At 40.6% G+C, this 1097910-nt stretch overlaps 7 protein-coding genes and 5 long non-coding RNA genes across 62 annotated transcripts; 5 read left to right on the plus strand and 7 right to left on the minus strand.

The window, feature by feature from the left end:
* Nucleotides 1–108443: 108443 nt before the first annotated feature.
* On the minus strand, nucleotides 108444–238177 carry LOC138735591 (uncharacterized). Of its 6 annotated transcripts, none has more exons than XR_011339811.1 (5): nucleotides 237984–238177; nucleotides 205864–205947; nucleotides 200264–200398; nucleotides 177268–177328; nucleotides 108444–108700 (listed from the first exon to the last, which is right to left on the minus strand). It is a non-coding gene; the product is annotated as an uncharacterized lncRNA (long non-coding RNA). The 6 variants fall into 6 exon arrangements; XR_011339809.1 differs by lacking the exon at nucleotides 108444–108700 and adding an exon at nucleotides 168722–169305; XR_011339810.1 differs by lacking the exon at nucleotides 108444–108700 and adding an exon at nucleotides 168722–169305 and having other exon boundaries at nucleotides 177171–177328.
* Nucleotides 173943–195386, plus strand: kcng1 (potassium voltage-gated channel, subfamily G, member 1). Of its 3 annotated transcripts, XR_011339807.1 has the most exons (4): nucleotides 173943–174168; nucleotides 176983–177797; nucleotides 190102–195020; nucleotides 195102–195386. XR_011339807.1 is itself a non-coding variant. In XM_069883609.1 (3 exons), exons 2-3 carry the CDS (start codon nucleotides 177039–177041, stop codon nucleotides 190810–190812), a joined length of 1470 nt encoding a protein of 489 aa, XP_069739710.1. In that variant the 5' UTR covers nucleotides 173943–174168; nucleotides 176983–177038; the 3' UTR covers nucleotides 190813–195386. The 3 variants fall into 3 exon arrangements, 2 of the variants coding, with proteins under 2 accessions (XP_069739710.1, XP_069739711.1); XM_069883609.1 differs by having other exon boundaries at nucleotides 190102–195386; XM_069883610.1 differs by lacking the exon at nucleotides 173943–174168 and having other exon boundaries at nucleotides 176535–177797; nucleotides 190102–195386.
* Nucleotides 238178–247095: 8918 nt separating the features above from the next.
* dpm1 (dolichyl-phosphate mannosyltransferase subunit 1, catalytic) lies at nucleotides 247096–310103 on the plus strand. Its single transcript, XM_069883637.1, has 9 exons — nucleotides 247096–247385; nucleotides 285033–285132; nucleotides 292439–292472; nucleotides 296807–296883; nucleotides 297020–297045; nucleotides 298592–298687; nucleotides 306045–306113; nucleotides 307449–307563; nucleotides 309825–310103. Exons 1-9 carry the CDS (start codon nucleotides 247273–247275, stop codon nucleotides 309927–309929), a joined length of 735 nt encoding a protein of 244 aa, XP_069739738.1. The 5' UTR covers nucleotides 247096–247272; the 3' UTR covers nucleotides 309930–310103.
* Nucleotides 288774–315846, minus strand: LOC138735596 (uncharacterized). The gene is made up of 3 exons (XR_011339814.1): nucleotides 315647–315846; nucleotides 313754–313975; nucleotides 288774–289287 (listed from the first exon to the last, which is right to left on the minus strand). It is a non-coding gene; the product is annotated as an uncharacterized lncRNA (long non-coding RNA).
* On the plus strand, nucleotides 315642–368504 carry adnpb (activity-dependent neuroprotector homeobox b). 24 transcript variants are annotated; one of them, XM_069883617.1, is made up of 9 exons: nucleotides 315642–316103; nucleotides 337476–337524; nucleotides 338720–338886; nucleotides 345218–345264; nucleotides 347005–347216; nucleotides 349506–349666; nucleotides 350590–350702; nucleotides 362941–363033; nucleotides 363821–368504. In XM_069883617.1, exons 7-9 carry the CDS (start codon nucleotides 350595–350597, stop codon nucleotides 367511–367513), a joined length of 3894 nt encoding a protein of 1297 aa, XP_069739718.1. In that variant the 5' UTR covers nucleotides 315642–316103; nucleotides 337476–337524; nucleotides 338720–338886; nucleotides 345218–345264; nucleotides 347005–347216; nucleotides 349506–349666; nucleotides 350590–350594; the 3' UTR covers nucleotides 367514–368504. The 24 variants fall into 24 exon arrangements, with proteins under 24 accessions (XP_069739718.1, XP_069739713.1, XP_069739729.1 ...); XM_069883612.1 differs by lacking the exons at nucleotides 347005–347216; nucleotides 349506–349666 and adding an exon at nucleotides 332560–332637 and having other exon boundaries at nucleotides 338720–338890; XM_069883628.1 differs by lacking the exon at nucleotides 347005–347216.
* Nucleotides 368505–372323: 3819 nt separating this feature from the next.
* LOC138735595 (biogenesis of lysosome-related organelles complex 1 subunit 4-like) lies at nucleotides 372324–398086 on the minus strand. The gene is made up of 5 exons (XM_069883638.1): nucleotides 397844–398086; nucleotides 381062–381133; nucleotides 379495–379596; nucleotides 375155–375286; nucleotides 372324–374908 (listed from the first exon to the last, which is right to left on the minus strand). The coding sequence occupies exons 1-5, from the start codon at nucleotides 397952–397954 to the stop codon at nucleotides 374792–374794; spliced, it is 534 nt and encodes a 177-aa protein (XP_069739739.1). The 5' UTR covers nucleotides 397955–398086; the 3' UTR covers nucleotides 372324–374791.
* An 11447-nt stretch (nucleotides 398087–409533) lies between these two features.
* On the minus strand, nucleotides 409534–454834 carry LOC138735597 (partitioning defective 6 homolog beta-like). 3 transcript variants are annotated; one of them, XM_069883640.1, is made up of 3 exons: nucleotides 454547–454834; nucleotides 452786–453008; nucleotides 409534–416503 (listed from the first exon to the last, which is right to left on the minus strand). In XM_069883640.1, the coding sequence occupies exons 1-3, from the start codon at nucleotides 454607–454609 to the stop codon at nucleotides 415650–415652; spliced, it is 1140 nt and encodes a 379-aa protein (XP_069739741.1). In that variant the 5' UTR covers nucleotides 454610–454834; the 3' UTR covers nucleotides 409534–415649. The 3 variants fall into 3 exon arrangements, with proteins under 3 accessions (XP_069739741.1, XP_069739742.1, XP_069739743.1); XM_069883641.1 differs by lacking the exon at nucleotides 454547–454834 and adding an exon at nucleotides 454165–454223; XM_069883642.1 differs by lacking the exons at nucleotides 452786–453008; nucleotides 454547–454834 and adding an exon at nucleotides 444337–444517.
* A 94-nt stretch (nucleotides 454835–454928) lies between these two features.
* Nucleotides 454929–640930, plus strand: ripor3 (RIPOR family member 3). 16 transcript variants are annotated; one of them, XM_069883644.1, is made up of 28 exons: nucleotides 454933–455168; nucleotides 486091–486144; nucleotides 488732–488844; nucleotides 492377–492491; nucleotides 494039–494094; nucleotides 498030–498208; nucleotides 573000–573126; nucleotides 579820–579972; nucleotides 582755–582833; nucleotides 584402–584425; nucleotides 585344–585397; nucleotides 588146–588292; nucleotides 590723–590786; nucleotides 591857–591900; nucleotides 603712–603837; nucleotides 608122–608267; nucleotides 616374–616503; nucleotides 616771–617436; nucleotides 620011–620150; nucleotides 622593–622749; nucleotides 624431–624566; nucleotides 628617–628778; nucleotides 632060–632218; nucleotides 634366–634568; nucleotides 635637–635720; nucleotides 637644–637734; nucleotides 639039–639115; nucleotides 640620–640930. In XM_069883644.1, exons 7-28 carry the CDS (start codon nucleotides 573026–573028, stop codon nucleotides 640635–640637), a joined length of 2961 nt encoding a protein of 986 aa, XP_069739745.1. In that variant the 5' UTR covers nucleotides 454933–455168; nucleotides 486091–486144; nucleotides 488732–488844; nucleotides 492377–492491; nucleotides 494039–494094; nucleotides 498030–498208; nucleotides 573000–573025; the 3' UTR covers nucleotides 640638–640930. The 16 variants fall into 16 exon arrangements, with proteins under 16 accessions (XP_069739760.1, XP_069739745.1, XP_069739747.1 ...); XM_069883646.1 differs by lacking the exon at nucleotides 486091–486144 and adding an exon at nucleotides 532379–532548; XM_069883643.1 differs by lacking the exon at nucleotides 486091–486144.
* LOC138735602 (uncharacterized) lies at nucleotides 639347–646310 on the minus strand. The gene is made up of 3 exons (XR_011339815.1): nucleotides 645226–646310; nucleotides 644484–644618; nucleotides 639347–641941 (listed from the first exon to the last, which is right to left on the minus strand). It is a non-coding gene; the product is annotated as an uncharacterized lncRNA (long non-coding RNA).
* A 6552-nt stretch (nucleotides 646311–652862) lies between these two features.
* On the minus strand, nucleotides 652863–733542 carry LOC138735600 (tyrosine-protein phosphatase non-receptor type 1-like). Of its 4 annotated transcripts, none has more exons than XM_069883662.1 (10): nucleotides 732872–733542; nucleotides 668690–668780; nucleotides 667420–667520; nucleotides 664361–664459; nucleotides 661864–662001; nucleotides 658241–658450; nucleotides 657154–657315; nucleotides 655689–655906; nucleotides 654927–655071; nucleotides 652863–653355 (listed from the first exon to the last, which is right to left on the minus strand). In XM_069883662.1, the coding sequence occupies exons 1-10, from the start codon at nucleotides 732926–732928 to the stop codon at nucleotides 653302–653304; spliced, it is 1275 nt and encodes a 424-aa protein (XP_069739763.1). In that variant the 5' UTR covers nucleotides 732929–733542; the 3' UTR covers nucleotides 652863–653301. The 4 variants fall into 4 exon arrangements, with proteins under 4 accessions (XP_069739763.1, XP_069739765.1, XP_069739762.1 ...); XM_069883664.1 differs by adding an exon at nucleotides 684637–684671 and having other exon boundaries at nucleotides 652863–655071; nucleotides 732872–732986; XM_069883661.1 differs by having other exon boundaries at nucleotides 652863–655071; nucleotides 732872–733539.
* A 52314-nt stretch (nucleotides 733543–785856) lies between these two features.
* On the plus strand, nucleotides 785857–802547 carry LOC138737403 (uncharacterized). The gene is made up of 3 exons (XR_011340884.1): nucleotides 785857–786303; nucleotides 786775–786927; nucleotides 800865–802547. It is a non-coding gene; the product is annotated as an uncharacterized lncRNA (long non-coding RNA).
* A 97654-nt stretch (nucleotides 802548–900201) lies between these two features.
* On the minus strand, nucleotides 900202–926186 carry LOC138735603 (uncharacterized). The gene is made up of 3 exons (XR_011339816.1): nucleotides 925833–926186; nucleotides 915832–916297; nucleotides 900202–900465 (listed from the first exon to the last, which is right to left on the minus strand). It is a non-coding gene; the product is annotated as an uncharacterized lncRNA (long non-coding RNA).
* Nucleotides 926187–1097910: the final 171724 nt, after the last annotated feature.

Genomic DNA, 1097910 nt, shown 5'->3' on the forward strand with positions numbered 1-1097910 from the left:
AAGCTATTTTTGCAGACAACTGTATTGATTTACTATATTTAACCCACGGTTAGCTAGTTAACAGCAGATCCTGTGGAAAGCAATTGGCTCAGACGGATGTGCCCTAAGAGTGGACAGGCATCAAAGTCTACAGCTATTCACAATTTCCATAAGTGATGCAGAAGAGGGGGCCAAGAGAACAACTTTAAATTTATAAATAAAATCTCCAAGCTGAAATAAAAAAATTACTATGACCTTTACATCCTCTCATCTTTGTGATGGAGTTCACCAACTTCATTGAAATGGACAAGAATCAGAACCAGAATTTACTGTCATGAACTTGTCAAGGAATTTGTTGTTTTGCAGCAGGGCAAACATTCATATAAAACCACCTTACAAAATAAATAAAAATAGTGCAAGAAAAAATATCAAAGAAAGGCTGTGTCTGTGGTTCATTGATCATTCAGGAATCTGATGGTGGAGGGGAAGAAGCCGTCCTTGTGCTGCTGAGGGCTCAACTTCAGGCTCCTCTATTTTTTCTGCATAACCGTATGAAGGGGGCTGGCCCGGGAGATGCTTTCTTAAGACACGACCTTACATAGACGTGCTCAATGGAGTGAAGACTGGTGCTCATGATGTCGCAGGCCGAGTTGACAAACCCTCAAGTTTTTTTTCTTGGCCTGAGCTTTGGCACTCAAGACAGTAATGTAACCAGCTAGAATGCTCTCCATGGTACACCTGCAGAGGTTTCGAGATCCTTTGGTGACATACCAAATCGTATAGCCACTGCCGAGCTTTCTTCATGATTGCTGGACTGGAAGCTCTAGGATAGATCCTCAGAGATGTTGACACCCAGAAATTTGAAGTTCTCGACCATCTCCTCTATGGACCCCTCGATGAGCTCTGGTTCTCCTAATTTCTTCCTGAAGTCCGCGATCATCTCCTTGGTTGGAGTGCAAGGTTGTTGTTGTGGCATTACTCAACTAGCTGATGCTTGTTCATTAGTCACAGAATCTAACTGAATTTTCTGGTGAGAGGGTGGCCATGGTCATGGTTCTAATGCGTTTACATTCTTTAAAAAAAAAACATTATTTTATGATTCCACTGTCAACATCCTTGAAGACCTGTCCTGGGGGCCATCATGTTGATGCAATCACAAAGAAAATTTACCAATGGCTATATTTCATGAGGAGTTTGAAGAGATTTGGTCTGTCACCAAAGACTCTTGCAAATTTGTATAGGTGTACCATGGAGAGCATTATGGTTGGTTGCATCTCCAACTGGAGGTGCCAATGCACAGGACAGGAAAAGGCCAGAGAGGGTTGTAAACTCAGCCAGGGCCATCATGGGCATTAGTCTTCCTCCATTAATGACATCTTTAAGATGTGGCGTGTCAAGAAATCAACCCTTATCATCAAGGACCCTCACCATCCAGGCCGTGCCATCTTCACCTTGCTACCACCACTGCCCGCACGACATGAGCACATCACCTGCTTCTTAGTTGCTACAGATTTGACTTGTCATACAAAACAGATCATTAAAGATGATCAATGTCATACCACGTGCACTCGTCATGCAAGGAGCACATGGAGTATCAAGTAGTTAGGATCAGAAAACAGTCTGGAACAGAAGTGGCAAGGCCTTCAGTTAACTGGAGTGATAAATCAGTTATTTGAACATTTGTCAACAAGCTTGTTGCAGCAGAAGTCATTGGGCTCAGACACACTAAACTCTGCATGCCATTGCTCTGGACATAGAATGCACGTTACATTTGAAACCTTTCTATTGCTTACACAGGCCCATTAGAACCAAGCAGTCACTCCAGAATTACCAGGAGGAAAGAGGCCAAAAAATGGAGATTCCTTGTGGAAGAAACAAGAGAAGACTGCTCTCTTTTGTTAGCCAAATCCACAAACTTTCAAAAAAAAAATTGTGTTCTTAACCTGACCTTAATGTTGAGCCTGAAAAGTCTGAAACTTTCTATGTCACTCATGACAAAGTGCTGTTACCTTCCAGAACAGATGCTCAACCTCCTGTCAAAGCCATGACCACTATCACCCCAATTCCTGAACTTGCAGTTCAATCCATGCATTGACAGATATCTATCATGTCATCCAGCTTGCAACACATCACAGTATACAAGATACCATAAAAAGCTCTTTAGACAAAAAGAGTTCATCACAATCTTTAAATCGGAAGACACTGGGAAATGAAAGGAAGTCAGCTATGAAAAGGAGGATTAGAAACAACTGCACATTTGTCTTCAAGGCTCTCAAATCCTTTAAAACCCAGTAGCAGCCAAAACTTCCTCCCAACAACTCAGCCCACAGATAAACCAGGCTACCTCAGCACAAATCGACTTATATTTGTGTAACCTTCTCCTGCAATTGAGAAGGAAGAGTTCTAGTGAGCAGGTTACAGTGTGCAATGTGTCAGATGGGACAGGCCATGAAGGATGATGAGGACTAATGAACATAGAAACAGAGGATCTCATTTATGACCTTGATCAAGGTCTCTTGCAAATAAATCTTCTTGCAAGAGCCCTTAACACAAACATTTATATCCCTGTGATACAAATGTCATTGGCTTTCAACTTAATATGAGCAGATTTTGATTGCACATGTTAATTTCTGAGATCTACTGTATATGATTTTAACTTCCCAACCTTCTTATTTAATTTTAATCATTTCCCAACTAAACACTCTTAAAACTCTACTGCACAGAATTATGACATAATTCAAGTTATTAGAAGACCTTAAAGTATTTTGCAACCAATTATGTACTTTTGAAATGGTATCACTGTTGGTTTGTCGCTAAACGCAACAGTCAATCAATAATACTCTACAAAGTGGCATGAACTTATTTTGAAAGATCTATCTTCTGCACTTCTAAAAAAAAAGTGACATGCTCTTACATAGTAAGTGAGATGGATGATTCAGAGGAAGATCTAATGACTGTAATTCCATCTGTAAACCTTTTCTCTATTACTTTTATCCTTTAAAACACAAATTAAAACCTATAACTTCACTGAGATTTTGGTCTCTACTAAACATTTCCTTTCTTTCAGAGTTATCTTTTAATTGAGAATAAATCCTTGAAATACCTTTGCAAGGCTGAGCTGCCAAAGTACACCCGATTGACCTACAACCCCTGGTATATTTTGAACAGTGGGAGGTAATTGGAGGAAAGCCACTCAGCCACGGGGAGAATTTACAATCTCATTACAGACAGTGCTGGATTCAAACCCCAATTGCTGGCGCTGTAACAGCATTGTGCTAGCCGCATGGTAACCGTGCTCCCCCATACGCTAAGCATCTCATCCGCTCTGATAACCGTGTACTTAAACATTTCCAAAATTTATAATCCTTTTTTTTCCTTTGGCATCATCCACAAAAGATTCATTTTGATATTTTCTTCAATGTTCACCTCATCAATGAGATGAAACTTTGTATCACCAGAATAACATGCATTGAAGAGACTAATTAATCTATCAGTTCTCCTAATGGGAGTACAAGGGTTGGAGTAGAGTTGCTTCTGCAACAGGATATTGTGTGATGTAAAGGATCACAAGGTAGGGATAGTACTATTTCCACCCACAAAAGGATTTGAATGAACAATGTCTTCGGCAGAATCAGCTGTCAAAACCATTAAAAAGTTTTTAGATAATCAAAATGATCAGTTATAATTAAAAATCTGTTTAAGAATTATTTTTAAAAAGTTAAACAATTTTAAAAATATATTTTTTTAGAAACTCTAACTTAATGATTTTACAATTGTTCTCATCTGTCCATTTTGTTGAGTCCATGAGAATTCTAACGGAGAAAACAAAACAAATGAATTGAGAAAACAAATGAACTGTTGGCACCAATTTTGGGATTTTTGCATTCATGTAGAAATCCAAAAAATCCTGAGTTTGCAGAGAAATGTTGACAGTCATGTAGGCCAATGCTATCATTTTCATGTTGTCTTGGCTAATATAAAATACCCCTTCTTTGTTTTACATCTCCTGCCCAAATTTTAAAATAGCTGAAATCAAAATGGAGGATCATTCCTCAATTTTTCTCTGCCAGAAAAAAAATATTTTACATCTTTAAGTTTATTTCATTTTAAGCTCTTCAGGAGGAAGAAAATCAGTGCTGAAGGAAGAAATTCCCCTAGTCCATGGCAAGCATTTCTGACTCACATACAACAAAAGTAGACAAAGAATAAATCTTCTGTGGTTCAAGGAATAGCTCTAACCTGAACAAGTCTACATTTTTATTCCTTCCTGTGCAAGCTCCATCTTCCTCCTTGGGTGAGATCACTGATTAGTTCTGAAGGGAATAGATTTTCATACTAAATGGGAGAGATCTGACGATACTGGGATGAGAATGCCTTTATTGCTTTTGGCCAACTGCCTAACTTACAGAAGGCAGAGGAACATTTCATTCTGGCTGCCTGAATTGAATCCAAATGCAAAAGTAACCAATACTTTGTTCTTTTTAAAAGTTTGGAAGGAAAATAATTGTTTCCAGTTATGTTCATGATAATCTTCTTTGCATGCTCACCTCCTAACTTTCTTCTTTCATTAGGTCAGGATTATTAGTTAAATAAAGAAAGAGAGAGAGACAAGTAGCCCAAAAGAATCCTACAAGTGCTCCTGGTGTGATCCATGTTGAGAATTTAATCCAATCCAAGAATGATGTTGCACACAGCCTAAATTCTGCATCCATGGAATTATATTAATCCAGAAATCTGCCAAGTTTGTGACATTTGGAAAATTAATAGTCTCCTCAGTAATTATTTTGTAAATTATTTCCCATGATTTGAATACTTTTAAGAAATACTAATATTTCTTTAGTGACACCTTTATAGTTATACAAACATCTTTGTAGTTAAAGTCATTTGAATGCCGAGCAAAGGAGTCATGCAAATTATATTCAACGCGGTCACTCTCATTTCAGTACTGGAGTCTCAGAACACTTATTTGCTTCTGTACGGCCATTGAAAAATTTCCAAAGTAGCCTTTTTCACTTGTAGCTATATTTTATTGAAACTTTTTGACAACAAATTTATGTAATTTCTCCATCTACAAATTGTAAACAATGTCAACTTTAATGTATTCAGGTAAATTAAATGATAAAGATATTACTGTTTCCTTATGTTAAATTCCATAAACTCACCAATCCAAAAAAAGCCTGAAAATTAGATTTTGTAATAACTTTATGAATTAAATCCTAGTTATTTACGGATGGAGTCTGTGATATGGTGATTTTATTTTAATCTGAAATATGCAATTCAAAATAGACCTTTTTTACCCCCTGAATTAAACAATGTCAACAATAATTTCTGTGTGAAATTGCACCAACAGCAACATTGGGCTTCCAATCACAATCCACCTGAAAATGTCTGGTATTTTCTCATCAGGCATTCACCCAATTATGTTGTTCTGTAACAAACATCACAGCATATAATGAAATGAACTGGTACTCAAAGCTCCAAACAATGACCACTCTGATCACCCCCCTGGAACAGCAATCGTCACAGCATAGTATGCTGTGGTTTTATTCATGATATTAAAGGGAAAATTCGGATGATATCAGACAGTTAACAGAGCAACATTACAGCTGCATACCTATTATATTAACACCTTGTTAAGTCCACAACCTACACCAAATCTATAATCTGAACATTTTCAGCAGTATTTATCTGCCAAGTTACTTATTCAACTAGTGCCTCAATGTCTATTACAACCAACTCAGGACAATTCAAGGTCCACAAGCAGGAGTAAAGATATGTCAATCCTCAAAGAACTAAAAAGTACAACCTTTAGAGACAGGCTATTGTCTTGACAACTCTCTGGTGATCAATGTATTTCCAGGAACAGATCAACTAGAGCAGTAATAACAAAAGGTATGTGAGATTCTGCATGCCAACCCTCAGCCATGATCATACCATAGAACATTTTGAAATAGAAACATGCCCTTCAACCCATTTAGTCTGTGCCAAACTGTATATCTGCCTTAACCTATCATACCTGTGTCATCATTCTCTGCTGCTCAGAGCTCTGAACTCATGGAGGAATAAATTCATTTAATTTGGCTTAAGTGAGAAAATAAAACCTTGGGCACTGCAATTACCAGGAATGATGGCTTTTCATAAGCGCAAGTAGCTATCAACCGCAGAAGCATCATAGAATGCTACAGCATAGAAAACAGGCCATTCAGCTCTTCTAGACTGTGCCAACCACTATTCTGTTAGACCCATTGACCTGCTCCCACTCCATAACCCTCTAGAGGGTATGAATGTTTGGGTTGTGGAGGTGATTATCAAGGAATTAGGCTCACAGAGAATAGACCCAAATGCACAACTCAAAGTCAGTTCAGTTAGATGATTATCAGAAACTTTACCAGGAATTATAGTTTCTGTACCCAGGTGGTCAATCTGCAAAGGCAAACAAATAGGTAGGGGAAGGCAGATGCAGGTCAAAAAAACAATTCAAGAACCACTCACAAGTTGGCTAACATGAGGGACAAAGGCTGGAACACTCACAACAAAGGGCCAAGACCAACTGGCAAAGAGGGAAGAGAGCAGACAGCTTCTATACACAAGGGGGAGGGGAGGTTAACAAGACATAGATGGGTAATCAGACACAGGTGAAGCACATTAGGGCAGGGAAGATAATCACACAGGAGGGAAATTTGACAGGACGTAGGAAGCTGAAACAAGATGAGGATTGACAGCATAAAACAGGAATTGACGAACAAAAGGAGTTTTTAAACAACATAACTTGAACAGACAAGATATGCTAGTGATAGATATTTAGATACCAATGGAATCAAGGGATTTGGGTTAGTCCAAAAAAAGTGTTTCAGAGATAAAATATCAGTCATGAACCTATTGATGGTGGAGCAGATACAAGAGCCAAATTGTCTACTCCTTTCTCCTTATACTCTTCAAGCAGTGAATGATTATGAGTTTATATTCACTGCCTGCAGGAGGATGAAACAGAACCCATCAGTGTTCTCAAAAAGGATGGTATCGATTCTTAAAAAGGATTGGCACTGCCACAGGTGAAGAAGAGATGAATGGGGCTGGTGGCATTTCTAAACAGGAAGCTGACAAAGGTGCAATGGCCTCTTTCTGTACTGTGATCTTGATGCCACTGTGATTTTAATACCTTGCAAAGACAATCTCAAATCTTCTCATCTAAGGTTCTTCTGGCTTCTGCAATTCACTCCTCTCCTGGCTTGGCTCAGATTTAAATACTTTTGCTGCAATTAAGCCTCACAAGGACCACACCAGCTCCCAGTGCATTAAATGTAGCCAAAATCAATTGTATTGTTTGATGTGAATGGGGCACCAGATGGTTACTGAATAAGCAAATGCCACCCAACAATCGGCTAAATAAATATATTTGTCCAGCATTCTCTGGAGACTGTTGGCAGTTGGCTTTGTCAAATTCAGTTATATTTTTAATTTATTTGCACTGGTGATTCCTTTTCAGGGACTTTGTGTGTTAATTGTCTACCACCAAAGTCTGCTAATTAATTTGAACAAATCCCAATCCCTTGTCATAAATTTAACTTTATCGTCTAGAAATTGGATACATTAGCTATGCTTTTCATGCATACGTAACACAAAAGGCTGTTCAATGTATGAATTTGAAATGGTTACAAAAATGATCAGAATTAGTATCCATTGTAAATTTGAGTTGAAGATTATCATTTACTGTTCCCTGCTGCACAGAATTTCCAATTGTGCTTAACACAGCAACTTTTGTTGTGGCATCTGCCAGCAGTGGGTATGAGAACATCACCCTTGCATGCAAATGAAGGTGTTACCACTCAACTTGGATAAGTTCCTTCTCAGCTGTTCCACCACACAAAACAATCCCTGTCACCAATATACTATTCCATTGTACAACTACTACACCCGATCCCATGAGCGCTCACCTCTCACTTGCTCCTCAATGAAGAAGATCATTTTCCATGCATGGCAGTGGCTGGTTCCCTTCTGCAGTTCATGCTAGGTGAAGGGGTTGATTTGGAGTGGTCCTCATGACATTCCAGTTCTGCACAATCAGCTGCAAAAGTTTGGCGATGGACTCTTCTAGATGTAGTTTCAATTCCTGTATTCAGTCACTCAAGCCCTAACTGCATAATCAGCATTTCCACAAGCATTCTCAGGTGCTTTGTCAACCACATATATTTTAGATATCTAAGATCATAAAGGCCATGGGTAAAGTGAATGTTCACAGTTTTTTTCCAGGAACTAGAGGCCATAGATTTTGGACTTTTAAACTTTTTCCTTTCCACTCACTGAAGTCAGTGATTTTCAAACTGCCCTCCTAAACTCACATTCCTCCTTAAGCCACCCCATGCCATCAGTGCTCGATGATTAGTAAGGGATTGCTTAAGGTGGGATGTGTGGGAAGTGAAGGTTGAGAATCACTGCTTTAGACCCAATTGTTACTGAAATATCTTGTTTGAGAAAAATTGTCATTGGCCCATTTCCTTTGGAGTTATGAAACCGTGCACATGACGAGTCAATGAGGGATGATGAAAACTGTAGTTTCCAAACTTTTTCTTTCCACCCACATACCACCTTAAGTCATCCCTTACTAATTACAGAGCATCTATGACATAGGGATGACTTAAGATGGTAAGTGAGAGGAAGGAAAAAGGTTGAGAACCTCTGATTTAAGATGATAGTGGAGAGATTCAAGAGGGACCTGATGAGCAAAATTTTCACTTAAAGGATTTTCCATAACTGGACAAACTGCCAGAGAAAGCTATAGATGCATTTGGACAGATGCATAGATGGGAAGGGTTTAGAGAGATATCCAAATGCAGGCAAATGGGCCTTGCCCTGAGGGTCAATTTGGACAGCATTGACAATTTGAGCCAAAAGGCTCATTCACTGCTGTAGGATTATGGCTTCAATGATGTGGTTACTGCAGGGGCAGGTACAAATATCTGATCTCTCCCTCTCATAAGCCCCCACCAACTCCTCATGCCTCATGCAAGACTAGAGCTTTCTGGTGGCTTCTCAGTGGCTCATGTCCCCCTCAGCTAATATTTTAAATGTCTTGTGGTGCAGATCTCTGAATTTGGTGCTGTATAGTCACAGAGGGGGTGAAAGTAGCAAGTTTCTCACGGTAGAGTGATATTGCAAACAGTGTCAGTCCCTTTCTCACCAGTGCATGATACCAGCTCACTTCCCCTTCAGGATTTGTTGCACTATCGATTAACCACATTAGACTGAGAGATGTGATTAACAGGCTTTACTCACCATAAAACATCAGCACATCTCACATGCTGCTAGCCTGGATCCAAGGCAGGTCTTGAGGGAGGGGTGTGCATAACAGTCTTTAGGGGATACAGAGGAGAGGAGTCACAGGTAAAGGGGCAGACCAGACCATACAGTACATTCATATAGGCAGTGCTCATAGCTATACAGTGATTCCAGCACATTCACCCCTTCTTTTGAAACAGAGTCCGGCAGGGTGAAGTGAATCAATGCCCATTACAGGTTCAGCCTGTCCAGTGGTCTCATCTGTCATTGTGACCGAATCTGTGCCTACTGTTCCTCAGCTGTTGGCTCCTGGGCAGTGTTTTGTGCCACAGGCTGGGTCTCTGCTGGATGAGGGGGGTTAATAGGACTGTGGGGTTGCTCAGTCTGGGGTTGGGGTGGGACGCTGGGTGCAATCAGTGCGGCTGGGTGGCTGGTTACATCGTTAATGGTCGGAGGGGAAGGTCCCCGGCATGTACCTGGTCCTGGTGTCTTGTCACCCATTCTGGTAATCCATGTAAGCGTACAGGAGGTTCGTGTGGAAGAGGTGGACCTTCTCGACTAGAGGATCAGTCTTGTGGCTCCTGGTATGCCTTAGGAGGAGGAAAACCCCAGAGGTTATCAGCCAGGATCTGTGTGCTTCCCAATGTGGTGTTGAGTGGGAGGTTGTTGTTGTTGCATCATTCAGCCAAGTTTTCAATCTCCATCCTGTACACTGACTCATCCCCTTCCTTTATACAACCCTCTGCCGGGTATGGTCGGCGAATTTGTAGGTGGTGTTGATGTACTTAAGCAGGACAGTCATAGGTGTAGAGCAGGGGGCATAAAATGCAGCCATATGGTGCTCCTCGGCTGGTGGAGATTGTGGAGAAGATGTTCTTACCAATCCTCACTGATTAGGGTCTGAAAGTGAGGAAATCCAGGATCCAATGCACAGTGGTGTACTGAGGCCCAGGTCTTGGAGGTTGCTGATCAGTTTTGAGGGAATGATGGTGAACTGCAGTCAATAAAGAGCGTCTTGATTTTTATGTCTTTGCAGTGCAGGTGCTCCAGGGCTTTGTTTAGAGCCAGTGAGATGGCATCTGCTGTGGACCTGTTTCTGAGATAGGCAAATTGGATTGGATCCATGTCATCGCTTAGATAGGAGCTGATGTGATTCAGTCCTAGCCCCTCAAAACACTTCATCACTGTGGATGTGAGCCCCACTGGTCGGTAGTGTAAAGCGCGTCGAAAGAACCAAAGACTTGTTGATCCAAACCAAGGCTTTTATTAACTAAAAGATTGGAGCATATCACAAGTAGGTCGACCAGTCCAGAATGACCTGGTCTGCCTAGGAGCAAATCTTTAAGACCTGCCAGTAGATGGGGCTACACTCTCAGCCAATCACAGTCATCCTACATGACCATCTGTCCATAGACACATTGGTGATAGAGTCTGTTCTATCACAGGTAGTCATTTATGCAGGTTACCACACTCTTCTTGGGCGCCAGTAAGATTGAAGCCTGTTTGAAACAGGTGGGTATCATGCACTGTCAGAGTGTGTTCTTGATTATATTGGGATGTGGGAGTTAAACTGAGTACCAGGAGGAAACCCTCACAGTTGCTTTGAGAAAGTCCAATCATCACACGTAACCTCGGTTACTGCAGCTGTGCCATTGTGACCCACCCCACCTCTGAGTCCACATTGCATTTTTCTCTCTCCATGTGTGCTGCCCAATCTGCCGTGTATTTCCAGCCTTGTCATGATTTATTTTTGATTTTATGCTGATAATTTACAGGGAATGATCCTTCACTCTGCAATGACAACAGAAGTTGTTTTTGAAAAGCAGGTTAAATGAATGCCGGTCATATTAATTACAGACCATCTGTTGACAACGCGCTGTCAACTGATGAGATCGAGAAATGATGGGCAAGAGATATCTGGTGACACAGAAAATAGTCAATTGTACAGTGAGCAAAGTCAAGTTGCTTGAAAATACTCTATTTAAAGTGCAAAGGGAACTGAGCTTATGACGTAAACCAGTATTTTTATCCAGTAGAAGTGGGGTAATTTCACGAGAAAATTGTTGTAAGTGAAGGACAGTTGCACACAGATTATGTGCATAAAATCAAACTCAAGCCACTTATAGCAATGATTTTTCCAAGTCTGATTGACAACGGAATTGCCCAATCATCCACTATTAGTAAACCTCTCAAATCTATGTGTTGGGAGAGGAGAGCAATTGCTAGATGCTACACATTCTCAGGGCCATGTCATTGAACAGAATAATGCACTCATGCTTAACATAATTTCTGTACTCATGTTAGTAGAATGGATAGTTACCATAAACAAAAATTATAAATGAGTTAAGGCATATATTTTCCATATCTAAAAATGAAGATTAATTTTTTTTCCATAATATATTGAGTATCAAAACAACTTCATTCACATTACAGATGTACGTTGTCCCCTTTTTTTTAAAGAAAAACTCTCACACATATATAAATGTTTACATCCACCTTCAAATACACATCCAGGTCCCCCATTCCCTGACCACCTTGGTACCTTTGCTGGGCAGTATCGTCGGCACATTACCGATTGTACTCGTACAACCATCTCACAGTTAGGCATTTATTCCGTAAGCACTCATAATTCAGTGAGAATGCGCTTAAAAGGTTGTTTTCTCTGTTAAAAATTCCTTTCCAGAAACTAGAGAGTATTTGTTCATTTACGGTATAGGAAACAAATTTCACTTTTAGGGTTATGTATCGTGAGAAAACATTGCTTTCTTGCAGATACGAGTCCAGAACTTCTTTAGCTGGCAACAGTTAATGGATTCACAAAACACTGTAATGATATTTTAAACTCAATTACTGACCTTAAGGCCTGGATGCAACAAGTTCAAACATATGGAAAAAATTACTGCTGGGTGATAGTGTAAGACAATCAGGTAGTGACAGGAAGTGAATGGAGGATAACCATGTCTCTTTGAAGAGAAATGTCACTGAGCCAACTGTCTAATGGGGTTTTTTTTATCCTTTGGTACTTTGATAATTCACAATATCATTTTATGATTTTTTCAGCATTGTTCTGAATCAACAGCTTTGCCATATTAAACATGTACAGATGTAATGCTGGGGTGCCAAAGTTCTCATGATTTTATAAGATTTAAAAGACCGTGATAGCCAATATTCATTTATCTTTATATTTTTATTTAATTGAAGGGAGGAAACGCATGTTCAGAGCAAAGTAATAAACCATGCAATTCTCATTGTGATAGAGATCAAGGAAGGTTTTGCACTTAGCACATAAAAGAGAGTTTCATATTTGCACTGACTATCAATAATTGAGACATTTGTGCACTCAGAGTCAGTCTTCACAACACTAATTTTTGGTGTTTGGGTTCTCCATCCTCAGAAGCTTTTAGACTAGTGCTTATCAACCTTATTTTCCTACACACAAACCACAGAGCACCGATGGCATCTGAATCCATGTGAATTATTTTGTCCCAGTAAAGGTGTTTGAATATTCAGAGGTATCTTGTCAGTTTCAGTGTGCTCCCATTCAAAATATTTAATCCAACAGAACCATCTGTTGGAACCAAAATATTAAAGGAAGTTGTTTGTAGCCATTGAAAAATATGGAATCACCTGCTATTTGAGTATAAAGTACTCAGAGAGATTCTACTGAGATTTGTCTCTGAGAATTCTTGCTGATCTTGATGGCAAAAGACCTTTTATGTCTATCCGGTCTACCCTTCATTTGTTTAGTCACAGTCACAACAGAATCATTGTGTCCAAAACAGCGGTCTATAAGAACCACTCACTAATTCTATTCTCCGGTCCTTTCTCCATGGCCTTGCAAAGTCTTCTTCACAAAATATTTACATTGAAAGTCACAATGGAACGTCTCTCTACCACATCTGCAGGCTGTGCATTCCAGATTCCAACCACTGCATTAAAAATGTTATTCCTCGTGTCACTATTAATTCCCTTCCTTTGCATTTTATACTTGTCATCTCTAACCCTCAAGCTGCAATCCAAAGTGAACAGCATCTCACCATCCCCCATTAACAGTCTCTTTAATCCATCTTTGTTAATGTGGGCCCTCTTCCCAGGAACCATTCTCTTGTCCATCTTTCTCATATCCTTTCTAAAATGTAGCTACCAGTGTTGAACTCCAGTGCTTGGCATGACTTCTCTGCTTTTATTATTAACCTACCCTGCCATCTTCCACGACCTGTGCTCCTGCTCCCATCTTAGAACAGAATTCTTTATTATTTTATGTTATTGCCTCTCCTCATTATTCAGACCAAAATAGATTACCCCACATTTCTTCCTATGTAACTTCATATGCCCTATGTCTTTTCATTACTTCAGCCCCAGTCTACAAGTTGCTGTAATCTAACATTACCCTTCCTAAATTCACAACACTTCCAAGTTTTTGTGCCCCAAGGTCTAGATCAATAACGTAGATCAAAAGGTGAATAGCAGAGAAAAGCATCGTTCTCTGGGGACGCCACAATTCATTTTCTTCCAGCCCAAAGAGCAAACAAAAAGCCCTGGCCGCACAGCACACCTCACCTCGACCACATAACCCCCTCGCTGCCTGGACTGTGACCCTGGTACACAGCACACCTCACCTAGACCACATACCCCCCTCACTGCCTGGACGGTGACCCTGGTAAACAGCACACCTCACCTAGACCACATACCCCCTTCACTGCCTGGACTGTGACCCTGTTATACAGCACACCTCACCGAGACCACATAACCCCCTCACTGCCTGGACTGTTACCCTAGTAAACAGCACACCTCACCGAGACCACATACCCCCTTCACTGCCTGGACAGTGACCCTGGTAAACAGCACACCTCACCTAGACCACATACCTCCCTCACTGCCTGGGCTGTGAACCTGGCTACACTCCAGACCCTTGGCTACCTCAGTTCTGGCTACATTCCCCCGTTGCAATCTCAGACCTAGTTCACATTCCATTCGAATGAATGAGTCAGATTCTGTTCCATCAAGCTTCCAAACAATTAATTGTATGCCAGATTTTCTGAGATTTACCATCTAATGAATTTTCGAGTAAAATAACCTTTTTATTTTAATTAAAGAAATCCAGTAATTAAATGAAATTGCACATAACTGTGCTGAGTTCCAATAAGTATCCCTTATACAAGGTACATCATTCAAGCTTTAGTAGAATATTTTGTTTTTATCATAAAGATAACCTAAATTAAGGTAAAATATCAGTTACATTTCTTTATTTTTGGCAGTACAGCCCCTTTCCCCTGCAGTTTTGTTCCTTGCTCTTGTGAAGTGCCAATCCATTCTGGGACAAGGCTCCTAGGGTGCTAGTAACCATCTGGCACTGTTTTCTAAGAATACCTTCACTGAGAAATAAGTGAATACATTTGTACAAATAGTAATAGAACATGAGAGTTACTGACAAGAGACCATTTGTGTCAGGGGAAATCAGCCTTTGGAATTGGAATGTCAGTGTATGGTAGCCAGCAACAATCAGCTTCTAATGAGGGGGGGGATACAATGCATTCACTTTCTAAATTGGTTATCTGTCAATACACTAACAGTTCTCTTGTGCCATTGTTGAGACAGATGATATGTCAGATGATATGTATCGAATATCATCTAGGATTAAATAAAGAACTGTATTTTATTGCAAACTATTCTGGGAATGCATGCACTATTTTGGTGCAAATAAATACAGTAATGTTCTTGGAACCTATATCAGTGATCATTTATTGTACTGATCCAGGTGCTCAATATTCTTATTTCAAGGATAGAAGGTACATCAGGTAATGAGAAAAAGATTATATATTGTTAGAGGAATATCATTGAGCTATTATTTTCATGGGGAATGGTGTTGGATAGATGTGGGAAGTTGGGAAGGAATGGCTGGGATGTGAGAAGAAAAGAGAATCTCAGGGATTGGGAATTTTGGGAGAAATCCCTTAGCGCCAAATGATGACAGAAGTAGAAGGACACGTGGCCGCAGGAGACAGCTGCAGGAAGCTGCGGGAGCGTTGATTTGCTGAAAGTTCTTTCTCCCTCTGATACCTGCTGGATCCGCTGAGTTCTTCCAGCAGATCACTTTTTTTGGTTCTGATTCCAGCATCTGCTATCTCTCATGTTTCTTAATTGTGGAATTAATGGATAATGTTAGAACAGAAGGAGAATGTATAGAGTACACTCATACACAATGATTTCATCTTTTACTCAATTGGAAATCTATAACAATATGATTATTCCCCTCCCATGAAAATCTTATTAAAACACCGAGACATCAATATCAATGATTTGGATGATAATGTGATAAATTGAATCAGCAGATTTTGTTCATGACTATAAGATTGGGGATGTAGTGGACAGTGAGGAAGGCTTTCAAAGCTTGTAGTGAGATCTGAACCAGCTGGAAAATGGCAGGTGAAATTTAATGCAGACAAGTGTGAGATATTGTATTTTGGGAAGACGAACCAGGGTAAGACGTGCACAGTAAGTGGTAGGGAACTGTGGAGTGAGCTAGAACAGAGGGATCTGGGAATACAAATACATAATTTCTTGAAAGTGGCGTCACAGGTAGAGAGGGTATTAAGGAAAGATTTTGGCACATTAGGCTTCATAGATCAAATTGTTGAGAACAGAAGTTGGGAGTTTAGGTTGAAATTTTATAAGGTACTGGTGAGGCTAAATTTGGAGAATTGTGTGGCTTGGTCATGTACCCATAGGAAAGATATCAATAAGACTGAAAGGTCTTTACAAGAACATTACCAGATTTGAAGAGCTGAGCTATGGGGAAAGGTTGAATAAGTTAGGACTTTATTCCCTGGTTCATGAAAAATGAGAGGAGACTTGATAGAGATACATAAAATTATGTGGGGTATAGATAAGATAAATGCCAACAGGTTTATTTCACTGAGAATGAGTGATTGATTAAAGGTAAAAAGGTGAAGTATTCAAGGGGGACATTTTGGGGGCAACTTCTTCACTCAGAGGATGGAGAAAGTGTAGATCCAGCTGCCAGCACAGGTGATGGATGTGGAATGAATTACCTCAATTAAGGGAACATTGGATAGGCACATGAATTGAAGGCGTATGGACTGGATGGAGATCAACAGGACCAGCCAGAATAAATTATTCAGCTCAGACTAGAAGGGCTGAAGGGCCTACTATGGTGTTATAGTTCTATGCTTCTATGATTTTAAATACCTTTCAAAAATAACCAGCATTGAATGGATTAATGCAATTATCTGTTAAATTAGTTTTGAAAAATTATGTCAATCAAATGCATATTATTCAATCTAATTCCACAGTATGTTTGACTTTGATTTAATTGAGCTGTCTTTTGCCCTGAGCAGGCTTAAACGTTTAAAAATAAACTGGAGCAATGAAGGAAAAAAATACAAACTCATTAAAATCAGATCAGAAACAAAGGAGACCTCCTGGAGGGATCACAGTATTGAAACTAGTTCTGAAGAAGGATCATGAAACTTTAAATAAAACACTAAAGTGCACAGACACCGTGGTTGAAGTAAAAACACGGTGCTGGAAAAACTCAGCAGGTCAAACAGGGCCCTTTATACAGCAAAGATAAAGATTAAGAATGACGTTTCAGGCTTGAGCCCTTCATCAAGGTGAAAATTTGACTTGGTTTCTCTCTCCAAGGAGTTGCCTGACCTGCTGAGTGTTTCCTCCATATTCATTTTTATTTCAATCTTACAATTTATGCAGTAATTTGGTCCTGAATACTCAAAATAAGTTTACAATCATTGATCTGGGATTAGGGTCGATTTTCTGAGATTTGTAAACTGCGGTCAGATGTGGAAATCAAAAGCAAGCTATCTCCAGTCATGGGTCTGGGAGAGTTTTTGGTGGGCACTAAGTTGTCATGTGCAATTCATTGAGTTGATCTGGAGGTTGATAGCTTTTTCTAGGGATTGTGTGAAGGTTGCTAGATTGAGGGGATAGGCAAAAGTCACTGCCAACCAAATGAGTTTAGCCTTAACCAGGCTAAATAAATCTCCAGGAAAAGCGATGTGTAACTACTTAGTTTTTAACTTCACTCTTTTTGTGACTGCAGATACATAATGCATCTCAGGTGGGTGAAATCTGGGGAAGTCAGATCTCCATTTTTTTCTGAGCACTTTCAAGGTCAGGGGCCTGTGGGGAGAATTACCAGCATGTTCGAACATGCATGCCTGGCTGAGGAGCGATCAGTTCATTGAATTAGCAGATATTTATAACCTTGAGTGAACCAAACAGTCAAGTTTAAAAACAGAGACGTCGAGGAATTCCTTTCACCAGAGAGTGATGAACCTCTGGAATTTGCTGCCATGGGTGTCTGTAGAGGCCAGGTTGTTTGGTATATTTAAGGCAGAGATTACTAGGTATCTAAAATGTCAGGGTATCAAGGGTTACGGGGAGAAGACCAGGGATGGAGGCTGAGTGAGAGAATGGATCAGCTCGCAATGGAATGGCGAAAATTGACTCAATGTGCTGAATGGTCTACTTTTGCTGCTCTATCTTATGATCAAACAGAAATTGGATAAATAGCTAAGATAATGTAGACCCATTGAGGAATGGTCCTTTTAAGTTGCTTTGAAGCAGCCTTCACTATTTTATGTAAGTCATTCATGTTCAAAAAGAGTCATGTATATATGTCACAGTACCCAGGTTATTCATGTTCATTGAGTTACTTTCATGACGCCAAAATATTTCATATAACTAAGGGCTAAAGGTACAGTGTGATCAATCCTTGTGGCTACATTGCATAAGAATGATTGAATGAATAAATGGATTGCCTGGAAAATGATGTTGTAAAGCACATATCATGCATTTACTAAAAGCAAATTGTACTGACAATATCCACACCAGCAGTGCGAGTATAAGACCGCTTTAATAAACTAATATGTACACTAAGAGGTCTTGTCTCTGCAAGACAAACCTGGAAGGCTAGACTGTAGCTCTGGACTGCTTTATGGACAAGGTCACCGGGATGACCCCTGGTGACCTAGTGGTGTAATTACAAGAGGTCTTGTCTCTCTGCAAGACAAACCTGGAAGGCTAGACTGTAGCTCTGGACTGCTTTATAGACAAGGTCACCGGGATGACCCCTGGTGACCTAGTGGTGTAATTACAAGAGGTCTTGTCTCTCTGCAAGACAAACCTGGAAGGCTAGACTGTAGCTCTGGACTGCTTTATAGACAAGGTCACCGGGATGACCCCTGGTGACCTAGTGGTGTAATTAGAAATCACCACAAAAATAAGTTCAGGCCCAAAAGTAGTATCAAACAAAATTCTGAGAAATTATAGGCACCAACCCCCCCCCACCCTCAATTATATCTTAATACACTGTATCTTTACAAGAATTAGTGAATGACTTACTGAGTTCAGGGAAAATAATGTTACACATTGTGTTCCTATCGTAAATAATTCAAATGCAACCTCCTTTGAAGAAGACCGCAGAGCCCACCTCACTGACAAAAGGCAAAGGAGGAAAAACCCAACACCCAACCCCAACCAACCAATTTTCCCTTGCAACCGCTGCAATCGTGTCTGCCTGTCCCGCATCGGACTTGTCAGCCACAAACGAGCCTGCAGCTGACGTGGACTTTTTACCCCCTCCATAAATCTTCGTCCGCGAAGCCAAGCCAAAGAAAAGAAAGAAAAGAAAAGAAAAAATAAAAAAACAATATGTTTACCTGCAATTTGCTGGATTTCCTGTACTTTTTCCACCCACCAACTATTGGCTCATGAATTTTCTGCTAGGTTTTGACTTCCACTGCCTGTAGAGTTGTTTATTTTCTCTTAAGTTGTAGTGGTTTTCCAGCCAAGTATGCCTGTATTTGCAGTTAATCAGTTCCTCAATCTCTTGGTGTTTCATGGCAGAGAAATCAGGATTCTTTAGGTGCCAATTTCAGTGGGCTCAGGGCACAAAAGAAGTCCTGTGTACTCCTGCTGGTTGGAAATCGATAGGCTGGGTGTGAACTTCTATCTGAAGATGCTTTGTTTTTCTAGACTCCCTGAGATCATCAATAATTGATTTTCCTCAGCTGAGTGTCTGCTACATTCTTGTTTTTTAGACTGGCCCTGATAGAGCCTTGGCAGTGATGTGTCTTCCTGCTCTTGTTATGGGGAAAGTGATGTGAACATCTCTCAATCAAATGATGACACAGCCTGACAAGTGCCAAGCGAAGAGTAATGTACTTAAATCTCCAAACAAAAAGATGTCAACAAGATAGCGTTGCAGAAATTTTTTCAGGGAGAGTGATCCTTTGTAGTTAATTTTCCTGGTTCCATCCACTTTGATCTTGCACTTTTGAGTGTTTGAATTCTTTCCGACTCATGCATTAGAGAATCAGTATGTCTCCCTCTCGACATGGACCAGAATATTTTCAATTCGGAATGGAAGTCCTCCTTGGCTTCCAAAGTTAAAGCAAATGCTCTGATTATCGTAGCCTGCTGCTCCACATTAATATGAGCTGAGGATCATGTGACATTCGCTCTTTCCACATGGGGAGTAGCTGAAATGACAAATCAGTTCCTTCTCAAAGATAAAATTGATTAGCCCAAACACAATGTTGATACTTCCCAATCAAATTTCCAGAAATATATTTTCTTTCTCTTTTGCTAAATTAGTCACATTTATTATATCAGTATATATAGATTTCACCATTTATTTTAAGGAATTTATCAGAAATATCCAGCTACATTGGTGGGTTTTGAATTGTGTCACCATTTCTTTAGAGCTAGTGACTGGATTCCAAGTTCAGTAATTTAACTTTTGTTATCACTGCAACATGACTATTTTCTTCCAAATGAAGGGTGAGAGAAATAATTTCATGTATTGCAGGTTGACTTGATCAGTGTGACAAGGGACAGAGCAAAACTCTGCAACAAGTTACATACATTTGGATTAGAGAAATACGATTTTTAGCAGCCAACTGAAAACTAGCATTATTGGCATGGTCAATAGGAAAGTATCGCAGAAAGATTGTAATTTGTAGAATTACAATGGGTGAGCACATGTCATAGCTGTTTCCTAATGCTCTATGTGTGTCACGATGGAAGTAAACCTGTAACTCTTCAGACCTCGTCGAGAAGACTTGGTCGAATGAATAAATCCAACATTAGTGACAAAGGACACAAGCAGTGACTGTTTTCCTTCCCCGTGAAATAAAATGAAGCATCGTGATAAAGTAGACAAGCATCAGGGACTGTCTTTCTCCCATGGTACTATTCATATAGTTCCATTCACAAACTAAGCCTAAAAACCCTAATTAAGCAATTTTTATGTGCAGTTGTATGGATCTGTAACACAGTCTTGCACATAATGGCATTCCATTCTAGAAGCTAAAACATCCAAAGTGTTTAATCAGAGAAACATTAATCCAATTAAATCAGGAATGAGGACTTGCACCAATAAACATATATATTCGTTGACATTTCTGTGCTGCCCAGCACATTTTCTTTCCATGTTCAGTGAGTGTCTCTTCAACATTCATGCCAACCACAAAGGATTCTCATATCTGGAAAACCATTTGAACAATAGCCTACTGATTGGGAATTGCTTTGCTCTACCCAACATCTGCAGATATTTTCATGCAACGATCTTTTGAACTTTTGCTCAGTAGCAAAACCGTAATGCGAAAGGCTTCTGTGGAAACAAATGCATTAGAGAATCTTATCAATTCCACATTCATGGAAACTTTGAAAAGATAAAAATAGATTTGCCAATCAAGGAAGATTCTTACAATTGTTAATGTTGTAATCCAGGATGTCTCCTTCATGATTAATACACAAAAATGCTGCAGAAACTCAGCAGGCCTCACACCCACTATTGGAGGCAAAGATGCATAGACTGTCTAACCAACGTTTGAGGCCTGAGCCCTTTGTTAACGTATGTAAAAAGAAGGCAGGGGCTGAATTAAAAGGCAGGGGAGAAGGGAAGTGGGTGCAGGCCAAGAGCCAAGAAGCCATAGGTGAACATGGATACAAGGGCAGGAGAAGCTCAGATTTGATTGGGGAGGGGGTGGCTCAATGAACACAGAGCTGAGGAAAGGAGGCAAAGGGATAAAGAAAGATAGAGATGGGGCCTAGGCCTAATGGAAATGGGCAGAGTCAATGTTAATGCCATCTAGTTGGAGGGTGCCCAGACAGAATATGAGGGATTGGTCCTCCAATTTGCAGGTGGTCTCAGTTTGTCAGTGCATGAGACCATGGACAGACATCTGCAAATTGGTAGCTCAACACCTCATTTTCCATCTGATCACTCTCCAAGCAGATGGCAATAACATTGACTTTGCCCGTTTCCTTTAGGCATTCCTCCCCTCCCCCCCCCCCCCCACCAGCCCCTTCTCTCTTTCCCTCTCCCTCTATCTCCTCTCCTCCAGCTCTGCATTCATAGTGCTCCTCCCTCCCCTGATCTACTCTCGGCTTTTCTCCCTGCCCCTCAATCATGTCCAACTAGGGCCTCTTAGTTGCTCGCTTGTGCTCTTCCCCCACCCCTTCTTCCCTTCGCCACCCTGCCGTTTTATTCAAGCACCTGACTGACTTCTGCTCATACCTTGACCAAGGGCTTAGCCCCAAAACGTTGTGCAGTATACCTTTGCCCCCGATGGACACTGTGGGAACTGTTGAGTTTCTCCAGCACTTTTGTGTATTAACTACAATCACAGCATCTGTAGATTTTCTAGTTTCATTCCTTGTCCCATTGTGATTTTCCACCATTTCAACATATTATCTTTCCAAATGGTTTGATGCACAAGATAAACTGCTAAGTGTGTTCAACAACTCTGACCTTTTTTTCTGGATTAGTATGCAATGTCTGCTGTGGTTATGGTGAAGCTTGTCAATGTCTGAATAACAATAGATAAGAGTGAATTTACATTTATATAAGAATTATACAGATTCTTCGATTGTCCCAAAACATTTCACAGCTTTTGAAATATTATTATTGTTGTTTCTGTAGCAGCAGAATCCAATTTTACCAAAGCAACATTCCACAAAGAGACAATGAGATACATAACCACTTTAAAGCTTCTTCCAGTTATCTTCCATCCTGATTTCTCATATCAGACACTTATTCAGAAACTGGACTGACAACGTAAATAGATATTCCACATCTATCACTTTACACACTATTGGATTAACAGAGGGGAAGATCATTTCCCTCTGAATCAAGTCAAAGCTGATTCACCTTCCCTTCCTCTATCACCGTTAATATAAGCAAAGGAAATTACTGATGAACTGATATTTCTGTCCACTGTACCCAGTAAAACTCAAATTACTTTCAAAACTTGTTAAGTTTTTTGCTCAAATATTAAGATTTGGCGGGCAGCAACCTCCTTTGAAGAAGACCGCAGAGCCCACCTCACTGACAAAAGGCAAAGGAGGAAAAACCCAACACCCAACCCCAACCCACCAATTTTCCCCTGCAGCCGCTGCAACCGTGTCTGCCTGTCCCGCATCGGACTTGTCAGCCACAAACGAGCCTGCAGCAGACGTGGATTTTTACCCCCTCCATAAATCTTCGTCCGCGAAGCCAAGCCAAAGAAGATTTGGTCACCGTCGGAGTTAGTACTTAGGGAATTAATTGAACAGTACTTCAAACACTTTAATTATATTGTATTTTTTTCCATGACTAATTTCTCTTTCTCCCATTCCCCTTCAATAACTGAGAATTATTCATGATAACCAGTCAGTCTTCAATGCCTTGACCACATGCCCATTGTTTGTGCTTGAGCTTGAAGAGTTAGATTCTTGGAGCTGAATTTATCCTTTACACATCCATGTTTCTCAGAATTGTACTTGGAAGGAAACACTTGCATCAACTTTGTAGAATATCCCAATACCTTTCACAGGGCAGCTAATGCACTCATAAAGCGAAGTTTTTATGACTATGTAGGAAATGTTATGACGTATTTGTGTTCAGCAAGGTCATGCAACAACAATGATTGAATGATCAGATAGTATGTTTTATTAATGTTGGTAAATAAAGATTTTAGATATTCAGATTTCAGATTTATTGTCAGAGTACATAGATGAAGGGCGCACAAAATCAGGGAACCGGTGCGGACTCGAAAGGCCAACATGGCCTGTTTCCGCTCCGTAAATGGTTATATGGTTATATGACATCACATCCAACTCTGAGATTTCTTTTTCCTACAGGCAAAGTAGAATTACCACTTATTTGTAATGCAGAAAAAAACTACTCAACATATACGTGTAAACAAATAAAGAAATGTAGACAAACTAATTGTACAATACAGAGAGAAAAAATTCAATAAAGTGCAAAAGTAAGAATCCTTAAAGGAGTCCCTGATTGAGTTTGTCATTAGGGAGTCTGACGGTGGAGGGGTAGCAGCTGTTCCTAAACTTGGTGGTGTGAGTCTTATGGCATCTACACCTCTTTCCTGATAGTAGAAGAGAGAACAGTGTGTGTTCTTGGATCCTTGATAATTGCTGCTGTCTCCAACGGCAGCGTGTCCAGTAGAACCTTCTCGATGATGGGAGGGTTTTGCTTGTGATGTCCTGGGCTGTGTCCTCTACCATTTGCAGGGCTTTACACTCAGGGCTATTAGTGCCCCCATACCAGGCTGTGAAGCAGTTGGTCAGCACACTTTCCACCACACCTCTTTAAACCAAAACATTTTATGTACTCATAAATTGAAGTTATTGCTATGCAAGAAATATTATGACATATTTGTGTTCAGCAACAACAATGTGATTGACTGGTCAGGTACTATGTTTTATTAATGTTGGAAAATAAAGAGATAAATGTTGCACCCAACATCTGTGAAAATCTTCTTTTCATTGAACATTGAATCTAATTCCACGTGAGATGGCATGGAGTTTCTTTTTAACATTCAAAAGATAACACTTCCAACACCAGAAATCTCTTAGTACTGGACTGAAATGTCAGTTTAGCTGCTTGCTGAGATCTCCAGAAGATTATTCAAACAGCAACATTCCTTTACTCAAGAAAGAATGTTACCAGCTAAAGCTAGTGTCTGGTAGGATGAGTCAATAAATGGAAACCAGAAGTGGGGACATCAGACCCTTGTCATTTTGTCTTCCTAGATTTAAGAGTTTGAAACCACTTCTAAAGAATCCCAATCAACATGGATCAGAAAACTCAGAGCAGATTGGAATCTGAGGCTTACCTCTTCTTGTTCAACAGTTTACTGAATAAGTCATTTTTAATGGTTCTACTGGATTGCTAATGGGCACAGAAAGAGTTATGCAATCCATGACAGGAATGAAGGAGAGTACATTGTTTCTGAGATGGTCTAATTCCTTAATTGCTCATTCTAATCCCTTTTGCTCTTAAGATAGCTAAATAACTTGATTTCACCCTGACTGTTGTCCTTTTTGTCACCCCTTATGCAACAATGACATAGCAATACATTCAGGTCTAAACACAGTAAGTCATGAAAAAAGAATAACACCAGTGAATTAGAAAATGGGTTCTAACTACAATATTAACCTCTTAACTTAAAGGTCAAAGTTCTGACGTGTTACTTTTGAAGAAACTACAGGTTTTGCGATTTTCAAAGCAGACCAATAATTAACATGAGTAACACCAGGTATTTATTTCAGTGCTTGCCTCTGACTCTCTGGAACATTTAAATACAGTACATGGATTCCTCTATTTTTTTTTCCCTGATAGAATTAGGTGATGAAAGTGTGAGGTGATGCAGTTTGGAAGGACTAACCAGAAGGCTGAGTGTTGGGTTAATGGTCGGTTACTAAAGAGTGTGGATGAACAGAGGGTCCTTGGGGTGCAAATTCGTACACCTAGTTAAGAAGGCCCATGTGATGCTAGGATTCATTAGTGGGGGATTGAATTTAGGGGAGAGGTCATATTGCAACTCTACAAATCTCTGGTGGGACCACACTTAGAGAATTGTGTTCGGTTCTGGTCACCTCATTATAGGAAGGATGTGGAAGCTATGGAGAGGGTGCAGAAGAGATTTACCAGATGTTGCCTAGATTGGGAAACAAGTCTTACGAGGCAAGGTTAGCAGAGCTGGGACTTTTTTCTTTAGCGCATAGAAGGATGAGAGGAGACTTGATAGAGGTCTACAAGGTTATGAGAGGGTAGACAGCCAGCAACTGTTTCCCAGGGCAGGATCAGCAAACACCAGAGGATGTATGTATAAAGTTAAAGGATGGAAATTTAGGGAGACATCGGAGGTAGGCTTTTTTTACACAGAGAGTTGTGGGTGCCTGAAATGCCTTGCTAGGGACGGTGGTGGAGACTGAAACATTGGGGGAATTTAAGAGATTCTTAGACACACGGATGAAAGAAAAATAGAGAGTTATGGGGTAGGGAGGGTTAGTACTTTTTTAAGGAATATACAGGTCTGCACAATATTGAGGGCTGAATGGCCTGTATTGTGCTGTAGTGTTCTATGTTCATTAGCTGAATACAATTAAAGGCAGGAACCTGATTATGAAGCTGAGAGCTATTTCCAGTAATATGTATTTGTAAAAATTATGTTTAGTATATTTGCAATTTTTATAGACAAGCCACATACTTTGCTAGTGGATCTGGAGTTTTAATCTTGTGAAGACTTACGAAGATATTGACAAGAATCCTGTGCCTGAGCTATAGGGAGAGGTTGAGCAGGCTAGGACTTTATTCCTTGTGGTGCAGCAGTATGAGGGGTGATGTAAAATCATGAGGAATAGATCAGGTAAACACAGAGTCTTTTGCTTAGAACAGGGGTATCAGCAACCAGAGAACATAGGTTAAAGATAAGGTGGTAAAGGCTTATCAGGAACCTGAGGGGTAACTCTAGAACACAGAAGGTAGTTAGTGTATGGAATGGACTGTCAGAGGAGGTGGTTGAGGCCGGTACTGTTCCAACATTTCAAAAGAAATTGTATGGATACATGGATAGAATAAGCTCAGAGTGATATGAACCAAATGCAGGCAAGTGGGACGAGTGAGGTTGGGACATTGTGGTTAGCATGGGCAAGTTGAGATGAAGGGCCTGTTTCCATGCTCTATGGAAGTTTGGGTGCCATTACACAGAGTTTCTTGACACCAACAGTAAACTTGGATCTATATCTTCTATTTAAATTTAGAAAAAAATGAGATAGCGTATATTTGATTCATCGGTGAAATTTGAAGATACAGGATGACTTTTTATGTCTTATTTTCATTTGATATAAAGGTTTCCAATGTGATTAGATGTACTTATTCTTCCAGATGAGACAGTCTTACGTTTGTTTTTTTTTGATTCACAGTATAATTCGAAAGCTTGTAATCCTTTGTAATCCTCAAATGTTTTTTTTTATTAGAGTAGGTTAGGTGAGGTTTTTTATACAATATTTTTGATTTTTTTTTTCATTTTCACCCATTGCATTGGAGGGCGAATCAAGTTTATACTGTTTGAAGCTTTATATTTAATATGTATATACATATGTGATCTTGTATTTTCAGTTTCATTCCCTTTTCTTCATTGTACTGTAATTCCTATAAAAACCAATAAAAAATTGTAAAAGAAAAGATTGGATATAACATGAACAACAGAAGTCAGATATGGAAGAGAGAGGAATTCCTGATGGAAGCTAGATTTGAGATAGATGTTCCATAATCCCTCTTGATTGACAAAGACTTATCTGAGATAACATATGGCCATTTATATGGTTGATGCTGCTCTCTTCATTTCTCCTGGAATTGCCCAATCTGCTAAGAGATCAACTAAATACATATCACAATTTGTGGAGAATTCTTCAGGTACTGTGGCAATGACCAAAATTTATGTCCTTTCAGCACATATTGCAAATAGTTTTTGAAATTCAATTTAACAGAATAAAGATTTGATAAAATTGTATCTTCCAGGAACAAGCATATCAACTGTTTTTAATTTTCAAACTCTCACTTGAGAGTTAATAAACAAACCTGAAAACTACCAAATAATGATTGACTCAGATTCTCCATTTCTACAATGTGGCTGCTTGTATAAGGTAACCAAAAATAAACTTTATTCACAATAAATTATTTACAAAAGGAACCACAGTCTGGATTGATTACTGAGTGTTATCTAGTCAGAATAATGTGAACTATTTTGTAACCGCGTAAGAATACACCCTTCTCACTATAGTAACTGTACTGCACCACTGTGGGGCGTATGTATATGTATATGTGAGTGCGTGAACAGTTTCCTGAGATGGTGGAAGACATTAGTAAGTAAAGTCTCTAAGTTATTTAGGAAGCCTCCCAAGTTTCTTCCCACCCTCAGTTTTGTATCCAGATATCACCATTACCGCACATTGTTACATTCATTTTTATTTGCACCTGGTTAGATGGGTTTTTTTAATACACTATTTTTGATTTTTTTTCCATTTTTTTACCAGTGCAGTGGAGGGGGAATCGAGTTTATACTGTTTGAAGCTTTATATTAATATACATATATATATGATCTTGTATTTTCAGTATCATTCCCTTTTCTTCATTGTATTGTAATTCTGTTGCATCTTTGCTATGACTCCCCACCCTGTTGTTTCAGGGCTTCCCCTTGGACTCAGCTCCTGTCCTTGTTCTCTTATACCACTGCCACCATGTTATGTCTCTGTGTTACTTGGGAGGGTTCTTCAATAACTTAAAGATGCAAGATTCAAATAACAAAAGAGACTTCACAAAATAAATCAATTTATTTAAATAAATATATATATATCTATATATATTTCTCCCCTGTCCAGAGAAGTCTATAACTGACCTTCCCCTCTGCTGTTGCATTTTAAAAAGCTGTTGAATGCTAAATTGCACACCTGCTGAAACTTTTTAAACGATTCAACAATGTCTTCAGCCTCCCCGTCCATCATTGGGTGAACTGCTGTTGTTCCAGCCATTTTTTTTTCAGTAATGTTTTTTCTCTTCTTCCCCTTCATATTTCAGTGACTCACAATCAATCGTGTGGCTTTATTCCTGTTCTCTTATACCGCTGCCACCATGTTATGTCTCTGTGTTACTTGGGAGGCTTCCTAAATAACTTTACTTACTAATGTCTTCCACCATCTCAGGAAACTGTTCACGCACTCACATATACATATACACGCACCCCACAATGGTGCACTACAGTTACTATAGTGAGAAGGGTGTATTCTTACGCGGTTACAAAATAGTTCACATTATTCTGACTAGATATCACTCAGTAATCAATCTAGACTGTGGTTCTTCCCCTCAATGCCCTCTCGTTGCAACAAGCCTCAGTGGGTCCCTCTGAGCCTTGGACGGCTCAGATATTGCTCTCAAAAGCCACATTTTTCATGTTACATTGTTCCACTCTCCTGTTGATTAATCAACAAATAGTTTCTATGTTAAATTCTCAGCTTGTTACTTTAAAAAAGTTTGACTTTATCTCTTCTGCCTGTATATAATTAAAATAATTCATATCCCTGCTTAAAACATTTCCAGCACCTAGAATATATTTTTCTCTCAGTTGAATAATCAGGTTCGTTAACTAATAAGTTCAGTATATGATCTAATTAGCACAATACAATCAACAAATTTAATAGAATATAAAACGACTTGAAATTTATTTAGCACAGTAGACGCTCCTTATAAGCTAGGTATGTTACATAATTTGCATTAATTCAAATCAATTTCAGTATCCAATCAGTCGATACAAATTAATGAAGACATCAACAATGAATTTAGATAGATTTAATTAAAGAGGCATGGTGGCCTCACACTTCCTTAGTTTTACTCCAACAAAATCAGAATCCTTCTTCTGTTTTTGCACGATCTTTGGCAGCTTCTCAATGAATGGCATGAACTGATGCAAAGCTGCAGAGCAAGTGATGTGCCAATTGTAGAGCCCTGTTTTCCTTAACCAGAATATGATTCAGTCTGATCAACATTGCTAAAGCCTCACCACTTTAAGCAGATATTAGTCTCAGACCTGCTGCACTGCACGTCCGTGCCTTTACGCCACATCTTGGAATGCAGCATTTAATGTTCAACAAAGGCCAATGACCAAGGATGGTGTTTTTCTTTTTACCACATTCTAAAAATAGCATGTTTTAAAATTCATTATTCCAGATGGTGGGTGTACTGACTCAGGGTTTGAGTGGCTGTTGGTAATAGTTACATAAATTATTTTAGGGTTTTTATTAATTCCTCGTTACAGAGGAAGAAAAAGCATAAGGAACATTTAAAATGGTAGACTAACCATAATGTTCCAGCATCTGAAAGTCAAGAAACCAAAAAAACTTGCTAACTTTGAAAGTTCGACCATTGCATTACTTGTCTAATAATTACTTACTTGGTTTTCTGTGTCTTGAAGAGGCTATTTTACAGACTAGTTTTTCATCCTTTTTCTATGGCTCAAGTTTTTATTGGAATTCACTGAGTAATTAGGGGTTGTTCAGAAAGCTCTATTTTCTGAGGTTTAAACTTTTTTTTAATCACAGAAGTTTGCACAGCAACCAGTGTCTACTCAATAAGGATGTCATTAAGAAGCTACCTGAGAAGTATTTAAAGGTTAAAAGGGAACCTATGGAATTAATTTATCCAAAAGCATATATAAAATTATTTTCAGTGAATTACACCTTCAGAATTTTACGCATCCACAAAATTAGAAATAAGGAAAATATTATTTGTAAACATTAATTTATCGACTTTTTTGTAAAATCTCTATTGCTTGTTATTAATGGTGAGATACCACTCATATCAACATCAGGGAGGCATCAGAATTAATTTTGTGCGTTGACCAATGGAGTCTGAGTTAAGCTACAGTTTCACACATAAGCTTGTCAAACAAATTCAATGCAATGGACTTTCTTAGTGCATCCTGGGAATTATTTCGAAAATGAGGGGCAGAAAACACTGGTTTGCAGAGTAACATTGGAATATGTTGTGGGCACGGTGAGAACTTCTCTGTGCAACTTGGCTCCATGTTTAATTCCCTATCAGTAAAAGTTTACACAAAGAACCTCAAAATAGACGGACAACTCAAAATGCTTACATTCACTGATTGAGCAAAGTACCTTGATGAAGGGCTCAAGCCTGAAACATTTGTTCTGTATCTTTATCTTTGCTAAATAAAGGACACTCTTTGACCTGTTGAATTTCTCCAGCATTTTGTGTTTTTACTTCAGTTACAGGATGACTCCTATGTGCTTCCCTGAGAGAGACAACCTTTATAGAGTGTGGGTGCTTTAGCCTGTGCTGGTTGTATCCAATTTTGGGCACACTGAAGCATCCAAACAATAAATGGTGTGTTGAGCCCTGACTGCAAGACACATTTGGGGAAATCAACAGCCAGCAATCCTCCTAATAGATGCAGATAATCATGGTTCACTTGTTCTGTCCCTGTTTTTTTGGGGATCATCCAATTCATCTTTTGGAAATTGTATGGTTACAGTAGTTCAGAGATTAACAACGATATGAGGCATAATTTAATCTCAGAGAGCTCCTCCACCCTTACAAAGGACAGATGCCCGTCTCTTTATCAGTCCTTGATAATGCACAGCTTTGTCCTCCCATGGAGCTTAAGGCTGCCCGTGGGGATCCAATCCTTAAAGCCTAGCAATTAAGCAGCTGCAGAGAGCACACCAACATGCTTCACAGATTAGACACATTATAATAATATCTTTTTCTGCCTTCTGATGATCATTTGGTTTGAAATTGATTCCTGCAGTGCCATTTCCTAATCATAGTTGCTGAACATTAAGTGTTATAGGGGAGGACAAGAGCACACAAAATTTGCAAGATGATTACAAACAGGAAATTTGGAAGGAAACTAATGCTATCAACTTAATTTCCCTTTGCCAGCAGCCACTGCCAAATAAAATCCATGTGCGCTCTTAGTCAGAAACCTAATTATCAGAGGATGTAGCTGCAGGCAAACCTTTTACTTTATTTATGGTCAGGCAGTACAGAACAGCTCCTGAGTGGATAACATTAATTAAAACTCCTGCAAATTGAATTTATATTTCTATCACAAGAATGTGAAATCTTTAGATATTACGATGCAGACAAAATGCTCAAAAAAGGAAAAACATTCTTTAAAAAAAAGAGAGAGTCATAAAACTCAGTGGAGGGAAACTACATGTTCAGTTAATAATGCATGTAAATTGTTTCCTTTACAAAATTTCACACCAGAAGTACTTTTTTGAATATATATTCGGTAGATACACCCAGCATTTCTTTAATACTTTCATTGTAGTGAACAGGTGGCCAAGAACTTGGTCTGAACAGTAGATTTTAAGCAGCTAATCTTCAACAATATTTCCTGTAATTTGTAGAACTGCATCAGCGGTACATCAAGTTCACCAAACAGATAATGAAATGGTTGCTCTCAAGGAGTTTTTGATCCAATTAATAACACTTATTAGAAATACACATGTTCTTCAAGGATTTCTCTCACTCTGTTGGCCTAATGTGCACAAGAGGCCAGAGGTCACATGGCACTGCTCAGGTTCCTCTGTTCGAGGAGGTTACAGAGGTGAAGGGTTGAGGCCATGGGGGCATTTGATTGAGAGTTGGTAGAGAATACCAATATGTGTCTGAAACATTGGTTGATGGATGAATGGGCGGGGTGCAAGCTGGAAAAAGATGACAGGGTTGAATTTTATGAGAATGGGCAGGAGGGCCTTCTGTCTCTTGAATAACACCAAAGTTCATGATTTTTATTGTTTAATTATTACTCAAATAATCTTTTTACCTCCTTTGCAATAGATTAAAGTCCCGGTATCATTGGATGACCAGAGGTCAAAATGACCCATCTAATTTCAAAACTACTTGGAGATTATAGTACTCTCAAATCCTAAAGATCAGTGGGGATGGCAGCTGGGGCAGGGAGGCTAACATCATCCCTGATGAATTCATCTGTGAGAAGAACATCCAACTCTCACAGATGAAGAGCTCTTTACAAACTGTTAGGGAATTGGAGTTGGAACTGAATGAATTCTGGATCATTTAGGAGGCTGAAGGGCTGAGGGGCAAGAGTTACAGGGAAATGGTCAGGTACTGAGCAGTGCAGTAGAACAGGGATCTCGGAACACAGATACATAATTCCCTGAAAGTGGTGGCAAAATGGCCTTCATGAATCAAAATATTCCATATAGGAGTTGGGATGCTATGTGTTACAGAGTTCTATGTTGTGTATTGGCCTATGTATTGTGTGGTTTTATGTTTAAAAAATGACAGTTTGCCTTAGAGAGCCATGGTGAAGGTGGACTGCTGAGAGAGTGGGAGAACATTCCGAAGGCAGCCAGAAGGTTCTCTCTCTGCAAGCAACAAAGACAACTTCAAATTGTGTCCTCTCTCTCTCTCTCTCTCTCTCTCTCTCTCAAAGATCTTTTGGCTTCAGTTTACCAAACAAACTGAATTTTGTTTATGATCTTTGCTTCAGTTGAGATCGAAGTTTTGTGAGTCTTGTGTGTTTTGTGCCCAAGTTTTTCTGTGGGCTGGTTGGAAATGTAACTTAGACTTTAATTACATATGTTATATTTAAGCTGGGGAATTTATTAGTTTTACACTGTTATAGAAATTTGCTTAGTAACCAGTGGGCATTGTTATAAAAGGGGGGATTTTGAATTAAAGTTGAAGGTGAATTTTTTGTTAATAAAGTAATTGTACATCTTTACCCCTGTGTGATATGCCTTCTTGGTGGTTGCTGGTTTGATCTTGTAACATATGGGACAAGGCAGAATAGGCACAGACTAAAAGGGCTGAAGGGCCTGGTTTCTGTGCTGAAATATTCCATGATTCTAAATGTAATATCACTCCACCTCTTGGAAATGACTGACTCCAGTCTGCTCAGAGTGGAGAAGTAGCATTCAGGATGGTATTGAGACCATCAAGTCCATTCATGGGGAACACATGAAGTCCCACATGGATGCCCCCTGTGCTGTCCACCTGACATGAAGGTACTTCCAGCCCAACATGGAAGAGTTGCAGTTCCCATATTGACTTCATCAGCTACCTCAGAACCAACCACACTGATCACAAGGAAATGACAAAGAATTATGGGTGGTGAATTTTCCTGAGATAGTGAGGGAAAAAGGTTGTTTCCCTAAATAGATTGTATGTGTGCCATTAAAAGTCAAAACTAAACTTTCAGAACATGAGCCAAAAGTAGGACAGTTTAACTTGGAAGGTGGCTTGGCTTGGCTTCGCGGACGAAGATTTATGGAGGGGGTAAAAAAGTCAACGTCAGCTGCAGGCTCGTTTGTGGCTGACAAGTCCGATGCGGGACAGGCAGACACGATTGCAGCGGTTGCAGGGGAAAATTGGTGGGTTGGGGTTGGGTGTTGGGTTTTTCCTCCTTTGCCTTTTGTCAGTGAGGTAGGCTCTGCGGTCTTCTTCAAAGGAGGTTGCTGCCCGCCAAACTGTGAGGCGCCAAGATGCACGGTTTGAGGCGATATCAGCCCACTGGCGGTGGTCAATGTGGCAGGCACCAAGAGATTTCTTTAGGCAGTCCTTGTACCTTTTCTTTGGTGCACCTCTGTCACGGTGGCCAGTGGAGAGCTCGCCATATAACACGATCTTGGGAAGGCGATGGTCCTCCATTCTGGAGACGTGACCCATCCAGCGCAGCGGGATCTTCAGCAGCGTGGACTCGATGCTGTCGACCTCTGCCATCTCGAGTACTTCGACGTTAGGGATGTAAGCGCTCCAATGGATGTTGAGGATGGAGCGGAGACAACGCTGGTGGAAGCGTTCTAGGAGCCGTAGGTGGTGCCGGTAGAGGACCCATGATTCAGAGCCGAACAGGAGTGTGGGTATGACAACGGCTCTGTATACGCTTATCTTTGTGAGGTTTTTCAGTTGGTTGTTTTTCCAGACTCTTTTGTGTAGTCTTCCAAAGGCGCTATTTGCCTTGGCGAGTCTGTTGTCTATCTCATTGTCGATCCTTGCATCTGATGAAATGGTGCAGCCGAGATAGGTAAACTGGTTGACCGTTTTGAGTTTTGTGTGCCCGATGGAGATGTGGGGGGGCTGGTAATCATGGTGGGGAGCTGGCTGATGGAGGACCTCAGTTTTCTTCAGGCTGACTTCCAGGCCAAACATTTTGGCAGTTTCCGCAAAGCAGGACGTCAAGCGCTGAAGGTACGTTTCAATTATTGCATGAAAACCTCTCCTGTGTCATCCATGTGATTGATTGTCCTGGTGAGTTCAAGTTAACTCCATTGGGATTCTAACCACAATATGCAATATTACTGAAGACGAACAATTCAAAAGGAAATATTTGTAGTACATTTCACATTGCTTGGTTACATCTGGGTTTACATTCAATTTCATGATTGTTAGTAGCCCTTTATTAATTTCACCGGATAAATCTTGCTCTTTATGGTGAGGGTCTTGTAATCGACGATAGATAACAGATTTACCTGGGCTCTGGTGTTGAACTTAAATGGAATTACTGTCTCATTCACAGAGACTGGAACAATCCATTCCAATTTACCAGCAGCTGTCTGTAGTGAATTCACGAAGAATTCCTCCATTTCTTCATCCACTGTGTGCACCTTTCTCTTGGTATCCCCTGCTTTTCAGCATTTTGCAAAATGAATCTTCTTCCACATTTATAGCAGAACTTTCCATAGGCAGGACACATCTTTGGAATACGTCTACCTCTGCACCTGCTGCATTTGCTGTTTGATCCTACCACTTTGCTTTGCTGTAACTTTGGGAAACTCCTGGTGCTCTGCTTCTCTGTTTTCACTGTTGTGTCTATCCATGCAGCTCCTTTGCTTGTGTGATCTCTGCTGCCCTACACATATTCACAGCCTTTTCCAGTGTCAAATCTTTTTCACGCAGCAGTCTTTCTCTAAACCCATTATCTGGGATTCTGTAAACTATTCTATCTCTAACGAGAAAGTTTTTCAAATCTCCAAATTCACAGGACTTATTCAGTGTGTGAAGCTTGGCTAAATATTGGTCGAAGTTCATACCTTGTTTCTGGTCATTGGAGAAAAATATGAATTTCTCAAACACGACTTTTTTACTTGGAATAAAATACTCCTCAAATTTTGTCATCAGAGTGTTCAATGTGAAAGCTGTCTCATCAATTTGAAAACTGTTATAGATGTCCAAGGCATCTTCACCCATCACATGTAGAAATATTGACATTTTCCATTTTATATTGGTGTCTCCCGCTCCATCTCTCTCTAAATAACACTGAGTCACTATTTGAAGTGTTTTCAATTATCAGTTAGATTGTTGGTAAACTGCATCGGTGTAGGAGGACTTAACTTATCCATGACGGGAACTATCGTCTTTTCTTACTTACTCACACACTTAAATAACTTTATTTTTCAAGCTTCTTGAACCAACAATGTACTCAATTTCTGTCGTAGTTTACTTTTGTTCCTGCGTAATCCACGCGCATTTCTGACTGGTGTAAGGTAAAACATCATGAGATGGGAATGTGTAAGGAGTTACCCTGTGCAGGGCTGTAACAAGATGTGAATGCATCCTTGTACTTACAAGATAAGAGAGACATTGATGGATTGAGAGGCAGGAAGCTAGCAGGGAAAGGATAGCAACAGTTTTAGTCATTGGACAAGTAATGATATGATGATGTTCTAAGCACGTATCCAAGGGTATAAAAAAATCACCATTTTGCTGATAACGGCAGAATGCATTCTCCGACTAACATTGTTAGTTGCAAGTGTTACAATCCGGTAATAAAGAACAAAGAACCCTGATTTCGACTCAGTCTGGTGTTTGTCTCACTCATTCATGAACAAAGCAGACCTAACACTGGGAAATGTAGTTCTTTATTATATGCACATAATAACAATGAGAATATGGCAGGAGAATGGAATTGAAAGCAATAATGCAGCAACCATGATTTGAATGGCAGTGCGGATTTGATGGATTGACTGGCTAATTCAGCTTGTGGTCTTGTTGTTAAGCAGTTTCTATAGGCTGAAATATCAGCAAAGAGAGGTCATTGATTTAAGACCTTTGGATAAAAAGAGAGGATGGATGGAATGTTTTAATGCTGCAAGTTATTAGATATGGAATGTGTTTCCTCAGTCTGCTAGAAGCAGTTTCAACAATGGCCTTCAAAACCAAATTGGATAGTACTTGAAGGGGGAAAATTGCATGCCTCTTCAAACTATTGTGAAATGGAACCAATTAAATAGTTATTTGAAGAAAACAGCTACTTTTGTACAATTTTTTTTTGGTTAGAAATTGCATTGCAGTACAATTTTATTGGAAATTCATTTGCTAACATAAATGATGCACATTCTGCAAATTCTACAATATTTTTAACTGCCCTCAATAAGATATAATTTAAGAAATAACATCACAGTATTCGAACAAATTTGGGGACCGTACAAGGAACACAACAGAGAAGTCCTACCGCGGACCTCCACCCTCTAAAATGATAGGAGAAGAAGTCGAAATGAACTGACCCAGTGTGTAAAAGTAGATGACACAAATTTCTTGTTTATTTTCATTGTGTGACGACATTGTTTAATGGGTTTAATGTATCATATAGGTTGAATGTTGAGTGGGTGGGGGGGGGTGAAGGAGGGAGGGAAGGGAGGGGGAAAAAGGGGAGAAAATGACACTGTGTATGTTCAAGAGGGAAATGTTTGTGTGTATTTTTGTCAGTATAGTTCAGAGGGTGAAAAATAAAAAAGTTTAAAAAAAAGAAGGCGGCCAACATCGTGAAAGACTCCCATCACTCTGGTTATATTCTCCTTGCTGCTTCCTTCAGGAAGACAGTAAGAAGTCTGAGGTCTAGCACCTCCAAGTTCAATAACAGGTTTTATTCCAACATCTATGATCTTTTTATTTTCTTTTTGTGGAATCTTGTGTGCTAATTGTGTACCCGGGAATTGCAGCATTTGTATATTGTTTGTGTATATGACAAAAAACTCTCCATCCATCCCCATCCCCCAAGCAATCGTATATACCTTTACCATCCACATGATGCCCAGTTGTGTGCATTTAATTTCTGAACATCAAGTATATTATCTTCTTGTATGATGGCGGTGGGCTGTATGGACTACTCATGCAGATATAGATGTTGACAGCACAAGAAGCCAGCTAAACTGTAATTTTTATGAAATATGCCTGAGTAGGTCCAAGGTCATGGAGTTCAACTCTGTGGACTGACATTAGATGGATCCATTTTATTGAAAACATATCCTCTGCAACACCTTTCCTTGGTCTAACTAATCTCTCACCCTCCACTCACTGGTCATCATGACACAAGAATCCCAACTTGATCTGGAAAGCAACTGTAAAATTCTGTACCTATTTCTCTCTTAACAAACATTCACAATGCCATCAAAGTCCTAATCCCCAGGCCCACTTAATGTACCCTCCCAGCCCTGGTCCCCTCTCCTTCCTAATCCATGAACCAGCCCAGTAACGCTGGACACTGGGAGAAAAGGCCCTTAATCACATAAATGGTGTAGCAATGATTCAAAGGTGTCTGAGGTCATAAAGTGTTCCACAGTGTACAAGTTAACACACTTTTTCAGGAACCAAAGAAATTGCAACCACTAATTCAAGGGAATCATTGCCCAACAAAAGCTGAGTATAATCATGTAAATTTTTAGATTACTGGTATTATTGAATGTAAGGCTTTTACTTCTTGTCCCTGAAATTGCTCAATCGATTGAAAGGAATGAGGGAATAGATTAAAACTATCAGCAATACTTAAACTCATTAAATTTGTCCTCTTTCTGCATAGAAACAGAAGCTTTCAAGAGAAAAAGTACAGACTGATTTTATCTCAATCCTTTTTTTTTATCTGTCTTTCGCCATCTCAGGAGAAAAGCCAAATACTGACATTTGCAACATACTCACTGGCTCCTAATCTACCTCAACTGCACCTCCTCCACCCAATCTCCCTTAAAAATCCTATTCCTTTCTCCCAGTTTCACCGCTTTTACTGGATCTGCTCTCAAGATGAGACCATCCATTCTGAGTCATCTGAAATGTCCCCTTTTTTTCAAGCAATAAAGCTTCCCCTCCACTCGACATATCTACCCCTCCCCTTTCTGTTTTCTGTAAGAATCCTCTCTCCAGGATTTGCTTGTCCACTGAACCTGAGACTGTAGGTTTTTCATTTTTTAAATTTAAACTTAGACATACAGCACAGTAACAGGCCATTTCGGCCCACAAGCCCGTGCCACCCAATTACACCCAATTAACCCTCAACCCAATACATTTCGAACGGTGGGAGAAAACTGGAGTCCCTGGGGAAAAGCCACACAGACACGGGAAGAACGTAACAACTCCTTACAGACAGCGTGGGATTTGAACCCCAGTCCCGATCCCTGGTGCTGTAACAGCATGGTGCTAACCGCTCTGCCAACCAGGTCATCCAAAATGTTGACTGGAAGAGAGAAGCTGCCTGCATTCCATTCTTTCAATATCAGCTAGAGCTGATAACAACCTTCATATTTGGTAAGTCTATTAACCATTGGGTAAGGGGCACGGCACTGATTAACAAATCCCAAGAGAATTCTAAGAAATATATACTTGTGCAGAGCAGTCTGATCAAATGTTTCAGAAACATAAGGGTCGGAATGTATAAATATATAATTTGTAAGCCATGAGGTGAGACTAGATGCTCATGGCAGTGCTTCTTGCTGTAAAGGAGTTCCCATGCTTTGGTCCACTTTAACACTCCCTTCCCACCCACTTCTTCATGATCCATGGTACTTGCCCCTGCAACTGTAGGAACTGCAACACTTGCTCTTACACTGCTTACCTCACCACCACCCAGGGTACCAAGAAGCAGGGATTAATGTGCAGTTCCTCCAAACTCATGAACTGTATTCAGGGATCCACATGTAACCTCCTCTATACCAGTGAGACCAAATGCAGACGGTAGCTATTTTGCAGAGCATTTATCTGCAATGCCCACCTTGAGCTCTCAATTGCAGCCATCTCAACTGTGCTTCTAAATCTTTTATTAATTACCTTAAATCTTCATCCAGTGGTGGCTGATCTTTCTGCCAGTGGAATGTTTTTCCCTATTTAACCCACACAACGCCTTCATAACCTTGTACAGCTTTATAGTACACTCTCTTGATCTTAAATTCACTACAAAAAGCAAGCCCAACCTTCATGATCACATAACATAAACAAAGTCCTCTTATCCATGGAGATATCTTCTGCATCATCTCTGGTTCTTTGACATAATTTTAAAACATGTTCTTTCAATATTTTACGTACCTTTGAATGCTACAGCACAAAAAAAACAAGCCACTTGCCCCCTCCAGTCTGTGCTGACCATTGTTCAGCTTGTCCCAATAACCAGCTCCCATTCCATAACCCTCCAGACCTCTCCTATTCATCTAGCCAATTTATTCTTAAAACTCAATCTTGAGTCCTCACCCACCACATCAGTTGGCAGCTCATTCCATACTCCCACCACTCTCTGAGTGAAGAAATTTCTCCCTAATGTTCCCCCAAACCTTTCCCCTTTCACCCTAAACCCATGTCCTCTCATATTTATCTCTCCTAATCTCAGTGGAATGAGCCTATCACATATACTCTGTCTATACCCATCATAATTTTGTAAACCTGTGAAATCTCCCTTATTCTTCTTCGTTCCCAGGAATAAAGTCCTAACCTATTTAATTTTTCCCTGTAATTCAACCCCTGAACACCTGACAAGATCCTAGTAAATCTTCTCTGCACTTTTTCAATCTTATTGATATCCTTCCTGTTGTTAGGTAACCAGAACTGCACACAATATTCCAAATTTGGCCTCATTTCATTGTTTTTTTATTGAATACCTATTTTATTGATTCAATGGTCTTGTATACTTTTTTAACATTTTGTCTTGTGGTGTGAAATATTTCCATTTGTAAATTTTCCAGTCTCTCTTACAACCCTTTAAAATGTTCCCATTTAAGTGGCTTTCACTCATTCCTCTTCCAAAATGCATCTCTTAGATTAGATTAGACTTCTTCAGTTAGGAATCTTCCCATTTCCTCAATATGTCATCTTGCTCTGATTTCATTTTTTTTTGTTGCTATTCTCATTTTTACTTTTTTGTTTTTGCTCTGGATTCATCACCACCTTGCGTCATTTTGCTATTGACGAAGAATAAATTGTTAATATTGTCATATTCTGGATGGACTCGCACTCTTTATGAGCTTGACTAGATAGGGAACTACTGAATATCAAATAGATGAAAATGCCAGATGAAAATTCTTGGTGGGCGACTTGTGTTACATTGTGGAGTTGCGGTGATTTGTTCTATGATCAGTTATGTGTGACATTTGTACTGAGTTTGAAGACAAGTGCAAGGTCATTGATCTTCATGTGGAATTACCTGTAAAACAAAGTCATTGACCACCTTCTGCTTGTGCTTCCTTCGGTGTGTCTACTAAATCCACCTTCTAGCCAGGGCACTTACCCTCTTCTTCATTCCAAGGAACACAACTTGAAAGTAACATCAGAAAATAATGGCATTCACCAACTTCTCCTGAAGTTCATTCTTGAATTATTTCCCAAATCTGCTTCATTGGTAGGTCTCCTAACAGCACCCACTGCAGTATACAAGGCATCACCTCTTTAAAAGGCCAGTTATTCAAGCTAATTTTAACTATTGTTAACTGCCCACATTTTGGGCCCAGGGCTGAGATGTTCAGCCATTTAACCGCACAGTTAGTTCAGGCTGCAGTACAATGTGCAAGCAGCTTGAACTGGTGAACTAAATACTTAGATGCAAATTAATCCTGCAGCTCCATCCCTGATCAATCCATCATATTCACTTCTTTTTCTCAGTTTAAATCATTATAATTTTCAATAAAGTTAAAATAGTTAAAACAGCAAATGGATACAAACCCAATCACAGACTAAAGAATTTAGCATAGAGTACATAAAGCATGTCAACATAATTATACACCAAGCTTGGACAATTCTGAAACTTACTGTAGCTTACATTTCACAATAGTCAAATGGTCATTAATGTCTGTTTGCTCTGTTCAGTCTGATCCAAACCAGTGACTTCAAGTTGCAGCTTGAAGCTGTTCATTATTTCTCTTGGGCAATAGTCAAGCTGTTCAATTCATGATTGAAATTCTATGCAGTATCTTAACCCACTCAGAGGCTTAAATTAAACAGCTGATTTTTATGAGTCCGTTTTCAGCAAATTACATTTTGGTTGTTACATTTATTTGAATTATTTACAAGTACCACAAGAATCTTTTTCCTAAACAACAATTTATGCCAGTACAATGGGCTCAGGGCTATGGTGAGAGCTGCTGTCACAACAGAGGGAAGTTAATAACCTCAACATCATACAAGTGAAAATGTACAACTTGTAAATTTGTACACTTTGTTGAGGCTAATGTCTGGATGAAGATGGCATTTTCTTTACCAGTGTTCATCAAAAACTAGACCATCTTTGATATCATGAGAATTAATATCTTCAGTTTTAAAAAAAACATTTAGCAGTATTTAATTTATTTTACAGGATTAATTCAGAATTGTATTCCCCAACTCCATTTAAAAATAAATTAATTAAAAAAAAAAATCCTTTTTGATCCATTCTCTCAATTTCTGGAGATGCTCTGACACAACAGTTCCATTTAAAAGTGGAGTCTATAAGTGAACAGTTATTTATTCTTTCTTTCCCAGTGTTTATAATAGATATCTGCCTTTTCTGGGAAGTCTTTGTCTGTATTACTTCAGCTAGGCACAACATGGCAAACGGGGTGGAAGCATCTTTCCCTGTTATCACAGTCATGTGCCTCACTCAGCAACCAGATGCTCTTGTTCATGCACTCTTGCTCAGAACAGGGAAAGTGAAATGCTAGTAAAAGCAAATGCTGGAGAAACAGTGAACTTTATAGAGCAAATATAAAGATACAGAACCAATGTCATCGAGGTATGACAAAATACCAGAACAAAATGGTTGGGGGGAGGGGCAGTGGGAGGACCAGGGTGGATAATAGGTGGATAAGGGAGGAAGGGCCCAGCAGCAAGCAGGGGGAGGATGGATAGCTCTCTGAATGCAGAGGCAAATGGGTGGAGAGGTGGAGGAAAGAAGACAAAGGGAATGGGAAGGGAGGGAGAGCAGGAAACCATTGTTAATGCCGTCTGGTTGGACGGAAAGTTAAGTGATGCTCCTCCAATTTATGGGCAGATGTGAAACGCCATCTTCATGACCTTGACAAAGTATTAATTTGAAGAAATTTCATCAATAGAATGTTGCAATCCATGTGATGTTATATGTACCTTTAGTTCCTGGGTGAGTCCCATGTCAGATTGTGTCCAATTAGCTCATATGTGCACTGTATCTTGATTTTTCCCAAAGCAATCATTTTGGCTTTGGACAGGGTTAAGATTTAGGCTAAAGATATGTAACAGTTCCAATGGCAGACCAGAATACTAACAAATCTGTCTAATTTTGGTCAGGTAGAATGAGGAATAACTATTTGTCAAGACACCTGGGAAATTGTGATTGCTCTTTTCAATTAGACAGTGGATCTTTTACTTGAGGGAGCAGACCAGTCTTTGCATTAAACACTTCGGCACTCTCAGTATTAGAGTCTGCCTTGATTATTGGTGCCGAGGTGCTTATACAGAAAATATCTTAGCATCAAGAGCGCAACCAAAAGAGTTATGGCTGAACTCAGTTGCTAATCCATTGGATTGAGCATCTGAGAGCAACAAAAACACAATTTTGTGTTTCAACATAATATAGCACATAGATTAACCGTTCAGTCTCTGCTTACTTCAGGGTGATGCCATTGAAAGTGGACTCCTCTGTTTTGAACTGAAATATAGTAAGGTCGATTTCCAGATTGTTTCATATCAATTCAGAAATTCTCAGCACAAGGCACACCACTAAGTTTAATACAATTGCTACTCCAAATGACATTCTCTATCCAATATTCCTTCACAATGTTACTAGGGAAATTAGTTGACTCTGTGGAGAAAATCCCTGTCATTATGTTAAAATTTGCCTTTCAAAATGTTGTATAAAATATTCAAACTTAGGAATTACATTTTAGATTCATTCAATTCCAAGGGTTACATTTTAACAAAAGGGTTGAATGTGCAAAGGCAGAAAGACGGGGAAAAATACACAATTTAAGTGTATTTGCTTTAATGCTGCAGTAAAACAGATGCAGTCACATGAATAGGAACAAATCAGCATTAAAGTAGAACAGAATGAGAAGTAACATGGTCATTCGCCTTAAAAGCAGAGAAATATGAAACCCCCTTTCTCTACGCTATTAACGAGAAATTTAAATGGCTCTCTAGTGACAGGAAGGATGTTCTCTTTCAGATAAAAGATCCTGAAGGAGGGATCTTCTTCACCCCCATTAAAATAATTGTGCAGACCTACTGGAGGGTAAAAATTCCACCTGGAAGCAAAGGTGGGAGCATTGGTGTGAGCCAAACATAGAATCTATTTTCTGAACACTTAAGTTAAGGCATCATAACATTTGAGCTGTAAGAGAGATCTGAAGTGACTGATTAGGGCAGCCTCAAGAAATGTTGTTTACAAGAAAGTCTTTGACGAATTTTACATCAGCTGTTCATAAGCAGGTGCTAAATGCAAGTTGAGTTGATGACTTGTTGTCTAATCAAATGCAAAAGCAAAAATTTGGAGTCAAGTGATCTGTATTCTCATAATTAAAGAACAGGAAACAGACCATAAAAAAGCTTGTATTCTGTGGCACTGGACTTTTAAGGGGGATAAATACTTTATCTGAAGACATTGCATATGCTGAAGAATGAAGAACTTCATACTGAGTGCAGAGCTTGATAAAAGAATCATTTCATTAAGAGGAAAAGCCCACACAGATACAAAGCTGCCAGCCACTTGGTCTGATAGTTTAATTGGCATTTTGCATAATTGCCATGAAACTGAATAAGCAGGTTCCAATTTGATGAAGCACACCTCAGATTTTATTAACGCTATTCCAAGCTGGAACCATTTGTATAATGGTATTTGTATAAAGAATTACTTCCCTTTTATCCAATTCACCAATCCCACCCAATGATACCAGCCCACTTCCTCACTCACCCATGCTAACCCATTCCAGACCTCAACCTTTGACTCCAAGTCACTGCTGCTCCCTTCATCCACCCTAACACCAACCTCCTTAGCCCAGACACTCTTCTAGATCAAAGGCCAGTTCACCACCTCCTGGTACCTCAAAGGACATCAGTCCCTTGCCAATTAAACAACTGTCTGATCATATCCAAATGTTATACCACCTAACACATAAGAAACGGTCACTGCCGCAAAGAGTTTGTTGGCACACCTTGAAATGTCTGGCCTTTACCGCACTTGACATTTTTACGCCATTCTCTTCTGCTCTCAACACTTGATGGTGGTTCTAAGGTAATTAGTTAGAATCAGAAATGACTAAATGATTAACTAATGCTTTCTTATGAACAGTCATTGACCTGTGACCCCAATCTATAAACACTGGATGACCATTGAATATTTCCAGAAGTTTCTATTTTCATTTTGGTTTCCACACCAGTAGTTTGGATTAAAATTAATCACCACTGGGAACGTATTAATTCTGCTCCATTTCATGCCATCATGGAAGCTCCAAAATTTAAATGGGATATTTTAGATGAAGGATATACTGACAGATAATATTCTGAATGATTTGGGTGTTATTTTGATTCTTCTTCTTGGTAGTCCCTTTGGATTGCAGAGAGCATACACTCTTTTGAGGTTACTGATGAGGCCAATATGGGAGCTGTAGATGCTTCCAAAGATAGGGTAGGAGGTGACTAATGGGGTGAGTGGGTTGCCACTTTGAGAGACCATAAATTTCTATGCTGCTTCTACATGCTCCATTGCATGGACTTGGATCTAAGACCATCCAAAATACTCATTTGTCATGAAGGATCTGATCCACATTAGAGTCAGTTGGGAAGCTGCATTTTTTCAAGTAGACACTTTGAGAATTTCATTGCATCTTTCCTTCTGTCCATCTGATAATCTCTTCCTTCTACAGAGCTCAAAATAAATGCTGTTTCAGGACCTACTTATATCATACCGACAAACTGGCCTTGCCATGTCATTGACTGAATCTATTGAAGGCCTCGGTGATCAGTAAGTCTGCGGGAGGTCATTCAGAAGCATGTATGACTGCAAGGAGCACTGATGAATTTCATTATCAATGTCTTGCTGAGAGGCAGTTTTCAAGATGTAGGCAGTGGTCTATGGTTTCCAATGTTTCATGATGAACAGATCCTGTAGGGGACCTTTGTCTTGCAGATGTTGAATGTAAAGCCCATTCTTTCATATGCTTCAGTAAACAAGTCAATGATGGCTTGAAATGGAGCCTTCATATAAGCACAAATGCTAGCATCCTCTACATTCTGCAACCTGATGGATGATAGGGTGACTTTGGTTCTGGAGTGTAATCACCATTGGTTGAGTAGCTTTTCATTAGTTCTGTTGATTAGCTCCACATCCCTGAGAAGTTTGATGGCAGTGTCGGATCATCAAGTTTATAGCCATCTGATTGCACAAGTAGTGAGGTGTAATGTTACAGCAAGAAAGGTTGAGAAATGTGTTCAGGCAATGTCACAATCTTGTTTAACATTGGTCTGCTAAACTTCAGTCAACTAGGATTACAACTTGCAACCATTATAACGCACACACATGATGGTGATAAATTTCTGCAGGCAGTGAACGTGTGGATAGTATTCCACTGGCCCTCTCTATTGATGAAATCAAACGTTTGTTACCTGAATCACACAAAAAATCATTGTTAAGTATATTTTTAAAAATAATTTTCAATTATATAAAATCAGATAATTCATAAAGGCATCGAATCCACTTGAAGATCTACCAGGACCAATGCTTGAAGAGGGCGCACAAAATCAGTGAACCGGTGCAGACTCGAAAGGCCAACATGGCCTGTTTCCGCTCCGTAAATGGTTATATGGTTATAAGTGATTGATGCCATCATGGGAAATGCTTATTTTTTGTGATAAACCTATTTTCATCTCTATTTTTCAAATGCTACCAACAGATTGCAATTAGCACAGTAGTTACCGCAGCGACCCGGGTTTGAATCTGGCGCTGTCTGTAAGGAGTTTGTATGTTCTCCCTGGGTCTGCATGGATTTCCTCTGGGTGCTCCAATTTCCTCCCACCCTTCAAAATGTACCAGGTTTGTAGGTTAATTGGGATGTTTGGGCAGCTCAGGTTACTGTGCTGTATGACTACATTTAAAAAATAAATAAATTGAAGTATACCAAGTAATATGTTCTGAGGCTTTTTAGAAAGAATTAACTTTTAAAATGCTACCCAATTTATTACTGCTTTACAACAGATAGAGAGTTTGAGTGGAAACTCAAATAGTAGCACATCAGGTGAAGATTGGCTTCAATTTACCAATTACATCCAAAGTGAAAGTTTTACCCCAGTCACCAGTATAATAAATGAACGGTAACCTCTTCATTGGATTAAAAACATACATAAAAATTCAGTTCAGCAGCCAACTTCAACTTCCTGTGTTGCACCTTTAATCCCAAATACTGCAAGTTATTATGAAATGATGCACCTCAAATAACAGCTGCAATCAGCCTGATTCATATTGCAGACGGAGTATTTTTACTTATGATTAAATATATTCTCAATCTGTCGCCACTCTGAAGATCACTGCATTTAATTTACACTTCTCCTCACCTGGATATGAAGTGGAATTAGGAGATGAGCTCCGGGCTTTTAATTACTTGCTTTATTTTTCATATTTTATCTTTTCTTCTTCTTCTTCTTTGGTGCTTCTTTTGTAAAATGCCTAATAAGGGGAGAACTATTCACACTTGTATTTTAAGGATCTTCCTCATAAATATATGTCATTGAATTTGTGAGTCATTGCATGGAATGAGGAAAGGGTTTGCCAAAAATATCAAGTCATGTGGAAATCCACAATAAATTATCAAGGGTAAGATAACAAATTAGCTGCAATAAACCTGATGCAGCTACAAATAAATGGGCAGCATCCGAAAACTTTTGATCATTCTGCGTCACACTGCAACATGGAGAGACTTAAAACAGAGCACAAACTGACCTGCCTCCTTTAGGCCGTGTGTGTGGCACCGTCAATTGGATGAAATAATATCACCAAAAGCAAAGATAAAGTTTCCATTATTGCCACGTAATTACCACATTTGGAATGTAACATACATGAAATTCTTTAACTTTTGTCTACTGGAAGGCAGAGAGTCACAGAGCCCCTCACAGAAACCTACATCACCTGGTGTCCCAAGGAGCTCTCCCCTCCAAATACTGACCAGGCCTGAGCCTGCCTATCTTCTAATGCTCTTCTTTAAATTTAGTTAAAAGTAAAGGATCATATGGTACAATTCAAAGGAACTGTTTTTTATCTCTCAACATATTTAGCACTCAACCAGTACCACAAAAACAAATTATATTTTTGGCCTATTGCTGTTTATGGATCTTGCCGTGTTTAGGAACGGAGTGACATTAGGTTCAGAACCCACTCGTGGGAAGCTTATAAGTGCAGCTAACACTACTGTATTCATTCCACTTATTTGCTTCCAAAAGCAAGGCTGGACAGCAATAAGAAATGAGAACTAATGCTCACCCATTTACCTTCCGTTCCCACCTCCTCAGACTCTCACCCCTCAACCGCGTGGTGTGAGTAGTGCTATCAATCAACCACGTTAGACAGAGTGTTGTGATTAATAGGCTTTAATCACCTTAAGACATCAAACACATCTCACATGTTGCTGGCCCAGTTCCAAGACAGGTATTGAGGGAGGAGTTTGGGTGTAACAGCCTTTATAGGGATTTCTGAGAGGGAGAAGTCACAGGTTCAGAGGGCGGGACAGCTCATACAACACTTGATGATAAAGCCAGCACAAAATCATCCCATATAATCTAAACCAACTTTAATCCACTTGATCGGTCTCGATGAGGTCAACGTAACAAGTTTCAGTAAAAAGTTCAGCCCTAAAATGTTGACTGACAATTTCTACCCATGGATGATAACGATTATTTGGTCACAATTCCAGCATCTGCAGTTTTTGTCCTTTAACCCATTACCAACTTGCTTTTATCCAAAAAGCCATGAACATTTCAGTCTGTTACAGAGGAAGTACTGATCACCGATAGGGTAGGTTGATGGACAACAGGATGAAATGCATCTATAAATTTGTTGATGACACCACGGTCATCAGCAGAATCACAGATGGGAATGAGGACAATAAAGAGGGAGGTAGATCAGTTAGTTGAGTGGTATCACAGCAACCTTTCACTCAATGTCAGCAAAACCAAGGAGCTGATTGTGGACTTCAGGAAGGGGAAATCAAGAGATCATGAATCAGTCCTCATCAAGGGGTCAGTGGTGGAAAGGGTTGAAATCTCAAGTTCCAGTGGGTCAACATATCTGAGGATCTGTTCTGGGGCCTTCATGTCAATGCAATCATGAAGAAAGCTTGCAAGTGGCTAAACTTTGTGAGGAGTTTGAGGACATTTGGTCTGTCACCAAAGATTCTTGCAAATTTCTACAAGAGTACAGTGGAGAGCATTCTGACAGGTTGTATCACTATCTGGTATGGAGGTGGAAATGCCCAGGACAGGAAAAGATTACAGAGAGTTGGGAACTTAGCCAGTGCCATAATGGACATTGGTCCACTCCATTAAGGTCATCTACAAGAGACGGGGTCTTAAGAAAGCAGACTCTATCATCAAAGACCCTTACCACCCAGGCCATTCCCTCTTACTGATATCATCAGATAGGAGGTACAGGAGCATGAAGACGAACCCCCAATGGCACAAGGACAAATTCTTCCCCCGCCCTCAAATTTCTGAATGGACAATGAACCACAAATACTACCTCATTTTCTCTTATTTTTGCACTCATTTATTTATTTTTAAATGTAACTTTAAAGCAATATTTATAATGTGATGCTACCACAAAACAAATTTTGTGACATGTTCATGACAATAAATTCTGATTCTGAGTAAAGCTTTTGTATATTGTTTAATTAGGAAATGTGTTACTGAACTAAAAGGAGGATGACATTTAATTATAAGGTATCGGCACTAGGTTTACAATTGAGTTGACAAGTACACGTTGCTTCCTCATTTATATTTCAACCTTCCACTGGTTTGTCGGCTGTTCACTGTGCTTTGTCTTGCAGATTGTTTTGCTTGATAACTTCCCCAATTTTAATGTGATGAAAATGCAGTAACTGAAGAAAATTATTGTATACATTTATCACATTACTAAACAAAACATTTCAATCACTACAGGGTTGACTACTGACCAGTAGCACTCCCAGTGATGAAGTGTTTTGAGGAGCTGATATTGAAGCATATCAGCTCCTGTATGAGCAATGACATGGATCCTTTCCATTTTCCCTCCACAGCAATTGGTCAACAGCAAACACCATCTCACTGGCTCTGCACAAAACCCTGGACAGCAAAGATGCATACATCAGGATGCTCTTTATTGACTACAGTTCAGCATTTAACACCATCGTCCCCTCAACAAACTTCAAAGAGCTGGGTCTCAATACTCCACCGTGCAATTGGATCCTGGATTTCCTCACCTCCAGGCCCCAATCAGTGTGGATTGGCAAGAACATCTCCACCAGCTTGCTGATACAGTGGTGGTGAGTCAACATACAGGAGGGAGATTGAAAACTTGGCTGAATGGTGAACCTACAGCAAACTCTCGCTCAATGTCACCAAAACCAAGAAGCTGATTGTTGACTTTCGTAGATTTCCAACGGAGATGAGGAGGAACAGCTTTTCCCAGAGGATGGTGAATCTGTGGAATTTTCTGCCCATGGAAGCAGTGGAGGCGACCTCAGTAAACATATTTAAGACAAGTTTGGATAGACTTTTGCATAGTAGAAAAATCAAGGGATCTGGGGGAAAGGCAGATCAGCCGTGATCTTATTGAATGGTGGAGCAAGCTCAACAGGCCAAATGGCCTACTTCTGCTCCTATTTTGTATGTTCTTATGTTCTTAAAACCAGAGGTGTACGATCCAGTGATCATTGGGGGATCAGATGTGGAGAGGGTATACGACACTTCCAGTGAACTTACAGGTATGTGGTGGCAGAGAATTATTGGCTAAATATATCAATATGTGGTAAACTTTAAGAAGTTGGGCATGCTCATTAGTTGCAATCTTTTCCCTGATCTGAGCATGGAAATGGGTTGGGCAAGTTTATGGTTGTGATAAGAAATTTTGAATCATCAGGCTTTCTTCCACAGAGGTGGAATACCTTGAATGCTGAATATCCTTTGGAACTAGCATGCTATCCAGCTTCTAAAAGTGGTATTAAATAATTGACCATAACACACCATAAAACATAGACTTAAATCGATCATCTCTGAAGTCACCCAACCCAACATCAAGGCTCTCAAGTGAACAAAGGTCACTCACCCAATGTATAGCTGTATAATGGAAGCCAGAGAACTATTTCACCACAAGAATGGTGAATTTATGTACAAAAGGACAAAGATCAGTAATTCGGGACTGATGTTGATGGGTATCTCTTCATCATTCTCTTACTCTTTCTGTAATTTTTCTCTCTCCCTTCTTTGCTCCACTTTCCCTCTTCTCATTCCACCATTTTTTCCATTTTCTTTTCTGTCTCTCTATCTGTTAAAATTTCAAGAGTACTAATTTCTGACTATAATGTTCCTTTATTATACTGGACAACAATTTTTTTCGAAAGGTTTCCTTTCTGAAAAAACAATGGGCATTATGATAGACAATGTCAAGCTGAACACAGAAAATTTCAGATTTGCTGTATCATGTAGAAAGATTAAGAAACATTAAATTAACTTTTATTAAATTTAGCATGTTTAATCGCATAATGATGCTGACACGTTGCATTTATTCAACGGACCTAAAAAGGTTTTGCTGCTTTTTTTTTATTTGCACTCAACATCTGATGCTTCTCGTGTCAATGTCCAGCACTGATGGATTCCAGTTGCCCTGATGTGGCTTTTCCATTGTTGCAATGTCCTGGTGAAACCTTTCACCGTGTTCGTCACCAACTGCACCCCAGATCAGCAGGGAACAAGTCCAAGAGCGAATGCAGAAAATGAAGTTTCAATGACATGTTGCACTTCATAGTTTTGTATACTTGACATAGACTTAAAATATGATAAGAAATCACAAAAATAGGGTATTATATTATATGTTATAGTAAAAATGTTAAGGTGATTTTCATGATTAGCAGCCGAGCTCCAGAAAATGCAGCTAAAAATGTTCAGGAAGCAATACCTTTGTTGTCCAGTGTGTCATCAATGAAAATGTCAGGAAATAAAGAAAACAGGTGCCAGCTAAACGTGCAAGTATTGAAGCACAAACTTACAACTAATCCTCATCGATTAATGAAGAAATTTTGTAGCAATGCAAGAAAAGACTATTCAATGAGAGGCACTGACATGTATTTTCATATTGTGTATTTACTTCAGACTTGAGCATTACAGAGCCCAATTATAATGAACGAAAGGGCCTTTTCCTTGTTGCATACAAACTGAAATAATAAGCTTAATCATTTATTGCCAATGGAAAAAGACTGATGTGCTACAAACCAATCCATATTTGGTGAAAGGGTACACTGTTTCAGAACTTACACACGGGATACAGGGGAAATGTAATTGTGACAATGCTTTTAAACAGAACTTACGCTCAGAGTTTGGATTTCACCAGAATAACCAACAGTTTCTGACCTCACCAGAACTGAAAATGGTCCTAGTGGTTTCATTTGTTTCGCTGGAGATAATCATCGCCTAGCACTTTAATGGCACATGTTGCTTGTTATCTATTAGGCCAATGACTTGGGTCTTGATACATTCGAGTAAGGACTGCTTCATTTGTTGAGGAGTTACAGATGCATTTCGTTCAATCAACAGCAGTTATCCCAATTTCTGACAAGCTGAATTCCAGAGGTGAAGCGAGAGTATTTGTTCTTAACAGCAAGGCAGAGTTTGACCAAAAAGAGTAAAACTGAAGAAGATTAGCATGAAGGGGAAAGCATTGCTTAGGCTGGAGTCAAACATGTAGTTATTGGTGATGGATTAGTGCAGGAACTGCAAATTCCTCAGGTCTAAACGATGTTCGGCTGCTCTTTTAATGACTACTCATTAGTGCTAATGTCAGAAATGGTGCAGAATTATATGCAGTTCTGGTCATCACATAGCAGGAAAGATCTATGTAAAGAGGGTGGAAAAAGGATTTGCAAGGATGTTACCTAAATTGGAGGACTTGCATTCTCAGTGACTGGATAGACATGGTGTTTTTTCCTGGAGCAAAAGAGACTGAGAGGTAACATGAAAGAGGTATATTAAATGATGAGAGACATAAATAGCCAGTTTCCCATGTTAGGGGTGTCTAGAAAGAGTGAGCCTAGGGTTAAGGGGACAGAGAGGAGGATTAAAGTCAATCTGAGGGGTTAATTTTTCAAGCAAAGTGTAATTGATTATTGAATGGGTGGCCAGAGGAGACAGGGATGGTAACCACATGTAAGAGGCATCTTGTCGATTCTTCAGTGAGCAAGGAATATGAAATTGTTGCAGGGAAGTGGAATTAGTACATTAGGCATGATGGAAGCATTGCCTCATTGGGCCAAAGGGCCTTTATCTATGTTTACAATGTCATGACCCTCTGATTGCCTCATTTATTTCTGAATTGGAAAGAGAGAAAGACTCTTCTTAAGACAGAGTTTGTTGGCTGAGATGTTAGTGATAACATTAGGGAATCGACAACTCCCCATAATGAGGAAAATTTATCTTGTTGGAAAGATCCTGGGATGGATTTCCAAACATCTAATTGTTTGCAAAAGATCAATCACCCATTTCTGCAACCATTTGAGTTTCATTTTCTTTGAAGTAAGGCCTGAAACACTTTTTTTTTGCAGCTAATGCAATACACCAGTCTGCCAAATGTATTTAAAGACATTTTTCACATTAACCCCACCCTTGCAGCATTCTTAATATGACAGAAACATGGCTCAAGGGGTTACAGTGTACTCATAGCAAGCTGTTTAATTTGAAATACAATTGAATGATTTTAACATCTAGTCCATTGTCTCAGTCAATAAAACATGAAGGAAAGATGTTGATACAAAATGATCTCCAGGTATAAAGCTCTTGGGTTATGGAGACTTTTAAAATGAGGAATACCAGCCATCAATTGAAATAAGATCATACTTTTGCTTACACACTGCAATTCACTTAATCCCTTGCTTTATAGCTACCAATTATATTAGTTTGTTACTGGGCTTTTGAATCTAATGAAGTAGAGCCTGTCAATTATTTCTTTAATTTTTGACATAGCAAAAGCAATATTGAGGAACTGTATATTACAGAAGGACTCTTCACTTCTGGTTTGATATTACACCAGTTCATCCCATTTATTTTAAAAATCTAGATTCAAATGAGAAATTAAACTATGGTAACAAAGGAATTGTGGAATGAAAAAATAGCAGGCACTTTCATTGATAGAAAGCCTTTAACACAAAAAGATTATTTTCTAATCCTTATCATTAATGGGAGTAAAGAAATTAGAAGTTTATGATGGTGGCTTTCAGAGGAAGTTAAGGTTGGGGCAGATGAACAGTTCCCAAAACCCAGGTGGAAGAGAGGAATTTTTTGGAGGCTTCAGAAGGTGGAGAGATGAGTTGAATATAAAGGAGCACATGCTTGCAGATTCCCAGGGGACCTGTGTGGGCATCAGATTTATATCTGACCGAACTGCTGGTACCTCAGGATTGGTTGTAGACTTTCCTGTTTCTGGTGATTTATGAGGAACTTAATTCTGCCACAGCACACTAATTGACACAAAACTCTATTACCTCTGTGGCATTAAGCCAAAAAGCAGATCAATATCTGCTGAAGTGAAACACAAAAGTCTGCAGATACTGCGACTGTAGTAAAAACACCAAAGGAACCAGCAGGTCTCGCAGGGTCCAGGAGGTAAAGATATAGAACTATCACTTAAGGCCTGAGCCCTTCTTCAAGGTATAAATAAAAAGCAGGCCAGCACCTGAATTAAAAGGTTGGGGAGAGAGAAGAATGGGCAGGGAGAGGAGACAAAAGGTGTTAATTGGATACGGATGGGTCACAGGAGAGACGAAAGGTAATATTGGGGAGGGGTGATTATTTTTAGCTCTGTGGAAGCAGAGCTGGCGTAAAGGAGACGAAGGGAAAAGGAGGAACAGAGACAGAGCTAGAGGAAAGGCAACATCAAGAAATATGATGGGGGGGGGGGGAAACTAATGGAAACCAGAGCAGTCAATGTTAATGCCATTCAGTTGAAAGGCGCCCAGATGGAATATGAGGTGTTGTTCCTCCAATTTGCAGGTGGCAGTGCATGAGACCATGGACAGACATTGGCAAGTGAATGTGGCTTCCCCTCTACCACCATCAACTTGGCCCTCATCCACATATCTTCCATTACCTACACACCTGCCCTAATCCCTTCACACCCATGCACAACAAGGACATGATTCCCCTTTTACTCACCTTCCACCCCACCAATTATCTACTGCCATTTCTGCCACCTATTACATGATCCCACCACCAGCCTCATCTTTTCTTCTCCTCTCCTCTCCTATCCACCTTCTGTAGTGTCTGCTCTCTCTGTGACTCCCTTATCCACTCCTCTCTTCCCACCAACCACCCCCTTGTCATCTATTCTTGTGACCACAGGAGATACTCCACTTTCACCCATACCTCTTCCATCAACACCATTCAGTGCCCCAAATAGCCTTTCCAAGTGAAGCCACTCTTCACTTGCAGGGCTCATCAATTCTCCTGTAGTGATCTTGCAGACTAGGAGATCACTTCATTCAGCACTTCAGCTCTGTCCACCACAATAGCAGGTTATCCCAGCAGCCACTCATTTCAATTCCCCACCCCATTCCTTTGCTGACATGTCTGTTCATCGTCTCATGCGTTGCCAGTCTGAGACCACGTAAAAATTGGAGAAATAACACCTCACATCTTGTCTGGGCATCCTCCAATTGGATGGCATTAACATTGACTTGTCCAGTTTCAGTGAACCACCCCACCCCCACACCATCTTTCCAAATGTTTCTTTCCCTCTAGCTCTAACTCTTTCTCTCTTCTCTTTTTCCTCCATCTCCTTTCATCCAGCTCTGCTTCCACAGAGCTAAAAACACCTCCCTCCCCAGACAATTCCCACCTTTCCTCTCTCCTGTGTCCTGTCCATATCTAATTAACATCTTTTGTCTCTTAGTCTGTACACCTCTCCATGCCCTTTCTTCCATTTTCCCCAGCCTTTTAATTCAAGTGCATGCCTGCTTTTTATTCATAGCTTAAAGAGCGTTCTGGCCCAAAATGTTGATTATATATGTATGTTTACCTCCTACAGACACTGCAAGTCCTTCCTCCAGCATTTCTGTGTTTTTACAACATCTACTGAAATCCTCTCTACATTAGAAGTTTTGAATCCATTAGCTAAAAGGACAAACATTTATTAAAATGGATTATGGAGAATGTATAAAATATATTAACAGTGGCTCCATGTAAAAGAGCAATTAAATTCCACTGAAGTCAAATTAAGGTGGTATTTCAGCATTCCAGATAAAATATTTTGTTTCTCTGGAGTTTATTTGCTCCTCTCTGTATCCAAAGCACATTTTCTACTTTCTCCCCTTCCTCCTTGCTTTCATTGAACTCAATCTCATGTTCATCACTCCCTGCCTTCCTTTTTCCTTTATTTTTCTACATATTCAATTCTTCCCCTCCTTTTGGTCCTCCCCTATATACCTCTGATCATCCTACCTCTTCCCTCTCATTTAATTCCTTCAATTTACTTTCCACAATCCTCTACTTTCCATCCCCCTCTCCTTTTATATCTACATCATCTTTCTCCTTTTCCCCTCACATGCCCTCAGTCCCATTCTCTCCTCATCTCATCTTTATTTCATCTAATCTCAATTCATTTCTCATATCTGCTCTTCTCTTGCTTATTGTTCAACTCATACACCTTCATCTCCGTTTTCCCATTGTCTCCATTTATTTTTCCTTGTTGTCCATCCTGCCGATCTTTCAGTTATCTCCTTGCACCCTTCCCTTACCCCTTTTCACCTCTTTTCTTGTTTTCCCTTCCCCATTTTCCTCATCTTCTCATTTTACCCTGACATACATCATGATATCCCTTTCCTCTCTACATTTCCACATCTTTTCCTTGTTATTATTCAAACACCTTCCTCCCTTCTCTCCAATTCAATCCTCTCCTCTTCCTTTCACTAAGTTGTCACTTTTTATTTTACTTAATGAACCAGGTGAGATTAAGAGCTCATTTTCCGATTCACGATTCTATGTGCAGCATTTCAAAGTCAATCAAGCAGCAGCGTCTTCCCATTAACCCAATCCTTTATTGCAATAAATGAATGCAATCAGACTACTTACTTGAACCCTCAATGGTTCTGCACCATCAATGGTTTGTAATAATACTGAATGCTCCTAGTCTTTTACTAAACAATTTCTTCAATTCTATTTTGTTTTCTTCATACTCATTGAAAAATATTTTCAGTGTTATAACAAACCTTGAATATTTAATTCCTGAAAGGATAGTTTTTGAATTAAGTACTATAAATTTGCAGATCCCACTGATTTTCATTGAATGAATGCAGCAAGGGACTTGCTGTTTCATTGGGTTTCCTTTCATTAAAACTAAAGACATATAACACAGCAAAACATTCGGCGTTGAATAGGTTACATGGTCCCTGAAGGAGAAAATGTATTTTTATGCTCTGTTCTGCTTTTCAAAGACAAAGTTTAAACTAATAGTAGAATGTATTCATCCTCATAGTGCCATCATCTGAACCATGTTCTTTGATCTATGCGAAGGGCCTGAACAGAAAGCAAGAACTCTATTTTATTTTTATTCCATTTTAAACTCACTCATGTTTGAGATAAATATTCTGTCTCTGTGGAAAACTTGATAGACAGTTAATTTATTGCAAAATGATTTCCAGATAATTATTTCAGATTTTATCAAAAATAAGACTGTGGTCTTTGGTTTATTCACGCAATGTACAAGCTGGAAGGAAGAAGTACGGCATCAAGAGTGCAGCATTTTTTTCTGAATGGAGGTGATAACATTTTAATTATACATCTTCTGAATTTTTGGTGGAAAAGGCCAAGTGGATCTTCATTCTTGTATGGTTGTTACCTTTCCAGCTGTATCCAGTTTCCCATTCAACTAAAACTTGGAAAGCAGAGGTTTTGAAAAATGTTGTCTAAATTTGGACAAAACATTTGCATGGAGAATGTAGACCTACAGCATGGCAACAGACCATTTCGGCCCACAAGTCCATGCCACCCAATTTTAACCCTGGTATGTTTTAACTGGTGGGAAGAAACCAGAGCCCCCAGAGAAAACCCACGCAGACATGGGGAGAACATACAAACTCCTTACAGACAGCGTGGGATTCGAAACCATGATCCAGTCTCGATCACGAGCGCTGTAAAGATGTTGCACTAACCTTTATATGACTCTATGAATTTAATAGGATTCACAGCAAAAAATATTGGAATAGAAGCTGGTATATTGCCCATTAAGAAAGCATGTGGCATTTGAGTGAACTGTGAAACAGATGGGCAGTTAAAATAATATTAGTCCCAGAAAGACTGCAAATCCAAAACAGCACCAAAATTTACATTGGAAATGCACAGCAGTTTAGTCAGCCAACAAAGACAAAAGGTTATTCGTATTTCCCATCTCCAGAATTATAAACTAAAATCTAAACACACAATTTGTTAAGTTTTAAAGCAGGAAAAGAAAGGGAATCAAGAGATTCAAAAATAGAAAGATTCAAAAATAGGGCAAAGCAAGAAAATCACCAGGTATAAACATCATGGATCATTTATGCTATCAGTTCTTTAATCTTTTTATATTTCTCTGTTTCTTCACTTTCTGAGAATAATGATTTGTAAAACAGACGAAACCATGGCAACATTGAAGTCATAACAGCAAAAAGCTGGAAGGAATGCACAATAATGCAAAACAATGCAAAATTCACCCAGCACATTTACATCGTGCAACAGTTTATAAAGATTTCCAGGCTACGATCCCATTAACTTCTTCCATGTGATCATCATAATGGCTGGTTCGCTCCCTATGCCTAAATTTTATTTTATTTTTCACATTTTATTAAAATGCTTTTATGTTGTATCATCGGCCACACACCTAAGAACCTATCTGAGAGCTAAAGGTGCTGTAAATCTGAAATAGAAATAGAAAGTACTGGTAACACACTGCAGGTCACAGGAGAAACAGACTTAACATTTCAGTTCATGATCTTACATCAGAAATCAAGAATGAAACACGAGGCAGCTGAGCTTTCCTGAGCTTTCTTTCTAAATCTGCAATCTTCTGGGATTAATTCTTTTCAGATGAAAGGTCATCACATTAGCAAGTTAAGAGGCCAAAGGTTCTTCTCCTTTTAATATGGAATAAATCATCCTCTGGAGATTTTAGACTGGTGTCACTTATTTAGACAAAAATCAATAAAAACTATATCTGTTTTGAATATACTTCACATCTTAACTTGGAATATTCAATGACACTATTCTAACATTTTAGATTTTAGAAACTGAGAAACAAAGGTCAAATGATTTTGTATGTTGGACGTTGAGCACAAGTCCTAAGGTATAAAAGTTAAACTGTTCACAGTTTAACATTTTTCCTAATATCTAGACAAGCTTTACAATGCACCAAAGATCACATAAACAAATAATGCTTTCAATCTTGTGGCATCGCAGAACCTCCATGTTTTCAACTCGAGTCAGAAAATCATTTGATATGACATTTTAGTATTAAAGTGCCAAACAAAATTTTCAAATCTGTGAAACAAGAAATGAATAGTAGCAATAAGAAAACATCTGATTATAGTGAGTACGCTCTGCTGGTTCCAACGATAGTAGAAACGTATTTAATATTAAAATGCTGCAATTAGTCAATGCACAATGGTAATGATGACCTACGTAGATAGATGGTTTCACCAACAATCTTTGGAAGACTGGAGAAAATTACTAAATTGTAAGCTTTGGCTTAAAAGTGCTCAAAGGCACTTCCCATTAAATTCATTATGAAATAAATTCATTAACTTAAAATGAATCACATAGAATGACAAGAAATAGGAGAGGTGTAGGCCTTTAGGCCTCCTCTATCATTCATTAACTTCATGGTTATTTTCTCGCTCAACGTAATTTTCCTGCAATCTCACTGGATATTTTGATTCCATTTAATGTCCTGAAATCTACCAATTTGTGTTTTGAATGTACAGATTTAAATTTTCAGGCCCTCCAGGGTAGAAGATTCCAAAGATTATTCTCTACTATGAATTCTGAGCCCCTTTTTTATTGTTGCAATTTGCTTGTTCTATTACTGATTGTTAAAATGATCTGGTCAGTAATTGAAGGGAAACAAGAAAGCCACCAGATGCTGTGATTGTAGTTAATACACAAAAGTGCTAGAGAAATTAAGCAGATTCCACAGCGTCCATAGAAGGCAAAGATATATAACCAATGTTTCAGGCATGAGCCCTTCTCATGATTAAGATTGATGGCTGAGTGACTTAACCAAAACCTCATAATAATATTATTGCTACCAAGGTTTGGTGATTATTCAGCTCCAAGTGAGGGAACTGCAGCAGCTAATTACATCACAACCCAATCTGTAGTCATGCAGGAAGTAGAGGAGCTCACCATCAAGAGAGGAAATGTGCCAAATATTTCCATTTCATTATATTCTTCTGTTTCTTAGAAGAGAATGAAATAGTGGGAAAGTTCACAGACTCATTAACATTCTGATATATTTAATGATAAAAATATATTTATTATCTCTTTAATTTAATGTATAGTTTTGTAGTTATTTTTTTCTCTTTATGAAGTACCTGTCAGGATGCAGCATGTAAGAATTTTGGTGCATATGTACATTGTAAACGGTTAGCAACCAGGACTGTATGCACTAGAATTTAGAAGGATGAGAGGGGATCTGATTGAAACATATAAGATTATTCAGGGATTGGACACATTAGAGGCAGTGGGGGAGTCCAGAACCAGAGGCCACAGTTTAAGAATAAGGGGTAGGCCATTTAGAATGAACTTTTTCACAAAGAGAGTTGTGGATCTGTGGAATGCTCTGCCTCAGAAGGCAGTGGAGGCCAATTCTCTGGATGCTTTCAAGAAAGACTTAGATAGAGCTCTTAAAGATATTGGAGTCAAGGGATATGGGGATAAAGCAGGAACAGGGTACTGATTGTGAATGATCAGTTACGATCACAGTGAATGGTGGTGCTGGGTCAAAGGGCTGAATGGCCTACTCCTGTACCTATTGTCTATTGACTGGAGTTCGAATCCCGTGCTGTCTGTAAGGATTTTGTACATTCTCCCCATGTTTGCGTGGATTTCCTCCAGGTCCTCTAGTTTCGTTCCACCATTCAAAACATACTGGGGGTTATAGGTCAATTGGGTATTATTGGGCAACACAGGCTCATGAGCCAAAAGGCCTGTTACCGTGCTGTATGTCTAATTTTTTTTGAATTAAATTAAATCCATTATCATTGTCATTATAATAATCCCCCACTGTTCTACCAACCAACAGAATAACCAAATGATGGACTATATTTATTTTCTGATTATCCCTTACATGTACATTAATGGGTGCACCTGTACAATAATATACCTGTACAATAATATACCTGCACAGTAATATACTTGTACATTAATGGGTGCACCTGTACAATAATACACCTGTACAATAATATTCTTCTTCTTTGGCTTGGCTTCGCGGACGAAGATTTATGGAGGGGGTAAAAAGTCCACGTCAGCTGCAGGCTCGTTTGTGGCTGACCAGTCCGATGCGGGACAGGCAGACACGATTGCAGCGGTTGCAAGGGAAAATTGGTTGGTTGGGGTTGGGTGTTGGGTTTTTCCTCCTTTGCCTTTTGTCAGTGAGGTGGGCTCTGCGGTCTTCTTCAAAGGAGGCTGCTGCCCGCCAAACTGTGAGGCGCCAAGATGCACGGTTTGAGGCGTTATCAGCCCACTGGCGGTGGTCAATGTGGCAGGCACCAAGAGATTTCTTTAGGCAGTCCTTGTACCTTTTCTTTGGTGCACCTCTGTTACGGTGGCCAGTGGAGAGCTCGCCATATAATACGATCTTGGGAAGGCGATGGTCCTCCATTCTGGAGACGTGACCCATCCAGCGCAGCTGGATCTTCAGCAGCGTGGACTCGATGCTGTCGACCTCTGCCATCTCGAGTACCTCGACGTTAGGGGTGTGAGCGCTCCAATGGATGTTGAGGATGGAGCGGAGACAACGCTGGTGGAAGCGTTCTAGGAGCCGTAGGTGGTGCCGGTAGAGGACCCATGATTCGGAGCCGAACAGGAGTGTGGGTATGACAACGGCTCTGTATACGCTTATCTTTGTGAGGTTTTTCAGTTGGTTGTTTTTCCAGACTCTTTTGTGTAGTCTTCCAAAGGCGCTATTTGCCTTGGCAAGTCTGTTGTCTATCTCATTGTCGATCCTTGCATCTGATGAAATGGTGCAGCCGAGATAGGTAAACTGGTTGACCGTTTTGAGTTTTGTGTGCCCGATGGAGATGTGGGGGGGCTGGTAGTCATGGTGGGGAGCTGGCTGATGGAGGACCTCAGTTTTCTTCAGGCTGACTTCCAGGCCAAACATTTTGGCAGTTTCCGCAAAGCAGGACGTCAAGCGCTGAAGAGCTGGCTCTGAATGGGCAACTAAAGCGGCATCATCTGCAAAGAGTAGTTCACGGACAAGTTTCTCTTGTGTCTTGGTGTGAGCTTGCAGGCGCCTCAGATTGAAGAGACTGCCATCCGTGCGGTACCGGATGTAAACAGCGTCTTCATTGTTGGGGTCTTTCATGGCTTGGTTCAGCAATAATATACCTGCACAGTAATATACTTGTACATTAATGGGTGCACCTGTACAATAATATACCTGTACAATAATATACCTGCACAGTAATATACTTGTACATTAATGGGTGCACCTGTACAATAATATACCTGTACAATAATATACCTGCACAGTAATATACTTGTACATTAATGGGTGCACCTGTACAATAATACACTTGTACAATTATACACCTGTACAATAATATACTTGTACATTAATGGGTACACCTGTATAATAATACTTGTACAATAATGGGTGCATCTGTACAATAATACACCTGCCTCTGCATTTACAGTATTCTTTTTTTCAGTAGGTTAACTCATTTATCAGAATGGAACTCCAATCTCTGCTTATAGAAATAGGAAAATATCTGAACATTCCACTTTCAGATTGTAAAAACAGAATATTCCAATTGAGTCATGAAAGGAGAGCTGAATACCCTCATCAATGCCCTTTCAAAGATGTGCACCCCCTATACTGTTGAGTGAACAATACACAAAAACAAAAGCAAAGTACAGCAGGTCCTCACTTAACATTGTTGATACATTCTTGGAAAATGCTACTTTAAATAAAGCAACATTAAGCAAAACCAATTTTATCATAGACTTAATGATAAAAACAGGAGTTAAATTTACATCAAACTTCTAAATAATTAGCCAAAACACTTCTAACATTAAACATTGAAATAAATGTGCGCTATATAGACATTTAAGAAAGATTAATAAAAACAAATAAAAGTTATTTGATCAATTTTGGTGAATCAGTGAGTGACGGCAGTCGCAGAGGTGGTGGATAGAATTGGGAGGGATGCTACTGGGATCCCACAATGATCATCGTCACTGGAAGTCACAGAAGCAGCTTGGTCGATGTCATCACAGAAGATGAGAGTGGGAATGAGGTAAGAAATTCCTGAGGGACCTGTTGTTGCCAGTGTGTGGGAAAAAAGCACAGACACAACTGTGTTGGGAGAGCGAGCAGGTGTGGGAAGAACAGAAGCCAGCCTCATGGACTCGCAGAGGTCATGTTTTGGTGGTCTGCTGCATAGTGATTCAGGTCAAACCCAAACCATAACAAAGTGGGGAATTTTTTTTCCACATCAACATTATAACGAAATAGGGTGGCACGGTTGGTGTAGCGGCTAGCACAAGGCCTTTACAGTGCCAGCAATCGGGAGCGGGGTTCGAATCCAGTGCTGTCTGTAAGGAGTTTGTACGCTCTCCCCATGTCTGCAAGGTTTTTCCCTGGGGGTTCTGGTTTGCTCCAAATGTTCGATACATACCAGGAGTATAGGTTAATTGGGCGGCACGGACTCATGGGCCAAAATGCCCTGTTTCCGTGCAGTAAGTCAAAATTGTTTTAAATTAAATTTTAAATTTAAATTTTTTTTAAAAGAATCAACATTGAATTAAGGGACATTATTCAAGGACTTACTGTAAAGAGGATACACATTAATAGCACTCATCCCTTCTGTCTTGTATCAACCACTTGTCTTTGTCTTGACCATTGACACACAATGTCAAATGAAAAGACCTCTGGTTACTTTGTGTCACTCACACTGGGTTAATTGTTTAAAACCTTACACCCACATTTTTCCTGGGTGGCTTGATAGAATGGAATTTTTCGCTTCAACCTGACACTGTGACTAATGTGATTAAGTAGGAGAACTCCATCTGGTGACAGACTCTCCTGCCCCTTTGGGATGATGATAGCTTAAAACCTCTTCATACCAGGCTCTGCATGGTACATTTAACAGATGGCTTGGCATTAATGCAGAGGCTGCCAATGGAGGCAGTTCTCCACCAGACCCACATTTCATTAAGAAGCCTGGCTAGAATTAAAACATGCATCGCCATCCAACTTAGTTATTCTGCCATAGCCTGAGAGCTGGATCTCCTCAACTGTTATCCTTCCCTTTTTGTGGCATTCGATAAATACAGAAAATTAAGTATTGATTTACAAAGAACAAAAATATAGAGAAGAGCCCAGATTTTGCGGATATCAGTGTTCACAGCATGAAACTAACAGCGACTGTGGGGGTCTGAAATGCACTGTTAACTATGGGAATACAGAATTTGATTTGGTGATATCCTGGTCCTCCAAAAACTGCATTCCCAAAGTTGTCAGAGAAAGGTTCCACCCTGAATGATGCTCCCTCCCCCTGATGCTACTCAACCCCATCAAATTCCTCCAGTACATTTTTATTTGCTCCAGATTCCAGACTCTAATTCAATTCAAATTAATTGAATTTGTTTTGAGATCACTGAAATAATTGATGGTCTTCATCTTTTATGGAATCATATCGCATGGAAACAGGCTCTTTGGTCTAACTTGCCCACAGAATCCAAAATGTCCCATCCACATTAGTCCCACCTGCATGTGTTTGGCACATATCCCTTCTCCACCCTATGCTGGCCATGTATCTGTCCACATTTTTCCTTAAACAATGCAATAGTGCCTACCTCAGCCACCTTCTCTGGCAGCCTTTTCCATACACCCACCACCCTCTGTGTGAAGAAAAAGGTACCCCTCAGGTTCCTGTTAAATCTCTCCCCCTCACTTTAAACCTATATCCGCTTGTTACCAATTCTCCTACTCTGGGCAAAAGACTCTCTGTGTTCAGCTTGCTCATGAGACAACCACTCATCCTCTTGTGCCCCGAGGAATACAGCCTTAGTCTGCTCAACCTCTCACTAAAGCTCAGGCCTCAAGTCTTGGCAATATCCTCATAAATCTTCTCTGCACCCTCGTCAGCCTGACAACATCCTTCCTATGGCACAGTGAACAAAACTGAACACATTAGCCCAAATAGGGCCACACCAATTACTTATTCTACTGTAATATGACCTCCCAACTTCTATACATAAAACACTGACTGATGAAGGCCAATATCCTCACAAAAAATTGCCAAAGCCTTTTAGACCTTCCTATGCCACTTTCAAGGTACTATGTACCACAATGGTTCTCAACCTTTTTCTGTTCACTCACATACCACTTTAAGTATTCCCTATGCCATCGGTGCTCTGTGATTAGTAAAGCATTGCTTAAGGTGGGATGTGAGTGGAAAAAAAAGTTTGAAAACCACTGTTTAAATCATACCTAATGGACTCATTATGTGCACTGTTTCATAACTCCAAAGCAAATGGGCCAATGACAATTTTTCTCAAGCAAAATATTTCAGAAACAATTGGCTCTAGAGCAGTAGTTTTCAACCTTCCCTTCCCACTCACATATCTACTTAAGCAATGCCTTACCAATCACAGAGCACCGATGGCATAGGGATTACTTAAGTGGTATGTGAGTGGAAAGAAAAAGGCTGAGAACCACTGATGTACCTGTATTCTTCAATTCCTCTGATCTTTAACTTTCCCCAGATCCCAAATATTCACTGTCTAGTTCCTATCCTCATTAGATCTCCCAAAATGCAACACCTCACATTTCTCTGTATTTAATTCCATCAACCATTCCTCTGCCTATCTGCCCACCCAATCAAGATCCTGCTGCAATCTTTGGCAGCTGTCCATTTGATCATTCTTGTTTAAAATTCAAAGAACATTGAATGAACTGAGTTTTTAAACAGTAACTAGTCCATAATTATCTCATTTTGCTAACAACATAAGGAGACCATTTGACCCATTGAATTTATGCCAGGTCTCAGAGAAATCCTAGTTTGTAATCAGTTCTTTCTCACATGCTCATTAAATTTTCCCACCATCTCAATGGGTGACGATTGACAGTGGCTGATTAACCTACTGTGAACCAGCACTTCCTTGAGATGTGGAATCCAGAACATTGGGGAAACCATCACTGGCAAAATTCCACGTTTACACCACAAGAGTTCAGGAACGAATCTGGGCCATTGAAGTTGTGAGGCAGAAGCTCAACCTTAACATATTCTTGATCATGGAAAAATTGCCTTGGTTTCCCTCACACTAATTCTTTCAAATTCCTTCACAAGATATAGGAGCAGAAGGCCCATCAAGTTTCCTCCAAAATTCTACCATAAGCTGATCCATCCTCCCACTCAGCCCCACTCCCTGTCTTCTCCCCATAATCCTTGATACCCTGGCTAATCAAATACCTACAAATATCTGCTTTAAATACACCCAATGACCTCGCTTCCACAGCCCCCTGTGGCAAGAGGTTCCACAGAATTTTTTTTCTGCATCTCTGCTTTAAATTGACACCCTTTTATCCTAAAGTTGTGTCCTCTTGTCCTTGACTCCTCTAGTCACATCTACTCTGTCCAGGCATTCAAATTGCCTCTATGAGGTCCCCCTTTATCTTTGTGTACTTCAACAAGTACAGCTAAGGAAGCAACAAACATTCCTCATATACTAATATTTAATTTCCTGATATCATTCTAGTAAATCTTCTCTGAACCCTCTCCAACACCAAAATATCTTTTCTCAAATAAGACAGTCAAAATGATATTCCAAGTGAGGTCTCACCATGTCCTATAGAGTCTCAACATCACATCCCTGCTCTTAAATGCTGTCTCTACAAATGAATCCCAACATTGCAATGGTCTTCTTCACTGTCGAGTCAACCTGAAGATTAACCTTGAGGATATCCTGCACAAGGACTCCCAAGTCCCTTTGTATATCTGAACTTTGAATTTTTTCCCCTTCTAAATAACAGTCGGCTCATCTATTTCTTCTACCAAAGTGCACGACCGTACACGTTCCAACATTGTATTTCATCTGCCACTTTGCTGATTCTCTTAATGCATTGAACTCTCTCTGCAGCCTTTCTGTATCCACAGCATCAATCACCTATTTTGGATCATCTGCAAATTTAGCCAAAAAGCCATCTTTTCCATAATCCAAACCATTTATATACAACATGAAAAGGAGCGGACCTTACACCAACCCCTGCAGCGCATTACAGAATAGGATCCCTTTATTGATTCCTGCCGACCAGTCAATGCTCTACCCATGCTGGTAACCCTGTAGTCCCATGGGCTCACATATTGTATAGCAGCCTCATGTGTGGCACCTTGTCAAAGGCATTTTGAAAGTCTAAATACACAACATCCACTGCATCTCCCCCGTCTATCCAATTTGTAATCTCTTAAAAAAAATGCAATAGTTTCGACAGGCATGATTTTCATTTAAGGAAACCATACTGTCTTGGGCCCATCTTTTCACACACCTCTAGGTATTCTGTAACGTCATTCTTGACAATCGACTCCATCTGCTTCCCAACCACCAACGTCACACTAACAGATCTATAATTTCCCCTTTCATGCCTCCCTCCCTTTGCAAACAGCAGAGAGCCATTTGGGATCCTCCACTCCACCAGAACCATGGCAGAGTCCAATGAATTCTGGAAGATCATTACCAATGCCTCCACAATCTCTATAGCTACTTTCAAGTTCCTTTAAAATATGATTTGAAAAACTTCAGGGTTTAATATTTTTAAAGATTGTAATCATTCAAACTTACCAGTTTCTTCCAATCCTTAATTTATTCCCTCTAAGTGAAAATTGTGAGTTTCGCTTCCCGATTAGTATTTCTCAGGGAGATTGGTTACTTGACCTGCATGATGTCAACGTGACCCGAGCAAGCTAGAAATCCCAGGTTGCTGTCATTAGGAATTTGCATTGAGATAAGTGAAATCTATGGTAGAAATTATGCACATTCTCCAGGATCAGTGGTGAATGCTGTCACCTCAAAGTTCAGACCATGGGTGAAGAAGAAACCTCTTTTATGTTGGTAGATCAGATATAAATGCATATGGTTAAGCATTTTTTAATTGTCTTCAGGATGCTGACATCATTAAGGGATACATTTGCAGCATATTCTGAATAATAATTATAAATGCTTGATGTTGAATATATCTCAGATTTCAGATTTATTGTCAGAGTATGGATGGGATCATCAGGGGATGTTTGGGTACGGAGGGGTGGTTCTTCACTGATACAGTCATCAAATCGGGTGTAGAAGTTGTTGAGTTCCTTTAGGAGAGAATCTTTGCCATCTGATACTTCACTGGATTTGGTATTGCAACAGGTTATGTGGACAGATACATGGCCCTGCCTAGAAACACATCAAGAGATCCTGATCATCCTCTTTGCATCAGTACCACTGTGCAGAATGTTGGGAAAAGTTCAGAAATAGGAACCTTCAAACCAAGCTATGAACAGCCAACTCAACATCGAGCAAGATGAGAACATAATTTTTTTTATTGGTCTAAAAGAAACGATTGATTGCAAACCCTTGTGTCCAGTCTCATCTCTCTGTGAACCCACCGAACCTGATACTTTTCCTCGATACAATACATTATTTGTTTAAAAATACAAAAACATGGTCACCTATTTTTGTCAATACAGATTTTCTTAAATAACTAAAAGATTTGCCATTTAACTTTTCTCCGCAAACAGCCTTGGATTCACTAACTCAGTTAATGCGTAGAACAGAAGACTGGCCATTCACAGAACAAAAGAAAAAGATAATCCCCATGGAAGTTTATTTTTAATTGCAGCAGTGTTCAAAGTGTTATCAAGCTTCTTCCTGCTTCAGCATTCAAGAGGTTGCAAAAAATTAACCTTATTGACGTCATATCCCTCTCCAACTTAAATTCTTAGTCAATATGACGCTGCTATACTGAGTTGAATGTTTAGGGATTGGTGTCACTTGACATATGGATGCCATTTAATTCCTATTACATTGAATCAATTTGTAATCAAGCAAAGACTCCTCTGGTAAGTGCCAGTTCTCTTCCTCTTAATTGCAGTGTCCTTCTGAATACCTCAAACCACAGATTGATCTTGTTCCACTTTACTGCCTGAGCCAAATATAAACCAGATGCACTCATTTCTAAAGCAGAATTGAAACAAACTGCATCTTGTTCCAACATTAATCGTCTTTTGTATGGCATAGATGAAGCCAATTAGTTTCAGTTACACAAAAAAAAACAGATGAGTAAATATGATCTCAAAATACTCTTAATTTCTCAAAATACATCAGAATAAAAAGGGATTTAATATATGCAGATGCACTGGCCTTATTCAGAGGCCTTTTAATTCAGGGTGAGTTTACTGCCAAATGTTATTTGCTGAGTTGTCTGCTTTTCTGAGTTCTACGTGTTTCAAAATACAGTTATGTAGTTTTACAATATTTCTTTTCACTTGATAATAACTCCACTTTTATCTGATTATAGTTTGGTCAGTAAATATCCTAAAAATTTGGAAAGGAGGACTTCTAAGTATTGCCTTTCGATATTAAAACTGTTTTTAAAAATCAGTAGCTAGATTTAATGGACAATGGGCATTGTTGTTAATGAAGTGTAATAAGTGATTGTAATTGCAATATACTTTTTAGCCTATGTAGTCTTCATTGTGTAGTCACTATGTAGTCTATGTAGTCTTCATTGTGTAGTCACTATGTAGTCTATGTAGTCTTCATTGTGTAGTCACTATGTAGTCTATGTAGTCTTCATTGTGTAGTCACTATGTAGTCTATGTAGTTAATGTAGTCTTCATTGTTCAAGCAGTCTTTCTTCACAGAATCATCAATGATGCACTTTCCTTCTTGGATTTAATAACAACTTTTTGTTCATTGCAAAGCATCCAGTTTCCTCACCTTTTAAGCAAACTCTATTTAAACTGGCTTCATTTTTAATTCTACCATTTCTCTGTCTATTTGTTGACTTTTGAGCCAATAATTCTTCTTACCAAACATTTGAACCAAGTTCCTTTAAGCTTCAGAGGGAGTAATAACTTTGTTTCATAAGCCATAAGCAATTGGTGATAATAACATTTTCTTTGAAGGTATATTAGCTGTGGCCTTCTGATGAAGCATTCATGAGCATCAAAGTTCTTTTCACTGAGTGCTGAAATTATGTTAGATATTTTTACCCTAAATAAGGTGTATAAAATTGATATGCTGATTTTAACTCTTGCAAAGTGGGGCATTTAAAGACACATTGTTCATTTTCCTTTTCTGTCAAATTAGAAAGTGTCATACTTTTTTGTAATTGCATTCTGTTAATCCCACAGGTGTTTGGCATAAACATTTTGTAAGACTGCACTAAACAGTCACCTTTCTCAAGGTGAGAATGGTTTTGTCTGGCTGACATTAAAATTGCATCGGCCGAGGTAGGAATGCTTTAAATGTCCACTGTCTGACTATTGAAATACCCATGTACTAACAGCAAGTGCATTAGAATCAATTGTATTATCTCCCAATATTTTGAATAGTCAAGGAGTTCAGCATCTGATGTTCCCTGCATGGAGGACAGCTGCAATTAAATTAAGATTCATGAAATGAATTTTGACACTGTGTCAAGGTCAGGACTAGGAATTTCTAGGAAGAATTTGTCCTCACGCTTTTAAGGTTTATAGCACTACTTGTAATGCTGTTCCTATCTAATCTGGAATAGTTCTTTTTAATTAAATCAAACCAAGAATATTACACCATAGATTTGTCCAAATTGTGGTTGTTGGCAAAATATATTTGATTTATTTTGTGAACATAAAGGCCTCTTTTTTTCATGTCAGCCAAAGCAATAGTAGCTCTGATATCTTGTCAGCAGCAAGAAAAAGATACAAGAAAGTTTGTTAGGGAAATGTACAAAGAGCTTTCTAGCCAATTGGCAAGATAAAGTTGCTTCTCTGGGAGAGTTGTGATGGAAAGGAACATTATTAGGTGAAGAACAAGTTCGGTCAGTACAAATCCCATCATTACTGCATTATTTAGTGAGATGGTTTATCAATTTCATGTTTGTACAAAATAAAATGAAAATAGACATGTGGTGTATTCTATATATTATAAATGGATTTTACTTTTTGTCTGTGTGTAAGAGAGATTGGGAAGTAAGAGGTTTTTTTTGAAAACTTCAAGTGTAAATATTTCCCAATAACTCTGGTTTCATCACTGCCACCTTTGTCCATGAAGTCTAATCATGTTTAACTGAGATTTATGACACCTTTCTGATAATACAATATATAATTGTACAGGAGCTATACATGTGTGTGTGTGAGTGTGTGTGTGTGTGTGTGTGTGTGTGTGTGTGTGTGTGTGTGTGTGTGTGTGTGTGTGTGTGTAAGAGAAATTGAAAAGATTAAGGGATTAAGATTGATTGTTGGTCATCTTAGGCACAATAAATCAGAAATCTATAAATGAAAAAAAGACCAATTTTAAGTTCCATGCCCAATAATCGTAACGACAGATTGATGAATTAAATAATGATTGAATGTCATTCAAGTCGAATTGTACTAAAATGGATATACAATTAGGAAAGCAAACATTTTAATCACATTGCATTGTTTTTTTTAAAAACAGAAAAATTCTGTAAGCAATCATTTCTGTGTGAAATTGGATGAGGTGCTTCCGGGCATGATCTTCATGAGTACATCTGACCTCATCCTGATGTCAGACATGCATTCACGACTCACTGGAGCCAAAATACATACATCTCCCAGCACAGACACCTATTGACAGACAATGCTCCATGGAGTGTGATCAATAGTCTGCACTGTCCCTACTTCCTCACTGTTTAAAGGGCCAATCTGGTCATAACAGGAAACCAAACAGTGCAATCTCAGAACTCAATCAACTTCTAAAGTCCAAACATTTTTTTGTTTGTTTGTTTTCCTGTATTCAGTTACTGACCCAATCCTTCAATGCTATTTTAGTGGTGGCACTCCAGGCAGGCACTACAACTCAATGGGTTCAATGAACATTGAAGGTCAATTAATGACAGTCAGGGACTTTGGAGCAGGAAGCAAAATCATGCCTATCTGCCAAAAACTATTTCCATAAACCTTCAAAGACAGCATCTCTTACCTGATCCTGTCTAATATCCAATCTATTCATGGACTCAGGCTTTCTAATGCAGTCTTCACAAAGGTACATGACATCCTACAGAATAAATCTCTGCCACATTCTTGTACCTGGACCATAAACCTCAAGGACATTGAGACTCTTAACTTCTTGTCATTACAGACAGGAATAGTAGATCTGCACTTTTTCTCTCAATTTGTACCTGGCCATCCAATGGCTCCACATGTAATAGAATAAGTTCAGTTTTCCTGGAAGAAATGCTGCTATCTTGGGAACTGAGGTTTGCCAGAGGGGTTCTGGATTTCCACAGGTGCAGACAGCTATTGAACGTATTCATGTACCAACAAGGACTTCAGTTAACGACGAATATTTTCCTAAACAGAATAGTTTGCACACTCTAAAAGAACATCTAGTGGTTGATCATGGGGGAAAAAAACTTTCTTTGTATTAGAAGTATTTCCTGCCAACTCCCATGACTCCTTCAACCTGAGGGCATCTTCACCGCAGGTAATTTTAACAGGCAGAATTGTTCCAGTTAAATAAGTAAATCTGCAGACGCTGTGATTGTAGTTTACACAAAAATGCTGGAGAAACTGAGCAAGTCACACAGTGTTCTTCATGTAACAAAGATAAAGATACATTACCAAAGCTTCCGGCCTGAGCCCTTCATCAAGAATTATTCCAGTGTTTGAACCGCAGGGAGAAAGAGCCTTTACAGTACTTCTGTGGTTTTTCACATCAGTTCAGAGAACAACTGTAGGAGCTGAGCACTGACTTTAAGAGCCAGGCAAGAACCAGGATCGCACTGCAACACATCATGTTTTCTTAAAGATGAACACTAGGAGGCCAAGACTAAAGGCCTGCAGGAGCAGGGGTTGAGCAAGGCTACCAGGGATGTCTCAGCTAAGTTTGGCAGCTTCATCTCCTGGCTGAGTTAAAAATGGAGGATTTGCCCATGGAAGCTTTGAGGGAAATTCCTGATAGATGTCTGCTAAATCATAGTCCTCAATGCAAGTCTCCTCACATATGGGACATTAACACACACAAAGTACAACAAGAATCATCCAGAAGAACACAGATCCCTTCATGTCCTCATGAGCAGATTCAAATGCTCTGGTTGGAACATAATAAAGAATGAAATTTTGTAGATGGATTGCTAGAACATCTTTAAGTAGCACAGAACTAACATGTTGGCTCCACTCTGCAGGTGTAGGTGATCCCTTGGGTTGCTGTTCAACATCAATAACCAGATCAACAGGGAATATGCCTTTAAAAGCTGATGCCTTTCTCTGATTGCTGCACAGTGAAGTGTCAGCACTTGGGCTAAATTTACTGCCATTCCTTTGGGAATTTATGGATGTTATATTTCAAAGCCTTTTTCTCAGTGGAAAACTTATCACCAATTTCCTTTTTTAATGGCCTCAGCATTAGACATAACGATGTTTTAGCAAACAAAAATTAGGCGCAATCAGATTTCAAAGCCAAAGCTCCTTTAGCCTGTAGTTATTATTTTGCAAATACACTAAGGAATATCTCTGTGTATTTTTTGTTAAATTAAGTAGATCTCAACTAAGCTCAGCCTAAAGATATAATGTAATCTCTATACATTTTCATACTTCCAGCCAAGCATCAGCTCTTCTCGAAACTAGACATTTAGTGGCTGAAAGTTAAGAGTAATTGATGTAAAACCATTGCATGCATGATTTTACAACAGGTCAAATTATTCCCACACAGCCTGTGCTGAATAAGTAGCTTCTTGTTCATTAAAAAAGCATTCAATTTTGAGTGTTAATATTATAGGGAACAAGGGAAATAAAGGGAATTAATTTTCAGAGCTGAGGCAAGCTCTTGGTTGTTGTTCTTTCTCTCAACGTGTGTGTAATAGCTCAAAGGAACTACTTTGTCCAATATTTATTGAATCTTTGTAATTAATTGTACTGACAATAACCACACCAGCAGTGCGAGTATAAGACAGCTTTAATAAACTAATATGTACACTAAGAGGTCTTGTCTCTCTGCAAGACAAACCTGGAAGGCTAGACTGCAGCTCTGGACTGCTTTATAGACAAGGACACTGGGATGACCCCTGATGACCTAGTGGTGTAATTACATATCACCACATTCACCCCCCCTTAAAAAAATTGTTATCCCCCAAACCCCCGTCCTCCTTCCCTTGTTTGTAAGTTCATAAGTCCAAAATTTTTCGTGGCTTCCATTGCCTTCTGGACCTCCTCGGTAGTGGTATAGGGGTGGGGAGTGCGGTCTGCCTTTCAGCCTTTCTTGGTGGAGGTGTGGGAGTGTGAAGTACTAGATGGCCATGTGGCTCTGTGGGCTGGGGATCCTCTTGTATGGGATTAGGCCCTGCCATCAAGTCTAGGGTGGTGATATTTTGTGGGGCGGGCGTACCCAGGGTCCTGATTTCCGGGGTGGGTGGTTTAGTCCTCTGGGGTGACTCGATGGACGACTTGTTCTAGGGATTGCTGCTGCGTTCCTTGTTGATCCGTAGACATCTGTGTTTCCTCCGTGTTGTTCACACATCAGCCGGCGCGAGATCCCTGGTGGCCACCGAGACCTCTCTTCCATCTGGGAATGAGACGAAGGCATACTGAAGGTTCGCATGCCTCAACTCCACTTGATCCACTAGTGGGTCCACTTTGTGGGGTCTGCAGTGCTTCCGGAGGAGAACAGGTCCTGGTGTCATCATCCATTTGGGCAGCACTGTGCCTGACGTGGCTTTTCTTGTGAAAGAAAAGATGCGTTCATGTGGGGTCATGTTAGTGGCAGAACACAACAAAGAACGTATAGAGTGTAGGGCTTCTGGCAACACTTCTTGCCAACTAGTAACAGGCAGGTCTTTTGCTTTTAAAGTCAAGAGGACCGTTTTCCAGATAGTGGCATTTTCCCTTTCGACTTGTCCATTCCTCCTGGGATTGTAACTTGTAGTGCGGCTGGTAGCAATCCCTCTCTCGTGCAGGTACTGCTGTACTTTTGCGCTCATGAATGCAGCTCCCCTGTCTGTGTGTATGTAGTTCAGGTACCCAAATATGCTGAAGATGGGTTGGAGGCATTTTATAACAGTGGCTGCTGATCCATCAGGACACGGGATTGCGAAGGGGAAACGGGAATATTCCATCGATTACGTTTAGGAAATAGACATTTCTATTATTGGACAGGAGTGGGCCTTTAAAATCAAGACTGAGGCGCTCAAAAGGTTTGGTAGCTTTTATCAGGGTGGCTTTGTCTGGCTTGCATTCCGCACAGATGGGGCAGCTCTTGTTCACTGACCTCACTTCCTCGACCGAAAATGGGAGGTTTTGGGTTTTAATGAAGTGAAACAGTCTCGCGACCCCCAGGTGGCCGAACCCATTGTGAAAGTTCTGCAACTGGGATGTGTGGTAAAGGATAGCACAAGTGCTTCTGGACAGCGCGTCCGGGGGCTCGTTGAGTCTCCCGGGGCGATATATAATGTTGTAGTTAAATGCAGACAATTCTATCCGCCAGCGCAGGATTTTGTCATTCTTAATTCTCCACCTGTTCTGGTTATCGAACATAAAAGCCACAGACCATTGGTCCATGATGAGTGTGAAGTGTTTGCACGCCAGATAATGTCGCCAGTGCCTTACTGCTTCCACAATGGCTAGGGCCTCCTTCTCTACTGCTGAGTGTCTTACTTCTGACCCCTGTAGGGTTCATGAGAAAAAGGCCACCAGTTGTCCGTCTTGGTTTAGGGTGGCTGCCAGAGCCACATCAGATGCATCCGTTTCTACTTGAAATGGGATTGACTCATCTATGGACCGCATGGTAGTTTTAGCGATATGGTCCCTAATGTCCCTGAATGCTCTGGTGGCTGCTGGGGACAGTGGGAAAACTAAGGCTTTTATAAGTGGGCGGGCCCAGTCGGCGTAGTTGAGGACCCATTGGGCGTAGTAAGCAAACAGCCCCAAACACCTTTTTAGTACTTTCAGTGTGTGTGGCACTGGGAGGTCTAGGTGAGGGCGTATATGGGCTGGGTCTCGGCTGATTTCCCCATTCTGCACTATGTAGCCCAGGATTGGCAACTTCCTGGTACTAAAGACGCATTTGTCCCTCTTGTAGATTAGGTTCCTTTCCTCGGCTGCCTGGAAGAAACGATTTAAATTCGTGTCATGATCCTCCTGAGTGTGGCCACAGATTGTCACGTTGTCTAAGTAGGGGAACACCGCTTTCAGTTGGAACTCTTCTACTATTTGGTCCATTTCTCTCTGAAACAGGGACACTCCATTGGTGACACCGAAGGGAAGTCACAGAAATTGAAACAGCCTGCCGTCTGCCTCAAATGCCATGTAAATGCGATCACTGTGTCTAATGGGCAGTTGGTGGTATGCTGCCTTCAGGTCTATAGTGGAGAACACCTTATACTGCGCAATGTTGTTGACCATGTCTGCTATGCATGGCAGAGAGTAGGCATCTAGTTGTGTAAATTTGTTGATTGTCTGGCTGTAATCCACTACCATGTGCAGTTTTTCTCCTGACTTTACTATAACCACCTGGGCTCTCCAGGGGCTGGTGCTCTACTCCTCCTGTAGTAACCTCTGTCCTAATGAAGGTTCTATCCCTAGGGCTATACCTCCTGCTCTTTGTGTCTATTGGTGTGCATTCTGGGGTCGGGTGTGTGAACAGCAGAGGGGGTTCTATGTTCAGGACAGACAGGCTGCGGTGTTGTTTCTTCATAAGGTGTAGTGGGGGTGGGGGGGGTGGGGGGGTGAGGCCTGTTGTGCACTATTGGAATGCTTTCTAACTGGCACTGAAAATCTAACCCTTATAGTACCAGGGAACAATGGTGAGGGATTACTAGTAATTTGAACCCTTTGTAATTTGTGTCCTGGATTTATAGAGTAACCCTGCAAAACTGTTTTACCTTAGCCACAAGGCTGCTGGCTGCTAACAGGATCTGGTGCTCACTCGGGCATGTGGGGAGGGCAAGGCATTTGACTAACCCCTGATCAATAAAACTTTCAGTGCTTCCACTATCTATTAAGCAATTGACTCTCACATCATTAATTTTGATGCACACAGTGACATCAGATAAATTGTGTGGACTCGCCTGATTCATGCGTAGGGAAGGAAGTCTGGTGTGTCCTTCGATCCGATAGTACTCGGCATCATATTCATCTCCTGAAGACTGTGTCCTCTGCTTTGTATCATTTCTCCAAGATGGCCGGCTGCACATGGCATTCTTCTTCTTCTGTTTGTCTGTGGAGAAAGAAGAGCTTTCCCGCCTCTCATTAGCATGAGAATGGGCCTTGGCTGTGGCCTTGGGGGTTCTGCAGACTTTTGCATAATGCCCACGTTTTCCACAGTTGGAAAACAGCAGGTCAGAGGGCTCTGGGGAGCTTTCTTTGTCCACAGAAAAAGTATTTTGGACCCTCAAGTGCTGTTCCTGCTATGAATTCCTGTGAGGCAGCATACTTTTCTTTTCGTGGGACAAGAGTGTCCAGAAGTGTGACATTTGTCCAAGCCCCAAGGTCCTGTGAGAACTCCAATTCTTTCCTGGTGCTTTCTAAAGCTTCTGCAATAGTCTCTGCCTCATCTAGCCCCACAATTCCTTTCTCCAGCAATCGATGTCTCGTCTCAGTGGACCTTATGCCCGCAACAATTCTGTCCCTAATAAGGTGCTCTGCATAGTCCTGAGCTGATACTGCTTTAAAGTTGCAGTCTCTAGCCAGGTCTTTCAGAGAGAGTATAAAGTCTCTGGCAGACTCCCCTACTTGTGACCTGGTCATGAGTCTGTACCGTGAGTGGAGTTCACTATGCCCCTTACTGTAATGCTTCTGTAAAATGCTCATTGCCTCTTGATAGGACCTGGCATCCTGTATAAGGGAGTAAGGGTGGTCTCCCAGCTGGGCTAACAGCAGCATTAATAGCTCTTTATCTGTTGCCTCAGCACCCTCCACATAATTCAGAAAGCATCTCTGCCAGCGGCCGAAGTGTGTGCTGGCTCCGGGATTTCTGGGGTTAAGCTCTAGCCTGTCTGGTGCAGCAAACGGCTAAGCCACAATCTCTGGACCCTTAGGTGTAGCAATGGTGGACCCTGGGGTACTGGGAGCTGCTGGTAGAGCCTCTTTGGGACTTGTGTCTGCTGGAGGAGTAACCTGGGTGCTTGGGGCTGTTGGTTGAGTCTCTGGCTTTGGGACATTTGCAGTGGGCTTAAGGGGGATCCCAGCGGTAGTGTCAGGTCTCCGTGGTACTGGGGAAACTGCTGCTGGGGGAGTGATGGTAGCGGTGTCTGCTTTCCCTGGCTCTGGAGTGGTCAGGAATTCTGCACATACGTGGTGATCGGGATCACAACTTGTAGAGATCCTTCCACCCGCATTTGTAGTGGCCCTTTTCTGATCGGACCGGGGTTTGGTGTCGAGGGCACCTGTACCGGTGAACCCACGGACAGGCAGGGCTCTTGGCCGTTTCTTAGCTGCCCTATCGAACTTCTGTGATCTTCCCTGCATTCCACCACAATTCCAGTACAGCGGTTCCTCGCCGTCTCTGTCCTTGGAAGCACGTGTGTGCTAGTCATCCCTGGATTCCAATCCTCAGGAAGAGTCTCCAGGTGGTAGGGAATGCACGTTGGAGCAGAAGCAGCTTCCATCCTAGTAGCTATCATATTAGTTTATTAAATTTTACTGACATTAACCACACCAGCAGTGCGAGTGTAAGACAGCTATAATAAACTAATACGTACACTAAGACAGCATCGAATCCACACTGTTGAAGATCCAACTGCGCTGGGTAGATCACGTCTCCAGAATGGAGGACCATCGCCTCCCCAAGATCGTGTTATATGGTGAGCTCTCCACTGGCCATCATGTCAGAGGTGCACCAAAGAAGAGGTACAAGGACTGCCTAAAGAAATCTCTTGGTGCCTGCCACATTGACCACTGCCAGTGGGCTGATAACGCCTCAAACCGTGCATCTTGGCGCCTCACAGTTTGGCGGGCAGCAACCTCCTTTGAAGAAGACCGCAGAGCCCACCTCACTGACAAAAGACAAAGGAGGAAAAACCCAACACCCAACCCCAACCAACCAATTTTCCCCTGCAACCGCTGCAACCGTGTCTGCCTGTCCCGCATCGGACTTGTCAGCCACAAACGAACCTGCAGCTGACGTGGACATTTACCCCTTCGTAAATCTTCGTCCACGAAGCCAAGCCAAAGAAGAAACACTAAGACAAACCTGGAAGGCTAGACTGTAGCTCTGGACTGCTTTATATACATGGTCATTGGGATGACCCCTGGTGACCTAGTGGTGTAATTACATATCAACAGAATTAATGGAAGCTGAATTGCATGAAGGAAGTGGAATATAGGTGCTCCTCAACTTATGATAAGATCTTGTTCCTGCAAACCCATGGTAAGTCACTGAAATCATGATGAAAAAGAATACAGGTTGACCTTGTATAATTCCCCCAACACAGTCTCAGTCCCCACATTGATCCCATTGCCCCCCTCTCCCCCAGCACAGTCTCAGTCCCCACACTGATCCCACTGGCCCCCTCTCTCCCCCAGCACAGTATCGGTCCCCACACTGATCCCACTGCCCCCCTCTCTCCCCCAGCACAGTCTCAGTCCCCACACTGATCCCATTGCCCCCCCTCTCCCAACAGCACAGTAATGGTCCCCACACTGATCCCACTGCCCCCACTCTCTCCCAACAGCACAGTATCAGCCCCCACACTGATCCCACTGCCCCACTCACTCCCAACAGCACACTATCAGCCCCCACACTGATCCCATTGCCCCACTCACTCCCAACAGCACACTATCAGCCCCCACACTGATCCCACTGCCCCGCTCTCTCCCAACAGCACAGTATCAGCCCCCACACTGATCCCACTGCCCCACTCCCTCCCAACAGCACAGTATCAGCCCCCACACTGATCCCACTGCCCCACTCCCTCCCAACAGCAGGTTATCGATCCCCACACTGATCCCACTGCCCCACTCCCTCCCAACAGCAGGTTATCGATCCCCACACTGATCCCACTGCCCCACTCCCTCCCAACAGTATAGTAATGGACCCCACACTGATCCCACTGCCCCACTCCCTCTCAACAGTATAGTAATGGACCCCACACTGATCTGCCTGCCACACTCCCTCCCAACAGCACACTAACAGCCCCCACACTGATCCCACTGCCCTGCTCTCTCCCGACAGTGCAGTATCAGTCCTTGCAAGCTTTCCAATTGAACTAAAAGAAGTGACTGACCAATGAGCCTACAAAGAATTCATCTTAGGGGAATTATCAACGTTTATTGGAAAAATCATTGATGCTTGTGATAACCTTTCTTTAAAATATTACATGAAAGTAAAGAACAAGTCACACTATTGTATCAGCGTAACTTCAAAAAAATGTTAGTCAGACCATCGTAAGTAGAGGAGTTCCTGAAATTATTCCAATTCTATTTTTGTCAATATTCATTCCAATTTAATATCAATCTTTCCAGATCCATTAGTATCTGATATGTCTCTTCCCTGTTGTTTAAGACTATCTGTTGCCAAGACAACTTGATGTTTTGCACTGTTTCTTGTTTGCTGTTTAACATTAGATTCAAAAGCACTTAAAATTTACTCTTGTTCCTTCAAAATTTGCTCATTGATAATGAAATATTTGCCTGCAATGGCATTGTAGTACTGCCCTGATGAATATTCTGGCACCCAGTTACTGTAAATGCAGGAAGTCACTGTCAGTTGTCATCAGCTATGTCCAGTCCACATCGTTGCAAACTTCATAAAGTGTACTTAAACGATATATGTGTGTACTATTGCTGCAAACCTTTTTTTCCAAAAATATACTTTATTCACAATAAATTATTTACAATACAAGAAAACTGTTCAAGACTTTTTACATTTTTCGTGTCAATCATATCGACACAATCTCAACATTGTGCATTTTGCATTCTTCTCTCAATGCTCCATTGCCACCAATGTGGCACCTTGTTGTTTCTCCCCCCCATCAGTTGGTTGAGGGGCTTTCCCTTGGTCTCAGCTCCTCAGTACCCTGTAATGGGAGGACTCTAGACTGTGGTCCTTCCCACAGCACCCTCACATTGGCTGCACCAAGCCTCAGAGCATCCCTCAGCACATACTCCTACAGCCTGGAATGTACCAGTCGGCAGCATTCCTTCACCGACATCTCCATGTGCTGAAAGACCAACAGGTTTTGGGCAGACTAAAGAGCATCTTGCATTGAATTGGTCTTCCAGCAGTTCTGGATGACAGAGTGTGTCCCTGGGAACAGTCCATAGATGAGAGAGTCTGCCATTACGCTGCCGCTGAGGACGAACTGTAACAAAGGCCCCTGCATTCAGCAATGAGTTGGGCGACAGTCTCCACTCCACCGCAGCGGTCACAAGGACAATGTGCATGGAGGGTGATGTTCTGATTGTACAAGAAGGATCTCATGGGGAAGGCCCCTCTCACTGCCAGTCAGGCCAAGTCCTGGTGCTTGTATGTAAGCCCTGGTGATCACGCATTCTGCCAGATGACCTGGGCTATCTGCTCAGGGAACCATCCCATCAGATCCATCGATTCCCACTTAAGTCAAAGAATCTCAGGGCCTGAAATATTATCTCTTTCTCTTCTTGAAGATTCAATCTTACTTGCAGAGTATTTCAACTTTTTCTGGTTTTGGGTTACATTTCCAACATCAACATTTGTTTTTATTTTAGTGTGGTTTTGTTAATATTACATCAGGACCTCTCTGGCATAGAAAATATTAATTTTGTCTGTCAAGTCTCATCCTCATTTTAAAATTGTATATTTAAGCATATAAATTGAATATGGTGCATAAGTTTACCTTTAAGTCCTCAGTTCATTGTCTATCTTTATGTCACACATTGCATAATGACTCAGCTGTGCAGAGAAATATTAGTATGTCCTGCATAACTGTTTACATTACCCCACTTGGCTGACAACAACTTCAAGACTCCACAATGAATACTGACATCCTGAAGATGCAATCAGTTGTTTTCATTATTTCTGATAAACCTGGACTCCAAACCTGGACTCACAGGGACCACTGTGGATAATGAAGTTGTCAAGATTTCATCCCTTCTGCACAGAAAAATTTGCTCAAACATCCTGACTCAGAGATAGGTTCTTTGTTGATTTTAATGAAGAACAGCATGAGGGATTAAGGTAAGGATTAGTCGTTGCAGAAACATTTTAATTATTTGAGTTTATTAAATACTTTAATCATTTTAGACTTTTATTCTTTTTAAACCTTTTGATAAACTAATTTAAGTTTTAATGTAAATTAGCTTTATTTATGTGAGAATCATTCAATCAGGTTCACTGTCTGCCTTCCTGTTGTTGAATTCTAATGGATGCTTTATTAGCAGGAGTTAGAATTCTCTCAGTTCCATCAGTTGGTTGAATTTATCTTCCAAAGTAAACTAAATTTTTGAAGGTCATTTTCTTCAAGGTCCAGCAACCAACATTTCCTTGCCACTGAATGAAAAATCTGGTCAAATGTCTTGGGATTTTGCATTCAGTGTTGATACAATGTCAAGCTTCAGAGCAGAACTGCAAGCATAGCTCCACATAAGTGCAACCAAGTTTGGGATTCCCTGAACAGTGAAAGATCCATAATTGTTGCCTGCTCTCTGTCAGATAAACACCAGCTACACTTGATCACACAAACCATAATACCATATAACCATTTACAGAGCGTTGATGCTAGAATATCTGTCGACTGAAACAGAGCCAGGCAAAGCCCAAGATCATGGTTCTAGTTTGCTGAATGGATATAACCATATAACAATTGCAGTACAGAAACAGGTCATATCGGCCCTTCTAGTCTGCACTGATAGGAATGGCTGTGAAGTGCAAAAGTCTTGAATAGTTTATACTTTTAAAAAACTTAGAACTTTAGAATTTCCTTCAAAAATGTATTTTGTTTTCAATATTCTATCAAATTTTCAGATTTCACATTTACATACATGGTATCACCTCTCTCCCTGAGATTCTATTTTCCTGTGGATGAGGCAGAATTAACACCCATTGGGAGTGCAAAAAATCTGAACTCCACATACACATTTAAAGAAATGTAAACAAACAGACTGTGCAATACAAAGAACCCTAATGAAGTGCAAAAGAGTCCTTAGATGAGTCCCTGACTGAGTTTGTTGGTGAAGAGTCTGATGGTGGAGGGGCAGCAGCTGTTCCTGACCCTGGTGGTATGAGTCTTGTGGCACCCTCTTTCATTTTAATATTTTAGATGTTTTATTTTGAATAAAGAAATATAGTTGAATTTTTATGAATGTTCGAGACATAGCCTGTTCGTTTAGCTGTTTCATCACTAGATCTTGTTTTGGCATATACCCCCAACATGTGGTAACATTGAGACCTGCAAGGGTCCACAAATCCCCACAGTTTTGCCATCGAGAATTTGGCTGACTTAGGAACAGAAACAGTCAATTTAAATTTATGTATTATGACAGCAATTTCTGGCCCACCATGACTTTTCCATTAAACCTTTTGAATTTCCTCAATCATCTGTAAAATAGAAATTGCCACCAGCAATTATAAGAAGCACAGGTTGGTGGAAAATGCAGGAAAGGGCCTTTTGGTCCATGAGTCTGTGTCGAACATGATGCCAAAATAAACAGAATCTCTTCTCCTTGAACATCATTTATAAACCTCAATTTCCTGCATTTTTGTACAGTAAAACCCCAGCACCCATGGCGATTGGTAGTTCCCAGATAAGTGTATTTTCTGGTTGCTTGAGACAAGCTCTTACATTGCCTAATACACCTGCATTTAGAATAAATTTTTTAAATGACAAAAATACTACACTGTGCTCACACTGAACAAACTTTATTTGCATGAATATATAAACCTTAAAGCATTTTAGTTTATTTTCAATCATATTTAAAAAAAAACATTTAACTGTCACATCTGCAGTTTTCTCCCCTCCACGGAGCCACCCAAAAGACGAACAAGAACATTACAATTAACCCTCCCCTCTTCCAAGTTTACAGATAAAGCCTGACTCTTTAAGAGGAGACTCTTTAAGAGAATCACCCCAATGGCGAGCAGCATCAACCAGCTCCTCATCCTGACTGATGCCATTGGTGTTTCACTACAAGCAAAGCATGACCAAAGCTCTCCGTTGGCTGAATATTTGCTCCCATCTTCACCAAAGATGTATGTGTTACTTCAGAGAACATTTACTTTTACAATTTTAAACTTGCACATTTTTACCTATTATTTTATTCTTTTTTTCATTGGCTTGAATTCCAGATAGCAGGGGTTTTACTGTATGTTTATCTAAAAGCCAGTTACACGTTGTGATCAAATCTACTTCTACCCCTGACAATCCCATTCCAGGCACTTGCCACTGCAAGTAAAATAAAAACCTGCTTCATTCTTTTGTTTAAATTTTTCCCTCTTGCTTTAAATGCACATTTTCTAGTCCAGTACTTGAATTTTTAGCCTGAGAAAAAGATTCTAACTGTTTACCTTATTTATACTTCTCATCATGTTATAATTTAAAAACTTCTATCAGTTCACCCCTCTGCCTCCAAAGTTCCAAAAGAACAACCCAAATTTATCCAACCTCTCCCTAGAACACATACCATCAAATCCAGACAGCATCCTGGTAAATCTCTTCTGTAGCTTTTCCAAAGCCTTCCAATCTCAGAAGAATCAAAATTTATTGTCACGAACATGTGGTAAAATGAGTTGTTTAGCAGTAGTAGCACCACGGTGCAAACATTTATACAACTGCATTTCTAAATAAATGAAAGTAGTGCAAGATAAAGAAAAAGACAAAGTCAAATAGTGTGTGTGGTTCATTGATTATTCAGGGATCTGATGGCAATGGGGAAGAAGTTGTCCTTGTGCCGCTGAGTGCTCGTTTTCAGACCCCTGCACCTTTTCCCCGATGGTACCAGAGTGAAGAGGGCATAGCTTGGGTGGTGGGGGTCCTTGAGGATAGAGGCTGTTTTTTTAAGACACCATCTCTTGTAGATGTCCTCTATAGAGTGAAGTCTGGCGCTCACGATGTCGCAAGCCGAGTTAACAACCCTCTGGAGTTTTTTCCTGTCCTGAACATTGCCACCTCCATTTCAGACAGTGATTCAACCAGCCAGAATGCTGCCCAGATGACATTTTTGAGAGTCTTTGGTGGCATACTGAATCTCCTCAAACTCCTCACCAAGTATAGCCATTGGCAAGCCTTCTTAATGATGGCCATGACCAACCTTTCAATGGATTTCATCGCAGTAGGTGTGAGTGGTATTGGGCAAAAGACATTGAGGGAGCTCACTCTGCTCTTTTTGGGCACCGGAATGATTGATGCTCTTCTGAAGCAGGTGGGAACCTCCAACTACACCAGGGAGAAACTGAAAATGTCCATGAACACCCTGACTAGTTAGATGGCACAGATTTTCAGGACCCTGCCTTGTGAAGGTTCACTCTCTTGAATGATGTTCTGATGTTAGCCTCAGAGACAGATATTACATTGTCATGAGGCTTTGCAGGATTCTTGTAGGCACTGTTGGGTTCTCATCTCAAAGTGGCCATAGAAAGTGTTCAGTTCATCGGGTAGTGAAACATCACAGCCATTTATAGTGTTCGACCTCGCTTTGTAGGATTTAATGGTCTGCACTCTCTGCCATAGCTGGTGAGTATCCATCTGTCTCTGTCTCTAGCTTCCTCTGGAATTGTTTCTTTTTTTGTTGCTGAAATAGCCTTCCACAGGTCATTCCTAGACTTCTTGTAGAGATCTTGATCAGTGGCATTCCTTACTGTTATGAACCAACCAGAATTGCACTCAGTTTATGTTCAAAAGAGAGTTAGATAAGACTCTAGTGGGCAAAGGAGTTAAGGGTTATGGGGATAAGGCTGATGGTAGTGATCAGCCATGATCTGTAAAATGGCGGTGCTGGCTTGACGGGCCGAAGGGCCTACTCCAGCTCCTATTGTCTATTGTCTATTATCTATTGTAACCGTAATCTTGACCATATTACATAGTTACAAAATAGTTTATCTAGCTGCTTCATCTCATCCTCTGGTCCATTCAAGATATCTATAGTTTTCTAATCTGTTCATAAAGTAGACAAATCCAATACATTTTAATCAACTTCTCTTTCATACGCGTTCTTTCACTTTTCACAAAATAACTACATTTACCTAGTCCGTACTATTTTCAATCAAACCTCTGCTGCAATAAATGAAAGATTTTATTTATTGATACTCAAAGTATTCATGGATGAAAATTTGTGGTATTCATTTCTCCAGACTACAAAATTGAACTCTGGTTATTTCATCATGCTTTTTATCCTCTTCAATGGGTGCAAATAAACCATTTGTTTCCTAATTCTGAGATCAGTGTATTCAAAGTTATCAATTAAACGTACATTCAACAATCTTTGATATTATTCAGGATTCATGGTAGCAAACAAAGTATTCATCCTCAGGCTTATGTATTTTTAAAATTTCCAGTAGCTCTGTAACGATACAGAGAGACCAGGGAGGGGCAGTTTTGTAATCAGGACATCCATAAAAATGGCAGGACTCATGGGTAGATTTGTATATTTCCTAGCTGGATGGGGGTAAGTGCTTCAGTCTTAACTTCCCCCCAAATAACTGGTGGAAAAACACTTAAAAATTATATTTAATTATAAAATCATGATTACACAGAGAACAAAATTACAAAGATGAATGGGATGGTGAACACTTCCCTTGATGATGCAATGCACATTTGAACCAAAGAAACAAGGGTCACAATGAATAAAACCCACATCACTGTTACAGATCTCGCGTTCCTGATATTAGAAGAAAAATTATTGTATCCACTGGTTAAAAGCAGTACACTCCCATTTACAGCTACCTTTACTCAAACAAAAATGTATCAAAATACAAAAACTCAAGGGGAACATTATCTCCCACCCTGCTTGGCGTATCGATGACCTCATTTATCTTGGTGACAATCTTTAATGTGAGGTGAAGGCGGTAGAAAGATCAACAGAATGGTTTTGATTTAAAAAGATCTACTTTCTCGGAGGGGGAGAGCAAATGCTGTTTATTGGAAGTACTGTCATTTATCATCCATCAGAGATTGACAAAAAGGTTACATTATGCATGAAATGAGATTCTGATTATGGAAAAATATTGAAATCTTTCTTAAACTTTAATTCATCTTTTAAATATATAAGGTTACAGTGTAACTATTATTATCATGGAATGAAAAACTGTTCTAACAATGAGAAAGACACAAATTGGAAACCATAATGTAATCATTTTGTTACATCTAATTTCCATTTATGAGCTGTATCTATTACTGGAAGAGTTTAGGAGAGAAGATGGAGTGGATAGGGGACACATATTTGCAAAAGAACAATACTCCACTGAGTCGGAAGAATTGATTTAATGGAGGTTTAAAAATGTAGAACATTTGTAATACTAATAAAGCTCTATTCCACTGAAATTGATACTTGGTTTAATTTAAGATATTGTGAATGATTAAAGAAAAGGACTTTCTTCCTTTCAATCTGAGCTAATTTCATGCACCTGAGAAACAGTACTGTGGTACGTGACATCATCTTCAGGACATGTAAAAAGAGGTGAAAATAAGGAAAAGAATGAAGTAAAAAGTGACCAAGCAATAGAGTAAATTAACATTCTTCCCCATTGCTCAAAATTAGGCAATTATGGTCAGAGTCTCATAGAGCTTGTCCTTCATCTTTGAATCAATGTTTGGTGTGGTTTTGCAGGAAAATAATTACATTCTGTTATACAAGTTTAAGTGTGGCTTTACTGTATACTCCCCAAAGGTAAAGCAAAGACTTGGAATCAGCTTCCGTTCATTAAAATCAAACTTGGTTTTCAATTCATTTCAAAAGTAAACTGGGAAATTTCTTCATGGATGCCCTTCATATTTCTCTACTTTGATTGCCTCTTCTGACTCTCTTCATTTTCTTTCACCTACTTGATCCTTTTTTCTTATCAAAGGGATTGCCATATCTCTCTCAATTATGATCATTATTTAACATAAACTGTTAATGCAGAAGATCATGCATAATGCTTTCACTGCATTTCCAAGAAAAATATGAGTTACACATTTATAAAATGTCAATTGCCATCCCAATATTTGCTAATTGGAGAAATGAAAAGTCACCTTAAATTTACCTAAAATAGCAGTAGGTCTGAGGATTTGGATATTTTAAAACTTGGCAAAAAGAAAGGCAGATAAAGAAAGACAAGATAGAATACGAGACCAAACTGGCAAAAACAAAAAACAAACTGTAAAAACTTTTATGGGTATTTTAAAAGAGGAAACATAGCAAAGACAAATGTAGCTTCCTTACAGACAGATAGAGGAGAGTTTATAATGGAGAAAGGTTATGGAAATTGAACAATAGTCATTTTGCAACTTCATGGAAGAAGAAACAAAGAATTCTGCAGAGATTGCAGAGAACCAATGGCAAGAATGAAAAGGAAAGGAATATTTATTTTTAATTGCGAGAGAAGCTGGTGAGGCCAATATATTCCATGCACCTGATGATCGATTATTGCTGAGGTTTGAAAGAGCGGACTACTGAAATGAGTAAATGCTTAAATGATCCTCTTTCATTGATCTACAGAAGTCAACAGTGAAATCTCAGAACATATAGTAAAGTCTCTAATCTGGAATTCAAGCAACCATCCAAAAAAAAAAGAGGAAATTTAACATTGGCACTCCTCACAGTAAATTTACCAATCACACAACACACAATCTCAAGCAAACAGAAAATTCACTTATCTGGCATCTACCAATTCCATAGGTGCCAGATTCCAGGGGCTTTACTGTATTTAAGAAAGGAGGAACAGATAAAACTGTTCCTGACTGATCTGTTAGCCTAATGTTAGAAAAGGGATAATACTAGAATTTATCTTCTTTGGCTTGGCTTCGCGGACGAAGATTTATGGAGGGGGTGATTTATAATAAAGGTTATAATAACATATTATGTTCAAAAATAATGGGAACTAAGCAGAATCAGCATGGATTAATGATAAAATATTATATTTGACTAATCTGCTGTGATTCTTTGAGGATACACCTCACAGAAAAGATGGGGGAACTAATGGATTTGGATTTTCAGAGAGTTTTCAAAAAGCACCCAGACAGGTTAACACAGTACATGGAGTTGAGTGCAACATACATGGATTGAGGATTGATTATTAGATGGAAAGTAAAGTCCAAGAATATATAGATTTTTCTCAAATTGTCGGTCTGCAACGAGTGAAGTACTTCTGGGAGAAATGCTGGAGCTCGAATAATTCACAGTGTTTTTCAACAATTTTCATTTTTGATGGAGATCCAAAACTAGGCAGGATTGTGAGTAGGCAGGAGATTGTTAGGAAATTATAAGAACTTACAGACAAGAGGAGCGAGTAGGCAAGAAACAGCAGATAAAATGTTATGGAAAGCAATTCACTTTGGTGCACTGATTGGGGATGAGAAAATCCAGGATCCAATTACAAAGTGGGGTATTGAGGTTCAGGAATTTGGAGTTTGCTGGTCAGTTTCAAAAGATGATGGTGTTGAATACCAAACTGTAGCTGATAAAGAGCATCCTCATATATGTATCTTTGCTGTCCAGGTGTTTCAGAGTTTTGTGTAGAGCCAGTGAGATGGCGTCTGCTGTAGATCTATTGCAGCGTTAGGCAAATTGGAACATATCTATGTCATCACTCAGATATGCTTCAACACCAGCCTCTGAATAAACTTTGCCACCATGGACATGATCGCCGCTGGTCGGTAGTCATTTAGGCAGGTCACCACACTCTTCTTGGGCACCAGAACTATTAATGTCTGTTTGAAACAGGTGGGTACCATGTCTTGTCTGAGTGAGATGTTGAAGATATCTGTAAATACATTGGCCCATTGGTCAGCACAGGTTTTCATTGCTCAGCTGGGTTCTCCATCCAGACCAGAGGCTTTCCCTGGATTCACTCTCCTGAAGGCAGCCGGTATATCATCTTCGGATACTGACAGTAGAAGATCATCTGGGTCTGCAGTGGTTCTTCCTTGTAGAAGGCATTGAGTTCATCTGCGAGTGAAGCCTTGTCATGTTCTCCTGCACCGGATTAGGTTTTGTAGCAGGTTATGTCACTTCGGCCCCTGTCACAGCTGATAAGAATCCTTCGTTGTTTCCATTCTCACCCAGAATCTCCACTTCACCCGGGTGTTGGCTTTCAGTAGGTCGTCCCTTCTCCTTGTTTGGTGTTCTGGATCTTCAGACTCACATGTGATCTGGCTCTCAGCAGGGTCTGGATTTCATTGCTAATCCAGGGTTTCTGGTTGCGAAAAACGATTTTACGGGGACACACTCATAAAGTCTGTAATGGCTCTGGTGTAACTATTCAGATATTCAGCTGAGTTCTTAAACACTGCCCAATCCACTGACTGGAGGCAGCCCTGTAACTTAAGAGTTAAGATTAATTTCTTCAAAGAGGGTGGTACAGGTTTGAAATCCTCTACCCCAGAGTGGTGTCTCATTGAATTATTTTGGCATTGCTACAGCCTGCATGTTGCTTGAGATAAAAGACTCAATAGGCTGGGTTTATTCTTACTGCATTGTTGGAGGCTGAATGGTGTATAAAATTATGTGGCCCATAGAGATTTTCCAGAGCAGGGGAGTCCAGAGCACATTTAAGTGAGTTGGGAGAATTTAAAGGAGATCTGTAGGGTGTTTTATTTTCCAAAGGAAAAGGATGGAATGAGGTGCCAGAGGACGTTTCCTGGTGAAGGACTCAGGCCTGAACCATCGACTGCCTTTTACCTTCCATGGATGCTGCATGACCTGCTGAGTTTCTCCAGCATGTTTGTGCATTGAACTCAACCCCAGCCTCTGCAGAAAGGAGATGGTAAAGGTTTTTAATTCAGGAAAGGAATGGAGACCTAATGCACGATGTGGGGCCAGATCTGTGCTCTATGTGTTTGCAGTTCCATGGTTCTCAGCTGATTTTGAAATCTGCCAGTAAAATTAGCACAATCCTGGTGTCGGGACTGTGAAGCACAGGCTGCAATTTTTTTGTATAAATACTAATTAACTTTTGTGCTAACAAAATGGTTTCAACAATATCTTCTACAGAATATGGCCAGAATGGCTGTAAAAAGTAACACTGGATGAGGTAACGCAAGAACATTAAGGAATACAGGGTAAACCAATAGACCAAATTTATGGTTAAAAATTATGGGGAAAAAACAAGACTATGTTGTATTGTAATAACTTGTATTGAATAGCACAACAAGAGAACTGCTTCTAAAAAAATAAATGATTCACTCACTTCCCAAGATGTTCACTGACTGATTCATTAGATGCTAATCGGTAGAGTTGTCAACGAAAGCAAACATAGACATTATTTTGCCACAGAGTGGTACTTTTTATCCCTTCGCAAATCAAACACCATGTTATTTTCAAAGGCCATCGGGACAGCAAGACCTCTGTTAGCTATGCAAGGCACAATATCACATAAGACAATTAGCACTGGCAAAGAGAAACCAGTTTCAAGTAACCCTTTTCATAAAGATTTTGTATTTCTTTGGAAATGCTGAGTGTACAGCAAAACACAGTTGTAAGGGAGAAGGAGTAATTGAATTATGTGCATATGTCACTGTGGTGAAAACAACAAATGGGTCTTTGAACCATTATCGTGCAAACAGAAAACAAGGAGTAATTTACCTAACAATTTTCCAGGAACAGTCCTTTCAGTAACTTCAAGCCTACCTTTACATCATTCAGACAGATTCCCATGGCTACCCAAGATTCAGGGTCTGGAAATCAAGAGATACCAGTTTCGGGCCTGATAAGCAATAAGTTCTCTGCGAGCAAACATTTGTTCAATGGTTGGCTTGGCCATTAGGAGGTAGTGGAGTATGAAACCTTAGACATCCACTGCAGAAACAACCTCATGTGGGGGAGGGGTCCCAGGGGAGTGACTGGGGATACATAGGGAGATGTAGTGTAGATGTGGTGGTGGAGGGCAAAAATCAGAAGGATGATTTGAAAAGATAGGACAGGTGGATACAGTGGTCACGTGTGTAATAAATCTGGGGCGTCTAAGTAGTAGTTAGCCAGGTCTGTTATCAATGGGTAGACCCTGAAGTAAACTGCTGTATAAATATTTGGCTGTGTTAGGACACACCCCTTCTGACTCCTCCTTGAATAAAGGCGACTATACCACAGCTCCCTCTTCAGTCCAGGACAGTTGACCAGCATGGATGGGTCTCCAGTTTGTGGCTAATAAAAGTCCATCAGTTTCTCAATAACTTCTAGTCTTTGAAGTAATTGGTGGTGCATCAATTTTTTTGTCAAGAGGTTTTGATAATGGAGAACATTCAGAAGCCAGAAAAGCTGGGCCTCAACCCACAATCACCTGACACATCCAATAGCTTCGAACTCTGGCTGCATTGCTTCGAAGTGTTTCTGCAGGCCTCTTCTACTATTGTCCCATCAGGGGACGACAGGCTGCACGTACTGTATCCCGGGTCGGTCCCTGGTGTATTCAATGATCAGGGACATCCAGTCGCACCCAGAAGCAATGGAAGTACTGAAAAGCCAGTGCCTGAGGAAGATAAACGAGGTCTTCACTGGGCGCCTCCTGGCTACCCAAAAACAGTGACCTGGGGAAATCGAGCGCTGAGTATCTTTAGGCCTTGCAAGTTCTCGGCCCAGACTCTAGTTGCAAGGCTGTGACAGCTGCAGTGAACACAGAGGATTTAATCAGAGATGTTTATGTCACGGGCATAAGATCCATCTACATCCAGCAGAGACTGTTGGAGCCAGGTGAGCTCAAATTACAGAAGGCAGTCGAACTAGCTGGCATGCTAGAGGTGGCCCTCCAAAACATGGACGCCTACCCACCAAACAATGTAGCTGCCTCATGGTTACAGCGGGCACCACCTTCTTGAGATGTGGAAGGGTCACAAGCCTGCAAGCACCACCACTGCCACATCCCGCCAGTGACCTGACCACGGCCTCTGTACTCTTCGAGCACCCAAAGTGCTACCTCTTTGGCCTGCACGAACACCCTAGAAAACACTGCCTGGCGAAAGATGTGGGTTGCTCTAGCTCAGGAAAGAAGGGGCATTATGCAATGGTGTGCAACTCCGAGTTGCCCTCTAAACCCAGCAGTGCCACATGGAGGTCATGGGACATCGCCATCTTGGACATCGCCATCTTGGAATGGAATGCCTGAACACTCCACCGCATCTACGGAACCTGAGAGCCACTCAACATTGGCCTCCATCACACTAGATCAAGGTAGATCTCACCAACTCGCCAGATCGATGATGGACATCGAGGTAAATGGCCACGTGACAAGCTGCCTGTTCGACAGTGAGAACACGGAGAGCTTCATCCACCCCGACACAGCACAGCACTACTCCCTCATGGCAAGGCCAGAAAACCACAAAGACACACACACAGATCAGTTCTCCAGCGCTACAGTCAGCAGCAGCAGCTGGGACTGGAACAGGACAAGTTGGCAAGCTTGTGGAAAAACCCCATTTGGAAGACGGGTTGTGAGTTCTTATATCAGCCTGGTCAAAGCTCTCTTGGTTCATACAAGAGGAGAGGACTGGCTGTATAATGTTTTACTTGGAATAAGAGAAACAAGAAGGCACACTGTAGTGACCTGAAAGAAAGAGGTAATCATCTGGAGAACCCTGATGGGGAAAGTTTCTTCGCCAAGACACTGAAGTGGCTGATTTAAAATGAATCAGTAGTGGGTGTCTAGCGAACAACAAATCTCTCTCTCTCTAAACTGACAAGAACCTTCCTGAGCGGTAACCATTTACCTTTCAAGCACCAAAGCCTGGTGAACTTTATAAATGTTAAATTCTGTGCATAGTATAAGAATTGCCTGATACCAGTGAACTTGGAAGAATGAGAAGTGAGATTGGATTGTGAATCAAAGAACTTTTCTGAACTTACACACATATTACATACACGTGCACTTAGAATTAGAAGGGGGTTAAGTTGGGTTAGTTAAGTCAATAATGATAAGTTAAAGTGTGATTCTGTTTTCATGTTTAAAGATAATTTAAAGCAACTTTTTTTTAAGTAACCATTTTTCTTGGTGAATATCTATTGCTGCTGGGTTTATGGGTCCTCTGGGCTCGTAACAATACTCTCTATATATTTATAAGACATAAGAACAGAAATAGGCTATTCAGCCCATCGAGTCTGTCCCCATTCAATCATGAGCTGATCCAGTCTCCCTCTCACTCCCACTGCCCAGACTTCTCCCCATATCCTTTGATGCCCTGGCTAATCAAGAGCCTATCAATTTCTGTCTTAAATACACCCAATGACCTGACCTCCACAACCACCTGTGGCAACAAATTCCACAAATTTACCGACCCTCTGGCTAAAGAAATTCCTGTTCTAAGCGGATGTCCTTCAACGCTTCTCATATGATAACCCTTTCATTCCCAGAATCATCCTCATTACCCTCCTTTAAAACCTTTCCAACGTCAGCACACCTTTTCATAAATGAGGATCCCAAGAGTGGTCACAATGCTCCACGTGAGGTCTCACCAGTGCCTTATAAAACCTCAACATCACATCCCTGCTCTTGATTTCTATTCCTCCTGAAATAAATACTAGCAATGCATTTAACCCTATTGCTGCCTTCTATAAATTACCCAATGCTTTACCTAAACTAGTATGTTTACTGTTATATCATGAGTTCTTATCCTGTTAAATAACCTCACGCGCAGCATCTTGTCAAAGCCTTCTGAAAACCCTAATAGACAACATTCACTGCCTCTCCCTCATCCAGTCTGCTTTTTACTTCCTCAAACAATTCCAATAGGTTTGTCAAGCAAGATTTTCCCTTAAGGAAACCATGCCTATCCTGTCATGGGCCTCCATGTACTCTGTAACCTCCAATGCATTCACTTAAGTTTCGCTGACGTTACCTAGTGGTGGTCATGCTTCTACACAAATGACCCTAGCTCTGCTGAGGCCATGCATTCTGAGACATAAATCCCAGCTGCAAGATTCAGGCATGTTGTTTTATGTTTGCTCAGAACTTTGCATTTCATTATCTCTGGTCATAAATTATACAAGCAAAATATACATTGTTATTTGAAGGTATTTTTGAGTCTGAAAGGTAAACTCTGGTGAAGTATCATTCAAGTGTTTTCATTAAATGAATATAAAGCTGCTAAATGTAGATTTTATTTACAAGCACGTGTCACTGAAAGGTGCTTTCTCGACTTGCATGTTTATTGTGGTTCCATTTAAGCCACTCCCATCGCTGAATTTTAACATTGAACTGACTCATCTATCTGACAGAATTATGTTTTGCCATTTAAAAGTTGTGACAAGCAGTGCCAAACACCTCACAGAAGATCCAGCATCAAATTCTGACATAAAAAAATAGAAAAGATTTTTATAGCCAGTGTTAATACATCAGTGATCTTTCAAGCCTCTATATTTGCACAACTCAGTCCCCAGCTACATGAAGAATTATAATCAAGCTAAAATAGGGGAAAAGATACCTGAACACATATTATATAAATGGGACGAAAAATTGGTACAACATAGAACTTCTCCAGTATTACATCATCTCCTCAATATTTGGAAGAAGATTCATGTAGAAAGAAATAAAACAAATTATCAATTACCAAAACTAATATTGACGCAAAATAAGCTACTCCCTTTTACAATAGACAACCTTGCCTTTAGAAAATGGGAAAAAAATAGGATTAAAAGAATAGAAAATTATTTTTCAGGAAGTAGATTCTTATCCTTTGAACAAATGAGAGATAAGTACAATATAACTGGAGATACAGTGCTGGCATATTACCAACTGAGATCCTACTTGAAAGATAAATTAGGAAGCAATTTGAGTTTACCAGAGGGAAGTAACCTTGAATATGTGATTACAGATACAATGTTAATCAAAAGATTTATAACAAATATGTATATTAAACTACAAGAAAAGGAGAATGAGGAAACAAATGGTAAAGCTAAACAAAAATGGGAACAAGATTTAAATATAAAGATAAAAAAGGAAACATGGGAGAAATTATGTTCTGGAACGATGAGAAATACAATAAATACGAGGCTACGTATGATACAATATAATTGGTTACACAGACTATACATTACACCGCAAAAGTTAAATAAATGGGACCCAACAGTATCTGATAGATGTTTTCGATGTAAAAAAGAAAGGGGAACAACAATTCATGCAATCTGGACATGTGAGAGAGTAGAAAAATTTTGGGATGATCTCAATCAGATATTAAATAAAATAACAGAAAACAATATACCAAAGAATCCAGAGATCTTTCTCCTAAGTAACATAAAAAACAAAGAATTTGGAATTGATTTGGAGGATGCACAAAAAAGATTTGTTAAGATAGCCCTAGCCGTAGCAAAAAAATGTATTATGTCAACCTGGAAATTGGAAGATAATTTGAAAATACAACAATGATATATAGAAATGAATAAATGTATTCCATTAGAAAAAATAACATATAGTTTAAGAAATAATATTGAAATATTCGAACAAGTATGGGAGCCTTACATTAAATACAATAGCGAAAACCTACCGGGGACAAACATTACCTAAGTTGATGGAAGGAGAAGGAAAGAAAAGAATGGACTCAGTAGAATTTCTGGTGTATTTTTGTTGAATGACAACATTGTCTGACTGGCTTAATGCAACCTAGATTGTATACCTAAAATGGATGAGAGAGGGGTGGGGTGGGGGGGTGGCTTGGGAGGAGGGAGGGTGGGGGGGAGAAAAAGTCACTGTATATGTGTGCAAAAGAAAAAGCGTATATCATGGCTAATGTGATTTATGGTGTGAAAAATAAAAAAATTTAAAAAAAAAAGAATTATAATCAAGCTCGCTTTATCATTAATAAGGAAGAGAATATGGGCACATTCTCTACATTAATGTTGTGGCGAGAGCAACATCAGGGGGCATTTCAGGTAATCTGGCCTATTTTTTCAATTAAACTGGCCTGCTGCCATCTGACATCTCAAAGCACTTTTATAACTCCATGAGAATTTTAATCTTCACCATCAGACATCCAGCTGCTTCTCTCTCTGAGAGATTTTTATAATTTTGTAGCATCCACAACCTAGGAATTTTGATGCCTGCTGCTCTCTGAATTCTGATACAAGCAACAGCTTGAATTAGTGGTTCCAGTCTATGAAAGAGAGGATGAAAAAAAAAACAAAACCCAGAAGGAAAAGAAGGCTTTTCAAGTCAAGTTTATTGTTATCTGATTGCACAAGTACAACCCAACGAAACAGCATTCTCCGGTCTTCAGTACAAAACACACAGACCTACAGTGAAATATAACACACACGAAGACAACAAATAATATATATTGCATGCAAGACAATTATTCATATAGACAAATAAATGATAAATATTGTTTCAAAAATATGAGAGTCTCGGATGGTTAGAGTGAGTAGTTCCTTTGGTCATTCACCATTCTTACTGCCCATAGGAAGAAGCTGTTTCTCAGCCTGGTGGTGCAGGCTCTGATACTCCTGAAAGATGCTGTGTGCGGGGTGGAAGGGATCCTCAATGATTTTGTGCACCCTCTTCAGACAATGATCCCAGTAGATCATGTTGATGGGGGGAGGTGGGGAGGAATACTCCAGTGAGCCTCTCTGCCACTCATGGTCCTGTGGATTGACCTCCGATCCATTTCTCGGCAGCAACCGTACCGCACTGTGAGGCAGCCGGCCAGGATGCTCTCAACAGAAGGTTGACTCAATATTGGCTGGTAGCCTTGCCCGCTTCAGTTTTCTCAGGAAGTGCAGTCACTGTTGTACCTTGCTGACAAGTGAGGAGATATTGTGTATCCATGAAAGATCACTAGTTTAAGTGATCTCCAGGGAACTTGGTGCTCTCCACTCTCTCAACGTCTTCTCAAGAATATAAGTTATTAAATAAATAGTTTCAGCTTTTAGCCAAGTTGGATCAAGCACACGAGACAGTCAATATTTTCAAAGGAGCAAATATTCTTTAAAATCAAATTTTATAACAATAAGTTGCATAGGTCCATGAAATTATTGCTGTTCTTTCACAAGATGATTGACAATTACTTCTCCCTGAAATTTCTTTCCTCAGGAATATATCCAAACTGGAGGAGTCACGTGATGAAGTTGTGGCTGGTAGGAGAATACCAGCCCTCTCCAGAAAAGAAGAAATAAAGTGAAGAAAATACAAAGTTCAAGAAACACAAAACACAACAAATAAAAGACAAAGTTGTGGAGAAAAGAAAGAAAATGGCACCCAAGAAGGAAAAAGCAAAAACAACGGGCAAAAAAGAAGAAAAAATGCACGAAGAGAAAGGAGAAGGCCTTACCTCCACGAAGAATCAGTGAGCTGTCATGGAGAAGAGAGCCCGCTCCCCAAGGTTGGTGATGATTCCACAGAGTCACGACCTCCCGACCACCGGGACTGCAAAAATGGCTCTTTGAGCCAAACAGAAGTACGCAATGCGCACACTAAGGAAAAATAAAACACCAACCAGAGGGGACCCAGCTAAGGAGTGAACTACCACAGTGCGACCAGCTGAGGGATGCCCAACAGAAGGGCTCTCAGCTGGAAGAGAGGAAAGCGACAGGAAAGGGAGTGATAGGAAAGAAGAACAGCAACAGGAGGCCAAATAGATAACTAGCCCAGAAGAAGAGGACCAACAGCAAGAAGCCATGCAAAAAAACACCCAGCAAAATGAGGCAAGCAGCTCAGCAAGAAAGTTAGACGAGACACAGATACAAGGAAGAGAAGTAGAAGACACAAACACAGAACAGACACAGAAGAAGAGGAAGAAGAAGACCAAGCTTTGCACAGAGGAATAGAAGGTAAAATAGATGGACAGTATATAGATAAAAAAAATTTCAAGAACAAATTAGAGCATTAAAAGAATGGTTGACATGAGAATTTAGTGAAATGAAAAGTACAGAAGAAAAAGTGAGTAGAATAGAGCTGGTCATGAAAGAAATAGGGAAAAGATTAGAAAATGTGGAAGAACGAGAAATGGAAGTGAATGACTTCAGAAGAAAATTGGAAGAAAGTGACAAAAAAGTTAAAGAAACACAAGAGTTGTTAGCTCAGAAGATGGATATAATGGAAAACTATAGTAGGGGAAACAATATAAAGATAGTGGGCCAAAAGGAAGATGAAGGAGGCACAAATATGAAAGAATTTATAAAAGAATGGATCCCAAAGGTTCTGGGAATGCCAGAAATACAGGAAAGAATGGAAATAGAAAGGGCACACAGAACACTAGCCCCAAAACCACTGCCACAACAAAAACCAAGATCTGTTATAGTAAAATTTCTGAGATACACGACAAGAGAAAATATATTGGAGATGGCAAGGAATAAAATTAGAGAAGACAAAAAACCATTGGAATACAAGGGTCAAATAATATTTTTTCACCCAGACATAAGTCTTGAACACCTAAAGAAGAGGAAGGAGTTTAACACAGCAAAATCGATCCAATGGAAAAAAGGCTATAAATTTATGTTAAGATATCCAGCTGTGCTTAAAATATTTATCCCGGGGGAGCAAAACAGACTGTTCTCGGATCCAGAGAAAGCATGAGAATTCGCAGGATGCCTGTAGGACAGAAGTAGAGATGAAGAGATGAAACAAGAACAAAGAATGACGACAAACTACATATAAAGATGTAAAAATGTAAGTAAGAACTAAAGAAGGGAATGAAAAGGGAAGAAAGGAAATAAGGGGGGGAGAGGGTGAGCTTTGTTAAATGTGAAGATAAAAGTCTTTTCTGGAGGGGGTTGGGTGGGAGAGAATAACAGTCACTGCAAAATCAGTTGACGCTTGCAAGCAGGTTCGCAATCCAAATGGAGAGGGGAGTTGTTCCCCCCTCTCTGAGTTGCCCCTTGTCCCTTGCCGGGCAACTCAGAGAGGGGGGGGAACACTTTGGGTTAAGGGAATTTTAGATGTGGGAGTTGTTGAAGTATTTTATGTTTCAGAAGTGTTGTCATACATTGAGTTCAAAAAGGGAAAACTGAGAGATGAAAATGGGGAAAAGGGTGGTGGTGAGGAAGCGGAAATGAAGTGTAAACAGAATATGAGATGGCCATGTTGAACTATATAACTATAAATATTAATGGAATACATAACCAAATTAAACAAAAAAGACTATTAAATTTACTGAAAAAAGAAAAAATAGACATAGCATTTGTGCAGGAAACGCATCTAATTGAAGTGGAACACAAGACATTAAGGAGAGACTGGGTAGGACACGTAGCGGCAGCATCATATAATTCAAAAGCCAGAGGTGTAGCTATATTAATCAATAAAAATGTACCAATCAAAATAGAGGAGGAAATAATAGATCCAGCAGGGAGGTATGTAATGATAAAGTGTCAGATATATTCAGAATTCTGGAATTTGATCAATATATATGCACCTAATGAAGAGGATCAAAATTTTATGCAAGATATTTTTTTGAAGATTGTAGATACGCAGGGGAATATATTGATAGGAGGGGATTTTAACCTTAATTTGGATCCAAAGTTGGATAAAACGGGACAAAAGACGAGCAAAAAGAATAAAGTGGCCAAATTTATGGTTAAATCAATGCAGGAAATGAAACTTATGGATATATGGAGGAGACAGCACCCAAAGGGAGATATGTTTGGATTGATATGTTTTTTATGATTTTTTTAAGGATTGATATGTTTTTGTTGTCAGCCCATATTCAAGGGAGAGTTAGAAAAACTGAATATAAAGCTAGATTTCTATCTGATCACTCACCCCTGTTATTAGCAATAGAACTGGAGGACATCCCACCAAGAACATATAGATGGAGATTAAACTCCATGCTACTTAAAAGGCAGGAATTTAGAGAATTTATTGAACGCCAAATTAAAATTTACTTTGAAATAAATACGGAATCAGTGAAAGACAAATTTATATTATGGGATGCAATGAAAGCGTTCATTAGAGGGCAGATAATAAGGAATATATCCAAACTGTACAATAGGTGTCTTTTAATTATTAAATTATTTTGGAGTAGCCGTGATGAATCAATTGGTAAATTAATTTTCCTTTGAAAAGCTGGGCTTTGTAAATTGGGGTAAAGTCAGAAAATGCAAGAAACTTTCAACAGGTCAGCAAGTAGCTGGGAAAAGAAGAGGTAACATTTTAAGGTTAGTGGATCCTTCCTCAGAACTAACTTCAGGTCAGGAGATTAATTTCTCTGTAAAAACACAATGCTGGAGAAACTCAGAATTTATATTGATCTGTTCTTTTTTAACAGCTTTGACTTTCCCTTGTAAGTCTAAGTTTTATACTTAAGCAATAATAGTACATAAAATGTAACATTACATTTTACAGACAATATGGTGACATTCAGTGAAAGCCACCAGTGTCAAACATGTGCTTGGCCTTTGTTCTCACTTTTGTATGTTAATTTCCATTGTATTATAAGTATTCTTAATAAGACTAATGTTTTATATAGGCACAAGGCTTAATAACAATTATTTCTTAGAGAATGTAAACAATAGGAATTGAGTTGAGATGAGATGCAGTAAAGATGAGGTTATGTGGATGATGAAGATTTATTTTCATATCCAGAAGTACAATGTACAGATGCAATTAAATTAATTCTTGCTGGAGCCACACGGGTACATAAAACATGCAAACAAACAATGAATATAAATTAAATGAACACAATGCATCACAAGAGAAAAAAAAGACGATAAATGACAAAGACAGATCAAAATTCACAGTTGCAAAGGTGCAAAAGGAGGCCGTGTATGTAAATTTTCCAAATGTATTGCTCGGAAGGATAGGTTAGTGGTCTCCAGGGGATTTGAATTCCCACTTCTTGATAGGAGAACATCTGAGATGTCTAGAGCTTTTCCTGCAGGAGATATATTTAACTATTGCCTTCAAGGGTCATAGTCAATTGTTGCTTGGACATTGGAGTTGGGGATTATGCCTTCTCCCCACCTCCTTTCCGCTCCTCTCCAGCTTGTTGCTAGACCAATAATAAAGCAATTTGTTTTAGAGACAATAAAGTAGAAGACTTCACCTCAATTAAAAAAAGATGTAAAGTACAGCCCTGATGACTCCAGGGATCTCTCTTCTGTCCCACTTGTGCACAAACCCACATCAAATTTAACATTCTTTTGAATAGCTGAAGTATTCCAGCATCCCAAATCTTGGTTCCTAACTTAACCAGACTCGCATTATAGGTACAACTTAGTGATTAAATTGCAAAAAAGGAATTAGGTTTTGAATCAATTCTGAAGAAATTAAGGTTTGCTCTCTTCACTATGAGGGTTGGAACCAATAAAAGGTGATGACATCACATTCTCAAATATTACACATTTTTATGACAAAATTATCATATAATTAATTCTGAAAAAATGAACATTAACCCACAATTTACCTCTTAAAACCATTAGGAATTGTGTTTAAAATCAATATGATGATAATTCCAGCTTCTCTGGTAAAAATATATTCTCAAATAAGTGGCAATCTTCAAATTCCCATGATCTGATATCAAAGGAATGTCTGTTTAAGCCTCAGTTTCAAATTTAACCACCACACAAATGTTTCTCATCATTTTATAATTATAACAAAAAATACAAATTTGATTACAATCTCTGGTAGGCCAATGAGTGCTAATTAATCTTTTTGAAGTCTGATTAAAATAAATAAATAAAATGTAAAATAAATAATCAATAAAGCTTTAAATAAAAGTTCAAAATTGTAAAAGTAAATGTTCTCCAAACCAAACGTTCAACCAGCAGAGCGCCCTGGTCGTTTCCTGCCCACAGCAACTGTTTGAACAAAGTCGTGTTTGAATAAATGGCAGAACCAGGATGAAGAGCCGGCCAGTGCCTCTTGCCACTGGGGCAACTCTCTGAAGTGTGTCCCTATCCCTGCCTAGTAAGAATCTTTATCTTTGGCCTCCGTCGGTCATGGTCGACCATGGGTCGTGCACCTCTAGTAGTCACTGTGGAGTGACCTCTCCAGTGCACAAGCCAGGGCAGAGTTGATATGAAGATCCGTCGGTTGCCCATGCAGTGACACCTCCCCCCCCTCTCCATACTAATGGTGCCAGCCATCGCAGGAGTTGCCGAGCCGGTGCTGGAACTCTCAGATTTTACCTCAGTGATTACTCCCTGTCTTTCCTGTGAGTGGTTATAGCCACAGGGCTACACGAGTTACCATCCGTGATTAACGAGACCCATCTGCCCAGAGCAACTGATTTCAAGGTGCCAGTGGCCCACCTTTGCCCCTTCTCCTGTCAGTGAGAATAGCTCCACAAGGTACAAGAACTACACTGCAAGTGAAGGCCAGAAGTTGGACTTGGTTGTCAGAGGCTGTTTGAGTCGCACACCATGAAGAGCATTTGAGTAGCAGTAGGAGCTCGTCCCCACGACCACCCTTCACTGTGACAACCTTTGGAGCCCAATCTTTATCTAATTAGTAGGATGGTGGCTTGGTTAGAGTAGTTACAGTGCTCAAGAATGGGGTTCGAATTTAAAGGAAGGTGCATCGAGGGCCTGAGCTGGATACTGGAGTGGAGGCAAGTCAGGTTGGGCCAAGGGCCTGAGCTGGACACTGGAGTGGAGGCGAGTCAGGTTGGGCCAAGGGCCTGAGCTGGACACTGGAGTGGAGGTGAGTCAGGTTATGCCGAGGGTCTGAGCTGGACAGTGGAGTGGAGGTGAGTCGGGTTATGCTGAGGGCTTGAGCTGGACACTGGAGTGGAGGCGAGTCGGGTTGGGCAGAGGGCCTGAGCTGGACACTGGAGCGGAGGTGAGTTAGGTTGGGTTGAGGGCCGGAGCTGGACACTGGAGTGGAGGTGAGTTGGTTTGGGCCAAGGGCCTGAGCTGGACACTGGAGTGGAGGTGAGTTGGTTTGTGCTGAGGATCTGATAGGGATACCAGAATGGAGCCAGCCGATGCAGATCACCGCTGGGGGGGGACTCTCCTAGTATCTCCCTATCCCTACCTGTAGTGCGCATCAAAAGAACCAAAGAATTGTTGATCCAAACCAAGGCTTTTATTAACTAAAAGACTGGAGCATATCACAAGTAGGTCGACCAGTCCAGAATGACCTGGTCTGGCTAGGAGCAATCCTTTAAGACCTGCCAGTAGGTGTGGCTACGCTCTCAGCCAATCACAGTCATCCTACACGACCATCTGTACATATGTACATATACACATTGGTGATAGTAGGTAGTGTGATAGTACAGGTTCTAACAGTTTATATCTTTATAAATATTAGGTATATTAGTGAAGCTTTATCTGTAAACTTGAGGGAGGGAAGGTTAATTATGACGGTGGCACAGTTACTGTAGTGAACAGCACGACGCTGTTACAGCTCTAGCAACCTGCTTCAAATTTAAATTTAAATTTTGTAAATTATGGGAATTACTTCATTAAAGTGAACTTGGTGAAGATTTCAATATTCATTTTTTTTCAAATAACTTTTCACTTTGCCATGTCATTTGTCTTTTAAACGGTATTTTCTTAATCCAGGTGTAATAGTTAAGGCATTGGAAGAGCAATTCTCAGTCAACCGGAAAACTCGCATTTCTGGAATCCACAATCCCCGAAGGTGCCAGATTATGGGGATCTTACTGTATAATTTTTCACAAAGTCCTCTGCTTGTTTTTCTCAACTGTTGTCTCCTGAAGTTTATAATTTGCAAGACAGTTATGCACTTGGTTAGTGTAGATACAGTGCTTCAGATTGAGGAGGTTTGGATTTATACTGAAATGTGATGTGCAAAGTCATTTTAAGTAGTTCAGAGAAGAGACAGGCAAGAGCTCCAAGTTTGGGTGTTCTGGTTGAAGCCCACTGGGCCTCCAGCTGAACCAGGAGTGGGAGGTAAAGTCCCGAAGAAAGAACAGTTGTGACCATGGATGCTTCAATTTCATACTGAGCCATCTTTCAGCATTTAAGGCTAACTGGCTGACTGACAATGGACAGCGCACTGGTGGAAAGGCTGTGCCATCACCATGGGCTGACACCTGAGTAATCGGAGGATTTTCATGGAGTGTTATGGCAGAGCCACAATGACAGCAGTTGTGCTGAGTAGGAGGAGCTTCAGCTGCAACTCTCAGGTATTGGTGCCTTCTGCTCCAACGCCAATGGAAGGTGAAATCTCACTCATCCTGCTTCAGGATCGCCCAGTCCACAAAAGTGGAAACGGAACCGAGTTTTGTATTTCTAAATTGTTTCTTGATGCTGTTTTTCACGCAAACTTTTCCACAGGTCAGACAATGTCCTCAGCATCTGCTTTGTGTGTGTGTATTTCTTCGCTGGATAAGCAACTATTTGGTGACCTCGTGCAGCTGAGCTAACTTCAGAGAGGGGTCAGGAAAACTCACCCTCTGGGTCTGGGTCAGACATCAGACAGCAGATTTCTTTTCCCAGGGACAATCATAAAAAAAGTTGTTCTTTCACCAAGATTGATTCTCACTCTTTTTTTAATATTCTAGTGTTACATGTAATTATTTGAGTTTAAGTTCCCCATCTACTAGGGATGGATTGAAGATTGTGTCCAGGTCAATGTTTTCAGTCTCTAACTGATAGTGCAGGAACTTAAACTAGCTCTATTACCTTACCCATCAGCTTTTATTTAAAGGATGTTCCAACAAAATCTGCAACAGATCTCATCATATGATATCTCCCTACGGAGCATTGGCATCTTCCTGCCCGGGCAATGGATTACCATTGGCTCAAATGGAGCTGAGGCACAGAAAGAAAATATTTGCCCATTCATTCAGTCAACAAAATTCAAAGAGGCTGAAAGTTTGAAACGTAAATATTTTAGAAAATGTGGCCTCCTTGACTAATTCCTTGATTGGACATAATAGTTGTAAACCATAATTGTAAGCCTATAATGTAATGGTCAGCAAGCTTCATAATCCAGGCCTCTATCCCTCTCTGCAGCTGGACCCTTCAATTGCTCATCAGAAGACAACTGCCGGGTATCGAGATCCCAATGCACGGGACAGGAGCAGAGGGAAGTAACATCATCAATCATCATCATGGGGTTAGTCTTCACTCCATCAAAGACATTTTTAAGAGGCAAGACTTCAAGAAAGCAGCTTCTATCGTCAAAGACCCTCACCATCCAGACCATGTCCTTTTCCTCACTGCTCCCATCAGGAAGGAGGTGCAGGAGCCTGAAGACACACTATCAATGTTACAAAAACAGCTTCTAACACTCCACAATCAGATTTTCCAATGAACCTATGGACCCTAGCTCACATTTTCTCTTTTTTGCACTAATTATTATTTTAAAAAAATCTTATATTGTAATTTATAACAATTTTTGCACCTTGTTCTGCACAGTGTATTGCTGCCACAAAACAACAAATTGTGTGGCACGTTCATGACAATGAGTCTGACGACTTTGAATATAACCACAACCAAACAACTGGACGTGCTTGGAGACATACTGTATAATATCTCAAAGATTAAGTGCTTAGAATGGTTTTAAAAAGAAAATGTACTGAATTAATGTTAACAATTCTAAATACCTCCCCATATTTGTGGTATGCCAAGGTATGAGAAAATTTCAGAATAGTTCTGATAAAGGATGTTTGATCTGAAACTTTTTATTTCCTTCCACAAATGCTGCCAGACCTGCTGAGTATGCCGAACATTGTTTTGGGTTTGCATTGATAACTCTGTCACAGAAGTTAATCTAGCATTTTTACAACAGCAAATCTACAAGTGTTGTCATCACTCATGGACCAAATTACCATCAGAGCACAGATCAACAAAGTCAACACCAATATTAATTCATGAGACTTTCAGTGATTCAACATGTCATCTTAGATAAATATTTTAGACACAGGATATAGAACATTATAGCATAGTACAGGCCCTTTGGCCCATGATGTTGAGCCGACCTATATAAAACCTCTCATCCAACTAAACTTTCCCTACTACACACCCATAACCCTCCTTTTTTTTGCATCCATGTGCCTAAGAATTTTTTAAATGTCCTGATTGAACCACCACCACTGGCAATGCATTCCAGGAACTTTCTGTCCTCCATGTATTAAGCTTACCCCTAATGCCTCCCTTAAACTTCCCTCCTTTCACCTTGTTTGTTACTCTCACTCTGGGTATAAGGTGCAGGATGTCCACCCTCTCAGCAACTTGTAGATTTCTCTCATCCTTCTTCATAAGATGGATTCTCCAATCTAGGCAACATATTGGTAATTCTATACCCTCTCTAGAGCTTCCACATCCTTCCTGCAGGGAGGCGATCAGAACTGAACATGATATTCCAAGTGTGGTCTCACCAGAGTTTTAGTGAGCTGCAACATTACCTCACAACCCAGCATACCATAAGCCTTCTTCACTACCCTATCAACCTGCACGGCAACTTTGAGAGATCTATAGATTTGAATCCAAAGGTCCCTCTTTTGTTCCACACTGTTAAAAATCCTGCCATTAACAATTTACCTTTCCTTAAAGTTTGACCTTACAAAATGTATAATTTGTTGATTTTGTGCTCATCTTTATGAATATGATCATTCCTGGGAAATATACCATTCCCCTTAATAATCAATTAGTTTTCATGGTTTCTTGTTAGTCCAAGTATGCAAAATCTATAATATCTTCCATTGAACAATATCTTGGGTAAATGTAGTTTATCGACGATGCAAATCTTGCAGAGTGCATGTGACATACCGAGAGATTGCTTCTTCTAAGATCAAATGTTATTTTTTTGACTGATCTGCTTTTACGCACAGGAATTGAGCAACATCTAAGTGTGTGGTTATTTCTCTTTCACTTAGTGTGTAGGGGTTCAAATGTAGTTCATGCTCACGAACAGTCTGTTTGTGGTTTGGTGGTTTCGTTTAACATATTTTTATGCCGTCTCCGAGCAACACCTTTGAGCCAGGGTCATAGCTGGTTTCTCGGCTTGTTTGGGAGATAAGGGTTTTTAGTTTAGTCTCTTTTGTTCTGTGAAATGGAGGATACAGAGAATGGTCTGACATATTCTATTGACCATCTAACAACATTTTAACAGCTTGTAATAACATTTAACAATGTTTAATATTGTTTAATAAACTTTGTAAAACTCAGCTTTAGTGCAAATTTGTTTGAATGAATCATACACAATTTCAAGATTCTTTTATCCTCCAAGTGACTATAATGGAAAGTAGTCACTACACTTTGTTGTGATCCATCTGTTCATGGTCACACAATGGACATGATGTTTTTTAACCTTTCCTTCTGACTAGTGGGGTTGTTTGTCGATACTCCATGTGATTTATGGAATGTTAAAAGTTCAAATGTATTGTCAGAGGACATACATGACATATATACAACCCTGAGATTCTTTTTCCTGTGGGTCAGACTGAATTTCTACATATTGATATCTGTAAACTACTTGAGGCAGCAATAATTTACCCAGTTTAAACACAGTCAAAGAATACACTTACTCATTTCTTTCAGCACAAAATGGAGTTGACTCTCTTTATTCTCTCCAGACACAACACTGCTTATTTTTCATCTTCACAAACACCACTCCACCAAACCCCTCTGACCTTTTCATTGGCTCTCCGCCACACGGATAACCTTGATGCTCTTACTCTCCTCCTCGTGCGTCCGAGATCCAGCCACATAGCCAGGGTGCTTAACTAATCCATGCATGCACACTATTACTCCCACAAGTCACCTTGGATACATCATCACCACTCCCGACGCAGTTAAGTATGTGACCGTGACATCTCTAGAAAAAAAAAGATGAATATGAAATAGAGAAATTAAACAGAGAAAGAAATTTAAACAAAATGACTGTGCAAGTACATTTAAAAAATATTCATCATGTATAATGTGCAAAGTTAAAGTCTTTAAATGAATATCTGATCGAGTGTTGTTTTGGAGTCTGATAATGGAGCTGTAGCAACTATTTCTGAACCTGCTGATATGATTGTTGTGGCACCTACATCTCTTTCCTGATGGCAGCAGTGAAAACAAAGAATGTCCTGGGTGGTGTGGATCCTTCATGACAATATGAAGAACTGAGATTACATCATATTACATCAAGCTGATAGTTAGATTTTAATGACATTTTCAGAAGTTTCCAGAATTGTCAAAAATGTCGTACAATTTAAGGAAAAATTCTGACATTTCTTCATGGAGTTAAAGCAAAACAACTGCAAAAGTTTTTGAAGGTTTTGTTCACTCATCACATTAACAGATATCCCTGCATTTACTAGTAAATTGATTTGCAAGTCACAAATGTTTTATTAACTTCAATCCATGATTTATAATCACAGTGAATATCAAGCATGTTCTGTAAAGTCCTGGAACTCAAGACACTGGCAACCTCAAGTAACCAGCAAAAAAATAGAAAAATTATAATTTTTTAAAAATAAGATCTTAAAAATATAAATAAAAGATTAAAATTGTAAGAGTAAATGTTCTCTGAAGTAACACAAACTTTTGGTGAAGATATGAGCAAATATTTGGCCAGCGGAGAACCTTGGTCGTGCTTTGTTCATAGCAGCTGTTTAAATAAAGTTGTGTGAAACAGCAAATGTGTCACCCAGGATCAAGCCAATGGGGGTGACTCTCTTAAAGTGTCTCTTTATCCCTGCTTAGTTTGTGTCTTTATCCTTATTAGTATTTTACTAATTATATTAGTAAGGCTTTATCTGTAAACTTGAGGGAGGGGAGGTTAATTATCTATAATGTTTTTATTCATCTTACGGGCAGCTCTGTGGAGGGGGAGGAATCTGCAGATGCAGCGATGGTTAAATGTTTTCCAAGAATGTGACTGAAAATAAAATAAAATGCTTTAAGGTTTATACATTCATGTAAGTGAAATTTGTTCAGTGTAAGTAGAGTATCGTATTCTTGTCCTTTAAACTATTCATTTTTAATGCAGGTGCATTAGTTAGGCAATGTTCAAGTGAGTATCAAGCAACTAGAAAACTCAATTATTGGCATCTACCAATCCCCATAGGTGCCAGATATGAGGGGTTTTTACTGTATTAAGGGTCATCAAAATCATTGAGGACACGAAGAATTGCTGGAGGAATGTAGCGGATCAGACAACATCCAGGGGTAGAAATGATCAGTCAATATTTTGGGTCTGAACCTTTTATCAAGGCGGATTACCTTTTGAAATAGGTACTAAATCTTTAGAATTTATTCAATGTATGCAAATTATCATCCTTCATACTATTTCAAATGTGTTGGTCCCGTTAACTGTTTTGATTCTTCCCATTGTCCTGGGCACTGATGATTCACAAGCTTCTTCTGACAAACCTTGGAAAGTAACATATTATCTAAGCAGTTTACACAAAACTGCTGGAGAAACTCAACCGTCCACAAAGCGAATATAAAGAACACTTCTCCAACATTTTTGTGTAACTACAATTGCTTTCTTGTTTAACTGTTATCTAAGCAAGATATTTATTTTTCATTGTGTGAACTCAGACATTCCACTTTCTCCTACAAGTCCTGATCTGACCTTACTTTGCCTGGAAACTGTATGCGATGCTCCAAAAAGTTGCAAAGATGTTGTTTTGAGAAAGGAGGAAACACATAATTTGAATCCCATTTGCTGCATTTTGGCAAAGTACAGTTTGGAAGATGTGAACGTGCTGTACATTCAGAGAATTAAGATCGTTGTTGACATCATTCACACTTGCAAGTGCCTAACATTGGAAGGTTTCCGAAATTTGGCGAAATTGTTTCTTATAAAATAGGAAATGTTGGAGATACCCAAGTTCATAGACCTGAAACGTTAGCTTGAGTTCTCTCTCCACAGATTCGGCCTAACTTCTTGATTTTGGCAATATTTTCTGTTTTTATTTAGGTTTCCAATATCCACAGCTTTTTGCCTTATGGTGAATTGTTTGTACGTTGCTTGTCCCCATGTGGGAATTGAGCATATGGCTTTTAATCAAGAATCCAACATAAAAGGTTAGCAGTTTCTCAGCCCTCACACCAAGCAGAGAGCAGAAAGATGCTATAATGTATGAAAAACATTGTTCAAAATTGTGACTTCATAGCCCAAATCAGTTTGGTTTTGGAGATAATCAACTAAAAGCAAAGTGCATGAGATCTGGAGAAATATGATCTTAGTTGTAAAAATGAGTGTTGCTTTCCAATGCTACTTCTGTGGTGAATTGTTCTTTGCTTTGCACCGTTGTTTTGAGAAGCTTCCTGCCCTTCAGTTTGGATGAATCACTGGAATAAAAAAATCATGTTTACCGAGTCTTTGTAAGAACTAGTAAGCAAAATTTCACCACTAGAGTCAAACAGAGAGCCAAGATACTGCAGCGTTCTATAGCCAAACACCAAGCCTGTCTATTCAGCTTCGATAGATTCAGGTTTTTGATAAGTCAATATTTCATTTTTCCACGAGTTATCACATTTGGGAGAAGAGGAGACACATGAGTGGGTGGAAATAAAGTGCTTTCCTCTCAGGTAGTTTAGTATCTGGATATTCTGTGCTTTGGCTTGCGTGATCTTACATTAATAATAATTTGTATCTTATCTTACAGTGTGTAGCTTCGAGATACTTCAATAGGTTTTCTCACAATAAATAGAACAGCAAAACAGAATAAGCACAGTACCTTAGCAATCATTGCACATCTACTCATTGTGTCTCCAAAGGTCAGAAATCCATTACAGTGTAAAACTTGGCAACTTCAATCCATCACTAAGAATCTTACTTAAGTACCAATAACCGAACACTCATCTGAGCAACACAAAATCTCCTGGGCCATATTAGTGGTTACCTTATAAATAGAGCTACTTTCATTATTCTCTCTTACCCATTTTCCTTCTGGACTTGGTGTCTGTTTAATAGTTAAAATATGGATCATCATCAGCTGATATAAAATTGTTTTCCATTCTTTGATCAACTAACCTGTACTGTTTATCATGCTCCATTTCAAAAAGCCCCAGAGCAGGCTAAAAAATCACAACAAAATTACTAACATGATGTTGGAGGTCAGAATTATACCTTTATCTTTAATGCGGTAAATGTGAACTGAACATTAAGTTTATACTGGCTCAACTATAACAGTTGGTTCTTTTTCTGCATTTCCTTTTAAAGATACATACTTTCTGGAAAGCAGAAAACACAAAATGAATTTTAACAGGTGTTGTGAAATGACTAATAAAATAAAAATTGCCATAATCTTCAGTTTAGGTTCACATTTGTTCAATGAATTTAACAGCTCATAAGACAAAAATAATCCAAGTTAGCTAAACATCGCAGAACCCAAATGTTCATTAGGAAGAGCAAAAGAAACTGGCTCGGATACCACCTTCCAAAGACGTGACTGTCAAGTGTGAGGCCCAGATGTAAACTCTTGATATGATTGTCAAAGTGAAATCACACCTTCTTAATGTCATGGTCAGACAGAAAACAGATTAGATGTAAGTAAACAAGACACAGGAGTTAAAATTAAGCCGTGCTTTTGTTTTGAAAAACCAGTATGAATTTGATTCTCCCTCTACATTAACCACATTAAAATTATAACAGCAATATTGCAATCTAGAACATAGAAATAATACTGCGCTCTGGGATTGTACTAATGTACATGGTGGAGCAGCTTCTTTGAACTAGGAGTGGAAAATGACTTTTGCATCCCCAGAAAAATCAGAAATGATTCCTTTTGGGATTTCCTATTAATCCATCTGCTGTTCACATATGAGACAAGGATCTCAAATTAAAAATCAGTTTACAACTTTTACTTCCCAAAAACCAAGAAAGACTCAAACATTACTACTGAAGCAGATCCACATAAAACATACAAATGAAATTTTAATAATTGATAGCTGATGAGGATTGTGATACAAGACTCCATTCATTACTTATGTTGAGATAAACAAGAAAATCTGCAGATGCAGATGCGAGTGCAATATACAAATGTGCTTGGCAGGTTGGGCAGCATCAGTAGGAAGCAGAAACTCAGAACGTCGGTGTGATAGTACAGATCTATCACCAATGTATATCGTGTATAAAGTTACAGTATCTGGACTGTGCTTACAGCAATTGGCTGAGAGCTTAGCCACGCCTTCTGTCTGGGCCTTAAAGGGTGGTGTCCTCAGCCAGGTCGGATCATTCCGGACTGGTCGGCCACCTGTGAAGAGCTCCTGTCTTTTGCTAATAAAAGCCTTGGTTTGGATCAACAAGTCTTTGATTCTTTCGACGAGCTCTACAGTTGGGCAGCGTCGAAAGGAAGTAGAAACTCAGCAGGTCGGGCAGCATCGGTAGGAAGTAGAAACTCAGCAGGTCAGGCAGCATCGATAGGAAGTAGCCAACATATGGTGACGAAGGCCCCAGGCACTTTAATTCCTATGGGAGCTACATGGTCAGTACACTTGTGTATTAGTTACAGTCAATTGATTTGTTTATCTATTCCAAGATTCTGAGCAAAAAGTTCAATATCAATGAGGGAGTGGGCTTGTGCATCATCTTCCCATCAGAGAACTTTCCACTCTTTCCCACTTTGCTTGCCACTTCTTTTTAACTTGTGCCCTTTTACAATTTCATAGGTCTTAATAATTGAAGGTCTTTTCATAAAATTGTTGATGAGAAATCACTTTGTCCATTGTTCAAAGTGTTGTAGTTAATCCTTATGTTTGTAGACCATCACAGGTAAAGATGCATGTTGAGAGGTTTTGTTGAAACCAAACTTGGCATCCTCCTACGGAAGCTCCAATGTCATTTCCAGCCAGTCCACTATGTCCCTTGGTTTACATCTTTGGTTTTAAAATTTTGTTTTGCATTAATATTATTTGTTGGTGTTTACAATGTTACTGATCTAGATACGTGCTGCATGGCAGTTTTGTAATTTCCTGCTGTACTGGGGATATTTCTAAGGCAATATTGATTTCATTCAGCAAACCATAATGATTTTTGACACATCAAGTTGAATTATTTGACCCCAGACCCATATTAACTTGCTTTCAGTACAATATCCCTAATGCTGCCTCATACCACCCCCCACCCGCCAACAAAATATTTTACCTCATGCACTTTCTTCCATAACAAAATTGCTTTGAAATCCAGAAAATTTATCTATGCAACTATTTGTCCCTGAAAAATATAAGTCAATTACATTAGGAAATTCAAATGTCAGATTTAGTTATTTCATGAAACCTGCATAAAGGATTTTCAGCAAAGTTTGGTTCTAGTTTAATTTGATAATAATACAGACAAACTAGCTCCTCCAAATGGAGAACCAGACTCTTAAACATCTTGTTGAAAGAGAAAGACCATGGAAGTAATTCCAAGAAAAGTGAAGCCTTGAAGCAATAATTTGGATCTCATCTTTCTGTAGCGTGAAAACATTGGACATTTGCATTTTTAAATAAAGCCCCCCGCCAGTGTTAAGTCACAATTACATCCTATGCTCATTCAGTTATTTATTTCAGAAAGCGTACTTAATTCCTGCATTAGATGCAAATTAATCACAATGTATCTGCCTCTATCCTTCAGACTCCAGGGCCATCAATTTCACAAGTAAAACTTTGGCACAGCCATTATACTGTATTTCAAAATACAAATATATTTTTAATTCTATAAACTAAATAATTTTTTTTTAATTTCATTTTTTTCAGTTTTCCAAGACATAGCATCACATCTGAAAAAACAAACCTTTTTAGCGTATTTACACTTCCTTTTAGTATACTTCACTTCTCAGATACAACACCATCAGCTTACTTACAATTTCCTTCCCTCCTGCCAGTCTCTCTAATTGATTTCCACTCTTTGAGGTGCTTCACTGGTGTTGTCTTTATGTACTTTGTTAGATTTTTAAAACTGTGGGCCGTTGTTATCGCTGCACAACAAATGGCTCTGGAATAAGGTCGCCATATTTTGTATTGATTTCTTAAATTATGTTATTTTTCTCCATGGGCACACAGTCATGCATCTCTGTGGACCATCGAGTGATGGGCAGGGGGGAGTTGGACTTCCAGGGGATCACAATGCATTTTTTTGCTACTGACAGGGCAATATCTACAAATTTAATGTGGAATTTAGCTAATGTTCTGTCCACTTCCTATAAAGAATATTTGTGAGCGATTTTCATTAGCTTAACCGGGGACATCATTTCTCCAAAGTCCTCTTGAAGATCTGATGCTTACCAAGGTCACAACTGTCTTGCCAGAGGCTCTCAGGTAAGAGTAGTGTTGAATTTCTACATCTCCTGCTCATTTCTGGTAGGTGAAAGTGCTAGAGATAATGACACATTCTCCCAATTTCCAGAGCTCCATTGCACTTTCACCGAGAGTTCACCTTTTTTTTCCAATGTTACAGTATTTCTGAATTAACCTAGATGTGCCTTTAGGTCTTAATGCAGAGAGAATCTTCATTGTCCACATTCACCAAGACATTTAGAATTCTATGTGAAGAGCAGGGTGTTCAGCCAATAGCCTTCAAAAACCTGATAGGAAATCAGAGCTAGTTGAGTACAACTGAAATTATACCTTATGGTATACATTAAGGTGATCAATAAAGTGATTAGATTGGTTACTGGCTAGATGTGTCCTGCAATGAATTGAATGGGCATGGGCCAATCAAACAGGAAGATTTCAGAATATATTTTCCAGCACTTCCCAGATTCTTTGAAGATAATTTCTGTCAGATGGTTTCATTGAACAGTCACACTGCACAATAATAATATGGGCCCTGAATGTCCAGTTCATATGAAATGAATACGAGTTACTCTTGGTCAAATGGATGGGTTGGGGCATGGGAAGCGGTTTCACATTAAGATTTGTCAATAGATAATTTTTCTAAGGCCAGAGGCACATGTGGCCTTTGAAACTCAAACGTGTTCTTGCTAAGCAGTATTTAAAACTGTGAGAGCAATTCGCCAAAATCAAGCGAGAAGCAAACTCGCAACAAATGAAAACTGAACATCAGTATTTTCTCTGCAAGTAAAAAAAAATCCAGTTGGAAAATAGGATTGGAGATAGAACATATTAATTCATTATATGGCACAGCACATACAAAGTCTCCATTCAAGATCCCCCATAGTGCTACCCAATGAACATTTATGAAACGTTTCCTTTCACCTGGAGTCTGCTTACACTTGCTGATTAAGACGTTCCATATGGTTCCCAATGTCCCTGACTGTTTCAATGCCATATAAAAATGAATATCTCGTTACTCACGGCCTTCTTTCAGGAACAAGGCTAGTAATACAAGATCAAACCAGCAACCACCAAGAAGACAGATCACACAGGGGTAAAGATGAACAATTACCATTAACAAAAAATTCACCTTCAACTTGAATTCAAAATCCCCCCTTTTATAACAATGCCCACTGGTTGCTATGCAAATTTCTATAACAGCGTAAAACGAATAAATTCCCCAGCTTAAATATAACATATGTAATTAAAGTCGAAGTTATATTTCCAACCAGCCCACAGAAAAACTTAGACATAAAACAAACACAAAACACACAAGAGTCACAAAACTTCAATCTCAACTGAAGCAAAGATCATAAACAAAATTCAGTTTGTTTGGTAAACTGAAGCCAAAAGATCTTTGAGAGAGAGAGAGAGAGCACAAGATTCAAAGTTGTCTTCTTGTGTTGCTTGCAGAGAGAAGAAACACTGGCTTGGTCCAGATCCTTCTGGCTGCCTTCGGAATGTTCGTCCTTTTTGAAATCCCAACATTCTAAACTGTCTTCCAGACCATGATTCATGCTCTGGGCCTTCTTCCACTCCACAGCACCCCCAGTGGTGGTTTATCATCCAAGTCCAGATTTTTTTTTCATTTTCTGCACATGCTCAGTTCATCTCCCACTCTCTCAGCAGTCCACCTTCACCATGGCTCTCTAAGGCAAACTGTCACTTTTTAACATAAAACCACACAACACATCAGCCAATGCACAACACAGAACTCTGTAACACTAGGTTGGAAAAAAAATTATGAATAAAGCACTTTCCGAAACAACTGACCACCTGACTAGACAATCAATTGGAATGACAGCATTATTTATTTTCCTTTTAATTATTTTTAATCAGAGATTCCCTTTTGAAATCTAATATTTTGGTTTTTTTTCATTCAAACAATGAAAGGAATATTGTAGAAATTTTAGTAAAGATAAAGAGTTAAACTACAATTAAATTATATCAAAAAATGTCTCAATTGAAGCCAGTTGCACAGCTCACTCAAAAGTTCAGTGAATTCTGTGCCTCAATGATCAGGAAAGTCCTGGGGCTAATCTTTTGACTGTTGATTTTTTTGTCTGGGTCAACTGTGACATCAATGAGCAAATGACCTCCCTGTTGTGAGCAAAAGAAGAATTAGCCAGGGCTTTCAATCCATGATGCATGTGTACGTGATGGCTAAAATAGTTCAATAATTTGCCAGCATCTTGTTCAGTTGAAAAGGCAGCACAGCAAAGACCCATTGGATTGCTGGCATCATGGGTAAAGAAGACAATGAAGAAAAGTTAGAGAAAAGTACAATTTACTGTTACGAGCCCAGAGGACCCATAAACCCAGCAGCAAAAGATATTCAACAAGACAAATGGTTACTTAAACAAAAGTTGCTTTACCAGAATGTTACCTGGGTTTAAGCATCTAGAGTATAGGGAGAGATTGGACAGATTAGGTCTTTATTCTTTGGAGCGTAGAAGGTTTAGAGGGGATTTGATAGAAGTATTTAAGATTATGAAAGGGATAGACAGAGTGGATGTGGATAGACTATTTCCGTTAAGAGGAGAAAAGATTAAAACAAGAGGACATGAGTTAAGAATTAAGGGGCAGAGGTTTAGAGGTAACATGAGGGGGAACTTCTTTACTCAGAGAGTGGTAGCCGTGTGGAATGATCTTCCGGGAGAAATAGTGGCGGCGGAGTCAATTGTATTATTTAAGAAAAGGTTGGACAGGTATATGGATGAGAAGAAGATGGAGGGTTATGGGCATTGTGCAGGGAGGTGGGACTAGAAAGGGGTGTTTGGTTCGGTGCGGACTAGAAGGGCCTAATAGCCTGTTTCCATGCTGTAATTGTTATGTTATGTTATGTTAATTATCTGTAAACATGAAAACAGAATCGCACTTTAACTTATCACTATTGACTTAACTAACCTAACAACCCTTTTTTAATTTTAAACGCACATGTATGTAATGTGTATGTAAGTTCAGAAAAGTTATTTGGTTCACCGTCCAATTTCTCTTCTCATTCCTTTAAGTTCACTGGTATTAAGCAATTCTTATACTGTGCACAGAATTTAACATTTATAAAGTTCACGAGGCTTTGGTGCTTGAAAGGTAAATGGTTACCGCTCCGGAAGGTTTTTGTCAGTTTTCAGACAGAGATTTGTTATTCCAGGATATGCACAAATGATTCCTTTTTAATCAGTCATTCCAGTGTCATGCTGATGAAATTTGCCCCCCTTCAGGGTTCTCCAGTTGATAACCTCTTTCTTTCAGGTCACCACAGAGTTCCTTTTTGTTTTTCTTATTCTAAATGAAACATTAGACAGCTAATCCTCTCCTCTTGCATGACCAGGCTGAATTAAGAACTCACAACCCATCTTTCAAATGGTGTTTTCCACAAGGTTGCCAGCTTGTTCTTTTCCAGTCCCAGCTGCTTTTGCGGGTTATAACACTGTAGAACTGATCTGTGTGTGTCTCTCTCTCTCTGAGAGAAAGCCTGTTTGACTCTCTCTGCTTGCAAAAATCACATGACCCTCTTAGAACAGGCCCGGATAATCTGCAGCTCCAACAAGATCTTTCATATGTTGCCTTTTGTAAACAACAATCCATAAGTGAAGTCTCTTGGGTACTCTCCAAAGCTCTTGCAAAGGCTGTGGGATCGATATGTCTAGCATTAGCAGAGCTCCAGGATTTAAAATAAGATCTGTTTTAAAGTGTTTGAATGTGACCTATTCTAACAAACCTTTCCCAATTTATCTCCTAAAAACATATCTATATACTCTGTCACATTACCCATAGATTTATAAATTCATGTTGATTTCACAGATCAAGTCCCTCTCCTGAGACACAAATGACCAGAATTTGTAAAAATACACTCTGACCTGGGGTCTTTGCAAATTCTACAACCATAGGAAATACTAAATAAATGAATAAGGTTTGAACATTCTGGAAGAAATGCAATTGAAAGTTAGAACCCTGTCATTCACATTTTTCATCTTTGGTAGACGTGAGTAGGATGTTTCCACTTAGATTGGGGGAGATATATATGAGAGGTCATAGCCTTAAGTTGAAAGGGGAGAGGTATAAGGGGAACATTAGGGGAAAGTTTTTCACTCAAAGAGTGGTGGGAGCATGGAATTAGCTGCCATCTGATGTGGTGAATGCAGATTTGGACTTGAGTTTTAAAAATAAATTGAATAAATATATGGATAGGAGAGGTCTGGAGGGTTATGGAATGAGAATAGGTCAATGGGACTAGCTAGTTTTATTGGTCAGCTCAGATCAGAAGGATCGAATGGCCAGTTTTGCAGTGCTGTATCATTCTGTGGTTTTATGGTTGCATTGTGAAAAGAAGTGTTATTTTTTAGTGAATGAGATTGGACACACAAATATGGTGAGATAATTGTTGCATAGTCAATCCAATGTAACCCCAAGAGGAGAGTTTGAAGATAGCTAAAACAGCTTTTTTTGTGTGTGAAAAGCTATCTGTGATAATTGTGAAGATTATCTAAATAGAAAATCTTGTTAAAAAGTATGTTTCAAGCAGGAAATAAACTGTTTTGCTCATGAAGCCAGCCTCACTCTAATTCCATCTCTGTGGGTGGTACAGCTGGTAGATGATGCTTTCATACTTCAAATATAACATATTTTTTCTAGTTCTAGACTATCTTTCGGTTATTATAAAGCAGCAGGAGAGGGCGGCACGAGTCCAGCTGATGCATGATGGAAAATGTACATGTTTTTCCCTCTGGTATTGAGTTTACATGTATCATTTATCTTTGTCTGTTAATGATTACATGTATTGTTCCAGTCACTGAAATGGTCATTTTCAAGCGGCATTACTAAAATTTCATTTGGGAAAAATGGATTTTATTCTTGCACAAGTTTGTCTTCTCTTGCAAATCAAAGGTGAATGAACATCTAAATTAAGCTGTCAGAATATCTGATTTTAAAAAGTCAAGCAAAGTCAAAGAAATGCATGTTAAATGTCTTTTCTGATTCAGCCATTAGTACTATTTCATAAAGTAAAACAAATGGGCAAAATTGAACAGCATGTACTCTGTGGATTAATTCCAGCTCATTGACACCCTACAGCATAAAGATTACCCTGGTGACATTTTAGTATACCCTTTGTAAAGTCATCTGTCAATCCTATTCATGACTTTACTAAAAACAATTCAATGCAACACGACTGGATAATACATTGCACAAGAAATCATTTCTATGGCAACTTCATGGACTGTAAAGACCAATGATCACGGCTCTCTATATGAAATTAAAAAATCATCTTAAAGTGATATGATAAGCATCAGCACTGATCATTTCTAATTCCACAAATACTTTGTGCATATTTATTTTCAATAGTTGAATAATAAAAGTTGAAGGTGTCTTTATTTGAACAAACTCCAGAAAGAGATTTATGAAATCTAAGTTTAAGTTCCCAAAGGAAAGGTTACTAGATTAGGAAAAGTTTGAAATCCTTAAATTTAAGGTTCAGATTCTTCTTCTTTTCCCAAATGAAAGGATATTTGTGCATCTGTCATGAATTCCATCCCTTCCTATCTTGGGTGGGTGAGGGTCAGCAGAAGGTGGCGGCGTGAGAGCTGGTAGCATCACCTTTGCTCAATTGGTGGCATTCAAGCCTTTAATTTAGGAAATTGTTGGTAAAGTCCACCCCAGGTAACTTGAGCACATTCTTTTTAACCTGACATTGGCAGAATCATCTTTTGAGGCCTGAAGCTGTGGTTATTTTTCCTCCCTTTGGAGGATACAAATGGCACTATCTTGATATAATTGCAAATTTTATTCCTCAGCTAGACCATTAAAAACAGATTCTTTAGTCTTGACCACCTTGCTATTTGTGCAAACTTCCTCCATGCACATTGGCTGCCTTCTTGCCTCGATTAGAATAGATTTGAAAATACTTGGAAAGCTTGACGGAAACCTTTTAGTGGGATAATGAAAGGAGCCAAATAAATATGTCTTTTTTGTAAAGGTTTTTGGTGAATCAATTGATGGAATTATATGTGCTCACGCAAAGAATAATCATTCAGAGGTATGAATGAAAGGGCAATGGCTTTGGCTGCCAGGAGGAATTTTACATATATTTAATGGCCCTCACCCTCTGTTCTAAGTATGACATTTAATAGTAATTAAACCTTACAGAGAACTGTACATTTCCTACAGCATTCCATAAATAACATTCTTTATTTCTGTGGCTTGGTTGAGAAGTATTTAGTAGTATTCTGGGACATTATTGATTGAATTTTGACACATTTTAATTATCGATAAACAAATCTTAGATGAAAATAATCTATTTGAAATCTCAATCCTGATATTAAATTATAATTATAATTATATTCTGCATTATAACTTTCCATATTGAATAAATTATCCTCAAATGAAATCACATTTTATGTGTTTGGCCTTTTTTTCCCCAAATGAAATACAGCTTTTTGACACAATTCAAATTTTTACTTCACTGATAATAAAAACATGTAGTTTGCAATCGTGCCTTTGAAAATAAAACCTATTATCATTTGTTTATGATGCATCCGACTGGAGGTATTCTCACCCTACTTTTATTTCAACAGCATCATTCCGATTGACGTTTATATAGTACTGTAAAAGTTCCTGTAATATTACATGATTAAAGAAGAGGAAGTACTGGTGCTTTTAAGGAAAATAAAGGTGGAGAAGTCTCTAGGTCCTGACAAGATATTCCCTAGGATCTTGAGGGAGGTTAGTGTAGAAATAGTAGGGGCTTTGACAGAGATATTTAAAATGTCATATGATAATATATAAATATTTGGATAGACAGGGTTTGATTAGGAACAGTCAACATGGATTTGTGAGGGGAAGATCACATTTGACAAAACCTATTGAATTTTTTGAGGAGGTGACTAGAAAAATTGATGAGGGTAAGGCAGTGGGTGTTGTATATATGGAATTTAGTAAAGCCTTTGATAAGGTTCCTCAGGGAAGGTTAGTTAGGAAGGTTCAATCATTAGGTATCAACATTGAAGTAGTAAAATGGAGTCAACAATGGTTGAATGGGAGATGCCAGAGAGTAGTGATGGATAACTGTAAGATTGGAAGCCGGTGACTAGTGGTGTACCTCAGGGTTCAGTATTGGGTCTATTACTGTTTGTCATATACATTAATGATCTGGATGATGGGGTGGGAAATTGGATTAGTAAGTATGCAGATGATACTAAGATAGGCGGAGCTGTGGATGGTGAAGACGGGTTTCAAAGCTTGCAGAGGGATTTAAGCCAGTTAGAAGAGTGGGCTGTAAGATGGCAGATGGAGTTTAATGCAGATAAGTGTGACGTATTACATTTTGGAAGGAATAATCAATATAGGACATACGTGGTGAATGGTCAGGCATTAAAGAATGCAGTAGAACAGAGGGATCTAGGACATGGTTCCCTGAAGGTGAAGTCACATGTGGATAGGGTGGTGAAGAAAACTTATGGTATGTTGCCTTTATAAATCAGAGCATTGAGTCTAGGAGCTGGGATGTTATGTTAAAAGTGTACAGGGCATTGGTGAGGCCAAACTTGGAGTATTGTGTACAGTTTGGTCACCAAAGTATAGAAAAGATATCAACAAATTGGAGAGGGTACAGGGAAGATTTACTAGAATGTTGCTGGGGTTACAGGGTCAAGTTATAGGGGAAAGGTTAAATAAGTTAGGTCTTTATTCTCTGGAGTGTAGAAGGTTGAGAGGGGATTATTAGGGGTATAGAGTTGATGTGGAGAGGCTTTTTCCTTTACGGGGGAAATGCAAACGAGGACATGAGTTGAGAGTTCGGGGGCAAAAGTTTAGAGGAAACATGAAGGAGGAACTTCTTTACTCAGAGAGTGGTGGGTGTGTGGAACAAGCTTCCAAACTAAGTGGCGGAGGCAGACTCGACATTAGCATTTAAGGAGAAGTTGGATATGTAGATGGACGGGAAAGGAATGGAGGGTCACGGGTTAAGTGTAGGTCAGTGGGGTTTGGTGGGAGAAAGTGTTCGACAGGGACTTGAAGGGCCAAGTTGGCCTGTTTCTGTGCTGTAATTGTTATATTGAAATACTTGAAATTAAAGTTGGATCTAGTTTTCCAAAAATATCATGATAAGGGAGAGATAAAATTCATCCCCTTTTTTGTGTCTGACATAATAAAATGTTCATTCAGCTCTGCTTTTGACAGTTTGTTATCTCAAAAATAATCAATTTAATGGATCTGATTCCTTAAATGTCCTCTGAAATTGTTCAAAAGACCACCTTGTTTTAGGACAATTGGGGAATAGCAATAAATCTCAACCTATAGGAGAATAAAATAAAATATGATTCCTTCCATCTGGAGACTGATGCTGCCAAGTCTAAGGTACTATTGAGAACTGTCCAACTATTATGACCAACACACAAAGGTAATTCATTCCATCCTGTTATTACTTTTTAAATAAAGTTGCATTTAAAAATATAAAAAAGCTAACAAAATATTGAATACAGATAGTAAATGATGGGAAATCTCAGCAAGTCAGGTAGCATCTGTGGAAAGAGAAGCAGTCAACATTCAAGGTCTGTGATTTCTCTAACTCCATCGAAATCTTGCCAGACCCTGTCATTATTTTTTTTTTAACGTAGAAGTGGTATGGACCTACATAAAGGTAATTAGCATGTGTTCATACTATAATTGCAGTTTGTGTCCCTCTGATATTGAAACAAAGGAAGAGATAGTGAGAAAGGTGATCAAAGAGATAGACTTTGAAGGAGTTACGTGATGGAGTAGTGGCCGGTAGGAGAATACCAGCCCTTTCCAGAAAAGAAGAAAAAAAGTGAAGAAAAAGCAAAGCCCCAGATACACAAAATACAACAAATAAAGAATAAAGGTGTGGAGAAAATGGCACCCAAGAAAGAAAAACCAAAAACAAGAGGAAGAAAAGAAGAAGAAAAGACGCCGGAAGAGAAAGGTGAAGGCCTTACTTGCACGATAAAGCAGGGACCCGCCGTGGAAAGAGGAGCCCACGCCCCGAGGTTAGTGGAGACCCTGCAGGGTCACAACTCACCGACTGCGGGACTGCAAAAATGGCTCACTGAGCCAAACAGAGGTGCGCAACTGTGCATGACAAGGAGAACATCGACGGGAGTGGGGACTAGCTGTGGAGTGAAACTCCACAGCACGAACAGCTGAGAAATGCCCGACAGCAGGGCTCCTAGCTGGAAGATAAAGAAAACAACGGGAACAGGAGGGGTGAGAATGAAAAAAGGAAACTAGAGACACAAAAGATAATCAGCCCAGAAGAAAAGGACCAACATCAAGAAACCATGAAAAAAATACCCAACAAACTGAGACAAACAACTCAACAAGAAAGTCAGAAGAGACACAGATACAAGGAAGAGAAATAGAAGACACAAACCCGAGCAGACACTGAAGAAGAAGAACACCAAGCTCTGCATAGAGGAATAGGAGGTCAAATGAATGGACAGTACATAGATTTTTTAAAATTTCAAGAAGAAATGAAAGCATTAAAAGAATAGTTGACACTAGAATTTAGTGAAATGAAAAGAAAAATGAAAAGTACAGAAGAAAAAGTGAGTAGAATAGAGCTGGTCATAACAGATGTAGGGAAAGGATTAGAAAATGTGGAAGAACGTGTAATGGTGGTAGAAATGGAAGTGAATGACTTAAAAAGAAAATTGAAAGAAAGTGACAAAAAAGTTAAAGAAACACCGGAGTTGTTAGCTCAGAAGATGGATATAATGGAAAACTATAGTAGGCGAAAAAAAATAAAGTTAGTGGGCCTTAAGGAAGATGAAGAAGGCACAAATATGAAAGAATTTATAAAAGAATGGATCCCAAAAATCCTGGGAATGCCAGAAATGCAGGAAGGAATGGAAATAGAAAGGGCACACAGAACATTAGCCCCGAAACCACAGTCACAACAAAAACCAAGATCCATTTTAGTAGGGGTTAAAAAAAATAAAAAGAAAAAGAGAAGAAAAGAGGGCGAACTTTGTTGTAATGTGAAGATAAAAGTCTTTTCTGGAGGGGGTTGGGTGGGAGAGAATAACAGTCACTGCAAAATCATTTGACGCGAACGGGTTCGTAGTCCGAATGGAGAGGGGAGTTGTGGTTGCCTGGCAAGGGACAAGGGGCAACTTTTGAATATATGGAAGAGACAATACCCAGAGGAGAAGGAATATTCATATTATTCGAGTAGACATAAAACATACTCAAGGATTGACCTGTTCCTGTTGTCAGCCCATATCCAAGGGAGCATTAGGAAAACAGAATATAAAGCTAGATTGTTATCTGATCACTCACCCCTGTTATTAGCAATTGGACTGGAGGACATCCCACCAAGAATATATAGATGGAGATTAAACTCCATGCTACTTAAAAGACAGGATTTTAGAGAATTTATTGAGCGCCAAATTAAAATTTACTTTGAAATAAATATGGAATCGGTGAAAGACAAATTTATATTATGGGATGCAATGAAAGCCTTCATCAGAGGGCAGATAATAAATTATGTAACTAAGATGAAAAAGGACTACAATCGGGAAATAGAACAGCTGGAAACGGAAATAGTAAGTACAGAAAAAGAACTAGCAACAAGGGAAGATACAACAAAAAGAGAATTGGCGGACAAAAAAAATACGAAACACTACAAACGTATAAGGTGGAGAAGAACATAATGAAAATAAAGCAGAAGTATTATAAGCTAGAAGAAAAAATGCACAAAATACTACCTTGGCAGCTTAAAACAGAACAAGTTAAAAGAACGGTATTGGCATCAAGGAAAAAGGACAAACAAATTACATATAACCCAACAGAGATCCATGAAAACTTTAAGGAATTCTACAAGCAATTAAAGAGATAGACTTTAAGGTCTTAAGGATCAAGAGAGATGTGGCAAAATGTTTGGGGACTGAATTCAAGAGGTTAGGGTCATAATAACTGAAGGTGTATCATTATTGGAGGAGAAACTGAATGAATGGAAAAGCAGGCAATGAGAAGGTACAGTTATTGTAGCACAAAATTCTGGGGGACTGAGGAGTGGTTGTGGGATTGAAAGTGGTGGTGGAATTAGGAAAGATGAAACTATTACAAAACTTGCACATGAGGACAGAAGCTAACTTCCAGATATGAAATAACCCAACTTTTACATATGTCAAGTTGTGGGTGGGGATTTTCTGATAATAGGCTCAAAATATTTTCATGCAATATTTGTGTTTATGTGACTTTGAAATAGATACATTTAATTTTCCTTTATTGATACACGAATTAGTGTACAAACCAGTTTAGAATGCTCGGAAGAGCAAGTTAATAAAACAGAATGAATTCAGTGGATTAAATCTCAGGGCTTACTTGCCTGAACTCTGCCGAGTTGGAAGTTTTCAAAATTATCTCGATCTCTATATTACTGTGAAAAATACCCTGCTTTTGGATATTTTTCAGAACCTCGGCGCTATTCTGCAAACGTACATGGCAACAAATCAATAGAATCAATCTAAAATCACAAACTAAAGTGAAAGAAAACTTTCATTCATGCAGGTACTATGGAAACCACACATCACCATTTATATAATCATATCCATCCCGACCTTTCTATGTGCAGCCAGGTTTACTTTCAAAGATGAAAAGAAAAATGATCTATCAGGGATGGATAATTAAAATTATATGTGGTAAATCCTTTATTCCTTCAAAATGAATCAGGAGGTGTTCCTTTTCATAGTGACAGGAACATTGTACAAGAAGACATTCAAAAAATAGTGCTTCCAATTTGAATGCAATTGGCAGTTCAGGCACAAATTGCAATCTGATTTGATTAATATTGAAATTCCACTTTCTATTTTTAGTCTCACCTCTGGACCTTCTTCCACTTGAACAGGAGTCTTAGAAGGGTTTGCTCAATGGCATTTTTAACAGGGCTATGTTTTCTCACAACCATTGACATGCAGAGCTGGTCGGGATTGCATGTGACCCAAATTCTTCTACAATGGAATCTTGATGCAAGTTGAACTTGAAATTTCTTGCTTTTGAGGATATGTGGGGATATTAAGCTGCAAGAAGCCATTGGTAAACAAGAGAATCTTTAATTTATATAATTGTTTCATTCTGTCTCAGGACATCAAACAAATGTTGACAGAGCTTTGAAATGCACAATATTTGATTATTTGGGCATAGTTGTGAGGAAATTGAACAATTAATCTTAGAGTATACCAAGAGAAGGAGAATTTTTAACATGCAATTACTATCCTTGATTAATCTTTGCTATCTGACACTGATCTATGATCTCAGAACTGAAGCTGGCCTTGAGCTCCACAACCACTTGTTCCCATGAGGTTGTGACTGGTCCACCTTCTGAACCATCCATTTCACCCCACCCAGCCATGGGTACTCACTAAAATCTTCACCACTCTATCCAAATTGTATTCAAGGTTTTCTGGTCCAATTAAGTTGTAGGCCAACGATGAACCACTCTCCAACCACAAGGTCATTCACTCTCAGAGGTTTGACCAGCTTAAACCTTCCTCAATTAATGCCGACCATTATTGATCCCCTGCTGCTGAATCCATTCACTTGACAGCCAGGAAAAGATTTAAGTATCAAGAGCCACAAGCTTTTAAAAGATGGAATCTTGCCTGAAATCCAACCAATAAGTTGACACAAATGTGCATCTCAATCTCTATACTTGTATCAAACAGAAATAAAATATAAGCATTCTGCATCCTCATTCCTAAACAAAGATAGTATAATTGGAATTCATGCCTCGATTTTACAGTTGTAGTGAAATGACAATGGTCATTGTGAACAAATGCCAATGTGTCTTCAATGGCCAATGTCTATAAATAAATAGAAACCCATTTCCCCAGTGATACAGTCCCACTGCTGTCATTTGTCCATTAATGGTCATTTCAGGGGGCCCTTCCTCCATAATCTCTTTCCCTTCATTCCATTGCAGAAAGTTCAACAAGGTAATGAGTTGAGACCTGACCAAAAATAAATGGGGTTGGATGTGAGGAAATGAAAGATTTTTGTCAACAAGTTGGATGGGTAGGGAGAGTTTGAGGGGAATGTTCCAAGGGGGTTAAGGGAGAGATGTGAGAGGGTAAGGATTGCTCCATGAAAACACTGTGAAAGGGGAGGCTCAGCTTTGCAGTTGGTCAGAGAGGAGATAAGGGTGGAGACAGTTAGTGGAAGTAGAGAAATATGAAGGCAATCAGCTTGGAGGGCACAGGTACGGAGGTCGTCAAGAGTATTTTTCCGATGAGATGAGTGAACTTTACATCGGGGAGGAAAATGTGCAGTAATGTCAGAAGTGCTGTAATGGCAATGCTGCTGTTGTTGTAAAATGGAAGAGCAAGGAGTGGAAACACAGTGCTGCTCCACACGGTCCTACTACCCAGACCTAATGCCGATGCTTCTGTATGCTTTAAATGGCCAATAGTGTCTTTTTAAATCCTGCAACCATGGGGTCAGTGCGCAAGGTGTCAGTGTCTGTGCTGTATAGTATACCATGAGAGGTTGCAGCCTTTGGGGTAGCAGCAGATTGGTAGGGCACCAGAAACTGGAAGAACACCCCGATTGAGAAGGGATGCTTAGCAGATGACTCTACACTACAGTGACCATGTAGTGGATCAGTGAGGGCCTCAGCAGCTGAAAGGGCACACAAAGGCTATGGGCGTTGGCAACTTGCAGTTGAAGGACTCATAGAGGCTGCTGTGAGTCAGGTATCGGAGCAGCAATGGATACTTGAGGGAAAGAAGGTCACCCAAAGGGCCTCGGGTGCTGAAGTTTGACTGAACCCCAAGGCATTCTGTGCATATGTGAAGAACAGAAGGACGATGAGAATGAAGGTGGGGCCCCTAAAGGATAAGGGAGGCAGCATGTGCCTGGAGGTGGAGGAAGTCCTAAATGAATACTTTGCACCAGTATTCACAAGAGAAAAGGACTATCAGGTTGAAGTCGAAATTGAACAGGCCTGTGTGCTGAACAATGGAAGATCAAGGAAGCGGAAGTGTTGGATCATCTTAAAAACATCAAGGCTGATAAGTCCTTGGAGCCGATGTGATATACCGCAGGCTGCTGTGGGAAGTGAGAGTAGAGATAGCTGGGACAGAAACTATGATCTTTGAATCCTCTTTGGCTGCAGGGGAGGTGCCAGAGGATTGGAGAATGGCAAATGTAGTCCCCTTGTTTAAAAAAGGTAATCGGGAGAATCCTGGGAATTATAGACCGGTGAGTTTTACATCAGTGGGGATAAACTAATGGAGAGGATTCTTAAGGATGGGATCTATGAGCATTTGGAGAAGTCCACTCTACTCAAGGTTAGCCAGTCTGGCTTTGCGAAGGGAAGGTTGTGCCTCACATGTCTAATTGAGTTTTTTTGGGAGGTAACAAAATAAATTAAAGAGGGTAGGGCAGTAGATGTGGTCTACATGGATTTTAGTAAGGTATTTGACAAGGACCCCCAAGAGAGACATCCAGAAAGTCATGAGGCAAGGGATCAGAAGCACCTTGACTCTGTGGATAAAAAATTGGCTTGTAGGAAGAAAGCAGAGTAGTGGAAGGAAGGTATTCTGCCAGGTGGTCGATGACTAATGGAGTGCTGCAGGGATCTGTTCTGAGACCCCTGCTCTCTGTGATTTTTATAAATGTCCTGGATGAAGAGGTGGATGGATGGTTCAGTTAGTATGTGGATGGCGCGAAGGTTGGAGGAGTTGTGGATGGAGCTGAGGACTGTCAAATGTTACAAGAGGATATAAACAGGATGCAGAGTTGGGCAGAAAAGTAGCAGATAGAGTTAAATCTGGATAAGTATGAGGTGATGCAGTTTGGAAGGACAAACCAGAAGGCTGAGTACAGGGTTAATAGTTGGTTACTTAAGACTGTGGATGAACAGAGGGACCTTGGGGTGAAAATCCATACATCCCTCAAGGTCACCGCAAAGGTTAATAGGATAGTTAAGAAGACCTATAGGATGCTGGGATTCATTAATAGAGAGATTAAATCAGGAGTAGTGAGGTCATATTGCAACTCTACAAATCCCTGTGATTGTGTTCAGTTCTGATCACCTTATTGTAGAAAGAATGTGGAAGCTATGGAGAGGATGCAGAGGACATTTACCAGGATGTTGACTGGATTGGGAAACAAGTCTTTATGTGGCAAGGTTAGCAGATCTGGGACTTTTCTCTTTGGAGTGTAGAAGGATGAGAGGAGACTTGATAGAGGTCTACAAGATTATGAGAGGCATAGATAGGGTGGACAACCAGTGCCTGGTTCCCAGGGCAGGATCAGCAAACACCAGAGGACACATGTACAAAGTGAAGGGAGGTAAGTTTAGGTGAGACATCAGGGTTTTTAAGTTTTTATTAAAATAAACACAGGGAGTTGTGGGAGCCTGGAATGCCTTGCCAGGGTGGTGATGGAAGCTGAAACTTTTGGGGGATTTACAAGACTCTTAGACAGGCACATTGATGAAAGGAAAATAGGGGATTATGGGGTAGGGAGAGTTTAGTGTTTTTTGGTTTATCTTTTTAAGGTCAGCACAACATTGAGGGCTGGAAGGCCTGTACTGTGCTGTAGTGTTCTATGGAGGTTTAGAACTGGTACTCTGGTTGCCAATGGTTTGAACTTGAGGGTGTGCAGCTGCAGAGACTGTGGGAGCAGCTGAGGCAAATCCATGAACTCTCAATGCTGCTGAAGGGCCTCTCTTTTGCTTCCCTTTCACCTATTGTTGGGGACACCAGGAAATGCTCATGGCGACTCTTTGTTGCTTTACAGCTGACAAAAGTTGAAGTACATCACGTACATTACATTTTTAATATATTGTTATGTGACAAGGAACCTTTCAACCTCTGATTGGGGATGGTTTGAAGAGAATGGCTTGATTAGAGAGATTGATGAACGATGTCAGGTAGGGACAGGTGTGATCGTCCGTAGAAGGAAAATGATTGAAGAACCTAGCCAAAGGAAGATGGATACCTCATCCTCCCAGCACTGACCAAGTATTTCCCTTTAAATAATGACCTCCAATTATGATCTGTACTGTCAGGACTGGCTTATTTATGGGTTTCATGTGTAACTTCAGAATTTAATTTTATAATTGATTTCTTTTCATTTTGTTGTAAAGCCAACAAAAATGTTATGTGATAGTATTTCTTTTGTTTTTGAAAGTTTTATTTAAAAATTTTACAGAGCATCTGCATACCAAATATTCTAACACCAAAAAAAAACACCCTTACTACCCCCCTCCCTCCCCCCCACCCTAAATTATCCTATTCCACCCACCTCCCCTCAGAGCTAAAAATTATTAATTCTGGGTATTTAATGGTTACTGCTTGGTGTGCCAACCCTTTACACATCATTTATTTAATATCCAAACCCATACATTCCAAATATAAACTCCACATTTTAACAAGATAATTATTTTGTAAATTATGTTATCTTTTCCAGATACAAACACGATTGTAATTCATTTCGCCATCTTTGTATATTCAATTCCACATCATTCTTCCATGTAATAGCTATACATTTTCTTGCTACAGCCAACTCTAATCATATAAATCCAAGTTTAGGTTTATCCAACCGCAGTCCGGTTGTTAATATATTCACATAAAAACAATGTGATAGTATTTGTAACCCAATTAGCATTTTTTAATTTTTAGATTCCATGTTTATATAAATTTCAGCTTCTGCTTCATCTTAATTGTTTATTATGGTCTTTGCTCTGAATAAATTTACCTTTGCCTTCCTTTTGTTTTTAAAGTCTGTTGGAATTCTTCATCACGAGGATATCCCAAAATTGTGGGGGTCTCCTGTAAACTTTATAGTCAATGGCTGACAACAATCTTTAAGGGGAAAGTGGAATTTCACATAACTCTAGGTGCAATCATATTGACTATCCTAACATTGCATTAGCACTCCGGCAACCTGACCACATAACTTTTGTGAATACAGTAAAACTATTCACTTCCTGCTCCTGTTTTTATAAATAGTGTTTGAGTTTTCAATTGACTTTTTCTGAAAGTGAGCATGGAAAATCATTTTAGTTCTTTCGGTCAGATATAATATTCACTTACTCTACAGTAGAAATCCTAAAATCCAGACTGTCCGGGGATTGGGTCGGTCTGGATTTTCAGATTTTCCTGATTCTTGGGCAATACACTTAAAAATCAAATTTAAGGAAGCAAAGAAGAGATGAAGAGGTAACATTTTGATAGCAAATACAGCTTCAATTATCAAAAATCAACAGTTTTAAAGAAAAAAGTCAACACAAAAATGTACAAATACTTTCACTATTAAAAAATGTGTGTAATATTTGAAATTATGTTTAAAATGAACATTGTAAAATAAAAACACAGTATAGAAATAAATTTCTTTGTGGTAAAATTACCCATATTAAGCGTGGTCGCTTGTTTCCACTGTGCATCTGGGCACTTCTTTCTTCTTTCTTTCTTTTCTTTGGCTTGGCTTCGCGGACGAAGATTTATGGAGGGGGTAAAAAGTCCACGTCAGCTGCAGGCTCGTTTGTGGCTGACCAGTCCGATGCGGGACAGGCAGACACGATTGCAGCGGTTGCAAGGGAAAATTGGTTGGTTGGGGTTGGGTGTTGGGTTTTTCCTCCTTTGCCTTTTGTCAGTGAGGTGGGCTCTGCGGTCTTCTTCAAAGGAGGCTGCTGCCCGCCAAACTGTGAGGCGCCAAGATGCACGGTTTGAGGCGTTATCAGCCCACTGGCGGTGGTCAATGTGGCAGGCACCAAGAGATTTCTTTAGGCAGTCCTTGTACCTTTTCTTTGGTGCACCTCTGTCACGGTGGCCAGTGGAGAGCTCGCCATATAATACGATCTTGGGAAGGCGATGGTCCTCCATTCTGGAGACGTGACCCATCCAGCGCAGCTGGATCTTCAGCAGCGTGGACTCGATGCTGTCGACCTCTGGGCACTTACACACCATACAAAAGCTGCCACATTTAAAAAGTTTGAGAGATTTCAAAAACTCTGGTTTCACAGGTGTGCTGGAATCAGGATTTTTGGACTTCTACTGTAGTTGACAAAATGACAAAATAATAGTTCCCTATGTGCATATGGAATCTTTATATAGCAATTCTCTCTGCCTTAAGTTTGATGTTACTTCTCTCCAACTTGCTTAGAATAACAACAAGACAGCTGGTTCAGCATGCTGGTCTGGGCAGTCGTATTTATCCAATGAGCACCATCCCAATTATATCTCAGCTCATCATCCTGGGTTTTTTTACTCCCTTCCCATTCTTTTGCCTTTTAATTAAATCTATGTTGTTACATACTGTATTTGACACCATATAAGACTCATTTTTGTTTCCAAAAAATGGCTCAAAAATATCCCCTGGGTCTTGTATCAACTTCTACCAACTGAAGCTATGGCAGCTGGCCTTTCCGTGCTCTACAGAAAGCTGTTTCAATTACAATTACATGACTTCCTTTTCATGTCTCAGAAAATCTTGTGACTTTGCAACAGTGGATTGGCACCAGATCACTTGCACTCACAGGAGGGTCCCAATGCAATGAAATCATGATTTCAATGGGCATTCCTTCATTGTCCACAAAAGCCATGATTTTCTTGAGTTATATATTTTGCATCACTTGATAGCAACATTTGAACGCTTTTAAAACTGAGCAGGAAATGCTGACAAAATGGGTCTGCATTGACAAGAGGCTGTGATTTTTTTTATATATTAACAGCCACTGTTATTGAGGAAAAAAAAATCTGACGAACGTCATCAAGGTTAACTCGGTATTGGAAATGGCAGATGAACTCAGTGAGGCAAAATGGGATGGAAAGGTTGACATTTTTAGCCATTAATGAAAGATCTCACATGAATCAAATGGGTGGCACTGATAGCGTGGTGGGTAGCTCAACGCTGTTTGTCATTGTCGTGGCCATGCCTCGAGGTCAAGGATGATGGACTGCATTCTGTTGATCTATTTATGGGCTCTCATGTGGCTTATGAGTCCAATCTTGGCTTTGAAAGATCTTCCGTACATTCCAGATGTCAGATCGGGCTTTGGTTGTTGTTGCCTCTCTTCCCATTTACTTCTCTTTTCTTCTCATTCTGCACATCTGTTGCCTTCGAAAGTAGCTGTCCTTCTCGGATGATGGTTTGCCAGAGTTTCCTGCCCTTGCCATTGGTTTCCCAATTATTGATGTCGGTTACATTTCTTCATGTTGAATTTTAAGACGTCTGTGAATCTCTTCTGTTGTCCACCTCTTTTACATTTGCCTTCTTTAAGGTGAGAATAGAAGGTTTGTTTCGGCAGATGTTCGTCTTCCATCCGAACAACATGACCGCTCCAACTTAGTTGGTTCCTTCTGACATCAGCTTTAATGCTTGTTGTTTTTGCTTCATTGAGCATGCTGACGTTATTTCTATCTTCCCAGTTGATACTTAAGATGTTTCGAAGACAGTGTTGATGGAACTTTTCAAGCGAGCCTGGTCCAAATCTGGCGCTGTCTGTAAAGAGTTCTCCTCATGACTGCGTGGGTTTTCTCTAGGCACGTACAGGGGTTGTAGGTTCATTGGGGTATTTGGGCAGCACTGGCTCGTGGGCTAGAAGGACCTGTTACCGTGCTGCATGTCTAAATTTAAAATGACTAAAAGTCAGGAATAAACAATGGGAGCACATCTCTTATTTTGAATTAAAAGTTAAAGACCAACAGTTAAGAGGGAAATCAGAGGAAAAGATTCCAAAGGAAATGAAATCTGAAATCTGAGAGAGAGAGAGAGAGAGAGAGAGAGATATGAGCAAATAAATCCTTTTTTTTCCTCGTGCTTGCTTTTCTGTTTCTTTTTATTCCTCCGCCTGAAAAAATCGTTCGTGTCTTATTTAGCTCCATTCAAGTTTCCATTGTGGTATCTGATCTAGAAACAATTTTATAAATCTTAGCTCCACCTGTGGAATGTTGGGATTGTTCATGGCATCTGCAACCAGGATAAAGAATGTGAAAAATTCACCACTTTTCCTTTTCCCACATGATATGTAGAGACATTAGTTGAGGAAGTGCACACATATTGTCATTAAGCAAAGAGAGTTAAAATTACAAATTTAAAAAAGCCAAACGTCACTGCCTGACACCATCCATAAAGAATAGCCAGAGGGAATGCATATTGAAGGGGAAATGGTTCTTAAGGAAGTTCAGAAGGATATGGCTGCCTTTCACAGCAAGGGAAAAATATTGGACTGCAAAGAAAGTCACCCAGCCCCAAAAGTTTTAGTTCCCTGACACTGTGAAGTGCAGTGACACAGTTAATCCTGAAACAGTGTCTCAAGATAAATATGTGGCTCATTTTACAAGCTGAGAAAGAACAGGATTTGGGCACCACAAAGGAAGGAAGCCAAAAGATTCCTTCCCATCTGAGTTCAGCTGGGCTCATTTTCTTGATGTTACTTGAATGAACACGTATTTACCTGAAACAAAATAATGCTATCGTCTTTGTTGTTCCCAGTTCCTTTCACACCTCTGTAATCTTGGAATAACATTCTTTATAAATAATACATTTAAATATACACATTTAATCCAAGGCCCTTGGTTATTAAACCCTCTGCACAGGGGAATTGGTCCTTCCTGAAAACCCCATCAAGGCCCATTATTACTTTATTCACCAGTAAAATCCCCTTTCACTCTTGCCGATTCCTAATAGCCAAATAAACTCAGCATCTTGGTCTTACACCTTTCTATTAAGATTGGAATGTGTGATCAAAATTATATGCATGGCTCCAGCTATGGGCAAATTAGTATCTAACATAGCAACAGCCCCTACCTTCCCACAAGCCTGTGTCACCCAAATACTCCAATGGTACCTATAACACACATGTTTTCAAGGATGGGAAGAAACTGAAGCACCAGAGGAAACTTCTGCAACTCTGTACAGACAACACCAGATTCGAACCCAGGTCGCTTGCAATGTAATAGTGTCGCACCAACTGATACACTAACCGTGCTGCCCTCTTCGCAAACCATGCCACCTTTCTGCAACTATATCTTATAAACTCTTAAAAGAACGCTGTTTGGCCCATTGGGTTCATGCTAGCTCAAGTAGGAACAATCCCAACAGTCCCAATTGCAGGTAATAATTTATTTCATATTTCTTGTGACCTTCTGCACTCAATTCATTGACCGATTCCTCAATAAATTCTAAGATCTCAAAGACATTTATATATTTGCTTCCACAAATCTATGCCTAATATTTCACATGTTACAACAATATTTATTTCTAATGGTTCATCTGCACAAACAGAAATAACTGGAAGTGATTTTGACTGGTCTAGGAAGGTACGTGGCAAGTTCATTGAACAAAACCGAGAAACTCTGACTGCTCCTTTCATTTAAGTAGCAATGCACTAAAATGTTTCTGCCAGTACCCAATGAAATAACATTAAAACCCCTGGTATCCAATACCTATGGGAATTGGTAGATGCCGGATAAGTGTGTTTTCCGGTTGCTTGATACTTACTTTTCCAATGCCTAATCAATATACCTGCATTCATAATAAACAGTTTAAAAGACAAAAATACTATACAGTACTTAAACTGAACAAAGTTCACTTGCATGAATATATAAACCTTAAAGCATTTTACTTTATTAACAGTCACATTCTTTGAAAACATTTAACCGTCGCTGCCTCTGCAGGTTCCTCCCCATCCATGGAGCCACCCGAAAGATGAACAATAATATTATAGATGATAAACACCCTTATCCCCCATGTTTACAGATAAAGCCACTGACTGGGATGACTCTTACTAGGCAGGGATGAGGAGACACTTTAAGAGAGTCACCCCAACAGCAAACAGCATCGACCATTGCTGTTTCACACAACTTTATTCAAACAGCTGCTGCAAGCAAAGCCCGACCAAGGCCCTCCCTCTGCTGGCTGAATATTTACTCCCATCTTCCCAAAGATTTATGTGTTACTTCACAGAACATTTACTTTTTACAATTTTAAACGTATATATTTTTATCTATTATTTTAATTCTTTTTTTAAAATTTATTTTCCTCAAATTTATTTTGCTGGTTGCTTGAGGCTGCCTGTTACATGAAATCTGGATACCAGGGGTATCACTGTACTTGCATCACTCGCCCCTACAGTGTCTACATGGCAAAACCTTGATGAAGTAGATCATGCTCCCATTACCAGTTCCACAGGACTGTTCATTTCTTGCATCTCAGAATCATCTCCTAAGCGAAGCAGGTCACACCCCTCCCTCCTTCAGGCATCCTTGTATAATGCCTCATATTAACAATATTAACCTGCTTTTCTTGATTTGTCTCAACAATTTCCAACACCCTTCAAATGAAATGTCTGTTAAAGCCTGCACTATGTTATCCCAGTGGTAATTCCCAATAGACGCTAGCTTTGCATACGACCCCATCCTTCAGCCCAGGAGTAATATCATCTTTTATCCTCATCTTCTCATATATATGTGCTCATCCTCCCTTAAGCATTGCTGTACATCTACATTAAAGGTGAACCATGGCCCATTTGCAAGATGAATGGCTGATTCTCCTGCTACAACGTGTTTCCCAATACATTTTACATGATGATTTCCTTCCAACATCATCATAGCTGATCCAACTGAGAAAATCAAGTTCTCTGGTCTCACCACGTTGGATCTGTGACCAAGCACCAATAGGCTTTGGAGGTGGCACAGAGGAGGTTCACCAGGTTGATTCCAGGGAAGAGGGGGTTAGAGATTGCGTCGTCTGGGACTGAACCCTCTGGAATTTAGAAGAATGAGAGGGGATCTCAAAGAAATGTAAAATTGTGAAAGCCATCGATAAGATTGAGGAAGGTAAATTGAGACCAGAACTCAGGGACATAGCCTCAAGATTCAGGGTAGTAGATTTATGACAGAGATGAGGAGGAACAGCTTATCCCAGAGTGGGGGTGGGAGGGGTGAATCCGCCCATTGAAGAGTGGAGGCAACCTCAGTAAGTATATTTTAAAAAAAGTTTGGATAGATTTTTACATCGTAAGTGATATGGGGAAAAGGCAGGTCAGTGGAGAAGAATATCATCTGATCAACCATGATCTCATTGAAGGGGAAAGGTCGACGGGCCAAATGGCCAACTCCTGGTCCTATTTCTTATGTTCCTATCCCATCCTCATTATCAATGTAGTGTCTTTGCTGCAAAGATCATAACTCAGACCAAACATGAGTTAGAACAGATTCTCAGACTAAACATCAATTTCTGGCACAATAATCAATAATGTAAGTGTTGGTACAGTTAAACTTACATAGAGCACTGCACCTAAGCCATTCCTGAGGTGTCAGTCTATTTACATTTGTTTTCTTTACCAATTCTACTAAAGTAATTGCTGTCATTATCATGTAAACAAACTCGCACAACATGTGATCTATTGTAGACAACTGCTGACCACATGGACATTAAAGCAAAATGGATGTGCTTGTTAAGAATTATTTCTCTAAATCCCAGGATATTGCTTCAGGACTTCCCCAAATCATCTTCATCTGCTTAACACCTCACCATGCTGAGGTTAAAAGAGGAGATGATCACTCACGATTGCGCAATGATTCATTCAATTCATAATGCAAAAAGAAGTCACACTTGCCAGCAAGCAACATGACCTTAAAAGCCAACACAATATGGGTAATCTGCCACATGACATTTGTCACTCAAGTGCCAACCAATGCCCATTTCCAACTGGGGGAATCTAACAAACTATCCTTAACATTCAATAACACTGCTATTATCCCCCAATATCCACTTCCCAAGAGTTACACACTCACCAGTATTTTAACTGCATAGGTGTGGCGCTATCAATTAGAACCAACAGGCCAGAAGTTGAGATTAAAAGGCTTTAATCGCTATAAACTTACAGTCATATCTTATATGCTGTTGGCCCACTTCCAAGGCAGTACTGAGGGAGGGGATTGGGCAGTACTGCCTTTATTAGGGATCCTGGAGGAGGAGTTACAGGGGTGGGCCAACCAGTACAATGCCTGTAACACAGTGTTCCACCACAATAGGTCACACAAACAATGTACCTAAAGGAGCATGTCAGAAGCTGTAAATCACATCCTTACTCCCCAAATTATTCCACCATTTGTAAAGCTTAAGCCATGAATGGAGTGCATTTCCCGCTGCTAGCCTGGTCGGGTGTGCATCACGCCTACAAAGTAGTCGGCTTAACTAACATCCCATCCACACGCATAAACATCTACTTCCCCATCACATGGTGTATCATCTACAAAATGCACTGCAGTGAAAGCTTCTTTCACTGCACCCTTCAACTCAGAACTTGTGCCAGCTGGAAAGATAGGGCACAGGGACATAGCAATGACATAACAAGGAAGCTAGCCTCCAAGCTGCAGACTACCCTGACTTGGAACTGAATGCCTGTTTCTGCAGTGTAACTGGATCAAAATACAGCAATTCTTTTCCAACAGTGCCGTGGGAATTCTATTCTATATTGGACTCAAGTAGATTAAGAGAGTAAGTAACTGTGACCTCTTCAAGGGCTGACAGTGAAGAACAATAAATGCCAATCTTGCCAGTAATATCATCATCCCATAAATAAAGAAAAAAAATGATAGTAAAAACATATTGCTGCAGATACTTAGCTGGTCAAACAGTGTACTTTATCTAGCAGAGATAAAAGGACAGAAAAATTCTAGTTCTTTGAGGTGAAGATCTTTTCCTGACAGTAAACATAATAGCAAGGGGAGACATTTACTGATTTACACCTTGATTTAACACCTACAGTGCCACCCAGGGCACCATGTTTTCCAGTGGGGATGAAGTCAACCTATATACATCAGTGGTCACCACTCCACTGACCATCAGTAATCTGTTGAGTTTGAGTAATTTCTCTGCTGATGTCGCAAATTTTCCTTGATTCTCACAAAGAGGGGATTGAACCCAAGTTTCTGGAGCAGCACTAATTACCGTACCACCATGCTTGCTTTGTAAAACGATCACAAACAGTCCTGACAATGCAGTACAAAAGGAACATTCTCAGGGAAATAAGGTAGCGACTACAAAATGCAGCCTTGCCAACATTATATGTACTCACACTGTAAATTGTTTAAGAAACATTGTCAGGCAAACTTCAATATAATGTGTACACTTAATAATTGTTAAGAGTTTTTCCTGGCACTATGGTCACTTAACTGCTTTGTGTCAAATTGCTTACATTTCAATGGTTATGTCCCACACCACTGAAACCTCATTTTGTGCTTGTTAAATCATTATTAAATGAGATGTTCTCCAGTCACTGGAGAATAAAATTAATGTCCTGAGGGCAAGGCTGCTTTATCAGAGACAGGTAAGACAAATCTCAGCTGTTTTGCTGCACTGAGATCTGGCTAACAGAGAACACACTGGACACTCTTATCCAACCAGATGGTTTCACCATCCATAGCCTGGATTCTGGAAGAGGGAGGGAGTGGTGCGTGCTTCTTTCTGTTAAGACTGGCTGGTGCACAGACATTGAGGTAACATTGACTTCCTTAGAACAAATCTCAATTAAATGCAGACCCTTCTATCTACCCCGAGAGTTCTCATCAGTGTTTCTCACTGGAGTTTACATCCCTCCCGACGCCCATTACGAACAGGTACTTGCGGAGCTGCAAGATGTGGTCAGTAAACAAGAGACGGTCTAGCCTGATGCGCTACAAATCTTAGTCAATGACTTTAACCAGGCCGGTGTCAAGAAAACCCTGCTCAACTAACACCAGCTTGTAACCTGCTGTGCCAGATGTCCCAGCACACTCGATCACTGCTACACCAAGATAAGAAAGGCCGACCGTTCTTTCCCGAGACCGCATTTTGGTGTCAGATCACCTGGCTGTGGTCCTTCAGCCTTCTTACAGACAGAGCCTAAAAAGAGAGGCTCCGGAGGTCAGGACAGCGAGAAGGTGGTCGCAGAAGGCTGAAGATCAGTTACAGGACTTCCTCAATCAGTGGATAGTGCGGTGTTCAAGGACTCAGCGGAGAATCTGAACGATTACACCGAGGCTGTCAAAGCAGCTGTGGGTGAGGGTGTCCCCACCAAATCATTCAGGGTTTACCCCAACCAGAAGCCTTGGGTGATCAATTAAATCCCAGACATGCTGAGAGCCAGATCACAGGCAGTTAAGTCCAGAGATCCAGATTAGTACAGCAGGAGCAGGTATGACCTGTGGAAAGCTATCTCCCAAGTGGTGAGGATTCCAGATTTTTCTGCATGAGGAGAAGTTGTGGAGAGAGTACAGCAACTAGAGTGTAATATTATCAGGAGGAGGAACATGGTCTTTTCGTTAACCTTTTACGTGCTTTCTAAACCTCTGCTATTTTGATTTTTAAAGTGATTTTATGTTAGTGTTTGTTGTGATATTTTATATCATTTAATGATAATTCCAGCAATGCTTATTTGCTTGCTCATCTCTTTTCCATTAAATTGTATTGTTCCCTTCACAGATGTTGATCAACCAGCCCTCTCTTCTTTTTACAAATTCCAGTATTTGCTGGGATTTGCTCTTCATTCTCAATAACAAATTGAACAAAAGAGTGGATTCCTGTCCGAACAACAAGTTGGACAGTGGACAAGAGAGCCAAGATGATCCATTGAGAAGGGGAGAATGGATGCTTTGCTTTTTCTCTTCCCCATTTTATCCATCTCATCCACTCAGATTTAAATGAGAATATCTATGAGTAAGCCTATGTGGGAAATACAATCTAAAACCCTTTACGTAGATCCAGAGGAATTCATTGCTATGAGAAATGGTAGTTTGTGGTAACGTCCTTTCAACCAGCACCCCCCCCCCCCCCCCACTTTGCTTGAGGGATAGATGACATGTGCCAATGGGAATGGATTGCTTTTAGATGTCATTCCCAATGTGAATGGATTAATTTAGGACGTTAAGCCTCATCTCTTCTCAGGATATGAACAATAGGATAGAAAATACAACATTCAATTGCCTACCTCAGTAGGGCTTCTTACTTTCATACTAGAGAACAGTGCCACCGTACGCAGCCAGGATTGTTGCTGACTAAGCATGAGCAACCCAGGCTTCGTCCTGACCTCTGGTGCAGTTGTGTGGAATTTACATATTCTTTATGCCCCTGGGTTCTCCAGTTTCCTCTTGCATTCCAAAGACCTGCTACATTGTAAGTTACTTGGCTCTGGTAAATGGGCAAGAGCAGAATATGGGAGAACTTTTTGACATGTGAAAGTGTATAGGTGTGATAGTACAGATCTATCACCAATGTATATAGTGTATATAGTTACAGTATCTAGACTGTGTTTACAGCGATTGGCTGAGAGCTTAGCCACGCCTACTATCTGGGCCTTAAAGGGTTGTGTCCCTAGCCAGGTCGGATCATTCCGGACTGGTCGGCCACCTGTGAAGAGCTCCTGTCTTTTGCTAATAAAAGCCTTGGTTTGGATCAACACGTCTTTGATTCTTTCGACGAGCTCTACAATAGGTTACAGTGAAAGAGGCTATGAAAAGGATGGGATTGCTCAGACAGCTCTGTAAAGATTGACAGGCTGAATAACTTCCTTCCATGTCATTAAAAAAAAACATGAAGAAGATACAACTCCAGCCCTGAACTTCAATCAGCGAGAATATTGCTGATACAATTGACCAGAAACAGGTCACAAGACTTTAGTCAGGAATTGACCCAGTCCCTAGAATGGTGAACAATACCTGAAGTTTGCCATTACACACAAGGCCTAGTTCACACATATATAATATATATACATGTATCTGCTGAGAGTTGCCACCAGAAAATTTAAGATCCACCTCTTTCATGTTTTCTGTTTGAAGATGAACCATTTCTGCAGCCCTCCTAACGGACTTTAAACTGATCAACATTATAAATAAATTTATTTCCAAATGTTAAAAAGAACTGCACCTATAATATTCATCAAGCTGTCGTGCAATACAAAAGTCTGTAGATGCTGTGACTGTAATTGAAACAGAGACGCTGGAGGACCTCAGCGGTTCTTGCAGCGTTCATAGAAGGTAAATATATCACCGATGTTTCCAGCCTGAAGCCTTCCTCAAGGTACGGGTAAAAAAAGAGACAGGAGTCTATGTTAAAGGCTTGGGAAGAATTGGGGGGGGGGGGTGGAAGAGGAGCACAGACCAACAGTCAAAAGTGCTAATTGAATAAGATGAGGACAGGAGAGAGGAACATGAAGAATTTGGCTCTGTGAAAGGGGTCAGAGGCCAAATTCTCCATGTTCCTCTCTTATATATAAAGTATATCCCAAGCAATGGGTTGTTTTAATAACACCCCAGATGGGTAAATTATACACAGGTGTACTGGTTTTTAAAATCTGTAAATAACATTGGTTTCTGAAGGTGTTCAAGTTGTATGCATTGGCAAGAACAATATCCAATTGCAGTCCTTCACTGCTGGTCTCCCAAGTAATTTAGAAATCACAGCGACAAAGCAAATCAAGCTACAGATCCAGTTTCCAACTTCTACTTCAGGACAGCCCTGGTCTGATCATCGTACAAATGGTAGATGGTCCTCATAAGCAAATGGTTCAAAATCCAGGAGAAGCTGATATGAAGGACTATGGTGGATCTGAGCATCTTTTACATAAAGTATCTAGACCTCAGTGCCAAACGTGACCATGGAAACAGAGCAAACAGGAGCGATTTAAAGGGAAATGGGTAGCAGCTAAGGGAAAGTACCTTGTGCTGCTTTGAGGAATGAACAGGAGAGTGGGAAGGTGGCTTTTTGTAGAGAAATCCAGAGGGAACTATTCTCCTGTTGTGCTCATCTCCATAAAATTATGTCAATGAGGTTCATGGGCAGTAGAGGTTTTACACACAAATGGAATGTCATAATTCACAAAGTTCACACCTACTTCTGTGAATATCCTGGCACAGGAGTCATTGGAATCTGGAGGTTTGTCAGGCTGCTTCTATTAGTTCTTGTATTTTGATTCAGTTTTATGTAATCTAATTAATTCCTCTCCTTGTTTTATTTGTGGTTTTCTTCATATCTCTGGTACTTTGACTATATTGATGCCCATAATTGTTAGCCAATTTCTAAATGTCAACGTTGACTGATTTGGTCACACTGGTGCTTGCAATAGAAAGTTGAGGGTCAATTTGCAACAGTGAATCAAGCACAAAATTCCAATACTTCACTGTGATGCTAGATTTCAGATGGTATGCTAAAATCATCTCTCTTAAGGCAGTATGACGAGAAGGAGCAAGAGAGCTATCGCTTGTGTACAATCTCATAGCTAGCCTTCAATCGAGATCACTAAGCACTTCGTGATAACTTGCTGTGCGCAGATTGGCTGCCATTGTTCCTGCATTAAAATAGTCACACCACTCCAAAGCACTTGGCTAGAAATAGCTTTGAGACGTCGTGAGAAGGATGTGAATTATATTAGGTTTCCTTCCTTCTTTTGTGTTAACCTTGATATCACCCCTCATGGTTTCCCTCATTCACCTTTTTCAGGACCCTTCCAGCCATGTGTCCTCAACTATTCTTTGCCTTCAGAGAAGTCATTTAATTTTACACTATTTCACTTTCTTTGTTTAATTGTGCACTGCAGAATTGATAGTCTTTTAACAGAACACCAGATTCTCAGTGTGAGATCCTTTAACCAATTCTCACAGAGGACAAAATCTTCAAAATATGGAAGGAAACCAAACACATTCAAGGGGATGGGACTTAATCAATAACCAATTACAATGTTAATCAACTACTTGTAATGTTATTTCCTTGTTTTAGTAACCCATTGTCCTAGATTTTTAGATCTCTTCTACATGTAGACACAAATATTAGGGAGAGAGTTTGGCCATACAACTTAAAAAATGGGATACTGCACAGAACGTCAGGCAGCACAGACTGAAGTTGTAGATATATTAAATTAAAATCTGTGTGCTAAGTAAAATGATTCAAATGTTTATTCTTTCAATGTAATGACACAAAAGAAACAGATTGTATTGACAAACATAAGTGAAAGGAACAGTTATTGACTTTCTGTATGTTTTTAAACTTGCCACAAATTAAATAGGTTAATGATCAATGCCAAGCCCTGACTTACTTAGTATTATCCAGTCTTCCAGCAGTGGCATTGCTAATGTACATGTACAGAGACACAATTTTTGCAGCAGATAACAAAGAGATGCCATCAATTTCTTCATTTTCCACAGATAATGAAAAGCAAACTCTCTCTCACCCCCAGCATTCTTCAGGATGGAGCAAACAGGAATAAAGATAAGAAACATATAGTGAATATAAATTTGAAACACATGGTATTCACCTATTTCAGTATGGAGGCGCAAACTCTCAGGACAAGAAAAAACTCTAGGGTTGTTAACTCGGCCTGCAACATCACAGGCACCAAATTTCACTCCATCAAGGACATTTACATTTACATTACATCTTAAAAAAGCAGCCTCTATCCTCAAAGACCCCCACCACGCAGGCCATGCCCTCTTCACTCTGCTACCGTTGGGGGTGCGGGGGGGAAGAAGGTACAGGAGTCTAAAAACGAGCACTCAGCAGCACAAGGACAGCTTCTTCCCCGCTGGCATCAGATTCCGGAATAATCCATGAACCAAAGACACGGCTTTACTTTTCATGGTCTATTTTTTTTAAAATATAATTTATAGTAATGTTGTAAGATGGTTATAAAATGAATGTTTGCACGATGATGCTGTCACATGACATCGAATTTCTTGACTTGGTCATGACAATAAATTCAGATTCTGCTTCTGATTCTGACACCTCTGGTTTTAATTTTTCTTTTGGAAAATGTGCTGACAATTTAGTGGCTTCCTAGACAACACATTCTCAGAAATTTTCCTACTATGTCCTCAATATTCAAGGTTTGAAGCCCTTGAGATCCAAAGAATTAAAAGAAAATGTCATCACATCACATTGATTTCCAGAGACCTGCTCAGACTGATAGGTTGATGCAGCATGAAGGTTAGAATGTTAGTAATCCTCACATTCATAATTTGCAAGGTGGCAATTCTTCTTTAATCCTAAAGTGCAAAGGAAATAATAAATCTTTCTACTATTCCAATTATTTCCCACAGGCAAAATTAGAAGGGAAATTTCATGTGGACTGATAGATAAGGAGAACAGAAAGCAAAATTAACTAGTCAATACTCCAAGGATTCAATTTTCACTCAGTTGGATGTGGAGTTCTTTCATTGCTACCAGGATTCAATCCACTACATTTGAAAATAATAATTCATGCATATAATTATGGATTAAAATTGATCTTGAGAGCATTGCAGTTCTATTAATCAAATAGCCTGCAGTTTTTAAATATACCAGTCTTTTAAAAAAATCCAAAAGCATTCTAGATCGTGGCCAAGATTATGCATCTATTCTTTTACAATTCCTTAATATTTCCTCATGACTAAAAATAATAATTCAATAAACTATTAAATAGTGTTTTACTTTTAAGGGACCCCATAGTTTAAATAGAAAATACAATCATTTACAAAATTGTGCCTTTGATTTTACCAATAACTTAACTGCTCCATGGATTGCCCTGGGTGATGGAGCAGATGTAGACCAGGAAGATACTGGTTCCTTCCCCATCCTGAGCTGATCCTAGTGATTGAACTTTTATAATTACCAACAGGTCCACTGTACTGAGGAGAAGGAAAGCCTGCCTCTTAATGCTAGGACTCCATTGGAAAAGGATGCATGTGTGGAGATTGATGAGGACTATAGTGGAATTGTTAGTAATGTCCCTGTAATTAAATAGGCTACGGCAAGATGGAGCATAAAAACGTAAAACATAAAAGGATTAAATCTATGGATAATGAGAGATCCGATTTATCTGAAACAGAAAAAAAATCTAGAAAATTTCTCCAGGATGGTTAATTCATTCTTTTAATGAATTGGCCAAATGCTCTAAAGCACACATGTCAAACTCTGGCCCGTGAGCCAAATTATATTTGGCCCACAAGATCATTTCAAAAATGTATTAGAGGTGGCCCGCTGGCCGCCGCGCCAGTATAGCGCATGCACAGTAATACAACAAATCCCAGAATGCATTGGCGTCAGCCCGCTAATCGCCCCCACCTCCTCTGTTTACGTTGCAGGGTCTCACCGTGGACTCTGGTTTTGGGGCCTGGCCGGTGTCAGGGGAAGCCAAGGCCGCTTCCCAGCGCCCGGAACTGGAGGCCTCGGGCCTGACCTCGCCAGGACCGTAGCCCACTCCCCCTCCCTGCCGCAGGCCGATCCGCGACTCACGGTGACGGGGCCGCTGATCCGCCGAGATGCCGCCCTGCAGCGAGAGCCGATGCCCCCGCACTGTCGTTGTCCAACCCGATCGCCCGCAAACCCCGCCCTCCCGCACACAGGCCTGAGTAAGGATTATGAACTTTAATCTCAGGATTAAACGATCTTCCAATAGTTTCATGTCACAGTGATCAATATATTCCTGGTTAAAAATGGTCCTGCACCTGGATACGAGCTCATTAGGCATAAAACTTGAAAAGTGTGTAAATCAAAGGATATCTGTACCAATGGAAAAAGGGCATGGGAAATAACCCTGCTAGAGTTCATGCCCACAATCAGTCACCCATTGGATTGTTTCAGGAATCATGTTATTCTCCCACATTCTCAATAGCCCTCAGATTTTACTATTCGACAGCGCACTAGCAACATTTGACAAATCCTCTATAGAGAAATATTATTGATTGAATATTTTATTTCTCATTTGTTAATGCTTCTGGAAAGAGTTTATCCAAAACTATTATTAAACATTTATTTTAATAAGAAAAAGTTTAACATTACATATGTTGAAAGAAGAGAAAACATGCAGATGTTGTTGAAAACTTTCAATAAATATTTAGTTCGGCCCTCGACTTAGTCCAAGTTTTTAATTTTGGCCCTCCGTGAATTTGAGTTTGACACCCCTGCTCTAAAGGGATGGGATCTTTTCACAATCCTTAACCAATATCCTACTTTTCTTTACAGTGGTATACTGTTAAGAATACCCAACACTAAATTGCATTAGCATAGTTTCACAGATGTATTGATTCATGTGAAGTTAAAACAGTCATTTGGCACTACTTCCATGCAACAGTCTGAGAGCTTAAACACGAGTATCGATCAAAAATGTTTTACATTTCAGGCTCTTTTTCCCCGATGACGAAAAATCAAAGCTGCACTGTTGACATAAAATTGATGTTTCCAGTCAGTTGTTAGTGTTTGATGCTTGAAGCCTTTAACGAGAGCTTTAGGTGAAAGTACAGTGCAAGGATCACAAAGAGCGCAGCTCCTTTCACAGTGCACTTGTGGCCGATATATTAATGCCTGTTCCACTGAATTTGGTTCATTATTAATTAAAAAAAAATTTTCAATGACCACGACCCTCATACAGGATAAGATGGGCAATATTTTTCCTCTAGGCACCAAGACATGATACAAATTCTTAACCTTAGCTACGTAATGTCTTACATTCAGATCAGGTCTGATTTTTTTTTAATATACACAACCTATTCCCACATCTATAAAAATCAAAACTTTACCACTATTATTCAATATTTGGCTTGTGGCAGGATGATGCAAGGCTAGAACAATGAGTTCCTGTGTTTATATGATTATCTGTTATCACAGCCTCTTAGATGACTCCATGTATGCTATGCAAGCCCTTTTGAAAAGCCGAGGTAATGACGTGCAGTCAGGGGAAAAAAAAAATCATACTTTGCCCATCACAATGGGAATTATCACTGACCAGGAACCTGGTGGAACACATTGACTGCCCACTTGGGTCTCCTTGAGGTTATGGTAGCATAAAGGTTGAGCTACTAGAATAGTACCCAGAGGCATGTTTGAATCTCCAATGGCAAATATCAGTCGTGGTTAGTGCAATGCCTTTACAGTGCCAGCGATCAGGACTGGACTTTGGTTCGAATCCTTTGCTGTCTGAAAGGAGTTTGTACATTCTCCCAGTGTCTGCATGGGTTTTCTCTGGGGCCTGCAGTTTCCTCCCACTGTTCAAAATATACTGAGGGTGTATGATAATGGGGTGTAAATTGGGCAATACAGACTCATGGACCGAAATGGCCTGTTGCCATGATGCATGTGTAAATTTAAATCTAGAATAAAAAGAAACTTGCATCGGTAAAGCTGATCATGTGTCCACTGATCATGAAAAGCCTACAATCCTTATCCAGTTTGGCCTATATAACAGACCTTTTTAATTGCTGTTATGGAACAATTAGGAATGAGCAATAAATGCTGGTCTTGCTTGCCAGTGACATCCATGAATGAACAGAACAGATTTCCTGATTTGTGTGTGACCACCTGAATAATAAACCCTATTTCTAAAACCTAACTTGATTGTGAAACTTGCAAATTGAATAACATTTTATAACATTTCCAATTTAAAATTTTAACCAGAATATGGAAATGCATGCATTTCCTTAAATGTTCCACAACTGAAACATTGACATTTATTTTTTCGATCTGAATGACCTCCCTAAACAAATGGTTTGTAAATTTATTTCTACCTTCAGCCTTCTCTTGAGACTTGCATGCTGGCTCCCTCACCGATAACTCATCCCATTTGGACCAGCCAATATGAAGAAAACAGTCACATAATTTATCAAGGTTTTAAATTACATCTTCCTGCATTGCTGCTCAATGTGTTCCTGATTGTCAGAAAAATTAGCATCAGAATAAAAATTTAATATAATACTTTTAATTCCTTTCATGACAATATTTTAAGAAATCCTCAAATATGACAAACAAAAAATAAGACTTTGCACAATCCCAACCTTTCATTTTCTTCCAACGCAGTTAGATTTTGATTTCCTATCTATTCAAGGTATATATTTTTTCCAATTCATGGACTTCCAGCACACACTGGACAACTGAAGCACAAAGGCCTCATTACAAGGAATCAAGAATATACTGTTAAGGATTGTGCATATTTGTTCTCTTATTGACCATAATTTGCCTGGCTGGTTCCCGTACTATGGAATCCTGTCCATACACAGCTATGCCAGTCAACTGTGGAGACCTGTCACTTCAACCCATCTTTTGGACCATTTCATCCGTAGCTCAACATTCAAATGCACTGGAAGACATCTCCGCTCAGAGCTCCTCCTAGGTCTGTACCAGTGGCATTGCAGCCATTACATTGGCTGCAGCAGTGGTGCCATTTTCTATGGGTGCATATTGATTCCAGTAAAAATATAGGAATGCTGGAGGAACACAACAGGTCTCACAGCATCCATAGGAGGTAAAAATTTATAACTGATGTTTTGGCCCCGAGCTCTTCCTCAAGGTGCTAGAATAATATCGCTTCACCTCCTATGGATACTGCAAGACCTGCTGAGTTCCTCCAATGTTTCAGTTTTCACTGCAATCACAGCATCCGCAGACTTTCATGCTTCACTCCGAATACATTGTTAAGTTTGGTATATTAACAGGGAGGGAAATTCAGTGACTGTAATGCCATTTAATACCTTGATTTTCTCTTGTTGGATATTTTCATTGCCTGACAGTTGATTTGCACGCATGTCACTTGACATCTACCAGCCCAGACCTGGATATTGTCAGCATTGATTGAATTCAAAATTGAAAATGAGGAAATAGCCTCACACTCAGACCAAGAAAAAAATCCACAGGGTTATTAACTCAGGCTGCGGTATGACGGGCACCAGTCTTCACTCCAGAGAGGACATTTTTCTTAGGCAGTGTCTTTTTCAAACAAAAAGCAACCTCTAACCTCAAAGACCCCACCACCCAGGCAAAGCCCTCTTTACTCTGCTACCATTGGGAAAAAGGTACAACAGCACACAGACAGCATCTTCCCCGCTTCCATCAGATTCCTGAATAATCAATGAACCAGAAACACTGCCTCACTTTTTTTCTTTTTCTTGCACTGCTCTTATTTATTTTGTAAGGTGCTTTCTATAAATGTTTGTACTGTGACGCTGCCGCAAAGCAACACATTTTGTGCCATGTTCATGACAATAAATTCTGATTCTGATAGCCATTCTCTAGAAGTCCAACTAGGTCTGAAAAGCACTCCACTCTCTGGTTTATCTCATCTGCAAGCTCTCAATTGAGTGCAATGAAGATCCCAAAAGAAGCTTAATTCCATTGTGTTAGAGGATGTCAAATGTACATATTTCAATGTTATATTTTAATACAGTGGTTTTCAACCTTTTTCTCCACTCACAGACCATTTTGAGTATTCCCTATGCCATAGGGGCTGTGATTAGTAGGGGATTGCTCAAGATGGTCTGTGAGTGGAAAGAAAAAGGTTGAAAACCACTGTTTTAGTCATACCTAATTAACTCGTTATGTGCACGGTTTCAGAACTCCAAAGGAAATGGGCCAATGGCAATTTTTCTCAAGCAAAATATTTCAGTTACAACTGGGTCTAGAGCAATTTCTCAACTTTTTTCTCCAACAATACTCTCCCCTTCCTGGATCTCTCTGACTTCATCTTGGGAGACAAGCTTTCCATTGGCATATACTACAAACCCTTCAACTCCCACAATTACCTGGCGTACACCTCCTCACACCTTGTCCCCTGCAAGGATTCTATCCCCTTCTCTCCATCTCTGCCACATCTGTTCCCAAGATGAGGTCTTCCAGTCCAGAGCTTCTGAAATGTCTGCCTTCTTCCACAAACTCAGCCCTCACCCACATCTCCACTCATCTGTTCTGGCCCCCTCTTCCTCCCAGATGCAACAAACATAGAATCCCCCCTCATCCTCACCTACACTCCACCAGCCTCCACATCCAACACATTATCTGCCAGAATTTCTGGCACTTACTGCAGGATCCCCATACCAGACACAGTTTTCCTTCTTCCCCACCCTCACCCCCCCCCCCCCAATCACCCCATCTTTCCACAGGGACTGCTCTCTCTCCACAATTCTCTCATACACTCATCCGGTGCACCCTTTGTGGCCTTCTCTATCTCGGAAAGACCGGTCGCAGACTGGGAGATCACTTCGCTCAGCACCTCCTCTCCATCCACAACCACAATGACCTCCCATTGGCCAACCATTTCAATTCTGGGTTACACTCCTGTGCTCACAGGTCTGTCCATGGCCTTGTGTACTATCCCACCCTGACCACCGGCAAATTGGAGGAACACCACCTAATTTTCCATCTGGGCCCCCTCTAGCCAGATAGCATTAACATAGACTTTAATGCTTTGACCACATTGACCACCGCCAGTGGGCTGATCTCTCCTCCAACCGTGCATCTTGGCGCCTGACAGTTAGGCGGGCAGCAACCTCCTTTGAAGAAGACCGCAGAGCCCACCTCACTGACAAAAGACAAAGGAGGAAAAACCCAACACCCAACCCCAACCCACCAATTTTCCCTTGCAAGCGCTGCAACCGTGCCTGCCTGTCCCGCATCAGACTTGTCAGTCACCAATGAGCCTGCAGCAGACGTGGACATACCCCTCCATAAATCTTCGTCCGCGAAGCCAAGCCAAAGAGAGAAAGAGAGAATGCTTTCCACTAAATCTGCTCGTCTTTTTTTTTTCTTCCCCTTTCCAGTTCGTCCACCCACCCAGCCATCCCTCCCCCCCTTCCTCCACCTATCGTCTCCTGCCTTTGCCACCTGCCCCCTCACCTCTGTTCTTTTGTTCTGACGCTTATCAACATATTCTCATTCTTCAATGAAGGGCTCAAGCCCGAAACGTTGGTTCTGTATCTTTCCCTTTGCAACATAAAGGGCACTGTTTGACCCGCTAAGCTTCTCCAACCTTTTGTGTTTTTTACCCATGGCATAGGGATTACTTAAGGTGGTATGTGAGTAGAAATAAAAAGGTTGAAAACCACTTTTAACACAAGCAGTTTGCTGATTTGTTGAATTCACATACAGGCAAGATCAGCTCTCCTCGAGTCAAAGGGAATCTTGCTGTTACAGAACGTTATGGCCATTAGAATTGGGAATGTAATTATTGGTCTTTAACATCCAGAGTTAATTTTTTTATTCAATCCCTCCTCATCCATAACAGAAACACTAGCAGATAGCTGGCAACAGTGAATTTTCTGCCAAAAATAAATCGACTTGACGTTGTTACTGACCAACATAATTATTGTCATTTACCTCCCACTAACACTAGTTTTTGTCACATTTAGATCCACAAAACAGTGAAGTAAGCCTAATTTCCTAGCTCAGAAAAGATTGTTTACAGATCTTTTATTTAAGAAAGCATCTGTAACTGTACATTGATTAAAACACTTCGCGAAGCTCCATTTATATAGTTCATTTATACAGTTTTTTTCTTGTTTACCAAATCTTGCAAGTTGGTTTAATTTTTTTAAAAGTTGGAATCAAGCCATCTATGGAAGGGATTATGTCTACAAGTATTAGTATGGCTGAGAGAGAGACTAAAAACTGCCACTGGGCAATGCCCTTTAAAAACAGTGAGATGAGGCTTCTGTGCATAAAGAGCTGTTCAAATGTTCCAGTTAAACAAGTGGTCTGGAGACATACAGGAGACTGCAGCTAAACAATGTTTTTAAAATAGCCTGCTTATTTCTGCAAGGACTTGGAAAAGCTGCCAATCAAAGTCATTATCTGGAGTTGGACTTGGCCTTTGAATTGTTGATTGAATCCAACCCACTATTTATGGCCTGAAATGTATTTCAATGGTTATGATCATTCCAGCTGATTAATTTCATTTTCAGTACTCTAGAGTTGAACTTCTCTGATCTTCATTTCCCTCATTAGCTGGACTTCCAGCATGATTGATTCTCCCCACCTGTTAGCAGAGGTCAATAATGAATAGCAATTAGTGGTGAAAACTCTAACTGATTTCTTCATTCCAGTTAGATTCAAGGTTCCATATATTAAGTATATTTTTTTTTAAATCACACCGTCGGGATTCTGGACCTGACGGTTTGCCAGAAGAATGACGTGCAGCAGAATGATCATTGAAAAGCAAAAACTGACCTTGCAACTGGATAAAATTCTCCAGTGTTTTCACTTAGCGATATCAGAGTAAACCAGAATCATAATATAATTAAAGAGTTACTTTTATCAAAAAAGCAATAATCTTTTATTAAAAGAGGCCCAAGCTGCATGTTAGTATTTTTAATGATAGCACTATATTGAAACACAATAACCATGTCATGAGAGATGTAGAGTCATACGTCATCTCGTCTACTATAAAGGTGTAAAAAATGATTTGATTTGATTTTTGCAAGCAACAATTTGAAATAATTGAAGCTGAAAATTGTAGTTTGGGGGCATCATGGTGGAGGTGATAAATTTCCCAGTGTTGAGAAAGGACACAAAACAAATTCCAATGATTAATCTGTTTAAAGCCACAAAGTCTATGAATTTACTCAGTGTAAATATATTGATGTTCAAACACCTGACACATTTGAATTAAATTTCCCATTTTATTTCAACAGTCATCAAGCTATTTCAAGTGAAATGATTATGACCTCAATAAGTCAGTAGATAAATGAATTTCACATTATTGTTTTATGCATTCATATTCTAAAACATATAGTATAATTTCAAGGCCAATGCTTGGAAAATATGTTTGTATCATTTCAAATTGACAAAATATGACAAAAATATTCTTGGGAACTGTCAAGATGCAATATAATAAATATACATGGATAGTAAAGTATTTCTTCTGCCTGGCTGTTCATTTCATTAAGGTTTGATTTTGTTTTCCAGATTTAATAAAACCTCTACCAGAGATTTAGTTGGTAGAAATGTAGCATTTTACTTTGAGTAAGACTTCTTGTTTTCCCTAAAGAAACATTCAAGAGTAACTGGACTGTGCTAAAATTAAAGTGAAAAAGTCCTCGGTGCCGCTGACTGATTTCGTAATTTATGAAGAGATAGATTATATTTACCATTTAGATAAACCTGTGAGTACTTTGCATCTGACTGATTAACCTTCACCTGAGGAATGCAATTTTAGGATCTGAACTTTAAATGTTCATACATTCATCATTAATCACTCCTACATTGGAGTGCAGAAAAGTCAAAGCACCATGCTCCCCTTAGGTGTTCACAGATATTTTCAATCTCTCATTGCTGCAGTTGGAGATTCTCATCTGCTTCAAAAGGGCATCAATCATATCGGTGCCAAAGAAGAGCGGAATAAGTTGACTCAATAGCTATCGCTCAGTAGTCCTCACATCTACTGTGATGAAGGGTTTAAGAGGTTGTTCATGGCCAGAATTAGTAAAGAACTGGACCCACTGCAATTCACCTACTGCCACAATCACTAGAGCAGATGCAATTTCATTGGGCTCTCCAAACAGCCCTGGATCATCTAGACAATAGTAACAGATACATCAGGCTACAGCTCAGCTTTTGACACCATCAGACCCTCAGTACTGGTCAACAAGCTCCAAGACCTGGGCCTCTGCTCCTCCTCCTGCCACTGGATCTTTGACTTCTTCATCTGAAGACCACAGCCAGTACAAATCAGAAACATTTCTTCATCACTACAATCAACACAGGTGCGACTCAAGGATGCTTTTTCCACCAAGGGTAGGTGAGAGACAAACCAGAGGACATGGGTTAAGGGTGAAAAGGGGAAAGTTTCAGGGGAACATGAGGGGGAACTTCTTCACAGAGTAGTGAGAGTGTGGATCATGCTTCCAGCTGAAGTGGTAAATTAGGGTTCACTTTTAACATTTCAGAAGAATTTGGACAAGTGCATGGATGGAAGAAGTATTGAGGGCAATGGGCTGGGTGCACGTCAGTGGAATTAAGCAAATAAAAAAAACTGGATTGGCATAGACTAGAGGGGCCAAGGTTTCTGTGCTGTAATTGTTCTATGGTTCTATGTTTCTATGCATGTGCTTTACACTCTCTAAACTCATGATACTGTGGCTCAACACAATTCATATGCCATCTACAAATTTGCTGATGGCACCTCCATAGTTGGCAGAATTACAGATGGCAATGAGGAAGTGAACAGGAGTGAAATATGTCACTGGTTGAGTGGTATCACAACTACAACATTGTACTCAAGGTTAGCAAAACTAACGAACTGATTGTAGACTTCAGGAGGGGGAAGAAAAATCAAGAGAGCACAAACTAGTCCTCATTGAGGGGTCAGTAGTGGAAAGGGTCAAGAACTTTGAATTCCTTGGTGTCCACATCTCTGAACATCTATCCTGTGGCTTCCAAGTTGATATAATCATGAAGAAGGTTTACTAGTGGCTATATTTCATGAGGAGTTTGAGGAGATTTGGTATGTCACCAAAAATGCTGACAAATTATTACAATTGTACTGTGGAGACCATTACTGTCTGGTACAGAGGTACCAATGCACAGGACGGGAAAGAAGTACAAAGAGTTGTGAACTCGGCAGGCGCCATCATGCGCAGCAATCTTCACTTCATTAAGGACATCTACAAGAGGCAGTCTCTCAAGAAAGCAGTCTCTAATGTTACGAGTCCAGAGGACCTCAAAACCCAGCAGCAATAGATATGGACCACAACAAAGGGTTACTTAAACAAAGGTTGCTTTTAAATATCTTTGAACATGAAAATAGAATCAAACTTTAACATATCACTGTTGACTCACTTAACCCCCTTCTAATACTAAGCACACATGTGTATAATGTGTGTAAGTTCAGCAAAGTTCTGCTTCACAGTCCAATCTCATTAGTTGCAGGTAATTCTTGTACTGTGCTCAGAAGTTAACATTAATAAAGTTCATCAGGCTTTGGTGCTTAACAGGTAAATAGCTACCACTCGGAAGGGTTCTTGTTGGTTTTCAGAGAGAGTTTTTCTTGATCCAGGACATCCACAACTGATTCCTTTTTAAATCAGCTGCTCCAGTGTCTTGCTGACGAAACGTCCCCTTCAGGGTTCTCCAGATAACTTCCTTCTTTCAGGTCACCACAGAGTTCCTTTCTGTTTCACCTATTCCAAGGGAAACATCAGACAGCCAGTCCTCTTCTTTGACCAGTCCATCTTCCAAAGCTGACCAGCTTGTCCCTCTGGAACCAATGTCTGTCCCTCTCCCTCTGCCTCTTTTTTTCTGCTCTCTGCCTGTAAAGATCACATGACCCTTCCAGACAGTCAATTCTTTTTCCAGACAAAGCTGCTACTGCCTGTTGCCCTTTTGCAAACAGTCCATCATGAGTCTGAGCGTCTTGCAAAAGCTCCTGCACAAATTTTGTGTTTTAAAGTGTTTGTGTGTGACTTGCTCTAACAATCCTTTCCCAATTTATCTCCCAAACACCTCTATATGCTCTGTCACACTAACCTTAACAGTCCTCACCAGCTAGGCCATGCCCGCCTCACACTGATACCATCGAGGTACAGGAGCCTGAAGATGAACACCCAATATACAAAAATAGCTTCTTCCCCTCTGCCATCAGATTTCTGAATGGACAATGAACCGCAGACACAAGCTCACTCTCTTCTTTTGCACTGGTTTATTCATTTTTTAAAATGTTTTTGCAATTTTGTACTTGATAATGATCATGGTAATAAGTCTGTGACCATCGTCTGCTTTCAATGGTGACCTATTTCGGATTCTGATTCAAGATGCAGCTCCTTAATGGGAGCAGATTTAGATGATCAGATAAAAAAGCTAGTATTCAAACTTATTTCCTGCTGATTCCTTGATTCGGCAGAAACCCTGGTAAGGAATTTACTTCCTTTCAATGTAACTGATCCAGTGAGAAAGGTTCTTCTGCCACAGGTCAAGTCTAATATTGATGCAGCCGTACAAGGTCCAAAGGCAAGAGCAAAATCATAGAATATAGTTACAATTAAAAAGATTGAGTATAAAGCAAAGCAACATGAGATCACTGATGTGGAATTAATTCATTAGGTGGTATAAAGTAAATGCAGCAGGAGTCACTGTTGTGGGGTTCATCCATTGGTTAGTATGAAGAAAATGCAGCAAGAGAGCATTTCTGTGGGTTCATTCAAGACACAAGTGGCTACAAGGAAAATGTCATCAAGTTTGTGGGTGCACAATTTCTTCTTAGACCTTCTCCCTGATGGAAAAGGGAGAATACAGTGTTTCCAGGATGTGTTGGGTCCTTCAGTGAGTTGGCTCTCTTTCCTTGACAGTGCGAGATGTGGATGGGGTCCTTCTGCATCTTCTGATCTTGGGCCCAATTGCTTCTACACCATGCTCTGATGCGACCATCAAGTCTGCTTTCAATGGTGACCTATAGAAAGGGATATGTTGAACTTCCTTGACCTTCTGAGAAAGTATAGATGTAAGTCTCCTTTCTTGACTGTCACATCAACATGGTTGGTTCATGTCAACTCTTGGGAAATTTTTCTCCTAAGAACTTGAAGTTGTGTATTGTCTCCACTTCACCATCGTTGATGTGCACAGTTGCAAGGTCTCTTCCCCCAGTCCTACAGTCCATGATCACCTCCTTAATCTTATTGATGTTGAGAGAGAGAGAGAGAGAGAGAGACCAATATCTTCGTACCAAAAGACTTTCAATCACCTTTCTGTATTCCGACTTATTGGTATATGTACCTGGCCTACAACTGTGGAGTGTTACGAGCCCAGAGGACCCGAAAACCCAGCTACAACAGAAATTCACCAAGGTAAAAACAAGTTATTTTTAAATTATCTTTAAACATTAAAACAAGATCAAACACTAACTTATTGCTATTAACTTACTTAACCCCCTTCTAATTCTAAGCACACGTGTATGTAATGTATGCGCAAGTTTAGAAAAGTTCTTTAATTCACAGTCCAATCTCACTTCTCATTCCTACAAGTTTACTGGTTGCAGACAATTATACTGTGCACAGAATTTAACATTTATGGATTTCACCAGGCTTTGGTGCTTGAAAGGTAAATGGTTACTGCTTAAGAAGGTTCTTGTCGGTTTTCAGAAAGAGAGATTTGTTGTTCGCTGGACACAATCGGATTCCTTCTAATCAGTCACGTCAGTGTCTTGCCAAAGAATCTTGCCCCATCAGGGTTTTCCAGATGATAACCTCTTTCTTTCAGGTCCACCACAGAGTTCTTTTTTGTTTTCTTTATTTCAAGTGAATCATTAGGCAGCTAATCCTCTCCTCTTGTACGACTACAATAAGCAGCCACAACTAGTCTTCCAAATGGGGTTTTTCCACAAGCTTTTCAGGCTGAACTAAGCAGCCATAACCCATCTTCCAAATGGGGTTTTTCCTCAAGCTTTCCAGCCTGTCATGTTCCAATCCCAGCTGTTGCTCCTGCTAAACCCCAGCACAGTAGAACTGAATCTCTCTCACACACACACTGAGAAACAGGCTGGTTGACTCTCTCTCTGCTTGCAAAAACCACATGACCCTCTTAGAACAGCAAACTGCACTCAGACAGACTGTGATTCCAGACCTAATCCTCTGAGTTCTTTCAACTGTTGCTTTTCAAAATAACAATCCATTAATGAAGACCCTTGGGCACTCTTCAAAGTTTTTTGCAAAGGCATTCGGAGCCAGGCCTGTCTTTCTTGAGCAGAGCTCCAATATTTTAAATGAGATCTATTTCGAAGTGTTTGTATGTGACCTACACTAAAGTCAGCCTGAAGAAAACTGAGGTCCTCCATCAGCCAGCTCCCCACCATGATTACCAGCCCCCCCACATCTCCATCGGGCACACAAAACTCAAAACGGTCAACCAGTTTACCTATCTCGGCTGCACCATTTCATCAGATGCAAGGATTGACAATGAGATAGACAACAGACTCGCCAAGGCAAATAGCGCCTTTGGAAGACTACACAAAAGAGTCTGGAAAAACAACCAACTGAAAAACCTCACAAAGATAAGCGTATACAGAGCCGTTGTCATACCCACACTCCTGTTCGGCTCCGAATCATGGGTCCTCTACCGGCACCACCTACGGCTCCTAGAACGCTTCAACCAGCGTTGTCTCCGCTCCATCCTCAACATCCATTGGAGCGCTTACATCCCTAACGTCGAAGTACTCGAGATGGCAGAGGTTGACAGCATCGAGTCCACGCTGCTGAAGATCCAGCTGCGCTGGATGGGTCACGTCTCCAGAATGGAGGACCATCGCCTTCCCAAGATCGTGTTATATGGCGAGCTCTCCACTGGCCACCGTGACAGAGGTGCACCAAAGAAAAGGTACAAGGACTGCCTAAAGAAATCTCTTGGTGCCTGCCACATTGACCACCGCCAGTGGGCTGATAACGCCTCAAACCGTGCATCTTGGCGCCTCACAGTTTGGCGGGCAGCAACCTCCTTTGAAGAAGACCGCAGAGCCCACCTCACTGACAAAAGGCAAAGGAGGAAAAACCCAACACCCAACCCCAACCAACCAATTTTCCCCTGCAACCGCTGCAATCGTGTCTGCCTGTCCCGCATCGGACTTGTCAGCCACAAACGAGCCTGCAGCTGACGTGGACTTTTTACCCCCTCCATAAATCTTCGTCCGCGAAGCCAAGCCAAAGAGAAGAGACACTAAAGACCTGCCACAATTTATCTCCTTTAAAACACATCTATATACAATATAAAATACAACATAATCTGTTACATGTTCCCTCTACAAAGGGATTTTAACTCTTTAAAAATTCCATTATAACTAAGTTGACTTAAAAATCACTAAAGTGATAGCAATACACAATATATAACAGGTTATAATAAAGTAACCCAACATTGAGAGTATATTTCTATACATGATCTATTTTAATATCGTGACAAACAATCACATTATTTGTACCTCTGATATGATTAATTTGCTGATTATATTCTTGTAATATTAAACTGCAATTTAACAATCTTCTGTTTTTATTCTTCATTTAATTCAAAAACACTGAAGGATTGTGGTCAGTAAATATCACAATTGTTCATGAGAGGTACAGAGATGTACATCAAAATTCTCCAGAGCAAATATTATAGACAACAATTGCTTCTCAATAGTGGAATAATTCCTTTGAACATTGAATTTTTTTTTGAAAAATAGGCAACTGGATGGTCAAGTTCATTATATTTTTGCAATAAAACTGCATCTACTGCCCCCTCACTGGCATCTATTACTAAAGAAAATGGTCTGTCAAAATCAGATTTTAAAACAACGTAATGGCATAGCATCTCCTTTAAATATTCCAAAGCGATCTAACAAACTTCAGTCCACACAAATTTCTCCCCTTTCTCCAAAAGGTTGATTTAACATCAGCAAAATTTCCTATAATATCCTGCCATTCCTAAAAACCTTTTTGCTGCTTTCTTGCCATTGGGAATAAGAAACTCAAACGGCAATCACCTTAGCTTGAATAGGAGCAATTTTGTCATGACCAACTGCATGATCCAAGTATGTTACAGTAGCATTTGCAAATTAACTTTGCTAAATTAACAGTTAAATTTGCTTTGGATAATCTTGCAAACAATTTCTCCAATTCCTAGACATGTTCTTCCAATTTTGTCACCTTTTGTGACTAAGTCGTCAATATAAGCATCAGTATGTGTTAACCCTTGGATTACTGAATTAATCATCCTTTGGAATGTTGCAGGGGCATTTTTCATGCCATAAGGTATACTCATATAAACCGGATGGAGTTACAAAAGTGGAAATATTCTTTCCTCTCCCAGTAACCCTTTGTAAGAAATTTAGATTTCCAAATTTTATCAATACAGTCATCTATTCTTGGAATAGGATAAGCATTATTTTAGTTACTGAATTAACCTTCCTGTAATCTGTACAGAATCTAACAGTGCCATCTGGTTTAGAACTCCAGAAGAACTCCAATCTGAGTTTGAAGGTCTAATAATATTTTTCAACATATATTCCACCTCCTGATCCATGATTTTACTCTTCTGAATGTTTATTCTATATGGGTGTTGTTTTATGGGGCTTGTCTCTCCCACGTTCACATTATGATAAATCATGGATGTCCTTTTTGGCACATCAGGAAACAAATATTTATATTTCAAAATTAATTCTTTCAACTGCATCTGTTCTTATGACTTAAGATGGCCTAACTTTTCCTCCAAATTTTCCAAAATTGCTGAGTTAGACAGGCACACAGGAACCATGGTTTCTTTAAGGTTACCCTCACAAGATTCTGTTTCCATAATGTTATGATCCATAACTTCCTCAAGCCTGTCAACAACTTATACCTCTGATACAGACTGTTCTCCACTACCCTTATCCTCACAATAAGGTTTCACTAACAATTCACCCTTCAAGTCATATCCACAGGCCATTTCTCTAATCTCCTGTTCACTTACTGCTTTATTCAATAAGATCTGTATCTCTCCTCTTTTGCTGAATTAACTCTTTCCTTGACAAAGAGAAATCCTTACTCTCACAATTAACCTGCTCTTTCAAGACTACTTCAGAAGCACTGGGCAAGCCTCTATCAACTGGATCTTCTTCAGCTCTCATCGTTTTCTTAGACAAAGACCTTGTTACAGCACACACAGGATATATCTCACAATCCTCCTCCACATCATCCTCACTAGGCTGATTGGTTAATCTCAAAACTGACCCAACTTTACCTCTGCCAAATCATTCCCTAATAAAAACAAGACACCCTGCATGGGTAACATTGAAATTACTCCTACTACAACAGGTCCTTTAACTAATTCTGAATTCAGCACAATGTTGTGAAGAGATATCGACTACTTCACCTCCAACACCTTTAATCAAAGCCATCTCCCCTGAGTCAGTCTTTTGATCAAGAGTTAAAACATTTTCCAACAACAGTGACAGAGCAGCTCCAGTATCTCTAAAATTTTTAAACAAGAACCTGTAATTCTCCCTCCTTTTCTGAAACCAAGCCCTCTGACACAAAAGGTTTGAAAACATCCATAACACCCTTACTAGGTTTGGAACATCTGCTCTCCTTAAATTCAACTGTCTGAATATCTTCTTCTTTGGCTTGGCTTCGCGGACGAAGATTTATGGAGGGGGTAAAAAGTCCACGTCAGCTGCAGGCTCGTTTGTGGCTGACAAGTCCGATGCGGGACAGGCAGACACGATTGCAGCGGTTGCAAGGGAAAATTGGTTGGTTGGGGTTGGGTGTTGGGTTTTTCCTCCTTTGCCTTTTGTCAGTGAGGTGGGCTCTGCGGTCTTCTTCAAAGGAGGTTGCTGCCCGCCAAACTGTGAGGCGCCAAGATGCACGGTTTGAGGCGTTATCAGCCCACTGGCGGTGGTCAATGTGGCAGGCACCAAGAGATTTCTTTAGGCAGTCCTTATACCTTTTCTTTGGTGCACCTCTGTCACGGTGGCCAGTGGAGAGCTCGCCATATAACACGATCTTGGGAAGGCGATGGTCCTCCATTCTGGAGACGTGACCCATCCAGCGCAGCTGGATCTTCAGCAGCGTGGACTCGATGCTGTCGACCTCTGCCATCTCGAGTACTTCGACGTTAGGGGTGTAAGCGCTCCAATGGATGTGGAGGATGGAGCGGAGACAACGCTGGTGGAAGCGTTCTAGGAGCCGTAGGTGGTGCCGGTAGAGGACCCATGATTCGGAGCCGAACAGGCGTGTGGGTATGACAACGGCTCTGTATACGCTTATCTTTGTGAGGTTTTACAGTTGGTTGTTTTTCCAGACTCTTTTGTGTAGTCTTCCAAAGGCGCTATTTGCCTTGGCGAGTCTGTTGTCTATCTCATTGTCGATCCTTGCATCTGATGAAATGGTGCAGCCGAGATAGGTAAACTGGTTGACCGTTTTGAGTTTTGTGTGCCCGATGGAGATGTGGGGGGGCTGGTAGTCATGGTGGGGAGCTGGCTGAGCTGGCTGATGGAGGAATATAGGCTTCTGGTAAAACCTCCTTTTCTTGTTTCTTATTCAACACTAAACAAATTGCAATAACTTGACCAGATTTCTTACAAAACTGACATATAAATCCAGAAGTTCTGTCCTTTCCCACCTCACCTTCATCTTTTCTTTTAACATTCTCCCCAGACTTAACTTCAGCCTTACTAGACTGCTCCACATTAACTCTCTGAACAGGTTTAATAATCAGTTCCACATTAACCTTCTGAAAAGGCTCACTATTCTGAAATTTGTTTTTGTGAATCAGGGCAAATTCATCTGCTAACCTAGCCATTTGTTGCCATGTTCCCCAAATCTCTCTCATACAGGTATAATTTAATCTTATTTGGAACACACCTTTTAATTTCCTCAATATCAATTCTCTCAATCTGTCAAAATCATTTTTTTTTCAATCTTTTTATTATTATTATAATTTATAAACACATACAGTTCAAAGAGATATAAAAATACATAGTAAGTAATGAATTAATACAGAGATATTAAACAATAATATTACAGAATAAAAATATATCATAAAAAATTTTTTAGATCAGTTTAGGGTGTGAACTATCTCTAAAAAAAAAGATATAATTAATAACAATATATGAAAAAAGAGAAAAAAAAACCCAAAAAAGAAGAAAAAACAAATCTGAATTTAAAAAAACTTTTAAAAAAACTTAAAAAAAAAACCTACAGATATAGCTAAACCACGCCGATCACTCCGATCTCATCGTACAGCCCAATTATCATACATAATCATAGAAAGAAAACAGAGCCAGATCAACTCACCACAAATGAAAATACTGAATAAATGGTCGCCAGGTTAACTCAAACTTAGAAGGGGATTCATAGACAGAGTTTCTAATTTTCTCTAAATTTAAACATAGTATAGTTTGGGTAAACCATTGGAAAACAGTGGGAGGATTAACCTCTTTCCAATTCAATAGTATAGATCTTCTAGCCATTAGTGTAAGAAAAGCAATCATACGATCCGCAGGAAGAGATAAATAAGTCAAATCTATCATAGGTAATCCAAAAATTGCAGTAATGGGATGTGGTTGTAAATCAATATTCAAAACAGTAGATATAATGGAAAAAATTTCCTTCCAATAATTCTGTAAAGAGGGACAGGACCAAAACATATGTGTAAGGGAAGCTATTTCCAATTGACATTTATCACATATAGGATCGATATGAGAATAAAAGCGATGGAGTTTATCTTTAGACATATGAGCTCTATGAACAACTTTAAACTGTATTAGTAAATGTTTTGCACATAGAGAAGAAGAGTTTACCAGTCGCAGAATTTTATTCCAATTTTCATTAGAAATATGAAGGTTGAGTTCTCTTTCCCAATCATTTTTAAACTTTTCAAAAGTCCTAGAATTTATTTTTGTAATTATATTATATAATTTAGATATCACACCTTTTGGAGGGAATTTTGAATATAGTATATCCTCTAAAACAGTCGTAGTCTCCCGATTGGGAAAAGAGGGTAAAGTCGAAACTAAGAAACTCCTAATCTGCAAATATCGAAAGAAATGAGATCGAGGTAAATCATATTTCATGGATAATTGTTCAAATGACATGAAAGAGTTATCCAAGAATAAATCCGAAAAGCATGTTATACCTTTAACTTTCCAGAGTAAATAAGCTTGATCAATTAGAGAGGGATGAAAAAGGAAATTTAGTACAATAGGAGTTTCCAAGATAAAATGACTTAGGCCAAAAAATCTCCGGAATTGAAACCATATACGTAGTGTATGATTAGCCATTGGATTATCAATTTGTTTATATAATTTAGTAAGAGTAAAAGGGAGAGCAGCTCCCAAAATAGAGCTAATTGAAAAATTTTGTATCGGTTTAATTTCTAAATTTACCCAATGGGGATTTAGAGATAATTCTGAATAATTCAACCAATACCTTAAGTAACTAATATTAATTGCCCAGTAATAAATTCTAAAGTTGGGTAATGCCAACCCTCCCTCTAGTTTAGATTTCTGTAAATATTTTTTCCCCAATCTAGGATTCTTGTTTTGCCAGATATACGAGGACAATTTAGAATCGACCTTATCAAAAAAAGATTTAGGAACAAAAATAGGTATAGCTTGGAATATATATAAAAATTTAGGTAAGATCATCATCTTAATAGCATTAATTCGGCCTATCATGGATAGGGATAATGGTGACCAATTGGTAAGTAAACTGCCGATCAGGTCCAATAGAGGGAAAAAATTAGTCCTAAACAAATCTTTATGTTTTTTAGTAATCTTAATCCCTAAATATATAAAATGGTCTCTAGCTATTTTAAAAGGTAAACTATCATAAATAGGAACCCATCCATTAAAAGGGAATAATTCACTTTTATTTAAGTTCAGTTTATATCCCGAAAAATTACTAAATTGGGCTAATAAAGATAAAACTGCAGGAATAGAATTTTCAGGATTGGAAATATATAACAATAAATCATCTGCATACAGTGATACTTTATGAATATCCCTGCAACGAATAATACCAGTAATATTGGGTGCTTCTCTGATAGCAATTGCCAAAGGTTCTAAAGCTAAGTTAAATAATAAAGGGCTAAGGGTCAAAATCATTATTTATTCCTCTTGAGGCACACCAATGGTCAAAACATGGGCTTTGACCAGGCTGAACTAAGAACTCACTGCCAGTCTTCAAAATGAGGTTTTCCCCACAAGCTTGCCAGCTGCTGGACTGTAGAAATGTAGAACTGAATTTTCTCTCTCTCTCTCTCACACACACACACACACAGCCTGGTTGACTCTCTCTGCTTGCAAAACCTCATGTCCCTCTTAGAACCGAAAACTGAACTCAGGCGGCCTGCGGCTCCGGACCTAATCCTCCAAGTTCTTTCATCTGTTGCTTTTCAAAACAACAATCCATTGGTGAAGTCCCTTGGGCACTCTTCAAAGTTTTTGCAAAGGTATTCAGAGTTGGGTCTATCTGGCTTGAGCAGAGCTCCAGTATTTTAAATGAGATCTGTTTTGAAGTGTTTGCATGTGACCTACACTAAAAACCTGCCACAATTTATCTCCTTTAAAATACATCTATATACAATTTAAAAGACAACATAATCTGTCACAGGTGCCATCAGCAAATTTGAAGATTTGAAGAATAAGTCAATTTGTTTCAATCATTTTGGTTTAATCAATATGGAAATGATTTCTTACAGCTGATTACCATCAAGTATATATTTCAGCATCTTCCTTAGTAACCTGCTATCAATCGTGTCAATTACACAAAATGCCATAAGAATGAATATGAATCATACTTCAACTCGATAAGGAAAGGCATGGTGGCACAACATGAGAGAATGAGGAAGAAAAAGCAGACAAAACAAATATTAAATCAATAGTATTTAATGAATGCAAGATCATCCAAACCAATCAACTCCAAAACTTTCAAAAGAAGATGGAAAATTTACATTTTGTAAATCCATTGAAAAAGGAGAATAATTATGTAGAAATTTTTCAAGAGAGTAAAATATTCTCCTTGACTCTTGAAAATAAACAGAATATGTCCTGATATAATAATTTTGCATTATAACTGCCATCACTGTTGGCTATCGGTGAATAAAATGCCTTACTTCTTGTCCTCCTAACAAAATGTAGATTATATTGATTTCAGATTCAAATTTCAACTTTCAGATGTACTGTCACAGTACACACATACAACCCCGAGATTCTTTTCCTGCGGGGGAGGCAGAATTACCACTTAGAGGTGAAATAAAACTGTACTCAATGTACACATGTAAACAAATAAATAAATGTAAACAAACTGACTGCAATACAGAAAGAAAAAACCAATAAAGTTCAAAAATAATAGTCCTTAAATTAAGTTTATTGTCATCTGATTGTACAAGTACAACCCGACAAAATAGTGTTCTCCGGCCCTTGGTCCAAAACACGTAGACGCACAACCAGACATTAGTCACATCCATACAAATAGTACATATGCAGGACAAGTATTATATCTATAAAAATTAAAACTGAGTCCTTGATTGAGTTTGTTGTTGAGGAGTCTGACAGAGGAGGGGTAGCAGCTGTTCCTGAACGTGGTGGTGCGAGTCTTGTGGCACATACATCTTTTTCCTGATGGCAGCAGTGAGAACAGAGCATGTGCTGGGTGGTGTGGAGCCTTGATGATGGCTGCTGCTCTCCGATGGCAGCGTTCCCTGTAGATGTTCTCAATGGTGGGGAGGGTTTTACCTGTGATATATTGGGCTGTGTCCATTATCTTTTGCAAGGGATTTACACTCAAGGGTATTGTTGTCCCCATACCACACCATGATGCAGCCGGCCAGCACACTTTCCACCAGACATCTGTAGAAATTTGCCAGACTTTCTGATGTCATACCAAACCTCTGCAAACTCCTGAGGAAGTAGAGCCGCTGACATACTTCCTTCATGATGTCATTGGTGTGTTGGATCCAGGAAAGATTCTCTGAGATAGTGACTCCCATAAACTTCAATTTTCTCACCCTCTCTATCGCTGATCCCCCAATGATCACTGGATCGTACACGTCAGGTTTTCCCTTCCTAAAGTCAAGAATCAGCTGGTGACATTGAGTGTGAGGTTGTTGTTGCACCATTCAGCCAAGTTTTCAATCTCCATCCTGTAGACTGACTCATCCCCTTCCTTTATACAAACCCACTACCGTGGTATTATCAGCAAATTTGTAGATGGTGTTATTGTCCTACCGAGCCACACAGTTATAGGTGAATAGTGATTAGAGCAGTCTTATTTGTTAACTCTTATTAGCACTCAGGTACTTATACGGTTTACTTTTTAAAAGATATTCACAACATTGATTCTTTTAAATGAATGGGGAACCTCCTAAATAAAGTGCAAAAATGAAATAATTTCTAATTGTTTCATCAATTTATTTTATTCAAATCACATTATTCCCCCTTTTATAAATGAAATTCAACAAGCACCAATAAAACATTTGATTGTGAAAATCGACAAGAATCCCAAGTTGCTGCAGATACTGTGAGCAAGTAAAAGCTTGTGAAAGTAATTTATTTTCACCAAAATCATGTCACAGTGGTCTGTAAATTGTTGCAAGTAATTTTTCTGGCATCAGGTTAGGATTGTGGGTCATTTTAATGTTGTTTCTGCAAGTCATAAAAGCAAGAACCTCAATGGCGAGGTTCACAGAACAGTGTGGGCTGATTTCATAGTGTAATGTGGAACTGAAATTGACATTCTTGCTTGAAGTGCAGTGTTCCCTGGGGATGTGTCGCAAGTTTTCATTTCTCCGCATGTAGCCACAGCAGGTGTGATTTTTACTGGCAGGTTAAAGGGACATGCCACAAATACGAGCAACACCCTCTCTCAGCTCGACAATTCTTAGAGAGACAGACAAGTGGCAAAGTTCTCTTAGGGAATTCAAAAGGATCTGGAGCAGTTGGGAGAGACCAGTGACCACAGGAAAAATGTTCTTTTTGTAAGTGTGGTGGACCTGGGAAGGAACAGCAAGAAAGAATTTTGTTGCATTAGTATATTAAACTTGATCTATGGCAATAAACGATTCATTCATTTCAATCATATCTTCCGATCAAATTCTCCTGACAAGAGATTATCAGGGAGATGTCTGCAAGAACAAGCCCAGTGTTGTGTACATCCTCTGAAAGCAGACACTGCAGGCAAATATGAGCACTGCTCTTCCAGAGTATCTGGGGTAAAGGAAAAGTAAGTGTAGTCTTTTGTCCTTGGATCTGGAGACTAGATCACCAACCTCCTTATCCAGATTAGCAACAAACTATAAGAAGTGGCATAGGTTTGCGGCAGTTGTCCGGAATGATGACAAGGACAGACGAACTGTCAATTCTGACTTCTAAGGGGAAAGTGGTGAGAAGTCACTGGTCTCAGTGAGATCAAAAAATACAGTTTGGCTTTGGATCCTTTAAATAGCAGTTTCAGGGGAAATGGGGTTCTGAAGATGTAATCAGAGAACAAATTGCAGTCATTTTCATGCCAGTCAGGTTGAAAATCTCACAGCCATATGCTTGGAACCATCCCATTCCAAAATGGACAAGCCTTGTATTACATTTAAACTAACCATGAATCTCATATCGATTACAAGGTGCCTTTTTACCTCTGAAATCCCTCAACTCAATTCATAGCTCACTTCATCTACAACTAAATCACTGAAGAACATCTTTATTATCCCAAGTTTCAAAGAACTCCTGGCCGGTCTTTTATTTTTCATCATGCAGAAACTTCCCATCATTCCAAACACTGATATCAATGTTCACCTTTCCATTGAATCTGGCTCACCACAACACCAGGGTTCGCTGAACCAGCAACAACCTGATTTTGAAATTCTCATCCTCGATTTCAAATCCTCCTTAGAGCTAAACTCAGTGCTACAGCACTCACCAGGATCTGTGCACTCCTTGAATTCTGACTAGTTACACATTTCAGAATTTCAAAGCCCCACGATTGACAGTCTTCTCTTCAGATGACTGGACACTGTTTTGGAAATGCACCCCCCCCCCCCCCCCCATGCTTTCCATACACCTTACTCCATCTTTAAGTGTTGCATTATGCACTCAGAGTTCAGTGTCATGTACGAGTCTGTAATCTTACTTCTGAGGCAAATGTGCTCTAAATAGGGACTTCTAAGGGGAAAGTGTCCAAGGGTCATGTGTGAGAGATCACAAATCTGAGAGATCAAAGAATACAGTTTGAGTTTGGACCCTATAAATAGCTGTTTCAGGGGAAATGGGGTTACAGTTCCACAGAAATCTGTACAAAACCTACAAATGTTAGCATCTTAAAAAGTCAAGTTTATTGTCATCTGACTGCACAAGTACAACCTGATGAAACAACGTTTTCCGATCCTCAGTGGAAAACATGCAGAAACAACCAGGCATAACACATACAGATAAACAATACATACGCAGGACAAGTATTCCTATATACAAATAAATATATAAACAAACAGATTTTGTTTCAGAAATGAGAGTCTCATTTGAATAGTGAGCAGGTCCTTTAGTTGTTCAGCATTCTTGCTGCACCAGGAAGAAGCTGTTCCTCAGCCTTGTGATGCTGGCTTTGATGCTCCTGTATCTCTTTCCTGATGGGAACAGCTGAAAGATGCTGTGTGATGGGGTCCTCAATGATTTTGCCCGCCCACTTCAGTCAATGATCCCAACAGATCACGTCAATGGTGGGGGGTGGGGAAAAGGGAAACTCCTGCGATCTTCTCTGCCACTTTTACGGTCCCTATGGATTGACCTTCTATCCACGTCTCTGCAGAAACCATAATACACTGATGCAGCCAGCCAGGACTCTCTCGAAAGAACTTGTATAAAAGGTTGACATCATCGTGGCCTTGCACACTTCACTCTTCACAGGAAATGCAGAAAAAGTAAAAAAGGCTGGAACTGTATAACACAGTTTTCAGCTTTTTGGCTGAACTTTGGCAACTGGTATTTTGCCAGAACAGATTCTGTTACAAATTCTGATAAAATGTAGGTTTAAATTATTTATATTTATTGAAATTAATACATCTATATTTTAAACATTTTTGTCTCCATATCAGAATAATTGGATTAATGATATTATTTCATAAAGAGCTATGTATTCAAAGAGTGACCATTCCAAATCAGTTTGGTCATGATATGGGGGGGGGGGGGGGGGGAAAGCAAGGGACATTATAGAGTTAATTTTAAAAATCATCAGTATTTACTTACAATATTTGCTCAGAGATTGTTTGAATCTCCAGCATTTTCATCGACAGGTCACTAGAGTTTCCAGCTCCACTCCAGCTTGTTAGATCAAATCAACATATGCTTGGAACAAATACTGTAATAGCTTTCTGTCTAAAGCTACGTCCTCACTGATGGATATTTGCTTCTAGCTGACTGATGCAGAGTATAGAACTATATTCAAGTGTTGTCAAATTGCATGGAAAGGAAACAAATTACAGCAATTTGAAGGACATCATCTACAAGGGGCATTTAATGTATTTAGTGCATCTCTGTTGAAGCTGAATAATGTTAATGTTTTCTGGCAAAAAAATCTACTGCAAATATAATTCATCTTTAGATTTACAAAAGAAGTAAAATAAACAAATGTCAAAAGTTTGAAATAAAACCATTAAAATGAACAATTAAATACATGAAATAAATATTAAAAAACCAAGATCAGTTGTTCCAGTAGAACACGTGGTATCAAAGTACAGCCAGATTAAACATTAATTACAACCAATACTTGAAGCAACTTTGTTCTCCAATCATTATTAAATCATGAAAATCTGTAGACACCGTGTTTGAAGTAAAAACACAAAATGCTGGAGAAGCTCAGCAGGTAAAACAGGGCCTGTTATGTAGCAAAGGGAAAGCAAGTTTGAGCCCTTCATCAAGATATTAGAGAGCATCTGCAGGCATCTGAACAAAAGGATGGGGGGTGGGGGGGAAAGGCAGGAGATGATTGGTGGAGGAGGAGGGGGTCAGCAGATCAGGGGAGGAGGAGGAGGGGGGTCAGCAGATCAGGGGAGGAGTAGGAGGGGGTCAGCAGATCAGGGGAGGAGGAGGAGGGGGTCAGCAGATCAGGGGAGGAGGAGGAGGGGGTCTGCAGATCAGGGGAGGAGGAGGAGGGGGTCTGCAGATCAGGGGAGGAGGAGGAGGGGTCAGCAGATCAGGGGAGGAGGAGGAGGGGGTCAGCAGATCAGGGGAGGAGGAGGAGGGGGTCCGCAGATCAGGGGAGGAGGAGGAGGGGGTCAGTAGATCAGGGGAGGAGGAGGAGGGGGTCCGCAGATCAGGGGAGGAGGAGGAGGGGGTCAGCAGATCAGGGGAGGAGGAGGAGGAGGGGGTCAGCAGATCAGGGGAGGAGGAGGAGGGGGTCAGCAGATCAGGGGAGGAGGAGGAGGGGGTCTGCAGATCAGGGGAGGAGGAGGAGGGGGTCTGCAGATCAGGGGAGGAGGAGGAGGGGTCAGCAGATCAGGGGAGGAGGAGGAGGGGGTCAGCAGATCAGGGGAGGAGGAGGAGGGGGTCCGCAGATCAGGGGAGGAGGAGGAGGGGGTCAGTAGATCAGGGGAGGAGGAGGAGGGGGTCAGCAGATCAGGGGAGGAGGAGGAGGGGGTCAGCAGATCAGGGGAGGAGGAGGAGGAGGGGGTCAGCAGATCAGGGGAGGAGGAGGAGGGGGTCCGCAGATCAGGGGAGGAGGAGGAGGGGGGTCAGCAGATCAGGGGAGGAGGAGGAGGGGGTCAGCAGATCAGGGGAGGAGGAGGAGGGGGTCAGCAGATCAGGGGAGGAGGAGGAGGGGGTCAGCAGATCAGGGGAGGAGGAGGAGTGGGTCCGCAGATCAGGGGAGGAGGAGGAGGGGGTCCGCAGATCAGGGGAGGAGGAGGAGGGGTCAGCAGATCAGGGGAGGAGGAGGAGGGGGTCAGCAGATCAGGGGAGGAGGAGGAGGGGGTCCGCAGATCAGGGGAGGAGGAGGAGGGGGTCCGCAGATCAGGGGAGGAGGAGGAGGGGTCAGCAGATCAGGGGAGGAGGAGGAGGGGGTCAGCAGATCAGAGGAGGAGGAGGAGGGGATCAGCAGATCAGGGGAGGAGGAGGAGGAGGAGGGGGTCAGCAGATCAGGGGAGGAGGAGGAGGAGGGGGTCAGCAGATCAGGGGAGGAGGAGGAGGAGGGGGTCAGCAGATCAGAGGAGGAGGAGGGGAAGGGAGAAGTGGAAAAACTGATCACTATTATCCACCACACGCTTTAGAAAATCTTGGGTCTTGGTTTTTCATTTCAAATAAAACACAGGCTCTTTCCCGGAGAAAGTGCAATGCGATCTGGCAAAACACCTCGAGAACTTGTTTAAATTTCGACGTTCATCGCAGTGAGCGAGTGAAACCAAACTCTTCCAAGGACATGTTGCAATCTTCCTCAGTGTGGATCGCGCTCGGAGTGAACAGGGTTTAGTCCAAGAGAGGGTTTATTTGTCCATGGATCAATCGGAAGGGTCCTCACAGTTCGCGTTCACTTGGAGGTAAGTTTCCCCTCAGCTTGATCGTTTCCACTGGGGAGGGGAGATAGATTCTCCATTCTGAAAGCGCTGCCTGGTTGCCATGGATTTCACTCCAACCTTCTCAACACGTCCTCCGAGTGGCGTCAGAACAGCCTGTTGGAGACGAGGAGATTGCAGCCTTTGGGTCGGATGCTCTTCTACTTCACATTCCACTTGCACGCTTCATACTTTATAAGGCTCGGCGCTGGCGCAAGGTGTCGTTCCAGCGAGCTCTCGAGGACGGAGCCACCAGCTTCAAGCAACTTTAGCTCACCTGAAGATCGAAGAACTTTCTCCTTGTGGCTTTCCATTCGCACAAGTGTAAGTTTTCCTATATCAGTCTTCAGAGCAGAACGTTTTCTGTGATGTGGCTACAAATTGGCGCTCCAGCATGAACGGAGAGGTTGGCCCTGCATGGTGGGGCGTTATCTTGACAGCCAGGCTGGGAGAAATGCGAAGGGTTCACCCTTACTCGGATTAGAGGGCGACGCAAAGCGCTCTCCAAACTTTTAATCGTTTCCGACCCGAGAAGGTGACCTATCCGAAGGCGCTCCGTCTGTCCCGTCCGAAGGGGCGCTCCGTCTGTCCCGTCCGAAGGGGCGCTCCGTCTGTCCCGTCCGAAGGGGCGCTCCGTCTGTCCCGTCCGAAGGGGCGCTCCGTCTGTCCCGTCCGAAGGGGCGCTCCGTCTGTCCCGTCCGAAGGGGCGCTCCGTCTGTCCCGTCCGAAGGGGCGCTCCGTCTGTCCCGTCCGAAGGGGCGCTCCGTCTGTCCCGGCCGAAGGGGCGCTCCGTCTGTCCCGGCCGAAGGGGCGCTCCGTCTGTCCCGTCCGAAGGGGCGCTCCGTCTGTCCCGGCCGAAGGGGCGCTCCGTCTGTCCCGGCCGAAGGGGCGCTCCGTCTGTCCCGGCCGAAGGGGCGCTCCGTCTGTCCCGGCCGAAGGGGCGCTCCGTCTGTCCCGGCCGAAGGGGCGCTCCGTCTGTCCCGGCCGAAGGGGCGCTCCGTCTGTCCCGGCCGAAGGGGCGCTCCGTCTGTCCCGGCCGAAGGGGCGCTCCGTCTGTCCCGGCCGAAGGGGCGCTCCGTCTGTCCCGGCCGAAGGGGCGCTCCGTCTGTCCCGGCCGAAGGGGCGCTCCGTCTGTCCCGTCCGAAGGGGCGCTCCGTCTGTCCCGTCCGAAGGGTCGCTCCGTCTGTCCCGTCCGAAGGGGCGCTCCGTCTGTCCCGTCCGAAGGGGCGCTCCGTCTGTCCCGCCCGAAGGGGCGCTCCGTCTGTCCCGCCCGAAGGGGCGCTCCGTCTGTCCCGTCCGAAGGGGCGCTCCGTCTGTCCCGTCCGAAGGGGCGCTCCGTCTGTCCCGGCCGAAGGGGCGCTCCGTCTGTCCCGGCCGAAGGGGCGCTCCGTCTGTCCCGGCCGAAGGGGCGCTCCGTCTGTCCCGTCCGAAGGGGCGCTCCGTCTGTCCCGTCCGAAGGGTCGCTCCGTCTGTCCCGTCCGAAGGGGCGCTCCGTCTGTCCCGCCCGAAGGGGCGCTCCGTCTGTCCCGCCCGAAGGGGCGCTCCGTCTGTCCCGCCCGAAGGGGCGCTCCGTCTGTCCCGTCCGAAGGGGCGCTCCGTCTGTCCCGCCCGAAGGGGCGCTCCGTCTGTCCCGCCCGAAGGGGCGCTCCGTCTGTCCCGTCCGAAGGGGCGCTCCCTCTGTCCCGTCCGAAGGGGCGCTCCGTCTGTCCCAGCCGAAGGGGTGCTCCGTCTGTCCGCTTTTTTTTCCTTCCACTTGAATGCGCGTTGACGCTCCCGAGCGCTGGAGCCACTTCGTCCCGTTTCCAAAGCTCCACGCCGGGAAGTTGGAGGAACCACGGCCCGTTTGACTCCTTTTCTGGAAGATGTTACGCTGATCACAGAGCAGCCCGACCACGGCCGCGTGGACTGGGAGTGAATAGTCTCCTTGCTTTGTAAAAGCACCACCACTGGAGCAGCCTGCAACAGGTCTTCGATTGTCGGAGCGCCCTTGGAAAAGTCCCTTAAAATTACCGTAAGCCCGACACACAAAACCCCGTGTTCTCATGTTAATTTCGATGCACTAAAAGGCTTGTCCGGTTTCTATTTGCCACCGTAAAATCGCGTTGAGTTCAAAGCTCAAATGGACAAGCTGGTCTTATTTTGATCTGCCCTATACTCTGACCGAGGGGCGTGAGATTGAAACTGGCTTTCATTTCAAGCATTTGTAGTTGTTTCCACCTTTCCAAGCGGCTACATGTGCTTCCAGATGGATACTTTGCTGCACGATGACCTCCAGCGACAGAAGCGGGTCCCATTCGGAGTATGGGGTATTGGCAACAGAGGGGTCCGCAAGAGGCAGCTGTTTCCTCACCAGGAGCAGACTTCAGTCAAACCAATTCCGTGTGGAGGAAATCACCGCAGATCTAAACGAGGCGTGTGTGCTCCGAAATGACTTGAAACAACGAGGCATGAAATGGAAAAGAGAAACACCAAATATAAATCGCAGCTCTCATCCGCCATCCAATAATAGTGATGTCAAAGTCGTTTATGATAATCTAATTAGGGGAGATTAAAAAGCCTGAGAGCCAATGCAATAAAACGGTTCTTCAACCTACAGGTGCTACCTTCTTCCCGAAGGTAGCTGCAAGAAGAGGTGGTGACCAGGGTACACAACTCCTCTTCACCTGATTTCAAGCAGATTATTGGTTTTGTGAAAAGATAGTCGCTTCTGATGGAGTGCTGCCTCTCTCCATACTGCTAAGCCATTTATTCATATCCTGTTCACTGATAGACCTAATTATTGAGCCCATATTCATTAATTACTCCCAATAATAATGTTTATAAACGATAAATGAGTAGAAGTCATTCTGAAGGAGCCACAGGAATGGTGGACTGGATTAGTTGTCATGACCATTTATATTTTATTACCAATTAAAGTGATTCAAGTTCAAAGTGGGAACTAAACTGTGTAAGTTGACGAGTTATATGATAAGGACAAATGGAGTATAATTCATTTTCTCCACGAATGATCATTTTAATCAGGAGGCACAAATCATATTTAAGATTGAAGGACCACTTTTTGGTAACATTCCATACTTTATCATGTCCTCACATCGTTATTAATATTCATGACACTTGAATTCTTTGTCTTTCTTGTAGTTTGCCACACTTTCTAAATGCAGCTGGTTATAGTGATGTGAGGAGTATCATCCAGGATGACTTTGTTGGCTGGAGACAGTTCGGACTATGATTACAGCGCCCTCAGCTGTGGCTCTGACGCCTCTTTCAATCAAACAATCTATAATGAAACGCAAACTCTGAAAGGTGTGTTTTACAATCGAGCTCACCTCATTCCTCCGCAAGAAGAGTTGCTTGGCAGTGCCCTCCCAGGGGATCGCAAACACCATGTGGTCATAAATGTTGGGGGAATAAAATACTTCTTACCATGGACCACACTGGATGACTTTCCTTTAACACGCCTCGGTCAGCTTCGCTTTTGCAATACCTTTGATGAAATAATGAAAATTTGTGATGATTACGATGTGACATCCAATGAATATTTCTTTGATAGAAATCCAGGTGCCTTTAAAACAATCCTGACCTTCCTCAGGGCAGGCAAGTTGAGACTCTTGAGGGAAATGTGCGCCCTTTCTTTCCAAGATGAATTGTTATACTGGGGCATTGAAGACGACAACCTGGAGTGGTGCTGCCGTCGCCGATACCGGCAGAAGATTCAGGAGTTTGCAGAAATGAATGCTATGGAGGAAGATCTGGTGGAGGGAGAAAAGTTGGTTGATTTGGTTGAGTCTTCGAAATGGAATCAGTTCATGACAAAACTCAGGGATATGGTGGAAAACCCCCAGTCAGGACTTCCAGGAAAAATTTTTGCCTGTCTCTCTGTTATATTTGTGACAATCACTGTTGTTAATCTATCCATCAGTACGATGCCTGACCTAAGAGCAGAAGAGGATAAAGTAAGTTGTCCTTTTACACTTCAAAATGAGCTAAACTTTGTTGCAAGGTGTAATTAGGTTTTAATGTTCAATTGTATTATTTTATCCAATAATTTAGAAATACATGTATAGAACGTTACCTCAGCCAAATTTATGGCAATAGAATTATTGCATATATTGAAAATAGTTATGGCTTATTTTCATAAATGTAATAATATAAGAACAAATGTCAGAAAGTCATGGAATGAAACAGATTAAAAAAGATCATTTGGACCATTGTGCCCATGCCAATGAATTCAACTCCTCTACTTTGTTCTCTCTGGCCCTATAATATTTGCTCCAGGTATTATTCAATTTCCCTGGGTGTTATAACTGCCTCTGCTTCCATCATACTTCCAGCAGTGCTAATTGGGCGGCATAGACTTGTGAGCCGAAATGGCCTGTTACTATATGTCTAAATTTTTTTAAAATTTAAAAACAGAAGTAGGAGCAGAAGGAGGCCATCTAGCCCATCGAGCTTTTCTACCATTCAACAAGATCATGGCTGACCTGCCATGGACTCAGCTCCACTTACTTTTCCAACACAATTTCCAACACAAACCTTAATTCCCATACGATGCAAAACTCTGTTTATGTCTGAAGGGTAGTTAATGAGGCAGCCTCTCCTGCTTCCTTGGGTAGAGAATTCTACAGATTCACCTCTCTCTGCCAGAAGCAGTTTCTCTTTTCCTCTGTCTTAAATCCACTCCCCCAAATACTGAGTCTATGTCCCTTGATCTCGAGGCTACTTCTCCCCCAAGTCTTGATGTCTGCTGGTCTTCTCTAGCAATATTACAAGGAGGCAGACAGTCAACCCCACCCTGAGAGATTCTAGAATTAGCTGATTCTGGGAAATTGTATTTAAATGAAGCGACCTTTAAATGGGACCACAATAAGCCATTTCACCACCTGCCCCACACACAACGAAGTGGGTTTCTGCATTCCTTCGAGATCCTGGGTCACTGAAGTGAGCAACATTATTGCCCTCTCCAAATACCCTTGACAAGTGGTGGCAAGCCACTGCCTTGAACTGCTGCAGTCTTTCTGGTGAAGTTTCTCACACTGTACTGTTTTCTAGTAAGCTTCATAATGTACACCCAACAATAATAATAATAATATTGGACCAGTACAGCATCTTAAAATCAGAGAGATGTGCCTCTTGAAGGGGAGCCTGTAGATCAGTGGTTCTTTCCACTCACATACACTTTAAGTAATCCCTCGGCCATCACAGCTCTGTGATTAGTAAGGGATTGCTTAAGGTGGGATGTGAGTGAGAAGAGAAAGTTGAGAATCACTGCTCCAGACCCAATTGTTACTGAACTATTTTGCTTGAGAAAAATTGTCATTGGCCCATTTCCTTTGGAGTTCTGAAACCGTGCACATAACGAGTCAATGGGGTTCGATTAAAACAGTGGTTTCCAAACTTTTTCTTTCCACCCACATCCCACCTTAAGCAATCTCTTACTAATTACAGTGCACTGATGGCGTAGGGAATACTTAAAGTGGTATGTGAGTGGAAAGAAAAAGGTTGAGAACAACTGATGTAGATAGTGATATTGCAGGGCATCTGCTGCTCTTCCTTTTGGTTGACTACAGTGATAGAGGTAAAAACAAAAAAAATTCAGGAAGCACTCCACTCGGCTAGCATTTATGGAGAGAGGAACAGAGGCAACATTTCAAGAAGCTTATCCAATTAGACTAAATGTAACAATATGTGAGCTATTTCAGATTTTTTGTCAGTGGACTAACAAATCCCTTCATCACTAAAAAACTATTTCTGTGTATTTTATTGAATTAAAGTGGATGCATTCATAATTTCCCACAATGAGCTCTAATGCTGTAGTTATCTCCATTATTTAATATAATTATGCCACTTTGCAACTTCCACACCTAGTTACACAACTTGCTCAGTCACCTTATCGTGTCATCTGGGAATTTATGTATAGAATTTATTATTACTTCGTCCAGGACATCATCTATTCTTTAGAGTCAGACAGAGAAAGAGGGGGAGCTTTTTTTATGGGAGGTCTTTATGAATATAGAACATGGAATAATTTTATTTTTGCCCATTTCTTTTCCCAATCCATTACAAACCTCTGTCACAAAACACTTCTATTTCCATGCATTTTCATTTTTTTCTTTTGCAACAGACATTATCAAACATTTCCTGAAAGTCTATAAAATCAACATTCATGAAAAAATCACCTTGGCTCATCAGAGCTAATCATAATTACGGTAAATCTTTCATCCAAGTGTGGATAAAATCTGAATTGCATGCCAGGATGCAATTGGATTCTTCACAACTGATGAAAAACTGAAGGTCTGTAATTTCTCTTTCCCTTCTGAAATAATGGAATAATGTTTTTATACCAAATGTACATCTCTGAATCTAAAGGACTCTGACATACCAAGACTGATACAGCTGGAGTTTCCTCTTGTTGCATTTGAATACTTTGTCTATTAACCATCCATTTATCCATGTTCTTAAAATCCTTTATTTTATTGCATTACTTTTTTGGTTTGTTCAGTCTCTCTGTTTAGGAACAAGTAAGATGGTAGAAATGCAGAAATTTATCCTTTGCTGTATGCTGCATTTAGACAATGAATTTAAAGAAATTTCCTTGTCATCGGGGAAGTGCCGAGAATGGTTTTGATGGCTCCCCATCAGGTTACCGTGAGCCAATTTTGCTTTCATTCAACAATTTTCATGTTATGTCATCAGATGCAAACAGATCAGTGTTGGGATTTATACTTGGGAGAAAAATAATATTGGTATATACTGCAATTGAAAAGAAAATCTACCATTAAATCATGTCAGTTATGTATGTAAATAGCCTGTAGCTGAACATTCTCCAGGCCTCAGGGAGTACCTTTAAACCAATATTTACATTTTGTTGGTTACAGGTATTTATACATTCTTGCCAGCTACAAGGCTACTTCAGATACTTGGCTCCTTTCTAGTTTCTGTTTCTTTCCTGAAGATTGTAGCTTTACTTTAACCTCTTACATTTCTTTTCTATGATGTAAATTAGGCCAGTTATTCTTTTTGATCAGATAAGACAAAACATTATTGGTTGAGGCCCATCATCCAATCCGTTTAAACGTGAACTGAGTTCCCAATATTGAATTCATGCCTCCAGACTGAGTCTAAAGTACATAAATAAATAAATAACATCCCATTGATGAAACCATTGGTTTTAGTTAAAATGACAATGGAGGCTGGAGAAAGTTGTAAGGATGCATTGAATCCTGTTTATATTTCCTTAATTCATTCATGCACTCAATCCTTTGCCAGCCGTTTTGATAATTCATAGCAGGACAACTGCGCAAAATAAATCCATGAAAAAGATGGAAGCAGCTTTTATTCTCCATATGTCCTCGAGTCCCTGCAGCATTGACTGAAGATTCTTGTCTTGTTCTCTCTCTATGGCAGACCTCCAGATGAGAACGGAGGAATTGTTCATGAATTTAAAAAAACTTTAAACTGTACCTTCTTGTTGAACATTTTGACTGCCTGTTGGTAACTGTCAGCTTTTGGCCGAAGGCAAAAACAAAGAACAGCAGGAATCTGAATATGTATTGCCAAATTTCCTGGAAGGATTGTCATTTCTCATGATATAATTATCAACAAAATTCATGCATTCCTATTTCCTCCAGTTGGTGCTATATGAGTGCTTTGTTCATGAATGAGTGAGTCAAACACCAGACTGAGTCGAAATCAAGGTTCTTTGTTCTTTATTGCCGGATTGTAACACTTGCAACTAACAGTGTTAGTTGGAGAAGGCGCATTCTGCCGTTATCAGCAAGTGGTGTTTTTTTTATACCTCAGGATACGTACTTAGTAAATTATCATACCATTACATTGTCCAATGAATAAACTGTTGCTACCCTTCTCTGTTAGCCTGCTGCACATCATTCTTGTTAGTGCCAAGCTTATCTTGAGTGTACAAGGTCACATCTGCATTCTGTTACTCCTTAGTACTGGGTGACTCCTTCTCCGGTCCCATCTCATGATGTTTTTACCTTACACTAGTTGATAGCAGTTTTAAAGAGCCAAAACTGACAACTGCAATGAAAGTAATAAAAGGGGAGTAGCAAAAAGAACAAAATCTATAAGGTACAGCTTAATCTTCAACAGATTCGTAATCATTTATATTGTTCCATTGGTTATTTTATTTGCATTGCACACTTTGAGTTCAATCTGGTGAACATTATGCATTATCTTGATTTACTGGGAGCAACGCTGCCATCTTGTTAAGATTGCTCTTTGGCAGGTTGCAGACTTTCTGCAGATTTTTTGCTCGGTATAGACATCCTGTGTAGCTCCCACTCCCTACCCCAGATAGCTCATCATTTCAGGAATTGTGTGGTGAGAGTAATACTGGAAACAGGGCCCCTAACCCACCCAGTCTGTACTGACCATCAAGCACTCAGTTGCAGTATTCATACACTAATCCATTTTTTCCACTTTCTCTCGACTCCCTTCGGATTCTATCACTTACCTGCACACAAGGAGACTGGTGAGACCGCATGTGGAGTACTGCATGGAGTTTTGGTCTCCTTATATGGGAAGGATGGAAGTGGTTCAGAGGAGGTTCACCAGGTTGATTCCAGGGATGAATAGAGATTGGGTCATCTGAGGCTTCACTTAGTGGGACTTGGAAGAATAAGAGGGGAACTTATAGAAACATAAAATTATGAAAGGCATAGATATGATTGAGGTAGGTAAGTTGTTTCCATTGGTAGGGGAGACCAGAACTAGAGGACATAGCCTCAAGATTCAGGGTAGTAAATTTAGGATGGAGATGAGGAAGAACTGTTTTTCCCAGAGGGTGGGGAATCTGTGGAATTCACTGCCCACTGAAGCAGTGGAGGCGACCTCAGTAAATATATTTAAAACAAAGTTGGATAGATTTTTACACAGTAGGAGAATTCAAGGATATGGGGAAAAGGCAGGTAGGTGGAGTTGATCAGCCATGATCTCATTGAATGACATAGTAGGCTCAATTGGGTGGATAGCCAACTCCTACTCCTGCTTCTTATGTTCTTATGAAACCAGAGCACTTGGATAAACCCCAGGGAAACTGCGCAAACTCTTCACAAACAGCACCAACAGTTGGGGTTGAATCTGGGTCAGTGGAGCTACAAGGCAGCAGCTTTACTTGTGTCCCCGTGCTTCCTGATGAGGCCTGAAGCAGATTTTGTATTAGTCTGTTTAAGCAGTTTGTGTACATTAGGACATAATAGAGACCACTTTAGCTCCAAATTCCTTAATATGATAGGCTGCAAGTATCATTATATTATGCATTTGGAACCAAAGCAAATTGTGTCTAATATTTTACTTCTACCCTATTCATCATGAGCAAGAAATCTTTCAGTAATTCCCTGAAATGTGTGGTAACCAAGCAACCCACAATTTTAAGAAAAGTTGTATAATTTCAGACTTTGTTTTCTTTGGATAAATTTAAAATTAATGCATTTTAGTTAACCTCTGCCTTGGTGCATGACCTAAGGAAAGGCACATACTGAACCAAATGTGTAGGTATCATAGGAGGTGTCTAGAACTGAATCTAAAACAACCCGAGGTTCATTTCATATTCAAATAGGGAGCTTAAAGTCTTTTACAAAATATGACTAAGGCCGTTCATCACTTTTCCTCTTCTGATAGATGTGATAGGGATAATAGAGGCGGCAGGGTTAGGAGAGTGGTTAGTGCAATGCTGTCACAGTGCCAGGGATCCCGCGCTGTCTGTAAGGAGTTTGTATGTTCTCCTTGTGCCTATGTGAGTTTCTTCCGGGTGCTCTTGTTTCCTCCCACTATTCAAAAACGTACTGGGGGTTGGAGATCAATTGGGTGTATTTCGGGGGCACAGGTTGGTGGGCTGAGAGAGCCTGTTACTGTGCTGTATATCTAAATTTAAATTGAGGTGAGAAATCTGCTAGGTGTATAGGAAATTGGACGAACTGGAATTGGGCTGAACGTGGAAGAGGAGGCCGCAAGCTCAAAGGCTTTACAAAATTGTGTGGTCTTGCCAGACTTCTCTATTTGGGGAATGTATGATGATGTTCCGGTATCAAGAGGAGAAAATCGAGGAGTAGCAGTAATTAGGAGGAATAATTGGGAGGGCGGACCCTGTCGCGAGCAGAGATTGGCACTGTGTATAATGTAAACCCAGGAGGAATTTTTTGTGGTATTTTAACGTGAATGTTTTTGACGTTAGCCCTTGAGAGGCTCTTAGTTAGATTGGGATTCAGTTTACAGCCTGTCCCGTGTCTAATTCTGCGGTTATCAGAAGTATTTCAAACCCAAGAAAGCCCTCTCCAGTGTGCAGAGCTTACAATATCTATGCATAGAACTGGCGGAATTAATACTACCAATAAGGGAAGTCAGACCATCAAAATGAGAAACAAAGGGTCCCTTTTCGACGCGTCTGCCACAACTGAACTCCAATCGTTGTAATTGTACACTTTCACTATTATCAGAGAGGCTGGGACTTTTCCTAAAACATTTTTTGCATTCATTACCAAATTATATTTTAAGTTTGAATGGAAGGTCATCAACCTGAAATATTAATTTCCATTTTGTTACCTGACTTGCTGAGTATTACGAGCTATTTCTGTTTTGATGTTGTGTTTTATGATGTTAACAGATGCTTCAATAATTGTTTTAATAACCTTGTCTGTAACTGAGGTTAAACAGAACAGGCTAATGACAGTTGATTGTTAGCATGGACCGTAACCTTGTATTACAGAAAAGATTAATGAAAGGCTGAAACCTAGCATTATCAAACCACTTTATTGTTCCGAGGCAATGATCTATGGATAATAAGTTAATTTAGTGGTCTTTTAAATAGAGTTAGTTTACAGAAATAAGAACATGTTACCACTAAGCTATAATAAAATATATTTTATTTGAATTAAAATAGAATAATAATAGTATCTAATAATATCTGAAGTTTCTTTTCTCTTTGTTTCCTCAAGTTATGATTTGTACATTTCGCAAAAACACAAGGCTGAAGAAACCCAACAGGTCAAATAATGTCCTTTATGTAGCAAAGATAAAGACACAGAACCAACGTTTCAGGTTTGAGCCCTTCTTCAAGGTCTGTGCAAAATGTAGGCAGGCGCCCAAACAAAATGGTGGGGGAGGGGCACAAGCCCACAGGCAGGAGGTACAGATGGATAAGGGTGGAGAGCACAGCAGCAAACAGTGGGGGTGGGGGGGGGGGGGGGAAATGGCTTTGAGAATGGAGGGAGTGGAAAGCTGGAAGAAAGACAGAGGGATGAGGAAGAGAGAAAGAACGGGGAGTGGGCAAGCAGAAATTGGAGAAGTTGGTGTTAATGCCATCCGGTTGGAGAGGGCCCAGATGGAACATTAGGTATGGATCCTCCAGTTTACAGATGGCCTTAGTTTGACAGTACATGAGGCCTTGGACAGACACGTCAGTGTGGGAGTGGAGTACAGAATTAAAATGGCCACTGGGAGATCCCTGTCATTGATGTGGACAGAGAAATGGTGCTCAGCGAAGCGATCTCCTGGTTTGCGACCAGTCTCGCTGATATAGAGAAGGCCACAACAGGAGCACAGGATACAGTAGATGGCCCCTGAAGTTTCATTAGTGAAGTGTTGCTCACTTGGAAGGACTTTTTGGGGTGTGGCCACAAGTGTGGTACTTCCTGTGGCTACAGGGGAAGGTGCCAAGGGGGCGATTGGTGGGAAGGGATGTGGACGAGGGAGTCACAGAGGGAGAGGTCCCTATGGAAGGTGGAGAGGGGAAGATGTGTCTGGTGGTGGGATCATATTGTAAGTGACGAAAATTGCAGAGGATAAAGTGTTGGATGCAGAGGCTGGTATGATAGTAGGAAAGGAAAAGGGAAATTCTGTTTTTGATGCATCTGGGGGCAGAAGGCCCAGGTCAGATAAGTGGGAAATGGAAGAATGCAGGTAATTGTTGAGTTGAAATGGTAGCAGGGACCCCACATTTTTGGAAGAAGGAGGACATCTCAAATAATCTGGACTGGATGACCACAACTTGGGAGCATTTACGATGGAGAGGGAAGAATTGAGAGAAAGGGATGGAATCCTTATAGGCTGTGAAGAAGTGTAGTTGAGGTAGTTGTGGGAGTTGGTAGGTTTATAAAAAATGTCTGTAGATGGCTTGTCTCCTGAGATGAAGACAGAGTGATCAAGAAAGGGGAAAGTGGTCACTGGAAGTGGACCAAGTGAATTTGAGGCCAGGGTGAAAGTTGGCAGCAAAGAGAATAAAGTTGACAAGCTCGTCATGGCTACATGAGGCAGCACCGATGTAGTTGTCAATGTAGCAGAGGAAGAGTTGAGGAGCATTGCCTGTGTGGGCTTGCAGCGTGGATTGCTCCACAAAACCAACAAAAATTCAGGCACAGCTGGGACCTACAGGTCCAAGTTGTCCTTGCATGACCAGGCTCTAAATATTTGTCCTTGATTGGTAGTTTTAAATACCAGTGGTACCTACAGCTACACCTTTGATTTGGAGAAAGTGGGATGTCAAAAAAGAAGTTATCGAGGATAAGAACAAGTTCTGCCAAGTGAAGGAAGGTGGTGGTGGAGTGGGACTTGTTAGGTCTCTCGTCAAAAAAGAAATGAAGGGTGAAAGTGTGAAGATATTGGGTGTTCATAATGAAAATGTGGCAGTCAAGTTTAAGGAATTGGAAGTCAATGAAGAGATGGAGGGTTTGTGATGTATCACGGATGTACATCGGGAGAAATTGAACCAGGGGGAAAAAATGAGGTAAGATGATACCAGTTCAGTGGAGCAGGAGCATGTGGAAACAATGGGTCTATCTGGATAATTGGGTTTGTGCATCTTGGGTAGGAGGTTGAAACGGGCAGTGCAAGGATGGGAAACAATGAGGCTGGACGCTGTGGGATGGAGATGACCAGAGGTTAGAGTTTCTACTTGAGATGGTGGCTTGATGCTCTTTGGTGAGGTCCTGTTGAAGGATTAATTAAGAGGTGTGGTCTGAGAGCTGTCATTTGGCCTCATCAAGGTAGATGTCAGTGTGCCAGACCACAACAGCACTACCTTTATGGATTTGATAGTGAGATTGGGATTTGTGCGGAGATAGCGGAGGGCAGAGCGTTCAGAGGAGGTGAGACTGGAATCAAATAGAGGAGTGGACCAGTGCTCCCCCTCCTCCCCTATCATTTTGTTCAGACACCTGTCTACATTTTGCTCACACCTCGATGAAGGGCTGAAGCCCAAAATGTCAGTTTTGCTACATAAAGTCCACTATTTGGACCTGCTGAGTTTCTCCATCATTATGATTTGACTTCAATCACAGTGTCTGTAGACTTTAGTGTTGTACTTCTGTGCATTTCCTTCAGTGGTTAGACATGAATTTAAGGATTTCAATCTTGAAATGGAGACAATGGCATAACAATGAATATAGAAGTTTTTCCCCAGTATTTGGTGCGTATTTATGAGGTGCTTCAGATTAGCACAATTGAATATGCCTTCAAAATTTATTCCATTGGTTAATAGAATGCATTTTATAAAGACTAAATGTTCATGCTGGCATGAACATAATTTATTTAAAACTACCAATCAAGGACAAATATTTACGACCTGGTCATGCAAGGACAACTTGGAGAGTAATTTGTGATTCTAAACCACATGCCTATTTCATCTTAGTTATTATATATTCCTTATGGATTTGCTTGCCTTTCTCTCATGGTTTAAATTGAAATATGGAATTTCCTGTCTCAATGTTTCAAAATTTGTAATAGATAAATTTTCTGAAATGTCTTGTGTCAAATAGTTTAATAGTTGTATCTCCCTAGACAGTCAGGATCCAGAGAAGATGTTGAGTGAACTAATTATTTCATTTGTACAATTAATTCAAGAAGCCAAAGTCAAAATCTAACTTATTTTAAATAACAACCAAAATTAGCAATTCTTACAGTCTGAAACAATTAGCGAAAGGAATTTACTGATTAAATATGAGACTATAAACATATTGCAGATAAGTGATTGATATAAAATAGTAAGATTGAGATATTCTGCTGTGACTGGAGGGGCATGAATCAAACTGTTCTTGGCCAAGATGTAGACACCCTGAGGACCCATGTAAATTACACTCTGAGTTTCAGCAAAATAAATCCGCCAACCTGCAAGGCACTGGGGAGTTGTCCAGAAGCGAGAGAGATGATTGAGGAGGGGAGATCAGCCTGGAGCTATGGCCCAGCCCACAAATCCTGCCTGCCAAGGAAAGTGCCTTTCTTTTTTTTAGACATACAGCACGGAAACAGGCCATTCTGACCCACGAGCCCTTAGTTTGTATTTCCAAGTGTAACAGCATAAAGGATTGACTAGAATTTTTATTTGTCTGATGCATTTTTTCAGGTTTTTTTTGTTTGTTACTTCAATAGTCAGAGGTGAATCAGTTAGCAGTTTGTTATATTTTAAATTCCACCTGTCCCAAATCTTATGAGATAGTGAGACCACTTCATCACTGGAAACTGGTTTTGCTTTAAATTGTCCACTTGGTAGCTAAATGTGCAATTTGATTTTCACTTTGAAATTTAGTTTTGCTGAATTAATGGAGGCAAAATTGAGAAGGGTTGTGCAAAGGTCAAACATTACCATATCATACAGTTGAGATGTGAAATTTGTGATCAGCTTCTAGCTCCTAATGTCCAAGGTATTATCCAGCCTACAAATCCTGCCAGCCAAGGAAAGTACCCTCCATGAGAATTCCATTGCAACACATTTCCTGTTATGATAATATGGTCTTTCAGAATTTTCATAATTTCATTCCATTCCTTACCACATGGCATACTTGGGTATACAACTTGTTTGGCATAAGCAAATTGTGCTGAAGGGCCTCTTTTCATGCTGTGAAACATTGACTCTGGATCTGTCAATGTAACATATACACCAGTGGTTCTCAACCTTTCTCTTTCCACTCACATCCCATTTTAAGTATTCCCTATGCCAAAGGTGCTCTGTGATTAGTAAGGGATTACTTAAGGTGGGATGTGGGTGGAAAGAAAGAATTTGAACTCTGTTACTGTTGCATCACAGTTTGAAAACTGTTTTAATTGTACCTCATTGACTCGTTATGTGCACGGTTTCCTAACTCCAAAGGAAATGGGCCAATGACAATTTTTCTCAAGCAAAATATTTCAGTAACAATTGGGTCTAGAGCAGTGATTCTCAACCTTCCCTTCCGACTCACATCCCACCTTAAGCAATCCCTTACTCATCACAGAGCACTGATGGTGTAGGGATTACTTAAAATGGCATGTGAGTGGAAAGAAAAAGGATGAGAACCACTGATCTACATCCTGCGATTTATATGTTATTCATTGTTGGCACTAACACAATATTTTTGTTTTCACTGCCATGCCCAGTTATAAGGAGCATATTGCTATACTTAAGGGGAAAGAAATTTGAGGATGACATTTGTAGACTACAGTAAAACCCCTGGTATCTGGAATTCAGGTAACACACAGCTTTAAGCAACCAGCAAAAAAAAATTAAGGAAAATAAATAAAACATGAAAAAAATAAGGATACAATAATATGTAAAAAATGCACAAGTTTAAAATTGTAAAAAGTAAATGTTCTCTGAAGTAACACAGAAATCTTTGGTGAAGATGGGAGCACATATTCAGCCAGTGGAGAGACTTGGTCGTGCTTTGCTCGCAGCAACTGTTTGAATAAAGTTGTGCTTGAATAAAATGGTGTCGTCCAGGATTTAGAGCTGGTCAATGCCTCTTGCCTTTGGGGTGACTCTCTTAAAGTGTCTCCTTATCCCTGCTTAGTAAGAGTCACCTGCGGTCAGAGGCTTTATCTGTAAACTTGGGAGAGGGAGGTTAATTATCTATGTTATTGTTCATCTTTCGGTTGGCTCCATGGAGGGAGAGGAACATCAGATGCATCAAGGGTTAAATGTTTTCAAAGACTGAAAATAAAGTAAAATGCTTTAAGTTTTATATATTCATGTAAGTGAACTCTGTTCAGTGTAGGTACAGTAGAGATTTTTTTTGTCTTTTGTCTTTTAAACTGTTTATTTTTAGTGCAGGTGTATTAGTTTGGCAACGTAAGAGTGAGTCTCAAAGCAATCAGAAAATACACTTATTCAGCATCAACCAGTACCCATAGGTGACAGATACCAGGGGTTTTACTGTATTTAGAAAAGCATACATTAACTCAGACTGAATACACTGAAAGAGATTTTACTTATTGAAAAATAAAAATAGTGGGTATTTATTCACCGTTTTGTTTAATATTTTCTGTCTACAGGGTATATGCTCCCAGAAATGCTACAACATTTTCATCGTGGAAACTGTATGCGTAGGTTGGTTTTCTCTGGAGTTTGTGTTGCGTTTCATACAGGCCCGCAGCAAGTTTGTTTTCCTGAGGACCCCTCTGAATGTCATTGACATTGTAGCTATTTTACCTTATTACATTACCCTTCTGGTGGACACCACCTCAGTGGAGAATGGAAAACCTGGAGGAGGAAGCAGTTACCTTGACAAGGTGGGACTGGTTCTGCGAGTTCTCCGTGCCTTGAGAATTTTGTATGTTATGCGCCTTGCCAGGCACTCCTTGGGACTACAGACATTGGGACTAACAGCTCGCAGATGCACACGTGAATTTGGTCTTCTCCTTTTATTCTTGTGTGTGGCCATTGCACTCTTTGCTCCATTGCTATACCTTATTGAAAATGAAATGGCTAGTTCACATGAGTTCACAAGTATACCAGCATGTTACTGGTGGGCAGTTATTACTATGACAACTGTGGGGTATGGAGATATGGTGCCACGAAGTATCCCAGGTCAAGTGGTAGCTCTAAGCAGCATTTTAAGTGGCATTCTTCTCATGGCCTTTCCAGTAACTTCCATTTTTCACACTTTCTCCCGTTCATATGTGGAGTTAAAGCAAGAACAGCAAAGAGATCAGAGAAGATTACAGTTTATGGTTAAATCCAAATCACAGATGAATAGCATTTGATGTGGAAATGAAAATATATTTCCAGGTCACTCTTCAGAACTAAGATGAGTAAGCTGTGTCTTCTTGTTTAACTCTAATGAGATAAGTTGTGTTGTTTTCAGTTGAACAGCAGGTACTAGAGAACATTTTCATTTCAGAAAATATGGTGTAATTGTTTTTTTTTTCCCACAAGGCATTTAAATGGCAATTTGATAGAACTAGAGCTTTCAGGCTCTAGTTTACTTTATTGAAAATCTGGATTCTACAAATATTTAAGTGTATGTTATATGTTAATCTACCAAATAAAGGCTATTTGGAGTTATCAACAAATGTAGCATGTGGTTAACAGAAATTTTAGAAATTAGGCAAAATTTTGAATGAAATGATGAACTCATAATTTACAGCATTAGTTGTCACACTGATCATCACAAGAATTATTATAACCATATAACCACTTATAGCACAGAACAGGCCAGTTCGGCCCTACTAGTCCATGCCGTAACAAATCCCCACCCTCCTAGTCCCACTGACCAGCACCCGGTCCATACCCCTCCAGTCCTCTCCTATCCATGTAACTATCTAGTCTTTCCTTAAATGTAACCAATGATCCCGCCTCAACCACGTCTGTCGGAAGCTCATTCCACATCCCCACCACCCTTTGTGTAAAGAAATTTCCCCTCGTCTTCCCCTTATAATTTTCCCCCTTCAATCTTAAACCATGCCCTCTAGTTTGAATCTCCCCCACTCTTAATTGAAAAAGCCTATCCACGTTTACTCTGTCTGTCCCTTTTAAAATCTTAAACACCTCGATCAAGTCCCCTCTCAATCTTCTACGCTCCAGAGAAAAAAGCCCCAGTCTGCACAACCTTTCCCTGTAACTCAAACCTTGAAATCCTGTCAACATTCTCGTGAACCTTCTCTGCACTCTCTCTATTTTGTTTATATCTTTCCTATAATATGGTTAGCTCTTCAATGGACAATATAAACAAAATAGTGGGAACATTCAAGAGGTCAGGTAGGATCTATTGAAAGAGAAGCAGAATTAACTATTAAGCTCAAAGGCTCTTCATCAGAACCAGGAAAGAAAGAAAACAAGTTAGTTGTAAGGAGCAAAGAAGGTGGAGAAGAGATGGATAGAACAAAGGGAATACTATTGACAGGGTTAGGTCAAGGTTGTAGAAGTCAATGTGTTAATGAGAACAGTTGGAAGAATTAAAAAAAATGACTAGTAGAAAGTGAGAGTACAAACAAAGGATCTTTGGCCTGGACTGTTAACTCTGTACCATCTTGTATATGAATTTTAAATCCATTTAATCCAGTCGATTATCATCGACATGAAGGTTCCCAGAATGCACATTCAATCTGACCTGAAAACGGTGGGTGATGCAACATATACGGGAAACTGGAAACTAATGCTGTATGGTGCAACAATATAATCTGCTTTAATGCACCCTCATTGCTGAGGTATTCCCATAGGGACACATCAATAAAAGAAAACAAACATTGATTTTCATTTTATATCTTAGTGTGGAGAAGCAGAGATAAGTTAGACACAATGCAGAACAAAAACTCTTTATATTGTGACCAGAGGTACAGTGCCACATTGTGCAATAATAGAGCTGCCGTCAAATTAGAGACTACAAATTACTTAGAGCCATGGAATATTTAGCACAGGATGAAGATATTTGAATCTTTGCCATTACTTTGGTAGGACAATCCAAAACTAATTAACAGTCCTATTCTTTTAATATCAATGCTTCAAATATCTTTACTTCACATATTTATCGATATTTTCCATTAAATTAGGCTAGCTTCTGTGCTATCTTCTACAACAAAATATATAGGCTTTAAAAATCCTTTGTGCAAAGACATTCTTCCTCAACTTTCACTTGATTTTGTTTATGACAACATCTTTCCACGAACTCCTCAGAGTAAGTACCCATTCCCCTATTTGTACGGTTAATATCCTTATTAAATTTCATATGGCTTTCTCTGTACCACTGAAAATATTGTAGGTCCCTCAGAAGTTTCATTTTACTTCTAACTCCCTATGGGACTGAGTGGGAAAATGGATCAGCTCATAATTAAACGGTGGGGCAGACTCGATGGGCTGAATAGCCTATTTCTGCTCCTGCCTTTCAGTCTTTTGGACTACAATCACTCTGGCCTTTACACACTCAGTGAGCTAAATATCATTCCTGTAATGGATTTGGTCAGAATTTATTTACAGTAGTCAGAACATAATTTGCAGAGCTTTAACAATTTTTTGCTTTTATACTGTGTTCAGTTCAAGGGCATTTCTGTTTTTATTATTATTATCAGTGTTTGGCATAAATGAATATTTTTGATAATCAAATAGGCTCCCCCAAGAGAAGCTTCAATATTTTGTACCTGTGAGGTGCCACCAAATTCACATTTGTAATAACAATCAGTGTCGATGGCCAGAACCATCACTTTAATTATTTCTTCAAGATCTTTCTTTCATGAAATTGCAAACAGCAATTTTTTCCTTACCACTTATAATTTAATCTTCCAAGTTTCCAGTGCTCCCATAAACAGATGGGATTGTTCATTAACTGTAGGGGCATGTGGAAATCTATGTGAGGCATTTGTAAATCAAAGGGAACAAAATTATAAATTTTGCATGGTTATGAATTACTTGCATATGGTGTTATCAAAAGAATAAAAAAATAATTGATTTACAAGCCTTTGATGCTTTTGATTTTATTAATTAAAACTGAACAATTCAAGCTCTAGAACCATAGAATATTACAGCACAGAAAACAGGCTCTAAAATTCTATTTTAATTTAATTTAGACATACAGCATGGTGACAAACCATTTTAGCCCATGAGCCCATGCCGCCCAATTACCCCCAATTAACATAACCTAGGGTTCATTTCAAACGGTGGGAGGAATCCAGAGCCCCCAGGAAAACCCACGCAGAATGGGAAGAACATAGAGCACAGGATTCGAACCCTGGTCCTGATCATTAGTGCTGTAACAGCATTGTGCTAACCACTACATTAACCATGCCACCCAAATACAGCTAATACTCAGCCTTTTCTGAATTCTCTTTCCTTCCTGAAAACAGCACCACTAACCCTCTATCTCTCCACCCCTCCTCACCATTTGCCTTGTTAAACGTGGAATCTATCTCAACAAAATTACAAAATATTGGAAATCTAAACTTAATGTAGAGAATCCTGAAAATACTCACTAAGTCAGGCAGTATATGTGGAAAATGAAACAGAATTATCAAGTCAATGACTCTTCATAAAGTTCACTCTTTTCTCCAAAGTTCATATCACCTCATTATACCAGCACTGCATTTAAGCTTCTGAAATGTTTATCTGTATACCATTTGGTATGTCGATCATACAATGAGTAAGAAATAACAAATGCCAGGTTTTCCTTTTATTTTTTTGACTTCAGATCCAAAAGCTCTCTTAGCAACCTCATAACTGTAGTTGATTCCTATTGGATCACAACTGGATACATCCCTTTCTACACCATATTCACAAGGGGAAATCCTTTATTCTAGATCTGGACAGTGTTTATAATTCCTAGTTATCTACAAATGGTGGGAAATAATGAAGACATGAATCAATTAATTACGCATGATGCATCATATAATTTATTAGATTCATGTTGATTACCCTAGGAGGTTGGTGAAAAATGGCTCCAACGTTGAATCCTAATTGAGTAACATATGTATATTGATAAGCAGTACGTGAAGCAGTTTCCGTACATGTGACTCTCTACTTTCTAAACGTATAAAAAATTATTTTCCTTTATGAGTTTTCACAAAACAACACGATTAAGATTAAAATATTGTTCCAGATTTTGTCAACTTCCCATTTGGGAGGATTTAATTGAAATTAAATTATTCCTAATATTAACCCTGACTATCTGTAATGCTGTAAACAATATAACATTGATATACAGTCCTGCTGACCTTTTTTATGACAGACCAAACCTAAATCTCACAATATTGGTATTCTTTTAAATGTAAATGGTTCTCACATACAAGTGATACAAAATGATGATCAACTATTTTTTCTATTTGTCTGTAACATTCTTGGATCAAGCGTTACAAACTTTTTTATTAGGTCAGTAAAAAGAATATTTTCTCTCTAAGCAGCTATGATCGTGGTAGACTGACGGTTCTTGGACTGAATAGCATATCTGTGAACAACCATTGCATCTGCACATGGTGTATGCTTGAAGGTAAACATAATTTAAAACATACAAGCTTTAATTTTATCAGTTTAGATTTTCTGAACATTTATAGATCTCCATTACTTTTAGGTAGATACCAGCAAAATAATCTATTGCACAAATGCTAGATTTATTTTTATGTGAACAATGAATCAAGGAGAAAACATGAGAATTCAAGAATGATTGTGTGATGAACTAGAATATTAATATTCAAGAGTGAATTGTATCGGTTTGTACATTTTTATTGCAAATGGATAATTTGTTGCATTGCTGTAAATGATGCATGCAAATGAATCAGTAAATGATTTAGTGAGTATGAAATGAGATGTTCTTGTAATTGTGCCACTGAGCTTAAAATAAATCTAATAAAAATGAATAGCCTTTTAGAGTCATGCTCTGTCTATTTTCAAAGGAAGGTTGCACATGGCAAGATAAAAATTCTGGTAAGACAGGGCAAACTCTTGTAACATTTGCATTCAACAGGTTAAAAATTATTGAAAATTTTCAAAAATATTGCTTCAATAAAACTCATTGTTAAGGAGGAGAAGTCAAGAGAAGGGGGTCAGCGAGAAATAAAGAGAGTTAAAGAGAAATGCCCGACATAGAGAGAGTTATGGAGAAACACCAGCAAGTCCATATGCTGGAATCTTGAGCAAAAAGGAGAAGTTGGAGAGATTCAGCACAGCACACAAAATCCATGGAGAGTAATTGACAGTCAACAGGAGTATTGTGAGCGGCACGTTGAGCTAAGCCTCAGCTGCCACTACCTCTGCACCTCATTTGCTCGGGAGGGCCGTGCTTGTTGAAGAAAGGCTCAGTGTGGAGCCTCATCACTGAGGCCCAGTGCTCCTCTCAATGCATGTGATCAATCATCTGCTCCCATGTAGGTGGGCTCTGCCTGTTGCCTTGGTGACCAGCTTCTCTCCCTCCCACCCTTATGTGCCTGTGGGTCTTGGTGCGAGTGTCAATCAATTGGTGTTTGCACGGTGAGAGGAAGCAGTCTGAGCCTTGGTGTGTGGGAGGCAGAAGGTCGTGTTGTTGCTGTTGGTCATGTGTGAGTAGGCTTCAATGTTTTGGCCATGCAAAGCTGGAGGGTTTCCACTGAGGTGAGTGAAGGCGTGTGCGCACGCACACACACACACACACACACACACACACACACACACACACACACGTTAATCTATAAGGGGTCTTTCAGGAGGAACCCATGCGCCAACTTGCCCATAAATACATTAAAACAATTTTTTTCTAAAATCTCCCGCTAAAACGGGAAGGGTATCATATGCATGTGGGCCTTATATGCCATCAAATACGGTATTCACAGAACAGTTGTGCCAACCTCTATAAACATATTCCACCATCAATCTAACTCTTCCTGACCTCACAATCCATAAGCATCTATTTTTCTTCCCATGTTTGCCTACTTAAGTCTTTTAAATCGCCTTATTGTACCTCCACCTCCACCCCCAGTAATGCATTCCAGGCACTCACTACTCACTGTGTGTAAAAAAAACTTCCCACTGTTGTCTCCCCCAAACTTTGTCCTTCTCACCTTAAACAGATGTCCTCTCGTATTGGCCATTGCTGCCCTGGCTGTCATCAAAAAGTTTTCATCTTATAAATACCTTCAGGGCTGTGCAAAATTTATTCTCTTAAAGGGACAGTCCCACATAAATAAAAAAACTGAAAAATGGGAGCATGTAACATCATACTGATCTTCAGCACATTTGTAAGCGACTATCCAAAACTTGCTGGATTATTTTTGGAAAAATTGTCCTTTTTTGGGGGGGAGATGTTTGCTGTGTTTTTTTTCCCTCTGGTCAGTGTTTTCTGAGTTAACTAACCTTGTTTCTTGAAGAACATACTGTTTGCTCTGAATCCCCACTTCAAATTCATTGACTGATGCTTTCAATAAGGATTCTGAATTTTAATGTTGTTCTCTAAAGGAATTATTCAAGGGAGAGATGTAAACTTTAAAAAAAAAACGATATCTAGCACCAAAAGAAAATCCAAAACCTGATTTTTTTGAAATTTCCAGCAGTAATTAAAGATGGTAAGTATGCAATTCCATTCTTCCATTCCAAGATTGATTTTCCAGTTCAAACATTTAAAAACTGTCAGGTTATTCACATCTGCCAGTCAAATACTTCATACAGATCAAGGCATGTAATGAAAATGATGAGGCAGATAGATAACTGGCATTTTAATGGCTGAGTGACATAACTTCGGAGTATGATTTCATCATGTATCTGCTCCATGCCTGAACTCGCTGTATAATTTGCACATAAATTAAAGTAAATGCCATAGCATTCACTATTCTTGACAGTAAATGATGACTTCAATTTTTCCAAGTGGAGAAAACTTCAACTCATCCATGATTAGATTTTAGCCAATCAGCATGAAACACAGTGATGTAGCAGTGGGATGGAGGGAGATGAAAAGGGAGTTCCTTGTCTTTTCAGTATATACGGAAGCTGACCTCCAATTCAATGAATGATGTCATGAAAAGTAGGTGTAAAGAGAAGGAACAACTCACAACCACGGTTGCACCAACGGGCAGAGTTTGGGAGTGGGGCTGTTTGTCTTTGTGGACTTGAGCAAGTTGCTAATAGGATGATCTCAATCATAATGGTACTTGTTGGGAATGAAGGTGAAATGGATGAGGGATGAGGTTTATGTTGAAGGTTAATGGAAAAGGAAATATTTGGTCTCTAGAATGAGCTATTTTTGGAAGAGGAATGAGGCAAAATATTACTGAATGTGATTCAACGATGACGGAAATCTAAAACATCGATTCATAAATATGTTAAAGTTTGTGATCACTTCATGAAGCTCAAATAATATTCAATTTTGTTTTCCATGTAAAGCTCCTTATAAGGTAACATGAAACTTCATGTTCAATACTGTATACAGTATGGCAACCTGATTTGGTTGCAATAATGCCTTTATTTATTTATTTTATTTATTTTAAACTGTTCATTAAAATGCTTTCAAAGCAAGATGTACCTGAATCTGGCTGAGAAGGATCTATATTTTTCACTTTTCACAATGTGTTATCAACATACAAAACACTTAAGCATTATAACGTATTGATGTGTATGAGGCAGAGAGTTTGGAATTCAGATAGAAAGTTAGTTAGTGAAACATCTAAACAAAATTATTACAAATGTACACTGTAAATTGATAACCTATTAAATAAATAGATGAAGAAACTACCTTTGGTCAGAACGGGTCAAGCTAGTGGCAGATTTAAAAACAGTATAAAAACTGTGAATTTTTTTAACTCATTAACTTGTTGAATTTGTCAACTCGCCCCCTGCATCATATTTGACTCCATCAAACCCCAAGTATTCATGGGCAAAGCCAACAAATCTGGTTGGATGATGGCCACTTTTCCCTCTTTTCCAGGAAAATTTTGGCCGTTTTTCTTAAGGGAACATTGTAATGTAAATAATTTTCCTTTACATAATAATAGATTTGCTTTCAGTCTTTTAGACTTAGTATAAATAAATTACAGAACAGCTATAATAAAGAAATGAAAGAGAATCAAAGAAGTTAAATATTTTGGAATCCTTTAAATATAAATACTTTGTATTCTTAATGAGATCATAAATCGAAAAAGCACAATAATAGCTGTTTTATTGTTTGATGAAATATGGTTTAAGATATTACGATTCTTATAATAAATTGGCAAGACAATATAGAATAAAATGCTATTCATCTGTCACTTTTATTTCTCTTTGCTCAGACTTAAACGAGTTACTTCCTTGAAGTTTATTACTGATAGGAAATACAATCAGAGGGCAGTGAAGAAAGAGTTGTGGTAGAAGGAATAGATGAATCAGTCTTTCCTCACGGTGAATCCATGCATGAATGCACAATGCAATACCGGCTGCCTTCTCAGAGGATTGAGCCAAAGGTTTTGTTGCAGTCAGAGATCAATGGCATTTGCTGTTTATGTCCACATGCCGGAGCAATTTCAAGCAAGAGAAAATACATAATTAAAAGGGAAAATCCAAAAGTTGCTGTCAGAGGTGTATCATTTGATCACTCACTCTCATGAAAATGGCATTTTGCTGTTTGGCTGAGTTTAGAAATTCCTGAAATAGATTAAAGTAAATTCATCACCGAAGTCCAGTCCAGTCATGTGGACGACTGTCACAGCACCGACATGTCTTTTGTCAGAGCTGCAGGGCTATCTCCTTGACACTCTTCAGGCTGAGGCTATCACTTGTGAACAATAATTACTTACTTCCACTTCAGTTTTGTGGGTTCGGAGGTGACTAATGAGGCCAATGTGAGAAGCACAGACTATTCGACGGACGGGACAGGTGTCAGCCAATAGGGCAGCTGGATGGGTAGATTGTGTGGAGGTGCTTATATAAGGTCTCTTGGTTTCACCATCAGAGACTCCTTTCAGGACTCTTTGCATATTGTTTTTGAATATTTATTTTCTGTATTGCACGGTCAGTTTGGTTACATTTTCTTCTTTCTTTACTTTTCTCTCTGTGGAATACGTATCTTTTCTTCACTACAGTTTTTTTGCACCACTGATAAGTAGAAATTCTGCCTGGCCCGCAGGAAAAAGAATCTCAGGGATGCATGTACTCTGACAATAAATCTGAACTTTGACTTTGAACTTTGATTACTCTAAGATCTTTATACCGTTCCAAGTGCTCCTTCTCCACTCTGAGCAGTCATTGACCAGAGATTCCCAGGAATCAGTAGGGATGTTTAATCTCCTCAAGTAGGTACAGTAAAACTCCTGGTATCTGCCACGTATGGGGATTGGTAGATGCCTGATAAGTGAATTTTCTGGTTGCTTGAGGTTGGACGTTGCATGATGGGCAAACTAACAGCAAGGTGTGCCAATTTGAAACATTCATGTTTTTACCTATTTATTTTCTGCTTTTATTTTTTGCTGGTTGCTTGAATTCCAGAGAGCTGGACGTCCATAGATCCACATTGAAAAACGGCAATTTGGCCTCAGCTTATTCTCTCTACTTTGGAGCATTTAAAAGACATAGCATTATGTGCAATGATAAAAAGCATAGCATGTTAAATGTGTCACATGGTGGTTAGTAGCAACTAATTGAAGTAACAGCTGATCAACTTGAAACATTTCTTATTTATCATTAGTAATGCTGCTTGCATTAAAAGATGAGCCAAGATAAGAAAATAAACAGAGGACAGTGGGAAGTAACTTCAAACTGCAATTAAATCTCTATCTAGAAATTACTGAAAACAATTACCTATGAGTGCCTGCTGCCTCAATTATCCAAGGGGAACAGCTGCCTTCCTTCATTTCTTCCTGCTCCTCATCTTCATCCTCACTGTGGTTTAGTAAGTCATGAGGTCACCTACCTCCCTGTTGCTTGATGAGTATTCTACGAAAACACATCACGGAAGTGGTTATTTTAGGCCTTACAGTCATCGAGAACCCTAAGAGGCTGACAGAGTAGATTATGGCAGCTAATGATCAAATCTATCGTCAAGGTTCCACCTTGACAGGATACTTGTTTGCTGCTGTCAGTGAAGCATCTCACTTCTTTCCTTTTTTGATGCCACAAATGTTAAGACATGATGAACGGGTTGCACAAAAACACTCACGTTTAAAACCCAAGCTTGTTTAGTGAGACCTGAAAAGATGGTGGACCTTTGAAATGTTACAGATCACATCAAATACAGACGAAAATTGTTCCAGCAAGCTTTTGATATCTAGTTTTCATTTCAAGGTGGACAATTTTACAAACAGTGGCTGTACCTAGCAAATGACAGCTTCTAGGCAATTACATTTCAGAAGAAAAATGAACTACTGGATGAATACTTTTACCACACAAGTTATATCTTCATGAAAAGAAACTCAAGTCATTCAGTCAATAGGTTTATTCCTGCAATTCAGCAAAATGCTCTTTGGTTTTATTGGCTCTTGTTTTATTATATTGTTTAATGTACAGACGAGCAATTTTCTAGCAACTTAATCCTTCCTTCAATTTTTCAAATGGATATTGGACTCTCAGTTTCCACTCAAGTCGCCACGTGGCTTCATTCTTTGGAATGTTTTTTTTGTCCCACCTACCATCAAGAATTTAGCAAGAAGTGCAGAATGTATTCATCTAGCCTAATATGTTTCAATGGGTTCAGGGGCCAAAAATTACACTGAGACTAATGATTCCACCTGGTATCCTATGGGTAATCTACTTCACAAGAATCAGCTCGTCACTAATGCTGGAACTGTTGGGGCCATCAATTGGTGATTGTTCCTGGAATAAATTCATATGAACAAAAAATAAATCTTCACCATCTCACTTGTTTAATGTGAAATTTACTTTATATGTAATCCATAATAAAAATATTTTGTCTCCTTCTTCATTTACATCAAAGTCTCATGCTCTAATTTATTATTTAGTACTTTTAGTTTTATTTAATAATACCTGATTTATACATGCTGTTTATTCGTGGCACATTTATTTTAGATACAATTTCATTATGGATCAATATATTCTGTCATTATTATAAATCATCTGTAAATATCAGGTAAGATGGGAAATATATTCGAATGGGAATTCTAACTGCCTAAGTAGAAAGCAGCTCATGAGGTCTCCCATCTTTCTTTCTCTGAAACAACCAGCAAGAGCTTGAGCCCTCTCAATTTACCAAATTATGAAGGACACAACAGAGGGCCAACAAGAGTTGGCAACTTGGTGTGTATTCTGCAAGGTGCCCCCAGTTCCATACAAGTGAAACATTGCCAAAGCATGCTCACGCCTCGATGAAGGGATCTGGCCTGAAATATTAACCGTTCTTTTTCTGTCACTGATGTTGTTCAAACTGCTGAGTTCCTCCAGCAGATTGTTTGTTGCATCCGATTCTAATATCTGTGGTCTTCTGGGCATCTCCAGTATGCCAATCGTCTGTTCAGTGAGGTCCAGGTGGCAGCGTAGCTCTCCTTACGGACACTTTCTACTTTTGTGCTGATCTTATACCAGAGTCGCCCGTTCAGAGCCGGATCTCCAGCGCTTGACGTCCTGCCTTGCGGAAACTGCCAAAATGTTTGGCCTGGAAGTCAGCCTGAAGAAAACTGAGGTCCTCCATCAGCCAGCTCCCCACCATGACTACCAGCCCCCCCACATCTCCATCGGGCACACAAAACTCAAAACGGTCAACCAGTTTACCTATCTCGGCTGCACCATTTCATCAGATGCAAGGATCGACAATGAGATAGACAACAGACTCGCCAAGGCAAATAGCACCTTTGGAAGACTACACAAAAGAGTCTGGAAAAACAACCAACTGAAAAACCTCACAAAGATAAGCGTATACAGAGCCGTTGTCATACCCACACTCCTGTTCGGCTCCGAATCATGGGTCCTCTACCGGCACCACCTACGGCTCCTAGAACGCTTCCACCAGCGTTGTCTCCGCTCCATCCTCAACATCCATTGGAGCGCTTTCATCCCTAACGTCGAAGTACTCGAGATGGCAGAGGTCGACAGCATCGAGTCCACGCTGCTGAAGATCCAGCTGCGCTGGGGGGTCATGTCTTCAGAATGGAGGACCATCGCCTTCCCAGGATCGTGTTATATGGCGAGCTCTCCACTGGCCACCGTGACAGAGGTGCACCAAAGAAAAGGTACAAGGACTGCCTAAAGAAATCTCTTGGTGCCTGCCACATTGACCACCGCCAGTGGGCTGATCTCACCTCAAACCGTGCATCGTGGCGCCTCACAGTTCGGCGGGCAGCAACCTCCTTTGAAGAAGACCGCAGAGCCCACCTCACTGACAAAAGGCAAAGGAGGAAAAACCCAACACCCAACCCCAACCCACCAATTTTCCCCTGCAGCCGCTGCAACCGTGTCTGCCTGTCCCGCATCGGACTTGTCAGCCACAAACGAGCCTGCAGCTGACGTGGACTTTTACCTCCTCCATAAATCTTCGTCCGCGAAGCCAAGCCAAAGAAAAAGAAATACCAGAGTCAAAAGCTAAGTGTCAACAGGATTATCCATGTCTCCCAGTAGCTCCCTTTTAGTCTGGCATGATGGCTCAAAAGGCAGTTGTTATTCGGAATAGAAGCCTTGGCATTATCTGAATACATTGGAATTCAAGGCCAATTCAAGGTATGCACTAAATAGTGGCCAGAGCCTAACCTTGATTAGCAGGTGATATAATTAGTGGCTGGAGCCTAACCTTGGCGCCTCACAGTTCGGCGGGGAGCAACCTCCTTTGAAGAAGACCACAGAGCCCACCTCACTGACAAAAGACAAAGGAGGAAAAACCCAACGCCCAACCTCAACCCACCAATTTTCCCTTGCAACCGTGCCTGCCTGTCCCGCATCGGACTTGTCAGTCACCAACGAGCCTGCAGCAGACGTGGACAAACCCCTCCATAAATCTTCGTCCGCGAAGCCAAGCCACAGAAAAGGAGCCTAACCTTCATTGACAGGTGATGTGACTTCCAGATCCTTTCCAGACAGGGAGGGGACATGTGACCACCCGCAATACACATATTCCAGACACGGAGGGGGCCACATTTCCTCCAAACACAACAGAGGTTTTGGCACAGCTTCCTGTGACCAACACTCTATAAATCATTAGGAACAAGGCTACCAATCCGTAAAGATCCCTTTATCGAGCAGAGGCGACAAGAGACTTTGCTGCTCTGCTAAATCCTGTGCTTTAAGTGAAAGGGATTAGAAACTTCATTATTGTCTAACTTGCCAACAGTGGTATCAAATTAGTATTACAAACTGAAGCCACAATCTGCCTAATATATATATATTCTGGAATGCACAAACATTCCCCACACTAACGTACTCATAAGGGCAGACAGCTAACATTACAAATATTCACAGACACATTGTTCAGTAAATTGGAAATGAACCAGCACATATAACACCCAAACAACAGTTACTGCAGAGGAAAATTTCACACCCAGCATGTCAGAATGGAACAAGATGATGCTCATGCCAGAACTTAAAGCAAAATTTATTCATCCACAGTGATTTGTAAGTGGACCAACAGGCATAACAGTTGCATGCAGCTCTTTTTGAATGATGTCTTCTCATCCTGAGTTCGTTCATCCACTAAGTTCTTTCCTTTAATAGTCTTTTATTTTCACAGACTGGGAGTTATATCTAATTAAAATATTTAAGGGCAACAATCCCTTGGTCTTACAACCAAAGTTCAGATAATTGTCAAAATTCTACGTTCTATTGGTCTTTCTTTCTCACACACTATTGTTTGGGGATAATGTTCAACAGATTGACTTGTAATTAGAATCTGTAGCAAATACTTGAATATATGACTAAGACATTCTTATAATTGAAGGATGATGCGTGAAAAACAACAAAATATGGCTGTAATAATGGATTTTTTGCGCAAGAATGGATTCAATTAAAAAAACAAAATATTTAATGTGGAGTAAGTTGAGTAAAAGAATAAACCAATAGTATAGTTTATGGTGACAACGATTTGTACTGCATGAAAATCTTAATCCTTCTGAATAATTTTCATTCTTTACCAATTCTTTTTAAGTACATTTTGCAATGTAGAATTGGAAAGAGTGTGTAACAGTGAACAGACAAGGTGTCACAATATGCTATGCATGGATGACACTGACATAGTTCTTGATTCATGGAAGGTTATTTGGCAAATGTCAGGGAGATTATTCCTACTCAGCAAATCCTGCAGCACCTCCAGTCCTCTCCTGGCAAGAAACTTGTTCAGTTGATATGCTTTTCCGTGTAACTAGTAATTCAGTAGTATTTGTAATGCCAAGTTGTTTTGTTTTAATTCTCTTAAAAGCAGAACCGCTGTAAAATACACTCAGTGCTGTTACGGAACACAGCTTAATGAAAGCTGAATTTTAGGTTTGGTTGTGACATCTAATTGTAGATTCTTTGAAGTGATATGACCTGATATCTTTTAAAGGTAGAATAGATAACAAATGGAGGAAAGCAAAAAGTGTTATTTATAGAAATACCTAGAAGAAATCAACACTTTCCCTTGAAAAAAATTATTAAATTTATTCTGGTAGCAATTTCACACCTAACACTAGAGGAAACAAGAATCAATGTGTGATCTATAATATGCAATTTCGCATCCAATTTATTCAAGCAGAACAGATCGTTTTTCCAAATATGGCTCTTTCACATAATTGAAAGACCACACATGGGTTTGGATCTTGCCCAACGAATATTTTCTAAAGAAAGAATTCCGTATCATGCATGTGGTTTGACAGAATAGGGTAAGAGGCAAGAATATCACATATAATTCCACAAGCTATTTATGAGAGGTGTTAATTTACCATCAAATTGCAGTATTATTTCACTGAGTTTTTCCACAATAAAAAAGATAATGTGCGTGGAGAAAAATTGAGTTTCTTTCGAGAAAAGAGAGATCTTTTAAATCTGGTAATATATTGTATTAATATGATTCCTATGGAACCAATGTACTCTGAACAATTAGATGGACTGAGGGTTAATCAGCTAGGCGGTTTGGACTTCCTTCACATTTAGTTCAATAGAAACCCAGGACAGCAAAGATGACTTGAAGAAGAAAGGTCATTTGTTGGCCAGTTGTAAATCACCAATTTGACACCTTTCCATCAAGGTATTCATTTATATGCTCCACCCAGTTTCCTTACTTTGTAGCACAGCCCTCGCCAGAAAACTCTTGATAAACTCATTAACATAGGTGTTGCTGAGGTGCCATCAGTTATGTATTACTAAAGCATGCAAACAGCAGTCAAAAATATTATGAAAGGATGGGTAATTTTGACCATCTCCTTGATTCCTAATGATCACCTGAAACAGCTATTTGGCTATTTTTTAATGAAAATCAAAGTCCTCACCAATTTGTACCGCATTTGCAAACTCTGCCATCTGGATGTTTTGCAGCTGAATCAACAATCCATGAAAAAGACCACTGGAAGAATCTGTTAAAAAAATGAAATAATTAGGTTTCATTTTGCAATTTGAAAAAATGCAATCTGAAATAAAAATAGAAAATGATGAGCATATTCAGCAGGTCTGGCTATGGAGAATGAAACCGCCCAGGTCTAAAACGTTGGTTCACCTTTACATCCTACAGATACTTTGTGTCCTACTGAGTTTCTCCAGCACATCTCTACTTTGCATTTAGTCAATGATTCAGTTTGACGATTTCCCATAAGAACATCTTTGCAATTCTGAGGATAGAAGTGATTTTTTCTGATTTTAGGCTGGTACCGACCAATATCCAAACTGTGATCCCTATTAGGTTCTGTGCTGGGCTTATTTATGACAAAAAGCTTCCAGAATAGAGGAAGATTGCTCCCTTCACCACAACAAATAAGTTCTACCATTCAATGAGAATATATATCATCTGAACTGTAGATCAATTTATCTGTGGTGACTCCATATTCCTCTAGATCCTTGATATTTCGCTTGATCTGAGAGATAGAAAAGTTATTAATTGAATTAACATCCATTTTTTGTGTTAGAGAATATGATTGATTGGATAAAGTAATGTTTTGATAGCAAAAACAAGTATATTGTCATATACATTGCACAATGTACATATGCACTGAAATTCTGACTCGCTGCAGCTGAAGAGGTACTTCAGAAAACTAAGACTACAACAGTATACATAAAGGAGCTCAAGAAGGGCAATGTCTATCGCCCAGTAGAACTCACATCTACTGTGATGAAATGCTTTGAGAGGTTGGCCACAGTTAACCATATAAACATATAACAGTTTAGGGCAGGGGTGTCAAACTCAAATTCACGGAGGGCCAAAATTAAAAACTTGGACTAAGTCGAGGGCCGAACTAAATATTTATTGAAAATTTTCAACAACATCTGCATGTTTTCTCTTCTTTCAACATATGTAATGTTAAACTTTTTCTTATTAAAATAAATGTTTAATAATAGTTTTGGATAAACTCTTTCCAGAAGCATTAACAAATGAGAAATAAAATATTCAATCAATAATATTTCTCTATAGAGGATTTGTCAAATGTTGCTAGTGTGCTGTCGAATAGTAAAATCTGAGGGCTATTGAGATGTGGGAGAATAACATGATTCCTGAAACAATCCAATGGGTGACTGATTGTGGGCATGAACTCTAGCAGGGTTATTTGCCATGCCCTTTTTCCATTGGTACAGAAATCCTTTGATTTACACACTTTTCAAGTTTTATGCCTAATGAGCTTGTATCCAGGTGCAGGACCATTTTTAACCAGGAATATATTGATCACTGTGACATGAAACTATTGGAAGATCGATTTATCCTGAGATTAAAGTTCATAATCCTTACTCAGGCCTGTGTGCGGGAGGGCGGGGTTTGCGGGCGATCGGGTTGGACAACGACAGTGCGGGGGCATCGGCTCTCGCTGCAGGGCGGCATCTCGGCAAATCAGCGGCCCCGTCACCGTGAGTCGCGGGTCGGCCTGCGGCAGGGAGGGGGAGTGGGCCACGGTCCTGGCGAGGTCAGGCCCGAGGCCTCCGGTTCCTGGGCGCTGGGAAGCGGCCTTGGCTTCCCCTGACACCGGCCAGGCCCCAAAACCAGAGTCCACGGTGAGACCCTGCAACGTAAACAGAGGAGGTGGGGGCGATTAGCGGGCTGACGCCAATGCATTCTGGGATTTGTTGTATTACTGTGCATGCGCTATACTGGCGCGACGGCCAGCGGGCCACCTCTAATACATTTTTGAAATGATCTTGCGGGCCAAATATAATTATATCGCGGGCCAGAGTTTGACATGTGTGGTTTAGGGCATGGAAACAGGCCATCTCAGCCCTACAAGTCCTACAATTAACTCACAACTTAGTAAAGATTTGGATTGACTGCAATTCATCTGACACCACAATCACTCCATGTTTTCAACACCATCATACCCTCAATGCTGGTCACAAGCTCCAAAATCTGGACTTCTGTACCCCCCACCCCCAACTCCCCAGCCCGCTCTCCCCTCGCAAATAGATCCTTGATTTCCTCATTAGAAGACCATAGTCAGTACAAATTGGAAACATCATCATGTCCTCTTCAATGACGATCAGCAGAGGTGCTTTAGCCTCTGTTCTATCTGCTATACCCGTGTCTGTGTGGCTTAGGCACAATTCAATTCCTATTGTAAACTTACTGTTGATTCCAGTCGTCATCAGAATCACAGATCAATAAGGAATAGTATGAGAAGAAAATAAATCAGCTAGTAGAGTGGAGCCACAACAACAACATTGCACTCACATTAGCAAAACTAGGGAGCTGATTGTCGATTTCAGGAAGGGGAAATCAGGAGAACGTGAACCAGTCCTTATCAAGGGGTCAGCAGTGGAAAGCGTTAAGTACACTTCAAGTTCCTGGGTGTCAACATTTCTGAAGAACTGTTGTGGGACCTCCATGTTGATGCAATCATGAAGAAGGCTCGCCAGTGGCTATCCTTCATGAGGAGTTTGAGGAGATTTTTGCAAACTTCTACATGTGTACCATGGAAGGCATTTTTACTGGTCGCATCACTGTTTGGAATAGAGATGCCAATGCACAGGACAAGCAAAAACTACATAGAGTTGTGAACTCAGACAGTGTCATCACGGGCATCAGTCTCCATTCCATCAAGGACATCTACAAGAGGTGTCTTAAGAAAGCAGCCTCTATCTTCAAGAACCCTCACCACCCAGGCCATACCCTCTTTTACCATTGGGAAGGAGGTACAGCAGCCGAAAGACAAACAACCAGCGGCACAAGGGCATCTTCTTCCACTCCGCCATCTGATTTCTCAGTGGACAATGATCCACAGACGCTATCTCACTTTCTCTTATGTACTTAGTTATTTATTTTCAAATATAATTTTATAAAATATTTGAACTGTATTGCTACTTCAAAAAAATATAATTCCTGACGTGCTCGTGACAATAAATTCTGATTCTGATACATTGAATAATATACGTGAATTGAATTTCCAATGTTATCAAAATCATGTTACCCTTAGACCATCTATTTTACAAAGAATATAATTTTGATTTCTGTTAACTCTCATAATAGTATCCTTTATATCTGAAAGTAAGTTTTTTTTATTCAACTCCCTCCCGTGGTTGGGCAATGACAGAAAATAAAAAAGTTTCACACAAAAATGCAGAGAAACAAATGCTGAACGGTGTGTGTTTTTAAAAAAAATTCCACTTACTGAGAAGTGCCATTATGATAATTGGTTGTAGAGATGCAGTTAGATTGCTAATGTATACGCTGCTTGCTTGCCCTTTGAATGATTCTGAATTTTGTTATGGAGCAGCATTTCTGACTGAAACTGAGTTGGATCTCACTGGGTCAGTTTTTATTCACTTGAATCGATTCTGTTATGCTTTTATACCAGTCAAGATGAATAAAACTGCCTCTTTGGGTTCTTTAAATAGTTCAGTCAAATCAGGAATGGAACATGTGGAATAAAATAAGTTTATCCACTGATACCGCAGCAGTTTGTTCACTTCTGCAGTTGTTTGGTTAAACAAATTGATAGCAATTTTGTTGGCTCCAACCAAATCAAATATTCAAAGTTAGTTGAGCTCATTGAGAAACACCAATATCTCACATCCAGTTCTACATTTAATTGTATATGATTAACTGCCAGAAGTCACATCAAAATTGTTACAAACTCTGTGGCAGCTTTGAAAAGGATAGCTGAAGTAGTGGAAGGAGGGAATAACTTGGACTTCAAATTGCATTATGCACTTCTGTTAACTTTGTCAGAGGTGACTGAAGGAATGGCAGTGTCAATGGAGCACTGACGCTGTTTCAGTGATGTTTGACCAGGAAATTCTCCCAGATGGTACAGTGCACATGATGAAACAAGGGTGAATTCTTTTTTGCCCAATGTTGGCAGGCACTTAAGGGTGTTATCATAATAGCCTTCAAGATCCATGACTATCTGGTGAAATCTTTCTCCTACACTTTCCAAGATTATCATTATTTCCTTTGCTATATATGATTTTCTGAATTATTCTCGATTTTCCTCGTATGGTCCTGATATGGTCTAACTTGAACTTGGCAAAATGTTATTCTCTTTATATTCTAGCATCTCTCAAACCCCCATGGATCTCTGAAATCTCTTTGCTTCCCTGATTCTGGCCGCTTGTACAACCCTGATTTTAATATCTTTCTGATTGGCAGAATTCAATGGATTGGACCTTAAACTCTGGCATTTCAGAATCAGAATTTATTGTCATAAACAAGTCATGAAATTCAGTGTTTTGTGGCAGCGTCATAGAGAAAACATTCATATTAGAACCATCTTACAACATTTCTACAAAAAAATTAAAATCATGGTTCACAAAAGTCAGGCAGTGTCTTTGGTTTATTAATTATTCAGGAATCTGATGGCAGCAGGGAAGAAGCTGTCTTTCCCAATGGTAGCAGAGTGAAGAGGGCATGGCCTGGGTGGTGGGGGTCTTTGAGAAGAGAGGCTAATTTTTTAAGACCCTGACTCATGTTGATGTCCTCGATGGAGCCTGAGATGTCACAGGCCGAGTTAACCAACCTCTGGAGTTTATTCTGAGAGTTGGCATCTCCATAGCAGCCAGTGATACAGCCAGCCAGAATGCTCTCCACAGTACACCTGTAGAAGTTTACGAGAGTTCTTTGTGATCTCATCAATGTGGAGGCTCCAGGACAGATCCTTGGAGATGTTGACACCCAGGAATTTGAAGTTCTTGACCCTCTCCACTACTGAGCCTTCGATGAGGACTGGGTCGGGTTCCCCTGACTTCCTCCTGAAGTCCACAATCATCTCCTTGGTTTTGCTGACGTTGAACGCAAGGTTGTTGTCATTACACCATTCAATGAGCTGATCTGTCTCCCTCCTGTACGTTTCCTCATTGCCGTTTGTGATTCTGCCGACAACTGTGGTGTCATCTGCACACTTGAAGATGGCCTTGGAATTGTCACTGGCCACATGGGTGTATAATGAATAGAGCAGTGGATCCTTCGGGTGTTCCCTCTTTTGGCCATATGTGGATTGATACCAACATGTGTATTTATAACAATCCCATTGGGAATCTTGGCCCAATTTGTCATGTTAAAGGTTACATTTTTCTTGCTCATGTGCGCTGTAATCTCTGTTGTTGACTTGAATACCCATAGGCAATGGTTTAGATTTAAGAATTTACACTTGGGAAAATCTCCAAGGACCTTTTAAAAAAAACAGCCAAAGATGCTGAATGGAGGAAGCAGCATATTTCATGTAAGCGCTCATGTTAACATATCACAAACTAGAATGTGAAGGGTAATACTGGACTATAACCGAGACACACAGAGAACTTCATTATAAAAGTCCATTACTGTGGAGTAGAACCATAGAATGCTATAGCACAGAAAACAGGCCATTCAGCCTCTCTAGTCTGTGCCAACCATAATCTCCCTAGTACCAATGGCCTGCTCCCATACCATAACCCTCCAGTCCTTTTCCATCCATGCTCCTATCCAATTTACTCTTAAAACACACAATCGAGCCTATATTTACCCCATCAGATGTCACAAGATTCACAAGACAAAGGAACAGAAGCAAGCCACTAGGCCCATTGAGTCTGTTCTGTAAATCTACACTAAGCTACTCTACACTAGTTCCAATTTCTGGCCTTTTCCCCATATCCCTTGATGCCCTCATTAATGAGATACTTGTCTATTTCTCGTTTAAATACTCCCAGTGATCTGGCTTCCACTGCTGTATGTGGCAGTGAGTTCCACAGATTCACGACCCTCTGGCTAAAGAGGTTCTTCCTAATGGATAACCTATAATTTTCAGACTATGTCCCCTTGTCCTCACCCACCAAAGGAAACATCTTACCCACATCCACCCTATCTAAACCTTTCAAAATACAAAAAGCCTCTAATGAGATCTCCTCTCATTCTCCTACACTCCAATGAATACAACCCAGGAGCTGCCAAACACTCCTAATACGTTAGCCCTTACATTCCGGGAATCATCCTAGTAAATCTCCTCTGCACCCTCTCCAACAACATCACATCCTTTCTAAGATAAGAGGCCCAAAACTGCACACAGTACTCCAAATGAGGTCTTACCAGTGCCCCATAGAGCTCATCAACACCTCTTTACTCTTATACACTATTCCACCATCTGAGTGAAAAACATCCTCCGAATGTTCTCCCTAAACTTTTCCCTCTTCTGTTTAAAACTATGACCTGGTATTTATCTCCCCCAATCTAAGTCGAAAAAGCCTATTCACATCCACTCTGTCTATACTTTATAATCTTGTAAACCTTAATCAAGTTTCCCCACATTTTTCTTCGCTCCAAGGAATAAAGTCCTAGCTTGTTTAATCTTTCTCTGTAACTCAACCCCTGAAGACCCAGCAAAATTCTAGTAAATCTTCTCTGCACTCTTTAAATCTTATTGATATCTTTCCTGTAGTTAGGCACCCAGACCTGCCCACAATATTCCAAAATTGGCCTTACCAATGTCTTGAACTACTTCAACACAACATCCCAACTCCTATACTCAATACTTTGATTTATAAAAGTTAAGATAACAAAATTGGTGGGCCAACTTTGGAATATTGTGTGCAGTTCTGGTCTCCAACTTATAGGAAGGATATAAATAAGGTAGAGAGGGTGAAAAGGTTTACAAAAATGTTGCCTGCATTGCAGTATCTTGTATACGGAGAAAGATTGAATAGACTGGGACTTTATTCTTTGGAGCGTAGAAGGTTGAGAGGGGACTTGATAGAGCTATTTAAAATTATGAAGGGAATAGCTAAAGTAGATGTGAAGAGGCTCTTTCCCCTGAGGGTAGAGGAGTTTGGAGCAAGGGGTCATAAGTTAAGCGTTAGGGGACAAAACTTTAGGAGTAATATAGAGGATGCTTCTTCACTCCGTGAGTGGTGGCTGAGTGGAATGATCTTCAGGAAGAGGGTCAATTCTGTCATTTAAGAGGAGGTTAGATGAGTACATGGATGTGAGGGGGTTGGAGGGTTATGGGCAAGGGAGTGGGTAGGTAGAACTAGTGGAGTTTCAAGTAAATCAGTGCGGTCTAGAAGGGCCGATACGGTCTGTTTCCGTACTGTAAATTGTTATATGATTATATGAAAAGCTTTCTTTACAACCCTGTCCACAGGTGACGCCACCTTCAGGGAATAATTTATCTGCACTCCTAGATCCCTCTGATCCTCCGCACTCCTCATCATTTACTGTATATCTCCTACCTTAGTTTGCCCTGTGGAAGTGTATCACCTCACACTTGTCTATATTAAACTCCATCTGCCACTTTCTGGCCCATTCTCCGAGCTGGTCCAGATCCCTCTGTAAGAAGCTTTGATAACCCTCCTCACTGTCCACAACGCCTCCTATCTTGGTGTCATCAGCAAATTTGCTGATCCAATTCACCATGTTATCATCCAGATCATTGATGTAGACAACAAACAACTATGGTCCCAACACGGAGCCCTGAGGCACACCACTAGTTACAGGCCTCCAATTCAAAAAGGAACCGTCCACTACCACCTTCTGCCTTCTCCCATTCAGCCAATTTTGAATCCAGTTTACAACTTCTCCTTGGATACCTAGTGTCATAACCTTCTGAACTAACCTCCCATGTGGGACCTTGTCAAAAGGTTTACTAAAGTCCATGTTCACAACGTCTTTCCTTCATCCACCTTCTTGGAAACCTCCTCATAAAATTTCACAAGATTTGTTAAATACGAACTACCACACACAAAGCCATGTTGACTATACTTAATCCCTTGTTTCCTCACACCTTGATGAAGGGCTCAAGCCCAAAACATTGGTGATGTATCTTGACCTTTGCTACATAAAGACACTGTTTGACCTGCTGAGTTCCTCCAGCCTTTTTACACTTAACCACGGTGTCAATAGAATCCCGTGTTTTACCCCATCCTTAATCAGCCCATCACTGTCCAAATGCCTATATCCTGTCTCTCAGCAATTCTTTGTAATAATTTACCCACTACTGATGTCAGGCTCACTGGCCTATAGTTACCTGATTTATTTTTGGAGCCTTTTTTAAACAACGGGACAACACGAGCTACCCTCCAATACTCTGGCACTTCACCCGTGGCTAAGGAGATTTTGAATACATTAGCCAGGGCCCCTGACATTTCTACACCAGTCTCCCTCAAGGTTCAAGGGAATATCATATTCGGCCTGGGTGATTTATCTACCTTTATTTCCTGTAAAGCAGCAAACATCTCTTCCTCTTTAATCTCCATTTTCCCTGACTCTTCGGTTTGATTCCCTTTCTTCTTTACGCACTATGCCAGTTTCCTGAGTAAATACGGATGCAGAAAACTATTTAAGATCTCCCCCATTTATTGTGGCTCCACACATAATCGACCACTCTGATCCTCTAGGGGACCAATTTTGTCCCTTACTATCCTTTTACTCTTTACTTATAGAACTCCTTGGGTTTACTTTCACATTATCTGCCAGAGCAACCTCATGTCTTTTTTTACCGTCCTGTTTTCTTTCTTGAGTATTTTCTTGCTTTTTCTGTACTCTTCAAGAACCTCATAAGCTCCTTGTTGCCTAAACTTGCTCTACATCTCCCTCTTCTTCTTAACCAGATCGCCAACATCCCTTGAAAACCAGGGTTCCCTTTTCATTTTATCATAACAGGAACAATTTCACCCTTGAAGGCCATCTACTTTCCCAACATACCCTTGCCTTAAAACAACACATCCCAATCCACTCCTTCTAAATCCTTTCCCATTTCCACAAAATTTGCCTTCCTCCAATTTAAAATCTCAATATGAAGACCAGATTTATCTTTTTCCATAAATAACATTAAGCTAATGACATTATGGTCACTTGACCCAAAATGTTCACCTATAAATACACCTGTCACCTGACCTTCCTTGTTCCCTAATAGAAGATCAAGTACTGCATCCTCTCTTTGTGGTACCACTATGAATACTGCACATTTTTGACATGTACAAACAATATACCATATATACTCATGCAATATTTGTAGACCATTTTTTAATATTAAATTTATGGAGTCGACAATTACACGGATACTACATTTGACCGTGGTAAATATTTGCGTTATCAGAGATGTCAGGAGCTCTGATGGGTGGGTAGCCAGGAACATGTGCGAATTCAGCATTCGAGGAGTCATCATCGTTCATGGGAATGGGAGCATTAATGGGCGACCAACCAGGGTCGAGGCGTGAGTTCACGATCAAGGTGTTGGGAGCTCTAGCCTGTGAGCAGCTGAGGCTGAGAAGAGAGTCTAGGATTGACTTTTACAAGAGATATATGGAAGATTTAAGATTTTTTGGCCAAAAATAAGGACTTGACTTTTACATGCTATCGACTTTTACATGAGTAGATATGGTTCTGAACCTATGGCTTTTAAATAAACATCCCAATTTTTAGTTTTGAACCATCATCACTGACATTACAATTTTCTTTCTTCTGTATTTCAATATATTTTTTCATATGACAGTCTAAAGATAACAAACATAAGAATTGTTCAACAGCACTTGTACCGTACTTTAGTCAGATTACCATCTGACAGCTTCTTTCATCAGCGTCAATCCCTTGAGATTGCCATTCCAAACAGCAGAAAAAAATCAAGTTAAAATGAATTTTATTTTCTCATGAATATATAATGGAAAGCAGTAACAAGGAAAAGGTCAAAGGTAAAGTCACCACTGAGGATAGCGGAAGACTTGACTTGATGGAACATTCTCCCACAGAGCCATTATTTCTCAATTTAAGCAAAGCAGCGAGACCACATGGTAAATGATCAAGTATAATATCAGGAATGTGACGGAGGCCACAAGATCAGTAATTTAGTGACAGCTTAATTTGTTTCAAGTATTGTGATTGTTGGCTGCACTGAGAGTTAAATTAATGTTGCTCATTTTTATTGAGCTTCATTTTGGCCATTTCATTGTCCACGAATGTGACACAGGTGCCTAACCTTTAATCCGAAATTCCGAAAACTGGCAACCTCCAAAAATCAGTACTTTTTTCAGTGTATGACATCTGCTCATCAAAGATGGAGTTTGGTGCCAAACGTGACCTGATGTGACCCTCACTCAACTCCTGTGTATCCCATTGTGTCCTGCATCACTAACTAGTGGTATCATTGCTTTATAAGTACTCCACCTGTCCAGCATGACACTCGTTGGAATATATCGTGTTGTTCTGCTTCTTTGTAAGATGTATACTGATGCCCGTCCAGGATCGCGCCGCTTTCCGTCGGCCCATTGGCTCAATAGCCTTCATCGCTACCCATAATCCCCCACCCAGCTGAAACACCATTCCACTCGGTGCCATTCCACTGGCACTGGTACAGTGGGAGAAAGAGAGAGACACGGCAGTGCAACTCGGACGGGGGGGGGGGGTGACGGGAGCATGACTCGGGCAGGTGGGGTAGAGGGACCAAAATCAAAATGATTCCAAAATCTGGAAGATTCCAAACAACAGCAGGTGCCCAGTCCTGATAATCTGGGATAAAAGGTTAGACACCTGTATGTTAGTATATTCGATCAGTGGACAAAGAACATTGAGCATCGGCACAACAAATGAAGAATAAAATCAGCCCCATTATTTTCCTTTGTTTTTGTATTTATTTTATAACGTGAAGTTACAGTAGATATTACATATGCAGGAGATGTATGATGAATTTGATAATATGTTTGGTAAATGATAGGTAAGCTATGACAGTAGAACACGAGTTCATGTCGAAGATTCCACAGACGCCGGGGCCTTGATATTAAACCACTCGCGACAGGCAGAAGAAAGTCAGGTTCCTATATTAAGTCTGATACGGTGGTCTGCTAATTATTCTCTCTGGCTTTGAGGAAGAAATTTACAGAGCCTATACTGTTGAGCTTAGATCTCTTACCCTGGCACTTGCTGCCTGCCTTGGCCCCATTGTCTACTCTGATTTAGAATTGAGACTAGAGCATAGATCTTCCAATGAAAACTATTAACTCATGGATTCAGAGGTTTGCTCATAGGAGGGCTAGCAGCATCAATAACACATCCAATTATGATCTACACTGCATGGACAGATTTTGTGGTTTTTATAATGGGCATTCACAAATTGAAATAAACAGTAATGAGCATGGAGAGCAGAGGCTCGGCAATATAGTGCCTGAAGCAGACAAGCATATCAGTTACCCTTCTGCTTTTCCATTTGTAGACTCATTAGCTAGCAGACCCTTACGCTGTGTTCAAGAACAATCTGAACAGCATCCTTGGAGATTGGAAGTTGCACTCTGCAAAAGCTGTTTTTGGAAATGAAGAGCACATCCTGGTTATCATCTCTTTAACGTCATATGACTTCATAGCTTGGTACAACAACCACACCACCTACAAAATTACTGGGTTGTATAAAAAGGGGCAATAAGCCAGCATTCAGCAGGGAGATTGAAAACTTGGCTGAATGGTGCACCAACAACAACCTCACATTCAATATCACCAAAACCAAGGAGCTGATCGTTGACTTCAGGAAAGTCAGAGGTGTACATTCCGGTGATCATTGGGGGATCAAAGATGGAGAGGCTGAGCAAATTGAAGTTCTTGGCAGTCACTATTTTGGAGGACCTTTCTTTGACCCATCACATTAACAGTATCATGAAGAAAGTACAACATCTCTACTTCCTCAGGAGTTTGAGGAGGTTTGGCATGACATCAAAAACCTTGGAAAATTTCTACAGATGTGTGGTGGAAAGTGTGCTGATCGGCTGCATCACGGTCTGGTATGGGGACACCAATACCCCTGAGCGTAAAGCCCTTGCAAAAGGTCATGGACACAGCCCAGGACATCACAGGTAATACTCTCCCCAACAGCGAGAATATCTATAGGGGATGTTGCCGTTGGAGAGCAGCAGCAATCATCAAGGATCTACACCACCCAGCACAAGCTCTGTTCTCACTGCTGCCATCAGGAAAGAGGTGTAGGTGCCACAAGACTCACACCACCAGGTTCAGGAAAAGCTGCTCCCCTCCACTATCAAACTCCTCCATAATAAACTTAATCAGGGACTCATTTAAGGACTCCTACTTTTGCACTTCATTGATATTTTTTATCTGTATTTCACAGTCAGTTTGTTTACATTTTTCTATTTGTTTACATTTGTAAATTGTTTTCAGTTGTTTTGTACTACCAATAAGTGGTTATTCTGTCTCACTTGAAGGAAAAAGAACCTCAGGCTTGTATGTGATGTCATGTATGTTTTCTGACAATAAATCTAAAATGTAATTAATCAATGATTTATAAATTATGTGAACTTTATTTCTGCTGTTAAAATCATTTTAAAAATTATATATAATATAATATAATATATAATATATATAATTAAAACGGCTCCTAGAACGCTTCCACCAGCGTTGTCTCCACTCCATCCTCAACATTCATTGGAGCGACTTCATCTCCAACATCGAAGTACTCGAGATGGCAGAGGCCGACGCTGCTGAAGATCCAACTGTGCTGGGTAGGTCACGTCTCCAGAATGGAGGACCATCGCCTCCCCAAGATCGTGTTATATGGCGAGCTCTCCACTGACCACCATGACAGAGGTGCACCAAAGAAGAGGTACAAGGACTGCCTAAAGAAATCTCTTGGTGCCTGCCCCATTGACCACCGCCAGTGGGCTGATCTCGCCTCCAACCGCGCATCTTGGCGCCTCACAGTTCGGCGGGCAGCAACCTCCTTTGAAGAAGACCGCAGAGCCCACCTCACTGACAAAAGACAAAGGAGGAAAAACCCAACATCCAACCCCAACCCACCAATTTTCCCCTGCAACCACTGCAACCGTGTCTGCCTGTCCCGCATCGGACTTGTCAGCCACAAACGAGCCTGCAGCTGACGTGGACATTTACCCCTCGATAAATCTTCGTCTGCGAAGCCAAGCCAAAGAAGAAGATACCAAGATCAGACAAATTAAATTAAAAAATAACTGAAATATTCTTGATTAACTGATAGTTATATTAAGATGTGATCGTCGTTTAGGTTGCACTAACATTTGGATTGTAGCAATGGAATGTTTCCAATAAATATCCATTGAACTTTTCAAAGCAATTACTGGTGATGGAGATGTTTGTGGGCCTGAACAGTCGCAAAGAGCAATGGTCCTGATGGTGATGTGGATCTGACAGGAAGAAAACTGGCTCACTGTGCATACTCTCTCTTAATGTAACTGTAATGCTCTTGTCAGTGTTCCTGAAAGATCTAGGTTAAAAATAGCCTGGCAAATGATGATGTTTTCTGTCAAATATCTTTTATTTAGAGAATTGTAAGTATGTTAACATTGATATTGATATGTAGGTTTGAGTTCAGTAATATTTTTAAATCAATATGCCATAATATGGGTTTAAAAAAAACACTACCAGAAAATACCAGAATCTTTCATCCTTTCCTGTATTTGCAATTTATTTTCTTGGAATTATTATGGGCTTCCACCAAAGTTTTTCAAATAAGTTTACATTCAGATATTACACATCACTTAAATCTATTTTCTCATGCAGTCTGTAAACAAGCCAACTTAAATAAGCAAGTGAAATGACGGCGAGAATCAGTAACCCACGTTCATTGTGCTACGCATTGTTGTTGCTTCAGCACAGGAAAAGAATGTTGCATTTTATTGTTTGCATGAATTTTTTGACATCATGTTACCAAGAGTAATATACTGATTGAAATGGACAGCAGTGGGTTGATTTTTTTTTCTATTTAGAACATTAACTATAAAATCTGCAGATGCATATTTATGGAACTATTTTTAGTGCAGACCATATCATCCCATTTACATTATGTCACCATGCCATCAATTTTTCTTAAAATGCATTTCTTGAGTAAATATTCCATATGCTATTATGCATTTTCATCCTACAAGATGCATTGGCCTTTAAACATTATCTTTATGTCTCCATAGAGCCTTTTCAGAGGCTTGGACGAAGCTGCTTTTTTAAGACATCACCTCATGTTCATATCCTCCATGGAGTGAAGTCTGGTGCCTGTGATGTTGTTATTAGCAACACTCTGGAGTTTTTTCCTGAGCATTGGCACCTCCTAACCAGACAGTGATGCAACCAGCCAGATTGCGCTCCATGGTACCCCTGTGGAGGTTTTCGAGAGTCTTTGGTGACATACCGAATCTCCTCAAACTCCTCACAGGGTAGACCCTTTGGAGAGCTTTGTTCATGATTGCATCGACATGAAGCTACAGGACAGATCCTCAGAGATGTTCACACCCAGAAATTTGTCTGCTTCTGGCCCATATCCCTCTGTCTTTCCTATCCATGCATTTGTCTAAATGTAATTGTACCTGACTCTGTTACCTCCTTTGGCAGCTTGTTCAACATAGATATTCCCTTCTCTGTAAGAATGTTTCCCTTCAAGTCCCTTACCCTGGAAGAGCCAACCTTACCAAACTTAACTGTGACCATTCACCTTACCTATGCGTCTCATGATTTTATATACATCTATAATATAATCCCTCAAAACTCCTACATTCCAGAGAAAAAAGCCAGTCTCTCCTTACGTCTCAAGCCCTCCGCTCTCTCTCGTCATAATATGAACACGTTTTTGCCACCATGAGCTCTCCCAGCTGTTGAATTTGGTGGTGGTAAAACAGGCAGTATTGTTGTGGGGAAACTGCTTGGTTCTCTTTTGAGGTTACCTCTACATCTTTGTCTTTAACATTGCCACTCTTAGTTTCCTGGAGTTAGTGTACATGGGGGGCTGCACTGATTCTGGATCCCCAGGGTAGCTGAGTTTCATTTTTTGGTTCATAATGCCTAGTACCCCCAGAAATAGGGTGTATTAATCCTGTTTTGACCAACACATTGATTTCTGTTTTGATTCTTTTTTGATTGAGGTGCCTTGTCAACAATCACCATATTTTCATAGAACATTGAACACTACAACACAGTACATGACCTTCGGCCTTTGATGTTGTGCTAACCCATATATTCCAAAAAAGGTACTAAACCCTCCTTACCCCGTAACCCTCAACTTTTCTTCTATCCATGTGCCTGTCAAAGAGTCTCTTAAATGCCCCTAATGTTTCAGTGTCCACCACCATCTCCAGCAAGGCATTTCCTCCTTGATACTCAATTGTCCAAATGAAACTTCAGGCAGCACTAATGTTGGCCTGTTTACCAGCATTTCTCTTGTCTCTGGTAAATTTCCTTCCCCTCAGCTGCCTCCAAATTGGGTTAAGTGGTTATTTTCGGATGTTCGTACCATTTCTCCTCCTTACTATCTTGGTGTCTTATTACAGGAGAGGGTGAAGAAGTGATTTACCAGTATGTTGCCTGGATTGGAGAATGTGTCTTATGAGGCAAGGTTAACAGTGTTAGACCTTTTCTCTTTGGACCAAAGAAGAATGAGAGGTGCACAGGCATGGATAGGGTGAAGAACCAACACCTTAAATTGTAATAAATTCTCAATCACTTTTAATCCCAGTCATTGGGGCTGATCTTAATTCCAATAGGTCATTATAAATACATGATATTACTCCACTGTGAATGAACTGTAAGTTAAAGAATAAATGAAAAATATTTGAATTTGAGATTTGAGGAACATCAGAAAGTTTGGACTGACAAAATGCCTAACTTGTAAATATTTTTTAAAAAAACGTCTATTTGAAAGATTAAATTTCACTGTCAATTGCTCAAAAGAGGCAAAGTTATCATGAACAAAAAGATCTTTATAACTTTTGATACCTAATCTATACCATTCCTTAAAGCCTGCATTTAACACAGACGGCTGAAAAAGATGGTTATCTATAATGGGTCGAGCAAGAGAAAAACTGTTATAACCAAAAAAAATTTCTAAATTGAGCCCATATTCTCATTATTGGATTAGAACATAAGAACATAAGAAATAGGAGCAAGAGTCGGCCATCCAACCCGTCGAACCTGCTCCACCATTCAATAAGATCACGGCTGATCTGATCATGATTATGTGTCAATTTAGAAAATAAAAGGGGTAAAAAGTAACCTAAAATTGCCTAAATAGATGACTTTTTAGAAAAATTTAGTTCCATTTCTACCCAAGAAAGGCGATTCACTAATTTATCAAGATGTAATAATAAAAGTAGATTACGTATATTAATCACCCAATAATAAAATAGAAAATTTGGAAGTGATAACCCCCCCATTCCTTAAAGTCTTTTGCAGATTGGCTTCATTTATATGTGGTTGTTTTCCCTGCCATATGTATGAATTAATAACTAAGTCTAATGAGTTAAAGAAGTATTTAGGAATGAAAGTTGGTAAGACTTGAAAAAAGTACAGAAATTTAGGTAAAATGTTCATTGATACAACCAATCTTTGAAATAGATAATGGTGATCATCCAATAATAGTTCTTTAATCTGATTAAGTAATACCAAAATATTTTCTTTCAATCAATGTTTATAACTTTTCGTAATTCTAATTCCTAAATATTGGAATTGGTTTTTCATGGAAAATTAGGATACCTTAATAGTTCACTCTTGTGCAAATTTAATTTATAACCTGAAAAATTTGAATGCCTATAAAAAAAAGGATAGCAACCAGTTACAATTCTGGACACAGTGGTGAGATCACATGTGCTCAGACTAAAAGCTTCAGTGTGTTCCATACTTCTCAGACACAAATTGGGAAAAAAATAACAGTTCTGTATAGAAGTGCCAGCCAGCCATTGGGCTGATTCAACCCATTACTTAAAATTGTTGCTTCTTTAAGAGAGACAAATTTTTCTTTATTTACTGCTTATTTTTTTAACATTCCTTTTACATAACAGTGAACCAATGCTGCCCTCTACTGAATTTTGTTTGTCTGCCCTTCAAAGATAAAGTGTAATTCTAGTGCCCTCTACAGTATGATAATACCTTCTGGCATTTTTTGCAATTTCCTAATCTCATAGTGTTGAAAATACATTGAAATGTGAACAAAATTTGAATTTATCACCTAATCTAACTTTCAAAAATATTTGATCTGCCAAATGGACTTACTTCCCTTGGGAGGGTAAAAATTCATTTGTCCCTTTGAAGAGTAAGAACGAGCTAACTCACTTATTTAGCATTAAATATTTAGGATCACCTGTAAGGGAAGTTATAGATTTGATTCATCCACTTGTTCATATCATTAAATATCCAATGGCTAAAATAAATGGGCAACATCATACCAACTCCAACCTTGAAGTGCGCGTATGCACAATACCAACAGGAGTCACTAAAGCAGACCAAAACTCTTCCTGGAGCATGAAGGTCAACTAAAGGATTTCTATCCCTGTCCCATTGGGTCAGCTTTTTTGACTCAGGTCAGGGAACAGATTTCAGAGCATACAATTAAGTTAATTCTAGCTGAACTAGATGCTAAAGAGTCAATAAAATGTTACTTACTTTATTTTTAAAATAACTTGAATATAAAATGATCACCTAAAGCTCCTGACTAACAGAAATGGTTCCTGAAACATGTCTTCCACTCTGCAGATATTCAGTGGTCATAAATGACCTGAGATCTGAAAGTGAATTTTTATTCATCGAAAAATCCCCACTATATAAAAAAATCAAGGTAGTAGAACTAGAGAGAGGGAGTGGTTCAGATCTCCGCTTTGAAACTAAACTAGTTACAGTAGGAAGTAAAATCAACACGTTGGCTTCAAATCGAGGCTCATCCAAGACCAACTGCCATCACAACTGTCACATCACAAGCTGTGATGGAAAAGTGGGACTAGGTGGCACAAATTGGAAGCTGAATTCATGCAATTATTAGTTCACCATATCTTGATATAAATATTGAAAAAATGAGCTTATTCACACTACCTAACATCTCAGGGCTATGTGCTCAGCCCACTCCTGTTCACACTACTGACCCACGAATACATTGCCAGATCCAACTCCAATAATGTCAGCAAGTTTTCAGATGACACAACGGTAGTTGGCCTCATCAGCAATAATGATGAGTCATGAGTCATATGATACAGAAGGAGTGGACTATCTCATAATATGGGGTAAGAATGACAACCTGAGTCTTAATATGGACAAGACAAAAGAGATGATCATGGACTTCAGAAGGACCACTACACATCAGTAACTCTGTAGTGGAGAGCACCAAGTTATTTGGAGTCCATTTTACTAATGACCTATCATAACTTAGACACACAGCACAGTAACAGGCCATTTCAGCCCACATGTCCGTGTCGTCCAATTTACACCCAATTAACCTACACTTTCAGTACGTTTTGAACGGTAGGAGGAAACAGAAGCCCTTGGGAAAATCCCAAGGGGAGAAAGGACAAACTCCATATGGACAATGTGGAATTCAAACCCCGGTCTGGATCTGATCGCTGGCGCAGTAAAGGTGTTGCACTAACCACTATGCAAAATGTGCCACCCACGGACAAACAATATCCCCTCACTTGTCAGGAAGGGGCAACAGTAACTGCACTTCCTGAGAAGACTGAAGTGGGAAAGCCCACTATCATGTCAACTCTCTACTGGAGCTCTATCAAGCCGGGAGAACGCTAAACGAACAAAGGAACTGTTCACACTAACCATCCGAGACTCTCATATTTACAGAACTTTATTTATTTGTGTGTGTGTGTGTGTGTGTGTGTGTGTGTGTAATAATACTAGTGCTACATCTACATCATTTGTCTGTATGTGTGTTATGTCTGGTTATGTGTCTGTGTGTTTTCCACTGAGGACCGGAAAATGCTGTTTTGTCGGGTTCTACTTCTACAATCAGACTTGACATGACAATTCTATAAATAATCCCTGGCATTGCCAATTTAAACTGAAATAAATTCCATATTTATGCAGGAGTAAGACACAAATCTCTGCAGGCCCTGAGAATGAAGTAAAAATGTCATGCTGGCAAAACTCAGCAGATCAAACAGTGTACTTTATATAGCAAAGATACATAACCAATGTTTCAGGCTTGAGCCCTTCAAAAACGCAACAAAATGGTGGGTAGGGGAGGGGCAGGGGGAAGGAGCGCAGTCCCACAGGCAGGAGGTAATAGGTGGATAAGGGAGGGAGAGCACAGCCACAAACAGGGAGAGGGGCTGGCTCTGTGAATGAAGAGGGAAGGGGATGGAGAGCTGAAGGAAAGAAGACAAAGGGATGGGGAGAAATGTATAAATGGAAGCTTCAAGCATCTGATAGCCATTGGAAAGAAACAGTTTTGAATGTAAAAGTGCTGTTCTTCAGGCTTCTGTACCTTCCTCCTGAACGTAGCAGCAAGAAGAAGTTTTGATGATGGTCAGTGGGGTCTTGTCCAAGTCTTGTGCATGAAAGAGTAACAACAATTGATTGCTATTATCCAGACTAAGCAAATCTAATCTGTGCTGTCAGTAAAGTCTAACACTTTGGGAAGGAGTGGAGCCCTCACTATTTGAAAAATAAAGGCATCTTTTACTTCTTGTGGGATATTTGAGCACTGACAGCAAATTCAACTGGTTATACCCGTTTTACTGAAATTTGAACTATTTTCAGGCTACCACAGACAAAGTAGGCAAAAGCAATAACTTTTTAGAGGCCTTAAACTGCTGGCCAAAATTATTTTATTCTAAAATTGATCAGTTCCATTATCAACATATAAAACTATATTCAACACTTTTGTTAGATGTTAATTTTACTTACCAACCTCAAAAGCAAATAAACATTTTTTCATTATTCGTGCTATTTAACTGATTTTCACTCCTGACTATTTTAGATACTAGGTTTGAGTTTAAATCAGGGTTCTGAAAAGTAATCTAGTGTCAATGTAAGAGAAATAAATGGTATAAAGTTCCTTTTTCATAAGGTTCCTTTTATTGTCTCATAATAATACACAAAATGTAATATGCATGATATACTTTAACTTTTGTCTGCCGTAAGGCAAATAGTCACTACGAGCATTGCCCGGTGCCCCAACAATAAGAGAAAAAGAAGCGAGGGAAAGTCCCTGCTGAGACACCGAGTATCCATGGATTCACCTCCGATGATCCCGCAACCTCTGCAGCCGCACAGACTCGAGTACAAATTCATCATTAACGCAAGCAACAGATCTGAACCTCCGACCTGTCCAGGAAGCCTGAGGCCTGAGGCCCTGATGGTAGGACCTCATTATAGCGCTGGACTTGCTTGTATGGCGGATAATGGAAACTAGAAATATCATTTGTAAATAATTATTCAAATGCTTTCAAAACTTTTAATTGAAAAGGGCAGCTGGGTAGACCTCAATAGTGGTATGCAAAGATGACCCGCTGTGGGAAAAATAGTTTTATGTCACCATTTTCAAACTTCTTTATCAATTATTTTTCTAATAACATTGTCATATGGAGATATTTGCTGATTGAACAATGTTAAATTTCACTTGCAAGTGCTCAAACAATAGAATTCTGTATGTCTACATATGATCACACATATAACCTTCTCCCTCCACTCCGTCCTGGCCCACCTGGAGAATGATGCCTCATACACCAGGCTGCTGTTCATCGACTTCTGCTGGGCATTTAGTACAATCATTCCCCAGAGGCTGATGGAGAAGCTGACCTTGCTGGGACTCAACACCTCTCTCAGTAACTGGATTCTGGACTTCAGAATGGAATGATCACAGTTGAGCAGAACATCGAGTACTGGAGCGTCAGCATCAGGACGTCTAATAGGGGGGGCATGAGGATAACTTGGGGGGGGGGCATAATCTGACGTATGAAAACTCACTCACTGGGGGGGGGCAGTAGCACCTACCTGCCATAAACCTCTTTTGTGCACTGACGTCACACTCACCTCCCTCCAATGTAACAGACAAATGCTCTGTTTATATCGCATGGAGGCTAGTGAAGCTAGTGCTGTGGGTGGGGGTGCACAATAACTCATTTGGGGGACCAATGCCTGTGAAGGCCCCACCTTGGCACCGGCCGTGGAGCACTGTCACACTGAGGGCTAGCATACCTCAAGGCTAAGTGCTCAGCCTGCTCCTGTTCACATTACTGATCCATGACTGCAACACCAAATCCATCTCCAACAAAGCAGTCAAGTTTGCAGATGACAGAAGAGTCATGGGCCCTAATGGCAAAACAATGAGTCACACTCCAGAGAAGAGGTCGAAAATCTTGTGAAATGGTGCACAAGTAACAACCTGAGTCTCAATGTGGAAAAGACAAAGATGATTGTGACCTTCAGGCGGACCGGGGACAACCACCCTCCACTACACATTCATAGCTCAGTAGTGGTGAGAACAGAAAGTGTCAAGGTTCTTAAGACCTATCCTGGACACACAGCATCTCCTCGATTGTCAGGAAGCCACAACAGTGACTGAAATTCCTGAGAAGACAGTGACTGAACTTCCTGAGAAGACTGAGTCGGGCAAGGATGCCACCATCCTGTCAACTTACAACAGGAGCTCTACTGAGAGCGTCTGGCCGGCTGCATCACAGTGTGGTTCGGTTGCTGTAAAGCATTGGATCAGAGGTCAATCCACAGGACCATTAGAGCAGCAGAGAGAATCACTGGGGACTCCCTCCCCTCCATCTATGTGATTGAGCAGGATCATTGACTGATGAGGGCTCAAAGAAAATCACTGAGGACCCCTTTCACACTGCACGGAGCACCTTTCAACAACTCCTATCAGGAAAGAGATGGAGTATCAGAGCTGTATGTTTGTATGTTTTGACTTTTCTTTTCTTTGGCTTGGCTTCGCGGACGAAGATTTATGGAGGGGTATGTCCACGTCTGCTGCAGGCTCGTTGGTGACTGACAAGTCCGATGCGGGACAGGCAGGCACAGTTGCAGCGGTTGCAAGGGAAAATTGGTGGGTTGGGGTTGGGTGTTGGGTTTTTCCTCCTTTGTCTTTTCTCAGTGAGGTGGGCTCTGCGGTCTTCTTCAAAGGAGGTTGCTGCCCGCCGAACTGTGAGGCGCCAAGATGCACGGTTGGAGGATATATCAGCCCACTGGCGGTGGTCAATGGGGCAGGCACCAAGAGGTTTCTTTAAGCAGTCCTTGTACCTCTTCTTTGGTGCGCCTCTGTCTCGGTGGCCTGTGGAGAGCTCACCATATAACACGATCTTGAGAAAGCGATGGTCCTCCATTCTGGAGACGTGACCCACCCAGCGCAGTTGGGTCTTCAGCAGCATGGATTCGATGCTTGCGGACTCTGCCAGCTTGAGTACTTCGATGTTGGTGATGAAGTCATTCCAATGAATGTTGAGGATGGAGCGGAGACAGCGCTGATGGAAGCGTTCTAGGAGCCGTAGGTGATGCCGGTAGAGGACCCATGATTCGGAGCCGAACAGGAGCATGGGTATGACAACGGCTCTGTACACGCTGATCTTTGTGTGTTTCTTCAGGTGGTTGTTTTTCCAGACTCTTTTGTGTAGTCTTCCAAAGGTGCTATTTGCCTTGGTGAGTCTGTTGTCTATCTCTTTGTCGATCCTTGCATCAGATGAAATGGTGCAGCCCAGGTAGGTAAACTGGTTGACCGTTTTGACTTCTGTGTGCCCAATGGAGATGTGGGGGGGCTGGTAGTCATGGTGGGGAGCTGGCTGATGGAGGACCTCAGTTTTCTTCAGGCTGACTTCCAGGCCAAACATTTTGACATTTTGGCAGAAACTGCCAAAAAAAAATGTTTTGACTAAGGACTAGAGAATACTGTTTTCTCACATTGTACTTTTACAATCGGATAATAATAAACTTGAACGTGAATATGCAACAAGACCTAGACACCATCCAATGCATGGCTGATAAGTGACAAGAAATATTTGTGCCACACAAGTATCACGAAACAGTATCTTCAACAGTATTCTGCTAGTAATAACACCTGAGGGAACTTCACTACCACTTAACTGGACCAGTCACATAGTTACTGTGGCTACAAAGTGACATCAGGACACAAGCATGCTGCAGTGATAGCCTTATTTTCTGATCCCCAAAGCCAATTTCCCATGTAGCAGTCAGGTATGAGATATTGTACTGGATGAATGCAGGCCAAAACAGCCTATTTGAATGCCGCCCCATAAATTACACTGAGCATTCACTTCTTTTATCTAATCATTATGGCTGCAGTATATACCATTTTAAAAATCCATTGCAGTTACTAACATGGGCTATTCCAACAGCACATCTCACACTCAAGACCTCTAATATAAACAATGAATAGGTGATTCATAAGCATAGAAACACCTTCATGTACAGAATGTCCTCCAAATCACTTGCAATATATCATCAATCTTTCATTGTTTGAGGGTCTAGGTCTCAGAACTCTATCCAGACCATCCAGTAGGTCAAGTAGGCAGCAAATGTTTGACTTGTCAACAACACTTTTTTAAAAAAGTAACCAATAAATTTAAGAGAAACTTCCATGACTAGGCTGGCTGGAATGTGAACTTATTGCCCTATGGGATAGTAACAAATGAGGTGGGTGTATTCAGGGGAACTTGTAAATTAAGTAGAAAAGTTAAGAGAAGCCTTTGAGGTTGATGACAAGCATAGGCTGGTTTGGCAGAATAGCTTTCTGTGCTTAAATTTCATGCTTGTTCATTATTTCCTCATTCTCCTCTCAACATTCGGAGCTATTATTGGCATATACCAGGAATGGCTAAACTATGACCCCTGGGCCAACTACAGCCCATTGGCAATTTTTTAAGTGGCTGTTGGAACATGTTATCTAACAATAAATTGTTCTGTATGTACATTATATATCTTTGTTTCAACACTAGATGTTGCTGCCATTTTGAACAACTACTAGACTAACCGTTGCAATGTTACTCATCGAAGAAAACATTTACCTCAGTTAAAAAATTTTTACCTGTTTAAAAAAACATTTACCTCAGTTAAAAATGGTTTACCTCATTTGATTAAACATGGCAGAACTGAAAAGATATAAAATAGCAACGGAGTGCTGAAAGATTCAGACAATTTCAGATCCATACTTTTGCACAGAAGTCAAGGAGAAGTGTGTTTGTTGATTTGCAAGTAATCTGTATCTTTAATAGTGTAAAGAATTAAGGGAAGGGAGGTTTCTGCTGTGGTATGTAGCCCAACAAAGAGTTAATAGTTTTGTAGATTAGGCAGTCCACAGCTGCAAAGCAGAGTATGACTGGAATGGGATGGGAGTATTAATTGAGAAATATGGCATATGAAAAAGCTGCTGGGAAAGTTGATGGATTGTAAATCCAGAAACTTCAAAGGATAGAAGAAGCAAAAACATTAGCGAGCAATAGTTAAAAACATGTAAAACTGCACGTAGCTTCTGTCTAAAGATTTAAATAAATTGTAGAAGGACAGCATCGAATCCACGCTGCTGAAGATCCAACTGCGCTGGGTTGGTCACGTCTCCAGAATGGAGGACCATCGCCTTCCCAAGATCGTGTTATATGGCGAGCTCTCCACTGGCCACCGAGACAGAGGTGCACCAAAGAAGAGATACAAGGACTGCCTAAAGAAATCTCTTGGTGCCTGCCACATTGACCATCGCCAGTGGGCTGATCTCGCCTCCAACTGTGCATCTTGGCGTCTCACAGTTCGGCGGGCAGCAACCTCCTTTGAAGAAGACCGCAGAGCCCACCTCACAGTCAAAAGACAAAAGAGGAAAAACCCAACACCCAACCCCAACCCACCAATTTTCCCTTGCAACCGCTGCAACCGTGTCTGCCTGTCCCTCATTGGACTTGTCAGTCACCAACGAGCCTGCAGCTGACGTGGACATACCCCTCCATAAATCTTCGTCCACGAAGCCAAGCCAAAGAAAGAAGAGAAGAAGGCAAGGATGCTGTGTACTCTGAATGAGGCTCTGTGCAGGAAAGGAGTGACACTGTCTATTCATTCTTTGTAACCCCTCACTCCCACTAGCGTAAAACAATAAAGTGATTGTATGCTTTTTGGTACTGCTGTTGTTTGTTTTATTACAGCTCAGGTCGACTTAAACATTGATGTAGTCATCAAGATCTTGCTGGGACACCTGGGTACCTCTGGACAGAGTAAGCTCCAAACAACGTTCGGGAGGCCAAAAGAGAAATAAAGGTGCCTTTAGATCCCTTGTGTCTGACTACTACATCAGTCTTCAGGAACAGCACCAATTGCTCAATAAAATGGCCAAACGTAATAAGGACGATAATGACCCCTGTTACAAGCCCAGAGGACTCCAAAATCCAGCAGCAATAGATATTCACCAAGACAAATTGTTACTTAAACAAAAGTTTCTTTTATCTTTAAACATGAAAACAGAATCAAACTTTAAATTATCACTATCGACTTACTTAACCCAACTTAACCCTCCTTCTAATTCTAAGTGCACATATATGTAATGTGTGTGCAAGTTCAGAAAAGTTCTTTGGTTTTCATAGTCCAATCTCACTTGTTATTCCTCTAAGTTGACTAGTTGCAAGCAATTTTTTATACTGTGCACAGAATTTAACATTTATAAAATTCACCTGGCTTTCGTGCTTGAAAGATAAATGGTTACCGCTCAGAAAGGTTCATGTTGGTTTTCAGAGAGAGAGATTTGTTGTTCCAGGACATCCACAACTGATTTACTTCCATCAACCACTTCAGTGTCTTGCTGATTAAACTTGCCCCTTCAGGGTTCTCCAGATGATAACCTCTTTCTTTCAGGTCACCACAGAGTTCCTATTTGTTTCTCTTATTCCAAGTGAAACATTAGACAGCCAGTCCTCTCCTCTTGCATGAACCACAAAGGCTTTGACCAGGCCATCTTCCAAATGGTGCTTTCCATAATCTTGCCAGCTTGTCCTGTTCCAGTCCCAGTTGCTTCTGCTGGCTGTAACTCTGTAGAAGTGATCTGTGTGTGTGTGTCTCTCTCTCTCTTTCTCTCTCTCTCTGTCTCTATCTTTCTCTGAGAGAAAGCCTGTTTGACTCTCTCTGCTTACCAAACCACATGACCCTCTTAGAACAACATATTCTCTTCCAGACAATCTGTGGCTCCAACAAGATCTTTCATCTGTTGCCTTTTGTTAACAACAATCCATTAGTGAAGTCTCTTGAGCAATCCCCAATGCTCTTGCAAAAGCTGTGGAGCCGATATGTCTAGCATTAGCAGAGCTCCAGAATTTCAAATAAGATGTGTTTTAAAGTGTATGTAACCTACTCTAACAAACCTTTCCCAATTTATCTCCCAAAACCTATCTATATACTCTGTCACAACCTGGTGACTTATTGTCAGGTGACCCTATTCTTGCAGAATGATGAGGATAAGGAATCAGAAGATTCCTGGTGGACAAGCTACCACCATATGTACCCCAGCCTCACGTGTAAAAATGAAGCCCAGATTTAGTAGAAGGCTGTAATGTGTCCGAAACAAAGTCTAACCTGCTGGTTTCTCTGTCCCAACCTTCCCACCTGGCAATAATTAAGTGTGATGTGCACACTAATGCCCAGTACCCCATTTCCCTGGAGAATGCCCATGGGGATGTAAGTGCAAAGGCTGCTGCTATCCATGGACCCCTTACTGTCTTTTCAGACAGAGTCAAACAACTGTTGAATAGACCGGCCCTGCCTTACATGGGGAGTGTATTAAAATTTCAGGGGGACGCCCCTGCTAATCAAATTGAACTATGGAAACAGCAGGGGTGCACCAGAAATCCCGAGACTCGGTTATGGACTACCCCTACTGTTTGTGGATCTGCGTAGGTAAGAAGGGAATGATAAGAGTGGCACTACAAACAGGGTGGCCCTCTAATTTGAGAAAAGAGGCACAAAGAAAGGCACAGGAATGATTTATCTGTCAGAAAAATAACCCTGGTAAAGCAATTAAGTCCCCTCCGGGTAGGACACAAATGCCTATGGGACCGTTTGAGTGCATACAGATTGATTTGACAGAATTGCCTGGAGTACACAGCTGGAAGTACTGTCTTCTTATTATTGATCTTCCTTAGTAGATGGATAGAGGCAATACCAACAACAAATGCCACAGCAGAAGCAACGGTAGGGGTTATGTTACAGGAAATAATACCCTGATTTGGACTCTGGTCTATTATTAGCTCAGACAATGGGCCACATTTGACTGTTAAAGTAAATGAAGAACTATACCAGCATCTCAGAATAAAACAACAATTTCACTGTGCCCATCACACACAGGCAGCTGGAATTGTGGAAAGAGCAAATGGAACATTGAGAAATAAGTTGGCCAAACTAACTGAAGAATCAGCATGAGAGCACTCCCTCTGGCCCTTTTTGAAATGAGAATTACTGCACACATTAACACAGGACTAACCCCGGTGGAAATATTGTTTGGAAAACCACTGCCTACACCTTGGGCAGCAGATAAAAGCATAAATGTCTTGACCTACATGCCCTGAGTGAAAGAATGATTAATTATGTACAAGAACGAACTGAAATTCTTGAGACTTTGCATTCGCAGGTACGTAACACTCAGAGTAAAAAAGGACAACAAAAAAGGATCCTTACTGAAAATCCACCCCAGAGATTACATTCAGATAAGGAATTGGGAACAGAAAATGTTGGCAGCAAGGTGGAAGGGCCCCTTCCAAGTATTACTCACCACTGGAGTAGCAGCCATACAAAACCAATTAGCTTTTGAGAAAGATGTGCAGCAGTGGGACAGGAATGTTGTACTTATATCCCTGACGCTTCAGAAAATATTACCCATTTAGCAAAGTACATCAAAGAATGAATACATGAAATGCAGAAAATAGGAAAACAATTCCATAATTACAACCAACCCCTCTCTCCCCACCCCCACCCCGAGACCATCTTTGTGGTCTTTTAAGGGATGGTGAACAACATTTATCCAGGGCTTGTGTGTCCTGGCCATCATTCTATTGGTTGTCTTGCTTTTGCAATTCTTTTGTATGATCCGTTCATGCCTTAAAACTAACTTGTTATAAGTGGTTTATCATGAAATGATCAATTATAGCATAGATTGTATATATTTTCTTCATTTGCTTCTTTTCTTTCTATAAATTTCAGCAGGTTTAAAAAGAATATTTTCTTTGTGGAAAATACTATAGTCTGTTAAAGAATTTGTTTTATTTTGGTAGCACAGCTGCAAGATGTGAGAACCAAGCCCATACTATGCCTGAAACTCAAGCTAGATGTTTCGCTGAAGTCTGCAGATTTGAGGTCAAGTGAATAGTTGTGAACAGGGTGTAGACTGGGAGGTAAACCATATTCTAATGACCAAATAAGTTATCATGGAATAATAGAAGGAGAGAAAGTAAAGAATTATGGGAAGGGGCCTTCTGCTGTGGTAAGTAGGCCAACAAAGAGTTAATGGTTTTGTATATTAGTCAGTCCACACTGCAAATCATAGTATGACTGGAATGGGATTGGAGTATTAAGTAAGAGATAAGGTGTATCAAAAAGTTGCTGGGAAAGTTTCTGGATTCTGAGTGAGGTTCAGTGCAGGGAACAAGTGACATTGTCTAGTGATTCTTTGCACCCCTTACTCCCGCTAGTGTAATACAATAAAGAAGTGATTGTATGCTCGTTGGTTCTGTTGTTGTTGTTTGTTTTATTACAGCAGGGGGTCGACTTCAACATTGGTCTATCTGCAGATTTAGACTTTGAATCATAATCATTCAGGTGGATACTTGAGCCATGAACTGTATTCATTGAAAGTTGTAGAGGAATGTTGGAGGCTGTCTTGTCCCTTCCTAGATCTTTTCTCCTGTTCTTATTTTTCACTGGTTTTTGAATGTTTTAAAGAGTTCTATTGTTTTCATTTAAATTAAAGAGCAATAAATGCAGAAATCCCTACTGTAATGTGAGGACATCAATAAATGACTCTAATTAGGGTAGAAGGACAAAAGCATGATGCTATGTGCTCTGAGTTGGTGAGGAAGGACAGGCAGGGTACAAAACATAAATGTAACCAGTGAGAGTGGTTGAAATGTGTCCATTTCAACCCTAGGAGTATTAGGAATAAAGGGGATGAACTACAATGTTCTGGCCGTTACTGAAACTTGGCTGGAGAAAGGGCAAGATTGGATGATGCAGGTACCTGGGTTTATGTGTTTTAAAAAGAATAGATGAGAGGTAGCATTACTGGTCAGGGATAATATCACAACTATTGAAAGGGAGGACAAGGCAGAGGGAGTGTCCATTCAGTCGGTGTGGGTTGAAATCAGAAATAGGAAGGGAGCTATCTCTTTCTTTTTTAATCTTTTTATTCATTTTCCACAAAAAAAATAAAGAATAATATACAGAAAATATGAAAAAAGTAATTTACATATTCCTTGAATATAAAAATCAAGTACTTTCAAATTAATTCAACATTTCCATATATTGACAATTACATTAAGTAAGGAAATAAAAAGTTAATGCATAAAACAAAGAAGGCATCTAAGTCTAATGAAAAAAAACCCCAAAAACAAAAACAACTGGTCAATCCACTATGGGAGTAATTTCAAAAGAAGTAGAAAAGCGATTCTTCCTGATTAAACACAACACACTTGGAGAAAACCAAACTGGAAGTGGTTCAATTTTGTTTATTAGTTTGTGTCATATGAAAATATTGAATAAATAGTTGCCAGGTTTTTTTCCAATTTAAAAGTAGTATCAAATGTCCGACTTTTAATTTTTTTCTAAATCTAAGCTAAAGACACAATGGAGGAAAGCCACTGAAGTAAAGTAGGCAGATTGGAATCTTTCTATTTGAGTAATCGAGCTCTCCTTGCTGTCAACATTGAAAAGGTTACTATCCTTTGGGCTGGAGCATGTGGAAAGCCTGATCCCAATACTGTAATCCCAAAAATAGCTGAGTAAGTTTCGCTGTAAATCTAGGTCCAACACTTTAGCTAAAGTTTCAAAAACACCTTGCCAAAAATTATCTAACTTTGTACAGGAACAAAATATCTGAGTCAAAATGCCCTCTTTGGATTTATACAGGAAAGGAGCTATCACTGTGCTGGGCCCCCAAATAGCCCTCAGGACACCTAGGGGCAGATAAGCAGGCAGATTTTGGAATGGTGTGGAAATATAGGTTTGTAGTTATGGGTGATTTCAATTTCCCTAATATGGACAGGCACCTACTGACTGTAAGAGGGAATAGATGGGGCTGAATTTGTCATGAGTGTCCAAGAAGGATTCCTGACACAGTCTGTGAACCGGCCGATGAGAGGAGAGGCCATACTGGATCTGGTTCTGGGGAATGAACCTGGTTGGGTGGCGGATCTCATGGTGGGGGAGCATTTTGGTGAAAGTGACCACAACTCCCTTAGATTCAATATAGCGATGGGAAAGGATATAAATGGTCAAACTGGGAAAGTGTTTAACTGGAGAAGGGCTAATTATGAAGGGATGAGTCAGGAACTAGTGAGAATAAATTAGAAACAGATGCTTAAGGGTGAAAGCACAGAAGTATTGTCAGTGGTGTGTAAACTAATGGAGAGGATTCTTAAGGATAGGAGCTATGAGCATTTGGAGAAGGTAAGCCAGCATGGCTTTGTGAAGGGAAGGTTGTGCCTCACAAGTCTAATTGAGTTTTTTGAGGAGGTAACAAAAAAAAATTGATGAGGGCTGTAGATGTGGTCTATATGGATTTTAGCAAAGCATTTGACAAGGTCCCCCATGAAAGATTCATCCAGAAACTCATGAGTCACAAGATTAGTGGAAACTTGGCTGTGTGTGTGGATCAAAAATTGGATTTAAGGAAGAAAGTAGAGAGTAGTAGTGGAAGGAAAGTATTCTGCCTGGAAGTCAGTGACTAGTGGAGTGCTGCAGGGATCTGTTCTGGGACTCTTGCTCTTTGTGATTTTTATAAATGACCTGGATGAAGATGCGGATGGATGGGTTAATAAGTTTGCAGTTGACACAAAGGTTGGAGGAGTTCTAGATGGAGTTGAGGGTTGTCAAAGGCTACAAGAAGATGTCGACAGGATAAAAAGTTGGGCAGAAAAGTGGCAGATGGATTTCAATTCAGATAAGTGTAAGATGATGCAGTTTGGAACGATAAACCAGAAGGCTAAGTACAGCATTAATAGTCGGTTACTTAACAATGTGGATGAACAGAGGGACCTTGGGGTGCAAATCCATATACCCCTCAAGGTTGATGCACCGGTTGATAGGATAATTAAGAGGGCTATGGGATACTGGGATTCAGTAATGGGGGATTGAATTCAGGAGTTGAGAGGTCATGTTATAAATCTACAAATCTCTGGGTGAGACCACACTTAGAGTATTTTGTTCAGTTCTGGTCTCCTCATTATAGGAAGGATGAGGAGGCTCTGGAGTGAGTGCAGAGGAGATTTACCAGAATGCTGTCTTGGATTGGAAAACGTCTTTTGAGGCCAGATTAGCAGATCTGGGACTTTTCTCTTATGAACGTAGAAGGATGAGAGGAAACTTCATAGAGGTCTATAAGATTATGAAAGACATAGATAGGGTGGACAGACTGCACCTGATTCCCAGGGCAGGATCAGAAAATACCAGAGGACATGAGTACTAAGTGAAGGGAAGGAAGTTAGAGGAGATATCAGGGGTAGGTGTTTTTTTTTTACATAGAGAGTTGTGGGGGCCTTGCCAGGGATGGTGGTGGAAGCTGAAACATTGGGCATTTATGACTCTTCGAAACATGGATGAAAGGAAAATAGAGGGTTATGCTTTTTATTTGGATGGAATATATAGGTCAGCAAAAATGCAAGGGCTGAAAACCCTAACCCCAAATTACAGTATTGTTGCATGCCCTATGTCAACAGTTATACTGTTCTGTAGTGACATATAGTTATTTTGATAGAAAATGAATCTTTGATGGCACAGGGTTTTTCTGGTCCAAAACACTGTTTTTCTTGCAGTGTAACTGGTTGAAAACTGCTGGGCTTAATATTGTTTTGACCATGACTCCTTATATTTTTCAGTTTGTGGCCCACAACCAGAGAAGTTTGGCCACCCCCTATCATCTACTGGTCCAGCCCTGAACAAGGCTGCCTTTGGTCCCTGAAGGACTTCTGTGGGATTTTCTCTCACTGCTCCCCCCACCCCCCAACCCCCGCCCACCCCCCCCACCCCCGCCCACCCCCAACCCTCCAACCTTGCTGCTCTCAAGTTCTCCAACCATGTACTCACCCAGACTGGGGACACTGAGCTTCTCCGGAATTGTGTGTGTGTGAGTTGACTGTGGACATAAAGTGGTTTAGGCTGGGACTTGCGAGATGGACAAGGTTGGGGGTTCGGCCCCCGGGGGCACCGTTTAATCGGCGCCCGCGGGGATCATTTAATCAGCCCCCGTGGGAACCTTTTAATCGGACCGGGGGGATCATTTAATCAGCCCCCGTGGGAACCTTTTAATCGGCACCGGGGGGACCATTTAATCGGCGCCCGGGGGAACTATTTAATCGGCACCCGGGGGGGTCATTTAATCGGCACCCGGGGGAACCATTTAATCAGCACCCGGGGGGGTCATTTAATCGGCACCCGGGGGGGTCATTTAATCGGCGCCCGGGGGGACCATTTAATCGGCCCCCGGAGGCACCGTTTAATCGGCGCCCGCGGGGATCATTTAATCAGCCCCCGGGGAGGGTCCAATTAATGAGCACCCGGGGGAACCATTTAATCAGCACCCGGGGGGGCCATTTAATCGGCTCCCGGGGGGGACCATTTAATCGTCACACCGGTGGGGGCATTTAATCGGCCCCCGGGGAGGGACCATTTAATCGGCCCCCGGAGGCACCGTTTAATCGGCGCCCGCGGGGATCATTTAATCAGCACCCGGGGGGGGGGACCATTTAATCGGCACCGGGGGAACCTTTTAATCAGTACCCGGAGGGCCATTTAATCAGCCGCGGGGGTACCATTTTATCAGCACCCGGGGGGACATTTAATCAGCCCCCGGGGGAACAATTTAATCGTCACCCGCGGGGACCATTTAATCGGCACCTGGGGGGTAATTTAATCGGCGCCTGCGGGGACCATTTAATCGGCTCCCGGGGGGGGGGACCATTTAATCGGCCCCCGGGGGCACCGTTTAATCGGCGCCCGCGGGGATCATTTAATCAGCCCCCGTGGGAACCTTTTAATCGGCACCGGGGGGACCATTTAATCGGCCCCCGGGGAGGGTCCATTTAATGAGCACCCGGGGGAACCATTTAAACAGCACCCGGGGGGGTCATTTAATCGGTACCCGGGGGAACCATTTAATCGGCACCCGGGGGGACCTTTTAATCGGCATCCGAGGGGACCATTTAATCAGCACCCGGGGGAACCATTTAATCAGCACCCGGGGGGACCATTTAATCGGCTCCCGGGGGGGACCATTTAATCGTCGCACCGGGGGGGGGACATTTAATCGGCCCCCGGGGAGGGACCATTTAATGAGCACACGGGGGAACCATTTAATCAGCACCCGGGGGGGCCATTTAATCAGCACCGGTGGGGGACCATTTAATCGGCACCGGGGGAACCTTTTAATCAGTACCCGGAGGGCCATTTAATCAGCCGCGGGGGGAACCTTTTAATCAGCACCCGGGGGGGGCATTTAATGAGCATCCGGGGGAACCATTTAATCGGCCCCCGGGGGCACCGTTTAATCGGCGCCCGCGGGGATCATTTAATCAGCCCCCGTGGGAACCTTTTAATCGGCACCGGGGGGACCATTTAATCGGCCCCCGGGGAGGGTCCATTTAATGAGCACCCGGGGGAACCATTTAAACAGCACCCGGGGGGGTCATTTAATCGGTACCCGGGGGAACCATTTAATCAGCACCCGGGGGAACCATTTAATCAGCACCCGGGGGGGGATCATTTAATCGGCACCCGTGGGGACCATTTAATCAGCACCCGGGGGGGCCATTTAATCAGCACCCGGGGGGGGACCATTTAACCAGCACCCGGGGGAACCATTTAATCAGCACCCGGGGGGGCCATTTAATCAGCACCCGGGGGGGACCATTTAATCAGCCCCGGGGGGAACATTTTAATCAGCACCCGGGGAGGGACCATTTAATCGGCCCCCGGGGGCACCGTTTAATCGGCGCCTGCGGGGACCATTTAATCGGCACCCGGGAGGACTATTTAATCGGCATCCGGGGGACCATTTAATCAGCCCCCGGGGGAACCATTTATTTGGCGTCCGCGGAGACCATTTAATCGGTACCGGGGAGGCCATTTAATGAGCACCCGGGGGGACCTTTTAATCGGCACCCGGGGGGGACCATTTAATCGTCGCACCGAGGGGGCATTTAATCGGCCCCCGGGGAGGGACCATTTAATCGGCCCCCGGGGGGGACCATTTAATCGTCGCACCGGGGGGGCATTTAATCGGCCCCCGGGGAGGGACCATTTAATCGTCGCACCGGGGGGGCATTTAATCGGCCACCGGGGAGGGACCATTTAATCGGCCCCGGGGGACCATTTAATCAGCAACTGGGGGAACCATTTAATCAGCACCCGGGGGGTCATTTAATCGGCACCCGGGGGAACCATTTAATCAGCACCCGGGGGGGCCATTTAATCAGCACCCGGGTGGGACCATTTAATCGGCACCGGGGGAACCTATTAATCAGCACCCGGGGGGGGGCATTTAATGAGCACCCGGGGGAACCATTTAATCGGCACCCGGGGGGACCTTTTAATCGGCATCCAAGGTGACCATTTAATCAGCACCCGGGGGGGACCATTTAATCGGCCCCCGGGGGAACCATTTAATCAGCCCCGGGGGACCATTTAATCGGCGCCCGGGGAACCATTTAATCAGCACCCGGAGGGTCCATTTAATCCGCTCCCGTGGGGGACCATTTAATCGTCGCACCGGGGGGGGACCATTTAATCGGCTTCCGGGGAGGGACCATTTAATGAGCACCCGGGGGAACCATTTAATCAGCACCCGGGGGGGCCATTTAATCGGCTCCCGGGGGGGACCATTAAATCGTCACACCGGTGGGGGCATTTAATCGGCCCCCGGGGAGGGACCATTTAATCGGCCCCCGAAGGCACCGTTTAATCGGCGCCCGCGGGGATCATTTAATCAGCCCCCGGGGAGGGACCATTTAATCGGCCCCCGAAGGCACCGTTTAATCGGCGCCCGCGGGGATCATTTAATCAGCCCCCGGGGAGGGTCCATTTAATGAGCACCCGGGGGAACCTTTTAATCAGTACCCGGAGGGCCATTTAATCAGCCGCGGGGGGAACCTTTTAATCAGCACCCGGGGGGGGGGCATTTAATGAGCATCCGGGGGAACCATTTAATCGGCACCCCGGGGGTACCATTTTATCAGCACCCGGGGGGACATTTAATCAGCCCCCGGGGGAACAATTTAATCGTCACCCGCGGGGACCATTTAATCGGCTCCGGGGGGGACCATTTAATCGGCATCCGAGGGGACCATTTAATCAGCACCCGGGGGGGCCATTTAATCAGCACCCGGGGGGACATTTAATCAGCCCCCGGGGGAACAATTTAATCGTCACCCGCGGGGACCATTTAATCGGCTCCGGGGGGGACCATTTAATCGGCATCCGAGGGGACCATTTAATCAGCACCCGGGGGGGCCATTTAATCAGCACCCGGGGGGGACCATTTAATCGGCACCGGGGGTACCATTTAATCGGCCCCCGGGGGAACCATTTAATCGGCGCCCGGGGAACCATTTAATCAGCACCCGGGGGGACCATTTAATCGGCCCCCGGAGGCACCGTTTAATCGGCGCCCGCGGGGATCATTTAATCAGCCCCCGGGGAGGGTCCAATTAATGAGCACCCGGGGGAACCATTTAATCAGCACCCGGGGGGGCCATTTAATCGGCTCCCGGGGGGGACCATTTAATCGTCACACCGGTGGGGACATTTAATCGGCCCCCGGGGAGGGACCATTTAATCGGCCCCCGGTGGCACCGTTTAATCGGCGCCCGCGGGGATCATTTCATCAGCCCCCGGGGAGGGTCAATTAATGAGCACCCGGGGGAACCATTTAATCAGCACCCGGGGGGGCCATTTAATCGGCTCCCGGGGGGGACCATTTAATCGTCACACCGGTGGGGGCATTTAATCGGCCCCCGGGGAGGGACCATTTAATCGGCCCCCGGAGGCACCGTTTAATCGGCGCCCGCGGGGATCATTTAATCAGCCCCCGGGGAGGGTCCATTTAATGAGCACCCGGGGGAACCATTTAATCAGCACCCGGGGGGGCCATTTAATCAGCACCGGGGGGGGACCATTTAATCGGCACCGGGGGAACCTTTTAATCAGTACCCGGAGGGCCATTTAATCAGCCGCGGGGGGAACCTTTTAATCAGCACCCGGGGGGGGCATTTAATGAGCATCCGGGGGAACCATTTAATCGGCACCCCGGGGGTACCATTTTATCAGCACCCGGGGGGACATTTAATCAGCCCCCGGGGGAACAATTTAATCGTCACCCGCGGGGACCATTTAATCGTCGCACCGGGGGGGGCATTTAATCGGACCCCGGGGAGGGACCATTTAATGAGCACCCGGGGGGGCCATTTAATCAGCACCCGGGGGGGGACCATTTAATCGGCACCGGGGGTACCATTTAATCGGCCCCCGGGGGAACCATTTAATCAGCCCCGGGGGACCATTTAATCGGCGCCCGGGGAACCATTTAATCAGCACCCGGGGGACCATTTAATCGTCGCACCGGGGAGGGCATTTAATCGGACCCCGGGGAGGGACCACTTAATCGGCCCCCGGGGGCACCGTTTAATCGTCGCCCGCGGGGATCATTTAATCAGCTCCCGGGGAGGGTCCATTTAATGAGCACCCGGGGGAACCTTTTAATCAGTACCCGGGGGGGCCATTTAATCAGCACCCGGGGGGATCATTTAATCGGCACCCGGGGGGGACCATTTAATCAGCACCCGGGGGGACCATTTAATCGGCTCCCGGGGGGGACCATTTAATCGGCATCCGAGGGGACCATTTAATCAGCACCCGTGGGGGACCATTTAATCGGCACCGGGGGTACCATTTAATCGGCGCCCGGGGAACCATTTAATCAGCACCCGGGGGACCATTTAATCGTCGCACCGGGGAGGGCATTTAATCGGACCCCGGGAAGGGACCATTTAATCGGCCCCCGGGGGCACCGTTTAATCGGCGCCCGCGGGGATCATTTAATCAGCTCCCGGGGAGGGTCCATTTAATGAGCACCCGGGGGAACCTTTTAATCAGTACCCGGGGGACCATTTAATCAGCACCCGGGGGGGTCATTTAATCGGCACCCGGGGGGGACCATTTAATCAGCACCCGGGGGGACCATTTAATCGGCTCCGGGGGGGACCATTTAATCGTCGCACCGGGGGGGGCATTTAATCGGACCCCGGGGAGGGACCATTTAATGAGCACCCGGGGGAACCATTTAATCGGCACCCCGGGGGTACCATTTAATCGGCACCCGGGGGGACCTTTTAATCGGCACCGGGGGTACCATTTAATCGGCCCCCGGGGGAACCATTTAATCAGCCCCGGGGGACCATTTAATCGGCGCCCGGGGAACCATTTAATCAGCACCCGGGGGGACCATTTAATCGTCGCACCGGGGGGGGCATTTAATCGGACCCCGGGGAGGGACCATTTAATCGGCCCCCGGGGGCACCGTTTAATCGGCGCCCGCGGGGATCATTTAATCAGCTCCCGGGGAGGGTCCATTTAATGAGCACCCGGGGGAACCTTTTAATCAGTACCCGGGGGGGCCATTTAATCAGCACCCGGGGGGGTCATTTAATCGGCACCCGGGGGAACCATTTAATCAGCACCCGGGGGGCCATTTAATCAGCACCCGGGGGGACCATTTAATCGGCACCGGCGGAACCTTTTAATCAGTACCCGGAGGGGCATTTAATGAGCACCCGGGGGAACCATTTAATCGGCACCCCGGGGGGACATTTTAATCGGCATCCGAGGAGACCATTTAATCAGCACCCGGGGGGTCATTTAATCGGCGCCCGGAGGGGGCGCATTTAATCGGCACCGGGGGTACCATTTAATCGGCCCCCGGGGGAACCATTTAATCGGCCCCCGGGGGAACCATTTAATCGGCCCCCGGGGGGACCATCTAATCGGCGCCGGGTGGGACCATTTAATCGGCGCCCGGGGGGGACCATTTAATCGGCGCACCGGGGGCGACCATTTAATCGGCCCCCGGGGGAACCATTTAATCGGCCCCCGGGGGAACCATTTAATCGGCGCCCGGGGGGACCATCTAATCGGCGCCGGGTGGGACCATTTAATCGGCGCACCGGGGGTGACCATTTAAGCGGCCCCCGGGGGTACCATTTAATCGGCACCGGGGGTACCATTTAATCGGCCCCCGGGGGAACCATTTAATCGGCCCCCGGGGGAACCATTTAATCGGCGCCCGGGGGGACCATCTAATCGGCGCCCGGGGGGACCATCTAATCGGCGCCGGGTGGGACCATTTAATCGGCGCCCGGGAGGGACCATTTAATCAGCACCCGGGGGAACCTTTTAATCAGTACCCGGGGGGGCCATTTAATCAGCACCCGGGGGGATCATTTAATCGGCACCCGGGGGGGACCATTTAATCAGCACCCGGGGGGACCATTTAATCGGCTCCCGGGGGGGACCATTTAATCAGCACCCGGGGGGACCATTTAATCGGCTCCCGGGGGGGACCATTTAATCGGCATCCGAGGGGACCATTTAATCAGCACCCGTGGGGGACCATTTAATCGGCACCGGGGGTACCATTTAATCGGCGCCCGGGGAACCATTTAATCAGCACCCGGGGGACCATTTAATCGTCGCACCGGGGAGGGCATTTAATCGGACCCCGGGGAGGGACCATTTAATCGGCCCCCGGGGGCACCGTTTAATCGGCGCCCGCGGGGATCATTTAATCAGCTCCCGGGGAGGGTCCATTTAATGAGCACCCGGGGGAACCTTTTAATCAGTACCCGGGGGACCATTTAATCAGCACCCGGGGGGGTCATTTAATCGGCACCCGGGGGGGACCATTTAATCAGCACCCGGGGGGACCATTTAATCGGCTCCGGGGGGGACCATTTAATCGTCGCACCGGGGGGGGCATTTAATCGGACCCCGGGGAGGGACCATTTAATGAGCACCCGGGGGAACCATTTAATCGGCACCCCGGGGGTACCATTTAATCGGCACCCGGGGGGACCTTTTAATCGGCATCCGAGGGGACCATTTAATCAGCACCCGGGGGGGCCATTTAATCAGCACCCGGGGGGGACCATTTAATCGGCACCGGGGGTACCATTTAATCGGCCCCCGGGGGAACCATTTAATCAGCCCCGGGGGACCATTTAATCGGCGCCCGGGGAACCATTTAATCAGCACCCGGGGGGACCATTTAATCGTCGCACCGGGGGGGGCATTTAATCGGACCCCGGGGAGGGACCATTTAATCGGCCCCCGGGGGCACCGTTTAATCGGCGCCCGTGGGGATCATTTAATCAGCTCCCGGGGAGGGTCCATTTAATGAGCACCCGGGGGAACCTTTTAATCAGTACCCGGGGGGGCCATTTAATCAGCACCCGGGGGGGTCATTTAATCGGCACCCGGGGGAACCATTTAATCAGCACCCGGGGGGCCATTTAATCAGCACCCGGGGGGACCATTTAATCGGCACCGGCGGAACCTTTTAATCAGTACCCGGAGGGCCATTTAATCAGCCCCGGGGGGAACCTTTTAATCAGCACCCGGGGGGGCATTTAATGAGTACCCGGGGGAACCATTTAATCGGCACCCCGGGGGGACATTTTAATCGGCATCCGAGGAGACCATTTAATCAGCACCCGGGGGGTCATTTAATCGGCGCCCGGAGGGGGCGCATTTAATCGGCACCGGGGGTACCATTTAATCAGCCCCGGGGGACCATTTAATCGGCGCCCGGGGGGACCATCTAATCGGCGCCGGGTGGGACCATTTAATCGGCGCCCGGGGGAACCATTTAATCGGCCCCCGGGGGAACCATTTAATCGGCCCCCGGGGGAACCATTTAATCGGCTCCCGGGGGGACCATCTAATCGGCGCCGGGTGGGACCATTTAATCGGCGCCCGGGGGAACCATTTAATCGGCGCCCGGGGGGACCATCTAATCGGCGCCGGGTGGGACCATTTAATCGGCGCCCGGGGGGGACCATTTAATCGGCGCACCGGGGGCGACCATTTAATCGGCCCCCGGGGGAACCATTTAATCGGCCCCCGGGGGAACCATTTAATCGGCCCCCGGGGGAACCATTTAATCGGCGCCCGGGGGGACCATCTAATCGGCGCCCGGGGGGACCATCTAATCGGCGCCGGGTGGGACCATTTAATCGGCGCCCGGGAGGGACCATTTAATCAGCACCCGGGGGAACCATTTAATCGGCATCCGAGGAGACCATTTAATCAGCACCCGGGGGGGCATTTAATCGGCACCGGGGGGACCATCTAATCGGCGCCGGGAGGGACCATTTAATCGGCGCCCGGGAGGGACCATTTTAATCGGCATCCGAGGAGACCATTTAATCAGCACCCGGGGGGTCATTTAATCAGCCCCCGGGGGAACCATTTAATCGGCGCCCGGGGGGACCATCTAATCGGCGCCGGGTGGGACCATTTAATCGGCGCCCGGGGGGGACCATTTAATCGGCGCACCGGGGGGGACCATTTAATCGGCGCACCGGGGGCGACCATTTAATCGGCGCACCGGGGGCGACCATTTAAGCGGCCCCCGGGGGGACCATTTAATCGGTCCCCGGGGGAATCATTTAATCGGCCCCCGGGGGGACCATCTAATCGGCGCCGGGTGGGACCATTTAATCGGCGCCCGGGGGGGACCATTTAATCGGCCCCCGGGGGAATCATTTAATCGGCCCCCGGGGGGACCATTTAATCGGCCCCCGGGGGAATCATTTAATCGGCCCCCGGGGGGGACCATCTAATCGGCGCCGGGTGGGACCATTTAATCGGCGCCCGGGGGGGACCATTTAATCGGCCCCCGGGGGAATCATTTAATCGGCCCCCGGGGGGGACCATCTAATCGGCGCCGGGTGGGACCATTTAATCGGCGCCCGGGGGGGACCATTTAATCGGCGCCCGGGGGGGACCATTTTAATCGGCATCCGAGGAGACCATTTAATCAGCACCCGGGGGGTCATTTAATCAGCCCCCGGGGGAACCATTTAATCGGCGCCCGGGGGGACCATCTAATCGGCGCCGGGTGGGACCATTTAATCGGCGCCCGGGGGGGACCATTTAATCGGCGCACCGGGGGGGACCATTTAATCGGCGCACCGGGGGCGACCATTTAATCGGCGCACCGGGGGCGACCATTTAAGCGGCCCCCGGGGGGACCATTTAACCGCCGTTGCAGTAGCGGGAGGGGCTGTTTTGGGTGAAGCACCCGTTTCCGGTGTCAGCCTCCGCCATGGAGAGCGGGAAGCGACGGGGCGACAAGTACTCGGTGCTGCTGCCCACCTACAACGAGAGGGACAACCTGCCGCTCATCGTCTGGCTGCTGGTCCGATCCTTCGATCAAAGGTACCGGTTGGGCCGCCCGTGAGCGTCGGCCGGGTTGGGGGGTCCGGGGGGTCTGGCCCGGTGCGCGGCTCCGGGAGGAGGAGGCTGGCAGCGGGAGGTGGACCGACCCTGCGGCGAGGCGAGGCCTGAACTGCTGGCCGCCCTCCTCCCGTCGAAGACGGGCACCGTGTTGCCCAGAGAGGCGACAGGTCGGCTGAGAGGCGGGATCCTTCCAGCCTCCTTTCTGAGCCTGCTCCGTCCAAAGCCAGTCCCTTTCGGATGTTGCTGAAGATCACTGCGTGTCTTGCTGGGTCTTGGAATTGTCAAGTCGGGGAAGGGAATAGTCGTGGGTACAAGGGTGGCCAAGTCTTGGGCGATGATTCAGGAGCCTGATTGGCAGGACAAGTCTCTACTCTAGAAACAATGAGCGCTTATTATATTGTTTCGATCATACTGAGCGGTCTAAAGTTGCATATTGATCTGGTAAGAATTAAATCACAAAATTCTGTGCACACTGTGGTGGAAGTAAAAACACAAAATGCTGGAGAAACTCAGCGGGTTAGAAGGATGATATTCTTTCTCTGAAGGACTTTGGAGAAGCAACTTTGGCTCTCTCTAAATTCTTCATCTTGTAAGTCAATTTGTTTACAATAATCGACAATTTAGCAAGCAAATTCAGCTCTTGCAAATGTACACTACTTACCATTGCATTATTACATCCTCTCAGAAAGAGTGCATCTGCTTGTAAAGCCTTTGAGTCTTCTGATTTTATCGCTGACCAAGAAAGAATCTTGTCTATGTTGTCCCTTGCAATTTTGTGTTCTTTGCCATAACGATGTTGCTGTAACGACGGCTACTCTGCTTACTGAATAACTCCACAACCAAACGGGTTGAGTTCAGTAAGCAAAACTGGTTTATTGAGGTCTGCTTGGCTGTTCTTGTTCTCAACCTGGTTGAGAACTGCGCCATGGGCCCGGATGCCGTCAGGGCGACACATGGGCTGTAGATCACGGGCTTCTAAGCCTGGTGCCAAGGTCAGAAAGAAACCCCCGACGGCGCCAATTTGGCTGGCTGCCTCGCCGAGTGCGTGACGAGTGGGGCCGGTTCGCCTGCCTAATGGTGTGCCTCCACACAGCTCCCCCCCCCACCCAGAACCGGCACCAATGTTCTTCTTTGCCAGGCGGCCTCGCTTCTTGGGCTGGGCTGCAACCACTGGCTCGTTCGGGTCGAGGTGTGCTTGCTTTAATCTGTCCACAGTAAACAGTTCCCTCTTACCACTGATATCCAGTGTGAAGATGGATCCTGAATGCTGGATGACACTGTACAGCCCTTCGTACAGTTTTTGAAGGGGTGCTGTGGATGTGCCTCGCCTGATTTTAAAACATATTCTGTGGAATACAGCTCGCTGGGGACGCAAGAGGCCCGTGTGCCGAGTTTGGGCAGTGGTGGGGTGTGAAGGAGTCCAACTGGGCGGTGACTGTTAAGGGCTGTGAGGTGCATTAATAAACAGGCAGGGCTAGCGGTGCACTGTAGCCCAGCTCGGCCAATGACGCCTGCAGGTCTTCTTTGGGTGTTGAGCGGATGCCCAGGAGTACGCAAGGCAGCTCATCCACCTCCCGCAGATGCAAGAACTCCTTGCTTTCTGGAGCTTATCCGGCGGGAGCCGGCGTTCATTGGCATGAACAGGCGGGCCTTGGGTGGGAATATGATGCAACACCTCTTGGCATGGTGAGGCAGTGGAGAACTGCGGCTTGAGCAAGGACGGGAACGTCCAGGATGCGTTGGGACTCGCTCTTGGGTGCGTTGACTGTGGCCATCTGCAGATGCTCTTTGCGGGAGGCGTTGAGACGAACTGATTGGAAGGTACAGGCATTGACAAGTCGCCTACCTCGGGGGTCGACCAGGAGCTTGTGGGTGAGGAGGAAGTTGACATCAAGGATGGAGGTTCGGAGGGACGAAACTGTGAACCTCCACAAGAACTTCCGCTTGTCGAGCTGGAAGTGGACAGTCTTGTTACTATACGTTCGGATCTCCATCAAGTTGGCTGCACGGAGTGGAGGTCCTCGAGGCCGGATCCAGGAATCGATGGCTGTGTCCGGGATGATGCTGATCTAGGCCCCGATGTCAACAAGGAAGCGTCGGCCACTGATTGCATCTCGCAGGTAGAGAAGGCTGTGTTCTTGGCCAGCCGCCACAGCCATTAACAGTGGCCGGCGTGCTCGTTTCCTGGAACGAGCAGGGCTGATAACACTTCCGAGCCTTGGCTCCCCAGCGCTGGTGGAAGAAGCAGAGGCCTGAAGTGGATGGCTTGCTTCTGGCTATGCTTTTTGAGGCCCCTGCAGGGGCTGAGTGTTCCTCCGCAATGCTAGAGGAAGGCTTGGCATGGTCATGCCCGGGGCTCGTAACCAGTTGGACTGCTGAGCCCTCCGGGAATCGTTCAAGCAATAGCTTCTGAGCTTTTTGAGCGATCTTCCTGGGATCGTCAAAGCTCTTCTGGGACAGTAATGGCCGGATCTCTTTGGGCATATGGTTGAGGAAGATGCACTTCAAGAGTGAGCAGGCGGTGTGATCGCCCATGAGCGCGAGCATCTCATCCATCAGCGCAATTAGAGTTCTGTCCCCAAAGGGGTCAAGGCGTCAAGGTGAAGCATCCGAGCGGCATGCTGGCGCCTGGAGAGGCCGAGGGAGCTGGTGAGGACCTGCTTGATGTTCAGCACCCTCCCGCGGAGGGACCAAGGTGCAGCACTCATTTGGCAGTGGCCTTGTCTAAGGTGGTGACCACATGATAAAACTTGGTTGTACCTGATTAAATCTGGCAGAGGTGAACCTGAGCCTCTGCATGGTTGAACCAGGTCTCAGGGTCCTGAACCCAGAAGTCAGGAAGCTTGATGGCTATAACGTTGATCGAAGAGTTGTTCATATCTGGTTCAAAGACGTTTGAACCTGTCAGGGTCACCAATATAGCAACGGCTACTCTCCTTCTGAATAACTCTACACAAATGGGTTGAGTTCAGTGAGTAAAACTGATTCATTGGGGTCTGCCTGGCTGTTCTTATACTCCCAGCCCGAACCTGGGTGAGAACCGCGCCATGGGCCCTGATGTTGTCAGAGCGTCACGTGGGCTGCAGAACATGGGATTCTAAGCCGGTGCCGAGGTCGGGAAGAAACCCCCGATGGCACCATTTTGGCTGGTTCCCTCTTGCATGAACCACAAGGGCTTTAACCAGGCTGAACTAAGCACTCACAACCTGTCTTCCAAAATGGGGTTTTCCACAATCTTGCCAGCTTGTCCTGTTCCAGTTCCAGGTGCTGTCTGTAGCATTGAGGAACTGAATTCATTCTCTCACTCTTCCCTCCCCTTCCCCTTCACCCCCCCCCCCCCCTCACCACACCTCTCCCCCTCGCTCTTGCACACAGAAAAAGCCTTTCTGACTCTCTCTGTTTGAAAAACCACATGACCCCTGTTAGGTCTGCTTTGTTCATGAATGAGTGAGACAAACACCAGACTGAGTCGAAATCAGGGTTCTTTGTTCTTTATTACCGGATTGTAACACTTGCAACTAACCATGTTAGTCGGAGAATGCATTCTGCCGTTATCAGCAAAATGGTGATTTTTTTATACCCTTGGATACGTGCTTAGAACATCATCATATCATTACTTGTCCAATGACTAAAACTGTGCTATCCTTTCCCTGCTAGCTTCCTGCCTCTCAATCCATCAATGTCTCTCTTATCTTGTAAGTACAAGGATGCATTCACATCTTGTTACAGCCCTGTACAGGGTAACTCCTTACACATTCCCATCTCATGATGTTTTACCTTACACCCCTTATATGACAGCAAGTTCCACTCCAGACAATCTGCAGATCCGACAAGTTCTTTCATCTGTTGCCTTTTTGTAAACAACAATCCATTAATGATGTCTCTTGGGCACTCGCCAAAGCTTTTGGAAAGGCTCTTGCCACTGGCCTGACGAGCATGAGCAGAGCTCCAGCATTTTAAATAAAATCTGTTCTAAAGTGTTTGTATGTGACCTATACCTCCATAAATCTTCGTCCGCGAAGCCAAGCCAAAGAAAGAAAACACTAAACAAAACCTGCCCCCATTTATCTTCCAAATGCATATCTATATACAATACAAACACAACATAATCTGTCACAACTGATCCAGGTAATACAGACGATGTTTAGTGTTTTTAGTATTACTTAAAGGAATTTATGAATGTCAGATATTGCAATGGACCTCCATTTAAAAACTGGAATTTCCTTCTTGGGTAAACCGTATGTACCTTATTGCTGCGCTAACATAGCAGAAATTTCAAGTTTTTTTTGGTATGAGTGGTATATTGTCTTGTCCACCATGGCTTGTGACTGGCTGTATTATCGCGAATGGAGAAAATAGATCATGAACTGGTGCCATAGGTATAGGACCTTGAGTTGCATTATGGAGATCTTTGGTATGTAAGCGCTGGTTCTTCAGTAAAACTAAGAGATATCAATCCACAGAGTATGATCAACTCGTGTGGTTGAACCTTTTTGTAATACTCTCCTTTTGGGAAGATTCTCTGAAGAGATGGAATGTCACTAGCTCTTTTGGTAGAATTGGTCATTGTCATTTGTGCACTAGTAGTGACACCAGTGGCTTCTTGCTCACGTATACTCATTTCCTGTGGCTGTGGTACCCATTGTTCTGCTGGAATGTTAAGTGCTAGCCCTTTGGGTATTTCACTTTGAGTGATAAATCTTGCAGAAGCCTGAGGTAATGCTTTGACTTTGGCCATGCTCATAGCATGTTGTTCCTCAAGCTCTAATTTTTTCTTATCTCTAATCAATAATTGATTTTGTTCTTCACTAGCCATTTGTACACCTTTTAATTTGCTGCTCTTGCTCCAATTGTTGTTTCTTGATTTCCGCTTCTATATCCTCTAAAGCATATCTTTTCTTCGACCATTGTTGTTGTGCACAGACTGTAGCCAAGTCTGCTTGCGCCTTAGCATGATATGCTAGATGCCTTTGAAGACTTTGAAGATCTTCCTGTGCTCATAAATACTTTAATCAGGATTCCTATCTGAATGTGCAGATACCGATGATTTAGTTTCTATCTTCTGCATTTTGCTTGGTACAGCACCAGCGGGACTTTGAAACATGCATTCATCTGGTCCAGTTCCACTAACCTTTAAGCCAGCTAATGAGGTCTGCAGTGCCTTGACATAGTCCTCTTCTTGCTTGGTAGTTTAATCCACTTCTCCTTTGTGGCTGGCTCCAACCTCCTGGCTCAATTCACAACCAAACAGTTCTTTGAGAGGAGCTGTTTGCTCAAGGTCTTTAACCCAGTGACACTTCTTATCCATCTTGGGTTCTTCACACTGCAACCTGGCTTCTCCTGGTTCTTGGGAACTGTAAACATTTGTATTTTGTGTGGTCCCTTTAAGAGAATTTCTCTGAATTGTCTTGAATCTGTGAATATGCACACAAGTTTTCCTCATTAGTTGTTTATAACTTTTAAGAACACATTCTTCTGGACTTCCTGCCACACTCTGCAAACCAGAGCTGTATCTTGTCTTTCCAAGGTCACAGGTGTCTTCCAAGACATTAGCTCAATTTTAAACTCTGCAATTCAAAGAATTTTTCATAGAGGCTTCTAAAATATTCTATTGTTACAGTGAAAATGTATCTTTGCTTTTAACAAGTTGAGTTCTTTCAGACAAATTTTATGAGCCTTCCAAACAAAGTTCTCAATTATAATTTTCTTTTGAATCAAAATACAGACGACACTTTCCAGGTTCTAGTATTTCCTAATTTCAAAACGTGTCATCTTCAAGGAAACATGATATTCCGAATTTCTATCTTATTTAGCCATAAACCAAACTTTGTAGATGCAGATTTATGTAGCTTTAATTCATACATAAAACAGATAAACATTTTGTATAACTTTGCATTAAGATTTTCATAATGATGAATAAACAAAGCATATACTGTATTTAAAGATGTAACAACATTATAAGATGAAATACTGCCAAACAAATACATCTACATTAACAATAAGTAGTTTAAAAGACAAAAGATGCAGTACTAATTTTTTAGGTGCTGGAGCTCACCAAAAACAGCGACAAGGAGGTGCCTGCAGCGGTGCTCTGGTGAGCTCCAGCAGAACTGCATCCCTGCTGTGGTCTTTAGTTATGTAAAGATAACTTTAATCAGGTAATTCCTGTAACTTACAAAATTTAAATTTAACTTGAACCCCAGTCGCTGGTGCTGTAACAACTTTACGCTAATCGCTACATTAACCATGCTGATGTCATTATTAACCCCCTTCCCCCAAATTTACAGATGAACCCTTACTAATGTACTTAATAATATACTAATAAAGATGAGGACTTTTAGGATAGGGAGACACTTTGGGATAGTCAGCCCAGCGGGAATGGCATCGACTGGCTCTTTGACCTGGGTGGCGTCACTTTATTCAAACATAACTTTATTCAAACAACTGCAGGCAAGCACAACTGGGGCCCCCTGCTGGCTGAATGTTCACCAAGGGTTTGTGTATGGCTTCAGAGAGCATTTAATTTTGCAATTTTAAATTTTTTATTTAAATTTTAACTCATTATAAAATGTATTTATTTCCTAAATATTTTTTGTGCTAGTTGCTTGAATTCTAGATCCTGGGGATTTTACTATTACCTATAATTCAATAATATGGGGTGAATTTAAACCTGTGCACAAACATTGTAAAAAAACAGTGACTCGTGCTCACATTAACCATCTGAGACTCTCATAATTACAAAACAATATTTATTGGTCTACATGAGTACTGTCCCTGCATGAGTATTGTTTGTAGGATTGATTGTGTGTCTGTGCGTGTTTTGCACTGAGGACCAGAGAACGCTGTTTCATTGGATTGTTGGAATGTTTTTAATTAAAAAATAAAATAAAACTGCTTCTGAAAATTAACCTTTGTGGCGGCACACCATTTGTCAGGCGAACTGACCCTGCTTGTATTCCACGTGGCGGGGCAGCCGGCCAAAATGGTGCCGTCGAGGGGGGGTTTCCACTTCTCAGCACAGAGCTCAAAAGCCCACGCTGGGGGACCACGTGATGCCCGGGTGACGTCAGTGGCCCCCAGCGCAGTTCTCAGCCGGGTCCGGACTGGGAGTACAAGTCTAGCCCAGCAGCCTGCAATGAATGAGTTCTGCTCACTGAACTCAACCCGTCTGGTTGTGTGTTCTTTCAGTAGCAGTTTAGCTGCCGCTACACCTTTTTAAAATAGCTCCTCTTCATTTGTACTTGTAAAAACAGCTGATGGTTATAAAACATTCTTCATTTCCCATAATTACTGTATGTAGTAACAGCCCATAGTAAAATGAAACCATTTTACAGTATTATAAATATTTGTAAGATTCATTATTAATTGGTATATCCCAATCGATAATGTAGTCAGTGTGATGAGAAAGATATGCATCGTTTATAAGAGATCAATTTTAGATAAAATATTTAAACATGGGCTCCGTTTACTACTTCTATTGGTTCCTAATGAAAAAGATCTGTGATGCCATTTCAAGAATACCAAGGAATTTGACCATTGCCCTAAGCATCCTTATCTCTGAATGAATATAACTTGGGTCTGATTAACTGATTCATTTTCTTATTTATGAGAATTTGCTATAAAATCAGAATTTAATGTGTCCTTTTGATATTGACGGCACATTTTAAGGCATCTTTGCTCTAACCTGGTATAGATGTAAACAAGGAAGACAAATATAATTATTTCAAAAAATACAACACCAAATGGTGAATACAGGAAAAATTAGACATTTCACTTTATTAAGTATGAGCTGTGACCAATTCAAGAGCTTCTTAATTCTTTGGGGAGAGGAATTGGATAAGTTTGGTCATTCCTTAATTCCAGTTTGAAAATTTGTATTTGCCTACTCTAATAAACATTGTTCACCAAGGAATTCATTACTTTGTGTCTTTTATACTCTGAAAGACATTAAGGAAAATATACAAAATTATTTTTAAGGATTAGTTTAAAAAATTCAGTGGATTCTGTATTGAAACTATAAATTTATGCTCTTGTGTAAAGCTACTTGACTGGCACCAGTTGTGTACTTTTTAATGAGGTACAAATGATTATTCCAAGTGTCGTTGTTTACATTTTAAATTTTTTTCTGTCTCCCCATTTCAAAACATTTCTAAACTATTGATTGTCAAAAAAACATTGAGAACATATAAATCCCATTTTGGAGAGGAGCTAGGTTTGTTTTTATTTTTCTGAATTCCTACGTCTTCCAGAAGGTAGCAAATTTAGCCACGTCCATCGTAGGCTCAGACCTTCGATCCATCAAGGACATCACGAGCACTGCTTCAAGAAGGCAGTCAACATCACCCAGGTTACAATCTCTTCTCACTGCTATCTACAGGCAAAAGGGACAGAGCTCTGAAGACCAGCACCTCTAGGTTCAAGAACAGTTTCTTTCTCATAGCTACTGGCTTTTGAACCTCCCCTTGTTACACTAATCATGGACTGCTCTAACTTCACAAAATGACTGTCTGCATTATTGCAAAGCCACTTTTTCTTTTTGCACAATAATAACTGAATATTTATTATCTAGTATTTATTATCTATCTATCGTATTATCTCTTTGATTCAATTAAGTACATGATTGTAGTTTTGTTTACAAAGTAAACTTGGCTACAGCAAGGAAGCATTTTGGTACAAATGTACATTGTGTAATAAAACAATAAAATTATTATCATCAATAATCATATGCTGCATTAGGTTCATGGAATTAACAGTAAGTTGTAAAATCAGTCAGAGTTGACAACATGAAGGAAGCAGGCCCTTTGGCCCACCACATTATGCTGTCTTGATGTCACTCTCACTAATCCCCTCCACCCTGTTGAATAACCATCTTTTAATAAAAACACCATCAAAACCAATTCAGCAGGGATAGAGCAAACCTGGTTTGGTTTTAGTGAACTAAATGGAGCAGTTAAGCATCTTTTCAGTGAATCCTAACTATTGTGGATACTTTTGATAAAGCTCTTAGGCTGGGTTTATGGCTATTACTTGAGCATTGTATCCGATTTAAGAAATGTGACATAGCAAAATGCCTGGTATCCAGAATTCAAGCAACTGGCATAAAAAGAGGAAAATAAATAGAGTTAAAGTGATTAAGAATGAAATAATAATTTTAAAAGTTTAAAATTGTAAATGTTCTCTAAAGTAACAAATAAACCTTTGGTGAAGGTGGTGGACAAATATTCAACCAGCAGAGTGCCTTAGTTCTACCTTGCTCAGAGAAGCTATGTGAATAAAGTTGTGTTGGAATAAAATGGCATTGCTGAGGATGGAGCTGGTTGATGCCGCTCGCCGTTGAGGTGACTCTCTTAAAGTATCTCCTTATCCCTGCTTAGTAAGAGTTGCCACAGTCAGGCATTATTTGTAAACTTGGTGGTGGTGGGGGGAGGATTAATTATCTATGATGTTACTGTTCGTCTTTGGGCAGCTCAGTGGAGGGGGAGGAATCTTCAAATGCAGTGGCTGTTAAATGTTTTCAAGAATGTGACTGAAAATAAAATTCTTTAAAGTTTCTATATTCATGCATGTGAAGTTTGTTCAGTGTAAGTACAGTCTAGTATTTTTGTCTTTTGAACGGTTCTTAGAGCGGGTGTATGAGGCATTGTAAATCTCAAGCCATCGGAAAGTACACTTATAACCATGTACGGAGCGAAAACAGGCCACGTTGGCCTTTCGAATCCACACCGGTTCCCTGATTTTGTGCGCCCTCTTCAGGCACTGGTCCCGGTAGATCTTCATTCAATAACGATGGGCGAATTCAATGCAGGTGGAATCTTATTGAAATTGAAAACAAGATCCATCAAGCTCTTGAACCTCCTCTTCCTCTTCTGTTCAGGAACTCTGGAAGGTAGAGGCCAAATCCCTCATAGAACAGAGAACCACAGCACAGAAGCAGGCCCTTTGAACCACCATTGTTACATCGCAGACCAGCAACTATAGAAATTCACCAAAAGACTTAGTTTTTCTTTTAAAACAATATTTATTAACAACTACCAATAATATAACAACTTAGCTAAACTTTCTGTGTGTGTGAAACAAAATGTTTCACTTGCACAAGTCTTCCAAAACCCAAGCATGGGTCAGACGAAATGACCATTACAATGGTCATGGTGGTTGAACAATTCCTCTGACAAGGAGAATCAGTAGAATTGTTCATTTCACACAGTCACTTCTCATCTGTCTTCAGCTGATGCTGGCTGATCAAACTGAATCATGTGTCTTTAAGTGTCCCAATCACAACTTATAATCACGACTATCTTTCACCATCAGTTTTTCCTGAAATAAACAACCATTGTTCTTGGTTTTTCTTCCAGATCACCACTTTATTTATAATCAATACTTAACAGTAGCACTCGGACTCACCACAAGCTTGCACTAATCCTTAAAATGACAGTCACTAAATGAAATGTGAGCTTGTAATACTACAAATCCCAATAAGTCAGGATACAGCATTTTACTGTCTATTGAAGGCCTAATTGTGCCATATTTATTGTCCACCATCTGAATCAATTGCTATATTCTAGTGTTGGACAGTTTTACATGATCTTTGGGCCAAACATCAATGCAATAAAATTGGGTTTCATTTCACTTTTGAACTGCAGCAACAAAGACCAAAAATATTGCTGTTTGTAATTTGGCATCCAACTCCTTCGTCACAAATGAAACAACAATTGATTCCCGTATTAAAACTATGAATTAATTTCAGTGAAAAATTAGGAAGCCAAAATTTGGGCTTCCTTTTATTTTCAGATTTATTGTCAGTGCGTACATGACGTCGCATACAACCCTGAGGTTATTTTTCCTGTGGGCCAGGCAAAATTATTACTTTTTGCAGTGCAAAAAAAATGGACTCCACTTACACGTGTAAACAAAAATAAATTTTTAAAAATTGTGAAATACAGGGATAGAAATAAATATCAATTAAAATGCTAAAGTATGAGTCCTTAAATAGGTTCCTGATTAAGTTTGTTGTTGGGTCTGATGGTGGAGGGGTAGCATCTGTTCCTGACCTGGTGGTGTGTCTTGTGGTACCTACAGCTACACCTTTCCTGATGGTAGTAGCGAGAGCAGAGCATGTGCTGGGCGGTGTGGATCCTTGATGATGCTGCTCTCTGACGTCAGTGTTCCCTGTGTATGTTCTTGATGGTGGGGAGAGTTTTACCTCTTTACCTGTGATGTCCTGGGCTGTGTCCACTACCATTTGCACTGCTGGTATTTCTAAATAAATGAGTACTGAATGATGAATACATTTTAAATTAAATAGTATCCAGACACTGGATGTTTAAAATTTACTTTTATTTTTCTCATTCGATTGTTCATACATGGAAGTGGAATGAAACTTACATGGCAGCCTGCGCTTCTGAAATGTACAGCTGAAGTACAAATAATATTCCAATTGTACGTACATAAAAAGAATGAACTTCTTAAATAAAGAATCAAAGGGGGTAGAAATAAACCATTAATATGCTGAGGGATTGAATTTTGCCTTTTGATTCCATTCAAGTTTCTTTTGTTGTTTGATGGTGTGTTGCAAAATTATTGGTTGTTTTTTTTTTAAAAAAACACACTTCAGTCGTCCTGCATAAAAGGTTGGCTTCCAAAGTGCAATTAAACCAAATCTGATATGATCAACCACCAACTAATTCAGGTTTCACTTAATTTTTAATTTTGAATTATGAACTCCATATATTTTTTGCTCATTTCTGCCTAGCTTGTACTCTACTTGTCTTTTCATCTGCCATTCCATGTGACAAATGCACCCAAGAAATAAAGAAATAACATTATTAATTTAGAAATTAGTGTCCCTATCCTTAAAGTAAAATGAATTAAAATGTATATTATACATTTTATTGCTGGCATGGAGTTTTCAGTGAGAGGAAATAAATGATCTTACAAGTAGGTATTTGTAAATACAGTTTCCATTTTTATTGATGTTAAGTTCTTGTGCTGGATATGAAACTCTCCATTTCCAGACAATGGAAGATTTTTCCATAGATACAAATTGGCTTTGTTTTAGTGGCAAATTCCTAGCAATTAAGTTGATTAATGCCTTGAACCAATGCAGCTAATGGAGCATTTTAGACACCATTTTGTTTTTGAGAACACTATTGTAGATTGATATGGTGTTGTCAGAAAGTCTTTGATTTACCACACTGTTATCTTGGCGGACGGGGTTGGGAAATGTAAAATAGTGCTTTAACAATTACTTCGAAATTTTTTTACTCCCACATCATTTCACGATCTTGAACTAAAGCTTGTCATTTCCTGTGATGGTGGACAAAAGCCAACAATAGATTGTGGAGTAATATAAGTGCCTGGCATTGGTTGTTATGTTGCTATGGCCCACAACCTAGCAACCAGCTACAGTATGCATATCTCCAGATGTGGTAAAATTGAATAATAGCAAGCACTAAATCTGTATAAACAAAAAAATGATTTAAATGGGTGCACTCACAGGGTAAAACCATGAATCATTTTCTTCAGACGTAAATTTCAGTTTTCTGGTTTTTATTACAATCATTTAAATATTCCCCTTTTACCTTGTGAACTGTACTCCACTATGGATAAAATTTATTTCAGCTTTATCAAATAGCTCTTTGAAGTTGTGCTTTTTAAAACTTTACTGCTTCTAAAATTGAATTATTTTTGAGGCCTACAAATTGAAATTAACTAAAGTTCCACAAAATAAAATGACCTTCATTCTTGGTCACTATTGTATTCAATACTACTTCCTTTGATAGAGCAGAACTTGTATAGAGACCAAAACACCCACAATGTCAGAAGACCGCTCAAACTTTCTTGTATGTATTCAAGGACGTGAACATTGCTTGCAGGGTGTTTATTGCCTTACCTTGTAATGTATGTGAACTTCGTCAGAGCATTCCAAGAAATTCTTTGCAGAATATACAGATCGTCAACTGTTGAAACACAATGACACACACCAAAGTGCCTCATTAATTTAAAGGTTCTGTTCATACTGCCCCTTGACATGTTGCCATGCCATGATTTAGTCATAAATTCTGATGTATATACTTTTCATCATTTTGGAACACATTTATAAATGTAACCTTTTTTACTTTTCTATCATCTTAGCAGCAGTATTAATGCTATTGATTTTGAATTTACACATTCAACAACTATATCTCCAGATTTAATAATGTATTATCAGGGCCCTCATTCGAAATATTATTGAACCATGTTGGGGTATCTGTGAGGAAAATAGTAGCAGAAATAGGCCATTCAGCCCATTGAGACTGCCCCACCATTTAACCTGAGCTGATCCATTTTCTTATTCTGGCCTTCTCTACATAACCTTTGCTGCCCTGGCTGATCAAGAACCTATCAATCTCTGCCTTAAACCCGATAATGGCCTCCACAAATGCCTGTGGCAACACATTCCACAGATTTACCACCCTCTGGCTAAAGAAATTACTCTGCATTTCTGCTCTAAGCAGATGTCCTTCAATTCTACCCTCTTGTCCTAGACTCTCCCACCATAAGAAACAATCTTTCTATGTCTACCCTGTCCAGGTGTTTCAACATTCAAAAATGCTTCCAAGAGTTCCCCCCACATTCTTCTGAACTTCAAGAAGTACAGGCCAAGAGCCATCAAATGCCCCTCATGATAACCCTGTCATTCCTGGAATTATCCTTGTGAATGCTCTCCAAAGTCAGCACAGCCTTTATTAAATGAGAAGTCCAAAACTGCTCACAATACTCCAAATGAGGTCTCACCAGTGCCTTAGAAAGCCTCAAAATCACATCCCTGCTTTTATATTCCTTTTTAAGTGAATGCCGACATTGCATTTGCCTTCTTCACGACCAACTCAACCTACAAATTTACCTTCAGGCTGTCCGACATGCAGACTCCCAGATCCTTGAATCTGGGTATTTTTAATTTACTCTCCATTTAGAAAATCTGCTGGTTTATTGTTTTATATACCAAGGTGCATGACCATACACTTTCCAACATTATATTTCATTTGCCACTTCTCTGCCCATTCTCCTAATCTGTCTAAGTCCGTCTGCAGCCTCTGCATTTTTTCGACACTATCTGCTCTTCCATTTTTCTTCGTATCATATGCAAACTTGGCCACAAAGCCATTCATTCCATAATCTAAATCATTAATATAGAACATAAAAATGACCAGTCCCAATGCTGACCCCTGTGAAACACCACTCACAAGCTGGCAGCCAACCAGAATGTGATTCCTGAATTCTCATTCTGCTTCCTGCCAATCCACAAATGATTTCTCCATGCTAGAATGTTTCCTGTTTATATAATGAGCTCTTATCTTGTTAAATAGCCTCATGTGTGCCACCTTATCAAAGGTCTCCGAAAAATCCAAATGGACGACATCCACTGCATCTCCTTTATCTAGCCTGCTTGTCACTTCATCAAAGAATTCCAGTAGGTTTGTTAAGCAAGATTTTCCCTGAAGGAAACAATACTGGCTTTGATCTATCCTGTCATGTGCCTCCAGGTACTTCATAGCCTCATCTTGACATCGACTTATCATCTTACCAATCACTGACATCAGACTAACCAGTCTGTAATTTGCTTTCCGCTGCCTCCTTTCCTTGAATAGTGAGGTGACATTTGTGATTTATAAAAAAAAAAAAAAATTTAATACAATCCTTTGGGACCACATTGATTCCTGAACTTTCAGAACCCAAGGGTGCAATCCATCTGGTCTGGAAGACTTGTCTACCCTTAGACTATTCTCACACTCACTTCCCTTCCCTGATACCCTTGGATGTCCAGCACACTGCTTATGTCTTTCACAGTGAAGACTGATACAAAATACTTATTTAGCTCCTCTGCCATCTCCTTGTCTCTTATTTGGTTTTTTTTTTCCAGCATCATTTTTTAATGGTCCTATATCTACTCTCACCCTTTTTTACTCTTTGTATACTTGAAGAAGCTTTGTGTATCCTCTGATATTATTTGCTAGCATACTTTCCTGCTTCATCTTTTCCCTCCTTATGAGTTCTTTAGTTACCTTCTGCAAGTTTTTAAAACCTTTCCAATCTATCTTCCCACAAATTCTTGCTTTCTTGTATGTCCTCTCATTTGCTTTTAAATTGTTTTGACTTCCCTTGTCAATCACAGATGTGACAATTTTCCATTCAAATATTTCCTTTGTTTTGGTGTGCATTTATCCTGGACCTTCCTCATATTTAAAAACTCCATCCATTGCTGCTCTGCCATCGTCTTCTATTGCCCCCTTTTAATCTACTTTGCCCAGTTCCTCTCTCATGCCACTGTAATTCCCTTGTGGATTCATGAACAAGCTGTTTGAAAGATCTTTGAAGTTGTGCATAGTTATGTATTAGTTTCACTGTTCTCCTGGACGACATGTTCCAAATTCATACAATCTCTGTGAACTTCTCTGAATCTTGGAGCTCATTAGAATCTTTAAGCTCATTTTTAGAACCATTTACCCATACGAGATCCCCAATATTTCATCATCTCATCTCTAACCCACAGGGAAGTATTGGCACAAGAAGCCTCTTCTGCATTCTGAACTGCAGTTCTACACTCTGCTGACATTCTTTCCTCCACCGTCTCAGAAACAGAATTTATTCAAAAAAATAATTTATTTGTTTTGAGGCAACATAACAGGTGGAAAAAATGATCAATTGCAAAAGAAGAGAAAGAGTGAGGTAGTGTTTGTGGTTCATTGGGCGTTCAGAAATCTGATCACAGAGGGGAAGATCCTGTCTTTGAACCATTGGCCATTCAGAAATCTGATCACAGAGGGGAAGAAGCTGTCTTTGAACCACTGGACATTCAGAAATCTGATTACAGAGGGGAAGATGCTGTCTTTGAACCATTGGCTATTCAGAAATCTGATCACAGAGGGGAAGAAGCTGTCCTTGAACCATTGGGCATTCAGTTTTATGCTCCTGTACCCCCTTCTTGATGGTGGCAGTGAGAAGAGGGCAAGGCCTGGGTGTGAGGGACCTTAATGGTGTGAAGATTAATGCCCATGATGGCATGGCTGAGTTGACAGCTCGCTTTTCCTGTCCTGTGCATTGGCACCTCTATTCAGACAGTGATGCAACTAGTCAGAATGCTCTCCACGGTACACCTATAGAAATTTGCTAGTGTCTTTGGTGACAGACCAAATATCAAACTCCTAACGAAGTATAACCACTGGTGAATGTTCTTTTTTTTTAAATTTTTTATTTTTCACACCATAAATCACATTAGCCATGATATACACTTTTTCTTTTTCACACATATACAGTGACTTTTTCTCCCCCCACCCTCCCTCCTCCCAAGCCACCCCCCCACCCCCCCCCCCCTCATCCATTTTAGGTATACAATCTAGGTTGCATTAAGCCAGTCAGACAATGTTGTCATTCAACAAAAATACACCAGAAATTCTACTGAGTCCATTCTTTTCTTTCCTTCTCCTTCCATCAACTTAGGTAATGTTTGTCCCCGGTAGGTTTTCGCTATTGTATTTAATGTAAGGCTCCCATACTTGTTCGAATATTTCAATATTATTTCTTAAACTATATGTTATTTTTTCTAATGGAATACGTTTATTCATTTCTATATACCATAGTTGTATTTTCAAATTATCTTCCAATTTCCAGGTTGACATAATACATTTTTTTGCTACGGCTAGGGCTATCTTAACAAATCTTTTTTGTGCATCCTCCAAATCAATTCCAAATTCTTTGTTTGTTATGTTACTTAGGAGAAAGATCTCTGGATTCTTTGGTATATTGTTTTCTGTTATTTTATTTAATATCTGACTGAGATCATCCCAAAATTTTTCTACTCTCTCACATGTCCAGATTGCATGAATTGTTGTTCCCATTTCTTTTTTACATCGAAAACATTTATCAGATACTGTTGGGTCCCATTTATTTAACTTTTGCGGTGTAATGTATAGTCTGTGTAACCAATTATATTGTATCATACGTAGCCTCGTATTTATTGTATTTCTCATCGTTCCAGAACATAATTTCTCCCATGTTTCCTTTTTTATCTTTATATTTAAATCTTGTTCCCATTTTTGTTTAGTTTTACCATTTGTTTCCTCATTCTCCTTTTCTTGCAGTTTAATATACATATTTGTTATAAATCTTTTGATTAACATTGTATCTGTAATCACATATTCAAGGTTACTTCCCTCTGGTAAACTCAAATTGCTTCCTAATTTATCTTTCAAGTAGGATCTCAGTTGGTAATATGCCAGCGCTGTATCTCCAGTTATATTGTACTTATCTCTCATTTGTTCAAAGGATAAGAATCTACTTCCTGAAAAACAATTTTCTATTCTTTTAATCCCTTTTTTTTTCCCATTTTCTAAAGGAAAGGTTGTCTATTGTAAAAGGGAGTAGCTTATTTTGCGTCAATATTAGTTTTGGTAATTGATAATTTATTTTATTTCTTTCTACATGAATCTTCTTCCAAATATTGAGGAGATGATGTAATACTGGAGAAGTTCTATGTTGTACCAATTTTTCGTCCCATTTATATAATATGTGTTCAGGTATCTTTTCCCCTATTTTATCTAATTCTAATCTCGTCCAGTCTGGTTTTTCCCTTGTTTGATAAAAATCTGATAGGTATCTTAATTGTGCGGCTCTATAATAATTTTTGAAGTTTGGCAATTGTAAGCCTCCTTGTTTATACCATTCTGTTAATTTATCTAGTGCTATCCTCGGTTTCCCCCCTCTCCATAAAAATTTCCTTATTATTTTCTTTAACTCTTTGAAGAATTTTTCTGTCAGTTGTATTGGCAATGCCTGAAATAAGTATAGTATCCTTGGAAAAATGTTCATTTTAATACAGTTTATCCTTCCTATCAGTGTTAGTGGTAGATCTTTCCAATGCTCTAAATCGTCCTGTAATTTTTTCATTAGTGGATTGTAATTGAGTTTATATAATTGGCCTAGATTTTTGTTTATTTGTACACCTAGGTATCTTATTGCCTGCATTTGCCATCTGAATGGAGATTCCTTCTTAAATTTTGAGAAATCCGCATTATTCATAGGCATTGCTTCACTTTTATTTACGTTTATCTTGTAACCCGACACTTCTCCATATTCCTTCAATTTCTTATATAATTCTTTTATTGATAGTTCTGGTTCTGTTAAGTACACTATAACATCATCCGCAAATAGACTGATTTTATATTCCCTGTCTTTTATTTTTATTCCTTTTATATTATTATCTATTCTTATCAATTCTGCTAGTGGTTCTATAGCTAGCGCAAACAATAAAGGTGATAGTGGGCATCCCTGCCGCGTTGACCTGCTTAAGTTAAATTGCTTTGATACATGTCCATTTACTGTCACTTTCGCTAACTGTCCCTTATATAATGCTTTAATCCAATTAATATACTTCTCCGGTAAACTGAATTTTTGCAATACTTTGAACAAATAATTCCATTCTACTCTGTTGAAGGCCTTCTCTGCGTCTAAAGCAACTGCTACTGTAGGTGCTTTATTCCCTTCTACTGCATGAATTAAGTTAATAAATTTACAAATATTGTCTGTTGTGCGTCTTTTTTTGATAAATCCAGTTTGGTCTAAATTTACCATTTTCGGTACCTGTTCTGCTAATCTGTTTGCTAATAGTTTAGCTATTATCTTATAATCTGTGTTTAGCAAAGATATTGGTCTATATGACGCTGGTGAGAGTGGATCTTTCCCTTGTTTTAGTATTACTGTAATTATTGCTGTTTTACATGAATCTGGTAAGTTTTGTGTCTCATCAATCTGGTTGATTACATCCAGGAGGGGCGGTATTAATAAGTCTTTAAATGTTTTGTAGAATTCTATTGGAAATCCATCCTCTCCTGGTGTCTTATTATTTGGTCATTTTTTAATTATCTCTTGTATTTCTACTGTTCCAAATGGTTCTGTTAATTTATTTTGTTCCTCTATTTGTAGTTTTGGTAGTTCAATTTTAGTCAAAAATTCATCTATTTTCCCTTCTTTCCCTTCATTTTCAGTTCGGTATAATTGTTCATAGAATTCTCTAAAGTTTTCCTTAATTTCTTTTGGATTATATGTAATTTGTTTGTCTTTTTTCCTTGATGCCAATACCATTTTCTTAGCTTGTTCTGTTTTAAGCTGCCATGCTAGGATTTTGTGCATTTTTTCACCTAGTTCATAATATTTCTGTTTTGTCTTCATTATATTCTTCTCCACCTTATATGTTTGTAATGTTTCATATTTTATTTTTTTATCCGCCAATTCTCTTCTTTTAGTTGTATCTTCCTTCATTGCTAATTTTTTTTCTATGTTTACTATTTCCCTTTCCAACTGCTCTGTTTCCTGATTATAGTCCTTCTTCATCTTGGTTACATAACTTATTATTTGCCCTCTAATGAATGCTTTCATTGCGTCCCATAGTATAAACTTAACTTCCACTGATTCCGTATTTACTTCAAAATACATTTTTAATTGTTTTTCAATAAATTCTCTAAAATCCTGTCTTTTAAGTAGCATGGGGTTTAATCTCCATCTATACATTCTTGGAGGGATGTCCTCTAGCTTTACTGTCAATATTAAGGGTGAATGGTCCGATAGTATTCTAGCTTTATATTCTGTTTTTCTTACTCTATCCTGCATACTAGCTGATAACAAAAATAGGTCTATTCTTGAGTTTTATGTCTAGCTGAGTAGTATGAGTATTCCTTTTCTTTTGGGTTTTGTTTCCTCCATATATCCAAAAGTTTCATTTCTTGCATTGATTTAATTATAAATTTGGTTACTTTGTTCTTCCTGTTAATTTTTTTCCCCGTTTGATCCATATTTGGATCCAAATTCAGGTTGAAATCCCCTCCTATTAGTATGTTCCCTTGCGTATTAGCTGCCTTCAAAAAGATATCTTGCATAAACTTTTGATCTTCTTCGTTAGGTGAATATATATTAAGTAGATTCCAAAACTCCGAATATATCTGACATTTTATCATAACATATCTCCCTGCTGGATCTATTATTTCCTCTTCTATTTTAAATGGCACCTTTTTACTAATTAATATAGCCACTCCTCTTGCTTTTGAATTATACGATGCTGCTGTTACATGTCCTACCCAATCTCTCTTTAATTTCTTGTGCTCCAATTCAGTTAAGTGTGTTTCTTGGACAAATGCTATATCAATTTTTTCCTTTTTCAGTAAATTTAGTAGTTTCTTCCTTTTAATTTGGTTATGTATTCCATTAATATTTAAATTCATATAGTTCAGCGTAGCCATTTTATATTTTGTTTATCTTCTCTTTCTGTTTTTCCATCATTACCTTTCCTCCTTTTCCATTTCTGTTTTCTTATTTTCAACTCTTTATAAGACAACATTCCTACAACATCCAACATTTTCCTTATTCTCCTATTTCTATCTTCTTTATCCCCAATCTCCCCTTCCCCTCCTGAGTTGTCCTTTATCCCTTGTCGGACAACCACATCTCCCCTCTCCATTTGGATTTGCGAATCCACTCGCAAGCGTCAACTGATTTTGCAGTGACCGCTATTTCCCCCCACCCAGCCCCCCCCAGAAAAGATTTCACTTTTCATATGTCACAAAGGTCACTCTTTTAATTCCCTCCTTATTCTCTCTATTCCATTACCTTCCCTTATTAATTCTTGTCTATACTATCTATATTTTCCTCTAAGTACAGATACATTCACGTATGCACATTGTCTCTATTCACTCTTATACCTCTTTACCCGCATACATATCAATCGTGATCATTTTTACTCTCATTACCCGTCTTCATCCCTCAGTCTATTTTTGTAATTGTTCTGCAAATTTTCGTGCTTCTTCTGGATCAGAGAATAGTCTGTTTTGTTGTCCTGGAATAAATATTTTCAATACCGCTGGATGCTTTAGTATAAATTTATACCCTTTCTTCCATAAAATCGCCTTTGCTGTATTGAACTCTTTTCTCTTCTTTAGGAGTTCAAAACTTATATCTGGATAAATGAAGATTTTTTGCCCTTTATACTCCAGTGGTTTGTTGCCCTCTCTTACTTTTTCCATTGTCTTCTCCAGTACCTTTTCTCTTGTAGTATATCTTAGGAATTTTACTAAAATAGATCTTGGTTTTTGTTGTGGTTGTGGTTTAGAGGCCAATGCTCTATGTGCCCTTTCTATTTCCATTTCTTGCTGTAGTTCTGGACATCCTAGGGTCTTAGGGATCCACTCTTTTATAAAGTCCCTCATATTCTTGCCTTCTTCATCTTCCTTAAGGCCCACTATCTTTATGTTATTTCTTCTGTTATAATTTTCCATTGTATCTATTTTTTGAGCTAGTAGTTCTTGTGTCTCTTTAGTTTTTTTATTAGACTTCTCCAATTTCTTTTTTAAGTCTTCTACCTCCATTTCTGCTGCTACTGCCCGCTCTTCCATCTTGTCCATTTTCTTTCCCATTTCTGTTAAGGTCATATCTATTTTATTCACTTTCTCTTCTGTGTTGTTTATTCTTCTTCTTAAATCATTAAATTCCTGTGTTTGCCATTCTTTAAATGACTCCATGTATCCTCTAACAAGAGAAAGTATATCCTTTACCTTGCCTTTCCCTTCTTCTTCTAATTCACTGTACTCTTCCTCTTCTTCTTCTTCCTCTGGGTTGGCCATCTGTTGTTTCTTTGTTGCCCTTTTCTTCTCTTCTTTCTTGTTTCCATTGTCTTCTGTGGTCTCTTCTTGATGCAGGTGTTCTGCAGCTGTCGTTGCCGGCTGTGGCGATCGACTCCCCAGCTGGTCCCCCCTCCCGTCGGTGTGTTTTTTTTCATGCGCGGTTGCGCACTTTTACTCGGCTCTGCGAGCCATTTTTGTAGTCCACTATCTACCGACCTGAGGGAGCGGGTTTCTCTCTCCACATCGGGCCTCTTCGGACAGGTAAGGCCTTCTCTTTCTTCCTCCGTTGTCTTCTCTTCCTCTCTTCTTACCGTTGATTTTTCTTTTTTGTCGCCATCTTCTTTCCACCTTTATACTCACTTTTCTTTAACTTTTATTTCTGTACCTTTGTATTTTCTCTTGTTTTTCCCGACTTTTCTGGAGAGGGCTGGAGTTCACCGTCCGGCCACTACTCCATCACGTGACTCCTCCTCACTGGTGAATGTTCTTCATGATTACATAGACATGAAGGTTCCAGGATAGATCTTCAGGGATGTTCACACCCAGGAATTTTAAGTTCTTTACCCTTTCCACTGTTAAACCCTCAACGAGGACTGGTTTGTGTACTCCTCATTTCTCCTTCCTGAAGTCTAGAATCAGTTCCTTAGTTTTGGTAACATTGAATGCAAGGGTGTGGTTGTGATACCACTCCACCAGCTGATCTATCTCACTTCCTCATTGTCATCTGTAATGCTGTTGATAACCGTGGTGTTATGGAATTTGTACATGGAATTTGAATTGTGCCAAGCCACACAATCATGGATGCACGAGAGTCGAGCAGGGGGCTAAGCACATAAGCTTGAGGTGTGGCTGTGTTGATTGTCAGTGAGAAAGAGATGTTAACCTCCTTTGCACTTGCATCCCACTAATTTGATCATTCATTGTCCCAGGATAGGAATGGGGGTTTGGCTTTTCATATTTGACCACTCCTAACTGGGACACTGAATGCTTTCACAATTGCAAGGACCCAACCCTGGGGTTAGGCCTGTTCTACCTTCTACTGGTGCAATTACCCGTTTCACACTTGCCTGATTGCAACTCCGGCATCTGTAGACATCGGGGATTGGTCTAGGGGTAGAGACAGTCAATCCCCGGCATGAGATGACATCATCTGATGCCGGCATTGATCTGATTTTGCTTTCACACTTGGCACTTTAAAGGCTGATTGGCTTTTGATTCCTGGGGTCACTTGCAAGTGTGAAAGGTGCTACAGTTACCAATTTGCACTGACTGGTCTTCCAATGAGGAAGTCAAGGATCCAGTAGCAGAGGTCAAATTGGGCCAGCATGACTTGACCAGGAACTGTCCATGCATTATTATTTGCACTCCAATGTATTGTGTGGTGGATTATTTAGTTGATCTGTAGCTTCAATAAAAAGCTAGTAATCAGTATTTTAACATTCAAATGAACTTCCTTGATCTGTTTACGCACTGTATCCTTTCAATTTGTGAACTGGCCATTTTGCTTTCTTGTTCTTGCTGGCTGGTAAGAAAAATCGAAGCAATGCTATTCCATTGTTATTTATACAATACAACCTCTGGAAAAATTAGTTTAGACTTTATCATGCATCATGTGATGAGGCCTGACTTCATAATGTTTATTTCTAACCATGTGGAATAGCTATTGATTTAATATAAAGAGTTTTTCACCCTTGTTCACAATAATTTATTTGTATTATTTAAATTTCTAAAATTAAAAAATTTATAAATTTAGACATCATGGTAACAGGCCCTTTCGGCTCATGAGCCTGTGCCACTCCATTGACTTACAACCCCTGCTATGTTTTGAGTGGTGGGAGGAAACTAGAGCACCAGGTGGAAACTCGTGCAGACATGGACAAAGTCCTTACAGACAGTGTGGGATTTGAACCCCAGTCCCAGTTACTGACACTGTAACAGCATTGCACTAACTGCTACACTAACTGTGCCACCCTTTAGACATTTTAGAATGGTCTTTTCACCCATTTATATAGCTGGAAAGGTACCTCAGGAGATTGTTTTGCATTAGCATACTGACAAGGTCCAAAGACTTTAAATTTAGACATACAATACAGAACAGGCCTTTCTGCCCAATTGACCAACATTTCCTGTACTTGTTGAAGTGTTGGAGGAATCGGGAAGATCCATGGAAAACCTAAACAGACACTGGGAAAATGTACAAACTCCTTATAGACAGTGTTGGATTTGAGTCCAGGTCACTTGTGCTGTAATATAACAATACCATTTTGTATTTAATATGCCATGACCCTTCCTCGAGTTCTTCCATAGCTTTGATTTTTTTTCATTTCCTTTGTATTCATTTTGTATTCCTTTGTATTCAATTCATTTTGTATATGTGGTAGGTAGATAGTTCAGAGCCTTCATCTTCATTCAGAAATATTATAGAATCATATAGCATTGGAACAAGACATCAGGCCCACTGACTATCAAACACCCAAAATTAAATTTAAAAACACCAATGCGAGAGAAACTCGGCAAGTCAAACAGTAAAGATACATATCCAATATTTCAGGCTTGAACCCTTCATGGTCCTTCATACCTTGATGAAGGCCTCAAATCCAAAACATTGGTTATGTCTCATTACCTTTGCTATATAGAGGACACTGTTTGACCTGCTGAGTTTCTCCAGCATTGTGTTTTTACTTCCACTATGGTGTCTGCAGACTTCAGTGTTTTACCCAAAGTTAAATGCTCTCCTTGTCATTACCCATTGTGGTTTCGTCTGACACAAGATGGAGACGATTTTGCAAATTAAGATTTTTCCTGTATCTCATTGTGCGACAACATACCCGTAGTCATGATGTTCAAAGTGGGAATAGCAGGCTTCAGTCTCAGAATGGTCAATAAAGATTTTCCATAGATTGGCTTTGTGGTTAGTGACTAGTGTGAATGTCTATCCAGTAAAAAATGGTGCAGTCTTATAACTCAAAATATAATCAGCATCTTTGTAGTTTTTTCCCCAATTTTTGGCCAGCATTATAATATTTAAAAAATAAATCTTTGCTGAAGCTTTTCTTCCTGAGCTCGAAGTTATAAGGTTCTTGTCAGAATTTGCAAATTCAATTGGTGTGACATTTGGCCTGACGTACCTGGAGCACAGTGATCTATAATGTCTGCGTATGGATCATTAAACAGATCTTTGCATTTCCTAAAAACTTCTTTAAACACGGCTGTGATGTATTCATGTTCAATACTTTTCTCTAATTCATCCGCAGCTCTCTCAACCAAACTTTCAATCTTTTCCTTGCGGAACTGGTCTGTTCACACGATCAATCTCTAGCATTAGGTTGCAGGCTCTTGAATTTCATTGCATCTCTGATCCTTTTTTTCCTTCACTTTCCTCTGATCCCATTTCTTTGGCCAGTTCCTTCCATCCTGAGTGATTGCCCCTCTCCATACTCTCACCTGTGAATTCAGAGTCTGATGAAACATTTTCCTCCACTGCCTCCCTCTCTGTGCCCATTCCTTTGGCCAGGAGTCTTCACTCTAGATTGATAATCCTTCCATCTCTAGTTCTGATCACTCTGGCTCTTCTCCAGATCAATTCATTGCAAACTGCTGATGCAATGGTGATCATTTTGCCTCCCAATTAGTGGCCTTATAATCTCTAATCACTAGGTTCTTGGGAATAGGATCCGTAACATACTATTTAGTTGAGGTTCCAAAGATCCTATTGATTTTACGAGAGATTAAACGGCTGCCAATTAGGAGGTAAAAGATAGGATTTCAGTTAAAAAATTAACAATTTATTTTAAATGTTTTACTTATGTGTAATGTTTTTAGTTTTATTTTTATGTAATTTTAATGGTTAAATGTCTTTAAATGTAAGAAACAGAAACTGTAAAATGGTAGCAGGAATTGATTGTTCAGCCCTTTGATACTCTTCTGCCATGTAAGGCAAGCATAGTTGATATATTCTCATTCTCTCTCCTATCTTTTGATGTCTCTTTGTCTAGAAATCTGTCTCTCTGTTTCTTAAATATATTCTACTGCTTGGCTTCAATTCGGTGTGAGAGAATTTCACCAATTCACCACCCTACAAGATGAGATTTCTTCATTCATCACAGTATGAAATGTCTTTCTGTGTATCCGAAGACCAACCCCAGGTTCTACTTCTGATAACTGACCTAAACTCTCCTTGTCAGACAATCCTTCTGTCCCAGAAATCAGTTTGGTAAACCTTTGTTTCATTTTTAAGGCGCTACAGGAAAACCTCTGGTATCCAGCAACCACGGAGATTGCTAACTGTAATTTCTGGTTGCTTGAAACTTGCTCTTACAATCCCTAACTACGTAATACACTTGAATTAAGAATTTAAAAGATAAAAATATTGTACTTGCACCAAACAAACTTCACTTGATTATATAAACTGTAAAGCATTTTACTTTATTTTCAGGACATTCCTTAAAAATGTTTACTTGTCACTGCATCTACAGGTTCCTTTCCCTCCATGGAGCTGCCTGAAAGATGAACAATAAGATTATAGATAATTAGCCTTCCCCCACCCCAAATTTTGTATGGCAGCCTGCCTAGATTTTACTCCTAACTTGATGAAGAGCCCAAGCCCAAAACATCGGTTCTGCATCTTTATCTTTGCTACGTAAAGGACACTGTTTAACCTGCTGAGTTTCTCCAGCATTGTGTTTTTACTTCAATCAGTGTCTGCAGACTTTAGTGTTTTACTCCTGTTGGTATTCTGTCATTAATTGAAACTTTTTGTTTTGGTGAAAGATTATTTTCCTTTATCTTGTTCAATAGTCGATCTTCCTTTCAGCTGTAAAAGTATCTGATGTAGCTTCAGGAAGTTGGTGATGAAGTGAGTGCTTGTCGTTGCCTTTGTGTGAGATCTTCAGCTGTTGCATGCAGCTGGCTCGACTGCTGCGGGAATAAATTTGCAGCTCTAAATACAGTTTACAGTGATTCTGCTTTCCGTTCCCCCAGCAAATGGTTCCAACGTGGCTGCAAAAGATTCAATTAAATCTGCAAATCAGCATATTGCATTAAAAAATAATTTGTAACCAAATACCACATGTAGTTCTGATTCATACAATGGTTCTTGCAGACTGGGAGATTGCTTCATTGAACACCTCTGTTCTGACCGCTGTAATTGCATGGATGTCCCAGTGGCTACCCATTTCAATTCCCCGTCCCATTCCATTGCTGACATGTCTGTCCATGGTCTCATGCACTGCCAGACTGAGACCACCTGCAAATTCGATGCATCTTCCATCTGGGCACTCTTCAACTGGATTACATTAACATTGACTTCTCTTTTCTTTCCTCTGTCATCTTTCCCCATCTCTCTCTCTCTCACTCGCTCTCTTCCCTTTTCCCTCTGTCTCCTCTCACAGAGCCAAACTCAATTCTCACCTTTTGTTGGTCTGAACTCCTACTCTGGCCATTCTTCAGCCTTTATTATTGCGCCTTCCTGTTCTCTGCCTATTCTTTGAGGAAGACCACAGGCCTGAAATGTCAGTAATGGATGCTGCAAATCCGGCTAATTCTTCCAGCATTTCAGTATGTTTTTACGGACCATGAATCCCAACAATTTCCTTTGGATGTGGATATCATGTTAGCATGGAAAGAATGAGTTCTGGCATATTTGCACACAATTCCCAAGCTTTCTAGTTGCTAAAACATTTATTTTTATTGCCTTTGTTTTGCACAAGTCGTCTTAGCATTTTTATTGTGGGAAGAAAATGAGTTGAACTCCTAATCGAAGGCTAATTTATTTATTCATCATTTACTTCTACTCTCATTTCCCTCTCTTAAAGTTTTTGTAAATGAAACTTGTCAAAGAGTATGGTTCATCAGCTATAAATATCTTCAATGCAATAAAGAAATAGTCTCAGGAATTTTATTATGCATTCAGCTGTTGATTTTTTTTGAGAATAGCTGATCGCAAATATGAAGTTGATTGCACAACAATTTCTGAAGCATTCGATCCACACAAGAATAGGATCACTTCTAAATTCTTTATGAATTGATTTGTTTTTGAATTAAGAATAAATTTGCATTTTCCTGTTTGAAATATGCTGATAGAACTTCACAGCAGTTCACATTTTACTTTCCAAGTATACAGGGGGTAGGAAGTTAATTTTTCATTTATCCAAATTGCTCCTCACTGTTATATGACTATATTTCCTCAGCAGTTATGGGAGATCTACTTTAGGCCATATTTTCTACATTGTCTTCAGGTGGGGATCTGGCTATTTTTGGGGACCAAACATTATTCATAGAGTTATATTCATTTTTGAAGTGAGTTTTTGAATTGGGTTGCATTTTAAGTAACAATAATTTAATTGGCACTGTGGCTAAAGCAAAGGAAGATCAGATGTTAATTAAGGTGATAGCAGTTTGAATTCTAATCCTAGTTTGTCTACCTAATTCATTGAATGTTATTAACTCTTTTAAAAAGTAGTACTGGATCAAACAAATCTTCCGATTCAGTTGGCCATTTGCTATCCTAACTGGCCTTATTGAAGGTTAACATACTTGACATGCAGTGTTGAATTTAAACACTTTTTGACATTTATTCCACTGGATTGATGATATTTTGCAGAAAAAAGTTGCATCTCAAGATTTTCTTGGGTTAGGTACTGATGGATGGTAAGAATGTTTTCTACGTTTTCCATGTTTGTCAGAAAGTTTATAAGAGTCTTCTTAAAGGAAGTAAAATGCATATTTAGTTGTGAAATTCTGAGTTTTGATGTGGGTACAGAAGATTAACCAAGAAGAAAATAAAGGGGTTTAGGAGAGACTGGTGAAGCTGAAATTGGATGGACCAGCAACGTTGATGGGACAGTTGAACAAATATGTTTAAATTATTGAGGTCTGTAGTGGAATTGCTGAGGAGAACCTTCCCATTGTGGAGGGGATAATAACCAGAGAGAGCAAATCTAAATATTGGCAAAAGTATCTTGTGCAATATAATGAAGTTCAACTCTGAAAAACACTGCTTGAAAGGATCTTGGGGAAAAAAACTCAACAGCTTTTCAAAGGAAAATGGGTGTACACTTTAAGTGAAATAATCATTAGGACCGGTCAATAAACATTGGTTAAATTTTTCAAATTGGCAATATGAGCACAATGGATTTCCTGGGCTCTGTAAGTGTATGATTCTATAATGCTTGTGGAGAGAGGCAATGTTGTTGTAGAATTTTAATTCGAATATCTTCCAACAGTAAGTACTTGCTGGAGGTTTACAGCTGCTTTTAACCTACAATACTGGTTCAAAATGGGTAAAGATACTGGTGAATTTGTACTGTTCATTTCTGTTCCCTGATCTACTTTTTTTAAAATTGAAACTTCCACCAGTCTTTCACCCAAATTTTATCTGGTGTTTTCCTCACTGCCCCCACTCAGATTTCCTGCTTAAATGTAGAGTTGAAGTGCAAGAAATACATGAGGTATGAGATTAAAAGGTAGAATCTTGGTACATATTCATTGGCAGAGACAAAAGAGAAATTGTTAATGGTTTGTAAACAACACTAGTGCGCGGCAAGTACTGGTAGCGTGGCATTCACCAGAAGATCCACCTAGCAGTTCAAGAAATGTAGCCTGTTGGTAATTTGTTTTTTTTCCTTTCTACGTGAATCTTCTTCCAAATGTTGAGCAGATGGTGCAGTACTGGTGAACTTCTATGTTGCACCAGCTTTTCATCCCACTTATAAAGTATATGTCCTGGTACCTTCTCCCCTATTTTATCGAGCTCTAACCTGGTCCAATCTGGTTTTTCCCTTGTTTGATAAAAATCTGATAGGTATCTTAATTGTGCTGCTCTATAATAATTCTTAAAGTTTGGTAGCTGTAAGCCCCCTTGGTTGTACCATTCTGTTAATTTATCTAGTGCTATCCTCGGTTTCCCCCCCTTTCCATAAGAATTTCATTATTATTTAGCTCATTGAAGAATTTCTCTGTTAAGGGAATTGGTAATGATTGAAATAGGTATTGTATCCTTGGGAAGATGTTCCTTTTAATGCAATTTACCCTTCCTATCAGTGTTAGTGGTAAATCTTTCCAATCTTCTGAGTCATCTTGTAATTTCTTCATTAATGGCTGATAATTTGTATAGATGGCCTAGATTATTATCTAGTCGAATACCTAGGTATCGGATTGCTTGTGTCTGCCATTTAAATGGTGATTCTTTCTTAAACTTTATGAAATCCGCATTATTCATTGGCATTGTTTCACTTTTAATTGCGTTGATCTTGTACCCTGATATTTCTCCATATTCCTTCAATTTCTTATTTAATTCTTTTATTGATAATTCTGGTTCTGTTAAGTATACTATGATGTCATCTGCAAATAGACTGATTTTAAAATCCTCTTTTATTTTTATCCTTTTTATTTTATTTTCTGTTCTTATCAGTTCTGCCAAGGGTTCTATAGCTAACGCGAATAGTGAGGAAGATAGTGGACATCCCTGCCTAGTTGACCTGCTTAATTTAAATTAATACCAAAATTATTATTGACGCAAAATCATCTAATCCCTTTCACAATAGATAACCTTTCCTTTAGAGAATGGGAGAGAAAAGAGTAGAAAATGGTTTTTTGGAAAAAAATTTATTATCTTTTGAACAAATGAAGTACAAATATGGTATAACTCACAGTACAATGTTTGCATACCACCAACTGAAAACCTACTTAAAGGACAAGAGAAAGAGAACGATGAAATAAGCTGTAAATCCAAACAAAAGTGGGAACAAGATCTAAACATAAAGATAAAAAATGAAAAATGGGAAAAGCTATGCTCCGGAACTATAAACACGAGGTTACGCATGATACAATATAATTGGTTACACAGGCTATACACCATGCCCCAAAAGTTAAATAAATGGGACCCAACAGTATCGGATAGATGTAAGAAGGAAGCGGGAACAACAATACATGCAATTTGGGCATGTGAGAAAGTGGAAAAGTTTTGGGAAGATCTAAACCAGGTATTAAATAAAATCACAAAAAGCAACATACCAAAAAATCCAGAGATCTTTCTTCTAAATAATATGAGAAGTAAAGAATTAAGCCTCAAATTGGATGAGGCACAAAAAAGATTTATTATGATAGCTTTAGCTGTAGCAAAAAAATGTATACTGTTAACCTGGAAATCAGAAGAGAGCCTGAGAATACAGCAATGGTACATGGAAATGAATAAATGTATTCCATTGGAAAAAATAACATACACTATGATTTTATTTTTTAAATTATTCGAACAAATTTGGAAACTGTACATGGAACACCGCGGACCTCCACCCCCTAAAATGATAGAATGAGAAGAAGACAAAATGAACTGACCCAGTGTGTAAAAGTAGAAGACACAATTTTCTTGTTTATTTTCATTGTGATGATACTGTTTAATGTATATGTTGAACTTTTAGTGGGTAGGGAGGGGGGTGGGAAGAAGGGAGGGGGGAAAAGGGGAGAAAATGACACTCTGTATATTCAAGAGGGAAATGTTTGTGTGTATTTTGGTCAGTATGGTTCATAGTGTGAAAAATAAAAAAAATTCAAAAAAAAAGAAATGTAGCCTGCAGGCAAAGTAAATTGGCAATATCTTAAAGTTCTGTTTGCCTTTGCAACTTAGGGCAGTGATTTAAATTTAGAAAGTGCACTTCATATTCTTTATGGAATTTGCACAGTGTACTTTCCTTCTGAATCCATTCTGTGTGAATTTATATTATTACCAAAACTATATTCCTATTCTAAAAACACAGTGACAGATTCAATTTTAACACAATTGAAGAGCTGGTTCTTTTTCATTGATGTACAAACTCAAATATCTGAAAAAGCATGTAATATCAAAATTAAAACATAGTAATTTAATCAGCAATATTCAAAATTTGATCTTAATTCATAAGATGAGCCTAATTTTATTGTGTGTGATGTGTCAGCGATACTGTTTAATGGAATGTGATGTTGTCTTAGCATTGAGGCCATTGCCAAATTTTCAGTTGTAATTTTGATTTTAAAATTAATTGGCTCAGAATTTTTAATTGTTGAGTTTCTGACTTTAAAATCTCACTTGGAAATCCATAAAATTTATAAAACCTCCTTTGGAGAATGTCAGCAAATCCATTAAACATATTTTCCAACTTAAATTTTACCAACAGATTTTAACGTAAAATATATATGTGAATCAAAGTAAATTTCTATGGGCCTCTACATTTGCGCTGCAATGTAGGGTACTATTCTACTGAACTAACTTTTCACTAGTTTTCACCAAAGGTCAACATTTATGAATTTATTTAATATCCACTTTATTAAAAAAGGAAAATGAACGAATGAAAATTAGAAAAAAAAACAGAAAAATGTTGGAAGTTCTCAGTAGGTTAGGCTGCATCTGAGAAGAGAAACACAGACCTTTCAGATTTGAGCCCCTTTGTCATAATGTATTCAAGTTCTCAGAAACTAGGTTTTTCCGTGTATCTCGTTACGTGACAAACAATTCAACTCTTCATTTTCTGAAAAGAAACTTGATTCCTTGGCATTTCTGGCAACAGACTTAATATTTTAATTTACTGAATAAATATTTAATTTTACATTTTAAATATTACAAAGAATTCACTGAATTCGTCTTTGGTAAATTATGGTTTCTTTCCAACTACCCTTTCTGCATAATGTACTTGTTTGACAAAAGACAAAGGAAGAAAAACCCAACACCCAACCCCAACCCACCAATTTTCCCCTGCAACCGCTGCAACCGTGTCTGCCTGTCCCGCATCGGACTTGTCAGCCACAATCGAGCCTGCAGCTGTCGTGGACTTTTACCCCCTCCATAAATCTTCGTCCGCGAAGCCAAGCCAAAGAAGAATATAGGCAAGTTGCTTTTTAAATTCTTCAGGTAGTCTGTTTCTTTATTCGGGGGCATACCATCTTTAATGTAGGTATATCAGCATGAACACAAAACATTATAACCTGAGAGAATCTACAAACTGCACTTTTGCTAGCTATATTTACTGAAAGTTGAAGTATGGCTTAAAACAATATTCTTTTACCTCCTGAAAATTGACTTTTCTTTTATTGACTACAATTCTTCTGCCAAACTCAATTCTCTTTGCATTAAATTGATTTGATCAGATAAAAAGGTGGGCCTGTAAACTGTACAGGAAAAAGGTAATAGAGTCACGTAGAGACTCAAACTATCATTTGTATTTAATCTTGTTTGGCAGGAATACTTCAGTACAGAGTACAGTTCTACTTTTTCATTAATAAAATGCAATGTTTTGGTTTTATGACTTGAAATTGCGGATAGCTGTAAAGCTTTAGCATGTTAATAAAAGACAAATATAAATTACAATTTATTTATTTTTAAAAAATTAAATTTAAATAGCACAGTAACAGGCCCTTCCGGCCCACGAGCCCGTACTGCCCAAATACTCCAATTAACCTACAACCCCTGAATGTTTTGAATGGTGGGAGGAAACCAGAGCACCTGGAGGATACCCATGGGGAAAACGTACAAACTCCTGGCAGACAGCACCGGTTTTGAACAGAGTTGCTGGCACTGTAATACCATTGTGCTAACCACTGCACTAACAGTGCCACCCCTGCATTATATGTACATTTAATATTTGCAATTCTCCTGGTTTTAAAAAAATTGGTTAGAATGTTGGGGTTTTGCTAAGAAAAAAAATCCATGAGCAGGATCTGCAGAAAACTTGCATTTCCTCATACACACCAATTGCCACGGACGGGGGTAAGATGAGTCCGAAGCTAGTTAATCTCACAGTGAGAATGCAGCAAATCAAAATTAACTGCTTTTGTTTTGACAAGCTAAAACTTGCAAGTTGTTCATTCAATAGTTATTGCTGGACAGTTGAGCAAAGTTGCACAGGAATAATTTTCCCCAATTTAATTATCTTGTTTATTACTGCTTCTTGGTTTTAAAAAAAATCTCTTAAATTTTACTGGCTTTCATGGAAAGACCTTCACTGCATTGAACTAAATCTTTAAGTAGATCATCAAAAGATTTTCCTCATGTGGATGCTGCCACTGTCGGAGAGAGCAAGTTGGGTTAGGGTTTTGGAGATGGAACTTGGAAGATGAAGTTTACTATTGACTTCTATTTCTTCTACCATTTTGCACTGCAACTGCAGCTGCAGAGTGCTGCCTCCATGCCAGCCACGCCAGTATTAGAATTGATGCAGAAAGTGCCATGGGTTTCATAAGTAAAGTTATAGTATCAGGAGATGTCCTGCAGTGTCGGCCAACCAGCTGTTCTGAGTTCATCATTGTGTGATATGCACATATGGAGACAATAAATGGTTTTCAAAGAAGGTGGTCAAACGGCCTTCAGCTTGAAGGTTTTTATTTGAATGTGACTGCTGGTCATTCCTGCTGAACACTAACGCATCTTCCAGCTGAGGGGAGGGGGGGAAGCAAGGACCACAAGACCAGTAGTATCTAAACAAAATTCTACTTTCTGTAAAACATTTGCTTGGGCAGAATTGTTCACTGTATCTTGTCTGAAAGTGTCCAGATGAACCTTTTTAAATCCATGTTTCCTGATGAACGGAACCACTCCATAAATCTGAACTTACTTCAAAGCAGCACTTTGTTCCAAATCCTGAACTCTTTGGATTAATGCCGGTGGTATTAAATCAGCATTTAGCCACTGCACTTTGGAGTAATGCACATAACAACAAATTGACAATTGATATTTAATGATAAGGGAGATCCTTGGTTAAGAAGTTCAGAACCAGTAAGTCCATAAATCTCAAAAGAAAGGATGGGTCATTTAAAATTTAGTGATGAGACATTTCTTCATGGCAGAGGGTATTGAATTTTTTGTAAGTATCTTTATTCTGAATAACCGTAGAAGTTTGGTCATTTCAAAATAGAAAGTGATAACATTCTGTACAATGAGCGAATTTGGGAATAGTTCAAGAAAATGATGATGCAATCAAAAATCAGCCATGATCTTAAAGGATGGTGGAGCAAGTTAGAAGGGTGAAATGTTCATGCAGGTGTTTACCCTGAAGGAGCAGTATTTAAATGGTTGTAGAACTAGCTTCACTTGTATTGTCAGATCATGAACTTTCTTTCTAATTGCTCCAGGTTTTGGGATTTTTCACAATTAGAGTTCTTGAAAAGTCCCCAGCCGCTCCCACTTCCCCTTTGCACAGAGGGCCTTCTTCTCAGCCTTTGTTTTAGACCTCACTTGAGTATACCTCTGGGTGAAGCAGTAAACACTGTCCTTCTTCAGAACTTTGTCAACTCCATCACTGCCATCATTGTGTATTTGTACAGTGTGGTTTTGCTGGGGAGTATGTCTTCAGGGCAAGTGATCTTCAGGCATCGAAATTTCTACAGGCGTTACGTGGAGAGTATTCCGGTTGCATCTCTGGAATGGAGGTGCCAATGCACAGGACAGGAAAAATCTCCGGAGAGTTGCTAAGTCAGCCAGCGGCATCATGGGCAACAGTCTTCACTCCTTCGAGGACATCTACAAAAGGCAGCGTCATAAGAAAGTAGCCTCTAACCTCATGGATCCCCACAACTCAGGCTATGTCCTCTTCATACTGCTGCCATTAGGAAAAGGTTGCAGGAGCACAAGGTCAGCTTCTTCTCCTCTGCCATTAGATTTCAGAATGGACAATGAACCACAGACACTAGCTCACTCGCTCTATTTATTTATTTTTGATGTGATTTATTGCAATATTTGCACATAACAATAAATTCTGATTCTGAACTTGTACTGCTATCCAGGATAAAATATCTGCAAAACTGGTTAGGTTTAAGAAAGTGCCTGGGTCCCATTTCAGTGCATAATTCTGGATGCTTTTATTGGGCTAATTTTACAATATTTTGTAAAGGGGGGAGGGCGGGGAGCAAGTGCATTTTGACAGTAAAGGCAGCACCTAGTTAATGCGAAAAACAAAAGTGTAATTATGAGACCACTTTGTCCAAGTAGAAGTTGGGGGAAAAAGTGAAGCCCAATAACCTAGAAGCTCTGCTTTGGTTACAAAGTAAGATTGGCCACGTCTTAGCAAGATGACAGCATGCAATCTGAGCCCGAAAATGTAGAACCTAAAAATGGATGAAGAAATAACACAACAGAAAAGTTTATTTTTAAATTGAATAATTGTTGAAACTCAGTTGCAATCTTATTTATTACTTTCCTCTAGACCAGTTCTGTGACTGAATATAATGTGGCAGACTAATACAATCTGAATTGAAAATAAAATTCTAAAGTGTTGTATTTAGATGTGATTCTTTCATATTTCATATTCCAATGTCGATCTGAGTTTATTGTCATATACACAAGTACAATGTGTAGATGCACCAAAATTATTACTGTTGTAGCCAAATAGGTAGGTGATGTACCAACTGTCAAGGTAGAAAAAGAGATAACATACCAAATGATAAATACAATTTTGCATTTAAAATTTTGCAGCTGTAATAACCATCTTATGAAATAAATTGAATATGATCATTTAGTACATATTTCCAGTTAGCAAAAACTTTCCACTCACTAATTATCTATTTTTTGGTCTGTTTGGTCATCAGGAGACATCATTATAATGTCTGGACATATTTTCCTCTAGGAAAATAATGGAAAGTAATTCAGAGTAGCAGCTATATTTTATTTCTACTTCTCTCCTTTCCCTAAAGATATTGTAACCTTGAAGTGGTATTACATTGTGGTAGAGCTCACCTTTACACTTATTGTCAGATCAGGATCCTGAATGAGCAGACTGGACGATAAAGAATAACAGTGGCATGATAATTTTTGACAAGAACTAAGCAAAAATATTCTGCCAAATTTTAGTTATTTGTGTTATGAAATTAGAATACCCTGAAAGTAATTGACATGACCAGCATAATTTGTGGTAAGAGAAATAAAGTTAACTTTCATCAAAATTAGGAAAATGAAAGAATTATTGCATTGAGTTGCATTGATAGTGGGGAAGGGTGGATGTAATAAAGGGAGTATCTCTGAAAGAATGGAAGCAGATGTTCCTCACATGTCTCCAGGGAAGTTAGAGAGAAAGAAAACAAAGTGATTAAAAACCATTCTGGAGTGTTCAGAGATATTGAGGGTGTTTGCAGCAAGGTGGTGCAGCCTGCAATGGAGAATGCAGGATGTCAAAAGTGATGGGAGTTGACAATCTGTGTGAATTGGTCTGACGAAGGTCTGGGTTTGTCAATTAGATGTGCATTTGAAGGGCAGACTTTTGTTTGGACATATTGGATACCCTAAGGATGTAGTTGGCAAGGGAGCCAGGAGAATGGGAGCAAACACTTAAGAAAGCCTAGGAGAAATTCAGTGCTTCATATGCCCCTGCCATAGGCAGGGTCATGCCCTATCTTTCCTGATAAGGCATGGTTAAATTAAATGGTCTGCATAGTATGCAGATGATATCAAAATACAAATATTTTTGACAAATAATAGTTTGTTGCATGGCAAGATCAATTGCCATCCAATCTACATGGTTAGACACATGAAGAACTTGAAACAATTTTCTGGAATTACCCTACTGGTAGTGTGCACTGGAAATAATGAATTGTGTATGTTATTTTCAGCTGCTATAATTCAGTGTTCTGACTAAAACTTTTATTTTAAAGAGTGTTTGTTTTAACATATGGAACAAAGTAATTTATATTCTCAGAATCCAAGATGATTTCTAACGCATCTGAGTAAATGGTGAAATATTAACAACAAATACATCAATGAGGGAATTGGATTTAAATATTACTGAGTAGTGTCTGCATTATAAATACGGCTTTAGGATTAAGATATTTATCAGGATTTCAAAGTAAAGGTGTTTTTTTTTAAAAAAAAAAGTGAAATCATAAGTTTAAAAGTTGATAAAGATGATGGGCAATACCACCAGATTTTCACTGATTGAAAATATTTTCTTTCTGGCTGAATGGTAGAAGTTGAATTCCTTTTCCATGAAATTTATTGTACACAACAATTATATTTTATTCTTCTTTGTAGTGGATTTGCCTATGAAATTATAGTAATTGATGATGGAAGTCCAGATGGAACACTTGAGGTTGCCAAACAGTTGGAACAGATTTACGGATCTGATAAAATTGTGAGTATTTGGACAGGAATGCCAATGAATAATTCTTTAATTTCTTGGACTTTTTGAAATTAATGCAAATTTGAACATTTTATAAAGTTTTTTTCCTGATAACTGCTAAAGGTTGAAAGGAACTGAGATTGTGGTCAAAGTTACAGGAATAGGACACCCCATAATTTGGCATTGACAGGTGGATTCACAGAGATGGATGATAAGGATATTTTTTTCAGAAATAGAATTGTTCTATTGTGGAAACAATGACATGAGAATAAGGCCACTCAGCCATTCAAGGGCATCCACCACTGCAGTTCCTTCTGGTGTTGTGATGGTGCAGTAGTTGGTCTCTCTCAGATGAAGAGCCCAGGCCCAAAAAGTTGGTTGTACTTACTATGGATACTGCATGACATGCTGAGTTTCTCCAGCACGTTTATACAAGGGCATAACATTTTTTGACAAGAATATTATGCCAAAACTGTACTAAACCCCAGCATCTGCAAATGATCTTGTTTAAGTCCATCTCTGTCGTTGCCCTCTGACTTTTGCAACCCCAAACAACAGTTCTTTTCATAAGTCCTGCTGGGGCAGACTGAGGCAATGATGTAACAACCAAATCATGTCAAATGCTCTTTTAAAAGCATATGCTGTTTCATTATTCACTGGGACCAAATCATAGCCTCTTCATTATGTTAATTCAACTAGATTAATAATTTATTTATTGTATTCTCATAGATGATATGGAATTACTGTAAATAAGTTATCTTTTCCTATGTTGTGACACGTGTCAAAAGCAGACTACTAGTGAAAGAACTATTGCTAATTTTATTCAAATTCTTAGCTGCAATGACAATGTACAATAATTCACACTTTGCACTGCACCATCATCAAGACACAAGGCAATTAGTCTCAGCAAACTTATGGCTTCCATTTGCACAATGAATCCTATATTTGGTTTCTGTTGTTGCGCAAGTTGGTCCAAAAATCTCTCTGATCTAGGTTCTCATCCTGTTGCAAGGTTTGATACAGGGTGAAATCCTATTTCCAAGACAGGTTGCCCTACTAAATCTTTTTATTCTCCAGTGAAAAAGTTTTGGGTCTATAGTCAAGTTCAAGACTGTCTAATTTCCCCCATTTTTATCCTGTTGCAGTGGGACTATTGCCTACCACCGTATAGCCTTCCATTTCAAATTTAATCAATTGCATAACATCTTAGTTATTAGTATTAAGCTAATGAGATACAAAGGAATGTAGGGTTGATTTCTCTTGTCAGGACACGCAAGGAACCTGTTTTCTACATGCATTTAATGACCTTGCATCAGCACCTAACTTATGCCTCTAGTTTTCTCTTATTGGCAATAGTAATACACAGTCCCTTCTTGTTAATGAGCCTCGAGCTACTATTGCTGATGTTTTGAAGCTGATGCATTTTTAATGATAACCAGGTAGCCACTGGCTTATTGGTTCCATTTTATATATTTTGCTTTATATCAGTAGATGCTTCACTGATTTTTTTTTTCCCTTTTGGAAATATTCCATTTGTACCTTAATTGCCTTTTTCCATTGCAGTTTAATCATTCCTGATTTATCACTTTGCACACAAAAATTTCAACTCGTCATTAGTTTGTCAAATGCCTTTATGATTGGACATGAATATTTCTCTGCTCTGGGGTTATTAATTACCCCATTTATCGTTATATCTATTGTATTTGTCCTGGTTTAGTGATTGAAAATGTTGGCAACAGGTATCTTGAGCAGCCTGATTTACTAACTTCTATTTACTGTCCAGGCAATTGAAATTAACTAATTTCTGTCACTTCTCTATCAGTGAGTGTTAGGTGTCCAAATTAGTCAATGTCATCTTGTTCACTATAGGCTTTTAGTGTAAAGTTAACATGATAAGTTTTCACTCTAAAAACCAAGGCTTTGATTTGACCACAGGATTTTGGCAGCTTCAATACATTTAAAAAAAACCTTTTCATTATTACATTTATTAGAGTTGTACATCCGTTTTTTTTTTAAAGAAAGGCGGTGGTGCCGGAGTTGCTGGTGCAGACCCAGGGAAAGGAGGGAGTGGAGACGTGGCACTCCCCTGTGGGGTCCTACTACAGAGTCCATTACTCTGTACAGGCTTTAAACGGCCTATTAAAGGAGCCTCGACTGCCCGGTCTGGACCTAACATTGGTGGCACTGGTCTTTGGCAACGGTCACAAGGGGTTGCAGAGGACCAGCACTGGGCATCAGTAATGAGGAGAACAGCTCCCCCCTGCCCCCACCCTCTGAGAAGGAGAAGCAGAAGAGACAGCCCTATGACGGTGACCATGATGGCAGACCAGCAATGGGCTCTGTGGACACGCTGGTGGTGAGCTTTTGGTGACTTGTAGGCGTGGAACCCACATCAGCTGCGGGCTGCTGGAGGCTGGCTCATGGAAACCAGGTTTGAATTGAGCTGGATGCTCATGGCAGCCACAGATGTTATGGGAGTGCTGGAGGAGAATCCATAGACACGAGGTGACTATGGGGGACTCTTTTGCTTTTTTTTCTGACTGTAAGGGGCATCAGGCAATGCTAATAGCAATTTTTTGTCTGCTTTATGGAAAACTAAAGGCAGTCTCATGTAATATTACATTTATGTTATTACATGACAATAAATAGCATCTGTATCATTAATGGTCTTCTGTTTCAATTAACCTAATGTGGATGTTCACAGGGAGACCCTGTTTCTTTCATACGTCATCCCAATTGAATAGAAGAATATTTTCTGCCACTATATTAATCTTAGCATTTAAAACATGTGACATGATCCATATTAATGGTGACATTTGATTTTGTGTCGAATGTTCTCTGAATAATATCTACTGAAGCAATTTCCAATTTAGAAGGACTTAATTTTGACACTAATTTCAGTGAGAGAAGAAATATTGCCTTTCTTATTACTTTGTCCTTTTGAAATTGGTGGATTTGGAAATTGGAATAGAATGCCAAAAATTCCTGTTTTAAATGAAGTTATTTGAATTTTCATGATTTTTTAAAAAATCTTCATTTTCCCCCAAAAAGTAAAACAATGTTTAATTGTATATATAAACTCTTCATAACTGGTATTAATGATAGTTTACTTATTTCATAAAACATAACAAGAATTTTTTTGCCATCAAAAATGAGTCAAAGAATGTATACATGGTATGATTATGGCGATTAGGTATGATTTGTGTGATCTATGCTGCTTCCAATTTTAGTTCCCTTTGCAATATTCAGATTTAAAAGAAAAAAGCTCCAGTGCTTTTTAGAATGAATCCTGCAATATCCAAAAATTAAATAAATCTTCTCTTTAGAAAATTGGTTATCCAATTGTACTCAAGCAGACACCGCTAATTAAGAGTTGCACATGAAATCTATCTTCTGCAATTTCATGCTCTTCAAATTAATATTTTTGATTATATTGACTCTCTTGTGACATGTATTCATTAAATTGGCTTTTCTGAAATGAATCCTCTTACTTTTCCCACAATAGAAGGGGCATATTTAGAAAGAGAAAGAAGGAATTTCAATCTATAGTTGTACTAGCAAAATAAAACAATATTCCAACTGTAGCGGCTACTACGGTAGAGCTCCTAAAGAAATACAAACACATGCCAGACTAGTCAGCTCAAGACAGGTTTATTGAAGCTTTACAAGCAGCTTTTATTCCCTGCCTGTCCCGGGCTCCACAGGACAAGGTGGGACCTTGTTAAGGGATAGCTGCTTGTCCACGGGACCAGCAGGTTTTAAATTGAGACTTGTTAACATCCCGTGCCTTTCAGCAGGGGACCCAGCTGATCAACGTGCCATCCCTTGGCACCCAGTACCGCTAGCATAGCAGCCCTTAGGCAAGTCTGTGCACTGCAGTTCGCATTACCGCACAGAGTTCCCGCTCAGCCTACTACATAACCACAATTATTAGTGTTTTCTGTCCTTTGCCTTCTTCCCAAATGATTTCAGCCTGTCTGAATTCACATTTGTCTGGATTCCAAGTTTATTGCCCATCTTAAACTCTCCTTGGGTGGGATGGGTGGCACACCTTTACAATGCCAGCAATAGAGTCCAGACCTGGGTTTGAATCCCGCGCTGTAAGGAGTTTGTACGTCCTTCCTGTGTCAGCGTGTGTTTTCTCCAGGGCTCTGGTTTCCTCCCACCCTTGAAAAAAAACAAACCACGGTGTAGGTTAATGGGGTGTAAATTGAGCGGCACAGACTTGTGGGCTGAATTGGCCGGTTACCGTGCTGTATGTCTAAATTTAAATTTTAAAAAAATTCCATGCAAACACCCTAAACTATACCTGCTATCGCCATTTCCCAATAGCTTGGATGCTCCAATCATCTAGCTCACGAATCTCTGACAATTTTGAAATGTCACTCTGGCCCTCAACCAATCACATGTTTTGATATTCTGGATCTCATTAAAACCTTTACACACATTTTCCAAATGCAAGCTGATTAAAAATCCAGATTACGTTGTCACTATCTCTTGACCTATTTACGGTTTTCATAGATGTGGTTTGTCTGATTTCAGCATTGAATGTGCAAATGTTTTCTCAAAGTAAACATGAAAATCAAAGACACTGTCATGGAATCATACAAAAGCAAACCCTTTACCTTACCGTGCCCACAAAATTTGGAACCTTACCGTGCCCACAAAATTTGGAACCTTACCGTGCCCACATAATTTGGAACCTTACCGTGCCCACATAATTTGGAACCTTACCGTGCCCACATAATTTGGAACCTTACCGTGCCCACATAATTTGGAACCTTACCGTGCCCACATAATTTGGAACCTTACCGTGCCCACATAATTTAGAACCTCAACTTGAGGACCAGACCTATCCTTATCCATAAGTAACTTGAAACTAATGACATTATGGTCACTGAATCCAAAATGCTCACCTACAGACTTTTACCACCTGACCTGTCTGGTTCCCTAATAGATCATCAAGTATTGCATCCTCTCTCATTAATACCTCTGCAATTGATTTAGAAAATTTTTCTGTACACATATGACAAATTCCAAGCCATCCAGTCCTTTTACAGTATGGGAGTCCCATTCAATATGCAGAAAGTTAAAATCTCCTACTACCTCAACTTCATTTCTTACAATGGTCTGCTCTCTCCAACCAGATTTGCACCTCCAATTCTCTCAAACTATTGGGCAGTCTATAATACAAGCCTTTTAGTGTCCTCACACCTTTCCCATTCCTTAGCTCCACCCATATGGTATTTTCCAAGACTAGCAATGCCTTTCCTCCCCCTTTCATCCCTCACCCTCTATCACATCTGGAAACATCAGAACCCCAGAATATTGAGCTGCCAGTCCTTCCCCTCCAGCAACCAAGTCAAACCAATTGCGATAATGTCATAATCCCACATGCAAATCCGTGCCCCAAACTCATCTGCCTCAACGACAATACTCCTCGCATGGAAATATACATCAGAGGTTATTTCTATCATGTACAAACCTCTGCCTTCTGTCTTTACGTGCAGTGGTCACATGACCTTGACCATCCTCCACCTCATTATCTGCTCTTATCACTCTGGTTCCTCTCCCCCTGCAAATCTAGTTTAAACCCCCTGGAGCAGCACTAGCAAACCTACCCTCAAGGATGCTAGACCTCCTCCAGTTCAGGTCCAAACCATCCTGTCAGAACAGCTCCCACCTTCCCTGGAACAAAGCTCAATTCTCCAGAAACATGAAGCCCTCCCTCCTGCACCATCTCTTTAGCCATATGTTTAAGTGCATTATCTTCCCATTTCTAGCCCCACCAGTATGTGGCACAGGTAGTAATCTGGAGATCACCACCCTGGAGGTCCTGTGCTTCAACTTTGCACCTAACTCCCTAAACTCTCCTCACGGAGCTCCTCACCCTTCCTACCCACATCATTGGTTCCTACATGGTCCACGACATCTGGCTGCTCACCCTCCCTCCTAAGAATCGGGAGAACTCTATCAGAGATATCTCTCCCACAGAACCCTCTATCTGTCCCCCTATCAAATCCCCTATCAATACTGCCCTCCTTGATGTGACCACCACAGCTTATCCCTGGTAGGTCATTCCCACCAACAGTATCCAAAACTGTTTACCCATTATTGATAGGAATGGTCACAGGGGTTCTCTGCTCTTTATGCCTCTTCCCTATGCCTCCCCTGGGAGTCACCCATCTGCCTGCCTCCTGACTCTTGGGGGCAACTGTCTCCTTAAAACTCCACTCTATCACTACCTCTCGAATGATCTGGTTCATCCAGCTGCAGCTCCAGTTCCCTAACTGTTTATCAGGAGCTGCAGCTGAGTGCTCCTTTTGCATGTTTCGTAACCAGCACAAATATCTTCCCACATCCTGCAGTCGGAACACTGGACTGCCTCCATTATCCAATTCCTCAATTAACTAGCTTAATTAAAGAAACCTATTATAGAGAGCAAACTCCTCATCAGCCACTATTCAACAAAGCCACAATGTTCCCTCTTTGAGCCACCCTGTCACTGGCCCCTTTAACAGCTGTTCCTCTTTTTATACATCCTTATCTATTATCTCAATTGCTCCCTGGCCCTAATCAATTAACTCAACTGCAGCCTCCTGACTCCAACTCAAAAAGAAGCAATTCTGAACGATTTGGGAAAAAAAGTGTGGCTGATTTTTCATCATCTAAATTCATTAAAAGTAAATTGAACTAGTAAATAGTTTTATTGCAGGACTTGATATTTGTAAAGCAGCTGTAATTTTGGTTCAAAATAATAATTACAATTTGTATGCTGTTAGGTAAATATTCATTTTCTTTTGTTAGAAAACCTCAGAACTTGAATTTCTTTTAAGAGGAACCTTGTAATACTGAATCTAGATATTTAATAAGAGGAAAGATGCATTTTTTTTTTTTGCAGAGATTTGTTTGAGGTCACTGATAACCAGAGAATAAAAAGGCAAACATATAGAGAGTTATTTCATAAAATATTGATGCAAAATGTGAAAATATTTATCTGCATGATGGGTGAGGATAGCATTTTATCTTTCTAGCAACAAACCAAAAAAGAATGAGAACTGTTCTTGTGTTAACTCCTAACTTTATTTTAAAATCTTTTCAGTGAATGTCATTGCACAACTGACACATTTAGATCAATCCTACAAAGATCTGCCAGCAAAGATAATGAATACGTTTTGAGTAATGCACAAAGTTGACCACAACATTCCAGTTTATATACACAATGACCTCTTGAGAAACTATTTCTCACTATAATATGTTACTCAATTAAGAGTTCTTAATGATGTTGCTACAAAATTATTGGTTCATGTTTTCACAGTTACTCAGACCTAGAGCAAAGAAGCTGGGATTAGGTAAGAACAATGAAGAGATACAAACTATTTTAATCAGCAATATGTGGTTTATTTTTTGTAAATTATGTGTTCAAAAGATTTATTGAAATTCTCTGCAGGCATAAGGCTCCTTAATGAACCTCATAATATTGATTTCATGCTGTGCACTCTTTTTACTGTAATTGTCCTCTTGCTCTTCTATTTTGTTCGGTTGTATCCATATAGAGTTAACTTGCTAGACTGCTCGTGGAAAACTCCTTGCTGTACCAGGTCTTTGGCTTGGCTTCGCGGACGAAGATTTATGGAGGGGGTAAAAAAAAGTCCACGTCAGCTGCAGGCTCGTTTGTGGCTGACCAGTCCGATGCGGGACAGGCAGACACGGTTGCAGCGGCTGCAGGGGAAAATTGGTTGGTTGGGGTTGGGTGTTGGGTTTTTCCTCCTTTGCCTTTTGTCAGTGAGGTGGGCTCTGCGGTCTTCTTCAAAGGAGGCTGCTGCCCGCCAAACTGTGAGGCGCCAAGATGCACGGTTTGAGGCGTTATCAGCCCACTGGCGGTGGTCAATGTGGCAGGCACCAAGAGATTTCTTTAGGCAGTCCTTGTACCTTTTCTTTGGTGCACCTCTGTCACGGTGGCCAGTGGAGAGCTCGCCATATAATACGATCTTGGGAAGGCGATGGTCCTCCATTCTGGAGACGTGACCCATCCAGCGCAGCTGGATCTTCAGCAGCGTGGACTCGATGCTGTCGACCTCTGCCATCTCGAGTACCTCGACGTTAGGGGTGTGAGCGCTCCAATGGATGTTGAGGATGGAGCGGAGACAACGCTGGTGGAAGCGTTCTAGGAGCCGTAGGTGGTGCCGGTAGAGGACCCATGATTCGGAGCCGAACAGGAGTGTGGGTATGACAACGGCTCTGTATACGCTTATCTTTGTGAGGTTTTTCAGTTGGTTGTTTTTCCAGACTCTTTTGTGTAGTCTTCCAAAGGCGCTATTTGCCTTGGCGAGTCTGTTGTCTACCTCATTGTCGATCCTTGCATCTGATGAAATGGTGCAGCCGAGATAGGTAAACTGGTTGACCGTTTTGAGTTTTGTGTGCCCGATGGAGATGTGGGGGGGCTGGTAGTCATGGTGGGGAGCTGGCTGATGGAGGACCTCAGTTTTCTTCAGGCTGACTTCCAGGCCAAACATTTTGGCAGTTTCCGCAAAGCAGGACGTCAAGCGCTGAAGAGCTGGCTCTGAATGGGCAACTAAAGCGGCATCATCTGCAAAGAGTAGTTCACGGACAAGTTTCTCTTGTGTCTTGGTGTGAGCTCACCTTACAAAGCCGTCCTGTCCAGAGAAGAAACAAGCCTTCCGTCGCGCATGCAGCCATCTTCAGCGCAAACTCCGGGAGATCCAAAATGAGTGGTGGACTAGCCTCGCCAAACGAACACAGCTCAGCGCGGACATTGGCGACTTCAGGGGTTTCTACGAGGCTCTAAAGGCTGTGTACGGCCCCTCACCCCAAGTCCAAAGCCCGCTGCGCAGCTCAGACGGCAAAGTCCTCCTCAGCGACAAGATCTCCATCCTCAACCGATGGTCAGAACACTTCCAATCTCTTTTCAGTACCAACCGCTCAGTCCAAGATTCCGCCCTGCTCGAGCTCCCTCAACAGCCCCTAAGGCTAGAGCTGGATGAGGTTCCCACCCTGGATGAGACATATAAGGCAATCGAACAACTGAAAAGTGGCAAAGCAGCAGGTATGGATGGAATCCCCCCAGAAGTCTGGAAGGCTGGCGGCAAAACTCTGCATGCCAAACTGCATGAGTTTTTCAAGCTTTGTTGGGACCAAGGTAAACTGCCTCAGGATCTTCGTGATGCCACCATCATCACCCTGTACAAAAACAAAGGCGAGAAATCAGACTGCTCAAACTACAGGGGAATCACGTTGCTCTCCATTGCAGGCAAAATCTTCGCTAGGATTCTACTAAATAGAATAATACCTAGTGTCGCTGAGAATATTCTCCCAGAATCACAGTGCGGCTTTCGCGCAAACAGAGGAACCACTGACATGGTCTTTGCCCTCAGACAGCTCCAAGAAAAGTGCAGAGAACAAAACAAAGGACTCTACATCACCTCTGTTGACCTCACCAAAGCCTTCGACACCGTGAGCAGGAAAGGGCTTTGGCAAATACTAGAGCGCATCGGATGTCCCCCAAAGTTCCTCAACATGATTATCCAACTGCACGAAAACCAACAAGGTCGGGTCAGATACAGCAATGAGCTCTCTGAACCCTTCTCCATTAACAATGGCGTGAAGCAAGGCTGTGTTCTCGCACCAACCCTCTTTTCAATCTTCTTCAGCATGATGCTGAACCAAGCCATGAAAGACCCCAACAATGAAGACGCTGTTTACATCCGGTACCGCACGGATGGCAGTCTCTTCAATCTGAGGCGCCTGCAAGCTGTACCAGGTATAACGGCAATAAATGGTGATGAGAATGCATAGATTGTATGGCTTCATCAATAGGTGTCAAAAAAAACCACTGAAGAGTCCCTTTGTTGGAAAAAATATATTTGCTCAGAACTCGCAATATTGCTTATTTTAGCACTGAAAATGTGTTGACAGATGCTTCTTAGGCTGTAAACTAGGGGATGGGCAATCGCAAGCACCGTTGTGCTTTGTCAGAGGAGGGGGGATGACATTGGAATTGGCCATGTGGTTGGCAGGAGGAAAGGACTGACCATGTGTTTAGTGGGTGATATGGGAGTGAGACTGGTACATCATTTTGTAAAGAATGGGGATGGTAAATGGTTAAAGACTGGGATATGAGAAGTAGATGTGGGTGGTAAAAGTAGGAATCAGGATTAGTACCAGGCATAACCAAAAGGAGTGGGCCATCAAGAGCTCTGCCAATAGTAGAATCATGGTGACAGCAATTTGAACATGCATAGAAGACAGAAATCAGAACTTCCACTATCGAGCTCGGGATGCCTTTATGGAAACCATCATCCATTGTATCATTGATGGTGAAGTCAAAATGCTAATAAGAATAGGTTTTAAACTTTGAGCAAGGCTAGTTTGACACTTCACTCCACATTGCTACTGGACATCTCCCTTTGTGTTTCAGGAGTCCAGACAATGCTTTAGGCATCTCTAAGTGTATGCACAGGAGCTTTTGTTTGAAGTCTGCTCCATCTTGCGCATTATCTGTGTCTTGGTTTTAGATTTATTTATGAATGAATATTTCCCTTAAAACTAGTTTAAAATAGTTTTTCAGTTACTTGTCATGTACAGTCCATAGCATTGCAATTCCTATTGCAGAACTCTAATATGATGTAACATTGGCAATTTTGTACTGCTGAACTAGTGGCTAACATACAACATGGTTGTAATAGCTCATCAGTGTCTTAGAGCTGTAAGTGCAAAACAACCATAAAGCTAAAATTAATTGGCAAGAAATTCTCGTGTACCCCGATGTGGTTTTTTTTGTATGCTTGCTCTGAATTTTATTTGAAATCTAATTATACACACACACAGATCACCTAATTGTATTTAGTAATGTACTGTACAAATCCATTCCAGATCGCTTTTATCTGTGATTTCATGGAGACGAGGGCGTACACACATGTCTAACATGTGCAAAATTCCTAGGAGCAAACAAAGGGTGTGCACTCAAATTTTTCTGAACTGGAGTGCTACACTGGCCCTGATTTCTTGTCTGACTATCCCTCATCTCCCCCACTCTTTCCACTAATTTCATCTTTCGAGATGATTATCTGGATGTCCAATTCTCATTACAATACTGATGTCGTCAACTCCCAATACATCCTAACCACGTGCTCTCTGATTCTCTCTCAATTCATTGTAGTCAACATCTTGTCCTACATTCTCTGTTGTGTCTGCTATCTCACGTAAGCCTCGTGTGTGAAATGGAATTTCAATATTGAGGTCACACTATGTAAAATGAAGTTGGGTTCCTGAGCAACATCAGTTGAAAAGAGTTTTTTCTATTATTCTCCAACTGCAGAGCAAGTATATTGGAGGAATGAGTAATAAAATAGGACAAAGTACAACAACCCATATTCATCTTCAAGTCGTGATTTATCATTGTTTAATGTTTTCAGTCTTTGCAAGATCAGTTTTTAGTGACTTCATAAATTATAGTTTTTAAGATAAACTACACGTTACTGGGGTTCTACACTGTTCAATGGGAAACAAGGTATTTGGAGAGTTGACATCAAAATGGTGATCATGGGAATGTAGGCTAAATATTAGTTTGATGCCTTCCAAACAATATACTTAAACTGTGGGGAAAAAAAGTCAATAAATGAACTTTTTTCAGTACACTTATCCAGAGTGGTTGCTTTTACCTTAGGAACAGCATATATTCATGGAATGCAACATGCCACTGGTAACTTTATCTTTATCATGGATGCAGATCTTTCACATCATGTAAGTTTTTTTTTCATTTTATTTAAAAAAAAATAAATGTAGTAACTGCTGCCCACATATACCAATTAACCTACAAACCCTGTACATTATTGAATTAATGTACTAATGTAACCAATCTTTTTGTCTTTCATTTCAGCCAAAATTTATCCCTGATTTCATAAAGTAAGTCTATTCCTTGTGTTTCCATCTGCATATTATTTAACCTCATTGTATGTTGCATGACTGAGATTTTCTCAAATGTTTGATAATCCATTGGTCATCATTTATTTCCTATTATCCATGTTTTCCCTGTTCAGTTATGCTGGAATATTTTCACAGGGTAAATAGCATTATAATTTTAGGATTATGAGTCTACTCTTGTTTATATGAACTGTAAAATAAAGTTAGGATCACCTGATCTCTAAATCTGTTCAAATGATCAAAGTGTGAATGACCGTTGTTTAAATTTTTCTTGGTAAATTGTTCGTATTAAATAAAATACCAAACAATCCTGAGGATTTTTTCTTTAATTATAAAGTGACTTTTCAGAGCATTTGTCCAGGAAATACTAGTATCTGTACTAACAGTTACCTTTGCTTCTCCACAATTTTTTTTCAGAATTGGGAATGGTGCTCCAGATAGTTGTATATGCCTTTTTTAATGAACATCATGGTGAAGCTTCCTATCCTTGTAAATATAATTGGGAACCTGATTTGCATTTTGCAGTTACCATATGAATTTACCAGGGTAGGGAAATCTGCCAGTATGAGGCAGTCAGACTTAAATGGCTCAAGAAAGCAAATGTTGATTGCAGCTCTCCTGATGGGCCAATGCATCAAACCTTCAGTCTATCCATGGCCGATTTTAGCCACAATTAGAAATTTTTCTGTTACAGAGAAACTGCAAATCTAAACATGATCAAAAAACATTTCAGATTAAATGCTAAAGTAGATGAAATCTTCAAATACATAGAGAACACTAGAGGTCAGCATTGAACCAAGGTTGCTAGTATTGTGAGTTGGAGTTAAAATTTTGGAGAAAAATTCAAATTTCATCGGATTGGGATTTATTTCCTTGCACATTTTGTTTGGATGTTATCAGAATTGAATTTTCTTGATCATCAAACAATCTTTGTTTTGCATGGAGAAATGAGACGGATGGCTCAGTATGTGCTTTTACTTTTTATCCTGTTATAACTTGACCATCTAGAAGCAATTTAGTCCAATACAGCATGGTAACAGGCCCTTCCAGCCCACGAGCCTAATCCATCCAAATACCAATTGAGCTATAGCCCCTTGTTAGTTTAATGGGTTGACGAAACTGGAGCACCCGGAGGAAACCCATGCAGACACGGGAAGAATGTAGAACCTTCTTACGCTCAGCGCCAGAGTTGGACCCGGTGGCTGGTGCTGCCACTTTGCTCCACCAACTATACCCTCTTTATGGTTGATGTTCTTCTACTCAAAGTGGAAAATCCACTTTAAATTAAATTCTTCATTTTCAATTTCATGATTAAAAAGCATTAAGCATGCATTTTAAATTAATCTTGTGTAATGCAAAATAAATATTTACTTTCATTGTTTTAGTGTAATTTGAAAAAGTAATTTTTTTGGTGAAATTGTAGGCTATGGCATAAAAGCTATTGAAGTAAAATGCAATTTTATAGAATGATATTGTAAGCAGTTTTCGTTTAGATTTAATCGTGGTTTTATATGCATAAATGTTACAGAAAACAGAAGGAAGGAAATTATGATGTTGTGTCTGGCACACGCTACAGAGGGAATGGAGGTGTCTATGGCTGGGATTTGAGAAGAAAACTTATCAGGTAAGCAGCAAAGCATCATAAATACTTTGGACTCCAACCAAAATAATTAATTGCAACAGCAATAAAATAGCATTGCAACTTAGAAGTTCATTCTCCTAATTGGGTTTTAATTGTTTTATTTCAATTTCAACAATTTCACCAAACAGAATTTAGTTTTGGTTCTGTTTTTGATCAACCTCAATCACTCCAAACTGGAAGTGATACAGTCAATGGAGAATTCCTAGCTGAATTCTATAGTATACTTGTCCAAACACTGCAATTCTAAATTGGTGTGAAAGTATAATGTTGTCCATTCTTCTGAGCAGTTACAAGTATTTCTTTTCCATACGGCTTACTATGGCTATTGGATACTGGATGATTATCCTTTTATTGTATTCATGATCAAGAATACCAAAATGCTAGATATCTTGGATGGTTTTCACAGCACCAAAGCGGGTTGCTTAATGCCACAGGTACTTCCTCCACATGAACTTCCTACTTCCTGAATTCATGTGCCTCTAGCAAAAAATTGTTATTTTCTCTCAACTATCATTCACTTCACTGACTCAGGGGACAAGTTTGGCATTTTATCCAATGTTCGGTTCAAAAGGTTTATCCTAATATTTTCCTTTCAAATTATTAATGGCTGTCTTGTATTACTGGGAACAACTTCAAGTCCTTTTGTAACTCTTCCAACAAAGTGAAAAGATCCCCACACTGTTCCATCTTTCTTGTTAGTTATGATCTCTCAGTTCTGAAAGGATCCTTGCAGATTTGTTTTGGCAACCTTTTCTGCATTTCCATGTACTTATCACACCATGAGGACCAGAAATGTTTGTGGATGATCATTATGAAGAATAAACCAATGTCTTTTGATTTTTGCAGTCTTTCATACTGCTATTTTGACATCGTTTTAATCTGAACCAGACTGCTCCCAGTATTTCATTTAACTGTAGCTGAGTTTCTAATTCTGCATTCAATCTGTCTCAAAAGCATCTGCTGTTCTCTCTGCAATAGTAAATGTGTCATTTGCTGCTTCAACCAACCTACTTTCAAAACAAACAGCCATGCATGTTGAACTATTGAAATGTTCTTCAGGACAGCCCCTTACTTACAGGTCTTTGTGAACTTGTGCCTGTATCCAGTTCTTGTCATCTTGCACTTCTGTACTTTGTAATGTTCATTGTCTCCTGGTCTACATATAATTGTGCTTTGAAAAATTTTTATTGTAACCCTCCTATGGCTTCTCCTTTTTACTCTGTGGAGTTGCTCTACTGTATTGTCTAGCAAATAAAACCTTTTCTGTCATTCCAGTTGGCCCAAAAGATCGTTAATTGGAATGTATTCAAGAGAAAGTACAATGTCTAACCAAAAAAGTGAGTTGATAATATTGTTAAGGGTATAAGAATGACAGATATACAACCAAGAGTAGGCCAAATAGCCAGTTGAGCCCATTCATTGAGATCATAGCTAATCTGATCGTGATCTGAGCTGCTTTTTTCCTCTATTCCAAATAATCTTTGACTTGCCTGTAGAACAAAATTTATCTTGGTTTTTGAATACATTTGAAGTTTCATCCTCCACACCTCTGAGTGACAATCTTTGGGGAACCAATCTATCCTCTTCTCTACTTGAATGAGCCATCCTTTATTTTGAAACTGCCTTCCTAATTATGGCTACCCCAGAGAGGCATCCAGTCAACATTTAGCCTGTTGATATATGCTAAATGTTCAGAAAGTTGTATGTTTCAACTGGTTACTTCTCATTCTTTAAATTCCAGAGGATATAGCCTCAACCATTCCTTCAAAAATCATTTACTTTTACAATTTTAAACTTACATATTTTGCCTGTTATTTGATTCTTATTATTTTAATTTTATTTTTTATCTATTTTCCTTGATTTTTTTTGATGGTTGCTTGATTTTTCCTCAAAGTCAGCCCTTCATCCCAGGAATCAACTCTGAGGCTTCCTTGAATTCCTTTTAATGCTACATCCAAAATTGTATGAATAAATCCAGCTGTGGCCTTACCAATTCAGTGTGCAGTTGCAACAAGACTGCCTGCTTTCTTTGTTTTGTGTATGAGGACCACTGTCTTTCTATACTGCGACAGATTATAGATATGTTTTTGGGAGATAAATTGGGGAAGGTTATTTAGTGTAGGTCAAATACAAACACTTTAAAACAGATCTTATTTAAAATACTGGAGCTCTGCTCATGCTAGACATTCCGGTGCCAAGAGCCTTTGCAAAAGCTTTGGATGGTGTCCAAGAGACTTCACTAATGGAGTGTTGTTTACAAAAAGGCAACAGATGAAAGAACTCATCAGAGCCGCAGGCTGTCTGGAATGGAACTTGCTGTTCTAAGAGGGTCATGTGGTTTTGCAAGCAGAGAGAGTAAAACAGGCTTTTCTGTGAGAGAGACACACATACAGAAATCAGTTCTACAGTATTACAGTCAGCAACTGGGACTGGAACAGGACAAACTGGTAAGCTTGTGGGGGAAAAAAAACATTTGGAAGATGGGTTGTGAGTGCTTAGTTCAGCTTGGTCAAAGCCCTTGTGGTTCATGCAAGAGGAAAGGACTGGCTGCCTAATGTTTTCACTTGAAATAAGAGAAACAAAAAGGAACTCTGTGGTGACCTGAAAGAAAGAGGTTATCATTTGGAAAACCTTGATGGGTAAGTTTCTTCGGCAAGACACTGACGTGGTTGATTTTTAAAAAAGGTGTCCAGCGAACAACCAATCTCTCCCTGAAAACTGACAAGAACCTTCCTGAGCAGTAACTATTTACCTTTCAAGCACCAAAGCCTGGTGAACTTCATAAATGTTAAATTCTGTGCACAGTATAAGAATGGCCTGCAACCAGTAAACTTGAATGAGTTTGAGTAAATGAGAAGTGAGATTGGACTGTGAATCCAAGAACTTTTCTAAACTTACACACACATTACATACATGTGCGCTTAGAATTAGAAGGGGGTTAAGTTAGGCTAGTTAAGTTGATAGTAATAAGTTAAAGTTCGATGCTGTTTTCATGTTTAAAGATACTTAAAAGCAACTTTTGTTTAAGTAGCCATTTGTCTTGGTGAATATCTATTGCTGCTGGGTTTTGGGCTCTGGGCTCGTAACAATACTGTAATATTCTGCAGTCTTTCTCCATGTAAACAATATTCTACTTTTGCCCCTACAAAACTGGATAATCTCCCATTTCCTCACCTTGTACTCTATCCTATTTTATTTTTGCTAACTTACTTAACTTGCCTTTGATCACTTTGGAAATGTTGTCCTTCACATAATTTGCTTTACTATTTATAGTATCTGAAAATCAAGCAACCATCAAAAAAATCAAGGAAAATAGATAAAAAATAAAATTAAAATAATAAGAATCAAATAATAGGCAAAATATGTAAGTTTAAAATTGTAAAAGTAAATGATTTTTGAAGGAACTCGTAAACCTTTGGTGAAGATATTTAGCCAGTGGAGGGCCTTGGTTGGGCTTTTTGCTTTTTGCAGCTGTTTTAATAAAGTTGTGTAAAATGGCAATGGTGTCACCTCGGATGAAGAGCTGATTGATGCAGCTCACTGTTGGGGTGACTCTCTGTGTCTCCTTATTGACCTGGTCAGAACCTTTATCTGTAAACTTGGCGAAGCTGGGGGGCTCCGTTGTTGGTGGGGTGGGGGGGGGGGGAAGGAACTGCAGATGCAGCAACGGTTAAATGTTTTCAAAGAATGTGACTTAAAATAAAATGCTTTGTTTATATATTCATGCAAATGAAATTTGTTCAGTGTAAGTACAGTATAGTATTTTCCTCTTTTAAACCTCACAACTGGAAAATAAACTTGTCTGGCATCTGCCCCTCCCAATAGGTGCCAGATATCAGGGGTTTTACTGTATCTTTGCATCTAAAGCAAATGTGACTATAATGCACTCATTCATTTTATCTAAGCCACTACTGTACTATAGATTGATAATAGTAGATGCCCCAATATTAACCCCATTGCACCTTACTGGTCAAAATGTCAATCCAGAAATATCCCTTTTATTGTAACTTTCTGTCTTCTATTCATTTGCTGGTCCTCCATCTCCGCTAATGTATTAACATCAAGTTTTGACCAAGACTGATGAGGTTTGGAATAGAATTGTTTAAGCAGATCCTTAGTTTACATTGTTTATCATGTATGTGTTCCTGTTTACCAGGTTGGAATTTCATTTGTACAAATACTGTAATGGACATTCCTGGCAGAGGGAATGTGAAACCAGTTGCTTGATGAGGTCAAGCAGGCATATTCTCTCTTGATTTTTCTCTTCACCTGGTCACCTGTCTTCACAGATGATCATGGAGAAATCTGACTGTTTTATTTGAGGGACAGCTATTTCAATTATGACATCCCAGATATGGAATACTTTGTAGGATCGACTAAAAGGGATCTACTTTTGAAGTTAAACGATTTTACTTTTGTTACTCTTTTATGCAACTACTTGACTCAACTGAGGGACTTTATCAATCCAAGTCTTCACCTTTATTTATCGTTCATACCATGTACACATAGTAAAGACGAGAAAGCATTTTTTCAGGACCATGGAGCATATTTACATGTCAGTATTCAAGTTAAACACATTGAAATATTAAAAATATTAAGATCTTTACAGTAAAAGTCCACGATACCCTATCCACATATGTTCTGGGAATTCAGGAGCCTGATGGCTTGAGGGGAAAAGTAAAACGCCCAATCTGGACATAATGACCTGAGGCTACGGTACCTCCTACCAGATGGTAGAAGGGAGAACAGTTTATGTGATGGGGGTGTGGAGTCCTTCACAATGTTTATTGCCTTTCACCTGTATTGAGTGTTTAGATGTCCATCATGATAGGAAGAGATCCCCCAATGATCTTTTCCATTGACTTCACTATCCTCTACAGGGTCTTGCAGTCTGAGGTGGTACAGCTTCTAAACCAGGCGGTGATGCAGTTGCACCGGATGCTCTCGATACATCCTCTGTAAAATGTAGTGGGGATGGAGGGAGGGAAATGCACTTTCCTCAGCCTTCACAGGAAGTAGAGGCACTGTTGGGCTTTCTTGGCTCTGGAGATGAAGTTAAGTGATCAGGTGAGGTTCTCCGCCAAGGAACTTGATATGCTTGACAAATTCTATGGTGGACCCGTCAATGGTCAGCGGAGCATGGTCCTCCTAGACACTCCTGAAGTCAAAGTTTTATTAGTGTTCAAAAACAGGTTGTTGGCTCTGCACCTGCCTGTTAGTGACTGCACCTCCTCTCTCTCTGTACGCTGACCTGTCATTCTAACTGATCCGACCCACCACGGTTGTGTCATCAGCGAACTTGATGATGTGGTTTGAGCTGTGTTTAGCTGCACGCTCGTGGGTCAGCAGATTGATTGGCAGTGGACTCAGCACACCGCCCTGGGGGGAGGGGCTGTGCTCAGTGTGATGGTCTTGAAAATCCTGTTACTGATCCAAACTATCTGAGCTCTCCCTGACAGGAAGTCAAGAATCCAATTGCATAGGAGGTATTTTGACCCAGCAGGGGTCAACTTCCTTATCAGGTACTGAGGTTTGATTGTGTTGAATGCTGAACTGAAATCAATAAACAACATTCGAACATACGAGTCCTTATTTTCCAGGTGGGTGGGGGCGAGATGGAGGGTGATGGCATCATCTGTAGAGCAGTTAAATCAATATGTAAATTACAGGAGGTAAAGTGATGGGGGCAGCAGGAGCTTGATGTGCTCCATGAATTGCCTCTCGAAGTACTTCATTGAGGCAGGACACAGATGACTTCTTTGGCATGGGAACAAAGGTGGCAGCTTTGAAGCATGTAAGGGCCATGATGCTTCTCAGGGAGATGTTAAAGATGTCAGTGAGAACATCTGCCAGCTGAGCCGCACATGCGTTGAGCCCTCTGCCGGGAGTGTTAACCAGTCCAGCAGCTTTCCGCGGGTTGACCTTGCTTGGGTCTCTTCACATCGGCCATTCCAAGACGCAGCACCTGGTCATTTGGAGGAGTGGGGTCTTCTTTGCTGCAATGTCGTTTTTTTGCCTCAAAATGCACGTAGAAGTTGTTCAGTGCGTCTGAGAGGGAGACATCACCAGCACAGGCAGATGGTGTAGCCTTGTGATTGGTGATGTCATGGATCCCCTTCCACATGTGTCACGTATTCTTGCTGTCTAGGAAGTGACTATGAATGTGTGGGGCATGTGCACGCTTTGCTTCCCTGATGGCCTTAGGTAGCTTGGCTCTTGCAATAGCTAGGGCTACCTTGTCGTCTGCTCTGAAGGCTGTATCTTGGTTCCTGAGCAGCACACACACCTTTACTGTCATCCATGGCTTCTGATTGGAGTGAGTTATGATGGGCAAAGTGATGTCATCCGAACCCTTACTGATGTAGCTGGTTGCTGAGGCCGTATACTCCTCCAGATTGACGCAGCCGCCACTGGTTGCTGCTTCTTTGAACATGTTGCAGTCAGTGCTCTCAAATGCAGTTTTGAAGTGCATGAATGGCCCCCACTGGCCAGGTTTTAACCTGCTTCTGAACTGGTTTGGAGCATCTGACGAGCAGTATGTATGCTGGGATCAGCATTACAGAGATGTGGTCTGAGTGTCCAAGGTGGGGGCGGGACTCCGCCTAAAAACGTTTTAGAAATGATCTTCTGCACAAGGTCCAATGTGTTTGCCCCTCTCGTAGCATAGTCCACAGGCTGATGGAATTTGGGTATCCCTGACGAGGTTCACTGGTTGAAACCCCAGCGATAATAATTAGTCAGGATAATTTAAGAATCAACGTTTCCTGTGGGAATAGGCTTATGTACAGGTCACACCTGGGTTGAAAGATGCTTTACATTTCCAGATTGGGTAAAAATGGTACATGTTCTTAGCTAAGTGACATTGGTGTATTAGTTGAGTTTATAAAATGATTATGGGAAAGGTAAATCTCAAGTAATTATGGAAAGAGCATAATAATTGTGAGACCTGTACATTAATTTTGAAAATACAAACTATATTGAAGGTGGATTTTTGGGAGGCATTGCATCTTCTTTTGCATGGATGAACTAAGATGTGGTATTTCGTTACCTCTAATTCCTGAAGTTAATGGACTGAAATGCTAATAGTGAAATAATTGGAATTTGCAGGTTCATTTGGGAGAAATTATTGAACAAAAACTCAAAAATAAACAGGTTATCACAACTTTTCCTCCGTTTCGCCATCATTCAAGAAAATGTTGCGGTTGATGTTTGCAAGCTTATATCTAAATTGAATGAATTTATCCAGCAAACAAGTGGTATTTTTAAAATATATTCATTCTAAAAGTGAATGAAAGATTTAAAATTTTTAAAATTTACATTCAATTACTTTTTTTTGTAGCCGTGGAGCAAATTTTGTCACTCAGGTATTACTGAGACCAGGTGCTTCAGATTTGACTGGTAGCTTCAGGTAAGAATGCAGTTTTGTATCTTCTGCTCTGCTATATTTGTGTGGATGTAATTATTTAACTTCAGGACATGTTGAAGATCATGTATAACTACCAAACCACAGGCTCAAATGCAGATTTTTTTTTTTGCTAAGTTAGGTTGTTGCCCTTCTGCATAGTGAAAGTGAAGCAGGAAACATAATAAAAGTATAGGGAAATTTAGTCACACAGTTTGCTTTGTATCTCTGATTTTGACAAATGGTTTGTTGATATAATACTGATTTGTGCATGACCATGGGCTCCTAATATGGGTGGAGTGGCTTGGCAGAAGATCGGCATAATACACAAAGTATTGGAGAAAGTCAGCAAGTCACGCGGCATGTATAGGAAGCAAAGGGTAACTAACGTTTTGGGTTTTATCCCTTTGTCAAGGTATGAGCAAAAAGCAGGCAGGCATCTGTATATAAAGGTGGGGGAGGAGCACAGGCCAACAGGCAAGAGGTCAAGTGAGGATATGAGTGGGAGGGCAGATGAAAAAAAAAGCTGAGTTGTTAAGGGGAGGGGGATAGGAAAAGAGAGACGGGAAGGGGCCTAATGGAAACTGGAGAACTCCATATAAATACCATCTGGTTGGACACTGCCCAGATGGAATATTAGGTGGTGTTCCTATGATTTGTGGGTAGCCTCAGTTTGGTAATGCATGAGGGCATGGACAGACATGTCAGTGTGGGAATGGGGTATGGTATAAATATGGTTGGCCACTGGGCGGAGGGGGGGGGGGGGGGGAATCCCATTATTGCAGTGGTTATCAGCATGTTTTACTGTGCTGCCAATTCATGAACCTCTGGTCATTGATATTTTACAGTTTATAAGGGGCAGCAATCGATTTGACATTGTTTTCTCTCCTTCTGAAACTTTCTGTGCTATAGTTGGTTTATTTGAAAACACTGAAGCATATGGCTGATCCTAATCCTCTTCCATAATCATATGATACCTCAGTATTTTATTTTGGAAACAGGCCAATGGAAAGGAATCTGAGAAATGAAAACTGCCTAATTTTCCCCTTGCTTTTTCTTGCACTCTCCTGCCATCTCTCAGTGAGGTACAGATGAAAATATTGACCTTTCTGTGCCACTTGGCTCAGTGCAATATCAGTAATTTGTGAATCCATCATTTCTGCAATACATTTATTTCCAGAGATGAAAGATTTACACACTACAGAATAGCTCTTTTATGGTTGCTGAGAAGATGCTTCTTGTTTTGAGTTGGAAACTAGAGGAAACATGAATTATTTTGTTTCCAGCTTCTGTTTAGAGTAGTACATTTTTATTTATTCTAAAAGCATTCTCTTTCCACAGACTATACAGGAAGGAAGTACTGCAGAAACTGGTTGAAAAGTGTGTATCCAAAGGCTATGTCTTTCAAATGGAGATGATCATTAGGGCTCGACAGTTGAATTACAGTATTGGAGAGGTATGAAAGGAACACTTTAAAGTCATTATAGAAGTTCATTGAAAATCAACTGTTGAACATTACAAAATATAATGCATAAAAGAATTGCAGACAATTCCTGAGGACTTTCCATAAGCTAATTTTTCCATGAGTCAGGACTGTTTTTCTATAGTAATCCTTGTTGTATCACAATACGTATATTTGCTATAATTTTTCTTGTCATTTCAGTAATTACTCTAACACTACCCATAATTAAACGAATAGAATATATACTGCATCCGGTCATTAATTTTATAATCATTTATTTTTAGTATTACCTGCATAAAATCCTTTAAAAATGTATGGGATCATTTGTTTTCCCCAGGTTTGGTCATTTGTAATCGCGTAGCCCCTGAACAGAATTTGTTCTTGGATAAGAGTTTTTAAAAAAAAAAAAGGACAGTCAATAGAAACACTTTTTCTTTTGTACATGAATCCCTTTTCTTTGCTACATACTGTATATCAAAGGATATAGAACATGGTTGAATAAATGGACATGGTAGAAATCAGCCATAAACTAACTTTGTGGTGGAAGTGGCTCAGGAGCTGAATTTATTATTGATTTTTGGACCATGAATCTTTACTCTAATAATTGCGCTTCATGTTAAGATTGCAATAATATGTTGGAGCCCTTACTCAAAAATTATTTTCAAGTACTATGGGAAAAATTGGCAACACAGTACAGATGTATACAAAATGGATGTGGTTCATATGACATCAGCTGCAGAATTGGAGGTGATTTTATTAGCATGATTAAGGATAGGTTTAATGAATAGAAAAAAAAGCAGGTAAATTTTGGAATGGCAGCCCCTCATTAATGTCATGCAGGAAGAATGGTGCCTTGACTTTGACTATTTCAAGCTACATCTTTGTCTCTGAGCATAATGAATGGAAGCTTGATGACAATACAAAGCTAGGTGGAAGGTCAGCTATGAGGAGAATGAACAAATGCCAAAAAAACAATGAAGGCAGCTTAAGCAGATGGATAAGAATGTGTTGAATGAAATACAGTGTGAAGAAATATGAAATTATGTTGTTGAGGAATGGTAGACAAGTGTATACTTTTAAAAGGTAAGCACTCTCAAATGTTTGTATTATATTGACCTGGTAGCCCTGTACATAAAGCACATGATTAAAGATGTACTTAGTAAGAAGATGATAAATTATCTGCTACCTTTTATTCTAAAAGAATTGGAGTATCTATGTAAGGAAATCTTACTGTGATTAAATCGTGTCACATGATACCACAGTTGGCTTACTGCGCACTTTGAATTCCTTGCACAAGAACACTCATCTGTTGGATGAGGTATAACATTTATTCACACAACTGATTTTCTGGATTCAGCAGATCAACAAAGAGGAGTGATTCAGTAGATGAGGCAATGTCTTCAAGCTTAGAAGAATGAGAGGTGATCTCTATGAAATAAGATTCTTTACAGGGAGTGTATTTTTCGATGTTGGAGCCAAAAATGTTGCTATTTTAAGAATCATTTGATAAAGTTAAAAATAAGTTTGCCTAAATGTCTGTCTATCAAGACCAAATCTAAGTTCTACTCTTCTTGTATAAGCAGATATTTGAGCCCAAGACTTTTCTGAACTCTGGGGCCCATTTCTTTATTTTCTTATCCTACTGAGGTATGAAGAAGATATTTTCTTTTTCTTTGCCCTCTACTTCCCTTGGTTCCTCAATAAGTTGCATTTATTCAGATATTTTGGGAGTTCTACAATAGAGTTTGGTTTTAATAAAACTATAAATTTGGCTTTGGTAATTTTGAATCATAAAATTGGCTTGGAAAGAACAAGTTAGAAAAATGCAGCGTGGAGCATATTCAGATTGTTTTTGGCATCATTTCTGTTCTATGCTCCAAATATTCATCTACATTCAACAACATGAAGGGTAGAAGACAGATATATGTTGAAATTAATAGTCTGCAATCATCATAGTAGATTCACAATGATTCTTGCTTGAATAAGAATTAGTTTTATTAAAACGTAGTGAAACGAAAAAACCTCATTTCTCCATTCCTCGCAGATGATGAATTGCTGTTCTACAACCAATGTTGCAGATGCATTAAAAACACAATGTTATCAATAACATTGAGTTGTGTTGAAAGGCTCGATGACATCATGATGATCCAGTTCTTATTATTGGGGCCATTATTAGTTAATTTTTGATTGTTCCCTTTATTCATCTGCATATTTACATGAAATTAATGTTTTTCTCCCCCTCCCGATTGTTGCAGGTTCCTATAACATTTGTGGACCGTGTGTATGGTGAATCAAAACTAGGAGGAAATGAAATTGTTTCATTTTTGAAAGGACTGCTACATCTTTTTGCCACTACATGATCAAAGCTAATAATTGGCACTGAAATTTTATCCATCCAGAATTTCTTAAGATTTGTGTATTGTTTCCCTACTTCACAATCTCATTGTGAATTCCAATCTGTGTATAAATCTGTAGACTTCTCAGTGAGTGAACAATTGTATAATATGAAATAAATAATTTCATTCTTTGAATAAGACTTGTTAAATATTAACTTGTTTGACTCATTTTAATGCTCATATCTTTTCTACCATATTGTTCAAATATGTTGTAACTAATTAAGAATACAGGCATTGTCTTATATTGATGTATCAGTAATACTGCTTGTTGTCACCAATAGTTATCTTTTAATCCTCAATGAAGTCCAAATTTAGGCCATAGTAACACCTGGTAAACACACACTACACATCCATGGGGTGGCACAATTGCCATAGAATTTAGCACAATGCCTTTATAGCACCAGTGATCAGGACTGTGGTTTAAATCTCGTGCTGTCTGTAAGGAGTTTTTCTGCTCTCCCCGTATCTGCATGGGTTTTCCCCAGAGATCCAGTTTCCTCCCACCATTCGAAACATTCTGGAGGTGTAGGTTAATTGGGTGAAAATTAGGTGGCACTGACTTGTGGGCTGAAATGGCCTGTTACTGTGCTATATATCTAAATTTTAAAAAATTAAAAATCAGATATGATTTGTTCTGATAGCCTTTTTAACAAATACTGGTCATATAATTTTGTTTTGTTCTGAATATAAGGAGACCAAAATTGTACACAACACTCCAGGTGTGGTCTCACCAAGGCCCTGTACAGCTGCAGTAGAACCTCTCTACTGCTGTACTCGAGTCCTCTTGCTATGAATGCCAACATAATATTTGCTTTTCTCACTGCCTGCTGTACCTGAATGCCCACTTTCAATGACTGGTTCACAGCGACCCCCAGATCTCATTGGATCTCTCCTTTTCCTAATCAGACACCATTTAGATAATAATCCTCTCCTGATCTTGCCTTCAAAGTGGATAAGCTCACATTTATCCACATTGTATTGCATCTGCCATGCCTTGGCCCACTCACCTAACTTGTCCAAGTCACCCTGCATCCTCTTAGCATCCTCTACACAGCTAACCCTGCCACCCAGTTTTGTGTCGTCTGCAAACTTGGAGGTACTGTTTTCTATTCCCTCACCTAAGTTTCAACTCTTGAGAGTTCAACAAGTTTCCATCTAAATTTTTTTAAACTTCTGGTCAGAAATAACAATTTTGATGGTTTCAGACCTTTTCACTTTTTTCCATTAACCATTTGCCAATAAATTTTCCCTTTAATTATGTACTTTATCTTTCCTAGAATAATTATCGTTCAATTTTTGTAAAGAGAAATTAAAATCTATTTGTATCCATATAAACATTCATTCAAATTTAGTTGTTTCACTTTCGTATCTGTTACTTCAGTAATTATATCTGCGAGAATTCTGTAACCCTCTAGCTCCTTTAGGATCATTCAGGGAACTGGCTCACAAGGCTATTTCAATGCCACAATAAAGTAGGCAGAAGAAAGTACAATGTGCATCTTACTTCATCCTGCAGTTGATGAAGCTCCTAGACCTAACTTAGTGCCTTCACTAACCAAGCTCTTGCCGTGACGGGAATCTACACTAGCATTTTCACCATGTATAAAATGTATAAATTTGTTATGAATTTTACTTTCAGTGGGATTTGCACTTCCTTCATTTTGTGCATGCATTCAGTTATAATTTCATTTTTTTTTAGTTAATAGGATTCCTGTTCATCTTTCAACTTTGTATCATTTCAGTTTTCAGTGAAAATTGCACAGGTATGTTTATTGCATTCTCATTGAAAAATGACATTGCATATTCACTTAATTGAACTGTGCTGTGGTTTAGAGTGCAGTTAGTGTGTACTGTAACATAAAGCCTCAATTTGATCAACTTCAGTTATGATATAAAACTTTATTTATATATCATGTTCTGTGCTCTTTTCAGTTCTGGCTAAATAAAATTATTTTCTTCAATTAGATTCTTACATATTTGACCAGATACTGATTAACTGTTGAAAATAACAATTCTGGGCATTGTGGTGAGTAAACAAATGATCAGTTCACAAATACAAAACTCTTGAGTTTTTATGAAACAAATTCCTGATAATTATGATTTTGTATGTGCTTATTCTTGTCCTGTCTGCACTAATTTTCTGAAATGGGAGACTCTATTTTTGTTCCAATTTCGTATATAAATAAATATTTAAAAACCTCCACTGTTAGCCACAATGCATGTCATATAACATGCTGATTAAAATCTTTCTGGAAACCTCATTTTTGAAGACAATATTTAAAAACCAACAATTTTTTAGTATTTCTGTGAAGATTTCAAGAAACAGTTCTGTATTATTATTACATCCTAAGAAATGTTGATGAAAGGGATGTGATTTGGAATTAGTGTATATTACTAAATTTCTGAATCTAAATGCACATTACAAATAAAATCTTTAGAAAGCAGGAACTTGCATTAATTCATCAGCTTTCACATCTTCTCAACTCCCTAAACCAGCTTTACAAACAATGGACTATATTTGAAGTGTCATTATTACTGTGTCAGACAAAGTGGTGGAAAATGTATATACAATGGAAGAATATCTTAGGACAAAAAGCATACTGCTCCTTTAGGTCCTTAGTTTAAGATTCAACTGAATGGAAGCACCTCTTAAAGCATCCATGTGGATCTGGTGTTTGATTTGAGAGAGACATGCTAAATTTGGGTTGGAATGTCCTTTTGATCTGTTCACAATGGTTTGTGACTGTTGCGCTTAAAGAGAGAAGCACAACGCAAGACCAGTGACACTAACAAAAGGAACAAAGCGTGAAACAATTCATTTAATTTGGGTTTTATTATAATGTTGACATTTCTTCCAAAAGTTACTGTATTCAGGAATGTCTTCAAAATTGTCTTGATTATATACTCAAAATATTATAGATTGTACCAGGCATGATCTCTTTTATTTGGACCACCAAGTAAATGTAAGGCACTATATGAAAGAGATGCTGGAGGGTCTCAGCAGATCAGGCAACATCATTTGGAGATATAATCAATGTTTGGGGCTAGGATCCTATATCTTGCCAATCTACCTGCCAATAAAATTGTGTTGAAAATGACTTCAAATGAGATCAGAGATACTTACCCAACTCATCTTTACATTTAGTTAAGGGTTCTGTATTCTTCAAACAAAAATTCAAGACATGTATCCAAATATCCAATTCATTTAAAATGGAATTTCAAATTCTATTCTAATCCAACCACAGCTACAGAGACTTCAAAATCAGAACTGGACTAGATGGGTTGTAGCCTAGAATAGTCTGAATGCAATGACTATGATTAATGGGCTGTGAATATGCAATCTTCTACCCTGGTTATTAGGGGGTGGGGGGGAGCCTGGATTCTTAAAGTAAGTTCAAAAATTTCCCAACAATAATACAAAGGAAAAGTCATCTAATCTTATACCAAATTAATTAAATCATTGTGCTTTCTATTCCAAATATAATATGTCATCTGATAGATTTAAGTTTTGTCTTGAGGCTTTTCTGTGCTTCCTATTCTAATTTCCATTGTATTTATGTTTAAAGCTAGCTCTGTTAAATAAAACCAGTTCCTTCTGGATGTTAATTCAATTCAGCCATTTTCAAGGGGGGGGCCCTTCAGCACATTTAATAAAAGCCTTGTTTTCACCTCGTATAACATGTTTGTTTTAATGTCAGTACGTAAGAAACCAAAACGTGACTGCTTCACAGGGAAGGGAGCCCATAAACAGAGCATATATGGGGGGGTGGGGGGTGGGTTACACATACCTGTCATTTATTTTCGTATCAGCTTGTGGATCTTACTTGGAAATGACTGCACAACGTGGTTGTACTTCCAGTTGAAATAAACAGAAATTTTCCATCTTTCAACAGGTGGTGGGTTCAATGTTTTATCGTAGGAGAGAGTTCCTCTAAATTATAGCAGGAGCAGTATTTGTCTCTGAACTTTTGAAGAAGGGGACAGGTGGTTGTCATGTGTACTCTTCTGTACTAGAAATGAGTTAAGAAGATAAGAAAATCAGGGCAGATGACATAAGGGAACAAAAATTCTTTGAGGAAGCGATTCTCTCTTTGAGTTGTTACTTTTACCCTATTATTGGCAGAAGATTATTTAAATTTGACCAGCAATCAGCTTTTGTTCTCAAAATATAAAGACTGCTAGAGCAGAACTTGGTGGAGGGGGATACTATTTGTAAGAATTGTGAACAATTCTACTTTTAGGCAATTTTGTTCCTGATCTTGGAGGAAAAAAATTGGAATACTCTGAAATTATCAACAATAATTTCAGATTTCTTCACAAAGCCCATAATAGAATTTTGACACTGATGTTACTTTTGGTCAGATGAAGGATCTTTGTTAATGTAAGTTATTTTTTCAGGATCATTCATTAGGGACAAATGATCTTCAATTGAGAGATCAATTTTGGTATGAAATTTATTATTTTAAAATTCCTTTACATTCTAAAACGATTTGTTAACAACTCATTGATGCATCTTCTTTGGCTTGGCTTCGCGGACGAAGATTTATTGATGCAAACTATTGCTGCAAAGGTTTCTCACATAAAATTTTAAGTGGATACAAAATAATTTCAAGCTGTGTTTCGAAAACATGGTTCTCACTGGATTCATTAATAATCTACAATCCATTTATTTTCCAGTGAGGTACCATTCTGAGCTAAGATGGAAAACGCTGGCTATGGGTAACCACTATGGCGAGAAAGCAGATTTGACTCTTAAAGCCCCTGTCTAGTCATGTGATGTACTTTTTTGTTGAAGTTGGGTTATGTTGAAATTCCAACCCTATGAGTATTTGATTGTTGGAAAGTTGTTAAATAACATCTCTCTCATTGAAATTTCTCTTAGGGTTAATGAAACTTGCTCAGCTTGTCTCGAACTGGAGAGGTTAACCACTGTTAAATTGCATTAGAGAGTTCAATAGGATGTCAATAGTATGATTTATAACCATTTGAGTGTCAACCTGCACAAATGTTGGATTCTGCCATTGAATGGCTCAGTGCTGAATTTCAAGCCTCACCTGTCTATCTGATCTGGAGAAGATGCACAACTCTTCTACCACCCCCCCCCCCAAGACAGTTATTCACCAGGATAGTGCATGTCACGTGGGTGGAGCATCTGGATCTGAACAGTGTGGACATTCACATCATTTCTCTTGTTTGTCAACTGCAACCTTACAAAATGGATGACTCCCCACCCCCCTGTCGGAAAGTAGTGCTGGACCAGGCGGGAGGCGGAGTGATCACCCAACTGCTGAATCAGGTGCTGTGCACATATGTGTGCTGAGGTTTGTGACCGCACGCTGAGCAGATGGAGGCGCCAAATGCCCTAGTTCGCACCTGCGCAGTCGCGTGCCCCGCCAGCCCCGAAAAGGCGGGCGAAACGTGGCGCCCCCTACTGGATGACCAAAGAGCCTCGTTTTCACAAGCCTGGACCACCCTTCTCGCGAGAATGGAGCAAGAGTGGCTTATGCAACCTGAACTATTCCTATTGTTCCCCCAGTGCCAGCTTGATTTGACCACCTGGGCCAGGAATGGGACGGATAACTGTGGGCAATCACCTCGAAGTTTGGAGCAATGGCCCTGAAAGTAGTGCTCAACTCTGCTCTCTATTGGACAATAGTCCCCTATGCAAATAAAGCACCTACGTCACTTCCGTTCTTTCTCGGTCGCCATTTTGGCCAGGGAAAGGCTCAGTGAATTATTGTCCGAGAGAGGCTGTATTTTCGCCCCTTCCCCTCGCCATTTGCGCGCCAGAAAGTTGTCGGTCGGGGGAGGAAAGTTGGCTCGGGCGGTTACCGGGGCTGCAGCAGCCGCTGGTCTGGTGGCGTTCAGTTCTCTGTCTGTGGTTCCCCCCCCCCCCCCCGGGTCCTCGTCTCCCCCCCACCCCCCCCCCCCCCCCCCGGGTCCCCGTCTCGGCCTCGACCAACAGCTCCCTCTTCCAGTGGGCGCTGGAAGCTCGGCCGCTCGCTCGGGCTTCATGTGACGAGATCGGAGCGGCAGCGGGACCAGGAGGCCCTTTGTCTGCGGCTCGCCGCTCTTCTCGCTGCTGCCGGCTCCTTCCACCCAACCTCCAGCGCCACATCCGAGCCCAAACAACAAAAGGTGAGCGCGTTTCTCTTTCTTCTACCGGCGGGTAACGGAGAGCGGGTGAACCCCCCCCTCCCATTAAAACGGTCTGACCCGGGGGGGGGGGGAGGGGAAGGAAGGGCCGGGCAGCCAGATGCATGCGAGCCCTTCTCCTTTATCTTTGTCCGGTGCAGCCGTGCCTCGCTCGGGTTCGGCCTCATTGGCTCGCCCACGTTCCTGGGGTGAGGAGCCTTCCTGCTGGCAGGAGACTGTACCTGGCGGCGAGGCGGGGACGGGGAGCTCGCTCTCATTTGCTCGGTATTGATTGGATGTGGGTCGCGCTCCCTCTCCCCTCTCCTCTCCGGCGGGCCCCTGCGCTTCGCCCTCGTTCAGTTTGTGGGCACACGGGCGGGTTCCCGGCCGTGGATCGGACCGAACATTTGTTTACACGTTCGCCCAATGCCTTTTCTAGTGGTCTGTGGGCTTGAGACAGCGGCTTCAGCCAATCCAGACAGCCAGGAACGCCCTAGACAGAGGACGGGCTGGATGGAAACCGTGATTTAATCCATTTCTTAATTTACATACTAGTGTCCACGTGAGTTCAGTCGGCCGCACTCTCACGCCCTGCTGCTAATGCCGGGGAGGGATGGGCAGGCGACCATGGTCTGGAAGGTGCCCCCGCGGACCGGCTGCCGGCTCTGACGTTGCTGCAAAATGGCGCGAGGCGAGGACCCTGTTCTCCGCAGACACGGCCAGAGGTCGGGATCCCCCGCCCCACCCCGGCTCCACAGGGAGCCCAGAGCCACGAGCAGCCCACCGTGGGGATCCACTTAGGGGCTCGCCCTCCGTGCAGTTGACTGGAACCTGAAGGTGGAATGAGCCCGGCTGCCCCCGCCCAGACTGATGCAGCCATGTCGAAAATAAAAAGCAGTCCTCGGGGCAGCAGGAGGCGCTCTTCAGGGGCTGGCTCTGTGGCTCCAGCACCAGCAGGAGGCGCTCTTCAGGGGCTGGCTCTGAGGCTCCAGCACCAGCAGGAGGCGCTCTTCGGGGGCTGGCTCTGAGGCTCCAGCACCAGCAGGAGGCGCTCTTCGGGGGCTGGCTCTGAGGCTCCAGCACCAGCAGGAGGCGCTCTTCAGGGGCTGGCTCTGAGGCTCCAGCACCAGCAGGAGGCGCTCTTCAGGGGCTGGCTCTGAGGCTCCAGAACCAGCAACAGGAGGAGGTAATAGTGAAAGAAGCACTGGGGTTTAAAGGGTGGGCACTCCTCGTACAGTGCCACCTGTAGCTTGAATGCTGAAAATGGTGACAACACTTGGGTTACCTCGAAAACCCATTGTGACCTGTGGATTGCAAATATGCACTTGATTTAATGAAACTTCACAGATCAGTTTGAGGAACGTTGATGGCATGGTGATTTACTTTCAGCCAAGCTCCCTATTTCAATTTATTGGCGCTCCCTAGTTTGATGACATGATGTGCAATAGTGAAAAATGATAAAGATGAAATTGAATTTTTGATGATGAGTCGAGGAATTGGTTCTTGCTGGTTACTCCAGTTCAATTAATGATCATTTGGATGCTTCAGAAGATGTTTTGCACTTCAACGGTTTTGATAAGATTGTTTAAAAAGATTGAGATGTATCTTAATTATTAAGGAAACTGGTGTTCTAAATTTAGAACATTTTTACTTGGGTGAGAGAGTCGAACACTGGAGGAAAGAGGTTTATGGTGAGGAAAAGATTTTAACAGGAACTGGGGAGTACAATTTTCCACAGGGGGTGATGAATATATGGAACAAGCTGTCGGGACAGGATTGAGGCGGGCACAAATACAACATTTGTAAGATATTTGCAAAGGTGAATGGATAAAATCAGTTTAGTTGGCGACAAAAGGCAATTTGGTCAGCATGAATGAGTTGGGCTGAAGGACTTGTTTTCATGCTGTATGAAAAATGTAAAAACATAGTATTGCTGGAGGAATTGAGCAGGTCTCTCAGCATCCCTCGAGGTACCTTGAGGAAGGCTCGAAAAGTCAGTAATGTATCTTTACCTCTTATGGATGCTGCAAAACCTGCTGGTTCCTCCAGCACTTCTGTTTTTACTACAATCACAGCATCTGCAGACTTTTGTGTTTCACCATTCGCTATGATTCTCTCATCAAAAGATGTATTGATCAGATTTTTTGTCATTGACTAATTTTGGTTGCCAATTGTTCAAAAAGGTGCCTTTGTTTAATAGGATGTAGCAATAAATGTAATTTATTTTAGTGGTTTGTAGGTTAATTGATATTTTTGGGTGGCATTTGGTTATGGGCCAGAAGGGCCTGTTAAGTTACCATGCTGCATCTAAATTTAAAAATGTGTTATTTTTTTAATACTTCACATTGCTGTGGCTGGAGGTACTCAAATGGGGATAGTGTTTCAAAAATTGGTGGGGGGGGGGCAATCTAATTATTTTTATAGTTTGTCATTTGATCCTTTTTAGGTAGTAAATGTTTCTTTGGAAATAAGGATTTGAATTGTAATATATGCTAAGGTGTAGCTGACACCATTTTCCTTCGTCCCAATTCTGTCTTCAGTGGCAATGTACACATGATTTTTAAATTTCCCCATCCATTTTTTTTGATTTATTAGAAAACAGTAATAACCATATTTACATAATTGAAATGTTACAAATTATCAAAATCATTTGTGGTTACAAAGATATAACCTAAAAAGAACTACAGAACACCCCTAACCTCCCCCAAACATTACCCCTCCCACTATCCTATCTCTAACCCACCTACCCCTCCCCCAAGAAAAAAACTAAAGAAATAGATAAGGAGAAAATCTTACATCATTTGTTTACTATATGATAAGGAGATCCCCATCCATTGTTCACTGTTTTCAGAATAGTGTTTCTCGATGAAGATATTATTTGTTGTTTGTTTTTAAAGTTAATATACATTTCTTTTAATTTTTTTACAAGTTTTTGATTTTGTGGTTTGGGCTCGGCTTTACAGGATTGATTGGATTTTAGTATCGTGGCTTCATGATGAATTTCCCAATCCAGTCACTTGCAAAGTTTCATTTTGTTGGCATCTGATGTTTCATGTATTTTCCAATGGGAATTATTGAGAAGTGATTAAGAGCAGGAAATCTCCCCTTCCCCCTACAACCATCAGAGCAAAATAAAGGAAAAAGCTACATTAATATCTGGCAAAGAATATCTGAATCTCAGATCAAACCTGAGATTCATACCTCAATCATGCCTGCTGTTCCAACTGAACCATTGTGTGGGCTCATTTTTAAATTCCTTGTATGTATAATTTTTTAACTATTGGACTACTAGCAGCTCCAGGGAATTGCAGGGATCCTGGTTACTTTGTTTTAAAGTTGCACTTGGTGATGACAGAACAAATCTTAAATAAGCAATAAATAATCTGTTGTCTTGTGTAAATATTAATCCTAAATTGCTTTTCTTCCAATCTAATTTTATTAAAAAACTTTTTATTTTAACTCAATTTAAAGCAGTGCAGTAGTTTTGAAAGGTGCTTATGTTGTACTAAATTTGGTGACTGATTGAAGTGATATTGGGGGGGAAAATTAGTCTAATTTACTATTAATTGGTTGCAGCCATATACATAATATGATTGACTATTGAGATTTTTAACCCTAGGATATGGATATGTATGTCCTCTAGTGAAATTTCATTCGACAAAAGAGATTGCGCAGATGATTTTAATAGAAACATTTTTTAAATGACGAAATTAAGCTAATTTATCGTGTGACTAAATTTCTGCTTAAATTATTTCCAACTTTATTTTGGGCTCCACAGAGTTGGGTTTGGTTCCACCATTGTGCTCTGCCTCCAATATTCTGAAGCATTGTGTCTTAAAATGAGACTTTGCCTTGGTTCTTTTGTGATGACAGGTCAGGATTACTGTATCATTGTTCAGAGATTTGGATAATTTTATTCTGTTGACTTGTGAAGATGCATCTCTATGAGTCTACACAGATCTATGAAAAGTTAATGTTGATATAATTATTAAACTTTTCAAATATCCATCTTAAAAAAAATTAGATTATCCCTTGTGGAATAATTATTCCAGGGGAGCTAGTCCTTACTTTGTAATCATTTGCATGATATCGCTATGAACTAAAAACCAAGAATATAAGTGGAATGTAATAATCTGAGCCTGCCAATCTGATGTTTTCAATCACCTAATAACCTACTTTGATCAATCACCTGATAACCTACTTTGATCGATGCTTTACACTAGATGAGGCACTTGAAAGCTGTCCTTACTGAGTTGGCTCGAGGTGGAAAATGTTTTGATCAAATTCCCGATTCAATGCATATATCTGCTTTACATGTCCATGTATAGCAAAAATAAGATTGTGTTTAGCTCCAATTTCTGCTCTTCATCCATTAGGAAAATGGCTGAATGTGGATCTTGGTGAGGTTAAAATGAACCATTGCTCTAATAATCCTGTAGTTTATTTTAGGACAGGTTGATCATCTTGTCATTGTGCCAAAGGATAATTTTGAAGGATTTGTCAGAAATTACAGCAGATGCTTTTGTGGTCATTTATCAATTCTTCTGGACAAGTTTCAGCAGATTGGAAGACTAGCAAATGCAATGTCACTATTTTAAAAGAAGAGTTAGGCAAAAAAAAGCAAGTAATTGTAGACTAGTTAGTTTAAAGTCAGTAGGTGGGAAAATGCTTTTAGCTATTGTTAAAGGAAGAAATAGCAAGATACCTAGATATTGTTCCATCAGGCAATTGCATAATGAATTCAGGAAGGGCAGGTCATGGTTAACTAATTTATTGGAGTTATTTGTGGATCTAGCAAATACAGTGGATAAAATGGAACAATGAGTGTGATGCACTTAAAATTTATAGAAAAGCCACACAAATGACTTCTGCATAAGGTAAGGATGTATAAAGTTGGAGTGATATATTAACATAGAGCATTGCTAAACCAATAGAAGGAAAGGGGTTGAATTAAATTGGTATTTCTCTGGTTGGCAATTCATGATGTAATGCAGAGATTGGTGCTGTGCTCTCAACTTTTCACGTTGTACATAAATGATTTAAAGGGTTAGGGTTAATGTTTATCTAAGTTAGAATTTAGTAGAAAAACTGTAGAGGGAACAGTCTGGAGAGATATAGAAAGGTTGTGAGAGGACAAGGGTTTGACTGATGGAGAACACATGGTAATGTGAATCCTACTTTGAAGGATAAATAGACTAATATTAAACATTGCAGTATGTTGTGCACAGAGGCTTGTGAGGATTTGTATATGAATTACAAAAGTTTGCAGATGAAGTAGGTAATCAAGAAGGCAAATAGAATGTTCTTCATTGCTAGAGGAATGTAATTTAAGAGCAGGGAGGTTCTGCTGGAACTGGACAGGGTACGTACGGGTAAGGCAGTGCATTTTTGGTTTTGAAAGGATATGCAGGCTTTGTATTGGTGCTGAATGGCTTCACCAGATTCCATACATGGCGGTGGGGGGGGGGGACAAATAAGGAGAGTTTGAATGACGTTTAGAGGGGTGGGGGGGGGGAGAATCTTACTGAGATGTATAAAATTATCAAAGGAATAAATAGATAGAACTAGGGAAGATATCTCCATTGGCAGTTGATCCTAGAGCTAGGGGATATAGTCTCTACTTTGGAGAGTAGATTCAAGACCGATGAGGAGGAACTGCTTCTCCCTGCAGTAGTGTGAATCTGGAATTCTATGTCCAATAAAACAGTGGGGGCTAACTCATTAAATTAGATTTTTTTAAGAAAAGGGGAATTAAGGATTATAGGTGAGTAAATAGAGTTGAACCCATGACCAGATGAGCTCTGATCTTACTGAATGGTGGACCAGGCTCAAGTGACCAGATGGCCTACTCTACTATTTCTTGCGTTCTTATGGCTCCCTTTTTCACATTCTTGCTTTTGAGGTGGTGCTTCATCTATTGGAAGAGTCTGTATCTAATCTGTAACATCTAATGAGAAAATATGTCAACAAAAATGTGCTGGAAGGGAGAAGCAGCAACAGCGATTCCAGAATTGAATACAGTACAACTCCAATTATCTGAAATGGTTGGGACCTCATCTATTTCAGAGAATTGGTCTTTTTAAAGCACCCCAGTAGCAAGAGCAAGTCACTTGTAGCAGTGTTTAAACAACATCAAACCACAAGGGAAGGCTTTTTTAAGCATTAAAGTAATGTTTAATTATCACCAAAATAATTGCCTGAGAGCCCGAGGTCTGCAGTGTCACTTGCAGCCTGAGGTCCCCGGTCAGTTTGGCTCCGAAAAATATTTGGATCAATGAGGATTTCTGATTTGGTTTGGATATCCTCGTTTATCAAAAAAAAATTTAAAATTTGGACAATTAAGGACTTCAGAGAATCAGAGTTGTGCTGCAATACAAAAAAAAGGTGTGGGGTTGGATGTGATTTATATATTCCAAAATGGTCCAGCATTTCAAAACTTTGGCCATGTCACCCTTCATTACTTTAAATAATTTGTGTTAAAATACATTGCTATTGAGGCATAGATGTTTTCCAAAACATCAGTGCACCTATTGGTTCGTTTCAGATACTTTGTTCTGTGGAGTCGGAATTCAAACAAAGCATTGATTCCTTTTGTCGTAAAACACAGGTGCTGGATGAACCCAGCAGGCCTTGCAACATACATAGGAAGTAAAAAATATACAGGCCTCTGCACAGGGAGTTGCCTGAATTAAAAGGATGGGAAGAAGGGCAATGGACGTATACAGACTAAAGGTGTTCATTGGATTATGGGTAGGACAGGAGAGAGGAAAGGTGAGAATTTACTTGGGGGTGTGTGGTTTGGCTCTGTGAAAGCAGGCTAGGGAAAAGGAGTAAAACTGCAATGCTGGAGAAACTTAGCAGGTCAAACTGTACTTTATGAAGCAAAGATAAAGATACATTACCAACGTTTAAGGCTTAAGCCCTTCATCGAGGTATGACAAATGCCAGCAGGCACCCAAACAAAATGGTTAGGGAAATGTGTGGTCTCAAAAGCAGGAGGTAATAGGTGGATAAGGGTGGGAGGGCACGCCAGCAAGCAGGGTGAAGAGGGATTGCTCTGTGAATGTTGAATGAAGAGGGTAGAAAGCTGGAGGAAAGAAGACAAAGGGAAGGGAGGGAGAACAGTGTGCCAGCAGAAACTAGAGCAATTGATCTTAATGCTATCTAGTTGGAGAGTGCCCAGAAAATCACGTGCTGTTCCTCCAATTTATGGGTGGTCTTGGTGGGATAGTACATGAAACGAAGGACAGGCATGAGGATGAGAGTGGGTTGTGGGATTGAAGTGGTTGGGGGCTGGGAGATCGCTATCGCTGATGCAGACAGAGCTAAGGTGCTCAGTGAAGTCATCTGGTCTGCACCCATTCTCAGATTATAGAAAAGGTCACAAAGGGAGCACCAGATACAGTAAATAAGTCATGCAAATACCCAAGTAAAGTGTTGCTTCGCTTGAAAGAACTTGGGCACTGAATGATTGTGAGGAAGGAGGTGTGGGTCATGTTTAGCTCTTTCTGTAGCCACAGGGGAAGGTGCGATTGGTGGGTGGAATGAATGGACAATGGAGTCACGGAGGGAGTGGTACCTACAGAAGGTACAGTGGAGAAGGTGTGTCTAGTGTTGGGGTCTTGTAGGTGGTGGAAGGAAAGTGTTGGATGCGGAGGCTAGTGGGATGGTAGGTAAGAACAGGGGGAATCCTGGTTTTGTTATGTCGGGGGGGGGGGCGTTTATCTGGGCAGATGAGCAGGAAATGGAGATGCAGGTAAGTGCTGATTTTCCGAACTGGAAGAACTCGTCTTGGGAGCAGATGCAGTGGAGACAGAGAAATTGTGAGAAGGGAATTCCTTCCAGGGGGATGAGTACGAATAAATGTAATCAAAGTAGTCGTGGGAGATGATGGGTTTGTAAAATGTGTCAGTAGAAAGCTTGTTTCCTGGGTTGGAGACAGATAGATAAAAATAGGGGAGAATGTCGCCGGAGATGGACCAGGTGAATTTGAGATCAGGGTGGAATTTGGCAACAAAGTGAATGAAGCTGGGATGGCAACTCCTTTGATTTGAGGAGTGTGGGATGAGTCAAAGAATGTTATTAGAGTGTGAACAAGTTCTGCCATTTTTGGAACCGTGCTCCTCACCCTGTCCCTCCTACCATTTAGTTTGGGTGCCTGCCAACATTTTATCAATGAAGGGCTCAAGCCTGAAATGTTAGCTATGCATATGTATCTTTGCTAGATAAAGTACACTGACCTGCTGAGTTTCTTCTGCATTGTATTTTTACTTCAATCACAGTGTCTACAGACTTACTGTCGGGGTGGGGGAGGGGCAACAGACACCTGAGGTTTATGTTAATGTCACCCGTTTGGAGGATGCAGAGATGGAATATGAGGCGTTCCAATTTGTGAGTGATCTCAGTCTGGCAGCACATGAGAAGGTGAAATGGGGTGGGGAATTGAAATAGGTTGTCACTGGGAAATCCCTGCTATTGTGGCAGACATGGCTGAAGTGCTTCATTGATTCCTTTTGAATTATGATTAGAATTCATTGAATAAATTCAGAAAACTATTTGGCTCATTATCGCTGCCTAATTCCACCTTCAGCTCTAACTAGGTAATTTGCCTGATAGGTTTCGGTTCTTCAGGTCCACTGATTATGATGGTCTTTCTATCCTTCATCCTTGCAGGGAATGAGTTCCAGAGTCCAAACATGAATAATCCCCCCCACCCAATGATTTAATTATTTAAATCTATGCTCTGGATTTTGACCACTCAGCTAAGGTAAATGGATCTTTTTCTATGTGTCCGATCTCTATCCTTCATAATTGTGTGCATCTCGATCAGATTTCCCATAGCCACTTTTTTTCCATAGAAAAACAAACCAAGTCATGTCACCTTTCCTCAGATAAAATGTTCATGTCCTGAACACACATTTGTGAGGTTCTTTTTCACCCTCTCAATTATAAATGTCTTTCCTGTAATGGTTTTTCCTGTCTGTTCTCCATCTGCCAGCACTGGATGTGAACCCAGGTCGCTGGCGCTGTAATAGCACTGCACTAAGCGCTATGCTAACAAAATTTAAATATGTAAGATACAGATTTAATTATAAGTCGTCGTATCTTTGAAATTTCATTTTAACTAAACAATGATGCTTCTAAATTACAAAATATCGTTATTAAGAATTAAACACCAAATGTCTGCATTGTACTTTTATTTCCTCCTGTGGCAAAATAACTTTTATTCTCTGGATCATGTGCACATTCTGCATGGATAGGAGAGGGATTGAAAAGACCGGTGACTTTATGATGAAAATATATGTTTGATTTATTGGTTGGCTTTTGCAAGTTAACATGTCATTAATCTAATCACTTTGCAAAGTTTAATGAAAATTTGCTTTGGAAATTGCTTTGCTTTGATTTATTTTGAATGGCTGTTTGACTGAAATGAGAAGTCGAATGGAACAAAGAATAACTTCAAATTTACTGGGGTAGCATAAAAACATGAAATTGTATTAGAATATTGTTTTGGAATTGAAGCTGCTCATATTTTTAAAAGCCTTTCAGTGTATTAAAGACAAAAAATGATCTGGGTTCATTTCTATCCACATTTCAGTGATAACTTTTAAAATTGCCTTTTTTCACCTAGTAATGTACTTTTTTGTAGACATGAGTTTAACTATAGTCTGTTCCCTAATTAAAATTAAATTACACTAAATATTGAAAAGTTCTTCATTTGATGCACTGTGTATATTTCTTCCCCATCGTAACCTGCACATCCTTGTTAATTATTAAGATTGCAGCTACTTTAAAAATGGGTGGACAGGGTTAGTGGATTTTAAATAGTACAGGGTGCCAGTGAAGTTTATAAAATCATAGGTGACTGACCATTTAACCCAACCTAGTTGGGCAATATAAATGGCCCGATTCATCTACTCTTTTGGAATGTTTACTGTGCAACATTTTCTCTTCAATGCCCATCCAATTCTCTTGAAAGCCTTTAATTTGTGGATCATAACTACTGTTAAAAGGTCTTTGCATGCCTCATTTTGCTGAAAACGATAATTCTTTGCCTTCTTGTTCTTGAAATAATCGTGAAAAGTGGCAGCATTCTTCTATTGTTACCTTTCAATTTCCCTTACCTTTGTACTCTTCCAGTGCCAGTACTGTACAATTCCATAAATACGAAATCGGCTTCCATACCTGATGAGAATCAACTTCTGACAAGAGTGCATCCTGATTCTTCACCAGGGCAACACAATGTCTTTGAAAGGAAATGTAGTTCATCACAATTATTGATAGTTTTGAGTAATTATTTGGAGTTAGGAAGCAAGCTATGGTATAAATGTTATTTAGTCACGTGGACAACCAAAGGATGCAGAGCTCAGTGTCCTAGGGTGGTCTTGGTGTTTCAAGGTAGTGTTTGGAATGGAAACAGCCCAACTTGCCCATGCTGACTGACCCAAATATCCCACTAGTCCCTCCTGTCTGCATTAGGCCATATCCCTCTAAATCTTTCATATCCATGTACCCGTCCCTTTTCTCTTGAATATTACAGTAGGATCGGCCTCAACCACCACCTCCAGTGGCCAGTTCCATACACTCAGCGCCCTTTTAAAAAAAAAAGGTTTAAACCCTCAGGTTTAAATCTCTCCCCCTCCCTCCACTCATCTTAAACCTATGACCTCTGGTAATCAATCCCATACTCTGGTTGGAGGACTCTGCATTTACCTGATCTCTACCTTCTTATGATTTGGAAATTCCTCTCTGACATCACCCTTCATCCTTCTGTTCCAAGCAATAAACTCCTAGCCCTGCTCAACTTCTCCCTGTAGTTCTGCATCCTGAGTCCTGGCAACATCATTGCAAATCTTTTCTGCACCCTCTTCAGCTTGACAGCACTTTTCCTGCTGCAAGGTGATCAAAGATGAACACAACACTCCAAATGTAAGTACACTGACAATAAATAAATAGCAAATGTGAAATGGTGCCTCGCTGACGTCTTGTACAACTTCAACATGACCTAGTAAGTTCTATATTCAATGCTCTGAGTACAGCCAATGTGCCAAAAACAGTTTTTGACTCCCCTGTCCTTCTGCTTTACAACACTCCCTGATCCTCACGATTTGTTCTGTAGGTCCTACCCATCTTAGGCCTCCAAAAATGCAACAACTTGCATATCTTTGTATTAAATTTTAACAACCATTCCTCTGCCCAATTGCCCAACAGATCAAGATCCTGCTGCAATCTTTTGGATCATACCATGTATGTTTTCATCTAAATTATTGATATAAATGGCAAACAGCACTGACCCCAGCACCAAACCCTGTGGAACACCTCTAGTCACAGGCCTCCAGCTTGAAAAACAACCTCCCACCATCATTCTCTGCTTTCTTCCATGAAGCCAATTTTCTATCCTATCTTGGATCCTGTTCAACCTAATCAACCAGAGTACCCTACTTTGAGGAACCTATGCTCTGCTCCAACCTTCTTGGTCACATCTTCAAAAAACCAATCCTATTGTGAGACATGACTTCCACCGTTAGAGCAGTGATTAGCATAATGCTATTTAAAAGCACCAGTGGCCCGCGTTCAAATCCACTGCTGTTTGAAAGGAGTTTTTACATTCAACCATGATTGCGAGAGTTTCCTGTGGATGTTCCAGTTTCATTCTATATTCCAAAGACGTACTGGGCTATTCGGTAAAATAAGTAGGCTTCAGTAGGCCAATCTAATTGGAAGGAGAGTGAGTTACACACAAAACAGGGAGAGAGTTTAAAAAGGAGCATTCGTGGGGCTTGGCGCTTTAGTAGACATCGTGATTCATTAGCAGGAACAAATTAGATTAAAGCAGGTGCACGTGGAGCAGCCGTTATTGGAGTGGCCATTGTAGGAGTAGTGAGTTGGAGTCTTTGGCTCGAGCGGTTTCCGGTAAGATCATTTTGTAATAACCCAGAGTAGGGTGGAAGTCACAGTAGGACCGTAGCGTGCTCCAATTGAAGAATGCGGGGAAGTCAGGGAGAGCAAAGTGTCTCTGATGTCTGCACTTGCGAGAAGTGCATCCAACTGCAGCTCCTTATAGACTGTGGAATGTAGATGGATGAACTCTGGATCATTTGGGAGACAGAGGGGGTGATAGCAGTTGTAAGGAGACAGTCATACCTAAGAGACAGTTAACTGGGTGTCTATTAGGGGAGTGAAGGGGAATAGGCAGTCAACACAGAACACCTCTGTGGCTGATCCCCCTCAACAATAAATACAGGTATGCGCTGCTTAATAGCCACGATAAATTCTGTGAAATTGGGTGTTATGCGAACACCATATTATATACAAAGCTATATGAAATACTGTAGTGTACCTGTAAACTTTTTATTTGTAAGTAGGGATCCGTGTGGGGACCGACACAGTGCTGTGAGAAGAGAGCGGGGCAGTGGGATCAGTGTGGGAACCGACATGGCGCTGTGGGGAGAGAGCGGGGGAGTGGAATCAGTGTGGGGATTGATACACAGGCCTGTGGGGAGAGTGGAGCAGTCGGATCAGTTTGGGTATACATTATACAATTTCCTATAGCTAGCAATTGCTTTTTTTAAATTGCTGTGGACTTGCTCACGGTAACTGAATAATATGGGACCACAGATGTATATGCATCGGATATTGCAGTGCATACCTGTACAAGTACCAGAAGTAATCAGGCCTCTGGCACAGAGCTCAGAAGGGAAAGGGAGAGGGGTGTTGAAGAGGATTGGGGATTCGATAGTTAGGGAAACATGCAAGAAGTTTTATGAACAAAATCGAGATTCCTGGAAGGTATGTTGCCTCCCTGGTGTCAGGGTCAGGAATGTCTCCGATGAGTCCACAGTGTTCGCAAGCGGGAGGGTGAACAGCCAGTAATCATGATATATATTGGTACCAGTGCCATAGATAGGAAAAGGGATGAGGTCTGAAGAGGGGAATTTAGGGAGTTAGGAAGGAAACTAAAAAGCAGGACCTCAAGGCTGGTAATGTCTTGATTGTAATGGGATGTTATGGTGGATGAATGCATGGCAGAAGAGTTGGTGCTGGGGGCAGAGATTGAGATTAATGGATCATTGGGATCTCTTCTGGGGGAGATATGACCTGTACAAAAAGGAGGGGTTGCACTTGAATAGTGGCGGGGGGTTTCTAGAGTTGTTGGGACGGCTTTAAACTAGCTTGGCACTTAAACTAGCTTGGCACGAGAGTACAACCAGAATAAGAGGGCAGTGAATAGGGTAGAAGATACACAAATAGATACTGTGTAGCAAGATAGTGAGGAAGGCTAGACAGTTTGCAACCATTAGACAAAGGATTTAACTCGGTGTACTTTGGAATCAACATTGAAAAGGGTGATGAATACAGCACTGAAGTTCTTGTGTTTAAATGCCAGCAGTATAAGAATAAGGTTGATATCGTAGTGTAACTGGAAGTTGGCAGGTATGACATTATGGCCCTCAGAGTCAGAAAAGGATACCTGTGGGTAGAATTAAGAAACTAATGTTAAAAAGACCCTGATGGGAGTTGTATTCTACTGCAAACTACTGAGGGAGAGAGAAAGCATTCAAAAAGTGCAATAGTCATAAGGGATTTCAGTATGCGGGTTGATTGGGAAATTCAGATTGGTGCTGGAATAAATTTAGTGGATGGTTATGGCTGAACCGACCAGGGAAACAACAATTCTGGATTGGCCATTGTGTCGTGAACCAGAGTTGATAAGAGAGTTGAAGGTAATGGCATCCTTTGGAGGCAGTGATCGTAATATGAGGGAATTTGCCCTGCAATCTGAGACAGGAGAAACTAAAATCAGATGTGTCAGTAGATAGGAAAAGGGATGAGGTCTGAAGAGGGGAATTTAGGGAGTTAGGAAGGGACTACAGAAGTGTGAGAGAGGAACTGGCCAAAGTTGATTGGCAAGGTGCACTATTTGGGTGTACAGCAAAGCAACAAAGGCTGGACTTTCTGTGAGAAATAAGGAAGGTGCAGGACAGGTATATTCCCAAAAAAATAAATATTTGGATGGAAAAATTACATACCTGGCTGATGAGAAGTCAAAGCCAAAATAAAAGCAACAGAGCAGCATACAAGGAAACAAAAATAAATGGGAAGAGATAGGACTGGGAAGCTTTTACAAGGATACAGAAGGCAACTAAGAAGTTTATTAGGAAGGATGCCAAAAGCTTTTTTTTAAAGTATATTAAGAGTGTTTAAAAAAAAAGTGAGAAGAGATATAGGAGATAGAAAATTACACTGGAGAAATTGTAATAGGAGACAAGGAGATGGTGGAGGAACTGATTGAGTATTTGGATCAGTTTTCACTGTGGAAGACGTGAGCATTATATTGAAGGGCATCAAGGAAGACCAGTGAGTGGCATCATGACAACCAGAGAGAAGATGCTTGGGAAGCTAAATGATCTAAAGGTAGACATGTCTCCCAGACCAGATGGAATGCACCCTCGGGTTCTGGAAGAAATAGCTATAGAGATTGTGGAGACATTAGTAATGATCCGCCAAGAACTAATACACTCTGGCATGGTTTCAGAAGACTGGAAAATTGTAAATGTCACTCTGCTACTTAAAAAGGGAGGGAGGCAACAGAAAGGAAATTATAGTCCTGTGGTTGGGAAGTTGTTGGAGTTGATTGCCAAAGATGAGGTTATTGAGTACTTGGAGGTCCATGACAAGATAGGCCAAAGCAGCATGGTTTCCTTAAGGGACCATGCCTGACAAATCTTTTTTTTTGAAGAAGCCACACACAGGCTGAGCCAAAAGAGAAGCAGTGTGACTGTTGTACATTTGGATTTTCCAAAGACTTTTGACAAAATGCCACACATGAGGCTGCTTAACAGGATCAGAGCCCATGGAATTAAAGAAAAGATATTAACATGGGTAGAGCTTTGGCTGATCTGCAGGAAACATTAGGGATAAAGGGATCCTACTCGGGATGACTGTTGGTTACCACTAGTGTTTTGCATGGTTCAGTATTGGGGCCACTTCTTTTTGTGTTGTATGTTAGTGATTTGGATTGTGGGATAAATGGCTTGTGGCTAACTTTGCAGATGGTACTATGTTAGGGGGAGGAGCAGGATGTGAGGAGGAAGTGGAGAGGCTCCAGAGAGACGGATAGATTAGGAGAATGGGCAAAGAAGTGGCAAATGAAATACAATGTTGGAAAGAATAAAAGGACAGACTATTATTTAGATGGGGAGAAAATTCAAACTTCAGTGGTTCAAATGGACTCTGGAGTCCTTGTACAGGTTGAATCGGTGGTGAGGAAGGCATATGGAGTGTTGGTATTCGTATCTAGAGGAATAGGATACAAGACCAGGGATGAGAATTGAGGCTTTATAAGACACTGTTGAGGCCTCACTTTGAGTACGGCCTTCTTTTTTAAGAACATTTCCTGGAATGGAGATACAGAACAACTCTGATTATCCAAAATTAGATTCTCCGAAATCCTTATTAATCCAAAATTTTTCCAGAACCAAACTAACCTCACAGGTTGAAAAACAAATTCACTTGATATGAAATTAGAATGACGATTGTCCTCGTTTCAGGTAACTCCCTCCCCCCTTTCCATTTCTTCTTTACCCTCCCCGTTGCATCTGGGCTGTTTTTTTAAAAATGACCAGTTCTCCGAAAAAAAAGTTTATCCGACATAGGCCTAGTCCCAACCATTTTGGATAGTCGGAGTTGTACTGTATTAGCATATGAGAACATTTGACAGCTCTTGGAATCTACTCCTTGGAGTTGAGAGGAATGAGGAGGGACTTCATAGAAACATTTCGAATGATGAAAGGCCTGGATAGAGTGGATGTTGCAAAGTTGTTTTCCATGGTAGGAGAGTTTAGTACAAGAAGGCATCACTTTAGGAGTGAAGGGCACCCATTTAAAACAAATGAGGAATTTCTTTAGTTTGAGAGTGGTGCACTTCTGTAATTTGCTATCATGGGTAGCTGTGGCGGCCAAATTAGTTGGGTATATTTAAGGCAGAGGTTGATGGGTGTTGAAGGTTATTGGAAGGCGGCAAGGGAGTGGGTTATGGCTAATTGGTCACATGGGTATATTCGGTCAGTACAAGCTGTGGGTTGGAAGGGCTGGTTACCATGCTATATATCTAAATTTAAAACTTCTGACTTTCCATAATCAGCCTTTGTCTGCTTGAGTGCATGTATGCAGGCACACCCTGTATAACATGGATTTGAAAATCGTGGGTTTTGATAGAAATGGTTTGAAATTTCTGACCTGCAGTTTTAAAGTTTTATTGTTATTTCTATTTAAACCGCCTCATAATACTTTACAAGACACTAAAATATTTGAAATATAGATGCTGAGCTGTGAAATAGACTTAAGTGGCTGTGTTGAAAGTTATTGCTGTCCCTGCTGTGATCAAATTCCCTGAAGTATCCTGAGCATGCTATCTTACACTGATGAGAATCTATTCTTTTTGTCTCTGCTGTGATAGACCAATGAGTTTCCAACCACTGAACTACACCAGTTTGTATGGAGGGGAACCCCTGGAATTTTCTGTGGAATAGAGAGAGTTAAGTGGTTGTTTAAAAGTTTTTGCTGTCCCTGCTGTGATCGGGCTCCCTGCACTGTCCTGCGGAGGCACTGATCTAACTTTGCCGAAAGTTCGTGAGTGATTTGACACAAATCTACATTAGACAAATATTTTCTTAATGTATGGTACTCACTTATTGCCAATAAAGATCCATTTTGTATCTCCCTCTTATAGAATTTTAATTATTACATTAAAGTGGATTGTAATAATGCTTTGAACAATGCAGTTTTCCATAGCACTGAAATTGCATGGAACATATTAACCATGTTATTACAGGTATGGTATACCTGTATCATCTTTCACAGGATATTCTCTAGTAATTTAGCAACCACAGATGTTAGGCTCACTGTCCTGTAGTTAATTCCCAGCCCTTCATGAATAGAGATACAACCTTTGCCACCCTCTAGTTTTGAAACTTCATCTGCACTTAATGATTACTCCCGAGATCTCAGCCGGGTACCTGCAATTTCCTCTAGCTTCCCAATGTCCTTGGATATATCTGATCAGACCCAAGAGATTTGTCAGCCTTCATATGCATCAGGACCTTCAGCATCTCAGTTCTAATATGGATTGTTCACAAGACTGCTGAAGTGGCCCGCTGTTGTCAGGATGTATGAATCTTATCATTTTATTTGCCTAAATGATGCAGCACGCAAGCACTGACATCACAAGGCTTCCCCTGCTTGGCTACTTGCCTATTCACATTGCAGGGTGGTCCAGGGCCACAGCCCTACTTTGGACCTGTCTAAAATTTTCACAATTCCGGTTCATGGGAGGATTCCTTGGAAAATTTTACACTGCAGTTTGAAAAGGCTCAGAGAGACTTAGTTGCAGGAGGGGCAGGACCAGCAGCTCAATGTTTCGAGAAGACATGAAAGGGGGAGGGGGTGTCATTGCTAGTCAGGGAAAATATTACAGCTGTGCTTAGGCTGGACAGCCCAGAGGGCTTGTCTACAGAGGCCATATGGGTGGAGCTGAGGAACGAAAAAGGTGTGACCATACTGATAGGGTTGTATTATAGACCACCCAATAGAGGGAATTGGAGGAGCAAATCTGTAGAGAGATATCGGACCCATGTAAGAATCAGAAAGTTGAGATAGTAGGAAATTTTGACTTTTCACATTGACTGGGACTCCCATACTGTAAAAGGGCTGGATGCTTGGAGTTGGTCACATGTGTTCAGGAAAGTTTTCTAAATCTTCAGAAATGTTTTCTTTAAAAAAAAATTATCTAAAGAAAGTTTTCTAAATCTCAATACATAGGTACCAATGAGAGAGGATGCAATACTTGATCTCCCACTAGGGAATCAGACATGTCAGATGACAGAAGTATACATAGGCAAACATTTTGGGTCCAGTGATCATAATGTCATTAGCTTCAAGTTAATTATGGACAAGGATAGGTCTAGTCCTCAATTTGAGATTCTAAATTGGAGAAAGGACAATTTTGTGGAAATGAGAAAGGATCTAGGAAGAGTGGATTGGGATAAATTGTTTTCTGGCAAGGATGCGTTCAGTCCACCTTCGAAGGCGAAATGGTGAGAGGGCAGAGTTTGCATATTCCTGTCAGGATTAAAGGCCAAGTTAACAGGCAGAGGGAACCTTGGTTTTCAAGGGATATTAGCAATCTGGTTAAAAGGAAGAGAGAGGTGTATAGCAAGCACAGGCAACAATGAGCAAATGAGGTACTAGAAGAGTATAGAAAATGTAAGAAAATACTTAAGGAAATCAGGAAGGCAAAAAGAAGGCATGAAGTTGCTTTGGCAGATGATGTGTAAGTAAACCCAATGGTTCTACAAATATGTTAAAAGTAAATGGTTAGTAAGGGACAAAATTAGTCCCCTAGAAGATCAGAATGGTCATCTATATGTGGAGCTTAGCGAGATGGGGGAGATCTTAAACAGCTTTTTTTGCATCAGAATTTATTCAGGAAACTGGCATAAGGAGGGAAGGGAATGACATGGAACTCATAGAGATTAAAGAGGAGAAGGTTATTGCTGCCTTACAGTGAATAAAGGTGGATAACAAGTGTAGAAATTGCAGGGGGCCTGGCAGAAATATTTAAAATGTCCTGAGCCATGGCTGAGGTGCCAGAGGATTGGAGGGTAGCTTGTGTTGTTCCATTGATTTTAAAAAGGCTCCAAAAGTAAACCAGGAAATTACAGGCCAGTGGGCCAGTCATCAGTAGTAGTTAAATTATTGGAGGGTGTTCTGAGAGATCAGATATACAAGTATTTGGATAGCCAAGGGCTCATTAAAGGTAGTTACCATGGTTTTGTGTGTGGTAGGTCATGTTCAACAAATCTTAGTTTTTCGAGGAGCTTACCAAGAAAGAAGATAAAGAAAAGGCTGTGGATGTTGTCTACATAAACTTTAGTAAAACCTTGACAAGGTCCCACATGGGAAGTTAGTTCAGAAGGTTCAGGTGCTAGGTTTCCATGAGAAGTAGATGATTGCTTCTCAGACTAGAGGCCTATGGTTAGTGGTGTGGCTCAGGAATCAGTGCTGGGGCCATTGTAGTTTGTGTCAATATCAGTGATCTGGATGATGAAGTGGGAAATTGGATCAGCAAGTTTGTTGATGACACAAAGATTAGAAGCATGTGGACAGTGAGGAAGATTTTCAAAGCTTGCAGAGGGTCTGGACCAACTAGAAAAATGGGCCAGAGAATCGCAGATGGAATTTAATGCAGTCAAATGTGAGGTGTTGCATTTTGGAAGGACAAACCAAGGTAGCTAACTAAATGGTACTGAGGCGTGTGGAGGAACAAAGGGATCTGGGAATACAGATACATAATTCCCTGAAAGTGGTGTCACAGGTAGGCATGGTTGTAATTTCGGCATCTTGGTCTTAATAAATCAAAGTTTTGAGAACTGGAGTTGGGATGTTATGGTGAGGTTGTATAAGATGTTGTGGAGGCCAAATATGGTGTATTGTGTGCAATTCTGGTTGCCAGATTACAGGAAAGATATCAGTAAGATTGAAAGAGTGCAGAGAAGATTGACTAGAGTGGTGCTGTCTTCAGGAGTTGAGTTACAAGGGAAAGATTAAACAGACTAGGACTTTATTTCTTGGAGTGTAGAAGAATGAGGGGAGGTTTGATAGAGGGTGACAAAATTATGAGGGGTATAAACTGAGTAAATGCGAGTAAGCTCTTACCACTTAGATTAGGAGAGATAAATACAAGAGGACGTGGCTTTAAGGTGAAAGAAATGTTTAGGGGGAACATTAGAGAGAACTTCTTCTCTCAGAGAGGTGGAAGTGTGGATGTGGTAAATGCAGACTCACTTAAATTTTAAGAATAAATTAGATAGATACATGGATGGGGAGGTCTGGAGAGGTCTAGAGGATTGTGGAATGGGTGTTGGTCAGTGGGACTAGTGGAATGATGTTTCGGCACAGCTGAGAAGGACCAAATGGTCTGTTTGTGCCATCATGTTCTATGGGTCTAAACAATCATATTGAGCTTGATTACAAAACGAAGTTTCTCGCAGGCCATTCCACTGTTTTTCTCTGCATTTTGTTAGTCAAATATCGTAAAATGCAGAATGGAGTGATGAAAGAATGTGATTTTAAGTGTTGATTGCTTCAAGGACTAATTTTTGCAAGGTCCTTCACAACTACACAATATTAAATTTGCCAATTTTTTGTGGATAACAAGTGTGAGATTTTCTCTATTTGGAACACTTCTTCACATTGAATTCAAGTGTAAACAATGCCCAAAAGCATGATTTGGGTTACTTGGGGAAGAAATGACATTTTAAATACTTCTGCAATTAATTTGAGCAGATATTAAATTTGTTTTAATACATTTGTTTGATGGGAAGAACAGAATCAAGGCGTACAAATGTCATGTGGAAAAGGTCTAGAGGTACTTCAGTAAAGATTTATTAACATTGAGCTTTAAGAAAAAGATCTTGGGATTAAGACTAGATAAGAAAAAGCTTTTGGGAATAGAGAGGAAGATGTAGGAAAGGAAAGTTTTATTAACATTAGGAAAAAATATGAGGGAATTGTGTGTTCTTGGTATGTTGATACATGATAGATACTGAGAAACAGAGTCATTTGAATATGATTTAATATGAGAAGGAATGGATAATGAACTATAATATATTAAAGTTTACAGAGCTTGTGGCTGATATTTACTTGTAATTTGAGGCAAAAATGTGGTTTAAGGTGTTACACTTACCAAGGTTGAAATAAACAAGTTATAATAGATTGCAACGATGGTTCAAGGTTGGGAGCCGATCTGGTTAATATCAAGCTAATGAATAGGATAAGGTGGAGTCAGTAATGGGGATAAAAAAATTTGTAGCAATAGCCGAAGCTTTTTTCTTTGATCCTTTCTCATCAGGCTGAATACTGGCATGAGAGAATTAGAAGATTGTTTATAGGTTAGGTTAATACCAGTAGAGCTGAAATAAAAGCAAAAAATGCAATAACATTTTGGAAAGATCAGCAGAATTGATGATCAGAATTCCAAAATTTGCAAGAAACAGTCTAGAGCCCAATAGAGTAGAACCATGATGTAATGAAAACTAAAATGGTGGAAATATGATTTTTCATTGATGAAATGGCTGATTATTTGAAGTTGTTGAAATCACACATTTAGAAGGCAGTGACCTGCCTCGTTAGAAGAATACTTGTACCATTAGCTCACATTGGGTGTTGTTGAAATGAGGACTCATAATTGGTAGGTCTTTGTGGGAGTAGGATGGAGAATTGGTCAGGCAGTTGGAAACATGGGATCACCATTGCTGACTTGAATGGAAGTCTTCTGCAAATCAGTCACTCAATCTTCTTTTGGTTTTTTGACAGAAAGGATGATGAGCGTTGAAAGGAGTATACTAAACTGGCAGTAGTGCAAGTAAGTTGTGGCTCCACCTGGAAACTGGTTGGGTCGATGCTAAGTGGAAATAGTGAAGACAAAAACAGTTTTACATTTTCCCAAGCAACTGAGGGAGATGCTACGTGTTGATAGCTGTGTAGCCATTGGTGTTACAGAAGAAAGGCGTGTGAATGAAGAAATGAAGAGTGGGTGAGGCGAGTGTCAAGATTTGGACCCTTGAGGAAATCTGATTGAAGATAATCTTTACAATTTCAAAAAAATTGTTTGGACAATATTGATCTGTATATTTTTTTTAAAAATGGCCAAAGCAAATTGAATGCATATCTCCTGAAGCAACAGTGTGATGAGAAAATGAGCTACAAGTAACACTGGAGATCTGTTTGAACATGGAAAACTTATTACTACTTTAATCTCCAGTTATAGACATTTCGGAACGAAATGTTACTGTATTGAAATGTGCTCATTGTCCCAACAACTGGAATTTTTCCTTAAAATCCACCATGGTGTAATTTCACTCTTCTGTTTTGAATTGGAACCTCGGTCGTTTTTCCATTAATTGCCAGTTCTATTTCCAAATGTGCTGCCATGTGACTCCTAGTATTTGAATGAAAGAAGGTAGTAATTTTAGAACTCAAAGTCCAAAAAAGGAAGTGGTTATACAGATAGCACCAAACAATGGAGGGTCAAGGGACCTCAGCGGGTCAGGCAGCGCGTCCATGAGCAGAAATGGACAGTCAACGATTCAGCACCGGGCCCTTTCTTGGGTCTGGAGTTTATCGAGCATCGATACAGGGCCCCGACCTGAAATGTTGATACACTCTTTCTGTCCATGAATACTGCCTGATCCTCTAGCAGCAAACTTCCTCAAGATTTCAGCATACCTGCAGTTTTTGTGGTTTTTTACATATAACAGCATTTGGCAGATTTACTTTTTTATTAGGATTGGACAATGAGTTGGGAATCTGAGGTCTGTGCTTTAGTGTAGTCTGGTAAATTTGCTCTCAATTTTTAGAAAATATTGATAAGAAAGTTGCATTTGGTTATTAGTAAATGATTTTTTTTTTTGGTTTTTGACAGTTCATTCAACATATTGAGCTTATGCAAGCTGTAAGAACATTCTCACAAGTTTCATTATCCCACGTATTTGCCTATAGTTTATTCTCTTTTGCAGCCCATCAACAAATATCTTTGTCCTTCCACTCACATACATTAGGGGCAATCTACAGTAATCACTGCGCGCCGGCTTACCTTTGGGATATGGGAAGAAATGCATTCAGCAGAAACTCAGGATCGTGGGAAAGTGTGTAGGCAGCATGAACCTGCATCCCTGGAGATCTGAGGCAGCACTGTTCCTTACTGTGTCACAATTTCCCCATGCTGGTGGGTAAGCAAGAGATCTGCAAGCAATATTAGCCTCTTTGAACTCGAGTGTAATTTTGTTTTCTCCTGCGCCAAATTCACAAATTGACTGCTTTGGGGCATTAGCTCACTTTGGGAATCTTTTTCTGGATTATTTAATTGGGTGCTATGTATACAATACAACTCTGATTCTCCAAAATCAGAAATCTTCATTTATCCAAAATTTTTTCGGAGCTTAATTGACCTCAGCTTGAAAAATAATTCACCTGATGTGAAATTAGAACAATGGTTTTGCTCGTTTCAGGTAACTCCCTCCCCATTTCTTCTTTACTTTCCCCTATTGACTTTTTTCTCCAACTCTCCCTCTCAAACTGCGTGCTGCTGTCTCCCAGCCGTAAGTGCCCGGAAGAATCCCTTGACCTGGCATCATCAAGGAGAATGGCCTCCTGGGCGGGAGCAGGATCTCAGGCTCAGTGGCATTCCTTCCTCTCCCCTTCCCTTTTTGGCACAATGGAGGTCCCCGACACTGACTCTGAACCCTCCCTCTGCTTACTTCCACACATGCACACCAGACTCCCTAGTGCATGTACGGTAGGCTTAGCAGGGTTGGATTCAGAATTGGGCGTCAGGGTTGGGAGTTGCCACGACCAGGGAGACAAGTGTCCACCAACTCACCAGTGAGTGTTCCAGCAGCTTTGGAAGCCTCCCCAGGGATCAGTGACAGCAGTACTTAGGTGTCAGGGATCGGCTGCTGTGGGAGGTGTTGGTGATCAGCGGCCAGCATTTTTTTTTTTAAAAAGAATTAAACCTTATTTTAATGCTTAAACTTGTTGTTTAAACAAGTGATTGGCTGTTGCTACTGGGCTGTTTTTTTTTGAATGACCAGTTTTCTGGAAAAAAAACATATCCAATATAGTCCCAGTCCTAATCCTTTTGGATAATCGGAATTGTTCTGTATGTATGTTTATATATTTTGTAAATGTATGTATCAAGCCATACGTTCTGTGAAATAGGACATTATGCAATGTGGGTGTTATCTGTGCGGGATGTTATAGTGTACCTGTATTGACTAAATAGCCATGATACTATGCACATATTTTACTGTATTTCAGATAATGCATCTGGCAAGGGAATATTTGGGTTAATTAGGTTAATACTGTAGGACTGTATACATAAAATGCATTGTAAATAATAGGCTAATATGTAATCTGTACTTGCCACAATTGGAGTTTGCAGGGGTGCCATTATACCCTTTGCAGCACAATCCCTTGATGTAAAAGAGACATGAGATATACATGCTGCATGTGGGAAGCTGTTGCAATCACTATACGGTTACATCCGCTACGTCCCATTCTCCGATCGGGATTTCGGAACTCTATTATAACTTTATGGGATCACAGATGTTATATGGCACATGACTGTGTGTAGATGAATACATAAACATACATAGTGTTGTGTGTATATCTATATACACATCCAGTATATGCATACACACACCACTGTGAGAGGTGGAATACTGCTGTTATGTTTCAACTTGTATTAGCTTTAGCTATTAGCTTCCATATTCCATCCATATTTCTTACAACTTTACTGTAAATTAGTGAATTTTTTTCCTGCCAAAATTGAAATAATGAAGTAATTTTGACTTGGTAGTGCCATGGGTGAGCTGTTATAAATATTTAGCAAGTTGTAAAACGAATCATTTTCTCACTCATTAATGATATAGGTGTGCTTGTAATGAAACTTCTGGTACTTCGCTCAAAAAACTGCTTGCTCCCTATGAATCCGTTAGATGTTGAGTTATATTTCAATAGTGATGTAAATCAAAATAAAATACACAAAAGAAAAGGAAATAATAAGAATATGTTTACCCAAAAACAATGTGTCATATTGGCAAACTATAGTGTGTAATCTCAACGTGGCCTGCTATTCTTCATTTGTATTTGTAGTGTTCAATATTTTTGTACAACATAAGATATCACACAATGATCTGTAATTTTTGACTGGAATAATATTCAGGTGATACTAAAAATGTCCTTTAAATTGCTGCTTGATCTACTAGTTGAGTTTACAGAAATTTTTAAGAAAAAGTGAAATGCCTTGTATTGTTGACAAATTGATGCATAGATTATTCAATGTATATTAATGCATTTTAAAGGCTTATATTTAGCTTCCTAGTGATGAAAATCATTGCAGATAATTAATGGATGCTTACTGAGATTCAGACATATCGATTTTTAAATTAATTTCAGCCATTTGTAAAGTTGTGCATGGATGTTTTTAATTTGCCATACTCTGAAATTACTTGGCCTCACTTTGCGTAGCGGTCGCCACAATGCAAGTTATGGTGCCAGTGATCCCGTGCTGTCTGTGATTGTATGTTCTCCCTGTGTCTGCATGGATTTTCTCTGGAGGCTCCAGTTTCTCCCCACCGTTCAAAAACGGACTGAAAGTGTAGGTTGATGGGGTCTAAATTGGGCAGCACTTTGCTCGTCGGCTGAAATGGCCATGATGTATGTCTAAATGTTTTTTTTAAGTTATATTTAAAATTTGTTTCATTATGTGTGGCTTCTGGGCATTGTATATCTTATAGACATTTACGTGTATATAACGTATTAATTGCAACCAAATGCAGTATTTTAAAGAGATGCTAGAAAAGGATGATAGTGGGTTTTAAAATATCGAGTAAAAACACAGAAATGCTGGAGGATTTGGCAGATTTCGCAGTATCGGTAGAAGGCAAAGTTGTATAATCAATGTTTCGGGCCTGAGACTTCAAGATATGAGTTAAAAGCAGGCAGGTGCCTGAATTAAAAGAGAAGGGAAGAATTGGCAGGGGAAGGAGTACAGACCAACAGACAAAAGGTGTTGATTGGATGTGGATCAAGTCAAGTCATCTTTATTTATCATTTGTACCATGCTCGCACAGTAAAGATGAGATGGCGTTTATCCAGGACCACGGAGTTAAGAAAAGAAGTTAAACACATTGAAGTCTTAAAATATTAAGATGTTTACAGTACAAGTTCACGGTGCATTATCCACATTATGTTCTGGGATTTCAGGAGTCTGATGGTTTGCGGGGGGGGGGGGGGGGGGCTGCTGTTGCCAAATCTAAACACAAGGGCTGAGTGCTACGGTAACTCCTACCAGATGGCAGAAGGGAGAACAGTTTATTGCCTTTTGTCTGCATCGAGTGTTGTAGGTGTCCTTCATGTTAGGAAGAGAGCCCCAATGGTCTTTTCTGATGACTTCACTCTCCTCTCCAGGGTCTTGCTGTCCAAGGTGGTACAGTTTCCAAACCAGGCGGTGAAGCAGTGGTACAGGATGCTGTCATTCCATCTTCTGTAGAATGTAGTGAGGATGGAGGGTAGGAGATGGTCTTTCCTCGTCTTCACAGGAAGTAGAGGCACTGTGGGGCTTTCTTGGATTATGGAGCTGGTGTTACGGGGCCAGGTGAGATTCTCCGCCGTGCACTCCAAGGAATTTGACACTTTTAATAACTTGAGCGGTTGAGCCGTCAATGGTCAGCGGAGTGAGGTCCCCCTGGGCCCTCCTGAAGTCGACAGCCATCTCTTTTGTTTTATTTGTGTTCAGGTATAGGTTGTTGGCTCTGCACTAGTCCGTTAACGATTGCACCTCATCTCTGTATGCTGATTCATCATTCTTACTAATAAGGCCACCACGGTTGTGTAGTCAGTGAACTTGACGCTGTGGTTTGAGCTGTGTTTAAGTGAACAGCGGTGGACTAAGCCCTGGGGGACCCCCGTGCTCAGTGTGAAGTGCTGTTACCGATCTGGACTGCTTGAGTTTCCCCAACAAAAAGTCAAGAATCCAATTGCAGAGGAAGATATTTAGACCCAGCAGACTCATCTACCTTTTCAGGTACTGAGGTACACAGTATCTGATAAGGAACACAGGAGAGAGGAAAGATGAGAATTTATTGGGGAGGGGGTTTGTTTTTTGGCTCTTTGGGAACAGAACTGGGGGATGGGAGACATGAAAGAGACAGAGCTAGAGGAAAGGCAATATGGGGAAAGGTGGGAAAACTGGAGAAGTCCATGTTAATGGCATCCGTTAGTAACACTGCTCCCATCTTTCATTCCAGATGGTCAGAGATGAGAGTCTTTTTTCAAAATATGAAATTCCTTTCAATTTGAATCTAGATACAGGTAGCGTTTTAGAATTGTGAAGGTTTTGTGAACCATTAGAAAAAGTTTGCTCATAAATAGATTTTTCTGGTAACTTGGGGTACGGACAGTTTTAAATGACTGAAGCATTTAAAATGTATGACCAAATCCCCATTTACCTAGACTGACTGATACAGTTGAGGGCGAAGGAAAATATTAATTATGCACTTAACTAAAATCTTTTGAAGATGTACTTTCCTTTTAGTGATCTCCAGTATCGAATTATCAAATTTATTTGAACCTAATTGGGTAAATGTTTTTTTCACCTAATCTTCATCTAACTTTTCAAATGTAAATGTGTAAAATAGAATCTTTGTGTACTGAATAAGTGGAGAAGAATGCTTTCCTCATGGTTTTGTGAAAGGGTATTGTGATCATTAGGTTCTGAGTTGCAAACAAGTTTTTTGTTGATGCTTTCTTTTTAAAAATATTTTTATTTAACATATACACCAACATACAAAGTCATATATGCATATCACAAATTAAATATAAATTGAAAACCTATCCATATTTATTTAAAACATCAAATACTATCAATGTGATAATTAACTATTTACCTCTTTATTATAATATCCAAAAAAGTACTGGATAGAAAATAATTAAGATTAAACAATCCGTTTATCTAAACAAAAAGATACATTCTGTTTTAATTAATGATATAATCAAAGACCACCATAATTAAACTCTCATTTAACCTTAAAAAAAACCCCAAAAAGCTATAAAAAAACAACTATTCTAACCCCTCCCTTTAATCGAGATTAATTTGACAGAATATCTGGAGCATCCAAATTTAAATTTTCCAATTACGATAATAATCTATGAATGGGCCAGTTTCAAGATGCTAATGTGATCGTTGTTGGGTGCTTGGCTCAGTTAACTTTTTTTCAGTGAAGTCATTATGTAAGTTACAAAATCCAGAGCTCTCTGGAATCAACATAAGTAAAACCTTCATATTCAATCACGATTTGTAGAATTTGTAGCAGCAAGTGTTCAGGGGCAACAAATACTGATAAGCTGGTGCTTCTGATTTAAGATCCTGAATCTTAAAGTTGTGGACATGTAGGTTTGTTGGCATTTTAGGCATGTTCACTGTACACAGAGTTCCCAGTATTCCCTTGAGCTGGTTGGACAAAATTCCACTTCCCAGTCTGAACTTTACTGCATCCACAACCGTGCTGATCAATCATAATCGGTACCCAGAGTGAGTAAAGTATCAAAAAAAACCCTTGCCTTGTGACCACATTTTTTAGGTTTGTCAGTTTTTAATCCTTGCACAGTTTTAGTGCCAGCAACCTGGGTTCGAATCTGACACTGCCTAAGGAGTTTGTATGTTCTCCCTGTGTGTACGTGGGTTGTAGGTTAATTGGGTGTAATTGGTCAGCATGTGCTGCACGTCTAAATTTAAAATGCTTCCTAGTTGGATACCAGCTATTTGTAATGCAGCCATCATGTCATTAACATGTGTGTTGATTCATCCAGATAGATGGAGTATTTCTCCATTCCTATTAAGTTGGATGCTGAATATGAATATATATTTCCAAGCCCAACCTCAGTATCAAAATATGTTGTTGTAACCTTCATATTCACACCAGTTTGTCAATAAATATTTTCAAATTTGCTCAATATAGATTATTTATCACTTTCCACGTTTGATGTACAAGTTGCCTCAGGTGAAATCATGAAATAAGGAATATAGTTAAAAAGAAGAGGGCAGGGCAAGTAGATTAGATCACTCGCTCTCGCTCTCTCTCTCTCTCTATCTCACTCTGCCTGCATTCATGAAGACTGGTTTTTCCAAAGCTTTATCTGTCGTTTGGTTCTAGATCTTGCTCTAGGATTAAATAAAACACTTTCATAAGGATAAAACAGTTAAATCTCTGAAGCACATTCCCAAAGAGCAATGTTAAGTATAATTAACATACACCAAAACATTCACCTGTTGTCATTTTTATGTAATTTAAAACATCAAATGTAGTTTCTTGAATGCAAGGTAAGATACATTGCATAAACCATCTCTTGTAACTGCCAAACTTGGGCAGTAAATAGGTAGCCTCAGATTAGTTGTCTGCACCTATATTTGAATGGTTTGCTGTACTTTCAGATTAATTTTTGTATAATGTCTCACTTTTAATATCAGTCAAAAGTTGTACTTCTATTTCCTACAGAGAACCCCTTCATCAACAAACTATTAAATCTGGGGACAAAAGTTCAGGTGAGATGCTTTATTTAATCTATTGAAATCTTCATATTGTATTTAATGAAATATCCTCAATTTGAAACATTCATGTGGTGTTTTCTATCCACCAATGCTGTCCAATTGGAGTATTAGAGTAAAATCCCTGTTTTCTGGAATTCAAGCAACCTCCCTTCCCACCCCCCAAAAAAAATCATGGAAAATAAATAGATTAAAAAATAAGGACATTTAAAATTGGTGCTCCTCACCGTTAGCCAAACACACAGCACGTGATCTCAAGCAACCTGAAAATGGACTTATTCAGTTTCTGACAATCCCTATAGGTGCCGGATACCAAGGGTTTTAAAGAATTTCCATTATCTTGTGATTTTATTTTAATGTGTTGGTATGTGTGACTTCCAGGGAGTGCAAACTATTTTCAAATTCTGATTTGTGTAACATCCTAGCAGGCAAATCTCTGCTAGTCACAGTTTGGAACATATTAGTAATTTTCCATTAATCAGTAATCATGGGTAGTTAAAAAGATAGAGTAGATGTATGCCTCCAGGCTGCTCAAGCCTGCTCCACCATTCAGTAGGATTATGGCTGATTTTTTTTTTTGAAAAGGTTTTGTCAGCCCTCAATTCCTTGATCTTTCAAATATTTGGCCACCTCCATCTAAAATACCTGATGATGACATTTCTATGCACTTAGTTTTTAAACTGGCTGGCCTCTTATTCCACTTGTGACTTTCCTACCATTTCAACCATATGTGCTCTAAAGGTCTTTTTTTTTTAAATAAAGTCACCCCTCGTTATTTTAAATTTAGACATACGACAGCAACAGGCCCTTCCATCCCTGAGCTGCACCACCCAAATCTCACGGATTGTGTCTTGTCTCTTGGTAGGACCATTCTCCCAGTAAAGCTGGTTAGCCTCCTTTGGTCCGCCTCCAATAATTCCAATATTTTTTTTTCGGTCAGGGTAGGAAAATTGCATAATATTCTGGGTGTGGGAACACCGATACCTTTGCAATAAAAGCCCAAATACCTTTGTCATCTAACTACTTATTGGTCCTGCCTGCTAATATTTTGTGATTCCTGGACTAGAATGCCCAGGTCCTTCTGAACTAGACTTTTTTTTTTGCAGTCTTTCACAATGTAAAGGTTCCATTATTGTCACATAATATATTTAGAATGTAACAGACATGAAATTCTATATCTTTTTGTCTACCATAAGGCAGAAAGAGAGTCGACACTTTGACCAGCACCCCTCACAGAAACCTACAGCACCAGGTGTTCATAGGCAGTCTCCCCTCCCAAGTACTGACCAGTCTAGAGCCTGCTTAGCTTCCGAGATCTGTCAATCTCAGGCGATTAGGTGCTGTAGATATTCTACTTGTTGATTACTGAAGTGTACAAAAATTACTTTAAGTTACAATTGAATTCAGGCCTTGTAAATTTCAGGGACTATGTAAAAGAACTGCCGTTGAATAAGACTTTATATATAACGGGTTGCTTTAAAAAAAAGGGAATAATTTCAGCTTTTTTTTTAGTTTCTCTCCAATATAATCTTTGATCAAAACCTGTGTCTATTGTGGTCACTGTCAGCAAGAATTATAACTGGAATATGTCTCAGATGGTCCCCAGAAAGCTGCTTTGTACACCAGTGTTTGATCTAGAGTTTATTGTTAAATCTAGAGTTTATTGTTCTATGATATTTCTTTAGGTGAATGCAAGTGTTCTGTTGTTTTACCCACTTACTCTTTTTTTGCATTTAGCTTTAAAATTATTGGCAAGTGCTGTTTCATGTCAAGATCGATGCTTCATGCATGAATTTGGAGATTGAATTCTACCAGGCATTTGGAAGTCACTGTACACTCACAAATCCCAGAGAGGGATTCTTGAGAGATCGCAAAAGCTCATTTGTGTCTTAGTTAAATGACCACAAACTAGAAGAGTCTTCTTGAGTTTATTACAACTTACACAAGAGGTTTTGTTAAAATAAATTTCACCATAAATATTAATATAAATTGTAAATTGCTTAAATTATAAACACTGTTTGCAGTATCTTGTATAAAATTATGTGCTTTGTTTTTATAAAAAAAAACTTGAACTTTGTTTTCCTTTCCAATAAACTGTTCTATTAGTATTGTTTGTAGAGATTCTTTCTCCCTAATACATTTGTTTAAGATGTTCTGTGTTAGTATAAACCTATTTTGTAGGCTTCATATGAATGTCTTTTAACCAGAGGAATGAGATGGCGGTATAGTTAGCAAAGCGGTTAGCGCAACGCTATAACAAAGCCAACGACCTGGGTTTGAATCCATCACTGTCTCTATATTCTCACTATGACTGCATGGATTTCTTCTTGGTGCTCCGGTATCCTCCCAGCAAAGATGTATGGAGTTAATTGGTCACATGGGTGTATTTGGGTGGTGTGGGCTCAAGGGACAGAAGGGTCTGTTTCCGTGCTATATCTGGGGTAAAAAAGGCATTTAACATTTGTAGATGTTCCATTGTCCTAATTATTCTTAAAAAGATATTTCCAGCCAAGGATTGGAGAAGTACAGTCTACTCAAGGATAGCCAGCAGGGCTTTGTGAAGGGAAGATCATGGTTCATGAGTCTAATTGAGTTTTTTGAGGAGGTAACAAAAGAAATTGATGAGGATAGGGCAGTAGATATGGTCTGCATTGATATTAGCAAGGCATTTGATCAGGTTCCCCCATGAGAGACATCCAGAAAGTCATGAGGCTCAGGATCAGTGGAACCTTGGCTGTGTGGATAAAAAATTGACTTGTAGGAAGAAAGCAGAGTAGTGGAAAGAAAATATTTTGCCTGGAGGTCGGTGACTACTGGAGTGCTGTAGAGATCTGTTTTGGGACCCTTGCAGTTTGTGATTTTTATAAATAACCTGGATGAAGAGGTGGATGGATGGGTCAGTAAGTTTACAGATGACATGAAGATTGAAGGAGTTGTGGATGAAGTTTGTTGAAGGTTACAAGAGGATATAGACAGGATGCAGAATTGGGCAAAAATGTGGGAGATGGATTTCAATCTGGATAAGTGTGAGGTGATACATTTTGGAAGGACAAACCAGATGGCTGAGTATAGGGTTAATGGTTAGTTACTTAAGAGTTTGGATGAACAGAGAGGCCTTGGGTTTCAAATCCATATATCCCTCAAGGTTGCTGCACAGGTTAATAAGATAGTTAAGAAGGCCTATGGGGTGTTGGGCTTCATTAATAAAGAAATTGAATCAGTAGATGCAACTCTACAAATCTATGTGATTGGGTTCAGTTCTGGTCATCTCATTGTAGAAAGAATCTGGAAGCTATGGAGAGGATTCAGAGGAGATTTACCAGGATGTTTCCTGGATTGGAAAACGTGTCCTATGAGGCAAGGTTAGCAGAGCTGGGACTTTTCTCTTTGGAGCGCAGAACGATGAGAGGGGACTTGATAGAGGTCTACAAGATTATATGGGGCATAGATAAGGTGGACTGCCAGCACCTGTTTCTCGGGGCAGGATCAGCAAACCCCCAAGAACATAAATACAAAGTTAAGGGAGGGAAGTTTAGAGGAGACATCAGAGGTAAGTTTTTTTTTTTTGCAGGGTGCCTGGAATGCCTTGCTGGAGATTGTGGAGGAAGGTGGAACCTTGGGGGCATTTAAGAGACTCTTATACACACGGATGAAATAAAAATAGAGGATTACAGGGTGAGGAGGGTTTGCTTTTTTTAAGGTAGGATTATATAGATCGGCACAATATCGAGGGCCGAAGGGGCTGTACTAAGCTGTATTCTGTCTATCAGGCAACAGCATGCCTTCAGTTTTAAGCCATTGGAGAAGTTAAATGGGATAGATTTGCAAATAATAGTTTAAGCACAAATTGCACGGAGTTTTGTCTTTTGATAGTTGAATGACCCCACGGTTACAAAGTTGTAGAGGTTTGTTGAGAGAAATCTTAAATTACATGCTCTAAGGGGGGGAAGAAAATCAAAATTAGAGGGGTGGATAGCTTTGTAATGTGCAAATTTTGCTGTTTTATTTGCTATCATGTTTTGTGACTTACCAATTTATTCTTGGTTCTCTTTAAAAATGGTTGCCTGACTAGAAATCAGTTTTAAAGTTCAAGATGATTATGTCTAGTCTTCATATTTTATGATGTTTTACTATATTTACTCTGCCTTTAATTATAGCTGAACCTTAAAAAAGTAAATGCTACATTGTGGTTCTATTTGGTCATGTATGAAGTGTGTTCTTTCTTTTATTAAAAATAGCATTTTTGATGAAAGGGCACATGAGAAGCATGAAGCAAGAAAAGGCTATTTGGTCCATGAAACTCGCTTCTTCCACAGACAGTGGACAATCTACCCTAATTTGTACCTCATCCTTTTAATCTGAGGGAAAGTTCTCTTTAAATATTTCTTCATTCAAAAAGGTAATCAGACAAAACTACAGACTATTCCTCCATCTCGTTTTCTGCCACTAAAATCGTAAGCAGGTGAGCCACAGCAGCATTGTTTACTTCTAAGTTGCTAGAGATTTCATTTTGTCCTTTGGATTCCAACCTCAATGATTTTGTTAGAACAAACTATTTTTTTTGATTACTGAGAACTTTTTTTGATGCATTCAATGCTCTGTGCACCACAGGACAATTGTGTAGGATCATATTCTCAATCCTGTGCGCAGCTACTGTGAGCCACCTGCTTAAGGTTAGGAAAGCAGAGAAAAGTTGAGAAATTTCCTGTCTTTTCTTGAGGAAAAGCTCCAGCCTTTGCTTGGTGCTCCAGCCAGAAGTGTAGTTGAAGTCGAGAAATAGTCATTGCAGGCATGATATTTGTTCCTCTCTGTATATATAATTTATATATATATATTATATATATATATATTGTATATATAATTTATATATATATATATATATATATATTGTATATATAATTTATATATATATATATGTGTGTGTGTGTGTGTAAAAAAAACTTTTCGGGTCGTTACTATCCATCAGATGGACCTAAAATTAAAATTGTATTTGCACCACAGTGGTCTTGGAGCTTGCTCCATCCCCATTCAATTCCACGCTGCCAGAATCCATCAGTATTGTCCAACTTTTTCCTAGCCTGCCCATTTTCAACTCTTATTTGATCTGTTTGCAAATGGGCTGTACTGACATTGGTACGAAATTCAGTCTTGTACGAGAAACAATGTGATGTTACAATTTTGAAGAAATTCGTGCACAATGAAAAACTGCAAATGAGGATTACCTTAAAAAAAAATGATGTTCTGGGTAGGTCACATCACGCTCAACCAAACCTGAAATAATTCTATTGGGGCTGATCTGTGTTCTTTTTTTGGTTTGAACAGAAACTATGTACCAGCTTCCTGTTAACAACCTTGCAAATCTAAGAAAAGCTCGTAAAACAGTGAAAAAGATCCTCACTGATATTGGATTGGATTATTGTAAAGATCATATAGAGGTAAGTAGAAATATATTTTTTGCAAGGGATGGAGCTGAAGTGAAATCTCATCACACTCTGTTATTTCAAAATGTAAAGTAGTAAGTGAAGGCAATGATTTGAAGTTCATTAGGACCATCGTCAATATATGACTGGCTCTTCCCACATTTATGAAAGAAGCAGATCTGAGAGAGGGTTTACTCTGATGTAAGGATGTTCTTTTGGCTGAAATGTGACAGCTTACACTAGAGCTTTACTGTGTGATTATGCTTGATATATGCAGCCTAATGGAAGAAATTGTCTTAAAATTCTATTCTGAACTTGGAGGTGTCTGCATCCTTTTAGGTAGAATAGGGCTCTTGTTGCCTTTTGAGCAAACTATATTTCCACTTATAAAGTAAACCAGTGTACCTACCTCGGCTGCACCATTTCATCTGATGCAAAGATCGACAAAGAGAGACAACAGACTCACCAAGGCAAATAGCACCTTTGGAAGACTACACAAAAGAGTGGAAAAACAACCACCTGAAGAGAAACACAAAGATCAGGGTGTACAGAGTCATTGTCATACCCACGCTCCTGTTCGGCTCCGAATCATGGGTCCTCTAACAGCATCACCTACGGCTCCTAGAACGCTTCCATCAGCGCTGTCTCCGCTCCATCCTCACATTCATTGGAATGACTTCATCACCAACATCGAAGTACTCGAGCTGGCAGAGTCCGCAAGCATCGAATCCATGCTGCTGAAGACCCAATTGCGCCGGGTGGGTCCAGAATGGAGGACCCTCGCCTTCCCAAGATCGTGTTCTATGGCGAGCTCTCCACTGGCCACCGAGACAGAGCTGCACCAAAGAAGAGGTACAAGGACTGCTTAAAGAAATCTCTTGGTGCCTGCCCCATTGACCACCGCCAGTGGGCTGGTCTCGCCTCCAACCGTGCATCTTGGCGCCTCACAGTTTGGCGGGCAGCAACCTCCTTGGAAGAAGACCGCAGAGCCCACCTCACTGACAAAAGACAAAGGAGGAAACACCCAACCCCAACCCACCAATTTTCCCTTGCAACCGCTGCAACCGTGCCTGCCTGTCCCGCCTCGGACTTGCCAGTCACCAACGAGCCTGCAGCAGACATGGACGTACCCCTCCATAAATCTTCATCCGCGAAGCCAAGCCAAAGAAACCCATCAGAGTATGCAAAAACTTGCTTTTGTATTTATTAGTTCAGGTGCACATTCAGTTGGATTTGTAAAACTACATTCTTAAACCACATTCTGTGTTATTGAAATATATTTTCAAATACTAAAAATCAAAACAATTCTGTAGTTTTCAAATTAGGAGTTGGTAAATTTCAATAAGTTCAGATTGACCTGAAATGCCAATGGCTTCTTTCTCAAATGCGTTATGGCATGCTGATTATTTCCAACATTTTCTTTTTCCTTTTTTAGAATATCATTGTCTAGTATATTAGAACCATATAATACGACAGCACAGAAAACAGTCCCTTCTAGTCTGTGCCAACCATCTTGCTAGCTCCATTAACCTCCCATTCCATAAACCGCCAGACCTCACCCATCCATGTATCTATCCAATTTATTCTTAAAACTTAAGATTGAGCCTGCATTCACCACATCAGGTGGCATCTCATACCACACTCCCACCACTCTCTGAATGAAGAACTTCCCCTAATGTTTCCCATAAATCTTTTTTTTTCTTCACTTTAAAACTGTATTTATCTCTCCAATCTAAGTATAAAAAAAACTCTAATCCACTCTTGTCTATGCCTCTATCATATCTCCCCTCAAGGAATAAAGTCCTAACCTGCTTAATCTTTCCTTATAATTCAACTCCTGAAGATCTGGCAACCTCCTAGTAAATCTTCTCTGCACTCTTTCAATCTTATTGATATCCTTCCTGTTGTTGGGCGACCAGAACTGCACACAATATTCCAAATTTGGCCTCGCTATGTCTTAAACAACTTCAGCATAACATCCCAATTCCTATACTCAATACTTGGATTTATAAAGTCCAAGATGCCAAAAGCTTTATTTACAATTCTGTCTACATGCGACGCCACCTTCAGGGAACAATGCATCCCAGATCTCTCTCCTCCACACTCTTCAGTGCCCTATTATTTATTGTGCATGTTCTACCTTGGTTTGCCCTTCCAAAATGCATCACCTCGTACTTGTCTATATTCAACTCCATCTGCCACTTTCTTTTGGCTCATTCTCCCAATTGGTCCAGATCCCTCTGCAAGCTTTGAAAAATCTTCCTCACTGTCCACAACTCCGCCTATCTTTGTATCAACAGCAAACTTGCTGGTCCAATTTACCACATTATCATCCAAATCATTGATAATATACAACAAACAATAATGGTTCCAACACCGATCCCTGAGGCACACCACTCGTCATAGACCTTCAGTGTGAGAAGCAACCATCCACTACCATTCTCTGTTTTCTCCCACACAGGCAATTACGAATCCAGATTACAACTTCTCCATGGATACCTAGTGTCATAACCTTCTGAACTAACCTCCCATGTGAGACATTGTCAAAGGTTTTAAGTCCATGTAGACAGCATACACAGCTTTTCCTTCACCTACCTACCTTCACCTACCTTGAAAAAATTATAGGATTCATTAAATAAGACCTACCATGCAAAAAGCCATGCTGACCATCCTTATCAACCTATCACTGTCCAAATACCTATATATCATGTCTCTCAGAACTCCTAATAATTTACCCACTACTGATGTGAGGCTCACTGACCTTTAATTACCTGGTTTATTTTTGAAACCTTTTTTAATACAACAGGACAACATGAGCTACCTTCCAATTCTCTGACACCACCCCTGTGGCTAAGGACATTTTGAATACCTCAGCCAGGGCTCCTGATATTTTTACACTCGTCTCCCTCAAGGTCTGAGAGAATATCATATCCAGCCCAGGTGATTTTTCTGCTTTTATTCATTATAAAGCAGCAAGAACCTCTTCCTCTTTAATCTCCATCTGTTCCCTGCCCCTTCTGTTTGTTTCCCTTCCTTCTTTATGCTCTATGCCAATTTCCTGGGTAAATACGGATGCAGTATTTACTGCATCAGAGCAGTCAGAGTTGACCGACCACTCTGATCAATTTTGTCCCTTACTATCCTTTTAATATACTTGTAGAAACCCTTCATGTTACCTGCTAGAGAAACCTCGTGTGTTTCTGTCTTCCTGAGTATTTTTGGTTTTTCTATACTCTTCAAGTACCTCATTAGCTCTTTGTTGCCTATACCTACTGTACATCTTCCTCTTTTTCTTAAAGATCGCCAATATCCATTGAAAACTAGGGCTCCCTATGATTGTTAACTTTGCCTTTAATCCTAACCGGAACATGGAAACTGCTCTCTCAAGATTTTGCCCTTGAAGGCCTTTCCCTTACTTAACACACCGTTGCCAGTAAACAACATATCCCAATCCACTCTTACTGGAACCTTTCTCATTTTCACAAAATTTGCCTTCCTCCAATTTAGAATCCCAACATGAGGACCAGACTTCAGCCTTTTTCCCATATCCCTTGATACCCTGACTAATTAGATACCTATCAATCTCCTTCTCAAACTCCCCCAACAATCTGGCCTCCACAGCTGGATGTGGTAATGAATTCCACAAATTCATGACCCTCTGGCTAAAGAAGTTTCTCCTCCTCTCTATTTTAAATGTGTCCCTCTTTTTCAATTTTTATTGGTACAATGAAGAAAAGAGAAGAAAAGATACAAGCCTGCTTATCTTTAGACATGTGAACACAATGCACCACTTCAAATTGGATTAATGAATGTCAGGCAAGGATACCTTCTAATTCTGGGCCCTCTTGTCCTGGATTCACCGACCAAAGGAAACATCTTATTTACATCTACTCTGCCCAATCTTTTCACCATTCAAAATATTTCTGAGATCCCCTCTCATTCTTCTATATTCCAATGAATATAGTCCAAGAGCCACTAAACATTCCTCATATGTTAGCCCTTGCGTTCCAGGAATCATCTTGGTATATTGTCTCTGTACTTTTTCCAACATCATTGCATCCCTTCTAAGATAAGAGGTCCAAAGCTGCACACAATTCTCCAAATGAGGTCTCATCAGTGCCCCATAGAGCCTCATCCACACTTCTTTACTCTTGTACAGGTACACAATCCTTTATCCGGAACCCTTGGGGAACAGTGTTCCGAATTCTGGGTTTTTCCAGATTTCGGAAATGTATAGGCCCATCCGAATTGTGCTGCCGTATCCACCTCCACCCCCTTTCACTCTCTCCCACCCACCCCTCACCCGCCCAACTCGCGGCTGCCGGTCTCTCTCCCCCTCGCCCGACCAACTCGTACCGCCCTCTCCCCCTCGCCCGACCGACTCGTGCTGCTGTCTCACTCCCCCTCGCCCGACCGACTCGGGCTGCTGTCTCTCCCTACTTGCTGGATTTTGGAGCTTTCTGGATTTTAGATGTCCCGATAAAGGATTGTGTACCTGTACACCATTCCTCTTGAAATGCGTCCAACATAGCATTCGCTTCCTTTACTGCTGATCCAACCTGGTGGTTAACCTTTAGGTTATCCTGCACAAGGACCTTCCCTCACCCCCCAAATCCCTTTGATCTTCCGAATTCTGGATTTTCTCCCCATCCAAATAATAATCTGCATGTTTATTTCCTCTTCCAAAATGAACAACCGTACGTTTCTGAACATTGTATCTCACCTGCTATTTCTTTCCCCACCCTCCTAAGCTGTCCAAGTCTCTCTGCAACTTTTCGGTTTCTTCAACACTTCCTACTCTATCACCTGTCTTGTCATCTGCAAACTTCACCACAAAACCATTCAATCCATAATATAAATCATCAGTGTACATTGTAAAAAGAAATAGCCCCAACATCGATCCCTGTGAAACACCACTAGTCACCGGTAACCAACTAGAATAGGATCCCTTTGTTCCCACATTTTGCTTCCTGCCTATCAGCCAATGCTCCACGCAATCTGATATATTTCCTGTAATTTCATGGACTCTCATCTTATTATGCAGTCTCTTATGTGGCACCTTATCAAAGGCCTTTTGAAAATCCAAATACACAACATCCACAGCTTCTCCCTTGTCCATCCTACTGGAGATTACCTCAAAAAATTCCAATAGGTTTGGTCAGGCAGGATCTTCCCTTCATGAAATCAATTAAGTTTTAGCACTCCCCCATGCGACCCATCTGCTCAGTGTTATTCTTCAAGTTTATTTATTTCCTCTGGGCTTTTTTTTTGCCAGTTGATGGATTTTCAGGTTGATTGAATTCCAGATAACGGGGATTCTACTTTTATTGTGTTTAACTAACCTGATAACACCCAGAAAAAAGCTGATAGCAAAATCAATGTTGTGGAGCAGCCTTGTTTGGAAATTGGGTTGAAGGCAGAATACAGGTGAGTGGTTGTTTTTAGAATGGAGCATGTTGGACATTGTTACTTGACCTGCTAGAGTTACCTTTTGGACATAAATTGGATATGGATGTATAGGATAAAATTTCAAATATTTACTGATACTGCAGAACATTGAATTATGCTAAATAGTCAGGAGGAAAGTAACAGGTAGGCTGGCATAATAAACAAGTGGTGCTTGAAATTTAATACAACAAAGTCCTGCAATTTGGATAGAACATTACAGGCCAGTATAGATCATTCGGCCCACAATGTTGTGCTGACCAACTTATCAGAAAGAATGAAATAATCTGATAGTGAGACAAATATCCGTGTTCTTGAAGGATGCAGGAGCATGGGTCTCTGTGCACTGTTATAAATAGCAAGGCATATTGAGGGAGTGGTTAGTAAGGTTTAAGGCAAAAAAAAACCAAAACAGAGAAATTGTATGTGATTTCTATAAATTGTATGTTGACTGTACAAGATATTTGGCCAGAACTAAAGGATAGGATTCAATCCTGGATTCATTTAGGAAGGCTGTAAAGGTCCCAGATTATGTATTTGTATTTTTTTAACGGATCCTAGGTATGAGGTATCGAAGCTGAGGTAAGCATGGAGAAGTTTAGAGTAAGAAAAGTTGAGAAGAATTTTGAAGATGTGCAGCCTACGAACATGAAATGGGTGGGGCATTGAATATAAAAGTAACAAAATTGTTGCAGCTATACAAAACAGGTTCGGCCACACTTGAGTATTGGAGGTATTTCTAATCACCCCATTAAAGGAACAATGTGGAGGCTTTGGAGAGGGTTCAGAAGAAATTTAGAACATAGTGCATAGAATACTACTGCACAGAACAAGCCCTTTAGCCCTCAATGTTGTGCTAACCCATTTATTCCTTAAAGAAAAAAAATATGAAACTCTCCCAACCCCATAATCCTCTTATTTTTCTTCCATCTCTTAAATGCCCCTAATATTTCCGCTTCTACCACCATCCCTGGCAAGGTATTCCAGACACCTACACCTTTTTTTTTTAAATACCTGATGTCTCCCCTAAACTTCCCTCCCTTCACTTTGTACACATGTCCTCTGGTGTTTGCTATTCCTGCCCTGGGAAATATGTGCTGGCTGTCCACCCTATCTATGCTTCTTAATCTGGTAGATCTCTATTAAGTCTCCTCTCATCCTCCTTTGCTCCAAAGAGAACAGTCCTAGATCTACTAACCTTACCTCATGTCTTATTTTCCAATCCAGGTAACATCCTGGTAAATCTCCTCTGCAATCCTCTCCATAGCTTCCACGTCCTTCCTATAATGAGGTGACCAGAACTGTTGCAACGTGGCCTATATACTCTTGCATTTAATTCCCTTATTAATGAAGCCCAGCACCCTATCCTTCCTATCAACCTGTGTGGCGACTGAGCGATGTATGGATTTGGACCCCCCAAGGTCCCTCTGTTCATCCACACTCTTTAAGTAACCGTCCATTAACCTTGTACTCAGCCTTTTGGTTTGGCCTTCCAAAATGCATCACCTCACACCTAGCCAGATTGAAATCTGTCTGCCACTTTTACACCCAACTCTGTATCCTGTTTATATATCCTTTTGTAACTTTCGACAACCTCAACTCCATCCACAATTCCTCCAACCTTTGTATCATCCATCTGACCCATCCATCCTTCTGCCTCTTCATCCAAGTCATTTATAAAAATCACTAAGAGCAGAAGTCCCAGAATAGATCCTTGCAGAATTCCACTAGTCACTGACCTCTAGGAAGAGCACTTTACTTCCACTACTATTCTCTGCTTTCTACATACTAGCTAATTTTTTATCCACTCAGCCAAGTTTTCATGGATTCCAAGCCTCATGACTTTCTGAACAAGTCTCTTATGGGGGACCTTGTCAAATGCCTTACTAAAATCCATATAGACCACATCTACTGCCCTACCCTTTTCAGTTTCTTAACTTCCTCAAAAAAACTCAACAAGGCTCATTTGACTAGCTCCCCCCTTCAAAATATGGGCACTATAAAAATCTGTCCCAGCAGGGAAATTAGTGGAATTAAGGAAGTAGGACAAGGTGCAGGCAACTTGCTTTTTTTAATTTTCTTTTTAGTTTTTTTTTCCAAATTCCTTACCTTTGTTATTTAGTCAACCTAGTGGTTTTACCTAGGAATGTAGGTTTTATCCTAGGTGTCTGTACGGGTCGTGGATCCCATTAGTATTTGTATCTATAATTTATATAACTACATGTGTTGGGATTGGGGGGGGGGGGGGGGAGGAGATAAATATAGACTATGATATGAGTTTTGAAAGGGATTGTGTTGTTTAAATTTTTTGAATCTATGAAATTCAAAAATAAAATATTCAAAAAAAGATTCATGAGGCACGACCTTCCCTGCACAAAGCCATACTGACTATCCTTGAGTTGACAGGACTTCTCCAAATGCTCATAGATTCTATCCTCAAGAATCTTCTCCACTAGTTTACACATCACTGACGTAAGACTCACCGGTCTATAATTCCCAGGATTCTCCCTATTACCTTTTTTAAAACAAGGGGACAACAATTCTCCAATCCTCCTGCAGCCAAAGAAGCAAAGCATTCATTTAGGACTTCCCCAACCTTCTCTGCCTCCAGGCACATGTTGCCTCCCTTATCCTTTAGCGACCCTACCTTCATTCTTATCATCCTCCTGTTCACATGTGCACAGAATGCCTTGAGGGTGCTCCTTATCCTACATGCCAAGGCCTTCTCATTGGCCCCTTTGAGCTCCCCTAAACCCAAGTTATTTCATAAGCTGCTTCCAGGTTACCATATATTTCTCACGAGCCCTTCCTGCTTCTTATATCTAATGTATGTTTCCTTTCTCTTGATTAGCTGCCTAACCTGCTTTGTCATCACTATTCCCTTTTCCTTGTCCCAGTGGGACAAATCTATCTTGAACCCAGCACAAATGGTCCCTAAAGTTCCTCCACATTAGTTCTGTGCTTTCACCCTTGAACATCTGTTTCCAATTTACTCTCACTAGTTCCGGTCTCATCCCTTCATAATTAGCTCTTCCCTATTTAAACACTTTCCCATTTTGTCTGCTTTTATCCTTATCCATAGCTATGCTAAAGCTCAGGGAGTTGTGGTCATTCATATCAAAATGCTGCCCCCACCAAGAGGACCGCAACCTGACCAGGTTTATTCCCCGAACCAGATCCACTATGGCCTCTCCTCTAGTCGGCCAGTCCACATACTGTGTCAGGAACCCTTGAACACTCCTGACAAATTCAGCCCCATCTATTCCCCTTGCAGTCAGTAGGTGTCAGTCAATATTAGGAAGTTGAAATCACCTATGACTACAACCCAGTATTTCCTGCACCGTTCCAAAATCTGCCTGAATATCTGCTCCTTGGTGTCCCGAGGGCTATTTGAGAGCCTATAGATACTCCCATCTCATTGATTGCTCCCTTCCTGTTTTTGATTTCCATCCACACTGTCTCAGTCAACACTTCCTCTACAGCATCTTCCCTTTCTATAGCTGTGATACTATCCCTGACCAGCAATGCTATACTTCCCACCCCCCAAACCTTCTCTTTTGCCTTCCATCCTATTCTTTTTAAAATACATAAACCCAGGTACCTGCATCAGCCAATCCTGCCCTTCCTCCAGCCAAGTTTCAGTAATGGGCAATCGTAGTTACACATACTGATCCAACCCCTTTATTCCGAATACTCTTAGCATTGAAATAGACATATTTCAACCCCTCTAACTGGCTCCCTTTATGTTTTGTCCCCTGCCTGTACTTCCTCACAAATTCAGAACACATAGCATCATGCTTTTGACCTTCTGCCCTATTTTCTGCTCTCACATTCTGATTCCCATCCCCTTGCCAAACTAGTTTAAACCCTCCCCAACAACTCTAGCAAACCTGCCCAGATATTGGACCCCCTCCAATTCAGGTGCAGCCTATCCTTTTTACACAAGTTAGACCTTCCCCAGAAGAGATCCCAATGATCCAGAAATCTGAATCCTGCACCAACTCTTCAGCCACTCATTTATCTACCATAACTTTCTATTCCTATCCTCTCTAGTGTGTGGCACAGGCATCAATTCTGAGATTACCATCCTTGAGGTCCTGCTTTTTGATTTCTTTCCTAACTCCCTGTATTCCCTCTTCAGGGCTTTGTCACTACTTCTATTTATGTCATTGGTCCCCACATGAACCATGACATCTGACCTGCTCACTTTCCCCCTCCAGAATGCTGTGAACTCGATCATAGACATCCTTGACCCTGGCACCTGGGAGGCAACATATACCATCCAGGAGCCTCAATCTTGTTCACACAACCTTCTATCTGCTCGCCTAACCAACATGTCCCCAATCACCATACCTCTCTTCTCTCTTCCCCCCACACCCCACCCTGGAGCCAAGCGGCCAGCCTCTGCACCAGAGATGTAAGCATCATGACTTGTCCCTGGTAGATTCCCCCCCCCCCCCCCATATTCCAAAGCAATATACTTATTGTTGAGGGAAACAGCAACAATGGTGTTCTGCACTGTCTGCCTATTCCCCTTCCCTCTCCTGACAGTCACCCAACTACCTACCTCCTGATTTTTGGAGGTGACTGTTTCCCTGCAGCTCCTCTCTGTCACTACCTCTGCCTCCCAAATGATCCAGAGTTCATCCATCTGCAGCTGAATGCACCTCTTGCAGGTGTAGTCATCAGGGATAATTGTGCTGTCCTAGATTTCCCAGCTGCTGTCTTCATTAACTCTTCCTCGTTTAAATACAAAGACCTTACCTTACTGGAAACGGTCTCTTCTTGCTTCTAAGTCCCACTCCTAACCTGAGCTGCTCACATATTGGCTGCTCCACTTGAGCCACTCCCCCTTATCTTTATTACTCCTCCCACCAATAACTTCTGTTTAACCCTTAACTTGCCCCCTGCTTCCTTTTAAAATGCACTCACCTCAAACTGGTTCCTGACACTCACGGCTCTCCTGAATCCCTCACTCTTCTTCCAGAGACTGTCCCAAGATGTCTCTGACCGGAGTCCCTGCTCCGCTCCATTTTTAAATACACTCACCTCACCAGGATGTTGAATTAGAGGGTGTGAGCTGTTAATGAGAGGTGGACAAACTTTGGTTGTTTTCTCTGGGGTATTGGGGGCTGAGGCTGATGGGGGGGAAGGGGGTGGAGTGCTGAGAAAAGTTGTAAAATTATGAGAGACAATGATAGGGTGCAACCTTTCCCAAGTTAAAATGTCACATACATGCATTTAAAGTGGGGTGAGTGGGTGGTTAAAGGAGATGTGCAGGGCAAGTTTTTTTTAAACACACAATGGTAGGTGCCAGTTAACCAGGAGTAATGAGGGAAACAGATACAGTAGTATTTAAAAGGGTTCTAGATAAATGCAGAGAATAGAGGTCTATGGATCATGTGCAAGTAACAGGCTTTGAGTTTAACTTGGGCATCAATGCTGATCTACGGCTATTAATAGGATAAGTCGGGGCAACTGTGCTCACCGGCAGATGCTGAAAAGGCAAGATGGTACCGATTCCATGTTTTGACAAAAGACATAGGGGACAATAATGACCCTCTGTAAAATATTGGCCAGGCTGCAGCTACAGGATTATTAATTTGTAGAAATATAATCTCTGTAGTGGCTACATAGTTGAATGGTTAGTGAAATAAAACATTTGACTGAAATGTCTTTATGAAAAATGAAAAAATAAAGATTAATGAACTAGGAGATGCAGTTTCTTTTTGCTAAAAGACCACTTCTGTTGCCACAGCAATTAATGATTCTGCTTTGGTTGTGTTACCTTTGAAGAGATCAGTACTGAAGTAATGCTTCAAACACAGTAAAATCCCCATTTTCCAGCCCTATGGGGATCGCAGATGCCGGAAATGTGAATTTTCTATTGAGATTCACTCTTCCAATCCCTAACTAATGCACCTGGATTAAGTATACACCAGTTAAAAGGCAAAGGACAATGCGAAATTTAAAGTAATTTGGAAATAAAAGTATTGTAGTCTTTAATTATGTAAAGTTCACTTTAATCAAGTAATTCCCATAACTTATAAAATTTAAATTCTAACCCCAGTCACTGGTGCTGTGTTGCACCAGCCGCTAGACTAACCATCATAATAACCTACATAGCCCCACCCCCCCCCCCCCCCCCAAAGTTTACAGATAAAGCCTTACTAATATACCCAATACTAATAAAGATGTTATCTTACTAGGCAGGGATAAAGAGCAGTGTCCCGGTCAGGCCCTTGGCACACCTTCCTTTAAATTCAAGCCTATTCACAACCTCAGTAACAGCTAGCCACTACACTAACCTTGCCCCTCCCCTTTTCCATGTTTACAGATAAAGCCTCAATAATGTACTTAATGATATACAAATAAATATAGAACCCTACCATGTAGGGATAGGGAGACACTTTGGGAGAGTTGCTCCAACAGCATCAGCCGGCTCTTCATTGTGGGCAAAACCATTTTATTCAAGCACAGTTTGATGCGGAATGCTGTGGGCTGGGCGCCACAGAGCGCTCCACGGGATGATTGTTTGCTGATGAAGAATTGTGTCTTGCTTCGGAGAACATTTATTTTTACAATTTTAAACTTTTATTAAAACGTTCTTATTCATTCATTCATTTTATTTATTTATTTGCCGGTTGTTTGGGTTTTCAGTTGATTGCCAGATAATTGAGATTTTACTGTATATGTGTAGAAAAGGGAAGAAAATAAGTGTTTCAATAGAAAGTTTCAGGAAAAGTTTAATGAATTCAATAGCAGTCTTACTCACATGTTTCTTATGTAACTAAAAATGTTCTTCCAGGATTTCAAACAGTTTGAACCAAATGACTTCTACCTAAAAAACACTACGTGGGATGATGTCTCACTTTGGGACCCTTCTTCTACAAAGCTACAGGTTGGTTTCAACTCTTAAATCAATACAATTCTAAGACCAAGAACTTATCAGAAGGAGCTTGCTTGCAGTTGTAATATAATGAACTCATTCTCTTGGTTCTAAATATTTTGACTAATGATCTGATAATGAGTAATTTGTAGTTTGGCATATCCACTGTGGTGGCAGATCAAACCTGTGCTGGTTTGTGCATTCTACATAATTTTAAAAAAAAATCAATGGAAGTATGTAGATTTGTATCATGGGGAATCAAAGAGTAGATTAAAAGATGGAATGAAAATGCTATTCCCCCCCCCCCCCCCAAACAATTCAATTTATAAAATGTGCAATACACTACCAAGTGAGTTTTGCCCTTAGTTTATCTAGAGATATGGTGTCAGTTTTCATGCAATGAATTACCATAGCCATTTAGATCATTACAAAACGTTAGTTGACCAAAAAGTAAATATTTTGTATTGAAAATCACTAGGTTGGTGCAGACAATAGTTGAAACTCTAATTGCAGAATGTAACATTTATAAAGGAATATTGTTCTCTCGTGTACGACTTGTAGTTAAATGCAGTTGAGAACATTTGTCCCACTGGAGAATTGTTGCAACTTGTAACTATGAAAGTAGAATTTTAGTGGGTGCTGTGTTCCTCATTTAGAGCAGTCTTAAAATAGAAAATTATTTTAAATAAATGATTGTCCGGTATTCTACAGATTCCTCTGTCGAATTATAATTGAAGTAAAATGAGTTTGTTTTACGTTGCAATGTCAATTGAACAATCGCTCTGTGTTACATTTTCAGGATTATCGTACAAAACCATTTTGCTGCAGCGCTTGTCCTTTTGCATCCAAATTTTTTTCTGCCTACAAAAGCCACTTCAGAAATGTTCATAGTGAAGATTTTGAAAACAAAATCCTGATTAATTGCCCTTATTGCCCATACAATGCTGACAGAAAGACCCTGGAGACACATATCAAGATCTTTCATGTTCCTCTCTGGAAAGTACCGAGTGGTGGCAAAAATGCACACCATGAAAAGTCAAAGCAGGATGGCAAACTGAAACATGCTGATAGTGTGGAACAAGCAGTCTATTATTGCAAGAAGTGTACTTACCGAGATCCACTTTATGATGTTGTCAGGAAGCATATTTACAGGGAACATTTTCAGCATGTGGCAGCCCCTTATGTGGCAAGAACAGGAGACAAATCAGTAAACGGAACATTTTCTGCTACTAATGGAAGAGAGGATGGGACTGTACATTGTAAACGTTGTCTCTTTATACCTAAAACTTATGAAGCCTTGGTACAGCATGTTATTGAAGATCACGAACGTATAGGATACCAAGTAACAGCAATGATAGGGCATACTAATGTGGTTGTTCCAAGATCAAAACCCTTGATGTTGATAGCACCAAAGCCACATGACAAGTCTTTAGCTGCTGGAAATTATCAGAGTGTGAAAGCTTCAATGCAGCAGAATATGAATCGTATATCCATGTCCAAAAACACCCAGAATTCTGCAGTCAATCTTATGTCAAGTAGTGGCCGCCTGCCACCAAAATATGCTGTTTCATCAATGGCGCATAACTATTCTCTGAGTCAACAAATGAGGCTTCCGTTGCCAGGTGGGTTACCAGTTTCTCTTCAGCGATCACAAACTGTAAAGCAATTAATCTCTGGTGGTAATGGAAGGCAGTATGGAGTTGGTGCTGGTGAACAGAGGCGACCATCTCAGATGCAATATAATGTTCAATCAGGAAGCTTGACCGGTAACAGTGGATCCAGTCAATTATCAATGAAACAGTCGCAGTACAGTATTTCTCAAGCACAAAGGATGCAAGGCTTGTCTAGTTCAGCGGTAAAGTCGTTAGGTTCCTCAACAGGCCTTGCTAATTCTACCCCCCAGAGCCCTGCATTGGTTGGGTCTGCTGCTCAGAAGTGGAAGATTTGTACAATGTGTAATGAGCTTTTCCCAGAAAGTGTGTACAGCATACACTTTGAAAAAGAGCATAAAGCTGAAAAGATCCAGGCTGTAGCTAATTACATCCAGAAGATCAACAGTTTCACAAGCAAATGTCTCTATTGTAACCGTTACTTACCCAGTGAAACGCTGCTTAACCACATGCTCATACATGGATTCTCATGTCCATACTGCCGTTCCACTTTCAGTGATGTTGAAAAGATGGCTGAACATGCAAGAATCCTTCATATTGATGAAGAAGTGGGACCCAAGACTGAATCAACATTGACTTTTGATTTGTCGACACAGAAAGGTAGAAGCAGTAATATACAACTCCATGTTACGACTTACAGCACCTCTGAGGGTGCCTCAGTTGAGAATACAAATTACCGTCCCCAGAATCAGAACATGGCATTTCGCAAGCCCGAAGGGCAGATGCAGCAACCAAAACCACAGGTCAAATCTAAAATAAAGCCAGATTTGAACTCTATACCTCAAACCCAAATACCCTATAAAAATGACGTTGGCAAAACCCTTTGCCCATTGTGCTTCTCTATTTTGAAGGGCCCAATATCTGATGCTCTGGCACACCATTTGAGAGAACGGCATCAGGTGATACAAACAATTCATCCAGTGGAAAAAAAGCTTACCTATAAATGCATTCACTGTTTGGGGGTCTACACGAGTAATATGACGGCCTCTACCATCACATTGCATCTGGTGCACTGTAGAGGTGTTGGAAAAACACAGAATGGTCAGGATCGAAGCCTTGCTCATACCAAGGTAGCTCATTCACCAAGTGTGATACCTATGAAACGAGAATATGAGTGTGATTATGGGGACTTCGCTTTAATGAAAAAAAGAAAATTGGATGGTGAGGAAGCGGTTCAGAGCTTTACTATGGGAGAGGATAAACCTGATGAGCCTGTAGTATTAGCTATTGATCCCAAAGGGTATGAGGATGAGTCTTATGAGGCCAGAAAAATGTTCCTTACAAACTATTTTAACAAGCAACCTTACCCAAGCAGAAGGGAAATCGAAAAATTGGCAGCTGGTTTATGGTTATGGAAGTCTGATATTGCCTCTCACTTTAGCAATAAGAGGAAGAAGTGTGTTCGAGACTGTGAGAGGTACAGGCCTAAGGTATTGCTTGGATTTAACATGATGGAAATGCGAAAAGTAAAGCACAATATGGACTTTGGGCCTACATGGAATATGCTAAATAACAAAGAAATGGATGGCAAAGAACCTGTTACTTTAAAACCAAACCTGGAAAAGGTAAATCAGAAACATGAGAAAGAGAGAAGAGATTTAAGTATGGGATCAGAAAAATTGGAGGGAACTGTTTTGGACTTGAGCTCTCAAATGGAGGAAAATTCAAATCCAAACTTGGGAAAGGGGAAAGAGCAAGCTGCGAGCCAGTGTTCAGAAAGTACGGAGGGAAGTGCTTTAGACTTGAGCACTCAGATGGAAGAAAGGCCTTCAAATGCCAGCTCTGCAACGGTGGAAGGCATGCCACTAGATTTGAGTGCTCAGATGGTAGAGGAAAGTCCTTCAGTCAAGAGCACTGAGATGGTAGAAGAAAGTCCTTCAAATGTGAGCTCTGAGATGGTGACAGAAAGTCCTTCAAATGTAAGTTCTGATATGGTGGAGGGAAATGCTTTAGATTTGAGTTCCCAGATGCCGGAGAAAAGCCCTTCCAGCATGAGCGCTGAGATGGTAGAGGAAAGCCCATCTAATATGAGCGCTGAGATGGTGGAAGCAAGTCCTTCAAATACAAGTCCTGATAATATGGAAGAAAATGCTACAAATACTTGTGCTGGTGAAGATTTGTCATCAAGTGAAATGAGTGGTTTGCAGAGTAGGGAAGAAACTTCTGAAATGGTTCCTGAAGAGTTAAATAATGAATTGCAAAAGCCTGCATGTGCAGAAACCGTGTCATTAAAGGATGATGTTTCAAATATGGATGAAGAGCAGTATCCGGAGCCCTCTTCAGAATCAAAAGATAAAGAATCAGAAAGTGAAGATTCAGAAGAACTTTCTGAATGCAAAGATGCTGGCTCTCCAGCTGAGGATGGATTGGTATCTCCACAAGCATCTGACCAGGAAGATGTTTCATCTGAGCTGAAGCAAGAGTTTTGGATCAAACGACCATGGACAGATGATGTATCTCAAAGTGAAGAGGAGGAGGAGGAGGAGGAGGAGGAGGAACCTGCTCGGACCTCTGAAACAAAAGCTGCTTTGGAAAATGATGAGCAAAATTGGGGAGAGGGGCCAGGTGAATGGAGTGGAGCACCTTTCCAAAATGAAGGAGAAAAGTGGGCTAAAGAAAGGCCTGAATGGAAGAATGTTTCGCCAGAAAATGAGGAAAGTTTGTCGAATCCATTGCTAGAATGGCAAGGTAACACGGCAGACAGTGAAGGTGAGGAGCTTGATCAGCTCCTCGATCAGTCAAATGATGGTCTCTCTGATAATGTGGCAGAATCTGTTTGTGGCTCTTCATCAGGCGTTGGACTAAGTAGTCAACCAGCATAAAGGCTGACTTGCTTTGGAGTCTCTTGCTGTGAAATGTGTGCGGTATCCTAAAATGAAAGCCAGTGTATAAAATTTGAAGGACTATTCAAAGGTACAGAATTACAGATGGAGGTTGGGAGGGGCAGTAAAATGCAACCAGTTTTGTTGCATTTTACCCTCTGGTTGCTTTACAGTTGTACAAAAGTGGCATTGTAATTTACTTTCTAAATGTTTTCTCATTTACCTATGGTAGTGAAAGGCCAACATGTACTTACTGGTTAACAGTGTACTGTACTATAGATTTCAATAAGACCTTTAAGTTTGTTATATTCATTTACTCAGTCTGCGTAGCTGGAATGTATATTTCTACAGTTTTAGGGCCATTCTAAGTGAAGCTTATCGTATAGGTCTTGTGTACTTGTTCTAGATTTACTGTATGATTCACCTTTTTTTAGTGACGCCCCCTGCTGTTAAATAAATGCAGCATTTAGTTCACTTGGTAACTGCTTGAAGGAGGTGGTGCTGTAGTGTCTGTCAACATTATTAGGAAACTAGTTTTTATTGCACATATCCTTATACAACTTTGGTAGCATTTGGCCAGTAGCTTACTGAACATAATAACTGGCCTTACTGTAATATGGCAAATTGCTGTTTAATGTATCCTTTGCTCCAATATTGATGGTTACTGGCATTTCAAATGTTAATGCATTTTTAAACTCTCCCTTCAACCCAAATTCCTTACAGAACTAGGATTGAAATTGATTATGCTGATTTCACTCATTTGTGTTTTGGATCAGCGCACATGGTGAAGTGGGTAAAACACGGCACGTATTTAGTAATGCCTAGTTTTGCCTATTTCAAGGTTATATGTTAGGGATAAACGCCATTATGGTGTTTGTATACATTGTATCATCTATGTAATAGTGTCTGTGTAGTAAATTTCATTTTTGTGATCTTTATTTTCCTTTGTACTTTTCATTTACACTTCTGGAAAATAAAATGCTTTATTGTACTTTATTGTGTATGATATTTACATGCATTTACATGTACTTGAAAGAGTGGACAGTTCAATAAAATACAGTCCCCTATATTGGTTTCATAAAGATCCATTTAATTGAAATTTTTTTAGCTGTAATCCTTAAATACGGGCTGTTTTCATAAGTTTTCTAGATTAATATATTGGATATATTTTGTAACATTTCGTCCATTTTAAAACAAGCTATTAGCCAGAAATGGCTGGTTACATTTGATTTTGGTTGGGCCAAAACTTGAAGAACTGCTGCATTCCTATTTATGTTTTATGAATTCAATGTATACATTTGGTGTACTTGCTGTGAGAGCTTTAATTGGTTATAATGTTTCTTCATGACTAATTAGATATTAATTCAGTGGCTGCATATTCTGTAAAATTGAATACCATGCAGCCTAGCATGGATAAATCTTGAAGATAGACTTTGATTCATCTGATTGAGTCTTGCACTTTTTTCAAGTCTACCAAGATATTGACTGGCATATTTGTTCATTTATTGAGATTATAAAAACAATTTACATTCAAATAACTCTTTAGATTTAGCAGATACCTAGTTCTGTACATAAACAAACATGCTTGTTTATGAACTTGCTGGGGAAACATTTGATTGATAATATTGAAACCATTCAGTTTTTAAATGTACAATGGTGTATTTCAATTGACGGGGGAATAAATAACCTTTTTGGGGAAAATATTCCTGATAAAGATGTAAGTTGCTGGCAGATTAGCCATTTATTGCTCATACCTAAGTGCCCTTGAACTGAATGGCTTGCTGGGCCAATGGCATAACTATTGGTCTGGCTTTCAACTTTGGCCAAACTGGCAAGGACAGCGGATTTTGTTTACCTAAAAAGGTTTAATTTCAATCTTGTCAGAAGTAATTTTTTAAAAAAGATTCATATAATTAGTGCATTTTAAATTGCCAGATCATTAGTGAAGGCTTGAGAATTAAATTTTTGCAAAAGAAATGTAATGTTGCACCTCGTGTATATGTTGGCTGTAGGGAACAACTTTACAAAATTGATTCTAACAGTAACTACTAATACAGGAATTGCTCTGTTTAACATTTTGATTAAGAAACTTTGATAAAGAACGGGTAATGTCTAGTGATTTTAATACATTAATGGAATAGAAGTTGCTTTATTTTGCGTGCATTTTAAATTCAAAATGTGGCTACGGTTCCAGGCTTAACTGGTTAAATGTTACACATAAATTGGTCTAATTCTCTCACTTGATGACATGAATTTCAAGTGTTTTATCAATTGAGGCATAATATGTGTGATGTACAGTATCTAATTTGAAAATACTTAATGGTGTTTTTTTGCATGTTTTATCCAATACATCTGTAAACTGTCTCATCCTGAGCAAATGCAACTTGGACACTTTTGGGGAATAGTTTGTGTGAAACCTAAATAATAACATTTCAACTACAATTTGCTAATCCTTTGTCCACTGACTCAAAGTTCTACATGTAGCATGGTTCCTGTTCCACAGACCTGAGGAGATGAATGACGTTAGAAGCTAAGCAGTGTGCAGCATGCCCTTGCATCTTGGAAGGGAGTTTGGAGATTATTCTAGAAGTCCACTGTAGAACTAGCTGCAGTATGAATCAAAGAAAATCAGGAGCTATACCTCGGCTTTGGTTTTAATTCCAACACGTTTTGAAATACAAAGAATATATTTGTTGCTATACATTCAAAGTTTTTGATAGAGGAAGATATACTAGAATTAAATATAAAATATAACCATTTTAGGAGCTGCCTTGAAGGATTGCAAATAGTTGCACTCAGCACAATCAATTTATCTAGAGCCATATCTTGTTTTTGTGCTTGATTCTTGCACTTCCTCAAAACTACCAAAAATAAAAAAGGAATCTATCTTTGGTATAATTGATAATTAAAGTCCCTCAGTCCTTTGTGCTGGTTTTGTCAATTGTAGACAAATTGTACTGAGTCCCATCAAGTTATCTTCCATATTCTTTAACCCCAAAAATGCCTCCCTTAATCAACACAGCCCAAGCAGTTAACTGGTCATTCTCCTATTGTGTATAATTACTTTGAGGAGTAGGTGTGTTTGGATCCCACCCTTGACTCCATTTCCTCATTCTTCATCTGATGAGCCTCCACACCTCTGAGGAGATGAATTCCAAAGATTCACCAAGCTTTGAGTGAATTTTTATTCCACTCTCACTCATGCTGAGATTTGGTACTGATTTCTAAAAACTGGAAAACATTCCAGAACATCAGCCCCAATTTCTTTAACACTTAATTATAAGGATTGTTCCTTCACAACTAGGATTTGGGTACTCCATTTGTTCAGACAAAATATTAACTTAATTGCAAAATTATCTGCTATTGCTAGAATGGGGAGTTTTCCCCACTTTGAAAAATAAAGACATGACACTGTATTCATTTGGTTGTCCTTTGCATCTTTAACTGCTAGATATTGAGTACAAGTGCTTCCATAATATTTTATGTATCTGATCGAGCTTCACTTGAAGAACTCCTTGGAAGCAATAGGAGTCTGATAAATTTGTAAGTATCAGCTCCAGATTTCAAAGTTCCATGGTGTGCTTGTGTGGGCAGCAGAATGGTCTCTGCATTTTGAAGATAAATCCATTGCATATCCAAAATTTGCAAAGTGGAAGGTATTTACCTTGGAAACCTCTATGATTCTGTTGTCTCAAACTTTCAGCAAAAGAATGAATAATGTAGTACACCTTTAGCCTTTGACGTTGTGCCGACCCATATATTCCTAACTTTAAAAGTACTAAAACACCCTCCCCCAATAGCCCACTATTTTTCTTTCATCCATGTGTCTTAAGAATCCCTTAAATGGCTCCACCACCATCCCGATGTCTTACCCTAAACCTCCCTCAACTTTGTACATTTCCTCTGGTGTTTGCTGATTCTGCCCTAGGAAACAGGTGCTGGCTGTCCACCCTATCTGTGCCTCTCATAATCTATCAGCCTCATAAGACTAATCCAGGCAACATCCTGGTAAATCTTCCATAGAAATTATCAGAACTAGCCCTTGTGTGTGCTGCAGTCAAAATCCTATTGCATTAATTAAGCCTGGTACTTGTCTGTCATTTGATTTCAATGGCTGTGGTTCAAGAAGAATGCTAAAAAAATTTGGGGGTCTTGTGATTCAATACCATAGCAATGATGTGGAATAAAGTTCAGTATGAACTTGATATCCTCTTCCATTCTGGTGATTACCATTCCCTGAACCTTTATTGCTAATCCAGTTTGTGGGTGACCCCTCTCAAACTACTTCTGAATTGTCAAGGAAGTAGAGATCACTTTTTCTCCATTAAACAGTGCTACATCCCTTCATCAAGAAAATTATGATCCTGATTTTAAATGGCTTGGATGTCTTTACTACCTGAATATATCCTAATATTTTAGTGGAGAAAACTTGGGACCAGCATAGTCTCAATTATTATATTCTCCCTTTTGTAGTCTGTCCAAGATGGCTTTGTTAACACTAACCTGATTTCATTTTACAAAAACATTACTCTCTTGCGCAGCCCCTGATACTGTACCTCCATTGAGACCAAGCCTCAACTGACCCATTTCCTCTCCCCTCTAATTTATGAAAGAAGCCCTAGTACTAATTCTCAAATAATTTGACACCATAGATTTCACATTTTGACTTCAAAGAGAAGTTGCATAAATTGATTACCGGAAATTATTAAACTGCATAAAATCCAGCAAATTTCCCTTAATTATCTTACAATTAAATAACATAGTTAAAATGATAGTGGGCGCATGTGTATATATCGCTTACACATAGAAATTTTAGTGCATCTTTAAAACCAATTTTATTACCAACCAAACTGACAGCTAATCATAAAATAATTCTCCATTAGAGTTTAAATGCAGTAAGTATAGTCACAAACTTGTGAATAGTATTAGTTATGCTGGACAACAATTCTTTTCAAAAGGTTGGCTTCCTGAAAATCAATTGGGGATTATGATAGACAACTTCATGCGAACAGATAATTTCAGATTTGCTGTATCACATAGGAAGTTGGATAAATTTCAACCTTTATTGAATTTAACATGTTTAATATAATGATGCTGATGCATTGAATTAATTCAACTGACCAAAAAATGTTTTGCCGCTGATTTTCATTTGTACTCAGCATCTGATGCCTTCCAGTTGATCTGATTAAACCTTTCATATTTGTCACTGAACAACAGTGAAAAAGTCCCAAGTGTGAATGAAGAAAATTAATTTTCAATGACTTAGATTGAATGCATATTTCAAGCATGCAACCTACCAATGTAATGAACAGCATCTATATAAAATGTTTTAAAAATTCATTCTATGTAAATGTTTAACTGAAATTTATCTAAGATTACAATATCTCAAAAGAACTAGGAAACTGCCAAGGAACAGCAGATGAAATTTAACCTGTCCAGGTGTGAGATGTTGCAATTTTGACCTGTTAAAATGCAACACCTCATACCTGGTGAGTGCTGTACACCAGACTACGTAGAGTTCCGTGATTAAAAATGTGGGGCTGGTAGGTTAATTGGTCACATGGATGTATTAGGGCCTATGGGTTTGATACTATGTTGCAACTCTCTTTTAAAGTGACAACACAGGTAGACGATGTTAAAGGCATTTGGCATGCTTGCCTTCGTTATTTGCTGAGTAAAGGAGCGGGACTGATTTTACAACAGACAATTTGGTGTGTTATTCACTGGTAATCCAGGAAAGGTGTTAATCTGGAAAGTGCACTAAAGGTTCATGAGATGTTACTGGGATTGGTAGGATTAAATTGAAGAAGGATATGGCCAAGATGGGGCCTTTCTGGATTTAAAGAGGCTAAAGTGGGAAACTTAAAATAAATATTTTTCCCCAGGTAGAGGAACCTTATCTAGAGGGCATTGATTTAAAAGGTGTATGTGGGGAGCTGAGTGTATGGAATGAGCTACTGGAGGAAGAGGCAGAGATTGTGACATTTAGACAAGAACATAGATTGGCAAGGGTCAGTGTGATACGGACTGAATTCAGACAAATGGGACCTGCTTGATCAGTGTGGACAGGTTGCACTGTAGGATGTGAGTTTGTTGTAGTACTGACACTACGACTCATCTGCAGTCAGTTTACAAAGTAACATTTCACCCAAAATTCAAAAGAGTCTTTGCAAAAGAGTATTTAGAAAACAAATGACTGTTAACTAAATTGCACATACCACGAGCAGGATGAAGTTTGTATAAGGAATAATTGTTCACAATGCTACACATTAGTGACCATTGTAATGTGACAAAAACAATCAAAATTTAGAATTCATATTCCATCAAAACTGAGGCTCAGTTTATGTAAACACTGTTCATTTCTTTCTTTCATAAGTACTTACCCTTTCAAAGTTTTTCCTCTAGCTTGGCTTGATTGTATCCATCAATAGAAATACACTCCTGCCAAAAGTTGGCATCACATAACAGGAAGAAATGCTTTCTGTACCAAGAATTATGTTCAGTTGAGAGGAAGTGTGTTTTAACAGATAATTATGTAGTGTTTTCATGATGTAAAACTTCCTATTTAATTCACAAAACCTCCATGAGGTTTCGGGAGTATATTAGAAATGTATGCTGCTACTGGTTTTGGTATGAAAGTTATACAAAATATTGGGGTCAACTCCATGAGTCACTATCATTAACCCACTAAGGTATCTATTTTTAGGTTTATTCTTCCACTATCTTCTGATTTGGATTTTAAAACTCAGCTTTACATCCAATCATGCTTCCTGTTACAGGAAATGAGAACTGGCAGTTGACACTTTTTTTCAACAATAACATTTCTCATGGCTGGAAAAGTGAGCATGAAATGATCAAGACAGATCAATTATCAGTCAAGATAATAATTGACAACTTGTATTCATGGTTAGTACTTAAGCAAACATGCAAAAACTACATGGTTGTAAGATCTTTACCATGCAAGTGAACTTTAATGTTCATGGTTAGATGCATTGCTTGCATTATATGCAGGAAAAGCAGCCCAAAAAATACGAGTAGACGTGGAATATTTAATATGCCCCCTTCACAGGTTGGAACTACAACTCTTAAGCATTTTATGATTTTATTGCTAACTTTGTATTAATCCTAGTTTGTGTTATATTTGTACTTCTGAGTTATTTCAATGGATGACTTTCCAACTTTCATCCAATCAGAACCAGGTGACCAAAAAATGTTCAAGACTTGTGATGATGTCATGTTCTTTGGTGAATGACGACCTCTTAGACAACAACATTGGAATCAGTTGTTTGAAGTGAAGAATGGCCTGTTGTGATTTGCAGGAAAGTAAGCTTCAGTCCGGTATAGGTTGGGTAGCTCGTATGTTAAATTCTGTTGGCCTAAATAGTTACGTTTCTTCTGCAAGAGAAAAATAATGAAGTTCAGAAAACTTAACTGAAATGCAACAGCTGGAATATTGTTGCCTTTATACAATTTTACATTTCCATTGTATTTATCACAACTATTTCATGAACAGTTAGCTACCATCAGTCCAAATGAACCAAAGACTTTTCCCTAATGTAAATAATGAATATTTGATTAAGCAATTGCATTGTTAAAAATTATAAATAAAACATTAATGTATGGTTTTATGCTTTCACTTACATTCAAAAAAGGTGCATTGATGGAATGCAGAAATTTGCAAACACCATGAGACAAGTTGCCATAGTCCTTCTCTGCCTGAACCACTTGTTCCTCCAGTGTTGCTGCACTCTGTTTGACCATCTTCACAAAAATCTGACAAAGAGCAAAAACTTGGGCACTAATACAATTATGGCAGGTAATTCGTATTTTAGATCTGGCCTTCATGTTGCAGGAAAGATTTTGAAAAATATGAAGGGAGTAAAAGCCAATCCTATCAAAGCAACAAAACAAGATTAAGCCAAGAATTTGAAGCCAATCATTCTGAAGCTCGCATTTTGTCCAATTTGCAATTATAATTAGGTGATCAGCTCTTATTCCAATTTTTTTTTAATGCAAACAAGCACCCAGAGATATGCAGGTGAAACTGACACTTTTCTAAATGTCCACTCGGCCCCTATCTTTCTGTTCTGAATTGTGCAATTAAGTTGCTGTGTATTAACCTGAAACGGTAGAGGGACAAAATGATTTGTCATGCTCTGGAAACAAAATAAAAATCAAAGTGTGTAATTCTTTGAGTTTAATATAGCAACGCTTCAATTATGTCTCTTTCCATTAACCCTGTCAAGACACCCCATGAAGTAACAGGTTTGCTAGATACTTTAAATAGTTGTTACCTTGAGGAAAGGTTGAACAGGCTACGATTTTTTCACCAGGGGCCAGTAGAGTGAGATTAAATGGAAAATATGCTTCCTTTTGAAATGAAAAGTTTTCTGAGGTTTGCTCATCTTTGGAATTCATTCAGAAGTGAGTGGATGCAGACAATATCTTCAAGGCAAGATGAATCTTGATGCTGGGTGAATAACCTCTATTGAACAGCAGGAGTGAAATGTGCCCTATTCCTAATTTGTACTGTATCACAAGCAGGTTGTTTCAGACTGTATCATAATTGCATAATAAATTGATGTCACTAAAAAAAAACACCAGTATTGGATTATAAATAAAACCACACAAGATCTTGGCTGCAATTGCCAATAAGTATCCACGCTGGAGAGGAATCATGATTCCTCTCATGATTCTAATCATGAGGTTCTGCAACAATGAGAACCTGAAGGTAAATCCAGTGGTTCTCAACCTTTTCCACTTAAGTAATTCCTCACTAACCAAACAGCACCTATGATTATTTAATCATGAGTCCGTTTAAACTATTTCCTATTTAAATAGGCCATTTCTCCCATTAGTTTTCGAGAAGCATATTTTGATAAAGCATCAAAGAATATAAAATGCACCTTAAGAATGAAGGATTTATTTATTTACCAAAAGGGAGTTCCTGTAAACAGTTAACAGACAATTGGAGGAAATTACTACAGGCCTTTAATTAAAATTTACTTTTGGTCTTGCATTGTAAGGCAAGGAGGGCATAGGAGAAATTTAAAGTATGCAGTTTAAGTGTGTGAGGTTGAGAGATGAAATTCTGTCAATAAGCAAAGCATTTTCATTCTAAAGTGGATCTTCCTTTGCCCCAACTGTGCCAGGATCTGCAGTTCCAGCATTTGTCTCCGTCACTTCAGAACCCGCAAAACAAAGTCCTCAAACTAGAAGGATTGCCTTTCCTTTCATCAAATGAGGAAGATAAGATTTATATCTGAATAGGGCAATGCTGTCGTTCCAAATATTTCTTTTAAAAAAGCTCAACAGCCCCATCAAAATTAGTTATTTGACCCCCATTTCATTACTCCTTCAAGATGTGCATTTTATTAGTGTACAGTATTTAAATTATGGAAGCTCAGTTTTTTTTTCCAAAATCTTACTGTGCACAAACAAAAAGTTGCATGGAGCTGTTACTGAATTCTAAGTTGATGATTCAGGATTTCCTTTGAAATTAGATTTACAGGAACTGGAAAGGGGCTACGGACATCCTGAAACTTGAACTTATGGAGGACGTCAGGCTAGGTATTAAATATTTTCCAAGTGGGCCTCCTTGTAAATAAATCAGCTCTAACAATCAAATCTAAGGTAGCAAATAGCTCCATTACCAGAGCAAAAGTGAAAATAACTGATGTCCTGCAGCTTCATGCTGCCTACCCTTTGCAGCAGAATTTTTTCATGAGATGCAAAATGAACAGTCAATTCAAATTAATGCTTATTTGGGATCAATTTTATTTCACAGAACAATTTCAATATGCGAGTTGCCCAAGCACCTCAGCTGCATTCACCCAACTACTATAATAATTCAAACATTTGAAACTGCTGCAAAACGAAATGGCTCATTTTTATAAACTTTTTTTGGTAATGCAAGCAGAATCAATTATGGAAAGGATGGTGTCATCCAGTCATATGCAATATTGTTGATCGTAATATCTCACACTGGGGTTACAAAGACTTTTTTAAAAGGAAGGTAACCTTGTATTGAGTGAAAGATCTGATTAATAGATTACCGATAATTGTGGTTGGAATCCCAAGTCTTGATGGGAAACCTGGGTTCCCTTGCCGTGGAGGTTAATTTTATAATTTGTCGAATTGACATGCTTGGATTTCATTTGTACAGAGATGTCTGGATTAGGTTGGTTAAATCCCAGATACTGTACAAGATTTTAGGAGTGGTGGTTGCAGGTGGAAAAAATGGAAAATATAGAGAAATGTAGAATGGGTGAGAGTATTGGTCAAATTCAGATTCCCATCACATTTTAAAGGTTTGAGATAAGGGAATGGTGGGAAACTGCAAAAGAGTGACGAAGCATTTCTAACCACTGTCAGCATTGACTTGCTCTTGATACCTCCCATCCGTAGCTCCGTAATATAGATTCATACTGGTGCATATTTCTACAGTCCTAACAATTGATCAGGTATAACCCACTAATTTCTGTGGAAAGGTTCAGCTCAAGATCTCTTAAAACATCCACATAGTAAGGGGAGAGATTGGAATGACACCCATTGTCAATAAATTGGCTTCAAGATTGTCTTAGCCAAAAACATGGAATAAAGCAAAATATGATCATATCAAACATGATGATAGTTCACTGAAATTTTGAAGCCAAAACTGGTAATATCAACACTGCATACATTCAAAGGAAGATTCACAAGATATAATTATTAGCTTCGGGTCAAGAAAATACATGCATGTTTGAAGCCAAAAATAACTTGTCAGGAAAGCCAATTGGATAACATTTTCAAACTGCACCTGTAAATTTTAAGCCATTCTCCAGAGAAAATAATGATGACAGCTTGGCCTCAGATTAGTGCAGAGAAATTGGAGTCATTTCAAAACCTAATTGATCTCACTGTATAGCAGAATCAATCTTTTCTAAAGACCAGTAAACAAATTTCCTCCAATGTTTCATCAAAGAAAGGCACATTCTTCTGGGGAAATAAAACACTGATCCTAGTAATTTAAATTAAAAACTTTAAAATTATTGTCACAGGGTTAAATAGGAATATATTAATAATTTACTTTTGAATTGACTCATTAATGTTTTTAAAAGTACTTTTATTAATTTTAAAATGTTTCAGTTAATGATTGCAAGCCATTCACAATTTTGCTTTTCACCGCCAGGGAAAATTGTACATGATCAATTTTCCTGTTTCATTCCTTGATGCCCACAAATCTATCAACAGCAATCCTGAATAGACTAAGCAACTGAACATCCTTGACTATTCTCAGAGATAGCATTGTCTAAAAATACTTAAATAATATGGATTATATAATTGAAACAAAAGAGGAACTGATGGAATGGAAACTGAAAGCTCATTTTCTCGAGCTGGTGTACATTCTGTATACCAGGGAGTATGGTTCAAGAATAAAGGGTGAGCTATTTGGGACAAACATGTTCTTTTCCATTTGAATTTTTGTTTTGCAACTGGTGAATAGTCAAGGATGTTCAGTTGCTTAGTCTATTCAGGATTGATATTGATAGATTTGTGGACATCAAGGGATGAAACAGGAAAATTGAGCAGTAATGCCTGCTCCAATTCCTACAGGTTTTAATCTCTTTTGTGCAGAAAGGACTTGGAGTAGAACTATTTTTAGAAAATGCAGGCCATTGATACAATCCTGAAGTGTCTTTTATAAACATTTTTATTTTTCAACCTATCTTTAACATTTTACATCAAATCAACCATCAGGGTGTTCTTTAACGATATTATTTTCCAACTGAGTCACATTACAATCCAAACACTAATCGACATCTCAAAGTGTAATACTCCCAACAAAAACTTGGTGTTCAAGGATCACATTAACCTATTCGTGGAGGATTCACACGACATATCTCCTATGACACAGCACCACTATCTGAAGTCCATATACATGAGATTCAGAATTGTAATTTCATTTGGTGACGCAAATGCATCTAAAAATCATCACTAACCTCCATTTTATCGATCTTTGCAAACACCTCCTTCATTTCTTGTACCTTCCCCTTTACTTTTGGTATATTTCCATCCAGAATTTGAGAGGAGTCGTTTCGAATCTAAAATAAATAGAGCATTTACATTGAGTTTGTACAAAACTATGTCAATGTATTCTTTTGAAGTTTCAGCTACCCCACGACTAATTTCTTAATTCAAATTAATGGCCAAAGGCCTATCGGTACTGAGAACCCACGAGAATGTGGATTTACAATGACATATTCACACAAGAGATTTCCAATTGACTTAATGGTAAGCAGTTTGACTAATTTTCAATTGTCTTGTGTTTCTCAAGAGAATAAAATTACATTTCTAATTTTCAAGTTTAGTCTACAACATTTTTTAATCCAACTGTTTAAAGCTGTTTCTTGTACTATGTATATGACAATACACTCACATCCTGCAGAATTTATCACCAAAAACCAATGTGAAGGTATGAATATATCTTTTCCCAGATGAGAACAAATAAATTTTTGCTGTACATCTGACAATATTCCTTAAACTAGATACGTGTCTTTAATGTTATTCTTTGCAAAGCACATACAGCAGTAAAATTAAAGAAAATGGTTACCTTTAAGTACTTTGTATTAGTGTATGGAATAAAAATCACAGGATTTTGACAAAAATTATGCAAAACAAGGTAAACTGCAGCCTGACAGATCTATGGAAATTACTGTACAAGTTGTCCTGCTCTTCCACAAGATCCATTTCACCAATCTCTGATGCAATATTTGCAATAATAAGAGGTTGTGTATTTAGCAACTAAACCTTTTGTTGGGTTTGTACTTGATAATTTTTTTATATTTCAGTCTTACTGCCAAGAAAATTGAATAACATTTTCACATCACTGGAGTCTATTCCTTCAAATTTTGTTGATGATTTTTAAAACCTATTTTTCATCTTCCACTTTTTTTTGCATTTCTTGTTACTTATATTATTGGAACCTGCTTTCACAATGAACTAAATATACCAAGTTAAGCTTCCTAATTTAAATGGTCTCTCACCAAAGATTCTTCAATTAGATTGGTTAAAATGGGAATAAAGTTGCTTTTTCTGGCTCCAGATATCTAGATTCCCAGTGACTGGTTTGCCCCTGTTTAGTAATCACACTGCAGTGAAAGCAAAATCCAGGCCAACATATGCAATTCAATCACTTGTTTTATGCCAGTTTTTTTTTAATATTGTGAAGTTATTCAGGTAATTTACGCAGTCTAGGTAATAGAGCTGCTGAATTCTTCCAGCAGTTTATATTTTGTTTCTCAGTCAATTGTACATTTTGTACCGCACATTCCTATGAGAATAGGAGTATATATTCATTCAACATCAGTGATTGAAGTGTGTATATCATCAATCTTGTCCACTTTGAATACTAGCAAGTTTCTTGAACTTTCAATACGATGCTCAGAGTTCCAAAGAACAACATCCTCTGCACTGAATAATTTTATCTTAAAATTATGATGAATAAATTGGCTACATATTACATTTCTACTACATTTGGTAGAAAAACTGAAATGCACCAAAACGTACCATGTCAAGCATTCCACAAAATTCATCCAATCGGATTAACATTTCTTCAATACTCTCATCAAGTTCCTTGGCCTACAAGGGAAAAAAAATCAAACTGGTCAAATCAATAGTGATTCTAAAAAAGACATTTGATATACAAATTTCCTCCCATTCATGAATACGATTATAATTTCTCAGTATTATGTGACATTCGAGTTATTTAATGGGATGGTTGGGTCGTCATTGTGTAACAATAGTGACTTTAGATATTTATTGTTCATTACTCAAATCAGTGGAATTCATTCAGTTAAGGTTAAAACAAAATGCCAAGAGCCCAATGAAAATGAGAAGTCTTTGTAAATTGAACTCTCAATGTAATATGCTGAACACATAATCTTGGCTGGCACTCTACTATCTCCAAAGTGAGATAAACATTGAAGTCTGGTCTGTTTATCTGGACACATGTAAAAGATCAAATGGCTTAATTCAAAGTGATTTCTGTGTTTGAACCAACAATCTTTAACCAATATTATCAACCTATGCAAAAGCATTGCTCTGTTCATAAGATGTAAGATGGTGACTGTGGCTGAAATGACCAGGGTATTTTAAAAAATCTCATTTGATGTGCCATACAAGGCAACTGACCAACTGCCAGGAAGTGCGATCAAATTAGTTTTCTCAGATAGGAGAAATAAGGGCACAATAATCAATTCTGCCACAGGGGTTTAATGATATATTTAAATTTAGACATTCAGTATGTAACAGGCCATTTCAGCATGAGTACATGCCACCCAATTAACCTGCAATTTTTGGTGTGTTTCAAACAGTGGGAGGAAACCAGAGCCCCCACAGGAAACCCACACAGACACAGAGAGAATGTACAAACTTCTCAGATAGCGTGGTCCCAATTGCTGGTGCTTTAATGATGTCACGCTAACTGCTATGCCAATTGTATAGACTCAAAATAAAATTTTAAAATGCATAGATCTTTGTAAAAAGTAAGAAAATGAAACAGCACTAAACACATATTTGCAATTCACACATATCAAATTGAACTTAAATTTTGATAATTTTAACCATATGCAAATTGACATTTGCAACATGCACTATAGGAATATAATCCCTATTAATAATTAACAACAGCCACATAATCCCACAACTGCAGCTAAACACAGCTTTAACCACATCATCAAATTTTCTGATGACACGACCGTGGTGGGCCTGATCAGTAAGAATGAGAAGTCAGCGTATAGAGATGAGTGCAGTCACTAACAGACTGGTTGCAGAGCCAACAACCTGTAGCTGAATATTAAAAGAACAAAAGAAATGGTTGTCGACTTCAAGGGCCTGGGGGACCACGCTCGGCTGACCATTGACAGTTCCACCATTGAGGTCATCAAGAGTATCAAGTATCTTGCAGTGCACTTGACGCAGAACCTCACATGGTCCCTTAACAAGCTCCATACCATCCATCCTCACTACATTCTACAGAGGATGTATTGAGAGCATCCTGTGCAACTGCATCACCATCTGGTTTGGAAGCTGTTCCTCCTTGGACAGCAAGACCCTGCAGAAGATAGAGAAGTCAGCGAAAAGATCATTGGGGCTCTCTGCCTACCATGAAGGACGTCTACAACACTCAATGAAGACGAAAGGCAATACACCCCTCATGTAAACTTTACTCCCTTCTGCTATCTGGTAGGAGATACCATAGAACTCTGGTCTTTATGTCCAGATTGGTTTTTACTCCCCCCCCCCCCCCCACCCCCACCCAAGCCATCAGACACCTGAACTTCCAGAACATTTGGGGATAGGGTACTGATGACTTACTGTATAACTATTAATATTTTAATGTATTTAACTTCTATTCTATTCTAACATATTTATATAAATATGCTCCATGGACCTGGAGAAACACTATCCCTTAAATATTTTATTTAGATCAACACATGTATAATTATAACAGTTAGTATCAAATCACAATGTTAGTGTTTACAAATATATGTTGACTGATATAAAGAAAATAAAAATCTATTAAAATTACTAAAAACTACAAAAACTAAAAAAGAACCTTAAAACCAACTAGACCTCCCCCCACCCTTGCTAACCCCAATAACTAAAATCAAAATCTAAAATACATAATAACGTAACTATATAATAATTTGGATGCTTCAGATGATGCTTAAGGATCCTAAAAAAAACTTTTTCCAAAGGCTATTTCGGGAAAACTTCACTGGTTTGGAGAATTCAAAACAAAATGATTATAATTTTGATCTCATTATTCTAGTGCACGGGCTCCAAACTTGTAAACGTACAGAATATTTACCCCTTAAATTATAAGTAATTTTTTTCCAAAGGAATACAACTTGAATCTTCTAATGTTAACGAAACATCTGATTTCCAAGTAACAGCAATACATTTCCTTGCTAATACGAAAATGAACTTAACAAATTTCAAATGAAAATCTGATAAAGATAATTGAGATATATTCTCAAAATTTCCCAATGATAATAATTATGGATTTAACAGAAAAACCACATGGTAACTTGTTGTAAAAATTTACTAATAGAAATCCAAAAGGGTTTAACCTTTGAAGAAGACCATGTAGAATGAACAAAGGTTCCAATTTCTTTTCCACATCTAAAACATTGGTCTGATATATTTGATCTCCATCTATTCAAATTCTGAGGTGTAATATACAATTGATGTAAAACATCATAATGTTGTAATCTATACCTTACATTAATAGTATTAGACAACTTCTTTATGATATATTGAAATGAATTTTAGTCATTTCATCAACAATAATCTTCTAAATCTGTAAGATTTTAAAAAATCATCAGATCCTAATTTGTCTCTGAATTAGGCTCTTAATTGAAAATAACAAAATAGCATGTTACGAGGAATATAATTTTTAGTTGATCAAATGACATCGATCGATCATTATCATAACAAACTCCCAATTTAGAAATTCCTTTATTATGCCAAATATTCAAAAAAAGGTCATCTTTTGAAAAAACTGTGAGGTTTAATTAATGTCATTTTTAGGAATAAAAGATTTCCATCAATTTCTAATTTAACTTTATTCCAAATATTAAGTAAATGCTTCAATGTTGGAGCACCTCTATCCATTTTTATTAATTTTGGTTTCCATTTATAAATGAACTCTTCAGATATAGTTTCTCCAATTTTATTTAATTCAATTGCCACCCAAGATGGTTTAGTTTTCGCAAAGAAACAAGAAATCTTAGTTGTGTTGCCTTGTAATAATTCTTAAAATTAGTAAGTTTTAATCCTAGTTCATATTTCCATGTTAATTTTTCTAATGATTTTCTTGCCATTTTTCCTTTCCAAAGAAATTCCCTAACTTGTTTATATAAATCCTGAAAAAATTTTGAGGTATAGAGATAGGTAAAATCTGAAATAAATATTGAATTTTTGGAAAAATATTCATTTTAATACAATTAACCTCTAATTAAGTACTTTTAAAAATGTTCATCTATCTTCTTAAATAATGGAATATTATTTAATTTATAAAAAAAATTTCAAATTATTTTCAATACGTATACCTAAAATAAACTTTGTTTCAACATTGTGAATAATTTCCTTGTACCAATTCTATTGGTTCACCTTTATCCAGTTTTGTAATTTCTTATTAGTGAAATTTCTATATTTATTCTCTGAAGATGATTTTTGGATTTCTTTTTCCAATTTTTTTTTCTATTTTATCTATATCTTAATATATTCCTTTTTAATTTTTGAAGTATAATATAATTTGTCTTTGGAAATAAGTTTTTAATGCATCTCAAATAATAAACTTATCTTCTGTTGAATGAAAATTTGTATCACAAAACAATTCTATATGCTATCTTATAAAAAAGAAAAATTTTCCCTTTTCAATAATAAAGAATTTAATCTCCATCTATAGACTGAGTGTTGCTTTTCATCAAATTCCAATTCAATCAACAATGATCAGATGAAAATGATCAGATAATATTCTTGTTTGATAATCTATATTCAAAACTCTTGATTAATTGTGAGCCAAAAGCAAACAAAAAAGCAATTCTAGAATATGTATTAAATCTATTAGAATAAAAGGAATCGTCCCTGTCTTTAGGATGTATCGTTCTCCATATATAAATTAAATTTAAATCTTTCAATAAAACTAATGTTTTAGCCACTTTTAATTTAACTATTGTTCTTGATGATTTACCCAGCAAAGGATCCAAACAAAAATTAAAATCTCTTCCTACTAAAATATTTTCATGGACATCTGCTAAATTCAAAAAAGTTCTTGTATAAATTTCTGATCATCTGTATTTGGTGCATATGTATTTAACGAAGTTCATTGCTCAGAAAATATTTGACAATTTACCTTTACCTATTTACCTGCCAGATCTGTAATTACATTTTGAATTTTAACTTGTAATTTTTTCTTAAATAAAATTACCACTCCTATAGCTTTAGAATTAAATAAAGAAAGAAAAACTACCTGACCTATCCAATCTCTTTTTAATTTCAAATGTTATTTTTCAATTAAACTAGTCTCTTGTAAAAAAAGTGATATCTACTCCCAATTTCTTAATAAGACAAAATTTTCTTTTTTATTGTTCCGTTAATCCCATTAATATTAAAACTCATAACCTTAACTGTTTTATTCATTTTTAATATATGTAAATTTTAGAAAGTTCCTTTCCATCCTCCTATCCAGGAAGAATTCCCATTGAAGAATGCAGAAGAACAGAAAGATCTGGGAATAATGGTTCACCGTTCTTTGAAGGTGGAATCTCAGAGTGATGAAGAAAGGTTTTGGAAAGGTTATAAGGGCTGGCCTTTATAAATCAAAGCATAGCATATACAAGTTGGGAAATGACATTCAAGGCTTTGGTGAGGCCAAATTTAGAATATTGTGTACAGTTCTGGTCACCAAATTACAGGAAGGACATCAAAAAGGTAGAAAGGGTGCCAAGAAGATTTACTAAAATATTGCCTGGATTTCAGAATCTAGATTATAAAGAAAGATTGAGTAGATTAGGTTTTTATTCATTGGACCGTAAAGGTTGAGGGAGGATTTGATAGATGTATTTAAAATTACGAGAGGGATAGATAATAGATGTGAATAGGATCTTTCCCTTGAGGGTAGGTGAGATTCAAACAAGAGGTCATGAGTTGAGAGTTAGGGGGCAAAAGTTTACAAGTAGCATGAGGGGGAACTTCTTCACTCAGTGTGGTGGCTGAGTGACCTTCCAGAAGAGGTGGTTGCAGTGAAGTCAATCTTGTTCTTTATGGAAAAATTGTATAGGCATATGGATGAGATGGGATTGGAGGTTTATGGGCAAAGTGCAGGTAGGCGGGACTAGAGGAGAGCAGTTAGATCGGTACGGACTAAAGGGGCCAAGATGGCCTGTTTCCGTACTGAAATTGCTATATGGTTAAATTAATTTGGTCCTGAACATCAACATCTGCAATCCAAAAATTTCAGAATTATTCAATGTAAGCACATCATGAATAATTATTATTAAAAAAAGAGAAAAAGAAAGATAAAACAAAAATTGCCTCAAAATGCTAAAGATACTAGCATTACCACCCTCCATTTCACGGGTCGTGGTCAAACCATGAAAACATGTGGCCGCCAGAAATCAATGAACACATTCCCCGACCCCTGGAAGAAAAAAATACTTTTCTATTCAACCAACAACTCTTCCCAATATGAAATGTCTTCATCCATCATGGAGAAAAAAAAAAGAAAAAGGGGGAAATAACACTCCCTCTCTTATTCATCAGATTCATTACAAATAATCAGCATCTTTTATTACCTGAATTTTAGACAAACTCTCCGCATTCTCTTCAGCCAACACATGACTTGTTAAAAAACATATTCTGCTGATCTGGTATAAATACTTTCAGAGTAGCTGGACAACAGAGAACAAATCTATAACCTTTATCATATAGAACCTTCTTGACCAGATTAAAATCTCTTCTTTTCTTTAGTAGAGTTTGACTCAGATCTGGATTTTAAAAAATCTCATTCCCTTCATAATTCAAAGGTCCATGCTCGCTAGCTCTTCTCATCACTAAACCAAGAATCCCCTCTATCCTGGTAGTTTAAAAATCTAATCAGGAATAATCGAGATCTCTGGTTAAGACCCAGCTTTGATCTTAAGACTCTATGAGCTCTCTCAATTACTATCTTCTTCTCCAAATATTCTCAGTATCCATTCTTGAAAAAAAAAAAATCGGATCACATCTTGACCTTCTTTGCCTTTGGACATCCCCACAATTTTAAGATTGTTTCTTCTACTGTAATTTTCCAAAATGTCAATTTTCTCAAGCAATTTTTCATTCAGAAAGATCAAACTAGTCATTGTATCTTCATTTATATTTTGATGTTTCTTCAATACATTGTACACCTTCAAGTACATCTTGGATGTTCTCTTCCACTTAATCACTCTTTGTGAAATATTATTTATCAATTTTGTCATATCTGTCCTGACGCCTCAGTTCTGTTAAAAGTTTAAAATGACTCTCCAATGCATCAGAAAATCTATTTTAGCTTCAATTTTATTCTTTTCTTTAAAAAAGTAATTTTCTTGCCTCTGAATCTTTCTTCCTCTGATCTTTACATTTCTTCTTCACTTCCTTGCTCTTCTAAGTCCTCTTACACTGGAGAAGTGTCATCTTTTTGAAGTGGCCCTTTAAGAGAATTTTTTCCCTCTGCAACGCACATGCCTGACTTCTCGCGCACGCCCAATGTTTTACTTTTCTCCAGCACCATCCTTATTGGGTGTCGCAAAGAGAGCTCCGGAGGAAGAACCCTCTATTGGGTCTTCACCAGCAGATCCAGAACCAACTTCAGTGGTCTGCTTCATCGACAAGGTAGGCCCGAAATCTCTTTTTTTCTTCTCTTCCGATTTTTTCATTGGTGTTACCTTTATAGCTTTTACTTTTTATAGTGACATTTTTTTTCTTCTGTTAATAACTTTAAAATAGTTTTTATAAAATTAACTTTTTTCAATATGTACTTTTTTCAGTTAATCCAACGGGAGTTTGTAGGTTACGTGGTGCTCCTCATAGCATCACATGATATCCCCGAGAAACGCTATCTCATCTTTACTGTGCGAGAATTATATGAATGATAAATAAAAGTGACTTGATAATCCATTACAGATTTTATGCCTTCATAAACTAAAACATGGACTTTCACTTGTCACATAAAGTTTACATTATGCAATTTTTATTCAGTTTGCAAACTGATAAATGCCAATGCTGTTTTTGTTCATCTCCTATTGATGCAAGAACACCAAGAACAGCCCCAAGCCAAACATTTAGACTCATAATGCAGACATAAATAATCAGATCACACAGATGACTTCCTGGAAATCAAGAATTCATGAACAAAGAGACAAGAACATAAGGAATAGGAGCAGAAATAGGCCATTTGGCCCTTTGAACATCTCCCACCATTTAATAAGATCATGGCTGACTGGCTGTGGACCCAACAATACCTAACAGCCTTTTCCCCATAGTCACAAACTCCCCTGCTATGTAAAATTCTTTCTAGGCTATTTAATGAGTCAGCTTCTACTGTTTCCTTGGGCTAAGAATTCCCCAGATTCACTACTCTCAGGGAAAAGCAGTTATTTCACATTTCTGTCAAAAATCTCCCCAAATTTTGTTACCTACCTTTTGCCCAATTTTTTTAACTCATGTGACAATTGCTGACTTCTAATGCAATGGGACCTGCCAGAGTCCAGAGAATTTTGTTAAATTACCATAAAAGCATCTTCTCTCAGTTTCACTAACAGCACTCAAGAATCGATAATCTTACGGTAAAAAGTCTTCTGGGGGAATAATTCCAAACAATTACAAAGAAACACTTTGCATCCAATGCTCTAGATTGCAAATAGAACCTGGATATGCTATGTTGTTATTTCATATCATAACAAAACATTAATAAAGATCAAGTTAAAATTCAACTGAAAAAAATTATTTCAAGGGTACAGGAGGCAGGAAAATGGGACTGGGATTTGTATGGACCCAGAGGGCTGTATCACCACCTCCTGTGCTGTAGTTAACAAATTGTCCAAACAACCATCTATATACAAATTTTTAAAAAATTAAAAGTAAACAAGTTTTTTTTTAGATAATTGCTTTTCCAGGGTTTTCTTCCAGTGATCTAAAATTGTGCCCTATTCACACCCAAGGAACCCATTATAAACTATCATGTCCATGGTGGTAAACCCCATAATGAGAGCCTTATTTTCCCTTTTCCCAGTTTTTTTGTTTCTTCTGCTTTCCACATCCTATGCATCTGCCACAGTTATTACACCCCTACTTCCCTTATCTTTTTTTAAACACCTCAAATCCACTTCTTCTCACCCTATCCCCTGTCACTCAATTCCTCCACCTGTCATATCTGCTCCCAGAGAAAGTGTTTAATTCCTGAACATCTGAGAAGTCCCTCAAAAACATGGCTTCCCCTGAACTGCCATCATTTCAATCCTCAACCACATATCTATTTCCCATATGTGTTCTGGGCCCCTCCAAGCTAATGCAAAGATTCCCTTTGCCCTCACCTACCATCCCACTAGCTTCCACATCTATAGTGGAGTATCTATGGAAAATAGCGCCTATGGCAAGCAATGAAATTGAGCCCCCCTCAAATTAAAACTAACTTACTTCAACCCTTCATCCCACAACCAGCCCCTGCCACCATGATGCCACCTACTTCACCTTCCCTATCTGCCATCACCACCTCCTCTCTTCACGTCCTCACAGAGGGAGGGAGGGACACACTACATGCCGCATGTGTGAATTTTGGCCAGCGGTCACCGATCCTCCCTTTCCCCTCCCAGAGTCGCATCACAGAAAAGAGCAAAATCAAAAATAGCGCTGAGCAGTTAGAAAGGTTCAGTTGAAGACTAGGATTCTAGATCACTGAGCCAAATTCTCCTACCCTCAGGATCTTTTATGTTTTAATTAGGCAGGACTATTTCTGCTCTGTTTTATTCAAGAGGAATACCACAAAGAACACAGGGCTTCACTGGGATGGATATCAGCAGGAATATTATTTGAGAACAATATTCTCAAATCCTGTGCCTTGGAATAACCATTTTAAAATGTTCACTCTCACTAAACTCAGATGAGAAAATACAATAAACCAGCATCTGTCAACGGTTGCTCTGCGTACCACCTGATGCTCCATGGATCTGTTATAGGTGGTTCTTGGTGAAGCAGCAAAAATAAAATTGCTCTCATATAATGCATAAAGCAAGTGTATACAATTTACAACAAAATCGGCAAAAAAATTGTAACAAAAAAAATTCCAACCAAAACAAAATTTTCGATAAAGGGTGCCGACCCAAAATGCTGACAGATCACCGGTCTCGATAAGATTCGCTGCATCCTACCCCCTCCTTTTTATTCACAAAACAAAATTCCTGTTGGTAGTCTTGGAAGGAGCTCGAGCTCAGCCCCCTCCTCCTTCGGGTTTGTTACAGGTGGCCTAACACGTGGGCGAAAAAGAGATTGAGAAACTCTGCTATAAGCTTAGCTTACCAACAGATTGTTCCAAGGGATGCCAAACTTTGAGCAGGTAGACTTTGGGGAAGGTAGATGCTGTACATCCACTCAGACCCCTAATGGATAGGTTTCACACTCTATTTACACACATACACCTAGTAAAACATCTGAGCTGAGAGGATTCAATAACCCACCACCTGCTCAGCAAAGAGTGTGGTCAGTCTTGCTGGTCATGTATGAACTTGGTTCCAAAAAAACAGCTGCAACTATGACCCAGATGCAGAGCTGGCACTGAAATAGCAACAAAGACCACTATCATCTCTCAGTTCCAGCCCAATCAGTGGCTGACAGTACACATGCATTACAAATAGCCAGATGAAAAGCATGAATCTATGCAAATTCAAAAGGCACCGACCTCCCAAAGATTCTCCACCCCCCCCCCCCCCCCCAATACATAGAGGTCATTCCCATGACAAATGCTCTCCCACCCACCTGCCATCCACCCGCCACCCAGTCTCAGGAAAACATTCTGTTTTGGAATTGTTGTCCTTGCTCTAGTTCTCCACAGAGTAGTGATCTGGAGGAAATCGTGGCACAGGATAAACACCTGGCTTCCAATAGCGAAGCCCACATCCCAATAAGTGGAACTCTGCCCATTCCTTAAAAAAAACCTCACCACTGACTCAGATATCCTGTAGATGGGACAGAGAATACCTGGGGACGGGTCCCGGAGTGCCAGCAGGACATGACTTAACCATTCTGCCTTGGCAGTAACGTTGCTGGAACAATCCTCAGACCCATTATAGAACCTCCCTCTGAACTTGAATGGTCATCCCAAGCACCGTCCAGCCAGGGGCAGCAGCATAGGCAGGGTTCCAGAACTACCAATCCCCTCCTCCCTGACTGCCATACCCTAGATATGCCTATGCGCATCTAACATTATCCTCCAGAATTTCCGTCACCTACAACATGATCTTTCCCACCAGAAATGCCTTTCCCTCTCTTCCACTTTCTACAGTGATGTTCCCTCCGCTACTACCTTGTCAACTTAGCCATCCACGAGCAGGGAATCTAAGTGGTCATTCATTTTAATTCCACACACCATCCCCATGCCAACATGTCTATCCATAGCCAAACCAAGGCTCCTCACAAATTGGAGGAACACCCAATATTCTGTCTGGGCCCTCTCCAAACTCCTCCCGCGAAACTCTCCCTTTCCCTAACCCAATCTCTTTTCCTCAGCTCCCTGTCCAATTTCTTTCCCTCAGCTTTTTGCTCCTCTATCCTCCCTCCTATATCTACCTAAGACCTCGAACCTGTTCGCCTGTATTCCTCCCACCTTTTTATTCAGACACCCACTGATATTTTTGGTCACGCCTTAAAGAGCTCAGGCCCAAAATGTAGCTTAACCTTTACCACCTACAAATGCTGCGAGACCTAAGAGTTTCTCCAGCGCTTTTGTGCATTGCACTACAATCACAGCGTTTGAAGATTTCCTTTTACATTTTAATTTTAACTTTCCCCACCAGCAAATTTCCTTGCTGCAGCAAAGTGCCATGCTCCCTCTCATAAAGTAGATCAATAATGAATGATTGAAATTATCTTTCTGGTGTGGAAATGAGAGATGAACGAGTTCCTATTTGTATCACCAATTTAATCTACTCCCGTGAGAATCCTGTTCTTGGCCCAACTAGTAAAGCTACTGCTGCACGGCTCTGTCATCTCCAGATCAATTCTGACCCCAGGGTGCCATTTTGTGGTATTTGCATGTTCTTGCTGCAATTGCAAGTGTTTTCTCCAGATGCCCCGGTTTTCTCCCATATCCCAAAAATGGGCATCTTGTTAGGTTAATTAGCCACTGCAAATTGCTCCTGGTGTGTATGGAGAATGGGAGTGGAGTGAGAATAAACACTAGGATTAATACAGGATTATCATAAATAGGTGGTTGATAGTTGGCATGGACAGTGGGTCAAAGGATTTGTTTCCACGCTTTCCTCTCCATGATCGAGGTAAATATTGCAGCATGGTAGATAATACAACACCCTAGTTGAAAACTCTGTGGCACCTGGTGTTCCTAGACTGTCTGATCTCAGAAGCTAAGCAGGCTCAGGATGGGACAGTACTTGGAGGGGAGACCTCCTTGGAACACCAGGTACTGTGGGTTTTTGTGAGGGGAGATGGACAAAATGGTGACTCTGTCTGCCTTATGGTAGACAAAAGTTAAAGAATTTCATGTATGTTGCATTCTAAATGGAGTATTTTTCTTTGGCTTGGCTTCGCGGACGAAGATTTATGGAGGGGGTAAAAAAGTCCACGTCAGCTGCAGGCTCGTTTGTGGCTGACAAGTCCGATGCGGGACAGGCAGACACGGTTGCAGGGGAAAATTGGTTGGTTGGGGTTGGGTGTTGGGTTTTTCCTCCTTTGCCTTTTGTCAGTGAGGAGTATTATATATATACAAGGACTGCCTAAAGAAATCTCTTGGTGCCTGCCACATTGACCACCGCCAGTGGGCTGATATCGCCTCAAACCGTGCATCTTGGCGCCTCACAGTTCGTCGGGCAGCAACCTCCTTTGAAGAAGACCGCAGAGCCCACCTCACTAACAAAAGACAAAGGAGGAAAAACCCAACACCCAACCCCAACGCACCAATTTTCCCCTGCAACCGCTGCAACCGTGTCTGCCTGTCCCGCATCGGACTTGTCAGCCACAAACGAACCTGCAGCTGACGTGGACTTTTACCCCCTCCATAAATCTTCGTCCGCGAAGCCAAGCCAAAGAAGAAAAGATATGACAATAATGAATTAACCTTTAGTGTGACTGTTATGAACCTGAAGGTTTAGAAATTATATAGATCATCACATTAACCATTTGACTTCAACCTTCCAATCTCCAGACCAGAGCTAAACTCCTTCTTCCAGTATGTTCCAAAGGTATGGATAATCTACAATGGTTCCCTTAGGTATGAATTAGGGGCACAACTACAGATCACAAACAGTTTATCCAGAAAAAGCATTTAGCTGATTTAGTTTTTGTTTTAATTCCAGGATTTATTTCCCCTGGAGGCCTGAATACTGTCAATTCAGTTTTCTAAATCTTAAAAAAAATTAAACACATCACTAACAAGTCAAAATCTTTGATTGAAGACCTCTCAAAGTCGTGGCAATGTGAGATTGCAAAGGCCATGTACTAATGGTGAACGTAGAACACAATATCCCAAATTATTAACCAAACCAAGCCCTGCCTGCCTACCGGTGGCAGAATCTTCAGCATCCTAAAACCCACAGAAGTAGAGGGGTTAATCCTGACTGCCTGTGGAGATTTATACTTGAAATTTTAAATATTTCTAAAAGCCACCCAAGCATTGTTAAGACCAGTGCCACGACAGTCAGGAAGGCAAGGTAATATCAAAGGCCTCAGGAAGATGAACAAGGAATGCCTCCATACCAGAAGCTGCTCCTTCAGAATCTGTGCCCCACAGGATTTTATTATAAGTAGAAAAAACAAAGGGCAAGATTTAAATATACCACCAGCTGTACTCAACGTAGATACTCATTGGATCTCAATAAATTTACTCTGCAAGAATTCCTTAGTACGGCAGAGAAGCATCATTCAGGGGGGTACTTTTTGACCCTGTTAAATATCAAATGTTTCAGCATTGTGACTGATGTAATAGAATTGTATCCTTTATTTTATAGATTTTTAAAAAGTTATAAAATAAATGGTTCACATAGCATAGCCGTTAGTACAATGTTGTTACAGCGCTGATGTTCAGGACTGGGGTTTGAATACTGTGCTGTCTGTAAGGAGTTTGTACATTCTCCCCGTGTCTGAATGGGGTTTCCAGTTTTCTCCCACCATTTAAAATCATACCAGGGTACAGGTCAATTGGGTGGCATGGACTCGTGGGCTGAAAGGACCTGTTAAGTGCTGTATGTCTAAATTTAAATATAATAGATGGGCAATGCTCTGATGTTATTTGATTGTTTTCTCCTCCAAGGGTTGTGTTGCATTATGGACAGAATTTAACAACAACGTTGAATGGAAAGATTCTCACAAAAGTCAAACAACAATCTTGCTAACCATAAATAAACAAAAACAGAAATATGCTGGAAATGCTCAAGTCAAAGGCCTCTCTCAGAACATTAAATCAATTTCTCTTTGTAGATGCTGTCATAGAAGTATATTCAGCATTTTCTGTTTCAAGCACCTGCAATTTTTAAAGCTTTTATCAGGATTTCTAAATTGACTCAGTTGTATTATTCAATCATCAGTCCAATATTGTGAGGAGAAAAAAATCTGCAACAATCTTAGAATTAAAGGAACATGGCACAGGAGCCCATTCAGTGTCCTTGGCAGAAACAATATAAAAAAAGATTTGAGTCCCTGACCTTCCTCAGAGATAGTCAGGGAACCCTGTTAAGCTTAACTAGGTCACGTTCACTGGTGACTTGAACAGGAAAATGGCCGACCTAGTTACTCCTGTAATGTCAGCACGCAAGCGTCACAGGGAAACCCCTGGCTGAAGTGCCTGTTGTGATCGAAGGGAGAGAGGGGTTGCTGTTGCGGGGCCTGGGATGGGAGGGGGTGGGGAGAGAGGTCATTGCCGTGGGGGGAGGGAAGAGAGGTCGCCGAGTGGAAGCCGCAAACTGCCACTGCTGAGAATGCCGCTCCAGTTCGTAGTGATGGCTCAACGTTTACTTAAGCGGGACGTTGCTAGGAGAGGGAGGGGGGTGGCGACTGATGGCCGGTTGTGGAGGGGGAGACTTATTAACGGTTCCCATGAGTGCGTGACGCATCACTTACCGTGTCATTGTAGTGGCAGGATCTCCCTTAAATCGCCAGGTTGGTGATTTAATGGGTTGATACCCCCCCACCCCCCCGGCAGTTTAAAAGGTGTTTCCAACATCTTTGCCCCAGTGATCACACCCAGGTCCCAGGATGGCGTCCCAGGGGATGCCGAAACATGTTAACTGTACCCAGCTCCTTCAATCCAGTCACCTCAACAAAACCAACAGATCATCTTCAGGTCCATGGTTCAAGGCCTGGGCCCGGACACGGGGTGGGGGGGTGGGCGGCTGGAGCGGCCCAGACCCAGAACGGGTGGGGGGTGGGCGACTGTCGAGGCCCAGACCCGGAGTGGGTGGGGGGGGGGGCGGCTGGCGAGGCCCAGACCCGGGGTGTGGGGGGGGGGGGGCGGCTGGCGAGGCCCAGACCCGGGGTGGGTGGGGAGGGGGGGGGGAGACGGCTGGCGCGGCTCAGACATGGAGTGGGTGGGGTGGGGGCAGCTGGCGAGGTCCAGACCGGGAGTGGGGGGGGCAGTTGGCGGGTCCCGGACCAGGGGTGGGTGGGGGGGGGGGCAGCTGGTGAGGGCTGGGCCTGGGGTTGGGGATGGGGTGGCTGGCGGGTCCCGTTCCGGGGTGGGGGGGGGAGAGGGGCGGGGGGGAGGGGGGGCCCGTTCCCGGGGGGCGGGGAGGGGGGGCCCGTTCCCGGGGGGCGGGGAGGGGGGGCCCGTTCCCGGGGGGGCAGGGAGGGGGGGGCCCGTTCCCGGGGGGCGGGGAGGGGGGGCCCGTTCCCGGGGGGCGGGGAGGGGGGGGCCCGTTCCCGGGGGGCGGGGGGGGGAGGGCCCGTTCCCGGGGGGCGGGGGGGGAGGGCCCGTTCCCGGGGTGGGGGGGGGAGGGCCCGTTCCCGGGGTGGGGGGGGGAGGGCCCGTTCCCGGGGGGCGGGGAGGGGGGGCCCGTTCCCGGGGTGGGGGAGGGGGGGCCTGTTCCCGGGGGGCGGGGGAGGGGGGGGCCCGTTCCCGGGGGGCGGGGAGGGGGGGCCCGTTCCCGGGGGGCGGGGAGGGGGGGCCCGTTCCCGGGGGGCGGGGAGGGGGGGCCCGTTCCCGGGGGGCGGGGAGGGGGGGCCCGTTCCCGGGGGGCGGGGAGGGGGGGCCCGTTCCCGGGGGGCGGGGAGGGGGGGCCCGTTCCCGGGGGGCGGGGAGGGGGGGGCCCGTTCCCGGGGGGCGGGGAGGGGGGCGGGGAGGGGGGCGGGGAGGGGGGGCCCGTTCCCGGGGGGCGGGGAGGGGGGCGGGGAGGGGGGGCCCGTTCCCGGGGGGCGGGGAGGGGGGCGGGGAGGGGGGGCCCGTTCCCGGGGGGCGGGGAGGGGGGCGGGGAGGGGGGGCCCGTTCCCGGGGGGGCGGGGAGGGGGGCGGGGAGGGGGGCGGGGAGGGGGGAGGGGGGCGGGGAGGGGGGCGGGGAGGGGGGCGGGGAGGGGGGCGGGGAGGGGGGCGGGGAGGGGGGAGGGGGGGGGAGGGGGGCGGGGAGGGGGGGCCCGTTTCCGGGGGGGCGGGGAGGGGGGCGGGGAGGGGGGCGGGGAGGGGGGGCCCCGTTCCCGGGGGGCGGGGAGGGGGGGCCCGTTCCCGGGGGGCGGGGAGGGGGGGGCCCGTTCCCGGGTTGGGGGGGGGAGGGCCCGTTCCCGGGGGTGGGGGGGGGAGGGCCCGTTCCCGGGGGTGGGGGGGGGGAGGGCCCGTTCCCGGGGTGGGGGGGGGAGGGCCCGTTCCCGGGGTGGGGGGGGGGAGGGCCCGTTCCCGGGGTGGGGGGGGGGAGGGCCCGTTCCCGGGGTGGGGGGGGGAGGGCCCGTTCCCGGGGTGGGGGGGGGAGGGCCCGTTCCCGGGGTGGGGGGGGGGGAGGGCCCGTTCCCGGGGTGGGGGGAGGGGGGGCCCGTTCCCGGGGGGCGGGGAGGGGGGCGGGGAGGGGGGCGGGGAGGGGGGCGGGGAGGGGGGCAGGGGGAGGGGGGCGGGGAGGGGGCGGGGAGGGGGGCGGGGAGGGGGGCGGGGAGGGGGGCGGGGAGGGGGGCGGGGAGGGGGGCGGGGAGGGGGGGCGGGGAGGGGGGCGGGGAGGGGGGCGGGGAGTGGGGGCCCGTTCCCGGGGGGCGGGGAGGGGGGCGGGGAGGGGGGGGCCCGTTCCCGGGGGGCGGGGAGGGGGGGCGGGGAGGGGGGGCCCGTTCCCGGGGTGGGGGGGGGGAGGGCCCGTTCCCGGGGTGGGGGGGGGGAGGGCCCGTTCCCGGGGTGGGGGGGGGAGGGCCCGTTCCCGGGGTGGGGGGGGGAGGGCCCGTTCCCGGGGTGGGGGGGGGAGGGCCCGTTCCCGGGGTGGGGGGGGGAGGGCCCGTTCCCGGGGTGGGGGGGGAGGGCCCGTTCCCGGGGTGGGGGGGGGAGGGCCCGTTCCCGGGGTGGGGGGGGAGGGCCCGTTCCCGGGGTGGGGGGGGGGGGGGGCGGTACCTGCAACGGGCCCGGCTCGGCATTACCTCTCGGCAGGGATCCCCGGCCAGGCTCGCCGCCAGCTCCTCCACCACCCAGCTCTGCCTGTCTCCGGCCGGCGCGCCCGTCCCCGGGCTCCCGCTCTCTCCAGCCTCCATCTGCCTTCTCGACTTCCTCGGGACCGCAAGGCGTTTCTGCACCGTCTCCCCGCTCCGCTGCCCGTTACCTCGGCGACAGCGCGACCATGTCCACCGCGCATGTCTCTGCTACCACCTCCTGGGCTGCAGGCGGCGCTCCCACTCTGGCTCTTGGGCGACATCTGGTGGCAGGAACGTGACTCCTCATTGGTGGAAGGGCCTCCCTGTGGAAGGGGCTGCAATTCCGAGTTTCACCAAACCACGGAACATTTCAAAGATCATTTCAGATTTGCTCTATCATGTGGGAAGTTGGAGAAAAATTAAATGAACTTTTATTGAATTTAGCAATTTAATCACATCCTGACGCTGACACTTAACTGACCTAAAAATGTTTTGCCGCTGATTTTCATTTGTACTCAACATCTGATGCCCATCATGTCAGTGTCCAACAATGGTCGGCCGGCATTGATGGATTCCAGTTGCCCTGATTCTACTTTTCCACAATGGTAATGTCCTGGAGAAACCTTTCATCGTGTTCTTCACTGACGGCACCAAGATCAGCGGTGAAAAAGTCCAAGTGTGAATGCGGAAATTGAATTTTCAATGACATGCTGCACTTCATGGTTTTGGATGCTTGAAGGAGACTTAAAAGGTGACATAAAAATCACAAAAATAGGTCATAGCTTAAAAAAAGGTATGTGATAGGAAATTTTTAAGGTAATTATTGTGATCAGCAACCCAAAATCCATAAATACATCCAAAAATATTCAGTAAACAAACTCTTAGTTGCCCAGTGTCATCAAATGACTAACACAGGAAAATAGAAAGAGATTATTAAAAAGAATATTTAAATCTTACAGTAACAAGCTAAAGAAACAAAATTTCACCCAGATGAGACAATTTTCAGTCCAAGATTGACAGTTAATATCATTTGCCAAATTATTAACAGTACACAGAAATAAACAACATACAAAATTTAAACAATTGTTTAAAAATACAGTTGTTAAATATCAAACAAAATCAGAACACTTTCCACTTTCTTCAGGTGAGAGGGATAGCTATGGGAACCTACGTGGGTTCCAGCTGTGTCTGCCTTTTTGTTTGCAATGTGGAGTGTTTCATTTTACAAGTGTATAAACACAAGTCTCTTCAACTCTTCCTCATTACATCGATGACTACATTGGTGCTGCCTCCTACACCCATGAGGAATTAAAACAGACATGCTGAAGAACATCCATAAGAGGTAAAGATATATAGCCGGCGTTTCGGACAAGAGCCCTTCAAGAAAGCTCAGGCCCGAAACATTGGTTTTTCATCTTTACCTGCTATGGACACTGAGATCTACCGAGTTCCCCCAGCATTTGTTTTTTTTTTAAATTATGGCACCTGTTGACTTTCATGTTTCACTGCACCCGTGATGAGCTCATCAACTTTCACCCTGACCACAAATTCATTTGGTCCATATCTGGCAACAATCTCCCCATTCTCAATCTCGCTGCCTCCCTCTTGGGAGACAAACTCTCTACGAATATTTTCAATAAACCCACTAATTCCCACAGTTACCATTAATACACCTCTTCATATCATCCCCTTGAAAAATTCTATTCCTTTCAATTCTTCCATTTCCATTGCATCTTGCTCCCAGGAGGCCTTCCATTCCAGAACATCTCAGATATCTTCCTTCAAAAACAAACTTTGCTTCCCCTCAACTGCCATCAAGTCAGCCCCTACCACATCACCTCCATTACTTGCACATCTGTTCTGGCCCCCTCCTCCCAAGATGCAATGAGTACAGGATACTCCTTGTCTCACTTACTACCCCAGCAGTCTCCTCATCCAATATATTAACCTCTGCAATTCTGCCACCTACATCATGATCCCACCCCCAGATACATCTTCCCCTCCCTGCTGTGTAGGGTACTTCCTCGTCCACTCATCCCTTCCCACCACTCATCCCCTCGGTACCTTCCCCAGTGACTGCAAGAAATGCACTACCTCATCCCTTAGCACCACAAGCTGTATCCAAGAGAGGCAACACTTCACTTGTGAATCTACAGGGGTCATCTACTACATCCGCTGCTCCCATTGTGGCCTCCTCTACATCAGAGAAAAAGGACACAGACTGGGAAATAGCAAATGTGCTCAATGAAACTCTGTCCGCTGCAATAAAATGACTTCAATGGCCAACCATTTTAATTCCACACACCATTCCCACACTGACATATCTATCCATAATCTCATGCACTGCCAAACCGAGACTACTGTACTGGATTATAAATATTTGGGATTTTGGTAAGATTAGTGGGTTACATACAAACACATTTTACAACAGATCTTATTTGAAAGACTGAAGAATTCATATTTAGTAACATTGGAGGATATCTGGAGAATGTGATGAACATTTCACAAGGAGGTGCTAATTAAACTGACATCATAAAATGAAAGGCCATTGTTTTGGAGGAGACAAACTGGCACACAAAAAGGTCACTCCTGGGTTTTGTTTATCTTAGACAACATCTTGACCAAGGAGAAGAACTCGTGTTGTTTGCTGAAGAAGGTGGGGGTTTTTGCAAGTGAGAGAGTCACATGGGCTTCCTGGCAGTCTCAGTTGGAGAGGGAGAAAGAGAAGGAGAGAAGACGAGCCCTCTCAGAGAGTGTGGGTGACACTGAAAAGAGACTAAACAGTCATGGCTTAAACAAGCCAGGAATAGCTGGTTGGAAACAGAATGTTCCAGAGCAGTGGATGGCTGAAAGTGCTATCTGTCTGATGTTTCTCTTGGAATAAGAGGAATAGAAAGGAACTCTGTGGTAGCCTGAAGAAAGAGGTTATCATCTGGAAAACCCTGATGGGGAAAGTCTCATCAGTGAGACATTGAGGTGACTAATGGTGGTACCTCAGTTGTGGAAATCCTGGAACAACAAATCTCTCTCTGCAAACCCTACAAGGATCTCCCTGAGTGGTAAACATTTACCTTTCAAGCACCAAAGCCTGGTGAACCTTATACATGTTAAATTCTGTGCACAGTATAAGAATTGCCTGCATCCAGAGAACTTGGAAGGAGAAGTGAGATTGAACTGTGAACCAAAAAACTTTTCTTAAATTTATACACACATTACATACACGTGCGTTTAGAATTAGAAGGGGGTTAATTTGGGTTAGTTAAATATAGAGATAAGTTAAAGTTTGATTCTGTTTTCATGTTTAAAGTTGATTAAAAATAACTTTTGTTTTAAAAACCACTTGTCTTGGTGAATGTCTATTGCTGCTGGGTTTTGAGGTCCTTTGGGCTTGTAATGCTACCCACAAAATGGAGGAACAACAGCTAATATTCTGTCTGGACATTCTCCAACCAGACAGCATCAACTTCTCCAGTTTCTGTTTAAAGCACCCCTGGCCCCAGTCTCTCTTTCTCTATCTCATTTCCTCCAACTCCCCACCATTCCTTTCCCTCTCCATTCAGAGAGCTACCCCCTCCCCATCACCTCAGCTTTTTCTTTCTTTTCTATCTCCCCACCCATGACCTGTTCACCTGTGCTCCTCCCCATAGCCCTTCCTCCCACCACCATTTTAATCAGCCACCTGTCTGCTTCTCGCTCATACATTGAAGGACTAAGGCCCAAAATGTTGATCACCCACTACTTCTTATGACCCGCTTGGTTTCTCTCACACTTTTGTGCACTGTACATTTAAAACAAATCAGCTTGTGCAACAGCCTCAAAGAAAAATTTAGTCCACACAGCAAGCATGTGGACCTTTGTCACAACTACTGAGGGTAAGTACTTGCCTCAGAATAATCAGATACCATCTAGGAAAGTGAACCCCCAGCTGACTGGCACCCAACACCCTCCACTAAACTGATAAAATTACTTGGCTTTGAACATCACTGACTGAGGATTATGTGGGCATGGAATATTTACAATATATTCTAGAATACAACGTCAATTACTCAGTGACTCAGAGTAGACCAAAGTGACAAAGAAATAGGGCCAAAGAAGTTGGTCATTAGTAAAATCTTATAAATCCTAAGGATCCACTGATCTCCATCTGCCATTTGAAAGGCATGGCTCTCAAGATGGTAAATCATCATTTGGGTCATCATCTTCAAATTTTTATAGATTCTGAGGAGAGATTCAATCGTCTGGAATTAGACTCACTCAAATTCAGAAGAATGAGAGGAGATCTTATAGAAACATATAAAATTATGAAAGGGATAGATAAGATAAAGGCAGGAAAATTGTTTTTTGTTTAACTGGTGGGTGAGACCAGAACTAGGGAACACAGCCTCAAGATTCAGGGGAGTGGATTTCTTCTTCTTTGGCTTGGCTTCGCGGACGAAGATTTATGGAGGGGGTAAAAAAGTCCACGTCAGCTGCAGGCTCGTTTGTGGCTGACCAGTCCGATGCGGGACAGGCAGACACGATTGCAGCGGTTGCAAGGGAAAATTGGTTGGTTGGGGTTGGGTGTTGGGTTTTTCCTCCTTTGCCTTTTGTCAGTGAGGTGGGCTCTGCGGTCTTCTTCAAAGGAGGCTGCTGCCCGCCAAACTGTGAGGCGCCAAGATGCACGGTTTGAGGCGTTATCAGCCCACTGGCGGTGGTCAATGTGGCAGGCACCAAGAGATTTCTTTAGGCAGTCCTTGTACCTTTTCTTTGGTGCACCTCTGTCACGGTGGCCAGTGGAGAGCTCGCCATATAATACGATCTTGGGAAGGCGATGGTCCTCCATTCTGGAGACGTGACCCATCCAGCGCAGCTGGATCTTCAGCAGCGTGGACTCGATGCTGTCGACCTCTGCCATCTCGAGTACCGAGATAATTTCCCAGAGGTTGGTTAACAATCTTCTCCTGTTCATTTGTGACTTATTTAGATAAAGTGTTGCTGAATCCCAAGAAAAGACTACATTCCTCAGCAGAGGAAGTGCTGCTAAACTTCAAGATCCAGATTATTGTGTAGCTTCGGGAACAGCTCACATTGGTCAGGCAATGAAAGGTATTTTTCCACATTGGCTTTTGTCAGTATACCATCCATTTATGGTCACACTGACAAAATAAATGACTGTTAATCTAAAACTAATCTCAAGGTACAATGAGAGTAGGTTGCATTGGAAAATAAATCTGATTCTAACATTAATTATTTCATAATACCTGTACTCTATGATGAGTGGGAAGAAACTCTGTGCTTTTCCCACACTGGTCAAATCCCAAGTGAGATTTTCAAGCACTTGGATCCACAAATGGTACAGAAAGAAATTTAGCTGACAGATCAGCGATTCTGACTGTCTTGTTCTTTCTTCCAGCTCCCTACATGTATTGTTATTTCTTCACTGACCCCATCTCAGAACAATCACTCAATATAGCTCAACACAAAATTAACTTTTTCAAAATGGATGTCACAAAATCCACTACAAATATGGTCATAATGCATTTATTAATATATAACAAGCGTCCTTCTGACCTTGACCTACTTTGTTTCAACTAAGCTCAATACAAAACCTGAGCACCTCATTATCCAACATTCCTTTTGAGCTTCAGAGGACATTTAATTTCAGTTTCCATTTTGTTTAGCAATTTTTAAAATCAAATTTACTTGTATTTACATTGTTGCCAATTTTTCTTGCAATTATGCCTTGTTATTTCATCCCTCTTGCCTGCCAATTTATCACAGAATCTCCCATCTCTCCTCTCATTCCCCTCCACCAACTTCTCTCCATCTTAAAAACTGTTCTCTTCTGACAACAGCCAGAAATGTTAACCATTTGTCGTCACAGACACTTTTCAACTTGATGAACATTTGACATTCTGATTTTTAAACTTTCAGAGCGTATTGTGTTTTAAGTTTCATGAAAATTAGCAATGAACTTCCAATTTTAAGTTAAAAAAAATACAAATGATTCCTTAATGGAAATCATTTGTTATACATGAGGCACACAAAAACAAAACATCAATCGTCACCAATAGTCATTACCACAGTCCAATCTCAGAACAGACCTATTTAATGGTTACTTTGGAAACAATAAAAATTGCAGTTGGCTGCCTAAAAAGATTCCAGGGAATAATCCAATTATAACTTTTTGCTTCCAAGGGAATTCAATTTATGAAACATTTTTCCTTGCTGTAATAACCCCTGGCAGTATTTAATTACTTTTTTGAATCAAGCATTTGAGTTGCATAATAATGACATGTACCATAGAAGTGTGTTAACAGGCATCCATTCATGCTAAAGATCTCATTTAATTCAGAAGTTATTTTTCAATGAATGATAAATTTGCTTCTTTGAACTCAATTTCACTGAACCTAATTTCAAGTTCACTGAAATAGCAAAGGTTTGCCTGCGTGACAGGGAGCCAGAGATTGTAAGGGATCCCAGAAACAAATGAAAATAAATAGTGTTACAGCTGATAATTGTTTTTAAAGGTTTTGCAATTCAAATCTTGGGGGGGGGGGGGGGGGGTGGGGTTAGTATTTACTCTATGGCAGTTGTGAAATGAGTATACTGTAATTCTGCTGACACAGCGTAGAGATAATTGTCACCAATAATGCCCATCTTCATTAGTATTCCTTTAATCTAAAACACAGCTGTGTGACCACTTGCAACTAAGTTTCTAAATTTACAATTCTCCACAAAAAGTCTCATGCCTATTATCCATCGGAAAGAAAGTCATATTTTATACTAGAATTAAGGCATTTGTATTCAAATGTTGCAGTCTGGTTGAACAATGAGTATTATACAATTTCTTTTGGAGTATGGCAGATTTCAAAAGCTGCTTTTAGGTGCAACGGGGGGTTCTCAGAGCAGGATATTATACCTGCAAGAGAAGGGTTAGGTAGGTAAACCTCCTGGCCAAGTTCTCCACTTTCAGGTGGCCAGCCGACTGCCGCATAGGAGTACAATAGGGCTGCTTTACAGTCGGGTATTGTGGCCACCTGAAAGTGGCTAAAGAGAAAAGACCAGCAATTTGATTAGTCAAAAATTGCATTAAGAATGTCTGGCAGGTTGGTCACAAGTTTTAGACATCAGAAACAAAGTGCACGTTGTTATCTGCAGGCCAAAGTTTTATCATGATCTGCACAAAAATTTAGAGTTATGATTTAAATAAATATCACAAGAATGAGTTTGTTCTGGAACAAGATGAAAATTGGAGCATCATTGGTTAAGCAATAAAACTGAACTCTTTAGACATTAACATCAAACTTGGTTCTCACATTTTCCATACTGCAAAGCATTTTATTACAAGCTCCCACTTCACGTAGTGTGAGCATCACTTCAGCAGCAAGTCCAAGCTGCAACCATTCACAGCTGTGGAGAGACTGAGAGGCAACAGCTAGTACAGGCTGTTCCCAAATTCAGTACTTTGGGAGGAGAAAGTACATTCGTTACAGGTGGAGAGAGAGTCATGAAAACTAATTAAAAGGCTTGTGGATGCGTGGGAAAACAGCAGCAATGAATTTTGATGAGTTTTTGAAATCTCCATCCTCTTGGGTTTCCAGACGGCATAAAAGGACGAGTTGGTGGTTATTGTTCAAGAGTTAGGCCTTATTGCAATAAAATATTTATGAAAAAAGCAGAGATCCAGAGAATTATGGTAGTAGGGAAGTTTGAGGAGGAGTTAAAACAATTTCCCAAGAGCAAATCCCTTCAGTAGAGGTAACTGTTGGAACAGATAGAGTTGATTTGAGGCAAAGGTAGTTTGAGAGGGCGATGAGGAAGAGTTCCACTTTCTGGACCTAGTGAGAGGTTTGTGACCATTAGGGAGGGTAGGTTAGTTCCTCCATTTGATGAGGCTGAGATTGTCAAATACCTCCAGTATTTCGAGAAAGTTGCCGAGAATTTAAGGTCCCTCATGTTACAAAGTGTGATTAAAGTGAAAGCCCAATAGGCTTACTGCCCTTACAACAGAACAAGCTGTTGATTATGAGATTGTAAAGAAAGCCGTGCTTAAAGCTTATGAATTGGTTCCAGAAGCTTATAGGCAAAAATTCAGGAATTTGACAAAAAATGATGAGCGAGTCTTGTATGGATTTTACATTTGACAAAACTGTGTGATTTAACTGATAGTGCACAGTTAAAAAAAATGATTACAACCAACAAAGAACTAGTGTTGAGGAAATTAAAAGATGCATTACTAATGGCATAAAAGTACATTTAGGCAAAAAGGGCGTGGAAACTTGGCAGGGATCTGCTAAATTAGCAGATGAATATGCTTTAACCCACAAGGTTAAGTTCAAGTAGAACCTTTCAAAGGGTAATATGGACTATCCAAGTTAGAAATACATCAGCAAGTAGTGCTAGGAAGCAAGTAAAGGAAAAATTCCTTCTGGTCCCCTTTGCCCCTATTGGAAGAAACCTGGTCACATGATAGCAAATTGTTCTATGCTGAGAAAAAAAGGAAGCAGTGCTAGAGACCTGTATTCAAATATTTTGTGTCACAGGATTTGGTTTCAGTAAAGGGTCATCACAAATGCCAGTGAAAATCCTTCATGATACTGGGGCTGCCCAGTCACTCATATTGAATAGAGTTTTGGAGTTTGGCGATGAGACTGCCTTGGGTGAAATAAATTTGATTTGAGGTCTGAGGGTTGATCCAAAGTCAATACCTCTGCACAGGATAATTTTGAAATCAGAATTAGTTGATGGACCTGTTAGGATAGAGATCCAATCAAGTTTACTAGTGGAGGGAGTTTCATTGTTATAAGGAAATTACCTTGCTGAGGGTAAAGTTGTCCCTGTGGTGCAGTTGACAGCTAAGCCCATCATTGATGAAACAAAGATAGATTCTGATACGTGTCCAGTCTGTGCAGTAACTCTGGGTATGGTTAAAAACCTTTCCAGTGCAGACTGATTTCACAGGGACTCTATAGCAGGTCAGAACAGAGATCCCAATCATACTGAAGTAGAGACAAGGCTTTCTCTAATAATGAAATTAAGAAAGTGCCAGTTGGATATTATTTCAAGGATGGCACATTGATGAGGAAGGAAGTGGAGACCACCTGATATCCTTGCCAGTGAAGAATGGGCAGCTATTTACCATGCTGTAATTCCTAAAGCATTAAGGATGAAATTTTAACCTTGGCCCATAGTACACCCTTGGGTGGTCATCTTGGTGTATGGACGACTCTGTACAAGATTATGAAACAATCCTATGAGCCAATTTTTTTTTTTAATATAAAATGTGACATTTTGCCAGACATCTCATATTTCTCAGATTGAGTAAACCTAATCAGGGTCCCCCAGTGGCTCCATTAGAACCCATTCCTGCTTTTGACAAACCCTTTGCTATTGCCCAAGACAAAAGCTGGAAAATATCCTTTGTAAACTATCATGTGTACAGCCTCCAGGTTTCCAGAAGCAGTACCACTTGGAAACATTAAAGTTAAAACTGTGTCAAAAGCTCTCAAAATTGTTCACTTTAATAGGTTTGCCAGATCAAATCAGATCATTTAGCATTGGCTGTAGTATGTAAATGTGTTGTGATTTCATGGAAAATCGAATTCGAGATAAATGTAAATCACTGGCATAATGAATTGAGGTCCTGTATTAATATGGAGAACATACAACTTGCATGATAATTATGACTTTTTCGTTAAGACGTGGTTGCCTTATTTGAAATGTAGGAATTTAGTAATATCTTAAATTGTTGTATGTGTTTCTTTTATTTTCTTAATGATTCCCTTGTGGAGTTTGCTGAGGGTGGGTGGAAGGGGGTGGGTTAGTTGTAGTTTTTATATTACAAACTTAGTAAAAGTTTCTGTTTTGAAACAGTGTGGGGACTGGGAGAGGAGCTGTCAGGCACTAGCCAGCTGACTGTCATCTGAATGCACCCACTTTTAGGCGAATGCATTCAGATTTCTGAGGAGGCCACTATGCTGTGGGGATTATCCCTCTCGGAGGAGGGTTACCAAACTCTCCTTGCAGGTGCCTCCTGCACATTCACGTGGCCTTCCCACAGCCTCATTTTTCCAAAATGTGTGGCTTTACAATTGGCTATTGAAGAAACAATGAGTTAATGAGGATGTGAAGTTAGATTAGGTTTCAAAGTTTAAAGATCATTTGCAGAAACTCTGTTAATCAGCTCAAGAGAATTTGAAAATGGCTCGTCAAAATGAGGGTCTGGTATGATAAAAAGGCTAGGGTGAAACTTTTAAAACGGGGATAAAGTGTTAATTCTGTTCCCAACAAATTCCAATCCTTTTTGAGCTAAATTTTCAGGCCTGAATTCGCTGCTGAAAAATGTTATATTTGTCTATTATCATGTAACAACACTGAATGCATTATTTCAAACATTGTAGGTTGGAGCTAAAATTCTGCTTACAGATCAAAATTTTCTGTTGGGGGAGGTATTACAAGATCCTGTTTCATGTAGTGTGAATATCACTAAGTGCTAGTCCAAGCTGCAACCATTCACAGCTTTGGAGACACTGAGTGGCAACAGCTAGTACAGGCTGCACCAAATCTGCTACTTTGGAGAGGAGAAAGGACATTTGTTGCTTTTTCCAAGGACACAAGTGATGAGTCATCTGTGTGGAACACTGAAGGAACAGCACTTATTGACCAGCAGTCATCTCATCAAACATGGAGAAGGAATGACTCTGTGGACAATTTGGCTGATTCTCCATCAGTGGAATTATTGAACCCCAAAGATCACTTTGATTGACCCTTACCTGGATTTTGGAAGCATCGTGGAAGTCACTAGTTTCCCCCTACACGAGGAAAAGGGGGATTGTGACAACTGTTCATACAAAAGATCATTTCTCTGGAAGAAACTCAACAAGGATTCATAAGTTTTCAGCAGTCTGGTCACCTAATCTCTCCCATCTCCTTTGCATCAGTTTAAATGTTTGCCACCCACATACATACAATTTGATAAATGTGTTATATTTTTTCTTTTAAAACCATTGATAACTAATAATATAACTGCCTTGCTGAATTTCCATGGCTGCTGGTCTGCAATGTCGCAATTTTTATAAACATGAAAAATAGTGAAAGTATATTTGAAGTGTATAAGCAAACAATTTATTTTACCCAATTTTAACTATGGTCAATTTCTCAATGAAAAAGTTAAATGCCTTTTATATTCTACACTAATAATTTATGCAAATAGCTCTGAGAAACACCCATACAACATATAACCATATAACAGTTTACGGCACGGAAACAGGCCACGTCGGCCCTTCGAGTCCGCACCGGTTCATTTGAACCCAAGCAAATCTTTACCATCTCTGTTGAATCAACACCATTTGTAACTTTCAATCTCTTTGCCTTCAACCCCTCAGAGATGTAATCTTTTTTTCTCCCCACCTTTCAATAACTTTAAACATGTTGATACCCCATTTTGGTAAATTACTTCTGTCAGTATTAATCAGAACAAAATCAGAATTCAGCTCATTTTCCATTCAAGTTACCTTCCACGTAACCAGCTTTGAATTTCATTCCTGTAATTTGTGAAACATTGTTGTTGTAGAACTTGGTGTATATAATGTGCCAGCATCTGACATGGAACATCCACAAACACATTATATCTTGCCAGATGATCATCTGGTCATTACCAGATGATAAAAGTGTAACTAGTTTTAGATTTCAAATGGTAAACTAATTTACAAGACAAATTTGTTTATTCATCAGTTTTTATTGTTATATTCAACAATATGCATGCTCAATTTTCTGTTCCCATTTCCACAGAATGCATTTGGAATTGTGTAAAAAAAACATAAGGGAATTAAAGTGCAATGTATCATTTATTTTCGTTTGGATTAAGGAATAGTTTGTTGGAATAATTTAAGTAATTTCTAAATTTAAAAATCTGATTACAAAGTGTTGTTTAAAATTGTCCATCTCTACTAATCCAAGTTTGGATAATCACAAGTAATTTGTTTTTATCTTGCAATGCTTTAATTTTCAAATCACTCAATAAACATGTTGCTTGATTCCAACAATTCAATGTACGAAACTCATGATTTGCATGAAGCACACATCTATGGTCTTTATTCCAAAGATAATCAATTTTTAAAAAAGTACAATACTTTCTGTAGAACAGGGAAGCCAGACCTCACAATGACTATAACATTGAAGCCTCTACTATATCTCCAGTCCATTCAAAATATATTATGCACAAGGCTACAATCTGATTCTAAATCGTAAAGTTTCTGTAGTGTGATCATATAAATGTATATTATATAGTGGTAAGAAAATACTGATATTTGTGTCTATTCTTTACAAAAATTTCCATAAAAAATGTGGTAAAAAAAATCAAGCCATAGCACATTATTCACAAATAGTTAATCTCAGCATAGGAATTTTTAACTACAGTTCCTTAAAGAGAAGCAATTTGTGACTGCATATTCACTATGAAATAAACTATTTGGAATGATAAGAATGGTTCAAGATCAAGTTAGTGCAGTTTTAAAAAAGTTAGTTAAAAATGAAACAGTAAAGACTAAAACTAAAGAGTTGAACATTTGCAATTTGTTTTCCATTTGAATAATTACAAATACATCTTTACAATAAAAGTAACAATTTTGGAATGCATTTCAATTACACATTTCTATCCAGTGAGTAGAGATGCAAGATCCAACAAGGGCCACAAGTTAAATGCGCTTCACAGTCACAAGGCATGTAGTAGTACTAGCAGCCAGCAGAGGGTACATGCACAACAGATACCTTCTGAGGTCTGGTATTCAACTATTTGATCCACTACCCTATCCTTTAATACAATTGTGAGCAGAATTCTAGACAATACAACTTGAGTGAATTTATAAAAAAAAAGATGCAATTGATATGTAAATACCAGTGTGCTTCATTTATTACAGCAAACGGTTAACATTCAGGTTCAGAAAAAAAAACTTGTCCAGTGCCAATCCAAATCAGGGCAAGTGCATTTTGTCCAGTTTCATTTAATAATGTTAGTTTAAAATCACATTCACTGTTTGGATGCAAAAGCCATTTCAACACATTCAAAAGCACAGGATCACCCATTTGCAAACTATAAATTGGGAAGGGAGTACTTAAATTAGATACATTATATTCATAGCTATATAATTCATTTGTTGAAAAATTAAATTTGTGTATCTTAGATAGTGGCAAATATTAATGATCACTAATTATTTCTGCACCAGCAATTAAACCTACAATTAATACTGTAATTATATAGCATCATTAGTTTTCCATTGAGTAACTTGGAATTTGTATTAAATGAGGACACAAATGAGAGTCTGAAAAATCTTGAAAAATTGCTCATTTAAATCCATCACCGAACTTGCCTGGTTATGGTATAAATTTCAACTAGCAAAAAATTTCCATTTCTTCCCCTTCACAAGTTGCTGAATTAAAGGAAATCTATACTACAGTAATTCCGAAAGTGAAATCACCGTTGGTTCAATCTCCAAATTCTTAGTTACATGCTGTATTTGTACATCTGCTATGTAATTAAGATTTCATTTAAAACATCCTAAAGATTCTATTAATGTAAAAAATTATTATGGTGGATGAAAAGCAGTAAGCATTGCATCATGAAAGCCACCTGTCTGAATCACCCCATTAATTTATGGCAATATGCATCTTTAAAAATAACCTTTATCCTTTTTAAGCCATTTAAATTCAAATCACAAGTATTTCAATATAAATGAGTTTTCAGCTAATTCTTTTTACAAAATAAAATTCTGCAAAAAAATTACATCAAACAGCAACTGTTGTAAGAGAAAAATAGTACTGATGTCTGTAGCTTTTACATAACAAACAAGGAAGAAAATCCACTGAAAGGTCATTGATCCATCACTAAAGCCCCTTTCATACTTGAAAGGGGACCCAAGAATTAACAACCAATGAGCCCAAAAGGTTTTGGTGTGGAATAAAAATAGTCTCAACACTGGCACGAAATTACATCATTTCATGCCAGGGATACACTGCTTTGACCCAAGCATCTGCAGATGCTGGTGTTACAATCAGACAAGTGTAGAACAGGCAATTGCATTCTCGGACAGAAATGACCCAAGTTTTTGAGGGAGTGCAGGAATGTGAAGGAAGAAAAGATTAAATGAAGGTACACACTTTCCTGAGGGAAAGTCGCAGCGGGAGAGAAAGAGGAAATAAATAGCAACAGCGGACAATTTTTAAACAGCGTGGGAAAATTGGGAGCACTATTGTGCACAATTTATAAAGATCATGGAAAAAGTGTTGGCAAACCCGACTTCCCAGAATGCTATGTGGCAAAGAAACCCCTCCACGAGTTCTCCATGCATGCAGCCCTTACTCTGCTGCACGGCATTCAGGGAGGGCAGATCTACTATTCTCCCCCCCCCCCCACGGTATTTATGAACTGTGCGCAATAGCGCTACCAACTTTCCCATGCTGTTTAAAAACTAGCACTTTCCCTCCGTGCCTTAAGGTTTATATAAATCGGCACAACAAAAACAGGGGGTGAAAGGCTCATTCTGTGCTTGTACATAAAGCTCAATTATGTTATAATTAGGCATGAATAATTTTGTTCAAATACAAGATCATAATACATTGATCAGGATTTAGGGCAGGTCCACCATCACTTGATGGGTCATGATGTCACCAGAAGGTAGAACAGTCCTAACCTCAGCAATGGCTCCTTGCAAGTTTGAACACATGCAGTGTCCCAGTTAAGAGTGGTCAAATGTGAACAGCAAAAACACCATTCCTATCCCGGGATTTAGTGGGACGCAAGTGTGAAAAGGGCTCAACTTTCTCACCCTATTGACTTGAGACAAGTATTTCTAGAATTTTTTTTGTATTTCTTTGAAATATACAGCATCTATAGCAGTTTGTTTTTCAGCCGTATACTTGTTAGCCAATTACAAAATCTATGCAGGGATTAGAATTCCAAGCAGATAATTTTTAGTTGGACATTTCACCCAAGATGAGGATTTGACAAATTCTTTGCACCAGGAAAATCAAGGTATTTCATCCATTTAACATGATTAAAATTCTGAATTTAAGTTACATGAAATGTCTATTTTAAAAAAAATTGTAATCAAATGAAACAGAAAAAATGCTGATTAGAACAAGACTTGAAATATGTTAACGTGTCTCCAATTTCACAAATCCTATTGAATAGATAGCCAAGCAAAAATACTACTACAAATTACAATTCTGTTTAGATTTAATTTGGGTTAATAAATCAAAATAAAACCTTTATTCTTATCACTACAATTTGTCAAATGATCAATTATTTTTAATCACCAGTTTTACACAAGTGCATGAATCATCTTGCAACTTGCCAGCAGAAATCTGTTTCATCAATAATCAACAACTGAAATTCACTGAATTCCTGGCAAAACAGTAGAAATTATTTTGAGGTGGTGCAAATTCAGGATTGCACAACCCACACTTGCATTGCAAACTTATTCTAACGACAGATAGTGGTTTTAAGATGTGTATAAACATTAAATGCCTAAATTGTTCCAAGTCAGAAAGATGCAGCAGATTGTTTAATATAAACTGAGAACTGCTGCCTTTGTTTCTTCTAAGTAGCAATGTTGAACCAGACTTGGAATGAAAAACAGGGATGATCAGACATTAAATCTGATGAAAGGCCAAGCATTCTCTACCCAAGGCACCTGACATTAGCATCCATGATGTTACTATTCTGTAGGATCAAAATGTTAATGATTTTAAAAATAAATAGTGGAAGGGTCTGTGCAAGGATTCCAAATGAGATGAGCTCCTACAAGATGGACTTCTAGATTTATTTCCAAATTCTAGAATTTAGAGCAAGATCTGGTCACAATTCTGTTCTATTTGCTCTCATCCTGACTCCAATGTGGTGAGCAAGGGTAGATCACAAAATACAAGGGCAAACTTTTTAAACAGTTAAACAAAAAATAAACAAATATTCAACTAAAAAATAAGCAACTATGTAAAAGTTTGTATTTAAAAATGTTACCTAAAATATATAGATAACTTTTAATTTAATGTGTTGAATCTAACAAGAGGTCAGGTGAAATAATTGGGATTTGTGCCTGGTAAGGGTATATTGTAACAGATTTCTACAGAAAGCATGTTTATGCAGACTCCTCTACAAACCAGCAAGTTAAAACCAATATATCTACGTTCCAACCAATGTTGGCAATCAACCTTCCAGTAAACATCCAATGCCATTCCCAGCTTTCTTTTGGAAGCAACACCTTGGTGCTTATTTTTCCCCAGTGTGAACTACCCTGCATTGGAAATTTTGGCCTCCCACGTTTGCATTTACAGTATGTCACTATGGTACAATGCCAATTTATTTGGAAATAGTCAGGAAGGTGAAAGCATACCTGAATAACTCTGAACCCATCTTAATTGTACACCTAAAAATGGCTCAAAATACAGTAAACTGTACTCATTTCGTTTCATATGTAGGAATTAATTAACAAGTAGATTCAAAACCAAAATCCTTACAAGTACATTAGTGAAGGTCTTCAGTGAAAAGGAGTTAAATCATTCATTAGATTTTCATCTGTTGAGGCCCTTGTCATCCAAAGGAAAAACTGGCAACTTCACTGTGTCGGACCCAATACATTTGTTCAGTATAAAGGTCCCCATGTCTTTGCCCAAATTTCAACCACCCAAACAGGTTTTCAGGAACAAACATTTTGCCTCGTATATACGCACTTGTTTTCTTTTGGACATAATCAGACAATCAATTTCCAGATTTATAAACATTAGCTCAGCACACTTTTTTTGTTAAAGAATAACATTAGGTTAATACAAAAATTCCAATATAAGTTTTAACAAGTTAGTCCATATTGTTATTACTTTTGTCTTTTTGAGCTTTGATTATTTAATGTTGCTTATTTTAAATCCAGACAGGATTTTTATAAAGCCCGTTAAAACTGATTTTTGCACTGTTGTCTCTGCAGTATGGATTTCATAAAGGAATAAAATTGCAACTTAGTTATAAGAATAGTGCTAAATTTTAATGACACTTGCATCTTCTGTGCAACTTTGTTAAATGTGCTAGTTATAAAAAGTACCTAATGAAATCATACCAATGACATTATCTTCTAAAAAGAACAATAAAACAAACTCGTGAGAGGAATTGAGTGTGGAAAGTTAAAAATCTAAAGAAAATTAAGTAGACCACCACTTCCAATAACTGGTTCTATGAAGAGACTTCTTAATCTATTTCAAGAATCCAAAAATTATTGTCTTTAGGCAAGAATAATGCCAGGTCATTCTTTTTTTTTGGCCCTTTTACACTGCCCTTAAAAACTGGATTGAACCTTTTTACTGCTTCACTTAGCTGTATGAATGCAACAAACATGGGATGGGGATCATTTTCATCCCGGTAACTTCTCAATAATATCAGAGTCGATGCGATTCACATTGGGTCCTGCACCAGGATTCTGGGTCCCTATGTAAAAGGTCATACTGACCAAGCATTTCTTGGTTCAGTGGGAATGACCGACCTGGCTTCAAACACTGGTCCTTCACACACCAATTAAATGAGATTGCTGTGTAAAAGGGGTATTTGGGAGGGAGGGTTTTGTTTCTCCTTTCTAAAAGTGGTGGTTGTTTGAAAAATTCACTATATCGTGTGTGTATGGAACAGGCCCAGCCAGTGAAAATCTTACTATACTGTACTTTTGGAGATATAAACAAGATAGATTATGATGCCCATTTCACAAAAATGAGCAATTTGCAATTATGATAAAGCTACTGTACAACAGGCAAACCTTGCAAAGAAAATACAGGCACCTCCAAGTGCAGATCAAGAAGCCTAGAGTGTAATAACAGTGCCATCCTCCTCAATGGTTTGCCCATTCACATTTTCTTTTTCGACTAAATCTGCTTTCATGGGAGCGGATTGTATATGCACATTTCCTTCGATTCCAGCCATGGAACCATTTGAAGTTGAGGCATGATTATGGTCAGTTTTTGTTAAAGATGCCAAGCTGGCACTGGTAGAAGTTGCAGTTGCCATTGGAATATGCTGTGGCTCACCACTGCCCTCGATGACCAGGTCTGTTTCTTCATCACTGTCTAACTCTTCAGAATGGAAATTTTGCATAACATGTGGAGATGCTATGTAAGCAAGATGGCTAGTTCCACTGTCAGTGGACTGACCTGAACTACCAGAAGTCCGACTGATTCTCACAATGTTATTTCTTTGATTTGCCGGCTTCACAGTAATAATGAGATTATGGCTATTTGCTATCATCATATCAGTCACCTGATCAAGACTTTTCCCCGACACCTCAATCCCATTCACCTCAAGAACTTCATCATTTACAGCTAACAGACCAGTGCTTTCTGCCAACCCCCCTTGCACCAATCTAGAAATGAAAATGCCAGGTACTTTTTCAAGACCGTGAGGTGTTACGCGAACGCTTGAGCCATCACGGATATAGAAACCAAGCGGTTTATCAGACCCATGCTTATACAGCCGCACTCTTCGATGGGTTTCTGGAAGAATGTCCACATCAATGATTGAAGACACTGGGCGGAAATCCCGTGGTAAGCTGATTGCAATTGAAGGTTTCTTGCGATTAACATCAGGACGTAGTACGTTTGACAAGACGTTCTTTTTCCGTGTTATGGTATCTGTACCAAAAGCACTGTATTCTGCATCCTCTGCAAAATAAGAGATTTCTTGTTATACATACAACATTAAATAGATAACTTACAAGTTTATAAACCTTTAATTTCAAACAAGATTATGGAAACATTTAATACTGAGCACTACTAATTGTGATTTTCCTCCCTCTGTGGAACTGTTTTTGATTAGTGACTAATTTGAAATGCAGGTAATGCAACCCCACCACCTTCCCCCTCCCCTCTCTGCTTTCCTGATGGATCACTCTCTCTGCCACTCCCTCATCCACAACCCTTCCGACCAATCACTCCCTTAGAACCTACCTCTGACCACAAGAAATGCTATGCTTGAATCTCCTCCCTCACTACTATTCCGGACCTCAAACAGACCTTCCAAGTGAAACAACACTTCACTTATGGATCTGTTGGGGTCTTACTAGACCCAGTGCTCCCAAAAGGGGAACTACAGTGGAGAGTCTGGATGCAGACTGGGAGATTGTTTTATTGAGCATCTTCACTTTATCCATTACAACAGCAAGGAGCCCCCAGAAGCCAACCATTTTAATTCTACTCACACTGTGACAGTGACATGTCTGTCCATGGCCTCATGTACTACCAAATCAAGAGGAAGATATTCCTTCTCAGCAGTTAACAACCAGACATCAATATCAATTTCTCTCATCTTCCCCTCTCACTCCCCTGTCCTTTAGCTCCCCATTCCTTTCCCTTCCTTCCATCAGAGAGCTACCCTTCTTTGCCCTCTTTCCCCATCACTTCTCAGCTTCTTTCTCTTCTACCTTCCTACCTGTATCCATCTGTCATCTCTTGCCTGTGCTCCTCCCTTTTCCCTTCCTCACTTTTCTCCTTCTCCTCCCACCTTTTAATTCAGGCATCCACCCATTTCCAGATTCCCAAAGGGCTCCAGTCCAAAATGTTGATTGGCTTTTACTTTGTCTGGATGCTGCGAAACCTGCTGGGTTTTTCCAGTACAGTATTTGTTTATTGCACTAGTTCAAGTTAATTTAAATCTGACTGCACAAGTACAACCCGACAAATCGGAGTTTATTTTTTTTTAAATTTAAATTTCTCCAGCTTGGTTTTTACTATCTTACCCTTTCCTCTTCTTTTGCACTAATTTATTAAATAATGTTTTCACAGAACTGTAATTTACAGCATTTTTGCACATGTAATGCCCAATAATGCTGCTGTAAAACAGCAAATTTTGTGACAATTAAACCAGATTCTGATGCTCTTGGTCACTTCTTCAAAAACACTCAGATTTGTGAGCCACAATTTCCAAAATGCTAGTTGATTCTTGTCCTTCAGAATTCCCTCCTGTAACTTTCCTACCAGTGATGTCAGGATCACTAGGCTGTAGCACCCTGGCTTTTCTTGCTGCTCTTCTGAAATAACACATTAGTCACCCTCTGGACTCTGGAACTTCACCCATGGCCTAAAGTGCATCCATCTCATCAAGGCCCTCTTGAGAAGAGCATAAGCAGAGGTTTCAAGTCAGGAGGAAGTAGCTACAAGAACCACAATAGTGCATTTGCAAAATTTAGCTGATTCCAAATTTAAAAGAGTTCAAATACCATGATGGCAGCCTGCAAACTTCAAGTTAGTTAATAATTCAGAATTTGGAGACAACAACATCCTAGTAATACTACCCCAAGAACCACTGCATCATCTTCAAAACCCATCTGGTTCATTCATGTTCTTCAAGGAAGGAAATCTACCATCCTGAACCTACATACCAGGTCTGAGCTACTGATACACCCAATGATTTTTTTTTTCTCTTAAATATTCTCAGAAATGGCCAAGCTACTTCACAGATAAGACACAAATGTAGTGATTCAGAGATAGTAAAACAGGATGAAACAGCAAGAATTAAACTCTGCACTTAATGTAAACAGCAGCTACTCCTATCCCAGGATCCCTTTCAAAGGCCCCCTCAAATATCTGGAGACAGATGTATAAAACAGAAGAGCTGTCCCACAGACTAAAGCAGCAAAAGTCTAACATCATGGTGGCTTTCGAATAAGCCTTATAAATTGTTCCATTTTGCTAAATTCTATCCCACCAAGACAGATGTCAGCACAAGAGCTACAAGTAGGAAGGAGCAGTCTTCAATATCAACTCCAGACACTGCCTTGTGGTATCAGGCCTGTTCTCCTCCAGTTAATGAATTCTCATTCCATATTTGAACTGTTGGATGCAGAAGTGAAAGGAACAAGAGTTCATTGTGTCTTCAAGGAGATGGTTTCAATCAATAATTGATCAATCCTTCTCTATATGGAAAATCAAAGGTATTATTTCTTTTGCAAATTTATTTAAGGAAGGTTGTTTAATGTCTTTTAAATAGCTGGCAAGTAAATATGATCCAAGATATTTACACATTAGAAATTTTTAAAATACCATATTAGCAGACTTTTCATTTCTATATCCACTAGATCTAGTTTTTTTTCACAACTTTATTTATTCGTTCAACAAGGTTATTACATACAGTAGAAAAAGTAAATATTGTGAACAATACATTTTAAAAAAAATAATATAGAAACAAAGTGAAGAAAAAAAACTCCTCCTCTCTCTCCCCCCCCCCCCCCCCCCGCCAGCTCTCTTTAGGAGAGCCAGAAAAAAAAAGAAAATATAAACTAAAAAAAATTTACTAAAATCTAATCAAATTTAAATGTAAATATTCTGAATATAAAGCCCACTTATTAAGAAAAAAAATCATGTAAAACTTACGTGATTTTTTTCCATTACCAAACAAGTTTTCATCTCATTATGCCATCTATTAATACCAATCACATTAGCATTTTTCCATGTACTTGCTATATATTTTTTTGCTACCGATAAAGCTAAATATACAAAAACAATCTGAAATTTATCTAATCGCAAATCTTTCAAAGGCTTCAACTTACCCAACAAAAAATATTGTCAGGTCTAAAAGTATTTTAATCTTATACAAATGTTCCAAAAACAATTGAATTGCTTTCCAAAAAGATTGTATATGTACACATAACCAAACAGCATGAAAAAAAGTTCCAACCGAATTACCACGTCTAAAACTAGAGTCTGATTCACTAAAACCATTTTTAAAAAAACTTTTTAGGTGTTAAATACAATTGATGTAAAAAATTGTAATTAACTATTGCATAACAAACATTTATCAATCTAGTAACACGATCATGACAGATATCTAACCAGTCATCCTCAGAAAAAGTAAGGTTAATATCCTTTTCCCATTTAATCTTAGATCTATCCCATCCCTTTTTTTCCGTACTCTCCTGTAGTATTTGGTACATCAATGAAATATATCCCTTCTTTGGTGCAATCACAAGATTCAAATTTAGTCAATTTAGGTAAAATCATATCTCTACCAAATATTTGTTTGACTAGGGATCAAAGTTGATAATAAACGAATAAAGAATTCTCATTAATACCAAAATCTTCCCTCATTTGATTAAAGGATGAAAATTTACCTTCTTTAAAAGAATCCCCCAGATTTTTTATACCTTTAGATTTCCAAGGTTATAAACATTGATTATGCATTGAAAAAGGAATAAGTTGATTATTATACAACAGTGTTAAAGTCAATAATTTACCCTTAGAACCTATCATTCCATTTTTTCTCATCCATAACTTCATTAAATACTTTAGTATAGGTACATTATATTGTTGTAATAAATTTAAATTCCACCGAAACAAAAATTGATGCATTTCAAATTCAAAAATATTCGTCATCTCAATTTTAGCCAAACTGGGGGGAGGTTCCAAATCCATTAAAGAACTAATTTAAATTGAGCTGCCTCATAATAATTTTGAAAATATGGTAAACGTAATCCTCCTAATGCATATTTCCAAGTTAACTTATTCAAAGCTACTCTCGGAAATTTACCGTTCCATAAAAATTCCCTAACCATTTTATTTAAATCTCAAAATAAACTCTTATTAACTAAACACGGAATTGACAAACAAATATTGTATACATGGAAAGATATTCATTTTAATTGTATTTATTCTTCCAATTAAATTTATAGGCAGATCCTTCCACTTAATCAAATCAGCGTTGATCTTTTTCATTAACGGTACATAATTTAATTTATATAAAGATTGATAATCATCATCCACATTTATACCCAAATATTTAATTCGATCAGTCCACTTCAAATTGATAATATTCTCATAAACTGAATAATCTCCTTCAAAAATCAAGGCTCATGGGATTGGGGGCAAAGTATTGATGTGGATTGAGAACTGGCTGGCAGGTAGAAGACAGAGTTGGGCTAAATGGCTTGTTTTCTGAGTGGCAGGCGGTGACCAGTGGGGTGCCACAGGGATCTGTACTGGGACCCCAGCTGTTCACAATTTACATTAATGATCTGGATGAGGGGATTGGATGTAATATCTCCAAATTTGCAGATGACACTAAGCTAGGAGAGGTTGTGTGCACGGAAGAGGGGGTCAGGAAGCTCCAGTGTGATTTGGATAAATTGAGGGACTGGGCAGATACATGGCAAATGCACTACAATATGGATAAATGTGAGGTTCTCCACTTTGGTAATACAAACCGGAGGGCAGATTACTATTTGAATGGCAATAGATTGGGAGATGGGGAAGTGCAGAGAGACCGAGGGGTTCTTGTGCACCAGTCACTGAAGGCGAGCATGCAGGTACAGCAGGCGGTTAAAAAGGCAAATGGTATGTTGGCCTTCATATCAAGAGGGTTTGAGTATAGGAACAAGGATACCTTACTGCAGCTGTACAGGGCCTTGGTGAGACCACACCTGGAGTATTGTGTGCAGTTTTGGTCACCTTATCTAAGGAAGGATGTTCTTGCAATGGAGGGAGTGCAGAGGCGATTCACCAGGCTGATACCTGGAATGGCAGGAATGACTTATGAGGAAAGATTGCGCAAATTGGGATTGTATTCACTGGAATTTAGAAGATTGAGAGGGGATCTCATAGAGACATATAAAATTCTGGCAGGACTGGACAGAGTGGATGCAGATGGGATGTTTCCAATGATGGGAAAATCCAGAACCCGGGGCCATGGTTTGAGGATAATAGGCAAACCATTTAGGACCGAGATGAGGAGGAATTTCTTGACCCAGAGGGTGGTGAATCTGTGGAATTCACTGCCACAGAGGGCAGTAGAGGCAGGTTCATTAAATCTATTTAAGAGGGAATTAGATCTATTTCTTCAGTATAAGGGTATTAAAGGTTACGGAGAGAAGGCGGGGACAGGGTACTGAACTTTAAGATCAGCCATGATCTCGTTGAATGGCGGAGCAGGCTCGAAGGGTCGAATGACCTACTCCTGCTCCTATCTTCTATGTTTCTATGTTTCACCTATCGGTAAAATTTCACTATTTTCCCCAATTAACTTTATATCCAAACAAAGATCCATATTGTGTCAAACACTCCTTCAAGTGTAAAAGTGTCTGAGCTGGATTTGTTAAATACACCAGTACATAGTCAGCAAATAAATTAATTTTATACTCCTCATCTAAAACTCACATACCTTGTATCTGTGTATTTTGTCGTATCAGCTGTGCTAAAGGTTCAATTACTAATGCAAACAAAGCTGGAGACAAAGGACAACCTTGTCGAGTTGAACGAGTTAATTTAAAAGGTTCCGAGATCTGACCATTTGTCAATACCCTGGCTATTAGTTTATTGTATAAAGCTTTAATCTAACCAATAAAAGAAGGACCAAACTTAAATTTCTCTAAAACTTTAAATAAAAAGTTCCACTCAACTCTATCAAAAGCCTTTTCTGCATCGAGAGATATCACCATCGGATGGTCAGGGCATTGTCGATATTTATTAATCAAACTAATCACTCTAAGAATATTATCTGAAGCATATCTATTCTTTATAAAACCTGTTTGATCAACGTGTATCAACTTAGGTAAAAATTTAGCCATCAATTCGCAATACTTTAGCTATTATTTTATAGTCTACATTTAACAAAGAAATTGGTCTATATGAAGACACCTTCAATGGATCTCTACCCTTCTTAGGAATTACAGTAATTAAGGCACTAGAGCATGATTCAGGTAAATCATAATGTTCATTAATCTGTCGTACCACATCTCCAAACACTAGATAAATCATCATAAAATACCTTATAAAATTCAACTGAAAACCCGTCATCACCAGGTGATTTTCCATTCAGCATTTCCAACATAGCCAATTTAATTTCTAAATCAGTAAAAGGAGCCTCCTGCTCCAATATATCTTCTTCTAATAATGGTAATGTCAACATCGATAAAAAGGAGTCAATCGATCCGCTCTCCTGTTTTTCCTCGCAAGTATATAATTTCTTATAAAATGAATAGAACTCATCGTTAATCTCACGAGGTTTGTAAGTAACAGTCGAATTTCGTCTGACTGCATTTATAACCCTTGATACCTGTTCTTTCTTTAACTGCCATGCAAGTATCTTATGTGCTTTCTCACCCCATTCCATAATACTATTGTTTAGATGTATTAATCAAGCATTCAAATTGATAAGATTTCAACGTATTGTATTTCAATTTCAATCTAGACAATTCTATTTTTTGATTTTCTGTCACATCTCTCTGAAATTCCTTTTCTAATTCATCAATCTGTTTCTCTAATTCAAGACTCTCGTTCGAATAATTCTTTTTAACCTTAGAGGTATAACTAATTATTTGACCTCTCAAGTAAGCTTTCATAGCATCCCACAACATAAATTTACTCTGAATGGAATTAACATTTTTGTCCCCAAGAAGATTGATCTGTTTTTTTTTTAATTCAATAAATTCTGCTTTCTTTAATAACATCGCATTCAATCTCCAACGAGAAGCTGCACAAATTTTTTCTGAACTCTCATAAGTAAAATACAATAAAGAATGATCTGAAATTACCCGACTTTTATATTCTGCTTGCAATATTTTGTGTGCCGATACTAAAAAAAAATCAATTCTAGAAAATGATTCATGTCTAAATGAATAAAAAGAGAAATCCTTCTCTGTTGGGTTGAGACGTCATCAAATATCCACTAAATTAAAATCTTTCATCAAAGCTCGAATTTGAATTGCCACTTTAGATTTTTTAACATTTTTTTGGAAATGTATCTAATAAAGGTTCCAGAACACAGTTAAAATCTCCTCCAACCAGAACATTTTCATTGGCTTGTCCCAGAAGCAAAAATGCATCCAAAATAAATGCTTCATCATCCACATTCGGTGCATAAATGTTGAGTAAAGTCCAAAATTCATTAAAAATCTTACAATTCAATTTAAGAATACGTCCTGCATTCATTTCCATTGATTGTCATTCAAAAGGTAAATTTTTATGTATCAAAATTGCTACTCCCTTAGCTTTAGAGTTAAATGAAGAAAAAAAATCCAACCATACCAAAAATAATCACAAAATTAATAACAACATTTTTGTTATATATAGGAGCCCAAAATTAAAATATATAGGCCCTCCAAATAAAAGTAATATTCGTTAATTAAAAAACACAAACCCCCCCCCAAAAAAAAACTACCAAAAGGTAGTAACTCCCTAAAAAAAAGCTGGGTATGGATTACCTACTAGTGACTGATGACTAACAAAGAAATTAGTGCAATCCCCTCCTCCCCAGCCAGCCAATCAAAAATATTAACATAACTACAAAAAAAAAAATCAGCCTTGAGATTCCAGTCCAGATGGTGAACTCATTTCAAGAGTAGGTGAATTCTTTCCAATCCCGTTCTTTCCACTTCTGCCATTTTTCCCATTTCCAAGATGGTCAGATTTTCTTTTAGGAGATGATGGTGAACTACTTCTTTGTCCTCTGACATCTGGTAGTGAATTAGCAAAAACCATGGCTTCATGCTCACTCTCAAAGAATTGAGACTGATAGTTTCCATAAAACACTTTCAACACAGCAGGGTAACGAAAAGCAAATTTGCAAACTTTTACGTCATAAAACATATTTAACTGGATTAAATTCGCATCGGCGTCTAATGACATCTTGACTCAAATCAGGGTAGAAGAAAACTACTATTCTGAACCATCATTGGAGCTTATCTTTGTTTTGCATTTTGAACTGCAAGTCGAAGAATTTTCTCTTTATCCAAACAGTTCAAACAACGAACTATCACAGCTCTTGGGGGTTGACCAGGTAGGGGTGTTCTTCTTAAAGCTCTATGTGCTCTTTCTAATACCAATCCATCAGGAAAAGACTCTTCCCCAAACATCTGAGGAATCCAATTTTTAAAAAATTTGACATGATCTTGACCTTCTATACCTTCTGGCAAACCCACAATTTTCACATTATTTCTTATGCTTTGATTTTCCAAATAGTCTTTTTTTGTTAATTCTCTTTCCCGGGTTCCAAAATCTTCAACTGATATTGTTTCTGTATTGGATTGTACTTATTGTTTACATTCAGAAAAGGAAGCTTCAAATTTTTTAAAGTTTTCCCAATTTTCTTTAGTTTCTGCCTGAACCACAGTTAAGTCTGAGCTCATATCAGTATTCATTTGAACCAGCTGGTTCAATTGACCAGTAATGATTTCCAAATAAGAAGCAATACCTTCAAACATCGTATAAACAGGTTGAGATGCAATTTGGAATGCAGAACCCGGTTCCGTAATTTGTAACTTACTTTCTTCCAGCTCTTCTTTCATTTCCTGTGCAGTGGCCGAGTAAGGCAAGTCCTCTTCTGGTTGTACATCAAAAGGCAGCATTCCAATAGTCTTGCTGCAGGTTTGGACACCCAATGACTATCCCCCGACTTCCTCAGGGGGTCGTCGCTGTCCTCCTCCTGCAGACCATTTTTAAATAAAATTACGGAATCCTCCGTAATTAGCAGTGCTACTCACGATAAGGGTCTACAGTCTACAGTCGCAGTTCAGCATGATGCTGAACCAAGCCATGAAAGACCCCAACAATGAAGACGCTGTTTACATCCGGTACCGCACGGATGGCAGTCTCTTCAATCTGAGGCGCCTGCAAGCTCACACCAAGACACAAGAGAAACTTGTCCGTGAACTACTCTTTGCAGATGATGCCGCTTTAGTTGCCCATTCAGAGCCAGCTCTTCAGCGCTTGACGTCCTGCTTTGCGGAAACTGCCAAAATGTTTGGCCTGGAAGTCAGCCTGAAGAAAACTGAGGTCCTCCATCAGCCAGCTCCCCACCATGACTACCAGCCCCCTCTGACAAAAGGCAAAGGAGGAAAAACCCAACACCCAACCCCAACCAACCAATTTTCCCCTGCAGCCACTGCAACCGTGTCTGCCTGTCCCTCATCGGACTTGTCAGCCACAAACGAGCCTGCAGCTGACGTGGACTTTTACCCCCTCCATAAATCTTCATCCGCGAAGCCAAGTCAAAAAGACAGTCGCTATAGACTGCGTATCTAGTGTCACAGTCCTCTTCGTGCTCCCATCTCTTCCAACGGGGTTGTTCTTTGCAACAAGCCTCCAGGCTCGTCCTCAACTTCTCAGGAGCACACTTCCTCCACAAAACGAGTCGAACCAGCACCATCTTGAGACTGGTAAGTGGCTGTTACTTTAACTTTTGTCCCCACCGGTGATCGTTGAGGCTTGGAGATAGCTGAAATAGAGTCCGAGGCTGTTCCAGGTCATTTAGGCCCCAATTCTTCTGCACTTCGAAACTGTATTTTCTTTTGTAACTGAGACTTAGCTTTTTTTTTTAAACATTAGCAGCCATAATGGCTCACCAAAATATCAAACTAAAAATTAAAATTTTAAAATTGAAAATAAAGGGTTAAAAAACAGGTACTTAAAAGTCTGACCAGGGAGGACAGGGATTACACGTCTAGTCTCTACGCCATCTCGCCACGCCACCTCATCCACTAGATCTAGTTGATAATATTTTTCAATTGAATTCTTCTCAGGAAGGATTACTGGTAATTGGAATTATAGATGATGGATTATTGAAATTAAATCCAGTACTTCACAATACGATTAAAAAGGCTTGGGAATTGGAACTTGCAAGACCCTTATTGGAGGATCTATGGGACAAGATTCTTAAACCTGTGAATACAGTACATATTCAATATGTGCCCGACATTCATTAATCCAATTCAAAGGGTGCATCATGTTCACTTGTCCAAAGTGAAAGCTGGCTTGTATCTATTCTAATATGAACCCTACTTGTGAGATGCAAATCTGATATTGCTACATGTTTGGACTAGTCCATCCTTAGGAATCTATTAGAAAGAAAATTTTAATATCTTTTCAACTGTATTTCAGGTGGAGCTACAACCCAATCCTATAACTGCTCTTTTTGGGGTTCTTGAACCAGACTTTTTCTGTACCTGCACAACAGATAGTGGCCTTTTCTACATTGGCTAGAAGTACCATCTTATTCAAATGGAAAGACTCTAGACCTCTAGTGTTTCAATGGTTTTCTCATATTATGTCCTGTTTAAGTTTAGAAAAAAATTAGATTCATCTATTTGATTCATCAGTGAAATTTGAAGATAGATGGTCATCTTTTATGTCTTAATTTCATTTGATGTAAATGTTTTTAATGTGACTAAATGTACTCATTCTTCTAGACCACACATGTCAAACTCTGGCCCGCGATATAATTATATTTGGCCCGCAAGATCATATTAAATATATTAGAGTTGGCCCGCTGGCCGCCACGCCAGTATAGCGCATGCACACTGAAGGTGAAAATGAAGACGCCAGAGGTGTGGAGGGATCCCCGAATCCCGGGGATCGGAGCGCCGCACTCAGCCCGCCCGGCTCCCGGACACAGACGTGGCTGGAGTTGGGGACCATCCTCGCTGAGTCTGCGCTTCAGCGGCGACGCCGGACCGAACGTCTCGATGGCGATGCCTTCCCCCTCGCTCCGTGCGCGGCGGACCCTGCCTCCCGCTCCTTTTGTTGGAGACTAGCCCGGCGCCGTGAGATCGCAGTTTAATCCCTCTCTAACCACGGGAGGGGGGTGGGAGCAACGCGCTCTTCTCAGCCAATTCCTCCACCGCCCCGGACGCCGGCGTTTCAACGGGGGGTTCAGGTGCCTTCGTCAGGCGACCGACCTGTTGGTCCAAGACAAGGGGAGAGCGTACAAACTCCACACAGACAGCACCTGAACTCGGGTGAACGTGGAGCTGCGACCCCACATTCCACATCAGGACTGTGTGCAAGATTGGGAGCAGTGAGACGGAAGCTTATTTTGTTCCTGTGATTTAAGCCTTTCTTGGAGGGGGGGGGTCCTTCTCTGACCACTTGCCTAACAATTAACCTAATCAGATGTGGAGTTACCACAATACAACAGTTCTCAACCTTTTTCTTTCCACTCACGTCCCTGTGCCATTGGTGCTCTGTGATTAGTAAGGGATTGCTTAAGGTGGTCTGTGGGTGGAAAGAAAAAGTTTGAAGACCACTGCTTTAATCACCCCTCATTGACTCGTCATGTGTACGGTTTCAGATCTCCAAAGGAAATGGGCCAATGACAATGAAAGAGTTTATCCAAAACTATTATGAAACATTTATTTTTAGAAGAAAAAGTTTAACATTACATATGTTGAAAGAAGAGAAAACATGCAGATGTTGTTGAAAATTTTCAATAAATATTTAGTTCGGCCCTCGACTTAGTCCAAGTTTTTAATTTTGGCCCTCCGTGAATTTGAGTTTGACACCCCTGTTCTAGATGAAATATAGTCTTACCTTTGTTTTCTGATTCATGGTACGAATCCACTGCTAATGCTAACTGTATAGTGAACCTGCACAGGACGAGAAGCTTTTCAACAACAAAAATATTTGTGTTTGAGAAGAACAATCTCAAAAACAGGCCAAAATTCTGCAGTCCTATTATATTATGAACAGTGGTGCACAATTAAACACCTAATGGAAAGAGGGAACTCTGAACAGACCATTCTCAAAAATGTAAGGGCCCTATACTTCGGCACCAAAGACTAGACTGATCCATCTGGCCTTCCTCCCAAGAACCCCAACATCATAAAGCCAGCATTCAACCATTTTGGTTCACTAAATGAATTAAGAAATGGCGAAGTAATGAATATAACAAAATCAACACAACCAAATAACATCTGCACTTAAGAATTAGCTGATGGAAAAATAAAAAATTTTAAAAAAAAATTAGCTGATGGGACCAGCAACCAGCAAAATTATCTGATAAGCCATTGCCCCTCTGGAATGCAAGAATATCTGGAATGGGGAGCACCTGCCCAGGGCTATCTACACGTTTGCTGTATGGAAACAAAACAGTGATGGCAAGAATGGTGAGCATGCATTCCCCTTGTCCCACAGGGACATGTACATGTCAGCATAGACCAAGCCAGCATACCTAGAATTTCTTTCTCTGCCATGTTCACAATGTGGCAGGAGTACTGCAGGAAAAAACCCACAAAAATCCACCCCACCCACACTATGCAGCATTTTGCCAACAAGAACACACAATCACACCAGATACCACCCGATGTGTGGAACAATTCTGTTCCTGCCCCATAGAATGGAGCCCATGGACCACAGTGGATCCATTCAGTGGTCCTTACCATCCAGTTGACCTGAGCCCATTTATCCTATTGGCCATCCACTGGGAAAAGGGATGGCACTGTCACCACCAGGACAGAACACAATTATACCTGGGAAACCTGAGGGGTGGAGAGGGACCATAATTAATATAGATGGACTAAGGGACTCCATCCTCTCCAGAAAAACAGGGTGCTCCCACAAGAAACAGATACACCCTGGATGCACACCTGCCAGCCTGTCCTCTGCCTCTCCATGGGATAGCATGGCGACAGGCATCAGGGCTGCACCCAAATGTGAAGCAAGGCACGAGATGTGGTGACCAAGAGGATTTCAGTACCTTATGGATGACCTTGCACTGCCTGCTTGCAGACGATGGCAGGAAAGGTGCATACATACGCCAGCTAAGCTGGAGAACTAGGTATGCGAGTTAGTGAACAATTTCTCTTCCCTCCCCTCTCACATGGGAAGCAATTCCCACAGCACCCTGCTCCATTGGGAACACAACAGCCCTGTTTGGTTGGAGCGGTGGGGGGAGGAGAAGCTAGTATATAAATCGATCCTCTTGATTTGTGTCATTTTAGACATTTTTATGGTTATAACATTTTATTTAGATTTTGCAGTTTAGAAAAATCCTTTATTCACTGTCTTTGCAGTGACAGGTGAATGAGGTCACAGTATTGTGGATTGCAGAATATCACCCCCCCCCCCCTCCCTATTAGAACACACCTCACTGTTGGCTCATTTAAATGATTCAATGATATCATTGGCCAGATATTCAATGCGTACCACATTCTTTCTGGATCTTGCTCCAAGTGCCGGACATCACTCCGCGCCAGGTCACTACTGTGGACATCGCTGGAGGAGTCACGGGCCATGGTACTGTAATAGATCAGTGCTTGCAGAGAGCCACACCCATGTTGGTACAGGGAATCAGGAATGTGTTTAATGCCCCACCTGTGAGTGTGTACAAATGCAGGAGAGTGTGATAGGTTAAGCAGCCCCTGGTATTGCCTGTTTACTGTTAATAGATTTTGTCTCATACTGTGTAGAAGATAGGCTGCCACTGGTATTGGAGTCCAACCTGGGTCTGATGTAAATGTCTATAGCTATTAACTAGTAGAATAATTAAATATCGTTTGACATTTTCCTGTTTGCTTCCCATGTTCGAAAAATTTACCTTTGATCATGACTCATCTCTCTATGAACCCACCAAACCTGATACTTTCCAAACACAACTGTAACATTCACATCAGGTACTGAGCACATACCCCTGACATTCAATGGCTTAAAAGCATTCCAAGTAGCTCATCATAAAATATCCTGAAGGGGAAAGGAGCAAGATGGATCAAAAACTCAACCAGACCACCACTATGGCTACAGGAACTGGTCAAAGTCTGAGCATCAAATGATTCAGCTCATTACACCTAAAGGTCTTTTCATTATTTACAAAGGACCAAGATAGGAAAGTGACTCAATATTCTCCGCTTCTCTGGTGACAACAATAGTAACTCTAAAGCGGTTAATGCAGTGGCTGCTTTGTTCTATCGACTACAAATATTCATTCTCTCAGCACACGGTATTTGCAGTAAACCATTTAGAAAGTATAACTTAATTACTATTCCAGGCACTTTCAATCACGTCTCCTAAACCCACAACATTTACCATCAAAAAAAGCAAGGGTTGTCAGCCAAAAGGTCTGGAGAATTCCATCCACACAACACTGACAACTTAGAAATTTATCACATGCATACCAACATCTCCGGATCCAAATCCAGGAATTTTCCCAACCGCTCTGTTCAGCATCTTAAGGACAAGAGCTGCAAGGCTTCAAGAAAATGAAACTGCTCACAACTTCAAGGACAGTTAGGATTTTTTTTTTTATAAATGGCCTCACCAGTAACATCTAACACCCCCCCCCCCCAAAAAATCCAAAAGAGCCCTATGGGAATAGTATTGAAAGTTAATTTTCCTGCAGAAAATGTCTTTCCAATCCACCAAGCACAAATCTCAGAGTACAAAGTAGATTAATTATTCTACATACATCAGAGTAGATAAATTCCTTTCACTAATCCATTTGAAAAAATGCTCAAAGTTAAAAACCAGAAGAAAAACTAGACCCCGAATTAAAAATAAGGAAGAGATTGAAATGGCAATAAACTGAGTTTTGCAAGATCAGTGGCAGGATCATATTAAAACTTTTTGCTTGACTTTTCTCATTGGAAATTGAGTAACTCAGACACTCAGGATTTCCAGAAGTTAGAAAAAAAAGTGGAGAATGTTTTTTTGAAGAGCGAGTTGGAAGAGGATAGTTAGAAAGAGGGCAGAAATTTATCCTTAATGCAAAAAATTGGGAAGGCTGAAGTGGGGTGCAAGAGCAAGAACAGGAGCTCAAAAAATTCACTTGGATCCAAATTTGCAAAACAAAAAGGAATCCACAGCTTCTGAAATTCAGCAACTCCAACTGAAGGAAATGGGCAAAAAATTGTTTTCAAAAAGGCACTTGTGACTAAAGTCGATAAGCTTAATGTTAATTCTAATGGGCAAGTGAAAGCTCAGCCAAAAATAGGCATGGCTTATTATCATATTCTGTTTTTCCCCAACTGGCATGGATGTGTCAACAGAAGTTGGAAAAGTCTTCATTAGATCAGCTAATTCAATACAGGCCAGGGTAAATGAAAGCTACAAATGGACATCAAAGTTGAGAAAATGAGATGGACGACTACAGGATGTGCACATATGCTAAGGCTCACACTGGAGGTTACAAAAATAGGAAAGCAAAGGAAACATGAAACTCATTTTGTAGGATTCATTCAAGGGGCAAAATGGGCATAAATTGTTCAAGTGAGAGAATCAATTCCACCCACCCCCCCAACAGTATAATCCAATGCTTCAACCATTACCTTCAATGGCTGGAAATTGTCTCAGAAAAATCTGTCAGAGCTTAATAGAAATTGTTACTTCCTCCTTTCTAAACTTTTTCATGAAATAAACCTGACATTTACAAAACTCATTATTACTTAACAATTCCCTGAACCAGGATGGAAGATGTCACATTAATAGCATTTATACTATAGTATCATGTAGGAAACTGCAGAACTGACTACATTACGGATAAATAGCAATAAATTCCCAACTCAATGCTTCCAATTGGGAATAATCATGTTTATGATTTAGCTCCTTGTCTTGCTTGGTCATAAACAAAAAAGTGAGAGCTGCTGAGGTAAGGTAGCCGAGCTGCTGCAATCCATTCTTTGATTTCACATTATGAAGCTAAAATTAAATGCTAGATTTAAATAGTCTAATTACATTAACACTAGCAATAAGAAATAAATAACAGCCACAAAGTGACAATTTCAAAATCAATGGGAATGCAACAGTCAACCTATTGTCACGGAGTATGATGGTGTATATAGATTGTCAAAAAAGCCCCAAATGCTGAACATGATTCAAAGAAGTTAAGCCGTGTGTGTGTGTGTGTGTGTGTGTGTAAATAAAGATAGATATATATATGTGTATGTATATATATATATATATATATATATATATATAAATAAATGGATAGAGATAGATAGATAGATAGATATTAAAAAGTTAACCAATTTCAGTTAAGCATTTTATGTAGCAGTTGCATTAGATGCAGACAAAGTATTTGATAGACTGGAGTGGGATTTTTTGCTTAATGTACTTAATGTATTTGAGATTCCAAATATTTTTGTAAATTGGATAAAAGTGTTATATGATCAGCCAAAAGCAAAAGTGGTTACGAATAGACAAATATCAAGACCTTTTTTGTTAAATAGGTCATCTAGAAATGGTTGTCCATTGTCACCTTTATTTATTTGCATCAGCAATAGAGCCATTGACAGAAATAATTAAAAATGATAAAGAAATTAAAGGATTTGAGATAGGTAATAAAGAGCATTACATTAGTTTGTTTGCATATGATGTTATAGTATATTTAACAAGACCAGAAATATCATTGAATAAGTTGAATATGAGATTAATAGAATATGGATTAGAATCGCGTTTATAAAGTTAATGTGAGGTGATGCTTATGGTTGATAAGGATTATTCACAATGTAAGAGACTGACAAAATTCAAGTGGCAAAAAGAAGCAATTAAATATTTAGGAATAAAAATGGACAAATATAAATTATTTATCAAGTTAAATTACTCACCACTATTAAAAGATAGATCTGAGAAGATGGAAACATTTGCCAATAACGTTAATAGGACAGGTGAATTGTATTAAGATGAATATTTTTCTAATACAATTTATTTCAATTATTACCCATTCATGTGCAAGAAACATTCATTCAGAGTTAGTATAAAATTATACAAGAATTTATTTGTAAAGGTAAAATGTCAAGAATTGGTCTTGAAAAATTAACATGGAAATTTGATCAGGGAGCACCAAGATTACTGAATTTTAATTATCAAATAGGTGAGAAAATAGCTTGGATTCAGATTGAAATGAATAAAATTCAACTATCCCAGAACAAATTTTGTATAAATGGAATAGTGAATTGTTTAAAAGAAAAATGAAGTACCAATTTTTAAAACATATGAAAAATATAGAATGGATTCATATGGAGAGGGGGGTTAAAAATCATCAATTACCTTAAATGTTGTTAAAACAAAATCAACTTATTCCTTTCACTTTGAATAATTCTTTATTTGATCATTGGTATAGTGGAAGTATACAGAGGATAAAAGATAGTTTTTTGTGGTCGTTCTTTAACTTTTGAGCAATTAAAATAAATACAAAATAATACAATCTTTGCAATATTATCAACTAAAAACCTATTTAAAAAAAAATTAAGAACAGATTTGAGACTCCCAGAAGTCCATTTGAAAGTATAAGATACATTTATTATCAAGAAATTTATTACTAATATGTATATAAAATTACAAGAAACTAAAAGAAAAAAGATTTATACAAATTAAAATTGCGATGGGAGAAAGATTTAAATATATAAATTCAAGAGGAAATAAGGTTAAAATTGTGTCAAAAATGTTACAAATACAGTTAATGCTGGATATCAAATGGTTCAATATAATTTTCTTCATCAATTATACTCCACATAAATTGAATGGACATTTTTAATTATCTGAATAAATGTTTTCGATGTAACAAGGAAATTGGGACCTTTTTACATTCGGTATGGTCCTGTGAGAAAATGGAACAATTTTGGAAAGATTTCAGTGTATTGTTAGGACAAATTAAGATAAAGATACAAAAAGATCCAAGAATATTTTTACTTGGGAATATATAATGAGAAAGATACAAAACTGAAATTGGACAAATATCAAGAAAAATGTTTTAAGTAATAGTGACAGCAGAGATGTTTAGCAGTAACGTGGAAAACTGAGAATTTGGTTAAAAAATAGACAGATGGCTTATTGAAATGCAAAATTGTACACCCTTAGGAAAAATTTACTTATCGTCGAATTGTAAACTCTTATAAAATTTTGGAACAATGTATAGATTTTATGAATAAAGGTCCATTCACATCCTCCACTTTGCCCACTCCTCTCAGTTTCCAATCATAAAAAAGTCAATAAATATTATGTTAATAATATTATATATGTAGAAGTAGGTGTTTTTTTTATTTATTGGGGGAAGGGGTTTGGGGAGGAAATTAAAAATTTATTGTATAATTTTGTATGGTTTATTAAGTTACAATATTATTGAATTTATACTTTGTATTGATAAAAATTATAAATAATTTTTTTTTAATTTATGCACAGAAGTATTTTGGTATGCTGAGTTTACAACATTGAAAACTCCTCTGCCTCTGTGGTCGAATGGCAGCGTGACTGAAGCTGCTGCAATAGTAGAGGTGTTGCAGGGGCAGAACTGGGGAGAGCAGGGAGCAGAGACAGAATTCCCCCACAGGGTCCTACTACCCAGTCCTACTGCTGACATCTCAATCAGGCTTTAAACAGCCTGATAAAGGTATCTTATTTAAAATCCTATGGCCTCAGGATCTGGGCTCAAATTGGAGACACCTGTGTTCAGCAGCAGCCATAAGGGGTTTCAGACTCCAGGGAGCAGGAGACAGGTGCAAAGCCCCACTGTCAGGGAGAACCACCCTTATTGAGAAAGACAGTAACAGACCAGCTCGTGGCTCTGCAACTTAATGATGCATATATTAAGCTGTTGGTGACTTGTGGGTGAGGAACCTACGCAGACTGTGGGCTACTGGTGACGAGGTTAAAGGACTCACACCTGGCTGTGGGCTGTTGGAGACTGGTTCATGACAACCAGATATCAGCACTGGGATTTGAGAGAGTGCTGGGGCCAAGAAGGGCTCCTGAAGGGCCCCAAGTGCTGAAGGCTTCCTCATCTGTCCGAGGTTTGAATCTGGGCTTTGGTGCTGATGCTTTGAACTGAACTGGAGTCTTGTGCAGCTGCAGAGGCTGCAGGAGTGCTAGAGGTGAATTCCTAGACACTCAGTCTCTTTTGCTTCTCATTCTCTGACGAAGGGGTGCCAGGCAATGCTAAGGGCAAATCTTGGTCTGCCTATGGTAGCCTCAAGGCAATTTTGTGCAATTTTTTTTTAATTACTTGGCAATAAATAGTATTTGATCTGAAATCTTGCACATGAAGGAGGATCATTTGGATAAGAGTACAAGATGTATTTAATCAGGCATGAGTAAAAGTGAAGTTAGATGATTGATTATTTGGTCAATTAACCATCCTACAATTGTTAATTAAAACCATCTTGAAAAGCATCAAGTATGCTTGATTACACAACCACCAAATTGAGGTCATAAGATGCAATATTTAACAAATAATAGTGACTTCAAGTTTTGGCATGACGAGGTTAAACATCACAAGGTTCATTGTATCATACTCCCTCTGGGATACCCAGTGGCAAGAATATTGAATTTTCTAATTGTAAGTAACTATCTGGTTGCACTGTTTTCATCTCTCCTTTACCTTCTTCCTTCTCACTTTTCTATCCTTGCCAGTGGTCTCTCTCCTTTCCTCTCCAACTCTCCCATCTTCTCTCAGCATCCTCAGACCATCCTTTTTTATTCCCTTTAAAGGCTTGATACCTCCCCTTCCTACTTTAATCTCAATAAAGGGTCCTGATCCAATACATTGACTGACAATTTCTTGTACCTAAATGCTGTCTCACCTGTTCAGTCCCTCCAGCTTTTTTGTTCACAAGATTTCAGCCTTTGCAGTTTTTGTGCTTCTAAAGTAATTTCCAAGCTGAGTTACAATTTCTCCATTTTAACTGTAGAAACTGGTAGGGTTGTTATCACCTGGCAAAGGTAGGAAAAGGGGTCACAATGGTTCAATATTTTGATCAGGTACATGCTTATCCAGATTCCATTCCATTGTCTGGAATGCTGATAAAGGTTGAATTCATTATCCAAAGAAATGGACTTTGGAATATTTCAATAACATCACACAGAGTTCTTTCACATTTGTAGATAAATATTGGGGTGGAAACATCAATTTTATCACATTAGTCAATCAAGCTCTGTACATGAAGGATAAACATTTAATTTTTGTCTCCTTAAGCTGTTGTGTAGTGATGTTCAAATGGATTTGATTTGCTCAGACTGAGAAATAATAGCAATTATCAAAACTTTCACCCCGATTTAAAGTCACTGATGCACAATGTGTTTAGTTAAATGAATAGCAGCGGATGGGAATGCTCATTTAACAATTCAATCACGTATGAATCAAATTAGCATGAAAAGTAATACGAGACATTAATAATTAGGACGCAGGAGAGAAAAAGTAAAAATAAATGTTCATTTGAACTGAAGTGGCATGCCAAGAATGTTAAATTGTTTAACAGTGCATGGAAAGAGAGAATGATAGTGTCACTTTGAATTGGGCTTTAAATAGAGTCTCAATAATGGAACTACAATTTGAACTATGAAAGGGGAAAGCAAATGAGAGAGGGGCAATCATATCTTTGCAATACCATCCTTGTTAATGTACTTCTCTATTCACATCTTGCTCCATTCAACTATTTCCTGTTGAGAATATTTACTCCATCAAGAAATACTAATTTCTTGCTAAATGTTACACAAAGAATATTTTATAGTTATCAAGACATCATCTCTAACTTTGTGTGTACAGGTATTGAAAACAAATTATTTAAGAAAAAAATACCCTTGATAATCCAAACAAATCTTCCTTGAAAGTGTCTAAAGATCCTAGAACACTTGCCAAAATCCTACAACTGTACACGAGTGAGAAAGAAATGTGTTTGTCAATGGACTCCATCCGATATGTAGGAAGAATAAAGTAGCCAGTTTTGAAAGAGATGATGAAATATTGCTAAGGTTGTTACACAGGTTAGGGCTGTATTGAAAAAGCAGCCATCAATTTATTACGAGGCCAAGACAGGCTGATGTTATGTCAGAGATAAAAGTGCAATTTATGTCCAAGAGCTTGAAGAATAAGAATTCTATTTATCAAAATAACAATAATCTGCTGGTGGAACTCAACAGGTTGAGCAGCTGTAGAAGAAATAGAATGGTTAATATTTCAGGCTGGAATATCAAACATTTTTTGTTCTCCCAATGACTCATTGAGCTCCAAGCAGACTGGTTATTACTCCAGATTCTAGCATCTGCTGTCTCCTATGTGTCTATTTATGGGAGATTTTCAACAGAATGAGCTATAAACTTCACAGTGGCATTATCTCTGTCAGTATTAAAATAAAAAGGTCTCAGACACTAACAAAGTTTACCAAGTTCTTAGTTGGATAAAAGTGATAAAGTAATTTTGGCATTTTAAAAATGTTACTTTTTTTCTTCAACCTCTCAAAGAAAAACCTTCATTGGTGCCAAGATACTCCTTCCAGAGTATCGGTAATGGGCACCTCCTTAACTACATGGTTTAGGAGTTGGCAAACTAGCAGGGCTTGGTTTAATTGGAAGAAACCAGTTCCATCTTTGCACCTTAATGAATCCTTCGTCAGCTTCTAAACATCTGCTTATTGCCAACCTGAAGCAGCCAGAAGATGGGCACCATCCCAAAGATTTGGTGGTACAGCTGGCAAAGGTCGAGAGGCAGCAATGAGAGCAGTACAAATCCCACAACAGCTCCTCTGGCATTCTCCTGGGACTGTCAAGCCCCAGGAGAATGCCAGGGGCAGAGTGGAGAAGGATATTCTCCGATCTCAGGATGAGAGCAGTGATCACTCCAGGACCAGCCTCTATAAGGCTCCTGACAATCCTTTGGCTCAGATTGTAAAAATGCTATTCTATGCCTAGAATTGGAAGTAAGAGGAAACAGTCATTCTAACTTTTTGAATTCTTACTAAAATTTAAAACAATATTGATTAAACAAAATTAGACTAACTGGAAAAAAAATGCAGTAAATTTCCAAATTATACCAAATGGAGATATGGTATGTGGAACTAGTGGTCAGTCCAAAAAGGGTCGACTATTCAAGACCAAAACAAGACCCAGAAGATAGGGAATGTTTGAAATTCCATGTTCAAGAGAGCCGTGGAATATCAAGTCATCATGTACATTCAAAATAGATTGGTATGAAGCAAATTATTCAAGAATTCTGCTGTCGGCACTGATCTCCATATAACAAGATATAGAGGCAATAGAAAGTTCCAATAATGTTACTGGTTGACAACAAGTTTCTGTTTTTCCAGAAACAAGTCAACTAGTGAGCACACAAGCTGGAGGAACTTAGGTCAGGTAGCATCCATTGAGAGAACTGATCAAAGTTTCAGGTTGGGATTAGTGGTATGGGGAGATAGCAGGCCTATAGACGGGAGGAGCAAAGAGATTTTAGGATTCTGGACAAGAGAAGGTGGGAGAAGTAGTGAGGCAGAAATGTGAGGGGGAAGGTTTGATGGAAAAGTAAAAATGTGAGCAGGTAAAAAAAGAGGGGGAACCATGGAACCAAATCAAGGGGTGGGGAGAAGGAAGAAGAAACAAAATTGGAAAGCTGGTGTTCATGCCATGAGGATTAAGACTCCAGGAAGAATGTGATCTGTTGTTCAAGTATACATTCAGCCTCGCCTTGGTCACTAATAGGACAGGACAGACATTAATTGCCAAAAATATTATGCAACAATATTCTACTTGGCTATTAGCTAAAATAATGAAACGTGGCATCCCTTTTAACTATTTTAAATAGTTATTTAACCTACCACCCACTGATAATCAAGTTCCACAAACCTTTCATATCTGATACATTGATTTGTAGGATTGTGCAATTTAAAATTTGCTCAAAGTTTTTAAAAAAATCACTACTTATTTTACAGACAAGCAAAGTTAGAAAATTTTGAAAGTTGATTAATTAAAATATATTTTTGTTCATTTAATCAAACTATTTTCTTTGGACTATATTCCAAGTACCTGTAGTTTATGTATAATTTTATTAAAAACAAACAATAGTTGACAAAAAAAAAATCAACCTTGGTTTGAAACTCAAAAGTTAAGCAACGACCTTGGATGAACATTGAAGCATTTTAGTTGAATCCAAATACAAATTTCCTTCAAATTAGATATAGATTTCTATAAAAATATTTTTCACATCATCCATATAGACTAACTGTAGCTCATTCTTTATCCTATTAGCAACAGTTATTTAAACATTACCAATAGGAATCCCAAGAACCTATTCTGGTTTGAAATGATTTCATGACAAATCAATCTCAATACAACTCATAATTCTTACAAAGTTCTTGTGCCATCCCTAGCTTTGCAAAGGATACACCTTCCAAGTCAACAAGACAAAATTCTCAACTAAACGTCAATTTCACAATTAAGACCAAAACTGAAATTTTATGACATCATAAATCATTTGAGAGAAACTAATCAAAATTCTATATAAACACCTAGATCCTCCCCTTGGTTCCTCACTGATTATCAACTGAAGGCGCACCCCAAGGACATATGCTTAGCCCACTGCTCTACTCATTATACACCCATAAACTGTGTGGCCAGGCACGATTCCAAGGCCATCTACAAGTTGCCCATGACACCACAGTTGTCGGCAGAATCACAAACAGCAATGAGGAAGTGTACAGGAGGAAGATAAACCAGCTCACTGAATGGTGTAACAACCACCACCTTGCTCTCAATGTCAGGAAAATCATGGAGAGGATTTTGGACTTCAGGAAGAAATCAGGGGAACATGACCCAGTCCTCATGAGGGCTCAGTAGTGGAGAGGGTCCACTTCAAATTCCTGGGTGTCAACATCTCCAAGGATCTGTTCTGGAGCCTCCACATTGATGCAATCACAAAGCAGGTTCACCAGTGGCTATACTTTGAGGTGCCTGAGGCAGTTCGGTATGTCACCAAAACTCCTACAGGTATACCATGGAGAGCATTCTGGCTAGCTGAAGGCACCAACTCTCAGGACAATAATAAACTCCAGAGGGTTGTTAACTCAGCCTGTGACATCATAGGCACCAGACTTCACTCTATTGAGAACACCTACATGAGGCAGTGTCTTTTAAAATAAAAGCAGCCTATATCCACAAAGGCCCCCACCACCCAGGCCATGCCCTCTTCATTCTGCTACCATCAGGAAAAGAGGGAAAAAGAGCCTAAAGACGAGCATCCAGCGACACAAGGACAGCTTCTTCCCCAGTGCCATCAGATTCCTCAATAATCAATGAACCAAAGACACTGCCTTACTTTTAGAGTACTTTTTACTTAGAATTACATTGAAAGAGGTTTATAATATGAATGTTTGCACAGACGCTGCCGCAAAACACTGAATTTCATGAGTTGCTCATGACAATAAATTTTGATTCTAGATAATAAACAGTAACACCCCGTAATCCAGAATTCAAGCAACTGGCAAAAAAAAAGGAAAATAAATTAATAATGAGAATGAGCAAGAATACATAAAAATGCAAATAAAGGTTTAAAATTGTAAAAAGTAAAGGTTTTCTGATGTAACACAAAAACCTTTGGTGAAGCTGGGACCAAATATTCAGTCAGCAGAGAGGGCCTTGGTTATGCTTTGCTTGTAGCAGCTGTTTGAACAAATTGTGTTTGAAGGAAATGGCGTCACCCAGGATGAATTGCTGGTTGATGCCACTCACCGTTGGGGCAACTCTCAAAGAGTCTCCTTATCCATGCTTAATAAGAGTCCATCCTTAGTATATTAAGTACAGTAAAAGTCCTAAAATCTAGACTGCTCAGGGATTGGGTCAGTCTGGATTTTCTGGGTTCTCGGGCAGTACTTTTAAAATTCAAATTTTGAATAGTTTATTATGAAAATTTTTTTTCATACTAAATACAAACTATAAAATACAAATATTTATTCTTTCATTTCTGACTTCTGTGCATCTGTGGCACTTATGCATGCACACAAAAGCCTGCTAAATTTTGAGAAGTCCGGATTTTCAGGTGGTCCAGATTTCTGGACATTAGTAAGGCTTTATCTGCAAACTTGGGGGATGGGCTAATTATCTGTAATGATATTGTTGGTCTTTTGGCCAACTCCAAGAGGTGGAGGAACCTCAGATGCAGTGATGGTTAAATATCTTCAAAGAATCTGAAAAATTAAGTAAAAATGCTTTGCTTATATATTCATGCAAGTGAATATATAGCACTGTATAGCATTTTTGTCTTTTAAAAGATTATTAATGTAGGTGTAATAGTTAGGCATTATAGGAGGGAGTCTCGAGCAACTGGAAAACTTGATCTAGGTGCCGAATACCAGGGGTTTTACTGTACATTCAACACTTCGTAAATGGCAATAAAAAGAAATGCTAAGAAAAATGCTTGCTGAAAAATTGAAGATATTGCCACTGAAAAAACTCCTTTTCCAGTTTATTCTGATTAAGAGTCCGCCCTAACGAACATCAAATTTTATAATTTAGTGATATTTTAACAAATAAAATGCATATTTAGACAAAAACGATTGCTATTAAATACTTTGACAAAACCTTATAAACCTACATCATAAGCTGGACAATTGGACGCCTCCAGCGACCCAAATACAGCTATAATTTCTGCTGTAGACTAACTGCATCAATTCTCCCCAGTGTACTAGTTTCCTCCCAGTTTGGTGGGTAGGTGAATTTGCAACTGTAAATTATTCCAAGAGAATGGGGAAATGGGCATGCAAAAGAGTGGACTGATGGGATTGTGCCAAAAACTGGCACAGCCTGAATGGCCTCCTTATAAAAAGAGAAAAAAATGAAAACAATTGAATGTACCACATTACTGCAGAGTAACTCATTCAGCCCATAATGATGGGCTGACCAATATAAACCTACTCAATAATCTATACCTTCCATACCTCACAACCATAACCCATTTCTTACATCTATGTGCCTGTCAAAAAGTCTCTTGAATGTCCCCATTGATCCACTCTCCGTCATGTCCCTGGCAAAGCATTCCAGGCACCCACAACTGTGTGGAAAAACTTACCCTTGACATCTCCATAAACTTTCCTCCCCTCACCTTATGCAGATGTCCAGTGGAATTTGCTACTGTTGTCCCAGGAAAAAGACGCTGGCTGTCCACCCAATCTATGCCTCTCACAGTCTTGTTGACCTCAAGTCACCTCTCCTCCTTCTTTGCTCTATTAACTTTGCCTCATAAGACATGTTCCCCAATCCAGGCAGTATTCTGGTAAATCTCCTCTACACCCTCTCCAAAGTGTCCACATCAATTCTGTAATGAGGCAACAAGAATTGAACACAAAATTCCAAGAGTGGCGGTTTTATAGAGCTGCAACATTACTTTACAGTTCTTAAATTCAATCTGACTAATGAAGGGCAGCAGACAGCCATCCTAACTACCATATCAACCTGTGCAGCAATTTTAAGAAATCTAGAATTTTGACCCCAAGGTCCCCCTGTTGTTCTACATGCACAAGAATCCTGCTATTAACCATGTAGCCCATCTTCAAGTTAGACCTCCCACAATGCATCACTTTGCACTTATCAGATTGAACTCCATCTGCCACTTCTCTGCCCAACTCTTTATCCGGTTTATATCCTGTGGTAACCAATGACATCTTTCTACACTATCCAAAACACCTCCACCTTTGAGTCATCTGCAAACTTACTGACCTATCCTCCCACCTATTTATCCAGTGCACCCTGTGGAACTCCACTAGTCATTGATCTCCAGGCAGAATAAGTTTCATTTACCTCTACCTTTTTATGCAGGGAAGCTAATTCTGAAAGTACACTTCCATGGATCCAATGCCCCATGACATTCTGAATGAATGAAACATTTTACCAAATAGAGTAGGATTTTAAATAAATAGTAAGATGTGCGAAGGTGGATGAGAACTGGTTTAAATTACAAGATTTAAAAAAAAATAATTAGTAACCCAAACCATCCAAAGACAAAATGTCTTGCAATTCCAAGATTGCAGTGTAGCCATACTTGAGAAAATAACACATCCCCAGAGTTAGAGATAAGAATTCCTTCATAAAGCTCCAATCAGGCTTTAAATTTTCTAAGGAATCACTGATACAATTTTAGAAATGGTAACTGTACCACACTGCAGCATGCAAGTGTTTTTCTAAAGCAAGAACTGAATGGGATCATTTATTTACAATTCAAAAGAAAAGATGTCCACAAATACCTTGTGCTAAAGTGTAGGAATGACATATTCCAAGCAGTTTTAATGCAATATTCCATCTGACATTTAACAATTCACTCAATTTCTAGAGATGGAAATGTACTCGTTACATTATCAATTAATGATGTGCATACAAGTATTGGTAGATTTTATACATTCCCAGCGGCATCTTTCAACATGCAAAGATGTATAATTTGAAACATTTATCACTCCCCCACCCAAGTTGGTTTCAGGAGTATTAACTATTTAAATGCCAAATGCTGCATATTCAAGTTCAAATTTACAAAACCAAAGATTAACATTATAAATAGTCAGTTACCACACAAATCCAAACCAGATACAAAAATTTGTGCCGAATAGAAATTATTTCAATTGACTTCCATGAATACCTTTGTCTGATCACTTAAACCAAAACATGACAAAGTAAACCATTTCTTTCTTTTCCATAACTATTAAATGGCTCAACTGAGCAAAATCATAAAAGAAAAAAAGTTTCAACCATAATCCATACTCAGGATTTTTTTCATTTATACTTAGTTACATACAGTATATTACATCCAATTTACTCTGCTCTTCTGAGGGAACCATTTTTCCTACAAGAGGTTTGAAAGTCAGTCTCCATGTCCAAAAAAACTAAAGCTAATCACTCCATCCCTCTCACATTAGCAATGGGCAATCTCAGATCTAGTTCCATTTTGTATCACTAATTATCCATAATATAGGATCAATTAATTACTGTAACCTTAGATCAGTAATTACTGCAGTGAATATTTATAATTGAGAACGTCTCTCCAATGTTTCATTGTTCAGTACCTGTATAGAAGCATTTGTTGTTGAAATCTGAATAAATGAATCTGCATGGGTTTTCTTCAAGCATCTTCCAACACTTAGATTCCATGATTTTTGTTTCCTTCTGAAATCAGCATTTTATATCAGTGTAGCTAGCTGGTTTGCTGAGCAATACAGTATTGCTAAAAGTTAAACATGTCCCATGCATGCTGACTCATTTCTACAGGTACCAGTGAATCTGTGACACATCCTTTTCCCTAACCTCCAGAATGGCTCAGCATTTTTTGTTCCTTCCAGGCCTACAAAGTTGGAAAATGAGAAATGTAATCAGCCGATTCCAAATGAAAGTCAGGTTTTAAAAAGACAGATCAGAATTTGTCACCAATCTATCTAACCACTCCATTCCAAAATACTGAAATTAAGATGATCAGTTGGTCTAATGCAAAAAGGAATGTTAACAATTGAGAAATTGGATTTCAACTATACACAAGAATAGGATTAGATAAATTGGCATGGATAAGTTAGGATATTGGATGTGTTCTTAAGCTATGAAACTGATGAAAATTCATTGGAAAATGTTATGCCAATAATGGAAATCTGAAACCTCAAAACAAAAATGATGGAAGTATTCATCAGTAATATCAAATAGACACAACCTGAATATCTGGATGTTGCAATCAATACCAAAACAATAAAAATCACAACTGACCAAAGGATGTAGAAGAATGGAGTGATGAAAAAAGATTACAGAAGAATAAACCATTATTTTTAAAAACAGTATACAGACAAGGATAAATATGCATATGACATACATACTTTGCTCATGAATGAAAGTTTTTTTTAAAAACACTCAGGATGCAGGCGAGTTGAGCTTTACAATGACTCTATTGGTTTTAAATGATTTGACACATTGACAATTTGTGCTCTTCCATTTAATTTCAAGTTTTTAATCCACAAATCTAACAGTTAACAATATGGTCAGGACCTCGATGATTCCAATCGATGTTTCCAGCCAGAGCCTGACAAAAACAATTGAGAAATATATTGTACAGCTAAAAAGAATGCTAATATAGAGCAAGGCAGATTAAATACATGTGATTTCTTCCAGTAGAAGCTGGAGACTTTCAGAAATAAGTATTAAGAATAGTTTATATACAAATTACTGTCATAAAAAAAATCTCAATAGATTAACAAATAATGAGATTTTTCCAAGTGACTAGCTAAAATGCAGTTACTAAATGTTGGAAAATATATACTACAGGTATATAATCGTTGCAGCCAAATTCAAATTGCATTTCAGGAATTTAGACATGATAGGATCCTTTAGAAGACAAACTATTTTTTGATCTACAAAATTCCATTTTACCCTCGGGGCAATGAAAATCAAGTTATGAACATTTAAAATGTCAACCTACAATTGAAATAATTAAATTTCAGTCAAAATTAAGCCCTACAGAAAAAAAATAAAAATTTTACTCAATAAGAATGCCTTTAGTATTTATGGAAATGAGAATGGAGTTTAAAGCAGACTTTAAATTTTGACCTTGCAATACAAGGTGATACATTTATTAAAAGGTAGCAAGCATGTCTTCTAAGAGTATACATTAAGAAATTGAAGAGGCCAATGCTTCACCTACATGATAAGCCAACTTCAAATTAGAAAGTCATTTAATTTTCTGTTTACTATTTCAGGAAATGCAATGCAGACAAAAAGAAACTGCTTTGTACGATTTAAACTATATATTCATCAAATTTAAGGCATTCAAAAGAAAACTGCAGAATTAGTGTCTTAGAACATGCCTCCAATTCACAAACTTCCAAAATACTCGATTCAACCATATTTTATGAAGTTACCTAGTTTACAGATGTCAGAAACAGGAAGCTTCTGTGCCCAGAGTCTAGTGCAGAAACTTCTTGTTAAATAATCATCTTTGGATAAGATAATGCAAAAGAGGTTTCTCTCCAAGATGGAAGCCTCTGGTATTAGTGACCTCCTTCCATGTTGAAATAGAACTGATTGGAAGTTGAAAAGTCGTCGTTAACTGGTTGTGAAAAATAATACTGAATAAAAGTTAATTTTTCAGATCGATAACTTATTGCAGAACTGGCCAGAAGCATATGTAAAGTGACAGCACAAAATATAAAGATTTTTTTCAAAATAAACATTTTAAAGAAATAATAAATTAAAGAAAAAAATACCATTCCATACAACCCAATACAAGTTTTTTCATGCGAACCCGAGAATAAACTTGATCCAATTATAAGCTACCTGTCACGAGTCAACCTTCAAATAATCCTCAGGCTGCACGAGGAAATGAATTAGGTTAGTGCTTGCTAAATTTTGTACATTTTTCCATTCATGCAATAAAGAAATTACATTTTTAAAGTTGAAATTACAATTTGGAAATAGATATGCTAGCTCCACAGTTCTTGTTGAAAAAGAAATCAGTATCACCACCAGAAAGTCTTTCTTGGTTAAATTCCTGGTCCATGGTTATTAGCTGACCTCAGGACCAGCACAGATACCACTACTGCTGAGATTAATGAAGGTGAATCGAGGTTGTAAAATAAAGCTGGTTATTTTTGATCCAGTCGCCAAATTTTAAAGAAAGGTGGACAGTCAATGACTCACCAAGAACCTCACTGCTGATGCTCAGTTTGGCTTTCATCAGGATCACTCAACGAAGTTCAGCGTAACTTGGGTCTTAACACAAATCACGAGATAAATTTCAAAATGTCGGGCAAATGTAACCCATCCATTCAACATTTGACATTGCATCAGTGGAAGGAAAATGGCTCTATTCAAGTTGTAATGCAACTTGCACAAGATTATGGTTATTGCAGGTCACTCCCAATTCCTGGACATAATTGCCTACTGTAGATTTCAGCATACATCGAATTGTGAAACCAAAAATATCTCTCAAAAAGATGGAGTCAAATTATATACTGGATATACTTCTGAGACCTCAAATTCAGCTTAAAATCCAATCCGCAATGATCTGACTTTATTAGACCCTTGGGAAAAAAAACAATTCAGCAACAAACTGGCCCCTTGAGAAACCAAAACCTGACCAACAGATTTTCATAATGAAAACAACAATTAGCACCCTTCAAAATCACTCTCACCATCATCTAAAGCAAAGAAGGCAGCAAGCACATCCATATTCTTACTGTTTCAACAGTTATTATATGGGTCCTTGTCGGTAGCTGACGAGTTGGTTTCAGCTTTGTCGTCATTGCCCCACGATAAATCATCTTCCATGCCATCAATTCCACAAGAGATACTGCACTTTTTTAAAAAAAAATTAGTCTCCACTTTCACTTTGTCCCATGCCTTGACCACAAAGTTATACAACACAGCAAGCAATGCAGCAAGCACTGCCCTGACCTTTCCAAACAACTTTTCTGAACTCATCATCCACGTACTCCATTTCTTGTGCACATGGTCTTTGAATAGTTTGTTCAAACAGATATCGAGAGGTTGCATTAGAGACATCAAACCACCCGGGATAACCGTCTTGCAAATATTATGTAGTGCTAATCTACTTTTAGACTTCAGTTAAATGGCTACGAAACATATTCTAGATCAGCAAACACCATTCTTGGCATAAACCACCACACATTGTCTTTCCATAGTTTTACATCATCTATCCATCTTATTTCATGAAAATGTACAAAAATACCTGCAGGGAATTTCATTTTCGGTTTAATTTTGTGTTTCACAATTACCATGGGTCTTAACTTCATCCAGTCGGCCACACACGATAACACCACGGTAAATCTGGTCCTTTCGTGGCCTGCACAATTTTAAACACCTTTCCTTCCATTCCACTGTTCTATTGCCCATCGTGTCAAAATACATAGGGGCTTCATCCATGTTACCCATATTTGCCAAAGCAATTTTCTCTTGGTTATGTATAATAACTGGAGAAAACTTACAACTTTATGATCAAGATCTTTTGGTAGTTTCTGTGCAATTTTTGTTTTTGGCATAATACCAGATTTTTACTGTTCATGAAACAGTTACACCAGCCGACTGTAGCCTCAAAATCATTACTGAGGTCTGGGTGCGACTTGGCCCACCAATGTTCTTATTTTATTTTGTGTCACGATGTAGCAGTCTTGCCTCTGTTCACGTACCCATTCTGCCAACAAGTGATTCCTTTTCTCAAAGAACATTGCCTTTTTGGTATTTTTCTTAAAAGGTTCTTCTTTCTTCCCCCAATCCCTAACCAACTTCTCATGCACATCAAATTATCTTGCAGCAGAGCAGAGGATGGTTTTCTTTGGTATTTCTGTCACTTTCAACTTAAAACTCACTTCACATTTTCGTCGCCATGTTGCATTGTGTCAATGGACCCTCCATGATAGCAACCACCTCCAACCAACGCCCAGCAGATCAATCTGCACAATCAATGAGGGGTCAACAAATATGCCAGTCAACATCCCATCTCCAGTTTTTTTTTGGGGGGGTCAACTTGGATGCTGGTCAATGGGGCACCTCAGGCAGCCAGAAAATGGGAGTCAACATATGCCAGATATACCATAAAACCCCCAAAGTGAGGCTGATGGGGAGGGGGTTGGACTTGTCCACCAAAATACATAGTTCCTTATCACTACCTTATTCTACTTACTTCAGTTACTTTATTAATCAAAATTCTGGTTGGGTAGCATCACAACAATCTTCCTCTTAACATATTGTTGAGATCAGGAACAAAAAGCTGAGAGACCTCACAACTAATGGAGGTGATGAGGGTTAGTACCTTCCAGGTTCTAGGATTCCAAACTGTAGATCTTTCCTGGAGCCAGCACAGAGGAGGGACAACCACATCTATACTTACTAAGGTGTCTGAAGCGATTGGGCATGTCATTGAATACACCCAATTCTACAGGAGCACTATGTAGCTACACTGACTGATTGCATCATATACTGGTTGGGGAATTCAAATGCCCAGAAAACTTAGTTGGGTCCAACACAAACTCTGATTTCCCATACAATATCTCTATGAGGCACTGTTGCATCAAGTTTGGAATGATAGAAATAGGGAAATGTGTTCCCCTCCAGAAAATTATATACAGTTTGAGGAAAAAAAAAACACTACATTTTTACAAATTTGGTGCCCGTATCTACAAAAAAAATTAATTTTTTAAATTTTTTCCATTTCTAAATGTTCTTCAGCCTCCAAGACCTGCGTGGAATCCCATTAACGATGAAATAGATATGAATTTTAGATTAAATGGATTTTCATACTTTCAGCAGTCCATTCTCAATCTTACTTTTTCCCCCCCTTTTCTTCATTTTATCTTGGGATTGTGGGGGTTGGGGTATTATCATCATGTATTTGATTCTCAATGGGCAAGAATTAAATATTATTTTAATGCTTAAAAAGCCTTCCCTTGTTGTTTAAATATTGATACAAGTGATTTTCTGTTACTGGACATTTTTTTTAAACAAATGACCAGTTATCTGAAAAATTCAGTCATCCAAAATAGGTCTCAACCATTTTGGATTATCAGAGTTGTACGGTTCTACAAGATGCTGGCAGACCTGCAGATACAACCTACCAATTTATTAAACTAATTCAGAGCTAGCCACCTGCACACCCTGCTAGAATTCTGTGGAGCCATTTCCTTTTCTCCGCAATGAATGGCAGGGATCAAGAGTGACCAAGGTGAATAATCTGCAATGATATGATGTCGATGATTACCTCATTTCAAGAGGTGCATGATTGCAAAATACTATGAACTCCATGTACATTAACAAAATTGATTTTTTGTTTTAGTGCAATTTTTGTTCAAACTGAAATAAAACAAAATCTGCCTTTCAGTTAACAAGACCTTCAACAAACCTGTTACACCCACAAAGGTGAAACTAAAATCCACAAATGCAATGTAACATGATTAGAAATGAGACAGTAGATTGTGTCAAACCACAAATCACCCAATGACAGAAGCTGCCAAACAAGCTTGGTACTAAATGTCAAGTTCTTCCATGTAACAGCATACAAACTTTCAGAAATATTGATTACAACATCCTGGAAAATATCCAGGGATAGTCTAAAATGCTTACTAACCATAACATGGTTTATAACAATGTCTTTCTCTTTTGACCAAAATACAAAAAGTGTTTCAGATTTCGAGTGTTATTTTAAAGAAAATGCTGATAAAAATAAGTGCTGCAAGTTCTCAGTAAGGAGAAAAAAAGAACAACGCAGGTTGACACCAAAACCAAAGTCCATTCTGTGCTACTAATGGGCTTTCACAGTTGATACCAAAAGATACAGCCAATTCCCTTTGTTTAGCCCAAGGTCTGTAACATGATAGTTAGTAGCCACGATTTTAAATCGACATGCTTAACAACTGAGCCCATGTCTGAAAATTGAAAAAAAAGATGAGCCAGTTCTTACTACATCTGAGTCACGGATGTGCTCCAACCTTTCACACTCACTTGCACCATATGCAGAGGGCCAATTTTGCTGATCAACTTTCAGGTGTAGGTCAATGTCCAAACAAAGAGTGGGCATAATTCTGGATAATCTCAGTGAACCTAAACTGTTGCTGGCCTTCATGTGTGCCTCACAGCAAGAGTGCATTGACAGATAACAGCAAGTTCCGAATTTATCCCTTTAGCAAAGGCCAAATACCAACAAATCCCTTCAGAACTCGAAGTTACAGTCAGAGAAGTTCAGTTCCATGTGTTCTTTTTGAAGTGATGAAAGGAAGAAATCCAAGAACACAAATATTTAACCATCTACACACAATGGGCAAAATACATACTGGCATTATAGCTATACAGAAGCCACAATTTTTCCTTACTGAATAGTATTAAATCAGGACCTTGCATTTAATCTCTAAACTGTTCAGTCAACAGTTCAGAAGGTGCAATGTTTACATATTATCTCCATTTATCACTTCTCACCTTCATCACTCCACCTATCCATTAATCAGATTCAACAAACTCAATCAGGGACTGACTTAAGGACTCTTAGGTGTTTTTAATGGAGCAATAAGGCTGGTTCCATTGGGGGGGGGGGGAGGCAGATTTACCTTTTTATGGAGTGTGGCATCGGGAGCCATCCTCCAGAGCTGAGGGAGGCGGGCGAGTGGTGCAGTAGCGCCACTAATCGCTGTGAGGTCAAACATGCATGCCAAGCAATGGCCGCCTTCACTATCCATAATCCCCCATGCAGCTGGAACAGCTCTGGGAAACGCAGAGGGGTTCCAGCAGCGTGGGGTATTATAAGTAATGAAGACAGCCATTGATCCCACTTTAAAAAATGGATTCTTGTTATAAAACCTGAGGTGGCTCCTTCCAGCTCTTCTGCTCAGCTCTGCTCCTCTGGCACACTGAGACCAGCTCTTTGCTTCCCTCTTTCATCCATTTGACTCTCCAGCTCTGCTTCCCCATGTCCATTCTTCAGCATCTCTCCTCCTTTCTCTCAGGCTGTGGAACTCAGCACCTGGGTCCTTTCACCCTCTGCCCCGGTGGCACGGCAGACTCAAACTCTCCTTGCCCTCGCAGATTGCTTCCACTCCCCATCACCTTTCATGTCCATTTCCACTCTCTCCTGCTCCTCAGACTCGGCAGCCTTGGTAAAGAAGTGAGGGGCAGAGGGGGAAAACGGGAAGAGGACATTGCCGGGTGGCAGGAAGGAGCCCTAACCCCAGCACCAATCACCATAGGAGCCCTGGTGGTGGCTCCTGGGTCGCGGGTGGATGGCGCCATTGCGATATCATCAGCTCGCCTCCAAGCAGTCACATTGTCTTGATGGAGCAAGGTGGAGCAGGTCCCTCCACCTCTGGAACTTACCTCCTTGTACAAATCTGAACCCACATCCTGATCCTGCCATCGGCAAATTTATAAAGGCAGTTGAATTCATGTAAAGGCAAAGAATATCTGCCTTTACATTTGCTCCCCCCCCCCATATTAAAAAGGCCTTTACTTTTGCACATTTTTTCCTCTGTATTGCAGTTTGCTTACATTTCTTTATTTGTTTACATGTATACATGGAGTAGTTTTATTTTGCACTCCCAATAAGTGGTAATTCAGCCTCTCCCGCAGGAAAAGAATCTCAGGGTTATGTGATGTCATGCATGTACTCAGACAATAAATCTGAATCCCTCCTTAGTGGAAACCTCCTACTCATGGCTCCATCTATCTATTAACCCGTCCTCATGCAAATCCGCCCATCACTTGCTAGCCCCTAACACCCTCTTTACACTGGCTATCTCCCTTTTATGCTCTCAATACTGGTATCTCAACTAAAACAACTTTCATTCCCTTCATAAATGCTTCTGATCTGCCAGGTTCCTCCAGCAATTTGTTTTTGCTCCAGATTCCAGGATCTGTAAAAGCCTCATGTCTTCAGCCTTTCGATCTGTATTTTGATCCCACTGATATACAATACTTCTCCAAAAGGGATTACTTTAAAAAAAATTTTTTTTTTTTTTTTTTTTTTAAAAACTTTCTTACCTTTTCTTTGTAGAAATACTCTGAGCAGAGGGTTTGCTGTCTTGATCGCCTTCAAATAGTTATCATCATTGTTTATTGGTAACAAGTCTCCATGAATGTCAGCATATCCAACTAAAACATCCACATTTGGGATTCTGTGAACATGCTGCAATAATCCATAAAACTCTTCAAACTTTCCAGGTTTCGATCGATCCAGAGAAAATCGTCGAAATTCAGCCCCAAACTAAATTGGTAAAGGGAGGAAGAGGATAAAAGATTTCAGCTATATAATTTTGGATAATTTTCAGAGGTCAACTGAATTCAAATGGAAGAATTCTAAAAATAATACTGGTATGAATTGCTTAAAATCACAGTTGATACTAACCAAAAAATAAAATCTCCACAGGGATTCCTTAATCTCCCATTACTCATTGAAAGAGTGCAAAGGAAGAAAAGTACCAAGGGACTGAACAGAACACATTTAATTGAAAACCTGTATATCTAAAACTTGCTTGTTTTGCCAGCCCACACCATTTTACTTTGCAATTGTAATGGACACCGATGATAAAATTTAGGCCCAGGAACTTTTGTTCAGTTTAGATAAAAGATTTTATCAAGTGATTCGGAAGATTTTTTTTAAAGAAATGCCTCGATCCAAATTCATAACTCTGGCACACAGCATGATTCAAGATTTCTTTAAAGAACCATAATTCAACAAGGTCAAATAGACCAAAATATGTTTATGCTCTTGCAATTCTCCCCAAAAGGGAAGAGTTCTAATTAAGAACATGAAAGTTTAAAAAAAAAGCAGAAGACCCACGATTTATTTTAAAAGCAGAAAAATGTTCATCAATTCCTAAATAGTTATAATGGCTGATCAATTAATAAGGAACAATCTTTGACATCGGGAGGGTGATAAAAGAGTTTTTTTGGTGTTCTGCATGCACAGTCCAATTGTCATCATACATTATCACCATTCAGAATTTTATTTTCTATCACAAATTAACAATTTTGTCTGCCTGGCCTCTCTGAAGAAACGGTTTTAATTCAAGAAGTATAAATATCCTAGTTTATGGAAGATGAAACAAATTCCAAGATACTTGTAGTTCATATACAACACTTCACCCATTTAAAAATGAGATTCAACGGAGCCAGAGTGAGCTCAATTGATTCATTTCAAATCATATCACTGTAGTTTGACGTTCCGTAGACAATAACGAATGTTGCATGTTGATGCTGCCAAATTATTCCACCCAAATTGCTGTCTTTGACCACAACCTCCCATTGAGAACTTGCAATGGGAAACAATAAAAAGCTTGCATGGATCCACTGGTGAAATTCTACAAGACAATTGTATAATTTTAGATAAAGATGCAATCGTAAATTCATAAAGTCTGTACCCAGATGATTGGAATTCTCCTTGCCATTTCAAATGAGCTTGCAACACACTGAGGAGGTGGTGGGGGGGGGGGCACTGGGGAACACACCGAGTTTCGTGCATCCGAAATTGCTTCAGATTTGCATTTATAAATCTGATCACTGGTCAAGTTTGGCAAAAACCCCCCACAAGTTAATGTCAGTCCCAGGAAAGGGTTTGATTGATGTCCTTGGGATTGTTTTAAAATCCAGCAAAACCTGAATGGTGAAACAAGTGGAATTATAAAAATTCCCCCCCAAATCCCAGAACAGGCCTGTGTCCCCCACCCCCACCGGCCGCCACACGGACATGAGACCTCACTCGAGCGTCGAGCCGCTTCCCCCCGTGACCGGTCAATCACGCACCTTGCTCTTCACCTCGATGGTCTCCACACATTTGGAGGACGTGCGGTGGTGAGTCTTCATCATTTTCGCAACGTTTCCCGGCCGCTCCGGCCACTTGCTCCCTTGCGAAGGGCAGCGGCTCAGCCAGAGTGAGGGGGTGGGCACTGGGTGGGCGAGATGAACCCTGGAGCCGCGCCAAATCCCTCCGCGCCTCGCACGACGACTGCAGCCGCCGCGGCTAATGGCAGCCCCACGCACCGAGCGCCGTCTCCCTCCGCCACCTCCTCACGACCTGCCCCAAACTCCGGACTTTGTGACCACATGACGTCAGCCGCCCCGGAAACCCAGCCTCGGTTTCACCTGTGCTCGCGCGCCCCCGCCGAGGAGCTCGCGGGAGCGCGCCCGCTGACGGTTGTGGGGCCGACCGAGGTCGCGGGAGGGCGTTGCCAAGGAAGGGGTGTGGTGGTTGGGATGGTCCCACCTGCAGCAGGTAATGGGCTAGTAGAGCCCACCCTCAAAGGGAGCCCATTGAACCAGTCTTTCGCCGCCGGGCCCGAATGATAAGCATCACCAAAATTAGAAGCAAACATCGACCGAGCTTGTGAGAAAGAAGTCAAATCTTCATCATGGTGTCATTTTGCAGGTGCCAACTCATTGAACTTCTTACATTTTCCCTAAATTAGTCCACATGTTGTCTTGTTACGCGAATAGTTTATTTTAGGGGGATATATCCAACATTTGTAGCCAGATAAAAATGAAAGTGGTGCATACTTGGATTTTTTTAAACCCCCCCCTTTAATATAGTCAGTATGCAAAAATAAAACTCGTGGTGAAAGAGGTCCTCCACTAGCATGTCAAAGTGGTGCATGCTTTGATTTTTTTTTAAACCCCCCCCCTCCCTTTAATATAGTCAGTATCCAAAAATAAAACTGGTGGTGTAAGAGGTCCTCTACTAGCATGTCAAAGTGGTGCATGCTTTGATTTTTTTTTAAACCGCCCCCCTCCCTTTAATATAGTCAGTATCCAAAAATAAAACTTGTGGTGTAAGAGGTCCTCTACTAGCATGTCAAAGTGGTGCATGCTTTGATTTTTTTAAACCCCCCCCCTGCTAGTAGTAGGTCCTCTACTAGCATGGACCAAAAATTAGATCGCAGATAGGAAAGAGTTGGGATAAATTAGTTGTTTCAATGAGGCACTTGGTAACTGGTGGGTACTGAAGGGAGTCTAATTATTTATGAATTTGTTAATAGCATGTCACTGAATGGGATTATTGCAAGGAGAATGCAAAGATGTTTTTAAGGTGGGCAAATATATTGCATTTGCTCTATGATTATGGATAAATGTGAAGTTGAGGTGCAAACAAATTCTAGATACTGGAAGTCTTGTGCACATGGCTAGCCGTTTCAGTGAGCTTGTATATTTTGGAACAAGAGGCTTACCATACGTGCACAGTCCCCAAAAGCATCAAATTTAATTTGGACCACTCTGACCATCAACCTATTTGCAAATCAAGGTTTTCCAATGCTGTCATTACTGATATGTTATTTTCTGCAGTGAACCTTAGATATTACTCTAATGGCTAAACTGCTCATACTTTGGAGATGAAGATTATTTTCACTTAAGTTGCTCAACGATGGAGGAGTCACGTGATGGAGTAGTGGCCGGACGGTGAACTCCAGCCCTCTCCAGAAAAGTCGGGAAAAACAAAGGAAAACACAAAGGCACAGAAATAAAAGTTAAAGAAAAGTGTGTATAAAGGTGGAAAGAAGATGGCGACAAAAAAAGAAAAATCGAAAGCAACGGTAAGAAGAGAGGAAGAGAAGACAACGGAGGAAGAAGGTGAAGGCCTTACCTGTCCAAAGAGGCCCGCGGTGGAGAGAGAAACCCGCTCCCTCAGGTCGGTAGATAGTGGACTACAAAAATGGCTCGCTGAGCCGAGTAAAAGTGCGCAACCGCGCATGAAAAAAAACACACCGACGGGAGGGGGGACCAGCTGGGGAGTCGATCTCCACAGCCGGCAACGACAGCTGCAGAACACCTGCAGCAAGAAGAGAACACAGAAACAATGGAAACAAGAAAGAAGAGAAGAAAAGGGCAACAAAGAAACAACAGATGGCCAACCCAGAGGAAGAAGAAGAGGAAGAGTACAGTGAAATAGAAGAAGAAAAGAAAGGCAAGATAAAGGTTGTACTTTCTCTTATTAAAGGATACATGGAGTCATTTAAAGAATGGCAAACACAGGAATTTAATGATTTAAGAAAAAGAATAAACAACACAGAAGAGAAAATGAATAAAATAGATATGACCTTAACAGAAATGGGAAAGAAAATGGAAAAGATGGAAGAGCGGGCAGTAGCAGCAGAAATGGAGGTAGAAGACTTAAAAAAGAAATTGGAGGAATCTAATAAAAAAGCGATAGAGACACAAGAACTGTTAGCTCAAAAAATAGATATAATAGAAAATTATAACAGAAGAAATAACATAAAGATAGTGGGCCTTAAGGAAGATGAAGAAGGCAAGAATATGAGGGAGTTTATAAAAGATTGGATCCCTAAGACCCTAGGATGTCCAGAACTACAGCAAGAAATGGAAATAGAAAGGGCACATAGAGCATTGGCCTCTAAACCACAACCACAACAAAAACCAAGATCTATTGTAGTAAAATTCCTAAGATATACTACAAGAGAAAAGGTACTGGAGAAGACAATGGAAAAAGTAAGAGAGGGCAACAAACCACTGGAGTATAAAGGGCAAAAAATCTTCATTTATCCAGATATAAGTTTTGAACTCCTAAAGAAGAGAAAGGAGTTCAATACAGTTGCTCAACGATCTTTCCCAACTTGGTCTTCACTGCTGTATCAGAGAAGGCAATTAAATGTTGTATTCACAAAGAAATCATTTCATTGAGGAACAGGTGGCATTTTGGGAACTTGGGTTTCTTGTATTGCTAGCTTTTTGCAAGTGATGGAAGCCATTAACTGTACTCTTCTTGGGAGGAGTCACGCGATGGAGTAGTGGCCGGACGGTGAACTCCAGCCCTCTCCAGAAAAGTCGGGAAAAACAAAGGAAAACACAAAGGCACAGAAATAAAAGTTAAAGAAAAGTGTGTATAAAGGTGGAAAGAAGATGGCGACAAAAAAAGAAAAATCGAAAGCAACGGTAAGAAGAGAGGAAGAGAAGACAACGGAGGAAGAAGGTGAAGGCCTTACCTGTCCAAAGAGGCCCGCGGTGGAGAGAGAAACCCGCTCCCTCAGGTCGGTAGATAGTGGACTACAAAAATGGCTCGCTGAGCCGAGTAAAAGTGCGCAACCGCGCATGAAAAAAAACACACCGACGGGAGGGGGGACCAGCTGGGGAGTCGATCTCCACAGCCGGCAACGACAGCTGCAGAACACCTGCAGCAAGAAGAGAACACAGAAACAATGGAAACAAGAAAGAAGAGAAGAAAAGGGCAACAAAGAAACAACAGATGGCCAACCCAGAGGAAGAAGAAGAGGAAGAGTACAGTGAAATAGAAGAAGAAAAGAAAGGCAAGATAAAGGTTGTACTTTCTCTTATTAAAGGATACATGGAGTCATTTAAAGAATGGCAAACACAGGAATTTAATGATTTAAGAAAAAGAATAAACAACACAGAAGAGAAAATGAATAAAATAGATATGACCTTAACAGAAATGGGAAAGAAAATGGAAAAGATGGAAGAGCGGGCAGTAGCAGCAGAAATGGAGGTAGAAGACTTAAAAAAGAAATTGGAGGAATCTAATAAAAAAGCGATAGAGACACAAGAACTGTTAGCTCAAAAAATAGATATAATAGAAAATTATAACAGAAGAAATAACATAAAGATAGTGGGCCTTAAGGAAGATGAAGAAGGCAAGAATATGAGGGAGTTTATAAAAGATTGGATCCCTAAGACCCTAGGATGTCCAGAACTACAGCAAGAAATGGAAATAGAAAGGGCACATAGAGCATTGGCCTCTAAACCACAACCACAACAAAAACCAAGATCTATTGTAGTAAAATTCCTAAGATATACTACAAGAGAAAAGGTACTGGAGAAGACAATGGAAAAAGTAAGAGAGGGCAACAAACCACTGGAGTATAAAGGGCAAAAAATCTTCATTTATCCAGATATAAGTTTTGAACTCCTAAAGAAGAGAAAGGAGTTCAATACAGTTGCTCAACGATCTTTCCCAACTTGGTCTTCACTGCTGTATCAGAGAAGGCAATTAAATGTTGTATTCACAAAGAAATCATTTCCTTGAGGAACAGGTGGCATTTTGGGAACTTGGGTTTCTTGTATTGCTAGCTTTTTGCAAGTGATGGAAGCCATTAACTGTACTCTTCTTGGGAGGAGTCACGCGATGGAGTAGTGGCCGGACGGTGAACTCCAGCCCTCTCCAGAAAAGTCGGGAAAAACAAGAGAAAACACAAAGGCACAGAAATAAAAGTTACAGAAAAGTGAGTATAAAGGTGGAAAGAAGATGGCGACAAAAAAAGAAAAGTCGAAAGCAACGGTAAGAAGAGAGGAAGAGAAGACAAAGGAGGAAAAAGGTGAAGGCCTTACCTGTCCGAAGAGGCCCGCTGCGGAGAGAGAAACCCGCTCCCTCAGGTCGGTAAATAATGGACTACAAAAATGGCTCGCAGAGCCGAGCAAAAGTGCGCAACCGCGCATGCGCGAAGTTTCGCGCATGCGCGATGCGAATGAAAAAAAACACACCGACGGGAGGGGGGACCAGCTGGGGAGTCGATCTCCACAGCCGGCAACGACAGCTGCAGAACACCTGCAGCAAGAAGAGACCACAGAAGACAATGGAAACAAGAAAGAAGAGGAGGAAAGGGCAGCAAAGAAACAACAGATGGTCAACCCAGAGGAAGAAGAAGAGGAAGAGTATGGTGAAATAGAAGAAGAAAAGAAAGGCAAGGTAAAGGATATACTTGCTCTTATTAAAGGATACATGGAGTCATTTAAAGAATGGAAAACACAGGAATTTAAGGATTTAAGAAAAAGAATAAACAACACAGAGGAGAAAATAATTAAAATGGAGATGACCTTAACAGAAATGGGAAAAAAAATGGACAAGATGGAAGAGCGGGCAGTAGCAGCAGAAATGGAGGTAGAAGACTTAAAAAAGAAATTGGAGAAATCTAATAAAAAAACTAAAGAGACACAAGAACTACTAGCTCAAAAAATAGATACAATGGAAAACCATAACAGAAGAAATAACATAAAGATAGTGGGCCTTAAGGAAGATGAAGAAGGCAAGAATATGAGGGAGTTTATAAAAGAGTGGATCCCTAAGACCCTAGGATGTCCAGAACTACAGCATGAAATGGAAATAGAAAGGGCACATAGAGTATTGGCCTCTAAACCACAACCACAACAAAAACCAAGATCTATTGTAGTAAAATTCCTAAGATATACTACAAGAGAAAAGGTACTGGAGAAGACAATGGAAAAAGTAAGAGAGGGCAACAAACCACTGGAGTATAAAGGGCAAAAAATCTTCATTTATCCAGATATAAGTTTTGAACTCCTAAAGAAGAGAAAAGAGTTCAATACAGCAAAGGCGATTTTATGGAAGAAAGGGTATAAATTTATACTAAAGCATCCAGCGGTATTGAAAATATTTATTCCAGGACAACAAAACAGACTATTCTCGGATCCAGAAGAAGCACGAAAATTTGCAGAACAATTACAAAAATAGACTGAGGGAGGAAGACGGGTAATGAGAGTTAAAATGATCACGACTGATATGTATGTGGGTAAAGACAAAAATAGACTGAGGGATGAAGACGGGTAATGAGAGTAAAAATGATCACGATTGATATGTATGCAGGTAAAGAGGTATAAGAGTGAATAGAGACAATGAGCATACATGAATGTATCTGTACTTAGAGGAAAATATAGATAGTATAGACAAGAATTAATAAGGGAAGGTAATGGAATAGAGAGAATAAGGAGGGAATTAAAAGAGGGACCTTTGTGACATATGAAAAGTGAAATCTTTTCTGGGGGAGGCGGGGTGGGGGGAAATAGCGGTCACTGCAAAATCAGTTGACGCTTGCGAGTGGATTCGCAAATCCAAATGGAGAGGGGAGATGTGGTTGTCCGACAAGGGATAAAGGACAACTCAGGAGGTGAAGGGGAGATTGGGGATAAATAAGATAGAAATAGGAGAATAAGGAAAATGTTAGATGTTGTAGGAATGTTGTCTTATAAAGAGTTGAAAATAAGAAAACAGAAATGGAAAAGGAGGAAAGGTAATGATGGAAAAACGGAAAGAGAAGATAAACAAAATATAAAAGGGCTACGCTGAACTATATGTCTTTAAATATTAATGGAATACATAACCAAATTAAAAGGAAGAAACTACCAAATTTAAATGAATAAATGTATTCCATTAGAAAAAATAACATATTGGTTAAGAAATAATATTGAAATATTCGAACAAGTATAGGAGCCTTACATTAAATACAATAGCGAAAACCTACCGGGGACAAACATTACCTAAGTTGATGGAAGGAGAAGGAAAGAAAAGAATGGACTCAGTAGAATTTCTGGTGTAATTTTGTTGAATGACAACATTGTCTGACTGGCTTAATGCAACCTAGATTGTATACCTAAAATGGATGAGAGGGGGGGGTGGGGGGGTGGTTTGGGAGGAAAGGGGGGGGGGGAGAAAAAGTCACTGTATATGTGTGAAAAGAAATAGTGTATATCATGGCTAATGTGATTTATGGTGTGAAAAATAAAAAAATTTAAAAAAAAAACTGTACTCTTCTTAATAACCCAGATCATTTTACAAAATTTCCGTTCCTTCAATTTTCATGCTATGGATAAAAAGAATGTCCTGATAATGATTGCACATTTCTGGGATGTACAGATGAGTTAATTTTGAGGGTGTCTGTACAGCTGGACATTTTGAGAAATTGGTACTGGCTGGAAGAATAGATTCTTGAAGAGAGTTTAGGGCTACCTCCTATTTTCCAGGTTAGTCACATTATCCTTCTACATAATTTGGGACAGATGCAACATGAGTCAAACAAGTACAAGAATAGAAGGGGGAAACATTACAGGTTTCCTGAAAATGCTCATGTTAGTTTAAAGGTGCCTAACAGTCTGATGCCAGAGGAAGAAGAGAAAGAACAATTGGAACCTTAGAGGTTGAGCTCAGAAATCAGCAGGAAAAATACCAATGATTTCATTTTAAGCCATTCCAAGGTGAATAATGGGGCATACTTGACAGTAGCATAGCATTTACTTCTGTAAATAGCATTTACTAATGCAGTCCCTGCATTAGTGGAATCATGGAGAAAGAACAACATGAAGATCTCTCTGTCAGCTCCCTCATATTTTTCCCTTTTGTAGGAGTCTAACCTCTAGTAATGCCTATGATTTGTACTATAAGAGCAAGTAGGGAATAGAACTGCAAAATAGTGATCAACTTTGCATTTGAGGGACTTTTGCAATCATTGCAGTAAAATAAGACGCTATAGCCATGTCCCACCACTTCATCCTAACCCACCTGGTGAATGACGCACATCTAGCTGCTTTTCATTGACTTCAGCTCTGCAATTAATACAATCATACCCCACAGACTGGTGGAGAAGCTGTCCTCACTGGGACTCAACACCTCTCTCTGTAACTAGATTCTGGACTGTAGAAAGATCACTGTCTATATTGATTGGCAGCTGAACACTGGCACATCTCAGGGCTGTGTGCTCAGTCTGTTCCTGTTCACACTGATGACCTATGACTGCAATGCTAGATCAAGCTCCAACAGATGATGAATCACATCCAGATAAAAGGTGGAAAATCTTGTGAAATGGTGCAAGAATAACAACCTGAGTCTCAACATGGACAAGACAACATGTACTTCAAGAGAACATGGGATGACCACCCTCCACTACACATTCATAGCTTGGTAGTAGAAAGCACCAATTTACTCAGAGTCAATTTAAGAAGTGACCGATCTGGACACATACCATCTCCTCATTTGTCAGGAAGTTGTAACGGCAGCTGCACTTCCTGAAAAGACAGAGGCTGGCAAGGCCACCGACCACTGTTATCAACTTTTTACGAGCTCTATCAAGAGCATCCTGGCTAGCTGCATCACAGTGTGGTACGCTTGCTGTAAAGCATTGGATCAGAGATCAATCCACAATATTATAAAACTGGCAGGGAGAATCACTGAGGTCTCCCACCACACCCCAGCCCCAGCAGCCGGGTGTTGGTGATACAATGTGATTTACCAAGATCGTTGTCTGAAGAGGGCTCGCAAAATCGGTGAGGACCCCACCACACTACTCCCATCAGGAAAGCGATACAGCAGTATTCATGCCAAATACTCCAGGCTAAGCAACAGTTTCTTCCCATGAAGAGTGAGACTGATGAATGACTGCTGAACTGCTAAAGCAACTCACTGTGATTCTATATATTATTACTAATATTTATTTTTATATATATGTCAAAGACATATATTAGATTCTATGCATATGTATAGTTTGTCTGTATGTATGTTATGTCTGTATGGGTGTTTGCACTTTTATTGCACCATGGACCAGAGAATGCTGTTTCATCAGAATCCACTTTTACAATTGGATGATAAATAAACATGAACTTGAAAAACAGCCCATCAAGCCTGCTCCACCATTTCAATCATGGTTAATCTTTTTTTCCTTTCAGCCCCAGTCTCCTGCTATGGTCATGTACTTTGGTAGATGGCAATGAAAGGCAGACTATTAATTGGAGGGGGAGAAATTTCTAAATTAGGAGGTTTAAAGGGACTTGGGAGTCCTTGTGCAGAAACCTCCAGGTTGAGTCTGTGGTGAAGACAAATTCAATGATGGCATACATTTCTAAAGGAATAGAATATTAGAGCAGGGATGTGATGTTGACACTTTATAAAGTACTGCTGAGGCCTCACTTGGAGGGTACAGTTTTGGGCTCCTTATTTAAGGAAGGATGTGCTAGCATTGGAGAGGGTTCAGAAAAGATTTATAAAATTGGAATGATTTTGTTTGACGGCTCTTGGAGTTCAGAAGAAGAGGGGGGGACCTCAGAAGCATTTTGCATCTTGAAAGGCCTGGATAGAGTAGATGTAGTAAAGTTATTTCCCATGGTGAGGTCAAAGACAAGAGGAACAAACCTCAGGATTCAAGGGTCCCCATTTAAAACAGAGATGTGGAGGAATTTCTTTACCCAGAGAGTGGTGAACCTCTGGAATTTGCTGCCAGGGATGTCTGTGGAGGCTAGATTGTTAAAAGTATTTCAGGCAGAGATTGATAGGTAGGGTATCACAGGTTATGGGGAGAAGGGAGGGGAGTAGGGCTGAGTGGAAGAATGGATCAGCTCATCATGGAATGGTAAAGCAGACTCGACGGGCCAAACAATCTGCTTCTTCTCCAATACCTTATGGTCTTACATCCTTGCTCTTGTATTGTAATTCTCTCAAAATTATCATTCTCCCTCCTCTTTGGTTCTATCCCTCTTCACCCATATCTTCCTACTGATTCTTCTGCTCTTCTCCCACCCCCTATTCCATCTAGTCTCCCTTTATCCCACCATTGTTATCATCTTTTGGTAACCCCTGCCTTCTAATCACCCATTTCACTGTTTGACTCACCACTTGACCCATTTATTTTTCTTGCCTCCCTCTTTGTTGCATGGCATCTGCCAATCTACTGCCTTTGTCTCTCATGTTTCAACTCGACCTGGTTCAACAATCTCACCTCAGTCTCATTCCTCCCAACCTGCTCTCTTTACACTGCCTTCTAGAGCATAGAACCATAAATTTATAAACTCTGTTCTACATTTCCCCGGTTGCGATAAAATGCTCCATTCCTTTTCTCCCACTGATGCTGCTTGATCTCCTGAGTTCCTTCAATAGCTTGTGTTTGACACTATTGTTACATCTATTTTCTCTGCAGTTAACTGTTAATTGCCTAAATGAAAATACAGTTCCACAGTGTGGATGCCTTAAGAAAACTTCATAATGTTATCTGAATAGAAAATCATAGAAGTTTTCAGTAGAATTACATAACTTGTGTCTTTTCCATTTTTCAACCTTGCAAGTAGGTTTCAATGTCTTAACAACAGGTTACATTGTTTAAACTTTTGAACCCAAAGCCGACCCAGCTGGCAGATCTTGAATTTCAGTCAACACTGTGCAATCTTAGCAGATTTTTCTCATAACGATGAGGTATGTGAATAGAGGGAGTATGTTTTCCTGCTTCTGCAAACGAGAAACAAGTTCTCGTATGCTATTACAGTTTTTTTTGGGAGGTATCTGCTTCTATGTGCTCTCTCCCTGGTTAGTAGGGGAGCAACCTGATATGCTTCAATGCATCAGGTTGCTCTGTTCATGAAAAACAGCTCGATTATTATTTGTGCAACTCTTTACTCCTATAAAACTGTGGACTGCTCATAGTTAATAGACATGAGTCCGTGGAGAGCAGTGATCTGCTTTTGACTGGCATCTTGCTGTTCTATCCTGACTCAAGCTGTGTCCTGTTGATACATTGCTAGTTTTTTTGAGCTTCAAGCTGCTCCAGTGTGTTTTGTTCCTATATGACAGGATTGTTGCTGAGCCCTGTAAAGAAGTATACCTTCAACTTGCCTAGGTGATCACAGTGTTCTGTCTTAACATATATATATGGGGTTAAAAATGGAGTGCTCTGTCTTTCTAGAAATATTCTGGATTTGACCATACATCTGCATCAGACTTGTTATTGGATATATTCATTTCCTGACACTCATCTGAGGTGTGAAACTTGATGCCTGTCTCTGAGGTGGTGTAATGGGAGTGTCAGGCATATTGATGCACTGTACCCAAGTTCATTGTTTTATCCCTCTCCTCCTCATCAACTATACTTCTACTAATTTTACTCTTCGAGCTCCTGTTCCTTTAGCCCTTTTCACACTGGCACTTGAAAGTGGGAATTAACTGGCATTTCACCAGGTCACCTTCCAGTGTGAACTCCCCAACCTGGTAAGGGGGGAGCTCCGAATTGACCTGGGAATTAACCACCTTGGGAGATAGTATCAAAGCCAATCTGTTTCAAATCAGCATACTGGGTCTCCCAATGTGAATGGTGATGCACTGATGATGTTCTTGTGTGCGTGAGAGGCTCTTAAAGAGGCAGGGAATGGAAAGAGCAAAAAATATGTTTTTTACACAGCATTCGCATGATTTTTCCATTATGAAGAGCCTCTGGTATGCTGACATTGGTCATTTGCGCTGAAACAAACAAAGCCAGCTTTTTTCCAGGTCAGTGTGTCTTTTTACTCAGCAAGCTGTATGTGACAGCATGTTAGACCCACTTATTATTCCAAAAAAATGGCTTAAAAATATTCTCCCGGACTTGTACGCCAGGTTGAAATCAGGATGATAATGGTAACACTGACAGTAACGATGTGGTCCCCGCACTGGTCATTGAGAGATGAGTCTAGACACAAGGTTTTGTTATCAAATGTTACTTTTATTAACACACAATTAATGTAAGAGTGTGGGAAAATCATAGCGGGAATAATACTCATGTGCACAATGTATAAAAGAGTGTGAAAAAACACGCACAATTTAATAAGACAAGCACACAATGTATAAATGAGCATGGGAAAATACATGCCTAATTTAATAAAACATATGTGTGCAATGTATAAAGGAGTGTGTGAAAATGCACGCACAATTTAAATAAAACAAACACGTACAATGTATAAAAGAGCATGGGAAAATCTACTGCGTATAACAGTGGTTTTCAAAATTTTTCTTTCCGCTCACATACCACCTTAAGTAATTTTTTACTAATCTGCTCCCTATCGTTGGGGGCTGGTGGCAGGCTGTCAGTGGGGGAGCAGGTGGTGGGCTTCAGACTGTTCAGAATGAGGACAAACCCACAGACCAGCTTGCTCACAATCTGGTAGACTTGGTGTCAAATTTTGTGCTTTCTGAATGTTCTCAATTTGGCAGATCTAGGGTTAGCATCAAACCTAGGGTTAGGGTCATGGTTAGTGTTAAGGTTAGATTTTTCCCTGCTCATATGTGTTTTATTCCCACTACCACTTTCCCGTGCTTGCTAAAAACAGTGTTCGTGTGTTATCCCCATTACCATTTTCTCATGCCTGTATTCTGTAAATAAAATAATTTACTACAAAACTGTGTTCACCTGTTTTCACACTCATAACACTCCCCCACACTTTCTTCCCCTCTCCACCTGGAAAGGGCTGGGCTGGAGTGAGGTGTGGGTAATCTTCTTATAGAACGAAGCATTCACCGCCTGCGAGAGTGTAATACATCACTCAGGATGTCGCTGCAGGAGGTTGGGCTTGCCTTAGCTCTGCGATACCAAGTTGGTAATGTGAAAGGGTGCTCGAAACTGTTTGTTTGGACCAGAGTGAATGGCCCTTTTGATTCTAACTGTTCTTCATGATCTAAATCATGGTGTTCTGGAGATTGTTCCTGATACCTCCAAAAAGGAAGAAAAAGATAATTGGTCTAATAGATTTCTTATGCTCTCTTGCAGTGGTTGAGGTCTCACTGCTGTAGAATGGTCTCCTTCTGACTAATGGAATGTTGAGCTTGCATATATCTTCCTCCCTTGCAGATGGCCTGTTCCTCAATGTCAAAATTGAAGAGAGAGTAGGCTTTTCATTATATTTCATATGAAAGCTTGAACTTTGTGGGAGAGGAGAGGTATAATATCAAGGGTGAGATGAAGATAGGGCTTTGTTTGTGCATATTTCCAAAGGATAAAATAGTTTTAGTTATTTTAACCCAGATCAACCGATTGTGACTATAGAACTATGGGTCATTGTTTAAAAACATCGGTTGTCTATTTGAAAAGGGAATAAGGTAAAATTATTTCCATCGGGCTTCGGAACCTTCTTCTCCAAAGGATGGTGAAAATAGAGTCTTTGTATATTTTTAAAAGCAGAGGTAGATTGGTGTCTAATAAGCAAGGATATGAAAAGTTATAGCAGGCAAATAAAAATGCAGAGTTGAGGTACAATTAGTAAATGGCAGGGAAGGCTTGAGGGGCTAGGTTTTTATCACTTATGCTCTCATCCCCAAGGATATATATACATTGTATTGGATCCCTGAGCATCATTGTATTTGGAGGCTAATAGTTTCAAAATCACTGTGCAATATCTCCAATAGCACTGGGGAAACAAACTCGCACCTTCAAACATAAAGAAACAGACTACCTGAAATATTTATTCTCTTCAGCATTGGTAAACATTGGCTGCAGGATGTACCAGCAATAAATGTTGTGGATCTCCTTCCCATGGCTATACGGGTGGTACTTCCCTAACATGTGACCTCTACTACAAAGAATAACAAAGGCAATATTTAGAAATGTCCTGCTTTGCGGAAACTGCCAAAATGTTTGGCCTGGAAGTCAGCCTGAAGAAAACTGAGGTCCTCCATCAGCCAGCTCCCCACCATGACTACCAGCCCCCCCACATCTCCATCGGGCACACAAAACTCAAAACGGTCAACCAGTTTACCTATCTCGGCTGCACCATTTCATCAGATGCAAGGATCGACAATGAGATAGACAACAGACTCGCCAAGGCAAATAGCGCCTTTGGAAGACTACACAAAAGAGTCTGGAAAAACAACCAACTGAAAAACCTCACAAAGATAAGCGTATACAGAGCCGTTGTCATACCCACACTCCTGTTCGGCTCCGAATCATGGGTCCTCTACCGGCACCACCTACGGCTCCTAGAACGCTTCCACCAGCGTTGTCTCCGCTCCATCCTCAACATCCATTGGAGCGCTCACACCCCTAACGTCGAGGTACTCGAGATGGCAGAGGTCGACAGCATCGAGTCCACGCTGCTGAAGATCCAGCTGCGCTGGATGGGTCACGTCTCCAGAATGGAGGACCATCGCCTTCCCAAGATCGTATTATATGGCGAGCTCTCCACTGGCCACCGTGACAGAGGTGCACCAAAGAAAAGGTACAAGGACTGCCTAAAGAAATCTCTTGGTGCCTGCCCCATTGACCACCGCCAGTGGGCTGATAACGCCTCAAACCGTGCATCTTGGCGCCTCACAGTTTGGCGGGCAGCAGCCTCCTTTGAAGAAGACCGCAGAGCCCACCTCACTGACAAAAGGCAAAGGAGGAAAAACCCAACACCCAACCCCAACCAACCAATTTTCCCTTGCAACCGCTGCAATCGTGTCTGCCTGTCCCGCATCGGACTGGTCAGCCACAAACGAGCCTGCAGCTGACGTGGACTTTTTACCCCCTCCATAAATCTTCGTCCACGAAGCCAAGCCAAAGAAAAGATTACTATTCCTATATTTATATTCTGGTTCAACTTTCAAAAATACATTCTTGGACTATCTTGGAGGTTTCAAATATTTAGGGCCTAAAATAAAACATCAAGAGTATGGAATCCAAAGTTTAGATCATTGTGAAGATGAATCAGGACTCTTGAACACCAGGGTTTTAGAGCATAGGGTTTGGAGTATTACCATGTAGATATCACAATTGGGAGTTTGTTTGTAGATTTGTAGCATTTTGAATCAGGAGAAAGGAAATCTTAAAGTTAAGAGAGCATCAGACATTGCGACCATTGAGAAATCAGGAGGATTGAACTTGTGAATTGGTATTGATGGTGAGGGAGTTAGCTAGATGGGCAGATTCAAGGAAATGGCGGGTAGCCAGCTGTATGTTTGTTGTGAGGAACAAACGTAACAAAATAAGAAAGGGGGCCTACTTGCAGAGCTAAATGCTTTGGACTTCATAAATGCATTCTGTTAAGGGTTTACTGAAGTAAGTGTCAGGACAGATCTCATTAATTCAGACCTTCATTGCAGCTGGGGTGAGAATAATGTCAGAGAAGGGGGCAAGATCTGTGGAGTAGCTCCCCTGAGCACATTCTTCAAAAGTGGCACTATTCTGCAACGGATCAACTCCTCAGTTCCCTCCTGCTTAAGAATGGAAAGGGTGGTGCTGTTTGTACCTACCTGGAAGGTCCCAAAGAATATATGTTAAGTATTGGAAGTTACTTGAATGGTATTCCTAGCCTGAGGCTGGGATCTGATCAGGAAATAGCACTGATGCTAATGAGACCAGACAATGCTCAGTGCATGTCAGAATAGTGTGGCCTAATTTCCCAGATAGTACTCTTAAAATGTATTGTGTGGAAAATTCTGTAATTTAGTGCATATCTGGTGCAGAAATTGCATTAATGGCAGGTGTAATTCAGTTAAGGATGACATTGAATGAGCAAGAACATGTATATGGCATAGATGTTTATACTAACTCCTTGAAGATAAAAAGTATAACTCCAGAGAGGGTACTGTTACAAGCCCAGAGGACCCCAAAACCCAGCAGCAATAGATATTCACCAAGACAAATGGTTACTTAAACAAAAGTTGCTTTTAGTTATCTTTAGACATGAAAACAGGATCAAACTTAACTAAGCACCTGTGTATGTAATTTGTGTTAACGTGTAGAAAAGTTCTTTAATTCACAGTCTAATCTCACTTCTCATTCCTCCAAGTTCACTGGTTGCAGGCAATTCTTATACTGTGCACAGAATTTAACATTAATGAAGTTCACCAGGCTTTGGTACTTGAAAGGTAAATGGTTACCGCTCAGGAAGGTTCTTGTCGGTTTTCAGAGAGATATTTGTTGTTCATTGGACACAAACTGATCCCTTCTAATCAGCCACATCAGTGTCTTGCCAAAGAAACTTGCCCCTTCAGGGTTTTCCAGATGATAACCTCTTTCTTTCAGGTCACCACAGAGTTCCTTTTTGTTTCTCTTATTTCAAATTAAACATTAGGCAGCCAGTCCTTTCCTCTTGTATGGACCACAAGGCCTTAGACCACGCTGAACTAAGCACTCATAACCGGTCTTCAAAATAGGGTTTTTCCACAAGCTTGCCAGCTTGTCCTGTTCCAGTCCCAGCTGCTGCTGCTGAACTGAATTCTCTCTCTCTCTCTCTCTCTCTCTCTCTCCCAGAGAAAAGCCCGTTTTACTCTCCCTGCTTGCAAAACCACATGGCCCTCTTAGAACAGCAACCTTCACTCTGACAGACTGCGGCTCTGAACCTAATTCTCCGAGTTATTTCATATGTTGTTTTTCAAAACAACAATCCATTTGTGAAGTCCCTTGGGCACTCCCCAAAGCTTTTGCAAAGGCATTCTGACTGGCCTGACTAGCTTGAGCAGAGCTCCAGTATTTTAAATGAGATCTCCCATACTTTATCTCCCAAAATCATATCTCTATACAATATAAAGCACAATATATTCTGTCACAGGATGGATGGGTCACGTCTCCAGAATGGAGGACCATCGCCTTCCCAAGATCGTGTTATATGGCGAGCTCTCCACTGGCCACCGTGACAGAGGTGCACCAAAGAAAAGGTACAAGGACTGCCTAAAGAAATCTCTTGGTGCCTGCCACATTGACCACCGCCAGTGGGCTGATAACGCCTCAAACCGTGCATCTTGGCGCCTCACAGTTTGGCGGGCAGCAACCTCCTTTGAAGAAGACCGCAGAGCCCACCTCACTGACAAAAGGCAAAGGAGGAAAAACCCAACACCCAACCCCAACCCACCAATTTTCCCTTGCAACCGCTGCAGTCGTGTCTGCCTGTCCCGCATCGGACTTGTCAGCCACAAACGAGCCTGCAGCTGACGTGGACTTTTTACCCCCTCCATAAATCTTCGTCCGCGAAGTCAAGCCAAAGAAAGATATTCTGTCACAGTACTTCTCACTGAAACCTTTTTTAACTTAACTCTCAATCATATTAAATTTTGATTTGTATGTATTGTGAGCAGTTTTGGGCTCCTCATTTAAGAAAGGATGTGCTGACATTGGAGAGGGTTCAGAGGAGCAATGTAACTATGATTCCAGGAATGTAAGTGTTATCATATGAGAAGTGTTTGACAGCTCTTGGCCTGAGCTCATTGCAATTTAGGAGAATGAGGGAGGGATCTCATTAAAACATTTTGAATGTTGAAAGGCATGGTCATAGTAGATGTAGAAATGTCGTTTCCCATGGTGGGAGAGTCAAGGACATAGGGGGACAACTTCAGGCTTGAAGGATGTCCACTTAGAACAGAGATGCAGAAGAATTCCTTTAGCTGGAGGTGAACCTCTAGAATTTGTTACTACAGGCAGTCGTGGAGGCCAAGTCATTGGGAATATGTAAGGAAGAAATTGATTGGTTCTTGATTAGCCAGGGCATCAAAGGTTATGGGGAGAAAGCTGGGCAGAGGGCTGAGTGGGGAAAATGGATTAGCTGATGATTGAATAGCAGGGCAGACTCGATGGCCTATTTCTCCTCCTATGTCATTGTCTTATGAATAAATCGTATTAAGTGAGGTAACAACCTACTAAGCTCAAAAGCAGCTTTTGAAGAACCTGGCCAATGTTCCCCACCAACTTCAACCTACAGTAAAACCCCTAGTATCTGGAATACAAGGCACCGGCAGCCTCAAGCAACTGGCCAAAAAAAATGAAGAAAATAAATCAATCACTTGGAACAAAACCGTAAAGAGCAACAAATTGTATTGCTCCATTGATAGCACCTGGCTGTCATAAGGTATTCAATCAACATTCATTGAGCTTGTTTTTAGACCAGGAAAATCATTGTCATGTGGTTCATAACTCAATTATGAATGAACTAAAAGAACCGTGCATAAAACACACAGAATTTAACTAAATGCAGTTTCAGATGGTCAAGCAGAATTCTTCAGAGAAGCTGGTAAGGATCACAGAATACCTGCATGTATCAGAATACTTATTTCACTTGTTGCTATTATAGCAATTTTCATTTCTTGTTTGCGATGTGTATAGTTAGTAGATTGCATGAAATTTGTTTATGTCATGATACTTGTGCTTGGGGTTTACTTACAAGAAAACAACAGAAATCAAAAATTTTGTTAATTGAGGACATTTTAATTTGGTATGGTAGCCAACACCTAAAAACATTAATTAGACTAGTGTAGCTATATCAAAGGACAAAAGCAAAATAGGAAGGATCAAATTGGAGGACTGTAAAAATAAAATTCCTGATATCAGTTCCACTTAAAATACTGAAAAAATATCTGGTAGTTACTGAAAGCAATCCAATCTACATCATTTTCAAATGAATTCAGGCTCCAGATCATGAAAATTTTGCCATATCAATCTTTTGGTATGACCACAAACAATATTGAGAAATTACTTTTCACTGAAGAATCCAAAGTATCTCAAGGAAGAATTCCCCCAAAGTATTTTGAAATAACATGGCAGATGTGGAAAATTGTGAAATCATCTACTTAGGTGACTGTAACAGAAAAGCAGTGTGTTTGTTAAATGGAGAAAGATTGAGTAATGTTGATATGCAAGCAGACTTCTTTGAGCTTGTAACCAAATAACTTGTCAATATGCAGGTACATTAGATGATTATAGATTTCATAATGAGAGGGTTTGAAAATGAGTTAGGAAAATTGTGACTTATTGCAATTATTAAAACCCTCCCAAAAAAAAATACTATCATGTACAGTTTAGTCTCATTACCAGAAAAAGGATGTACTTTCCAACGAGGATGTAAAGCAAAGATTCATTAGCTGGAATACACAAAAATACTGGAGAAACTCAGGAGGTCACACAGCATCTATAGGAAGTAAAGGGTAAACAATGTTTTGGGCCTGAGCCCTTCATCAAGGCATGAGCAAAATGCAGGCAGGTATCTGAATAAAAGATGGAGGGAGGAAGGGACAAGAGGAGGAGCACAGGCTAACAGGTAACAGATCATAGGTGGATATAGGTGAGGGTAGAAGAAGAAGAAGAAAAAGGTGGAAGTGATGGGAGGGAGTAGCTCTCTGAATGGAAAGGGAAGGGGGTGGGTAGCTGGAAGAAGGGAGATGGAAGGATATGGAAAGAGGGAGACTTGGGGAAAGGTATGGGTTTAATGGAAGTTCTGATTGGACAGTGCCCATGCAGAATATTAGGTGATTTTTTTAATTTAAAAAAATACAGCATGGTAACAGGCCCTTCTAGCAAATGCACCCATGCTGTCCAAATACACCTTGTGACCAATTAATCTACTAACCTAGTGTTGTCCCTCCGATTTGTGGTTAGCCTAGGCTTGGCAGTGTATGAGACATGGATAGACATGTTGGTGTGTGGAATTAAAATGGTTGTCCACTGGGATGTCCCTGTTATTGCAGCAAACAGAGTGAAGGTGCTCAATTAAACGGTCTCCCAGGCTACATAGAGGAGTCCAAAACAGGACCACCGGATGTAGTAGATGACCCCTGCAGATTCATGTGAAGTGTTTGCTTCACTTGGAAGGACTGTTGGTGATGGAGGAGATGTGGGCACAAGTATAGCATTTCTTGAGGTCATAAGGGAGTGATTGGTGGAAAGCGATGAGTGAACAAGGGAGTCCCAGATGGAATGGTACCAGTGAAAAGCAGAAAGGGAAGGATAGGGGAAGATGTGTCTGGCGGTGGGATCATAGTGTAGGTGGCAGAAATTATGAAGGATAATATGTTGGATGCAGAGGCTGGTTGGTTGGTAGGTGAGGATAAGTCCTTATTGCATCTCAGGGCAGATGTGTGGGACATAGAGGAGATGTAAGTAAGGGCTGAGTTAATGACAGTCAAGAGGAAATCCACATTTTGTGAAGAAGGAGGACATCTCAGATGTTCTGAAATTGAAGTCCTCATCCCGGGAGCAGATGCAACAGAGATGAGGCATGCTCATGACAATAAATTCTGATCCTGGAATTGAAAGAAAAGAATGGGATCCTTACATTGGAAAGGGTCTGTAGTTGAGGTAGCTGTGGGAGTTGAAGTTTGTTGAAAATATCTTGAGAATTTGTCTCCCAGGATAGAGACAAAAGGGGAGGGTGTTGCCAGAGTTGAATCAAGTGAATTTGAGGTTGGGGTGAAAGTTAGCAGCAAAGTTGATGAACTCACTTTGGGTACAGGAGGCAGCACCAATATTGTCATTGATATAGCAGAGGAAGAGTTGTGGAGCCTTGCATGTGCAGGCTTGTAGCATGGATTGCTTCACATAGCCAACAAAAAAGCAGGCAAACCTGGGTCCCAAGTGGGTACCGATGGCTATCCCTATGACTTGGATAGAACGGGATGAGTCAAAGGAAAGCAAGTTCTGGCAGGTGGTGGAGGAAGGGGACTGGTTGGGTCTATTTTTGGTAAAACAATGAAGGACTTTGAAACCTTCAATATGGGTAATGGAGGGGTATAGAGATTGGACGTCCATGGTGAAAATGTGGAGGTCGAGTCAGAAAACTAAGTTATTGAAGGGATGGAGGGCATGTGAGGTATTGCCAATGTTGGTAGGAAGGGATTGGCCAGGGGAGATGAAATGAAGTCAAGGAAAGATGATACCAGTTCACTGGAGCAGGAGCTTGAGGAAACAATGGGTCCATCGAAACAATTGGTAAGAGATGGAGCTGGGCAGTATGGGGCTGGGAAACGAGAGGTGAGAAGCAGTGGTGGTGGGGAGGGGGCAGGTTGGAGTGATGGTGCAGGAGACGGTGGCTTGATGTTTCTTGATGGGACCCTATTCAAGGGGTAAGTAAGAGGAGAACTGTTGCCGGGCCTCGGCAAGGTAGAGGTAATTGTAGCAGTCCACAACAGCACCACCCTTGTCTATCAATTTGATATTCATTAGCTTGTATCCATCCATGACAGATTCACAATATAATGACAGCTTGGGTAGATTCAGACTGTACTCTGAGACTTGTAAGAGAAAGATCTCATTTAAATTTACAAAATTGAAGTGCTTGAAAGGAAAAATGCAGGGATGATGTTACCTGGGGTGGGCTGGGGTGTCAAGAACCATAGGCTACAGTTTTGAAAATGAGGGGTAAGCCATTTACGATTGAGATGAGGAAGCATTTTCTTCTTCAGATGATATCAAGCTTGAAATTCTCTACCCTGCATTGTTCTGAAGGCTTATTTGTTGAATTAATTCAAATCGGATACCAATAGATTTCTGGATGTAATGGAAATGAAGAGATGCAGTTTTCTTTTTAAAATGGTGCCGAGTTTGAAGGTCAGCATTGACCTAAATAAAGAAGTCCTGAAGAGTCTGACTGTTTACCATTTTTTTTTAAAGTTCTTGGTGCTTCCAGCTTCCTTCTTTTGACGCAAAATTCTTTAGAAGGTTTCCAGTATAAACGCTGTTTCATTTTTATTGGTCATGTCTTTCCAGTGGAGAGAGTGCAGAGAAGGTTTACCAGAATGTTACCTGGGTTTAAGCATCTAGAGTATAGGGAGAGATTGGACAGATTAGGTCTTTATTCTTTGGAGCGTAGAAGGTTGAGAGGGGATTTGATAGAAGTATTTAAGATTATGAAAGGGATAGACAGAGTGGATCTGGATAGACTATTTCCGTTAAGAGGAGGAAAGATTAAAACAAGAGGACATGAGTTAAGAATTAAGGGGCAGAGGTTTAGAGGTAACATGAGGGGGAACTTCTTTACTCAGAGAGTGGTAGCCGTGTGGAATGAGCTTCCGGGAGAAATAGTGGCGGCGGAGTCAATTGTATTATTTAAGAAAAGGTTGGACAGGTATATGGATGAGAAGAAGATGGAGGGTTATGGGCATTGTGCAGGGAGGTGGGACTAGAAAGGGGTGTTTGGTTCGGTGCGGACTAGAAGGGCCTAATGGCCTGTTTCCGTGCTGTAATTGTTATGTTATGTTATATGTTCACGCAACAGACTATAAATCTTTGGAATGGAATCATTTTGAATTATTTAAAGCTGTATGGTTATAAAGTTGTGTCGTTTTATAAACCTCACCAAATATTAATCTTGTAATACTACTTTCTGTTTTGAAGGCACAGTAAATTTGCATGTACTATAATTATCGTTAATGTTTTCAGATCAACTTCAGGTGAGTTAAATGCAATGCAGAGAGGACACTAGATTGCTAATGGTGGAGAAAATTATTGTTTAGAGAGTGGATAAATAATCCATTGCTCCCTCCCTGACTTCCTCATCCACTCCTCCCTTCTCTCCAATCGCCCCCTTCGGCACCCTCCTCTGTGACCATAGGAGATGCTGCACTTGCACCCACAGCTCCTCCCTCACCACCATTCAGGGCCTCAAATAGTCCTTCCAAGTGAATATTTCACATGAATCTGCAGTGGTCCCATTGTGCTCTCCTCTACATCGGAGAAACTTTACAGACTGGGAGATTACTTTGTTGAGCATCTCAGCTCTGTCTGCGCAATAGCGTGGATCTCCCAGTGGCCACCCATTTCAATTTCCTCACTCCATTCCCTTGCTGACATGCCTGTCCATGGTCTCGTGTACTGCCAGTCTGAGACCATACACAAATTGGAGGAACAACACCTCATATTCAGTCAGAGCATCCTATAACCAGATGGCATTAACATGAATGTCTCCTCTTTCTGTTACCATCCCTCCACCCCATATGCATCTATTTCAATGTTTCTTTTCCTCTCTCTCTCCCTCTCTTTTTCCTTTTCCCTCTGCCTCCTTTGCCCTTGCTCAGCATTCTGTGTTCTTCCCCTTGGCCTTTCTTCCCAGCCTTTTAATTCAGGCACCAGCCTGCTTTTTACTCAACCCTTGAAGAAGGCCTTGGGCCCAAAACCTCAGTTATGCAGTATATCTTTACTTCTAATGAATGCTGTGAGACCTGCTGAGTTCCTCCAGCATTTCTATGATTTTACTACAATCACACCATCTGCATACTTAGATGAATAATAATCAAGCAGGCTGCTTTGTCCTGGCTAGTATCAAGCTTCTTCATTGATGTTGGAGCTGTATTCCTTCAGCCAAATGCACCATTTGGATATGCCTCACGGTAAAAAGCCCTTTTGGCCCACAAGCCCGTACCACCCAAATATTCTAATTCACCCTCAACCCTGGTGCGTTTGGAAGGGTGGGAGGAAACTGAAGCACCTGGAGGAAACTCAAGTAGTAATCTCATTATAGACATCGCCGGACTCAAGCCTGGGTCACCTGGTGCTGTATCAGCATTGTTCTAACCACTGTGCTGTGATGCCCATATACTGTATATTGACTCACTTGAATTCATCTATTTAGATTAACTGATTATGTCCAGGATTGTCACTAACTTTCTAATGCTTGTTAATGCATAGATGGTGGGAAAAAAAGTAACATGTATCCTTTTTAACTTTCATTATGCATGTTGTTTCGGCTTGCTGGTCAGTCACTACCCCACTGTGCTTTGTTTAGTTTATTAGTCTTACTCTGGACTGCCTCTAGGTGCTTATGGAGGATTTTTTCCCTTGAGGAAAAGTGGAGCTTCTCGTTCAGGAATACCTGACATTTTTGGCTTGTCCGTTTATTGAATTCCTGCCCATTCTCATCTAAGCAGCCCTGTCTTTTCTTGGCAGAGCAGACAAGATGAAAGTCTTTTTATGACCAAAATAGAGGGCAGCTAACCTTCAGAATGACTGGCAAACTGCTCAACCTCTATGAAACTCCAGTAATAAGGTACCACACATCTCAGTGGGTAAGCTGCAAGACATTGGACACACTTGTGTTTCGGCATGCTCTAAGGTGGAGCTCCAAGCCCTTATTAATTCAGTCACTGAAGCACAAAAAGGCATCACATTCAAAATCCACATGTCAAAGGACCTCTCCCAACATGCCCTTGCCATATCACAGTACTCTCTGTTTATAATAATGAAACAGTGGCAAAAAAAAGAACCACTTCTCTGATCTTGGGATCCAACTCTTAGGAACGGAAGGCATTGATGACAAAATTCATCACCAATTCCAATGCACCACCACAGATTTTCGAGAAAGGGATGTTCAAATATCACAAGTTCAGACACAGCACAAAATTCATGTTGTGTCATGCAATCACTTCCCTCCTATCAGTTCTGAGAGGAGGACTACTACAACAAACCCCTTCGGGCACTGGAAAGACATCACCATTGCTGTCTCCAGAACCTCCTCCAAAATTTACAGGAAGGGCATGCAAATCAGTGTCCGCATCCTCTCCTACCTTAACATCCTCAGGATTGAGGCTTCAGTTACTCCATGCCAGCAACGTTAAGAGGGCTCCATTCAACACAACCTAATGTCAGACTCCAAAATCCAGCATCCGATTCAGAACTGTAATATGGAAGCTTATCAGATGGACAAAGGAAGGATTCAAGGATTTGATTAAAATCTAACATCCCTACTATCTCTGATGAATCTCTGACCCACTATAACTCAAAATGGAAAAGAAACATTTGGTTGGTATTGAGAACCAACTGGTACAGTTGCTGTAGAGCATTGGATTGAAGGTCAATTGAAGGACCATAAAAGTGGCAAGGAAGATCACTGGGGTCTTCATGTCCTCCTCCCCAGCCAACTATCAATATGATTGACTGGTATCATTGTTTAAAGATGGCTTGCAAATTCCATGAGGGCCTCCACCACCCCATATACAGCATCTTTCAGCAACTCCCATCAGGGAAGAGATACAGAACTATTGAAGCCAGAATCACCAGGCCAAGGAACAGTTACTTCCCATGAGCAGTGAGACTGCTGAACAAATGCTGAACTGTTAAAATAACTCTGTGACTCTACTATCGATTTATTCATAATTTTTATTTTTAGTTTGGTGTGGTGTATTTCTTTATACATATCGTGTTTGGTTTGTTTTTGCACTGAAGACTGGAGAACGTTGTTTCATTAGGTTGAACTGTTACAATAGGATGATAAATTTCTCTAAGTCACTGTTGAATGAAACACTTTCCATAGGCTACTAAAATGGTCTTCACTCATCGCTTCATAAATTAGTAAGTTTGATTCATATTCTGGAATAAGCCAATTTCAACACATCAGCACACTACATCCTTTTTGGAGTTGCCATGTTTTAAGAAACTCTCAGAACAATTGAACAGCTTACCATATTTTTTTGTCTAATTTACATGGTCATTCAGAGAAGATTCAACCGCTTGCTGAGATGCTTCAAAGAACACAGTGGATATATCTTAGTGTTAATTTTAATTGTTAGTGAGGCTGTAAGAGCTCAAATTCAGTATTGTGACAGATTATGTTGTGTTTGTTTTGTAAATAGATATGTTTTTGGGAGATAAATTGGGACAGGTTTTTTTTAGTGTAGGTCACATACAAACACTTTAAAACAGATTTTATTTAAAATGCTGGAGCTCTGCTCATGCTAGACAAGTCGGCCCCAGAGTCTTTGCTAAAGCTTTGGAGAGTGCCCAAGAGACTTCATTAATGGATTATTGTTTACAAAAAGGCAACAGATGAAAGAGCTTGTTGGAGCTGCAGACTGTCTGTAGTGGAACTTGCTGTTCTTAGAGGGTCATGTGGTTTTGCAAGCAGAGAGAGTCAAACAGCTTTTCTCTCAGAGAGAGAAAGAGACAGATCAGTTCTGCAGTTTTACAGTCAGCAGCAGCAGCTGGGACTGGAATAGGACAAGCTGGCAAGCTTGTGGAAAACCCCATTTGGAAGATGGGTTGTGAGTGCTTAATCCAGCCTGGTCAAAGCCCTTGTGGTTATACAAGAGGAGAGGACTGACTGTCTAATGTTTCACTTGAAATAAGAGAAACAAAAAGGAACTCTGTGGGGACATGAAAGAGGTTATCATCTGGAGAACCCTGAGGGGACAAGTTTCTTTGGCAAGACACTGAAGTGGCTGATTAAAAATGAATCAGCTGTGGGTGTCCAGCGAACAACAAATCTCTCTGAAAACTGACAAGAACCTTCCTGAGCTATAACCGTTTACCTTTCAAGCACCAAAGCCTGATGAACTTTATAAATATTAAATTCTATGCACAATATAAGAATTGCCCAGCCTACTGCATGGGGCAACCTCTGTACCTGCAGGAAGGTAAGGGGACAAGACAACACCTGGCCGGTCTGTCAATCAGTTGGCATGAAGGGATCAAGCTCCACCCGGATGGGTGTCAATCACCCTCCGGGATATTACCCTGCGCCGGCCTCCCGAATCTCACTCAGAGTTACTGCAGCTACAGCCAGCCTGGCTCTGTGGAAGTCTTTGTGAATTAAGGCCTGTTGTATAGTCTTTGCCTTGTGTGTGTCTGATTCTGTCTAACAAAGCTTCACAATTTAATCCACAAAATTTTACCACGGCTGCCATGGAAAAACTCCTGTGCGTAGGAAACCTCGAAGTCGACCCACGTCACCTGGAAGCCCAGACACACTGGCAGCACGTGGTCATCAAGGCACACAAAGGCGGCATCCTGGACTTGGATTGGAAGAGGTTGATCCTACTCAGGTCAAAGCTGGGTTCCCATGCCTTCCAAGCAACCAAATGCTGCTCCATGTACAAGAGCGCAATGGACACTCTCGAGAACTTGTACAAGCCCCACATGAATGCAGTCTGTGCAAGGTACATCCTCAACACCTGAGCCCAGCAACCCGGGGAGACGGCTGTGTCTGACCTGGGACACTTGCGAGAGTTTTCCCGACCGTGTCTGGCTGAACCCAGGGTAGGTGTAGAGGATGTCAAGAGGCTGATTTGGGACGCCTTCGTCTGAGGGCTAAGCTCGAGGGCCATACGGCAGAAGCTGCTGGAGGACGACATCTATGCCCTAACCAGGACTGTGGAAGTGGTCCAAACCCAGGAAGCAGCAGCCCTGCATGTCGAAGCCTTCGATTACAGGTTCCCCCAGGCTCCCTCATGGCCCTCTCACACTGCAGCTGCAGCCCCAGACCGAGCTGGGGAGGAGAACGTCACTGCAGCAGGTTCTTGACGCCCCTGTAAGTACTGTGGGTCCTGATGAGGGTCCGATCGACGATCGCGCCAAAACTGCCCAGCTGTTAGCCAGTATTGTACCCAATGTGGCAAGAGAGGCCACTTTGCAAAAGTGTGCCTCTAAAACGTGCTGACAGCTCAGCGACCCTCTATGACCACCCCACCTCCCCCACGGAACCCCCCACGTGCGCGTGCCAGGTCACGCCATTGTCTCCGTGATGACTTCTGCCTTCCCCGACTTTGACGGTGCAACATTTGGCCCCACCAGCGACTGTTGCAGCGTGTGCCCTGAGCACCTACACCAGCCCCCGCCCTTGCCAGCGCCACATGGCGAGAACTACAGCGATGTAATTTCCGGTGTGTGACATCACTTCCGATTGACGGAATGACATCACTGCTGCCGGCCGTGATGAGGTCACTTCCCCTGGCACAACAGACATGACTGGGGAAGGAGGCCAGCCACACAGAGGGCCCCCGCATGCCGCTGCCATCTTGGGCCAGGCAGCGGCCAACATAGAGGGCCCCTAATGACATTGAGATCGACGTGGTCAACATGGACGATGACCAGGCCGCCCTACTGATGCTCCCCATGCCTCCGGGTGCCATCGGCTGCCGCAAGATGTTGACGAGGTCAGCATGGGCGAGAACTAGGCCGCCCTCCTGACGCTCCGGAAGCCAGAAATAGCTGCACACAGCTGGAGAACAGTGACTCCGACTCCGAGACAGTCCTGGCCGCCACCATGCTGACCAGGGATGTCCCTCACAACCTTGGGCACTCGATGATGGATGTGCAAGTCAAAGGACAGGTAAAAAAGTGCCTGTTCGACAGTGGCAGCACTGAGAGCTTCATTCACCCGAGCTTGGCCCACTCCCTGAGATTAAAATTCCAACCCACCACCTGCTAGATTGCCCTCGCCGCCAAGGATAAGACTGTTGATACCCTCGGGCATGGCCGATATAACTGTGGGAGAGGAAACTTACACAAGGTTTAGGCTTCTGGTTATGCCCAAACTCTGCGCCCCACTCCTCCTGGGTCTAGATTTCCAGTGCCACCTGCAGAGTGTCACCCTTGCCTTCGGGGTGCCCCAACTTCCACTCACATTACGCAGCACGCCAACCTACCAGCCCCGACCAACCTGCGGCCTCTCCACACTGTGCATCACCCCACTGGCACTCTTTCTACATCTTGCACTAAGCTGCAAACCGATCGCCGCCGGAAGTAGGTGCTATTGCGCCGCAGACAGAGACTTCATCAAGGCAGAGGTGCGGCAACTCCTGGCGGAAGGCGTCATGGAGCCCAGTAACAGCCCTTTGAGAGCCCATCCCGGTTGTCAAAGGGGAAAGTAAGCTGAGGATGGTCGTGGATTACAGCCAGACCATTAATCGTTACACCCAGCGAGATGCCTAACCCCTGCCGAGGATCGCCGACGTGGTGAACGAGATAGGCCACTACTGAGTTTTCTCCACGATTGATCTGAAGTTGGCATATCACCAAATCCCCATCCACCCGAAGGTCAAGGCCTACACCACATTTGAGGCGGATGGGTGCCTGTACTAGTTCCGCCGAGTTCCCTTTTGGGTCACGAACGGGGTCTCCATTTTCCTGCGGGAAATGGATCGCATGGTAGACCGGCACAAGCTGAAGGTGACGTTCCCATTCCTGGATAACGTCACTCTCTGCAGCTGTGACCAGCAGGACCATGATGCTAACCTGGAGAAATTCCTCCAGACGGCCGGGGAGCTGAACCTCACTTACAACAAGGAGCACCACCCACCTCGCCATCCTGGGGTACATCGTGGCCCACGGAGTCGTCGGCCCAGATCCAGAAATGATGCACCCATTAATGGAATTACCCCTCTCCCCCACGCTAAAGGGCCCCCACAGGTTCCTGGGTCTGTTCTCTTATGACTCGCAGTGGGTCCCTCGCTTCTCGGACAAGGTCCGCCCTCTGACCGAAGCCACAACTTTTCCCCTCCCACCCGAGGCACAAGCAACCTTCACCTGCATCTGGCAAGATATCGCGGACGCCACGATGCAGGCTGTGGATGAGGACTACCCCTTCCAGGAGGAGAGCGATGCCTCTGAGGTGGCCCTCGCTGCTACCCTCAACCAAGGGGGGGTGCCCCGTCGCTTTCTTCTCCAGGAGCCTCCTCGGTTTCGAGCTAGGGCACTCCCCCATTGAAAAGGTGACCCAGGCGATTGTGGAAGGAAAATCATCCTCCTCACAGACCAGCGGGCCGTGGCATTCACTTTTAACACTACCCACAAGAGCAAGATCAAGAACGACAAGATCCTGCGCTGGAGAGTCGAGCGGGCAACCTACAGTTACGACATCCTGTACCGCACTGGGAAGTTTAGCGACTCCCCCGATGCCCTCTCCTGCACCTGCACATCTATGCACAATGACAGGCTGCAGGCATTGCATGAGTCCCTCTGCCATCCGGGTGTCACCAGGTTGTACCATTTTATTAAGTCCTGAAACCTACCGTACACCGTCAGGGACATGACCGAGGCCTGTTGGGTCTGCGCGGAGTGTAAACACCGCTTCTTCTGCCTGCTCCAGTTGTAAAGGCTACCCAGCCTTTTAAGCGTCTCGGCATGGATTTCATAGGGCCCCTGCCTTCCACGAACCGAAACCTCTACTTCCTCACAGTAGTGGACGAGAACTCACCCTTCCCTTTTGCTATCCCTTGCCCGGACATCACCATGCCCACCGTCATCAGGGCCCTGGGGCAGATTTTCACCATGTTTGGCTACCCCGCCTTCATCCACAGCAACTGGTGGTCTAGTTTCATGAGTGACGAGCTGCACCAGTACCTGACAGCAAGGGGCATCGCGACCAGTCACACAACTAGCTATATCCCGAGAGGAAATGGGCAAGTGGAACGCAAGAATGGGGTTGTCTGGAAGGCAGTCCTCCTGGCTCTCAGGGCAGCTGAGTACTGGCAGTATGCCCTGCCGGAGGTGCTCCACGCCATTCGGTCACTGCTGTGCACAGCTACCAACGAGACCCTACACGGACATCTGTTCTCATTCCCCAGGAGGTCGGCGACTGGAATGTCACTCCCAGTATGGCTCATGTCCTTGGGACTGGTGCTCCTGCATAAGCAAGGCCGAAGACCTGGTCGAGCAGGTCTTCCTCCTACATGCAAACCATTACTACGCTTATGTTAGGTTCGGCAGTGTCTCAACCAGGGATCTGGCACCAGTAGGAGCACCCACCACACCACGCCACCCTCCAGCCCAGGATGACGCTGACTGGGCATACATCCCCATCCCCAGGCAGCTATGGGACGCGCAGGACCCCGACCTCCAGTGGCCCGCTTCAGCCTTGGGGGATGAACCCGCAACCCCCACCCACCCAATGCGACCCTCACACATTGACCCCGGCCACCCCTCCGTGCGGCACCACACCAGCCATACAGACCCTTGCCACCAGCCCCCCCATTTCCCCTCCAACCAGTGACCATGAGCCTGTCCTAAGATGGTCACAGAGACCCTGGTGGCCTCCAGATCGTCTCAACCTGTAAATATTATATGTATATAGTGTGTATGATTCCTTATTACTGTCCCCACTCCGGGACAATTTTAAAGAAGGGGGTGAATGTGGTGGTACACCACCAGCTTACTGCAGGGGGAACCTCTGTTCTTGAAGGAAGGGGACAGGACAACACTTGGCTGGGCTGTCAATCAGTCGGCCTGAAGGGATCAAGCCCCACCCGGTCGGTTGTCAATCATCCTCCGGGTGTATAAGCCTGTGCCGGCCTCCTGAAGCTCACTCAGAGTTACTGCAGCTACAGCCAGCCTGGCTCAATGGAAGTCTTTGTGGATTAAAGCCTGTTGTATAGTCTTTACCTTGTGTGTGTCTGAATCTGTCTAACAGCACACCATGCCTGCAACCAGTGAATTTGGTGGAATGAGGTGAGATTGGACTGTGAATCAAAGAACTTTTCTGAACGTACACACACATACACGCGTGCTTAGAATTAGAAGGGGGTTAAGTTCGGTTAGTTAAGTCAATAGTGATAAGTTAAAGTTTGATCCTGTTTTCATGATAATTAAAAGCAACTTTTGTTTAAGTAACCATTTGTCTTGGTGAATATCTATTGCTGCTGGGTTTTGGGGTCCTCTGGGCTTGTAACAGTATCAATAAACTTACTGGTCAGCTAATACTGATGGGGTATAGGTTAATGGGGTCTAAATTGGGCGGTATGGACTCCTCGGGCCAATTTGCCTGTTTCAGTGCTGTATGTCAAAAATGAACATTTAAACTGCTCTCACTATGGCCTAGCTCCAATTAAAAGAAGAACTGATTTACTTTGTTGGACCATTTATAGTAAAATTTGATGATATGCACAAACTGTTTCAAATTCAACAAAAGGCTAAGAATTAAATGGTGCAAAAGGTAGATTACTGAAGGAATATCAAGCAAAAGATTTCTAGAGACAGAGACCTGTATTCAGAACACTGCCCAATAAAGACCTAATAAAATTATGCACAAGGCTTTATTTTGAACGGGGGTGGGTCAGATTGATAATATAAATAACTTCAGCTCTACATGACCAGTATGCTATATTTCACTTGCATATACACGTGTATGAGAACACAAATGTTAGAATTTACTAACATCCTTGTTTTTCATGTTATTAAACAATGGTCTCACTTAAAATACAGGTGGTTTTACTTTTTGACAGCATAAGTTGTTTGCATTTATTTTTAGCCTTTATCTGCTCGAGATACTTAAGTCCATGCTGAGCCAGTGTCTTAAAAGGACGTGTCCAAAATTTTACAATTTTAAGCTCAAAAATGTTAAAACAATGTAGCTTTCCCTTTCAGGTTTTTTGCTGGAGTACATGTATGACATCACATACAACTCAGATTTTTCTGCAGGTGAGACAGAATTACCACTCATTGTTAGTGTAAAATAGCCTGTACACAGTGTATGCATGTAAATAAATAAAGAACTATTAACAGATAATAAATGTAAACAGACTGACTATGCTATACAGAGCATAAAAATATCAATAGAGTACACGGGTAAGAGTCCTTAAATGAGTCCCTGATTGAGATTGTTAGGACACCTATACTTCTTTGCTGATGGCAACAGCCAGAACACAGTGTGTGCTGGGTGGTGTGGATGCTTGATGAATGCTGCTGCTCTCCAATGGCAGCATTCCCTGTAGAAGGTCTTGATAGTGGGGAGGGGTTTTCCTGTGATGTCCGCCACTATTTGGAGGGGTATTGCTCTCCTCATACTGGAACGTGATGCAACCAGTCAGCACACTTTCCACCACATATCTGTAAACCTCTGCAAACTGATGAGGTAGTAGAGATGCTGACATGCTTTCTTCATGATGCCATTCGTGTGTTGGGTCCAGGAAAGATCCTCTGAGATAGTGACTCCTAAGAACTTAAATTTCATCACATTGATTTAAGGATTATGTTTCCTGAATTTAATCCTGTAGTCAACAGTTAAAAGAAGAGTTAATGAACACTGAACTATTAACAAAATTCGTACATCTCACCATGAAAGACTACTAATACATTTACAGATCAAATGGGCACATTAGGGCATTTACTTTGAAACTTATGGAGCTCCTTTTAATAATATCAGTCCAAAAATTTTGCTTGGCCTCCCCCATTAATTCACAATGTAAGTGCTACTTCTGAAGATAAATTTCTTCAGACGTGTGGTGGAAAGTGTATTGACTGGCTGCATCATGGTCTGGTATGGAGACACCAAGACTCTGATTAGAAAGCCTGCAAAAGGTAGTGGACAAAACCCAGAACATCACAGGCAAAACCATCCCCACCATCGACATCATCGACAGGGAATGCTGCAGTCAGAATAGTTTGTTAATCTTAATTACTAATTCTTTGATATCTCTCCTATGTAAATTTTCAAAACCATATTGTCTGCTGAAGCTGTTGCTAATGTTCCATAAACAATGAATGGACTAGAAATATTTTCCCAATTTCTACCTGTGTAGCTCAAGGAACAGCTCAGATAATGTGTGTGATGATTATTCCTGCAACAATCATTTGGTCGGGGACATACTGGAAGACAGCATTGGAGAAGATGGAATTTATCATGTTGATATTTCTTGCTGATTTATAGATGAGAAACAGCCACAAGCATCACTTAATTACTCGACCATTGAATGAAGCAGAGTACTTCCAACCTGTACTGACAATGTGGTGGATGCAAGCTGGTTGTCGCCAAGTTTAGTTGTTAAAATGTGCTGTCTTTTTGCATTATACACAGTAACGTCACTAGGGTTGGTGTCACCCAGTACGGTAACTCACTGTGTCACCCCTCCCCCATATATAGTTGTAAAAATATAGAATAATGTGTGATAAATATAGTTGTAAATTGCTTTAATGTAATATTTCATAGATTATATGAATTCTAATGACAAAATTGTTTGTAAAACTTTCTACATTGAATTACAACATCATTAGTTATCACATTATTAGTAATTGAGCAGAAGCCCTTTTTTGATTTTTCTCCTTCTTTTGAATTATTATTTCATTCTCAAAAAAGTTATTGATGTAGGTTCACAAATACTAATTAGCATAATATTTTAGCTAAAGTACCAGAAAATCTGACAAAAGCAGCGTCTATAAAAAGACCAGCAGCAATGAAAACAACAGTATGTGATTGTAGTGCATGCAGATGAAAGAAACCACGTGATTCGAACTCTCATTGTAATTGGGTAATAATGGCTGAAGAATGGTTACAGGACTTCCTCGATTAAGCAGATTGAGAGGTGTTCAAGGACTCTGCTGTGAATCTGAACAAGTACACCAAGGCTGTGGTGGTCCCCACCAAATTATTCAGGGCTTTCCCCAACCTGAAGCCCACTGGCTCTACACAAAGTCCAGAAACACCTGGACAGTAAAGGTGTATTCATCAGGATGCTCTTTATCAACTACAGTTCAGCATTTAACACCATCATCTCCTCAAAACCGATCAGCAAACTCCAAGACCTGGGAGTTAACATCCCACTGTGTAATTGGATCATAGATTTCCTCACCATGGTGGAACCACTGTAAAGCTATTAGCACTGTCTGTATCAATGTACTGTATGGGCTGGCCCGCCCACACCTGAGACTTCATCCCACTGAATCTCCATCAAGGATGTTATGCTCAAACCCTCCCTCAGTACTTGCCTGGAACCCTGCCAGCAGTATGTGTCATGTGCTGATGTTTTATGGTGATTAAAGTCAATTAATCACACTCTCATTCTAATGTGGTTAATTGATAGCACAACAATTTAATCACCATAATTTTTGTGCCATGGACAAGGCAATATGGGCTGATAAACTGGACACCAACCCTAATTATGCAGAGGTCTCCATGAAATTCAATCACTGGCTGCACTGCCTCAACGTCTTTATGAGATTAAACAATGTGCAGAGTGAGGAAGATAAACGGGTTCTACTCTTTGCTCAGGTCGGCCACTGTGTTTTTCAGATGATCAAGGACTGCAATACTTAGCTACAATGGAGCTCCGCAGAGACCGTATCGGACCCCAGGGAATGTCATCTTTGCCAGGTACCTTCTGGACAGCCTTAGACAAGTGCTTGGTGAGTCAGTGGATGAATACATGTGGGTTCTGTGGGAGCTAGGTTGAGCCTGCGATTACAAAGATGTCTCTGCTCTTGTCCACTTAGAATAACTGATATGTGATACAAGTGTGTCTGAATTCAAGTTTGATCACATCAGACAGAGACTCCTAGAAAAGGGGAATCGAAGCTTCCAGGGTCATTGACCTGGCGAGAGTATCGAGACAGAACAGCTGAATGTGGAGGTCTTCTCCTCTGGAAATATGGCCGCCCCATGGGGAGCATGGATGCTGCCATCTTGGGCTGCGGAGTTCCAGATCACCGTGCTGCCATCGAGCACCTGAAGTGGTACTTGTGCAGCCACACTAAATATCCCCGTAAGAGCTGCCCAGCCCGAAACGCGACATGTTCCGCCTGCGGGAAGAAGTATACTATGAGAATGTATGTAGGTCCCAACCTTCCTCCAGTAGTGCAGCAGCCACCGCCATCTTGAACCTTGTTATTTCTGGCCCTACTTCCAGTCATGGGAAATGGCTCAGTGGGACCATGGGGATAGCAAACCGGGATGGCACCATTTCTGTCATCACTTCCGGTGGTGAGGAACAGCACTGTGTGTGCGGCATGGGGTCAGCTATCTTGGGGGGCGTCCACAAACCAGTACTACAGCTGTGAATCAGACAGTAACTAGATGTTGGCCTCAATTACCCTGGACCAGGACAGTTTACATCAGCAAGCCAGGGCCATGATGGACATTGAGGTAAACAGTCACGTCACGAACTGCTTATTTGATACCGGGAGCACGGAGAACTTCATCCACCCAGGCACAGGACAGCACTACTCCCTCACAGTAACTCTGGCAAAGTATAAAGTCACCCTGGCCTCCAAATCCCACTTGGCTGAGATCCACGGCAGCTGCACTGTGACATTGACTATGTGGGGCACTGATTACAAGAATTTTAAGCTCCTTATCGTGCCGCAGCTCTATGTGCCAGTCATTCTGGGACTGGAGTTCCAGTTCCAGCTCGAGAGTGTCCAAATGGAGTTTGACAGGCCCAGACCCCCCCCCCCCCCACCTTTTCATGGTCTGCAACTCTTAATTTTTAAACCACCTGCCCTCCCCTCTGAACACAACCTGCGGCCTGTCCACCCTCCAGGCCCCACCACTGCCTCTGTTCGAGAACCTCGCCCACTACTGCAAGCCTATCATCACCAAGAGCAGACGATATAGCCCCAGGGACAGAGCCTTTGTCAAAGTAGAATTTAAATGACTTCTGGCTGAAGGGTTCATAGAACCCAGCACCAGTCCCTGGAGGGCACAGGTGGTAGTAGTTAGGAGCAGAGAGAAACACTGCATGGTCATAGACTATATTTGGGCCATAAACCGATTTACCCAGCTGGATGCCTATCCACTCCCCCGCACGAAAGACTCTTTCCCTTCCCCAGGAAGTTGGCATCAGGAACCACACTACCATCCTGGATGATGACCTCTGGGCTTGTCCTCCTCCTGAGGCATACCAGGAGCCACAAGACTGATCCCCTGGTCGAGAAAGTCCACCTCTTCCATGCCAGCCTCCTGTGCACTTACATGGATTACCAGGATGGGCAGAAGACACTTTCTGTCCAGAACCTGGCACATGCTGGGACCACCCCCCCCATCCCCCCTACTAGCCAATCAGTATTCCTTCCCCTTATGATCCCAGGCAGCGTAACAGGCTTGATCACACCCAGGGAGCCCTGCCCCAACCCCAGACTGAGCAACCCCATGGTCCTATGAACCCCCCCTCAGCCACCGGAGACCCAGTGTGTGGCTATGCACAGTTTGTTTTTTGCGCTACCCATGAGTGGTAATTCTGCCATGCCCACAGGAAAAAGGAATCTCAGGGTTATTTGTAATGTCGTGTAAGTACTCTGACAATAAATCTGAAATCTGAGCACATTAGAAGGTTCAAAAAGTAAATGAGCATAGTTTTAGCCTTGAGGGTATATTGATGCATGTAAGCTGGGCTCATGAAAAATGGTTTTGCTGTTATAACTAACTACAGGGATATTATTATAAGAAATAATAAATTTCTGGAAACACTGCACAAAAATTTTATAGAGAGTCATTTTGGTGTTGCCCCCTCTGATGGTGTCACCCAGTGCAGTCTGCACCCCCATCGTGAGTGATGCTCTAGTGGTTGTACAAACTGGTTTGAGTTTTTAAAATTGCATTTCAGCTTTTTACCTTTAAGTTTGATATCTACGATGAAAGAAGCCAAGCTGACAAACAGAAAATCCTTTGTACCTGGGGCTTACTGTCATGTTTGATTCTGTGAAGTAAGCCTGAAAGAAAAATCTTGCAGTAAAGTACCCTTTATCTGAAATCCTCCAAACTCTGAAACTTTTTTTGTCTATGATCCCATAAGGTAATAAGTAATAGAGTTCAGAAATGCCAGTCGGAGAACGCAATATAGTGAATGAGTGTAGATTTTTTAATAAAATGTTTACTTCAATTAATTTATGCATATGTAAATATTTGTGTTGTGAATGCATGTATCTTTAAGTCTGAGTGAATGAGTGCATTTTTAAAATGGTGGTCCAAAATCTGAAAAACACTTCTGGTCCCATGCATTTCGGTTAAGGGGTACTTCATCTATATTTAAATGATCTCAGAATAGCTTATGTTAATTGTCTGTAACGTAAGAGAAATTGAATGCTTAAATGCTAATCATTTAAGTAAAAACAATAATTAGTAAATGTACATCGAATTTTTTGGTACTTTGTTTCGTAGAGGGAATATTCAGCACTCATTACGTGATCACCCTCCTGGTCTAGATAATTTGTTTTTCAGTGAACTTGAGGTTGGTTATAATACTTTCTTATAGTAACACTTTTATTGGGAAATTAATGTACACAGATATGCCATAATTGTTTTTGTGATGGGAGGATAAAGTACTTTATTGATTCAGAACTTCAGCTACAGTAGGGGGGACCTGAAGCAGTGTAATATATGCTAAAACTATAGACACAAAAAAAACCCCAAAATACTTATACTTTTCATTCAGCACACAGAAGCAGGTAGAGCAGGAATTGGGATTTGTATTCTTTGAAAATTCCCTTCAGTGGACATTTTCTTTTCTGTATTCATACATTCTTCCTCCTCTCAGAGACTTTGCTGGTAAACCCCTATCAGGATTACCTAGTTGTAGCTCTCTCTTCAGGATCTTTTGGGTCTCTGAAAAAGTGACTCGTGAGATCATCTTCTTCATCAGCTTATGCAGGTGCTCATGGGCCTGTGGGAGCTCTCTCTCACTAGGGTGAAAATTGATAGAGGCAATAATAGAAAGGCTTGTTATGCTATGAGATAATTTCTCGGGATCTAGATAGAATGCATTCTAATTGCTGAGGGTTGAGGGCATGGAGGTAGCAGAAAAAGCCAATTCTTCCATGTAATTATTTAAAGAAACAACTGATTTAATTTGCAATTCTGCTTTCTACTCGTGGATCCACCATCTTTGCAGTGTTGCCTTGCAATTAATATAATTTCCTCATTGTATCCCTCTATTGCACTTAGTTTCCCTCTGAGAGTGTTCCTGCATTGGTTTAGAAGATAAAGAGGAGATGGAAATTTGAGAGATGTTACAGAAACAAGGCTGCATTGCGAGGAGAGCCTCTACCACCCTCTACTGGTAACATTGCAAATATTTGAACACGTAACCAACAAAACATTCCCATCTATTCAGATTCAGCAGACAAGATATTTATGTCACATTTTTCATGGAGAATCTCATGGCAAGGCAAATATAATTTTGCTACTAGCTTTAAATGTCATTACAGATTTGACTCTTTTTACCTTCCAATATATTTTGTGCTGGGGTGAACATTTCTACAACATCCGTTGTATTCTACAGACACATTAATCAGATGAGGTGCAATGTTTGTATTTGTTTCTTAATGGAAAGGAGGAATAATAAGATAGCATTAGGATTTCAATATTAATGGTGCATTTGATTACATCTATAGAGCATACAATCGTAATAGCAAGGAATGTACTGAGCAGGACAATCAATATGCTTGAATTTGACTACCTGCACTGGTAATACTGGTAAATAGTTCTGGCAGCAGATATGCCTGCATATACAAGAAATCAACTGTCACCATTTTTTTTATTTGCTAACACTGTCATTATGCATTCCAGTCTGAAAGTATGCATTCTTATTTTTAATGTTGCCATGTGATTTGACATTAAAGTGGCAGATAGTTATGTTTATATAAAGTCCATTAGGTGATTATGCATGTTCATCCACTTCAGTGCTGCAGCATTCCATTTTGGGAGATAATGGAATATCTGTACATTGTAAAATTGGGCAAAGTAGGAAAGTTATTCATTGGCAATTCATGTATCCCTTGGTTCTTGGGCTATGTATTATTGTTCATTTGCCTGCTTCAATTAATCTCCTGAGCAACAACATTTTTGATACCACTCGACTTGGCTCCATTCATGTGACATCAAACCCATCAAATAAAAGTGATACTGGTAACATTGTAACTATTTGAACACATAACCAACAATACATATATAAGGATTAAAATGACTTGTATTAGGACCTTTTCTATATGTTGTACTGATTCTGTTTCCTGTGCATTTTTCTACAATACTCATTTTTTGGAACAATTCTATTGTTGATCATGTGTTTTTTGTTAAGATTATATTTGTTTTGCTACCACTATTTCACTTGACATTTCAAAGGCGATTTAGCATTTTCGTAAAAAGATATTTGATCTACAAGTTCAGAAATGACCATTTTAATTCAGGCATTCGTTTAAATGTACAAAAAATTTCCAGGGTGGTTTCATGTTAACCAAATATTGAGATTGAGTTGACAAAGATGGAGGGAGTATATGGAACTAAAAACTTGGCCAAAGAGGTGTGTTTGAAAGAGGTTCCTAGATGAGGAGTGAGGGAAGAACATCTGGGGTGCTCAGATTCTGGAACCAAGGCTGAGAAAAAATGGAAAGACATTTGGAAAATGAAGCTAAAGAATTTAATATCGATGTGAAGAAGCAGTAGGGACTTGAAATGGATTAGAATTTTACATTTCAAGCATTAAAGCAGTTCACAGATTGAAAATTAATGAATGTGTGAATAATCCCAAAATATTTTTCTATATTTATTTTAAGTTATTACATATCTTTGTATATATGTGATTATTACATTTCAAGAATCCCATTGCAGGATAACATGTAAATGGGAAAGTGGAAATGACTCAAGATTGAACCTAGGAGGACTCCGTAAGTAGAATTCAAGTAGTCTGCCGTCTACTGAGCACCAGATACTGCTGCTGCCACCCCTCCCAGCTCCAGCAACCTGGGTTCAATCCTGACCTCTGATGTCTGTGTGAAGTTTTTTAAAATTTAAATTAATTTAAATAAATAAATAAATGTAGACATTCAGCACAGTAACTGGCCCTTTTGGCCTATGAGCCCTTGCTGCCCAATTATACCCAATTGACCTAGAACCCCTGACACATTTTGAAAGGTGGGAGGAAACCAGAGCACCCAGAGGAAACCCATGCAGACAATGGGAGAATGTTCAAACTCCTCACAGACAGCGTGGGATTTGAACCACACATTAGGCCTGATAGCTAGCACTGTAACAGCGTTGCACTAACTTCTACGCTAACTATTTAAAAGTTCTTCCTGTTTCCTTGTGGGCATTATGGTTTCCTTCCTCACCACATAGAGATGTTGCTTGTAACTTATCTCCATTGTTGATGGGTGATAAGAGAATCAGTATGGTATTAATGGCATGTGAGATAAAATAGGTTACAGGGAAAAAGTGGCTGAATGTAATTGTTAGATTTGCTCTGAATGTCAGGCCAAATGTTGTAAGGAAACATGTGGCTATCAGGAGAACATGACCTAGCTCTAACGGATAAAATGAACTCAGATCATAACAGAAAGTAACAATTTTTATCCAATGGCTATCAGGCACTTGAATCTCCACTTAATACCTGAACCATAAGCGATGAAGGGATCATCAAACTACCTGCCTGCACTATTGAAATACCACTTTTGTTCTGATATGAACAGAAACTATGAATATTTATTTTTCTATTTATTCTGTCTTTCAACACTGGGGTGATTTACCATATTTTCATGCATATAACACACACAAAATCATAAATTGTGTGTAAAATAAATAAATAAATAGTTTTTTTAATAATCCACACACACATATAATGTGAGGGTGGAGTATTCTAAATTCCGACAGGCAAAAGCAATTTGCATTTAAATGGGACATGAGATAAAACCGTATCTGCCACAGTTAATCTTCCACAATTAACACCCAGCCAACTCCCCCCACCCCCCCTCCCCACAGTGGTGTTGATTGCTCATTATATAGATGATATCCTGCTGCAACACATTAACAAACTTTTGCAGAGGAATCAATTAAATAGATCGAAGACCATCTTCAGGGTTGAGCAGGATTTTAATTCTAATGTTGTCTCAAATCAGAGGCACTTGATATGTTAATCTCCTCCCTCAAGGTCGAGACTGGCCAAATAACATTGATAAGGTGCAATGCCCTAGCTAGAATGTCCTGGTTGTAGGAATGCCATGGCATTCATTACAAATTTCCCACACCCTCTATATTATTGTGCATGCTCTTTCATACTATTACATTCTCATGCACACTATAATGTTTCCCTCCTCCTTTGGTTTGGCTTCACGGACGAAGATTTATGGAGGGGTAAATGTCCACGTCAGCTACAGGCTCGTTTGTGGCAGACAAGTCCGACGCGGGACAGGCAGGCACGGTTGCAGCGGTTGCAAGGGAAAATTGGTGGGTTGGGATTGGGTGTTGGGTTTTTCCTCCTTTGTCTTTTGTCAGTGAGGTGGGCTCTGCGGTCTTCTTCAAAGGAGGTTGCTGCCCGCCGAACTGTGAGGTGCCAAGATGCACGGTTGGAGGCAATATCAGCCCACTGGCGGGGGTCAATGTGGCAGGCACCAAGAGATTTCTTTAGGCAGTCCTTGTACCTCTTCTTTGGTGCACCTCTGTCATGGTGGCCAGTGGAGAGCTCGCCATAGAACACGATCTTGGGGAGGCGATGGTCCTCCATTCTTGAGACGTGACCCACCCAGCGCAGTTGGATTTTCAGCAGCGTGGATTCGATGCTGTCGGCCTCCACACTCCCTATAAATTGCCAGTGCATCTTTCTCACAGCTGCTATTAATTGTGTGCGTTCTTCAATACCGCTATTATATTCCCATGTTCACTAATATTCACACACTCACTATAGATTGCCAGTTCAACTTCCCATGCTTACTACTAATCGTGTGCACTCTTTCAACATGTAAAAATATTCTTGTATAACGCACACATGCATATAATGCACCGGGGTGGGGGGTGGGGGGTACCCAGTTAGTAAAAATAAAAATACAATAATTTATTTTATTGTAGTTGATCTATCTTATGCACCAGTCTCATCAAGTGACCTTCAATGTTAGTCATAATCAAAATTTACCACTTTGTTTCCCAAAAGACCTTCCTGACACAGGTCAATCCACCAAAAAGGCCCGGTCATTCACAGGGCATGCTTTGCTCTGAATTCCACAAAATGGCTGGCCACGAGCTACTTCAAAAAGCTACTCTCTCTTTAGCCATCAGAATGGTTCTCCCCAGAAAAATCACAATATCTTTGCAAATGTATTGAATCTGGAACTGACTATGGCAAACTTTCCCTCAGTTCTTGCAATGTATTGAATTGTCACTGGGCTGTGGCTCGTGTGAAATGTTAACTGTGGCTATTCTATTCCTCCTGTCTATACTATCCCTTACAGTGATGACCCTATTTTACTAAAATGGGAGCTTGTAATAGATGAGAAAGTTTTATCATCTGGGAATGAATAGCTTGATTATTAAGTATGAGGCTGTAATGGGGGTCTTATAAGAGTGGAGCAAAGGTATCAAAGGCAGGGCTAAGAGACTGATTGAAACAAATCAAGTTATAATAAACAATTCAACTGCTTCCATTAGTTGAATTGTAATAATTGACATTCTTTTTTGTCATTTATGTTTGGACTAGAAAATAATTCCACTATTTTTTCATTTAAAAAATAGAGCAAAAAATATAGCAGAATATAGCTACATGAACATTTCAAACAAATTGTTTTTTTAAATATTTCTAAAACTCTAGACTAGACTTGTCTAACTCTGGACAGTTAAATTTTAACTTGGAGGCTATGTTTGGATGTACAATTCGCCAAGAAACATATCAGTTACGTAGTAATAAAGAATACTAGAGCAGGCCTTTTGCATGTTTAAATGCAAAGAAAACAATGCTCATATTCAGAGTAAAACTTAGTTTTAAATCTCCATTGGTTATGACAACAGTATCTTTCTTTCTACAGTCTCCAGCCCTTCTCTGCTAAGCATGTGACAAACATTTGGTACAATTTGCAAAGAAAGCTGTAATTGTTTTGTTAGTCTCTGCAAGCCAGCAAAGGACAGGGGTTTCACAAAATTACCATGTTCTACACCATAGAATGTTTAAGACAATTTGCTGAAAATGGTGATCAAGTGGAAAAAAATCCTTTGCCTATATAATAAAACGTCATAGGTATGTAAATACACTTCTACTATTTTAATGCTGAACAATCACACCAAGTCATCTTCAAGCTTGCTTTAAGTTAGATCTCAAGGAAAGCTTAGAAAGAGCTGTTTGTGAGTGCCTGGGAGTTGATCTAACTTGATAATTGTTCCACATTTTCATTTGCTTACCATAATTTATGTAGGAAGAATTGCAAGGTAAAGTTATTTATTTTTTATATCAATATATTTTAATAAGTACTTATCATGTGTGAGTGCTTTTTGAGGCCTGCAGAAAAATATTTTGTATTAAGCTAAAGAAAGTAGAAAGACGATTGAAAAATCTTTCTATTATATCCTGTAGCTTTTGCTGTTTATACACATTAACACTCAACATTGCAAATCAGTAGAATATTGAAGATTTAATGTGAAAGTTAAAATATGGAAAGGCTCAATGGTTATTTTGTTTATTCATTAAACATGATGAAAGACATGTGAATTTACTTATCATATTAATAAATACAAAACAGATAACTGTAAATGAAAAATATGGATTATACTACCATGGGCTATTTTTCTATTCACATTTTATTCTAGCATTATCCTATTGACCACACAATTTTTTTATTTTCAGGTATCAGCATCAGGTTTCATTTTTACTGGATGGTAATCTGCCTTGAATCTGCACAATTAGAGGGGGCTGAAGAGAAACTGTCTCCAATGGTAAAAGAGTAGGTAATCAGAGGATATTCAACAGTAGCATTCAGTTTAATGCTTGAAGAGAAGGACTTGCAGGACAATGAGGAAGAGCAGGTAACTTGATCAGCGCACTGACCCAGATACTAACTCTACTGTGTACCATAAAGAGAAACATAAAGGTCATACCTAATGCATCAACTTTCTCAAGATGTCTGTTCAATAACACTGGAAACAAATGGTTTCAAAAGGTTTGCTTCCTGAAATAGAATAAGGATTATGATAGACAACTTCAAGCTGGACACGAAGATAATTTCAGATTTGTATTACGTTCAACCTACTGAGTTCCTTCAGAGTCCATCAGATCGTTTTCTTCTCCAAATTGATGCTAGCGGATACTTGTGTAAATCAATTTGTGATTGCTGTGTAACTCCAGATTCCGCATCTGCAGTATCTTTTGTCTCTGTCTTCTGTTCATAGAGTGTCGATTCTTTCTGTAATTGGGTTTCCAGGCTTTCCGTCAGGGCTACCTGTAGCTTCTTTCATCACACTCAGAAATTCCACTGATAATGCTGCACTTACTGGAGGGGCACTGTATATTTAGTGGATAGGAAAAGGCATAGAAGATAGGCAACAATACTTTATGCAAGAGCGATGAGTCTTCTTATGTTTTTGGATTGATTCAATGGAGAAGTGTAGTTTGGAACATTGTTCTTGTGTACAGTAAAACCCCTGTTATCCAGAATTCAAGCAACTAGCAAAAAATGTAAAAAAATACAGAAGTTTAAAATTGGAGAACCTTGCCGTTAATTCTTCAGTCATGCCACATACAATCTCAACCAAATGGAAAATTTACTTATCTGTCATCTACCAATCCCCATAGGTGCCAATGGTCAGGTAGCTGCTGAGTTGATCAGGAACAGGAAAGGTAAGATGGAACTGTGGTGGTACAAGGAATTACTGTCTTTATATACACATGAGATGACAGAGCTGGTGACAAACAAGCATCTAATAGTCATATATACAGAACTTAAGGATGTGGGTAGCCATTGCCCTAAATTTGTTCAAAAACCATGCAGATTTACAACTCTATTTGAGAGAGGAAGTTGCATGTGGGTATGGTGTATGCAGACATTCAGAAGGCTTTTGAAAACCCTACACAGGAGGCTGGTCCACAAATTTAGAGAATGAAGACTGGGAGTTACATGGATTGAGATTTAGTTATTGGACAAAATCAAAGAACAATTACAGAATTCACTTCAGGAATAGATTTGATCTTGTAGTTAAGTGCTATTTTTCCTGGCATCATGTCACCTATATTCAAGTAGGCATTAAAAAAAAATCTAATTCCCTAATGTACCGAGAAATCTCAATACCCAAACTCTATCATTCTAATTGAACTCGTTTTCCTTGTTTTTCGCATCTTGACGCTTGCCCTGCCCAAACTCCCTTTCCTCTCCTTTTGCTTCCAAATTGGGCTGAACACAATTTAACCACATCCTGAGACTCCCACACATTACCATTTCCATTGCTGTGTGTCGAGGTGAGGATCATGTTGTTTTACAGCCTGTTTCATAATTTATATTTAATTGAACCCCTATGACCTGTTTCTGCAGTGCATCCTCCCCTGCAGGAATTAACCGTTCCATTTCCGGAAGCATTGAGCTAGTCAGGCGGTATCTGTGGAAAATACCTTTCACCAAATTCCTTGCCATTCTTTCCTTATCACCTCTAGTCTATTGAGTTGAATAATTTGTTGCATCTTGAATTGTCCACAGTAGAGACAGGAAGTGAAAAATAAAAGATGGTTGCATACAGATAAACAGCATATCCATCCTCTATTATATTCTCATAAAGGTTATTTCCACACCTACAGGATAAAATTGACGCAACAGATACTCCAAATGATCTGTACATTGCTTTGGAGGGCTTAATTATCTTGCAATATTCTTGTTTCAATTAAGCCTCCACAGTTGAAAAAAGTACCAGAGCAGTAAAAGGGCAACTGTTGGGCATTGTAACGTAGATAAAAGCTCACACTCGACTGGAGGGAGAACTAACACTTTTATTAGCTTATAATACAGGTAGGGTTCATGAACAGACTTCAGAGGGGTTCTGGGTTTAGGTGGGAAATCTGGGTTATATACGGGCCCTCGTGGGAGGAGCCGGGAGGCGGAACCAGACTTCTAGTGAATCCCAGTTCACTACAGGCATGTAGCACAATTTGTGATCTAAATAAGACTTCCATTCCTATTTGGAACATTTTGATTGGTGATTAGTTGCAGATATGAAAAAAGCAGATATGTTTCTCATGATGTATGACTTTTTAACTTGGATGAACTTGACTTGGGCAGAACTCACGTAAAACTTCCTGGAGCATTAGCTTGGGCTTGAAGTGCTTTGACAATTCTCATTGGTGAACATTTCACATTTCATCAAGAGGAAGTAGAAGGTCTTACCGATAACGACAACAAGCTATCAAGTATTGAACCCACCTGCATTGAATTCGTCCATCGTTATTTAATGAAGATCTACCGGGACCAGTGCCTGAAGAGGGCGCACAAAATCAGGGAACCGGTGCGGACTTGAAAGGCCAACATGGCCTGTTTCCACTCCGTAAATGGTTATATGGTTATAACATTATTGTATTGAAGTGGCTGGCAAGTTTCTGTGCTTTTGCTGATTCCCTTGATGATGATCCCCAGCATCTGTTTCTCTGTTATCTCCATGGAGAAACTGATCACAGTTGCTCTCACATGACTTTTATTTTAGTCTGTGCTATTGCAAGATTGCAGATAAGTTGATGTGGCATTATAATCCAACAAGAAGTGCTGCACCAGGAGTTCACGCAGCACTTTGAGCCCCGTAGTGGGCCTCCTCCAATTTCTTAGGAAACACAGGTGCTCAGAAGCACAGTTTTCAATCAATCGTCACTCAAAACATGTATATTTCCCTTATAGTGGAAACTACCAATAAGTTTCCTGCAGGAAATCTGCCAGAATTGTGGTAAAATAGGTCACTTCTGAGAGTATGTCAAAGTGCACAGATTATGATTGACACGAAATGGGCACTGAACAAGAGAGAGCAATTTGTCATGTTAATTCACCACACAATTTAAGGGAATAGAGATAGAATTTACCTATAACCATATAACCACTTACAGCACAGAATAGGCCAGTTCGGCCCTACTAGTCCATGCCGTAACAAATCCCCATCCTCCTAGTCCCACTGACCAGCACCCGGTCCATACCCCTCCAGTCCTCTCCTCTCCATGTAACTATCCAGTCTTTCCTTAAATGTAACCAATGATCCCGCCTCAACCACATCTGTTGGAAGCTCATTCCACATCCCTACCACCCTTTGCGTAAAGAAATTTCCCCTCATGTTCCCCTTATAATTTTCCCCCTTCAATCTTAAACCATGCCCTCTAGTTTGAATCTTCCCCACTCTTAATTGAAAAAGCCTATCCACGTTTACTCTGTCTGTCCCTTTTAAAATCTTAAACACCTCTATCAAGTCCCCTCTCAATCTTCAACGCTCCAGAGAAAAAAGCCCCAGTCTGCACAGCCTTTCCCTGTAACTCAAACCTTGAAATCCTGTCAACATTCTCGTGAACCTTCTCTGCACTCTCTCTATTTTGTTTATATCTTTCCTATAATTTGGTGACCAAAACTGTACACAGAACTCCAAATTTGGCCTCACCAATGCCTTGTACAATTTCATCATAACCTCCCTACTCTTGAATTCAATTTATGAAGGCCAACATTCCAAATGCCTTCTTCACCACACCATCTACCTGAATATCAGCCTTGAGGGTACTATTTACCACAACTCCTAAATCCCTTTGTTGCTCTGCACATCTCAATAGCCTACCATTTAATGCATATGACCTATTTAGATTTGCCTTTCCAAAATGGAACACCTCACACTTATCTGTATTAAATTCCATCAGCCATTTCTCAGCCCACACCTCCAGCCTTCCTAAATCACCTTTTAATCTACAGTAATCTTCCTCACTGTCCACACCATCAATCTTTGTATCATCCGCAAACTTGCTTATCCAATTCTCCACCCCTACTTCCAGATTGTTAATATATATAACAAACAATAGTGGACCCAGGACCGATCCCTGAGGAACTCCACTAGTCACCGGCCTCCAATTGGACAAACAATTTTCTACCACTACTCTCTGACACCTCCCATCCAACCATTGCTGAATCCATTTCACTACCTCCTCATTTATACCTAATGCCTCCACCTTTTTTCCTAACCTCCTGTGGGGAACTTTGTCAAAAGCTTTACTAAAGTCTAAATAGACAACATCCACAGCTTTCCCTTCATCAACCTTTTTTGTAATCCCCTCGAAGAACTCAATCAGGTTTGTCAAGCATGATCCACCCCTGACAAAACCATGCTGATTACACCCTGGCAATCCCTGTATCTCCAAATATTTGTAAATACCATCCCTCAGAACACTTTCCATCAACTTGCCCACCACAGATGTCAGACTCACGGGCCTATAATTCCAGGTTTACATTTAGACCCTTTCTTAAACAGCGGAACCACATGCGCCACCCTCCAATCCTATGGCACTACCCCCGTGGCCAGTGACATCCTAAATATCTCTGTTAATGGCCCCACTATCTGTCCACTAGCCTCCCTGAGTGTCCTTGGGAATATTTTGTCCAGTCCCAGAGATTTATCCACCTTTATCTTTTTCAACACAGCCATCACTGCCTCCTCAGTTATCCTTATATGCTTCATGACCTCCCCACTATTTTTCTTTACTTCAACTGGTTCAACATTTTTTTCCCTAGTGAATACCGAGGCAAAGAAATCATTCAAAATTTCCCCCATTTCCTCTGACCTCATTATCTACAAGGGGTCCAATTTTATCCCTCACTAATCTTTTACTTTTTATGTACTTATAGAAACCCTTTGGATTTATTTTTACTCTGTCTGCCAAAGCCTCTTCGTGCCTTTTTTTGGCCTTTCTAATTTCTTTCTTAAGATTCCTTCTACACTCCTTGTCGTCCTTCAAATTGTCAGCTCCCTGTTCTTTATACCTCTTGCACACCTCCCTTTTTCTCCTAACCAAATTTCCAATATTCCTCGAAAACCAAGCCTCCCTATGACTTCCAGCCTTTCCTTTGATCCTCACTGGGACATAACTACTCTGTACCCTCAATAAGTCTGAGACTTTTTAATGATTCATCTCCATATGTAGTTAGTATGGTTATCTGTCTTCCTTTCAGATGTAAAACTCTTGATCGCTTTCACTTCCAAATTCGTGACATCATGTGGGAGAAATTATGTTCAAGAAGCACTGAATAGAATAAGCAAATGAGGTACTTGCAGAGCATAGAAACTGTAAGAGAATACTAAAGAAGGAAATCAGGTCAGCAAAACGAAGGCATGAGGGGGCTTTGGCAGATAATGTAAAGGTAAATGTGAAGGGGTTCTACAAGTGTGTTAAGAGTAAGAGGATAACAAGGGACAAAATTGGTCCCCTAGAGGAGCAGTGTGTTCAACTGTGTGTGGAGCCTCATGAAATGGGGAAGTACTTAAACTGTTTTTTGCATCAGTATTTACTCAGGAAACTGGCAAAGTGCATTCAGATGGAAGGGAAACAAATAGAAGTGTTATGAAACTTGGAGATTAAGGAGGAGGAGGAGGTGATTGCTGCCTTACAGCGAATAAAGGTAGACAAATTCCCTGGGCTGGATATGATATTCCCTCAGACCTTGAGAGAGATGAGCATTGAAATTGCAGGGGCCCTGACAGATATATTCAAAATGTCCTTAGCCACAGGAGAGGTGCCAGAGGATTGAAGAGTAGTTCAAGTTGTCCCACTGTTTAAGGACGGCGTCAAGAGTAAACAGGTTACAGCCTGACGTCAGTAGTAGGTAAATTATTGGAAGGAATTCTGAGAGATGGGATGTATAGGAATTTGGACAACCATAGGCAGATTAAGCATAGCTTTGTGCATGGTAGGTCATGTTTAATAAATCTTGTAGAGTATTTTGAGGAAGTTACTGATGTGCCAGATAATGAAGAGATCAAATGCAATGTAGTTAAACACGTATCATGGCTTTTATTAGTAGAAACTCAGTAGTACAATAATGAACGATAATGGGTGCGTACAGTTAAGGGGAATGCCCTTTGTGGTAGAGATAATACACGTCCAATGTTAGTAGTGCAGACTAAGCATAGTGAGAGATTGACAGCATGACACAGGTTTACCACAGTTACCAAGTAGATGAAGGAAAGGCTGTAAATATTGACTATATGGCCTTCGACAAGGTCCCACATGGGACATTCGTTCAGAAGGTTGAGATACTAGATAAAGATAGAGGGGTTGTAAACTGGATTTGCAATTGGCTGTGTGGGAGAAAACAGAGAGTGATAATGGTTGGTTGTTTCTTAGACTGGAGGCCTGTGACAAGTGGTGTGCCTGAGGGATCTATGTTGGAACCATTATTGTTGTCTATATCAATGTTCTGGTTGATAATATGGTAAATTGGATCAGCAAATTTACTGATGACACAAAGTTAGGAAGTGTAGAGGATAGTGAGGAAGATTTTCAAAGCTTGCAGAGGGATCTGGATCAACTGGGAGAATGGGATAGTAAATGGATGATGGAGTTTAATGCAGACAAGTGTGAGGTTTTGCATTTTGGAAGAGCAAATCTAGGAAGGATGCACACTAAATGGAAGCTAACTGAGGAGGGCAGAGGAGCAGAGAGACCTGATATACAGGTACATTGTTCCCTAAAGGTGGTGCCGCATATGGACAGGATTGTAAATAAAGCTTTTGGCATCTTGGCCTTTATAAATCAAAGTATTGAATATAGGAGTTGGGAAGTTATGTTGAAGTTTACAAGACATTGGTGAGGCCAAATTTGGAATATTGTGCAGTTCTGTTCACCTAACTACAGGAAGAATATCAATAAGATTGAAAGAATGCAGAGAAGATTTACTAGGATGTTGCCGCTCTTCCGGAGTTGAGTTACAGGGAAAGATTAAACAGATTAGGACTTTATTCCTTGGAGCCCAAGAAGAATAAGGGGAGATTTGATAGAGGTTTACAAAATTATGAAGGGTATAGACTGTGTAAATGTGAGTAGGCTCGTTCCACTGAGATTAGGAGAGATAAATACGAGAGGACATGGGTTTAGGGTGAAAGGGGAAAGGTTTTGGGGAACATTAGGGGGAATTCCTTCACCCAGAGAGTGGTGGGAGTATGGAATGAGCTGCCAACTGATGTGGTGGGTGAGGACTCAATCTTGAGTTTTAAGAATAAATTGGATAGATACATGGATGATAGAGGACTGGAGGGTTATAGAATGGGAGCAGGTTATTGGTTCTAGCTGAACAATGTTCGGTACAGACTAGAAGGGCTGAATGACCTGTTTTCTGTAGTGTTTTATGGTTCTAAAAATGTTTTTGCAAATATTCGTAAAGACAAAGATTTAACTCACTGGTCAATATCAAGCCTATCTTGACCATATTTGGTCCAAAATCAGCTATACCAACCCTTGCAGCCAAAAGAGTGCAGTGCTGGATTTGACCTTGTTGCCTGTGACAACAAAATTAAGTGCAGATGTTTGCAGCTCTAAACAGGCCATTTGGCCATCAATTCTGCGCAGGCCATCAACCACCCATTTAGGCTAATCTATTCATCATGCCACTTTTTCTCCACTCATCTATGGATTAAGGGCAATTTTTTATGGGAAATTAACTGACTAATCAGCATGTCTTTGGGATGTGGGCAAAAACCAGAACACCCAAAGAAAGCCCATGAGGTCAGAGGGATAATGTTCAACTCATTTGGCAGAGCAGTTAGCCCAATGCATTTACAGTGCCAGCGATCGGGACCAGGGTTCAAATCCCACTCTGTCTGTAAGGAGTTGCTATGTTCACCCTGTGTCTGTGTGGATTTTCCCCAGGGACTCTAGTTTCCTCCCATCATTTGAAACGTACCAGTGGCGTAGGTTAATTGGGTATAAATTGGGCAGCATGGGTTCGTGGGCTGAAATGATCTGTACTGTGCTGTATATCTTAAATTTAAAAATAAATTCAAATAGCCAGAACCTGAATGAAGATTGAACACAGGTTTCTGACTCAATGTGGCAACAGCTCTAATACCTGTGCTCTGCTATTCAGAACCCTCATGAGGGTTTGGACAAAATCGGATTCTTGGTCCATTCCTTCCTCCTAATGTTGACTTAAATCTGCGTTGCATCCTGGAAAACACTTCATCTGGTGATTAAATGAACGCATGCAGAGTTTCTTTTTAAAAGCCATCTTTTTACAGTAAAAACTCTGGTACCCGGCACTTATAGGGATTGGAATAGGCCAGATAAATGTATTTTATGGCTAACTAATACACTTGGAAAAGTGCAGAGAACAAAACAAAGGACTCTACATCACCTTTGTTGACCTCACCAAAGCCTTAGACACCGTGAGTAGGAAAGGGCTTTGGCAAATACTAGAGCGCCTCGGATGCCCCCCAAAGTTCCTCAACCTGGTTATCCAACTGCACAAAAACCAACAAGGTCGGGTCAGATACAGCAACGAGCTCTCTGAACCCTTCTCCATTAACAGTGGCATGAAGCAAGGCTGTGTTCTCGCACCAACCCTCTTTTCAATCTTCTTCAGCATGATGCTGAAACAAGCCATGAAAGACCTCAAAAATGAAGACGCTGTTTACATCCGGTACCGCACGGATGGTAGTCTCTTCAATCTGAGGCGCCTGTAAGCTCACACCAAGACACAAAAGCAACTTGTCCATGAACTACTCTTTGCAGATGATGCCGCTTTAGTTGCCCATTCAGAGCCAGCTCTTCAGCGCTTGACGTCCTGTTTTGCGAAAACTGCCAAAATGTTTGGCCTGGAAGTCAGCCTGAAGAAAACCGAGGTCCTCCATCAGCCAGCTCCCCACCATGACTACCAGCCTCCCCCACATCTCCATTGGGCACACAAAACTCAAAACGGTCAACCAGTTTACCTATCTCGGCTGCACCATTTCATTGGATGCAAGGATCGACAACGAGATAGACAACAGACTCGCCAAGGCAAATAGTGCCTTTGGAAGACTACACAAAAGAGTCTGGAAAAACAACCAACTGAAAAACCTCACAAAGATTAGCGTATACAGAGCCGTTGTCATACCTACACTCCTGTTCGGCTCTGAATCATGGGTCCTCTACCGGCATCACCTACGGCTCCTAGAATGCTTCCACCAGCGTTGTCTCCGCTCCATCCTCAACATTCATTGGAGTGACTTCATCACCAACATCGAAATACTCGAGATAGCAGAGGCCGACAGCATTGAATCCACGCTGCTGAAGATCCAACTGCGCTGGGTGGGTCACGTCTCCAGAATGGAGGACCATTACCTTCCCAAGATAGTGTTATATGGTGAGCTCTCAACTGGCCACCGAGACAGAGCTGCACCAAAGAAGAGGTACAAGGACTGCCTAAAGAAATCTCTTGGTGCCTGCCACATTGACCACCGCCAGTGGGTTGATATCGCCTCAAACCGTGCATCTTGGCGCCTCACAGTTTGGCAGGCAGCATCCTCCTTTGAAGAAGACCGCAGAGCCCACTTCACTGACAAGAGACAAAGGAGGAAAAATTCAACACCCAACCCCAACCCACCAATTTTCCCTTGCAACCGCTGCAATCGTGTCTGCCTGTCCCGCATCGGACTTGTCAGCCACAAACGAGCCTGCAGCTGACGTGGACAGTACCCCTCCATTAATCTTCGTCCTCGAAGCCAAGCCAAAGAAGAATACACTTGGATGATAAACAGTTTAAAAGACAGATAATATACTGTACTTGCACTGAAAAAACTTAACTTGCATGAATATATAAACCTTAAAGCATTTTACTTTATTTACATTCAAATTCTTTAAAAATATTTAACTGTCACTACATCTGCAGGTCCATCCCACCCCCTCTCCCCCCAAGTTCACAGATAAAGCCTCTAAGGAGAAGGAGACATTTTAAAAGAGTCATCGGACAGCAAGCAGCATCAGTCAGCTTTTCATTCTGGGCAACGCCATTGCTGTTTCACACAACTTTATTTAAACAGCTTCTACAAGCAAAGGCCGACCAAGGCCCTCCGCTGGCTGAATATTTGCTCCCATCTTCACCAAAGGTTTATGTGTTACTCCAGAGAACATTTCCTTTTACAATCTTAAACTTACATATTTTTTCCTACTATTTTATTCTTATTTAGTTTATATTTTAAATTTATTTTTCTAGATTATTTTTGTTGGTTGCTTGAGGCTACAGTTGCTTGAATTCTGGATAGCAGGGGTTTTACTGTGCTTGGATGACCTTGCTCAAGCCCAATTTGTCCTCTGCTGTTTCCAAACTTCAATTGTTGCAATTGGGAGTTCAAGATGAGTTGACTAGACCTGTCCAGCATTTCCTACTTCTGAACAAAATCCACTTGAGAGACCGAATCTTTGACAATCTGATCATGTTTTTTTTTAAATTGTATAGCAAGTTCTGGAGATCAGTTTAATCCCCTGAATCTATTCTAGCATTGTACAGTCTACTTTAGCCAAAGATGTATAACATTTATATGCTGTATTAATTAGTAGTTTTTACCTGTGGACCTTTGTTAAAGAAGGTGTGTAGTATATTGAAATAAAGCATGAAAATCTGCCGACACCGTGGTTGAAGTAAAAGCACAATGCTGGACAAACTCAGCAGGCCAAACAGTGTACTTTATATAAAAAAGATTAAGATATACAACGGTTCAAGCTTGAGCCCTTCTTCAAGGTATGGACAAAATGTGGGCAGGCGCCTGAATAAAATGATAGGGGGGAGGAGCACAGACCCTCAGGCTAGGTGGAGAAGGGAGAGAGGACACACCAGCAAACAAGGGGATAGCTCTAAGAATGGAGAGGGAAGGGGCTGGAAAGCTAGAGGAAAGAAGACAGAGGAATGGAGAAGAGAGAGGAAGAACAGGGAGTAGGCTAGCAGAAATTGAGGTCAATGCCTGGAGAGTGCTGAAACAAAACATTAGGTGTATCTCCCTCAATTTTTGAGTGGTCTTGGTTTGGCAGTACATGAAGCCATGGACAGACATGTCAGCGGAGGAGTGGGGCACAGAATTGAAATAGTTGGCCACTGAGAGATCTCTGTCACTGATGCAGACAGAGCAAAGATGCTCAGTGAAGCGATCTCCTAGTCTGCATCCAGTCTTTCCGATGAGAAGAAAGCCACAACAGGAGCATCAGATCCATTAGATGAATCCAGCAGATACACAAGTGAAGTGTTGCTTCACTTGGAAGGACTGTTTATGGCCCTGAATGGTGGTGAAGGAGGAGCTAAGGGTGCAAACATTGCACTTCCTGTTTCTTTAGGGGAAGGTGTCAAGGAGGCATTTAATAGGAAGAGATGAATAGATGAGGGAGTCATGGAGGGAGCGGTAACTATGGAAGGTGGAGAGGGAAGATGTGTCTGATAATTGGATCATGTTTTAAATGGCAGAAATCACAGAGGATAATGTGTTGGATGTGGAGGCTGGTGGGGTGATAGGTGAAGATGAGGGGAATCCAGTTTTTGCCTGGGGAAGAGGGGGCCATGGTAGAGGGGGCCAGGGCAGATGAGCGGGAAATGGAGGAGATGTGGATGAGTTAAGGTGGTGGAGGGGAAGCCACATTTTAGGAAGAAGGAAGAAATTTCAGATGATCTGGACTGGAGAAGGGAGAGAGGACACACCAGCAAACAAGAATGTAAGAGGAATCTTAAGAGAGGAATTAGGAAAGCTAAAAGAAGGTACGAGAAAACTATGGCAAGCAGGGTGAAAACTAATCCAAAAGAGTTCTACAAATATGTTAATGGTAAGAGGAAAGCTAGAGACAAAATTGGTCCCTTAGAAAATCAGAGTGGAAAACTGTGTGTGGAACCTAGAGAAATGGGGGAGATATTGAACAGTTTCTTTTCTTTGGTATTCACTAAGGAGAAGGATATTGGGAGATGTGGGATAAAAAAAGCAAATTGGGTAAATATGGGGAATATAGAGATTACAAAAGGTGTAGTTTTAAGGCTTTTGAAGAATATAAAGGTGGATAAGTCTCTGGGACCAGACGGGATCTTCCCCAGGACATTGAGAGAAGTGAAGGAGGAAATAGCAGAGGCTCTGGCGGTAATTTTTCAAATGTCATTAGATATGGGGATAGTGCCGGAGGATTGGCGCATTGCGCATGTGGTTCCGTTATTTAAAAAGGGTTCAAGGAGGAAGCCTGGCAACTATCGGCCTGTAAGTTTGACGTCTGTGGTAGGTAAATTAATGGAGAAAATTCTTAGAGATAGTACTTATAAACATCTGGATAGACAGGGTCTGATCAGGAGCACTCAACATGGATTTGTGGGAGGAAGGTCATGTTTGACCAATCTGATTGAATTTTTTGAAGAGGTGACTAGGAATGTGGATGAGGGTAGCGCAGTGGATGTTGTCTATATGGACTTCAGTAAGGCCTTCGATAAGGTACCACATGGAAGGTTAGTTAGGAAGGTGCAGTCTTTAGGTATAAATTTTGAGATAGTCAAATGGATTGAACATTGGCTGAAAGGGAGAGGCCAGAGAGTGGTAGTGGATAATTGTCTGTCAGGTTGGAGGCTGGTGACCAGTGGTGTGCCTCAAGGATCTGTATTGGGCCCATTGTTGTTCGTTATATACATTAATGATCTAGATGATGGGGTGGTGAATTGGATTAGTAAATATGCAGACGATACTAAGATAGGTGGAATAGTGGATAATGAAGAAGGTTTTCAAGGATTGCAGAGGGATTTGGGCTGCTTAGAAAAGTGGGCTGAAAAATGGCAGATGGAATTTAATGCTGATAAGTGTGAGGTGCTTCATTTTGGTAAGAAGAATCAGAATAGGACATATGTGGTAAATGGGAGAGCATTGAGGAATACAGAAGAGCAGAAAGATTTAGGAGTGACGGTACATCGTTCCCTGAAGGTAGAAACTCACGTGAATAGGGTGGTGAAGAAGGCTTTTAGTATGCTGGCCTTTATCAATCATTGCATGGAATATAGGAGTTGGGAGGTGATGTTGAGATTGTATAAGACGTTGGTGCGGCCTAATTTGGAGTTCTGTGTGCAGTTCTGGTCGCCTAATTATAGGAAGGATATAAACAGAGTGGAGAGAGTGCAGAGAAGGTTTACCAGAATGTTGCCTGGGTTTAAGCATCTGGAGTATGGGGAGAGATTGGACAGATTGGGTCTTTATTCTTTGGAGCGTAGAAGGTTGAGAGGGGATTTGATAGAAGTATTTAAGATTATGAAAGGGATAGACAGAATGGATGTGGATAGTCTATTTCCGTTAAGAGGAGGAAAGTTTAAAACAAGAGGACATGAGTTAAGAATTAAGGGGAAGAGGTTTAGAGGTAACATGAGGGGGAACTTCTTTACTCAGAGAGTGGTAGCTGTGTGGAATGAACTTCCGGGAGAAATAGTGGCGGCGGAGTCAATTGTATTATTTAAGAAAAGGTTGGACAGGTATATGGATGAGAGGAAGATGGAGGGTTATGGGCATTGTGCAGGGAGGTGGGATTAGAAAGGGGTGTTTGGTTCGGTGTGGACTAGAAGGGCCTAATGGCCTGTTTCCGTGCTGTAATTGTTATGTTATGTTATGATGTCCTCATCTTGGGAACAGATATGAAGGAAGTGGAGAAATTGAGAGAAAGGAATAGAATCCTTGCAGGGGACTGTGTGTGAAGAAGCGTGGTTGAAGTCATTGTGGGAATTAGTGGGTTTGTAAAAAAAAAAAAAAAAAAAAAAATTCCTTAGAAAGCTGGTCTCCCGAGATGGAGACAGAGAGATCAAGAAAGGGTGTGTCTCCGGAGATGGACTAAGTAAATTTGAGGACAGGGTGAAGCCTGTCCTCACTTGAGCAAAGTGAATGAATTGCCAAGCTCATTACTGGTGCATGAGGCAAAACCGATAGAGGAAGAAGAGTTGAGAGGCCTTTATAGTCAGATTTTAATCTTGCAGCAAGCAGACTGCTACTGAATAAACATAGTGTATAAAAAGTTAGCAATAAATGTGTCTGCCTTGGTTTACTATCAGTGAATATCCTGTAGAGGGAGTTGAGAGCAGAGAAATAAAAAGGCTGTGCACTGATTAACGGCACATTTTCCTCTATATTGTAATTTGAAAGGTTATTGATGTCACTTTTTATATACTGTGTTTATTCAGTAGAAATCTGCTTGCTGCAAGATTAAAATCTGATCTGAAATTGACCCCACCTCAGCCTGTCAAGTACAGTCTGAGCCAAAGACATGAGATTTTTTTGATGCCATGAATCCTGTCCTGGTACAACCCATAGCCTGCAGACACTCAACCCACCACTACAGAGATGCCATATGTTTCCATCCTTTAAACATGGTCCCCTGAAAAACCCTCTCCTTTTCATTTTACAACCAAACTCCTCAATTCTCTGATCCGGAATCCTCTTGTGTATGAACGGAACCTTTTGCAAATTTAGCCAACACCTGTTTAGATGTATGCAATCCTTTAATCACAGTACATGCATGGTGACCATACCAGCAGTGCTAAACATTCCTCTCCATACTGACTTGGGCAGTGTACAACTGCATAAATAAATGATATTATTTTATTTAATGTAAAAAGCATTAGAAGACTTCTGTAGAGTATCCATTTATAAAAAAATTACCTGATTTAACCTGAGGGCAAAGACCATTTGTCAAAGTCCACACTAATGAGCCAACACACTGGCCTTGAGTCAAGGAGTCAGGCTGCAGTGTTCATTGTGTTCTTGACCTTTGATGAAGTCCATTGCAGACTCTGACCTGACACACAAGGAGGTTAAACTAAGTGTGCATAGTTTATCTCAGGGCTTTCCATAGATTGCCTTTTGAATAAACAGGGCAGATCATCTGACCTAATGCCAACACTAACAATGGGACCTCCCTGTAAAATTTCTGGTTTTACAGCATTGATTTTAACCAAAGATGCACCTTTTACCCAGTATAGGATTCCTCATGAAATCCAATGTGGCACTGCAACCTTCTGCTGACCTTCCAGCTCTCATTTTGGGAAATCTGACTGATGAATCTATGCCAAGTTTACCTGGTAAATAGAAGACATAAGATTCTGGATAAATAACACTGGACAATGAAGATTTTTCTTCCTGAACACTTTTGGGTATACTTTATGGATTTTGGGCTGTTGATCACCAAAAGCACCTTAGCATTTTCCTTTGAGATAACCTATTTTTGTGATTTCCTGTCATATTTTAATTTACTTCAAGCATGCAAAACATTGAAGTGTAGCATGTCATTGAACATTCAATTTCTGGATTTTCACTTGGACTACTTACCTGGTGATCTTGGTGCAGTCTGTATCAGACCAACCGAAATCCATCCATGTTGGCTGACTATTGTTGGACACTGACATGAGAGGCATCAGATGCTGAGTACAAATGAAAATCAGCAGCGAAACATTTTTAAGTCAGTTGAACTAACGCAACGTGTCAGCGTCAATATGCAATTCAACATATGCTAAAATCCAATAAAAGTTAATTTATTGTTTCTCCAACTTCATGTGTGATGCAGCAAATCTGAAATTATCTTAGTGATCAACTTGAAGTTGTCTATCATAATCCACAATTTTTTTTCAGGAAGCAAACCTTTTGAAAGCATTTGATGTCCAGTGTAATGACATTTTTACTTACTGTATATTTTGGTATACAAGTTGAGTCGTGAAACCCTAAAAAGTATTTCTTAAAAAGGAGAGGTCGTCTTGTATGCTGAATGTACTTTTGAGAACTTAAATTTACCGCAAAAAGCAGATAGACATTAATTTGGCATATAAGTTGACGCTGGAAGCAAGTTCCCTCCACTGGCATATTCATGACCATTAAAGAGGTCCTAGTCATACTAACTGTCTTGACATCTGTTTAGTTTCACTGGCTTCCATTAAAAACTGTACTGGGAACTCAAATTGAACAAACAAAGGTAGATGGATAGCTATTTTGGAATAACTGAGGATTTGAAGCTCAGGGATCAGTTTATCAAATTGGCAAACTACCTCTAAAGGGTGCCAATATTAAAGTAACTGTTATGTTCACAGCCAATATATTAACTGCACCTACCATTTTTATATTTTAAAATCCATTAATTTTTTTTGCTTGAAAAGTACTTGTACTTCTTAGAATAAATACAATTACAAAGTTCAAAAGGCATTTGGACACATATATGAACTGAAGAAAGCAGGCAAATGGGATGAACTCAGAAGGACAGCTTGGTTGGAATGAAGGGCCTGCTCCATGCTTCATGACTCTGATTCAGTGCAAATAAAAATCCAGATGTTAAAAAAATAGTCTTTCAGTGTGAGAGAGATTGCATTGTTTATAGCTTCATATGCCACTTAAAGCTCAGGATCAAATGGTATTGACTCAGGCTAATTGCCTGTAGGAATTAATGCTTGTAGTCCCCTGTTGCTTGGACTAACCTGGCCCAGATGCATGGGACCTATTTTGCTAATTCAAAGATATTGCCTCCAGTGGGGTGCTGATGGAGCCTCTACCCCTTTTAATGCTTTTCTTTATTGCCAATGTATGAAGGTTTTCTTTATGAACAACATTGAATATTTTTTCCTTATGTACTTGATGGAAATGAACATCAATGGATGAAACAGTTGTACACGAGAGTGCTGTAAGTAACTTGCTGTTTGGTCTGGGTTCCCTCAATATTTCCATATATGGGTGGATCCACATCCCTAAGTAGCCTTCAAGAAACTTTGCCAGTATTGCATGATCTATTTGCTGGGATTGATCAGGAAAACCAAGGTCTCCTTCTCCAGTTCCTAAAAACCAGTTTTGATTCATGTCATTATTTTTATCAGAAGTTTGCACTTTTGTCTGTTATGACAGAAATCTAATAATCATTATTGCAGATTATGTCAAACTTTAAGGACCTGGTGCTACTGTAACTTTTGTTTTAAATTTTTTATTTTTCACACTATAAACCATACTGACCAAAATACACACAAACATTTCCCTCTTGAAGTGTCATTTTCTCCCCTTTCCCCCCCTCCCTTCACCCCCCCTCCCCACCCACTCAACGTTCAACCTATATGATACATTAAACCCATTAAACAATGTCATCACACAATGAAAATAAACAAGAAATTTGTGTCATCTACTTTTACATACTGGGTCAGTTCATTTCGTCTTCTTCTCCTTCTGTCATTTTAGGGGATGGAGGTCCGCAGTAGGACTTCTCTGTTGTGTTCCATGTACGGTTCCCAAATCTGTTCGAATACTGTAATGTTATTTCTTAAATTATATGTTATTTTTTCCAATGGAATACATTTATTCATTTCTATGTACCATTGCTGTATTCTCAGGCTATCTTCTAATACATTTTTTTTTGCTACAGCTAAGACTATCATAATAAATCTTTTAAGTAAGACACCATGCACAAATTTAATTGGACAAAATGGATGGTAGAGCATCGTGAGACATTTTTGCATTATGGAAATTGCCAAGCAATAACAAACCTTCAGGAAGGAGCTACAAAGCTACACAGCCTTGACTGCTGTAGGGATTGAGTCTCTGCTGTGGGGATGAGGCCTCCATTCATCAGCGTCATTTACTGCTGGTGGCTGGCTGAGGTGGGGACAGTGTGGTGTGTTTTGTGCAAGGTATGTTGTAGTGTATCATGTGTCTGGGTTTGGGGGTATTGGAGGGTGCGCTGTCTTAGATTACAGGGCCCTGTGGCAGAGAGTGAGGTCGGTTGAGGACCTTGATGGCAGGGTGCAGTGCTGCTGGAGCTCACTGGAGCGCCGCTCTAGGCACCCTCTGGTGCAGCTCCCCCACCTTCTTGTCATTTTTAGTGAGCTCCAGCACCTAAAAATTAAGTACTGCACCCCTGGTTGTCGGGTCTCCCTTCCACCATTATGGGCATTTTTTTTCGTCGTGCACTGTACCCGTGAAGGCTGGCAGCATTGTAGGGATCTACGCACATCCTCATGTGAAATCTTTTCCTCCTTCTTCTTCCTATTGCCATTAGCTTAGGTGTTGAAGCTTTCAGGCTCCTATGGATTGTGAACTATATGGCAGTTTCTTCACTCAAGCTACCAGACTTTTAACACCCAGAGTCTATTGTAACTTGTCTCTACTGTGCCTATTGTCTAGTTTTTATTAATTACTGTATTGTTTTCACTGTTTTATTCATTTTATGTAGCTTCATGTAGGGTGTAGTCTAGTATCGTCTAGTGTAGTTTTTGTTTTGTCTTGCATAATAATAGTGTAGTCTTGTGTTGTCTTACGCTGTTTTACGTAGTCTCGTGTCGTTTTATGTAGTTTCATGGTTTGGATGGACACTGTCTCATTTTTTTTACTGTGCACTGCATTTTCAGTTTGGTTTTTATAATGACAAATAAAGGCTACTTGAACATGGCTGAAGTGTTACAAGGTAAAGATTTTAGGAGTGAAGTTAGTGGTCAAGGAGTTAAGAGTAAAGGCAAGTTTGATACAATTTTAACTTTCTAAACTAAACTGGTAAACCCTCTTTGAATACAAGGTCACTGACAATTCAGCAGAAAAACAGAATGATCGATGACTTGTTTAGAATCATTAAACCTTTCCCTCAGTCAGTCAGATTTTAATGCATCTTTTATCAAATTGAAATGATAATATGGGATATGTGAAAAAAATGAGAAGTAGGCAAGAAAATCTTTAATCAGGAGGAAATATTTGCCAAGAGTGTTCAGGGACCAATTGGCTTCCTTGAACCTTTTAAAAAAAAAAGTGCAATCAGTGGTGAGTCTACGTTTCAAGGAATAAATAATGTATGTTATAAATCAATTGATTATCCATTAGAACAGCATCCATCCCCCTAAAATCTGTACTTTGGAATGAGTATTGTTAGATACCTGTAAGCATTTATAGTTTCTAATGCTTTGATATGACAGCTGAGCATAATATGGCAATTTTAATTTGATCTGTGTGGTGGTACACTACCGGCCTACTGCAGGGGGCAACCTCTGTACCTGCAGAAGTGTAAGGACACAGGACAACACCAAGCTGACTGTCAATCAGTCAGCCTGAAGGGATCAAGCCCTACCTGGTTGGGTGTCATTCACCCTCCAGGATATAAGTCTGTGCTGGCCTCCCGAGGCCTCACTCAGAGTTGCTGCAACCACAGCCAGCCTAGCTCTGTGGAAGTCTTTGTGGATTAAAGCCTGTTGTACAGTCTATATCTTTGCGTGTATCTGATTCTGGCTAACAGTGCACCAGAATTTAATCCACAAAATTTTTCCACGGCGACTATAGAAAAACTCCTGTGCACACGGAGCCTCGAGGTTGACCCACGCCACCCAGAAGCCCAGACACGCTTCGAGATCTGGCAGCATGCAGTCAAGCAATCATTGAGGCACATGAGGGCGACATCCTGGACTCCGATCGGAAGAGGTTGGTCCTGGCGCCTTCCAGGCAATCAAAGGCTGCTCCATGTACAAGAGCGCAATTGGCGCTCTCTAGAACTTGTACAAGCCCCCCATGATTGTGGTCTGTGCAAGGTGGTACCTCAACACCCGAGCCCAGCAACCTGGGGAGACGGCTGAGTTTTACCTGGGACACTTGCGAGAGTTGGCCCGACCATGTTTGGCTGAACCTGGGGTAGGCGTAGAGGAGGTCGAGAGGCTGATCCGGGATGCCTTCGTCCGAGGGCTAAGCTCGAGGGCCACCTGGCAGAAGCTGCTGGAGACAACATCTATGCCCTAACCAGGACTGTGGAAATGGTCCAAACCCTGGAAGCAGCAGCCCTGCATGTTGAAGCCTTCGATTCCAGGTTCCCCCAGGCTCCCTCATGGCCCTCTCACACTGCAGCTGCAGCCCTAGGCCGAGCTGGGGAGGAGAACGTCGCTGCTGCAGGTGCCTGGTGCCCCTGTAAGTACTGTGGGTCCTGGTGTGGGTCAGATCGACGATTGTACCAAAACTGCCCAGCTAGGAACCAGTATTGTCCTGATGCGGAAAGAAAGGCCACTTTGCAAAAGTGTGCCTCTCTAAACCTGCCAGCAGCTCAGCGGCCCACTATGACCTCCCCGCCGACACTCCACATGCACGTGCTGGGCGGCGCCATTGACCACGCATGACTTCCCCCTTCCTCGATTTCAACCGCGATACATCCGGCCCTGCCAGCGACTGTCATAGCATGTGCCCTGAGCTTCTGCACTAGCCCTCACCCTCACCAGCACCGCACACTGAGAACTACAGTGACGTCACTTCCGGCTCACTGAGTGACATCACTTCTGGTTGACGTAACAACGTCATGGCCGCCGGCCGTGATAATGTCACTTCCCCCAGTGCAGTGGACATGGCTGGGGAAGGAGGCCAGCCATGCAGCAGCCCCCCCATGTGCTGCCGCCATCCTGGGCCAGGCAGTGCCTGACACGGAGGGCCCCCGACAACGTTGAGAATGACATGGTCAACATGGGTGATGACCAGGCCACCCTACCGACGCTCTCCATCCCTCCGGATAGCGACGACTCCAACTCTGAGACGGTCCTGGCCGCTACCATGCTTGGTGGTCGAAGGGGAAAGAAAGCCAAGGATGGTCGTGGATTACAGCCAGACCATTAATCGGTACACCCACCTAGATGCCTACCCCCTGCCGAGTATTACCAACATGGTCAATGAGATAGCCCGCTACTGGGTTTTTTCCATGATTGACCTGAAGTTGGCGTATCACCAAATCCCTATCCATCCGAAGGAGAAGCCCTACACAACCTTTGAGGCGGACGGGCGCCTGTACCAGTTCTGCTGGGTTCCTTTTGGGGGTCACGAACGGGGTCTCCGTTTTCCAGTGGGAGATGGATGGCATGGTAGACCGGCACAAGCTGAAGGTGACGTTCCCATACCTGAAGAACGTCACTATCTGCGGCCATGACCAGCAAGACCACGATGCTAACCTGGAAAAATTCCTCCAGACAGCCGCGGAGCTGAACCTCACTTACAACAAGGAGAAGTGTGTGTTCAGCACCACCCGCCTCGCCATCCTGAGGTACATCGTGGCCCATGGAGTCGTCGGCCCAGATCCGGAAAGGATGCACCCATTAATGGAATTATCCCTGGCCCCCACGCTAAAGGCCCTCTGCAGGTGCCTGGGCCTGTTCTCTTATTACTTGCAGTGGGTCCCTCGTTTCTCGGACAAGGTCTGCCCACTGGCCCAAGCCGCAACTTTTCCCCTCCCACCTGAGGCGCAGGCAGCCTTCACCTGCATCAGGCAAGACATCGCGGACGCCATGATGCAGGCTGTGGATGAAAACTCCCCATTCTAGGTGGAGAGCGATGCCTCTGAGGTGGCCCTCACTGTGACCCTCAACCAAGGGGGGACACCCCATTGCCTTCTTCTCCAGGACCCTCCACGGTTCTGTGCTAGGGTACTCCACCATTGAAAAGGAGGCCCAGGCGATTGTGGAAGTGGTCCGTCACTGTGCCACTACCTGGCTGGCAGGAGATTTACGCTCTTCACAGACCAGCGGGCCATGGAGTTCATTTTTAACACTACCCACAAGAGCAAGATCAAGACCAACAAGATCCTGTGCTGGAGAGTCGAGCTATGACATCTAGTACCGCCCCGGGAAGTTTAACAACTCCCTTGATGTCCTCTCTTGCACCTGCGCATCTATGCATGACGACAGGTTGCAGGCATTGCATGAGTCCCTCTGCCATGAAGGCATCACTCGGTTGTACCATTTCGTTAATTCCCAAAATCTGCCGTACACCATCAGGCACGTCAGGGACATAACCGAGGACTGTCGGGTCTGTGCAGAGTGTAAACCCCGCTTCTTCCGCCCCCCCCCCAGCCCCATGTTGTAAAGGCTACTCGGCCTTTCGAGCGTCTCGGCATGGACTTCAAAGGGCCCCTGCCTTCCATGAACCGAAATATCTACTTCCTCACAGTAGTGGACGAATAATCACGCTTCCCTTTCATCATCCCTTGTCCGGACACCTCCAAGGCCACCATCATCAGAGCCTTGGGGCACATTTTCACCATATTTGGCTACCCTGCCTTCATCCACAGCGACTGGGGGTCTAGTTTCTTGAGCGACAAGCTGCGCCAGTACCTGACAGCGAGGGGCATCGCCACCAGTCGCATGACAAGCTATAACCCGAGAGGCAACAGGCAAGTGGAACACAAGACTGGGGTGGTCTGGAAGGCAGTCCTCCTGGCTCACAGGTCAAAAGGGTGGGCCGTTGAGTACTAGCAGTATGAGGTGCTCCATGCCATTCGGTCACTGGTGTGCACGGCTACCAATGAGACTCCTCACGAACGTCTGTTCTCATTCCCCAGGAGGTTGGCGACTGGAATGTCACTTCTGCGTAAGCATGTACGGACACACTAGGCCGAAGCACTGGTGGAGCAGGTTTTCCTCCTTCATGCAAACCATAACTACGCTTACGTTAGGTTCGGCCCTGGCAGGGAGGACACCATCTCAACCAGGGACCTGGCACCAGCAGGAGCACCCACCACACCACCCTCCAACCCAGGATGACGATGACCGGGCATACATCCCCGTCCACAGGCAGCAGGGCCTCCTTGACCACCAGGGGCCCGCTTCAGCCTTAGGAGACAAACCCTCCCCCCCCCCAACCCATCCAATGAGCCATATACGTCGACCTTGGCCACGCGCGGCACCACACCGTCCACACAGACCCCTGCCGCCAGCCCCCCACTTCCCTTCTGACCAGTGACCAGGAGCTAGTCCTATGACGGTCACAGAGAGCCCGGCAGCTGCCGAATCATCTCAACCTGTAAATATTGTATGTACATAGTGGGTGCGATTCCTTGTTACTGCCCCCCCCATCCCCCGGGACAATTTTAAAGAAGGGGGTGAATGTGGTGGTACACCACCGGCCTACTGCAGGGGGTAACCTCTGTACCTGCAGGAGTGTAAGAGGACAGGACAACACCCGGCTGGCTGTCAATCACCCTCCGGGTGATTGCCTGTGCCAGGTTCTCGAGTCCTCTTTGTGTGTGTGTGATTCTGGTTAACAGTGCACCGCAATCTGAAGACTGTATGAAACCAGCTATTACCCAATACACCATTAGGGGAGCTAGATAGGCATTTTAAATAGCAAACCTTAACTCTGATGAGAATTTCTTGGGAAATAAAAGGTACAATGCTATAGCAAAGACATTCCATTAAGTATGTTCACTAGCAAGATTGCACTGGAAGAGCAGCTTCATACAGTTGTCCTCAACTTTCCTATTGCAGATTATGTGTACAATAATCAATTGTGTCTTTAAACAGATATTTCCAGATAGTAGATACTAGTTTTCTTTTGCAAATCAGTGTTTTCTTGTGAAGTCAATTCAATAAAGCATAATGTTTGCAGTGATTATTATGAGTCTCCTGAGCATCCAAAGTAAAAGAGAAAACCATAAGATCCAGTTTAAAAAATGAAAACAGATGTTTGATTTATGGCATGCAGCTGATGGCATACTGGAAACACTATACAGACTCAGCATAATGTTAATTTAAGATCTACTTTAACAGTTCCAGAGTTGGCTAGACTGCACCATAGAAAATAAATGGAAATATGGACTTTAAAGTTCGTCCTGTTAAGTGAAAGTATGTTAAAGCAATGCAAAACAGAAAGTTCTTTATTGGTTCTTGGAATTTCTTCTTTGATAACGTTTCGAAGTGGCACTTCTAAGATACATTGTTATCAGTAACATGCATATGGTGCCTATGTAATTCTTGTAAACACTGGATCAGTGCAAAAAATTCTTCCATGCATTGAGTGACCGCTGAAGGAATAAAGACATCAGGACATTACACAAAGGTAAGTCAATAAAACTTTTAATAAAAATACCAAGGAAATAATTAACTGTGGATGACAAGTATTTTTTCTGGAATGGTTATTACTTCTGTCTCTGGAATTGTTACTACATACTTGTTCTACATAATACCGAAAGTTGTTATTAAAAGTAACCAGTCTGAAACATTTTAAAACAATTCTAAGCTGACATTGTGTCAAATTCTTCTATGACAGAAGAAGCTTCGCCACAGCAAATGACGGATTCACAAATTCTGAATCAATCTTGTATTCTAAATGTCATTAAGTCTTAGATGCCAGTATCTTATTATCCAAACTGCTTCCTGAAACATTTAAATGATTTTGTTTTAAATAATGTTTTATGTTAAGAGTATTAAAATAAACTGGAAAGCACTTCTTGAAAGATGATGGAAGTAGATTCAATGGTAACTTTCAAGTGGGAATTGAATATATAACTAATAAGAAAGAACCTGAAGTATAAGGGCTACAGGAATAGAGCATAGGCATTGGACTATTAACTCTTGCAATGTTCAACCTTTGGTATGTAGGATAGATTTGCTTCTTTCTACACTAAAGGGTTCTGTAATTTCAGGATTCTTTTCATTTGTTACTGCAAAATGTTTGTGATATTTTCAAGGGAGATCTGTTTTCATTCTGCTGCTAACTTATGTTCATTCATTTGCAATGTGCATGTCAAAAATAAATTACTTGTAATAGATGTAACTGTAAGATACATCTAACCATTCACAGCACAGAATTAGGCCAGTTTGGCCCTACTAGTCCTTGCCGAACATCTTCTCCCACCTAGTCCCACTGACCTGCATTTGGCCCATAACCCTCCACACCTCTCCCGCTCATATACCTATCCAACCTTTCCTTGAATATTAACATCACTCTTGCTTCTACCACCATTGCCAGAAGTTCATTCCATACCCCCACCACCCATAGGTTATGTTGTAGTTTACCAGTAAAGGAAGTGTATGCCAATCATATTAAAGCTGTACAGAATCCTTCTGAGATAACAGAAGTTTAAAACCGGCACTTGGATCATCATTTATCTTGCTCCCAACTATGCAAAATGTCACTTGAGGTTATAGTCCATAGTGGTTTGTTTTATTATCAGATTTAAATAAATTTGTAATTTTTACAGATTGTAAATTGTAGATGATTAAAAGAAACCTATGATAAAACAAAATGAACATTTTTTAAATCATAGAATTCATTTGCCTCAATTACAACATCATCTCACTGATGCTATGTGCTAAGGTAAAATTATTCTTATCAGAGTTTGAATTAATCAGAAGTTTTTTTGTCAATATCAAACTTGAATTGGCAGCATATTTTTGGACTCCAGTGAATTCTTGCAGTATTTGCATATTCTGCCAAAGGCTATTTGTATGTCACAAACAAAGCAGGAAATATGCAGAGGAGGCTCACCATGTCAATCACCAGGCAAACTTCATTTAGAATGGTTATACTCAATTTAGCAAAACTACACCAAGATAATCTTGTGTTTGAAACAAATTAATATAATTAGTCAAAAAACCTTCCAAATTCAAAGGGAGAAATTGAAATCTAATTCGATAGTTCACTATTTTGCCTGATGTGAAATTTTACCCACCATAGCAGAGTGTTGGTAAACTATGTTGGAATTTGACAGCTAATGCTTCTCCAAACCCACAGCCAGCCAGCTGAAGAACAGAAAGTGATCACTAAGTTTTTAATGATATGTTACCAGTTGATTTTCTCTGGCTGTTATTATTCTACAGGCATGTAGTTACATCTTTGATCATTTCAATTTCTGAAGACTAGATAGGCTAATGTCCACCTTTGACTGACTTATGGGTTCTTTACAATCATTTTCTTTGCCTTGTGAGTGAAATTGTAGCTAATTAGTAGCATATTAGTAGTTAATCTGCTCATTCCCTTAATCAAACAATTAGGGGAATAAACAGAGGGCATACAAGTCAAGGCAAGTGTGGATGGGAATTTGTTACGGCATGGACTAGTAGGGCCGAACTGGCCTGTTCTGTGCTGTAAGTGGTTATATGACTTGAGTTATTCAAAGTGAATTGGTGTAATTTGAAATGAACTCTCCTTGATTTAGCACCATTATTGCATGATTTTTATGGACTAATGACCATGCATCTGTGCCACTGACTCGTGTACAAGGTTTTATCTTGCCTATGCAGTCACTATGACTCACTTCTTGTGACTACAAGATATAACAATATGAGCAGAGAAGGAAATTGTTACATTCCCTGAATTCGAAGCTCTGCATTGGGTCAAAAATATTCTGCCCCTTCTTGACATAAAATAACTTCTGAAAGCAGGACTTATGGATATTCCTTTCTGTGCCAAATATTTCTGTTATGAGCACTTCTGCAAAAGTACTGAAAAATATGCATGAAGGAATTTTACCATTTGTCAAAATCTTATGAAATACTTCACAGTGTTTATTGTGAGTTACTAATGATGTTATTGGGGACCTAGGACAACATTAAATAAAGACATCATTAAATTATTCCAATTATTTCCATTATCTGGCTGATAACCTTGGAAAATCCATTACTCTGTAGATCCTGTCAATTTTTATCACTTTGAAACAGTATATAAATATGTAAGGTATGGGTGGCAATCCAGCACTGTCTGTAAGGAGTTTGTATGATCTCCTTGTGTCCTCAGAGTGGGTTTCCTTAGAGTGCTCTGGTTTCCTTCCATATTGCAAAGATGTATGGGGCTACTAAGTTAATTGGTCACATGAGTGTATTTAGGTGGCAAGGCCTTATGGGCTGGAAGGGTCTGCTGATACCATGTTATGTCTTTAAATATAAAAAATTAAAATTAAATATCTGGTAGATAATTTATCCCTAGATTATCATGAACCAATCCCAGTATTGTTCTTTTATTTAAATGTCATCCAATTGTTATCAAATTAAAATTTGATTAGTAAAGCAAATTAAAAGTAATATCTTTCATAAGAAAATTCCAAAGCATTGCCTCAAGTTTTAACTTATTCTTCATGTTAGATAGGATCTTAATTACTGTCAATCAAATACCATGATAATACGCTACTAGCTGAAATTGGTGTATTTGAATAATGAGTAGCTTTCAGACTGAAGTCAATGCTGGTTCAAAAGGGTGATTAAATTGGTTAGTCCCTCTGTTAACCCCCATAGAAATTGTGATACTCAATAAACCAGCAGTTATTGGACAAAATTTAAGCAAAAGTGAGCACAGAAAAGTTATGAGGTAAAGTTGGAATTGGTTTCCCTAAAGTGAAGGAAGCTGAGAGAAGGGGGGCATGGCATAATGGTGTGAGCGAGGAATGTGGGAAAGCACCTCTCTTGGGAGAATTAATTAATAACTGAACAAAAAAAGGATTCTATAAAATTTTCGTTCATTAAAAGTGGTTGTGAATCTTGCCTGCACAGTTTTAACTGGCTGTGAGAAAGGGAAAGCCTCCAACAAGTAGAAAAATGATTCTAAAAGAAGCCAGAAGATCTGAAAAAAATTGGGCCTACTTGAAAGTCGGAGCGTCGGGCTGGATTTTCTTCTCCACAGGTGACTAGAGTGATGGCAGCAAGAGTTCAGGTGACTCTGGCATCATCTCTCTGGAGATCTGAAGAAGATGGCACTGGCATCCTGAAGAAGACGGTGGCATTACAAGTTTACAAGAACGAGAGTGCATGCATGGACTTTCACGCATGCACAGAACAGATCGATTGAAATTACAGTGGGAGGCTGAGCAGGAAATGCTTTTTTCATCTTCCAGTGAATTAGAGCAGGAGGAGGAAGATCAAAGGAGATTGGAGGAAGAGACAGGCTCAATTTCAAGAAGAGGCTGTGCAGGTAAAGTTACCTGAAATTAAAGGGCAAGGTATGGGCAGGGAACTGATGAATTAGCAGCAAGCAATGAGTCAGAAAATAGATTTACAGAATGGGTCTATTAAATGGGATGTGAATACTCAATTTGAATTTGTTAAAGGAGAAATGAAGATAATTAAGGAAGAGATGAAGAGATATGTTAAAGTGGTTGATAAAGTTAAAATGCAAGTTCAAAAGTTGAAGAAAATTTACATGAATATCATGATGAAGTGGCTCAACGTGGTTAATAAGTTGGAAGATTCATTTATGGCTAGGAGTATTGATAAAAAAGAACTTTTACAAAAAATTTGACATTTTTAGAGAATTATAGTCAACGAAATAATGTGAAGATTGTTGGATTGCCAGAAGCTTTTGAAGTTAAAAGTAATGCAGTGCAGGTTTTTTCAAAAATGGATTTCAGAGACCTTGGGACCTTAAAATTTTCCAAATGGTCTTGAATTGGATAGAGCTCATAGAGTACTGAGATAGAAACTGATGTGGGGTCAATTGCCATGCTCAGCTTTGATCAGATGTCTTTGTTATCAAGAAAATGAGACTATTTTGAGAGTAGTGGTCCAGAAAGCTTGTCAATTTCAGGGCTCTTTGGTTGAGGCTGACAAAAAAAGTATTTTGCTATGTTGATCTTGGTGTGAAAGTGGTGAAAAGAAGAAAGGAATTTAATTCTGCAGAGTCTATTCTTTTCACCGTCCTGCAATACTTAAAAGTTTTTCTGGGCAATAATCAGGCAAAATTCCTTGACAATGAGATGAAAGATTTAGAATTTGGTAATTCTCTTCCAAACAATAAAATTAATCAACAGGTCGATTTATTAACAGTGGACATATGACAGCCTTGACGATGACAATCAAGTTAACAAAGATCTTGAAGCTGCCGCCCTTACCTGATGATGAAGACCATCTGAAAATTGGTTTTTTTCTCCTTTGGGGAGATGGGTTTTTTTTCCTCCTCCTTCCCTAACTTTGAGCCACATAGCAACAAGAGTTGCATCCTGCATAATTGAGGATGGTTGACTGGCTTTTTTGGACAGTTTTTTGGGAGATTTTTTTGTATTAATATTTCTTTTTTCTATATTTCTTTTCTTTTTCTTGATGGAGATGCCAGGGTACTTAAGAATGTGGGAGGTCCAAGAGGAGAGGCAGAGGGGAGTTATAAATTGTTTTGAATTTAATATAATGGCAAATAGTAAAACTTTGAATGTTTAAATTATAATAATGGGCTTAATAATCGATAAAAAGGAAGAGTGTAGGCTTATTTGAAGAAAATAAGTTGAAATTGCTGTTTTTTAACAGGAAACTCAAAGAACATAAAAAAATTCAAAAGAGATTGGGTTGGGCATGTGGTAGCTTCTACTTTTAACTCAAAAGTGAGGAATTTTATTAAAAAAATTATGCCTATTAAAATTCATAACGTGATTAGTGGGAAGAATTGTATTAGTAAATTGTCAAATTTATTCTGAAGATTGGACTTTGATGAATAATTATGCACCAAATTTAGATGATGAAGGGTTTATTAGAGATACATTTATGCATTTAGCTGAGACTCATCGAAAATATTGGTAGGAGGGGATTTTAATTGTTGTTTGGATCTAGTTTTGGATAAAACAACCAAATTAATTATTTGAACTAAAGCAGCAAAGGCAATTTTGAATGTTACAAAAGATTTGAATTTAATAGATATTTGGAGGAGATTAAACCCTAAGGAAAGGGATTATTTTTTTTATTCATGTATATTTGATTTTTATTCTTGGATATTTTCATTTATAATTTCTGCACAATTCCAAGGAAATGTTATGATTCTAGGCTGTAAGGCCAGAATTTTTTCTGATCATTTTCCACTCTTAATGTCATATTTATTTTTGGAAAAGAAACAAATGGTTTATAGATGGCGATTAAATTCAACATTGTTATAAAGGACAGATTTTTGTGATTTTTTTTTAAAGAAAGCATATTCAAGAATTTTTAGAATTCAAATTCTGTTTCTAATAAACTTGTTGTTTGGGATGCATTTAAGAGGACAAATAGAAAAATTTACAGTAAAAATTAAGAAAGATTATACCAAAAAATTAGAAAGGGAAATACAGATTTGGAAAAAGTATTACAAAAAATCCTTCAGATGAAAAAAGAAAGCAATTAATGAAGAAAAAGTTTCATTTAATGCAATTCAGATGTAGGACTGAAAAATTGAATGATGGAACTAAGCAAAGATATTATGAATTAAGAGAAAGAGCTCATAAAGCTTTAGCTTGGCAGTTAAAAACTGAACAATCTTCTCAAATAATTAATGCTGTAAGTAAAAGATCAAAGGTGATTACTTATAATCCTAAAGAAATTAATGATGTTTTTAAAGTTTTTTATTCTGATTTGTATAAATCAGAATTTATTGGAGATGACGATAAGATTGATAAATCTTTATCTCAGATAAATTAATCTAGTTTGACTTATCAAGATCAGAAAAAAAATTGTATTCTCCTTTTACAATAAGAGAAATTAATGAAGTTCATTACAGAATGAAAAATCTCTTAGAGAATATGGTTTTCCATCTGAATTTTATGAGAAGAATAAGAACCTTTTAAAAACTCCATTTATGGAGGTGCTAAAGCAGGGGATGGAAGCCCATTCTTTACCAGATTCTTTCTCAACAGTGATAATTGCAATTATGCCAAAGAAAGATAAAGACTTGTTAAATCCTGCATCTTATCATCCAATATTTTTATTGAATGTAGATTATAAAATTATTATAAACTTGTTAGCAAATATATTATCTAAATATCTACCTGATCTAATTCATATGGATCAAGCAGGTTTTATTAAACAAATGGTATTCTGCAGACAATATTGCAAGATTAATTTGCTTAATTCAGAAAAGAAGAGACCGTAGTATTGCTGCAACTTTGGATGCGGAAAAGGCTTTTGATAGATTGGAATGGATTTTTATTTATTTAAAGTACTGGAGAAGTACTTAATTAATATTGAATACTGGTTCTACGTATATAAATTGGGTTAAATCCTTTGATAAAAGTTATTGCTAATGGACAAATTTCTGCTTCTTTTCCATTGACTAGGTCAAATTGATAAGGTTGTCTTTTGTCCCTGGCTTTATTTTAGCAATTGAACCTTTAGCTGAACTTATTAGACAGGATTCTAAGGTCAAGGGAATTAAAGTGAATCAAGAAGAATATAAAAATAATTTATTTGCTGATAATGTTTTGGTTTATTTAAATGATCCTAAAAAAATCTTTATTACAATTACAGACTAGATTGAAAGAATATGGGGAAGTCTCTGGTTATAAAGTTAATTGGGATAAAAGTGAGATTGTGCCCTTAGCTGTGGATGATTATACAGATTGTAAAATAGGCACAAAATTTAGGTGGCCAGATATAGGTTTCAAATATTTAGGTATTAAAATTGATAATGATTTTAAAAAATTATATAAATTGAATTATTTACTCTTGCTTAATAGAAGTTTTGCTGATTTAAAAAAAAATTGAATAATTTACCTATTACTTTAATTGGTAAAGTAAATTATGTTAAAAATGAATGTGTTTCCTACAGTTCAATATCTTTTTCAATCTATTTCCATTCCAATTCTTTCAAATTTTTTAAAGGATTTAAATATGACAGTTAGGAAATTTTTATGGAAAGATAAAGTGCCAAGGGTTTCTTTGGGAAAAATTGACTTGAAAATATGAGTTTGGGGACGTGTTTTCCTCACTTTAAAAATTATTATAAACCAGCTCAATTGAGATTTATAAATGTATTGTTTAGATAGTATTTCAGCTTGGGCCTCTGTTGAATTCAATGCAATAGGGGATACGGATCCCCAAGATTTTATTTGTAAATGGAATTCTAAGCTGTTATTTGGAAGTAGGGAATCATCTATTTTGAAACATTTGATTGAGTTGTTGAATAATATTGATATTGAAATTGGTACGAAAGGTTTAATGTCTAGAAAAAAAAAACCTCTATGTCAAAATAGGCTTATTCCTTTTTCAATGGATAACCAATTCTTGAGGATTTGGAGACGGGAGTTTTTAAGAGGATTGAAGATTGTTTTGAGGATGGGAGATTTATAACATTTAAACAAATTATGGAAAAATTTAATGAACCTAGCAGTACTTTATTTTGTTATTACCAAGTTAAAAACTCTTAATCCTGCAAAATAGGTCCTACTTTGATGCTATCTAATCAAAGTAAATTAAAATTACTGATTTGTAATACTACTGTAAATAAACTTATTTCAGTAAAGCATAACTTTCTTCAAACAAAGGTTCCCAAAATTATGGAGCATAATTCAAAATTAAGATGGGAATTAGATTTAAATACTGAAATAAGTGAAAAGAATTGGATGGAGTTGTATAAGAATAATACGACTAAACTAATAAACGTAAGATATAGGTTGGTTCACATAAGTTATATTTGACTCCACAAAAATTAAATGGATTAAATCCTGTTGCATCAGATTTATGTTTTAGATATAGATCTGAAGTCAGAACTTTTTTTCATTCAATTTGGCAATGTCCTAAAATTAGACAATATTGGTTAGAGGTAGGTAATTTTTTGGGATAGATTATTGGGCCCAAATTCCCACAGTACCCAATGCTATTTTTATTAAGTAATATTAAGGATATAAGGCCAAAATTAAATTTAAATATTTATCAAATGAATTTGTGTTAATTACTTTGGCAGTTTCTATGAAATGTATAGCAATAACATGGAAGTCAGAAATAGATTTAGGCATGGAAAGGTGGCATGCAGAACTTTGTAGTTGTATATAATTAGAGAAAATTACTTATAATCTGTCAGATAAATAGCATATTTTTGGAAAATATGGAGCCCATATTTGTGAAATTTTGGTTTGCATATATAATTGACTCTCTGAAGGCCTCACTTCTTGGTAACCTCCAATAGAATTTTCTTTAGAAATATTTTATTTTCTTGGCATTCTTAAGTTTTTTCTTTCTTTTTTTTTTAGGAATGGTGGGTTGGGAGGATGGGTTGAAGAGTGTATATTTTTTTAAAAATAATTTACAATTGAATGTAATATATTGTGGTTAAAAATTTATTAAGTTTTTTTTTAAAAAGCTGAGAGATGACCTGATAGAGGCATAAATAGGTTAAATATAACAGTCCTTTTACCAGGGTAAGAGTGTCTAAAACTAAAGAGCATAGGCTTAAGGTGAGAGGAGAGAGATTGAAAGATGATCTGACTGGCAAGTTTTCATGCAGAGAGTGGTGGGAATATGGAATACACTGCTAGAAAAGGTGGTAAAGGCATGTACACTAACAATGTTTAAAAAAAAAATTGGACAACTACAGGAGTGGACAATATTTAGATGGGCTACCGGGACCAATGCCTGAAGAGGGCGCACAAAATCAGTGAACCAGTGCGAACTCGAAAGGCCAACATGGCCCGTTTCGGCTCTGTAAATGGTTATATGGTTATGGATGTAGGCCAAACTCAGGAAACTGGGTTCAGCTTGTATAGGTATCTTTGCTGCCACTAAACACCAAATTTCATGACTTGTTCATGACAATAAATTCTGATTCTGATTGGTTGACAAGGGTGAGTTGAGAGAAAGGACCTGTGCTGTCTAGTTCTATGAATTAATTCATATATTATCATTACTGTTCCTGATATAATCCAATGTGCTAAATAGATTTACTGTTCAGTGAGGATTTCTGGATTTCTTGAATCTGCACATTATCTTATTTGTGTAGTTTTTATTAGGAATGAGAACAACATAATTCTTTTTATGCTTGTAAAATCTAACTAATTATCCATCATGCAACCCAACCATTAAATACAACATTTTTTCCAATAAATGTAACTTCTTTATTTGGAATGTCTTTGACATACTTTGCATTCTGTAATACAATTTGAGAAATTTCATTAAAAGAAGAAAAAGTTGTGTTTTTCCTCCGAGACTACATTTAAAATCTAATACTTAGAAAAATGGGATGATTGTGAGATAAGGGAGGAAGGGTAAGGTTACAAAGCAGGAAATCTGACTGCGTGTGAGGTCAGTTTCTCAGTGAATTCTTTCTTCATATGAAGAGCCAGCTAATGACCCATGGATATCCCAACTTCTCCACAACTGGCTTGAATCTCATAGCTAATGATAACATAACATCAATTACAGAATAATGTGAGTAAATATAATAACATAATTGTTGTTTCTGACTTAAACTGCTTTTTGCATGAATTTCTTTTGGCTTTCTTCATTAATCAGATCTGGAGAAATATTCTGGGAAAAGAATAATCAACTTTTTTTTCAATGACAAATATCTCTAGTTACATACTTTTGATGGTTTTTAACTACCATCCATATAGGACATAAGAAGGGTTAAATTTTCAGACTTCCAAAACATATGGTGATTCAATTTCATTGCAATTTGCTCTCAAATACAAACAGAGCATTCTCTTGTACTGTTCTCCCCTTGCATTGCATTAACTTTGAATGTCAGAAGTGTGAGGTTAGGAAGCATGGGCTTGAATCTTGTGCTAACCAGACAACAGCCTTATTCTAGGTAAAAGTCTGCTTTTAATTGAACTAGGACTGCAGATGCAAGCTTCAGCTGATTGGCAAGGTAGAACAACATGAAGGAGATTTCCAAGTGAAAGGAATGAAAAATGATAAATCTCAGAAGGAAGAAATACTTGCTTCTAATATCAAAACAAGCATACGAGTTTCTATGGATATTTAAATCGGAAGAAGACCGCTAAGGTAGGTGAGGGACCATTAGAGGACAATGCTAGTGAATTAATAACAGGAAACAAAGCAACGTAAAATAGGTTCATCAGATTTTTATGTTGGTCTTCCCTGTGCAGGACACTACCTCTAAAATAACAGAATGGGTTAGCAAATTACAGAGAGGAACTAATAAGTATTTTATTCAAAAGGTATAATATATTAGGGGAACCCAAAGACAGACAAATTGTTGCTAGCCAATGGCCTGCACCCAAGACTATTAATCACCCATGCAAGGTGACCTTTCTATCTGGAGTGTACTTTTAACTGCCATTGTTTGGTCAATTGATACTGCAGCCTGAATGTAATGGATGTTGTAGAATATTTTGTTGAATATCAGCCCATTCCTCTCAAATGCTTCAATGGATTTGTTGATAATGTTTCGGAGCTCATATTGTGAGTGAACACAAGTACTAGCATGGCCTGCGTTCTACTGTTTGACTATTGAGCTTTGGTTAACTTGGGTTCTGGAGTGTATTTGCTGAGGGTTCAACAGTTTTCCATTAGTTCTGTTGAATGTGAAATGCTACATTGTGGCAAGTAAGCTTTGGGGCAATCATGCCTCTCTCTTTGACATTATTGTTCCGTTCTGATGCTTTGTCTCTTGGCTTCTATTCCATAGTGAGATGGGAATGCATTTCTGTTGGAAGTCAAATTTGAGGAGGGCATTTCACAGTTTCTCCTTATTGATGAAGTCCAAGGCTTTGGAGAGGTTATAAATGCAGTGCATAGTGGCTGGTGCTGCTCCTTTTGTTTTTCCCAGTATTGAGGCCCAGTTATATCTAGAAGAACACGAGGTAATAAAAAGTAATATTCAGAGAACTACGGAGGGAGCTGTTGAATCATAAGAGAAGCAAGACTGTGAGTTGCCAGGATTGCTGCAGCTGTGGGGAAGTAGTGCTGCCATTAATGCAGACCCAGTAGGAGTCAAGACTTGTCTTCCAGCACTCCTCTGTGAGGTCCCACTGATCTGTTCTTACACCAATAGTCCTGTATGGGTTTAAATGGCCTGTAAAATGGTGCAAGTAGTGTGGGTTTTTTTACATCAGTGAACCCCTGCAGGTCTATGTCCAAGATGGCAGTGCACATGCTTGTTGCTCAGATCATGAGGGTTGCAGGATCTGGGGGACAGCAGACTGGTGCAGGGTTCCAGAACAGGACAGCCCTGCCCAGAAAGGAGAAGCCTGGGAGAAGATAATAAAGTATAGAAGCCATCAGCAGTGGATCAGCAAGTGGGTCCCATGGCTGTAAAATTCTGGAGACTGGCTCATGGGATCCAGGTATTGGGACTGGGATTCACGAGGGTGCTAATAGTGAGCAGAGCTCCTGAAGGGCCTAAGACATTAACAGCTTTGGATTGGGACCAGGTGCTGAGGAGGGTGACCTAGATGCCGGAGCTCGGGTTCACCACTGGAACTTAGAGGGACCGTGTGGATTCGAAGGTAACTGGCATTGGAGGAGGTTATGGGATCTATGAACCCTCAATATTGGTGATGGGACTCTCTAATTCTCTTTCTCTTCTCAGTTGGAGTGCTGGACCTGCGGTATCTCTGACTGCTTTTATGGTTAAACAAAAGTAAACAAATTTTCTGTATTTATTTACTTGACAATAAAAGAATATTGAATCATATATTGAACCAACATCTTGATACCTTGTTCAGTTCAGCATACAAGATCCTGTGACATTACATGAAGACTAGGAGAGTTTTTGCTGTGACCCTGTCAATATTTGCTTTCCCCCCCCACCACTAACACCACTGGGCTGAGCTTAGTGGTGCATCTGTTTGGCCTGCTGAGTTTGATGTATAGCTATTATATACTTCTGGTCATCCAAATGAATAAGTAGTATTGCACCAAATTAGTTCAATTTCTTTATTCAATTCCAAGAAAATTTGTATAATTTTCAGTTCCTTTTGGATGGAAAATTTTAAACCCTGTGAATCTTTGTTACACAAAATGCTGTTGTGGTATTTTGAATATAAAGTTGATGACTTGTGATTAAAGTAAAAACACAGAAATGCTGGAGAAACCCAGACATGTCAACATGGGAATATGGCGGGGAAATGAAATGGGTGGCCACTGGGAGATCTCTGCTATTGCCACGGACAGAACTGAGGTGCTGAACCATGTCGATATGTCTGTTCATGGTCTTGTGCACTGCCAGACTGAGACCACCTGCCAATTGGAGGAACACACCTCATATTCTGTCTTGGTCCCTTCAAATGGATGGTATTAACATTGACTTTTCTGGTTTCTGTTACTCTCCCCCCTCCCCCATTTAACCCTATTTTTCCTTTCCTCTAGCTTGATCTCTCTCTCTCTCTTTCCCTGTCTCTTCCCTTCCGCCTTCACAGAGCCGCCCCAATCAATTCTCACTTTTCCCCTCCTGTCCTGTCCTCCTGCCCTTTCTTCCCTCCTCCCCAGTCTTCTAATTCAGGCACCTGTTAGCCTGAAGAAGGTCTAAACCAGAAACATAGGTGAAATGACTTTGTCTCCCTTGGACTCTGCGAGACCTGAATTCCTTCACCATTACTGTGTTTTTCCTACAATCACAGCGCCTGCTTTTGTGTTCACTGGTGATTAAAGGGTTATTTATTACCTTATCTCAAATCTTGGTTGTGGAGTCAATGTCCAATCAGTCTCTAAAGGTTAAACTTCACATTCGAAGCATAACCATAACATCTATTAATTTAGAGTTATTGACCCTTCAACTATTAAACTGTAATATTTACAGTATGTGATGCATCAAATTGAGGAATGCTGCATGTTTATCATGGTAATTAATTCTACAAAGTGAAAATAATATTTATTACATTTAACATATTTGTTGGACATTCTGATAAATAATTAGTGGTAACTCATTTAAATGAAATTACCTACTCTCACATTAAAATAGCATATACATGTATTTAATGTAGGTGTTCTAATGTTGGAAGAAATATTTTTATGTCTTGTATTTTGACCACAAAAATCCACCATGCAGGCCTGTGAACGTACTCAGTGAATCGACATTAGAAACTGAAAACCATGCTGATTGTGTGCAAGGTCCTTTCTAAGGAATGGCACTGGAGGTTGTTCTAACGTTCTTTTTCAATCTTTTGCCTGCTCCAGTACCACAGTATGCAAAGTAAAAACTCTTTCCATCTGATTGCACTCAGCACAGTGAGAATGGTTTTGAAGACAGTTCAGTTAAAGACACTGCCATGAAGAAGTTCTACAATAATGCCTGTAATTAGATGATTGATGATTTGAGAAAAGATGTTTTGGTGTTGGAGAGGGTTTAGGGAAAATATTTGAGAATAAATCAAGTAATGAAAGGGTTAGCATATAAGAAACATTTATCGGCTCTTGGACTGTGCTTGTTGGAGTGCAGAAAGTTGAGGGGGGACCTCATAGAGGCATTTTGAATGCTGAAAGGCCTAGACAGAATAAATGTGGAAAGGATATTTCCTATGGTAGGGGGAGTCCCTCGACAAGAGGGCACAACTTCAGGACAAAAGTGTGTCAATTTAAAACAGAGATGCGGAGACATTTCTTTAGTTAGAGGGTTGTGAGTCTGTGGAACTTGCTGCCATGGACGGCTGTGTAAGCGAGGTCAATGGGTGTATTTAAGGCAGAGATTGATATGTATTTGATTAATCAGGGGATTAAGGGTTTCAAGGAGAAAGCCTGGGAAATAGGGCTGAGTGGGAGTCTTAGAATGGTGGAGCAAACTTCGATGGGCAAATGGGCCTACTTCTGCTCCTGTATCTTGTGATCAACAAGAATAACTCTTAAACCTTTGTATAAAATATTTGGTCTGTTATAAGAATGAAAGCCAAGTAATTCTCAATAAGCCTGAACTGAAGATTGATGAATAAAATGACTTGGAAATTTTCCGCACTGTTGGGTAGATGCCAGTGCTGTGGCATCTTTGGCAAGTGTCTCACTTAGTTTTAAAATGAACTGCAGCTGGAATGTTGTCTGATTCCACTGCCTTTGCTGCATCCAATGTTGCCAGATGGTTTCATTTTCATGTGGAGTGAATCAAATTGACTGAGAACTATCTTGCACACTGGTAGTGATCTTGTCATGTGGCAGAAGATACATCTGAACACAAGGTTAAAGACTGTGATGGAAAACAATTTTGCTGCTCCAGTGGTCTCCAATTCCTTCAGGAAGCCAAGTTTTGAACAGTCACGTATGTTCTATCTCATTGAGCACATTGGTAAAGACAAACATGCAACACAATGGAGGAGTCCTCAGTGTCATTTTGGAGCTTTGTTCCATAAAGACTTGCAGCAAGTACGCCAATAGATGTTGCCATGGACAGAAGATTGGTGAGGGTGAAGTCAAGAAAGTATATCTGTCACCATCTGCAGGTGCAGACTTAGTCTGCCAGTTATGTCTTTTGAGGTTAAGCTTGCTAAATCACTTGATGATAGAAGTTAAAATCCCTCACTCTCGAATATGTTCGTTTAAAGTGGAGTACTGATTCATCAGCTGAGAGAGGACAACTGTTGTCAACTGTCAGGTTTCCTTGCCTATGTGAGACTTGACGGATCATGGAGTCAATATGGAGTCTCCCAACCCTACTACTATGTTTATTGACATGTTCCTGAGATGCTATTATTAGTGGGCTTTGTGGTGATATGTAATTACACCACTAGATCACCAGGGGTCATACCGGTGACCTTGTATATTAAGCAGTCCAGAGCTACAGTCTAGCCTTCCAGGTTCATCTTGCAGGGAGGCAAGATCTCTTAGTGTACATATTAGTTTATTAAAGCTGTCTTATACTTGCACTGCTGGTGTGGTTATTGACAATACAATTTAATAAACTAATATCATAGCTACTAGGATGGAAGCTGCTTCTGCTCCAAGGCGCATTCCTGACCACCTGAAGACTCTTCCTGAGGAATGGATTCTGGGGACAACCAGCACGCACGTGCATCCGAAGACAGAGACGGCGAGGGGCCGCTGTACTAGAATTGTGGTGGAATGTGGGGAAGACCACAGAAATACGATAGGGCAGGTAAGAAATGGCAAAGAGCCCTGCCTGCCCATGGGTTCACCAGTGCAGGCGCCGCCGACCCTAAACCCCGGTCCGATCAGAAAGGGGCCACTACAAGCGTGGGTGGAAGGATCTCCACAAGTCGTGCTCCTGATGTGCAGAATTCCTGACCACTCCAGAGACAGGGAAAGCAGACACCGCTACCGCCACTCCCACAGCAGCAATTTCCCGAGTACCACGGAGACCTGACGCTACCACTGGGAGCCCCCCTAAGCCCATTGCAAACGTCCCAAAGTCAGAGACTCAGCCCCAAGCACCCAGGTTACTCCTCCAGCAGACACAAGCCCCACAGAGGCTCTACCAGCATCTCCCAGTACCCAAGAGTCCGCCCTTGCTCCATCTAGACCCAGAGACCACGTGGAGACCGGGAACAAGTGCCGGGGTGCTCCCACATTACCTAAGGGACCAGAGACTGCGGCTTAGCCATGTGCTGCGACCAGACAGGTTGGAGCTCGACCCCAGAAATCCCGGAGCCGGCACACACTTCGACCGCTGGCAGAGATGCTTTCTGAATTACGTGGAGGATGCTGAGGCATCGGATCAATAAGGAGTGCAGCAGCAATCACTAGAACAGTCGTCCATCGAGTCACCCCAGAGGACTATACCATCCACCCCAGAAATCAGGACCCTGGGTACGCCCGCCCCACAAAATATCACCACCCTAGACTTGATCACAGGACCTTATCCCATACAAGAGGATCCCCAGCTTACACAGCCACGTGGTCATCTAGTACTTCACACTCCCACACCTCCACCAAGAAAGGCCAAAAGGCAGACTGCACTACTGAGGAGGTCCAGAAGGCAACGGAAGCCACGAAAAATTTTGGACTTAAGAACTTACAAACAAGGGAAGTAGGATGGGGGCGTTGGGGGGAAATAACAATTTTTTAAGGGGGGGGTGAATGTGGTGATATGTAATTACACCACTAGGTCACCAGGGGTCATCTCGATGACCTTGTATATAAAGCAGTCCAGAGCTACAGTCTAGCCTTCCAGGTTTGTCTTGCAGAGAGACAAGACCTCTTAGTGTACAGATTAGTTTATTAAAGCTGCCTTATACTCACACTGGTGTTGTGGTTATTGTCAGTACAGGTTTATTCTGCTGTAGATAGGATGTCGTTTCGTTGGCCACAAGCTATACTTCTGTGAATGTGAACACAGTAAAATTAAAAACACATCATTGCAGGATATCTAAAATAAAAACAGGAAATATTGTAAATACTCAGCAGATTAAGAACAAAGAAGAATCACCACAGTGCAGTCTCATGTCCCCTGATTATCCTCTCCTCTCCGGAACCCAGGATGATGTGGATACAGCCTTCAGGAGCGTGAATCCGAGGAAAGCACCTGGCCCGGATGGAGTACCTGGCCGAGTATTAAAAATCTGTGCTGACCAACTTGCTAATGTATTTACAGATATCTTCAAAATCTCACTCCAGCAGGGTATGGCACCCACCTGTTTCAAACTGGTGTCCATTGTACCAGTGCCCAAGAAGAGTGTGGTAACCTTCCTAAATGACTATTGGCCAATGGTACTCACATCAACATTGATGAAGTGTTTTGAAAGGCTGATGTTGAAGCATACCAGTTCCTGTCTGAGTTGTAACATGGATCCATTCAAATTCGCTTAACAGAGCAACAGGGACAAAGGTGGATGCCACTCATTGACGATGCACAAAGCTCTGAAACACCTAGACAGCAAGATGCATGCATCAGGATGCTCTTTATCGACTATAGTGCAGCATTTAACATTATCATCTCATTAAAATTGATCAGCAAACTCCAAGACCTGGGATTCAACACCCCACTGTGTAATTGGATCTTGGATTCTCTCATCTCCAGTGAGGATCGGTAAGAACATCTCCTGCACAATCTCCATCAGTACGGAGCAGCACAAGGATGTGTTCTTAGCCCCCTGCTCTACTCAATTTATGCATACAGCTGTGTGGCTCGGTTCGACAGCAACACCATCTACAAGTTTGGTGATGATGCCATGGTCGTGGGTTGTATAAAAAGGGACGTTGAGTCAGCATTCAAGAAGGAGATTGAAAATTTGGCTGAGTGGTGCACCAACAACAACATTGCCCTCAGTGTCACCAAAACCAAGGAGCTGATTGGTAACTTCATGAAAGGAAAATCAGAGGTGTACGTGATCCATGAACATTTGGAGATAGAGGTGGAGAGGGTGAGCAAATTTTAAGTTCTTGGAAGTCACTATCTCTGATGATCTTTTCTAGATCCAACACACCAATGGCATCATGAAGGAAGCACATCAGAGCCTCAACTTCCTCAGGGGTTTGTGGAGGTTTGACATGACAACGGAAACTCTGGTTAATTTCTACAGATGTGTGGTGGAAAGTGTGCCGACCAGCTTCATCATAGTCTGGAATTAGCACAACAAAGCCCTGCAAAAGGTAGTGGATGCAGCCCAGGATATCAAGGGTAAAACCCTCCCACCATCGAGAACATCTATAGGGAACGCTGCCTGTGGTGCACTGTTAGCCAGAATCAGACACACACAAGGTAAAAACTGTACAACAGGCTTTAATCCACAAAGACTTCCACAGAGCCAGGCTGGCTGTAGCTGCAGTAACTCATCCCAGAGGATGATTGACACCAGACTGGGTGGGGCTTGATCCATTCAGGCCGACTGATTGACAGCCGGCCAGGTGTTGTCCTGTCCCCTTACCCTCCTGCAGGTACAGATGTTGCCCCCTGCAGTAGGCCAGCAGTACACTCCTGCAGGGACAGATGTTGCCCCCTGCAGTAGGCCAGCAGTACACTCCTGCAGGTACAGATGTTGCCCCCTGCAGTAGGCCAGCAGTACATTCCTGCAGGTACAGATGTTGCCCCCTGCAGTAAGCCAATGGTGGTCCACCACACTGCCGTTGGAAAGCAATAGCAATCATCAAGGATCCACACCACCAATCATATGCTCTGTTCTCGCTGCTGCCTTCAGGAAAGAGGTATCAAGACTCACACTGCCATGTTCAGGAACAGTTGCTACCCCCCCACCATCAGACTCCTCAACAAAAAACTCAATCAGGGGCTCATTTAAGGACTCATTTTGCACTTTATTGATTTGTTTCTTTGTATAGCAGTCATTTTGGTTACATCTCTTGTTTACAAGTATACGTTGAGTCAGTTTCTTCACACTGCCAAAAAATGATAATGCTGTCTTGTCCACAGGAAAAAGAATCTCAGGGTTATATGTGATGTCATGTATGTACTCTGGCAATAAATCTGAATGTGAAGTTGCAAAATACAGTGCAGGAAGACATACCTGATTTCTTCCTACATTCTTAATCTCTAACTACTCTCATTCATTCATTGATTGACTAAGTAACATTGTTTACAGCTCTTACGCCAGAGCCAACCAGGTTTTATCCTATCAGAGATATTACCCTCGCCAACTCCCTACAGTGTAATGAACTTCTTTTCTTCTTCCTAATATCACTACACGAGACTGTTGTGTCTACTCTTCTGGCTCTCCATCCCATAGGATGATGATGGTTCCTTTCATTCAGTTTGTGGGTTTTGATATGAGGATACCCCACTCCTCAGAAAGGAACAGTGGGTGTGTGTAGAGCTCGTCGAAAGAACCAAAGACTTATTTATTAGCAAAAGACAGGAGCTCTTCACAGGTGGCCGACCAGTACGGAATGATCCGACCTGGCTAGGGACACAACCCTTTAAGGCCCAGACAGTAGGCGTGGCTTAGCTCTCAGCCAATCGCTGTAAGCACAGTCTAGATACTGTAACTATATACACTATATACATTGGTGATAGATCTGTACTATCACAATGTGCAAATGGATTTTGGTGAGTAGGGGTTGCACAGGTCCAGACCCAACCTCTCGACATCCCCTCCCAGATCCAGAGATGAGGTCCAAGTCAGCTAGGGGAAGTTCTGTTGCAATGAACGGCCAGACCAAGCTTTGATGCAGGGGATGCCCGTTCCACACTTCACAGCACATGTTTGCGAGATGTCCATTGACCCTGCAAGAGGGTTCATCCACCCTTTGACAGGTCTTGCTTTTCATCCTGCAGGATGTCTAGCCACTCTCCACACCAGGAAAGCCTCATGGGGAAGCCGGTTTAGTCGCCATCCACCTGACCATGCGACAGATAGTACTGGATTACATGGTACCAGTAGCCCTCAGGCAAGTGACCTGTAATGAGTGAATGAGTGTAACTCGTCTCTGGATTAATTTTCCAATTTAGGCAATATTCTTAGCTGTTCATGTGGAGGATCCTGAAAAAATGACTGAATTGGAAGCTACTTTGCTGTGCCTAAATTTGGCCTTGATTGATATTGGTAGCCGAATGTTTCATTCTTTTGTGTCTTAATGTAGAAGGGCTTGTCACACCATTTGAGTAAGTTGCAAATAGATCAGACCAGGGAAGGCTGATGTTTTCTTTCACCTAAGGTTATTGACCGAAGTTTTGTGATTAAGTTTCACACCTAAAACATCAATAAAATATATGATCAGACAAGATTAATCACAAAATAAATGACTTGAAAATTATCACAAATGTACATTTGTACCTTGGGCACTTTTAAATGTATTATAAGTCTTTCATTTTACTGAAGCCTCCTCAAAGTAAACTAGCGGTGATGTTGACTCTATGGAGGCCTTCGCTTCAGGTGCCTAGATTACTGCTAGTATCAGGTGGAAGATGTAAACTGGGATTATAACTCATGGTGGGAAGTCCAAAGAAATTCCATCTTAAAAGTTCTATTTTTTTTTACTTACAAATCATAAAGGATGAAAAGTATTGGGGCAGAACTTATTGAAAAGTTGTGACATTGTCATAGAAAGGTAAAAAAAAAAAATGGCAGGTGGACTTGAATCTCTGTGTGAGCTGTTGCACTTCTGGAGGTCAAATATAAAACAAAAATGGCAGGTACCATTTGGGGCAGTGAAGCCCAGAAGAATCTTGGGGTGCACATTCAGAAAAGCCTGTGAGTGGGTATTGATTTTTCTAAAAATCAGAAAAACATAAGTTAGTTCAGCTTCTCATGGTCCAAATGAATATAAACAGTGCATTAGATTTGCACCAGTGCATTTGGTGATTATAAACATCTGATCAAACTTTGCAAACTAACTGATTCAGTGTTTTTTGTGGTTTACGTACAAAAAAAGCTTTGAAACATACTCAACTAGCATTTAAAAACACAGCATATGGTTTCTCGGCAAAAAAAATTAGAAAAATGGAAATCTATATTTAAAGCCAAATGTAGATTATACTTCCTGAAACATTGACATTTATTCTGGAGCTGGCACTTAAGCAAAGATCAAGAACATCTGGAACCAACATCCCAGCACCAAACATTAACACAATATAAAATAAACTTGTCTCAGTTTTCACATTATAAATCCAAAGAAAATAACTATATGTTTTAAGTCTTATTTAAGAGCTGGCATGAGATTCCTGATCTCCAATGCTGTGTTGTGACATGATATTTGTTAAAAAATATTTATTTACAACATTGTGGAAGATGATTCCAGCCATTCAAACCTGAGCTGTCCAAATACCCGTATGTTTTTGGAGGGTGGGAAGAATCTGGAGCACCCGGGGAAGACGCATGCAGACACAGGAAGAACGTACAAACTCCTTACAGACAGTGCCATATTTGAACCTCGATCATTAGCGCTGTAATAGCATTGCATTAACTTCTACACAAACTGTGCCACCCTGATGCTGTGAAATGTTTAGTCCAGGAAAGAAATAACAAGGCTAATTAGTATAGACGGTTTCTAGTATCTAGGCCAAGGTCATATCAGTGGTGGAGGTAAAAGTTGCTTAACTCAGCAAAAGACTTTGTATTCTCCTTCCCATCATTCTAAAGGTAACAGGAGTCCTGGGAGAAAATAAAGGAATTTATTATTCTGTTTTTTTTTTAAAAAAGGGGCATGGTTAGTTAAAATAGTGGCACTTTTCAATTAAAACCTACTTTGCCATTGTTTCCCCACGAAGTATATAGTTTTATCACTCGCTGCCATATAGCCACTAAATCTGGAGTTTCCAATTAGACATTTTAAAAATGGCAAGATGACACTAATAACATACTGGCATGTTTTATTGAGTTTAAATTCTTATAATATAAGAACAATATAACTACACACAATTATTACTTGCCAATGAAGATTTTGCTTCTTGAACACTTTTGGGTATATTTTATGGATTTGGGCTGCTGATCACGAAAATCAACTTGAAATTTTCCCTTCATCATATCTTGACAAAGTGCTCAGGCTCAAAACATTGGTTATATCTTTTCCTCCTATGAACACTGTGGGATCTGCTGAGTGACTCCAGTACTTTTGTGTATCAGTTACAATTGTAGTGCCAGCAGACTTTCTTGTTTCAATCCATACAAGATCTTATAATACAGTTCAGAGTGTGTGGAATTGGTGGAGTTAGTGTTAATAATCTAGCATGGATTGAGGATTGATCAACTTCAAAAACTCGAGATCAGGGACTACTGGGTCATTTGCAGAATGGAACTGAGTAACTACAGAAAGGAATATCTTGATAAGATGCAATTTGTATCAGTGATTTTTTTGGCCTAATATTTTGGGTCAAATTTGGGGGTGGAGGGGTGGGGGGGTTAGACTTTTATACAGGTCAAACTTTTGACAGGGTAAGTACCTACATAGTTCAAGGCATTGGGAGCTTGGATGTCTGGGGCTGGGTTTGGGGTGTTGGGAGCTCAGATGGACAGGTAGTTGGGGTGATGGTCTGTGGTCAGGGCATTAGGAGCACCGATGGTCAGGTAGCTGAGGCATGATTCAGCATTCAAGGCCTCAGGAGCTCCAGTAGGCAAGCAGCCGAGGTGAGGATCTGTGGTCAGATTGTTGGTTGCTCAAATATGTGAGCAGACGGGAGCTTGGAAAGGTGGGGGGTCGGGGTCTTGGCTTCTCCAGGGGCAAGAGGCCAAGATGTTTGGAGCTCCAGCAGGTGGATGGCCAAGGTGAGGATCTGTGATTGGGGCATTGGGAGCTCCAGCAGCTGGGTAGCCAAGGAGTGGTTTCGTGGTCTGGTCATCAGGAGATCTGATGGGTGGGTGGTCAAGGCATCAGAATTTCAGATTGTGGGCAGTTGGAGCCAAAAAAAAAAGGGTGGTTGACTTTTACATAGTATCAACGATTACGTGAGTATATACAGATGTGTGACTTGTCTAAGATTGCTGATACTGAGTTCAGTGTTCAGGTAAGGACAAAAATGGAAGGTTAAGACAAATTAATGTGTGGCTGAGGGGCTGGTGTAAAAGACAGGGTTTTGGCTTCTTGGACTATTGGGATCTCTTTTGGGGAAGGCATGACCTTTATAAGAAGGATGGGTTACACCTAAAACCAAAAGGGGTCAATATATTGGCAGCTAGGTTTGGTGCAGCCCTCGGATGCGGTTTAAACTAATTTGGCAGGGGAATGGGAACCTGTATGATAGGGCAAAGGACAAGAAAGATAAAATAGGAAAAGTTAGGTTAGGCAGCAAAAGTAAAAAATCAGAAAGAGCAAGGAGGGTGAAAAAAGCAAATCTGAAGGCTTTATATCTTAATGCAAGAAGCATTTGGAACAAGGTAGATGAATTGGCTGTGGAAATTGAGACAAACAAATACGATTTGATTGGGATTACAGAAACGGCTGCAAGGTGGGCAAGCTGGGAACTTAACATCCCGGGGTATACAATATTTAGGAGGGATCGGCAAGAAAGAAAAAGGGGTGGGGTAGCATTGATGGTGAGAGAAGGGACCAACACCATTGACAGGAAGGATATTAACTCGGAAGATATGAAATCTATATGGGTAGGACTGAGGAATAGCAAGGGGCGGAAAACGTTAGTGGGGGTGGTATATGGGCCTCCAAATAGTAATGTAGAGGTGAGGGAATGTATAAAAAGAGAAATTAGAGAAGCATGCAGTAAGGGAACAACTGTCATCATGGGAGACTTTAATTTACATATAGATTGGACTAGCCAAATTAGTAGAAATACTGAGGAGGAGGAATTCCTTGAATATTTACGGGACGGTTATCTAGACCAATATGTCGAGGAACCAACTCGGGAGCAGGCCATTTTAGACTGGGTATTATGCAATGAAAAGGGGCAAATCAGCAATCTTGTTCTACGAGGCCCTTTGGGTCGGAGCGATCACAATATGATTGAATTCTCACTCGACATGGAGAGTGAAGAAGTTAAAACCGAGACTAAGGTCCTGAATTTAAATAAAGGGAATTATGGTGGTATGAGATGGGAGTTGAGTAAGATTGATTGGGAGGTGTTTATGGGGGGGGTTGACGGTGGATAGAAATTGTTTATACCGATTTGGCATAAAAATACTCGAGATGGCAGAGGTCGACAGCATCGAGTCCACGCTGCTGAAGATCCAGCTGCGCTGGATGGGTCACGTCTCCAGAATGGAGGACCATCGCCTTCCCAAGATCGTATTATATGGCGAGCTCTCCACTGGCCACCGTGACAGAGGTGCACCAAAGAAAAGGTACAAGGACTGCCTAAAGAAATCTCTTGGTGCCTGCCACATTGACCACCGCCAGTGGGCTGATAACGCCTCAAACCGTGCATCTTGGCGCCTCACAGTTTGGCGGGCAGCAGCCTCCTTTGAAGAAGACCGCAGAGCCCACCTCACTGACAAAAGGCAAAGGAGGAAAAACCCAACACCCAACCCCAACCAACCAATTTTCCCTTGCAACCGCTGCAATCGTGTCTGCCTGTCCCGCATCGGACTGGTCAGCCACAAACGAGCCTGCAGCTGACGTGGACTTTTTTACCCCCTCCATAAATCTTCGTCCGCGAAGCCAAGCCAAAGAAAAAGAAAAGAAAGAAAGAAAGAAAAAGACCAAAAAAGGTGACTCAACCATGGATAACAAGGGAAATTAGAGACAGCATTAGGTCCAAAGAGAGAGCATATCAATTGGCCAAAAAACGTACCAAATCCGAAGACTTGGAACAGTTCAAGATACAGCAAAGGAGGACAAAGGGATTAATCAAGAGGGCAAAAATAAATTATGAAAATAAGCTTGCGGCAAACATAAAAAACCAACTGCAAAATCTTTTATAGATATGTCAAGAGGAAAAGATTGGTGAAATCCAGAGTAGGTCCCTTGCAGTCAGAATCAGGGGAATATAATGGCGAATAAGGAAATGGCAGACCAATTAAATTCTTACTTTAGTTCTGTTTTCACAAGAGAGGATACAAATAACCTCCCAAGGATGTTGGGAAACATAGAGACGAATGCAAGGGAGGAGCTGAAAGAAATCAGTATCTCTAAGGTCATGGTCTTGGGGAAATTGAAGGGATTGAAGGCCGATAAATCCCAAGAGCCTGATAATCTACATCCTAGGGTACTTAAAGAAGTGGACATTCAGATAGCAGATGCTTTAAGAATTATTTTCCAGAACTCGATAGACTCAGGATCAGTACCCATGGATTGTAGGGTAGCTAATGTTACCCCACTATTTAAAAAGGGGGGTAGAGAAAAAGCAGGGAATTATAGGCCAGTGAGCCTTGCATCAGTAGTGGACAAAATGATGGAATCCATTATTAAGGATGTAATAGCAGAACATATGACTAGCAGAGAAGGAATCGGACAGAGTCAACATGGATTTACAAAAGGTAAATCGTGCTTGACAAATCTATTGGAATTCTTTGAGATGGTGACAGGTAAAATAGATGGGGGAGAGCCAGTGGATGTGGTGTACCTGGATTTCCAAAAGGCCTTCGATAAGGTCCCACATAAATGACTGGCATGCAAAATCAAGGCTCATGGAATTGGGGGCAAGGTATTGATATGGATTGAGAACTGGCTAGCAGATAGAAGACAGAGAGTTGGGATAAATGGCTCATTTTCTGAGTGGCAGGTGGTGACCAGTGGGGTGCCACAGGGATCTGTATTGGGGCCCCAGCTGTTCACAATTTACATTAATGATCTTAATGAGGGGATTGGATGTTTTTCTTTGGCTTGGCTTCGCGGACGAAGATTTATGGAGGGGGTAAAAAGTCCACGTCAGCTGCAGGCTCGTTTGTGGCTGACAAGTCCGATGCGGGACAGGCAGACACGGTTGCAGCGGTTGCAGGGGAAAATTGGTTGGTTGGGGTTGGGTGTTGGGTTTTTCCTCCTTTGCCTTTTGTCAGTGAGGTGGGCTCTGCGGTCTTCTTCAAAGGAGGTTGCTGCCCGCCAAACTGTGAGGCGCCAAGATGCACGGTTTGAGGCGTTATCAGCCCACTGGCGGTGGTCAATGCGGCAGGCACCAAGAGATTTCTTTAGGCAGTCCTATATCTCCAAATTTGCAGACAACACTAAGCTAGGAGGGGTTGTGTGCACTGAAGAGGGGGTCAGGAAGCTCCAGTGTGATTTGGATACATTGGGGGACTGGGCAGATACATGGCAAATGCACTACAATATGGATAAATGTGAGGTTCTCCACTTTGGTAATACAAACCGGAGGGCAGTTTACTATTTGAATGGCAATAGATTGGGAGATGGGGAAGTGCAGAGAGACCGAGGGGTTCTTGTGCACCAGTCACTGAAGGCGAGCATGCAGGTACAGCAGGCGGTTAAAAAGGCAAATGGTATGTTGGGCTTCATATCAAGAGGGTTTGAGTATAGGAATAAGGATACCTTACTGCAGCTGTACAGAGCCTTGGTGAAACCACACCTGGAGTATTGTGTGCAGTTTTGGTCACCTTATCTAAGGAAGGATGTTCTTGCGATGGAGGGAGTGCAGAGGCGATTCACCAGGCTGATACCTGGAATGGCAGGAATGACTTATGAGGAAAGATTGCGCAAATTGGGATTGTATTCACTGGAATTTAGAAGATTGAGAGGGGATCTCATGGAGACCTATAAAATTCTGACAGGACTGGACAGAATGGATGCAGATGGGATGTTTACAAGGATGGGAAAATTCAGAACCCAGGGCCAAGGTTTGAGGATAATAGGCAAACCATTTAGGACCGAGATGAGGAGGAACTTCTTGACCCAGAGGGTGGTGAATCTGTGGAATTCATTGCCACAGAGAGCAGTAGAGGCAGGTTCATTGAATATATTTAAGAGGGAATTAGATCTATTTCTTCAGTATAAGGGAATTAGGGGTTACAGAGAGAAGGTGGGGACGGGGTACTGAAATTTAGGATCAGCCATTGAATGGCAGAGCAGGCTCGAAGGGCTGAATGACCTACTCCTGCTCCTATCTTCTATGTTCCAATGTTTCTATTCATGAAGATTTAAAATTGTTTATTTTATTTGGAAGAATATATAGACATAATATTTCATTTAAAAATGATGAAAATTATTAAATACTATAATTAAAAAGATTTTGAAGAATTTTCAAATATGAATGAGGTTAAATTAACATCTGGTTCAGCAAACAATTAGAAAGGCTAATACTATGTTTGGGGGTGGGGTTTAATGGGTATGAGTTGGTGTGCATGGCAGAAATTCTTTGTGCAGTTCTACATTTTTATGTGCCATTCAAAGGAATTTGATCAAAAACCTGTTAGCTCCATTAGATCCATGCTACATTCTTATGAACATTTATTCCACAGCTTCTTTGCACTTGACAAACGTGTAAATAGATGTAACAGTGGTGTTAAATGCCATGCAACAAATAAGGCAAAATGAATATGTGTAATATAAAGCTACCCACTTTGAGCTGGTCTGAAATAGAAGTTTGAGATCTTAATTGGGGCATTTTTAAAAATGGACGTTTATCTGGTTAACTTTATCTTTTAAGTTTGGTGTTCACTCTCACCCGAACGTTGTGGCGGTATTGTGTACATCTTTAGTCTTATTCAAGAAGAATGGACTACTCTTACTGACATTTAGAAGAATGAGAAATGATCTCAAATAAGATGAGTGAATTTTATGGCAGGGGAAATATGGATGTTAAGAATCTGTTGTCTTTTTGTGAAAAGGTTGCCTGCAATATCTGAAAAAGAAGAAAAAACATGCCTTCATTAAGAGAGTACTAAAACTTGGGAATTTTCTGACCTAGAGAACTATGTTAATGGATGAATATGTGTAAGATTGGAATTAATGGATTTTTATGCTAAGGGTATGAAAGGATGTGGGAAATGGGTAAAATTGTTTCATGATCTTATTGAATAACATTGAAAAGAGAGGAAACAAGACTTGCTCATTTTTTGTACACAGAAAAAAAAACAACTGCTTACCTATTGTAGCTGCATACTAGAATATAACCAATACAATATATTAGATGTTCAATCAAAGCTTTGGATTGACTAACAATAGTTAACTCAAAAGTGAAAAGCGTAGCTAATTTTCAGGAACTGTGTCCCATTGCATTTTTGTTAGGATTTTGTATTTATGAAACAGTTTCTACAAGCTATCTTATACAGGAATGCAATGTTCTTTGCAAACATCATGAGTGGCATTTTGCCAGTTGGATTAATTTGCCATGGGGAATTGAAAAGTTAACAGTTTGTGTTAAATTTCTTCATAAGTAACTCTCTCAGGGGATCTAAGGGTTCATAGGCAAAGAGTTTACAACAGACCAGGATAAAAGACGACAGAGACTAGTCAAGTCAGGAAATGCTGAAGTAATTAAATCAATGTGATAAACTGGATCAAAACAATGGGCGATTTAAAAGTTCTAAAGAGATAACTAAATCTTCGGACATCAACTTCTTGAGATTTTGTATTTCTTTTGGTAAGATGGAATAATTTCTATTTACTTGTATATACAAAATCATAATCTGAATGAATAAGTTTCAAAACTTAGAATGTTTGAAGAATTCTTGCAATGTATAACAATGTAACTCTAATTGACAAAACCGATGTTCCATTGTAGTCTATCAGCTAAGAGACCGAATGGTTAAGTTTTTTAATCAAAACCAGTGGCATTATTTTGTCCTACTGCTATGTTAAAGTATTTAGAAAAGCTCTCTATTTAAATGAATAGCAAGCAATGAGTAATTGCAGTTTTCTGCAGTAAGCAAAAACCCCATTTCCAGAAAAAAACATGTGATTTGTATCTGTGCAAATCTTCAATCTGAACCACATTATGTGAATGTATAAACAATCTGTCTTTGCTTATTCTGGTTGATGTAAGAGCACAGAATTTTTTGAACCTCATATTAGTTGATTTTACAGCAGATTAATATCAAAATGGTACAAAAGAAGTAAAAGGAGTTTCCTCCCACATGGGTGACTAAAATAAATTTGCCTTATATACCAAACTGGCAGTATAAGAAGAAACTATATGGGAAGCCATTAAACTGAAATGGCTGTATTCTGTTGAAAACATAGTTTGTAGTATTTTCTTGCCCCCTGAATAGTAACTCCAGCCATAGCTTGTTGCTTGGAAACAAAAAGCCATTTCTGAAGGTGGACTGTAATCATTTGACATCAGGTTAACATCAGAAAGAGGTCGCATGGCGCAGATTATGTTTGGAATTTTGCACCGAAGGAATGATTGAAACATAGTTATTTGTGATTAGGGTTCTGATTAATAAAGATTAATTTGATTAAACAATGCATTTTGGCAGCACGGTTAGTGTAGTGGTTAGCGCAATGCTGTTACAGCACCAGTGTTAGGAGTTGATACATTCTCCCCGTTTCTGTATGAGTTTCCTCCAGGTTCTCCGGTTTCCTCTCACCCTTCTTAACGGACAGGGTTGCGGGCCAATGGGGCTTGTTACCGTTTCTGTGTCTAAATTTAACATTGGAAATTTTTAAAAAATTAAATACATTTTGAATATTGAGTGACAGCAGGAAGGGGAAGGTAGAAAAAGTTAAATAAAACAAAAAACTTTCAGCAAATGGATTAAAGTGCTGCAAGTTGTTGAAATGGCAAAAGTAAAGGCTTGTATCAGAATAGAACATAGAACAGTATGGCACAGGCCCTTCAGACCTCAATGTTGCACTGACCCATGTATTCCTTCCTAAAAAAAAGTACTAAACCCTCCCTATCCTGTAACCTTCTACTTTTCTTTTATCCATGTGCCTGTTTAAGAGTCTCTTAAATGCCCCTAATGTTTCACTCTCCACCACCATCCCTGGCAAGGATCCCATGACTCTCTGTGGTGGGCGGGGGAACCTACCCCTGATGTCTCCCCTAAACTTCCCTCCCTAAACTTTGTACATGCGTCCTCTGGTGTTTGCTGATCCTGCCCTGGGAAACAGATGCTGGTTGTCCACCCTATATCTATGCTTCTCATAATCTTGTAGACCTCTATCAAGTCTCCTCTCATCCTTCTACACTGCAAAGAGAAAAGTCCCAGCTCTGCTAACCTTGCCTCATAAGACTTGTTTCCCAATCCAGGCAACATCCTGGTAAATCTCCTCTGCATCCTCTCCATAGTTTCCACATTCTTTCTACAATGAGGTGACCAGAACTGAACACAATACTCTAAGTGTAGTCTTACCAGAAATTTGTAGATTTGCAACATGACCTCTCTACTCATGAAATCAATCCCCCTATTAATGAAGCCCAGCATCCCAGTGGCCTTATTAACTATTCTATCAACCTGTGCAGTGTCCTTGAGGGATGTATGGATTTGCACCCCAAGGTCCCTCTGTTCATCCACGCTCTTAAGTAACTGACCATTAACCCTGTATTCAGCCTTCTGGTTTGTCCTTCCAAAATGTATCACCTCACACTTATCTGGATTGAACTCCATCTGCCACTTTTCTGCCCAACTCTGCATCCTGTCTATATCCTCTTGTAACCTTTGACAACCTTCAGCTCCATCCACAATTCCTCCAACCTTTGTGTTATCTGCAAACTTACTGACACATCCTTCCACCTCTTCATCCCAGTCATTTATAAAAATTACAATGAGCAGGGGTCCCAAAACAGATCCCTGCAGCCCCTCCACTAGTCACCGACCTCCAGACAGAATACTTTCCTTCCACTATTACCCTCTGCTTTCTTCCTTCAAACCAATTTTTTATCCACACACAGCCACACACTGATCCCGTGCCTCATGACATTCTGTATGTCTCTCGTGAGGGACCTTGTCAAATGCCTTGCTAATATCCATGTAGACCACATATACCGCCTTGAGTGATGCACTTGTAATAGAGGAAATGTAGCAATAAAGTTTTACAACACATTGTGATTCTGTTTCCAAAGCAGGTCTATAGCAGTTAAGCATTCTCAGGCATTCTTAAAGGAACATAAAAGGGAATGAATACATATAAATATGTTCTTCTTTCTTGCTTTTAGTTTTTTGTGACACTTTTAGCATGAGCTACTTCTTTTGGGCTCTATTCAAACTTAATATGTAATTCAACAGTCTAATCAATTTATAGTTTGCAGATATGTGGTAGAATGTGGGGTTGATGATATGAACATGGAGAAAATGATGTGAATGAATGTATATTGACAATTGAAAGTCAGCATGAACTCTGGCTGCAAAACCTGTTCCTGAGCTGAATAGCTCAATGAATCCATGACTGTAACTCTGGTGCAGTGGGCATAGGTAGTTGGAGGTGAGACCTTTTTTTTTGCTGCATGTCTTCAGGATTTGATGCTTGGTATTGATGGACACAACTCTCCTTCCATTGTGTTCATAATAGTTTTCTGGAATACAGATGTATTCAATATAGATAATACGCAACTTTAAACGTTGCACTTTCTTAAGTGAAGTCTCCATGTAGTGCCAGTAACTTTCTATTTCTCAAATTATGTTATTCTTGTGTTTTTCATTCAAAGTATTTTCTATAATGTTGTTCAGCTACCCTTTAAGGTTAGGTCGCTGGCTTTAAGTAACACATACTAGTCTTAAGAGAGCTTGCTATGTGATATTCAGTAGTATGTCAAGACATGAAGCTAATGAAGTCAGCATGAGTGCTAACCCCAGTGGCTCCAGAAGCCTGAGGCAGGTGGTCCAGATCTCAAAGCTTATAGTAAGACAAGGAGCCTGGTTGCCTAGTAGACCATGTGTTTTATGTCAGGTCAGGTCTTGATTATCTAACACACTTTTCTTCCTTGACCAAAGGTTGTCCTAATGCATTGAAGGCAGTAGTGAATTTAATAAATGATGTCTACTTTCACTGAAAGATGGCTCCTGAGACATGGGAGGTAGTCCAGACTTTCCAGAGTTTTACTGCGAATCTTTTGTCAGAGGGCAGTGTGATGCAGCATGGGCAGATTTGATGACTTGCAGATGTTGAGTATAACACCTGTTCCCTCATAGGCTTCAATGAACAAGTAGACAATTACTTTGGGCTCAGCCTTTGGTGTGTGTACAAATGTAAATGTCATCTGCACATTTCAGTTCAGTCGCTAAGGTATGGTTAATCTTGATTCTTTAGTGTGGTCTCTGTGGGTTGAAGACTTTCTATTAGGTCTGAAGTTAGCTCCATTCCCATGGGAAATTGTGAGACTCATGTGGAACAAAGAACATTACAGCACACTACAGGCTCTTCAGCCCATGATGTTGTGCTGACCTCTATCAACCTATTCAACAATCTGAACCATCCTCTTTTTCCTGCATCCATGTGCCCGACTAAATGCCCCTATTGTACCAGCCACAAGACTTGAAGATAAGCGAGGTATGATCAATCTCAATGAACTGCCTAAGTAGCACTAACTACACATGCCAATCATGTAAATGACCATCTGAATCAAAATGTCTGTGGTGAATGTGCACAACGTTTGCCCAGTTTCCAGGGACTATCAATTTTAACATCAACACAATTCAGAAAAGAGGAAATTGAAGGGAAAAAACAAAACTAATTGATATTGATAAATGCAGCTAATGAATGGTATTTGCTTTTAAAACTCTTGAGTGAAGGAATTAAAGATCATTGAGCTTGAAGTTCCCCCCCAAAATCTCTCTTTCTAAATTGAACAGAGCACCATATCTTCATAAATTTCAACAGATGAGAACAAAATGACCGAGGTTCAAGATCTCACACAGTAAATCCAAAGCCAGATTCAAAAGGGGAAATTTTGTGTGGAAGATCAGCCACAGTCTTTTACTCAGTATTTATTGAAGTTACCTCTTGAATAAGCCACTGATCAGAGGGAGAAATGCAAGTATGATTTTCCTATAAATTCTATGTTAAGCATGTCGCTCCCCAAAAATCAGATATTTCGTCATTTAAGAGGTCTGAGTCTTTGTGGATCAAAAGTGCAGAGGCTGCCTGAGGCTATTTGCATTAGAAAGGATGTATTGTTGGAGGTTCTAGGATGTTTTAGAAGAATCCTTGAGTGTTGGCCAGATCAGGGTTTATCAAAGGTCCCGCACACATGGTATCATAATAGGGCTTTGCCATAAAAGGAATTTTATAGGATGTGCTATAAAAGGACGCATGTATTAAGTAATGTAACCATAGCATTACTGTGATGTCCCTGGGCTCTTATACTGCTGAGGCCATCATAACTTCCAGTTTAATCTAAGTTTTAGCAATTAAATTGAATGGCTTGAATGAGTTCTGATTATGTAATTTTCATTTGCTCAGTCATAAAGAATTATTGACCATCACCTCTTAAGTGGCATGAGACACAAACAAAATGTGGTTCCAATACAAAACTTGCTTGGGAAAAAACTGGGCCTAATCAATGTTTTGAAACACAGAAGGAGAAAGAAATCATTTTGAAACACAATAGAGTTCCTGACAACACTGGAGCTAATCATTTATGTTAAAAACTCACAATTTTGAGAGAAGAGTTTTAAGAACTTGTGGGGTGTGAGATTAAATTTACTCCATATGGCAAAAACACTGACCTGCCAAGTAAAAGAAGCAGATCTCCGAAAATTTAGTGTTCAGTTTGTTTTACTCATAGCTCAAGAAGGGTCATGCAGACTTCAGCAGGTATGTACAGTCAAATAAAAATCTGTTGTGTCCACTATGGTAGAGTGAATTATCGGGTTAGTTCTGATTTGTTATGTTTGTAAAACTTTCATCCAAAGGTCAGATAATAAAGAGCTGTGCTGTGGGATGACTTGCAAGATTGGTGTACCTGTACTACAGCAGATGCTTTGCAGGACAGTGTATTTCAGTTGTAGCTTGTCCCGCACAACTCCTATCACACTCCCACACTGCCTTTATTCTTCTGTGATCAATGTATCAGGAAGAAAGGATCCATTTTCATGGGGTCCACCTGAAGGCTAATATTTGACATTGCCCAGTTGTGTCACATCCTTAAAAGCGTACAAGTTGAGATGGAAAGACATCAAACATCTGCTTGTATATCTCTGGGTAGCATTTTTTTTTTGAGCAGCCAATCTTCACAGGGGCTACAGCACGTTTAAGTAAAAGCTTTGTTTTTTTTTCACAGCACATTACATACATATTTTCAAATATTTTTATGTAGTTGGAAGGAAAGAAGTATGGAAGAAACCAAAACTTTGACTGCTTCACAGGGAATGGAGCCCATAAACTTTGAGCAGAGTCCTAAGGGGGGCACAGTCAATAAAGGTTGAGAATATTTTACAGGTTCCCATGAAAATGATGGTATCGATCGGTATGAAAGTAGAAATTTCACAATTAATGAGCATCATTCCGAGAGTTCTTGCTGAAGCCTGAGATAATGGTAAATGTGAATCAACTCTAATTAGGATTACAGTATCTAACACTGCTAAGATCATTGTAGATATTTTTCCATTCATGTTAAGAAGGTGCTGTCTATCTTTCTCGAGCTTCTATGACAAATTCTATAAATGTAAGGTATAGATTAGTTCAATGTAACTATCTGCATCAATTATATTTAACACCTCAAAAAATGAATAAAATTAAATTGGATTTATCAGATAAATGTTTTAGATGTGGTTTAGAGATGTTTTAGAGACAGGAACCTTTTTACACTCTACTTGGTCATCTTCTAAAATAAGGTATATTTGGATGGACTTAGGACATTTTTTAGAACAATTACTAGATCTGTATTTCCACAAAATTCAGACCTACTTTTATTAGGAAATATAGAAAGAACAAGACCCAAGTTAAAATGATCATTTTATCAAGTGAAATTTATTAAAATAGCATTAGTGGTGGCAAGGAAGTGCATTGCAGTGACTTGGAAATCAGATATATATTTAGGTATGGAGAGATGGAATGCAGAAATTCAAAGTTGTATTTCTTTGGAGAAAATTACATATAATTTGAGAAATAAAAATTCCTGCCTTTTTACAAGTTTGGAACCCGTGTCTGAAAAGTATAGGGGTAAATATGTAAAATTTATGTCTGCATGTTAACACCTGTGATCATCTTCTTCCCCATAATGGTTGCACAAATACAGTAGGATCCCAGTGTGTGAACCGACCCTTCGTGCAATCCAGGAAATTATTTTTCTCTCTTTCCTATATTTTATATATCTATTTTTCTTTTTGTAATATTTCTGAGTGGGAGGGGTATAAGGAGGGAGGGAGGGGAGGGTAAGGATAGGGTAAAACCAGCATGTAATATGAGCTGTGCTTTGGAGTCAGAGCAGGGTCTGATGTCACTGTTGTGCATCCTTGAGGGAGAGAACTTCATGGATAGAATGTGGTCACACTGCAGCTTAATTCCCTGTGGGGAGAGAGGATATTGTCAGACAGACTGGAGGAACAGGCAGATAGTGCTGGAGTCCTCTGAGTTGATCACTCACAGATTTTCCCTTTTGGATACTATTGTAGGTGATGGCTCTTCAGTGAAATGTAGTCAAAGTTTGGAACATGACAACATGAGGGGCTCAACTGAAAGGAGAGGAATAAAATTGAAAGATCTGTAGTGAGAAGAACTTCATTAGTCAGGATAGATATGTGTTTCTATGGCTGTAAATGTGACTGTTATTTTTTTACTGCTAAGGACAAAAGAGAAGCTAATTAACCAGAGGTTGTTCAGACTAACAGTCGTGTTCCATATTGTTAGGAATGGCATAGATAAAAGAGGATGAGATCCTTCAGACTTACTTCAGTAAGCTCAGAAAGTGGTTAGAAAATGGGACCTCTAAAGTTGCAATCTCAGTTACTCCTTATAGATAGAAAAAAAAGAGGATAGAATAGGTGAATGGCTGGTTGGAAAGATGATATACGATGGAACCGACAGATGGGACAAATTGGACAGTTGTACCTCAGCAGAGTTGGAACCAATGGGAATTAGAGCTAATGCAGAGGATTTTAATGAGCTTGGCAAAAGGATAGGAACTTGAAAGGAAATCAGGAAGAATTTGGGGAAAGTCCAATTAGAAAGTGATAAGCAAGTTTATTAAGGCCATAAACAAAGTGAAGCAGAAAATGGGCCAAAGTAGAGAAAAACATGTTAAAATTATGAAATTAAAGGTACTGATTGTACACAACATTCACAACAAAGTAGATGAATTAATATGAAATAGAAGTAAGCACCTGGAATTGTTCTGTAAATTATAAATTTAGAGATACAGCACAGTAACAGGTCATTCTGGCCCATGAGCCTGTGCTGCCCAATTAACCTACACCCCTGGTACGTTCGAATGGTAGGAGGAAGCTGGAGGACCCGGGGAAAACCCACGCAGTCATGGGGAGAATGTATAAAGTCCTTTCAGACCATGTGGGATTCGAACCCTAGTCCTGATCGCTGGTGCTGTAAAGGCGTAGGAAGGGTAGGAAATATCTATTTATGAAAAGAAAGGAAGAGATAATAGGAAGCTTCCAACCTATTAGCTTATTAGAGTTGGCATTACTAATGAAAGTAAAATAATGTTTGACAGATCTGTTGGAATTCTTTGAGAAAGTAATTAGCAGTACAGGTAAAGAGGAACCAGACTATGTGATGACTTTCGATTTTATTTGAAGGGATTCATTAAGGTCCTATGCAGATGACTGGTTGAGAAATAGAGGATTTGAGATAATATAGTGACAGGGATTGAGATTTGGTTATTGGACAGAATATGTACACCAGTCCTCCTCAGATTGTCAGGCTGTGTCAAGTTGGGTACTTCAGGGATTGGTGCTGACACCCCAGCTATTCATGGTCTATATCAATGATTTAATTGAGGAATCCAAATGTCACGTTTCCAAGTTTACTCATGATAATAAGATAGGTAGGATTGTGATTATGAAGGAGGATGTGCAAAGATTTTGGTGGGATATGGATAAGCTGAGTGGGTGAAAATGTGCAAATGGAAAATTACTGTATATGATAAAAGTGAAGCCATTCATGTTGGTGATCATAAAACAGAAAAGTGATTTTTAAAAAATTGGTGGGAGATTGAGTGGTGTTGATATTCAAATGACCAAGATAATTTTGTATAAAAGATACTGTATTTTTTCCCCAAATATGAGAGAATTTGAATGAAGAAGTAATGAAGTCTCCCTGAAACTAGAGTAGCTCTGGAGAGAACATTGAGTGCAGTTTTGGTCTCCTTCCCTCAAAAAAGAGGGAGTACAGTGAAGATTTAGTAGATTGGTTCAAAGTTATTTTTGACATATGAGATTGGAATTGTATTCTTTAGAGTGTAGAAGAATGAGTGATTTCATCAAAACATACAACATTCTTAAAGGCTTTGAAGTGGAAATGGAGGGATTTCCCTTGGTTGAGAAAGCTGGGAGCAGCAATTTGGGACTAAGAGGAGGAGGTGACGCAGGTTTGGGGTTTTCTATATTGTGGGCTGCAAAAACATACATTTTCTACATTTAGGATAGAAATCAATAGATTTCTGGACATTGGGGTAATCAATATAGGGATAATGAGAGAAAATGGACTGAAATAAAATGTTAGCCATAATATTAATGAAGAGTGGAACAGACTCAAAGAGTCAGATGGTCCGCTCATATTCTTATTGTTTATCTTTTTAATATAATTTGTACAATGTCCAGGTGTACTGTGTATTTCACATCCAGGTCAGGTCTTCACAATATTTTTACTTCAAGTGGACTTAGCTGAACATATCCCAGCCTAGAGTGTGTTGAATCCACCTCAACTAAGTTCCCTTTGAGTAATGTTCCCTTTAAGCCATTGCTGAGCCTGTGATCTACGCTCAACCTTTGCACAGAACAGCAATCTTTCAGTCAATTGACAACCCTCTACCACACTTCAAAATATCCATCTACTGTTCAATTCCCACACCACAACCACTATCAAACTGCTTCTAAAACTGTTTCATAATGATCCCTGTCAGGCTTCCCTAGGATTGATAATCCTGCCACTCAACCACACCCCTACCCCCAAATCCTGTCAACATTTTGGTTTTTGCAGTGTTCAGTGGAGCAGTTCCTGTTCCATGCAGTGATCTTGACTGGATATTTTTTGGTGGTCAGTATGTGGAAGTTGGTGAGGGATGTTGCTGACATACTGACGTTCCTCAGGCTTCTGAAGAAGTAGAGACACTAATCCACCTTCTTGGCCATCACATCTTTGTGAGGGCAGGTGAACTCAACCCCTATTCCGGAAGGTTATGACCACCTCTTTAACATTTCTGATCTTGAGAGAGAGAGAGAGAGAGAGAGAGAGAGAGAGATTGTCTTACAGATAGTTCTCTATCTCCCTTCTATATTCTGACTTTATTGTTTCAGATCCAGCCTTTGATGGTGGTGCCATCTGCAAAGAAAGATAGAGTTCGGAAGAGGTTTAGTCAATCAATCATGGATATGAAGGGGGTATAGTTGGGGGATAAATAAGCAGCTTTGCAGGGAACTAGTGTTAAAAGTGCTTGTTCAGAAAATATTCTCACCAATCCTCATTGATTGAGGTCTACAGGACAGGAAGTTCTGGATCCAGTTGCAGAGGCTTTCCTGAGGTCAAGGTCTCAGAGTTTGGGTCTGAGTTTATTTGGGACTATGGTGTTGAAAGCAGAGTTGTAGTCAATCTCTAGAGTGGTCTAATTTTGGTGTGTTTGTTACCCAGATATCAAGGGGGGGGGGGGTGGGGGGGGGGGTAAGTGGATGGCCAGGGAAATGTTGCCTGCTGTGGACTTGTGGAGTTAATATGAGACATGATTGGCTTCTCAAAGCATTTCATAATGGTGGATGTCAGAGCTACTGGGTGATGGTTATTTAAGCCTGTTTTATCTGTTTCTTCTATATGTTCTAAACAGTTCTAAAACTAAATACTGGCCATTAAAATTTATAGCTAATTAGTGTCACGTTCACTAGTTTAATAACAGTGCCTCATTGCTCTGGTTCGCAGCTGAATGTGGCTTAATTAAAGCAAAATTAACCAAACCTTCCAAGTTCTGTCTGAACTCAATGTGAATGAAATTTGAATGGCTTCTCCAATGGATGTGTAATCCATAAATTAGTTTTATAACAGACAATTTTGGAACCTAACCCATTGTATTTTCATGGCCTTTCATGGCCTTTCATGAAAGACCCCAACAATGAAGACGCTGTTTACATCCGGTACCGCACGGATGGCAGTCTCTTCAATCTGAGGCGCCTGCAAGCTCACACCAAGACACAAGAGAAACTTGTCCGTGAACTACTCTTTGCAGATGATGCCGCTTTAGTTGCCCATTCAGAGCCAGCTCTTCAGCGCTTGACGTCCTGCTTTGCGGAAACTGCCAAAATGTTTGGCCTGGAAGTCAGCCTGAAGAAAACTGAGGTCCTCCATCAGCCAGCTCCCCACCATGACTACCAGCCCCCCCACATCTCCATCGGGCACACAAAACTCAAAACGGTCAACCAGTTTACCTATCTCGGCTGCACCATTTCATCAGATGCAAGGATCGACAATGAGATAGACAACAGACTCGCCAAGGCAAATAGCGCCTTTGGAAGACTACACAAAAGAGTCTGGAAAAACAACCAACTGAAAAACCTCACAAAGATAAGCGTATACAGAGCCGTTGTCATACCCACACTCCTGTTCGGCTCCGAATCATGGGTCCTCTACCGGCACCACCTACGGCTCCTAGAACGCTTCCACCAGCGTTGTCTCCGCTCCATCCTCAACATCCATTGGAGCGCTCACACCCCTAACGTTGAGGTACTCGAGATGGCAGAGGTCGACAGCATCGAGTCCACGCTGCTGAAGATCCAGCTGCGCTGGATGGGTCACGTCTCCAGAATGGAGGACCATCGCCTTCCCAAGATCGTATTATATGGCGAGCTCTCCACTGGCCACCGTGACAGAGGTGCACCAAAGAAAAGGTACAAGGACTGCCTAAAGAAATCTCTTGGTGCCTGCCACATTGACCACCGCCAGTGGGCTGATAACGCCTCAAACCGTGCATCTTGGCGCCTCACAGTTTGGCGGGCAGCAGCCTCCTTTGAAGAAGACCGCAGAGCCCACCTCACTGACAAAAGGCAAAGGAGGAAAAACCCAACACCCAACCCCAACCAACCAATTTTCCCTTGCAACCGCTGCAATCGTGTCTGCCTGTCCCGCATCGGACTGGTCAGCCACAAACGAGCCTGCAGCTGACGTGGACTTTTTACCCCCTCCATAAATCTTCGTCCGCGAAGCCAAGCCAAAGATACATTGTATTTTAAAACCAAGCAAAATAAAGACTCTTTTGGCCACTGGCTTTGAGGTATCTCCTGCATAAAATGAACATCTGTTTAAGGTTGTCTGTTTCCTATTATATTGGGATTATTGATATGGTTATAATTAGTTCAACCACAAATAGTTTTGAAGTCATATGCCATTAATTTATTATCCACAATTCCAAAGTTCCATCTCACATAAGGTTGCAGCTGATCATGTTGCCACTAAAATGCAGCCAACGATGCTTCCAATTTCTGAAAAACTTTGAGTGTTGTGAGAACTGACATCATCAAGCTGAACAATGACTGGCAGAATATGAAAATAAACAAAGCTATTTGATAGAAAAATTAATACTTGAAAAACTATTCTGTTTCGCATTGATTGATCAAGCTTTGAGTGACCTACTCTGATTAAATGACTAGTTGGAGTAAAGTTTCAACTCAATTGTCACAGTCAAAAGCTGTAAAAACACACAGAAATGCTGGAGGGATTCAGCCAGACTGGCAGAAGATAAAGATAGATTACCGATGTTTCGTGTCTGAGGCCTTCTTCAAGGAATAAGCAAAGAATAGGAAAGGGTAGGAATAAAGACTGAAGACTGGCCAGGAGAGGTGTCCAGACCAACATAATGTGTTAATTGGATATGGTAAGAGGAGAAATGAGAATTTATTTTAGCTTTGAAAGGAGACAGAGGAAAAAGGGAAGAGAGAGTGAGAGAGACAGCTGAGAGAAAGGCAATAGGGGGAAGAAGGAGGGGGATGATGTTTATGCCATCTGGTTGGAGGGGCCCAGATGGAAGATGAGTTTGTTGTTCCTCCAATTTGCCGCTTTGTATGTGAGAAGACATCCCACTGTTATCACAAAGAATATTATTTACATTTCAAAATTAGGTTAATTTCTGCAAATTTGTTTAATTAACGAGTTACAAACTTGTTAAAAATGAGCTAGCATTGACCTAGCACTGGGATTAATGCTTTGTAAGGTCATTCCTTGTCCAACCAACCTTGCAAAATTTGATGAATAAATTGAAAGAGATGTCCTGCGAACTAGTCGAACAGTGAATGGCATGATATTGTTGTTGCCACAGAATCATTCCTTTCACCCAAAGTCCCAGATTCCCTCTTCTTTCTTCTTTCTTTGGTTTGGCTTCGCAGACGAAGATTTATGGCGGGGTATGTCCACGTCTGCTGTAGGCTCATTGGTGACTGACAAGTCCGATGCGGGACAGGCAGGCACGGTTGCAGCGATTGCAACGGAAAATTGGTGGGTTGGGTTTGGGTGTTGGGTTTTTCCTCCTTTGTCTTTGTCAGTGAGGTGGGCTCTGCGGTCTTCTTCAGAGGAGGTTGCTGCCCGCCGAACTGTGAGGCGCCAAGATGCACGGTTGGAGGCGAGATCAGCCCACTGGCGGTGGTCAATGGGGCAGGCACCAAGAGATTTCTTTAAGCAGTCCTTGTACCTCTTCTTTGGTGCACCTCTGTCTCGGTGGCCAGTGGAGAGCTCGCCATATAACATGATCTTGGGAAGGCAAAGGTTCTCCATTCTGGAGACGTGACCCACCCAGCACAGTTGGGTCTTCAGCAGCGTGGATTCGATGCTTGCGGACTCTGCCAGCTCGAGTACTTCGATGTTGGTGATGAAGTCACTCCAATGAATGTTGAGGATGGAGCGGAGACAGCGCTGATGGAAGCATTCTAGGAGCCGTAGGTGATGCCAGTAGAGGACCCATGATTCAGAGCCGAACAGGAGCGTGGGTATGACAACGGCTCTGTACACGCTGATCTTTGTGTGTTTCTTCAGGTGGTTGTTTTTCCAGATTCTTTTGTGTAGTCTTCCAAAGGCGCTATTTTCCTTGGCGAGTCTGTCGTCTATCTCTTTGTCGATCCTTGCATCAGATGAAATGGTGCAGCCGAGGTAGGTAAACTGGTTGACCGTTTTGAGTTCTGTGCGCCCGATGGAGATATGGGGGGGGCTGGTGGTCATGGTGGGGAGCTGGCTGATGGAGGACCTCAGTTTTCTTCAGGCTGACTTCCAGGCCAAACATTTTGGCAGTTTCCGCAAAACAGGACGACATGCGCTGGAGAGCTGGCTCTGAATGGGCAACTAAAGCGGCATCATCTGCAAAGAGTAGTTCACGGACAAGTTGATCTTGTGTCTTGGTGTGAGCTTGCAGGCCCCTCAAATTGAAGAGACTGCCATCCGTGCGGTACCGGATATAAACAGCGTCTTCATTATTGAGGTCTTTCATGGCTTGTTTCAGCATCATGCTGAAGAAGATAGTAAAGAGGGTTGGTGCGAGGCCGCAGCCTTGCTTCACGCCGTTGTCAATGGAGAAGGGTTCGGAGAGTTCATTGCTGTATCTGACCCGACCTTCTTGGTTTTCGTGCAGTTGGATAACCATGTTGAGATTCATCATTACTGAATATGTCCTGTCCCAGATGTGCTGACAACCAATGATATTTTGGGAAGGATTTCCTTGGAATCCTAGATTGAACGTTATTAAGTCTAATGACATGAGTCAAACATAGGCAAGGAAGCCATTTCTGATTTTCTCCATTCTGTGCAATAGTTGAAAGGAGGACTGAGATTATTAAGGACATGTAATGCTCGGCATCTCAGAGATTTTACATGGAGTGAGTAAAATTTGCCAAACCATGGTTTCTGTGCAAGTGGTTCCTCTAGGCTGGCCATTCTATTTTAACATAATCACTGGTATTTTAAGGAAGGGATCTACCGATTATTGAGAATGAAAATGTTGTTGGAAGCTCCTCTTTTGACACGCTTTTTAATCATTGACCTCTTCACAGCTGGTCAGCAGAGTTTTGGTCTGACTTGCCAGTTATAGGATCCATTACCTCTCTGGTTATTGTACCTGCTTTTTTGCTGTTAAGCACATATCTCGTTGTTGAAGCTTCTTCAGGTTAGTACTTCTCCTAGTTTCACTGGTTCAAATTAAGGCACACTCTTCTGTGCTCCTGTTTGGAGTGCTTCCCCATGCTTGAATGCAATGTAAGTTACTGACCAGGAGAAAAAAAGTCCCACAAGGGCTTTAGAATTTTACTTAAATAGCTTATTATAAAATTTATAATATTATTTTTAAAAAGCAGTCTAAACAAAAAAATCTACCTGGTTTATTAATGATGATCAGAGGAGGAAATGCACTTTCCTTACCCAATCTGGGTTATTCCATTCAGACCCCACAGAAATGGTTCTTAATGACCCTCTAAAGTGGAACACGGTGAGCCACTGTAACTCAGCTGCATCATAAGAATAAAAATGAACTTCTGCACTGAATTCAGGCATGCTAAGATTATTTCTGGTCTTGTTGACTTTGTAAGATCCTTCACGTGCATCTGGGAATGTGTCTAAATTAGGAGAGCAGATGTACAGTCTATTTAATAAACTGCCTGCCGTGTTTATATTCAGAGAATCGTAGCTTCCAGGCATTGTGTCAGATTTTTCCATGATGTCCTGCTGCACTGCACACAAAGTTGGGGGTTCAGTGGTACACAGGGAATGGGGTTTAGCCCTGACTAAACTCAACATTGAATTCAGACCCCATGACATTCCCATAGTATTAAGACAAGCGTGAACAAGTATAATTGTTCCCTCAGCTGCTGAATCGATACTCTTCCATGTTAAAAAATACATGAAGACAAACAGTGGCATGAACTTTGCAGCAATGGGTGTCTTTAGATGTCCAGCGACATTAGTGAGTTGGTAGCATGAGGAGCTGTCTGATTCCTGAAGGAGAATGCTGGTGGCTTGGTTCTGCACCAGGTAGCAAGCAAACCAACATCCATGAAAAACCTCCTTGACCTCATCCTCACCTTATCAGTGGTTGCAGGTATATTTGTTCATGACATCATCGATAAGAGGGATACTGCACAGTCCTTGGGGCAACAAATATTTTCCTTTTATCATTTTGTGATTACAATGCAAACATGCTCAGTGGAATAACTTGCATCACAAAACAAACTGGTGGAGGAACTCTGTGGGCCATGAAACATCTGTGGAGGAAAAGAGTTCTGACGGTGTGAATGGGGGGGATGAGGCGGGAGCTGGCAAGGAATGGGTGGTTCCAGGTGAGGAGTAATTGATGGAGGCAGGTGGAAGAGGGAGGGCTGCTGATTGCGTCAGACGCTGGGAGATAAGTACAGGCAATAAAGAACTGCAGATTGTGCAATTTGTTAAGACAGGAAGGTGATAAGAGGAACCAGATGAGCAAAGGATGGTGGGTAGATGGGGACAATAAGGGGAGGGAATAAGGGAACTATTGGGAGAAGTACTGATAGATATGGGCAGTGAAAGAAACTGAATGATAGAGCTTTTGGTGGTGGAACACAGCCACATCTTACCCTTCCCACCCAATTCTACTTTATACAGTTTACAGCTCTCTGTAATTCATTGTTTTGCTCATCTCTCCCTGTCCCCAGGCACAATCACAGGAGGAGCAACACTTGTCCTGATTTTCCTCCTTCATCTCCATCAAGGAACCTAAGCAGTCCTCCAGGCAGAATTTCACATCCATTCTCTCCAACCTTGTCTATTTGGCGCTCTCAATGTGGCCTCCCTAATTTCTCAAGACCAAGTGCACATTAGATGACCGCTTTGGCAAACACTTATGCTCTATCCACAATAGCTATCTCGTGCTTTTGATTGCAAGCCATTTCAACTCCCTCCCTATTTTCTAAATAACCTAGCCCTCCTCCACTACTTGGGTGAGGTCAAATGCAAACAAGAGGAACTGTACCTCATATTTTGCCTGGGTAGTCTATTACCCAACACCATGAGCATTGAATTCTCCAATCTCTGTAAATCACTCCCCCTCCATTCCTTGTCTCCCCTTCTCCAGGTCTCTCTCACACATCTTTCTTTCCAAACTATCTTCTGACCCTTCCTAGTTTCTTTTCGCTCCTCCATCTGCCCATCATTCACAAACCTCTCCCACTAGTTCCCACATCTCCTCCCTCCATTTAACCATGCCTCTGTTGCTACCTGCACCCTTCGCATTCCCCATCTAGCTCCATATGCCAACAAACTTTTCCTCACCTGGATCTGTCTATCGCTGACTTACTTCTACCTCACCCTTTTTTCTTTGCCTTTAAATCTTTGTCTTGATTCAGGGTCTCACCCAAAAACATTTTTAAAAGACCTGAGTTGTGTGTGTGGGGAAAAAAATATATATTATTTAATCTCCTGAAACTTTAGATCAGTCCAGAATTTGAAGATTTGTACCTTCTTGAGAGTGGTACCATTCCTTCAAATACAGCTTCATGAGATGAGTTGGCTGAGATCAAGAAGTCATATCATGGGGTTTTGGAGGGGAACCTGCATTCCACCACTCCAGGAGAATGAATTTCTCATTCAAAAAAGTGTGGAATCTTCAATGCCATGAGCAATCTGGCACTCTAACAACTATTTTGTATTTCTATAATTTCTTTCATTGAATATTTATGTATGTCCTGCTTTCGATCTCTTATTCATTCTGAACAATCTTATTGCTCATGACATTATTTTGATTCATTCGTCTAGTCATATAGCACATTGGTGGTACATGATTTTGTGACTTACTTGAGTTGTATCAAAAACTGTAAGGAATGAATGATCTTGCTTCATTAATTCCAGTCCCAAACCATTATTTATTTATTATTTATTTACTTAAATTCCTTGAGTTAGAAATTTCTCAGTGTATAATGTGTGGTTCGTGAGAATCAGAATTTTATTATCATGAAATGTGACAAAATTTGCTCTTTGACAGCAGTATAACAGTGCAAATATTGCTACAAAAATTACATTTAAAAAATAAATAAATTCATGCAAAAACAAGAGAAAGCGAGGTCAGAAATCTGATGGCAGAAGGGAAGAAGCTGTTCATCTTCAGGCTCCTGTATCTTTTCCCTGATGATAGCATTGTGAAGAGGCCTGGGTAGTGAGGATGCTTGAGATTGAGGCAGCTTTCTTAAGACACTGCCTCTTCTAGCTGATCATTTATGATGTGGTTAGCACAACATGATTACAGCACCAGCCACCTGGGATCAAATTAGGTGCTGTCTGTAAAGAGTTTCTTTGTTATTGCTGTGACTTGCATGGGTTTCCTCCCACATTCCAAAGTCATATGGGGTTAGTAGGTTGATAGGTTGCATGGGTGTATTTTGGTGATGCAGACTCATGGGCCGAAAGAGGCCTGTTACTGTGCTGGACCTCTAAGTTAAAAAATAGAACAAAATCTTTGATGCTGAATGTTTTGGGTGCCAAATTTTCTTATTGCCATAATGGATCAATTTATTAACACACACAGGATGCAATGCAACCTACGTTTAGCATAACAAATTCTGACCCTTTTGCATATTGACAACAGGATTCTTTCTTTCAAAGTGTGGAGTCACATTTGTAGCTAATTTACTCTTGACAGTTGTTAGAATATTGTGCTGTTGGAGGTGGGGATGCAGGCTAGGATCATGAGAGTGAAACCCTTCATGGTTGAAAAATAGGGTTAGCTTCAAAGAATGAAGCTGCATCTTCACTGGCAATCTCCCTAGACACAGCATGTAGCAGTATCAGGTCTTCTAGCATGTTTTTGAAGCTATGATCAACGTCATCTGTAAATTATGGCAGAAAAAATTGGAAAAGTGATATCTATTAGATAAAGATCACTGATCATACTCAGCAAATTCCATATATATATGTATCAGACAAAAAAGGTATCATTAACACAGGACAGAGAACATAGAACAGAACAGAACAGCACATGAACAGGCCTTTAGGCCCATGTCTGTATTGAACACAAATCAAACAAAAAATACTGATGGCACTTGATACCTATCTCGCTATCTCATGCGTATTCAAGTGCCCAATTATTGCTTTTGTAGACAGGGCAAAACTGCAATTTCCCACATTGGTGGGTAGATGTCATAATGTGTGGCTACCTCTGGAGTGCAAATGATCATGTAGTATAGCAAGGGCGCTTTCTGATCTTATAACTTTTGCTGTATTTAATACATGCTCTCAGGCCTTCCTTGATAACATATGGAGTGAATCAAATTGCTAAAATCTGAGATCTTTGGAAGGAGCCAGAATGGTTTCTTTTTTCACTCTGCACTTCCAGATAAATATAATGATAAATGAGTCTGCCTTGTCTTTGGCACTAAATGTTGGATCCTGCCATTGTTATGGATGAAGATGTTCTTGAAACTTCCTCCTTCCATTAACTGTTTAATAGTATGTTTTCTTTCGCCACTTGAGGTGACAGTTCAGCAGAGATTTGATCTCACTTATTGGTTATGGAATAATATATCACTGCCAACTGAATTTGTTGTTCAACACATAGGTTGCAGCTTCAGTAGGTTGATGCCTGACGTGGCCGCTACACTCCTCATTGACCCAGAGATGATTGTAGGCTTTATGAAAAATTAGGGATATTCCAAGTGGTTACACATTGTAGTGGGATATAATTTCTGCTGATACTAAAGACCCACTGTCTTAAAGAAGATCTATTTTGAACTGACAGGTTTGTAACAAGTGTAGGAGACATGGAGATGCTGGAATCTGAGCAAAAAAAAACCAAATTGCTGGAAGAATTCAGTTGGTTTGTTTTATTGTAAGTAAAAGGACTACCTGAAGAATCATTGGGCCCAGTTTTTTAAATATAAATAATTATTAATCATCTTGTATGAAACCAAATGCTTCCTGACCTGCTGAATATTTCTAGCATTTTCTGTCCTTACATCAGACTTTGAACATTGCAATTATTTTGATTTTCACTGTTTGTGTTTGTTGGCCTATATTTTGTGATGTAGTACTGAGCTGCATCTGTCACGTCTATTTAGAAAACTAATATCAGGTAATTACACTTTACCACTTAGGAAAGAGTGTGGCCATATGTTGGGTTCTTGTTTTGCTAGTGGAAATTATGCTCCTTATCCTGCTCCAGTCTTTCTATTCCTTTCACTTCTGTTGACTCTGAAGTTTGTGTTGGCTTTAGTGTTTGTTATGCCTTTAAGCATGTGGCTAGGACTGACAAGAAAGAACAATAGATCTCTTATGGATCCTTAAAGCAGCAGTAGAAAGGAGATTTGCTGAACTTCAAGGAATGGAATAATAGGTAGATGGAAAATATTCTAATACAGTAAAACCCCTATTACCCAGAATTCAACCCACTGGCACCCTCAAGCAACCAGCAAAAAAATTGTGGAAAGTAAATGTTTAAAATTGGCATGCCTTTCCATTAGTTCACAACTATGCAACACAATCTCAAACACTTATTCACTTATCCAGCATCTACCAATCCCCATAGGTGCCGGATACCCGGGTTTACTGTATTTTTTTTCATGATTATCAGAATTAATTTTCATGAACAAGTAACAAAATTTATTGTTTTGTGGCAGCATCACAGTGTGTCAACATTCACATAAACCACCTTACAGCAATAAATAAAAATAGTGCATGAAAAGGCAAAGTCAGGAATCTGACGGCAGCAGGGAAGAAGCTGTCCTTGTGCCGCTGGGTGCTCGTCATTAGGCTCCTGCCCTTTCTCCTGATGGTAGCAAAGTGAAGAGGGCATAACCTGGGTTGTGGGGATCCTTGAGGATAGAGGCTGCTTTTTAAGACACTGCCTCATGTACATGTCCTCAATGGAGTGAAGTCTGGAGCCCATGAGTTAACAACCCTCTAGAGTTTATTCTTGTCCTGAGTGTTGGCACCTCAGTATCAGACAGTGATGCGACCAGCCAGGACGCTCTCCACAGTACACCTGTCTTCAGTGAAATACTGAATCTCCTCAGGCACCTCACAAAGTATAGCTGCTGGCGAGCTTTCTTTGTGATTGCATTGATATGGAGGCTTCAGGACAGATCCTTGGTGATGTTGATATCCAGGAATTTGAAGTTCTTAATCCTCTCCACTACTGAGCCATCATTGAGGACTGGGTCATGTTCTCCTGACTTACTCCTGAATTCCACAATAATCTCCTTGGTTTTGCTAACGTTGAGTTCAAGGTTGTTGGCGTTATTTGCAAGATGTGATTTCTTCCCTTTTGTAAATTTTTATTTTCATTAGTGAAGTGTGGCATTTATGTTTTTGATATTTATACATACTTTGCCCATGAACGCAGCCATTAAAGGGAAAACAACCAATTCAGCATACATTAAACAGCACTGACATATTGAACTTGTGCCAGGTAACATCTGTCAGTTGTAAAGATGGATGCCATCTTTTTTTTTCCTGGTTGTGGTTGTTTGCAATTATTTTTGATCAAGTCTATCAAGTGACGATATATTAAAGATGAATATAGGTCTACAACTGGAATGAAGACATAATGGAGTATCTTAAGGAGATGAATGCCAAGCAATTCATCTGTGCTTTTGTTGCCACTTTTACTTAGTAGCTGTAGGCTCAATTAATTACTATTTTGTATGTATGCTAGACGATTGAAATTTAGACGTTTTCAAGCCAAAGTATTGGCTTGATTGAAACATCATCCAATCTAATAACCACCCAATCAGACTTTACTTTAACACTGGCAAAGTGATAGGATCTTTCATCAACAATGCGCATGAATGGCACTTACTCACTCATTACTTGTTACTGAGGTACAGGTCAGGTTTCACCAGGACCCCTCTGCTTCAGATCTCTTCATAGTCATGGCTGAAACCTGGATAAAAGACCTACATTCCAGAGATGGAGTGAGTGTGACTGCACTTGGCATTTGATCATGTGGCAACAAGGAGCCTTCGTAAAACTAAAGTCAACAGGCATCAAAAAACAAGCATTGCAGTATTTGGTGCTCTATTTGCACAAAGGAAGACATTTGTAGTTGTTGGAAGTCAATCATCACAGCCCTAGCACTTCACTGAAGGAATTCCATGGCTGTGACCTTATCCCAACCATCTTCATCTATTTCATCAATGACCTTCCTTCAGCCATAATGTCAGAAATTGGGGACATTTACTGATAGCAATACAATGGTTTATTCTATTTGCAACTCTTCAGCAAGTGAAGCAGCCCATATCTGCTTGCAGCAAGACCCAGATAACATTCCATTATGGGCAAGTGTATAGCAAATAACATGCATGTCACAAAAATACAAGGGATTGACCATCTCCAAAAAGAGAATTTCTAACCATAAATTGAAAGACATTCAATGGCATTACCTTGCCAAGATCCCACCATCAACATCGAAGAGACTTACCATTGATTATAAACTTAGTTGGACCATGGCTGCAAGAGCAGGTCAGAGGCAAAGTATTCTGCTATCAACATCCCAAGCCTTTTCCATCATCTAGAAGGCCCATGTCACGATTAGAGTGGAAAGCTCTTAAGGAACATCACTAAAATGGCCCAGTTGATTGGCACTTCACCCAAGCACTCATTCCTTCTGACACAAGCACCTTGTGTCTGCAGTATTATCATCCACAAAATGCACTGAAATTATTTGCCTAGGGTATCCTGATCACACCTTTCAAACTCAAAACCTCTACCATCAAGAAAGATGAGCAACAGGTGCTTGAGAACGCAGCCATCTGCAGGGTTTCCTGTAGGTGCACATCTTCCTAACTTTTGTTGTTTCCCCAAAGGAAAAAAATATTTTTTGGAAATAACAATTTCCTGTTCAGATATTGCAGTTTATTGGCGCATACTTAATATATGGAATTTTTCAATATTTCTTCATTCAGACTCCCCGTAGAATGGAAATCAATGATGGTTCAATAGTGATATTGCACGTATCATTTCAGTGTTAGGTTCATCATATGTTTGAATCTTTACAAGTTTCTACATTCAGTGATTTTTTTTTTTAGTTGTCAATTAAAATATTTTTATGAATGCTAAGATTCACTTATCTAATTTTGGAAGAAGCAGAAATATCTTAAAATATATATTTTTTTACTGAACTTCCTTTAAATCGCTATTTCAAAGATTTCTTCCCTTGGTCTATAGGCCAGGGAATAGATTTGGTTTTTGTGATGTCTCGTATTTGATACATTTTCCTTGCTTTTCAACAGGAATTACACTGAAGTTACCAGGGACAATGTCTGTGAAACTGCACTTTTCCTCTCCTGCCGATTCTAGTGGGCTTAATCGCAGTCGATCGTTTACTGGCTTGGGTTCAATGTCAGGCAGAAGATCCCAGTAAGTATGAGTGAGATAGCACAGTTAATAAGCATATTGAGCTTGAAAATATATTACATTAAGTGGCACTACAGAATTATACCAAAATGGTACAAACCAAGTTTGTATTTAATTATGTATTGCTGCCTGTACTGAGACAGAGAAGAACTTTGTTTTGAGTGCTATTCAGTCAAGTCCACCTGTCTTTCAATACAAAAGATAGTACAATTTAAAAAAAACAAAAGTGTAGAATGTAGAGCTACAGGGAATAAGTCCGACTAAAACCAGGGAAAGTGTAACATCATAAGAGGTCCATAAATACTCTGGTAACAACAGGGAAGAAACTGTCCTTGAATCTGTGGATCCTATTTTCAGACTTGTTTATCTTGCGCTTGACGAAGGGAAGGGGGTGGAGATATCAGATTAGACATGAGATTTATGGGGTACAAAGCCCAAGATGTTATGCATTTGAACTGGCCTTGCAGTATTAAGCATAATTAGAGCTCCTTTGTCCATTATTTCCCTCAATTCCAGAGAGTGTAGCCTGTGATGGGAGTTGGTTGGACGAGGAGAGTTGCTGAACAGATGACTGCATATGAGCTTCCAGTTAAATGAGAAAGAAGATCAGAGAATCAATCAGGTTAGGGTGATTGGGGGCCAAGGTAAATTAAAGTGGGCTAACAGCAAGATTGTAAAGCTTAACAGCTTGGTTCAGTTGGGGAAATGACTGGCAGGAAGTGAGGGCATCAGTATGAAAGGGCAAGCTGTTGGGGTGCAGAAGAGTGCTTATTGACAATGAGACCAATGAAGAATATACCTGATAGAAGATAAATAAATCAATTCCCCACGTAATCAAGTAAGGTTGGCTTCTTCTAAGTAAGACCACGGGATGTGGGCTATTCTCAGGCCTTATGCATGTGGAAGATTTTTGTGTGTGTCATCTTTAAATGGGCTTATGTACTATTTAATTAGACTGCACATGCCTGGTGAACTCCGTGCATGATGGATGATGAAGTAAAATCCAGAAGTGCATCACCATTTGGGTTTGGCATGACTTTGGCTTGGCTTCGCGGATGAAGATTTATGGAGGGGTAATGTCTACGTCAGCTGCAGGCTCGTTTGTGGCTGACAAGTCCGATGCGGGACAGGCAGGCACGGTTGCAGCAGTTGCAAGGGAAAATTGGTGGGTTGGGGTTAGATGTTGGGTTTTTCCTCCTTTATCTTTTGTCAGTAAAGTTTGGCATAAAGTTTTAATAAAGGTGCAATAAACTTTGCAGCCGTAGAGAAGCCAAATACTGCAGATGCTGGAAATCTGGAATAAAAACAGAAAATAACACGATGCATTGAATGCTGTTCGGTGTATGGAATTCAGTGCAAAGGTTTAGGCTGTTTTTTATGGAGAGGACTTTGGAGCTAGTCTGTCAGAATATCACAATAAATCTACATTGGCCAGCACACTTTTGCAACTTTAAGAGAGATTTTTCAAGACAATGTTGTATTCCTGGATTATGGGAGATTAAGGGATGATTTAAGTATTTGCAAGTGATTTTTTAAAATATAATTATTTGGTTAATTTTTTAATCATTTTTGAATGCTTCTAAATGCCAAGGATGTTCCCATACATTCAAAACTTCTTGAAGATTTTGACAGTCATCAAAATCTGAGGCATGGCTGTGAGAAATTCTTTTCTCTGTGTATGGGCTTGTTTTGTACTTGCCACATGAAGAGATGTATGTGCTTTGCTTTGCCAATGAAGATCAGATGCTTTCTGACAAGATGCTTTTAATGGGGATCGGAATAAAATAAGAGCAGGCTTAGCAAACAGAGGCAAGCATGAGGGGCTTGTCAGTGCCAAGAAATTCTAGCCTGACATTCTTGTTTAAAACAGTGAAGATTGTTATCAAAATAAAACTTTTTAAAATTGTTCTTATACTATAAAATGTAATCCAAACTAATGGAACACATTGATCACAGAACAATAAATGTAATGGGTCTCTGTTAGATGTAGCACTGACTAGTCACAAAATCCAGTCTATGTTTAAAATTTGACTATTTAATTGCTGAGGACGTACAATTCCCACTTCAGTGTCTGCTTATGGTGATGCCAACTCCTGAAGAAACAACAGAAAGGAATAAACTGATTTTAATTTTCTATACCCATTAACTTGAATTCTCTGATTAAAAAAATGTGCTTTCTCATAGATTTAAAAAAAAACTAAATCTTACCTTCCACAGCTTTGGATTTTCCACTGAATATGATGGAAATTTCACTGCATACTATTTCAGAAACACGCAATACATTCATGGGATTATAGACACACCAAGCCATGCCCTTTGTATCAATTCGTCAGTTCCCAGTATGCCTGCTGTAAATCACATCACAGACAAGATTTCAAATACACATCATTTAGATTCCTTGGGGACTTGATCTGATATTAAACTAAATCTAAGCTAGTGTCACAATTAAAGGAAATAACACCTAAGTTTAACCTTGGACAATTCAGAGCAACTGAATGGAATGGCTGACAAAGAAGTCATTAAAGTTTACTTTGCTACTCTTACAGATTTCAGCTGGTGAGGAATTTGTTCTCTGGCATCAAAATAATTAACAATAGTAATGTTTCAATCAAGTCGATATTTTATGAATTGTATAGATTTCATTATAATCTCAATATCAAAATACCTGCAGGTTACATGGAAGATAGACCAGTAGAGACAGAACAGACCCTTCGGCCCATCGTGACTGAGCTGAACACATTGCCAAATTAAATTGTGTCGGCACAGTTAACGTAACGGTTAGCACAACACTGTTACATCGCCAGTGACCCAGCCTGGGTTTTGAATGCAGCACTGTCTGTAAGGAGTGTTGGTGTATTTGTGCAACACAGGCCTCATGAACTGAAAGGGGCTGTTTCTGTGCTGTCTGCCCAAATTAAAAATTTAAATTAAGACTCTTCTTCCTGTACATTATTAATACTCCTCCATTTTTTGCATTTTCATGTGTCCATCTCAAAGCCTCTTAAACACTACTATATTTGCTCTGTGACATGACAAAATATTTGTGTGATGAATATTTAATTGATTATTTCATTTCACATGAAATATACATCTGTATTATAAAAGGCCATCATCTAGAACAAAAAGGATAAGATTACACTCATTTTATTGTTTCATCTTATTTTGAATTGTAACTTTTATAATGTTGGAGCTATGGCATATTCACGTCACCTTTACGGGTTGATATTAACTCCCAATCTAGCGATACTTCAAATTCAATATTCTCAACAGCAAATATATGGTATTACCACTCCTTATTGCCAAGAAAATATTGTTCCTTTTGCAGATTAATTAGGAATGGCGAAGTGTAACTGAAAGTGGTTTATCTAAATGAAAAATATATAGACCATGCATCATAAAACCCTTTATAAATAAACACATTTTCTATGGCAAGTATAATATTTCATATTTATATGACACAGCCCAACAGTGCAATCCCATGAATGCCATTTCCTCACTTATTTCACTGTAAGCTCTTCTCTCGCATTTGCCTATTAACCCATCAGCCATCTACACTAAGATTAATTTACTGTTGCCATTTAACTAACAACCAAGCATGCCTTTGAATGGGAGTAGAAATTAAAGCATTCAAGGGAAACTCACCCAATCACTGAGAGAGCATGCAAGCTCCACACAGATAATCCTGGAGATTGGAATCAAATCCAAATCACTTGAGGTGTGAGACCCTACACTATTTGCAGTGTCACTAACTCTCCTATGCATCATGAGCCTAGAAATTGAAGAATAGGATGCTTGAATTTTATGAGCTATGGAATTAATTTGAACATAAAATCATCTGTAAATAAAAAAAGAAAACACTCCTGTGCTCCTCTGATTCAGAATTGGACATTGATTGTGGTTATTTGTGCCCTGACAAATCTCCACAAAAGTCATGCTAATGCCATGCCCTACATATTTGGTTTGGCTTCTGAGAATAAGTACGTATTGAAGATTATAATGGAAGGACAGATCTTGACGTGATGATGAAGGGTCATCTAAATAAAAAGGCTCATCTCATCTGAAACATCACCAGGAAATGAACACAAAAAGTCAATTGATGAATTTAAAGTGACATGTTCAAAGTAAGGCCATCCTCTTTGTTTGGACGTGCTTAGCTACATCTGTTGCCACAATTCCTAATCTATTGTCTGAAATCAGGATGCATCTGCTCCATCTCCCATCTGCTACTTCTGATTCAGGCAAGCCATTTGAACCACACCACTTGAGATTTCATTTGCAATTGAGAACTGGCACTTTCAATTCTCCAGTCAGAAAACTTCACACTTCTCAACCAATTCTTCAAGCATAACCCTACTGAAAGATGGAGAATTGTGCCACTGGTGGACAAGTCCTTGCACATTCTACTGTTAAGAAACTAATTCCTCATGGCCCTGTTACCAAAAATAGCCAAGGTCTACTCCACAGTGCCTTGTTACCATATATAACAACATATATTTCAGTTTCTGGACTCTGGTTTTTATATTCAGCAAGTGGAGAGATGCAGCTCTGTGAGCCGTTAACATGGTTTTTATTACGTTTTTCAGCTCCCTCTTCCATAATGCAATGTAATCAACGTATCTCGTATAAATTTAAATGGATGTTGGCAAGCGATTGAAACATTCATGTGGGAGAATGCTAGAAAAAAAATGTTGGAACACTGGAGTGGAGTGTAAGAGCCAAATGACATTCAGTTTATAAAACGGTTTGGATTTTGTAAAAAAAAAGTTTGTTTACTTTTACTTGGTTTTTAAAAAAAATTCCTGAATTCTTCCAGTTTATTATTATATATGATATTCTCTACAGATCCACAGATTTTAATTTTAAACAGAAATATAGCAGCAGAACATGAGATTTATGAGGCATTTTTGACAATTTTAAAAGAAATCATAAAATCGTTGGGAATTTTTGGATCTGGTGCTGTCTTTAAAGAAATGAATCATGAGTTTGAAATGTAACCATTTGGGTTCTACGTTTCCTTCACTGTGTTCAAAGTATGCATATGGTTCCAATCGGATATCAAGTTTGCAGAGTAGATTCTGTGAAATGTCATCTGTGAAAAATGATAAACATGAGAGGAATTCAGGGCATCAAAAACATACTTGCATAACATTCAATTCTAATATTTATATATTTAAAAAAACTTGGTTCATTATGTTGTGGATTCAATCTGAGTTTCCCACGCCAGAATAAGATGAAGACAGCCAGGAAAGAAAAGGGAAATTGCAAAACAGAAACAAAAACAATGATTAACAATATGCAACATAATGATTTAAATTTGATTAACGGGGCTAGATGCCATCATCTAAAGCAATATTAAAGAGAGATTAGTTTAATGGTTATTAGATTACTGCTTAGATAAATAAACAATCAAGATCACTTTGGAGTATTTAAAGAAAGTGTATGTGGTCAGTAAATTCTATGAGGTGAATGTAATAAGTTTGAAGCTTCTTTTGAGCTATTCGGCAGATACAATAATTAGTGCCTGTCGAAATGGCATTAAAATTTGTTCTAAACTTGCGATTCATTGTTGAAAAAGTCAATGCTGGTGCTTCATCTAAAACCTAAATAGTACGAGTCAAATAAATTTCAAAGATGGGATTTATTTTGTAAATCAGCAGTAAAATTATGCCATTTTCCCTGATAAAGAAATCAACCATGCTTGGCTTATCCAATTTAGGATAAACAATGAGATCATGATTATTTCCCACTTTTTGAAACATTCACATTTAAAGTAGATTGTCAAGACTCTTCACACTTTAAATCCTGTATTTGATGGATGTAGTTAGGACGTCACCAAGTCTCTTTCACTGTGAAAATAGTGCTGTCTCATAGAAAAAAAAGTTCAGAAAGAGAAAACAAAATGCTATCTGTGTTTCATTCAAATGTTTTCCCAATAGATTTGGCTGCAGATTCAAAAACTGGCACTGTATTCATTTCAATTAATTGAAAAATATTACAAGTAAATATTGTTTTCTATCCAATTAATAAACAAATGCCATATATTTTTGGAGTTCATACAATTTGTAATTTCATGACTAAGTGGAAGTAGATATTGATAGCATTCAGCTATGGGTACATATGGATGGCAAGTGACATTTAAACTACTCTTGTGCCAAAACCAGCAAAAGAATCTTGTCGACTATCTAGATAACATCACCATCACCAAATCCCCAGGAGTCAACAGACTGGACGACTTAATTGATCAGTCACTTAGCTACTTGCCACACTGATACTGAAGATATAAATGCCATTTTAAAAACGGTGTTCAGCTATGAGGGACTCTTCCTGATTCCTTAAGTCTGTTCCTTCACCATCAGACCACGTGTCAGGAGGATGATGGAACTAGCCCCTTCTCTGGGTGAGTTCATTTGGCATATCTTGGCCAATTAGGGATGCACAATGCATCTTTTTTTCCCCAATTAATGTCCACACAAAGTACATTAACATTGAGTCCTGTATTATTTCACTTAACGAGACCTAGGATCATCCTCCCAAGGTATTCCATGGATTGAGGATAATTCTGTCCATCATACAGTATCCTTCCTTGTCAATGTTCCATTATGGTTATGTGAGATTGTTATGGCTTAAAAACTACTGGTATTCAAAGGTACTTTGTTAATTTACAATGAATGACTAATGCTATATTTTCTTTTGCAGAGGTACTTTTGTCAATAGAATTTCTCCAATGTCAAGAACTTCCTCAGTAAATTCAACAAAGAGGCTTGTAACCACACAAAAATCCTCTAATAGTTTGGAGCCGCAGCCAATCCGCGTGGAGAAAATATGCAAGTCATTACGGAAAGGCTTGAAGTGAGAATATTTATTAAATATAAATATTCATTATACATTGTAAAGTGCAGTTCACTCAATTCAGCTAAACAATTCACACGATAGTGTAATTTAGTCAAATTATCCCAAGTACCAACTTTTCACATTAACTATCACCATGCCAATTATTGGTGTATAGTAACAATTTTTGTGTATCGTCAGCATAGACTGAGCTCCTCTCACTCAAGTTCTCTTCTTGGACCATACACTTCACTGTGCTCACCAAACACAAGTGGCATCGCTGTAGCCCCTGCATAATATATATGGCAAATATGAATTCTGCCCTGCATTGGATGATGAATGCGCCATGACTCCAATCCCTGCCAATAGGTCAGTGAGGCATGAAGAAGACAATGAGACCTGCCTTTACTCTTAGCACCAGGAATGAATCGAAGTGAAACATGCAAGCAGAACGTAAGAGTCGATGGTACTTGGAGCTGGTAACAATATTTTGGGGTGGGGATGAATCAAAGACATTGAGAAAAATAATGCTGCCTTGAACCAGTATTAACTGAATGAAACCATGTGATAGGATGGGAAAGGCCACAGGAAAAAGAATTCAGGGTTGTATGTGATGTCATGTATGTACTCTGACAATAAATCTGAAAGGAATGGAGATAGGTTGACGTAGTGGCAGCATGGTTACATAGCTGGAGCACAGTTAGCGTAGTGATGGCACGGTTGGCCTAGCTGTTAGTGCAACATCTTTACACCGTCAGTAATTAGGTCTGGGGTTCAAATCCCGCGCAGTTTGTATGTACCTTCTCCCATGTCTGTGTGGGTTTTCTCTAGGGGTTCTGGTTTTCTTCCACCATTCAAAAGACATATTGGGGGTGTAGGTTAATTGGGGGAAAAAATTGGGTGACACGAACCTGCAGGTTGAAATGGCCCATTACTGTGCTGTATGTCTAAATAAAAAATAAAAGAAATACCTTGCAAAATGAGAAAATGCTGGGCATTGATTGCAAGCAAGTGACAGTTAAGTACTCACTGGGTGAATAATAATCAAATTAACATTAAATGGGTAAATAGCAACAAAAATATCAATTGAGAAGTATAAAATGGCTTAAAATATATAATTTGATGAAGTTGCCACTGTTGTGATGCAGGAAATGTGGCTCTTGCTTTACACATTGTAAGCTCCAAAAGAGTAATGATGGTCAGCTAAATTGTGTTAATGATATTAGTCTAAAAACAGAAATGATAATGAGACTGCTTTTCCTCAGAATTCTTACAGTGGATATTTTACATCTACTGTGAGGACAGACAAGGCCCTGAGTTTAATATGTCACTCATAGGGCAACATCTCTGATAGTATAGCACTTGATCTTGGCCATATAGATTTTACTTGGAGGGTAACCTGACCATACTGTTCTGACACAGCTAACTGTACAATCACATGTGACTGCATACTTTACCACAAAATCAGGCAAATGTAACAGCGACTGTTGAACCTTAACTGATCTGCGACTCAGCAATTGTGACAGTCATAAAAATCTCATCTGCTCCAGTGCAAACTTGGCTATTTGCATACAGTTTGGTGTTTGTCCTCTTGTAGGAACCAAATTTTTCCAGAAGCCACCCATGCAGTGCTAACTTTCTGTAAATGCAGAGATCAGGGTCAAGTTCAAAAAGTTTGTTTATTTATCATTCAATTGTACAACTACAACTCGAGGAAACAGTGTTTTCTGGTCCTTGGTGGAACACACATTCAGACATAACACACATACAGGCAAATATTACATATGCAAAGTATGTATATACAAATATAACAATAAATAAATATTATTTGTTAAATAAATAGTAGAGTCGTGTAGGATTTCCTTGAAGTTCATCAGGCATTCAGCAGTCTTACTGCCCATGGGAAGAAGCTGTTTCTCAGCCTAGTGGTTCTGGCTCTGATCCTCCTGGATCTCTTTCCCAATGGGAGTAGCTGGAAGATGCTATATGCAGGGTGGTAGGGGTCCTCACTGATTTTGTGAGCCCTCTTTAGACAATGATCCTGGAAAATCATGTCAATTTGTGAAGGGGGGGGGGGAAGGGAGACCCCAGTGATCCTCTCTTATGGTCCTGATCTGATGCTCTACACCAATCGTATCACACTGTGTTGAAGCCTCTCTTGATGGGGCTCCTGTACAAAGTTGAGAGGATGGTGGCCGGTCGCCTTTCCCTTCTTAGTCTTCTCAGGAAGTGCAGTCGCTGTTGCATCTTCCTGACAAGTGAGGAGATATTGTGTGTCCAGGATAGGTCACTTCTTAAGTGGACTCTGAGGAACTTGATGCACTCTACTCTCTCCACTACTGAGCTATTAATGTGTAGTGGAGAGTGGGTCATTCCTAGCCCTCCTGAAGTCCACAATCATCTCTTAGTCTTATCCACGATGATTCAACAAATTTGTTGCAAGAAATAATTTTATTCTTGCACCATTTCATAAGAATTTCCACCTCTGAGGCCAACGATTGTCATGTCAACTGCAAACTTGACGGCTCTGTTGGAACATTGCAGTCATGGATCAGTAGTGTGAACAAGAGCAGGCTGAGCATACAGCACTAAGGTGCACCACTGCTTAGCATAATGGTGCTCTACGTTCTCTTGCCAACCCGGACAGACTGTGGTCTTTCCATTAGGAAATTTCAGAATCCAATACTTACAGAGAAGGATGTTGAGTGCCAGCGAAGATAGCTTCTTGGTGAACCTTAATGGGGCAGAAGCTCTGAGAAAATGTTAATTTTAGCAGATTAATTATTACATTATTTTATTGCAGCCACCATCTAGAATCGCACCAAAATGAGTTGGATTTACTGACCATGCAACAGAAAGACATGAAAAGAAATTCCAGATTGGTATGCAAAAACAAAGATTATTATTTATTGAACATAGTTTTTCCAGCAAGCATGTGTTGCACTTTCCTTCATTTTAGTAATCTGATTTTTGAATGTATAGTATAGTTTCTGAAAATGAACACTACTAAAGCAGTATAAAGTTTGCATCACATTATTTCATGGCCAGCATTTGCAGAAGGAAGTTGGGTCCTGAATGGTAGAGTGGTGTTTATTCACACGACTCATGTTCAAAAGGGGTGAAGCAGTCACAATCTCTGTAAAGGTTAAAACCTTGTGTTTTCTAATTCTTAGTTAATTTTGTGCCTGTCTCTTTGAGAGAGTTGTTGTTTGTAGTGTTACCATAGTGACTATGATGGGTGGCTACTGGAAGATCCACACTATTGCGACGGTCAGAGTTGAGACTATCAACTTGCTCATTATTCTTCAGAATGTAGAGAAGGCGTGAGCACGAGAAATTTTTCTTTGAATTGTGTTTCTCTAAATACTTTTGTTATGTATCTCTTTAAAGTTTGAGCTCTTTATATGTTTTATATCTCTATCATTATACAGTAAATACTTTGTTATTCATCATTATGAAAGTCTTGATGCAAAGTTATGCAAAATGTTTATCCATTTTATCAGCGAATTAAAACTGCATAAAACAGCAGCCAGAGAGTTGGATTTATTGGATTAAAGAGATCAAAATTTGGAATATCGTAGCTCGTGCTTTTGGAAGATGATACTTTGAAATTAGGATATATTAGAATGAGGAAAGTGTTATCTATAATCCCTACAACAAAGTTGAAAGGCTAGCTACAAAATTAAAAGGGTTGTCTAAATATTCCCCTCCAGAAAGCAGAATATGAAACCCAAACACTATTATACAAGAGATATCAGAGAGGATTAAATGATTAATAGACTATCATAAAGTTTCTTCAAATAATAAGAGTTAAAATATAGGCCAAAGTATATCTCAAAATGGCATGATATAATTTTACACTCTGTATTTACCACTGCACTTCTGAAGAATTATTATTTTTTATAAAATTATTTCTTGCATCATAAAGGGAGAAAACGCACATTATTTTGCAAAACTAGTTCTAGTCCATAGATCAAAATTATGTCCTCAATCCCATTGCAATGTACTCACTCTCATGACTGGGGGCATGTGTGAGGTAAAGAGTTAAGTGTGTTGAAGGCCACTTGGTACTTGCTTGATCTCAATGAGGATGCAAATGCCTGATAATAATATGTATGTGTTCAGTGTCCCCTAAATTTAAAACACTGAACCTGTCTCTTTTTGTGCCTGACTTTATCCTTCTCATTAACTCCTGCCTTGTGCTGAATTAGGCAGACCTTGGAATACAGCTCTTGAACATAAAACTTGCATACTGCAACACCTACAATACAATATAGTGGAGGCTGTGGTTAATGATTCCACTTCAGTGAGCTTTGGGTTATGGGGTCTACAAAATGTCAAAAGAAAATCTAATAATGTATGTTCATAAGTGTTTTTGAAAGGAATTATAATACATTTCTTTAAATTTAAGAAAATAGAACATTGATGCATTTTCTTGTGCTTATTTCAGGCTTTTTTATATGATCTAGATAAGGTAAGCCTATTTTCACTACATGCAAGGAGAGATTTTTGAGTGGCTTACAATAGAGCTGCTCAGTTTGTCTGAGGCATATAATATTCTGTGATTAAAGTAGAGCTGTAACACGTAGCTCCGGCCAAGGATGGTGAATGCAGAATCCACTCCCAGAGAAGATTAAACATTGTTTATTCATGTTGCAGTATGTGGAGTCAGGAGAAGCATTTCAACAGCTCCCACCCCACACAAGTCGAAGGACAAATATGACACTTTTGTAAAGTTCTGGCAGTCAAACCTGGATCACATTGGGGCCCAGATACTTTTATACCCTTTTTTGTTCCTTTTTATTACTGTAACAATTATATATACGGAAATGTAGTTTCCCCAACTGGACTCTATATACTTCAAATATATGTTTAAGCTTTGATGGTGAACGAATCTGAGTGCATGTAAATGAGGGAGGGACTGTTTTTGTTTTGTTGAGTTTGTGAGAAAAAGTTTAATATCTTGTATTTTTTTAAATGTTACTATGTTTAATTTTTGGAAAAAAAAGCCAAAAATAAAATATTCTAAAAAAGTTAGCATCTTTTTGTGCTTCAGCTGCCATTTCTCATATTGCAAAGATGATTAATAAGATCACTTTGTGTGTGAAAACTGCAGTCACTATAATTTGGCTAAGACTCAGATTTGTTTATTTGGCATTTACCTGCTGTAAAATTGTGGATGCTGCTTGTCATTTTACCTGAACATTAAATCAGGGAATCTGCATCAGTGGGTCCATCCCCGCCAGTGATTTTCAACTGCTTGCATTTAAATTTCTGAACACACTGATTGGCATTGAAAGGAATTTTTTTGTAACATCGAAATTGTATTATTTCCGCAGATATTAATATTAATTACTTGTTTTGATTACTAATGAAAAAAATCATATTTCAGCAAATTAAAACTACAGAGAGATCCATCAGGAAACTGGAATTTCACATTAGCAGGGTAAGATTTTGCAGATTACAATAATGGAATATTTCTTACTTTCTAATTAAAATTAAGTAATTTAAATAACTTCACATGGATAACAAAAACAGCTGTTCTGAATAACCTATTCAGGGTCTCCTAAATGTAAATGCTGTTTTACGTGGGAGTTTTGGCAAAAAAAAGTGAATTGAAGACAGTAGGTTCAACTTGTTAAATTAAAGTCATTTGAGTTCATTAAATTTGATGCAGTTACAAAATATGAAAGAAAACTAAAGTCTTTGTTGTGCAATCACTTGAATTAACAACATTATTAATTATAATATCTAGTCATTTTTAAACATAAAACCTTGAAAAAATTATTGTATTGAATATTCAGTATATGTAAAATGTATGTGTTTGTTAACTTGTTTTAAAATACCGGAAGAAACACAAAAGTCTCCAGTTGCTGCGATTTTATTAAACACACTGAAATGCTGGAGGAACTCAGCTGGTCTTTTCAGCAATGAAAGGAGACAAAGATATATTGCCGATGTTGCAGGCGTGACCTCTTCTTCAAGGAATAAGTAGAATAAGACAGAAGCATGGTCTCAGAAAGCAAACAACGGGGGAGGAATCCAGACCAACAAAATGTGTTAATTGGATATGATAAGGGGATAGGTGAGAATTTATCAAGTTTATGCAAAAGGAGACAAATGGAGAGACAGAGATAGGGAAAGGCGATGGGGGAAGGTGGGGGTGGGGGGTGGGGGTTAAAGAAAGCCAGAGAAGTCAATATTAATAGCATCCAGTTGGAGGGTGCCCAGTCAGAAGATGAGGTGTTGTTTCTCCAATTTGTGGGTGCTCTCAGTCTGGCAGTACGAGTCCATGGACAAACATGAGGGCAAGGGAATAGGGTGGAGAATTGAAATGGGTGGCCATTGGAAGATCCACACTATTGCAGCAGTCAGAGCTGAGATGCTCAACAAAGCTATCTCCCAGTCTGCGTCCAGTCTCTCTGATGTAGATGAGATCATACAGGAGCACCATATGCAGTAGATGACCCCTGCAGATTCACAAGTGAAACGTTGCTTCACTTGGAAGGACTGTTTGGGCTCCCAAATGGTGGTGAGAGAAGAGGTGTGAGCACAAGTGAAGCGGTCCCTGCGGAAGGCAGAGGAGAGGAGAAGGGAATATGTGTCTAGTGGTTGGATCACGTAGTAGGTGGCGGAAATGGTGGAGGAGGATGTGTCAGATGTGGAGGCTAGTGGGGTGGTAGGTGAGGACAAGAGGAATCCCTTCCTTGTTGTGCGTGGAGGCAGAGGAGCCCAGGGCCGATTTGCGGGTAATGGAGTATACGTGAGTAAGCACTGAGTTCATGTGGTAGAGGGAAAGCCATGTTGTTTGATTAAAGAGGATATCCCTGATGATCTGGTGTGGATGTCCTCATCCTAGGAGCAAATGTGACAGAGGAGTTGAGAGAATGGAATAGAATCCTTATAGTGGACAGGGTGGGAAGAAGTGTAGTCGAGGTAGCTGTGACATCTTCCAACTGCATAGCATTAATATAGACTTCTCTGGCTTTCATTAACTACCCCCCCCCCCTTTCCCTGTCACCTTTCTCTATCTCTGTCTAACTATTTGTCTCCTTTTGCACAAACATGATAAATTCTTACCTTGTCCCTTATCTTATCCAATTAACATCTTTTTGTTGGTCTGGATTCCTCCCCCATTGTTTAAATTCTGAGACTTTCTGAAATTTCTGGCTTATTCCTTGAAGAAGGTCTCCAGCCTGAAATGTCAGCAATATATCTTTGTCTCCTCTAGGCGCTGAAAAGACTGGCTGCGTTCCTCTAGCATTTTGGTGTGTTTTTATTAAAATACCGGAGCGTAACATTTTGAAATATTTGGGTGGATTGACTTTCTGTCATGGTTATACTGTCACATTGTTAATAGGGAAACCTCAGCAGCAAATATCCACACATCCGTGGCACTTTACAATGGAGATTTCATTATCATGAAACAGTTTAGAGACTGTGTTAAAATATTAACTTTATTGCTTTCGTCCCAAGTTTTCATGGTGATAAATATGACTGGTCCAGAATCGATCTTATTGACTTGGTTATTCATAATATTAATAATTAATATTAATAACACATAACTATCATGTGAAGTCAGAGTGCCAGCTCTCATTTGCTTTTAACTCTGTCTTCTATAACCTTGACAAAGATTGGACAGGCAATAGTTAATCACAAATCACAAACTGCTGGTGGTTCTCTATATGTATTCATTTTGATCCTCAGCTTCTTTTTATTTAATTTAGCAAATGCCTGAATAATTTTGAATTCATTCAACAACTCTCCTTTTATCTTATTTGCAAAAGCAACTCCACCTTTAATCTCTCTGAAACTGCAGGCATGAAAATTGCTTTACTCAGTGAGATATTGCAATCTGGAATATACTGTATGAAAGGGCGATGAAAGTAGATTCAATCGTAATTTTCAAATAAGTTTTAGATTTACTGTATATTTGAAAGTAAATACAGGACAAGGGCTAAAGTAAAAATAAAATTGCAATGAATTGATCAATTATTTCAAAAAATACTTTTCCTGTGATCAACTGAAAGGTCTGAATTTGTGGTGTACAATTCTACACATTTTGTATTCTGGGGAAATAATCTAAGGTATTTAGAAGTGTTCAATGTTTTGAAGAGAGTTTTCTAAGAATTTTGTATATGGAAGCCATTATATGACTTCTTCAATCTTACTGTTGGGGTCAACTATCATCCAGGTAGAAGAACTATATGAGTCCTACTTCATCCAATGGCGCCTACGTAATGGGGCAAACAATATGAGAAGAGCTTACATGGTGTCTCCTACCAAAGGATCACGGGAAACTTTGCTGGAGATTAATAGAAACTACAGGTTATGTACAGAGGTATTCCATCTGTAAACTTCTTCTTTTTATTTGGTAGATCTGATCCTGGTTTTAAAAATAGGTTCTGATTTACCTGTCCATTTAGTAGTCCGTAAAGTCTTTAGTCTGGATTAGTAATTCATCTGTTGGTTTATTTTATTTTGAATTTTTTCCACCCAATTATGCTTATTTAAAAAAAAACTTTTAAGAAAAATAGAGACTGCTAACAGTTTAAAGCAGGATTTTGGTACAATCCTATGGTTGCTGCACTTTCAGACTGTGCCACTTTCATCAAGTACCCATTATGGATAAGTAAAGATGGAGCAGGTCATAAATGGAGTCCCAGATGACCAACTGCATAGAAACCCAGATGCAAGCTTGATGTGTCTCTCTTTCAATTAGCCCTAGTGCCCAATTTTAATATCACTGCAGTATTCCAATTCCAAAAGCTTGATGTGTCTCTCTTTCAATTAGCCCTAGTGCCCAATTTTAATATCACTGCAGTATTCCAATTCAAAATCGGTCACAATCTTATAGATTGGCAGAGCATAATTTTTATGCTTTTATGTATTAATCTTAAAATAATTGATATTGTTCATAACCAATATAATGTATACAACATTCATTCTATACACAACCACAAATTATATTTTAATTTGTATGATAATAACCTTCCCGACTTAACTAGGGCAACTATAAAGTATTTCACCTGACTAAGAGTGTTTTTACTTTAAAACAAACAAGATAACACACCAGAGACTATTCTTTTATGCTGTTCCTGTTTGGGCCCCTGGATAAAATATACATTTCTGCAAAACCAACAGTAATTGTTCTGCCTAAATGATTTTAACATCTGGCCGGCTGAGGCCTGTTAAAATTTACTGAGCAAAATTCTACTTACTCCGAAAAATTAAAAAAAAACATCAATGAATGATTTCTTATTGAAGAGAACAATGCATTTCAAAAACAACATAATGATTTTTTCGTCTATCAGAGTGTGTTAAAATTATTGGCTAATCAGGATACACAGTGGTGCAGCAATTAATGCTCACAGCTGCAGTGACCTGGGTTCAAACCCGATCTCTGGTGCAGTTTGTGCAGATTTACACATTCTCCCTTTTCTCCAGGTGCTCCCTTTTCCTCCCACGTTTGCAAGTTATTGTTGGTGGGTTAATTGGCAACTATAAATCATCCCTATTGTATGCAAGTGGCAAAAAATTCAAAGGGGAGAGAGAATAAATTGTAGGAAAATAGAGGGAGGAAGGGGAATTGTTTATGGCATAGAGTGAATGGTTTCCTTCTATGTCACAATAAATTTATTGATAAAATACTTTGTTACAAAATAGAAGAATAACAAAAATTCCAAAATGAAATAAAGTTTAATATTAATATAACTATTGGCTGGTCCTCAGTAATATACTCCTGGCTAATATACCCCTGGCTAATATACCCCTGGCTAATATACCCCTGGCTAATACACCCCTGGCTAATACACCCCTGGCTAATACACCCCTGGCTAATACACCCCTGGCTAATATACCCCTGGCTAATATACCACTGGATGGCCCTCAGTAATATACTCCTGGCTAATATACTCCTGGCTAATATACACCTGGCTAATATACTCCTGGCTAATATACCACTGGATGGCCCTCAGTAATATACCCCTGGCTAATATACCACTGGCTAATATACCACTGGATGGCCCTCAGTAATATACCCCTGGCTAATATACCCCTGGCTAATATACCCCTGGCTAATATACCCCTGGCTAATATACCCCTGGCTAATATACCCCTGGCTAATATACCCCTGGCTAATATACCACTGGATGGCCCTCAGTAATATACCCCTGGCTAATATACCACTGGCTATTATACCACTGGATGGCCCTCAGTAATATACCCCTGGCTAATATACCACTGGCTAATGTACCACTGGATGGCCCTCAGTAATATACTCCTGGCTAATATACCACTGGCTAATATACCACTGGCTAATATACTCCTGGTTAATATACCCCTGGCTAATATACCCCTGGCTAATATACCCCTGGCTAATATACCCCTGGCTAATATACCCCTGGCTAATATACCCCTGGCTAATATACCCCTGGCTAATATACCCCTGGCTAATATACCCCTGGATGGCCATGGGCAGACATGTCAGCAACCAAACCATTTTTTTTCCATCTCTTCCCCCCTCTCTTTCTCTCTCTCCTTCCCCACCTCCCCCCCCCCCCACCTCCCCCCCCCCACCTCCCCCCCCCCCCCACCCTCTCCTTCTTAAAAAATTTTCTTGATTATTAGCCCAGATTTGCTCAGTTTTACATTTTGTTTGATAATCTTTGTGAATGCTATTTTTGGAGGTAACTTGCAATACAAGTTTTTTATTGTAATATAGCCATTCTATTACCAATAAATTGGAATCCTGTCATTTTCTTTCCTGCAGGATATGTGTGTGATGGAGAGAACATTGGAAATTTTCCTTGGGGAATTTCACATCAGAATGAAAGGTAGGTTTAATCAAACAAGATTTAAATTGAATGATCTGGGTCTTGCATCACTTCAAACTGGTGAAAGGAATATACTTAATTGAATTTTTGTGCCTCATGAGTGATTTTTGTTTGTTGTGGCCATTTTTTTTCCCTTTTACCAAGAGAATACATTTGATAATTATCCTCTCTTTTGTTGATTTTTTTCCCCATAGTACTTCATCAATTGAAAAGTTCTACAATTTTTTTTGTTATTAACTTACTGCAACCATTTCCTTCAAGATATTATTCTTGCATTTGAGTAATTTGGTTCTTTGAGGTTAAAGAGGTTGCGCTTGACCTTTCATAGATATAAAAGGTCCCATTTAAAGACATTTAGGGTATCCTTTGGGTGTCCTGACAAATAATTATTTCTCAGCCAACATTACCAAAACAAATTTCCTGGTCATTTGTTATTCTGCTGTTTAAGATGCTTTGTCATGCAGCATTCAGAAGATGAAATATTCTTGCTTTTGGAGGGATATGCTGAATGTTATGAATAGCAGTGCAGACATTTCTCCTGCCTCAACACCAGCAACCCTTGTTCAATCCTAACATCTGGTATTGCTATGTGGCATGTACATATTCTCCCTGAGACTGAGAGTTTCTTGCCGGTGCTGTGGTTTCTTCCCACATTCCTAAGCAAATGTCGATTGATAGGTTAATTCCCGAGTAAATAAACTTTCCTGTAGGTGGGTGGATAGAATATTAGAGTGAAAATGATAGGTTCGAGGGAATAAATCGGAGAATTGGATTGCTCTGTGTACTGGCATGATGCTTTACATCATATGATCCCCTTTTATATTGAAAGAAAAATGTGATGGGTTAAAGATGACTCCACACCCCTGTCATTGTTTATAAATTGACTGTCATATTTCTATGCATTGTAACAGCATTTCCTTGGCTGTGACACATTTTTAAATGTCCTGAGGTCAAGAATATTGCTTTCAAAATTTAAGTATCTTTTTTTGTTTTGTGCACATGATAGCCACTATCCAGCATGTGTGCAGTTAGAACTGTCATTTAATTATCTCTTCTCTGTGAATTTCTAGGTTTGATTGGTTTTGCTCGTTTATGTCCTGGAGATCATTATGAGGTAAGTTTTGTTATCAAATTTCTATGACATTACTCAAGTAGCTTGTTCTATAAAAATAGCAGTAGTTGAAAGTATAATATTTCAATAGAAATTAGCCTTCTATGTCAGAATCCCATGGTATATTAGATGCTCATCTCAATACTTAGTGAGTATCTGGTTCCTTTACCCCACAGGGAGTTGATCCTTTTGTCAACAAACCTCTGAGAGATTTATTTTGCTTAAATCCCTTCTAAAACTCCAGTCAATGAGCTGAGCAATGCCTTTGTGATTTGTACTTTTATTTTTAATTGGCCACCTTGAATGTATTCCATCTGCACAATGTCGTTTACCACCATTCAATATATATTTAGTTTGTCTACCCTACATATTACCATCCAGTCCAAACCTCTTGGTCCCATTTTAGCCTTTCATACCATCAGTTTGATTTGTGAAAACAGATGCAAATCATGATCAGTTGATGCTTTAGACATGACCTTTGGATTTTATGAAGGTTCATCATTAGGTCCTCAATCATTATCTTCGAAAAAGTGTTTAGTTTTGGGTATTTTGTACAATAAAGAGTCAATGTTACAAAATGAACCAGTGAGAGAAATAAAACAGGCTATTTATTATTCAAATTCCTGGAATGAATTAAAAATTACAAGTAGATGTATGTTTACATTTTGTGGAAAAATACACAAGGGTAGTTCTGAAATGTTCTAGAGACTGAATTCTCTGAACTCTGCTTGTACAGTTCACTCGAATGGTGACTATTCCTTTGTGCCTTCTCTGACATTGTTCCAAGAAAATAACGTTGCTAGTCTACTATTCAGGCCAACTGGTTTTCAATCGCACCATTATTTACAGAGAATTATTGGGAGAATGGCTTCATTTATCTTCACCGTAAGTGGTATTTCTGATGCATCTGTCCTTTGAAATTATTCAGAGCAAGAGTATATCAACACCAGTTCCTGAATGTATTAGTATCCAAATGAGTGAATTTAAATTGAGGCAGGTGGCCACATTTTTAATTTAGACATACAGGCATTTCGGCCCAGAGTCGGTGCCATCCAATTAACCTACACCCCCAGTACATACTTGTGGGCTTAAATGGCCTGTTACCATGTTATGTGTCTAAATTAAAAATTAAAAGTTTAGCCACCCCTGAATTAAAGGAACACTGGCAATATTAATTGTATATGTAAAGCTTCTTCGCTATATAACATTTCATTAAGTCAAAATTAAACATGGTTACTGCAGGTAAATGTCAACAGCTAAATGTTTGTTCATGTGGGGGTACCAGATAGTCATAGGGCTGGAAACAACCCCAACTTGCCCACACATACCAATATGTCCCTCCCACACTCGTACCACCTCCCTGCACACTCACATACCACCTTAAGTGATCCCTATGTCATAGGTCCTCTGTAATTAATAAGGTGGTATGTGAGTGGGAAACAAAAAGGTTGAGAACTGCTGCTCTAGACCCAATTGTTACTGAAATATTTTGCTTGAGAAAAATTGTCATTGTCCCATTTCCTTTGGAGTTAGGAAACTATGCACATAATGAGTCAATGAGGTACAATTAAAACAGTGGTTTCCAAACTTTCTTTCTACTCTCATCCCGCTTTAAGCAATCCCTACTAATCACAGAGCACCGGTGGCATAGGGGTTACTTAAAGTGGTATGTGAGTGGAAAGAACAAGTTTGAAAACCACTGCTCTAACCCCTTCCTATCCATGTATATGTATTTCTTTCTTAAACATTGGAATCATACCTCCCTCAACCACCTCTTCTGACAGCCCATTCCATTCATCTACCATCCTCTATGTAAAAGAAGGTTACCCCTTTGTTCCTGTTAAATTTCTCCCTCCACACCTTAAGTCTATATCATCTGGTTATTGATTTCCCCCGATTAAAACACAAGATACTACTTACTCTTGAAGCTCACACAATTGAATGATATCCTCATTTAGTGCAATTCTGAAGGGAATGATTTGAACTGACATCATTGTGCAACATGTTTTCATTTTAGTAATTTGTTCATTGTGGCAGTGTAATAATTCCAATGCAGCAAATTTAGTCCATGAGAATATAATTGTTCAAATACAATTAAACCAATCACTTGACTAGATTTAGAATGCTGTCCATCCATTCCTCATAGCAACCTCATTAGTTGATGGCATTTTCTGGTAGAAAGGTCCTCCCCTTAAAGCTTTAAGATGCAACCAAGTGCACTAAAATGTTACAAATCCGTCTCATCAATCTTAGAATACATCTTGCAGATTCATTTCTTGTTATAAAATGTACTCTTAGATCAATGAGAGAAGAAATGAGGACAAAAGCAGAGAAAGCCACCTTGGTATTTATGAGAGAGCTAAATTTAGTGGATGCCTGGAGAATAATTCATCCAAGAGAAATAGATTATTCTTTTTATTCAAATAGACATGATTCCTATTTCTAGGATAGATTTCTTTTAAAAATCAGCTCAATTACAAGGTAGGATTATAGAAGCTGAATATAAAACAAGAATTTTATCAGATCACTCACCTTTGATACTGACGTTTATGATGCCAGATAAAGAAAAATCAGTCTTTAGATGGAGGTTTAACTCGTCATTGTTGAGAAGGCCAAATTTTTCTGATTTTTTGAGACCAACTGCAATTCAACTGCTGATAAATTTATTATATGGGATCCTTTGAAAGCATATTTAAGAGGACAAATTATAAGTTATAGTTCTAAGATTAAAAAGGAATATACAAAAGAGGTGGAAAAATTGGAGAAATAAATAACTAACTTAGTAAAAGACCAAATGAGGTGGGTCTGAAGAAAAGCATAGACAACTTGTTAATAAAAAAAAACTTGAATATAATACATTACAAACATATAGAATGGAAAAGGTGATAATAAGAACTAAACAGAAGTATTATGAATTGGGTGAAAGAGTCCATAAAGTCCTTTCCTGGCAGTTGAAAGCAGAACAGGTCTCAAGAATGATCAATGAAATAAAAACAGATATGAATATGACTAGTTATAAACCTCAAGAAAATAATGAGGCTTTTAGACAATTTTACATTAAATTATATCAATCAGAATCTCAAAGAGATGTTAATAAAATAGAAAAATTCTTATCACAAATAAGAATTCCAGGTTAAGATTTGGAAGAACAGGTAGAACTAAATGCTCCCTTTACTCAGGAAGAGGTTAGGGAAGCATTGAGTTGATCGCAAAGTAACAAATCTTCGGGAGAAGATGGTTTATCTACTGAATATTATATAAAGAATTTATAGAGTTGTTGATTCCTCTTTTTATGGAAGTCTTAGATCAGGCATCTGAAATACATATTCTTCTGGAAACCTTTTAAATGGCAATTATTTCTGTGATACCAAAATGATAGGGACTTGTTGAAACTGTTAATCTTATAGACCTATTTCATTATTAAATTCAGATTATAAGATCATTGCTAAAGCCTTGGAAAATAGATTGGAAAAATTCTTGCCAAAATAGATAAATATGGACCAACCAGGCCTTGGGAAAAAGAGACAATCTGCTGATAATGTAAGCAGGCTGATTATCCATATAACATTTACAGTACGTAAACAGGCCATCTCGGCCCCTCTAGTCCACACTGATTTAAGTGATCTCCTCTAGTCCCACCTACCTGTTCCTTGACCATAACCCTCCAATCGCCTCACCTCCATGCATTTATCCAACCTTCTCTTAAATGACAAAATTGACCCTGCTGCAACCACCTCTTCCGGAAGGTCATTCTACTCAGCCACCACTCTGAGTGAAGAAGCTCCCTCTCATGTTATTTTTGCCCCCTTAACCCCCTGTTCCAATCTCACTTTATCTCAAGGGGAAAATCCTATTTACATCTACTCTATCTATCTCCTTCATAATTTTAAATACCTCTATCAAATCCCCCCTCGACCTTCTACACTCCACTGAATAAAGACCCAATTTACTCAGTCTTTCTTTGTATTCTAGATTCTGCAATCCAGGCAACATTTTAGTAAATCTTCTCTGAACCCTCTCTACCTTATTGATATCCTTCCTATAATTTGGGGACCAGAAATGCACACAGTATTCCAAATTTGGCCTCACCAATGCCTTGAAGAATGTCAACATCACATCCAAGCTTCTATATTCTATGCTTTGTTTTATAAAGGCCAGCATACAAAAATCCTTCTTTACCACTCTATCCACATGCGAATCTACTTTCAAAGAATGATGAACCATTATTCCAAGATCTCTCTGTCCCTCTGCTTTTCTCAATGCACTCCCCTTCACTACATATGTCCTGTTTTGATTATTCTTCCCAAAATGAAACACTTCACACTTATCGGTATTAAACTCCATCTGCCATCTTTCAGCCCACTCTTGTAAGCAGTCCAAATCCTTCTGCAGTCCCTGAAAACCACCTTCACAATCCACAACTTCCCCTATTTTTATATTGTCCACATATTTACTAACCCAATTTACCACTCCATCATCCAAATCATTAATGTAAATGACAAACAACAAGGCACAAAAGAGGGGTGATCTGAGTGTCGTTGTGTCATTAGATGCAGAAACAGTATTTGATAGACTGGAGTGGTATTTCTTATTTAAAGTGGTGGAAAAATTTGGACTAGGTCAAATTTTTGCCTATTGGTCAAGGTATTATACAATGAACCGAAAGCTTAAGTGGTAACTAATGGACAAATTTTTACATCTTTTCACTTGTCAAACTTTTACATAAATTATAGTCAAAACTGGAAGATTATGGGAGCGTTTCAGGTTATAAAATAAATTGGGATGAATGAAATTATGACTCTTACAGGAGGAGACTATATTCAATGTCAAAGTGGGGGGTGGGGGGGGGTGACGACTATCTCCCAAAACTCCTCTGATTCAAAATAGGCTTATACCCAATACAATGTGAAGTTTCGTCTTGTAAAGGAATCAGATATATTGAAGATTGTTATGAGTGGGGACAATTTATGTCATTTGAATAATTACAAAGTAAGTATGAAATTCTTAACAACACAATCTTCTGCTATTTTCAAATAAGAGCGTATCTGAGAGATAAATTAGGCCTAACAATGTTTTTAATCAAACTGTAGTGATGTGGAGGCAGATTCGAAAGGGAAATACAAAGAAATTTGCTTCAATAATATCTCTTACTTAAAATGGAAACACCCAAACAGGGGTTCATAAGTCCAAGCAGAGATGGAAATCAGACTTAAATGTAAGAATAGATGAGGAAACCTGGTGTGAACTATAGTATGACTAATACAATCAATGTAAGATATAATTTTTTGCATCAATTATATCTCTCACCACAGAAAATAAATAAATGAAATTCAGACTTACCAGACTGATGTTTTATATGTGGTGAAGAGGTAGAAACTTTCTTTTTACATTGGTTATGTTCTAAATTGAGTCCTTTTTGGGTTGACCTAGGAAATTTCTTAGAACAGATTACAGGAATTAAATTTCCACAAAACCCAGAATTATTATTACTGGGAAATATAACAGGGATAAGACCTAAACTGAAATTATCTAAATATCAAATAGAATTTATTAAAATTGCATTGGCAGTGTCTAGAGAATGTATAGCAGTTGCGTGGAAGTCTGATTCACTTCTGAAGCTGTGACACTTGGAATGCAGAGATGGATTCAAGATGCCCCTCGAGATAATTACCTATAACTTAAGAAATAAGCACAACATTTTTACAAGTTTGGTGTCCATATTTACAATTTTCAGATGTTAACTTTTAATTGTGTTCTGCCTAATCCCCAAGACCTGCGTTGATCATCTCCAAAGAAAATTAAATAGAACATCAATTTATGATCCATGGAGCGTGTGGCACTTTTCAGCGAACCATTCTGCTTTCCTTTACTCCCTTTCTTTTTTCTCCTTTTTTTGCTTTTTATTATATCTACTCTTTCCTTTGGGATTTTTTTTCCAAAGGATTGGGGAGGTTTTGGCATAACCATCATGGAGTAAATACTGGATTTGCATTGGTACTTCCAATTTTTAATTTTATAATTGATGGCATGTATGTTTAAAAATTTTAAATAAGCTATTAAAAAATAAATTTAAAAAATGTACTCCCCAAGCTGTAAGTTTGACCCTACATTCATTAATCTATTGTGGATTTGCCTTCAACCCCTGCCAGATGGTTTTTGTAAATCATCTGCTTTGGTCTCATAATCTTTCACATTACAAGATTATGCTGATAGAATTGAGTCCTGACATTGAGAACTGATGCACTTTGGGAAGATAAAGAAGAGTAGGACATAGACAATGAATGTCAGGCCACTGAAGGGATAAAGGGACCTTGAAACAGTTCCAAGGAATCCTGAATGTGGCAGCACAAGTAGATAAGGTAGTGAAGAAGGTATTTGGAATACTTATCTACATTACCAGAGCATAGAATACAAGAAGATGGAGGTTATGGTTCAACTTTAGAAAATGTTGGTTTGGCCATTGCTGGAGTTCTATATGCAGTACATGTTGGCTTATATTCTTGCACTAGAGAGGGGGCAGAGCAAATTCACCAGGATGTTTATGAGATGAAGGTTTGCATATATTTTAATGCTAGGAGCATTGTAAGGAAGGTGGATGAGCTGAAGGTATGGATTGACACTTGGAAGTATGACGTGGTAGTGATTAGTGAAACATGGTTACAGGAGGGATGTGACTGGCAGCTAAATATTCCTGGGATTTAGTTGCTTTAGGTGTAATAGAACCGGGGCGGGGGGGGGGGGGGCAAGAGGGTGGGGGGTTGCACTACTTGTTAGAGAAAATATTATAGTGGTGCTTAGGTGCGATAGAATAGAAAGCTCGTCCAGGGAAGCTATTTGGGTGGAAATGAGGAATGGGAAAGGGGAAGTTACAATTATGGGGGTGTATTATATGGGGAATGCGAATTAGAGGAACAAATTAGTAGGGAGATAGCAGATATTTGTAATAAGCACAAATGACTAGATTTAGAATGCTGTCCATCCATTCCTCATAGCAACCTCATTAGTTGATGGCATTGTCTGGTAGAAAGGTCCTCCCCTTAAAGCTTTAAGATGCAACCAAGTGCACTAAAATGTTACAAATCCGTCTCATCAATCTTAGAATACATCTTGCAGATTCATTTCTTGTTATAAAATGTACTCTTAGATCAATGAGAGAAGAAATGAGGACAAAAGCAGAGAAAGCCACCTTGGTATTTATGAGAGAGCTAAATTTAGTGGATGCCTGGAGAATATTGTGGGGGATTTTAATTTTCCGAATATTGATTGGGAAACCCATTCCGTGAAAGAGCTGGATGGGTTGGAGTTTGCAAAATGTGTGCAGGATAGCTTTTTACATCAATATGTGGAGGTACTAACTAGAGAGGGAGCTGTGTTGGATTTATTGTTGGGGAATGAGATGGGTGAGGCCAAATTTAGAGTACTGTGTGCAGTTCTGGTCACCGATTTATAGGAAAGATTTTAACAAGATAGAGAGAGTGCAGAGAAGATTTACAAAAATGTTGCCTGGGTTTCAGCAGCTGGAATACAAGGAAAGATTGAGCAAAGTAGGTCTTTATTCCTTGGAACGTAGAAGGCTGAGAGGGGATTTGATAGAGGTGTTTAAGATAATGAGAGGGATAGAGTTGATGTGGAAAGGCTTTTCCCATTGAGAGTAGGAGAGATGGATACAAGAGGTCATGGGTTGAGAGTTGACGGGTAAAGTTTTAGGAGTAACATGAGGGGGAAATTCTTTACTCAGAAAGTGGTCACTGTGTGGAATGGGCTTCTGGGAAAGGTGGTGGAGGCAGGGTCAATGTTGTCATTTAATAAAGAGTTGGATAAGTCTATGGATGGGAGGGGGATGGAGGGATATGGGCAGAGTGCTGGTAAGTGGGATTAGAGGAGGGTACTTGGATCAGTGCAGACTTGAAGGGCCAAATTGGCCTGTTTCCGTGCTGTAATTGTTATCTGGTTATATCTGGTTATATTTATGAGGAGCAGCAATTAATAAGGTGGTTTTATTTTCTTTGGAGCAGTGGAGGCTGTGTGGGAACCCGACAAAATATGAAGGGTGGTGAGCAAAAATATTTAAAACTAGAGGACTGGTTTGAGCTAGTGGAATTGTTCTATTGAACCGGTGCGGACTCGAAAGGCCGACATGGCCTGTTTCCGCTCCGTGAATAGTTATATGATTATATGTGTTTAGAAGGATCGGAGGATTTTTTTTCACCCAGTGGATGATTGTGGCTCTGAGAGTTTACAAAGTACTGGGAAGTGAATTGACCATGTATGAGTACAAGATGGTTGCATGGACATGCTGGCTGAAAGGCCTGTTTTACTGCTGTAGGACTCTGTGATTCTGAGTCATTTAGGCCTGGAATCAAAATCATATTCCAACAAGAGTTGTCACCATGTGATTCTGAGTCATTTAGGCCTGGAATCAAAATCATATTCCAACAAGAGTTGTCACCATCTTTTCTCTTTAGCAATATATAACTAGCAATAAAGATGTAAATCACAAGCATTAATATAACTTCCTGCTGTGATCAGTTCTGAGCCAGCTGCTTGTATAGATAAGGGTGTGGTTGACACGCAGCTAAATTCTCTATTGCCGATAATCTCTGATGCATGTTTGGAAAAAAAACCATTTATCCACTGGGTCCTCGTGCTTACATATCTCACTCCGTCATCCATTTATCTACCGGGTCCTCATGCTTACATATCTCACTCCATCATCCATTTATCCACTGGGTCCTCATGCTTACATATCTCACTCCATCATCCATTTATCCACTGGGTCCTCGTGCTTACATATCTCACTCCGTCATCCATTTATCCACTGGGTCCTCATGCTTACATATCTCACTCCATCATCCATTTATCCACTTGGTCCTCGTGCTTACATATCTCACTCCATCATCCATTTATCCACTTGGTCCTCGTGCTTACATATCTCACTCCATCATCCATTTATCCACTGGGTCCTCGTGCTTACATATCTCACTCCATCATCCATTTATCCACTGGGTCCTCATGCTTACATATCTCACTCCGTCATCCATTTATCCACTGGGTCCTCGTGCTTACATATCTCACTCCGTCATCCATTTATCCACTGGGTCCTCATGCTTACATATCTTACTCCATCATCCATTTATCCACTGGGTCCTCGTGCTTACATATCTCACTCCATCATCCATTTATCCACTGGGTCCTCGTGCTTACATATCTCACTCCATCATCCATTTATCCACTGGGTCTTCGTGCTTACATATCTCACTCCGTCATCCGTATGCTGCAAAGTGCAATTACTAAAAATGTTGCAATATTAAGCCTGCTAACTGCTAGTTTCAAGTTTCCTGGTCAAACTAGTAAATTATCCCTAACTGGCATCATAACCATAGAGAGAAAAATGGAGGAGGCATGTCCTCAACAAAAAAAATGATCACAGATCTCAACGAGATAGCTCTTAACAAAAGAGTTTGAAATATCATTAGAATTACAATGGACTGAGTTACTTTATGCACAAAATGTAACAACAAAGCACAACTCTTGTAAATACTCAGAATGTAAACAAAGGTTCTGATAATCAGGGCCAGGAATCAAGTATCAAGTATCTTGATGCAGACCTGTGTACATTCAGTGACCTCACACACCTGGTCATGGTGAATAGGCATCTTGGCGCCTCACAGTTTGGCGGGCAGCAACCTCCTTTGAAGAAGACCGCAGAGCCCACCTCACTGACAAAAGGCAAAGGAGGAAACACCCAACCCCAACCCACCAATTTTCCCCTGCAACCGCTGCAACCGTGCCTGCCTGTCCCGCATCGGACTTGTCAGCCACAAACGAGCCTGCAGCTGACGTGGACGTTACCCCTCCATAAATCTTCATCCGCGAAGCCAAGCCAAAGAAGATTCCCCCACCAGCTTTAGCACCAATCTCAGGCAAAGCTCAATTCACCACACCTCCATCAACTGTTTCTCATACCTGACATTCACAGGCTCCACTGAGCGATCACAAACTTGGACAGCTGCAAACCTTACACCACACTATTACAGCTGACAAATGCTGCTGTTATTCAACTGCAACTAGCCCATCACTAATGCTAGATTGTAATTAACATATTCCTTTCCCCCTTCCTCCTACCCCTTGGAAAATAAAATGGGATTGAATCACAGTTAAAGCAGCCAACCAGCAGGTGAAAGGCTGGCATTACTGTATCTTTGGCCTAGGATGGGACTGAAAGGGAAGATATTTTCATACCTACTCATCACCATTATCCCACCTCCTTTCATCCGACAAATTCTTCCGATTGATGGAAGCTTGCACCTAATTCCCCCTTTCTATCTCCCATTACCCACCCCCAACCCACACTCTCACTTACCACAACTCTTTGGTCTTTCTGAAATTAAGCAAAAATGATTGAGATATGAAGGATTTACTAGTTTGCCTGATGGATAACAATTTGCCATTTATGAATGTGAGAACATTGATTTTTTTTCAACTGGAGTTGCTAAGCAACCTCAATCTTATCTATTTTGGATTTATTGACAGCATGTGGTGTTTTAAGTGATTTAAAGCAGCTATTCTCAATGGGGGCCATAGAGCTCCCCTGGGGGCCACAGCACATTTAAGGGGGATTGAAATCATAAAATATATTTTTTGTTTTTTATGTAGTCAGTGGGAGAGAAGTACAGAAAAAAAACACAACTAAGCTTGACTGCTTCACAGGGAAGGGGGCCCATAGCCAAAAAAGGTTGAGAATGGCTTCTTTAAAGAATAGTCGGCTGATCATCGCTCATTGTGGTGCTCAGTACAAATGGTTGCCTGTCATATTGCGCTAGTTGCTTGCTTATGTGGCTATCATATTTCTCAATAAATTTATTCCCCAGGCTATTCTAGTGTCAATTTGAATTTCATATGTTGCACTGCATTGTGGTTTCATGTGCTTTTCATGTTTTTGTCAAAATTGCATGGATGTTGATCATTGAGCATATGACGCATTGCTGAAGGATTTATGCACAAATATTCCGCAAAAATGGAGCCTAACTGGGGGCATTCCCATCTTGCTTCAGCGTGGAAGTATGAATAAATACCTTTAATATTTTTATAAATGATCTCACTTTAACAATGAGGCACAGCAAGGTGTGATTTTTGTGGTGAAACCTAAATAGGTTGCAAACTTCCTGAAGTCATTATTATTTTCAAATGAAGGTGTGATCAAGCATTGGAATAATTACTTTCTGGAATATGGAAATGATCATTTCTGCAATTGTGAATCTATTTGAAAAGAAAAAGAATATTTTTTCTATGCAATTTGTAGGCCAATTCTTACTTAAGATAAAGTGAGAATTTGTCTTTCATTGTTTCTGCGGATATGCTGCTTGTTGGGTTACAAAACCAGAGATGTGAAGCAAACTCCAACACCTCACTGACAGGCAGTTTTTGAAGCATGCCATCAAATTAACAACAATGTCATTAAATGGGACTGCTTCATTTTCTTCTAGCTGCCCAAAATTCACCAAAGCTTATTGTAAAACAGCTGGCAGTTTGCTCACTGACATTAGTTGATTTACTGATTTGTTTAATCTGAGCTGCTGAGCCAAATGCAGGATGACTTTCATAAGCTATTGTGCAGATCCTTAGAGAATTTCTGTGTAAAATTCTGTTATTCTATTGGTCTGATTTAAAGCTTCATACAACAAGCTAAACAAATCCATTATTATACAGTTTGTGACTATAACCATATCTTTTCTAGGGTCTTGAAGGGTAAATACTGTGCCACCTTGTAAGTCCAATTTCTAAAAACAGAATCGCCTCTTAATTTGTACATAGGTACTGATTAAATATGGTCGACAGAGATGGAAGTTGAAAGGAAAGATTGATGCCAATGATAGACAAACATGGGATGAAGAAGAGATGGTTTTCCTTCCTCATATTAATGAAGATATTGAAATAAAGGTACATTTTGCAAATTTGCAGAAAAATGTTTAAATTTTTAAAAATTAAAGTGTGTTAGCATTGCTTACTCTTACCTTCAATAGAGCACAGTCCATCTGGTGATAAAGTTCTCTCTTTATCTGCAAAAGTGCCTTAACCTTTTTCAGATGAGTTCTCCCCATTATGCTATCAGGAGTTTTAATTTCCTCTCACCATGGGTCTGTAATATCTTGCAGGCCAACTTTCATCATGCTGAGAGAATGATTACATGCGATCTCCAGGAGCAATCCTCAGAGCACCCAAAGGTTTCTGTAGGGAAGGAAATGTACCTGGAAGGGCATTTACTAGGAACTGGCACAACATCCCATTCATCTACCGTTTTAATCAAATGTATAAAATAGTGCAGATTAACTTTATTTAATTGATTCTTTTTAGAATCTTTTCTTAAAACATAATCATTTTCTCTCAATCGTTTGGCAACCAACAAGTGCATGGTTTCCAAGAATTCCACTTAAGTGTCAATAAGATACAAAAACTTGACCCAATTATTTCCCAAGTATTGAACAGTTCTCTATAATTTTGGGATGTGCAGTTCAGTAGGTTCCAGCAACCTGATTAAAAACAACGGGTTGCATGTACGATCAGTGCTAACTTCCTATATGGGTACCTCCTGGTGTAAGTGTGCAAAGGGGAGCTGGTCAGGTCCTTTAGAACAAGACCCTTCACTTAATGGTATATAAAAGAAACTGCAAAGAAATGTCAGAAACATCCAGAACAATCAAATTTGTCAAGAATAACTGAAAGTATTAAAAACAACAAAAAGAGAAGAGTAGAAATCAGAAACACTTTTTTTTTAAAAAGTCTGAATTCCATTTAGAATTGGGGTGTCCTTCCTGCTAACTCCATCTCTGGAACGTACAGGTGGAAAACTACTGACAGCTGTTTTGGGATTTCTGTGCATGTGTGGAAATTGTGAAGTTACTGCGATAATGTTGGTGGATTCTTGACAAATGAATGCGGATAAAAAAGTAATTAATAGAGTATTGTAATCCACAACCATATTTTTAGTGGCTGTTATTGGTAGTATTTTTATAATCATCATCTACAAGTATATTTAGATAATTTGACATCTCTAATAAGTATGGTTTGATGGAGGTGTGACATTTTGATAAACGTGTCTGCTCCCAGATGTTCCATGCTGTGGCTAAAAAAAACTAAGCACCCAATTAGTACTGTATATGGCTCTTTATGTAACCTTGGTTAGATAATAATTGGTGGCTCCACATGTATGATGCCTTCCTTGTTTTCTCAGGGTTATTTTTAGAGTTGCTGACATAACCATTTTAAACCTGACATGAGGTTACACAATTTGGTATCTCAACTGGCAGAGTGGATACCGCATATTGTCATGGAAAATAGGAATAAGGTGTAAAGAGGAGTGGGAACAGTGCAACATGGAGAGGACTAGGTGAAATCAAGAAGAATAAAAAGAACAGTCACTGAAGCAATATTAAGGGCAAATACAAAAAGGCATTTGGAAAAGTTGGAGTTGATAAATAAGACCAAGCATAGCTTTGTTAAAGAGAAATCGTGTTTGATTGGCCAGATGTTATAAAGAGGGACTGGATAGGCCAAGACCTTCCTCCCTGCATTGTTGGAGGCTGAAGGGTAACTTATAGAAGTTTTTTTAAAGCTATAAATAAGCTAAATTAACTTTTTGCTGGTGTAGACAAATCGACGACTTGACATTGGTTTAAGTTGAGAGGGGCTGTGTGCTCAGCCCATTCTTGATCACTCACAAATGCAATAGAAGATTCAGCTCCTACCTCTTTGGCAGGTAACATAACAATCATCGGCCTCATCGGCAGCAACGATGAGTCGCACTACAGAGAAAAGATGGAAAATCTTATGAAATGGTGCGAGAATAACAACCTGAGTCTTAGTGTGGACAAGGTGAAGGAGATGATTGTGGGCTTCAGGGGGACCAGGGATGACTGCCCTCTGCTGCACAGTCATAGCTTGGTAGTGGAGAGAATAGAGAGCAGCAAATTCCTCAGAGTTCACTTAAGAAGTGACCTATCCTGGTCACAAAACATCTCACTAATCAGGAAGGTGCAACAGCATCTACACTTCCCGAGAAGATGGAGGCAGGCAAGGCATCCTGTCAACTTTTTACAAGAGCTCTATCAAGAGTAAGAGTGTTCTAGTCGACTACATCACAGTGTGGTATGGTTGCTGTAGAGCATCAGATTGGAGGTAAATCCACAGGATTATAAGGGTACCAGAGAAGTGAAGTCACATGTGGATAGGGTGGTGAAGAAAGCTTATGGTATGTTGGACTTTATAAATCAGAGCATTGAGTCTAGGAGCTGGGATGTTATGTTAAATTGTACAAGCCAGGTGAAGCCAAACTTCAAGTTTCATGTACAGTTTTGGTCACCAAAGTATAGGAAAGATATCAACAAATTGGAAAGAGCGCAGAGAAGATTTACTAGAATGTTGCTGGGGTTACAGGGTCTAAGGTGTAGGGAAAGGTTAAATAAGTTAGGTCTTTATTCTTTGAGTCTAGAAGGTTGAGAGGGGATTTGATTGAGATATTTAAAATTATTAGGGGTATAGATAGAGTTGACGCAGAGAGGCTTTTTCCTTTAAGGGGGAGATACAAACAAGAGGACATGAGTTGAGAGTTAGGGGGCAAAAGTTTAGAGGAACTTCTTTACATAAAGAAGTGGTGGGTGTGTGGAACAAGTTTCCAGACTAAGTGGTGGAAGCAAACTCAATATTAGCATTTAAGGAGAAGTTGGATATGTAGATGGACGGGAAAGGAATGGAGGGTCACGGGTTAAGTGTAGGTCAGTGGGGTTAGGTGGGAGAAAGTGTTCGGTGTGGACTAGAAGGATCTGTTTCTATGCTGTAATTGTTATATGGTTCTATGGATCACTGGGGTCTCCCTCTCCCACCCCTCCTCCCTCCAATCAATGTGATTTGCTGGATCGTTTTCTGAAGAGGGTGCACAAAATTAGTGAGGATCTCTACCACCTGTAGGCAGCATCTTCTAGCTACTCCTGTCAGGGACGAGATAAAAGAGTATCAGAGCCAGAACCACCAGGCTGAGAACCAGCTTCTTCCCATGGGCAGTGAGACTGCTGAACGCCTGATGAACTACTCAGGCAAACCCTACGTAACTCTACTATTTATTTAACAAATAATATTTATTTATAGTAATATTTGTATTTACATACGGTGCATATGTACTATTTGTCTGTATGTGCATGTCTGTACATGTGTTTGCAACGAGAACACTGTTTTGTCAGTTTGTACTTGGATGATAAATAAACTTGAACTCTTTAGCAGAGTCTTCTGAAGAGTCTCTTTAGGAGAATAGTTATAGGGATGAAGGATTTCACATTCCTGATTAGATTGGAAAAGCTAGATTTGTTCTCCTCAGAGAACAAGGTTGAGACATAATTTGATGGAGGTGCTCAAGATTATGACTGAATTAGACTGGGTAAATATTTCTGTTCGAGATGTTCATAGCAGAGATTTAAAATCTTGGGCAAAAGATGCAAGGGGTATGTGACCAGTTATAATCTGAAACATTCCTCTATAAGGATGATAGAAACAGAATCAGTTTGTAAGGAAATTAGATGTGAACCTAACAGAAAATTGAAGAGAATGGGTCTGAGCAACTAGAAATCCAGGGAGCAATTGTCTCCTGCCAAGCTGTAAAAAAAAAAATCAATTTTATGGTTTATCAAAATATTTTGGAATTGGGAATTCCATAGATTAGTTTTTGTTTATTTGATTCAAAATTCCTTTATTTTCATGTAATAAAACAGTGTAATATTACATGAAATTGCCCTTATGGCAATAAGGCAGTCAAATTTGCCATCAGCAGAAATTGCTGGGTGCCTTTTACATTCAGAGAAAGAGAAGCATATATCAATTAATTAATTCTGTTTGAAAGTTGAAATACCATAGTATTTACCCAAGAACATGGTTCTTTTAAATTATATGATCATCTGTGGTGCTCTCTGAATACCCAATCAATTGCTTCTTCTCACTTTTATTCCTTCTGACAATCACTCATGATATTTGGCTTTCAGTGGCATGTCCATTTAATGTTGGAAATTGTAAATGAGTTGTTCTCTGAGACAGAATGTATTCCTTGCTGAAGATTGGCTTAGATAGGTATATTGAAATGTTAACAATTTTTGCTGTTCCTAACATGCAGAAGAAAATCCTTTGCTCTGATTCCTATAAATAAAGCCATGAATATTTGGAAAAAGTATTTTTTCTGTGTAGGTGGCTGAAATGAAGGGGCTGATGACTGTTTTGGTTGGAACAGTGTCTTGTGAAAGTGCAAATTTCTTCACGGCAAAGCCTCAGATAATGATCGTGGATATTACTGATCTCGGCACTATTAAGCTTCAGCTGGAAGTCATGTGGGAGTAAGTATTGATTTAATATTCTAAAATTGAATGCATTTCTTCAGCAAACTAGGTTATTCTTTAGATGCAGATGTAAATTTGATCAATGAAGTTTAATTTGTTCTCTCATGGGGTTCCAATCTATGGATTTACGGTATATTTAAAGACATTATTGAACCAAAGTTCCTTTGGTAAATGACTTACTGAAGATGAGATGAATGGTTCAATGGAATATCCTGACAAGGAACTGGAAGTAAACCCTGATGGAAATGCAGCACATCATGTCAATATTTATCAAACCATTTTGAGTCTTGACCAGGACATGAAGAAGTTATTCTGTTATCTTGAATGTATTCACAGTCCATTGTTAATCACATTTACTCATTATCCACACCTGAAAATCCTATTTGCAAATAGTTTGTTTCACCAAATGCTGAGTTAAACATACTTGCAAATTCATTTCCAGCTATGATTTGAAATAAATATTTGACTATATTGAAAGTTGTATCTGAAATCTTTCACATAGCATCTTATAGATGCTGTGGGGAAAATCAACTGACTGAACTAATATATAAATATTTTGTGCATATGCGTGAGACACCCACAAATGCTGTGGTTTTTATATGTTCTGCCCTTCACACATCTTTAGTTTTAAAAAAATTATACAGTGGATTACGCGTTTTTCGTGCAGTAAAATAAATATATATAAACAAATTAGGAAAAAAAGCAAGTGATTTATCATTTTATCCATTAGTGATCCATAAACAAGTAATCTAATGTATAAATTAATCCAGTACATACACAATGTGAAAGGACATGGGGCCTGCAGTTAATGATCACCAAGTGCAGTTAATAGATCATCAAAATCTACGGCACAGTACAGGCTCTTCGGCCCAGTGTTGTGGCCACCTACCTAATAACCTGTTCTAACTAAGTCATGGAATATTCTACATTGATTAAGATTGTATCCCCAGGTTTCAGCCTCGTCACAGGAATTAAACCCCGCAATAGGTTTCTGATGTTGGAACGCTAAGAAAAGTAAATCTATGGATTTGTGAATTTCTATCAACCCATAAATCATAATTACCTAGAAATTTGTTCTCATGGCTCTGAAAAATTTCCGTGGTACGCTCTTGGAAATTAGTTTATCCTAGTGCAATTACAAGTACAACCATTTACTATCTTCCTAGGAATCTGCCCATTCTACTGTTGAGATGCTTACTATTGATCTAAATGCATCTGCAGTGTGAAATTCTTACTTGTACTTGTTATGTGTCCAAAGGACTCTAAAACCAACAGCAATAGAAATTCATCAAGACAATGGCTGCTTAAACAAAACTGGTTTCATTTTCTTAATACAGAATAATAAGATCAATACTTAACTTGTTACTATGAACTTAACCCCCTTTCTAATTCTAAGTGCACATGTATACAATGTTTGTGTGTTCAGGAAAGTTCTTTTTCACTGCCCAATCATTCACTTCTCCAAATTCACTGGTACCAGGTAATCTTCCAGACTGTGCACAGAATTGAACATTTATTATCTTCACCAGGTCTTTTTTGGTTTCAGAGAGATATTTGTTGTTCGTTGAACACACACAAACTGATCTTCTCCAATCAGCAACTGAAGTGTTTTGCCAAAGAAACTTGCCCCCTCTTGGGGTTTTCCAAAAGATAACCTCTTCTTCCAGGTGACTACAAGGAGGTTTTCTTTGTCCCCTATCCCAGGAGAAACACAATAACAGCCACAGCCCCTGCAATGGATGACAGAGATTTAGAATAGGCAGAACTTGGAATAGGGTCTTGCAGCAGGTCTGTAAACTTGCAGTCTTCCACACCAACTGCTACTGAATCTCTCATTCTCTCTTCCCCCAAATAATGAATGTTTTCTCTCTGTTTGCAAAACCACATGACCCCTCTTGGAACAGCAACCTTCAACCAGTAATTTAAACTTCTGGCACTAGTCTTAATAGCAAAAAGATTTTAGTTCTTGAGCCTGGCACTGAACAAACGTGCTGATCCATTAACACCTACTTGTAAAACTCTCGCAAGTTCTGTCCCATCGTCTCAGCAAAGCCAATTGGAGACATGAAGTCTATCCTTACTTGGCACTTGTGATGTTGGTGAAATGTGACCTAACAACTAAACCTCACAATCTTTCCCCTTTTAAGATCTATTTTATCATAATTTTATTAACCCATATTATTAACAAATATCAATAATATGAAAGTTTTGTTTTGAGTCTTCCACTTTGTATTTCAACCACATTCTCCTGTAAAGTAATAGTCATAGATAACATTTTAGGTCCACACACACAACCTGTCTAACCTCATCATGGTTGGCTTTCTATCTTCATTCCATTTTTCCTCTTCATTTTCCCCAGAATAAAATAGATTCAGTGAGTAAATTGGCCTCCTGAGTCTTCTTCTATAGTGGAGAATTCCTTCAGTTCATTTACTCTCAAATGTTATCCTGAAAACTTGAGTAAGTTTATCAAATAAAATTTCTCTTTCATTTACCTGGGTGCCACAGTTGGCGTAGTCATTAGCGCAACGCCATTACAGCCCCAGCGATTGGGTCTTGACAGGGGTACGAATCCTGTGCTGTCTGCAAGGAGTTTGTATGTTCTCCCTGTGTCTGCATGGGTTTTCCCCAGGGGCTCTGGTTTCCTCCCACCCTTCAAAATGTACTGGTGGTGTATGTTAATTGGGAGTAAATTGGGCGGCACAGTCTCGTGGGCCGAAATGACCTGTTACCATGCTGCATGTCTACATTAAAATTTAAACTGTCTAATCTTGCTGATATTTTCAAAATTCTTGAAAATCAGCATTGGGGTTTTTAATTACTAATCAGATTGATTATGTGGGGCTAAAGTTTACTTACTATCAGGCCGATAGTTAAAGTTATCAAAATGATATGTTGACTCTGTTCCTCATTCCATAGATGCTGCCTGAGTATTTCCAACATTTATGGTATTTTGCTTTGGAATCTGTCAGCCTCGACAGGTTGTGTCAGATTAGTGTGTTTGACCATGACTCTAAATATATTGCTGATGAGAATTAATTGAAATAATATCAAGACTCGTGGAAGCAAATTTGGCAAATTGCCCATGTCCCGAATCAAATTCCCCCACACACTAGCCCCACCTGCCTGTATTTGTCCCTCTGAACTTAATCTTACCAAGTATCATTCCAAATTTTTTCTTAAACATTGTAATAATATCCACCTCAACCACCTCTTGCAACCAATTCCTTTCACTCACCACCCTCCCTCATATAAAAAAAAATTGCCCACAGGCTCCTTAAAATATCTCCCTCCTCACCTTAAATCTATGTCCTCAGGTTACTGATTTCCCTTACTCTGGGCAAAAGACTGGCATCTCTATTAGATCACCCCTCATCCTCCTTCAGTGCAAGTAGAGCCCTAGCCTTTCCTTATAGCTCAGGCCTCTGAGTCCTGGAAACATCTTTGTAAATCTGCAAAATAACCTCATAACTTCTATATACATACTAACAAAGTCCAAAGTGCCAAAAGCCTTTTTGACTACCCTATCAACCTACTTGCAAGGTTCTGTGTACCTGTACTCCTGGATCCCTCTGCTCTACAACACTGCCCAGATCCCTACCATTCACTGTGTAGATTCTATTCATGTCAGACCTCTCAAAATGCAACACTCACTCATAGTTCTCTGCATCAAATTCCATCAACTATTTCTTTGCTCACCTGCCCAATTGATCAAGATCCTGCTGCAATTTGTGATACATGACCTTCCACTTAAAATACAGAGTAATTTAGAAAATTGACATTTTGAATATTGGTTTTTTAATTTTGCTTCTTTGTGCAATTTGTTTAAGCAAGATGATCTCTAACCTTATAAATTCAAATACCTCAGAGTGTGCCTAGACCACAGTGTGCTTTTTAAATGTTCTGTGAAGTTGATGAAAAATTGCTTCTGCAATGCACACAGGCTATTGGCAAAATGTTTAGTGAGGTAAAATTGGCTCTCGGGGGAGAAAAGAAAATTTGGGTGGAAAGGAAAATCCTCACAGCTTTTATAAATCCCTTTATGACTGGCTCTAGAGTACATTTGGCAGAGGCCTGATGGTTGTCCAACCTCTCAGCCAGGGAGTATGATTAGGAGAAGAGAAAGGAACCTTAATAAATACACTTTAAAAATTGATACAAAATCCTTCAACTCCATGAAGAACTTGCAGTGGAATTTGTGATACATATGGCTGGCAGATGTAACCATTTCACTCTTCTGAGAGTGAAACCTTGGTGACCTGTATGAAATGAATATTTTGGTGCTTTGAGTCCATGTCATCTTGTGCATGTTTATTTAGGCATCCCCTAAAACTGAATAATTCCAGTGGGAGCTGCGTCTTACTTTATAGCCAGAGCCAACTAATTTGGAGCAGAACTGTGACTCTGGAAGCAGTATCCTTTTATGTTCGCTGTCTCAAATGCACCTAAAAAATTTCAAAGAATGTTATATGAGGTAAAGATTGTTTACTTGTTTGATCAATTCTTTTATAGGCCTTTTGCATTTTGGTTTCCCTGTCTGAATATTTTCAGGTTGCAAAATTTATGACTTAATTAATTCAGAAAACAGACAATAACTTTCTCTCAGACCTCTGCAGTGTTATGATAGACAAATGTGCTAGAGAAACTCAACAGGTCACGTAGGAACCATAGGAAGTAAAGTATCAATATTTCTGGCCTGGGCCCTTCATCAGGAATAAGATTTGTCTCATTCCTGTTGAAGAGCTTAGCTTTAAAAAGCTCCTTACCCGTTACTTCCTATAGATGTTATGTGACCTGTTGATTTTCTCCAGCACAATTGTGTATTTCACTTGACCCCAGATTCTGCAGATTTTCTTGTTTAACTGGCTATATTGCAAAGTGATTTATTTTCAAATTCCGTACTGCATACCTTCCTTTCAATTGCACATTTGAAGTCTGTAAGTTACAAAATTCTTTTTATTGTAATAGACCAGTATTGACTGCAAGTCTATTAAAATGTTGTTCTCAACTGGGTTTCAATGCCATTTGTCTTCTGAAATTGAATGAATTCTGATAGGTTACATTTCATTTGTTTCCCTCTTATCCTCCAGTATTTTGGCTTTACTGTTCAATTTCTGTGTTCCTTATTCTCTCTTTTACAAACCAAAATTCCCCATGTTTGTAATTGTTTTCTAGTATATATCTTCTTGCTTTCAAGAGTTCTTATCTTCTTTCCTACAGTCTCCCCTGACCATTTATAATGTTAACTGGGTTGTAAATGTAAATTACTGCTATAATTGGCATTCTCTGAATATTAATACATTCCAGCTTTTCCACAAAAGTCATAGCTAGGAAATAATATTTGGGCACTATTTATAAGCATTCCACACAAATCTGTTTAAACTGAGTCGGATGTTTGTAATAAGGTAATGTGAGAGAAAATAAAGTGATAGTTTACAGTGTTTCTGCATTCTAAAACAAAGTGTATTATTGATGCTAAATTCTTAGACTTTATGTTCTGATCCATCTTTCAAATTTCATTTAATTATACCTGAATGAATCCAGAAAAATAAAGACCCTAGACAAGAATGTGCACATAAAATGGCAACACACATGGAGCCAGAACTTAAATATTGGAGGAAAGTGTGGACAGTGTTCTTACACCAGCTGATTTTTGCTGATTAACTGAATCTATAGTTTCGATCAAATGAAATCCTTTTCCTATTTGAATTTTTTTTTAAATAAGTCCATCTTACTGCCTTAGAGGTTCGTCTGAGATACAGTACACAAAAGTACTGGAGAAACTCAACAGATTGTGCAGCATCCACAGAAGGAAATAGGCAGTTCATGGCTCGGGCCTGATATATCCAAAATCTACCTGATTTTCTGCATTTCTGAAAAGAGATCAGGCTGACTGCTATTTCTTGCCATGGATGCTGCGTGACCTGCTAAGTTTCTCCAGCACTTTTATGTACTACACTGCACTAGTCACCAGCATCTGCAGACTTCTTGTTTATGTCCATTTGGTCTGAGGTATTATTGTTTCTGACTTGCTACATGGTACACACAGATTGTAAGTGCGAAGAAAACTGTGGTTAGCAATAGCTTAGTACCAGAAAGTTATTTTTTCCCCTTTCCACTGTAAAGTATCCCGTTTCCTCAATTGGACATCGTTGCCCAGAGGAGTTTCAAATCAATATTGCCACCTTAAGGTAACATTCTGGAACAACACTACTTCATGCACAAATTTGTTCAGTGTTAGATTCTAAGCAGCATGTCGTACAATTCTGTCATTAGGCATTAAATAAAGAAAATGAATGTTACCTCATTCTCAAAGAAAGTTTTCTTTGAAATTGTCTTCACTAAAGTCACTGCTGGACACTGAAGTCTGCTGCATCTATTTCAGTCAATTAGTGTGGAACTGTTTCTGAATTAATAATGCTTGAATTTTGGTGATATGTAATGGTGGATATTTGGAATCCTTTGGTTTGGCTTCTGATATGGAAGATTGAAACATATATCCAATCAAAAAATTAGAATCTACTACTAAAGTGCAAATAAATTTTAGGATTGTTCACAAAACAGCTATTTACTGAGTTCCAGTTTGAGGGTGGGGTTTTTTTCTGTATCCAGTTTTGGAAAAGGAAAAGTCACGGTCATTTAAAGTTGCATTCCAGGATAAAAATGTAATATCACAGACAGAAATTGAAATATGCCTCTAATTTTTATAAGCTAGTTTTTATTTAGTGCATCTCAAATGTAGACCTTCTGTTGGTGAATGTGAGGACATTTCAGAGGGGAAAGGGCTGTTGTCAACAATTGTCATGGTAAATGAATGTCTAATTTTGACACTCACAGGAAGTACTTTATTTTAGTTCTTCCTTCGAAGTTTAGTCACAAGGAAGCCTATTAGAAATGATGCATGCTTTTGGGCTCTAGTTTATGTTCTTCATTCAGCAGGTATGAAATGTGTCAGAAAGGACCAATCTCACATGAATTTCAACATTTATTTCTTTGCAATGCTTCCAATAAGCAGGGTTTAATTGGAAACTCTGCTGGAGCCATGTTATATGCAGATAGGACTTAAATTTGGAGCAGATTTTTGATTCATTCGATGCATGATTCATTGGGCTCAGAAAATAATTCTTTTATGAATTCCATACAGTTACTTCTTTATAGATGAACTTGGAGTTCCGAGTAATTGTATATCTTTTGCCTTGTTGTTTCATGATCAAATTAAAGTTTTTGAGAGAATCAACTAAGTTTTCAGATGATGTAATGTAGATAATACACACAAGTGCTCGAAAAACTCAGCAGGTCCCTCACCATCCTCAGGAGGCAAAGATCTATAACTGATGTTTCATGGCTGAGCCCTTCATCAAGATATGAGCAAAATGTCAAAATAAAAAGGTGGGGAAGGGGGCAGGAGGAGAAGCAAAGCCCAACAGCTGAGAGGCCATAGCATAGGCAGGCTGGAGAGAAAAGCTGAGAATTGATCAGGGGAGTGGTTAGCTCTGTGAATACAGAGCTGGAGGAAAGGAGGGAGACATAGGGAAAAAGAGAGAAAAGTGGTGGGTGCAGGAGAGAGAGATTTTTAAAAACTCAGAAGTCAATGTTAATGCCATCTGGTTGGAGTATGAACGTTGTTCCTCCAATTTACTGGTCTCAGTTTGGGAGTGCACGAGACCATGGACAGAATGGGAATGGGGCAGGGAATTAAAACGGGTTGTCACTGGGAGATCCCCACTATTGCAAAATCTGAGTCAAATGAAAAACAAAAATCTAATTTGATGGTGTCACCTGTTCTATTTTTATGCCATACGCAATTGGAAGTACATTTAAGTCTTGTATTGTTTTCAATATGAAACATCCCTTAATGAATAATAAAATCTAACATTTGACATTTATATTTGTGAATTTAATGTTATATCAGAAAACTGAAAATTTTCAGTGAAACTCCACTATATTTTATAGATTAACCATGGGCAAACACAGAAAAAAATATAAACTGACAAATGTAATATTTTGTTTCCAAAGATAATGAGTAACAAAATGGAAGTTTGCTTTTTTTAATTCCCTGTTTTTAATTTAACTCCCCCCCCCCCCCCCTTTACTTTGCCACAGTCCATTTGATGCAGAAGGAATATCAGTAACCTCTGGCTCAGTTTCAAAATTTTCTTGGCCAAGTAGAAGAGGTTCTGTGTATAACTGGACACCTCCCAGCACCCCCAGCTTCAGAGACAAGTACTTTTCTGTAAGTATCACTACGAGGATGTTTCATATTGCAGTCCACTTTTATAATCTTTGGCAGTCAAGATGATAAATTAAAATTAATCCAAAAAGGAAATGGCTGCCAGGTGTTGACTTCTAAATGTGTACAGCACTCTAACATAATATCATAGACTTGTATCAAATAACACAAACTGCAAAAGAGTTATTATAAACATTTCAATAACTTAATTTTCTTATATCCTGATAATTTTAGGATGTATTAATCTTCTGTTTTTAATTCTGTTACAAGAAGCACATTGGACAAGAGGACAAACTGCCCACATTATGTCAGGAAACAAGAGGAACTTTCATCTTTAATAACTCAGAAAACTGTTTCCACAATACCTTTTTGTCATCTGTGCCTGAAAATGAGAAATGTTATAATAATGCAAATATAGATAAACAAAGAGGCAGTGACACTAAATATGGCACATTAGAATTTGAAAAAACTCACAGGGTATTATCCCAAAGTTTTCAGGGTGGTCTTTCTACAAAATGTACTGTGCAACCTCCAGATGGAGAAACAAAAATTCCCGAGAAAAGTGAAGTTCAGAAGTTTTCTCAACAATCCAGACAATTTAAAAGTAGTTCATCACTGGCAGAACCCATCTTGCACCTGGGACCACAGCTGAGGCTTCAGCGGATGATTAGAAAATCTTCTGGACAGGAATCAACTGGCCAAGTCTGGAGTACAGATCTTACAGATCCATTAAATCCACAGAGATCTTCGACAATATCCTGTACACACAAAAAAAGCACTCCAGTCTGCTATGAAAATCTCCAGACAGATTTCATTTCGGTAGATATAGGAAATGTCCTTCAAGAAATATTGATTATTCTGAAGACAGATCAAAGAAACTATGAAGAATTACAAAATCTAGAGAGGCAGGTTCTGCACTTGGGAGATATTCTCAAGGTATGGTATGAGCAATTTTTCAAACAAGTATATTAATAAATATTGGAGACAGAGTTTAATTTATTTTAGGAAAAGATGTGTTAGAAAAGCTAATATTTAAAGGAATGGAAATTGGTGTTTCTTTTATATGCAAAACATTAAATAGCTATTAGTGTGTCATTGCTCATTTATTTTGGAGTTGGGAATCAGTGTTAAATATTTTAGAAAGTACTATTTTGCAACGATGTCTTGAAATTGGGATGAGAATTGAATGAGATTTCAAAACAAAAATCACTCAAATTACTTCAATCTGAAAGTATCTAATTGTGAGGAAGTGGAAATTATCCCAGGGTGGAACATGCAATATTTATAAATGATTAAAGAGGGAGGTTTCCTGCATTCCTTAGTAATTTGATGAAGTGATCACTCCCCAATTTAATATTATCTTAGAGATTTCTGTCAATAAGTTAATTGATATTTCTTGATAGCTAATGTCCTTTGGTTAGTGCATCTGGGTTCATTTCAACTCTGTGAATGACATGTTATACAGGCTAAGGTTGAAACCAAAGTGAACTGATTCTGAAATATTTTAGTGAGTATGGCAATTTTCTCTCCAGTATTCTTTCATCAGTTGTAGAGAAAAGTAATTGCTCTATTGAATCATGCAAGTGATGGGGTACAAAATACTAAATAGAAACTATGTAAGTTATGTTTTTCTTTTGCTTTCATTCGAAATGGTCCCTCTCTTGGTCCTTTGTAATGATCAAAATTTTGAGAGTAAATGATGGTATGTATGTTTATGAGTTGCCTGTCTGTTCTGGCATTTCACAGTTCTCTAATCAGTGGTGGCAGCTTGCAAAGTTAAATCTGTTAAGTGATGCTTTATCTTTGACCGCAGGAGGTTGGAGTTTTAATTTTTTAATTATTTTACTTTTTTTACATGAAGAAAAATAAATCATCTTAAGGTTATTTTGTAGTCAAATCTTTGTCTGGCTTGATGAAGAATAGTAAAGCTGACAAGACTTCAGGTGTATCAGCATCCAGAAAAAAGCTAAGTTAACATTTTAATTTTGAAACATACCTGTCCCCAGGTAGGCTTCAAATCCACTGTTTAGCTGTCCTGGGCATATGGGCACACTCAATGGACCAGATTTTGAATGCACTGTCAGGTTATAAATGAAGTAATTCCCAGATTATGTCTCCTCAACTCTGATCATGTTAACTACCTTCTTCTCCAATGACTTTATTGCATTTGCAAAGTCCCACACAAACAAAATCAGCTGTCTAAGTGCCTTCCTAATTCAAGCACTTAGAATATTTGGAGTATTGGTGATGTGATAGCATCATGCGTAGTATTTGAGGTGCCTAATTTCCACAGCAACTATAATCATTGACCTAATATAAAAACATCAATAGCAAATTTTATTGCCAAATGAGCCAAGAGATTAATGTTTCCAAAAGACCAGATTTTTGTATTTGCAGCACACTAGCTTATACAGGTATACCCCGCTTTACGAAAGAAGAGCATTCCTGAGAAACTATTTGTAAACTGAAAACTTGTAAAGCGAAGACCCAATGACTACAATTGGAGGCAATTTTTGTAAAAGCGTAAACCCATTATAATTGCTTCGTACAAGTGAATTTTCATACTTTTGAGTATTTGTAAAGCAGGGTTTACCTGTATTTAGGAAACTGTTCCATATTAAATCAGCACAATGTTGCATTATCCTTATTCCCAAAGATGAAGACCGTAAAAATTTTTAATTTAGACATACAGCAGGATTTCAGACCCTTTTGGCCCATGAGTCTGTGCCGCCCAATTGACCTACTACCTCTGGTATGTTTTGAATGGTGGAAGGAAGCCAGAGTCCACTGGAGAAAACCCATGCAGACACGGGAAGAAAGTACATACTCCTTACAGATAGTGTGCGATTCGAATGGGCTCCTGATCACTGGCGTTGGTAACAGCGTTGGACTAACAGCTACATTAAACCTTGCTACCCTTAGATCAGCAGAGATATTCCCAGAAATCTGAGAAAATACAAAACGGATTATTGAATACTTTCTAGTCATTGTGACAAGTTAAATTCCGAACATTTTGCCAAATTCTTCCTCAAAAATCCATCCTATTTATTACAAACATATTTTTCTTAGCCCCCCTCTTAATTCTTGCTATAATTTGAATATTTCAGGCTCTTAACTTGTAATCACAAGATTCTCCAGTGATTGTGACAAAATTTGTATCACAGAAGTATGTTTTCACTGAGAAATTCACAAATATCCTTTTAATTCGAAATATATTTGGATAAGACCCCAAAGTAAATTGATAACATTCCACTGTGTTGTGTCTTCAAAGCTTTAGAATAAGCTTGCTAAATTAATCAAATGAGTAAAAAAATGATGAATATACGAACAAAAGAATAAAATACACATTAAACCTCTAAAAAGAACTTGCACATGTGTAGAATTTATGGTTTTTACTGTATAATGATGGAGCATTTTACAAATCAGTGACAGTTATAATTTGCAGTAATTATGGAAGATTGAATTGAATTAGAATACTTTTTTAAAAGATGCATTCTTTGTTATAAACAGAAAGAAGTTACAGAGAGCGCAAGTGCATCTACTGTTAGTCTAACTGTTGAAACAGCCCTAGAAAGCTTTAATTTCCTGAATGCTGACTCATTTGAAGATAATCTTTCATGCTCTGGGAGCTTTAGGATCAAGCACGAAAAGTAGGTAACTGAAAATATAATAATAACGTTTACTATTGTGCTTTATGGCTGAGAAAGTCAGTCATCTGGTGCTATTTATTTCACATCATGTTTGAAACTTGTACATTTCCAAAGCAGATTGTAATTAGATCCATTTCCATGTGAAATTCTGCCAGTTTGGGACAGTATGTGATAATGAACATCTCAACAATCAACATTGTATTAATGATTCAATTTCTGGATAATCACACATTTCCTGGAAATTGTATCACATTGTTCTAAGGAGAAATTGAAGTTGATCATTGTTACTATATCAAACAACACACAGCTTTGTGTTGAATCCCAGCCCATTTACTGTTTTGTTAAACTTGCGTACTCCCTTTGGAAATGTCAGTTACCCCATCACTTTGCTGACCAGTAATCTCCCTAATGGCCTCACAATGTTATCCATCCATCCTTTTACTCCATTCTCCAGAACCAGGCTTCTATTTCTGGATGATGGATCCCAATCTCCCATTAGCTTTGTCCTCCCACCACCCCTCAATCTTTGGTTACCACCACAAGACCTTTTCATTGCCTGACTAGGCCCCAAATGTCTTCCTTGCCTTCCTCCATCACCACAAGAAACTACATCTCCTGTCAAAAGCCCATCTCCTCCAGGATCCAAATCTCTGGCAACATACCAGCCCTCCACCTTACCAGACCCTGATCTCATCTTCCCCTTCATCTTCCAGGCTTTAATCAGGCCTAAGACTGCTGACCCTTTCTACTTCTTCCCAGGTCAGGGCCTGAGCATGCATCTCGTGATGTGAAAGGAAATGTGCAATGGACTGTCAGCATTTAAATTTTTTAGTGAGACTCGTGTCTGACACAATTGTGGATGTTGTGTCTTTAAGTGGGACTAAATTAATTCTTGTCTTGTGTGTTTTAGACAAGACAAAGTGAACTTGCAAGATTATTTTACTTTTTAAAATCTTTACAGGTGTAGTTTTTTTAAACAAAAATTCTTGAAACAAATCCTGGTTATATAAGTTGTATGGGTAAAGATTTTATTTTCTCAATTTTTTCACAAAAATACACAAAGCAATATTGTTTAGGAAGCCATTGGTTTTTACAAATGAAGTTAGGAGGTAGAATAAATTATGTAAAAGGATATAGCAGCTTTCAAAGAAAGATAGTAAATTAAGAATGTGAGCAAAATTATGCCAGGTAGGGAATATTATGAAGGTTTGTTTCAGTCATTCCTTTTAGATCCCAGAAGTGCAGAGAAGAATATCATTATGGTGAGATGCAGATACAAAATAATGTTGGTGTATGTGAGTGGTTCTCAACCTTTTCCTTCTCACTCACATCCCACTTTAAGTATTCCCTCGGCCATTGGTGCTCTGTGATTAGTAAGGGATTGCTTAAGGTGGGATGTGAGAAGGTTGAGAATCACTGCTCTAGACCTAAGTGTTACTGAACTATTTTGCTTGAGAAAAATTGTCATTGCCCCATTTCATTTGGAGTTCTGAAACTGCAAGAAATGAGTCCATTAGGTACGATTAAAACAATGGTTTTCAAACTTTTTCTTTCCACTCACATACCACCTTAAGTAATCCCTTACTCATCACAGAGCACCTATAACACAGGGAATACTTAGTGGTATGTAAGTGGAAAGATATAGTTTGAAAACCACTGATGTATGGAAATTATCATCCAAAAAGGGTAATGGAATATTGGTTTTCTCCTTGAGGAGGATCATTACAAATTGAGGAAGTAATGCTTCTGTGTTGTTCCTGGTCATCCAGAGGTGCTAAACATCAGATAAAATGATTGGGTTTGAAATGGGTAGAGTGCTGTTTCATCAGGATGGAACCAGAGTTCAAGTGGTCAAATTATAAAGAGAGGCTGCAGTTATGATACTGGAAAATAAATTAAGGAATGTAACAGAAAATATTTAATATTATGAAATAGATAGAGTGGGCAAGTATGAAAAAAAAATTCTACCAGTAGCAAGAAAGCTAAATTTAGGATCATAATCCAAGAACAATGGTAAGAGTTGAGAGTTGGCTTGTATTTACCATAGCAGCATACATTAATTGAGGCCTCCCTCTGTAATGTTCAGAATCAGATCAAAAAGATTGAAAACATCACCTCTTGACAATAGCACATTGAGAGAAACAGTGCATCTGTCATCAGAATGAAAAGAGCAAGTCACAGGGTACCACCTGAACAATGATATAACCATCAAGGAAATCTTCCAAAATTCAGATGCTCTTCATTGAATCCAACACCTAAATTAGGCAACAGTATGTTTTTCTGGACTGATTTGCACAAATTGAACATATTCTGCTCAGCCTACTTTTGTTTAACATTGGGGCACACCTCACATTTACTTGCATTCTAAAATATCTTTAGTGCTATTATCTGTGAGATGTGCTGGTTACATTTATCTTTCTTTTGTACTCTTCTGTTTTACAGGAATGGTACTTGCAATCAAGGTAACATTTGTCTGCTTAACGGGAGTGGAGATTTGGGAATTAAAGCAGCAGGTACCTTTGTTGCCTTGACAACAAAGAAGCAGTGTCTTGATAAAATCCTATTAACACACCTGCAGGTGTGCAAAAGACTTCTACAGGTAGGGAAAACAAATGGGACAGATGACCCCTGCATTATAGCAATTAGGATTACAGAAATTTCCCCCTTATGGAATTCACAAATCATGACCTAAAAAATGAGATAATGGAATAAAATTCCCTCTTGTGGAATTTGCATGTTTTAAAAAAAAATCAGTAAATAAATCACACAATATTTTTGCTCTTCTGGTTTCTTGACATGAGCAGATAATGTGGCCTCATTTCACCAAAACTTGCAATACAGATCATTTTTAGATGCAGAATCCACCCTTGTTTTGCAGGGGATGCCTTCAGTTATTTATATACTGTAAATTTTTGTCACGTAATCCAAGACAGCACAACTCAAGTTAATCAGATTCTTCAGCAAATTGACTTTTCGCCTACCCTTAAATTTATCATCATTATTTTTTAATGTTCAGTCAGCTTTTCTAAGTATCTTTCAAATCTAAAATTTGAACGCTTTTATGAATATCTAATTTACAATTTGAAAACTACTTTTCTTGGGCTGATTCAACTGTTTTTATTTCTTTTCAAAACCCACTCATTTTTAAAATTGTTTTCTTTCTTTCGTAATTAAAAATAGAGAAATTGAAATGGAGACACCAGTTCATACAGTGTCAGCTTTCTTTCCAGATGTTGTAATGCAATTTGTCGAGGAAGCCCACTTTGGATTATTTGCATTTATTACTGGTTCCAATGTTTGTCCAAAACATCAGTGGGTGTTAGAGACGGGGACCACATGGACCCATCTGCCTGTCTTCTCGGCAACTGATTATGACAATTCTCTTAGTGTCCAAATGGCTCGAAATTGAACTATTTTCTTTTGCCTTTTGTTCAATAATTTATTTATATTGAAAAAAACCATGTAATCCAAGAAGGATGCTTTAACATCATGGGAGAATTATTTTTCTATAGTTGCTTAGTTTGATATCTAATGTGTTATTCTAAATGCAAATAACTCAACCTGTGTAAGTTAATCAGAATGTTAAAATAGAGAAGTAACTTTAAGGTTGAATTTTCTGCTATAAGACTCAAGATGGGTAAAAGAATGGATGGGGTTTGGCATGATGACAAAAGCGAATGCAGTGTAGAAGTCTGGCCATTTTATGAAACAGCAGGCCAGATGGTGGTATGGTTTACTTGTAGCGGCTGCCACTGCTGGAGAGGCTACGCTTGAAGAAGAGACCGACACTACAGGAATGAATTCAACACTGGCAGCTCTGCTTCTAAAGGGCTCAGATGTCATGATGCCACCCAACAGGTGGCATTACAACCCACTTTCTGGAATTAATTGGTTGTTTAGTGCTACCTGGGGAGTGGCAAATCACTGAGATCCTCTCTGGGTGTGGCTGCTTCCCTAGCACCACCCGATTGGCTGCGCTGGCCAGCCCATCGGAGAGTGGGATGCTGCTGAGTCAGGCACTGACTTCGAAGGCCGCGGGATCCTGGTGTTGAGTTGTCGCTTTGGACGTGGTACGTTCGGCAGCTCGCTATATATTCTTGACCCTGTTATGAATCCTGTTAATTACAATGGTAGGCTTGTATCCATTTTTGACAAGTTTGAGCTGGATAATATTGTCTGTTTACACTTTGTCTATCATAACATGAGTAGATCTTGCTTTTTTTGCTTTAATTGTGACCTTCTGGATAGCTTAGTTCTTGAACCATTAATTTCTTTTCCAGAGATTTTCATCACTTGATTCTGTATCGGTACTGCGGAACTGTATCTTGGAAGAGCTCTCTCAGCAGATCCTGGTGTTGAAAACTCTGGCACCTTTCTGTCATGAGAAGTCAGAAAACATTAAATCAATAGAAGAAGGTTTGTTGAAAACAACCATGATTACGCAGAGAAACTATTCTCTACCTTTTTTTGGCTCTGGCCCCTTCCCTACAAAGCGGTCAAGTTTTGGTTTCATCTGTACTTCTCTCCTACTGGTTACCTAAAAAAAATTTTAGGTTATGCAAGGTGGAAAAAAAACGAGGCTTTTACTTCAATGTGCTGTGGCCCCACCCCCAGCTTTGAGAATGGCTGGTGTCGAGTGCACCAAGTTACGGAGAGAGGGAAAGACTGATGAAGCTTGGTACAATAGTTTAGATTACATTGTGTGCAATGATGTTTACAATGTATTGACAAGTAGAAAATATCAACACATGAAAGTTTCATCAGAATTGCATTATTTTGGATTAATTTCCTTCAGTTATTTTAAAATCTCAAAACTCATTCCCCAAATTATTTTTCATTTAATGACTGGTAGTGGCCGCCTTTAAATTGGTTGAAATATCACAGTGCAAGCGCTTGTTTTATTAAAGCATCTCATTTTAACTTTCCTTAATGTTGAAAATTACAGCTAAATGGCATATCCCTCAATCCTCATTGAAACATCAGAATGAATCAATAAAAAATAGATTGCATCAGTTTTTAAACTATTACATTATAGCACAACTCATTATTATATAACATAACATTTACAGCACGGAAACAGGCCATTAGGCCCTTCTAGTCCGCACCGAACCAAACACCCCTCTCTAGTCCCACCTCCCTGGACAATGCCCATAACCCTCCATCTTCTTCTCATCCATATACCTGTCCAACCTTTTCTTAAATAATACAATTGACTCCGCCGCCACTATTTCTCCCGGAAGATCATTCCACACGGCTACCACTCTCTGAGTAAAGAAGTTCCCCCTCATGTTACCTCTAAACCTCTGCCCTTAATTCTTAACTCATGTCCTCTTGTTTTAATCTTTCCTCCTCTTAACGGAAATAGTCTATCCACATCCACTCTGTCTATCCCTTTCATAATCTTAAATACTTCTATCAAATCCCCTCTCAACCTTCTACGCTCCAAAGAATAAAGACCTAATCTGTCCAATCTCTCCCTATACTCTAGATGCTTAAACCCAGGTAACATTCTGGTAAACCTTCTCTGCACTCTCTCCACTCTGTTTATATCCTTCCTATAATTAGGCGACCAGAACTGCACACAGAATTCCAAATGAGGCCGCACCAACGTCTTATACAATCTCAACATCACCTCCCAACTCCTATATTCCATGCAATGATTGATAAAGGCCAGCATACTAAAAGCCTTCTTCACCACCCTATTCACGTGAGTTTCTACCTTCAGGGAACGATGTACCGTTACTCCTAAATCTTTCTGCTCTTCTGTATTCATCAATGCTCTCCCATTTACCACGTATGTCCTGTTCTGATTCTTCTTACCAAAATGAAGCACCTCACACTTATCAGCATTAAATTCCATCTGCCATTTTTCAGCCCACTTTTCTAAGCAGCCCAAATCCCTCTGCAATCCTTGAAAACCTTCTTCATTATCCACTATTCCACCTATCTTAGTATCGTCTGTATATTTACTAATCCAATTCACCACCCCATCATCTAGATCATTAATGTATATAACGAACAACAATGGGCCCAATACAGATCCTTGAGGCACACCACTGGTCACTGGCCTCCAACCTGACAGACAATTATCCACTACCACTCTCTGGCCTCTCCCTTTCAGCCAATGTTCAATCCATTTGACTATCTTAAAATTTATACCTAAAGACTGCACCTTCCTAACTAACCTTCCATGTGGTACCTTATCGAAGGCCTTACTGAAGTCCATATAGACAACATCCACTGCGCTACCCTCATCCACATTCCTAGTCACCTCTTCAAAAAATTCAATCAGATTGGTCAAACATGACCTTCCTCCCACAAATCCATGTTGCCAGAAATAAAATAATCTGAGTACTTATCTCTATTAAATGTATTTACTGCATATATCTAGGAACATGTATGTTGAATCTGATAATCCATTCACTTGCAATAGTGAAGGGTAAGCAGTAGTAAGTTAAATTTGAGTTGAGAATAGAGAGCAGGGAGACAGTACTCCTCCAAGGGGTTCAACTGTCCTGTCCTATTGCTCCATAAAGGCTTTAGACAGCCTGTTAAAGGAGTTAACAGTTTTTATTTTAAAATCCTGCAGCAACAGGGTCTGGTTCCCAGATGACAACGTCTATGCTTGGCAGCGGCCACAAGGATTTGCAGACTCTGGGGAACTTTGGCCCAGCACAAGGCACCAAAAATGGGGTGTAAACCCTCTTTCTCTCTCCCCCCCCAGTTGAGGAGAAGCAAAGGAGACAACCCTATCAGACACTGACAATGGCAGAGGACCAGCAAAGGGTTCAGCAGCTGAGGACAGGCTGCGGGCGACTTGTGGATGGGGGATCTGCACAGGCTATGGGTGGCTGGATCTTACTGACAAACTTCAAAATGAACTGCTTAGCTTCTGAAACTCTTATGGAAGGACCTTGCATGTTTTTTACTGGTTGCAATATGTATCACAACATTTGGCTCTTTGCTTTGCCTTAAATAATGCTTTACACTCTTCTATCTGTTCTTTACCACCAGGAAGCTCCCTGTAGGGCTGCCTTGCTTATCCCTCAGACTGTTGAAATCCCCTCTAATCACTTCAATTGTACCCTTACAGTGACCCACTCACAGTTTCATGGTGTATCCTCTGGGCTCTAGGCCTTCAAAATGTTGTCAGCGAGATGTAGCCAAGATGCTACTGGTTTGAAGATCAATGCACTTCTCTCTTTCTCCTCTTTGGGTGGCTGCTTCCCCGCTGTTGGTCATTTCTGTGGCTGTGATCACCACTGAATAGCATGATCCAGGATAACCTCAGCATTTGTGAAAACTTCTGCTTAGATCACATGGGTCTTGAATGTCAGGAGCTACAGTTGGTACCTACTTTGTGGTCTCACAGGAAAATAAAACCTTTTAAAGTTCTCAATGATGTAGGAATGTATCATACAACAGATGCATTTAAGCTTTTTTAGAAACCTCTTATTTCTCTTCCATTTAGAAACAGTATTAGTTATCCAAATTAAACACACATTGTCTTTTACTCGTTCACTTTAAACTGTTAACTTTTGCTGCTTCAAGTTTCAGTGCATTTTCTCCCTTCCCTTGATATTTTACTAATCTCTGTGTAGGATTATCCTTTCTTTCTCTTTAACTTACTTCAGATCCACAACCTTCCATTGTATGTACCAGTTCTAGCATTTTCATTGCCCCTGAACTTGATTAGACCACCTTTGTTGACAGTGCGTTCTGCTCCAAGGCCCTGAGCACTAGAATTCCATCTCCAAATATCTTATTTTCTCTATTTTTTCCTTTAATAGTCTAAAATCTGCACCTTAGACCAGTGGTTTTCAAACTTTTTCTTTCCACCTTAAATAACCCCTTACTAATCACAACAATTATGGTTTAGGGATTGCTAAAGGTGGTGAGTGCCTTAGACCAACCATCTTCCCTAATATGCTGACACAGCAGGATCAATTTTTATTTAACATTCCTGTGAAGTACTTTTGTGGCTCCAAATACATCATGTTGGAGGTGTCACTGTTGAGTGGCCCTTTTGTTATTGAAATAGTGTTGAAGCTCTGAAGAAATAATTGAGCCAGAATTGCAATACAAGAAAGTTTTATTTTACAAAAAATAGGGGATAAGCTCAACCCCATTTGTTACTTGGTAGAACATGTTCAAGAAATTCAAATGAGCCTCTTGTTCAATTCTTCCCTCATTAGCACAATTTATTAATTCAAACAACTAGCAACAGAAATAATAAATAATATGATCGTTCAAATCTGCAGACATTTTAGAATGCACAAAACCATTTGTCCCTTAGCTCCATTAAGTTTATTAGCAAGTAGAAATTAGGATGAGAGGAATGAATTATCCATATGAACAAATGTCAATACTGGAATTACTGAAGCATAAAATTTAGCAAAAGGAAATGCTTTTAATTCTCATCAGAATTACTTAATGCTAATTGCATTCTCACTTTTATTGTTTCAGTTCTCCCAAAATCAAAGAGGAATCAATCGGTCCTCTCATTTTGGGGTAAATGCACAGAAAGCCGATGTATTTTATATTTATCAACTGAGCATTTCCTCACACAGCTCAGAAACTGTTACACACAGAAAGTGGCTGCAAAATACCCAGGACAGACAGAGAGAGGTAAGTTCCAAATAACATTTCTGGCTGGTTATCTGTACTGTGGTCTGTGTATTTTGTAATTTTAATGAACACGGTGAATTGCACAAGAAACCAAAGAAAGGAGGAGGCCATTTAGCCCTGAAAACTCATTCAAGAGAATATAACTGATTTTCAACCAACACTATTTTACTATTCCCTCAACAACAAGTTGTTTTAGGCACCTTTTTCAGTGGAAAAAATAGAAAAAGATTGATCTTAGAAATTAATGCCATTATTTATTGATATGAAATAAGTAAGCTTTATGTTAAAATATGACATTCAGGTATCCTGTCAGGCCAAAAAAATTCTGAAATATAAAAAAAAAGTGAAAAACAATAAAGTTTATCATAGTTCTTTATACCCACCTTAGCAAAATAATAACAGAAGATGTGTACATATTTCAGGAGGAAGTACAACAAATAGGATCTAACCATTTTTGTTCAATTTCCTACTTAGAAATCCTGCTAAAATATTCCCTAATATAATTTTGTCTCTTTTTTAATATCCCCATTCAAACTTCTATTTGTCAATAACCTACTACCTTTGATAAGCCTTCCCTGTACAGAAAACATAAGCCAATGGAATGTAGGTCAGGTTAAAATCACCTTGTACAGGTACACGATCCTTTATCCGGACAGCTCCAAAATGCGGCAAGTGGAGACCGGCAGTCGAGGGACCGAGGGTAAGGGTGGACATGGGAGCACAATTCGGGTGGGCTTTCCAAAATCTGGAACACGCTGTCCCCCAAGGGTTCCATAAAAAGGATCATGTACCTGTAGTATTCACCGAGCCAGCAAATCAGGGTGACGAAAGCAAGAAAAAAAACTAATCCTTTGAACATTTTACAGACTGAATAAAGACTGAAACAAGAGTAGATCAGTTGAAACCCTTCATCCTGTGTCAACCATTTATTAAATGAGTCTTCAGCTGTAAATTTAAAGAGAAATTCTACATCGATTGGAAGTCTGAAACTACATATACACAGCTTATACCCCTGCCAAAATTAAACAGCATTCTTGCTCAATAATGGCTAACTTACGATGGTTTTGGTGAATCCATTCTCTTCAGGACGATGAAAAAGTACAGGGTACAGGGATTGCAAATGTTGGGTGTTTTCTCCTGCAATTCTTTTGACTTAACCAACTGTGCAGAAATATAGTCATTGCTGGATCCTTCTGATGGTTAGGGGGGCAAAATGCAAAAACCACCCCTGACAGAATTGTTTATTTGGTGAGACTGAGCAGGAGTTACCATTGATTATGTTGTTTAACCTGCACCTAAATATGTTATTAATCTTAAAGGATAATTAAAGAGGCTTAGCAATGAATTAGCAAGGAAATAAAGGACTGAGTCAGTCATTTGACTCTCTGCACCTTTATCTATTGTTTATGATTGTTTTATTTTTCTTGCTCAATTCCATCTACCCTCTACACTGCCATTTTTAGGAGCTTGAGTCATTGATATACAGGGCCCTCCATAATGTTTGAGACAAATACACTTTATCCCCCTTTATTTGCACAGTTTTAAATTTGTAATCAAACAATTCACACGTGATTAAAGTGCACATTCCAGATTTTATTCATTAGTTGTATACATTTTGTTTTTATACATAGTTTTCCCCCCCCCCCCACCTTTTCAGGGCACCACAATGTTTAGGACATTTGGCTTCACAGGTGTTTGTGAGTACTCAGGTATGTTTTATTGCTTCTAATCTTTTGATCACTTTTGGAGTCTGTAGTTGCCATTTTTCAACACGAGGACCAGAGTTGTGCCAAAGAAACCATGAGGCGTTTGGAACATCATTAAGAAGAAAGAGGGTACTGGTGAGGTCAGTAATTGCAAAGGCCAAGGAAGATCTCCACTGCTGATGACAGAAAAGTTCTCTTTATAATGATGAAAAATCCCCAAATGTATATTCGCTAGATCAGAGACAGTCTTCAGGAAGTAAGTGTGGAGATGTCAATGACGACTGTCCACAGAAGACTTCATGAACAGAAATACAAAGGTTACACTGAAAGATGCAAAATACTAGTTGGCCATATAAAAGGACAGCCAGATTATAGTTTGCCAAGAAGTATTTAAAAGAGCCAGCAGAATTCTGGAAAAAAAGTCTTGTGGACAGATGAGACCAAGATTAACCTGTATTAGAGGGCAAAGTGTGGAGATATGAAGGAACTGTCCAAATTCCAAAGCATATCACCTCATCTGTGAAACTTGGTGGTGAGGGTGTTATGGCCTGCCACAGGTATTGGTGCACTTATCTTCATTGAGGATATATCTGCTGATGGCAGCAAAATTAATTCAGAGGTGACAAACATCTTAACTGCTCAAGTTTGAGAAAGTGCCTCCAAACTTCATCCTACAGCAAGACAGTGATCCCAAACGTACTGCTAAAGCAACAAAGGAGTTAAAAACTGTAAGATTCATGAATGGCCAAGCCAGTCACCCGATCGAAATCTCATTGAGCACGCCTTGCATATGCTGAAGGGGTCAAGCCCCCGAAATAAGGAGGAGCTGAAGGTAGCTGCAGTATAGGCCTGGCAGAACATCACCAGAGAAGATGCTCAGCATCTGGTGATGTCGATGAATCAGACTTCAATCAGTCTTTGCATGCAAGGGATATGCAAAAAAGTGCTCAACATGACTAATATGCCCACCATTGCTATGTCCCAAATATGATGGTGCCTTGAAAAAGTGCTGTAATTTTCCCATGGCCAAACCAAAATGTACTATATATAAAAACCTTGAATAAAATCTGGAATGTCCACTTTAATCACATGTGAATTGTTTGATTACAAATTTAAAACTATGGAGCACAGGGGCAAATAATGGACAAAAAGTCTTTGTCCCAAACATTATGGAGTGCATTGTATTCAACTGACACTGCATGAGTCATTTTGACAGTTATCTGAAATTTATTTTTACTCCAGAAACTGAGAGAACCAAGTCAAGAAAGATAACATTCAAGGCCAGTATGAATTTGGATGATAAGATAATAATTCTTTTTTGAAGTGAATAACTCAAGCCTTCAACCATTAAACAAATGCAAACTCTTCCACCAATCAGAAACCCTACTCACTCTGTCCAGGGTCACTATTTTTCTTTCTTTGCAATCAGATACATTGATCGGTTATTATTAATATTGTACTTCAAGTTTCTTTACTCATTAACTGCTTCATGAAGGCAGTCTTGTGTGAGTAAAACTAATATTTTATTAAATGTTTTAAGATATTTAATTTTAATTATTATCATGTTTTTACAAGTATTCAGAACACTTCTGCACCAGATTGTCAGCTGTTGTGAATTGCTGCCTTGTCCTAATGTCTCTGAGGAATTGGTGACTGTCTTCCAGTTTTTCAACTATGTTAGAAAATATAATATTACTCAGCTTGGAACACATTTGACCAGTCTCGGAAAGGAAGGTAAGAAGAAATGCTGATTCCCTGGACTTGAATTGGAGTGTGTGATTTTTCCAGTAGCAGAAAATTTTTGTCTAAAATGACCATAACCCCTTCTGCCACAGTACGACAGCAGGCTAGTGGAACTTGGAGTGTACAAGCACAGTTTGTGTTTTTGACACAACATATTTTGTAGTACTTGGGCCAAGTTGTAAATTCTATGAATTTTGGCAGACTGAGTCAAAAGTGTAAATGTGCAGCAACATTAAATATCATATCACTCTGGATCTGAAGTTAACCAATGTTATCGAGTGTTTAATATTTTAACAACCCATGACTCTTGCATACTCATTTATTAGTCTCCTAATAATACTAGCAATTTCAACCCAAATTATAGTTTCTCAGTTAAAACCAACCACCATCTATGGCTATAACAGAACTTGATCTACATGTGGCATAATTGAAAAAAAAATTACAAGTTATTTGCAGCATGATGTGTACATAGGTGGAAAGACCACAAACAATGTTTATTAATGAGAAACTTAAAATTGTTATAATTCTTGGAATCCATAGAACTGTCCTAGCATTAGACATGTGCAGTAAATGTATCAAGTAAGCCCTGAAATGAGCTGATAGGATACATATGGTTGGAAAAGTGCAATCTCTTGGATCATCATTTTGAGATTTGATCATTATCTACCAAATCTTCACCTCTAAGAGTAATATGAGACAATATATAGACTGTTACAATACAGTGGGAAATTTTCCACATCTGTACAAGAGGAAATAGCTTGAAAAAGATTAGGGAGATAAAAAAAAAACACTGTTGGAAGTAGAAATGATTCTTCTTTGCTACTTATTTGAAATGGAAGTCACTAATGTATGTAGATTAGAATGGAGTACATTTTCGGTTTTCGCTGTGAGGTGCAATTTCTCAATTTCTTGTTCATAGTTATTGTATATTGTCAAATAGTAATCTGCCAAGCAACTGCATAATCAGGCATTATCTTAGAATCAGGAATTAATTTTAAGTCTGTTCCTTGCTACATTTATGAGTGTAAGCTGCTAAAAATATATATTTTTTATAAAATTTCTGATTTTAAGTAACTGAAAATTACTTAAAAAATAAATAGTATTCTCTTCTAGTATTTCTAAAGTATTAAAAATCTTACTGGTTTTCATCACCCTCCACAATGCATTAATTTGACAGGATTTCAAGGTTTGAGTTACAGGGAAAGGTGGTGCAGATTGGGGCTTTTTTCTCTGGAGCGTAGAAGATTGAGAGGGGACTTGATAGAGGTGTTTAAGATTTTAAAAGGGACAGACAGAGTAAATGTGGATAGGCTTTTTCAATTAAGAGTGGGGGAGATTCAAACTAGAGGGCATGGTTTAAGATTGAAGGGGGAAAATTATAAGGGGAACATGAGGGGAAATTTCTTTACGCAAAGGGTGGTAGGGATGTGGAATGAGCTTCCGACAGACGTGGTCGAGGCGGGATCATTGGTTACATTTAAGGAAAGACTGGATAGTTACATGGAGAGGAGAGGACTGGAGGGGTATGGACCGGGTGCTGGTCAGTGGGACTAGGAGGGTGGGGATTTGTTACAGCATGGACTAGTAGGGCCGAACTGGCCTGTTCTGTGCTGTAAGTTGTATGGTTAATTTGGAATAAAAATAGCTCAATTTGTCTTCAAACTCTCACAAATATCTGTCATGAATGAAACTCTCCAGAACAAATGTATTTTAAATTAGTGGTAGACTTTAAAACTCAAATTGCTTCAAAATAAAATTTGGACTTGCAATTCCATGATTTTTGTCCCGACTTAGTTCATTTCAGGCAAAGTGCATCAAACAAGAACACAATTTAGCAGAAGATCCTGCCCAATTTATTTCATAACAGCAGCTTTTGTAGTTCCTTTTGGGTGTTTGTCTATTTCTACACTGTGTAGCTACTTAAAGATTTTTAATTCAAAGGCAAAGAATTGATAGAAGTGACTTTTGAAATGGCCAATTAATTGGTCACTAGTGAAATTATATTTTGTGATTAAAATGAAAATAAACAAGTCAAAAAATAACTGGTGGAAAATAGCATACAGGAATAATTATAATACTATACTTAAAAGCTTTATACAAAACTATTTCCATGTAACTTTGATTCTTTATACTTTTAGTATTTCTACCTGAAGCACTGCATTCTACATACAAGGTTAAAGCACTAAAGAAGTTAAAAGAAAAGCTGGTCTCGGAGCTGCAACCTCTGCATCAGACATTACAGTCCATCAGTATTCTTCAGTTGGATGAGAACCCCAAAGTTGCTCAAGCTGCAACTTCCTTTCTTCGTAGCGCTTTAACAAACAACCTATTTAGAACAAAGGTAGGCGTCATCATGCCATGAATAAAGTTTTTAAAAAAGTTACGTAAAATAGTAAATCATTTGGTTAGCTGCCTGTTTATACTTAGAGTTGTACTTCCACATGAAATAGAAGTGTCTCCCTGAAAGTTGAAAGAAAGGAAGCAACAAAATAAATAGCCAATAAGAAAATACCTTCAATAAGGGTTTGGGCCCAAAATGTTGATCATATATTTTTACCTCCCATGGACACTGAGACCTGCCAAATTCCTTCAGCATTCCTCCTTCCTCACTTTCCATGGACTGCCGTGCTTCACAAGAACATAACTTTGCACACATGATTGTTAAAGAAGCCAAATGCTTGAATGTGATGTAAAAAGTGAGAAACAGGATAAAAGAGAAGTTAAGACAAAAATAGTATTAAGTCATAATATAGGAGTGTCTAACAATGAATTTAAAAGGAATAGAAGCTTTTAATGTCCTTAGAAGTTACTGTCAAGTCACCACTGAAATGAGGAAAACAATTAAAACAAGGCCCTTGTTAATCATAGAGAAATGAGAAAGTAGGTAGTATTGCTGGTCATTTATTTGCCAGTCTTTTCATAGTTTGCCAATTTTTTTCACATTTGTGCTTTACCAACAACATTCACCAAAGAAAATGGTCACTTGTGATGATAAACAACAGCCCAACGTTTGTGTAGCACCGTTGCCACTTGTTTTGAAATATTTTGTCTCTGTAGTTTCCTACATCAATATAATCTCAGTAGCTCCAAATTCACAGTGACTGCTCTGTGGTTCACCAATATCCCAGGGTGTGTACACAGGAGTCCTGCCCAATAATCGTCTGATGAATGTGAGGTTGTGGATGAGTGTGCGCACAGACTCACATCTTCACCCCATGAAATGGGGTCCAATTCATTCCTTCCCTGCCTCCAACTAAAAATGAACCCGTTTTCTCTCTCAGTTCTGATGGAGGGTCTTGTACCTGATATAGGTTCCCGTATAATAATGTCAGTTTAGTACATTTAGGTTGCGTTATAGTCAATATGTTTGCAATAATGATTCCTCATTAACTAGTTGTTCACTTCTCAGGCTTTGGCCTACTATACAGAGAGCTTGCAAGGAAAAGATGCACAACACAAAAGGGCAGCCTGCATGGCACTTAAGCAGCTGAAGGTAAGTTTGGAATTTCTGAATGAATTTCATCCTCCTATTAAAAGCACTCAAATCTCTGCCAGTCATAAAATTAGGTGGGTTTGCAAGTTATGAGGAGGGAGGGCACAGAGCCTGGAAATGGATACAAATAGACAAATAGTCTAATGGGAAAAAAATGTGAAGATTGAAATATCAAATTATTTAAAGAATAAGACTATGCAGGGATTCGGATGTCTGTCTTGCATGAAATACAAATGCAAATAATATCTAGTCTGTCATAAACATAAGAACAATGTACATATGCAAATGAATTCCTATTTGCTGCAACCAAATACCATATTTGAAGCCATATGGGACCTACTAGCATATAGGATCCTCCCTCCCCCCATTTTTAGTGTGAGATTTCAGGAAAAAATTGTTTTAGTTTGTTTACCTCATTTATTTTGCTCAGGGGTCCCAACATTCCATCCATCCTGTTGCTTGCTATCTCCCACAGTGCTTTGAGGGAAGTGCTGGGCTTCGATGATCAGGCCTTGTTCGACGAGCTTGATCATTGAGGCCTTGCACTCCCCTCGGAGCACTGTGGGAGAGAACGAGTGACAGGAGGGAGCAACAGGACCCAGAGCAAATTGAATGGGGTGGGGGCTGAGCCATCCTCCTCTGCATCTCATTCAATCTGTTTGGGGAACTGTGCTCCCCTCAAAGGGAGGGAGAGAATGGGCGGGTGGGCAAGAGGGAGAGCGAGCCTTCTTACCAGGGAAGTGAGCAATGGTGACTCCAGAAAGCACCGATGAGTGGTTTGCATGCTTTCCTCCTGTCACCATCTTGCAAAATGGTGGCACCAAAATGTTACCTTCACATATAGGTCCCGGGTTGGTTTTTGAGGCAATTTTTGGGGGGAAAAAAAGGAAGGGGGGGGTCCTATATACTGTCAAATACGGTAGGTACTTGGTTAAAAAAAAACCAAAAGTATATATTAAAATTACCATATGGAAAGAGAATATGGGAAAGCTTGTTTCAATAGTGAACACCAGTCTTTCTGTCGGAAACGTTATGATTATGGTGGAAAGGGGGAGCTTCAATCGCCTGATAGCTATCAAAAAGAAAAGGTACTGGACTCTAGGCTTCTACCCAAAGGAAGCAGCAGGAAGAGATTGGATTAAAGTGACAGGGTCTTTAATTGAAACAAAGACTTCAATTCACAAGAGATCAGAGCTATTGACGGACTTGTCTACATTAATGACAAAAAGTTCAGTCCAGCAAGTAATCAGCAAAGCTAATGGAATGTTGGCCTTTCTTACAAAGGATATGGAGTATAAAAGTAGGAAAGTTTACATGTGAAGTCATAGTGTACTGCTGAATGACCCCAAGCCAGTGTGGACAATTGTGGTCTCCATAATTAAGGATGGTTTGCTTGTATTAGAAGCAGCACAAAGCAGGTTGGATGAAACAAATCGGAATGTAGAACAAAGGTAATCATAAGTTATGAGGATCTGCGGCTGATGCTGAGGGGATGTTTTGCCTCATGAAAGTACTGAGAACCAAGGGCATGGTTGCAGAATATGGGTTGTCCATTTAAGACAGAGATGACTAGTTTTCCTCTCAGGGTCACGAATCTTCGAAATTCTACCTTCAAGCTGTGGGGACAGAGTCATTGAAAATATTCAAGGGCACACTGACATACATTTAAACTGCAAGAGAATTGTGCAATATTGGGAAAGATGAGAAAAATAGTATGAAGGCCAATACTGGAGGAAGAATGATCATATTGAATTGTCGGACAGATGCAAAGGGGAAGGCTAACTCTGTTTTTTGCTTCAGTCAGTTTTAATCCACAAAATATTATTTTCAAAGTTTTATGAAGTTCAAGGAGTTGAATAAAAAAAATCCATTACAAAAGGATTAATAGATTAAATAAAATTTTGTTTTCACCTTCCATTTGAGGCTGTGGAAAGCATTGAACAGATCGCCAGCTTATGTTACTCTCAAGCAGCACACGTGCACAACGCAGCAAGAGAAGCCCTCCTCTCATTTGGTAATGGTATTTTCCTGAATTGTTTTTCTTCTTCTCACCTGTTTGACTGTGCCTTGTGCACCTAATTCAGAATGTAATAGCTATTAATAGAATACCTTTTTACACAGCTTTAATGCAAGTATACCACTGGAAGGACAAATTCAATGAGCAGGTTCCAATCATTGACGTCCACATTGGTTCACTCTCACTCAACAAAGCTGGATGATGATATAGGGCCATTTTTCATGTGGTTAATCCAGGGTCTCTGATTCAGGTTGTGTAAACTGGCCTTGGTTGTGATTGAACTCCGTTCTTTCAGATTAAATTATTTCTTTTCTACTTTCCTTTCTGCAGAGACAACTTTTGAAATGAGCCATTAGTCATATTATATTCCAAATGCTTCTGAATAATCCCAACCAAGAGTGCAAAGTGTTTTTTTTTTTGCACATTTCCTGGAAATTTTTCTGCATTTTTCTATTCCCATCGTCCTTAAACCATAGTCAGGCTGACATCCCTTCTCTTTACCTTCTCACCCTCTTCCATTTTACAATTTATTCAAATTCCCCTTTCCTTGCTGCTCACTCAATTTCATAATTATGTTGACGAGATCTTCAGTCCCCTCCTCAATCCCTGAAGCAGATGACATTCAACCTCCAATTTAACATATGCTCTTTCCTGTTTTCAGTGGCACCTGAGACTATAAATGTTCTTCCCATAAATGGTGCAAGCAAATATCAAGACTTCAAAAGCTAATAAATTAGGGGGGAAACTAGCATAAAGCCCTCCAAAAGGTCCAAGCCACTGAGCACAAAGCCCGGGATGTCACAGGCAAAACTCTCCTTCTCACTATCCCCACTATAGAGAACATCTACAGGGAACGCTGCCGTCAGAGAGCAGCAGCAATCATTAATGATCCTCCCCACCCAGCACATGCTCTGTTCTTGCTGCTGCCATCAGGAAAGAGGTCTAGGTACAAGACTCGCACCACCAGGTTCAGGAACAGCTGCTTCCACTCCATCATCAGACTCCTCTACAACAAACTCAATCAGGGACTCATTTAAGGACTCTGTGCACTTCATTGTTTTTGTATTCTCTCTGTATTACAATTAATTTACATATCTATGTGCAGTGCTTTAATTGTTTACACTGTATACAGGTTTTTTTAAAAAACTACAAATAAGTGGTAATTCTGCCGTGCCCGCAGGAAAAAGAATCTCATGGTTATATGATGTCATGTATGTACTCTAACAATAAATCTGAAATTGCCTGACAAAAAAAGAGAGGAAAGGCAAAACCTAAGCTCATTTTTCAATCCCTTGATGCAGGAATTGTACCAGAGGATGAGAGAACTGTGAACAAACATTGCACCAATGTTTTAAAAAGGAGAATGGAATTAAACGAGGCAGGTTAACTTTACTTGGTGGAGGGGAAATTATTGGAATCCAATTTAAGAAGCCATTTGGCCAGAGATTAATCAAGAATTGTTGCTGAAAGATTTTGTCTCATTGTTTTTATTTTGAGGTAGCAACAAAGATCAATGACGGCAGTACATGTAAGTCATTGTAAAAAGCTGTATTAAAATGTACTTTACATACATTTTAATACAGCTTTTTACAATGACTTACATGGGAGTGTAGGAAGCAAAGGTGATTGAAGGTTGTTAGTAATGGGAAACAGGAAAGCACAACTCTTGATGAATTTCACTATTCTCCCATTGCTTTCAGGTTCATAACTATTTGAATTTAATTTTTTTCTTACCTCCTTTCCTCCATCCCTTTACCCCCTCTTCTCTGAACTCGAGATATCTGCTTTAGCAATTCTTGCCTCGTGTCTATTTTTAATGTCTCCCTTGTCATTGGTTTATGCTCTCTGGTGTCCCTGTACAAAGTTCAGAAATTATCTGCTTAATTCCACCACCACATTACTTTCTTTCAAAAGCCATTAAAATTCCCCTCTGATGTGGGTTTCGCTTAAATGGCCTAATACCCATGCAATTTTTGCCCTTAACCTATGTCATCTGGTTTGTATCTCACCCAACCAGAGTGGAAAAAACCTACTTGCATTTACTCTGTCTATTCCCATCATAATTTTAAATACCTCTCTCAAATGTCCCCTCATTCTTCTGTGCTCCAGGGAATAAAGTCCTACCTAACCTGTTTAACTTTTCCTTGTAACTCAGTTCAAGTCTCGGCTGCATTCTTTCTATTTATGGATATCTTTCCTGTAAATAGGTGGTCAAAATGGCACACAAATTTGGCCTAATACTATAAAACTTTATCATAACATTTCAACTCCTGTTCTCGATACTTTGATTTATGAAGGCCAAATGTGCTAAAAGCTCTTTACAACCCTATCTACCTATGAAGCCACTTTCAGGGAATTATGTATCTGTATTCCCTGATCACACCATTCTACCACACTCCTCAGTGCCCTACCATTTACTATGCATGTCCTAGCTTGGTTTGGCCCTTCCAAAATGTAACACCTCACACTTGTCTGCATTGAATTCCATCTGCCCATTTTCCCAGCTGGTGCAGATCCCTCTGTAAGCTTTGAATGCCTTCCTCACTGTCCACAACACCTCCAATCTTTGTGTTATCTGCAAACTTGCAGATCAAATTTATCACCTCATCTAGATCATTGATATAGAATGTGCAAGTTGGAGGACAAATTAGCTGCTGTAAATTTTCTCTCGAAAAAGCAAATGATAGAATCTGGGGATAATCAATGCAAGGAAAATAATTTAAAAATTTTTTTACAAAGGATCATGGTGTGGGGGAAGGCTGATGCCACAAATGTATGAAATTGCATTTAGAAAGTACTGGAATGAAAAAAAATCTGAAATTACAGGTATTTATATTAAGACAATTGGTAATAAGATACATTAACTTTTTCTTATTGTGCAGGTGAAAAAGGCCGTTTAGCCTATGAGAAGGTTGACAGACTTTGGTACGAAGGCATGAAGCAAAATTCAACCACTCAAATTACTATCCTCTGAATATTGAACTTTCAAAGCTTGTTCAGTAAACTTGCTTACATGGTGATAATGCATGAAGATTTTATCATGTAATGATTCACAAAGGTCCAGGATAATGATGTGCAAGGAAATGGTGACATTTCAATCAAATGAAAAAGCTGGACTTCCTTTTCATTGATCAAACTTACAAATATCCTGTAGAGTACACATGTAATTATTTGTAATAAACATTAAATTTGAGACACAGTTGCATGAAGTAAATTCTAAAGCCAGATTAAGCTACAAATCAATTTACTCAGTGAAAAGTTTTAATGGAATTCAGTGACCAAACAGTCTTCGACCCATCAATGTGTCAGTGCAATGTTTGACTTGGAGGATGTTTAGAGTAGCATGGTTACCTCAATGCTATTAGTGCCAGTGGTCCAGGTTTGAATCCACTTTTGTCTGTAAGGTATTTGCAAGTTCTTTCCCACTCCCATTCCAAAGCTGTTTTGGCACAAAAAAGTTAATTGGTCACATCGGTGTTTTTTGCACGGCAAGGACTGGAAGGACCTGTTGCTGCACTGCATGGCTGAAATCAATGTTTCACATTGCCAGTAATCAGAGAAAGGGTAGAGAAAGGATACTACATTGAACGCAGGCTCACTTTGTGCAAGAGTAGTCAATGGACTGGATGGCTTCATTCAGTATGAAAATCTCGAGATTATTTTTCTAATTTGCAGAAATGCTTACTAGTCTGGAGTGCAGATATCCAGACATCAAATTCAAATAGTTACTCTCCATCCCTTTTGGAGGTGCAAGAATGGAGAAAATGAGGTACTTTTGAGGAAAATGCACCAAGATCATGTTTGGCACTAAAATAGTGGAAAGTAGTCAGTCCTCTTGAAGGCTTGAGTCAGATGGGAATCATCACTTGGAATTTTCTCCAGTCAGAAGGTCATTTGAGAACAGGCCACACAATATCAAGTTAAAGCACACTCTAAATGTGTCCATTTGAATGGATTCAACATTTTCAGACAACATATGGCAATTGATTTCTTCAGATGCATACACCTGGATTTGATATGAGTATTCATTTGGGATTAAAGACAAACTGAAGTGGGTATTTCTCCTCAATAAATAGTAAACAGGATTAATTACCAGTTTGTTGATCAGTCATTCACACTGCATACAAAGCAGGATAGGAAGTTCAGATTTGTACCATCCATTTCCATTCCCAGGCAGCTCAAGACAGTTTTCTCCTCTTCATTTCTATTAGTAATATCAAAGTTTAAAAGGAAAATTAATTCCCTTTTTAAAAAAAGACATTGCAATCTGGTTACTCGTGAAAATGAAAGAATATTGTTTGGGGGATTCATTTCAATAAATGAAATGGGACATTGGACAACATAGCATTTTTCCTTTTTTTCTCTAGTAGAAAAGCCAAATTGGAATGATAGATGGCATAAATAAAACCAGCTACAACATCCACACAGATGGACTATGATTGCCTACTATGGTTTTCACCATTGAGATTAAACAATGCCCTGGGCATTCCTTCCATTTCTATTATTACTATAAAAAAAATGGATATCTGCAATCACACATCTCTATATGGCACTACATTGGCAATTTCCTCCAAATATCTCGTGAACCTTGGATCCATTTCTCAAACAGCCACATACCTACCTGATGTGAAGATCAAAACTGGCCAGTATTCCAAGTGAAGCCTGACTATGCATCTGGAGAAGGCCAAAGCATCAAAGCCAATTGTCCTACAAATGCATTTAAACCTTCACCCCAGCTATCATTCAACAGCATTACCCATACACCTAATCTCAAGAGTGCCCCAGATCTCTCTTCATTTTTCCCATTATGGTTGTAAAAATGTTAAGCATTCACCCTTGTCCACATGCATTACAGTATTTAGACAAATTAAACAATGTATCAACTTTTCAAGACATTAAAGATACAACAACATTTAACTATAATGTTCAGTCACAACACGTGGGGCATTTACATTTGCAATTAGAAAAGTGAAAAATTGAAAAGTAAAATGACAAACTCCTACAAGGGTTTAGATTTATCTATAAATATTTCCACTTCTCAAACCAGCTCAATACAGATAGATAACAGAGGCCGAGATGTGACTTGGTCTAATGGTTAATGATGCCACAGCATCTTCTGCAGAAGGTCTGTCAACTTTCTTGCCCAGATCAACATATTTTGACGTGGATCAAGGTCTATGCCAAAATTTCATATTCTTCTATGCAGAATTTGACATTAATTATCCTCCACAGATAAGCAATACTCAATCTTCAAAAGGACAGGCAAAATCTGAAATCCAAGTGACATGAACTAACAACCCTCTCAATTTTGTTAGGGACTAAAGAGACATTGTTAGCACTAACAAAGGAACAGTAATAGCAAAAATTCAACAGTCAATGGAAAATTCAAAATAATAGTTTTTATGAAACTATAACAACATGACATATCTTACTAATCTCCAACTTAAACTCTAAATTTAAACCCCCACTCTGTGTGCGCACGTGTGTTAATGTCCCAAACTCTGAAAAGTCCATTTAAAAACTTAATCATCATTTTGGTTTTGCTTGAAGGTCTTCAATTTTCAGTTCAGAAATAATTACAAAGCCCTTTTAAACATCAGATTACTTTCAACTCACAATTCTCTTGATGAACTGTCTTTCAGAGATATTCTTCAAACAGGAGTGACATTTTCTGGGCATAAAGGATAAGTGGTCTCTTATTTAAAAGCCACTTATGTTGTATCTCCTGTGACTAGGATAATACAAGCAGTTGTAAAATGGGTTCCCTTTTGAAATCCACTTATTTTCAGTATTCCCCTTTTATTAGGAGTAACACAAAACACCTACTCTGGTTCTTGTAATTTAACCCTGTCTTTCACAAGGTTCCAACTCCTGTGTGTGTCACACATGGTCTTGACTTCTGAAACTAATTCAAAATATCTGAATTTGATAATACATTTCTCTAACTCTCACATGGTATGTTACATCATTTCTGTCTTTGAAGTTTCTCAACACTTACGTGCTAAAACATTTCTGTCCACTTACTCACAGAATCAAATCAATCAACTTTGTTTGATGGTCCTCTCCTGGTTCCAGTCTGTCTGGAATTTACTAACAAAATGGCTTCTTGTAGACTCAAGCCAATATTACCATTATCCCACTTATCTCAAGAACCTTTGTAAAAATCTTTCATCTCTTCAACTGCAATCAGCAGCCATTCCATCTTTCAAACGTCTTTCTGTGGTCAATGGTGTTTAAAATGCAAATACATTTGATGATATGCTGAAGCCAACGACCGGCTGCAAAAAACATGTGTTTAAAATGCTAATATGTTGTCTTTGTTTCCCTGACCATCCAAAACTAACTTATTAAACCGTATTTAGATAAAATGTAGTTTTAACATTAAACTAAGGATTAATACATGACACAAGTCACATTCTCAGCAATACAATTCCTTGTTACAAATTTTGGACAAAAATTATATTTAGGACTGAAATATCAAAGTTTCAAATTTTACAGGAATCTTATTACTTTTCTTTTTAGTAGTGGCAAGGATTATGAAATTATTCATTAATTTAGTAATTAAATTATTTTTCCTTTATAGAGTTTCTTCCATCACTTAAAAAGTAAACCTGCTCCCCAAACAATCATCAAAGTTCACATTTTCCCAACCAAAAAATAAAACTAATCTTGGGCTGATGACCCAGCAATTTGTTGATCACCATTTACAGAATAATGAAATGAAGACCATTTGGCTTCAAACTCACTATTTCCCTCTGGACTCATCATGCTGGAAAACCAATGTTCGGAACCAAGCTCTGAGCAGAAGAAAACGTCTACATGAATTTTCAAGTTTCAGTTTTATACTCCAGCTCATTTCTTACAAATAGTGAATGCACTTGCTGGAAAAGAAAGAGGTTAAATTTTGACCATAATGTACACAAACTATCTCACATAATATTGTGTCAGTACACCTTTTAGTTATAAAACTAACACACAAATCAGTTAATTTCCTTTGAAAAGAAGCAGTTTTTTCGTGCAATAGTGACAGTCTAAAGGGACAGCCTGAAGACTACCTGGATGCATCCCCGATCCAAACACTGGCACCTCCTGGACTACGTCCTGGTGCGAGATGTGCTCCACACCAGGGTCATGCCCAGTGCGGAATGCCACACTGACCACCGGCTTGTTCGCTGCAAGCTCAACCTTCACTTCAAGCCAAAGTCCAGGAACAGTAAAGCCCCCAGAATGAGGTTCAATGTTGGAAACTTGCAGTCAGAAGAAGTGAGAGGAAACTTCCAGGCAAACCTCAAAGCAAAGCTCGAGGATGCAATCCGCCGCATGGACTCGTCCCCTGAAACCCTCTGGGATCAGCTGAAGACTGCCATACTGCAATCCTCTGGAAAGGTACTGGGCTTCTCCTCCAGGAAAAACAAGGACTGGTTCGACAAAAACAACCAGGAAATCCAGGAGCTGCTAGCAAAGAAGCGAGCTGCCCACCAGGCTCACCTTGCAAAGCCGTCCTGGCCAGAGAAGAAACGAGCCTTCCGTCGCGCATGCAGCCATCTTCAGCGCAAACTCCGAGAGATCCAAAATGAGTGGTGGACTAGCCTTGTCAAACGAACCCAGCTTAGCGTGGACATTGGCGACTTCAGGGGTTTTTACGAGGCTCTAAAGGCTGTGTACGGCCCCACACCCCAAGTCCAAAGCCCGCTGCGCAGCTCAGACGGCAAAGTCCTCCTCAGCAACAAGATCTCCATCCTCAACCAATGGTCAGAACACTTCCAATCTCTTTTCAGTGCCAACTGCTCAGTCCAAGAATCTGCCCTGCTCCAGCTTCCTCAACAGCCCTTAAGGCTAGAGCTGGATGAGGTCCTCACCCGGGAAGAGACATATAAGGCAATTGAACTGAAAAGTGGCAAAGCAGCAGGTATGGATGGAATCTCCCCCAAAGGTCTGGAAGGCTGGCGGCAAAACTCTGCATGCCAAACTGCATGAGTTTTTCAAGCTCTGCTGGGACCAAGGAAAGCTGCCTCAGGACCTTCGTGATGCCATCATCATCACCCTGTACAAAAACAAAGGGGAGAAATCAGACTGCTCAAACTACAAGGGAATCACACTGCTCTCCATTGCAGGCAAAATCTTCACTAGGATTCTCCTAAATAGAATAATACCTAATGTCGCCGAAAATGTTCTCCCAGAATCACAGTACGGCTTTCACGCAAACAGGGGAACTACTGGCATGGTCTTTGCCCTCAAACAGCTCCAAGAAAAGTGCAGGGAACAAAACAAAGGACTCTACATCACCTTTGTTGACCTCACCATGAGTAGGAAAGGGCTTTGGCAAATACTAGAGCGCCTCGGATGCCCCCCAAAGTTCCTCAACACGGTTATCCAACTGCACGAAAACCAACAAGGTCAGGTCAGATACAGCAATGAGCTCTCTGAACCCTTCTCCATTAACAATGGCGTGAAGCAAGGCTGCGTTCTCGCACCAACCCTCTTTTCAATCTTCTTCAGCATGATGCTGAAACAAGCCATGAAAGACCTCAACAATGAAGACGCTGTTTACATCCAGTACCGCACGGATGGCAGTCTCTTCAATCTGAGGCGCCTGCAAGCTCACACCAAGATACAAGAGCAACTTGTCCGTGAACTACTCTTTGCAGACGATGCCGCTTTAGTTGCCCATTCAGAGCCAGCTCTTCAGCGCTTGACGTCCTGCTTTGCGGAAACTGCCAAAATGTTTGTCCTGGAAGTCAGCCTGAAGAAAACTGAGGTCCTCCATCAGCCAGCTCCCCACCATGACTACCAGCCCCCCCACGTCTCCATCGGGCACACAAAACTCAAAACGGTCAACCAGTTTACCTATCTCGGCTGCACCATTTCATCGGATGCAAGGATCGACAAAGAGATAGACAACAGACTCGCCAAGGCAAATAGCGTCTTTGGAAGACTACACAAAAGAGTCTGGAAAAACAACCAACTGAAAAACCTCACAAAGATTAGCGTATACAGAGCCGTTGTCATACCCACACTCCTGTTCGGCTCCGAATCATGGGTCCTCTACTGGCATTAAATACGGCTCCTAGAACGCTTCCACCAGCGTTGTCTCCGCTCCATCCTCAACATTCATTGGAGCGACTTCATCACCAACATCGAAGTACTCGAGATGGCAGAGGCCGACAGCATCGAATCCACGCTGCTGAAGATCCAACTGCGCTGGGAAGGTCACGTCTCCAGAATGGAGGACCAATGCCTTCCCAAGATCGTGTTATATGGCGAGCTCTCCACTGGCCACCGAGACAGAGGTGCACCAAAGAGGTATAAGGACTGCCTAAAGAAATCTCTTGGTGCCTGCCACATTGACCACCGCCAGTGGGCTGATATCGCCTCAAACAGTGCATTTTGGCGCCTCACAGTTCGGCGGGCAGCAACATCCTTTGAAGAAGACCGCAGAGCCCACCTCACTGACAAAAGACAAAGGAGGAAAAACCCAACACCCAACCCCAACCAACCAATTTTCCCTTGCAACCGCTGCAACCGCGTCTGCCTGTCCCGCATCGGACTTGTGAGCCACAAACGAGCCTGCAGCTGACGTGGACATTACCCCTCTATTAATCTTCATCCACGAAGCCAAGCCAAAGAAAGAAGAAAAGACTAAATTACAACAAAGAATTGAAAAGTTATCCCCTCTTGTACAAATCGAACAAAACTTTTTGCATGTTAGCTGAAGTCAGTAGCATCCACCTACTTAAACACAGACAAGGCATTGACTTCATACGAGTTAACTGCACCTTAGCTTAACTGCACTGTCCACAAATGTCAAATGCATTTCAGCACATCTCTAGACCAACATAACCCTTATTCCATTGAGGCGGTAATACATTAAGCTAAATTTTTAGCTGACGAGGAAACACGAGGGACCAGTGTTGATGTGTGGGCCCACATGCAAATACTGGGTGTTACCCAACCAGAAGCCCTGGATGAATAAGAGAATTCACAACCTGTTGAGGGCGAGAATAAGGGTGTTTAAGGCCAGGGATCAGGATCTTTACAAGAAGTCCAGGTATGACCTGGGGAAGGCATCTCCGAAGCAAAGTGGCAATTCCAGAGGAAGCCAGAGACAGTTACACGCCTGCTATAGTAGAAAGTGCACGCCATTACAACCTACAAAACGAAGGCAAACACTATAGATGGCTGCGATGTTTCACTACCCAATGAGCTGAACACCCCTATGCCTGCTTTGAGAAGAACCAAAGAGTGCCTACTAGAATCCATGAAAAAGCTGAGGATTCTGTGATATCCGTCTCTGAGGGAGACATCAGAACATCATTCAAGAGGGTGAACCTTCATAAGGCATCAGGCTCTGATGACATACCTGGCAGGGAATTGAAAATATGCACCAACACTCTCACTGGAGTGTTCACAGACATTTTCAACCTCTCATTGTGGCAGTCAGAGGTTCCCACCTGCTTAAAAATGGCATCAACTAAACTAGCGCCGAAGAAGAGTAGTGTGAGCTGCCTCAACAATTATGCCCAGTAGCACCAACTTCTACTGTGATGAAATACTTTGAGAGACTGCTCATGGCCAGAATTAACATGTACAAAGCAAAGATCTGGATTCACTGCAATTCGCCTCTCATCACAATCACTCCACAACAGATGCAATATCGCTGGTTCTCCATTCAGCTCTGGATCACCTCAAAAACAGCAATTCGTACATATGGCTGCTCTTCATCGACTACAGTTCAGCTTTCAATACCATTTTTCCCCCAGTGCTGGTCAAGAAGCTACAAACACTGGTCTTTTGTACCCCACTCTGCAACGAAATCCTTTTCTTTCTCATTGGAAGATGAGTCAGAATTGGAAACAACATATTTTTTTCCACTGATTATCAACAGACGCACACCCCAAGGATGCAAGCTTAGCCCACTGCTCTACTCATTATACACACGACTGGCCGGGCACAATTCCAATGTTATCTACAAGTTTGTCGGCAGAATCACAAACGGCAATGAGGAAGTGTACAGGAGGAAGACAGATCAGCTCCTTGTATGGTGTAATGACAACAACCTTGTGCTCAATGATAGCAAAACCAAGGAAATGATTGTGGACTTCAGGAGGAAGTCAGGGGAACCTGACCCAGTCCCATTGAGGGCTCAGTAGTGGAGAAGGCAAAGAAATTCCTGGGTGTCAACACCTCCGAGGATCTATCCTGGAGCCTCCACATTCATGCAATCACAAAGAAGGCTCACCAGTGGCTAGACTTTGTGAGGTGTCTGAGATTTGGTAATGCCACCGAAAGCTCTCGAAAACTTCTACAGGTGTACCATGGAGAGCATTCTGGCCGGTTGCATCACTGTCTGGTATGGAGGTGCCAACTCTCAAGGCAAGAACATGGCCTACGACATCATAGGCACCAGACCACTCCAACGTGGACATCTACATGAGGCATTGTCTTAAAAAAGCAGCCTCTATCCTCAAAGACCCCCACCACCCAGGGCATGCCCTCTTCACTCTGCTACCATCAGGCAAAAGGGAGAGGAGCCTAAAGACGAGCCCTCAGCAGCACAAGGACAGCTTCCTCCTCTCTGCCATCAGATTCCTGAATAATCAATGAACCAAAGACACGGCCTTTTCGTACACTATTATTTAAATTTTTTGTTTATAGTAATGTTGTAAGATGGTTATAATATGAACGTTTCCACTCGGAGGTTGCTGCAATTATCGAATTTCATGACCTGTTCATGACAATAAATTCTGATTCTGAAATTGCATTAAACTCGACAGACCACAACATTTTGAGATTAGTAACCAAATATATCACACAACAGGAGAAAACAAGCAACTTAGTTTCAAATCAGGTTTATTTTGAAACGATGATTTGAGGTGCACTTGAAAGCCAGCATGTAAAATTGAAAATCATTCTGCAAAGTCTCTAAATGCTTGAAAAGCCCCAGACCCCGCACCTTAGATAATAGGTTTAACAATATAAAACCATAGAAAATCATAATACATGCAGGAACAACTAATGCTGCCTAGAAAATAGCAACAATACAGTTATTCTTGGTCGACAAGATTTTATACAAGTAAAATACAGAAAGCGGTTTACTACTTGTGACAAAAAGCTTAAAAAAATGTGAAACAGTCAAGAAGGAAGGAACATGTTAAAAGATCACACCAGCTCAAGTAAAAAAAAATCTCTCATTTAAAAAAAATTTTAGGTACAGAAAAGTGCAATATTTTGCTCCCCGGTGCATTTACCTGCAATTTAAATAATAAAATGACTAGAAAATGGTGCACCGTTTTCATGTCATAATCCTTGAAGTTGTTTAGGATTGTATGTAGTTTGTCTGAGCACTTCGGAGGAAACATTCAATGATCAAACCTTTGTTCTACTGAATTGTTTGAAGTCAAACTGTTGATGAACACTTAGTGCAAGCAATTAATTTGCAATTTTAAATTAAACCTAAAATTCCATGGAAATTTTAAAAAAACAAATGGTGTACTCAAGATCACACACATCTACAACAAGTTGCCATTTCTAAAAAAAATGTCTATATTTGGTCCAAAGTATTCAATAAAAACAAAAATAATTCCAGTCAAGTCAGACGTATCCCTGAAATTTATGAAAACTAGCGTGATTTTATAGAATTTGTTGTTAACCATTTAAATCACATTTCTGGGAAGACGACAGAATAAAGCAATTGCATTCATCTGCTTCTATCAAAAGGGTTCTTAACAATTGTCATAAGAACCTTTTTAAAGCCATACAAATAAAAACACTGAACAGATTTCCTTCCCATGGCCACTTAAAAATAGAAAGTAAAAATCCATTTAATTACATGTTGAAAAAAATACCCTTGCATCATTAAGACCATAAAATGTACCCAATATTGTTGTTACTGCCAACTTTAAATGATGCTGGCCATAATACTGACCAATCAGACCCTATCAGAAAGGTGTAGCTACATTTGCTTTCCAAGTCTTAATACAAGTAACCTGTAGTTTGAAGAGTGCATACATCTCCACTCTAAGCTGTGAGTATATGGAGTGAGCAACTGGATATTATGTTTAAAACAAAAATATTTACAAAAAAAATCATTTTATTAGATGATTAATCTGAAAGCAAAACTTTGGAGCTACAAGTCAATCACAAAAATCTCTAGACACGGTGGTTGAAGTAAAAACACAAAATGCTGGAGAAACTCAGCTGGTCAAACAGGGCCTTTATGTAGCAAAGGTAAAGATACAGAACTGACGTTTCAGGCTTGAGCCCTTCATCAAAGTATGAGAAAATGCCGACAAGTGTCCAAACAAGAGTAGGAGGGGGGAGGTGGCAGGGCAGATGACCCTCCAACTCCCACAACTACCTGGACTACACTTCTTCACACCCTGTTCCCTGCAAGGACTCCATCCCCTTCATTCACTTTCTCTTTCTCCGTTGCATCTGTTCCCAAGATGAAGTCTTCCAGTCCGGATCTTCCGAAATGGCTGCCTTCTTCCACAACCATAGCTTCCCCTCCACCACCATCAACTCAGCCCTTACCCACATCTCCTCCATTTCCTGCTCATCTGTCCTGGCCCCCTCTGCCCCCCAGATGCAACAAACAGAATCCCCCTCGTCCTCACCTACCACCCCACCAGCCTCCACATCGAACACATTATCCGTCGGAATTTCCTGTACTTACTACAGAATCCCACCACCAGACACATGTTTCCCTCTCAGCCTTCCGCAGGGACCGTTCCCTCCCCACCCATCGCACCCCTGGCACCTTCCCCTGTGCCTGCAGGAAGTGCAACACTTGCACCCACACTTCCTCCCTCACCCCAGTTCAGGGCCTCAAACAGGCCTTTCACGTGAAGCAACTCATTTACTGCATCCAGTGCACCCTTTGTGGCCTTGGTCACAGACTGGGAGATCACTTTGCCAGCACTTCCACTCCATTTGCAACCAGTGACCAACCATTTCAATTCTGGGTCACACTCCTGCATTCACATGTCTGTCCATGGACTTATGTACTATCCCACCCTGACAGATTGGAGGAACAACACCTTAGTTTCCAGCCATATGGCACGAACATTGACTTCACTGCTTTACACTAAACCTGCTTGCTTTTTCCCCCTCCCCCTTTCCTGTCTTTCCAATTCTTCCCCCCTCCCAGCCATCCTTCCTCCCCCATGGCTGCTGTCCCCTCCCTCCTTTCTCCACCTATCATCTCCTGCCTTTGCCACTGCCCCCCCCCCCCCCCCCACCACCTCTACTCTTTTGTTCAGACCCCTCCTGGCATTTTCTCATACTTTGATGCAGGGCTCAAGCCCGAAACACCAGTTCTGTCTCTCTGTTTTGCTACATAAAGGACATGGTTTGACCTGCTGAGCGTCTCCAGCACCGTGTGTTTTTACTCTAGAGTTACAAGTCATTCTGTTGTTATTGACCAGAAGCTTAGTTCGGCAATTAAAAATAAGAGTTTAAATTTCAATTTTAATGGAAAACTCAATTTGAAATTCATGTACTGATAATGGAAACAACAGACGACTTCATAAATGATTGGCAAGCTAAACTGAAATCAACCTAAAGATTAATTGTACCCCTGTACAATTAAAAAAATATTGTGCTGAAGTCAATATAGACAATTATACTTGGACAAGATATTTGCATTAAACTGAAAGTCTCGTGAAATGAATTGGCCAGAGTTCATATTCAATATACAGTACTGAGGTACCCATCACCCTTCTATTACTAATGCACAAGCTTCTAGCATAACTTCCACAAATATTTATCTTACTGAAGTGGTGGCAATGGTAAAGTTTGGGTAAAAAGGATACTGATCACCAAACTAAAGCCAAAATACAGTTTTACATTTTAAAGAAAATCAGCTCCCATTGTGTCAAATTTTAATATCAACAGAAAAATGGCTATGAACTATTCAAGACTACAATTTATATTATTAAACAGTTCTATCCTGTTTTCTCTTGTGTACTTGGATCTAATTAGAAACACAGCAGTTTGAGTGGCAATGAATTTGGGAATTTGTACAGTCACTGAATAGCATTAAATATATTTTGCACCAGTATTCCTCTTTAATTGTAAAGAAAACATACAATTAATACTTCTGAACAGTTGATGCTCACCAGAAATGTAGAAAACTTGCACTTTATTAATGGTCCACAATTTGTTCACAATACCAAAATGTGCAAAATATTTAATACCACAATCTAAATGCTTATCTATTCAATTATCTTATTGGTATGACCATCTGTAAAGAGCAAGAGCCAAGGAGAAGTTTCATTAAGGCATGTAGCAAAGCAGCTCAATTGTTTGCTTGCATTAAAACAGATATTTAACAGTGTGTCACTTAAGAGGTTTACCAACTTGCTTGTTTATGAATGTTACCGTGCACAAAACATTCTGCACGTCTTCAAAATTCTGTAGTACAGAATTTATTCACTACTCACTTCTCACACATCGAGCTGGAGAGATCACATTTCATCATTGAGATTGAATTTGATTGAAAAGTTACCATAATGTCTCAACCAAACTTTGGTAACATGTACAATAGAAGGAGAAATTTGCAGGTCATATTTCAGAGATCATTCCATGACAAAATGCCAATGCTTGTAGAAATATGGTCTGCAAAAGACAACAAAAAGTGAGATGTGAACAAGCCTAGTGGACAATTTTGGAATGCCTGATCTACACATGATATACTTGAAATGCAACAAACATCTCAATTACACTAATAAGCACATGCCATGATAGATTCAAATACAAATACTCGAGCATTTAAACAAACATCCACCATGGGTGTCAATCACAAATTGTAACTTTTCAGTGTCTGTCTCAAATCCACTGGCATAACCATGCAAATAATTTTCAACATATGATACTCCTTTTCACAGTAGTAATTAAGATCCACATCTTTTTATATCCAAGCAATTTCATATTTAATGATGGTACTGGAATCTACATGCATTCAACCACATTGGTGTTTCATGTCCAACTGCCAGGAGTCTGTGGACATTCAAACCATTGACAGTCATTCAAGAAAGTTCTATAGCTTACACACACTTCTATTATATACTCTTAGTTTCCCATTGATATACATGATTCAAAAATTGCTAAATTTTCATATTTTCTCAAGACAACAGAATTATATAACCTGTACTGACTACTTACATTTCCCTCATTAAGTACCGGCACCCCTATATTTTACAGGACAGGTGCCACAGCTTCCAGTACTGGTAGGAGGTACATTATTTTACTTTTCTCTGAGCCCTTGAGACGAAGCTCCAATTAAAAATGTTATAGTTTCAATATATTGGTTTAAAAAGTCAAATGCAGTTATACCTGTTACAAATAAATATGGAGTGAAAAAGGCTTGGTTGCAAACATGGTGGTCCAAGTTTTCTGTGATACAGCTGTACAAAATGCTGGTGGAAATGTTTTGCAAATTGCCGTATTACACCTCCTTATTTTATGGTAGCGGAATAATACTAAAGCCATTTAATTTGCTTTGAGCAAGCAATATTGCATGTGCAATAGAAAATGGTTAACAGACACAGTTGATGAGGACCATTCTGTAAGAGTACCCTGAGCAGTGGTGGAAGCCTTTTGGCAGAATAATTTGTACAAAAGCAACAACGTAATGTCACAACTTTGCTGAGAATAATGCAATTTCACAGCAGACAAAGCCCAAACATCATATATAAAAAAGATATTTGTGACTATTGAAAACAAAATTTGAATGTGAATGCTACATTTTCCAGAATATTGGACTTTTTTTGCAATTGAATCAATGACAATATTAACGTTGCATTTATGAAATAAGTCGGACTGAAGGATATGTATTTTTCTTGAAAATTCTAAAGTGAACATTAAGAGAAATCAAAGTAGACCACCACCACCCCGACTGGCCCTGCACACGCACAAACCCCTGACCCACCCTTATTTGGCATTTCTACTGCTTTCTCCTGAATATTCAAGGCCCTGAGATTTGAATGTTATACTCCTGGGACCAAGGGATTATAACAAACCCTAGTGCATCTTCTTATCCCTAAGAGCTCCAGTCTTATCAATTGCTTGCTTCTTAAGACATGGATCCTCTGGCTTTTTGAAATACGCTTTCCTTAGAGTAGTTGTCAATGGAAGAATACCCTATAGCAGAAGTAAGCCCCTGCTGTAAGAGCAGTGAATACACATACATTAACCATACAAGGTTTCCAATGTAACCATGAATTTTCCTCCACCACCTCTTCATTCTTTTCACTTCTTCCTTGAAGATCCTGTTCATTTGTTTGTATGGGGACATTGTCCCCAATGTGCCTTTTTCGAAGTCTTGGTTCTGAACTGAAAAAAGAAAGACAATAATTAATGACAGCTACACAGCATTTTTTTCCTGTAGCAGCCCCTTGTGATCAGCGATGACTTGCTTTTTAAGTTTTAAGGTGGGCAATGAGGGTAGATGAGGCAGGAGGAGGCTGGTAGAGCAGTTGGGGAGTTTAAGGTAATTTTGTATTAATGCAAAGTCTTGAAGGCTGCATCATGTTAATAAAAATTATATTGCATTTTTGGCTGTACACTCATTGCAATAAGCTCATCACTCAGTGCATATAATGATCCAGTTTTATTTGCTTTTCTGTTTTGACCAAAACCAAAATATTCCAGTGGAATGGCTTCTTCAAAAAGCTGCTGGGGTTGATGGATAATCTGCAACTGGACGTTCACACAGCATTGCATTAGGATTGATTTTGCAAGTAGGTTTGGTTCCCAACCTGAACATCTTATTAAAAGTAAAAGCAGCGATCTTTTACCAGAAGCAAGACATTGAATACTCAAGCTTGGAGCCAATTTTATTGAATGTGGAGGTATATACAATATGATTCATGGACGGAAGAAAAGTTTTAGCCATTAGAACAATTTTCACCTGCTTTTGCATAACTGACGAATCGTCTATATATAAATACCTTTCTGCTTGTGACTTGGTCAGTTGGCTCATTCTGCCATCGGGGATATCTTCTGTTTTCTGTTCACATGTTCTCTCATCTGGGTTTATAAAACATACCCTCTGATCTGGTGTTTTTCCATTGGGCGTTTCGGCTGCACGTTTAGGAGGTCTTGGAGGTGGAGGACTATGCTCTGGTGGCGGCGCAAGGTCTTCATTAGAAAGCTCTTTCCATTGTTCCTTAATTATTAAGTTTCACAGGGTTACCGTCATTTCTCCAATTTTCTCATTGTTCCAAAAGTTAGCTATCTAATTTTATACAAATTTCCATTAACCCAGGTTAATTATGCTAGAATGTAGACAGTGAGTAATGACAGCAAAACACAATGATCTGAATATCCAAATTTAATACATTTTTAAGCAGAATAAAATTCCTTTACAACTTCATTTTGAAATCCAGTTCAGGCAACCACACATTTTCCAGTATTTGTTTTCTTTCATCTGCAGTTTTATTTTTTAAACTTTTCTCTATTTTACTTTGCCAACACCAAACTAATTTTACTGGCTCCCCTATTACTTCAACTGAGACCATGTAAACAAAGTGCCTTCACTTCCTGGTATGCAGCATTCATTAGAGCTGCAGTCAAATATCTCACCCACCTGGATGGTGAGCATTTTTTGTTCTCACAGCTAATAAATACATTTGTAAGACCGCTATTTATTCAGGCATCTATAAGCACAAGCCTGAAATGTTGGTTATTGTTGACTTCTTACAGATGGTCCATGACCTGGGGGTTTCTCCAGCTCGTTTGTATCTTGCACACGACCCCAGCATCTGCAGATTTTCTTGTTTTTAACTTTTTAAGTCAGGTGTGCCATATGGACTATAGTTCAAATGAATAAAGATGAAGCATCAGTTTGAACCAAAATCACCCTTCTCCAAAGTTTACAAGCTGGTAACCCTTACAAACTCCAATTAGAAACCAACAATGCAGGCAAAATCAGAATAACTTTTCTATTCATCACGCCAATCACTCTTGCCTCAAGCAAGACTTGTATTAATGCCTTTTCATGTGAAATCATGGTGGTCTGGATCCAAATATTTCAAAAGAGTTGTAGAGACAGTTCAAGCCTATTTTAAAATCATTACGATGGCAAGAAAAAAAAGACAATATAAATGTATACAATCATTCCGTCTACTTTTTGGTTAAATTTGAAGTCAAGTGAATCAAAAGCCAGGGACGTTGACTTTCAGATATTTTATTAACATGAAGTTTTCATCTGTCTGCTATTCTACATTCAAAAGATTTTACAGCAGTATTCAAAGAGAACCAAAGTTATCAGTCATATAATAAAAATGTAAACTATTTGTGGGACCTTTCTGTGCATTAACTCATTTGTAATTGCTGAAGTAATACTTAAAATGGTTGAGGATATGCAAGGTCTTTGGTTAAACTCCAATCAATAAACAAAACTGGAATGCTCACTTGTACAGAGGGGTCTCCCATGATGAATTTTGCTCCTTCAATAATAGCCATGTAGGAGAAACGCATTTGATCAGCAGTTTGAATAAGACCCATCCGATATTTTCTCATCTCTAATAAAACTTGCTTAACATCCACAGACAAAGGTTCTTTCCGTTTATCCATCTGTCAAATAAAGTCAATAATATTGAAGAAAATAAGAGTGGAGCCCAGTTTCAATTTTCTTAACATTCTAGTTTGGTGGGAGATGGGAAACAGAAGGAGTGGTAGTGATTGAGAAACAGAGGATAAAAATACAAGGGAGAGTGAGAGTACGGGAGAACGGCTAAATGGAAAACTACTAATTTGCATAATTGTTAATTTTAAAACTAGACACACACACTCAAAGTAGCCCTCCAGGTAGAAAATGTAATGAAGACAATAATCCAGTCATCTGAGGACTGGAACGTGCTCATGATACAAGCTGCTCATGGTCCTAATGCATGAGGAATTTGCTAATTTGTCCCCAAGACTATGTGTAAATTGCCAATGCAATTGTACTAAAATGTTCGTAACACTAAACGTTTGCGCACTTAAGACTTAAAAAACTTTCTGCAGTTACAAAATGATAAATTGAAAACTTTTTCAAAATATTCACCAGCTGAAATCAGTGGTATTTTATCACTACCTTGTGGTGCCAGCTGTGGACAAGTCCAAGCAACCATAAAACCTTCTCTATGGACAATAGATGAATTAGCTTTAGTGGAGAGATATTCTAACAAGACAATTGTTTTAACCATGTCTCATTGTTTCTTGAATTTTCATAAAATTTTGGAGCTCTAATTGATATTACACAATTTTTCTGAGAACTGTATATAATGTGCTGCTAGGAAATTAGCTGGTTTTGTTCATATCACTGTTTGTCCAAGTAAGGGTTCTTCGTTTGATGAGTAAACCTCCATGTGTACAAAAACATACCAGAGATATTCAGACACTAATAATAATGCTGAACTTATTCACAGCTTCAACCATTTACAACACTGTTGTATTTTTAAGTCTGTTTTCAAAGAACTCTGCAAGAAAAGCAATGTAACGTGATAATATTACATACCAGCAGAAGGCATGTATCAACCAATGAGAAAGTGCCAGATCTCCCTATCCCAGCACTGCAATGGACCATAATTGGCCCATGCTCAGGATTCAGTGATCCAGATTCCCTCACTTTGAAAAGAAAGTTAAGGAATGAAGCAGGAGATTCTGGGACTCCAAAATCAGGCCAGGTGGTATAATGAAAGTGTAAAATTTCCCTGGTTTCTTTGGTCTAAATTGGAAAAGAGATAAATGCAAAAATAAATATAACAATGCATAGAAATAATTCAGAGAGAACTTTACATTTCAAGTATATGCACATATCCAATGTATTTTCAAAAATACACAAAATAATAAAATTACTAGACATAATTTGGTGCATCTAGTGAAAACTGATGTTCTTTAATTTTTAGAAAATATGTATTACCTACAAGAGATTCTTTTTTCCAACTCACATTGACAAGAGCAGCTTTGAAAATCAAAACCCCAGTGAACATGAAAGTCCTGCAGCTAGTGATCGTAGTAAAACCACTTACCAAAATGCTGGAGGAACTCAGCCGGTCTTGCAGCATCCATAGGAGATAAAAGATATATTGTCTATGTTTTGGGATCAGCCTTTCTTCGACAAATAAGCAAAGAACAGGAAATCTCAGAACAGAGACCGTACCAGCTGGAGGAGGAGTCCGTACCAACAAAAGGCATTAATTTGATTTAAGGGGAAGTGCAAATTGATTTTGTCTGTGTGAAAGGAGATGAAGGGAAATAAGAGAGAGAGAGAGAGAGAGAGAGAGAGCGCGCGCGCTGGAGGAAGGTGATGGGGAGGGGCTGGGGGAGTTTAACGAAAGCAAGAGAAGTTGATGTTAAAGCCATCCGGATAAAAGCCAGAGATGTCCATGGTCTTGTGCACTGCCAGACTGAGACCACCCACAAATTGGAGAAACAATACTTCATCTTCCATTTGGGCTCCCTCCAACCAGATGGCATTAACATTGACTTCTCTGGCTTTTGTCAACTCCCCCTGTTGCCTTCCTCCAGCTCTGTCTCTCTCCCTTTTTCCCTTTAATTCCTTTCACACAAACAAAATTAATTCTTACCTCTCCCCTTATAACACCTTTTGATGGTCTGGACTCCTCCCCCAGCCAGCACTGTCTATGTTCTGAGATTTTTCTGTTTTTCGCTAAAACCTGAAATTTCAGGCCTGAAATGTCAGTAAATATCTTTATCTCCTATGGACACTGCAAGACCGGCTGAGTTCCTCCAGCATTTTGGTGTGCTTTCAAACAAAAACCCTCGCATACAATCATTGTGTATTCTGTACATCTACATCTCAAATCACTTTTGTTTATTAACAATAACCACACACATTCTGATAGTTGGAATAATATTGCATAAACTTAAATTCAATCTTTAGCATTACAGAACAAATTATAATTAACATCTTGTATATGTCTTGCACTGCATACATATAACTTTATAGATGAACAAACTCCACACAACTGAGTATGCAAAGTATAGACCACCGTAGCAAGAAGTATCAAATTCGACACTTCAACATGAATTCCAAAAGGTTTCCCAACTATAGAAAATGATTTTATGCCAGCCATATAATGTTACAAAGATTACATCTGAAAGCGAGAGAGGACTGAAACAAAAGGAAGGGAGCAGAAGGAAAGATTTCATGATTATTTTCATTAAATAAAAATATCACAACCATCTTAAAGCAACTCTTAAAATCAACATTATTTAAATTGTTGTGAATGAACGAATTTTGCATCACGTACACAAGTACAACATACACAAATACAATCAAAGGCTTAAAACAGTGGCTTAAAACAATAATGCAAGTATAATCAAGACGCCACAAAGATAATAACTATAAGGGCTAGTGGAAAATAAATAAGCGGTAATGTGGCAGTTCATTTTGCTGCATCAAATGGGGCACTTTCATTAAAAAACAAAACATTCTGAAATGTACTCAAGATTTCAATTCTTACATTTATTCATTCACAACATGATTAGCTTATGACTTGGGGAGCGCAGAGGGTACAAGCTATGAATAACGGACAAAATGACTATAGAGCAGAAAATGGATGGAAGTACCTGTACAATAAACTAAAATTTGTTGGAGAATCAGCCTGGACTAATGTGACTTTTAAAGAAAAACACTCAGTATTCTCACCTTAACTTATGCCATTTCACTGGGTTAGTTAAATTTTAATATACTTTGGAGTCTATTATTCAACATAATTATTTATTCCTAATTTATATCATGCAACTTGTATTTTGGATGAATGATTGGAACAAAAATAAATAAAAGCTGTAAAGTTTCAATACAAATATGTCACCCGTGTACCAAAGCAGACATCTACAGCTGATTCTTAAAAACAAGAGTAGAGGAGGCATGAGTCATAACCCATGTGCCCCATCATGGAGTTGAAATGGAGAATTATACTTCTTTTCTTTTTTCTTTTCTTTCTTTGGCTTGGCTTCGCGGACGAAGATTTATGGAGGGGTAATGTCCACGTCAGCTGCAGGCTCGTTTGTGGCTGACAAGTCCGATGCGGGACAGGTAGACACGGTTGCAGGGGAAAATTGGTGGGTTGGGGTTGGCTGTTGGGATTTTCCTCCTTTGTCTTTTGTCAGTGAGGTGGGCTCTGCGGTCTTCTTCAAAGGAGGTTGCTGCCCGCCGAACTGTGAGGTGCCAAGAAGCACAGTTGGAGGCGAGATCAGCCCACTGGCGGTGGTCAATGGGGCAGGCACCAAGAGATTTCTTTAGGCAGTCCTTGTACCTCTTCTTTGGTGCACCTCTGTCTTGGTGGCCAGTGGAGAGCTCGCCATAGAACACGATCTTGGGAAGGCGAGGGTCCTCCATTCTGGAGACGTGACCCACCCAGCGCAGTTGGATCTTCAGCAGCGTGGACTCGATACTATAGTTACATTAACTGTGCACCTTGTCAACTCAACATTGTACAACACTATTTTTTCATGACAAGTTATAGAAAAAGTTTTGTTTTAAAGCTACACTCAGACTGTAATTACAGTACTTTAGGAAAGGCTATTTTTTCATTCTTTATTTTAAAAAAGAGCCACAAAGGTTTCTGCAAGATTCTAATTTTGAGGTTCAATCTTTGAGATGCAAGTATTTCAGTAGTTTAATCAGTCAAAACGTTCTCTCAGCACAATTCCACAACCAGACATGTTCCTTTATCAAATATTGGTTCCTTTATGCCCAACAAAATGAATTGGATGCCTGATTAATATCATAACATAAATTAATGAGTGAATTTGATTTATTTGTTGATTAGTTTCAGTGTACAGAAAATATTTCAATTACATACTTAATTTCATTTAAATAAACTTTACCATTTTTCTGTTTTACTTCTGCATGTGCTCAGATATCAGTAAACACAAGAAACCCTTTACATTGGTTTGGCACGAGATAGCAAAATGTTACTTAATGGAGAACCGGACATCAGCAAACAGCATCTTTATGATGCCCCCGATTATAAACATTTCATCTAACTTTTGTCACATTTCGCCCTGTTGAAATTCTGCCAGAAAATTAAGCCCAAATGCTATTTAATGCAAAGAAATCCAAATTAAATAGTTACAAAACCAAGATTCAAATTTTGCTGATGAACTTACTGCAAGGTTTTCAACCTCCAACTGTCGTACTGTGTAATATGATTTTACATCTTCAGAAATCAACGTTAACTTGAAATGTGTGTCTGGAAATATCATGTCCACTTCTTCCTGACTTGGCCAATATTGTGCACATTTTATCTAGAATTTAAAAATGATTGGATGAATTGACATTCAAACGTTCTTCTCTTCTAAGTAACACTTTATATTCTGTTTCAATAAAGCAGTCCAACTTCGAAACCAGCTCTCACTCTCAATATTGTTATTTCTAGCTGGAAAATACACATTTCAGCAATGGAAATAAAACACGAATGTTTATAGTTTTTTAAAAACTCCAAATCACTTATAAAGCTTGTTACTTTCTCAAGTAATAGAGGTTACACTGATTATATATGAAAGATTTTCAAAGTATAAAAAATAGCAGAAACAAAAGGCTTACTTTTTACAAAAGAATCTAGCACTAGAAATCGATTGTCCAAGAACAGGGAAATGGATGAATGATAATGGAAAACAATTAGAAGTAATAAGCTTATCATGACCATTCACTCTCAAGTGAAGAGACTCTGGAGCTTGATGCCATATCTCTGACTTTGTGAAATCAGAACAAATTTGCAACCAAAGATTGGCTAGGTTTCTTTAATAATTAACTACCATCAAGCTAGGACACTAATCTGAAAAAGGGAGCAAAAGACAAAAAAGTAAGCCGCTTTTTTTTTTGCTGTAGCTTCTACTACCAAAAGGCACAAGGGTGATATTCATTGATGAAATAAAATTAAAGATAGTGAGCTTGAACATGAAGTAGGCAAGCAATGAAAATGAAATATTCTTCAAGGAAAAATAAACTATGATAAAGAAATTCAGTTTTGAGTTAAAATGCTTTGTGACAATATTTTGACAGACTAATAAATTTACATCGCATTAATCAGAAATATTTCAACTGAAAAAAACTGTAAATAATTGTTGTCAAGAGCATTTTCCACTAAAGATTCTATGACAAAATTGTTATATAGTTATAACAGATCACCCAACATCTGTAAAAGACCTAATAGTAACATCAAGTATTCATTCAAACGAACCTACTTTTCCAGCACTCAGTCTGTCTAGCGCTAGCTTCTGACCAAGCATTTTTGACCTGAATGTTAGCTCTACTTCTCTTCCAAGATACTATTCGACTGTTGACAACATTTTGTTTTGCAACTTTTCTGAAGTTCTTTATTTTCATTAAATAATAGATATAGTTTTTAATTCAAAATCATATCTCTTGATCAACTGTATTACTTTCTGGCAAAGAGGAGCAGGATTTAGACCAGATTCATGAGGAAGGCTAACAATATCCTTCCACATGGACCTGGAAATCTTAGAAATGGAAATTTAACAAAGTATTTCTGCCATATTCTTTATCTTTAATTTTTACTAATCTAGGACAGAAAAAAATATACATTTGTGAGATTCACCACCATCAAAATAAGATATTGTAATATATTAATTTTTTGGTTGGCAAATTAAACAACCTTAAATGTACTTAAAAATGCTGTACTAAAACAAAATCAAAAGGTTGAAGAAAACCGAGTAAATTTTAAAAATACAGATTTTCATTAGAAAGCTCATTTCTGAAGGAAGCAAACAGCACCAAATATTTTTATTCCAGGAAATGATCAAATTAAAAATGGAAAAGCAGTCGTTTTAACTTCCAGTGTCATGGTCTAAAGAAAGGAATCAAGATACCATTGAGTAATTACAATCAATTGATTACATTTCAATGACACTGGGCATTGAAGGTTTTGTGTCCTGAACACCTGGGTGTATTTTAAGAACTTTGAGCTGTTGATCATGAAAATCACCATAAAATTTTCCGATCACGTACTTATTTTCTAGTTATAACCTATTTTTGTGATTTCCTGTCCAAGCAGACAAAACCATGAAATGCACCATCTCATTGAAAATTCATTTTCTGCATTCACAATTGGACTTCTTTCCTGCGGATCTTGGTGGAGTCAGTGACTAAAAAGGTGAAGGTTTCACCAGGACCTTGGAAAAGCGGTATCAGGGCAACTGGAATCCTTCATTGGTGCTGACCATTGTTGGACACTGACACAAGAGGCATCAAAAGCTCAGCTCAAACAAAAATGAGCAGCAAATCATTTTCAGGCCAGTTGAACTAATGCAATGTGCCAGCACCATGATGCCATTAAACATGCTCAATTAAATTAAAGTTAATGTTTCTCCAATTTCCGACATGATACAGTAAATCTAAAATTATCTTTGTATTCAGCTTGAAGTTGTCCCCAATTCTTTTTTCCAGGAAGCAAGCCTTTTTAAAGAATTTGTTGTGTCACTTTTCAATTCATGTTTAAATTAACACGGAACATTGTTTTGCAGCATAACAGCTTCTTCTCCCACAGAAAGCAAGAACTCCATAGCTTACTTGATTAAAGATTCACATTTAAAAAAAAACACACATTGCTTTGTAAACTAAATGCAGAAAAGTTCAATGACTTACTGATCCCTTTTCAATTAACCTGTTGAGCATGACCACTCCTCTGGACTTTTGCTCCCAAACCATTTCCCAGAAATGACCACATGTATTTGGAAGAGGTCCCTGTAAAAACAACAATTTTTTTTGCATACTGCAGGCAATCACTGCCAATGCAAGATTTAAAATATTCAAATTCCTAACGCTCTTAACTCTGCACACAACATGTAAGCTTATAGGAAATGGGGGTGGAACAGGAAAAGGACAGGCATATGGAAAGAAAGCAAAGAGGGAAATAAATTTAAATCAGTGGATCTTTGTTACAATAGGGGAGAAAACCCCCTCAAGGATCAATAAATACTGAATGACAATCTCAGTTCATTGTTGACCTTTAGCTTCAGAAATTTATGGCTCAAATAGTTCATGAAAATTCAATAGCCTCCTTGCTGTTGGGGGAAAAAAAGTTCTTGAACCTAGAGGTGCAGGACTTCATGCTTCTGTACCTTCTGCTTGAAGATAGAAGCAAGAAAAGATCATGTTCAGGGTGATGGGATCGTTGATGTTGGCTGCCTGCTTGAGCCAACACCTTACACAGACGTTTTCAATGACTTGGACTTCAGAGCTGCACTGTTGAAGGTGTTCATTTATGGGAAATTTTTTAAAATGTTCATTTGTCTAGACATTTTCAGAAGGACACAATAAAGCTCAAGTTACAAGAACTCAGTTCAGTGCCTGTGCCAATATTTAGACATCATGGTAATTAATTATCAGGTCATTTATATCTTTACAGAAGCAGCGTGCAGATTTATTACATTTCTTTGTAATACATTACAGTACAATTCCAATGATCCAAAATCGTCAGGACTGGACCTATTTCAGATGACTGAATTTTTCAGGCTTTTTAAGCATTAAAATAATGTTTAATTCTCATCAAAAATGCTGGCCCCGGCTGATCCCCAACATGCCCCAATGTCGCCGTCAATCACCGAGACCTCCCAAACACAGCCGCCGATTCCTGACACGTCCCCACCGCTGCCACAGATTCCCAGGGAGACTTCCTGGGCCAGAAGAACACTCACTAGTGAGTCAGCGGACTCCTGTCTTCCCATGGGCTCGTTCCGGCAGGGGCTGTTCAAGTTTCGCATCTTGGTTCTCAGTGTTGGAGCCTGACACAGATCCAGTCTTCACCTGCACAACTCCCCCTGCCAATCGCCGTCGCATATCATCGACACCTCCCCACCGAGGTCCTGCTCCTGACTGGGTGCCCGAACAGGGTGTAGCTTTGTTGGGGGGGTGGGGGGGTGGGAGAAGAGGAGAACAAACCTCATCACCCACCCCCGGCATTTGCAGTCCAGCAGTGACCCCGACCCCACGGCCTTCCCAGACTGCTATATTTTTAAACTGTGAGGCCACGGCATCTGCGGCAAATAAATGAGGATTTCTGATTGTTCCTAATATCCTCATTTATCCAAACTTTTTCAGAGGCAAACAGATGTCACTTCCTGGTCCAAAAAATTTTCAGATAAATGAGGATTTTGGATAATCGGTGATGTACTCTATACACCTACATTTACCAAAATATACTTCATTGACAACAAAATGCTTTGGGATATTGAAAAAGTTGATAGCTATACTTTTATAAACCAAAATGAATTCATGCCCATTTGAAATAATGTAGTTAAACAGTGATGAACATGATTGCAAATTGAGATTCAGCATCCATCTCCAGGCCCAAAGTGAGAAATTGTTAATAGAATGGACTACAAAAATACATTTGACGCAACTTGCAATAACAATACAATGTTTAACTCGACCATTAAAACCATAAAAGCAAGCTTTAAACTTCAGCCAAAGAAGTCCAATTTGCTAGCAGACTGATGGGGAGAGGTTTGGATACAGAATTTGTTAGTTTGATCCTTCAATTGACTCTACACAAAGTGAATTATCACAGCAAGTCCTCTTGACATCATAAGAAATTATATTGGATCATGGATTCCTCTGATTTCAATGGGGATCAAAGGGGTTCAGGTCAGCAGGAAAAGGAGCAGGTTACTTTTATTCTTTTAAATGAAAAGTACTGCATGTTAGTTAACTACATCAACATTTAATAAACATTTTAATTCTTTTTTTAATTTTTTGAATTATAAAGTCTGCCATTAAAAATTATTTAATAATCTGCAAAGCCAGTTGTGCAGTCTTGCTATGCAAATGCATTTTTAGAGACAACGTTCAGGGCAGGATCTCTACTTCAGATAATCATGTAGCTGGAATTCAAGATACTTACTGTATATGCCAGTGTAAGAGTTGAGTTATTTGGACCAATTTTTCAGGTCAAAAAATTTGGGGGGGTGGGGGTAGGGGGTGGGGGGAATGACTTTTTATATAGCTACTACTTTTGATCACAGTTAAATACCTGCGCTGTTCAAGGCTTCAGGAGCTTGGATGTCTGGGACCAAGTGCTTAAGTCCATGTTCAGGGAGCTGTGAGCTTGGATAAGCAGGTGGCCAGGGTCTGGGAGGACGTCTGAGGGAAGGGTGGCGGGAGTTCCAGTGGGCAGGAGGCCAGGACGAGAATCCAGAGTTGGGATGTCCATAGCTCCGCTGGGCAGGTGACCAGGGCCTCAGAACCTTGGATGAATGGGCAGCTGAGGTAAGGGTTTGCGGCCGAGACATCGGGACCTCTGGTGGGCGGGTGGGACGAGGATTTGGGATTGGGAGCTTGAATGTGTGGGTGGCCAAGGTGAGGGTTCACGGTCGAGATGTCGGGAGCTCGGCAGACAATCAGGGCCAAAAATAAGGGGGGGGGGGGGAGTGGGTCAACTTTTACAGAGAATTGACTATTACACAAGTATATATGGCAAACAAAATGGTCTATCCATAAATGGACCAGGGAATCACCAAATGTTAACCCATCAAAAAGAAGAGAGAAAAGGACACAAAGTGTTACCCCATTAACAACCATTTTATTTTGTTCTGTTATGAAAAATACCCCAATGATGTTTTGGGAACTGAAAACTTGTGCCAATCCATTAATCTTAAAACAAAATAACAGATGGTTTCATGATGTTGACACTTCAAAATGCTCACCTGAGTCAGAATGTAACTTCTTTGAGCTTCTTCCATTTTAATCAAGCTTGCATTGACATAGTCATTGTCCCCCTGCTGCAGTTTAATTCGACTGTGATCAACTTTCAAAAAAGAGAACATTTTAAAAAATAAGAACATTACACATTTACAATACTTTTGGCAACAGAAGGACACAGGAAGTACCAATCAAGCTACTTTTAACACACAAAGGGCATCACTCTGAAACAATCTGATATAAAATATTGTTTCTAAAGTATATGGTTTTATGCTGAACAAGTGGAAGGAACTCTTTTTAACTAGTTTAGACAAATTTTGTAGTGGTCGCAAGATTCAAAATGAATGAAAAGGCAGTTTTCACATGAAGTAGACAAATCTTTTGGCCATTTATAGATTCAAGTTTCAGTACAGTGAGAGGAGCAACAATGATTTTGCAACAGGTCAAGAAACACTTCTGTCCAGTTAACTGAACACGCATATTAAATAACTCAGCACACATGTGATGAAACAGACACTTCTCTTTTTGACCAGTGGGTGTGGTTTTGTGAAAAGAGAAGTGTAATAAGATAATGGCATAAATTTGAGAACTGAATCTGAATTTATTTCATCCAGTTTGTAATCCAATTCAGAATATGAGCCTACAGATTGAGGACCCTATCTTCACGTCAAAATTCCAAACAAATTCAGTAACAAAGTGAAAATCTAGAGCCTATTAATATTGTTGTAGTTTAGGTGAAAAAGAATCTAATTTTTCTTCCTTGGGTTGCAATGAGATTCAATCATTTCGTCTTGTTAAAAATAACAAAGTAATAGTCCAAATTAATGAGAAGCATTTACATTCACTGGCTTGAGAAATTCAAATAAAAATATCGAACAAGCCTAGTAAAAACTTGTTTGCAGTAAGCCTGTAAGAAAGGCAGATCCCATATTAGATCTTGTCCTAAAATATTTTATAAATTAAAATATAAAAATGAGTGAAGATCAAAATAGCACAAAACCTGGACTTTCAGCTAATCATTTTCTCAACCTCATTGAAAAGTGAGGAGTTTTAAACTTTGACTAAAAGTACAGACAAAAATGAGTTTAAAAAACATAGGTTTTAAGCTAATAATCAACCATAAAACTCTTTAGTTTGTGTCCATAAACTCATCACTGATTTATCAATTCACATTTAACTTTATGGATTGGTAGCATATTGTGCAAACACCACTCAGACAGAAATTAATATGTATTAAATATACATTTTACTCTAAGCAAGATTCCCTTTACTTACATGGACTGACATCTCTATATCTGTTTCGATTTCTATTTTCTGGAAGCTTGGCTACTTTACAAGGGAAGTCACTGGCTTGATGTCGGATATCCTGGAATTACAGAATGGGAAATAATGTTAAATGAAGTATGAACATTCCAGCATTATTTTGTTTTGTCAGTGGAAGCAGTTCAGATGAAGTGCTATAACCTGACAAGTTTATTCCCACCCTCTCCACAAATGCTACTGAACAGAGTGTTATCATGAGGTTCTAGTTTTTAAATGCCAGCTGTTTGCTGTATTAACAGTCAAAGCTGGCAAAGCATTGTCAAAGAAAATTATTTGGAAGAATATTGCTAATCTTCTTGTTTTCATTATGAATCATAATGAATCTTTCCCCAATCAAGTCTGTATAAGCGTAGTTCATTAAACAGATTACAGTAGGCTGTAGAAAGTCCACTGCCCAAAACAATGGCATCTCAGGATGCAAAGTTACCCCTGGTACATTTCAAACAGTGGGAGGAAACCCAAAGCCCTCAGAGAAAACACATACAGACACGGGGAGAACATACAAACTCCTTACAGACAGTGCGGGATTCGAACCCCAGTCCCAATTGCTGGCGCTATAAAGGCATTGCGCTTACCACTACACCAACCGTGTCACCCCAAACAGCAGTCATGTCATAAAGTGGATTGGACAGGGATGGAACTGTATTACTGCAAGTCAGGAATGTTTTGGAAACACTGATAGGCAAGAACCTCAGGCAATTACCTTATTCAATTGCCAGTGGTGTTAAGACTTTGGATGTGTCAAAACTTGTGAAGCACATCCAGGAGTTTTCTCAACAATATATAGATGACCTTTGCTAGAGAAGGATAAACACTGCACGTGGTCTTGGGAAATGAGGCAGAGCAAGTGTGGGAGCACTTTGGGACCTGTGAACAATTTTATTTGTTTTAAAATGGTCATGGTCCATACATTAGTCCTAAATGTGGGCAAGACAATTTTGAAGGCATTAGACAGAAACTTGCAAAAGAGGCTGTTTGCAGATAAAGAAAGTCTGATAAGTGGGAAGCTTTTAAAAGTGAGATTGGGAGAGTTCAGAGCCAGCATCTTCTCATTAGAGTGAAGGGAGAAAAAAAACTGCAAAGAGTAGGGAAGCTTAGATAAGAGACATTGAAGTACCAGTCACGAGAAAGGCTCATGTAAAGTAAAGGCAGCTGGGAATCAGTGAATCGAAGGATGTTGGAGTAAATTTGAGTACCTCAAGGGGGCAAAAGATGGACACGAGACATCTTTGACAGATAAGCCAAGAAGGAATAATAAAATATTCAATCAGTATACAAACAGCAAAAGAGAGTGTGTCAATGTGGTTGTCTGCATGGAGATGCAGGATAATGAAGCTAGGAAATTCAGGAAAGAGGATATGATGGGTCGTAGCATTTTCTCATTCAAAGGGGAAGGTGCTAGGAGTTTTAGAGCATGTGCACAAAAATGTACAAATCATTAGGGCTTGAATGAGAATGTCCTAGAATATTTTAGGAATTTAGGAAGAGATTGCTGGTCAATATTTGCGTCATCAGTAGTATGGGTAACGTGGAGAAGATTAGAAAGGGGTGGAAGAAGAAGGCAAGTTTCTGGGGGATATTCTGGGAGACAGATTTACATGAAAGGCAAGGACTAATTAGGAACAACCAGCATGACTTTATGTGGTAAATCATGTCCCACAAAATGGAGTTCTTTTGTAGAGGTAACCAAGAGGATTGAAGAGGTCAGGGTTGAAGAATTATTCCACGTGGACTGTAGTGTGGCCTCTTACAAGGTCCCACATGGTAGGCTAGTCTGGAAGGTAAAATCACATTAGATCCAGCGTGAGCTGGCATACTGGATACAAAATTGACTCAGTGGTAAGAATCAGAGGGGAAGTGGAAGGTTGTTTATTTAACAGTGAAAGACTGGGACCAATGCTGTATTACAGGAATCAGTGCTGGGTCCATTGTTCTTTGTCATCCACGTTAACAATTTGGAGAATGCAGTTGGCATGATTAGTAAGTTTTCAGATGACACCAATATTGACGGTAGACAGTAGTTTTCTAAGATTACAATGGGATTTGGATCAACTGGGAAAGTGGGCCAAGAAATGACAGATGGAATTTAACTTAAAAGTGTCAATGTGGATTTTGGCAAGTTAAACCAGGGAAGGACTTGTTTTGTATAAAGCAGGACCCTGGATTGCTGTACAACAGAGAGATTTTAGGTTCAAAGTACACATTTGCTTGACCATGGCAACAAACATCGGGTGGTGAAGGCAGCATTTGGCACATTTCCTTATGGTCTCATCATTGAATACAAGAGCAAGGATGTCATGTTACAATTGTACAGGATGCTGGAAAAACTGCATTTGGAGTGGTCATCTTGCCTCAGGAAGGAAGTCATTATGTTGGAAAGGGTACAAGAAATATTTACAAGGATGTTGTCAGTACAGAAAGGGTTGAGTTACAAAGAGAGACTTGGCAGAGTGGGGCTTTTTTCTCTGGAACTTAAGAAGCAGGGGCATATAAAATCTTGAAGGGCTCAGAAAAGATAAATAGTTGATTTTTATCCCAGGGCAGAGTTATGGTTTAGTGTTAGAAAGCATGAGTAAAGGTGAGAGAAAAGATTTAAAAATGGAACTAAGGGCATCTTTCGGAGATGGTGATAGTGGAACGAGCTGCCAGAGGAAGAGATAATGCAAACAATTGCAATGTTAAAGGACATTTAGACAGGTATATGAAGGGTTTAGAGGGATTTGGCCAAATGCAAGAAAATGGGAATAGCTCAAGTACACCACTGGCAAAGGAGCTGATTCCATGCTGTACAATTCCATGGCTAAGAATTATTTGTTGACTATTTGAATAGAGATACATGATGAGAAATTATCTTGGCACAAGACAACAGGAAGTACACTAGTATGGGTGGAGATATGAGAATTAGAGACTAAAATAATATTTGAACCACGTTACAAAGTCCTTTAACAAGAGCAACAATACTGGAGAGAAAGTTCAGACAACTGGAGCAAAGGTAACATATTTATCATGGAGAAATTTAGTCTTCATTGACAATGCATATAAAATTTCATGAAATAGTTCAGATGACAGGTTATCTGGAATATTGTATCATGAGGCCAATTGGCAAATATTTGACGTCATCTGCTGAACTGAGATGAGGTTCATGAGTAATTCGATTGCCATTCAAGACAAAGTTACAACGTAAAGACTTGACCACAAATAAGGTTGGGGTGCATTGGAAATTAGGAAAAGTTTTTACCATGCATAAACAAAGACAATAATTTACTGAATTATTTCAGCATTTCTAATAAGTAAACATTCCACAAAAAAAATAAAGTCCACAAGTAGTGATTCAACCTAGGAAGACAAAGGTGGTTTGGAAAGTATAACACTAAGAGAGGAGACCCAAAAAAATGGTCAGCAAGCTAGAGGATGAGATTGAAGGAAAAAAATTGGTGAAGGAAACAGGTTATTATAAATTGGCAAGACATAAAAAAACTGCAAGAGCTTCTATACTCATGGAAAAAAAAAATAAATGCAATAACCATTTAAGATTAAATGGAAAAATTACAAGGGGGTGGAGTGGGGGGGGGGTGGTGGAGGAATATCCAAGGTATTAAATAATTATTCATTGCAAAATATAATAAATGAAATAGAAAGTGAAGAACCAAAAAGTCTATAAAGAATAACTTAAAAGTAATCATTGATGAAAAGTATACAAACCAAGATAAATTCAAAGATTTAGTAAGTGCAAATAGTGCAACATGATTAAGCTCAAACATGGCACCTATATCATGGGCAAAACCAGCATGCACTGTGCTCATGATGGTGGTAATGGGTTGTTGCCTTGAACCACGTCAAATGAAATGATTCATTTTCCTATAACACTGATGGATGGTGTGTTCTAGGATGCTCACCGAGGGATAATGAAGGAATGGCATATCAAATTTCCTTCCAATTATAAACATTCTAACAGATCCACATGCAATTCACACATCTATGCATGGAAATGAATGCTTTCAAAAAATCATTCTGCTCAAAGACAACATTTGTTTTACTCAAATTTCTACAATACCCTGGATGTACTATAAGAATTACAGGTCTTGTTTTATAATAATCAATAACAGATGTCCTATATTGGGAAAGACTAACATGTCCTCTGCAGAGAGTAGAGCAACTGAGTAAAGGTGACATTGCCAGGATCACAAATTCCCTTAGAAAAGTGGAGCTGAATTGAAAAAAAGCTTTCTTCTTAATCCCGATGAAGAGGCCTGAGAGATGAAAGAGAAATAGCATCTTTATGCCTACAATTCATTTTTAAATATAAAAGTATAGGTTATTTTATTGTCACAACACCTGGTGTTCCTAGGTGGTCTCCCTTCCAAGTTCTGACCAGTCCTGAGCCCGTTTAGCTTCTGAGATCAGACCGCCTCGGATCAGGTGTCACAGAGCCTAGGCACCTTACAATGTTATTATTCATCTTTTGATTGAGAGTAGCCTTCCTTATATAATTCATGAACTTTACTTGACAATGCTAACAAAGGATTTAACAAATCTGTTCACAGATGTTAATTAAACTTGCTACAGTGGACGGAAGTTTGCATTAGTATTAGCTTGCAGAACAAAAATAAAATGAGCTTCAAGGCACTTCCATGGAACATCCTGTAGATTGCTGCCAGGGCATTTGGCAAAGGAGGAAAAACCTAAAACCCAACCCCAACCAACCAATTTTCCCCTGCAACCGCTGCAACCGTGTCTGTCTGTCCCGCATCGGACTTGTCAGCCACCAACGAGCCTGCAGCTGACGTGGACATTTTACCCCCTCCATAAATCTTCGTCCGCGAAGCCAAGCCAAAGAAGAATTTAGTCCTTTATACAGTCCTTTCTAAGAAAACACAACTCTTGCCAAAAATGTGGTTAACAAAAGTGTCCTAAAATCATTGCTTAGTTAAAAGATCAAGTTATATACAAAGCTAATGAAGTTTTGGATCTTTTGGATTACAGTAGAAAGTTAAAAACACCTATCATCTGATAGGTATTGTATTCTAATGGATATTTGAAATTATTTCTTTGCAATCTGTAATACAAGTGGTCAATTCCTTGCATTTTAGCATCAGGCACCTGCATTATTCTCAATGTAAATATTATAACTTTCATACCACAAACTTAACTTGGCAGTATTTTGCTAGGTTCATGTTAGAAGTCCTTAACAATGTATAAAGGCTAATTTACAATATTTTATTTTTTTGATGTGAAGGACCATATAGAGTAAAACCCCATGGTAGATGGCACCTATGGAGATTGCTAGTTGCCGGATCAGTGTATTTTCCGGTTGCTTGAGATTTGCTCTTAGAATGCCTAACTAAGACAACTCCATTAAGAATAAATAATTTAAAAGACAAAAGAAAAATACTGTATTGAACTTACACTGAACAAACTTCATGAACAAACATGAATATATAAACCTTAAAGCATTTTATATTATTTTCAGTCACGTTCTTGGAAAACATTTTATATTATTTTCAGTCACGTTCTTGGAAAACATTTTACCATTGCTGCATCTGCAGATTCCTCCCCTTCCACAGAGCTGCCTAAAAGACTAACATTAACATTATGGATAATTAACTGGCCTCCCCCCCCACCAAGTTTACAGATAAACCATCTGATTGAGCAACTCTTACTAAGCAAGGATAAGGAGATACTTGAAGAGAGTCAACCCAATGGCGAACGGTATCAACCAGCTCTTCATGCTGGGCAAAGCCATTTTATTCAAAAACAATTTTATTCAAACAGCTGCTACGAGCAAAGCGTGACCAAGGTGCACTGCTGGCTGAATATTTGCTCCCATCCTCACCAAAAGTGTGTTTCTTCAGAGAAATGTACTTTTACCATTTTAAACTTGCTTATTTTTGTTACTATTATTTTATTCTTATTTATTTAAAATTTTAAAACATTTATTTTCTTCAATTCTTTTGCCAATTGCTTCAATTCAAGATACCAAGGGTTTTACTGCAGTTCTTAAAAGTAAAATGAGTGTCAGTATTCAGTGCCAAAATTCCTGAACACTCCCAGATGTGTCTTAGTGTCTTGTGCTGTGAGCAAGCTGGTCTGTGGATTTGTCCTCACTTTGAACAGTTTGGAGCCCACTGCCCTGCTTCTCCCATCAACAGCACACGACCAGGTCCCAATGATAGATAGTGGTGATTAGTAAGAGATTACTTAAGGTGGGATGTGAGTGGAAAGAAAAGCTTGAAAACCACTGTTTCAATCGTACCTCATTGACTCGTTATGTGCACGTTTTCAGAACTCCAAAGGAAAGGGGACAATGACAATTTTCTGAAGCAAAATATTTCAATAACAATTGGGTCTCACCTTAAGTAATCCCTTACTAATCATAGATTATTATAAAACAAGTCCTGTAATTCTTATAGGACATCAGACCTCCAGCATGTTGTTATGTGAGTGGAAAGAAAAAGGTTGAAATCCACTGCTGTAGATCAATATTTTCAGTAGATTTTCCCCACTCACTTTTATAAATTGTGCGCGCATGTGTGATGAAATCATGTAATTCCCCACGTTGTTTTATAAATCGTGCGCGCATGTGTGATGAAATCATGTATTTCCCCACGCTGTTTTATAAATCGTGCGCGCATGTGTGATGAAATCATGTATTTCCCCACGCTGTTTTATAAATCGTGCGCGCATGTGATGAAATCATGTATTTCCCCACGCTGTTTTATAAATCGTGCGCGCATGTGTGATGAAATCATGTATTTCCCCACGCTGTTTTATAAATCGTGCGCGCATGTGTGATGAAATCATGTATTTCCCCACGCTCTTTTATAAATCGTGCGCGCATGTGTGATGAAATCATGTATTTCCCCACGCTGTTTTATAAATCGTGCGCGCATGTGTGATGAAATCATGTATTTCCCCACGCTGTTTTATAAATCGTGCGCGCATGTGTGATGAAATCATGTATTTCCCCACGCTGTTTTATAAATCGTGCGCGCATGTGTGATGAAATCATGTATTTCCCCACGCTGTTTTATAAATCGTGCGCGCATGTGTGATGAAATCATGTATTTCCCCACGCTGTTTTATAAATCGTGCGCGCATGTGTGATGAAATCATGTATTTCCCCACGCTGTTTTATAAATCGTGCGCGCATGTGTGATGAAATCATGTATTTCCCCACGCTGTTTTATAAATCGTGCGCGCATGTGTGATGAAATCATGTATTTCCCCACGCTGTTTTATAAATCGTGCGCGCATGTGTGATGAAATCATGTATTTCCCCACGCTGTTTTATAAATCGTGCGCGCATGTGTGATGAAATCATGTATTTCCCCACGCTGTTTTATAAATCGTGCGCGCATGTGTGATGAAGTCATGTATTTCCCCACGCTGTTTTATAAATCGTGCGCGCATGTGTGATGAAATCATGTATTTCCCCACGCTGTTTTATAAATCGTGCGCGCATGTGTGATGAAATCATGTATTTCCCCACGCTGTTTTATAAATCGTGCGCGCATGTGTGATGAAATCATGTATTTCCCCACGCTGTTTTATAAATCGTGCGCGCATGTTTGATGAAATCATGTATTTCCCCACGCTGTTATATAAATCGTGCGCGCATGTTTGATGAAATCATGTATTTCCCCACGCTGTTTTATAAATCGTGCGCGCATGTTTGATGAAGTCATGTATTTCCCCACGCTGTTTTATAAATCGTGCGCGCATGTTTGATGAAATCATGTATTTCCCCACGCTGTTTTATAAATCGTGCGCGCATGTTTGATGAAGTCATGTATTTCCCCACGCTGTTTTATAAATCGTGCGCGCATGTTTGATGAAATCATGTATTTCCCCACGCTGTTTTATAAATCGTGCGCGCATGTTTGATGAAGTCATGTATTTCCCCACGCTGTTTTATAAATCGTGCGCGCATGTTTGATGAAATCATGTATTTCCCCACGCTGTTTTATAAATCGTGCGCGCATGTTTGATGAAATCATGTATTTCCCCACGCTGTTTTATAAATCGTGCGCTCATGTTTGATGAAATCATGTATTTCCCCACGCTGTTTTATAAATCGTGCGCGCATGTTTGATGAAATCATGTATTTTCCCCACGCTGTTTTATAAATCGTGCGCGCATGTTTGATGAAATCATGTATTTCCCCACGCTGTTTTATAAATCGTGCGCGCATGTTTGATGAAATCATGTATTTCCCCACGCTGTTTTATAAATCGTGCGCGCATGTTTGATGAAATCATGTATTTCCCCACGCTGTTTTATAAATCGTGCGCGCATGTTTGATGAAATCATGTATTTCCCCACGCTGTTTTATAAATCGTGCGCGCATGTTTGATGAAACCATGTATTTTCCCCACGCTGTTTTATAAATCGTGCGCGCATGTTTGATGAAATTATGTATTTTCCCCACGCTGTTTTATAAATCGTGCGCGCATGTTTGATGAAATCATGTATTTCCCCACGCTGTTTTATAAATCGTGCGCGCATGTTTGATGAAATCATGTATTTCCCCACGCTGTTTTATAAATCGTGCGCGCATGTTTGATGAAATCATGTATTTCCCCACGCTGTTTTATAAATCGTGCGCGCATGTTTGATGAAATCATGTATTTCCCCACGCTGTTTTATAAATCGTGCGCGTATTTGATTCCCGCTATGATTTTCCCACGTTTTTCTATTAATTGCTGTGTTCATAAAAGTAACGTTAGATTGCAAATCCCTTGTGTCCAAACTCATCTCTCTTCAACCTGACTCTTTCTCAGCACAACAATGACCAGCGCAGGGACCAACAGTGGGCTGAAGGGAGAGTCTCCTGACAGCCTACCACAAGCTCCCAATGATAGATGGTGGTGGCGTTAGTGTGCCATACAGCAACAATGATCACTGTCGGGGTTACTCACCATGATCACCCTCATTTCAACTTCACATGCAAGATTGGGGGAATATTTTTGAGCCTTTTTTGTGGAAAAAAAAAGTGGGTCTAACATGCCATCAAATGCAGTACATTAGACATGACTCTAGATGCCAACATGTTATATGTACGGCCTCTTTTACTCCTGGAATGCTGGCTTGCTGTGTAAAAAGACACACCGATGTGGCATTATGCCGGCTTTGTTCGGGTCAGTGTAAACGACCAAAGTCGGCTTAATGCTGGGTCTTCATTACAGCAATATCAAGGGAATTCTGTGTAAAAAAACATAAAGAACTACAATAGCTGCCAAATGGTTAAATTGTTGATGCCTAAAATAAACCAGTCTAAAATAAACCAGAGAAGATTCCATGCTGCAACAATATAACATAAATTGACACTAAACTCAGTACCTAATCAGGCATATTTTAGAATAAATGCTGGCCTCTCATTAATCATCCCTAATAGAGGAAACAAGATTTCTCAATTTACCTCAAGAAAACCTTTATTATTCTTCATGCTTTTTTTAAACCTAGTTTTTCCAGTCTCTGAAGGCTAGTGCATTGGTCAGACTAACATTCTTGAAACAAATTCAAATGCTGCTGTACCAAAAATTAAAAAAACAGACTGCCTACAAAAATCCATCAAAAGACTTTTATGAAAGGGAACTGTCCATTATGATCTGGCATTGTCTAAAAAGGATTCCCGACCCATGCTGATATTATAAAAATAATCTATTTAGGTTTAAGGCGCATCTCTATGAAATTTGTAGATTTTTTCCTATTCCTATTCAGGTTCCCTACCTCCAATATACTGATTAATGCATTAGTGCTATTTCTCCTTTTGCCCAGATCTGTAAAATGTCATCTCCTTTGATCATTTCTACCCTCCCTTCATGTTATGCTCCACCTCAGACACATCTCCACCTTTGCAAACTTCTTTATCTCAAATGCAGGTTATGCTCAATACTAAAAAAGAATCAAGGTTCCCATGGTGGCACAATTCCTCCCATACCACTTTTGTAAGGATTCTATTTTAGTCATCCCTCAGTATTCCTGGCAAATCTTCTTTTCTTCCCTCCACATTCCACTTCAAAGTCAACTGAATTGACCATTGCCATTTTGTCCACTTCTGCTGTCACCACCTCTCTTCTATGCAGAACCAGGATAGGGCATCCAGACATCATCCCTTGTCATTGGATCATAGTCTAATTTCCAATGAATCCCTCAAAAACTCTGGATCACACTTTCATCTCTACCAATACAAACTCTGCATCCAAGTGGAGTTGTAATTCTTGGCCTTTTACTTCCTCCCTTCTCACCATCTCGCACAAAGAAAGTCTCAGCTGAAGCAGTAATTAACTTGCACTTCTTTATTAATATCCTGCACTAACAGCTCACGACCTCGAAAGCTATGCAGATCAAGTGTCCATTTTCTGGAACACCTTCATTCAACCCACAAACATGACTTAACCTAACAATCACTTGTCACTTGACTTCTCTGCCCTACTTCCACTCTGCCAATGAAGTTCAAATGAGCTCAAGAGAAAAACATCTTCCAAAAATCTCCTTCTGAACAGCAAGCTCTATTTCCTAGTATTCAGTTTTCTCATGGAATTCCAAATATCTTGCTTTCTTTCCTTAAACCTCCATCAAAATAGTTTTTTCTTTGTCTCATCAGCATCATCTTTCACCCTTCACTCTTCCTGTCTTGTTTAATGCCGCCTTCCTTCCAATCAATAGCAGGCCTCTTCTCACGTCTCTCTTTCCATCATTAGTTTTCTTAGTCAGACAAACAATTGTTGATCCCAAATGTTAATTCACTCACTTTAACTCCATAGAGGCTGCCCTTCCACATGTTTATCCTAATACTAGCTCCATCCCTTATTTATCAGATGAATCATTTATTCCCATTCACTTCATAAGTTCCTAGATTCCCCTCATATGCATCCAAACCACTTCCTTGAACTATTACTGAGTTCAAAAGGTTTTGAATTTTAGACAAGGGATCTCCTATCATTTCACTTCGATTCCCATTAAATATAGTTAAACAAGAAAATCTGTTGATAGTGGGCTCATGTGCACACACCAATGTGCTGGAGAAACTCAGCAGGCCATGCAGCACAAATTACATTGGATACTTGCCAAATTGGTGCATAGCAGCAAAAATAAATTTGAGTTTTTGCAACAAAAAAATGTTCTCTTAAAATATACAATTGTGATGAACCCCACTGTATGCACAAGCTGTATATCTTTCAAAATATTCAATATATTTGTAGAATATGAATCAATAGTAAATCAATAGTAAATCCTTGTTTTTGGCAATGAAGTGCCTCATTTTGCTTTTCGAAATACTGATGTAATGGCTACCAGTACAGTATTTAAAAATATTTACTACAAAACAGTAAACATAGGAATCTGGGTCCAAACAAGTTTCAGGCAGAGGAAACAAATGCTACATTTTATGGTTCAAAAATATTTTGTTGCATGAATTACTTATTAAAAGTCCTGCATGTTACAGCTGTATAGTACAGTATGCTTCCAATTATCCAAAATGCTTGGGACTGGTCCTATCTCGGTTCAGTGGATTTTTCAGATATTCAGGAATTTTCTCTGGGCAGAGCAGTAGTATAAGGAGAATACTTGTATCAGCTGTCACTGACCCCTGACACCCCCCCACCGCCATTGCCAATCCTGCCCAGAAGTCTGAGGTATCACCTCAGCTGTAAGGTCCCTCCCCACTGGCATTGTCCCCGAAGGACAATGCAGAATTTCAGTGACCCCTGCTGAAAGGGTATTTGACAGAGGATATGGGCTTGGGCAGGCCCCAGTTCTGATACCCCTTCAGCCAGTCCTGAGCCAGCCTCCTGCAGCCTGGTGTGAGTCCTTTGATCGTGCTGCCAGCAGCCCACAGCCTTCATTGGGGAGGGGGGGGTGCTGTTGGGGGAGAAGAGGAGGGTGACCTTGCCTCAATGAACCAGCAGCCCATTTTCCATTGCCCTTCACCAGTCCTCTGCTTCCCTGGATTCTGCAATCCATCTTGGCCTCTGCCATCTAAGATACAGACCTTGGGGTTGTGGATTTCAAAACAAAACACCATTGACTCCTTTCATAGGCTACTTAAGGCATTTATGGAGCCATCAGTAGTAGGATTGGGCGGCAGAACCCTGCAGAGGAACGCTGTGACTCGACTCCCTGCTCTCCCCGGGCCCGCACTAGTGGCAGCGCTGCCATGGTACTTGCCTCTTAATCCGTGGATTTGTCTAAAGTAGTGACGCTTGAGGATATCTACGATAGTGATGTCTGACTTCAGCCTAAACTGATTGGATAATATCCTCCACTAGGAAGTCAATGGTATTAAGAGTTCCAAGTCTGGATTAAAATATTTTGCTATCCCAAATTCAGCACAAACTGGCAAAATTACAGCTAAAATTCAGTTTGATGCTGAAAAAGTGGAACAGTGAAAGAAATTTTGGTTGAACATGAACATTGATCAGATAGTATGAACAGTGTTCAAGATTTCTGTCAGACCGACGTTGGCAAGAGATCTGAATAGTGGACAGGCAAACTTAACCACAAAATTCAACTGGCAACTGACATATTTTGGGAATAAAGAACTAAAATCCCTTCAATTTATAGTATGTCTGCCCCTCTTAAATAGGGAAGTGAACTTAAAAAGACCTCAAAGGAATAATTTTACTCTCAACAACAGTAGGCATGGGATGAACTTACTGGTTCAAGCATGTTGGGATGAGAAGAAAATATCCCAGGGTCCAAGCACATCCATAAATACAAGGAGGCCACACAATGAACAGCCCCATTCCAAGCTTGGTGCGGGGGTGGTGGGGGCAGCTAGGTTCTAGACCACAACATAGAAATATGGTACCAATAGGAGGGTGATGAAAGTGCACTCTGCAACCAAGAACCAGAATCTCAAAGGCATGGACTTTCCGAGCCAAGGTAAGGGATCTCATGTCATCTGTAAAGACTATGTAAATTTGAAACTAGATATCCTAATATAGGCATACTCTGTATAAGACAGTTAATATGTTCCATGCAGTTTCAGTGCTATGGAAAACTGCTCTGTTCAAAGCATTATTACAATGCACTTTAATGTAATACATTTAATCCTATAAAAGGGATATACAAAATGGATCTTTATTAGCAATAAGTGAATGTCATTTATTTAAGAAAATATTTATCTAATGTAGATTAGTGTCAAATTACTCACAAGAGACTTTCACCAAAGTTAGATTGGTGCCACCACGGGATAGTGCAGGGAGCCCGATCACAGTGGGGACAGCAAAAACTTTCAACACAGCCACTTAACTCTCTCTATTTCACAGCAAATTCCAGGGGTCCCCCTCCATACAAACTGGTGGTGTTCAGTGGTTTGGAAACTCTCTGGTCTGCCACTGTTTTATACAGGGTGTGCCTGTATCCAGTACATCAATCCATTGTTACATATTAATACATTAAGAAATGGTATAAAACCAGAGGACTTGAAGATAGCAAGCATAATGCCTATATGGAGAAACAAGACAATAACATAGTACTTACAATTTATCTAGATTTTGTTACCTCGCAATAGATAATTAATTACAGCAGAGAATGTCATGGAACAAATATCAAAGTGGATTTCTAACTGGCCTTGAAATGGAATGAGTGAGACAGAGGGTAGCTCTTTCATGAAAGGTGATGGCAGTAGTGTTCCACAAGGATCAGTGAGAGCATTACTGTTCACATTTAACATTAATAATAGATTTGGACATCAGTAAATGATACAAAATGTCCAGAAAATATGGTGGAGGAACACAAGGGGATAGGATGACTGCAAAAAAAATTTACAAAGGACCATTAATATACTTGAAAAATTGGCTGATAAGGTTCAATATTGCATAAAAATAACACATTTAAAGAAGGAAACTTGATTCTTTCAAACATACAAATTAGGACCAGGAATTGCCCACTTAGCCAATTATATAATTTAATGATATTTTGACAAACCTAACAGTAATATCAACATTGCATTTCTATCAAACCACTCCCTTGATCCCAATCTTTTAAAAAGTGCTCAAAGGCACCCTTTGCATCATTTTCACAAAAGGACAGTTGAAGCAGAATTCCAAAGACTTACAATCCTCATGGAAAAAAATAATCATAAATAGGCAATCCTTTTCTCCATTCTCCCAAGATTAAACAGCTTTTCCACATCCACCAGCTCAAGAACCTGCAGAATCTAATAGGAATTAGACCAAATTTAAACAAATATTGTGGTGGGGGTGCGGCAACTATGGTGGGCAAAAAGGGGGCAGCCTTTCACTCTTTTGAATTCAACTGAAACAATCCCAATCAGTCCAAATTTTCCTCAAAGATAATCCATTTTCCAAGCATTCTACACATTTAACAACTCTCTTGAAAGCCAAGCATCCAGGTGGAGCAAAAAAAACCCCTCCATCTTATCCACAGTTGATTCTACAACCTTGACCCTCCACTCTGTCCTCACTCACCTTGAAAACTATGCCTCATACGTCAGGTTGCTGTTCATTGACTTTAGCTCTTCATTCACCACGAACTTATCTCAGGGGCTGGTGGATAAACAGTCCACACTGGACAAATACCCCTCACTGCAACTCAATTCTGGATGGAAAGACAAGTCTGCCCAGGTTGGCAACAAACTTCAAGCCTCTTCATGCTAAGCCATGGTATACCCCAGGGCTGTGTGCTGACCCTACTAATGACTCAAAACTGCACTGCCAGATTCAGTTCAAACAGAATCAGGTTTGGAGATGATACAACAGAAACCAACCTCATCAGTAACTTGAGTCAATGGATTACAGAGAAGAACTTGCCAGGCTCATAAAATGAAGCAAGAACAACAATCTGAGTCTCAACATAGACAAAAGACTTCAGGAGATGATGGTCGACCATTCTCCATTGCACATCAACAGTTTTGTTGTGTAGAGTGTGGGGAGTACAAAGTTCCTTGGCATGCATACAAAGGACAATTTATCCTGGAGTGCCAACACTTCCTTTGAAGGCAACTGGTCCCCATCTTGACAACATTTTAGAGGAGCACAGTTGAGAGTGTCTTGTCTGGCTGAATCATGTGCAAAGCATTGGACAGGAAATCAATACTGAGGACCATCAAAATGGCCAAGGTCACTTTGGCCTCCCCTTCCTTTATTGATGTCATTTACTGGGAGGTCAAGTGGGCAATTATTGAGGACCTTTACCATCCAGCCCAGAATAGTCTTGACCCAAAACAGCAAGGAAGAGGTACATTAAACTCCTGATTCCCTGCATTAAATTTCCTGAATAGTATAATGGTACTTGCATCCAAGGAAAAAGTTTCAAAATTTATACAAAATAGAATACATTTGAAATATATTCTATTTCAAATGGAGCATTTCCAATGCCATCACACATTTCCTTTGAACACACTGGGAGTGAATCCATTTAGTTTTGGGAATCTATCACTCCTTGGTGCCATTGTTTACTTCATTTTTATTTTGCCTCTATCAATGTTATCAAGTGTCATCCCAATTCCAATGAAGTTTTAATCAGGGTGGTTCAATTTCTCTGTTAGTCTTAAATAAAAGATCTTTGAGTGACAGATCAGCTCTCCAGATTCTATCCAACCTTCTGAATATTTCCACCACTTTTTCCATCATTTCAGAAATAGTTAGATTTCTCACAATTCAATATTTCCATGGAATACAGTATGCCATTCTACTGCGAATAATGTGAAGTTTAACGTAGGAATTTTCTTATTTCCATTTACAACATGAGCATAATTTTTTTTTAAAGAGTCTATCTTTAAATCAAATACCCCACCCTTCCCCATGCAATTTACTCCATTTACATCTTTAAATCAACCACCCCACTTGCCTCATCCAATTTTCTCTATTTGACTGCAATATATTTAAAGATGAGACCAACTCAGAATTTTTGCAGTCTGCAGTTGTCCATACCCTTTCAAAATCTTGAAAATTTCTATCTTCAATACCTGAAATAAACACATAGTCTGTCATTTAAAAATATTATAAATAGAGATAAAACCAAAAGCATACAAAGCACGTTCAGATTTATTGTCCTGAGTGACATACATACAACCCTGAGATCCTTTTTGCTGTAGAAGAGGCAGAATTATCACCTATTGTTAGAGCAAAAAAAACTCCTCAATGTACACACGAAAACAAACTGGCTGTACAGTGCAGAGAGAGAGAGAAAAAACAATAAGGGCAAAAGAGTCCTTAAATAGGTCTCTGATTGAGTTTGTTGTTGAGGAGTCTGATGGTGGAGGGGCAGCAGCTGTTCCTGAACCTGGTGGTGTGAGCCTTGTACCACCTGAACCTCTTGACAATACCATGTGGGTATTTAATTGCTGGTGCTCCATTTTTGTTTCTTGAAAGACCCGATACTACCCCAGATGTGAGAGTAGCTATCTAAATTATAAATAAGAACAATTCTATAAACCTCTGTCCATTTGTATGGAAACCCTGATAGTACTGCATCTGTCTCTCTCATGCTCTTTTGAAACTAACTATTCAGTTCCCTTTACTCTCTTGAAACTTACTGAGAATTGCATTATACTACTGTTCGATAATGGAGAATAAGAGTTATATAACATTAATTAGAATAACATCCAATAATCTGAAAAACCTGCCAGTCTGGCTCCAAAGTCCTCAACATGCTGGATTAATAATGCTTCATCCTGACCCATGGACAATCAATATAAATAACTCTTATATGAATGGCAGTGGTCACTTGATCAGTCAAAAATTATGGTAACATTTGAGTTGGATTCAGAGAACTCCACTACAATTTTTAAATTATCCACCAAATCCACAGAAGACAAATAACGCCAAACAATTTTTAATATCAAACAGCAGCTGTTGGTTAGCCTTCCCCACCCTTGTGTTAAAGTAAATTAAGAATCTGTACATTAACAGAGGACATGAATGAACAGATAATATGTCAGATTTCACTGGCAAAAGCAAAATAAATCCAACCACACCCTTTTAATCAAAGCACTGGGGACTTTCTAGTACCTCGTATTTAAACATTGATAAACTGAAGGTCCAAACAAACATTATTAAATATTATTAAGCATTCCCATTATTCCACAATTTGATAGCTTTCTTTAAAGAATCTTGAAAAACCATCTGACAACCAACTTCAAGAACATTTTGTCAGTCCAAAATGGCCTTTACATGCATTTTTATTGAAAGAGTATAAAATAATCCACTGAAATTTATGCATTCAGCACTGCATGAAAGAAAATGTAGGAATAAGAGCCATTTGTTCTTTTGTGTTGTAACATCTACAGATAAGGAACATGGGCATTCATTTGTAATATAAACTAAAGGTGTTGCCTTATTAAAAAAATATTTTGTCGTGCTCTCAATTTCTAAGAATTTATACCCACGGTAATAGTGAGATGCAGGTTTGCTTTTTGAGAATAAAAGTGTTGAAATATTATGCAATCAGCATTTTTCTGCAATTGATTAGTTTTTCCAAAAGGTTTAAAGATAAAATCCAAAGTTGGTGACAATAGCAAGTGGCAATCAGAGTACTGTACCAGAAACAGGATATTCATCAAGATTATAAAGTGGATTGATTTATTGTCACAAACAGGTCGTGAAATTCGTTGTTTTGCAGCAGCATCAGGAGTGAAAACGTTCATATTATAAACCCTCTTACAACATTACTAAAAATAAAAATAATAAATAAGGCGCCGTGTCTTTGGTTCATTGATAATTCCGGAATCTGATGGAAGTGGAGGACAAGCTGAGTGCTTGTCTTTAGGCTTCTGTACCTTTTTCCCCCCAACGGTAGCAGAGTGAAGAGGGCATGGCCTGGGTGGTGGGGGACTTTGAGGATCGAGGCTGCTTTTTTAAGACACCTCCTCATGTCGATGTCCTCGATGGAGTGAAGTCTGGTGCCTGTGATGTCGCCAGCCGAGTTACCAACCCACTGGAGTTTTTTCTCTCCTTTTGCTCTTCTTTAATAAATTGTTCCCAGAGAGAACTAGTAAACAGCATCACAAGGATCATTGCATTCCTCACTTCTGCATCATGGAGTAAATTTCCTGCTTAGTTTCACTTTACATCTGGCCATGACTGGCATATATGGCCCATTACTATACAACTGAATGGAGTTGCAAATTTGAATGGAAAATTAATTTGAAGGTACAAAGCTTGGTTTCTCTTTTTCAATTATTCTGTTAAATATCTTCCCAATTATAATTTTCAAAATTCAAAATATAAATTTCAACTGCTTTCAAATAGACTTTTATGGCAAGAACATGCCCAATGTAAACATTACATGAAAATGCTCAAGGTAAGCTGAAACACTCACAAACATGTTCAGTCTGAAATGCTGGGTGGATGATTCATCTCAGATTCCACCCAAAATTGTCACCAGATTTCAGCTAATATAATTCATTCCAGATGATTATTCTCCTGTATGGTCAATAATCCCAGAAATCCACCGATCAACACTATTGATGGGCAATCTTGATCTCCAATTCAGTGCTTGTTGATCATAAAAAAAAACGTGCCTGCACATCTGACCATCAATTTAGATATACTGAAGTAAAGAACCAGTTGCATTCTACATCGAGGACCTCAGCAATGGCTTGTTTATGCTTCAGAGTCCAATTCACTTGAATGCGGTAGCCCAAATTAATGGAAAAGTTGAGCAGAATTAGATGGAACTGCATCCACACTGACCCTTTCATTACAAAGCTGGTATCTAGCCAGTGATGTTGTAAATTGCTATCAGGTGAATTGGTATAGCTAGTGTAGAGGTTAGTGCAATGCTGTTACAGTGCCAGTGTTATGTGTGGATTATGCAACATGTGGTCTCCCTGTCTGGAGCATTATGGGTAGTCACATGACCTTCCTGTCTGAAACTTATTCGCAAGTCACATCACCTGCCAGTCAAGGCTGGATTCCAGCCATACACGAGTGCACACCTTACCAATGGTTCATTTAAATGATTCAATGTCTTCGTTTGCCAGACACCCAGCGCAGAAGTTTTTTTTTCACCCTGCCTCATGGTCCAGATCCTGGACAGCACTTCACACCAGATCGCTACAGTGGACATCACTGGAGGAGTGCATTACACTTATGTTGATCTGTAGCACTGCAGTAGATCAGTGCTTGCAGAGAGTTGCTCCACCATTGGTGCAAGTAATCAGGAGAATGTTTGAAATTCCCTGTCTGTGAAGTGTGTACACGTGGAGGAGAATGTAGAAGATAGATGGCCATTGGAGTCCAACCTGGGTCCGACGTGATTGTCTATATAGTTTGTCAATATGTGGGCAGCAGGATTACGATCCCTCTTGTGTTCACTGGTTTCCCCTCTTGGGGGTTCTGTGTCACTATAAACTGCCACTCTTGGTTGGTCTATGCTCTCATTATACTGTGTCTATTTCTAGCTTCTGGTGGGATCAGTGCCTTGTTTCTTCTCCTCCTCTGGTGAGTTTCCTCGCTGCCTAGTAGGGGAGTCTCTATTCAGTTCTGAATCTATTGTGAGGCTTGAGGATGGGGAGGGGGTTAGGGTAAGGTTGGGGTTAGGATTAGGGTGTCAATATGCAGGCAATAAAACAATAATCCCTCTTGTGTTCACTGGTTTCCCCACTTGGAGGTTCTGTGTCACTATAAACTGCAACTTTTGGTTGGCCCATGTTTCTGGATCTATTGTGAGGTTTTAGGGGGTAGGGTTGGGTGTGGGGTTCCAGTTAGGGTTCGGGTTATTGTTAGTTAGGGAATTCAGGTTTGGGTTAGTTGGGCGGTTAGGGCAAGGTTGAGGTTGGGGTTGGTTTTGTGGTGGGTGTTTGAGGTGAGGTGGGGGTTAGTTGGGAAGTTGGATGTGGTTAGGGTTAGTTAGGGAGTTTAGACGGGATAATTGAGGGGTTAGGTTGGGTGGGTGTCAAAATTAGGCTTAGTTGGGGGATTCAGGTTGAGTTATTCGAGGGTTGCAGTTTGGGGTTGGATTTGGGCCACCGAATGTTGTTTAGTAGTAGAATAATTAAGTATCGTGTCTGTTGTCTATCTCATTGTCGATCCTTGCATCTGATGAAATGGTGCAGCCGAGATAGGTAAACTGGTTGACCGTTTTGAGTTTTGTGTGCCCGATGGAGATGTGGGGGGGCTGGTAATCATGGTGGGGAGCTGGCTGATGGATAGACAACAGACTCGCCAAGGCAAATAGCGCCTTTGGAAGACTACACAAAAGAGTCTGGAAAAACAACCAACTGAAAAACCTCACAAAGATAAGCGTATACAGAGCCGTTGTCATACCCACACTCCTGTTCGGCTCCGAATCATGGGTCCTCTACCGGCACCACCTACGGCTCCTAGAACGCTTCCACCAGCGTTGTCTCCGCTCCATCCTCAACATCCATTGGAGCGCTTACATCCCTAACGTCGAAGTACTCGAGATGGCAGAGGTCGACAGCATCGAGTCCACGCTGCTGAAGATCCAGCTGCGCTGGATGGGTCAGGTCTCCAGAATGGAGGACCATCGCCTTCCCAAGATCGTGTTATATGGCGAGCTCTCCACTGGCCACCGTGACAGAGGTGCACCAAAGAAAAGGTACAAGGACTGCCTAAAGAAATCTCTTGGTGCCTGCCACATTGACCACCGCCAGTGGGCTGATAACGCCTCAACCGTGCATCTTGGCGCCTCACAGTTTGGCGGGCAGCAACCTCCTTTGAAGAAGACTGCAGAGCCTACCTCACTGACAAAAGGCAAAGGAGGAAAAACCCAACACCCAACCCCAACCAACCAATATTCCCCTGCAACCGCTGCAATCGTGTCTGCCTGTCCAGCATCGGACTTGTCAGCCACAAACGAGCCTGCAGCTGACATGGACTTTTTACCCCCTCCATAAATCATCGTCCGCGAAGCCAAGCCAAAGAAGAAGAAGAAGAATTAAGTATCGTTTAAGTATCTTCACCTGTTTGTCTCCTGTGTGTTTAATAAAGTTACCTTTGATTGTTACACTTGCATTCAGACTCGCCTCCCTGTAAACCACCAAACCTGATACTTCCCAAACACAATTGGCGTTGTGGGCAATGTTCAAAGACTTTCGGTTGGATACACATGGAGTACTAACCATGTGGAAGATGGTGCTAATGAATGTGTGAAAGCATCCAGTTGGGTTAATGTATTATTGTGTACTTGCTCACCAACAGGGGCAGCAAGAGGCAACCCATAGCTAGTAAATTAACACAGGGGTAAGTTGGGCTCACAACCACCAGGGGTTTAGCCAGTTGACTGATTCCCTGGGAGTGGGCACTGATTGTTGGTATCTCCAGGGGTGCCCGCAAGCACAGCTTCCCAGGGAGCACAAAGGTGACCAGTGCCTTGGCGGGCTTTTTAGTCACCACCACACACCCTGACTTTGGAGGGGTGGTCTTTCTCCTCATGAGACTGGCAACTGGGAAAACCATCCGGGAAGCCATTACCTCCCTGGAGGGAATGGAGTACATGGAGTGGGGAGCACTCAAGTTTTCAGGCCTGCTGGCGACTCACAGAGACTTGTATGCTCTCTGAAGAGAGCATTGCGGGGAGATGACCCATGGGGGTGGAGTTTCCTGTGCACCACCCACTCCATCTTGAACTAGCCTCCTCTCTGTTCTTCCCCCCACCAGAGGTGGACCCAGACTATCTTTTGAGCTCTCCCAACCCCTCCCCCCCAAAACAGTGGAAAATACAACCTTTCAAGGTGTTACTTTTCTTGATGTGAAGGTCTATGAAACACTCATTAAAACCGACTGCTGTGATTCCCCTCACTGATTGTCAGTGTTCAAGCCATGAGCATCAGTTCATGGTAAATACTGTGCTATTTACTCTTCACTGATGTCTCTCAGCACTCTCAGGAAATTGTAGTTACAGTCTTTAATTACAACGTTGCAGGTCACCCACTAGCAGGAAATATTGTACAGTACAACTCAGATGATTTAAAATCGGATTCTCCAAAATCCTCAATTATCCAAATTTTAAAAAATTCAGATAAATGAGGATATCCCAAACAAATCTGAAATCCTCATTTATCTGAAATTTCTTCAGAGCTGAACCGACCGGGAGACCTCAGTGGGGAGGAGTCGGTGATTAGCAGAGGCATTTTTTTTTTCGGTGAGAATTAAACATTATTTTAATGCTTTGAAAAGTCTTCCCTTGTTGTTTGTTATTGTATAAACACCGTAACAAGTGATTTGCTGATGCTCCTGGGCTGTTTTTCTAAAAATGACCAGTTCTCTAAAAAACCGTTTATCCGACATAGGCGCGGTCCCAACCATTTCTGATAATCAGAGTGTTTATATCTTGCAACCACTCAGTAATGACAGCATCCCTCCAGTCCTCCCAAAAATAGAAACCAATTCCTTCTGGGTTGGGTGCTTCAGGAGGTTTAATTTAAAAGCTATTAATTTGGTCAACTTTCAGTCCTGACTCCTCCTGGCTATCATTACAGTGAATCCATTCAGACATTTGTGGCACCTGTTTAAAGGGAACACGACCAGGAATGGCACCCTGGTGTCAGACAACAGCCCAGAAAAACAGGGTGCTCCCACAGGGTGTCCCCTGCCTCACCACGGAAGAGCATAGCAACTGGCATCTGGGCTCTGTGCCAAGGGTGCACCTAAATGTGAAGCACGAGCCAAGAGGGGGCTTTGGCACCTTTTTCTTTTGAATATTTTATTTGTTCTAAGAAAATACAGAATATTGGACTCAATTAATAACATAATACATTGAATACAAAATCATAGAAAAACAATCATAAGGTCCGAAAAAAAATAAAAAGAGTCCCTCTTCGCCCAACACCCCCTCCTAAGCTTCAAAAGAAAAGGAGACAAACAGCAGGGAATCGAGGGAGATAAAAAGAAAGAAAATAGAAAAGAAAAAGCAACAGGAGCAAGGTTCAACATCTCAGCTTCACATCATTTTAAAAGTATTACATTTCGAATAAGGGGTATACTAATTGACAAATACAAAATAAATTATACAATCTGGGTATTTAAGTTATCTAAATAAAGTTACCAAATTATGACAAACATTCTATATCTGTTCCTAAGACTAAGTAATTTTCTAAAGGGGAATACAACTTCCATGTTCCAACAATCAATGTGAAGTCGGAAATTGGATTTCAACATTACTGCGAAACATTGACAACGTAATTGTAATAAATTTTGATTTACTTCTGGAGAAGTTAATTTTTATAACTGCTAAATTCCCAAGAAGAAATAATTCCAGGTCTAGAGAGAAGTTCACCCCCACAATTGTTGTCAATACTTTCCCCAATTCTATCCAAAAGGGTCTTCATTTTGTGCATAACCAGGTGGAATGTAAAAAAGGTGCCAATGGAGTGGCCCACGAACTGAGTCACGACCCGGCTCACAAAATGGCTGACGAATGTGGCGATCACGAGTGCCTCACATGGACCAACAGTCGTCATCCCTCATGACCTCCTGCATGGCGGGAAACAGCGGGCAACAGTGGGAACGCCAACCAGTCATAGGCTAGCACTGTGATGACATCACTCCTGTCATCAGAAGCAGGGAGTGAATATAAACAGAGTTGGCAGTGCAATAAATTAGTCTTCGACCTCGACTCGACTGTGTGTGTCATTCTTACTCCTCACTTTACATCCATTTATAACCACACCTAAAACACCTATCAGAAAATTCTGGTTTATTTTGGGGAGTGAGATATAATTGGTGAAGAAATTTATAATGAGTTAGTCTAGATCTAGAATTAATTAAGCTAGTCATACTACCTACACATAGATCTGATCAGCATTGTGGATCGATCACCATGCCAAAATCCATTTCCCATCTCTTCCATGATCTATGTAGTCCAGATTTTAGGACTTAACCTTGAATCAGAGCATATATTAGAGACAAGTTTGGTTGCATTGCCCTTTTGAATTAGAATTTCCACGTCTGTGAACATTAGTAGGACTATTAATGGTTCCCATTTCTCCCCCAAAAAATCATAATTGAAGACAGCAGAAGAATGTGTTGTTATGTGGCGGACACCACTAGGCAGGTGGACTGACCCCGCTTGTAATCCACGTGGCAGGGCAGCCGGCCAAAATGGCGCCGTCAGGAGTTTCCCCTTCTTCTCAGCACAGAGCTCAGAAGCCAGCGCTGGGGGACCACGTGACGCCTGGGTGATGTCAGCGCCACCCCCCCCCCCCCCCCCACAGCGCGGTTCTCAGCCAGGTCCGAGCTGGGAGTACAAGACCAGCTCAGCAGCCTCCAATAAATCAGTTCTGCTCACTTAGCTCAACCCATCTGGTTGTGTGTTCTTTTAGTAGCAGTGTAGCTGCCACTACAATTGATGACCCCGACTGGTTCAAACGTCTTTGAACCCATCATGAGTGAACCTGGGATCAGTGCTAGAGCCGTCAAGCTGCCTGAATTCTGGATTCAGGAGCCGGGGACCTGGTTCGGCCACACGGAGGCTCAGTTTCAACTCCGCCAGATTTCATCTGACATGACCAAATTCTACCATGTGGTCACCGCCCTGGACCAGGCCACCGCCAAACGCTTGCTGAACCTTGTTCAGCACCCACCTGCCGAAGACAAATACGAAACCATCAAGTGAGTGCTCACCAGATCCCTCGGACTATCCAGGCACCAGCGTGCACTCGGATGCTGTACCTCGGCGCCCTGGGGGAAAGGTCCCTGATGGAACTGATGAATGAGATGCTCATGGGTGATAACACCAACTGCCCAGTCTTCGAGCGCATTTTCCTCGACCATCTGCCCGAGGACATCCGGCCCAAGAGAGCTTTACCGACCCGAAGGTCGCTCAGAAGGCCCAAGGGCTATGGCTCAAGTGATTCTCGGAGGGCTCAACGGTCCAGCATGTCACGAGGCACGGGCATGACCATGCCAAGCCCGCCCCTGGCACTGCGGTAGAGTATCCGGCCCCCGCAGGGGCCACCAAGCGCAAAACCTGGGGCACGGCATCTGCTCCAGGCCTCTGCTTCTACCACCAGCACTGGGGAGGGCAAGGCTCGGAAGCGTTGTCAGCCCTGCTTGTTCCAGGGAAACGAGCAGGCTGGCCACTGTTAATGGCTGCGGTGGCTGGCCAAGGACACAGCCTCCTCTACCTGCGGGACTCAGTCAGCGGTTGGTGGTTCCTCGTCGACATTGGGGCCCAGATCAGCGTCATCCCTGCCTCGGCCATAGAGTCCAGGAACCGACCTCGAGGACCTGCCCTCCGTGCGGCCAATGCAACAGAGATTCGGACGTATGGAGACAAGACAGTACACTTCCAGATCGACCGACGAAAGTTCTCTTGGAGGTTCATTGTCTCATCCCTTCTGACCACCATCCTAGGTGCCGACTTCCTCCTCACCCACTGGCTTCTGGTGGATATTGGTGGACGCCCGTACTTTCCAGGCCACTCACCTCGATACTTCCTGCACAGAGCAGCCACAGATGGCCACAATCAGCATGCCCAAAGACAAGTTCCAGTGAATCCTGGATGAGTTTCTGGCCCTCCTCTAGCCACAGTTCTCCGCTGCCTCGCTACACCACGGGGTGTTCCACCACGTCCCCACCCAGGGTCCAGCAGTTCATGCCAAGGCACGCTGGCTCCCGCCTGACAAGCCCCAGGTGGCGAAGGAGGAGTTTTCGCATCTGTTGGAGCTGGAGATCATTCGGCGGTCCAACAGCCAGTGGGCCTCGCCGCACCACCTGGTCCCGAAAGCCTCCGGTGGCTGGCGCCCCTGCGGAGATTATCGACGGCTCAACGAGGCGACAGTTCCTGACCGTTAACCCATCCAGGACTTTACGGCCAACCTTCGTGGTGTGAGGGTTTTCTCCAAGGTTGACCTGGTGCGCGGGTATCACCAAATCCCGTTGCACCCTGAGGACATACCCAAGACGGCCATCATCACCCACTTCAGCTTGTTCGAATTCTTTCGCATGCCGTTTGGGCTCAAGAACGCTGCTCAGACTTTCCAGTGCCTCGTGGACTCAGTGGGCAGGGACCCGAATTTCGTCTTCATTTACTTAGACGGCATCCTCGTTGCCAGCAGGGATCGGGCGCAACACAAGACCCACCTGCGCACCCTCTTCCCGCGGCTGGTCAACTTTGGCCTCACTATCAACCCAGCCAAGTGCCAGTTTGGGAAAGAGTCTATGCAGTTCCTGGGCCATACCATCACGGCCGAGAGAGCCACGACCACCGCTACGAAGGTTGCTGCTATCAAGGAGTTCCCACGTACAGACGATCTCAAAGGGCTGCAGGAGATCGCAGGTATGGTCAACTTCTACAACCGATTCATCCCAGGGGCTGCGTGCATCATGCAGCTGCTATTCACCCTCTTCGCAGCCAAGAACAAAATGCTCACCTGGACCCCAGAGGCCTGCAATGCATTTGAAGCCACCAAGGACGCCCTCGCGAAGGCTACCATGCTCACCCACCTGCACACCAACCTGCATATGGCGCTCTCCGTCATTACCTCTGCCACAGCCGTTGGTGCCATCCTGGAGCAGCAGGTGAACGGACAATGGAAGTCACTGACATTCTTCAACTGGCTTCTCCGCCCACCAGAGCGCAAGTATAGCGCTTTTGTCCGTGAGTTACTGGGCATGTACCTGGTGGTGCTGCATTTCCGCTATTTCTTGGAGGGAAGGACTTTTACCACAAACCCCTCACCCAGGCACTCGCGATGGCGAAGGACCCATGGTCGGCCCGCCAGCAGCGTCACCTCTCCTTTGTGTCGGAGTTTACCACCGACATTCGGCACAAGGTGGGGAAGGAAAACGTTGTCGCCCATGCACTCTTGTGACAGACCATCTGCACGCTGACGCTCGGCCTCGACTTCGACCAGCTCGTTCGGGACCAGAAGTCTGATGAGGAGATGCGAGCCTTCAGGACTGCCATCACAGGCCTGCGGTTCCGAAACCTCCTGACTCCAAGCGGCAGAAGCACCATCCTGTGCGATGTCTCCATGGGCACCCACGGTCAGTGGTTCCCCAGCAGTGGCGCAGGCAAGTCTTCCATCACATCCACGATCTTTCGCACCCGTCCATCAGGTCCACGGGTCTGGATGGTGGCAGAGCGGATCATCTGGCATGGGCTGAGGAAGCAGATTGCGGTCTGGGCCAGAACATGCAGCCATTGCCAAATGTCCAAGGTACACAGGCACACCAGGGCACCCGTGCGAGAGTTTAATCACGTCCGCGAATGGTTCAGCCACATTCAAGTGGACATAGTCGGGCCCTTACCCGTTTCCCGGGGCAACTGTTACCTGTTCACAGTGGTGGACTACACCACTCATTGGCCCGAGACGATCCTGATACCAGACGCCTCCACGGACTCCTGCTCCCAAGTGCTGTTGCACGGTTGGATTGCCCAGTTCACCTCTGCGCTCAGCTCGCCAACAGGTTGGGGATCGAGCTACACCACACCATGGCCTATCACCCGCAGGCCAATGGGCTGGTCGAGCGTCTGCACCGCCACCTTAAGTCGGCACTTATTGGATGCTCCTGGGCATCCGCTCCACGCCCAAGGAGGATTTGCAGGTGTCATCAGCTGAGCTGATCTACAGCGCACCGCTGGCACTTCCTGGTGAGACCATCAACGCACCTCACAACCCCCAGCAGTCTCCACACGAGCTGCTTCCCCACCTCCGGGCCCACTTGAACTCCTTCACATTCCCACTGCCACCCAGACATGGCACATGGCTATCTCACATTCGCAGTGAGCTGCTTTCCGCAGAGTGCGTTTTTATTCGGCAGGGCCCGCCCACAGCACCTCTGCAGAGATATTTCGAGGGGCCGTTACAAGGTTGTCCAGCATTCAGGGTCTACGTTCACACTGGACATCGGCAGCAGGTGGGAACTGTTTACTGTTGTCAGGCTGAAGCCAGCGCACCTCGTACGCACCGAACCAGTGATCATGGCCCAGCTCAAGAAGCGAGGCTGCCCAGATAAATTCTAATTCAAAAGGGGAATGCAACCATTTGGAAAAGATGATTATTATCAAAGAATAGATTACAGTCCAACTTTACCTCAGATTCGGTTAATGTTCTTTATTTAACCCCTCAATCATTCCATAAACAGCATTTTAAAAAGTTTGCAAATTATTCATGGCTTCTATATTTCAAAAGTACATTCACACTAATAAGATATCCTTTATAGCACATTTTATAGCATGGACATTGTCATGATAATGAATATGTATGAGATGTACCAGAAGTCACGTGGTATGAGAGAGAGATAAGAACACAAGCAGGAGAACAAAGGAAACGGGAAAATAAAGCCACTGAGAAGTTTACCTGATAAAACTTGTGTTTAATGTTTTATTAACTTCACATTTTGGGCCACAAATGTGACATTGGCGACGAGGATGAAAGAAGCTTGAAGAAAATTAAAGACTAAACAAGATTACAGAGGATTACAGACAACTTCAAGGTAATAAGAATTTTCTCTTTGACTTAGTACTTTTGGGGCTGGAATATTTCCTCATGGCTGGTGCAAACGGTGACTTTCTAACACATAGTGGAATTGCTCATTTTGACCCGACTGGTGATGTAAGCACTGTAAGTGTGAAGTGGAAGGCATGGCTGGAAGAATTTGAATCCTACGCTGACAGTCGTGGCCTATTTCTAGATACCGGTACAGTTGAACAAAAAGCGCAGAGGAGGGCGTTACTTCTTTTCACTGCTGGACCCTCAGTTCGGGAAACATTTAAAACACTTTTGAATACTGGAAGAAAGGATGAATACCGGAAAGCGGTAGATGCATTAAATGCACGCTATGTAGTGACACCGAAAGCTACATTTCAACGCCATTTGTTTCGGAGAACGAGACAAGAAGATGGCCAGACAATTGCTCAGTACGTGACGAGACTACGCCAGCTAGCTGTTGGATGCAATAACATGCCAGCTGATTTGGACAACCAATTATTGGATCAAGTCGTACAGCACTGTAGATCAGATAAACTCAGAAGACGTCTACTGGAAAGAGGGAGTGAGTTGGAACTCACCGATGCTTTAGCTATTGCTGCTGCATTAGAGGCTGTTGAAGGGCAATTTCATACCATGACCCTGAAAGACAACTCAAGCCAGCAAATTAAGAGGCTCTCACATCGCCATAACCAGCCAAGATATACGCCGACACATGACGTGGAGTGTTATCGATGTGGAAACCGAGGTCACTTTGGAAAAGACCCATATTGCCCGGCCAAAGGCAAAGTTTGCAGAAAGTGTGGAGGTAAGGACCACTTTGCAAAGAAGTGCAAAAGCAAATCCAATGCAGACCAGAAGAGGAAGAGTACAACTTCCAAAGGCAAAGTCTGGGGGAAAGGAAAGCATCCTGGAAAGAAAGATACCATTCGCCAGATTGACGGTGACGATGATGATACCCAGGAGGAACAGAGTTGTTACCAATTTACGTTGAATGAAGTACGTCATGAGAAGGTCCCAGTGATCGTTGGTGGAGTGACAGTTCAGGTCATTGTAGACTCAGGCAGTGACAGTAATGTGATTGATCGACATTTATGGGAGAAGTTGAAAAGGAAAAAGATCATCTGTACCTCAAAGAAGTGTTCCAAGAAACTGTATCCATACACAGCAACCAAGCCATTGCAGACCATTGGATGTTTTACTGCAACTGTTGAAGCTGGAGATAAGTACACTGAAGCAGAGTTTATGGTCATAGAAGAGAAGGGAGAACCATTGCTGAGTAGAAGCACAGCACAAGACCTGGCAATACTTCATATTGGAGCTTGTGTCAATTCAATTCAGTCATACGAGGATATGAAGCAAGAATTCCCCGCAGTCTTCCAAGAAGTAGGAAAGCTGAAAGGTCGACAATTGAAGCTAGCGGTAGATGAAACGGTCAAACTCAAGGCACAACCAATGCGCCGAACTCCGTTTGGACTTCGTGGGAAAGTCGAAGCCAAAATTAAAGAATTGATCGAACAAGACATTCTTGAACCGGTGGAACATTCGACACAATGGGTCAGTCCCGTATTGATTGTGCCCAAACCAAAGGGTGACATAAGACTATGTGTTGACATGAGAATGGCCAATGAAGCAATAATTAGAGAACGACACCCTATACCAATAGTGGAGGAAATACTTCAAGAACTAACTACCAGTAAGATATTCTCAAAAATTGATTTGAAATGGGGCTATCATCAATTAGAGCTGGATCCAGGTTCCCGAGATGTAACAACATTTGTGACTCACTGTGGATTGTATCATTACAAGAGACTATCATTTGGAATTAATGCAGCTTCGGAGATCTACCAGTATGAAATCCATCAAGTGATTCAAGGCATTCCTGGAGTTGCCAACATTTCTGACGATATCATAGTCCATGCACCAACGAAGGAAGAGCATGACAAACGGTTGAGGCGTGTACTATCTAGACTACAGGAGGCAGGCCTTACCGTGAATGGAAACAAGTGCCAGTTCGGTGTGTCAGAAATGGACTTCATGGGACACAGACTTACACGGGAAGGACTAAACCCTGCAGAGGCCAAGGTGAAAGCTATTGCAGAGGCACGTGCACCTCAGAACGCAACAGAGGTGAGGAGTTTCCTGGGATTGGTCAATTTTTGTGCAAAGTTCATTCCTAATTTCGCTACAGTGGCAGAACCACTAAGGAAACTAACCAGGAAAGGTATACCTTTTCATTTTGGATTTGAGCAGAAGAAAGCGTTCACAGCGCTGAAGCAAAGCCTGACAGATGCAAAAACTCTTGGATATTACGATCAGGCGGCATCAACCAAAGTCATAGCGGATGCCAGCCCAGTTGGTTTAGGAGCTGTGTTGGTCCAGATGCATGATGGAGGACCAAGAATCATTGCCTATGCCAGCAGATCGTTATCAGATGTGGAAAGAAGATACTCTCAGACAGAGAAAGAAGCACTCGGACTTGTATGGGCCAGTGAGTGGTTCCATGCATATTTATACGGCATTGAATTTGAACTCATCACAGATCATAAGCCATTAGAGGTGATCTATGCACCTAGATCCAAACCATGTGCCAGAATAGAAAGATGGGTACTCAGACTACAACCCTACAAATATAAAGTAATCCACATTGCAGGGAAAACAAACATTGCTGATCCGCTGTCCAGATTGGTGAAGGATGGTGGTCCACAATCCAAGTCAGAATTGGGAACAGAAACAGAGAGCTTTGTACGTTTCGTAGCTATTCAGTCAACACCGAAAGCTGTGACTACGAAGGAAATCGAGAGAGAATCCGAACGTGATCCAGAATTCAGGGAAGTAAGAGAATGTATACAGAGTGGACAATGGGACAAGTGTACTCACAAGGCTTACATTCCCATCAGAGACGAACTTTGTTGCATCGGACAGTGTGTATTGAGAGGTTGCAGATTGGTGATACCGCAAAGATTGAGACCGAAGATCGTATCCTTAGCGCATGAAGGACACCTAGGCATTGTTGGTACCAAGCAAAACCTCAGGACCAAGGTATGGTGGCCAGGTTGTGATAAAGACGCAGAGAAATTTGTTAAAACTTGTCACGGATGTCAAATCACAAGTAGGAGTAATCCGCCAGAACCGATCTGGAGTACGCAACTCCCGACTGGACCATGGATCGACGTAGCTGTTGATTTTCTTGGACCTTTACCGACGGGTGAATCAACTATGGTAGTGATAGATTACTACAGCAGATACTATGAGTACGTGGTGTTGAAGTCCACAACCACTGAAAAAACAATACAAGCGTTAGCAGAGATATTCGCAAGATATGGATTACCTGTTACATTATACTCTGACAATGGTCCACAATTCATTTCAGAGACATTTGCGGAATACATGAGGACCACAGGTATCCACCATCATAAAGTAACTCCGAAATGGCCGCAAGCCAACGGAGAAGTAGAGAGACAAAATCAATCCATTGAAAAACGATTGAGGATTGCACACGCTGAAGGACAAAATTGGCGAGAAGCATTGCTATCTTATGTGGCTGTCTATCGAGCAACGACTCATGCAACCACTGGAAAAAGTCCTGCAGAAGCATTTTTTGGGAGAAAAATCCGCACAAAAATGCCAGAAATAAAGGAAATCCGAGACAACCAGGAGATGAGGGATCACGATGCTGAAAAGAAAGATGCAGCAAAGCTGTACACAGATTCGAAACGTGGAGCCAAGTACTCAGACATCGTGCCAGGAGATAATGTTCTAGTGAGGCATGAAACTAGTGGTAAGCTAGACACACCTTATTACCATCAACCCTATACTGTCGTATCCAGAAGTGGCAGTATGGTGACAGTCAAGTCTCCGACTGGAGTCCTGTATAAGAGAAATGTATCAGGTGTAAAAAGGTACCAGTCCAGAGATACATCGAGCGAAGAGGTTGAAAGGCCAATACGAGATGCTGAAACTGAGAGACCTGATGATTTTCCAGAGGCAGTTACCAGCACTCCTGATGAAGTGACTAGAGCGCCAGAAACACCCGAAGCCGTGGCGAGCAGTATTTCCGACACTGAGAGTGAACAACCGAGAAGCGACAACAATATCGCAGGCAGGCCAAAACGAAACCGGAAAGCGCCCAAACGATACGAAGACTTTGTGCCATAGTTTTAATAAAAACTTTGGGACAGTGTTTAATCTTATATCATAAAGTGCTGTAGGAAGTAAATTTTATGTAGTTGAGTTATAGTATTACCATTAGTTACGATGTTTGTATGTTTCCGAGGGATATTGGTAAGTGAAGGTAAAGTTTATTTCTGATTAAAGGAGGGATGTCATGATAATGAATATGTATGAGATGTACCGGAAGTCACGTGGTATGAGAGAGAGATAAGAACACAAGCAGGAGAACAAAGGAAACGGGAAAATAAAGCCACTGAGAAGTTTACCTGATAAAACTTGTGTTTAATGTTTTATTAACTTCACATTTTGGGCCACAAATGTGACAGACATCACTTTAGGTGAACAACTTTGCATTCTTCCAAAGATAATTAACCCCAAAGATCCAAAATTAACATTGACATAATGTTACATGCCTATTTCTATAAATATTGTTATGCAAGTTTATAGTTACACAATTTTTACTTGAGATTAGTTAAAATAATTTGAAAAGATGCACAGTCTCAGCAAATAAACATGCCAAGTACAATGCAATTTTATGCAATATACCATTTATTGTTCACTTCAAGATCCAAATGTCTCTCAAAACTTAAGAACAGAATGGATAATTTTCCTTTTCAGCGGCTATAATTCTTGGATCACGGTTTTGGAATTTAGCCCATTGAGTTTTTGCTTTCTGAATATGAATTATAGTTTTGCAGCTTGCATACTATGAAGAGTTTGAAGCAGGGAAACAAGTGTCCTTTCACCCTACAAAAATACAATAGTTTGTTCATTACTTTAATAGGAAACCCAGTCATTTCTGTGTTTATAAAATTATAAACTACAAATCACTCAGAAGATTGAAAGGCTTTGTGGAAAATTTACAAGAGACTGAAAAATCAGAAAGCTTAAAGTGCACAAAATATTCCACTTCTTAGTTAATAGCAAACTTGTGCTGCATCCTTAACCTACATTTCCTATTAATACTTATCAACAGAGAACACAGCTTTGGAATTATGAATAAAAATCAAAAATGGTGCAAACACTCAAGTCAGGCAGCATTTCTGGATAAAGAGTTAGCTTCATGTCAAAGACCCTTAATCAGAACTGTGCAAATAGACTTTTAAAAGTCCTTTGACAAGATGTTCCATAATGAATAAGCTCAGTGAATACAAAGTCAGTTATGTGAGAGATGAGTAAAACTAATATGAAAATGTGTGTAATGAATAAAGCCAGTATGAATAGGATAAGGGTAGATAATAGAATGTAGGAAGTAAAGTTAGTCTGAATAAGATAAGGGACTTCTAGCCTTAGAGAGAGTCAGCAAGTTCATCCAAAATGAGTGGTGGACTAGCCTCGCCAAGCGAACCCAGCTCAGCGCGGACATTGGCGACTTCAGGGGTTTCTACGAGGCTCTAAAGGCTGTGTACGGCCCCTCACCCCAAGTCCAAAGCCCGCTGCGCAGCTCAGACGGCAAAGTCCTCCTCAGTGACAAGATCTCCATCCTCAACCGATGGTCAGAACACTTCCAATCTCTTTTCAGTGCCAACCGCTCAGTCCAAGATTCCGCCCTGCTCCAGCTCCTTCAACAGCCCCTAAGGCTAGAGCTGGATGAGGTCCTCACCCAGGATGAGACATATAAGGCAATCGAACAACTGAAAAGTGGCAAAGCAGCAGGTATAGATGGAATCCCCCCCAGAGGTCTGGAAGGCTGGCGGCAAAACTCTGCATGTCAAACTGCATGAGTTTTTCAAGCTTTGTTGGGACCAAGGAAAACTGCCTCAGGACCTTCGTGATGCCACCATCATCACCCTGTACAAAATCAAAGGTGAGAAAGCAGACTGCTCAAACTACAGGGGAATCACGCTGCTCTCCATTGCAGGCAAAATCTTCGCTAGGATTCTCCTAAATAGAATAATACCTAGTGTCGCCGAGAATATTCTCCCAGAATCACAGTGCGGCTTTCGCGCAAACAGAGGACCTACTGACATGGTCTTTGCCCTCAGACAGCTCCAAGAAAAGTGCAGAGAACAAAACAAAGGACTCTACATCACCTTTGTTGACCTCACCAAAGCCTTCGACACCGTGAGCAGGAAAGGGCTTTGGCAAATACTAGAGCGCATCGGATGCCCCCCAAAGTTCCTCAACATGATTATCCAACTGCACGAAAACCAACAAGGTCGGGTCAGATACAGCAATGAGCTCTCTGAACCCTTCTCCATTAACAATGGTGTGAAGCAAGGCTGTGTCTCGCACCAACCCTCTTTTCAATCTTCTTCAGCATGATCCTGAACCAAGCCATGAAAGACCTCAACAATGAAGACGCTGTTTACATCCGGTACCGCACGGATGGCAGTCTCTTCAATCTGAGGCGCCTGCAAGCTCACACCAAGACACAAGAGAAACTTGTCCGTGAACTACTCTTTGCAGACGATGCCGCTTTAGTTGCCCATTCAGAGCCAGCTCTTCAGCGCTTGAGTCCTGTTTTGCGGAAACTGCCAAAATGTTTGGCCTGGAAGTCAGCCTGAAGAAAACTGAGGTCCTCCATCAGCCAGCTCCCCACCATGACTAGCAGCCCCCCCACATCTCCATCGGGCACACAAAACTCAAAACGGTCAACCAGTTTACCAATCTCGGCTGCACCATTTCATCAGATGCAAGGATCGACAATGAGATAGACAACAGACTCGCCAAGGCAAATAGCGCCTTTGGAAGACTACACAAAAGAGTCTGGAAAAACAACCAACTGAAAAACCTCACAAAGATAAGCGTATACAGAGCCGTTGTCATACCCACACTCCTGTTCGGCTCCGAATTATGGGTCCTCTACCGGCATCACCTACGGCTCCTAGAACGCTTCCACCAGCGTTGTCTCCGCTCCATCCTCAACATTCATTGGAGCGCTTTCATCCCTAACGTCGAAGTACTCGAGATGGCAGAGGTCGACAGCATCGAGTCCACGCTGCTGAAGATCCAGCTGCGCTGGGTGGGTCACGTCTCCAGAATGGAGGACCATCGCCTTCCCAAGATCGTGTTATATGGTGAGCTCTCCACTGGCCACCGTGACAGAGGTGCACCAAAGAAAAGGTACAAGGACTGCCTAAAGAAATCTCTTGGTGCCTGCCACATTGACCACCGCCAGTGGGCTGATATCGCCTCAAACCATGCATCTTGGCGCCTCACAGTTCGGCGGGCAGCAACCTCCTTTGAAGAAGACCGCAGAGCCCACCCCACTGACAAAAGGCAAAGGAGGAAAATCCCAACACCCAACCCCAACCAACCAATTTTCCCCTGCAACCGCTGCAACCGTGTCTGCCTGTCCCGCATCAGACTTGTCAGCCACAAACTAGCCTGCAGCTGACGTGGACATTTACCCCCTCCATAAATCTTCGTCCGCGAAGCCAAGCCAAAGAAGAAGACAGAATTAGCAAGTTCTGCATAGTTAGTAAGCCCTGAGGGTTGGGAAGGTGTGAATAAGGACAAAGGCAGATGAATAAGGACAATGACGTGATGGGGACACAGACAGGATACCCCCTGGCCCTCCAAGTTCACAGAAACAGCACGTAGGCAGACAGGATCGCCTAATGCCAAACTTATCCAGGAGGCAGAAGAATGTTGGGGGGGGTGGGGGGGGGGGGGGGGAGGGTACCTCTACACTGAAATGAACTGTATAAAAGTTGGGTGAGCCCCAGTATGTGTGTGTATTCCTAGGGTAAGGGGAAGCACCCAACTTTGCATTGTTGTATAATAAATGTTCTTTGTTCTCAATTTTTGTCTCGAGCAAATTCTGTGAAGATACTGCTGTTTCTCACAAATGGGGGCTCGTCCGGGATCCCACTCCCTCCACTGACAGAGTGCCCGACGACGAGGGTAGGTGCAGCCCGGCTGATTCAGCTGGACTCACGGACGACGGGTTACTGGTCAGTGGATGAAGCGAGTGATATCCGAGAAGAGGCATAGAGAACAAACGACGGGAGGACGTTAAGGATGCGCGCTAGGAATAGCTACTGGATCCCAGTAAGAGGAATTTTACTTACCTGTTAGTATGGGAGGTGTGAGTAGCAAGGGAAATAGTCCAAAGGAAGGACGGGACGATCAGATAACTAAGCAAAGTCCGTTAGGATTAATGCTATCTGATTGGGGTGCGTGGAAAACCCGCGGGAAAGACAAACAGACCATGGTCAGGTATTGTTGTCTGGAATGGGTTAAAAACCTGATAAAAGGGAATTTGGTATATTGCCCAAAGTTCGGATCCGATGAGGACTGGATGTGTCAGGCATTGAACATCTGGCTCTATCAAAATCAAAGAGATAATATTGAGAGCAGAGAATTTGCAACCTGCTGGCTCAGGGGATCGGTTGATCAACTGGTTTTGAATGAAAAGGAATGCAAGGACAAGAAGGATGAGGAACCTTTTGTCCCTGAAACACAAGGTTGGGATGTGTTACATTCCCTTCCTCAACCTTATGCTCCTCCTATGCCGGCTCCTATCTTTCCCCTCTCTCCTATGCTCTACCCTTCTTCACCTTCCCCATCTCCCCCACAGCTAAAGAAAGGAGAAGAAAGTAGGGGTGGTATGATGACCCGTTCTCAAAGTACCAGATTACCACCTCTATTGACAAGAGAGGGAGGAGACTTGATTCAGAACAGTGTGAGATCCTCCGGGAGGGAAGGGCAGAACCCTTTGATTCATTTCCCGGACAGCAGCAACCTAGACATTATAAAGGAGAGGATTAGCCAGAAATTAACTGGATGAAACCTTTTCGGGAAGTTCCCGTGGGAGGGGGTCTTGGTTTCGTAAGTGTGCCCCTGACTAGTATGGTGCGTAACTTTAAGAGAGAAATGGCCTCCCTGATAGAGGATCCTCTGGGATGTGCCGAACAATTAGATCAATTTTTGGGACCAAATATATATACATGGGATGAGTTAACATCGATCTTTAGGGCTCTGTTCATTTTGGATGAACGTGGAATGATTCGCCAGGCAGGGATTAGAGTCTGGGATAGGGAACACCAAGGGGGACCAGAGGCGATACCTGGGGAACTTAAATTCCCCCTGGCAAAACCAAATTGGGATAAGAATACTAATGATGGTCGCACGTTAATGGAGGAATATAGGGTTAACCTGATAAAAGGAATCAAGGTATCTGTTCCAAAGGGACAGAATTTTAAGAAAGCATTTAAGGTTCCCCAAGGTCCCGAGGAGACCTCCCCTGCATTTCTGAATAGATTGCGTACGGCCATACAGCAATATGGGGGTCTGGATATAGAATCCCCAACGGGTGAACAATTAGTATTAATGGGCTTCGTTACAAATTCAGCCCCAGACATTAGAAGGAAATTGCAGAAGACTGAGAATTGGCATGAACAGGGAATAACACAGCTTTTACAGATCGCACAAAGGGCATACGTCCAGAGGTCTGAGGATAAACAGAAAGGAAAGGCTAAGATTTTGATGCAGGCTGTCAAGGAAGTCGTGGAGGGACAGCAAGGAAAGGGTAGGGGCTGTGTGCCAGTTCCTGGACATTGGGAGGAGCTCCAGGAGTGGGAGAGTAGAGACCAGAGCAGGGGCAAGGGTAGAGGGGAATTCCGGGGACGACGACCGTTCCCGGGACCTCGTGGTAATCCCGGTAGGAATTGGGAAACAGGAGCATTAGTTTGCTACCATTGTAAAAAGGAGGGACATTTTAAGAGAGAATACCCAATGCGAGCCAGGGAGACGCGATCTTACGCACTGATGGAAGCAGATTAAGAATAGGGGGGGGGGGGGGGTCACGGTTCTCAGTCAATACACACCGTGGGGCTGCACAGAGAACCATTGGTAAATTTAAGCATAGAACCCCACAGTGACAAGATGACCTTTTTAGTAGATTCTGGGGCAGCCCGGTCTAGTATTTTACAACCACCCGAGGGTGTTAAGATAGACGGGACAGTGATAATTTCAGGAGTAGGAGGAAGAGATGTTACGGTCCCTGTATTAAGGAATGTAAGAATATAAATGGGAGAGAAGATAGTAACGGAGGACATTCTACTAGTTCCCCAAGCTGGAGTTTGTTTGTTAGGACAAGATTTACAGGACCAATCAGCTATTGGCACCAGACCACAGGAATCAGGTATCGGGGTTCAATTGTATGTATTAACCGAGGAGGATCGGGAACTAATAAATCCTGGAGTATGGCCAAAAAGAAGCAATAGAGGAGTCTTAGATATTCCTCCCCTGCAAGTTACTTTAAAAGATCCTGAGCAAGTAATTAGACGAAAGCAGTATCCAATTCCGATGGCCGGCCGAAAGAGGCTGCAGCCAGTAATTGACCAGTTGGTGATGTCACCTTTTAATACCCCTACCCCTGAGGCTAACGACCAGTACATATCCAAATATTTAAAGGGACTTTCTGCCTCTCTGTACGAATTAAAACGGAAGGGTTTATTAGCTCAAAACCCACCCTTGGAGCATCTTATTCATTTTATTAAATCTGGTGATTGGGTATATGTAAAAGCATGGCAAAATCACCAACTAAAACCTGTCTGGGACGGCCCCTATTGAGTATTTTTGATTACAGACACTGCAGTGCGAACGAAAGAAAAGGGGTGGACTTACATAGAATGAATTAAACAAGCTGCTGATCCATGGACTAAAGACATTGATAATCTACCCTCTACCTGGCGTGCTGTCCTTCATCCTTCTGATCTGAAAGTTACACTACGCCGGGAAAAAGTGCTGTAATGTTGTTTTTACCATTTGCTGTTTTGTTTACTTGTTGGTTCCCAATTTTTGGGCAATCACCAAATTGCTCACAATGTATTAAGCCCTCCTGGAATAGGGGCAGCAGAGGTGACAATTATTTACCTTCAGAATGCAGACAGGGCACAGGTATAGAGTATTGTCATAGTGGGGTACCTTATTTAGTATGGGTTAATATAGGATCCCAACATGGACCAGGGGAACAGAACGGCCCTAGGGGAGTAGACTTGGTTTGTATTCCGGCCTCTACAGATATTAAAAAGAGGAGTTTTAAAGAGATAGCACAAAGAAGATGGTGGGGCAATGACAGACAGAATGTTAGACAGGATTGTACATGTAGCAGAGATAGAGTGAATACATATGCTAATGTACACAGGCTGCAACTCACAGGTTCAGTGATACTTATGCTAATGTTTGCAGACAATCTTTGGCTTGGCTTCGCGGACGAAGATTTATGGAGGGGGTAAAAAGTCCACGTCAGCTGCAGGCTCGTTTGTGGCTGACAAGTCCGATGCGGGACAGGCAGACACGATTGCAGCGGTTGCAGGGGAAAATTGGTTGGTTGGGGTTGGGTGTTGGGTTTTTCCTCCTTTGCCTTTTGTCAGTGAGGTAGGCTCTGCGGTCTTCTTCAAAGGAGGTTGCTGCCCGCCAAACTGTGAGGCGCCAAGATGCACGGTTTGAGGCGTTATCAGCCCACTGGCGGTGGTCAATGTGGCAGGCACCAAGAGATTTCTTTAGGCAGTCCTTGTACCTTTTCTTTGGTGCACCTCTGTCACGGTGGCCAGTGGAGAGCTCGCCATATAACACGATCTTGGGAAGGCGATGGTCCTCCATTCTGGAGACGTGACCCATCCAGCGCAGCTGGATCTTCAGCAGCGTGGACTCGATGCTGTCGACCTCTGCCATCTCGAGTACTTCGACGTTAGGGATGTAAGCGCTCCAATGGATGTTGAGGATGGAGCGGAGACAACGCTGGTGGAAGCGTTCTAGGAGCCGTAGGTGGTGCCGGTAGAGCAGACAATAACTCACAGGTTAAGTGACAAGAAACACCCCTCCTCAACCTGGTCTCCTGTAAATCATCCTTTGGGTCACACAGACATTCGAAATGTTAAGAACCACCACTGTAAGGGGAGTTCCAGTTGTAAACGACGTAAGCTGCTCCAGAACACCACAGCTGCTTGGCATTTAAATCGTTTAATCAGACTCCAGCCTTGGAGATCATCACCGAACAGACAGCAATGGCCCTGAATTTATGGGCTGAAGAAAGACGACAGATACGAGCCACAGTTCAACAAAACCGCCTGGCTCTCGATTACTCGTTGGCTGCTGAAGGCAGCGTTTGTGAAAGACTGGTTAATGACAATGCTCACAATGGTCAGGCGGTTAAAGACACTTCTTCAGGAGTTCGAAAATCTTCCCATGCCCAGGTTCAGACTTGGCAACCTTGGTCCAGTGTGGGATGGACTAGACTTTTTATTGGTAACCCACAGCCCTTATAGCAGCTGGACTCGCTATTCTGGCCATTATGGTGACAAAGGCAGGTGAATAAGGACAATGACATGATGGGACAGAGACAGGATACCCCCTGGTCCTCCAAGTTTACAGAAACAGGGCGCAGGCAGACAGGATTGCCTAATGCCAAACTCATCCAGGAGGCAGAAGAATGTAAGGGGGGGGGGAGGGTACCTCTACAATGAAATGAACTGTATAAAAGTTGGGTGAGCCCCAGTGTGTGTGTGTATTCCCAGGGTAAGGGGAAGCACCCAACTTTGCATTGTTGTATAATAAATGTTCTTTGTTCTCAATTTTTGTCTCGAGCAAATTCTGTGAAGGTACTTCTGTTTCTCACAGTTACAAGTAGCAAAATGGCCAATTTCCAGAAAGAAAGCAGAAAGTAAGGGGTAGCTATTTAGAGTAAAGGTAATACTGGTGCTCCACAAGAACTGGGACCAAGGTGGATCACAAATTAAATTAACAATTCAGAGTTTGTAATCAAAGATCATTTCAAAATTTTAGGGGGAAAGAGAGAATCCAATACCAATGAGGACTACAGCAAATTACAGTAAGCTTAATTCAGACTAGCAAACTGGGCAAATAATTGCAAAGAAAATTGAACACAAAAATGAGGTAGAATATTTTTATACAAAGAGCAGGAATGTCTCATTACTTGGACATAGGTATTCAAACTGGAGAAAAGGAACAAAGGATCTCAGACAATGGACACTTCAATCACCAAGAACCAAGCGAAATTTTACAAAACTACCAAAAGTGTATTAAACTGGTCCGTCTCAGTATCTGTGGCCTTTACCTTGGTTCCTCCTAAAGTATGCCATTAGCCCAACCAATTCCAGTCCCATTTCTGCATTAACAAACAGTGAACCAAACCAATCACACCCCCTGATTTGCAGGAAAAGGTGATCTGTATAAACTAAAATAAACGTGATACTAAGTTTTCTCAAGGTAAAAAGCACTTTAAAAAGTGTTCATTTTTAATGCACTTTAAAGTATTTTCCTCTAGAAATGAATATGCCTGACTTCTACAAAAGACCCAATTAATTAAAATAGCTTTTGGTGATTTTTTTTTGGTGTTTTTACAGCTCAGCTACATTTTAAAATAAAATTTTATCCCACAATTTATGTATTACTAATAACTTCTAGTAGTCACAGGCTGGGAACATTATTTCAACAACAGTAAGACCAACAGTCAGGTTTATTTTGAGAACAGTTGAAATACACCTAGTACAACACACAGTTCTGGTCACCATTGCATGAAGAGTGCAGAGATTATGATCAGGTAATCAGAAATGTGAGACTATAAATATGAGGACCTATGAAAAGATTTAAATCAAAATTTGATGGAAAGATAATGTTACGATTTTACAAGGAAGAATATAACTAAAGGCCATCAATACAAGAGGGTCTCAAAGAAATGCAAAGTAACTTCAGGAGATACTTCTTTACACAGAAAGTGACAAGAAAATACACTTACTACCATGGGATTGGTTGAAAGACCATGCACGCAAAAAAGGAGAAGGGAAGAAGGTTAAACTGATATGACCCTTTTACACAGATCTCACTAAATCGGTGTATCAATGACCCATGTTTAAAGCCAGAATGGGTCAGGTTGTTACGAGTCCAGAGGACCCCAAAACCCAGCAGCAATGGATTTGCACCACGACAAAGGGTTACTTAAACAAAAGTTGCTTTTAATTATCTTTGAACATGAAAATAGAATCAAACTTTATCTCTATTGACTCACTTAACCCCCTTCTAATGCTAAGCTCACATGTGTGTAAGTTCAGCAAAGTTCTTTGGTTCACAATCCAATCTCACTGGCTGTAGGCAATGCTTATACACTGTACTGTGCATAGAAGTTAACATTAATAAAGTTCACCAGGCTTTAGTGCTTAACAGGTAAATGGTTACCACTCGGAAGGGTTCTTGTTGGTTTCCAGAGAGAGACTTTTTCTTGTTTCAAGACATCCACAACTGATTCCTTTTTAATCAGCCACTCCAGTGCCTTGCTGATTAAACTTGCCCCCTTCAGGGTTCTCCAGATGATAACCTCTTTCTTTCAGGTCACCACGGAGTTCCTTTCTGTCCTATTCCAAGAGAAACACCGGACAGTCAGTCCTCTCCTTTTCCCAGGCCATCTTCCAAAGCTTGTCAGCTTCTCCCACTGGAACCGATGTCTGTGTCTCTCCTCTCTCACTCCCTCCAACTCTGAGAGCAAAGCCTGTTTTTTTTCTCCTCTCTGCCTGCAAAGATCACATGACCTTCTCTTTTTTCCCCAAAGTTGCCACTGCATGTTGTTACATTTGTTGCCTTTTGCAAATAACAGTCTCTGAGCACTCTTGCAAAAATTGTGTTTAAAAGTGTTTGTGTGTGACCTGCTCTAACAAATCATTCCCAATTCATCTCCCAAAACAAAGGGTCAGCCAAAGCCAGTTCAGTGAGACCTTTTCCATAGGGATCTGATACCCCAGTGTAAAAAGGAGGTGGCACCTGCAGTATTACAGTGTTGGCGTCACGGGAAGGCAAGTAAGCCTTTTACACAGGAGCCTATGCGAATCGCATCAGCTCTGATACTACCCATCTTGCCAGGCAATTACCGTGATGAAAATGACCCTCCCCATCCCACGTTCACACAGGTAAGTGAAACAGTAAAAAGGCAGTTAATTACTGTCTTTCAATGGCAGTATAAAATGGCCTATACATAGGAGGTTGGAAGACATCTTGAGTGGAACAGAAACTCCTACTGCATTCCAACTTTAACTGCATGCCGCAGGATTAAGTTTTTCCTCCATAATCGAACTGAGGTTCTTTTATCAATTATTTTCATTATGTGTACTTTGAGTTCCAACTTTTCCACCAATTTCTCTCAACTTACTGGGATTAGATCTTTTCATGATTTTTAAGCATCTCAGATCCCCTCTCAATCTGGGTCACGGATATTGTGTTTTTCTCCATCACACCTCTTCAACCCTGGTCCAAATTCCTGGAAGCTATTAATCTTCTACAACACCTCTTCTGACTATCCATCCCATAAGATGATGATGGTTCCTTTCAGTTAGTTTGTGGGGTTTGATAAGAGGATACCCCACTCTTCAGAAAGGAACAGCGGGTGCATAAATGGATTGAGGCGAATTGGGGTTGCACAGGCCCAGATACACCCTCTCGACAGCCCCTCCCAGATCCAGCAGCATGTTGAGGTCCAAGATGGCGGAGGGAAGTTCTGTTGCAATGAATGGCCAGACCAAGCTTCAATGCAAGGGATGCCCTCACCGTACTTCACGCCACGTGTTTACTAGAAGGACACCGACCATACAAGGTTTTGTTTTCATCTGGCAGGGTGTCATGTTACCCTCCACACCAGGCAAGTATGGTGGGGGAACCAGTTTAGTCACCAACCACATGACAAGTAGTACTGGGTTACATGGTATAAGTAGCACTCAGATGAGTGACCTGACCATCATCCATAACACCACAAGTAACATGGTTTATGTTTATAACATTAACTGGATTGTATCATATACATATTGGATTCAAAGAGTGTAGTCATAGTTCTGGAAAAGTGCACTGTAATTTCATCATGTCACACAATTCTACTTCAGCATCAGTATACTTAGATTTCAATAGCAGAAGTGAGAGATCAGTGAAAATAAGACCATAAGACTATAGAAAAGGAACAGAATATACCATTCAATCTCTTAATCCAATTCCACCATTAATAAGATTGTGGCTTATCCAGTCTTCTTTGTTCTTTCTAGCCCCAAGACCATAAATCTCAATTTTCCTACCAATTATAAAAATTGTATCAGTTTTGAATATATTCATGAATTCATCCTCCATAGCTCTCTGGAGCAAGGAATTCCAAAAACACAACCTTTGAGAAAGGAAATTCTTATATCTTTTTGGAAATGATGCCCACTGATGCTGCATGAGTAACATCTTCCCACTATCTTACTTTGTAAAAGTTCCCAAGAATCTTTTGTTGCAATAAGAGAACCCCTTTTATTCTTCAAAACTCCAGTGAATTAGACCAAATTGAAACCAAGTCACTCTGCAGATTCACACAGGCAAGGATATCCAAATATTGAAAGACTGGTTACTTCTATTTTGTGCATTACATTAAAAAAATACAATTACCTGGAAAATCAAATTCTACAGGCACAACTGAGCAAATTGGGCAGAATGAGAGTATGACGCTAAAGGCACATCAATTTTAGATATTCTCCAATAAGATTGGCTAGGTTAAAAATACAAATTCACAGTTTAAATTAGCATGTAACATTTGACTACGACTGTTATATAAACTTACTTTCAATATAAAGAGATCGTGGTAATAGGTAAAATCATTGCAACTAAAAAGCATTGGACAGTTGCACAAAACTAAAAACAAGAAACATTCTGAAAATTCCATACCTGAACCTGTACTAAATATTGTGAGGGAAGGAAAAAAGTTTACAATTTCTATTTCTTATTCCAAACATCCTTTTGAGTCACTGCAATAAAAACATCTCAATTTTACAAACTGACTGATGCATAGGCATTCCCTGTCTAGGGAGTTTGCTCACACCTGTCCAAAAGGGCTTTACCTCATGTAGCAACTAGTCCTTGATCATTCCTGAACAAGTATTAAAGCATTTAATTTTCCATAGAAATGTAACTTCAAGTTTTTAAATATACAAATATCACTAACAATCTGCCCTGGCACAACCATGTTGATGCTATAGACACAAAATTAACCAAAACCTCTTCTTCCTCAGAAGCCTTGGGAAATTCAGCATGACCTCAATGTCTCTTACTAATTTTTAAAGATGTACCATAGAAAGAATGTTGACCAAATGAACCACAGCTTAGCATAGGAATTACTCAATGCAAAAATTGCAAAGAGCTGTGAATGCAGCTCAGTCCATTTTGTAATCCAACCACCAATCCAATAACTCCATATACACTTTCAGCTGCCTCAGGAAAAAAGCCAACAAATTAAAAGCCCATCCTATCCTAGTTGCACACTCTTCAGTTTAAAAACACCACCAGATTCAAGATTGGTTTCTTTCTTGCTGTTATCAGACTGTTGAATGAACCACTTATTAGAAAATTAATGATGTCCTTGCAACATTTTAACTGAACTTTTTTGCTGCAACTCCTTTACTCTATACCACACATGTCAAACTCAGGCCCGCGGGCCAAATTTGGCCCGTGATATAATTATATTTGGCCTGCAAGATCATATCAAAAATGTATTAGAGCTGGCCCGCTGGCCGCCGCACCAGTATAACTCTTGCACAGCTAATATTACAAATCCCAGAATGCTTTGCAAATGCATTGGCGCCGGCCCGTCAGCCCGCTAATCGCCCCACCTCCTCTCTTTACTTTCATTACCATCTGCAACCTGTCGCCCAACTCACATGTAATAAACCCCTTACGAAAAATGGCCAAACGAAAGACAGAAAACAGGACCTTTCAAGACAGGTGGGAGGCAAACTCTGACCCCAGAGTTTGATGAACTTGCATCTAAGAAGAGATGCCAAGTATCTGATTTAGACCCAGGTGCATCAGAGTAAATCACAGTGTAGCAAGCTAAGCTTGGATTCATATTTTCTTTGGTTAACTTTGGACTGTTCATAGTTGAAAGATTGGATTTTCATTGAAGCAAGTTGTTATTTTTTTGACTTGTTGGCTTGTGAAAAAAAATACATTATTTCTCATTTGTTAATGCTTCTTCTGGAAAGAGTTTAACCAAAACTACTATTAACCATTTATTTTAATAAGAAAAAGTCTAACATTACATATGTTGAAAGAAGAGAAAACATGCAGATGTTGTTGAAAATTTTCAATAAATATTTAGTTTGGCCCACGACTTAGTCCAAGTTTTTAATTTTGGCCCTCTGTGAATTTGAGTTGGACACCCCTGCTCTATACTATCTAAAGTATAGGTGAACTTGCCTGGATAGCACACTAAACTTTTTATGAAGGTATCTCAATACACATGATAATAAATTGACATGAGTTGCCACCATCAGAATCTCCATTAATCAAAATGTATTGCACTCAATGATTGAATTCCTCTCACAGAGGTTTACTATCCAGAGCTGCAAATGAACCAGACATAAAAATACAAGGTAAGAAGATGTGCATTGTCAAGTGTCTGGCCTTTTAATTTCCCAAAGACATTTGAATTATGAAATACAGACATGAGTATGATGGAATGCCCACTGAGTGCTGCTCCAAAAACACTAAAGTTTGATATAATCAAGGACAAAGGAGCCCACTTGACCAGCAATGATTGTCTAATCTCGGAAGCTAAGCAGGCTCAGGCCAGTCAGTACTTGGAGGGGAGTCTGCCTCGGAACATCAGGTGCTGTAAGTTTCTGTGAGGGGTGCTGGACAAAGTAGTGACTCTCTGTCTGCCTTTCAGTAGACTGAAGTCAAAGAATTTCATGCATGTTACATTCACATGGCTTCTTCAACATGCTATTTCTACCAGCTACAAACACCTGGACAACACCTACACTCCATTGTTTAACACTCATAACATAACATAACAATTACAGCACGGAAACAGGCCATTAGGCCCTTCTAGTCTGCACCGAACCAAACACCCCTTTCTAGTCCCACCTCCCTGCACATGGTCAAATTCTTGACTGAACTTCAATGCAGTTTTGTGAAAGCTAACTATTATCTTTCCAACAGCTTTTGAGGGGCGGTAAATGAATGGTGGACTTTTTTTTGCAATGTCCACATCTACAAAAAGGTTGACACTGGGAGAAGAAACATTGTGAAACATAGGAATCAAAATGAGATTAAGAACAATAGCTGGGGAAAAAAATTAACAATTTTACAAATACTGATTGCATCATACTGTTACAAACCCAGAGGACCCATAAATCCAGCAGCAACAAATATTCACCAAGACAAATGGTAACTTAAACAAAAGTTGCTTTAAATCATCTTTAAACATGAAAACAGGATCCATTAACTTAATCTCCTTCTAATTCTTAAGCGCACGTGTATGTAATGTGTATCCAAGTTCAGAAAAGTTCTTTCATTCACAGTCCAATCTCACCTCATTCCTCCAAATTTACTGGTTGCAAGCAATTCTTATACATTTATGAAGTGAAGTTCACCAGGCTTTGGTGCTTGAAAGGTAAATAGATACCGATCAGGAAGGTTCTTGTCTGTTTTCAGAGAAAGATTTGCTGTTCACTGGACACCTACAACTGATTTCTTGTAACCAGCCACTTCAGTGTCTTGCCGAAGAAACTTTCCCCACCAGGGTTTTCCCAGATAATAACATCTTTCTTTCAGGTCACCACAGAGTTCCTTTATGAACCTCAAGGGCTTTCACCAGGCTGAACTAAGCACTTACAACCCATCTTCCAAATGGGGTTTTTCCACAAGCTTTCCAGCTTATCCTGTTCCAGTCCCAGCTACTGCTGCTAACTGTAGCGCTGGAGAACTAAATTCTTTCTCTCTCTCTCTCTGAGAAAAAGCCCGTTTTACTCTCTCTACTTGTAAAACTTCATGACCCTCTTAGAACAGCAAGTTCCACTCCAGACATGTTCTTTCATCTGTTGCCTTTTTGTAAACAACAATCTATTAGTGAAGTCTCTTGGGCACTCTCCAAAGCTTTTGCAAAGGCTCTTGGAGCCAGACTGTCTAGCATAAGCAGAGCACCAGTATTTTAAATAGGATCTGTTTTAGCGTTCGTATGTGACTGACACTAAAAAACCTGCCCCAATTTATCTCCCAAAAACATATCTATAATCTGTCACAACACCATGTAGTGAGTGCATTTACCAAAAGGTTATCAATATACATTAAAAAATGGGATTTCCAGTATAGTACAACTGCTATGCAAGGAGAGTGGCACATACAATTTGTTATATTGAAAAATAGCTTTGCAAGTGTAAAATACATGCCCCAAACAGACCATGCTGGCATAGCAAAAATATCAAAAACAAACACTTAAATGTTGAGAAATTTATGTGCTGCCAAGATTGAGGTAGGGTGGGGCACATTTTTCCTCCCCAAAAGTAGTGTCAAGGAGTCATTTATCTACCCAAGGTAGAAGAAGAAGACTGGAATAGAAGATTTTATTACACAGCATTTACCTGCAAAGAGATGGACACTCAAGAACAACCAAAGCCTTAGACACAGCAACCTTTCAACAATTACAAAAAATATACTTCATAATTTATGCTTGAATTGCTGTTTTCCCGAAAGTAGTGGTATTTTGCATCATGATCAGGATGTCAACATAAGATATTACAACAAAATAATTCAAAAATAACGAAAGATCAGAAATACAATAAAATCCCCAAGGATTGCAGATGGGAGATGCCTTTTTCAATGCCTAACTGATACACCTGCATTCTTTCTTTGGCTTGGCTTCGCGGACGAAGATTTATGGAGGGGGTAAAAAGTCCACGTCAGCTGCAGGCTCGTTTGTGGCTGACCAGTCCGATGCGGGACAGGCAGACACGATTGCAGCGGTTGCAAGGGAAAATTGGTTGGTTGGGGTTGGGTGTTGGGTTTTTCCTCCTTTGCCTTTTGTCAGTGAGGTGGGCTCTGCGGTCTTCTTCAAAGGAGGCTGCTGCCCGCCAAACTGTGAGGCGCCAAGATGCACGGTTTGAGGCGTTATCAGCCCACTGGCGGTGGTCAATGTGGCAGGCACCAAGAGATTTCTTTAGGCAGTCCTTGTACCTTTTCTTTGGTGCACCTCTGTCACGGTGGCCAGTGGAGAGCTCGCCATATAATACGATCTTGGGAAGGCGATGGTCCTCCATTCTGGAGACGTGACCCATCCAGCGCAGCTGGATCTTCAGCAGCGTGGACTCGATGCTGTCGACCTCTGCCATCTCGAGTACCTCGACGTTAGGGGTGTGAGCGCTCCAATGGATGTTGAGGATGGAGCGGACAGTTTAAAAATCAAAAGACAGTGCAAAATGTAAACCACTACACTAACTGTGCCGCCATCATAATTAAACTCCCTCCCCCAAGTTTACAGATAAATCATCCTGGGCGACACCATTTTATTGAAACACTTTATTGAAACAGCTGTTGCAGGCAGGGCACAACCCACAGGCAGTGAGAATGTTGAACAACCAAAGGAATTACTCACACTGACTATCCGAGACTCTCATATGCACAAAACAATATTTATTTGTATACTTGTCCTGCATATGTATGGGTTGTCTGTATGTCCTTTATGTGTGGTTGTGTCTGCATGTTTTGCACCGAAGACCAGTGAATGCTGTTTCATCAGGTTGTACTTGTGCAATCAGATGACAATAAACTTGACTTAAAGCCTTATGAATTTACTTAATAATATACTAATAAAGATAAAGACTCTTTCTAGGCAAGGATAGGGAGTGAGCAGCATTGGCTCTTCACCCTGGGTGACACAATTTTATTCAAACACAACTTTATTCAAGCAGCTGCTGTGGACAGGGCATGACTGGGGTACTCCGCTGGCTGAATGTGTGTTCCCATCTTCACGAAGGGATTGTGTGCTGCTTCAGAGAACATTTTACAAATTTCAACTTAAAAAAAATTAAGCTTATTTATTTTAACTCTGTTTATTTACTCTACTTGTTTTGCCACTTTCTGTACTCAGGTCAGGCAGAAGAAAAAAATGTACAAGTTGATAATTTACTGGAACAGCTTTGTAACAGTCTGGACCATGTCCCATGAAGTTCCTTGCATGCAATGATTTACCAGTCAAGGAGCAGCTACTGACTGACCTATCCTCTTCACACTCCTTGGCTGCTAGATTTGGAATGTTATTTGTGGTGTTAAACTACCAAATCTAAGAATAGTGCCCAACAAAACTCATAGCTGAAAGGTACGAGTCAACAACTGAGCAAATTTTTAATCTCACAAGTATCTGTGCACAGTACAAACCACAAAATAATTGAAGGCTTCATCCCAATTTTTCAGAATACAGTGAGTTTAAATGACATAAAAATAAGCATATATTTTTGAGGTTCTCAAATTGGTCAACCATCACTTTGCCTTTTAAAATCAACTTCTATATGACAGGACCTGAAATTAATTTCCACGTGCAAAATTTCATTCCACTTTACCATTCCAAGTGCTGGCTCACTTTAAGACTATAACCAAAACATTTCCCACCCTAAATTCCGACTTCATGGTTTAGCTTTCCAGAAACATTTATGTACCCAAAAATCACATTGGAATGCTCTCTCCATTGGTCATGACAAGCAAAGCTCAGTATCCAGCATCCTGAATAACCCAGAATTGATTTTTCTTCCTCAATTTTGTGCCATTACACTTTTACTTGGTTGAGGGGGGGGGGGGGTGTAAGTATCCTAGTTTAACATTACTTGAATGGTTTGCAGAGCCCAGTACAATAGGGTGCATCTAAAATAAACTTCCAGCAGCAGTGGATGTAGTCAGTGTCTAACAACTCAATCTATTACTCCAACATATGTGAAAACAACAACTAATGATATAACTTTGAGGGGGGGGGGACCCTGTGACAAATAAAGTTTCACTTTCTGGACAAGTCTTGAAAGCATGAATACTAATACTCTTGAAAAGTTTCCACATTTCAGAAATTTGACTTTAAGATCTTTGATTTTTTTTAAACATTTTACATCTTACATAAATAATCTAACTACCAATATTCTCCTTTATGAGAAAGTTTTGGGACTACCGAAATTACTTTTCATTCTCCCTCCAAAATGTACCTTATGACACAAACTTCTCAGATACAAAACAGAAATATCAATTGCATTGAGTCTCACCAGAAAAAAAATGCATGATCGTCAATGAAATTGCGTAGAACACTGATCTACAAATTAAATAATTCCAAAGGGTTTCCATAGGTACATTAAAAGTAAAAGAATAGTGAGGGATAAAATTGGACCCATTGAAGATCAGGGGGGTAGGCTCTGTAAGAAGTCAGAGGAGATGGTAAAAAATTTTTTAAACAATTTTTTTTCTTCAGTATTCTTTAAGTAATAGATTATTGAGTCAGATGAAGTGAAGAAATATGGTAGGGAGGTCATGGATAATATAAGGATTAATGAGGAGGTAGTGTTGGCTATATTAAAAAAGATCAAGGTGGATGAATCTCCAGGTTCTGACAAAATATTCACTAGGATCCTGAGGAAGTTAATGAACAAATAGTGGGGGTGTTGACAGAAATATTTAAAATGTCACTGACCATGCAGAAGATGCTGGAGGGCGGCTCATGTTGTTCCGGTGTTCAAAAAATAATCAAAAAGTAAACCGGGTAATTAAAGGCCTGCAAGTCTGACATTCATGCTGGGTAAATTAATGGAAAGTGTTCTTAGAAGTGGTATACACAACTATTTGGAAAGACAAGGATTGATTCAAAGTAGATTACATTTCACTACTTCATTATTAATACCTAATGCTTCCATCTTCTTGACTAACCTCAGGGGATCCTTGTCAAAAGCCTTAGTAAAGTCCAAATAGACAACTTCCACTGCCTTCCCCCTCATCAACCTTTTTAGTAACCTCAAACTCTATAAGATGTGTTAGACATGATCTACCATGTACAAAACCATGCTATTTGGACTTTACTAAGGCTTTTAACAAGGATCCCCTTAAGAGGTTAGTCAAGAAGATGGAAGCATTAGGTATTAATAATGAAGTAGTGAAATGTATTCAGCAGTGGTTGGATGGGAGATGCCAGAGAATAGTGGTGGAAAATTGATTGTTGAATTGGAGGGTGGTGACAAGTGGAGTGCCTCAGGGATCAGTACTGGGTCCACAGCTGTTTGACATATATATTAATGATCTAGATGATGGGGTGGCAAATTGGATTAGTAAATTTGCAAATGATACAAAGGTTGGTGGTGTTGTGGACAGTGAGGAAGATTATCAAAGCTTTCAGGGTGATATAGGACAGTTAGAAGAGTGGGATGAAAGATGGCAGATGGAGTTTAATACTGATAAATGTGAGGTGCTACATTTTGGTAGAACTAATCAAAATAGGACATACATGTTAAATGGTAGACAATTGAGGAGTGCAGAGGCACAAAGGGATTTAGGAGTTATGGTGCATAATTCCCTGAAAGTTGAATCATGTGGATAGGGTGGTGAAGAAGGCATTTAGTATGTGGGCTTTCTTAAATCAGAGTACAGTATTGAATACAGGAGTTGGGATATTATGTTTAAATTGTATAAGGCATTGGTGAGGCAGTTTTGGTCGCCAAATTACCACTTATTGGTAGTGCAAAAAAAAACTAGACTCAATGTACACATGGAAACAAATAAAGAGATGTAAACTGCCTGTGCAATACAGAGTGAAAAAAAATTAATGGTGCAAAAGTAAAAGTGATTAAATGTGTCCCTCATTGAGTTATTGAGGGGTAGCGAGTCTTGTGGCATCTAGACCTCTTTCCTGATGGCAGTAGTGAGAACAGGGTGGTGGGTGATGTGGATCTTGCTCTCCGACGGTGCACCCTCCTCCACGTTCCCTCCTCGATGTTCTCGATGGTGGGGAAGATTTTGCCTGTGATGTCCTGCACTGTTAAAACTATGGTTCTAGCAACACAAGGCTGAACAAAATTAGGGATGGGCTATATATTTCGATGGTACTTAGCAATCTAATTATTAATTTCATTCCTCACTGGTACACTATATCTATGAATGATATGCTCTACAGAATATACAACAGCCTGTAATTTAAAAAGGCAGTCAGCATTCAAATGCTGCTGAGATTCAGTCTCAACGAAATTCATTTGTGAGGAACTACTATCTGCCTTGATAAAGTTCTACATGAAATGTTAAATGAACAAATCTTAGGAAATGCCAAGTTGTACAATCATTTTGTTGGTGCTCCAATGAATGAGTATTGCATATAAACAAGACGCCACCACATTCAACTTACAAAAAAAAATCACCAAGACTTATTTTCAATACAAGGTCAAATTGGCAGATAACAGATTGGGTCAGTTCAGAAATCACATTTGTGAATCAATGTTTGAAGAGGTTTAACTCCAAATCCTCCTACACAAGGTTGTACCTTTTAACTCTGCATGATCAGTCTCCCTTGGTTTAATCACCAAACTGGATGTCATGTCAAAACTCTGCTGTGTGTGCTCCAATATTCACAAAACATCAAGTGTCATCCCCCTTAGAGTGACCTCTGGGATCATAGTAGCAATGTCCATGGCATGGTTTTGGAAGTCTTTCTAATCGGTAATCTTGTAATTTACTGAATTAATCAATGTTAGACCCTCCAATGGAGGGGCTCACAATTAAATGATACCTCAATTTTGAAACTCACTCATTGCCAAATTCTTTAGTCAGGGATACACAAGATGAAAACAGCCCATTCAAAAAAAAAGCTTCACATTTACAAGAATTGCATTTTTAACAATTATTCTCCCCAAATTTTCATCATATTAGAGGAGCAATTTACATTGGTCAATTAAACCAGCAATCTGGATTTTTGAAATAAGGGAGGAAACCAGAGTACTGGGGAAAGCTCACTCAGTCATAGGTAGAATGTGCAAACTCCTTCAAGTCTGCGCCCAAGGTCAGTTTTTTGGAACAGTAAGGCAACACTCCAGTACCTGCGTTACTGTTAGTGCTTTGCTTTTCTTTATTTATAATCTGCTGCAGACATGAGCCTCATATCTGCATCCTCTATGCGAATCCTTTTTACCATCTCCAAACTTAAATCCCTTCTCCACTAATGGCTGCTAAGACCACAGGTTCCTGAAACACTATAACCCCTTTCCTTTCAGGCACTCCATAAAACAGTTTCTTGCCTTGCATCTTGTGTAGTTTTACTGCTTCTGTTGTGCATTTGGAGGTTTGTTATATTAAAAGACACAAGAATGCCCAATTTATTTTGCAAAATAGATTCGCATTAGGAATGCAAATCAATGACGAGACTATTTATAACCTTGGCATCTTTTTTATATCCAAGATCTCCATATCTTTCCATTGCATTGCAGCTATGATATTGTCTATCCATGCAAAACCCTGGTTTATTCACTAAAAGTTAATTGCAGGCATAATCACCATGTATTCATACAAATCAAGTCATGAAACCCTAAAATATTTCTCAATTGTGGTGGTGGGGGGTGGGGGGTCAACTGATACGCCGGATATACTTTAGAGACCTTAAATTCACCAAAAAAAAATTGACATCAAGTTGATGCTGGAAGCACCTCCCCACCGCCAGCGCCGCTCCCTCCCTGCCACCCCACCATTGGGCACGCCATAACCGCTCCTACTTAGGACCCTGAGATCACTGTCGCCACTCTTGCCTGGTAGGCCGAGGTTCCTGCTCTCGCCTGGAGCATGATGTTGCCACTCCAGCCCAGTGGGGCTGTGACAACTGCTGTCGTGTAGACTGATGCTTTTTTTTTACTTACTTAATTTACAGCTTTTTTTTTAACTTGCAAATGGGGTGTTTTAAGAATTTTTGGGTTGTTCCTGGGAGGCCTGGACAGCCCAAAAAAATTGGGGGTCAACTTGTGCGGCAGATATAACATAAAACCATTAAAATGAGGCTAAAAAAAAGGCTGAGGGGGGAGGTTCAACCTATCTGCTGGTCTACTTGTATGAAATACAAGTAATAAAATACTGAAATATACGGCATCTTCAAAAGGGACCATTATCTAAAAATTTTGAGCTCACCTCAAAGTTCATCAGTTTTGCTTCTACAGATATTTTTTTGGCATTGTTCGCTCACTATGACCACCTCCAACTTCAATATCCCCCAGGAGAGCTTCCATTACCCGATTTCTACATCCATATCCTTGACATTTCTCACCAATTTTTTAAAATATTGTGAGAATTTACATCTGGGTGCAGGAGACAATTGATGAATGAGGAAAGGAAGCCTGCAATTTCTCAATCTTTTCAATCTATTATTGATGTAGGGGGAAGTTCCCACCTGCTTCAAAAGGTCAACAATCAATCTGGTGCCCAAGAGCAGGGTAGGCTGCCTTAATAACTATCACCCAGTAACATTCACATCTACTGTGATGAAATGCTTTGAGAGATTGGTCATGGCCAGAACTCAAGTAGAGCTGGATCCACTGCAATTTGCCTGCCATCAAAATCACTCCACCGCAGATGCAACAACAATGGCTCTCCAGTCAGCCCTGGATCACCTAGACTACAACAACATACATCAGGCTACATTTCATCGACTACTGTTCAGTTTTCAACACCATTTTACCCTCAGTACTAGCCAACATGACTCAAAATACTGGGCTTCTGTACATCCCTCTGCAACTGGATCCCTGACTTTGTCTTCGGAAGACCAGTTAGTACGAATCAGAAAAAAATGTCTCTTTCTCACTGATGGATCAACATAGGTGCACCTCAAAGATACGGTCTATAAATAAGTCAATGATACCATGGTCATCAGCAGAATCAAATGGCAATAAGGAAGCATACAAGAGGGAGATCAACTAAGTGTTACCACAACAACCACCTTGCACTCAACCTTAGCAAAACTATGGAGATGATTGTGGACGACAGGAAGGGGGGAAAAAACAGGAGAACATGAATTAGTCCCCATCGAAGAGGGGCCAGCAATAGAAAAGGTTAAGAACTTCAAGTTCCTGACTGGTGCTGCTCAACCTGCTGAGTTCCTTCAGCAAATGGTTTTTTGCTCATGCAATTTGAAGAATAATTTTTGGCCACCCTTTTGACTAGGACCAGTTATAGACACAATGGGGATAGCAGAAGCAATTAAAACCAAATTTGTTAGCATTTTTATTACAAAAATATTTAATGCAGTACAGGTGAACTTCACATTTTAATTTGCCTGCAGCTAGTAAAACAAGACATTCATAGGCTTCAATAATCTGCCTTAATTGAAAATCTTACACAAACAAGTTACCTTGATGAGAAAGAACTTGACTTGAGTCAATGCAGCTCTGAACAAGTTTATATTGAACATTGTTCAGGCAAGTTCCTGGCACAAACAAATTAGCTAAGCATTTTTATCATCTACATTAACTGGTGTAGGAGTTCTGAAAAATTTGATAGCTCATGTTGTAATTCAAAAATGGTACCATTTTTAGCAATGAAAGAAATGCTATTTCTTATACTGTGCAACAACAAATACTGCTCACACATCCCTGGATAGTATTAGGATCAAAGAAAAATTATGGAAATACTTAGGGGTGGAAAGAGAAACAGAATTGATACTCCAGGTCAATGAGCTTTCATCAGATAATTCTATTTTCACAACTTAACGCTGTTCTCCAATTCTCATTAACCACCTTCCCCTAGTCTCTCTCATTCTCTGTCTCCATTCCTTCAGTTCCCCACCTCTTTCCCTTCTCACAGAACTCGGCCCATTCCCCTTCACTCCTCAGCTTCTTTCCTTCTACCTTCCCACCTATTACCTTTTAGTTAGCCTGTGTTCAAATCCCCTTCCTTCTGATGTCTGCCTGTTTTTGACACTCCTGATGAAGGGATCACATTGGAAACATTGAGTGCCTTTTACTTTCTATGGATGCTGCATGACTTTGAGTTTCTCCAACACTTTTGTGTATGGCATCTGCAGATTTTCTTGTTTACCTCAACTTAAGACCTATTTGACCTCAGATTTTCAGCTTCTGAATGGTTTTTATTTTTAGAATTAGTGCTTTTCAATAAAATGGCTTCCAAATGTACACATGTAAATTGACACCTTAGTTCCCTATGACTTTTCTCTTTGTAGGTTGTGATTTTTTTTAAAGTCAGCCTAAAACCAGTTTTATCTCTTTCAAAGGCTGTTGTTAAAATGAAACCTATTGGCACAAAAATAATGTGCAACATTGCTGACTTGTAGTTGGTCAAGGAGATTGTGTGAATAGATGCAAAGCTGGTCTATTGCTCCACTGTTTAAGTTAAATGGTTATCGGGTGTTAAAGGAAGAATACATACCTAGCTACATGTATAAATAGTTTGAAAATTTGATTGAAAATGTTAAAACATCTTCAGAATGTAGAAATTCAAGAATGAATTTAAAAGCATCAAATTTACATTTAAAGCCCATCAAATATACATTTTGAACTCTGTTGTCTTCTTAAATACTAAAATTTAAAGTATAAATTATCTATTTCACAATTTCTGATTCTGAACCAACCCAAGCTGAAAATATTTTGCTGTCTTAAACATTTCTTGATCTATGGGAAATCTTGCTATTAACTTAAGGTCATTAAGCCAGAAGGTGAATCAAAGCATTTCTCAATGATTCCTACAACAATCCTAAATAATTACCATTCCTCTTGAAGCACAGGTTGGGAAGGGAGCTCAAAAATAGAACAATCGTACAACTATAGTTAACTTACACATAGTCCAATTTTGTGAGGCTTTACCAAATCCAAAAGTTAATACAGTGACCAAGATCAATCATAACATTCAATATCTTCTCAGCTTTTAGGGCTAAACTTGCACATTTTAAGTTTCCTAATTTTTGAAATAAATATTGATTTGCTGGTCGTGCAAATTAATGGAAGACTATAGGATCACGTCTCCAGAATGGAGGACCATCGCCTTCCCAAGATCCTGTTATATGGCGAGCTCTCCACTGGCCACCGTGACAGAGGTGCACCAAAGAAAAGGTACAAGGACTGCCTAAAGAAATCTCTTGGTGCCTGCCACATTGACCACCGCCAGTGGGCTGATAACGCCTCAAACCGTGCATCTTGGCACCTCACAGTTTGGCGGGCAGCAACCTCCTTTGAAGAAGATCGCAGAGCCCACCTCACGAACAAAAGGCAAAGGAGGAAAAACCCAACACCCAACCCCAACCAACCAATTTTCCCTTGCAACCGCTGCAATCGTGTCTGCCTGTCCCGCATCGGACTGGTCAGCCACAAACGAGCCTGCAGCTGACGTGGACTTTTTACCCCCTCCATAAATCTTCGTCCGCGAAGCCAAGCCAAAGAGAAGAGATAGGATTCAAACAGTTAAGATGGTGAAATAACTTCAGAAGTACTAAGTAGTTTGGAAAGAAGGATGAGAAATTGAAAGAATGGGACAATCAGAGTGGAGTCACAATAACAATTATTGAGAGAGGACAGACATTTCAACAGATAATAGGCAGGAAAACATTACACGAGCAGATTACACAGCACCTGCTTTAATACTTTAACTGGTACATGGGTTGGGATATCGGAGCCAAAACAGAAATATGACAGAGGACATGACTGATAACTCAATGTTCCAGAGTTCAAATGCTATGTTAAATGGAGGAGAAAGTGAAAAGAGATGGGTTGTCGTATTTTTGAAGTAGAGAGGCTATTTGGGGATTGGATAGGGGGGTAAATAATCCAATTAAACTTCATCCAATTAAAAAACAAGGGATGATCATTTTGATGGGGTTGTATTATAGCCCACCCCCAAAAGTTAGCAAGAATTATATATGCAACAACGCAAGGAGATCAGAAATAACTGTCAGAATAAGATGGTTATAATAGGTGATTTCAACTTCCCTCATGTTGACTGCAAGTCTCACAATCCAAAGGGATTGGATATGGCAGAATTTATTGTATGCTTTCTTAAACAATGTGAAGATGGTGTTGTGAGAAAGAGCATAACATTGGTCCTCCTCTTGGAAAGCAAAACAGGGCAAGTCACTGAGGTGTCAGCAGGGGAGCACTTCGGGATCAGTAACCACAATTCCATTAGCTGTAAAATATGATAGGACTTGTCTAAAATTTAGGGAAAGGCCTAAACTGAGGAAATCTGTAAGTGAGAAATTAACCAAGGTTGATTGGGAAGGTTATTTGCAGGTAAAGGGACATCTGGCAAGAGATCAGGAGAATTCAGTGACAGATGTTCCCACTAAGAGTGAAGAATTAAACTTGCAAGATAAACCAATGCTGAGTGATCAGAGTTATTGAGGATTTGGTCAGTTATATAGGGTTTTTACACAGCCACTTCGCTCTGGGATATTTGCAGGTTTTTTACACTACACCTGCTGTGTAATAGGGGGTCATTCCAGTCTCGGCTTTTTTCCAGCAGCAGAGGTAGTAACAGCTCCGCAAAGCAGTCTATGTGAAAGGGCAATTTGGCATTCTGGGACCAACTCAGGTAAGAATGTGTAAGGGTACTGTATTTTTTTTTTAGTGTAATTTATGGACAAAACATGCAAATAGGATAACAGAAAAATCTTTTTAATAATAATACCACTGATCTACTCTCTTCTGACTGCCTGCAATTATACAGAGAAGGTAAAAGGCAGAGTTGATCTGGCGAATAGGAATAGTTTACTCGAGAATATCTGACCAGCAGGCACATGGGGTTCAGCCCATCTCGGATGTCTGCATGCTCCCATAAATGCAGAAGTCTGAAATGAGCAGTAGATGAAATGGTTGGATCTGGAGATGAAACGAACTGGTGGTGAAACAGTAATGCATCCTCTACCAGACTCACTGTTTCGTTTGGTGGGTGGAGTACTGATGTGTTACTGGGAGGAGAATGAGAGATGCTTTAATTCATAAACACATAATTCAAGGTTTTGACAGGACAGATGTGGGGTGGCTGTTGGTCTTTCAAAATAGGGCTTGATCATTCATGAAGATACAAAAAGTATGTATCAAAGGGCACTGAATCTGTAACTCTACAGAAGGAGGGTGTGAATGCTCAGTTACTGAATCATTCAAGACATTCACTACTGATAGACCTTCAGATATTAAAGGAGAAGAGATTAGTGTGAGAGAGTGGTCTTGTGATAAAAGTCCACAATGATCCCTCCACCCTGGTCTCAGCTGTCCCCAGTTGTCTCTAGTTACCTTCTGCTGTGAGCAAGCTGGCCTGTGGGTTTGTCCTATGCTTGAGTAGTCTGAAGCCCACCGCCCTTCTCCCCCACCCGCAACAGCCCGCCATCAGCCCCCAGTGAAAGGGATTACTTAAAGAGGTATGCGAGTGGGAAAAGTTTGAAATCCATTGGAATAGATCAATACGCAGTAGATTTTCCCATGCTCTTTTATACGTTGTGCACGTGTTTTATTCCCTCTCTTCTATTAATTGTTGTATGTTAATAAATGTAATATTTGATTGCAAAACCTTGTGACCAGACTTGTCTCTCTCGAATCTGACACTTTTTACAGCACAATGACCAACAGCGGGCCGCCAGAAGGGTCTCCTGACATCCTGTCATCAGGCCCCCATGATAGATGGTGGGGATACTAGTGAACCATGTAACGACCATGATCACTGCCAGTGCTACTCACATTATCACCCTAATTTCAACTTCACATACAAGACCGGGGGGATTTTTTTTAAAAGCTTTTTTGGGGGAAAAAAAATGGGTCTATCCTGCTGTCAAATGCGGTATACTATAAGTTACACTGGACGTCCCACCTCTTTTGCTCCCAGAACATCAGCTTACTGTGTAAAAAAGACACACTGACCCAGCATTATGCTAGGTTTGTTCGGTTCAGTATAAATGACCAAAGCCGGCTTGACACCAGGTCTTCCTTATGGCAATATCATGGGATTTTTGTGTGAAAAAACATAATAGATAGGTAGAATTAAGTGAATCTCTTACCAGTATAGGGTATATAGGGGTTCATTTGAGGGAAATCAGGAAGGCAAAGAGAGACAGGAAATGGCTCAGACAAGTAATATACAAAGATCAAAGAAGTCATCTCTGCGTGGAACCACAGGAAATAAGTGAGATCTTATATTTTATTATATTATTATTTATTTTATTATGTCCTATATTTTTATACTGTATTTCTCATCTGTATTTTCTATGGATGCTAAGGAACCTGGGGAAAGTTAAGAGTGATATCTTGAAGAGGGGCCATATTAGTACATTAGTGGATTTAAGCAGCTTCAGGCTAAAAGAAGAACAAAGATGATAGCTATCAGGATGTAATACTCCAAATCGAAATTTAAAAATTGAGTTTCTCTACATAGTGACACAAATGGCTTCAAAGGAATATATGTGCCACTACATTGACAATACATTGTGAAACTGGATGTTATGCGATGTGGACATTACCCGATGTGGATGTTGTGCAAACATCTTATTATCAACTTAGCAAACCTACATGGGACACTGTAGAGTACCTGTAAACATTTTATTTTAAGTAGGGATCACATGGGTGTGGGGAGAGCACGGGGCAGTGGGATCCATGTGGGGACCAACATAGGCTGTTGGGAGAGAGTGGGACATTGGGATCAGTGTGGGGACTGACAAGGCCGTGGACAGAGAGTGGGACAGTGGGATTAGTTGGAATTGACACAGAGCTGTGGGATCAATTTGGGTATACAGTATACAATTTCCTATAGCTTGCAATCGCTTTTTATAAATTGCTGTGGACTTGCTCATGGTAACTGAATAATTATGGGACCACAGACGTTGGCTGAACGGACATTAAGCATTGCATACCTGTGCCTATACATATTGTATAGGCATAGGCACATACACACCGCACACACAGAATGGTAGGTGCCTCAAAAAACACTGTCAAGGATCGTAATGGGTGGAGGTAGATACATTAGCGATGTTTAAGAGACATTGAGACAAGCAGTGAATGGAGGGATGTGGATCACCTGCAGGTTAAGCATCATGGTCAGTACATACACATGGACTGAAGGGTTTTGATTATGAAAATAATGTCACTAATTGCCACAATGGATCCAAACAAATTATCTACTAAAGGAAAAGCTTCAAGTATTAAATAACAGGATGACAGCAAGTGGTGCTGCAAACTAACAGCTGCACAGAAATCCTCTCACATGAAGTGAAGTTTTCATATTCTCCAAATGAACCTTTGATTTCCCTTTAATTTTTTCTCCAACAAGCCATCGACATGCAAGTTGACAAGACTGGTTACTGTAAATTACACATGTACATGAAATAAGTGGTAGGTTGGGATTGTCGGGAATGCATCTAGATAGGCCCAGGCCCAATGGATATCTTTGGAACTATACATTCACATCTTAAGACGATATATTAAAGCTCTTTCCACAACATATTTACAGTGTTCTTAATACCGCTTCTATAAATATATTGACTGCTAGATGTATGGTTTCACATGCTGCGGGGCGCATATGGTCAAGTCAAGATAGAGGCAAAAGAGAATTCTGGGGCCTTGCATATTTTAACCAGTACCAATCGTTTGACATTCTTATTCTTCAACCTCAATTTCATTGAAACACAAAATCACTCCCGTACTGAATATCTGCACGAAAATAAAACTTGAATCATTAAACATGTGTTGGTCATCATCGGTCTGCTCTGGGTAAAAGGTGGGGTCGGCATCGCTAGGAAAGTTTTCATGTGAGTGTGGTGGAGACAGACTGTTGATGTTGTTGAGCGAAAATTGATCTATGCAACACTAAACACTTAAATATCCACGGTTTAAAAATGTTTTGGAACAATAAAGCTTGCTGAACCCAGAGAACTTTTACTGAGCATTTAAAAGAACCAACCAGGCTGGAAATTGGGCAAACGAGAACTCCATCCAAGCCCGTTTGACAGTGGTACAACACTTGTAGTCTGCTGGAGGTGCTAGTGACAGCACCGATTAATGGGACAAACACGCCACAATCTGCAAGCATCTTACTCTTGCACATGCACTCCGACAAAGTGGGGTTGATGTTGCTAGCATCTGCCGACAGTCACAGCGGGGCTCTCTCACCTGCGGGGCTACCCCGACCCAACCCAACCCAACCCCCCCCGGGGCTCCCCCGACCCAACCCAACCCCCCCCCCCCGGGGCTCCCCCGACCCAACCCAACCCCCCCCCCCGGGGCTCCCCCGACCCAACCCAACCCCCCCCCCCGGGGCTCCCCCGACCCAACCCAACCCCCCCGGGGCTCCCCCGACCCAACCCAACCCCCCCCCGGGGCTCCCCCGACCCAACCCAACCCAACCCCCCCGGGGCTCCCCCGACCCAACCCAACCCAACCCCCCCGGGGCTCCCCCGACCCAACCCAACCCAACCCCCCCGGGGCTCCCCCGACCCAACCCAACCCCCCCGGGGCTCCCCCGACCCAACCCAACCCCCCCCGGGGCTCCCCCGACCCAACCCAACCCCCCCGACCCAACCCAACCCCCCCCGGGGCTCCCCCGACCCAACCCAACCCAACCCCCCCGGGGCTCCCCCGACCCAACCCAACCCAACCCCCCCGGGGCTCCCCCGACCCAACCCAACCCCCCCGGGGCTCCCCCGACCCATCCCAGCACCCCCGGGGCTCCCCCGACCCCCTCCCCCCGGGGCTCCCCCGACCCCCTCCCCCCGGGGCTCCCCCGACCCCCTCCCCCCGGGGCTCCCCCGACCCCCTCCCCCCGGGGCTCCCCCGACCCCACCCCCCGGGACTCCCCCAAGGCCTAGATGCCACCGTCGAACCGAGGATCCAAGGGACCCGACCCGTGATCGCACTCACCTGATAAAGCGTCGACCAGCTGCCGCTTCTGTCGACCTCCGCGAACTCCTGCTCCATGGCTGGTGGAGTTGACGCCGGACCTTCCCCCGCGGGCCTCACTGACGCTGGAAATTCCACCCTACCTCCTCATCTCAACGCTGACAACACCGACCGACCCACGGACCGGAAGGAATCCGCCCTCCACGAGCCTGACTGACGTCGCTTCCCACCAATCAGAAGGCCAGGTGAAAAACAACTCATCCGCCTGCGTGTGCATTGCCTCCTGGGAATTGTAGTTCATCGCGAGAAGTCGCGTTGTTTCTCCCAGTCGCATAATATCTGGGAAGCGACCGTAAACCTAATTTAAAACGTGGAGCGAAGCAATGAAGGTGGGCCCTTTCGAGTCGCCGGGCCCGATTTGGCAGGGCCTGCCGGGAGATGGAGTTCGTGCTTTCATCGGGTCCGCGGCTGCGCAGTGGGTCGGGGTGTGCGGCCTTTCCCTGTCGTCCACGGTAAGTTTCCAGTCGGGATCCAGGCGATTTGGTAGCGAAATAACGGTCTCAGCGCTCACACACAGACAAAGGTTATGGTCATAAGGTGAGGAGAAAGCTGGTCCGAATCGAGGTGACTGGGGGTGGGCCGATCCAAGCCACCAGAAAGGCTTTTTCAGGCCCAGTCTCCGCGAAGAAGCAGAAGCGGCCCTTTAATTTGCCGTTCAGGTGGTGGCGTTGGAAGCGCGGCTCCCGGCCCGCCCCGGCCCCCGGCCCGCCCCGGCCCCCGGCCCGCCCCGGCCCCCGGCCCGCCCCGGCCCGCCCCGGCCCGCCCCGGCCCGCCCCGGCCCGCCCCGGCCCGCCCCGGCCCGCCCCGGCCCGCCCCGGCCCGCCCCGGCCCGCCCCGGCCCGCCCCGGCCCGCCCCGGCCCGCCCCGGCCCGCCCCGGCCCGCCCCGGCCCGCCCCGGCCCGCCCCGGCCCGCCCCGGCCCGCCCCGGCCCGCCCCGGCCCGCCCCGGCCCGCCCCGGCCCGCCCCGGCCCGCCCCGGCCCGCCCCGGCCCGCCCCGGCCCGCCCCGGCCCGCCCCGGCCCGCCCCGGCCCGCCCCGGCCCGCCCCGGCCCGCCCCGGCCCGCCCCGGCCCGCCCCGGCCCGCCCCGGCCCGCCCCGGCCCGCCCCGGCCCGCCCCGGCCCGCCCCGGCCCGCCCCGGCCCGCCCCGGCCCGCCCCGGCCCGCCCCGGCCCGCCCCGGCCCGCCCCGGCCCGCCCCGGCCCGCCCCGGCCCGCCCCGGCCCGCCCCGGCCCGCCCCGGCCCGCCCCGGCCCGCCCCGGCCCGCCCCGGCCCGCCCCGGCCCGCCCCGGCCCGCCCCGGCCCGCCCCGGCCCGCCCCGGCCCGCCCCGGCCCGCCCCGGCCCGCCCCGGCCCGCCCCGGCCCGCCCCGGCCCGCCCCGGCCCGCCCCGGCCCGCCCCGGCCCGCCCCGGCCCGCCCCGGCCCGCCCCGGCCCGCCCCGGCCCGCCCCGGCCCGCCCCGGCCCGCCCCGGCCCGCCCCGGCCCGCCCCGGCCCGCCCCGGCCCGCCCCGGCCCGCCCCGGCCCGCCCCGGCCCGCCCCGGCCCGCCCCGGCCCGCCCCGGCCCGCCCCGGCCCGCCCCGGCCCGCCCCGGCCCGCCCCGGCCCGCCCCGGCCCGCCCCGGCCCGCCCCGGCCCGCCCCGGCCCGCCCCGGCCCGCCCCGGCCCGCCCCGGCCCGCCCCGGCCCGCCCCGGCCCGCCCCGGCCCGCCCCGGCCCGCCCCGGCCCGCCCCGGCCCGCCCCGGCCCGCCCCGGCCCGCCCCGGCCCGCCCCGGCCCGCCCCGGCCCGCCCCGGCCCGCCCCGGCCCGCCCCGGCCCGCCCCGGCTCCCGTCCCCCGGCTCCCCGGCCCGCCCCCCCGGCCCCCGGCCCCCGGTCCCGCTGTCATCCCACCCACTCACATCATGTCATTTTGAGCGCGACGAGAAGGAACACGGGTCAATGGCCGACCCTGTGCAGGAAGGGGACATTTCAGCGTGGTGGAGTGTTCAGAATGAGATTCGCCAGATCCTTGGTAAGGCTATTTGTGCTATTGAAGCTCTTCAATCGTCCTTGAGATCTGAAAATCGCATGGGTGCAATCAGGAGAAGGATCCTGCATAGGTTGAGGGCAAGAAGACGGCAGTTAGCGGTCGAAAGGCACGTGGAGCGTAAGCACCTCAGACGAAGGCGAATGCTGCTGGTCAGTCAATTAGCTATGGTGAGACATCGGTCTCTCTGGAGGTTGAACCGACCCCAAGGTGCTGAGTTCTGGAGTAACGTCCTCACCAAATTGGATGACGCTGAGTGGCGTGTGTCACGTGGCACCTTTCACTTCGTTCTGGAACTCATAGAACCTCACCTGAAGGCACATAGACCGGACTTGCAGTGACCATTGGAGCCCAGACTTCGATTAGCTGTGTCCTTGTGATGGTATGCCACCCCTTGTGAGTATCAATCCATCAGTACCATCTTTGGAACAGGCGTCAGCACCATGTGCATGGTGGTGCAGGAGGTGATTACCGCCTTGAGGAAGTTCCTCAGTAAACGTTTCATCTCCTCTGCCAAGTGGAACACGTCTCCAGGAGACCATTGATGGCTTCACCCAAAGGGGATACCCAATATGTGTTGGTGCCATTGATGGGTCACCCATTCCCATTATCACACCCAGTGTAGATGCTGCAGCCTACTACAATCGCAAATGTGGCATTCGGTGGTTCTGCAAGCGGTGGTTGACCACAGATTCTGGTGAGTATTGATGTAGATCACATCACAGTTCCATTGACTATAACTTCACTTTGTGATTTCAACTGTGATTTCCATTCATGTTACAGCTTCTCAGATGTGTTTGTGGGGTGGCCGGGCCGCACGCATGATGCCCGAGTGCTTGCCTACTCTCCTCTATAGAAAAGCAGAGGACCAGGGCGGAGACCTCTTCCCACGTGACGTGAGTGTTCACCCTTCAAAGCTCCGTGTTTCAAATGTAATGCATTCTTGCTGTGTCAATGTTCAGGTGCATGAATTAACTACATTTCCACATTGTTGTGCCTGCAGGTGTTGAGGGAGTGGAGGTTCCAGTGCATCTTGTGGGTGATGTGGCATACCCCCTATGAAGCTGGCTGATGAAGGGGTCACACAACACCGAGTACTGGATCAGGATCAGCGAAGATTTAACAAGGTCCCTAATTCAGCAAGGATAGTGGTGGAACATGCATTTGGCCATCTAAAAGGCAGCTGACGGTGCCTGTCCAAGCATTTAGATATCTCTACCGCCTTAGTCCCAGATGTTGTGTTTGCCTGCTGAGTACTGCAAAATATATGTGAGATTAACAAGGAAGACTTCCCTTCAGGCTGGACATTGGTTGAAGCAAATGGTCCTGCACCCAATAGCACAGATTGTGCTGATCAGCAGGGCCATGGGCACCGGGCCATCTGTTCTGCCACCATGTCCATCCTATAAGGGTATGTCCCTGCTACCCAGCTCTCCATTTTCCACAACTTGTACCACCCTCCCCACCCAATATGGTGACATGAGTCTGCTGCCTGGCATGTTATGTGCTCTCATGAATGAACGGTTGCATGTAAATGAAACTTGTGACTTGTGTGCTTGTCTTAAATTTTATAAAAGACGATCTTTGAGAAATCACACTGCTTTATAAATATCTGAGGTAGATATTGCAAAGTTAACATTTCACATCCTTCTTAAACTTGAAGGAAAGCATGGAATAGACAAATAACAGTGCAAATCCATTCCATACTTGAACACAGCAGATCAAACACTGAAACAGCAAACACAACCGCCCGGCACCATAACATCTCACTGCTGAATGTTTCCATCCTTAAAGTGTCACACATAACATTGCACTTATGAGGGGCTTCATGAACAACAAAAGTGAACAGTGATTTAGCATTAAGGATGTTTAGTCCGACACAAACCTCATTCCAGCATTGAGAGGAACGAGTTGGGGGGGGAGGGGTAAATGAGGAACTGGTCACGGACCCCAGCATCTCAGTCATGCCAAAGCATCCACTACTGTGATGCACTGGTGTGGAATGAAATGGCATGCTGGATGGAGGGGCCAGGTACATGGGATGAGGCTGACCATATGACTGTGGGGATGGGGAGGCCTCCGATCACGTGACCAATCTGTTGAAGAAGACTGACTGCCTGTCCATTGCGTCACTCAGTCCCTGCAGGGAAGCTGCAAACTCGGTCATTGACTGGGCAAGCTTCTCCACTTTGGAGCGGCACGTTGCTTCCTCGTCCTCCCCCTGATCGGCAAGCCTGACTCTCGTGATCCAGCGCCTCCTCCGCATGCTGGCGGTCTCTCTCACTGTCCTCCCTGTCAAGTGCCAACATCATCTCCTGCAGTTCCTTTGCGAGAACCTGCCCTTTCGTCAGTTGCTGGCGCTTGCGTCTGGAACCAGAGGCTATGCGTGGAAACAGGAAAAGTGCATCAGCATTGGACTTAAATGCTTCTCCATAAACACAACCTCAATGCTACTGTCCCTGTGTTCTCTGTTGAGAGTGCTGCCTCGCCCCTTCCAGGGACAGTGACCTCTGCGCTTCCTCTCTTGGAGGCATCCAAATCTGTGACTGCCGGGTCCTCGGCGGTAGCCTCCTCCTCCTGGACCGGCATGTCTCCTCCATTGCCGCTGGTTGATCCCTGAGATCCCTCAGGGATGAGCTCTGGGGAATCAGGGGTCTCCAGAGCGCTGGCTACATTCAAGGGAGAAGCTGAGCAGCCAGCCCACCCCCCCCCCCACCCCCCACAAAGAGTGTGGCACTGGTCGAAGTACTGTCACTCCTTGTGCCCATTGCCACTCCTCCTGTTGTGGTCCAGGACTGTGTAGAATTTCTTCCTCTTGCTCTTCAGCTTCGTGACCACCTGAATTTTACTGCGCTGGTGCACTCCGGACAGCTGCTCAAAAGTGGAACCATCCCAGTGAGCTCCTTTTCCTGAGATTCCTGAGTCAGATGGTCTAGAAGCAGTCTTACCTCTTCTTCAGACCAGTTACAAGCCTTTCTTGGAGCCATTGTTCAAATCCCCTGTTTCCCTTCACTGCTAAACAAAACGATTGAATCTGCACTAGCCTGCCTGCACAATGTGCTTCAAGATTCGCGCCAGGCGTCTCAGGCTGACAACGTCACTGCCACGGAGCTCGCCTCAAGAGCGCCTCCTGCACATTCAGGTGTATATTGCCTAAACATGCGGCTTTATGTACGGGGCAATTGGCCACCTGAAAGTGCCTAATGAGAGAGCAAGACATACACTCTTCATATGATAAACCTTTAATTCCTGGAATTGTCTTTGTGAACCCTTTTCAACTTCAGCACATCCTTCCTTAAATGAGGAGCCCAAAGCTGCTCACAATACTCCATGTGAGGTCTCACCAGTGCCTTAAAGCCTCTACATCACATTTCTGCTCTTAAATTCTATTCCTCTTGAAATGAATGCCAGCATTGCATTTGCCTTCTTTACCAATGACTCAACCTGCAAGTTTACCTTCAGACGATCCTGCACGAGGACTCCCAGGTCCCTTTGCATCTGGAGATTTTTAATTTTATCCCTGTCTGCCCATTTATTTTTCCTACCAAAGGTCATTTTCCAACATTGTAATTCATTTGCCACTTCTCTGCCCATCCTGTTCATCTGTTGAGCATCCTGCTCATCTGCTCTCTTAAGTCCTCTGCAGCCTCTGTTTCCTCAAATTGCCTGTTTGTACAACTTAGAGAAATTACTATAATAACTGGGATGTCCTTTAACATTCAAATATTTTGGGATATAATTCAGTTTGATGCCTTCACTTCTGTTAAATTTAGATTTTAATGTTCAAATAGTGTTCAAGTCAAGTTTATTATTTGATTGTACAAGTCCAACCTGGTGAGACAGCATTCTCTGGTCACTGGTGCAAAACATGTAGATATACAGACATAACACACATTCAGGCAAACTACCTATGCAGGACAGGTTTTCATCTATACAAATAAATATTGTTTCATGAATATGAGAGTCTGAGATGGTTAGTGTGAGAAGTTCCTTTGGTCGTTCAACATTCTCACTGCCCGTGGGAAGAAGCTGTTCCTCAGCCTGGTGGTGCTGGCTCTGATCCTCCTGTATCTTTTCCTCGATGGGAGCAACTGAAAAGTGCTGTGTGTGGGGTGGAAGGGGTCCTTAATGATTTTTCATGGCCTCTTTTTGGTAGATCACAATGATGGGTGGAGGTGGGATGAGACTCCATTTATCTCTGCCATTCTTATGGTCCTTTGATCCATTTCTCTGCAGCAACCATACCACACTGTGATGCAGCCGGCCAGGATGCTCTCAATAGAAGGTCAACATAAGGTCAGCAGCCTTGCCCACTTCAATATTTTCAGGAAGTACAGTTGCTGTTGTGCCTTAATAACAAGTGAGGAGATGTTGAGTGCCCATGATAGGTCACTAGTTAAATTAACTCCAAGGAAGCTGCTCTCCACGCTCTCAACTGCAGAGTTGATGATGTGTAGTGGAGGGCAGTCTCATAGTTGACTTTATTCTTATTAATTAAATAGCATAATTAACAAAAGGAAGAATATGTTCCTCAGCCCATTATGCCACTTTGCCATTCAAGAATTATGGTATACCTTGTACTTTGGTCCCAATATTTGTGCATCCCATATTTCATGTTTCTTTTAAAATCCATGGCCATCCTTAATAGTGAATTTCTTGTTTTTGATTTGTTTGGTGTTTTTGGCAAAGTCAAACTTATTGCCAAACCTTAATTGCCCTTGAATTACCATCCTGAAAGACCATAGTCTTTCTGATGATGGTACTCCCACTGTGTGTGGTGCCTGCCACATTGACCACCGCCAGTGGGCTGATAACACCTCAAACCGTGCATCTTGGCGCCTCACAGTTTGGCAGGCAGCAACCTCCTTTGAAGAAGACCGCAGAGCCCACCTCACTGACAAAAGGCAAAGGAGGAAAAACCCAACACCCAACCCCAACCAACCAATTTTCCCCTGCAACCGCTGCAACCGTGTCTGCCTGTCCCGCATCGGACTTAGCCACAAACGAGCCTGCAGCTGACGTGGACTTTTTACCCCCTCCATAAATCTTCGTCCGCGAAGCCAAGCCAAAGAAGACTCCCACTGTAATTGAGTTGGGCTTACAATATAGTTCCAAGTTAGGATGCTAAAGCCTGAAGGTGGGTTTTCTGATACACCTGCAGCTCTTGTCCTTCTTTATGATAAAGGTCATAGGTTTGGGAAGTACTGTTGGTGACTAATCAGGCTCACTTATAAGCACCAGCTCTTGGCTGGTTGGCAATGAAAAGAGCCTTCCTAGTCAAATCCTTCCTGTCTGACTGAAATATCACCCACAAGATGACTGTGGTGGAATGGACACAATCACCCACCTCTTTGCAGAATGTGGATTTGCTGAGTTTATATCCTTGTCATGGCTCAACTCCAGTGGCAGTGCAACAGATGACTCTAATTTGTGTGCTACTCCCGGGGATGCACATAGAGACACAAGTCCAGAGCTGCTGGAAGATCATCAATTTGGAAAAATACACCATTTGGTCTGCACCAGGGCTGGCCTTAGGAGCTGCAGGGCCCAATTGGAATCATTTTTTTTGTGGGGTCCCAGGTTCACAGCCAAAGTCTTTCGAATCTTAGAGATATAAAGTTTATTATAGACTCTATATCTCTATGGTAGAATGGAAACCAATCAAAATTTGCCTTAAAAAGAGCATGTGAGTTAATGGACCAAATGGATCTAAGCACATATTAATCTAAAACTGCATACATGTAAACCTACAAATAAACAAAATGTGTAGGCTACCTTTGAAAAGTAAATTGTTACAAAACCACTTGATGGCAGCGTTTAGTTTTTCTTGTCCTTGGTCAATAGTTTTTCCCAGCAGATCATCTTTGCTGCGGTTCACAGCAACTGAGCATAACTTGCAAATGATTTTTGGGGTCCCCCTACTCAGCTAGTCTTGTACAAATGTTCAGCCAGTTATTAAAACCTCAAGTTGCAAGTGTACTTGCTGTGTTATTGTTAAAAAGCTTGCAGTAATAACAGGACTTTTATCACTTGATACATGGACGATCTACAATTTCACCATTTGGTCGTTTTCTTTTGCAGTAAAATTTTGACAAACATGATCCCCTCTTATTTTTGGGAAATCTACAATAATTGTAGGTACTCCTTTTTTTTAACTAAATAGTCCCTGACACTCTGACATCATTTCTGGCCATGTTGCAGGATCATCTGTTAATTCTACAGGACTGGCAGATTATGAATTCCGGTTCTCCCTTGCCTCACAGGCCACTAGCATTCATGTCAACAGGTGAGTTTCCTTGTTTGTCAAATTCAACACCTTTGAAATGGCTGCTATCACTTTTAGTAAATAAATTCACATTTTGATTGTCTTGCATAACTTTTTCAGACTGGCTTCCTTCAGTGTTCTCATCTTCACTGTGTTGTGGTTCCACTTGCTATTCTGCTCTTGATGTAATACTTCTCTAATGCACTTTTCTCCTTTTTTGGTTTCGTCCTTCTTTGGCTCAACTTTAGCCATCTTCTTACTACAGCGTACCACTTAAATACAGTGAAACCTTGTTGGAACGTGATTCGTTAATCCACAGAATCGCTTATAGCGCGGGTGTCTGTGGATTCCAAACATTGATTGTAGGATGCCAGGCCAACAGTGGCTAACAGCCACAAACTCAAAAATGGAGTCTTAAGACTCATTTACAAGATGTGCATGTTAATATGTGGGGTTTAAAGGTCTTATTATCGGGTTTAAGTCACAGTAGTCTGTTTTCCTGCTTCCTGAATTATGACATATATGCATCTTTTCCGCGTTCTATTGAGGTATTTTCTTCCGATATCCCTTAGTTTTTTTACTCATATTTAAAGGAACTACAGTATCCTAAAAAAATACAACAAATTATTAAAAGTATATGTGTAGCTTGTTCACAGCATGGAATCACAGCTAAAAATGGCTCCGCAATGTTTGTTGACATTAATTAAGTGTTATTTGTGCACAGATGTTCAAAACTTGAGCATCAGTGGCGCTAAATCTAAATTTTGACTGAGTTTTTAAAAGTTCGTTATCTCAGGCGATCCAGTATTTTGGAGGTTGTTATTTTGAACTTCTACTGTACAATTTAAAAAATTCAAAATATAAACTGTATAAACAAACACTACTGACTTTTTAAGAATTCAGAAGAAGATTAAAATGGTAGCTGTTCTCTATAAAACATGCGTTAGGTTTATGTTGCAATGTGTTGTGCACAAGATTAGAGCAGATATTACCCTACCGCGGGGCCCCCTTAGCTGAGGGACCCAATTGGGAATACAAAACTTGTTGAGATTTCAGGGAATGGTGCCGACTGGCACATTCCGGACGACAGGAGTGTGTGCTGAGGGGCGCACTGAGGATTGGTGCAGCCAACATAAGGGCTTTGTGAGGAAGGTCACAAACTGGAATAGACATTGAGGGGTTGAGACCAGAGGGAAAGCAATGGAAGGAGGAGAAACTATAAGAGGCTATGGTAGTGGCAGTGGTGCTACACAGCAAATTAGAATATGAATGTAATAATGGACATTAATGGAAAGTAAGGATTGCAAAGTGAGTTGGCACAGTGTTATTTTGTACATAGTTTTATTGTGAATGAAGTTCATTTTTTGTAAAAAGGGAGTTAACTGCTGCATACTTTATAATGCTACAGATTCTACCACTGTGTGACAAGGTGGAGGGATGAAATGTTTTGATAGATGATGCTGTCAATAAAATTTACTCCTTTCTCATGTATGGTATTGAGCTTCTTGAGAGTTGTTGAAGCTACACTCGTGCAGGCAAGTGAAGAGTTTTCCATCACATTTCTGACTAATATCTTGCAGATGTTGGAAAAGCGTTGGCGTGTCAGGAAATGGTTTGTCCAGTTTAGGTTCTAGAAACCTCCAAGATGTCAGTGATGAAGTGGGATTGCCAAGGAATGTTAAAAGTAGCCTTTCTTATGTTTTAAATGGTCATTGCTGGTGGTTTTATGACATGGATATTCCTTGCCACTTGTTAACTCATTCCTGAATGAAGTCTAAGTCTTCTGGCATGAAGACACTTCATTTGCTCAGGATTTGTGAATAGAATTATGCATTTACACTGGACAACATATTTTTTTTCAAAAGGTTTACTTCCTGAAAAAAAATGGGGATTACGATAGACAACTTTAAGCTGAACACAAAGATAATTTCATATTTCTGTATCGCTTAGGAAGTTGGATAAAAATTAAATTAACTTTTATTGAATTTAGCACATTTAATCACATAACGATGCTGACAGATTGCGTTAGTTCAACTGACCTAAAAATGTTTGCTGCTGATTTTTGTTTGTACTCAGCATCTGATGCCTCGTGTCAGTGTCTAACAATAGTCGGCCAGCATTGATAGATTGCAGTTGTTCTGATATCGCTTTTCTATGGTCGCAATGTTTTGGTGAAACCTTTCACTATGTTCATCACTGACTGCACCCAGATCAACAGGGAAGACATCCACGTGTGAATGGAGAAAATGAATTTTCAATGGGATGTTGCATTTCATGGTTTTGTAGACTTGATGACATGAAATTACAAAAATAGGTTATATCTAAAAAATGGTATATGAATGGACATTTTTAAGGTGATTTTCATGATCAGCAGTCCAAAATTCATAAAACACACCCAAAACTGTTTAGGAAGCAAAATATTTGTTGTTTAATGTTATCGGTAAACAACCTGCTTTTGATATCTTGAGGTCATTGTACCCCTTTTCATGAGTGCACATTAATTAACTGAAGATCTTAGAACATTGCCCTGAAGGAGCACCTGCTTTGATTATATTGTTTTTCCATTGCCTATTGACTTTGGATTTACCACACATGATCAAATGCTGCATTGATGCCATGAACAATTACTCCCACCTCAGCTCTGGAATTCACCTGTTTAGATAACATTTGGAGCAAGAAAGGCTCTGATAAAATCTAGAGCTATGTCGTTTTGGTGGAACCCATTGGTCATAGTGATGAGTAAGGACGACTTGAAAACATTTCACTGACACCTATCATTTTATTGATGATTGAGAGTAAACTGATTGGATGAAATTTAGCTGCATTGGATTTGTCCTGATCTGGACATGGGCAATTTTTCACATTGAATTAAATTAAGTCGTTTATTGTCGTATGCATCAAGATGCAATGAAAAGCTTTGTTTTACATGCTATTCAGTGAAGGCCAAGCTATCCTGGAGTGCAACATTGGTGCAAAATAAAAGTGCATAGTATTACAGAGAAGATATTCAGTTAAAAGCAAAAACACACAGAAATGCTGAAGGAAGACAGCTGGTCTTGCAGCATCCAGAGGAGGTAAAGATATATTTCTGATGTTTCGGGCCTGATCCCTTCTTCAGGATATAAGCAAGGTTCAAGATCTCACTCCTCCAGGCAAGGGCAGCTTTTTTATTAAAATCAACGAGAGATCTGTTCATTATTCTGAAAATAGCAGGGAAGAAACTCCTTGTGGACAAATGTCAGTGTTGTAACTTAATTGGAAAAGCTTGACTGGAGATGCAGTTATTCCTAGAGCTCACATCTTCAGTGCCACAGTTAGGATAGCCTTTGCTTATCCAGTGTTCTCAGCTATTTTGTGATATCAGCCAGTGAGACTTGAATTGGCTGGAGATGTACTTTTATTTGGAATATCTGGGATTAGCCTTGTATCTTAACATGTGTTGGGCCCCTGTGGGAAAAGTAATCCAATGATTATCCTGATTGACTGACTCTGGTCCTTGTTCTGGACACATCCAAGGGAAATATCAATATTTCCCCATATTCAAATCCTATATGAATTTTGTACATTTCAATGAAATCACCTATCATTCTCAAAACTCAAACAAAAATAGACCTAGTCTGTTTAATTTCTTTTCCAATTACATATCCATCCTCCCAGCAATCAACGTGTAAAACCTTTTCTGTACTCACTCTGAAGTAAATATATCCTTCTGAAGGAAAGAAGACCAGACTTCTCACTCCATTCTTGATGAAGTCTCACCAGGGTTGTACATAATTGAAGTGAGATGTCTCTACTTTTGTGTTCAAATTCTCTTATATGATAGAAGCCTTTGTATTCCTATTGCATTTTGGTAATTTGTGTGCAAAGACTCTCAGGTCCTACCAAGCACCCATATCTGTATATGTCAGCCATACATTTAAAAATTTCTAATTTTGTAACAAAGAGAATGATTTCACATTTTTGCACATTGTATTCCACCTGCAAATTCTTTGTCAATCCCTTAAACCTGGCTGTTTCCCCCGAACTCTGCATCCTCCACATTCTCCACTGCCATTTAGCAGTGACATCAACAAGATCAAAAATCATTCACTTGATCATTAGTATAGATTTCAAATGGCCAAGACTCTAGGACTGATCCCCTTCAGCATCCCATTGCTCAGATCCTCTCAACCTAAAAGTAATTCCTACTGGAGTTAAACAAGAAAGTCTGCAGATGCTGAGGTCATGTAATACACAAACCTGCTGGAGAAACTCATCAGGTCATGAAGCATTCATAGGTAGTAAAGGGTAACTAACGTTTTGGGCCTGGGGCCTTTGTTAGGTCATTCTTACTCCTTGTTTTTGACCTTTAATCAAAAGTCTCAATATCTTGAGCTCTAATTTTGTTTATTAACATTAATTCCCAGTCAAGGTCATGTGAAGCCATGGATTGCAGATGGTGGTTTTTACAAGCAGATTCTACAAATTGGAATTTATGGTTGTAAAACTAAAAAATGTTGAGCAGATGTATCTGCTGATCAATGGCCAGGGTTACCTGTCCAGTATAGACAATGTTACTGATGTATTTTTTCCCTTGTGTAATCATGAACTTAACATCGACCATGGTCTCAACTCAAAGATGGAGCCTTCACCGAAGGAGAATAGGGGAGGCAACAACTACAATTCGAAGGGTCAGAGATCGTGACAGATGGAGAAACATGATCGCTCACACCAAATGGCAAGGCACAAGAATGAATCAACATCCCTTATTGACATCCAAATACACCAGGACTTTGGATCTTCAACAAATTAAGAATTGCACACGAATCTAGTCAGTGAAAGGGGTAGTCTTCCAATGGAATAATAATTACTTCTTAATTATACTTTAGTTTGATGGCTTGGACACCACAGAGGGTGACCACCACATTGTAAAACTTAAAAGTCTGCAGACTCCGTGATTTTTTTTTAAATTTTTTATTTTTCACACCATAAATCACATTAGCCATGATATACACTTTTTCTTTTTCACACATTTACAGTGACTTTTTCTCCCCCCCCTCCCTCCTCCCAAGCCACCCACCCCCCCCTCTCATCCATTTTAGGTATACAATCTAGGTTGCATTAATTCAGTCAGACAATGTTGTCATTCAACAAAAATACACCAGAAATTCTACAGAGTCCATTCTTTTCTTTTCTTCTCCTTCCATCAACTTAGGTAATGTTTGTCCCCGGTAGGTTTTCGCTATTGTATTTAATGTAAGGCTCCCTGATTGAAGTAAAAATACAATGCTGTAGAAACTCAGCAGGTCAAACAGTGTATTTTACATAGCAAAGATATGTAAAATACACTGTTTGACCTGCTGAGTTTCTCCAGCATTGTTTTTTTTTACCACCACATTGTCATGACTGAAAATAATACTCAGAAATATGGAGGTTGGTTCATGAATCTAACAAAACCCTATATGAAATAAGTAGCTTGCATTAGTGCAGCAACTTTTATTTCATTGGAACACTAGAGTTCTGCACAATGAATTATTTCTGAAATGCTGGCACTGTTATTGCGAAGACAGACAATATATGCAATGTGAAGATTGCAAATCTAAATTAAAAACAACTTGCAGAATATAATAACAAGTAACAGTGTTTCTTCATCTATGGTCATGGATGATCAGTCCTTGGAATTGTGAATTAAAGGATATATTGTATCTTGATTACAATCCCTTGTTCTTGTTCAGATGATTCACGTCCAACGAACTAAACAGATTTTCCCTCTGACGTAGCTCTTCCAAAATATATATTGCATTATTACCCAAATTACATTCCAACTTCCAGTGTACATTCATTATTTGCTCAAGTCTTAGAACTGACCAGAAGTCACAACCTGTTAGCCTGTTAGCAGGAAAGGTCATTGGACACTGGAGACTGCTCTTCTCATAAACGTCATCATGGCTGATTATCTTTTTCAACTTCACTTGCCTTGTTTTTCTTCATGCCTCTTAACGCTTTTTCCATCCAGAAATGTTCCTTGGGCTCTACAGCCCTCTGCAATAGAGAATAGTTTCATAGATTCACCACTCTCTGGGAGAAGAAATTTCTCTTCAGCTCAATCCTAAATCTCTTACTCATGACTCTGACCCCTTGTTCTATTTACCCCAGCTGGGGGAACATTCTCTCTGCATTCATTCAGCCTTAGACTGGGTCAAATTATACAACAAAGAACAATCAACTATGAGAACATAACATTTTAAATAGTCAGGAGAAAAGTAATTTAACAAAATGAGTCATTTCCTGTCCCACAATATTGAAAGAGAGTGAGTTCTGACGATTTAATTAACATGTATGTTTCTAACTAAAGACCCATGGATTTTTTTTAAATAGCAATGTTTTTCACTCAAAATAATGTTCAATTTTATTCCATTATTGAGTACTTTTTGGCAAAATATATATTTACTCTTGTCTGGGTCTTTAATGTTGAAGAAAGTTACTCATTCACATAGAAAATGTCTTTTGCCTTTAGGGCACCATGCAAACAAAGAGTGGATTACTGTTCTGCGTAGGTTGCATTGAAATTATTCCATAAACATTTGGAGAGAACCCTGCAAAATAAACAAGTTTGTTGGTAATTTGCAGAAATGTTAGTAATGATTTTGAAGTATTTATTTGTTTGGCTTCAAAAAGTGAAGTGCACTTTGATTAGCCTTAAATTTAGAAATGACTATTTGTCTATTTCACTAATTATTATGATGAGTTTACAGTAAACTCTCAAATAAATTCTTTCAAAACTGCAGCCCATTGATCTGAGGCTGTCCCCAGGAGCCATACCTGAAGAATGCCTCAGGCCTGAAACGTGAATTGCCTCTTGCTTTCCATGGATGATCCATGACCTGATGAGTTCTTCCAGCATTTACTATATGTGTATTGTACCAGTTCCCCAACTTCTGCAGGCTTTCTGATTACTCCATGAGATCTTTCTGGACTTCAGGTAAACAGAAAAATAGAATCCTCCTGTATAGACAAACCTTTAACAAAATTCTCCATAGTTGGATCCAAGGCGTGATAAACTGTGCAGCAAGAAAATATTGAGTAACCAGCTGCTTCTGTAGTTCAAAGCTCGGATTTACAGTCAGAGTACATACATGGCATCACATACAACCCTGATATGCTTTTTCTCAGGTGAAGCAGAAATTCTATTTTTCAGTAACTATAAACAAGAAGAAAGATATGTCTGCATAAAAGAGAAATGTAAACAAGAAAGAAATGACATTAGTATGATGGGTCTGGAAAAGGGCCTCTGAGATAGTTACTCCTAGGAACTTAAATTTGCTCACCCTCTCCACCAATGATCCCCTAATGATCACTAGATCATACACCTTTGATTTTCCCTTCCTCAAGTCCACAATCAGCTCCTTGGTTTTGGTGACATTGAGTGTGAGAGGTTGTTTTTAGAAAAACATTCAGCCAAGTTTTCAATGTTCTTCCTATCACCCCTTTTTATACAACCATGGTATTGTCAGCAAATTTGTAGATGGTGTTGTTGCCATACCGATCTATGCAGTCTTAGGTGTAAAGCAAATAGAGCAGGGGCCAATGTACGCAGCCCTGTGGGGCTCCGGTACTGATGGAGATTATGGATGAGATGTTCTTGCCAATCATCATTGATTGTGGTCTGAAGGTGAGCAAATCCTGGATCCAATTACGAAATGGGGTATTGAGGCCCAGGTCTTGGAGTTTGCTGATTAGGTTTGGGATGATGGTGGTAAATACTGAACTGTAGTCAATAAAGGGCATCCTGTTGCATGTATCTTTGCTGTCCAGGTGTCCCAGGGTTTTGTGTTGAGCCTGTGAGATGGCATCTGCTGTATTTGCTGTGGTAGGCAAATTGGAATGGATCTATTTTGCCACTCAGACAGGAGCTGATGTGCTTTAACACCAGCCTCTCAAAACACTTCATCACTGTGGATGTAAGTGCCACTGGTCGGTAGTGAGTGCCACAGTCTTCCCTCCCTCCCCCCCCCACCCCCCCCCCCCCCCCCATCAGCATGATCTACCAGGATCGCTGTCTGAAGAGGGTGTGCAAAACCATTGAGGATGCCTTCCACCCTGTGCACAGCAGCTTTCAGCTGCTCCCGTCAGGGAAGAGATACAGGGATATCAGAGCCACCACCACCAGGCTGAGAAACAGCTTCTTCCCACAGGAGTGAGAATGCTGTACGACCAAAGGAGCTGCTCACACTAACCATCCGAGACTCCTAGACATACAAAATAATATTTAATTATTTATTTCTTGCAAATTTATTATTTGTCCGTTTGTGTGTTATGTCTGGTTTGTTTCTGCATATTTTGCACCGAGGACTGGAGAATAATGTTTTGTTGAGTTGTACTTGTACAATCAGATGACTTGACTTTACCTGACACTTTTTCGGCACTGGAAAAACTGAGGCCTGTCTGAAACAGGTGGGGAACATGCCCTGTTGAAGTTATCCATGAATACATTCACCAATTGGTCAGCAATTTTTCTGTACTCGGCCAGGTCTGACCAATGTAACTATTATTTTCTTCTCTGTGGATTGTCACCTTGTCATGATGAAGAAGCTTGTGTGGTCCTGAGATCCCGAGATCAAACTGTGCATCTTGGCGCCTCACAGTTTGGCGGGCAGCAACCTCCTTTGAAGAAGACCGCAGAGCCCACCTCACTGACAAAAGACAAAGGAGGAAAAACCCAACACCCAACCCCAACCAACCAATTTTCCCCTGCAGCCACTGCAACCGTGTCTGCCTGTCCCGCATCGGACTTGTCAGCCACAAACGAGCCTGCAGCTGACGTGGACTTTTACCCTCTCCATAAATCTTCGTCTGCGAAGCCAAGCCAAAGAAAAATTTACAGTAAAATCCCTGTTATCTGGAATTCAAGCAACCGGCAAAAAAACCCACAGAAAATAAATAAGAAAAATATACAGTAGTTTAAAATTTGTGAATCCTAGCAGTTAGTTTGCCAATGCATGCAACACACAAGCAACCGGAAAATTCACTTATCTGGCATCTACCATTTCCCATAGGTGCCGGATACCAGTTTTTAACGGAGGTACATAAACTTACCAACAGGATTCATTGGACATCCACCATAGGAAGGAACCAGATTCCTTGTATGCTGCTCTGTTTCAGATGATACTGTTTTAGTACTGTCTCTCATGCTAAGCTATAAACCAGTTATTGACCACACACAAGAGTGATGGAGAAACTCAGCAGTTCATGCAAATTGAAAGGAAATACAGGGTCGCCAATGTTTTAGGCCTAAGCCCTTCATCAAGCAGACAGGACACCTTTTTATCTACAGATTTTCCATTTAACACCACTTACTGATTCATGGGTCTTAGACATCCAGCAGTAATTGATGATTAAAACTTGAACGACCATAAAACTGAGTTTTCTTTGTTATATCTTTATTCTTGTTGCACACCTGGAGATAGTTCAGAAAGTGAAGTGGCTTTCTTCCTGTTCTCCTGGTAAATACTTATTCTCCCAATTAACTCCTAAAATAGATTAGCTGGTGATTCTCTTTTCTAGCACCCTGCTGGGTGCAAAACATGTTTTGTATTTCTTATGTTATTAAGTGATAACTCAAGGGAATAACTTTTGGTTCTAAAATTCATTGAGATGTTATAAGCTTGTGGTTGGCACTATATTCTTCAAACATCGATGAATATTATGCAAATACTAATCCCAGATCTTTGAAGTGATTTGACAGAAATTACTTGTGATATCAAGGAAATAATTAGGATAAAAGTTTTCTGATATAAGACAGAATGTTCAATGTATAATATGATATATCTCCGAAGCAAAATGGCAATTCCGAAGGAAACTAGAGTCAGATACACACCAGCTATGGCAGGGAGTGCAAGCCATTACAGCCTACAAAGTAAAGAGGACACTATAGACGGCTATGATGCTTCACTACCTGATGAGCTGAACACCTTCTATGCCCACTTTAAGAGGAAGAAACAAACAGTGCCCACTAGAATCCCTGAAAAGGCTGAGGACCCTGTGATAGCTATCTCTGAGGATGATGTCAGAACATCATTCAAGAGGGTGAATCCTCACAAGGCTTCAGGCCATGATAGTGTACCTGGCAGGGTACTGAAAATCTGCACCAACCAACTAGCCAAATGTTCATGGACATTTTCAACCTCTCATTGCTAGAGTCAGATGTTCCCACTAGCTTCAAAAGGGCATTGATGATCCCGGTACCTAAGAAGAGTAGAGTTAGCTCCCTTAATGACTATGGCCCAGTAGTATTAACTTCTACTGTGATGAAATGCTTTGAGAGACTGGTCATGTCCAGAATTAACATGTAACTAAGTAAAGATCTGGACCCACTGCAATTCACCCATCACCACAACCGCTCCACAGCAGATGCAATATCGCTGGCTCTCCACTCAGCTCTGGATCACCTCGAAAACAGCAATTCATACATATGGCTGCTCTTCATAGACTACAGTTCAGCCTTCAATACCATTATTCCCTCAGTGCTGATCAAGAAGTACAAACTCTAGGCCTCTATACCACACTTTGCAACTGGATCCTTAACTCTCTCACTGGAAGACAACAGTATGAATTGAAAACAATGTCTGCTCCTCAGTGATCATCAACTCAGGCGCACCTCAAGGATGTGTGCTTAGCCCACTGCTCTACTCATTATACACCCATGTGGTCAGCCACAATTCCAAGGCCATCTTCAAGTTTGCTGATGACACCACAGTTGTCGGCAGAATCACAAACTGCAGAGAGAAGCGTCCAGGAGGGAGCCAGATCAGCTTGTTGAATGGTGTAATGACAACAACCTTGCTTTTAATGTTGGCAAAACCAAGGAGACGATTGTGGACTTCAGGAGGAAGTGAGGGGAACCCGACCCAGTCCTCATTAAGAACTCTGTAGTGGAGAGGGTTAAGAATTCAAATTCTAGGTGTCAACATCTCTGAGGGTCTGTCCTGGAGCCTCCACATTGATGAAATCATGAAGGAGACTCACCAGCGGCTAGACTTTGTGAGGTGTCTGAGGCGGTTCGTTATGGTCACTGAAGAATCTTGAAAACCATTAAAGGTGTACCGTGGAGAGCATTCTGGCTGGTTGCATTGCTGCCTGATATGGAGGCATCAACTCTCAGGACAAAAATAAACTTCAGAAAGTTGTTAACTCGGCCTGCCACATCACAGGCACAAGTCTTCACTCCATCGAGGACATCAACATGAGGCATTTAAAAAAACAGCATCTATCCCCAAAGACCCCCACCACCCAGGCCATGCCCTCCTCACTCTACTACCATAAGGAAAAAGGTTCAGGAGCCTAAAGATGAGCCCTCAACAGCACAAGGACAGCTTCCTCCCCGCTGAATAATCAATGGTCCAAAGACACTGCCTTACCTTTCGTACCCTATTATTGTTATTATTTTATTTTTTATCGTAATGTTGTAAAATGGTTATAATATGTATGTTTGCACCATGATGCTGCAAAACACTGAATTTCCTGACTTGTTCATGACAATAAATCCAGATTCTGAATGTGTATAATTTGCTTTGTGGACCTGCTGCCATCTAGTGGCATTTAGAATCATAAGCTTTTACAGCATGGAAACGGTTCCTTTGGCCCAACTTGCCCACACCCACCAAAAATTTCCCACTTATACTAGTCCTACCTGCCTGCATTTGGCCCATAACCTTCTAAACCTCTCCTATCTACAGTATGTACCTATCCATGTTCCTAAAGCATTGCTCATTCCATACACCACCACCTTTTGTGTGTAAACAAAAAAGTTATCCTTCATGTTCCTGTTAAATTTATCCCCTTCACCTTAAACCTACATCATCTGGGCTCTACATTCTTTTACTCTGGGCAAAAGACTCTCTGCGTTCACCCAATCTATTCCTCTCGTGATTTTGTACAACTCAACCTCCTGCGTATAAATCTCACTAAATGACTGAAGCCCTGTTGTAAATTTTGCTGAAAACCTTCAGTGGGTAATATCTATGGAAAGATCATTGTGTTTATTATGGGTGATTTCTGCCATTTGCCTTTTATTAAATTTGCAGCTTGTTTTCCCCAATAATAGATACATTGTGAGTCCTGCCAGGAAGTGAACACTAGGGACAGCTTTGGATGATCCACCATAGCCTGTACATTGAATGAGCAGAAGCCTTTCAAGCTAATAAAAACAAGTTTTGTTTGTTGAAGGGTATACCTCTGGGCACAAGTGCGATCAATGATTGCTCACAATTACGAGAAGGTGGCAAGCCTTGCAAAACTGATAAGGTGATCTATTTCTTGATGACTTACTGGAAGTTACTTAATTGAAGATAGCCACCCAGGTGTCCATGTCAGCTTTTAAATCAAAAGCAGTTGTAAAGGAGTGGAACGTAGTTACAGCTAAATTATGAATGAATCTTGAAAATGAAAAGCTGCACCAATTCTAACTTGAAGACCAGTTTTATCTTTTTCCATTACTATCTTAAAGCTAATAGAATTGATCCCAAAGTATTCCCCTACCTCAGTGACCTGACCAACAATCCCCCTCCCCTTGTAGGCCCATCCACATATTGCTGTAAAAGATTTTCCTGAATATATAAAGTTCACCCCATCCAATTCCCTAACACTTTTACCTTCCACTCAGATGGACCGTTGAACTCACCAGCATGCATTTTTTACAGGCATCTACATGTTAGATCCTCTAACTTCCGGTGACTGTTTGGTGGCCTACTGGATACATCCATCAAGGTGACTACTCCTTTTTTGTTCCTGATTTCCACCCACACTGCCTCATACAATAGTTCTCTGTCAATATCTTCTATAAAGATATCTTCTTCGACTAATATGCAAACCACCCCCGCCTCCCCACCTCTCTTCCCACTTGTTCCTATCACACCTGTAACTACAGTACCCTGAACATTCCACTCCCCACCTATGTAACTGGTACCAATGTGTTTCGTGACTTTTAATTGCTTGCCCACCCCTTTAAGAATGCTATGGGCTCTATCTGAAACATCCTTGAACTGAGCAGCTTGGAGGCAACATAACATCTGGGAGTCTTGTTCTTGTCCACAGAAACTTCTGTCAGTGCTTTTGATGGCTGATTCCCCTATCAGTAATGCCCTCCTTTTCTCCCCCTTCCCCTCTATGCCTCAGAGCCAAACACGGTGCCACTTTCTCGTGTTAAGTAATCCCCCAACAGTATTCAAAGCGACATGCTTGTTACTGACGGGGATGCCTCAAGGGCTTCCTGCACTCTCAGGCCTCACCCTCTACCTTTCTGGATGGTCACCAGCTATTTCCTGTCTGCACCTTTGACAAGCCTTCACCAAAGCTCTTATTTATGAATTCTTCAGCATCCTAATGATCCACTGTATATCTGTGCAACTCCGACTCCTTGATCTGGTCAGTCAGGAACAGCCAGCTGCACTCATTTCCCACGGGGTAATTGTCAGGAAGATTAGAAGATTGTCTGATATCCTAGATCCTGCTGAAGGAGCACTGGATAATCCTCACTGTCGTCTCATCTGCACTAACCACTGAAAAAAACAATGGGATGCCTTATCCTAATATTGCCTGCTGTAGTCCGCCAGCCTCTTTGAAACCTCTTGAGCCAAAGCTTTAATATTCCTCTCTCACGACGACTGCTCCAAAATGGTCGCTCTGTTTAACGTGACCTTTTTGTTATTGGCAACTGTAAATTAGCTGATTAACAAAGCCACGACACTTGCCTTTTTAAAGTGTTCCTGCTTTGACCTCCACTCCTGTTGAGTATAAGCTCACAAGCCTCAACACTTGCCTTTTTAAAGTGTATGTTGTGTGCTTTATTACTTATATTGTTTGTGACTATAGGTGTCAACTAATCTGCTTGTAAAATTTTTCATTTAAGCTTGACCTGCTGACTTCTTCCAGCCAATTGTGTTTGGTTTTCTTTTAAGTATTCTTGCCTACCAGCAACATTAAGTTAAAAAAATTCTCTCCTCTAAACAGGCATACTTTATCATCTCACTAACAATGTACAGTGAAAAAATCATATTGACCATGTTAATTTTACTTTTAATACTTGTAGTATTTTCCACTTGTTCCCTTTTTGTATAACTTTAATCACACTCGTTGTTCCATTAATGATTTTTTTGTTTCCTTCACATATACTTTATTATTGGCTTTCAATTATTTTATGTACTTGCACCTTACAGCTTAGCACCTGTATCCACTAACAATTTAATTTCTAGCTGATGCCTCATTAAGATGTCCTAATCAAGTTTCACCTGATTATCAAACACACACTTTAAAATAGTGCTTGATCCTGGGGTACCAATGCAGCTTTCGTCTCAATGGTCCAAGTTCCTGCATTGTAAATGCTTCGTCGTATAACATACCACACAGCCGACTTTTGTGCATTGTTTTTTTTTAAATGGGATTCTCTACATAAGCAATTATGAATGTATCTTCTAACTGAGAACAAGATGTCAGCATTTCATTGAGGTATGAAATTAACCAAATTGTTTAATGTGTTGAAAACAGCTTTTCTTTGGGGTATGAAATTAATTAACCCTCAATATGTTGGAAAAAAGTAGTACACTTAGTGTAGTAATTTTTTGATGTAAAAATAATTTCTTTACATGTTTTACAATTATACAATCTCATTTATTCATTAATTCATGTATTTTTTCTAGGGTTTAATGCATTTATTGAAGTTTAAATATGAAGATCTTAATATCTCCCACAAGCTAATCTTGTATTTGATATTTTTTGAAACCCGGATTTCTGGCAATTTCAACTGAACTCAGGACATGCACTTTATGAAGGTAGGGTATAAATAATTTCTCAGAATTATAGAAATTAGCTAGCTAAATTAGATCAAGCTTTTCCCTCAGCTTGCAACAAGTCCTATTTTGCGATTACACTGGGCAACAAATCTTTTTCAAAAGGTTTGCTTCCTGAAAAAAAAATAGGGATTATAATAAACAACTTCAAGTTGAACACAAAGATCATTTCAAATTTGCTGTATCACGTAGGAAGTTGAAGAAACAGTAACTTTTGTTGAATTTAGCATTTTTAATTGCATAATTACTGCTGACATTTGACTGAAAAATGTTTTGCTTCTGATTTTCATTTATACTCAGCATCTGACACCTCTTGTGTCAGTGTCCATCAATAATTGCCCAGCATTGATAGATTCCACTTGCCTTGATACTGTTTTTCCATGGTTGCAATGTTCTGGTAAAACCTTTCACCATGTTCATCACTGACTGCACTAAGTAAGATAGGCAGGCAAGAAGTCTATGTGCGAATGCAGAAAAGGATTGTTCAACGAGATGTTGTGGAATGATGTTTAGAATGGATTAGAAGGGCTGAATGGCCTGTTTTTTGTGTGTTCTATGTTGCATTTCATGGTTTTGTATGCTTGAAGTATGAATCAAAATTATGCATCATGACCTTCGATGCACAAATCCTTTTGTATTAGAAAACATTGAGGGTTTAGAGGCATTCTGGGAAACAGCATTTTCAGAATGGAGATCTATTCAACATGCAGAGAAATTTTGCATAATTCAGTCTTGGTGATGGAAGGTTTTTCTGTCACAAACATGACTGCAGAAAAAACCACAACAGGTGTGTTCTGCAACAGAATTGTCATTTCTATTGCAAAATCAGGTAGGGTCCTCTAATACTATTTGCATGGCAAGTGTTGTATTAAATTTTCCACTGCAATTCATCTTCTCTGTAAAGAGCCAAAACCAAATGGAGGGCAGCTAAAAGCAAACTGGGAAGTGGATGTTCAAATTCATGAGATGTCATTATGGAGTGATTTCAGTATCTTGAGAAGGGATTGGGATTTATAGGAATTTCAGCATTTTGCAGAGTGCTTCAGCATTATGAAATGTGGTTTCCCAACATTTTGGAGGGTTCCTTGAAACTGAATATGGGAGGAAATAGAAGATAGAAATGGAGTAAAAAGAAAAAGGCGGTCAGTTGGGAGATTGGACTTCCTGCAGTGAGGCCCATTATTGAGCTAGTGTGGACCTGTGGGGAGCAAGGAGTGGAGATACAGAGTTCCCGTGGGGTCCAACGACCCAGTCAACTGCCATCAGCTTCACACAGGCTTTGAATGGCCCATTAAAGGATAGGGGTAGGGCACCAGAAAACGGGGAAACCATCTCCTGTCTGAGAAGTAGAAGCAGATAGATGATCCAAGGGGACGATGACCACGGCACTGGACCAGTGAGGGGGATCTGAGGCTGAAAGACCCTTGCATGTGGTGGGCTGCTGTCAACTCCATGCGAGGAACCCATGGAGGCTGTGGGCTGCTGGAGACTGGCTCAAAACTAGCTCAATGGGTACCAGGCATTGGAACTGAATGCGAGGGGGTGTCATCTGTATTGTGTGGAAAGGGTTCGTTTTTGGGTATAGCAGGCAAGCGAGCCTGGACACAGTGCGGTGCAACAATACATGTGCTTTATTAAAACAGTACACAGTAAAAAGGGCTCTGGGGCAGTCCTCAGGAATTATGTGGATAGCAGGCATTAATAAAAAATTGTTATTTGAAAAACAAATCAAATGTAAACAATGGGCAGCAATCAATTTTGAAATTAAAATGATAGCTTTATAAACATCTGATTGGGCATCATCCAACCAAATGGCTTCCTTGGCTTTCATCAAACTCTCCCCTCTCACTTCCTCCCCCAGCACTGTCTCTCTGTCTGTCTCCTTTCGCACAATTCTTATCTCATCCTCTGTCATGTCCAATTCACACCTTTTGTTGGTCTGGATTCCTCCCAGAGCCGGCATTGTTTGAATTCTGAGACTTTCTGAGATTTCCTGCTTCTGACTCAGTCTGCTTATTCCTTGAAGGGTTCGAGCCTGAAACGTTGGCAATATAACTTTGTCTCCTATGGAGGCTGAAAAGACTGACTGAATTCCTGTAGCATTTCTGTGTGTTTTTAAAGCAAGTAGTACTGCTTAGACAACAGACTCACCAAGGCAAATAGTGCCTTTGGAAGACTACACAAAAGAGTCTGGATAAACAACCAACTGAAAAACCTCACAAAGATGAGCGTATACAGAGCCGTTGTCATACCCACACTCCTGTTTGGCTCAGAATCATGGGTCCTCTACCGGCATCACCTATGGCTCCTAGAACGCTTCCACCAGCGTTGTCTCTGTTCCATCCTCAACATTCATTGAGCGACTTCATCCCTAACATCGAAGTACTCGAGATGGCAGAGGCCAACAGCATCAAATCCACGCTGTTGAAGATCCAACTGCGCTGGGTAGGTCACGTCTCCAGAATGGAGGACCATCGCCTTCCCATGGCGAGCTCTCCACTGGCCATCGTGTCAGAAGTGCACCAAAGAAGAGGTACAAGGACTGCCTAAAGAAATCTCTCGGTGCCTGCCCCATTGACCACCGCCAGTGGGCTGATATCGCCTCAAACCATGCCTCACAGTTCGGCGGGCAGCAACCTCCTTTGAAGAAGACCGCAGAGCCCACCTCACTGACAAAAGACAAAGGAGAAAAAACCCAACACCCAACCCCAACCAACAAATTTTCCCCTGCAACCGTGTCTGCCTGTCCCGCATCGGGCTTGTCAGCCACAAACAAGCCTGCAGCTGACGTGGACATTTACCCCCTCCATAAATCTTCGTCCGCGAAGCCAAGCCAAAGAAAAGAAAGAAGTACTGCTTGTAGTGTAGAGGTTCCTGACCCACATGGGCCTCAAGGCAAGTGATTACAATTGATGTCACCATCAGCCAAATGTAAAACAATAGGGTATGTTAATTGGCCTGCATCAAACCAGGCAACAGACCTCTTCAGCAAAGTTATTTTGCATCAAGAAGATTTCAAACCAGATTTAGCACGTCAAAGGTGATCATAGGTGTTTTGCTCTGTCTGTCAATAATTGGGAATCTTGAGTCAGGCCTCAAAGACACATTTTGGGAGTGTGTGTACTCCATTCTCATAAGCATTTACATCATCATCTATATGAGAAAAACACACAAATGCTGGAGAAACTCAGCAGGTCAAACAGCGCCTTTATGTAGCAAAGGTAAAGATACATCACCAACATTTCGGGCTTGAGCCCTTCATCATCTATATGAATAACTTTATCTCAGCACAGATGTAGAAAAACATTCAGAGATGTCTTGTCAATTGCAATGTTCTCCTATTATAAATACATATTTCAATGGAACCATTCGACAGACTCAAAATGTAGAAGTCAACAAAATAATTTCAGGTATTGAAATTGTATTGCTTTACCTGCTGATATCTTTGTTCATTAAAAACTCAATGTACTTCTGAATTCTGACAGTTTTTGATGAGGGTGTCTCTAAGAGAACATCTGCTCGTTGTGATGAATGAAGATCTTTTAAACTTACCAGTTTCAGCCTTGATGTGGCTTAGTTATAGTTAAAACACAGCAGTGTGATTACATGAATGAAGAAAAGTGCCAGAAGTTACATGGGAGCTTCTTCATGATGACACAAGTAGCCAATACTGCCTCTATATCTACCTGAGAAGGTAAGAGGTTGCAAGGGTAACTTAAGGAGTGAAACAAAATAAATATTTAGGATGCAATTAGATGGAATGATTTGGAGTGTGTCTTCAAAGAAGGCAGGAGGGAACTATTCAGATTTCGGATTTCAGATTTATTGTAAAAGTACATACTTGACATCACATATAACACTGAGATTCTATTTCTGTAGGCAAGGCAAAATTACCACTTATTGGTAATGCAAAAAAAACTGTACACAGCATATACATGTAAACAAGTAAAGAACTATAAACGGATAATGAATGTAAATGAACTGTGCAATACAGAGAGAATTTTTAAAAATTAATAAAGTGCATAAGAGTCCTTAAACGAGTCCCTGATTGAGTTTGTTGTTGAGGAGTCTGATGGTGGAAGGGTAGCAGCTGTTCCTGAACTTGATGGTGTGAGTCCTGTGGGACCTCTGCCTCTTTCCTGACGGCAGCAGCGAGAACAGAGTGCGTGCTGGATGGTGAGGGTCCTTGATGATTGCTGCAAACAAAATGTTGAATTAACCTCTCAAATGCATTCATTCTCTAAGTGCCACAGGGAACTTCAAGTTTGGATCTAGTTCTGAGAGTCTGACATAGGACAATTTTTAAATTGTGAGTTATGAACCCTGCCCTACTGACTTTCTTAATTTGAAAAAAATATCATGGAACTTCTTGCCCATCTTCCACAATTTTATAAATATATTTTACATACTGAAGATATACAAATCACACATTGTTATATCTATGAGATCAACTTTGTTTTCTAGCAGTGATGTGGATTTGCTTTATCACTATGAATCCATGCTGCTGAAGATCCAACTGCGCTGGGTAGGTCACGTCTCCAGAATGGAGGACCATCGCCTTCCCAAGATCGTGTTATATGGCGAGCTCTCCACTGGCCACCGTGACAGAGGTGCACCAAAGAAAAGGTACAAGGACTGCCTAAAGAAATCTCTTGGTGCCTGCCACATTGACCATCGCCAGTGGGCTGATCTCGCCTCCAACTGTGCATCTTGGCGCCTCACAGTTCGGCGGGCAGCAACCTCCTTGGAAGAAGACCGCAGAGCCCACCTCACTGACAAAAGACAAAGGAGGAAAAACCCAACACCCAACCCCAAACCACCAATTTTCCCTTGCAACCACTGCAACCGTGTCTGCCTGTCCCGCATCGGACTTGTCAGTCACCAACGAGCCTGCAGCTGACGTGGACATATCCCTCCATAAATCTTTGTCCGCGAAGCCAAGCCAAGCCATGATGGTCCACTTTTACCTTTTGTTTCATTGAAGGAGTATTCTTGTCAGTGATTTACATTATTATTTTTACAATTCCCCAAAGCATAACTGAAATGCAGCATTTTCTCCAATGAATAAATACATGTTCACATGGTTTACATACACACAGAAACCTTCAATGTAATATATTTCTTCTTCTCATTCTGAAGTTTCCATAGTATTCTCTATATCCTTAGTGTTTCTTTAGTGTTTTCTCACTTCTCATCAGAAGACTTCAGCAGGCGACAGAGCTATTGGTACCAGGTGACTTTTGTGCAACTTGCCTGAAGTAGTAATTCTTTTTGTGTGACTCAGAGAAGTTATCATCTCATCTAAGCTCAGCTGGTTTTGTTCTTACCTGACATCTGCCATCTATACCAACACACGCACGCACATGCATGCACTCTTTCCAGTTTGACTAGTTTTTTTTATGATGGGAGTGAAGGTTATGTTACTTTATTTTGCCTCAAAATGCAGAGGGGTCATTGAAGCTCACATGTGACTCTCCAAATTCATTGTCCTTTCATAAATCCCCTAGATGGTGCTATGGACCATAAAAGTATGCTGAGGGGATGATTTATTTCCCCCCCCCCCACCATTTCATTATTTGCAACATTGATCTTTTGTTTGAATTACAAAGAACACACAAGTATTCTTTGAAGTATAACATTGTGTATGTGAAGCGAGCGCTTTTATTAAACAATGTTAACTCAAATCGATACACAGGAGACTGCAAGAGCAAAAAAAATCTCGTGGAGGAACTCAGTACATGTATTCCCCAACTTGCAAAATAAGGCCATCTATACATACGCCTGAAAAAAACATAAAAATTACATGTTTACGGATGAAATTCAGACCTGTCTATGGAAAATAATGCCTCGCACGAGAAGTTGGCAATGGTGGCCAACCTCTCGCGAGACCTGGCCTTGGTGGCTGCCATGTTGTATTTGATAAACGATAACACAGATACAGCGCAATTCTGACATAGTCCATTTTGAGATCTACCAGTCGGCCAGAACAGAACACAGACATAAGGTGAGGTGGTGGAGCAGCATCAGTGGGAGAAAAAGAATGGTCAGCATTTCGGGCCAGAATCCTTCATCACAAGTCAGTCTTGGAGAACATTTCTGGCCCAAAATGCTGACCATTCTTTTTCTCCCACTAATACTCCTTGACCTGCTAAGTTCCTCCAGTGGATTGTGTGTTAACTCAAATGTTTATTTGTATAAAATGTGCTGTTAGGGCAAATAATTACATTATACTGCTGTTACCCAAAAAATGTAGAGTTTCCAAATGGATTAGCATCGCAATCAGGCACCAATAATTGTTATAATTTTTAGTGGTTGCAGGGGTATAGGAGTCATCAGGATAAATGGGGATATAAGAGGAGCAGGTAGCAGCAGAGAGGTAAAGTGTGGACTGCTAGGAACCTGTGGCTAAGTCAGGGAGAGGGCCAGGCACTGATGTGGGCCTGTGAGCAGTAGAGAGAAGGGGTCCTGGGTGAAATCTTTAAATTGTCTTAGGTGGGATGAGGGCAGAAATCTAGACCAATTTTGGGTTATGACTGGTACAGGAGGTTGAGGAGGCTGTACTAATTGGAAGATCAGGTTCTGGAGCCGGGGGGTGGGGGGGGGCAAGAATTCAATGGGATGGGGTAGAAAATGCTGAGGATTGAGAAGAGGTTACCATGGATGGAGATTTGCCGAGGCTGCATGGTCTGGTGAAAAATTGATGCAAGTACCGAGGACTGGGTCAGAAAATGCCATGAATCCTGGTGTTAGTGATGACAGGGGATCAAGAAAATTATAAATATTGTGGCATTACTAGGGATGTTGGTGAACTGCTAAGGATTTGGGGATAAATGACGATTGGTTACATGGAAGGGAGAAAGAATGCCAGAGATTGTTGGAGTGGGGGTACTGAGTGTCAGGGCAAGTTGAAGATCATAGAGGGCTCATGCATTTGAGCTGAGGGTTGAGTTGGAGCTGACAAGAATCGGGTGCAATGATCCAGGTGAATCAATGTTGGGATTAGAGATCTCGCTTCCATTGTGGTGACATTGGAGGTGGTGTATGGTTAGGTATCACTGGTTTGAGGAGGTGGTGTTCTTGAGAATTTGATATAGACTATGGTTGTTTAAGAATTAAGAAACTCAGGACCTGGCCCTTGGTGTTGAGGGAGAGAGGAAAGGATGGGATACAGAAATGCAAGGAGATAATTCATGGGGAAGTGGAATACATTTGCTAGAGTGATGAAAAATTAGTGTTCCATTATTACAGGGCTCCCAATGGTATAATGGTGAAAAAACCCAGTTAATCCAGGAGAGATTAATGTTGGTCACTCATGAAAAAAAAATTCTGTTCTCCGATAAATGTCCTAGAAAACGGAAATAACGTCCCACATACAATTAATGTGGAAATCGAATCAGATGCGCAAGGCTTGTTCACATCACAAAGCACCGGTTAAATTTACAGTGTGCTGTGAAATGACGCTCTGGCAATAGCAAGGGGAGTGGAAGTTGAGGATCAAAGTTCACTTGCATTCGATTGAGAAGATCACTGTGCCATTTTCTAGTTAAGTGTGCTATTAATAGCTCTACCTGTCCTTCAGCTTCTGGGAAATGAAGAAATTGAACAAATAATATGTTCCAAATCATTCATTTTCAATATTATTGAATGTTCTTTTATAAATAAAATGGATCTGCTAAAAAAAATGTTCCTTAAATACTCTTATCTTCCAAAAACATTCATGTCAATATATGGGGAGCATTAGTCTCTGCTTTCTAAAATCAAATCCAAGTCACAAAAGGAAAGTTTCTGTCAGTATTCTGGTGTAACAGTAGGATCTTCTCCCTCACCTCTTCAACTTTGTCATGATCATCTGATCATACTAGTTTAACTGGCTTGAATTAAATGATTATATCATGGAACTAAACTCATCTGCCCAGTGTCCCCATTAAATACCTGAACCAGCCAGCAGCTTCCGGTTGGTGACAGCAGTTGTGGGAGGAAGATAGCATTATGAAGGGCAGATGAAATAATTTAGTACTGTTGAGGTGGAACCACCATTCTAGATTTTCCAGACATGTTTTTGCTTGTTGTTTGGCAGAGTAAGCTTTTGCATTTTTGCCAGAATATCGTGTACTGATGTGGAATGTGACGTCAGCTGGAAACTGGCTCTGTGCCTCCAAATGATGTTCAATATGAATGAGTCAATGAAAACTATTGCTTGCTCATAACGTGAGTAAGAAATAAACATAGATCATGGAATTTTACTGCTTTTGGAGCTGAGAATGGAATTCTAGCCCATTATTCTTTTGTTACCATCATATTCCATTAAATATATCACTAAACATTATTAGTAAAATATAGTACCTTTTAAAAACCTTTACTCTGTTAGTAAGTTATGGGAAATCTCTGAAATACAGCCAGAAGTATCTGTCAAACTTTTATGATTATCCCAATACAAAGTAAAATAAGAAAATAAATGGAATAAACTTTTGGAATTACCGGTGCCCAGGAGCCTGTCTATTTAACAACAATTAAGGTAGTTTATTGAAGTATGTCCAAAAAATGAAAAAGAGACAAAATACAAGAAACTAATAAAACCAATGTGGTGTAAATATTCATTATAGTATGCATAATTTTGCAGAAAATGTAAACTTCAAAAAGTTGTTCAACAGAAATTTCTGCGGATGCCGTGATTGTAGTGTACAGTATTGCACAAAAGTGCTGGAGAAACTCAGCAGATTACACAGCATCTTCTTCCTTCTGGCTCTCCATCCCAAAGGATGATGGTTCCTTTCAGTCCGTTTGTGGGGTTTGATAAGTGTGTTGTGTAGTGGCTGTATGGGCCAATCTATGACAGGCCCTGCTGGCCACATACTCGGCGGGTGAGGCCTGGAGGAGCATCGGGGCAGAAGCTCTGTTGTGGCCCTTCCTGTGCCTTTCCTCTGTTGCCTCTTTGAGCTTGTTCTCAGCAGTGTCCACACCTTTGCTGATGGTGTCCCTCCATTGTGAGAGATCTTGAGTCAGATCCTTCAATGTTGTTGGGGCAATGTCAGGTTTCTTGAAGCTCCTGTGCAAAACATCCTTGTGTTGTAGTCTCTGGCCTCCTCATTTTCAGGTACCACTGGACAGATGGGCATACAAGAAGACCTTGGGCAGTCTTCCATTAGGCATTCTGACAACATGACTTGCCCAGCACAGTTGGGCTGACATCACCAAGGTTGAAACTGCTAACATTCCAGCTCGAGAAAGGTCCTCGATATTGGAGACCTTGTCTCACCAGGTGATCTTCATCAGAGAACATAGGTGATGCTGCCACAGTTGGTCAAGCTGACGCAAGTGACTCTGATATGGACACCATGTCTCACATCCATAGAGCAAGGCTGATATGACAACGGCCCTGTACACCTTGTGCTTAGTGGCGAACCTGATGTTCTGGGACCAAACCCGATCTTTCCACTGACCTGGTTCTTGACACAATCTCTACAGCTAGAGAGACAGAGGATGTTATTATACTGCCCAGGTAGCAAAACCTGTTGGCAGCATTGAGACGGGTGTCATCGGTTGGTTCTTCGTAGCTTGAGCCAGGGGCCGGTTGGTACAAAACACAGTATATGTTGGAAGCAAAGGAATATAACGAACATTTCAGGCCTGAGCCCTTCATCAAGGAACGAGCAAAGAGCAGGGAAGCGTCTGAATGAAAAGATGGGGGCGGTGGGTGGTGTAGCATGGATTTCAGAAGGGGAGCAGAGAGAGAAATTCAAACGGAACTCCCTTCAAAAAGAGGAGGTGAAAATTTTCAGGGAAGGCATTCCTCGAGACTTTGCAGTGAAGCAACTGAATGGAGTTTAACAGGAAAGCCTGTTGACAGTGTGATTATAGTTCACTACACAAAACTTCAGCAGGACACAGAGCAGGATTCGAGAAAATAAGCACTTAATTTTGAATTTTGTGGATTACTTCTGAACCTGTATCATGAATATGGTTAGTTATATGAATGGAAGGAGATATAAATTTTGACATATGGTACAGTAACAGGCCCGTTTGGCCCACAAGCCCATGCCACCCAATTATACCCAATTGACCTACAACCCTGGTACGTTTTGAACGATGGGAGGAAACTGGAGCACCTAAAGGAAACCATGCAGATACAGGGAGAATGTACAAGCTCCTTACAGCCAGCATCGGATTTGAACCCTGGTTTGAACCGCTGTAACAGAGATGCACTAGCCACTATGTTAACTGTGTTGCCCCTGTCAGTGATTTGTTACATATGCTACAAATATTACATATTTTTACAAATTTACATATGATGCACATTTTTACACTTCTCTGAACTGCTAATGGATGTAATGCAGATGTTTTGAATACCATATATGTCGGCATATAAGACGGTATTTGAACCTTAAAAGTCCCACCCTAAAACCAGAGAGTGTCTTATACTCCAAGTATAAAATCTGAACCTTAATATATCGTAGTTTAGAGTGTCCCACATGGTGATGGAGAACAGCATAAGAACACTCGCATAACTCCTATGGTCCTTCCAATAAATATTTTTCTACTGAAACTCACATTTGGGAAGCTGTTTTAATAGAAAATTAAAATTCGAACAATAAAAATGTTTTACAAACCTGTCTAACGCACCCTAAAATAACAGCACCAGCAAAGTAACCTAACAGTCACCATTTGCAACAGCTGATGAATAGTTAACAATCAGCCAAGGTCCCAGGATGCATTCTGTTTACACTGCCTATCAAGTCCATCACAATACATCTCGCAGTGACCAGTTACAGTACTTGTAAAAACAGGGTTTCTTGGAAAGGCTGAAGTTTTCACGAATGTACAAAGAGAGGTGGCAGATTCTAGATAAGTATGTAGCAGACACAGTCCATGAACAGTGCGAAAATGGATAAAATATGCATTAAGTGGGTTAAAGACAACCAAGAGCATAGCAAAGACTTCAAAGCCACTGCTTCATGATGTAGTTGTTTTATGAAAACAAATTATCTAGTTCTGAGGCAGAAAACTAAAATAGAGGAGAAATTACCAGCAGATCTCAATGTTAAAATTATTTATTTCCAGAGAACAATAAAAGAAGCACCATGTCGGAAACGTGGATATAACACCTATGGAATTGGTTGATAAAGGACTATTGTGGCAGGAAGCTCTCAGCAGTAAGTGCCAGATTTGGGGTAGTCTTTATACAGTGAATATAGGTCAAAACCTACATTTTAAGTGGAAATTCTGGGGGTCATCTTATATATCCACTTGCCTTATACTCTTTGGCTTGGCTTCGCGGATGAAGATTTATGGAGGGGTAAACACTGACATTGTAAAACGACTGTGTTTATATTTTGTCATCAATTGCAGAATTTCTGTGGGTAACACAATTACTTTAAGTGTTTTATGCATATTTTAACCATTTGCCAACACATTTTAGTTATATTTTCAAAGAATATGTAGGCTTAATCTAGATCCCACATTCACACAGTACACCATTTTATTTCCGTGTAATGGCTCAGTCCTGTGGCTGAAAATATGTTTCCTGTGAAGTAACATTCCAGATAGGAGTCAGCTATGTTTGAAAGGGATGCTAGGCTGTGCTAAAGACATAGTGGTTTAATTCAATAAGTATTCAGAAGCTTGTGCTTGCACTGTACCAATCTCAGGAGAGTGCCCATGAAGCCTTTTCCTGTGATAACCATTGCTTCTGATCTCATGACATGAAAATATGAAATAGCAACAGTAAAGCAAGAAAGACTGAAGATGCCGCAATTGTAGTTAATAGACAAAAGTGTTGGAAAAACCCGCAGAATCCATAGGAGGAAAAGATGCATAACCAACGTTTCAGGCCTGAGCCCTTCGTCAAGGTATGAGCAAAAATCAGCTGGTGATTGAATAAGAAAGTAGGGAAGAGGGAAGAAGGGGCAGGAGAGAAAAGCTGGGAACTGATCAATGTTATGCTTGTTCTACAAGAAGAATGTCTTTATGTGAGTTTAATATTTAACTGACTTAATTTTCCTTGCACTGCTTCAACAGACTTCCAACTGACTGCCCTACAAATGTCATTTCCTGTTTATTCCCCACCCACATGCATTGTTTGGTGGTAAGTGTCGTTCTTATTTGCACACATAATAACACCTCTCCCCTTTTTAAAAAAAAACACAAACTCAATACTATGTCAACGTAACAAGGGTATCTACATTCTGTGGCCAGTCTCTTCCACTCAGCATCTTTCAATCAGTCTCTGAGGTGGTTTAACAGTCCTTTTTGATCTAGTAGGTGTTTCCACCAGTGTATTTGCTGTCTTTATATCTTTCTGTGAACTCTGAACATGTTGCTTTTCTATATGTGCTGGCCACTTTTGCGTACTGATAGGTGATGGGTCATGACCATGAGTTGGAGCTTGTGGTTGTAGATCCATGCAGTTCCTTCTCAGAGGAGCCCCTCCCACTGTCTGGATCTGGTAGGAATATGGATCTATTTCCTCTGGCATGTATCCTACCATGGACCATATGCCAGAATTGTGCACTTGAACTCCAGGCTTCAGGACTGGTCGGCTTTTCGCAGTCTTATCATGATACTGTTTCTGTTTTACTTTCTCCTCCATTTTAGCCTGTTTGACCTGTGTGTTCATTTAGGTGTCAACAGATATTCATGCATTGGAAGGCTGGCATGTTTGTGTCAACTCATCAGCATTTGGGCAGGAGAAAGACCATTCTTGTGTGGTGCCCTTCTGTGGAAATCCTCTCATCCATTATGCGCTTTCTTCATGAGGCTCTTCACCACCTTGACAGAACTCTCTGCTAGGCCATTAGACTTTGGGTGATATGGTCTTGAAGTTGCATGTCGAAACCCCCAAGTATTGGCTCAAAAGGACTCAAATTCACTGTTCAAAAATAGTGGACCATTGTGTGATATGACTTCACAAGGAACTCAATGCCTCACAAACACATTTTTCGTGAAAGTGCTTTGCTGGATGTTGACTGCAGTGTTGCTATGTCTGGGTAATTGGAAAAATAGTCTGCTACTACTATATGACCTCCCATTACAGTCAAACAAATCTAGTTCAGCTTTGAAGTACGGCCTGTCTGGTACAGGGTGTGGTGGAAGCGGTTCCACTTGCTGCTTTGGACTGTAGGTAAGGCATTTTTCACATGAAGCTGTGGTTTAGCTTATGTCTTGGTTCATTCTTGACCAGTACATCACCTCTCGAGATCTACGTTTGCATTTCTCCTCACTAAGATGTCCTTTGTGTATCTTCTGGGGCATTTCTTTGTGTAGGCACACTGGAATCACAAACCTGTTCCCTTTGAAGACCTTCACAACTGACAGTTCATCTCTGCATGCCCAGAAATTCCGAATATCCATTGGACAATCATTCTTAGCTACCGGCCATCCTTTCTGTGTTGTATCTTTGAGGTCTTTCATTATTTCGTTTGATTCTGTTACTTTCTTGATCTGCCCTGTTCTACCCCTGGACACTGGAAGTGAGGTGATAGTCCTATCAACACATTAATCTCTTGGTCACTTTTTCTTATCAAGGTGGGAAGTCAGCAGCAAAGTGAATAAACTTATCACGGGTGCAAGGGACAGCACTAATGTAGTCATCAGTGTCACAGAGGAAGAGTTGAGGAGCCTTGTCTGCATTGGCTTTAGCATGGATTGCTTCACGTAAATCAGGCATAGCTGGGCCCCATGCAGGTCCTGTAGCTACCCTTCTGACGGAAAAAGTGGAGTGGGTCAAAGGAGAAATTCTTGAGGGTGAGGACAAGTTCTGCCATCTGGAGGAGAATGGTGGTGGAGAGGGCTGGTTGGGTCTCTTGTTAAGAAAGAAATAAAGGGTATTGAAGCCTTTGGCATGAGGGATGGAGGTGTATGGTGATTTGATGTCCATGGTGAAAATGAGGCAGTTGAGTTCAGGGAACTGAAAGTTGCTGAATGGATGGAGAGTATGTGAGGTATCATTAGAACGTTGGTTATATTATCTTGCTGTGGAATCTGCTGAGCTTCTCCAGCACTTTTGTGTATTACATAGCATCAAGTTATGTGAAGATTAATTTTTGAATCCAAGAAGATCTATTCAAATGAATGCAGCCTGGAGATTAGCCAAACCTATTTTTTTCTACAGCTTTGTAATGATCTTGGAAGAAATTTAATCAGTCATGATAATTTCATTCTCCATTTCCAATATGAAAAGGCAGATGTTAAAGCAATTGAACATGTACATAAGTGTATTGTTGTTTCTCGTGAATTCTTTCCACTAAAAATACATTGAAACATTCTTGAATGCTGTTACGTGCATATTGTGGGTCTCCAATATCTCATGTAGTGCCAGTTAGTAATATGATGAACCTCTGTGGATAGCATTGTCCTCTCCACATACAATATCCAATGTGACGCAACCAACTGGTGAGTCAAACTAAAAATAAGTATAAAATATGGCAATGATTTAGAATGTACAGTGGGATGGATATTTTACAGTAGGGGCAGATCTTATTATCCATAGATGCAGCAGAGTGAATGAATGTGGCAAGACATTCATTCACAAATAATTCTAATGACTCGACACTTCCTTGAAACATTCAGAATATATATTGCTGAGAAGGTTTATTTCAGAACAATTAAAAATGTCCTAAATATGTCCATCTATAATTTGGTTCAGTCTAAATTCAACAAATTCCATACAACTTTATTTTGCAAATGTACAACATCATTTCACTTCTTTCACTCTTTTTAATATCAGTACCACTATCTTTCAGACTTCATTTATCCATTTAGTACTGCAACTAACCACATCCTTTATGTGATATATGCATTTATGTCATGGTCACACTCACTGAACGCAATGCATCCAATGGGTGAAAATGCAGGTTTTAGTCACAAAGGCCTAGTTGTTTGTCTCCTGCAAATAAGAGCAAAAATATGGGAGGTAACTTGGCAGATATAAACAAAGAGGATGGAAAGTCCAGTGGTTAAATGTCATATCTGTGTTTCCTCCCGAACCAGAAATTCTTCATAGAATTATAGAATAATTATAGCAAAAAGTGGCAATTCAGCCCATCATGTTCAGGCATCCTTCCAACCAGAACAACTCTCATTGCAGCTTCTGGCATTTCATCATGGTCTTGGCAATTTTCATCATCACTCATTTATTCATTTACCTCTTGAAGGAACCTGGCCCAGCACATTTACAGGCAGTGCATTCCAGACGCTGTTTGCCAAAAAAACCCAAACTTCATGTTATTCTTAATTGTCCTCCCCTTTATTTTCAACATGCAATCTGTAGATTTTGATCCCTCCAACATGTAGGACAGCTCCCATTGTGCACTCTGCCCAGATCTTTTATCATTTTATCCACTTATATCAAATTTTCCCTCAGCCTTCATTTAAAAAAAACAGTTTAAGCATCTCTATTGTATCCTTGCAACTGTGATCCCTCATTCCAGGAATCATTCTTATGGATCTTTTCCTTCACATCCCAATAAAGTGGTTGACAAGGAATGAACAGCTGACACCAGACTAGTGTTTTATAAAAGTTTAACATGATGTCACTTAAGGCATTTTCATTCTGGTGATGATTAATCCTGCCCAGTCAATATTTTAAAAGGGCTTCCCACAGTTGATATTGAACTAACTGGCCTGTAATTGATGAGCTTATCCTCGTTCCTATTTTTGAACAAAGGAAATAACTTTACTACACTGGCTCTACTTCATTATTCAAAGGCCCTTAAAAGATTAATGTCAATGCAAGTACACTTTCTTTGGATGTGTTTGGCTAATTGGGTTATGATATTAGGGTCTGTGGTCTCCAAGTGAGCATCAACAAACATGAATGTTAGATTCTTTGTGGGAGGGAGTGTGATGTGAGAATGTGAAACCCTCTACAAGCCCCATTGGATGTAGATGCTAAACATTGGAACCCATGATTCTTAAGGAAAACAATAAAGATGCAATGGAAACTTTCCAAGGCAGATAAGTCCTGATGTACCCCCAATGACTCGTTGTTCTACATAACAATAATACGAGCAAGAACTTCGCCCTTCAAGCATCTGCCACTCAAAAGGATCACGGCTAATCCTATTCCCACTTTCATGTTATTTTCTTGATACTTTTGTCTCTATCTCTTTTAGTAGTGATTCCATGTTTCCAGATTTTTTGTGGGTGTCATAGCAAGTTAAAATGAAATAACCTTTGACTAGAGGCAAATTTTGTTTCATGCCACAAAATGATTTGTAATGTTGGACTGTGGTCCTAGAAAATCATTATGACAGATCCTAATGGATTTACAGCACATTTACTGGAACCTCTTGCGAATAGTGTTACGAGGACCCATAAACCAAGCAGCAATAGATATTCACCAAGACAAATGGTTACTTAAACAAAATTTGCTTTTAATTATCTTTAAACATGAAAACAGAATTACACTTTAACTTATCACTATTGACTTAACTAATCTAACTTAACCCCCTCTAATTCTAAGCGTGCGTGTATATAATGAGTGTGTATACAGAGCCGTTGTCATACCCACACTCCTGTTCGGCTCCGAATCATGGGTCCTCTACCGGCACCACCTACGGCTCCTAGAACGCTTCCACCAGCGTTGTCTCCGCTCCATCCTCAACATCCATTGGAGCGCTTACATCCCTAACGTCGAAGTACTCGAGATGGCAGAGGTCGACAGCATCGAGTCCACGCTGCTGAAGATCCAGCTGCGCTGGATGGGTCACGTCTCCAGAATGGAGGACCATCGCCTTCCCAAGATCGTGTTATATGGCGAGCTCTCCACTGGCCACCGTGACAGAGGTGCACCAAAGAAAAGGTACAAGGACTGCCTAAAGAAATCTCTTGGTGCCTGCCACATTGACCACTGCCAGTGGGCTGATAACGCCTCAAACCGTGCATCTTGGCGCCTCACAGTTTGGCGGGCAGCAACCTCCTTTGAAGAAGACCGCAGAGCCCACCTCACTGACAAAAGGCAAAGGAGGAAAAACCCAACCCCAACCAACCAATTTTCCCCTGCAACCGCTGCAATCGTGTCTGCCTGTCCCGCATCGGACTTGTCAGCCACAAACGAGCCTGCAGCTGACGTGGACTTTTTACCCCCTCCATAAATCTTCGTCCGCGAAGCCAAGCCAAAGAAGTTCAGAAAAGTTCTTTGGTTCACAGTCCAATCTCACTTCTCATTTCTCCAAGTTCACTGGTTGCAGGCAATTCTTATACTGTGCACAGAATTTAACATTTATAAAATGTAGAGTGAAGGATGTTTATAGCCCACATCAAATCCCGTGTTGTCTGTAAGGAGTTTGTACATTCTCCCCGTGTCTGCATAGGGTTTTCCTGGGGGCTCTGGTTTCCTTCAGTGTAGGTTAATTGGGTGTGAATTGACAGTACGGCTCATGGGCCAATATAGCCTGATATCTGTTGTGTATGCCTAAAATTAAAAAAAATTTAAAAAGTTTAATACCCATAAATTGATCAAAGTTTAATTATCCCAACATCCTGCAAGTTGTGAGAAAACAAAGTGGTTTTGTAAATGTACAAGCTGTGAGAAGGAACAGGAAAGGATATATTTGCTAATTTAACTACCAGTATGTGTTCTTCTTTCACCTCCTGTGGTTTTGATTTCATCACAGATACAAAGGCTCAACAGTTTGCAAATTCTAGGGACTAAAACTCCCATTGGCTTGATACTTTTCTTTCTTCCGATGAGCCAAATTATAATTCAATTTGTCATTCTTCCTTGGATCTTGGGGATGTTTTAATTTCCTGATCCATGAATTGACATAATCCATTGAAAAATATATCCAATTCATTTGCTTTTAATGACTCTCCTTACTCCCGTCTCATAAAAGTCAGACAAAGTTTTCTCTTAACAAATCCATATTAATTGTCCTTGCTTAACCTGTTTCTCCAGGTACTGTATTATGGAGTATACATTATTTATATTTAGATCCCTCTCAGGCAAAAACATCCCATTGAAGAGCATGCAGGGAAACAACACGTGAGACTCAGGAATTCAAAATAAAGTATGCCCTCTTTATTTATTGGCTCCTCACTGAGTGTCTCTCTGAAACTTTCATTTGTATTATTGCAGAAGAAGGAATAGTTCGCCACATGATACTATCTTTAAAGAAGGAGCACCTTTGACCCAACAATTCTTTTGAGTATTTAATACTCCATACATGCAGTAACTACAATTATTATAATATACAGATATCAAAAAGAGAACAAATTGATTACATAATGGTTTTCAACCCCACCCCAAAACCCTTCTCTCCCTCCTAACCCCCCACCTAAAAAAAGAGATAAAGTACAAATTTAAAAATAAAAATATGTATAAAAAGATAGAAAAAATGTAACAAAGATCCTTGGATTTCAGAGAGAGATGTTGAGCAGGGCAACTCATTAGTTCTAACACAAACATATAGAGGAGGATTATTCAGGGGTAGAGGGGTAAAAATTATATCATTATAAATTTAACTTCATTACTTGCACCAAATTTATAAAAACATAGAATATTTATTTCTTAGATTGTCAGTATTTTTTCCAAAGGGATACAACTTTGAATTGCAGCATGCCACTGTGGCAATGTTAAAGGTATATCCGAATTCCAAGTAATTGCAATACATTTTCTCACTAATGGTAATTTAATAAATTCCAATTGATAAATTGATCATTTAAATTTAGGAGCTGAACCTTCAATATTTCCTAATAAAAATAAATCAGGATTGAACTTGTAGAAAATTACTTGTAGACACCCAAAAGGGTCTCATGTTTAGACAAGACCATGTTGAATGTATGAAAGATCCTACGTCCTCTCCACATCTAAAACATTGATCTAATAAATCTGATTTCAATCTTTTCAACTTCTGTTATAATTGATATAAAAAAATTGTATTGAACAGATCTGTACCTTACATTAATAGTATTAGTCTTAGAATCTCTCCATAAATTTTCCCAAATTTGTTGATCTATCGCAATATTCAAATCTGTTTCCCATCTATACAATCCTAATTTAGGAGTTCCTACTTGCAATAATGAATATACCAAAGAAATAAATTTTTTGACATTCCCACTCCGAATTTAAAAAAAAAAAAAAAAAAAAAATTCTACCTTAGTACAATTAGACAAAAAACATTGCTGGCCCTAATTTATCTCAAAAGTATGCCCTTAATTGAAAATAACAAAAAAGAGTAGTATGTGGTATATCATATTTGTTTCTCAATTGTTCAAATGACATTAATTGTCCTCTCTCATAGCAATCTTCACATTAACAATTCATTTACTATACCATGTATTTAAGAACTGATTATCTCTTGAAAAGACCAAAAGAGGATTATTCAATGGCATTTTAGATGATAAAGACCCTCCTCCAATATCTTGATTCATTTTATTCTAAACATTGAGTAAATACTTCAATAGTGCTGTGTCTTTATCACATATATAAATTCTTCTGATTTCTTTTCTCCAGTTTTGTTCAGTTCCATGTTAACCCATGCCGGTTTTACATTTTCAAATAAAGAGGTAAGGAATCTCATCTGTGTCGCTTGATATTAATTCTTAAAATTAGGGAGCTATAGTCCTCCAAATTCATATTTTCCCGTTAACTTCTCTATAGAAACCCTTGCCATTTTACCTTTCCAAAGAAATTTCCTTATTTGTTCATTCAATTCTTGAAAAAAATTTTGAGGTATTAATACTGAAAAAAGATAAAAAAGATCTTTATACAATTCACCCTTCCAACTAAAGTTATAGGTAAATTTATTCATTTTTAAAAATCTTCCTCAATCCTTTTAAGTAAAGATAAATAATTCAATTTGTATAAATTCTTCAAATTGCTATCTACCTATACATATTCCTAAATATTCAATACTTTCATTTGGCCATTTAATCTGTGAATCTCTCTGAGAAAGTCGCACTGTTGGGCGAAATAATATTGCTATTTGGAGCTACTTGTATTTTCCATTAGATCCTTTGTTGAAGAAACCTGATTTTGATAGAGCAGTGCATTGCAGACAAAGAAGTTAGGCATGGATTGTTATGGAACTGAATTTGCTTAAATGTGAAAAAGTTTCAGGCTTAGTTAAACAAATAACACCTGAAGTTCCTTGTCAGTTGTTAGCACACAAAAGTTTTTAATCACCTACTCAAGTTTTAAAAAAAAAAATAAGGCAAATTTACCTTTTATGCTGAAAATGCGGATCCCGCGGTGCTTTTATGAAGGGATGATTTGCGAACCAGTTCTGAAGCTGAAGGAGGCAGAGCGAATAGTGCAGTAGCGCTGCCCACCACCGTGACATCAAACATACATGTTAGGAAGGGAAAGCAGCCTGTACTCAAAATGGCAACTGAAGAGCAGGTACGAGCGCTAGTGAAGATTTGTGCAAGCAGTCTTAGGACTCAGGCAGATCTTCTGCGCAACGTAAATGTATTTTTTTAACCATATGATTCATGCTCTTGGGAGGTCATCAGCCCTCCCTTTGGAGCCAAATTCACTGGCAATCCTTTTACTCAGGAGGTACAGCAACCTTGTTCCACCTCTGACACTACCCCCCCCATCCCCCCCCAGGTGGAGGGAATGTGGAACAAGTTGGAGCAGCCAATCCTCCTATGGACCTTTTATAGAGGTAAATGAACTGATTTAAAGGCAGAGGAAACCTATCTTTCCAAATTGCTAATTTTCACTATAAAAAAAAAAGCCTGTGTTTTCAATATGTTCTGCTACTGGAACCCGGATATATTGGACAATGAAGATTTTGTTTCTTGAACATTTTTGGGTGTATTTTATAGACTTTGAGCTGTTAATTATGAAAATCACCTTAAAAATTTTCTAGTACATACTTTTTTTTAGGTATAACATATTTTTGGGATATTCTGTCATATTTTAAATCTACTAGTATATTGCCCACAAAGCAAGCTGTATTGGTCAGTCCAAGCATGCACTCAGTGTAGGTGTTATGTAAATGTTTTAGGCCTAGGCATGCTTAGGATAAATGCAGACAGGCTATAAAGGCAGCTCGCGTAAAGATGCTGTGCGTTACATTGATATAGATTGAACACGTGTTCTTCAGGTAATAGCATAGTCAGTATACTTAACAATTTTTGTGTAGTCTTCCAAAGGCGCTATTTGCCTTGGCGAGTCTGTTGTCTATCTCATTGTCGATCCTTGCATCTGATGAAATGGTGCAGCCGAGATAGGTAAACTGGTTGACCGTTTTGAGTTTTGTGTGCCCGATGGAGATGTGGGGGGGCTGGTAATCATGGTGGGGAGCTGGCTGATGGAGGACCTCAGTTTTCTTCAGGCTGACTTCCAGGCCAAACATTTTGGCAGTTTCCGCAAAGCAGGACGTCAAGCGCTGAAGAGCTGGCTCTGAATGGGCAACTAAAGCGGCATCGTCTGCAAAGAGTAGTTCACGGACAAGTTTCTCTTGTGTCTTGGTGTGAGCTTGCAGGCGCCTCAGATTGAAGAGACTGCCATCCGTGCGATACCGGATGTAAACAGCGTCTTCATTGTTGGGGTCTTTCATGGCTTGGTTCAGCATCATGCTGAAGAAGATTGAAAAGAGGGTTGGTGCGAGAACACAGCCTTGCTTCACGCCATTGTTAATGGAGAAGGGTTCAGAGAGCTCATTGCTGTATCTGACCCGACCTTGTTGGTTTTCGTGCAGTTGGATAATCATGTTGAGGAACTTTGGGGGACATCCGATGCGCTCTAGTATTTGCCAAAGCCCTTTCCTGCTCACGGTGTCGAAGGCTTTGGTGAGGTCAAAAGAGTCTGGAAAAACAACCAACTGAAAAACCTCACAAAGATAAGCGTATACAGAGCCGTTGTCATACCCACACTCCTGTTCGGCTCCGAATCATGGGTCCTCTACCGGCACCACCTACGGCTCCTAGAACGCTTCCACCAGCGTTGTCTCCGCTCCATCCTCAACATCCATTGGAGCGCTTACATCCCTAACGTCGAAGTACTCGAGATGGCAGAGGTCGACAGCATCGAGTCCATGCTGCTGAAGATCCAGCTGCGCTGGATGGGTCACGTCTCCAGAATGGAGGACCATCGCCTTCCCAAGATCGTGTTATATGGCGAGCTCTCCACTGGCCACCGTGACAGAGGTGCACCAAAGAAAAGGTACAAGGACTGCCTAAAGAAATCTCTTGGTGCCTGCCACATTGACCACCGCCAGTGGGCTGATAACGCCTCAAACCGTGTATCTTGGCGCCTCACAGTTTGGCGGGCAGCAACCTCCTTTGAAGAAGACCGCAGAGCCCACCTCACTGACAAAAGGCAAAGGAGGAAAAACCCAACACCCAACCCCAACCAACCAATTTTCCCCTGCAACCACTGCAATCGTGTCTGCCTGTCCCGCATCGGACTTGTCAGCCACAAACGAGCCTGCAGCTGACGTGGACTTTTTACCTGCTCCATAAATCTTCGTCCGCGAAGCCAAGCCAAAAGAAAAAGAATACTTAACAATAGCATTTATTGCCTTCAGGAAGATTCAATCCAGCAGAAATGTCTCATCAATGTCGCAACAGCTGCGATAATTTCTGTTGTATTTGTGGTGAGTATTAGCTAAAGGTTAAAAGATGCAGCATGAGTGCTCTTATTAAGAAAGCCAGTGAGCATGGATCCAAGATGGCGGTGAGGGGCTTGTAGGGTGACCTAAGAGCTCCCCAAGGAAAAGAGAATAAAGGATAGCTACAAGAAGATTTTCTAAAATAAAAGGACCTCAAAAAAGGAAGACAACCAAGAGTACAAATGGAAGAAAGAATAAAGAAGATGAGAAAAAGAATGAAGAGACAGAATGGAGGAAGAGATTCACTACTTGGTGGAAGTGGAGAGGCCAACCCAGGGCCTAGGGGACATTAGCAGTGGGGGCATTAACAACAGAGCCCCAAAGCATCAGGATGTAGAGACAGGATGGCTCCGATAATGTTGGATCTTGAGGGGGCCGGGGGAAGGACGCGACCGAAGTGGCAGATGGTTCGGGGAGCTGAGGTCGGGGGAACTGAGCTGAGGAGAAGTGAATGGCGATGCAGGTGGTGACAGGAGTGCTGTTCGATGCGGGAGAATTGGGGACTCGAGGTCGGAGGAGTCAAGTGGACAAGTGGATGGTGACGTGGGAGGCACAGGAGTGCTGTCGGAGACCCAAGATCGGGCTAGACAAGTCGAGGTGAAGTTGGTGATGACACTGGCGACAGTGGAAAGAAAGACCCCGTGGGCTGGAAGATGAAGTAAAGTCGAAGACAAGGACTTACCTGGTAAGGCCACTCCAACCAGTGGGTGTGATGATGTTGGGTCCTAGGTATTGGAGGGTGTTGGAGGTGTCGGGCCTGGAGAAATCCAGGAGCACTGTGGCCAGAGGGGATTTGGCGGGAAAATAGCGTGGCAGGATGGCCTGGAGTCGGAAAGTGAGGTGGAGGAGTTGGAAAGCGAGGTAGAGGAAGAGAAAGAAGAGGAAGAACAAGAATGAGGGAGTAAAAGAAGAACATTTTTTTTTCTTTGGCTTGGCTTCGCGGACGAAGATTTATGGAGGGGGTAAAAAGTCCACGTCAGCTGCAGGCTCGTTTGTGGCTGACAAGTCCGATGCGGGACAGGCAGACACGATTGCAGCGGTTGCAGTGGAAAATTGGTTGGTTGGGGTTGGGTGTTGGGTTTTTCCTCCTTTGCCTTTTGTCAGTGAGGTGGGCTCTGCGGTCTTCTTCAAAGGAGGTTGCTGCCCGCCAAACTGTGAGGCGCCAAGATGCACGGTTTGAGGCATTATCAGCCCACTGGTGGTGGTCAATGTGGCAGGCACCAAGAGATTTCTTTAGGCAGTCCTGTACCTTTTCTTTGGTGCACCTCTGTCACGGTGGCCAGTGGAGAGCTCGCCATATAACACGATCTTGGGAAGGCGATGGTCCTCCATTCTGGAGACGTGACCCATCCAGCGCAGCTGGATCTTCAGCAGCGTGGACTCGATGCTGTCGACCTCTGCCATCTCGAGTACTTCGACTACACAAAAGAGTCTGGAAAAACAACCAACTGAAAAACCTCACAAAGATAAGCGTATACAGAGCCGTTGTCATACCCACACTCCTGTTCGGCTCCGAATCATGGGTCCTCTACCGGCACCACCTACGGCTCCTAGAACGCTTCCACCAGCGTTGTCTCCGCTCCATCCTCAACATCCATTGGAGCGCTTACATCCCTAACGTCGCAAAGAAGAACATTACAGGGAGGGGAAAGACAGATAAAGGGGGCAGAGGGCCTGATGCCCTTTGCCAGAGAGATACTGGAGGCCATTGACCAGATAAAAAGAACTTTGAAGACACTGGTGGCAGGACAGGGGGCAATCAAAGAAAGGCTGAAAGAGAGAATTGAGATATTGGAAGAAAGATTGGATAAGAGACAGAATGAAATAGTGGCATGGGAAAGGGATAGGGTAAGGATGTGGGAGAAGATAAATACCTTAGAAAACATCAGCAGGAGGAACATGGTTAAAACTGTGGGGGTGAAGGAGGGTAAGGAGGGGAGAGACATGGTGGAGTTCATGAAAAAGTGGATTCCAGGTTCACTGGGAAGGGAACAAATTGGAAATAATCTAAGAATAGAATGGGCCCACCAGTCTCTTCCCCCCACCCTCCTCCCACCCCACCTGGGGCCAAACTGAACAGCCACGCTCTATCCTGGTAAGGCTCCCTCACTACAGGATAGCGAGAGAATTTTGCAGGCAGTGGCAGTGGGTGTGAAGGGTGGGATGGGGGTCCAGTGGAATATGAGAGGGAGAACATTTTATTCTACCTGGACATAAGCACGGTGCTATTGAAATGCAGGAGGGAATTTGACCTGGTTAAAAAGAGTGTTAAAATAAAAAAAGGAATTGAGTTTACCCTCCTTTACCTGGCAACACTGTAGATAGTAAGGGCGGGAGGGGAAAGAAAGATTTTTTAAGGATTCAAGAGAGGGAATGGACTTTGTAAGAATCTTGCCACTGCTTTGGGATTAAATGTAAATAAGGTGGAAAGAGGGATCAGTGGAAAGATGGACTGTAAATATTGTAATAGTTAATGTTAAAAGATGAATGTATATTAGAAGTAAGGATGAATACAGGGAGCTTAAGGAAAAGGAGGGAGATATAAGTGGTAGATGGGTGCATTAGACAAGTCTCAAAATGGTGGAGGGATTAGCACCAATAGCTTGGTTATTGGTGCCCAGAGGAGGAGTAAATATAAATTGGAAGGGGGAAAAGAGGAGGGAGAAATATATGGGGTGTTTTTCATTTTGTTATCGAGGTAATTTAATTGATGATACTTTCATGTATGAGGGTGGGGTGGGGAAAAATACAGACTCTGTATGTTACATGTATATTTTAAAAGGATTATAATGTTTGTTTGATGAGTCTATGAAAATTAAAATAAAATATTTTTTAAAAAGCCAATATGCTCTTCTTCAGTTTAAAATTGGTGACCAAGACAAACCCTGGGCTCCTCACATTTGTCGTGCAACGTATGCAGTCAACCTGAGAGTTTTGCTCAGAGGTACATTATGTGATTAAACATGAGACGTTCAATGAAAGTTAATTTAATATTTCTCCAACTTTGTTCATGATATAGCAAATCTAAAATGATCTTTGTGTTCAACTTGAAGTTGTCTGAAATAAAAAATGTTGTCCAGAGTTATGGATTCATTTCTTGCTGAGATTTCCCATCATCTGCACTGGGCCTTGTACCGGGTTGCAGGATCCATATCTCATTTCCCAGAAATCAGTGATAGGACCATTGCCTTTTTTTTAAAAAAAAATCTGTAAAAGCAATGTAGATATGGGGATGTAGAGCACAATTTCTAATTTTGCACAAGGCAGTATAGGTGGTAATTATGGCAACTGCAAGAGAGATGGCAGTTGCTGGAGAACAAGAGAAGTGGCTATGATGGTAGAGGCAAGGGATGATGTGATGGCTGCTTGTGAGGATACTGGAACCGGGACAGTTACTGTGGCAACAGAGGATTGAGACTGACAGCATGGACTGTTTGCTTGATGCCTGAATTCCCATCTGCCTGCCCATGACAGAGAGGACCCTGGAATGGCAGGAAGGCATTGTAAATAAATCTGATTTTCCTGTTATGTTAAAATGCTAGAAACTCAGTTTAATCTCTGTCATGATGAATCATGTTACTTTTACCACATTTTCTGTGAATTTTTAAAATCTGCAAAAGCATTGGAGAGCGCCACCTTTCTTCTCGATGCCAAGATACCATATGCATCTAAGAATTTCACTGCATTTTGGTATAAGTGACAATAAACTTTATTGTAAAGAGAAAAGAGGATAGTGATGGATTATCATACAATATAAAGAGGCTAGGAAATGAGCAAGCTTAATGTGGGGAATTGTGAAGAGATGCACTTTAGGAAGAAGTTGAATCAGTGAAAGTGGCCAAATAGGTTGAGAAATTGGTTAAAAAGGCATACACAATTCTGGGCTTGATTAATTGAAGGACAGAGCATACAGTAAAAGCAGGACAATCATGATAAACCTCTTGAAAACACTTGTTACAAGTCCAGAGGGCCCCAAAACCCAACAGCAATAGATATTCTCCAATGGTTACTTAAACAAAAGTTGCTTTTAATTATCTTTAAACATGAAAACAGAATCACACTTTAACTTATCACTATTGACTTAACTAACCTAACCCCCTTCTAATTCTAAGCACATATGTATGTAATGTAGGTGTAAGTTCAGAAAAGTTCTTTGATTAACAGTCCAATCTCATTTCTCATTCTTCCAAGTTCACTGGTTGCAGGCAAATCTTATATTATCCACAGAATTTAACATTTATAAAGTTCACCAAGCTTTGGTGCTTGAAAGGTAAATGGTTACTGCTCAGGAAAGCTCTTGTCGGTTTTCAGAGAGATATTTGTTGTTCCAGGACACCCACAACCGATTTACTTCCATTAGCCACTTCAGTATCTTGCTGACAAAACTTGCCCACTCAGGGTTCTCCAGATGATAACCTCTTTCTTTCAGGTCACCACAGAGTGCTTTTTTGTTTCTCTTATTCCAAGTGAAACATGAGACAGCCAGTCCTCTCCTCTTGCATGAACCAAGAGGGCTTTGACCAGGCTGAACTAAGCATTCACAACCTGTTTTCCAAAATGGGGTTTTCCACAAGCTTGCCGGCTTGTCCTGTTCCAGTCCCAGCTGCTGTTTCTGACTGCAATACTGTAGAACTGATCTGTTGCGCGCGCGCGCACGCGCACACACACACACACACACACACACACACACACACACACACACACACACACACAGAAAGCCTGTTTAACTCTGCTTGCAAAACCACATGACCCTCTTAGAACAGTAAGTTCCCTTCCAGACATAATGCAGCTCTGACAAGTTCTTTCATCTATTGCCTTTTTGTAAACAACAATCCATTAGTGAAGTCTCTTGAGCACTCTCCAAAGCTTTTGCAAAGGCTTTGAGGCCCCGACATGTCTAGCATTTAGCAGAGCTCCAATATTTTAAATAAGATCTGTTTTAAAGTGTTTGTATGTGACCTAGACTAACAAACCATGCCCTATTGTATCTCCCAAAAACATATCTATATTCTGACAGACACTAGTCAAACCTCACCTGAAGGATTCAGTTGCTTCATTATGAACAAAATTTATTGAAATCAGCTTGTTTAAAGCACTATTACCAAACAAAGGAAATTCTACAAATCAAGTATTCCCTTTCTTCAATGGCCAAACAAAACAAGACATTAAGTCCCTGTCATCAAAAATGCTGAAGACTGGGGGAAATTTAAAATGTAGAAGGATATTTCAGTTAAATAAAGATACTTTAAAGTTAAAAATATAGTCTTTTACTGGGTTTTTGAGCTTCCAAGCTTTGCTGAGAGCTTCTCAGCCTCTTTCCATCTATATTGGTGCTTCAACTATATAAATGGAGGTTTGGTGGTGTAATCTTATGAAGTGGTTTGATAGGATGGAAATAGAGAGGATGGGATATAATTTAGCCACTGGATGATTGGGAATGGGGAAGAATTAAACTGATAAATATGTGAATCTCAGTTGGATCCCTGTGTGTAATTCCGATTGAATTGCAGAGGATGATGAGTAACTGACTTGATAATATTTAAATTGAGTTTTTCCCGCTCAGCTTTTCTGGAGCATTTAATCCTAAAAGTTTTGGGCTGGATGTTCCCAAGTTCAGTGAAAACCTTGGTTCTCCACATGTCCTGCAGAACTGTTGTAAATCTTACTCCAGGAAAGAAAATGAAAAATTCCTGAAAGAAAATGCCTAAATCCTTATGGAAGAGAAGTCCATTTGACTTTTTTGGTCTGTGCACAAAGCTGGAATGGATTAGGCATGGCATGATTCTGATTGTTTGAGTCTCAGGCCTAGGAAGCCTCCAAAAACTAGCAACAACTCCCAAACTAGTCTTTCTAAACTAAGATTTTTCCTAAAGAAATTCCATTACTATATTAGGTTCTGCCAGACTAAGGTGCTCCTGACCATCTCATCTTTTCATTAAGTCATAACAGTGCTAAAACATACCCTTCATCCAATTATCCATCTATATCAATCCCATTTACTAGCTCTTGATCTATAATCTTCTGTGCCTTGACGATTCAAGTGCTCGTCAAGTTTATTTTAGATATGCACTCCATGTTCAGTTGGCTACATGAAATTGAAACGAGTAGACCAAAAATGGGGGACAGTCTAATATTTTCAATAACTCGGCGATGTAGCTCAGTTTTATTAAACAATTATCAGGATTAAATGAACAATGAAAAGGCTCTTATATTTTAAGAGATATATTTGTTCATTAGCTGGTGTACTTTTTGGGTTTTGAAATTCGTTGATAAGGCCAGTGTATATTGCCCACGTATCATTCTCTTTGAGACATTGGTAGTGAGCCACTTTCTTCAACTGCTGCAGTTCTTTTGGAGAAAGTTTGACGGCTAGACAATTTCAGGATTTGAAATCATTAATGAAGAATTAATTATATATTTTCAGGCCAGTTGATGTATGACTGAAGGGAACATTACATGTTGCAGAAACCATGAGTTTGGAATTGTAAACAATAACGAGACTACATGTTGAACACAGTTATAGTACTGAGGAAGGGCTCATCATAATACTTTTGGGCTATACTTACAATGACAAAACTTAAATGTAACTGTAATAACCTGCATTTTTCCCAGTCTCATGTGAAAGAAAGAATTTATTGTGCATTTTTTATGATTTGAGAATATCTCAATACTTATCGTTTGTCATGAGTATTTTTTGCTATTTTTGTAACATATGGGATTGCAGCGACATGTGAAAGGAAAATTCACGCAACAGTAGTAGCTAAAAGACCAGGAGAAATTTCATTTATGGTAATTTTTTGTATTGAGCTGGGACTCTCAGTTTAGTATCTCATGGAGGAACAGCATCTCCATGAATACAGTGCTGCTTGAGAGCTGCTTTAGACTGACAGTCTGGATTATATGGGTCATGAACCCTCAACCTTATGATTTGAAGCAGAAATGTTACACCTGATCTTACAGCTGATCTTTCCCTGTAGTTTATACTGTATCAAAATACATTTAATGTGCAAAAAACAATCCATAATAGAATAAAGAGATATGTGACCTATTTAAGTGACCCCCAAGAAACCTGTCAGCAGTGCCCCTTTTATTAAATGCATCAGGGAATGTTGTCATTTCAAAATTATACAAGACTGTAGCAATTTATTTTTAGAAGAAAACACTACAGGAAAAATGAGCTCTTCTGAAGATTAAAATGAAGAGTGAAATTGGGTTATAAACATCAAACCACAAAACAGCATATGCATATACTGTGACGTAGGAGTGCATCAATCAAATGTGTTTCCTGCCTCAGTATTAATGGACATTTTGTTTTTGAAAGTGGTTAGATCTACTGATTATCTATTTTTCATGACATCTTCTGGACTTTGGACGTCATTTTGCTTGCTACAGTCAAAAACCTGCAAGATGAATTCAGTACAAGGGAAGGAAGTATCAATTTCCTCTCCACACATGAAATATGCAGCTCTTGAGGAAGACATGGTTTCACATGAACATGTAACTATAAATGTACCTTTGAAAATGATTACACACGTAATTAAATGATTAAACACGTAATTAGTGTTTACAATCTGAAAAAAAAACACAATAGATGATTTGATTACGTGGATGTCATTGGAAAAGATTTTATTTGTTGATCACTTTTCCTATTTTATGCATGTCCAGTATGTTTAATAGAAAATATGTGCAGGTTGTTTACTGTTTCCAAATGGAAGATTGCAAAAAAGGTAATTTTCAAAAAGTTATTATTTGGAAATTAAAAACAAATTGTTCCTTAGCTTTAATACCAGTGATAATTAATCATTTAACTAAGGTTTATGCAAAAAATGTTAGTGCAAGTGGCTTGACTTAATTTACCTTATTTTAATGCAGTTAATTTTTCTCAGCACTTTGGTAATATTAATTAGGTTTTAAACGTTGAATTAAAAATGCATATTTAATAGTTCTTAACTTCAGTACCAGAAATATTTAAAATAATTTTAAAAAATAAGCCTTCGATGGAAAACAAAGTTAAAGGCTGTCAGATCATTTTCAAGTGCAAATTTGTTGCTTGAGGCCTTCCTACCTCATTGTACCCCAATTGGGGGTAGAGGTCTCCATATCCAAAAAAGGTAAATGTCATTTCATTCAGGCAGCTGGTAGTGAGTCCAGACAAAGAAGCTGATGGACTGGGTTTTTTTCCCTTCTTCATTTTCCAGGATTGACTTTGGCTGAATCAGAAATGCTCCTCCTGCTTTGCTAAAATAGCAACATGATCTCAAGGCTGCAATGGAATTAAATGGGCGTGAATAAAATCAGCATGAGCTGCAAGTCTCTCATTCATAAGAATTTAAATAACTCGTACATATTAAGTAAGTAATAATAGTAATAATAAAAATGTTTTAAATAACAAAATAATTGAAATAGTTTAAAACTTTGAAAACTCAAATACTTTAAAAGAAATTTGCACAACATGCCTTTTTCCCTGAGCGACTGTAGTCAGATATGTAGAGGGACAGCAGGGTAAGTATAATGGTTAGCGCAACACTGTTACAGCAGCGGCGACTGGGGTTCAAATACAGCGCTGTCTGTAAGGAGTTTGTATGTTCTCCCCATGTCTGCGTGCATTTCCTTCTGGCACTCTGGTTTCCTCCCACTGTTCAAATGTACTGGGGGGTGGTAGGTCATTTGGGTGTAATTGGACAGCATTGGCTAGTATGCCAAAAGCGCTTGTTACCATGCTGTATAACTAAATTTAAAAATAACCTTCTCCATGTCTAACTTTCTGCAGGAACTGAGAGCAGATATAAATGATTTAATGATTTTCCACGGGATGGCTAGTAGTGCAATACCTGTTGGAAAGGTGGCTAACTATACTTGTATCAATGGGGCCAGCTGATCTTAGGAATAGATGGACAGAAGACAGTTGGTGTACCACAATCCCAGAAATAGACTGGAAGGATTCTATCCAGCAATACCTCAAGACATCCAAGAGACTAATTTACCAGCTTAATCATGTTTTTTGGCCCAATATGATTTTTGTCTGTCAACAGAGGGTATAATTTTCACAATACATAGAGAATAGGCTCCTGGTGTCTTGTATTTTGCCCAGAGCCTTTTGTAAATAAGTCATAATTTAAAAGTCCACAGAAATATGGCTGAATTACTTTTAATTTAATTTTAATTAAATTACTTTTAATAAATTTAATTTTATTTAAAACACTGAAGAAGCTGATTCCGTCCCAATTACACCCTATTAACCTACAAACTCATACGTTTTGGAAGATGGGAAGAAACCAGAGCACCCATGGAAAACCCACGCAGGTCATGGGGAGAACATACAAACTTCTTACAAACAGTGCTGTTTCGAGCCTGAGTCACTGATGCTGTTGTAGTGTCATGCTGCCAACTTGTACATGTAGGTGCAACATTTCATGCTAATATGGACTTAGCTTAGTTTGAATAGGGTACAGGTGTTGGAAAGTTGCAGGTTTAAAATTGCCATCTTTATCTACATTGTAAATTTATCTACATTGTAAATGGGCTTTAGTTGCCCATTCAGAGCCAGCTCTTCAGCGCTTGACGTCCTGCTTTGCGGAAACTGCCAAAATGTTTGGCCTGGAAGTCAGCCTGAAGAAAACTGAGGTCCTCCATCAGCCAGCTCCCCACCATGACTACCAGCCCCCCCACATCTCCATCGGGCACACAAAACTCAAAATGGTCAACCAGTTTACCTATCTCGGCTGCACCATTTCATCAGATGCAAGGATCGACAATGAGATAGACAACAGACTCGCCAAGCCAAATAGTGCCTTTGGAAGACTACACAAAAGAGTCTGGAAAAACAACCAACTGAAAAACCTCACAAAGATAAGCGTATACAGAGCCGTTGTCATACCCACACTCCTGTTCGGCTCCGAATCATGGGTCCTCTACCGCCATCACCTACGGCTCCTAGAATGCTTCCACCAGCGTTGTCTCCGCTCCATTATCAACATCCATTGGAGCGCTTTCATCCCTAACGTTGAAGTACTCGAGATGGCAGAGGTCGACAGCATCGAGTCCACGCTGCTGAAGATCCAGCTGCGCTGGATGGGTCACGTCTCCAGAATAGAGGACCATCGCCTTCCCAAGATCGTGTTATATGGCGAGCTCTCCACTGGCCACCGTGACAGAGGTGCACCAAAGAAAAGGTACAAGGACTGCCTAAAGAAATCTCTTGGTGCCTGCCACATTGACCACCGCCAGTGGGCTGATATCGCCTCAAACCGTGCATCTTGGCGCCTCACAGTTTGGCGGGCAGCAACCTCCTTTGAAGAAGACCGCAGAGCCCACCTCACTGACAAAAGGCAAAGGAGGAAAAACCCAACACCCAATCCCAACCAACCAATTTTCCCCTGCAGCCGCTGCAACCGTGTCTGCCTGTCCCGCATCGGACTTGTCAGCCACAAACGAGCCTGCAGCTGACGTGGACTTTTACCCCCTCCATAAATCTTCGTCCGCGAAGCCAAGCCTAAGAAAAGAAATGTGTAATTTTATTGAATCTACCTCCCCACTTCAAACTTATTTGAAGTAAAAAAAAATCTAATTTTATGTTCACCATTGAAATTGTGTTTGATTACCTGGAAGGGAATAATGACATGGCAACATTTATTTAAAAAAAAGTGTTACAAGATCAAACCAGCAACCACAAAGAAGGCAGATCACACAGGGGTAAAGATGAACAATTACTTTATTAACAAAAAATTCACCTTCAAACTTTAATTCAAAATCCCCCCTTTTATAACAATGCCCACTGGTTACTATGCAAATTTCTATAACAGCGTAAAACTAATAAATTCTCCAGCCTAAATATAACATATGTAATTAAAGTCTGTTATATTTCCAACCAGCCCACAGAAAAAACTTAGACACAAAACAAACACAAAACACACAAGACTCACAAAAACTTCGATCTCAACCGAAGCAAAGATCGTAAACAAAATTCAGTTTGTTTGGTAAACTGAAGCCAAAAGATCTTAGAGAGAGAGAGCACAAGATTCAAAGTTGTCTTCTTGTGTTGCTTGCAGAGAGAGGAACCACTGACTTGGTCCAGATCCTTCTGGCTGTCTTCGGAATGTTCATCCTTTTTGAAATCCCAACATTCTAAACTGTCCTCCAGACCATGACTCATGCTCTGGGCCTTTTTCCACTCCACAGCACCTCCAGTGGTGGTTTATCATCCAAGTCCAGAATTTTTTTTCATTTTCTGCACATGCTCAGTCTGTCTCCCACTCTCTCAGCAGTCCACCTTAACCTTGGCTCTCTAAGGCAAACTGTCACTTTTTAAAACCACACAACATACAAGCCAATACACAACACAAAATTCTGTAACAAATGGAACAAGCAGCTGACACAGATACTAGTTAGCAGAAGCCAACTTACTCAGGCCAGTTCAAGGAGAAATATGTAATATAAGGGAAAGTAGCAATTTCAGAAGTTTATGGTGCTTCACCTTTTTAAAAAAAAAACCTACCCAGGCACAAGGGTACTGCAGTCAGGAAAGATGATCTGGTCACACATTGTAAGACGTTGGCAGGTGGACCTTTTGAAAAATGGGCTGTTTTGAGTTTAGGGGCCTGTTCAGTCACGAAATATCATGTCACCAGATCCATTGGCAGATTGAATCCAGGGACAAGCATATACGTGCATGCATGGGATTCAGTTCATAGTGTAGAGAGATAAAGGTGGGGAAAGTGCCCTTTAATGGCAGCTGTTACATTGGGATCATTTAAAGGTATTTCACTACAGATTGAGATTTCTGAGTTTTATTGTCAATGAGTAAAAAAAATCCTAGTCAGAACCTATGGTTAGCCAATAGATTTTAAACATGCATAGACAAGGGTAGATATCAGAGCTACATTACTATCCGAACAATACAATTTATTTTGATAGATCTCCCTTTAAGTTTATTCATATTGGCTGATAAGGGTAGTGGTGGTGGTTTTGGGCTGTGATACAGGATCTTCTGAAATATCCCTCTTGTACAATCAAACGTAGAAGGAACCAGTGGATTGAAATGTGAAAGTGAGTTAATAGATCTAAAATTGATCATTCTGCGCATGCACTCCAACAAAGAAAGTGAGGAAAAGTCCGTTTGTATAAGCTGGGTGAGGGTGTGGTTGGACTCCAGCACCAGAGTTATCACACCTCAGAATATGTAAGGATAAACAAATGGTGTCAAGTTTCATATATGACACTGACAAACTACTGATGATAAACTTCACAAACAATATTGATCTGAAATAAGTTATGGCAAATATCTCCTGCTACCTCCTCAGATATTGAGAGAACTAACTTAGTTATTGAGAAATACTCAACAGGTTAGACAGCATCTGTGAAAAGAGAGTGAAAATTTTTGGTCCATGAAAATACATCAGAGATTTTCAGCATCTGCAATTTTTTGATTTTCATCATTAGTTTCTTTTTTTTTACTTCCAAAACAATATAGTACTTTTTGAAAGATTCCACTTTGAACAGTGTAACTTAGTCAAAATGTATGATATGCAAAACCAATTAAAATAGCCTTTTCTCACTTCACCTTTTGGTACTTCTAATGAGGTAAGAATTAGAGATTGATTCAGTGGCCTCTGGGAAATTTTTTCCAGAATTGAATTATCAGTGACCAAAAAAGCATTCGATGAGTCTGAACTCTGATCACTTTGTCACCATGTCAGCTTACTTCCCTAATGATATTAATAAATGAGAAATTTTTCTTCTTGAAAAAAACATTACAAGTAATATTATTCAGTATGTGTTTGTCAGATTGCAAAAAAACTAGATAATCACATTTAAACTTTTAAAAATTTGAGAACCACTGTAATATTTTTGCCTGCAAATCAAAATTCTACATTTGTAAAATATATTCTGAAAATGTGCATTAAAAATAAATCTTGTTCACTAATTTAAAAAAAATCAGAACAAATTAATATTGACCAGTAGCAATTGCATATTAAAGATCAAACTTATTTGTAGATCTTCCATGGGCTTTCAGTGTGTTGGATTCAGGTGTATAAAAAAACCCAAGAAACTTGTGGGACTAGAAAAAAAATGCTAAGCTGTATGATCTTAATGATCAGTTTGCTTACTGATGCAAAAAGCAATTGAACTAGATATCGTCTGTCAAGATACTTAATTCAGTGGAAACCATGAAGTAAAACAGAAGGAAACAAATAAATTGAGTTTAAGAGAAAAGTAAAAGAGAACCATCTTATGTTATGTCTTATTTAATACAGCATTTAGGATGAAAACCATCTGAACTGTGATGGTGTTTTGAGAGGCTGGCGTTGAACCATCAGCTCTTGTTTGAGCGACAACATGGATCCCTTCCAATTTGTTTGCCCCAGCAACAGGTCTAAGGCAGACGTAGATCTCACTGGCTCTACACAAAGCCCTGAAACACCTGGACAGCAAATATGCATACATCAGGATGCTTTTTATCGACTCCAGTTCAGTATTTAATGCTGAATCGCCTCAAAACTGAGCAGCAGACTCCAAGACCTGGGACACAACATCACTCTGTAATTGGATCCTGGATTTCCTCACCTCCAGACTACAATAAATAAGGATTGGTCAGAACATCTCCTTCACAATCTCCATCAGTACTGGAGCACTATTCTTAGCCCCCCCCCCCTCCCCCAACACTCTACTCACTTTACACCTTATGATTGTGTCACTCGGGACGACGATTACAAATTAGCTGATGATACTATGGTAGTGAGTTGTATATAAAAGAGCAATAAGTCAGGATCCAGAAGGAGGACAATACTCGTCTGTATGGAGCCCTCACACTCAGTGTCACCAAAACCAAGGAGCTGGTGGTGAACTTTAGGAGGGGAAAACCAGAGATGTATGAACCAGTGATTATTGGGGTGGAGAGGGTAAGTAAATTTAAATTCCTGGGGATCACTATCTCAAAGGACCTTTCCTCGAACCAACACACGAATGGCATCATGAAGAAAGCATGCTGGTGCCTCTACTTTCTCAGAGATTTAGTATGACATTGAAAACCTTGGCCAACTTCTACAGATGTGTCGTGGAAAGTGTGCTGCATCATGGCCTGATTTGGTGGGGGGGGGGGGGGGCACCAATACCTCTGAGTGGAAAGCCCTGCAAAAGGCAATGGACACAGCCCAGTACAACACGATTTCCCCATGATTGAGAAAATCTGCATGGAATGCTGCTGTCAGGGAGTAGCAGCAATCATCAAGGATCCACACCACCCATGCTCAGTTCTTGCTGCTGCCATCTGGGAAGAGGTGTAGGTGCCACCATAATCTTTGAGGAGACTTAGTATGTCACAGAAGACTCTTGATAACTTCTACAGGGGGTACTGTGGAAATGCTGTATTAAATAAGACATACATATTTCTGTTGGTTACATCACTGTCTGGTATGGAGATGCCAACTCTCAGAACAAGAAAAATCTCCAGAGGGTTGTTAACTCAGTCTGCGACATCATGGGCACCAGTCTTCATTCCATCGAGGGCATCTACATGAGGTGGTGTCTTAAGAAAGCGGCCTCTATCCTCAAAGACCCTCACCACCCAGGCCATGCCCTCTTCATTCAGCTACCATTGGGGAAAAAGGTACAGATGCCTAAAGATGAGCACAAGGACAGCTTCTTCCCCTCCGCCATCAGATTCCTGAATGATCCATGAACCAAAGACACGGCCTCACTTTGATTTTTCATGCATTTGTAGGGATTTATATGAATGTTTTCACTGTGATGCTACCACAAAACAAATATTCTGACATGTACATGACAATAAATTCTGATTGTGACAACTGGAATCACCAGGTTCAGGAACAGCTGCTACCCCTCCACCATCGGACTCAACGACAAACTCCGTCAGAGACCATTTATGGCCTCTTGCTTTTCATATTATTTAATATTGAATATTTATTTTCTGTATTGAACAGTTTGTTTCTATTTCTTTCTTTGTTAATATTTCTCTCATTTGTACACGTATAATTTCTGGTCATTTAAAAAGTATCCAATTTTGTGAAATTAATATAATCAAACTTTTGGAGGAGGATGGGATCTCAGGCAGCGACTTCTTGATCACCGCATTTAAAGTTATTCACTTAACGCTTCGCAATGAATGCTGCAGGCCCTGCTGCAGGCCCTGCTGTTACTTTCATCACAAACCAGCAGCCTTTGCAGGGTTGGTGCTAATATTGAGTTCAAGGCTAAAGCACTCTGTGAGAAAAACAACCAAACAATAATTGAAAAGTAATTTGCTGTTTGCAAATTGTGAAAAGTTGCTTCAGTCATAGTGATGAAGTAATTCTAACAACTGATGTGATTCAAATCTTGTACTGCTTACCAGGCGATCTTTCAGACAAGCAAATGTCTGAAATCCCACCTTTAAGTTAATTATGACGCCCTGCTCCACCCTCCCACACAGTTGAAAACAATGAGTAAACTTTAAGAGGGGCTAGAATAATGAATATCAGAGAGTTATTGTAAAATTATAAACTAACAATTCAAAAACCAGGTGGAAATAAAACTGAAAAAAGAGATAAGGGATAAAATTCAATGCCCTTGAAATTATGATTGCTTCCATGCCTCAACTGCGAGCCCAGGATTGTGAATGGCTAGTACCGATTAAAGGTTGCCTGGACTAGTCAAATCCCTCATGTACTTCTAAGACATTCTGATAGAAGGTATCTTGGGTAACTGAGAAGGTTAATATTACTTGTGAAAAAGTAGGCTTCATGGTCTGTAGATATTACACAGAGGCTTTGATCTAAAAGAGATGTGAGCCCAGAAATTATTTATTTATTGAACAACAGTATTGGGTTTCCTTGTGTAATACTGCATTATAGGTGTATGGACGGAGTGGTTGAATTTGCTGAAATTCCAATTTTCCATAACTCAAAGCTTTTGTATTGTGAAATGCGATTTGAAAAATATTGTGTTTATTGTTTTCCACATAAGCTTCACATGAGCACATTTTTATTCTGTAACTCAAGTTTTTTAAGGCTGAATTTCTGTAACCTGAACTGCCATAACATGAGGAGTTATCCTGCACAAGCAACACTCTTGCAAATAGAGTTGGTTATTTTTCTGATTAATTATTTTTAAGCTGTGGGAAGAAATTGAACTGCTCAGAGGAAACTCATGTGGTCACAGAGAAAATGAGCAAACTCCACACAGAATTCTCCTTCAGATATCAGCAGAGGCCAGCTTTGAACCCAAGATACTGGAGCTGTGAGGTGACTTCTCTACCACCTGTTCCACCATGCCACTCTAGTTCTATGAAGGACCATGAGTTAGCTTTAGTTAACAGTATTTCAGACTCCTCTGTCTGTATGCTGCAGTATGGAGGTATTGATCATGTTGGTTCATCTGATCTTCCACTCAGATCTGAACTTCCCATTGCTTTCTGGGGTCTTCGGTAATATCCAGGGTGAAAGTCTGAACGTGCATCATATCTAGTCCTTATAAGAACATAAGAAATAGGAGCAGGAGGAAGCCATTTAGGCCATTGAGCCTGCTCTGTCATTCAATGTGATCATCTCCACCTACCTGCCTTTTCCCCATATCCCTTAATTCCCCTACTATGTTAAAATCTATCCAACCTCATCTTAACTATAATTACTAAGGTAGCTTACACTGCTTCAATGTTCAATGAATTCCATGGATTCACCAGCCTCTGAGAAAAGCAGTTCCTCCTCATCTCCATCCTAAATCTACTACCCTGGATCTTGAAGCTATTTCTCCCAGTTCTAGTCTCCTCCGCCAATGGAAACAACTTGCCTACCTCAATCTTATCTAGGCCTTTCATAATTTTATATGTTTCTATAAGATCCCTTATCATTCTTCTAAATTCCAACAAGTGGAGTCCCAGACGACTCAATCTCTCATCATAGGTCAACCCTCTCTTCTCTGGAATCAACCTGGTGAACCTCTTCTGCACCCTATGGCATGTATTTCAATTCATTCATTTCAATTAATTTCTTTGGGGTCTCCAATTTTCATTAAAAAACCATGTGAAGGGAAGTAGTTTGTTTTCTTACTCTATTTTACTTCCTAAGAATGTTTTGATGAACTTATAATAAGGAGTCACGTTTGCAATATACATTTTGAAAATTATTGACATATAGTAAAACCCCGAAATACGGAATTCAAGCAACCGGCAGAAAAAATAGAGCAGAAAATAAATAAATATGGAAGTTTAACATTGGCACACCTTGTTGTTAGTTCACCAATCGCACAAAGCAGAATCTCAAGCAATTGGAAAATTCACTTATCCGGCATTTACCAGGTGCTGGATAAGTGAAATCAGGGGTTTTGCAGTATTTTGAATGTGTTAGGAATATCTGTGGAAAAGACTTTCTTCAACACTGTTTGAAGTCCACTCTGCCTTACAGTATAAGTGAAACGGTAGCCTCTTTTAAATTGCAGCACCTGGGACCCAGGTGCAATTACTGGGGAAAAGGTGATGGAAGCATCTTTTAAATTGCAGGGGGACTGACCCATTAAATTGATAACTCGGCAATTTAAGGGGGATCCCACCCCTGCAATGATGCGTCATGCACTCACTGGAAGTACCGCCACATGTTCAGATCCTGGCTGACCGGTCACACACGCAAGCGCTAATGTCACCCGAATAAGGAGGTTGCCAATTTTGTTTTCAAATTGGCTGTGGATGAAACCTAAGTAAGTTTAACTTGGTTCCCTGATTACCTCTGAAGTAGGTCAGGGACCTGGTTGGATTCCTACGGTTGACCTGGATGGACCTTTTCTAACTAGGGCGTTAACTGGACAAATTGGCCAGTTAACCCCATTTTACATAGCAGTTTGAAAGGGCCTGATGCTGGCTGCAGAATATCAATGCAACTGTGAAACTAGTGTGGGGAACGATGACAGGTTAAAACAGGAGCATATGCTTTTCCTCTCTTTGTTTATTACAATCACCGTTTTATTTGCATCATTTGCATCTGTGAATATCTCTTTCTCTATCCCTTTACTTATCTCTTTTTCTAACTCATGGCATATTGTGGTAATTTAATTTATGCTGTCATTGTATCTTATGTTCTCTATGGCTGCAACAAGTAAGAATTTATGTGTATCTACACATTTTAATTACTGTATATAGATGATAATAAACTCTTTTGCTCTGAAACAATCACAAACATTATTTTAATAAAGTAATCAATTAATCAATCAAACAATCAATATTCTTCTAATCTCCACCCCCCAGTTCATAATTCACAGATTACACTTTATCCACTCATCTGGGTTGCTCTGGCATTGTAGAACCCTTAAAATAGAATGCCAGTACTGGTTGGACTAAATGATTTATCTATGCATTGAATTTCATATGAATCTCTGATGTTAAGTTGATTTTATCTTGCTTCCAAACAGCATTTTCATAGCTTTGCCCATGCATTTTAAGGCGATTGCAAAAATCCTAACTGGTTGAGAAGGCTTTTCTGTGTCTTTGTAATAAGTGTAGGATTGAGGTCTTCCAGCACACAACCTGACGTTTAAGTTGTTCTCTGTGAACTAGATGAGAGATTATGGATAATGATCTTAAATCATACCAAAGCATCTATGGAATTTAAATTCCATATTTAAAAGTGTCAATTTATGCATTGTAATTTCCTTCATCAATGTTTGTTGATAGCCTTCATGGAAGAAAATCTGTCATTGTAATTTGTATTTCTAACTCTGGAATCACTAATATGAATGCCAATTTGAAAGGCAAAATCTCTTAGTTCAAAGTGCAATTTAGGATGAACTATGAATATTCAGTTTGTGAGTGATACATTTAAAACATTCATAAGCTTGGAGTAAAATGCACCTAAAAGGTGGTTTTGCATTGTTTGTGCCTGGTTTAACATGAAGAAGGTGATGCTTGTTCAAAAATAATGGTCAGAGATAAGTAATACATGCTTATCAATAATATTATTATCCAGAATTTCTAGTGTATTAAATTTCAGTTTGTCAAATTATTTAGAAATTTATGTCAATTTCCTGAGGTTCAAATATTAATTTTTTTGGCCTAGTATTTCCAAATTTAGGGTTAAAAGTTACTTCATGCCATAAGGTTTTAAACTAGTACAGACAAAGAGGAATTCATTGGCTGCCGGCCAATTGCTGAAATGTTTTGGGCCACAGCAGTCAGCCTGTTCTATGAAATATATCAACCAAGACTGCTCTTTAGGAGATTTAGGGCTTGTTTATTTTCTGGCAGATATATTTTCATTTTGATTTAAAGGATGACCTGTGAGCAAGAGGTCACATTGACAAAAAATGTGCACTTCTTTCTAAATTGTGGTTATGTTAAACTTGTCAATGTAAAATGTCCTATTTTCTGCTTTATTTTGATACAAATGTTTTTCCGCTCTGAAACATGCAGGAAAGGCAATGAGCTCAATTCGAATACAAACATATTCTGGAATTTGTTTAAGCATGTGCTTGGTTAGTAGATACACTGCATAAAACAGATCGTAAATTAATTTTAGTTTACCTTGCAAAAGATTAATTGCTTCAAATTCAATTAGCTTGTTCAAATTCAAAGTTTTGATTAGAGTCTTGGAAGAGTCGTATAGATTCTGAGTATGATTGGAATGGAACCAATTAGACAATTCCTTTTTCTTACCATTGGGCTGTAGTCTGCCCAAGCAGAATCTGCGGTGTTGATCCTTTAGTTTATGTTGAGCCTCACTCTGGCAGTGGAGAATGCCAAGGCAGTCAAGTCTGTGTGGGAATGGAAGGGAAGTTGAAATGACCTGCAGCAGGGAACTCGGACTGGCCATTGTAGGAGAAGGATAAATGTTCTGTAAAACAGTTTCCAAGTCTGCCTTTGGTCTCACCAATGTAGAGGAGGCTATATTGGGAGCACCGAAAGTAGTAGATGGGGTCAGAAGAGGTCCACCTAAACCTTTGCCTTGTATGCAAGAGTCGGTTTAGGTCCCTGATGGTGGTGAGGGAAGAGGTGTAAGAGCATGAGTTGATATTCCAGTGGTTGTAGGAAAATGTACCAGGGGTCATGGAAAAGTGGGTGAGGAGGGATAAGCAGATACAGATAAGAGAATCATGGAGGGAAAAATCTCCATGGAAAGTAAAAAGAGGTGGATAGGGGTAGATATGTCTGGTGGTGGGATCTAGATGTAGCTGGCAGAAATGACAGAAGATGATTGCTGAATGTGGAGGCTGGTTGAGATCAGATGCAGCGGAAGCAGAAAAACTGGGAGAAATGGATGGCATACTTACAGGAGGCCAAGTAGGAGGAAGTGCCGTCAAGGCAGCTGTGGGAGTCAGTGAGTTTGTAGTAAATGTCAGTACACAGCTTGTCTTCTGAGATAGAGACAGGTAGATCTAGAAATGGGAGAGAAGTGTCAGAAGTAGCCCCAAATGTGAATTTCAGAACATATTGGAGGTTAGTAATAAAGTTGATAAAATTGACTTTTAAGGATACAGGAAGCAGCCCCAATGCAGTCATAATTGTAATGCAGGAAGAGATGGGGCATGATGCTGAGGTAGGTGCAGTAAAAAGACTTAAACATCAACAACAAAAAGCCAGGCATAGCTAGGACTCAAACATGTGCCCATAGCTACCTGTTTGATTTTGATGGAAATGAAAGGCCTTGAGAAGTTATTCAGGGTGAGAAAAAGTGATTTTGATGGAAATGAAAGGCCTTGAGAAGTTATTCAGGGTGAGAAAAAGTTCTGCCAGGTGAAGTCACATGCTGATGTAACAGCATTGTGTTTATCATGGAGGATTGCTTAGGTGGTTCAAAAATACAACAGAACTCTTGAGCCAAATTCTCTGCTGCATCTATAGAAAATCTGTTATCTTATCTATTTTCGTTGTCATCCAGTGGCAAATTTTGAGATATGGCAAATCGCTCACCTGCAGTTTTACTTAAAGACTGCTGAACAACGCTTCCTTGTAAAAAGGAAGAATTTCACAGAATGCATAATTCCTTACTTTGTTCATGAGTCAAGAAATAAGTACAAAGTATGTACTAATAGCAATATTAAATTAATTTTTCGTGAGATTAGTATTATTGATATAGTGTATATCAACTTTCATAAACAGTTTGATGTGGCAGTATTTATTTATCTTGGTAACAACTTTCAATCACATTAGATTACAATTTCAATAAAACATAAATATAACATTGAGGGATAGTTATGGTGAATATATGTCTAATCTTAGGAATAAGAGATATGAATTGGTCTTCCCCAGGGTGTAATGCTATAGAATACTTGTTTTAGATAGACATTGAATGGCTTGGGTAACACTGCACAATTGCAAAGTAGGCAATTGACATGAAACTTAGTAGTTCAATGAACAGTGAGGTATATGGTAAGATGTTTCTGGGTGACAGGGACAGGTTGGTAAAATGATGAAATTCAATGCAGTTAAGAATGAGGTAACTTTTTTTGATAGAGTCATCAAGCTGTACAGCATAGAAAGAGGCCCTTTGACCAACTTGTTCTTGCTGATCAAGCTGCTTCTCTGAGCTACTCCCATTTGCCTCCACTTGCCTAACTATGTACCAAATGTCATAATTGTACCCAATTCTACCATTTCCTATAGCAACTTGTTCTATATACTGAATATATTACCCTCTGTGTGGAAAAGGTTGCCTCTCAGACCCCTTTTGAATATTTTGTCTCTCATCTTAAACCTATGCTCTCTAGATTTAGACCTGCCCTGTGATTTTGTATACTTCTGTAAGATCACTGCTCAGCCTCCTAAGCTTCAGTGTAAAAAAAAAACTCCTAGCCTATCTAGCCTCTCCTTATAACTCAATCCTTCCAGTTCTGGTAACACCATCATGAATATTTTTTGTACCCTGCCCAGTTTAGAGCAAAGAAATTAGAACTGCAAAAAACATTCCAGTTGTGGCCTCCAACATTTTGTAGAGCTGCGACATAGGATCGCAACTCTTATTCAGGGTATCCTAACCTATGAAGATAAGTGTGCCAAATGCCTTCTTCTCTTCCCTATCTACTTGTGTTGCCACTTTCAGGGAACTTTGTACCAGTTCCCTGAGGTCTCTCCGTTCTATAATACTGCCCAGGGTCCTACCATTTACTGTGTAAATCCTGCCCTGCTATGAATTATCATAATGTAATGCCTCATACATATCTGAATTAACACCTTTTGCCATTCGTTGACCTACTAACTCAGTTGATCAATATCCAGTTGTAATCTGACATAATCTTACTAATCGTCCACTATGCCACCAATTTTGGTGTTATTTGCAAGCAACTTGACCATGCCACCTACTTTCTCATCTAGATCGTTGGTTTAAATAACAGTGGAACCAGCACTGATGTCTACTGAAAACTACATGTCACAGGTCTCCAGTTTGCAAAATAATCTTCTACCATTATCCTCTGACTTCCACCACCACTAATATTTTATGCAGTCGACTAGCTTGTCCTGAATCCTATATGACATTTGGACAGGTACATAGATACCTTCAGAACCAGCCTACCATATGGTACCTCATCAAAAACCTCACTAAAATCCATGTTGACAACATCTTCTGCCTGGTCCTCATCCACGTTATTGCCACCCTTTTCAAAATTGCCATCAATATTTTAAGGTGAGTGAGAAGAGTGTATGCTATCGTATGTGGGTGAGAAGAGATGAAAGAAAAGATTAAGTGGGATGCTTTGTACACGAATATTTGAATAAGCAGGAAAAAATAAAGCAAAACATTTTCAACTTTATCAATAAAGACATAAAATACAAAAGGCAGAAGATTTTGAAACCCTACTGACTGTAAGGAGTTTGTGTGTTCTCCCTGTGTCTGTGTGGGTTTCCTCCAGGGACTCTGCTTTCTTCCCACCATTCCATACATACTGGGGGTGTAGTTAAATGGGGTGTAAATTGGGAGGCACAGACTTGTGAACCAAAATGGCCTGTCACCGTGCTGTATGTTTTTTTTAAATTGTGCTGTATGTCTAAACTTAAATTTTTAAATTTTAAAAATGTGCTGGGTTGGCTTCAATCGGAGCTTTGAGTTCAATTCAGGGCATTGTATTTTTTGTGCTACACTGTGGCACCGACAGACTTCATGATGAGCGATTACAAGCAAGTCCACTTACTTAAGAGGGTATGCTAAAAGATTTGAAACATCAATTTAAATTCATGACACTTTCAAATGAAATGAATAAAAGAAGCTATTTTTAAGGGAAAATATTTAAGGAAAAGAAATCAGGAACATCTTTTTTTTAATTCAACATGAATTAAAATTTAAAATCTACTGCCAGACAGAATGATGGAAGCAGATTTAGTGGTATCCTTCAAGTGGGAAAAAGAAAAATACTTGAAGGAGAAAATCAAATGGGAATATTGCCACAAAACAGCAGAGTTAGTTGGATGCCCTCTCAGATATAACAAGATTTCATGTGCCAGAGGGCTTTATGTGCTGTACAATTCTTTAATTGATGTCACAACATTACAGAGAGTCACCATTCAGAGGTATCACAGTAAACAAAAGGTTCAAAAGTTTCCTCGATGCCAAGTTGTTCCATTACACAGTGTGGTAAACTGTTGTGCTGCCGGCTGAACATGCCTTCTGAGACCGATCCTACCCATAGCCCTTTGCATGCTCCCCATTTCACTCTGCCTTGCTCACTCAATGAGGTGTTTAGCTGTTCCAGTCTATAGTTAATAAAAGCCCATCAGTTTCATAACATCAGTCTTTTGTAACTATTGATGATGCATCACACAGCTTGGACATAAATCATCTCCTTCTAAGTTCAGATTTATTGTCAGAGTACATACATGACATTACATATAACCCTGAAATTCTTTTCCTGCAGGCGAGGCGGAATTACCACCTATTGGTAGTGCAAAATAACGGTACTAAGGATATATGTATACATGTGAACAAATAAAGAAATGTAAATAAACTGACTGTGCAATGCGGAAAGAAAATAACAATAAATTACAAAAGTAAGAGTCCTTAAATGAGTTTCTGACTGAGTCTGTTCCTGAACCTGGTGGTGCAAATCTTGTGGCACCTGTACCTCTTTCTTGGTGGTAGCAACAAGAACAGACCGTGTGCTGGGTGGTGTGGATCCCTTGCTGATTGCTGTTGCTCTCCAATGGCAATGTTCCCTGTAGATGTTCTTGTTGGTGAGGAGGGATTTACCTGTGATGTCCTGGGCTGTGTCCACTACCTTTTGCAGGGCTTTATGCTTAGGAGCATTGGTATCCCCACAACAGACCTTGATGCAGCCAGTCAGCACACTTTCCACCACACAGCTGTGGAAATCTTCCAGGGTTCCTGAAGTCATGCCAAACTTCGACAATCTCCTGAGGAAGTCGAGCGGCTGATGTTCTTTCTTTAATACTCAGAGAATGAAATAAATTTCAAAATTTGGTGGTTGTCTAAATGAGACCAAATTATTTTTGTGTCGCTGTTTGTGAATGTGGGGAGGAGATGGCATGAGTGGAGGGATAGTGATTTGTCAAGAATGAGTTGAAGCGATACAGCTTGAGTGTCTCTTTGCAATGCCATCTATCATTCAGTTGGCCGCTCTCTCAACTCTCAGTCAAGAGATTTAGAGTTCAGATCTTACATGAGAGACTAGAACAGAAATAAACTTGGGTAACCCTACTTGGGAAGAGCTGTTTTGTTAGTTGTAGAATGAAACTGAGACCCTATTTGCTTTCTTAGGTGGATATGAAATATTCCATTGCATCATTTTAAGGAAATACATGGATATTATCCTTAAATTTAGGATATATACAGGTCAATATTTAATTCACAATCTATATTTTTAACACAGATAAGCTAACCATTATAACATTGCTAATTTTGGAGTTTGCTTTGGGAAAATTGGCCTCCACATTTACAATTTCAAGAGCAAAAGCATTTCAAATATATTGCATTGGTTTAAGGACATTCTGAAAGGAACATGAAAAAAGCTGCTGTGAAAATGAAATATTTTCTTTCTTTACACAAACTGGCAGAGTATATCTAGAATTTTGATTGTTTTTTTTTATCTTGTCTTTTCTCCCACCTCTGATTCAATTTTACTCAGGACAAATTATATTGTTTGTCTTTTTCTACTGGGGAACCTAGATTTAAGATATATTCTTTTACCTGTACTCAATGGTGTTCAATGCCACTTCCATGTGGAAGAAGATCTCAAGGAAAAACCTTAAAATGAACTATCAAATATCCCAAAACTGTTTGTAAAATATTTATTTTATCTTTGGATGACAGACAATTTCTCCTTTTGTTTCAATGCTAGTAACAAAATTTCCTTTTAGCTTTACTCCATGTCTTAGAAATTAGTTCTACAGTCAATTTGTGGCTCTGTGGAAACTGGCTGCAATTTGCCGCAGTTCGGTTTATGGCCTTACTTCAGCACCCATTTAATGCCGTCAAATTTAAGAAAGCAAATGTGAATACAAGGAGAGAAGGCAATGGTTCTGGAATAGAGAATCTCTCCTTGTCACACATTTGGCTCCATTTTTGTGAATGGGACAACACCAAAGTAAGATTTGAATACTCAAGAGGACAGTCATTGTATCATGTACTGTGGTGCAATAGACAAAGATCTTGCAATGCTTATCAAGTATATGTGGAGAAGGATCAGCTCATGGAAATGATTGTGGCTAAGTCTATGACTACAGCAATTGATGGGGCACTTCAATTTGTGGATGGATGCTGACTATTGTAGGATTAGGTTCTTGTTGTATGGACATAAATGGAGCACTCTGCATGTCAATAATGTCATGTGAATGATTAGTGATGTTGTAAAAATGACAACTGTGCCTGGAAATGACCAACTGAGTTTTCCACAGAAAATTGATGCAAATGAGCTAAGATGCAAATTTACACACAAAATAAGAGTGCAATGTCACAATTGTTAGGCTTTAAAATGCAAAAAAAAATCTTTCTATTAAGTAGCAAACTGAGCAATATTATTAAATGGAAAATACTGGTCATTTGGCCAGTCTGGTTGGTTTTGTTTTGAACATAACATTTTAATTAATTTTTAAGTTGATATGCCAAATATTTAACTTTGGAACTGGTGAAATATGTTGGCTTGATACTTATATTGGTTCTTTCTCAACTAATGCTTGCCTCAGATATTTTCAAGCATTTTCAGTTGGTATCAAATAAACAACATCTGCTGCAGTTTTGGGGGTGAAGTCCTGTTTGTTACTTGGAAAAAGAAAAGAGATTTCTGTAGAATTGAATTCTATCACCACTTAAAAGAAATGTGGGGTCTTTTTGTTTATCTCTGATCCTGCTGAGTATTAGCAAGTCTGAACTAAAATGTGGCATTTAAGAGATAAGCCACTAGATTTAGTGCCAACAATTCTTCATTTCTTGGTTTTACAGTCCCCCTCCATAATTGGGACAAATACTCATTTTTTCCCTTTATTTTCCCTTGTGCTTCACAGTTTAAAATTTGTAATCAAACAATTCACAGTTGATTAAAGTGAACATTCCATATATTATTCAAGGTTATTTGTATACATTTTGGTTTGATCATATAGAAATTATTGGGCTTTTTATACATAGTTCCCACATTTCAAGGCACCATAATATCTGTGACATAGCAATGGTATATATATTAAAGTAGTTATGTTTAGTACTTTATTGCATATCTCTTGCATAGATGGAATGACTTTAAAAAAAATTATAAATGTAAAACAAAAAAGGACATATTTTACAATATTGCAAATCCTTTTCAAATACATGTGGTGTATAGAAGAAAAAAGAAAGAAACCCCTGTAATCCCCTTCCCCCACCCTCCCCCCTCTATCCCCCTACAAAGCAAAAAAGTATAGAACAAGAGATCTTCAACAGGGGCACTCCTTACTATAAGGTTTCTTCTCATATACAGAGACCTTTAGGAGAAAGGGAATGTCTGAGTTTCATTTAAATATTCATACCCACACGATGTAAATATGGGCACCATATTTTCCAAAATACATGTTATTAATCTCTTAAATTATAAGTCATTTTCCCAAGTGGTATGCAACTCCGAACTTCCATATGTCATCTCTCCATTTGAGACAGACTTCCAAGTTATAGCAATACATTTTCTACCTATTGCTAAGCAATTTGAACAAACTCACTTGATACATATTCAATTTTAATTTGGGTTTAACCCCGCTAATATCACCCAATAAAAATGTCATTGGATCCTGTGGGAATTTAACCCCTGTTATTCTTTCTAATAAATTACCAATTTCCAACCAATAGGGTTTAATCTTAGGACACTGCCAAGTAGAATGCAGAAGTGTGACAACTTTCTGTCCATATCTCAAACATAAATACAAAAGGTCTCGTTCAATTTATTTAGCTTTTGTGGTGTCAAAAATAATTGATGAATAAAATTATATTGTATCAACCTATACCTCACACTTATTGGCATTTCATATGTTCTCTATACAACTCAATCCAATTGCTCTCATCTATTTGCTTATTTAAATCTACTTCCCACCTTTGTCTTCATTTATGTACCCCTACTTTCCAAGCTCTCTTTTGTAACAACCTATACATCACAGAGATAATTTTTTTAATGTCTCCATTACACATCAATGACTCCATCTCTGTCCCTGCTGGCAATAGCGATCTTGACCAAAATTTTCGTGAAGAATTTCGTAACCTTATGTTGCCAAATCTTAAAAAATTTATTTCCCATAGAAAATGGAATAAATCTTTTTTTGAAATAAGGGTGTTCTTCTTGACATTAAACCTCTTCCTCTAGTTATCAACCTTATACCAAAGCACAATTAAATGTTTCAATGTAGAAGTTTCCCTATTTGCTATTAACAATCTTGAATTCCATTTATAAATAAAATCTTGTGGGTTTGCCTCCCCTATTTTACTAAGTTCTATATTCACTCATGCTGGAATTTTGTCTAAGTCATACATTACATTGATAAATTGCAACTGGGCTGCTTTATAATAGTTCATAAAATTAGGGAGTTGCAAACCTCCTAAATCATACTTCCACATTAATTTTTCCAAAGAAATCCTTACCATTTTCCCTTTCCATAAAAATTTCCTAACACAGGCATTTAATTCCTTAAATTTTTTTGAGGAATTGCAATTGGAATTGATTGAAAAAGATATTGTATTCTAGGAAAAAACATTACTCTTAACACAATTTACTCTACCTATTAAAGTGATGGGTAATGTATTCCATCTTTTTAAAATCTTCTCTCATTTTCTCCAATAATAATAGTGTAATTTAAATAATTTTAGAACTCTGGTTCCACACAAATACTTAAATATTTTATTACAGCATCTGTCCATCTAAAATCATTTACTCTCTTGCATTCTGCATAATCTCCATTTACTAAGGGCATAATTTTGCTTTTTTTCCCCAATTAATTTTATATCCAGATACTGCTCCATATTCTGGTAATCAATCTTTAAGATGGTGCAAAGAATTTAAAGGGTCTGTTAAATAAAACAAAACATCATCTGCAAATAAATTTATGTTCTTCCTGATTCACCATAGTACCAACTAAAATAAATAAAACTGGTGACAATGGTCAACCTTGTCTATTTGATCTAGTCAACTGAAAAGCTGCTGAGACTTGACCGTTAGTTACTACCTTTACACTAGGACTCTTATATAATATTTTAACCCAATCTATAAATATTGATCCTAACCCATATTTTTCCAAAACTTTAAAGAGGAAATCCAATTCTAATCTATCAAATGTTGTTTTCTGCATCTAAAGCCACTGTGACACTCAAATCTCCCCTCTGTTGAGCTAAATGTATTAAACTAATCAACCTTGTCACATTATCTGAAGATTTCCAATGTTTAACAAATCTAGTTTGATCCATATGTATTAACTTTGGTAAATACTTTGCCAATCTATCTTATAATCAGCATTTAATAATGAAATTGGTCTATATGATGCTGGTTTCAATGGGTCTCTATCCTTCTTTGCAGTTGAATCCAGCATTGAATGTACCTTCAATGCTTGATTTAACACATCCATAAATGGAGGTATCAAGAGATCTTTAATTTTTGGTTTAGATCTTCCCAAAACGTTTCCACTTTCTCACATGCCCAAATTACATGTAATGTTGTTCCCGTTTCCTTCTTACGATGAAAACAACTGTCTGATACTGCTGGGTCCCATTTATTTAACTTTTGGGGCATGGTGTATAGCCTGTGTAACCAATTATATTGTATCATGCGTAACCTCGTGTTTATTGTATTTCTCAGTTCTGGAGCATAGCTTTTCCAATGTCTCATTCTTTATCTTTATGTTTAGATCTTGTTCCCATTTTTGTTTGGTTTTACAGCTTGTTTCCTCGTTCTCTTACTCTTGCAGCTTGATGTACATGTTTGTTATAAATCTTTTAATTATCATTGTGTCTGTAATCACATATTCAAAATTGCTTCCTTCTGGTAACCTCAGTCTGCTTCCCAATTTGTCCTTCAAGTAGGTTTTCAGTTGGTGGTATGCAAACATTGTACCGTGAGTTATACCATATTTGTACTTCATTTGTTCAAAATAATTTATTTTCCGAAAAACAATTTTCTATTCTTTTGATCCCTTTTCTCTCCCATTCTCTAAAGGAAAGGTTATCTATTGTGAAAGGGATTAGTTGATTTTGCATCAATATTAGTTTTGGTCTTTGTTGATTTGTTTTATTCCTTTCTATGTGAATCTTCTTCCAAATGTTGAGCAGATGGTGCAGTACTGGTGAATTCCTATGTTGCACCAGCTTTTCATCCCACTTATATAGTATATGTTCAGGTAATTTCTCCCCTATTTTATCTCGCTCTAATCTGGTCCAATCTGGTTTTTCCCTTGTTTGATAAAAATCTGATAGGTATATTAAATAAAATCACAAAAAGCAACATACCAAAAAATCCAGAGATCTTTCTTCTAAGTAATATAAGAAGTAAAGAACTTGGACTCGATTTGGATGGAGCACAAAAGAGATTTAATATGATAACCTCAGCTGTAGCAAAAAAATGTGTTATGTCAATCTGGAAATTAGAAGATAGCCTGAGAATACAGCAATGGTACATAGAAATGAATAAATGTATTCCATTTGAAAAATAACATATAATTTAAGAAATAACATCACAGTATTTGAACAAATTTGGGAACTGTACATGGAACACAACAGAGAAGTCCTACTGTGGACCTCCACCGTCTAAAATGACAGAAGGAGAAGAAGACTAAATGAACTGACCTGTATGTAAAAGTAGAAGACACAAATTTCTTGTTTATTTTCATTGTGTGATGGTATTGTTTAATGGGTTTAATGTATCATATAGGTTGAACGTTGAGTGGGTGGGGAGGGGAGGGTGAAGGAGGGAGGGAAGGGAGGGGGAAAAAGGGTAGAAAATGACACTGTGTATATTCAAGAGGGAAATGTTTGTGTGTATTTTGGTTAGTATGGTTCATAGTGTGAAAAAAATTTTAAAAAAAAAGAGATCTTTAATTTTAAAAATTGGTAATTCTGGTAATACAGGAAACCTATCTTCCCCTGGTGACTTACTACTTTGTAATGAACTCATTACCCCACGAACTTCTCTTGCCATAAAAGGAGAATTCAAATCTTTTTGCTCCTGTCCATTTAAACTAGGTAAATTTATTTAAGATAAAAACTTATTATCTTGTTCTCATCATGAACTAATTCTGATTACTATAATTCAGAATAAAATTCCTTAAATCAATCATTTATTTCTTCCTGTTTATACATAATAATCCCCAAACTTTTTAAAATTCCATTAATTGTTCTTGATGCCTGCTCTGCTTTCATTTGCTATGCAAGAACCTTATGCCCTCTTTCTCCTAATTCATATTATTTCTGCTTTGTTTTATGAATTCATTTTTCAGTTCTATATGTCTGAATAGTAATATTGGAGTTTTTTAATAAATTAATTGTCTTTTTTCTTGCAACAGATTTATTTTTCAAATCCTTTTCCAACTTTCCTATATCTTGTTCCAACTGGTCTGTTACTTTCATATAATCTTTCTTAATTTTAGCTGAATAACTTGTTATTTGTTTCCTTCAATACACTTTAAGTGCATCCCACATAATAAATTTATTGTCTTCTGAATTAGAATTTGTTTCTAAAAACAATTTGTTTTCTTATCAAATTACAAAAAAATCCACTCTTTTCAGCATCAAATTTCCACCTATAAGTTGAGCCTTCTTTCTGAGAAATTGAACATCCCAATAAAAGTGGAGAATGATCAGATAATATTCTAGCTTTATATCCAATATATAATTAATTTTGCCCTGTAATTGCACTGATATCATAAAGCAATCTATTCTCAAATAAGGATCATGTCTATGCAAATAAAAATAATAATCTCTTTAGGTTTCGACATATGCCAAATATCTATTAAATTTAATTTCTTCAGGGGGCATGGCAAGATGGTGTAGAGGGCAGACGTGCAGTCCTAATCGTCCCCAGCCTGTTTTTTTAAACACCAATTTTTTAGAACTTAAATTTAAGTATATAAATGTTTTATTTCTGCTTCTAATTATATTAGTTGTCTATAATGGTGGCTAATATTAAAAAACCTAAGACTCAACTACAGAAAAAACTACATTTTAAAAGTGCTGAAGAACTGAGGCCTACCTGTCCAGTCAGAACCATGGAGTTGCCATCAGGAACTTCCAAGCCACAGAGAACTCCAGCTAGGCTAAATATTAAGCTGGCGCCAATCTTGTCACAAGATGGCGCCGGCTTCTTGACGAAATCGACCGACGATGACCCGCGCGTTTGCGACTGAACAAAGAGCCCTTGGGTCCACGCTGCCATCGGGGGAGTCAGGGGTGTGCAGGAAAGTGCTGGAGGACCCCCCCCCCTGCACAGCCCCTGGCCTTGCCAGGCATGCGTGGTGCTTCCAGGGTTTGCGATTTATTGGAGCGTGTGTAGTCTTCAGGGGATCTGAGCGGCGGCACCCCGAACAATTGGAACAATTGGAGGAGGAGCTTGCAGAAGGTGGATCTCAAGATGTGGCACTGAAATCCGGACTGAACTCTATTTTTACTGTGCTGGAAGGGATTGCTTACCATATGGATACTATGTCTCATCAAATGACTGAAATGCAATCGACAATGTTTAATGTCTCTGAATATATATCTATACTTACTTCAGTAGATGTAGTTCAAGAAAATTTTTAAAAGCTTGAGTCAGCTTTCTCTGAATGTAAAAATAGAGAAAGTGGAAGATTCATTCGTGGATTGGGGAATCCAGAAGAGAGATTTATTGAAAAAAATTGATTCATTGGAAAATCAAAGTCGGAGAAATAATGTAAAAATTGTGGGCCTTCCGGAAGATATTAAAGGTGCAGATCCAATAAAAAATTTTAAGAACTGGATCCCTGAGATGTTGGATAAAGAGTTCTTTCCAGGAGGTTTAGTATTGGAAAGGGCCCATAGAGCGTTAAGGAGGAAACCGTTACCGGGACAACCATCACAAGCAGTTTTAATTCGGTGCCTGAATTATCAGGATAGAGAAATGATTTTGCGATTGACGGTACAGAAGGGAAGACAGAGTCAAACCCAATGATGAGTCAGAATAATAGAGTTTTCTTCTGTGCTGATTTGAGTCAAGAAATTATTAGACATTGACAGGAGTTTAATTCGGCCAAAGATGTGTTGTGGCGGAAAGGATGTAAATTTGCTTTTCGATACCCTGCTGTGTTGAAGGTTTTTTATGGCAATTATCAGTCTCAATTTTTTGAGAATGATCACGATGCATTGGTTTTTGATAATTCATTACTGGATTTACGTGGTCAGGGAAGAGTCTCGTTGTCGTCGCCTAAAAGAAGGGCCAATGGAAATGGAAATGGACAGAATGGAAAGAATGGGAAAAATGGGAAAGATGGGAAGAAGGAGGCTTTAACCATATAACCATATAACCATTTACGGAGCGGAAACAGGCCATGTTGACCTTTCGAGTCCGCACCGGTTCACTGATTTTGTGCGCCCTCTTCAGGCATTGGTCCCGGTAGATCTTCATTCAATAACGATGGACGAATTCACTGCAGGTGGAATCAGTTGTAGAAATGTTTGTGAAACGTGCATTTCAATACTTTATAGCTACTCTTAGAAAATTGAATATTCTGTTGAAGATTCAAACCAATTTTTGGGACTGGAGTCGCAGGACTGAATATTTCTATGATGTTGTATTATATTATTATATATATTGTATTTCTGGCTGGGGGGGGAGGTGGATGGCACTGATATCTTTGATAGTCATCTGCCACCGGTGTGGTTTACCACACCCAATTTTTTTTAGGGAATTACTACTGGGTGGTTCTTTTTTTCTTTTTTGGGGGAATTAATTGTATTTCTTTTTATATAAACTTTTTCTATCATATTAGGGGAGGGATAGTGGATTTTGTTTATTAGTAGGAGATTGACTTTTCGTATTAAGTGATTATATTGTTAGTTTATTTAAATTTCTAGTTTGAAATTTACAACCTTTAATGTTCAGGGATTAAATAATCCAATAAAGTGAAAACAAGTTTTAGCTTATATTAAGAAAATGAAAATTGATATTGCTTTTTTACATGAAACACATTTGACTGAAAAAGAACATCTGAAATTGAAACGAGATTGGGTTGGTCATGTTTTCTTTTTCTTAATTTAATTCTTAGGCAAAAGGTATAGCGATTTTAGTTCATAAGAATTTATCTTTTGAGTTACAGACTGTAGAGGGGAATGCTGGGAGGGTTTTAAAAGTGGACTGTAAAATCTTTAATGAACTTTGGACTTTACTTAATATCTATGCACCTAATGTAGATGATGAATGTTTTATTTCAGACGCTTTTTTGTTATTGTCAAGCTAATGAAAATATTCTAATTGGGGGGGATTTCAATTGTGTTTTGGATCCTTTGATGGATAAATCCCCAAAATGTATTAGAAAATCGAAGATGGCAATACAAATTGGGGCTTTAATGAAAGATTTAAATTTGGTAGCTATTTGGAGAATGATTAATCCTACAGAGAAAGATTTCTCTTTTCATTCTTCCCAACATGATTCCTTTTCCAGAATAGATTTTTTTTAATATCGGCACATTTACAAAGAAAGGTATTGCAGGCAGAATATAAGAATAGAGTTATATCAGATCATTCTTTATTTTTTTTTCTTATGAAAGTTCGGAGGTAGTTCGTTCATCCTAAAGATGGAGGTTTAATACAATGTTGTTGAAAAAAAACTGATTTTTTCTTAAGTGAAAATGCTAATTCAGTTAAAAGTCATTTTATATTATGGGACGCGTTAAAAGCTTATTTAAGAGGACAAATAATTAGTTATACTACTAAAGTTAAGAAAGGGTATATGGCTGAAAGTCTTAAATTAGAAAAGCAGATTGATGAACTGGAGAAGGAATTTCAGAAAAGAGTGACAGAAGATCAGAAAATAGCTTTGAGTAAATTGAAACTGCGGTATAATGCGTTACAGACTTATCAATTGTCGGAATTCGAGTCTTTAATTTCTTCTATACCTAAAAAGGGCTATATTTCTGTTATGTATCATATTACAAGATAATATGGATAAGCCGGAATGGGAGAAATGTAAGCTCAAATGGAAAAATGACAACTTTTGTTTTTCCTGAAGAATATTGGACGGATACGTGTCATGATATAGTGTTACTAGATTGACAAATGTACAATATGGAATGGTTAATTATAATTTTTTTGTATCAGTTATATTTAACTCCTGAGAAATTGAAAAAATATGGTTTTAGTAATTCAGATTCTTGTTTTAGATGTGGTACATGTGTTGGAACTTTCTTACATGCTGTTTGGTCCTGTACATATGTACAACCATTTTGGGAAGAAATTAAGCTAATTTTGGAAAAATTGTATAAGTTTAAGTTACTATTAGATCCATCCATTTTTTTATTGGGTGGTATGATTTCTTTAAAGGGATTGGGGTTGGATAAATTTCAAATTGCATTTGTATATTTAGCATCGTCCGTAGCTCAAAAATGTACAGCAAATACATGGAAAGATAATACAGTGATTAATATAATGCGATGGTCTAATGAAATGAAAGCTTGTATTGTTATGGAAAAAATTACAAATGTTTTGCATGATAATTATTCTTTTTTTGTTAAAAAGTGGTCACTATATTTGGACTGTATGCATTTAGATGTACTTTGATTTATTTTATTTTTTTAGTTTTTCTTTATATATTTCTTTGGCTCTCCTTAAGAGAGCTGGCTGAAGGGTTGGGAGGGGGGCTGGGGATTTAATTTTATTTTTAAAAATATTTTTTCTTTTAAAAATTTTTTCTTTTATACATTTATATATAAATCTTGTTATGGTCTTTATTTTGTATGATTACTAATAATTTTTCAAATAAATAAAGTTTTACATTTTTTTTAAATTTCTTCATCAAACTTTAGCTCTCACATCCAATGAATTCTGTGATTCATAGACATCACCAGGTGCTGAATATCTTCTCTGGTGATGCTCTGCCACATCATCAATGAAGATAAGTGAGCCAGTACCAGTGACAGCCATACATGCCCAGGCCATAACCCCCTCACCGCAATGTTTCACAGATGAGGTGGGATGTTTTGGATCATGGGCAGTTCTTTAATGCCTCCACACTTTGCTCTTTCCATCACTCTGATACAGGTTAATGACAGTCTCATCTGTCCACAAGACTTTTTTCCAGAATTCTGCAGGGTCTTTTAAATACTTCTTGGCAGACTGCAATCTGGCCACCCTTTTCTGTGGCGAACTAGTGGTTTGTATCTTGCAGTGTAGACTCTGTATTTCTGATCTTCTGCGGACAGTGGTCATCGACACATCCACACCTGTCCCCCGAAGAGTGTTTCTGATCTGTGAGACAGGAGCTTGGGGATTTTTCTTCATGATGATGAGAATTCTTTTGTCATCAGCAGTGGAGTCTTCCTTGGCCGACCAGTCACTCTTTCTTCTTAATGATTTTCTAAATAGTTGATTTTGGTAATCCTAAGGTATGCGTGATGTGTCTTACTCTTTTTTACAGCCTCATAATGGCTTCTTTGACTTTTATTGTCCTGGTCCTTGTGTTGAAAAATGGCAACTCCAAATGTTCAGAAACAAGCCTAACTCTATTTTCCTGCACCAATGAAGCAATTAAACATACCGAGTGATCACAAACAGCTGTGAAGTCAAATGCCCCAAACATTAAGGTGCCCTGAAATGGGGGAACTATGAATAAAAATTGCATAATTTCTACAGAGTCAAACTAAATGTATACAAATAACCTTTAATAAAATCTGGAATGTGAATTGTTTGATTACTAATGTTAAACTGTGGAGCACAGGAACAAATAAAGGAAGAACATGTCTTTGCCTCCATAATAGATTAAGGAGTCCCGCATCGGACTTGTCAGCCACAAACAAGCCTGCAGCTGACGTGGACATTCACCCCCTCCATAAATCTTCATCCGCGAAGCCAAGCCAAAGATTAAGGAGGGCACTGTCGATTTTGCACTGTTGCTCAGGGGAAATATTTTGTCCACCACCTACATAGAGAAAATCTTAACAATTTATTTTGAATGAAAAATTAATGAAAATTTGTTCTATCAAATTGAAACCCAAGCATTTTGCAATGTGTTTTGGATTTTCATGGTTTATATATGAATACTGTGGTAAAGGAAATTTCCTCACTGCATAGAGGAAATAAGATTCCCAGAGGAGGTGCTATAATTGATTGTATTTTTAACAGATGACAGTTGTGGCAGATTTTAGAAGTACTTGAATCAAAAAGAGCAGAATCTCTGATTTAGATCATTTGAGTCCATTTTTATTTTAAAATTTGATTACCATTCTCTGTGGAGTTGAATGTGAAAGAACAACTCTATTGGCAGAATTCCATCATAATGTAATTTTTTTTGTATTTTCTATATACAAGATGCATTCAATTTCATCATTATGTCTGTCTTTGGCTCGGTATTATTATGTTTTCTGCCTGCAGTGCAATGGATGAAATTGATTGTTTCATATTAAAAAGTTTCAAATGATATTATTCTGATAGAATTCACTCTGCAGTTTGAGAGGAAGAACTAACATAAAATGTATTGGTATTGTAGTTGAGTAAAGGATACTATAGAGGCTTGAGTGAGGAACTGGCCAAAAATGATTGGAAGGGGTCTCTCAAAGGGATGATGGTTGAGCAGCAATGGCAGGCGTTCTGGGAGTAATTCAGAATACACAGGATTATTTCATCCCAAAGAACATGAAGTATTCTAAAAGGAGAATAAGGCAACCGTGGTTGACAAGGGAAGTCAAAGAGGGCATAAAAGCAAAAGAAAGGCTATACGATATTGCTAAAATTAACCAGAAGCTGGAGGATTGGAAAGATTTTAAAACCTAATAGAAGTAATCTAAAAAAGCAATAAGGATAAAAGAGGACACCAAAAGATTTTTTCATACACAAAGAGTAAAAGAGAGTGGTTGTCGGACCATTGGAAAATGATGCTGCAGAACTGGTAATGGGGAACAAAGTAATGGCAGAAAAACTGAGTAGCTATTTTGCATCAATCATCACTATGGGAGAGATCAGAGACATGCCAGGGGGAAAGAATGAGTCTAGTCACTATTACTAAAGAGAAGGTGCTTTGGAAGGTGAAGGGCTGAAGGTGGATAAGTCACTAGGAATGGATGGACTGCACTCCAAGGTTCTGAAAGATGCAGCTGAAGGGAATGGGAAAGTATTAATAGTGATCTTTTAAGAATCGCTAGAGTCAGGAATGGTTCTAGAGGGCACGGAAATCACAAATTTACGCTTTACGAAAGCAGTTAGCCTGACCAAGTGGTTGGTAAGATTTTAGAGTTCTTTATTAAGGATGAAGTTTTGGGGAACTTGATAGTCAACATAATTTATTTTAAGGGAGATCTGACAAATCTGTTGAAATTCTTTTGAGGAACTAACCAGCAGGATGGTCAAAAGAGAGTCAATGGATACTGTTTTCATGGTTTTTCAGAAGCACTTTAACGAGGTGCTGCCAAATAAGAAAGAAACCTCTGTGTCGCATGGGTAAAAGATTGGCTGTGATTGGCTGTTCATGACTATGTGTTCGGTGAGGTTCTGTGGAGTTGGGTCCACTCCTTTTCACATTATATAGTCATGATTTGAATGATGGAATTCAAATTGTCACCTTTATTTATCGCTCATACCATGCATGCACGGTAAAGCTGAGATGGTGTTTCTCCAGGATCATGGAGCACACTTACATCAATATAAGTTAGAATAAGAAGTAAAACACATTAAAAATATTGAGACGTATACAGTAAAGGTCCATGGTACACTATCCACATATGTTCTGGGAATTCAGGAGCCTGATGGCTTGGGGGGAAAAAACTGTTGCCCAATCAGGACATACCTGAGTGCTGTGGTACCTCCTACCAGATGGCAGAAGGAATAACAGTTTGCATGAGGGGTGTGTGGAGTCCTTCACAATGTTTATTTTCTTTCGCCTGCATCGAGTGTTGTAAACGTCCTTCATGGTAGGAAGAGAGCCCCCAATGATCTTTTCTGCTGACTTTACTCTCCTCTGCAGGGTCTTGCGGGCCGAGGTGGTACAGCTCCAAACCAGGTGGTAAATTGATAGAATTGTAACCAAGTTCGCAGTTGACACAAAGATAGGTGTAGGGGCAGGTAGTGCTCAGGAATCAGGGCATCTGCAGAGGGACTTGTAAGAATGGGAAAAGAAGTGGCAGGTGGAATACAGTGTTGGGAAGTATATCGGTATGAACTTTGGTAGAAGGAATAAAGGTGTAGTTATAAATTCAAGTACAGGATTCCCTAAAGGTCAACTTGCAGGTTGTGTTGGTGGTAAGAAAGGCAAGTGTAATTGTTAGCATTAATTTCAGGAGGCTATAATCTAAAGCAAGGATGTAATGCTGAAGCTTTATGAGACATTGGTCAGACCACATTTGGTGTATTGTGAGCAGTTTTGGGCTCCATATCTATGTAAGGATGTGTTAGCATTAGAGAGGGGGCAGAAGAGGTTTATGAGAATGATCCCCAGGATAAGGGGGTTAACATTTTTTTGTGGTGTTAGGCCTGTACTTGCTGGAGTTTAGATGGACAAGGGTAGATCTCATTGAAATCTACTGAACTGAATATTGAAAGGACTGGATAAAGTGAAGATAGATAAGAAGTTTTCAGTAGTAGGAGAGTATAGAACCAGAGGGAACAGTTTCAGACCAAAAGGAGATTTCTTGAGAAGAAAGATGAGGAGAAATTACTTCAGCAAAAGGTGGGTATCAGTGGAATTCGTTGCCATAACTGCTGAGAAGACCATCATTGGGCTTACATAAAATGTAGGATGATAGGTTCTTGAGAAGTAAGAATCTAATGTACAATGCCAGTGATGGTAAATACTTCCAACATTGGATATCAGTGCTTGAGGGAAAGCATATTTTCAGTATTATCTGGGGTAATAGTCAAATCTCTTATCTTTGTTTATGTTGTACTTCTTGAACATTCAAGCCATAATCATCCAAATAAATGAGACTAATGCCTTCACAATCCCAACTTGAGGTCTGGAATTTCATGATGGTAATGTAGCAGCGGCCACACTGCTAACTGAAGGATCGTACAACCAGACGGGTTGAGTTCAGTGAGTAAAAACTGATTTATTGCAGGCTGCCTGGCTGGTCTTATACTCCCAGCCCGGACCTGGCTGAGAACCGCACTGGGGGCCCCCGACGTCACCGGGGCATCACGTGGGTCCCCAAGTGTGGGCTTCTGAGCCCGGTGTTGAGATCAGGAGGAAACCCCTGACGGCGCCATTTTGGCCGGCTGCCCTGCCACGTGCGTGACAAGCAGGGCCAGTTTGCCTGCCTAATGGTGTAGCGCCACACAGCCCCCCCCCCCCCAGATTTGGTGCCAATGTCCTTTTTTGCCGGGCAGCCTCGCTTCTTGGGTTGGGCCACAACTACTTGTTCGGTGGGGTCGCGGTGGGCTTTAGCCTGTCCACCGTAAACAGTTCCCTCTGACCACCGATGTCCAGAGTGAAAGTGGGTCCTTAATTCTGGGTATTTTGCACGGCCCTTCATATGGTCTTTGTAGAGGTGCTGTGGACGGGCCCTATCTGATAAAAATGTACTCTGCGGAGTACAGCTCACTGGGGATGTACGAGGCCCGTGAGCCATGTCCAATTGGGCTCGGAGATGGGGAAGCAAACTGTGCAGTGACTGCTGGGGGTTGTGAGGTGCGTTGACCAGCTCGGCTGATGATACCTGAGGTCTTCTTTGGGTGTCGAGCGGATGCCCAGGAGCACCCAAGGCAGCTCATCCACCCAGTTGGGGTGGTGAGGCAGGCCATAAGTGCCGACTTAAGCTGGCAGTGCAATCGCTCAACTAGCCCATTGGCCTGTGGGTGATAGGCCGTGGTGTGATGTAGCTCAATCCCCAGCCTGTTGGCGAGCTGTGCCCAAAGCACAGAGGTGAACTGGGTGCCCCGATCACTGGTGAAATGGTTTGGAATGCCTAACCGGGCAACCCAACCATTCAAAAGCACTTGGGAGCAGGAGTCCGTGGAGGCATCTGGCATCGGGATTGCCTCAGGCCAACGAGTGGTGAGGTCTATCTACCACTGTGAAAAGGTAACAATTGCCTTGGGAAGCGGGTAAGGGTCTGACGATGTCCACATGTATGTGGCTGAACCGTTCCTGGACGTGTTTGAAATCTTGTATGGGTGAATGGTGTGCCTGTGTACCTTGGAAAGCTGGCAATGGGTGCAGGTTCTGACCCAGCCTGCAATCTGCTTCCGAAGCCCAAGCCAGACAAAATGTTCTGCCATCATATGGACCGTGGACCTGATGGAAGGGTGGGAAAGGTCATGGATATGGTGGAAGACTTGCCTGCGCCATTGCTGGGGAACCACTAGTCGCGGGGTGCCCATGGAGACATCGCACAGGACGGTGCCCTCACCGTGATGAGTCGGGAGGTCCTGGAACCGCAGGCCCATGATGGGAGTCCTTAAGGCCCATGTCTAATCAACGGACTTTTGGTCCCAAGTGAGCTGGTCGAAGTCGAGGCCGGGGGTCAGCGTGCAAATGGCCGGTCATGAGAGTGCGTCGGCAATCACATTGTCTTTCCCTGCCTTGTGCCGAATGTTGGTGGTGAACTCTGACATGAAGGAGAGGTGATGCTGTTGTCGGGCTGACCAGGGATCACTTGCCATAACGAGTGCCTGAGTGAGAGGTTTGTGGTCGGTAAAAATGGTGAAAGGCCTCCCCTCCATGAAATAGCAGAAATGATGCATCTCCAGGTACATGCCCAGCAACTCATGATCGAAAGCGCTATACTTGCGCTCTGGAGGGCGAAGAAGTCGGCTAAAGAATGCCAGTGGTTTCCACTGTCCATTCACCTGCTGATCCAGGACGTCGCTGACGGCTGTGGAAGAGGCATTGACAGAGAGCACCATATGCAGGTTGGTGTGTGGGTGGATGAGCAGGGTAGCCTTCACGAGGGTATCTTTCGTGGCTTCAAATGCCCTGCTGGCCTCTGGTCCAGGTGAGTGTCTTGTCTTTGGCCACGCTGAGGGTGAAGAGCGACTGCATGATCCGCGCAGCGCCTGGAATGAAGTGGTTATAGAAATTGACCATACCCACGATCTCCTGTAACCCCTTGAGGTTGTCTGGGCGTGGGAACTTCCTGATTGCAGTGACCTTCATAGTGGCAGGTGTGGCTCCTTCAGCCGTGATGGTATGGCCCAGGAACTGCATGGACTCTTTCCCGAACTGGACCTTGGCCGGATTGATCGTTAGGCCGGTCGGCCAGTCGGGAGAAGAGAGTGTGCAGGTGCTACTTGTGTTGTGCCTGGTCTCTGCTGGCGACAAGGATGTCATCCAGGTAAATGAATACGAAATTCAAATCCTTGCTCACTGAATCCATGAGGCACTGGAAAGTCTGGGTGGCGTCCTTGAGCCCAAACGGCATGTGTAGGAACTTGAACAAGCCGAAAGGGGTGATGATGGCCGTTTTGGATATGTTCTCAGGGTGCACTGGGATTTGGTGATATCTGCGCACCAGGTCGACCTTGGAGAATACCCTCGCGCCATGCAGGTTGGCCGTAAAGTCCTGGATGTGAGGAATTGGGTAACAGTAAGGTACTGTCGCGTCATTAAGCCATCAATAATCTCTGCAGGGGTGCCAGCCACTGGAGGCTTCTGGGACCAGGTGGAGTGGTGAGGCCCAAGGACTGTTGGTGCATCGAATGATCCCCAGCTCCTGCAGATGCGAGAACTCTTCCTTTGCTATCTGGAGCTTATCCGGCGGGAGCCGATGTGCCTTGGCATGGACCGGCAGGCCTCGGGTAGGGATGTAATGAAACACCCCGTGGTGTGGTGAGGCAGCGGAGAACTGTGGGTTGAGGAGGGATGGGAACTCATCCAGGATATGCTGAAACTCGTCCCTGGGCATGCTGACCATGGACATCTGCAGCTGCTCTGTGCGGGAGTCGTTGACGAGAACAGATTGGAAGGTACGGGAATCTACCAGTCGCCTACCTCAACTGTCGACCAGGAGTCCATGGGTGAGGAAGAAGTTGACACCCAGGATGGCGGTTTGAAGGGATGAAACGGTGAACCTCCACGAAAACTTTCGCTGGCTGATTTGGAAGTGGATGGTCTTGTCTCCATACATTCGGATCTCCGTCGAATTGGCTGCCCGGAGGGGAGGTCCTCGAGGCCGGTTCCGGGACTCGATGGCTGTGGCCGGGATGACGCTAATCTGGGCCCCGGTGTCGACGAGGAAGTGTCGGCCTCTGACTGAATCCTGCAGGTAGAGAAGGCTGTGTTCTTGGCCAGCTGCCGCAGCCATTGACAGTAGCCGACCTGCTCATTTCCCTGGAACGAGTAGGACTGACACCTCCAGCCCTTGGCTCCCCAGCGCTGGTGGGAGAAGCAGAGGCCTGAAGTGGATGACTTGCTTCTGGCTATGCTCTTTGAGGCCCCTGCAGGGGCCAGGTGTTCCACCGCAGTGCTAGAGGAAGGCTTAGCGTGGTCATGCCTGTGACTCGTAACCTGCTGGACTGCTGAGCCCTCCGGGAATCGTTCGAGACATAGCTCCTGAGCCTTTTGAACAACCTTCCTAGGGTCGACGAAGCTCTCCAGGGACAGTAACAGCCAGATGTCTTTAGGCAGATGGTCGAGGAAGATGCGTTCAAAGAGTGGGCAGTTGGTGTGATCACCCATGAGCGTGAGCATCTTGTCCATCAACTCGATTGGAGTTCTGTCCCTCAAGGCGTCCGAGCAGCACGCTGGCTCCTGGAGAGGCCAAGGGAGTCGGTGAGCACCCACTTGATGGTCCCGTACATATCTTCTGTACAGGTGCAGCACTAGTTTGGCGGTGGCCTGGTCCAGGCCGGCGACCACATGGTAAAACTTGGTCAAATCCAATGAAATCTGGCTGAGGTGAAACTGAGCCTCTGCATGGCTGAACTAGGTCTCCGGCTCCTGAACCCAGAAGTCAGGAAGCTTGATGGCTATAGCATTGATCGAAGGGTCGTTTATGTTGCGTTCAAAGACGATTGAACCTGTTGGGGTCCCCAATTGGAGCGGCGACTACACTGCTAACTGAAGGATCGCACAAGCAGACAGGTTGAGTTCAGTGAACAAAAACTGATTTATTGCAGGCTGCCTGGCTGATCTTATACTCCCAGCCCGGACCTGGCTGGGAACCGCGCTGGGAGGCCCTGACGTCACTGGGGTGTCACATGGGTCCCTAAGCGCAGGCTTCTGAGCCTGGTGCCGGGGTCGGGAGGAAACCCCCGACAGCGCCGTTTTGGCCTGCTGCCCCACCGCGTGTGTGACAAGCAGGACCGGTTTGCCTGCCTAATGGCGTACTGCCACATTAAATCAATTCATAGTAAACTCTTTTCAATTGACTATTTCTTGCTACTTATGTAGGGTGAATGTCATCTGCCAGTTATCAATTCAAGTCTCAGGTGGTCAAAGTCTTCCTGAAAGGATTATTTCATTAATTAAGATTTTAGTAGTGGCAGATGCTATTTTCATTGTACAGCAAGATGCCATTTGTGAAAAGATTTCACTGAACAATGTAATGATTTTTTTTGCAAAATTTGCTCCTCTAAATGATTCTGAAGATACTAGCACTGAAGAAAACCATTTAATTTAGAAAAAGTAACATCCTTCATTGTGTGGTGAACAGTGACACTGATTGAACCATTGCTGGTATTGTTCTGATCTCACCAGGACTCAGTAAGATGTACTGCAATTTTACCGTGAATGTTTTATAAAGGTGATAGGTTTGCAACCAAGGAAGTGTACAGGGTATGACCTCTGTCATCAGTTGGCATCCCTCTGAACCCAGGCAAATATCAACGGCAGAAAAAGGTGAATTCTGTTGGGATAAATCTGAGCTATCTCCCACTAGGCATAATTTTGCCCAGAAATAATCCTTGGTGCAATCCTTGATCCAATCCAACTTGTGTCAAATTGCCTTTATGTGGAACTTGCACATATCCAAGGACACTGATAAGTTCAATTTCTAGACTAAAATATTTTCCTGACAACTATGTTAAAATTGGATTGAATCATAAGGGGGATCTTCCCTATGAAACTGTACCTAATTACCCATTTTCAAAGTACATTATTAAACCAATGTGGTGTACCACTCTGAACCACAATAGATACACTCTAAAAATAAATGTACTTGCTTAGTGGAACCTGAAATAAAAACCTGGAGACTGCCTCCACCTTAATTTTGTAAACTAATTGCAATAACCTTGTGTACCTGCATTCTTTATATAATCTCCTTGAATATGATGTTTACATGAAATGCTCTATTTTTAGGTCGGGCTCGATGAACTTTTAGGTCGGGCTCGATGAACTTTTAGGTCGGGCTCGATGAACTTTTAGGTCGGGCTCGATGAACTTTTAGGTCGGGCTCGATGAACTTTTAGGTCGGGCTCGATGAACTTTGGAATGGAATGCTTCTGTCTGAATTGAAAGTGTTGATGATAAATGTATGAAGGCAGTATTAAAAATATTTATATTAATTTAACTCTGAATTATTTTCAAAAATAAAAGATTGCCCATCTACGATAGAGAGTTGTGAATTTTTAAACTCTTTTCCTCATGGATTTTCAAAGGAGTAAAGGATTAGTTTTAATTTTTCAGGATTTAGAAAGAGGTGATCAATCTCACTGACCATGTTCCAGCGAGAAGTTTCACGATCAGCGTTTACACAATCAGGAATTGTAGGATCGAGGATTCTGTCTCCCACAGATGTGTACCCTTTGTGGATAGACATTGTACCCCAGCACAAATTAACACCTCCTGGACAAAATTTAAGAGAAAGTAAATTTAGGAATAAAGGGATCCAGTCAGCCCACAATTCAATACATTTATGGTTGATCTGTAAGAGAAATCACAAGCTCTGATTCATATCCTCTCTACCAATCTTGATCTCAATTTAATATCATTAAATGAAGTGTCTTTACTGAATGAGAGTTCCACACATCCACCATTCTTTGGGTGAAATGGACTAATACTGATTTTTGAAATTATTTCTCTTGTCCTGTTCCCTACTAGGTAGGAAATTGTATGCTGTAAAAATCTTTATAATTGCAAAAAAAAATGCCAAAAATAGTTACAAAAATAAATCTTGTACGGAGGAAATCTTTTATTTTCCTGAGTATTGTTCAGTTTGACTGAGAGGGAAAAGCCTTCTTCAAAAGTTAAATCTTCCCTGCCAAATATTTGTAAACTTTTTGAACTTCACTATTCCCTCTTCTTATTTTCCATGTCAGACTCTGAGCCAAACTTACATTTACTGAAAATGTGATTTCCTTCATTGTGGTATATTTTTTAAATGTTCTGCTGTGTAGAACGTCATTGTGGCTTGTATGGACCCTCCAAATAAATGGCACATTAGAAAGTTATTTATCAGCGTTTGATAAACATTTTACTTGGCTTGATGCTGCCTGTTTTTGAGCTGCGGGTTTGTATTTCCTGTTAAAACGTCATTGACTACTGACATCATTCAGCTGTTGTTTGTGTTTAGTTCTGACTGAAACAACCAAACTGAAAAATATCTACTCCAAAATATCAAATAAGTTATGGCATTGCAGTTTTGAATGTTGATTTTATTAAGATTTCTGCAGCGTTCTTCAAAGAATGTGCCTCATTTTCCAAATCTAAACGTACAATTTATTCTGGGATGGCAGCAAGCTAGACCATTTCAATGGTTAGTCTTTTGTGAATATCACTACCTTGGTCATTTGCAGTCATTAAGGTGAAAACTAGTTCCAATCTAGATTACACCAAAAAGGCTATTTTGAAATGAAATTGAGTACTGTACTGATCCATAAACATCTACAATATGCAATGTTGGACTTGCAGCATTATATTCTCTGTGACCTTTGTATATGATTAATTACAGCATGCTTTATTCCACACAAGAATGGATGTCCAAGCTCAATAGAATTCAGGCTGCATGGTCCTATTTCAAATTTGCTGTAAAATATGTTTTAGCACATGAAACTCTTAAGATTTCATAAAGTTAATTTTTTGTTTGCTGATATTGAAGACTATAGATGTGTCATAGAACCAGAGAAACATAGAATATTACTGCACAGAAAGCAGGCCCTTGTGCCCTTCCAATCTGTGCCACACTATTATTTTGCCTAGTCCCACTGACCTGCATCCAGTCGATATCCCTCCATACCCCTCCCATCCACATACCTGTTCAAATTATATTTTAATTTTAAAATTGTGACTGCATTCATCACTTCAGCTGGCAGCTCGTTCCATACTCCCACGACTCTCTGTGTGAAGCAATTCCCCATAATATTCCCCCTAAACATCTCCCCTTTCACCCTTAACCCATGTCCTCTGGTTTGTATCTCAGCTAATTTCAGTGGAAAAAGCCTACTTGCCTCTATTTTAACTATACCCATTATAATTTTGTCTACCTCCCGACCATGCATATCAGCAGATTTGATGAAGTGCAGGATCGATGGAAACTGATTCTTGCTACTACAATGGGCTTGAGCCACAATCTGGATGACAGTGTAATTGTGACATTTTAATTTCCCATGCAGGCCTAATTATGGGTTTCAGTGATATGTATAAAAATAGGGGCAGTTAGCGCAAATCTAATAAGAGCTCATTTAACATCATTAGAAAAGTTTAACATCATAAGAAAATTGCAGTTATTATTTTTATTTGGGTAGATTTTAACCAAAATTGTTAAGGATTCCATTTTACCTCACTTGCACTCATGTACCACTGACACAGATCACCCCAATTCCTATCACTTATCCCACCCAATCAAAATGGAAAAAGATGTGTGGCAGTAGAATTTCACCTCCTCATTAAAATCCCAGTCACAGTTTATGAAAGAGCCCCAAATACCCACTGGTGTATCTGGGATCAATCCACCAGTAAAATTTAATTATAGTTGGCAACTGTAAGCTCTATTATTTCACATTGCCAACATTCTGTTTTCTGGTCAACTTAATATTTCACTATATTACCCTGTTTCTGTAAATCCCAGTTTAATAATTTGTCTTCTATGTAAAGTGCCAGAAAGGAAATGAGGCTGTAGGGAAAAATAAATCTTGTTCTGATAGCAGCTGCAAATGTGATTTTGCAGAGTACTTCGCTAAGGAAAGAAGGATCCACTGGGAAGCAGTTTATTATCCTCTAATTTCTGCAGGCCTTTTTATTCATTTCGTGGGATGAGTGGTGGAATAAATATGGGAGAGCCAGTGATATTGTATATTTGCATATTTTGGAAGGCTTTTGATAAGGTCCCACATCAGAAATTAGCATGTAAAATTAAATTACAGTAAAATCCCTGTTATCTGGAACATCAAGTAACCTGTATAAAAAATCGTGGAAAATAAATGGGTAAAAAATACTGGTTTAAAAATGGCGCAACTCGCCATTCATTTTCCATTCATTAAATATGCTGTCTCAAGCAACTGGACAACTCGCTTATCTGGCAGCTACCAATCCTTGTAGGTACTGGATACCAGGGGTTTTACTGCATGTGGGATTATGGGTAAGGCACTGATAGAGATTTGGAAATAGTAATTGGTCTGGCAGCAGAGAATAAAAATAAATGTGTTTCTTTTGGCAAGTAATAACTTGAGGAATGCCACAGGAATTAATGCATGGTTTCCATATTTTCACCATATACGTCAGTGATCTGAATGAAGGGAATAAACGTAACACTTTCAAATTTAAAAATAGCACAATCCTGAGAGGCAATGTATACTGTGGAGGATGCAAAACGTCTCTAATGCTTCAGTCAGGCTTATGGTTTGTGATAGATTGGGAAATAGGTATGCCGAAGAAGATCTTGGTGTCCCTGTTTGCCAATCACCATAAGCAAGTCAGATTCAGCAGGTCATTAGGAAGGGTTATGATTTATTGCTCTTCATTGGAAGATTTAGGGACAGCAGTCAACATTGGGCAGCGTGATTAGTGTAGCGGTTAGTACAATGCAGTTATCAAGCCAGCAACTGGGGTTTGAATCAGGCACTGTCTGTAAGGAGTTTGTACGTTCTCCCCGTGTCTGTGTAGGTTTTCTCCGGGTGCGTCAGTTTTCTCCCACTGTTCAAAACGTACCGAGGGTGTAGGTAAATTGGGTGTAATTGAGCGTCATGGGCTTGTGGGCTTATGCAACCTGTTACTGTGCTGTATGTCTAAATTTCAAATTGTCTCACAGGATTTTGTCGAGATATACACAGTTTTAGCCTCCTTAAGTATTCTCACTTTGATAGGAGTACAACCGTAGATGCAAGAACAGAATCTGAATCAAAATTTCTTGTCATGAAAATGTCACGAAATTCATTGCTTTGTGGCAGTATTACAAGTGCAAAATTGCTATAAATTATATTTTTAAGAATAAATAAATTGGTTCAAAAGAAGAGAAAGTGAGGTAGTGTCTGTGGTTCATTGTTCATTCAGAAATCTGATGGCGGAGGAAGAAGCTGTTTTTGTACCCTTTGGTGTTCATCTTTCGGCTCCTGTATCTGCTATCTGATGGTAGAAATGAGAAGAGAGCGTGTCTGGGTGGTGAGGGTTCTTGAGGATAGAGGCTGCTTTCTTGAGAAATGGAGTGAAGACTGATACTTAGCACTGGCCGAGTTCATAACCCTCTGTAGTCTTTTCCTGTCCTGTGCATGGGTCCTCCGTACCAAACAGTGATGTATCCAGTCAGAATGCTCTCCCCGGTACACCTGTAGAAATTTGCAAGAGTCTTTGGTGATCTACTGAATATCCTCAAACTCCTCACGAAGCATAGCCCCTGGTGAGCCTTCTTCGTGATGCTATTGACATGTAAGCCCCAGTATAGATCTTCAGAGATGTTGACACCCAGGAATTTGAAGTTCTTAACTCTTTCCCCTGCTGACCCCTCGATGAGAACTGGTTTGCGTTCTCCTGATTTCCCTTTCCTGAAGTCTACAATCAGTTCCGTAGTTTTGCTAACATTAAGTACAAGCCTGTTATTGTGACACTAGTCAACCAACTGATCTCACTCCCCCTCTGCACTTCCTCATTGACATCTGTGGTTCTGCGGATGACCATGGTGTCATCGGCAGATTTATAGACTGCATTTGAATTGTGCCTGCCTATAGTATCATGAGGGGTAGAGTAGTGCAATAGGGCTGAGAACACATTCTTGAGGTGCTCCTGTGTTGATCGTCAGTGAGGAGGAGACATTGTTTCCAATTCCTACTGACTGTGATCTTCAGTTGTAGAGAGAGGTGCAGAGGCTCAGGTTTTGAAGCTTATTGACTGAGGGGATGATAGTGTTTGAAAGCTGAGCTGCAGTCAATGACAAGTAGCCTGATGCATGTGTTTCTGTTGATCCAGGGCTGTGTGGAGAGCCAATGAGATTTCATCTGCTGTGAAGCTTTATGGTAGTAGATGAATTACAGTGGGTCCAGATCTCTATTTAGGTACAAGTTAATTCTGGCCATGACCAGCCAATAGGGTTGTGTAGCATTAGGTCAGTTAGGCTGATATTCAGAATTGAAGACCAAGACAGAATCTCAGAGAAACCTATAAAATTCCGACAGGACTAGACAGAGATACAAGGAGGTTGTTCTTGATGGCTGGAGAATTCAGAACCAAACTCAGGTGAAATTTCTTCATGCAGGGAGTGGTGAGGAATTCTCTTCCAGAGGAGCAATGGAGGCTAAGTCAATAAATGTATTCAGGAAAGAGATAGGTGGATGTCTATGGCTAATGGGACCAAGGGAAAGGGGGAAAGATGGCAAAAAAGTTTCTAAAATGGACATTCAGGTTTAATTGTACTCAATGATAGTGCAGGCCTGACCCACTTAACTTACTTCTGCTCCTATGCTTCTATGGGGGCATCGTTGCAAAGCCAGTGTTTTTGTTGTCCATGCCTAATAGCCCCTTAACTCTATAGGCAATTAGGAGTCAAGCATGTTGGTGGAACTGTACCAGACTAGTAAAGGTTGGCAGATTCCTTCCTTGAACCTTTGTGAGTCAATGGAATTTTACAACAACCTGGGAGTTTCAAGCTGTTGTTACTGAGGTTATTTTTATTTTCAAAATTTCAGATGTTTAATTACTTGAATATAAATTTCCAACTGTCATGGCAGGAATCAAGCTCATCTCTCTGGATCAAATATCCAGAAATCTTTTGCTAGTTCTGCAATGTAACTGCTATGCCTGTACCTGTAATTCATCTATCAGATCTATTGGCAGATTCTTCATTTGATGAGTTCAACTGTTACTTCAAAAACTGAAATGGGAAGTAAATATGAGAAACCAATCACTTTTTAAAAAGTTTTCTGAGGCAGAAGTAGCCTCCTTCACTGGGTGCTCTGAGTACTCGCTTACATTGAGCAGTGAAGGGGTGTATTGATCACCTGAAAGCATCATCTGACTTGTTGACCACCATTTGATCTGCATCCATGTACAGTGGCTGGCATAAGACTTTCAGCGCAGTCCTTGCCTTATGATAAGGCTAGTAGAATCATCTTTAAACAGGAAGTTGCCAGTTTAGATGAGTATCAATTCAGATTTCCTCATGCTTCTGTCTGGTGGTGCAAAATGCAACTTCTACCCACACATCTGTGCTTTGACACTAGCTCAAATTGAAAAAAGAATATCCTGTGGTATTTTTATTGACTTCGCAGTAAAAATATATTGATATATATATATTTCCTGCCATCGTCGCCTATTTAGGTATACATTCATAACTATTTTAAGAAACTATTATATATGTTCAAATACATATTTTATCAAATCATAATGTACATTTTGATTATTTGGTGCCTTGGGAGGAGTAAGCAAGTACTTAGAAGAATCCTGGAATGAATGAATCTCCACTGGGAGTAGCCTGATTCAGGAATTAAAGAAGTACTATTGATCTTGGTTTCGGATTCTACTGCATTTGTCAAAAGAAAGAAAGGATATGAGGATTTGAAATGTGCACATTCATGGTGACTGCCATTATTTTATAACACAAATTATTAATATCAAGATGAATAATATTTTGAGCAAAGGGAGAACTAGTAAATGCCCATATACACATCAGTTGACATCCAAAATCAGATTCTAACTTTCATTGGCTTATAATAGACACCAAAGTTTTAACAAAGTTTGATCTTTTACAAAACAAAAGCTCCCACACTTAACTACAGAAGGGGATAGAATCTCTAGAGTCTTGAACACTTGTTTTGTGTGTTATCAGTTTATTAATTAAATTCAAGACAATGGTTTCAACAAGGAGCATTCAAAATGAAACTCAATTAACTCAATGCTAAAATCCAACTCACCAATCCTATTAAATTTCAGCAGAAAAACCTAAAAGAAATATTTCCTAGTCTTGATCTATCTCATAATCTAGATCAGTGGTTTTCAAACTTTTTCATTCCATCACATACCACTTTAAGTGTTCTCTATGCCATAGATGCTCTGCGATTAATAAGGGATTGCTTAAGGTGGTATGTGGGTGGAAAGAAAAAGTTTGAAAAACACTGTTTTAATTGTACCTAATCGACTTGTTATATGCACGGTTTCATAACTCCAAAAGCCAATGACAATTTTTCTCAAGGAAAATATTTCAGTAACAATTGGGCCCAGAGCTGTGATTCTTAACCTTTCCTTCCCACTCACATCCCAATTTAAGCAATCCCTTACTAATCACAGAGCACCGATGGCATAATGATTACATGAAGTGGTATGTGAGTGAAAAGAAAAAGGTTGAGAACAACTGATCTAGATAGAATACTCTGTCTCTCCCATCCCACATTGTCATATGTGAGGCTTCGGCAAGGTGGCCTTCGGCAGTGAGGCTTTGGTGAGGTGGCCTTCAGCGGGTAGGTGGTGAGAATTTGGCAAGGCGGGCTTCAGCAGGTCGGCAGTGAGGCTTCAGTGAAGCAGGTCGGCGGTGAGAATTCTGTGAGGTGGCCTTCGGCGGATTGGCAGTGAGGCTTCAGTGAGGCAGCCTTCAGCGGGTCGGCGGTGAGAATTCAGTGAGGCGGCCTTCAGTGGGTCAGCAGTGAGACTTGGTGAGACAGCCTTTGATTGGCCGGACTCAGCAAGGCTAGGTCTGGTGGAAACAGCAGTGAAAGGAAGTCCATTTTTAAATTTTTGATATTTTAGAAATCCTTAATATTTTAATTAACCTTTTAATTAAATTAGGAGTAGGTAATGAAGTCAGCTAGGGCAGTGGATTGCTCCAATTGCAGGATGTGGGAAATCTGGGGCAGCATAATTGTCCCTGATGACTACAGCTGCAAAAAGTTCATCCAGCTGCAGCTCTTGATAAACCGAGTAAGGGAATTGAGCTGGAGCTGGATGAACTCTGGATCATTCGAGAGACAGAGAGGGTGATAGAGAAGAGTTACAGGGAGACAGTTGGCCCCAAACGTTAAGAGGCAGGTAGCTGGGTGATCGTCAGGAGAGGGAAGGGGAATAGACAGAGGGCAGAGCAACCCTGTGGTGCTCTCATCAACATTAAGTATATCATTTTGTGTACTGTGATGGGGACAAACTACAAAGGGACAGGTTGTCGTTATCACGTCTCTGGTACAGCTCAGAAAGGAAGGGAAAGAAGGAAGCAGAAGTGATAGAGGAGTTGATAGTTAGGGGACAGGTAAGAGACCTGTATGAGAGATCGAGAATCCTGGATGGTCTGTTGCCTCCCTGGGGCCAGGGTCCATGATATTTCGGATTGAATTCTCAGTATTCTCAGGAGGGAGGATGAACAGACAGATGTCATGGTCCATGTAGGGACCAATGATGTAGGTACAAAGGATGAGGATGTCCTGCAAAGAGAATTTAGGGCAGTGAGTCTGGAAATAAGAAGTTAATGCAACTAAATATGTGGCTAAAGAGCTGGAGCGGGAGGGAGGGCTTCATGTTTCTGGACATTTGGGCACTGCTCCAGGGAAGGTGGGAGGTGTTCTGACGGGATGATTTGCATCTGAACTGGAGGAGGACTAACATCCTTGTGGGTAGGCTTGCTAGTGCTTCTCTGGGGAGTATAAACTAGATTGGGAGGGGGATGGGAACCAGAGTGTTAGAGCAGATAGTGAGGTGAAGGAGGATAAACGTTATTCGAGGTCTGCATGTATAGACATAAATCAAAGGTTTGTACATGATAGAAATGTTCTCAGGTATATTTATTTCAATGCAAGGAGTATTGTCAGAAAGGCAGACAAACTTAGGGCGCACTTGGGATTATGACATTATTGCTATAAGTGAGACTTGGTTGCAGGAGGGCCAGGACTGGCAGCTCAATGTTCCGGGGTTCCGTTGTTTCAGACATGATAGAGGTGGGAGGGATGAAAGGGGAGGAGAGGCATTTGCTAACCAGGGAAAATATCACAGCTGTGCTTAGGCAGGACAGCCCAGAGGGCTCAATTACAGAGGCCATAATGTGGAGCTGAGGAACGGGAAAGGTGTGACCACATTGATAGGGTTGTATTTTAGACCACCCAATAGTTTGAGAGAATTGGAGGAGCAAATCTGTAGAGAGATAGCTGACTGATGTAAGAAACAGAAAGTTGTGATAGCAGAAAAACTGTAAAAGGGCTGGATGGCTTAGAGTTTGTCAAATGTGTTTAGGAAAGTTTTCTAAATCAATATATAGACGTACCAATGAGAGAGGATGCAATATTTGATCTCCTATTAAGGAATCAGACAGGTCAGGTGACAGAGTATGTGTAGGCGAATATTTTTGGTCCAGTGACCATAATGTCATTAGTTTTAAGTTAATTATGGATAAGGATAGATCTGGTCATCGAGTTGAGATTCTAAATTGGAGAAAGGCCAATTTTGTGGAAATGAGAAAGGATCTAGGAAGAGTGGATTGGGATAAGTTGTTTGCTGGCAAGGATGTGTTCAGTAAGTGGAAGGACCTCAAAGGCGAAATGTTGAGGGTGCAGAATTTGCGTGTTCCTGTCAGGTTTCTTCTTTGGCTTGGCTTCGCGGACGAAGATTTATGGAGGGGGTAAAAGTCCACGTCAGCTGCAGGCTCGTTGGTGGCTGACAAGTCCGATGCGGGACAGGCAGACACGGTTGCAGGGGAAAATTGGTTGGTTGGGGTTGGGTGTTGGGTTTTTCCTCCTTTGCCTTTTGTCAGTGAGGTGGGCTCTGCGGTCTTCTTCAAAGGAGGTTGCTGCCCGCCAAACTGTGAGGCGCCAAGATGCACAGTTTGAGGCGATATCAGCCCACTGGCGGTGGTCAATGGGGCAGGCACCAAGAGATTTCTTTAGGCAGTCCTTGTACCTTTTTTTTGGTGCACCTCTGTCACGGTGGCCAGTGGAGAACTCGCCATATAACACGATCTTGGGAAGGCGATGGTCCTCCATTCTGGAGACGTGACCCACCCAGCGCAGCTGGATCTTCAGCAGCGTGGACTCGATGCTGTCGACCTCTGCCATCTCGAGTACTTCGACGTTAGGGATGAAAGCGCTCCAATGGATGTTGAGGATGGAGCGGAGACAACGCTGGTGGAAGCGTTCTAGGAGCCGTAGGTGATGCCGGTAGAGGACCCATGATTCGGAGCCGAACAGGAGTGTGGGTATGACAACGGCTCTGTATACGCTTATCTTTGTGAGGTTTTTCAGTTGGTTGTTTTTCCAGACTCTTTTGTGTAGTCTTCCAAAGGCGCTATTTGCCTTGGCGAGTCTGTTGTCTATCTCATTGTCGATCCTTGCATCTGATGAAATGGTGCAGCCGAGATAGGTCAGGTTTAAATGCAAAGTTAACAGGCATAGGGAACCTTGGTTTTCAAGGGATATTAGTAATCTGGTTAAGAGGAAGAGAAATGTACAGGCAACAATAATAAATGAGGTACTAAAAGAATATAGAAAATGCAAGAAAATACTTAAGAAGGAAATCAGGAAGACAATGTAAAGGTAAACCCAAAGGGTTTCTACAAGTATGTTAAGAGTAAAAGGATAGTAAGGGACAAAATTGATCCCCTAGAACACACATGTCAAACTCAGGCACGCGGGCCAAATTTGGCCCGTGATATAATTATATTTGGCCCACAAGATCATATCAAATATGTATTAGAGCTGGCCTGCTGGCCGCCGCGCCAGTATAGCACATGCACAGCTAATACTACAAATCCCAGAATGCTTTGCAAATGCATTAGCGCCGGCCCGTCAGCCCGCTAATCGCCCCACCTCCTCTCTTTACTTTCATTACCATCTGCAACCTGTCGCCCAACTCACATGTAATAAACCCCTAACGAAAAATGGACAAACGAAAGACAGAAAACAGGACCTTTCAAGACAGGTGGGAGGCAGACTATAAGTTCATCATTTTAAAAGACAAACCTGTTTGTCATTGAAGCAAGTTTTTATTTTTTTGACTTGTTGGCTTGTGAAAAAAAATACATTTAAAAGGAGCTTAAAGACTATAGAGAAATATTATTTATTAAATATTTTATTTCTCATTTGTTAATGCTTCTTCTGGAAAGAGTTTAACCAAAACTATTATTAAACATTTATTTTAATAAGAAAAAGTTTAACATTACATATGTTGAAAGAAGAGAAAACATGCAGATGTTGTTGAAAATTTTCAATAAATTTGGCCCTCGACTTAGTCCAAGTTTTTAATTTTGGCCCTCTGTTAATTTGAGTTTGACACCCCTGCCCTAGAAGATCAGAGTGGTTGTCTCTGTGTAGATCCTAATGAGATGGGGGAGATCTTGAACAGTTTTTACTCAGGAAACTGGCAAAGTGCATAAGGAAGGAAGAGAAACCAGCAGTAGTGGCATGGAACATATAGAGATGAAAGAGGAGGAGGTTATTGCTGCCTTACAGTGAATAAAGGTGGATAAATCCCCAGCCCTGACATGATATTCCCTCGACCTTGAGGGAGACATGTGTAGAAATTGCAGGAGCCCTGGCAGAAATATTTAAAATGTCCTGAGCCACAGATGAGGTGCCAGAGGATTGGAGGGTAGCTCATGTTGTTCTGTTGTTTAAAAAAGTCTCCAAAAGAAAACCAAGAAATTACAGGCCAATGTGCCTGATGTCTGTAGTAGGTAAATTATTGGAGGGTGTTCTGAAAGATCAGATATATAAGTATTTGGACAGCCAAGGGCTCATTAAGGATAGTTAGCATGGCTTTGTGCATGGTAGGTCGTGTTTAACGACTCATAAAGTTTTTTGAGGAGTTTACCAAGAAAGTAGATTAAGGAAGGGCTGTGGATGTTGTCTACATGGACTTTAGTAAGACCTTTGACAAAGTCCCACATGGGAGGTTAGTTCAGAAGGTTCAGACACTATGTATCCAAGGCGAGGTTGTAAACTGGATTTAAAATTGGCTGACTGGGAGAAGGCAGAGGGTGGTAGTAGATGATTACTTCTCAGACTGGAGGCTGTGATTAGTGGTGTTGTTCAGGGGTCGGTGCTGGGATCATTGTTGTTCGTTGTCTATATCAATGATCTGGATGATAATGTGGGAAACTGGATCAGCAAATTTGCTGATGACACTAAGATTGGAGGCGTTGTTGGCAGAGAGGAGGGCTTTCAAACCTTGTAGAGGGATCTGCACCAACTGGAACAATGGTCCTGAAAATAGCAGATGGAATTTAATGCAGACAGGTGAGAGATGATGCATTTTAAACCAAGGCAGGACATACATAGTAAATGATACATAATTGATACATAATCTGGTTTCTCTTCAGATCGTATAAATCAAAGTATCGAGTACAGGAGTTTATGGTGAGGTTATATAAGATATTGGTGAGGCCACGTTTGGAGTATTGTGTGCAGTTCTGGTGGCCAAAGTACTGGATATCGAAAGATTGCAGAGAAGATTTACTGGGATGTTGCTGAGTCTTCGGTTGAATTGAGTTTCAGGGCAAGATTAAACAGGTTAGGACTTTATTCCTTGGAGTGTATAAGAATGAGGGAACATTTGATAGAGGTTTACCAAATTATGAGGGGTATAGGCTGTGTAAATGCGAGTAGGCTCTTTCCACTTAAATTAGGAGAGATAAATATGAGAGGACATGCAATTAGGGTGAAAGGGAAAAGGTTTAGTGGGAACATTAGGGTTAACGTCTTCACTCAGAGAGTGGTGGGAGTGTGGAATGAGCTGCCATCTAAAGGGATAAATGTGGGCTCACTCTTCAGTTTTAAGAATAAATTGGATAGATACATGGATGGGAGAGGTCTGGAGGGTTATTGGAATGGTAGTGGAACTAGCAGAATGGTGTTTTGGCACAGACTATAAGGGCAGAATGGGCAACTAAAGCGGCATCGTCTGCAAAGAGTAGTTCACGGACAAGTTGCTCTTGTGTCTTGGTGTGAGCTTGCAGGCGCCTCAGATTGAAGAGACTGCCATCCGTGCGGTACGAATGTAAACAGCGTCTTCATTGTTGAGGTCTTTCATGGCTTGTTTCAGCATTCATCTCCAACATCGAAGTACTCGAGATGGCAGAGGCCGACAGCATCGAATCCACGCTGCTGAAGATCCAACTGCGCTGGGTAGGTCACGTTTCCAGAATGGAGGACCATCGCCTTCCCAAGATCGTGTTCTATGGCGAGCACTCCACTGGCCACCGTGACAGAGGTGCACCAAAGAAGAGGTACAAGGACTGCCTAAAGAAATCTCGGTGCCTGCCCCATTGACCACCGCCAGTGGGCTGATATCGCCTCAAACCATGCATCTTGGGACCTCACAGTTCGGCGGGCAGCAATCTCCTTTGAAGAAGACCGCAGAGCCCACCTCACTGACAAAAGACAAAGGAGGAAAAACCCAACACCCAACCCCAACCCACCAATTTTCCCTTGCAACCGCTGCAACCGTGTCTGCTTGTCCCGCATCAGACTTGTCAGCCACAAACGAGCCTGCAGCTGACGTGGACATTACCCCTCCATAAATCTTCGTCCGCGAAGCCAAGCCAAAGAAAAAAGAAGATAAGGGCAGAATGGCCTGTTTTCTATTCTGTAGTGTTCTCCATTTTCCAATGTTCTATAGATTCAGGATCAGGTCCTGTGGATTGGAGGTTAGCTAATGTTGTCCCACTATTTAAGGAAGAAGGGAGAGAGAAAATGGAATTAAAATCCAGTTAGCCTGACATCAGAGGAAGATACTGGAGTCAATTATAGAAGATGAAATAGCAGCACTTTTGGAAAGCAGTAACAGGATCGGTCTGAGTCAGGGGACTCAGGGGAAGGGGAAATCATGCTTGACTAATCTTCTGGAATTTTTTGAGGATGTAACTACGAAAGTGGACAAGGGAGACCCAGTGGATGTACCATACCTGAACTTTCAGAAAGCCTTTGATAAGGTCCCACATAGGAGATTCAGAGAGTGTCCCGCATCGGACTTGTCAGCCACAAACGAGCCTGCAGCTGACGTGGACTTTTACCCCCTCCATAAATCTTCGTCCGCGAAGCCAAGCCAAAGAGACATAGGAGATTAGATGGAAAAATTAGAGCACATGATAGGGTACTGACATGGATAGAAAGGTGGTTGGCAAACAGGAAACAAAGAGTGGGGATTTGCGGGTCCCTTTCAGAATGTCAGGCAGTGATGAGTGGGGTACCGTAAGGCTCGGTGCTGGGACCGTAGCTATTTACAGTATACATGAATGATTTAGGGATGAAGGGATTGAAAGTAACATTAGCAAATTTCCAGATGTCACAAAGCTGGGTGGTGGTGTGAAGTGTGAGGAGGACGTTATGAGAATGCAGGGTGACTTGGACAGGTTGGATGAGTGGGCAGATGCACGACAGCTGCAGTTTAATGTGGATAATTGTGAGGTTATCCATTTTGAAGGAAAGAACAGGAAGGCAGATTAATATCTGAATGGTGTCAAGTTAGGAAAAGGGAAAGTACAACGAGATCTAGGTGTCCCTGTTCATCAGTCACTGAAAGTAAGCATGCAGGTACAGCAGGCAGTGAAGAAAACTAATGGCATGTTGGCCTTCATAACAAGGGGAATTGACTATAAGAGCAAAGAGATATTTCTGCAGTTGGACAGGGACCCTGATGAGACCACACCTGGAGTATTGTGTGCAGTTTTGATCTCCAAGTTTGAAGGAAGGAAATTCTTGCTATTGAGGAAGTGTGGCATAGGTTCACGAGGTTAATTTCCGGGATGGCAGGACTGAAATATGTTGAAAGATTGGAGGACTGGAATTTGGAAAGATAAGAGGGGATCTGATTGAAACATATAAGATTATTAAGGGATTGGACACGCGAGAGGCAGGAAATGTTTCCAATATTGGGGAAGTCCTGAACTAGAGGCTACAGTTTAAGAATATGGAGTAAATCTTTTAGAACGGAGTTGAGGAAAAACTTTTTCACCCAGAGAGTTGTTGATCTGTGGAATGCTCTGCCTCAAAAGACAGTGGAAGCCAATTCTCTGGATACTTTCAAGAAAGAATTAGATAGAGCTCTTAAAGATAGTGGAGTGTGGATGATCAGCTCTTTGGCTTGGCTTCGCGGACGAAGATTTATGGAGGGGGTAAAAAAGTCCACGTCAGCTGCAGGCTCGTTTGTGGCTGACCAGTCCGATGCGGGACAGGCAGACACGATTGCAGCGGTTGCAAGGGAAAATTGGTTGGTTGGGGTTGGGTGTTGGGTTTTTCCTCCTTTGCCTTTTGTCAGTGAGGTGGGCTCTGCGGTCTTCTTCAAAGGAGGCTGCTGCCCGCCAAACTGTGAGGCGCCAAGATGCACGGTTTGAGGCGTTATCAGCCCACTGGCGGTGGTCAATGTGGCAGGCACCAAGAGATTTCTTTAGGCAGTCCTTGTACCTTTTCTTTGGTGCACCTCTGTCACGGTGGCCAGTGGAGAGCTCGCCATATAATACGATCTTGAGAAGGCGATGGTCCTCCATTCTGGAGACGTGACCCATCCAGCGCAGCTGGATCTTCAGCAGCGTGGACTCGATGCTGTCGACCTCTGCCATCTCGAGTACCTCGACGTTAGGGGTGTGAGCGCTCCAATGGATGTTGAGGATGGAGCGGAGACAACGCTGGTGGAAGCGTTCTAGGAGCCGTAGGTGGTGCCGGTAGAGGACCCATGATTCGGAGCCGAACAGGAGTGTGGGTATGACAACGGCTCTGTATACGCTTATCTTTGTGAGGTTTTTCAGTTGGTTGTTTTTCCAGACTCTTTTGTGTAGTCTTCCAAAGGCGCTATTTGCCTTGGCGAGTCTGTTGTCTATCTCATTGTCGATCCTTGCATCTGATGAAATGGTGCAGCCGAGATAGGTAAACTGGTTGACCGTTTTGAGTTTTGTGTGCCCGATGGAGATGTGGGGGGGCTGGTAGTCATGGTGGGGAGCTGGCTGATGGAGGACCTCAGTTTTCTTCAGGCTGACTTCCAGGCCAAACATTTTGGCAGTTTCCGCAAAGCAGGACGTCAAGCGCTGAAGAGCTGGCTCTGAATGGGCAACTAAAGCGGCATCATCTGCAAAGAGTAGTTCACGGACAAGTTTCTCTTGTGTCTTGGTGTGAGCTTGCAGGCGCCTCAGATTGAAGAGACTGCCATCCGTGCGGTACCGGATGTAAACAGCGTCTTCATTGTTGGGGTCTTTCATGGCTTGGTTCAGCATCATGCTGAAGAAGATTGAAAAGAGGGTTGGTGCGAGAACACAGCCTTGCTTCACGCCATTGTTAATGGAGAAGGGTTCAGAGAGCTCATTGCTGTATCTGACCCGACCTTGTTGGTTTTCGTGCAGTTGGATAATCATGTTGAGGAACTTTGGGGGACATCCGATGCGCTCTAGTATTTGCCAAAGCCCTTTCCTGCTCACGGTGTCGAAGGCTTTGGTGAGGTCAACAAAGGTGATGTAGAGTCCTTTGTTTTGTTCTCTGCACTTTTCTTGGAGCTGTCTGAGGGCAAAGACCATGTCAGTGGTTCCTCTGTTTGCGCGAAAGCCGCACTGTGATTCTGGGAGAATATTCTCGGCGACACTAGGTATTATTCTATTTAGTAGAATCCTAGCGAAGATTTTGCCTGCAATGGAGAGCAACGTGATTCCCCTGTAGTTTGAGCAGTCTGATTTCTCGCCTTTGTTTTTGTACAGGGTGATGATGGTGGCATCACGAAGATCCTGAGGCAGTTTACCTTGGTCCCAACAAAGCTTGAAAAACTCATGCAGTTTGGCATGCAGAGTTTTGCCGCCAGCCTTCCAGACTTCTGGGGGGATTCCATCCATACCTGCTGCTTTGCCACTTTTCAGTTGTTCGATTGCCTTATATGTCTCATCCAGGGTGGGAACCTCATCCAGCTCTAGCCTTAGGGGCTGTTGAGGGAGCTGGAGCAGGGCGGAATCTTGGACTGAGCGGTTGGTACTGAAAAGAGATTGGAAGTGTTCTGACCATCGGTTGAGGATGGAGATCTTGTTGCTGAGGAGGACTTTGCCGTCTGAGCTGCGCAGCGGGCTTTGGACTTGGGGTGAGGGGCCGTACACAGCCTTTAGAGCCTCGTAGAAACCCCTGAAGTCGCCAATGTCCGCGCTATGATCAGCTACGATTACAGTGAATGGTGGTGCTGGGTGAAAGAGCCAAATAGCCTACTCCTGCAGCTATTATCTATGGTTTTATGTGCACTGAGGCTATTGCCCCAAATCCTATTAATTCCCACCAACCTTTAAGAACTTCTTGCCAGGTTTGTGCAGGGGACAAAAGTGGAGTGTTAAAATGCTGTTATTAGCTGCACTTTGCTAACTTTCTAACTTCCACATGTGCCACATACTGAGAAATAGTTTTAATATAATCTCCTAGGAATTAAAATCTGTCATAATTCATAAATGGGCATTTACTTTCAGTCAATGTTTGCTTGTAATTTGAAATATTCACCCTGTGCATGCTCACTGATGAAGTACCATCACAGTTACATTATTTTGAGGAATAAGACCCAGTCATGTCCAATCAAGCTCTTTAGTGTGGTGCCAAAATCTCTGTTGCTCCTTGGGAAAACATGCATTAGGCGTCATTGGCAGTTGCCTGCTTCTAAGTGCTTGTGAAATATTATTGTTTGTGGTTTGGATGAGTAATGTATTACAGTAACTATTGTTTGAACTGTTCCTGTATTTACTGGTATTCATGTATGTTTGATATCAAGGGTGTAGCTTTTTTCATCAGTGAGTACTTTTCACTTAATCTCCAGTGGGTAGATGAGAGTCATTAACCAATTATTTCATCGATGGAATGCTATTAAATTAATATGAGGCAAGTAGAGTTAGCAATCCATTGGGAAGCAGAGACTGCAATAAACAAGTAGATAATTTGTTTTCATTGTTGTTGGAATATATATTTGCTGGGATGCTAAGAGCAATCCACTGAAGAGGTACTGGGCTTCTCCTCCAGGAAAAACAAGGACTGGTTCGATGAAAACAACCAGGAAATCCAGGAGCTGCTGGAAAAGAAGCGAGCTGCCTACCAGGCTCACCTTGCAAAGCCGTCCTGGCCAGAGAAGAAACAAGCCTTCTGTCGCGCATGCAGCCATCTTCAGCGCAAACTCCGGGAGACCCAAAATGAGTGGTGGACTAGCCTCGCCAAACGAACCCAGCTCAGCGCGGACATTGGCGACTTCAGAGGTTTTTGCAAGGCTCTAAAGGCTGTGTACGGCCCCTCACCCCTTCCAAAGCCTGCTGCGCAGCTCAGACGGCAAAGTCCTCCTCAGCGACAAGATCTCCATCCTCAACCGATGGTCAGAACACTTCCAATCTCTTTTCAGTGCCAACCGTCAGTCCAAGAATCCGCTCTGCTCCAGCTCCCTCAACAGCCCCTAAGGCTAGAGCAGGATGAGGTCCTCACCCGGGAAGAGACATATAAGGCAATTGAACAACTGAAAAGTGGCAAAGCAGCAAGTATGGATGGAATCCCCCCAGAGGTCTGGAAGGCTGGCGGCAAAACTCTCCATGCCAAACTGCATGAGTTTTTCAAGCTCTCCTGGGACCAAGGAAAGCTGCCTCAGGACCTTCGTGATGCCATCATCATCACCCTGTACAAAAACAAAGGCGAGAAATCAGACTGCTCAAACTACAGGGGAATCACGCTGCTCTCCATTGCAGGAAAAATCTTCGCTAGGATTCTCCTAAATAGAATAATACCTAATGTCGCCGAAAATGTTCTCCCAGAATCACAGTGCTGTTTTCACGCAAACAGAGGAACTACTGACATGGTCTTTGCCCTCAGACAGCTCAAAGAAAAGTGCAGAGAACAAAACAAAGGACTCTACATCACCTTTGTTGACCTCACCATGAGTAGGAAAGGGCTTTGGCAAATACTAGAGCACCTTAGATGCCCCCCAAAGTTCCTCAACATGGTTATCCAACTGCACAAAAACCAACAATGTCAGGTCAGATACAGCAATGAGCTCTCTGAACACTTCTCCATTAACAATGGCGTGAAGCAAGGCTGCGTTCTCGCACCAACCCTCTTTTCAATCTTCTTCAGCATGATGCTGAAACAAGCCATGAAAGACCTCAAAAATGAAGACACTGTTTACATCCGGTACCGCACGGATGGCGGTCTCTTCAATCTGAGGTGCCTGCAAGCTCACACCAAGACACAAGAGCAACTTGTCCGTGAACTACTCTTTGCATACGATGCTGCTTTAGTTGCCCATTCAGAGCCAGGTCTTCAGCGCTTGATGTACTGTTTTGCGGAAACTGCCAAAATGTTTGGCCTGGAAGTCAGCCTGAAGAAAACTGAGGTCCTCCATCAGCCAGCTCCTCACCATGACTACCAGCCCCCCCACATCTCCATCGGGCACACAAAACTTAAAACGGTCAACCAGTTTACCTATCTCGGCTGCACCATTTCATCGGATGCAAGGATCGACAACGAGATAGACAACAGACTCGCCAAGGCAAATAGCGCCTTTGGAAGACTACACATAAGAGTCTGGAAAAGCAACCAACTGAAAAACCGCACAAAGATTAGCGTATACAGAGCCGTTGTCATACCCACACTCCTGTTTGGCTCCGAATCATGGGTCCTCTACCGGCATCACCTACGGCTCCAAGAACGCTTCCACCAGCGTTGTCTCCGCTCCATCCTCAACATTCATTGGAGTGACTTCATCCCAAACATCGAAGTACTCGAGATGGCAGAGGCCGACAGCATCGAATCCACGCTGCTGAAGATCCAACTGCGCTGGGTAGGTCACGTCTCCAGAATGGAGGACCATCGCTTTCACAAGATCGTGTTCTATGGCGAGCTCTCCACTGGCCACCGTGACAGAGGTGCACCAAAGAAGAGGTACAAGGACTGCCTAAAGAAATCTCTTGGTGCCTGCCACATTGACCACCGCCAGTGGGCTGATCTTGCCTCAAACCGTGCATCTTGGCGCCTCACAGTTCGGCGGGCAGCAACCTCCTTTGAAGAAGACCGCAGGGCCCACCTCACTGACAAAAGACAAAGGAGGAAAAACCCAACACCCAACCCCAACCAACCAATTTTCCCTTGCAACCGCTGCAACCGTGTCTGCCTGTCCCGCATCGGACTTGTCAGCCAAAAATGAGCCTGCAGCTGACGTGGACATTACCCCTCCATAAATCTTTGTCTGCGAAGCCAAGCCAAAGAAAAGAAGAGTTCTTCCATACTATATAGAATGGTGACCAATTTTAATTTTCCTGGGAGAGTAGGTTAGTGTCTAATTTAACAAAAGGTGTTGCCAATTTTGTTAAGTGCCTTTCTCATTTGTACTTTGCCTTCATACTTCGAAGAATGGCAAGTTAATTACAACCTACTTGAGAGAAGGAAAAAAACTATGTAAATGATTGGCTCATTTTTGACACATCTCACATCTCACATGAGTTCAGGGCAAAGCTTAGTTCAACTCACATCTCGATTATGGCTCTTTGTGCAGAAATCTTCTGAAATGATTACATCTTGATGAGGGGCTCAAGCCTGAAACGTCGGTGATGTATCTTCACCTTTGCTACATAAAGACACTGTTTGACCTGCTGGGTTTCTCCAGCATTTGTGTGTTTTTTAACCATGTGTTTGAGCACTTAAATTATTACTGATCATTTTCCAACACCACTAACAATGAACCTTTTTTTCTCTCACTTATGCCCGTTGCTCTGGATGTTATTAATTGTCTCTTATTTGTCAACAAAACTTCCAAGCTGAAAAAGCAGCTTGAACACAATCCAACCCCAAAAGCTTTGATGGTAAATCACATGCCTGACCTACCAAAGATGTCAAAACACAGAATGTTTCTGAATTATTCTTACATTTAAGAAATCGAACAGTCCAGCACTATCAAAAAAAATTCAAAATAATATAAAAATTAAATTCATGAAACCTTTCTCAAATGTATGCAGAGATATATTGTCAAAACCACTTAGACATAGTCAAACAATGCAAGTCAAAATGAACCTTCACTTTAGTCTCTTGACTTTGTTCCCATCTATTGAAACAGATTAGGGCTTCACGATTGGCGCAGCGATCAGCGCAACACCTTTACAATGCCAGCGATTGGGACTAGGGGTTTGAATCCTGCACTGTCTGTTAGGAGTTTGTATGTTCTCGTCGTGTCTGCATGGGTTTTCTGTGGGCTCTGGTTTTCTCCCACCGTTCAAAACATACCAGATTGGGTGTAAATTGGGCGGCATGGACTTGTGGGCTAAAATGGCCTGTTACTGTGCTGTATGTCTACATTTTTTTAAAAAAGCTAAATTTAATCAATGGAGAAGTTTACAAGGTAAGTTTTAGCCTAATGTGGTATGCTGCCATCCACTACATTCACAAATTATGGATTATTTGAATTTACAGGGAATTGAGATGTTAAACTTCTGGCAAATAGGTCATCCCCAGTTTATGTATTCTTGTTGCTGTTTTACTCCAAAACTCTAACTCTCAACTTACATGTTTGTTCCTACCTAATTCCTGTCTAATCGTATGTTCAAAGTCCTTCCAGCATTATGTCTAATCTCACTTTCCCAAACCATTAAATGTAGCATTGTTCGAAACTGCCCTTTCCTTCTGTGCTGTCCCTTCTTCCAATTCTACCTCCTCATCCATTGTTGCCCCTTATTTTTTCTCTCACTTCAGCCCTTTTCTCTGGATGTTATTATTTCTCTTATTTTTTATCATTTGTATTTATTTCCACATTTCAATTTAATTTTATCTATACATTTTCAACCTCTCATTGCTGCAGTCAGAAGTTCCCACCAGCTTCAAAAGGGCATCAATTATCCCAGTGTCCAAGAAGAGTAGTGTGAGCTGCCTCAATGACTTCTACCCAGTAGCACTAACTTCTCCTGAGATGAAATGCTTCGAAAGGCTGGTCATGGCCAGAATTAACACGTTCCTAATCAAAGCTCTTGACTCACTGCAATTCACCTATTGTCACAATGGCTCCACAGCAGATGCAATATCACTGGCTCTCCACTCAGCTCTGGATCACCTCGAAAACAGCAATACTCTTCATCAACTACAGGTCAGCGTTGAAAACCGTTATTCCCTCAGTGCTGGTCAAGAAGCTACAAACTCTAAGCCTCTGTACTCCCTTCTGCAACTAGACCCTTGACTTCCATATCAGAAGACCACAATCAGTTTGAATTGGAAATGTCTCCTCTCACTGATTATCAGCACAGGTGCACCCCAAAGATGCGTGCTTAGCCCATTGTTCTACTCATTAGACACTCATGACTGTGTGGCCAGGCACAATTCCAATGCTATCTCCGTTTTCCAGTGACACCATGGGTTGTCGGCAGAATCACAAACGGCAATGACAAAGTGTTCAGGAGGGAGATCGATCAGCTCGTTGAATGGTGTCACACCGATATTGTGCGCTCAATGTTAGTAAAACCAAGGAGATGATTGTGGACTTCAGGAGGAAGTCAGGGGAACACAGCCCAGTCCTCATCAAGGGCTCAGTCGTGGAGAGGGTCAAGAACTTCAAATTCTGGGGGCCTCCATGTTGATGCAATCATGAAGAAGGCTCGCCGGTGGCTGTATTTTTTGAGGTGTTTGAGGAGATTTGGTATGTCACTGAAAACTTTTGAAAACTTCGACAGGTGTATCGTGAAGAGTATTCTGGCTGGTTGCATCACTGTCTGGTATGGAGGTGCCAACTCTCAGAACAAGAATAAACCAAAGAGGGTTTTTAACTTGGCCTGCGGTATCATAGGCACCAGGCTTCACTCTATCGAGGACTTCTACTGAAGCAGTGTCTTAAAAAAGCACCCTCTATCCTCAAGGACTCCTATCACTCTCTTCACTCTGCTACCATCGAGGAAAAGGTACAGGAGCCTGAAGATGAGCACTCATTGGCACAAAAACAGCTTCTTCCCCACTGCCATCAGATTCCTGAATGAACCAAAGATACTGTCTTACTTTTTGTGAAGTATTTTTTTATTGTTGTAAGGTGGTTTATATGAATGTTTGCCCTGTGATGCTGCCACAAAACAACGAATTTTGTGACTTGTAGTTTGTTTTTGGTGAAATACTTTTTCGGCAGCATGTATGCTAGAATATTGATGGCAAGAGTCTTGCACAAAACTGATGTGTGTACCCCTTGGTGCTTCTTTATAGCTTCCCCTTTGGAAATGACAATACAGATATGAAGAGGATTGTTTTGACTTGGGTAGTAAATCTAAGTATGGAACAGAATTGTCATTGTCTGAAATTTCACATATAGCTTCACATCCCTTGTGTTTTGCACACAAGAGCCACTCCCCCTACACCACCACCTCACCTATTGACCACCATTCTTACTCCAAAATAACCACTCAGTCCTTCCTTATCCTGCTTGATGAATGTTGTTCAAGACCTAAACAAGGAATTTATTCTCCCTGGGGAGGTGGTGAGATTGCATGTTGCTGAGATATTTAGAAACACGCTGAACTATTGAAAATCTGTTCAAATTTGTAAAAGCAAAAACCCAGAACTTAAAAATGTAAGCAGTTATAATACCTTAAAATATTTTCATATTAGGGTTAAAATGCCTGGGACCAGCAGTGTTTCGGACTTTGGATTTTTTTCAGATTTTGGTACACCATTTAAAAAAATGCACTAATTCACTCAGACTTAAAGCTACATGCAGTAAAAACGATAGATTGTCAGATGATATCACAACATCTCTCTCAGCTCTCAGGATAAAAGAATCCTGTTCATGTTGGGAGAGCACAGGGCAGTGGAATCAATGTGGGGAATGATAACGTGGGGACTATATGCCTTACTAACATACGTCCGACTTGTGTCCATTTCGAGATCCGACCAGTCGGTTAGAACAGAACTCAGATGTATGTTGGGGAATGGCTGTATTTACATATACACAAATTAACTGAAGTAGACATATATTGAAAAATCTACACTCAATAATCCATTACTTACATCTGCTTTATCATGTTCTCCGATCGAGATTTCTGAACTCTATTATGCATTACCTTATGGGACCATGGATGAAAAAAGGTTTGGATTTTGGATTATTTTCCAAACACTCTAAAATTGTATATTAAAATAATTCTTGAAACAATGTACAAGTGGTTTAAAACTAATTGGTCAAGGAATTTGCTTTGTGCAATGTTTATTGCACTAGATCCATGGTTCCTCTTTTTGAAGTAGGTGCAAGTCCTTCACACATAGGTGGTGAGCCATGTGCAATGACGTCAAACAGGATGCAGAACATCCTTTTGAAATGATTATTGCAAACTTTCACTGTAGATATGTGATCTGCAAAAAGCTCAGGAAATGTGCAATGAAGTCATCCTCAATTGAAGAGTTGGGGCCAACCTCAGTATTATGTAAAGGAGACCTGATATTTTCTGGACAATGGCTGGGGATCCCATTTATCTCTCCTTTCAAAATCATGTAAAAGTTTTTTGTCCTACATCTTTCTCTTCCTCTTCCCAGTCCCATCTCTCTCTCTTTCTCTCTTCCTTTCTTTCTCTCTTTCCCTTTCTCACCTTCTCTCCCAGTTTTCTCTCTTTCTTTCTTTCTTTCTTTCTCTCTCTCTTTGGTTCTCTCTCTCTCTCCATGAGAGATCTCCTCCCAATCTCTACTCTGCAAACTGCAGCTAAACTTGATTTTACCTGTTTTGACTGAGAGATTCATTCTGTGAAGCTGGGAAAACACAAACTTGAAACTTTTGTGCAAATTTCCTCAACTGAGGGCTATTCTTTTATAGAGTGTTCCTTGTGCTTGATAGAATAACACTGCCTACAAACCTTGCACAAAATCTGTACATCCCCACCTCCATCACCAAAGCACCTGTTACACTTCCTTCTCACAGCACCACTATGTTTGCCTTCTTACTGCACCTTTTCAGGAATAATACTATTTCTAGACCTTCCATCTTAAACAAGATGTACCATTTTAAGTTCAGAAAGATGAAAGAATTACATCCTGCCATATTTACACTGATGACTAGGACTCCGAGAATTTCAGAAACCAAGTCAATTTCAACCCAACAAATTCCTCTTTTCTCCCACATGTGGGTGATTCAGGTGAAACAAATCCCTAAATAAATTCAGAAAAAATGTGAATGATGTCAGAACATGAACCTCAGGTTATAAAGTTAAGGTAAGCAGAAATAATTAAGATTTTTGTTAGTGTTTGAGATCTATCATGTGCAGTGGGCAGCTCGATAACATTGAATAAAGTTTGAAAATTCTATTTGGAGATCAGTTAATTATGATTTCAAGCTTGGGGTAAATTTATGTGGAAAATTTCAGGAAAAATGAATAACAGAAGTAGAATCCACAATAGACCATATCATGTAAAAAAAACCAAATACTTTTCTATCCTTTATACATAATTTATAACCTCAGATGAACAAGTGCAGTTTCAGTAGAACTCTCTTAACTTGCCCACAGACTCAGAACAAAGTGTAATTACTGCTATTGTCAATTTTATTCAATCATATGTTACGGGTAGGATATCAACATGAACCTATGTTGTACTCTTTCATAGAGAGAACCATTTGGTACTGTAGGAGATGCTTTAAAACAAATGCAATAACTGAGACTGTAGATGAATACAGCCATTGTGGTGTTCTTTAAATTATAATTTATAAAATTCATGTTGCTGGTCATTTGTTCTTGATTTCATAAAACCTATTTCAGTGGCTTTGTGTAATTATAAAATTAGTCTTGGGCACTAAATGGACCTGAAGTGCTTGATATGTAATTAGGGATTTAGCATTTAATGTGTTGATATACTCTAAACTCTTGGCATAAATTTCAATTTGATCATTCTACTATGGTTAACAAGAGTTCTCTTACAATTCAAAGATAGCGTTTATGGAACTGAAATTCCCCAGCTACCGTGGAAGCATGTCTCTGTAACATCTTTGCAAGCTTTGCTGATACACTGGTTTGAAATTGCCTTGTAATTGTGGGCTGCTGCATCTGGACTTTGAAAGCTTGCAGCTAACCCTGCTGTAGAATCCCTAGCTGAACTGAAACTGGAGGTGGGGGCTAGGATTGAGGTTAGAGTATAAATGCTGACTTGTGAAATATTAGAGGAAATAAAACTAAACATCTCCCTGCCTGCTCCCTTAATTTCTAATCCTCAGCCTATGTTGCCAAACTTGTTTTTATTCTCCCCCATTTTTATACACCGATGCTATGGTTCCAGCACTGAGCTATGAGTGCTTTACCTTTTCCCAACTGGGCTGGTCTGCTGATTGGCCTGCAAGTGATGGATCTTATGGACTGGATGCAACAGTCCTAGCTGCTTATGGGAAATTTGAATCAGTTTTTCTCAGTACAGTCAAAAACACCCTGATCCAAAATTCAGTGAAATTGTTAATGCTAATCATCAATAACTGCATACATGTTAAACACAGACGATCAGAATGATACATTGCTTTGTCTCTAATTCTGTAAATAAATGAACTAATTATAAGGTACATAAAGGGAAATCCATGCCTTAGAGGTTGCTTAATCCTTAATCCTGACGTGGGTGGAATTCAATATGGAGCAGTCACTTTGGTGCCAACCATAAAAATGTGGCCCAATCATTGTGTCAACCAGTAAATATGTGCAGAGTGTCTGTTCGGGATAAATCCGAGTCAATGACCTTGGATTAATCTTGGGAGTAACAAATGATTCCCACTGATGAAGGAGTGAAGAACCTGACAACAGTTTTAAGGAATTTGTAGAAAGATCCAAAAGCACTGTTACATCTTATTTTTCCCTGACTTCTTTTTCTTAATTATACTCAACTACCAGGATGAATAGTACGCATGGGAAAATAATGCAGGACATGCTGTAGCCAGCTCCATTTCAAACATATTCACTGTTTTCGGGAGGGGTTGGTTCTCTCAGGGGAAAGAAGCAACATCTAAGTTTGGAGCAGCACGGTTAGCTCTGCTGGAGAGGAAAACTATTAGAACATGACTCTAGAATATCTCAACATGGCTGCAGGACATTCTGAAGAGGGAAGGTGAACGATCAGTGGTGGTACATTAGATTCCACACAATGTATTAGTGAGTGAGTAATGTGCTTTGATTTTTTTTCTCCTCCTTTAAAACTTTTAACTGAGATGATCTATTTTAAATTTTAACTTAAATTCTACTGATGTTTGCTACAGTTCTCAGAGCATCATCCAAGATATTGATCAGGTGATAAGATGAGTCCCATTTTATATACTTGGATATAGTCACACCTCTCTGAAATAGGGTGGTGCATTGAGTTAATGATGTGGTGTGGTGTCTATGCTCCTTTTGTTGAAATGGATATTCGTGCTGTTTCAGTTTTTAGGTTTATTGTCAGAATATATACATCACATACAACTTTGAGATTCTTTTTCCTGAGGGTGAGACAGAATTAGCACTGTACACACTGTACACATGTAAACAAATAAAGAAATGTAAACAGACTGTGTGATGCAGAGAGAAAAAAAATCAATAATTGAGTCCCTGATTGAGTTTGTTGCTGAGGAGTCTGATGGTGGAGGGTTGCAGCTGTTTCTGAATTTGGTAGTGTGAGTCTTGTGGCACCCACACCTCTTTCCTGATGGTAATAGTGAGCACAGAACATGTGCTAAGTGATGTGAATCCTTGATGATTGCTGCTGCTCTCCAACAGCAGCATTCCCTGTAGATGTTCTTGATGGTGGGGATGGGTTTGCCTGTAACGTCCTGGGGAGTATTCACTCCTTTTGCAGGGCTTTACGCTGAATGGTATTGGAGTTGCTGCAGATGCATTGGTGTAATAAATGGGGCCTTTTGCTCAATGTATTCATAAATGCCATCATATCCACGGTGCATTATATTATTGATCATTTCTGTGTTGATTAGTAACCAACAGGAATTGACCCAGTTCCTCCAGTCCAGCAGCTCATGTGGTGGGGTGTCAAATCCCCCCTTACCCTTTGACCTTTTCAATTTCCCTCACATCCAGGATAGACTGGTATTGCTGTTCAAGTCTAGACTCACCAGGAAGCATTCTCTTCATCTGACTTGGTTCCCAGTGCTCAGTGTGATAATAATATGCCAGCTGTGAACTCTGCAGACTTCTGCACCAAGAAATGCACAAAAACTTTTTTGTACCTGACGAGATAAAATCGAATAACTTTTAGCCAACTTTTACAATCCAAATCTAAGCGTGCATGATCACAGAGCCAAGCAGCAAAGAAAAAGTCAACCATCCACCCTAATTTGGTCTGTGACCTCTGTACCTTCATGTGGAAGGTGATAGAGTTTGGGGACGTGCTAGTCATTAGAAATATCAATGACTGAATGTATCCATTCCCAGAGAAATGAAATCCGCAACACCATCTAGATAAAAAAATTGAGAAACAGACTCACAAACATCAATCTCAAGCTAAAAGGTTGAAAGTTGATGGGTATCAAAGCAAATATCTTCAACAGTACCATCATGAAGTCATACGGAGAAGTTAAAATTCTACAACTTAGAATAACTAAAATTAGTGGCGTGCAAAAATTGTGGCATTCACCTCCACAAAAATAGAAGGGCCTGCCATCATGATTCTGAGAACCTAGAACTAAAATTGATTCAATAAACAACAAGATTAGGGTGACATTACCACGAATTCCCCATTTCTTGCTTCAGGTTTTCCTGATCATGTCTGTGGATGCAATGATTCAATTTTAGGCTTGTGCAGAATTTTGCAAAGGTTTTGTCAGATTCCTTTAACTCACTGTTGCAGCTGGAAAGATCCAATACTTTCTCTACTGTCCACAGAAATATGTAGCTGACCATCTTTTCATTACCCAACATCTTTCAGAAAAGTGCTAAATGTTCATTTGTATTTCTGTTTACACTTTCTGATTAGTTTTTAACAGACCAATTCACCTTGTTCATGTGGTATGAAATCTTAGTCACCAGACCGCTGTCACACATGATCTGTCTCCTTGATCCCACAACTCTGACTCTGTATCACACTTTAGATGCAAATCAGTGGCTTACATCATGTTTGTTTGCAGGCTTTAGGTCATGAGGTGCTTTAAGATGAAGCACATGTTCCACGTGGACTAGAATGGACCACTGAATGATGTGGTACCATCTGTACAAATAGAAGACACTGTGATTAAAGTAAAAACACAATGCTGGAGCAGGTCAAGCAGTGTACTTTATATAGCAGAGATAAAGATACTGTTATGAGCCTTGGGGATCCCAAAACCCAGCAGCAACAGAAATTCACCAAGACAAATGGTTACTTAAACAAAAGTTGCTTTTAATTATCTTTAAACGTGAAAGCAGAATCACAGTTTAACTTATTACTATTAACTTAACCCCCTTCTAATTCTAAGCGCACGTGTATGTAATGTGTATGTAAGTTCAGAAAAATTATTTGGTTAACAGTCCAATCTCACTTCTCACTCCTCCAAGCACACTGGTTGAAGGCAATTCTTATACTGTGCACAAAATTTAACATTTATAAATTTCACCAGGCTTTGGTGCTTGAAAGGTAAATGGTTACCGCTCAGGAAGGTACTTGTCAGTTTTCAGAGAGAGATTTGTTGTTTGCTGGACACAAACTGATTCCTTCTAATCAATCACCATATAACCTTATAACCACTTACAGCACAGAACAGGCCAGTTCGGCCCTACTAGTCCATGCCGTAGCAAATCCCCACCCTCCTAGTCCCACTGACCAGCACCTGGTCCATACCCCTCTAGTCCCCTCCTATCCATGTAACGATCCAGTCTTTCCTTAAATGTAACCAATGATCCCGCCTCGACCACGTCTGCCGGAAGCTCATTCCACATCCCTACCACCCTTTGCGTAAAGAAATTTCCCCTCATGTTCCCCTTATAATTTTCCCCCTTCAATCTTAAACCATGCCCTCTTGTTTGAATCCCCCCCACTCTTAATTGAAAAAGCCTATCCACATTTACTCTGTCTGTCCCTTTTAAAATCTTAAACACCTCGATCAAGTCCCCCCTCAATCTTCTACGCTCCAGAGAAAAAAGCCCTAGTCTGCACAACCTTTCCCTGTAACTCAAACCTTGAAATCCTGTGAACATTCTCGTGAACCTTCTCTGCACTCTCTCTATTTTGTTTATATCTTTTCTATAATTTGGTGACCAAAACTGTACACAGTACTCCAAATTTGGCCTCACCAATGCCTTGTACAATTTCATCATAACCTCCCTAATCTTGAATTCAATACTCCAATTTATGAAGTCCAACATTCCAAATGCCTTCTTCACCTCACCATCTACCTGAGTATCAGCCTTGAGGGTACTATTTACCATCACTCCTAAATCCCTTTGTTGCTCTTGTTAGGTCTGCTTTGTTCAAGAATGAGTGAGTCAGACACCAGACTGAGTCGAAATCAAGGTTCTTTATTACCGGATTGTAACACTTACAACTAACAATGTTAGTTGGAGAAGGCGCATTCTCCCGATATCAGCAAGTGGTGTTTTTTTATACCTCAGGACACATACTTAGTAAATTATCATACCATTACACTGTCCAATGAATAAGCTGTTGCTACCCTTCACTGTCAGTCTGCTGCTCATCAGCTTGTTAGTGCCAAGCTTATCTTGAGTGTACAAGGTCACATCTGCATTCTGTTACTCCTTAGTACTGGGTGACTCCTTCTCCAGTCCCATCTCATGATGTTTTTACCTTACACTCTGCACATCTCAATAGCCTACCATTTAATGCATATGACACATCAGTGTCTTGCTGAATAAACTTGCCACATCAGGGTTTTCCAGATGATAACCTTTTTCTTTCAGGTCATCACAGAGTTCCTTTTTGTTTTTCTTATTTCAAGCGAAACATTAGGCAGCCAGTCCTCTCCTCTTATATGGACCACAAGGACTTTTATCAGGCTAAACTAAGCACTTACAACCCATCTTCAAAATGGGAATTTTCCACAAGCTTGCCAGCTTGTCCTGTTCCAGCTGCTGAACTGTAGAACTGAATTCTCTCTCTCTCTCTCTCTCTCTCTCTCTCTCTCTCTCTCTCTCGCTGCCTCTCTCTCTCTCTCGCTCACTCACACAGCGAAAGCCTGTTTGACCTTCCCTGCTTACAAAACCACATGACCCTCTTAGAACAGCAAACTGCACTCAGAGAGCCTGCAGCTCCAGACCTAATCCTCCAAGTTCTTTCATCTGTTGCTTTGCAAAACAACAATCCATTAGTGAAGTCCCTTGGGCACTCCTCAAAGCTTTTTCAAAGGCTCTCGGAGCCGGCCTGTCTGTCTTGAGCAGACCTCCAGTATTTTAAATGCGATCTGTCTTGAAGTGCTTGTGTGTGACCTACACTAAAAAAAAACCTGCCACAAGTTATCTCCTTTAAAACATATTTATATACAATATAAAATAAAACATAATCTGTCACAATACATAACCATCATTTCAGGCTTGAAATATAGGCAGGCTCCCAAACAAAGTCTGTATAAATACTACAGCTGTAAACAATATGGACCCATATTCAATAACATTGGAAAATATATATTTTAAACACAACAAATGGTTAGCATCTTGATTTCATTGAATTATGGAATGATGGATAGGCATTCATTTGGGGCTGATACAAAGGAATCGGATTAGTACTGTACTTGAATTATGCCTGATTCTCATGAAAGCCAGGGAACAGGACTACATTACCCAAATTTAGTAGGAGACATCACATTTCACTAATTCTTATTTAACATTGAAATGTGATCTAGCACAAACCTGAAAAGGCAAGGGAGCATGCAAAGATATAGCCTGTGAGATGGCTTCAGTATGTTTATTAATCTCATGTAAAGTTGAGATAAACTTTAATAGCAACAAATGTAAAATTACAACTGATTGCAGTTTTACATACTGTATCCCTTGTGCTTAGTTGAACAAACCTAAACTTCAAATGTCCCAGCACACAAATGCATGTACATCTCAAATTTTAAGCCCCCACAGAATGGACATTTGCTGCTTTTCAACAGTTTCATACAAATACATTTCAATGCACCATGACAGAGTAATTTGAGGTGGTTTGGGGGGGGGGGGTGGATTTGATAGAGTAGCTTGCACACACACATTTTAAAACACAGAATTTTTGCAGGACTTTTGCAGAATGCTTTTGGCAGAGGAGCAACAAAGTATCAACATACAGCTTGCCTAGGAGAGCATGTGATTTTTGCAGGCAGAATCAAAACAGCTTTGCTCTCAGAGAGGGAGGGAGTGAAAGAGAAGGAGTCACAGAAATTAGTTCCAGAGGGATAAGCTGGCAAACTTTGGAAGGCTGCCTGGTCAAAGGAGAAGAAAGGCAGTCTGAAAGGTGACCTGAAAGAAAGAGGATCATCTGGAGAATCCTGAAGGGGGCAAGTTTCATCAGCAAGACTGATTGAGAAGGAATCTTTTGAAGATGTCCTGGGAAAGGAACCTCTCTCAGAAAACCAGCAAGAACGCTCCTGAGTGGTAATCATTTGCCTGTTAAGCACCAAACTTTGTTAATACTAATTTCTGTGCACAGTCCAAGAATTGCCCGCAACCAGTGAGATTGGGCTGTGATCCAAAGAACTTTTCTAATCTTAATTACACACACCGGCGCTTAGTATTAGAGGGGGGGGGGGTTAGGTAGGTTAAGTAAGTAGGTTAGTAATAAGTTAAAGTTTAATTCTGTTTTCTTGTTCAAATATAATTTAAATAATTACTTTTGTCTAAGTAACCCTGTGTTGCTGCTCGTTTTTGGGTTCTTCTGGACTCCGTAACACCACTAACAGCTTGCTCTCTCCTTTGCTGGAGAAGGTGGCAAAAACCCATTTGCTGCAGTTAAAAGGGAGAGGAGGGCCCTATCGAGCCCACATTTCCAAGAAATTTGAATTTGATAATGCAGTATTTAGAAGGACTTGTTTATATTTATTGCAAATTCCAACGTGAAATTAAATGATGGTTTGAAGTCCTCCAATGTTTTAAAATGGGATTCAATAAAATAAAAACAATATGCTCTTTGCTAATTTGGAACGATCTTGTCCAAAAATCCTTGCAATTGCTCTCAGTACTGCATTCTTATTTCAGTTGCCATGAAACCCCTTTTCATGTTTCTTTCTTCTCATCTGTTGTAATCCAAATGTGGCCTTTCGGAATTTAAAAAGCTATGTAGCACAATTTTATTATCCTTGCAGTAAATTTAACAGTATTTTCTAAATTTTGGCTTCCCAATATTTTATATTTCCAAGTTAGGTTGCGGGTAATGTTTATTCCTAATTTGTTTTCAAATTTTTATATTTTCTTGCCTCCCCAAAACCCTTATATTCAATGATGCAAACTCCTTCATGGATTTAAAGAGTTGTGTTATGTTTTTATTTTGTGATTTTTCAATTTGAAGAATTTTACTGATCAAGATTTTTAATGACAATTTCCACGTAAACATGGTAATATCCTTCCAAAGAGATATGAATTTTTTGCAAGGAGGAAAACGTGGCTGTGAAAGCAAGTCTGAGTGAGTATATGGTCATAGAACTTGAGGGCAGCAGGGATTTCCTTCCAAACCTTTGCACAGTCACAAATGCTTCACCGTCCATGTTGTAGAATGTTGTACCCCTCCACCATCAGACCTAAACAACAAGCTCAATCAGGAACTCAGTTAAAGACCCTTCCTTCTGCATTTATTGATTTTTTTTCTTCTCTCTATAGTGCACACAATTTGTTTCCCTTTTTTTATTTGCTTACAAGTTTTTGCACTCCCAATAAGTGGTAATTCTGCCTCGTCTGCAGGAAAAAGAATCTCAGGGTCATATGTGATGTCATGTATGTATTCTGACAATAAATATGAAAAGCTTGGACCTGATAAGGTAACTGAAGGAGGACTTTGGATATTGTTAGAGTGTTGACTTGTGTAATGTACAATAACAATTGCGTGATAGGAGTTCAAACAAGACATACAGTAACAGCTTGACTTACTTGAGGCATTTTATTATATATGAAGGGATTTATGTTTGGAAGAAAAAGATATCCCAAGTAAATTATTACAGGCCCTTGATCACTCCATCACAACATGTTATATTCACTTATTGTTCCTTTCAAGCTCCAGCTTCATCCTGCAAAATTACATTGAAAAAGGCATCCCCCTCCCCTTAATAAAAGACATTAAAGTATACCAGTAACGTGTTGAAGTAAATGATTACTTTCTATTCATTGGTGTAATTCTCTGCAAAGACAAATTCATGCTCTGTTTATTTTACTAATTGGAAAATTTCACATTGACATTTCACTGTCAGCAATGTTTTTATATTTGCATGAGAAATTGCACATTATTGTGTTGAGACAGAGGCTGGTAGGTGATAGGTGGAAACACAAGAAAATCTTTAAAAATAGGTAGATGGGGGAGGAGACAGGTGACGGTGGAGATAGAGGCTGGTATGTGATTGGTGGAACCAAATAAGGGAGGATTGATGGGCAGATGTAACCAATTAATGGGATAGGAAAGGTGAACCAAGAGAGAAGAAAAATAGGTGTGTGGGTGGTTGGGTCATGAAACATGAAGGAAGAGGGTAATGAAGGAGAGAGAGTTAAAAATGGGTACAGAGACTGTTATGGGTTATATTATATTTTATATAAATATGTCTTTAAAAGAGATAGATTGTGGGAGTTTAGTGTGGGTCACTTCACAAACAGATACTAACACTTCTCATCTCATTTAAAATGCAAGAGCTTTGCTGAAGCCAGACATTCTGGCACCAATGGCTTTGCAAAAGACAATGGAACTGCTTTGGGAGGAACTTTAGAAGTAGGTGCAAATTGAACAAAGTCTGGGCTCGAGTGCTTTCAAGGATTGGATTTGGAGCCTTGGGAAGGGTTCTGGTTTTTACAAGCAGAGAAAGCGGAAAGACCAAACAAGATTTATCTTTCAGAGAGAGAGAGAAGTCGGTTCTACAATGTCTGTTGAGGCTGCAAAATGGCAAGCTGGCACCTTGTTGAAAACCCCATTTTGAAGATGAGTTGTGAGTTCTGAGTTCAGCCTGTTCAAAACCCTTATAGTCCTTACAAGAGGAAATGGGTGGCAAGAGTGTTTCTCCTGAAATAAGGGAAATAAGAAGAACTCTGTGGTGACCTGGAAGAAGAGGTTATCATTTGGAAAGCCCACGATGGGGCAAGTTTCTTCGGCAAGATACTGAAGTGACTGATTGGAGGAAATCAGTTTGTGTGTGTGTCCAAAGAGCAGCAAATATCTCTCTCTGAAACCAACAAGAACCTTCCTGGGTGGTAACCATTTAACTTTAAAAGCTTTGTGAAATTTCGTAAATGTTAAATTCTGTTGTTATGAGTCCGGAGGACCCCAAGACCCAGCAGCAATAGAAAATCACCAAGACAAATGGTTGCTTAAAAAAAGTTGCTTTTAATTATTTTTAAACATGAAAACAGGATCAAACTTTAAATTATTATTAACTTAACCCCCTTCTAATTCTAAGCGCACATGTATGTAATGTGTGTGTAAGTTCAGAAAGGTTCTTTGATTGACAGTCCAATCTCACTTCTCACTCCTCCAAGTTCACTGGTATCAGGCAATTCTTATACTGTGCACAGAATTTAACATTTATGAATTTCACCAGGCTTTGGTGCTTGAAAGGTAAATGGTTACTGCTCAGGAAGGTTGTTGTCAGTTTTCAGAGAGAGATTTGATGCTCGTTGGACACCCACAACTGATTCCTTCATCAGCCACTTCAGTGTCTTGCTGAAGAAACTTGCCCCATCAGGGTTTTCCTAGATGATAACCTCTTTCTTTCAGGTCACCACAGAATTCCTTTTTGTTTCTCTTATTTCAAGTGAAGCATTAGGCAGCCAGTCCTCTCCTCTTATACAGATCACAAGGGCTTTGATCAGGCTGAACTAAGAACTCACAGCCTATCTTGAAAATGGGGTTTTTCCACAAGTTTGCCAGCTTGTCCTGTTCCAGTCCCAGCTGCTGCTGCTGAACAGTAGAACTAAATTCTCTCTCTCTCTCTCTCTCTCTCTCTCTCTCTCTGTCACTCACACACACACACACACACACACACACACACACTCAGAGAATTCCACATGACCCTCTTAGAACAGCCAACTGCACTCATGCAGACTGCAGCTCCGTTCTTAATCTTATGAGTTCATTCATCTGTTGCTTTCCAAAACAATAATCCATCACTCCACAGCATGTCCAATCAACACCTACTTGTGTAGTCCTTATAGGTATCTTCAAAGTTTTTACAAAGGCGTTTGGAACCTGGACTGTCTGGCTTGAGGAGAGCTCTGGCATTTTAAATGAGATTTGTTTTGAAGTGTTTGTATGTGACCTACACTAAAAAAAACCTGTCACAATTGATCTCCTTTTAAAAGGTATCTATATACAATATAAAATATAACAATCTGTAACACTGCACAGTATACGAATTGGTAACACTGAACTTGGAGAAGTGAAAAGTGAATGATTGGACTGTGAATCAAAGAACCTTTCTGAACTTACACACACATTACATGCATGTGCGCTTAGAATTAGAAGGGGGTTAAGTTAATAGTAATGTTAAAGTTTGATCCTGTTTTTATGTTTAAAGAAAACTAAAAGCAACTTTTGTTTAAGCAACCATTGTCTTGGTGAATATCTATTGCTGCTAGGGTTTGGAATCTTCTGAACTCATAACAGAGGCTCTGGGTGGACTGGTGGAAGTGGGAAAGGGATATGGGGGTATGGATTATGTAAAAATGAAAAATTCAATTTTTGCACTATTGAGCTACAGGCTACCCAAGAGAAATATGTCTTGGTTTTCTTCCAATTTGCAATTGGCTTCATTTAGCATTAAAAAAACAGAGAGGTGAGGACACAAATGGGCAGGGGAGTTGAAATGACATTTAACTGGAAGTTATAGAGTACAGATGCCCAACAATACAGTTGCGTTCTCTCACATGCATGACCTTACCAGTGTAGAGGAGGCCACATTGCGAGCACTGAATGCAACAGTCCAGATTAGAGGAGGTACAAGTGAATTTCTGCCACACCTGGAAGTGCTTTAAGTCTCTGAATGGTAATGAAGGGAGAGGACTAGGGACATGAGTTGCCTTCCTGTACTTTCAGGGGAATATGCCTTGAGATGGGGAGAGGTGAGAAGGGATGAGTGGACCAGAGAGTCATGGAGAATTTAGACCCTGGAGAAAGCAGAAGAGTGGGGTGGATAGAGGAGAAGATGTTGGTGGTAGTACTAATGATGGACGCTTTTTTTTACATACTGTGCAATCTGTATTATTGTAGTGCCAGTTCAAAACCCGGGTTTGAAAATCTGGTGATATCTGTAAGATGTTTGCACGTTCTCCTTGTGACCTGCATGCATTTTCTTCTGGTGCTTTGGTTTCCTCCCACCCTCCAAAATATACAGGGTTGGTCGTTTAATTGGGTTTAATTGAGCGGTGTGGGTTTCATGGACTGGAAAGGCCTTCTACTTTGCAGTATTGTTACAAAATAGAAAATGTGAGAATTAATTGATTCTTTATAGCTAACACTAAGAAATAGGAGACTTTTATGACTAATTCATATATGTTGATCCTCCCACTGGTAAGATTCTTAACAGAGTGGAGGGGCAGGGAAATCTTGGGGTACAGGTTCAAAGATTTCTCAAGGTTGCTGCACAAGTTGATAGGGTGTGGTAGCCTTCATTAATCAGGAGATTGAATCCAAGAGATAATGTTGCAACTCTATAAAACTGTGGTTAGACCACACAGAGTATTGTGTTCAGTTCTGATCATCTCATTACATGAAAGATGTAGATGCTTTGGGGAAGGCGCAAAGGAGATTTACCAGGATGTTGCCTGGATTTGAGGACATGTCTAGGAAGCAAGGTTGACAGAGGCTTTTCTCTTTGGAGCAACAAAGGATGAGAAGTGACTTAATGATGGACAGCCAGTACCTTTATCTTGGGTGGCAATAGCAAATACCAGAGGAATGGAGGAAAGTTTTGAGGAGTTATCAGAGGTATGTTTTTTACACAAAGTGGTGAGTGGCTAGAATGCATTGCCAAGGGAAGTGGTGAAGTCTGGTACATTAGGGAAATTCAGAAGACTCTTAGACAGGCACATGGATATAAGAACAATAGAGGGTGGAAAAATTAGATTGTTGTGGAGTAGGTTTGCATGGGTCATTACCACATTGTGGGCTGAAGGGCCTGTACTGTGCTGTAATGTTCTATTTTCTAAATTGTTGACTGACCATTTCAACCCATGGATGCTGCCTGATTTGCTGAGTCCAACTAGCAGCTTGAGATTCCATCATCTACAGTCATTGTGTATTTTCTAAGCAGCTGCTTGGTGTAATTTTTGGATTCATTGCTTATTCCACACACTTAATTCAGATTGAATAGAGTCATAGGGTAATAGGGTTTTACAACATGGAAACCGGCTCTTTGGCCCAACTTATTCATGCCAACTAATCAAGGGAAGGCCAGGGGATGAATAATCCCAAAGTTATCCCATTATCTCCATTTGCCTGGATATGCACAGTTTCTGCAACTCTTCAAAAATCCAACAGCCAAGAAAAAGAAGCCTATGTAATTGGTTCTCCATTCACTACTAAAACATTTCATCACTGGCACATGGTGGACCCAATCTGTACTAACCACAAACTGCTCCGCAGTTGCTAATCCATATTCCTATGATAGATAGGACCTTCTTAACCTGCAACCTTCATCACCAAGAAGGGCCAGAGCAGCAGGTATATGGAAACACTAGCTGCATGGAGACCCCTTCCAAGTCTCAGACCATCCTGTCCTTCACCATGCTTGTGGTCTAAAATCTACAATTACCTCCCCAATACCACCTTCATTCGAAGGATGGCAGCATTTTCATCATCACCTTTTCAATGTTAACAGAGCTATTAATAGCTTGTGCAATGGTTATATCACAATGCATTTTGGCTCATAGTCTGGTAACCAAAACAAATGTTGTTTTTCATTTTTTCTTGCTCTAGTCATTGAATTGTGCACAGGCAAAGCGACCGTGGGTGTATTTTCAGGCAGCCAGCCAAGGAACGCTCCTGCTAATTATTTCATGATCCCAACTGGAGGCCCAGTCCATCTGAGGACCAGACTTGTTACTTTAGAACTGGTGAATTGTAACTGTCCCAAGACCATCTGTTAGCTCTGGACCACTGCATAATATTGGTTAAGATATAGTGCAATACAGTAAGCTCAAATGGGAGTGGGATCTATTCACTGGAGGGGGTACGATGGCTGTATACTATTGTAACAATGGAATATTTCTCTGTGTGGATCCTAGCGTATTTTCCTTTCCATGTAGCTTTTAATGTTCATAAAAACCGACCTGCTGAATTTATTTTGCCTGGATTCCAGCTGTACGTTAATAAAGACATAAGAAATTTGAGGAGGCAAGTGAGCTTCATGAGTTTTAAAAAAGATTGACCTTTAAATATAATTTTCTTACCCTATCCTAATAGCTTTTGATACTTTAAGTGACCAGAAATCAATCAATCTCTGCTTTGAATGTAAACAATAATTGAGACTCCACAATGCCTTGGGGGAGAGAATGCCAAAGATTTTCTATCTACCATGTAAATAAATTTCTCTCCATTTAAGTTGTAATCATTCCATCCCTTATTTGAAGACTGGCACCTGAACTGACTGGCCACACAGAGTCCAGATCAAACCATCAGTAGCCCAAGCTCCAGATCCGAACCTCCAACAAGATCAGCACGTTCTCCCATCCCGGTTCCAATATCTGGTACCCCTTCAGCCAGTCTCCAGCAGTCTACCACCTTAATTGAAAGCTTGTTTAAAGATTGGCCCTTCTCGGTTTTGGTGGTTAATTAAGTGATGGGGAAAGCAATGGAAATGAAGGCTTGGCAATAGATGGTGCATTAGTGGTGGTTAGGCATTGGGATATTTCTTCACCTGTGTTTCATTTTGTGCACAGAGAAGCAGCTTGGAAATGTTGTGCTGTGGTGCACTTCTCCTGACAGGTCACTTTGACCATTACTTGCTGATCTACACCTTCTCTTTTCATGTTTACCTCTTCATTCTGAGTTCTCTCGCATAAGAAATGAAAAGATCTCCCTTAAGAAGCTGCACTATGACTTGATCCATCTTAGGCCATGATCCTTCCCCACAAAGTTTTTGCAGTGGTGCACCAAGCTTAAGGGCATCCCTCAGCATGTAATCCTCCACCCGAGAAAGTTCCACTGAGGAATGTTCACTTGCTGACATATCCTTATACAAGAAGACCAACAAGTTTCATGCAGTCCAAGGTGCATCTTTCAATTAATTACTCTTCCAGCAATGTCAGTGTGTACATCCCTAGAACAGCCCCTTCTTCACAGAATCTTCTGTTCCTCAGTTACTCAGGCCAAACCTCATCAAGGACTCTGACATCCTTTTACAGTCCTGCACTACCCTAAAGAGAAGTATGGTTAGTGAGAAGTGATGGTGGTAATGTTACCAATGATGGAAACATTTCATTCCACCACTAATAAATCTATAGTGTGGGCCCTCATTGACTTCTTCATATATTTTTTTTACCATTTAAAACAATTAAACAGAAATACCTATTCATTTGATTATGTTTTCACTGGGCCATTCTTCAAATTTGTGGAATATATATGAATTTTGGTCAATTAGATCATGGTTCTTTTATTGAAGGGAGGATGGATGAATTTAGATGATGTACATTAGTGGATATAGGGCTTGAGAAAGAAGTGATTGTAAGAGAGAAGCAGAAACAGAAAGGATAACGTGTTCTTTGCCATGGACTAGTTGTAAAAAGATAATCGATACCTCGAATCCAATGCTGGATCATTAATTTCCCCACAATAGCTGGAAGCACCGCAATTGCGCAGATCTCCCAGTGTCCACCCTTTTCAGTTCCTCATCCCATTTCCTCGTTGACACGTCTGTCTATTGTCTCATGTACTGGCAGACTGAGACCACCCACAAATTGGAGGAACGACACCTCATTGTTTGGGCACCCTCCAACCGGATGGCATTAACATCAACTTCTCCAGTTTCTCTTTAAACCCCCCCCCCCAATCTTCATCCCCTGTCTCCTTTCCTCTACTTCTCTCTCTTTCTCTCTCTCTCTCCCCCCCCCCACTTTTCCCTCTAACTCCTTTCAGAGCCAAAATCAATTCTCACTTTTCCTCTTATCATATCCTATCAACATATTTTGTTTGTTGGTCTAGACTCCTAGCCCTCTCATTCATCCACCTTTCTCTCTTAGTCTTTATTGAGATGCATGTCTGCTTTTTGTTTATACCTTAAAGAAGGGCTCAGGCCTAAAACATTGGTAATATATCTTTACCTCTTAAGGATGCTGAGAGACCAGCTGAGTTCGTCCAGCATTTAAATTGAGACATATAGCACGGTTACAGGTTATTTTGGCCCACAGATCCATGCCACCCAATTTACACCCAGAGCCCCCCGGGAAAACACATGCAGACATGGGGAGCGTGAGATTCGAACACCGGTCCCAATCAGTTGCGTGGTAAAGGTGTTGCACTAACCTTACGCTAACTGTGCTGCCCCAATAATTAACTGTGTTTTTACATTAATTTCCCCTATGTGTCCACTTGAAGTCATCTTTGTATTCTCCCCCTTTGAGGAGAAAATTGTATAGATATAGAACACCACTGTAACATTCTACTAATTCAAACAATGAGATGTTGCCCTGTCGGCCATACTATTTGAGTTGTGAGTGCTGTTGTTCATTTCTGCTGGCATCTATGAACCAGGGTAATCAGCCAAGTCTATAAAGATATGTCTCTTTGCAATTAGTCTGGAATTTCTTAATTGTTGTCAAAGGGAGAATAACTGATGGACTGCCAGAAGTTTCAGACATCATGAGATTTGCTCGGTTACATTATATACATGAACGGTGGTGAAATCCCACGTGGTTCCTAGATAAGTCAGGCTTGCTGATAGCTGATGGCCACATCTATGCAGTGACTGTAAATCTCACAACTCCTTGGTGACCTACAGCAGCCATTCCCCATAGGGGCCCTACTATCCCACTCTGTGGGACACAACATATTTAAGTAGAAGCTTTGTTTTCACCTCATGTAACATAAACCGTGATTGACAGGTTATTTAACTTTTGACCAGGTTCCAGATGGAGAGGTCACATGACCCTCCACAATCCACACTGCAGCACATGGCCAAAAACAGTTTAAGAATAGCTGACCTACAGGAGCAATGTAAAAATAGTGCTCTGTTATTTGCATTTGGAGAAAGGTGCTACAAACTGATGTTTTGTAGCAAAGTATTTTCTTTACTGAGCTACTACAGAAGTCGGTGTTCATGTTGTGGATTTGCTGTACACGTTGTCGAGTTGATGTGTACGCTAGGAAGTCGATGTACACGCTGTGGAGTCTAGTGCAAGAGTGACACTTGCATGCTTGCATGCTGGGCTTATAAGTATCATTGCTTCCCACATTTTCCACAGCATGCCTGCCATTTTGGGAGCCGGTTCTCTTGCTGGTAAGTGGGTCATCACAGTTTAATAATAAGCCTGAAATGATCTTGTACGTCCAAGTGAAAGTCATTGGTGACCTAAGCTGTTCCAGTTCAGCTCGTGGCTACAGCTCCTGCTGTGACATTTCTGATAGGAGTAATCTCTGCCATACTCCTCATTTAATCCATATGTGTCTGTGCATTCAATTAACACGCTAACATTCCCCCTTGTGTTGGACACTTCAGCAGGAAAACGTTGTAATTCATGAAACTCTACTATGCTCTTGTTGATCATGTTGCTCTATTTCTTCCTGTGGTCTGCAAAATCTGTTCTTTATGAATAATGCGAGCTTGCCTGGTTGTGTGGCTGGATGTTTTTGCACTGAGGACCAGAGAACACTGTTTCACTGGGTTGTACTTGTACAGTCAGATGACAATAAACTTGACTTGATTTGATATCCTTGTGTTAACAGACTACTGCAGATAACTAACATTGTCATCGGGCATAACCTCAATTTCAGCCACAAAATAGATTTACTAAATGTCCCAGGAGATATGATTATTAAGGGGTAGGTTCCCTTTTTTTGTGCCACTAATATCATCTGTTACTGATTTAAGACAGTTTGGTGGTTAGTGGATAGTGCCAGCTTTACCATTTCCATGAAAATTAAGATTAAGATTTTAATTGTGACCCGTTAGAAAATAGAACATAAGAAATAGTAGCAGGACTAAGGTCACCCAGTCCTCAAGCCTTTTCCACCTTTCAACATAATCATGGCTGTATTGAATTTGCTACACAATCTGAGTATAGCGAACACAGTGAAAACCTTTGTTTTGTGTGCTAACCAGGCAAGTCAACCCATACATGAATACAGCAGGTGGTGTAATATTTAAACAAAGATGCAGAGTATTGTATTTTGATGATATAACGAATAGTTCAGTTAGACAGTGCAGGGCCATCATCTTTTACCAATGGGAGCTCTGTTCAAGAGTCTGATAACAAGTGTCTGAGAGTAAATTAATGTAAATGCATTAAGATGCTAGATTCCTTTATTGTCATGTAATAGTAAAAAATGTAACATTACACGAAATTGCCTTCTGTCTGCCGTAAGGCAAAGAGTTGTCATTAGTGTCAGGCAGTGCCCCTTACAGTATGAAAGAAAGAGAGGAAAAGAGAATCCCTTCAAAGTCACTGAGTGACCGTGGATTCGCCTCCCGCGGCCTCTGCAGCCACACAGACGCTTGTGCAATCCATTGGCAACCCAAGCTCCAAATCCTAACTTCCAACACATTCAGGAAGCCTTTAGTGTCCGAGGCCCTTTGGGAGCCCTTCTTTACCTCAGCACTCTCTCAAATCCCGGCTGTAATACCGGGTGAACCTGAGCCTGCAGCCCATGCATGTCCCTGACTGCAGTCGGCCACAGCCAATGTGGGTCTCTCAGCCACTGAACCCTTCCTTGGTCCGCCATTATCCTTCAGGGTAACTCCTCTGCTTCTCCTTCACAAGAGGGGGAGAGGGTGTTCTCACCATTTCTGATGCTCTGTGTAAGTCAGCTGCTCCCCGGAATCTGCAGCCCCTCATGGTCGCTGCCAAGCACAGGCATCATCATCTTGGGCACAAACCTCTGCTTGCAGGATTTTATTTTAAAAACACTTTGGCTCCACTAACAGGCCATTTAACACCTGTACAGAGCCGTCAGCTTTGCGGACCAGGTGGTTGAACCTTCAGAGCATCTACTCTCCGCACCTCTGAGCCCACACACCACTGTTTTTTAAAGTACTTCTTCAATTTTCAAAGCATGGTTGCACTATTTCTCATCAAATTGGAATGAAAATTATCCCCTACATGTAGAAATTTGAGGTGAATGGTTTGTGCAGATTATCAGTTTTCTCATCTATGAATTTAAAGCACTGTGTGTATGAAATTATGAAGCGCTTTAATTCTACGGTTGAAAACTAATTACTAGAGGACAGCAAAATATTTTAAATTGAGGATAAAAATGAATTTTACATCGAAGTACAGATAGGCTGGAAAATATTTATAAATTTATATTTAGATAGAAATAAAATAACTGTACGTTCATTAATGTTATGGGATCTGGAAATGGTTGTAGATGATTTAAGGATGTGGTTGTTAGATCAGAAGTGCAAAGAGTTGGATGAATAATTGTTTTGTGGTCTTGTGCTTATTAGGAAAGCATCACATGAATAGGAGGAGGCTGACACATACTGTCCATCTGCTGAGCCCATGGAGAATACAAAAGATTCCCACTGAAGACATTAGAAGTGGGAAAACTGGGTTTTGAAACCAGAAATCATTGGTCTTGGATGTGCTCTAGTGAAGTGGACGGTGACCGCAAACTCTGAGACCACTGTTACGTTATTGGTAAAGATAACATGGTATGTATATTCAGTCACAGTAGGGGGCAATCACAAAAGAGTTACATGATAAGATGACCTTGATGTTAGCTCTTTAGAGTGCTCTGAAGAAAGTGACAAATGTGCCAACTCTTATGTCCCCATTTGATGGGGCAATGGCCATGGCATCTGACTGTGCAAGGGATTCTGGGCTGCACATACACCAATGAAGATGCAGCTGGGCTGACCTGTATCATGAGGGAGTAAGGTGGGGTCAGATACACAGAACAAGCTATATTTAATCTTGTACTTCCACAATGGATTCTGCAAAGAACCAAACGATTTTCATCTATTATTGCAAAAATTAAAGAAAAGTATAAAAATTGATGTCACTGAATATTCTTAGTGAAGTAAGAATACAAGGGGAAATCATTAACTAAGCACTACTATTAAGAAGGTTGTGCAAATATTACCTTTGAAATCTCAGTTTCAAAATAACCCTAACCCTAATGGCTAACCACAGCCTTACTAATTTAAGCATCTTTAATTGTCATTCAAATGGTCCAGCAATGCAGAATCTGAGTGCCAGTCCCACTGCTGTTATTATGGCTAAAAAATATACTCAGGTAACCCTTGAATTGCAGTTGTTCAGGTAATGGAAATTCTCCTTACAAAATTCACAAATCCCTTCCAAGAAAATAAATGAGATATGGAATAAAATCCACTCTCTTGGAATACATGTGAAAAAAATAAGTCAATAAACCATTGCAATTTTTGTTAACTCAATTTTCTTGATGCATGCACAGATGATTGCAGCTTCCTGTTACTGAAGATTTGCAACCCAGCCTGTGTTCAAGGAAAACACCTCCTCCTCTTCCTCTAACGTGAGGGTCACTTGCACTATATTTAAATGCAGTTTGGATGGTTATTATAAAATGGAATTACAGATTAGAGGTAGGTTATATTTTTAAGCTTTCTTTTAGGACAACTTTGAAAAGTGAATGCGAATTATAAGGAAACTGCCAATTGTTTTAAGTGATAACTGTGTTAATCAGAATAAGCAAACTGAATGTATTGATTTTATCCAACATAGTAAAGTATTCTAAGAAAGCAAGCTGTATTCTATCCTACTCCTTTGGCTCGGCTTCACGGACGAAGATTTATGGAGGGGTAATGTCCACGTCATCTGCAGGCTCGTTTGTGGCTGACAAGTCTGATGCGGGACAGGCAGACACGGTTGCAGGGGAAAATTGGTGGGTTGGGGTTGGGTGTTGGGTTTTTCCTCCTTTGTCTTTTGTCAGTGAGGTGGGCTCTGCAGTCTTCTTTAAAGGAGGTTGCTGCCCGCCGAACTGTGAGGCGCCAAGATGCACGGTTGGAGGCAATATCAGCCCACTGGCGGTGGTCAATGGGGCAGGCACCAAGAGATTTCTTTAGGCAGTCATTGTACCTCTTCTTTGGTGCACCTCTGTCTCGGTGGCCAATGGAGAGCTCGCCATAAAACACGATCTTGTGAAAGCGATGGTCCTCCATTCTGGAGATGTGACCCACCCAGTGCAGTTGGATCTTCAGCAGCGTCGGCCTCTGCCATCTCAAGTACTTCGATGTTGGTGATGAAGTCGCTCCAATGAATGTTGAGGATGGAGCGGAGACAACGCTGGTGGAAGCGTTCTAGGAGCCGTAGGTGATGCCGGTAGAGGACCCATGATTCGGAGACGAACAGGAGTGTGTGTATGACAACGGCTATGTATACGCTAATCTTTGTTAGGTTTTTCAGGTGGTTGTTTTTCCAGACTCTTTTGTGTATTAATCCAAAGGCGCTATTTGCCTTGGCGAGTCTGTTGTCTATCTCGTTGTCGATCCTTGCATCCGATGAAATGGTGCAGCCGAGATAGGTAAACTGGTTGACCGTTTTGAGTTTTGTGTGCCCGATGGAGATGTGGGGGGGCTGGTAGTCATGGTGGGGAGCTGGCTATCCTACAGACACAATATATGACTAGCAATCAGTCCAATCGTCAGAAAAACAGTCATAATATTCAAATAACACAATTTACTGCTTAATTGATATACTTGAAATTTAGAGGGTAGAAATGCATCGGGAGTTGTAAGGCTATGAATAGATGATATAATCTTGGACAACATTATTATTCAGTCTCAGAAGTGGACTATTTCTCTCCATGGATGGTGCCTGAGCCGCTGAGCCCCTGCAGCTTCTCTTTGATGGCATTACATTCCCTCCAGATTTCAAGTTCATTAAACTGGAATGGAATGATAGGAGAAGAATAGAAAAGCAACCAGTACTATTGCAATGGGGATCATAAACAAATTTCTAACCCTAGACTCCTAAACAACTTCCCCAGTGAAGTAGAAATCAATGCAAAGATCGACAGGACGAACTTGTATCCAAATGCCTTCAAGCATGCTAACTTTTGTGGGCAGAATTGATGCCTTAATGTTAATGCCAACCACTTTTCATGAGATCAGAATGATTTATTTTAATGTAAATACAATGAGATATTGTTTTGAATTTTGTTCCTATATTCATGAAAGAGAAATACAGTTGAAGTCCAAAAATTTGGATGCCAGAAATCTGGGCCACTTGAGAATCTAGACTTTTTGAAAACTCTCAAACTTTTTAAATCTAGCGAGCTTTTGTGTGTGTGTGTGTGTGCATACGTAAGCACCACAGATACACAGTGGCATTATTATTTTTCTTTCTAACTGCTCGTTTTTATAAATGAAGCATGCTGTATTTGCTCATGAATAAACGATCAAAATTTACCTGTTCATCTCTTCTTTATTCCTCCTTAAATTTGACTTTTAAAAGTTCTGCCTGAGAAAGTAATAACTGCTTTGCTGGATGTTGACTGCAGTGTTGCTACCTCTGGGTAATTGGAAAAATAGTCTGCTACTACTATATGACTCTCCCATTACAGTGAAACAAATCTAGTCCAGCTTTGAAGTACGGCCTGACTGGTACAGGGTGTGGTGGAAGCGGTTCCACTTGCTGCTTTGGACTATAGGTAAGGCATTTTTCACATGAAGCTGTGGTCTGGCTTATGTCTTGGTTTATTCTTGGCCAGTACATCACCTCTCGAACTCTACATTTGCATTTCTCCTCACCAAGATGTCCTTTGTGTATCTTCTGGGGCATTTCTTTGTGTAGACACACTGAAATCACAAATCTGTTCCCTTTGAAGTCCGTATTTTTCTCAGTTCATCTCTGCATGCCCAGAAATCCTGAATACCCATTGGACAATCATTCTTCACTGCCTTTCTGTGTTGTATCTTTGAAGTCTTTCATTGTTGCATCTGTCTCTGTTCTACCCCTGGATACTGGGTGATAGTCATATCAACACATTAACCTCTTGGTCACTCTTTCTTGTCAACTGCTCAAGACAGTGCATCAGCTGTAAACATGTATTTTTCTGGTGTGTAGATCATTTTCACATCGTATTTCTGCAGCCTTATCAACATGCACTGTACGCTTGTGGACATTCATTCAGTGGTTTGGACACATAATTGAGACCAGTGGTTTATGATCTCCAATTCAAGAGTTCCATAAATGTATTGATGCAACCTTTCACATGCATAAGTGCTGGCAAGAAGCTCTTTCTCTATTTGTGCTTAGTTGGCTTCTGCACTTGTCAAAACCTTTGATACAGGGACCACAGGCTGCCATGTGTCCTCATGCTGCTGCTGTAGTACTGCACCAAGGCCACTTTGGGATGCATCACCTGAGATCCTGGTTTGCCTATCCGGATCATAATATTTTAGTACAGACTCTTCTGTAGGACTTTTTTGAGTGCCTGGAAGCACTCTTGCTGGTGTGACCATATCCACTTATTTTTCTGCTCAAGGAATGATCTAAGTGCTGCTGACACAGTCGACAGATAAGGGATGAACTTAGCCAGGTACGTAACCATTCCCAAGAAACATCTCACCTCCTCTTTGTTTTGGGGTCTCATAAAATTCTCAATGGCTGATGTCTTTCTTGGATCAGGCTTCACTCCCTGTTCAGATATGACATCTCTGATTAAAGTTAGTGTCTTTAATCCTCACTAGCCAAACTCACATTTCTCTTTATTCAATTTCAAATTGACATTCCGTGTCATGTCAAGCACTTGCCTTAGTCACGTATCGTAATCATCCTTGGTGGATCCCCATACAATGATGTAATCCATCATGGTCTCAACTCCAGGTATACTGTCAAAGATCATGTGCATGGTTTTAAGGTAGACATCTGGTGCTGACAAGAACCCATATGCTAGCTGAAAAAAATGGTCTCTTCCCTGTGGAGTATTGAAAGTGCAGACTCAAACTTGCTTCATCGAGCTTCATCTGCCAAAACCCTGATGACATGTCGAGCTGGCTAAACCACTTGGCACCTGCAAATGTCTATATGTCAAGACATTTATCCTTTAAGGCAGGAATTAAGCTCTGGATGAATCATGTAATGTCTATTAATGTAATGTAATTAATGCTTTTAGAAAACAGATGATTTTGTCACATTATATGGGAGAATTACCTCTTTTTTTCATTTTTTCTTTTCCTTTAGGGTCTTTCTCTTTTTCTTTTTTCTCTTTCCTGTTTTTCTTTGAAGAATCAGCACGTTGTGTAATTTTGTATTTATATACATATACAAAGGCTGGCGGCAAAACTCTGCATGTCAAACTGCATGAGTTTTTCAAGCTTTGTTGGGTCCAAGGAAAACTGCCTCAGGACCTTTGTGATGCCATCATCATCACCCTGTACAAAAACAAAGGCGAGAAATCAGACTGCTCAAACTACAGGGGAATCACGCTGCTCTCCATTGCAGGCAAAATCTTCGCTAGGATTCTCCTAAATAGAATAATACCTAGTGTCGCCGAGAATATTCTCCCAGAATCACAGTGCGGCTTTCGCGCAAACAGAGGAACTACTGACATGGTCTTTGCCCTCAGACAGCTCCAAGAAAAGTGCAGAGAACAAAACAAAGGACTCTACATCACCTTTGTTGACCTCACCAAAGCCTTCAACACCGTGAGCAGGAAAGGGCTTTGGCAAATACTAGAGCGCATCGGATGCCCCCCAAAGTTCCTCAACATGATTATCCAACTGCACGAAAACCAACAAGGTCGGGTCAGATACAGCAATGAGCTCTCTGAACCCTTCTCCATTAACAATGGCGTGAAGCAAGGCTGTGTTCTCGCACCAACCCTCTTTTCAATCTTCTTCAGCATGATGCTGAACCAAGCCATGAAAGACCTCAACAATGAAGACGCTGTTTACATCCGGTACCGCACGGATGGCAGTCTCTTCAATCTGAGGTGCATGCAAGCTCACACCAAGACACAAGAGAAACTTGTCCGTGAACTACTCTTTGCAGACGATGCCGCTTTAGTTGCCCATTCAGAGCCAGCTCTTCAGCGCTTGACGTCCTGTTTTGCGGAAACTGCCAAAATGTTTGGCCTGGAAGTCAGCCTGAAGAAAACGGAGGTCCTCCATCAGCCAGCTCCCCACCATGACTACCAGCCCCCCCACCATGACTACCAGCCCCCCCACATCTCCATCGGGCACACAAAACTCAAAACGGTCAACCAGTTTACCTATCTCGGCTGCACCATTTCATCGGATGCAAGGATCGACAACGAGATAGACAACAGACTCGCCAAGGCAAATAGCGCCTTTGGAAGACTACACAAATGGTCTGGAAAAACAACCAACTGAAAAACCTCACAAAGATTAGCGTATACAGAGCCGTTGTCATACCCACACTCCTGTTCGGCTCCAAATCATGGGTCCTCTACCGGCATCACCTACGGCTCCTAGAACGCTTCCACCAGCGTTGCCTCCGTTCCATCCTCAACATTCATTGGAGCGACTTCATCCCTAACATCGAAGTACTCGAGATGGCAGAGGCCGACAGCATCGAATCCACGCTACTGAAGATCCAGCTGCGCTGGGTGGGTCACGTCTCCAGAATGGAGGACCATCGCCTTCCCAAGATCGTGTTATATGGCGAGCTCTCCACTGGCCACCGTGACAGAGGTGCACCAAAGAAGAGGTACAAGGACTGCCTAAAGAAATCTCTTGGTGCCTGCCCCATTGACCACCGCCAGTGGGCTGATCTCGCCTCAAACCGTGCATCTTGGCGCCTCACAGTTCGGCGGGCAGCAACCTCCTTTGAAGAAGACCGCAGAGCCCACTTCACTGACAAAAGTCAAAGGAGGAAAAGCCCAACACCCAACCCCAACCCACCAATATTCCCCTGCAACCGCTGCAACCGTGTCTGCCTGTCCCGCATTGGACTTGTCAGCCACAATCGAGCCTGCAGCTGACGTGGACTTTTGCCCCCTCCATAAATCTTCGTCCGCGAAGCCAAGCCAAAGAAAGAAGACAATAGTACAGAATTTGGTAATTGCGATAATATGTTGATTGTTTCTTTGTGGTACATCAACATGTAGTTTGGTTTTGGTATTTTATTGTATATATCTGTGATTTTTTAAATTTAATGCTGATTGAAAAATAAATAAAGAAAAAAAAAACATGTTGGCTAAACCACTTGACAATTGCATACTGGTACATGAATTACTCCTGTGTTGGCAAATTAAAATGCTCTATCTTTATTGAGATCTTTTGGGTCCAGACACAATGCTCCATTTTCCTTTTGCACAATGACAAGTGAGCTGACCCAATCTTTAGGTTCTATAATTTTCTGGATGACTTCCATTCGTTCCATGTGTGATAGTTCTTGTTTAAGTTTGCCTCCAAGTGAAAACAGAACTTTCTTGTATTTGTGGACAACAGGAGCCACTGACTTATCTATGCAGATCTTTTCTATACAAGGTAAACATCCAAGCCCCTAAAAGCCATCTGCATTACTCCTCCAAGAGTGTTGTGTGCTCATCTTTGGTCTGTGAAGCCACTATGATACCCTTTTCACCAGGTTGAGCTCTTCACATCCACTGAGACCTATCTTTTTTCTACAATCAGTAGTTGGGATTTTACATGGTGCCCTTTGTGTTGAAAGTCACCATACAGCCCCCCCTTTACTGGAACGTTCTCTCCAGTGTAGTCTGTCACTTTTAATTTCATTGAATAAATCTTGTTCTTTGTGGTGAGGGTCTTGTAATCATCCATAGATAACAGATTTATCTGGGCTCCAATGATGAACTTAAATGGAATTACTGTCTCATTCACAGAGACTGGAACAATCCATTCCAATTTACCAGCAGCTGTCTGTAGTGAATCCACGAAGAATTCCTCCATTTCTTCGTCCACCATGTGCACTTTTGCAAAATGATTCTTCTTCCACATATATAGCAGGACTTTCCATAGGCAGGACACATTTTTGGAATATGTCTACCTTTGCAGCCGCTGCATTTGCAGTTTGAGCCTACCTCTTTGCTTTGCTGTAGCTTTGGGGAGCTCCTGGTGCTCTGCTTCTCTGTTTTCACTGAATGCACTATCCTGTTCAGGTCCTTCACTTGTGCTTATGTGGTCTCTGCTGCCCTACACACATTCACAGCCTTTTCTAGTGTTAAATCTTTTTCATGCAAGTGTCTTTCTTTAAGCCCATTATCTCGGATTCTGCAAACTATTTTGTCTCTAATGAGTTTTTCAAATCTCAAGTACACAGGACTTACTCAGTGTGTGAAGCTCAGCTAAGTATTGGTTGAAGCTCATACCTTGTTTCTGGTCACAGGAAAAAAAAATTGCATCTCTCAAACATGATTTTTTTTACTTGGAACAAAATATTCCTCAAATTTTGTAATCAGAGTGTCCAACGTGAAAGTTGCCTCATCAATTTGAAAACTGTTATAGATGTCCAAGACATCTTCAACCATTACGTATAGAAATATAGAAATTTCCCATTTTATTCGGTGTCTCCCACTCCACCAGCCTCTAAATAACAATGAGTCACTGTTTGAAGTTTTTTCAATTATCAATTAGATTGCTGGTAAACTGCATCAGTGTGGAAGGACTTAACTTATCCATGATGTGAACTATCGTCTTTTCTTACTAACTCACACACTTTTGACACCATGTTATGTTTGTTCCTAGAAGAAGAACAACCTTATGTTGGTTTAACGCTTAAACAACTTTATTTTTCAAGCTTCTTGAACCAACAGAGCACTAAACCTCTGTCGTCTACCTTTGTTCCTGCGTAAACTGCATGCATTGCCTACTGGGAAATGTACACGCATAATAACACATACAGCGTATACATTAGTAATAAACAGATAACAAATGTAACCAAACTGTACAATACAGAGAGAATTTTAAAAATCAATAAAGTGCACGAGTCCTTAAACGAGTCCCTGATTGATGATGATTCACGTTATTGACATTGTAGCAATAAACCAGCCAATGAAATACAACCAGCATCGACCGGAAGTTTAAAAAAATAGTGCTAGATACATTACTATAAAACATGTGCAATTAAAACAACGCATTGTTAAAAGGACTGATTTGACAATGCGAGTGCAGAACCACTCAGAGCCATGATTCAGTGTTTAGCATAGTCACAGCTTCATTAAAAAAAATTATTCTTGAGCCGACTAGTGCGCGATCAAAGGCTCCTCTAGCATCTGCCCAATGGGAGAAGGGTAAATAGTCCATGATTTAAGTGTGATGCATCTTTGATAATGTTTCTTGCCCTGCTCAGACATTGTTTCCTAGAGATGCTTTCGACGGTAGGCAATTGGATGCCAATAATCCGTCGGGCAGTTTTCACTACTCGCTAGATCTTGTGCAAGACAATTCCCGTACCACATCGAAAATCATTTGTCAGCACGCTCTCTATTGTTCATCTGTAGGAATCCAACTTTATCCTGGGACAGAGGTGGATCTTTCTCAAGCTCCTCAAAAAATAAAGGCACTGTTGTGCCTTTTTCATCAGAATTGAAGAATTGAAGGGCCAAGTGAGAACTTCAGAGATACGGACACCAAGGAATTTAAAGCTCAGTAAACACTCCACCACCACTTCATTGATGTAAATCGGGACGAGAGTGGCATGCCTGAAGACCATGATGATCTCCTTGGTCTTCTGAGTGTTGAGTGTCAAGTTGTTATCAGCGCACCACAAGGCCAGGTTTCTGCACCTCATCCCTATAGGCCGTTTCATCGTCCCCTTTAATCAGCCCTACCACCTTGTGTCATCTGTGAACTTGATTATTAAATCTGTATTATACATAGGAACGCAGTCAGAGGTAAAGCGGGAATACAAAAGGGGGCTCAACACACAACCATGGGGCATCCTGGTATTCAAGGTAAGAATGGAAGAGAAAATATTGTCCAGCGTAACAGATTGAGGTCTGTTAGGAAGTCCAAAATCCAATTACAAAGGGATGGGCTGATACCATGCGGACAAAGTTTGGTTATCAGCTTAGAGGGGACGGCAGTGTTGAAAGCCGAGCTATAGTCGATGAATAACATTCTAGCATAGGAGTTAGAGCTGTCCAAATGAGTCAACACAGAGTGAAGCACTGAGAAATGGATCCTCAGTTGACCTGTTAGTACGGTAGGTGAATTGATGAGAATCGATAGTGACGGGCAAACAGGATTTCAGATTTAAGGAAAGACTGGATCGTTACATGGATAGGAGGGGACTAGAGGGGTATGGACCGGGCGCTGGTCAGTGGGACTGGGAGGGTGGGGATTTGCTACGGCATGGACTAGTAGGGCTGAACTGGCCTGTTCTGTGCTGTAAGTGGTTATATGGTTATATATATGAGATAAGGCCAGCCTCTCAAAATATTTTGTGATGATGGGGTTGAATCCAACTGGAGTCTTAGTGGTCGAGCACTTCTGCACCGGCACGATGGTAGTGGTCTTAAAGCTCATTGGAACAACTGCCTGGACTAGGAACAGATTGAAAATGTCCGTAAAAGCCCTAGAACATGGCCAGATATGCCATCCGGACCAGCTGCCTTTCATACATTCACCCTACTCAAGGTGGTCCATCTAACAATGATGGAGATTGAGAGAGGGATTTCATCAGGTAAAAGACCCACCTTGAAAGTGATCTCCTTATCTCTTGGTCAAAGCGACTGTAAAAATAGTTAAGCTCCTTGGAGAATTTTAGGGAATTGAGTTTGTTGTTGAGGAGTCTGATGTTGGAGGGGTAACAGATGTTCCTGAACCTGGTGATGTGAGTCTTGTGGCACCTATTCCTCATTCCTGATGGCAGCAATGAGAACATTGCTGGATCCTTGATGATTGCTGCTGTTCTCTGACAACAGTGTTCCCTGTAGATGTTCTCAATAATGTTGAAGGGTTTGCCTGTGATGTCCTGGGCTATGTCCACTACCTTTTGGAGGGCTTTACACTCAGGGGTGTTGGTATTCCCATACCAGACCATGATGCAGCTGGTCAGCACACTTTCCATCACACCTCTGTAGAAATTTGTCAGAGTTTTTGGTGCTGACATGCTTTCTTCACGATGCCATTTGTGTTTGGGGTCCAGGAAATATCTTCTAAGATGGTGACTCCCAAGAACTACAATTTGCTCACTCTCTCCACCTCTGATCCCCCAATGATCACGGGGTCCTACACCTCTAGCTTTTCCTTCCTGAAATCAACAATCAGCTCCTTAGTTATGGTGACTTCGAGTGTCAGGTTGTTGTTTGTGCACCATTCAGCCAAGTTTTTTCTATCCTGTATGTTGGCTCATCCCCTTCCTTTATACAACCTAGTACCATGCAAATTTGTAGATGGAGTTATTGTCAGTTGAGGAAATTGATCCTCTAGGTTTCTGGTGACTTGGAGGAAGTTTGCCGTGGTCAATTCTAAACACGGCAGCAGAACAAACCGCATGCTATTTTTTTTTTGAAATGGCGGAGTGAGGGAATGAGTTTTAAGTTTATCAGACAGCAGGCAGATAAATTGTTTTCCCTTAGGGGATTGTATAATTTTTAGGGTGGCTACAGAAGGGCTGCCTGGAGAAAGGTTGCTATGGCAACCCTTTTAGCCCACAACTAAATTAGCATATTAATGAGGCTGTAATTTAAATTCAGAATTGTCCACACTTGTATTGTGGCCAGGATTTACTATTCAAATAGACTGGTTTTACAGGCTGCTTAATTAACTCGTCAAGGCCACTGTGGTAGTGAGGAGATTCCTATGGAATGAAAAATTAGACAATGCCTCTATGGAAAAATTGAATTGGGATTATAGTCTGAGTAGATTGCAAATACCAAACTTTAAAAACGACTATAGTGCAGCCCAGTCGGGATACATTCCCTCACTCTTCAACGGGGAAGGTGTGCCATCCTGGGCACAAATCGACCTGAACATGGTAGCAGAGGACCTTATTTATGAAGGGAAGACTAAATTGGTATCCGAAAAGAAAGACAGTCCCATATTAAAACAAATAATCCTCATTTGGAACAAAATTAACCAGAATGTAGGAACCAAAGTGGGGCTGTCCCCAAAAACACCCCTGACTCCAAATAGATTAATAACATTGACACTGGATTGACACAAGATCATGGAACCTGGCATCGTAATGGCTTCAGGTGCATAGAGGACTGTTACAAGCTGGGGCAGCTAGCTAATGTCATTTGAAAAACTTAGGAACAAGTATAATTTATCAAATAAGACATTTCACTACCACCTTCAGATAAGATCTTTTGTGCTGGGACATAGAGTCCATGATTTAAAGGGGTAACACGCAGATGTTCATTTCACCAATGTATTTCTTGCTCCAAACGGAAGTCCCGAAGCCAGACCTTGACAAGTCGAGTCAGAGGTGGGAGTCAGGAATAATGATTGATGAATGGTTCTGGTCCGATTTGTGTCGGACCAGCATGACTGCAATCATCAATATGTGATAAAGGCTGATGCAATTTTTTGCACCAACTGTATGTGACACCACAAAATTTGAACAGATCTAAACCTGAACTATCAGACCAATGCTTTAGATGTAGCATTCCGACAGGGGTTTATGTGCACGCAACCTGGACGTGTGCCAAGGTGAAAATCTTTTGAGTGGAATTGGGCCAAGCCTTGGAAAAAAATCATCGGCAAAGAATTCCTACAGGATTCAGAGCTCTTCCTGTTGGGAAACACGATAGATGTAAGGCTTTCAATGAATCTGCCCGTATTTCAAATTCAATTTGTTATGATCACAATGGCAGTGGCCAGGAAGTGCACAACAATTACCTGGCAATCTGACTCCTACTAAAGCATTGAATGTTGGAATGCAGAGCTGTGTTCCACTGGAGAAAATTGCCTACAAACTGAGGAAACAATATGGTGCTTTCCTGAAGGTCTGGCAGGTCTATTTCAACTATATAGGGGCACAGTTGTCATGTGAACCGCTGAACTGCGCCACCTTGCCCTGCCCTCCCAATTTGCCCTTCCATTGGTGAGGGAATGGAGGGGGTCCACCCTATTTCAGCCAAGGAAAGCTACGGAAAAAGGAAGGCAGACTATGTGCTGGCTGCCGAGACACAACAAATCCATAAATTCCCCAAATCTATGTTTCATACCTTTGTTGTGAGTGACTTGGTCATTGTATGTAAGTGTAATTAGTTTGGTGTGCAATGATTAATGTCGGGGTGGGGGAGGGGAGGGGGATAAAAAAGAAAGATTCAAACTCCATAAGAAGACAGTAAGGAATTAACAAACACAAAACGTAATTAATGTGGATATCGTTGATAATGATTTTGATGTATATTGACAATGGTTGGAGTTTGTGTGGAAAAACCATAAATAAAATTTTCAAAAAAAAAGTTCTTAATGAAGCCTGAATTTGACAGTAACTATATAATGTGAAGTCACATTTGCCTGTGGTGGAGCTATCACATCAAAATCACAGCGCGAGTCATCAGAGGGAGAATGTGAGGGGTCCAATGTGTTTCAATCTGTTTTAATAGAATTGTGGATTAAAAGAGTATTCATGAAAATTCCTACTTTTAAAAGTAATTTAAATTAAAATATTCATTAAATACTGTTTGGTGGGTGTTTCACTTTTCTCCATTCAAAGATCTTTATTTTATGAGGCCAATGTCATACTGAAATGGGGCCATCACAAAATAATGCAACATACTGCTAAGTGTGTTCTGCTTGGCCACCTCATCATCAGGTTTATGTGTTGGCTTTCAGATTTTTGACCATTTCCCCTAATTGTCATAACTTGTTTTCAGTTATTCTCAATAGTAATGTATGGAAAGGTATTTAATGTTGGAAAAGATTTAAGTGGAAAAACTGGCCATCTTGTACTTCCACAGTGTATTGGGCACTATTTCATGATATGATTCAAATTAAATGATTAAGTGTTCCCTCAAATTATTGTTCAAATACATCACTGTAGCTAGAACTTCATTGTAATAATAAAAGTTCAAGTTAAATTTTAACCCAATTGCATATACAATAATTGTTTAAGCTCAATTGTGTCTACCATGCAGTGACAGTGCCAGGAATTCTTTTCCCTAGCGTGGAGAAATAATGGGCTAACCATCTCTTTTTTAACAGTAACGTTCCAGATTTGCACACCGATTACTGTGAATATTTACCTATTTCTCTCTGATGTATTTATTGTCTCTTAAATAAATTCAATTAGTTTACTATGAAAATGTTTTAACAAGTACTTAGTCGGCTGCAGCAAGTTAAAATTTTAGAGCATACAGGTAGAAGTCTTTCATGAAGATTTTCTCTGGATAATTTAGCCAAGAGCCAGCTAGAAGGTGGTGTTCTGCAGTAATGACTTCTCCTCTTAACCCTCCAAAGCTACTCCACACTTATCAAGTGCCTTCAGGAGTGAGATAGAATAATCTCCATTTGTTTAGATGAATGTACTGTAACTACAACCACAATCAAGGAACTTGATGCCATCTAAGACAAAGCACAATGAATATATTATCCACCATTTTGAAATTTTACTACTTGAGTCCCAGGTGGACTACAACAAATTGCCAAAACGTCTTTGATGATACTTTCCAACCTCATGATTTCTATTTCCTGGAAGGACCAGGCAAATAGATACATAGATCGATATCATTGGTAAATTTTGATTTGGAAATACAGTACATTTCTGATTAACCGACAACCACTTTACCGAAATTCTCAGTTATCCCCCAAAAATTTTGGCAGCGTCCCAAGTTGAAAAAAAAGTTGAATTTATTTTACCTGCCGTGCTCAAGTGGGACTCCAATGTGCTGTTAGCACCATTTTGAATGTTGCAGCATTTATCTTATTTTTGTAAGCAGAGATCACGTCTTTTGGTAAGAATTAAACTTCATTTCATGCTTGAAAAACCTTCCCTTGTTCTTTGTTGTTGTCTTGACAGCTGATCCAGTATTATACTGATGCTTCTGGGCAGGGATTGGAGTGATGACCTTGGGCTCCCAAGCTGGTTTGGTGATTGTGGTGGGGAGTTATCGGGGATCAGAGCAGGGACCTCGGGCTCCTGGACAGGTTCACTTACAGCGATGGGGAGGTGTTGGGGATATGAGTGGGGACCTCAGGCTTTCGGGCAGCTTCGGTGATGGCGGTGGGGAGGTGTCGGGGATCCGACAGAAACCCAGGGCTCCCGGGCAGGTGCAGCGATGATGGTGGGGAGGTGTCAGGGATTGGAGCGGAGACCTTGGGCACCCTGGCAGGTTCAGTGATGATGGTGTGGAGGTGTTGGGAATATGAACAGGGACCTCATGCTCCCGGGCAGGTTTGGCGAAGGTAGTGGGGAAGTGTCGGGATCAGTGACAGCCAATACAAGTATTCTGCTGCTAAAAGCCATTTCTCAAATATCTGAAAAATGTAATTAACTGATACACGTCCGGTTCTGATCATTGGAAAAATATTGTATATAACATTAGACAACAAAGATTTTGTTTCCTGAACACTTTTGGGTGGATTTTATAGATTTTGGGCTGTTGATCATGGAAATCACCATATGAAATTCCTATCACTTTTTTTTAAGATAGAACATATTTTGTGCATAAGGCAAGCTATTTTGGTGAGTCAAAGCATGCCTGGGCATGCAGGTGTTATGCTAATGTTGACTTAGGCCTGGGCATGCTGTTGAAAATTTCTTGGCAAACACTGAGCACCAAGCTTCATCCAGCTGATTGTCAACCTGCTTCAAACGTTTCTTTGGCTTGGCTTCGCGGACGAAGATTTATGGAGGGGGTAAAAAGTCCACGTCAGCTGCAGGCTCGTTTGTGGCTGACAAGTCCAATGCGGGACAGGCAGACACGGTTGCAGCGGCTGCAGGGGAAAATTGGTTGGTTGGGGTTGGGTGTTGGGTTTTTCCTTCTTTGCCTTTTGTCAGTGAGGTGGGCTCTGCGGTCTTCTTCAAAGGAGGTTGCTGCCCGCCAAACTGTGAGGCGCCAAGATGCACGGTTTGAGGCGATATCAGCCCACTGGCGGTGGTCAATGTGGCAGGCACCAAGAGATTTCTTTAGGCAGTCCTTGTACCTTTTCTTTGGTGCACCTCTGTCACGGTGGCCAGTGGAGAGCTCTCCATATAACACGATCTTGGGAAGGCGATGGTCCTCCATTCTGGAGACGTGACCCACCCAGCGCAGCTGGATCTTCAGCAGCGTGGACTCGATGCTGTCGACCTCTGCCATCTCGAGTACTTTGACGTTAGGGATGAAAGCGCTCCAATGGATGTTGAGGATGGAGCGGAGACAACGTTGATGGAAGCGTTCTAGGAGCCGTAGGTGATGCCGGTAGAGGACCCATGATTCGGAGCCGAACAGGAGTGTGGGTATGACAACGGCTCTGTTTACGCTAATCTTTGTGAGGTTTTTCAGTTGGTTGTTTTTCCAGACTCTTGTGTGTAGTCTTCCAAAGGCGCTATTTGCCTTGGCTATTTGTCTCCGCTCCATCCTCAACATCCATTGGAGCGCTCACACCCCTAACGTCGAGGTACTCGAGATGGCAGAGGTCGACAGCATCGAGTCCACGCTGCTGAAGATCCAGCTGCGCTGGATGGGTCACGTCTCCAGAATGGAGGACCATCGCCTTCCCAAGATCGTATTATATGGCGAGCTCTCCACTGGCCACCGTGACAGAGGTGCACCAAAGAAAAGGTACAAGGACTGCCTAAAGAAATCTCTTGGTGCCTGCCACATTGACCACCGCCAGTGGGCTGATAACACCTCAAACCGTGCATCTTGGCGCCTCACAGTTTGGCGGGCAGCAGCCTCCTTTGAAGAAGACCGCAGAGCCCACCTCACTGACAAAAGGCAAAGGAGGAAAAACCCAACACCCAACCCCAACCAACCAATTTTCCCTTGCAACCGCTGCAATCGTGTCTGCCTGTCCCGCATCGGACTGGTCAGCCACAAACGAGCCTGCAGCTGACGTGGACTTTTTAACCCCCTCCATAAATCTTCGTCCGCGAAGCCAAGCCAAAGAAAAAAAAATTTGCCTTGGCGAGTCTGTTGTCCAAACGTCCAAAACCATGAAATGCAACATAGGATTGAAAATTCATTTTCTGCCTTCGCACTTGGACGTCTTCACTGCTGATCTGGGTGCAGTGAGAGACAAACACGGTGAAAGGTTTCACCATGTGAGAAACAGCAGTATCTTCACAGAAATTGCTCGAGACAAAAATTGAGAACAAAGAACATTTATTATACAACAATGCAAAGTTGGGTGCTTCCCCTTACCCTGGGAATACACACATACACACTGGGGCTCACCAAACTTTTATACAGTTTATTTCAGTATAGAAGTACTCTCCCCCTTACATTCTTCTGCCTCCTGGATGAGTTTGGCATTAGGCAATCCTGTCTGCCTACGTGCTGTTTCTGTGAACTTGGAGGACCAGGGGATATCCTTGTGTTCTGTGTCCCATCATGTCATTGTCCTTATTGTCCTTATTCACACCTTCCCAACCCTCAGGGCTTACTAAACTTACTAAACTCTTACTTGCTAATTCTGTCTAAGGCTTACTAATTACATATGCGGAACTTGCTGACTCTCTCTAAGGCTAGAAGACCCTTATCTTATTCAGACTAACTTTACTTCCTACATTCTATTATCTACCCTTATCCTATTCATACTGGCTTTATTCATTACACATATATCCATACTAGCTTTCTTCATCTCTCATATTTTCATATTAGTTTTACTCATCTCTCACAACCAGGACATGGCAATCATGGAAAAGTGGTATCAGGGCAACTGGATTAATGCTAGACACTGACATGAGAGGCATCAAATGCTGAACTCAAACAAAAATTAGCAGCAAAACTATTTTAGGTCAGTTGAACATCATTATGCTAAATTCAATAAAAGTTAAAATGTTTCTCCAATTTCCTTTGTGACGCAGCAAATCTGAAATGATCTTTGTAATGAGTTCAAAGTTGTCTATCACAATCTGCAATTTTTTTTCAGGAAGCAAACCTTCTGAAAAAAATTGTTGTCCATTGTAAACTGCTGTAATAGTTTGCATGCTAACTTCATGAACTCCTTTTCAAACTGTGCTCTAAGGGTCTCTTCATGACATAGTCTGTACTAATTAAGGTTCAGCCTCAGCAACACATTCTCAAGTGTGATTGCGGTTTGGCAATAAATGCTGGCGTCCATTTCATTGAGTCGTAAATATTCAAATTTAAGATGCTGGCTCTTTTTTTGCATGTTTAAACCTTAAGCACAGTACAACTCTAATTATCTGAAATTAGATTCTCTGTAATCTTCATTTATCAAAACTTTTTTTGGAGCATAACTGACCGGAGATGTCGGGCTCCCGGCGTTGTTGGCAGCGGACCTCAGGTTCCTGGCAGCAGTGGCGGACCTCAAGCTCTGGGACAGGAATGGGACAATAGGCCTCCCGGCATGAGCAGGCCTCGGTGGGGAAGTGTCAGTGATCAGCGGTGGCCAACATTTTATTTGGTGAGAATTAAACATTATTTTAGTGCTTAAAAATCCTTACCTTGTTGTTTGTTGTTGTTTAAACACCGTTACAAGTGATTTGTTGTTGCTACTGGGCTGTTTTTAAAATATGACCAGTTCTCCGAAAAAACCGTTTATCTGAACGGGCCTTGTCCCAACCATTTTGGATAATGAGAGTTGTAATGTAATATAATAGAAGAACATCTGAAAATATCCACCAAACCTATTGGAGTAAAAAATAAATTGCCAAAGGAACTCAATGGGTCACACAATATCTGTGGACGCAAGTGGATGGTCCAGCATCAACTCAAAATGACAATCATTCTTCCAGCAGTCTGTTTTATTTTGAGCAGGCTCCAGCATCTGCAGTCTGTGGTGTTACCTATGACTTTCCCATCGTTTTGGTCAAAGAATAAGATGCCTATAAACAGACTTGAGGTAAGACATTTTAATATTATGCTGCATAGCATCAATGTATCTCAGACTTGGTACATTTGCTTTGTTGCTTTCATTAAAATAAACCAATAGACTTCTGGAATATTTACTTCCTGAAGCCTGCAGCAATGGATGTTTTTGAGTGATTAACCTGTGGGGACATGATTTATGTTGGTAATGCTGCAGATTTGTGCTAAGGGGGTAGTATTGAAAGATTATATCATAGCAAATTTAGTGCTTTATCCATTATTAAGTATCATTTGTCTCATTGTTTGTAATAATGAACTAATTTCTAACAAATCATGCCCGTTTGCCATTTAGTTCATTTAGTTAAGTCACAATATACTCGATCTATTCTAACATATTTGGGTGAATGATTTTTTTTTAATGTTAATGGCATGTTTTCGAAAGGTTTGCGAAAACTTTTGCACAGACATTTCATAAATCCTTTACTTAATGAGTATGCCAAATGCCTAACTCTCAGGGACATTTGGTTCTTAGACCATGTTCATTTTCATCAAGGCTGCATAGCTTACTAGGTTTGGTGTACATTGGCACCAGGACAGTATGAATTTTCAGACTTGGTTCATTTTCATATGCCAGTCTTAATTTTATTTTATTTAGACATTCAGAACGGTAACAGCCCCTTTCGGGCCATGAGCCCATGGCACCCAATTACACCCAATTGACGACAATCCAATACATTTTCAATGGAAGGAGGAAAGTGGAACACTAGGAAGAAACCCACACAGATATGGGGAGAACATACAAACTTCTTACAGACAGCGCAGGATTTTGTAACAGTGTTGCCCTAACTACTATGCTAACCATGTCACATCGTCCACTGACATGGAAGCCCATTTCGAAATGGATAGCCAAAGCGCTGTGGGGCACATATTTTGTTGGAATCAGTAGCCTTTTTGTTTACCGCTTGATGGCTTCATTGATTGTCAAACTTACCTTTCTGCAATCTTGAAGTGGTTGACAGCAGCATATTTACAGATTCTGTAATCTAATGGGGCTAGCCACAAGTTCTAACGCTCGCTTCCTTTAGTGATATATTTTCATCCTCTGTGTGTCCATCAGGCAGAAGAACAGGAAAATGATGCAAGAGGTGTTTTGATAAAACTCTACAATTATCTTAAAATTTAAATCACTCATCTAAAATATAGCAGAACTATCTGCCAGATTCAGGAGATATCCTGGTAAATGTGCCACAAGCACAAATTTATTTTTAAAATATTTTTATTGCTGTTTACATGATGCATAATTAGAGAAGCTGGAGGGAGTCAGCATCCATGGGTGGGAATGGTCAGTCAACAATAAAGACAGTCTTGATGAAATTTTTGATACGTGGGCAGTGGTGATGCAGAATAGCAGATCTACTGTAGAAGATTGGAAACTTTTATGTAATTGTATACAGTCGTTAGTACATCTTCTCAGAAATCTACACCTGATAGGTTTGTTTCCCAAAGGTGCAGCTGTGCAATTAGTGCATTGGGTCTTAATGGTGGTAAATGGGAGCAAATACTGATAGGATATTTCTCTTTCTTTTTAACTTTTTTAAATAATTTGGTAGAGAGAAATATTACATGTATATATTGTTTAGATATTAATTAAGTCGATAGTTTTTATATAATGCAGTACAGAACGAATCCTATATCCATTATACATTGTCTTAAATAATTCTCGAAAAAAGTGAAATGTCCTCATGAGAATTTCACCTTATTTTCTAATACTCTAATACATTGCGATTATCTAAATAAACAGATCTTTTCTAGTTGTCAAAAAAAGAACAAAATAAAACAAAAAGGACAAAAGAAAAAAAAGGAAGATTAAACCCCCCCCTCCCATTAAACACAGTCACCTGCAAATAAATTGTAAAGAATTGAGTATCAGCTCTCAGATGTGGTATTTCTAAAGCAAGGACATCCCAAGTTTGAGATTTTTTTGATGATTATCTAAGCACATCAGCATGAGAGCAAACTATCAATAACTCCAAAAACTAGAGTTTACCTGACTGAGAGGCTTTTATTACCATAAACAGAAGGCATGTCTCATGTTGCTGACCCGAGACCCAAGTTTATTCTGGGGTAGGGGTTATGGTGCTGCTGTCTTTATTAGGGGAATGAGCCACAGGTACAATCAGCAAGGCGCGGGCCAGCCAAACACATATAAACAGCATTAACAGTGGTTCCACTGCACACACCATATGCAATGCATATATATCTAGAGTACAACCACTCAACTCCTTCTCAACTCACTTTGCATCTATGACTGTGAGGCTCGGTGTGACAATAACACCATCTACAAATTTGCTGACCATACCACAGTAGTGGGTTGTATAAAAGGCGGGGGGTGGGGGGGGGGGTGGTCGATGAGTCAACATACCGGAAGAATGAAAACTTGGATGAACGGTGCACCAACAACAACCACGCAATCAACTCCACCAAAACCAAGGAGCTAATTGTGGACCTTAGGAGGGGAAAACCAGAGATGTACAATCCAGTGATTATTGGGAGATCAGAGGTGGAGAGGGTGAGCAAATTTAAATTCCTGGGAGTCACTATTTTGAAGGATCTTTCCCAGACCCAACATGCGAAAATCATCAGGAGGAAGACACATCAGGCCCCTCTACTTTCTCAAGAGTTTGACGAGGTTTGGTATGACATTGACAACTTTGTAGAGGAAAGTGTGCTGATCAACTATATCATGGCCTAAGATTCCTCTGAGCAGAAAGCCCTGCAAAAGATACTGCCACAGCTCAGTACATTACAGGTAAAAGTGTCCCTACCATTGTGAAAATCTACATGGAATGCTACTGTCAGAGAACAGTAGCAATCAACAAGGATCCACACCACCTAGGACATGCTCTATTCTCTCTCTGCTGCCATCAGGAATGAGTAGAAGTACCACAAGACTCGCACCAGTAAGTTCAGGAAAAGTTACTCCACTATCAGACTCCCAAACAATAAATTCAATCAGAGATGCATTTAAGGACTCTTACTTTGCATCTTATTTATCATTGAATATTTATTGTCCATCTTGCAGTCAGTTTGAACTTCCTACTTTGTTCACATTTCTCTGTTTTGTATATGGGCCTTGCATACAGTTTTTTGCACTAATGTTAAGTAGAAATTCTGCCAGGCTCACAGGAAAAAGATTCTCAGGGTTATGATGTACAAGTATGTACTCTGACAATAAATCTGAACTTTCATTATAAGGAATATCAACTGATGCAAATCATCATTAATTAATATATTTTCCAATGAATTTGTACTGTTCAAATATGCTTCAAGAAAGAATGCCTTGATTTGGACCTCTTGGCTCTGATTGTGTGTGACTGAAGAAATAGGAACCTATGCATATTCTTTTGAGAATATTTTATATTGCTTGAAGTTGAATGTAAACTTCTAATGTATTTACAATCAAATGTGTTTCGAAGAAAATAGTGTATTTTCCCCATTAAAACTGAAACATTATTATTAAGAATAAAAGCAATTTTAGGAAGTGACATCCTGAAAATTTCTAAGTAATTATAGCCCACTGCCAGTAACAAGATTTTTTTTTAAAAGTGCCTGTTTTGCATTGTGTATTGAGGCTTTCCAGTATATTATGACCAGTTAAGCAGCTTCCTTGTTTCAGAATTTCTCAGTGAAAGTAATAGCAATTAAATCTAACATACTTTTGTGTCTCCCACTGTTTCATTGTGATGTTAATGACCATACATAACTTTGTAAGAAATACTTCACCAAGCTGTCAACTTATGGGAGAGTTATGCCATTTTTTTTCACTTTAAGAATACTTTTCCCCAATTCATTTATTCATTCAACATTTTACAAAGAATTGTTTTGTGTTTGTTTCGTGTAATGCAAAAATGAATAATTTATTTGGAATCCTATTTTGGCATTTCAAGTGTGACGGAATTGTGTTATAATCTTTAGGTATATAAAATTCCATATATATTTTTAGTAAAATTTTAATGGGATACATAGATACACAATTATACTCAGAGAGTCATTTGAAATGGAAGCTGGCAGATCTCAGAGATCTATAAATCCATTGTTCAGTGGAAGCTATGCAAATAGCCATAACACTGAAATACTCAAGAAGGATTGCTAGTCAAAGAAGAGACTCTCTGTTTGATTACTCATGTTTTTAGAATTGAAATTAAGAAAATAGTGTGCTGAGAGATGGCATCTGCAAGTTAGCAAGTTCTTGCTTGGATGACCTCAGCAGACAGGTCAGAGTCCATTGGCTCATGATTCATACTTTTGAAGAAGGCATTATGAGCTTCATAGACAGAAATGATGTTACATGTCATGTGATGAGACATTTCAGACACATATTACTGACTCAGAGGCATTTTGAAACCAGAAGAAGTTGACCATTCTGTGAGAAAGACAAGATTGAAGATACAGTAGCCAGAAAAGGTACTGTTACATGGTACTCCTGGTCAAAAGAGAACAAAGAATTAGTGGCTTTTGAAGAAGGAACACTTTAAGATAAAGAGGACAGCCTCTTAGGTCCATGGAAAGTAATCTTGCATTTGAAACATAACCATTTTTAAATGGTTAATTCATGTAGCCCTAATCTGGGTTTGTGAAATCATCGTGGAAGAGAATAGCCACTTCGCTGTCTCTTTGTAAAGAGGACAGATTCATCATGTGGAACACAGATTCCAAACCTCCATGCAAGAGAAGTAAAATCACTTGTATGTAGAAATATTGCTTTGAAAACAACTCTACAAGAAATTTGTGAGTTTTAAGAGATTTGATAACTTGATGTTTCAAAATACTTATCAATTGCTTTTGAGCAACAATTTAAAGAAATCTGATGCTTTTGAAGAACAATAAAGACTTTAAATTTCAACACCAAAGCTTTCTGAGACTGAACTTTAAAATGATTGCTTGAATCAAGCTTAAATTGTAATGGTTTAGGTTTTAAAAGAACACACACACACACACATTTGTGCATAGTGGAGTTACATTTAAAGAGGTGTTATCATATTAATAATAATCATAATTGTCTTGGTGAATACTGCTGATATAGTACGTAAGTTAGAAGTATAAAGTCAATTTCAAGTACCTGATGCAGTGGATGTGACTCCTGAGACTTCCAGAAGTCCATCTCCTTCAGCATAACATTAAGAAACAAGTGAAAACGAATTAAGTGTTGAAGATTTAAATTGCAAATTTAAAGTTGTTCTGGTACAGCCACATCACTTTCATTTACTTGACAAAAGAGAAGAATCACTCAGGTAAACCACGCACATTTATTTTGCTTTGGTGAGAGAGCTAGGTCAATCAGCTTTTTCTCTCAACAGAAGCATAATAAATGAATGAACATCAGCAGTGCGCACAAGTAACACACCAATATTAACAAGCTCACTGAGGCTTGGTGTGGCAACGATCTACCAGAACCATTTGGCTCCATAATTTATCAAAGCCCTTTATCAAAGCCCTTGTAAGAAGAGATTTTGAGATGAAATAAGAGTGACTACTGCTAATATCCTACACAGGAGATCAAGGAACCATAAAATTAGGTTCATGGGTTTAGAAGAAAGGCATCCACTAGTTGGATTTACATCTAAGAGAGAAGCCAGTCAACTTCAGATCCAGGGCAGCATCTTCTCTTCTTTGTCAAGGGTAGTTTTATATTTATTGGGCAGTCTTGATTTCATTCACAACTGTTTAGATATCACTGGACAACATTTTTTTCAAAAGGTTTGCTTCCTGAAAAAAAAACGGGGATTATGATAGACATCTTCAAGCTGAAACCAAAGATAATTTTAGATTTGCTGTTTCGCATAGGAAGTTGGAGAAACAATAAATTAACTTTTATTGAAGTTAGCATGTTTAATCGCGAAATGTACCTCTGAGCCAAGCTCTCGGGTTGACTGCACATGTTGCTCAACAAATGTGAAGAGCCCAGGGTTTGTCTTGGTCAAGAATTTAAACCAAAGTAGAGCTCATAGAGTTTCTTAATAAGTACAGTCCTGCTGTGTCTTTGACCCTTAAGCATATAACATCACAAATATAAAAGAATGGTTTGCAGCTGTTGCGACATTGACTAGACATTTCTGCTGTATTAAATCTTCTTGAAGACAATAAATGCTATTATTAAGTACACTCGCCTGAAGAACATGTTTATCAACATGTGTTCAAACTATATCAATGTAATGCACAGTATCTGTATATGTGACCTGCTATTATAGCCTGTCTCCATCTATCCTGACTAAGCATCCCAGGGCTAAGACAGTATTTGCATTGCACCTGCATTGAGTGCAGGCCCAGGCATGCTTGGACTGAGCAAAACAGCTTGCTTTTTGAGCAATATACTAGTAACTTAATATATGACAGGAAATCATAAAATAGGTTATATCTAAGAAATGGTACATGATAGGAAAATTATAAGGTGATTTTTGTGATCAGCAGCCCAAAATCCATAAACCCAAAAGTATTCAGGAAGCAAATCTTTGTCAATATTCAGGCTTGGGCTCACAAATGACCAGTATCAACCAATCCCTATTGGTGCTGGATACCAGGGGTTTTACTGTATTCCTATCTAGGAAAGTCTAATATAGGTGGCCACTTCTGGTCAACTTTCCAATGAAATGCCCTGGGAATCTCTCTCAATTCTTTTTTTTAATATATTTTTTGAAAGACTCAAGCAAATATATACAAACAATATAAGACATTTTCTTATCATACAATATATATATATATATATGTATATATCTATATGAAATAAAAATAAAGTATTTTACCCCTCATCCTGAAATAAACCATAGAAGGCAAAGGGGAAAAAATGAATGTGTCAGAAATGTTTTGTGGAGTGGGAAAGTGGCTGGAGTTTCCATGGAAAAATTAACATGGGAATATAAAATAGGGGGTCTAAAACTGCCAAATTAAAAAAATATAGTATTGGAATTTCCAGGCGAGATTTATCACCTCACTGAGGGGGGGGGGGAGGCCCTTCCTGGGCACAAATTGGACTACTCGTGATAGGGGAAAGGACAGTAGGTGAATTTATATTTAAATGGAGCACCGTTAATTTACAAAAAGACAAATAACCCCATATTTAAAACATATATATCAAATATGGCAAAAAATTTGTCAATGCATTGGATTGAAGGTGGGCTGTCTCCTAATATGCCCATGACCCAGAACAATTTAATACCCCTGACGCTGGACAACTGGATCCTGGACAACTGGTGCCAGAAAAGGATCAGTTGTATCAAAGACTGCTATGATCAAGGGCAACTAATGTAATTCAAACAATTGAGAATTAAATTTGGGTTATCTAATAGAACATTCTTCTGTTTCCTACAATTGAGATCTTTCTTAAAGAGACAAATAGAACAAACAATGACTCTGCCGGGATGTAGCACCATTGAGATTCTAATTCAACAGGGGAATGTATTTAAATATATTTCTAGAATATATTTCATACTCTGAAGTGAGGGTCTGAAACTCAGAGGGGGAGGTAAGAGTCAGACTTGGATACAACGATTAATGAAAATTGGTGGGAAGTTTTGTGTCTAAACACCATGACAGGGATTGTCATATACATGCCGATGCAGTACAATTTCCTGCACCAGTTGTACCTCACACTGCAAAAATTACATAAATCAAAGTCAGAAATTTCAGATATGTGTTTCAGATGTGGTGTTGAGGTTGGAACCTTTATCCTCTCAACCTGGCTATGTATGAAGGTGAAATCCTTCTGGGTAGACCTGGGGGACATCTTTAAAAAAATTACATAAGTGGAGTTTCCACAAGATCCAGAATTGTTCCTTTTGGGAGATATTAGTGAAATACAGTTTAGATTATCCAAACACCAAATTCAGTTTGTGAAGATCGCTTTGTCAGTAACCAGGAAGTGTATAGCGGTTGCATGGAAGTCCAACTCTCAACTGAGTATTCTTTCTTTGGCTTGGCTTCGCGGATGAAGATTTATGGAGGGGGTAAATGTCCACGTCAGCTGCAGGCTCGTTTGTGGCTGACAAGTCCGATGCGGGACAGGCAGACATGGTTGTTACACAATGGAGAACCAAAATGCAAAGTTGCTTTCCCCTGGCAGAAATTATGTATAACTTGAGAAAGAAGTATGACATGTTCATTGAAGTGTGGCAGCCATACCTGAGGCACACATGGGCACAGATATGTTAAGTTAAAATACAAACTGTCCTGACAGATAAATAGAGACTGAATTAAGGTTGTGGTACAGACAATGTGTGTTTTAATTTTTAGTTTTAAATCTCTCTCAATTCTTGGGTTCTTCACCTTCCAGCAGTGTAATATTGTTCTAAATCAAGAGAACATGACTTGTCAGTTTTTAACTGTAGCATTTTGGGATGCGTGGCTTGCACTAGCAAGACATTGCATGTTCCTGCAAAGTTAAGTTGATGTATCCATGGGTGATTGATTTGCATTGATACTGTGACAGAGTATTTAGAGGTGGCTTGGGAGGAATTGCTAGAGCAGGTTGCACACAAACATTTTAAAATGCAATATTTGCAGGACTTTTGCAGAATGATTTTTGCAGAGGAGCAACAAAGGAGCAACATTCAGCAACTTGACTGGGAGAGCATGTGATCTTTGCAGGCAGGGAGAACAGTTTGGCTCTCAGAGAGGGAAGGAGTGAAATAGGGAGGAGAAACACTGAAGTCAGTTCCAGAAGGACAAAACAAGCAAACTTTGGAAGGCTGCCTGGTCAAAGGAGAAGGCTGGTGGTCTGAAAGGTGCCCTGAAAGAAAGAGGATCATCTGGAGAACCCTGGAGGGGACAAGTTTTATCAGCACGACTGATTGAGAAGGAATCAGTTGTGGATGTCCTGGAAAAGGAATCTCTCTCTCTGAAAACCAGCAAGAACCCTCCTGAGTGTTAATCATTTGCCTGTTAAGCACTAAAGACTGGTGAACTTTGTTAATGTTAACTTCTGTGCACAGTCCAAGAATTGCCTGCAACCAGTGAAATTGGACTGTGATCCAAAGAACTTTTCTAATCTTAAATATACATTACACGCACCTGTGCTTAGTATTAGAGGGGGGATTAAGTAGATTAAGTAATAAGTTAAAGTTTAATTCTGTTTTCTTGTTCAATTATAATTCTAAACTACTTGTGTTTAAGTAACTCTGTGTTGTGGTGCATATCTATTGCTGCTAATTTTGGGGGTCCTCTGGTCTCCGTAACAATACATCTAATGTTTCTTCCATAGAATCGTCCTTTTTGACACCAGATACATTGTGTTCCACTGACATTCCGAATCTGACCTTGTCTCTGTCCCCTCATGGCTCTTCACATTTACTCCATGGACTTCAGGTGTCCTTTTCATCATGCCCTACTTGTGGAAATGATTTCCCAGTCCATTGCACACACCTTTGGCTATGTATGGGGCATTTCTTTTTCAGCTGCTTATGTTGTCATCCACAATACTTGCAACATCTAAACCAGCTTAGTTGTGCTTCCTCTTTTCTGTTGCTTATCAGACACTTCACCACATGTACTTCCTGTTGTTGGCCATCAGACATTTCTTCTTTTACTTTGGAAGGCTTTACAGATTAAATATCTGTTTGCACTTTGGAGTTAATTCCATCTGATATATTAACCGTTCCCTCTGACTGAACTGTCAGATTCCACAAACAATTTGATCTTTGATGAACACATCCTTCAAAATTGGAAATATCTAACAATATTAACTGTATTGATGAATTTTTCATCCTACTAGTTCTTTGTAATTGTCAGCAGCGCAATTTCAGGGTGCGTTGCCACGGAGCCAGTGTGTTCTGCAGGGTCTCATTTAAGGGCTAAATAGTGTGTTATAACCTTTTCCACCTGTATTCAATGAGGTATAATGATATCTTTAATTTTATAATGTGAATAATCACTTTCTAAAGCTGAACCATTGTGCAGTGTGAACTAATTTTTCCATTGTTTCTATTCTTTAGGCAAGTTATTTGCTTGTAAACCCAGAGGACTGGTCATCTTTATTTGTTCTTTTGTGCTATTTCATTTGAATCCAATTAGTCACTGCCTCTTGGCACACTTACATGTTGTCTCATTTGTCAAGGTTTAGTATTCTGATTTAGACATGGTATCTGAATTTCATTGTCAATACATCTGACATTCTTCCCATTTCTCTCTCTCCCACTTGCTCTTTCTCATTCACTCATGTGCACTGGAAAGCAGACAATAATTCAAACTTACAAATAAAATATAACCTAGAGGGTCAGGATAGCATTTCTTCATTTGGTTTTCTCCACAACAATAGAGACTTTCCACACTAAATACTGTTGCAAAAATATAGAGAGCCACAATATAAAAAATTTAAAGTAGTTTGGCCTTATACATTTGTTACTTTGACCTCTGACCATTAAGGAAGAGGAAGTATTGGATCTTCTTAAAAACATTAAGAGTGATAAAAGTCTCTGGGGCCCAATGACATATACTCCAGGACAGGATCAGCACCCGAGCAAGTATTGGCGGGGGGGGAGGAGTTTGGTATCCGTGTGGGGGCATACCTTTCTGCACTTAAACTCGCTCAGCTGGTGGGGGTGGGTGCTGGCGGAGCCTACCTACTTCCGCACACTGCCCCTGCCCCTGTTAAATGTGGCGTTACAATGCAACTTCTGATGTCACGAGCTTAAGTATTTTTTCTTTCCTATTTCTGTTAGTATTTCATTTAAATTCACTTAGAGAACAGGTAAGATTTAATATTAAAAATATATTTTAATGAAAAGGGTTTTGTGCTAAAGCCTTGGCCTGCAGGTGGATGTGTCACTATGTATGGTTGGGGGGGGGGTGATGCCCGCAAATGTCCCCCACCCTTGGTGTCAGTGCTGCTTCAGTCTGCTATGGGAAGTGAGGGAAGAGATAGCTGAGGCAGTGGCTATGATCTTTGGCCACAGGGGAGGTGCCTGAGGATTGGAGAACGGCAAATGTAGTCCCCTTATTTAAAAAAAGATAATAGAGAGAATCCTAGGAATTATAGACCGGTAAATTTTACATCAACTAATGGAGAGGATTCTTAAGGACAGGATCTCTGAGCATTTGGAGAAGTCCAGTCAACTTAAGGATAATGAAGGAAAGGTAATGCCCCACAAACCTAATTACGTTTTTCAAGAAGGTAGCAAAAGAAATTGATGAGGTGGTAGATTAAGTCATGTAAAGTGAAGTTGTGTTCATTTGTCATTCATACTATAAACCTTACAGTGTACAGTGAAAATGAGATAGTATTTCTCCAGACCATGGAGCTGGTTATTTACATGGATAAATTACCTCAGAAACTTTTTTTTATAAATAGCATATCACTTATAAATGTTATATTACATATGCTAGCCCTGTGTCCTCGGAGTTCAGAAGCCTCACTGCTTGTGGGTAAAAATCTGTCGTAATCTGGTCATGAGCGCCTGAACACTTTGATACCTCTTCCCAGATAGCTGGAGGGAGAACAGATTGAGGGAGGGGTGTGTAGAATCTTTCACGATGTTTATGGATTTCCACAAACAATGGCCATTATAAATATTCATCATGGCAGGAAGAGAGACCCTAATAATCCCCTCAGCTGTCTTTACTATCCGCTGCAGGGACTTGTGTTCTGAAATGGTACATTTCCCGAAGCAGGCAGTGATGCAGTTACAGACGATGTTCTCAATGCATCCCCTGTAGAATGTAGTGAGGGTGGAGGGTGGAAGCTGGACTTTCCTCAACCTCTACAGGAAGTAAAGGCATTGTTGGGCCTTCGTCTATATGGATTTTAGAAAGGCATTTGTCAAGGTCCCCCATGAGAGACTCGTTCAGAAAGTCATGAGGCATGGGATCAGTGGTTGTGTGGATAAAAAATTGACTTGCAGGTAGAAAACAAAGAGTAGTATTCTGCCTGGAGGTTGGTGACTAGTAGAGTGTTCTGGGATCCCTGGTCTTTGAGATTTTTATAAATGACCTGGATGAAGAGGCGGAAGGGTAGATTGGTAAATTTGGAGGAGTTGTGGATGGTGCTGAAGGTGGTTGTAGGTTACAAGAGGATATAGACAGGATGCTGTGTTGGGAGGAAAAGTGGCAGATAGAGTTCAATCCAGTTAAGTGTGATGCATTTTGGAAGGTCAAACTTGAAGGCTGAATACAGGGTTAATGGTCAGTTACTTAAGAGTGTGAATGAACTTTGGGGTCCAAATCCATACACCCTTCAAGATCACTGCACAGGTTGATGGGAAGGATAGTTAAGAAGGCCACTGGGATGGTGAACAAGAGTCTAAGATTAACTTGTTTGCTGATGATGTTTTGATATGTTTAACATATCGTAAAGAATCTCTGAAAGTGTTGCAAAATGTATTACATCAGTATGGTGTACTTTCAGGATGTAAAGTTAATTGGGAGAAGAGTGAAATATCATCGATATCAGATGAGGATTACACAGATTGTAGACAGATTACTAAATTTAAATGGTCTAATAAAACTAAATATTTATGAGTTATATCTAATAGAGAATATCAGGTTTGATCTATTTTGAATTATATATCATTGGTAAATAAGATTAAAATTGATTTACAGAAAGTTTTGCCTTTAACTTTAATTGGAAGAGTAAATTGTACAAAAATGAATATTTATCCTCGTATACAATATCTTTTTCAATCTATTCCATATGTGATACCAAAGAATTTTTTAAAAGAATTAAATAAAGTAATTAAATTAATTTGTGGAAGGGCAAATTGTCTAGGGTCTCTATGCATAAACTAACATGGTGATACGAATGGGGAGGATTTCAAATACCACATTTTCAAAATTATTACGAAGCGGCACAGGTGAAATTTTTTTTTTTTTCTTTGGCTTGGCTTCGCGGACGAAGATTTATGGAGGGGGGTAAAAAGTCCACGTCAGCTGCAGGCTCGTTTGTGGCTGACAAGTCCGATGCGGGACAGGCAGACACGATTGCAGCGGTTGCAAGGGAAAATTGGTTGGTTGGGGTTGGGTGTTGGGTTTTTCCTCCTTTGCCTTTTGTCAGTGAGGTGGGCTCTGCGGTCTTCTTCAAAGGAGGTTGCTGCCCGCCAAACTGTGAGGCGCCAAGATGCACGGTTTGAGGCGTTATCAGCCCACTGGCGGTGGTCAATGTGGCAGGCACCAAGAGATTTCTTTAGGCAGTCCTTGTACCTTTTCTTTGGTGCACCTCTGTCACGGTGGCCGGTGGAGAGCTCGCCATATAACACGATCTTGGGAAGGCGATGGTCCTCCATTCTGGAGACGTGACCCATCCAGCGCAGCTGGATCTTCAGCAGCGTGGACTCGATGCTGTCGACCTCTGCCATCTCGAGTACTTCGACGTTAGGGATGTAAGCGCTCCAATGGATGTTGAGGATGGAGCGGAGACAACGCTGGTGGAAGCGTTCTAGGAGCCGTAGGTGGTGCCGGTAGAGGACCCATGATTCGGAGCCGAACAGGAGTGTGGGTATGACAACGGCTCTGTATACGCTTATCTTTGTGAGGTTTTTCAGTTGGTTGTTTTTCCAGACTCTTTTGTGTAGTCTTCCAAAGGCACTATTTGCCTTGGCGAGTCTGTTGTCTATCTCATTGTCGATCCTTGCATCTGATGAAATGGTGCAGCCGAGATAGGTAAACTGGTTGACCGTTTTGAGTTTTGTGTGCCCGATGGAGATGTGGGGGGGCTGGTAGTCATGGTGGGGAGCTGGCTGATGGAGGACCTCAGTTTTCTTCAGGCTGACTTCCAGGCCAAACATTTTGGCAGTTTCCGCAAAGCAGGACGTCAAGCGCTGAAGAGCTGGCTCTGAATGGGCAACTAAAGCGGCATCATCTGCAAAGTGTAGTTCTCGGACAAGTTTCTCTTGTGTCTTGGTGTGAGCTTGCAGGCGCCTCAGATTGAAGAGACTGCCATCCGTGCGGTACCGGATGTTGAAATTTGAAATTTATTAATAGGTTATTTGATGTTCAACAACCACCTGTGTGGGCCAAAGTTGAATTGGATCAAATTTCTGAAAAAGAAATGTCAAATTATTTATAAATGGAATCCTTTATTTTTACAAAAATATAAATTACCAGTATTAAGGCATATATTGGATATTTGGTACAAGCGAGATCAACTTATAGGTTCTAAAGGGAAAATTTCAATTAAATCATCGACATATCAGAATAAATTAATTCCGTTTTCTTGAAATAATCATTATTTGAAAAATTGGGAATTGAAGGGAATAAATATTATACAAGATTGTTTTGAGGCAGGTAAATTTTCTACATTTAATCGACTACAAGAGAAATTTGGTACTTCTTCAAACTCTCTTTTGGCTTCTCATCAAGTCCGAGATTTTTTGCAAATCCAGTTTGGTAAGGATTTAATTTTACCAAGTCAATCTAAATTTGAGATTTTAATAGTTGATAAGGAAACAAAAGGGTTTATATCAGATATGTATAGATTGTTGCAAGAAAAGATGGACAAAGTTGGGGTTTATAGGACAAAAGAGAAATGGGAGAAAGATTTAAATATTGAATTGTCTTGAGAGGAATGGTCAAATAGGTGTACTGATTGTTACAAAATTAATTAATATGAGATATAGAAATATAGTTAATTATAATTTTATCCATCGATTATATTTGACTTCTGAGAAGTTGAAGAAATATGGGTTTAGTTTAACAGACTTGTGCTTTAGATGTGGAGAAAAGGCAGGTACTTTTATGCATAAGAAAGTTAAATTTTTGGGGGGAAAGTGATAACATTTTTGAGATTTATTCAAAATTGATTTGCAAATGGATCCATTGATGTGTTTATTGGGTTATATGAATCCTGTTATTCCGGGATTGGCTAATAAGTCACAATTGGTGTTTTTGCGGTTAGGGTTAGAGGATGCAAGAAAATGTAGAATGATAACTTGGAAAAATGATGTAGAATTGAATATACAAAGATGGCATAATGAACTGCAATCGTGTTTATATCTGGAAAAAATATCTTATAATTTGTGAAATAACTATCCTTTTCTTGTTAAAATGTGGAGTATATATTTGGAATGTATGGATATAGATTTTAAGTAAATGATATGTAAAGAGTTGGCACGTTGATTAATTAATTTTAAATGTTTCAATTTTTTTAAAGTCTCCAAGGGGTGAGGAAGAGAGTTGAAATAGTGTAGTTTAGCAGGAGGGGGGGTGGGGGGGGAATACTATATTCTACATTCTGGGTTTTTTTTTGTTTTTCATTTTATTTGTATTTTTGTATTTCTTTTTTTTGTAATGTTCTATAAAATTCTTAAATAAAATTTATTTTTAAAAAAGCCTATGGGATGCTGGGCTTCATTAATAGGGGAATTAAGTTCAAGAATAGCGAGGTCATGTGGCAACTCTACAAATCTCTGGTGAGACCACACTTTGAATATTATATTCAGTTCTAGTAACCTCATTATAGGAAGGATGTGGAAGATGTGCAGAGGGTGGAGAGGAGATTTACCTGGATTGGAAAATAAGTCTTATGAGGCAAGGTTTGCAGAGCTGGGACTTTTCACTTTGGAGCACAAAAGGATGAGAGGAGTCTTGATAGAGGTCTACAAGATTATGAACATAGATAGGATGGACAGTCAGCACCTATTTCCCAGGGAAGGAATAGCAAACACCAAAGGACCTGTGTAAAAACTGAAGGTAGGGAAATTGAGGGGAGATGTCAGGGGTAAGTATTTTGTAGAGAGTTGTGAGTGCCTGGAATGCCTTGCCAGGGATGATGGTGGAGATATTAGGGGCATTTAAGAGACTCTTGGATAGGCACATGGAAGAAAAATAGAGGGTTAAGTACATTTTTTTAGGCACAACATTGAGGGCTGAAGGGTCTGTACTGTGCTGGTGCGTTCCGTGTTCTATGTTCACTTTTATGTTAACAAGGATCAGTCATCTTTGAGCTTAATTTTAGGAAAAAGGTTATTTTCACTGCAGTTTCCTAAAATAAAATGAGAACTCTTTGCAATTATAGGTTAACTCACATTTGCCAATGCCAAAACTTGTTGTCATTGCTTGTATTTCATTTCTTGGATTGTTGTTGGTAACCGCTGAAATACTCTGCACAGTCTGTGACTGGGAATCATTTTTCTTCTCAGGTAATTTTTAAATGCTTTCTGTAATCAAACTGATTTCAGCAAACAGATTGATAATACGTATATGGTTGTATAAGTACTTTTATATACTTCTGCTACAAAACTGATTACTTGAGATGGACAGGTTGATAAAATTGTACTCCTGCTGGCTGCTTTGATCCCCTTAGACACGTTTAGCAGACAACAATAACAACTTATGTTTAGTTCAAACCTGCCTGCTCCAGTGAGTACAGATTTGAAAATGTGGGGTTATTTGTGTTTTGGCATCCACGCTTCTGATACAATGTGGAAAAAACCTTGTTATTATAGGAGCAGTTTCAGGTTTTTGGAAAATACGGAATAGTTTTACTGCTTTATTGAACCATTTCTGACCTTCAGTGCATGACTTGATTTTCCATGCAGTGACTGTATCCATATATATTAGCATTTTTTTAGAAAGAGAGTGTCGAAGTTTAAAAAAACAAATGACTTTTAAAAATGGAATCAATTTCCTGATCTATGATATAAAGTACTGTTTGTGTTTTTATTACTATGGGAACTCTATTTATTGACATTAATTGGCAGATTTTTTTGGAAGAAATTAATATTGAATAACTCAAATTGATGAAGCAGGTGTCAGAATAATGATCTGAGATGGAAATGTTTCCCAATTAATTTCCTACCTTATATTTATGGATTCTATGGATCATGAAAATGAGCCTCTTAATTTATCCAAGTAAAAACGCAATGCTGGCAAAACTCAGGAGGTCAAACAGTGTATTGATGTACCAACATTTCGGCCTTGATCCCTTTAAGGTTTTGAAGAAATTAATATTGCTTGATGAAAGGCTCAAGCCCGAAACGTTGGTTATGGATCTTTGTCTTTGCTATATAAAGTACTTTGTTTGACCTGCTGATGCTTTTCCAGCATTGCGTTTTTACTTCAAAAACGATATCTGCAGACATCTGTGTTTTACTTCTTAATTTATTATTCTTGTTTGCTTTAATACCTATGGTTCAAATATACCAAAAATAACATAAGCAATACATGTCTAAATATTGTCGGAGCTCAACAAATGAGCCAAATAGAACTGCAGTCCAATATCTATATAATGGCCCACTGAGAATTATGTTTGTTGCATCTATTCATTTCCCTGTTTCCCCAATTATTACCCCTCATCAGAAACGTGAAAGTTGAAAGCTTCTGATTTTTGAATGAGGTGAGCCTGGAAACTAGTAAAGCTAGCTTCTTGGTTAGCCAAAAACCACCAATGAGGGAACAAACTTTTACAGACTGCCAGGTCTCAAAATTGTCACGAGATCAAATCAAAAGTCTTGGTTGGGCTCTGTGTCCAATTGCAACGAAGAAAGAGAGTAACAATTAGCATCACAGGAGCTCAAGGATTAAATTTAAATAAAATAAAAGTTGTGACCTGGGTTTGATGGATTGCATAGCTGCCTCTGTTCTTAGATTATCATCTCTGCAGCTTCAGGAAGAATTTTCAAACTTTTTTTTGGATCGAACCTCAGATTTCTGGGAAACTTTGCCCAATAGGTTCACGCCATGAGTGGAACCTGAGCACACTTTATGAAAGAGCTGTACTTTCAACTCTTGCAGTTGGCAGAGATTAGATACTATCATCAGTCGGGAAATTATTCAAATGTTGGCCCAGATACGAAAATGTAGCATGTAAGTCCAATACAATCTTGTCCCTTCCTTACACTCAGTATGTTGAATGTAATCTGCGCATAAAATGAATAACAGATGATGAATACTTCAAAGAGCCTACAAATAGAAATTATTATTTTCACATGTCAAATGTTCTCATGGGACTTTGGTTTCAATTAAAGTTATATTATGGTTTCACTTACAGTAAAAAATCACAGTGCGTATTTCCCCCTTATGAAACCAAATTCTTTAATACTTTGACTCCCACTGATAATTGGCCGTCAAGGCAAGCCTCTGTTCCCCCCCCCCATCTCTCCCTCCTCCCCACCCCCCCCCCCCCCCCCCCACCATAACTAATGCAAGCCAAACAAAATATTTGGAAAAAAGAAATTATACAGCAAGCGAAGTATAAAACCAGGGCATAGGTTTTAAGTTCATTTGTGTGGTATGGTGAGAGGAGCAAAGGAAGCCTTTACAATTCAGGTGCAGGATTGCATTCCTTTCATAAAATCCACATACTTAAGATATTTTACTGCTCACATTCGCTTATACAGTTCATTTTATAATCCAGGCAATATTCTAAAAGCCTTTCCAAACAAATAGCTAGATTTTTTTAGCTGCACTCTTGAGGTTAAAACTTGGCTGATTGGTGTGTGAAATACTTTGTTTTACATTGCCTTGAGCACCATTCATTATTTCTTCCTGAAATAGCAATTGTTTCCTTTTGCACAGACATTCTCTGACCTGCAAAATAATTTTTTGTTTTCATGTTCGATTTCCAGCATCACCAATTGTTTTTAAGTGCCAACTAGTACCATTGAATCTAGATTCAATTAACTATTATACTAGCCTTTAGCCTGAAGTACGGATGTTTTCATGCTCCACCTATTGTAAGGTAAAACATCATGAGATGGGAATGTGTAGGGAGTTACCCTGTACAGGGCAGTAACAAGAAGGGCAGGTGTCCTTGTACTCCTGTTAGGTAAAACATCATGAGATGGGACCGGAGAAGGAGTCACCCAGTACTAAGGAGTAACAGAATGCATCCTTGTACTTACAAGATAAGAGAGACATTGATGGATTGAGAGGCAGGAAGCTAGCAGGAAAAGGATAGCAACAGTTTTAGTCATTGGACAAGTAATGATATGATGATGTTCTAAGCATGTATCCAAGGGTATAAAAAATCACCATTTTGCTGATAACGGCAGAATGCATTCTCCGACTAACCTGGTTGGTCGCAAGTGTTACAATCCGGTAATAAAGAACAAAGAACCCTGATTTCGACTCAGCCTGGTGTTTGTCTCACTCATTCATGAACAAAGCAGACCTAACACTATGCAGAATACACATCGAGCAGGCAGAACTAGATGTAAGTGCATGGGAATATATCACTGACTGCAACAGTCAGAGAATAGATATTTGGGTAAGGGTGATGATGGATAATATTTGAGAGTGGATGCAACTCTCTGCGAAAGAAGACTAACGTTGGTGAAGTGTGGAGTAAGAGAACTGAAGCCATAGTATATCTTGAAGAATTGTTGAAGGAACTCAAAAGATTGGATAGAATCCATGGGTAGAAATGGTCAGTCAATGTGTTGGGTCCAGACCCTTAAAGGGTCCAGAATCAAATCTTCAGCTTTTATGTACCTTTATTCTAAAAATTGCACTAACTTTAATCTGTGGGAAGTATCCAACATGTACAAATCTTATCTCCTCTCCAGTGTTTGTGTCAGATACTCCTTGGTCCCTTTGTATCTGGTTTGTTTCTAAATGTAAATACCTGATATTAATGGCAAATTCTTCCTTGCAAGTACAAGGTTTACATTAAGCACAGCTCTTTAATTATTATTTGTGCTTTAAGGCCATAATATTTTCTTGAAGCAACTTTTGTCCAATATCATTTTAATTTTGGCATTTCTATCAATTTATTCTGTTTTCTCCATTTCTGGAAAATAAATTCTGCCTTGTTTAATCTCTTAAAAGCCAAGTAGAATCCTGAGGTCATATCCTTGGGTTCCATATACAAGTCTGCAGTGCTACCACATCTAGTCATGAAAGGTGATGAACAATTAAGCAGATAATTGGCTGAAGAGGCTCTGAGAATACCTCAAAGCCCAGTGATTGCTGGACCCAGCATGTGAGTGAAAGCATTTGAAATTGCAGTCAGAAAGTCATCAAGCCAATTAAATTCTTCCACGTGATATCAAGAAATAGTTGAAAGCACTGAATGCAGCAAAGCTGATGAGAGCAGACAACCTCTCAGTTCTAGTAGTGAAGAATCACTAGCCAAACTAATCTAGACCAGTTACATCACTGGCACCTGCCCAACTCTATGAAAAATTGCCAATTATAATTTTTCAAAAATTAAACTCATTATGGTAAACAGTCAGTCTACTCACAGTCATCAGAAAAGTGATGGAAGTTATCATCAACAAAATGATTAACTGTCATTTGATTACCAAGAAACAACTCAACAATGCCTAATTTGGGGCTTGTCAGCATCACTCTGCTCTAGATCTCATTACAGCATTGATCCAAATGTGAATAAAACATGAGATTGCCCTTGACCTCAAGCACTCGCCTGAGTGTGGCAGAGAGGTGCCTGGGTAAAATTGGACTTAAGGAGCATCAATGGAGAAAATGTACAGTGGCTGAGGTCATAAAAGAAAATCGTTGTGTTTTTTTGCAGGAATATATTCCATATTTAGGATATCTCTGCTCTTTGGGGAAATATCTTCAGCTGCCAAATTCCTGACTTTTCTTCTTTCAAAATTCAGAAATATAAAGGATCACTTTGTCTGCATCAATGAGAGGGATCTCCCTGTGCCGAATTATTTCAGTTCTGCACCTCATTCCCATGCTGACGTCAGTCCATGGCCTCATATACTGTCAAACTAACACCACCCCTAAATTGGAGGAACAACAGCTAATGTTCCGTCTGGGCCCTCTCCAACCAGATGGCATTAACATCGATGTCTCTGATTTCTGCTCGCCCACTCCCCGTTCTCCCTGTCTTCCCCATTTTTCTTTCTTCTTTCCTCCAACTCTCCACCCCCTTCCCTCTCCATTCACAGAACCATCCCCCTCCCCCTATTTGTTATCTACCAATTACCTCCTGCCTGTAGGACTGTGCTCCTCCCCCCAGCCACCATTTTGTTCAGCCACCTGCCTACATTCTGCTCATACCTTGATGAAAGTTCTCCATGACATTCAATGGGATTGTCATCACTGAGTCCCTCACCATAAACATTCTTTAAAATAATGATGAAACAGATTTTGTGATGGTGCGAAAGTGGACCATGCTGTTTGTCATGGATGTATCAGCCAAAATGTTTGGCCTGGAAGTCAGCCTGAAGAAAACTGAGGTCCTCCATCAGCCAGCTCCCCACCATGACTACCAGCCCCCCCACATCTCCATCGGGCACACAAAACTCAAAACGGTCAACCAGTTTACCTATCTCGGCTGCACCATTTCATCAGATGCAAGGATCGACAATGAGATAGACAACAGACTCGCCAAGGCAAATAGCGCCTTTGGAAGACTACACAAAAGAGTCTGGAAAAACAACCAACTGAAAAACCTCACAAAGATAAGCGTATACAGAGCCGTTGTCATACCCACACTCCTGTTCGGCTCCGAATCATGGGTCCTCTACCGGCACCACCTACGGCTCCTAGAACGCTTCCACCAGCGTTGTCTCCGCTCCATCCTCAACATCCATTGGAGCGCTCACACCCCTAACGTCGAGGTACTCGAGATGGCAGAGGTCGACAGCATCGAGTCCACGCTGCTGAAGATCCAGCTGCGCTGGATGGGTCACGTCTCCAGAATGGAGGACCATCGCCTTCCCAAGATCGTATTATATGGCGAGCTCTCCACTGGCCACCGTGACAGAGGTGCACCAAAGAAAAGGTACAAGGACTGCCTAAAGAAATCTCTTGGTGCCTGCCACATTGACCACCGCCAGTGGGCTGATAACGCCTCAAACCGTGCATCTTGGCGCCTCACAGTTTGGCGGGCAGCAGCCTCCTTTGAAGAAGACCGCAGAGCCCACCTCACTGACAAAAGGCAAAGGAGGAAAAACCCAACACCCAACCCCAACCAACCAATTTTCCCTTGCAACCGCTGCAATCGTGTCTGCCTGTCCCGCATCGGACTGGTCAGCCACAAACGAGCCTGCAGCTGACGTGGACTTTTTACCCCCTCCATAAATCTTCGTCCGCGAAGCCAAGCCAAAGAAAAAAAAAAAAGATCAGCCTGAACCAGGATGTTGTATTGTGTCTGAGCCTCTTTACCCTTTGAAAGAAAAATCATGAACATTTTCAAATTCACAATAGGACAATGTTTTTACTTTGTGATTCATTATTTTGTTGGCATTATATACAATAACTCTCCCTCAATGAATTACAAAAGCCATTTCAATTGACATGCATCTGAATGGATAGGAGTACATTCCATTCTAGGACAACTTCAGTTCAACTGCCCACTTGTGTGAAGAGAGAATCTAAATTTGCTGACTTTACCTGTTTATCAGACTTTAAAATAAAAGGAAGCTGCACAGAGATATGAGGTGGACAAAGAGGTGGAAGCATCAGTATAAAGTGATCTATAACCTGTGTAACCAACTATACTGTATCATACGTAACCTTGTGTTTATTATATTCTTCGTAGTTCCAGAGCATAACTTTTTCCATGTTTCATTTTTTATCTTTATGTTTAAATCTTTTTCCCACTTTTGTTTGGGATCCAACATTATCAGATAGATGTTTTCGCTGTAAGAAGGAAATGGGAACAATAGTACATGTCATTTGGGCATGTGAGAAAGTGAAAAAGTTTTGGGAAGATCTAAATCAGGTATTAAATAAAATCACAAAAAATAACATACCAAAAATTCTAGAGATCTTTCTTCTAAGTAATATAAGAAGAAAAGAATTAGGCCTCAAACTGGATGAAGTGCAAAAAAGATTTATTACGATAGCCTTAGCTGTAGCAAAAAAATGTATTATGTCAACCTGGAAATTAGAAGATGGCCTGAGAATACAGCAATGGTACATAGAAATGAATAAATGTATTCCATTGGAAAAAATAACATATAATTTAAAAAATAAAGTCACATTATTTGAACAAATTTGGGAACCGTACATGGAACATAACAGAGAGGGCCTACCTCGGACCTCCACCCCCTAAAATGATAAAATGATAAGAAGACGAAATGAACTGACCCAGTGTGTAAAAGTAGATGAGACCATTTTCTTGTTTATTTTCATTGTGTGATGAAATTGTTTAATGGGTTTATTGTATTGTTGAATGTTTAATGGGTTTGGAGGGGGGTGGGAAGGGGGGAGGGAAGGTAGGGGGGAAAAAAGGGGGAGAAAATGCCACTGTGTATATTTAAGAGGGAAATGTTTGTATGTATTTTGATTGATATGGTTAACAGTGTGTAAAATAAAAAAATTAAAAGTATAAATGATGTGGTATATATTGACTTTAAAAAGTAGTAATAACACTTCCTGAACACCGGAGAAAGTTGCATCAACATTGAGGATCTTCCACATTAGCTGTCATCTGCAAAGTGTTGCTTGGCAGAATTCATTAATCAGAAAAACAGGGCAGGGTTAGCTGTAGATCATTGTACCTAATGCTGCCAAACATATGTATTTTGTCCCTGGTTGGTTTATTGCATTATTTGGCCTTATATTCCAGATGTGACACTAGCAATAAAATCTAAACAATTATTTTGCTAAAAGGCATGATTTATCCCCATTTGTGAACTATTCTAACTGAGGGAGGAAAGTTTGAAAATAATAACTGGAATTTGTGTGGTGATGAAATTCTGTAGTTTGCCCTGTTGACCTGGCTCGATGGCTGCTACTGACAAGAACTCTACTGTCCTTGACAGCTTGCCTTTATCAAGAAGGCCAGAGGAATAGTAATAAACATTTATCCTCTCTGAAGCAGGGACTGGAAAATTTTCCATTTGCCTTTGTCATCAAAGACTTTCTTCCAGATTCTGTTGGACAAGTGAAGTTAATCATTCCTTCAGATAAATAAAATACCAATACTGGAGCCTTGCATGTCAAACAATTGTGAAGCAGAAAGTTCTGTATTTCTAACCCAACTAATATTGTATATTCAAGAATATACCTTTTTGATAGCTTATTCATGATACAAAGTACATTTTAAATTCCCATATTTGCATATGGAAGCGCAGTAATTAAGTAAGCTAGACATCTGGGTAATGATCTGGTGATGTGAGCTCTAACTATGCTATCTGATTGATTAAATAAATCTAAAATTTAAAAGTTCGTATCAATAATGATTTTTTTTAAAAACGACTGGATTTTCACAAAAACACACAATTGATTCACACAGATTTTTCAGATAACAGAATCTGCTGATGTATCCTGGTCCTAGCCAGATGTGCCTCCAGACATACGAGTCTTCTAAGGTTAATAGAGGATATAGAGAATTTGAAAAAGGAATATAGGACAAAAGTATACAAGGAAATGACCTAGTAAGTATGATTAAGGAGAGACTTATCATTTTTCAGGTCCATTGGAAGCAAGAACTAGGAAAGAGTAGTTCCCCTAGGATCAAAGAACGTGTGTGTGTGTGTGTGTGTGTGTGTGTGTGTGTGTGTGCGTGCGCATGTGTTGAGCACTGGTGCACCTCAAGGCTGTGGGCTCAGTCCACCTGTTCATGGTACTGACCCATGACTGCAAGGCCAGATCCAGCGTTTTCAGATGGCACAACAGTAGTTGGCCTCATCAGCAACATTCATATATCACTCTACAGTGAAGAGGTGGAAAATCTTGTGAAATGGTGCAAGAATAACAACCTGAGTCTCAAAGTGTCAAGACAAAGGAGGTGCTTGTGGACTTAAAGACGACCCCAGATTAATAGCTCGGTAGTGGAGAGCACTGTTTGTCTGAGTGCACTTAAGAAGTGGCCTTTCCTAGACACATAAAATCTCCTCACTTGTCAGGAAGGCGCAATAACAACCGCACCTCCTTGGAAAACTGAGACGGGCAAGGCTATCGGCCACCATTCTATCATCTTTCTACAGGAGCTCTATCGAGAGGGTCCTGCCCAGCTGAATCACAATGTGGTGCGGTTGCTGTAGAGCATTGAATTGGAGGTCAATCCATAGCACCATAATAGTAGCAGAGTAGATCACTGGGGTCGCTCTTCCCTCCTCCACCCCCCCATCTATGGGGTTTATCAGGATCTTTGTTTAAAAAAGGTTCACAAAAACTGGGAGGACTTCTACCAACCCACACCCATCTTCCGGCTAATCCCATCAGGAAAAAGATGGAGGAGTATCAGAGCCAGAACTACCAGGTTGAGGAACAGTTCTTCCCATGGGCAGTGAGACTGCTGAATAACTGCAAAACAAAACTCTCTGTGACTCAGCTATTTATTTAGAATATTTATTTTACTTTATGTACATATATAGTGTGTATATGTATTGTGTTAAATCTGTTCATGTGTTTTGCAGTGTTCTACACCATAGACTGGCAAACACTGTTTTGTTGGGTGTACTGGTACAATCAGATACAAATAAACTTAAACTTGAGCTTTATGTTGAAGAAGGAAGAAATGTTAGAAATATTGGAGCATGGGACGCGATCTCTTGAGCCTGATGGGATAGGTCCCGAGTGAGCAAGTGAGTAAGGAAGGAGATTGCCAGTTCTGATGGAGATTTTTGCATTTTTTGTTAGCCATGGTTGAGGTACCAGAAGACAGGTACATAGTTAATATTGGTGTCTTACTCAAAAAAAAAAGGCTGTAGCAATAAGTCTGGAAACTGGTATGCTTGCCTTTACAGGCTTGGACATTGTGTATAAGAGTTGGGACATTATGAAGAGTTGCAGGTGTACAAAATATTAGTTAGAATGCATTTGGTATATTATGTACAGTTCTGGTCACCTCACCACTGGAAGGACATGCTAATAATTGAGGGAGTAGAGAAGAGATTCAACAGGATGTTGCCTGGAGTGGGAGGCCTGAACTTGTAAGAAGAGATTAGATAGCCTGGTTATCTTCAGATGGGAATGTAGGAGGTTGAGGTTCATGAGAAATAACTATGAGGAACACAGATAGAATAGATAGTAAGGCTTATTTTCTGGGGCAGGAGAGTCTCGAACTAGATGGCACAGTGAGAGGGGAGAATTTAAAGGAGATCTGATGGGTGAGTATTTTCATACAGAGGTTGTCTGGAACAAGCTGCTAGAGAAGGTGGTGAAGGCAAGTACAATTACAATGCTTAAAAAGCATTTGTACAGGTACTTGGACAGGAAAGCCTGAGAGCAATCCAGGCCAAATGCAGTCATTGTGATTAGCATAGCTTGAAAGGAGATGTTTTTGTGCTTCCTGATTCCATGATTGTCCCTCACAGTTACAAAGGTTTCAGTTTTATTTTCCACTCAGAGTTGGCACTTCCTCACCAAAGATGGAGATGATCTTTGAGCTGCCTCCTCTCGTTAACTGTTGAGTTGTCCATTATCATTCTTGATGAGTTGAATTGCAGATGTTTGGTTTTAAATAGTTTGATTTAATGTAAGCTATTTTTGCTGTTTGGTGCACACAGTGACCTGTGTGCAGCATAATTAGGCTGGTAAGCTTGTAGTAGACCCTATTTCTACATTAAATATAATTATAGTCATAGGATTCTACTATAAGGAAACAGTTCCTTCGGCCCAACTTGGCCATGCTGATTCAGTTCTATATTCAAGCTCATCCTATTTGCTTATGTTTGGCTCATATCTTATCCATTTACCTGTCCAAATGTCTTTTAACCCCTACAATTATAGCCACCTTTAACACATCCTCTGGCAGCCCATTCCATATTTCTGGCATCCATTGTGAGAAAGAAGTCCCTTTTAAAATTTTCCTCCCTCTCCTTGAACCTGGGCCCTTGAGTTATAGACTCCCTAACTTGGAAAAATTACAATGCTACTTTCCTTATCTACAGTAAAACCCCTGGTATCCAGCACTTATGGGGATTGCTAGATGCTGGATTAGTGTATTTTCTGGTTGGTTGTGACTTTCTTTTACAATGCTTAACTAATACACCTGAATTAAGCATAAACAGTTTAGATGACAAAAAAAATGTACTTACAATATACAAACTTCGCTTGCATGAATATATAAAACTTAATTCATTTTACTTTATCTTCAGTCACATTATTTGAATCTGCATCTACAGATTCCTCCCCCTCCTCAGAGCCACCTGAGAGACGAACAATAACATTATGGAGAATTAACCCCCACTTTCCCCAAGTTTACAGATGAAGCCTCTGACTGGGGTGACTTTTACTAAGCAGGGAGAGTCTCCCCAATGGCAAGTGGCATCAATCAGCTCTTCATCCTGGGCGCCATTTTATTCAAACACAACTCTATTCAAACTTTATTTAAACAGATGCTACAAGCAAGGCACTCCACGGATTGAATATTTGCTCCCATCTTCACCAAAGGCCTATGTTTTACTTCAGAGAATGTTTACTTTTGTCATTTTAAATTTGCATATTTTTCACCTGTTAATTTATTCTTATTTATTGTCATTCTTTTCCTTGATTTTTTTTTGCCGTTTATTTGAGGTTGTTGGTTGCTTGAATTCTGGATTCCAGGGGTTTTACTTTATATCTCTCATGATATTATAAACTTCTATAAGGACTCCCTATATCCTTTCTTTTCTTTGGCTTGGTTTCGCGGACGAAGGTTTACGGAGGGGTAATGTCCACGTCAGCTGCCTTTATCCACGAGAGAGAGAAAAGTCCCAGCCTAGCCAGTCTCTCCTTAGAATCCAAGGCCTGTCAGTCCCAGTGATAAAATCTTATGATTTTTAAATTCAAATTGAATCCTGTAGCACCAACTATTTCAATAATGAAAAGCAACTGGCAAATCTGGATTTGTTTTCCCTGGAGTGATGGAAGTTAAAAGGGACATGGGTGACATATGGAAAATTCTGCTGGGTATCGATAAGTTGGACTATTCCTGATAATGAAAGGTAGGTAAAAGTTGAGGACTAGGTTGAGGTGAAAGGATAAAAAATCAAGTGTGGACCTAAAGTGGATTCTTTTCACCAAGAGAGTGGTGAGAATCTTGAATGCACTCCCTAAGGGAATGGTGCAAGTAGAGTCACTGACAGCATTTAATTTTATTTTAATTTAGAGATACAGAGCAGTAACAGGCCCTTCCGGCCCACAAGCCCACACTGCCCAAATACATCCAATGTGACCAATTAACCTACTAACCATGAATGTCTTTGGAGGAAATTGGAGCGTACACAGGGGATTGTACACACTCCTTACAGAGAGAATCAGATTCGAAACCTGGGTCACCGGCACTGAAATAGTGTTGTGGTAACCACTACAGTGTATAGACAAGCACTTGAATCACCTTGGCTTAAAGGGCTATTGTACAAGTGCTGGAAATGGGATTAATAATAAGAACATAAATAGGGGCAGGAGTCGGCCATCTGGCCTGTCAAGCCTGCTCTGCCATTCAATGTTCAATGTGATCATGGCTGATCTGCTGATAGATTCAATTACACCTATCTGCTTTTTCCCTAAATCCTTTAATTGCCCTACTATGTAAAAATCTATCTAACCTTGTCTTAAATACATTTACTGAGGTCGCATCCAATGGGCAGAGAATTCCACAGATTCACACTCCCTGGGAAAAGCAGTTTTTCCTCGTCTCTACCCAAAATTTATTGCCCTGAGTCTTGAAGCTCTTCCCCTAGTTCCTCACCTACCACCCCACCAGCCTTTTCATTCCACATATTATCCTCCACAAATTCTATTACGTACAACATGATTCCACCACCAGGCACATCTTCCCCACTCCTCGTCTCTCCACCTTCTGCATGGACCACTCCCTCTGTGATTCCCTCATCTATTTATCCCTTCTCTCTATTTGACCCCTCGGTACCTACCCTTGTGACCACAGGGGTAGGAACCATAATTCAGGGCCCAAAACAGTCCTTTTAAATGAAGCAACACCATGTGACTCGGCAGGGGTCATCTTCAGCATCAGCCCTACTCCCACACCAATCTGTCTGTCCTTGGCCTCATGCACTGCCAACCCAAAGCCACTTGTAAATTGGAGAGCAACACCTAATATTCCATCTAGACACTCTCCAACCAGATAGCATTAACATGGAGTTCTCTGGTTTTCATTAGGGCAACTCCCTTGTTTCACTCTCTTCCCTATCCCTCTGCCTCTTTTCCTCCAGGTCCCTTTGCTCTCCATTCAGAGAGCTAACCCCTTCCCTTATCATCTCAGCTTTTTTTTTTATCTTGTTCCCTCCCACCCATATCCACCTATGACCTGTGATCCTGTTCTCATCCCCACCATTTGAAGGGTTCAGGCCTGAAACGTTGATTATGTATCTTTGTCTTTGCTCAGAGAGAATGCTGTGTTTCTGCACCATTTTTGTGTAAACTTCAATGACAGTGCCTGCCGGTTTTCTTTTGTAACTGACCTTTCAATTCTTGTGCACGTTATACTGTTGCCCTCATTTCATTTCCAGTGTTGCGTATGTGAGTCACAGAATGATAGACAATGAAACAGGCCCTTTGGCCCACAGAGCCCATGCAAACTGTCATACACCCACCTGAACCGGTCCTATGCTAATCCCGTTTGATTCTCCCAGATCCTGCAGAGACGTGCAATCTTCACCAGCACAGTGTCAGAGGTCAGGATTGAATTTGAGTCACTGGAGCTCTTCTAGCTGCCCCACTGTGTTCCACTTGTGATTTTCAGACAATATGTTCCGATCTCTCACCGCAGATAAATCGTGGGGATGTCATTGGGGTAACAGCTCATCAGATATTTGTCTTGTGCCTTTTTGGGTACCAAGACTTCCATTCCAGCTGTGCCTGACCTGTTGATATTTGCAGAATAGTTGTTTGGAATGAATCTAAGGTTGTTTTTTTTTGAGCTGATATAAACCGCTGGTGGCTGTTTCTGCCCTTCACTTTCAGCGTAACCAGTAGAACCTCAGAGCCTTTGGCGTTCAGGTAATCAGGTCAGCTGTGTCGCAATTTCACGTCAAACATCAAAGTGGAGTTATCTCTGTACTGCAAGCACATAACATTGGGACAAAGATTACATGATTCACACTAAACATTATGGTTAGTGGGAATAATACAGACTACAAAACTATTGGAAATATGTAAAATATATTTCTGGCAGTTCTCTGGCAAAATAAGTTCAAGGTTTGAAAAATATTATCTGAACCTCACTAAATTTCTGAGAAATGAAATGATTGTTAAAACATTTAACAATATTTTACATGTTCTAGTACAATATCCACGCTTGATATTTATTTATTCTATTAGTTGGATTTTTATTTACTCATTTCCCCCTCTATGTGACATCATTGCATCCAATCCACAACAATTCCAAAACTATGTTTACAAGGGAGGGCGAAGATGAGAATAACCAAGGTAGGGAATTCAGACTGATTTTGTAGCTGCTAGAAATGTGATTAGACAACCTTAGAAACAACAATTTTAAATCTTGTCACGTGTTCATATTGTTCATATCGACTAAATCCCTGACCACAAGCATCAAAATCCCGACTTGAAACTTTTCACATGAAAGTAATTGGTTCCAGAGAAATACCTACACAAGTGGAAGATTTACACAACAGTTGTGCTCTATGTTTTGTGATCAATTTTATGAACACATTTTTTCTTCAAGATTGACCCAAAGCCGTGTCACCCCCTTCATATCACTGTGTCGCCCCCTTCATATCACCGTGTGGCCCCTTCATATCACCGTGTTGCCCCTTCATATCATCGTGTCACCCCCTTCATATCACTGTGCCGTCCCCTTCATATCACCGTGTGGCCCCTTCATATCATCGTGTTGCCCCTTCATATTACCATGTCACCCCTTTCATATCACCATGTCAACCCCTTCATATCACCGTGTCACCCCTTCATATCATCGTGTCACCCCCTTCATATCACCGTGCCACCCTTTCATATCACCATGTCAACCCCTTCATATCACTGTGCCACCCCTTCATATCACCGTGTCAACCCCTTCATATCACCATGTCATCCCCTTCAAATCAGTTTATTCTGTAGGCCCAACTTTGCTCAGAATTAGATGAATGAAGCTGAAACATTTGGCTAAGGACCCTTGCAGTCATGTTTACCCTGCAAGTTTTGGCTGGATTTAACTCCGGAAGCCAGAGGTTTAAAAATTGCACCAATCATTTTCTCAGTTTTTAATTCTATAATTATAATTGCAACAAAATGAGGATTTTGTAGAAAATCATTGAATGCAATGCATTATGACCTCTGAATTTATTCCCTCAAAGAAAGTATTTCATAATAGCAGATGCATCTACAATTCTGTGGTTGTATCATGTCAGAAGGTGGGACTGATGCCAACACACTTATGACTTTACTTTTTTGTCACTATATCCCTGATGTGTATTAATTCATCTACAAATAATGTGGTTATTTCAGACAGAATTCTTTAGGAATTTAAATAAAGAGTGCTTCAATGACATTTAAATTATTGCAACCTTTTGCTGTTCCCCCCCACCCCTCCATTCGGAACTGATCTAATTCAGTATATTACTCACACAGGTTATGCATTGGTGCACAATTTTAATTAAGCATTTTGAGATTAGTTGAACACTGAAAATTAGAACAAGGAGAGAAAAATTGGTCTTATTTCAGATTAACCAAAAGTTAACCTAACTTTGCTCTCTCTAGAACGTTGCAAAGCAAACATAAGACTCTAATCTTGCTCTACGACAATTAAACAGTCTTGATAAAAGGTTGTGGCTCGAAACATCAACCATTCTTTTTCTCCCACTGATGCTGTTTGACCTTCTGAGAATCTCCAGCAAATTGTGTTTAGCTTCAGATTCCAATGTCTGCAGTCTGTGTGTGTCTCTAAGGATGTTCAGTTTGGTGGATGTTTCAGAATTTCTTCCACTTACAGTAAATGTGATTAGTGGAGTGTAAGAAGGAAACAATTGTCCAATTGGTCATATCCAATGGTTCAAACTACATCCTTATTATAATTTGCTGACACCATTCCCACAATTACCAAAAAAAAGATTGGGTTTCCCATCAGAGCGCAGCTAGTCAGCAGACTTCTCAGCAATACATCCCGTGAAATGTTCCTTGGTCTGGAATTTGCTTAATATATTTGCTGGGGTCACAATGTCACTTGCTCCTATTTCCACCCTCCACGCCCCCCCCCCCCCCAAGATTAAAAAACACATCAGGCCACAAAGTTGGTACGGAAATGATTGGCATTTTCTTTGTTCCTTTTATTTAAGCAACGGTTTGTGTTCGGTTAAGCAAGATTAACAGTAACTGCTCTTTGAACTTAAAAGGAAAAGCAATTTAACTGAGTCTGCCAATTTAGAGTCAACTCAATGCTCTACTTCCCCATTTTGCATTTGTTCATTTTAAAATTGATTTTAACAAAACTTCTTTAATGTCTAATGTAAGTTGGTATGTTTGTTGTATGTTTATCAGTTTCGTACCTTGATCTCTGCTGATCTCAACTGAGACAGTTCAAGTGAAGCTGATACCAACCTGAGTGGACTCAAGGAAAACAAAACCAGACAGAACTCCAGCAAAGTAGAGGAATGAACCTCATCTTTACAAAGAACACTGGACAACAATTTTTTTTAAAAGGTTTGGTTCCTGAAAAACAATTGGAGATTATGATAGACAAGTTCAAGCTGAACACAAAGATAATTTCAGATTTGTGGTGTCACGTAGGAAGTGGGAGAAACACTAAATTGATTTTATTGAATTTAGCACATTTAATCACATATTGACGCCGACACGTTGCGTTAGTTCAACTGACCTAAAAATGTTTTACTGCTGATTTCCGTTTGCACTCAGCATCTGATGCCTCTCATGTCAGTGTCTAACAATAGATGGCCAGCTTTTCCATGACCACAATGTCCTAGTGAAATCTTTCACCATGTACGTCACTGATGGCACTGAGATCAGCAGGCAAGACGTCCAAGCGTGAAGGGGGAAAATGAATTTTCAGTGATACGTTGCACTTCATGGTTTTGGACGCTTGAAGCATGTGGTCAATCAGCTGGATGTAGTTTGGTGCTCTGTGGTTGCCCAGAAAATTCTCAACAACATCTTTAAATGCCTTTCCTGCATGCCCAGGCCTAAGACAACATTTGCATAGAACCTGCACTGAGTGCTTGCCCAGGCATGATTGGACTGAGTAGAAACAGCTTGCTTTGTGGGTAATATACTAGTAGACCTAAAATATGACAAGAAATCTCAAAAAATGGGTTATATCTCAAAAAACAGTTTTGATATGAAAATTTTAAGATGATTTTCATGATCAACAACCTAAAATCTATAAAATAAATGTAAAAGGGTTTAGGAAGCAAAATCTTCATTATCCAGTGGAATCAGTCCAAGCATCATGTGCCAAATGGCTTCCTTCTCTACCATATAATTGAATGGTTCTTATTTTTTGATTGATGTCTTGATCGAATTGCTGATATGTCTATAAGATGAAGTCCTATTTGAGCCTCTGAAACCATAGACTTGTGTTGCTAGAAGAGTGGAGAGCAAACTAGTGGGAAAGACATTATTGAGCCATAAATTCATTTCCCCTGCTTCGTATTTTGATCAACTGTGACTATAGGATATAGGAAAATGAGTGACGATGGAAGATTTGTTTGGGAGAACCTGGGATTCTTGTGGGTGTTATTTTAAAGATAATAGATCATTTTTAGGCATCCAATGCCTGACTACTTAGTCTGAATGATACTATCCTTGTTCTTATATACAGATTGCCGCTAATTCAAAAATCTAAGAAATGTTTGGTCCCCTCAGTTCTGATCACATTGCATCCTTGATGAGCCACTTTATGAAAGATGTGTGATAGCCATTCATCTGTGGACTTATTACAACCACACATTAGACTTAGCCAAAATAGAGTGGTTAAAATGGGCATGGAAGGAAAATGAGGGAAATAATCACTGTTGATTTAAACTAGGAAACAACTTGCCATTGAAAAGGAAATCGTGTTGATGTGGCCTATCTTTCATATGTATATCATAACATATTAGAAATTTTTTTGTGCCAAGAGTTTTGCAAGTTTTATATTTCCAGTTTTCACCATCAGAGTAGAATGAGCTCATCTGTCATTCCTAATCAGTGTATGCTTTTCAAAACACATCTCATTCAATCAACAGCCAGTGTGGATTGCTTTTCCCTTACAGTGTAACAGAAATTGCAATTCAAACAGACCAGACCCAATATGGTCAAGGACACTTCTGTGAAACCGTATTGATTTGTAACAATCAATATAAAATGTGTTGATTCCTGAAAAAGTACATTTACCACTGTTGAATACTATGAGAGTGTCCTGGACTGAAACATTCTTTTCATCCTCCATCTCTTCACCTTGCTTTCAGAATTAGCAAAAAGAATGGAGCATCTTTCATGCAAATGTTCTGTTCATACGTAGTTTAACCTTTTATAATCAATTCTGATCCTCATATTGTGTTTCATGTTGCCTTCCATGACAATCCTTCGGTCTCTGTAAGCATTCAGAGGTAGGTCTGGACTGAAGATTTCTTCATATCCATTGTCATCAACATTTTGGTGGAATGGAGTTTTCAACATAACAAGTTACAACGCTATATTATATTCAATTAGAAAATTCTTTTAAAACTTTTGATTCCTTCATTTTGTAAATTAAAAAAAATTATAGGTCATTGAATATATAAAAAGAAATGTAGGTAATCCTGAAGAATGGTTATTAACCTGAAATGGTAGCCCAAAGATACTAAATGGACAAGATGGTAAATGACTTTCACCAAGGAGAAGGTTACAGAGCTGAGTGAGGTGAGGGAAGGTATTCTTGGGCATGTTGATATCAAGGAGGATGAGGTATTGGGGTTTTTTTTTAAGAACGTTAAGTGGATTCAGATCAGATAAGTTTATTATTTATTGTCATGTAATAAAACAGAAATGTAATATTACATGAAATTTCCTTTGGCATTGCCTGTGCAACTTTCTGTCAGTATCTCTTCACACCCTTAGTGTCATGTCTATACATTCCCATTTTGTACTTTTGTTACATACATTCTCTTAGACCATGTAACACTAGGGAGTTACACCATGGCCATCACTGTGGCACCTGGTCATTAATCTTCTCTCTTGTTGCTGGAGAAACTCAGAAAGTCATGCATTGAGAGACACAAGAGAAGAATTACTGAAGCCTTGACAGAGATCTCTGCATCATCTTTAGCCACTGAGTAAAATCTTAGAGAACTGTTAACATTGTTCTTTTGTATATTAAAGAAGACAATAGGACAAACCAGGAAATTAGAGGCTGGTGAGTTTTACATCAATGGTGGGAAATTATTGAATAGGAGTCATCTGGAATAAGCATGGACTTATTAGGGGTGGTCAACATGGCTTTGAGCAGGGAGGTCACTACAATATTTCAAGGATTAGAGAGTATTAGCTACCAGATTTGGATAGTTTTCTCTGGAGCACAGGAAGTTGAAGGGATGACCTGATGGAAGTATATATATATATATTAAGAGAGGCATTGACAGGGTATCATGAGTTTTTCTTCCCCTGGGTCAAGATGTCAAAAGCTTTAAGGTGCGAGGAAAAATAGCTGAAGAAGATTTATGAGGTAATTTATTTTTTACATAGTGAGCGGTAGGTGCCTGGAACATCCTACGGGGAAGATTGTGGAAGAAAATACAATAGCAATATAGTAAAAGTCTTAAAATCCTGACTGCTTGGGGATTGGGTCAGTCCAGATTTTCAGATTCTCAGGCAGTACTTTTAAAATTCAAATTTAAGGGGAATAAAGAAGAGATAAACACGTAAATTTTGCTAGTTTTGTTCATAAGTAAATACAGCGCGGTTCATTTATCAAAATGAGCAGTTTTAAAGAAAAATAAAGTCAACACAACAAAAATTTAAACATTAAATTTTTTCACTACAAAAAAAGCATGCAGTGCTTGAAATTATGTTTAAAATGAACAAATGAATTTCTTTGTGATATGGTTACCTGTATTAAGTGTGGTCGCATGTTTCTGCAGTGCATCTGTGGCAGTTATGCACACAAAAGCCTGCTAAATTTAAAGGTTTGAGAAGTTTCAAAAAGTCCGGATCTCAGATGGTCTGGATTTCTGGCAATCTGGACTTTTACTGTATTTGAACAGACATATTCACAGGCTGAGAACAGAGGAATATAAGGCAAATGGAGGCAGATAGGAATATAGGTAATCCCCGACTTACGACCGTAATTAGGACCAAAGGATCGGATGTATCTTGAATTTTGCCCACGTGCATGGAGCAAATAAGTCTTTAAGCAAACTTTTTATCTACATTTTCATCATCTAAACTTTAATCAAAATTTTCATCATCTACCTTGTATTTACCTTGTTAGTCAGTGTCCTGAGGCCCATAGGCTGGGCGTGGCCATCTTGATTCCTGTGCGCATGTGCAAATCTTTGGGTTAGCGTATTGGAGTTTGGTTGGCGCCATTACAATATTGAATTCACGCCATTAACTCTTGCATATGTGCCAACTGAACTCCAATACGTGAACTGCGCATTCGCCAACTGAAGACTCACGCATGTGCACAGGAATCAAGATGTTTGCGCCCATTCTATAGACCCCGGGTCGCCAACTAATAAAGTAAGCTTGCACATTTTGGCTCTTACATGCCCTGTTTCCCTGTTCTAGTTTGTCAAATACAACATAAACCGCATAAATTTTAAATTATTTTCTTTATATTTTTAACAAATTTTCCATCGTATGTGCGGATGGACGAAAGTCACATAGATTGCAAGTCGGGGAGTGCTTAAAATCACTCCATGCCTGGTCAAGATATCATTGGCCAAAGGACCTGCTTCTTTCTTGTACTTTTATATGTTTTAGATGCAGAGTGGGCAACTGAGTACTTCCACTATACTTTTTTTTTATCAGATCACTGTATGCTTATAAACAAATAAAAAAAGATAGAGCCATATTCCCTCCCCCCACTCCCCCCCCCCCCCCCATTACACAAGTCAATTAATTCCCTCGTCATTTCGAACCATAGTACAGTACAGCACAGAAAAAGCCTCTTCAGTGAGGGCTGAACAATTTATTCCTCCTCATCCCATATAACCATATAACCACTTACAGCACAGAACAGGCCAGTTCGGCCCTACTAGTCCATGCCGTAACAAATCCCCACCCTCCTAGTCCCACTGACCAGCACCCGGTCCATACCCCTCTAGTCCCCTCCTATCCATGAAATGATCCAGTCTTTCCTTAAATGTAACCAATGATCCCGCCTCGACCACATCTGCCGGAAGCTCATTCCACATCCCCACCACCCTCTGCGTAAAGAAATTTCCCCTCACGTTCCCCTTATAATTTTCCCCCTTCAATCTTAAACCATGTCCTCTCGCTTGAATCTCCCCCTTTCTTAATTGAAAAAGCCTATACACATTTACTTTGTCTGTCCCTTTTAAAACCTTAAACACCTCTATCAAGTCCCCTCTCAATCTTCTACGCTCCAGAGAAAAAAGCCCCAGTCTGCACAACCTTTCCCTGTAACTCAGACCCTGAAATCCTGTCAACATTCTCGTGAATCGATGTAACTATCCAATCTTTTCTTAAATGTCAAATTTGGGCCTCCATCCAGCTCATTCCACAACCTCACCATCCTCTTAGTGAAGAAGTTCACATGAATATTCCCCTTAAACATTTCACCTCTCATCCTTTACCCATGTTCTCTTGTTCTTGCCTCACCTGACCTCAGTGGAAAAAGTCTGTTTGCATTCACCCTATTTATGCCCACATGATTTTGAATATCTCTCAGAAAATAAAATCCAAACCTATTCAAACTTTCCCTGTAATTCATCTCTTCATCCTGGCTTACGGTGAAAAGTTCTTGAGTACTCAGACATTTTTCATGCATAAACTGTGATTGACTTTTTTTCAAAGAATAGGCCCAGATTGATCCCAACTCCTAGCCGATGTATTCTCCTGGCAAATGCTGAAATCCAGAGATTTCATTGCCACTCATTTCCTTGTGATCAATTAGTTCAGAGCAGAGTGAGGCACGACCTCTCAGAGGTAAACCTGAAGAAATAATGTTCTGAAAAATTAAGACCCCTTTTTATTGAACTTGGAAATAATTTTAATGTTGGTGTTTGACGTGGATTGTTTAATAACCTGTTTTATTTTCATTTCCATTGAAGCCTAGGAGGTAAATAGGGTGAGGTAAATAATGGGAAAATGCTTTGCATCACCTGCAACCAAAGTTAAAATTATCTTTGGGTTGACGAATTTCTCTGCTGAAGAGGATTCCAAATTCCCTTATCATTGCTCAGATTGCATCAAAGGGCCAGATATGATTCCCAGACTCACAGACATTCTTTTCTTTGAGGTTCCAAAAATTCATTATTTTTTTTACCAGATTCCACATGCTTAGCTTTACAAGAATCTTCAGACCAATCCTTTAAGTGCTATTTGATACTGATTTCCTGCACAGTTCTGCTGGAAACAAATGTTTTCTATATGCTGTGAGAACTTGATTTATATCTTGGTGATTCTGTCTTACCGTGCTGACCTCTAACATTGAGAAAGGAGATATTTAATAGAACATCTCTCTACTGATCTTATTTGATTTAAAAACTGAAAATGCTGGAAATACTCAGCAAGTCAAGCAATATTTGTTCAAAGAGAAATTGAGTGAACATTTTAGTTTGAGGACCTTTTATTGATGCTATTAACATCAGCACAAAGCATTCAATGCTTTTAAATTTAAATTTAGATATATAGTATGGTAACAGGCATTTTCACCCCACGAGCCAATGAGCCCCTGCCACCCAAATACATTTAATTGACCTACAAGCCCAGTACGTTTTGAAGGATGGACGCAGATGTGGGGAGAAGGTACAAACTCCTTACAGAGAGTGTAAGATCATTGTTATTTCATTAAATTGTAAATCTTTCAGTCTATTTTGAAAAGTAATTTTTTAAATTTATATTATTTAGCCAAAAAAAAGGCATAGAATTTAGCATTCTGTGCAGTGCATACAGAAAGGCTGAAAAATTATTGTACCATGTTAATGATTCAAAACCAAAGTAGACAATGTTGAAAGAAAAAGAGCAAATGAATGTTAGATATTAAACTTTAAATTATTTATCAATTGCAAGAATTGAGATTGAAAACCAGAGGTATTGGGAGAAGAGGGAAAAGCAGATGACTCTCATGGTACATATGACAGTTAAGTCTTGATGAACTAAATGTGTCTGTGGAAGCCACACTTGCATAATTTGGGAAGTAAGATAAAACATTCGTGTATAGTTTAGAGCTGACATAAACAATTCTTTATTTAGAATGAATGTCTAAAGTTTGCATGACTCAAGTGTTATTGCACAAAACCTATATTGGGTGTAGAAAAGGTTTGGAGTACACTGGGGTACATTGCAATACATTATTGAGGACTTGCCAAGTGCATGTTTCACAGTGCAATCTAGGGGTATCTTTAGTTATTTACAGCACTCTTCTTACAATATTGTATTTTATATAATTTTAATTGGCAGAAGGAGAAAAATGACTTACCTGCAACCTGTGACAACTATGCCCTAATCTCTAACAAAATATTGATTTGGTACCTGTAGCCAAGCACCTCATCCTACAATTCCAGATGTGGACTCCAGAAGGTATGAATCCATAGGGGCTTCCTCTTGTAGTACCTTAGCATCCCTTCATATTCAATCATTCCCCAAAATATGAGGAATAATGGAGAGAAGAGGGTATTCTCGCAATTATTGTTCCGGAAAAGTGCCATTTTGTAAATCATTTCACAGGGTGATATATTGCCACTGGCTGTGAATATTCATAGCAGATCATCTTCCCCAGTGACAGCTGTCAATTGTTTCAGTGGTGTAATTATTATTTAGCAAACAGGTTCTGCTGTTGTCGCCAACATGAAACAGGAGGTTCATTTTAATACTCGCAATTCCTTCTGTAAACTCCTGCTAAAACTTCCTACCTTGGGAAATACAGTCCAGGTTGAGCAATAACCACAGAGTTCTGGTTTGTCAAACTAGTGTGGCATATTTCTACATAGTTTTGCTTTGTTCTGAAAACAATTGATCAAGCCACACACTTCAATTCATGTATGTCATGAGGAACGTGCAGGTGGATAAATGTAAAACGAATGTACTGAGAGGAATATATTGTGTGCAACAAAAAAGTCTGCAGACACTTGGGTCGAGTGCAGTACACAAATATACTGGAGAAGGTCAGCAGAACATAGGAAGTAAGGGGCAACCAATGTTTTGGGCCTGAGCCATTCAGAAAACAGGCAGGCATCTTAATAAAAAGTTGGTGGGAGATGGAGAGAAGAGGAGAGGAGGGAGGCAAAGGCAGGGGGAGGAGTTGAGGTAAGAGGTGGATATGGGGAGGTGGGTAGAAGAGATGAAAGCTTCCCTTCTCCTGTCAGAGAGCTAACTGCCCCCATCACCTCAGCTTTTTATCTTTTATATTCACCCACCTCTATCCAACAGGTTAGCCTGTTCCCCTCCTACTGCCCCTTCCTCTTCGTCACCCCTCCCCCCATAACCTTTTTATTCAGGTGCCTGCCTCTTTTCTGTTTATACCTTGACCAAGGGCTCAGGCCCAAAACGTTGGTTACCCTTTACTTCCTCTAGATGCTATGTGATTTGCCACTATTAGGTGGCAAGGTTTGTAATAGAACATAAATGCAGGTGAACACTAATCTATGCGATCCATAATGGTGAAAGTATAAATAAGGTGAAATTCAGCTGAAGTGGTAAAAACATTTGCTGAATGGCACAATGGGAAATCTTCAGTCTATAAAATTAGTTTGATCGGTTAATGAGGAAGCTTGGAGTTAAGGAACTGTTAAGTTCTATCACAGATAACACAGCTGTAGTAAGAGTCAAGGCTGCTATCCCAGTTCCAGTTTAATGGACAAAATGTATTTATTTTTATTGCTAATTAAGAAATAAGAAAGAGAAGCAGGAGTAGGCCCTCTGGATGGGAGAGGTATGGAGAACTATGGACTGGGTGCAGGTCAGTGGGACTAGGCAAAACAAAATGATTTGGTACAGACTAGAAGGGCCAAAGGGCCTGTTTCTGTGTTGTAGTTTTCTACAGTTCTGTGGTTCTATCTGGCTCACCAAACCTTTTTAAACAGAGTCCCAACATTTTAAAAAGGGAATTTTTAATATATTTAATTTACTGAGATTACAAAGAATTAAATCCTTTTTTGCCATTGTTTCCCATTGTCCATTATCCATCTTAACTTAATAGTTCTGTTTTGCTTCATCTATTGATATTTATTAATCGTATATGCCTGATTAATGAACAAAGAACTGGTAACTTATAAATCAACTGTCCTAGTGCAAACAGCAATTGGAGAAAGCAGACAAAAAAGACAAAACTTAATTCCAGATGCAAGATTCCTTTATGGTCATGAAATAATGCAGAATGTAATATTACACAAAATTGCTTTCTGCCTGCCATAGGTGGACAGAGAATTCCCAGTAGTGTCATCCGGCACTCCTTACGGTAAGATAGAAAGAGAAACAAAAGAGTGTCCGTGGATTCACCCCCACTTCTCCCACAGCAATTCAGTACTTTCCTTGATAATTCCATGTTGTGAAAATCTGACTTTAAAATATAGGAAACTGCCATGAATTGGTAGAATCTGAAAGGAGTTGATAGAACTATGGGATGAATAAAATGGAATTAGTCTAAATGGTGTTTGATATCTGGCATGGACTTGATGGGCTGCAAGCCAGTTTCCAGGCCATATGACCAGATGACCATGAACACATAATCAAGTGAACATTTTGCCAACCTGGAGGCCTGTGAAGAAACAGGAAAAGTAGTAAATTAGTAAAACAAAACTAAAGCCCATAACATTGTGAAAGTTGGTTCTATTTTTGCAAATGATAGTGGGTGATAAGGGGAAATTCAAAAGCCTGATTTCTTCTTGAACTTAGATTTCAGGCTTCTGTACCTTCCTCCTGAACATTCATTTTTGGAATGGGTTAGGAAGGATTTCAGTAGAAACATCAAAATGATGCAGTATCTATCTTTCTCTTTGTCCTCATGTTTTGTCTCTGTGCCAAATGGGCAACTGGTTCTTTAAACAGAGCTCTGAAACAATGGCTTTGGTGAGATTTCAAAATTAAATTGGTTTTCAAATGTTAATAAATACACAACCTTCAGGAACCTTTTTGTGTATGCGCAATTGAACTTCATTAAATCTCTTCATACAGAATCCAGTCAAATTTAGGAATCAAATTTTTGACATATTTTCTATTGGTAAGAAAATTTGGTTCCCAGTTCAACAGAAAGGTTTTGTGTTATTTGTATTCTTCAATCTTCCTTATGGTCTCAGACCTCCCAATGTCTGACAGACATTAGGAACTGCAATGACTCAACATGTGAGACAATAGGACAGCACAGAAAACAGGCCCTTCAGCCCTTCTAGTCTGTTTCAAACTATTATTCTGCCAATCCCCACTGACCTGCTCCCATCCCAGATCCTTCCCTATCCCTCCCAATCCTTTCGCTCTTAACCCATGTCCTCTGCTTTGTGTCTCACCTAATCTCAGTGGAAACAACCTACTTGCATTTACTCTATCTATACCCATCATAATTTTGTCTATCAAATCTCCCCTCATTCTTCTCTCCTAGTAAATCTTCTCTGCACTCTTTCAATTTTATTGATATCTTTCCTGTGGTTAGGTCACCAGAACTGCACAAAATACTCCAAATAGCCAAGATCAAATGCTTCACAACTAGGGTAACAAGAGGGGGGTGTCACACGTGAACGTGGGGTTAAGACGCTGAATTCTCACCCTCCTGACATTCTGTTAAAAAAATATCGAAAAAGTTATGTTTTAATCAAATAAACTCCATTAAACAGCCTCTAAACTACTTAGCAACTTCACAAGCAGGGAAAGAAAAAGGACAAAGTCACTGCTGACCTACCGAAATCACGCAAAAAGGAGAAGCTAAAATGGACGGTGTGGCCTGTGATGACTCTGGAGCCGGGAGCTAATGTCTCAGCTGCTCGCAGGGTGATTGGGCAGCCTCTGCTGCCACAGCGAGGTGCGTCACACCTGGTGGAATGGGATGATGACACTGAAGAAGAAGAAACCAGAAGTCGAGCAGGCCCATCCAAGTCAGCATCAGAGGTAGAGGACTCGTCATCAGAAATGTCGGGGAGTGATGAAAACAAAGAATGAAGACAATGCGCTGGAAGGGACAAGTCGAGCTACAAAATTCCCAGCTCCATTGAGTCATGCAGATAAACTTAGCTTAGGAATCTGAGGAAAGATATGAAAGATGAAGTAAAAAAAGAAATAAGCAAAAGTAACAGGCTACGAATAAAATGAAGAAAAATATGGATAAGTAAAGAAGTTAAAAAAATGACAGAGGATGTGGATCAAGTTGAAGAGAGAGTGTGTCAGGTGGAGAATAATGAAACTGGCTGTGATAAGTCAAAAACTCTTGTCAAAAAGTGGATGCTTTGGAAAATTATAACTGAAGAAATAATATTAAAATAGTGGGGGGTTGAGAGAGGGTGTAGAGCAACAAGATATAACTTGATTTTTCCAAAAATAGATCCCAGGGGTACTTGGACAAGAGAACTTTGTGGGTGATATCAAGATTGAAATAGCTCATAGAACCCTTAGAAAAAAAACAGCTCCAGATCAAAACCCATGTTCAGTTCTGATAAAATTCCTGCATTATCAAGACAGGGAAAAAAAGCACCACAAAGGCAAGATCCACTTGATTATGAAAGGGGTAAAATTTTATTTTACCCTGACATAAGTAAAGATTTATTGAAAAGGAGAAAATAATTTAATTCTGCTAAGAAAATGTTAAAGGAGAAAGGATATCGTTCAATCTTATGGCATCCTGCAATTTTGAAAATCTCCTTGCCGAATGTTCAAAATAAATTCTTTGTGAACCACATAGAAGCAGAGGAGCTTGTACAGAGCCTGCCAAGAATACAGACTGGATGAAGATTCTGAAACCTGAATGCTGCATTTAAATTTAAAGATGGATAATAATTTCAATTTATTTAGATGGAGTTAAACTGTTTATGAAGCGATTGATTAAAAAAATGTAAGGTAATGATCAGGAGGGTTAGGGAGGTGGAGGAGGGTTGCTAACCACTACTGAGACAGGTGTGTCTGTGACTTGGGTCACAGCCCATAAATGGAGGGTGATGGTGTTTTTAGTAGCAATGCGAGCCGGGGGGAGATTTATCTCATCATTATTTTATAGTATTATATACTGGAATTTGCTTTTTTTTTTAACCCTGTTTCTATATTCTTTCCTATATTTTTGGATGGTCAGGTTGCACAAGGGCACGATGGACGATGAATACTGAAGTTAAGTGGAGGAAATTCATGGGGAAAGGTGATGGAAGCCACGTGATAAATAACATGCGAAGATGAGCAAGGTGATGACATTTTTAAAATTTAATATGGGATTAACAGGAAAAAAAGAAAGAGGATACTTGAACATATTTATAAAATGGGAGTGGACATGGCTTTCTTACATGAAACACCTCTAATAGAAAAAGAACATTTGAAATTCAAAAGGGACTGGGTAGGACATGTAGTATATAATTCAAATGCAAGAGGAGTAGCAATCTTGATCAAGAAAATCTTCCAAGTGATATTCAACATGTTGAAAATGATTCAGCGGGTAGATTCGTAATGATACATTGTCCAATATTTTATGATTACGGAGTTTTTAAAATATATGTGCTCCTAATATTGATGATGAAAAGTTAATTCAGGAAGCATTTCCTAACTTAGCAAACAAACATGAAAATGTCTTAATAGGTGGAGGCTTTAACTTTTGTTTAGACTCCTTTGTAGATAAATCTATGAGAGGAATAACAAGAGGTAAAGCAGCTAAGACAACTTTGACTTTAATGAACGATTTGAACTTAATAGGTATATAGAGGAGGGTGCATCCTACAGAAAAAGATTACCCTTTTTATTCAAACAAGCACGATTCATATTCAGCAACTGATTTATTCTTACTTTCAGTACAACTTCAAGGTAGAATAATTAAATGGAATATGAAGCGAGAATTCTGTCAGATCATTCACCACTATTAATGCAGATTGAAATGCCTGATAAAGAGATCAGATTTTTGTGATTTTGTCAGAACACAAATTCATTTATACTGTGATGCTAATTTAAATTTGGTAAATGATGATAATTTTATGATATGGGATGCATTGAAAGCTTATTTAAAAAGACAAAGGATAAGTTTTACTTCCAAAATAAAAAAAAAAAGAATATATGAGGAAAATAGATCAATTAGAAAAAGAAATAACAGTTATGGAATAAAACTTACAAATAAGAAATTCAGAAGATAAATTAGGCAATTAATTAATAAGAAACTCCAATAATACTTTACAGACCTATAGAACAGAAAAAAGCAATAACAAGAACTAAACAAAGATATTATGAATTAGGCAACTAAAAACATGACTACAAATGTATCTGCTATATTTTCCTCTTACTGTATCTTTTAGTGTCATTCCATCAGAACCAGGAAACTTATCCTCTATGAGCTCAACTAGTTTGCCCAGCACTACCTCTTTAGCAATTGTTCTTCTTTGGCTTGGCTTCGCGGACGAAGATTTATGGAGAGGTAATGTCCACGTCAGCTGCAGGCTCGTTTGTGGTGACAAGTCCGATGCAGGACAGGCAGACACGGTTGCAGCGGTTGCAGGGGAAAATTTGTTGGTTGGGGTTGGGTGTTGGGTTTTTCCTCCTTTGTCTTTTGTCAGTGAGGTGGGCTCTGCGGTCTTCTTCAAAGGAGGTTGCTGCCCGCCGAACTGTGAGGCACCAAGATGCACGGTTTGAGGCGATATCAGTCCACTGGCGGTGGTCAATGTGGCAGGCACCAAGAGATTTCTTTAGGCAGTCCTTGTACCTCTTCTTTGGTGCACCTCTGTCACGGTGGCCAGTGGAGAGCTCGCCATATAACACGATCTTGGGAAGGCGATGGTCCTCCATTCTGGAGATGTGACCTACCCAGCGCAGTTGGATCTTCAGCAGCGTGGACTTGATGCTGTCGGCCTCTGCCATCTCGAGTACTTCAATGTTGGAGATGAAGTCGCTCCAATGAATGTTGAGGATGGAGCAGAGACAACGCTGGTGGAAGCGTTCTAGGAGCCATAGGTGATGCCGGTAGAGGACCCGTGATTCGGAGCCGAACAGGAATGTGGGTATGACAACGGCTCTGTATACGCTAATCTTTGTGAGGTTTTTCAGGTGGTTGTTTTTCCAGACTCTTTTGTGTAGTCTTCCAAAGGCGCTATTTGCCTTGGCGAGTCTGTTGTCTATCACGTTGTCGATCCTTGCATCCGATGAAATGGTGCAGCCGAGATAGGTAAACTGGTTGACCATTTTGAGTTTTGTGTGCCCGATGGAGATGTGGGGGGGGCTGGTAGTCATGGTGGGGAGCTGGCTGATGGAGGACCTCAGTTTTCTTCAGGCTGACTTCCAGGCCAAACATTTTGGCAGTTTCTGCAAAACAGGATATCAAGCGCTGAAGAGCTGGCTCTGAATGGGCAACTAAAGCGGCATCGTCTGCAAAGAGTAGTTCACGGACAAGTTTCTCTTGTGTCTTGGTGTGAGCTTGCAGGCACCTCAGATTGAAGAGACTGCCATCCGTGCGGTACCGGATGTAAACAGCGTCTTCATTTTTGAGGTCTTTCATGGCTTGTTTCAGCATCATGCTGAAGAAGATTGAAAAGAGGGTTGGTGCGAGAATGCAGCCTTGCTTCACGCCGTTTTCAATGGAGAAGGGTGCAGAGAGCTCATTGCTGTATCTGACCCGACCTTGTTGGTTTTCGTGCAGTTGGATAACCATGTTGAGCAATTGTACTGAGGCCTTAACTGCTGTTCCCTGCTTAGAATCACTCTTTGACATGTAGCCTGTGTCTTCCTCTGCAAAGATTGACACAAAATATTTGTTCAAACCTCAGCTATTTCTGCATTACCCGTCATTAATCCCCTTCCCATCTTCTAAAGGATCTATGCTTATTTTAGACATTCTAACTGGAATTTATCTGAAATTTAATATTCAATGGGATCCAAGGTGTCTCAATCCCTTATCTCAATATCTTCAAATGAAATGGTAAAATTAAAACACAATTTCTGATATATTTTTCAGGTTCACCCACAAGCAATGAAAGCAAACCTGTACTTCAAAAGATAGGTAATAGTTTTTTTTTGTACATTGTTTTTTTTACACATCATTCAGTGTGATGGAATAACAATACTGGTGCATTTATTTAATTTCCATGTTAAAATTATGATCAGTATATGTTAATGCTGTAGTGAGTGGTTCAGTGAATAAAGTACAACAGCAGTTGTCTGTGAGCTGAACCATCAGAATCTTCTCAGGAGTTTAAATAATTACAGTTGGCGCGCTATCACGATCACCTCACCTCTGAAATCACGTGTCTCCCAGAATTGTTTGGGCCCCATGGCCACCAGGAATTCCTGTTCCTGCGGGAGCCTGCAACTATGGACGGTTTGATAATGGAGTGGAGTGGTTCGCCACGATGCTCTATATTTGATTCTGATCTCTTTGTTATTTCTTTAAAAAAATTCTCCTAATTCTTGTACTTGGGAGTATATATGAAGACCAACATATTATGTGACAGATTAGCACATCTGCACTTAACCAGAGATCAGATTAGCTAATAATAACTTCAGCAGGGGTGTGTTGACAAACTACGTAAAAGTGTGAGAGAAACAGGTTCGGTCAAGTTGGGTGCTATCTTTTCGTGTGAGCCCCTTTTCGATTTTCCTCCAAATGTGGTGAGTCATTTTGCCTCCAGCTCTAGCACTTGAAAAGACAGAGGACAAGTTATACATGAAACTGCAGACATTTGTCAGTTTTGACTCAAACATCCTGATCACAGTAAAGGGATTGAAGTCAAGATGACTCTCCAGAAACTAAAACATATCAGCTAAATCTGAAGTAGGTAATTGCTAATGTAATGGAGATGTTATCCAACATTAGGTATGTGAATGTAATGTGAAACTATGTATGAGGATACTAGTCAGGTTAACATTTTAATTTTAGAGCATAGAACATTGCAGCACAGTGCAGTCCCTTTGGCCTACCTCATAACCTTCTATTTTTCTTTCATCCATGTGCCTGTCTAAGAGACTTTTAAATGTCCCTATTGTTTCAGCCTCCACCACCACCCCTGGCAGCACATTCCAGGCACCCCACCACTCTCTCTGCAAAAACTCAACCCTGACATCTCCCCTAAACTTTCCTCCCCTCATTTTGCACAGATGTGCTCTGCTGTTTGCTACTCTCCCCTGGGAAAAAAAGTGCTGGGCCACCTTACCTATGCTTCTTACAATCTCATAGGCCTCTGTTAAGTCACCTCTCATCCTTCTTTGCTCCAAAGAGAAAAGCCCCAGCTCTGCAAACCTTGCCTCATAAGACATGTTCTCCAATCCAGGCAACATCCTGGTAAATCTCCTCTGCACCTTCTCCATAGCTTCCACATCCTTTCAATAATGAGGCAACCAGAACTGAACAATATTCCAAATATGATCTAACCACTGTTTTATAGAGCTACAATATTACCTCTCGGTTCTTGAACGCAATCCCCCAACTAATGAAAGCCAGCATGCCGTAAGTCTTCTCAACTACCCTGTCAACCTGCGCAACAACCTTGAGAGATCTACGGATTTGGACCCCAAGCTCCCTCTATTCTTCTACACTGTTAAGAATCCTGCCATTAACCATATATTCTGCCTCAAGTTTGACCTTCAAAATGCATTACTTTACACTTATCCAGATTGAACTCCATCTTCCACTTTTGTGCCCAACTGTGCATCCTATCTATTTCTTGTTCTAACCTGAAACAACCTTCTACACTCTTCATAACACCCCCAATCTCAGTGTCACCTTCAAACCCATCCCTCTACTTCCTGAGTTTTCTAGATTGTTTTCTGAATGCTCTCACCACCCACTTTCCGCCTGAGTCTAAATAAGGTTAAGGTATTTATGGTGCATTTGACTGGATTTGAACTTTCTGCTTCAAGCAATGACTGGGCTAAAGACACACACAACATAAGAAATCTGGAAGAGGAGGAGCCTTGATTCTTATCTTTGATTTAAAATTTAATGTTTGGTGCTGTGAAAATTTATGTATGGACTTTGTGTGAAGATTTAATTTAGTTGGGGATAATGACCATGTCCTCTAAAGTTAAATAATATCCCTTGTCTTCTAAAACAAAAACAGAAAATGCTGGGAATATTCAGCAGGTCAAGCCATGTCTGTACGAACAGAGACTGAGACGATATTTCAGGCTGATAATGAGATTTTGTCGTGCACATTGACTAATGTACATATGCACCTAAATTCTTTCTTACTGCAGCCAAACAAGCACATTAATTAAAAAAGGATGCCCTTTGTCAGAAATGAACAGGAGACAAAAGAAGCTGATAAAGCTGCAAGGAGAATATGGAGGAAGTTGTCACCTTTGTGGTAAAACTGGGGTGACCATGGGGGATAAGCTGGAAACAAGACTCATGGAGTCAGATTTTAGAGCATAGAAACAGGTCCTTTGCTCAACTTTCCGTGCCGACCAAGTTGTCCAACTAAGCTAGTCATTTGTCTGTGTTTGACCCAAATTGTTCTCGTCTAAACCTTTTCAACCCATTACCTTTTTAAATGTATTTTAAACCTCATAATTGCACTCACCTTAAGTTCTTCCACTGGCAACTAGTCCCACAAACTTATCGCTCTCTGTGTGATAAAGGTGCCTCTTAGATCCTTTTTAAAATGTTCCTTTTACACCTTAAATTTATGGCCTCCAGTTTGAGACCCCCCCCCACCCAGGGAAAAAATATTATAATTATTTCCCTTAGCTTTATCCCTCTTGATTTTATTTTTCTTTATATAATCATCCTTCAGCCTCCTATGCTCCAAGGAGACCTATCGAGCTTCCGTTTACAACTCGTGGTTGCCTGTCCTGTTCACATCCTGGTGAATGTAAACAAAAGAATGTGGGAGTTGCAAAATGCAGAGCAGGTGGACTGGCTTAGCAGGTAGGTCCTCCACCCTCCCAGAAAGAGAAAAAGAAAGAAAAATGAACGCCTTTCAGTTCTCATTAATTCTTCATGCCAAGGCCTTCTTATGCCCTCTTTGAGCTCTCCTAAGTCCTTTCTTAATCTCCTTCCTGGCTACCATATACTTATCATGAGCCCTTCCTGTTTCCTGATTCCTATAATAAATGTATGTCTCCTTCTTTCTTTTGACTTGTTGCCTGACCTGTTTCATCAGGCCACTGTTCCCTTTTCCTACCACTTTTTCCTTATCCCAGTGGGATAAATCTGTCTTGAACTCTGTACAAGTAGTCCCTGCATGTTGAAATTTTTTCAAATAGTTGTTGAATGTTGTCTGAGTTAGTCAAAAAGTCAGGAAACATGAGTTTGGTGACAAAAAAATATATCTGTATATCTATTGCAAGGAGTGAAACAAGAAAGTCTGCAGACACTGTGATTATAAATACACAGAAATGCTGGAGGAACTCAGTAGAATATGCCACATCTATAGGAGATAAAGATTATATGATCAATGTTTCAGGCCTGAACTCTTCTTCAAGATGGAAGCCCTTCTAGAAGGGCTTTGGCCTGAACACAACACCGCACCACTGGAGTGGAACACTATAGAGCAGGTGGCAAACTGGTTCTCTCCTCCACTCCAAAATCAAGGCAGCCACAACTTTAGTCATTCATTATCTTTGCATATAAGCATCTTCAGAGCCTGAGCAAATCATTCTTGACTCATTGGCTGAAGCCTAAAGAGAACTGACCAAAAACTAAACATCCACCAACAAAGATGTTTTATCCATCTGCACCATTCCCATCCCACACACCACCCTGATGCAATCAACTTTCTCCTGACAGTTAAAATCCACAATGAGATATTGGGAAATGTGGACGACTCTCCATCATCAAGAGCGTACTTTTAGTAATGGTAGCCATTGATGTAAGAATAAGTGTGCCAGCACAGTCCTTGGACATCTGAGGAACAGAGTGTCTAAAGACCCCAAACCTGTCACGTGTATGAACTATCAGGAGAAACGATCCCTGTTTCTGAAAAATGGAGTTCTATCTCTGCAAATCCACAGGCCAAACGGGGCTGAATGCCTATGTCCTCTCCCATGTTCATCTAATTAGGGAAGTAGCTTGAAGTTATAATTACACTCTTCCAGCAGTGATGGGAAGACTGCTTCATTAATATGCCTGACACCAGGCACCTGAAACACACCATTCCAGGGTACATCATGACAGGAGGGCTAGAAGAGGTATCGGAGTCACAAGACTTGCACCACCATGTTCAGGAGCGGTGGCTACCCCTCCATCATCAGACTCCAATAAAAAACTCAGAGACACATTTAAGGACTCTTACTTTTGCACTTAGTTGATTTTTTTTCTTGGTATTGCACAGTCAGTTTGTTTTCAATTATTTATTTGTCTACATGTGTCTGTTGAGTACAGTTTTTTTTGCACTACCAATAAGTAGTAATTCTGCCTCTCCCACAAGAAAAAGAATCTCAGGGTTGTATGTGATGTCACACATGTACTCTTACAATAAATCTGAAAAGAAGGGAAAATTTTCCAGGATGTTCTCAAAAATTTCATGAACATTGAGGGAATCCCTGGCCCTTGACTGCTCAAAATGAAAAAAGGAACAGTGGGAATAAATGGAGCACAAAAAAGCCCAGTAAAACCAATGAAAAATGGGCATGAACTCTCACCACCCACCTCATTCAGCTCCTTTTGCCCCACCTTGGCTGAGTCTCCAAATCCCGCATTGGTCTTATCACCTATCACAGAACCTCAAGCGACTGCCAAAGAATAGACAAGGTGCAAGGTTGGAATTATTCATTTCTTCATCAATGATTAAAATGTATTGAAATAAATAAGACAAAAAAGAAATGGAAGAACCTGATCCTCTACATCAAAATCTATATACCCAACTTACACTAAAGGGCATCCATTCAAAACCTGAAAAGTTTGTTTCAGAACTCAACAGGAGACAATTGTCCTGATGCCCAAGAAGACCAAGGTGACCTGCCTCAACATCTGTCAACCAGGAGCACTTATGTCTCCTCCGATGAACTTCTTTTGAGGGTCTGGTTATGGAGCAAATCAACTCCTGTCTCAGGAAGGTTGTGGATCCTCTTCAATTCATCACAGCAGGTCAACAGATGACATTTCACTTTCCCTCGACCCTGTATAGATCACCTAGGCCACAAAATCATCTATTGACTACAGCTTTGGCACTTCACACCATTGTACCAACAAAACTAATAATCAAACTCTGCACCTGGATCCTCAACTTCCTCATCGGCAAATCCAATCAGTGCGGATTGACACCATAACCTCCGCCATGTCACCATCAACCTAAGGGCACCCCAAGGCCGCACACTTAGTTCCCTGCTCTATTCCCGCTACACCCATTGTGCTGGTAAGTTCAGCTCCAAGACAATCTGTCAATTTGTTTATGATACTACCGTTGTTGACTGAATAATGTGTAATGATGACCCAGAATATATTATGGAGATAAAGAATATGGTTGGGTGCCTACTGAAAAACAATTTAGCTATCAACATCAGCTTATTGTGGAATTTGGGAAGGGGAGGCTCTGGAGCTACAATGGTGGAGAGAGTTAGTGCCTAGAACTTTTTGGGAGTCCACATGTTGGAGGACTCTCCTGGAGCCAGCACATCGAAGCAACCATAAAGAAGGCACACTAATGTCTCTACTTTCTACAAAATCTACATGTGCACTGTGGAAAGGATACTGACTGGTTGCTTCGTGGCCTGGTTTGGATGGTATGCAGAAGGCTGCAGAAAGTTACAAACCAAGCCGAGTCCATCAAAGGCACTGACGTCGCGTCCATTGAAAATGTCTATGTGAGGTGCTGTCTCAAGAAGGGTAGCCCTAAATCATAAAAATCTTCATCAGGTCCTGAAGTCCTGTATCTCAAGGTTCAAAAACAGCTTGTTTTTCCCAACAACTTTCAGGCTCTTGAACCTCTATGCATTACTTAACAACACCAACCATATACTATTTTGGCGCAGCCAAGAGATCTGCATGCACTTTTGCAAGTTTTTTCACTAACTGCAACTGTAGATGTACTTTTATTCACTAGCATTTTGAGTCCATCTGATTGTTCCTTGTGTTCTAACCTCTCACATTCATTTTATTCTGTACTTTAAATAGTTACCTAGATGTGATGTCTTTATGATCTGTACAGACTTTGGTCAACGCAAGTTGTTTTAAATGTGCTATATAAATAAATGAATGAAATTGAACATTTATATATCTATCATTCTATATTTATAATTTTTTTTTGTCTTGGCACATTGTATTAACACAATCTTTTACTATAGTTCATGTACATGGCTTGTGGCTGCAGCAAGTAAGAATTTTGTGCATCTATCTATTTAGTGTACTTGCATATCTGTTAATAGTCTCTTGTAGTCATATTTATAGTACTTTAAATTAACTTTCAGTTTTAAGAGAAAATGTGTTTGGCAATGCACTGAGGCAGACTTTATTGTTTAAAACCATTTATTGCTCAGGTACCCATTGAATAACTGCTGATCAAACTATTTAGCGTAAGCACTCCCTTTGCCTTCAAGGTACAGGTAATCTGAAGCAGGTGACTAAATCATTGTGTTGCAAACCATGGCAAGCCTCAAATGGGAAGTGGGGAAATGGTGTAGTTTTGATTTTTTTGGGCAAGGTTTGACATGACTTGACCACAGTCCAACTGGCACCTTTTGAATTGTACAGTCAATTTGTAGGGTTCACCAGTGACTGGTTGGATTCCAGAACCAAAAACAAAAAAGGAAAATGAGAATGAGTAATTTGGGTATTTAAATCAAGGGTCAGTAGCAAGGATATGTGAATTTCAATTTTGACTTGAGTACCTTATACTGAATATCAAAATCTAAAACAACAATAACAAATTGTGTTTGTATATCATCTTTAATTTTTTGTAATGCCCCAAGTGTAATCAGACTGAAGATGATGCCAACCTAAAGGAAAGGATTTGAGGATAGCTGGCAAAAGTCTTGGACAAAGGGTTGGCTGTCTATGAATATCTGAGATGAGGTGAGAGAAGTGGAAAGGTCTGGGGTGGGAATTCAAAGATTAGGATTAGGTGTCTGAAGAAATAGTCTAATAGCAGGAGATAAATGTCCACGTTCAGGGCTCTTACAGGATTGCAGGGCTGGAGAAGATTACAGACATATAGAAGGGAAAACTTGTGAAAGAAGCAGGGCATGATCATTGAGAATTTTAAATAGTGGCGTTGAAATTGTGACAAGAAACTAATGGCCATCAGTGAGATCAGAGTGGTGGGTGAACAGGACTTGATGTGTGTTAAGTTGTGCTAGACAGGATGCAAGGAAGTATTACCACAACTTGAGTGTTACCACAACAAATCTACTGATTAAAAAATAGAGCTAGTAATGTGGTAAAGTTATTGACCTTATCAAAACAAAATAAGGTTTAGATAATGATAATGAAACGTCTATTTTCTTGCAAGCCAAGAGGAACAGAATGGCAGAAGGGTTCAGTGAAACAATTCCAAACCTAGGATGCTGAAAGTAGGACAAAAGAAGAACGAGAGACCATGTTCATGAAACAACGTCAGAAGAACGAGTTGTCCAGGTGATGAAGAGTTGTAATACTGGAGGGATTTGAATAGTGAGCCCCTACAGAGATTTAAAAAAGAAAATGTAAGGAATCAGAAGTCTATGGGGATTGGGACAATTGGTGATAAATTATACTAGTGGATCAAATAAATTGGATTTGATCTCCTGAAGAGTGAAGCTTGAGGGGCTGATTGGCCTGTTCTTGCTCCTCCTACTTAGCTTCTTTCTAAACATACTACGTCAAAGACAGAAGAAAATCCATGCGGAGGATCAGGGGAAATGCATTTCAATCATTAAGTACATTATGAATTTAGTCAAAGCCACTTCATTGCTGTAGGAAGTAGCAATTGGAGGATTTCAGAGGGTGGGTAGGGTATCAGTGTGGATAATGGCATGTTCATGGATGTTGGAGTGGAGAAAGATCTTGGACAAGAGATAGGAGTTTGCAAAAATTGGAGGGCTAAAGTTTGGTTGTTTGAGAAAATGAATGAAGATGCCTGTTTTGAAATGGATTATAGACAGATATGAAGATAGGAATCCATGAAGAATTTTTGGCACTATAATCCTTGGTCATTGAAAGAGAGACAGGACAGATCTGATCCTACCATTATCGAAGGGACCTTAAATACTGGATTATTAGTAAATTTTCATTCTACAAAATACAAATTAGTTTTCATATCAATTCACCAATGGATGATCTGTTTACCCTGCTCGGTTAATTTTTTATCTGATAGTGGTGGGATCCATTGATGTATTTATTCCCATTGTTAACATATGAATAGATTAAGAAGATTGCATTCTGATCATATTACCGTTTATGGTAACAAATTGCAGTGATAAAATGAAGAAAATATGATCAAGTGTTGTAGAAAAGAAAAAGCTGACCCTAACTAGAATCTCTAGTCAGACAGAAGCCAGAAAGTTTTGTCTATAGGGCAGGGTTGTAGGAATGGAATAGATCTGGTGCTTTGGCCTTCCCTAATTTTGGCAAAGTTTGAAGTCAATAAATAAAACCCCACAGTCTACATTTGAGTCCAGCTTTAAATTGGGCCAACTGTAGGCATAGTTATTAAAATCAGGTCATATGACATAATTCACTTTAAAATATTGGTTTTTTATTTGTATTTATAACTTGGGCTGAAATTAATGAAGATTAATCTTTTTTCTTCACTAATAAAATGGAACGACAGGGCCAAAGATGAACATACTTCCTTTTTGATGATACTTATTAGAGAGTTGCAAAATTTTATTGCAGTGGTAAGGGAAGAATGAACAAATATGTCTCAGCTGGGTGACGTACCCTGGTGAGGAACTTGATGTTCTTGTCGTCAGTGACACTATTTCAAACAATTTACTTCTGGTAACTTAGGCAAGAGGACATTTACCCTGCAGAGCCATTTGTTCCCTACTTTCAGCCATTGCTGAGTTTCCTGACCTGGAGGAACCCATGCAGAATGTTAATAAAATATGTTAATAAGAATTCTCCATTTCCATTGGAGTGGTTCATTTGAAATACAAAGTTGCTTATAGAAGTTGGAAGTTACTCCTGTGTGATGTGTTATGTTGCACGGTGTGAATATCATTTAGGGTGGTACGGTTGGCGTAACAATTAGCACAACACATTTACAGTACCAGCGATTGGGACTGGTGTTTGAATCTTGCGCTGTCTGTAAGCAGATTGTACATTCTCCCTGTGTCTGTGGGGGATTTCCCCAGGGGCTTCAATTACTTCCCACCATTCAAAATGTACTGGCAGTGTAGGTTAATTGGGTGTAAATTGGGCGGCACAGACTCATGGGCCGAAACGGCCTGTTACTGTGCTGCATGTCTAAATTAAAATTAAAAAACTTGATGCTCTCCAACAATTGTGAGACTGGGTGTAAAAGGGAGTTGTGGGTGAGATCATTGAGTTTCAGGCATGTAAAGTTGTGAGGACAGTAACAAGGCTGTGAATTCACGTATGTGAACCAAAACAATATTTGGACAGGAAAGCTTACTTCAAACTTTAGCTACTAAGAAGGTGATATGAATGTATATGTTTTATGGCAGTTAATCCAGTCACAATCCTTTCCATTACATCAACTGAAGCTGCTCATAATACATTTCAATTGGCAATTGTATATTTAACTATCTTTTTAATTTTTAATTGTTGTATTTTTCTGTATGTTAAGAGACACAATATCAGCTACAAATTGAAATTGTGGATGTGCAGTGACTTGTTTGCCTTTTGACATTGTACAGAATGGAGCCCAAGGTTCAGCCAATGCAGAAACACACCTCAAAAGGGTGGGATCCAAAAGGCTCTGAGAGACTGCTGCCAAACAGGAAATCAAGTTGAATCTGATCTTGGGAGACAAACTGATGATTCATAACTTGTAATATAAGATTCATCAAATTTTATAATGATTAATGCAACAAAAATGATGGTGACAGGTGTCTGGAATTTTTTTAAATAATAGGCTTCCATTCAAAACCCCTTTTTTAGTTTTAAGTGCAGATCATTATGAAGTAGAATTAAAGGAGAATGGTTAAATTGTCTTATACCAGTCGATACACAATATCTTTGGACTAGCAAAACCAGAGATATAATAGAGGCCGCTGTGAGTTTAGTTCAAATTCCCATTTTGTATGTTCTATTTTATTGGTATTCATGAGTTTACATTATTCTCTATTATGTGGAGACTTACAGAAATTTAGAAAGTCAGAAGGGATTGAAGTGTAAGACTTTTTTTGGCAGTAGGAGCTGAAGACCAAGGGGGGGGCAAAAAGCCTGGGCTGAACAATTAGCAGTGGGGTCAGCGCAAGGCGGCTGCAGTGCCAGCAACTCAGGTTTGAATCTTGGGCTGTCTGTAAGGTATTCTCCCTGTGACCTGTGGGGGATTTCTCCAGGTGCTCTGGTTTCCTCCCACCCTCTAAAATGTACCAAGTTGGTACATTAATTAGTATCGTTCCGCACTATCAATGACTCTAAAGGCTGAGTGAAGAACAATAGGCTTTAATACACATTAGATTTTGGCCGGCCCAACTCCATGGGCTGGAATGAATGGAAGGGGGCAGGGAGGTTGACCTTTCTGGCCTGGTCACAGGGGGAGGGGTTCCATGGGGTCGAGTCATCAGTGGGCGGGCCAGCCACTTGTGAACAAAGCAGCAGTGGTATATACATATCACTACAAGTGTAATTGGGTGGCACAGGTTTCATGGACCAGAAGGGTCTTTTCTAGTGCCAATTCATGAAGATCATAAAGCTAAGGAGGTGTGTAATTGGCCATTCAGTAGGTAACAGGCATCTCAGTCCGAGCCAAATGACATTCCCTAGCCTGTGAAAAAGATTGCCATTATTCATATTCTCTCCGCCTATAAGGTCACCCTTTTGCTTCACTGCTCCAAACCAAGCCCTCCAGTCCCAGTAAAATTCTTGTGAATATTTTATACATATTTTCGAGCTTAATGACATCCTACCCATAGGTGGGCACTTTTAACTGCCCATAATAATACAAATGTGGCTTCACCAATGTCTTGATTCGCTGTAGCTGTTATAAGAGGCACAGAAAATTAAAATATGACAAGTTTACAAAACAGTATTCATAACAGTTGGAAATTTATTATGAAATTGAGTGTAATGCAATATTTTATTTTTACATTATAGCTATTCTGAGATTCATTTTCTGAATCTTTTTAGAAAGATCCTAAGATGTTCCATCACTGTTTTTAGAACCAAAGAACATTACAGCACAGAAACAGGTCCCTTCGGCCCTTCTAGTTTTTTTTTCCTGGTCCCACCGTCTTGCACCCAGTACAGAGCCCTCCATATCTCTCCCATCCATATATATGTCCAAATTCTTCTTTAAGGTTAAAATTGAGCCTACTTTCACCACTTCAGCTGGCAACTCATTCCACACTCCCACCTCTCTCTGTGAAGAAGTCCCACCTAAACTTTTTCACTCGTAACCCATGTCCTCTAGCTTATATCTCAACAACCCTTAGTGGAAAAGGCCCATCTATGTTTATTCTGTCTATCCCCCTCATAATTTTAAATACCTCATTCTTATATACCTCATTCTTCTATGCTCCAGGGAATAAAGTCCTAACCTGTTTAACCTTTCCCTATAACTCAGTTCCTGAAGTCTGGACAACATCCTAGTAAATTTTCTCTGCACTCTTTCTATCTTATTGATATCTTTCCTGTAGTTAGGTGACTAAAACTGCACACAGTTCTCCAAATTTGGCCTCACCAATGTCTTGTACAATTTTACCATAACATCCCAACTCCCAAAACAAATACTTTGATTTATGAAGGCCAATATGCCAAAAGCATTCTTTACAAATCTATCCACCTGTGACACCACTTTCAGGGAATTATGTATCTGTATTCAATGATCTCCTGTTCTACCACACTCCTCAGTGCCCGGCCAGTTGACGTATATGTCCTTTCTTGGTTTGTCCTTCCAAAATACAACTCCTCACACTTGCCTGCATCAAATATTCCATGACTGAAACTTTCAACTGAAATATATTTTTGAAATATATTTTTTTAAGCTCCTGTTTCGAACCAGAGTCTCTACTTTGCTACTCTGCAGTTAGTGCTGGACCTAATTTGTCCCTTAAATAAGATCTTAACTGAAGATAGCAGTAAAAAGATGTATTTAAAATTCCATATTTATTCCTACTTTGCTCAAATGCCATAAATTGTCCCTGCTCATAACAATCCTCAATACACTTGACACCTCTCTGGAACCAAGTATACTGCAGAGTGGTTGATGTGTAGGGAAGGGTGGTCGTTCCTGGTCCTCCTGAAGTCCACAATCATCTGCTTCATCTTGTCCACATCGAGACACAGGTTGTTACACTTGCACCATTTCACGAGATTTTCCACCACTTATCTGTACTGCAACTCGTTGTTGCTGACGAGGCCAACGACTGACCCAGATAGACTGTGGTCTTTCCAAGTCCAGGATCTAATTACAGAGAGGGGAGTTGAGTCCCAGTGACCACAGTTTCTCCACCAGCCTCTGGGGAATGATTGTATTAAAGACTGAGCTGAAATCAACAAACAGGAGCCTGACGTTAGTGGAGTCGTTCTCAATTAGGCTGGGATGGAGTGAAGTGACAAGACTATGGCATTTTGTGTGAATGGTTTCTTCTATGAGCAAATTGAAATAGATCTAGCATCCCTGGGAGGTGTGCTTTGATGCGTTCCAACACCAGATGCTCGAAGCATTTCATAATAGTCCAGGTCAGTACCACGGGGTAGTAATCACTGAAGCCTGTTATTATCACCTACTTGGGTACAGAGATGATGGCGGCTGTTTTGAACCCTGTGCGAATGGGATTGCTGTAATGAGGAGTTGAAGATCTCCATCAATTGGTCTGCACAGTCCTTCAGTCCCCGACCAGGTATGTTGTCCAATCCCACCACCTTATGTGGGTTCACCTTGGATAGAGTTCTCACCTCGTCCAGTTTTCTTGAATGTGATTAAAATATTTTACAATGATAATAAACCTTATAATGGCATGAATATTATTTACACCAACAAAGAAAAATATGCATTTTTAAGTTTTATGGAAGATATTAAATTGAGAGTATCACGTAGTAACATTCTCCACAGAATTAATGAAGGAATTGTTTATTCAAATAAATTCCTCAATTAACAGCAGCCATTTTTACTAAAGTAGTTGGAAGTATATCTTGAAGATTTGTTCAGAAAACCTAATCCTAGCAGGAAAAAAAATAGTGAGCTGCACAAGGCGTTATCAAAATGATCAAATCTTTCTTTGTTTTCTGCTGCAAATGATGGTGCTTTTCTCTCTTACAACTTAGTCAAAATAATTGGGAGACCCTGCAGGCTCGAACGTTGGCGGGGTTAATGCTGATTCTGAAGGCGTCACCCAGTTCAAGAAAAGTAGGTAGTAACGTTTCATCCAACACTTCCTGAAGTAATCCAGCAAAAAAATTGAGTAAATTGCCCGGATTCCATTTCCTCTTTCAGACCAAGAATTCTCAAGTTTTTTTGTCTGCTTCTTGCTTCTAAGTCAGCCCCTTCTCCAGTGGGTCATCATTTGATGTGCTTAATCAAATATTTATTGTTTTTTTATTTATCCAGCTGAGATTCTAAACATTCAGGAGATGTAATTTGTTCTTCATGGTCTTCAGTCACGTTACAAATTTCATCTGTTTGATTAACACTGGTTATATCTTCAACGTCATTCTTCAGTTCCTTAATGTATTCCATCAAAGTAATAATTGAATCTGCAGGCAAAGGATTTTCCTCTGCTTTCCTCCCAGTCTTAGCGCTTCTTGTCGAGGTCATCATTAAACAATTACAATAATTAGCAGAAAAATAGCTGAAGAAGAAAAAAATCTTTTGAAATAACGATGTAGGAAGTGGAAGGTAATTAAGAAATTAGAAACCTCTGCAGTTAGCTGCTTCTCCGTCGGTTGTCCGAAGGAAGTCGATACCCAATCACCCAATGTAAAAATCCAACCCCTTCATAAGATTTTTAAAAAGTAAACATCAAAAGATTTCCTGGGCCCTTACTCCTCTTATTTCAATATCTTCCTAAAATTGGAACACTAATTTTTTTGATGAGTCAAGTTGGTAAAGATTCTGCAGTATCATGGGAGAAACCAGATGACCACAGGGAGAATGTACAAACTCCTTACAGACAGTGGTGGATTTGAACTTGGCCTGCCAACAGCACTGTCCTAATGACTACCCTAGTCATGCTGCCTCAAGCAGTAAGGTACAGCAAACAGTTTAGATATCAGAGGCCAGATCAGGGTCTGAGAATTGAGGATGTTGGGGGTCTTTTAGCAGTTGGCTAGAGATGTGAGGGCAAGGGTAGGTAGCTGATTGTGTTTGAGGTGTTAGTGAAGTGAAGAGTTGTAAATCCAGGAATGTCGAGGCCTGGTGTAATTGAGCTGTGAGCTGGGTGAGTGGAGAGGCTGTACTGTGTTGGAGGGTGTGGTGGGGATTGGAGTTTGGATGAATTGATGGGTGGGAATTAAGTCATGATATGTTAGTGAAATCACAGGCCTTTTCAAACTGCAGCACCCAGGTAGCCTTCCTAGGACCCAGGTGAGGTTACCGTGTAGTCGGCACCTCCTGGTGCTTTCAAACTGCAGCCTAATTTACCTGCTAAATTGATAATCTGGCAATTTAACAGGGATCCCATCCCCATGACGATGTGGTGAGTGGTGCGCCACGCACTTACTGGAAGTCCGCCAGAAATCCAATCGTGCAGTTTTAATGGCCGATGGGAGGGATGTACGGATTCTGGCCCTGCAACTGCATGGTCCAATAACAAAGCAGGCAAGTATTTTGAACATTGTTGTCAGTTGTATGCTACAAGCAGTGGAGGGACCACAGCAGATGTCTGCTGAGCAAATGAGGTGATGGATGGAGGAGGACGGGGAGGATAGGCAGGCTGAGTTGGTCAGCACACAAGTGCTGACATCACCAGATTTATTGGGTAAGTCATTTTGTCCTTTCATATTGGTGGGGGTGGGCACACCAGTAAGTTTTCCCATGTTCCCAGATCACCTCCGAGGTAGGTCTGGGGCTCAGGTTGATATTGGCTGGGCTTGCCCAGTTAGGACCTTTCAAATTGCCTGATCCCCAGGTCATTAACCGAGTAAATTGCCTGGTTAACCCCATTTTACAGGGCAATTTCACACTGAAAGAGCATTAATGAAATCTAGCTTCCCTGCAAATGCTTCAACAATTGTCTTGGGAGCTCACGTGGACTGAATTGTGCAAGGATATTACCAGGATAGTAATTTGTAAATTCACCAGAAGTTTGTGTAAATACATGTGTGACTGAGAAACACCGGAGTGAAATTCTACTCCCTAACCCTAATGTCCCACACTGGAAAAGTCTATATCTAATCACATTGCCCTACAATAAATGGCACAATATTATCAAACTTCTAGATATGCTCTGTAACTTTGCTGTGAAAGTTTGAGAAGGTGTGTGGGCAGGAGGAGGGGGGGAATGGGAGAAGGTGAGTCGAAGGAGCAGTATTGAAGGATAAAAGTTAAAAAATTGTTTTCCCTTTGTGGAATCTGACTTTGATGGGTGTTAATGAAACCTAGTTGTCCTGGAAGTGGATAAATACTCAAGAGTTTTACATTTACGTTGTATAAAAGACTGCATAAAAACTGGAACAGAAAATTGAGTTTTGGAGATAATTTTCTGGGGAGAACCAAGGACATGTTGGATACACAATTCTGAAATTAGAAATTAAATTATTTTGGTGACTTTTAAACAGTTTATGCTCAAGAGTTAGAAAAAGTAAGGAAGGGCCCATAAAATGCTGGAGCAGAGTTAGGCCATTAAATCCATCAAATTTGTTCTGCCATTTGAATCATGGCTGATGTATTTTCTCCTCTGCTTCTTCCTGTATCCTTTGATACCTTAATAATCAAAAACATAACAACCACTTCTTTGATATATGCAGTGACTTAGCCTCCACAGCCCTCTTTGGCAACCAATTCCACAGATTCACCACCCTCTGACTGAAGAAATTTCTTCTCATCTCTTTTCAAAAGGAGTCCTTTTATTCTGACACTATGACCTGTGGTCTGACTCTCTCACTATGGAAACATCTGCATATCCACTCTATACAGCCCTTTTATTTCAACAAGACCTGCCCACCCCCCACCCCCCAATTTATCTAAACTCCAGTGAGTACAGGCCAAAGTCATCAAAAGTCATACATGAAGCGTTTCATCGCCAGGACCATTCTCGTCAACCTCTTCTGGACCTTCTCCATCACCAGTACATCCTTCCAGAGATACTGTTCCCAAATCTGTTTACAATGCTAACATTGCATTTGCTTCCTTACTACCCTCAACCTGCAAGTTGACCTCTTGGTAATCCTGCACTAGGACTCCCATGTCCCTTTGGACCTCCACTTGCTGAATTATCTCTTCCATTGAGGAAAAAAAAGTACATTTTTGTCCTCCTATCAAAGTACATAACCATATATTTCCCAACACTGTATTCCATTTCCCACATCCTTGCCCATTATTCCAACCAGTTCAAGACCCTCTGTAGACCCTCTTACTTCCTCAACACCATCTGCTCCTCCACCTATCTTTGTGTTCATCCAAATCATTAACATTTAATGACTGGATGGCATTAATATTGACCTCTGGATTTCATTAAACCCTCCCCCCCACCCCCCCCCCACGCCCCCCACCACCACTTCTTACTCTGTCACCTTTCCCTAGCTCTGCCTCTCCCATCCATCTCCTTTCATACAACCATGATAAATTCTTACCTATCCAATGAACACCTTTTGTTGATCTGGACTCCTCCCCCAGCCGGCACGGCGATATGTCTTTGTCTCCTCCAGCATTTCAGAGTGTGTTTAGTACAATAACTGCATCTGCAGACTTTCGTGTTTCACTCAATGTCTAATGACCAACCAGCCTACCACAAGGACTGAGTTTCTAATCTCACCACCACAAATTTAAATGAGGAGATAGGCAATCTAAATACAGCATCAAAGCTTCAGGGAGCGGTACGATTCTGCAGGCAGAGCAGATGGATCAGTAATGGAGGAGTGACATTCTTGATGGAGAGATGTGACAGTGGCTTTCAAAGGAATGCCACACAGGAAAGGAGGCATTTACTTTGGTTGCTCAAATCAATCGTTCAACCTCTTTCTGCATCATAGAGTGTTTCTGGGGTTCATGGAAGGGGACACAGTTGTTAGAAGGATGCCAGAAACTGCAGATGCTGTACCTTCAAAACGAAAACAGAAAATGCTGGAGACTCCCAACCAGTGGAGCGTCAATTGGGAGACGAGCAGAGTTAATGTTTCATGTAAAGAACTCCATCAGATCTGGCAAACTGAGAAAATATGCATCACATTGCTGAATGGGACAGGGGTAGAGTGAACAGTAGGAATGCCTGGTACCATGCAGACTAAAGTTATTACAGCAAGTAGCAGAACAAAAAAAAATACTGAAAAAAAGGTTGTAGCCAGAGAAAGAGAGATAAAGAGTAGTCACTTTGAGAAATTCATTTTAAATCTGGAGGGCTGCAGTGTGCCCAGAGGGAGATGTGGAAGGCTGAAGGCTGTCTCCTCGAATTCCAGCAATGCAATTTCAGTTTAGAAAATAGTTGAATAATTCATTAGGGAAATTACAGCCTGGCTCCCCCTGATCCCTTCCCTTTCTCATTAATTTCTGAGTTCTCATGGTAAAACTGAATTTCTGACCGCAGGGAAAGGAATGAAAAGAAAATCCCCCCAAAAAGGCATTTCAGATGCTTGGGGATGTGCCCAGGATAGTGGGTTTGAGAAAGAAGGCAAAGCCTGAAGCCAATCTTAAGCCTACCAACATCAAAGAGAATGCAAAAGAGCAAAGGCACCTAAAACATCTGCATTCAAAAAGCTGGATGTTCATCCCCCAACAAAGAGGTATCCAATCTAGGCAGTATTTACTGCAAATGTAATCTTTTTCCAGGTATTACTGCTTCCCCACAAATCTGTCTCCTATTTCTCCTGCCACCACTAGAGTACTACTATCTCTGCATATTATTTTGTGCGTATCTTCTATCCATAGTATGAAAAGCATAAAGGCTACAATCTCCATCATCCTGGTGGAAAAGAGGATGGATCTCATCCAGGGGATAAGCACCAGACTCAGTAGGTGTGTTGGGAAGGTCAATTTGATAAAAATACCTATTGATCGTGGCATGGGCGAGCGAAAGAAGGAAACAGATGAAACCACAGAAAACTGCTGGTCGAGTTCTCAGTCTCAGTAGGTTTGTTTCTCTTTCTGTTGCCCATCTTCACCTTCCTCTATTTACAATCTTCCCGTAACATCCTTGTGATTAACAAGAATTCACTTCCCTCTCTTGGAAGTCATCAAAAGTAACGGTGTCACTTAGACAACCTTGGTCTCCACCCTATCAGTTACATTTTATTTGTTCTCTCCACCCACTCACCCTTCCTGCAACTTAAAACATGCTTGTTTTCTCAATTTTCCATATTGACCTATAACATAAATTGTTTATTTCATAGATATTGCCTGTGTCTCTCCACCATGTTCAGCAGAGGTTGCAGTTGTATTGCTGGCAGCTGGCACCAGGCACATTGGAGGTTGGTCTCACTCACCTTCTGTAAGCCTCCTCCTCAGTCTGCCTGAAGATACAAGGAGCCAGGGAGCTTGGGTACAAGCATCTAGTGAGCAAGCAAAAATAGATGTACCGCTACGCCATTTTTTCTTCTCCCTTGACCAATGTTCCTGGTTATTCTGTGGACACCAAGACGATATGGCTGATTACATCTTGCATAGGTGAAGACCTAACCTGAGCTGCAAGGTCATGTGTGTGTGTTCCTTTTGATTGGTGTAACCACAAGTTCAAATTCAGTACACTGAGGGATTGCATATTTCTTGATGTGGAAGGATCTGACTGATGATGGTAAATGGTGGCCCATCGGGTCCACCAGGGAAGTCGTCTTCCAGGATATTGGTGTCTGAAGTAACTGCTGAAACTGTGAAGTTCAGAAATATCAAGCAAACACAGCCTTTGTCCATGGGGTGACTGAGGCATCTCGTGAGCTGCAACCCTTTGATAATACCCTCTCCACTGTTCCACTCTCTCATTCTAGTTGCAGGATCCTGAGCCATTGTTGTTCCTGAGATCCAGCTGAAAGCACGTGGAACATTATCATTAGTGATGCAATTCAGAAATACTCCAGTGTTGAAGCAACTCTCAGCAGAAATATTTCCCGAGATTGGCTTAACAAGGCGAGTCCCAACAATTCAGGAGCCCTAAGTCTAAATCATCTTTTCATTTTCCACTCTGTTCTAGCCCTGCCTTCAATAGTTAAAATGCCTGTAAATTCTGAGTGTGTGCGATACAATGTAATTGAAATCACAGCATAAAATCAGTCTGTCCGAATGTGGATTCAATGAATATTTGGAGGGGGGCGGGGACGGTGGAAGTTGTAAGTTTTGGTTAAAGCTTGGTTCATGCATATTGACCTCTGTTTTATTTTTGATATGTGGATATGAATGTTGCTGGCAAGACCGACATTATAATGCATCCCTCATGCCCTCTATGACTACTTGTCACAGAACTAAACTGGCAGTTAAAAGTCATCTAACTTGATGAGCCCGCAGTCATCACCATATTTTTTTAAAATCTGGATATATTTGATTTTCCTAGCATCCATGGTTGGATTTTAATATACATTGAGAACAATGTTCCAGAAATATGATGATTAATTAGTTCAGCAACTTAACCCCTCAATATAAACATTGAAACATAACCAAGCGACAGTTCACAGAGTGACATCTATTTTATTTTTCGTCCTAAATAGTGACGCCAAATTAGTGCCTTGCTGTAAACAATTTTGGGTTATTTCTTCAATTTACAAAGAAAATTTAGATTTCTAATTTCATTATGTTAGTTTTGGGACTAATGTAACTCAAATCTTGTACAAACCAAACTCTATCAAATATCAGTCATGTAAGATGAGTTCTGACAAATGAAGAGCCTCTCCTATCTTCTCTGGAACCACCACTGCAAATAATAGAATTTTGTTCTGTGATTGCATGGGCATGTATGAGGAAGTGCAAAGTCAAAGTTTCAGAAGCAAATCCTTTACCTGCAATTACAATGAAAAATCAAGATCAGATTGGTTTGAGATTCTATTGTTCTCGGGGTCCCTAAATGCTTTCTAAACCATGGAATCTTCTGATCTTAAGGATGCAGATTGTCGTTTTGGTAAAGCATTTAGTCATATCAAGTTATGATCTATTACAAAGATCCAGAACAGCAGGTCATGATGTCACCCAAAATGCAATGTTAAATTAATGTCAGCCCTGCCTTTTTGAAGTCCTGGGCAAAGCAGTTTTTACATTTACATGCTTGAATATGCATTAGCCAACTGTTAGGGCTTCATACATTCTCTCATCCTCCACCTCCCCTCTTATTCCCATCGTCAGACCTCCCGTCCCCAAACCCCTACCACAGCTCTCCTTCCCTTACAGGAAGGAGAGAATTGGCAACTTAAGTACCCTTGTCTTGTATGGCTGACTGTGGGCTGTTTTAAGTGCAATATCCAACAACTATTATACATTTTAGCTTTACTTTTCAGCCAAACATCAGGCACTGTGGAAAAAAATGAAACCTATCAAAGAATAAACATTGTCAACCAAATGGGAAATTCGGCTGCACAGCCTCCTTTAGTCCCTAATTTCCTCTTTTTGTCCGGCCTTCTGCTCCTGTTCTATACTACCCTGTAGGAGATGAGAATATTGGGAAGAGTAGGTTTTGGGAAGGGTAGGTTGTAAGTAGTGCAGCAATGAACAACTAAGAATGAAAAGACACATCCAGATTAAAATTGAGAGGTTTGCCATGGCTATCAACTGCCCCATGATATGGTCCAGCAATTCACTCAAGTTGTATCATATCTGTCTGCAATGCCATAATGCCCAGGACTTGCCATCAGTGATGAATGACCTTACAAGTAAGAAGGAAATAAGCTTTGCTGGATCCTCTTGTCCTTACTCGCTGCCCAAAGCCAACTGAATCTAAAATGGGGAGGCCTTGTCCAGAAATCAATTAAAAATCTTTCCACAGCTCCTGAATCTTCCTCCTTAATGTACTGTCAAACCTCCCAAGGATCTGACTGGTCGTAAATATCTCTAACATATGAGGTACATTGATGTACTGTTAGTGCTGCCATACAAATGAACAGTAAGCACAAGGTTTTGAACTGAATTCAATCCAGAATATTTCAGTGGATCAGTCCAGATATGGACTTAATGAGGAGTTTTGTCCCCAAACATTTACCATTCTCTTTTTCCCGTTGAAGTTAGTCAGACCACTGAGTTCCTCCAGCAGATTGCTCCACTCCAGATTCCAGTATCTACAGCCCCCTGTCTCCAATAGTTGGACATGATTACTTGGTAAAGTCTTTCTTTTATTTTTTTATTGACTGATATATTTTAATTATTTTTGTTAGAAATGTACCTTTACTGGCAAATACATTACCTTTGCAAATTATCATTGTTATATGGTTTAACCCTGAATTATTGTATCTTATTGTATAATGTGACTCCAATTCCATCTATTCTATCCCAGTCATACAGTTTTGTTACCAAATCTGTTAGAGATAGTTCATCTTAGTGTCTGTGTTCCGATATATACATTTTTTTTGGCTCATATTATTTTCAATATCTGGGATCATTCAGAAATGTTGAAAAGTATGCTATTTTCTTTGGATGATAGAAAACAAGGAAATCAAAATTACCCCGTAAATTATTACTCTTGTAATATCTAGGTTTGCTTGTTCTAATGTCAGTGCAAAATCTTTCCGTGAGCCACACCTGCACTCTTTATGGCCTTCTTCCAAATGGCTTAAAGGGACCAGTTTCCTGTCTGGCACTGGGAACTTAATCTATTAGGCCTCTTTAATCCACCAAAACTCACGTCTCATTAAACTCAGCCCCCTTTACCAATCCAACCAATGTATCAACTTAACCCAACTTCTCTCACTCTATCTATCACACCCTGTGATTGGTGATCATACCCAATAACCACCTAACCTACAATTGTCACACTTGCCAATGGCTTTACTGACAATCTTTGAGTCTTCCAACCAGTGTCGCATCCTTCAACTCCCTGGATTGCTAACAATCCTTCCAACTGCCAAGCTTTGACCACCAATCATGGGAACTCCTGACTACTGGTTCTCATTCCTGTTGACTACTCATCCAAGTAGCCACATCCAGACCGTACCTCCAAATTCTTGGGTAGATGACTCTCACCCTAAACCCTCTGTCCATCGATAATCCCAAGCCACATCCCTAGATTCAGAGCCAGATTTACCTGATTTCCTTTGCAGACTCAGCAATGGTTCCTTGGACTTCCTGCACTTGTTGGTTTACTAGCAAAAAGCCTTCTCAGGATCATGTAACAAATTTGCCTTCATTCAAGTAAAGTCAATTTTATTGTCATCTCATTACATAAGTACATGCTGATGGAACAGCATTGTCCAGTCCTCGGTACAAAACAAGCAGACACATAACCAGACATAAAGCACATGCAGACAAAGAATACATAGTCAGGACAAATATTCATCAATACAAGTCAATATTGTTTCATGAATGTGAGAGTCCCGGGTGGTTAGTTTTAAATTTAAATTTATTTTTAAAAATTTTAAATTTAAACATAGAGCACAGTAACAGGCCCTTTCGGTCCACGAGGTCCTGCTGCCCAAATACACCCAATTCATCATTTAGAGTACGGAAACAGCCCATCTTGGCCCTGCTCATCTGCACTGTTTTACGTGAAACTCCACTAGTTCCACCTACCCACTCCCTTTGACCTACAACCTCAGGACATTTTGAATGGTGGGAAGAAACAGGGGCCCCTAAGGAAAACCCTCGAAGACACAGGGAGGACATAGAAACTCCTTGCAGGCAGCATGGAATTCAAACCCCGGTCCCAATCACTGGGTGCTTTAACTAACCACTATGCTAACTGCACCACCCATGTTGCGTTAGTGTGAGTAGTTCCTTTGGTTGTTCAGCATTCAAGTCAAGTCGTCATCGTTATTTATTGTTCATCCCATGCTTGCATGGTAAAGATGAAATACCGTTTCTCCAGGACCATGGAGCTTATTGACATAAAAGTCAGATTAGAAGTTCAACACATTGAAATATTAAAATATTAAATTCTATACAGTATAAGTCCACGGTACATGATCTACATATGTTCTGGGAATTCAGGAGCTGATGGCTTGGGGCAAAAAACTGTTGTCCAAGCTGGACGTAAGGGCCTGAGTGCTTCAGTACCTCCTACCAGATGGCAGAAGGGAAGACATTTTGCATGAGGGGTGCGTGGAGTCCTTCACAATGTTTATTGCCTTTTGCCTGTATCAAGTGTTGTAGGAAGAGGGTCCCCGATGTTCTATTCTGCTGACTTCACTATCCTCTGCAGGGTCTTGTGGTGCGAGGTGGTACAGCTTCCAAACCAGATGGTGATGCAGTTGCACAGGATGCTCTCAATACATCCTCTGTAAAATGTAGTGAGGGTGGAAGATGGACTTTCCTCAGCCTTTGCAGGAAGTAGAGGCACTGCTGGGCTTTCTTGGCTATGGAGCTGGTGTAACAGAACCAGGTGAGATTCTCTACCAAGTGCACTCCAAGGAACTTGATACTCTTGACAACCTCAATGGTTGAGCTGTCAATGGTCAGCCCCTGGGCCCTCCTGAAGTCGACAACCATCTCTTCTGTTTTATTAACGTTCAGGTACAAGTTGTGGCTCTGCACCAGTCCGTTAGCAACTGCACCTCATCTCTGTATGCTGACACATCATTCTTACTAATAAGGCTAACACGGTCATGTCGTCAGTGAACTTGACGATGTGAAAAAGGCAAGAAATTCTTCACTTAGTTATTTTGCTAAGAATTTGCCTTGTCAGAAGTTTTTTTGGGATAATACATAGAGATTTTTGTAGCGGTCAGTGATGTTGAGCTAGAAACTACCTTGCATCTTCATTAATATCCTTGTTGAAGGTGCTACTTTAATGTAAATTGTTGCTTTGTATTTGATAGAAGATGGTTCCGTGTGAATGGAGACTGCCAAATGAATCTGGTGCAAAAAACACAAACTGCTGGAGGAACTCAGCCAGTCAAGCAGCTTTCTATAGGGAGACCATTCCTCCCTCCCACCACTCCCTCCCTCTTCCCCATGCACAGCTGCTCCTCGACCCACCGATCCTCTCCAGTGGTTTGTTCTAGAGTGTTCATCTGAGCCCTCATGTGTTCCACAGCCAATGGTTAACCTGTTCAGATTTTTCACCAATTTATGAGCAGATTTCCCCAGTAAACAGACATATTGATTTAAAGCATAATGATATCATTAAGCCTGGTGCTCAGTACAAAGTCTGAGCATTCCGGATATGGTTACAGTCTGCTGAAGTGTATTATTTAATGGTGCAACCTGCTGCAGTGACAGACTATAATCATCTAGCTCAACTGAGTCTTAAGGAAATCAATATGTATAAATAGCAGGTTTGAAGTTTGTTATCCCCATTGCAAATTTGGAATGGATCACCTGAAACTTGGATTCATCCAAACAGATCATTTGACAGCATCCAATCTTTATTGTTCAAGAAATAACAGAAATTTTTAAAAAAAATCTCAGCAGATGAGGTAGCTTCACATGGAAAAAGAAAAGGTTGATTTTTCAGGTTAGAGACATTTCATCAGAACGGAGAAAGTGTGAATGTAGAAGGGCTGCAGGTCTTAATTTGTCTGGACATTGAATAAAATAGCAAAATGTTTATGCTGTAACTTTGTAAAGCATTAATCAGCCCTCGGCTGGAGTACTGCATGCATTTCTGGTTACCATGCCGCAGGAGAAATGTGACGGTGCTGGAAAGGGTGAAGAAGAGATTCACTATAACATTGTTCAGGATGGAGCATATTGGTAATAGAAACATAGAAGATAGGAGCAGGAGTAGGTCATTCAGCCCTTAGAGCCTGCTCCATCATTCAATGAGATCATGGCTGATCTTAAAGTTCAGTACCCTGTCCCCGCCTTCTCTCTGTAATCCCTAATACTGAAGAAATCTATCTAATTCCCTCTTAAATATATTCAATGAACCTGCCTCTACTGCTCTCTGTGGCAATGAATTCCACAGATTCACCACGCTCTGGGTAAAGAAATTCCTCCTCATCTCGGTTCTAAATGGTTTGCCTATTATCCTTGAACCGTGGCCCTGAGTTCTGGACTCCCCCACCATTGAGAGTGGAGGTTGGGTCCATTTTCCTTGGTGTGGTAGAGATTAAAATGGGACATGTCTGAGATACAGTATATACACTTATGAGAGTTATAGATTGGGTGGATGACAGGAATGGTTTCCCCTTCTTAGAAGTGAATAAAACTAAGAGATGTATATTTAGAATATAGAGTAAAAGACCTCAACAATGAAGACGCTGTTTACATCCGGTACCGCACGGATGGCAGTCTCTTCAATCTGAGGCGCCTGCAAGCTCACACCAAGACACAAGAGAAACTTGTCCGTGAACTACTCTTTGCAGACGATACCGCTTTAGTTGCCCATTCAGAGCCAGCTCTTCAGCGCTTGAGTCCTGTTTTGCGGAAACTGCCAAAATGTTTGGCCTGGAAGTCAGCCTGAAGAAAACTGAGGTCCTCCATCAGCCAGCTCCCCACCATGTCTACCAGCCCCCCCACATCTCCATCGGGCACACAAAACTCAAAACGGTCAACCAGTTTACCTATCTCGGCTGCACCATTTCATCAGATGCAAGGATCGACAACGAGATAGACAACAGACTTGCCAAGGCAAATAGCGCCTTTGGAAGACTACACAAAAGAGTCTGGAAAAACAACCAACTGAAAAACCTCACAAAGATAAGCGTATACAGAGCCGTTGTCATACCCACACTCCTGTTCGGCTCCGAATCATGGGTCCTCTACCGGCATCACCTACGGCTCCTAGAACGCTTCCACCAGCGTTGTCTCCGCTCCATCCTCAACATTCATTGGAGCGCCTTCATCCCTAACGTCGAAGTACTCGAGATGGCAGAGGTCGACAGCATCGAGTCCACACTGCTGAAGATCCAGCTGCGCTGGATGGGTCACGTCTCCAGAATGGAGGACCATCGCCTTCCCAAGATCGTGTTATATGGCGAGCTCTCCACTGGCCACCGTGACAGAGGTGCACCAAAGAAAAGGTACAAGGACTGCCTAAAGAAATCTCTTGGTGCCTGCCACATTGACCACCGCCAGTGGGCTGATATCGCCTCAAACCGTGCATCTTGGCGCCTCACAGTTTGGCAGGCAGCAACCTCCTTTGAAGAAGATCGCAGAGCCCACCTCACTGACAAAAGGCAAAGGAGGAAAAACCCAACACCCAACCCCAACCAACCAATTTTCCCCTGCAACCGTGTCTGCCTGTCCCGCATCGGACTTGTCAGCCACAAACGTGCCTGCAGCTGACGTGGACATTTACCCCCTCCATAAATCTTCGTCCACGAAGCCAAGCCAAAGAAAAAGAGTAAAATATTTAGAGAGGGTCTGAGGAAAAGTCCAAATTAGCACTTGAATTACCTCAGATTGAAGATTGTACTGGAACGTTGGATGAATAACAGATTGTTGCTCAAAGATCAGTATGAATATGAAGCTCTGAATGGCATCTTTTTATGCTGTGTAACCTTGACACCAAGTGAAAAAGTGAGCCAAGAGGGCAGAGAAGATGGGGAGGGCAGTGAGTGAAACAAGGGGATATGTTTGTAAAAGGCTGAAAAAAAAATAGCTACTGAATGGGTAGTGTAAGCAACAATAAAAATATTCTCTTTTTTTTATTTCTGATGAAGAACTTTGACCTGAAACATTAACTATTCTCACTCCAAAGGTGCTGCTTTACCTGTTAAATTTTTCAAGAATTTTCTGTTTTAGAATTTTGGAATCAGCAGTATTTTTATTATTCTTATTTTTCAAGATATTTGCAGAACTAAGTTTTCTTAGTAAGTTTTCAGATGACGTGGTGAGTAAGTTTGTGCATGATATCAAAATTGGTGATAATGTAATCAGTGAGGAAGATTACTGGTATCCAAGATTACAACAGGATCAAGGTAAATTGGGGAAGTGGGCCAAGAATTGCAGATGGAATTTAACTCTGGCAAGTGCCAGGTGTTACACTTTGACAGGTTAAACTAGGACAGAACTTGCATGATTAATGGTAGGGCCATGGGAGTGTTGTAGAACAAAGAAACGTGGAGGTATGGGTAGATAGTTCCATGAAACTGGAGATTCAGATAGACAGGGCGGTGAAGGTGTTTGCCGAACTTGTTTTCCTCAGTCAGACGCTGAGCAGCACAGCAGGGTCATCATTTTACAACTATAAAAGATGTTTGTAAGATCACACTTGGAATAATGTGCACAGTTTTGTTCACCCAGCTGTAGAAAATGTATCCTTCAGCTGGAAAGGGTGCCGAAAAGATTTGCGAGTATGATACCAAGGCTTGAATTATAAGGAGTGGCTAGATAGACTGGGATTTGTCTCACTGGAGTATAGGCTGCTAAAAGGGACCTTTTCGATGTTTATAAAATCATAAAGGGCGTAGATAAAGTAAATAGTCACAGTAATTTTTCCTAGGGATCGGGAACCTGAAACGAAAGGCAGTTAAGATTTAAAAGGGATCTGAGGTTCCCTTTCTTCCCACAGAGAGTGGTGGGTATATGGATTGAGCTGGCAGAGGAAGTGGTTGAAGTGGGGGCAAATGTTATGTTCAAAAGACATTTAGATAGGTACTTGGATAAAAATGATTTTGAGGGATATGGACTGAACACTGGCAAGTTTGATTGTGTGGTCAAGTTGGGTCAAAGGGCCTGTTTCTGGCCAAAGGACGCTGACAGTGCAAACTGTTTTTAATTAAAAAAAACACTTTCAACAACCAAACTCCATTTTAGCAATGTATTAAGTGATCTATACCACACGGATGGCAGTCTCTTCAATCTGAGGCGCCTGCAAGCTCACACCAAGACACAAGAGAAACTTGTCCATGAACTATTCTTTGCAGACGATGCCGCTTTAGTTGCCCATTCAGAGCCAGCTCTTCAGCGCTTGACGTCCTGCTTTGCGGAAACTGCCAAAATGTTTGGCCTGGAAGTCAGCCTGAAGAAAACTGAGGTCCTCCATCAGCCAGCTCCCCACCATGACTACCAGTCCCCCTACATCTCCATCGGGCACACAAAACTCAACCAGTTTACCTATCTTGACTGCACCATTTCATCAGATGCAAGGATCGACAATGAGATAGACAACAGACTCGCCTAGGCAAATAGCGCCTTTGGAAGACTACACAAAAGAGTCTGGAAAAACAACCAACTGAAAAACCTCACAAAGATAAGCGTATACAGAGCCGTTGTCATACCCACACTCCTGTTCGGCTCCGAATCATGGGTCCTCTACCGGCACCACCTACGGCTCCTAGGACGCTTCCACCAGCGTTGTCTCCGCTCCATCCTCAACATCCATTGGAGCGCTTTCATCCCTAACGTCGAAGTACTCGAGATGGCAGAGGTCGACAGCATCGAGTCCACGCTGCTGAAGATCCAGCTGCGCTGGATGGGTCACGTCTCCAGAATGGAGGACCATCGCCTTCCCAAGATCGTGTTATATGGCGAGCTCTCCACTGGCCACCGTGACAGAGGTGCACCAAAGAAAAGGTACAAGGACTGCCTAAAGAAATCTCTTGGTGCCTGCCACATTGACCACCGCCAGTGGGCTGATAACGCCTCAAACCGTGCATCTTGGCGCCTCACAGTTTGGCGGGCAGCAACCTCCTTTGAAGAAGACCGCAGAGCCCACCTCACTGACAAAAGGCAAAGGAGGAAAAACCCAACACCCAACCCCAACCAACCAATTTTCCCCTGCAACCGCTGCAACCGTGTCTGCCTGTCCCGCATCGGACTTGTCAGCCACAAACGAGCCTGCAGCTGACGTGGACTTTTACCCCCTCCATAAATCTTCGTCCGCGAAGCCAAGCCAAAGAAGTGATCTATACAACAAATAGTTCACTATATTGTTCTATGCATCATGGCAATTCAACTCAGTTTAATTTAAAATTCTTGTTGGGAATGCTGGAAGAGCTAGAATTGCACACATGAGCATCAAATATATTCTCTGGTTCGCTCTTTGAAGTTTGTAATGTTTAGTTTACTTGCAGCCAGGCTCGGTATCATGGTGTGGGGGGGGGGCATTCGTGGCCCATGCCCCCCAAAATGTGTTACTGTGTCTGTGTCACTTGAGTTTTCGACTCCACGTGCTATCAGCAGTGCATTTGTCTGTGATATCGGGGTGGGGGGGGGGGGGGAGTATGACAACAACGCAGGTATGGCATCCACTCAAACGTCAGCTTGTGCCCACCCCGCACCCCCCCCCCCCCCAACTACAGTTACCCTAATGGCCCCTGATTAGACTTGTTCTGATGACAATTCTGGTTTCAACCCAAGATGCTACTTCCACCTCTCACACCAATAATCCTTCAGGTTTTTTTTCTGAAATCACCTAGTTTTGATTTTCTGGCTGCTTTTGTACAAGAGGAACTGGGTTCAGTTACTGACCAAACATTTATCATATAACAAACCTGACAACCATCTATCTGGACTTAAGTCAAACCCAGATCTATGGAGCCAAAAAAGTATCCAGTCCATTAACCTGTCTTCCACGACTTTAACTGTTTGTAATACCATTTACATGAGACAGTTTCAGATCAATGAGGTATTCCTAATGTCATTTTTGCAGACACAGGTTTCAAATATCAGATTGATATTTGACATTTTAGATAGTCGTGCAGCAGGGAAGCAGGCTCCTTGGCCCACCGTGTCCATAATGACCTTTTTTCCTATCTTTGCCCTCATTACAACGTTTTTCTACGCCTCACCTATTGAAATACCTCTTATTGCTACTTAAACATAGTAATTACTTCAAATTCTACCGCCTCCTCCAGCAGCAAATTTCAGAGAGCTTTCACTTTTCTATCAACTTCCTCTTACCTTAAGCTTGTTATCTTGTTTTGATCTCCATCAGGAGGAAGAATTTTTACTATCTATTCCATGAAAGTTGATGAAATCATAAATTCTTCTATTTGGTTTCCCCTCAGTCTCCTTCAGGTCCAGCGTAAAAAAAACCCGGTCTAATCTCTCCCTATATCAGGCCACATGGCAAGTGTAGTGGTTAGTGTAATGCTGTTACAGTGCCAGTGATGGGACCAGGTTTCGAATCCCACACTGTCTTCAAGGAGTTTGCACCTTCTCCTCATGTCTGCGTGGGTTTCCTCCAGGGGGTCCAATTTCCTCCAATTGTACAAAACGTACCAGGGTTGTAGATTAATTGGGTGAAATTGGACAGCTCGGGCTTTTGGGCCAAGATAGCCTGTTACTGTGCAGTACATCTAAATAAATCTAAATAACTCAAGTCCTCCAGTTCAGGCAATAGTCCTGGTGTACCTCCTTTGCCTCTCTCCAACAAAATCATATATTTCCTATAGTTTGTTGACCAGAAATGCACAAAATACTCAAGTGTGGCCTTAGCAGTTATAAAATTATGCTGCAAATTTGGACTTGGACCTCTATGTAACAGATAGGGGAAGTGGTATTGCTAATCTGGGATAGTATCGCAGCTGCAGAAAGGAAGGATGTTGTGAATGAATCATCTACTGAGTCATTGTGGGTGGATGTTGGAAGCACAAAGAGAGCAATCACTCATTGGGAGTTCTGTGGGCCCCCAAATAGCCACCAGGCCTCTGAAGAGCAGGCAAGTTGGCAGATTTTGGAAAGATGCAAAAATATCAGGGTAATTGTTATGGAAGACTTCAATGTCCCTAATATTGACTGGCACCATCTTAGTGCAAAAGATGGGACTGAAATTCAGATGGGGCTGAATTTGTCAGGTGTGTCCAATAGGAGTTCCCGACACAGTGTGTGGACAAGTCACCTCGAGGAGAGGCCATACTGGATCTAGTATAGGTAATGAACCTACAAACCTCTGGAGAGGTGAGCATTGTGGAGACAGTGACCACAAATCTGTGTCCTCTGGCATAGCTATGGAGTAAACACATCGGGCAAGTGTTATTTGTGAAAGGGGTAATTTTAATGGAATTAGGCAGGGACTTGGGATAGTAAATTGGAAACTGATGTTCTCAGGGAAATGCACAGCAGAAATGTGGAGTATGTTAAGGAACCATGTTCAAGGTTCTGGATGGTATTTTATAGAGATACAACACGGTAACAGGCCCTTCCAGCCCACAATCCGCTCCATCCAAATACCAACCATCAAACTATTTTTAAATATAACATCAGTAATTGATCTTGAAATTATGAAGAAACCTGCAGAAGCAACCAGAATTGTGAAGGGAACAGACTACTGGCTCAAAGTGGGAGGCCACTCAGTAGATCTGCTTTTGAAAGTGACATGACCATGTGCTGCACTGTTAGCCAGAATCAGATACACACAAGGTAAAGACTGTACAACCGGCTTTAATCCACAAAGACTTCCATAGAGCCAGGCTGGCTCTAGCTGCAGCAACTCTGAGTGAGGCCTTGGGAGGCCAGCGCAGGCTTATATCCCAGAGGGTGATTGACCCCAATCAGGTGGGGCTTGATCCATTCAGGCCGACTGATTGACAGCCGGCCAGCTGTTGTCCTGTCCCCTTACACTCCTTCAGGTACAGAGGTTGCCCCCTGCAGTAGGCTGGCGGTACACTCCTGCAGCTACAGAGGTTGCCCCCTGCAGTAGGCCGGTGGTGTATTACCAAATTCACCCCCCTTCTTTGAAATTGTCCCGGTGGGGGGGGGGGGGGCGGCAATAACAAGGAATCGTACCCACTATACAAAATACAATATTTACAGATTGAGACGATTCGGCAGCCGCTGGGGTCTCTGTGACCGTCATAGGACTGGCTCCTGGTCACTGGTTGGAGGGGAAGTGGGGGGGGCTGGCAGAAGGGGTCTGTGTGATTGGTGTGGTGCCGCGCAGAGGGGTGGCCAAGGGGGCCAGGGTCAAGTCATATTGGATGGTTGGAGGGAGCAGGTTTGACCCCCCAGGGCTGAAGCGGGCCCCTGGTGGTCAAGGAAGTCCTATGCGCCCAATAGCTGCCTGGGAACGGGGATGCATGCCCGGTCGGCAGTGTCCTGAGCTGAAGGATGCCATGGAGTGGTGGGTGCGCCTGCTGGTGCTAGGTCTCTGGTTGAGACTCTGTCCTCCCTGCCACTGCCGAACCTAACATAGGCATAGTTGTGGTTCGCGTGTAGGAGGAAGACCTGCTCGACCAAGGGTTCGGGCTTGTGTGTCCGTACGTGTTTACGCAGGAGCACCGACCAGTCCCGGGGATGTAAGCCATGCTGGGAGGGACATTCCAGTCCTGAGGAATCTGAACAGACATTCATGAGGGGTCTCGTTGGTAGCTGTACATAGCAGCAACCGAATGGCATGGAGCACCTCAGTCAGGGCATCCTGCCAGTACTCAACGGTTCACCCTTTCAACTTGAGAGCCAGGAGGACTGCCTTCCAGACCACCCCATTTTCGCGTTCCACTTGCCCATTGCCTCTCGAGTTATAACTTGTCATGCGGCTAGTCGTGATGCCCCTCGCCGTCAGGTACTGGTGCAACTCGTCACTTACGAAACTAGACCCCCGGTTGCTGTAGATGAAAGTGGGGTAGCCAAACATGGTGAAGATCTGCCCCAGGGCCCTGATGACGGCGACCGTGGAAGTGTCCGGGCAAGAGATAGCAAAAGGGAAGCGTGAGTATTTATCCACTACTGTGAGGAAGTAGACATTTCAGTTCATGGAAGGCAGGGGCCCTTTGAAGTCCATGCCGAGATGCTCGAAGGGCCGAGTGGCCTTTACGACATAGGCCTGGGGCGGGTGGAAAAAATGGGGTTTACACTCCACACAAACCAGATAGGCCTTGGTCATGTCCCTGACGTCCCTGATGGTATACGGCAAGTTCTGGGACTTAATGAAGTGGTACAACCTGGTGACACCCAGATGGCAGAGGGACTCGTGCAATGCCTGCAGCCTGTTGTTGTGCCTAGATGTGCAGGTGCAGGAAAGGGGATCACGGGAGTCATTAAACTTCCCAGGGCGGTTCTGGATGTTGTAGCTGTAGGTTGCCAGCTCGACTCTCCAGCGCAGGATCTTGTCGTTCTTGATCTTGCTCTTGTGGGTAGTGTAAAACATGAATGCCATGGCCCGCTGATCCGTGAGGAGGGTGAATCTCCTGCCACCCAGGTAGTGGCACCAGTGGCGGACCGCTTCCACAATCGCCTGGGCCTCCTTTTCAATGGCGGAATGCCCTAGCTCGGAGCCATGGAGGATCCTAGAGAAGAAAGCGACAGGGCACCCCCCTTGGTTGAGGGTAGCAGAAGGGCTACCTCGGAGACTCCACCTAGAAGGGGGAGTCCTCATCCATGGCCTGCATCGTGGCGTCCACGATGTCCTGCCTGATGTGGATGAAGGCTGCCTGTACCTCGGGTGGGAGGGGAAATGTTGTGGCTTGGGCCAGTGGGCGGACCTTGTCCGAGAAGTGAGGGACCCACTGCGAGTAATAAGAGAATAGGCCCAGGCACCTGTGGAGGGCCTATAGCATGAGGGAGAGAGGTAGCTCCATTAATGGGTGCATACTTTCTGGATCTGGGCCGATGACCCCATGGGCCATGATGTACCCCAGGAAGGAGAGGCGAGTGGTGCTGAACACACACTTCTCCTTGTTGTAAGTGAGGTTCAGCTCCCCAGCCGTCTGGATGAATTTTTCCAGGTTAGCATTGTGGTTCTGCTGGTCACGGCTGCAGATAATGACATTATCCAGATATGGGAACGTCGCCTTTAGCTTGTGCCGGTGTACCATCCAATCCATCACCCGCTGGAAGACGGAGACCCCGTTCATGACCCCAAAGGGAACTTGGCGGAACTGGTACAGGTGCTTGTCTGCCTCGAAGGTGGTGTAAGGCTTGTCCTTCAGGTCAATCGTGGAGAAAACCCAGTAGTGAGCTATTTCGTTGACCATGTCGGCGATCCTAGGCAGGGGGCAGGCATCCAGTTGGATATACCAGTTAATGGTCTGGCTGTAATCCACGACCGTCCTCTGCTTACTTTCCCCTTTGATCACCAGGACTTGGGCTCTCCAAGGCCTGTTACTGGGCTCTATGACACCTTCTGCCAGGAGTGCTGCACCTCCACCTTGATGAAGTCTCAGTCTGTGGCGCAATAGCACCTACTTCTGGCGGCGATCAGCTTGCAGCCTAGCGTAAGATGTGGAAAGAGCGCTAGTGGGGTGATGCGTAGTGTGGAGAGGCCGCAGGTTGGCTGGGGCTGGTAGGTTGGCATGCTGTGTAACGTGAGTGGGCCGAAGGCAAGGGTGACACTCTGCAGGTGGCACTGGAAATCCAGGCCCAGGAGGACTGGGGCACAGAGTTTGGGCATAACCAGAAGCCTAAACCCTGTGTAAGTTTCCCCTCCCACAGTTATATTGGCCATGCCTGAGGGTACCAACAGTCTTATCCTTGGCAGCGAGGGCAATCGAGCAGGTGGTGGAGTGGGCCATACTCAGGTGAATGAAGCTCTCGGTGCTGCCACTGCCGAACAGGCACTTTGTTACCTGCCCGTTGACTTGCACGTCCATCATAGAGCACCTGAGATTGTGAGGGATGTCCCTGGTCAGCGTGGTGGCGGCCAGGACCGTCTCAAGGTTGGTGTCGTCGCTCTCCAGTTGTGTGTGATGATTTATGGCATCTAGAGGCGTGGGGAGTGTTGGTAGGGCAGCCTGGTCATCGCCTGTGTTGACCATGTCAACGTCAGTCGTGGGGTGCAGTGTGCAGCAGCCGATGTCATCTGGAGGCATGGGGAGCATCAGTAGGGTGGCCTGGTCATCGCCCGTGTTCACCACATTGTTCTCCTCATCAACGGGGTCCCTCCGTGTAGGCCGTTGCCTGGCCCAAGATGGCAGCAGCACCTGGGGGCCCGCTGCGTGCCTGGTCTCCTTCCACAGTTGTGTTCTTTGCGCCGGGGAAGTGACATCACACCGTGAGCCAGAAGTGACAACGCTGTAGTTCTCGGCAAGCGGCGCTGGCGAGTGCGGGGGCTGGTCCATCTTCCCGTCTTGCTGGGCTCAGGTGTTGAGGAGCTACCTTGCACAGACTGTATTCATGGGGGGCTTGGACAAGAGAATGTCCATTGTGCTCTTGTACGTGGAGCAGCCTTTGATTGCCTGGAAGGTGTGGGATCCTAGCTTTGACTGGAGTAGGACCAGTCTCTTCCGATCTGAGTCCAGGATGCCACCTGCGTGCACCTCGATGATTGCCTCGACCGCATGCTGCCAGATCTTGAAGCGTGTCTGGGCTTCCGGGTTGTGTGGGTCGACTTCGAGGCTCCCTGCACTCAAGAGTTTTTCCATGGCAGCTGTGGGAAAATTTTGTGGATTAAATTGTGGTGCGCTGTTAGCCAGAATCAGACACACACAAGGTAAAGACTGTACAACAGGCTTTAATCCACAAAGACTTTCACAGAACCAGGCAGGCTGTAGCTGCAGCAACTCTTTGAGTGAGGTCTCGGGAGGCCGGTGCAGGCTTATATCCCGGAGGGTGATTGACACCCGACTGGGTGGGGCTTGATCCATTCAGGCCGACTGACAGCCAGGTGTTGTCCTGACCCCTTACACTCCTTCAGGTACAGAGGTTGCCCCCTGCAGTAGGCCAGCAGAGTACCACCACAGACCATGAGATACTGTTGCATGCATTGGCCAAATATAAAGACAATGGCACTACGTGAATTGGATGACGTCAAAATCTCCAGAATGAGATAAAGGGAAGTTCCAGACTACACATTAAAGCACCAGTCATAGTTATTTTTTGTTTTATGTTTTGGTCCTATGAAGTTGTACAACCATCCTGAATTACTTTATTGCAACAGAAATGTTTGAATGGTAAGAGTGATCTTTTTAGTTAAGATGTACTCCCACTGTAAATATAAGACTATTTGTCACCACTCAAAATATTAAGCAAATTATATAATTGAAACAATTGATGCATCTGATGGCAATAATGGATCAAATGTCACAATTTCTTGCCAAACAATCACATTTCAAACACCTTTTTGACCAATTTTTCAATTTGTTTTGAAGTGAGATTTAATTTGGCACTCGTGCTAAATGCAAAAAATAGCTCAGCATACTAAAATAGATGTGAAACCTGACTTCCAGGCAAGAATATTATTTCAAATAATTCACTTTATTCACAAGGCTTCTAAACCTTCTTAACCAAAATGTCACTCTCCACAAGGAACAGTACAGATCAATTTGGATAAAAAGAGTGAAGCTCTCTTAGCTGTCTCCCTCGATTAAGTGAATAAATTTACTTTACACTTAGATGCTGATATATTCAACAGGAGGTATATTATATGGGGTCCTGTTTCTAGGCGTACAAAAGCATATGGACTAACTAGCTATTGCACACGCACGTGATGATAAGTTAAAAAGACAGAGCTAAGGCCAATATGTGTTTCCTTTTACGCCAACTTTAAACCAGCATTTTTACTTATGTAGAATATAATAAAATTAAAACTTTTGGTTTATCTTTCTACTCAGATTTAGACCAGTTTTGCTTCTGATAATTTCAACATGCTGCATTCAGTTGCTAACTTCCTGTTAGTCCAGTTGCTTCATTACGTCCAGTTTCCTTGCTGGCTGGGCAGCTCTGGGGCTTTGCATTAGAGGAACACTGTCAGAGGGAGTGCTGTATCATACTACACTATGTGCAATTTAAGCTGTATTACTGGAACTTCTGGGAAGCAGCCCTTATTCCAAGAAAGATCATTAAAGTTCAGTAAACAGCACACTTGTTACAGAAGAGCAGCTCAATCTTCACTGCATATAGAAAGGGAAACATTGACAGCCCTTTAGTGAATCGCTGTGTAAGCAAAAAAATGAATTCCTTCAAATTTAACATTTTTATGGGTGGGGTGGGGAAGTGAGGATGGGGGAGGGGTAGGTGCTAAAGAGGGAGGTCAGCGCTGAGAAAATAAAGCTTTATTTTCAAACCTCAAAGGGAAACACACCAGATGTTTTCAGTGTTCATGAAATAAATGGTGGTTCTAATTTAGTAACATTTATTTTGAGCTAATCCCGTAGATTTTTTAGCATTCACACTCACATCTGCTAACATTTTGTATGTTCAGTGTTCACACGGGTCAAGCATTTTGGGTGTTTGAAGCAATTTTGATCTTTTTTTGTTTGACCAGCACTCAGCGAGGAAACAACACAGTTTAAGGCTCCTTGGCTGTTGCAGAACATTATGACCCATTTTGATCTAAAGAAACAAACTAAGATTGTAGGACACCTGGACCAAAAGACCTTTTACCGTGCTGTACTGTTTTATGTTCTGTGATTCTATTTAAATATTTGTAGGGTCAAATGCCATCATAATAGGTAGACACAGTCTCCTGGGCAGCGCTATTTTACTTCAGTGTTGATCGAATGTAGAGCATACTGTAGAACAGTATAGAAAATAAACGGACCCATGATGTCTGCACTGAGCACAATGCCAATTTGAACAAATCTTTTTTGCCTGCCTATAAACCATATCTCTCCATTTCCTGCATATTCATGTGTCTATCTGAAAGCTTCTTAAACACTGCTGTCATTTCTGCTTCTCCCATTACCAGGCACCTACCAGTCTCTCTATCTTAAAAAAAATGGTCCCCTCAGCTCCGTTAAACTTTTCCCCTCTCACCTTAAACATTATTGAAAGAGTAATGAGACTGACCCTCGTTTTGAGAATTTTACTACTCCATCATCACTGGACAATAGACGGGAAAATGGATTCTGGCAATGTGACATAAAATATTTAACTTGCGCTCTTACAAGTGGTTAAACCTGGAGGGCTAATTTCATGGTTTATCAACACAACAGGTTGTGTTTATTAGATGTTTTGAGAATATATTGGAAATAAAGAGTGACCACATCAAAAATTCCTGATGAGAATATAGAACAGTATAATGCAGTGTAGGCCCTTCAAACCCATGATGTCGTGCTGACCAATGTAAACCTACTCGACAACATCCAATTTTTCACTACCTCGCACCCATTACCCTCTATTTTTCTTACATCTATGTGTCTATCTAAGAAACTTTTGAATGTCCCTATTGTACCAGTCTCCACCTCAACCCCCATAATGCATTCCATGCACACACTGTTCTCTGTGTTAAATACTTACCTCTGACATCTCCCCTAAACTTTCCTCCATTTATCTTAAACAGGTGTCCTCTGGTATTTTCTCTTGTCGCCCTGGGAAAAAGGCGTTGGCTGTCCACCCTATCAAAGCCCTTTATCCTTCATCATTCCAAAGAGAAAAGCCCCTAACTCTGTCAACCTTGCTTCATAAGACAAGTTCTCCATTCCAGGCAATATCCTGATAAATCTCCTGTGCCACCCTCACTAAAGCATCTACATCCATTGTTTAACCATTTTCTCTTCAATTCTCCACACTTGCTCTACTGGTCATGCAATCCATCAAAGAAATGGGAGGTTAGATCAAATCAATATGCTAAATCTGTCAAAAATATATTGAAGCATTAATGCTTCAATACAAACTGTGATAATTTTAAGACATCAATAGTGCTTGTGGAACAAGAGAGATCACTGTGAAGAGACTAAAACTAAAATTGATAGTGAAACCTCAAGTTGTAAAGTCTAATTTTTATTGTGGAATTTCCCAAGTTTGGCTTTGGTTATTTATTCAGGAATAGACTCCTACCAGACATGTGTCCATAGTCATTGCCCTGATGAGCAATTCAAAATAGCTTCACTCCATGAGTGAATATATGGTGTGGTCGTGAGTCATAAAGCTAAGAAGATCTTATGTTCATCTCCCACCGTGGGTTGATCTTGGTGGGGCTTGTAGTGGTGCATTCTACAACACATATCAACTGGAGATAGGAAAACAAAGTAGCATGAACTTATGCTCTGTGACTCTACTGTTGAAAAATGTAATGGGAACTTTTTATTTGCTGTTAGGTTTACAGTGGGGAACTACAGTTGCCATTCACTTAGAGCTGCACTCCAATATGAGGCTTTGGTAAGCTTAATTGTCATTCATATGACATCTGAACAGAAAGTGCATGAGAAGTGGATTCCTAGCTCTGTAAAATCCCATTGTGGGGTCTGTACGTGTCGTTGAAGGGCAATCAGATGAAGGAGTTTAGGGGAGGGGAATCTTTAAATTTATTAGAGGAATAGCACTAAGGCAGGAAGAACTTCAGAGGAAGGTTTTCTGCATGTTATGCTGCCCCTGGTATCTCCATTCAGTCCAAAGACTTCACTTTCTGAGAAGATTGAAGTGGGCAAGGCTACTGGCCACCATTATGTTAACCTTCTACAGGACTATCAGAACTGCTGGCCACCAGGCTGAGGAAGAGCTGCTACCCATGGGCAGAGGGAATGCTGAATGACCAAAGGAACTGCTCACATATTCAGGGACATTTAGTTATTTGTGTATATGAATATTTTGTCCTGCATGTGTATTGTTTGTCTCTATGTGTGTTATGCCTGGTTGTGTGCTTCCATGTTTTGCACCGAGGATCAAAGAACACTGTTTCATCAGATTGTACATGAGCAACCAGATGACAATAAACTTAGCTTTAAGTCATCTCCAAAAACCATGGTGTACTGGCAAGCCATCAAATTGTTAATTTCACCTTCCCCCCCATCCTCCCCTCGAAACATCCCCCACTATTTCTTCCCTGCCTCCAAAAATAAACATGCCAGAATCATGTTTAGCTGATAATGAAACTACACAGGAAGTAAACACGCTGTCAGTCCAGGCATATGACATTGTATATCCTCCCACGGTTTGCTGGCCTGTTGAAATACTTCTACTCCTACTCAGCACGCAGAGAACTGAGCAAAACAAATGAAAGACAAGTGAACTTATGTGTGCGTTAGTTCAGTGCTACCTGCAGCCCAATGATGCATCATTTTCCTATTCAAAGTCTATGATCAATTCAGCCCTTTGTTTTCCAGATAATTGATGATTTCTTGCTGGGATATTATTTCACTTCTTGTTTTTCCTGTAAACAAGGCCAAGGTAGTGAGGATGGACTATCTGTGTCAAAGAAACTACTAAATGGAGAGACAATTTGAATTAGGCAAACAGCAATTGAGGAAGTTGGCTTACCAATACCTGATTAAGGCTAATTAGGGTAGACATTTATGGCTTTTAGACTGCAATGTTGGGAAAATCGTGAAAAAAATAACAATTACTACCTGTGTGGTCATTCACACTGAGCACAATGTTAGACTGCAAGTACATGAGCACAACAGTCCTAGTGGTTCGACGTGCAGTAGAGTGGATGACCAGCAATGAATTTTTCATTGGTTTACACTGCAGGCTTCCTCTAAGAAGGTGTAGGGGTCCTGAAGGATAAATCACGGTGTAGGAATTGACATCAAATTCCTGCACATTCCTTTACTGGTTGCCCTTGTAGCGGCAAAATACCTGGATTGTGTCGTTACATAGCTGTACTCTAAAAAACCATAATTCACTGCCAACAAGGCATAAAACCCCACCCCCCCCCCCCCCCCCACCAAATTAAAAACTACAATTTTCAACTTTCAACTTTGATTAATCAAAGCCTGTTATGAGGAAGATGTTGGTTATATTTATTGTATATGTTCTTTTTGTATGTATAATTAGGTTTTGTTTACTGTGTTTTGACTTGACATTTTTGGACACCACTAGTTAAATAAATCATTTGTATCTCAGTTCCCTTGAGTTTGAATGTTTTGGGTTCAAGTTATTCATCAGTGAGCTGACCATGAATTTAGACTGAAGTTCATGAACTCAAAATGTCAAATACCCAGAAATTATCCGATCAAATGATTTTGGAGAAATTATCACTAGACTTCGTAATCTTTCATTGCAGAAATTAGCTATCAAGCTTCCAATATTTTGACTTCAGTGGCTAGAAATCAAAACAGGACGCAAAAGGTGCTTTACAAATGTAAATAATTTGTTTTCCTTTTTTTTGACCTGCAAGTTAAATGCTCCAAATCCTGGATAAATTGAATTTATAATTGTTGTGCTTTTAAAAATTCTATTGATCTAATGTAGGAAACAATATAATTAAGCTATGAATAATATATGCAAAATAATGGGGATAAAAGAGTTAACTGGCAAAAAAAATTGTGTGGTATCCAGTTCTGATGATGAAGCAGAATAAGACGTGCACCTATTTTCTGTGTTGCCTGGTTGTTCAGACCCCGATGTTTGGCTGACAAAGATATGAGTGGGATTACTACTTTAAAAATGTGAGACATGCAGTAATCCAAATTTGCCTTTTAAACAATGTTTAAGTAGCAATCTTAATAGAGAAACAATATTATTTTCAGCTGCAAACCTGATTTTATTTTAACATATTTGCAAATGCAATGAAAAGTCTTAAATCACAGTATTTATTATGCAAGCATCAGTATTTGACCCAATTAAGACATTTCCACAACTGTCTCAGATCACACTTTTATTGACTGCAACACGTCCTATTGTCTTACAGATTTCCTGGCCTTGGGGATAAATGCTTTCTGACTTCAGATCCTAAAGTGTCTATCTCTGTCGTGTAGCTACACTGAACAGTGACGTCTGTCTCTCTCCAACTTCCTGTAACGAACTGGCGAGTATATAGTGAAATTGCAGAAACCAGCACTATGAAATTAATTGTAATCCGTCTTTTAAGTTCAACATTTCCCAGCCAAGAAGGCTATAGATAGCTGAGTCGATACTATTTTTAGCCTTGAACATTGGACTTTGTTGATCCGGACTTTAATGTTAGGCATGATGAAATATTTTTCAATCTTCATTTAGTTGTGTTGATACAACAATGCTAAAGAAGTCATGGGACGGTTCACTGTTTCTGGACGCCCTGTTGTTCTGTGATGGGTATATTCATATGCTTGATTAGAATTTGGTTATTGTACTGCTTTGGTTGAAAAGATGAATATCTGCACATTGACTGTAACAGAAAGTGAAAATAGCAGGCAAGATCTCACTAGGAACAACATAGCACACTGGTTACAATGTTAACATTGCAAATTATTTCCTGAAAGATGGAACTATTTCTATTTGCTTTTTATGAAAACGTTGTGAAAAATAATCTGCTCTGTGCATGTTTCAAAATGTTTATACAATTTCCTGTTGAAATTCCAGGCCATGTAACCTTGTTTTGGATGGACATCATCTAAATAGGTGGTAAATAGTCAATCATGTTCCATGATGGTGATTTACCACCATCATCGGCAGTAGCTATTAATTATGTCACTTCAGAAAATGCGCATCAACCTCCAATTTATCTATAACTATATAGCCATTTACAGCACAAAAACAGGCCAGTTCGGCTCTACTAGTCCATGCCGAACAATTTCTCACACTTAGTCCCACTGGCCCGCATTTGGCCCATAACCCTCCACACCTCTCCTGTCCATAGACCTATCCAACCTTTCCTTGAATATTAGCAACAATCTAGCTTTTACCACCACTGCCGGAAGTTCATTCCACACCCCACCACCCTCTGCGTGAAGAAATTCCCCCTCAAGTTTCCCTTTTCCCTTTTTACTCTCAATCCATGCCCTCTTGTTTGAATCTCCCCCACTCTCAGTGGAAAAAGCCTATCCACATTGACTCTATCCGCCCCCCTTATAATTTTGAATACCTCTACCAAATCACCCCTCAATCTTTAATCCAGAGAATAAAGTCCCAGCCTGCTCAACAGTTCCCTGTAACTCAAACCCTGAAACCCCGGCAACATTCTTGTCAACCTCCTCTGCACTCTCCCTATACTGTTTATATCCTTCCTGTAATTCAGCCACCAAAACTGCACACTGTATTCCAAATTTGGCCTCACCAATGCCTTAAACAATTTCAACATAACATCCCAACTCCTGTATTCAATAATCTGATTTAGGAAACCCAACATACTAAATGCCTTCTACCCCACCCTATCCACATGTGATTCAACATTTAGGGAATTATGTACCATGTCTCCTAAATCCCTTTGTGCCTCTGCACTCCTCAATTGTCTACCATTTAACAAATATGTCCTATTTTGATTAGTCCTACCAAAATATAGCACCTCACATTTATCGGTATTAAACTCCATCTGCCATCTTTCAGCCCACTCTTCTAACTGTCCTATATCACCCTGTAAACTTTGATAATCTTCCTCGCTGTCCACAACACCGCCAATCTTTGTATCATCTGCAAATGTACTAATCCTCTTTGCCACCTTATCATCTAGATCGTTATTATATATGACAAATAGCAGTGGACCCAGTACCAATTCCCGAGGCACCAGCCTCCAATTCAGCAAACAGTTTTCCACCGGATCTAGCATCTCCCATCCAACCATTGCTGAATCCATTTCACTACTTCATCATTAATACCTGATGCTTCTACCTTCTTTACTAACCTCTTATGGGGAACCTTGTCAAAAGCCTTAGTAAAGTCCAAATAGACAACATCCACTGCCTTCACCTCATCAACCTTTTAGTGACCTCCTTGAAAAACTCTAGAAAATTTGTTAAAAATGATCTACCATGTACAAAACCATGCTGACTACTCCAAATCAATCCGTCTTTCCAAATAGTTGTATATACCATCTTTAAGAACACTTTCCATTAATTTACCCATTACCGACATCAGACTTACAGGCCTATAATTACCAGGTTTACTTGTGGATCCTTTTTTGAACAGCGGAACAACATGATCCACCCTCCAGCCCTCCAGCACTTCCCCCATGGCCAGTGACATTTTAAATATTTCCTCAAAGCCCCCACTATTTGTTCACTAACCTCCCTCAGGGTCCTATGGAATATCTTGCCAGGACCCGGAAATTTATCCACCTTGATCTTTTTCAATATAGCCAACACTATCTCCTCATTAATCCTTATATTATCCATGACCTCCCTACCATATTTATTTACTTCATCTGGCTCAATATTCCTTTGCTTAATGAATACTGAAGAAAAAAATCATTTAAATTTTTTCCATCTCCTCTGACTTCTCACGGAGCCGACCCCCCCGATCCTCAAGGGGCCCAATTTTATCCCTCACTATTCCTTTACTTTTAATGTATCTGTACCAGCCAAAGTGGCTTCATATCTCCTTTTAGTCTTTCTAATTTCTTTCTTATGATTTTTTTTACACTCCTTATAATCCTCAAGCACCTCATCTATTCCCTCCTGTTTATACCTTTTGTACACATCCCTCCTACTCCGAACCAAATTCCCAATATCCTTTGAAAACCAAGTTTCTGGCCGTTCCTTTAATCCTCATGAGGACAGACCAACTTTGTGCTCTCAAAATTTCTCCTTTGAATAACCTGAATTTATCTATTACATCCTTCCCTGAAAATATCTTATCCCAATCAAGACCCTCCAAATCTTTTCTCATCCCCTTGAAATTTGCTTTCTTTCCAATCTCTCAATGAAACATCTTCGTGATAATGAGTGAGGCATCAGATTTATTCTGATAAACCCCAACTTAAAATGAAGTGAAATATTAAAGTCGTCAGACACTGTAATTGTAGTAAAAACAGAAATGTTGGAGGAATTCAGCAGGTTTTCCCACGTCCATAGGAGGTAAAGATGTATTACTGACATTTCAGGCCTGATTCCTTCTTTCAGATATGAATAAAAAGCAGACAGGTGCCTGAATTAAAAGGCTGGGAAGAAGGGAAGAACAGGGGGAAAAGTACAGACCAACAGACAAAAGGTCGAGCTTGAGAGCAGCAGGGAGTGGAGATGGGGGGCAGTGAGAAGAAAGGAGAGGAACTTCTTCAGGGTGGGCATCCCCAGAAGAAAATTTGAAGTGGAGCAACTAAATGGAGTGAAAGTCTGCAGGTGCTGTGATTGTAGGAGGTAAAGATATATCACATGTTTCGGGCCTGAGCCCTATGGGACGTGACCATGATAGGAGACAAGTGAGGGGTTCTGCAGCTAAAGAAAACATACACACAGGCTGTGGGCTGCTGGTGACACAGTCCAAGGCCTCACACCAGGCTGTGGACTGTTGGAGACTGGCTTGAGACTAGGTGAAGGGGTTCAAGATTTTGGAACCGGGATGCGACAGGTGCCAAGGGAGACAGGGGCTTCCAAGGGGCTTTGGGTGTTTAAGGCTTCCTGATCATGTAGGAGGTTTGGATCTAGAGCTCATATTTGAAATGAAGTCTGTGTGGTTGCAGAGTGCAGGAAGTGAATCCACAACACTCAGTGACTCTGAATGGATTCTCTTTAGTTTCTCTTTCTCTGCCAGGCAATTTTTACTGGTGGCAAACCTTTGTTTGCCTTATGGCAGCCTAAATGCAATTTTGAGTAATATTACATCTGTTTTATTATATGGAAAATCTTGAATGCTGTCACCATCTGCAGTGGCTTGATTCCATATGTTGAATGGGTCTCCATCTAGAATCCTATGCACCATTAAGCTCCTTTTGAATGACCTCGCCCCTAAATTTTCTCAACCCCTTCCTATGAATTTGCTGCAATTTTTACCAACCAGCTCTCCATCACATTTTTCATTATTGCCACAGTTTACTTCATCTGACATCTCAAATGAATACATGTGGTGAGAAGGGCATAACAAATGGCACAGGTCGGTTGTAGACCTTCCTGAAGGTGGGGTGGGGGGGGGAGGGGGCAACAATAGATTTTTAAAAACCTTTCTTTTTATTTGGTGATAGACAATTTAGCAGGACAAACATTTATCATTTACCATTACAGGCGATAGCCAATTCTTAAGCCTATAATTTCACAAGCAAACTCATCATATAGGCATTCGTATCCAGGAAGGAGCATGTGTCTTTTTGAATAGTAAATAAGAAGTCTGGCTGTCAATGGATTGGACTCACTGTTGTTTTCAAAAAACGTTACGTAGAATCATCCTATAAAATTTTTTATATCTTCAGTAATTTTGAGGTAAAGGAATTAAGATTTCTGAGTTGACCTATTTTAATATTTTCTATAAATATTGAGTATTTCCAATCAAAATTATGTGCTTGTTATTATCCAAGGAAAATTTACTTGTGATGCATGAGAAACTGTAGAAGTGATTGGAGAAAATGATCACAGGAAGATGTGTCAAGATAAGGAGACACAGACAGTGGGATGGTTTAGCAACAATGACCAGGCTTGAGGAGATGCGACCTATTTATTATTTCACTCCAATATCATCATTTCATTGAGTAGAATCTGGCCGATTGAGGACTAATTCTGTTGTGAAACTCTGAGCATTTAGGATGCTCTCCACAGTCTCCCAACCTGTGGGTCTGTGGACCACTGGAGGTGCATGGGTTTGTTCTAGGTGGGCTGCAGCAGTACAGCAAAGAAAAATATTACCAACACAGTGAACAAGTAATAGGTAAAACATGGTAGTAAATGTGACAAAAAACATTGGTATGTTGTGACCAGGACTAGAAGGGTGGGGAAGGCCAAACTGGCCTGTTCTGTGCTGTATATGGTTATATAGAAAGGACTTCCGAGGTAGTGACTCACAGGGTCAGGAAGCTCCAGTGTGATTTGGATAAATTGGGGGACTGGGCAGATACATGGAAAATGCACTACAATGTGGATAAATGTGAGGTTATCCACTTTGGTAATACAAACCGGAGGGTAGATTACTATTTGAATGGCAATAGATTAAGAGATGGGGAAGTGCAGAGAGACCTAGGGGTACTTGTACATCAGTCTCTGAAGGCGAGCATGCAGGTACAGTAGGCGGTTAAAAAGGCAAATGGTATGTTGGCCTTCATATCAAGAGGGTTTGAGTCTAGGAACAAGGATACTTTACTGCAGCTGTACAGGGCCTTGGTGAGACCCCACCTGGAGTATTGTGTGCAGTTTTGGTCACCTTATCTAAGGAAGGATGTTCTTGCGATGGACGGAGTGCAGAGGCGATTCACCAGGCTGATACCTGGAATGGCAGGAATGACTTATGAGGAAAGATTGCGCAAATTGGGATTGTACTCCCTGGAGTTTAGAAGATTGAGAGGGGATCTCATAGAGACCTATAAAATTCTGGCAGGACTGGACAGAATGGATGCAGATGAGATGTTTCCAAGGATGGAAAAATCCAGAACCCGGGGCCATGGTTTGAGGATAATAGGCAAGCCATTTAGGACCGAGATGAGGAGGAATTTCTTGACCCAGAGGGTGGTGAATCTGTGGAATTCATTGCCACAGAGGGCAGTAGAGGCAGGTTCATTAAATATATTTAAGAGGGAATTAGATCTATTTCTTCAGTATAAGGGTATTAAAGGTTACAGAGAGAAGGCGGGGACGGGGTACTGAACTTTAAGATCAGCCATGATCTCATTGAATGGCGGAGCAGGCTCTAAGAGCCGAATGACCTACTCCTGCTCCTATTTTCTATATTTCTATGAGTTTAAATTTTTTCACCTCTGATCCCTCAATGATCACTGGATTTACATCTCTGGTTTTCCCTATCATATCTCATTTCACCACTACTTCTGCCAGCCCATTCCAAGCACCTGCCATTCTCTGTGTTTTTAAAAAAAATTGTTCTGAATATTTTCTTTAAACAACCACCCACCCCATACCTTAAACATTTGTCCTCTGTTATATGGTAGTTTCCCTGGGAGAATGATACTGACTGCCTGGGCTATCAAAGCCTCATAATTTTATACACTTCTATCAGGTCTCCCCTCAGCCTCCAATGCTCCTGAGAAAACAGTTTGTCCAACCTTTCTCTGTATCTCATTCCCTCATCCAGGCAACACCTTTGTAAATCTTGACCGTAGTCTTTCCAAAGTCCACATCCTTTCTGTGATTGGGCAACCTGAATTGCACAATTCCGGTGGCAGATCAACTACCACCCGGGCCCTTGCCCCCCCCGTCCCACAACCCCCACCCTTCGTTGAGTAGAATAAAGTGAAATTGTTTCATTTATTAGCCTTTGGGCGTGATGCCCTCAAATATTCTAAATTTATCTGCCAGGAATGTGCTGGGAATACATCAGCTGGAGAAGGGTGAGGAAAAACTTCATTAAAATCAAACAAAATGTTACCTTACAGTCATGGGCGCATCATGGGCGGGGAGGGGGGTGTGAGAGGCATTCTTGAGCCTCCCACCCACCCACCTGCAGGCTCGCCCTGGTTCCACGCATGCTCCTTAAGTCACTTCCAAGATGCGACTGCGCTCTCAGCTCCTTCAGCGGAGATATGGTCCATTCTCGCCATGGGGTTGCTGGGTATTTCTGGCTGCCATGAAGCAGGCTGCTATGCTCTTTGGTGTTCTGTGATGTTTTCCCCCAGCCACTTTTCAAAAGACCGTGTGCCCCAGGTTTCCTGAATCTGGTTTGGCATTGAATACTAAATAATGACGGACAATGAGTGAGAGCAGTTTAATCAAGTTGGAGTTTAGAGAGCAGATTTTGGCATTGATGTAATCTAGCTCCACACAGCAACCAATACAGTTATGTGTTGGCAAAACATTCACACATTTGAGCCGATGATCGAGCAATTTGTAAAATGGGAGCATACCTCATTAAATTATGATAATTGATACATAGTCAGGTGAACGCGGTACTTCCGCGAGCCTTGATTGATGGTTAGACCCAGGACTAATGTGAGCCCATATTGAAAAGTGGCTGCATTGGTGTTCCAGTGGTTGGGAAGGGCCTCCTTACCTTCCGAGCCCCTAGGTTCAGCCTACTCAGCCTAATGGTTAATCCCCAACTGTGCACGTCATACTCCAAGTGTGTCGAACCAAATTTTAATGTCGCTGTAATATGACTTCCTTATTTTTATACTCAGTCCCCCGGCCAATAAAGGTAAATATGCCATGTGCCTTCTTTATCACCCTATCTACTTATGTGTTCACTTTCAAGGAACAATGTGTTTGCCATTACAAGTCCTGCCATTAACTGTACCTTTTCCATTTCCATTTGACCTCCCAAAGTCCAACATTCAGGGTTTGTAATTTGCAAATGTCTATTTTATTCCCAATTGAATTCAGTTCCAAAAACACAGATTAATTGATGTCATGATCACTTCTGTATTATGATGGAATGCAGGAATGCATAATTATCATTAACTATTCAGCAATGATAAAACCACAGTTCTTTTCTAATGGCAGAGCGCAGAATCTTCTATAAGAAAGAAGACAGTGTGATCAGATACACTCACTAAAGATGCTCTTTTTTTAAAAGTGGGTTAATATTTTGCAAATTGCAGTTTGCATTTTGTTAGCTTGAATTAATAAGAGGCTACAGGGTGAAGGCTTAAGGAGCTGCTCTCCGACACGACTGGACATTTAGAATTGCAAATGTGTATGGCTTCTGTTGGATTGTTTGATGGTGTACTCTTCATCCTGAATGTTGCTTGTTTTTTCTTTTGTAAATTGACAACTTTCAGAGTAACTGGGTCATAACATTTGGTTATCAGCTTGTTTCACGTTGGATAAATGTGCCTTAGCATTATACTGCATATGGTGCTTTATGACAGATCTCTCAGTTCAGAAGGAAATCACCAGAATTTCACGTTGCAGAGGGAGTATCATTTATCTTAAATTAATTTCAGTCTGGACAAGAGAAAAGCACAAATCTTTTTCTGCCTAATATCTAATTTTCTATTGTGAGTCATACATACTGTAGTTCCTTTGTTTCTATTGTGGTTGAGTGACACTGGGCAGCTCAAAAGAACTGATTTCTCAGCTCTATAACAAAGCGGTATCATCAGGAAAACACTGGGTGGATTTTTAAACAACTAATCCATTATTATCAGCATTACACCCTGTAATTAGTTTGCCTCAATCTCAAACTACTTCCAATGGTGCGTCCTAAAATCGTTTTGATTTCATCCAGTCGATTAATTCTCATGCTGTATGTGCCTTCTGCAAAATAGAAGCACTTCAGAGCTTCAAGACATTTGATGGAATAGAAACCTGATTTTTTTTTTCCTTTGTTAATTATGATCTCATAAAAGGTTGTGAACCAGTGCAATGATGTTAGATTTTATGCTTAGTACAGAATTCTAAATTCAGGCCATGTTAGACTCGAGGAAAATACAATTTTGATGAAACCCCCTTCTCTTTCAAACTGTATAATTTCACCATTGACATTGAAGACGATCTGTACCATGCAAGTGGAAACAGCTCTTTAGGAAAGAAATAACTTGTGTGGTTTTTTTTAGCACTGTTCAGAACCTCGGGTCATCTCAAACAGCTTCAAGCTCCCAAAGTGCAACATCATTTGGTTGCAGTTTTTATGAACTTCCTGCTATAGGCAGGGAGCAGATAGGTGGAACTAGTGAAGTTTCACTTCAATCAGTGTGGACTAGAAGGGCCTGTTTCCATACTGTAATTGTTATATGGTTATATGGGTGCAATTGGAAAATTCTGACCAAATTCTATATGAAATTCCTCTGGTTTGATTACAGATCAAATTTCTGATAAAGTACAATTCATAATTTTTTCTGTCAACCAGTCCAATCAGGCAACAAAAAATGAATGTTTTTGTTTTAGTACTTTTTTGCATCTAAAAGTATTAATTGATTTAACTCAGAATCACGTTAGTTTTATTAATGTACGTAAAAATCACTCCATCGGGAAGGATAAGCATTTTTGATGAGGGAATCCTGTTCAGTGGAGAGTAATAATTAATCCTGAAAATTATTTTAGGAAACCTGGAACCAAACACCAATGGCATCATAAACGGTTATATGGTTATATGAAAAATAGATAAAGTTATTAACTCATTAATACATTAGGGCCGAGATTTAGGTTGATCCTGTAAAGGTTTCATGAAGTAAAACATGAAGATCTGGAGATAAATAGTGTACTTTATATAGAAAAGGTAAAAATACATAACCAACATTTCGGGCTTGAGCTCTTCATCAAAAAGTTGACAGGGGTCCAAACAAAAGAGATGGGGGGAGGGGTGGTCTCAAAGGCAGGAGGTGATAGGGGAGAAGGGAGGGAGGGGACAGCAGCGATCAAGGAAAGGAGGGATGGATAGGTGAATAGAAAGCAAGGGTGGGGGGGGAGAGAGGAGAACTAGAAAGGGGAAGGGAAGGTGGGGGGTTGGGGGGGAGAGGAGAGCAGGTTACCAGAAATGGGAAAAGTTAAAGGTTTAATGAAGAGCTGTTGTTCAGAATGCCAACAAATGCTTTGTTCAACAGCCTGGCGGGAAATGTAACATCATATGAAGCATAGCTGTTACCTTCTAGTAAGTAGATCTTGAATGGTTATTACATGAAGAAAGGCATAAAGGAAATGAGGTAAGTATGAGTGGTAGCTTTGAGGTGGAAACATGCTTCAGGGAAGAATCAGAGAGCAACCTGGTAAAAGAAAGAGTTTGGCAAGGATTTTGAGTCTCTGATTAGTGGTTAACTGCTTGGAATTGTTCAGGGGAAGTGCCCTGATAAGTTGTAGATGAGCATGGTCAAATTAAGGGTGTGCAATCAAATATTGGGTTGGAGTGAGAAGACAGAGTTGGTGGTCTTATGTGGAAAGAGGTGAGGGTTGTGTGGTCAGTGTTTTTCATGGGATAGTCAGGTGAAGGGCTAAGTTTGAGTGTTAGGGTACGAGTTCAGTAATTAGGGCTGTGATGATAACTTACGTCTACAGTAAGGAGTGCAAGCTTGGAATGATCTGTATTGGTCAATACTGTGGTGAGACCTGTGGGTTGTCAGGGAGGGAATTTTTTTCCAAAAATAGACTTTATTCACTATAAATTATGTACAAAAAAGAAATCCATTCAAAGTCGTTTAACATCCTAGTATGATAACCATACACTTTCATAAATGTATATTGTTACATTCATTCTCTAATTACACCATTGCCTCTACTGTGGCACCTTGTCATTATTCCTCTGTCTGTTGTTTGAGGGGCTGCCCCTTGCTCTCAGCCCCTCAATGCCCAGTAATGGAAGGACTCTAGACTATGGACCCTCCCCACAGTGCTCTTGCATTGTCTGCACCAAGCCTCAGTGCGTCCCTCAGTACATACTCCTGCAGCCTGGAATGTGCATTCTCGTACCAACATCTTTGTGCGTTAAAAGATCATCAGTTTCAAGCAGGTCAAAGGGCATCTTTCACTGAGTTCATGATCTTCCAGCAGCTCTGGATGTCTCTGTGTGCATCCCTGGGAACAGTCCGTAAATCAGAGAGTCCTCTGTCACGCTGCCACTGGGGATGAATCATGACAAGGACCCTTGCATCCTTTTCCATAAACTTTTAGCAAATTTGCATTCTGCAAAGAGGTCGGCAACTGTTTCCTCTCCACCATAGTCATCTTGAGGACAATGTGTTGTGGTTTATATTTCTGTTGTATAGGAAGGATCTGACTGAGAGGGCTCCTTTCACCAAGTCCTGGTGCTTGTTAGTGAGCCCTGGCAATGAGATATTCTGCCAGATGGCCTGTACAGTCTACTCCAGGAACAACCCCGCAGCATCCATCGAGTCCTTGTCTCTCAGTATCTGCAGGACATTCTGTGCTGACCAATGCCTAACGGACTTGCGGTCAAAGATGTTGTTCTGGAAAAACTTTTCCACAAAGGATAGGTGGTGTGGCAAAACCCAGCTGACTGGGACATTGTGCGGCAATGGGGGTCAGGCCCATCCTTCGCAACGCCTGAGACAGGTAGAACCTCAACACATTGGAGCATGTGGTGCCCTCATACTTTGGTTCCATGTGCAGCCTGATGCAACCACACACGAAGATGGTCAATAGGATGAAGGCCATGCTCGGTACACTCTAACCCCAGTTGTCTGGTGACCCTACAGACCCTTTCCATATGAACTGGGAGACTGATTAATAACAAATGAGAGCTACCTGAGATGGGACCTCAACACTAGCCTGAATAGTACTGTATGAAGCCCTCGTTATGTCACACAGAAACTGACTTCACAGGTGATATAAAAGATAATTTCTCCATGAATGGCCTCTGGATTGTGTTTAAATGAATGAAATTTATGGGTGTGGCACATCGATGAACATCACTGTGCAAAATATCTACATTAGCATTTCACATTTTTCAGAGGTACCAGGATGAAAATCAGAAACCTGTTAAATTTAAAGAGCTGGAAAACTCTGCGAACTGATGGGCACATTTGGCTTAAGGCTGCAGAGTTCAATATTCTATGAATGTGACAAAGTGGAAGGCACATTTCAAGACTTTACACATGCATTCACACAGGCAGTGTATGGCGGGCCTTTCCCCTGTGATCTGTCACCTTGCTAGTGGGTGGGGGGGATGGAGAGTGCGGAGATTGTAGGAAAGCATTGGGGAGAAAATACGAGGTGGAGTGGGAGAGGGGAAGAAATGATTGGGAGAGGGTGATGGAATAATTGTGTTAGCTCTGGGGAGAGAATTAGAGGAGTTTGGGAGAGAAGCTAGGAAAGAGACAAAGAAAAGTTGCAGGGCGGGTCAGCAAGGTGATCAGGGAGAATATTAAAGATAATAAAGAAAGATAGCAGGCATGAGGGGTTCGCAATGATGGGTGAAGTGGAAACACTAAGCATATTGGTCAGTGTGCAGGGAGTGAATGGAAAAACTGTGGCGTTCAATTGTGGGGTTAAAGGTCAATTACTGAGGTCATAACATAACATAACAATTACAGCACGGAAACAGCACCGAACCAAACACCCCTTTCTAGTCCCACCTCCCTGCACAATGCCCATAACCCTCCATCTTCTTCTCATCCATAGACCTGTCCAACCTTTTCTTAAATAATACAATTGACTCCGCCGCCACTATTTCTCCCGGAAGATCATTCCACACGGCTACCACTCTCTGAGTCAAGAAGTTCCCCCTCATGTTACCTCTAAACCTCTGCCCCTTAATTCTTAACTCATGTCCTCTTGTTTTAATCTTTCCTCCTCTTAACGGAAATAGTCTATCCACATCCATTCTGTCTATCCCTTTCATAATCTTAAATACTTCTATCAAATCCCCTCTCAACCTTCTACGCTCCAAAGAATAAAGACCTAATCTGTCCAATCTCTCCCTATACTCTAGATGCTTAAACCCAGGTAACATTCTGGTAAACCTTCTCTGCACTCTCTCCACTCTGTTTATATCCTTCCTATAATTAGGCGACCAGAACTGCACACAGAACTCCAAATGAGGCCGCACCAACGTCTTATACAATCTCAACATCACCTCCCAACTCCTATATTCCATGCAATGATTGATAAAGGCCAGCATACTAAAAGCCTTCTTCACCACCCTATTCACGTGAGTTTCTACCTTCAGGGAACGATGTACCGTCACTCCTAAATCTTTCTGCTCTTCTGTATTCCTCAATGCTCTCCCATTTACCACGTATGTCCTATTCTGATTCTTCTTACCAAAATGAAGCACCTCACACTTATCAGCATTAAATTCCATCTGCCATTTTTCAGCCCACTTTTCTAAGCAGCCCAAATCCCTCTGCAATCCTTGAAAACCTTCTTCATTATCCACTATTCCACCTATCTTAGTATCGTCTGCATATTTACTAATCCAATTCACCACCCCATCATCTAGATCATTAATGTATATAACGAACAACAATTGGCCCAATACAGATCCTTGAGGCACACCACTGGTCACCGGCCTCCAACCTGACAGACAATTATCCACTACCACTCTCTGGCCTCTCCCTTTCAGCCAATGTTCAATCCATTTGACTATCTTAAAATTTATACCTAAAGACTGCACCTTCCTAACTAACTTTCCATGTGGTACCTTATCGAAGGCCTTACTGAAGTCCATATAGACAACATCCACTGTGCTACCCTCATCCACATTCCTAGTCACCTCTTCAAAAAATTCAATCAGATTGGTCAAACATGACCTTCCTCCCACAAATCCATGTTGAGTGCTCCTGATCAGACCCTGTCTATCCAGATGTTTATAAGTACTATCTCTAAGAATTTTCTCCATTAATTTACCTACCACAGACGTCAAACTTACAGGCCGATAGTTGCCAGGCTTCCTCCTTGAACCCTTTTTAAATAACGGAACCACATGCGCAATGTGCCAATCCTCCGGCACTATCCCCATATCCCCATAGGTCCTTAAAAGAAAATAGGAACCAGCTTTAAGGAAGAATGGTTCATCCCAAAAGATTTGCAGCATGAAGTAGCACAGGAGCAGACCATAATTTTTCAGATAAGACCCATGCCTGCAAGAAGAACTGACAAAACTGTGTTAGCAGTAAAAAAACATGCATGCAAGTGATGTCAGTTGTGTGTCAACTTGCATGCAGGGATTAGGATACAATTAATGGAAGCATGCACATTTGTGAGGATTTACGGGAAGAATTGTCAGAAGTTAGTGTTGAAATGCAGGAACAGCAGGCAGTGAAGAAAGCTAATGGCACGTTGACCTTCACAACCAGGGGAGTTGAGTATAGGAGCAGAGAGACCTTTCTGCAGTTGTACAGGGACCCTGGTGTACAGTTTTGGTCTCCACATTTGAGGAAGGATTCTTGCTGTTGAGGGAGTGAAGTGTAGGTTCACGAGGTTAATTCCTGGGATGGCGGGACTGTCATATGTTGAAAGATTGGAGCCACTGGGCTTGTATACACTGGAATTTAGAAGGATGACAGGGGATCTGGGATTGGACACGGTAGAGGCAGGAAACATGTTCCTAATGTTGGGGGAGTCCAGAATCAGAGACTACAGTTTCAGAATAAGGGGTAGGCCATTTAGAACGGAGTTGAGGAAGAACTTTTTCACCCAGAGAGTTGTAGATATGTGGAAGGCAGTGGAGGCCAATTCTCTGGCTGCTGTCAAGAAAGAGTTAGATAGAGCTCTGAAAGCTAGTGGAGTCAAGGGATATGGGGAGAAGACAGGAACAGGGTACTGATTGTAGATGATCAGCTACGATCACAGTGAATAGTGGTGCTGGCTTAAAGGGCCGAATGGCCTACTCCTGCACCCATTGTCTATTGAAATGTCCAATCTTCAGCCCAATTTCTTAGTAATCCATTGGATATTTCTGCCCCATGTTCTCTGATTCATTTAACATAGAGCACTGCAAATGCCAATCATATTTACCATAAATGTTGGGGTTTTTGCTTAGAAAATATACTGCACCCAGATAGTCTTGCACAGCAAATAGAGTTGGAGGATCTGCTGAGTTATCAAGTGCACCTGTAAAGAACTGCAGTGGGATTGTGACAAACCTTACAGATGACTACCACAGTGGATCTTCCACAGAGTTCATGGATCCTGGTTTGCAGGAAGTTACTAGATAACCAACGACCATTTTAAGCAAATACTGCTGATCTGGTGTGAAAGGAACCTACTGCAATATTTAGCAAATTAAAATCATAAACCTCTTTCATCGCATTTTATCAGTTCCACTTTAATGTCCTTCATGCTTTCTCCACATTCCACTGCTTCTTGTCACCCCATCGTGTTCCCTTCAGCCTGCTTGCTCTCAATTGGTCAATAGTTAAAACCAATTTAAATGCAATTATTGGATTTTGATGCAGAAACTTTCTTTCTTTTCTCAGGGGTGTGCACATTTCCTTTGAGTATCAGGTCAGATACTTTATCAGGTGGTTAATTACTTAAACTCAAGCTTGAAGGATTATATCTTGCAAGCTGCTTTGTCCACATCCACTATCACAAACACAGAACCATTTTACAACAATTGGCTAAAGCAGTGCACCAGGTGACATGAATTAGTGACCACCAGAGTACAAAGTTTGAACGTTGCACTTTAGAACATTCCACTAAGTAAATAACCTGCACTGTCTATCAATGATTTAATAAGAACTAATTACAAATCTTTTCCAATGAAGGTAAATGGCTTTCTTCTGCTTAACCTAGAAAAGGGACTGTTTTGAGCTGAGTAGGCAACTTAGTCACCTGCTCTCAGTCCTCTATCTACATGAAAGGATCAGCAATTCTGCTTTGCATTTCAATGGCCTCTTTCTCGAAAATAACTCAACTTTCTTTATGAGACCCCAACATCACAGTCAAGACGATTATGGATGTTGGGATCCCTGAGCGCATATGTTCTTGCTCAACTGCAGCAGAATAATTCGGAGCGGCACGTTTACCATAGTAATCAGTGTCAAGTACTACAGCATCAGACTGAATCCAATGCTGTCTGTGAGGGGTTGAACCATGTTGGTTTCAACCCATGTTCCAAAGATGCACGAGATTGGAAGGTTAATTGGCCACAAGGGTAGAATTGGGCAGAGTGAACTCATAGTCAGAACATGCTGTATCTCTAAATTATAAAAATTAAATTTAAAACACCAGGATATAACAGTATCATGCAGGGAATTTCTTTGAGTTCTCAATTAAATTTGACGACCAACATGAGCAGATAGTTCGCATTCTTCAATTGAACAAGGAAAAATTGTGGATTATTTTATATTTCAGTTTACATATGAATAACCAAAATTGTAACCGGCAAAGCTCATACATCCTATGTTTCCCCACCAAAAAGATAGTCAAATGCCTTACATTGTTTTCAAAATTGAACAGTTGTACCGACTAGTTCAGTCACAGAGGCAGGCCACCCCAATCCCTTTCTCTGAGGACACATTGTGGATTGGACTTTGGCAGTTATTTTTACCACATTTCTGGGCAAGGATGTTTTGTAAAACGATGAATAATGTTACTGCCGACTGGAAGAAAAAAGCTGCAGGATGCAGAATAGGCAGAACCAGTGTGGTGACAGGTTGACTGAAGTTCACAGGATCTGTCTAAACCAAACCCATTCTCAGCATCTAGTAATGATCCTAGATCCGTTATATTTTTATTTCAAGTCAGCATGTTTGCATATGGTTCCTGTTTCTATGTAAGCCACAAAAAATGGATGTTCCATTTCACTTTGTCATCTTACTGTCTCTCTCTCACTTTCTCTCTCTCTCTCTCTCTCTCTCACACTATTACTGGCACTTTGTTTTAAATTTTATATTTAGACATGCAGCACGGTAACAGGCATTTTGGTCCACAAGTCCGTGCCGCCCAATTTACACGAAATTAACCTGCAACCCTCGTACGTTTTGAACAGTGGGAGGAAACCTGAGCCCCTGGGGAAAACCCACGCAGACAAGGGGAGAGTATACAAACTCCTTACAGACAGTGTGGGATTCGAACCCGGTCCCGATCACGAGCGCTGTAAAGGCGTTGTACTAACCGCTATGCTAACTGTGCCACCCCATTTTGAAGGTTTTGACCAAATTATGCTCTCTTTTTCTCTCCATCTTAATAACTGTCTTTGTCTTTGTAACCTCACTTATTCTAAATTTCCCATTTGCAACCAGATCAAATTTGATCTTGTGTCAACTGAACTTCTCTCATTTGATGTGAAACTTCTTCCTTTTTTGTAAACTGGCCTGTCCATTACAGATTTTTTTTTTCTCTGTCTTTCATGTGCAACAAATTTCTAGTTATTTTATGCCTGAAATTGTAAAATAAATAATATGAAAGTGAAATATTTTCAGGATGAAATTAAAGAAAAATTACTGGAAATACTCTGCAGATCAAGCGGTTACTGTAGAGGTAAGAGACTTCAGATTTATTTCAGATTTCAGATTTCTTGTCAGAGTACCTACATCACATCACATTCAGACCTAAGATTTCTTTTTGTGGTTGTGGCAGAATTACCACTAATCCGTAGTACGAAAAAAATGCACACAACAAAGTTACATCTTTGCATATAAACAAAGAAAGAACTGTAAACAGATAATGAATGTAAACAAACTGACTTTGCAATACAAGGAGAACAAAAGAAAATCAATAAAGTGCCCAAGTAAGAGTTCCTTAAATGAGTCTCTGATTGAGTTTGTCATTAAGGAGCCTGATAGTGGAGGGACAGCAGCTGTTCCTGAACCTGGTGGTGCGAGTCTTGTGGCACTGATACCTCTTTCCTGATGACAGCAGCAAGAACGGAGCGTGTGTTGGGTGGTGAGGGTCTTTGCTGATTGCTGCTGCTCTCTGATGGCATCGTTCCCTGTAGATGTACTCAATTGTGGGGAGGGTTTTGCCTGTGATGTCCTGGGCTGTGTCCATGACCTTTTGGAGGGCTTTACACTCAGGGGTATTGGTGTTTCCATACCAGACCATGATGCAGCTGGTTAGCACACTTTCCATCACACCTCCGCAGAAATTTCCCAGGGTATCTGGTGTGAGAACAAACCTCCTGAGGAAGTAAAGGTGCTGACGTGCTTTCTTCATGATGCCATCGGTGTGTTGGGCTCAGGAAAGATCCTCCAAGATAGTGACTCCCAAGGACATAAATTTACTTACCCTCTCCACCTCAGATCCCCAAATGATCACTCTTATTTTCTCTTCCTGAAGTCAACAATCAGCTTCTTAGTTTTGGTGACATTGAGTGTGAGGTTGTTGTTGCTGCACCATTCAGCCAAGTTTTCAATCTCCATCCTGTAGGCTGACTCATCCCCAACCCACTTCCATGGTATAGTCAGCAAATTTGTAGGTGGTGTTCTTGTCTTACCGAGCCACACAGTTGTAGGTGTAAAGTGAGTAAAGCAGGGGGCTAAGAAAACAGCCCTGTGGTACTCCAGTACAGATGGAGATTGTGGAGGAGAGGTTCTTACCAATCTTCACTGATTGTGGTCTGGAGATGAGGAAATCCATGATCCAATTACACAGTTGGGTGTTAACTCCCAGGTCTTGGAGTTTGCTCCTCAGTTTTTGATGGTGTTAAATGCCAAACTGTAGTTGATAAAAAGTATCCCGATGTATGCATTTTTACTGTCTGGGTGTTCCAGGGCTTTCTGTAGAGGCAGTGAGATGGCATCTGCCAAAGACCTGTTACTATAGGTGAAATGGAATGTATCCATGTCTCCGCTCAGACAGGAGCTGATATTCTTCAACACCAGCCTTTCAAAACACTTCATCAATTGCTATTAGTCATTAAGAGACACAGAGTTTATGCTTTAAGCTGCACACTGCAGACCTTTCAGTAGTATTTGGAAAATGTAAAGACGAACCACATTCTAAGATGCAGGGAAGTTGGTAGAAGGAAGGACATATGAAGGAAAGGCCTATGAGAGGAGTTAGCAAGAAGATCTTAAATGATAGAAGAGATGAGAGAATCTTAAAAGAATCTATGACACAAATGAAGGCCATTCATCTGATAATGGCTGTGATATCCCACCTAATTCTACCTTCTGATACTGGGTCAATAATATTGCAGGTCAAATTTCAGCATGTAAATCCTTCATAAGAAAATGGAGGGTTTGTACTTGTGCAATTCTTATATGTATCAAGTTCCAGATTCTTATTGTATCAGAGTTTTAAAAAAAACAATCTCCCGTCTAATCCTATTAATTACTTTAAATCTGTAGTCCCTCAATTTTGACCCATCAGTTGAAGGAAATAGGTCTTATTTAACTTATTTATCATGAGATGGGAGAACATACAGCAACATTTTGACAGGCACTTGAATGTTCAGGGCATATGGAAATAATGTGGGCAAGTGGATAACAGGGCCCTCTATAATGTTTGGGATAAAGACATTTTTTTCTCCTTTATTTTCCCCTGGACTCCACAGATTTAAATTTGTAATGAAACAATTCATGCGATTAAAGTGCATATTCAAATTTATTCAAGTTTATTTGTTTACATTTTGCTTTGACCATGTAGAAATTACTGAACTTTTTATACATAGTCCCCCCATTTCAGGGCACCAGAAATCTGAGACATTCAGCTTCACAGGTGTTTGTGAGAAATCAGGAAGGTTCAGTTGCTTCATTGGTGTGGGTAGAAGAGAGCCAGGCTTGCTTTGAAGCCTTTTACCACTGTTGGAGCCTGTAGTTGCCATTTTTCAACATGAGGACCAGAGTGGCGCCAATGAAAGTCAAAGAAGCCGTTGTGTGGCTGAAAACAAGAATAAAACAGTCAGAGACATCACCCAAACCTTAGGATTATCAAAATTAACCATTTGGAATATCATTAAGAAGAAAGAGCGTACTGGTGAGCTCAATAATTGCAAAGGGACTGGTCGGTCAAGGAAGACAGAAGAATTCTTATCAGAATGAAGAAAAATTCCCAAATGCCTGTCCGACAGATCAGAAACCCACTTCAGCAGGTGGTGCAGACTACTGTCTGCAGAAGGTGTCATGAACAGAAATATAGAGACTAAGCTGCAAGATGTCAAACCACTAGTTAGCCATAGAAACAGGATGGCCAGATTACAGTTTGCCAAGAAATATTTAAAAGAGGCTGCAAAATGCTAGGAAAAGGTCTTGTGGCCAGATAAGACCAAGATTAGCAAAGTGTGGAGGTGTAAAGGAATTATTCAGCATCCAAAGCATACCACCTCATCTGTGAAACATGGTGGTGGGGGTGTTATGGCCTGGGCACACTTATCTTCACTGATGATGTAACCGCTGATGGCAGTAGCAAAATTCATTTTGAGTTGTATAGAAACATATTATCTGCTCAAGTTCAAGCAAAACAAAGATCCCAAATGCACTGCAATAAAGGATTTTTTTCAAGGCTAAAACCTGGAAAATTCTTGAATGGCCAAGTCGGGTCATCAGATCTACATCCAAATGAGCATACCTCAGTGGTTAGCAAAGACTTGGTGAGCTGATGGGATTATTTCTGTGTAAAGGTGGAGAAATAGCGATTCAACTTGTCAGCTCACTCAGTCCAACAGTTTGTAAGAAAACTAACATATATTGAACTTTGCCCTACTAATTAGACAAAATCCTTCAATTAGTCTGAAATGCAAGGCTTTAACTGAGTTAAGGTGCATTTAAAAAATCTCTTAAAGAATTCCCAACAAATTCTGGAAAGTAGTAGGTTTAATCCTATAGTTTTAGAATCGGTTTAGCTTGAATTTCCCCTATAATCTTCCACCAAATGAAAATCTTGAACTTGAACCAATTTATTGCCTGCAATGTAAATAGTTGAGTCAAGCTTGAAGCTTAATGATATGAGTCAGCCAAGGATGAGCGACACACAATGAAGATAATTCTCATTCAGGTAGGGTGAAAGTTTAATCTGCAACTAATACAGATTTTGGTGTTCATGGCAATAAACATCAATCCCATGTTAATGATGGTGAAATGACAAAATCAAATGGAATTAAATTGATTTCTTCACAAGACTGGGTACACTTTGCAGATATAAGGGTAATTGACAGACATGAGTTTTATTGAATGATTTGCTATTGATGACCTTGGACTCAGACCTGAAATCAATATTTGAAGGCTGAAAAGAATGTGGTCAAGGACACAACCAAATGGCAGCTCTTTCTTCTCATATTTTAACAAAGATTTCCTTTTTTTCCTCCTTTTTTTCTCTTTTCCCAACCTTCCCCCCAAGTCCTAGATCCTTCCCCCAACCCCAGATCCTTCCCCCAGGCTCAGATCCTTCCCCCAAGCCCAGATCCTTCCCCCAAGCCCAGATCCTTCCCCCAACCCCAGATCCTTCCCCAACCCTAGATCCTTCCCCCAAGCCCAGATCCTTCCCCAACCCTAGATCCTTCCCCCAAGCCCAGATCCTTCCCCAACCCTAGATCCTTCCCCCAAGCCCAGATCCTTCCCCCAAGCCCAGATCCTTCCCCCCAAGCCCAGATCCTTCTCCCCAAGCCAGATCCTTCCCCCAACCCTAGATCCTTCCCCCAAACCCAGATCCTTCCTCCCAAGCCCAGATCCTTCCCCCAAACCCAGATCCTTCCCCCAAACCCAGATCCTTCCTCCCAAGCCCAGATCCTTTGCCCCAACCCCAGATCCTTCGCCCCAATCCAAGATCCTTTCCTTTCTGTTTTTGCCATGAAATTATGATTTAACTGGATTATGATTCAGGGGTCTGATAGCTTCTGGTACCTTCCCAAGGTTGTGATTTCTTATCAGTGAGCACAGACAATGGTTTTTCTTGTCTGTGAAGTACATTGTTGTCCAATTCCATTAAAATATCAAAAAGGGTTCTCATTATAAATTGCTATCTGATTTCCCATTCAAATTAAATCCGAGACAGTCCACCATAATTCCCTAATTTAAACCAAAATAGAAATGAATTGTAAAAACACAATACTAGAGAAACTCAGCAGGTCAAACAGTGTATTTTATAGAGCAAAGATAAAGATACATAACCAATGTTTTGGGCTCGAGCCCTTCATCAATGTATGACCAAATGTAGGCAGGTCCCTGAACAAATTGACGGAGGGGAGGGGCAGGTGGAAGAGCACAGTCCCATAAGCAGGAGACAATTGGTGGATTAGGGAGGGAAGGCACACCAGCAAGTGGGGGGGGGGGGGGGGGCAGGTGTTACCTGCTGACTTTCTCTAGCTTTGTGTTTTTAATTCATTCACGGTGTCTGCAAACTTCGGTGTCTTACCCCTTGAAATGAGTTGTATCTTTTTGCTTGCCTTGTAATACATGATTTGACATTGTTTTAAGAGGGTATTGCTTTAAGTTTTTAATCACTCTGAGGATTAAGGCATTGAAGTCATTTATATCACCTCAGCATGACACTGCAAACTTGAATTCTGTTGGTAGAAAAAAGTCAAAGCAGACAAGTGGCAGTTGTGAATTGAAACTGTAAGCTGGTCCCAGGGTCCTGCTAAATTTATATAATGCTGTTTTAATCCTGGTGTTGGTCTGATTTGAAAAGACTGGCAATGAGATCTCATGGGTTCTGCTTTTAAAGGAAGATGATATTATCAAGTGCCAGACCGATTGGCAGGCAATGGGACAATACTAACTATTGTTTAGCGAAGTGACGGTCAATTAGAAAAGTACATTACACCATTGATGATATTTTTGCTATTTGCATTCTACTTTGTCATGAGGTAAATCAGTATTAATGGTCCCCGTCCCCCAGTCTGCGATCCTTTAATGAGTACTCATTTTAGCTCATTTCAATGCTCCGGCACAAGTTCAATATTAAAAGGCTTAAACCATCACAACAGTTTCACTTCATATTACTCTTTGCAGTCAGGTTGCATCTCAGAACTAGGTGATTTGAACACAGATATGGGCATAAATTTGAGATGAGGAGAAATATTTAAAAAGGTCAGAAAGTAAATTTTAAAATATAATGAAAATGTAAGTATAAAATGGTGACTGGAAGGGAAAAGAGGGTGGGCTGCAATTTCATTCCTTTCTTTTTACCAGCTTGAGAGCCGATAAGAAGTTCCTAATTTGGTAGAGTGGTGTGAGTCTAACTAACAAATCCCAAGAGAAATTTAAGGAATATGTACTTATATGGAGCAGTCTATTCGAATGTTCCAGAAACTAGAGATAAGAAACTATAAATTAAGTGATTTTGTAAGACATGTGGCAGTCTCCTTTATAGTAAGCTAGCAATCATGGCTGTGCTTCTTGCTGTAACGGAGTTTTCACACTTTGCAATGTAATTAAAAGTTTGTTTTTGCAGCTGTATTCGTGTTTACTTTAGGTCCACTTTAACAAAGGGATCTGAGGGCACCTTTTTCACACAGATGGTAGTGGGTACATGGAACAAACTGCCAGAGGAAATGGCAGAAGTGGGTACAATTACAACGTTCAAAAGATATTTAGACAGTTACATGAATAGGAAAGGTTTAGAGGGATAAGGACTAAATGCAGGCAAATGGGATATGTTTGAGCAGACAACTTGGTCAGCATGGACAAGTAGGGCTGAAAGGCTTTTTTCATGCTGTAAAACTAATTCTAACTCTGATTCATAATGCTCAGAGGAAACTGTCATGTCATGTCTTGTTCTAGTTTATTGGTCATGAGGTGGATTTACTGGATCATGAAATTGGGAACAGAAGAGACAAGACTTCAGTCAGATGAGGAATGTCAGAATCTCAGTGGTAGCATTGTGTCCCAACCAGAACTAATGCAATAAAATGGATGAATGAGGAGTTGAGGATTATGGTGCATTTTAGTTGGATGAAGGGAAGATAGGTTTGGTGGCTTAAAGTGAAGCAGCTTCAGTAAATAAGTTTTAACTTAAAATAATGACCCTAATGTAGGTTCTCAGTAATCTCCTAATTGTTCAATATAGATCTGCTAACACAGAAATGCTGGAGGAACTCAGCAGGACTTGTAATGCCCATAGGAGTTAGAGATATACCATGTCATGAACGTTTTGGGCCTGAGCTCTTCTTCAAGGTACGAGCAAAATGCAGGCAGCCTCCTGGGGAGAAGGGAAGAATAGACAGGGGGAGGAGTACAGACCAACAGACAAAAGGTGATGATTGGATATGGATAAGAGGACAACAGAGAGGGAAAGGTGAGAATTGATTGGTCGGGGGGGGGGGGGGGGGAGGGGGGGGCGTTGGGGTGGCTCTGTGAATGCAGAGTTGGGGGAAAAGAGACAGAAGGAAAATGGAAGAGAGAGAGAGAGAGATAAAGAGCTAGAGGAAAAGAGACATAGGGATAAATGATGGAGGGAGGGGGCTAATGGGAAAGGGAGAAGTCAATGTTAATGTCATCAGATTGGAGTGATGGAATATGAGGTGTTGCTTGTCCAATTTGGGGTTGTTCTCAGTCTGGTTGTCTGTGGACAGACATGTCGCTGAGGGAACCCATTTCAAATCTTCGCTCCATTCCCTTGCTGACTTGCCTGTCCACGGTTTCATGCCTTAGCATAGTCTCATGGACGCTGCAAGACTGAGTTCCTCCAGCATTTCTGTGTTTTTACTGCAGTCACACCATCTGCAGACTTTAACAGTTCACTCTAGTGGGAGGTCTGCATATGTATGAGTGGCCTGTATTATGCGTACAGTTGGCCGGCACTGTAATTTCCCAGAATCCATAGTATGTTCATGAATCAGATAAATGGATGAATGATCTCCAAAATAGTGTACTGCACGTAGCACAAAATCCTGAATCATGCCTCTTGCTGGATTTTAAATAAAATACAATTCCTGAGTCCATTGCAATTCCTTCCACAGCTATGGGGAAATTGTTGTGGAGAAGTTGGAGAAGATTTAAGGAAATTCCCAGCTAAATGTTCCAAAACAATGAAAATAGTGTTAAGGAAAAAGAAAACAGTTCAAAGAGGGCCCTTCTGTCTTAGGCGCCGAGGTGCAATTTCCAAATCTTGACAGCTAATTGGAAAGCTGTTCAGCTCGAAGGAGAGAATGATGCAATTTAGCAGTTCATGACAGCATTAACAGTAAGTGCACTTAAGACTCAAGGTCATGTGTTAATCTCAGAAGATTATGAATAGACTGCCTCAGATGAGGGGAAATCCCCTGAAAAGTCCACTTTGGAGTTTGTGCATAGCAGACAGACCTGAGGTTTAAGATTTTTAGTATTTCTTTCCTGATAGCTTGTCAACCAAAATCACATTTAGAAAGCACTGTTTCATGTTGAAATAAAGTGTTATTCTGTTTCCACACAATTACTGCAGTGGCCCAAAATGATTCACTTTCACAAGTTTATGAAATAGTTAATGAAAAGAGTTCCACATTGATAGCTAACATTGACTAATCATGTATTCTTTTGAATCTGTAATTAATGAACAAATTCTTTGTATTTCATTAATACATGTTCACCGTTTATTTCTCTGCATGAATGATCCTATAATTAGAGGGGCATGGATTCAAGGTGAGAGGGGAGAGAATTGAAAGGGACTTGAGGGGCAGCTTTTTCACTCAGAGGAAGGTACCTAATCCAGATTGAGCAGTTCGGTGAAACTACGTAAGTGATAACAATTTTGACATTCAAAAGAGATTTGGAAAGCTTTATGGATAGAAAAGAATTTGCAGCTTGGGAGAGTTAGGTTGAAGCATTTGTTCTGTGTGGGTTTATGAATTTATGACTCAAACTAATTTCTTCTAAATAATGTTCCTGGAAAGAATGGCCCAGCAACTTTTTGAAGTAGGGAAAGCTGAGCAGCAATGTGCAGTGCTGTTTTCAGAGATAGAAAATAATGACATGGGTCTTGCTGTGGGACAGTGTTCAAGGCAGAAAGGACCTCATTTTTATTGAACTATGGTGACAATGTAAAATTTTAGAGCCTGGCTAAAGCTTCTCCAGCTTCCTGTCCCAGCACTAAACTCATCACTACGGTACATCTGAGACAGCGCTCAGTGATGCTGAATATATCTGGTCCCTCAGCTTTATGTCTGAAGGCTGGCGTAACGTTCAGTGCAATACTATTACAGCACCAGTGATCAGAGTTCGATCCCAGCACTGTCTGGAAGGATTTTCTATGCTCTCTCTGTGACTTGCATGGGTTTTCTCTGGATTCCTCCCATTCAAAACATGGGGTGGGCAGGTTCATTGAGTGCAATGAGGTAGCACTTGGGCTGGAAGGGCCTTCTGCTGCACTGTTTCATCAACAAATAAATAATGAAAAAGGATGACCTGGATTGAAAAAAATAAGTGCAATTGAATGGTTTGTATAAGTTTTCTTTGTTTAACTGAATATTAATTAATTTAATTGATAGATTAATAGTTTTACAAAAAACATCTATTCCTAATTTTGATCATTTTTCCATTTCAACCGTTTTTAACATATAGATAAGTAAATAAATGGGAACAGTTTAAGAGGCCTTTGGCTGAACAAGCTCTCTGAAAGCCATCAGGGTGTTCTGTGAGGGCATGGCCTGACACCCAGATGCCATTTGATCACTGCACTCGTGGGACAGACCTAGCAACCATCTGCCACAAAACAGCAAAGGGTTAATGAGGCCATGTGTTTAGCAGGGGGGTGGGGTTGAGGAGAAATCCTGATAACGTTTGGTACAGGTTTGTCTGTAAAAAGTGGAGGAGAGGAACATACATGCATATAAATCACAAGTGTGTTTAATTTTTAAATGAAATGTATTAAAATGGTGGTACAAAATATTGGTTGAACTCAGTGCTTACAGAAAAGATAGGAGCTTCTGATCTAAAGTTTGGGATTTTTAGTGTCTTGAGATTTACGCTCCATCCTCAACATTAATTGGAGCGACTTCATCAACAACATCGAAGTACTCGAGGTGGCAGAGGCCGACAGCATCGAATCCACGCTGCTGAAGATCCAACTGCGCTGGGTAGGTCACGTCTCCAGAATGGAGGACCATCGCCTTCCCAAGATCGTGTTATATGGCGAGCTCTCCACTGGCCTCCAAGACAGAGGTGCACCAAAGAAGAGGTACAAGGACTGCCTAAGATATCTCTTGGTGCCTGCCCCATTGACCACTGCCAGTGGGCTGATATCGCCTCAAACCGTGCATCTTGGCGCCTCACAGTTCGGCGGGCAGCAACCTCCTTGGAAGAAGACCGCAGAGCCCACCTCACTGACAAAAGACAAAGGAGGGAAGAAGACTGCAGAGCCCACCTCACTGACAAAAGACAAAGGAGGGAAAACCCAACACCCAACCCCAACCCACCAATTTTCCGTTGCAACCGCTGCAACCGTGTCTGCCTGTCCCGCATCAGACTTGTCAGCCACAAACAAGCCTGCAGCTGACGTGGACATTACCCCTCCATAAATCTTCATCCGCAAAGCCAAGCCAAAGAAGAAAGAAGAAGAAAGGGCATGTTCAATTATAACCCAGAAAATAAAGTTTATCAGTCAATCACCCTGTACCAACGCCTTGCACCTGACAATCAAGATCCATGACGAGATTCTAGAAAACATTAACTCCTCCTATGATTAACTTGTAACATCATATTTTTAAATAGTAACCCGAGGTTCCACCTTTCTGTAATTAGGTGCCTCATCTCAATGAAGCTGTCCGCAATACTGAAATTCACAATAGTCTCAGCCAGGTGAGTGGTGTCACAACAACAACCTTGCACTCAACATTAGTAAAACTAAGGAATTGATTGTGGACTTCAGGAGGAAGTCAGGAGAACACGAACTAGTCTTCATCGAGGGGTTAGCAGAGGAGAGGGTAAAAAACTTCAAATTCCTGGGTGTCAGCATCTCTGAAGATCTATCCTGGTCCCACATGTTGATGCAAACATGAATGAAGCTCACCTGCTACTATATTTCGTTAGGAGTTTGAGGAGATTTGATATGTCACCAAAGACTCTTGCAAATTTCTACATATGTATCATGGACGGCATCTGTCTGGTTGCATCATTGTCTGGGATGGAGGTGCCAATGCACAGGATCAGAATAAGCCACAGAGGGTTGTAAACTAGGCCAGCACTGTTATGGGCATTAGTCTTTACTACACTAAGGACAGTGCCTCAAAAAGGCAGCCTCTATCATGAAGTGCCCTCACCAACCTGGCCATGCCCTTTACTCACTGCTACCATCAGGAAGGAGGTACAGGACCCTGAAGATGCACACTCAGCCTTCCCCTCCTCCGTAAGATTTCAGAACAGACATTGAACCTATGAACACTAGTTTACATTTTCCCTTTTTTTGCACTTTTGCCCTAGTTATTTATTTTTTAAATTTGCATTTATGGAATTGTAATTTATTGTAATATTTGCAGCTTGTTTCAACACAAAACCACTGCCGCAAAGCAACAAATTCCATGGCACATGTTCATGACAATAAATCTGATTCTGTCTTCAATGAGACAGGACAACCTTTGGCATTTGAAAAGATTTTTCAGGCAAGACTTCAAACAAGACACCATGTTCAAGGTCTGCTAGGATCCTGTAGCTTCAAAGATATGACTGACACAACAGGTGCCATGAAGGAATCAAAATTCTCCAAATCTATTAGCAGAGGAGTGAGTAGTTTGTGAAGTGGTCAACTTATTTCACTGCTTACCTGGGCCTCTGTGTATGCCTCGTGCAAGGCATTGAGGTCCTTAATATCATCTCAAATGATTGTTCTCCACTTTGTATGGACATGGGCCAGATGTTCCCAAGAGTCGGCAGGATACTGCATTTGTCCTTGAATCCTTTCCTTTTGCCACCTGGTAAATTCCTTCCATAAGCAAAGCTTGGAATGGTGTATTTGTTTGAGAGTCATACATATAGCATGGTAACAGGCCATTTCAGTCCACGAGTCTGTGCCACCCAAATTAAACCCAATTAACTTACACCCCAGGTACATTTCGAACAGTGGGAAGAAACCGGAGCCCCTGGGGAAAACCCAAACAGACATGGGGAGAGCGTACAAACTCATTCAGTCAGTGCGGGACTAGAACCCCAGTCCCAATCGCTGGCACTGTAAAGGCAATGAACTAACTGCTACACCAACTGTGTCACCCAAAACAGCCAGCTGACCCAATATTCCAGCCAAGAACCAACTGTGTCACACAAAACAGCCAGATGACCCAATATTCCAGCCAAGATCCAACTGTGTCACCCAAAACAGCCAGCTGACCCAATATTCCAGCCAAGATCCAACTGTGCCACCCAAAACAGCCAGCTGACCCAATATTCCAGCCAGAATTGCCTAGCATAAAACTGCATTTAATGAATCACAGCTCCAAAAATGCATCAAGACAAGATCAAAGAATGAGCCCAGATAATAGCATAACCTTTACCACACTTAACACAGGAAGTAACTCACCACTTACAACAGTACTCATTGTAAAACTGGGCTTATGAGTCAAAACACTGAGATCAAGTCACACCTGTCTTGAGATTGGAGAAGGTAACATTGGAGATCATTTCCAGGTGAAATTATACTGAATGCAAAATTAAACAGAGCACTTCTAAGCACTGCCCTTCATTTTTCCAGCATCAGGTATTTACTAACTGATATTATTCTGCTCATTTCCACCCTTTGCAACATAATTTGGAGGAGAAAGCTTCATATTACAGCCAGCATCTCTCTTCACCCACCACCATTTAGATTCAGATCCTCTTGAATCTTAGGGTTAAAAAGAAGTACCGCTTCTCCAATCCTTCTCCCAGTTGGTGGCACAATGGTGCAGTGAGCAGAGGAGCTGCTGCACAACTCCAACTGCCTAGGTTCGATTCTGACCTCCGGTTCTCTCTGTGGGGAGCTGGCCACTCTCCCGCTGACTTTGTGGCCATCCTCCAGGTGCTCTGGTTTCCTCACCTGTCTTAAAGAAAGGCAGATGGGTAGGTTAATTGGCTACTGTAAATTTGTCCACAGTGCGCAGGACGGTGTAGAATCTGAGGACAGTTGATGAGAATGCAGGAGAATGAAATGAGATTAGGATTAGTGTGAAGATGTAAATTTAAATTTAGACATACAGCATGGTAAAAGGCCCTTCCAGCCCACAAGTCCATGCCATCCAATTACACCCAATTGACCAGTAACTCCCATATGTTTTGAAGGGTAGGAGGAAATCTGAATGCCCGGAGGAAACCCATGCAGACTCGGGGAGAACATATAAACTCCTTGCAATCAATACCAGATTTGAATCAAGGCTCCTGGTGCTATAACAGCATTGATCTAACCCTGCTGCCCCCAGATTAACCATGGTGCCCCATGACCCAGGTACTTGATGGTCAGCACAGACACAGTGGGTCAAATGGTATGTTTCTCTGCTGTATTGGCCTATGGCTCTTTCACAATGAGCTTAAATCCATACTGTCAATGACTTCCTGTTATATCAAGGGAGATGCACTGACATAACCCATTGTCACCATGCAGAGGTTCTGCCTCGAAGATAGCATCCAATGCCTTTTCAAAGGAAGTTGAACAGTAGTTTGCCTTCCTCCTCTTTTTGCTTTTCTACCACCATCTGGCTGGGCTGTCATTCAAGCTCTCTAGAAGGGAAAGGATAAGATGCATGCTTACACCCAGCTGCAGCCTGGAGGAAATTGTGAGACAAAGAGGAACCAGGATGTGAGGAGGGGGTTTGGGATGAGGATCCCATGATGTTCCCTTGCTGCTGGGTGAACTGCCGCTTCATCGGCAGTTGCTCCAGTGATGGAGCGTGCTGCCTGCTCAATGTGGTTGAGGCCATGCGGAGAGATGCTGTTTCTTCATTTCTGTGCCATCTTAAGTTACAGGAAAGAGGGAAGTGTGTAAGTGTGTGGTGCATGTAACATTTAGGTCATGTTTGTGTGAGTAGCTGACAATGTGGATTTGGCCATGAGGCTTGTGTCAGCTGTAATGGTAAAGATAGATGGTATTTACCAGAGATGAGAGATAGAAAATGAAGTAATATTAGAGACTAAAGGTATGCATGGAGGCCAATGGCACTGAGCATGGTTTCACTGGAGTCATGGAATCATTCAGCATTGAAACCAACCCGTCAGTCCAACTTGCCCAATGCTGACAAAAATTACACTGATGCCACTTGCCCATTTTTGTTCCATATCCCTTCAAACCCAAGCAAGTGAAGGCCCCAAATCTTCAGTGATGCTACATTCATATCCTCGGGCTTGATTTCTGACATGCCAATTTGTCCCGATGCTATTTCCATTTTACCTGATTCCTCCTCCTCTTCATCTCCTACATTGCAATGTCAATAAAATATGGAGCCCACACTCCTTTTTAGAGCTGTCATTGCAATTTCTCATGTCAGCTTCAATTCCATACACTTGTAGCAGTCAAAGTGTCTCTCCTTTCTGAGATGCAAGTTGCCTTCAAGTACTTAGAGGTTGTTAACTGTTAACTGTTGTTAACTAATGATTTTTATTTTCATGACTGAAAACTTATTTACTGGGAACAACTGTTGCTGAGCTGTTAGTCTTCACGCTGGAATTCAGCCCCCTCTTTCGGATTAGAGAAGAGGTTGTACACCTCAAATGTTTTCCAAGTCAAACGTGTATTAAGTTACACAATTTCCAGTATAACGCTCCTTTTGTGCTGTTGCAGGGGAAATAACCCCCTTTGACCAGGGCTATCACTGGATTTCTCCAAGGTTACTCCATCTTCATAGTATAACTTCGGAGTACTCAGTTTGACATTCACCTTTCTTTCTACAGAGCCCTTCACCCCCACCAAAGGGATGAATTTCTATCCCACCCACTGATCACATCTGACTCTCCCAATCTGCACTGGCACCAAATTCTTTGCTAACATTCTGTTCCTTTCCCCTCTCTTTAGCCTTGGTTCCTACACAAGTGCACCTCCCGGATGCGTGCTTAGCCCACTGCTCTACTCACTATGCACCCATGACTGTATGGTTCAGTGTTCTGTTTTCTAACTGCAGAGTTCCAGGGGCTAAATTTCATAATCCCCAGACCTGGATACACACAGCAAAATCCAGAACGTGTGTCCAGACACAATTCCAATGCTATCTACAAATTTGTCGATGCACCACAGTTGTCGGCAAAATCACAAACGACAATGAGGAAGCGTACAGAAGGGAGATAGATCAGCTACTTGAGCGGTGTCACACCAACAACTTTGCACTCAATGTTAGCAAAACCAAGGAGATGATTGTGGACTTCAGGAGGGTCAGGAGAACATGATCCAGTCCTCATCGAGGGCTCAGCAGTGGAGAAGGCCAAGAACTCCAAATTCCTGGGTGTCATCATCTCTGAGGATCTGTCCTGTCGATGGAATTGTGAAGAAGGCCCGCCAACGTCGATACTTTGTGAAGTGTCTGAGGAGATTCGGTATGTCATCAAAGATTCTTCAAAACTTCTACAGGTGGGCTATGGAGAGCATCCTAACTGGTTGATTCAATGTCTGGTATGGAGGTTCCAAGTAAAAACCTCCAGACATCACAGGCTTCAGTCTTCATTCCATTGAGGACATTTACAAGAGGTGGTATCTTAAGAAAGCAGCCTCTATCTTCAAGGCTCCCACCACCCAGGCTATCCCCTCTTCACTCTGCTACCATCAGAAAAAATGTACAGGAGCCTGAAGATTCCTGAATGATCAATGAACCACAGACACTTTGACTTTTTATTGCACTAATTTTTATTGATTTTGTACAGTGGTTTATATAAATGTTTACACTGTGATCTTGCTACAAATCAACAATTTTCATGACATTCATGACAGTAAATTGTGATTCTGATACTGGTTAATCCCACTCCAACCCCATCAATATTGGTGTACTGACTACATCGGGGTTAAGTGGCTGAACGTTCTGGATTTTGCTTTGTGTATCCAGGTCTGGGGATTATGAAATTTAGCCCCTGGAACTCTGCAGTTCGAAAACAGAACACTGAACCATACAGCACAGGAACAGAGGACCTTCAGCCCATGTGTCTGCACTGAACAGGAAACCCATGTTCAAGTAAAACTGTGATTTTTGCATATGATACACATCCCTCTATTCCCTATGTAGTCACATGTCTCTCCAGAAACCTCTTCAACACTACTGTTGTATTGGCTTCCACCACTTCCCTTGGCAGTCTGTTCCAGGCACCTCCCTCCCTCTGTGTAAAACATTTCCCCCACACATTTAAAACCCCCACCCCCTCCCCTACCTTAAATGTATGTCCTGTAAGAGTGGCAAAGATTTTGATCAATGACCCTTGTAATTTTATAAGCTTCTCTCAGGCTTCACTCAGCCTCCAACATACCAGAGAAAACAAGAGTTTGTCCCACCTCTCCTTATAACTCATACCCTCTAATCCAGGAAACACCCTGGTAAATCCCTCTTGTGCATGTTTCAAAATTCCCATATCCTTCCTGTAAGGGGATGATCACAATTGCACACAATGCTCCTTTTGGGCTTAGAGCAAATTAATGCAAAATGCTACAAAGCAGAATATCAACTTTGATGTTTATTTGTTATTGGATCAGTTCTGAGGATAAACATAATTTCCAAGCAGTATATTAGAAGGAACTCTGACACATTACTGTTCCCTTGAGCCATTGCTGTTTTCTGACAAACTTCTTTAAGACTTTTAAAAGTACTGCCCCCAACATGGTCTGAAGAGTGCTCATCTGGTAGATCTCAGCTTTGAGCCCCAGTTCAGAACTGCAGAATAACTGTTTGTTTTCTTTCTTTTCAACAAGAGAGACTGGGGAACTTTTGCTGGAGTGGGTGTTCCAGTGTTTATAAATGACCAGCAGTCTTACATCATCCATCTCCTGATGGAGATGATTTCATTAAACAAGGCCCTTGGAAATATGAAATTAGGTTGTAACTACAAAGAGTTATTGCCTCCCTCTTATACCAGTTATTGTTGCTCTTGTAATATTGGTAACACTCTGTTAGTATCACACTAAAATCTCTTTCAGGTTTAACCCTATACTTCCTGAGATTCTGCTTTGCGCACTAAAGACTCTGCTCATTTCCCTAAGGGGGAAGTCCATAACACTTTTTCACAGCTCCAGTGACCTGTTTTTGACACTGACTTTAGAGTCACAGAGCTAATAGTCATCCACCATGAAACAAACCCTTCTGCTGAATTCATCCATGCTAACCAAGTTAACATTCTGAGCTAGTTGCATGTACCTGCATTTGCCCATGTCCCTCAAACTCTTCCTATCCATACATTTGATCAAATGCCCATTGAATGCCAAAATTGCACGGACCTGTATCTTCCTCTGGCAGCTCATTCCAGATATGGATCACCCTCTGAGTGAAAAGGTTGTCCCTCAGGACCCTCTTAAATCTCTCACCTTTCTCCATAAACCTAATTCTAGAATCATCCACACTGGGGGAAAAAAAAGACTATCGCTTTATGCATGCCCTCATGACTTTATAAAGTCACCCCTCAGAATCCTACTTCTGGGGAATAAAGACCCAGTCTACACAGCCTCCTGCTAAAACTCAAGCCCTCGATTCCTGGTAACATTCTGGTTAATCTTTTCTGCATCCTATCCAACTTGATGACATCTTATGATTACACTATACACCTATGACCGTGTGGCTGAGTACCACAATAAAAGCATCTACAAATTTGCCAACGATACCACAGTAGTGGTTTGTCTAAAGGAAGGAGATGAGTCACCATTCAGGATGGAGATTGAAAACTTGGCTGAATGGTGCACCAACAACAACCTTGTACTCAATGTCACCAAAACCAAGGAGCTGCTTGTTGACTTCAGGAAGAGAAAATCAGAGGTGTACCATCGAGTGATCATTGGGAGATTAGAGTTGGAAAGGATGAGCAAATTTAAGTTCTTGGAAGACACTATCTGAGGGGATCTTTCTTGAACCCAATACTCAAATGGAATCGTGAAGAATGCACATCAGCGTCTCTACTTCCTCAGGATTTTGCAGAGATTTGGTCTGACATCAGAAACACTGGCAAATTTGTACAGAGGTGTGGTGAAAAGTGTGCTGCCTGACTGCATCACGGTCTGGTATGGGGACACCAATACGCCTCAGCAGCAAGCCCTCAAAAAGGTCGTGGACACAGCCCAGGACATTACAGGCAAATCCCTCCCCACCATCGAGTACATCTACAGGGAACGCTGCCGTTGGAGAGCAGCAGCAATCAGCAAAGACCCACCAGATCCTAATTCACATTCTTTGATGCAATGGTTCTCTCAAGTTATGTCATGTTTAAGATAAGAAAAAATTAAAGTTCCACTTCTGATACCTCCGTTAAATTTGAAGAGACTTGGCATCCTTTTTTATAAACTATTTTCGTATGAGTTGATCTGCATTTTGACTTCATCATCCATACTTTTCTGGATTTCTATTGTTTTTTATTGGCAAGGACCAGATAAATAGTTTGTATTGATCTGTTGTAGTGAACTCTCAGTTTAGGCTGCCCAGCCTTTTTTTTTCCCCCATTTTTGTTGTTTCTTTTTTATTCATTTTGGTAGGTTAAATGGGATTTTAATTAAAAAAATCTTTTTTGAATATTCCAAATTGAGGAGAAAAGGATAATATTGTTCAATATGTTATAATGTTGTACGTTGTATTATGTATTACAATATATTGATGTTTCTGTTTTTACTATTCGATTCTGGATTCTATTCTCCTTGTACTGTTTAATATATGTTTAATAAAAAGATTGAAAGAGAAAAAGTCCCACACCACGCAACACACGTTCTCCCTGCTGCCATCAGGAAAGAAGTATCGGTGCCACAAGACTCGCACCACCAGGTTCAGGAACAGCTGCACCATCAGACTCCTCAATGACAAACTCAATCAGAGATTCATTTAAGGACTCTGACTTGTTCATTTTATTGATTTTCTTTTTTGTTCTCCCTGTATTGCAGTTCGCTTATGTTTGTTATCTGTTTACAGTTCTTTGTTTGTTTACATGTTTTACGCTGTGCACAGTTTAGTTTTTGCACTACCAATCAGTGGTAATTTTGCCACGCCCACAGGAAAAGGAATCTCAGGGTTATATGTGATGTCATGTTTGTACTCGACAATAGATCTGAAATCTGATGTCCCAAGTTTATCTTTGTGGCTGGTTTCCCCCGGTGCTCATTTCATCTTTTCTCCCAAAGTTGTGGGTTAATTGGATTGTTCACACTGCCTCTTGATGTGGAAGAAAAAAACTCAAAAGGGGCACATGTGAAAGAATGTTTCCAGAATACAGGGAAATAGAGAGGGAGAATGGGGCTGATGGGTCTGGTCTCTTGGAGGTCTGGCATGAACCTGATGGGTTGAATAGCCTCCTTTTGTGTCAGGATCAGCAAGAAGACTTCATACTTACCTCCGAGTCATTTTCACTCATCCAGAAAACTGTTAACTTCAGACAAATAGAGAATCAGTTGGATAAAATATGCTTGCCCTACTGTTAATGATTTGTAGCATCCTGCATGTCAAAGAACTTTTATTCTACATTTATCAGAGATCCATTCTTGTTTCCATCTCAATGTATATTTACGGTTTGTTCTTCAGATGATCTAACACCCTGCTTTAAACCATAATTAAACCAAGAAAAAATACAAAATGCTGCATAAGCATCAATGTACTTTTGAATGACCTTTGCTGTGCTTATTCTGTGAGGGAGTGATGATTAATAGCTGGAATTTTCCATGAGAAATTGAGTCTATTGGCACAGAACATTGCCAATAAATTTGCCTCTTAAACTTTGTTTACCCCGTTGTGTTTCTGGCAGTTTCTATTCTATTTAGTTGGTTTTCTGCTTCACATGATTATGTAGAAAAGAAAGAACATTATGCCTCGGACATTTCTGGACTGTCACCCCCCTCAACCTGGATTCACCACTTACTGGCAAAGCTGCCCACACACATCTGACAGAATATTTGTCTCACTGGCTCTTTAACTTGCAAGTTGAAGGGCAAGGTCTGATCAGCAATCACCCTCAAGCAGCTTCGTGCGCCGGCCTAACACTAAATGTTGCTGACATTAACATAAGGCAAAAAGAGTGGCAGGGCTTTGCATTCTGTCAAGGCTGACTTATCTCTGGCATTCATACTCATGTAAAAATTATTGAAATTGGAGTACTTCATGTTCCTTACAACAAAGAAACACATTCAGCCCATCGAGTCTATTCCACCTCACAACATATTTAATTATTACCATTCCCCTACTCAGTTCCTTATTATCTGTTCTCTTTCACATCCGTTGAACCCTTCCTGCTTCTCTACTGTCTACCTATACTATGGGTTGTTTAACCCAGCCCTGTTCCCTTTAACTTTTAGTTGTCAGTGTGTGCAAAAATCTTAGGTTGTGCAAATTTTTTTTACTGTGACCAAAGTGTGTGTGCTCAGAATGGCTAATAAAATTGTATTGCCATGTTTTAATATAGTACAAGTATGCTTGCCTTCTACGAAATAACATAGTTAGTTTTGTCTTTATTCTATACTTTGAACGACTTTGTTCATCAACGCATTAATTCCTGGTTCAAAACGTGTGTGCACGCGCGCGCACATATCTTAGAGGGAACAGTGTACACCAGCCGACTTGCATATCTTTGGAATGTGGGAGCAAACTGGAGCATCTGGGGGAAATCCACACAGGAACAGTGGCCAAACTCCAGCTGGACAGAAAACATGGTCAGAATCAAATGAGGCCACTGCATTACTCCAACAAACTGTGATGGCATTTAATCTAAGATACTTAGAGATAATTAAAATGACTAATGTAATGTTTAAAAAATGCTTATGGTAATGTTTTCAAAGTGTATTAAGGTGCAATTTATGTCAAAAGGGGTCGAGACCAAGCCTCTGCAATAGACTGATACCTAGAAATTGAAGCCTGCTCTTTTTTGAGTGATAATCAGGGTAGTGGGTGTGGCATCAGCGTTGAATTAAAGCGATGGGTGAAAAGGTCAAGAAATCACCTGAGCTGTTTCAACCTGAATTGCGTGCAAAAACTTTAGTTATGCATTTCCCAAATGCAGCAGAGAATGCAATATAGAAATCGACAGCACAGTGCAGGCCCTTTGGCCCACAGGGTGCTGCTGACATCATAACTTTCTCTATGACTGCCTAGATCTTACCTACTGCATAACCCTCCATTTTTCTTACCTCCAGATACCTATCTAATAGTCTCTTAAAAGGTCCTATTTTACCTGCCTCCACCACCATCGCCATCAGCACATTTCATCCACTGCTCCCTGGGTGAAAAACCAACTATTTGGGTGAAAAACATCCCACTTACTCCCTCCCCATCCCCATCCCCCACACCTTATATCTATTCCCCCTCGTGTTAGCCATTTCAGTCCTGGGGGAAAAACCTCTGGCCAACCACATGATCAACGCCTCTCATCATCTTACACTCCTCTATCAGGTCATCCCTCATTCTCCATCGTTCCAAAGAGCAAAGACCAAGTTTACTCAACCTATCCTCATAAGGCAGACTCTCCAATTGAGGCAGCGACCTTGTGAATCTCCTCGGCATCCTCCCTACAGCATCCACATCCTTTCTGTATGAGGTGAGCAGGACTGAACACAATATTCCAAGTTAGGTTCAAGGCCTAATACAGCAGCAACATTACCTCACAGCTCTCAAATTCAATCTCATGGCTAATGAAGGCCAGCACACCAAGTGTCTTCTTAACACCATCAAACTGTGTAGCTTTGAGTGTCCAAGATCTCTCAGATTGTCCATACTGCCCAGAGTGCTCATTAACATCATATTCTTCCTTCAAACTTGACCGACTGAAATTAACCATTTCACACTTTTCTAGGTTAAACTCCATTTGCCTCTTCTCAACCCAGCACTGCGTTCTATCAAACTCCCTCTATAATCTCTGGCAACCCTCCAGACTATCCACAACACCACCAACTTTCATGTCATCCACAAACTTACCAACCCACCCACTTCCTCATCCAGGAAATTATGAAGAGGCGGGGCCCAAGAACAGATCCCTGCAGACCACCACCAGTTACTGACCTCCATACAGATAAAGAATCATCTACAACCACCCTCTGCCTTCCCTGGGCAAGCCAGTGCTGTATCTACGAAGTAAGCCCTCTGAATTTCATCCCTCCTTACTTTCTGAATGAGCCTTGGATGGGGAACCTCATCAAAAGCCTTACTGAAATCCATGTGCATTATATGTATATGTATTATATATCCCTAGTGATGATGTAAAGATCATGGCCAGTAGCTTAGGAATCTCATCCCTACCTTCCTGCCGTAGTTTTAGGTAAATCTATCCCTAGTGATGATGTAAAGATCATGGCCAGTAGCTTAGGAATCTCATCCCTACCTTCCTGCCGTAGTTTTAGGTAAATCTCGTATGGTCCTGGCTATCTTACTTCATGCTTTTCAAAAGCTCCAACACACCCCACACACCCAATACAACCCCTCCTCTCCCACAACCTGCCAAATGAGAAGGAAATGGAATTAAGTGGGATGTGACACACTTTGGGGGTGTCTGGATCTCCCTACAGAAAAAGAGGCCAATGACTGCCTTGGAACCAGTAGCCTAATGTGGATTCATGGTCCAGAGGAAGGAATGAAGAACTATCAGAGAGCTCTGGACCAACCTCCGTAGGATTGAGGTCAGTTCACCAAACTGCAATACCACTTTCCTTGTCAACAGGTTTGATGGTCACATGGGACCTGGACCTATAAATGAGCAGAGTGATGTAACTTCAGAAGGGAGTAGATCAGAATAAGTAAGAATGGTAGAACATTTGAGATTGTTTCCATTCTATTGTTTCTTTGTGTGTCCTGTATCAGGTCAAGGGAATAGTTGCTTAGTCCATTTTGAAGGGTTTTTTTTTCATGGCAAAACAGTACAAATCCTTCAGCCAAATGATTTTGTGCCAACCCATAGATATCTACCAAACAAGAAACAAAAACTCCCTACCTCATAGCCATCTGTTTTTCTTTCAAAGTGACCCTTAAATGCCCCTATTGTTCAGCATTCCCTAGCAATGTATTCCAGGCACCCACAACTCTCTGTGTAAAAATGTACCCATGATGACCCCCTTAAACTTACCTCCCTTCACTTTTTACTGATTTTCTCTATTGGCTATTCTAATTCTGTGTAAAAGATGCTGACTGCCTCTCTGTCTACCTACCTGTCTATGCCTCTCATAATCTTGTAGACCTCAATTAAGTCACCTTTCATCCTTCTTCACTTCAAAGAGAAAAGCCCTAGCTCTGCTAACCTTGCATCATAAGGTATATTTTTCCAATCCAGGCAACATCCTGGTAAATCTTTTCTGCACCCTCTCCATAGCTTCCACATCTTTCCTGTCATAAGGTGACCAGAACTGAACACAATACGCTAAGTGTGGTCTCACCAGCAATTTATGGAGTTGCAACCTTACCTCATGACTCTTGAACTCAATCCCCTGATTAATGAAGTCCAGCATCCCATAGGTCTTCTTAACTGTCCTATCAACCTGCACTTGAAAGCTTTGAATGACATGTGAGTTATATGACATTAATTATTCATAACATCTTTAGGAAATGACCAGCTTAATAATGGGTTATCGGACTATTAATGAATAAAGGATTGAAGACAATACAGGCAGAGAAGCAACAGCCAATAAATACTGCCCACTGTTTCTTGGCAAGATGACTTAAATTCTGCTGCTTCTTTGAGCACAAAGGTCTACATTGGCACTCCATTGTACAGGGGCATGGTGCAAAGTTGGATCTACCAGTTTTCAGGTAAACCAAGACCTACTTGCTCTCTTAGCTAACATTATAGACCAAAAGGTATTATTTTGAAGGAGATACAGAACTAACCCCAGCACCCTGGTCAATATTCATTATTCAGTCAATATCATTTGGGAACATATTCCCTGATCGTTTTCACTTTACTCTTTGAAGGAACTTACTGAATGCAAAGTGGCTTCCACATTTCCAATGTGAAAGGTGCTATAAAAGTGCAAGTCTTTTGCTCTATGTGCATAAGGGATAGTTTAATCTGTCCCCCTTTTACTGGTGTGTGGCCTGGTGTGTTGCCATACTAAAATCAATGAATACAAACGGCAAAAATCTGAAGCTCATTGCTTTCTAATACAGCTCTTTGGTGAGTTCCTTCATCTTGCACTGAAAATGTTAATTTCTCAAATAATTATCATTGCCCCATTTTGAGTCTATCGAACATCTTGCATTTTAACAATTCCTTAATTCTCAGAACCTCTTTCTTTTATTTTGCAATGCCAGGTAATTTCTACTCAAAGCCAATAACTTACTGACCAGTGATAAGAGTGATGCACTTTTTTTTTGTATTTCTACTGTGAACTCAACATCCCCTTAAATTGCTTGTCAAGTTGCTTTAGCTGGAACTGCTTTAATATACTATTCTTCTTTTACTTGGGGTAATCTGGACATGTACAGGTGCCATGAAATTCTGCATTGAGTGCATGCTAATTTCTTGGAAGGATTTTAGAGGCTAATTAGCTTGGGGATAAATTATGCTCATTTATTCTGAACTCTAAAAGTTGTGCTGCGGTATCCTGATTCAAAAGAAATGCAGTGCGTATAGCAGAAGGGTAGAGGCCATGAAATATTCGGTTTATTAGATGCTGGCTTTAGTGAGTTGGGCACGATAGCTGTTGTATTGCAGTGAACCCCACAGTTACTGTGGCGGCACGGTTGGTCAGGAGTTAATACAACACTGTTACAGTACCAGAGATCGGGACTTGGGTTCGAATCCCACACTGTCTGTAAGGAGTTTGTATGTTCTCCCCGCGTCTACATGAGTTTTTCCTGGGGGTTCTGGTTTCATCCCACCATTGGAATCATACTGGGGTGCAGGTTAATTGGGTTTAATTGGGCAACACAGACTTGGCCGAAATGGCCTGTTGCTATGCTGCATGTCTAAATTTAAATTTAAAACCAAATGACTGATTTTAATACTATCTACTTATGGCCAATATCTGGTCTAGGATCTGTTATATTAGCGGTTGAACTAGAATTGGAATTACTCATGGTGTCACTCCCCCAGCCCCACATGGACCTCCTCCCATACCAGATCCTCAGTAATGTTTTTTGTAATAATGTTACTTGTAAATCATAATTTCCGAACATCACTGAATGTAGCGGCAATAGTAGTGAGATAAACAACTAGCAAAAGTAAAATGACACCTTTAAATTACAACATCATACACGCAGCCTCAATGTATTTACATTTACATGTGGTTAAAGTGCAAATTCAGTCAGAAATCATTATTAGTTACCACATTATTAGTAATTGAGCAGAAGGCTTTTTTCATTTTTCTCTTTCTTTTCCTTGAATTACAACTTTATTCTCAAAAGTTATTGATACAGGTTCACAAATACTAATTAGCATTATATTGTACCTAAAACACCAGAAAATTTGACAAAAGCAGTGACTATAAAAACACCAGCAGCAACAAAAACAACAGCGCGTGCTGATGGAATCACGTGATTCAAAGCGTCATTGACATTGGGTAATAATGACAGCTCTAACCAGAGTGCATTAGAAGGTTCAAAAAGTAAATGAGCCTCGAGTTTTAGCCTTGTAGGTATATTGATACATGTATGATGGGCTTATGAAAAATGTCTTTGTTGTTATAACTAATTACAGGGATATTTTTATAAAAAATAATACATTTCTGCTGAAACACTGCACAAAAATTTTATAGACAGTCATTTTGCTATCACTGCTCTGATCGTGTTACCCAGAGCTGTCCGCACCACCCCCCCCCCTCCCCCCCACTGCCCCAGGTGATGCCAGTGGAAGTCGTCATTCTGGGTGTTGATGTGATGGAGACAGAGGAATTGAGAGAATGGAATAGAATTCTTCCCAGGCTGGGAAGAGGTGTAGTTGAGATGGCCGTGGGAGTTGGTGGGTTTATAGAAGATGTCCATTGAGAGTTTGTATCCTGAGATGGAGACAGAGAGATTGAGGAAAGGGAGAATATCCAATCCCTAGACACCTCCATCCCCATACTAAAGGACTCAAAGCCCTTTGTTTCTAACTAGACACTTGAACCAACCAGTCCCCCTCTACCACCACCCTCCTCTGGCTGGCAGAACTTGTCCTCACTCTTAATAATTTCTCATTTGACTCATTCCTCTTTCTACAGATTAAAGGGGTAGCCATGAGTACCCGCATGGGCCCCAGCTATGCCTGTCTTTATATTGGCCATGAGAAAAAATCCATTCTATAAGCTTACACAGGCAAGACCCCTCAACTCTTCCTCCACTACATTGATGACTACTTGGGTGCTGCCTCATGTAGCCATGATGAGTGCACTGGCTTCATCCACTTTGCTGCCAACTTCCACCCCGACCTCAAATTCACTTGGTTAATCTTTAAGTTCGGAGAAATGGAAGTTGTTGAAGTGATGGAGGGGATGTGAAGTGTCCCAGATGTAGGTGGTGAGGGGTTGGACCAGGGGGGACAAAAAAGAGTCATATTAAGCAGAGACCAATTCGTTGGGTCTGCTGGGACAAATGGGATTGTGGATCTTGGACCCATCCCCTGTGATCACAGGAGATTCTCCACTTGTGCCCACACCTCCTCTCTCACCACCATTTGGGCCCCCAAACGCTCCGTTCAAGTGAAGCAACATTTCACTTGTGAATCTGTGGGGGTCATTTACTGCATCTGGTGCTCCCATTGTGGTCTCCTTTACATTGGGAGATCACTTCGTTGAGCACCTCGGCTCTGTCCACCATAATAATGTGGATCTCCCAGTGGCCACCAATTTCAATTCTCCATCCCATTCCCTTGCTGACATGTCTGTCCATGGTCACATGCACCGCCAGACTGAGACACCAGTAAATTGGAGGAACAACACCTCATCTTCGGACTGGGCACCCTCCAACCAGATAGCATTAATATCAACCTCTCCAACTTTTTTTAACCTCCCCCTTTCCCCCTTCACCTTTCCCCTTCTCTGTCTCTCCATTCTATCTCCTTTCGCAAAAACTTGATAAATTCTACCTCGTCCCTTATCCTACCCAATTAACTCCTTTTGTTGGTCTGGATTTCTCTCCCATTGTTTGAAATCTGAGACTTTCTGAAATTTCCTGCTTCCGGCTTTTTCTACTTATCCCTTGAAGAAGGGCTCAGACCCGAAACATCAGCAATATATCTTTGTCTCCTATAGATGTTGAAAAGACCGGCTGAGTTCCTCCAGAGTTTTGGTGTGTTTACTACAATCACAGCGTTGGCAGACTTTTGTGTTTCACTCAAAATACATAAGGCCCCAAGGATTGATGACAGGCAAGGTGCTGAAATGTATTCTTCATTGAGAAAGTCTCAGACATGGGGGAAAAGTTACAAGAATAGAGGGTAACCATTTAAAAGTGAGGTAAGTATTATTTCTCCTGCAGAAAGTGGTGAATCTCTGGAATGTTCTATCCCAGAGAGTAACTAGTTCACTAGATATATTTAGAGAAGGTAGACATTTTTTAAAGCTTGGAAAGCTGTGAAACTTGCACAGAAGAGTGGTTGTGACCTGAGGCAGGTCAGCCATAGTCATGTTAAATGGTGGAACAGGCTCCATGGGTATGACGGCCTACTTTCTGTGCTCTTATGGTGGTGTTATGAAGGCATTATGCTTCCAATTTCAGTAACCACCAACCAAGATAAAATCAGCAATTGCAAACACCAGCAAATAGAGCAAGGGAGAGTCATCAAGAAACATGGAAGTGTTTTTTTTTTAACAGTGTAAAATAGGGCAGGTTGAGGTATCACATTTAGTGACATGAAGGGATTCGTGAGAGTGAGAGAACAAAACTGAAAACTGGGCTGTGACATGATTTAAATTCTGATTTTCAAGAATTGCAGGGGAGTGGATAAGGCAACTGACCAGAGGCAGACGTGCATTGTACCAGAGATTAAACTTTGCTTCCCTGCCCCACCTCAACAAGGAAACCAGATTAAAGATAATATTGAATGGTGCAAAAAAATGTGGTTTTAATGAAAATAGAATGAAGATACTTTCAAAACAGAAATAAGCCATAAAGCAGCAGACATTTTGAAACAGTAAAGCTTGGGGCAAGAAGATAGTTGTGTTTTTCCAGTATTAGGAGTCTGACCCAGGTTTTGAGATCATTGCTTGCACACACAGATGGCAGTCAGCTCGAGAGGCAAATCAGTTCCTTATGGCCAGAGGGAGGGAAGGGGAGGGCACGGCATTGGTTATGGGGCTAGTTAGAATAGTAATTGAGAGAGCAAAGATGAATCGGGAGCAGTAGGTGTGAGGTTTGAAATATTTTAATTTGAAGTAAATTTCCGACACATTTAAAGCAAATGTTTGCTTTGTTAAAATGTTCTAGCAGTACTGATTTATTATGGTTGGTCTAAAATCAAGAAAATGTCAGCTATTAATTTCAATAAAGGGTCCATCTCTGGTCACAAGAAGTGGCTCGGAATTAAATCCTGACAAATTTTAAAAATAATTAATGACAGTGAAAGAAGGATGGAGGAGAAAGGTATCACTTAAACTATACTTTGTTGGAAGGAAATAAAGCCAAATTACACAAAAATCTGGGAAAAAAAACATTAAAATAATGGGAGTGTGATCTCTGCTTTCTGTCTTGGACTTTTCTTCTTTCTTATTTCGTGTCATACTGTCATTTGCAATAAATATGTCCATTGTAATTCTTCTAATTTGAAATGAAATGAAATTTGCTCAATGTTATTGGAAGTTGGATAAAAAGAACAAATTTTCATTTTCATTTGGAAACTTCAGAAGTTGGATTTTAATGGGGTAGTGAATAACCTTTTAAAATGCTTAATTTAAAGTTTGATATTCAAACCATATCCCATTTCTAATGGGGTAATTTCAATCAATTTAAAATTATAAGCTTTTTCGACAGTACACATTTGTAGGGTTCTTTACTGTAACCTCCCACCCAACCCCCAATTACTTAGAACCAGATAAAAACTATTCATTCCAACCATATTTAGTCTCTATCAGACCTCATCCATTCTCTCTCATGTCCTTATGTCAGATTACTATTAATTCTGTTCTATCTGCCACATTTATTCAGCTTTTTCCTCAATCTGTACTATTTTCCAAATTGCTCCCTGTAGTATTGATTTTTATCTGAGTTGCTTGTCAGATTTCTTGACAATCTTCCACATATTTTTACATAGTAGGGGAATGAAGGGATATGGGGAAAAGGCAGGTAGGTGGAGATCTCATTGAATGATGGAGCAGGTTCAATGGGCTGGATGGCCGACTCCTGCTCCTGCTTCTTGTTCTTTTTTTTAATTTAAATTTAGACATACATCACAGTAACAGGCCCTTCTGGCCAGTGAACCCATGCTGCTCAAATAGCCCAATGAACCTATATTGATTGGCTCAGTTGCATTCGTCCTCTGAAATGCCCACACTCTCTGCAGCTACTTACCATTGTAAAGATCTAACCCCTCAATCTTCCTTTTTCAAGATAAAATTGATCCTGTTTATTCACTTCTAGTGGGTAAATTCTTACAGTCCCGATCTGAAGGTGGTGTGGAATTTCAAGGCATTGGAATAAATTATAGCCTATAAATGCATCAAGGTTTGTTAATCATTTTGAAGTCCCTGCTACAATATAATCAACAGTAACATCCATATTGAATTAGGTAAACCAGTGAAAACAGAGGAGTAACAAACAAATAAATGTGTAGAAGCTGGAATCTGAAATACAAACAGAAAAGGGCTCAGCTGGTCAAGTCGCATCTTTGAAAAAAGAAACCAGATCAATGTCCTTCAAAATGAGGGGAAGAGAGGAGGAATGTCAGTTTTCAGAGCAGAGCAGAAGGGAGGAGTAAGGAAAGCCTATATGGAAGTTGGTGCTCACTGGTTTCAATGGTTCTGCTATTTGTCACCTAATCTGTCTTTATCGATCTCCACATAGGATTCAGACTGGAATGGCTGATTTAATGAAATTTCTGAACTCAGTGTTAAGTTCAGAAAGTTATAATGTGCTAGCTCAGAAGATAAGATTATGATAACCATCAGTTCTATGTTCAGTGTATTTCAGACCCCTATCCTCTTTTCTACTCTAATCTACTACTTATTTTAAACTATACTGTTGCTTGGTTTTAGCCCATCACCTGAAGGAAATTTACTCTGTCCGAGGCCCCCTTCTGCCTATTGTACTTGAAAGAAAATAACCAAAACATCCTCATCTCCTGTGAACCCTGCGAGACCTGCTGAGTTTCTCCAGCATTTCTGTGTTTTTACCAGCTTATCTAATGTCTCCTCACACCTAATAATGTCCGTTTCTATCAACGTGGGGAGTAGCGATTAGAAAAGGGGAGAATTAACCCACAATACCTATCTTATGTACATATGGGCTCCATATTTGTATGTATGTGTTATATTTATTTCTCAAATTGTATGTAATTTTTTCCAATGGGATAGACTTTTGTATTTCCGCATGCAGTCTGTCTATGCCCAGATAAGAATCCACTGATGATCTAGAGGAGTTTTATCATAGACCCACAACTCATCTGTTTACTGAGAATTGGGCTAATGTGTTTTTCCTGCCTAAGGCCAGTTGTCCATCCTCAATATACTTCAGAATTCATTTATTATCATCTGACCATATATGACTGAATATGTACAAGGACATTGAAAAACAGACCACAGCTATACATAGCCATTCATAATTGAGGACTTTTGACTGTTACTGGAGAGAAACAGAAAATCTTACATTCATAAAGATCAATCTGAAGATTTTTTGTAGTTTGAAGGTTACCCCAATAAATCCTTTGCCTGACTTCAAGCAACACAGCTTTCCTGGTTAGTGGAATCTGGATGAGAGCACGAACAGTAAATATGTTCAGGTGATCTTTTACCTTGTTGCCAACATTTACATCCAGAGTCCTGGTGAATCAGGACTTCAAACAGGCTCATTTATAAAAATTGTTGGAAAATATTCTGGAAATATTTCAATTGCTCTGGGAAATGAGGTAGAGGAACAGAAACCTGAGATGATCTCCACCTCTTATTTTATTGCAATGCAGAGAAAATTTTGTTTTAACAAATTAATCCTTGGAAATGCTGACTCATGATACTGAAGCTTTTTTTGTCACACCCTCATTCCTTTATGCCGCCTGCCTCCAGGGATTCATTATTCTTCTGGGAGTGGAGATGTGATTGCCCAGCCAGAGATTCATATCTGGATTCAAAGCTGAGTTCAACAGTTTTAGATATTTGGCATTTTCACAACTTTATGCTTAAATGCTGTTTAAATGTCCCAACATTTTCTGATTGTAATTTCAGGTTTCCAGTTGTGCAATATTTTACTTTTTGTATTCAATATCTGAGATTCGACTTCTCTCCAATCTGTCAGTATTGACACCGTGGAAATTTACAGATGTCAGGTCGTCTTTTACAAGACTCCATGAGTACCTTATATACAGAGCAGAATGGGGCTTGTTCTGTGTTGTGGAAAGGGGAAAACATAAACAGAAAATTCTTTGATTTTTTTTAAAGTTCCGCCTTTGAAACTTTTCTATTACATCATGATGCAATTGCTTCAGCCTCTAGTAAATGGTCTGGTTTTTCGTGATATCCCGTGACATGGCCTACACCTATGCCGGACGAGCAAACACACGACATATGAAAGGAGGAGAGAGCTTGATCATGCTCCGTCTCCAGGGCTTCACTTCCTTTATTCCATGATAAACACAGGCTAAATGAGAGTTGAAAGGATTATGTTTTACAATTGTTTTACATGCAGTATATTATTATCTTTTATTAAGCTCTTTATGTACTAGACAGGGCCATAGAATCATAGAGCCATATTGTAGAGAGATAGACCCTTCTGCCCAACTCGTCCCAGCTGAGCAAGATGTCTTTCTGAGCTATTATCATTTGCCCACTTTGAGCTCTCATTCCTCTAAACCTTCCTGATCCATGTACCTGTCCAAATGTCTTTAAAATCCTGAAATTATACCCAACCCTACAGCTTCAACTGGCAGCTTGTGTGAAAGTTTCCCCTCAGGTCCCTTTTAAGTCCTTCTCCTCTCTCCTTCAATCCTCTTTCATCTCATTTTAGACTCCCTCCTCCCCTCACCCTGAGACAAATACTGACTTTGTCATGCCCTTCTTCATGCCCTTCCTGATTTTATATGCCTCAATCTCCTATGTTCCAGGGGGAAATGTTGGAGCCTATCCAAACTCTCCTTTATCATTCAAGCCCTCCAATCCTAGTTACACCCATGTGAACTTTTTGTGCACCCTTTCCAATTAAATGACATTGTTCCAAAGGCAGGGTAACCAAAACTGCAGACAGTATTCCACATGTGACCTTACAGCTGCAATACCACTGAATACAGAGAAGATCTTACTCGAAAGTATTGGAAAAGTAATGGACAGCCAAAGCTAGAAGATACATAAAAACAAATAGATTGTGAAAGGGTCTAATAAATATCGTTTCGGAGGTGTGTCAGCAGGAAAGATACCCCCGTGCCAGTTCCCCAGCTAATTTGTGCTATAGCATATTTAAAGTTGCTCATTAAATTTAATTCTGGGATTGTTTGCAGGATGACACATCATATTGCATTAAATTATATTTCTGTGGATAGATTCACAAATGTAGGCTATTTGGTCCAAGTTTCCAATGTTGGCTCTATAAAAGAATTGTTCACTTTGTCTTTGCATTGTTCTGCAATTTTTTTCCTCTTGAATATTTAGTAAATTTCTTTGTAAATGTATCTGGCTCTACAAACCTTTCATGTCGTGCTTGCCAGATCAAAACATTTTGCAATGTTAAAGAAGTTACCTCATTTTCCCTCTGATTCTATTTACAATAACCTTAATGTCACCTGGTCACCGACCGATCTGCCACTGTAAACAAGGGCTTGGAAAGAAATTAATCTTTGCACAATAAAATTGTGCTGAGGTGGCATTATGTGGAACATCTGCACTGGGTCAAGCTGGCAATAGAACGTTTCACATCTTTCATCCAGTTACATACATTTAACCTGTGCAGTTTAAGTCAGATATAAACTATTAACCGTCCTTGATGATGTTCCATCACAGCTGGAGCTTAGACAAGTGTTTCATTTGAAACCACTGATGGATGTAATGGGAGGAATGATTGTAAAACTTATTCAACGGACAGGGAACACTTTGATTATGATTTGGAGATTTGTATCAGTGGATGCAAACATCTGTGGAGAGGATCAGACTCCTCAAAGTTCTTCAGCAAAGAATATGGTACACCACAAAAGGAAATGAGATTTAGTCACAGCAGTTGACCTTCAAGCTTACTCTGCCATTTTCCAGTAATATTTCCATATCCCTTGATTCCCACTATATTCAGAAATCCATTTACCTCTGTTTGATTGAAGTTCGTTTATTGTCATCTGATTGTATATACAACATGACAGAACAGCATATCTCCAGACCATAGTGCACAAACTCAGACACACAGTACACCCTACACACAAACAACACATATATATAGCGATCCATAGAATATTACAGCACAGAAAACAGACCTTTTAGCCCTTCTACTCTGTGCCAAATGAATATTTTCCCTAGTTCTGCTGACCTGCACCCATTCCGTATCCCTCCACACCCCTCCCATCCATGTACTGGTAAATAAATACAAATAGATCCAAAATAAATATATATAAAAATAATTTTTAAATTTCTAGGTTTGTTCAACTATCACAGCATCTGCGGGAAGAAGCTGTTTCCCAGCCTGACAGTCCTGATTTTTATGCTCCTGTACCTCTTCCTTGAAGGTAGTGTCTCAAAGATGCAGTGGCTGAATGGTAAGGGTCCTTGATAATTTTCTGAGCCCTCTTTAAGCATTGCTCCCTGTTGATATCAACAATAGAGGGGAGACCCTAGTGATCTTCTCTGCAATTTTAGTCATCTTCTATACTAAATTTGTTGCTTTGCAGCTACCATACCACTCTCAGTGACGGAACTGCTACAGGCCTCTGGGGAAGAGAATTCCACTCCAGGCAAAGAAATGTCTTCTATTTTAGTCTTAAATGGCCTACTCCTTGTTCTGAAATTATGATGCCTGATTCTAGACTTCTCAGTGAAGAAAAACATTCCCCTAGAAATTTAAACATTTTAATGAGATCACTTGCATTATTCTAAAGTCATTAATACAGACTATGTCTGCTCAATCTCTCCTTATGAAGCAAACCCACCATCCCACAAAATAGGCTAATAAATTTATGTTACCCAACCTCAATGACAAGTGCAGTCTTTTCCAGTTAAGGAGACCAGAATTATACCTAATATTCCAGATGTAGTCTCACCAATGGCCAACATAAATGCCATTAGATATCATTATACCTCTTCTTAAATCCTCTTGTGATAAAGGCCAATGTAATCTTTGTCTTGTTAACTTCATGCTTGTACCTCCATGTTATCTTTCAATGACTTGTGAATATCAGTATTTTACAATCTATCACCACTTAAAAATATTGTTTTCTCACATTTTTTGTCATTGTATTCCATCCACCATGTTCTCTCTGAGCAACTAAATTGGTCTGTATCCCTACCAGGTGGTTTTATGCCATCACCTAATATTCCATCCAGGTGCTCCAGTTTCTGTTAAATGCCTCGCCCGAGCCTCCCCCTCTCTTCCCCCCCCCTCTCTCTCTCTAAGCCTCAGTCTCCTTTCTTCTAACTCCCCAACCCATTCCCTCTCCATTCAGAGAGCTACCTCCTCCCCTATCACTTCTCAGCTTTTTTCTCTTCTCTTCAGATCCATATCCACCTCTGACCTGTTAGCCCGAACTCCTCCTCCACCCCTCCCTTCCTCCTCTCCTCCCTCCAACTTTATATTTAGGGGTCTGTCTGCTTTTTGCTCATGCCTTGATGAAGGGCTCAGGCCCGAAACGTTGGTTACCCTTTACTCCCTATAGGTGCTGTGCAACCTGCTAAGTTTCTCCAGCACTTTTGTGTGTGGCAAGTGAATTACAGGATCTGCAGACGTTCCTGATGAACTGAAAATCTATATTCACCACATACACCAATTTCCCTTTATTTATTGTACCAGTAAAATCCTAAAGAACAACACTAGATTAGTCAAACATGATTTTTCTTTCATAAATCCATGCTTTATCCTATTATTCTTTTCTAAGTGTTCTGTTATAATATCTTTCATGATATGCTCCAGTGTTTACCCTAATACTATTGTTAAGCCAACAGGTTGTGAATTCCTGTTTTTCTTTCCTTTCTTAAGTAGGCGAGTTGCATGTGCTACTATCCAACTCTGGGACAGAGATCAGCAGCTCCCTGAGATATTTGGCCTCTCAGCCTTGTCAGTTCACTTCCTGCTATTCCCTTGGTATTTCGGGCAGATCTTTTGTTTTTTCCTTCTATGAGACAGACACAGAGCAATGGTTTATTTCTCTGCCTTTTTCTTATTCGCCATGATAAATTCTCCTGTCTCTGTCTGTAAAGCACCCACATCTCCCTTTGCTGGGTTCAGCAGAAGGTCTCATCTTATTAGGAATTAGAAATCTGTGCTAGTATTGCATCTGTACATAGCCCACCATGGTCTGTATCTTCTGCATTTAAGTGCATGCTGGGATTTTTCCTAGTTAAATTTGCTTCTCAATTTAATTGCATATAAGCATGATCCAAATGAATTTCTAGTCTGTTTAACTTTATTTCTTCTATCAAAACCTTTCATATTTCGTAATCCCTATAAAATTTGTCATTTCTTTTGCTTTCGGGAAAACCATTCTTCAGTCTATCCACAGAACTGTTCTCTCATCTTTAGAAACACTCTGGATCTTTTACTGTATTTTCTCTTACATGAGATCTTTCCAAATATGATTTGCCTAGAATCAAAACCACTACACAAGCTGGTGCCTAACTGATGGTAACCAATGGGATATGAATGTTTAGCAAAATATCCTAGTTCTTGAACTGCCTGAATTTGCTAATCAAGTTCAGGACATCAGATCCTTTCTTAACAGCATTTTCCAGATTCTTATCATCTTCAAAGATTTGGAACATATTTTCGGAGTGCTTTGTCGCTGAACACCTTTAAATTTGGACAACTTAGACCATTTCCAGTACTCCTCACCCCTTTCAGGATCTCTGCATCTCCATCTCAGGAGACAACTTATTTGTAGGCTTTTATTACGAACCCATTGATTCCCACAGTTCGGCCTCATTCATTGCCAAAGTGAGGCCAAGAAAACAGCATATTATTTTCTGCCTGGGACACCTAAAGCTTGAAATCAAAATCAGAATTTATATCATGAACATGTCACAAAATTCATTGTTTTGCAGCAGTATCACAGGGCAAACATTCATATCAACCACATTACAAAATAAAAATAGTGAATGAGAAGTCAAAGTGAGGTAGTAATTATTGATCATTCAGGAATCTGATGGCAGCAGGGAAGAAGCTGAGTGCTCGTCTTTGGGCTCCTGTACCTTTTACCTAATGGTAGCAGAGTGAAGAGGGCATGGCCTGGATGGGGGGATCTTTGAGGATAGAGGCTGCTTTTTTAAGACACCACCTCATATAGATGTCCTCGATGGAGTGAAGTCTGGCGCCTGTGATGTCACAGGCCGAGTTCACAACCCTCTGGAGTTTATTCTTGTCCTGAGAGTTGGCGCCTCGATACCAGGCAGTGATGCAACCAGCCAGAATGTTCTCCACAGTACATCTGTAGAATTTTTCAAGCGTCTTCAGTGACATACCGTATCTCCTCAAACACCTCAAAAATTATAGCCGCTGGTGAGCCTTCTTTGTGAATACATCAACATGAAGGCTTTAGGATAGATCCTCAGAGATGTTGACACCCAGAAATTTGGTTTTTGACCCTCTCCACTGCTGAGCCCTCAATGAGGACCGGTTCGTGTTCTCTTAACTTTCTCCTGAAATCCACAATCATATAATAGTATGAATATTGAGTTTTCCAATTTCAAGTAAGCCCCCCCTTCCCCAATCTGGTTCCACATTCCATTTGTCCTTTACCTGTCCCCATTTTTCCCCACCCCTTCCCATTGGTCTACCCCTGAACTGTAACGCTCCCACCTCCATTTGTCCAGTCTTATATTTCCTTTTGGCTCCTCCCCAGCCCTCACGACCCTCCCTTTTATGCTTCCCATCTTCATCTTGCAAAATGGTACAAGCTGAAAGGCTGACTGCTTCTCTCCGTGGATGCTGCTTGGCCAGCTCTGAGCTTTTTTTTGACTGTTATAGTTGAAGTCTAATTTACTCTTTAAATACTGTCATTGTTATTTTTACCATATGTTCCAGTCTTTGGTTTTAAAATTAGTGAAGAATTAACAAGATATCTGTTTTGACATGTAGAATGAGTCAAAAGAACTTATGAGGGTTGTTTATCTTTTCTGCAATCACATTGAGCTGTGGGAAAAAAAAAACATAATTGTGCAGTATGAAATTTTTCAAAAGGTTTGCTTCCTGAAAAAAAAGGGAACAGACGACTTCAATCTGAACACAAAGATAATTTCAGATTTGCTGTATCACGTAGGAAGTCATAGAAACATTAAATTAACTTTTATTGAATTTAGCACATTTAATCGCATAATGACGCGATACATTGCATTAGTTCAACTTACCTAAAATGTTTTGGTGCTGATTTTCATTTGTACTCAGCATCTGATGCCTCTCATGTCAGTGTTGGCCAGCATTGATGAATTCCAGTTGCTCTGATGTTGCTTTTCCATGGTCAAATGTCCTGTTGAAACCTTTCACTGTGTTCGTCACTGACTGTACCAAGATCCAAGTGTGAATGCAGAAAATGAATTTTCAATGACATGTTAAACTTCATGGTTTTGTACACTTAATGTATAATTAAAATATGACAGAATATCATAAAAATATATCTAAAAAATAGTCTCTGATAGGAAATTATTGAGGTGATTTTCGAATCACCATAAAATTCACCCAAAAGAGTTCAGGAATTAAAATCTTTGTTGGCCAGTGTTATTATTAGTGTAAACAGAGAGGTGTGCGGTGTTACCTCTTTTTGTCCTTCAGCTGCCATGATCATCTTAGTGAAAGTTGTATTGGCTTCTCATGTAACTTTTCATTAGAGAGATCCTCTTAAGTCCTTGGCCCTGATGATCGACGTCATTGGTAGTAAATTCAATTATATATTTTATACCAGCTCTAGCTAAATTAGAGAAGCCCTCTATCATGATAAAAATATGGATTTAGTAGGTTGAAACATGCTAATCGTCAAACAGGATGTGGTTGCAGATTGCACAATGCTTTGCCACTTTCTTGCTTTCTCTCAGAAGGTTCCTTTGTAAAATGGTTTTGGTTGCAATTATGTTCTGATGGGAATAGTTAATAGTGAAAAAACTTAACTAAATTCAATGATAATTGGCATTAAATCAACAATTAAAATCAGTGCAAGTCTGAATATATTTTATGCAAGAAGGGAGATGTTAATACTGGCAGAGTTAGAAATGGTTGTCTGAGTATATCACCTTTACCCATAATATCTAGATTAAGATGCCTTTATTGTCATAGTACAGAACAAAATTGCATTCTGCCCGCCTTAAGCAGACCAAGAGTCACCATTAGTGTCATCCGGCGCCCCTTACAGTAAGGGAGAAAGAAAAGAAAAGGTAATTCCCTTCAGAAGCACTGAATGTCTCTGGATTTTCCTCCAGTTCTCCCGCAGCCTCTGCAGCTGGCACAGACTCCTGTTTAATTAATCGGCCGCCCGAGCTTCAGATATCTGAACGTCCGACATGATCATGAAATGATGCCAGACGCCCGGTGAGAGTCCAACTTGCCCTCAGCACCTCCTCAAATCCCAATTCCAATACCTGGTTCCCATGAGCTAGTCTCCAGCAGCCTACAGCTCATGCATGCCTCTGACCGTAGGTCACTCTCAGCCTGTGTGGGTCCCTCAGCCACTGATCCCCTCGCTGGTTCGCTGCCATGATCACCGTCCCCTATAGGATCGTCTCCTCTGCTTCTCCTTCTCAATGGAAGTTGATCTTCCCATTTCTGGTGCCCTGTGCCAGTCCACTGCTCCCCAGAGTCTGCAACCTCTCGTGGCCACTGCCGAGCACAGGTGCCACCTTCTTGGGTACAGACCTCTGTGGTTGCAGGATTTTACAGGACAAGTACAGGATTCTACAGGAGCCGTGTGCATGTGCGTGCGTGCGTGTGTGCTTGTGTGTGCGTGTGTGTGTGTGTGTGTGTGTGTGTGTGTGTGTGTGTGTGTGTGTGTGTGTGTGTGTGTGTGTGCAGAGGTGACCATTAGGTTGGGAAAACAGCAAGGTTTTTATGAAGTGTAATAAAGAATGAATTTTAAAGGATTGGATTTAGGGGGAGAGTTTCAGAGCTGAGGGGCCTTAGCAGCTAAACTCAAGTTGGACAATGGCAAAGCGAAGAAAGTCAATGTTAACCAAAGGCCAGAATTGGAGAGTTGAAATTCCTCAGATTGTTAGAGTGGTTTTGAAACTTAGACAGGTGTAAGGTCATGGAGGGATTTGAAAATGAAGAAGAAAATGTAATAATTCCAGGACCACCAGACCAGAAATCATGGTTGATGTGAAATGTATTGGTAGAAGGTATGATAAGAGCAGCAGTGCTTTAGACAAGTTCAGGTTTGCTGAAAACAATCAATAAAGAGCAGCAGTATTTTGTTTTATTTCACTTTTCTTTGAATTCTCCTTAGGATGGATTGAGGACATTTGTCAGGGGCACACAGAAGCCCATTGTAAATGGCAGAAAGAGAATGTCTGTCTCCCAAACCACCCACCTACTCATCCCATGAGGTATAACTCATTCTTGATTTCAAGATACTGACTTCAAAAAGAAGAGCACTATTGCTTTAAGCAAAATATGCACCAATTATACAAACTGTAAATAAATATAAACATTTGTAAATATGTTGGCAGTAATCCTTTATTTATCCATTGGATGTCTATAGTATGAAACCAATATTTTTTTTTCTAAAATTTCAGAATAAAAACATCTCCTGAGTTGCAAATGAAAGGAATGAAAGTTATGTTTCGATTTGATAAGAACATAAGAAATAGGAGCAGGAGTGAGCCATTCAGCCCTTCAAGCCTCATTCCATCATTCAATGGAATCATGGCTGATCTGATAATAGGCTCATCTCCGCCTACCTTTTCCTCATGTCTCTTAATTCCCTTACTATGTAGAAATCTATCCAACCTTGTCTTAAATATATTTACTGAGGTCACCTCCACTGCTTCAAAGGGCAGTGAGTTCCATTCTTTGGGAAAAGCAGTTCCTCCTCATCTCCATCCTAAATTTATTACCCTGAATCTTGAGGTTATGTCTGCTAGTTCTGGTTTCCCCTCCCAATGGAAACAACTTATCTACCTCTATCTTATCGATGCCTTTCATAATGTTATATGTTTCAATAAGATCCCCTCTCATTCTTCTAAATTCCAGTGAGTACAGTCCCTGATGACACAATCTCTCCTCAAAGGCCAACCTATTCATCCCTGGAATCAACCTGATGAACCTCCTCTGTATCACCTCCAAAGCCAGTACACCCTTCCTCAAGTAAGGAGACCAGAACTGTACGCAGTTCTCCAGCTGCAGCCTCACCAGTACCTTGTATACCTGCAGCATAACCTCCCTGCTCCTAAATTCTATCCCTCTAGCAATGAAGGCCAACATTCCATTTGCCTTCTTGACAGCCTTCTGCATCTGCAAACCAATTCTTGCATAAGCACTCGCAAGTCATTCTGCATGTCAGCATGCTGCAATCACTTGCCATTTAAATAATATTCTCATCTTCAATTCTTCCTTCAAAAGTGAATAACCCCACATTTACCCACATTGTACTCCATCTGCCAGACCCTTGCCCACTCACTTAACCTATCTATATCTCTCTTCATCCTCTGCGCATTTTGCTTTTCCACTCAGTTTAGCCTCATCAGCAAACTTATGTCTCCTTTTCCAGATAATTTTGTATACTGTGAACAGTTACGGGCCCAGCACTGATCCCTGCTGTACCCCACTCGCCACCAATTGCCAACCAGAAAAATATTTCCTCTTCCCCCACTCTCGGATTTCTATGAGTTAACCAATCCTCTATCCATCTTATACATCACCCACAATTCCATGATTCCTCATCTTATGGATAAGTCTTTTATGCACCACCTTATCGAAGGCCTTCTGAAAATCCAGGTAAACAACGTCCACCTGCTCCTCTCTAACTACCATGCTCATAAGATCAGTTATGTATTTTATATCATTGAGAGCCTGATTTGAACAGTTGTATGAAAGCAGCATGAAAGCAGCTGAACTTAACATCCTACATGTTGTGCAAAATAATTCAGAAATAGTTAGCAATAACTATAATAGTTTAGCTGCAAAATAATCAAAGGTGACCTGCTGTTTTACCCATTGCATAAAGTAAGTGCTGCAGAGGGGATTTCTGCTCTGAAAAAATAGGAACCCTAAACAATAGGAGCTAAAGTATTATTGGGTGGCCAGGAAGAGTCCTTTTTTTCTGGCTCTGGTTCCTGGGAAAAGTATCCATCTTCCTTCAAGTTTAAACAGTAGTCAATCAGTCCTGTTCCCTCAAAGAAAGTTATAACTCAAATTATTCCTCTGTAAGCGCGACATGGGATGCAACATGATAACTGAAGCACTCTGTTTCTGTGCATCTGCAAGGTGACTCCATTGGTTTTTCTCGTCATTTTAAATGTACAACATTAAAAATATATTTGGGCAGTTGCTCAGGAAAGGCACAGACTGAATGGGGTTAGCGAGGTGGACATCACAGTTTGTGCTGTGTGATTCTATAATTCAAACATTTGGATAAGAAAATTCAGTTGAAGTTGGACCAATGGATCAAAGAGCAAAAGGCCAGTGGAATAAACATTGATATGAAGTGGTGGACCTCGTTCTTGTCATTGAATAATCTTGGATTAATCATTGCACTTTCCACTTGTGATGTTTTATGCCTCTTGGCAAACCTTCCACAGAATCCAAATGAAGATGAATCTTGTTCCTTAAACTTCTATTTTACACTCTGTCGAATGTGCTTTTCTATTTCCAGAGTGAAGCTCACTAAATATGTTCTAAATCCTGAAGTTCTCAATAACCTCTGAAGGTTAAACATTTATTTGCAATCACAGGAAATGTTCCTCCTTTGTTATCTAGGACAAGTGAATGCAGTCAGTTTTTATTTAGCCTCTCTTCCTCCCTTTTCCTCTTTGAAAATACTATCTTTGAGATGGTATGAGTGTCATTTGAATATTTATAGATGCAAACCTGTCTGCTATTTAACATTTTCCAAATCTCACGGAGATACTGGAAATGGTTCATATCATGGTTATAATATAACAATTGTTCAGCTACAAACATCAAGAGAATTTATCAGTCAGGAAATTTAATTCTATGAATACATGAATATTACAAATGATTCATCATGTGTTCTGTCTAACACAAAGATTGGATTTGAATCATTCTTAGATCGAGCCATCAAAGTGTGTTCTGTTCCATGCAGTCAGAGAACTGGTCTTTATTTCTGCATTTATACATATGTACATAAAACAGATTTCAGAAGTATTTGATTTTAAGGTGCAAAGGCCACTGAATCCCCAAATCACATTCCAAAGTGACCGTTGTGATCATACTCAGTCATGTGGATACTTTTACCTTGGTTGTTATTGTAGTTCAGTCCCACTTCTAGAATTCTGTAAGAGATAACACAAATCTGACCAAACTACACATAAAATGTGTTCATATTTATTATGGATCCCAAGGAAATGTCAACTTTATTGTCCGCAGCATGTTGCTGAGAGAAAGTGTATTCCATCAAATTCAGCTGTGGGGCCTTGATTATGTTAAAAGTTAGTCCAGTGAATTCTTACTTTGTGGCTTCTTTTGTGTTTTCTATGGGATAATTATTGTTTATGCGGGCAGTATAATTCTGTTTGGGAAAAAAAATGAAACCTTTATTGATCATGTCATCCTGATTCAATTAATAGCAATCTCACTATTAATTGAGACAGGATGACATGATCAATAAAGGAAATTGTGCATTCAAATCCCAGCTGCAGGGGTTGAGCATGTAATTTGAGATAGTAGAGTGCGTGCGAATAGACTGAATGGTCAAAGATGCTTTCAGTTTAACAAGGTATTAAACTTACTACATGTCTACCTATTTAAAAAATTGGTGAAATTTTAATTCACGCTACAGCAGATCAAAATATATTGATTTTTTAAATTGTTTTTGAATCTTGCCGTGCATAAACGTATTGCCACAACAGTGATTAAACTTGTGATCGGAATTGTTTCGGAGTGTTCATGAGTGCAAGGTTTAATTTTGGGCCATTGTGCTCTAATAGTTCTGGTTTTCAGCAAGCCTTTTACTCTTCCGTTGAGGAGCGAGGCATGAAAATTAGTGCAGGGCAGGACAGGTTGTGCTTTAAGTCGCTTGTGCTTGAATCCCACATCTGGGTCTTGAACGTGCGATCTCCAACTCAAAGGTGAGATTGTTATCAACTGAGCTAGACTCAGGTGTGAAGTTTGAATCTACATATTTGTAAAATCTGTTTCATCTTGTGTGCACCTTTTAATTGTCTGTCTTTGGCTTGGCTTCGCGGACGAAGATTTATGGAGGGGGTAAAAAGTCCACGTCAGCTGCAGGCTCGTTTGTGGCTGACCAGTCCGAGGCGGGACAGGCAGACACGATTGCAGCGGTTGCAAGGGAAAATTGGTTGGTTGGGGTTGGGTGTTGGGTTTTTCCTCCTTTGCCTTTTGTCAGTGAGGTGGGCTCTGCGGTCTTCTTCAAAGGAGGCTGCTGCCCGCCAAACTGTGAGGCGCCAAGATGCACGGTTTGAGGCGTTATCAGCCCACTGGCGGTGGTCAATGTGGCAGGCACCAAGAGATTTCTTTAGGCAGTCCTTGTACCTTTTCTTTGGTGCACCTCTGTCACGGTGGCCAGTGGAGAGCTCGCCATATAATACGATCTTGGGAAGGCGATGGTCCTCCATTCTGGAGACGTGACCCATCCAGCGCAGCTGGATCTTCAGCAGCGTGGACTCGATGCTGTCGACCTCTGCCATCTCGAGTACCTCGACGTTAGGGGTGTGAGCGCTCCAATGGATGTTGAGGATGGAGCGGAGACAACGCTGGTGGAAGCGTTCTAGGAGCCGTAGGTGGTGCCGGTAGAGGACCCATGATTCGGAGCCGAACAGGAGTGTGGGTATGACAACGGCTCTGTATACGCTTATCTTTGTGAGGTTTTTCAGTTGGTTGTTTTTCCAGACTCTTTTGTGTAGTCTTCCAAAGGCGCTATTTGCCTTGGCGAGTCTGTTGACTATCTCATTGTCGATCTTTGCATCTGATGAAATGGTGCAGCCGAGATAGGTAAACTGGTTGACCGTTTTGAGTTTTGTGTGCCCGATGGAGATGTGGGGGGGCTGGTAGTCATGGTGGGGAGCTGGCTGATGGAGGACCTCAGTTTTCTTCAGGCTGACTTCCAGGCCAAACATTTTGGCAGTTTCCGCAAAGCAGGACGTCAAGCGCTGAAGAGCTGGCTCTGAATGGGCAACTAAAGCAGCATCATCTGCAAAGAGTAGTTCACGGACAAGTTTCTCTTGTGTCTTGGTGTGAGCTTGCAGGCGCCTCAGATTGAAGAGACTGCCATCCGTGCGGTACCGGATGTAAACAGCGTCTTCATTGTTGGGGTCTTTCATGGCTTGGTTCAGCATCATGCTGAAGAAGATTGAAAAGAGGGTTGGTGCGAGAACACAGCCTTGCTTCACGCCATTGTTAATGGAGAAGGGTACAGAGAGCTCATTGCTGTATCTGACCCGACCTTGTTGGTTTTCGTGCAGTTGGATAATCATGTTGAGGAACTTTGGGGGACATCCGATGCGCTCTAGTATTTGCCAAAGCCCTTTCCTGCTCACGGTGTCGAAGGCTTTGGTGAGGTCAACAAAGGTGATGTAGAGTCCTTTGTTTTGTTCTCTGCACTTTTCTTGGAGCTGTCTGAGGGCAAAGACCATGTCAGTGGTTCCTCTGTTTGCGCGAAAGCCGCACTGTGATTCTGGGAGAATATTCTCAGCGACACTAGGTATTATTCTATTTAGTAGAATCCTAGCGAAGATTTTGCCTGCAATGGAGAGCAACGTGATTCCCCTGTAGTTTGAGCAGTCTGATTTCTCGCCTTTGTTTTTGTACAGGGTGATGATGGTGGCATCACGAAGATCCTGAGGCAGTTTACCTTGGTCCCAACAAAGCTTGAAAAACTCATGCAGTTTGGCATGCAGAGTTTTGCCGCCAGCCTTCCAGACTTCTGGGGGGATTCCATCCATACCTGCTGCTTTGCCACTTTTCAGTTGTTCGATTGCCTTATATGTCTCATCCAGGGTGGGAACCTCATCCAGCTCTAGCCTTAGGGGCTGTTGAGGGAGCTGGAGCAGGGCGGAATCTTGGACTGAGCGGTTGGTACTGAAAAGAGATTGGAAGTGTTCTGACCATCGGTTGAGGATGGAGATCTTGTCGCTGAGGAGGACTTTGCCGTCTGAGCTGCGCAGCGGGCTTTGGACTTGGGGTGAGGGGCCGTACACAGCCTTTAGAGCCTCGTAGAAACCCCTGAAGTCGCCAATGTCCGCGCTGAGCTGTGTTCGTTTGGCGAGGCTAGTCCACCACTCATTTTGGATCTCCCGGAGTTTGCGCTGAAGATGGCTGCATGCGCGACGGAAGGCTTGTTTCTTCTCTGGACAGGACGGCTTTGTAAGGTGAGCCTGGTGGGCAGCTCGCTTCTTTGCCAGCAGCTCCTGGATTTCCTGGCTGTTTTCGTCAAACCAGTCCTTGTTTTTCCTGGAGGAGAAGCCCAGTACCTCTTCAGTGGATTGCAGTATGGTAGTCTTCAACTGATCCCAGAGGGTTTCAGGGGACGGGTCCGTGAGGCGGGTTGCATCGTCGAGCTTTGCTTTGAGGTTTGCCTGGAAGTTTCCTCTCGCTTCGTCTGACTGCAGTTTTCCAACATTGAACCTCTTTCTGGGGGCTTTATTGTTCCTGGGCTTTGGCTTGAAGTGAAGGTTGAGCTTGCAGCGAACCAGCCGGTGGTCAGTGTGGCATTCCGCGCTAGGCATGACCCTGGTGTGGAGCACATCTCGTTTGTCACTTTCTCGCACCAGGATGTAGTCCAGGAGGTGCCAGTGTTTGGATCACGGATGCATCCAGGTGGTCTTAAGGCTGTCCCTCTGCTGAAAAAGGGTGTTTGTAATGACAAGCCGCTGTTCTGCGCAGAGCTCCAACAGGAGGCGCCCATTGTCGTTGCACTTGCCGACGCCATGCTTGCCCAGGATTCCTGGCCAGGTTTCTGAGTCTTTGCCGACACGAGCGTTGAAGTCGCCCAGGATGACAACTTTGTCGGCTGTAGGGGTACGTTGGATGAGGTTGCGCAGGTCGGTGTAGAACTTGTTCTTTTCTGCTGGTTCCGCCTGGAGGGTTGGAGCATAGACACTGATGAGGGTGATGTGACGCTTGTTTTGAAGTGGGAGTCGCATGGACATGATTCGGTCCGAGAGGCCTGTCGGAAGGTTTTCGAGTTTGGAGGCAATGAAGCTCTTGACCATGAAGCCTACACCAGATAGGCGTCGTTCATCCGAAGGCTTGCCAGACCAGTAGAGTGTGTAGCCCGCGCCGCGTTCTTGGAGGCTGCCTACATCTGCCAGGCGGACTTCACTGAGAGCGGCTATGTCGATGTCAAGTCTGAGGAGTTCATGTGCAATGAGGGCAGACCGACGTTCAGGTCGGTGGCTGTCAGTCTTGTCTAGCATGGTTCTGATGTTCCAGCATGCTAGCTTGAGTTTGTGAGCATCTTTTGAGGGGGAGGACGTGGAGGGGGAGGACGTGGAGGGGGAGGACGTGGACCTGTCCTCGGGCCTGCGCAAAGGAGCTTTTAGGTGGAGTGCAGTGCGCGCAGTACTGGCCCCACCCTTTACACCCATGGTTCGTGTGCCGTGGCCAAGCAAGCTGGGACGTGGCAGCGAGGTCCTTGGGTCGTAGGTTTTATATCGGAGTGGCCTTCTCCTATGCAGGTTTCTTACCCGGGCTGGAGGGGCCTGCCTCCCCTCCTAGGTCGGTCCATACTGCCCGGACCGGGGCCGAGGCCGCCGCAGTTCACCCTGTGCCTGGACTGGGGCCACCGCCTCCCACTCCCTGCCCGGACCGGGGCCTCCGCCTGCCTCACTCGACCAAGGCCGGGGCCGCCGTCTCCCCCTTGCTCCTGCCCGTATCGGGGCCGCCGCCGTCTACCCTTCGCCCGGACCGGGGCCGGGGCCGCTGCTGCTCTCCCTGTGCCTGGACTGGGGCCGCCGCCTCCCACTCCCTGTCCGGACCGGGGCCTCCGCCTGCCTCACTCGACCGAGGCCGGGGCCGCCGTCTCCCCCTTGCTCCTGCCCGTATCGGGGCCGCCGCCGTCTACCCTTCACCCGGACCGGGGACCATGCAGTAGGACCCAGGGAAATGCTCCTCTGGGCACTGAATCCACCTTTTAATTGTAACACGGAATAAAAGCACCATCATTACTTCAATAAAAATGATAACGCTGGACAATGAAGATTGTGCTTCCTGAATATTTTGGGGTTTTTTAATGAATGTTTTGGGTGCTGATCATGAAATTCACCTTTACCATTTTCCTAACACACAGCAATTTTAGATATAACCTATTTGTGTGACCTCCTGTCATATTTTAAGACTACTGCAAGCATACAAAACCATGAAATGCAATTGAAAATTAATTTTCTGCATTTGCACTTGGGACTTCATCCCTGCGGATCTTGGTGCAGTCAGTGATGAACATGGTAAAAGGTTTCACCAGTTCATTGTGACTGTCGAAAAGTGCATCAGGGCAACTGGAATCCATCCAGGCTGGCCGACTCTTGTTGGACACTGACATGAGAGGTATCAGATACTGAGTACAAATGAAAATCAGCAAAAAATTAAACTAACGCAATGTGTCGGCGTCATTATGTAATTAAACATGCTAAATTCAATAAAAGTTCATTTAATATTTCTCCAAATTCCTACATGATACAGGAAATCAGAAATTATCTTTGTGTTCAGCTTGAAGCTGTCTATCGTAATCCCCAATATGTTTTCAGGAAGCAAAGTATTTGAAAAAGATTTGTTGTCCAGTGTGATGGGTTAGAGAAATGATGGAATAGTTAGTGATCCCTTTAGAATGGTCAGAATGAAATAATCCTGAAATATTCTGAATGGTTTAAATGTAATAAATTATCCATTGTGTTCATATAATAATATTTGAGCAGATGATGAGTTTACTTTGTACTTCATCATGACTTCACTCAGCATCAAAACTCTGTCCCTTTTCATATTTCATTGCTTTCATTAGGGTGCTTCGAAAGAAACTTTCTTTGCCAGTAACAAATGTGATTTGGTGCCATCACTCTTCCATCCAACCATGGAGCACCTTAAACAAAATCTGAGGCATAATTAACCTAATTTGTGGTAAAATGTCAATGCAAAGTTTAGATCATAAAGAAACAGGACTAAGTTGATGATATCTCAAAGGCTTCACCATTAGTATAAGGGATGAGACTGTTTTGCTTGATTTTGACTTGTAGGTGGACTAGGGTGAATGATAAGGAAAGGACCCAAAACATCAGCTTGACATCATATTACTACATGCCCAACTCAACTTGCCCATTCCCATTTCCCACCATCCCATCCAATAATCTCCCTCCAACTCTCTGATCCTCTTAGGCACGGACCTTCTCTTCTCATTCACCAGTTCCTCCTCCTTAACTTCCTATCTACCCTCATTCCAACCCAACAATCATCTACATAGTGGCCTTTAACTCAAACCTTCCCTTTAGCATCATTATCAACCTGACCTCTGCACATTCCTTGACAAAGGACTCAAGCCTCAAACATTGTTTATATCCCTTTGCTTCCTTTAGATACTGCATGACCTGCTGCGGTTTTCCAGTGCTTTTGTGTAATGGACTCACCCCTCGCTACTTATACTGATGGCCAACACAGGTCAAACCTTTGACTGACAACCCTCCCTCCTCCCTGACGTCCAAAACTAGTCTTGGTCCCAGGTAACACATTTGGAATCAGAGCAGTGGTGGGTTGACAATAAAGCAGCCATTCGTGGGCTGCTGCTATGACCATCAAACTTGCTCAAGAATTTCTAAAATTATTGTCTCATCAAAGCCTGTACCTTTTTGCAAAAACTTCCTTACAATAAAACTTCATTGCAATAAAGACGAGCGTACCCTTTGCCTTCAGGATCAATTATTGTTTCTCCATATTTTCCTGTTTGTTATGATTCATCCATGATCATGTTATACCCCAACATGTCTCAGCATTGATACTGTTCTGTTCTTCTATTTTCCTTCCAATGTTGATAACTTTATGTTTCCCACATTATATTCAATGCCCATTCATTTAACCTGCCTAAGAAGGTTGGCAGAGTATTTTTTGCACAACTGAAATTCCATGCTATTTATAAAATTCCATATAATGATATTCTGTAGTAGTGAACCTTTAGTTTAAGAAGCCATGACCTTAATATTCAATTGTGAATGAGGCTTTAGAAGCTATACTGTCTCTACAGACTTCACCAATGCAGGCATCGAAAGTCCTGATTTCAGTCATGGGCAGTGGGAAGGAAGTAGTAGAGGCAAGTTCAAAACTGCAGTCATCAATCAAAGAAATGGTTGGGCCTAGAGCAGTGGTTCTCAACCTTTTTCTTTCCACTCACATACCATTTTAAGTATTCCCTATGCCATATGTGCTCTGTGATTAGTAAGGAATTGCTTAAGGTGGTATGTGGGTAGAAAGAAAAAGTTGGAAAACCACTGTTTTAATTGTACCGAATTGACTCGTAATAACTCCAAAGGAAATGGACCAATGACAATTTTTCTCAAGCAAAATATTTCAGCAATAATTGAGTCTAGAGCAGTGATTCTCAACCTTCCCTTCCCACTCACATACCACCTTAAGTAATCCCTTACTAATCACAGAGCACTAATGTCATAGGAGAGCTCGCCATATAACACGATCTTGGGAAGGCGATAGTCCTCCATTCTGGAGACGTGACCTACCCAGCACAGTGGCGAGCTCTCCACTGGCCACCGAGACAGAGGTGCACCAAAGAAGAGGTACAAGGACTGCCTAAAGAAATCTCTTGGTGCCTCCACATTGACCACCGCTAGTGGGCTGATAACGCCTCAAACCGTGCATCTTGGCGCCTCACAGTTCGGCGGGCAGCAACCTCCTTTGAAGAAGACCGCAGAGCCCATCTCACTGACAAAAGACAAAGGAGGAAAAACCCAACACCCAACCCCAACCAACCAATTTTCCCTTGCAACCGCTGCAACCGTGTCTGCCTGTCCCGCATTGGACTTGTCAGCCACAAACGAGCCTGCAGCTGACGTGGACATTTACCCCTCCATAAATCTTCGTCCGCGAAGCCAAGCCAATGTGATAGGGATGACTTAAAGTGGTGTGTGAGTGGAAAAAGAAAGGTCGAGAACCACTGTCCTAGACCCATTTGTTGCTGAAATATTTTGGCATTGATGATGGTGCTACAAACTCTTGCCAGTGATTTGTGAAGTGGGGGTTGTGCTGGACAATCAATAAGTGATCAAGCAGAAAGGAAGGCCAGGCTGGAGATCAGTAGGGAGGAGTGGCAGTTCAACCAGCCTGTTGATTAAGGGAACCATTTAAAGAAAACCAGTGCCAAGTTCCCAGTGTCCTACAACTTGGGTCTTGCAATACCTTCAAGTACAGTAAAGCAGGTTCATGGCATTGTGAGGACACAGACAGAAAATTAGGAACACTCTGTCAATCTGACCTGTTTATGCTGGCTATGGTGTGTTTTTTTTAATTACACATGCCCATATATCACCCTGGCCCCATACACCTTCATATTCTATGAAAAACTTCCTTTGTAACATCTATCAGTTATCTTCCTCCCTTTTCTGTCTTACCTGTCACTTTCTCTAGAACATCTGTCAAGAAGACAAATATAATTTTCCCTTCATGGTCCCTGTTGACTCTTCTAATCACATTGTGATTGAAGTGCCCTGTGACAACATCCTGCATTTTACTAAGGACAGATGACAGACCAGTTATTCTGTAGTTTCGTATTTTTTATGACTTAAATAAAGAGATTTCAATTGGGCTTTCAATCTACTGGCACTATTCCTGATAAGTTTGGTAACTCATCATTGAGAACCCTGGGCTTTTTTGGGGAGATCTTCCACCTGGCACCAGAGTTGTCTCCAATGTTAGCTTTAGTCTAAGTTGTTAGCAATATCTTCTGTTGGCTGCTTCTGAGTTGCTCTGGATGAAATCCTCATCAAATGTAACAACTTTCTGCAGGCCTTTCACCTCTCAAGTTTGAAAATTGGCCCCTAAGCATATACCAGGAAAAGAGTAATCAAAACATAATGGTCCCCATTTTAAAGAAAAGAGAGATCTGCACAGAAGGACAGGGATTAGTTTGTCTTTATTATTTAGTTGAGTTCATTTTAATGAATGGAATTGATGAGGATTTGCTTTTTAAGAGAAAATGTGGATAACAGTAACTTTCTAGCAATAAATTTTAGTGTCAAATATGTTCACAAACATTCAAAGGCTCAATCAATTCATCTTGATCTAATTCTTTCAATGCCTCAGATCTGGTCCCCACTTTATAAAACTAAATATCTTTCATAATCGATTGGTTCAGACATTGAAGAAAACAGGAGATGGCAAAAATCACAGTTCTGTAAATGGACTTAAAATTATTAGTAGCAATAATCTCATTTTATTTTGAGAGCTGAAATATTTTAAATAGGTTTAATAGCTTATTTTCCCCTTCTTTATAAGTTTGTCAATAATGACACCTCAGCCTTGTGTGACTTTCTTGCTTTGATTCTTAATACAGGATTTCCTTAAGTTTTGCTATGATACTTCCTGTCGGCAACAAACAGCCTCGATTCTCCATCATTCGCCATTGGTAACTTGCAACCAATCTTCTAGTGGAAGATTCCTAAAGCTTGCACCAACGTGATTAACAAGTCCTTCTTCTATTTGTAAAAATAGCATCACATCACAGGACCCGAACATGCCTTGCTTACAGAAATGCGCTTACGAGTTAAACCATATCCCTCGGTTTAACTGGCTAGCAAAGAATTGTGTGCTTGTGGAACTGACAATCACAAATGTATAAAATGATTAAAAACTAAACTCTATTAATAATGTAAAACAACTGAGATTTGCTAAACAAATTTATCAATACATTCAAAAGCTTAAAGTTATAAACTGTCAGCATTTTTTAGTTCCAGGGCAGATTTCACTGTTAAATTGTTTTGGGACAGAATTATCTCTTCTGGTGATCAACTTTTTCAGAGTTGTGCTCTTTTCTATTAAAGTAGCCTATGCCAATACATGACTGTCCTCCTGTTTTTCTAATTGCCCAAGTTTCCAACAACATTATGATACTATTTTTGTCATTGACGTTCTGATCGCTCCAAGAAGCTAACTTACAAAGTGTTTAGACTTTGAACACATTGTGCCCAATCTTTGGAAGATAACTGAGCAAAGGACAAGTCACCAGCCATTAGTTTAATGTTTGCAAGGATGGAAAAACTTGTTTGTAAAATTTGAATTTAGAGAAACTTGGAGGTATCTAAAGCCAACCTATTCAATGATAATTCAATAGCTTTAAATCCAACAGCTGTAAAACATGACATTGTGGTTGAAGTAAAACATAATACTGGAGAAACTCAGCAGGTCAAACAGTTATGTATCTTTATCTTTGCTCTATAAAGTACACTGTTTAACCTGCTGGGTTTCTCCAGTATTGTGTTTTAACTTAAATCCAGCAGCACTGAGCAGTGGGATGGTGTAAATGAAATAATTAATAAATTGTTCATCAGATTGTTGAAAATAATTGGGCCCCACTCTCTTTGTAATTTCTATCTCATAAAATGATTCTGTCTGCTCTGACGTTCTTCAAACTGGCTAGCATACTGCAGTTACATTAATCCACAGACTCAGCGATCTATTTTATTAACCTTTGAAGATGTGCCTCATTTTAAAATGCAGTTCTAAACTTGGACTTCAAATTCTGTTAAGAATAGATAAACAATCTTCTAATCTGACAGTAATTTTCAATAGCTCTTCAGACTTCACTGTTCCAGGAAGAAAAATTTTTCTTTATAAGTTCACTGAAATCACATAATCATAGAAAGTTTGTAAGAAGGAAGTTATTAAATCCATAGAGACTATGCCAGCTGTATGTAAAACCTTTACAGCTAGTCTCACTACCCCACCCCCTCCCTCTTTACCTCGTTGGTTTTTTCAACTTCTTATGTTGTTACTTCTGAATGCCATGATTGAATCTGCTCCTCTGTGATTCCATCAATTCATTTCAGATACTAACCTTCAACAGACATCTAGATGAATTCACAAATCTAAGGGTATCATCAAATGCTTCAGCCACTAGAGGATCTTACTCAGGATAAGCCAGTCAAAATGCCAGCCTAATGTCACCTCCTAACTCTTGATCTGCAGCTTTGTAGATAATGTCACATGTTTCCTTGACTATGATGAAGATTTCAACCTTTCAGATCGTCACTTTGTGTTAAAATATTTTTTCTCAGCTCCCATCAAATTCTTTCCTTAAGTGCTCTTTATACCTGTAAAGGTATGCTGTAATTGTTATGTTAGGAAAGGTAACTTAAAAAGTCTCAGAAATTTAATCCGTCTGTACGCACTTTTCATGTGCAAATCACAGACAGAACTGTTTTCACCTCCAGTTGAACTTGTGCCATCAACAAATTGATCCAGAGACTTACAATAATACGAGTTCCCTCAGCTCAGCTCACAATTCTACCCATTCAATCATTTCACAAACGTGTTTCTTCATGTAAATGGTGCTTTCCCTTCACTTATTCTCAGGCCCCCTCAGATAACTCCACCTACATATAATTAAACTTGCTCTTATTTAAGGTGAAGTCGTAGTTTTGATCTTATAATATTCACCCTCAAACTGCATCAGTATTTCTACTGTATTATGGTCATTGCCTCCTTGGATATCTTTAACCATAAAATCTCTTATTAATTAGAATGATGTGTATTTATTATTGTAGTGAAATGCAGTGAAAAGCTCTTTTGCCTTCTATTTAAAGCCTAGTTTAGAAAGATTGCCAAACTCCAGTGTCATCTTCCTTCAACGTCGAAGCATTCTATATTTTGGCATGGCACCGTTAGCTTTGCAGTTAGCAAAAGAAATGTTAACCAAGATAGAAATTATGATAATTTGTCATTTTCCATTACGATATTAAGTACTCTTCCTACTTCACTTCTCAAGATTTTGATTACTTGGAACCTTCAATTCTTAGGAAGACCATAATTAATGTAAGAACATTGAAATTTAATTACCATTGGGCATCCTCTCTGATTATATCCTTTGTCACTCTCCCAACCTTTGGTTTTCATTTTTCTTCAGGATGTGGGAAGTATCTACATCTGCACACGTTTGGTTCTTCTTTGATCAGGAAGTTCCCATACATCATCAGTACTTGCCTTATTATTTTCACATTGCTCAATGCTCCCTTTAATTTTATTCACTTCTTCCTGATGGAAGGTATTTCCATGGGGCCAGCATCAGTTCACGGTGCAGTTATTTTTAAAAATGTGTTGCATTCTTTGTTCCAGACCCCTTACATTCACTCCCTGATCACTGCGTCTATTCCATTGATGACTGTGTAACATAGGCTTCCTACTCTTGACCTAATCACGTTCTTATCCTTGACGGCTATTTCTGCCAATTCCAAAGGTAAAACTGGCAATGTTCATCCCTTTGGATAGAAGTATTTTAAATTTAGACATACAGCAAGGTAACAGGCCCTTTTGGGGCACCCAGTTGGCCCAATCCCCTAGTACGTTTCGAACAGTGGGAGGAAAGTGGAGCCCCCGGGGAAAACCCACGCAGACACGGGCTGAACGTACAGACTCCTTACAGACAGGGCCAGATTCAAACTCCTGTCGCTGGTACTGTGACAGCGTTTGCTGACTGTATATGAACTGTGCCACCCAAAAGGCCTCCGTGGACCAACTGTAAATCCGGGAATATGGGTAACACTGGGAAAGGTGCTGCATAATTTTGCTCAACAATAAGACAGGTCTGACCTGGTTAGTCTTGCAATATTATCAAGTCACACAGCACAGAAACATAGCCTTCAGTCCAATTCATTCATGCCAAGGGCTTAATCTGAGCTAGTCTCATTTGCCTGCATTCAGCCCATATCCTTCTAACCCTTCATATTCATGTCCCTTTTGCTATATCTTTTAAACATTTAAATGGACTCACATCTACCACTTCCTCTGGCAGCTTTTTTCACATAAACACACAACCCCTGCATTACAGGAAGGTTGTGTTCATAGAAAATGGGCCATAACACAATTTTCCATTAATGTAAAGCCTCAACTTCAAGAAATGCGAGTTTTTAAAAAATAAAGATTTTATTGATTTATTTACCTTTTTTTCACTTAAATTCTATGCGAGCAAATTTTATTCCGGATCTCAAACTTTTGGGTAGTAATTTGTGAATTCTGTAAGGATGAATTTCTGTCACCCAAATGGCCTAACATGCTGATTGGTTCTAGGACTTTCATCTTTTTAATTGGCACAGAAGCTGTACTTGATCAGTTAGCCAGGTTTCAGGGGAACTGAAATTTCTGGTTGCAAGAATGAAGCCAGAAGCTCATTGGCAAGGTCAGGTTTGGACGTGGTTAAGGACGTGAGCATCTCTGTAGCAGAGGAGCTAAGGCAGGGGCCCATCTGTACTCATTTGCCATGATCATAGCATTTGACCCATGGAAAGTGGTTAATATTAATTATCTAATTAATTTGTTGAATGTTTGCAATGATTCTGGTGTTTTAAATGTAATTTTAACTCTTTTTTTTACCTTTAAAAAATCATATTTTTAAATGTTTTTGTTTACACTATTTTAGTCATTTTTAATTGATGTCAGAGTCATTTGAAAAAGCTGACTTACATTTTCCTGACAGACCAGGTTAGGAGAATCTGGAGAATGGAATGTCTGGAGCATGCCATTTTGAGAGCTTATCACCACTGAGATATCAATGTGGACACCAGGGTGTGGAGAATGACCTCGACACCTGGACCAGATATCTGTGGGCGGGCATCAACCATAGAAAGTGAGATGAAGGAGAATGGCTCTGCTGTGAGCCAGGTAACCAAATTGACTTCCCCTGTGTCATAATAAGTAAGCAAGTGGCTAGTTCCAGCACATCACTGCAGAGCAGCATTCTAAGTCTGACCATTTTTGTCTACTTCATTAATGGCCTTCCTTCCATCATAAGGCCAGAAGTGGGGATAGTCCCTAATGACTGTCCAATGTTCAATCTTACTGTTAACTCCTCAGACTAGTCAACATTTAGTTTGTATTCAGGCATGGAGTCAAATGAGGCCGCAGATGCTGGAATCTGGATGTGGCCTTCTCTACGTTGGTAAAATGGAGTGTAGTCTAGGCAGCCATTTTACCAAGATCCTATACAATGTCTCCATCAGCCTTGAGCTTCATGTTGCGTGGTAACTTAACTCTCCTTCCCAATTCCACACTGACCTATCTTTCATCTCCCTTCTACATTGCTGAAGAGAGGCCAATGCAAATGGGGAGAACAACATCTCATAATCTCTTTAGGGAGCTCACAACTCAATGGAATGATCATTAAATTTTCCAATTTCACCTGACCCACTCTCCCCATGTTCTCCTCCTACACACATTCATCTGGCTACCCAGATTTCCTCTCTTTTTGTTCACCTTTTTCCACCATTTCCCCCTCACTTTTTTTCCATCTGATCATCATTTATACGACTGACCTTTGCAGCATCCTCCTGCCATTGACCATGTCCAGAGGGCCTTTTCCCCCCCCCCTGAGGATATAAGAGAGTTGTCCCTTTCACCTCTTCAATTAATTTTCCAGACTCGTAACCAATTCAATATCGTGTCATTAATGGCTGATTTCACAGCATTACATTCTCAATTTCTGAATATCACAGCAACACAGTGCACCTCCTTTTAAGAAGTACATGATTTCTTTTATGAATGCTGGTTATTTATAGTATCAGTATTCCATTTGGTTTAAATGGCCATATATTTGGTTATTCTCTTGATTGTTTGAAAGTGACATTAATAAGAATATAAGATATTGTTTATTGTCATGTAATAAAACAGAAATGTTACATTACACAAAATTGCTTTTAGTCTGTCATAAGGCATTGCAGTGAGAAAAAAAGAAGCAAAGAGAGTCCCTCCAGAGTCACCAAATATCCATGGATTAGCCTCCAGTGCTCCTGCAGTATCTGCAAGACTCTAGTTCAATTCAAACCATTGGCAGCCCGAGCCCAAATCCAAACCTCCAACAGGATGAGGAAGCCTTTGGTACTCAAGGCCCTTTGGGAGCCTTCCTTGCCCTAAGCATCATCTTGAATCTCACTTCCGATACCCGGATCTCATGAGCCAATAGCTTGGCTCCTTGGTGGGAGGAAACTGAAGGAAACCCACGCAGGCATGGCGACAACGTACAAACTCCTCTCAGACAGCACCAGATTTGAACTCGGGTCGCTATCACTGCAGTAACGTTGTGCTAACCACTACACTAACTGTGCCGGCCCAGAATTTTTTTTCCAGAGTCCTTTGACTTCAAATCTCCAGAACTTCACAGCCTGTAGGTTCCTTCCCTGCAAGTAAGCAAAAGCTTGCTGCCTGTGTGTGTCTTTCAGCCACAGAAACCTTCACTGGTCCACGACCATGGTCACCTCTCCTTCTTCAAACTCCTTGAAGATGTTGCCAAGCACAGGCACTGCCATCTTGGCCCCAGACCCAGCTGTCACAGGATTTTAAAAAAGGAATAATCGGCTCCTTTAACAGGCCATTTAAAGCCTGTATGGAGCCATCAGCAGTAGGAATGGATGGTAGGATCCTACGGGTAGAGCTGTGTCTCGACTCCCCCCCCGCTCTCTCTGGGTCCACATCAACAGCAGTGCTGCTGTTACAGATACAGGGAGCTGCATTAATACTTTCAAAAAACTAGGTCAATATGCGCATTTCATCTTTTGGCTGCATTTAAATCAACACATCACAATCTATCCACACGATTACAGGTTATTCCAACTTAGCCTCCTGTCTATCTGAAAAGGGTTGGTAGGAGCAAGTTAAAGAATGTTGATTAATTTTGGATCATTTTCCTTCTGTGATTAATTAAATTATGCTTTCGTCTCATAACACCCTCCCAATTGCATGTTTATTCTTGCCTTCTAAGTAATGACAGCATAGCTGTCTAATTATACTAATTTGACTTGAAGAGACATTACAATTCACTGTGTTCGAGTATTGGAGATATCCAAGCTTTCCCCTGAAATGAGTGAAACTCTGAACTGCTTTTTCACTATATTTTTGGGGCTCTGGCAGCTCATTAATTGTTTTGTGATGTTACTTTAAACTACTAGAATTATGTCGATATCTAGCTGGAGGTGAACTTGAATGGTTTTTGGATATTTTTTCTCCTTTTTTGATAAATGGTCCTTTTTACTCACTGCTATGTAAATAAAGGTTTAAGAAAGGTGACATATTGTTGCACCAAGATACTGCCATAGAATTGAAGAGTGGAGCTAGAACCTATTGTCAATTTTGTCATCAGGGTGGAGCTGAGCAGAGAACAGGTCGGAGAGAAAATATCAAGGTGACCCAACCTTTGCCTCACTTCAGTAACTGGAGGATACTGACTTTTCCATACATTCAGTCACAAAATGGTGATGGCTTCCAAAGGACGGCTTGCACTTAAGTTACAGTTGGAAATGCACTGCCAACTTACTCACGTAAACTGGCATTTATGCTGCATGTGAGCCCTCTTTGATACCAATTCATCTAATCCTAATAATGTTGTCTTCAACTTTTATTCTCCATCATTGTTTTTAGCTTCTTCATAAAAGGCCTTTTCATTTATTCCATGCAGCAATCCAAATTATAACCACTTTCTGGATTAAAAAGTTAAATTTAAACATAGAGTTTGGTAACAGACCCTTCTGGCCCCTACCCCCCACCCCCAATCCACCAATTATCCTACAACCCCCATATGTATTTTGAAAGGTGGGAGGAAACTGAAGGAAACCCACGCAGGCATGGCGACAACGTACAAACTCCTCTCAGACAGCACCAGATTTGAACTCGGGTCGCTATCACTGCAGTAACGTTGTGCTAACCACTACACTAACTGTGCCGGCCCAGAATTTTTTTTCCAGAGTTCTTTCTTGAATTTACTTGTGATTGTTTATCAAGTTCCGGATGTAGGGAAGTATCTCCTCCGTGTCAAACCTACCAAGCTTTTCTTAGTTCACTCACCAATTCTTTCTAGACTAAAGAAACTGATTCCATTCAATCGTTCCTGCTTCCTATAACTTCCCAGTCTTGATATGAACTTAATCCTTGGAATTCTTTTTTCACAACTCTTCAGTAACTCACTTATATTCATAATACAGAGGCCTGGACTGCACTCACAACACAGCATTCTGAGAGTTGATAAAAATAAGGTTGCATATGAACTTCCCATAACTTGTCTGCTTTTTCATTCTTGATTAAACTGAGGAATTTGATTTTTGAACACAAACTCTAAGGCACTCATGAGAGAGAAGCAATTTGTAGAAGCACAATGAAGATCATGAACTATTTCTCTAAAGAGTCAAAAAGATAATTGACTGTAATCTATCCAAATATAAAAACACTTGATAAATTTAAAATTTTGAAGCTAGTGATCATCAATTTTTGATATAAATACAACCCAGTGTGAACAATAAAGGGAGAAAAATTAAAACTCAAAAAACCTGATAAATTCAATCGAAAATAAACTCTATTTTTAACATTAATAGAAGGTTCTCTTTAGGCTGGATTCATTGTATTTCAATAGAATTGGGGACAAATATTCTTGTGTGAAGGTTTACTAGTGCTGTGTGGAGATTTTAAACTAATTTTTGCAGGTGTAGTGGCCTATCTGACGACACTACCTTACGCAAGTGGCAATAAATGACACTGGAGACAGTAGAGTCAGGAATCAGTCCCTTTATTGTGCTTAACCACAGCTTTTATAGTTCCCTCTGCACATTTCACACTGAGCCTTTTGGGATGCGGTAGTGACCTCACTTTCCAGCCTTGGGTGTCGGGTGCCATAAAAAGGGCGGGCTCTTATTCACGTGCTTTTCCTAATCACTGGTGCCTGGCTTGTAGCTGGAGGACTGGGACATCGTTGGAGGCTATGCGCTCTGGTAATGCGCTTGCTTAACTGTTGTGGCTGCGCGCGATTCTGTTGTTCGCGTGGGGCTCCTGTTACACAGGGTGTTCAGTACAGGAAGAGAGTATTAGAAAATTGAAATAAAATGCTAAAAGGAGTGGGGTAGACAAAAAGGATAAGAATAAGTGATAGTGTTTAGATAGAAATAATACAAAAGGATCAAGAAGAATATCAAGGATAAGCTTACAGGGCATGTAAACACCAGAAGACTCGAACATGGTTGATAATCTATATGTGCAATTAACTATGTAGGATTCCAATATTTAGGCAGTAACTGAATTTTATTGAGAAGAAGGGTGGGAATGGGATCTAAATGGATGAAAGGTATTGTGAAAGGACAAGGAGGTGGCGGTATTGATTCAGGGGAATACTGCATTGCTGGAAAGAGCAGTTGTCTTGGAACGATAAAGGACTGAATCTATCTATTTAGACTGGAATGACTCTATAAACTTCAAACTATGAAAAGGAGGAACAATGAGCAAATTTCAAGACATGCAAAAGTTATAAAGTAGAGAAAATATGGATAGAGACCATAATAGATGAAGGTCAATGAGGAGTGGACATTGCTGGACCTGGTTCTGGGAAATGGGCCCAGCCAAATGCAGCAAGTGATAGTGGGGAAACATCTTGGAAAAATAATCCTCATATTACATTGAGAACAAGCATGGAAAAGGATGGAAAGCCTTTCATGAGGTAGAAGGGGAGGGAAATTAAAGCCAGAATTCCTGGATGATCAAAAAGAAAGAAATAGAACAGGTAAAAGGTTATTAACATGTGAAAACCATTTATAATGAAAATTTTGAGGGGAAGTAAAATAAGAAGGAAGAGAAATAAGAAAGTCAAAGATAAATCACGTGAAAAGACATAAAAGGGAATCCAAAATAATCAACAAACATGTGAACAGGAAAAGGGATTATGAGATCTGGGTTCAATTAGAGATTAAAAAAAGGAAGTTTTCTAATGGAAGCAGGAGGCATGGCTGAGGTATTATGTGAATGCTTTACAATGGAGGAGATGGTGCTGTGTCTCTGCCAAGGAAGATGTCATTTAGATTCTGGTTAGGACAACACTTTAAAGAAGAGTGGGCATTAAAAAGGCTAATTGCACAAAGTGAATAAAGTAAATGATGTGAGGATGACCCAGTCATTGGTTTCAGTTGGCTGTGCCTCTCTCACAAACATTGAATTACTTGAGCATGAGGAGTCTACACTCAGAACATTCATTCATGTATGTTTGATCAGCATTATTCATCAGCCACTCATGAGGAGCTTTGCAATGTCTGTGAACCCATCTAAAAGTCAATCACTTGGGTGGCTCTGGAGTCACGTACCGGTCCGACCAGGCGAGGATGGGGGATGTGCTGTACTGAAGGAACTATGAACCCGGTGTATTATATTTCCATTTTCACCATCACCAAAACTACTGCTGCTTGTTGTTTCACATTCCAGCTGAGAGTCTGTAGAGTGACTGCCACGTACAGCAGAGTGGCGATGCTGCCTCACAGCTCCGGAGACCCAGTTCCATGGGGTGTTTGCCTGTTCTCCCAATGGCACACATCAACAATATGCCGGCTTGTAGGTTATTTGGCTACTGTAATCTCCCCAAGTGCTGGTGGCAGGAGATTTGGAAGGAGATGATGGGGTACAAGTGAGAATAGGTTACAAAGAAATAAATGGGAAAATAAAACTGATAGGAATTCACTGAAAGCAAGTATGGACTTGATGGGGTGAATGGCCTGATTTTATGCCGCAAGAAAAAAGTGAGAAAAAAATTGAATTTCTGGATCACTGGTCCAGATTTCTTACTCACTACCCTGGTGATTAACGGCTGAATCAGTACTGCCCCCAAAATACCACTGAACCAGTACTGCCCCCCAAAATACCATGTCCTACACAAAACGTGGAAGTCATAAACATCTTTAACAACATTCATTTCTGTCATTAGCTTCCAATTTTGTCTCGTGCTCCCTTTACATCAAAGGGTCTCTCTAGGTTTGGATTTTTTATAAGGAACATAGTGAAATGAACCCCCTTATTGATCTTAACTTAAATGGCTGTAATTGCTCGGCACAACATCATGGGTCAAAGGGCCTGTTCTATGCTGTAATGTTCTATGTTCTCTGTTCTGAGGTTATGCAAATAATTTAATTAGGCGCATCTCTTAATTAGCATTGTAGCAGACAGAATTCTGACGGAATGAGTGCTGTTGTTTTGTTCAGTTATATGGTTGGCTCTGTCCAGCACTGAATTTACCAATATTTTAATGAAAGATTATAATACCCCTGAAATTCTTCCCAGACATGATGAAGAGATTCCAATAATAGTGGACAACAATTAGTTTCAAAAGGTTTGCTTTCTGAAAGAAAATGGGGATTATGATAGACAACTTCAAGCTGAACACAAAGATCATTTCAGATTTGCTGTATCATGTAAGAAATTGGAGAAACCTTAAAAGAACTTTTATTGTTTGATAATAATGCTGACACATTGCGTTAAAATTTTTCTGATGCCTTTCGTGTCAGTGTCCAACAATAGTCGGCCAGCATTAATGGATTCCAGTTGCCCTGATACCACTTTTCCATGGTTGCAATGTCCTGGCCAAACCTTTCACCATGTTCATCACTCACTGCACCCAGGGAAAAAGTTCAAGAGCAAAAACATAAAATGAATTTTCAATGACATGTGGAACTTCGTGGTTTTGTATATTTGAAGTAGACATTTCATGATCAGCAGCCCAAAATCCATAAAAATGCCCAAATGTGTTCAGGAAGCAAATTCTGTCCTATCCAGTGACATCCCATGGAAATTATATGTAGTAAAGAGAATGGTTGCCAGATGATTAGAATTGATTTACTGAGCATAGAAATATTCTTTACATAAACTGTGGGCAATTTTCATTTTTTTCAAAGACCAAGGAAAGGTCATGATTTGGGAGAGACTATTGGCAATTTTGTCAAATATTGGGAGAACCCATGAATAAACAGGGTGAAGAGTTAAAAACATAGCAGAAGAAGCCCATTAAAACTTTACCCCATTTCCCTGAGTTCATAAACTGGAGAGGTTGCATTGAAAATGGTGAAAGTAGATGGCAAAGACTGGGATTTGCTGGGAATTGTAGAAACGTAATGGAAACTAATGAGTCATCACTAATTCAGTAGGGCTAGTGTAGTTACCTTGAAATTAATGAAGGGTGTGAACATTAACCACAAATCTTTAATTTATTCTTTCCTCACCTCATATTTGATGCTACCATTAGCTATTTCCATTGAAGCTCTACTATCAGAGAAGATGAGTACATGTCCAGTCAAGGTGCACTAGATGAAAGTAGCCTAAGGTTGCCAAATGAGAATGGTTAATACTCTCTCATGGAAAATTTTTGAGATATAAATATGACATATTTATGTCATATTCTATATTGAAACTGACCATTCACACTCCTAGAGATGGAGAATTCCAAAGATATAGAATTCCCTGTGCAGGGACATTTCTTGTCACCACTACTAAATGCCAACACTTGTCTTGAGAAGCTCCTATTGCCCCAGATTCTCCAGCTGGAGAGAACAATTAGAGTGAAGCATGAAAGTCTGCAGACGCTGTGATTGTAATCAAAACACAGAGATACTGGATGGAGGAACTCGGACGGTCTCGCTGCATTCATAGGAAGCAAAGATATATCACTGATGTTTTGGCCCTGAGCCCTTCCTCAAGGCATGAGAAAAAAAAAACAGGTGTCTGTTTTAAAGGCTTGGGGGGAAAAGGGGGATGAGTACAGACCAACAGACAAAAGGCATTAATTGGAGGTAAGAGGACAGGAGAGAGGTAAGGTGAGAATTGTTTTTGACTCTGTGAAGGAGACAGAGCTAGAGGGAAGGAAACATGGGGAAAGATGGGGGGGGGGGGGGAATTCTAATGGAAAGTCGATGTTAATGCCATCTGATTGGAGGGTGCCCAGATGGAATATAAGGTGTTGTTCCTCCAATTTCCAGGTGGTCTCAGTCTGGCAGTGCATGAGACTATGGTCAGACATGTGAGCAAGGGAATGGGGTGGGGAATTAAAATGGGTGGCCACTGAGAGATCCACGCAATTGCGGTAGTCAGCCGAGGTGCTCAAGAAGCGATCTCCCAGTCTACATCCAACCTCTCCAATATAGTGGAGATCACAATGGGCGCCCTGGATGCAGTAGATGACCCCTGCAGTTTCAAAAGTGAAGTGTTGTTTCACTTGGAAGGACTTTTGGGAACCCTGAATGGTGGTGAGGGAGGAGGTGGGGGCGCAAATGGAGCATCTCCTGCCATCGCATGGGTAGGTGCCAAGGGGGTGATTGGTGGGGAGTCATGGAGGGAGCAGTCCCTGCAGAAGGTGGAGAAGAAACGGTTAATAAGCATTTATCCCAACAATCTCTCTCAGTCTTATTCCTCAAAATGATCATCTCTCCTTTTTCCAAACTCAAATTCTCTTTCACCAGCTGACTGTGTCACAGAGGACCTCGCCGGGTTGTGAACACTCAACTCATACCTACAAATGAGCCACTACAATTATGGCTGGGTGGAGCTGAGGAGAGGTGGGAGTGCTGAGCAGACTCATTAGGTTACTCACTGGTTCAGTGAGGCTGGCTGCTGGCCATTCTTCCTGCATCTGCTCACTCTCCCTTCACAGCTGTTTGTATGATCCTCTCCCACACACTGTTTTTGATCATTCAGTTTATGAACTGTTCTGAGGAACAGAGCCCTTTGATAACTAGGAGACTGGGGCAGACCAAGTTATGAAAGGCATAGAACCAGTAAATAGTAAAATACTTCTCTCCACAGCAGATTTATCTAATACTTGTGGGCATAATTTTAGGGTGAGGGTAAGAGGTTTAGAGAGGATCTGAGGAAGATTTTTTTTCATCTGAAGGATAGTCGCATTCGGAAACATACTGACTGAGGAGGCAAAGATTCTCAAGCACTTAAGAAGTTTCGAAACAGCGCACATAGAAGACTAGAAACAAAATTCTGGTAAATGGAACAAGGATAGATCAATGTTTGATGACTAGTATGGACTGATGAACCTGTCAAATGATGTCTAACTTCTGACTATCAATCACACAACACTGACTCCAGAACATGTTTATTCTTTTTAAAGGGTGAAAATTAACATCTCACAAAGTTCCTAGAATAAAATCACACAAATCCTCAAATAATATCAGCAGTACTTCCTCACTGGTACGATCTAAAACTCTTGTAAGAAAAGCCAATTAACTTTGTAATTGCTTTATATAACTGTATGTTTATCTCCTTGCCACAGAGAAACACATTTGCATCTCACTATAAACCGAATTCAATATCTTCCCACTGAGAAGTATTGATTTTCTATTCTTTCCACCAAATCACTTCCCCTCATATTTTCCACATTGTCACCTCTTACCTACTTACTCTCCTTTTGCAGACCGTTCTGTTCTTATCAAACTTCACATTCCCAACCAGATTTGCAACATCACTAAGTATGATTTCAGATCAAAATAATGAAACCAAGGGTTTGTATTGATCCCTATGAAGCCAAGTATTTTTACCAAAAGAGATCTGGAGATTGCTACTCTGTTTTTTAAGGGTTTTTATAAAATTATCTGTCCACACCAGCATACTCTATTGACACGCCTCATCAGGTAGCAACTGAGAGACGCATGAACAGATGTTAACTCAAAATTTATTAACAAATTAACAATAATAGAATTACCTCAATCAAACTTAACCCCTAAACATAAGACTTTATGGCAACTCTACATTAACCACAGATATTTAGAAGGTGTTTGTGGTGGGGTGGGGGAAACCCCAGGCCATTACAGTCCAAGCTCAAAGTGCCCTAAAAGAAAGCTCCCAAAACAACCTCAAGTCCGTCACGACGAGTCCGTCAAAAGTGAACAGCTCGCAGATTCTGGTCTCCAAGCTTGGGATTCTGAGTTTGGTTGCATGCTGGTCTTTTAGTTGAGCTTGGAGACAGATGGCCATGATCACTGTAGACTTGCGACCCTCCTGAGTTTCGAATGTGGCAATGACCACTTTTGATTTCTTCATATGTCAATCTTCACCCAGTGACCTCACTGGTTCATGTCTCCGAAGCCCACTTTAGGGTTAACAAGTGACCTTCTGTCATTTGTCTTCCCCTCTAAACACCCTGTCTTAGGTCATCAAGTGACTCTTGACACACGAAGTCCTTCTCTTGGAAGGGGACTGGGGAAGTCCAGGTCGGTCGGACGCACGCACGCACGCACGCACGCACGCACGCACACACACGCACGCACACACACACACACACACACACACACACACACACACACACACACACACACACACACACACACACACACACACAGACAGAGTATCAGAGTGGTGCAAACTGCTGTCAGGACAATAGTGCTGGCACCCACAGACAACGTAGCTCAGTCTTTCTCCCACTGAAACTGCTGGGTGAGCACACTGACAGAGAGTTATGGACGGCAGTGCTAGCACCCGTGAACGAAGTAACTCAGCTTCTTGTTTGCTGAAACTGCCAGAGCACGCACACACAGACTGACCGTCCGACTGACTGCCCTCTGTCCAACCAACCAACCTGATCAAAGCAGCACACTGGGCTCTTCAACTGCCCCAGCGCATGCCTTCAGCTCTCCTGATTGGTGGAGAGAGGTTGACAACAGCTGGTGCCCTCTCCGCAGGACCCACCAGCTCCCAGCACATGGCTCTCATGCTTCTGTCTGCTGACATTTCCCCTAGCGCTGTTTAGGTGCTTCACACTCAGCTGTCAGTGTTCCCAGTGTTACTTCAGCGCTTCATAGCAGCGCACGATCTGGCGCCAAAGCTTCAGTCCTGACTCTGGTCCGAAAATAAAATTGCGCAGGATCTATAAAACTATCCTTTCCACTTTATCAAATGCCTTGGAAAGTCCAAGTACGTCAATTCCTTTTCTACCCTGTCAGATACATCCTATTCCTTGGAAGCCACCTCTCTTAGAATACTAGGAATCTTACCATATTACTAGCACTAATTCCCATCAAACAGATTGTTCGTTGTTTTTGGAATATAAATTAAAATCTTGCTCTGTTTTCCTTCCTTGGAAATCTAAATTGGCAAGTTTTATCTTGCCTCCATTTATTCATTAATCAAAATCCCTTTAAGTTCATTGTTAAAACATTGCTTTAGAGGCTTCATGTAAGCTCAAGTTTGTTGAACTTCTAACTATATATACATATTTATTCCTTTACCTTTCATCTTAGAAATCTCATAAATCCCATTACTTTTCAACGTTTGAGGGAACAAAGAGAAGCTGGAAGGCTCCAATGGGCCAGGAGAATCTGTTGGTTGAAATGGTCACATCATGATTCCGTCTGGAATTCTTTATCAAGGCGGCTGGAATCTTTGTGAAGAAAGAGAAGTTGGAGAAACTCATTGGGTCAGGCAGATCCATGGGTGGGATGGCCTTATCAACTGAGTCCCTGCATCTTCACTCAGGATTTCAGCATCTGCAGTCTTTCAGTTTCTCTGTTATACTTTTCAAGTTTGCCTCGTTTGTGTAAATACAATCTCACTACCCCATTGTCTTCTGGAAGTGAACGATGAATTGAACCATGAAATGGTCTGATTGTCATGGCAAGAGGCCAGTTTGAATGCTGGATAACATTGATGCCTTTGAGTTTCCAGGCAAGCATTCAACTCAGAAGAAATTCTTTTTTAGCGAGAGATGTTCAGGGTGGGAAAACCAGAAGTTCAAGTCTCAAGTTTAACTAGAAAATCTACAGATGCTGGGTTGAGTGCAATACACTAAAGTACTGGAGAAACTCTGCAGGTTACGCAGCATCTTAAGATATAAAAGGTAACCAATGTTTTGGACCTGGGTACTTTGATCAGGTTACTTGTTTCAGATGCTATGTGACCTACTGAATTCTTCCAGCATTTTTGTGTTCAAGCTTCAGTGTTTTGAGGTTCCTTGATATAGTCATGAACATGACTTCTACTTGCCTGTAAAGGCACACAATGACCCTACTAAGAAGAAAAAGAGAAGCCATAGAGAGTCTCTGTCACCTGAGGTGGATTTTAATCTCAAGAAGGAAAGAGAAAGGAAAGCCTGAGTATGTGTTCTTTTTTTAATTTTCACACTGGAGAAACAAGCTCCCAATGTCTCTCCACAAACAGTAGGAAATCTTTGTCTTCCAGCTCCTTTTGAAAGCAGCTATAACCTAACACCAGGCACAACACTTGCTCATTGAATTTCTGTTTTGAGATATTAATCTAAAAGAGCAATTTGTTCTCTTTTCCTCTATTCAAAGAATTCCGATGATAGTAATAATGTGACAATAAGTATTACCAGGGCCCTGCTCTCTGCCTTTTTCTGAAATTCATATTATCTACATTTGTACAACCACAAAGCAGCCAATTTGTCTGCATTGTATGTCTGTAAGTAGAAACATTCAGTCCTCCGTGTTCAATCTATAATCTTATTGGGCAGGTTTGCTGAGACTGTTGTAGATATTCATTCTTAATCAACAGTTTAAGGAACTAATGTAAATAATTTAAGCATTCTGGCATGCAAGTAAATATACAACATGTAGAGTTCATGTTGTTAATACTCCTCAGGTTTTCTTTGCAGTACAAGTTCATTTTAAAGCAGATTTGCTCTTTCGGCCCCGTCATTGTAAACTACGGCAGATAATCCTAAACATTAAGCACCAGCCATTCTAAACCTTGTGTACTTTGCTTCTTGCCTTCAGTCTGATGCTAGGTGCAGCCTGACAAATTGTTCCAAATGTGAAACTATGCAGGTCTGTGCAAACATCTTATTAGTGTGCCTAGCCCTGACTAATAATGGATCTCATTCTGATAAATGTTCCCACCCTGCATCTGCTTTGTGCTTCACTGACAGAACTCAGTAACTCTGTCTGCATTCATTTGCATGTTCATATTTCACCACAAATGAATTGAGTGAAATTTTCCTCCATAATCTTCTCATTCATACACTTTATAAAGGGTCACCTTGCTTAAGCCTGAAATAGCTGCCCTAAAGCACTTTGACAGAAATGTGTTCCAGTACAGTTATATTTCTTTCTCTATGTCTAACATGCATTTTCTCAACCAGTCAGATGCATATAAAAGGAACCTCACTCATCCAAACTCATAAAGGAAAAGATCTTTTCTTTCAGTCTTTTACATTTTTATAATTTCTTATAAATTTTATTAGCGATGAACAGATGGTTGATTTTTTGTTTCATATGGAACATGGAAAATGGTTTGATTTCAGATTTATTGTCAGAGCACATACATGACATCACATACAATCCTGAGATTCCTTTTCCCTGCGGGCGTGGCAGAATTACCACTAATTGGTAGTGCAAAAAATACACTATACATAGCGTAAACATGTAAACAGATAACAAATTGAAAACAGATAACAAATGTAAACAAACTGATTGTGCAATACGGAGAGAACAAAGAAGATCAATGAAGTGCCAAGAGTCCTTAAATGAGTCTGATTGAGTTTTGTCGTCGAGGGGTCTGATGGTGGAGGGGGAGCAGCTGTTCCTGAACCTGCTGGTGCGAGTCTTGTGGCACCTAGACCTCTTTCCTGAAGGCAGCAGTGAGAACAGAGCGTGTGCTGGGTGGTGTAGGTCTTTGGTGATTGCTGGTGCCCTCCGATGGCAGCGTTCCCTGTAGATGTACTCAATAGTGGGAAGGGTTTTGCCTGTGATGTCCTGGACTGTGTGCACTACTTTTGGAGGGCTTTACACTCAGGGGTATTGGTGATCCCCTACCAGTCTGTGATGGAGCCGGTCAGTGCACTTTCCACCTCACCTCTGGTGTCAGACTAAACCTCCTAATGATGATGGCGCTTCCAGAGCTACAGTATTGGCAGCACTGCTGCTGGTGCGGACCCACAGAGAGTGTGGAAACAGAAATGCAGCATTCATGCAGGGTCCTGCTGCCCAGTTGACCACCGTCGGCTCTGCACGGGCCTTGAACATCCATTGAGGGAGACAACGGTGGTTTTAGTTGAAATCCCATGGTCGTGGGTCTGTGCCCAAGATGGCGGCGCCTATTAATCGGCAGCAGTCATGAGGGGCTGCAGACTCCGGGGAAGTGGAGGACTGGAGCAGGGCACCAGACGATAGGAAGACCACACCCCACCTGAGAGGGAGAAGCAGAGGAGATGACCCACGGGAACAGTGACCTGAGGGGGTAGTGAACTCTGAGGGGGCTCTGCGGTTTAGGGATCAGTGCATGCAGCGGACTGCTGGCGACTCAAGGCGTGGAACCCGCGGAAACTGTGGGCAGCTGCAGGAGCCAGTGCACAAGCTGATTTTACTTATCCCAAAATGCACAATCATTATGTGGGTGAAGGTGTGTGGGGGGGGGGGGGGGGGGGGGGGGGAATCCCTGCTCCTTGATCCCATTAGCCTCTTCCAGTGATTCTATTGGCCACTGAAAATTGATTGCCTCAGCCATTCATGAAAAGCCTTCCACCACTCTTACTGTTCAGTCTTGACTTTCCAACCTATGTGGGTTTCACACAGAGTTCAGCACCAAAGTGCTGGAATTTGAACTTCTTCATGCAGACCTTCTCCAAACTACATGGACCCCCTGCTCAGTGGGGTCCTATCATGAAGCTTCACCCTCAAATAATGTTCCAAAGCATTGAAATTGATGAGTATTCCATATACTGACCATGTTTGGAAATGATGAACTCTGAAGTTCAGCTTTGTGTCCTTTAATTTTGATTTATACTCCTGACTTTAAGTTCAGAACAGTGACACAAAAGTTGACAATCATCAGCTGACACAATTTTAAAGGGTTGGAGAATGATAAAGATTAGTGAAAGGCCAAAGTTAGTGTAATAAACAGTCTGGCAGCAAATCCAATGTAATCAAAAGATATAATATTTTTTGGCAGACAAAGAAAGGAATGGAATGTTGATGAAAGGGTAGATCAACTGAGGTCTAAGGGTTCAAATATTCCTTGACAATACATAAATATCTCCTTGCATTTTGAGATTTATAAATAGGTACAAAGTGTTCAAGAACATAGAGGCAGAGATAACCCTGTACAAGACAAAGGTTAGTCCACATTTCACTATATTAGGGTAGATTCATCAGGATTGTATCAACGATGGAAACCACAGGAGACTGCAAGGAAGCAATTGTTACTATTTCCAATTTTAAAGCGAGGGCTAAGAGGGAATTCAAGGGAGGCTTTGAATAATATGAAGCGTTTGAAAGGAAAAAAATGGCAATAAGGAACAAGAAATAATTTATTTTATATTGCCTCTAAAGGAGAAGAAAAGTAAGAAGAAAATATATTGTGCGAAGAATTATTAAGGTCTGGAATGATTTGTCTCAAGCAGCAATTGATGAAGAGGCCATTAAAATTCAGAGAAGAAAGATCAATAAATATATGAAGCAGAAGGAAACATTGTGCTGTAAAGAGACTGGAAATAATCTGTGAATTGCTCATAACGGTTCAGTGGTCTCATTCTGTGTTTTAACTTACAATAGATCTGTGCATGCAAAATTTATCGTTTGTTTAGGTACATAATTTTTTTTAGGAGTTGGTGCCATAAGTTGTTTATTGCACATTGCACCACCAGCCCTCCCTAGCAACTCCATGCACCAGCAGTCAACTCCAAGACGCGAGCTTGCCTCCAGGTAAGTCTTTCTTATTGAATGCAAGTGAAGGGCTTTAGTGAAGTCTAAATTCTTCAGTCCTGCTGTTTCAGCAGGGAAACCAAAAAATGTAACCTTCTATGAGTGGGATTCATATTTTTCAGACAGTACTTTTAATTTTAACGTTACTGATAAATCAAGAAGAGGGAATGTTTTCCATTATTTAACATTTTCTAATGCAGACATCAACAATGCATTGTTCAAACATATAAACATGTTGACATGGGCTGAATACCTTCTTACAAATTTAGCTATTTTCCACAACTAGCTCATTATTTTAAAACTAAACAACTTTGTCTCCAGAAAATAATACAGATGGAACAGCATTACACTTAGCAAAAATAGGAACTTTATCACAGTCGTTTTAAAACCCTATCTATATTTAAATAAATAATCCGGAATCATTTGAAGTCAGAACTCTAAGAACATTGGCTCAACTTAACCTATGAACACTGTTCACCATTACCAGTGTCATTTTTAGCATCAAAATTGACAAAGAATATTCTACTATTTTATATTTGCAATTGATACATAATCAAAGAAGAAAGATGAACTGGGCCAGTTCTAGCAAAACAAAAGTAGACACATAGGGGAAATTGGTCTATTCTGAAGAAATTTACCATGACCATTCTAATATAGATTTAAGTCAATGGAATAATGGAAAATCACAGTTTATGGATAAGAGGTGTGATCTGAATAAAATTATAGACCTCTCAATTCAGGAAGATGAAGTATAAATCTAAGGAGATGAACTGAGTTAAATATTAATATGAGTTCATCCTCATGTTGTAGTCAACTATCTTCGAAAGTCACTATTGTTCGTTTGCCAAACTGAGGCAACATTATTGTCCTAGACATTTTACTCATCTTCAGTAATGGTAACAAAATGTTACAGTCATTGCACCTGCTCCATTCAGAAAATGTTTCTGAAATTCTCGTCGTAAAATTAATTAGAATAAATATATAAATATTATTAATTGAATTTATCCTTTGGAATATGTGAGATCATCGCATCGTGAATTTATCACAGGTAGTTTGACTGGTGCTTTGAGTTTGAATGATTTCCCTGAATTTGCTGTTGGAATCATTAAATTAATTTTGATGAGATTACTTTGAAAGGAAGAATGAATCCTTCATATGTGAAAAAGAGGAAGAAAAGTACAATGAAGAATCATTAAATATTAATATGCAAAATAGAGGAACCCATTTAATGAAGCTTCAGGATTCATCCTTGAATATGTGGGTAAAAGGCAAGTGTTTAACAGGTGTGGTTCAAACTCATCCACTAAGTGTACGTGCTTGTCAAAGCATATCTAAATGATGTTTGTTCCTTTCTATGTGCATTCCCAAGTACAGGTACATTGCTGATGTCAAGATCTCCATGGCAACATATTATCCATTTGGCAGCGAGACAAGGATGGGTTCAAGTTACAGAGTAGATCAACAATGACTCACATGAACAAGAATTTTACGCACCTTTCAGGTTAAGGTGTGGAGAAAGAATTAGCAGCATGCTTTTTATACTATTTGTAAAAACTTCAAAATTACCAAACTGATCATGGTAATGAGTTTATTGCCATGACAGAAGCACAATGTATATATGTGGCAAAATTCACACTTGCTGCTGCCAAACACATCCTTCTGTGAACAAAAACTCCAATATTATACATTACCTTACCCCAGTCTGGACAGAAAGATGTATCATAAATGATCACAGTTAGTTAGTGCAAGAAAAAAGTGTCATTCAATAGTTCTCAAGTAGTTTATGATCAGGATAAGGAAGGAGGGTTTCAAGGACCTGATAGCCATTGGACAAAGTACTGCTAACAATAACAATAACAATTATTTTTACAGCACGGAAACAGGCCATTAGGCCCTTCTAGTCTGCACCGAACCAAACACCCCTTTCTAGTCCCACCTCCCTGCACAATGCCCATAACCCTCCATCTTCTTCTCATCCATAGACCTGTCCAACCTTTTCTTAAATAATACAATTGACTCCGCCGCCACTATTTCTCCCGGAAGCTCATTCCACACGGCTACCACTCTCTGAGTCAAGAAGTTCCCCCTCATGTTACCTCTAAACCTCTGCCCCTTAATTCTTAACTCATGTCCTCTTGTTTTAATCTTTCCTCCTCTTAACGGAAATAGTCTATCCAAGCTAGAGGTGCTGGTCTTCAGGCTTCCGTGCCTCCTGCCTGAAGATAATAGGGCAAATACTTGGTGACCAAGGTGATTTATGATGTTGGCTGCCTTCTTGAAGTAGCGCCTATCATGCATGACTTCAATGGATGGGAAATCAGGCCACATGATGGACTTAGTTATGGTTGTCACTTTCTGCAGCCTTTGCATTCCTGGGCACTTGAATAACTAAACAAGGCTGTGATCCAGCCAGTCAATGTACTTACCACAGTGTATCTATGGAAGTTTAATAGAGTATTCGAGGGCATGCCAAATCTCCTCAGACTCCTTCGAAAGTCGAGTTGTTGGCGCACCTCCTTCAAGGTTGCCTCACTTTGCTGATTCCAGGAGAGGTCCTCCGACATGTGAGGAATTTAAAGAGACTTACCCTCCCCACCTCTGTCCCATCAATGCAGACAGGTGCGTGACCCTTAGCCTCCCTTTCCTAAAATCCACAATAAACTCTTTGGTCTTTGAGCAAGGTTATTGTTCTGGTACCACCCAGCTATATTCGTGAACTCCATCCTGCATTCTGACTCATCATTTCCTGTAATTCAACCAAGAACATTGGTGTCATCAGCAAAGTTATAGATTGCTTTAGAACTGAACTTGGCTATGCAGTCATGAATGCATTGGGAATAGAGTTGAGGACTAAGCGCATAGCCTTGAGGTGCCGCTGTGTTGATGCTCAGGAAGGAGGAGTTGATGTTGCTGAATTCCATTGATTGGGTTCTGCTGATGAGGAGGTAGAGGGACGTAGAGGGATGGACAGAATCCCAGATCCCTTTATTTGATCGTAGGCTTACCTGGTATAATGCTGTTGAATGACGAACAGACTGTCATAGGTGTTCTTGTAATCTAACGCAGAATGGAACGGTTAGATGGCATCTCCTGTTGACCTGTTGTGACGATAGGCAAATTGAAGGTGTTCCAGGTCTCTCTTGAGACAGGAGTTGATTTGCTTCATAACTAACTTCTAAAGCACCTCATCATGGGAGATAAACGTGCCGCCGGCCGATAGCCATCGAGGCAGGTTACTTTGCATATTTTGAAGAGGTTGAAAATGCCCACAAAAACTCCAGTCAGTTTGGTTCATACAGGTTTAAGGACATAGTCTGGGCCGGATGCTTTCCAAGAATTCACCTTCCTGAAGGTTCTTTTCACAGCCTCAAAGACTGGGAGAACCGAGTCACCAGGGTTTTGCAAGGATCCATCGTTGTTTTCCCTTTCAAAGCCAATGTGTCTGTTGAATAGAGTGGATTAGGTATAATACATTCGGTCTCTAGTGTAGCATTCCAGTCATCATTCACTGCCAGTGGCAAAAAGTAAAAGAACACAAAATGTACTGAAAGACTGACATTTTGTGTGGATGTGGTGTGATCTCCTGAGTTCTCCAGCACTGACATTTAAATGCTTAGGAAAATCCAAAAAAATACAATACCACATATGGTCTCTTAACACCAGAAATGGCATTTATGATTACATCTAAAATATGATGTGTAAAAATAAACCAAAACCACATGATCTCGTGCCTTGCCCAGCATGAGTGTCTGAAAGTAAGCTGGTATATTGCCAGTACAGAGAACCAATAAGAAAGGGGTTGACATAATCAGTATTAATGTGTTAAATCAGCAATATTGGTGATATTATCTTCACGATTGCCTGTCTCCTTCATTCTCACGCAATAGCCTGAATTTTACTAAACTGAGTTAATATTGTGGATTGACAGACAGATTTACACTGAAATCAAAAACAATTTCATCGAGACGTTGCTTGTGAAGTTGGAATACAGTGTAACTTGACCAATTTTCAACATATACTAACAAAAAATATAACTACGTTTTTAGAGACTGCAGATGACATTAAAGATTATAATTATTAAAATTAGATTTAACATGGGTTTTCAAGCATTCCAGGTGTACGGAAGTAGAAGTTCACAGTCCACTTGGCTCGCTTCTTACAGATAGGCTCATCCTCTTATTAAAATGAAATTTACTTTTCATTTTTAAAGTGTTTAGTAATTCTTGCTGGTGAGCTGACTTTTGTCGAGAGCTAATATTTTGCATCACACATCTTTATTTTCAAGTTTGCTTCTGCTTGTTGTTTCATGTACAAAATTCACCATGGGACAGAAGATGCTTTTTTGAGAATCAGAATCACAGCCTTTTATTAGGAAGAGCAAGAACATATTTTTGGGTGATCAGAAACACGAATGTGATTGGGCCTCAAATACTTACAGTGAAGCTCTGATAATCTAGCACGTTTAGGACTTCGGTGTGTGGATTTTCAGATTTTCCCAATTAGCAGAATGTTATTTGTATTAATACCTAACACAATTTGAATTCATTGTTTTTTAGATGTTGCTACAGTATTATCATAAATTTCCCAGTGAACTAGGTATGGTTGAAGGAAGCACAGAAATCAGGACCTCGCCAGGGTGAAGGATGTGCTGGAACTGCAGTCCTGGCGACTGTACAACAAAATTCTTCTTCCACTCTTCTCTCTCGACAGTCCAAGGTCTCAGTGGATTTAGTCCAGCTGGAAGCTTTGAGAGCTGGAACAGTGTTTGACATATAAGAGAAATGCATCATGGCCAGTATATTGTTTACACTAGGATGTTTCACAACCCTAAATGATAGGATGTCTCGTTTGACAAAGTTAGATGTCAATTTTAACAGTTCTTAAAAAGTTAAGGGGTAAAGTTTAGCTAAATCTTTTAATGATCTCACTTGAATATCAAATGCAATGCATTCAACTGTACAAAGCCAAAACTGTTTTTCTTTTGTATTTTGCAGGGTACATGATTTTGTTTTGCAGTATCTTTAAAGCAAATGTTTTTAAGAGCAAATTGGGTTAGTAATTTTGTCCATGCAAAATATCCGCCTTCTTAAATTTCAACCATCCCACGCACTCACACCTTTTCATTTATTATAATATGATGTAACATCTTTTAAAAAAAATGAAACAAGACAACGCAGAGGGATCATCTACAGATGAAACTCCCAGCTTGATTTTAAGAGAAAATTTTACCAATTCATTTGCAATATGAAGGAAATACTGGGCTAGAAATTTAGGAGAGATGGATTAAAAAGATGGTGTTGTGGCCCAAAACAAGAATTTTCAACTACTCATTGTTACAAATTGAGATCGATGATGGGGCATGAGAATAGATCTTATAGGTTGAAGACACTTAACAGTTTCTCTCTACTTGTGTGACCATTATGGAGCGAGTAGTAGAAAAGAGATGAATTGTATGACGACGTTCAGTGTGGCAAGCCATGGGGGGAAGAGAAAGTCAAGAACAGGAAGAGTCAAAGAGTCAACCAGCAAGGGTTAGAATCTGGATAGTTAAGAGATTAATAGAAGAAGAGGGTCACAATCAGCCTTTAGTGTTGGGTGTTTAGGGGTTAACTGTCATAAATGATTAGGGTTGGGGTGCCAAAAGGAAGTCTGATGTGAGAGGATAATTACAGAAGTAGCATTGAAATCTGTGTTGGAAACTGTTGGGAATTAATGTGCAACTAGCTAAACCCTAAAGAAAATGGGAGACTTTGAGGATCTCGTAAGTCCTCTGTCATGAGATGCCTTTCTTATTTGAAAACTGGCCAGGACATCTCTCTGTTGCTTAGAGCATTTTGAAAACAGCAGCTAAAGGGTTTAAGATAACAATTCTATGACAAAAAGAGAGGTCTTGAATCATTTCAAATCATAATAACTCCTTTCGCTGACAAAAATTTTTGAACTTCTTCCATCATCCACATGCATCTCCATGTGGACCCAACGACTTAAAGCTAGAGCTCTCTTTACTGGCACTTTCCAGATGGGACATCATGTAGCAAAGTTCACACCATTTCAGAACTAACATTTGTTTTCTGTAAATAACGGCACAGATATGATTCTGGTTTTGCAATTCTAATTAATAAAATGTCCTAAGTAATACATATTGTAAAATACTCGAACATGACTCCTCTGTAACTTCATACCAAGTTTGTCTTTGACCCTCTGCGCAGCACCATTTTAATGCCCAGTTTGAAAACAATAGATCATTAATTGCACTTCTGTGACTGGCAAAATGTTATCGTATTTGTGGTCATGAGTTTATTATCATATACGTTGTACAACATTCACATGCACCAAAATCCTTGCTTGCTGCATCCAAACTAGTATTTGTGAAAAAACAGTAAACTTTATTGAATTAAAAAAAGACAATAAATACATAAAAAATAGATAGGTAATAAATATTCACAGTGATCCTCAAGCATAAATAGTGCAGACGGTCCTTTAGTGCTATCAGAATCATCTAAGGGGAGGTTTAAGAGTTTGATAACTTGGAAAGAAACTGATCTTGAACTTAGAGGTGCTGGCTTTCAGGCTTCAGGTGGCGACCAGGATGGTGAAGATCCTTTATGATTTGAGGCAGCTCCTCACATGCATGTCTGTATTGGATGGGAGGCCAGATCCAATAATGGACTTGGCTGCACTTGCTATGTGCTGCAGCCTTCTGTGTTCTTGGGCAATTGAATTTCCAAACTAGGCCATGATGTAATGTCAGCATCAAGTCAAGTTTATTGTCATCAGATTTCACAAATACAACCTAACGAAACAGCGTTCTCCGGTCCTCGGTGCCAAACATGCAGACACACAACCAGTCACAACACACATACAGACAAATAATACATCTGCAGGACAAGTATTTATAGCTATAAATAAATAAATAGATATGTAGATAGATAAATATTGTTTTGAGAATTTGAGAGTTTCGGATGGTCAGTGTGAGCCGTTCCTTCGGTTGTTCAGCATCTTCACTGGTTGTGGGAAAGTGCCGTTCCTCAGCCTGGCGGTACTGCCTCTAATACTCCTGTTTCTCTTTCTTGATGGGAGCAGCCGAAAGATGGTTTTGCACATCCTCTTCAGATAAATATACTTTCTACCATACACCTGTAGAAGTTTGATAGTGTATTGAATGACATGCTAAGTCTCCAGAGAAAATAGAGGCATTTGTTAGCCTCTTCACAGTCACTTCAATGTGTTGGCTTCAGGAAAGCTCTTCTAACAAAATGCAGACAGGTGCGTAATCCCAGCGTCTCTCCTTCCTAAAATTAACAATTAGCTCCTTGGTATTAGTTGAGAACAAGATTGGTGTTCTGGTACCATCCAACCGAATTCTTGATCTCATTCTTTTCAGGTATTTGGTCAGCAATGGTGATGATGTCAATACATTTGTAGATTGAGTTGGAGCTAATCTTGGATGCGCAGTCATGGGACTAAGCACGTGGCTTTGGGGAGCTCCTGTGTTGATGGTTATCTTTTTTTGATTGTCATTTAAATATAATTTTAAATATCCCCGATTTTTTAAATATTAATTTTCACGTGTATGAATCTTTCAAAATCACCAGACAAGATTTCACTTTTGGAACTAGTTTGATTCTGTGGACTAGACACAGATAAGATCATCTATTTTGTCAGAAGGAGTAGCTGGAGAATATCAATGATAAGGCACTCATTGACCCAGCATACTGATCTCTTCACAGCTGCATTTCAAACTTCATTCCATTTGACATCATTGTAATGCAACCCGTGTGCTTTTTCTTGAAATAAGGAAGAGAAAAATCTCCAACTGCTGAGACAAATTCTGATAATGAGGCCGGGCAACTATTCACTCTCTTTTGTCATCTGAAAATGATTTGATAGCCACATATTTTGACAATAAGATTTTACTTTTCAGTGTAGAATTATGCCACTTGAAAATACATTTTGAACCACAACTTTTGGGGAATTTTAACATTGTTCTGCTGAGTTTCAGGCCAGAAGATGAACACAAGAGGAGCGGTGTGAGCAGTTGCTAGTACTGCTTCGTAGATCCATTGGCCCAGGTACTGTAGTTGTGGAGGTTGTAAGTCCTCTTGCAACTGCATAACTCATGATTATGAAAGAAAGTAGGGAAAATGTTTTAATCATTTTGTTTCTGTGGAACTAGAAGGAGTACAAATGGCTGGGCTAAAATATTAAAGGCAACAGAAAAACCCAGTTCATTGCTCTCCCAGGATCTCCAGATGGAGTCAAATATTCTTCACTGGGAGCATGGTACATGGGTCCAAATTTTATCTATTTAAGAGATGTGGCAAACTCTGGGATATCCAATGTCGATACCTCATCCATAAATGCTTTTGAGGGAAGGGTGTTGAGTCATCTCCTGAAATGTTGCTGGTGACAGACGGAGTGGTTGCTGGATGGAGAGTTTCAGGGTTGTCAACTACATCCTGCCACTTTAACTCAAGCAAGGATCTTTGTAGAATTTCAAAAAACATTCATGGAGATACAGTGGTTTGAATAGACAAGAGTAAACATTTGTTTAAAATCCAGTATATTAGCTTCTTGTTTTTGCCACTTTAACTAGTGGGATTCAAAGGTCATTAAAGTGGAGGAAATGTATCATATGTAACATTTAATAAAATGAACTTTAGGTATAAATCACACCCACTTCATTCACAAATACCTGGTCTGAATGAAAGAAAGGGTAAATAATCTTCATGAAAAACAGAAATCTTGTTCCACTACCATTGCTGAGCTTAAGTGAGGAGAAATTCAGTACAAAGCAATTAGGGGCAAAGTCTAGGCTCTATCACCCTGACAGAAGCCAAGTATTGATGTGACAAAGTCCATTTTGTTGGTAAGTCAACATCAATCACAAGATAGGAATTTTGAACAATTACATCAAATGGCTGGATCAGTCTGAGAGACTCTATCGTGTATTTTGACTTGGCTTTGCTGATGGATGTAATATTTTATGCACTGCACAATGTTAATTCACAAAAAAAGGAATGAGGAGTAACCAACGAGTCAATTAGCCAAAAGCAAACAACTACAATCAGAAATTGCTGAAGGAGACTGTTCCTTCGAAAAGTCTTATAGACATCTTGTTTCCCTATTACATTCTGTTATTATATTCAGGCTTTTCTATATTTGTACAGCTAATTTATGCAGCTAATGGTCACCTTTATCAATTTTACAAGTAAAATACACATCCTGACCCTAGAGTTTTTAATTTACATTACCCTCTCTCTGACACCAGTATCTAATACTTAGTTTGACTGTTAATTCTCAATCTTCAGCCTCAGGTGAGAGGAAGTAAAAAAGAATCTGATTATGACAGCTGCAGAAACATCTGTAAAGCTTTCAAAGGGATAGATAGTAATGAGGGAAAGAATGTCTCTGACTGATAGGTTGCACTTTCAAAGTCATTCTGAGGAATGTGCCCAGATGTGGAAATTTGTTTAAACAGTGGAGGTAACCTCTTGAATTGAAAATTATGGTTGTTCATTATAGTGTCAAACGACTTGGATGACTTTCCTTCCCTTAGATTTCTTAAACCATTGAACTGCCTCCAAGGGGATCATAGAAATGACATGCAAAGTGTTTGCTCTCATTCTCCTTTGCATGAAAACAACTCTTTCTTGGATCTCCCATGTCCCAGAAGGCCACTATTTCCGAGGATCATACTATGAAAGATTGTCAAGATGGTCTTCCTTGAATTCTGGAAATGTTAACTATTAACATGCTTCCTGCTATTAGAAAACTTCACACAATTCACCAAATAACCTTTCCCCTTTTCCAGAATATTATTCCTCATTATCACCCAGTCGCTGATCTCTCTAAATTAGTTAATTGAATTTCAAAGCGTTCTCTGATAAATTCCTTTTTTTCCTTATTAATTTTATGTTATGAATATGTTTGATGTTAATTAAAAAAAGGTTTGATTTTATTTTTCAGAAAACACTCCAAACTTATTCAACCTTTCCTCATTACTTAAATTCAGAGAATTATCATTTTTGCTTCTAATTGAAAACCACTGATAGAAAATAAAATTCCCATTTTTTTTGTTCATCGTTTTTGACAGAACTGTAGCAGTAGCTTGAAAATATGTAGGGAATGCATTTGAGAGTTTGCTTAGAAATGTTCCCATGAAATTCTTTATCGTGATCCATTCATTGTTAACCATGCCGATTACTGTATTCGACGACATATATGACCCCCATTTTCCCCCCCAAAATCACCTCCTCAAAAACCACCCCGGGTCTATACGCGGTGACATTTTGGCGCCTCCATTTTGGGCACCAATATACAAAGCGCTCAAACTATTCACCCACCTTCAAGAAGCCTGCGGAGGTGCTGTGGCTGTCCAGGAAGTGAGCCCGCAGCTTCACGGACCATCTTCCCTTGGGTGGCCTATGCTTTCCAGAGCCACTGGTGCGGCTCACTTCCCCCAAGAGAAGTCTGACCACGGCAGCCCCCACCAGCAGTGCAAGAGCCGTGGTTGTAGTACACATCAATGGCATGATTGATTGCTTCCTTTGAGCAGAGCACTGGGCCACTGTGATAAGGCTCCATACTGAGCCTTTGTTCAATGAGCACCTCCCCCCCCCCCCCCACCCCGAGCAAATTGAATGAGGCGTGGAGGTGGATGGCAGTCAGCAAGCAGTCTATCAAGCTGAACCTCAGATCGACAGACCACTCGCTCATTGCCACCTGCCCCCCCGCATCTCATTCAATTTGCTCGGGGCGGGAGGGGGGCATGCTCGTCGAACAAAGGCGCAGCATGGAGTCTTATCAACAAGGTCCAATGCTCCGCTCAAAGCAAGCGATCGATTATCTGCTTCCCGTGATGGAGGGCCTTGCCCATTGCCCTGGTGACCAGCTTCTCTCCCACCCACCCTCGCATGCCTACGTGTCCTGGCGCGCCTGTAAATAAATCGGCGTTTGAATGGTGGGAGGGATGCGGCCTGAGCCTCGGTGTGCGGCGGGCAGGAGGATATGTTGCCTGCTGTTACTTGTGTGCGAGGAGGCTTTTGCATCTTGGCCATGGAGAGCTGGAGGGTTTTCATGAACATCAGTGAAGACACACACACGCATTAATTACACGGGGCCTTGCAGAGGAACCTGTCCGCCAACTTACTGGGTACCTGTAAATATTTCTTAAACTTTCATACTAAAAATGGGAGGTAAGTCTTAGATGCCTAAATACGGGACATTTCTTCCAGGTTACTTTCATGCAGCAATACCTTACTTTTGCACTCCAAGTTTTAGGTTACTATGGAAAAGTATGGGAATTCTGGTAGTCATTAATTTTTGCATTGTCTTTTCATGGATATGTCCAGATAATTGCATTGAATATAATTGAACAAAGGACCCAACAATAAAAATAATTACTTTCCAAGAAATTAATCCCTTTTGAATTCAATATAAAAATATACATCTGATTTTTTAAATATAGACATATAGATCATTGGTAAATTGTAATTACCAGCAGGTCCAGGATAGAGCATCTCTGTCTAGCCACCAGCGTGATTAAGAGGGGTAATATCAATGTTGGGATGTTAATAATGTGGTCTTTCCAGTGGAGCTGACTTCTGCAAGTAGGGTCTCAGTTCTGTGCCCGTTGGCCTGCTTTGCTCATCATTCCAGTGGAATTTTAAGGATTTTGCAAAATAGGGTCTTTTCATTAGTATCTCAAAATGTCACAAAGTTAAATTTTTGAATGAGTTTTTAAATAGCATTTTATTGTCCTCACCCAAATGACCTGTGACTGGTCCTATAAAATGCATCTGCTTAGTAACTATCCCTGTTATTTACTTCCCCTCATCCCAGCATTCTTTGAAGGCTGAATTCCAACTTGGGTATCAAAGGAAAACTGTGGGATATTCTGCTTACCCATCCTGCCACTCTGGAGATGAACTGTGACAAGGCCCCTTGCATCATTCTCCACACACATTTTGTGAATCTGCATTCTGCAAAGAGATGTGCGACCGCTTCCACTCCACTGCAATCATCCCGGGACAATGTACGCTGCAAATGATGTTCTGATTTGACAGGAAGGATCTGACAGGGACACCCTCTCTCACCAAAAGCCAGGCCAAGTTCTGGTGCTTGTGCAGTAACAGGGCCATGCCCTTTCCTTGCTACATCTGGGACAGGTAGAACCCAGCACACCATGGCACTTGGTGCCCTTGTACTTTAGCCCACTCACTGCTTGATGTCGCCACACCAAAAGGTGGCATCTGGATGTGGGATATGTAGGGACAAACACTCCCCTCCCATTTACATTTCCTCCAGACAGATCAGCTAAAAACTTTTCGTCATCCTCCCTCAGCCAGCGCCACTATAATTGTTGTCACTGTCTCCTTTGATCTCCACCCTGCTTCAGACATTTCCTTTGTTCACTTCATCCCTCCCTCTCGTCTGCAACTTAACATTTGATGTTTAACTTTTCCATTTCTGCGAGTCTCTGGTTTTATTTCAAATTTCCTGCATCTATGTTATTTTCCTTTTCAAATAATATTATTCATGTTTTAACATGCCTTGTTAATTTAACGCAACAATCCCAGTAGATTAAATCAACAGTTTATTTTAATTTAGTGGAGCGGCTTTAGTCAAGGATTGTCCAAATACAGAGTTATTTGATTATTTTGCATTGTTTTTTTTTAGTTTGAGTGTGGTTTGGCACTTTTGGTGGAAAAGTCCTAAAAACAATGAGGCAATGGTGATAAAGGAAACCCTTGCAGGGCAGTTGAATAATATTGCAGTACAGCTCAGACTATCAATGGTTTTCAAACTGACCCCCCCCCCCCACCCAAACCCACATACCACCTTAAGCATTTATGGCATAGGGATTACTTAAGATGGAATGTGAGTTTAGGGGGCAGTTTGAAAACTTATGATCTAAATCAACCAGGGTGTATCAGTGATTATCCTCCATAGGATCAAGCTTGCCAGTCTCATTATCTTGCGCACCTCCATCAGACCCTTATGAGTATAAAGAGCTGGAGAAATGTGGGAATTCTAGAGAATAAAGGCATGGCATGTTAATTGACTAAGTTACCTATACTGTATAAGGATGATAAGAGAATTGGGGAAGAGGAGGCCATGAAATTCATTGGGATGTGGAAGAGAATAGATTACAGAGAAGTCAGAGAGGAAATAGTTTGCTGACTTTAAGAGACAACTCAGACTTTGCGCTTCAAATGGCCTCCTACTACGTCATTAGAAAATGTGAAGAAGCAAGACGATGGTTGATTTTAATGTGGTCTCAACCTGAGCCTTAGTGCCATTCAGACATAAAGATATTTCTATGCATGGCCACCTGGTTCCCGTGGCATTTTGATATGCACCAAGACTTCCATAAGAACAGATTGAGCATGAATGGGGAAGTGACAAACTGCCTTAGAACTTTGTGTCTTATGCAATTGTCTCAGGACATCATATGATCCAACGTGGACTGCAGTGCTATGAAGAGACCCTACATCGTACAACAGTTGCCTAAAACTGAATGACCTATTACAGTATTCTTTCAGCCATCCAACTTCCATGTAGAATAGGGGAAGATGGTAGCATGAGAATTACTGAAAAATTTTTTTTTAAATACAGTACACTCGTATTCACACACTAGCATTCAACACAGAAACCTTTCAAAAATTGCCAAACTATGTAATCCTTTTAAATACAGCAATAATAAATCAAATGAATGGCTGTATTCAACATCACATGAAGTACCAGATCGTTAGAAGATGCTGCTGTCAATCAGGGCTATAACTGCACTGCTCTTCTGTATAAACCTAAAGTAGAAATTTCTTTTCATGCTTAATTTATATTTTTTTAAAACATGAAATTGCTTAATATTCTTCAAAGGTTTTGCTAATTGCATGAGAATTCCTGATGCCAGATAGTGAGAGATTACAGTATTTGATATCTACAGTTAAGCTTCAAACATGGATTTCACTCTCTGTATTTACAGATTATCCTGGACAAACTTCAATAATTTAAAAGCACCACCTGTGAAATGTGGATTCTTAGGCACTTCCTCAAACAAGGTAACATTTCTTAGTTCTCCAGTGATGGATATACGACTTGTCATGTTCCAGCATATGTTTTATGGTCAGGTGCTCTGAGCCCCACTCATTAAAATCCTTCTAGTTACTTCGAGATTCCATAAAGATGGATTTCTTTGTTCTGGTCTTTGTGAAAATCAGACTTCATTTATGAAAATGCTCATGTCCTTTCCAGAACATTTATAGCACTTGTACCATTAACAGTTTTTTGAAGTATAATCATGTTTATGTTTTAGAACATGCAGTAGCCAATTATTACAGAGTGCTCCCTCAAACAGCTATAGGATATTAATCTTAATCTTTAGGCACACTGAATATGGAGGGAGATAATTTCAGAGAATTTCACTGCTCTTCTTTGAAACATGCCCTTTGGATCTTTTACATCACCTGAGCTAACTACCAGATCTGCTGATAATCCATGCCGAGTGAAGATAAGAGTGGGTAGTTGGAAATGCTTTAGTGTACTGGGATGCTTGGCTCTGTTTCTTCTGGTTATAGAATTTTAATTGGATGTGAAGCATCCATGATATTGTTTTGCTGACAGACAATGTGCGGAAGGAATTAATGCAGAATTTTAACAGAGCCCCATATTTTCTCATTATTGAAATCATCTCTTGGCTTCCCCTCCATCAATACTTAGCTTTAAGAGCAGGTCAAAGGCTGGGTATCCTCAGACTTTTGCTTGCAGTATTCCCATTACCTCTCTTGAGACAATCGCCTCAGCTTCAGGGCAGTTATTTCACCTCAGGATAAATGAGATAACAAGCTTGACATTCAGCACTCTCTTTTTTCCTTTCACTCTTTTAAAGCTATCATTTTATCGTCTTAATGTATTCTAGATGAGGGATAACAAGTTGACATCAGTGAATGTAGGGGTCCTATTTCTGTGGCTATAATGCAGTAAATGATATGCCAAACTCCACTAAATATATAATTATAGCTTAACCATTGTCTGATACCAAGATATTAATGATCTTTTTTGAACTCTGTACTTTTAACTGCTTTGGCATAATTGCATTTACAAACAAGGATAATATGGAATAACATACAGTTTTTCCTGCCTTCAATTAAGTTCATATTTCAATTTCTTTATCTCCAATTTATTATCTTGAATTACTCCATATTGAATTGCCAGCTAGTCCATTCCACCAACCTACCTTTGCTTTATAAAATATTAATCCTCGTTTAACAAATCTCAAATTTAGGATATCAAAATGCTTTCATTCTGATAAACATGAAGAGCAGCCCATGCCTGGATTAAATGGTGTGCATTCATAAGATATCTTCCTCAACCTCAGGTAATTCCAAAGCCAACTCTAATCATGCATCAGAAGTGTAGACAATCTTACAAACTGATGTTGGCAGAATGACCTCGTCTCTAGTGCCATGAACAAAATTCCTCACTCTTCGCTGAAATAATGCTGTGGGATCATTTGATCATTTACATCATTGAGAGAGCCAGAAGGCCTAGGTTTGATCTGCCTGCTGAAAGGCAGCACCTCTCTTGGTAGTGAATTAGAGTGCCAGTGAGGAATTTGATTTTGAGTTTCTGTAGTGGGTTTCCAGCGCACAAACCTGAAGACTCAGACAAAGAGTGCTACCAACTGATCATTGATTAGCAGAGGAATATGCAGTGCCTTTTGAAGCACCTACGGTGCACACTGACATCTTCAATGAACTGAAGCTTCTCAAGGCCTCAGTGATGCCCATCCTCACATCCATTTTCTCCCTCAAAGGTAAAGGGCTTGGATTGGAGAGTAGTAACAATTTCAGGGTCTTAGTGATTCTAGTCCATGTTAGATGTGCAGGTCCTGGACATCATAATCAACAGTCAGCTCCATCCAGATAGACCATGAGAAAAAGAAACAACAAGGGTCCTGACTGGTTGATCCTCCAAGTCATATTATTGTTTCAGTATAGATATACTCTTAATTTACTTTGAATAAATTTAGCAGAACTGCAGTTTTAAACCCCTTGGCAAACACCAAGCCAACATAAATAAGCCACATGATGTTAAAGCAGTGGTTCTCAACCTTTTTCTTTTCACTCACATACCACTTTAAGTAATCCCAATCCCATAGATGCTCTTTGATTAGTAAAGGATTGCTTAAGGTGGTATGTGGGTGAAAAGAAAAAGTTTGTAAACCACTGTTTCAATCGTACCTCATTGACTTCTTATGTGCATGGTTTCATAACTCCAAAGGAAAATGGGCCAATGACAATTTTTCGCAAGCAAAATATTTCAGTAACAATTGGGTCTTGAACAGTGGTTTTCAACCTTCCCTTCCCACTCACATCCCACCTTAATCAATCCCTTACTAATCACAGAGCACCGATGGCATAGGGATTACTTAAAGTGGTACGTGAGTAGAAAGAAAAAGGTTGAGAACCACTATGTTAAAGGAAGAGATACCAGTATTAGACATATCCTCTCCAGGCAGTAGCTCAAGGCCCTATTCTTCACCCTCAAGATGCAGTGGGTTCGAAATGCTGCGTGTCTAGTCACATGCAGGGAGACATCTGGAAGCTGAGTGTTTAGTTAGCCATAAACCTCAATACTCAAACTTTCAATCTTTCTCCATTACAATTGTGTTTGATTTGATTTCAGATAATGTATCAGCTATTTATTGATCTCAAAGATGAATTCTTCACTGGCAATCCAATGCACTACCAAGAGAGGTTCTGCCTTTCCACAGGCAAATCAAACCTAGGCCTTCTGGCTCTCTCAATTATGTAAAAGATCCCACAGCATCATTTCAATGAAGAGTGAGGAATTTTGTTCATGGAGCTAAAGACGAGGTCAGTCTGCCAACATCAATTTGCAAGTCTGACTAACTCTTGGTTAAAAATGCTTGTCAGCAACAAATCAATTCAAAATAACAATTAAAGAATTCCAAGTATCCTCTTACCGAAATTAACAAGTATAATCAACTCCAGTGTGACTCCAGTTGAAAACCTCAGTGACCACAGTCTCCCCAGAGACTCCAAATAATTAAATTGCTCTTCTTATCTTGCATAAAACATGAGAAACAGGAGGAAGAGCAGGAGGAAGAGCAGGCCTTCTGGCCCATTAAGCCTCTTCCACCATTCAATGAGATCATGGCTGACCTGGCAGTGGACGGCTTCACCTCCACACCTATTCCCCATAACCTTTCATTCCCCAACTCTCAGGGAGATTATCAATGGGCTGTCTTTAATATGAGGAAGTATCATTAATAAGAAGGACAACAACTTCTGTTCCTACCTGAATCTTAGTCATTAAAGCTTCTTTTACCTGTTGTACTTGTGTGACTCTCTTCTGGCAGATGAGACACAATGCTGAGAAATGTATGGTTGAACATTTTGGAAGAGGAAATAAACAGGCAGTTTATTTGCATGGGGATAAAATTCAACTTTTGGAAGTTCAAAGGGACTGGTGGGGGTGGTGGGGGTGCTCCTGCAGGAAAACCTAAACCAGTAAAGAAAGTGAATGTGATGTTGGCCTTCATTTCAAGAGGATAGTGTATAAGAGTAAAGAGGTGTTGATGAGGCTCTATGGGGCACTGGTGAGACCTCATTAAGAGAACTGTGTGCAGTTTTGGGCCTCTGATCTTAGAAGGGACGTAATAATGTTGGAGAGAGTTCAGAGAAGATTGACCAGGATGATTCCTGGAATGTAAGGGCTAACATATGAGGAACATTTATCAGCTTTTGGACTGTATTCATTGGGGTAAAGAAGAATGAGAGGGGATCTCAGAAACATTTTGAATGGTGAAAGGATTGGACAGAGTAGATATTAATAAGATGTTTCCCTTGGTGGGTGAATCCAGGACAAGAGGGCACAGTCTTAGAATTAGAAGATACCCATTTAAAACAGAGATGAGGAGAAATTTCTTTAGCCAGAGGGTCGTGGATTTGTGGAATTTATTGCCATTTGTGGAGACCAATCATTGGGGTAGTTTGAGGAGGAGATTGCCAGGTATCTAATTAGTCAGGGTATCAAGAGATATGGGGAAAAGGCCAAAAATTGGAATGAGATGTGAGAACGGTTTAGCTCAGGGTGAATTTGTGGAGCAGACTCGATGGGCTGAACGGCTTACTTCTGTTCCATTTTCCCTGATGCTCATTTCTTCCTATCTCTGGTACCTCTTTCTGTCCTACCAACGTTCAGATATTTTTCATATACTAATTCTGGTCCCTTGCACTCTTTTGATTTTTAATTTCTCTCACATTGGCACCATGCTCTTTGATATCTTGGGACTAATCTCCAACTAAAACTATCTCTTTCTCTCATTCTGTCTAGCTCTGTCTCACTCTGGGACTCTGTCTTTGTCTCTCTCTCTGTTTCTGTTTCTCTCTCATGACAGTCCTATTACAATATGCTTTTGACTTACTCTGTATTGTCTTTCTTTTATTTTCCCAAATCCCTTGGGTCAGTAAATTGGAGATTTATCAAATTTTGATGAATTAATGTTGGAATGAAAACACCACTAATAGATATGCATTTAAATGTGGACGTATTGAATCTATCGCCTTACAAAATATAACTTGATGCATGCAAACAATATTTCTTGACTTTGGGAAAATTCAGAGAGGCAGTATGAAGAAGATTGAGCTGAAAATGCTAAAGCCAAATGACATGGGTCTAAATTAGATTCTCACCAACAATAGGGCAGTGGATCATAAGGTATCTTCAGCTATACCTGTTCAGAATGATGTAATTTGGTATTGACTCATTATAATAACTGGTGCTCTGCATATTTACCTCATTGTTCATTGCATGCATTAAACAGTAGAATGTCCAATATAAACACTTCCTAGTAATCTGTGGTGTTTAAGATTGGCCAACACCTTCTAAATGGTGCTGAGGTCATTGGCAAAGTAATGGGTGAGAATGTGCACCAAGATTTTCAGGCTCTGCACTGGAATTCTTAATGGAGGAGATAGAAAAGCAGTTTATCCACAGGAAGTAAAGAGGCAGGAAACTGACTAGATATTGGATGAGACAATAGTCTAACTATAATGTAATTGCCAGAAGTTTAATCCCAAGTATCTGAATGTGGTGCCACATAAAGTTTATTGGTCAAACGGAGAGTCTTCAAATACCATATCAAATGGATTGGGGGCTTTGCATTACTCACTTACTAAAAAGTCCATTAATCAACATGTATGTCAAACATTGATCAGCCTCACACTATCCAATACATGGAACTTTGCAAAATTCATCTCCAGATCTGCATCTTACAGTCAAAATCAGCCACTCAACCACTGCAGCCATACCACCCAAATTTACTGACACTCCTTGATACATTCTCCTCTCCCTAGCAAGTGAGGTCAGCACATAACTAGTGGAAGCAGGAACAAACTAGATGGAAGAGAAAGGATTTTCTAACTACCAGGAAGTAGACACTCCTGACCCTTTACAGTTGAAGCCATGCGCATCAGTCGCACTGTCGATTGAAAATGTGAGCATTTTCTTTCCTCTTCCACCTTCTCGTAGTCACCTCCTCCTCACCCACAATTTCCTCAGGTTTAAAAGACATTTTTACTTTCACAAGTCAATCATTGCCACTTTTTTCTAGTTCAAGGGCCCAATCATTTTAACCTGTGCAAGCAGATCTGGAAGAGAGAGATAATGCACACTACTACCATTAGGAAAGAGGTACACTGTAGATACCACAAGACTCACACTGCCAGGTTCCAGGATGGCTGCTACCTCAATAACTCGCCCACAGGAAAAAGAATCTCATGGTTATATGTGATGTCATGTATGTACTCTGACAATAAATCTGAAAGCTGAATGTAATGAAAACTCATCCCAAGCCAGGTTTGCAGATTTGCAGACACAAGCTCCGATGCCAACTCTATGGATATTCTGAACAATACCAGAGATGGAAGAGGTGCTTTTAGGTGAAACAACAGGCACAAGTCAATGGCATTAGGCAGAGGAGAAAGAACCTAGCTTCAGCTTGCCGGAGATTGAGGTTTCCCTTTAGTCCTGTTGAACTTAAATAGGAGCTACAGTGGACCAGGCTTCAAGTTCAAGCCAAGTTTATTGACATCTGATTGTACAAGTACAACCCAATGAATCAACGTTCGATGGAAAGGCTGAAGGATGAAGACAGTGAAATGCTTCAAATATTGTAGAGTCCACCATATTCCACCCATCACTTTAAAGCTGCTCAGCATTATTATACATTTTTGATTATGGTTTCAGTTTGGCTTTGACCTAGTTGAGCTAAATTCCATTGCAATTCACTGAAATTAGCATTTCTCCAGTGTCTTTACCCCTGATTTCTCTTGGTTTTTCTGTAACTAATCTAAACCTTAATGTATTATTAGCATCAGTTTTCTTGGAATGCCTCCCCACTCCAATCCATTTCCCAAGACTAACTCTGACATGGACTTCTTCATCTTTAGATATATCACTGATCACAAATCCTAAACTCACCAACCACTGTGGCTATTCTATGCCATTAATACAATCGATGCTTCACTCAATATTGGGGTAATTTTAAGTCTCCCATTGTTCGTCCTTAGTTCCAGCACAAAATATCCATCCTTATTTGTCTTGCATTTGTCCTTTGTTCTTTGCTCCCAACAATATCACATACCTCATCATAATCAAAGTTCAAGCACAAAGATCAAATCACCTACTTGACCACATCGTGTTCTGACCACATATATGTGAGTAGAAATTTTCAGCACATTTCCTTAAACTTTCTGCAAATATACCTCATGATCTCACTCTGGCTGTTTGATGAAAGTGCAGCAAACAAAATATTTCTTCTGTTGTTTCATAATTTCAACCAAATGGATTCTGTTCCTAAATCAAAATTAAATAAAAATGCAATGCTATAAATCTGAAATAAAAAACAAAATTGCTGGAAAACTTGGCAGGACAGGAAGCATCCAGGAAAAGTGATGCAGTTTCCCCACTCTGTTGTTTCAGAGTCTTCCCCTTGGTCTCAGTCCCTCAATGTCTGGTGATTGAAGGACTAGGCTGTGGGCCTTCCCCAACAAGCTCTCACATTGGCTGCATCAAGCCTCAGTGCATCCGGCAGTGTGTAGTCCTGCAGCCTGGAATTTTACGGACGGCAGCATTCCCGTGTGCTGAAAGACCAACAGGGTTCAGGCAGTCCAAAGTGTGCCTTTCACCGAGTTGATGCTCACTCAGCCATAGGTGTATCTAGGGTATGGCAAGTGGGGCAGAGAACAGAGGCATCATGCAGGAGGGCGCCACTTACCCGCCCAATATCCAAGTCCCTAGCACAATAATTAATCTCCATCCCATGGGTGCAGTGCTACACTGCCGGGGCTCGAGCACCCTGGAGTGCAGCTCCCAGCCAGCATCTCTTCAGGCCGCTTCAAGGCTGCTCCTTCACGCAAGCAGCACCTGGCGATGGCTCAATGCAGGATCAATGCTTTTTTTTTCTCCTTTGTCTTTTGTCAGTGAGGTGGGCTCTGCGGTCTTCTTCAAAGGAGGTTGCTGCCCGCCGAACTGTGAGGCGCCAAGATGCACGGTTTGAGGCGATATCAGCCCACTGGCGGTGGTCAATGGGGCAGGCACCAAGAGATTTCTTTAGGCAGTCCTTGTACCTCTTCTTTGGTGCACCTCTGACACGATGGCCAGTGGAGAGCTCACCATATAACACGATCTTGGGAAGGTGATGGTCCTCCATTCTGGAGACGTGACCTACCCAGCACAGTTGGATCTTCAACAGTGAGGACTCGATGCTGTCGGCCTCTGCCATCTCGAGTACTTCGATGTTAGGGATGAAGTTGCTCCAATGAATGTTGAGGATGGAGAGAAGACAATGCTGGTGGAAGTGTTCTAGGAGCCGTAGGTGATGCCGGTAGAGGACCCATGATTCGGAGCCGAACAGGAGTGTGGGTATGACAACGGCTCTGTATACGCTTATCTTTGTGAGGTTTTTCAGTTGGTTGTTTTTCCAGACTCTTTTGTGTTGTCTTCCAAAGGCACTATTTGCCTTGGCGAGTCTACAAAGGAGGAAAAACCCAACACCCAACCCCAACCAACAAATTTTCCCCTGCAACCGCTGCAACCGTGTCTGCCTGTCCCGCATCGGACTTGTCAGCCACAAACGAGCCTGAAGCTGACGTGGACATTTACCCCTCCATAAATCTTCGTCCACGAAGCCAAGCCAAAGAAGAAGAAGAAAAAAAAATCCCCCAGGCAGCTAGAACAGCTCTGCCAGTGCCAGTGTCAGCCAGAGAATTGCAGAGCAGTTCCACTGCATGGGGGATTATGGATAGGGAAGATGCCCATTTTTTCCCATTGATTCCTCAATGAGCTGCTGGTGCCAACGAGTGGCCCTGAAGGCTGAAGCGGCCTGGTAAGGTGCCAGAGGCTGGGCGGCCGGCGGGGTGGGCTGTCAGCAGGTAGCCGGTGGGGCTGTCACAGCCCGCACTGGCCATCCAATCTCAGCCCTGCCTGTCACCCCTTGACAGCCCTGCCAGCTGCCCAATGACGGCACCGCCAACTGCCCACTGATGGCTCTGCCAGCCGCACATTGACAGCTCCGCCGGCCACCCCCTGACAATAGCCCACCCTAGTCAGCCACGGAAATTTTCCAATTAATACCTCACCAACTAAATAATCTGTGAGTTGATGTGTGTAATTTGTTATTAATTTATTTAGACGCATCACATAAAAATAAAAAATACTCATTGATGTTTTATTTAATGGAACAACAAACTGAACAAAATAGTTCAATGTATAGAATAAAATCTTAACTAAATATGTTACTTCATAGAGTCACAACCTGTATCCACAACCTGTTGTGTGGAGGCAGTTTTTGTGTGTTTTTTTTTAACAGGAGAGCGCCCTAGGGTGCCACTTGACCTAGATACGCCACTACTTCCAATAGTTCTGGATGGTCTGACTGTGTGCATTCCTGGGAACAGCCTGTAAATCTGTCACATTGCTGCTGGGAATGAACCCTCACGAGGGCACTTGCATCCTTCTCCATACACTCTTAGCGAATCTGCATTATGCAAAGGGTGAGCGACTGTCTCCTCTCTACCACAGTCATCCCAGGGAAAAAATACATTGAGGGCAATATTCTGGTTGTACAAGGACAATCTGACTGTAAAGGCTCCTCTCACCACAAGCCAGTCCTGGTGCTTGTTTGTAGGCACTGGCGATGAGGCATTCTGCCAGAAGGCCTGGACGGTTTGCTCAGGGAACCACCCCACCATGTCTACAGAATCCTCATGTCTCAGTGTCTACAGGATGTTTTATGCTAACTGCCTGATGGCCTTATGGTCAAAGTTGTTTGCTGGAAAAACTTTTCCATGAAGAATAAGCGATGTGGCAAAGTCCAGCAGACTGGGACAATGCACAGCAAGGGGACCAGGCCCATCCTTTGCAATACCTAGGACAGGTAGAAACTCAGCACATAGCAACACTTGGTGCCCTCATACTTTGATTCCACGCACAACCTGATGTAGCCACACACATAAGTGGTCATTAGGATTAGAGCCACGTTGGGAATGCCTATGCCCCCATTGTCTGATGACTTGTGCTGGATTTTTTCCATCATGAATCCCAATATGAATTGGAAACCTGCTCTGGAGACTGCCAGTGTAGAGGTTTGAGGGATGAGCCACATACAGCAGGACTGAGAGTATCTCACACCTGAAGACAGCTTTGCCCCTGTTATTGAGAGTGCCACATCCACACACCCAATTTCTGGTGGACCTTTTGCAATCTGCTCTGAACAATTCTTCTTGTATGCCTTGGGGCCTCCAGACCAGATACAGGTAGTCAGATCTAACTTTTGGATGGTGGACCAGTTAGGCCGACAGCATTGCCTTGTTCTTCCTCTGGTTCACCAATGCAGACACTGAGGCTGATCAATCAGCAGACCAATCAAGAGCATGAGCAGAAGACAGCAATGGCGTCCATGTAGAGGGAGGCTTTGACCTGAATACTCCATAGCCTGGCAACGTAACTCTTCAGTCCCTCGTCCTTCCTGATGGAGTGAGCAAAGGGTTCTATGCAGCACATAAATAAGACTGAAGAGTGCAGGCAACCCTGCCTGATGCCAGATTTGATGGGGAAACTATCTGCTTCCCACCCATTGATTTGGACTGCTCTATGGATATCTGTGTAGAGCAGTTTAATCCAATTCTGAATTCCCTTCCCAAAATCATTCTTGGAGAGCACATCCATCAATTTCTGGCCAAAAGCCTTCCCCTGGTCTAAGCTGACCAGGCAGGTTTGACCCCTGTATTGCACATAGGAGATGGTTTCTCTGAGCAGTGTGAGTTTATCAGACTTTTCCTACCCAGAAATGTGTAAGTTTGGTCTGGTAAGATTACCTGCCCCAGGGGAGACCTCAGCTGATTGATGATGGCCTCGGACAGGATTTTGTAGTCAACATTTGACAATGATATGGGTCTCTAATTCCTGATATCCTCCTTCTCTTTTCAACTGCAGGACTCCAGGACTCCTCATCGGAGAAAGAGAGAAACAAGTGAGATGAGGTGGAAGAGAAGGTGGGAAGACGATAGGTGCATTTTTCAGTCTGACTGACCTACAGCGGTGAGGAGTTGGGTGGGAGGTGGGGGGGTCGGGGGAGAGAGATGGGAATGGTAGACAAAACATTTTGATCCCTAACTCTTTGGGGACATTTTACTCTTTCCTGCAAAAACTCTACCCTTTCCCCTTATTTCTCTCTCTATCCTCTATCTGTATCTGTAACCAGGATTATCAAGCATCCACTCCTCCCCTATTTTGAAGCTTCCTTTGCCATCAAAACATATCATCCCATGTGGGTATTTGTGCCTGCAAGGCAGACACATGCATTCCAAATTTAACCAGGACTTTGTATTTTTCATGATCCCATCCAATTCTGCATTAAGTGGCAAAGCCTCAAACCTGTAGCTGTGAATTTTATGGGAGTTAGACAGTCTCCACTATGCATATGAAAAGGTTTCTTTCTGAAGGTACAATAGAGGAACTGGAGTGGCTCCAAAACATCCATAGTCTCATTTAAGTTCAAGCAACTTGAACATTTCTGCTCAACCCTTGAGGCAAAGAATGATCGGGACCAAATGCTTCCCTTATCTTATAAAATCCAATAAATAGTCTTTCTTTCGCAGCACTGGGACAGAACAGAAATGTTATTGAGGTACCTTTCCCCTAAGTCAAAAGCAAAAAGTCTTATGAGTCCTGAAATTCCTGAGACAACACTCTGCTGGAGTAAATCCAAACGAGGGTATTTTTGCTGAACAGCTGTTTCAATCAACATCACTGCACTGATGTTCTTTGCCACTCTGCCTGAAGTCTCTCTGGGACCCAAATATATATTTGTTGTCTTGACTCCCTGTGGGGCTGCAGTTGTATCCTTCAGGGATCAATTATATTTCGTGCTGATCCGGACTCTTCAAGGGTCTCCGTGGAAATCATCCCTTGTCCTAACTGGGTTAAGTTCTGTAGAGGTGTTTCTTCATGTGCTGGTAGAGGTTTCCAGGATAATATGTGAAATCCCTACCATTTGTTCCAAGGACATAACAGGTGCATGCACTCTGCCAACTGTGACATTGTACGACCGCCATATTCAATGTAAAAAAAAGTTTACAAATAAAAACAAATACACATTTCTTAAATGAGCAGCTTGTTATTCATGTATGTACCTCAGCATCAATACATGGTTCTTTTAACCTGGTTGGCCTGTCCTCAGTGTGATCGATTTCCTGGCTGATGTCAGATGCAAACATGAAGAATAGCATAGCCTATACCTGCTAGCAGTGCCTTAACACAACAGTATGAATATTGAATCTTCCATTCCTCATTCATTCCAGTACAGCAGGTCCTCACTTAATGTTGATCATAAATTCTTGGAAAGTGCTACTTTAAGTGAAATTACATTAAACCAAACTAATTTTATATTGTGGTAAAATGACGCAGTTTTTTTTTCTCACCAACATTATAAATAAGACTACTTGTTCTGCTTTTCACTCACCACAACTTGAGGTCTCTACCGGCTCACGCCTGTCTGTGTCCCCACTCCACCCATCACACCTTCACCAGACCAGCATCCTATTGGCCCCTTCATAACCCCTCACCCTCCCTTTTATGCTTGCTATCTTCCATTCCCACCTAAATCTCAAGAAAGGGTAATGTCGTGAAACTTTCACTGTCTCTTTCTCTCCACGGATGCTGGCTGACCTGCTGAGTCCCTCCAGATGTTTCCATAATTCCAGCATCTGCAGTTGCTTGTTATTCTAAACTAATTCACATTAACTATGCAGAGATGAGAAAAGGATAGTAATGGCAACTCCTACCCCAAAGGTGATAAAAGATTAGAAGCAAGCCTAGCTCTCTTATACCTGCACCAATGAAGCAATTAAATATGCCTGAATCATCCCAAACACCTGCGAACCATGATGCCAATATAAACTGGACATCTGCCCGCATGTGTTTATAGATTCATGGAGTTCTACAGCACAGAAACAAGCCTTTCAGCCCAACTTGTCCATGCCAATCAAGCTAATGTCATTTATTTTCACTGGCCTCATATCCATCTAAACCTTTCTTGTCCATAAACCATTCCTACCTTTCCATTCCCTACCTATTCATGTGCCTAGCTACAGTGACCTCCATAATGTTCAGAACAAGACACCTATTTCCTTTATTTGCCCCTGTGCTCCACAGTTTTAAATTTGTCATTGAGTAATTCACATATGATTAAAGCGCACATTCCAGATTTTTTTTCAAGGTTATTTATATACATTTTGGATTGACCATGTAGAAATTACAGCACTTTTTATTCATAGTTCCCCCATTTCAGAACACCATAATATTTGGAACATTACATAACATAGGGGTGGCATGGTTGGTGTAGCAGTTACCACAACGTCTTTACTGCACCAGTGATCAGGACTGGGGTTCGAATCCCACGCTGTCTGTAAGGAGTTAGTTTGTTCTCCCAGTGTCTGTGTGGGTTTTCCCCAGGGGCTCTGGTTTCCTCCCATGTTCAAAACGTACAGGGGGTGTATGTTAATTGGGTGTAAACTTGGGGCACAGGGGCTGAAATGGCCTGTTACAGTGCTGTACGTCTAAATTTTAAAAAGTGAAATGACAATGGGATGTATATAAGTAGTCATGTTGAGTACTTTGTGGCATTTCCATTGCATGCAATGACTGCTTGAAGTCTGTGATTCATTGACATCACCAGGTGCTGAGTATATTCTCCAGTGATGCTCTGCCAGGGCTCTATTGCAGCCATCTTCAGCTCCTCGTTTTGGGGCCTTGTCCCCTTAATTTTTCACCTCAGCTTATTTGGATTTAGATTGGGTGACTGACTTGGCCATTCAAGAATTTTCCAGTTTTTAGCTTTGAAAAACTTTTTTTTGTTGCTTTAGCAGCATGTTTGGGATCATTGTCTTGCTGTCGGATGAAGCACTGTCCAATATGTTTGTAAAAACTTGAGCAGATAAAATATTTCTATGCACCTCTGAATTCACTTTGCTATGGCCATCAGCAGTTACATTATCAATGAAGATAAATGCACCAGTACCTGTGGCAGGCATACATGCCCAGGCCATAACACCCAGATGAGGTGGTATGCTTTGAATCTTGGGCAGTTCTTTTGCGCCTCCACACTTTGCTCTTGCCATCATTCTGATACAGATTTATCTTGGTCTCATCTGTCAAGAAGACCTTTTTCCAGAAATACTTCTTGGCAAACTGTAATCTGGCCATCATGTTTCTGTGGGTAACTAGTGGTTTGCATCTTGCAGTGTAGCCTCTGTGGACAGTCGTCATTGACACGTCTACACTGCCTGCTGAAGAGTGTTTCTGATCTGATGGACAGGCATTTGGGGATCTTTCTTCTTTATGCTGAGATTTATTTCTGTCATCAGTAGTGGAGATCCTCCTTGGCCAACTAGTCCCTTAGTGATTACTGATCTCCCCAGTATGCTTGTTCGTAATGATATTCTAAACTGTTGACTTTGGATATCCTAAGGTTTCTTTGACTTTCATTGGCGCCACTCTGGTCCTCATGTTGAAAAATGGTAACTCCTACCCCAAAGGTGATAAAAGATTAGAAGCAAGCCTAGCTCTCTTATACCTGCACCAATGAAGCAATTAAATATGCCTGAATCATCCCAAACACCTGTGAAGCCAAATGTCCCACATTATGGTGCCCTGAAATGGGGGGACTATGTATAAAAAGTACTTAATCAAACCAAAATGTATACAAATAACCTTGAATAAAATCTGGAATGTGCAATTTAATCACATGTGAATTGTTTGGTTACAAATTTAAAACTGTGGAGCCTAAGGGCAAATAAAGAAAATAAGTGTCTTTGTCCCAAACATTATGGAGGCCCCTGTAAATTCCTCATGGATTGTTGCTATTGTAGCTGCTTCTACTCTCTCCTCTGGGTGTGCATTTCAGGCTCCTACCACTCACACTCTGTGTGAAAAAAAAATAGTCTTGACAGTCTCCTTTAAACTTTATCATCTTAAAACTAGGCTCGCTCATATTTTTACATTTCTGACCTGGGAAAAAGTCCTCTGACTATTTATCTACGCCTCTCACAATTTTATATTCTTCTATTAGGTCTCCCCTCAGCCTCTCTCACTCCACAGAAAGTTGTCCAGGTATGTCAAACTCCTTAATAGCTAATATTCTCTATTCCAAGCAACATCCTGGTGCATTTCTTATACACTCTCTCCAAAGCCTCCTCATCTTTCCCAGACAACTAGAACTGTATGCAACCCCCCCCCCCCCCCATGAAATGCCACTGGTCATGGACGTCCAGTCAGAATGGCACCCTTCCATCATTACCCTCTGTCTTCAATGGCCAAGTTCATTTTAAATCCAATTTCCCAAGACATCATAGATCCCAATTGCCTTAAACTTCTGAATTAGCTTATCTTGGGGGACCTTGTCTAACGCCTTACTGGAGTTCATTTATTACCCTACCCCAATGAATCATCTTTGTCTACTTCTGAAACAACTCAATAAAAGCTCAATCAATTTTAAGACATAAAGTTCCCTACATATTCTGATTAAACCTGATGTCTATACTTTTCCAGACATAATTAGTTCAATGTTCTCCATTGAAATTTTTAAAATGTTAACAGGCCCTTTAGGCCTACGAGCCTATGCCGCCAAATTACACCTGATGACCTACAACCACCTGTATGTTTTGAATGGTGGGAGGAAACTGGAGCACCAAGAGGAAACCCGCACAGACATGGGGATATTGTACAAACTCCTTACAGAAAGTGCGGGTAGGAACCCCATTCCCAATCTCTGGCTCTGTAACAGTGTTGCATTATTCTCTACACTAACTATGCCATGAAATTATAGCCTACATGTTAAAGTTCTGATTACGCATACCTGTAACCTCATTACTATATTAGTTAACTCCATTAACATTGAAGTATCAATCTCTCAGCAATTAGTATCTTATTTATTTAGGTGTCACATTCTCTACAATATCATTTAATTTCAGAGACTCCCTCATTCTCACATTGCTTCAGGGCCTGGAATTTCCAGAGTTCCTTCTAAGAGAAGACAGCAATCATGCGTATGGTAAATTTCCAGTGGTCTAGATTTGATGAGAGTTGTTTAAAGCTGACTTTTCCTGCAATCAGTAGAATAGGGGCAAGTATTCTATTACATAAAAGATTTACCCGGCCAACAAGTAATCTCATTTGAGTCTGTAAGTAAAAGATAGCAAATCTCGAGTGATTTTGCTTTTTAACTTTAACAAATTTATCAAAGAAGCAATTCTCTGTCATAATGGAAATGTGGTGGAACTGATTATAACTGTAAAACACATTACATAACTTTGCTCTGTGGTTCTAAATTTGTTCAGCTGTTAGCAGAATGAATTGCCAAAATTGCAACATCGTTTGTTCAACAACCTTCTTCAAACCTCAGATTTTTTTTTGCCTGGTTTTCAACTCAAATTTAGATTTTAGGAAAAAAATTGTTCATATGTTGTGTCCCTTTTAGACTATCCATAAGCATTTTATATTGTGAAGTACTTACATGGTCAATATAGTGGTTAGGCACCAGCAAACCCAAGTTTGCTATTTTCATTTTAGTGCAGTCGATCGAGAGGTACATTTTGGCCAGGTAAGTTACAACTGTATCCTTTATATCCACCCTAGAGGACAGATGAAGACCTAGAGGAGCTACACCTCTGCTAAGGGCCACTAGTTCTAATACAATGAAGGAAAATAAAAAAATAATTGATGACCCTCCTCTGTGTTCTCACCAGCTTAATCATATCCTTCCTATGGTGCACTGATTGGTAAGAATGGTCAGGCGTAAATTTGAGTTTTCATGTTGTGATTCAAATATTATAAGGTATTTCTTTGGCTTGGCTTCGCGGACGAAGATTTATGGAGGGGGTAAAAAGTCCACGTCAGCTGCAGGCTCGTTTGTGGCTGACCAGTCCGATGCGGGACAGGCAGACACGATTGCAGCGGTTGCAAGGGAAAATTGGTTGGTTGGGGTTGGGTGTTGGGTTTTTCCTCCTTTGCCTTTTGTCAGTGAGGTGGGCTCTGCGGTCTTCTTCAAAGGAGGCTGCTGCCCGCCAAACTGTGAGGCGCCAAGATGCACGGTTTGAGGCGTTATCAGCCCACTGGCGGTGGTCAATGTGGCAGGCACCAAGAGATTTCTTTAGGCAGTCCTTGTACCTTTTCTTTGGTGCACCTCTGTCACGGTGGCCAGTGGAGAGCTCGCCATATAATACGATCTTGGGAAGGCGATGGTCCTCCATTCTGGAGACGTGACCCATCCAGCGCAGCTGGATCTTCAGCAGCGTGGACTCGATGCTGTCGACCTCTGCCATCTCGAGTACCTCGACGTTAGGGGTGTGAGCGCTCCAATGGATGTTGAGGATGGAGCGGAGACAACGCTGGTGGAAGCGTTCTAGGAGCCGTAGGTGTATATTACAAAATATTAAAAATATTACATGAAGGACATCTACAACACTCGATGCAGGTGAAAGGCAATAAACATTGTGAAGGACTCCACACACCCCTCAAGTGAACTATTCACCCTTCTGCCATCTGGTAGGAGGTTCTGTGAAACGAGGGTGTTTATGTCCAGATTGGGCGACAGTTTTATCCCCCAGGCCATCAGACTCCTGAATTCCCAGAACATATGTACATAGAGTACCTTGGTACCAGGTACTCTTACAGTATACATCTTAATAGTTAATATATGTAACTTCTATTTTAACCTATTTACATAAATATGCTCCGTGGTCCTGGAGAAACCCTATCTCATCTTTACCGTGTGAGCATGGTATGAACGATAAATAAAGGTAACTTGACTTGACTTGAGTAAGAGCAGATGGTGGGCCAAGAGACAGCAGTAGAAAGTATGAATCACTCTGAGCCCGACTCAGCAGAACACACATTCTACCCTGGAGGCTGTATTGAATAGACTACTTCAAAAGCAGCAGGAGAGACTGCATGATCCACTGCCGGGCATTCCAACCACGTTGTGCATTCTTGCAGAGAGTTTGGAGGGACCATCAGGCCCAAGATTTCATGAACCTTAGTGATGATATCTTTGTACTCTGGAACGTATGTGCCGTCCTATAATTTTCAGAATGAAGCTGTGAAGTGGAAACAGTATTGGAAGAAACGGTTTTTTTAGTGGAGATGAACTTAATAAGGAAATGGGCAATGATAGGATAAATCACACACAAAAATTGGATGAAGGCCAACAATTACTTCATTTAAATTAGATTGAAGAATAATCGGTCAGAAGAATTTATTTGTATATGAATCAATATCAGAGCAGTGGAAACATTCAACAAGAGTTTGTGAGGATTTAGAACAAATTTTCTCCCATGTAAAAGAAGGATTTGACTTACAAATCTGAATAAAATTTGATTTCAATGGATATCAAGGAGAATATGGAATGAACAATGCAAGATCTCAATACTGCAGTAACTCTAAAGTAATATAGAAACTGCAGGGAGGAGTTATTTCCTCAATAATCAGGGAACAAATATTTAAGGAAATTAACAGTAACATCTTCAGGGAGTTGAGTTTTTTTTTAAACCAAAAGGGCATCGGGTGTCAGGAATGCACTGTAATGAAGTTAAAGCAAACAAAGGAAAGGTTGAGGGACTTGGGAGGTCTCAGCTGGACAGGACTCTTTTTGAAAAGTGTCCCAGCCCAAAATGTTGACTGTCTACTTCTCTCATGGGTGCTCCCTCCAGCTTCTTATTTCTTGCTCTTGATTCCTGCAACTGCAGTTACTTCTGTTTTTAATTAAAAAAACACAATATTGCAAATAATAGGCAGCCTTTTCCCTGACCATGAAAGTTCTGTGTTCATTGGATACAGAGTTTCAACTGAAATTATTACACTGTCATTGATACCCTCCCATTGATGAGATGTTAAACCCTGTTTCTAGCCAATCTGGGGTACATGCTGATCATCTTATGCAGCTATCTATCTGGTGGAGGGTTCCTTCACTGTTCTTCCCTCCAGCAGAACCAGATCTAGAAGCTCCCTATGTGATTGTGCTACATACATGTTACTTGCAACATTAACAGGAGCAACAGAGCTTTGTGTTCATTGATTTTGTGTGATGATCTTCAAAACATTTTCTGAGAAAGTCAATAGTTTTTCTGCTGATTGATTCTGAAAAAAGTGACTCAAAAACAAATGCATATTGGCTACATGCATTCCTTGGTATTTTCACTTTAAATCATAGTCCTTTCGACAATATAATTCCAGTGTGATGGAGAATAGCAATTTTTTTTTAATAAATGCAATAACTTTCCACAACTGCATGGAGGGACAATCAATCCATGGGTTTAAAGTTCCACTGTTGCTGGACAACTGACTTTGTTTCATTTCTACATCAAATGTACACTTTCTTGGAGATTGATAGTTATGAATAGCTTTTGTCATTTGTCTTCCAGATGGTTCTTTTCCCACATACTTGCTGAAAGGTTTTGTGATTCAGTTTCTGTGCTGTGAATAGCTGCCCCAGTTGAGATGGTAGTTTTGATAGCCCTCCTCTTACACAGGAAACCGGGAAAGCCTTGAATTTGCCACTGATCATTTCTACCCATGGATGCTGTTAGACCTACTGAGTTCCTCCAGCAATTCTTTGTCTAATCAAGATTAAAGCATCTGGAGCTTTTGTGTCTTTCTTTTGAATCGTTTGGCTTCTAATTACTGCTGGTCTGTTGTTTGTCATAAGATGTTGATATTTGTGGTTTCAAATGACTGATTCTTGTCAGCTGTCTTGAAAGTGCACATTGTAAAATTATTGTGACCTATTCTGCTCCTGGCATGTCAGATGAAATTTGGCACACTTTCAGTTTAAATTACAAGAGATCAATTTCTGCCAACTAACTCACCATCTCTACAATGTTCCTCAAATTGATAACAATTATTTCATGATTCAAACTTCAGAAGCACTGTATGAAATTGCCTTCAATTTCTTCAAGGAGTGCTTTAAGCACAAGGCATATTATTGATCCATAAAATGCTTCCAGTGAAACTCATTGTTAGCCTGAAAGGCAATGAGCCACACGAATTACTTTGTACTCTGTGGCATGGATTTCTCCTTTTTGATGATTGGCAATTAGCCATTTCATTCAGAGGATTCCAGTATTCAACCATACTAGAACATTTCATAATGTATGTAGAAAGTTCTAAAATGCCTTACCAATCTTGAAATTAGGATTTTGACATATGCTTAGAATGAATGTGAAAATGAAATAGAAATATTTTTCGGAAGATTTGAATTTTAAAATGTTATTTTGAGAGAATACCACTGTGCACATATTAGAAAGATTTTCCAGGGCTCAAGAGTTTGCTCAGCAATTAAAAATCTAATCACACATTTCAAAAATAAGAATGGGGAATAAAGTTCTGAAATCAGTGTTAACATTGATAATTCTCTATCAATCGAATGTGGGAGGAAAAAAATGCAAGAGGAACACAATGTCACTGAACTTTTGGATATCTGCATTGAACTACATCAGTGCATTTACCAGAAGCTACCCTCAGATGTAGGAGGTCATGGGGCACAATAACGCAACAGTTAATTTACTGGACCAGCTATCCAGAAGCCGAGTGTAAAGTTCTGAAGAGGTGTTCTATTTCCACTGTGGCCTGTGTCAAAGTTTTGTTCAATTAATTCAATAAATGTTAGAATACAATGATAATCCTGCTTTTATTTTCATTTGCTTCATGCAAGAAACACATTGGAGATGTTATGTTCTATTTGATTATGTGTCACTTGCAATTGCAAATGATGGTTTTGAAT

Source organism: Narcine bancroftii, chromosome 6, assembly GCF_036971445.1.
Source record: "Narcine bancroftii isolate sNarBan1 chromosome 6, sNarBan1.hap1, whole genome shotgun sequence".
Lineage (NCBI taxonomy): Eukaryota > Metazoa > Chordata > Chondrichthyes > Torpediniformes > Narcinidae > Narcine > Narcine bancroftii.

Excerpts from the sequence above, each read along its gene's own strand:
- ripor3 (XM_069883644.1), top strand. The coding sequence starts at position 573,026 with ATGTCTGTGAAACTGCACTTTTCCTCTCCTGCCGATTCTAGTGGGCTT. Across the intron at positions 585,398-588,145 it reads TGGAATTTCACATTAGCAGG|GTAGAAGAACTATATGAGTC; the intron begins GTAAGATTTTGC and ends ACTATCATCCAG. Across the intron at positions 622,750-624,430 it reads TGTGCAAAAGACTTCTACAG|AGATTTTCATCACTTGATTC; the intron begins GTAGGGAAAACA and ends TTTCTTTTCCAG.
- adnpb (XM_069883612.1), top strand. The coding sequence starts at position 338,820 with ATGAACCTGCATCCCTGGAGATCTGAGGCAGCACTGTTCCTTACTGTG. Across the intron at positions 345,265-350,589 it reads ATCTGGGGACAAAAGTTCAG|AAACTATGTACCAGCTTCCT; the intron begins GTGAGATGCTTT and ends TGGTTTGAACAG. Across the intron at positions 363,034-363,820 it reads CTTCTTCTACAAAGCTACAG|GATTATCGTACAAAACCATT; the intron begins GTTGGTTTCAAC and ends TTACATTTTCAG.
- kcng1 (XM_069883609.1), top strand. The coding sequence starts at position 177,039 with ATGACTTTGTTGGCTGGAGACAGTTCGGACTATGATTACAGCGCCCTC. Across the intron at positions 177,798-190,101 it reads TAAGAGCAGAAGAGGATAAA|GGTATATGCTCCCAGAAATG; the intron begins GTAAGTTGTCCT and ends TTCTGTCTACAG.
- LOC138735595 (XM_069883638.1), bottom strand. The coding sequence starts at position 397,954 with ATGGAGGCTGGAGAGAGCGGGAGCCCGGGGACGGGCGCGCCGGCCGGA. Across the intron at positions 379,597-381,061 it reads TTTGTGGAATGCTTGACATG|ATTCGAAACGACTCCTCTCA; the intron begins GTACGTTTTGGT and ends TATTTATTTTAG. Across the intron at positions 375,287-379,494 it reads CAAAGATCGATAAAATGGAG|ATTTTTGTGAAGATGGTCAA; the intron begins GTTAGTGATGAT and ends GCTCTTTGTCAG.
- dpm1 (XM_069883637.1), top strand. The coding sequence starts at position 247,273 with ATGGAGAGCGGGAAGCGACGGGGCGACAAGTACTCGGTGCTGCTGCCC. Across the intron at positions 247,386-285,032 it reads GTCCGATCCTTCGATCAAAG|TGGATTTGCCTATGAAATTA; the intron begins GTACCGGTTGGG and ends TCTTCTTTGTAG. Across the intron at positions 307,564-309,824 it reads TGAATTACAGTATTGGAGAG|GTTCCTATAACATTTGTGGA; the intron begins GTATGAAAGGAA and ends CGATTGTTGCAG.
- LOC138735597 (XM_069883640.1), bottom strand. The coding sequence starts at position 454,609 with ATGATGAAGACTCACCACCGCACGTCCTCCAAATGTGTGGAGACCATC. Across the intron at positions 453,009-454,546 it reads CCATCGAGGTGAAGAGCAAG|TTTGGGGCTGAATTTCGACG; the intron begins GTGCGTGATTGA and ends TTACCAATTTAG. Across the intron at positions 416,504-452,785 it reads AGTATTTCTACAAAGAAAAG|AGGATGCAGAATACAGTGCT; the intron begins GTAAGAAAGTTT and ends CTTATTTTGCAG.
- LOC138735600 (XM_069883661.1), bottom strand. The coding sequence starts at position 732,928 with ATGGAGCAGGAGTTCGCGGAGGTCGACAGAAGCGGCAGCTGGTCGACG. Across the intron at positions 658,451-661,863 it reads TGGAGGTTGAAAACCTTGCA|ACCAAAGAAACCAGGGAAAT; the intron begins GTAAGTTCATCA and ends TTTCCAATTTAG. Across the intron at positions 655,907-657,153 it reads TGGGAGACCCCTCTGTACAA|GAACAATGGAAAGAGCTTTC; the intron begins GTGAGCATTCCA and ends TTAATAATTAAG.